Source organism: Ambystoma mexicanum, chromosome 1q (genome assembly GCF_040938575.1).
Source record: "Ambystoma mexicanum isolate Mex_15411 chromosome 1q, UKY_AmexF1_1, whole genome shotgun sequence".
In the NCBI taxonomy this organism is placed as follows: Eukaryota; Metazoa; Chordata; class Amphibia; order Caudata; family Ambystomatidae; genus Ambystoma; species Ambystoma mexicanum.
The window spans coordinates 1,372,127,816-1,373,281,248 of record NC_090922.1 but is presented as its reverse complement, the minus strand read 5'-3'; the positions used below and the strand labels follow the sequence as shown (position 1 = coordinate 1,373,281,248).

General features: G+C 45.3%; 1 protein-coding gene across 2 annotated transcripts; it reads left to right on the top strand.

The window, feature by feature from the left end:
• The first annotated feature begins 427,957 nt into the window (after positions 1-427,957).
• On the top strand, positions 427,958-1,129,959 carry SLC5A9 (solute carrier family 5 member 9). Of its 2 annotated transcripts, none has more exons than XM_069642236.1 (15): positions 427,958-428,045; positions 564,229-564,445; positions 714,790-714,861; positions 820,036-820,140; positions 846,953-847,117; positions 954,507-954,612; positions 979,559-979,639; positions 987,001-987,206; positions 1,009,029-1,009,164; positions 1,014,898-1,015,005; positions 1,057,411-1,057,561; positions 1,057,734-1,057,902; positions 1,065,068-1,065,283; positions 1,124,986-1,125,109; positions 1,127,780-1,129,959. In XM_069642236.1, exons 2-15 carry the CDS (start codon positions 564,317-564,319, stop codon positions 1,127,986-1,127,988), a joined length of 1,977 nt encoding a protein of 658 aa, XP_069498337.1. In that variant the 5' UTR covers positions 427,958-428,045; positions 564,229-564,316; the 3' UTR covers positions 1,127,989-1,129,959. The 2 variants fall into 2 exon arrangements, with proteins under 2 accessions (XP_069498337.1, XP_069498338.1); XM_069642237.1 differs by lacking the exon at positions 427,958-428,045 and adding an exon at positions 446,338-446,437.
• The last annotated feature ends 23,474 nt before the right edge of the window (positions 1,129,960-1,153,433 follow it).

Below are 1,153,433 nucleotides of genomic sequence, written 5' to 3'. Positions count from 1 at the left end.
ACATTGTGGAGCCAGATCCCAGTAAAAGGGTGGATTGTCTAAGCTTTCATGACCACCCCTTTGTCATGCATTGCTAGCCACACAGGTAATATGGAGGGAACTGGCAAAAGCATGCAATGCCAGTATACGGCATGGGATAACAGCTTTCTGATACACTCCCATATGATTCACTGCTTACCAATCTGGCAGACAAGGCATCCATTTTGTCTATGTATATATCTCCCAGCGATGCAATTAGCAAGAAATTGGAGGGAGAATTGTGAAGGCCTTAAAAGAATATAATTTGTTTTTTTTAAAGCTCAGCATGCATCACTCAATCAGTCCTGAGTGATTTCCTGATTGTGCACGCCACTACGGGCGAAGAACAGCACTAAACTGAAATTGTGCAGCCCATCTGGACAACCATGTAAGACTGTTGTCAGGTGTCTCAATGAGTTCAATGAGAGAGTAATAGATTTGCATGTTACTAAAACATCTGAGTCGGACAAGAAGCTGGCATGCAGAAAATGGTTAGAGAGATTAGTGCTAGACATGCTTTTTCTCATGGCATAAGCTCTTTCATTGAAAATGAGATGAGATTGTTAAGAAAGTAGTGGATGATACAAACTATAAATATCAAAGCACTGATCAACATGGATGTGTCCATGGAAAACCTAGCAGCTAATACTATCTGATCGTAAATATAAATATTCCAGGAACAAAGAATCGTATAATACACGTCACCCTATGTGATGCTTAAAAGGCGTTCAATATGTGGGGTTAAATGATAGTATCAAATGACATGAACTGAAAGGCCAAGTAGGACTCTGCTGCAAGAGGCATTTCATCTACTGGCAAAGCACCCTAAAGAAAATGACAGGCCTAGAAACAGTAATACAGTGAAAGGGCCTGGCGAATGCATACATGGGTCTTGCTGAAGATGACACAAGGGACACGGAATTAAGGAAAGCGTGTGTCTTTCTGCAGTTGCAACCAAGAGAATGCTGAAAGGTATAACACGAGTGCAGATGGGAAAGGCACATCAATTTGCTGACTGTGTTACAAAGGCAGAATTTTAACTGAAACTGCTACACATTGAAATTCGGTGCACGTTGGAAACTAGGGGAAACTAGTTTATATTTCCCCATTTGATATTTAAGAAAATGCAAGTCTCAGGATTCCAAAGAAAAACAGGACTGGAAGTCCTTTTCATGCATGGCCAGAGGAGGCCTGGGAGCTTTGCTAATGTAACACATGTTCATCCCAGTCCAGTGTGAAGTATTAACAACCTCGCATCTAACCAGAGTCAATTTTTACCAGTGGCAAACCCTTCTAGTCTCCCATTTGTGCAGCTTTCCTTCCCTTTCGTTTTCTCCATCTCCATGTTGCATTTTGGTGCTCGCTGATGCATGCCCTATAGATATTGCAGCAGAGTGTCAGATATTGAAAGAGAATCTGGAAACCAGGCCAGGAGGATTGAAGGCCATTAAATTCAGGTCTGGTAGAATTGCCAATCCCACAGGGTCGGGAAGGTGATACAAAAAAACAGCTGAACAGTATAGCACATGACCCTCAGGTGTACAGAGCATAGCTCTCAACCATTTGTGTTGCAAAGGCGTGTGAAGTCACCCGATTTTGTTTTTGGTGGATGAGACGCCCATTGGAATGAATGGGCGTGCAGGAGGCTTGGCAGGTGAATCAGCCCTTTACAAGGCGGGTGACACCCGCCAAAAGCATGTGAGTTGAGAGCTATGACAGAGTGCTTCTCACTTATCATTCGGGTTTACAGTGTGCAAATGAGTCACTCTCATGACACAATCAAAGCAGCCATTTCTGAAGGAAACTATACTGCTGATGCAAGCGACAGTATATTTGGGTGGGCACATTCTTACTACAGATTGCTCCCTTTTAGATTCAATAATTCCTACAAAAGATCAAAATATTTTCTAGTCTTAGGGGGCTCTCGCTGTAACATGGTTGTGCAAATCTGAAATGTCTCTCAAACATGTTTAATAATCGTTATTTAATAACAGGCGTTCTTTGTTCTTGACCAAAGCTTGTCTGCATGATGTGGTTGACACGGTTTAGGATTTTATTTGAGAAATAGGATTGGCAATCTTCAAGTTTCTGTAAGTATTTGAAGAGCTTGTGTTTTTTGTTAAAAAGAGCAAGCATGTATTGCAACAAGTTCAAACATTGACAATAATATTTCACGGCCGCATATCTTGGAAGTCAGTACAGAAATCCAGCAATCGGTATTGTATTTATTAGGCATATTAACAATTCCGATGAGCAGGCGAAGCAGGAGACTGTACAAAGCCTGTCCAGGCAGGATTTGAATTTGTATTTATTTAGATTTATATAGCGCTTTAATCCAAAGAGCTTTACATGAGAAACAAGCAATTGCAACAAGCAATAGATGACATTGAATCAAACCAGAAAACAGTGCAAGGAACAATTTAAATTATTGATGGGGTTAAGCGCATTTGGAGGGGGACCAAAGTGAGAGAGGGGAGTTAAGAGGTGAAGGAGGAGGAGGATTTAGAGGTGAGAGAGGAAGCCGAAAGATGCTAGGGGGTGGATGGAAGAGATAGGATTTTAGAGAAGTGCAAAATGAGGGGTACATCCAATCAAAACAGCAACACAAAAACTCTGCCAGGACTATCCGACAGGCAGAATTTAAGATGGGAATGAGGTATCCGAGGAGCAACCTGAGGGAAACAGAACAAAATCTCCAGATAAGTGTAGCTTATCAATGAAAAGCACCAGTTTGCATAGATGTGTCCTACAAGGTGGGTCCCTAGTATATCAACCTCCGTCAGTCACTCTGACATTCAGTGATCTCTTCTTCAGTCTGAACTTCTCATTTGTCTTCTGACTCCCACCACATCTCTATTCTTCACTAACACACCCACTTCACTAGCTTCATCCCACACTCTTTAGGCTCTCTCTGGTTACAGTCCCAGGTGTGTCCTCCTACTGCCTCAGTCTCCCTTTCTTTCTTGATTGCTGCTGTTTCTTACATCCCTGCTCTCTTTTCATGAGTTTTCATTTACCACTGCAGGGCATCGTTATCCCACCCCTGTGCCACCATCTTTCAGTGCCCATCTCCCACAGCACAGCCCCACACAGTTCTGATTGTTTGTCTACAGATTGTCAGGTTTACATTCAGTGTCCAAAGAGTGAATTAGTTCTCTGGGTATTTGCTTCCAAAAATTAGCACTCGTGGTTGAACTGAGTGAATAGAGTTGTTTCATATAGAATAATGAGCTTTCATGTATTGCATGCCAAAAAAGCCATGTGCTTTATAACTCACTCATGGCAACACCACTCGAATAGCATGGTTCTCGTTAAATCTCACTCTGTTTTCAGTTGTGTACATGCCTAGTCATATATAATCGATACTCTTCATCTGTGCTACGTGTACCTTCCTTGTTGCTCCCAGTCATGCTTGAGCATGACCGGCCCTCCCATCCCCCTGATTGGCTCTTTCCTCTGTGTTGCGTGGACCTAGCAGCTGGTCACCTGCTCACTATTCATTCCATCCAGGCTGAGCGTGTGACTGCATCGCTGGTAACCTGCTGGTGAGTACCTCCTTGGGCATTTTACATTTTTTAATTGCTGCATGTGTTCCTTGTTGGCCCATGTTCCCTGTTCCTTTTTCCCTGCTCCCCTTACACCTTCTTCCCCTCCTTTCCTCCTGCCTCCCGGCCCGCCCACCCCCCTGATTGGCTCTTTCCTCCGTATTGTGTGAAACTAGCAGCTGGTAACCCGCTTGCCATTCATTCCATCCAGGCTGAGCGGGTGACTGCATCGCCAGTAACCTGCTGGTGAGTGCCCTCTTGGGCATTTAACATTTTTAAATTGCTGCGTGGTTCCTTGATGGCCCGTGTTCCCTGTTCCCTTTTCCCCGCTCCCCTTCCAACTTCTTCCCCTCCATTCTCACCCGCCTCCCGGCCAGCCCACCCCCCTGATTGGCTTCCCCTTCTTTTTCACTGACCCTCCCTGGGCAGCCCCCTGCCCGGCAGCCCCTGTGGCTAAGCGCCCCTAGGCAAAGGCCGGCTCCGTTTAGGTGGCTCCTGGTTGTGTCTGCATGTGTCTGCGGGGGACGCCAGTTGCCAGTCATCATCCAGGTTAGTCCCACAGGCTTCCCTGCTTACCTCCTTGCAGACTCTCAAACTCAGGTGTGTTTCCCCCTGTTTTTATAATTTGAACTCTATCAGTATTTAAAAGGTGTGTTTTCTTCTCCTGTCTAAAAACGTGCATTTTGATAGTTTTTTTAATCCTGAGATTCGTCGTCTTGTCCCATTGCTCAACCGTCTTGCCTCTCACTGTCTCGTCTGCCTGCACCCTGGCCTGTGTCCTTCCCTAGTGTTCCCCTCTCCCCTCTCCCTTCGACCTCTCTCCACTCCCCTCCTACTCTATGGTGCTCTCTGTCTCTCCTATCTTTTCTAACTGCTTCTCTATTGACTATCCTGCCCTCCTCACTAAATATGGTAGGAAGAAGTTTAAAAAGGACATCCCGATCTCCAACACAGGCCTCCCTATCGCTGACACCTATACAAGTGCCTCCACCAAGGAAACTCTCACCAACATCCTCTTTGTCATTCCCTCGCCAGACCTATGGACCCTACATATGGTCTATGTGCTCTTTCCTTTCTCTTTTTCTCCCATTAATGGTGGCACCCAGTGAGATGCCCTCCTGGCCTCCTTCCATTCCTCTAAGGTCATCATTAATGTTTACTCGAATGGGACCATCCTGGTCCAAGGCCCTCAGGCCAACCTTCACCTCTTTGATAGACGCTTCCCGCGCCTCACCAATTTCCTTTCTTCTTCTGCTATCCCCTCTCCCCACTCTATGGCTTCCTTGCCTCCCCCTGCTGCCTCCTCCTCAGCTACCTTGCTCTCTCCTTCCCTCTCTGTGCCCCTTCAGGCTCCTTCTACACCTCCGCAGGGCGTACCTCTAATCTGTACCACTCCCCGGAAGTCCTTCAAGGACTGCAACCTTCTTCACATTGCCATTCTTAACTCTCGCTCAGCTGTCAAACACTCCTCCGACATCTGCTGCCTTCTTGAAGAACTTGACCTCGATGTCCTCCGTCTCACCGAGACATGGTTCATAGCCAGCTCTATCACAGCTTTGACATGCTCCTCCCTGATGTCTACAAAATCCTCTCCGTGCCCAGGTCCAACCACTCTGGAGGGGGTGTAGCCCTGATCTTCCCCGAGTGGATTTCTGCCTCTGTCATTCCTATGCAGGCCTACACCTCTTTTGAATGCCTCGTCTGCAGGCTCTCTCTCTCCCCTAGCCATTCCCTTACTGTGGCTACTATCTATCGGCCACCAGGTCAGATCTCCTCCTTCCTCTCTGAGTGGGTGGACTTCTCTTCACTCCTTGCCTCGACCACTCAACTCCTCTTTCTTGGAGACTTCAACATCCACCTGGATGCCTCCTGTCCTCCCTCTGGATTCTTTCGCAACCTCTGCAACTCTCTATCACTCACCTTTCTCTCCTCTGGCCCGACTCACTCTGCAGGGCACACTCTGGATGTTCTGATCTCATCAGATCTTCTGCTTTCTGTCACTCTCTCTCACCACTCCTCTCTCCTGGAGTGATCACTCTCTCCTTTCCTCCTATCTCACCCTCTCAACCCCCCAGGCCAAGCCACTTCCTTTTTTTTGGGGGGAAATTTTATTTTAGTTTAAACCATATATAAATTGACACATAATAAACAAACACATATTATATACATATTATAAAGTTAATACAATAAAATCAAATCCAGACCCCCCCAAAGTTCAAGGTTCACATTTGTATTCAATTGCTCAGTATAAAGTAAGACATTTTCCCCAAATCTTTTCAAACAAGCCAAGTTTCTTGTCTCTATGGAAAATAAATCTTTAAATCTCTGCCAAATTATGCATCTTAATGAGCCACACAGCAATTTCCACAGATTCTGCTGTCTTCCATCCTCTCAGGATAACTTTTTTCCCCACCATACGCTTCTGAATATCAATTTTTTTCTGACTAGTAGACAGATCCTCTAACATTATGTCACTTCCCAATATCTAAGTCTTGAAATTATATTTTAGTCTTTCACCTATAACGTTCTCACAGATATTATCATGCTCTAAACAAAAACCTCTCACTCTTGTGCAATCCCATAACTTATGCTCCAGGATTCCACACTCCGGTACGCAAGCCCAACAATCTGAATTATCACTCATGCCTCTCTTGTCCAATCGCTCTGGCGGCAAAAGACCCGGTTCAAGATCTGTTACACTCACCTGATATACCCAGGGGTGAATGGAAGGCTCTGAGATCTGGAACCCTGGATGCGTAGTTGCCCAGTGCTGAAAAATGAATCTTAGTTATTTCTAGGGTGAGCTATCCGTCCTGCAATTCTTGTGCAGGGGCGCTTGATGTTTGTTGGCGAGCTGCCCGATTTGCTTCACTGGTGCAGTACGCCTTCCTTGGGCCCAGGCCTGCTGTGACCCCGAATCTGCTGGAAGGCAGGTAGGTTTCTTAATTGTAAGTCTTTGTTCTGTTTATGGTGGGAATTCGTTAATGTCTTTATCTCCTTCTTTTCAGGTGCGAAGGTCTTGATGCTGGCGTGACGGATGGAGAGGCACGTTTCTAGGTAAGAGAAAGCACGGAGCGCAGAGCCTTTATTGTCTTTTGTAGCTAACCTGTGTTTTCTTCTTCTCCTCCTCGAGGCCACTGTGATGCTGCAAGTGGAAGAGAGTGTGATGAAAAACAGGCCCCTGGAATCCGTTAAGGTAAGTACAGTGCTTTGTGGTTATTTAATATTGAAAGCGAACCTGAATATGTCTCCTTTCCTTTGCAGATGTTGCTGTGTTGCTCCGGATGGAAGCGTGGCATAGCGTGATGGAATTCAGGTAAGACTGATGGAATTCGATGTTTTGGAAGCACGCATTCTAATATTGTTTTTCCCTTTCTCATTATTGCAGGTCGCAATGTTCGAACAGCAACTGTGGTAGCGATTCGCCAGAAGTCCTTAAGCTAGTTCTCACAGGTGAGTGATGTTTCATCCTCTCTCGGTTTCCACAGATTGCAGCCCAGTTGAGATGCTGAGTGCTGGATGGTGTTTTCTCAGGTAAGACAGAATAATCTTGTTCTTGTTCTTTTAGGATTACAGGAAGATGCTGAAGACCAGGAGCTGGACACAGTGAGCGTCACGCTGCTGGTTGCAGAATAACACAAAGCGTGATCTGCATTCAGGGTGTGGTTTATATAGCCCAGGTAAAGTAGTATGAGGGAAAGTAGTTCCAGGCCTGCCACACCCAAAACACTAGACCGCATGGCTTAGTTCTTAGAACTAGAGTGTGTGGGTGCTTCCATGTTGGATTTAAAGGCCCATGTACATAAATGGGACTTGCTTTGAACAGCCCTTCCTTCCTACATATGAGCCTGGTGCCAAAGGTGCCAGGACTGGCTACAGGAGCCCTTTTGCAGTGGTTTTAAGGCTACCAGGGTTCTGGTGGGACCCTTCTTGTGGCACAACTTGTGCCCCATCACAGTGGTCATGACAGTACTCCCCCCCAAAGCCCCTCTCATGGTATCCTTCCTTTCCGGTCCGGGTTTGGTGGGGTTATCCAGATGAAACCTCTTAATCAGACGTGGTGTGTGAATATCTTCATTTGGTTCCCAAGTTGTGTCTTGAGGCCTGTACCCTTTCCAGTTCACTAAATAGAATAGCTTAGATCTGGTGTGTTTCGAATCAAGAATGTTTTTAACTTCAAATTCAGGCTCTCCATCAACTAGCACAGGTTTTGGTAGTGTTAAGACGGGGGTTCCTGGTTGTACTGGTTTTACAAGTGACACATGGAACACTGGATGAATTTGCATGCTTGGTGGTAAGGCTAACTTGACGGCCACCAGGTTTATCACTGATTCAATGGTATAGGGTCCTAGATATCTTGGACGAAAGGTCCGGGTACCTTTTATGGGCACATGTTTTGATGCCAACCAGACTTCGTCTCCAACTTGGTAATCGGGAGCATTCTATCGATGCCGGTCCAAGAATTGTTTTGTCTGTCTTTGGCTTGCAGTAAATGTTAATTTGCCCTTTTGAAGGCTTGGGTTATGATTGTGTGCAGAGTCTTTACTGCTGGCCTTTCCAAGGTCGTGGGGGAGTCTAGTTCAGAGGTACGTGGATGTCTTCCGTATATTGTGTAGAACGGGCTTTGTCCCATTCTGGTGTGTATGGAGTTATTGTATGCATATTCCGCTATCCATAACAAGTCTTTCCAATTCTCTTCCACGTGATGCAGCATGCAACGTAGATAATGTTCTAATGTCTGGTTTGTTCTTTCTGTTTGTCCATCCGTTTGGTGGTGATGGCTAGTGGATAATCGAACATCGATTTGTGCCATGGTACAACATTTCCTCCAGAAGTTGGATACAAATTGGCTTCCACAATCTGAGATTAGGACTGAGGGGAAACCATGCAGTTTTATAATCTGTTCAAGAAATGCTTTTGCAAGATGAGTAGCGTTAGGAAGTCCTTTGAATGGAATGAAATGCACTTTGGAACACATTGTGTATAGGCGCTATACAAATAAACAATCAATCAATCAATCAATCATTTTAGAGAACAGGTCTAAAACCACCAGAATGGTATTAAAACCTTGACAGGGAGGTAAATCCATAATAAAATCAAGAGAAAGAGTATGCCAGGGAGCTGGAAGAATATCCAGTGGTTGTAGGAGGCCAGCTGGTTTCTGTTTTTGTGATTTATTCTGTGCACATATCTCACAGGATAGAACAAATCTAGCAATGTCCTTATGCCAGGTTGGCCACCAATAATTCTGTTTAACCTTGGCTAGAATCTTAGCAATTCTGGGATGGCCTTCGATCAGGGAATCGTGATAACCAGGCATGACCAATTCTTGCAGAGCATTACTTGGTAGATATAGTCGTTCCCTGAAGTAGGGTAATCCATCCAGAACCGTTTGATGTTCATTTTGGGAATTCCATTTGTGCAAGATCTTGGGGTTCATTAAGCTTCAAATCTTATCTTAAAGTTCACTCAGAGTCAATGTGGTGGTGAGTCCCAGTAGTTTATCACTTGGGATGATGGCAACAGGGTCCAGGGTACTGTTAGTTTTCTCTTCAACACCCATACGAGACAAGGCATCAGCCTTCCCATTCCGAACTCCCAGTCAGTATGTTATTATGTAATCGTATTCTGCGAAGAATAGAGCCCACCGCAACTGTAGTGACGATTGGGCTTTTGCTGACTTTAGGTATTGAAGGTTTCGGTGATTTGTGATTACTGTGATGGTATGTATGGCACCTAATAGATACTGGGCCTCATTACGACCCTGGCGGAAATCGAAAAACGATGGCGGAAATGCAATACCGCCATCGAATAGCGCTCGGTGCGACTATGACCCGTCACCGCAAAGTACGATGCCATTAGCGACACCGTAGTGAACGCCAACGCTAACTGCACCAAGTACGCGCGCGCGCGCCATGCCAAACCGTAATTACCACCATGGCGCAACGGTACGCGAATTCTGATCCTAGCGGACATGCACCTAACGCCATCAAGCACGGCGGAAAGTACCATTCCGCCATGGTGAGAAGTACGGCATCGCAAACCAACCGTAAACGGCCCCACTGAGTGCCTGTACACCGCTCCCTGGCCACATTGTACAACTCCCCGTAGGTGCAATGAAGTCACACAATGCAACCAGTGAAATGTACTAGTCATCCATGCCTGCCAACGAACAAATGAATCTCAAGAGGGGCCAATGAGAGCTGCAGGGCACAGATGGCACGAATACAGAAGCCATCCCAATGGACATGACCTCAGTCTCCCACCAAGAAACGCACGCAAACACAGGCACCTGTGACCAGCAATATTCCGAAAATCACATCATTCCACCAATCCACCTGGCTGACCGGCATCTGTTACACAAAAGCAAATCCCCCGCCCCTGAGCATGACATCATTAAAACAGTCATATTGGCAGCCCTCATCCCTGACCTCACTGGGCTTCGTAGGCAAACGCGCCCAGCACAGTACCACGCAACTATACTCCGAAGCTGGAACCCAATGCAGATCTCCTCACAATACATCGCTCCCCAAATAGGAATATGCCACATCACTTGCAAAGAAGAACGCTACACGGTCCATATCAGAATAGAAATTTAATGCACAACAAATTCACCAAGCCCATACAGCCATTAGGCCATGAACTCCAAAACACATTTCACCATTGTGGGCTGCATCCGCAATAAATGACCAGCTACTTCTTGTGTGACGCCCTGTTCCTTCATGGTACACAGGGGCTACATTCTCGTACGAAAAGGCAACATGGAAGCGCCTAGAACCGCAGGGCCGTCCCAATAGGGAGGCACTAGTCCAGCTGAAAGGCCGAAATGTTGCTCCTAGCCACTAGTATTGCGTAAGGGCATGTGGCCCATTGGCGATCGTCCCATAAGATCGTAATGCTGCTCCACTGATTAACACGAAGCAGCAGGTGTCGGGAGTAAAATCCATCTGCAGGAGTGGCATACAGATGGCAGTGGCAAAAGGGGAGGAGATACCTGTCAACCAAATGAAATGAAAAATAATAGTATGGCCATCAGAACTACATTTGAATTACTCACTTCAATGATCACACCAAATCCACAGCCAGCCATATGCATGCTAGCCCACTCCAAAGGATCATCACCACCCAAAAACCACTTGCGAATCATAACTATCTATATCGAGGTGAAAACACCATCACAAACGAGTGTACCTGTGCATGCGTCTGTTAAAACAGAATCCATCAGATGGGATTGGTAACGTGCATAGCCACAAGTGTCTGAAGGCGCGTCGAGACAGGGAGGGCTCAACAAGGCCAGATAGACGATGGTCCCACTATGGCAGCCCTGCATCACATAGCGCAGGGGAGGCGGACAGATTCCAAGAAGCCCTGTACATGGCAAACTCTGTATCAATTCATCTGTCCATGCATCCATTCATCATTCCCTCATCCCGTAATGAAAACGCCTGTTTCCATACTCACATAACATGTGAAATTTCCATTGAGTCTGTGCGTTATGCAGCCTGCAAAATCCACTGTGCCTCAGCCCGTAATTCCAGTGTTGTGAAGTAACATGTATTTGGGAACGTCCGGCCTCATCGTCCACTTCGCCATTGCGCATCCCAAACTATTCATATCAATCATTGCATCCTCGCCATGGCCCCTGTCCCAAGGACATTGAACAATAGAACGTTATATTTGCAGTCAGACCTGTGGGCATCTCCTCGCCGCTAGCTGAAAACCGAAAGCGCCGCCCTTCGAATTCCTCATTTGCAACATCACGTCGAAAAGGCATCTGTGGCCGCTTGAAATCACAAATTAATCCATCTAGTGCGGCTGTGTGTGAAAATGGCAACTGCCTTCACTCACAAATGGGACGCCCCGCCCGTCGTTGAACCTCGGTACAGTGATGCATGAGGGTCCACCGTTACTCGAGTACTACGTTCCACTGACCCTTCACAAGTCTGTTCGCGACTGCAAAGATAGTACGTGAAACAATGGGACCATAGCCGAATGAACATATCAACCAATGTTACACTGCCATCGGGTACAAATACATGATTGTAATAGCAAGATGCCATTCGTCGAATTGCAGCGTTGTGTGCGGGACGTGCTCGCCCAAAGGGGAGAGCAGCTTGCACAGGTGGAATGAATCACCACAGGTGGAGGCCATACAGCCTGAAAACACATAAATTGCACACCCAGTCTCCTCCCACAACCACTCCGAAATGCTACCGGCAGGACTAGCTATGTTGGCCCTGGGGGACCTGATAGCACTGCAGGTACTCCAACTTCAAGAAGAAGACGAACACCAACTACAACCGGCCGCACGGAGGAGACGCAGGAGGAGGAGGAGGGCAAGGCAGGGCCAGCAAGGGCCGCCAGCACAGCCACTACCACCACGCAGGCAGCCCGCAATCCCACGCCTCCGAGCACATCCGTTCAACCTCACTGATGAGCAGATCCACACCCTCTACCGTTTGGACCGGGACACCATAACCGCCATTGTGGACATGACACAGGCTGACCTTGTCAGCATGATAGATAGCCCAACCGCCATCCCACCCCTACTGAAGGTGGTGTCTGTACTCCACTTCCTGGCCACAGGCACCTACCAGCACACAGTCGGACAGTTGCATGGCATTTCACAGCCACTGTTCTCACGGACACTATTGCAAGTGCTCGATGCCCTCCTGAAGCACGCAGACGACTACATCTCTCTACCACGCTCGGAGCAGGAAATTACGAACACAAAAGTGGGATTCCATGCACTTGCCGGCATACCGGGTTGCATTGGTGCCATCGACTGCACCCATGTGGAATTGGTCGTCCCACATGCCATGGAGGCCCAGTACCGCAACCGGAAACAATTTCATTCTCTGAATGTACAAATGGTGTGTGACTCCAACAGGATCATTACACATTGTTGTGCCCGATTCCCTGGATCAACCCATGATTCTATGATCTTGAGGAACTCTACAATACCACGCTACATGGAGCGACACGCAGGGAACAGATCCTGGCTACTCGGTGAGTCTCATTTCATGCATGATGATGTGGGGTATGTGATGCGGCAATGACCTGGCAGGAAGGGGGGGGGTGCGTACGTAGCAATGGCATTCCACATGATTCGTTTATCGTCCACATACAGGTGATGCCGGATATCCACTGAAGAGATGGCTCCTCACACCAGTCCGGAACCCACGGAACCAGCATGAGGAGGACTACAACCATGCCCACTCACGTACCCGTGTAGTCATAGAACAGGCATTCGGCCTACTGAAGACTCGTTTCCGGTGCCTCAGCAGGTCTGGCGGGGCACTCCTGTACCGCCATGTGAAGGTTGCGAAGATGGTGAGGGCATGTGTCATGCTACACAACATGTGCGTACGTAGAAATGTGCCCATGCCCCCTGACGCAGAACTGCAAGCACCTGAAGATGGTCATGATGAGGGTGGGGATGTGGCAGCACCTCAAGGAGTCTGCGAGGCACAGGAGGGCCGTGACATTCGTCAGCATCTCATAGATGCATGCTTCTAGCACTCACGCCTGGTGGCTGATACATGGACACGGGACTCGTGGCACTGTGTGTGTATGGTACATGCACAATATGGACTGTACGCCTATAATGGCCTCGTACACAAAGATCAATGTCCACACATCTCATTGGTTGATCGTGCATTGTTTATGGCATATGTGATGATATGTTAAACACCCTATCGACCCGCCACCCAAGTGAGCCCAACACCCCCCCTCCACCCTCCTACCTCCCCCCCGAACACCAGTGTCCAGAGATGCTCATTGTCAGTGGGCAGTCGCTATTGCAAGCCCCCTCTGCGGGTATCAGGGGCACCCCTGCCTGTGGAGTGCAGGTTCCTCCCAGATCTACGTTGGGGGTTGCCCTGGACGGAACTTGCAACGGATGATGTCTCTGCCTGCTCACGTCCATGCATGTCCCTAAGGGTTTGTGAGAGCTCAGTGAGCACACGGCGCACTGCGGCAAGTTCGGCACATACGTCTTTGGACGTCGCATGCAGTTCCCCCCTCAGGCTCTCGGTGCTTCTCTCCATTTGGACTCTCAGGCTCTCGGTGCTACTCTCCATTTGGACTCTCAGGCACTCGGTGCTACTCTCCACTTGTGCCCTTAGTGTCTCTGTACTTCTCTCCATTTCTGCCTCAGTTGATGTTTCTATGTCTGCCTTAGTGCCCCCACATTCATCGGCATGGTCCTTGAGGAGCGTGGCCAGTTGCTGCTGTTGCACGATTAACTGGTCGAGGGACTGTTGCCTCTGCTGGGCCATGGCCATTTGCGGTGGTGTCACAGAGTGGCTGTTCGCGTCATGTTGCCCTGCCACAGGGCTTGTGGGGGATGGCCAGTCGTCGTCTTGTGGGTGCCCCTGCGTGGTATCCTCATGGTGTACGGGATGGAACAGACAGGGGGATTGGGACAGGTCATGGATGGATCTGACTTCGACATCCCCGTTTTCTGTGTCGGAGCATGCTGCCATTAATGCAGTGTCACCTATGGTGCTGCTGCCACCAGAAGCAGTGCCTACTGTGGCATCCATTGGGGGGACCTGTGGTGGTGGTGGTGTGGGCATGCTGGCTGCTGGGGTGCCTGTTGGAGTTCCCTCCTCTGTGCTGCCACTTGATTTGTGCTGCTGCCGTGTCTTGATGCGTGCAGCTGAGGTGGAGGGTCTTTGGCCGTTGGTCTTGGCCCTCTTTGCAGGTGTGCTGGTAGGGGTGTCCTGGAGCACGTCGTTTGGATCGGACCCTGTGGTGGAGTAAGGGAGGGCGTGCGTTATTAATGGGTCTGTGGGAATTGGAATGGCAATGTATCACATGCATTGGGGTGGTACCTGAGGGTGATTTGGGTCGGGGCCTTGGAGGTGGTTTCATTTGTGTGTGGAGTGAGGGTGCAGTTGTTTGGCAGCCTGCAGTTAGGGTGTGCCTGCTGCACGTGTAGAGGGTGTTTTTAGGATTTTTAATTATTTATGTATTTGATGTGAGTTTTGAAGTGTGCTATCAGGCCTATGTATGTGGACGTTCTCCTGGACATGTGTTACTGTTGCACTATGTGGGCACGTGGTACTTCACATGATTGGACATTGTGGTTTTGGCATTGTTTTATTTGGGCCACCTACCTGATTCTTCGGATGTCTGCACTCCTTTCTCCATCCCTCCGACTCCCTCTATGCTCTCCATTCCTATGGTGGAGGCACAGATTTCTTCCCAGGGGGTCAACTTGATGGGTGATTCCGATCCTCCCCCGGAGGCTGTGGCAATGTTGCGGTTGGCAGAAAGTATGCTACGGACGCGTATCCGCAGGTCGTTCCATCGCTTTCTGCATTGCTGTGGGTTGCGGGGTGCGGTCCCCACCGCACTTACCCGCTGTGCCACCAGGGCCCATATGGCCTTCTTGTTCGCAAGTGCCGTCCTGGTCATTTGCGTGGAGAAGACGGCGGCTGCATTCTCCTGGAGGGTCTCTGTGAGTACGGTGAGTTCCTCACGGGAGAAGTGGACCTGCCGCTTGCGGTCGCACGCTTTCTTCGCTACTTTTCCCATTTTTCTTGGTTTCACTAGGGTGGATGACGGGTTGGGATGTGTCTCAGGGTAGTATTTTTAATGGTTGTGTGGATTTAGTGGTTTTATAGGTGTACGGCGTGATGTTTCCCGTTCCGGGACCATGCTTTTACTTCCGTTTCCGTATATTTACGGTCACCGTACTTTCCGGTTGGCGCTCACTGCGGTGTCCGCTGAGATGGGTGGCGGTATTGCACCTAGGGCGCCGTACGGCAGCGGTGTGGGCCGTTTTGGGGTCATTTCCGCCATCGCGGACTTTGCACTTCCGCCATGGCGTGGTGCTCGTGCCCGATGGGTCGGAATGAGCCGCACTTTGCTCCATCGTGCAATGGCGGAAACGCTATTTACGCTGTGGCGGTCCGGTCAGTCACTTTCCGCCAGGGTCGTAATGAGGGCCACTGTTGCAAAGCTTTGAAGGCTGATTTTATTGCCAACAATTCTTTATCTGTAAGTGCATAGTTAAGTTCTGGTGGTGAGAATTTATGTGACCAAAAGGCCAGAGGGGATAATTGTCCTGTCTCTGGATCTCTTTGAGAGAGAACTGCTCCCATAGCTATGCTTGAAGCATCAGTTTCCACTACATAGGGGAGATCAGAGTGAGGATGTCGTAAAATTGGCGCAGAGGTGAATATTTTCTTGAGTTAGTGAAAGGCCTGTCCGCCTCTTCAGTCCATTGGAATTTGTTGTTGTTCTTTCTCAGTAACGATGTGATTGGGTGGACTATCCGTGAGAAATCTGGAATAAACCGGCGATAAAAATTTGCAAAGCGTGCATGCTTTGGGTTCCTTTAAGTGAAGAAGGTGACGGCCAATTAAGGATGGCATCGACTTTGTGTAAATCCATCTTGACTCCCTTTGACAAGAGAACACAACCGAGGAACTCAACTTCAGTGACATGGAAGGAGCATTTCTCGAGTTTAGCGTACAGTTTGCGCTGGCAAAGTTTTGCAAGGACTAAGCGAACATGTTCCATATGACCTCTTTCAGACGGGGAACACACCAGGATGTCGTCAATATAGACCAGGGCACAGACATCAATTAATTCCTGTAAAACATCATTCATGAAGTATTGGAATGCTGTGGGAGCGTTGCACAGCCCGAAAGGCATTACCAGATATTCGTACAGGCAGTACTTGGTGCGAAACACAGTTTTCCATTCATCCCTTTCTTAACACACACAAGGTGGTGTGCTCCTCTGAGGTCTAGTTTGGTTTAGATTCGGGCGTCCTTGACTTGGTCCATCAGTACCAGGATAAGGGGCAAAGGGTAGCATTTTTTTACTGTGATTTGATTAAGTGCATGGTAATCGATGCAAGTCCTCAAATCTCCTTCCTTCTTGGGTATGAAGAATAAGGGAGAGGCTGCCGGTGACTTTGACGGGAGGATAAACCCATTAGCCAGTTATTGATCCAGATAGGACTTCAAGTGGAGATTTTCAGTTTCCGTAAGTGCATAAATTCGACCACACGAAACCTGTGCGCCAGGTATCAGGTCGATCTAACAGTCGATAGGGCCTATGTGGCGGTAATGTGTTAGCCTGTTCCTTCTGAAAAACAACTTAATAATCCTGATATTCTTTTGGTAAGGTGTCCATTGGTTCTGTGATCCCCGATGCTATTCCCTGAACAGATTTCAGGTTTGGCTGAATTGATGAAGGTTACTGGTAGGGCGAAATCTGAGGTCTCTGACTCATCCTTCTCGCTCGACAAGCGGACCTCTACGCTTGCCGGGCCTGGTAGTTTTCCGATACCTTTCCAACATCTTCTTTCTCTGTAACGCCTACCTCCTTCCTTGGAGGTTTCACTGGGCATTCATTGAGGTAGTGACCCGATTTACCGCAGTATAGGCATAACTGTAGCTGTCTCCTCTTGTCTCTTTCAACCTTGGTTAAAGGGGGTCGTACTCCTCCAATCTGCCTGGGTTCTGTGGTATTTTCTGATGGACGTTGAACATTATCTTTTGAACGTATGTACATGGCATGATTTTCGAGTCTTTTTCGGTCTATTCTTCGATCCTGTAATCTGTGGTCCAACTTAACTACCCGGTTGATAAACTCTGCACAGTCTTTAGGTGGGTCTACCACTTGAGCAAGGAAATCCTTCAGGTCTCCTCGTGGGCCCTGATGAAACAATGTGGTTCTTTTATCTTCTGGCCACCCCGCTTCTACAACCAGTCTATTAAAGGTGGCAATATAAGTCAGCAAATCTTGATTCCCTTGGTGGAGGGACAGGAGTTTGTTATGAAGAGCTTGTCCATGCAAGTGTCGAGCAGATAACTTTTCCATCTCCTGTTGAAAACCCCTGAAGTTCTGCAGTAATGGGTCATCCCGGCTCACTAAAGGTACCGACCAGTCTGCAGCACTTCCACTCAAATATGATAACACGAAGGCCACCCTCGCCTGGTCGTTTGGGAAAGCCCCAGGCCTACAAAGAAAATGGAGGCGGCACTAGTTCATGAATGTTGCGTACCTTCTGGGGTCTCCATTAAACCGTTCTGGTGGTGCCAGGGGTACTGCTCTCGGCAACGTTATCTGTACTGGATTGACTGATGATGGTGTAGCGACAGATGGGGTATATCTGGGCAATGGAGCCTGCCCCACCTGTGTTTGTAGTAGCTGTTTGCTTAGTTCACCAGTACGGTCTTTTGTGACTATTAACTCTCATCTTAAGGCATTGGTTTCCTGCCGGGCTGCGTGTACCTCAGCACGTAATTGTCCCAAAATCTGGGCTAACTGATCAGTTTCAGATGCCTCTGTGACGCCCAGGTGGAAAAGGTTTAAAGGCTTTGTGTTGTGTTACGCTCACCTGATATTCCGGGGGGCGTCTGGAAAGCTCTGAGATCGGGAACCCTGGATGTGTAGTTGCCCAGTGCTGAATAATGAATCTTAGTTATTTGTAGGGTGAGCTATCCGTCCTGCGTTTCTTGTGCAGGGGAGTTTGACGTTTGTTGGTGAGCCTGAGTTGCTTCACTGGTGCAGTACGCCTTCCTTGGGCCCAGGCCTGCTGTGACCCCGAATCTGCTGGTAGGCAGCTAGGTTTGTTAATTGTAAGTCTTTGTTCTGTTTATGGTGGGAATTTGTTAATGTCTTTATCTCCTTCTTTTCAGGTGCGAAGGTCTTGAAGCTGGCGTGACGGATGGAACGGCACGTTTCTAGATAAGAGAAAGCGCGAAGTGCTGTGCCTTTATTGTCTTTTAAAGCTAACCTGTGTTTTCTTCTTCTTTTCACAGGCCGCTGTGGTGCTGCGAGTGGATGATAGCGTAATGAAAAACAGGCCCCAGGAATCCGTTAAGATAAGTACAGTGCTGTGCAGTTGTTTAATATTGAAAGCGAACCTGAATATGTCTCTTTTCCTTTGCAGATGTTTCTGTTGTGCTCCAGATGGAAGCATGGTGTAGCGCGATGGAATTCAGGTAAGACTGATGGAAATCGATGTTTTGGAAGCGCGCGTTCTACGATTGTTTATCCCTTTCTCGTTTCTGCAGGTCGCAATGTTCGAACAGTAGCTGTGGTAGCGTTTCGCCGGAAGTCCTTAAGCTAGTATTCACAGGTGAGTGATGTTTTTTCTTCTCTTGTTTTCCACAGATTGCAGCCAAGTTGAGATGCTGAGTGCTGGATGGTGCTTTCTCAGGTAAGACAGAATAATCTTGTTCTTGCAGGATTACAGGAAGATGTTGAAGACCAGGAGCTGGACACGGTGAGCGTCACACTGCTTGTTGCAGAATAACACGAAGCGTGTTCTGCAGTCAGGGTGTGGTTTATATAGCCCAGGTAAAGTAGTACCAGGGAAAGTAATTCCAGGCCTGCCACACCCAAAACACTAGACCGCATAGCTTGGTTCTTAGAGCTAGACTGTGTGGGTGCTTCCATGTTGGGTTTAAAGGCCAATGTACATAAATGGGACCTAGTTTTAACAGTCCTTCCTTCCTACATATGAGCCTGGTGCCAAAGGCACCAGGACTGGCTCCAGCAGCCCTTTTGCAGAGGTTCTAGGGCCCTTCGGGTTCTGGTGGGAGCCTGCTTGTGGCAAAACTTGTCACCCCTCACAGTGGTCATGACAAGATCTTGATCTGACGTGATCTCTCTGTTAATCCCAGAGAGCATAGTTTGACATTTACACACATAAGGGACCACTTTCATCAATCTCACTTCCGATTCTCCTGCTTCATTCCTTCTTCAATAAATCATTACCGTTGTATGCAGCCACAATCAATCCATATACACGGCTGGCTAACCCGTTCTCACCTGGTTTTGGAATCTTTCTGAATATGTCCAAATTCAACCCTTCTTTCATTTAATTCTCACCTATAGCTTTCCCTATTTTTAGATAGTCTGACCCAGTGAAATTTGGAATATTAAAGGTTGGTTGAATTTCTTTGTCAGTCATCCATCTTCCATTCTTGTAAAGGTCTCTGATCCATCCCATGCCACAAAGGAACCACTCATGCCAAAAAATGACTTTCCCCTCTATTTTGATTTTAGGATTCATCCAAATCGAGGCCCTTGGTTCTCTCAAGTCATCAATTCCAAGACAACCATTAAATTTCTCCCATGTGCTGCTTATATTCCTAGTTATGGGATCTTTTATACCACCTGTTCTAGATACAGTCGTCAACATTGCTTTAGGTGTGAGTGGTTTGTGAAACTGGTTTCTGCAAGCACCCACTCCTTTGGTTCAGGTTCTAAAAACTCAACTAAGAATTGCAAAACAAAAGTGCCTTTCGACAAGAGCAATTGCAATTTACTTAGCTTCAAACGTGGTGGTTTCTGGTCCTAAAGCAAGTTCTGAACGATCCTGTCCAACTCCTTCCAATATTTTTTCTCAATATCCAGTGGTATCATGCATAAAACATAGTTTATCCTTGGGCCCAAAACCATTTTCAAAGCATTCACCTTCCCCCAAAAGAGATAGGTGAAGTTGTCCCCACCTCTCTATATCTAGTTTAAATACCGAAGAAACCATATTCATATTCTCTTTAATGAAATCCTTAGTTCCAGGCGTTATTCACACTCCCAAGTATAATAGCTTCTCAGCACACCATTTAAACCCCAACTGTGTGATAAAATTCTTGTTGCAAAAGTGTACTAAGGGTAGGACCTCTGATTTGGTCCAGTTTATTTTGTAACCTGAACAACAGTTGAAAGTTGATAAGATTTTCATAAGTATTGGAAGAGATTGTTTTAGATTACTTGGCACACGGAGCAAATAATTGGCATATAGCCACATTTTTTGCTCTAGACCCCAGCAACACACACCCTTCTTACCTGTGTTTGACCGAGGCTCAATCACTATGACAAATAACAAAGGTGAAAATGGAAACTGTAAGAGTATTTAGCATTTTTCTTTCATGCAGCACCACTGCATGGGTTTGGTGCATTGCTATAATGTGGTACAGCAAGGCATGTGTTGCCAGTGTGACATGGACATGTAAATGAAAACAGGCTATTCAGTCAAAAACGATTTCTACATCTAAAATGCAAATAATTTTTTTCACAGTTAAACGCATATATTTTTTTTCTCACCTGAAATTCCTCTGTTGCAGGATACACATTTGAGGATTAATGAACTAACCTCATTAACAATACTAACGATTCTAACTCATTAATAATATAATGTGTTCTCCAGTACAAAATCAGATGGAAAATGACAGGCTCTGAAAGTCAACACGCATCCAGATTCTTTTTTCTTTGCTTCTATCTGTGCTCTGTCCACAGTATTTGCAGGAAGCAAAGACTCGAATAAGCAGGAAATCAGTTTGGTTACAGTTGCAACTGTATAAGCCAAGCCATTGTTCAAGAGAAGGAGGGTAGGACATGATTGAATTTCATTGGTTGAACTCATTTGGTAGGCTGTAACAGAGCTTTTCTAATGAACCTCGAGGAAGAAGAGAGAGAGAAGACATTTTACACAGCTGGGAGAAAGACCTGGCTGGTGGCTGGCGAGTTTCCTGATTGAAAAAGCAGACCCAATGCACTGCTGCAGAGACTGGGAATTCCAGTCAATAAGCCCGGTTTGAGTGACGGCAGATGCTCGTCCTTGCTGGGGTGATTTAAGAGGGACTTCCAGAAGGCGACCAGCCGAAGAATTTCACATGCTGGACAGGCTTGGTAATTATATTGCAGAGTGCGGGGGCAGTGTGTATGTGTGCGAAACCATTCAGTCAGAGTAGAAGAGGGAATTCCAGTGTTTTATCAACATGTTTAATGTTGCACATTGAATATGTTCTCGCCGCTCTCTTCTCATTTTGTTACAGATAATGTTGTTACTGTGCAATTTCCATTTATTTCTGTAAAAAGAGTAAGATCGTGTTGAAATGCAATTTTTATAATACACAAAAATATCTGAAAGCAGACGGATAGTGTGTTTTATTTTTTCTCTTTTATTTGTGCATCTACCATTACATTACTGATAATATGGGGAGAGGTTTAGACAGTGCAATTGTCATTTTTAAGGTAGCTAAAAATAAGACTTAGCGGTAGCTGTGTGCATGATTCCATTTAGTATATACGTGTGTGTTTTCTGAACGGAACATAATAATAACATAATGAAATAGACTGCTGCTGGAGGTACATGAGTCAGCAGAAAGAGAGGCCCTGGACATAGTTCACCGATGTAGATAAGTTGGTGATGAATACCACATGTTAGCTCGCTGCCGTAGATAAGTCAGTGAGGACAGCCCATGGTGGCACTCCAAATGAAAATGTGGTGTTCCTAAAATGTAAGCCTGAGGCCTCTCTAGTGATCACATGAACAAACTAAGCAAAAATAAGCGGTTCTGGATATTGGGGCCACATATAAAACAAAGGAATTATGCTCACCAGAAATACCACCAATAACGCCTACCAACATAAAGTATACCACTAAATGTATTGTGTGCTGAAACAATGTATGTATACTGTAGCACTAGATACCAAATCTAATCTGAGTGCAAAGAGCGATTATTACTGAATTATTTTCATTTTGGCGGTAAGAAAATACCGCTAGGCCCCCATATCTATACAAAATACCCAGCAAAACCCTTATCTTGTGCCCCGCTCTAAATTGAAAGGTTCTGAGCTTTGCCCATTTGTGTTGACATCAGCAGTCGGACAGGTGTAAAGCAACTTAACCTAGGACCCGAATTGGACACCGAAACCCATTTTCTCTAAGATCGTAAAAAGAAATTCCCAATTAACCCGGTTGCAGGCTTTTTCTCGGCGTCCAGTGAAAGGACCACCAACCTGACAATCTGTTGCTTTTGATATAGTGCACGGTAACTTCCCGATATTACTCAAAGTTTTCCTTTCCCTCACAAACCCTGATTGATCTTGGCTTTGGTAGTAATGTCTCCAATCTCATTGCTAAAACTTTAGCCAGAATTTTATTATCCACATTAATTCAACTTATTGGCCTATAGTTTGAGGCTAGATTCTCATCCTTACCTTTCTTTAGTAGTACTGAAATCATAGCATGCCTCATGGTTGTTGGCAACACACCTTTGGATAGTGAAGTGGATAGTGAAGTGGAAAAGATACTGAACAATGAGTTTAGGGCAGAATTGGGGAGCAATTTATAAAATTCCATTGGCAAACCATTGGGTCCCGGTGACCGTCCCATATTCAGCCTAGCAATTGCTGTCGTAACTTCGTCCAGCGTTATGTCTCTTTCAAGAACCTTTTCATTATCTACTGGAACCTTTGGAATCTTTAAAGCTTTCAGGAACTCCTCGCCTGCTCCATTAATATATGTCTAATTTTTGTATAAATCTGCATAGAATGATCGAAAGACCTCATTTATTTCTTTTGGTCTGAAAATGATCCTCCCATCCTTACCTTAGACTGAAGTAATTGCACACTCTGATTATCTGTTTCTTAATCTGAAGGCCAACCACCGATCACATTTCTCTCCCCTCTCACAGTAAGTACATTTTTGATTAAAGTCTCTCTTTTCCATACGTTCTGCTATTAGTGTCTTTAATACCCTTTTTAATCTCAGCAGCTCTGGAACCAGACCTGTACAGGCAGGATGAAACCTCAACCTTCTGAACATTTTTTAATTCCTGATTGTAGTTCTTGATGCTTCTTTTCAAATTTCTTTTTCTGCCCACTTGCCGGGCCAATAAGAATACCTCTCATTGTGCGCTTGAATGCCTCCCACACCACGTCAGCCGTAACCTCACCAGTGCAATTTTCATCCCCAAAAAATTCTATATCAGCTAAAAGTTTATCCAACAATTGCTTATTATCTAAGAATGAGATAAACAAACGCCAAGTAAACTGCTTTTGCGGGGAAAAGTCCAACCTCAAATTCATTATCACATGTGCATGATCTGTCAACACAATATTTCAAATTTTACTTGTCACATAACATTCTGACATTCTCCCTCCTGTGAACAGGAAACCTGTGTGCCAGGTATCAGGTCGATCTAACAGTCGATAGGGCCTATGTGGCGGTAATGTGTTAGCCTGTTCCTTCTGAAAAACAACTTAGTAATCCTGATATTCTTTTGGTAAGGTGTCCATTGGTTCTGTGATCCCCGATGCTATTCCCTGAACAGATTTCAGGTTTGGCTGAATTGATGAAGGTTACTGGTAGGGCGAAATCTGAGGTCTGTGACTCATCCTTCTCGCTCGACAAGCGGACCTCTACGCTTGCCGGGCCTGGTAGTTTTCCGATACCTTTCCATCATCTTCTTTCTCTGTAACGCCTACCTCCTTCCTTGGAGGTTTCACTGGGCATTCATTGAGGTAGTGACCCGATTTACCGCAGTATAGGCATAACTGTAGCTGTCTCCTCTTGTCTCTTTCAACCTTGGTTAAAGGGGGTCGTACTCCTCCAATCTGCCTGGGTTCTGTGGTATTTTCTGATGGACGTTGAACATTATCTTTTGAACGTATGTACATGGCATGATTTTCGAGTCTTTTTCGGTCTATTCTTCGATCCTGTAATCTGTGGTCCAACTTAACTACCCGGTTGATAAACTCTGCACAGTCTTTAGGTGGGTCTACCACTTGAGCAAGGAAATCCTTCAGGTCTCCTCGTGGGCCCCGATGAAACAATGTGGTTCTTTTATCTTCTGGCCACCCCGCTTCTACAACCAGTCTATTAAAGGTGGCAATATAAGTCAGCAAATCTTGATTCCCTTGGTGGAGGGACAGGAGTTTGTTATGAAGAGCTTGTCCATGCAAGTGTCGAACAGATAACTTTTCCATCTCCTGTTGAAAACCCCTGAAGTTCTGCAGTAATGGGTCATCCCGGCTCACTAAAGGTACCGACCAGTCTGCAGCACTTCCACTCAAATATGATAACACGAAGGCCACCCTCGCCTGGTCATTTGGGAAAGCCCCAGGCCTACAAAGAAAATGGAGGCGGCACTAGTTCATGAATGTTGCGTACTTTCTGGGGTCTCCATTAAACCGTTCTGGTGGTGCCAGGGGTACTGCTCTCGGCAAAGTTATCTGTACTGGATTGACTGATGATGGTGTAGCGACAGATGGGGTATATCTGGGCAATGGAGCCTGCCCCACCTGTGTTTGTAGTAGCTGTTTGCTTAGTTCATCAGTACGGTCTTTTGTGACTATTAACTCTCATTTTAAGGCATTGGTTTCCTGCCGGGCTGCGTGTACCTCAGCACGTAATTGTCCCAAAAGCTGGGCTAACTGATCAGTTTCATGCCTCTGTGATGCCCAGGTGGAAAAGGTTTAAAGGCTTTGTGTTGTGTTACGCTCACCTGATATCCCGGGGGGCGTCTGGAAAGCTCTGAGATCGGGAACCCTGGATGTGTAGTTGCCCAGTGCTGAATAATGAATCTTAGTTATTTGTAGGGTGAGCTATCCGTCCTGCGTTTCTTGTGCAGGGGAGTTTGAGGTTTGTTGGTGAGCCTGAGTTGCTTCACTGGTGCAGTACGCCTTCCTTGGGCCCAGGCCTGCTGTGACCCCGAATCTGCTGGTAGGCAGCTAGGTTTGTTAATTGTAAGTCTTTGTTCTGTTTATGGTGGGAATTTGTTAATGTCTTTATCTCCTTCTTTTCAGGTGCGAAGGTCTTGATGCTGGCGTGACGGATGGAAAGGCACGTTTCTAGATAAGAGAAAGCGCGAAGTGCTGTGCCTTTATTGTCTTTTAAAGCTAACCTGTGTTTTCTTCTTCTTTTCACAGGCCGCTGTGGTGCTGCGAGTGGATGATAGCGTAATGAAAAACAGGCCCCCGGAATCCGTTAAGATAAGTACAGTGCTGTGCAGTTGTTTAATATTGAAAGCGAACCTGAATATGTCTCTTTTCCTTTGCAGATGTTTCTGTTGTGCTCCAGATGGAAGCATGGTGTAGCGCGATGGAATTCAGGTAAGACTGATGGAATTCGATGTTTTGGAAGCGCGCGTTCTAAGATTGTTTATCCCTTTCTCGTTTCTGCAGGTCGCAATGTTCGAACAGTAGCTGTGGTAGCGATCGCCGGAAGTCCTTAAGCTAGTATTCACAGGTGAGTGATGTTTTTTCTTCTCTTGTTTTCCACAGATTGCAGCCCAGTTGAGATGCTGAGTGCTGGATGGTGTTTTCTCAGGTAAGACAGAATAATCTTGTTCTTGCAGGATTACAGGAAGATGTTGAAGACCAGGAGCTGGACACGGTGAGCGTCACACTGCTTGTTGCAGAATAACACGAAGCGTGTTCTGCAGTCAGGGTGTGGTTTATATAGCCCAGGTAAAGTAGTACCAGGGAAAGTAATTCCAGGCCTGCCACACCCAAAACACTAGACCGCATAGCTTGGTTCTTAGAACTAGACTGTGTGGGTGCTTCCATGTTGGGTTTAAAGGCCCATGTACATAAATGGGACCTAGTTTGAACAGTCCTTCCTTCCTACATATGAGCCTGGTGCCAAAGGCACCAGGACTGGCTCCAGGAGCCCTTTTGCAGTGGTTCTAGGGCCCTTCGGGTTCTGGTGGGAGCCTGCTTGTGGCAAAACTTGTCACCCCTCACAGTGGTCATGACAAGATCTTGATCTGACGTGATCTCTCTGTTAATCCCAGAGAGCATAGTTTGACATTTACACACGTAAGGGACCACTTTCATCAATCTCACTTCCGATTCTCCTGCTTCATTCCTTCTTCAATAAATCATTACCGTTGTATGCAGCCACAATCAATCCATATACACGGCTGGCTAACCCGCTCTCACCTGGTTTTGGAATCTTTCTGAATATGTCCAAATTCAACCCTTCTTTCATTTAATTCTCACCTATAGCTTTCCCTATTTTTAGATAGTCTGACCCAGTGAAATTTGGAATATTAAAGGTTGGTTGAATTTCTTTGCCAGTCATCCATCTTCCATTCTTGTAAAGGTCTCTGATCCATCCCATGCCACAAAGGAAGCACTCATGCCAAAAAATGACTTTCCCCTCTATTTTGATTTTAGGATTCATCCAAATCGAGGCCCTTGGTTCTCTCAAGTCATCAATTCCAAGACAACCATTAAATTTCTCCCATGTGCTGCTTATATTCCTAGTTATGGGATATTTTATACCACCTGTTCTAGACACAGTCGTCAACATTGCTTTAGGTGTGAGTGGTTTGTGAAAACTGGTCTCTGCAAGCACCCACTCCTTTGGTTCAGGTTCTAAAAACTCAACTAAGAATTGCAAAACAAAAGTGCCTTTCGACAAGAGCAATTGCAATTTACTTAGCTTCAAACGTGGTGGTTTCTGGTCCTAAAGCAAGTTCTGAACGATCCTGTCCAACTCCTTCCAATATTTTTTCTCAATATCCAGTGGTATCATGCATAACACATAGTTTATCCTTGGGCCCAAAACCATTTTCAAAGCATTCACCTTCCCCCAAAAGAGATAGGTGAAGTTGTCCCCACCTCTCTATATCTAGTTTAAATACCGAAGAAACCATATTCATATTCTCTTTAATGAAATCCTTAGTTCCAGGCGTTATTCACACTCCCAAGTATAATAGCTTCTCAGCACACCATTTAAACCCCAACTGTGTGATAAAATTCTTGTTGCAAAAGTGTACTAAGGGTAGGACCTCTGATTTGGTCCAGTTTATTTTGTAACCTGAACACCAGTTGAAAGTTGATGAGATTTTCATAAGTATTGGAAGAGATTGTTTTAGATTACTTAGCACAAGGAGCAAATAATTGGCATATAGCCACATTTTTTGGTCTAGACCCCAGCAACACACACCCTTTTTACCTGTGTTTGACCGAGGCTCAATCACTATGACGAATAACAAAGGTGAAAGTGGAAACTGTAAGAGTATTTAGCATTTTTCTTTCATGCAGCACCACTGCATGGGTTTGGTGCATTGCTATAATGTGGTACAGCAAGGCATGTGTTGCCAGTGTGACATGGACATGTAAATGAAAACAGGCTATTCAGTCAAAAACGATTTCTACATCTAAAATGCAAATAATTTTTTTCACAGTTAAAAGCATATATTTTTTTTCTCACCTGAAATTCCTCTGTTGCAGGATACACATTTGAGGATTAATGAACTAACCTCATTAACAATACTAACGATTCTAACTCATTAATAATATAATGTGTTCTCCAGTACAAAATGAGATGGAAAATGACAGGCTCTGAAAGTCAACACGCATCCAGATTCTTTTTTCTTTGCTTCTATCTGTGCTCTGTCCATAGTATTTGCAGGAAGCAAAGACTCAAATAAGCAGGAAATCAGTTTGGTTACAGTTGCAACTATATAAGCCAAGCCATTGTTCAAGAGAAGGAGGGTAGGACATGATTGAATTTCATTGGTTGAACTCATTTGGTAGGCTGTAACAGAGCTTTTCTAATGAACCTCGAGGAAGAAGAGAGAGAGAAGACATTTTACACAGCTGGGAGAAAGACCTGGCTGGTGGCTGGCGAGTTTCCTGATTGAAAAAGCAGACCCAATGCACTGCTGCAGAGACTGGGAATTCCAGTCAATAAGCCCGGTTTGAGTGACGGCAGATGCTCGTCCTTGCTGGGGTGATTTAAGAGGGACTTCCAGAAGGCGACCAGCCGAAGAATTTCACATGCTGGACAGGCTTGGTAATTATATTGCAGAGTGCGGGGACAGTGTGTATGTGTGCGAAACCATTCAGTCACAGTAGAAGAGGGAATTCCAGTGTTTTATCAACATGTTTAATGTTGCACATTGAATATGTTCTCGCCGCTCTCTTCTCATTTTGTTACAGATAATGTTGTTTCTGTGCAATTTCCATTTATTTCTGTAAAAAGAGTAAGATCGTGTTGAAATGCAATTTTTATAATACACAAAAATATCTGAAAGCAGACGGATAGTGTGTTTTATTTTTTCTCTTTTATTTGTGCATCTACCATTACAGTACTGATAATATGGGGAGAGGTTTAGACAGTGCAATTGTCATTTTTAAGGTAGCTAAAAATAAGACTTAGCGGTAGCTGTGTGCATGATTCCATTTAGTATATACATGTGTGTTTTCTGAACGGAACATAATAATAACATAATGAAATAGACTGCTGCTGGAGGTACATGAGTCAGCAGAAAGAGAGGCCCTGGACATAGTTCACCGATGTAGATAAGTTGGTGATGAATACCACATGTTAGCTCGCTGCCGTAGATAAGTCAGTGAGGACAGCCCATGGTGGCACTCCAAATGAAAATGTGGTGTTCCTGAAATGTAAGCCTGAGACCTCTCTAGTGATCACATGAAGAAACTAAGCAAAAATAAGGGGTTCTGGATATTGGGGCCACATATAAAACAAAGGAATTATGCTCACCAGAAATACCACCAATAACGCCTACCAACATAAAGTATACCACTAAATGTATCTGTGTGCTGAAACAATGTATGTATACTGTAGCACTAGATACCAAATCTAATCTGAGTGCAAAGAGCGATTATTACTGAATTATTTTCATTTTGGCGGTAAGAAAATACCGCTAGGCCCCATATCTATACAAAATACCCAGCAAAACCCTTGTCTTGTGCCCAGCTCTAAATTGAAAGGTTCTGATCTTTGCCCATTTGTGTTGACATCAGCAGTCGGACAGGTGTAAAGCAACTTAACCTAGGACCCGAATTGGACACCGAAACCCATTTTCTCTAAGATCGTAAAAAGAAATTCCCAATTGACCCGGTCGCAGACTTTTTCTCTGCGTCCAGTGAAAGGACCACCAACCTGACAATCTGTTGCTTTTGATATAGTGCACGGTAACTTCCCGATATTACTCAAAGTTTTCCTTTCCCTCACAAACCCTGATTGATCTTGGCTTTGGTAGTAATGTCTCCAATCTCATTGCTAAAACTTTAGAATTTTACTATCCACATTAATTCAACTTATTGGCCTATAGTTTGAGGCTAGATTCTCATCCTTACCATTCTTTAGTAGTACTGAAATCATAGCATGCCTCATGGTTGTTGGCAACAAACCTTTGGATAGTGAAGTGGATAGTGAAGTGGAAAACATACTGAACAATGAGTTTAGGGCAGAATTGGGGAGCAATTTATAAAATTCCATTGGCAAACCATTGGGTCCCGGTGACCGTCCCATATTCAGCCTAACAATTGCTGTCCTAACTTCGTCCAGCGTTATGTCTCTTTCAAGAACCTTTGCATTATCTACTGGAACCTTTGGAATCTTTATAGCTTTCAGGAACTCCTCGCCTGCTCCATTAATATATGTCTAATTTTTGTATAAATCTGCATAGAATGATCGAAAGACCTCATTTATTTCTTTTGGTCTGAAAGTGATCCTCCCATCCGTACCTTAGACTGAAGTAATTGCACACTCTGATTATCTGTTTCTTAATCTGAAGGCCAACCACCGATCACATTTCTCTCCCCTCTCACAGTAAGTACATTTTTGATTAAAGTCTCTCTTTTCCATACGTTCTGCTATTAGTGTCTTTAATACCCTTTTTAATCTCAGCAGCTCTGGAACCAGACCTGTACAGGCAGGATTTAACCTCAACCTTCTGAAATGTTTTTAATTCCTGATTGTAGTTCTTGATGCTTCTTTTCAAATTTCTTTTTCTGCCCACTTGCCGGGCCAATAAGAATACCTCTCATTGTGCGCTTGAATGCCTCCCACACCACGGCAGCCGTAACCTCCCCAGTGCAATTTTCATCCACAAAAAATTCTATATCAGCTAAAAGTTTATCCAACAATTGCTTATTATCTAAGAATGAGATAATCAACCGCCAAGTAAACTGCTTTTGCGGGGAAAAGTCCAACCTCAAATTCATTATCACATGTGCATGATCTGTCAACACAATATTTCCAATTTTACTTGTCACATAACATTCTGACATTCTCCCTCCTGTGAACAGCATGTCCAACCTCGAGTAGACTGCATATGCCCCAGAGTAAAAACTGCATTCCCTAACTAAGGGATTCTCTGACCTCCAAACATCTTTCAAGTTGTGTCCCTCTAAAAGATCCTTTAGCGGTATTGTTTTTACATCTAGCTGTTTGATCTGTCTTGAGGTACTTCTACCCAGACCCTGATCCAACACTGTGTTGAAATCTCCACCTAGTACAATATTCCAGCAGCCCAGATTCTGTATATTTTGAGCAACTTTCCTGAAGAAGTTGCCATTATCAACTGAAGGAGCATAAATATTTCAAACAATTACCTCAATCCCTTGAATGTTAACTAATAATGCAAATATTCTTCTCTCACTGTCACTTAATTCTTTCAAGACTTTTATTGGAGCATTCCTCCAAATCAATATTGCTTCACCTCGTGATCTCATATTAAATGATGAACCATACACTCTTCCAATCCAACCTTTTTTCAAACTTTCAAGTTCCCCCTGTATGAGGTGCTTCTCTTGAATGAAACAAACATCACTTTTTAGATCATTTAAATATGCCATGACGGTCTTTCATTTTTAAATGTTGTTCAAACCGTTCACATTCCATGTGACCACTCACAATACATCATCCATTTTCAATACCTTACTCAACCTGAAATCGTCAAATGATTCTATTCTGTTAAAATAATATTCAAATGTGAACCCTATCCCACAACTCTGAAACAGATGCAAGACACAAGGTGAACTAATATAACACATTTTAAACTGTCCAGCCCTGGACACCTCTCCTTAAATTTTTAGAACCCAAATCTAAACTAAAAGACTTCATCTATATGCCTTAATAATTAATATCCCATTATAAACGTACCCAACCCATTAAAACCAGACCCTAACTTCCATAATAATCATGTATATACATTGTAGATCAACTATTAAGACCCCGAGATTCCTTTGGTGTGCGAAAATGTACCCAATTTATAGCCGCTCTAATCCTGAGTATCTATTCAGCATACAGACCCTTGACTACATAATAAGATAGCCAATATCAATCGAAGCACCCTATATTCAACTTTAATGTTGTTCTAATTACCTCTTCACAATTTTTGGCAATGTATTTAAGTGCATCCCATAAGCCTTTCAAATGTGATTAGTTAACTAACAGATTTGGCATTGAAATTATCACCCAGGGATATTATAATCAGAATTCCCCCTACATCTTTTCCAAACCCTGCCACCCAGCCTTTCTGTGGTTTATTTCTAGTATTTTGTTTTGGTCTAGCGTATTCTACATATCTATCAATTGTCCATACATAGGTCATCTAATTTCCTCTGTTTAACTGCAATAATTTTCAAATTATTTCATTGACCTTAAGGACCAGCATTTCAACTCTATCAATAATATCCATTTTCTAATAGATGATCTATAGCTCATAACAATCTAAAGTATTTATCATATATTGAGCACTAGTAAAGTCACTTTACATTATGATGAACATCTCAAACCCACTTAATTTTTAAATAATCTGTAAACAACCCTGACATCTAATAGCACATGAAGTCAAATTTAATACATCCTAGAACTCCCCTTGCAGCTCTTTGTTGCCCACCTTTCATTTAATTATGTCCATTGTGTCTTTATTGGGGTGGACAAACCTGCACATATTGTGATATTCAACGTTACAGTTCTTAAAATTTGGTTTGCCCTACAACACTAAGTATGTCTTTTAATGGGCTCAAAATGTCATCTGCAAGCCCCATTATCATTGTTAAATGCAAGCTTTTATGTTGAAAAGGCTGCTCTTTCTCACGGCTGACCCAATTGGGGACAGATGCACATGAGTGATGTGCAGAACAATGCCAAGACACCGAGTACACCAGTACCTTATATATATAGTATATCATCCATGTTATTAACGTTATTTGCATGCAGATGTCTCTTTCTGTTTGTTATAATTGCCTCATTTTCATAGCTGTGAAGTTTGGATTTGTAGATCGATACATTTTCTCGGCAGCGGCAGGCAGGACTGTGAGCAAGCCAGGGGCAGATGCCCAAATGAACCATGCTGCGGGACGTAGGACTCAGTGCGGCGCCAAGGCAGCAGATGAGTGGACCCTTTCAAATCACCATTACTTCTTTAGCACTGACTCACGTTTGTTGCATCAGATACAACCATGCCCCTATCAGCCATGATATTAGCCATAGATCTACGACCCAAGAAATGATGTCATTTGTGACTGACCTGATCAGAGCTTCAAACATGCGAATTAACTCCACAAATTACCTTTGAATGCCGACCTAAAACATGTAGCATCTCTTAATCCAGCACCTGTATCCAGCAGTGAAACATCCGCTGGCATTCCGCATACACGGACATGTTCACAATACAATGGTCAGCTGATCCAGCGCATGCATGGTCAGGCAGCCAGGTCCTTTTCTCAAGTATCTTCTCTGAATAGATGTACGACAAAAAGCGGTGAGCATTCTTCAAAATTAATGTTGTTAAACAGTAAATCAAATGCGGTGCCATTTTCAATCCAACACTTATCTTCAATCAAAATGTAAAATGAATAAATGTTGAATAGTTGAATAAAAACAGGGGTAGGGGGCTAACTTGCTTCATACCTATTGATCCTTTGCTGAAGTACTGTTCTTAAATATACCCAGCCATTTCATGCCCTCCTTAGGAGTAGAAGTACTTTTTTCCCCATCAGGAAACATCAATGTCAACAAGTTGAATCTATTCAGGAAGGTCTTCACACCCAGGGACCTTGCCAAGTCCTTTGTTCCTTTGAAGGATTTCCTGACCATCAAAACATTGTTTGGGTAATCTGGGTACACAAAAACCTGATTTTCCCGGAAATAGGCAGCTTCCTTGGTCCTTGCCACTTTTAAAATATCCTGGTTCTTGTGTTCATAAGCGAGACCAAGATCTGCCTAGCTTTGGGCCCCACTTTCTTGCCCACTCTGTAGATGTTGTCTATATCAGCAGGGGCAATGTGTTCATAGTTGAATGAGGACTTTAGGATCTCAGTCACCACTTGAACCAAGTCTGCATCAGCCCTTTCTTCCACACCCACAATCCTCAAATTCTTGCTTCTGATTTTCAAATCTATTTCCATAGTGTTCTCTCTTCCTTTCTGAAAATCCTCTTTTCAATTCCTGTATGCCCTGCAACTTCCAGAAATCTCTGAGGACATTGAAGCTGAGCCAGTTTCCAAGACAGAGACCCTACTTTCTATTTGAGTAACTTTAAGGGACAGGTCTTCCATGGATGATTTGACATCTCATACATCCTGGGCCACTTTCCCCAGTTCCTGGGCCACTTTCAGAAGTAAGGAATAGATATCCTGTGGACTAGGTACTTCACCCATCTCTGTAGGCTTGGACTTTTAGGGATTGGATTATCAGCAATATCAATCTTCTTCTTAGAGTTCATTATTTCCAATCATCAATATAAGGAAAGGGCCAGAAGCTTCAGGTTTATGCTGCCGCTTCTGCTGCCTGCATTCCAAGCCACTTCCATCACTGCCACCCACCTTCTCGGTCATTCGACCAATGAAGCGCGTATCAATTGAGGCTTTCACCACCACTTTCTCACACCCCCTCCCCCTTTGGCTGACTCTCACCCTGACACAGCCCTCCACGCTCCACTTTGCTATATCTGATACTCTTGATATCCTTGCCCCTGTCATGAGAATCCACCTGAAGCCCAAAGCCAAGTGCTACTCCTGGTATGACTCAGACCTCGTCACCCTTAAACATAAGTTCAGGGTGGCCGAGAGGAAATGGTGTGCTTCATGTACATCCTCTGACAAACTGGCCTGCCGCCTGCTCCAAAGTCAATACCGACTCTCTGTCCTCACCAAGAAGAGAGCTCATATCCAAGCCTGTGTCTCTGCGACATTTAACAACTTGTCTGAACTCTTTAAAAACTGCAAGGAAGTGGCCAAACCTGCTGCAGTCTCTACCTCTCCTGTCCCTTCCCAGGCTCTCTGCATGGCACTGGCTTCTCACTTCATCTCTAAAGTTCAGGACATCATGTCCTTACTCTCCTCCTCTCCCTTCCCTCCCTCTACTCCCTGCTCTTCCACTGGCCCTTCTGCAGCCACCTCTCCTCCCTCCTTCTCTGCCTTTCCCCTGTTCTCAGCAGTCAAGGTTTCTAGACAAGTCCAATCTATGAAAGTCTTGTCAAAACAAGTTCACCCCTGTTCCTCCAAAACCATTGACTCTCTGGCTCCTACCCTGGCTGACTTCTGCAACCGCTCCTTTGCCACTGGAGTCTTACCACCCCCCCTCAAGCACTCCCTTGTTCACCCTCTTCTTAAGAACTCCTCTGCCGACCCCGCCTGCCCGGCTAACTATCTCCCAATCTCCATTACCTCCTTCCTGGGCAAGCTCCTAGAGAAACTGGCCATCTCCCAGCTTAATATCCACACTGAATCTGTTGGTTGTCTTCATGACCATCAGTCTGGCTTCAGAGCTGCCAGAAGCATGGAAAGTGCTCTCCTGAACATCTGTGAAGCCCTGCTCTCCAACCTTGACTCTACCACCCCCTGTGCCCTCATCTTGCTTGATCTCTCTTCTTCCTTTGACACTGTCAACCATGCCATCCTGCTCAATCGTCTCTGTGCTAACCTTGATATCACCGGTCAGGCCCTGGCGTGGCTGACTTCTTTCCTCTCTGACCGACCCTCCCATGTCCAACTTGGGTCTTTCCTCTCCACTATCTATTTATCTAACTGTGGGGTCCCTCAGGGGTCTAACCTCTCTCCCTGGCTGTTCAACCAATACCTGGCACTCCTTCCCCACTGCATTGCCGCTCTCTGCCCCAACTTTCAGTGCTATGCGGATGACAATTAGCTCATTCTCAGGCTACCTTCGGCCACCTCTTCTCCTTCCATCATCTGGGACTGTCTGTCTGCTATCCAGGAGTGGTGTGCCACCAATGACCTCTGCCTTAATGCCAGTAAGAATGAGATTCTCCTCATCGGCACACCCGCTCCATCCTTTCCTGTACCTCTCTTGCCGGCCTCTCTTGGCCTTCTTCCTGCTCCCACCTGCAAGTCTAAAAACCTCAGGGTCATCTTCAACCCCACACTCTCCTTCTCTCCTCACATCTCTGACATCAATTAGAAGTCACACTACCATCTGCACCTCCTCAGAGGTATTCTTCCTTTTCCCTCCTTCCCCCAGAAGCTCACTGTCTCCAGAGCTCTGGTTCTCTCTAGGCTGGATTACTGCAACAGCCTCTTTCTAAATCTGCCTGCCTCTTCTGTCCACCCCTTGAAACTCATCCAGAACAGGATTGCTAGTCTTGTCCTTGGCCTCAAGCCGAGGGATCGTATCTCCCCAGGACTGAAATTGCTACACTGGCTCCCAGTGGCTGCGAGGATTAAGTTCAAAACGGTATGCGTTGTCCAGAAGGCCTTCTGAGGGCACGGGGCCTCAATACCTTCAACTCTCTCTTCCTAAATATGTTCCTTCTCGAGGTCTTCGCTCAGGGTCAGTCACTTCTCCAAGCAACGAGTTGGTGGTTTATCTCTTTCTTCAGCTGGGGCCTCCATTTGGAACAGCCTCCCTGCCTCCCTTAAACTTGAGGAGAACCATATATGGTTCTGCAAGCACCTCAAAACCTTTCTCTTTGCTTCTGCTTTTTCTCCTCCTCTCCCCTGCTGACCCTGACCTCCTGGCTGGAACCGGAACTGCACTGGTTCCTGGACACCCTCTGATCTTGGGCACAGGTCCCTCCCCAGCACTCTCATACACCTGCACTCCCAGCCTGGCAACCCCTGCACTTGGGGACTATTTCTGTATCCCTACAGTCCCCCTCCCAGCACTTTGCACCTGATGTCTGCACTTACCCTTGCACTTGCCACTGCTGGCCGTTACTTTTACTTATTGTTATTATATATTCCCATGTACTGCACTGTCCCTTTCCCCATCCCTTGCACTTGGGCGATCTGAATGGCACCTGGCCCAGTTGGATTGCTGTATGTTCTCCCTTTTGTTCCCCCTCCCTTGCCTCATTGCGTCTTGAAACACTTGTGTACAGGCACATTACAAATGCCATATCATATCAATAACCCATTACATGAGGGGGTGTATCTCAATCATATGTGTATTCTCTGGTATGTGTACCTTTTTCATACAGCTGCTGATCTCTGTACTACATTTATACTACATTCCGCATACCTTTATCATGTCTTCTGTCAAATAAATGGGTCATTTACATATGCTAGAACAAATATATCCTTGCTGTGGATGGCTAATCTTGAACTAGCACATTTTCATTATTCTGTTACCAGCCGGGATGAAGGCCAATTTCCACTTTGCTTATTTTGATTGCTGCTAGGCAAGCATATCAAGCTATTATTTTAGTAAAATGTTATCAGTGCACAAAGTACATTACAGTAGAGTGTACCGGGTCCTTTTTTATTTATAAGGCCCTAGACACTCTCAAGGGATGTTTTGGTGAATATACAAATGTGCTCTGTACAGATCTCGTGGCAGCTGTTTCTTTTTATGTATTTTAGACCCGTTTCTATGGTCCAAACCGTGTTTACCGTGTTTGGCACATGATAGTGGCCAGTGCCTAAAATGGCCATGCCACAAGGTCCTTTGTTCTGTCCTTTGCCCATCTTGTCCCTTTGCCTTCCCCAGGTTGAGCCGACCTGGAAAATGACTTCTTTGGTCATGCAGACCCCTGCTCAAAACAAAGCTTGTGGGCGTGCCTCCAGGATGTGGGCTGGAGCTGTCTAGTTCCAATACACATCTTGGGTGCCAGGATGTCTGGTGTGCTGGAATGCTTAGGACCACCGTGGTCCATGATTGGTCCACGTCTGGGATGGCTGAATGTGAGCAGATATCTTATTGGTTTCTCTCAATTTTGGCGCAACAGAGATTTTAGATAAGAGAAGGCACCTTACATCCATTCAAGGTCAAACTTCTGAGCTCACACCAAACTTAGTAAATGAGCCAAGTATCCTGAAATAAAGAAGTAGATCCATTGTATCACTGGTGACCTGATGGTAGGTTTGGCACCCTGGCCCTGCTTTTGTCCCGTTGGAACCCCTGTTTCTGATCGAACCTAGATGGCCTGCAAGGGTGCTTTGAGCCATTGGAATAGTGGGACCAACAATTCTCCTGCTTAACCTGTAAGCAAGCCTTTTTGGAAGTGTTCTTGGCCTGCCCAGTGAACTTACCAGTTCGAACGGGACCTTTGCCCTGGAACCAACATCGTCTGGAGTTCTGACTTGAGCCTTTGGAGACTGTAAACTCTGGCTATAAGGCACTCTTCCGCTGAATTTCATGCACCTATCTTAGGTCTGGAATTAGGAGAGTACACCTGAACCCAAGCATACACGGTCAATGTGTCACCCAGCTGTGGTGACAATCTTTGTGGGTGCCTTCCTGCTGTGTCACCCCTGTGCCCTCAGACTCGCTGCAGTGGAACTGGCCTGATCCCTTCACCAGGAGCCGAGAAATTGCCACTGACCTGTCACAGAATAATTCCTGGAACGCAGACCTTGAAAGCCGCAGAGCTGTGCAACTGAAGGATTTGAACTTGCAAACGATCTGGACCGGACTGGCAAAGTTTGTTCCGGAGTCCGCTGTGTGTTGGTAAGTACTTGCATCCGTTACCAGTGGCCTCTGGTGCATCCATAGAGATTTATGCAGGAGTATCCCCTGAGGGCCACTCTTATTTACCGAGGAAGCCTGTGCTACCAAGCTATTCCAAATTCTTGGATCCTGCTCTGCCCTCTTGAGGAGACGCTCCTTGAATAGTGGGAACTTATTCTTCACTACCTCATCCACCTTTCTGAATCGTTACAGCCCCTTGAAGAGACCCTGTTTGGAACTTAACTGCACTATCGCTTGCAACAGCACGAAATGTACTTTTGAGCTCAAGCCTCCACTTTTCTTAGGGACTAGACTGCCTCTTAGCTAGGGTTTGAAGGACTGCTTAAAATATAATTGCACTTTGTGTCCCCTTTCTTTATATGTTGTGGATATCTACTGTGTAATATCCCTTTAGGCCACTAGTTACTGTATATATGTTTCATAGTTAATATAGAGGAGCAGCTGAATGCCTCTGCAGGAAGTCCCACCCCCCCTACTGCCTGTATGTTGGTAGCCTGAAACTGCACCATGCTCGATACTAGTGGTTGTGACCATACCGCCACAAGTTTTTGAGAAAAGGTATCCCTTAAGAAAGCCTTACCAGATGTATGTACAAAGATATGACATTCTCTTTGGGAAGAGGTCCCCGAAGGAATATGAAAACAAGAGAAAGAGAAGCTGCTGACATCACAAGAAGGGAGAGTGATGCACTAAGAAGATAAGAAGAAGAATATGTATGGTCCTTATAGAAACTGATGATGAAATAAGGAATGAGTGAACGTTCCTATGCAGAAAAGAAGATTGCATGTGTGTGTGTGTGATGCACTTCAGAAAATCCAAGCCATTCGATAAATGTACAGATGCAGCAATGCAAGTAGACAAAGTGATCATAGACGCTGGCTATATGTAGTGAATAGACTGCAGGCAAAACCCCCATTATATATGTTGAATCTGGACATCAGTGTCACAATTTTAGTAAACTCATACCCATGGAAAAGAAGGATTGAAAACTGTGTTGTAGCAAAGAATAGCTGGGAGCATGGAAGAAAAGAGAAGGGCTGTCTGGCCTGGTGTCAAGACTGCAGGTATCCAAGAACTGCTTATCTACCCTCAAAGAACAGTGAACATGAGAAGCTGAATCATCCCTCATCAGGATGCAAGGTAGGAACACCATGAGTGCCAAGTTTATTAATTCAAGAAGGTTAAATGCTATAAAATGGGCCGAATTGAGGTATCCTATAGGAGTTGTTCATGCAGACCAGAACCATGATAAGCGTTTACTCCCTTATATTCCCAGAGAAGAGCATCTACTGCAAGGCCAAGTTCAAAGACAGTCTGCATGGCAGAAGGCATGGGTGATGAGAGATATGGGGCTAATTGGGTGGGGAGGTGAAGTCAAGTTCACCCCCGAGCACCTGGGTATGAGCTTACGTGCTACTAGTAAGCTGAATGTTCCAGACATGGTACGAGCGTGCCAACCAAGGAATCGTATAAAAATGTCACCCTCTTTTGTGCACCCCCGCAGTTACTGCGACTATGGGGGTGCACAAAATGAGGGCCCCATTTACTGCACCCAAGGAGAGCAGGTGTTGCGGGGGTGTCCCCCGCTCTGCTTGGGCACCATAACGGGAGTCAGGGGTTGCGGGGGTGTCCCCCGCTTACCATTTTGGTAAGCAGGGGACATGGAAAAAATAAAAAAGAAAAGCACCCTGCGGCATCAGCTCTAACCCACGTTAGTGGGAGGAGCTGATGCCGCAGGGATAGCAGGGTGCAGGCGGCATACAAAGAAACAACACAAAAAAGGTAGCAGGCGCCCCTCTCTCGAAAGAACAAGGCATGATAACCTGTTCAGTGGTTATTAACCACATTGAGAGTTCGCAGCCATTGCTTTTTGCTCACTGTACCTTCACAGATGGGAAATATCCATTTGCATATCAGTCTTTGTCCCGCCCACAAGGGCAGTCCAGCACCGAAATGCTATGGCAATTCCTCTCTGAACAAGAGTACCATCAGCAACCCCATACACGTGTTTCAGCCTTGTTGGGCATCATCAGTGAGGTGAAGCTGAGCCTCTCTAAGCACAGTGAGCAGGGAGTCCACGTCTGGTTGCCCCCAGGTAACCTAGGGTGACCAACCCCAAGTGCCTTTCAAAAATACAAAAAAGGTAGCAGGCGCCCCTCTCTCGAAAGAACAAGGCATGATAACCTGTTCAGTGGTTATTAACCACATTGAGAGTTCGCAGCCATTGCTTTTTGCTCACTGTACCTTCACAGATGGGAAATATCCATTTGCATATCAGTCTTTGTCCCGCCCACAAGGGCAGTCCAGCACCGAAATGCTATGGCAATTCCTCTCTGAACAAGAGTACCATCAGCAACCCCATACACGTGTTTCAGCCTTGTTGGGCATCATCAGTGAGGTGAAGCTGAGCCTCTCTAAGCACAGTGAGCAGGGATACCCCTATGACGTAGGTCTGTAAAAAAGGATAGGGGAAGTCAAAATAAAGATGAAGCCAGGGGTGATTTTACCTCGAGCTAGACAGTACCCCATGAGACTGATTAACCAGATTGCAGAGGCAGAGTTTCTTTTAGTTCCTAACCAGGCAATGATACTATGCATTATCCTGGTGGAAGCTCAATATTTCACGGTGATTGAATTGACAAATGTATTTTTCTCAATCCCTTTGCATAAGGACTCACAAGATTTGACTTCATTTTCATTTCACCAGACTCATCTGAAACATACTAGGCTGCCCCAAGGGTACTCTGAGTCTCCATTCATATTTAACAGGGTCCTCCAGATGGAGCTTGGCAATGTCGATTTGAAAAGTATGGTGATACAGTACGTAGATGACATTTTAATTTGTAGCATTAGAGAAGATAAGTGAAGACAAGATTCAGTTTGGTTGATGACTATCCTAGCAGACAAGGGATACAAGGTAGACAAGGAAAAATTGCAGCATTACCAAGTGGAGGTGTTGTACATAGGACAGTTGATTTCACATGAGGGAAAGAAGGTGACACCTGAAAGGGCTAAGGGAATTATGAAAAGTATGCAACCGCACACAGTGAAATCGATGAAACCATTTTTGGGACTATGTAATTATGTCAGAGCATGGGCATTTGATTATAGTTCATACTTAAGACCCCTTTTGCAGGCTTTAAAAAAAGGCACAAGTGGACAAGGTTATAATAGAATGGACTGAGGAGATGGAAGAAGGGTTTCAGGAATTGAAAAAAACAATTTGTACAGCTCCTGTTTTGGGGATTCCCAATTATGCTGAGGAATTGTATTCATTCTTGGACACAAATGGGACAGTCATGACTGCAGTGATTACAGAGAGGTCGACATTGGGGTATAAACCTTTAGCATATTACAGTGTGATTTTAGAGCCAGTTTTGAAAGGATACTTTCCGTGGGAACAGTCATTGGCAGCCGCCGCATTAGCAATTGACAAGTCTTCAAGCATTGTGATGGGCTGCTCTATGACTCTCTTTGTGGAGCATGCCCTATTTGCCATTTTAGAGAAACCTAAGGGCACATTGACATCTCAGAGAGCCTCTGTTTCAACCCCAGCAATCAAAATTGTCAGGTGTAAAATAGTGAATCCTGCCACATCTATAGCCAAGCCAGTGACAGAGGGGGACCATGTGCATGACTGTGAAAATTATTTTGAATGTTATGATGATATACCTTGTGTAAAAGAGAATGCTTTGCCAGGTGGGAACATTCTCTTTAGTGATTGGTCTTCAAAAATTGATCAAACTAGTGGAGAAAGGCATTCTGGTGCAGCTGTAATAAGACATAGAGAAAAGGGCGAGGTTGAAGTGGTAGCAAGTGCAAGACTACCTTATCACATTTCGGCGCAAGCAGCAGAATTGGTAGCACTCATTGTCACGCTTGAGAAACACGAAGGGCAGGAAGTAACAGTGTACAGCGACTCTGCTATATGATGTCAAGCGTCCACATAGGTTTAGCACTTTGGAAGAGGAGGGGCTACCTCCCTGCGGATGGCACTCCAGTGCAGCATGCATCCTTATTGGACAGGCTTATTAAGGCACTAAGACTCCAAGTAGCCATAGCGATCACTAAGTGTGCAGCACACACTATGCAAACAGACTTTATTTCTTGCTGGCACAAAGCTGCAGCTGTAGAAGCCAAAAGGGTTGTATATTCCTCAGATATTTCAGGTTTTGATACACCAAATGTCACAGAGAAAACAGTCACAGTTATGGTGATGCAAGAAGGGTTTAATAAATTACTGATGACCCAATTAATGGAGATTCCACAGGAAGGGCAGGAATTATGGTTGTGAAGGGTGTGTTCTTTGTCCCCAACAGAGGAATTATGGCACAAGATAGCACTGGAAAGCTGGTGATGTCAGTAGCATTGCTAAAGGTCGCGCTTGAACAGCTGCATTACCCCACTCATGTAACTAGGGAAAATCTTGCTGCAACAAAACTTGTCAGAACACTTTGCATTTTATATAGTAAACTGCATCATATGTCAAACGTTTACTGCTGGGCATACACTGAGAACAATTAGACGCGTAATTCCTCGACCGAATGGTCCTTTTCAGCCTTTACATATTGACTATGTTGATATGCTGTAAGTGTGTAGTGGATACAGGTATCTGATAGTGGTGGTGTGTAACTTCTCTAGGAGGACCGAGGCAGGCCCATGTACACACCCTGACACCACTTGTGCAGTAAGGTTTCTAGTGCAGAAAGTCTTTCCAAGATGGGGCGTGTGTGAAGTTCTGAGATCTGATAATGGGCCACATTTTGTCAATGAAGTATTTGAATAGGTAGGGCTTTTATTGAGCATTAAGCATATGTTTTCTTCTGCTTATCTCCCGCAAGCAAACAGAATATGTGATAGACTCAATGGCCTCCTTAATGACTCAATGGCTCTCATACCCTATGCCTGAATGCTGCCCGAATTTTCATCTCCAAAAAAGTTCCAGAACATGATGCTGGATGTCTTGTTCACCTTGCTGCATGCATGACTCGAGGATAGTTCCAAGGATATTGTGCCACTCTGCGATGCAGATCAAAATGGTCAGTTCCATTCCATGATGATTATATCAAGACTAAACAGATGGAAAAGGAGTTTTCATGCTCACATATCCTAGGACAGGACAGGATGAAGTGGTGACAAAAGAAATGAAGTGAATGAACTGTCCTGATAAAGAAGAAATGGCTTGGATGCCTGGATGCTGTGAATGATCTCAGCTACTAGTTTATGGACGAGTGGAGTCCATGAAAAGATGGGAAGAAGGATTGATGTCATGTGCAGCTCATCTATTGTTATGTTATGTTATGTTATGTTGTTATGTTATGTTAGTGGTTCTTATAAAGTGCACAGTCGCCCGAATGCATCATGGTGCTAGGACAGATGGAGACAGCCCCATGACATTAAAAACAAATAGGTTTTAACCCGCCTTCTAAACTCCAGATAGTTAGGAGTTTTCTGTATGATAAGTGGGAGATTATTCCACAGAACTGCTGCAGCAATAGAGAAGGCCCGGCCGCCAACCCGGTCTCTGTTGTGCTTTTGAACAACCAGTTGTTCGGAGTTGGCTGATCTAAGGTGACGAGTGGGATGATAGTGCATGAACTTGGCTTGAAGGTATTCTGCACCCTGACCATGAATGGCACAGTGTACAATGCACAAGGTCTTAAATTCAACCCATTGAGCCACAAGGAGCCAGAGCAGGTTCCGTAACACAGGGGAGATGTGCGCTCCAAAAGGTGAACCTGTGGCTACCCTTGCAGCCAAATTTTACAGATACAAAGAGTTGCAATAGTCTATACGTGATAGAACCATAGCAGTCACCACGGGAGGGTGCAGTGGGGCCGGGATCAGAGGTAATACACTTCTCTGAGTTTTCAGCTGAAAATGACCAGCCTGACAGACCGCAGAGACTTGTTGGATGCAGATAAAATCACACCCAGGATCTTCAATTTCTTAACTGGAATCGGTAGAGGCCCCGGGGTGGAGGGCCAGAAGGAGGACACCCAGAGTGTAGGATCGGGGGATAGCCCACCACGATCACCTCAGTTTTTTCCCCATTCTGTTTGAGCCCATTGTGGTTCATCCAATCTCCAACCACAGTAAGGCACCCCTGTAGGCACAACAACACCTCAGACACAAGGGCCCATATGTAGATGTTAAACAGAATAGGCAACAGGGAAGAGCCTTGAGGCACTCCACAACTGAGGTGATAAGGAGCAGAGAGAAAAGGAGGCATCGAGAGGGTCTGAGTACGATCCGCAAGGAACAAACTGAACCAGGCAAGTACTTGTCCAGATATACCAAACTGGGAAAGGCGAGATAGCAGGATGGAGTGGTTGACAGTGTCAGAGGCCACTGATAGCTCTAACAAGATCAGAGCACCCACTCCATCTGCATCCACTAGTCTGGTCATATTGTCCAAAACGGCGACCAAGACACTATCCATGCCATGACCAGGATGAAACCCGGAATGAACAGGATCCAGAAAATTCAAAGATTCTAGAAAGGTAGATAGAAGAGGGGAAACCAGTGATTCTAAAAGTTTAGCTAGAAAAGGGAGAAGCGAGATAGGACGGAAGTTAGATGGGTTAGTAGGGTCCAAGGTAGGTTTTTTCAGAAGAGGGATCACCCTGGCAGACTTCAACTCCCAGGGGACAGATCCTGTTTGAAAGGAATCATGAATAGCTTTAGTAAATCTGATAGCAGATCAGGGGCAATGTCTTTCAAGACCCACAAGGGAATAGGATCTGAGGGAGAGCATGACTTGATTTTCCAATGGCCATTAGGATGGTTTCCTCGGTATAAATCGGAAAGAAGGACCAAGTATTAACAATGGTGGGATCGGAGACAGCAGGGAAAGAAATGGTGTTATCAATAGGACCGGCCCTTGTCACTGCCACAGCGATGGTTTGTCTAATAGCATCAATCTTCGAAATAAACAAATGAGATAGAGCATCACGGAGCTCTTGAGTGGGTGTGACAATAATTTCCAGTCTGCAAGAGATCAGGAAATGATCAGACTAGAAGATAGGTTCGATTGACTGACATGTGAGAAAGAGTTTATGCGTGAATACCAAATCCAATATGTTGGCCAATTTATGAGTAGGGTTATCAACATGTTAATGGAGTTGGATGGAGTTGGAGATCAGCCATGCTTTCAGCAAATAAATCAAGAACAGTGGGCTTGGGAGGACAGTATTTTAAATTGAAGTCCTCTAGAACCACCAAATGAGTGTGTTGAATTTGAAGATTCGCTACAAGATCAGGGAATTTCTCAAGAAAACTACCTTGAGAAAGGGCCGGAGGACGGTATATGAGCAAAAAATGACAAACATCAATAGACTGACTCACACACTGAAATAATATGACCTCCATCGGGATGATATGGGGCAATCTATTTGAGTAACAGTAACCTCTTCCCTGAATATAACAGCAATTCCTCCTCCCAGCTGAGGTAGCTTGCGATCGACATGCAGGATACAATATCCAGGGGGGATAGCTTGAAGAAGGTGGGGGCCTGAACTGGCCTGAAGCCATGTCTCAGTAAGACACAGCATAGTGGGACCTCGATCCTCTAGCAAGATAAGAAGTGCCTCTGCATGAGCTGGGAGAGCGGGTATTTAGCAGAAATACTGAAAAATGCTCAGGTATTTTTCTGGATGGGAGTATTGGGCCGACATTATCAGTGCTAAAAGAGTTCCCAACCCATCCTATGGGAAAAGCAGTATATTTTGGTGCTAGATTAGTCAGAGCAGCTCTGCTCCAAGTGAAACTCTGGCAGCCTTCCCCGGCCGTGACACGATAAGGCACAGACAGGCTTGCCTTAAGCGCGCCTCTGGCGTGCTGCAGGCTTACACGCTGCACCTGTCTGCTGCGTTTCGGGTGAGGGGGGCACATAAATGCTGGTGGCGAAGGGGAGGGGAAGCTAAGCCCACCTCTTGCATGAAATAGAAAGGGGACTGCAAAGGCAGGAACCTTAAACACACGAACGTAGGAGAATACTTAGAAGTAATAGTGTAACGTTGCTTGAATCATTACTATCATACACACACAGTAAAACAATGCTAACAGCAATACAGGAAGGAGACTTTAAAATGGCAAGCTCATAGGAGCCGTCTCACCTCTCCACCTGAGTGCTGGAATGAGCGGCACTAAATGCCGGTGGCAAAGGGGAGGAGAAGCTAAGCCCGCCCCTTGCGTGAAATAGAAAGGGGACTGCAAAGGCAGGAACCTCAAACACACGAGCGTAGGAGAACTAGTTCAAAATAATAGCGTAACGTTGCTTGAATCATTACTATCATGCACACGCAGTAAAACAATGCTAACAGCAATACAGCAAGGAGGCTTTAAAATGATATGCTCATAGGAGCCGTTTCACCTCTTCTATTGAAGCAAGAACATGTGAGACAAGTACAAAGAGTAAATGATGGGTGTTTGAAGTCATGGGCCGAACATGCTCTTGACATGGGTAGAAGATGAATCAGGTACAATTTCTGTGATTCCAGTGGCAAATGCGACATTGTGCTTTTGAATAGAAGGAAAGAAGCATGTGGGTGAAAACATACTTTGCAAAACTACAGCTGATGTTTCCAGGATGTTTCCAGGATGGAACGATATTGGGATTGTGGGTCCAGGGCCTACATGAAGCTGCCCAAAGATTGAGGATTGAGGAGGAACGTGTTCCTTCGTGTTTATCCATGTTCCAGCATTAGTGATTCCTCAGATTGTACTGAACAGTGAAGAATTTCCAAAAGCAGGCGCCCATTTGAGATGGAGAAGATCGCTTGAATTTCTCAATCGAACTGGTAGAGAGTATTACTTCTCAGCCAAGTCAATAGAAGCATATGATGCCATTCCTTACGAACACAGGTTGTTCAGTAAAACTGCTTCAACCTTCACAACTATCTTTATTCCTGGGATCCGGACGATGGAGAATGTGAAGACGTTACAAATCACTTGCTGGGTACTTCTGCAGACAATCAACACTACCATAAAAGGATTCAATGCTATCAACGAAGAATTAAGGGCCATACAACTAATGAACCCCCAGAACAAATATGTCCCAGATATTATAACAGGAATAGAAAGAAGAATTTGTGCCAAAATTGGGCCATCGTGTTGCACATTCCACCCTTCTCACGATGACGAGAATGCGACCTTGACAGAGGCCATAACGTTGCTGGTGAACCAGCAAAGCAAGATGGAAGACAAGACAGAGGATGTTTCAGATGACAGTTGGTATGCATCTATCTTCTCGTGGGTTCCACTGTGGATGGCAAGCATCTTCAAGTTTGTTGGAGCAATCTTGGTGATGGTGATGTTTGGATTCTGTGTGATCAGGATGTTAAGTAAACAGTGTAAGAAGACAACAAAGAAGGCAGTAGGAATGTAGATCATGATCAATGTCGAATCAGTATTTGAACCCAATCAATTGTCTGATGAAGAAATCAGAGGATACATAAAGGCTAGCATCGTAGCACCTGATTTAATGAAGTTATTGCATCCAAAGAATCACAAGAAGTACGTTCGATGATGGATCTATTATAACCCAAATGGATAGTGCAGTTATATGACTAAAGGTGTGGATGAACATGTCGAATAAGCTGGGTCCGATAAAGGGAGTGATAAAGATTTGGACTTTGAAGAAGCACTTCTTCAAGAGAAGGAGCCAAGATGTGGAGGTAAATGAAGTTGTGGTCGATGACTCGACCAGAGGGGAGAGTGTAGAGGAGCAGCTGAATGCCTCTGCAGGAAGTACCACACCCTTACTGCCTGTATGTTGGAAGCCTAAAACTGCACCATGCTAGATACCAGTAGTTGTGACCATACCGCAACAAGTGTTAGAGAAAAGGTATCCGTTAAGAAAGCCATACCAGATGCACTACAGAAAATACAAGCTATTCAATTAATGTACAGATGTAGCAACGCAAGTAGACCAAGTGATCATAGAAGCTGGCTATATGTAGTGAATAGACTGCAGGTGAAAGCTGCCATTATATTTGGCAAAACTGAACATCATTGTCACAATTTTAGTAAAAACATACCCGCTTAGAAAGAAGGATCATTGCAAGTAATAGCTGGGAGCATGGAAGAAGCGAGAAGGGCTGTCAGACCTGGTGTCAAGACTGAAGGCAGTCAAGAACTGGTTATCTATCCTCAAAGAACAGTGAACGTGAGAAGCTGAATCATCCCTCATCAAAGTGCAAGGAAGGAACACCATTAGTGCCAGGTTTATTAATTCAAAACAATTAAATGCTATAAAATGGACTGAATTGAGGACCCCTGTCAAGTGAGACAAGGATGAATATAGGAGTTGGGCATGCAGACCAGAACCGTGATAAGTGTGTACCTATACTCACTTATATTTCCAGAGAAGAGAATGTACTACAAGGCCAAGTTCAAAGACAGTCTGCATGGCAGAAGGCTTGGACAATTTATTTGTTTATTTATTTATTTGACTTTGCATAGCGCACATAGGCCCGAGGGCATTGTGGCGCTTTTACAGTATGCTCGTTTAGTGCAGGCATACATTACAGCATGTAGGTACGTTCATTGCGTTACATACAGTCAACATATATAAGACAAAGGTGAAAAGACAGGTTAGTTGAACAGAGTGGTTTTAGCAGTTTAAAGAATGCAGAGTAGGATTGTTCATTTCTTAGAGCAGTGGGTAGTGTGTTGCAGCTTTTAGGTGATAGGTGTTGAAAGCTGGACATGCCGGCTTTGCTTCTTTTGAAGGTGGGTACGTAGATCTGGTTGGTCAGATGGGATCTGGTGGGTGTGGTGGACGAGTAATGAGAGATTTAAATAAATAAATAAATAATTAAATAAATAAATAAATGAGGTGCTAATTGGGTGGGGAGGTGAATTCAAGTTCACCCCGCAGCAGCTGGGTATTAGCCTACGTGCTGCTAGTGAGCTGAATGTTCCAGACATGGTACGAGCGTGCCAACCAATTATGGAGGGTCATATAACGAAGGGCCATGTAGTTTAGGAACCAATAGTATTCGGTGTAATTAATAGTGTTGAGGATGACTTGCACTAGAGGAAGGCTTACATTGTCTGTCTGACTGTAGAGACCCTATCATTATCCCAGTCCCTATAGAAAGTATACTTAGATATCTCCCTTAACCAATCCCACCCCTTGGTAGGTTTTTCTTATTTGCCAAGTAGTATGATGTCACCTATGACACATTTTTTGTATAAGTATATGTTTTTTATTTGGTTTACAGTGAGAACATGATCAAACGTCCGTTGATCTCCGTTGTAACTCCTTGTTTTAGACAATTGATATTAAATCAGTCAAATTGGACTTTGACAACTTCCTGAGTCAGTCTGATTATTTGGTGTAAGAGTTACACTGCGTTCCATCCTTTGCATAACATGTTACTGATTAAGGACCTTACGTTCATTAGTGTTTTGTTGGTTTTGTTAATACTGCAGAAGATTTACTTTGTGTTTGATTTAGAAGGACTTTAATAATGTATTTGTATTTTTCATGCATGCATGCACCTGACTGGGATTCATTTGTGGTGTTGTTTACTGTGTGTACTCATTGTGGGCTTTCGATCACCCTCACCCTCCTGAAACCTAGTCTTGACCGCCGCCGATGCTACCTTGATTGGTCTGGCTTGTCCAGAAGTTTACCCTGTTGCAAGAAACTAGGATGGCCTTCAAAACCTCTGCCCACCAGGTCAGAGTTCAGAAATCCATATTAATAAACCCCATAATCACATCCCCAAAGACACCATCCCACACATACTGTGCAAGTCACATACAGTTCCCCCGCACACTGTCCCACGCATGATCTGCCCCTACACATACAGCCTCCACACACACACTGTCCCCCACACACAGACTGACCCACCACCTCCCCACACACACACATTGCCCACACACAGCACACACACACACAAATGCATACACTAATACTGCCTACATTCACACACACTTCTCTCTCTCTCTCTCTCTCTCTCTCTCACTCTCTCTCTCTCTCTCTCTCTCTCTCTCTCTCTCTCTCTCTCTCTCTTTCTCTCTCTCTCTCACATACACACACACTGACACACAATGATGTGAGTATCAGGGCATTTCAGGGAAATTCATGCCACACTGGTTTGCATACAAAGACATTTGAAGCCAATCCCTGGGATGCTGAAAGTGCTTGGGCAGGCGTCGCCAATAGATGCCAAAAGGAGTGAGTAGCTGAACATACGGCCATACTAACATATGCACTTATGCATTCAAGTAAGCCTTTTGTAACAGCGCCTTGAAGCCTCAGGGCTGTTTGGTGCTTTCTAAATGCAAATAAATAAATAAAATAATAATAAAATAATAATATGATGGTAATACCTGACAACTGGTTATACAGTGCATATTCAAAGCAAAAACATTTGGCTTTGGCAATGCTTGCTCATAAAATATATGCAGTTTAAATAAAGGGAAACATGCTGGGAATAATACAGTTCTATTAGATTCCTACACAGTCCCATTTGTGAGGAATACTGCAAGGAATAGCGCTTACGAAATGTGTGGAAGCATTGTATATGACTGTGCCTGAATGTAAATTGTTCAAGGAAGTCTAGTGAATTGGAATATGAGTTAACACAATGGGAGCAACACAAAACATGTGAAGCTAACTGAAAAAACTGGTGGAAGGCAAATTACCACCAGATTATTTTAGTCCTGCTGGTAGGGCCTCATTACGGGTTTGAGGTTGTGGTCCTTTGTTGGTAATTATATTGCTGACACTTTTTGGCTGTGCCAGAGCTACCACCAATTTTACTGCACTGCTAAAATGCAAATTTGAAGTGGAGTTGAGGGTTTACCTCCACTATATTGATGATGGTAATTCCTCAACCTTCCATCCATATATTGTAAGATTTACCACATCAGAGCTAGTGCTTTCAGTAAACCTTCCAAATTCCCCATGGTGCTCTCTGAACTCCAAAGAAGTACAAGAACTCGGGTTCCACCTTGCACTTAATTCCACAGTAAATGTTTGGGGCCGAGTGCTGGTAACAATGTGGCAGTATTCCACTAGAATTTGTAAGGAGACCCTTTGAGTTGCAAACCCACAGGAAGTAATATCTCCAGCACACGTATGAAGGGATTGCCCCCAAATTTAACGATTGCATCATAGAGCACTGCAAAGATGTGGTACCAAACTTGGTCACAGCCTTTCGTTGTCACACAGTCCTATTGCAATGAAGGCATGCCATGAGATGTTTGGGTTCTTTATCCAAAAGTATCCACACTTTGGACCTTTTTGCTGGACCAAGATGACATGTCGACCTTCGCTCATTCGGATGAAAAGGTGGCGGTGGCGGCGTTGGTAGTGTGACTGCCACCTGTAGATGTTTTGCACTTTCATACCTGAAATGCTGTTTTTAAAAGATGTTAATGTTAAAGGTATTTGTACCGCGCACCTTCACCAATGGAGTTGCTCCCCAGGCGCTCAGGCTGATCTGTAAACGAGAAGGCGGAGTGATTTAGTAGGGTGGAGAGGGAGTAGGATAGTGTGAAAAGTTATGTCCTGTTGGCAGCTTCAGTTCGGTTGACACCATGCGCTGAGCTTTGGTGCGAGTATCAGATCGATGCCAGTCCTCGTGTGCTGTTGGTGCGGCGTATGTGCTGTTTGTTTGTTGTTGCAGTAAGATATTGTATAAAGGTTTACGATTAGCCTTGCCCTTCCCACCTGTCTCTGCATTATGTTTTATTTGTATATGTTTTAGGAGAAAATAGCATGGCGCGTGCTTATTATAATAACAAATGCGTACAAAGAGAAGAAAGATATGTAAGTCATTTTCAATGTTGCTCACATTAAATTCGTACTTAAGCATTGCTTCTTCTCCATCTTGTTAGGGTGACTCCAGAAACCCAAAGCCGGCGATTTCCATCTATTGAGATGATGTTCGCCAAAAAAATCGCACCAATCAGCCATTCACCTCCACTAGATCTCGTTTCACCTCCCCGTCTAAGCATGCGATAGTGTAGTATAGTAGCATAGTAAACACTTATACACGACGAGCCAATCACCAGAAGAACACACGCGTGGAACGCAGAAGATACGCTTGTGTGTAAACAGAGCGAGAGATTTGAAAGCGAACACTAACGTCTGTCAGTTGGCAGAGCTCGATGTGCATGCTGACTCCTCCTTTCCCACTTATTCAAGTGTAACTTAAATACAATAAATATATTGCCATACCTCCTCGCTCGTCGTGCCATAATTAATACTTCAAGTGGCGATGAGGATTCGAGCTCCGCCGGCTCCCTCTGTGTAATCCACGCATCTGACAGTCAATGTTTCTCTCCTGGGGCTGCGGCCGCTCCGTTCACATGAACGTAGTAGCGGCTGCACCGATTGAATGTCCGTTCACTCTCTGTGAAGTATCCTTCATGCTGTTTGCCGCTCCGTTTACCAGAACATAGCAGCGGCCACATTGTAAGCTGTCCTGCAAGCCTTTCTGCTCCCATTACGCAGTAAGTTCCTGTAATTGAATCTATTTTCCGGATGTCAACCCCGCCCCTCTCCGTAACCGCCTATCGCAGATGGCAATGTGTACCGATGTACACAGTATAGAGGGGCATTGCGATTGAACACACGGTAGTTTGTGTGTTATAGTGACTAATTTTCTTATGGGCTACGACTCCCGTATCCTGTGTGCACGCATATGAATATTTCACACAGGATGATATACTGCCAGTAAAATAGAAGGGAGAGTGTAACGTGGTGCAACATACACAGAGACAATTGCAAATTGGACGCTGCATCTGAAGTTTTACATTACAATGTATGCAGCTGGTGAACAAGTTGATGCATTTACTCATGCTGCACAGATGAAAACAGGAGATCAGTACTGAATATTACGATATTATATATTTAAGGATTGACAAAGCCTGTAGTCAGTGAAGCAGACCCTATTGTTCCTCATCTGCAAGGTGTTCAAATGTATATTTACAGTAATAAGGTCAGCAGCAGCCTATCCATCATGTCTTTCAGTGGTGTTCCACCTCCTATGTTCTTCCTGTCAGATGTAGGGGAACCTGCCATTCCATGGAAGAGATGGATTAAAGCCTTTGAAAATTACTCAGGTGTGGTGTGTGGTCAAAATTGTAGTGTGGAGAAGAGGAAGTCACTTTTGTTGCATTGCCCGGGCCCATCTGGGCAAAAAAATGTGAAGACTTACCGGAGCTGTCTCCTGAAGAAAGTGCAGATTTAAATGAATATGAACGTTCAGTGAAAAAGATGAGCAAACATTATGAAAAGAAAATAAGCACTATCCTTGAACGTTACAAGTTTGGGAAAAGAGTTCAGGAAGAAGGCGAAAGTGTTGAGCAATACATAACCAACTTGACGAAATTAGTCAGAACTTGTACATTTAATGCACAGTTGGATGAAAGACTTTCTGACCAATTCATGCTAGAGTGCAGGAGCTGCAAGGTGAGAGAAAAGCTATGGGCTGAGTATGATCCGCCTCTTGACATGGTTTTGAGGATAGCCAAAAAAGTTGAACATACTGAAAAGTGTGTTCAAGAATTAGAGAACAGAATACAATCCTCTGATATCAAACATGATATTCCGAAGAGCAATGTTGCCATGAATGCGAATAAGAATAATGAGTCAATAGCCCAAGTGACAGATATGACAGGCAGCAAGAACTAATCAGAGAAAGCTTGCAGGTCAGTGTGGAATGAGGACAGGAGAGGCAAGACAGTATCCAAGATGTAGGCGAGGAAGAGGAATCCACGCAGACAAAGGAACAGTCCAAGAAGGAGGAATAATGGCAGATATTTTAGGTGTGACAGTACAGATCATTGGGCAGACAACCCTGAGTGCCCGGCTTTGAAGATTATATGTGGTAAATGCAAGGGCAAGGGCCACTATGCCAGATGTTGTAAAGCGCAAAATACCTCCATGAATTGGATTGGTGACGACAACCACAGTGATGGTGATGAAGATGAATGTGTATTTGTTATATCTGATGAGGAACACGAAGAGGAAATGGAAAGCCCAAAAGCTACTGTATGTGTAGATGGAGTGAATATGCGCATTATGATTGACTCAGGTGCCAAATACACCCTTATACCACAAGAAATGTGGGACAAAGAAAAACATGAATATTTACATGAACCAGACATTAGGCCCAGGGCCTACGGTGGAGTCAAAATAGATGTCAATGGCTGGTTTTGGGGTATGCTTAAATTCAAAGATAGAAAGGCAAATGGGAAAATCTACAATACAAGAGCTGGGAGAATTCCCCTGTTAAGTTGGACCCATCAAAGCAAGCTGAAGGTCAATAGGATACCGGTGCCAATGAATCGGTAATGAACATTGAGAATGAAAGGATAAGAAATTGCATGAGAATGAAGGGCACAAAGGATATTGAGGAGGTGATGAAAGGTGTCTTCAAGGATGAAATCAGATGTCTACAAGGTTTTTCACATAAAATCAAAATGAAGCCCGATGGACTGCAGTGGCACAAAAGTTGCGCAACATCCCTCTTTCCATGAGAGAAGAAGTAAAAAAGGAGATGAAGAACTTGGAGGAACAGGGTATCCTAGAGACTATTGATGCGAGTGAATGGGTTTCTGCCCTAGTAGTCCTAAGAAAAAAATCTGGGAAATTAAGGATATGTGTCGACATGCGGGAGTTAAATAAATGTGTGATTCCAGACAGGCACCCGCTCCCTAACATTCAGGAGATAGTTCCCACCATTGGTCCATTGAAACATTTCTCCACTCTTGATTCAACCTCGACATATCACTAGGTGAAATTCCATAAAGAATCTAGGTGTATGGCAGCGTTTATTATGCCGGATGGATTATACCAATATAAAAGGTTACCTTTTGGACTCATATCTGCTGCATCCGTCTTTCAAAAGATTATGCGTAAGTTATTTGAAGAAGACCATGGCATCATCTGTTTCCAAGATGACATTCTAGTACATGAGGTGGACCAGAGAACACATGATGAAAGGCTATAACATGTGTGCAGGAAACTATATGATGCTGGCATGACTTTAAGTAAAGGAAAATGCAGGATTAATTGTCATGAAATTGAATATTTGGGACATACCATATCTGCTGAAGGTGTGCGACCAAAGAAGCAACTACTAGATGTCATTGAGAATATGCCAAGACCCAAATCTAAAGAGGAAGTACATACTTTCATTGGCATGGCTGAGTACTACTCAAAATTCATGCGTGATTTTGCCATGCACACCATTCCCCTTTGAGACCTACTAAAAAGGAAGACATTTGCCTGGGACACGGAATGCGAAGAGGAATTTGTGTGGATAAAACGGGAATTGAATAAGGCAGCATCTTTAAGGAACTTCAAGAGTGGTGAGAAAACAATTATCACGACGGATGCCAGTAATGTGGGTCTGGGAGCGGTTGTCACACAGGAGGTTGATGGCAAGGAGAGGTTGATCGCATTTGCATCTAGATTACTTAAAGGAGCAGAAAAATCATATGCAGCTATTGAAATAGAAACGTTGGCCATCAAATGGGCTGCAGAGAAGTTTCAGAACTTTATCTGGGGTGTGGAAGTGGAGTTCCGCTCAGACCATAAACCACTGGTCCATGTCATAATGAGCAAAGGTTTGGATAATGTCTCAAATTGTATTAAAAGGTGGGTCATACTCCTGCAAGAACATAATTGTGTGGTGAAGTATGTGCCAGGCACAAGAAATCGTGCTGCCGACTGCCTTTCAAGGCTTACCAATGTCTCTGAAGTGGACGATGATGAGGAAATGAAGTCAGAAATTGTCCTTAACATTGAAGGTTTGTCCATATCGGAGAAGGAATGGGAAGAAGTGGAAGAGTCGGACATCATGTTCATGAACTTGAAGCAGATCATCCTAAGTGGAAACTCTTTAATGAAGGCCAAATATGAAGAGAATGGACTGTCAGAATATTGGAAAGTTGCGAATGAACTCAAAGTGGAGAATAACAGGATTATGAGGAGTGACAGAATTATCCCACCTATGAGTCTGCGCCAAAGAATTATTGCCCTGGGCCATGAAGGTCACCAGGGTATAGTGAAGACGAAGCAAAGAATATGTGACAAATTTTGGTGGCCAGGATATGATCTACAAATCGAGAGAGTTATAAGAGACTGTATCCTTTGCAAAGAGAGTGATAGGGGATGTTTGAATGAGAAATATCCTATGGTAGTCACACACATTTGGGATGATCTTGGTATGGACATTCTGGGTCCGATTTACAGTGAGGGCAAGCAACATTATTGTTTAGTAATCATTGATCTATTGACTAGGTGGGTTGAGGTCATGATTAAACCATGCATGACTGCAAAAATGGTGGTTGAATTTCTAACAGAAGTTTGTGGAAGGGAAGGTTTACCCAAAAGTATATTGACGGACAATGGTGTACAATTTCTTTCTAAGGAGATGCAAATGTTTTGTGTATAAAATTCTATTATACATAAAAGGCGTGCCATTTATCACCCACAGACAAACGGAGTGGTTGAGTGCTTCAACAGAGTAGTTATGGATGCTGTGCGGTGGGCTTGGGCCAATGGGGTGAGATGGGAAGAAGCAGTCAGACAGAAGATCAATGCTCACCGTTTCACAACACATTGCACGACAGGTCTGTCGCCATTTGAAATGAGTAAAGGTCGGAAGGCTAACACCAGGTTGACTCCATCTTGGATGAAAAGAATGACTGTAGTGAAGAAAGATTTTGGGGATGCGTGTGAGAATATTAGGGCAGTGCAATTGAAGAATAAGAGGGCTCACGACAGGTCCACAGGGAATAATGTAAAGGAGACACTGCTGATGGTTGGAGGATTAGTAAGGGTCAAACTTCCACCTGTTCTAAGGAACGGTCAGTGTAAGTGGTCAAAACCTGTTGTTGTAGTTGAGGTGTTCAAACACGCAGTGAGAGTGGAGGATGGAAGAGTCTGGAATTTGGAAAGAATATGTGTATTGAAAACACCCAATGTGAAAGTACCGGGAACTAGCGGCTGTGAAAATCTCAGAGAGGGGGTTAGACATAAGGGAGTGTATGATGTTGGGAAGCGTGGTAAGGTTATAGTGAATAAGAAGAATCTGTCAGAAATTTCCTTGCCAAAACCTACAACAGATTTTCCACGCACGTCAAGGAGAGGAGGGGTCATCTATGATCCTCGTATTATGAAAGACTATGGGCCTCATTACGACCCAGGCGCTAAGTGTTTAACGGCGCCGTAAAAGGCTGTGGCGCCGTTAAATACTTAGCGCCTAATTACGAGGTCCCTTTGCGGGACCCGACCTTAATGGCTGGTCTAGACCAGCCGTTAAAGTAGGGACCCGCAAAGGGACCTTGATGGCAATTACGGTACCGCAATTTGCGGTACCATAATTGCCGCCTTCCCAATTCCCATTGAGCCCTATGGGGCAAAAATGGGAATGGGGGAGGGCCACGGCGGCATGGGGAATTACCGCCCCGCCAATCTCGGAATTGGGTGGTAATTCCCCATTCCGCCATGGCAGACTCCGGCGCCGGAGGCCTAATGAGGCCCTATGTGTGGGAACATTGACCATATGTAATTACTGTAAAATGGGGGTTAAGTTTATTTAATACTGTACAATGGGGGTTAAGTTTATTTTGTCAAAATAAGCTAAGAAGGGGAGATGTGTAGTATAGTAAACACTTGTACACGACGAGCCAATCACCAGAAGAACACGAGTGTGGAACGCAGAAGATACGCTCGTGGGTAAACAGAAAGCGAAGGCTAATGTCTGTCAGTTGGCGGAGCTCGATGTGCATGTTGACTCCTCCTTTCCCACTTATTCAAGTGTAACTTAAATACAATAATTATATTGCCATACCTCCTCGCTCGTCGTGCCATCAATTCCTCATTTTGAACTCAAACGTTTCCAACATGTCATGTTGCTTCTCTTTACCCTCTAAGATATACGCGTCTTTTTCCTCAAAGATATACACCTGCCGATGTTTCTGCCTTGCATACTGCTGTACTTACTGGCAGTGGTGGCTTACATTTTTGAATAATCACTTATCACGTCACAGTATTGGCAATGAGTTGGTCGTTTGAAAGGCTTTTCTCTGTAAAAGGGCTCCCCTTCTATAAAGTGTAAAACAAAAACAAAAAATGCCCAGAATACTTTGGAGTCATTTAAAATAGTTACCTCGCCCCTGGGCTGGAAGTAAAAAAGGGCACATTTCAGGGTGAAAATGGGCTTTGATATATCTATTGTGGTTTTCCAGTGCAACACCTGCAGAGGTAATATCTTGAAACTATGAACTCGGCTAACAGGAATTCCAGTTGCAAATATCACCGTATTTATTCTCACGGCTAACATAGCACAGTTCTCTAAATGTAGAGAGCAAGCAAATGTCTGTATGTATTTAATTTCATTGTTTTTTTATAACATGCCTAATACGTACCTGAGTTCTGCTTCTCCTCGCAGAACCGGGATTCGCACATCTGTTGCTCTGCGTTGCCACCGTGCTATCCTCTGTTCACGTCTGTTGCATGTGTTGCTTGCCTCTCCTCAGCGCTGCAGCATCAGCAGTTGTCTTCGTGGAAAGGCGGGAGTTAAAACGGGACAGCTGGTGAAGTGTGTGGGTCAAATAGCTCATTCACACAGCTCTTAAGAGCTTCACGGCAGGTTCATTGGCTTTGACGGCATCCGTTTAGCTGAATTGGCATGTCCAAGATCACACGAAACATCAAGCGGGAGCCACAACAGGCCGTGCATCAGAGGCAGGCTGTGTATCAGAGGAAACCCCATGGGCCAGAGCGAGGAAGGAAGAAGGTTGCCATCTGACTTCACTTATGCTGCGATCAAACTGAGATATTTTCCAGACACAGGGACGTCCATTGAGAGTCCAGGTTCACAGGCACAACAGAATCATCCTGTCAGCATTATGAGGTGCTTATTTGAGAGGAAGCAGGGTGATCAAAGAGGAATTTGCAGATATATAACATTCCCAAGCAGGTACTGTACTTCCTGTAACATCATCAAAAGGGGAAACATCGAAGCTGTTACAGTGCGTTTATTTTTTCAGATCAATTCTCTGGTGTTTGCGTTTTGCAATCATTCAAACAAACTCGTGTGTTTTTTCCACTTGCAGTGGTATTCAGTTTTACATTTTGCCAGAAACTTCCGTTTCGCGATGAATTCATTTTTTTCTAGGTCTAAGTTAACCATTACCCAGCAAGACTTGACTTCGGCAATCATTAAAAGAAAAAAAGAAATGTACAGTGTCTGTTACCACTGAAAATGTGTGTCCCGGAAATCGCTTAACTCCTTTGACTTTGTTTGTTTGAACAAGAAACTATCAGCTGTTGAACCGTACTTGGTCGAACAGCAAACACTGTTCGGTGGTTGACTATGTTTTCTTGGACTGAATCCTGTGCACTAGATCCAGTGGTCCAAGTGTACGAAAAGAAACAGTGGAACTATGTTCCCGGCTGGCCTGCACCCACTCCCCACAAACCCCATCACCACGTCCCCTCCCACACACAATACACATCCCAAACACTTGCACCTGCTGTTTAAGGGAACGTTCAGTGCAGCGCACTGAAAGTGCAAGTTTCAACTTCTTCCTACACTTTTATTTTAAAACGGAACCATTCCGGAACTGTTTCTTTTTCAAAATAAAAGTATAGGTAAAATGTAATTTTTTTTTTAATTTTATTGACTTAGTTTTGTAAAGAAAAACAAACTTTTTTGTCAGTTTCAAATCACTTGCGGTCCCCAACCCACGTCCTGCCATTAATGTATTTTCCTTAAAGTTAGGCAGGCGTGGGCATAATGGATCATCTGCGTTAAATCCTTTTTCTTAGAAAGCTAGTATTTTATAGGGGATTATGCCAGTATCATGTCCATAAAGTTAATCACGTTGCAGGTTAACTGTACATTTCGTCCCGTTATCAAATATGACCACCATTCATCCATGTTGCCGTTTTTAGGTGCATAGCGTTCAAGGTGGAGGGTACGCTGTTCATTAATCTGTGTGCAGTCGATTATGAGATGTTTGATCGATTCAGGTTCTTGCTTACAGAAACGACAATTGGCATCAATAGTCATGGGATCTTTTATTCTTCTTTTGTGTAGCCTGGTGTTGGACAAGTTAAGGCGGAGCCTTAAGAATTGATTCCGATGATAATGAGAGGGAAACTTAGACAGATATTTCGGTAAAGTGCCTCTTTCCTGTTCGCATATTCCGTAGTCTAAGCTTGTGGATAGTGCTGCTCGCCTTTCTGCATTTTTAATCCACTTGGATTGCATGAATTTTATTTTTGCCAGTTTCGGCGACCGTAGCACCAAAGGCAATTTTATATTTGCTTCTTCCAGGATGTCCAATAGGTTTTCTTCCCAGTTTTTTAGCATGGATGCAGAGGTATCGTTTTTTTTATTGGCCAGAATTGTGTAAGCGGTTGCTACCGGCACCATTCTGATTTTCCTCAGTAGTAGTATGGATTTCCATAGTACAGTGGAGTGCAGGGAGTCGAGACCAAGTTCATGCCTCACAGCCACCATTGAAACGCATTGTGGTAGTTGGAGGACTTTACGCCAGAAGCAGCCTTCGACTTGTGCCCATAGGCTTGCCCTGATATTCCACCCTGTTTCACTCCCAAAGCATAATTCTGGGATCACTTTCTGTAAGTAGAAGGTCGTTACTGGTTGGAGTGAAAATTTCCCGTAGTTTAAGTGCAGTTTGCGACCTTGTAAAGCAAACATTTTCGTGCGCAAGATGATTTCGTTTGTCCAACTCCACTCTCTGATCGAGCCATTGAGTGAAACACCCAGATATCGGATGGCTTCTGTGCATGATAGTGTTTCTTTATTGATGTACCAGTTGAACTTCACTTTTCTTAAGTTGTTTTTTGGTCCAAGAACCATCACTTGCGTTTTGTTTACATTTATCATTAGATGGTTTGTTGTTAGGTAGGCTTGGAGAGCTGCTAATGATCGTTGTAGGCCTATTTCGGTGCTATCAAGCAACACTATGTCATCCGCATAGATTATATGTGATACAAACGTGCCGTTGATTTTTGGAGGAAAGCACCTCGTTATGGCAAAAGCTTCGGGTAAATCTGAAATGAAAAGTTTGAACAGTGTGGCTGCAAGTGGGCAACCTTGCTTCACACCCTGTGTAGTTTTTATTTCATCAGTTAAGTCTCCTTTTGCGTTTAGACGTACACGAATACTGGTTTTAGTATGTAGTGCCACCAGTGGGGCTAGTAATTCATTGGGACATCCCCACTTTTTTAGTTTATACCACAGCAAGTTCCGGTTTATGCAGTCAAAGGCTTGCTTTAGATCAATGAACGCTAGAAACAGCCTTTTTTCTGTTTTATTGCATTTAGTTTAACCAGGTTTAGCAATACCAAATTGAGTTCCACGCCGACTCAATTGGTGAATCCAGTTTGTCTCTCATCGTAGATCTTATTTAGTTTTGCCCATCTTTCAATTTTTTCTTGGAGGAATGGATCATCTTTGTTTCCTCTTTTGAATACTGGAACGATTATTGCTTTCGTCCATGAGTGGGGAATATTTGATGTTCGGGCAATCTGATCAAATAGCACCTAGATGAGATTTGCCCAACTTGCTTTGTTTGTTTTTAACATAATGTTGGATACTCCGTCAGGGCCTGCGGCTCTTGATGATTTTAACTTTTGGATTGCGTGTAAGATGTTCTCAAGTGATTCTCTTACATCCCAGGAACAATAATCTATTTTTAGGTTTGGGGTTTTATCATCGCCAGTGTTATTGAAAACTGTGTCGTAATGAATTGTCCAGGAGGATGCGTTTACACCATTTGCTAGGTAATTGGGTTGGGTCAGGCAACCATTGTTTATTATTTTCCATATGTTGGAGCTGTCTTTTTGAATTAGTAGACGCAGCATTAATTCTGCTTGTTCCTGTCTTCTACTGATTTTAAAGGATTTCAACCAGTTCCGATAATTTTGCCGTCTGGTGGCTAGTAGTAATGGTAGATTAGTCCCTCCGATAGATTTTAGTTTTTTTAGGTCAGTGGCAAGTAATTTTTTCGCTTCACTTAGTGCTGGACTGAATGGATGCATGTGGTCTCGAATCGTTATCTTGTTTGTATTTCTGTATGGATCCAGGAAAGCAGTATAATCTCTGTATAAATTTGTAGAACATACCTCCATAAAGGCCAAGGTTATGGTATCAATTTGCTTATTGGTTATTTTTAGCCGGTTTTGGGAAGAGTTGATATCCAATTGCATAGGGTAGCATTGCTGCGTTGTTATAGGGCCCATGTACCATGATAGAATAAGTGGGTTATGATCACTATTGGGCATTTTCTTTACTTGTAGGTCGGAAATCAAGGCATGTAGGTTATCGGATACCCATATATAATCTAGGGTTTTAGATATATCACCACGTTGCCACGTTGCGGCAGCGGGGATATCTCCTTTTGTGCTACCATTCAGCAGCACACAGTTGCGAGCTGATATTTCATATGTCCATTTCATACTACGATCCGACCCTTCATATGGAATCACTTGTATGGCGTCCGTATTGGACTGATTGGGTTTTGTGAACCATGAAAAGTTTAAATCGCCGCAGATTAGTATGAATGGTGCAGTAAATGCTGCATAGCAGCTGTCTATTTGGGTGGTTACTGACCGCAGGTAGTTATCGTCGGTAATCATTGCGGGATTCCAGTATGTGAAGGAAAACAGATGTTGTTTTCCTTCTAATCCATGTAGGGTATAGGACGACGCTTCAAGGGTAATTGCTTGAACAAATAAATTTGGATTCTGGATGCCGATTACTTTCCATCCTGACAAATTTTTTATCATGGTAAGAAGACCGGAAAAAGGCCGTCCCAGTGTGTTTTTGCCCGCTTCGTTTAGGTATATTGTATATCCGTCGCAGGAGGGCGTCTTTCTAAGCCATGTTTCCTGGAAGCAAATAAACAGGCTTCTGATGTCTAGCGCTCTTCCTTCCCAAAATAGATGGGCAAATCCTCTGGTATTCCAAGTTGTTAATAATTGGGTCACATGCCTGGACACTGCGTCATCCTATACGTTGTTTTTTTATCTATAAGCTTCAGGGACCTGTGACATTTGTTGTTTGAGTTGGTTTCTCAGGTCTTCTCTTTTTGTAGCAAATGTCTTTTGATATTGGTCTTTCCCATGTGTCGATTTAGTAGAGACTGGAGAGCCGATTGCTGTGGTTAAGTTGAAATCATAGAATAGTAGATCTTCTTTTGCATCAAGAATTGGGCGCGCTACTGTTTTGGATTGCATGTGCAAAATTACCCAATCTGATCTGGATTCTTTTTTATATTCGACGATATTGATATCATCAGATCGAATATTCCTCAAGGCAGGTATACTGTGCAACAGTCTCATCACATTTGTTCTGTTGAGATTTATTTCATGTTTTCGAGCTCCAGTTTATCCAGACAACCTGTAATATGGGTCTGTTGGTCAATTCTGCATTGTGTACCAGGTTGATTTAGAAATCTTGTTTGGGCCTTTGTATGTTTCGGGTTTAGTTTTAGTAGTGAGTTTTCAGGTGATCTTTGAGATCGGCTCTTTATTTCTGTCCTGTTCATGCCGAACGTTTCTCGCCGTTTTTCAGCTTCATTAGTCCTTCTCCCAACAGGGCCCAAAGGATAGCGATCTGAGTGTGCGTCTCTTACTTCTCTAATAGATGGTATTAAAGTGACTCGTTCTCCTTCTGATGAGTCGCGCCTCTTAGAGACGTCATCAGTTTCTTGTTCGTTGTCGACAGAGTAAGTCGATAGATCACAAAGTTCAATTTCCCCTTCTATGGATTGATCAACCGATGGACTGATGTCATCTCTTCTGCGTTTGGTGGGTGGTTCTTTATTATCTGTAAGGTAAACTGCTCCTGGCCTAGCAGATTCTTGTGTGTCAGCTTTTTTCGGCGCGATTGTGGTTTTTTGTGCCACGAGACGTGGTGGTGTATTTAAGTTTCTTATGAATTTTTTTGCCACGTTAGTTCGTGGACGTTTTGGAGCTGGACCTCTCTTTAAAGTTTTCAGAGTAGAGGATTGAATTGGCTTCAATTTATCTGATAGTTTTGCTGTTTGTATTGTTCTCGCTGTGCCTGAAAAAATGTCAAAAGAGATTTTCTTTTCTGTTGATGCTACTTGTTTCACCGATGTGATCAGTGATGTGGTGGGCTCTTCGTTTTGCCCGGCTCCGACTGCCATGTCTGCTGCCTCATTTCTTGCGGTCGATCGTCGTTGAGCGTTAGTTGAGGTTGCGGAGCCCACTGTATTGTTTACTTTGATGGTAGATTCAACAGTAGAGGGCATTGCTTTCTCGAGTCTGATGCTTTCCTCGTTCCTGTTTGCGGTTTGTTCACCGCTAATCTCAGTGTCTGTGAGATTTTTCTCTAGATCGATTGATTGCATCTGTGAGTGATCATTACTACCTTGATGCGTATACTTCCTCCCATGTTCGGCACGATTTTGACTGCCGGCTGCAGGCTCTCTCATTAAGTTGATGAATGGTTGTACAGTGACATTATGTCTGAGCCATTTTGTGCACTCTAATAGTGCTTCAGCGAGATCTAATTTTTCATGTGCCTCCCGACGTGTGATTTCATTTAGACGAGAGTGCCATTGATGGGTCGACACAGCTTCAAGGTCCAAACGATTGCTTAGATGTTCATTTCTCTTTTCTAAGGTCAACATTTTGTTGTTTATCACTGCCAGAATGGCGTTTTGGTCTTGTATGGATTCATTTAGGGTCTCGTATAATTTCATGAATGGCATTAATGCTATTGAAGTGGCCGCTAAGACATTATTGTGAATCTGAATTCCGGCCGCGATAGAAATGTTACCTTTGGTGTTCGTGTAGTTTTCAGGACCATTACTTTCATTTATTTCCAATGGCCCAATTTCTGTCGAGTTATTTGCAGTGTGAATACCATTGTATTCGGCGTGTTTTTTGTTCTCCGTTTTATTCTGTTTGTTACTTAGTTGATGGACCTCAGGTGCGTCTAAGTTCAAATGACATACTATGGAACCAGGGTGTGATGAAGATGGTGTTGTTTGAAAAATATGTTTTACTTCTTTGCACAGAGTGCTTGCCCTGCATCCAGGTGATTCCATATTAGCATTGTTAGATGGAAAGCTTTCGTTTAGGTGCTCACGCATTAGATTAAAATCTGATTTGAGTCGGGCTGTTAGCCGTGCTTCCCGCGCAGCAATGTCGAAAGACATGGATGTGCTCACATTAGGTATCAGCTGTGCTTTTAACTTGTGCATATTGTTTTCAGACCTTGCCCGGACAGCTGATGCGGCTTTGTTAACCGTGTCGTTAGGTGAACATCTAACTGCCTTGTTTGCAATGCATGTTGTTCCAATCGTGGCTATGTGCATTTGAGAAACATCTTTTTGAATAGAAAGCCTCGTGTCAGATGATTTGGTTGTTTTTTGAAGGTCTTGTATATTAGAATAACCTTGCAGCACTCCTGTATTTTTTGATATATCATCAGGCTGGATGGAACTATTCTGTTGTTCGGGAGTTTTTAAGTTTCCGACTGAAGGAGATCGCAGTGCCAATAAATCTGCATCAGTAATGTCAAATGAGAAGGTCTCGGAGGCGTCTAGATATACTGTTGGAGGATGTTCTGGGAGATCAATTTGCGCAAGTGTAGGTGGAACAGGCAAGCGCGTTGTGGGTTCAATCCTGTTATGTACTGGGTGCTCATTATGACTTTCTATAGTTTTTGAACTTTTTGGGTCGAACACCGGGAACAGTACAGGCTGCAAGTTGGAATTTCCGGTTAGGCGGTGGGCCACTTTAGAATTTGTGCCGATATAGGCGGCACGATTTTTATTGTTTGCCTCAAGGTGGACCGATGCGGGAGGGACGTCAGCTGCTTCGTCCCCTGCAGCTCTGACACCCACTCTTGCCTCTATCGCAACTACAGCCTCAACCTCATCCACGGCTAACCCGGTGTGCGTGGCTGCCGTTGAGGGTGGCCGTGTGACAGCTGATGGTAATACCTGTCTGACTCGAGATGCGATTTGTTGCAGAGGTAGAGTTCGTTTGTCTTACCTGGCTCCTTTTTAGAGTGTTGTTTCCGCAGCCGGTTTCGCGTGTGTGCTCCCACACCTGTGGGCAGTTCCATCTGCCCGAGCTGCTGACGCCACTCTCCAGACAGCCACAGACGCTCAGACGCGCTCTGAGGCGGACCGGGCAGACTGAACTCGCTGCCGGACTCCGCGACTTCACTTTCCGCTGCCGACCAGAGCCAAACAGCAGCAAAACAGCGTAGGCACAAAACAAATCACCGCTCTTGACTCGCACCGGGCTTCACGCCGCAAGGGCTCAGGACACTGCTTTTTACTTCCTGGCTCCAGGGGGCATGGCCTGCTGTTCGAGAAGCCTTAAAGGAGAAAGGCTCACCGAATTTAAAGTTCAAAGTTCGAAAATTAACACGCTATCAAAAAGCGCTGTAGCTCACACTCCAACTCCAACGGTCTGTAGTCCTAACCAGAGCCACAGCAGCAAAACAGCGTAGGCACAAAACGAAGCACCGCCCTTGGCTTGCACCGGGCTTTAAAAAAGTAGAGGAGCACCGCTCCCAACCGCTCCCGCTCACTTCAACCACTGACTAGATTCAGTGCTGTTGTTACGGAATTAGGCATTCATTCCGACTAATTTCTTCACCCGACTAACCCCACCCCACCTTCTTGTTTGCAGATCTGTCTGAGTGCCTGGGGACCAATTCCGTTGGTAAAGATGCGGTACAAAAACCTTCAACATTAACATTAACATTAGCGACCATGTTCCGATTTCATGGTCTCAATCTGTTTGCGCTACATGCACTTTTTGCCGAGTTGTGGCATTTCCACGCAGGGGCATCGTATAAATTGGTAGCCTGCTGTCTGTCGATCGTAGCAGCATTGTGCCCGGCCTTCTCAAGATCTTGTCGGAGAGACACGTGCAATGGCTGGAACTGGTAGAGAGGAAAATCCTGCACTCTATTTTCGGAATACCCAAAAGAGTCCCGGTAGAGGCAGCTGGAAGTGAGCTGGGAGTCGTATTGATTTGATGCCGCTGGCTTATGCAGCAGTGTAAGCTCTTAAGCCAACTTCCTGCCTCTCCCCCTGGAGATAGAACTTTAATGGGCCTCTTGGGCAGCTGTATTGGGGAGCCTTGTGTGAATGGATTTATTAAAGGATTAAGAGAATCTGCCATAACTCACTTTAAGAATTTTTCTCTTTCTAGCAATCAAATGTTGTCTCTCCCAAACGATTGGCTCATTTTGAAGAAAAAAATCATTACATTGAGATACGGTTGCATACCCGTCCAAACTCCACGGGAAAAATCGGCACAGCGAATACCGATTACAGAGCTTTAAGCCTGGAATTCCTTTTTCGTACCTTACTAAGATTTGTGATGGTTAGCAGAGAAGGTTTTTAACTGTCCTTCGGTTTAACATCTTACATACCAGGGGATATACAGGTAGTTGGCTAAAAATCGCCATAGAACAGAGAAACTCTAGACTCTCTAATAGCGCTGAGGAAACCGCCTGGCACATTCTAACAGCTTGTCCTGTACTACAAACAGTTTCTGTGAAAGGATATCGGGGCCATTTAACCAACACCCTTTTAATTACTTCTGGTCAATTTTGGAGTTCCATCTAGCCATCCACATCCCTGGTTAATACAACCGCAACTTTTTACAAATGGCGCACATTTTTGGTGTTACCTGCAGTGTATTAACGGTGTAATTATGAAATTAGAAATATGTGTTTTTTAGTTTAATAGATTTATATGACTATGTTTATTGAAGGTTTTACTGTATTTTTTTAAGTCAATGTATAATGAATTATGTTTTTGTAATTGCTTCTTTGTGTGCCTAGGGGTGAGGATGGCATGGATTTTTAATTGACGAAAACGTAGGGAAACACAGGTGAACGAAAGCATGTGTTGGCACACATGAGGAGTTAAGTGCAGTTACGCCTGAATCAGTAACCCCTCACTTGCATACAGTACACCATCCACACATTACGCCTCACTAGCACTACAAATATTGACTGATCTTGTCATTAGCCTTGTTTGGCATTGCCTTTGATATCTTTTAGGTTATTATTGCCTTTTTGAAATCACATACTACAACATTTACAAACCTACATCTAAATTGTTCCTGTGTACATTAAGTTAATCAAACAAGTGTGTGAAGACCAAGCCTGTAATTGTGTGAATGCTTGGTAAATACTGTGGATAGTTAAATTATGACTTTTTCCTGTAAGATCAGGTGCCTCCTTGATCTTGTATTGTGGAATGTATTAACCCACTTATGCTCTGCCCTGCGGCATCACTGTGTGCTGACGGTGCCAGAATCATCAAAATGGCCGCAAAATCTGTATGCGTGCCAAAACCTATGGAATTGCGCTGTAAAAAGCACAAAAATATGGCTGCATAATCTACCATGCATGGTGTCAGGGGCGGAATGAAGACCTCACTTCTGAAACAAGTCATTGGGATACCCAACCAGTAAAGATGGAGACTGCATGAAAAGCAGTGCTTCCTGAAGAAATCCAAAATATTGCATTTTAAATATTTTCTTGGTTGTTGAAAATACAGAATGCTGGTCCAAAACACCCACAAACATCCAATCTACTTTTTGGGTGTCACATTTTACTGAATTCAAGAAATCATGGTGAAATTGCAATATCCTGGAAAGCTGAATTGGTCACAAAAACATCTGCAGCCAGTTTGCTTGCCTGTCGGATCTGTCAAAATTTGGGCGCAGTACCAGCGGCTGCCTGAAGGAGTGTATCAAAAGCCTGCATTAAAACTGTAAACTTGTACCATTAAGATCTAATGTCTAAAATCTAATTGACCTGTTATCAAGAGTAACCTAGGTTGTAACTATTTAAACTTCATTGTTTAGAGTCTGGAATCAGTGTTCTATATGTTTGTTTTAAAATTGCAAGTTTAGTTTAAGCAAAGAAAAATGTAACAAAATGACATTTAAAGTAAGCCTGACTCACAAAACTACAAACAACTTCCCCCGCCGGGCCAGGCACCCCCTTCTGCTCTCTAGACCAGGAACTCACATTCATGTGTTGATTAAGAGGGGAGGAGCACTTGGGCTGCTCTGTGAAGGGCAAACTGGACTTCCTCTGAGGCAAAGAGATGCTAATCTGGATGGATCGTAAAGGGCCTCTGCCAGAAGGGAGGGGGCGAAGATTGCTTCTGAGCTGCACAAAGGAAAAGGAGGCGGGGACAGACAACTTTTATTGATTCACAATGGACAGAAAGTATATTTCTAAAAAGACTGATAATTTACTGTGGACAATTGTAAAAAATATGTAAACCCCGGACTTCTAAGCCTAAATTTTGCTGCACATTTTAAGAGGAGCCAGAACTCCATGCTATGCTCTGAGAAGTAACTGTAGAAGTTGTGGTTTTATACCAAATGTAATTATGTCCAAAGTATGAAACTTCACACACTTATGCCCATATGCAATGTGCACAGTTGTACACATTTGTGGACAAACTAGATATTGTGTTATGGCCCAAAAGGCCAGAATTCTTTCAAAAGCCAACACAAGATCCTACAATGACGGGGTGGGAAGAGCACTTGCTCCACAAAATATGTTATCTAGATATGTTATTATTATAAAGTCTGCAAAATTGTAAATATGTATTATACTAAAAGTAGATTTCATGTTCAAAAGCCAAGGGGAGGATTCCTTCACTCATAAACCCACATCATCATGATGACACCCTGTTTTCTCCTCTAATCGAGGGAGGGGGAAGACTAACCTGTATCCAACCTAGGGGGCGCGCTTAGGATATTCCAGCATACACACCCCTTTATCAAATGCATAAATAGAGAAAGTGGAGGACCTAGAGGGACACACAGACAGATTCACCCACCAATTGATTGCTGGCGGAGCACCTTGCGAGAGAGCTTGACATCTTCCCTGCTCCAGACTCCAGAAACTTGAAAAGCAGAAAGGCCAATTTCTATAGCTGAACCATTCTCGGCTAGGCCTTAAAATTCCAGAAACCAGAATTTATCCCAGACATCTAAGGGGTACAAAAGAACAGCCGGTCTGTGCTGTAACTGCTTTCCTGCTAATAATTATTGCCAGAATCCAAAGACCAAACCCAGTGGTGCCGTGCTGTGACCAGATAGCTGTGAACCAAAGCCATTGCTGACCCTGTCCAGTCCAGTGTGCCCAGCAGCCTGTCCCAGTCCAGTGTGCCCAGCAGAATTTCTGACCAGAATCACTGATTTTGACGGACCAGAATTCCTGACGGTTCTGTTCAAACCTATATAGTGAGTATCCTTAGTATAGGACTGTCACTAGCCTATGTACTGTCCGTAGCAATCCTTATCCAAACCCATCCTCTCTTATATAAAGAACTGCATTATTAGAAATATTTTGAACTACCTGAACTCTCTATCTCATCCCTTTTATCTTCTTCTGTAATAATATTGTTGAACCGATCTTTGCGTTGATATATTTCATCTGGAGAAGGCAAGCGTCTTGTCAGGCAAAAACCTGATCCAGAGGCGTCCTGGTCTGGTGGCTGTGCTGTCGTGTAGTATTTGCTTCTTCATAGTCCATCACTAATGTAAAGAAATCATGTTGTCTTTTAAAAGCGCATCCTTGTTTTCCAATTTGCCTCTATCTTAAAAAAACGACCTCCCCAAAAACGTCCATAACTTCTTCAAATTTCATGCTAGAAACAAAATTTTGTGTTAGGAAATTTTTATGACGTGTAAAACAGCTTTCAATTGCACCCGACCGTTTTCACATTGCTTTTTGCTATCAGATCATTGCTAGTGTTTGTCTGCAACCAGATAAAGCGGCTCCCATTAGAATTTCATCAATTTTTGTGATTTAAGCCATATTTAGTGTTTACCTATTCCATTCAAAGCCAACTTTAAAACCATGTTGACAGTTTTTCAATCAATTCTGTTTCTCTCTTGTGTTTGCTGGGGGAAATTGGGATTGATATATTTATTAGAATTCTGCATTCCTGAATCCTGTCCTCTCTCCTCCTATACCTCTGCATTGCATATTGGGCGGGTTGAGGGTTGTGCAGGGGGCAAGAGTAACCACATTGACATTTGATTTGAACACACACCCACACAAGTATTATTGATGTGCTGCATTGTTTTTGCTCATTATTACTCCTTGTGATTAAAGAGATTGCTTAGTGTGACATCACCCCATTGGTGATTATTGTATCCCCATTAAAAATAGTGTGATTATATTGTGTATATATAAATAAATATTTCAACTTTGCAAACCAGCCTGATTCCTGATTCAGTGTGACCGGGGGGGGGGGGGGGGTGAGGGGTTTGGGGGCATTCCAAGAGAGGGGCGTGATATAAGTGGTACATCGTTCAGAATAAAAGAACCTTTAGACAAAAATAAATAAATAAGGATTTCAGTGGTGCATTACACGCTGGGCATTGACTTAGGTGAAGTGCTGGATTGAAATCACTTACAGTATTTACATCTTTCTATTAGCATTTTTCAGCGAAATACAGATGTGCTTATTCCACTGCTCTCATATTATTCTCCGAGATACATTGGTAGTCATGACAATAACGATGAGGGAGAAACAAGAACAATCGCAAACAACAGCACAACAAGGCAGAATGAAACACAGTTGGTGAACTGCTTGTATGGGCATCTGTGGAGAACACGGGGAATGGGATCTTTTAGTAGCTTCGTGAATAAATGGAACATCCCCTTGAACTGCAGAACATACGTGCCAGGGCTGCCGAGTGGTATCCCCCTAAGTCAACTCTATTCGATGACGCAGGCAAGGACAGGGTCCTAGGAACAACACTCCAAAAGACCAAGCACCCTCACACTATTAGGGCAGGTGGAATCCTTATTTCAGGTCTTAGCCTGGGTCAGAACAGATTTCCCCCTTGCAAATGCGTTTGGGCAGCGTCCTGCATAAAGTGGGAGACCTTCGCAATTATCAGCAAAGCCCAAAGGTGTGACCATCAATAGTCCAGTGTGGGGGAATCTACTACTTTCCACTTTGCTGCCATGGAAGCTTTGCCCACTAGGAGCATGGTTTGCATGATCAATATGTTTGACCTACGTCGAGGTACATTTTGTTCCCCGATCACACCCACGAGGCAGACCTGATGTTCCCCAGGGATGGTGTCCTTGGTTTTGCCATTAATTTTGTGTAGCACCTGTGACCAATATCTCTGGAGCTTGGGAAAAAAGCCACCAGATGGGCATATAGGTGCCTGTTCCCGGATGTATACTAATTGACCTTTTCACAATTGACCTCGGGAGAATTGACCTAATTTAAAAGGTCAATCAGGACATATATGCAGGTGGGGAACCCTGCAATGCCCCATCCAATACAAAATCCCCAGCAACCCCCCACCCAATCCCCTTATATTATTTATAATCCAAAACCAACCCAATACATATATAAAATAACTAAAATATTATGAAGGTCAATTGTGCAGAAGGTCAATTAGGACCACTATAATTAGGTCAATTAGGACAAAAGGTTAATTGTAAAAGGTCAATTTGGGAAATACCTTGTTCCCTACCATCCCCGCCACCATAGTCCATTTCCACTGCCTATACCTATATGTTTCCATCTATCTGGGTTAATACATTCTCTCGCTAGGAACTTAAACCCCCTTTATCACCCTCTCAGCATAACTTACACTACAGTTGGAAAGACCTTCCGACAGCTCTCCCCCGGGCAGCTCCCTGTCCAGTTCTTTATGCCTGGCATGGATGTATGAGGCAATCTCCTCATTAAGTTTGTCTAGTAGACACTTGTACAAAAGAGATACAATACTCTGAGTTTCCCTCGGGGAGAATACAACTGTCTCAAATTCCATAAGCGCCCTATTGGCTGTCTTGTTATTTGTGGCTGTAATGACCAGTGCCTAAGCTGCCAACATTGAAATCACATCTTCTCATTCACCCCGAAGGTCTTTTTATCTGATTCGAGCTTTCTAATGCGATCATTGTAAAAGAGGTGGGCTAGGTACTCGCACCCCCTTCCATCCATTTTGCAAATGAAATTACAACATTGGCTGGACGGAAGTTTAATTTAAAATGAATAAGGGTGCCTGGAGACGGGAAGGTTGAGGCGCCCAGTCTGGTGACGGCACCGTCCCAAGCAAGCAGAGTAGTCCTGAAGTATGGAAACTCTTTCATACTCAGGGGCCTGCACTGTTTTGATAACCCCAGCATATACCTCAGGGGCCTACCTGACACATCTTCTTCCTGACAACGCCAAAGTTGAGTAGTGAGGGGAATGACCCATTCGTCCTGGATAGCTCTCAACTGCACCGCCGGGAAATATTGCAATATATGCACACCCAGTATAGCCCCTAAAAATGTATTCTGCATGGAGGTTGGGCCATAGACAGGCGCCAAGGTCACCTCACCCTCAACTATGCTGCCGAGTTAAAAAAGAAATCCCCCCTGTTTATCTGTCTTGGATGTGTTAAATAGGAAATGGACCATCCCCATATGAAATATCCCACTCCTCTCTTCTTCATGTGACATGATGAAAAGAACTGGTGGGGAAAAGGCTCGTCCTTAGCACTTAAGGGGTTAAGGGCATGTTTATTGCAGTGCACTTAACTGCAGGTATCAACTTCTTCCTAAACTTTTATTTAAAAAAAAAACGGTTTCTTTTTAAAATAAAAGTATAGGAACAGTAAAATCTTTTTAAAAAATGTAGAAGAGCACCATTCCCAACTGCTCCTGCTCACTCCAGCCACTGCTCTTATGGGAGGAGACTGGAAGTGACGATAAGCAATCGTGTAGTCTAAAGAAGGGTCACCATTTGACATAGAAAGTTTAGAAGATGTATTTCAAGGGGAGCATTTCATCACACAAGAGGAATTCATTGAAATGGATGGCTCATCACCTACGTAAAGATTGCTGTATTATGTATTGATGTATTAAAAGATTGGGCAGGGCGGGCTGGGCGACCACCCAGGGCACCGTGCCTCCCAGGGGGCCATTAGTCCCCTGCCACGCCAGCTCAGGGGAGTCTTTCAAGGGCTCCCCTGAGCTGGCGTAGTGGGAGAAGGCAGGGGGAGAAGGCACGACAGGCGCCCTTTTCCTACATTATTACCTCCTCGCTCTGACGCAGGAGCCAGGCGGTTTGCATTGGAATAGGGCACTCATGCAATAGCATGAACGTCCTTTTCCAGTGATAAGCACCCTGTGCGGAGCCGGAGAAGAGAGGTAGAAAAAAAATGTGGCACATCCTGCTCTCCCACCCAGACCAGGGGTGCGTGGGAAGGGGTTGCCATTTTGTACAGGGTGCTGCTGCTGCTAAGGCCGGCCCTCGAGTGAGGGACAAGTAAAGGGGTCCGTCCCTCTCTTACTTCACTGAGAACCCCAGCCGTCATGCATTTAATGAAAACGAAAATAGCATGGTATTTGTAGGCAAATGTTATTTTAAAGTAGGCCACTAAAGGGGGGTGAAGCACTGTTAGCGCTCGACTTCCGAGCTACAAAACAAGCAAAGGCCAAATTTGCGGGCTATAATGAAACTGCAAGCTATACTGTTTCTTATAGCCCGCAATTTGTCCAATAGGAAAGACGTATTCACCGGCCAGGGTTCTAATAATGTTTACTTGATGACTTGTTGAATTCTCAATACCAAGTAATGACCTGTATAGCACTCCATTGTCTCAGGATTATAGCTCAGGGGTAACGTGTTTGTCTTGGAAACAAGACGACACAGAGCAACACAGGTTCTATCCCTGGGTCCGAGCTTATAAACCTCTGGGTATTAAGCGCATCATATCATAGCTCGCTACACAAATATGTAATAATGCATAGCAATTACCAATGGCATCATACATGATATCACAGTTAACACAATAATATCCCTGTTTCTGCGCCTCGTACGTATCATGCAACAGTTTCCCCTGTTATAACACAAGCACCTTAAACTCACAGGTCATGAACATGTTAAGTGCACTATCTGCCATCCACAGGCCATGGCATAAAATGGAGGGCATGTATGTAGTGGCCCTAACAACAGTGTTACAGCACCGGGACATTGGCAGAGCCATACAAACACATTGGGCCTCATTACGACCCTGGCGCTAATCGCCCGTCATTACCGCCATGGCGTAATGAGCGTTTACGCCGTGAGTCGATGGCGTAAAGAGCGCCACATTACGACCCATCGCGCACGAGCATTACGCCATGGCGGTAATGCAATTAACGCCATGGCGTAAAAGGCCCCTACCGCCATCGTTGAGTGAGCAAGGTGCCCTTCCGCCAGCGTAAGTTGCGTCCACCGTAGTTTGCGGCCACCGTAATTAGCGGCGGCCGTAAATTACGTTGGCCGTAAAAGGCCAAACCGGAAATAGCGTCATCGCGCCGGAACGGGAAGCATCCCGTCGGCCATCTTTAAAAACACAATCCATTGCCATCCTACCAAACAACACCAGACCCAACCCTGACACCTGTCCCAACCAAACAACCACCCATCCAACTCCCTGAAAATGCCGAAATGCGTCAAAAAAGCATGTGACCGCCAGCGCCAGGAGCGATTCAGCCGGGAGGAACTCTGCATGCTTGCAGAGACCCTGCAGGACAACGCAGGTGTTGTGTTCTCCCCTGAAATGACCAGGACAGCAATCGGGAAGAAGAAGGCCATCTGGGCCCTGGTGGCTGAGCGCGTCAGCGCGGTGGGGACCGTACCCCGCACCCCACAGCAGTGCCGGAAGCGCTGGGATGACCTGCGCATACGGGTCAGAGCGGTCATCTCAGCAAACCGCAACCTTGCCCAGGGAACCGGTGGAGGGTCGGAATCCCCCCTGAAACTCCAACCGTGGGAGGAGATCTGTGCTACCACCATCGGCATGGAGTCCATCGAAGGTGTTGGAGGGATGGAAAGGGGAGCCCCGACATCAGGCGATGAAGGTAGGTGCCTCTGACAAGACATGCCACAGTCACAGCAGTCCAATCATGTGTAGCACAAGGTTGCCCTAGAGTGTAAATGCAACACATATCAATACTGGCCATAGCCACATGCGAGCACCACCCTGCATACACTGCTGGCACCCGCATACCTGCGTCCACACACCACACTAGAAGGAGACACCCTGCATGGCACTGCCTGTAATCTGCCTCATCCACTGGCCAAAATAATGTCAACCATTGTCATTCCAAAGTCCGTAGACCCATCAATAACGGCCTCCCACCTTTGCTCCACCACAGGCACTGAATCACACCCAGAGGACCAGGACACCCCTGCGCCGAAGAGGGCGAAGTCCAACATCAACGTCCCTGCACCCTCAACCTCAGCTGCAGTGAGGCAGACCCCACGACAAGCAGGTCCCACTGCAGGCATACTGGAGGTCCCACCGGCAAGCACCCCTGTCGGCAGCAGGCCAGCAGCAGCTGCTCCACCTCCATCGACATTGCCTGCCACAGAAGGCAGGGGGTCAGCGGCCAGCAGCAACATCGGGGAGACAGCTGCAACAGCTGCATGTTCTGACTCGGACATGGAGCAGGAGGTCAGAAGCCCCACTGACCAACTACATTCCCCCTGTTTCTCTGACGCCAGCCCCCATGAGGGTGACACACAGGGGCACACTGAGGCAGAGGAGTGGCCTTCCACCCCATGCCCTGTCCACACTCCACAGGAGGGGAGCAGCCCCTCCATCACTCCACCTGCACTGGCCATGGGCCAGCACGGCCAGCACTCCCTAGAGGAGATCACTCAACGGCAGCATCAGCTGTCGGCAAAGCTGGATGAGCATGCCGCAGAATGTGTGGGGGCTGGGCCCAGCATTGAACAGGCCACGGAGACCCTAAGGGCCGAAGTGGCGCAGAGCACTGCCACCCTGAGAGATGCCATGCAGGCCATGTCAAGGGACATCTGTGCCGAACTTGCGGGCTTGCGTCGTGCGGTCACTGACCTCAACCACACACTACAGGAGCAGCATGCACAGGGGCAGCCAGGGACATCCTCCACTGCCAGTTCTGTGCAGAGCAGCCCCGTGCGACGGTCCGGACGCAACCTGCGCTCCACAGCCAGGGGTGCCCCGGGGGCCGGGAGAGGGGCCTTGTGAGGGACTGTGGACACTGTCACAGGCATCTGTAGACACCTACATGGGGTGTGTTGGGGTGTGCAGGGGGGAGGGGGGAGGGGGTGTGTTGGGGTGTGCAGGGGGGAGGTGGGAGGGGGTGTGTTGGGGTGTGCAGGGGGGAGGTGGGAGGGGGTGTGTTGGGGTGTGCAGGGGGGAGGTGGGAGGGGGTGTGTTGGGGTGTGCAGGGGGGAGGTGGGAGGGGGTGTGTTGGGGTGTGCAGGGGGGAGGTGGGAGGGGTAGTGACACGACAGTTTGTTTTACCAATACACTTTTTTCTTTCCTAAAAAGTAATGTGTGGACATTTTCATTGCGTATGTGTGCTTTATTGGTGTACAGTCCACAGTGTCCATGTACCAGAGTGCCCCAAGTGCAGTCTCCATGCGATGAACACCAGCCGTGTGTGCTAGAAGCAGTGGTCGATGCTACTTCGGCGCATGGCAGGCCCCTCCTGTGCATCGCCTCCTCCATGTGGTGGCGCCCCATCTGCACCCTCCTCATCCTCATCGTCAGGTGGTTGCAGTTCTGCGTCAGGGGGCAGGGGCACATTCCGTCTGACGCACATGTTGTGCAGCATGACACATGCCATGACGATCTTTGCCACCTTCTCATGGCCATACAGGAGTGGCCCACCAGACCTGCTGAGGCTTCGGAACCGTGCCTTCAGGAGGCCGAATGTCTGCTCTATGGCCACACGAGTACGTGTATGTGCATGTTTGGAGTCCTCCTCGTGCTGGTTCTGCGGGTTCCGGACTGGTGTGAGGAGCCACCTCTTCAGGGGATAGGCTGCATCACCTGTATGTAGGCGAGAATGATTGTGTCAGTCATGTTGTCTGATCAGGAACATGGTGTTCAACCCTGGCTGGCATCGAACTGTTACCTTGGCTAACTTCTACATGCACTAATTGATTCACACAATGCAACCAGTATATGCTCATTGCTGCCATGGCCTGTTTTGCATGCCATCACCCTATGCATGCAGTGGGGTTGTGTGCATTGTGGGTGCCCTTCCTCTGTCTCCGTTCTCTGTGTTACTCACAGCCAGGTGGAGTATGCATCATCCCCCCCCCTTTCTGCCAGGTGGAGTATGCATTGGTACGTCATTCCCATGCCCACTTCCATGACATTGCACTCACCGAGTAGCCAGGATTTTGGGCCTGCATGTCGCTCCATGTAGCGTGGTATTGTGGAGTTCCTCAGGACCATAGAATCATGGGTTGATCCGGGGAATCTGGCACAACAATGTGTGATGATCATGTTGGAGTCACAGACCATTTGCACGTTGATTGAGTGGAACTGTTTCCGGTTGCGGTACGGTACCTCCATGGCACGTGGAACCACCAATTCCACATGGGTGCAGTCGATGGCACCAATGCATCCAGGTATGCCGGCTAGTGCATGGATACCCACTTTGGTGTTTGCTATCTCCTGGCCAGTCCGTTGTATTGAGATGTGGTCGTCTGTGTGCTTGAGGAGGGCATCGAGCGCTTGGATGAGTGTTCGTGAGAATAATGGTTGTGAAATGCCATGCAGGTGCCCCACTGTGTGCTGGTAGGTGCCTGTGGCCAGGAAGTGGAGTACAGCCACTACCTTCAGTAGGGGGGGGATGGCGGTTGGACTTGCTATCATGCTGACGATGTCGTCGTGCGTCATGTTTACGATGGCAGTGATGGTGTCCCGGTCCAAACGGTACAGGGTGTGGATCTGCTCAGCAGTGAGGTTGTTTGGATTGGCTCTGATGCGTGGGATTGGGGGCTGCCTGCGTGGTGGCACTGGCTGTGCTGGTGGGGCTTGCTGGCCCTGCCTTGCCCTCCTTCTCCTCCTGCGTCTCCTCTGTGCTGCCTGTTGTTGTTGTTGCTGTTGTAGTAGCACATGCATTGCTACCAGGTCCTCCAGCCCCAACATTGCTAGTCGTATTGGCATCATTGTGGAGTGTGACTGGGTGTGGTTAGGGGTGGGGTGTGCTCTTTTTGTACTCCCCTGAGTCTGTATTGCCTTCACCTGTGCTGTTTCTGTGCACCTGTGGCAGCTGCATACACTTGACATGGCCCTTTACGGTTGGTTCGCGATGGCGTTATTTGCACCATGGCGGTAAGGTACTTAGCGGCCTCGGTGATGGCGCTAGGTGCATGTCCGCTTGGGTCGGCATTCGCGTACCTTTCCGCCATGGCGCTAAGTACGGTGTGGGCGGTCGCGTGCGCGCACCCTTGGCGCAGTTAGCGGCAGCGTTAACTACGATGCCGCTATTGGCATCGTAGTTTACGGTCACGAGTCATGATCGGACCTGGCGGAAAACGATGGCGGTAACCAGTTACCGCCATCGTTTTTCACTTAGCGCCAGGGTCGTAATGAGGCCCATTGCCTCTAAATGCAGTTTCTATAGTTCATGGCCATGCAATATAGAAACTTCACCAGGGACAGGGTTTGCTGCCATGCCTGGATTTCTTGACCCTTTTCCCCTTTTCAGAGTGCTAGTGGGGCCCAAGCTGAAGTCACGCACATTTGCCACAAATGGCATAGGATAATGTCACGCCCTGCATACAGGACACGTGCCCACACTACCCCCACACTACCCCGATGGCGTAATGCCCCATATGGGATTCACATATCTGAAATGAGATTGGTGCACTGTAGGGCACCTTCCCCCCCAAACATTTCCATGTCCCCACATTCTGGGGCCTTGAACATCACATTTTACATTACTTATTGCACCAATATAGGTGTGTCCCTGTCAATATAGAGAGGCAATTGGAACTTGAATGCAACACAGATGAGATGGGTAGGACTTCCTCCTTCAGAAATTGGGCCACATTACGATTCCGGCAGTAGCCGAACCGGTAAAACCAACAGGCTGCCGCCAGACCCGGAATTAATTACCACTTCCATACTTGCCGGAATCACTGGGTCATTACAACCCCGGTGACCCGGTAATTCCGGACGCGTAATTCCGTTGATCCCCATTCCCATGGAGTCCTATAGCCGGTGTTTCCATTTCTGCCTGGAGGCGGGGGAGTTACTCCCGCCAGGGAAGACAGACAACGATCTTACTAGGCCAGGTGTCATTCAGATCGCGCAAGTGCATGGAAAGGGAAAGGAGGAGAAGTGCGGGGGGAAGGAACAGGGAGAGGACAGTGCAGTACATGGGATAAAACAATAAATAATAAGTAAAAGTACGGCCAGCAGGTGGCAAGTGAAAGGGTAAGCGCAGACAACAGGTGTCAAGTGCTGGTAGTGGGACCGTAGGGGTGCAGAAAACAGTCACCAAGTGCGGGGGTTGCCAGGAAGGCAGTGCAGGAGTGCGACTGGTGAGGGACGGGACCTGGGCCCGAGTTCAGAGGGTGGCCAGGTAGCCAGTGCAGTTTCAGTGTCAGCCAGGAAATCAGCAAGGGAGAGGAGGAGAAAGAGCTTACGCAAAGAGAACGGTTTTGAGGTGCTTCTGAAACCGAAGATGATTCTCCTCAAGTTTCAGGGAGACAGGGAGGCTGTTCCAGAGGGAGGCCCCAACCGAAGAAAGAGATCTGCCACCAACTCGTTACTTGGAGAAGCGACTGACCCTGAGGAGGCAGATGAGTGAAGAGCTCAAGAAGGAAGGTATTTAGGAAGAGAGAGTTGAAGGTATTGAGGCCCCAGAAGGCCTTGTGGATGATGCAGAGGGTTTTGAACTTAATCCTTCAGCCACTGGGAGCCAGTGCAGAGATTTCAGTCCTGGAGAGATTCGATCCCTGGGCTTGAGGCCAAGGACATGTCTCTCAGTCCTGTTATGGATAAGTTGCAGAGGGCGGAGAGTAGAAGCAGACAGATTTAGAAAGAGGCTGTTGCTATGGGCCAGCCTGGAAAGAACCAGAGCGCTGGAGACTTAATTTTGCTAACACCCTGTCTCAATTGTTCTGCCTAAGCATAGCTATTTCTCTTAATATTCCTTGTCTCATGTATTCCCTCATTCCTCCTCAGTACTCCTGCCATCCCTCAGTCCATTCTTCCACCCGTAATTTTTCTAATTTTTGCTACCCCCTCGCGCAATACTCCCCCCTACTGTTAATGGTGCCACATGGAATGCAGGCTCCTTCTGTAATAAGGCCAACGTTTTACTTGATTCCTTTTTTAGTCTCAATCTACACTTTCTTACATCACCCAGACTTGAATATCCGCTTTAAACGATGTCACATCTGCTGCCATTTCTACGTCCACTGGTGGTGAGGTTGGCATACTTTTTCACTCGTTCTTTAATATTGCTCCTGCCATTTCCAATCTCGATGTGTTTTCTTCATTTGAATATATTAAAATCTACCTTTTTGAGACCCCGATATTGAGCTTTTCTTGTTATCTGTCATCCTCCTGGCCCTGTTGACTTCTTTTGCAATGACCTTGATGCTCTTCTCTCGTCGCTTTTTCTGTCTCCTAATCCTTTAATTGTTTTGGATGACTTTAATCTTCATCTTTCCTCTATTAATTCGTCTTTACCCTTCCTTCCCATTCATGATTCCTATCACCACTCCTATATTTCTACCCCCACTTCTCATATCTCTGGCTCACATTTTTATCTTATCTTTTCTTCCGCCATCTCCACTTCATCCGGCTTGGCCTTTCCTGTGTACTCCTCTGATCACTATTTTCACTCCCTGTCTATCATCCCCCGTTCATTAATCCTCTTTTTTATCTCTCTCCCTCACTCACCCCAGACATACTATTGTTAAACGGGATATCATATTGTACCCCCTTTATTGTATATATTGGCCTAAGCCCAGTCGCTCTGCGAAGAAATCCGTGTTGCAAGGTTCCGACCTTAGATCGACCTAGCTGCCATTTTGGGTACACCCGCCATTTTGATTTCTGTTTCAAAGTCACTCTGTGTTCTAAAATGGTGGACAATGTTTTCCCGCTTGTAACCCAGCCGCAGGGTTAATATCCAAACTGCCCATAGGCCAAATGTAATGAGACCTTGTCCTACGTTTGACCTGTAGATCAAGGATTACCTACGGCAACAAGCCTGATCCGCGGACATACATCAAACACAATTTTGTTTAAATACTAAACGTGAACACTTGTTGAACTACATTGTATAGGATGTGTATTAAGGCTTATATGTTAAATTCAAAGATACACTGTTGCCATTGTGATTTGTTGTGGTACAAACTGGACATAATCCACATGCACATAGTTGGATAAATTAGAGGTGAACTCGGCACGAACCCTAGACTGAAATTAATAACCTGCAGAGGGGTTGGACATTACGATTGGAAATTGTATAAAAGATGCAAGTGTTTAGACGTCCAGTACCTCTCACTTCTCACACCGAAAGGGATGGTATTCACTGTGATGTACTGAGGGCCAGATAAGTATCTGATACTTTGTTTCTTTGTAAACTGTACAGTTGTTTGAATAAAGATCTGAGAATCTTTATAAGCCTGTGTTTGGTGTATTTCCTTTTGGGGTACTCAGCCTCGATATTTTCTTTAGCTTTCACACTATCGCTGTGACCTATGATCTTTTAATACTTCTTCTTTTAGTATGTCTTGCTCCTCCCTTGTTTCTTCTTACTCTACTTTGACTCCTCTACTCTTTCTGCCCTGCATTATTCATTCTTCACTGCTGAAGTAAGGAGGAGGACGTAAGTAATGAAATACAATGAGTTTATTATAAGTTTACAGGAGTAAAAGACCCCAGTCCAAAGGTCACTGAAGAAGAACACCAAATGACAGTTGGTGACAACAATTGCCTACGTCATAGCCTCGGTGCGCAAGATGATACAGTAGAGTTGTTCCATCTCGCTTACCAAGGACAGATGCTACATACGTTTCCCGTTGTGGGTAGCATGTAATAGAAAGGCAATATGAAAGAAAGGATAAACAAATACAGTACCCAGATCAATACTGCAAAATGCATGCTGGAGGACCACTCATTTGTATATGTTCAAAGTCATCAAGTTTTGCTGGTCTTTTTCCTCATTCAGCTTTTAGTACCATTCCCTTCTGCCTGCCTCTCCCCACTACTCCCAAACTTTTCCTATTCAATAGGTTGAAATGCGCCCCCCGGTGATCCATTCAAGGTAATTCCTAGTTCTCAGGCTCTAGTTAGCATCTACATTGAACTCAAAATCCTCCTGAGTTGACCCTTCCTTATACCAATCATCTTATACATTGTTTTAACTTGTACTTTCCTTACCTCGTTCCCTAACTTAAGAATGTCTTACCACAGCCACTAGGTTCATGTCAACTATTTACCATCGCTGGTTACTAGACGTTTTTCACCTACTTTTTTCACTAAAATTGGATCGTAGTATTGTGAGCACCCTTTAGATACTTGGAAAGGTTTTTTTTATACTGACTACATCACCCACATTCACACCTTGCTCCCTTCTCTAGCACTTGCGCTTCGCACCCACACACTGATCCATCAACCAATCTGGATACGGATCAGAGCACATAAATCTTCCCCTCATCATTTGAAATGGTGAAATGTCTGTCAACACATGTGCGGTGTTCTGATGTGCCATTGACATTTCACGCATTTTCCTTTTTTAGCCCATTCCATTCGCCTGAGACAACTGTATAGATTCCTTTATTGTACGGTTGGTGCGTTCAACCAACCCATTTGCTCTCGGGTTTTATAAGGTGTACGATGATTCTCAATGCCATGATGTTCTAAATACTGCCTCATTTCATTAGATACTAACTGAACGCAGTTGTCAGATATAATTATTTTGGGGTAACCTTCCCTTGAAAACAGTTTTTACAAATAATCAATCACGATACATATTGATACACAATCTACAAATTCCACCTCAAACCACCTTGATGCATAATCTACCACAACTATGGCTAACTTGTTCTCCCACCCAAGTATATACATAGGGCCCATAAAATCAATGGCAATCTTCTCCCAGGCTGTATAAGGAATCTCCACACTACCAGGGTACACCGTCTGAGTCTTAAGGGATTTGTTGCTTATAGAACACGGAATGCACTACCCCACTTCTTTGTCTACCATGGTGTCCATTCCTGGACATCAAAATCTAGACTTCAGTATCCTCTTTGTTAAACCTTTTCCAAAATGACCTTTGTGGGCACGCTTGGTCAATTTGCTTTGTAGTGAAAACAGAGGTACCATCCTCTCACCTCAGGCTATGACCCATTCAGAACTAGTCAATTCCTCTTTGAATGTATAGTAAGGAGATTTTGTGGATTCAACCGCCTTCCAAACTTGCTCCATATATACCATAGCCAACCTCATTGTGTGATCCTCCCTTACTGCGCCTACCCATACCTTATTCGAAAAAACATTTTCTATGGTACTCTTAATCTGTGCTATCCACTCACCAGATATATATTATGCTGGCTCCACACCCTCTAAAGGAGCCCTGGAAAGACAGTCAGCTACTCAGCTGCATGTACCTGGAACATATTCAACAGTGAAACTATAACTCTGGGAGGCCCATAACCACTTGGCAATCCAGCGAGTTGCCAACCCCAAACACTTTGTAGTGAACAAATGAGCCAAGGGCTTATGATCGCTTCTGACCTTGTAAGGTATGCCCCAAATATATGTCTTGAAATATAAAGAGATCCAATAACATGCAAGACTTTCCTGTTTAATTGTGGAATATCTAGATTCAGTATCTGATAATGTTCTGGATGCCAAAGCCACAGGTACTTCTTTGCCGTTCCTGGTCTGACTCAACACAGCACCTAAATTGGAAACACATGCATCCACTTATACAATTGTTTCAGCTATGGCCCAAACCTGTATAAAGTAGGAACATTCACAGTTTCTTCCTTAAGCCTCTTAAATGCCCCCTCCTCTACCTGGCCCCAAAATAACTCTTTCTTACCTTCACCAAAACACGTAAAGGTTGACTTTCACAGCCAAATTTGCTACAACCTTGGAATCAAATTCTATTAGACGTAAGAATGATTTTAACTCATCTTTGTTGGGTGGCGATTTCACTTTCACAATGGCATCCACCATTTCCGGTTGTGGTACCATTCCCTCTTTTGTTAACCTGTGTCCTAATAGGATACCTGGTGCACTTTCAACTGGCTCTTGGCTATCTTGACCATCAACACTGCCCTTTCCATAATACTTCATACACCCTGGCATCATGTTCGCACTCCTTTTTGTCACCAATCAGAATGTTGAAACATTTCACACCAGGCACATCGCCCAACAAATCTTCCATAACCTTTTGGAAAACAGCGGACTCTGATGCCAAAAGAAATGGCATTCTTTTGAATTGATAAGCACCCATAGGGATGATGAACGCTGTTAGAGTGCGTTATGAGTGACGTAAGTCTTCCTGGTAATATGCAGATGACAGATCCAAGGTACTATACCATTCAGCCTCTTCGATGGTCATGATCATCTCACTGATCTTTTTCAATTCAATTGCTTTGCTTACCTTTCTGAATTGTATTGTCACCCTTTGGGTGATTGATGCCCCATATATATCTATATATATTAAACCTATGTGTGATTGAATATTAAATAAATAAATACATCTTTACCTTTACAAACTAGCCTGATTCCTGGTTCAGTGTGACCTGGGGGGTATTTTGAGAAGGGTGTGATATGAGTGGTATATCATTCAGAATATTGAACTTATAGACAAAAATAAAATAAGGGTTTCATTTGAGCACTACATGCTAGGCTAGATTTGGGTGTGTGCCTAATTGAAATCCCTTACACTCAATCCTTTTATTCCTCATTTAAGCATGCCATCATTCTTCCGATCTTCAAAATTCCCTCTCTTTAACACTCTGTTACTGCTAATTTCCACCCTATGTAACTACTCCTCTATCTTTCAACACTCCTCGAATGCCTTGCTTTCACCCAACATTCTTCCTTTATCACTGCAAACTCTATACTTCTCCGCTTTTAATGTGGTTTCTGTCATTGTCATTACACCCAAAAGACTAAACTCCTCTCTGTCTGCAGTTCACACATCTCTGCATGTCACTCATCCCTTCTGAATCGTTTTCTCGACTTGTCCACCACCTTCAACAATATAGGTCATGCCCTTCTTCGTTCTTCTCTCTCCTCTCTTGGGTTTTCTGTCACTGTCCTGTGCTGCTTTCAGATGGGGTCCAAATGGTGCAGAAATATGAGAACACACTGTTTGTAGAAACAAGGTCAGCATGTAATGCCAAACTATCACGTAACTGAATGTTGGTTTCAGCAAAACGAAAACGAAATTTAAATGGGACCAGCTTATGAATGAGAAAGCCCAAAACTAGAGGCCTACTAAAGCAGAGATTCAAGGAGAAATGTGTGCATTCTGCAGTTTGCAAGCAATAAACATTTTAAATGGGAATCTCCTCTGACAGAAATACTTTGAGGGTCCACTTTAATGAAGATGGTGACTTTTTGACCTATGGAAAAATACTGACACAAGCAGCACAAGGAAAAAGGAAGAGAAATATCTTGTATTTGCTACGAGATGTAAAGCAGATTTACTGCATAAAAATGCAGAATGTAAAAACATATATTTTGCTGTTCCTAGGAATTGAGCTAAAAGCTGGACATAGCATATAAGACCTTTACTCATGAGATTCAAAGGCCAAGAAATGTTCCCCTTCTCCCTACACTTAACAAGCCATGCCTTCCCCCACTATATGAAAATCTCTTTGAAGCTTCTGCCAGCCAAGAAATGGACAGAGATTGCACCTGAACAAGGTTTATTGGTGTGGTGGAAAAACAGCAATGAATAAACATTGACCCAGCTAATAGATGTGAACTCTAAATAACTATCCAAAATTCAAATCAATTTGCAGTGAAACACGCTAGCTGACTGACAATTGAAATGCAACAGAGAGTGTTGCATGAGTAAGGGGGTGGAGTTGTCTCCTCTGCTCCAACAATATAAGAACACACATAGCAAAAAACCCTCAGAAAAATAATGATTAATTACTTTATTGCAGGACACACCAACAATAACGGGTATGGCCCAGGTCTTCATTGAAGGCTTGGGAAAAAGAAATGCACTGTTTTATTGTTTATTGAGCATATAATTAAAATACGCATAGGATTATCTGGGAATAATTTGTTCATGAACCTGAGAACAGTATCATCTATAAAAAATGGTTGAAAAACGTATGAAAAGCCCCAACTGATGATACAATTCCCCTGAAGATTCAACCTTGAGAACCAGAGTTATAAGCTCAAATGGGATCGTAGCTTCCCAGAAAAAGTTATTGGACAGAATCTGGAGTGGCTATCTAACCAAGTTCCTATGCTTCCCATGAGATGACCCAGGAGCCGTGATGATTTAAATTAGGTACTTATGGCAAACTATTGGTGGGTACCATTTGAATTGGTATCTTTTCCCATATAGATATTCATAGGAAGGGTGTCCAAGAGTGGATCTCTAGCAATTGTGATTTAGTGATAATCAAATTAATTCCCACATATCTAAATGACACAGGGTGATCTTGGAGATATTTGAATCCTCCAACCTCTCTCCCAGAGTAAATAATGATATTTCGAACCCCAAAGTCCCCTAAAGGGAACGGGTGCAATAAAAAGAAAAATCTGAATGGTTAAAGAATTCCTGAAACCTGTATCAAAGCAGTGGAGGTGCTAAATCAAAACTGAATATCTGGGTTTGTGCTGAGAAGGAAAGGGTCTTCCAGGTTAAACCAAGTGAAATAACTGATTTAAAAGCACACTCTCTACTGAGAGAGGGAAAGGGACTCCAGATTGAGAGATTATTCACTTGGTAGTTGTAAAGGAAAAGGGTTCATTATATATTGAGAAAAGAGGTTGATTGATGTTGTTGTGCCAGTATCTTGATAAAACTCAAAAAGTGTGCAGAAATAAATAACACTGTAAATGCCGGTTCTGTTGCCAAATAGAAAAACATTTAATTTCATTTACAATCAGACCATTTACAATCTATGCGGTAAAGCAAAACTGCCATGTTATGTTCTCAGGCGCTACCCAAATTAACTTGATGTTAGGAGGATTTTTTGAGTGACCCAAGTATATGAAGTATTCTACAGGCCTGTGTTTATATTTAACAAGGGGGACTAGAAAGTAAAGTGCACATGTTGTTATGTCGAAAATGTTCTGTGAATTTTACTCCCAAAAGAGAATTGTCTCCAACTTGTTTGTATTGAAGTTATTGGAAGGAAAGGTTGTTAGTAAGGTGGTGTGCGTTTTGATACTTATTGTGTAATAAGAATGTTGTCTACTAAATAATTCATATATATCCTTTCTGCTCACTGGCCGTACTCTTTGTTTGCCTATTGGAAAAGGGGTGAGGGATAATAGTGGTTTTATATGTGTTAAAGACAGTGCTAGTGAAGAACCCAAACATACTTAGATATTGGTGTGGCACTTTTGATTGGGGGGAAATGAACTCCCTGCATTAATTGTCACTCCTACACAGTCCTACCTCTCTGATCGTACTTATTCAGTCTCCTAGGCTGGCAAATGTTCTTCCACATTCCCTCTCCATCATGATGTTCCTTAGTGCTATGTCCTGGGACCACTCCTGTTCGCTCTCTACACCTTACCTCTCACCCCTATAATTCCATCCTTTGGTTTGTCTCACCATCTCTATGCAAATAACACCCATTTTTTTCGATCCTTTTCTACGCTCTCTTCCTCTTTTCATGCTACCCTGTCCTCCTGTCTTTTGGCTATCCAGTCCTGGATGTCTGACCATTACCTCGTTTTTAACTCCTCCAAGAGTGAGGTTCTCTTCATTCCTGCATCAATCGTCGCCAGGGATTTCATGTGGGGGGTCGCCAGTGGTTGCAACAATGACCCCTGGTGGTTCCCCCGCAACCCCATGAACAGTTTTTTGACCCGTGAGTTTCTTAAAAATAGTTTGGTTGAAACTATTTTGAAAAAAAGGAGCACTGCAAGGCAAGCTCCATGATGCCTGCCTGGGAGGCGGGCACGGCACCAGTAGGTCTGAAGCAGAAAGGCAACCATGGCACCATAGGTCTGGAGCAGAAAGTCAACCATGAGCTCCTATTGACGTCACCTGCTCATGACACTCACCAGACGCGTCTCACACTGCATTCCTGCGGGGAGTCACATGCAGTGTGTTGAAGGAGTGAAGGCAGCCAGGAGTTGGGAGCAGCAGGTTCTCTGCAAGACTCACTCTGCCCCAGGCAGCCGAGTTCGGAGAGCAAGGTGCAGGAACCCCTGCCATGGACCCGCAGAACTGAGCTCCTGGGTCGGCACATAGCCGCTTCCCATGGTCTCCACTGCTGCGGATGAGGCTCCTCCTTGACTGCAGACCGCACATTTTTCTAGGCTTCTCTTCTGGCTACAAGTGAGAACCAGTGTCCTCAACGTTATCCCAAAGCCTGGGAAATTGAGGTGGGCCAGTTGTGTCCACCGCACGAACACTCACATCACCCACTTACTGCATGGTCTGATGTTATAGAACTCAGATTCCTGAGAAGTCTGGGTTCAAGCCTGTAAGACGCATGTTCTGCACAGATCTCTGCACCTCATACCTAAGCTCACAGGTAAACCAACAGTATAGGGAGGTGATTGTGTTCCAGCGATGAATGTCATCAATTCATATAATTGCCTTTTCTTTATATATATATATATCGCTTCATCCTATATTTGTCATGATTGTAGCACTCTAATAATTGTTATTATTACCAAATAAAATGCTCACTTTAGCCAGGCTGGTCGGCCTTGCATGGGTCCAAACAGTTTGGGTGAAGGCTGACCACCACCCTCCCACCCCCACCCACACATAGACTCTTTCTCCAAGGAGAGCCTTCCTTATCCATCACATATATGAAAGCGAGGTTTCTAAGGTAAAGGGAACATTGCTATGGTATTCCTGTGATATGTTTCCCTCCAACGTGTAGTTTGGAGGAGCATGGTTAACTTGACAGCAAGCTCTAGCTACGTTTGACTTTGCCAGTCAGCTGTTGCCATGCAAACAGATATGACGTTCACTCGGTTTGGCAGTGTGTGAAGAGTGACATCTGGGCACATCTAGAAGACATTTGGTGCATAATGGGTGGCAGACCAAGTACACAGAATTTCTAGTTTGCATATCATTCGGGAGTTGGTGTGCCGCAAATCATGGACTGGATCATTGTTCCCCAGAGAAAGCCTCTCATTGTTGGGAGATGCCTTTCAAAAAATATCCTGCAGTCCAATGTGAGACCCCAAGGTGCTAAAAATGTGAAATGGGGCGATGCCGGCTTCTGAACTACCCACCAAGTATATGGATTTGGATAAAATTCTTCATGGAATATACTCTTCAGGAAGCAGCAAGAGGAAATGTACTTTTCATACATAGTGCTTAATTCTGCTTTGAGAGTCTTCCATTTCGGGCAATAATTGGAACACCAGGAAAATTGGATCGTAATGTACTCTATATCACTGATTTTTATTTGATGGTGAAGCCAGGGTTCATTTGGTGTCTGATTACTTTTTTATTGTTGCAACCTAATCGTAACCCTCATTGCATGTGTGGTAAGTTGCTCTGATGTCTATTTATGCTAATTAAGGCTCCTCATTTATGGTAGGGGGTTTTAGTACATTAAGGGATCCATAGATACACTCTACAGTATGATAGGATATGATATGATAGAATATTTATATAGCGCCTATACACAATGTGTTTCAAAGCGCTTCAAGACAAGGGAGGGAACAAGGGAAAATACAATGGCCCTCATTACGACCCTGGCGGAAAGGGGTTTACGCCGGCGTAAACCATGGCGCCCCTTTCCGCCTGAGTACGAGTTCCCGTAGCGCCATGGTGATTTTTAAGCCTGCTTTTTGCAGGCGGTAAAATCCATGGCGCTAAGGGACCTTGTTGTTAATTACACCACCGTAATTTACGGTGGCGTAATTAACGCCTTCCCCACTCCCATTATAGCCTATGGGGCAAAAATGGGAATGGGGAAGGGTAAATGGGGATTGGGGACTTACCGCCCCGCCAAGGTCGGAATGGGGCGGTAAGTCCGCCAACCACCATGGCGGAGTTGGCAGCTTAGCGCCATGGACCATGGTGCAAATAGCACCATGGATCTCCGCCAAGGTCGTAATGAGGGCCAATGACATTCTTACTGGCCACGATCAGTCAGGATGTGAAATTAACTATTGTAATCGGCCTGACAACATTTCAGATAGTGCAAGAGCTAAGACATAGATAAGGAAGGGAGGGGGAGAGTGGGAAGGTAATGGAAACAGACAGGCGACTACCATACTATGCCTAACGACATTTCTGTTAGAGCCGGAGAAAAACAAAGGAGAGGGAGAGGGGTGCAGAAAGGGCGGAGAGGAACAAAACAAGCGACTATCGTACTAGGCCTGACAACGTTTTAGATAGTGCTGGAGGGAAGGTGGGGCAGAAAGGGGATGGGGGAGCGACAGACGAGGTTGCTATCATACTAGGTCCAGGGACAATTCTTATAGAGTAAGCGCGTAGAAGAAAGAAGGGGAGGAGGAGGGGAGGAGATAGGAGTAGAAGGCCAGGGTAGCTCAGCAAATTGAGAGACTGTTGCTGAGATGTTATATATTAAACAGCTTGTTAATCAATGACTTTTTGCAATTCCTTATTAAAAAAAACATGTGCTATCAAATGTGTTTGGCCAGGGCATTGGTTGGCACCTTCACAATGGAGGTGGGAGTATTTCTGCCCCTGTAGTGAAAATCAAAGGTTGGCACTGATGAACCCACAGTTTAATTCCCTAATAACTGCTGTCAGCATAAACAGAAGCATTTAATTGGGATCAAGCAGTTTTACATGCATTTAACATCTTTATAAATATAGCCTGTGATAAATTCACAAACAAAGGGGCACAAACATTGCATGGTATTTGTGTGGTAGTCCGACAAAATAAGAAAAACATTTTAAAGAAAACTAGTGAATGCAAGGTTAAGCAGCATTTTTGAGTTTGGAGATTACTTTTATTTTTCTATGAAGGTGTAAGATGCACATTTGGAAACAATAGTTTGCCCAGCATGTAGAACGCCTGCTGTATATAGGTGGAAGCCCCTCAGTGTCCTGCTCCCCCTCAGAGGTGCTTATTAATGTACATAGGAGACAGGAACTCCGTTTCCTGCTCCCTTCAAAGATAATCCATACTGTGCATAGGAGGCAGCTCCAGTATCTCACCCCTTTCAGAGGTGTTCTATGCTGTTCATGGAACACATCCCCCTCTGTGCTGTGCTGCCTTCTAAGACACTCCATACTGTGCATAGGAGGCAGCCCCAGTATCCCCTCCCCTGAAAGGCATCCCATGCTGTTCATGGAACACATCCCCCTCTGTGCTGTGCTGCCTTCTAAGACACTCCATACTGTGCATAGAAGGCAGCCCCAGTATCCCCCTCCCCTGAAAGGCATCCCATGCTGTTCATGGAACACATCCCCCTCTGTGCTGTGCTGCCTTCTAAGACACTCCATACTGTGCATAGGAGGCAGCCCCAGTATCCCACTCCCCTGAAAGGCATCCCATGCTGTTCATGGAAAACATCCCCCTCAGTGCTGTGCTGCCTTCAAGGGCACTGCATACTGTGCATAGGAGGCAGCCCCAGTATCCCACTCCCCTGAAAGGCATCCCATGCTGTTCATGGAACACATCCCCCTCTGTGCTGTGCTGCCTTCTAAGACACTCCATACTGTGCATAGGAGGCAGCCCCAGTATCCCACTCCCCTGAAAGGCATCCCATGCTGTTCATGGAAAACATCCCCCTCGGTGCTGTGCTGCCTTCAAGGGCACTGCATACTGTGCATAGGAGGCAGCCCCAGTATCCCACTCCCCTGAAAGGCATCCCATGCTGTTCATGGAAAACATCCCCCTCAGTGCTGTTCTGCCTTCAAGGGCACTGCATACTGTGCATAGGAGGCAGCCCCAGTATCCCACTCCCCTGAAAGGCATCCCATGCTGTTCATGGAACACATCCCCCTCAGTGCTGTGCTGCCTTCAAGGGCACTGCATACTGTGCATAGGAGGCAGCCCCAGTATCCCCCTCCCCTGAAAGGCATCCCATGCTGCTCATGGAAAACATCCCCCTCAATGCTGTGCTGCCTTCAAGGGCACTGCATACTGTGCATAGGAGGCAGCCCCAGTATCCCCCTCCCCCTGAAAGGCATCCCATGCTGCTCATGGAAAACATCCCCCTCAGTGCTGTGCTGCCTTCAAGGGCACTGCATACTGTGCATAGGAGGCAGCCCCAGTATCCCCCTCCCCTGAAAGGCATCCCATGCTGCTCATGGAAAACATCCCCCTCAGTGCTGTGCTGCCTTCAAAGGCACTGCATACTGTGCATAGGAGGCAGCCCCAGTATCCCCCTCCCCTGAAAGGCATCCCATGCTGCTCATGGAAAACATCCCTCTCAGTGCTGTGCTGCCTTCAAAGGCACTGCATACTGTGCATAGGAGGCAGCCCCAGTATCCCCCTCCCCTGAAAGGCATCCCATGCTGCTCATGGAAAACGTCCCCCTCAGTGCTGTGCTGCCTTCAAGGGCACTGCATACTGTGCATAGGAGGCAGCCCCAGTATCCCACTCCCCTGAAAGGCATCCCATGCTGCTCATGGAACACGTCCCCCTCTGTGCTGTGCTACCTTCAAGGGCACTGCATACTGTGCATAGGAGGCAGCCCCAGTATCCCCCTCCCCTGAAAGGCATTCCATGCTGTTCATGGAAAACGTCCCCCTCAGTGCTGTGCTGCCTTCAAAGGCACTGCATACTGTGCATAGGAGGCAGCCCCAGTATCCCACTCCCCTGAAAGGCATTCCATGCTGCTCATGGAACACGTCCCCCTCTGTGCTGTGCTGCCTTCAAAGGCACTGCATACTGTGCATAGGAGGCAGCCCCAGGATCCCACTCCCCTGAAAGGCATCCCATGCTGCTCATGGAAAACATCCCCCTCAGTGCTGTGCTGCCTTCAAGGGCACTGCATACTGTGCATAGGAGGCAGCCCCAGTATCCCACTCCCCTGAAAGGCATCCCATGGTGTTCATGGAACACATCCCCCTCTGTGCTCTGCTGCCTTCAAGGGCACTGCATACTGTGCATAGGAGGCAGCCCCAGTATCCCCCTTCCCTGAAAGGCATTCCATGCTGTTCATGGAAAACATCCCCCTCAGTGCTGTGCTGCCTTCAAAGGCACTGCATACTGTGCATAGGAGGCAGCCCCAGTATCCCACTCCCCTGAAAGGCATTCCATGCTGTTCATGGAACACATCCCCCTCAGTGCTGTGCTGCCTTCAAGGGCACTGCATACTGTGCATAGGAGGCAGCCCCAGTATCCCCCTCCCCTGAAAGGCATCCCATGCTGTTCATGGAACACATCCCCCTCTGTGCTGTGCTGCCTTCTAAGACACTCCATACTGTGCATAGGAGGCAGCCCCAGTATCCCACTCCCCTGAAAGGCATCCCATGCTGCTCATGGAACACATCCCCCTCTGTGCTGTGCTGCCTTCTAAGACACTCCATACTGTGCATAGGAGGCAGCCCCAGTATCCCCCTCCCCTGAAAGGCATCGCATGCTGTTCATGGAACACATCCCCCTCAGTGCTGTGCTGCCTTCAAAGGCACTCTACTATGCATGGATGTATCAACTCGGCTCCCTACCCCCTTCGGAATGGCTCCATACTGTGGACAGGAGGCAGATACTGAGTGTTACCCTCTCTACAGTAGCACCCTCTATTGTTCATATAAGGCAGCACTTCAGTGCTTCTTTCCCTTCTAAGGCATTCTATACTGTGTGTGGATGCAGAAACTCCCACAACCTTCTGAGGTGTTCTATATTGTGCATAGGAGGCAGAACCTCCCTTTCATTTCATGCAACAGCGCAATATATTTTCTTTCCATTGCATGGCATCATTTGGCCTTGGACGTCTGCTTACATAAACAGTAATTTGGTAATATGGGCCTATACACACTGATATTAATCCTACATATGGTGATGTATTCTTGTATGTATATCATATTACAGTGATATCGTAACCACGCCACTTCTTGTTTTGTCAAGGGGTGAAAGGTTGTGTGACATCACTTCCCGTGATGTCACGTGGGGATGGGGTCAAATGACATCACTTTCTGTGATGTCATCAGAGGTCGAGGGTCATGTGATGTCATTTTCGCTACCCCTGACAATTTGGTGAAATGACGTCCCTGATCATCCCTCCTCCTTTGTCCCATGCTGCAATCTCCTTTCCTCCCTCTTTGCTTTAAATCTGTCCCTCTGTCTTGATTCCTCCCTCTCTTTCTCCACTCACATCTCATCTCTATCTCACTCTTGTAGGGTTAATCTCTTAAACATAAACAAAGCATTGCCTGTTCTCACTTTCCATTCCACTTTCCATGCCTCTAGTTGTTCATTGCCTCCCTTATTTTCTCTCGTCTTTTCTATTGCTCCTCTCACCTCTTTAGTCTTCCTATCTCTCATTTAAGCCCACTAAAATCTATCTATAACTCTTTGGTCTGCCTTCTTTTCTCACTTTCCTGTGAGATTGCATCGCTCCAGGTCTAATTTCACTTCAATGGCTACCTTTTCACTCTCAAGATTATTTCTTAAGTCTTGTCTTTAAGTCACCTCATAATCTTGTCCCCCATATCTTTCTTCCTTGCTCTCATTGTAATCCCCTGCTTGATCTCTCCATTCCGAATCCCAATTCCTTCTGTCTGCCCCCCTCCCTGTGCCCCATGTCCTTTTTGATCCTTCTCTCGCCACTGGAATGCACTCCCTATTTCCCTCCGCTCTCTCTCCTCTTACACTGTCTTCTGCTCTGGCCTTAAGACTCATCTGCTTTCCCTGTCATTTTTGATTTCTGAGTTACTGGATCATTTAAATTGTACAGTCTAGGATGAAGTGCTATATACTTTCAAATACAATACAAAAAATACAAGTAATGGAAATGCGCACTGCCATTGTATGTGCACAAATGTGATGCACACATTTAGATGCCCTTCGAGAATAGCTCACAACGTGTTTTGGCCCAAGTGATGCAATGTGCCTGCACAGCTCCTCACTTGCACCAAAAAAGACTTAGAGAATATGCCCCAATGACTTCTTCTTCTTGAAAGGGGGCTTTACTATGGTATTGGCTCCCCTGGCACAGATGCCCAAATTAAACAGGTCCCTGTGAATTATTAGGCCTTCAGCTGCCTCTCACTCTGCGAGTCCACTCAGCATTTTACACCTCTTCTGATTGGCAAGGGTACCGAGTGTGGTTCTCCATGTGATTCTCCATGTCAGGCCTTTGAGTTCTGCAGTGTCTTGCTGAGTGTCTATACAACCAAGATGCAGTTCACATCTGGCACATTAGTCACAGCTCGCAGATCAACAGCAGAGACCATTCCAATAACAAGCTCATTCCTCAGTTATTGCTGTGTCAGAATGAATGATGGCAATGGCCCCACTGACTGCAGATGCACACAGTGAAGCATGCATCTTCTATTGGTTTTCCAGAACCCTGGAACAGTATATGTAGTATTGTAACACATACACCATTAATTATCATTAAACTACTTCTTAAAATAAGACACCATAATGAAAATAAGATTAAACCAGCATACACAGCGTGACTCATTATTACAAGTGAAAGATCAATCAAGAGCACACATCCACTAGTTTTATTATATTAAATCAATGGAAACATAGTGCTATTAAACAATTCAATGTATCTGAATATGACATCAGAAGGTGGTAACATGTTGTCCACAGATTGTGATGCTTGAATGAATGGAAACCCACTTTGCTCCTTTCGTGCAACATTGAATAACAGATTGTGAAGTGTGAATATATAAAGTATTGTGAAGCAATCTTCACTTGATTGATTTTGTGTCAGCTTTCCAGCAATGCTATTTCCAAATACAGTTTTACAACTGGTCTTACAATTGTATTGGTAAGACAATCAGTGAATTGCAATGCCTTTTTGTATCCTGGTGTACAAGCTTATATAAGGCCATACGTTGCATGAACAAGAACATTCATATTAGAAAAGAGGGATATTGGTTTCCTGTGAGCGAGAAAATATACCCTTGAATATGTATTGGTATTAAGTATTACTTTCATATTTTCAATAATACTGTAAGCAAAATACTCCTGCTCCATACGCCAAGCCTGACAATTGGAAATCAAACAAACAACAATGCAATCGCAATATGTTAGCCCTACATGCAGAGCCTTAGACAAATTTACTCCTGTGAATGGAAGACTAGAAGGAGGGCAGGGTTGCAGTGGGATAGAGGGACAGGCATGTGCAAACTCAGTGGTGCTGATGCTTAGAAAAATGCACTCCTGTGAATGCAAGACTAGAAGGAGGGCAGGGCTGCAGTGGGATATAAGTGAAGGCACGCGCAAACCCAGTGGTGTTGATGCTTAGAAAAATACACTCATGGGAATGCAGGACTAGATGGAGGGCAGGGTTGCAGTGGGATAGAGGGAAAGGCATGTGCAAACCCAGTGGTGTTGATGCTTAGAAAAATGCACTCCTGTGAATGCAAGACTAGAAGGAGGGCAGGGCTGCAGTGGGATAGAGGTGAAGGCACGTGCAAACCCAGTGGTGTTGATGCTTAGAAAAATACACTCATGGGAATGCATGACTAGATGGAGGGCAGGGTTGCAGTGGGATAGAGGGAAAGGCATGTGCAAACCCAGTGGTGTTGATGCTTAGAATAATTCACTACTGTGAATGGAAGACTAGAAGGAGGGCAGGGTTGCAGTGGGATAGAGGCAAGGGCATGTGCAAACCCAGTGGTGTTGGTGCTTAGAATAATTCACTACTGTGAATGCAAGACTAGAAGGAGGGCAGGGTTGCAGTGGGATAGAGGCAAGGGCATGTGCAAACCCAGTGGTGCTGGTGCTTAGAATAATTCACTACTGTGAATGCAAGACTAGAAGGAGGGCAGGGTTGCAGTGGGATAGAGGCAAGGTCATGTGCAAACCCAGTGATGTTGGTATTTAGAAAAGTGCACACCTTTGAATGCAAGACTAGAAGGAAGGCAGGGTTGCAGTGAGATAGAGGGAAAAGCATGTGCAAACCCAATGGTGTTGATGCTTAGAAAAATGCACTCCTGTGAATGCAACACTAGAAGGAGGGCAAGATTGTAGTGGGATAGTGGTAAAGACATGCGCAAGCCCAGTGGTGTTTATGCTTAGTGAAATGCACTCCTGCGAATGCAAGAATAGAAGGAGGGCAGGATTGACGTGGGATAGTGGTAAAGACATGTGCAAGCCCAGTGGTGTTTATGCTTAGAGAAAGAAGACTAGAAGACTAGAAGGAGGGCAGGATTGCAGTGGGATAGAGGGACAGGCATGTGCAAACCCAGTGGTGTTGGTGCTTAGAATAATGCACTAGTGTGAATGCAAGACTAGAAGGGGGGCAGGGTTGCAGTGGGATAGAGGCAAGGGCTCTTGGTGCTGGTGCTTAGAATAATTCACTACTGTGAATGCAAGACTAGAAGGAGGGCAGGGTTGCAGTGGGATAGAGGCAAGGGCATTTGCAAACCCAGTGGTGTTGGTACTTAGAAAAGTGCACACCTTTGAATGCATGACTAGAAGGAAGGCAGGGTTGCAGTGAGATAGAGGGAAAAGCATGTGCAACCCCAATGGTGTTGATGCTTAGAAAAATGCACTGCTGTGAATGCAACACTAGAAGGAGGGCAAGATTGCAGTGGGATAGTGGTAAAGACATGTGCAAGCCCAGTGGTGTTTATACTTAGTGAAATGTACTCCTGCGAATGCAAGAGTAGAAGGAGGGCAGGATTGCAGTGGGATAGAGGGACAGGCATGTGCAAACCCAGTGGTGTTGGTGCTTAGAATAATGCACTAGTGTGAATGCAAGACTAGAAGGGGGGCAGGGTTGCAGTGGGATAGAGGGAAAGACATGTACACACCCAGTAGTGTTGATGCTTAGAGAAATTCACTCCTGCAAATTAAAGACTAGAAGGGGGCAGGGTCACAGTGGGATAGAGGGAAAGACAGGTGCAACCCCAGTGGTGTTGAGGCTTCCAGGTCGGAAGTTCCTGAATCGTGAATGTCAAGTTTGATTCTACATGGCTAGTGGCCAGAAAAAGGACCATGGGGGTCTGTTTAATAAAGTCGCTGCACTCCCTTCCTCCACAGGTTAACCAAAGATATTTCTCTAGCCCTACTACTCATAATTCCTTTTCTTTTACTCCCCTTCACAGTTTTTTTCACTTGCCACAATACACTACTCATGCAAAGTCTTCACAGACCTCCACCACAGACTTAGCTGATGCCACATGAGGGTATTTCTCTGTCACTAAGATCCCCTCTTTAATCCTATTTCTCTCCCCCCTCTTTTTTTACAGAATCAAGCAAATCAAGGCTAAAAACAAAAGGCAACAATATTCTACACGAGACCACTTTACTTATTTACAAGACACCTCATGACTATGGATCCTCTTCCTCCTCAGCATCAGACTCATTCCATCACTCCTTGAGTTCTGAAAAGAACTCAAGACACACCTCTTCAAGAATCACCCCTCCTCAACACCTAGGCCATCATGTCGTGACCTTGCACCACCTGACTAGGTAGATGCCGCCTGTCCCTCTCCTCCCTGCCACCCGGTACAGCTGTACCCCTCCTCTGTGTCCCGCTGTATCCTACCCCTGTTGTATGTCTGTTGTTGTTACCTCTGAAAAGCGCTGTGTTTTGCATCTGTTCTGTTGTATACCTCTGTAAAGCACTTAGTTATGTATCTGTACTGTTGTATACCTCTGTAAAGTGCTCCGTTATATATCTGTATTGTTGTATACATCTGTAAAGCACTCCGTTATGTATATGTATTGTAGTATACCACTATAAAGCTTGTGCTACTGGTGCTTCTCGAAGCTAGGGCCGTGCTCACTAAATACAATAATTTTAATAAATAATAATGCAAGGACGATATACAAAACATGTCAAGTATATTTTGGAGGAAAGACCATTAAAACCTTCTTTATTAAAGAGGCGTGTTTTGATAGTCCCTAAGGAGGCTATCACTGCCACCAGACATTCTGCGTAGTACTCCACTGAGAAATGTGCAGGACGTTGGCTATAGACAGATGCTTCTGGGAGAGCATCATTTGGAAACTTACTGTAGTCACAATTCCTTGCTGGAGAACACATGCAAATCATGGGAGGGTAGAGCAAAGCCCTGGAGGGCTGCATGTAGCCTACCCCTGGTAGATGGTGCATGTAGCACCACTACACGGAGCTCCATGTGGCACCACTTGTATGTGGTGTCAACTGTTTCTCCAAAAATATACAAAAACACATTAACAGTATCTGTGAATATAGTAGTCAGATTTTCATCCATATGAACAGAAATCTGATTGAAACATGGATATAGTTTAAAGGGTCTTTGTTTGCAGTAGTAGAACTTCCACCGGCTTTTGTTGACTTCCCGCATAAGGCTACTGCATGAGAACCTCCTGCATGGACCCCAGGCCAACCCTCCACAGAAGAAAAGTCCTAAACTCACAACTGACCAGAGAATGTGTTCAGCGGCTGCAGACCAGGTAGACAATTTGCAACCCACTTAAAAGTCATTCTGAGACCAAAAGATGCTAACAGGAACTAGCCCCACATCTCAAAACTGTCTGAGGCACAACCCTTTACCCACACTACATGGAACTGAAAGTGCAGCGTTGGATTGGAATTGCATTTCACACTGGATGCAATCCATCTCCACCCACGGACAGAGAACGGGTCACACACAGTGGTGGGGTGGTGCACTCCGACACTGCAGTGAACAAATACAAAAACATACTTAACCAGATATTGGCAATCTGCTTTCTCAGAATGTCTTGGTACTTCACATAGCACATGGCAATGAGAGTTCAAAGATTTATAAGCAGTCCCACATTTTCAGAATTGCTAAACGATGCATTTGGAGGTACATTTAAAGAAGGGGTGATGTAGAAATGCAGGTCTTCTTGTTCTTCAACCAATAATTTAATCATGACACCACATTTCCTGCTGCCTGTAGAATTATAAAAGGTAGCAGAACTTGTTTTTGCAGATTAATATTATATTGAGTCAGCAGCAATACAAGTGAGACTGTCCACAGGCCCATTCTATATTCGTACATGAAAATGAGTCATAGTGGCAGATTTCAACACAGAGTCAAACCTGCCTCAAGTGTGAGTGAAATGAGTGTACATGGTCTTTGATTTGATTCAACGGTCACTCCGGCCTTCAAATCTGCTGTACGCCTCACCATGCCCGGTTTAGCTGACATGCCTCAGTGTGACGCAAACAGACACACACAGGGAAAAGGATCTCCTGTTCACAGGGATTGATTATTTTTGTAGCTAATTGATTTACCCAAATGGCAACATTCCTAGACAATGAACACGTCTATGAGTGTAACTAGGGACACCGGGGTCAGATGAAGGCAGAGGGTTGAGGTAGGGAGAGAGGGGAGGATACTGGAAGCAGGAGGGAGTCATTACACTGTGATGCTATTAAAGTGCGCGTTTGATTTATTGCAAACAACAAAGACAAATTCCGAAGAGCTAATCAGGCATAACCCCTAGACTACATTATCTAAGGCCTTCATACCCATGATAAACAACTACCAGATGGGTGGAACTCAGAGCAAACATCTGTTTAGATCAACAAATGGTCCGAAGATCACAATCCATCAAGTATTGTGCATTTCTAAGAGCAATACACACAATTTAACATGTTGCAATGTTTAGCAAGGTTTTACTTAAAATATGCTACACATTCAACTGCATGAATGACTTTTATTGCAAACGCCACACATCAACTCGTTTTCCACCAGGTGGCAGCTAACATGCACTTCTTGTATTAAAATCAAAGGCATACTAACCTTTATTTATAATTGTATCCAAAAGCCTGCGTGTTGGGAAATGTACATGCACACTGGCACCTGGTCCATCCATCCTTTTCTCTAGAAACAAGGAGCAAGACCGCCATATGACATCAATGGACAGCTATTGCATCCTCACACCTAACAAGAGAGGCTGTCTGAATGCGTATGCTTGGTTCTGAAATACAGCATTTTAATTGTAGGCTGGGTGTTCTGAAAAATAAAACAAACGCACATAATGTGTATTATACATGTAGTGATTCAAGCATACAACTATTTCATCACAGACATATTTATCAAATATCTGTAGTCATCATTCTTATGTTTCTTATGTTCCCTAAATGCTATTGGATTAATGCAAAGCAGCCAGGAAGACTCATTGGTTCTTTGAGTCCTCTTCTCCATTCTCATGGGGGTATTTCAAAAGAGAACAATAGGAGTCTCCCACAATGTCTATCGGGGAATGCTAAACTTTAAGCAGAACATAACTGATCAAGTTATTGCAGGTTTTGGTAATATGCATTGCTCAGTAGGTTTTTATGACTCTGATATCTTTTGGAGGTGATCATTTGAAAAGACTATTTTAATACACTTGAATAATATTCTATTTCTAAAGCTTCCTTTAAAGAAAAATCAAACATAACTCTCCCCCATCCTCAAGTTACCTGTTTTATTCCTCTGGTCTAGGGAGATCTAGGAAGCGTGCACCTGACAGCATGACTCCCACTCACTGAGAGAGAGAGTGAGCGAGGCATAGAGTTTACCAGAGATGGAGAGAGTGAGACAGAGAGAGAGCTGATGGATGGAGATAGAGAATGCGAGAGCAGGAGGCACAGCTCTAGATTGGCGTACACTGTAATATATACAGCGAGCGCAAACATAATGTCCTTGTAAGGCTCTTGCTTCATAGCAATGCAACGAACGGGCACTACTACTGTTAATTTAAATGTTAAATGTACTCAACTCGTCAGCCTCAGAGGGATGACAATTTATAATCAATGCTGCCATAATTTGAACCCTTTGAACCGCAGAATAAACACAGATGACAGCAGGGTGCGCTTAATTCACTGGACTACATAATGGACTAATTGGCCTTAAGGGGCAAAACACGCGCCCTACAGTCCTAAAGCCACTTGACTCTAATTTGATTGATTTTAGATTCTTAACGCGCATATCCCAAAGGAACCAAGCGGCATGCCACGCCTCTGCACAGGTTTGATTTATAATACATTGAGCATAGTGATAGCTACTTAAAATGCAATTGTACTCAAACAGGAATGTTTTCAGCTGTTTCCTGAACACAGTCAGGGATTAGATTTTCTGTAAATGAAGGGTTAGACGATTCCTTCCCCGGGGACCGGCTACTGAAAACCTTCCCTCCCCTTCAATTTGACCTGTGAGGTAGTTTCTGAGCCAACCCCAGCAGTAATGGTAAAGAACCTGCAGTACTAGGTGATGAGATATTGTGCAAGTTCTACACCGAGGTGTGTGTCAATGAAATATGTATTATTTTCTTACAGAATTACATGTTGGCTTTCAACCCACCGTTTTCCTCTCTTCTACTGTCTACTGTCTCCCATCATTCCACATTCTCAAACCGCCAAGTATCAGGAGAATGCTACACCCCCCGGCCCCTTTCATCTCCTGATCTCCCACATCTCCCTTCTTTCGCACAGCCTATTGTCGTGTAACTATTTATATACATCATAAAAGGAAAGTAATATGGAGAAAAACATTCTGAACTTCTGGCTATAATTTATATACAATGAACTGCTATACAGATGAATCTATGATGTAACCGGTGGTAATGCCTGAGGTGGCTATACAGAATTCATACATTCCATTGCATACTCCCTTATCTAATCACTTTGCTCTGGGGTGGCTCTATAAAGGTTGGGAGGTTGTTGATGTTTTCTATTAAACATAATTACTCAAATAATTAGGTGTGCTCCTTAAACTCTCAGGTTTGTACATGTTCTTCTGTTCTCTTTCACCATCGTAAAGCACTAGAACTTCTTCTGTCATAGTCTCTATTTCCTTTATTAACTCTATTCATTTTGCCTAAATCCCTTAAGCTATTTGATTTACTTTCTGAGTCTACCTAAACAAAACAGCTGGCTGACTGCCATGCCATTTGCACAATCTTGAATTATTCTATACTCTGCTGTTCATTGTTCTGACAGTTATGAAAGTATTCCTTAATCCTGCATTCTTTAGACCACTTTACACCATTTCTTGTAACACATTAGAAAACATTATGCACATCCTATCTCCTACCTTAAATTCACACTTATATACTGCCTTTCACTTATCAAAGGCTGATTTTATCTCTCTTTGTTTACACTCAATTTTATTCTTCACAGTTTCCCATTTCAGATCTAGTTTCTTTGCTCTCCCCATCCATGAGGGAATAACTCTGGTATTAGGTGTTCTTCCTCTTTAAAAAAGGTGAAACACTGCAGCTCGATCCACGTCCACTATGTGCTACGCATCGACACCCAGTTCTGCTTCATAAAAACCTCTGTGCTGAACCCTCTGCGGCAAAGCCCGCGTAGGCCAAGGGTGCAGTGTTGAGCACTGCATGTGTGCAGAGTAAGCTGCTAGATCCACGTCCACTAAATGCGATGCATCAACGCCTGACTCCACTTCATTAAAACCTGCATGCCGAACCCTCTGTGTCAAAGCTGGGGTTCCCTCTGGAACAGCCTCCCTACCCCACCGAAACTTGAGGAGAACCATTTCCGGTTCTGGAAGCACCTCAAAACCTTTCTCTTTGCTTCTGCTTTTTCTCCTCTTCTCCCTTGCTGAATCCCTTGTTGAACCTGCATTGGTTACCTGGTCCCCCTCTGTTCTCAGGCACAGGTCCCCAGGTCCCCGCCACCACCAGTCGGACTCCTGCACTGCCTTCCTGGCAACCCCCTGCACTCGGGACTGTCTCCGTATCCCTACAGTCCCACTACCAGCACTTGACACCTGATGTCTGCACTTACCCTTGCACTTGCCACCAGCTGGCCGTACTTTACTTACTGTTATTATTCTGTATCACATGTACTGCACTTCCCCCCTCCCCCTCTCCCTCTCCATTGCACTTTCCCCTTTCCCATGCAATTGAATATGAATGACACCTGGCCTATTAGGATCGCTGTCTGTCTTCCCTCCGTTCCCCCTCCCTTGCCTCGTCGCGCCTTGAAATACTTGTGCATAGGTGCGTTATAAATGCCATATCATATCATATCAAAGCCCGTGCAGGCCACGACCACGGTGTTGAGCGCTGCAGGTCAGCAGAGCATGTTGCTTGATCCACGTCCACTACTTGCAAACACATCAATGCCTGAATCTGGTTCGTTAAAACCTGCATGCCGAACCTTCTGCGGCTAAGTCCGTTCAGGTCATTGGTGCAGTTTTGAGCACCACAGATCACAGAGCACGCTGCCCGATGCACATCCACTACATGCTATGCATTTACGCCCGACTCCACTTCGTTTAAGCTTGCATGCCAAACGCTTTGCAGCAAGGCATGCGCAGGCCAAGGGCATGGTGTTGAGAGCCGCAGGTCCGCAGAGCATGCTGCTCGATCCACAACCACTACATGCTACGCATCAATGCCAACTCCACTTCATTATAACCTGCATGCCAAACCATCTCTGGCAAAGCCCATGCAGGCCAAGGGTGCAGTGTTGAGCGCTGCAGATCCGCAGAGCACGCTGCTCAATCCACGTCAACTACGTGCTATGCATCGTTGCCTGACTCAGCTTCATTAAAAGCTGCCTGCTGAACCCTCTGTGGCAAAGCCTGCTCAGGCCAAGGGGGCAGTGTTGAGCGCTGCAGATCCCAGTACATTGTGATAATCATATAAGTTTAAGTACATCTGGGTTCAGGGCAACATACATCTGCCTCCTCCCAGGTAGGCTTACATCTCTCAACTCTCTTCAAGAGAACCCCAGTCACACATACACATTCTAACCCTTACCATTCCATTGTCAATCATGACACTGACTCAAGGTTCCATTAGAATGCAGGATAAGACCAGATCCCTACACCCTTCCTCTCCACCCCTAAGTGCCTAACAATTGCAAGAGCTATCACAGGAGCCAAGCTCGACTACTGTAATGCTCTGTTAACCAGCACTTCTGAACGCAACCTGAACAAACTCCAGACGATTCAGAACAATGCTCCTCGAATGGCTACCACTCTCTCCAAATCTGACCATATCTCTGAAGCCAGGAGAGCTGCACACTGGTTGTCCATCCGGCAAAGGATTACATTCAAAACATTGGACATCATTAAGGGTCCTGACATCCCGGTGCCACCAGGCTACTCCAAGTCCGGTGGCTGGGAAGTCAGACGCTGGTAATTTTGTTAGTCCCCATTACCATGGAATGCCATAGGACTCTCATCAGAACTCTGTGAGCGGGTGCTATCCCACCCGGCAGGTCTGACCCTGGCAGGCAGGACGGCACGCACCCACAGAGTTGTACTGTGCCGGTCCGGTAAGCTTATCAGCACCATTGTTTCCGGACCGGCACTGTTGTAATGAGGCCCATTGTTCCTGATCCACCAATGTCTCTCCAACACTGCCCTGTCCTACCTATCACGCTGCATTGAGAAATACGCCCCTGCCCAACCTCTTAGATCATCAAAACTCTCACTTCCCGAAAGACCCCCAACTTCAACTGCCTCTCAGTACCGGGCAAGCGCTTCCTGGTCATGGCTGCCAAACTCTGGAATACTCTATCACCAGTACTCAGAAAAGAACAGGCCTACTGGACCTTCTGCAGCAACTAGACTGTTCAACTAACGTTGTTCCTCCTAAGACTCTTCCATCCCAATACTTCATCTTCCCACCCCCATAACATCCACTATTTTTGTGTCACTGAATTTCGAATAGGAACTTCAATATCAATTCCATCTTTCTCCCAATACATGCTAGGAATTGTCATCTCTGTCATGAAAATGGTGCTAGCTATATAAGACCTTTTACCTATCTCGCAATTGGAACATTCCCTAAAACTCATTTCAACTTGTAGATCACACATAGACCACCAATAGTCTTGCCTTATTCTCTTTTTAGTTTTAGACATGACTTGATGGCCTTCATGTGCTTTATCCATTATGCTGGACCTCAAACCTTCCACTGGAATAATTTATCCATCTCTTAGAACAAATCATGTGTCTATGTGCAATCCATCACTCACCATCCAAAAATTCTCAAAATTAAATTTCTGTAACACCTGTTTGCTGACTTTATTTTCATCTAACATACTTTTAAGCTTGTTAGCCTGGCAACATTTTCATCTAACACACAATTAAGCCTTTAAGTGCCTCGTCTTATGCCATGTCCTTATCCCATTGGGCACTAAACCTTTTTCAATATCAAGTGCTTTGTCTTCTTTATCACCTTCTACCCTTAAAGACAAGCAGGCAGCCGACCTGAACTGTGGGTTACTAAACACCCATTCTTTAGTGGCACACGCCATGGAGTGCTATGATTTATTGGCAAGCCTTCAAACCGTCTTCGTATTCCTGACAGAGACTTGGTTGGGTGAGACGTCTGGCCCTTCCATTGTTCATGCCCTCCCCCTCAATTACGAATTGGCACACGTGGATCGGTAGCCAGCCCACCCGGGTGGCGGGGTAGCCATCATTTACAAAACCAATTACAAATGTATTTGCACCATCCCTATGGACTACTTTAAAATGGAATGCATCCTGGCCCGCATTTCCACCTCTCCCACCTCGACACTTATAGTCCTAGTGATTTACCGGCTCCTTGGGTTCGATAGCATGTTCTGTTTAGAATTTCCAGCACTGGTGCTTGAGCTCCATAGTAAATATCCTGACCGGCTGATCGTTGGGGACTTCAACCTTCCAGTTAATCCTGCCACTAGTGGGAAGGTGACCCATTTGTTTGGCTTTGATGTCGGATTTAGAACTGTCTCAGTTGGTGACTGAACCAACTCACCAGCGGAGCAATGTCCTGGATTTGGTTTTTGCCCCTAGGGTCCCTATCTCCATATCCTCTCCCAGTCCTGTAGTCTGGTCGGATCACTTCTTGGTGCCTTTTTCTATCTCTCAGGAGGTTCCCATTCCCCATTTGGTTAAACCAGCCATTTTTAAGCACTGCTGGCATAATGTATTCAACCCTGAGTTAATAGTACTGTTTGGTCAGGCCACTTCATGTTCCCTGGACACTTTGGATGCCTCCTTCACTACTGTGGCTAATTTGCTGCCCTCCCACCCCCTTAAACATTGTAAGGAAAAGAATTGGTGCATAAGCCTTGGTTCTCTGAAGAACTTAGCGCTAAAAAACTATGTTGTAGGCAAGCAGAGAGAAAGTGGTGGGCTAGCTATTCTTGCAAAGCCAAATCTGTTTTTCGCTGCCAGAAAGCAGTTGTTAACGCGAAGAAAGTCTTCTTAAATTGCAAAGTGGAAACTGTGCTTAATCAACCTAAAGACTTATTTGAACTAGTTCAATCTTATCAACCCCTACTAAAGCCTGTGCCCAGGTGCCGCCCTCGCGAAACCTTTGCGATTTGCGCTCTTATTTTTTTCTAACAAAAACTATGACCATTTGTGATAAAATGTTTGGGCGGAGCATGTCAACCATCTGTTGCTGCTCCTGCAAATTCTACCTGGTCCACTTTTCCCATTTTTTCAGACCATGAAATACTGGAGGCCATTAAGTGTCTGAAGGCAGCCTCGCCTGCAGATGCTAACCCTTTGGTTCGCCTTAAGGATGTCTCTGGTGATCTGAGCTCTCACATTACTCCAGCAGTATACACCTCATTCTCTGGTGGGTTTATTCTGCCTACTCTTAAGCACGCCCTGGTGATCCCTCTGCTAAAAAAGCCCTCTCTGGGCCCTGAGGTGCTTGCTAACTTTTGACCTATTTCTCTCTTGCCTTTTCTGATGAAGTGACTGGAAGCTCTGGTATCTCCTTTGCTACCTACTTTTCTGGAATCCTCCCAGTACTTTGATTCTGTCCAATCAGGGTTTCGGCTGGGGTGGGGCATGGAATCAGTATTGAACTCAGTTATGGATGACCTGGCCCGCTTGGTGGATCAGGGTGGTGTCAGCGCCGTGCTACTGTTGGATTTGTCGGGTGCGTTGGACACGGCCAACCATCCTACCCTGATCTCTCACCTTTCTGCAGCAGGTCTGGACTGGTTCACAGCCTTCCTGGCTGATTGGTCTCAGTCGGTCTGTCTTCCCCCCTTTCGCTCTAGTCCTGTTTTACTCTCTTGTGGTGTTCCCCAGGGATCAGATTTTTATCCAATCCTGTTTAATGTTTATATTAGGCCTCTTCTGCTTCTTATTCTGTGTCATGGATTTATATATTATTCCTATGCTGACCACACACAAATCTTGGTCCTCCTTGATCTGACCCTTTTGGACACGGCGACCCGACTTAGGAATTGTCTTGAGAAACTGGGCGCGTGGATGGCGACCAACTGGTTAAAGCTTAATGGCAATAAGACCGAAGTGCTGGTCGTGGGCACCACCTCTCCTCTTCTTTTTTGCACGGCCCATGTTTGGCCCATGCCTCATGGTCCCTTTCCTGTGACTGTCTCGTCTGTCAGGAATTTGGGGGTCAAAATCTCCTCCTGTCGTGCTATGGACGAACAGGTGGCTGCAGTCTGTAGGACTGGCCACTTTAAGCTCTGCATTCTCCAGAAAAGTTTTCCCTTTTGTTCCAGCAAAGTGTCAGGCCCCGGTTGTGGCTGCGCTTGTTTTGAGCGTACTTTACTACTGTAATTCACTATATTTAGCACAGCCTTGTTTTCTTATATACTGGCTCCAGCTATTGCAGAAAGCCGCAGCCAGGGCCATTCTTTGCTCTCCGTTAGGCGCTCATATGCCCCCATTGCTAAAACAGCTTCATTGGCTCCCTCTCAAGAATTGGATTCTCTTCAAGTCCTTGTGTATTGCACCCCAGGCCTTTTATGGCCTTCATGAAGAATACTTACAGGCCGCATTTTTTCACTATGCCCCTACTCAGTTCCTCCGTTCCCAGTCTGCTCTTCTTGTACCTGTCCCTCAGATCAAATTGTCCCAGATGGGGGGGCATGCCTTCTCAGTGGCTGCCACCAACGCCTGGAATGCCCTCACAAGACCCTACTGGAGTCTGTTGACCACCTTACTTTCCACCATTCATTGAAAACCTTCTTATTTTAAAACTGGTATAACAATAAAATTGTTTCCTTGCCTTTCAGCGCCATGATGCCCCTGGGCGAACGTGTGCTTAACAAATTCAACTAAGATAACATAACATAACATAACATACTTGTTCTTCTTGTTATTACTTAAGCCGGATAAACTGTTTGTGGACCTATTTCTAATTCCTGGGACATATTCCAAATCCCATGTATATTCCCGCAATCCTAATCCTAAAAGATACCCTATCTAAATCTTTGGTAGTCAATATCTCCTTGGACATAAGTTAAAATCTAATGGTTGGACATAAGTTAAAATCTTGTGCCCCTCGGAAAAGTCCTACATTTGTCTACCTCACAGTTTATTGCCAATAGCTCTTTTTCAATACTAGAATATTGTTGTTCCTTTTCCATTAACACTCTTGATGCAACACTATGCTATATTCAATGCTATGGTATACCCTTTTGTCCATTCTCTTTGTGACAATACTGCACCTAGTCCCACATTACTATCACCTGTGGTTATCTTCTACTTAGTGTCATACCCACTTTTCCTAATATGCTTAAGGCACCATGTAGTTTATGATGGTGTTCTTCAACATTTTTCCCATAAATCAATACATTGGGCCTCATTACGACCCAGGCGCTAATGGGTTAACGGTGCCGTAAAAGGCTGCAGCGCTGTTAACCTATTAGCACCTAATTACGAGGTAGTATTTTGCCATATTCTTTGAGTCTGTCCAGTTATTTGGCCCTTAGGTCCTTTATTTGGTAATCCCATTCAGCAATTGGAATGCTCCAGGTGCTATTGCACATTTTGGTAGCAGTGAGGATGGTTCAGATCCAGACTCTCAGATACTTGATGTCTTCTACCATTAGCGAGAAGATTGCAGAGTTTCCTTTGGAGAGCAGAGAGATCAAGTATGAAAGATGAGACGATTGGCAGGTGCCTCTTTGAAGAAAATCCTGTCCGGTCCCTACGGGCGCCCCATGGTGGTCTTTGAGTGCATCCTTCCTCCTACGCTCAACCTCAACCAAGTAAGCATGCGACAAAAGCTTAAGACTTGTATTTCTAGCACCAAGAACGTGCAATGGCCTGCTCATCCATCTTTTAGACAAGAAAACATGAAGACTTTATGTTCTCTCCTTCATACTTACATGTTCCTTCTTTAATTCCTTCTCCTGGCAGTCCGCTTGTCCCCAGGGGCTTGGAAGCAAACTTGTTTTTTTCCAAATAGCAGAGGTCTTACTAAAACACAGTGCTAAAAGTCTGATTAAAAAAATATATGACTCAAAATGTGCACACTAGGCCCATCAACCATTAAATGTAAAAGTCATGAAGATTTATTTTTTCTATAGCTTGATTTTAAGGATGTTAAACATATTCACCATTCATGTACCACTACAGGAAACTGAACCGTCTCTTTTATTGCTGAACAAACTAGGGTAAACTCAAACCAGACAGATATCGGGTGGTTCAAGATCCCACCTACCTCCAAAGATTTGTATAGAAAGGTTGAAGGGGTCATAAATGAGGTCCGTTAAATGGAGTGCAGGTTGCTGTTATCTCCCTCATGGCCGTATGGCACACGCTACGGCTGTACTGTGGTCTGACAGACCCCCCACAAGGTTGTGAGTCAAGCTAAACTGGTATTATGTACCCAGCATTCATGCACATGTTAAAGGAAATAGCGAGTTTACTTCTTTGGATGCAGTTTTGATGAAATGATGAGCAGTGAATGGCAAAATGGGCAGAGGGTTCCTTTGGAGAAAGTAACAGTTGTTTGTGTAACCTCCATCAAAAGTGACCCATCAATATGTGTTTGTCACCAAACTTTGAATCAGTCATCTGTAAATATACACAGGTCACTTTTCTTTTGGGAGGGATGGGGTTTTGGTGAGGCTTAGCATACTGTTTCTTTAATCCATGCTATAGAGAAGGGTCTGGAGAAGGGTCTGGAAATGGTTCTGAAATATGCAAATAATAGTCTCTACAATTCTGATTGTTCATTGATTGAAGAGTGAAGTGGACGATGTACTAGCGAACATCTTTGAAAAGCCATCACTTTGAATAAAAGGCTATCTAGAAAGAGATATGGTTTACGTGAGTAAATTAAATATGCAGAAGTGATTAGGCAATATTATTCACAGAAATGTTGCAGGTCTTTAGGTGGAAGCTTTCATTCGTTTTTAACTATGTAAGGAACTCATGGTGGCAACAGTAGAGTGATCTTAGTGCAAGGGTGTTTATTAAACTGTATAAATAGGTGAGAAAAACACCTAATATTAACCTAAGTCTAAGATGGGAGCAAGCTACAACCATAAAATAACAATAAGACAGTCCTAGTGATGTCTTGTCAAATAAAAAGGGCCTATACTAAAATAAAACTATTGCAAATCCTTACCGCTAAGTTATAAAGATGTGTGGGATATTGTTCATCAAAAAAGAAATAAGTGTTCATGAAATAATAAGTCAGGATGGTATAACTGGGGTCCCCCTTAACCACCTTTTTAGCTTCGGGACAAGGTGGGACTCTTGAGCAAAGCACACTCCTGGGCTTCTCCAATTCGGGCATAAAGTTTGTTTCCAAAATATCAGGGCCTTCTGTGGCCAAGTCTCTTTTACACCCAGTCTCTTGCCTCAGAGGGCCTGATGTACTATAAACAAAAAACAAAAATGTCCTTTCAGTAATCTTCCCGTCAGGTGATTTCTTTTCAACCGTGGATCACTCTCAAAAGGGCTCTGATCCTTTTTGTAAACTTGGCTTCCCTCAGTCGGGTTCACTTTAGCCAGCTTAACACAGTTCACTCATTTGAAAAACCTTGCAGGATTCCCTTAGCTTTTTCTAGACCCCAGTCAGGCTTTCTCTGAGGCCCTCAGTCAGGCTTTCAACATTTATCATTCATACATTGTTTTCTCTCATCCGGGCACATACGCCTGGTTCACAATGTCACAACTTTGGCAATGGGTTAAGGACTTTCGATTGTACAAGGGATTTTGGCTCGACCCTTGTATGACTACCTTAAGTCGTTAAGTCAGCCTTTTCTTCGGCCTCTTATTACTGTAATGTTCACAAGAAAAGGGGACCATCCAGAGTCTCATCCGGGCACATACGCCTGGTTCACAATGTCACAACTTTGGCAATGGGTTAAGGACTTTCGATTGTACAAGGGATTTTGGCTCGACCCTTGCATGACAATCTTAACTTGTTTAGTCAGCCTTTCCTTTGGCCTCTTATTACTGTAACGTTCACAAGAAAAGGGGAGCATCCAGAGTCTTACGAATGGACGCCCATAGGGAGCAGGACCACTCTGCAGATGGTCTTTCCATAAGCTTTGAAATTTCACTAGCACACAAGTTTATTGTTCATATTTTTTTCTTTTTTGAATTAGCTGATTTTAGTCAACTTTTCAATTTGTTAAACATAAGATCAAAATTTTGCTTAATAAAATCCTATTATTGCAAAATCCAAATCATGCAATTCTCTGCTTCATGAATATTTATACTCAGTACAAATTATTCATGAAGCTACAAGTCAATTAAAAATGCAGGTTGAGCAACTGCGTGGCAGTAAAACGAAACAATAGGAAAATCAATAATATGAGCCCACTGCACTATAGAAGATGACGAAAAAACACAACCATTTTTTTCCTTAGCATTAGATTAGACAGGAGAATTGCACAATTCGTAATACAGAGCAGAGCATCTTCCAGGCAAAGAGCTCATCAAGGCCGTGTCATTGTTATTTTTAATGCAATTTTGTTAGTACAGAAGATTGCTCGCAGTTAGAGAGAATTCTCAAAATGTGCTAATTCCCCTTACTTTTTGAGACCCCCAGCAACTTTGCTGGATTTATAGGATTAGATTTTTTACCTGGGAAGAGTGTGAGCCTTTTTTCCCACTCTTCATGTATTTTGATGTGTGTTTTACTTTTGTGTTCTTTGGTTTTGTGGTTTTTAAACAAACTCCATAGGCATCATCTTTTTCTTATGTGTCACGCAGCACCTTCAATGCAGTGGCACAGGGGTGTCTTTTTAAACTCCCCAAGGTGTAAATACCTTCTCTGGGACTGACTACCATCTCCCAGAGCCTGTAAAGTGAAATTGACTTTACTAGCCTCTTTAAATGTATAGAGCCATCACACACTATCTTACTATAGAGTGCTGGAGGGGTTGCCTAGCATCCCCTGAGTCTGAACATTCATGTAACAAGCAGCTGCTACCCTTTCCTACTTCAAATGGCTAGTGGCAGTGGTTTTAAACAAACTACCATGATTTCTCCCAACCACGAACACCGGTAGCTAAAAATTGTGTAAGCCATGTTTTCCAATATGGCGCACAAGATCTATCAGTAAAAACAGACTGTGTCATCTTTTTTCGCTGTTTCTTTTAGGAAAGCTCCTTCTAGTATCCAACTCTGCACGCCAAACCAGGTTTGGTCCCTTTGTTCATTGGCCTTTGGCAGGCGTCAGTGCTGAAACCCTCATCTGGCGCCAAGTGTCTTGGGTGGACAGGATGTGAGGGAGGTGCCTGAAACCCCCTGTGCTTAGTTTCCTAGGAGACCTGAAAGCACTCTGGCATGATTGGCCGGCTGGCTGTCCGGAAAGGACAGCCACTCTGCTGTATGAGTGACAGCCAGGCTGGAATGATTGGGGGAAAACTGTTTAAAAGCAGGCTTCTTGGACTTGGAAAACAGAGTTGACCACTGTAACGAAAGAACCGAAGATGAGCTGAAGGAAGACGACTGCTGCAACTCCTGGTCCACCGGAGAAGCCCTGCTGCAGGTCCGAATTGCCTGAAACTCCAACGACAGAGAAGCCGTTAAAGGTTAACTTCTTCCCTTGAGTTTGGTGGGAATAACCAACTCCTAAACCGCCTGGACACTGTCCCCATATTGGTCCCATTGTCAGCAGAGTGCTGTGGAAAACCGGATAGCCAGTGGGGAAGATACCACTTTGTGGTCTTTAAGGCACTCACACCTTAAACAGACATCTTGCCAAGCTTGAGGCATCTTCCCTGGGCAGTGCAGGAACCTCCCAACGTCCTCCTTCTTGCCCCCATGACTGAAACTCAGGAACAGCGAGATCTGCAGGAACTGCCAGGAACAACTGCCTCAGCTACAGCTCTTATTCACTTTAAAGGTACTGCGCAAATGCGGTCAGGAAATCTTTTCCGCCGCAGTGAAAGTTTGTGAAACTTTCCCAACTTTGAAGGCTTGTCCTGCCCTAAACAAACATCTAACTTTTCATCTGAGCAAATTCTTCTAAGATCCGTGGCAAAGACTTAACCGTTTACTACCAGAACTGTGCTATCCTATACAAGACTCTGAACCATTGACTTTAGCCCAGGCCTATTGAATTGAATTGCTGGTTGTAGTGAACTGAAACCCTTTGCCCTGCCTATGAAAGTATGTGTGCCTTGATTTCTCTTAACCTTGTCTCTTTACCCCTTTTAAAAGTAAGTGAAGTGCCATTTTGCTCCCACTTCAGGGGAGCTGAACTTGTTCAATAACTTATTGTTTATGTTTTTGTAGTATTTTAGTAGATGATATTGAGCTGCTCTTGCTAGTATAATGTTTTCCAAACGACTGTGTAAATAAATATATTCTTTTACCAAGAAACCTTGAGTAACTGCTACCACATTACTGTGTAGTACAGGCTTGTACCAAAGGTGAAATTGTACTCACATGTGTAGTCTTAATTGCATGTAGTGGTCCCAAAGTGTACTCCATGTGATTCTGCCTAACACTTGCCAGAGGCTTTCAGCATCAAACATTGTGAGGCCCTTAAAATGTCTTTCAAAGTGTGATTGCTGCTGTTTAATCAAATGATGACATTCAGGGATGAGATGTTTCAAGGTTTCAGATTGAGCTTCTTGTTGGCAGAATCGACACACATTAAGTTCTTTAGAGATCATTTTCCGACGAGACAAAACCTCATTGGTGAGCTACAGATTTAGTCTTAGCCGCATGCATGCACTTCTCAACATTGGAGATGGACATTTAGCTAAATAACATGCTACCGTGCAAAAAGCTTTGTCAGCAAAAGGGTTATGTTTAAAATCTTTGCAGGTCATACGTAGCTGGCGGGTTTTAATCCAGTCGTATTCCAGGTCATTTGCAGCCTACGCACAACACAGTCCGGTTTACTATCGGTTCTCCCTCTAACTCACCAGCTGCGCTGACCTCCTTGTTGTTTTTTTGTCTCTGGAGGCAAGGACGTTACCATGGTTGCAAGCGTGCCTCCCCTCCTCGGTTATCAGTGTGAGAGGGTCCTGTGTGCCGTTGGCACCTGTTACACCACACTTCAGCTGTAGTTCCCAGTCTTATGATTTCTTCCACAGTGACATTGCCGGCTTGGGTCGAAAATGGCAAAGGCACTTCCCTTCTTGTTGTCATTTCTGGTCTTGCCACCTTTCTTCTCCGCTTGAATTGCCATCCTTGAATCACGGCTTCCTCATGTAATTTGTCCTTGTTCAAAGTGTGCTATTGTGCTCCGCCTTTTTTGTCCCTATGGGGAAGGGAAAGGTCTGTCAGGGGTGTGTAGTTATTGTCAATTCCTTAATCTGCCTGACCCTTGTGTTGGGACAAGTCAGTAAATGGCTCTGGTGTTAGTCCATTGTCTTTCACGGTGTAAGAAAGTGTTCATTATGGAAAAGGGGGGTTGGAGTTCTAAGTATCCCACGGGGTAAGACAGGGAACAGGTACTGTAAAGAAGGGGATACCATGCCTCACCCATCAATGCCCCACCTCCACTCACCGAAGACCCACCATCCAGGTGATCCTCCCCAACTGTCCACCCCCTTCAATTGGATCCAATAGCGATGTCCATGTCCTGACCACCTGGATGACAGATCTGCGAGGACCAGCGGGTGAGACACCTTCAGGTTTCTCACAACTATTAGGGTTAGTGTTGCCTGAAGGCCATTCAAGCTCTCTAGGTGTCTGTTTTGTGTGCAATTGAATACTCAGTACCCTTTTAGGGACCTGGAATCCCTCCTGCACATCAACAATAATGGGGTACTGGCTGTGGGTTGCCTAATTCAGGCTCTCTGGACGCTATCGAGTGGCCTATGATGCTCAAATTGGTAACCCAAGTATTATTTAGCTGCTGGCATCAAAGCTAGGACATGGTTCTGGCATAGAAGGACCTCACTCTACAATTCTTCAAATTTCGCGTGTGGAGATCTTGTGCCCAGAGTCAAGATTTTGGAACAGAAGAGCTATGTCTGGATTGAAAAGCAACCCAACAAAATATACAGTACCCCACAGTTTCCGATTTAGATGTCAAGTACAAACGTTGGCAAATTTTGAGTCTTTACCTATTTTCCAGTGAACTGTCAAACACTCAGCACCATTAGGGACATGAATCTCCCGCTCTCCTTCTGTGCTTCCCTAAAGGTCATTGGCAGTGCTGCTGCAATGGTCATCTAAAGAGAGGACAAAAGATGGACCACTGAGGACTGATAGAACAGTCTTGGGTACTTTTGATAGGGTTGTCTTATGTGGTACTTTTAATAGAGGAGTATTTTGTTCTTGGCGGCCCTGCTCTGCTGACGAGGGTAATATACAAGGTGCTGGAAAACTTGAGTACTGAATAGCAGATGAGGAGGCAATTCCAGCGATGCATTCACCAAGGAGTGGCAATGGTTAAGTATTGGATTGTGCAACATGAGTAGAAATAGGATCCTAGTTAAGTATAGTGCAAGTCCCCAGGCTTTCCCTTCTAAGGATGTGTCATCCTTAACATCAGCTGGCTGAACTCAGATGTGATGATGATTGATGCTTCCTTACAAGTGGGTCCTGCCAAGGTTATATATCACAAGTTATTGGCCTTGCTCTAGGTGTTAACAATACATTTCAGAAGGTAAAGCACAGAACATTGCCTTCAGTAGGTCTTGCAGAGTCTTCCTGATCCTGTAGAAGGAGGTCTGCCTCCATCTTCAGATAGTCTTTTTGTATCAGTTGTAAAAAGTGTCCTGGGAATGATATAGTTCAGTGGTGCACATCTGGGATTGTGTCACTGAGGAGCTCAAGTATATGGACTTGTCAAAGGGTAACAGATAAAGGCATGGTGAAAAACGCAGAGATCTTCAATTAAATGCAGAGACGTTCAGTATTACAGCACTTGTTAATCAGTGGTATTACCTAAACTCTCTAGTACTAATTTTAGACATTTGCTATAGTACAGGTTCCCACCTAGAAAGACGGGTGTACAGGCGCGTTATAAATGGCTCATTAGTTCATATCATATCACTTGACTTAGAGGTGCTCAGAAAAGTGCTCAATATTGTCAGGAAAGGATATATTAAAAATTACTCTGCTTAAAAGTGCCCAGTGAAAACAAAACAATGTGGTGTGACTAGTGACAGGTATAAGAGGAGGTCCACACACATGACTAATTCATTGCATCACTTCACAGATGCTAACTAGGTGATATACACAGAATTGATAATTGATATATGAAAAAGATGGTTGTCCGCTGAGAGCATGGGGAGTCTGCTCCTAAACCTCTCCTTGGGCTGGTACAGATATACATTGGAACAATCCTAGCTGATTGCAGGTTTCCTGCAAGCTACCTTAAACTCTTCCCTAGGACCCCTTGTTATCATTGGAGAGAACATGGTTACTGCCATTGGCATGATCATTAAGCCATCTAGCTACTAAGATGCCAAGCTGTCAGTCTTTTAATGAGGAGACGTTTGGATGACCGGACAACATGATAATGGCATCATTTGTTTTCATTGTATGTTTCACACTTGCTGTGTGCAGCTAGATTATTTCCTGTGGTTATGATCTACAAATGAATGACTGTATGCAGAAGGCTGGGTTTGGGCTAGAAATGGAATGCATGCAGGTGAGAATTGTGCGTACTCATCTTCAACTTTGCATCACTTACCCTTTGCAACCTACCAGATCCTCCTTCAGCTCAGCCCGCCATCACCACATTGGATGGCTCTCCATGCAAAATCACTTTTATTATTTATGTGCTCGCTCCTCATCTTAAACCCCCCCCGCCCCCACCCCCACTAGCATTGCTCTACACTCTCCCTAGCAGGCGTTCACTCTTCTGCTCTCAACAACCTGTTGGACACCTGCCCCACTTGCACATCTTCCCTACTGACCATTCGCTCTACTTGCCCCACTCTAGTGGAAAGCTCTCCTTCGGGATATCAACGACATTTAATCAGTGGATCGATTCAAATCCAGGCTCAAACATAGCCTGACAGTGAATGATGGAGCCCGAAATCCCACCTTACTTTCCTTTTCAACTGACCGTCTAATCCATGTCTCCTGCTAACATCTTGCATGATTACACAAATATAAAATGTGATTATGCATAATCCTTTCCCAGGCCATGATTAACTGATAATGTGTGTCCTATGTACTAGTCTAGTGCCTCTCTATGGTTTATGATCCTCTATTACCCCTTCCTCACCAAGTCTAACCCATCTATTATAAACTACGGATGAAACCTTTAAAGGCGCCCACACCTGGGCATGCCTCAGCCGTCTCTTTGAAGTTCAAGTGAGTGTCAAAGGCAGTGCAAATGGTTCCTGCAGATTCAAAAGCAGCAAAAATGGTTTTAATGTGGTTTGATTAGCAAAAGACAATGACAACTGGGATCTGGTCTATTCCGCGACTGAGAATGCTGTGAGACTCACTGCAGGGGGCTCCAGAAAAAGGTGAATCAGTCTCAGTCCCTGCTCTCCCAGCTATGGAGGATTGATATCAGAGTGGTGGGCCCTGGACCTCAACGAGAGTGAACCCCAATGTGCCCTGGGAGTGGCACGAGATTGCTGACATCTTTGGAAAGATCTTCTGTCTCAAAGGAGATCCGCATGAGTTCTTTCTTAAGCCCTTGAAGGTCCAAATATGAATCAAAGAAGAGGTGGGAGAGACCACATCTTTTATATGCAAAATGGCCACACAGGAGTGAAGGAAAGCAAGCCTGGTTATAGGCGCCCAATCCATTTCCTTGAAACAAGTGCATCTTGTCTTCTGATGTAATGCCCAGAGTGCCTTTTTCCGTGGATCCACAGCAACATAAGAGAAGTAATCATTCCTAACCCAACTCTGTCCCTTTCCCACCCTCAACTTCAAAGGCTGTCTGGTGTGCAAACCTGTAGATTAAGGCTGACCTTTAGTATGGAATTGTGTCCCTGAAACCTGGCTCTATGGGCATCTCCAGCTGGGAGATTTGTGTCTTCCCTCCACAAGAGTTAATTGAGGCATGCACCCTGTCCTTTTGTCTCAATCACTGAAATGCAGACAAGCATAAGCCTGATATCCACAAAGCCTCCAATAGCTTCAGAGTACACGTTAACAACACTAATGGTGTGAATTACCAACCACCATATCCAAACAGCTATGACTTATATTTCAAATGCATCCTGCCACTAGGTGAGTAGTGTACAATGCTTATGATGGTTTTGGAACAGATGTGTAGATCTAACTGTAACCTCTGCACTGCAGTGACAACTGCTGTTAAGCACCTGTGACCTCTGAACCCTATGTGTGACGTAGGAGAGCAGGGGCTGCAAATTAGCATACTTATGTAGCAAGGCACAGGTGCACACATTTGCATTTGGCATTGAGTTTAGTGGGAGAAAGTGTCTCGTAAGAAAGACCACCCTTTCTGAGATGAATTAACTGCATCATTATATTTTTAATACAATTAAAAAAAGCTTAGGCTTTTACACCCTTTCCAGATGGCAACACTTCACAGCTAAAGCAGAACTCGAACTGCTGGGAAGCAGTAACAGTGCCAAAATGAATTAAAAATCCAGATTGGATGATGATGGGTGAGGGTGTACAGAGGAATGTATGATCATTGCCCACACCCAAATTCCACCGCGTGCATTTGAAAATAGAAAAATCTGCTGCTCAAACTTATGCGGCATCTTGTGCTAGCTCCAACACAAGCAAATGCATGCAACAGCAACTTATTATCCTTGGGGCAGAGAGGTCTGCATTATTTTATCATCAATCACATGTTTCCACATTCTCTCACCTCTAACAGTGGTGCCAGAAGCAAGTAACATACTGAGCGAGCAAAGCACATCCATTCCGATGAGCAGAGAAGATGTACACATCTCCACTTCTGAAATTGGTGTAGTGAGCACTGTAATCAGAGAGGAAATGCATATGAACTCACCAAATCCAGTATACTGCCTCCCAGCTTCTCATGCCCTTGTTTGATTCTTTGCCTGCACTGCCACATCTGTGGAGGAGTTATCAGTGCATTCGGGTAAAATCAGTTTTACTGCATAATTATACTTTTTTCATGAACTCCTTTCCGCCAGAGCGTTTCCAAGAGGGGGTGGTTGCAAGTGGAGGGGAGTTACAATCTGCTCAAATGACCCCTAATTATCATATAGGTGCCCACTCAGTCAGCCTTACACATCTGCAGAAAAATTAGGAGTTATTCTATATAATGAATATTACTCAATGTCGCTTATCTTTATGTTGTCAATGTAATTGGCTCTGGACACCCAAATAGTCAAACCCTTTAAATCAGAAAATTGCAATCTAAGGGATCACCTATTTCTCTTTTTACCTCTATGGGGTAGATTTGAGGAGGACTGCTCAAGAAAGCAAGATGGACATCACCAGAAGTGAAGAATAGAAACTCTCCCTCAACATTACTATGGTCTGTTTAAACAGTTGGAAGTGACATAACTTGCATTAACTTGCAGAAACTCCCCTGATGGACTTCCCACTACTAGATTATCTCCTCGCTATACATGAACAATCAATCCAGCAGGTCTGTATAACCATTGTTCCTGCCTCCCTCCGTTCGATATCTCCCTGCTCCTTATCAGCACGTTCATGGTCCTAAATACATTTGTTTGTTGTTCATGCTTCTTGTAGAGACCACAGCCTGGTGCGATACATCCATTTTAAGTTACTTGGCTACATTTTCCGCAAAGAAAACTGTGATCACTGAGTCTGGTATCATTGTTTGTAGACCAAATATTATTTCCATTTGTAGTGGTTGCCACACGTATTCAGTCTATCCTGGTCAGGTCTTAGCTCCCACCACCTAGCCAGTGTCGCCGGTGCCAAATCCTTAAATACCTGTATCCTGTTTATTGGCTTGATTAAACTTCCTGGTCACAGCCAGGAGAAGTCATTCGGTGCCAAAGTCATGTAGTGTCACATCTATGCATCTCTGTATCTCCTGTGGGGCCTAGCACAGTCTCTCAACTGTATAAGCTTGGTTGATGATAATATATGTTAACCTGACGTTCTTTCAGGATCAACTTGAACTGTTCTCTGTACGTATTTTGGTGCCATAAGCGCTTTATAAAGTTCTTATTATCGTTTCTAAAAACCCACTAGATTCTAGCAAGTTCATATTAGCTGCTTATAAGAATGTTATGGGTCCATTTGTTGGGGCTATGACCATTTATTTTAAAAACCAGCACCACTGTAGCACTATCTCTTATTAGTAATTGTTATGTAATTAATAATGGCAATCTCCCCCAGTTCCAAGTATTTTGTGCCTTTCCCAAATTCATTCTGCTTTAATTTTTCTAAAACATTCTTTATGCACAAACATTATCTTCCCGGGACATGGTGTCAAAAATTGGTGGGTGGGCTCTGACATGCTTTCAAAATTATTTTTGGTTTGCTGTGGAGGGGACAGCATAGATGTCGGCATAATGACAAAACTGGAACAATATGTTTTATGGATGAAGTGAATGGTGTATGGCATTGGGCAGTCAATTACATTTTAACAACCAGACAGTTTTTAAAAGTATTTGACTGAAAGTTAGTAGAAGCACGCATATTATCTGATTTGAAAATAATTATTTGGTTTTGGAAAATCAGGAACCTTATTGAATCAACCCATCAAGTAGACATGTTCAAGCAATTATTGCTGATTCTACAGTAAGGTAATAGTAATCTTTTGGATGAATACACCTTGGGCAATTTATGGATTATAATGTATTTAAAATGATAAGCAGTCTACAGCCCAAGTAAATAAGGTCTTCCGAGAACTCATTACAATTCCTTAAAATAATGGAATTTGCTACAATCACTTGAATATAAAACAGCCACAATTAAATGTTGGCATGTATATGTAGTGACACAACAACTACAATTACAAACTGTTATCAAACATTGTTTTTTTTTTTATAATTGTACTTGTGATACAGGCTAACAAGCGAATCAAGTGTCTATCATTCCACTGGAAAATGTCATGACTGAGGAAGTAAATAATTCAGTCACCTTCCAACACCACATTGAAATTGAAGATGCAAATATAATAGATGTTCACTGTGCATCTTATTGTGGCATTATGTATCTCTTATCTGTTATTGTTGTAAGATAGCTGTTCTATGCCATGGAATTATGAAAGATCTTTGGTTATTACAGAGACATACTATGGTACATGACTGACACCTGTAATATTTGTTAGTGATGATCAAATATGAATCATGGATGAAGGATTGTTATTGCTATATATTTAACTCGGCACAATGCCTACTGTAAAATAATGAAAGGACTATATTTTCCAATTGCATTAGTTTGATGAACGTATGCAGTTATCACACGTGGGAAACTCTGACTGTGAGTACCTATTCTTCTGTATTTCTTAATTTGGAAGATGCATTTGCATGTTTTACTTTTCATTGTGCATTTGCAATTTGTAATGTTTAAATTGTATGAATAGTGGTGTGCATTGAAAGGCCTCAAACAGAAGTCCCTTTCACGCGAACAGCAGGATTTTAAACATTGAACCGAAAATGGCTTGGCCTGGTGTTTTTTCAAGTAAAAAGGGGACTACCTGTCACTACCAATGGAAACACAGCATTTCAATTCACCAAAAGAAGGATGAATCAAATATGCCTTACACGTGGAAAACAGGATTTGTAAACAGTGGCACAAAAATGGCTTGTATATGTGTGTGCAAGTACCAGCAGTTTAAATGTGAATATGTATCACTGCTAACAGACAAAAGTCAGGGAAAAGACATGATGTGCAGGTTGACAAAAATCAATGTATATTATGTTTCACATACAAAATACAAGTGACATTTGAAAAGCCAATATGGTTTCATGGAAACATGTCAGTCTAAGCCACACCCTTTTGCTAGTTGTTGGCAAACTTCACAAGGAATTCTCCCGCTGCCAGTCTGGATGTTATATCTAACATCTAATTACCAACTGCAATAACGTGTCCTGCTAAAGGTGTCGAAAAACAGTGTTACACAGACTGGCTGGGTCGGAAGGCAGTTACTGTAGGAGAAGTTCCCCTTCGCTGGAGCATGACCAATATGTGTGAACGTTGGGGCAGCAACTTAAAAGAGCAAGCTTCCAACACACAGACTGATCACAAAAAACTCTGGGTACAGGCTAACCCAGTGAAAACAAATGGTCTGAAGACAGGAGAATGGCCATTAGTCACACATGAAGATTCACAAATGTTTTAAAAGGGCTATTGTCATTTAGACCTTTTTCTCAGCCACCATAAGTCATACTGATTTCATTTATGTACCTTTTTTTAGAAAATCTCAAGGCGATTGTAGTTATATGTATGTTATGGCAGTTGCTAGTACAATTATCAAGTTTTGATACATAACTATGTTTTGGCAAAAAGTTGAAAGGAGAACAAATGTTGATTACAAATGGTGATTGTCATATATTGCTCCACACCCCTAAACCAATCCTGACTGGGAGGATGGGTTTGGCAGGAGAGAGAAGGATATCTCTCCAATCCTAGTTGTGGGAATCATTGCAGGTCACCTCCCCAAGATTGTAAAACCGGCTGTGTCATTGCTGTTTTATAAGGGACACTGCATGAGGAGGAGAGGACAGACAGACTGAGCTGGTGAAATTTACCTTCAGGAGGGCAGCTGAAACTTACCATCTGACAGCTGTAAGGAAACATCTGAGGAGAGTGCATCTGGTGGAGCTTTCTATTTCTAGGAAGGCCTGAAAGCTGACTGGGTCCTCTGGTGGAGAGCGGGAGGCCATTGTTGAGAGTGGAGTGACTAGACCCTTTCCCTATCTTTCCCGAGTGTCCTAACAAGCAGCTGGCTTTTCAGAACTTTAAACAGAGGCTTTCTATGTAGGTAGTGGTAACAGGAGGGACAGCCCGGGAGATGGACAGGACTGAATGGGCTAGGTAACAGTGTATACAAGGGGTTTGTCCTGTCTTCGGAACATTGTTTAATGCACTAAATTCTTGCAATAATTATTTAAACCTTCAAAAACATCCAGAAAACCAACTTTTGAGTTTGTGTCACTGGGAAAAAGAACCATCCAACCACTGATATGATATGATATGATATGGTATTTGTAACGCGCCTATACACAAGTGTTTCAAGGCGCGACGAGGCAGGGAGGGAGGGAAACAAGGGGAAGACAGACAAACGATCCTACTAGGCCAGGTGTCATTCAGATCGCGCAAGTGCAGAGGTAAGGGGAAAAGGAGAAAGTGCAGGGGGAGGAGGTGGGGGGGAAAGTGCAGTACAAGGTAAGTAGCGTAATAAAATAATAAATAATAAATAAAAGGGCCAGCTGGTGGCAAGTGCGAGGTAAGTGCAGAGCAAGTGCTGGGAAGGGGGCTGTAGGGATACAGTGACAGTCCCACAGTGCAGGGGGAGCCAGGGAGGCAGTGCAAGTGGAGAGTGGCTGGGCCCTGGACCGAGGTCACTGAGAGTGGCCCAGATGCAGGTTTAGTGCAGAATTCAGTGGGGAGTTAAGCAGGTTTAGCAGGGGAGAGGGAGAGAGAAGGCAGAAGCGAAGAGGAAGGTTTTGAGGTGCTTCCGGAACCGGAGATGGTTCTCCTCGAGTTTCAGGGAGGCAGGAAGGCTGTTCCAGAGGGAGGACCCTGCTGCGGAGAGAGATCTACCCCCAGCTCGTTGCTTCGAGAAGCGGCTGACCATGAGGGAGTTGGAGACGGATGAGCGAAGGGCTCGTGAAGGAAGATATTTAGGAAGAGAGAGTTGAAGGTATTTAGGCCCCAGGCCCCAGAAGGCCTTGTGGACAATGCAGAGGGTTTTGAACTTAATCCTCGCAGCCACTGGGAGCCAGTGAAGAGATTTCAGTCCTGGAGAGATACGGTCCCTGGGCTTGAGGCCAAGGACAAGTCTCGCAGTTCTGTTCTGGATAAGTTGCAGAGGGCGGAGAGTGGAGGCAGGCAGATTAAGATAGAGGCTGTTACAGTAGTCCAGCCTTGAGAGAACCAGGGCTCGGGAGACAGTGAGCTTCTGGGGGAAGGAGAGGAAGGGAAGAATACCTCTGAGGAGGTGCAGCTGGTAGTGTGACTTCTTAGAGACGTCAGATATATGAGGAGAGAAGGAGAGTGTGGAGTCGAAGATGACCCCGAGGTTTTTAGCCTTGCAGGTAGAGATGAGATGTATCTACAGCTGCCTCGTTTATTTGGCTTATCATGTAGTTTTCTTATATTTTTAGTGCTAAAACAAATTTGGCTCATTACAAAATAGAGTGCTTTGATCGTGTGTACAAACCAATCTGTGAGTAATACATACAATCAATAGTAAGAAAAAATCGTGGGCGTAGACTTTTCTGTCTTCTCACGTACCCTCATAGGAAAGACGTGACTAAATATTACTTCATATCAGTCAGATACTATGCAATGATTGACAGTTCATTGGGTACTCTTTGCATCATATATCCATTGCAACTTAGTATTTTAAATGCAACATTTTATGGAAACTTAATATAACATTGTGTGTAGAAAGATGCATATAATACGAACAAATACACCTCAGACACCTGATGTTTTCTACGTGGGGGTATCACCACAGGCACTTAAACCATAAAAGAGTGAGTTTAAATTTGTAGGCCTATTGGCTGGGTGCCAGGTATCAGGAGTCTGGTGTATTGGTTCACTGTGTGTGGAGCTAAGACCTGAAAGTGAGGTCTACTGGAGCCTGGTGTTTGAGGGATGACCAAGAAACTGGTTGACGTCTAGATGTGAATAGAGAACAGCTCATGGCCACCCAGGTGGGGGCACGACGGTCACTGACATTTCGGGCTTGATTGAATATCAACCTTCTTCTGGGGCCAATTGTTAGCAGGTCTCCCTAAGGATAGAAAGATATGTTTGTTCTCAGTATAAAGTGTAAAAGACGGTGCAATCCTAAATAAGGATAGCAAACTAGGTTAAACAACCATTTAAATTAGGGTAGAGATTAAGTGAAGGACCTGTGGCCCTGTAGCACAAGGACTGACCTTAAAACAGAGCTGTGAATGGTGGAGCTGTAAATGTTTTTCTTCAAAGAGATGATGGACAAGTGTGGAGATCAACTGTCCGGTAGCTGCTTCTGTCTTCAGAAACAGCATTCTAAGTAGAACTGATCCATGGGAAACGAAATGGTGGCGGAGTCTGCTTGCCTTAATTCCTTTTCCTTTATAGTGGGTGGGGGGGGACTGTCTAGATCCTTAGTCTCATTAAATAAACATATTAATTTAATTAATTCCCCATTTGGCAGAAAACTATTGGGTACATTTTGTTAAAATTCGATATTAACCAAGCTCACTTCCCAGTGTGCACTGAAGACTATAGCCTATAATTTAATTGGGTAATCCTTTTTGTCCTGCTGACCCTGACTTCTTAAAGGAAGAGGGATGTATTTGTTCTTAAATCAGTCGACCCTTTTCATACCAGGCCTTTCAGTGTGTGTGTGTGGGAGGGGGTGTCTGAAATCCAAAATTCCCGAAATCATTCCAGTTTTTCAGTCTGTCTTCCCCAACACAGACCAAAGTAGGGGGTCTGAAAAATAAACCCTGAATCATCCTGTGTTTATTTTAAACCAAAACTGTTGGTGAAGTCATAATTTGCAATATCTATTTGTACCAATCTTGAAATCCTACTGCTACCCTTTTAAGCCTGCAAGAAAATCAAAATCTCACAACAAAACCCGATAATTGTTTTGGTCATTGAGCAATTTAATTATTCCTTGAAGTGAATTGTGTTGAAAGTGAAGAGAAGTGGATTGTGTTGTGCCACGGATAAAGTGGTTTTTGACATTTTCATGTCAATTTCTATTAATTTCACTTTAAAAAAAATCCCAATATATTTCCTGTACAGCGGCCTGGTTCTTGGCTCATTGTTAGCTCCAAAGGCATGATGCGTGTCTGATGTAGGGCTAAATTAAATAATCTGTTGAAAAGTTTGTTGCATCATTTCTTAAGTGGGGAAGGAAGGAAACTCCTGTGTTGATGGTGGCTTATCAATAAACTGTTACAAAATGGGAGAAGCATTTTTTTTTCGATTGAGAGGTCAGAATAATCAATTTGTTCTTTGTCAGGTTGTTAGGGTGAGCTTCAGGTAGGCACTCTACAGCCAGGCTTAGATGGGGGACAGACAGTTCTTATGTTGATGGATGTCATTCATGCAGTGGATCTTTATGTGTCATCTGCATATTGTTGTATCTTTTTGTCACTCTTGGCGAGGGGTTTCACAGAGACTCAATAAAGAGTTTGAAAATGACATCCAACAGGATGCAGCCTTGTGGAACTTCACAGATTGCCGGGAGGCCCTCTGATCTGTTGGAGCTGTCTGAATGAGTTGAATGATGTTGGAAAGGTAGAAGGTACATGACTGCAGGACTGTTCCATTGAAGCTTCTTTTGGACTGCAGGGTATTTGCATAATCCTTACATTGCACAATCCATGCTTCATTTCAACAGACACACAGGCAATATTACATTATTTAAGAAGACCTGATGGTCCTAAATCCCTCTCAGGTTGGTTTGTTTTTTGTGATCTAATGATTAGTGCAACATTTATATTGTTTGTCTGATATTAATATAGAAATCTTTAGAGGCAAAAATGACCAGCTTTCCACTTCTAACCAAGTCAGGTAGTAATGTTGCTTAACAGCACAGACTTCATCAAGGGAAAGAAAGAAATTGTTTATGTGACATCAGTTCCTTCATATTGTAGTTTTGAGATACAGTTTAGCTGCACATTTTCCAAACATTAGAGGACAGACTCAAAAGGAAATACAATATATAATCATCAATGTCAGATATTAAAATACATAAATCACATGTTGTTCGTATTATTATTATTTTAACACATACTCTGCTGTATATTACACGCAAGCACACATTTGTGAGCATACAACATTTAATGTATTACTGTGGTGCCCGTACACCTTTTTTCACACACATTCTCTTAAGACTGTGCATACTCTCTACCTCTTTAATTATTCTAATTGTTAATAGGAACAAATAAATAATCTTTGCATTACAGTCAGGGACATCATTTCACCAAAATTCCAGGGGTAGCAGATGTGATATGGCATGACCCTTGACCTCTGATATCACAGGAAGTGATGCCATTTGACCCCATCCCCAAGTGATATAACAGGAAGTGATGGCACACAACCTTTCACCCCTTGACAAAGCAGGAAGTGGCATAACATAGCATTGTTCCTCAGTATACTAAGAAACATATGGTTACAATATCACTCTAATATGATATACATTTCATTTGAGAATGGATCACCATGTGTAGCATTAATATCAGTGTTTATAGGCCCATATCACCAAATTATTGTGAATGAAAGCAGAAGTCCAACACAACAACCTGGACTAGTGATGTACATCACTTGGGCTAAACTGTACACAGATAGAGCATCTCAATGAGGCCTAACCTCCAAAGCGCAGGCATCCAGTGCCTGCCAACTGACTTACCAACACAAGTCCAGCCAGAAAAACAATGGTCTAGAGAGTTGCCCAGAGCTGTGCCAGTGGTTATGAATGATTTGAAACCTTCCAGCCATCCCCTTTCTGTTTTGCTAGTAACCCAAACGTTTTTTGTTAGATGGGAGATAGAGGGGAAAGATGGGCTGCAGGCCACAGTAATCGCAGTTTTTTATTTTAAAATGTAAACAGCAGCAACAGCAGCTGCATGACATCATCCCTAGAAATAATATCATTTTCTGTGGTCCTATATATCTTGCTTAATAACAACCTCCTCCAGCTTCTAAATACTGGAACAGGAACTAAACCCATGTAGCACAGCATCGTCTTTTTCCCAAAGGAAGTGTGTTGCCCCTGAGCTATACTTCCAAATATATATATATTGTTTTGCTTGAAGAATCAACAGATGTTTAATTTCAAAGGCAGAGGACAACTTCTTTTAAATATATTATCTCACCTTATTTCTATCTACAGTGTACCTGTGATGCAGGTCTGGCTATGTGTCCGGTCATACAGTGGCCATGCAGGATTGTTGGAAGAAGCCAATGGGGCACACCGCTCTCATCACATGCCCAGTGGATCACTGAATGTGCAAAGCAGACAATGAGAAACACTGGTCAGATGTGCGTTCATGCTGTTCTGTCACTGAGTACTGCAGGCTGCTCTTATCCATTCCCAGATAGCTAGGCCTAGCCCCCATACACTTCCTGTTGCTGCAGTACTGGGTATGAGCTACACAGACACCCCTACCCCTGAACCCAACCATTCAGGCATTCTTCACTAATGAACTGCCAACTTGTTAATGATGACGGCATCATGGTTTTTCCTACTCCCCTGCTATTTCTCCAGCTAACAAGATTGCGATTCCAGGAGAAAAAGGTTGTGGCACATTTTTCTGCATTTACAATCTCCTTTTTCAGGTGTAACATCTGCTCTTGACACTGCCTCTTTGTCCGGTGGCCCAGGGGTAGCAAGGATAGGTCTAGTGGTAGACCAGCAACCCCCAGATGACATCTCATATTACAGTCAATATATGTCCCATAAACAAATTAACTAGCTCCCATGCATTGATTCTTGTATTTAAAAACATAGCAGGAAATGTGTTGTCTTTCACTCAGATAGCTCACTCCAACATATAGGCATTGAGGGCAGAGTCGTGTTTGTAACCTTTGGCCTGATTCTCAAAGCGTTTTCCTATGGGATTGTGCCATTATAAAATACTTCTGTGAATCAAGCCCTTAATCTCTAAACTCCCATGGTTAGGATGTGCATACAGTTGAGCTGTGTAAAGCATCACATACAGACTTATTTAAAAAATATGCAGTTACAATCATGTTTCTTACAGCCAATTTGTTGAAACTGCATCAATTCTAAAAAATAAATATTTGGCAGCTCATTTTATCTAAAATAGCCCAATAGCCCACATCATCCATGTATTTATTTTATCATAATAATTTGTTAAAGCACCAACCTGGCCGATCACTAATCAGAGTACTGCATAATCGGAAGAATATGATAACATACCAATAAAATAATAAATAGCAAACCAGAATAAAGGCACACTTTATTATGGACAAACAAAAAGCCAGAAAATATTGAAAAAAGTTCTAAATTCAAGGGGGAAACAAATTGCAATAGATTATTTCTTCACTAGGACACTATCCAACCAAACCAATTGTGTTTGAGTCTCAAAAAGACTACCTCAAGTGAACAACTTCTCAAAAAGATACCTTGGTTGTTGCAACCAAATTGCAATAAAAACAATACCACAGAGTTTGAAGTGCATGAGTGATTTTGAAAGGGAATTAGTGTGGGGCTTTGGGAAATGGGCTATCATGTTATGTTATTGGGATTTGTACCACACAACACTGCCATGTGCATGGTCTCCAGCCACTCTGGTCTCCAGCCTCTACCGCCTCATTACGAGGTCTGCTTGCGGGTCCCGCTAAGGACGCCTGGTAAAACCAGACGTCCTTAGCGGGTCCCGCGAGCAGACCTGAATGCTAACAACGGGCCCGTCATTAACGGGCCCGTTGTTAGCATCCTCCCCATTCCCATTGAGCCCTATTGGGGCTCAAATGGGAATGGGGATGTACCGGGTCCCCTGAATGGGGTAATACCATGCCCTCCAAGGTTGGAATGGCCCCATATTTCCCCATTCAGGAAACCCGGAACATACCCTTATTAAGGCCATGGCTACCTCCAAACTCGTAATGAGGCCCAGTGTTTTTGGTTACCTATAAGTAGAAGGAAAGTATAGAGGTGCTTTTTGTTCAGATTGAAGATCAAAAGTACCCTGATCTGTGCGTCTCTGAAAGCATTCTAGGTGTGATCTTCTAAAAGCATCATGTGGTTTGTTTCCATGCAGAATAGTATTTTGTGTAGTGAAGGCATTCATTTGCCTGGGTCTGAATATATCATTTGACTTTAGAGATGTACATTTGTGTTGTTCGAAGTATAGCAAGAGCATCTTTATTTTAAATGCTTTGTAAGGGAAACTAGTTTAAGTTTGAGTGCTGTTATTAAGGTGCAGAGATGTGAGGGTTAGTGAAAAAGGTAGAGAATGTTCACGTTGATTTCTGAGTTGTTTGGAAATTCATTGGCAATATTGAAAGTTGCGCTGAGGTAAGAGGTGTTTGGATCTTTGAAGCTGAGGTAGGACGATGGCCGTGGTGCATTTCCTGATATTCCAGAAGACTGCTAAAGCATTGTCTTGAGGTTTTAGTGGTGCCTTGATGTGTTGTCTTCTAGTCATAACATTTCTCTAAATGCCATACACTGGGATACAGGTGATGGTTCTGGAGCCAGTATGTCATTCCTATAGGCTATGTCTGTGTGTAAGAGCTTGGGCTTCATTACGAGGTGGACGGTAATGGGTTAATGGCGCCGGTAAAGGCACCACAGCTGTTAACCCCATACCGCCCTATTACGAGGTCCCCTTGCGGGACCCGCTCTGGACGACTGGTTTTACCAGACGTCCTAGCGGGTCCCGCCAGGGGGCCAGCATGCTAACAACGGGCCCGTTGTTAGCATGCTCCCCATTCCCATTGAGCCCTATGGGGGCTCAAATGGGAATGGGGATGGTCTGGGTTCAGGTTCACTGAATGGGGAAATACCGGGCCCTCCAAGGTCAGAATGCCCCGGTATTTCCCCATTCAGGGATCCTGGACTCGAGTTTGGAGTCCGCCTTGCCCTTGCCAAACTCGTAATGAGGCCCTTGTCTATTGAGTGGTGTTGTGTTCACTTCTTGTTGGGTGTAGGTTATCTTTATGGCTATTATGCATTGAAGGGATAGGCTTTCAGATATGTTTTTGAATTTCAAGTCATTCTGTAGTATACATGTTTCCCCCGGTAGTGTGGTGCAGAGTGTGACCAAAGTCTAGGAAAAGACAGAACCTCTGTGTCTTTCTCCACAGATTCTTCTGATTTTTAATAGAACACCATTTCTAAATCTTTGGTCTCTGGTTGGTTGGTAGGTAATGTGAGATTATGGTTTGGGGAAATGTTGTTCCTTGACATGGAGGTGCATTGTGAGTGATGCAGAGGGCCTTGAAATTGGTTCTTTTTTGTGTTCGTAGCCACTGGAGTACTCTGAGAGCTGGTATTATGTGTTCACTCCATTTTCATCTGTGCAGTAAGCACGTTGCTGTGATTTGGTTCCATTGTTGTTCCACAGTTTGTTTTTTATGATGCAGTGCAGCATATCTAAATAGATGCTGTTTGTATAGTCTATACATTAAAAAGGAGTTCTGCTTGGGAAAGAGAAGTAGGTCATCATCCGTCTGATGACATGTACATGATAGAATCCTTTTTGACCATTCAATTGACTTGGCGCATGAGCGCATGAGTTAGTTGCCCATTAATATACATACATTCCTTATCACTTTAGAAAGTCTGGGACAGGTACCCATTTCCAGAGACAATGGGAGAGATGTTTATGATGAGGTGAGATGATGACTACTTCCATTTTGTCTGGGTTGAGTTTTAGTTTTAGTTAGCCATCAAACATTTGCTGATTCACTTGATACAGTTGGTGAGGGTGTTTTAGTAGTTTCTATTTTCAATAATTTTGTATATTTTGTGAATCGCCAACATAGTTGTAACACGTTAGCTCATATTATTTTATGGTCTTAATGAAAGGGTCCATATAGATGTTTAAAAGGCTTGGCAACATGTTCAACCCTTGAGGTTCTCCACAGTTAAGGGTTTTAGGTGTGAACTGATTAGGGGGAGCCAGCAGATTTCGATTCTATTCACTAAGAAGGATCTCATCCATTGTAAGGTTGCATTATGCAGACCATTTCTTCAAGACTTCTAATTATTGAACTATAGTTCACAGTGTCAACGGCCTCTGTGATGACAAGGAGTATAAGTGCCAAGGTAATGTTTTCATCTACTGAGATTGTGAGGTCATCCTTGTGATGGATTGGCTTCTGCCCTGCATTAATACAAGGATGAGTAAAGGCTAAAGTGCCTTCTAAGTCTTCACACTTCTGCACACCAAAAGTGAACCCAATCATAAATTTAAAGCAGGCAAAGATAGAAAATGTACCTCCTTCTCCTGTCACAACGCAGGCCAAAGGAAGGCTATACTCTCAAGAGTATGACAATGTGAAAAAGTAGAAACCCAAAAAGCGAAGTATAACAGTACAAAATAAAGCCAATAAAAACCACAGTGCTCAAATAGGATATCATCTTGCATTGGAAACATATGCAGTTCAAAATGTGTTTGTGGCTGTCGCAGTTGTCCAGGGGCATGCAGATGTCAGGGCAGATCAAACAGAAATGTAGGCTGCAGTTTGAATCAATGCTTGAGTGATGCGGATTGTGGATGTCATTAGGTTTAGTTCGACAGTCGATGTTCAACAGCAGATTGGCTTATGACAGGCTGCACAGGCAAGTCAGTTCAGTGCTGTATGGTTCGGAAAGAATACTAGGATCAGTTTGATCACTGTGTGGATTGGTGATGAAGAGGCAGGTGGTTGAAACAATCGGTTGAGCTGTTGCAGTGATGCACTTCCACCAGCGCCATGCGGTGGCAAATGGGTTTGAACAGGCGGAACTGAGGTTTGAAAGGTGGTGAGGGCCAAAGCCAGTGCAAGAGGGACCTGTTGGTTCAATACAGTGCAGAACAAGCTCAAATCATTGCTTGATGGATGATATCATTGCACAGTTTTTGGGTAGGTGTCAGTACATTGCTGCAAGAAATTGAGTTTCTTTCTCTCTATTATGTGCATTATTGAATCATTCTGAATAGTTATGCTTCCTTGCTTTTAGGATTTCCAGTTTGTCACGGCAGATCTGTCTATGATAGGTGGTCTTAGCTTGTTGATTGCAGTGTTTTATCTATGTTTATTCTATTACTATTTCTTTTTCATGTTTCCTAAATTGCGTTTGTACCATCTTGCAGGCTGTCAACAGCCATGGTTACCCATTTTTCTAGAGTAGTTTATTGGTGTTATTATTTTATTTTAATGTATTTGTATTTAGTTCAATAATGAACTTTTACAAAAATTAAACATTGTATTCACAGTAAACTTAATAACATTTATCATACATACATTTATCATACATACATAAAACAGCTTAATTCATAAAACAACTTAATCTATACTTACACTTATCTGTTAATATTCAGACCAGCTTTTAAAACATATAGGTTTTCAGTTCACGTGTTTTAAAGTTTCATACGCCCAAGGGGTAGCTAAATCACTATAAAGAATATGTAACGACTTATTTATTTATTGCGATTTATAAACAGCCTTCACCAAAGCACTGAATATGATGACCCTTTCCTTCAGGAGCCTGTCCTCTGCTTGAGGCCTCATCACCACTTGGGCAGTAACGCCGGCGGTATTACCGCCTGCGGTATTAGCCCTACCGCCGAACTCCCCGGGGCTAATAGCGCCAGATCACGAGTTCGGCGGTAAAATAAATCCCCATTCCCCATTGAGCCCATTCGGGATTGCCCCATTCCCCATTGGGCTCAATGGGGAAAATTTGCGCTCTTACCGCCGGCGGATTTCCCGCCGGCGGTAATAGCACACATTTTTGGCGTATTTCCTCCCAGCTCAGAGCTGGGGCGAAATTCGCCGAAGTCCTGATTTGGCGGACCCTTAAATCCGGCGGTAATAGCACTACCGCCGGATTTAAGAGTTACCGCCAAAGTCATGATGAGGCACTGCCTATACGTGTAGCAGAATTTTCACGATTGCTAACTTTCAGGATGATGGGGCATGATTTATAAACAATCGAAACTAAATCCAACCTAAGTGCGATGCTGTAGACGCCTTTAAGTCTCCTCCTACTTGTTATCCTGCGGTACTGTGTCAATAATATGAAATAAACCCCTTTCATTCCCCACCCAGACAGGATTTCCATGTTGCTATGTCTCAAAGTGCACTTTTGCTTCTTCTGTATTTTACCTATTTATGTGTTCTTCTTTTGAATTGCATTGGCCCGGTGTGGCTGCCCCTTAGGTGTCCCATATATGGATGGGGTCACACCTTCTTCCCTTGCCACCGCCTCCACTTTAGTGATTCGTGATACACGCTGCTATGTTCGCGTGTGCTTTATTTCGGTGAAAATACCCTAAAAGTCAATACAATCCAGTGCTAGTCACGATAGCATCATTACAAACACATTAAAAAAACAGTTCGACATTTAGCAGATTGAATCATTGACAAGGATTCTTAAAAAAGTGTGAATGTGCGAAGGTTTTTATTACTTTTGGGAGTGTAGGGCCTGATTCACAGAAGTGTTTTGTAATAGCGCATCCCATAGGAAACCGTTCTGTGAATAGGGCCTGATTCATGGAATTTTGTGCACAGTGCAAAGTGACTTTGCACTGCAAACTACACAAAATACACAATACATAAAATACACTTTGCACTATTCCATGAATCAGGGTGGAGCAGTGCCTGGTGTATTTTAGCAGTGCAAAGTGACTGCACTGCAAAAATACACTTTTCACTGCTCCATAAATCCGGCTATTTGTTGGAAGTGCAAAGTCCGTTTGCACCAGCGAAAAGTCACTTTGCACCGTGCAAACAATTCCATGAATCAGGCACTTAATCTTAGAAGCAACGCAGTTCCGGCATGGGAGACAGCACCCTCACTAAGAGGAAATTCGAAATAATCTGGTGAAGAGAGTGTGCTCTGATTCTCATGGGCTCCGCGCAAATGGTAATATCCTGGTTCTCCAAAGGTTCACCTTGTGAGGCCTTTTCATTGGACTGTACTTGTCGTTCATCGCTTCTAATCCCATTTTCTGTACACTAAGGGCTCTAAGTGTGTTAATGTGTGTGAACACACCCTTCTGTAGTCATTGTGACTGAATCTTTAGGTAACAACTTATATTATCATATAATTATGCAAAAAGACTCCAAGACAAGAGTCATCGAGGCGGAGTAACCTTGTCTAATCTATGGCAGGAAATCACTCCAGGGCACCCACCAACCATCCTGGGAAACACCATAAACTCATCATTTCCAGGTCTGCCACCATATCAGAAACCAAATATAAAGGAAAAAAATCACTCAATGACGTGTACACCTCTACATCTAAATCTCCTGCAACCTGAGACGAAGACCGCGCGACTGTGAAGCCCGCTGTGCACATATCACGGGTTCCTTTCTCCAATCTGATACAACTTTATTACATGTTTTCCTTTAAGAAATGATTGTTCACAGTTCACATTGCTTTTCTGGGTCGCCCTTTGGTGTTTTATGTATGAATTGAACTGCAAATTAAACCTTTCCCCTGGGTGTCTCGCCCATGTTAGGTGGAGGCAAATAAAGGCCTAGAAGACGGCCATTGGGCTCAGGTGAGTTTCTCAAAGCAGATATTGTGTTTTCTTTCTTCTGTAAGGCCGTGGGTGTCGACCATAAATCATTAGTGTGCCCAGATAAGCCCATCATATACCATATACCGCCGGTGCTTCGTTATCTGATCTACTCAATTGCAAAAAACTTGTGTGATGCCCTCGTCACCAGGAGAGTATCTGCACCACTCCTTACATAAACGCCATCACACAGTTCTATGCGAAGCGGAACCCACCACAAACTGCAACCTCCAACTCAGATAAGCCTGTTGACCCTCCCTCTAAACCCACATCTTCCAAGGCCGGCCTGCCCTTACCTCAAGCTGATCCTCACACCGTCTGATCTAATACTACACAGCTCCAGGCCTCCCCAATACAATGCACCCAGTCCCTATGAACGAAGAGTCTTCTGCCCCCCTCTCCCCGTCCACATGTTACACTCTTGCATATGATGCCTACACCCAGCAAGTCTCATATCCACGAGACATCCACCATATTAGCCTGCAACGCACTAGCAGCAGCACAGAGATGACCCTGTACAACGTACTTCCATGTATGGGTGCCAGCCTCCAAGTCCCCCTTCAATCACACAAGAATGATAAGGGCATGGCCGCAACCCTCCTGTACAATTCTACCCCACAAAGTGCCATCCTCACACCACCCCAAACACAGACCAACTTTCACAAATCGATCCTGGATTCTCATAGCAGCAACCAGTCCCCCAGATACCAGCTCACAAAAGTATTGTAAACTCCCTCGCACAGCCTCTCCTTATGCAAAGGAATCACAGAATCTGCACCAGAACCGCATCAGTCACCCCCTCACACCTCCCTGGCAGAAAACAAAATGAATAGATCAACTGGGTGAACGCATGAATGCAAACAATTCCCACAATCAAGATCACTCACAACAGCCCATAGTCAACACAACTGACTAACATCAGGCTTCCTCCCTCCCAAGTCCCAACTATCCTCAACTTCAATCAGTTTAACAAAAGTAGCATAACTACCAATCCATCCCCGGAAACCAACCTGACCACGGGGACCTCTCCCTGCATTACAGCTGACCCACCTCACGCACACATCAACCCTGATTCATCCAATACAGACCGCACTCTAATACATGCAGCCCTCATCAATGCTAGGTCCCAACCAACGCATGATATTGACATCAACAACGTAAAAACCAACCTGGAGCTTGACTTCCTTGCCATTATAGAAACCTGGCTCCATGAAGTCTCAGGTCCGGCACTAGTCCTTGCTCTACCAAAAGGCTACACAATCATTAGATGTGACAAAATAAATCCATGTGGAGGTGGAGTTGCTCTTATCCACAAAATAAGCCTCCTTATCAGACCTACTAACGTGGCATCAAAAGGAAACTATGAATGCCTCACAGCTCAACTGCCCACAGCACCATCAGTCACCATTACCCTACACGTCATCTATCGCCAACCTAAAACAGTGGCCAACTTTGAAGATGACTGCGGTCATCTTCTACGTGAGAATCTCACACGCACCTCAAGAGTCATACTGTCATAATGCATGCTCCACATCAGGAGCCGACCAGCCTATCCCAGTTACTGGTACCCATGAGGACTTATAAAGCCACAAAAGGTTGAACTTCCTGGACGCAGTCCTGGTGCCGTTGGCGCCAGGCTCATATAATTCCATCTTGTGGTAAACTGCATGGGACTACACACAGCCCAGCCTAATTGAGCTGAGCCATACAGCCTAACCTGGGTGTGGCTGGAGGGACTACTTTACCTGGGATTACTCGTGAAGGGTGAAGCTGGAGGAACTACTTTACCTGGAACTACTTGCAGGGCTATTTAAACCACACCCTACAGACAGAACAGGCTTTGCGTTATTCTGCACTCCTGCAGCGTAACGCTCACTGTGTCTGCTCAGCCCCTGTACCCGATCTCCAGCAGCCCTGGGACCGCGAGCCATCGGCACCTGTGAAGAAGGAAAGGAAAAGAACAGGAATTAGAACAGCGATTGCGGCCTTAGCCGAAGCAATCCATCCGAAGGGCCGTGCCATCAGCAGCTCTCCGAATCGTCGCATCTGCAGAAAGGAAGACATCTGCATCATGAGCCAATACTTACCCGGAGACTGCTTTCTTCTCGCATTCCGTTGAATTAGTTCACCCGATCACCGCTCCGGAGCTGTGACGCACTGACAATACAGAAAAGAAAGAACAGCAGGTTAGTTGTCCACTGGAAATAAACCATTTAAAGATATTCAGCGCCACACATTCGCGCTACACTCACCCGCAGGAATTCTGCTCAGCGTTGTAGGAGGAGGCAATTCTTTATCAGAAAACCACCCAAAACCGCACCTGAAAGAAATAAAGAACAATAGGGAGGACTTGGGCTACAAAGACATTCAAGCAAACTATACCAGGCATTCATTGGCATAGAGACTTACCTACTGAGTCAAGTTATACAAGACTCTGCTACAGCCCCGCAGGATTAGTGAAGCAACTTGGTCCTAAGAGGAGGCTGGAACATACTGCACCCCTGTGAGTAGTTGCAGGACGGAGAACCCGCCATAGAAACAACCAAGGTGAGGCATAAATGGAGAGGGGCACTAGGATGTTACGGGAGGTGGGACACAGACTTGCTCCTCACGGCTGGTTAACATCTCGTTTCGACATTCTAGACAAACGCTTCCTGGGAAGAGATAGTGAGAGAGAAGACTTGTGCAAGCATTCAGCACTCAACCTCGTACAACATGCGTGCAGAAATCATTCATGCAGTTCCGTGTGATGCCCCTGTGGAGACCAGGTTGGCATACTCCAAGGCGACCTAAATCAAGGCCTCCACAACGCTTCTGATAACAATTCCACTCATTTAGGCAAGACTCTCATCAGCCTAGGATTATATAGGGTCTCTGCACCCACCCACTCCAAAGGAAGAACCCTGGACAGGATAGCCAACCTCAACAACCAGATAACCATCACCTCCAACAAATCCGTCCCCTGGTCGGATCACCATCTCCTCACATTCAATCTCCCCATGACTTAACCTCATCCTTCGTCTACCCTCCCCATACCTGTGCCTGCAGCACCAAGAAGATTACTAGAGACTCGCTGCCCCCCTTCCAACTACCGCTGTCTAAGTAACACATTGCAACAGCCAACCCTAAACTCCAGTACCCTCACTAAAGCTATAGACACGATAGCGCCACTCATCCCTAGAAAGCACAAGGCCAAAGTCCACCACAACTATTGGTTGACTGAGTCCCTTTTCGCACTGCAATCCAAGAAGAGGCAAGCAGAAGCCCTGTGGAGAAAAAACCCCTCAGTTGCCTCAAAACTATATTTTATTAGCCTGTCAAAAGAATACAAGCAAGCAATCATCAAGGCTAAAGCCAAAACCTACAATTCCAGGATAACAAAATGTAAACTCACTGGAGCTTTTTAAAATACTAAGAGAACTTGAATCTCCCACAACACCACCTTCCACTATCCTTAAAGACGAATCATGGTGTACTAACATCCAAGAAACCATGAGAAACAAAATTGTCCTATAGATAAAAATTGCTTCAAAACTTAGTCAAACTTACCTATGTCACCCTCCAGCCCCAGCCAAATCATATACCACACCACCGTTCCATTTCAGAACAATCCTAGAAGTGGAAACTACCAACATCATTAAAAATCTCAAACCCTCCAGATGCTTAGGTGACATCTGCCCAGCCACCATCATCAAAGACTGTACCCCTGACCTGTCCCTTTCATCACCAAATATAGTAATGCCTAGTTCACCACCAACACTGTACCCACCAACCTCTAGGAAGCATGGGTCCTTCCCTTATTAAAAGCTGTCACTAGACCCCGCATTGCTCAACAAATACAGCCCAATCACAACCCTACCATTCTTCTGTATGATCAAGCAAATATCGAGGCTTGGTACCACCAAAAATTAGATCTGCCAGTCATGAAGTCAAAGATTTATTCTGTACAGATTCAAATAGCAAAGCAGACAGCTAACTGGCTTCCAGCACCTCACATTGTGCATCAGAAACACCGTGAGGGGAGTGAGTCCTGGTCATCACAAAACATGCAGTATTTATACAAAGTCCCGGTCATAGCTCAGCCCATCTCCAAACTAATAGGTAACAAATTTGGGTTTGTGCCCAGTTCACATGGCAAATACAACAATATTGTCTTTAGATACTTCAAAAAGTTGTCCAGTCTTCAAAATACAATGGTTACAACTTTGTTCTGTCTGGTCATGTTGATTATCCAGCTTAGGCTGATCCTAGTTTCAAGAAACAAATTCAATAGCTTATTGTTAAGGTACACAGCTCTACTTTGTCTAACATTCAGTTCTTATGTCTGAATATGGCTGAGGCTATTTATACAGAAAACACTTTAAATTGGAGTTCACTTTAGCTCCAAGGTTCCTTAAACATACTGACAAACTTTGTTGTCATCAGCTGTGTGGATCTTTAGCTTTCTAAAGTAAATTCTATTTCCAGATATGTACACAGAATTCCTTCAAAAACACGCAGCATTAGTTTACATTCATTGTATAACACTGTTTGTGGGAGGATGAGTTTTCTAGACATAGATAACACTTTGAATGAGAGTTCATTCTGACTACAAGGTCTTGTTTGCACAGGACAAATAGTCTGCTCTGCCAGCCCTAGTGTTGACTCAAAGGTCGATTCTGCTCTGGCAGCTGAAAACATAGCTAATCATTACTGAACAGTGAGTAGAAGTTAGAACCAAGATGGAGGACTTTTTCCAAGATGGCGCTTGGAGTCAATTCTAATTCCGAACTTTGCAATGCGGTTTTACATGTAAAGCGATTGGGCTTAGGCCAATCTAAATACTAAGGAGGCACTATATAATTACCGTTTAACAATTCCTACCCAAAATCCTATACAGAGCTGCCTACAATCAGATACAAGACTTCCTAGAATCAAATCTCATCCTTGGAATGAGCCAATCAGGTTTCAGACCTGGTCATGACACAGAATCAGCTCTACTAGACCTTAAAATACAAATGGACTCATTTAAAGATGAGGGAAAACCAGCCCTCTTACTATTATTAGATCTATCGGCAGAGTTTGACCTTGTAAACCATAAAACACTGTGCCCCCACCTCACGTCAGCCGCCAAATTCACAGTAGAAGCTACCATCTAGATTCCTTCCTTTCTTGATGGGAGAACAATAAAAGTCTTTTCTGAAACTGCCATTGCTGCTTCCACCCCAATCCCATGCAGGGTACCCCAGTGATCTTGCATGCCACCATCACTATAAAATGTTCATTAAACCATTATTTGGCCTGCTTGATGACCTAGGTATCTCATATACCAACTACACGGACGACACTCAAGTCCTCCTACCGCTGTCAGGATCCTATGACAATGACTCCCTCATGCTAACCAAAGTTTACTGAACCATCCAGGCTTGGACGGCTGCCAATCACTTATGTCTCAATGATGACAAGACTGAGATCCTGATAGTAGGTTCACGGTCAGTGCTAAAGAACCTTAGCCCACACTTATCAACCTTCACGATAGATGGAATCCTGACCCCAGTCTCCAAATTGATCAAAACCTTGGGCGTACATCCAGATCCCTCGCTCTCTCTTAACAAGCAAGTAAGCACCATTGCAACATCATGGGCATATACTGCCAAGCTAAACAATGTGGCAAGACAATTCCTCACCACGATTCCTCACCACAGAGAGCTGCACAACCACTGCCAGAGCCATAACAGGCACTAGACTAAACTATTGCAATGCTCGCTTTACAGGAACCTCTACATGTAACTTAAATAAGCTTCAAATATTAGTAAACAATGTCTTGAGAGCAGACCTCAACCTCCCCAAGAGAAAACATATCACAGTCGCAAGAAAACAATCCCACTGGCTTCCAATCAGACAAAGGAGTATATTAAAAACCCTTACAATTGATCATAGATGCTTGAGCAAAACAACCCCACAGTACTTGATACAATACATTGTGAAAGCTCAATCAAACAGGCCAACAAGATTCCTCCAGGCCGGTAAATAACTACTACAAGAGTGAAAAGAGCAAAAGGTGGAGAAGTTAGCTTTGCTTCAATTGCCGCACACCAATGGAACACCATGCCCACGGATCTCGGAACTCAGGAATCTTACTGGACATTACGGAAAGCCCTGAAAACCTTGGCTCTTTGCCTAACACCATAAGACACTGTCTATCCCCCGTGTGAACACTGACATTCGTGTGTATCTTGTTTTTGTCCCTAAGCTCTGTACAAATGTAACTGGTATGCAACAGTGCCCTGATGCCTGAGGGCTTAGGTGCTTTACAAATTGAAAACATAAATAAATACATTATATGTTATGCAGCAATAGGTACATCTGTATCCAAGCTTACTTTTCAGATATTATCCATGAAGATACGTCAGCAGTGTTGTATTGTTAGCAGATGGAGCAAATGCCTTCCTGCATACAACATACAAATGAGGATAGGATAGAGACTGGGCAGAGGGCATGGGCCAAAACATTTTATAGCAGAACATAGTAAACCTCAGGCCATGAGTTATAATGAAGGTCTGTGTGAAAGAATGTTAAAAAGAAAGAGATAAGAATCACCTCTGCCACGTGACCCTTGACTCCCCAAAAATATGTTAACTCTAGGTGCACTTTGCAGTGGACTTCACAAGCACTTCATGGCAGACGTTAGTTTTTCAACTACAATTGCACAAAGTCGTTCGCCGTGTAGTCTACAATTAAAGGACAGGCGTCACCATATCCTTCCCTTTTTAACCCTAAGCTGCTTTTGCTCCCAAGTGCCAAAAACCCAACAGGCATCAGGGTGCGACAGAGACACACAAGACAAAATATACAACTCAGGACAATCTAGGGGGGTCAGGCTTGTGTTTCACCACAGAAGTTAGTTTTTAAACTGCTACTGTACGGAAGCATTCTCTGCATATTCCTTAATTAAGGGGACAGTGGCACTCGATCCTCCGCTTTCAGGCTGGTTCGGCTCCCAAATGTAGGTGCAATTTGCATTGTGTTTACACTCAGTCGGGCAGCAGTACGAAAAGTTGATTTTAAAGGCCTGAGTGTGCATGTGGAATGCCCACAGGCAGAGCATCACCTCCATCAATATACGTTAATGCCAGTGCAGGGACAAGTGAATGAAAGGGATCACAAGGAACCATTTGTTTACTTTGGTTCAATATAATGTTGCAAGGTTTGCACTTTTTCCATCTCATTACAGGAACTGTTAAGATCTAGGGAGGCCATGAACCAGACAATATATATGTCACATTCTAAGAGGAAGGGAAGGGGTACATATTAATTCAGAAAGCAGTTGCCCCATGACCCAATGCACACCAAACAATGACTTGAACCATGAGGATTTCATCTTTACAATCTGAAAAAGGTTTAAGGTTCATACAAGTGACCTGAATAGATATTTATGCAAGATGTCATTTTTTTCTAAATGAGATACTACGCAGGAGGCATCTGTCACATATATTCTATGAGTCTTATGTCAAGCCCTGACTATGACTGTGTGCTGAATATGAAGAGCCTTACCTCGGAAATAAATGTGTGCACAAAAGCATATCTAATGTGAGGGCACACTTGAAAATGTATGAGGTGATTGCACTCAAATGTCCCAAAATGTGTCTGCTGGAATGCTGAACGTTCCTGTGCAAGGTCAACTCACAGTGTAGCATTCCTATGGGATTTCCTATGTTAAACTTGGCCTTGGGTCTGAAAGCATGATTTGAGTCCCACATTCCAATCAGGAGGCTCAAACCTCAATAAAGAAGTTCAACAATCAAATCCAAGGACTCCAGCCATGTAGAAAATTGTTGTGGGCCTATATCTGACGCAATGCTTACTGCTCTTCAGGCGTACAAGGGTGCATTGTGGCTAAAACGCCCACTCAGCCCTCACAGTACTACAAACCAAGTGGTCACAAGGTGAAACAGATGCAGTTAAGAGGTATGGCTCCTTTGTCTTTCGTGGTATCATGGGCCTGTGTCATGCCATAATCTTAAGAGAGGTGTTAATGTGATAACATTTGTAGCCCAAACAGCAATCGTACAACTGTCTAAAATAAAGGAATGTCCCATCAAGATTCTATAAAATGGCATCTTTAATTAAACACACCAATATGCAATTTAATTGACTATGAAACACAAACTAAAACTTACCCTTAATAAGAACACAGAACATGCAGAATATAGATGTAGCAAGCACTCTGGGAAATGCAATAAGAGTTAGAGGCAAAAAAGACAACAATGTCTCTGAAAAGGATATGTCTTGTTAGGAACCCATCCTCTAGTCATTTCTGCTCTGTCTGACTGTCCCAAGCCCCTCACCAATCCTGAAGCTACAAAGACTGTTTGGTATGCAGCAGCCTGTTGTTAGGGTGTGCCTCTTTGAATCATGCTTCCCAGGAGTCCTCCTGCAGAGGGTTTTCTGGCCTAGAGTGGTGTTACCCAATGTCCCAAGAGATCAAACGAGACACAGCCTTCCTGTCCATAGTCCTGCTGCCTAAGCAGATGTTGTGGTGCAAGTGCAACATCCAGTCAAGTGAAGAGATTTAGATTGCAAAACATATATAAGTAGGTGTCTTAGTGCTAGCAGTTCTCTTTGGGCATGACAGAATGTGTATGTACCAATTTGTAGTTAGCTTTGACAAATATTAGGAACTTATAGCCATACAGAAAGAGCATTCATTTTGCAGTTTGTAGAGGTTACAGATAAGGTGATGGATGTTGCATTTAGTGGTAGTGTATGGTGTTATTTTTTAAAGGATGTGTGAGTAGGTAGATGACATAGGTAGGTGTATGAGATGGAGTCAAAGAAGTGTTGCAGAAAAGGTGAATTCCAGGGGATAAGGTAGCAGGAGTTCTGCCATGTTGGATTTTAGGGCATGTAACAGGATGCCTTTTTGAAAGTATGAGAAACAGGCCATGTGGAACTGCTGCTCTGTCCGGTTAATCAGAAGGCAAGTCCCCCTTGCTCCTCCCCAGGAGGGAATTTATGATGTCAAGGTCACAGGCAGCCATGCTGTCTCGATAACAGTTAATTGAGTACAGCTCCAGAGCTCAGAGATGTGAGGAAGGAATGCTAGGTCCAGGGAGGAAGGGTAACAATGCACATTTTGAAGGTTAAATTCAAGTGATCAGGGGATGGGGTTCTGTGATGCCAAGAGGCCTCATGGAGATTTAGAACACTACTGTCCTCACCCAAACAGCGGTCATCCTATTTGAGCTGCAGGCGCTGCATTCTAGGAACAAATAAATAAGCACAATTCAGACATAAGAATGGTGCCCTATCATGTCATTCTTTGTCGGCGCGGTTCCCAGATAGATAAGGGGAAGACGTGCTAGGATGGTACCATGAAATGGGATGGTATGAGTTGATGCCAATAAATGTATCTACAAGGTTATGGAGCTGTGTTTGCATGCCACCGTGTTTGGAATAATGAGGAGGACCATTGTATTATCAAAACCGAGCTGACCTCGCTATTCACACTTTGATAAGGATGCAACGGAAGGGTGCACATCACGTGATGGTTGAGAATGTTTTACTCATTAATTAAATGTATTCTGGTAACAATGTACGTGGTAGTTAATCAACTACTAAGTTTCAGAGTGACGATGTATTAGGTGACACGTTTAGAGGAATGTCTATAGATAAAGTGGGACCAATAGGGGGGTGGACTATACGGGATAATTAGCAATGTATATAGGTGCTAGCCAATGGGGAGTGCAGGATCATGTTATAATATTTTGTATGCATAGATCTGTTAATTTGTGTTTTTCCGCTAAAAAATATCTAACTTCTTTGGGTGGCATGAGCCTTGTGTTAGTTTGGTTCTACAGGACTCTCTGATACTTTTGCATGTAATAAAACTTTGCTTACTTTGCAAACGGTGCATCGATTATTTGGCTTATTTTGAATGGTTTATATCAGCCAGGTTTTGGGTCAATCACCCTACACAGAGACAGGCAGTCTGGTTGGAATACACAAAATATTTTCCATAGCTGGGCTGTGCAAGCAGTTTGGGAATGAGTATGATACCAATCCGCTATAGCTTGAATAATTGTGTTAACTATCAGTCACCATAACAAAACCCAGGTAAGGCTAGATACCCTGCTAACAGATGGATAGTTCTGCCCAATTGATATCATTTGGATAAGAGGTCCATAATTAGATGTAACCGCTATCCGAAGTGACTTCGCTGTCACAGCTTCTGTCAAAAATGGCACCTGGGAATTTTGAACCTGATCTGTGCTACTGAAGAGTAGAAGCTGAAGATTAGGACACTTATGCAGCAGGACATAGGTGTGCACTATGTAGGTTTCAAGTGCAGAGTGATTATTTGGTTAGCAGTGCACCATTTCTGAGATGGATTTCCCACATTACTGTAGTATTAATAATGTATCACAAGCCATGGCTTCTTCACATTTGCGAGATGGCGATTCTTCACACTATGAAAGACCCTGCTCACGTTCTGCTTGCTTTGTGGTTTTGTCTGACTGTGGAGACTCAGGAACAGGGCAAGCCGGCTATTTGGTGTTGTTTTGCAGGAGTGTTTTTGACATGTTTAGTAGAATTTGGGAGGTGTTTGAAAGGTGTTGGTTAGTTGTTTGTGCTTTTTGGTGTTTTTATGTCCCTGTTTATCCCTTGTCTGCTTTCATGTATCTGTCTTGCCCAAACTCTTAACTTCCCTTTTTTACTCTTCCTCAAGAATACAAAATATTTGAAAAGCCCAAAATAGCTCTGCTTGTACTCTTCCTAGTTCATTTTGTTCCTTTATCACACATGGATTTGAGTGCACAAGAGATGTCTTTGTGTACTCAGTTACCTTCCTTAATAATACGTGTTGTGTTTGGTGACAACCCTTTCTCTTTGTGTGAAAGTTTTGCATATATTCATTTGTTTGTCTTATTCAGTGTGTTTTTGGTTGCATATTAAAACTTTAAACACCACAAATAAACATGTTGTTACTTGGTGAGAGAGAGCCAAGGGAGTGATTGTTTGAGAAATTGAAATAGACCACTTCCCAAACCCCATGCCAGTGGTGGTAGACAGTGACAGCCAGGAGGAGGGATGGCGTGGTAGAAGTGGTGGCTGATGTGGAGTTAACACTGACTGTGGTGGAAACAAGATTTGTAGCAGAAAAGTGTCAGCAACTGTGGGATACAGTATTTCCAAAGTCTGGCTTGGTATATGCATCAGTGTCCACAGAAATTCAGCTGGCCCACTGCACACCAGATGGCTGTAACTGGTTCCAGTGACCGCAAAGCCTGCTGTGCAACTGGAGCCTGTTTTAACCCTTCCTTCCAAGTGACCTGGGGGTCCGTAATATGACAATGACTACTAAGTGGCTGTTTAGACTAGACTAGAACCAAGAAGTCCTGCAAAACGAGCCATCCCACGACGTGCTGCAACCTTCCATGGCACCATGGTACCTCGTGACTGAGTGCCGTGCAATGTCTTCATAGTAGGATTACTGCTTAATCTTTGTTTGGACTCCCTCTGGACCTCAGGATACATTATTCGAATTTCTAAAGTCCCCTCACCAGAGTAGTGGGGTGATAGAGTGAAGAGAATGAGACCGGTGATATTCGTTCTTCATCAGGTTCATGTAAAAGGGCACCAAAACCAAAGAGCGGTGAAATGCCTTAAAGAATCCTTTGTCAGAAGACTTTTCTGTCAGCTGCTGCTGCAAGTGCCCATGCAGTGCGTTAGGGAGAATTCTCATAAATGTGCTAATTTCCCTTACCGTTTGAGACCACCAGCAACTTGCTGGATTTTGAGGACTTGATTTGTTACCTGGAAAGAGTGTGATCCTTTATTCCCACCCTTTCATGTTTTTTTTATGTGTGTTTTCACTGTTGTGTTCTTTGGATATGGAGTTTTAGACAACTTCATTGGCATCATCTTTTCTTGTGTGTCACACAGCACCCTCAGTGCAGTGACTTAGGGATGTCTTTCAGACTTCCCAAGGTTTAAATACCTTCTCTGAGACTGACTACTGTCTCCCAGTGAATGTAAAGTTAAATTGACTTTGCTATAGTCTTTTTAAATTGCTAGACCCAGCACACCCTGCCTTACAGCAGAGTGCTGGAGGGAATACCTAGTATTCCCTATACCTAGAAAACTCATGTAGCACTCAAATGATACCCTTTACTCTCAGAATGCCTGTTGACAGTGGTATTACCTTGATTTTCCCGGCTGCGACCCGTTTAAATGCTCCGGTAGCTAAAATCCTACAGAGCCATGTTTTTCAAGATGGCGTCTGAGCCCCCTCTATAAAAACAGGTTCCGATCGACTTTTTTCGCCATTTCTTTTTGGAAAGGTCCTTTTAGCGTTTGTCTCTGCGCGCCAAATTTGGTTTGGTCCCTTTGTTTGTTTGCATTTGGCGGACTTCAGTCCTGAATACCGCCTCTGGTGCCTGAGTGTCTGGGGGGGACAGGATGTGAGGGAGGTGTCCGAAACTCCCTGTGCTTAGTCTCCAAGGAGACCTGAATGCACTTTGGCATGATTGGCTGGCTGACTGTCCAGCAAGGACAGCCACCCTGCTGGGTTAGTGGTAGCTAGGCTGGAATGAATGGGAGAAAACTGTTTAAAAGGCAGGTCTCTGGGACTTGGAAGGAGTGCCGACCACTGGAACGAAAGAACCGAAGATGAGCTGAAGGAAGATGACTGCTGCAACTCCTGGAACGTTGGTTTGCCCAGTGAAGCCCTGCTACAATTCCAAATAGCCTGAAACTCCCTCGACAGAGAGGCCCTCTCAAGGACGACTTCTTCTCTTGAGCTGTTGGGAACAACCAACTCACAAGCCACCTGGAAACCATCTCCATACTGGTCGAATTTTCTTCAGAGTGCTGTTGAAATACCGGATAGCCAGAGAGAAGGATACCAATTTGTGAACTTTAAGGCACTCACACCTTAAACCAATGTTTTGGCAAGCTTGTGGATCTGTCCCCGTGCAGTGCAGGAATCGCCCGATGTCCTCCCTCTTGTCCCCACGACTGAGGCCCAGGAACAGTGAGATCTGCAGGAACTGCCAGGAACAATTGCCTCAGCTACAGCTTTTCTTCATTACCAAGGTACTGTGCAAACGCGGTTGAGAAATCCTCTCTGCCACGATGAAAGTTTGTGAAACTTTCCCAACTTTGGATTCTTTTTCGATCCTAATCCGACATATAACTCTTTTTTGTGCAAACTGCTTCTAAAAACATTGGCAAAGACTTAACTGTTTACTAACAGAACTGTGCTATCCTATCCAAGACACTGATCCATTGACTTTGGCCCAGGCCTATTGAATTGAACTGCCTCTTGTAGTGAACTGAAACTATTTGCCCTGCCTAAGAAAGTGTTTGTATCTAACTCTTAGAACCTGTGTCTTTTACTCCCTTTTTAAAGTTACTGAAGTGCCGTTTTGCTCTCACTTCTGGGGAGCCAAACTTGTTCAGAAATGTATTGGTTGGGTACTGGACTGTATTATAGTGTGATATTGAGCTGCACATTGTGGAATGTTTTCTAAGTGACTGTGTAAATAAATTAATATTGTTTTACCAAGAAATCTTGAGTAAGTGTAGGAACAACTGCAATTTCAAATTCTTTGTGTAACAACTTGTACTGCTCACATCCCTCTTGAGATAAGCCTGGCTGCTCAGCCCTGCTACCACAAAACTGTGTAGTACAGAATTATACCAGAGATGAGATTGTGCTTACACCTGTAGTGGTAATTGTGTGTATTGTTCCCAAAGGATGTAATTCTGCCTAACACAGTGTCTGTTTCTTTCATCACCAGGCCAATATTCCTGGGACCGTTTCTTGTGCTGCTGCATGGTGGAGACGTCCATCCAGAAGCTCTTCTTCTTTGCTGAGGTACTGTGTTGGAATGGGTAATACTTACTCTAAGTCTTATATTGATCCTATGTGGCTGGGTAAGTGATGTGTATGTTTAGGAGTATGCCCTTACCATTCGCCAAGGCCTAACGATGGAATACAGCTAGGGAACCTTCTACGAAGTTCCTGAACACTTTTTACTAACTTTGAAGTCTGTATGGCCTGCCTACTGCTGGCTCATAGATCACTAGAGTCCCTATTCTACCTCTGAGATAACTCATGCCATAAAATAGGGAAGGACTTAAAAAGTATAGGCCTCTGACTGGAAAATGTTAACAAGTGTTGAAAAGTACTTAATTGCTAAAGAAGTTAGTGTTGTAACTGTATCGTCTTGGGAGGATAGCTCAGCAGCAACGTGCTTGCTTTCGAAACAAAACAACACAGAGCAGCAGAGGTTCAATCCCCGGGGTCCGCGCTTAGAGACCTCTCGGTATTAAGCGTGTTATAAATATCATATCATATCTCTGAAATAGAATATATTACAATATTCCACTAAAGTTCTTACATATCTGTGAATTACTGAATGCCAATCCTAAAAGCAAAATAGGTTATTTACTTACCTTGAAACTGTGTTTTACTCTTCTAGAAAGTAATTGAGTTGGTATTGTTATGTTATTCTCAAACTGAATGAGCATAAAAGCTTACCAATCGGGTTTACTCACCTTGAACAGCATACTGCCATTCATAATGTGTTCCATTGGGTTTTGCATCCCCTGATCTGCTTAGTGCATTTCTAAAATGGTCTTGGAGTTCTTACGTATCCTAGAGTTGCATACTGCCCATATCAAAAGTATATAGGTTCTTACTTACCTTGAACTGCTGATTCCCTTTCATAAACATCTGCTAGAGTTCTTACTTACCTTGGAATTGTTCTCCACACTGCTGAAAAGTATCATCAGTAACCTGTCTATTCCTGTACTAGAAATAGAGTTAGAATGTACCTACCTATAGGGTTACTTACCTTGAATAGCTGCCTCTCTTCTATACTGTAACATTGGGTTATGCATGCGTTGAATTGCTTAGTAGAATTCTAAAACAATCTTACTGTGTTCATACTTATCCATGAGTAGCTGACTGCACCTCTGAAAAGTATATGAGTTATTTTACTAGCTTTTGACTGCGTTCTAAAAAGTAATCTGGAGTAACTGTATCCATTCCTTACAGTAGAAAGGTTATATGTTGCAAGGTGTATACTTGTAACAAGTTGGTCCAACTAGGTGATTCTTGAAACTGAATAACACTGTAGGTAATGACCAATAGGATCTGCAGCCCTTGAATTACTGTATTCTAAAAGTCTAATTTGGTTTAACTCCCCAAGAATAGCGTAATGCCCTTCTAAATGTGTTACATTAGGTTTGACTCACCTTGAAAAGCTATTCTTAAAATGGTTACACTTTAGTTTGCATAACATAAGTATTGTGTTGGTTTTAATAATTGTGCTTATGACTTATGAAATAGTACTTACATTTCCAAAGAGTTATCTTCGCCTACATGTACATACATTTTTTTCACAGTACATACGTGTATCAGTGTTTCTTTGGACCATATGAATGCTACAAGTTATTTGTACCTTTCTAGAGCCCTCTCTCCCTTCTAAGATAAGCCTGACTGATCTGTGTATGCTACGATGTATCTCAGGTGACACGGCTTATACTAAGAGTTTGAGTTTTGTACTGCCACTGGTAGAGTTTTATGAAGCCCTCAGTTGGACTTTAGAATACCTGTCCTAACCCTGTGTCCCTTTATTTTGATGTATTCTACTTCCAACAGATGCATGAGTGGCAGCACCTCACTGAGAAACATACCATGCACGATAACCTGCCGGTTGACCTCTTTGAAAGGCTCCATTAAAGAGACAATATTGTGCCACATTTGACACTTCATAAGCATTAGGCAGGTGCACCCCAGTTGCCGGCTGTGGCTCTACAGAAGTCAGACGCTGCAAAGCGCTGTTGTCGGAGATGCTCCAGAACATGGATGGTTGAATTCTATCAAGTGGTATTGCAGTTTTCAGCTATTTGCAAGGGAGTTGGTGGGGTGAATGCATCTATACACACACATTTGTGGCACTATAGGATATTTTAAAGTGTGCACAGATTTCCTGGGCCACACTAATCATCTCATTTAGTCACAGGTAATAGCGTATGAAATGGGTCACCACAATATCAAGGGCATTGAAGAAATAGGGTATGTGCATAGTGTTGTTTATCCTCAGGGCAGTTACAGCATGTTACCTATTGTCTGCTGCAACAGACCCTACTTTGGACTTCGCCAGTATGTCACAACCACCTTTACCTTTCTCCGGAGAGAAACTCCACTCTGTGACTTGTTGTCAAACAATTCTCCACAAAAGGTAACCTACTGGTGAAATGCATTTGGTGAACGCTTTTCAGGACTTTTATGCTAAGAGTTATAGGGGAAGGGTACAAGTGTCCGGAAATGGCTATTAAATCTGTGTCTTGAGCTCAGGTCAAAAAGTCAAATTTCAGGTGAACCTTCTTACCATCAGAGTGTTCCAGTCTTATTTCTACTGCTTCTAGAGCATGCTTGTAGAGGCATTGGACTGCATTCAGCATAAAGAAGTGCCAACTATGAAGTTTCCAGTGGATCTCTGCAAAGGCAGGGAGCCTTCTGAAGCCACTAAGGAGTAGTGCAACAGATGCTCTGCCAACATTACAGCAAAGTTGTCATTTAAAGGAACGGTGGGCTGGTATGTTGAGGGGGAAATAAGTTGTCTGCATGTTGATGGACCAACTGGAAATTATGGTGCTCCAAAAGGGCACCTGAAAAGCTGCAGATTTGCAGGATTCGCTGGTGTAATGCTGGGGTATGGTTTTGCTAAAGTGTAGATTGCTTGTAGTAGGTAGAGAGTTGGGGGCCTAGCATCTCACCTTTTTTATTTTGCCAAATATGTGGATGATGCCATCTTAACAGCAGGGGTGGAGCAAGGGGGGCAAGAGGGCAGTCAATACCCCTGGCTTCACCCTGGTGCCAGGCACACCCCCCTTGGCCACCGTTGGCCCACCGGCCACATTCATTTCACCAATTTGCTGTGCACCATTAATTTCAATGTACCGGCCACGGTGACCATGCACGTGCACACACACACACACACACACACACATTCAGGTCATCGCCCTGACACAGCACACAGGCAAAGCAGCAGCGTGGTGGGGTCTGGCGGCAGTGCTGCTGTCACAGGGGCTGCTCAGATTGGCGCTGGCGCCAGCGGAAGTGCGCTCCTCCGCTGATTGAAGTCCCAGACCCAGAGGTCAGAGTGATAATGTCAGTTACTGTAAGTTTAAGTCACAGTTCTTTGTTTTCTCCAATTATCCCACCACCCGAGCCCTCCTGTGTCTTTGTCAATCTGTCACTGCAAGCCAGAACCTGGGGGATGTTCATGATCCTGCGGGACCCAAACAGATGGGTCAGGGAAATTGCCTCATCCTTATGGTGGCTCTGGCTGGGAGGATGAAGGCTGGGGTGCAGCAGCCTGCAGGTGCTGTAGCATGCCTGCAGCCTGCCATAGTTGCCTTATGCTATTGTGTGCAAAAATGACAATAAAAATTATATTTAAAAAAAAATAAAATTGCTCCATATAAGACATTGGAACAAATGGAGCTGCAAAGTGTGCTCTGCACTGATGTAAAATGTCCCAGAACCAGTGGGCACAAGTACTAGCAAGCACCAGCAGCAAAACGAAACCACCATGGCCCCTACATAAACGGTAGAAGGGGCCATGAAGGTGCACCAACTCACAATCAGGCAGCCACACGTGCCGGCCCCACCTGTAAGCACCTGGGCGAGCCAACGAACCGCCTGCCCCAGTCAAGCAGCTGCCGCTTAATCAGCATTATGCAGAAAAATGGAGAACCAATCAAAACCCCCTGCACCATCCACGGAAGCATCAGACTCCTCTGGCTCCTCACGGGCATCGCTCAATCTACTTCCAGGCTGCCGCATACACCGAAGCGCCACTCCAGTGTCCGTCCTAAACTTACTGGATCCATACGGCCCTGTTCGGAAGGAGAACACAGAGGAGGGAGCTGTCCCAGAAAGCTCACTCTCCAGGCCACCGTTTGGACCAACAACCTGCACATAATAAGAAAACTAAAGGCCTTGCCCTCAGCCCCAAATCACCTATACCAGGGCACGGATCAATTCTCCATCCCGGGTGGATGCACAGTCCATCTTGGCCCTACTGCCCAGTAGAACCGCCAAAGTCATGCAGCTCTTCCAGGCCCCCTGCCTAGCAGACAAGCCTGGGAGACCATCTCAACCCCCATGCACACAGAGGCGCAGCAAGGTGTGCATGGGGAAGGACACACACAGATGCCCCTTCAAGCCAAGCAAGGAGAGGGGAAATGGAGCAGCAGGTGGCCCAGCCACCCACCCAGACTGTGACAGGTAGGCAAGGAAATTGAACTTGACACACCATTGTGTGGGTTGGGGAGTATTGGACTTTCAGGGGAGGGATGGGGCAGTTATAGGAACTAATACAAAGATGGAATGGATTCCTGAGATACAGGTCAGGAACTCACAATTGAGCACTGGAACGAAGAAGAGGGATGGATGTAATGCCGATATCGGTGCAATTTATCTGCACATGCCCAGTGGTATGTGCAGTGCCATATCTGCGATTTTAAAATCCAGGGAACCTGTATATAACACGGACATCAATGAGTTGGAAGGATATATGTATATTTTATTATTATTATTATTTTATTATTATTATTATTATTATTATTATTATTATTATTATTATTATCTCTCCGCGGATATTAACTGACTCACTTAAAAGGCCATCGTCACACTTCAAATCTGCGGGGCACCTGCTACAATAGCTGTGCAAAGATAGACTGCAATTTCGATGACTTATTTTAAACCAATATGCTGGTGTAAGAGCACACTGCACTGTCGAGCCAATACAAATACGTCCTTTTTCTATGTTCATGCGTAAAAGCCGACCGAGAAATAGGCCTTTGGATACACCTTAGAGATGTAATAAAGAAAGTCTATTTTAAACACGAAAAATATACAGAGCATAATGGCCTCTCTTGTATATCCCATTTCTAATTGTAAAAGTATCATGGATTTTAAGAGTGCAAGACGCAGTTTGAAAACGCCCATTAGCCAAGTTTCCAAACACGCAACCAGGAAACAAGATAGAAAGATAAGGCGTCCCGGGTTTGCTTTCAGGCAGAGTTCAGTCAAGGCTCTGGCTCTGGAACCCAAAGTGCTATACCACAGGGTTGTTTATAATTTCGCATACTCCAGCGGTTGGATATTTGTTTTTCTTGGTCTACCAGTGCGAGTTTTCCTCCCGCAGGCTCTAGCTTCCCAAAGGCATCCACATATCTCTCTGAGAAAAGGGAGCCAAATGAGCGAGCGCGTGCGTTCCTCCCATCTCCACACCGTGAGCGTGAGTTCGGGGCCTCTGGGCGTCACATAAACCAAGCGTCATTATTTTCATAATGATTAATTCGCTCCTTGGCGGTTTCACTATCGTCGCAGATTTCAGTGCAGAAAGGGAACATTAATCTGCTTTCTCTTCCCTTCTGGGCGTGAAATGGAAGCCCGCATCACAAGTGACATGATAACAAAAATTGCCAAAAAGGGCATTTAAGCACAGTGTTCTTCAGGCAAAGGCAAGAGAAACTAATGTGAACACATTGAAACCAGGTTTTTGACAAATAAGTGCCTCCTAACTTTTATGACTAACATATTTGTTATACAACATTTGTTTTCACTCTTGTCAGAGTGGGCAAGTGTTTTTCAAGACTTGAAATAGTGAAGAAAGGTCGGTTTTAATAGTGAACTCACTATCTGAACCCAGGTATAGGGTGACCAGATTTTCAAAACAAAAAACCCGGACGCCAACAACATAAAAGAGGGACTACCCCATCGCAGCCCACCAATTCTATGTCAAGACCGGAGGCTCGGATTATGCTTTCTCCACAACTTTACTGTTCAGCAGCAAAGAAAAAACAAATATCATGAATAACATACAAAACTAATAAAAAACTACAACAACCATGAAAGTTTTTGAGTTTTGTAGTCCATCTCCATTGGTCTCCAAACTGACCATGTGATATTCCAATAACCAATCAAAACCAAGTCCTCAATGAACAAAATCACTTGTCCTCTTTCTATTCCTCCTCTTTCTTTGATGCTCGGCAGCGAGTTAAGTACTTTTTTCTCTTTATTAGATATGGATGTTGTGTGTGTGTTTAAAGTATAATTGCTTTTGTTTGACACGCGCGCATGCCTTTTACTGGCGGAGCATATCCGCTACTGATTAGGTGGTTCTCGGGAGTTGCGGCCGCGACGGGGCTGGTGCTCCGGTGGCCGCAGCTCCACGGATCCGTCAGAGAGGGCACTGCGACACGGAAGTAGCGCGTCGGGACCGCGTAGTTCTTCTACAGTTCCGAATTCGGATTTTCACGTGTGTTACGCGATTGACGATGTATGCTTCAGTAAAGGATCTTTATTGCTTATTTTGATTCTGAAACAGCGCGCATCGTTCGAGAGAACATAGCGTCCTGTTCAGGAGTCCAACAGCACCCCTGCAGGCTATCTGAAGATACCGCACTTGATACCGGCACGTCCCAGGTAAATCCTGTGATTTGATATTATTATATATATTTATATATAATCAGAACCAGGGGAGATATATTTCAATATATTTTACAGATATTGGCTCTCTGTACTGAGAGAGTTTGAAGAGTCAGATCCCTGGTATATATATATACATACATACCATACAGATACTTGCATTCCCCAGGGCCTGAGAATCATGAGCTCCTCCAGTGATGAGGGGAAGGCTAGTGTTAGCCAAAAGAGGAGCCACTCGGATATGACTGATGTCCTCCACAAAGCCCTGGGGGCTTCGCTGGGACACGATCCTCAGCAAAGAGTGCTGATGGAGGACTGGCTCCGATTCTCACAGGACCTGGAGGAAATCAAGGGCCTTAAGGCACAAATGAAATCTAAAGGGGGCAGAAAAGCAGCCTGCAGGGCGGAGGAAGCCCATACCCCCCCAGGTACACCACCAAAAAAGAAGGGTGGTAAAAAGAATAGGAAAGGTAAAGCGGTGCCTAGCAGGGGACGGGACTCATCCTCTAACACCTGAGATGAGGGAGAGGATGATTGGGAGGATGAATATCCCAAAGAAGAGGAAGTACTATCTATATCCTCTGAGGAAGAAAGCCACGAGGCGTCAAAGAAAGGGAAGAGGGAGGAAGCTGAAGAAGATGGTGCAGAGGACAATGATTTTGATCCAGAGTCACTGATACATCCCAGATCTTCTGAATGGGAGCCGCCCAAAAGAATAGCAGCATATTTAAAGAAACGCCTGAGAGCTCCACTAGCCAAAGAAGCTAGGAGCAAGATGAGGGTGGAATGCCCCAGACCACACCTCCCTGAGGGTGCTGACGATACACCCGTCATAGACGAAAAAATGATAACTTTCATGAGCAAATTCACTAAAGATGTGAGGAAGGGTCTGGATAGATCATGGCGCTCAAGCCAGGATAAAATGCTAGATATGACGGGGCCCCTTACAAAAATTCTCCAGATGGGAGAAGAAGCTAAGGTCAAAGGAGAGCCGATAGACCCGGCTATTCTAATTGGATGGGCCAAAAGGGCGATATGCATGTTGGGGAATGCTAATCATGCCATAACCACAGAAAGGAGGAGATCTTTGTTAGTAAAGACCGACCCTAAATTGAGTGAATTGGCTTCCTCAGAATCAGCCTCATCGGCGAAAGGAAAATTATTTGGGGATTCCTTTATTAAGGAATTAACCAAATTTGTCAATTCATATGCAGCCTTGGACAAAGCTCATACCTCTCTGGAGAGAATTTCCGGGAGACACATTTCTGGACGGGCCAGCAGAGGCGCGGGTAGCTCGGCTGGCCGGTTCCAGTACAATCGATCCTTTCAGGACAGAGCTCAATGGCGTGAGCAGGAAGAGCGCAGACAAACGCCTTTCTTCCCATCGAGGAGAAGGGGAAGAGGCAGAATCTAGCGAGGGGAACGTCAACAGAATAACCCAGGTGAGAATAAGATACCCACATTCAAATAACCCAGAGGTAGGGGGGAGGTCTGCTCATTTTTTGCAAAATTGGTTGAATATATCAGGGGATCTCTGGGTAATTCAGACCGCTCAAGGTTTTTATACAGATTTTATAGAAACATCTTACCAGGGAAAACCGCCAAAGAGTTTAGAAATGAACAGGGAAGACAAAGTCTTACTGGAAAGAGAATTGCGGGGTTTAGAAAGCAAAAGAGCCATTCAACCCGCATCAAGTCAGGTAGGAGATTACATAAGCAATATGTTCCTAGTAAAAGGGAGACACAAGACGAGACCAATCATAAATCTGAGAAGCCTGAAAGATGCATACCTGACTATTCCCATAGCAGAGGAACACTGCAGATTTCTGAGATTCTTTTGGGAGAGAACGATATGGGAATTTCGATGTCTGCCTTTCGGCCTGGCATCGGCACCATGGTGTTTCACCAAGATGATGAAACCTGTGGTATCTCATCTCAGAGCTCAATGGATAAGGCTTATAATTTATCTAGACGACATATGTCTGATGTGTCAAGAGAAGGAAACGTTGATAGAGCAGGTATAAGTAACGGTAGATTTGCTAGAGAGTCTGGGGTTCCTAATAAATTGGGAGAAATCCAGCATAGTGCCTGTTCAATCTATAGAATTTATGGGTTTCATAGTGGATTCGATACAGGGAACTCTCAGTTTACCCATCCACAAGGTGAACGATATCAAGAAACAGCTGAGACATACTCTAGCGATGGGAGAACTGTCGTTGAGGGACATCGCGAGATTGGTGGGGTGCCTAGCGGCATCAATTCAAGCGATTTTCCCAGGACACCTTCATTACAGGGCACTCCAGAGGCTGAAGATCTCTCACCTCAGGAGGGGCGTTTCCTACGAATCAAAAGTGAATAATTCAAAGGAGGTGAGAGAGGAGTTAGAATGGTGGCTCATTCATATGGATGCATGGAACGGGAGATCCATATTTATTTCATCCCCAGACCTTATTATCGAATCCGACACCGGCAGATGGGGCTGGGGAGCCCAATGCGGGAACCTGTCGACAGGGGGCAGGTGGTCAGATCAGGAGACAAGCCTCCACATCAATTGTCTGGAGTTGTTAGCGGGGTCCTTTGCAGTGAGATGCTGGACCCAGGAGAAAGCGCAATGTTGCGGTCTGTTAAAGATGGACAATGTCTCCGCAGTCAGGTACATCAACAGACTGGGAGGGACGAGATCCAAGTTATTGGCAGATCTGGCAAAAAATTTCTGGGAACTCTGTCTGGAGAGAAGAGTCTCAGTGATGGCGGAATATCTGCCGGGCCAGATGAACGAAGTAGCCAATTGGAACTCGAGATACCTCAGAGACGCCAGCGAATGGAAGCTGGACGAGGTGGTGTTTTGGGAACTTATGACACGAAGGGGTCCTTGCCAGATTGATCTATTTGCATCGAGACTAAACAAACAGCTTCCCCGGTTCTTCAGTTGGAGACCGGACCCGGAAGTGGAGGCAGCCAATGCCTTCCTACAGTCATGGGGTCACCAGGCGAACTATGCGTTCCCTCTTTTCTCCATGATAGCGAGGACGCTAGCGCAGGTGAGACGCCAAAAAGCAACCATAATTATAATTACGCCGGACTGGAAGGGGCAGGCGTGGTTTCCCAGTCTACTGGAACTGTCGCATCACAACCCGGTAATTCTACCCAACACAGAATTTATTATTAGAGACCCCAGATATCGCAGTCACCCGCTAGTGAGGTCAGGAGGACTCAGGTTAATAGCATGGGCGATTTCAGGAGATCTTGGGCTAGGCCAGGATTATCGAATGAGGCTGAGAACATCATTAACAAATCCTGGGCCCCAGGGACTCACAAGGCTTATAGATCAGCATGGGATAGATGGAGTAACTGGTGTTTGGAAAGGAATATTCATCCCGATAGAGCGGATGTAGTTCATGTGGCAATTTATTTAGCTCAGATGGCAGCGCAGGGGAAGGCTTACAGAACTATCAACACAGCCAGGTCTGCGATATCTGCGGGGCACCCTAGAGTAGAGGGCTTACGATTGGTGAACATCCTTTGATCTGTAGATTACCAAGGGGAGTAAAGATGCTGAGACCCCCTAGTGTAAAATATAATCAAATGTGGGATGTAGATAAAGTTTTGAGATTATTTTTATCATGGCCGGACAATCAAGAATTGACATGGAAAGCGATGTCTGGCAAGTTATCCATGCTCTTATGTCTTTTAGCATTCAAAAGATCCTCCGATGTTAGAGCGTTGGAGGTTAACAGGAAGAGTATATCCCCGAACGGAGTGACTTTCCTTATAACTAAGAGGACCAAAACATGTTTGAGATCCATTTCCTATGAGTCATTCCCAATTCAACCAAAATTGTGTCCAGTCAGATGCATAGAGGCATATGAGGAGATGGCGAGGGAGGTTAGACCCCCGGGAGTGTCACAATTGTTAATAGCGATTTGTAGACCATATAAAGCGGTTACACCGGCCCCTTTAGCTAGATGTTATGTTATGTTATGTTATGTTATGTTACATGATTTATATTGCGCACCTGGTACCCGGAGGCTGATGGGTGCAGACTGACAAACACAAAACAGACCATAAAACCAGCAAAATAGTTATCTAAACCGAGTCTCCATTGGGGGGTTTAGGCAAAGAGCAGTGTGTTCAGTTTCTTTTTAAAGAGTTCTGTTGAAGCCAGCGTTCTTAATGCCGTGGGAAGGGCATTCCACGCAATGGGTGCTGCAACTTCAAATGACCCCTGCCTAGTTTTGTTATTCTTATGCCGGGGTACACTGAGTGTATTAGAATTATCAGATCTGAGAGACCTACCCTTATCCTTCACAACTATGGCCCCCTTCAGATATGATGGCATTTTACCTACAATGCATTTTTGGGTAATGAGCAGAAGCCTAAAATGAATTCTTTTTCCAACCGGCAGCCAGTGAAGACTCCTTCTGGCATCTGATACATGATCTCTTTTACTTAAACCCTTAACTATTCTCACGGCCCCATTTTGAATTAGCTGAAGATGATGAATCTCTGTCTGAAGGAGACCCACCAAAAGACTACATCCATAGTCTAATTTGGAACCAATGATGGCTCTTGCCAAGGTTTCTGCGTTTTTTCAGAAATAAATGGACAGAGATGATGGAAAAGTTTAAGAAAGTAGGAGGCTGATGAGACAAGACTGTTCACCTGAGCCTTCATATTAAGGTGTGTATCCAAACATACGCCCAGGGTCTTAACTTCAGACAAGGTTTTGATAATACAATTGTCCAGATTGATGTTCTTGTATTCTGCTCCTATCTTATCCACTTTACATGGCGAGCCTACCAAAAGAAGTTCAGTTTTAGCACTATTTAGGGCCATGCCATTGGATACCATCCAATCTTGTATTTTCAGATAAGTTGCATTAATGCAAGCTACATCCTTTTGGTAAATTCCTGAGATAGGTAGGATGCATTGCGTGTCATATTCGTAGTTGGCAAACACAATCCCTTCCTCCTCCAACATCTGAAAGAAGGGGATCATGAAGATGTTATAGAAACACAGAGACACGCATGCTCCCTGAGGGACTCCAAAAATAGTAGCATTGGATCTGTTTCTGCCAATTTGCTGGCAACTCTGATTTGCCTATCCTTTAGAAAGGATGATATCCAAAGGATAGCCTCTTCCGAAAAGGACGCGTTTTCTCTTAACCTGGTGGACAAGATCGAATGGTCCACCAGGTCAAAAGCCGCCGAAAGATCCAAGATCGTCAGTAAGGCAATCTAAGCGGTCAGAGGTTGGGCTTTTTTAGTAGAGGTGTAATCCAAGCATTTTTCAGATTAGCAGGCACTACGTTCGACTCAAATGAGGCATTGACAACTTTTGTAAGAGCTGGTATTAAAGTGGGTAGGCATTCCTTAATTATGATGGCAGAACAAGGATCGCCTTTACAACTGGTGCTCTTAAGTTGATTATTAGTTTTTGCCAGTTCCTCTTCGGATATGGGCAAAAATCTGAATACCGGTTGATCTTTATTTTTAACTGTGGTGTGTATAATCTTCTCCTGCTGATCTGATATGTTCAGAGAGCATGTTTTAGTCTCTATAGTTTCTCTGATCTTATCTAATTTATTTGACATGGCTGACTGAATTTCTGTACACCAGGCCTTATTCTTAATAATTGGGGCTGGTATGGGTCCTGGCACATGTGTTTGTTCTTTTAGTATTTGAAATAGTTCCTTACAGTCTGATTTAGCATTAATGATCCTCACATTTAGTATCTCCTTTTTGGCTGTTATAACCTCTTTTTTGAAGTTAACAGCACTACTTTTGTACATTTTCAAATTACTAACTGATTTATCTTTTCTCCAAGTATGATAAAGTTTATTTTTCTTAGTTTTTAATTCTGATAGCTCCTTGGAGAACCAGTTGGATGGCTTAGATGGGTGATGGTACAAGCGGGCATAGATGTTGAGAGATACGGTGCCCACTCCTCTCGAGGAGCGATGGCTACTAAAGCGTTTAATATAGGAGCCAGAGTAGAGGATATTATGAGGGCTACAGATTGGTCGAATGAATCAACTTTTAAGACTTTCTATTTTAAACCTATGGAAAGTGCGACATCGTTAGTGGTGAGTAAGCTTTGAACAAGCATAATCCGAGCCTCCGGTCTTGACATAGAATTCAGATTTTCAACACATTAGTTACTGAATGTCATAGTTCTATTAAAGGCACAGAGGCGAAGGATTATCCCACCCTATCAATCGTATGAATGTAAAGTTGATATTTTTATCATGTTTAATGTGATATACATGTTGTTTATGAGGAAATATTTTGTAATAGTCTTATTGAAAGTTATGGTTTATATGTAGTTAAGTATACGATTGTGCCACCCATTCTTCGGTCTATAATCACTTTTCTGAATTTTATTTTTTATAGGGATGGCGTCAGAAAGTAAGCAATCCGGGATCTGATTCAGGATACAGATGGAGTTTCAAACAAGTACTAGACGCAACCTCACAGGGTCAAAGAAAGAGGAGGAATAGAAAGAGGACAAGTGGTTTTGTTCATTGAGGACTTGGTTTTGATTTGTTATTGGAATATCACGTGGTCAGTTTGGAGACCAATGGAGATGGACTACAAAACTCAAAATCTTTCATGGTTATTGTAGTTTTTTATTAGTTTTGTATGTCATTCGTGATATTTGTCTTTTCTTTACTGCTGAACAGTAAAGGTGTGGAGAAAGCATAATCCTTCGCCTCCGTGACTTTCAGTAACGAATGTGTTGAAAATCTGAATTGCCGCCCCTCCCCCAACACGCCCCACAACCACACCCAACCATATTTCCAGCACTTCTCCTTTCTATAAACTTATATAATCTCATTTGGGCAGTTTTGTCTGTGAATCTTGGCATATTAATTCAAAATGAGCATGAGCTCTAATTGATATTACATGGCTTGCTGTACAATGATTTACAAGCCAGTCTTTGTGGCACAGTCAGCAAGTGTTGTGACTTGTACCTGAGAGGTTGGGGGTTCGAGCCAAACCTCCACCTCAAATTTCTGAAAGTATTGTGAAAAATAATTACGGTTTTAATTACTGTAGCCACCCAACCATGCAAACCCTGGGTGATTTCCCCAGACTGTCCCGGGAAAAACCCTGACGTCTGGTCACCCTGCCCAGGTACCATATGCATAGGGTGACCAGATTTTCAAAACAAAAAACCGGGACGGCCAACAACATAAAAGAGGGACTACCCCATCGCAGGCCATCAATCACCGCCACACCCCCAACCATATTTCCAGCACTTCTCCTTTCTATAAACTGTATATAATCTCATTTGTGCAGTTTTGTCTGTGAATCGTGTCATGTTAATTCAAAACGAGCGTTAGCTCTAATTGATATTACATGGCTTGATGTACAATAATTTCCAAGCCAGTCTCTGTGGCACAGTCAGTAAGTGTTCTGACTGGTACCTGAGAGGTTGGGGGTTCGAGCCAAACCTCCAAGTTAAAAATTCTGATAGTGTTGCATAAAATAATTACGGTTTTATTTAACCAGGTTGGGTGATAATGTATGCATATTTGTTCTATAAAAAAAAGAGCTTAAGCTTAAGTGCTATACAATAACATTGTCATTTGGCCTTGGACATCTGCTTGGATTCACAGTAATTTAGTGTACTTGGGAACAATCCTATTTGATGGCACTTCCTGTTTTGTCAAGTGGCGAAAGGTTGTGTTTTATCACTTCCCGGGATGTGACTTTGGGGTGCGGTCAAATGGCATCACTTCCGGTGATCTCATCAGAGGTCAAGGTTTGTGAGGCTAGTGGTGGGACACTTTTTTGAGGCGAAGGGTTGGGCCACGTTTTTTTGTGTGACCGGACCTATTTCTTGACTAAGTCCCAAAGAGTGACTCTTTCTCTTTGAAAACTTCCTCTCGTTGTCCTTCCCCCATCCCGGTCTCGCTCTCGGTATCTGTCTCTTCCTATGCAGCTGAGAGCCAGGTGTTGATAGGTGCGCATTTGATCAAGACGGATGTATAGTTCCCCTGCATTCACTTTGCCATACATTAATTCACCTGGTTACATCTACTACTCCATGCCGTACTTCTCCTATCATTCACTCTCCCTAGCATTCACTTTGTCATTACAGGGTAAGACATGCTTAACACCTCTTCTTCTTTGCCACATATTCTTCCATCCTTATATCATTTGTCCCAACTCTAACCTTTATAGATGCGTAACCACTGCGTGCATTGTGTTGGGATGTACATCCAGCGTTCCAGCAGGGCAAAGACCTATTAGCCTGAACCATCGGGGGGAACAGATTGAGATGCACAGATGAGAAGGAGCACATATTGCTTTAGTTAGGTTTGAAAAATATTAGATTCTCACATTTAGCACCAACGAAAGGGCAGCATGTTTACTACTGTTGTGGTTGCCAAGGTTATAGATAGGGCAGTATTATAGGCCCGGTGTTTAATTGATGTAGGTACCAGTAGTCGAGGGAAGCGGAAGATGGAGTCAGAAAGGTGCTGTGGTAACAGCTAGGTCAGTGTGTTAGCAGTACAGGAGTAATGCCATTTTGGTAGTGGAGGCCAAGAATGTTATTGACAGAATAGAACACAGGCCTTGATGTGGAGCCCTGGCTCTGTGTAGGTAGCTTGAAAATCAAATCTTCCTTGCTGTTCCCCAGGAGAGAAGCTGAGGCCAGAGGCACCTGAAATGCACAGATTGTATCCAGCTGCAGGGCCTGAACGTGGTGGGAATGGTATGTGAGCGGGTACGAATGAGCCCTGCAAAGGACAAATTCATTTAAACAGGGCACAGGTTTTTGTGATGCCAAGAAGCTAAGACAAGATTTAAGAGCACTTCTGCCCTCCCCAAGACTGGTTGCGCCATATGAATCACACCAAGATATACAACCAAAGCAAATGAATCCCTGATAATTAGATACAAAAGCAGTGTTGCAATCACGTCATTAATGGGCATCTGGTGTTTGAAAGAGATAAGAGGGGAGCCGTGTTCGGAAAGTCTTGTGATTTGGAACAAGGAGGAGCAGATGTGATTCTAATAATAGGTCGGGGGGGGGCAACTTGTGTTCACCTCTGCATCTCATATAATGAGAAGGCCTATTGTTCTATCAAAGCGGAGTTGGCCTCATCAGCTTACTTCGGATGCATCTAGAAAGGAGGGGTGCACATCACGTGGCAGTCTCGAATAAGCAATATATATATTTTCTTATTAAAATGTTTGCAATAACAGTGGTACTTTTGCATAATATCATATGTAAAACGCATTTTCATCTTAGGCGCCCTATGTCTCGTAGGTCTGCTATGATGCCACATCTTTTGACCTTTGATTTTAATAAGTCATCCAAGAATGGGCACTGCAGTTCCAGCTTTTCCATGAATTGCTCACACCTTTTCTTAAATGTAAGTAGGAAGCCATATGCTCCCTTACCCATGGTGGTGTTCAGGTAGTAGTCAATCTGTGGCTGTACTGTCCATCTTGAAGAACAGGGTGAGACTATGCTCCATCAGCTCTGCCCACCACGACAAAAGCCCCAGCTCCAGTCTTATGAGGCTCACCAGGACTGAAGTAGGGAGCCACAACACTCTCTTCAAAATCCTCCCTTCTAGGATATCAAAGAATGTCCTGCTCTTGCCGTGTGCCAACTCACATTCATATAGGACGATTGACGAATTATCAATATACCATTATAGTTGAGTAAACTGATCCGATACCTTGATCGACATGAATATGTAGACGGACCACATGTCAGGGGACCAGGTATATATAGTGTGTGGCCAGGAACTAATGGGGGCATTAGCATGTTCTCTCGATGGTAACCAATAAGGGTGGTGGGATAACATTGTACCCTATCTAACCACATTTGGCATTTTCCAACTATATAACCTCTAACTCTGTTGCATGTAATAAACCGTGTTTTCACTTGCAAAGAGGAGCAGTGCTTTTTTGGTCTTCCTGGATTATTTTTACGGGTGGGTTTGGGTTGCTTTCCTTTCAAGGGGAAGTTTTCTAGATGAAGCAGAGGGGGATACCGCTAATGATACCATGTTGTTGCTGACAGCTGCATGCCAGAGAAACATTTCTTAGTGTGTTTATTGGGTTTGTTCTTGCAAAAACAACTATGTATATTGGAAATTGTTTAATTCTATTCACACTGCAGAATGTCTCTTATTAAAATTTGCCATAGTTCCTTTCTAATTATTAGATGTTAAATGTTCCTAACTAATGTATTAATCATAATAAAGATGTACCACTTATCTATTGAAAGTTATTTATACAACCTGAGATTAACCATTACCAGAAGTTCTCATGGCTTCCTTCGACTCCTATAAAGTCATCATTAATGTCTACCTTAATGGCATTGTCATGGTCCAAGTCCCTCAGGCCAATCTCTTCCTCTTTGATAGGCGCTACCTCACCTCATCAATTTCCTCTCATCTCCTGCTGTCTCCTCCTTTCCCTCCTTAGACTCTCCTTGTGCCTCCTCGTTACTCTTCAGTGACCTCTGCGGCTCCCTCTCTGTGTCCATCCTCCCCTCTGGCCCGACCCACTCTGCAGGGCACACACTCAATGTCTTGATCTCCTCTGACCTCCCATTCTACATCCCTCAGACCACTCCTCCCTCCTGGAGCGATCATTCCCTCCTCTTGTCTCATCTCTCCCTCTCTTCCCCCCGAGCCAAGGCTACCCCAACATTGCCACCTATCTTCTCAGACATCTGGCCCATGAAGCGTGTGTCAGTTGAGGCTTTCACGTCTACCTCCTCTCCCCCCTCCACCTCTGGCTGACTCACATCCTGACACAGCCCTGTCTCTGCTCTACTCTTCTATTTCTGATACTCTTGATACTCTTGCCCCTATCATGAGGATCCTTTTGAAGTCCAAAGCTAAGTGCAATTCCTGGTATGACTGTGACCTAGTTACACATTAAACGTAAGTGTAGGGCGGCTATGATAAAATGAAGGGCTTCTTGTTCATCCTCTGACAAACTGGCCTGTCGCCTGCTCCAAATTCAATAGCGACTCTCTGTCCTCACCACGAAGAGAGTCCACATCCAAGCCCGTGTCTCTGCGGCATCTAACAACTCGGTCGAACTCTTTAAAATCTGCAAGGAGTTGGCCAACCCTGCTGCAGTCTCTACCCCTACTGTTGCTTCCGTGACTCTTTGCAATGCCCTCGCCTCTCACTTTTGCTCAAAGACCCAGGACATCCTGTCCACCCTCACATCCCCTAGCCCTCCTATCCCCTCTCTGTCTGTGAATGCTGACCCTCCTCTAGCCATCCCCACCCTCTTTATCATCCTTTCCTCTTTTCTCCCCTGATGAGGTCGCTAGACAAGTCCGATCAATGAGATCCTCGTCAAAACAGGTTAATCCCAAATGCCACATTTGGCCTTTCCCACTATATAACCTCTAACTCCGTGGGATGTAGCAAGCCCTGTGTCAGTTCAGTTCTACAGGAGCGTCTGAGACCTGTTGGATGTAATAAACCTTGTTTTCACGAGCAAAGAAGTGCAGTGCTTTTTTGGACTTCCTGGATTATTTTTATGGGTGGGTTTTGGGTTGCTTTCTTTCAATTGCCACCTTCACAATGTGAAGATGTTGTCTCAGCAAAGGTATTAAGCAGTTAGTGTTCGAGAAAGTAAATGTTTGGCGAAGTGAAGGTCGACGCAGTAAGTTCTATAGATGAAGTAAAGGGGGATACCGCTAATGATACCATGTCAGAGAAAACATTTCTTAGTGTGTGTATCAGGTTTATTCTTGTAAAAACAACTATTTATATTGGCAATTGTTTAATTCTACTCACACTGCAGAATGTCTCTTATTAACATTTGCCATTGCTCCTTTCTAATTATTAGATGTTAAATGTTCCTAACTGATTTATTAATCATAATGAACATGTAACACTTATCCTATTGAAAGTTCTTTATCAAACCTTAGATTAACCATAACCAGAAGTTCTCATGGTTTCCTTTGACTCCTCTGAAGTCATCATTAATGTTTACCTTAATGGCACTGTCATGGTCCAAGGCACTCAGGGCATTCTCCTCCTCTTTGATAGGCGCTTCCCTTGCCTCATCAATTTCCTCTCATCTCCTGCTGTCCCCTCTTCCCCCCCCCCTTGGCTACATTGCCCTCTCTCTCCTCCTCCTCTACCCCTCCTAGGGCTCCTTCTCCTCCGCAGGGTGTACCTCTGATCTGTACACCTCCCCAGAAGGTCATTAAAGCTGGCAACCTTCTTAATCTGGCCACTCTCACCTCTCGATCTGCTGTCAAACACTCTTCTGACATCTGCCACCTCCTTGAAGAACTAGACCTAGATGTCCTTTGTCTTATTGAGACATCGGGCACGGCCAGCTATGTCACAAGCTTTGACACTCTCCTTCCTGATGGCTACAAGATCCTCTTCATACCCAGATCCTCCCGGTCTGGTGAGGGGGTAGCCCTGATCTTTCTTGAGTGGATTCCTGCCTCTAGCATTCCCACTCAGGCCTACTCCTCTTTTGAATGCCTTGTCTGTAGGCTCTCTCTCTCTCTCTCTCTCTCTCTCTCTCTCTCTCTCTCTCTCTCTCTCTCTCTCTCTCTCTTTCTCTCTCTCTCTCTCTCTCTCTCCTACCCATTCTGTTACTGTGGCTACCATATCCCGGCCTCCTGTTCAAATCACCTCATTTCTCTCTGAGTGGGCGAACCTCTCCTCCTCCCTCCTGGACTCTACCAGTCAACTCCTCCTCCTCGGTGACCTCAATATCCATGTGTATTCTCCTTGTTCCTCCTTGTTACTCTTCAGTGACCTCTGCGACTCCCTCTCCCTTTCCTTCATCCCCTCTGGCTTGACTCACTCTGCAGGGCACACACTTGATGTCTTTATCTCCTCTGACCTCCCCCTCTAATCCCTCTAACCACTCCTCTCTCCTGGAGCGATCATTCCCTCCACTCCTCTCGTCTATCCCTCCCTTCCCCCCAAGCCAAGGCTACCTCAACTTTGCCACCTACCTTCTCGGACATCCAGCCCATGAAGCGTGTGTCAGTTGAGGCTTTCGCCGCCACCTTCTCTCCTCCCCTCAAATGCAGACTGACTCACATCCTGACACAGCCCTGTCTCTGATCTACTCTTTTATTTCTGATACTCTTGATGCTCTTGTCCCTGTCATGAGGATCCATTTGAAGTCTAAATCAAGTGCAATTCCTGGCCTAGTTACACTTAAACGTGAGTGTAGGGTGGCTGAGAGAAAAATTGAGGGATTCTTGTTTATCCTCTGACAAACTTGCCTCGTGCCTTCTCCAAAGTCAATACCGACTCTCTGTCCTCACCAAGAAGAGAGTCCACATTCAAGCCCGTGTCTCTGCTGCATCTAACAACTCTGCTGAAGTCTCTATCCCTCCTGTTTCCTCCCCGACTCTTTGCAATTCCCTTGCCTCTTACTTTACCTAAATAAAACATCATGTCCACCCTCTCCTTGCCATCCCCCTCATCTCCCCTCTCCATCTGTGCATGCTGACCCTCCTTCAGCTACCCCCACCCTCTTTCTTGTCCTTTCCTCTTTTATCCCCTGAGGAGGTCACTAGACATGTATGATCTATGAAAGCCTCATCAAAACAGTTTCATCCCTGTAGCTCTAAAACCATCAAGGACCACATTGATACCCTCGCTCCGGCCCTTGGCGATTTTTGCAACCTCTCCTTTACCTCAGGATTCTCCCCTCCTCTCTAAAGCGTTCCCCTTGTGCATCCTCTTCTCAAGAACCCCACAGCTGATCCTTCTTGTCCAGCTAACTATCGCCCAATGTCCATTACTCCCTTTCTGGGCCAACCACTCCAAAAGTTGCCCATCTCTTAGCTTAACCTTCATTCCAATTGTGTTCACTGTCTGCATGACCACCTGTCTGGCTTCAGAGGTGCCAAAAGCACGGAAACTGCTCTCCTGAGCATCCCTGATGATCTGCTCTCCAACCTTGACTCTAATAATATAACGTGGCTATCACCGATTAGGCTCTGGCCTGGCTCACCTCTTTCCTCTCTGATTGACGCCCCAGGGTACAACTTGTATCCTTTCTATCATCTGTCTCCCTTTCTACCTGTGATGTTCCGCAGGGATGTAACCTCTCCCCTGCATTGCCATTTTCTGCACAAATATACAGTTCTATGCTGATGAAACTCAACTCATTTTCAGGCTGCCCTCGGCCACCTCCTCTCCTCCTCTCATCTCTGATTGCCTAACTGCCATTCAAGATTGGTGTGTCGCCAACGATTTTTGTCTGAATGGCAGCAAGACGGAGATCCTCCTCATCATACATCTTCACCATCCTTTCCCCTCACTCTCTGTGCGGCCTCCCTGGGCCCTCCTCCTACCCCCACCTGCGAGGATAAGAACCTCAGGGTCATCTTTGACTCCACTCTTTCCTTCTCCACCCACATCTCTGATGTCTCTAAAAAGTCAAACTTCCTACTGCACATCCTCAGAGGTATTCTGCCTTTCCTCTCCTTCCCCCAGACGTTCACTATCTCCCAAGCTCTGGTTCTCTATAGGTTGGACAATTGTAACAGCCTCTTTCCAAGTCTACCTGCCTCTACTCTCCACCCTCTGCAACCAAACCAGAACAGGACTGCGAGACTCGTCCTTGGCCTGAAGCCCTGGGATTCTGTCTCTCCAGTTCTAAATCTCTCTATTGGCTCCCAATGGATGCAAGGATTAAATTCAAAACCCTCTGCATTTTCTACAAGGCTTTCTGGGGCCTGTGTCCAAAATATCTCCAGCTATCCCTCCGCAAATACCTCCTCCATCCAGCTCTTCGCTCCTCTACCTCTAACCCCCCCATGGTCAGTCGTTTTTCAAAGAAATGAGCTTGGGGTAGATCTTTGTCGTCGGCTGAGGACTCCCTTTGAAACAGCCTTCCTGCCACTCTGAAACTTGAGGAGAACCATCTCTGGTTCCCGAAGCACCTCAAGAGCTTCCTCTTTGCTTCCTCCTTCGCCACTCCAGTCCCATTCTGATCTGTTCTCCCTCTGCATCGTGCACCTGGCCACCCTTTGTCCTCCGGGCCCAGGTACCTGCTCACCCTGCCACCCTCCCACACTGCCTCCGGGCCACCCCTTGCACTGGGGTCTGTATCTGAACCCATACAGTCCCCCCTTTTTCTTTCTGCACTTATCAGACCTACCCTGTCTGCTGCCTTAAACCCATCACTTGCCACTTGCTGGGTGCACTGCCACTGTTTGTTGCCTTTATTATTTATTTATTTATTATTATTTATCTGTTTCTCCTTTGTTCCGCACTTCCACTTCTCCCCTCTTCCATGCACTTTTGCCCTCTCCCTCTCCCATGCACTTGCGCATTCTCAATGTCACTGGGCCTAGTAAGATTGCTGTTTTCTTCTCCCCTGTTCCTCTCCTTTCGCCTGGTCGTGCTCTGAAACACCTATGTATGAGCGCAATATAAATTAAATATCATATCATATCATACCTGCTTGTCAGTGCCCGGAGGCCATAGATGTTAAGCAAAATAGGCATCTCTGACAGACTCTCAAATATACCTGGTTGAGTATCATCAAATAGCGCTATGGTGGCCTGTAGGCTTAGATTCAACAACATTGATCATGTAGAGCATATATTAAAGCATTTCATTTAATTTGCTTACATAGAGTGCTTTGCTCTGCGGTTCTGAACTGGAGGGGACATTTCGAGGGATGGGTTATAGTCCCCCCTGTGAAATGTATGGATTGTTAACTGAAAAGTAATAATCTCGTCTGAAATTAATAACTATGCTACCAAGTGTATCTTAGCCTCAGCGATGCCCAAAGCTCCATATATGATGTTGAAGTGGAAGCATTTGACTTCCAATTATTAAAGTTGGACAAACAAAATATGTGGGAGTAAAACAGATATTCCCAGTGGAAATACTAGCTTTAGGTGAGTAAAAATACATTTTAGGTACCTTTTTGTAATTTATTGTTGCTTTAGCCCATGGTTCGTGGCAGTAGTTCCTGCAAATTAAAATATGCATTTTTACCTTAAAATTCCTTATCACATCAGAGATTGATAATATTAGATTTTTTTTTCTGTGGCACTGATATGTTAGAGATGATTATATGTGATTTTACTGACCACAATTACAAAGTGGTACATTTCATTGCAGGCAGAATACCGAAAAACATTGAAATAATTTTGCTTATTTTAATTAATTCAGAGAGTGCCCCATTAGTCCCCCTGATTTTCTACCCTTATAATGCCACCCCAACCCCATCCTGCCCCATTTACCGCTCTGTAATGGTTGCAATAAAATGACTGGGTACCGTTAGGAATCTGTTTCCTATTTTTGTTGGGAAAATGTTTCAGTTTTTAGTAGGTAAAAGTGTCTAGTACACTGTGTTTCTCTAGGGCTTGATAGGCCCATATAACTGATCACCAAAGTGACAGCATATTTGTTACCATTGAATGATACCGCCGAATACCAATAACAACAAGGCTCTCTTCACGGTAATCTGTTTTTATGATGATAAACAAAAACTATATGTTATTTTGTAAATGTGAAAAAAACAGAATTTTACTACATTCACAGGTCCACATTTTGCTAAGGTAATACACAGGATTCTTATAGATAAGTATATATCTGCATAATGAGGAATTATATATGTATGTTTATTGCATTTATTGAAAGAAATAAGAGGGTCATTTCAAACAGAAACAACTTACACAGTAACAATAAGAGCGAGAAGAGGCAGTCCTTGGCTGAGATGCTTTTACAAGGGAGAAACTTTGGTGGAAGGATTTAGTACCATTAAAGAAGGGGTAATAATTGTAACATAAACCAGGGACAGCGACCATATGACATAACACAAAGAGTATGAGACTGACAGCCTAATACCAGAATTTACATAAATTTAAATTAGCAAGGAGTATTGCTCAGTGATGATGTTAAGGATTCCAATAGGCGTCAAACACTGGACCAGGACACTTAGTCTTAGCTTGGGATGTGGTGCTCAATAGGAACGCTTTTTCTTTCATTTGAACAAAATTCAAATTGAGCCGGTACCTGACCCGTATCACACCCCATTTTACAAATACCCTGGGTCACAATGGACCATGAACCAGGCCAGTTGGTGAAAACATAATATTTATTTATTTTTAAAGTTCACAAAAATCACACAAATTTTAATATAGGGCAGCACTCACCAATTGGGTGATAATGACAAGGGAAATGGAAGCAATGCACTTGGCAAACCTTCTAATAGAACATATCCAAAGTACAAATGAAAAGGGGTGCTTTTTGAATTAGGATAGATAGCACGCGAGTTAAGGTTTCCAGCTGCAATATTCCATCAACCCACAAATAATCAACCCTCACAAAATAAGAGGCAAAAAAATACTTTCAAAGGCCTAAAATGACACTCAGATTTTGATAAATAATTGATTATATGTGTGTTTAAATAAGGATATACATATATTTCATCACAGTATTAGGGATGTTATCTCACTATCAACCATAAGGTAAGGTATCACAAAAACATACAGTTCACAAAACAGATTGAAATTGAAAACCCAGTGCAGCCCAATTAACAAATGGGAAAGTTTCATTTTTTTTAGTTTGCAGTTTTAAATGCCAAAACGGTTTTCTCAAAATAAACGGGTAAAAAACAGTGAATCTGGATGCGGTTTTTGGGCGGGGTGATAGATGCACTGCACAGGGACAATACAGAAGTGAAAGGAGGGCTGTAGCTGGTGAATTAAGAGAGATTTGGAAGTTAGAATAAGGTAAGTTTTTAGGAAAATAGAGCAGTGAAAAAGAAAATCGGTTTAAAAAATGAAAGGCAAATTTTACATAAACTAAATTATTTAGACTATATTGTTAAAGAAAGCAACGGTCCATTCAAAGATTGATTCGCAAAGTCAACCTTTTCCCGCCGGGTTCTGACCTATGTGGGAATTAATTTGAATTACTCAAAATATTACTAATGAGTTACAATACGAGGTGAATGAAAGAATTGCGCTAACGCTATGAAACAAGAACAGGGTGCACAGAAAATTAGAACAGTCGATAAAAGTTATCAAGGTATGGATAGGGTTGCTTAGAGAGTGGAACAAAGACAAAATTCAAGATGGGGTAGACTATGGGCCTCATTACACGGTAGGCGGTAAGGGTTTACCGGTACCGGTATTTTACCGGTACCGGTAAATCCTTACCGCCTTACTACGAGGTCCCTTTGCGGGTTGGGGAATTTAACGCCTGCTTTTTGCAGGCGTTAAAAACCAACCCGCAAAGGGACCAGTGGAGCTAATTACGGTACCGCAATTTGCGGTACGGTAATTAGCGCCTTCCCCATTCCCATAGATCCCTATGGGGCAAAAATGGGAATGGGGAAGGGCAATGGTGGAAGGGGGAATTACCGCCCGCCAACCTTGGAATGGGGCGGTAATTCCCCTTTCCTCCAAGGCGGTACCGGTAAATTACCAGCATGTACCATGGCGCTAATAGCGCCATGGTTTATCGCCTACCGTGTAATGAGGCCCTATGTGTTATGGGGTGGGGGATACTCACAGTCCGCTCTTAAATTTGGGATTAGGCACAGTCAACCGGGTTCTGGACTCCAGGGCTCGGGTAACCAGGTAACAGTGGACTCTCCTAGAAGAACAACAGCTGGGCATGTCTGGTCACCAGATAATCAGGACAGCTGGATGGCAGGGTTGCAGCGGGCATGCAGTTAGTGGGCAAAAATTCAGGCTGGTCTCAGGATGCTTCCCAAAAGAATACCACAGCTTCTCCCATTAGTTATTGGGATTTTTTTTAGTGGGATTTCTGGATGGCGGCCTTGCTGGTCAGCAATGCTTTGGCTTTGTTAGGATAGGATCAGCTATTCTTTGGCCTTGCAGTGGATCTGGAATCAGCTATGATGAATGTAGAAGATGAAGAACGCAGGCACAGGAATTTCAGGAAAGAGTCTGTCCCCAGAGTTCTGTCAGCCACCCTTTTTATAGAGCATGGTGGCATCATAGAACTATACGGTAGAGCAGGCTTAGCTAAGCATACCTCTAAACAACTGGATTGGTCAGGGGTGATAGTTACCACAATCCTCTCAGCTGGTTGTTTTCAAGGGCATGATGTCAGATTTATGATGTGAGTTTTACAATGTCCAGAACCTCCCGCAGTTACTTTAGATAAAATCAGGTTTAGCCATAAATGGCACCTTTTTAAAGTTTGGGCCTCTTAACAAATTACATTAGCAGGTTACATATTGTATGCAGAACATGTCAGTCCAGCTCTCCAGTTTGTGAGACATTGTTTGGCCCTTCTAATCATTTTTAGTCATTTTTAGTATGAAATATTCACCCTAACATTCTATACCTTTGCGTGTGTAAATGGATTCACAACAGCCATGTCAGTATTGAATTTTACATTGGAATCATGTACTCTTTCCTCAGAATACCAAATTCTCTCCCATTTCTGTTCCCAAAGTGGCAGTGAAGGGTACAGCATCTTATATTAAAACCCACAAAATTACATTAAAACTGTAAATTTTTTACATTCCTGAGAATTTCTGTTGCAAACATAACTGTCTTCAAAGTTTCTTAATAAAGTAGTCTTTTGAAACAGATGGGCATCCTTTGTCCTTCCCTGGAACCATTTTTCTCTCTTCAGCTACCATCAACTGTCAATTCCGCCCAGTGTGGGGAGGGGGTTTCCCAGTTTGATTGAATGTTTATGGCCGCCTCCACTTCACAGCTTGGTGTCCCAGAACTTCCATTGTAAGAGGCCTCAGCCCAGATAAAATTCTGCCAAGATCGCAATTATCACTTGTGTGTTCTAGCATCTACTGTGAGGGGCCTTCTGTTGCTGGCAACCACCAAGCAGAAACCTGTTTGGGGCTGATTTCCCCCATGTAGCAAATGCAATTTAATTCCTTATTTTATTATTGTTTGTTATAAATCAGAATAAAGCCTGTTGAATACAATCTCCCATATATGTTTCATAGCACAAAATCCCTTCACATTGATAGTTAAGGGCAGGGCCTTATCCAACATGCACCTTTAAACGAGTATGTTTCTTAGTTTACAAAAGTACATTTTAAACGTGTGGTGACTGCTGACATCTTCCTTGCAAATCCGTTTTTTCTCTTTCCTCTGACTTCCCACATTGTTTTGTAGCCAGGGTTAGTTTCTTGGAGACAGCAATGTGTTTAAACACAGATGCACTGAAATTGACATAGGCCCTGAGAGCCAGGGCTTTTTGACACATTGATCTATGAAATTCTGTAGCCAAAAAGTAAAGCGTTTCCCGTGTAGCTGAAGTAAAGCTTCTTCTGATTTCTTCAGATCTGTACAACAGCCTGTCATTCAGGAATACTGCTCTTGTCTGCTGGAGCACAATGTGAATGTAGATAAGCATGGCAAGGTCTCATTAATACAAGTATTGTGATGAGGAACAGAGGAAAAAGAGCATCAGAGCGGCATCATTTTGAAATGTAAATATTTCCCTTTTTCAATGTGAACTTTGACCTTGCAGCAAAGCAGCACTGCTTTTTCACTCCCCTTCTTTTGCACATGTGAGAACACACTGGTAGGCTTTCTCAGTGTGCCCCCTTGTTCCAGCCTGCCCAATATGTGCTTGGCAAGATGGTGCAGCCATTGTTTTGTAGCTGAAAAATGCAGTTTTGGTGTGAGGCAATGGTGTTCACAGGAGCCAGCGCAGCCATTTTGCTGCTTTTGCTGAAGTGCAGCTTGGTTACGGAAGGGAGTACAAGTGAGTGGGTAAATATATCCCAGAAATTCCCCCCCGACTCTTCTAAGATTCCTTGTTGAGGGAGAGTAGGGCAACGTGGGATTCATTGGTAAGACAAAACGGGGTTCATCTGGTGGGAAAAATGGGGTTCATCAGGTGGAGTCCTTCATCGTCAGGGAGTGGCACTCCACGATCCGCCCGCTTTCTCTCGTTGTAGTGCGGAGCGACTTCTGCAGTCTTTCTTTATGCTGTGGAGTGACACCCCAAGCTTTTCCTTGGCTCTTTCCTTTCCCGGTCCCCGGGGGGGTCCTCCTTGTTGATGAATGGGCAGAACCATTACAAATCTATTAAATAAATCAGAACCGGTTACTACATTTTCCCACTGACTGCCCTCCAGGGAGGTGGACAGCAGTGGGACACACATACCACAGAAGTCTTACGGTATGGAGACAAAAACAACACATCATCCTGCACAAGACAAAGATAATTATTGACGTTCACTATCATTTTTGGTAATGTAAAAGAAAATATTCTCCCTGGTAGATACATATACTTATGAATCTACCTGTTCCCTTCTGGTTCTTGTTTTTCTTGTTCTCATTCTCCAAATGTGTCCTCTATTTGATTTTCTGTTGGATCCTCAATTTGCTGCAAAGTGTGCCTAGGGGACAACTTTCTAAATGATTAATATGGACCCATTTCTCTTCTGTCAGTTCTCCTTTCGGGATGTGGATTCTGTAGGTGACATGTGAAATTTTATCGACAATTTCAATAGGTCCACGCCAGCTGGGGAGACATTTCAGCTCCTTGGTCTGGTTCCTTTGGAAATTGTACAAGTAGACCCGGTCTCCTACTTGGTTTTCTTTCTTGGTTGTTTTTAAGTCATATTGAGTCTTCATCCCCTCTGCCGATTTTTCCAGATTCCGCTGAGCGTAAGCAAAAGCATGTTGAAGGTGCTTACTTAGATTCTCAACATACTCATGAGTTGTAGATGCGTTTATCAGGGTCTGTCCTTGTGTTCTATAGAGCAGATGCTGAGGTAACACCATCCTTTGCCCAGTCATCAGCTCAAATGCAGACATCTTGGTCGCAGAAGAAGGTGTAGATCTGATGGCCATCAGGGCAAGCGATAATTGGATGTCCCAACTTGGCCCAGAATCTACCACAAACATTTTTAGAATGCTCACACTGGTTTTATTGTACCTCCCAACTCCCACACTAGAGGATAGCAGTATGCAATATGAAGTTTCCTTTTCACCCCAAGTATCTCCCACATCTTTGTCATCACTTCGCTGGTGAAGTGACTACCTCAATCTGACTCAATCCTTTGGGGTAGGCCAAAACGCGAGAAGATGTATTTGTTCATTAGGGCAGCTGCAGTTTCTGCCTTGCAATTTGGGGCCGGGAGACATTCCACCCATTTGGTAAACAAGCATGTTACTATTAACATGTACTTGTTCCCCCTAGAGGAGCGAATCACGGGCCCGATGAAATCTACTTGTAAATCTGACCAAGGCAGTGTCATCCCCTTCTTCTGTAGGGGAGCTCCGTGTGTGAGTGAAGTTGGCTGAAATTGTACGCATACAGGATACACTTTCAAGTATTGGTTGAGGTCCTGCCCCATGTGTGGCCAGTATGCAACCCCTTGCAAGATTTCTAAAGTAGTGTGAAACCCCCAATGACCAGCTGTGGCCACGCCATGGAGGGCGTGACTTAGCATCAGGCTTCAGAATGAGGTAGGGGCCACCCACTGGTCACAGCGAGATATGGATCTCCTTACCAACAAACTGTCTTATATTCAGAACATATTTGGACATTTCGTCAACACCCTGAGGTCCTCATTCCCAATGTAATCAGTATCTGTCAGAGGAAAGTTCTCAGGGTCCTCAATATGATGATAACATATCCCAATAATTGGATCTCCTTTTTGTGCCATGATTAAATCAGCATCTGGGGTCTCCTTACTCCACTAGCCGGTTGAGAGTTCATTGTGACAATTTGTCTGGGACCTAGTGATAGCAGTGACCTGGATTTCTCCCAACAGAGACTCAATCTCTAGGAGATCCCCCTGGATGGCTTTGGTTTTGGCCATCAGCTAGGTTGTTTCCAGTTTTGTCTGGCCCCTCTATTCTGGAATGACCCTTGAATTTTTTTCCAATAGATGGTCATCCCACTAGAGGTGACCATATCATCAATATTTTGTATTAGCTTGCCATGTTTGAGTGGTGTATTATTAGCACATAGCATGCCTCTGTTTTTTCAATTACCCAGGCTCCACTGTCCCGTTCCGGACATAATCTGAATTAGTGATTATGACCTGTTCGTAGAGTTGGTGTTGGACAGCAGTGAGGATGGCCTGATGAACTGCCATCTACTCTGCCACCTGACTACTACGGAGACCAATTTTGTACCCAGTAGGGTGTTCTGGGGCATCATTCACCAAGGCATTACCAATGCCGGCCACCAGTTCCTTTTCCCCGTTATTGTCAACATGGTAGGAGTACCCATCCACATAAACTGTGGGCATTCCCTGGCACTTGTCTTCTTCATAGACTTTGTGCTGGGAATTCAAGTATGCCTCCATGTTGTCCTGGGTCTTAAGACTTTCATCCTTGAGACAGTTTTCACTGGCACAGTCATGCAAGTTAGCCAGACCCTGCGCAAGGGGACTCTTCTTGTTTTGGCCATATCTGACCTCTACAGGAAAGCCTCACATTGACAGACTCCAGGAAGAAATTATGCAATTATTCACATTTCCGGCCCGGATTCTGTCCCTTTGGAGGTATTGCAAAGACGTGTGTGAAGTCTCCACTATGATGTGTTCCCCTTGGATAAACGGGCAGTAATTCTTCAATGCCCACACCGTTGCCAGGAGTGTCTTCTCACAATCGTTAAATTTTTCCTCCACAGAGGATAAAGTCTTGCTTGCATAACTGATGACTTTATTGACCTTGTCATGCTTTTGATATAATACTGCTGTCAAGCATGTATTCGAGAACACTGTCTCCAAGAAGAACTCCTTGTTTTCGACAGGGTAAGCTAGACAAGGCGCTTGTGAGATGCTTCTTTTGAGTTGCTTTACTGCCTCGGCTTGTTCTGGACCCCACTCCCACTTGACCCCCCCTTCAACAGATGGATCAGGGGTCTTGTGATCTCTGCGTAATCCTCAATGATTAGTTAGTCCATTGAGGCTTCTTAGCTCACGCAGAGTTGTGGGGTCTTTAAGTTTTAGGAATGCTTCCACTTTCTTCTCTTGGAACAGAGACCCTCAGGAGTTATTTCATGTCCGAAGAAGTTAACATGGGTTCTGCACCACTGCACCTATTGAAAGGACAGTTTTGCTCCGGAAACCCTCAACTTGGTCAGAACATAATGGATTTCCACAATTCGTTCTTCCACAGTTAAGCTTTTTATCAGGACATCATCCACATAGGCCACATTACCCCTTTCACCCAAGTCAGGCATGGCCTTATTCAGGAAGATGTTACATTTGTTGCTGGAGTTTATGTATCCGAAGGGAGTCCGGGTCCATGTTTACTGCTGCCCCCCGAAGGTAAAAGCCAGCTTGTACTGGTCCTCCCTACTGATGTGCTCTGTCCAGTAGCCATTTGTTAGGTCAATGGCAGTGTTTACCTTTGACCCCTGGATCTGGGCCAGCCCCAGATCAATGTAGGGGAGAGGCCTTCGGGACACGTGGACCCATTTATTAAGCTCCCTAAGGTCTGCGCAGAATCTCCATTGGCCATTTGATTTTAAAATCCCCAGCACAGGATTATTGAAGGTGCTGTGGATTGGACGAATTATGCCACAGGACGCAAGGATTTTGATGATTTCTGTCAGGGACTCTATGGATGCGAGAGGCAAGCAATATTGCTTCACAAACACTGGGGTCACTCCAGGGTTGGTGGGAATTGTTGTTGTATGGATTTCGGTGCGACCACAGTCGTACGAGTCTACAGCAAAAATATCTTTAAAATCTAAGAACACCTTTCCCCCCTTGCCTGGTGAAGATCCTGTATGGTGGTAAGTAATTGTCATTGTCAAAACAGTCATTGGAGATTGGTCCTATCAGTTAATTTCCTAGATCCATGGAAAAATATCGGTCATCAACCGCCATTCCAATAATGGCTAATAATAGGGTAATACTCAAAGGGTGGCTGTTATCCATTAATTTTGGAATGGTGTTGTGTTCTACATTGACTAATGGTGTTGGGTTTAACCCCAACCCCTGCTGTTAGAGATTGGTATTGAGGTGTACATATGCGTCAGGATTTTGCAGTTTCAAGTGGGAATAGTCAGGTCCATCCTGGGATGGTGAATTCCTCTCCAATTGCAATTGGGCTGACCAAAAAGTTTTTCTGAATCATCAACGTCCATGGGATTGCCCCATAGTTGGGACCAGCCTTTGTAATTTATCAGGTCCAAATTAATGGCAAACTGATTGAGAATGTTGCTGCCTAAATGTAATGCAGCAGGTACATCTTGCACTACCCAACAATTGTGTTCTATGCTTTTGTTACCTATGGAAACTTTGAGCATACACCTGCTAGGCAAGAGATGTTTAGAATTGGGAGTTTCCAGGCCCATTTCCCACTTATTGATCAATTTAAATGTGGGAATGGCTGGATCTTTTGGGAGCTGCCTGAATGTGGCTTCGCTGATGAGGCTCTTACCATTGTTCTTGCACACTCGGGCGAGAACAGACTCCTTCTTCTCATTTAACTGAATAGGGATGAACATCTGTTCTCTAATTTTCTGAATATCAGCTAAACTTTCAGCTGGTTTCTCATAACATTTGACCATAGGATTGGGGTTTTCAGATTGTGAATTAGTATAAAATTTCAAAGTATTTCCTTCCAGTGTGGAATGCCACTTAAAACTGGAAGGAAGGTGGATTTTCAGGACTGTAGAGGAGTTCCCATCACCAGTTTGTTGTCCCACAGCAATTACTGTAACGTCAGGTATTTGATTGTTCTGGAAATGAAACTCAATATGATCAGGTTTGTTCAACCATGTGGCATGTGCCATTTAAACTAACATGGTTGACACTCTGTTTCAATTGTATTGGCCGGTTAGTCTGAGCCCAGAGGACCTTGTTCACACAGTCTATTAGGTGGGACAACCTGCGCAGGATGTCATTCCCTAGTAGACATGGAGTGCCCTCTGGAGTCACGACTATGATCGGGTTTTTCACTTTGTGTCGCCCAATTTTTATTTCCTAATCCGCTCTCCCATCAACAGGAATTTCATTCCCATCGAAGTTGTGGTTTTGTCCAGGAAGAGGGTTGAGAGGGTTCTGGTATCTCTCTTCCTGAAGTTAGCTGATCAAAGGCCCGTTTTGACAGAAGAGTGACTTGGGATCCAGTATCCACCAGTGCTGAAATTGTACATTGCCCTTGCACTTGGACCGGGGCATAAAACTTACCCTCCTTCTCCTCAAATGGGCAAATGTAATGTGCATTTTGGGCAAGCTGGGTGGTCAATTTCCTTATTCTGGACTCTGACAGGGTGGCATTTTGGACAATTTTCTGTGTCAGAGTCTGGGGATCTGTAATAAAAATTTGACATCCTGAAATAGTGGAGATTCTGGAATCCCCTGTTTCCCTTAGCTCTGTGCTGACCCCACTTACCAGGTGGCAGTCACTACAACCAATTTGTGGGTAGTATCCCTCCACTACTATTTTCTTCTCAGGATGACAATCCTGGGGTTCAGGGATGTGTGACTCTGCCTCAGTCCCCCCACCCAACCAGTCTTCATTCAGATCTCGTGGGACCCATTTTTCTTTGGGAGGAATTCCCCCGTCCCTGAAGGAGAAAATTGTGTTCCCAGTAGCCGATAAGGATTCTTCCCCTTCAAATTGGAGGACACTAACTTCCTCCCCAAAATGGGCCTTTTTGAGGTCTTTATTTCCCCTACCCACCCTCTGTTCCCTGGGTTGCAGATTTTCAGGGGCAGGAGATTTTTGTTCCGGTTCCGGGGTGTCCAGGGTCTTTTCATGGGTGATGAAGGAAGCTTCCTCTAGGGCTTTACACCCCCTTCCCCTGTGCCTCCTCCTCTGGAACCGGTGAATTGTCGGGATTCTCTCCCCATCATTGTTCTGGTGTGCCAGACCCTTGGTTTGTGGGGTTCTGAGCAGCCATGTTCATCTGAGGGTTCTGTTGAGCCCTCAACATTCGACCCAGATCCTTGGTAAGATTCTGGACCTGGCGCTCCAGTTGGGACACCTGTGCCGGCTGGTACGTGGGTCTCTGCTCATACCTCGGTTGTTCATGGGAAGAGTAGCTATCCCTTCTCCCGTAGTACCCTGGAGATGGTGGATTTTGGTAGCCCTCCCCCCTTGGCCTCCCCTGATTGGGTTGTCTGGGCTCCTGAAAGCGGGGAAAGAAAGGAGGTTTGCCCTGCAGGTTTGGGTTTTGAGGGTAAAAGGGCAAAGAAACTTAACCTGTGAATTGAGGGGTTACTGCCCTCCTGAGGGAAGTTAGGAGGGAAGTTTCTTGGGGGAGTACTTAGCTGGCAGGACCCCCCCTTGGGCTGGAGGAGTCCATACATACCCCAAGATAGGCCAGTTGCCCTTGTACCTGGGACTTATATACTCAGGAGAATTAGGGGTCCCATATCGTGGAAATCCCTCACCAGCTGGGTTATAATATACTTTGCAATACATGAAATAACATAGTTTTAAAATCCCTGCTGTCCATGCGCACCATTTTAGTGGTTTGTGCAAAGGTGCATTTTAGCTCCTGCGCAAATTCTCGTGGGGCCTGATCTTCCACTCACTGCAAATTGTAGGCTGCTTTGTGAGCATCCTGGGGGTTTCTGTGGGCGAAATGTGTTTCAAGATGGCCGCCCTGTAGGTGGACCATCTTGAATGGTTCTGGTCCTCCAGTCCAGCAAAGAAGCTGGAGTACTCTGGAGAGAACTTCCACTTAGCATACTCTATGCAGTTCTGGTTGTCTTTAAGGTGAAAAGTGCCCATCATTTGCTCATAGAGTTCCAAATGTTCCCAGACAGAATATTTAGCGTTTTTGTGGTATGGATTTATGAAACTCCTAATGGCCTTAATCTGCCTAATGGGGTCTTTTGCCATAACTCTCTTTCTTTTATTTGCCTTCTTTGGCTTAGTCGCCCGAGTCAATTCGCCCTCAGACCCAGAGGTGCTATTTTTAGATGACCCCTCCTGATATTCTAGATGCTCCCTGATTCTTTGAGCTTGGGAAGGGCTTGCAGAATAGTGGGGCCTAGTTTCTACTCCCCTATGGGACACAGGAGAGGAGTCTTCTGATGCCTCCCTGCTTCCAAGGTTGGCGGAGGATCGGCCCATTGCCCTGTGAGTGGAGGTCTTCAAAATGCTCTTTTTGGGCCTAATTTCATTCGAATTTTCTACAAATTTTCTAGACATTGAACCAACTGGTCCTTTGAAAGGTGGGATTTCTGTGGATCTAATCCCCTGACTTTCCCCTCATAGGAGACTTCCTTGTCAGAGACATCAGCCTTCAATTTCTGGAGGGTACTGACCTGTCAGATCCATCATACTAAACCTATTTAATTCAGCCGGCCTCATGGTTTCTGGTCCATATGAACCAGTAGACAGGAAGTCAGCAGTGTTCAATGTATTAAATGGGTTTGAGTCCCTTAACACAGAGGACGTCATACTATGATCAGGGGTGGCCCTGTCCCTCTCCACCTGTTCAGGGTACCTCCAGTTGGTATTAGATCTAGAATGCTCTTTCTCCGGCCTTTCTTGTTCCTTCTCAGTCCCTATCTCTTGATAATAGGCAAAGATCTGAGCCTTTTTCTCAGCTATCAGGGTTTTACTGGCCTCTATGACACACTCTTGAGCTGCCACTTGTTTTTGGAGTCCATCATTCTCCTAACAGAGGGCCTCATTATCTCTTTGTGCTGCCTGTATAGTTTGGGGACCCTGAGCCAATTTTTTTTAGGAGGTGAGCTTCCCTTTTCTGCACATTTAGAGCCTTTATGGCATGTTCTCGCGTTCCATTTGTCTCCTATATCCCATTAATTTATCATATTCTTCTTTTAGTCCAGACAGTCCCTGAAGGTCTGACTCCCTTATCCCCAGATTGGTTTTTAAATTACACATTTCCTGGTGGAGGGACTCTTTCTCCTGATACAGAGCGCCCCTATGTTCCTTCCGGTCATCCCTTTGTTGTGTTATGGCACTTAGTTTATGGCACTCTTCATAAAATTCATCTTGGGAGTGGAGGTCTCTCATAATTATTTTATTATTTTCCTGTTCCAATTGTTTTTATCTGATCTTGTAGAGTAACTATCTGCTGTGCACAGGCTCTATTATAGTTTATTTGTTGATTTAACTTCTGTTGACTCTCCTTCAGAGAGTCAATCTTTTCCTTACACTCCTCTTTCAATGCATCTAATTGGGTCTCTTGGTCTACATTATTCTGCTGGTGGAGAACCAAGTCCTCTTTTAGCTTTTGAATATAATTTCCAGATTCTGCCTCAAAATCTTGGCTCTTATGCCATTTTTGTTCCGCTAATTTTAGTTCAGTTTGTATCTGAGCTAAAAGTTCAGATTGATTTTGCGCAATGGTTGTACTATCCTCATGCTTTTTCCTGCATCTCGCCCATATGCAGATACATATGGGCCGCAAATCTGACAATTTTAATCTGCTCTTCTTTAATTTTCGGAGTCATGTATAACTCGCTCACAGCTTGGTGTAATAGGCCACCGTCCTGCCATGTATCCATGTCTGACCTGTTGCGTCATTTCTTCTAGGCAGACTTTTTCATCTTATTCTGGCCATTCCCCCCTGACAAATAATGTGTGCAGAAGGTGCTCCCTAGCTATGATGATCTCTACTTTTGCCAATTTGGAATTTATTTATGGAAGGGGAATCTGTATTCTATTGCTTTTTGTCTATTTTTATGGTTGATTTAGCTTTCATTTTATACACAGGCCTGGTACTTAGGATTTTTGTTTTGGGGAGGCGTTTCTACAGCGTCACACAGTGTTCCAGCCACAAAAGTATTTGTACCTTGAAGGTTAGTCTGCTGTGTTAGGCTATCACGGGTGAATAAACAAACTCAATCCCCGACTTGAGCCCCCAATTTGTTAAGATTCCAATTAGGCATCACATACTGGACCAGGACACTTGGTCTTAGCCTGGGATGTGGTGCTCAATAGGAACACTTTTTCATTAATTTCTGCAAATTCAAATTGAGCCGGTACCCAACCCGTAACACACCCGCTTTTACAAATACCCCGGGTCACAATGGACCATGAACGAGGCCGGTTGGTGAAAATACAATATTTATTTATTTTTAAAGTTAACAAAATCACACACATTTTAATATTGGGCAGCAACCACCAATTAGGTGATAATGACAAGGGAAATGGAAGCAATGCACTTGGTAAAACTTCTAGTAGAACATATCCAAAGCACACATGAATAGGAGCGCTTTTTGAATTAGGATAGATAGCACCCAACTTAAGTGTTCGCCTGCACGGTTCCCTCAACCCACAAATAATATAGATAGAAAGGAGCAAACGGTAGTCAAGGATAAGAGGCAGCAAACAGAATCAAAATCCGACCTTCCGTCACAAAATAAGAGACAAAAAACCCTTTGCAAAGGCCTAAAATGACACTCAGATTTTGATCAATAATTGATTAAATGTGATTTTAAATAAGGATATACATATATTTTATCACAGTATTAGGGATGTTATCTCACTATCAACCAGAAGGTAAGGTATCAAAAAATCATAAAGTTCACAAAACAGATTGAAATTGAAAACCCAGTTCAGCCGAATTCACACATGGAAAAGTTGAATTGTTTGTTTGCAGTTTTAAATGCCAAAAAGGTTTTAAAAAAATGGGTAAAAACACTGAATCTGAATGCAGTTTTTGGGTTGGGTGATATATGCACTGCACAGGCACAATACAGAAGTGAAAGGAGGGTTATAGCTGGTGAATTGAGAGGGATTTGGAAGTTAGAATAAGGTTTGTGTTTAGGAAACTAGAGCCGTGAAAAAGAGAAAATCGGGTTAAAAAATGAAAGGCAAATTTTACTTAAACTAAATTATTTAGACTATATTGTTAAAGAAAGCCATGGTACGTTCAAAGATTGATTCTCGAAGTCAACCTTTTCCCGCCAGGTTTTGATCTGTGTGGGAATTAATTTGAATTACTCAAAATATTACTAATGTTTTACAATATGAGGTGAATGAAAGAATTGCGCTAATGCTATGAAACAAGAACAGGGTGCACAGAGAATTAGAACAGTCTATACAATTTATCAAGGTATGATAGGGTTGCTTAGAGAGTGGAACAAAGACAAAAGTCAAAATGGGGTAGACTATGTGTTATGGGGTGGGGGATACTCACAGTCCACGCTTAAATTTGGGATTAGGCACAGTCAACCGGGTTCAGGACTCCAGGGCTCGGGTCACCAGGTAGCGGCGGACTGTCCTAGCATTACAACAGCTGGGTCTGTCTTGTCACCAGATAATCAGGACAGCTGGATGGTAGGGTTGCAGCCGGCATGCAGTTAGCGGGAAAATCCAGGCTTGTCTCTGGATGCTTCCCAAAAGAATACCACAGGTTTGGTTATTGGAATTTTGTTCAGTGGGATTTCTGATGACGACCTTGCTGGGATGGTCAGCAATTCTTTGGCCTTGCTGGGATAGGATCAGCTATGCTTTGGCCTTGCAGTGCAATCTGGAATCAGCTATGATGAATGTAGAAGATCAGGAACGCAGGCGCAGGAAATTCAGGAAAGAGTCTGTCCCTAGAGTTCTGCAGCCATCCTTTTTATAGCATATGGTGACATCATAGAACTATACACTAGGGCAGGCTTAGCTAAGCACGCCTCTAAACAACTGGATTGGTCAGGGGTGATAGTTACAGCAATCCTCTCAGCTGGTTGGGTTTCAAGGGCATGATGTCAGATTTATGATGTGAGTTTTACAATGTCCAGAACCTCCCACAGTTACTTTAGCTAAAATCCAGCTTTGCCATAAATGGCACATTTGTGCAGTTGGTGCCTTTTAACAAATTACATAAGCAGGTTACATATTTTATGCAGAACATGCCAGTCCAACTCTCCATTGTGTGAGACATTGTTTTGGCCTTCTGTTAATTTTTAGTCATTTTTAGTATGAAATATTTGGCCTAAAATTCTATAACTTTACACTTGTGTATGGATTATCATCAGGCATGTCACTACTGGATTTTACATTGGCATCATGTACTTTTTCCTCAGAATACCCAATTCTCTGCCATTTCTGTTCCCAAGGTGGCATTGAAGGGTACAACGTCTTAAATAAAACCCCAAAAATTACATTAAAACTGTTAACTTTTTATGTTCCTGCAAATTTCTGTTGCAAAAATAACCATCTTCAAAGGTTCTTAATAAAATAGTCTTTTGTCCTTCCCTGGAACCACTTATTTCTCTTCAGCTACCATCCACTTTTTCCAGTTTGATTGAATGTTTATGGCTGCTTCCACTTCACAGGTTGGTGTCCCAGAACTTCCATTGTAAGAGGCCTCAGACCAGACAAAAGCCTGACAAGGTAGAAATGATCACTTGTTTGTTCTAGCATCTACTGTGAAGGGCCTTCCGTTGCTGGCAACCCGCAAGCAGAAACCTGTTTGGGGCGGATTCCCCCATGTAGCAAATGCAATCTAATTCCTTATTTTATTTATTTGTGTTATAAATCCGAATAAAGCCTGTTGAATAAGATCTCCCATATATGTTTATCAGCACAAAACCCCTTCACATTGCTAGATAAGGGCAGGGCCTTATCCAACGTACCACGAGTGGTGACTGGTGACATCTTCCTTGCAAATCCTGTTTTTCTCTTCCCTCTGACTTCCCACATTGTTTTGTAGCCAGAGTTAGGTTCTTGTAGACAGCAATTTATTTAAACACAGATCCACTGAAATTGAAATTGGCCCAGAGAGCCAGGGGCTTTTGACGCATTGATCATTGACATTCTGTAGCCAAAAAGTAAAGTGTTTCCCGTGTAGCTGAAGTGAAGCTTCTTTTGATTTCTTCAGATCTGAACAACAGCCTGTCATTCAGAAATACTGCTCTTTCCTGCTGGAGCACAATGTGAATTTGGATAAGCATGGCAAGGTCTCATTAATAAAGGTATTGTGATGAGGAACAGAAGAAAAAGAGCATTAGAGCATCATCATTTTAAAATGTAAATATTTCCCTTTTTCAATGGGAACTTTGGGCTTGCATAAAGCAGCGCTGCTTTTTCACTCTCCTTCTTTTGTACATGTAAGAACACACTGGCAGGCCTTCTCAGTGTGCCCCCTTGTTCCATCCTGCCCAATATGTGCTTCGCAAGATGGTGCAGCCATATTTTTGTAGCTGAAAAAACGCAGTTTTGGTGTGAGGCAATGGTGGTCACAGGAGCCAGCACGGCCATTTTGCAGCTTGGTTATGGAAGGGACTACAGTGGAGTGGGTTAATATATCCCACAATGAGAGCAGGCAAGATGGGTTGGGTAATCATGGAAAGGCAATTGGATGTGGGAGAGGTGGACCTTCTATCACAAGCATATGGAGATTGAGTTGTTATTTAAAAATGTCCACCAATTAAATGGCTTTGATAGCCATGGGAGAGCATTTCAGTGCATTAGGTCAAGAAAAGAGATTGACTGAAAATCAGTGGAGGTGCAGGGGACTGATTGGTTATGGAAATACGTGAAATGCAGATAGTACATTGAGATGCAAGAACACGATAATGTTGGGTGCGGCAGTCGATAGATTTAAAGACGATTTGTGGAAAATTAAGGTGTAAACAATACTGTTTGGAGAGCCATCCAGCCTGGTTACACTGTGCAGGGTTTTGGAAGCATCTGGGAAGATTGAAGAGGGTTTGTGTTGCCAAATTGAGTACTTTGCTGAGATGAGCAATGGAATAGTGGTGAAGATGAAGACATAAGATTGCATAGTAATCAAGCGCTTTCTGAGCACTATAGTAGTGGTTTTTCATCAAATGGTTCCACACGTGTTTGTGGTTTACCTAATGTTTAGGCGTTCAAGTCTTGGGATAGTGGTAGAGGCCACTTAATAAGTTTCAGGTCGTAGTCAAAGATGTTGTGAGACATGAGTGAGGATGTGAGGAGCATGAGGGATACGAGATTGTAGGTGGGAATTAGGGATCGGTTTTAGAGGTTGGGAAAAAGGTAATTTCCATTTTACAGGAGCTGACCATGATGCAGCGTAGGATCAACAAGTAGTGGGTGGCAAAGAGGCAATTTGTTAAGCATTTGTTAAGCATTCAGAGTATCATCAGTGAAGAGGTAATAGTTAATGGGAAAGAAAGACATGTTTTTTTTTTTCTGGGGAGGAGCTGTAAATAATTCATACAGGTCAGGCTAGGACATTGCCATGGGGGAGGGAGGAAGGGTTTTTTGCGAAGGACGTGATGGATGGAGATGGAGGAGGGGCAGTTAGAGAGTTATTATACCAGCATTATTTTAAGATATGTATACTTCTCTTTTTATTATTTTTAGGAAAACAAAATCATGTGCTTGTAGGTCAATACATAAAATCACAGAAATGTAGGGTTCACTAATGTAAAGGGTTGCTTACTGTGATGCTGGAAATGCATTGGAGGGACAAGGCCTCCATGTCGTGGGACTCCTGGCAGTGCAACTCTTCCTCTTTCTGGTCATGGTGAACAGAGACCCTTGGGATACGCTTATGGCAGCCATGGGTGGGTGTACATCCCTGTACCGTGAGTGTTTGTTTTGGGGTACCTGTGTGTTGCCCACAGAGCAGTGTATGGGCTGGTGGCAGCTCCATGCTGAATGTGACAGGTGCTTTGAGTATCCTCCATTTTGCAGATTCCCCTGTGGTCTCTTGGTTTCTACTGCAATTTACCTTGTTTTCCCAAAGTCCTGGGAAGCCCTGACTCTGTCCCTTCCCCTGACTGACTGTTGGGTGGAAGAACCTTATATGGTATTGTGGGGAATTTCAGGCCAGACTGGCTGGAGCTTTCTTAGTGACTGTATGTTGTGGGTCCACCCTTCGGTGCGCTTGGTCCTAGTTGAATAGAGTGTGTATCCAATATGCATTCTATGTTATGGGTGTCTGGTTTCTGTGTCTGTGACACAATGAATGAGACAGCCCTGCCTGAAACTGACATTAATGCAGTATGGTGTGCTGAAAGGCTGGGTGCTTGCCCCAATCCACATTCCTTGTTATGGGTGTGTGGGTCGAAATGAATAGCCAGAATGCTTGTGAGCCTTATTGGCTGCCTGCCTGCATGAATGCTCTTCTGTGTTATTGGCTGACTGAACCTGGCCCAGGCAGAATTAATGAGGGACAGATGTGTATATGTGGGAACCTCTCACCAATTTGTTCAGATGCTGAAGTTGAAACCTGAAGCCCATACCTGTAGCACAGCTGAAAGAAGAAGAATTGCTGCTACATTTCCTTCTACAAAATCTAAGAGCTGTCAAGTCTGTCGAGGACTGATGCGAGAGAGGACCTGGCTCAGAGACCTCTCCCCGAGCTACAAGGGAATCTTGAAGTAAAGTGCCAGGATATCGAAGCCATCGAAGTCCATTGCCGTTGACCGGGGCTCAGAGGATTTCCATAACCGCTGGAAGCCAGTCGAGTCGTGTCACCCAGAAGCAGGGAAAGCTTGACGCTGTGCTGCTCGAGCCACACCACTCCACCTTGCCTAACAACAATTGAATGAAGGGCTACGTTGACATCACCCTCGACCGCTTTGTCCCGCCGGAGAAAGTCGACATTGTTGGCTACCGGGGAAAATCCACTGGTGGGTTTACCGCCATCCAAAGCCAACAAAGACGCTAATGGGGTGAAGATCTGAGGTCCAGGCTGTGGTCAAGTCTCGATCGTTAAAGCTATCCCGATGGTACGTGCTGCGGCTGCAGCACCGACAGGCCAGAGGACCGCCAAAGCATCTCCCAACACTTGATGCCTGGGCCTACATTCATCACTAAGTCTTCTTTGCCGCACCTTACACTTTGCATCGAGGTGGACCACATGCCTCATCTTCCCAGGACTTACTCAAATGAGCGTCAAAGAGCACCGCGAAGATCGAACTGCTGTCTCGATGCCATAGTTCCACTTTTCTTCGAGGAATCTCAACACCGTATGTGGCTCCTGCTTTAAAGGGAGTCCACTTTCAAGGGAACGGTCGAAGAACCGTCCAAGAAACTCTTCCAAACCAGGTACATTGGGGTGGTTGACATTTTTTACCAGGAAATAAGACTGATTAAACATTTATGGACTGGGATTGTTACTACATGTATTGCTGGTTGCACAGGTGGGGGGATCCTCACTCAGAATTGCTTCTTCGTAGCAAAATAAGCATTCTGCCATTCTGTAACATAACCTGCCTTTCTTCCTTATGATCTATGCTGTTGCACATTGCTGTATGATTTGTATGTCATTATAACTGTCAGCAGTTTATGCATTTAAAGGAATCTAAAGCTAAGTGTGGTACCAGATAGACATTGTATATATTTGCCATATTAGAATCACCAGAGTACAAAGTGTGGTATTAATTGTGTATATATCTCTGAATCTTATTTTTATATAAAGAAACTGTGTTGGCACAAAACATAGTGTGTGGACATTCCTTTATGGGGGGGCTTGGGGATTCACTGTACTTTAGGAACCAGCCTGCATCACCTCCTGAGAGCTCAAGCCTTGGTTGCTCGTCCATAGCTGCCAAGAGAACCTTGGATGGGGTGCCTTGTGCCTCCACTCTGCCATATAGAGGGCAGAAGTACAGACCCCCTTCAATCTTTACACTTACCAATGAGGAAGGTTTGTGAATATTCCATGGTAATTATTAAACCAATTTCAAATAAATTAAAGATGTGAATTCTTCTATCTTTCAACCATCCTTTGGACCAGTAGTTTTCCCGGCAAACTCATTTGCTGATATTGTGGGACGATAATCAAAACAGTATATTGGTTCCAGCATCCTCTTTACTACTGACACCTAAATGCAGCAATAGGATTTGAGGCAGCATTCTCAGATGGGTGATTCCAAGCAACTGTGGAGCAAGAGAAGTTCCTGGATCCATAAGGGCTTGCACTCTGTAAGTATAATAGAAAAGTGGTCTTGGTTCTTTCAGAAATATGCCGACTAGCAATGACAAGGGGGCTGGCAAAACCCACAGGGACAGCAGGTTCCCCCACAGAATCCTTTACTTTGCAACTAGTATAAATAGACAGGACACTTGATAAACACATGCTCCTACAGGCAACAGAAACGGTATACCTTGGAGAACAAACTAATGTCCAAGCTCTGTCATCAGGGGGCATGATCCCTTTCCCAGTTCGGTACAATCTCATTTTCAAAAACCAAACACTACTAATTGTACCCCTCGACCACCGGATATTACTCTGATTGATCAGAATCCTTTCTGATTACCTTAAGAGGATGCATTATGAAAAACCCTTTGATTACTGTAGATCATGAGGGTGCATTTATCCAATTAAATGCAGATGTAATCTGTATAATTTGTAGTGGACACACTAGTGGTCAATGCTGTATTTTTTTTCCTGATGTACCCATGTCTAAGGAAATGGTGAAAGACGTTGTATATCTAACACCCTGTCATACATCCAGTGATCGAACCCCTCACCATTACCCTTGGGCCCATAACTGACCAGCATTCATTTCTATTACATCCAACAGCACTCATACAATTTTGGGCACAAACCTTTTTTGTTTTTTTTTCCTTCTCGCTCCACACTCTCCTTTTGTTCCCCCTTCCATGCACTTCTCCCCCTTCCCCCTCTACCCTGCACTTGCACATTCTCAATGTCACTGGGCCTAGTAAGATTGTTGTTTTTGTTCTCCCCTGTTCCCCTTCCCTTGCCTTGTTGCGTGCGCTCTGAAACACTTCAATTCAATATCAATAGGTCGTCAGAATAAGGAATTCAATATTGCAATGAGAACACACACACACCGGATGCTTTTGTTTTACGTTAATAATACCAGTTAGGCATATTATGTTTTGGTAAAATATGATATAAAAGAAGTTAGATTTTTTGAAGACAATAAACAAAAGTGGATCAGGATCTGCTTGCTTACATTCAGGAGCACTGAACTCTTGAAGTGCGTGAGCTGAGGGGGAAAACAGTGGCAGTATTTTATCAAATTTTATGTTAGGGATTGCATGGGCAGGTACAGAGCCAAATAAGAAGCAAGTGGGAGTGAAAGTGAAACCGTAACCTGATATACAGTTGATTATAGTACCTCACTGTCGGCTGTTACAGGAGAAGAATGAGAAGAAAACTTGAGGAAGCCAAGTTAGTTCAGAAAAACATTGTCAAAATGTGCCATGGAAGGGGCGGTATTGAGAAATCAGAGAAGGGCTAGGAGTACAGCAAGCAGTGGGTACATAATAGGTGTATAATCAGCACCAGATGGTCCGAATAGGGAATGGATTTGTTCCACAAGAGAGAGGATTGGGAAGTAGAGGAAGAGGTGGTTTTTGGAATAAATCAAAGTGTTTTTTAGAACATGCAGAATGGGAGTCAGACTATGCAGGGAGGATTTAATCAAGGCGGGAGGATGGCTTGATGTTTTCTGAATTTTCAGTGATATTAGACCACTAAGAGGAGCCAAGGATTAATGTGACGAAAGGAGGAGACACTCTTGCTTTATTAGCAGACACTGAGACTGCATATTCATATTCATGTACACGGAAGCAAAAGTATAAAATGGTGGGAATTGCCATGAATGATTACGGGTTCTTAGGAGCCACAAGTTGAGTTCCTTTTTAATTGATGAAATATCAGTCTCTATAGGAGAGCGTTATAGGACTGACCCTGGGGTCAATGGTGAGAATGCCTGATAAATGTATGTTCAAAATCATAAATACGTATGGACAAAGAGGGGGGACAGACCATCCCTGAAGAATTAGATGCAGCCAGTGTACGAGGGGAAATGGCAATGCTCAAAGGAATGAATGATGAGGATAGTGATAGCTCTTGAAGAAGGGTCTAGGTTGACTGACATTGCTGATGATGACATGTTTAGAGAAAACTAAATAGATAATAAAGTAGGTGTACTTTTAGGAGACCACATACTGGATAAAATAGAGATAAGTGGGATCCTACAGCGAATTATAAAAATAAGGCAGCACTCAGCATATTTTCAGGAAGACTTGGAGAGAGTGCCAAGTGTCCTATGAACCACAGGCCCTTATGACATGGGTCTATTAAAACAAATAGGGGAACAACACATACATACACACATGCAAGGGATTATAATATGAAAAATATGAGGGTTAGTGTTATATAGACTAATTAATGTAAGATCAAAATAAACAGTTGACCTTAGCAGCACAGGAGTAAGAAGCTTAAAACTAAAATATTGATGATAAATTCAGGGGGTGAAATGAATAAATAATTAAATAAATAAATAAAATGAATATATGAATGGATATTAAAGCAGCAAAAAGCACAATGGATGGTGCTGGTTATAATTGAGTAGTGTAGTGTACACAGAAGCACACACAGTGAAGGAGCTGTGTGTGCTTCCAGTATGTCTTTTTGAATCTGTAGTAAAGATGACTGTGAATGGTTACCCAGGCTTCCATTCCTGCTTGTTCCTGTCCCAGTAACAGAGTCCACAGATGCCAAGGCTGGTGAGTTACAGAGGGTCCACCTTTACATTATGGTTAGCGTTTATTCCACGGCTGGTGGGTGCCTTTATGGACTTATGATTTCTCCTTATGAAGCTCTACCAAACTGGATGAATGATGACGACTACCCAAATCCATATCTGCAGAGCCCCAGATCTCAGCAGTATCACCTTCACCCAAAGCCCTTACTAAAATGTAACCGTTAGCTGATAGACCTACACACACATTTGGAATCTCTAAATTGTACCAAGAGCCATCCCAGGTTGCTCTTTTTATATATTACTGCTATTCTGCTGTATTTACAAGGAGGAGTAATAATCTTAAAGACCCTTTATAGGTATACCCAAGTGTCAGGTATCTCGTGTTCACAAGGAGACAGACACAATGTGGTAATGAGAGTAGAACTGCTGATCCAGTAAACCTGCCCCTTGATATGCACATAGTCATTGTGCCAAGTGTTTTGTTGGGCATAGGTTCTAAGGGTAGTGTGCACTTACATTGTTACTTAAAGATTGTTTTAGATTTCCTCAACAACACTCAGATGACTAAAGTATGCTCAAATTCATGAGATGCTATGTGTATTTATACTAGAGACCAAGGCAATATCACTTGTATCATGGAACAACATCGAGTGTTGCTGTTGGTTAAAATTATGGAGTTGATGAGGGATACCCAGGTTTGTAGTCTGTCCCTCTGGTACAACACAGTTAGTAAAATAAATAGAATATAATATAAATACCTTGTTTTGAATGCAATATTAGCAACATTTGTTTAACATACTTCTAGCTGCCTTACAGGTCACTACAATACAAGGGTGCTTGTATTTGACTCCAATTGTAGAGTGAGGAATTACACTGAGGACGATAGAAAAGGAAAGTAGTGGATTGAATATGGGATTGGGCAAACACAGCACTTGCAGCTTGTGATTTTTACAAGGTGCAGACCTTAAAAGGCTGTTTAGGCCAGTTAGAAGGGGCAGAGCTCTCCAACAGCAATACAAATTTCGGTGAGCTGCACATCACAGAGTCACTGAGCCAATTGACCTGAGAGGTCCTGCAGAAACTGACAAAGAGTGTAATGATGGCAGGAATCGAGTTGCCATGGAGTTGTGCATGTAACAAAGTGCAACAATACCACACTCTTCGGTATCTGAGAAAATGTTCAATGTAACAACTTGCCAACAATTCTGGGAAACACTGTGGTGGTGTAACTGTGAACCAGGAGAGACATCTGGCAATATAGCAGCTGGTTGTGCAAATAGAAAGACTGCATCATTCACAGCCAAGGGGCCAATCAATGTCATCTGGACACCCATCAGCAAGATAGTGCCCAGTCCATGGGCAGACTGCAATCGGAATTGGGTAAAACTCAAAGACGTGTTGGAAGTTTGACCACCTGGCATTTCATCCTGATACCTTACCTCTGCCCCAGTAATAATCCCTGATGGGTGCTTTGTAATTGGCTCAAACTGGCATGTATGGCCACTACAACCATCCCAGTTGCAATGTCTCAATAAGTTAGACTTTGGTCATGTTGTATTGGTGGGAGATAGAATCTGTTGGGACGAGAAAGCATTTTTGTTTACTTTTAGTGGTAGATGGTTGGTTCATGGTAGCACAGGTGTATAGAGCGTGTCTCAGTACCTGAGACAGATGTTCATTTCATTTTCCACACTGAAGCTAGACAGTTTCATGTGTTTTGGCCAGTAGTAGAAATTAAGTCAATAATTATTTATCTGGGATTTCAATAAGAATGGCCTAAGTTAGTGCTCAGCAGATTCACTAATTTAGAGAGTTTAGTGTAGGAGATGAAGAAAACTATAGGCATCCAGAAGACTTTTTAGGTGATAGTGCTTGCCTTTAATGAACAAAAGAACTAATTTTAAGTTGTACATTGTACGGCCACTCTGTGTACACAAGGAGATGTTGTACGTGCAGGTATTAAAGACGTCTCTGATCAACCATACATCACCATCACTATGTGTACAATGGCCTTCTTTTAACTTTGGTAGTCATTGTCTCCTGTTGTGCAAATGCTGTAATAGAAAGAGATCTCTGATTATCAACATGACACCCCTAAGAATGGCTGCCCGAACTGTTTTCTTCCTTTGGCCTCTTGGAGGTGCACAGGGAAGCACTCTCATTGCAGTATGAGTTTAAACCATTAATGTAAATCAAAAAGAGAAAAATTGTGTTTTATAAAAACTACAAGGTGTGAAGACAGGCTGGAAGTTCAGGGCCCTTTAAGAGAAAAATGTATGCACACACCTTCTGTATGAAAATTACAAATAATTATAATTTATATGTTCAAGATCTTGTTAAGTTTGTTGTGCAAAAAGTGCAAAAGGGGGTTTTAAAATGCCCAAACCCCCAGCTTAGAAACTATATGGAGTTGGTATATTGACTTGGATTATAGATGACTTGGTGTGAGGAGTGGAAATGAAGATGCCGGGGAGTGAGTATGAGCTTGTTTCCATATTAGAAGTTCAACTATAACAGACATTGTTGAGGGTTTCCAAGGACTATTGGTGTATGGTCATGCTTGAGATCAACTTTGTGGATGGATCATGTGTCCCCTGCAAATATGCTGAGGTTGGACTTTCAACATGCCTGTGGGGACTGAATAAAGGCCATACACCCAACATTTATTGAATACACTGGTTTCAGCTGGCACACACAATGAGCCCCACACAAAGGACATGATGCACATCAGGGGGTGTAGGACCTATGCCCCTCACCTGAGGATGAAACTATACATTGTTAAGAACTGTCACCATGCCCTGGAAGTTGTTTGTCACAGGATGTGCAGACATGCTATTAAGAGAGGATGAAAGTCTATCACAATACAATGGTATCCTTTGTTTGGGAGCGATATGGCGTTGATCTTCTTAAACAGTATAAAGGGAGTTGAACTGGGTGACGGGGTGATTTGGTTGGCTCTGTGTGAATTGGGATTGGATACTGTTTGTTTTCTAGGAAGAATGCGATGCAGATAAGTGTTTGACTGTTTATTCCCTGAGGTCCTATCTGATTGATTTTCTGTTATTTTAATAACACATACCAATGGTTTGTCTGGAAAAGCATTTATTTTTTCACCCAACACTCTCTCTTATCTTAATCCAATAACCCTTTAATAGAAGGCAACTGGTTAAAATATTCACTGATAAACTTTGACCAATGGGAATAGGGCCTGCTACATGTTCCCTTGCTCATAGTTTATTCTTATTTCTTAAGACTCTTCTCCAAATACCTGTATGCATAAGACATAATGATGATAGTTAATTTTAACATTTTGCATTTTTAATTCTTTGACTACAGTAGGAAACATGGTAGTCGACATTTATTTAATTATTTTATTTAATGTGCATTTGTAAGGCGCTTATACTTCAAGAAACTGTGTGTCAACGTGCCCACAGGGCAATGGGAGGGAACAGGGGAAAAGGGCAAATACAATAACATTGATGAACAAGACAGAGGCGGTCCTACTAGGCCTTGTGAGCATTCAGAGTGTACAAGTGCAGAGAGAGAGAAGGGACAGGGATGGGGGGTGAGTGCTGGAGGTTCCACAGAGGGGGAAGTTCAAGAGAGTCAGTTGCAAGCAACAGGTAAGTGCCTTGGCAAAGATCACTTGGTGAGTGGTCACCTGTCAAGTGCAGGCCTGTGGGACAACACAGGGCAGTGGGTGCCCAAAGACAAGTGCTGGGTGAGGGCAGAGGCTGAGGAGATTGAACAGAGGTCCAGGACCCAGAAGGACAAATAATTTGAGGAGATACAGCTCAAGACGGGGAGGAAGGGGGAGGAAAGGGGGGAGGAAGGGGGAGGCTGTTCCAGAGGAGGAAGTCAGCCGAGGAAAGCAGCTTGTTGCTTAGCGAAGTTCTTAATGCGCAGAGAGTTGGAGCCAAAAGAATGTAAAGATCTGGAGGGAGAGTATTTGGTGAGAATAAGTTGTAGATAGTGTGGTCCCTGGACCCAAACAGCCTTATGGATGATGCAGAGGGATTGAAATTTGGTCCTTGCAGCAACCGGGAGCCAGTGGAGAGATTTTACTGCTGGAGAGATACGGTCCATGGGCTTGAGGCCAAGGATAAGTCTTGCAGCCCTATTCTGGATAAGCTGGAGGGGGCGGAGAGAGGAAGAGGGCAGATTAAAAAAGAGGATGCTGCAGTAGTCCAGCTTAGAGAGTACCAGAGCTCTAGAGACATTGAGCTTCTGGGGAAAAGTGAGTTAAGGAAGAACGCCTCTGAAGAGGTGGAGTTGAAAATGGGCCTTCTTGGCAAGGTGCAGGATGTGAGGAGGAAAGAGAGTGAGCAGCTGAAGATGACTCCAAGGTTTCTGGCTTCAGATGAAGGAGAAAGAGGAGAGCCCATAGAGGGTGGCCGGAGTGAAGGGAGGCAAGAGGGAGCAGGAGTGCCAATAGGAAGGATCTCAGTCTTGTCGGCATTGAGGCAGAGATCATTAGAGGCACACCAGGACTGGATAGCAGATAGGCAGTTAGGAATGGTAGAGGGAGTAGAGAGAGGATCAGTTTGAACACGAGTTGGGTGTCTGTCATCTACATAACACTGGAGATGAGTGGCGAAAGTGGAAATAAGGTGAACATGTGGGTCGGGATAAGCGTTAAAGAGCTGTGGAGAAGAATTGTAGAGCTGGGGAAGGCCACAGGTGGAGATAGAGGTTGGAGAGGACAAAGAGCCCAGGATAACCGGGGAGGGACGGTCAGTGAGGAAGGAGGTCAGCAGGTCCAGTGCCCGCTCCGAGTCACTAAGGGTATCATGGAACTGTTTTATGAGGAGGAGTGGTTAACCATGTCAAATGCAGAGGAGAGATCAAGTATAATGAGAACAGCAGGTGAGTTAGAGTCAAGAGGTGCAAGCAGTTCTTCACGGTTGTTCAGGAGAGCAGTTTCCAGGCACCTGGATCCTCAGAATCCAGATTGATAGTCGTGTAGCAACCAACGAGCTCAGTTTGCTGGGTCAGTTGGGTGAAGACCAGCTTCTCCAGACGTTTCCCAAGGATGGGAGTGATAGAGATGGGGCAAAGGGTTTGACTATCACACGAGGGAACTCTCACTGGGCCATTCCCTACTAATAGAGGACTAAAGCAAGGGTGCATTTCTGAACCCTGCTATATAATCTTCACATCGCGGAACCACAGGATCTTCACCTCCTGTCACGGACCCTGACTTAAGTCCATTTTTCGCCAACACTGAAAATAAAGCTCCCTTAATATCAAACGCCCCTCAGGCCTCTGGTTGGCGCGATCTTTACCGCCACCAGCACCCTCCAGCTGCTCTTGACCACAAGCACGCTATGGAAGCAGCCTGATGTTGCACTGAACAAGCATGGACTAGAAACACCCTGCTTTATATCTGTGGACCACCAATCTTAGGATCCACCCATCGCAACTACCCCCAAGGGAGACCTACTCCAGGCCCAAGATGAAGGCACCTTGCCGAAACGTCTGAGGACCAGCACCTTACTATGCTCCACTTGGTCCTCCAAACTTGTTCCAACAACCTGATTTACATCCAGACGTCGACCATGTGTTAGGTCACCCTCTAGCCTGGCTATATTCAACCAATTGTGACACCATTAATTGCTCTCTGATTGGTTGTACGCTGTATTTATGAACTATCACTTGTCACTATAGGTGGTGGTTACACACTAATTTCAAAGCACTAGTTTGGTTTAGCATTGTACAACCTAATTCTATTGCCAATTCAGTTATGTCAAAGGTTTTTTGAATGTTAAGAACAAACCACCCTGAATATACTGTTTTCCAAACCAAATCTTAAAAAAAGTAAAAAAAATCTAAATGTATGACTAAGAAATACATGAACAGCTAAATAAATAAAAGCTGTATTTATTTTCTATTTTTGTCTGTGCTCTCAATTGCTGGAGTATTACTACATACAGAAAGTTTTTTGCATGCATGTAGGTTACATGACAGAACAACTTTAGGTTTACTGTAATCTAAAAGTAGACCACAGAAACACAGCCGTCAGGACAACCCCCCTTGTATCATGTATTTATAGCCCATAGTCCTGACGTTCTTAGGGCCATCCCTCCTGTTACCAACATAATCTTTATGTCTCAAAGTTTGCAGAAATCCTGAAATCTATCAATAACTTCCTTCTTCGATTTGGTAGTGAAGAAATCCACTGCCTTTTTATATGTGGATTATACTGCGCTATTCAACCGCACTGCATTTGGATTGCAATGATCACTTGATGCTTTATACCCTGCAGCAAACGGACTCCGGGCCAACGTCGACAAGACTAAGATCATGACCATAGGGAAGAGGGCCTGTGATAGTCCAGCGTTCATTTGGCGACTGAGCTCTACCAGTATAGAGCAGATAAAGGAATATAAATATCTGGGAATGAAACAATTCCATCTAAGGCTTGGATGATATTGCTGTCCATTAAGAGGGCTATTGATAGCTTAGCAGGTGCTTCCATTGAGACTAAGATCAGGGCCTACAGCATGTCTGTAACACCTGGCATCCTGTACGCCCTTGAAGTCTTCCCTGCAATACCAGTCCATTGGTTAACGATACTGGACGCTAAGATTCTTCATTCACTCCTGGGATTACCAAGTGCTGTACCAGTGGAAGCGATAAGGCTGGAGCTAGGACTGCAGTCACTGCATTCCCTTTGGAAGGTAGCAGTCTGCAGGTTTTGGGCCAAGATTAGATTTGACAACCCAGAGAAGTCCTGACTCTTGAGGCTTAGTTCGGATCATGCCAAAAGGAAAAGCAGTAGTACCTGGTTTAAAGCCATGGAGATAGAGGCGCTGGTGATGGAGCTCCTTCAAGACCATGCGAGCTATAGACAACTCGGAACGGACCCCACTGAAGCTATCAGACAGCTGATAGTACCAATTCTCGAGGAAGCAAACGCTGAGGAACTCATCAGTAACAAAGAGTATGAATTCCTCAATCCAAAATACTCCAAAAAACCGGCCTTCTATGCCCTCCCCAAAGTGCACAAAGGAAGGAATCCACCACCCGGCAGACCCATAGTATCTGGGATTGGCTCAATACTTGAACCACTGTCACAATTTGTAGATTACTTTTTGAAACCTGAAGTTACAAAGATGCGTTCATATCTGAAGGATACCACAGCTGTGCTAGAACTCATTAAGGACCGACCGTTTGATCCCACATTGAACATTCTGGTGACACTAGATATTGAATCACTCTACACGAAGATTCCGCAAATGGCTACACTCAGAGTCATTGACAAAATACTACGGGAAAGAGACCCTCCGATGACAACCCCAGTCTCCCTGGTGATGCAATTGGCAGAGATTGCCCTAACTAAAAACTTTTTCATCTACGAGAACTCGTTCTATGAACAAATCTCCGGGACTGCAATGGGAGCTACCTTTGCCCCGAGTCTTGCAAACCTTTATGTAGCAAACTTTGAAGAAGCAATCATCTATAATCTTACCAATCCATGGCTACCCAATTTGGACCTCTGGGCTAGATACATCGACGATGTGTTACTAATCTTTAAAGGTAGCGAACCAGAACTTGCAATGTTCATGATATGGCTCAACGGGCAGAACTCTTTTCTCAAATTCTCAGAGACACATAGCACTGAATCTGTACATTTCCTGGATCTCACTCTGGAGATACGGAATGCAACCATCATCAGCACAGTATTCAATAAACCTACGGACAGAAACTCACTTCTTACATATGGAAGTTTCCACCCCACCAGTCTGAGAAGGAACCTACCTTTTGGACAATTCCTTAGATACCGGAGAAATTTCTCCACACTAGCAGACTACAACCGGCAATCAGCAAGCCTCGCAGCCAAACTCCGTGACAGGGGTTATCCTAAACGAATAATCAAACAGGCACGAAAACGTGCCAGCAACATCCCACGAGAAGTCACTATGGAACATCATGCCAAGCCCAATGAAGCCGAGAACACTATAACTGCAGTAATGAGCTTCTCCCCAATTGCCAACAAAATCAAGAAAGAGATTGTGAAATTATGGCCAATTTTGAACGTTGGCCAGCACAGTATTGGAACCCCGAGGTTCGCATTTAAAAGAAGGAAGAATCTACGTGACGCCCTGGTACATTCATATAGAGAAAAAGAACCGAGATTGAACACACTGTGGGGGCAGAACCCAGCGACGGGCCACACCCCCTGTGGCACATGTAATGCCTGTTCAAGTACCAAGAGAACCACCTTCATCAACATAGGGTGGCACTACCCGTGGATCCAGAAAACCCTGACGAATTGCAATAGTAGCAACGTGATTTACATGATCACATGCCCATGCGGCAAACGCTACATAGGCATGACAACACGTCCTATAAAAACACGCCTTGCAGAACATAGATCTTGCATCCGCACTAAGAAGATCACGGCACCCATGGTAGAACACTTCCTAGCTGCTAAACACACCCCGGCAGATTTCACATGGACAATAATTGAAAAATTGCCCATCCCGACAAGAGGTGGAAACCTACAGAACCTACTGTTCAAACGTGAACAACTTTGGATATTCCGGCTCAAAACAGACAAAGACGGATTGAACGAAGCAACCAGCTGGCAAACCTTGGCTACTTTATGAACCAAACTGCCAGTTGGTTAACATTCATTCTGACCGACTGTTGCGGGGAGGTTTTTGATTCTGATGCACTCTGACTTGGCGTTCCTGATTGTGTTCGTGATAAGTGCTGTATGTGTGAATGGCTGCCTAGGATGATACATATAGGCACTAGCATCAATAACAATGATGGGAAATTGGGGATTCATTCCACTCATAACACTTGATGTTGAGTTCCTGGGGACCCGCGGCTTGCGGGGCCTGACCTGACGATGGCCGCCGCCTCCTCTCTATGGGACGGCCATGCCAGAGTCAGGCACGCGTGATCACGTGACCACGCGCTACCCCATGGCAACATAAATAGCGTACTAACACGGCCCGCGCAGATGTAGCCCTCTCGCGCGCGGCTCGTAATACGGACTGAACTCTGCTCAGAGGTAAGCCCCCTGTAGCCCACCTGGTTTAGTCACTCCCCCTCCCCCTGTTGTCAGACACGCGGGCCCTAGTGATCACCCGGGATGTCCTGGATAAATGTTTGCTAAACGTGTAGCGACAACGCAGAGCGCGTGTCGCGTTAGACAGAAGATTTACTCAACTTGGTTAAAATAATTAGTAATGCTTTGTACTGTCACCTTTCCGATCTGAAATACTCAGGTATCAAGTAAGACATTAATTATTGTCCTTTGGCCCCCAGGTATCGGGCCGTCTCACCGTTCATGATTAAGCCACCAGATCACACGGAGCGGGTAAGCCTGTTTTTCCCCTCTTGACACACCAGTGCAGTGTCTTCTAATAGTTCGAAATGACAGCATGTGATATTTACAGCTGCTTTCCCTCTCTCTCTCCTCCCTCCCTCTTGTTACCCCGACAGGGAGAGGACGTCAAGATATGCAGACATTGCTGCTTTATGAGACTGACAAAAGGCACACACCCAGATGTCATGTACAAGCCCTGATGAATGTGGCCCACTTATTTGCACCACAGAACCCGGTCGGCTAGGAGAACGACTCTAATCTAGTGCAGAACACGTACCGCACAGTTTTTGTTCGTTCCATTTGAGGTTACCCTGTTAAAAGTATCCAGGGACCCTTTCTTTATCTGAAGTGACCTACCTCAAGAGAGACCTTCGCTGAAGAAAATTCTTCACAATTTTAACTAATTTGTATCTGCACCTGTCTACCCAGAGAAAACCTAATAAAATTAATGTTTATCTTCATTTGGGGGGCAGCTAACACATGCCAAAGCCAAGGTGATAGAGCATGTGTCTTTTAGCACACCATAAGTGCAAAAAGAGACTATTCGGAAAGCGCAATTAGGCATATTGGCCTTTCTTTGAAAAACTCTCTACAAATCGATATAACTGTGTTATTATTAGTGTGAAAACGAGATTGGGCAATACACAGTTGCATTACCCTAAAAATAGTCCTCCTTTTGATTTGGTCTGATAGAGGCGCTCAACCATTTTAAAGATATTGGAATGAGAGGATTACCTGAGACAGTTGCTGATTTCTATCAGACAGGGTTTGAAAATAAATCCAGAGATTCAGATTGCATACAATCTCTGTGTCATATAGATGAGCGATGTAAATATCTACATTACCCACAACAAGGCCACTTCAGAGAGATCCCTCGCAGTTACTTATTTAAAATTCGATCTCCTGAGTTGATACGCTTTATATTATACATAAGATTTGACATCTTACCTGTACTGGGAAACACTGGTGCATGGAGGGATATACCTAGGGAACAGCAATTATGTAGATACTGTGATAAAAAAGTTGTAACTGTGCGCCATGTTCTTACATAATGTGCCATCCTGCGCCCCTTGTATAACAAAAGATATGCCCAATTTTGCAACTTTGAATCATATCAATTTTGGAGTGCCGTCTTTGCTGCAGAATCATTGGTTATAATTGCTGTGGCTTTTCATATTTGGCAGATTGTGAAAGATAAATTGATTATTCCTGATCATATAAACACTGACATTTTCTTTATTTATTTATTGTAATGTGATACAGTTTAAAAAAATGTTTAAACAACTTTACACATTTAACAAATCTTGATACAAGATATTAATTACACTTTTTACTTAAGATTTACCACATCAATTAATTAGATGTCAAATAATCAGGTCATCAAACTTTCTAGTGCAATACATGAATACAGTAGTGAGTAAAAAAGAGAAAATAGATTAACCAGCAAATTGCCCTGTCTAGAAATACATAAAACAAGAGAAAATACCACAGCTTAGCCAGCCGGACCTAAAACCGGTCAGTCGGTTCAGAAAGAGACATTATACCTCCTACCAAACACTGCTGCTCATTTGTTTTCTTGCAATGTTCCAAATGTTAAAAAGTGCAATATGGAGCTTTGGGTTAAGAGTATTAATGCAATAGTACCAAAACTCATTAGATCTCATATTATCCATATTATGTACATAGATTCTGAGATGCTTAGAATAACAATGAGTCATTAATGGGTACTGAGTTAACACATGTCTAGCGGTTTCATGATTTGATACAATTCCACATATTCTACAGTTTCTTAAGGAGTCTCGAGACACATTATCCCAAGGTCGATTTACTAAAGTGAGCAAGCAATTAATACGCATCAACAGAATAAAACGTCTCAAGGCAGGGGAAGGACAGAGATTAAGATACAGTTGGCTCTTCTTAAAGGTGTAAAGGACGTAAGTCACAAAACTATAGCTACTTACTGTGGCCAAATGTCCATAATTCTCCTGCCAGTCCCACAGCGAGATAGACTTCTGGAGATGATGGAACATCGTTTGGTTATCTTGGTCCCAGTTAGGGGACCAGCGCTTACCTCACTAAGCATTAACATATCTTTCTCCAGTTTGGATTGCTTACCACTACTCATGGCCTCATTTACACATCTGACATTTTATTATCACATAGCAAGGATTTTAGCCTGATTAGGTATTGACACAGAGTATGTTATCTATTAATGGATTAATTAATGTATTGTTTCAGTTTAAATGGATACTGGAATTGTATTTTTATTTATTTCATGTGTGTAATAGTGTTTCTTTTATTTCCATGTATTGCCTTAACCTTTAAAATGTGTAGCGTGGAAGGTTGACTTCAATCGCATGCACTTAATAATAAAAATAATAATAATTCCCACTAACATAACATCTATTTGTTGAGAGTGAGATAAACCAAAGCTTTACTCCAAAGAGCCTGAGGGATGTGAACAGAGTGAAGGAAAGGGGTGGGGTGACAAACAGCCAGAGGCTGCAAAGCTGCCACAGTAGAGAGGAGTTGGGGCTAGAGCCATAAGTGGAATGATGAATTGCAGGTTGTGTGCGTGCAAGGCAGATTCTAAGTATACTTTTCCGAAACTTCAAAGTGTCCTCCGAGTGATCCTGCCTGTGACAAGCTCTGCCCAAAGTTGCAACATCCGACAACAGAGAATAATGTGTATAATGTGCAGTAACCTTGATATGATTGTGAAATGGTCAACCCCTGATAGAAAGTTACGCAATGTGTTTCAGGCCAAGCAGTTTCTGTCTGACCTGCTAGGCGTGTAAATGTGAAGCATCAGAGTGTTCAAAGAGACACTTCTCCTTGGGGGTTGTTCGAGAGTTAGAGGTTTTTTGCTACCAACCTCAGGCGCTGCAGACACAGAGCGACAAGTGTAAGATCCAGCATCTATTAAAACAAGCATTGGCAATGCCAATAGGTTGGGCTTTTGTGGGCGATCAGAGGGAGGAATGGGTGTGAATGGCCATAGGCATTAGCATGACCATACGCAGGCAATGGGTGGACACCTACAGACTCTATATCCCTCCTCAAACGTTATTCATAGCAGGGCATCTGTTCGTTCCCAGTCCACCCCTGTTCCTCCCTATCTGTACTCCAATGCAATAGTTGTTGTCTATAGGTGTCGCAAACAACATCTAATAGCGCAAGCAAAATATGGATACATTTATTGTGTGAATTGCACTGTGGCATGTTCCCACTGTGATTCTTGCAATCCCGTGTGATGATCTACCAGTGAGCAATCACCCTACACTGCAGGAGAGAGCTCCAGAAGATGACGAGGCAGGGAAGGGGACACCACAGAATGATGTCCACACTCTGGTGCAACTCAGGATGAGAGTAACTACGATGAGTCATGGCAAAGCTGCATCTTAACATCAGAGAGCTGTGTCCACAGTGACAAGGTACCAGAAAATAGAACTGTTCATAGGGGGCACCGTGGGGGAACAGAGAGATCACTGCAGAGTCAAGATGGCTGACATCTCTGCTGCATGTGTTCAGGGGCAGGACAACAGCGAAGTGGAGTCAGTAATTCACTGAAGGATGGTCTGAGCAGGACACTGCCTACCCTCCTGCATTACATGATCCAGAGAACAAGGGTAGAATTGACCGTCAGCATGGAGAAGCACTATTTCATATTTAGCAGGTTGTGGTACTCAGATCAGCTTTGAGAGACAGGGGCACTGCACACATGGAGCCTTGTCCGGCACAATCAGGACTGTTCAATTCCACACATCACACGACACTGATATCTGATGACTTAAGAGAGAACCACTTCTCAGCTCTAGCAGTGTAAGGAGGACCACTACTCTGCAATAAAATACAACACGAGCTAACAAGGCATGAGAGGGCAACAACACGTGCACTGCAATAATTGTGTCTTGGCAACAGTGGAGCACCATGCCTGCACCATTGGAGAGTCTGAGGGAGTCCTATCTGAGCACACAGTCACAAAACAAACAAACGGCACACAATCACAGAGTGAATGCTGAACCTTAGCACAGCATTGGAGGGGGACAAAGCAAACGAACTAACTAACTGACAGTGAGGACTAAAATATATCCGTTTGACGGAAGCAAGGCAACAGAGCAAGCAACACGCTGAGGGGTGATGGGCAATGGTCGGAGGTACACACAGATTGCCTGGAATAGTTGACACCTGTCACTTTAAATGTCTTACAATGATCCGTCCTGACCAAGATTGGCAGCACTGTCCAGTCGCAGCTTGGGGGCTGCAACACAGAAGAAGAAATGCAGTACTGTGAGTACTTAGCTGTGGCAAGTGAAGCGGAGTTCGGGAGGGGGTGTGGGACCTGGAAACTGAAACACAAATTGGATTTCGAGTCTGGTGAGATGGGAGCAGATGGGAGCCAGCCAAGTCATCGAGATCTCCACATGCAGTGCCAGGTGAACATTTGCCATCTTAGTAAACCGCAGCCTGCGCCATAAGTCAGCACGCTGTAAATACAACATGATTGCCACCAGTAAATACAACATGACTGCCACCAAAGGAGCTCAAAGAGTTCCGATTTGGATGACTTTTGGGTGGGGTAAGGCAGTAACGGGTGGGATTAGCCATAGGGATTAGCAAAGCTAAGGGCAGGGGCAGAGAAATCGAGGGCTCATAACAAAACAACATCAAATACACTTTGTGTCCCTCCTCAAATGTCATTCGTCTGCCCCCATCATATGCCAATCCTCACTATGTATACACAAATCAGTATTTCAATGCAATCATTTGGGTTAAATAGGCGTCACAAGCGACACCTAAGAGCCCAAACCAACAATAAGTACTGACACCATTTTGATTGCAGTATCTCGGGTTCTTATCCCATAACTTTGTGCTGACACATTTTTGCAAAACAACTCCAGACCAAAGCACCCTACTGACCAATCCCTCCATAACTAGAAATATTCCATCTCACATCAATGATGACGATAGTTACGTGCAATAGAACATGGATTGCATTATTATGAATCTGTGAATCTATGCTCATGTGTGTTGGACTTGTTTCTTTGGTAACAAAGAAAATGTATGTGTATTTCCATTTGCCCCTAATACTGTCATACACAGTGCCTTTAGGACAAGGACAGAATCTGGATGAAAAGTCACACCATACACACCATACAGGAAATCACGGACGCAATAACATGCTTGGTCCGAGGTCCAGAGTCTGAGCTGATACTGCACTGCACTGTACTGCACTGTTCCCACAAGCAGTCGCCCACCGTCTCCCTCACCTAAGGGATCAGCACTGCCTGTATGGTAAAGTGAGTTTGTAAAGTTCTTCAAATAGAGGGGTGTGTCATAAACTACTTCATTTGACCTTAGTAAACATGCTAGTCTAATTGTCTCGTTTCTTGGTTTATAGTGTTTATTGTGTCAAATGTTGCCATATTTGTGTGCTAAATAGCATAAATAAGTAAGGATGAGATAACTAAGAAAAGTATTCACGAGCTACCTGCAGCACCTCGGCGATATGGGGAACGCGAGCGCCCTGGGAGACTGCTGGCCAGGACCATACAGGGGGAATGTGGGGCGACAAGTATCGCATGTACAACACGAAATGACGAAACTGTGACCACGAATGGAAAAGAAATCGAGGGAGCATTTTACGACTCTACAAACATGTATACTCCCCACAGAGAAATTCTTCTGAGGCAGAAATAGATCAATACCTATACCAAATATCAATGACACTCCTGGCAGACGTCACTAGGGAGGCCCTTGAAACCCTAATCTCTGAAGCAGAGATATCTGAAGCCATAAAAGCCCTACCCAATGGGAAAGCACCAGGCACTGATGTACTTGGTGCTGAGCTCTACAAATAATTCACCCAGCTCCTTGTTCCCAAACTATAGGCGGTATGGACAGAAGCCTTAGAAAAAGGGGAATTACCCGAAACCACCTGAGAAATGGTCATTACTCTGCTGCTCCTGAAGACTGCAGCTCTTACAGATTGCTTTTGTTAATAGATACAGATGCCAAGATCTTCACGAAGATCCTGGCCACTCAGCTAACCCTGTTAATGCCCTATATGGTCCACGAGGATCAAGTGGGATTCATAATGGGCAGACCCACTGCAACAAATATCAGACGCTGCCACAAGATTCTAACGGTGATACCAGAGGAGAAACAAGGGGTGGCGGTCTCACTAGATATGCAAAAAGCATTCGACACAGTGTACTGGCCATTCCCATTCAGAGTCCTTCACAACTATGGGTTTGGCCTGAACTTCGTTAAATGGGTCAAAATTCTTTAGACACATCCCTATGCTAGGATAAGCATCAACAGCACATTATCTGAATTACTGGAGCTATTAGGGGGCACCCGTCAAGGTTGCCCTCTGTCCCCCCTCCTATTTGCACTAGTAATAGAACCCTTGGCGGACATACTTAGGGCCCGATATGCCTCACACGGATTGCGCCTGGAAGGCAAGGTGGAAATTATTACACTGTATGCCGACAACATTCTATTATATTTAAAGAACCCAGAACGCATGCTTGGGAAGGTCCTAGCAGTGGTCAAAACTTTCGCCAAGCACTCTGGCCTGAAACTCAATGCTAAAAAATCCAAATGTTTTCCACTTACGGAGGCTACAGTTAAACCTACCGACCTTCACAGCCTTATACGGAGCCCGGTACACATCAAATATCTGGGGGTGAATGTGGCTAGGACAGTGCCGTTGTCCGGCACGCTGAATTACAATGCCCTAGCTGATGCCCTGTGTGCCCAAATGGCACGCTGGGGCGCCCTACCAATATCGATAATGGGGAGAATCACCCTCATAAAAATGATAATTCTTCCTAAGCTTTTTTATTTATTTAGCACTGTTCCGGTATGGCCGGGCAGGGCACTATTTACAAAAATAGTAAGTGCATGCACCACATTCACATGGGGCGGACACTCCAGATTACGATGGAGGGTACTAACCAACCAATATTCACAGGGAGGCTTGGCAGCACCGGACTTTGAACTCTAGTACCTGGCAGCACAAGCACACTACACCGCTCAATGGGCGACAGATTTCCTTAGCCATAAGGGAACATTAAATGAACCTCCTATACCGAAATCTACCACACTACTCCATAACCTGACGACGTCACGCCCTAAATGTCATAATACCATTGATCCTACACTGGTCACAGCCACAGCTTGGGCTATAAATGCTGATTTATATGGTGCAGATACGCTAAATCACCCAAGCATGCCAATCTGGGGCGCTCACCATATAACCCCTACTCTGGATATGGAGGCAGCCACACAATGGGGCGCTAAAGGAATTGTCCAATGGGGGCAATTGTTTCCAGATAAATGCTTCATGACTTGGGAAATCCTTAAAGATATAGTAGGTGAGACGCCAAAAGATAAGATGCACTACATGGGTATAAGGTCCACCATCACTAAGCTATGGAGTGAATTTTCAGCAGAGCCAATGATAAATCTGGGACTGGGGTATATGTTTACAGCCGGGAAAGGGACAATATCAGCATCTACGCTATGCAAGACCATTACTCAGACTCGCCCCGCAGTGACACGTAGTGCCAAAACTAAGTGGGAGCAAGATCTGGGTCACCTGATCAGTGATACCCAATGGACACAAATATGCGCTCTGCCCAAAAACATATCATGCAACCCCAGATATAAACTAATCCACTACAAGGTCATTCACAGGACACATTACACTCCAGCCAAACTGAAACGCATATATCCCACAGCAGAAAGATGAGATGAGATATCGATGTGAGGAGGCGGATACTTTCCATATGTTTTGGTCATGCATATAACTGAAAGTCTACTGGGCAGAAATCTGCAAAGCACTTGATGAGGTAGCCGAACAGCCTATTGAATGGTCGCCGATGCTGTGTTTACTGGGGGCCACTGGGAAGATGAAACCAACATGGCGGAAATGATTGAATGTGAGTTTATTACTAGCCAAAAGGGCGATAATGTTGAAAATGGAAGAGCAACAGTCCCCCAACGAAGGGAGACTGGAACTGAGAAATGGTTTGGACAAATGACAATGAAGAAATATACTTACTAGACTCACTGTAAGTAGCTACTAGACCTAGTATATGGGCCAGATATAAACAATACCTAGCTGACAAAGCTGAAGACGAAGACGTGCACTGATATGCTTTTGTATTTAAAGCAAATCTTGTAAACGCTTACTTAATATTCTTAAAACCAAAATGTATTCACTAATCTGAGTATGAGCATCTACAAAATGTCCTCAATAACCTTTAAATCCACAAACTAATAGAATAAGGCAACAGCTATCTAACTGTGAAAATATACATCGAACAACAAGAGAAAACATGCTTGAAAACATACTCTGCTGAAGTGAAAAACGGTAAACATTTAGAATACGCCAACTGGTTCTTACTCAACCAGAATTCTGCAATATACGTTTTTCTGAGGAAACCCTGCAACACTGCATTACATATAAACATAGCCTCAACAACTTCAAAACTATCAAAAGTTAGAATATGCCAACAGGTATCTAACTGCCACAAAACTCTGCAACATTACTGAGCAATACCACAGTACTAACAAAAGTTCAACAGCCATACAGATAGATGAATACTGCTAAAATGCAACAAGAAATAAACAATTAGAATATGCCAAATGGTGTCTAACTGCAACAATAATACCACCACTTCCAAACCAAAAACCATACACCTTTTCAATTCCTCCTACTACAATCGACCACCGAAAAAGACTGTACCATGTTATAACAAATAAACAGAGAATGTTTTTTTTTTTTAATACTACATGGATTATTTTTTTTCTCCAAAGAACCAATGATTATATGAACAAACACAGGAACTGAACACATTACACAGTAAACGGGTTTGATGCATAGTACTTGTAAAGTACTATCTATGAGGGGCCACAAAGTACATAAATGTCTGCTATGCAATGCAATAACTCATTACAAACTACCTACCCTAACATGTTATCTTTTCATTTATCACAGAGAATGAAAAAACAATGTCTGCTACATTTTCCCATATCATAAAAATAACTGCATACAGCCTCAACAATAAAAACAGTAAGTATACAATGATTGGAGTCACAACATTCAGTGCATAAATGTGTTGTACTACGATAGTTGTAGCTAGCCATACAATATCATACACCCAACATTCTGAACACAATCTAACAAACCAACTACCACACACAATGTCCACGTTCCTACAAATACTATTACACTACTGGCAGCCAGTGGACAAACTCTTGAGAACATACCCCTTATGCAACCCACATACCACTGTCAAAATGTTTGCTTGCATGGGTGTGTTATGCTGCGGTGGTTGTGGCGAGTTTGGGCTGTAGACATGAGCAGAGATTTTCTCCTTTCAGTCTATGGAAAGAAACAAATTGGGACCCTCCCTATAACTTTGCCCCCGTGACGAAACCTCAGCAAACTTTGCAAAAAAAATTCAGAGCGGACCATATCCTTTTTTTTTGCAAAGATTGGTGAGGATTCATCCAGGGGGAGTGAAGTTATAAGCCACCCAAAAAGTGCCCTGCCTATGGGTTTAGCAACTTAACCATAACTACACAGCCGCTAACGCGGGCTGTGAAATATATATAGTAAGTACCTTATAATAGCACCACTCCCGTTTATTAAGCGCCTCCTCTCTTGCTGCACACCATGCCACTGTATTTGAGTGCACATTGGGATGGAGTATTATCAACACCCATCTTCCATTTTCAAGAAACAAACAGAGCTCTGTGCGTCCCCACTGTGGCATGGTAGGTAGAGTTGTGTTTGTTTTTCTCCACTTCATCAGGGCTGGACTGCCCCACCGGGACATCCCCCGGTAGGCCTCTGGCCTGCAGGGCCTCTTTGGCGCCTGAATCTTCCTGGGTGGTTTGTGTGAGTTGGCTGCCTGCAGTGCAGGCTGCCACCACTGACGCCACGCTGGCGCTGTCTGTGCATTTTTTTCTTCCCAGGGCTGGGCTGGGCAGCTAGGCTGCGCGCATGCGCATGAGGGCCTGGGTTGCCTCCTGGCACGGGGAACCGAAACCACACGTGCCCTGCCTGCCCCTGCACACACATTGCACAGCGCACAGGTCAAGTGCAGGGCAGGCTGGCAGTGCGGGCCGGGCAAAGAAGTGTTTGGTGTGCACTGGCAGGGCAGCGACGGCTGCGGTGAGGGGCCTTCTTCGCTATGGCGTGATCAAGGTAAGCAGATACAGAAGACAGAATGAACAACGAGAAGCACATATTAACAGATGGCACGTAATCAGCTATCGGCATCTGTTCCAGACCTGTCGTTGACGGAGCCCATGTGTCCTCTTCTGCCACATGGGCCGAGTATTTCTTTCCCCTTGTATCTCGCAAGGCTCCGGCAACGATCAGGTCGTTCATCATGAGAGACCTGTGAGCACCGCACCGGTTTCGCGCACCTCTCCATTTTACTAGACAGTTGACTATGTCAAGTGTCACGTTTTGTTGTATACCTTTACACCAGTCCAGCTTGGCTGCCATATCCCCCCCCACCACCTGCATTGGCTGGTTGTGAGTTCAGCAGGACCCCAGCAAGCCTTGGCAAGAAGCCTTCCACCCGCTCCAGAGACCCAAAAGCCTTCCCATCAAGGCCGACACTAAACATGTCCCGCTACTGTATAGGCCTGAAGGAGAGGAGTTTAACCTTTGCCGCAACTTTTGGCTAGTCAATAAAGCGGCCCTCTCCATCATCACACTGAGCTGCATTGCACACTGCCTCCCGCACAACATGGTAAAAAACACAATGAGCAGCACTTTTAAAATCACAGCAGCCATTGTTTTATTATTTTGTTTGATAATTTAAATAGGGATGGAACAGTGCAAATGAACCTTGCAAATCAATATTCTACAGTGCCAAGCCACAGTGCAAATCAGGACTCCAAAATAGTGCATACTGTAAATGGAGGACTAGTTAATACCTGCGGGTTGGACTCACATTTGAATCCTTACTTTTCAAACCTTGAAGGGTGTATATGTATATGAAGCGGTTATACAATTGTATATTGCCAGAAAACCTTAATTTTCGCCAGACATGAATGTTACAATGCGAGCCAAAATAGTCCCACAGTTCTTCACAAAGGAAAGTCAAATATCTGCGCTTACACTAGTGCCAATTACATGAACAATGACATCATCAAGGGCTCTGCAGATAAAATGATGTGCGCGGCCATAAGCAATGCACTTGGAGAGTACGAGTTGCTGAATTTCGGGTTGTTTTTACCGTTAAGATAGCTCAGCAGGTTGAGAGATTGCTGCTGTGATCTGAAATCCCTACAAGGCCAACTCAGCCATTCATCTTTCTAAGGTCCATAAATGAGTACCAACTTCGTTTTCTATGATGATTGTGTGTAAATATGTTAAATGTACAGCGTTTTGGTGAAAGTGCCATTTAAATAACAAATCATTACCCTTTTTTAGGATTTGCATTATAACCTCGACGTCCCTAGAACTGGGAATGTTATGTTGCATTAACATAAGCCAGTCCTTCTGCTTAGTAGAAAACCTCAGCATGACTAAGCAACAGTATTCTTTTTAGTGAATTGAGCTGGGTGTGTGATGTGGTCTCATGACAAAGCATATCCATATGACTCCAGGAAGCACGCATCACGGCCTTCACCTGGGCCTTTGTTCATGGCATGTCATTACATGATAGCACACGCAGCACATGGCCTGCGTCCTTGTAACGAGTGTCCCATTCACGTATGCTGCCTGTGTTAAATGGCACGCATATTCCTTCATTCGAACATGCAGACACATGTCAGTGTATGCACATGGTACACATTGCATGCTCTGCAGCAATGCACTGTTTGGGGAGCTCAGATGCATGCGTAGGTTTTGTTGAGCGCATATTCATGCTATGCGCTGTATAATGTAGTGGTGCGCACTGCATGCTCTGCAGCAATGCACTGTTTGGGGAGCTCAGATGCATGCGCAGGTTGTGTTGAGCGCATATTCATGCTATGCGCTGTATAATGTAGTGGTGCACACTGCATGCTCTTCAGCAATTCACTGTTTGTACCACGCAGATGTAACATACCACTCTCAGTTATAGAATGCAAGACTTGTTGTTAGGCAGAATTGCATGCCGTACCCTCTGGGACCACCACACACAATTAGGGCTACAGGTGTAAGCAAGACCAACGTTTGGTATAAGTCTGTACCACACAGTTTGTTGGTAGCGAGCTGAGCAGCCAGGCATATCTCAAGAGTGAATGTGAGCAGTACAAGTAGTTACACAGACGACTTTCAATCACAGTGGTTCAAGTAGTCACTTATACTCAAGGTTTCTTGGTAAAACACATATTCATTTATTGCACAATCATTTATAAAACATTTCACTAGAAGAAGACAACTTAATATTATATACCAATACATTTCAATACAAAACTCTAAGTTGATGAGACAGTTTGAACTTCCCTCAATAGGAGCCAAATGGCAGTTCAGTTACTTAGCAGTGAGCAAAAAGGACAAAAGTAAGTTGTATAGATAACATATACTTTCTAGGCAGTGCAAATAGTTTCAGTTCACCAGAATAGTTCTAATTCAAGTCAATAGGCCAGGCCAAAGTCAATGGGCTAGTGTTCTGGATAGGAAAGAGCAGTTCTGGTATCAAAAGGTGTGCACCGGTCAAGTGGCACAGAGAGTAGAGCGCTCGCTTTGACATCTCTGCAGAGCTTGCTGATACAGGTTCGCATCCCGGCAGGCCAAACTCATCCTTCCGAGGTCAATAAATGAGCAGCACACACCGTGGGTAATAGCGCTATATAAATGCAAAATTATTATTATTATTATTAAAGTCTTTGCAAAAGTTTTCAGAAGTAGTTTAGGCGAAAAAGAATCATTTGTGGGGTCACAAGCTGATTAGGCCTGCTAGTTGGGAAAGTTTCACAAACTTTCACCGCGAGAGTGGTGGTCTCTCAATCGGGTTGGCATAGTACCTTTGTATGAAGAAAACAAATGTTACTGAAGTCGTGGTTCCTGACAGTTCCTGCAGATCTCGCTATTCCTGAGCCTCAATCGTGGGGACAAGAGGGAAGATGTCTGGGGACTCCTGCACTGCACAGGATCATTGAAGAAAGCAAACAAAATGGAGTCACTTAAGTTCCAGTAGCTGTAGATTCAAGAACACAAACTGGCGTCCCTCTCCCTGGTTAAACCTAACCAACCTTGAGAATGGTATCAAGGTGTCGTATGAGTTGATTGGTCCCACCAACTCAAAGGAAGAAGCTGTCCTTCAAGGAGCTTCTCTGTCGAATGGAGTTTGGCAATTCGGACCTGCAGCAGGGCTTGGGCAAACCAACAGTCCAGTGGTTGCAGCAGCCGTCCTCTTCCAGCTCGTCTTCGGTTCTTTCGTTCCAGTGGTCGACTCTGCCTTCCAGTCCACGAGACTTGCCTTTTAAACAGTTTTCTCCCTTTCATTCCAGCCTAGCTGTCCCTCACCCAGCAGGGTGGCTGTCCTTGCCGGACAGTCAGCCAGCCAATGATGCCAGAGTGCATTGGGTCTCCTAAGAGACTAAGCACAGGGAGTTTTGGGTACCTGGCTCACTTCCTGCCCACCCCAGACACTCAGACGCCAAGGGCGGACTTCAGTCCTGAAGCTTGCCAAAGGCACACAAACAAAGGGACCAAACCTGGTTTGGCGCGCAGAGACAAACACTAGAAGGACCTTTCCAAAAAGAAATGGCGAAAAAAAAGCCTGGGACCTGTTTAAACAAAGGGGCTTAAGGAGCCATCTTGAAAAACATGGCTCCCGTGATTTTTAGCTACTGGTGTTCGCGGTCGGGAAAAATCATGGTAGTTACTTGTAAAACCACTGCCACCAGCCTTTTCAATTGGAAATGGTAGCATTTGAGTGCTACATGAGTGTTTAGACACAGGGGATACTAGGTAACCCCTCCAGCACTCCATTGTAAGATGGTGTGTGCTGGGTCTAGGAATTTGGAAAAGCCTAGTAAAGTCAATTTCACTTCACATTCTCTGGGAAACAGTAGTTTCAGTTTTATACTTTTTTTTAAATGTGATGTTTGTTTTATTAATGGTGACATTTAATATTGTGTGTTTCTTTTGAATAAATGATACATTTATATTTTCACAACCTATGACTTGGTTCCTATTTGGTCCATGGACCAAGGTTTGGTAGAAAGGATTGAGTTTATACAGGAGAATGACGGCTGGTCCCTTTTTTGTCTTTTATTGTCTAGAAGGCTTCAGTAGAGTTAGGTCCAGGCATCGTTAAACTACTCCTCTAGTGTCTCATTGTTAGTTGAAACAGTAGTTTATCCCAAAGAACCTTTGGGAAGTCTAAATGACATCCCTGTGTCACTGAGGGTGCTATGTAACACACATGAAAAGATGATGCCTATGGAGTTGTCTAAAACTCCATAATCAAAGAACACAAATGTAAAACACATCAAAACACACATAAAACACAAAACACATGAAAGAGTATGAAAAAAAGGCTCACACTCTCTCAAAATCCAGCAAAGTTGCTGGGCGTCTCTAAGGTGAAGAGATTTAGCACATTTATGAGAATTCTCCCTTACACTCGTCTGTATTCAGTGAACTCAAGTGGTCAAACAGTGTACCAATGAGACATGGGAGGGGTGTACAACTCAGACATCTGGGCTGTTTTCACTGCTTGCATTAAGCACAGAGGAGACTTCCCAACCATCGTTGGACACTCATCAAAACTGCCCGTATGACCCATAAGGCAACCATTGCCTACTTGCAAGCCGCGACTCAGGTGTAATGCTAGAGCATTGCAAGAATCAAGATTAAACCAGGAGACTGGCCTTCTCTTGCAACGCCCGGCCCCTGACCTTCTGCGATACCATACTGAGGCCTTCGTGCACCTGCATTCCAGGACGGGACTCAAGACCCTGGGTATATGCCAACCCCCTAGTGTGGGATTCACAAGCTAGTACAGCCTGTAACTTCCCTGTCACCGTGCTCCGTTGCTGCCTAGCTAGTTTCAAACTATATAAAACCAATAACAAAATACTAATGCAGAGTTCAAGCCGACCGGATATGCAGTCAGTATTCAATTCATATATTTTTTCCAAACTCATTTTTCAAATATTTGATGCTGTTTAGCCTGGCTGAAGAGGGTCAAGATTACAGCATGTCAAACGTGTCACAGTTAATTGACCTCTCTGAATTTTTTTTGTTTCTTTTATTTTTCATATGGTTAACTTTCTTTTAATTTGTAGAAGGTGCAGCCATGATCCTCTGCCTTTTCTTGTAACCCATTGAGTGTGGAATGAGTGTGGATCAAAGGGATTGTGGGTAATCAAATTAGCCCAAATGCAAACCTTTTCTGCAGGAAATTGTCTTTGTCTAAGAGAGCAGTGCTACTTCATACATAACTTAATCAACCCAAGACAGACATTTGCCAGATCATGAACTTATTTAAAACATTAATTTTTTAAATCCATATATGATTTAAACATGGTTTAAACGCACTAATTTGGACTAATTGTATCGAACATCTTCTTAGGGGAAACTCGCAATTCCCTCATAAAAGGGTTTGGCTGACGTGCTGTGCTCACTCCTTCGGCGAAATATGGGGCCACTTTGAAAATGTGTGTGTGTGTGTGCGTGCGTGCGTGCGTGCGTGCGTGCGTGCGTGACCGTAAAAAAGGTACGAGTAACTAGGCAAAAAATGGCCAATGGGAAATACAGAGACATCGATGTAGGCAAGTACAATGCTTCCTGCACCCACATCCCATACCACACCGCCCACCGTCTCGATTATATGTGATGTGACCACATTTTGAAGTTGAAATAACGCAGTCCCTCCTGTTCCAACAACTGCTGTCACCACTGTAAAGCGATATTATATTTAAAACTTGCTCAAAATGCTTTAAAAAAATGCAAATATCTTCTGCAGGTTTCCCACGAAGGGGTTTGAGAGAGTGCAGAGAAAATGAATTTTCATTTTTTGATGACAGCTGCACAAACAGACTTATGATGGTAAATCTCTCATTTGAAATCAGGCCGCAAAGGTTTGAGGTGAATGTAAACACAGACAGGACGCTATGGATTGGCCTTCAACAGGAATCACCGTGAAAATACGCAGCCTGCAGCCCACTTTCTTCCGAGGTTTCATGAAATATGATAAGTCTTCTGACAGTCAGTGTGCACTATTTATGCGGATCTGTGTTGCAAGGGAGAATTGAACGGATGCGGTGGTACTCCAGGACGGAAAGCTGGTCAGTTATTGCATCCTCTAACATTGCCCATCTACCTAAGGCCAGACAACTGGTGAAAGTGTAAATCCATTTTTCACCTTCGCATTCATTGCATGTGAACAGTTGCATTAGTGCAAGTGAATAAGACTGCACAGTATTTTCTCTATTAGAATTTGCACTTGTACACATGTTTGGTAATTTGCCCCCTAGGAGGCTAAAGCGTAGCCAATTTTTCGCCTACTTCGAAACATAAGTAGTATTACTTGTGTTTTATAGAATGCATGCTATTGCAATAGATAACGCCATATTCACGCAATGTTCCTTAAATAAATGCGCCAAAAAGTTGGTGATTAAGAAAACGAAAAATGCGGAACCAATACTATCTACACAGAAACATCTTCATGGAATGTCAAAAAGGGGATTGTGTCACGAGACCCTAAATGGCAGCCTGAGGATAGGATGGTAGTGCACATTGCACTTCCGAGGTTCTGAACCTGTTGCTTGGCAATTGTTTAGGCTCACGACCGTAGTATCACCTTTGACTCATTTCTTTCCTTTTCTTCTCACATCTACAAGACTGCTTGTTCCTGAACAGTGAGCAAGGGGTCCACGGCTGGATTACCCAGGGTTACGTAGGGTAAAGCACCAAGTTTTCTAAATAAAGCATGGATGTGGCAGCCACTCTACTGAGAATGAACATAGGTCAAATACACTCTTCTGTGGAATCTTTCTTCCACTCAGAAGTGTCTACAACCACCTAAATCACCAAGGGTAATCGAGACGTGGACCAATTGCTCACTGTGCTTAGAGAGGAACAGTTTCACTTTACTGATGAGGCCCGACTTGGCCGAAACACGTGTCTGGGGTTGTTGTCGGTACTATTGTTCCGAGGAGAATTGCCATAGCATTTCGGTGCTGGACTGCCCTGGTGGGTTTGATCAGACTGATATGCAAATGGATATTTCTCCTCTGTGAAAGGTACAGTGAGCTAAAACGTGATTGTAAACCCTACTGAGTGGGCACCTTCCCATAGAACAGGTTATTTGCCCATGTTTGTTCTCAGTAGAACTACTCCCAGATCTCTTTGCGTCTGTATAATAATAACACATGTAGAGATACAAAACTATGTACTCCCAAAACTCATACTAAAATAAAAATCAAGTTTAAAGCAATGCTATTTTTTTTAAATGTATTGAAATATAGGAGGAACAATGCTCTTTTGATCACAAAAGAACTTATACTAGAGAAGATATCAGATTTGACAAGAATCAGTGACCTTCTTACTATGGGGTGAGTTTGACGGACATTCTGACCAGAGGGGAGTAAATGGAAAATTCATCAGGTACCACGCATAAGTGGACATACATTGATTAATGACAGTGGGCCTCATCACGAGTTTGGCGGTAACCCTTAAATCCGGCGGTAGCACTATTACCACTGGATTTATGGGTCCGCCAAATCAGGGCTTTAGCGGATTTCTCCCCAGCTCTGGGGGAAAATCAGCTGAAAATTTGCGCTCATACCACCGCCGGGAAATCCGCCGGCGGTAAGAGCGCGAAAATTCCCCATTGAGCCCAATTGGGAATGGGGAATTCACGAATGGGCTCAGTGGGGAATGTGCAATACCCGTTCCGCCAAACCCGTCATCCCGTGCTTTTGCCGTCGGGGGGGTTTTGCGGTAGGGCATATTAATGCCGGTGCTAATAGTGCCGGCGTTACCGCCCAACTCGTGGTGAGGCCCAGTGTCACCACCTCCACCAACCCAGTTACCCACTCACACATAATTGCCCCAGCACTCTTCCATTGGGCTCACAGGACTCCACATTGCAACCCACTATGGGGAACCTGGAAACAACTCAGCTGGACCAGAGCAAGGCGTGCCTGGCACCAGCTGCATTGTCCAACAATGGGCTAACCACCCAACATGGAGGGAAGGCCCTGCTGCAGAAACTCATAGGCAGTGCTGTAATCTATGGGTGTAGCTGACTATTTAAGCCACACCCAGGCACAATCCCACGCTGCGCGTTGTTCTGCCCAAAGGCAGCGGAACACTCACTGTGACTCCGGAGAGCCATACCAGCCAGCAAAAGTGCTCTCGGCCACGCGCAGATATCTCCGTTCTCCAACGGCCCTCCAGCTTCATCCAAGTTCCCACTTACCTGTTTCTGGCTCCCGTGACGTCCTCAGGCGGCTCCCTGTCATCCCGCAGACCGGCAGCTTCAGTGTTCGGATCTGCAACGTTTCCGGCTCCGCCCCCCGGTACTCCGCGACTTCACCAGCTGACAGCCTCCAGTTCAGCACAAAAGCCCTTCTCCACGCCGGCATTCCGGACCCTATAAAGCAAGCAAAAATACACGTGGTAAGAACTAACAATAGACAATTAGCCTTAAAGGAACAGGCAGTGCATAAATACGCGTGCAATGGGCTTTTAGCATTACTGGAGCATGCAGTGCAACAGCCAATAAGAAACATAGCAAAACGTACTATAACAAGAGGCTGAAACCAAAACAGGAGGAGAAACACATATAACAGCCAACAGAAGTTTGAAAGAAGCATTGAGCAGCAAGCAAGAAAGATAAGCAAAGCATACCCAACAAATAGACCGAAGAAGGTCAGAAAAGGACAGCAAGGAGGGAAAGCAAGTGCTTTGGGGCTAATCACACACTCTAAAACAAAGCAAGCAGCTATCCAATGCCACAGCAGGCATGAACGTGGATTTCATCAGTGAAGTAACTGATGGTGCTGTACTTTTGCACCCCCTGCTGAGAAAAGAGAGCAGGACGGAGAGCCTACTACCTATTTACATAAGGTGAGCACACACACACACAAGTGGGTCCCACAGAGGGGGTTGGGAGAGTGTAGTTTCCCCAAGTTCCCAGGAACTCACAATTGCCTTGTGTTCTTGATCCGCAGTCGTCCCCAGGGGTAATCATAATCAAGAGGATAAAACAGGACGGAGGTTCCGTATACAGAACGCAGAGCCAGCTTTAAACCTCGACCTGAGTTTCATGGAGACCTCCGATACCGATCAGTTAGCCCAGTTGTTAGGAGAATTGCGGGCTGAGGTACATGCCACCCGGCAGGAAGAAACGCCTTGCGGAGAGAAATTGTTGTAAACAGGGATCGAACCGAAGAATTAGCATGGCAAATGCTACAACACCAGGCTGGACAGGCCCAGTTACCAGGCAGTCAACCTTCCGTCATACCTCCAACAGCCCCAGTGCAGGTAGTCCTTCCAGGGGCGGTACCACTGGCCCCACCTGAACGGTTTTTAGGAGACCCTAACAAATTTGTCATTTTAATGAACCAGTGCCGTCTGCATTTCCTGTGTAGACCGGGGGCTTTTCCCAATGAGCAGTCTTGAGTTGCCTTTGTTTTGTCTTTTCTGGGGGGAAGCACACCAGACTGGTCCATTCCTCTGGTGAATCGGGACGATCCACTGTTACGAAACTTTACGGGTTTTCAACGAGAGTTAGAGAAGCTGTTTGCCCGACACACCAGGGGTCAGACTCTAGACAACGAGCTCCTGTCCTTGCAACAAGGAAACCAGGATCTATCGACTTACATAGCCACATTTAATAGATTGGTAGCGGAAACTAACTGCCCCGAGGAAAAAAGAACCACCCTCTTCCACCGGGGTCTACGAGGAGAATTAAAAGACGTTCTTGCCCAAGTTGTGAATCCTCCTGATGATTGTGCAGAATTCATCGACCTTGTGGTACGACTTGATAATAGGCTGCAGGATCGGAAGACCGATCGAGCACGGTCTGAAGGAAGAACAATGTTTGTACGACCTAGAGACTAGGTCTTTTCCCAAACACATAGTGAACCCTATAAGCACCAACAAGGATGCACTTGTTTATGATATCACAAAGTGGCTGCCCCACAAAACATTTATAAGTATTTGAATGTGATATGTACAGCGGGCAACCACAGAAGCATGTACTGTTAAAAAATTGGTTTTCATTTATGGATGTATATTTAAACCTAAATGTTCCTTCACGAGTGATTTAAACACACCCGTGACATGTTTCTTTGCTCTTTCTTTTCTTTTTCCTTTTTTCTTTTTCTAATTTCTAATATTGCTAATATGTCTGCCAACTAGGAAGCAGGCCATGCCTTAAAATTACATAATACCATACGGAACCAAATCCGCTCATGATTAGGTTTGGCTAAATAAATAAGCTTAATCTTACTAAATGTGTTTCCTTCGTTCTATTTTCAATGACCCCAGAGAGCAAAATGATACAGCCCTACTGATACTAAGCATGTCAAATGTTGTAAACTTTGCAGAAAATGTGAAGACACAGTAATGCAATCCTGTGTGGCAGCGCGCCACCCTCCTGTTCCAATAGTTTATAGCTCACAAGTCCTCCCACAACCTTTGAGCAGTCCCTTTTGTTACCCACCTGTACGAACTAGAGAAGCACAGCCTCGCCAGTCAGAGAGTCAACCAGAACCCATGCAAATCGGCGGGGTACAGAGTCCATTGACTAAGGCCGAACAGGAGAAGAGACGACAGCAGCAGCTGTGTTTGTATTGCGGTAAGGCAGGCCATTTCCTGCGTGATTGCCCAGTGAAACCACCCAGAAAAGCTTTAGGAACACTGGATAGAGAAGAACCCAAGCCCGACTCAGAAAACTCCAACGCCCGGCAAACGTAGAGGTCCGTTTGTCGAGCAAGGAGAAGGACTCACAGACCTCTCATCTCATCAACCCAGTGATCCTGGTCAGCCAGCAGCAGCCCTCTTGGATGCATGCCCTCGAGGCATAAATAGACAGCGGGGCAATAAGCAACTATATTGACGAGGGCCTGGGGGGGCCAAATTGGTCTCCTCACACATCCGAAAGCAAGGCTGGAGAATGTTACGGTGGTAGACGGCTCCCAGTTATCCTCTGGACCAGTGACTCACTGCACCGAAACTGTAACACTCCTTTGCCAGGATGGTCACAGAGAAGACATCCTCTTTGTCTTAATAAGTGCTCCCCAGTTTCGGATGATCCTGGGCATTCCATGGTTAGAGGCCCATAATCCTCAAATAGACTGGAGTACAAGAGTGTTAACCCTCTCCGAGGAGTGGTGGACCTTAGGGCCTGCATCAACTATTGGTTGTTAAATCAGATAACAATAAAGAACCAGTACCCTTTGCCACTCATTCCGGAACTGTTAGACCAGGTAAAGGATGCACAGATCTATACCAAGTTAGACTTACGAGGAGCATACCACCTGGTATGGGTCAATAGAGGGGATGAGTGGAAAACAGCATTCCGGACGAAGTACAGTCTATATGAGTACCAGGTGAAGTCCTTCGGATTGTGAATTGCTCCGGCCGCCTTTCAGAACTTCATGAATGATGTGATAAGAGATTTACTGGACGTCTGTGCCATGGGTTACATCAACGATATTCTTGTGTATTCCACTACTGAACAGGAACCACGTGCGGGCTGTCCTTGACAGACTCAGACACCATCGGCTTTACACTAAACTTGAAAAATGTTACTTTCATGTGTTAGAAGTGGAGTTCTTAGGATTCATCCTTACCCCTCAGGGAATCAGAATGGACAACAGGAAGGTGGACACAATCTCAAACTGGCTGTCTCCCACCTCCATTAAAGGAATCCAGAGCTTCCTTGGCTTTGCAAATTTTTATCGTCGCTTCATACCAGGCTTCTCTCAAGTAGTCCATCCGATCACGTCCTTGTTATGAAAAAACAAACATTTGATTAGCCTGTAGAGGTGGAAACCACTTTCCAAGTCTTGAAATTAAACTTTACTTCAGCCCAGATCTTATGGCACCCGAAACCAGACCTAACCTACATAGTGGAGACCAATGCCTCCAGCACCGCCATGGGTGTGGTCCTCTCACAAAGTAACCCAGACACCGGTCAGCAACATCCGGTCGCGTTCTGGTCAAAAAAGTTTTCCCCAGCTAAAAAGGAGCTTCTCGCAATCAAAGCTGCCTTCAAAGAATGGAGACAATATCTCTTAGGGGCCCGACACACAGTCACTGTCATCACATACCATTGCAATCTTCAATACTTGAAGACAGCAAAAGCACAATCATCGCGCCAGCTTCGATGGGCATTATTTTTTGCGGAGTACGATTATGTCATTACGTATCGTCTGGGGGTGCGCAATGGCAAAGACGACGCATTGTCACGATTGGGTAATGAAGACACGGTCTATGAAAAAACCGAACCAATTGCCATAATACCTTAAAGTAAACTCCTAGGGGCCACAATAACTGCTCCATTAGATGATCTGAAGACCGAAATACTACATCACATGAGCAAAGAAGAACTCCAGACCTGGGTTGCCAAGAGCAGTCAGTATACTGTAACCAACGGCTTACCACATTTTCGGGAACGACTATACCTGCCGACTGAAGCTCAACAGGAAAAGATCATTGCCACCTATCACGACACATTATTAGAAGGACACCCTGGAATAGCAAAGACCTTGGCCAAAATCCGAAGAAATTATTGGTGGCCGACCTGGCGAAAGACGTCACTCAGTTTGTGCTCTCATGCAGCACCTGTGCACAGAACAAATCCCAGAAACAGAAATCAGCGGGTCTTCTACATCCCTTAGCCCTTCCACCCGCATCATTGCATACATTGTCTCTTGATTTTATTACTGATGCCCCCCTGTAACGGGTACAATACGATACTGGTCGTTGTGGATCTATTCTCGAAGATGGCCCATTTAATTCCTTTGAAAGGATTACCAACAGCATACACCCTAGCAAAGGTATTCTTGGAACAAATAGATTGCACGGTTTTCCATCGATCTTAGTGTCGTACCAGGGTAGCCAATTCATCTCCAAATTCTGGAAAAAAAAGTTGTGAACTGGCTCAGGTGGACATATTCCTATCTACCAGTCACCACCCTCAAACTGATGGCCAAAAGGATCAAACTAACCAGACGTCTTGAGCAATATCTCATATGTCTACTCCACCAATCAGAAAAAACCTGGAAAGACATTCTATGGATTGCAGAGTACGCTTACAACAAATCGCAGCACTCCACTACTGGACAAAGCCTGTTCTACGTTCTGTACGGACGACACCCATGAACCTCCACTTTTGATCCTCCAGAGGAACTAGAGATGCCAGGAGTGAAAACTCTGCATGGAACCATCAGGCAAGCATTTACAGAGGCCACAGAACAATTGGTAAAGGCCAAAGAAAGACATAAGAAATTTGCAGACCAACATGTTAAGCGGCTTCACTTCAACACTACAGCTAAGTCAATGTCTAGTCTGGGATGCTGACGGAAACCCTTATTGATATATTTTTAGGTCCAGTTCATGTACTCTGGATGACAACCCTTATATAACACCCCTCTCTTAGAATCCCCTTGACCCCACTGAGCCAAGAAGTAGGTCTGTTTTGCAAATTTAAAAGGTTTATTTGAGAAATATAACAATATATAACTATCACACTTTTATAATAAATTAATATTGGATATCACACTTAAAGTATGACAGTGATCAACAATGGATAATGTTCTACTGGTAAACTGATTTGGTTACTTAGAAGTAGTATAGAGGATGAGGTAGCTGAAATGCTTATGGTTTCAAGGAAATGCAAGGTGGAATAAATGCAGTACAGAAAATAAACTGATATGGTTTCACAAGAGATAATATGTTCACTTTTCCCCTGGTGGCAATTCACCCCCCCCCCCCTATATGCAATGCAAGGAGATGGAAGTAACACACACAGTCTTCAGGAATACAATCAAATACAATACGGAATTCAGTTCCCCCCCAGCAAGCTTAGAGGAAACAGGTAGAAGTTTGAAACACAGGCCCAAAATGCTTTTAAATGTGATGGCAATGGAGGGGAAAATGTGCTAACTGATTTTAATTCCCTCTAGAGATTCAGGGTGAGTGAGAGATGCTTGTTGGTATTAGTTCAGGCTCACTTTAGCAATGCTCTATGAGTTATTACCAGGTTGCAAAGGGATTTTAACAAAGGAAGGAATGGAGCTGCTATTTTGAGAAATTGAGCCAAATCGCAAATCGCGGTAAATTTTGCGAGTGCGTAAATCACGATTGCGGTAAAAGTATAAGGAGTAGGAAGTCCATGCTTGTTGGAAAGCTTAGATTCTAAGCTTTCAGAGGAAAGTTAAATCTCGTTCCTAGGACAAACGGTTCCAGTGATACAGACGATTTAATAAAGGTAAATTTTCGGATTTAAAGTAAAACTCAAAATGACAGGTGACAGCTTGCAGCTGCAGAATCGACAGGTGACAGTTGTGCAGCTTTAAAAATGACAGATGACACGATTTCTAGGAGGCTGTTCTAATTAGGTTAAAATTGTTTGGATTAGATTATTTTAACTAAGAGATTGGGTTCTGCACAGCTCTGGCGGATACTCACTCCTAATTTTGAAATGAATGGGCCTCGTCACGGATCTGGTCAAAACGTCCAGCGGCGGTTCTCTCTGCTCGGCGGGTCAATCAGGCACCGGTTCTGCTCACAGCGATCCGGATCTCTGGTTCTGCTCACATGGGTCTGGGTCTGGTCTGCGGTTCCGGCAAAAGTTCTTGGCAAAGAATTCAAACAGCTCGCCCGGCTGTTGAATAGTTTGCAAAAGATTTTGAGGCCTGCTGACAAATACTTTTACTTACAGTGGGCCTTCTTGGTTCAAAGTTCTGTAGTATCTGTTTAGCTTGGAAGTCTGGATGTGAAGTCGTCGGTCAGCATGCGCCACAGCACATGGAATTGAATGTCTCTACCTGTCCCAGGAGTCTCTTTTTATGTGTTTTAAAAAGTGGGTGGAGAGGCTAGCATCACTAAGCCTGCCCCTCTCTACTTGTCATTGGCCCAATTCTCCCCACTCCCATGATTGGGGGAAGGAAATGGATTGTCATCATGATGAGGTCTGTTTATGGGTCAGAGGATCCTCCCCATGTCAATTTGCCCACAAATCTATATTTGATTCAAATACATATTTCCCAGATACACAATTTGTTGAAATTACACGTACACATTATATATTCCTTATGGTCCATGCTTGTCCGCCTCGGATCTTCCTGGGGGCTTGCATTCAAAAATGACAACATTTTGCGCTTTTTGACTGGTTTACCAATATCGGACATTCACCAAAAATTACACACATGTGCGCAAGGAGTGTGGACATTAATTGATGAAGTGTCAGATTTTTAACGTGCAGACATTTGGAGTAAGACCCTATTTTCCCCTGGCAAACCCCCAGCATACACCACAGGGTCCTAACACCTCTTAAAACGTGCACAGAAAAATCACAAGAATAATGATATTACTTATATAATTCTGACAAGTCCGTACTATGAATTATCCATCTTTTTTAAAAATTATTCTCTGGTCCAGATGGGTGTGGTTTAGGTTCCAAAGCACATGGGGGAAGCTTCTGTCTGCCCCCGCCTCCAGCTCGGGTGGCTCCCAGAGGCAATTCTCCTCCCACTTCTCCCAAGAGGAAGCCACTTTACGGCCCCCCCAATATAACATTTGCCTGAGTCCAGGACAAGGCTTTGTTCAACCTCCTGCAGGTGCCCCTCCCCTAATCTAATCAGAGAGGTGTGAACTCATTTTGGTGGGGAAGCAGGATGCAGCTAGGCCTGGGAAGAGTGGCTGAGCAGGTTTCTCCTGTCGGGGGTTGTTGTCAGGCAGAATTCAGCAAAATGTCACTTTAGTTCCCAGTTTAAATCAAAACTTACAATTTTTACATATACATGACTCCTTCAAGTCATTTCAGAATATAATTTTACATTGTATCCACCTCTTAGCAAGTCTTTCCTTGGCCTGGTTTGGGTTCCTCTGTTCAGTTTTACACAAAAGTCTGGTGGTTTTAAAACGCCGGCTTTCTGATAGTGGTGAGTACCGGTATTGCATCCATTTTTGGGATCTGTTTTGAATTACTGCATTTCAATAGAGTGGTCTTTTGCTTGAGAGTATAGGACCCTTGCTTAACATTGTTTTGATGGCATCCTTACAGTAGAGTGGTGATGTGGAACCCCCCACAAGAAGGTTGTATCTTTGGAGTGGTCTTGAGCCAACTGCGCAGTTCTCCTGGATTCTGGCGTGAATGTGGGCGGCGACAGCTCATACCCACATCCAGCCAGTCTATTGATTTGGTTTGTTCTAATGGGCGGCGACAGCTCATCCCCACATCTACCCAGTCTAAGGATTCAACATGGGTCAAAACCCTTGACAAAACCCCCGCCCGACTGCGCTTTGATTCGAGTCGAGGGGAAGTCGGGTGCCAAGGATGATTTGAGCCCTGTGCAGGTATGTCCGCATTATCTTCTTCCAATTCTGTAGATGGCACAGTTCAGCATCTTTTCCACCACCCAGTTGGATCGATCGGTTCTCCTCGCCGGTCCTGATGGGAATATTGGGCGGTGCCCCGGGCCCCTCGGGTCTCTGCTCCCGGTCCCTGGTCGTCCTCCTTGGTCAGTCTCCATGGTTTCCTCTCTCCTAGGATGATAAAGCAAAAGTGGCAATACACATTCCTAGACATTTTTCCACCACTATTAATGGTGTGGCGAACATGTACATTTTATACATCCAAAAGCATTTTGCAGTCTGATTTTAAAAACAATATATAACAGGGAACATTTGCATTATGTTACTATATTTTTGATATGTGGAATATTTTAGAATTTGAACTGACTTACTCTGGACAGGCCCCCTCTGGTATTGCAGAGGACTCCTCCAGATGCTGCCGGGTGTGCCTGGGATGGCAACACTTTAACTGATTTATATGTACCCACTTGTCTTCCCCCATCTGCCGAACTGCCTTTGGGGATGCGGGTCTTATACGCTACAGGGGAGATCTTGTCTATAATTTCAAATGGTCCCTTCCATGTAGACAAAAATTTTCGCTGTTTGGCCTGGTTCCTTTGGAAATTGTATAGATAGACCCGGTCCCCCACCTCGTATACTTTCCTGGTGGTTTTCAGGTCGTAGTGGGTCTTCATGCTATCAGCTGATCTTTCTAGATTCCGCTGAGCATACGCAAAAGCATGTTGGAGTTGTTTCCTCAATTTCTCCACATACTCATGAGTTGTGGAGGCATTTATCAATGTCTGCTCTTGGGTCCTGTAGAGCAAATGTTGAGGAAGCACCATCTTGCGTCCAGTCATCAACTCAAATGGTGACATTTTGGTTGCAGATGAAGGGGTAGATCTGATGCCCATTAGGACCAAAGGTAATCGGATATCCCAACTTGCCCCAGAATCTGCCACAAACTTTTTTAATATGCTCACAATGGTTCAGTTGTATCTCTCTACTGCTCCAGAAGAAGCTGGCCTGTAAGCAATGTGTAGCTTCCTTTTAACCCCCAGTATCTCCCACATCTTTGTCATTACTTCACTGGTGAAGTGGCTACCTCTATCTGACTCAATCCTTTGAGGTAGACCAAAGCGGGAAAAGATGTGGTTAATCATCAGGGCAGCTGCTGTTTCTGCCTTGCAGTTTGGGGCTGGGAGACATCCACCCACTTGGTAAACAAGCATGTAACGGTCAACAAGTCGATTTGCAAATCTGACCATGGCAGTGTCATCCCCCTCTTTTGGAGAGGCGCATGGTGTGTGAGGGATGATGGCTGAAATTGTGCACACACAAGACACCCCTTCAAGTATTGGTCGAGGTCCTGCCCCATGTGTGGCCAGTATGCAATCTCTCTTAAGATCTCAAGTGTTGTGTGAAACCCCATATGACCGGCGGTGGCCGCACCATGGGCGTGAATTAACATCAGGCTTCGGAATGAGGTATGGACCACCCACTGATCATGGACAGCTTGGGATTTCCTTACCAACAAACCGTCTTGGATTCGGAACATCTTTGGACATTTCATCAACACTTTTAGGTCCTCTTTCCCAATGTAATCGGTATCTGTCAGGGGAAAGTTCTCAGGGTCATCAAGGTGTTGGTAAAACTTACCAATTATTGGATCCCCCTTCTGAGCTGTAATCAAATCAGCATCAGGGGTCTCCTTACTCCATTGTGCAGTTGAAAGATCATTGTGAGCATTGGTCTGGGACCTAGTGATGGCAGTGACCTGGATTTCCCCCAGCAGGGACTCTATTTCTATTAGATCCCCTTAGATGGCCCCGGTTTTGGCCAGCTGATCAGCTAAGTCATTTCCTGGTCCCTCTACTTTGGAATGACCCTTGATCTTCTTCCAGTAGATGGTCATCCCATTCGATGTGACCAGATCATCAATATTTTGGAAGAGATGAATCAGAGGTCTAGTGATCTCTGCGTAGCCTTCAATGAACTTTCTGCTGTAATTAGTCAGTCCAAGGAGGCTCCTTAGTTCCCGCAGAGTTGTGGGATCCTTCAGTTTCTGAAGTGCTTCCACTTTCTTTTCCTGGGGACAGAGACCCTGAGGAGTAATCTCATGCCCCAAGAAATTAACACAGGTTCTACACCACTGTGCTTTCTGAAAGGAAAGTTCTGCTTCGGCGGCCCTCAACTGCGTCAGAACATAACGGATCTCCGCTATGTGTTCCTCCACAGATGAACTTTTGATGAGGACAGCATCTACATAAGCCAGGTTACCCCTCGCACCCAGGTCGGACATGGCCTTATGTAAGAAAATGTTGAATTAATTGCCGGAGTTGAGGTATCCGAAGGGAGTCCGGGTCCAGGTGTACTGCTGGCCCCCAAAGGTAAAAGCCAGTTTGTATTGGTCCTCCCAACTGACAGGCATGGTCCAGTATCCATTGGTCAGGTCTATTGCAGTGAATACTTGTGACCCTTGAATCTGGGCCAGCCCTTGGTCAATGTAGGGCAGAGGCCATCGGGAAGTATGGACTCGTTTGTTGAGCTCCCTTAGGTCGGCACAGAGTCTCCACTGGCCGTTTGGCTTCAATATTCCCAGCACCGGATTATTGAAGGTGCTGTGTACTGGACGGATTATTCCCCGGGACTTAAGGTTCTTAATTATTTCAGTAAGGGACTCCATGAGGCAAGCGATATTGCTTCACAAACACTGGAGTCATGCCAGGGTCCGTGGGAATTGTTGTTGTGTGGATGTCGGTGCGGCCACAGTCATATGAGTCTCCCGCAAAGAGATCTTGGAAATCCAAGAAAACTTGTTTCAACTTTTGCTTCTGCTCCAGAGTCACACAGGCATCAGCTAGGTTGACTCTCTCTTCCACCATCTGCCTGAAGCCTGGAAAGACTTCTGGTTTGGCTATCTCAGCAGCCTCCTCTAGCTTGGTGGAGAAGTCCCTGGTCAGAGTGCTGATTTGGACTGGAGGCTTCAGGTGGGAAAGGCAGCCCTCATGGACCTGGAAAATCACCTCATCCCCTCTGAAGTTACAAGTCACATCTTCCTTATCATAAGGGCAGGAAGTGTACACTAGGAAGTTCCCCCCATGCCGGGTGAAAATCCTGTCTGGTTTTGTATTGTCCTCACTGTCACTGTCAAAACAGGCCTTGGAGATTTGCCCTAACAGTTCATTTCCTAAATCAATGGAGAAATGTCAGTCATCAACCGCCATTCCAATGATGGTGCCTGCGGCTAGAGTAATACTCTGTAAGTCGCTGTTATCCACCTCTATTGGAATGGTGTCATGTTCTATGTTGACTAATGGTGTTGGGTTTACCCCCAACCCTTGCTGTTGGAGAGAAGCATTTAGATGTTATAAGCATCAGGGTTTTTCAATTCTTGTCCTCTTTTAACTTTCACTTCCACGGAGAATTGTCCGGTCCTTTCTGGGATGGTGACTTCCTCTTTGATCTGAATTTCAACTGCATAAGGTAGCAATTGAGCTGGCCTAAATGCTTTTTCTGGATCATCAAAGCCCATGGGATTATCCACTTTGAAGTTTATTAGGTCCAAACTAATGGCAAAGCGATTGAGAATGTCACTGCTTAAGTAAAACGCGGCAGTGACGTCTCGCACAACCCAACAATTCTGGACTATGCTCTTGTTGCCAATGGAGATTTTGAGCATACACCTGCTTGGCAGGAGATGTTTTGAATTGGGGGCTTAAAGGTCCATTTCCCATTTGTCTATCAGTTTGAATGTGGGAATGGCTGGATCTTTTGGGAGTTGGCGAAACATGGCTTCGCTGATGAAGCTCTTACCGTTGTTCACACACACTCGGGCGAGAACAGAGTCCTTCCCATAATTTAACTGAACAGGGATGAACAACTGCTCTCCAATTTGCTGAATATCAGCAAGGCTCTGAGCTGATTTCACCTCTTTCTGGACTAAACGAGTGGGAGTGTCTGATTGTGGATTGGTAAAGAATTTCAGAGTGTTTCCTTCCAGTGTGGAATACCACCTTAAACTGGAAGGAATGTTGATTTTCAGAAATAGAGAGGACCCCCCATCACCACTCTGTTGTCCTACTGCTATTACTGTCACGTCTGGAATTTGGTGGTTCTGGAAGTGAAATTCTACTTGGTCAGATTTTTGTTCAACCATGTGGCAGGTGCCGTTTAAACTAACATGGTTGACACTCTGTTTTAATTTTATTGGTCGGCTAGTCTGGGTCCAGAGGACCTTGTTTACACAATCTATTAGGGGTGACAACCTTCTCAGGAGGTCATTCCCTAGTAAACAAGGGGTGGCCTCTGGAGTCACTACTATGACCGGGTGTTTCACCTTGTCTCGCCCAATTTTTATGTCCAAATCTGCAGTCCCCTCGACAGGAATTTCCTTCCCGTCAAAGTTCTGCAGTTGTCCAGGAAGAGAGGTGAGAGGAATATGGTAATTCTCCCCCCTTCCTGCATTCAGTTCATCAAAGGCCCTTTTGGACAGAAGGGTAGCTTGGGATCCAGTGTCCACCAGTGCCAAAATTGTACCCTGCCCCTGTACTTGTACCGGGGCATAGTATCTTCCCTCCTTCTCCTCAAGGGGGCACAGATAATGCACATTTTTGGACAACTGGTGGGCTAATTTTCTGGTTTTGGACATTGCTAGCGAAGAGATTTGGGCAGAATTCTGTGGAGAGCCTGGGGAATCTGAAAGAAAAAGTTGGCAACTGGAAATGTTTTCGGGTTCTGGGCCACCCCCCCTTTTTGGAGGCAGTCATCAGGATGGGTTTGACCAATGGGATTTTGGTATTTTCGGTTCTGGGATGAGATGATGGGTGGCGGTAGCTCAGTCTCCACATCTCCCCAGTCTGAATTGGCATCCGTTGGGGCCCATTTTTCCTTGGGAGGAGTTCCCCCATCTCTGAAGGAGAAGATCCTTTTCCCAGGATCTTCTGAGGATCCCTCTCCCTCAAATTGGAAGACCTGTACCTCCTCCACAAAGTGGGTCTGTTTGGGTCCTTTGCTTCTCCTACCCCCCCTCTGCTCCTTGGGAGGCAGGCTTTCAGGGGCAGGAAATTTGGTTTCCGGTTCCTGGTTTTCCAGGGGCTGTTTACAAGTTGGGAAGGAAGCTTCCTCCAAGGATTTACACCGCTCTTTCCCTTGTGCCTCCTCCCTGGGAACCGGTGGGTTATCGGGGTGTAGCCCCCGTCATTGTTCTGGAGCACCAGGTCCAGAGTTTGGGGCATTCTGCGGTGGCATGCTCATCTGAAGGTTCTGTTGAGCCCTCAGTATGTGACCCAGATCTCGTGCCATATTTTGGACCTGGCGCTCAAGTTGTGAAACCCGCTCAGGCTGATACGGGGCTCTATTTTCTCCCCTGGGCTGATCCCGGGAAGGGTAGCTATCCCTTATCTGGTAATACCCCGGATTGGGAAGATTTGGGTACCACTCCACCCTTGGCCTCCCCTCTCCCGGATTAGGTTGTCTGGGCTCAGGGAATTGGGGAAAGAAGGATGGATGATTTTGGGGCTGGAAATTGGGTGGATACCTGGGGAAAAAGTTCTGCCCAGGATTTGGTGAATTTCTGCCCTCCTGGGGGACGTTAGGAGCGAAGTTCCCTGGGTCAGGTGCTTGGCTGGATCCCCCACTTGGGCTGGAGGAGTCCACACATAACCCAGGATGGGTCGGTTTCCCTTGTAGCGGGGACTTACATAATCAGGGGAGCGGGGGACCCCATTTGTGGGACTACCTCCTTGACTCCCTGTCTGTGACTGGTCCGAGGGCCTTCTGGGCTTGGCATTATTAGGTGCAGGTAGGTTTTTAGGCCCCCCCATCTCCAAATCCAAAACGGGGATGACCTTTACCTCTGCCACCTTGGCAGCAGCAGGGGTGCTGTTGGTTTTGGGGTTTTTTTGTGCATTATTTTTATTTTCGATGGGCTTCTGCACCTCATAGATCCGGGTAGCCTGTTCAATGACCCAGTCTAAAGATCTTTTTTCATGAAAATCTCTCACGAGCTGCGTCATTATGTATTTGGGTAAGGCATGGAAAAACATATTGATAAATTCTCTGCTATCCGTGCGCACCCTTCTGGTGGTCTGCGCAAAAGAACGCTTTAATTCTTGCACAAACTCTTGTGGGGCCTGATCCTCCCCACATTGCAAATTGAAGGCTGCCTTGCGAGCCTCTTTGGGATTTCTGTGCACAGAAAAATGTTTCAAGATGGCTGCCCTATATGCGGACCATCTTGAATGGTTTTGGTCCTCCAGCCCTGCAAAGAAACTGGAGTATTCTGGTGAGAAGGTCCATTTGACATACTGGATGCAGCTACTGCTGTCCTTCAAATGGAAAGTCTCCATCATTTGTTCATAGAGCTCCAAGTGTTCCCAAACAGAATACTTGGCGTTCTTATGATAAGGCGTGATGACACTCCTTATTGCCTTTATTTGTTTCAATGGGTCCTTAAGCAAGGCCCTTTTTGCCTTGTTGGCCTTTTTGGTTCAGGTAATCCTGGTCCATTCATCCTTTGACTCAGAAGCACTGCTCCCAGAGGTGCCCGTCTGATCTTCCAGGTTTTCCCGGATTCTGCGAGCCTGGGAATGGCTGGCAGAATGTGGGGACCTGGTCTCCTGTGTCCTGTAATGCTCAGAGGAGTCTTCAGATCCCTCCTTGTTGCCAGGATTTGATGGGTACCCCCCTCCCCACTGACCTAACTGGGCAGAGGTTTTCAGGATGCCCTTAATGGGCCTACTCTCCTGGGGTTCCCCACTAAATTGCACTGTGCTTGGGTGCCCATACCCGGATGCCTGCCCCTCCATTCCTGGGTGTAACTGGCCTATGAGCCCCATACTTTTATCTGGATAGTAATCTGCCATCCCTGTGGCCCCGTGCTCATGTGCGCCAGGGAACATGGGGGTGGCAGAGTCCAGGGACTGGTAGAGGTGAAGGCCTCTGGCACTAGGGCTCCTGAGGTTATGCTCAGGCGTTTCCCTTTCCCAGCGAACTTCGTCTCTATCAGCCCCTGCTCCCTTTTGCAATGCAAGAGCCTGCGCTTTCAGTTCCTCAGTTAAGACCTTACTAGACTCTATCAGTATCTCCTGCATCGCTACCTGTTGCTGGAGCCTATCATTGTGCTGGCAGAGAGCCTCATTTTCTCTCTGTGCCTCCTGATTGGTCCTGGAGTACTGGGCCAGTCTCTGCTGCAGGAGGGTTACCTCCTGAGTCCCATCCCTACTGGCCTGCTCCTTTCTTGCCAGGGCCTCCTCCACCCTCCTGGTGTGCTCTAACAAGTTCTGGTGTTCTTTTTGGAGGTCACCCAGTCCCTGGAGGGCCAGGTGATTTTCTTCAATTTTCCTTTTTAAGTGGCAGACTTCCTGGCCTAAGGTATCCCTTTCCTGACTAAGAGCATGCATCTGTGCCGCCAGGTCGTCCCTTTGCCTTTGGAAGGCGCCAGCTTTATGGCGCTCCTGATCAAACTCTGCCTGGGTATCCAGGTCCTTCAGAATCAATTTATTGCTTTCCTCTTTTTCCCTATCTAGGTAGCTTTGCAGGGTGACTACCTGCTCAGCACATGCCCTATTGAAATCTAATTGTTGCTCCAGCTTTTTCTGGCTCTGCAGTAGGGAGTCCAAACCTTCTTGGTACTCCTTCTGCAAGTCCAGAAATCTGGTGTCCTGGTCAGCCTTTTCCTGTTGCAGCACATCCATATCCTCCTTTATTTTAGTGATGTACTGTCTGCTGTCCTTTTCTGACTCCTGAGCAGCCTCTGCTCAGAAGAGTCCAGATCAGATTGGGCCTTCTCTAACGCCATCTGTTGCCTATTTGCCAGATCTTGGCCTTCAGCACATTTGTCCTGCATGGCTCCCATATATAGGTACAAATATGCCGCTATCCTGGCAATCTTATTATGTTCATCTTTGGCTTTAGGGGCCATATATAGTTCACTCAGGGCCACATGTAGGGGACCCTGAGCTCTCCATATATCTGACCCTGTTTCAGTGACCTGTTGCGCGATTGCCTGCAACCAGACCGTTTGGTCCTGATGAGTCCACTCACCTCTCACAAATAGCTTATGTAAGAGGTGCTCTCTGGCTATTTTGATGTCTACCACTGTCGTCATTCTGGAACTTGAGTTCCTTCCTGACTTACAGAAGTTTGTATTTTATTTTTGCAAAACAGACTGTTTCCTTAGAGCGTTCCTTTGAGGAGTGCTTTACAGCGTAACACAGCATGGTGATCTGACCGGATGTATGTCTCCTGTCAGTTAGCACACTGTATTAATCTGCACAAGTGATAGATCTAACCCAGAATCCCGGACGAGCCCCCACTTTGTTAAGCGGCTTCACTTCAACACTACAGCTAAGTCAATGCCTAGTCTGGGATGCTGAGGGAAACCCTTATTGATATATTTTTAGGTCCAGTTCATGTACTCTGGATGACAACCCTTATATAACACCCCTCTCTTAGAATCCCCCTGACCCCACTGAGCCAAGAAGTAGGTCTGTTTTGCAAATTTAAAAGGTTTATTTGAGAAATATAACAATATATATTTATCACACTTTTATAATAAATTAATATTGGATATCACACTTAAAGTATGACAGTGATCAACAATGGATAATGTTCTACTGGTAAACTGATTTGGTTACTTAGAAGTAGTATAGAGGATGAGGTAGCTGAAATGCTTATGGTTTCAAGGAAATGCAAGCTGGAATAAATGCAGTACAGAAAATAAACTGATATGGTTTCACAAGAGATAATATGTTCACTTTTCCCCTGGTGGCAATTCACCCCCCCCCTATATGCAATGCAAGGAGATGGAAGTAACACACACAGGGCCTCATTACGACCCTGGCGGATGGACCATGGTGCTAATAGCACCATGGTCCATGCCGGTAACTCTCCGACTCCGCCATGGTGGAATGGGGAATTACCACCCCATTCCGAGGTTGGCAGAGTGGTAATTCCCCCTTCCGCCATGGCCCTTCCCCATCCCCATTTTTGCCCCATAGGGCATAATGGGAATGGGGAAGGCGCTAAGTACGGTGCCGCAAATTGCGGCACCGTACTTAGCACCAAGGTCCCTTTGCGGCATGGTTTTTAACGCCTGCAAAAAGCAGGCGTTAAAATCACCATCCCGCAAAGGGACCTTGTAATCAGGCGTTAAGGGTCGGCGCCGTTTACGGCGCCGTAAAACCCTTAACGCCTCACTCGTAATGAGGCCCACAGTCTTCAGGAATACAATCAAATACAATACAGAATTCAGTTCCCCCCCAGCAAGCTTAGAGGAAACAGGTAGAAGTTTGAAACACAGGCCCAAAATGCTTTTAAATATGATGGCAATGGAGGGGAAAATGTGCTAACTGATTTTAATTCCCTCTAGAGATTCACGGTGAGTGAGAGATGTTTGTTGGTATTAGTTCAGGCTCACTTTAGCAATGCTCTATGAGTTATTACCAGGTTGCAAACGGATTTTAACAAAGGAAGGAATGGAGCTGCTATTTTGACAAGTGGAGAAATTGAGCCAAATCGCAAATCGCGGTAAATTTCGCGAGTGCGTAAATCGCGATTGCATTAAAAGTATAAGGAGTAGGAAGTCTAGGCTTGTTGGAAAGCTTAGATTCTAAGCTTTCAGAGGAAAGTTAAATCTCGTTCCTAGGACAAACGGTTCCAGAGATACGGGCGATTTAATAAAGGTAGATTTTCGGATTTAAAGTACAACTCAAAATGACAGGTGACAGCTTGCAGCTGCAGAATCGACAGGTGACAGTTGTGCAGCTTTAAAAATGACAGATGACACGATTTCTAGGAGGCTGTTCTAATTAGGTTAAAATAGTTAGGATTAGATTATTTTAACTAAGAGATTGGGTTCTGCACAGTTCTGGCGGATACTCACTCCTAATTTTGAAATGAATGGGTCTCGTCACGGATCTGGTCACCATGTCCAGCGGCGGTTCTCTCTGCTCGGCAGGTCAATCAGGCACCGGTTCTGCTCACAGCGATTCGGATCTCTGGTTCTGCTCACAGCGGTCTGGGTCTGGTCTGCGGTTCCGGCAAAAGTTCTTGGCAAAGAATTCAAACAGCTCGCCCGGCTGTTGAATAGTTTGCAAAAGATTTTGAGGCCTGCTTACAAATACTTTTACTTGCAGTGGGCCTTCTTGATTCAAAGTTCTGTAGTATCTGTTTAGCTTGGAAGTCTAAGTGTTGGATCTCTGGATGTGAATTTGTCGGTCAGCATGCTCTGCAGCAAATGGAATTGAATGTCTCTACCTGTCCCAGCAGTCTCTTTTTATGTGTTTTAAAAAGTGGGTGGGGAGGCTAGCATCACTAAGCCTGCCTCTCTCTACTTGTCATTGGCCCAATTCTCCCCACTCCCATGATTCGGGGAAGGAAATGGATTGTCATCATGATGAGGTCTGTTTATGGGTCAGAGGATCCTCCCCTGGTCAATTTGCCCACAAATCTATATTTGATTCAAATACATATTTCCCAGATACACAATTTGTTGAAATTACATGTACACATTATATATTCCTTATGGTCCATGCTTGTCCGCCTCTGATCTTCCTGGGGGCTTGCATTCAAAAATGACAACATTTTGCGCTTTTTGACAAGTTTACCAATATCGGACATTTACCAAAAATTACACACATGTGCGCACGGAGTGTGGACATTAATTGATGAAGTGTCAGATTTTTAACGTGCAGACATTTGGAGTAAGACCCTATTTTCCGCTAGCAACCCCCCAGCAAACACCTCTTAAATCGTGCACAGAAAAATCACAAGAATAATGATATTACTTATATAATTCTGACAAGTCCGTACTATGAATTATCCATCTTTTTTTAAAATTATGCTCTGGCCCAGAAGGGTGTGGTTTAGGTTCCAAAGCACATGGGGGAAGTTTCTGTCTGCCCCCGCCTCCAGCTCGGGTGGCTCCCAGAGGCACTTCTCCTCCCACTTCTCTCAAGAGGAAGCCACTTTACGGCCCCCCCCAATATAACATTTGCCTGAGTCCAGGACAAGGATTTGTTCAGCCTCCTGCAGGTGCCCCTCCCCTTATTTAATCAGAGAGGTGTCAACTCATTTTGGTGGGGAAGCAGGATGCAGCTAGGCCTGGGAAGAGTGGCTGAGCAGGTTTCTCCTGTCGGGGGTTGTTGTCAGGCAGAATTCAGCTAAATGTCACTTTAGTTCCCAGTTTAAATCAAAACTTACAATTTTTACATATACATTAAATAATTACTTCTTTCAAGTCATTTCAGAATATAGTTTTACATTGTATCCACCTCTTAGCAAGTCTTTCCTTGGCCTGGTTTGGGTTCCTCTGTTCAGTTTTACACAAAAGTCTGGTGGTTTTTAAAACGCCGGCTTTCTGATAGTGGTGAGTACCGGTACTGCATCCATTTTTGGGATCTGTCTTGAATTACTGCATTTCAATAGAGTGGTCTTTTGCTTGAGAGTATAGGACTCTTGCTTAACATTGTTTTGATGGCATCCTTACAGTAGAGTGGTGATGTGGAACCCCCCACAAAAAGGTTGTATCTTTGGAGTGGTCTTGTGCCAACTGCGCAGTTCTCCTGGATGGGCAGCGACAGCTCATCCCCACATCCACCCAGTCTATTGATTTAGTTTGTTCTGGGATAGAATAATGGGCGGCGGCAGCTCATCCCCACATCTACCCAGTCTAAGGATTCAACATGGGTCAAAACCCTTGACAAACATCGGAAGGCAGCGCCAACCTATCAACTTGGAGACGCTGTATAGTTAGCCTCAAAACACGTCCCAATGAAGGGGCCTCGAACATTTCGTCCAAGGTACCTAGGTCCATACACCATTGAATCAATCATCAACCCGGTGGCAGTAAGGTTAACTTTACCAGCAAGCATGCATTTGCATTTGTATTTATTTTATTCATAAAACGTAGCCAGGCCCATGGGCATACGGGCGCATCAATTTAAGTCAGGTTGCAGAATGTTACAGTTACATACAGTAGATGAGGAGATACATTGGTGTTACAGATACATACATGTTGCAGTTACATACAGTAGACAATGGAAGAGTACAGTTAAATAATATAGTATAGTATTTACAATAGATACAGTGGGGCAGGCAACAATTCTAAGATCAGGGAAGGTAAACTGTCATTGTATCCAAACTGATAAATGCATGCATCCCGGGAGGTCAGCGCTCGTCGGCATGCGTATCCACCCGGTGTTCCATGTTTCACCCATGAAACCTGTCCACCCAGGCACCCCTTTGGAAGCGCCTCCGCCACCTACAATTGTGGAAGGAGAACTAGAATAGGAGGTCAAGAATATACTAGACTCAAAAACTGTTAAGTCCAAGTGATATTATCTAGTTGAATGGAAAGGGTGCGGTCCGCAAGACGCATCCTGGGAGCCAAGTGAACATGTCCATGCTCCTCGGCTAGTGGAAAGGTTCCATCACACACATCCAACCAAACCTGGGCTTGTGTTTTCCACCTTGGGGCGGGGTTCTTGAGGGGAAATACTGTCACGACCTCCACCAACCCAGTAACCCACTCACACATAATTGCCCCAGCACTCTTTCATTGGGCTCACAGGCCTTCACATCGCAACGCACTATGGGGAACCTGGAAACAATTTAGCTGGACCAGGGCATGGCATGCCTGGCACCAGCTGCATTGTCCAACATTTGGCTAACCACCCAACATGGAAGGAAGGCTGTCCTGCAGAAACTCATAGGCAGTGCTCTAGTCTCTGGGTGTGGCTGACTATTTAAGACACGCAGGCACAATCCCACGCTTCGCGTTGTTCTGCCCAAAGGCAGCGGAATGCTCACCGTGACTCCGGAGAGCTATACCAGCCAGCAAAAGTGCTCTGGGCCACGCGCAGCTATCTGCGTTTAGCAACGGCCCTCTAGCTTCCTCCAAGTTCCCCCTTACCTGTTTCTGGCTCCCGCAACGTCCTCAGGCGGCTCCCTGTCATCCGCGGACCAGCAGCTTCAGTGTTCGGATCCGCGACGTTCTCGGCTGCGCCCCCCGGTACTCCGCGACTTCACCAGCTGACAGCCTCCAGTTCAGCACACAAGCCCTTCTCCACGCCGGCATTTCGAACCCTGTAAAGCAAGAAAAAATACACGCGGTAAGAACTAACTATAGACAATTAGCCTTAAAGGAACAGGCAGTGCATAAATACGCGTGCAATGGACTTTTAGCATTACTAGAGCATGCAGTGCAACAGCCAATAAGAAACATAGCAAAACGTACTATAACAAGAGGCTGAAACCAAAATAGGAGGAGAAACACATATAACAGCCAACAGAAGTTTGAAAGAAGGATTGAGCAGCAAGCAAGAAAGATAAGCAAAGCATACCCGACAAATAGACCGAAGAATGTCAGAAAAGGACAGCAAGGAGGGAAAGTAAGTGCTTTGGGACTAATCACACGCTCTAAAAGACAGCAAGCAGCTATCCAACACCACAGCAGGCCTGGACGTGGATTTCATCAGTGAAGTAACTGATGGTGCTGGACTTTTGTGCCCCTGCTGAGAAAAGAGAGCAGGACAGAGAGCCTACTACCTATTTACATAAGGTGAGCACACACATACACAAGTGGGTCCCACAGAGGGGGTTGGGAGGGTGTAGTTTCCCGAAGTTCCCAGGATTTCACAATTGCCTTGTGTTCTTCATCCCCAATTCAGACTCAGTCGTCCCCAGGGGTAATCATAATCAAGAGGATAACACAGGACGAAGGTTCTGGATACTCCCGCAGAGCTAAGGTGAGTGTAACAGACCGCCAACAATGTACATTTTTCAGTGCAGTTTTATGGTACGGCCAGCTGTGCTTGGGATGTGACCATGCTGGATGAAGTGCAAGAGTGGAGGCATAGGAAGTTATAGACAGAGGGAGGTTAGAAGCGAGGGAAAAATGTTAGCTATCAGGCAGATGAGAGGCAGGTGAAGAGGGTAACTTGGAGTTGAGGAGGTAGGATTTTAGTTTAGTTTTGAACAAATCCATGTGGACTGTTTCTCGGTTGTCCGAGGAGGTAGAGTGGAGATTACGAGAAGGCTTGTAGAGTTGGATAGAGGGGGATACATACAGTGGTGCCTTACCATGGATATTTTTGTGAACCAGGAGAAGAAATTTAAATCTGACCCTGTTTTGCATCATCGGCTCTCCAGCTTGGCGACCGTACAAGGAAGTATGTGTGAAGTGAGGGAGTTCAAAGAGAGTCCTGGTAACGAAGTTAGTTATCTTGTTGAGAGGACTGAAATAATAGTTGGGAAGACTAAAGAGGATGCTGATACAGCAGTCCAGTTTAGAGAAGACAAAAGTCTTTAAGAGATGCTTGGCAGTGATGAAAGAAAGGAGGCGCCTGATCTCCTAATATGTAGGAGGTTGATGCTAGCTCCTTTTCCAGTTTTGGAGATGAAAGTAGAGAAGGTGTGAGAAGGGTCATAGACACCGCAAAGGTTTCTAGCTGAAGAAGAGTAGGGGAGAGGGTCAGATGGGAACTGGATCGGCAGAGGAAGAGATGAGAGTGTCGCTCTTGGCAGGGAAGAAGAGCACCTCTGATTTAGTAGAGTTTAACATCAGAGTTATCAAAGCCATCCAATATTTAATGGTAAAGAGTTGGTACGGGAACCCAAAGGTGGAGTTTAGTGACCCAAAAGCAGAGGTGTAGAGTATTAAAAGACAGCAATAAAAAAACATGATGCAGCATCAATGTATCAGATAAAAACAAACATATTTTGAAACACAATGATTCATATCCAAGATTTTACAACTTTCCAGGAGTTCAAATTTCTAAGGGAAGTGTTGGGAAAGAGATAAGCCTTTCCCACACACCTAGGCACTTTAGAGTGAGTCGAGTCCCATAGATAGATGCACGATATGCCAGGAGGGTGAGAACCATGCTAAGAAACCCAGAACAAACACAATATTGAATGAATTATAGATACATAGGGCCTCATTATGAAGTTGGAGGTAAGGGATTACCAGCACCGGTAAGGGTGCCTGTAATCCCTTACCTCGATATTCCGAGGTCCCTTAGCGGGTCCCGCTATGGACGTCTGGTTTTACCAGGCACCCTACCCGGAGCTGCTAAGGGACCAGGGAGCTATTAGCGGGCCCGTTATTAGCTCCATCCCCATTGAGCCCTATGGGGGCTCGAATGGGAATGGGGAATGGTTCTCGGAATGGGAACTTACCGGGTCCTCCAAGGTTGGAATGACCCAGTAAGTCCCTATTTTGAGAACCCGGAATGTGGTAAGGGGGTAGCCATGGTGCTAAATCGAATTCTGCATCCGCCGGCAGGCGGACGCCGGCGGCCACACGAAGGCCATACAAAGGCCTGTTCTGCGCCTGCGACCCCACTCCGACGCACACGCCAAGGGAAGAGGGCAGGAGCCCTCTCCCCCTCCCAGAAGCGGCATCCACATCCTGGATCCGTACCGCAGCACAGCCACAGCACACAGGGGCCTGCCTGACCCTGTCCCACTACCCTGCCTGACCCTGGGATGCCGGGCGCAACGCGGCATGAAAACGAGGCTCAGCCTCGATAACCAGCACTAAATCAAATTCTGCATCCGCCGGCAGGCGGACGCCGGCGGCCACACGAAGGCCATACAAAGGCCTGTTCTGCGCCTGTTACGCGCATGGGAGCGCGGAGTGGCCATCAACTCGGCTCAACTTGCACCCTATCCTTTACCAGAACCCTCTCGCATAAGGAGAACGCACTGTAAGTACCTGCAAGTACCGGGACATTACTGCATGCACGGACTCTTAGCCACCCCCACTCAGATGGGTCTATGGTCTCTACTACTAGTCACATACCCTTTGGTTGCATAGTGACCACACTACTGTGTTGTGCCTTATGGTCGTATCTAGACCACACTACTGTGTTGTGCCTTATGGTCGTATCTAGACCACACTACTGTGTTGTGCCTTATGGTCGTATCTAGACCACACTACTGTGTTGTGCCTTATGGTCGTATTTGACCACACTACTGTGTTGTGCCTTATGGTCGTATCTAGACCACACTACTGTGTTGTGCCTTATGGTCGTATTCAGACCACACTACTGTGTTGTGCCTTGTGGTCGTATTTAGACCACACTACTGTGTTGTGCCTTATGGTCGTATTTAGACCACACTACTGTGTTGTGCCTTATGGTCGTATTTAGACCACACTACTGTGTTGTGCCTCATGGTCGTATTTAGACCACACTACTGTGTTGTGCCCTATGGCCGTATTTAGACCACACTACTGTGTCGTGCCTTTTGGTCGCATAGTGACCACATTACTGTGCTGTGTCCTACGGTCGCATAGTGACCACACTACTGTGTTGTGCCCTATGGTCGCATAGTGACCACACTACTATGTTGTGTCCTATGGTCGCATAGTGACCATACTACTGTGCTGTGCCCTATGGTCGTACTTAAACCACACTACTGTGTTGTGCCCTATGGCCGCATAGTGATCACACTACTGTGTTGTGCCCTATGGTCGTACTTAGACCACACTATTGAAACAAGGCTAGTGCCTGTTTCATGCCTGTTACGTGCCAGTGTCTGCCGTCTGCCAGACCCCCTGCACGTGCCAGTGTCTGCCGTCTGCCAGACCCCCGGCATCACAGCCTTATCAACTACCCTTATCTAGGGGCTACATAGACCATCCCATCCACGTGCGGCCACCCCAATTCAGGTATTATTTAGCGCTCCATAACACTCTCGACCCCACCATTTAGCATGTATCTACTCACCTCCATATTGCTTGCCTACTTCATGATCAGCCTCAATAACACATTTCCGACCAAGATGGCTCCACACCTACCTAACATGCCAGCCCTACCCAGACACAACAACCAAGTACCTTACCTAGATTTAAACGACTCTCAGACACTGCTACCTTCCAGTCACCCTCGCACCACCACAGAAAGGAACTTAGGACTTAGAGCCAGACTAGCCAAAATCCATGAACCACTTGCCCGCTCACTGCCCACTACACAAAACTCTAGATCGCTGCCACCGCGACCAAACACCTCCACACAATCCAGTAACCCATTACAAACCCTTCAGAACTCCCGCAACCAGAGTACCCCTAAACTTACACAAGACAAGCGCCATACTACTACTACTTCAAAAAACATAGCCACTATCTCTAAAAACAAAGCTAGCCCCAATATCAAGGGAGCCTTGATCAATGCCAGGTCGCTAGTAGCTCATGCTACAGAAATTGCAGACTTAATACTCACTGAAGACCTTGACTTCCTCGCCATCACTGAGACCTGGCTACACCCAGCAGCAGGCCCTATGCTTATGTTGGCAGTCCCAGATAACTATTCCATCCTGAGACAAGACCGCCCTAATTCTAGAGGAGGCGGTGTCGCCTTTATCCATAAGTGCAGTCTCACCATGAGACTAGCCACCTCGACCGACGCCCTCTCTTGCGAATCACTAGCAGTCAAAATACCACTCACTAACTCCCAAACTCTTAACATCTACTTGATCTACCGTCCGCCAGGCCCCATTGGCACCTTCGATGAAGACCTTAACTCCATCCTATCCAGCAACCTCAAAAGCTCCACTCAAGCTCTCACCTTAGGAGACTTTAACTTGGGCTACAATGACCTAGAAGACCATTCCGCTAGTACCATAGCTAATACTCTTACTGAATTAGGCTTTGTGCAAAGATGTATGACACCCACGCATACGAAAGGTAGAACACTTGACTGGGTGGCCGACCACAACTGCCTAGTGAACATTACAAATATCTCACCCCAAGCCTGGACTGACCACCATCTGGTATCATTTATGCTCTCCACCGACAGACCCTCACCCCCGCCCACCATTAAGGCCCCACCCACTCTCACTAGAAACAAGAAGAACATGACAGTAGAAAGACTTATCCCTGACCTACTCCCCACTCTCAACTCACTTCCTGATAACCTGGACCCTGAGTCCTTAGTTGAAGAATATAACAAGATTATGGCCACCTCACTGGACCGCATCGCCCCCCTTAAACTGAGATCCAGTAAACCGAAAACGCACCTTAACAAATGGTACACACCATTCCTCAAAAAACTAAGACAGCAAAAAAGAAACTGCGAGGCCATCTGGAAAAAATCCCCTTCAGTCTCTAACAAACTAAAACTCTCCAAACTAGCTGCACTCTACAAAAAAGAAATCTACCTGGCCAAACGAGCCTCCTTTGACTCTCGTATATCCCAAGCTAAATCTAACATGAAAGAACTTTTCTCCATCCTTAAAGAAATAGAAACCCCCATTGCACCCCTTGACACGTGCAGCAAAGATAAAAACTGGTGCTCAGAAATTCAAAGAGCCCTAGCAAACAAGATTGTGACTCTTCAAAGTAAAATCACCAGCAAAAGAGCATCCCTGAATGACACCCTCAACTCAAAAATTCCGGACAAGCCCATGCCCACTGACCTAGCCCGCTTCCAATTCGCCAAAGTCAACATACTGGAAGTCGAAAAAATTATCCTGTCCCTGAAACCGTCTAATTGCCAGGGAGATCTATGCCCTGCACAGCTCATTAAAGATGCTGCCCGCGACCTCTCCCCTTTCATTACAAAATTGATCAATGCCTCCTTTGCCACTGGTTCCATCCCTACTAACCTAAAACAATCCTGGGTACTACCTCTACTGAAAAAACCCACACTTGAGCCAGCCATACCCACAAACTACCGTCCCATAACTACTGTTCCCTTTCTACTAAAAATTCTGGACAAGGTTGCCTATGTACAAATACAGAAGCACCTGGAAGAACACAACCTCTTAGGCTCTAGACAATCTGGATTCCGTCCCCAACACGGGACTGAAACCACCCTTATTGACTTGAAAGCGCAGATCGATTCGCTCAGAGACAACGGGCAAGCCGCCCTACTCCTCCTCCTCGACCTTTCTGCAGCCTTCGATCTGGTCGATCATTCTGTCCTTTGCTCACACCTCCACACTTCGGCTCACTTCTCTAGTGAGGCCATCACCTGGATCACATCCTTCCTCAACGGCAGGACTATGAGGGTCTTCTCTGTTTACATCTTTTATGGCTATAGGTTTTATGGACGGTGACTGTAGGTCACCCATTATCATGGACTGCCAGCGCAGCTGTTTCTCATAGAAACTTCTCTTTGTGCTTTAACTGTTGCAATTACATATAATCCCAGAGAGGAATGCATCCTGCAAGGCCATGAGACAGCACCAGGCTCTTCGCGGCACATTCCTCAAAACCAGGCTAACAGCAGACCGCCAACCCCCGCCCAGCCCGCCAAGAGTAATGGCACCCACCACTGACCCAGTCCAAGAACCCCTGCAGTCCATGATAATGGTTGACCTACAGTCACCGTCCATAAAACCGATAGCCATAAAAGATGTAAACAAACACAACCATTTCGCCATACCCCTTAAATAGACCCATTGTAGTATGAGGTACAGGGAGGAATACATTATAGCACAAAATGGGGGTGGAAGCCTTGGGTGCTTAGAGTGTGATATGAACAGAGCAGAGAATGTGTCGGTCGGCCTGCCCATGGCCCTTCCCCTGTGCAATTCCCTAAGTGTCCAGGTGCTTGCCATAATGATGCAGTAGTGTTATCGTAGTAAAGTAACTCGGATCAGCAACATGTGAAAAGCCTGACCCTCGGTCCCTGGAAAGATAAGCCCAGCTGACCCCACGTGAGAAGAGACAGCAGGTGAGGCCACAGCCAATCATGGCCTGGCATCCCTTATGGAGCAGGCCCATGCATAGGGCCTAATCAACCAGTATTGCGAGTTTCGACTATATGTAGTGATGTCATTTATGATGCTGTATTCCCTTATATTGTAATGTTCACAAAGACTCTGGCAGAACGTTCTCGATCTGCAGAGTCCTTGATGGCACCTTTACCTTGCTTGTGTACAAGTCCTTGATGGCACCTTTACCTTGTGTACGATTAAACCTTGTTATCCTTGCAAGCAATCTCTTGGCCTTTTGTCCCTAGTGGGTTGCATTTATTCTGGCATGAGCGTACAGGGGCCTGCCTTCAGTAGCGCATTGCAACATTTTACGGCAGCACCCGAAAAATATCAGTTCATTGTCACTGAATGTTTAAATCTAGGGACTCAGAGACGTAAAGAGTCCCATCTATGCAGGCCTCGGATGGCTCCAGGGATTTTCATTTTGTCAAAGAAGAGTCTGGAAATAGAGTGTTTTTTTCTTAATAGACAGTAGTTTAAAAGAAATTCTCCAATTATAAGGAAGGTGATGAAAACTTAAAAAAATTGCACAGACATATGGCCTCATTACATGGTAGGCGGTGGACCAAGGTGCTATTAGCACCTTGGTCCATGCCCGTACAATACCGGCACCGCCTTGGAGGAAAGGGGAATTACCACCCTATTCCAAGGTTGGCAGGGCGGTAATTCCCCCTTCCCCCATTGCCCTTCCCCATTCCCATTTTTGCCCCATAGGACATAATGGGAATGGGGAAGGTGCTAATTACGGTACCGCAAATTGCGGTACCATAATTAGCACCCTGGTCCCTTTGCGGGTTGGTTTTTAACGCCTGCTAAAAAGCAGGCGTTAAAGTACCAACCCCCAAAGGGACCTCGTAGTAAGGCGGTAAGGGTTAACGGTCACCGGTACCATTACCGGTGACCGTTAACCCTTACCGCCTTCCGTGTAATGAGGCCCATAGTCAAATATATAGGCCTCATATACTAGGTGAGCAGCAGCAGTAAAGACCACTTTTAAATGGACCAAACAGGATTTAGAGAGACCACTTAAAAGAAAATTCCCAAAATCAATGAGAGACTTAAAGATTGCAGATGAAAATGTGACTCAAACATGCAGGATTTTACTGCTCTGAAAGAAAACAAATGATAATTTGCTGATTTCACCAATATGGTAACGTGTGGCAATCTAAAATAAAAAATAGCGATTTTGTGAAGCTGGCAACATCTGAAGGTTCCACTAAAATATTTGTATAAAAAACCATGGGTTTGGTGCAGAGTGAGAAATGTTTGGAGTCCCAGAACAGTCACGGGGCTGTGTGAAAGATATGTTGGAGAAATTGCTAATGTTGTAAGTGTGGCATGTGTGATATGTAATTGTAATTGGTTATTTACAACAGGCTTAATTCACAGAAGTTTCTAAGCACGGACCCGGGGATCGAATCTCTGTAGCTCCACATCATCCTGTTTCCAAGGCGAGCACGTTGCCCCTGAGCTATCCTCCCAAGTTGCTTGTGCATACATTGGATTCCCTCTGTGAACATAAATTCCTTATATTAACCTCTGAGAATCCGTATGAACCCCAAAAATATGAAGGCCATTTTTAAATTATTAAAAATTGAGATGAGCCAGAGAAATACAATGCTTTCTTGGAATTTCACTTTTTTACAATGGATTTATATTTCCCAAAATTCATCACTCAATTGTCCTTTAAGTACACTTTCCCAGGGGCACCGATGCACATTTATCACAGACCATTCAGCCATTTATAATTGAGGGGCATGGTTCCAAATTGGCTGTAGGTGTCAATCGGTAGCTCTAGCGAAATGAATTGACTTCTGCTCTGCTTGAGAACAGGAATAAAGAATGGCTAATCCGTCTACTGAATCCCACAGGGATTGCTATCACTGCTGGTCTAGAAGTAGTCAATCAAAAATGTAAAACAGGTGCAGTCCAAAAGGTATACCTCCTCTACCTCTCTTGGTAATGTGGGCCGAGGGCAGGCCATATTGTCAGGATGGGTGTCAGCCGATAACAGTAGTATCACAGACAGCCATAATACAATGGTTCCAGAATGAAGGGATGCTCAATCAGAGTTCGATAATAATATAGAATTTTGATGAAGAAACTAAAAATACAATAAATTAGGACACAGTGGGCCTCATTCCGACCCTGGCATTAACCAAGGCGCTATTAGCCCCTTGGTTGACGCCGTTATCTTTCCGACTCCGCCATGGTGAATGGCATAATTACCACCCCATTCCAAGGTTGGCGGGGGCGGTAATTCCCCATTCACCATGGGCCCTTCCTGTTAAGACGGATTTCTGAACTCTGTCCTGGCGGCACAGAAGTTCAGAAGGCCAACCTAATTACTTGGAACAGGGTAACCTCTGGACAAGCCAGACCAATCAGGGTAGCGATCGCGGCGGTCAAGACTAGGTCTCAAGAGGGGTGAGGGTGACTGAAAGCCCGCAATAAGCACACAAAGCAAGGACACTTACAAACTACTCCAAACAGGTGTTATATTAAAAATATATACACATTTATTCCAAGGCCTTTAAAACAATGACCGTAGCGAGAAATCACAATACAACTCTAGTAAACCAACACATACCATACCAATACCATATATATACAAATACAAACAAGTCTCAAGTGTTAGATGCACGAAATGTGTAGTCCACCTAAAAGGGAAGGAAAACAGGCAGTGCGAAATAATGCTTAGACCCAGTCCGCCTTCAGAGGCACCTAACTAAAAGGAATTGCGAGCCCTACGAAGAGTGGAGCCTTGTGCTCAAATCTACCTGCACACGCTGGTGCCAACGGGCAAAAGGGGAGTCTCTTCGAGGGAGATCAGGCAGTTCAGTTTAGTGCACAAATGAAGAAGAACAGTGTTCCGCGACTCAAGCGCAGCCTCCACTGTGGGCAGAAGCAGAGCGCGAGTACGGAAAGGCGTGCTGTTTTGACACAGCGGGGAAAAGCTATGGGCTCCTGCAGGAGGGCGACCAGTTCCTAGCTATGCTACTCACCGGTCCCTGATGCAAGCAGACCCAGGCTTCTCCGCGTCAGTTTCAGTCGCTGGCAGGTTCAGAAGAGCAGGGGACGTCTCGTCCTCGTGTTGAGTCTGCAGCAGCAGAGTTGAGTAAAAGACGTCCCAAACGAAGGAACCCGCACAGTTTGTTACCACAGCAGGGCAACGGAGCGGCCGTGTGTATCGGAGCCAAATGTACACTACTCACTTCAGAGCTGGGAAAGCCAAGTGTACGAATCGTGTGAGAGTGACAAGGACTCGAAATACTACCCAACCTGGCGGCGGTTACAGAGCAAGACTCCTGTGTAGGCTGGTCAGTCTGCTGGATGGCCCAGAGACACTTCCGAAGGCTTACTAGCAGGAGATGGTGAAGATGCCGAGAATAGCTGTTCCCGCTATTCCAAGGGTCGAAGTACCAGTACAGGCCTTCTGGTTCGATCAAAGGTAAAAATGGTTTCACAAGGCGACAGCAGTGCAGAGGAGCAGTCCTTCAGCGGGTCACCAGCGATTCCTCGGTTCAGCCTCTTGGTTGCAGGATACTTGGCTCCTGTATTCCTTCGTTCGTGAGAACTCAGGAGATCGACATGGTAGCAGTGTTTCCAGCCCCCTCTTATCCACGGTTCCCTTCGCGCCAAAACAGAGGGGACCCAATGGGAGATCCGCTCATCAACACTCACACCATTCGTGGACCTATCACGGACCACGGTGGTCCCAGGCATTCACACCACCCTAGACTCTCTGGCACCCAGGATGTGTATTGGGACCAGACATCCCAGCCCACATCCTGGAGGCACACACCAGGCATGTAGAAGCCCGCGAAAGCATCCGTGTTTCGCGGGAAAGTACATGCCCAAATAAGGAAGGCCCCGGGTCGGCTCGACCTGGGGAAGGTGAAGGGAGCAAGACGGTCAGCGGACAGGACAAAGGAGCCTCGTGGTCTGTCCATTTTAGGAGCCAGCCCACCATTTTGGGTTAAGCGTGAGAAACGCGCCTAAAACGCCAAAAGGAGCTCAAAACACAAGAAACTATCGCTGCCACCATTCCCGTCCGTGAATCACTTGCACCGATCAGTTACAATCCTAAACGAGTATCTAGGCCTGTAGAAGGCTAGAGACCCAAGAGAGCAGTAACTTAGCTTACAGTGCCCTCTTTTGTCATGTTGCACCAAAGCCGCAACATGATAAAAGAAAGTACGGAAAACAGCGTTCCCCGGTACTGACTGTCTTAAGGGCATGTCAGTTTCCCCGTAAGAAAGGAGCGAAAGCCCAGAGGAGTGCAGCAGAAGGCTGCACTTCTCTGGCAAAGTCGTGAACAAGGTGAAAAACAACAGCAAAAAGTTTAGGGGTTGCCACATGGAAGGAAAATTACCTACAATTACGAAATCTTTCCTAACACTTCCCCATTTCCATTTTTGGCCCATAGGGCTCAATGGGAATGGGGAAGGCGCTAATTACGTCACCGTAAATTACGGTGTCGTAATTAGCATCAAGGTCCCTTTGCGGGTTGGTTTTTTAACGCCTGCAAAAAGCAGGCGTTAAGTACCAACCCACAAAGAGAACTCGGAATAGGGCGGTAAGGGTTTAACGGCACCGGTCTCGTTCCCGGTGACCGTTAACCCTTACCGACCTACTCGGAATGAGCCCCAGTAAGAAAAAAACATACCAGTAACGAAAACCCAGAAAAGGCAGTGGGTAGGTGGGCTGGGGGCACAATGTCAATGTGAAAGAGTGACTTGGAACAAAATGGAAGAGAAGGGAGCTTAAGAACCACTATAGCCCCAAAAGAAGATGGTGGACAAGGCCTCTTCACAGTACCTTATTTGTTTGTCTGGGTGCTCAAAAACATCGGGTCAGGTTTTATGCTTTTCGGCAGTTGAGCGGTCATTGAAATGGGGTGACTTACATTTACCCATGGTGAGTCAGAAACAACTTGCCATCAAGACGGAGCTTTGTGTGGAACAAGTCAGAAGTCGAAACATGCAAGTCGAAGGATCCCAACAGGATTAAGTCGGCAGTCGAGTTTGGTCGTCACAATACCTCCCAAGGTGGTGATCCTGCATGTGACACAATTGCTTGAGCTGGTTATTTAGGGTCGATATCATGTTCTGCTGGGTCGAGGCAACACTCAGGATGCAGAGTCATATGCTACCAAAGTTGTGAGCCAGAGATCAGGTTGTGGTGACAGTGATTTCCACTGTTGTTAGACAGCATTGAGATGTCTCAAAGAATCATATTGATGTCTGTGGAGTTCCAAAAGTACCACTATTGTTCTTTTGTCAGCTCAAAGAGTTTGATTGTGGTCAAAGTGGTTTAAATATCTCTCAAGGTTGTAAAGCACAATTCCAGCTTCTCCTAGACCTCTGGGTTGCCGAAAGCCCCTATCAGGGGCTACAGGGATAGGTGAGACTCTATATTGCCTCTCCATAATCCCTGACTGGTATCCTCAGTGGATACTTCAACTACAGTGAACAAGGTTGTGATTCCGGTGCAACCAACAGTAATACTTTGATCCAACATCAAGTTTCACAAGTGATCACTTAGGAAAATGCTTTAATGCTAATACCGAAGTATCACGTGGCGGCTAGAGAGTGTTTCCAAATTCCGTATGATCAGAGTTGAGTGTACGCGAAAAAACTATCGACACTTGATAGCATTAAAGCGTTTTGCTAAGTGATCACTTGTGAAACTTGGTGTTTCCAGACCTTGGAATTAGATGGGGTATTTTGAGAACCCTTATATCTAAGTAGACTTGATTGAAGAATTCTGAAGTTATTGACATCTACAGCTACACTACTTAAACTACATTTAGAGGTGACCTCATTTAGGATCATCTTGCTTTCTACCCGAGATTACATGGGTGGGGAAGAACTTATGTGAAAACACGTTTTTTTTTCCCCCTGAAGAAAGTTCAAGCATCGAGAAGCTTTAAAGAACTGAAACATGTCGGGATATGGTTGCTTGTGTATTGTCACTCTGTTCAAGTACAGAGTTTTTGCAATTGTTATGTGTTTGTTGAAATGTACATGTTGTCAATTGTGATGTAATTTTTCCCATTAGGGTGTCGCTATACCCACCATGTGGGTTTAAAACTTGGGTCACATTGTATGTGTTTTTAATAAGTCTTTTAGTAGTGTTTTATCCATTTTGGAGAATTAAAATAATCACATTAATAAGAATGTACTGTGTACTAAGTCCATTTTTTAAGGACCAATGGTCATAGATTATAATCAACTCCCTCCGTTAGACAGATGAGACACTTATTAGGTTAATTGTTATGCACCTTTTCTCCTTTGTGTATAAATAGTGATGGCAAACCCCAAACTGTGGAGTGAGGTTTTCCTTTCTTGGGGATGTTTTGATTTACCTTAAGCAGAATAAGCATACATTTAATGACACTTTGTAACTTCTTCTTTCACAGACATACAGTTACCAAACTAAGGTCGCTAGCAAGTAAGTGCTTTTACACATGTTATACTTTCAAGGCAGAGTTCTTTTCTTATCCCGTCCTTTCCTAGGTAATGGCATGAGTTCTCTCAGAGGCAGATGAGGTCTAAGTGCCAGCTGTAGGCAGGTTGAGATAGGGTTCAGTTGCAGGAAAGTCAAAGTTCCAAAAGAGATTGTCTTTAACAAGTAAGTATCACTTTCAGAGTTAGTTAAAGTGTTCAGAACCTTCACAGAGGGATCTCTATATGTGTTCCAGTATTAGGCCTTGGCAAGTGGTATGGGCAAACACCCAACCACACAAATCACCCACTTAGCCTTGCAGAATACACATCAGACTGAATGTAAGTATTACCCAAGACCACACAGTACCTTAGGAGAAAAGAATAGCTTCAGAGTGGTTGCCTTCAGGATGCAGCAGCACAGGACCCGTTCCCTGGATTCCTGGTCTGGCGATGAAAGAACTGCTCACTGGATGGGACTTTGCAGCAGCAGTTGTCAGTTGAGGCTTCCAGTAAATGACTCTTTATGGATTCTCACAGCTGTGGATTTGGTGCCTGTTTACATCAGCCAGATGAAGAACAAATATCACTGGTCAGATTCTTTTCACTCTCTCGCTCCTGCACTTTTTGAGGGAATTTATGGATTCATATCATGTCTCTGGAGATCCAGCAGCTGCCACCAAAGTTTTGGACAGATTCAGACTGGGAAAGACTATGCAACACACTCAGACTTGAGGTCCCAGGGTATTGGCGGTTTGCAGCACAGCAAGGTTGCAGCACTCCGTGGAATGGCTCAAAATGGAGGCCTTCTTGAGACTAGTGGATCTCACCAGCATCTGGGCAGGAGTCATCACAATTAGGCCAGATGTGAGGATTCCAGTAATCAATCAGGCTGTATTGATAGAACTCTTCTGGTGGCAACAAAGAATATCTTAAGAGTATAAAAAAACAGAAAAAAGGCCCTTAATTGATAACTGCATGACAGATTTGCAAACACTTTCCAAGTATGAAAAACACAGGATGAGGACACAAAATCGCTAGGGAATATATCTGGAGTCTTGGGGACCATTTAATGACTTATATGGCTGAGTGTGGGTTATATGCAATTATTGTGGGGGGAAGCTTGTCGTTGATATAGGTTATTGGTGTGATCGGCAGGTTTATGTTCATGGTATGTTTGTTCATGTTTGTGTAGTATCAGTTTGTACTGTGTCTGTGTCATCTGTTTGGTCATAGCAAATGAATAAGTGTATTGTATATGGGGATACTGGGTACATTACTGGGTTCATACTGGGATACTGGGATAATGGGGTCATTTATTTGGGATGCATATAATTCATTGTGTATGGCCCCAATGAGAGGGTATCTTGTTTATCTTTTAAGCTTTTCCATATAGAACCCAAATGGTACTAGTTATTGTATACAACTTAAAATCAAAATAAAGTGGAAAAAAAAGAATCATAACTCAATTCACATCCTTCGCCATTTGACGAAATTCAGATCCCTGTCTCATCTTAAGTGAAAACAATCACGGTCCGCCTGGAAGCCACTCTCTTGCTCTCACGGCAAGTGAACACTATCGCCTCATCATCCGCTTACACAACTAAACTGATAGATGCTGACAGACAATTTTTGACACCATCCAGCTCCATCACCATTGCTTGAGCAGTCATAGGTGTCAGGCTGGACTACTGTAATGCACTCTTCTCTGGTACACAACAAAACATTAACAAAATTCAGGTAATCCAAAACAATTCCCTATGCTATGCACTCAAAATCTACAAAAGAGAGCACATCTCTACTGCAAGAAGGGAGGCCCCATTCAAGAAAGGATAATTTTCAAAATGCTGTCCATCACTCACAGATGCCTATCTGACACTGCCCCAACGTGCCTAACACACTTCTGCTCCAATATTGATACTGAACCAGTTAAAGAGGTCCAATCTATGACTGAATCTCAATACTGTAAATAGGATGGGGACAGTGTTTTGCACTGTGATACCTTTAATCATCTGGTCCCAGTGCAGCTGTCCCTCAATTTGACTCCACAGCCGAGTGAGGAAAGGGTGGATAGCTCAGTGGCAATGTGCATGCCTTGAAAGCAAGACGACACAAAGCAACACAAGTTCGATCCCCTGGTCCGCACTTGAAACCTCTGGCTATTTAAGCGCGTTATAAATATGGAACTAAGACAACAACAACAAATTCTGTAACAGCGCCTCGATGACCCGGGCTGTGTGAGCGCTTTAAAAATGCAAATAAATAAATAAATAAATAAGCGGACGCTCTGTTGGCTACTACTGTAAAACCTGTGGTGGATTCTTTGGAGGGGTATATTGTGGACCATGAAAATATTGAACCAATGTGGCAGATAGTCAAAGATAGGACTATGGCTGACTTTCAGAAGTGTAAAAATGTTCATGTTTTTGGTATTTGGCTCAATCACCTAGACAAATCGGCCCAATGTGTGATACCCATCAAGATAGATAGCTCATGTCAAACCGAGATGTGTTCAGCTGTTGCAATGGAGGAAAAAAGTTGCCAATCCTTGCAGACAGAGTGTGGCTTGCTGATTTGGATACCTAATGCTGAACCCCAGATAGGGGACTCTGATAAGCAGTGGAAAGGGGTCAAGGATAAAAACTGTCTAACGGAGATGGATGCAACAGATGTGGATTGATTACTGAATTTGGCCAATGTACAAACTCAGTTTTGTGCGGCTGGGCCTCACATTGTTGCTGAGGTGTCGAGATAGACTTTGTTATTAGGGTCTCAGTGCAGGAAAAATAAAACCAAATGGTTTCCTAAAACAAGTCCACAAATAGCCAAATCTCAGATTCCTCTTATCCAGGATCAGTCTTTAAGAAAATGTGTTTCTTATTGGAGAAGTTTTATAATCTCAGAGGTTAAAGCACCAACAGGATTTGAATCCAGACAATCCCTGAGGAACAAGGTCATGACCTGGCTTAGACTAAGGACTAGACCAGGGATTATAAGAACTACTGACTTTAAGGTTCTTCATAGAATTAAATTGACCAATGGTGTTCATTTGAGCATAGAGTTGTAGTTGGCTGCGGTAGTAGCAACCTTCCAATGCTTCTATCACATTGTATTAACATGGTTAATTTCCCATCACATTTGAAGCTGATCATGAACTCTACTGCTTAAGGCCACAATATTTAACATGGACTGCCTAGCTCTGGTCTATCCTACGCTATTCTGTTAAATGCACGATTGTATTTTTTCTAATATAGTTAGATCCTGGTCAATTTTTTTCTGTTAATGTATGTACATGTTTACCTCAAGTTATGTTATTGTCTGTGCTTGTTCTGTGCCTGTTTCCCCCAGGGTCCTTGGTCCACAATATAAATACAGTAAAGGGTATGAAAACGAGGGAACTTGAGTAGTTGCAGCTATCTCTCTTTTTCCTTCTCACTCACCCTTGCTCACACTCACGTTCATGTGGTGTTGATTAATGGTCAAGGGATCACCATCGAAAGGTACTTTTTGTATAATAGTGTGCTTGGCATTTATTTTTCTGTTCATCCACTAACATCAGGAAAGGTGAGCCTGTGCAGAGGGCTGTTGCTTACTAACTTGGAGTGAGTGGTTGGGCCTGGGGAAAAAGCCGGTGTGTCGAGTGAGCATGAGTGCATGGGCATGAGGAGAAGGCCAGAGTGAGAGAAATGGGAAAGGAGTAATAGCATGGTCAATGTGAATATTGTAGAAATAGGTAAGTAAAGTAGAAGAGAGCCGACCGTAAGTGGGACATAGGGGAAAGGGAGTTGGAGCACAGGGGATAATAGCCTATTTAATCAGTCCCCTCAATCACATGTGTATAAAATATCCCTAGTATGGTGAAAAAATACAAAAGTATAATTTTCAGTGTGCCCAGATGACTGTGGTTTAGTGCTTTCATGAGTGGCCCGGGGAGGGAACGTTCGCCAGTAAAGTAATAGAAAACATGTTCTTATGTTTGTTAGCAAAATACAAGGGCTATAAGCTAAAAAGCAGACAGAATTTATTGGGGCTCTGGAAATTACACGAAGAAATAAAAGGGGTACAAGTGAAAAAAGACCCCAGACAAAGACATGAGTAGGGGACGAAAGCAAAGGCAATGACTGGATAGTGTCGAGAGTGGAAGGGGCTGGTCATCTTCCCTCTACAGTTGAAGAAAGAGGATAAAAGTATGTGTGGCCCATGCCGCCAACGGAGCAGGGGGAACAGGGACAAAAACTAGGCAAATGCGATTGTTACTAAAGGGAAAAGGGGATGCACATTCTGTTCCTTGGCAGACAATGGGCCGGGACAATCTAATATGTAGCCTGCCCTCCCTTGTGGGAAAGGCCACAAAATGGATACAGGCGAGAAAAAGTAAGTCGGAGTGACACTGGCAATAGGGGACATGGAGAGCTTATTGGCGACCATCATAGGGGAACAAGAAGACAAAATATGGGAGCAGGCAGGTAACAAGTGGGTAAAATTAAGCACAAATGCCCCCGATGGGGCTCCGTTCAACAACTGACAAGCACACATGTGGGAAGTGCTGAGGAGCATGTAGCCCAATAGCTATGATCTAGGGATAGTGATGGCACATGAAATGAAGCCTAACAATGACCTTGCAAATTACATAAAACCTCTGCAGGATCTCTGGAGACAGGAGACATGGAGATCCTGGGATGAGTGCATACACCTATTCTACCACATAATGGTTAAGGGGATGCCAGTGAAGGTTCAGCTGCCACTAGTTAAGATTGTGGGAATAGAAGGGATGGCCAGAAATACAGGCAACGTTATTACAAAAGAAAACAGGAGAACAAGAGACAGGCGGCATAAAATACTGTCACAGGTGAAAACAAACTGGTATAAAAGAAACTGGCAAAGTACACAATGGAAGGGCCAATGCTTATGCTTGACACTGCTGCAGTAGCACCCGCCAAACTGGGAGGGTTTCCTCTGGGGAACATGCCACAGCAAGGGAGTTACATGCAGCCGCAATATATGCCACAATGGGTAATCCACAACATGGGAATTATATCCATGGGGGATATTTCCCCTAGAGAGAGGGTACCAGAAATGAGGAAGAGGAAGATATAGAGGGCCAGGTTACAGGGTCCTTATCCCATTTTATTTATGCCAGAACATGGGGAATCTTGTAGGCACCTACCATTTTAAGCAGCAAGAGCAGGCACAAGTGATCCAAGTGGCACAACAACAAGGGTTCAGCCCATTACAGCCACAGTGGCAGCAGATGCAGCTCCTCCCAGCCCAGCCACAACAGGGACATATGTCTGCACAGCAAGGCGGGACACAAGCACAAGGAGGGCCAATGGATGGTGGCATAGTAACTCCAACCATGACACAACCGCCAGCAGTAGTGGCAGGAAGTGCAGTTTTTTTAGGGCAGAACGTGGCACTCCACTACACCGGGGTCAGCCTTGTTGTAAGAAATCCTTTCCCTTTCCCAATGGGTAACATGGAAGAGTACTGTGGAGTGTCCATACCTAGCAGTAACTGATGGGTCACAAAGAGGAACCAGAGGTAGCAGTGAAAATAGGTTCAAGATAATTCTCCTTTCTTATAGACACAGGAGTCACCAAATCCTGCATTAAGGAGGGGGGAACCCCATTATCAAACAAAGTGATGGATACTCAGGGCTTCTATGGACGGGGTCCAGTAACAAAAGATTTACCACTAACCATAGGGATGCAACACATTTTAGCATCACTATTGTATCCCAATGACACTGCTATCAATATACTAGGGATACATTTGCTCAGCAAGCTAAACGCAACAATCTAATTCACAGAGAAATGGATGGTGTGCACAACACCAGGCATTTACTGCACATGAGTGGCCGCACTCTTTCTGGTGCTAGCCCAACCCTTGTACAGAACATGTTCCTATGCGGGGTTGAGATCCTGTTGGGATGGGTCCCGGGAATACTAGGGAAGGTGTTCTGCTTGACATCAGAATTTCTGTTCAGACCACAGTGCCAGAAGGACGATATGAAGGGAAGCACACTCGTGCTACAGATAGAGGAGGTCATGGTGCGCAAGGACATGGGGATCCTATGTGGGATAGACAACAACAGCATGAAATGACGCACAGTGATATGCATCGATCCAACACTAACGATAACAGGAGTATCGGATGGAAAAACTGGTACCAATCCTAATGCAGTTAGTGAAAAAAGGGAACAAACACACAGAAGAACATCTCAAAAAAGTGCCAGAGAATGTATGGACCAAGGGGTACTGAAAGAGTTGGGGCGGTGAAGATTAAACTAAAGGAAGGGGCAATATTTACCCACGCAAAACAATACATTTTGTCCAGTGTAGCAGATGAGGGGATATACTTGACTCTACATGCATTATGGCAGAAGGGTATCATACAGACATCCACATCACCATGCAACATGGTTATATACCCAATAAAGATAATCAAAGGGTGGGTCATGGAGATTCATACAGGATTTATGACCTCTAAATGATGTGCTGAGGCAAAATTTTCCTTTTTACCGAACCCTGCTACAATAATGTGCAACATTCCGAAAAAGGCGATTTCCTCACAGTCATTGGGCCTCATTATGAGCATGGCAGTAGCTGTGCCTATATGGCAGGCACGGCTACCGCCATGCTCGCTACCGGCACCACCTCCCGCGATTGCCCAATAACCGGCCCATTACGAGATGAATAGGCCGGTAATTGCCCATTCGCGGGTGGCGGTATTGCAGGGTTTCCGATCCCCATTCTGCCCCATAGGGCAGAATGGAGGTGGGGAGCATGGATGCGCCAGCACTGGTGATAACGGTGCTGGCACAATTATGAGTTATGCTCGCGGGTGCCACAGAGCCAGCCAGGTAAGACCCGGCAGGCTGTCAGGAACCCGCAAGCAGAACTTGTAATGCTGCAGGACGGTATGAACGGTGCTGGTGCCTTACCGGCACCGTTCATACCGTCACCGCCAGGGTCGTAATGAGGCCCATTGACTTGAAGAATGCCTTCTTTTCCATTACTTTGCATCCATATTCAAGATACTTGACAGTGTTTACGTATTGAGCACACTAGGATGCCCCAAGGGTACTGTGAGTCACTTAGCATCAGGGTGATCCAAATGGACCTGCGTAATTCACAAGTGCCAAGTGCAGTGATCCAGTACATTTATAATGTGCTGATCTGCAGTCAGACGGAGGAAGAATGTAGGACAGATTCGGTACACATTCTATCACTGCTAGAAAACAATGGAAACAAGGTGGACAAAGCAAAATTGCAATACTGCCAGGAAGAGGTTGTATACCTGGAACAGGTAATATCCATTGAAGGGCACAGGATAACACCAGAAAGGGTACAGACAGTTCACTCCACAGCACGCCCATGCACAGTGAAGGAAATGCAAACATTCCTGGGACTATGCAACTACTGCAGGGCATGGGTGTTCGATATTGCACATTAACAAAACTTTTATTGCAGGCCCTTAAGGACACGCAAAAGGAAGAAAGGGAATTAAAATAGACATCTGGAATGAATGAGAGTTTCACAGAGCTAAAAGAAGCCATAGCCCACACAACAGTACTGGCCACCCCTAACTACAGAGAGACAGTCTACCTGTTCACACACTCAGATGGATCTGTGAAGACGGCGGTCCTCACACAAAAGAGGCCCCAGGGACACAAGCCATAGACATATTACAGTGTTATTCTGGACCCAGTGATGCAGAGGCACTTCCTCTGCAAACAATCGCTTGCAGCTGCAGCGTTTGCAATAGAGAAGGCAAAAACAATAACAATTAGATGTCCTATAGTACTGTATGTGGAGCATACACTATTCTGGAATAATCAAAAAACACAATAACAAAGCAGAGGGCATCAGGGTATGTGGTCATACTGACAAACCCATTGAGGCGGTGAAGTGCCATGTAGTAAACCCAGCGACCTACATAGCAGAACCTGCAGAGGAAGGGGATCACATGCACGATTGTGCAGCACACATGAATAGAATTTAAGGGAACATACAAGTAACAAAAGAAGACATAGAAGGCGTAGTCATAGTTTATATTGACGGGTCATCAAGCATAGACCCTGATACTGCGAGGAGACACACTAGAGCAGCAGTAGCATGTTACAGGTATAGCATCTCAACAGCGATTACCATCACATTACTCGGCACAGGCAGCAGAATTGGTAGCTATGATTTGTGCACTTAATATGATGGAAGGACATACAGATTGTCAGGATGCCCAGGTCCAAGGCGCAGGAGCGAAGCAGTACCAACCACCCCCTCAATGGTCTCAGTGTCTGCAAGTCAAGGCTTACACAGACCTCTGTAACCAGAGCGGGGAAGGAGGGTTAGGGGCTCGATGAGTGGATAGGTAGAGGGATTTTAGGGTAACCGGATTGAGGGGTAGGAAGAGGTTATGGATGGGACTGGGGATTTTAGGATAAACGATGACTGCACACTTTCCTGAACTGGTTGCTGCAAGTGTTTTTAACACCTTTACATGTAAAGGTGTTTTCCTTCACACTACATTGCCCTTCAACAAATCATGTACATTCTCCTCTGAACATGAAGTTAAAACAAACATGGATTGGTAAACAAGATATGAGTCCAGTTACATTTTTCATGAACCAAAGTCTCATGCACAAGCACACTTAGCTTATACTTCTGTCTTTAAGTCCTGTCCTGCAAAGGCTGTCGAGTCCTGTGCCACGTCCTTGCGGTCAGGTGATCAGATGCTCACTAAAAGGAAAAACAAAGGACAAGCATTAGCGTTTGCCTTCTGGTTCTGTCAGTCTCTCACTCTCCCAAACACACTCTACACGCATCCAGCATTCCGTGCATTCAAGGATTTCAGGTTCCTTTGGGGTGCGCTGCCGCACGTGGCCTTCAACCCCCAGGATCTATATTTTGCCAATATTCGGTCTTCCTTCAGACCGAGTGCCTTTTGCACTGTAATGCGCTCCCGCCTCGTGCGCCTTTCCGGCTTATGTTCCACGAGACGAAATCACGTGAAAAACATCCACAAATAATGTCGTCTTTCGCCTGCACACAATCACTGAGCAGAACTCTCTCCCCGAAGCCCGCCCACTTAGCTTCTATGTGACGGCGCAGGGGCTATGGAGGGGTTGGGAAATGCCCCCTGCGCTTCCCCCGTAAATCCCAGACACTCCGTGGGCTGAGCGGTACTTATCTCTTTGAAGCGAGGGGCCGGATGGTTCCTCCGGAGGCTCTGGGCCCCTTGCGTGTGAATTCCGAGGAGCTGCTGGGCACACGTCCACTCTCCTCGATGTCTCGAGCACAAGCCCCGTGCCTTGGGGCTTGCGCATGCGCACTCGCGCGCCACACCCAGCACGGCTTCCCATTTATTTATTTATTTAACATTTATAAAGCGCTCACACAGCCCGCAGGCATCGAGGCGCTGTTACAGGGATTGTTTGTTTTTTCTTAGTTGCGTAATTGTTTTTTTTTTTTCTCTTAGTTGCGTATTTATAACGCGCTTAAACACCCAGAGGTTATTAAGCGCGGACCCGGGGATCGAACCTGTTGTTGCTTCGTGTCGTCCTGCTTCCAAGACGCGCACGCTGCCGCTGAGCTATCCTCCCGGGACAATTGGCTCGCGAGTCCGCAGAGCATGCTGGGAAATGTAGTCCTGGTGTGCCAAATGCTGGGATTTGTAGTTTTGGGCGGCAATACGTCTACAGAAAGGGCATAACAGCCTTTTTAAGTACAGTAGCTTTCTGAGTCTAGGTTTCTTCATGGTCCCTGGCCCTACAGTTCCAACAGTATATGGTCTATGGCCAGTCCTGCCCCTGACAGCACTCCCCCCCCCACGGAAGGCAGGGCCCCCGGGTTTATCAGGGTAGTTTCTGTGAAAAGTGCGCAGTAATCGTGGTGCATGCACATGATGTGAGGGTTCCCAGGAGCGGTCTTCGGGCCCGTACCCCACCCAATCAATCAAATAATAGAGTTGTCCGTTCTTTAATATCTTGGAGTTCAAAATGGCTCGTACTTCGTACTCAGGTTCCCCCTGTACGAGTACGGGAGGTGGTTTTTGGGTACGTGTGCCATGGGGTGCTGGTTTTAACAGCGATGTATGGAAGGTAGGATGGATTTTCATCTGGGATGGTAGAGTCAATCGAACCGCTACTGGGTTAATTACCTTTTCTACGCTAAACGGGCCCAAATAGCGGGGTTGTAATTTTTTGGGCCCCTCTAGTCGTAAATTGCGGGTGGACAACCACACCAAGTCATTCTTGTGATACACTGGGTTGGCACGTCGATTTTTATCTCCATAGATTTTATAAGTCTTTTTAGCTCTTATGAGATTATCCTGCACCTCCTTCCAAACCTGCTCTATTCCGATCCGTTGTCCTGCCAATGTAGGCAGTACTGCTTCTGCTGTTGGTACGGATAAAGGTAAGATCCGTGGATGTCTTCCATACAAGCAGAAGAACGGGGACCGTTTTGTGGAGGAGTGAACAGCATTGTTATATGCTAATTCTGCTAGCCAAGTGTGTTGAACCCATGTTGTCTCTCGTCCTGCGGCCAAGCAGCGTAGGAACTGTTCAAGCCCCTGGTTCACGCGTTCGGTTTGGCCATCTGTCTCAGGATGATAACCCGAGGACAGTCGGACTTCCATACCGATAATGTTACAAAACTCGCGCCAGAACCTGGAAGTAAACTGCGGACCCCTATCTGTTATCACACGGCACGGGAGGCCATGAAGGCAGACCACGTTCTGTAGGAATAATTCGGCAATTTCCTTGGCTGTCGGGACCCCTTTACAAGGGATGAAGTGAGCCATTTTTGAAAAGGCATCCACCCCCACCAATATAGAGGTGTAGCCCTGCACTTGTGGGAATTCAACTATGAGATCCATGGTGACTGTGTGCCATGGTATAGTAGGAGTCGGCAAGGGACGAAGAAGACCTGCAGGTTTCTGGTGATCGGCCTTGTTTTGGGCGCAAACTGTGCATTGTCGTACGTATTGTTGAACATCAAGTCGCCACTTTGGCCACCAGAAATGTCTTGCTACCAATTCTAATGTTTTTGCCTTACCAGGGTGACCCGCTAGGGATGAATCATGGCACCAGGACATGGCCTTTTCTTGTAGATGGGTTGTGGGCAAGTACAAGGATTGTCCATGATACGGAAGCCCATCTTTAATGGTATGCTGGGAGTCTTGTTTGCACCATTGATGCAGATCATGCATGGAGAGTTCTTGTTGGATACTCTCGAAAAGGTTAGTGGTTAAGCCCACTATTCGCTCCAGAGAAACTATTGGCCGGGACACTATTTCTATTTCCTTAAGGGCTTTTTCCGGATAGCGAGACAAGATGTCAGCTTTCCGATTGTTAGTTCCGGGTCTGTAAGTGATAATAAAATCAAACTCAGCAAAATATTGGGCCCAGCGCAGCTGACGCGGACTCAAGGTCTTGGCAGTTCTAATAAATTGGAGATTGCGGTGGTCGGTAATAACCGTCACGGTGTGACGTGCCCCCATTAAATAATGCCGCCACTCGCTAAACGCTGCCTTTATGGCCAATAGCTCCCTATCTGCTATGATGTAGTTAACCTCTGCGGGAAGCAGTTTCCTCGAGTAATAGGCGACAGGATGTAATAGGCCCGTCTGAGGATCTCGTTGGGACAATACAGCCCCTAGTGCATAGCTGGAAGCGTCCGTTTCCACCACAAATGGCTGGGACAAGTCAGGATGTTTCAGTACCGGAGCATCAGTAAAGGCCTTCTTGAGTCGTTGAAATCCTTGTTCAGCCAAGGCGTCCCAAACAAATGGGCAGCCTTTACGTAGAAGTCTCGTGATTGGGGTAACCAGCTCAGAGAAATTCTTGACAAACCTTCTATAGAAGTTTGCAAATCCTAAGAAGGATTGCACGTCTTTTACATTGGCTGGTGGGGCCCAATCTAGAACGGCCTGTACCTTTTTGCGATCCATTTGCACGCCTGTCGGAGTAAGGTAATAACCCAAGAATTCCACTGTGGTTCGGTGGAATTCACATTTTTCTAATTTGGCATAGAGTTGGTGTTCCCTCAACTTTTGTAGGACAGCGCGTACATGCTGGATATGTTCTTGGAGACTATGGGAATAGATGCGGATGTCATCAATGTACACAACGGCACATACGTCCAGATATTATGTGTTGGAAAGCAGCGGGTGCGTTACATAGACCGAACGGCATAACCTGATATTCATATAATCCGAATTTTGTTCGAAAGGCGGTTTTCCATTCGTCACCTTTGCGCACCCACACTAGATGGTATGCGCCACGAAGATCCAGCTTAGTATAGATGACCGCGTCCCTAACCTGATCTAGAAGGACTGGGATGAGTGGAAGTGGGTAACGTTTTTTGATGGTTATCCGATTCACCCCGCGGTAATCTATGCAAGTCCGAAGTTCCCCGGACTTCTTCGGTACGAAGAACAAAGGGGAGGATACCGGTCAGTTAGAGTGTCTAATAAAGCCATTTTGCAAATTGGCTGTTATATACTCTCGAAGGTGCTCTTTTTCAGCCTCGGTCAAGGCATATATACGACTGCATGGTAACGTAGCCCCTGGTTCTAGGTCTATGCGGCAGTCGAATACCCGATGTGGGGGTAAGGTTTCAGCGGCCTTCTTGTTAAAGACGTCTATGTAATCGGAGTATTCTGCGGGCAGTTCCTCCGGGCGCACCTCGGGTTGACCACCCGTAATGCTTGCAACTTGAGGGGCCGTGGATATCGGCCGCTTACAATGCTCCTGACAATAGGAAGAACTAAATTCTACCAATCCGGCGGTCCATTGAATCTGAGGGTCATGTTTTCTCAGCCAAGGTAACCCTAAAATAAGGCCGAATTGCGGGGCAGCAATTAAGTCGAAGGCAATATGTTCCCAATGCCCATCTCCGCTACTTAGGGTCACTAAAATAGTGTTATGTGTAATAGGTCCGGAACATAGAGGCGTACCATCAACAGCGCGCACGGGTTCTGGCTTTGCCTTTCGCTGCGTAGGGATACCCAGCTTGGCTGCAAACTGGGTGTCTATGAAATTACCTGTTGCACCCGAGTCAATCAACATGGTGACCTCTTTTAATAGTCCCTGAAACCCAAGACACCCCCTTAACGAGACATGTGGGGCGAAATTGGGACAACCTGTAATTGGGGCCCTGCTATTGGTCAGGCTCGGCCGGGTAACCCCCACTACCGGCGAGCCGAAGCGTTTCTCTGAGTCTTGGGCTTGGTGGGGCATTCGCGAACGAAATGTCCCGACTTCCCACAGTACATACAAACACCATCCTTTCTCCTCCTTTCTTTTTCTTCTTTGGATAGGGGACCTCGAACTGACCCAATTTGCATTGGCTCATCTCCGTCAGACTTGTCCATTGTCCCTCGTGTCCCTTTAGACTGATCAAACCTTGTTACTGAACGTGACTCCCCTTTTTTCCTATCCCCCCGTCGTTCCGCCTGACGGTGATCCAACCGCATGGCCAAATCGATCATATCTGAGCATTCTCGGGGTTGGGGGTCAACTTGGGCGATAAGGTCTTTAATATCATCCCTTAGCCCCTGATAAAATAGGGACATACATTTGTCGCGCGGCCACTCGGCTTCGGCTACTAATCGATTAAACTGGGTTACATACGTCACCAGTTCCTTATTCCCCTGCCTCAAAGTCAGCAATTCCCGATCTTTACACAAGGTGGAAGCCCTTCGGTTGAATATTTTCTCAAAGTCACTAAGAAACTCATCCCAGTCATATAGGATTGTGTTATCTTTTTGTACTAAGGGATTTGCCCATGCTGCAGCATCTCCTGTAAGGTAGGAGATAACAAATGCAGTCCTAGATTGATTTGATCGGAATGCTGCCGGTTTCGTAAGGAAATGGAGGCGGCACTGCGTGATGAAAGTGGAAAATGTCTGCGGGTCTCCACCATATCGCTCAGGTGGTGCTAGGGGAACTACGGGTTCCGGGGTGACTTGCACCTGTACTGGTGCATGACCTGGTAGTGGTGCGGTTTGGGCTGTCAAACTACGCACCTGCGCGGACAAGGTGGCATAGTCCTGTCTGGACGCAGCCAACTCGCCCTGCAAGTCTTGCAAGACCTTGGCGATCTCCTCCATGACGGTAACGGGGGTTGGCTACACCACTCGGGCGCCTGAATATTACGTGGGCTTGTGCTTCTGTCAGGATGCCCAGGTCCAAGGCGCAGGAGCGAAGCAGTACCAACCACCCCCTCAATGGTCTCAGTGTCTGCAAGTCAAGGCTTACACAGACCTCTGTAACCAGAGCGGGGAAGGAGGGTTAGGGGCTCGATGAGTGGATAGGTAGAGGGATTTTAGGGTAACCGGATTGAGGGGTAGGAAGAGGTTATGGATGGGACTGGGGATTTTAGGATAAACGATGACTGCACACTTTTCCTGAACTGGTTGCTGCAAGTGTTTTTAACACCTTTACATGTAAAGGTGTTTTCCTTCACACTACATTGCCCTTCAACAAATCATGTACATTCTCCTCTGAACATGAAGTTAAAACAAACATGGATTGGTAAACAAGATATGAGTCCAGTTACATTTTTCATGAACCAAAGTCTCATGCACAAGCACACTTAGCTTATACTTCTGTCTTTAAGTCCTGTCCTGCAAAGGCTGTCGAGTACTGTGCCACGTCCTTGCGGTCAGGTGATCAGATGCTCACTAAAAGGAAAAACAAAGGACAAGCATTAGCGTGTGCCTTCTGGTTCTGTCAGTCTCTCACTCTCCCAAACACACTCTACACGCATCCAGCATTCCGTGCATTCAAGGATTTCAGGTTCCTTTGGGGTGTGCTGCCGCACGTGGCCTTCAACCCCCAGGATCTATATTTTGCCAATATTCGGTCTTCCTTCAGACCGAGTGCCTTTTGCACTGTAATGCGCTCCCGCCTCGTGCGCCTTTCCGGCTTATGTTCCACGAGACGAAATCACGTGAAAAACATCCACAAATAATGTCGTCTTTCGCCTGCACACAATCACTGAGCAGAACTCTCTCCCCGAAGCCCGCCCACTTAGCTTCTATGTGACGGCGCAGGGGCTCTGGAGGGGTTGGGAAATGCCCCCTGCGCTTCCCCCGTAAATCCCAGACACTCCGTGGGCTGAGCGGTACTTATCTCTTTGAAGTGAGGGGCCGGATGGTTCCTCCGGAGGCTCTGGGCCCCTCGCGTGTGAATTCCGAGGAGCTGCTGGGCACACGTCCACTCTCCTCGATGTCTCGAGCACAAGCCCCGTGCCTTGGGGCTTGCGCATGCGCACTCGCGCACCACACCCAGCACGGCTTCCCATTGGCTCGCGAGTCCGCAGAGCATGCTGGGAAATGTAGTCCTGGTGTGCCAAATGCTGGGATTTGTAGTTTTGGGCGGCAATACGTCTACAGAAAGGGCATAACAGCCTTTTTAAGTACAGTAGCTTTCTGAGTCTAGGTTTCTTCATGGTCCCTGGCCCTACAGTTCCAACAGTATATGGTCTATGGCCAGTCCTGCCCCTGACACAGATAATATATTTTCTGACTCAGCATAAGTAACTCGGCACATGTAACATCAACAATACATTCAGGATTGGCACGGTGGGAAAGAAGGTAGTTTAGGAGAAGTGACGTGTCCACAGTGAAACATGTGGAGCTGCAAGTGCAATTGATTGAGGAACTAAAAAGTGCCAATGGAGGTAGTCATGATACTGGAAAAAAGACTGAATATAAATAGGAAACAAAATGGCCGACAGAGCAGCAAAAAATGCTGCCTATTTAACAGAAGGAAGCAAAAGGCGGTGCCCAGGGGTAAAAGAAACATCCAATTTATGCGAGCAGAAAGGAGAATGGGTCAGGAGGAAGAAAGAAGGGAGAGTTTTAACACAATATCAATCATACCAGTAACAGAGCTGCAACGAGAGGCCCCAAAATCAGAGAAAGACTTATGGGTATAGTGCGGGTGCTCACTTTCACTAACTGATCAGATTTGGGGACAAAATAGCACAGGGAAGACTGTAATGCCCTAAGAATTGCTAAATGTTGCACTAGAACAGTTTCACTTCTCAGCCGATGTATCTAAAGAAAGTATAGCGGCTGAAATAAGTGAAGGTTGGTCCATGCAGAATTTGCATGAGAGGGTGGCAGAATTCATGGGGATTGTGTAACATGTCAATACTTTCTGTCTGGTCAGACTCTAAAAACTATCAAAGGACCAATACCACGGCCGGACTGGCCCTTCCGTTTTTCCAATTTTCACACTGGCTTGAGGCAAGGCCTAGTGCAGAAAACAACACAAAGTCAGCTGCCAAGTTCCTAGTGAGGCAGTTGTTTCCAAGATTGGGTGTTTTGATGAAATAAGGTTGATTAATGGGTAATATTTTGCCAATGACCTATTTGCAAAGGTAACACATGTCCTGGTGATAAAACATAAACTTTGCAGTGTACCAGTCACAAGCAATCAGTTTTGACGAGAAACTAAACGGCTTGCTTAAAGCACGCTAAGGGAAACTAACATTGAAATTGTGCCGAAATTGTCTTTATTGCCTCCAATTGGTGCCCTTTACTCTTCGCAACTCACCCAGTGCGGATCATCACTTGATTCTGTATGAAAACGTAACTGGTAGAAGGATGCATGTGCCTATTCTTCCTGCATGTTAAATTTCAGATGATAACCCTACAGCAGAGATTCTAGGAGAAATTAAAGATTACCTAACTGAACTGACCACTGTGACCAAATACATTTACTGCCAGGTCAAACGATCAACATGTCGGCTGACCAAATTTGGTGAACAGACAAATGCTAACAGGTAAGAAGAATTTCCACAAGCACAGCTTCTATAACCCGGCAACAAAGTACTGATCCGAAATGCTGTGCGGAAGTGGAAAGACTTTTGGTTTTCTGGCTCATTGAGATCATCTACGCAATGCCCACAGGGGTGAACATAAAGGGAAGGATGGCATGGACACAGATCAACAACGTTCCCATGGTCAACATCAGCACAACAGAAGAAGGGACGAATGCTGCTTAATGCAAAGTGTATTACAACTGTCACTGACATTCTTTTCAGCTATAGAAATGTATAAAAGGCCTGCAGGTGAAGAAGAAAGTGGTCAAGAAAATAGTGGGGGGTATGGGAAGAGAAATAAGATGAATGTGAAAATAATAGGGGTAGGATTGTTTTGTCTCTTTGTTTTCTGTCTTTTTTCTTTTCATTGGATTTGGGATGTAGAGAAAATAATGATACTTTAGCTAACGGTACTGAGGAGACACACATCAAGAGATGCATACCTGCATTTGAAATTTTACATGAGCATTGGCGAGGGAGAGGACACAGCATCTAAAATTAGTTGGTATATCGAGATGGAGAGGGTGGGTCGAGGGAGTACCAATCGCAGTTGCTATGTGTGCTCTCTAATCCCACACATCACGGGGATGCTGAAACAATTCATGGTACAAGAAGTATCAGCAGAGGAGGGGGGATGCCTTGTGCACTTATCTCTGTGAAAAACTAGAGGGCTGTTCCAAGGGCACATGGTGGAAGTGCAATGGTTAGAAGAGGAGGAAGATGTTTATACGGAAAACTGCATTCAGCTTGAAAACACATCTCAGGGAGAAACTACTAAGCATACAATATTGGAATACCATACTGAGGGGGCTCAGAGGCGAAAACAGTTGGCTAAAACCCACAAGATAATGCTGTACAAAGATTCAACTGGGCACAATATACCATGGTGCCACACCGGACCGATGATGCGAATAGGAGGTTCAGTGTATCACAACAGGAAAGGGGAAAGAGGGGTGCTGCAGTGCTGGGCAGAGGCGCTGGTGGGATATGAAGAAGGGGTGGGAATGGAAACAGTGAATGCAACAGGATATGGCATAGTAATGTGCATGTGCTGACATGTATAGATGAGAAACATCGCCCAGTATGCATAAAGCCACTCACACTGCATCCTTTGTGTTTCAGAGCAACAGGTACGATTGTGCTGTGGGTGATCACTGGCTGCGAGAGGACGATGAGCATCTCAGTGTTGCAGAAAGTGATGGCATTGGTAATGGATATTTTGGTGGGCCTGTGAGTCCCGAGATTATGCCATGTTGCCATCAGACCAGGGAGGTATCGGCACACTCATGACCCTCCACAGATCTGAATTGTTTGTGCATCAGGGTTAATTGCTGCCGTTTAACAAACTTTCAACTCTGAGAGAGCAGAATAAGGGAAGGAAGCAAATGGAGAATAAAGACCAGCCTAAGCAAATAATAAGTCGATAAAGATAAAGCAATTACATCTCAGAAGAATCAACACAAAGCTTGAACGCAATCCTTCAGCATTTATGGCTCTTCGGTAAAGCATCTTTATTCGAGGATTAAGTTCAAAACCCTCTGCATTGTCCACAAGGCCTTCTGGGGCCTGGGGCCTAAATACCTTCAACTCTCTCTTCCTAAATATCTTCCTTCCCGAGCCCTACGCTCATCCGTCTCCAACTCCCTCAGGGTCAGCCGCTTCTCGAAGCAACGAGCTGGGGGTAGATCTCTCTCCGCGGCAGGGGCCTCCCTCTGGAACAGCCTTCCTGCCTCCCTGAAACTCGAGGAGAACCATCTCCGGTTCCGGAAGCACCTCAAAACCTTCCTCTTCACTTCTGCTTTCTCTCTCCCTCTCCCCTGCTAAATTCTTCACCAAAACTGCACTGATTCTGCAACTGGGCCACTCTCAACGACCTCGGTCCTGGGCCCAGTCACTCTTCACTTGCACTGCCTCCCTGGCAACCCCTGCACTGTGGGACTGTCTCTGTATCACTACAGCCCCCCCCCAGCACTTGTCTGCACTTACCTTGCACTTGCCACCAGCTGGCCCTATTTATTTATTATTTTATTTCTATTCTACTTATTTGTACTGCACTCCCCCCCTCCCCCTTCCCCTTGCACTTTTTCCCTTCCCCCTACCCCTGCACTTGCGCGGTCTGAATGACACCTGGCCTAGTAGGATCGTTGTCTGTCTTCCCCTTGTTCCCCCCTCCCTGCCTCGTCGCGCCTTGAAACACTTGTGTATAGGCGCGTTACAAATGTCATATCATATCATATCATATCATATCATATCATTCTTCGCATTCCTCTTACTTCCTGATGTGCAAATGGCTGCCAATGCTAAATGGATTCAGATGATGCAGTATGAGGTGCTCCAGTTGGCTAACGTGACTGAAAAAGGACCGAATGCAGTGCGATAAGAGCTCTGCGCAATGTGCCTGATGGCCCCGCAAAATCGATTTATCTTACACCTCATGACTGTGATGGAAGGTGGTGATTGTCACAAGATAGAAAGTAGCTGTTTTACCACAATTCCTGCTAATGATGCCATCAAGGGAATGGTCACAGAATCTGTCAAGGAGATACACACGTTGCAAGAAAAATTGTGAGCAATAAGCACATGACACCACACTGAACAATTGGCTCGATTCCCGATTTGCCTGGGTGCCAGGATGGCTGGCTGCTGTTTTCAAAATAACTGTCCCAGAGCTCGTTGTGATGCTCATTGCAATCTGTGACAGTATATAATGTCTGCTAATAAAATTGTGAGTAAAGTAATAAACTAAAAGAGCAGGATGATTGAGGGGATGGATAGAGTACATGTGGTTTTCATTGCACCCCGCCAAATATAGAAGATTATGAAGCTTTTTGAGTAGCCTACTCCTCTGATGAGCAGGATTGTTTGATAACTGGAGAAACACTTGAAGGGTACGAAGGGGAAGGGGGAAGGAGGAGACATGAGCAGAGTAACTAGGTTATGGATGCCCAAGGAACAATGTTGGACAATTATGGGAAAGGGGGTATCTATCAAAAGATCAATCGAGGAGGGAATGTAAAGAAGGTTCTGATTCAGCACCAGGCATTGGGCACACCTTCCAATGGAGGGAATAAATGGGGCAGGTAGAGACACCTGAAATGAAGTACTATGACAGTTGTAGTTATCTCTCTCTCTCTCTTTCTCTCTCTCTCTCTTTCTTACTTACTGGCACTCACACTCACACTCACTCACACTCTCTCTCTCTCTCTCTCTTTCTCTCCCTCTCTCTTTCTCTATTTCTCTCTCTCTCACACACGCTCATACTCTCTCTCTCTCTCTCTCTCTCTCTATCTCTCTGTCTTTCTCTTTCTCTCTCTCTCTCTCTCTCTCTCTCTCTCTCTCTCTCTCTCTCTCTCTCTCTCCCTGCATGCAACTTTTAGAGGGATCCTTTGTTTATAACAATAATATGAGGGCACTCAAAGCAATTGGGAGGGGAATCGAGAGGTAAACACACACTACAGAGGCCTGCATCATACACATGCCCAGTGCACTGCAGCTTTCGGGCATGGGAACGGAAGGAGGACTGGACCTGCATGCCTCGAAGAATCAATCAGACGGCAAGATCTGACATCCCTGGGAAGTAACAAGCCCTCACAGAGTACATTACAATGTTTATGAAGGTTGCTATCTTGCAGTTGCTGTATGAATGTCTACCTTTGCACTAGTTCAAGGTGCCTTGTGTTCCATCCGCTGTGGTGCTGACCCATGGCATGCTAGTAAAGAACCGGAGGTCAGCACAAATGTTTTTGCTAATTGCAAAACTGTTTGCCGGAGGAGTGGGAAAGCAATGGGCTGCCAGATGGGGAGGAAATTAGCTAAGTGAGGGGAGATCTGTTTGCTCCAATCATATTTTCCCAACGTATGTTTAGCTGACATATCTTAACCAGTAGTGTTGATGGGAACTGCAAGAACACGAAACTTGAAGTGCAACAGTTTCTAACATTATTAACATTGCATTACCTGTATAAAAAAAATATTTGCTGTGTGCCAGTTTGTCAGCTCTCATCAATCAGTTCTAGTCCACTGTTCTGTTTGGTTTGTGCTCGCCCAGCTGTAATAAACAGTGTTACTTCGTGCCCAGTGCGCGCTTCATTTTGGACTACCTTTGTTAATTATGTATGGAGTTTTGGAGGATCCATGGTACACTCTGGCTCCATTTCTCTGTTCTTTAAGTTAAGTCCCATTAGAACTTTCCTCTGGTTGAGTTCCATGTGTACACCACATGTTTTATTAGAGTGTGAAGTTGGGACAGGAGAAGGAGAGAGGGCTGAGCTAACATAATTCTCCTCATCAGAACCTTTATATTCCCCCTTAGAGGAATCTTGACTGGTGCCTATTCCTCATCTTCACTCTCATCAGTATCATCAGGAGTTGACATAGGCGAGGGGCATATCACATTATTGCCCCACAACCTTTGTAATATTCCCAGTATACTTCCTTTATCATTGAGGTCAAATTCTTTACAGAATCCACACAAGGCATCTATTGACACGTGTGAGTAGTCCACAGGCCTAAAGTGGGCCATAGTGGTTGTTTTAAATTACAATAAGTACACTTTACTGTGGCTAAACAAAACCTACTGGATGGTTTCCTTTCAACACAAAGGGCCTCATTACACGGATGGCGGTAAGGATTTACCGTTACCGGTAAAATACCGGTACCGGTAAATCCTTACCGCCTTACTACGAGGTCCCTTTGCGGGTTGGGGGATTTAACGCCTGCTTTTTGCAGGCGTTAAAAACCAACCCGCAAAGGGATCCAGGGAGCTAATTACGGTACCGCAATTTGTGGTACCGCAATTAGCACCTTCCCCATTCCCATTATGCCCTATGGGGCAAAAATGGGAATGGGGAAGGGCAATGGTGGAAGGGGGAATTACCGCCCCGCCAACCTTGGAATGGGGCGGTAATTCCCCTTTCCGCCAAGGCGGTGCCGGTATTTTACCGGCATGAACCATGTGCTAATGGCGCCATGGTTCTCCGCCATCCGTGTAATGAGGCCCAAAGTATCTTAATAGTCAATGTATTCCAATCTACACAAATCCCAAATCATGCCAACAGTGTTAGAACAGTTTTTCAAAAGTCCAACTAAGGGCTTCATAAAATCATTTATCTGAGACAGCATATACGCTCCACTCTTAATATAAGGCTGTACCACCTGAGAATATGATCGCATGGACAGAGCAGCCAGACTTATCTTTGGAGGGAGAGATGGCTGTAGCTTGGTACAAAGAAATTGTAGCATACATATGCTCCAAAGGAACACTGAACCACTATGTGTTGAAAAATAAAAGGTTTATTTAAATACAACTTGGCCAAGATAATTCTACGTACTATAACATCATAGAAACACAATCGTAAAAAACGACTCAATGCCTATGGTATGCTATCCAAGGTTTAGAGGAGCAGGAAGCAAGTCAAAGTGAGTAAAACCTAAGGTTATACATTCAGGATACTAATATACTAATATTGGAGAATAAGACCAAGTTAGATATACTTTTAGAATACAATCAGTATTTCAAGGATAGTTGACCCGGTCAGTCATGCAGTGACACTCAGTTATGAAATCACATAGCAAACCAACCCTGTTACAAGTATACTCCTTGCAACATTATCTTTTCGAACTCAGTTCAGAGCTAGTAAAACAACTAACATACTTTCTGGAGGGGTCCCTAGCAACTCAATAATATGTATGAACACTCAATAACTATTTTGAATGCACTAAGCAATTCAAGGAAAGCCAAAACCCTATTCTCTTTAAGAAAGAAACAATGGGCCTCATTCTAAGTCTGGTAATAAGGGAGCCAGAAAGCTCACTGGCACCTTTGTTTCTGGACTGGCAAACTACGTGTTTGCCTGCATTGGTTCTGTGCCCGACAGGTCTGACCTCCCGGATGCAGTGGTTACGGTAGGCAAACCATTCACGAGAGCACAGGCACCGTTAGGAACGATGCCAGTGCTTCCGTGACACCAGTCCCATAGAGTCCAATAGGACTCTATGTGAACAGAGATTTGCAATTTACCAGCGTCTGACTTCCCAGGCCACCAGTCTCGTAATGAGCCGGTGGCACCGGGAAGTCAGGCTCCAGTGAATTATAACGGGTCCAGCAGCAACCCACCTGTAGATCGGCAGGGTTACCGCCGGACCCATAATGATGCCCAATGTATTTCAAGGTAACTGACCAATTGGTACACAACTATTTAATGACACTTTGTAACTTCTTATGTCAAAGATATCCAGTTACCACACTAACTTCTTAAGCAAGTAAGTACATTTACACTTGTTATACTTTCAAGGCAGAGTTATTTTCTTGTCCAGTCCTTCCCTAATCTATTGAATGAGTTCTCTCAGAGTCAGAAGAGGGACCCTGGTGGTCTAGGTGCCAGCTGTAGGTAGGTTGGGTTGAGATAGGGTTCAGTTGCAGGAAAGTCAAAGTTCCATAGGAGATCTTCTTAAACAAGTAAGTATTCACTTTCAGAGTTAATTAAAGAAGGCTCGCTATATGTGTTCCAGCATTAGGCCTGACAAGTGGTATGGGCAAACTCCCAACCACACAAATCACTCCCTCAGTCTCACAGGATGCACACCAGACTTAAGGTAAGACTTAAGGTAAGTATTACCCAAGCCCACACAGCACCTTAGGAAAAAGAAGAGCTTTGGAGAGGATGCCTTCAGGATACAACAGCAAAGGATCCAGTCCCTGGATGTCAAAACACACACTTACTTGGAGGAGAGAATCAACACTCTCCCCCGAACCACAGAAGCCAAATGAATTCGACCCTCCTACCGTGGTTGGCACAGGTGCCTGAAGTGTAACACAGGACACCACGTGGCAGCCAATGGGGGGAAGAGGAGTTAGGGAGAGGTTGTGGATGGGGAGGGGAAGTTAGGGAAACCGGGAAAAGGGTTAGGACAAAACCTAAGTTGGATAGGTAGGGGGAAGCACTGGGGGAAAACCCTTCCTTTCCTATACCTGTATACCCTAGTTCCTGACACACTGTAACATTGACTACATGAATACCCAGTAACATAGATCAGGACACACCTTAATACGTATGCCCCTGACTTCAGAACAAACATAGAGCACAAAACATGCACATATAGTAGCAAGCGGGATGAACACAGGACAATGGCACTTTTCCCATCAATGAAGAATGAAACACATGGCCCGTAGGGCAAGCTTGCTACTGCAATGCATAAACACATAAATGCATGTCCTTGCGGTTTAACCAGACAAACTAATACACATCATCACCCCTTGAGAGTGAATACTCTTGTCACCCTTAATGAGCTGAGAATATGCCCCCAAAAATGTTCCGTAATGTCCTTGTGTCTTATTACACAAAACCAATTGCTATATTCCCAAATTCAGCCCTTCCGTGATTGCCAAGTATCAGCTTCATGCGAGAGAAAACATATGCATCATAAGCTCCCACCCCGCAATGCCTTCTGCACTTATCTGAGCTCCGAGGGCCCCGCGGGACTCCTCAGAGGATTAGTAGCACGCTGAAAACGCTGCTGCAGTTCCGCATGCAACTCAATGCAAGAGAATGCTCGAAACCTCGTGTAGCTTTAGGGCAGAGCTTCGCCGTCCATGGTTTCCTTAGCGTTTCGCCGACATGCTCCTCACGCCAACCGATCCTGGATTCGTAATAAGCCACACCTGTTTCACGCGCCGTTGCTCTTTATGCTGTTTGTAATCACTGCAGCTGGCAACGCGCACATGACCTTCTTCCTGATTGTGCACAGAACTACCAACCTCCCGTGGCTTGCTGGGAATTGTAGTCTTTGCCTCCAAAACTAGCCCACAAAGGATTAAGAGACAAAACGTGTGACTCCTGTGCGCTTCCAGCCCTTATTCCTCACACTGGATTCTTGGTCTGAAGACGAAAGCAGTGGACACTGGATGAGACCTTGCAGCAGCATTCATCAGAGGAAGCTTTCGGCAAACAACTCTTCATGGATGCTCATGGCTTTGTGGATTTGGCAATTTTATACAGCAGTCAGATGTAGAACAAATATTGCTGGTTGGATTCTCTTCACCCTCTTGGTCCTGCACTCCGATGAGAGGATTTCAGGTATTCTAATCGTGTCTGTGGAGATCCAGCAGGATTCCACCAAAGTTTCGATTTGGATTTGAACTTCAGGACACCATGCGCCACAGCCACACTCAGGCTTAACATCCAAAGATATTCACGGTTTGTAGCCCATCAAGGTTGCAGCATGTCATGGAATGGTTCAAAATGCAGGTCTTCTTGAGACTAGTGGATCGCATCAGTCTCTGGGTAGAGATTGTCGCATTCGCGACCCCCAATTCAATTGGAAGGAAGGGTTGCTTCAGGGTCCAGTTATACAGCTGGCTGTCCGGTCACTGTAAATCACTACAGACATTTTTCTTTCATCTTCATCTTTGGATTCTGCTCCAGTGGCAGTATCCAGGTTCTGAGTATTTATCAGGAACTACAGCACAACTTCTGCAATCACTCCCTGCAGTTTATAAAAAGGGGTGGTCTGGCTGTTCAATCAGGACAGCCAGCCCCCAACTAGGACTTGGTCATTTTCAGGGCTGTAGAGTTGTTTATTCCTCCCTCGCCTTCCTCTGGATCCTGGGTGTGGAATACAGAGGATTCCGAAGACAAAACTTCCACTGAGGTTGTTCCCACCTAGAATTGCAGGGGGAAGACCTCAGAAACAACAAGCAAAAAAGAAATAGTAAAAAGAAGGAGCCCACAATTCTAGCAGAATGGTGGCATTTATGTGGATTACTGTGGCTGATTTAACAGCCTGCGATTAATAAGACTAAAAGTCACTAAAGTAAAACCACTGCCACCAGCCATCCAAGTATACTTGCAACTGTAACAAATATGTTACCAGGGATGTAAGAAAGGGGATACATTGTATCCCCCAGCACTCCACATAATGTGTGTGTGCTGGCTCAATATATAAAATGTAAAGGGGATGGAAATCCCACTGTATCCCTTGGGAACAGAAGTTCACCCAAATACATTTAAGAGAAATTACAAAGGGAAGCTCAAAGGGGCAACCTAGCCCAAGCCCAAAAGTTAAACGAAACTATAACTCCAATCATACACTATGGAGCGACGTAAAAAGGTTACCCATAAAAAGAGTAAAATAGCAGGTGAGATGGGAGAACGTTCCAACTCACCTAGGAACAATAATCCCCCAAATCCAAGCAAAAAGGAGAAATAATCCAACAATCCAAGCAAAATATTCTGGGGTTGACACAGGTTAGGAAGATGTATCACAATTATGAAAATCTTACCTAACAATCACAATAACACATTGTTTGAGTATATGGTAAACCGGACATTTACCCAGGCTAAAATATACCTTAATATTTGTTAACTCTAATGATTCACCGGTCCCTGGATACAAGGCTATTCTTTATTGCTTACTACCAGACAGACCGAATTTCTTACTGTTATATTATGTTATCTGGCATTTGCATGGCATGTTTTACCATTGTTATGATTCCCAGCCGCTGTGAGTTGAACGCTTTTGGGGACCACAATCCAGGTCAGTAGAGAGAGTATTGTAGCACAACGTGCTTTGGTGCTCTTGGTATGTGTGCAGCCAGTGTACAATAGGTGGTGTGTAGCTACATACTAGTGCTAGGTGTGATGCAGGGGTTGTGTACGAGCAGTAGAATGTGTGCAGCAAGACCATACATCTTTTTTATGCCTGTACGCTAACCTTACAACAACCAGACCGAGCAATGACACACCTGTAGGGAAATAGCCTAGGTGCACCCTTTTGTGAAAATAATAAGAGCTTTATTTGAAAACAAAAAGGATATGGCGACAGTCTGCGATAAATCTACTACTGCATAGCTCTCTCTCCTTCAAAGCAAACAGAGGTTATAATACAAGCCCACACAACACCTTAGGAGAAAAGAAGAGCTTTGGAGTGGAAAATTGTCATCTGTGATGTACACAATATACAGTGTGCATCACAGCAAACAACATTCCACTCTATATCCACCTAGTCGCCTTATTAGTTGACCCAATGAGGAGATAATGTTAAACCCGAGGGAGCACAAGGCAGACATCAGGCTTTCATTATACTTCAAAGCAGAACTAATACTCTGTTTTTTGTGATTATGCTGGCGGTCCATGCGCCACATAGAAGGTAGTGCCTCTTCTGTTACCTAGGCAGATTGAACGTCTACGAGTGACGCAAAGCGTTCAGGACAAAATAAAAACAAGCCTATGAAGTTCGCAAGAACCGCCAAGTTCACGCTTGGTATGACACGGTGAAGGTAACGTTTCGCAAAGTTCGGGATGACGACGGACGGGGAAGCAGATAACTAAGAGTCACAGACAGGTAGGAAAGAAGTGAAGTGCATAGAAATGGCACAACCACTTCACGTGCAGTTTGATAATGCAGCGGTGAACTGACGTTAGGTCTTGTTACCAATTGTAAACAACATGAGTATATTTCTGTTCACATAGTGACTGTTAGAAAAACAATGGATAGGAGGGCCAGTCATGGTAGGGAGATGAAATTTGAAGAACTTATGGAATAGTGAAGTGGGCACTAAGGTATATGAATTGTCCATGAGCGTTTTTTCTTTGCACGTTTTTTTTATAATTACAACTATGAAGCCAGCGAGGGAACACAATGACTTCCACCTGCTAAACATTAGAATTTGGGTTTACTAGATAACTAAAGGCTAAGTCTGAAAGACTAGTATTGTCCTTATACTTGATACAGGGTTTCTGGATGCTGCTTATTGTTTGGGTGGATATATGTGGACCGATTGTTTGCACGTTGGGCTACTGTAAGCTCCCCACGTTTACAGAAAGGAGTGGTTGAATCCTATTTTTTTGGCTTTGCTTTGCAGAAGATTTTGCTTGAAGTAATTCTGCAATATTGCAAACGGATTCAGAAATGTGGACCCGTATAGACGTTGAGTTGAACTTAAACGGGTACATTGTTCCTCTCTAAGTAAATAAATAGGAACTGAATGGAAAATATGAGAGGAGGAAGCGGGGCATCAGTGTGTGGATTTTAATCGTAGATATGTGTATTTTATTGTCTTTTTATAAATTTTCAAGTCACACCATGGGAAGAATACTCATGATGTGTTCAGTGTTAAAAGGATTTCGGTGGAGCAGGCCTCAGACCTCGAAGCAGAATAGACTTCTGTAAGGACACTTGATGAGCTAAGTGACAATTTGCTAACCCCCTTTAGAATGTGAACATCTTGGAATCCTTGTTTTGGGAGTTCCAATCACGGCAGAATGAACAGGCGAAGATCTGTTTCTCTGTTTTTCAGTTCTACAGCTTTTCGTCAGCACCATATTTATGATTCATTATATCACTTGATGAAGTGAGATTGTGCAATGATACACCATGTTACTGTTTAAGAAGTATTAAGAACCCTACACTGCCCAATGGTCGTTCTGTCACAAAAGATATACAAAACATCTGACATGTTTGCATAATGTTAAATTCTGCGCTGTTTTTCAACAATCTGAGATTGTTTTCCTCGTCCATTTAGGTGGGGTTGGCCTTTAACATCCAAACTTACTGGTGTGTTCTAATGTAACTCAACAGGGCTGGGTTTATTTCAACCATTAGCCTGCATCACATTAACTGGGTGGCCATGGGGGCCACAGCAGACAAGGATCTGCACTCCCCCTATGCCCACCACCATAAAGCCTTTACTGTGAGCTCAGCGGACGCTCGGGTGGTAGCAGTACTGATCTGTCTCCACCACGTGTCGCTTATTTTCTTAAGATTTGGGCCTCTGTGCTCCGTTTACATGCATCACATTCCCAGATGTTGGCACTTCAGTGCCACTAAGGGGAGGTACGCTCCGTATACCGTCACCCAACAGCCATCACCCACACCAAGATGGCGGACCTCAGCGCTTGTGCGCATGTGCGAAGTTGCCAGGGAAACTAACATAAACATCGGGAAAGCAGCTCTGCGCTCCGGCGTTGGACGGCTGTTCTCTGTTCCTCAGTGGGATGTAAGTGCTCTCCTTTTCACTCTTCTTTGAGTGAACTTTGAGTTTAAAATACACATTTCTTAAACATCGGGGTCTTGAAACAGTGGCATACCCTAACAGTTTATGACACGCTTGTCGTGCCAGCTACTCATCCCACGACAGGGCCGTTTGCCCGTGTTGGGAGCATTGCAGCTCTTGTAAATGATTGTCTCAGGTTATGCTCACCGTACCTGACACATATCTCATACTGGCATATATTGGGAGCCCGAAAGTATGTTTAAATGATTGTTTCATGTTATGCTTTCCATGCTTGCTTTCCATGCTTTCCATGCTTGACACGTGTCTAATACAGCTACAGATTGTGACACGATCATTGTTCGCGCCACTCACCTTCTTTGTAGTGGAACCCCCTGCAGGTTTATTCTCCTTGAGCGGGAATGCTAATCGCCTTATGATATATCCTGGCATTTACCAGTGTCTTGATGTCATTTAGCATGTACTCACGACTAGGCGTTTTGCAGCTTAGAAGCCTGGGATTTCCATGGCTACTTACCCTTATGGCAGATTAAGTAGGAGGCCTGATTGGCCATATCTTAATGAACAGCCTGGCTGTCTTTAAAACTTAAAATCTAAAACTTAATCTTCTCCTCCCTGCAGGGACCCCGGCATTCCTCTGGCTGACCTAAATCTGCACCCGGACTCATTGATTGACTGCAGTCCAGAGAGTTTGACCTGACAACTTGACAACTATTGTCGATGGACCACAAGGTTGGTGGTCTTTTTGATGTCTAAGTGATTTAGTTGAATTTAAACTCCAAGCCCCTACTGATTATATCCTTTGTTACTCTTTAGGAACCTACATTGTGGCAAATCCCAATGAGTTGGAACCAATACCAACCATAGCCCTGAAGATGGATTCTTTATTAATCCGAAATGCGTTGGCAACAGAATAGACCCAATGGTGCTGTTTGGGACTGTTTAAATTGACCAGGATGATCTATGTGATATGTTCTACTGTGAATGTTGTAAACACTAGTCATTGAATATAGTTATGATTATTATTTTTTTGAAACTTCACATCTAATGCTTCAAGCAATATTTGAAATGATGTACAGTGATCTTTGTGATAAGTGTAAAGGGTCAACTTGACTCACTGATCTATGTTTTATTTTACACTTTTCTGTATTAAAAACACTCAAGTTATACATCGGTACTTTTGTTTGACGATATACATTTAAGCCACTGATCAGTGCCAGTTTCCTTATGTTCTATTGAAAAATACCCACTCTCCTCTTGAGAGTCACGATGTGTATTTTCTTGACTTTATTTAAAACTGAGGTACAGTCTATACTCCCTTGTATATCCCACTTTTGGGATTACCATGATCATAGACTTTTAAAGTGTAATCCGGGACTCTGTCCCACTTGGAGTGCATATGGGGCTATTGTGTGGCAACACACGTTTTCGTTCTTCAAGAATACTCATTACCCTTTTGCAAGTCCTGAAAAAGACGGGTTTCAGTACCCAATAATGGGCACCTAGACAGCACACCGTTGAAACTATAGATAAGGGAAATTTGTAAATTGTTAATGGAGGAATATGTTATTGGATACGGCCCACCTACAAACACCTATAGTTGGCAATTATTTTAATGCATTTTCTCGAAAGTGGAATGAATTTTCTAGGGTGAAAAACAGCTTGGTCTTTTGAAATGACCAAAAGGTGAACATACGTATGGCTTGTTCACTTGTTGCAATTTTGCACATGCAAATCGTTGCACTAGCTAAGAGTTCATTATAAATCTATCAGATTATTTGATTGTCTTTTGATATATGTATTGTCTTTGATGAATTTTGAAACACTACAAGAGGTTGAACTCAGAAGCCCTAAAATGTTTAAAATTGGTTATGTACTTGTTTGTTGATTTTAAAGAAAATATGTATTAATCTAACAAAGAATTTGATAATGAAATAATGTTTATAAATGAACAGCCAACACTGATCCCTTGCTCCTTTACTCCAATATGACTTATCGTCCTTCTTTTGTTCAGAAATTAAGATAAAATAGCGTTGTTCTGTGGGGCATCATCGCTGGTTTTGTTCTAATAGGTCAGCCCCCAGATGCCCACGAAGAAGGGGGTTCCCACCTTTTGGTTTTCATTTTATGAGCAGCACCTTTGCTGAGTGGATATTGTGCATGCATCCTGCTGGCAAACGGCATGGATGGACGTAGGCACAGTTGTGGCAACACTGTGCACATTGTTGTGTCGGTCAGTATGGAAGCATCCAAGACAGTGGCCTCATCACGAGTTGGGCGGTAACCTTTATATCCGGCGGTAACGCTATTACTGCTGCATTTAAGGGTCCGTTGGATCACGAGTACAAATACTGCCAGCGCTATGCCAGCCGGCGCAAGTACTGCCGGCTGTAATAGCGCTGGCAGTAAAAGGGCTGGCAAACAATTGCGCATTTACAGAGCCATCACGAGTCCGGCGTAGGCTCTATTAGCACCATAAAACTGGTGGAAAATCTGCCAAAAATACTCCTAACCAAATGCTGGAAGTAAAATACCACACGAGACAGCAAAAATTGCCCAGGTGAAACCAATGCAAATCAGAGGCCTACAAAGGACCCATGCACGACACAGACTTCCAAACACCATGCTGCCATTTGAAGCCAGGAGCCTTAATGTGGGCATCTACCTGCTGCGCCTGGAGCTACAGAGGCCAGCCAACCAGGCCAGGGCCCTTGGAGCACAGGGGGTGGGGGGATGAGGAGAAGGAGGAGGAGAGTATCACCAGCAAGGCGGATAGCCATCCCCAGGGTCAGTCCAACACCCTGGGCCCTGACTGATGGGCAGTTGGTGACCGAGTATAGGCTGGACATGGCAATCATCACACAGTTGCTGGACACAATCCAGGCAGACATAGGCAGCCGTATGGCTATCAGCACTGCAGTTTCCCCACTCATGTAGCTTGTGTACATGCCACAATACCTTGAGACAGGCAGCTACCAACACATCGTTCCCATGATGCATGCCATGCCCACTCCACCCTCTGTAACATGCTGGGACAGGTGCTGGATGCACTGCTGCTCCATGTCAATGAGCTCATTGCATTGGCAGCCACAAATGCACAGGTGAACCAGCTGAAGGGCCAGTGCCATGCCATTGAACAAGACATGAACGTCATAGCAGCCGTGGACTGCATATATGGACCACTAGTAGCACCCATGTCACATGATGTGGTGTAAAGAAAACGTAGGAATTACCATTCCATGAATGTGCAGATGACATGTAGACCTGACCTAAACATCAGCCACTTCTGTGCCTGCTACCCAGGATACACCCACGACTCCATGAACCAGTGCATTAGTACCCTGCCACCGTACATGAAAAGGCACAGAGCCCTCAACACATGGATGCTTGGTGAGTACAAATGAAGTACGAAATGCATGTCAAATGACATCTGATGGGCCGTGGAGACACACAGTGAAATCCATGCATGCCAGCAGAAGACATAGGCAGCACTGGCACAGCAACTTTCACATGCATGTCCCTTGCACGAGAACTCTTGGACATGTGGAACAAATCAGAACACAGCCAGTCAAAGACACGTGGGAGCACAGTCAGATATGGAAGGCCATCTACCACAATGCATCCTGTGTGTGTGCAGTGTTGCTCCCCACCCTGACACACCATAGACATCCCACCCTGGCCACCCGACAGTAATGGCATTTGTGCCCGAATCTAGGTACATGCACAACAACACAACGCACAAGTTGTTTGATCCACGACAATGTACATCCCTGAGTCCTGATTGGCCAATCACATGCCAGGATAAGTGTACATAATAGTGTAAATCGGCAAATGCAACACCACCCAAAGGGAATGCAATGACACATGGCGGCCAAACAGCATGTTGCATGCACATGCTGATGCAAGGTTCCCCTCATCCAGCGACAAGGAACAGACCTAATACATCTAGACACGGGTGTGGTGCTAACAGTAAGTAGTCCATCGATCCAATGCTGCCCCGTGCACACCAAACACTACAATGGAAGTGCCCATTTGACAAGTGGTGCATATGTACCAGATGAGTGTGATACACATGAAGACTCACACATACATCGAAACAGAGCTGCATGTCAACCTCAGACCATGCATGTCCTGCAAGACGCAGTGTGCATGGCAACATAGCAATGAGATAGCAGGACCTCTTCAACACAAACTTGATTCTGCTGCCAATGTCACTGATTACTGAGCGTTGTACACCCACTTAACCAACCTTGTCCTCATACCTGCATTCCCTACCCTGCAGGTGATTCATGATGTCCCCAGTACACTCGGCTCATGGCCCATGTGCGTCATCCACACACTCAAGCTGAGCGGCCATACAACATTGCGCATGGATGTACACATATATATGCGTTGAGAGTGCATTTGGACTGCTGAAGGCACGCTATTGGTGCCTATACAGTACGAGAGGGGCATTGACATATGCACCTTGAAATATCTGCAAACTCGTGCTAACATGTGCCATGCTGCACAATATTTGCTGTTGCAGGAATGTGCCACTGCCCCTCGATTCCGATGTGCAGCCACCTGGGGATGGAAGTCAAGATGATGATGTGCCCGGAGTAGGTGCATGTGTACACAGGGATGGAGTAGGGAGGGGAGGTTGGCCAGACAGGGCTTGATTGAGAATTGACTCAGATACGGTTGATGGGTACATGTAACAAATATCACTTGTACATTAAAGAGCATATGATCACAATCATGAATGTCCATGCTTTGTATGATTTTGGAACGTGATTTATTCAATGTTTGACAATCCCTCTTGCCCCCAGTTAACTCCCCAGCACACAATCCCCCCTCCTCCCCAGTCAACTCCCCAGCACACAATCCCCCCTGTCCCCCAGTCAACTCCCCAGCACACAATCCCCTCTCCCCCCAGTGAACACCCCAGCACACAATCCCCCAGTGAACTCCCTAGCACACAATCCACCCTGCCCCCAGTGAACTCCCCAAAACAGTGCAGGAACGTGCATGTTCTCAGGGCCCACAAAAACGGTGCCATATCCATCTATGATGTATGGGACCCTCTGGTGAGCGGGTTCTCAGGTGGCGCATTGACCGATGCCTAAGTGAAGGTTCCAGGGATCCCTCCGTGGGCATGTTAGAGGTCGATGGGATGGCTCCGGTGACCTGCAGCTGCTGGCGGAGAAAGTTGTTGGATTCCCTTGTCTGCTCTGCATGTGCAGACAGTCCCTCGCACAGCTCCCGTACCTTTTGCCCAAAACCTGTCAGGGCCGCGGTACATCCCTCCACCACTTTCCGGGTCTGCCTGTTGTTTCGGGCAATGTACTTAGTGGCATCCCGTATGGCTCCGCTGATGGCCTTGATGTGGTAGCTGTGCACTTTGGCCATGGACTCTATTTTCGCCTGTTTTGCCTCAATTACCTCCAGTCGTGCCATCACGGCAGCTCCGGTGATCATAGGTACTTCTGGTCTGATGGGGTCTGGGCTGACAGCTGTACGCTGCCTAGAAGGGGGGCTGGATGGGGACATGTTGGCAGCTTGGATGGGGCTGCTGCAGTCCAAGTGCCTATCCTATGGGATGCCATATGATGGAGACATCAAGCTCTGGTGTGCGGACACGACGCACATGCACACGTGGGGTGTGTGCTTCCTGTGCTACTGGCTCTGGGCTCCCTTGAGGTGTGGCAATTCCTTCTGTGTCACTGCATCTGGGTGAGCTCAACAGTTCTGGCTGAGGTGCAGCTGCAGCTGTCTGTCCCTCATCGGGCTCCCTCTATATCCAGTGTCTGCATGAGGGGTTGGGGTGAAAGTGGCGCTGACCCCCTGCGGCCATGTGGGTGCTGCAGCCGTCTGGTTGGGCTGCGGTGTGGTGATGTCGGATGGGTCCAGTGTCAGGTTGTTTCCGGGCGGGCCCTTTGCGGGGTGGTGGTGCTGGTCGAGGAGCGTTGCCTCGGGCGCCATGATGTAGCGGCCTCCTCACCATCATCGTCACCCTGTGGTGATCGCTGTGTGCCTGTGGGGTGCATAGGGTGTGGTATGAGTTCAGGGCGGCCTAGATTAGTTTCATGCATATCATGCCTTCAAGTGGGATTGTAGACAGTAGCAATCATGCATTGCACTTTCATTATGTTCACTCCCCATGTTGTGATTGGTGAAATGTGTCACTGTGGAGGGACACTGCATGGATATGTTTGTGTGTCATCATCACATGCGTGCTGGGGATGCACGGTGCCCATGCTGCTGGGGTGGTTTTAATGCACACTCACACATCACATAGTTGTGCCATGGTCATGGATGTCTGTCCCCTGGCTCTTGTATTGATGCAGTGCACGTACACTGGAGTCTAGGTGGCGCTACGGTACGGTGGTACAAGGGATCAGTTATGGGTGTCTACAGTGCCTCACACACATTGCATGCATATTCATTCACTCAGGGTCTGCATGTGTGGCCCTTTCAGGTACATTCATTTTGGGGGGAGGAGCTCACCTGCAGCCTGCTGGATACAAGTGCCAGCATCTGCTCCTCTGACTGCCTCTATGGTACCCATGTCATCTTCTCTTCCCAGGGTGTGAGCTCGAGTGGTGGTGGTGGTGGTCCACCTCCAGTACTCATGCTTGCACTCCTGTGCTGGTATAGTATGCCACATACTCTGACATGCAAGTCATTTAGGTGCTTGCAACAGTCCTCCCCATCCCGGGGCACGCGCCCCACTGCAGACACCGTCTGGCTGATTTCCCGCAGATCTGCAGCCAACGCTACCCGCTTGTCTTGTGCTGCTGTGCACCATGTAGTTCTTCATGGTGGGTCACTGCCTCCTCCACAAGTACGGCCAGGTCCTGGTCACTAAATTTGGGTTTCCTGACCCTGTCCAGGGCTGACTTGCCCCTAGTGCGCTCCTGTGACATTTTTCACTCTTCACTGGGGTGGATGGCTTGCAGGGGCTGTGATATTCGCTGGATTGTGATTTCCGAAATGGCCGCTGTTTTCTTTCCCATTCCAGCGGTGATACGTTTCCCACGCGCTCTTATCGCTGCGGCACGGCGGTAGCACATGGTGTGCTGGATTTACGGGTTCCTGGCCAATTTCTACACCAAGCGATTTTTGCGTTAATGCCATGTCGATGTGCGCGTGCACTCGTACTCGTGATCTGGCGGCCTTTCCGCCGGGGGCATGGCGTTAGCGCAAATAACGCTCAACGGGAAATCCGCCGGATTACCGCCCGACTCGTGGTGAGGCCCAGTGTCATTTAGCGATGAACAATTGGCAGAGGCCATAAATGCTCTCTCGTTCTTTGACAAGTTGACAATGTCACAGGAGACTATCTAAACATCACAAGTTTTAGCATACTCAAATTAAAGAAAAAGAAATTCAGGATGGAGATGCATAGCCATCTCTTAACACAATAGATGAAAAAGAATATAATACCCATTGGCTTACTAGTCTGCAACGATCCCTGTCTGTATGTTGATGATGATAAATACAAAAGCTCCTTTTCAGGGGTTTCAACCAAATGTAATCGAGACTGGATGCTCTGACAATAAATACAGCATTGGGGAAAAGCAGTCAAATAGGAGAAGAAATACAAAAGGAAGAGTTAGCCTTTTCTGCTGACACCACTATCCTGAACATTAAGGATGAATTATAAATAACTGAGAAGCAGCTAAATGAATTTATCAAGAGTACAATAAATAAATAAAAATTGAAATATTGTTAAAAGATCTTAAAAGTTTTACTAAAGAAATTGCTTATCCCTACTTGAGTGTGGACTATCAAGGTCCGACCTATTGGAGAGGTCCGGACAATCAGACACAAGGACAGGCTACACACTGTAGGAGAATAGCATTCTCAGATACATGTTCAGACGATGGGGATATTTCCTATAACAGCCGAATTACAGATCAGGCAATAGGGGGTATTCCAGAGGCAGGAGGGGAACAACAAAATTTCCAACAACAAACTATTCTCATTTTAGTCACCCCTAAAGGTCTAATTTTGTGCCTCAAAGACACCAACAGGCTTACCCCCCTCAAGAACTCCCTTTTCCACCACAAGATCAAGGCCCTCCACCGTTACCAAACTTCTTCAAGACATGCAAACAAGCGTACGGATGTTTGAAAGGTCATCAGCAGTATATAACATTTCTGATAAGACATTAACAAAAGAAGAAGTATCCGTTTTTTAAAAAGGTTTTTCATTTATACCTATGAAGAACCCAAACCGCATGGAGTTAGAAGTAGAGTTATGAGCTTTTTTTCTGAAAATGTACCTTAAATATTTCATCGGCATAGATAAGATAAGACAGATAGGAGAATGCTAGTAACAACCCAAAGAAACCGCTATATTTGAAAAAACCTGTATTAAGAGATTTCCATCTAATATATGATGAGAAGAAATAATTAAATAAATATAACAGCTACAACTTCTCCAGTGCTGATTGGAAAGTTCCTAATTCATTAAAAAATGACCAGTACGTTGTGATTAAAAAAGCGGATAAGGGAGGAGGTATAGTGGTGTGGGATGCTAAAAAATATGTGCAAGAAGTCATGAAACAATTGAACAGCGTTGGATTTTTAATGAAACTAAGAGATGACCCTACTGAAAGTATAAAAAGAGATATCCAGAGATTTTGTTGCATCGCTTTGGAAGAAGATTTTTTGACAAAAATTCTGTGAACAAATCTGGTTAAGGGAGTATAACCGTTTACAGAAACATGCATTGGGCAGTCTTGAATACAAAAACATGTTAGGTTATACATAGTTACAGTTTACAGAACAGGGTGAAAGGTTCTGCGGGTAAAGTTGTATGTGTCAGTTGAAGAGTGTGGTTTTGAGGCTTTTGCAGAAGGTGGTGAGGGAGGTTTCAGCTGAAAGGATGTGCGGCAGTGTTAAGACGGATTTCTGAACTCTGTCCTGGCGGCGCAGAAGTTCAAAAGGCCAACCTAATTACTTGGAGCAGGGTAACCTCTGGACAAGCCAGACCAATCAGGGTAGCAATCGCAGCGGTCAAGACTAGGTCTCAAGAGGGGTGAGGGTGACTGAAAACCCGCAATGGGCACACAAAGCAAGGACGCTTACAAACTACTCCAAACAGGTGTTATATTAAAAATATATACACATTTATTCCAAGGCCTTTAAAACAATGACTGTAGCGAGAAATCACAATACAACTCTAGTAAGCCAACACATACCATACCAATACCATATATATACAAATACAAACAAGTCTCAAGCGTTAGATGCACGAAATGTGTAGTCCACCTAAAAGGGAAGGAAAACAGGCAGTGCGAAATAATGCTTAGACCCAGTCCACCTTCAGAGGCACCTAACTAAAAGGAAGTCTGAGCCCTACGAAGAGTGGAGCCTTGTGCTCAAAAGTACCTGCACACGCTGGTGCCAACGGGCAAAAGGGGAGTCTCTTCGAGAGAGATCAGGCAGTTCAGTTTAGTGCACAAATGAAGAAGAACAGTGTTCCGCAACTCAAGCGCAGCCTCCACTGTGGGCAGAAGCAGAGCGCGAGTACGGAAAGGCGTGCTGTTTTGACACAGCGAGAAAAGCTATGGGCTCCTGCAGGAGGGCGACCAGTTCCTAGCTATGCTACTCACCGGTCCCCGATGCAAGCACACCCAGGCTTCTCGGCGTCAGTTTCAGTCGCTGGCAGGTTCAGAAGAGCAGGGGATGTCTCGTCGTCATGTTGAGTCTGCAGCAGCAGAGTTGAGTAAAAGACGTCCCAAATGAAGGAACCCGCACAGTTTGTTACCACAGCAGGGCAACGGAGCGGCCGTGTGTATCTGAGCCAAATGTACACTACTCACTTCAGACCTGGGAACGCCAAGTGTACGAATCGTGTGAGAGTGACAAGGACTCGAAATACTACCCAACCTGGCGGCGGTTACAGAGCAAGACTCCTGTGTAGGCTGGTCAGTCTGCTGGATGGCCCAGAGACACTTCCGAAGGCTTACTAGCAGGAGATGGTGAAGATGCCGAGAATAGCTGTTCCCGCTATTCCAAGGGTCGAAGTACCAGTACAGGCCATCTGGTTCGATCAAAGGTAAAAAGGGTTTCACAAGGCGACAGCAGTGCAGAGGAGCAGTCCTTCAGCGGGTCACCAGCGATTCCTCGGTTCAGCCTCTTGGTTGCAGGATACTTGGCTCCTGTATTCCTTCGTTCGTGAGAACTAAGGAGATCGACATGGTAGTGGTGTTTCCAGCCCCCTCTTATCCACGGTTCCCTTCGCGCCAAAACGGAGGGGACCCAATGGGAGATCCGCTCATCAACACTCACACCATTCGTGGACCTATCACGGACCACGGTGGTCCCAGGCATTCACACCACCCTAGACTCTCTGGCACCCAGGATGTGTATTGGGACCAGACATCCCAGCCCACATCCTGGAGGCACACACCAGGCATGTAGAAGCCCGCAAAAGCATCCGTGTTTCGCGGGAAAGTACATGCCCAAATAAGGAAGGCCCCGGGTCGGCTCGACCTGGGGAAGGTGAAGGGAGCAAGACGGTCAGCGGACAGGACAAAGGAGCCTCGTGGTCTGGCCATTTTGGGAGCCTGGCCACCATTTTGGGTTAAGCGCTAGAAACGCGCCTAAACGCCAAAAGGAGCTCAAAACACAAGAAACGATCGCTGCCACCATTCCCGTCCGTGAATCACTTGCACCGATCAGTTACAATCCTAAAGAAGTATCTAGGGCCTGTAGAAGGCTAGAGACCCAAGAGAGCAGTAACTTAGCTTACAGTGCCCTCTTGTGTCATGTTGCACGAAAGCCGCAACATGATAAAAGAAACTACGGAAAACAGCGTTCCCCGGTACTGACTGTCTTAAGGGCATGTCAGTTTCCCCATAAGAAAGGAGCGGGAGCCCAGAGGAGTGCGGCAGAAGGCTGCACTTCTCTGGCAAAGTCGAGAACAAGGTGAAAAACAACAGCAAAAAGTTTAGGTGTTGCCACATGGAAGGAAAATTACCTACAATTACGAAATCTTTCCTAACAGGCAGGGCGTTCCAAAGTTTGGGAGCTAAGTATGAGAAGCCTCTACCTCCTGCTTTAACTCTTTTGGTTAGGTATGTGCCCTAACATACAAAATCCATCACACCAAAATAAAAACAGTAATATCTAAAGATTGGCATTTGCTGCAACTTAACATTCCTACTTTGCAAAATCCAATGAATACCCTTAAAAAGGAAGAAACCTAAAGGAATGGATTTCGAAAGCAGATAGAGCCTCTATAGGCAAAAACAACCGAAACGTACCCCCATTTGGGGGATGCCTCGGAATACGGGCCATTTCCTGTGCGCAGGATGCTGCAACTGCAGCTCTACGTCAGTTTGTACCACAATTAATATCAATAATAAGAGCTGGTACTTAAAGAATCACACTACATGCAATCGTAGTGATGTGATAAATGCAATACCTTGCCCCTGTAAAAAAATGCATATTGGTAAAACCTCTCGTGCAATTAAATTAAGAAAAAGTGAGCACAAATCAAAAATACGTAATAAAAATGTAAATGCACCATTGAAAGTGCATTTCACTGAACATATTCATAGTTGTGATGACTTTAAATGGTGGGCTATAGATCAAATCTGGGGGATTGATGGGTTAAACACTGCTGCAAGATTATCCCAGAGAGAACAGTGGTGGCTCTACCAGACGCAGAGTTATGTAAGTGGTTTAAATCTACAGGAAGAATTGAATCAATACATCATATGAATACATATACAATTTGCATAAGCTTTTAGAAATTATTAGACTTTCCACAAGAAATGTATCTAAAAATAACATTTAGATCTCCTCCTAAATGCCCAATTCAAGAACATGATAATGCCTTCCTGCCTCCCCTTTCTGCAGTACCCATATCCTTGGAGGGTACGCCAGGAAATGATAACTTCGACATTATGGCTCCTATTTCTGCTATTTCCCTAGCCTTGGAAGGGTCTGAGGAATATACAGGCATTAATATGGCTCCTTTTATGCCATCTAATGTTGCCTTACAAGAGGGAGTTACTCCTAATCCCTGTCACTAAGAACAATGAGTTCTTGCTCAATGGCCAGGCCTTATGGCCAGCATAGCCAAAGAGTTACTCCTATGTACCTCTCCTTTTGATCTGGGTCTATTGGTGGATTCCTTAAATGATTGGGTAGCGGAATTACATGCCCCGAAAGATAACATCACCCAACAAACTAATGAACCCCCTAGTCCGATTGGTGGGACTCTGTCAATCAAATGGGACAAGTCCTGTCAAGTTAATTTTCCAAGTGAGTCTATCGAGCAAGCATCCCAAACTGACTCCTCCAGTAGGGAGCTTATGGTGCCTAGCAATCCCATCTTAGCCGTCAAGAAAAGTACTGAAACCGCTAATAAGGATATAACCTGCTCTTCATCGGATCCACCTCCTTCATCCCGGGTATCCACCCAGAACTTGGATCCAAAAGTGCCTAAACGACCCACATCGGTGTATGCCTTCGACAAGCTGGGATCCTCACTGAATCTGAGTATTAGAAAGTGTAAAATGCCTAAAGTAGCTGACACTTGTACACATGACTTTATTATGGACCATAGAAACGTTGTCATCACCTACGTTCGTAAGGCGGAAGGTCCGGAATCCAGAGAAGCTTTGCGATATAAGGTCCTAGCTTGGTTAAGACAAAGGACAGGGCCGGGGGTGATCAGATTATCTGACTTAAAGATTCTTCGCAGAGTTGTTCTCAAAGACTGGTGCTCGCCATCTAATGATGACTGCGTCTTGGTGGGCTGTGGGTCTAGTACCTTACCCATATTCCTTAGTCTGTGTAAATATCTCCCCTGAGGGTTGTCTAGGTATAACTTAATTATTTGATGTACTTCTGTGCTCCGGAACTCTTCCTTTATGTAGCCTCCTAAACGTTTCCTTCTTATCAAGCCTTTGATGCTCACCATCTGCCAGGTGTCTTAGTCTGCATCCTGTGTGTAGGATGTTCCATAGCTCTTGTTGTTGATGTCCTGTTACATTGCACAACCTGTTTGTTTTGATGTTGTTTTGGCTTGTCTGTTCTGCGCCCATCAGCCTTTGGGTACCTTGGTGCGCATCATAAATTATTAAACATAAACATAAACATAAACATCATTAAGACACGAGGTGCAGTTAATAACAGCAACCATTACGTACGAGGTGCTTTATATAATAGCAGTCACTAGTGCCTTGTTCAGACATGATCATTAATTTTCCAAACAACATTCCACTCTATCACCACCTAGTCATCTTATTAGTTGACCCAATGAGGAGATAATGCTAAACTCGAGGGAGCACAACGCAGACATTAGGCTTTCATATACTTAAAAGCGTAACTTATAGTCTGTTTTTTGTGATTATGCTGGTGGTCCATGAGCCACAGAGAAGGTAGTCCCTCTTCTATTACCTAGACCTATTCAACGTCTATGAGTGACGCAAATTGTTCTGGACAAAATAAAAACAAGCCTAAGAGGTTCACACGAAAACCGCTGAGTTCACGCTTGGTATGACACAGTGAAGATAACGTTTCACAAAGTTTGCGATGACAACGGACACAGAAGCAAATAACTAAGAGTCACAGACAGGTAGGAAAGAAATGAAGTGTATAGAAAACGCACAACAGCTTCACGTGCAGTATGTGAATGCAGCATGAAGCATTTCTCCAATTGCAATACAGACCACGTAATTTATCTCATTAAATGTCCCTGTGGACTACTGTAGGTGGGCATAACAAACCGAAAAATAAAAAAAAACAATCTTAGAACACTGCAGTTGCCTGTTTAACAAAACACCAATGGTGAAAACACTTCCTATTGAAGAATCATGGTTATGAAGAGTTCACATGGACTGTATTACAAGTCATAAAAGGTGAAAACTCACGTCAAATGGAAGAAAGACTATGCAAGAGGGAACAAGAAATGATCTACACTATGAAATGTGACACTAAAGGACTGAATGAAGCCATTGATTGGCATAAAATAAAAAGCTAATCCCGTTAACTGCACTTACAAAACAGGAGGAACTATTCATATGCAGGACCCCAAATGGAAGTGCCAACATATAAATTAACGATGGGAATCATCCTAGGGGCAGTGCACAATGCCCCTAGATGAGCAGGCACCCCCACACAGAAAGGGCGTAGATATGAGCTCACTACGGCTTACAGTCAAGGAAGGTATTAAAAACACTACTTCAAAATAGAATAAAACAATTAATCACTCTGTTTACAGTCTCATGGCACACAGAGTAAAGGGATTGATCAAAAATAAGATTTTCTAACCCACTCTCCAGTGGAGCTAGTCAATCTTTCATGGCTCTACAAACGATATAATGCCATACCAACATGGCGCTCTGCTAAGCACAGAGCTCACCAACATCAACAACGGACTAATCCACTGAAAAGCATTCACATCTCCTAGGCAACCTCTCATGCATGATCTATTAGAACAAGAACAGTAGCGGAGCTGCTACCTCACTATATTCACAGGCTAATCGGATAACTAATTCTGCGGTCCCTGTATGCTCTCATCGGACAGCTGAACTTCACAGCTCACCATGACAGAGAAATCCGCATTAGATGAGGAACGAACCATTTCAAAGTAACTACCAGTATAATATGGCAGTGCCCCTCAGTGGCCATTATACACAAAGGACACACACTGCATACCTGCTAAGACACATCTATGTACATTTTGCACCATGGATTCGACACAGGCGAACCTGTAGGCGGACCACGGTTAAGATTTATGAGCGGGTGAATCCTGTGAGAACAAAATAACGCACTGCAACAATTAAAACAAGGTAAAATGTAACACTGTATGTTAAAATTGTTAATGAAGCAAAGGACAGTATACAAGGGATCACCATTTTCTAAAATACGCTATCCCACGTTTCTCAACAGGGATTACCCCAACTGAGTTACAAATTACCAGGACGGTGCCAGTTATGGGATCCAGGCTCCCAGATCTATAAAACAGAACAATTCCACACTATCCACAGGAACCACTACCCAGAGGTCCAATCCCAAAACCCAACCAACAGGTGATTAAGATCCAACAATAATCACAATTGTTTGGTAAATGTGTGTTACTATCCTGCCAAAGTATGGTGGAGACACGCAGCACTAAAAAAGTTGACAACAAAAGCATCTGTTCATGCTTTTTTGTGCAGCAAACAAGAAACAGGACCCCAGTGAAGTCCTTCCAACAACTAACACCAGTGTTGTGCGCCCCCACAGAACGAGTGCAGGTAATCTCCTGTTTACTGAGGTTCAGTGTTTAACCTATGAACCAAAATAGAATAGAAGCACTAATAGCTTACACTGTTTCACTTGCTTTTATATTGACAGGCCAAGAGTATTTACGAGATTCATGAAACAGAGTGATAATTACAATTACAATGATAGAGAGCAAATTGGGTGAAACCTCCTGAAGAAGGTTCGCTATTTACTAGAAACGAACTGAAACATCTCGATAACATTTGGACTATTGCACAGTCAGAAACTAATAGAGTACATAACATCAATATTACCACTGAGTTCTTAGCTTTTTGAATAGGACACTTATGATGTTTTGAAAAAACTGACAACTCTGTGGCCGGATGACATTTATTTCACCTGTGCAGGCTGTTGCATTACACTGTACTATCACCAGTGCTTTGTGATCTTAATATATGTATGTTTTACAGTTGAATTGCCTGTGTATTTTGTTACACAATAAAAACTATTTTATATATGCTGATGGATTAACAGATAATCTTTTAGTATCTTGAACTGTCACTACCTTGTCTCTATATCAATGTTTTTTGTTGTACAGATAATGAAAAACATATGGGACAGCAGGCAGTGGAAATACTAACCAGTATAAGTTATAACACATGTTTCCACTTCAGTTCAGATTGGTACAGTTGGTAATCATCAGGTTGGTGCTTGCTTTGCCAGATATGAGTGGAATTCTGCCCACTCATCTCTGGGCCTAGAGTTATGGGGTAAAGTGCCGATAAAGTCCTCTTCACAATTTTGAGCCCAGGTAAGTGCAACCAACCACGCCTGTGTAACGGGTGGGTTCTTGTCCTTCCACTTCTGCAAAATGCACCTTCTAGAAATCTTGCAGCCCATATTAAAAAATTACTGTACACTTTCATTCAGAAACTCAGTTCACACACTCCAAACAATTGATATTCATATTGATATTTTAATTCTATTGCGCTCGTACACAAGTGTTTCCGAGCGCGACAAGGCAAGGGTGGGGAACAGGGTAGAACAAAACAATAATCTTACTAGGCCAAGTGACATTGAGAATGCACAGGTGCATGGGAAAGGGGGAGAGGAAAAGTGCATGGAAGGGGGGAGAAGTGGAAAGTGCGAAGCAAAGGAGAAACAGATAAATGATAACAAATAAATAAATAAATAAATAATAAAGGCAAGTGGTAGTGCAGCCAGCAATTTGCAAGTGCTAGGTTTAAGGCAAGAGACAGGGTAGGTCTGATAAGTGCAGGAAGAAAAACGGGGGGGGTGGCTGTATGGGTACAGATACAGACCCCATTGCAAGGGGTGGCCCAGAGGAAGTGCGGGAGGGTGGCAGGGTGAGCAGGTACCCGGGCCCAGAGGACAGAGGGTGACCAGATGCATGGTGCCAAGAGAGAACAGATCAGTAGGGGAGAGGGGGAGTGAAGGCACAAGAAAAGAGGAAGGTCTTGAGGTGCGTCTGGTTCGGAGATGGTTCTCCTCAAGTTTCCTCAAAAACAATACAGGAGTGTTCGATTGGGAATCCACCACCTCTGACAGAGTATTAAGGACTGAGTCCCAAAAAACATCTAGATGATTACAGGTCCAGAACATATGAATGTCGTCAGCGTTATTTGTGCGGCATCTCAGGCAAAGGTATCCTTCCCCATGATACATCCTGCCATGTTTCCAGGGTGTATACTACAGTCTATTTAACAATTTAAATTGTATGAATTTAAATCGAAGAATTATAATTTGATCTAGAATTCAAGGATACATTCTTAGTGTGCATACATACATGCTTCCACTGGCCACAGATAACTCAGTACCCATGTTTTCTGACCACTTGAGTTCCGCTGTTGATGAAGAGGGCTTCAACTTATTCAATACCATTTTGTATAATGTGGAGAGGAGCCGCCTGCTTCCACTGGAATTGACTATATATACAAGTTCCGAACTCGGGGTAATCCGACCACCATGCCGCAGCTGCAGTGAGGATCCTATAATATTGTATTAGCTCCACAGCTGTGTTCGCATGTTCCCGACACCATGTCTGCGGAGTGATTGATCTCCCTTCTCGAAACAGATCTGCCAGTACCATGTAGCCCAAGCGCACCCACTGCAAAGCCAAGGATCCGTCCCATGTGGGCTCCAATTCAGGGAATTTCCAGAGAGGAAGTGATTTGTAGCATGGCCGTGCCTCTCCGATCTTGAAAAATAATGGAGTGCCAAGCTAATACTTTAGCAAACAACGGGTCAAACAGGCAATCATCTTTATACCTCTGATCTAGGATCAACATTCTAAGGTCTGAATTGCTGCCGCCAGCCTTTCCAACTTCGATATGGGATGGGGTTGTTCCGCTACAATACCAGTATGTGGCAAATTGGGCTTGCGCTGCTTATAGTTCAAGAAGGGGGCATCAAAGCCAAAATCAACCCACTTTTTCCAGATGGTACCTGTGTGCCATAGGTACTGCACAAATGACCCGTGCATTCTAGAGAAGAAGGATATACCGGGTCAGACAATGTTGTTAGCAAATGTATATAGGAACTTGGGTAGAAGGAGAATCTTTATCAGGGACAATTTCCCTGCTGCTGTAATTGGCAGCAGTTTCCACCTAATTAGCCTGCCCATATCGCTCCAATGCAAGATAGTTGTCTCGGGGAAGGGTTGAACCAACCCTAGATACCACTACTCCCAAGTATTTGATATTGTCTGGGGCCCACCAAAGAGGGTACTCACCTTGCGGTATTTTAGTGCTAGGTGTTAAAGGAAAAATCTCTGATTTAGTGTAATTTATTGTAAATTCAGAGGCTGCACCAACTTGCGTAATATGACGGAGAATAGGGTTTAGGTTCTTCTGTGGATCTCTAATATAAAGAAGTACATCATCCACGCATAGCGAGATTATCTTAGGGGGCCATTGAGATGGATGCCCCAGTGTTTATGGCGGTCGCGTATTAGGTCCGTCATTGGCTCGATGGCGAAAGCAAACAGGAGAGGAGACAGGGGGCAGCCGTGCTGCGTACCCCTCTCGATGGCAAATTGCTCAGATACACACGAGTTAACAAGCACCTTAGCCAACGGGCAGGTATGTCATAGTGTAATGTAATGGATCATTTCAGAGCCTAAACCCATCTTCTCCAGAACTGCAAATAGATATTCCCCTGAGACCATATTGAATGCCTTTTGGGCATCGATGGTCACTGCCACTGCCTCAGTCGTGGGATCCAACCTAGCCATAACGTTGAACATGCATCAGATATTGAGAGATGTGGACCTGCCCGTTATAAAACCAGCTTGGTCACTATGAATGATACGGGGCATTATTGGGAGATGGCGATTCGCTAACGCTTTCGAATATATTTTGGTATCCACATTCATGAGTGAGAGTGGACGGTAAGAGCCAAACTCATTGCCAGGTTTATTAGGTTTTAGCATAACGGTTATAGTGGCTTCCTGTAGTGATTCTGGTAGAAGGGAATTACGTATTGACTCCTCCCAGACTTTGAGAAGATGGGGGGCCAATAAGGCCCCACCTTCACGATTGAATTCTGCTGTTCAGCCATCAGGGCCAGGACCCTTACCCTTGGGGAGATCTCTAATTACTATTAGGAGTTCCTCTACTCTACTGAAAGGAGGGCATTCAGACAATCTCTGGCATCGGTGCGCAATCGTGAGAAGGGTACCCCTTCCAACAAGAAATGTATGGCTTGTTCCCTATGTGTAGGGTTTGCGGTGTATAATGATCTATACAAATCTCGGAACACGCCAAGTACATCTTGATCTGCCCACTTTGGCTTTTCCTGCGTGTCAAGGATCCAATCAATTTGAGTTTGCCCGCATTCAGTCTTCACTGGATTAGTCAATGTCCTCCCGGCCTCTGCCCCGCCCCATATTACCTCACCACCACCCGATATGTAAAGTATCAGACCTTCCTCAAGGCATGGGCTCTAAACTGTGCCAACTCACAGATGTGTTTGTGCAAGCACCTTGGGGTCTGGCGACTGGATGTATTCAATTTACAGCATCTTTGCAGATCACGTCTGTATAAGAGGAACCACATGCCTCTACCGGAGGTCCCGCACCCATTTTGCTGATATGTTTGGAACCAGAAATCGTGACAAGTATAACATCAGTAATGATGCCTATATCACAGAAAGCCTTTGAGACAAGGCATCCATTGAGAAAACATTATTTCATTTATCCTCAGAGAGCTGACAGTCTCCTAGGGAAGAGTCCTGAAGACGTGTAAAGATGAGTGAAAGAGAAGATTGGTGACGTCACACGAAGTAAGGATGATGCACTAGAAGCTGGATCGAAGGAAACAATATATAGACCTTATAGAAACTCATGACATCACACGGAATGAAAATTGCACATGTTTAGAAGACTGAAGAAAGTGCAAGCCGTTTTATAAATGTACAGATGCTGTAATGCAAGAAGACTAAGTAATCATGAAGGTTGGCTAGTGAATAGACTGCTGGCGTTGCAGCCATTATATAGAATTTGGATATTCAATGTCACAACTTTAAAAAGCCAGGACCCATGTTGAGAAAGGATAAAAGTGTGGCGCAGCAGAAGAAAAACAGCTGAGGATCATGGAAGAATCGAGAAGGCTGTCTCTCCCATTGTCAAGGGTTGGGGCAGCCGAGAACTGGTTGTCTATCTTAAAAAGATACAGAGACCATGAGGAGCGAGGCAAACCACTGTTAAGGTGCGAAGAAAAGACACCATGAGTGTCAAGTTTTATACCATGTCTGCCCAACCTGGATTAATAGTACCTGTGTACTCCATTGGCAATATATTTTCTTGTTTTTCAGCCCCATTCATCCAAACTGCACAACCTAAACTCAGGCATACCCAGAGATCTATTTTTAGCACAAAACCCGCCCCACAAAACCCGTCCACCATCAATGCCATCCCCCAACCTGCAATGTGATACATCACCTGCCTCCATCCCCCCTCCCAAAACCCGAACAACCCCAGCAACAAAAAGACTGTTAGTTAGTTCCAACACAAACCAAGCAATCGCAATGGGGCTAACTGTTGCCGCAACATCACCTTCTACTAAATGTACTTAAGACACATATAGTTGTGGCAGCAGTAAACTTTAAGGCTGATACTATGTTCTCATATAATAAATAGAGCCATCTGATACTCTGAGGAGGGAAAACAGTCAACCAGGGAGGCACTCTCCAGAAGGTTCTTCCTCAGGTTTGCCAATCGGGAACTTAGTTTCAATGACCTACACTGATTAATTCCAGACTGTAAAGAAGTGGAATTTGCCTAGAAATTGTAATCAGAGGCATGCCGGGAACAGCATTGCATATTGAATGTTACATTCATGCAGCATCTTCTTGACCCCTATTAACTGCCAGTGTTCCTGTTGGACCATTATTGAAATGTCTGGGAATATCCAGAAGATCTGAGAGCCTGGATGCATCTCATTTTCTTTGCCTGGCTAGGCGCAGCACATGAACTCTGTCGCAATAGCTTAAGATTTTTGCAATGATGGGGTAGGGGAAATCTCTGGGTTTTGGCTTGGGGGTGAGAGTGCAATGGGCACGCTCCAAGGCAAAGAAAGGTGACAGCTGCGGATCCCCAAAAGATCCTTAAGCAAATGCTCCCCGGCCAGTTCCATACCCTCAACAATGATTCCTCTGGGACCCCAACTATCCGGATATTGTTCCTTCGTGATCGTGATTCCAAATTGTCACATTTACCTTTAACAAGTTTCATGTCCTTCACAAGGGTAGCCACTGTGCCCTAGAGCACCTGCATGTTGTCGTCTGTCACCCCGATTCTCTCCTCTGCTTCATTTATTTGTACCACTTCTTTTGCCATTTGTGAGTCAATGGAGGTAACACTTGCCATTATATCACCTAGTTTCTCATACACTGCTGCAAAACCCCTAGACATAGCCTCCATCATGTGTGTTAAGTCAGTAGGTGGCACCATGTTAGCTGGATCGTGGGCAGGAGGAGATGGATGTGGCTCCTCGGTTTCACCCTGTGGCCGGCCATTGCGTATTTAACCATGGCGCGGGTCCTTTTTCCACCACCGGCTCCTTTTGTCATACAGTGCAGGTCCACAGTCCACACAGAGAGGAAGAGGAGAGCTGGACAAGTGGACAATTGGCAAGTTGCCAGTGGTACAGCCCGCTGATAGCTGCATGCTGTTTTTCTTTTTTGTTTTGCAGTGTAGGGAGTGCTCTTTAGATTGCGTGCATGCTATATAGGCTTAGCCCAGCCCAGAGGTTAGCCCTCATTGGATTTATTCTGTGTGCATGGTTTCACAGTCGGGAACCATAAGGAGTTCAGCGCTATGTAGTCAAGCAGCAGTGGCAAAGATAAGAGAGCGAAGCACGTCACTGATCGTCAATTTTAGAATGCGGTCCGCTTCAATGTTGGGCTGCTGCCTGAATAGTATGTCTTTGATGCAGTCAGAGTATTGCCGAAATGTCAATATGGTTGGAGGGAATCCCCACGCCCTTGGGGAAATCCAATGCTGCACAGGCAATCTACACCACAGGCAAGGAGTGGGCAAACAACCAGTCAGGGCGTGCCACATCCTGCATAGGTTAAGGATACCAAATCTCACCTCTGACACATACATGGGAAAGAGCACTCACCGTTTTCAGCAGCGTAGTGAGCGCATTATCAAGGCCACAGGCAGCCATGCAGGAAATAATATGACTGCAGCCCCAGAGGCCCACCACAGCAGTTTTGGTAGTCGCAGTCACGGTAGCTAGAGTTTCCCAGCAGCAGTGTCCTGTATGTCCTCAGTGTCCAATAGGCCCCCACATCCCAGAAGACTACCAGTCAGCGGGTGGGATGGCGATGCACGATCAAGTAGCCAGGCAACCCGCACCACCCGCAGAAGTGCCAGCTGTACTCGATCCTGGTGGCGGGCAGCCCGCAGCAGCAGCCACTCAAGCCCAACTCTCCCGTCACAAAGCAACCAGGCTCTGACTCACAGTTGGGGCACATATTCCAATATTTTCTGTGCCTCCAAGCACATAAGACCACCGCCTCCAGTAGGATCTTCACATCGAGATGTGGAGTGACGGTGCTAGGCTACCATCTTAGTCGGTTGTTCAGCAGTGCCCCTTGATGTAAGGATTTCAATGCCATATACTACCAAGGGTTTTTTCCAGATGTAAGTTCTTTGTTTTCATTACCACCCTAAATCACACGAACAAGTAATAGCATTGGTGTAAGAATTGGTCTAACATATGACATATAGGAAGAACACAAAGAGTTGATAGTTAAGCCACTATAGATTTTGTTGAATTAAAGAATCTCAGGTTTTAAGTAACACTCTCACATGCATTTTCAAGGATAGGTGTGTGTAAACTATTCTCCAAGATATTTATATGAGGGAGACTCTCTCCAAAACTATATTCCATGAATACCATGATGCACTGCAAAATTGCATTTTCCTCACTGCTGACCTCAATGTAATTGCTGTTACTCACGAAGTGATTCTGTAAGATTTCATAGCTCATATTTTAAGATCACAACTAAGTAGCTAACAGACTGGCAACAGAAACCCCAAAATGAAGAAGTCATTTGTAATTTGTGTTGTCATCAGTGTGCTCTGGGGGTGCATAATGGGGATTTACAGTTACTGTGGTGTAGCTCCCAACAACCAGATTTCAGGGATTTGAACCATAATGTCACTTCAACTAACGTTTTTTGTCACTGGATTTCAAGGGTTTTGCTGCACTGAACATATTAGTGCACGGATAACATGCAATACCAAACTTTCAACCATCAATAAAAATAGGCAACTTGGTACAGCCTACATATATGTTGTTCTCTGTTGCACCACATCGATGTATATGTCTGTGACCACAGTCCATTCAATCCTCAATACTCACATTCCTAATACAAGTGGAAAGAAATAAAGGGAAGTGTTACCTTCACCGAAACATTAGAAAAAGGCAGCAGACAAACACTAGCACGGTCATGGCAGTGGGTTTTAGTAAGAGGCCCATGGCACTGGCAGAAGAATAGGAGTGGGGTATCCTGGGTACAATTTAATAAACGATAGATATAACCTGTAATGTCACATAGAGAAGCCTTTTTTTAACCTCGTTCTCAAAGATAGTGCTGAACGAAGTATACTAGGCGCACTCCTGCACCTTTCACATTCATGGCCTTGCACTCCTTTCCATGCACCCTTGCCCCCTTACTCCCTCTATTCTTCGCCCCATGGTGAAAATGTGCCATTTGAGCAGTCACACACAGTACAACACCACCCAGTCCCATATATATATATATATATATATATGCATGGTAAGGCTTCTGCTCTCAGCGTTTTTGTGCTTGTATTATTTGTTTTAACTGTTTTTAGCCATTTCATTAATTTGATTTCCTGTTAGGTTTGGTTGTTGTCCTCATCGTGCTTGACTGGGCGCTGCACTCCTCCATGCACGCCATCTGCTGGTGTTAATCTTTTATTTATTTTACTTTTATTCTGTTCCGTTTAAATTGTTTCCTTGTACCACTGCACTGCCTTGACTACAGCGCAGTTAGAGGGTGACTGGCCTCATAGGACTCCGAGGCTCGCGCTCCGTTGCGGGTCCTGTTTTTATTTCCTACTTCCACGCATTCTCTGCCTAGTCCCTCCTCTATCTCCAGGAGCTCACAGGGGAACTGGTCTGGTAATACCATGTGAGTATCTGAGCTAATCCCTTGGTGACAGTGCATAGGTCGGACGCAGCGGGAAAGAGCTCACCGCACCGAAAGTCGCGCCTATGTTAAGCCCATCTGGGCCCATCCGGGCTTCAACCAGCCCTACCACTTCCTCTCTGGTAGGTTACACTCGCCAAGCTCTCTTGAAACTTGCCCCAAATAATACTGTGCTCCCTCCTACATTTCTCTCTCTACACTCAACCTTGAACAATGATTACAACTTCTGGAAATGTGCATACAGTGCCTGCTTGCTGAATACACGTTCTCTAATGGCACATGCTACTTCTGTATATGAATTCCTGGATACTCAGTCTCTGGATATCCTGTTCCTTAGGGAGACTTGTCTGACTGACAGCTCTGCCCCTACCTTCTCTGATGCCCTTCCAGAAGGCTATAAACCGTTACATTTAGACAGGATTGCCTCCCATCTTGGCGGGGGAATTGCATTTGTATTTAAGTCTAATTTGGCTATTACAATTATTCCCTTGCCAGATAATTTTAGGATTTACTTTAGCTACTGATGCCTCATAGTCTATTCATCCTGTGCTTGTCCTGGCCCACATACTGCTTTCCTGAGTCAATTTCTGGAATTAGTTATCTCACTCCAAGTTAGGTTTTCTAATCTGATTTTATTGGGCGATTATACTACAAAATCCCCCTAGTTCCTGCATTGCTACATTCCTTTGAGTCTTTTAATGATTTCGGTCTCCAAAAAACCGTGCTGGAAGCCACTCATAGACTTGGTGGCATACTAGATCTCATTTTTGCGGCAGAGACCACTATTACGGTGGTGCCAGTCTGGCCTGTTTTATGGTTTGCTAATTACCAGCCCATAAAGTTAGCCCATCTATTATTATGAAACATAATTGGCGGAAGCCCAACCTAGCCAACATGGTCTCATATCTTAATGTTGCCTGCCAGAATACCCCAACCCTAGACCTTGGCACACTATCTACAATCCTGTATGAGGCCACTGATCGAGTAGCCCCCTTAATGGGTAGCCAGATGAGGAAACTTCTGTCTGCCCCGTGGTTTTCGGAGGAACTGAAAATCGCCCATCTCAGGATCTGACAGGCTGAGCCTTAATGACGTGTGGCCTATTTCCCTGGGAGAAGGTGGTGTTCCTGCACCTCACCCGTCAATACCATTCAGCAATCCGGTCTGCCCAAAAGGCTTTTTTTACCTGTAAGGTTGAATCCGCACCAAAGATCTATTTTCAGTTGTCAAATCTTTTTCTTCATAAGTCGCTTCATACCTGGTGTTAAATCTACCCAAAGCCTCTGTCACTCTCTCAGAATGCTTTGAGAGTAAGATTGTCGGCATTACAACAAACGCCTCCAATGTGAGACCTATGGCAGTACATGAGCCACCAGCTAGTTCTGAGGTATGGTCACATTTCCCTGTTTTTTTTCCCTGAAGATATCTCCGAAGCAGTTAGCAAACTGAAGACAGCCTCTCCTTCTGATCCTATCCCCCTCACTGTTCTTAAGGATATTCTGCCTGACATCACTCCCTGGTTTACGACAGCCGTTAATCTTTCCTGTCAGCAGGGCGTTATTCCTTAAACTTAAACAGCCTCCTGTCATTCCACTTCTAAAAAGAAACTCACTTGGTGCCGCTTTTCTGGCTATCACCCTTTTTCACTTCTTACATTTCTAATGAAACTATTAGAATGTCTTGTCTCCCCACTTCTATCTTCGTTTCTTGAGTCTTCTAAATTATTTAACTGTTTTCAGTCTGGTTTCCGGCCAGGTCCGGGAACCGAGAGTGTCCTGGTGTCCGTGGTTGATAACCTTACCCTGCTGGTTGACCAGGGTGGAGTTCGGGCTCTGATATTGTTAGATCTCTCTACAGCTTTTGATACTGTAGACCACTCCACGCTGCTGTCCCGCATGAAGTCTGCCGGCCTCTATGGCCCTGTCCTGACCTGGTTCTCCTCTTGTCTTGCTGATAGGTTTCAATCTCTTTCAATTTCCCCATTTAGCTCCTGTTCCTATGCAATTTTTTGTGGTGTTCCTCAAGGATCCGTCTTGTCCCCGATGTTAACATCTATGTTCAGCCATTGATGGGACTCATCCACTCCCATGGTTCTGGTGCTATTCCAATGCTTACGACATCCAGATTTTGGTCCACTTAGTTCTGGACCACTCTGAGGTGTTGGATTGGCTGTTTGACTGCCTGGCGGCCGTGGGGGAAGGGAAGGGCAGAAACTGGCTGAAGCTCAACGGGACAAGACAGAGGATCTGGTGGCAGGGTCCCCGACTGACACTGATCTCTGGTCAGCCTCTTCATGGCCCACTGCCTTGGGTGCTGCTCCTACCCATGTGCCCTTGGTAATAAAATCTTGGAGTATATATGTCTGCCTCACTGTTTATGTTGGCTCAAGGCAGTGCTGTTGCAAAACTGGCCATTTTCTACTACAGGCACTACTCTGTATTTTACCTCTACTCCCTGTCCATCTGCGTCCGTTGGTGGTAGCTTCGGCTGTACTTAGTCAAATTGAATGTTGTAATGCCTTGTTTTTGGCCCAACCAATGGGACTAGTTTGTAGTTTCAGAATATTGTGACTAGGCTGGCCACATCTACCCCCATCGTGCCCATATTACTCCTGTACTCCGCTCTCTGCTTTGGCTCCCTGTCATTAAGAGGATTGACTTTAAAGTCTTCTGTCTGGTACACAGAACAGTCTATGGCCAGGGAGCTGACTATCTCTGTGAAAAATGTCTACCCTATGTTCCGGGTCACACCCTACACTGCAGTAATGCTCTTTTGGTGACAGTCCCGAAGTTCTACTTCTCTAGGACTGGCGGTCCGGCCTTTTCTGTCGTAGCTACCAAATTCTGGAATTAATTGCCTGTTCCCCTTAGACGCATCGAGAATCACCTTCAGTTTCGTCTTTTGAAAACTCGTCATTTTTAGAATGCTGCTTCTCACAAGTCCTGCCCCTTTGCTATTCTCGCGCCACGGTGCCTTTGGGTGACCGGGCGCGATATAAATGTTGATAACATAACATAAAATAACAGACGTTTCTTAAATCACACTTCTTGCCAGACTCCAGCATTTAAGCGCAGTAGCAGGGCTGGGTGCCAAATCCAGGCTGTTGAGTATATTTTTATTTACAAGAGCAGAGAGTTACCCCTGAGCTTTCCTTTCCGGTAGTATTATTGATCTATCATTTAATCAGTCTTCATTCCATATTGCTTAGTAAATGTATGCCTTGAAAACCAAAATGTGTTAGTATTTGTTGAACTACTGAAAAACAAAGCACTGCATGGCACATTACTGGTTTTTTTTTTTTTTTTTTTTCGATTGGATGTTTCCCAGCTCTTTCATAGGAACTCGTTTCCCGTTATGCATCAATTTCATTGTATTTGGGCCCTTCATGTATTTTGTCATTGTGCCTATGGCTTTATATAAGTATGTCTAAATGTACATTACTCCTGAAAAAATAATGAACTTACACCTGTTCAAATTACTCTTCATTTGAAGAAAGGACATCTGAGTAATTATGAATATCTTCTATCGGTGGGTGATTTGGGTAACATACTCTAAGACCAGCAAAAGCAGGCATTCCAAGCACCACATTATAGTTGTGTGTTCATCGAGCCGACATAACTGAATATGTTCATATTTTCACACCACTTAAAAGTTGTCTTATAAAGGTTTGTAAGATACACCTGAGCCTGCTGGGTTTATCTGTTGCATGTGAGGTGTGAACGAGAATAAAAGCACGTTAAAACGTGTGGAAATGTGAGCTTCATGTTGAGTACAAATATTCTCTGTTTATATATTTATTTTTCGTTCTTGCTAGATGCTGCATACCACTGGGGGCCTCAGACTGTGAGTGTAAGGCATTCTGTAGGGAGAGAAAAATAGTAATACAGCATGTGTGCACATTTTCCTTAGTCCGAAATGGAATGTGATATTCCAGAACAAGTTAGGCAACCATTTTCGGGTGTACATGGGGGTTATTGGCCAATCAGGTAAACATTACACCAAGGTTCTGAACATAATAAGTCACACCTCATCTCTTTAAGACTGTTTTCAGGGGTGAGTTGTGGCTATAATTTCATTTCATTTAGTGAGCATACTTGCAATGGAGCATTTGATGATCTGCTTAAGTACGTACAGATGTCCCCAAATGTGTCCCACCCATTTTCACAAGGCACAGAGCCGCGCATTTTCATAGGACACTTTTGAAGTTGCAAACCAACCAAGCCGTGTTGGGCAAATCTGTATTGATAGACTTATTATATGCTAAGGCCATTAGTTCAGTAACGAAATGTCAAATATGGAAGATTTGTTATACTACCTTTAATCAAGAATTGTAAAACCACGGCAGTGCTTACAATCACATGTGGTCTCATTTATACTCTCGACTTCAAAGAATTGAGTATAGTGGAGGGTAGAATTTGGTGGAATGTTCTGCATCTTCCTGTTTCCCTGCAGTTGTATTACAATTTGAACTGGGTGTTTTAACACTGAAATTTGGAGTTGAATGGCAACAACTGTTATTGTTCACGAAATTGTTCGGTCAGCCACAACTAGACTTACACCAGTGCAGGTAAATCTGATTACTTGAAGGTCTGTCAAAAGAAATGTTCTAATTTGCTCATCAGCAAGGATCTTGCATTTGATCACTTAATTAAGTGCCTCAACATAGTTAAACAACACTTACAGGACCCTACTTGTGAGCGGTTAGGAAGTATAAGCTATGTGGCATCATTCTCAGGAACACAACAAGTGGGGTCTTTTATATCTATATATATTGACATTTCCAAACACAAAATTGAGGGCACAGTTCATAAGATTTAAGGTACGTTGTATTGACTAATGTGTCCTCTATATGTTTAGAATTTTTATGGATAACATGTATGTGCGTTTCTTTTTTGTTCTAAATTTGTGAACTTTCTTTTTAAAACCAAACACAATACAAAAAATGCAAAATGAAAAGATAGAATATGTATTTGATTATAAAAGCGTCTTAATCAGAGCAGGCCAGGCCATTACTCTATTGGAATTAATGTAAGGATACTAGCTTTGACACTGAAAGCTCTATATCAAACAGCACATATTTGATAGTTTACATGCTCTTCTACCTCTAGTCATTGAGGTAGAGTAGCATTGGTGAGGAAGGATAGCTCAGGGGCAGGCGCAACCCCGGTTCGAATCCTGATCCGGCCCTTAGAAACCACTCACTGGTATTAAGCGTGTTACAAAAGGACAATTATAATTATATGTTTACATTTGGAAGTTCTGACTCTAGAAACTTTAAAAAATGTTGACTTTTTTAGTCCCAAAAAAGCATTTTCCTGCACTGACCATCAAAAATATTAGTTCCAATTTCTTTTTTTACTGAATTGTGATGCTAGAAAATCAGTATCAAGACAGAGGACCTCAGCCTCATGCGTTGTACTGCTTTGAAAAAGTGAGACTGCAGCTCTCTTTTCCTCTACCGAGCAATGCTGGCAGAGGTTCTTGCAGCCTAATATTTCACCGACTAATGGAAATGAACACCATGCCTGTCGGTCTCCCCCATTATGACTTTGCAGTAAAATCGCCAGGATACCAGGAAATGTTAAAAACCCTTACTGGCACTCTGTCTGGTCGTATTACCGCCAGATTACGAGTGGCAGCAACCGTTGTAAATCCCCATCCCATGGAGTCCCAGTGGACTCCTGATTTACCTCCAGCTCAGAGCTGATTTACCTCCAGCTCTAAGCTGGAGGTAAATCAGGTGCCCCACCAGCAAACCTGTAGTTGGCCGCAGGGGCGTTGCTAGGGGGGGCTAAGGGGGCTATAGCCCCTGATCTTTTGGTTGTAGCCCCGGATAGAATCTCAGGAGCTACAGCCAAAAGACTAGCTAGCCCCCAGTCCCAACAGTTCTGACATCAGCTTAGCCCCGGGTCTTTTCCAGACCTAGCAACTCCCCTGGTTGGCCGGTGTGGAAACATGCTGGTATAGGGTAATACCGCCAGGTTTATTCCACATCGGCCAATTTGTAATGAAGGCCACTAGTTCTAAACCATATGCAAAACTTGTATGTATGACTTTAACTCTTTTTTAGCATTCCAGAGGATTTTTAAATGTTGATAGACAAAGCACATCACTTCAATCTCATCTGTTCAGCTGTGAAAATACATTCAGACATGAATCAATCGTTCTTAGATGTTATCTTGATTGGGGCCCAGCTTGGCTGCAAACATTAGAATGTCTTACTTGCCACCAATTTGCCATGTAGCTGCATTGCACTTTGTGAGGAGGGAGAGCATAGATCACGTACATGCCGTGGCTGCAGAACAGCCGGAGAGAGATGACTGAGCATGTCATTTGGCCTCTAGCTGAACATGTACACAGGCAATGATGTCAAACACACTAAAGGGTATTTTGTACTTCATTCTAATTAGGGGTTGACTAAGTGTGCACTTAGATGAACTACACTCCCTAATGGTATTTTGATTGTGCTATGAAGTGTACATAAAGGAACTTCTGGGGGACTTTGGTTTACCTGTTTTATTTGGCATTTCAGTGTGCAAACAGGTGCACATGCAGCCCCAATGCACACATGATGGAAAGTAATTAACATGGAATCCTTTGGTGCTAAAAGATGATGGATTTCCACGGAATGTAATGCGTGTAAGCCTGCATGTAAATCGTATGATGGCATTAAAACATTTGTTTTTGGCAGGCTGAAGCAGATTGGGTGATGAGAAAATACAGTTTGTTCCTTACCCCTGCCTCCCAAAACTTGAAAATCCCCCAGAATGCTAAAACAGGTGTAAAACCAGGCACACGAATTTTGAAGGATTTTTTTAGAACTATAGGGGACAGGACATTGACAGACATAGTGTTTCTTTTCTTAGGTTAATCATAAATAAGGCTTGAGGACCCTCCACCAGCATTGCCCGTAATCCTAACCGAATGCCCACTTCAGTATTCTGAGTTTTCCTAGTCCATTCCTCTGTTTATTCTCTCTGTTTAAAAACTCTTTTGTATTTCTAATCCTAATTGCGGTGAGTTTGTCCTAGTAGGCCCTGCAGATCAGGTTATAATCGGTGTGTAAAATGCATGCGTAAAACGCATGCGTACACATTTTATGCCATGCCACATTTTCATGAATTGCTAGAGCGAAGTGGAGGCACGGAGGGGTATTTACACCCGCAGGGCAATGGGCCCCCACATCCATAGGAGGTCCGAACTCTACCTGCAGGGTGAATCCCAGGTAAAAAGGTGCAGGGGCTTGGCTTGCAGCAGGTGTTCGGAGCCTGCAGGCGCCTGCAGGAGGAGGGCAGGGCAACCCTTTAAAGGCTGTGGAGTGATGGTGGAATTCATGCACATGGAGCAAGAAAACATTCATAACGCCTTATGAGGTGAGAAGCTGTGACCGCAGGAGGTTCATATTATAGACCGTTCATTTCATCACTCCCGTCTTCTTGTCGTGTCTGCTTTAAATCTTTAAACCCCCAACCTCAACACCAAGCGAACTCAAGCGAACCTCCCCTTGTCACACACGCCACTACACCATGTCGGACCACGTGGTAGAGAACGGGAAAATATTGACCGTAAGTAGCAAATTGCTAGTAGAATGCTCCCCAACTGGCGCTGGCGTCGGCGGCCACAAGATACGGCCACATAGCCCCATAAGACTAACGGGTGAGGCATACCGCCGTATTAAGGAAATTAATCCGTTCTTGGCGCTACCAACGAAGATGTCTGGGGGGGGGGGGGGTGCAGGGTGAAATATCCACTGAGGCAAGGAACAATTCACACACTAGCAAAGGTAGCAGAGTGACCACTGATAGCTCTGAGCGCGTGGGTACAGTTAAAGTCGTAGATATCCCAGGAGGATCAACGAACAAGGGCCTGCCCAGTGCCACAGGTGTCCTTAAGCCCTGTAAAGGGGGCGCAGGGGGCCATGAGTCAGCTACCTCAACCGCCACATCTCCTAAGGCTCTGACCCCAAGCGAATCCCTGGTGACCAGCACTGCTGATTTTGATATTGGTCCAAATAGAACTGAGGCAGTCAGAAACAAACTAGTCCCTGAGCCGGCCAGCGCAGGCCAAACCACGTGACCGGCCTGCCAGAAAAGAGGTCACAAGGGAGTCCGGGGGTTGCCATCCATGAAAAGTCCTGCAAAAGTCTACAAGGTTTAATATCGTACAGAGACCAGAACATATAATACCATCATCTGCCAAGACCCCCAATTTATTTGTGTAATCAACGAAAATCAAGGCCAAAGAAGGTGATGATGACAATCTATGTGAAAACTATGGTTCTTTCCCCCAGGCAAAGGGTCAAACCCAACTAAGGAGGGGGGCGGCATGTGCCCCGAGAATGGATCCAAGCAGAGTGCCAGTCCCCCCGCTCCCCTTATTCCACCTGGGATGGCTAATTTATATATCTCCGTCCAAGCTTGCAAAGGAGCACATGTGGCAAATGGATGTAAATGTGAACTTGTCCTGGCTGAGATAGCAGACTTAAAGAAGCTGCTCTTGGTCCTTTTATAAGATCAAAGAAGAGGGGGAGTAATGGGAGAGCCACCACGTAGAATGGATGACATCCAGTAGCAGAGGAAGCTTTTGGTGCCGGCGTGTGACTACTAGGGTGCCAGCAGGAGGCTGGGAGGTGCACTGGGCACCAGGAGGGAGCAAGGTGGTGCGGTAACCCCCCTCCCTTCCCCTGGCTCCGTCACTAATGAAATCATGGGGGCTACCCAACCACCGGAGGAGAGAGACCGTTGCAACCTGGTGGCCCACCCAAATCCGAGCAGCACTGCTTGTACAAGTAGAAAGAACCCTGGCTCTAATAACATTCTGGATGACAAGGAGCCCTAGACCTCGCACTACTGAGGTACCCTTGTAAGAACTCCAAACCCACATAGCGACGCTGTTCAATCTCTGTATCAAATTGTTGCCTGGCAGAGTGTCTGGGCTCCCAGAACTAATCATAAGGTTGATAAGCGAGTTGGAAGGACTGGCCACATAGATCCAAATCCAGTCCCCATTTACCCCAGGGTCCGCAGACTATTACAGGGGCAGGGCATGGAAACTAGCAAAGTGAGAGGGAGCTGCAAGGGGGATATGTATTTTTGCACATGGGTAGCCAAACTGGCCCCCAATTACTTTGAATCTAGAGAAGCGTTGATAAATCAGTGCACCTACTGACTCTGTGAAGTATCTGGCTGCGTATCTGTGATCTGAGAGGACATTACAAACTGCACAAGACTGCAACACCACGGGGTGAGGGCCTTTGACTACACAACTTGAACCGAGGGAGCACAGAGTGGCTAATGGCATATTGGGTACTGTCATGACACATGGACCACGCACCCCTTCTAGAACAATGCCTGTTCGCTGGTCATCAGTCGTCAGCATCAGTCACTGGTCCCAATGTATTGCCGTTAGGGAAAAGGCCTTTGGGATTCATCAATGGAAGTGGGAAGACTGCATACCTAGCCAATCTGAACTGAGTCCTGTTGGGAAATGGGCCTGTTGACACTTAGGGCCTGATTCATAGAAGTGTTTTATGATGGTGCAATCCCATAGGAAAATGCTCTCTGAATCAGGCTCTTAGATGGGTCCCAAGGTTCTATCCATTGTTTCTTTATTCTACAATAGCTTGTATTGTTATTTGATTTGTTGGAACTGTGTATGTGTTATGATGAACTTTTATGGCCTCACGGCCGAAATAAAGTTATTGACTGACTGAATACACCAGCATTTACGCCAACATGAAATGTTCATGTTGCTTTAGATGTTGTTTACTTTTAAAGTATCCCCTGCTTTTTACACCAGCAAAACACAGGCAGATTCAGTGGAAATCCTGCCTTGCATGATTGGTAGGCGGTGGTTAATCAAATTGCACTGTTCAGGGCAACAGTGAGATGTTAAGGTGTTTTTGCTGTAATCCTACAGCTCTCTGTTGCCCTTTGAAGTTCAAATGATGAACATTATCTGAGGATGATCTGTTTGCATGTGAAAACATAAAAGGTTCCCCCTGGGCAATTTAAGCGGCCATGTGCTGCAGTAACACATTGTTTCCATTGTCTTGCCTTTAACTTCTAAAAACGGTTACCTTTTGTATTCTGGCTTGTTTGTGATTCCTAAAAGGACATTTTTGTGCGGACCAAAGAAACCTTCCTATTTAAGTCACTTTCATGTATGTGTCATTGCAACCCATGGGAATCCATGGGTTTCCCATAGTTAGATGCTTGTCTTTGTTGTTATTGTAGTGTGTTAAATCTTCCTATGTAGAGGGGAATTGAAATGTTGAAGCTGAGCAGGGATTTAGAGAAGGAAGTGGACATCAACATTTCATGGCATGAGGATATTCATTGCTATCTGCAGGCTCCAGCTCAGGTAGGAGATTGTGGAGGAGACGGGGGTGACAACAAATAAAGGGTTGTCAAAGCAATGGACTTAGGGAGTTCAGGATGTGGGGAAGGAGACAGAAGAGCAAGAACTTGGTGAGAGAGAAGCAGGCTCCCAGCAGGTATCACAAAGGGATTCCCCGGGAAACTCTGCCTACAGGAGAACACTTACCATGCCAGAATGAGCAGGGACCGCAGCAGCCTGGAAGTAGAAGGAGGGTGAGAAGCCATGTCTGCTTTGAGTAGGCAGGGCAGAGAATAGGGTCATAATTGCCAGGAAACAGCAGGTAATTGAAGAGGAGGCGGGGCGGTCAAAGCTCTCTATGGGGAGCTCAGGGAGTGAAACAACCTATGGAACCAAATCCTATTCTTTGGAGGCTGCTCTTTTTGAGTAGTTGATTCCATTATGCAGGATTTTGACATAGAATTAGAACCCACCTGTCAGTTGCACCCCTGTCATCTTTAAACATGTTTAGAAATGACTTAAGACATTGAAGTGAAACGAGTGAATCTAGACTAGGAGTTGCATTGATCGACCAATTGTTGACACACATGGCTGCGACCTGCAGATGATCAATCACGTGGACAGTGCCATCAAATGTTCAGAGGGCAGACATCTAATAATTCATGTTCCACATGGTGTTATGCCCTACATATGCCCTTCTTCCTTCATCCGCAGCATGCAAAATTCTGTCACTGGGCACATGGACTCTTGCATTATTAAATCTTGAGCCATTGATGGAAGAAAGAACCTTGTGTTTTTCACATGGTGTAGACATATGGAAAACGCATCAAGCCACCACTGACCTCAATGCCAATATTACCACTGTGGCATGAATAAGAAGCAATCAATGCAGAAGATGAGAAGTTATATTACAGAAAAGACAAGTCAGATGGGCTATTATTTGAACATAACACTTGGTTACTTCTGAAAATGTGTCATGCTGTTGTCATTGATGGACTGGGATGGTGGGGTGTTTTCTAAAGCAACTGTTTAGATATTTGTGATTTTGAAAAAGCAGAAGAAATCAGTTAATGTGGTATGTAGCACAGCACATTATTGCAGTGGAACTTGCTCCCATAACCAGCAGGGACTGAAGTAAGGAAAACGTGGCAATTTGTGCAGCTCTCGGTTCACACTTAGAACCAAAACTATTACCAGTATATTAATGTGTGCCCTGTTGAAAAGTGTTTGCATTTGTGTGGTTGTGTGGTTGTGAAGTGATAGAGACACACATCAAGAGCGTATTTGTAGTAGCACATACATTAATGTCATCGTTCTGGCAGGATAAAACCTGCCAGAACAAACACATTCTCCTGATCCCTCAACCACCACACCTACCGCTAAGAAGCAACTATTACATGAATACCGCATGAGCTGCACACATACCCGTTGCTCACATGCACCTTTGACTCTCTCTGCTCTCTCTACTGACCTGAACTTCGGTTCCCAAGGGCGTTCCACCTACCAGCACCTTCAGACCATACCAATGGTATATAAGGCACTACATAAGTGCAAAATAACATAACATAACATATAACTGGACTAACTTCCCCATTGCAGTCAGTCCCTATAGCTATTGCATAAGACAACAATATTTTCTGAGGTGACAGTGCAGGATAGTAATAGCATGGTGACTGGCTACTGATAGTGATAGGGTTGCAGTAGAGGTCTTCTTGGTTAATCTAAATACTACACATCGTGCTGCCTCATTCTTTGTCATGTCGTGGAAGCACTTCCACACTTTGCACTTGCTTTCAGGAACACATCTCCTCATATGCACTTTTGGCAGTGAATGCACAGGTGCTGGTGAACGACATGGTGCCGTGTTGCCACTGCTGACATTGTGCAACTTCAGATATAAAAGGTGTTGAAAGACGATACACAAAGCTGAAAGAGGGGCATTATCCTCACCCTTTTTCATCCTCGGCATTTACTGGTTTCCAAAATCATGTGCTGTGGGGTCATCAATGATGTGTCACCGACCTTCATCTTTGTCTTCACCTTCATCATCTTCCTCAGATGAATTACCATCTGCTGGTGTCGGTGGTGATGGAGGAGGCCAGGAACATCCAACACCCTAAACTTCTGCACTTGGTACTTCTGGTTCATCAGGTGATATATCCTGCTCTGCATGCACCCCTCACTCCAGGAATACAGCCATGAATATCATCTGAACCTGAAAATAATCTCCCCTTGTCTCTGCAGACCATTAAAACAAATACAATCAGTTATAGATGCAGCATGTACTCGCCTCCTTGCCAAGAATACAAGATTTGTATCTCTGAAATGTGTAATTGGCCAATAAAATGCAACGCTTTCAGTTACAGGTACTGCATAGGCTCTCCTCCTGCCTACCAAGTCACCTGCAACTATATAAAAAGTAATTAATGTTTTTGCAACTAGTATTTAGAATGAAAACCAAAAAGACAATGCAGTTACACACACTGAGTATACATTCTCGAATCGTACCAAGACATGTGTGACTAGTATTGTGTTTGAACATGAAAGAACAACACATCTGCATGCATCCAATTATTATAATTTCCTTCTTCTTACTAAGAAATATAACGCGTGTTCTCTGAAACTAGTATTTGTAATGGGCACAGAATGTAATCCCCACTTGCCTTCCATGAAGAATGAGGCTATCAGGGTGGTAGTCTGGCAATACATCTGCCAGAATGCCAGCAAACAGATTTACCAATACCACCACTCGGTTCTGTGGTATTTCCACTGGATTACAAGTGGTGGTAGTCAATATAAATCCCCATTTTATGGAGTCCCATTGGACTGCATGGGGGATTTGGCCGGTATTACAGGCGCCAGTACTACCAGCCCCTGTAATACCAATTTTCCTGCTGGTAAGGTAGTTGCTGACCTCCAGTTCTTAGCTGGAGGCGATTCTGCCACCTCACCGGCAAAATCGTAGTTGGACGGTGAGGGAATATGCCAGTTTACGGAAATACTGGCATGTTATTAACCCACAAGCCAATTTATACATTTGGTGGTATCCTGCTGGTAATCCACCAGGATACCACCAAACTGCATTAACTGTACAGCCATTCTGTCTGGCGGCATTTCTGCCGAATTACATGTGGCTGTGCTGGTAGTAGATCCCATTAATTTTGAATCCAGGCATTTTGCCAGAATTACCACACCGATAATTCTAACACCGTAATTCTTGTAAAATCAGCCGGAAAGTTGGCGATTCACCTCCAGCTTATAGCTGGAGGTGATTCCTCCAACTGACCAGCATACTCGTAGTTGGCCGGTGTGGTAACGTGCCTCTCTCGCCTTCATTGCTAATACACATCTACAGTTTAATATGCACATGCAAACATTTGGATTCACAAAGCAAAGGCGAATATTGCACCCCTTGCAGAACATACCGTTTGATAAGATATGAATGTTCGAAAAGAGATTAAAGAAGATATCGCTCACACCCAGGGCCTCTGATAACACCTTCGCCAATGCTCTTGTGTAGCCATTTTGATGACCATGCCTAAGGCCCTTGAAACAACAAATGAGGTTCATGTTCCTCCATCCTGCCAAGAGGTCCAGAATGTCCTTGTTGTTACCTCTTTCTCTGTGTGAAAGCAGTCAGATTCCTGCTGTGCGAGTTGAGTTTTGGTCACCATCCATTCTTGGGCTAGCCTTGTGCATTTTCTTGCAGATTCTACTTTTTAGTGGGTTGCTTTGTTATTGGCCCCTTCTGTTGTTCTAGACTGGTGTTAGACTGGTGCGAGGCATTCGACTTTCCTTTCTCCTTTTTGTTTGAGGGTTTAATCTCTGTGGGTAGTCCTGCAGTTGTTCCTTCATTTCCTTAGATTTGCACTGAGCTATCCTCTGGTTCCGACGTTGATGTTGCCATAACCTGGATCTTTGGATTACCCATAGGGCCCTTAGGTGGTTATGCATCATTATTGTCATGCCCTACTTGGAACCCCTGGCAGCAGTACTATCTCCTGCCAGCATATTTGTCAAGCATTTTACCAGGGTGCTGATGACTCCCAAACATGTATCCCACTTTTTGGCATCCCTTTTAGACCTGTCCAAGAGCTGTCTATATACATTTTTCAGCTCCAGGCATGCATCATAGAGTCTATTTAGGCACCACACAATGTATAGCATGTTCTCCATTTTTGTACTCATTTTCCTTTCTCCCGGCTGATCGCCTCAAAGTATGATGCTCGGATCGTGGACGCCCATGGCAATACTGTTCTGGGAGACAAGGTGATGAGACAAACCATTTGAGCTTGGAACTTCCTCTGCTATGTTCCTGTATGGACAGCCAGTTATGCCATCTACGTACTCCATGCCAGGTGAATGGCCGAACGGTTGCCCTAACAATGGGCACCCCAACAGTGTGTGTCTCGCTCTATCCACTGAGTGCGCACTTGTGGGGTGGTCACACAATGGGTCGCTGATTATCCTAGGGATAGGTGGAAGTTCTTTCGGATGTTTTCTTGTCCACCTACTTCTTCCCATCTTGTCTCCCTCCTCATCATCAGTCCGGCCAACCAAGGTATTAGCCAACTTCGACACTGGCTCCATGGATGAGCTAACCTCCAGACCGTCCATATCCATATCCGTATCCGTTTCATTCTCTGGAACACTCATGCCTGCCCTTTGGGTTTGCAACTGTCACACCTCAGGGAACCTGGCGGCTTTGGTCTAAATGGAAGCTGCGTCCTCCATTACTGGTTCCTTCACGTACGACGAAGCGCAGAGTACGGGTCTAGTCTTTTCTTCTACGCATTCCGATGGCAGTTCTTTAGCCACTCACTTCCGGTGCCGGATGCGTTGCAACAAACAGTATCTCTGATCGCCTGCACTGCCGTACTCCTTGTACTTCGCTCCTCAGAGTTTTTGTCTCCTTACCGTCTCCAGTCTCCCCGTCCTCCCTTTCTGATTTTCCAGCTTTTCCTCTCGCCTCCGTATCCTCGCCCTTCCTCCTTCTACTTTTCCGCTCCCATCTTCCGCTGGTCCCTTCCTCCCGTCTTGTGTTATTTTCCCTCAGGCTTGCCTTCTTTCATTCCTTTCTACTCCGCCCCTCTCCCCTTTTCCTTCAGTCTTGCCATTCTGTGTATCGACTTCCTTCTGTTCAATCGTCTGCCTAGCCTCTTCCCGATTGGCATTTTCTTGTACTTCTAGTGTACCGACTCCTGCCTGTCCTACGGATTGCCTGCCTCTTCCTGAATTGATTTGTTGCCATGGAACTCTCTACCCGTGTTTCTCAGGCACTCTACTGCTGTTTATACGTCAAAATTTACTACCCCTGGAATTTCCTGATCCACTCATCTCTTCAGCAGAGGAATCCCTTACTGGGGTTTTTTATGCCACTGGCTTTTTCCCCACTGTTCAACGGCTGAGGAGGGTAGCCACAGTTCACCCATTGGGTGTCACTGGTGCGTCCTTTCACAGTCGTCCTTATCTACAAAAAAAAAAGGGTGAAGACTCGAACTCAGGATAACCCGAAGCTTGCATTACACCGGAAGATCAGAGGTGAGGAGGAAGGGGAGGACAGGGAATCAGACTCTTCACAAGTGGAAGAGGATATAACAGACATATCCGACAGTTTGCAACGCCCACAAATCCTTATGGCCACTCCGCAACAGGTGCAGGAGTTAGTGGCAGCAGTCCAGAACTTGAACTTAGAAGTTCAAAATCTCAAAGGTGCAGATGCCACTTTACAGCAGAGAATTGCAGAACGGGACCCACCTACTACGGATCTACCTCCATTACCCCTAGTCTCAGGGAAGTTTGATGGGACGCCCAAGAGTTTAAAGGAGTTCTTGGATGCTTGTAACCTGCATTTCTCATTTCGTTCCCAAACATTCTCTTCGGGGCATGCTAAGGTCGGGTTTATGATTACTCACATGTCAGGCAATGCCCTGGCCTGGGCTACCCCGCTGGTCAACAGAGCAGATCCCGTGTTACAAGATTACGAAGCATTCAAGACATTGATGAAACAGACCTTCCTACGTACCGAGAGCACGTATTTGGCCTCCGAGGACCTGTTGGACATCAGACAAGTGAACTCAGACTTAATGTACTACATCACGTTGTTCAAACAAATAGCCGCAGAGGCGGGTTGGCAAGAACAGGCACAATATGCCATATTCCGGAGAGGTCTGCGAGAAGAATTAAAGGACGAACTAGCACGTATAGAAAGACCTCTCACCTTCACAGATCTTATCACAGCCACATTGCGGATAGATTTTTTGGTTAACCGAACGGCGAGCAGAGCGTCGAAAGACAAAGATTGGATCCCTATACCTCCTGCTTCCCTCCCTCTGACTTCACCTTCCTCGACACGCTCCACTCGAGAAGAGCCTATGCAGATAGGTACTACCCGCGCCCCTCTCACGGTTGAAGAACGCAGGAGAAGGCGAGAAGGAAGTCTGTGTATGTACTGTGGATCTTCGACTCATTTACTTCGAGACTGCCCAGATGTACCCCTGAGACGCTCGGGAAATGAGCACCCTCGGTAAGTTTGGGGACTCACTACCGAGGGAATAATCCTAGTCCCTTTGTTACCCTTTCAATCACTACCTTGGAAGGTAGTAACGATGACCGACTCATGGTGATGGCAGTTACCCTACTGATCGGCAAGACCTCTATTCAGACCGAGGCCCTCCTGGATTGTGGGGCCGCAGGCAATTTCATAGACCCTCAGTGGGCGGAAAGCCACAGACTTATTCGAGTAGCCAAGACCGAGGATCAGAAGGTAGAGGGTGTCGATGGCGAACCATTAAGCTCAGACCTGATCACTCATTCCACAGAGGTCCTCACCGTGTGCATCATGGAACATTCTGAACGTTTATCCTTTGACATTATCAGAGCAGCTCACTTCCCTCTGATTCTGGGCATAGGTTGGCTTCATCGACACAACCCTTCCATAGATTGGACCAGAAACCTTCTAAGCTTTCACTCAACCTTCTGTAAGACGAACTGTCTGCCCAAACCGACCTTTGCAGCAGTACAAACAGCCAGTGGAGTGGAATCCAAGACTATACATTGTTTACCCTCCTTTCTCAAAGAATACACCGATGTAGTGACAGAGAAAATTCCTCTTGAGCTTCCTCTCACAGACCTGAAGATTGCAGGATCGATCTACATCCTGGGGCCTTGGTCCCCTTTTGTCGGATGTTTCCTTTGACACTTCAAGAAAGAAGGTATCTGCGAGAATACCTAGATAAGAATCTGGCCAATGACTTGATTAGGCCTTCTAGATCTCCTGCAGGGGCCTCTTTATTCTTCATCCCCAAGAAAGACACACAGGAACTATGCCTGTGTATCGATTACAGGGGCTAAACAAGGTAACCACAAAGGACAGATATCCCATGTCACTTATATCCGAAATCATTCACGCCGTTCAGTGGCCACAATATTTAACAAACTGGATCTACGTAATGCTTACCATCAGCTTCATATCCAATCTGGGGATGAGTGGAAAACTGCGTTCAGGACCCCCTTTGGACTTTACGAGTATCAAGTAATGCCATTTGGCCTTGTCAATGCTCCATCCATTTTCCAACGCTTCATGGACAGACTCTTTTCTGATCTCTTGGGACACTCAATCATCATCTACCTAGATGATATCCTTATCTTCTCTCGCACCCAAGAAGAACATAATATCCATGTCCAGGAGGTGTTTCACAGATTACACGAAAATCATCTCTCTGTCAAACTTGAAAAGTGTGTCTTTTCGGCTAAGTTCATTTCCTACTTAGGTTGCATCCTTTCCTCTGAGGGCATTGCCATGGACCCACAAAAGGTCAATTCTATCCTAGACTGGCCGTCTCCTAAGACCGTTAAGGACATCCAGAGATTCCTTGGCCTTTCTAACTTCTACCGAAAATTCATCCCAAATTTCTCTCAACAGGTACTTCCAATGACCACTCTTCTCAAGAAGTCCTCCTCTCCGTTCCAATGGTCCCCCCAGGCGGAGAAGAGTTTTCAACAGCTCAAACGGACCTTTTGTTCGGCTCCTGTCTTAAGACAACCCGATCAGCACACACCTATCATTATGGAAACTGACGCCTCTTCAGCCTCAGTAGGAGCGGTTTTACTACAAGAACACCATGGTAAGGAACACCCGGTGTCCTATTTCTCCAAAACCCTAAACATCAGCCAACGTAACTACTCTGTTATAGAGCGAGAATTACTCGCCATGAAATTAGCCTGTGCTGAATGGTGCCACCTTCTCCAAGGTGGGGAACATCCTTTTACCCTTCGCCCGGATCACAAAAATCTGCAAGTATTACGCCAATTTGAATGCTATAATACCAGGCAGGCAAGGTGGGCACATTTATTTGCCCAGTTTGACTTCGATATTACCTATATCCCAGGCGAACAAAACCTGATAGCTGATGCCCTGTCCCGACGCAGTGACTATCTGTCTGAATCGGAATCCATGACTGAGTTGATGTTTTCAAGGTCCCAAAGTATTGGAGTTATTTCTACTTTTTTACAACAAGTCAAGGACGATTCAGGAGGAAGATTCGAGGACGAAATGCATGAAACCTGACTGAGTACGTCGTTAAAGACGGACTTTATCTGGTAAACGACAAATTGTACCTACCCACGCCAGCTTTAAGAAAGATCGCATTATCCTGATGTCATGACTCCAAGTTTGCTGGACATCGTGGCATTCGTTGCACTCAAGATTTTCTAGTACGACATTTCTTTTGGCCCAACATGAGGGAAGATACCAAACAATATGTCCAGTCTTGTACCGCCTGCCTTCGGAACAAATCCACCACGCAACGACATCTGGGATTGTTGGAACCCTGTGCCATTCCTACTGGACCTTGGACCACTGTATCTACCGATTTCATCGTGGATTTGCCAGAGTCGCAAGGTTGTACCTGTATAATGGTGGTGGTTGATTCCTTCACCAAGTTGGCACATTTCGTACCCTTACCCAGAGTTCCTTCTGCCTCCTGTATGGCAGAAATCTTCTTGAAAGACATATTCAAGTTACACGGTCTACCTACTAAGATAATTTCGGACCGAGGCAGCCAGTACACATCCCATTTCTGGTCCGCTCTCTGTAAAGGGTTGGGCATAGAGAGAGATCTCACCTCGGGATTCCATCCGCAATCTAACGGACAGACGGAGCGCCTCAACGGTAGCAGTATCTCCGGTGTTTTGTTAACCAACAACAAGACAATTGGGTCCAGTTACTCCCGATGGCAGAATTTACTTACAATCACGCTAAACACTCTGCCATCGGAATTAGCCCTTTTTTCTGTACTTATGGTTACCATCCCCGCACCCTACTTCCATTAGCTCACATAGAGAGCTTAGTACCTTCTGCCGAAGCCTCATTGACAACAATCCGAGAGGCACATAACAAAGCTAGGCTGGGATTGAAGGAGGCCCAAGAAAGAAACAAAACCCAAGCGGATAAACACCGTAGACCAGTTCCTGAATGGGGTGTTGGTTCTAAGGTACTCTTATCGACCAAATTCCTACCACGTTGGGTACGTCCCTCTAAACTGTCCCCTAGATATATTGGGCCAAACAAGATCACTCGAGTCATAAACCCTGTAGCCTTTCGCCTACAGCTACCGTCAAGCTTACGCCGAGTTCATCCGGTGTTTCACACTTCTCAACTAAAGACCTTTGTTGAAGATAGATGGACCCGTAACACAAGCAACACTTCAGTACCTAAGGATCCTTCTAAAGATGTCTATTTTTTTTTTTTGTAAAGTATTTTATTGGTTTTTTCAAGAAAGTGAGAAACATTACAAACTTACAAGTGTGGTAATAAAGAAACGATACAACAAGAAAAAGTAACGTGAGAACAACCAAAACAACAGCAGTCTACATGTAGCGTTAATTATGAGATGTTTGGTGGCAAGTAAAAATTATAGTTCCGATGTTACAGGAAGCGAGGGGAACAGATTCGGGTAATTCCATCTCTGTGTCAGTATGAAAAATCGGGTGTTGTAGTACGCTACAGTCCCTCAGGGAGGCTTATAGTCTGCCTTGAAGCGCATGTCACTCAGGAGGGCTTTCCAGGAGTCCAGGGTTCCACTTGTGGCTTCTCCGCTGGTTGTGATCCCGTCTTGCCAGGCCCTGGTTTCAGCAGTCGTCCATCTCGCCAGTTCGCTCAGCCACCGAGCATGGCTGGGGCCCGCTGGAGTCTTCCAGGCCATCGCTATTGTTCTCTTGACCAAAATGCATGAGACGTCCATTAGTTTCACCAAGTGTTTAAATTTGCCCGGTCTAGGATATATACCTAGTAGGCACTCTCGGGGCGTCCAGTCGTATCTTACCATGCCAGCTTCTGCGCAGGATTGTTTGGCTTTGAACCAGAGTGATTTCACTTTGATGCAGGACCAGAACATGTGGATCATGTTTGCCTTGTCATTTCCGCACCATGGGCACGTCGGGGGTATTTTCGGGTTGAATGAGGCAATCCTGTGGGGAGTCATATATGTCCGGTAAAGGACATTCAGCTGTATTTGTCCGAATCTGGAATTCCGGGACACTTTCTTGGGGTAGATCAGTGCTCTCTCCCATTCCTTGTCAGTAAGTGGTGATTCAAGATCTGCCTCCCATTTCGCCTTCAGTGCCGGACCTTTGGGGTTAGGCTTGTCTATGAGTCTGTTGTAAAGTCTGGAAACTGGTCTCCATCCATCTGAGAGGTCGTGCATTTCCTGTAGCAGTGGGTCTGGGGTGGGCTCTTCCGGCCAGCTGTTCCACTGCTTCTTAGCGATCTGTTTGATCCTGTGGTACCAGAGGAACTGGCCCTTGGATAATCCTTCAATGTTCTGTAACGACTCGAAGTCCCTGAATTCCCCATCCGTGAACATGTCTCCCCATGTATATATGCCTGCTTCCTCCCATCTCCTGGGAGTGGGAAGTTCTGCCTCCGACTTGCACACATCCACCATTATGGGGTTATCCGGTGAGTACGGATGTTTCACTTGCCTTATGTGACAGGCCCTGGCCCATATCTGCCTGCCCAGCTTGACAATCAGCGGAGTTTCGGGAGGTAGCCGAGGGGGAAACCATAGAGTTTCTTTGGGGATTAAGTTTGCGGAAGATTGCCTGAGTAGTTCCAGTTCGGCCGATGTGTCATCAGACAGCCACTTCGTAATGTGACTGAGCTGGGCCGCCAAGTAGTAAAGGTGAAGGTCTGGGAGTTTTATTCCGCCTTCCTTATGTGGGAGAGACAGCGTGGCCAGTGTGAGCTTGTTTCTGCGCGGACCCCACAAGAAGTCCTTGATGATGGCCTCTAGTGTCTTGAAGAAAGGCGGGCGAACGTAGTGGCAAATATTGGCAAAGAAGTACAGGAATCGAGGAAGGATTATCATTTTGGCAATCGCCGCTCTACCCACCATTGACAGTGGTAGTTTGGACCAAAATTTGATTGAACGCCGAAGGCCGGTGACTGCTGCTATAGTGTTATGTTCGTGTGTGAGTAGCGGGGTGTGACCCACATTGATACCCAGGTACCGGAACTTGTCAGGTTGCCACTGTATTCCGATAGGCGGGAGGTCGTCTACTGCAATGCCCCTCAGGCTAGCTAGGGGGAATGCAGTTGATTTGTGTCTGCTGAATCGTATCCCTGAGTACTTTGCATAATTGTCGAGAACTTCTAGCGTTGTGGGTGCGTTGAGCTCAGGGTTCCTCAAGTAGAGAAGTACATCATCCGCGTATAATGAAATTATGTTGTAAACGTTGCCCACCTTAATGCCCGCATCAAAAAACTGTTGGCGAAAGTATATGGCTATTGGTTCTAGGCCCAATATATACAGCATGGGCGAGAGTGGGCAGCCCTGTCTCGTGCCCCTTTGTATTGCCCAGGATCCCGAGACAATTCTGCCTGTTTTAACCCTTGCCATTGGCGAATTATAAAGTACCTGGATCCATCTGATGAAGCCCGCACCAAAGCCGAAGCCCCTCAAAACCTCCACAAGCCACTCCCAATAGATAGAGTCGAAGGCCTTGATGGCATCAAGTGACAGTATCGCCAGGTCCTCCTCTCGGTCGTGGGTTTCGGCCATGATGTGTTGTAGTCTCCTGAGGTTGGCCGTGGTGTTGCGTCCTGGGACGAATCCATTTTGATCTTCGTGAATTATGGATCCTACCACTCTGGCGAATCTGTTGGCTAATATAGAAGTGAGGATCTTGCTGTCGTAATTCAGCATGGCCAAAGGTCGATAAGAATCACAATCGGTGGGTGACTTGTGCGGCTTGAGCATTGGAATAATTATGGTCTCTTTCATGGTGTTGGGCAGGATGCCATTTGTGTAGGCTTCTTGATAAACTTCATGCAGGATGGGGGTGAGAATGGGTTCGTAGGTCTTGTAGAATTCGGGCGGGAGACCATCACTGCCGGGGGCTTTGCCATTAGCGAGCGATCTGATGGCCGCTGTCACATCTTCGGAAGTGATTTCCGAGACCAGTTCCTCCCTCTGCTCGCTGGAGATTTGAGGGAGGCCTATCTCCTCCAATGTTTCGATTAATTCTGCGGCGGGCACCTGGGACTCGTGGGCATACAATTTGGAGTAGAACTTAGCAAAAGTCTCGTTGATCTCCATCTGCGTCTTGTGTGTTACTCCTTTTTCGTCCTTTATCTCCGTTGGCAGGTGTTTAGGGTGTTCCCGCTTGCAGAGCCAGGCAAGCAATCTGCCGGGTTTGTCAGACTCGCTGTGGGATCTGGCGGTATGTGTTGCAAAGTCAAATTTCTCCAGTCTGACCCATGATTCTTGACATTTTATACGGGCTGTTTTAAGGATCTTCTCGGACTCTGGGGAAATGTCAGGGGCGGACTCTAGTCTTGCGATCTCTAATTCCTGGGCCTCAAGAGAGGACTGTAGTTGTCTGCGGGTTTCGCCCGCTCTTGAAATGATTTCTCCCCTGGTAACCACCTTCATGGCCTCCCACAGTGTGGACCAGGTAGCCACCGATCCCTTATTGATTTCGACATATTCCTCTAGCTTCTCAGCAAGGTCCTCTCTGAACTCTGGATCATCCAACGCTGCTGTAGGCATCCTCCACATGGGAATTGGAGGTTTGGGTCCACGCAGCTGCCAATGCATGGCGAGCGGGGAGTGGTCGGAGATCGATCTCCCCAAATATTCAGTGGATGTGGCCAGTGGAGATTGTTCCTTATCAACAAACAAGTAGTCGATCCTTGTGTGGACGCCATGTGGAGCTGAGTAGTGTGAGTAAATTCTGGCCTCTGGATGTTGCACTCTCCAGATGTCTACCAGGTTGAGCTGGTCGAGTGTTTCCGTCAAGGAGGTGGATGCGGGATTGCTTGGCTGAGGAGGAGGGCGCGATCTGTCCTTGCTCAAGTCCATGACGCAGTTGAAGTCTCCCCCCCACACGAAGGTCCTGCCTCGGTGTTGTGCCAGTCTAGCACTCAACGTGCTTAAGTATGACGGGATTCCATGCTGCGGAAAGTATGTGTTAATGAAGCACACTGGGGTTTGTTCTATGGTGCCCCACATTGATGTATATCTCCCTTCCTTGTCAGAATCCCAGCCTTCTAGCTGGAAAGGCACATTCGGGTTCACCCATATCAGTACGCCTCTCGCATATTTGGAGTAAGGAGACCCCCTCGTGGTCCCATCCCATCAATCTGTTAACTTAGACATGGAGTCCGCTGTAAGGTGGGTCTCTTGTAATAGCGCAATCGAGACCTTCTTCCTCCTGAGGTAGGACTGTACGCGGTTCCTTCTGAGGTATGAAGCCATTCCCCTCACATTCCATGTCATCACAACAAGTTGCAACGCCATCGGATCGGTGTTCTGAATTCGTCTTGGAGTTCTGGCCCGCTGGCCCGGTGGAACAACGAACCACAGGTGGCGTTCTGCGGGCGGGGGGCCCCTGGTTCATGAAGTCTTGTGTCGTAACTTGCCACCATCTTGTACTTTACCAACATTGATGATTCGTAGACTGCAAAACCAACTAAACTAATAACATAACACAAACTGGTGCGCCCAGCGACTACAACACTGTCGCAGTGCTCAGGCGCTCTCGAGCCGTCTGAACCCATCCGGGAATCGGGCGTGAGCTGGGTCGGGCGGTGAACTGGCCCAATTGGATTTTCTGCTGGGGGTAGGGTTGGTGCGAGGCGGCAGGGCCGTGCGAGGGCCGCTTCTGTAAGTTAAACTGTTGTTTGGGTTACCTGCTGGGGTCCGGTTACTGGTGGTGCGAGGAGACTCGGGACTTAATCATCATTCCGAGGAGGATCCTTGCCATCGGCTAGGTTATTATCTTCTAGCCACATATTGGCCGCCTCCGGGTTTTCGAGAAATATCGCTCGCCCATTATAAACAACTCTCAGGCGCGCGGGGTACAGCAGCCTGTATTTAATGTCCAATTGGCGAAGCTTCGCCTTGATCGGGACGAATGAGTTCCTTTCCCTCTGCACTTTCTGGGTGTAGTCGGGGTAAATAGTAATTTTTGAGTCCCCCCTTTCAATGGGACCTGCTTCCCTGGAGTGCCGTAGGATGGTTTCTCTATCTTGAAAATTCAATATTTTGGCTATTATTGGCCGTGGATGCGAGCCGGGGGGAGGTCGTCTCTGAAGGGATCTATGTGCCCTTTCGACCGCAAAGCCTTGGGTTAGTTTTCCGGCCCCTATCTCTTGTAGCAGAAGGGTTTCGACATAGGATGTGGTGTTTAGGCCCTCTGTTCCCTCCGGGATACCCAGGATCCTGATGTTCCCCCGTCTGGCCCGTCCTTCGGCTTCCTCCGCCCTTTCCTCCAGGAAGGCGACCCTCCTCTTTAGATCGGCGACTTCGGACTTCAGAGTTGTGGTGGCCCCGGACAGCTCCGTCGTGGAATTCTCGACGGGCGTTACCCTCTCCGTCAAGTTGCGGGCATCTTGGCGGATGAGTTGTATGTCTATTTTGAACTCATCAATCTTGGAGTCAATGTGGGTTCTCAGTGAGGCAATGGCATCCAGTATCTGAGAGCGATTGTCGTTGACCTCCCCTTCGTTCGGATGAGTATTTTCGGAGAGGCTAGGTCTGGACTGGGTGGAGGTCTTCGCCTTGGTCGAGACAAAGGAGTCCATGGTGGCGGCCCTGCTCTTGTTCTTGGTGGCCATCTCGAAGCCGCTGGACGTAGATCGCCGAACATGCAGGGGCAAGTGCGTGCCCCGGGGCAGCCGAGTCGGGGAGCCAAGTGCAGACGGCCCAAGGGTGCGGTGGTGGTCAGGGGCCCACCAAAGGGTATTATGTAGGCTCACGCACCTTGAGTTTCAGGGCCCCCGAGTGCTTCGGCTGGAATCAGGTCGTTCGGGTGATGGCCGTGGGGCGGGGTGCTGCTTCTCAGAGGTGGCGAGTTTCTCTTTATGTGATGCCATCCACGTGGTTCTAGTTGTAGTCCGCGTTGCATAAATTGGGCCAGCCCAGGGGTAACGGAGTCAGGGGCCTGGGGGCCTGTGTCGATTCCGAACCAGTGTCAGACAGGGGTCGCCCTCCCTGGCCTTGTTGCCGATCCCCAAAGCGCTCCGTCAGGGGACGCTGGTTCAGGGGCTGCGTGAAGCTGTGCCAGGCGCCATCTTGGATCAAAGCGCGGCGGAGGGGAGGGTGGGATCCGGAGCCCGCTCTTCCTCACGGGGGCTCCGAAAATTCCAACACTCGAGTAATTCCTAATGGGGAGCACTTCCCCCACCGATGCGTGCTTTTCCGCTGGCTGCAACCACTCTTGTACCGGAGAAAAAGGATCAGGAAGCGGCATCAGATCAGCTTCTGCCCTCCATCGGCTCCAAGCCACGCCCCTCTAAAGATGTCTATGAGGTGGCCCAGATATGTGACTCCCGGTATCATAGAGGACGCTTAGAGTATCTTATCCACTGGAAGGGATACCCTACTTCAGAAAACACCTGGGAACCTAGATCCCATTTGAATACTCCCCTACTGTTATACAAATTCCACCTTAGCATCCGATCAAGCGAGGAGGAGTGCACCTTAGGAGGGGGCATACTGTCACACCTCAGGGAACCTGGCGGCTTTGGTCTAAATGGAAGCTGCGTCCTCCATTGCTGGTTCCTTCACGTACGACGAAGCGGAGAGTTCGGGTCTAGTCTTTTCTTCTACGCATTCCGACGCTGGTTCTTTAGCCACTCACTTCCGGTGCCGGATGCGTTGCAACGAACAGTATCTCTGATCGCCTGTGCTGCCGTACTCCTTGTACTTCGCTCCTCAGAGTTTTTGTCTCCTTACCGTCTCCAGTCTCCCTGTCCTCCCTTTCTGAATTTCCAGCTTTTCCTCTCGCCTACGTATCCTCGCCCTTCCTCCTTCTACTTGTCCGATCCCATCTTCCGCCGGTCCCTTCCTCCCGTCTTGTGTTATTTTCCCTCAGGCTTGCCTTCTTTCATTCCTTTCTACTCCGCCCCCTCCCCTTTTCCTTCAGCCTTGCCATTCTGTGTATCGACTTCCTTCTGTTCAACGGACTGCCTAGCCTCTTCCCGATTGGCATTTTCTTGTACTTCTAGTGTACCGACTCCTGCCTGTCCTACGGATTGCCTGCCTCTTCCTGAATTGATTTGTTGCTACCGGAACTCTCTACCCGTGTTTCTCAGGCATTCTACTGCTGTTTATACGTCAAAGTTTACTACCCCTGGAATTTCCTGATCCACTCATCTCTTCAGCAGAGGAATACCTTACTGGGGTTTTTTATGCCACTGGCTTTTTCCCCACTGTTCAACGGCTGAGGAGGGTAGCCACAGTTCACCCATTGGGTGTCCCTGTGGCGTCCTTTCACAGTCGTCCTTATCTACAAAAAAAAGGGTGAAGACTCGAACTCAGGATAACCCGAAGCTTGCATTACACCGGAAGATCAGAGGTTAGGAAGAAGGGGAGGACAGGGAATCAGACTCTTCACAAGTGGAAGAGGATATAACAGACATATCCGACAGCAACGCCACCTTCTCCAATGTTTCCAAAGCACCCCTGTTCAAACAGTTTGCTGCATAATAGCGGTCAATTGAGCACTCCTGTGCTCCCAAAGCTCATCTGTCCGATTAGCCTGCTACGGCAACCACAGCTGCAGGATTCTGTGCCCAGATGGGGTCCACGTTGTCTTGCTGGACCATTTGCTGGGCTATTTGCTGAACTATTTTGACTGGGCTGCATTCAGACCCTTGATGTTGTATCAGGTCAGCTGCCACATGTTGTGTGTTGGAAGCTGAAGTTACTGAAGTTACTACTGACAAATCCGTTCCTGGAAGTGGGCTGTGTATCTTATTGTTTGCATTGTTGACATCCATCACCATCTCAAACCCTTATTCAGAGGCTAAGATGCCACCTTCATATGGCTTTGCATGGACTTGCGCTTGTGTTTGTGCCTCAGAGTTGAGCATTATTTCACTAGCATCTGCAGCATCAACTGAGGTATCGACTCCAGTAGGGATATTACGCCCCCTCACAACCAGGTCCCCCCCATCGTGCTGGCAGGATGCACGATTTGCAACCTTTTTGCTTCTTGCCGCCCATCAATTGTTGCTTGCCTAGCTGTTTCCCCGGTCGTCAGATTGATGCTCTTCCCTTTTTCATGATGGTCTTTTGCACTCTGAGTTGTGGCACCATACTGCGTCTCTGTTTGATGGCAGCCCTCTACCAACTGCCAGCTGCGAACTTTCAACTTTCTGCTACAAAAAAAGCACAATCTGCCCCTCCAAAAAGGTTGGGCTGCAGAGATGCAGGCATGCCTGCTGCAGGGATGCAGGGGTGGTGCAGGGATAGGAAGGTGATTGTTGATTTGGTGATTTGGTTTTTGGATTCAAGAATAAGGAATGGGAGAAGGGAAAAAAGACAACAGAGGGGTTTTGTGAGATTGCCACTAACTGTTGCTTTTACTTCCCGTATGGGGGGGTTAGCCCTTCTTTCCTGCCTTCCTGCTTTCCTCAGGGTGCGGTTTGCACTTACTGAGAGCCACCAGGACCTAGCAGAATGCTCCATTACCCCTTCCAATCCCCCTCCAGCGTATATTCTTATCAGTGATAATGATAGAAGGGGTGAATAGCTGGAAGGAAACCAGAGTCCGCCAAAGCCCAGCAGGTCCTAGACCGGTCCTAGACAACTAACTCTTCTGGGCTGGTCAGGCTGCAGACTCATCACAGTGCCCTCACGGCCAGACACAAGACACCAGACGCCAAGCACTCTGCACACTCCAGAGGGCAAAGATCATTGGGGCTCACTATGAAAGTCCCAAGGAATATCATTCTTGTGTGTTGGGCTCACCGGCTGACTCTTAAGAACAACAAACACTATGGCTGTTCTCTACTAGCCGCAAGTGGCACTGTGGCACACCACCAATTATACACTGGCAGGGCTCTCTCTTGTAACTCTCTCAACACCCCTGGTCGACCTCGGCCCTCCAGGACTCCAGGTCGTGCCTTGGCTCTCCTTTCTGGGTCCCCAGCACCTCTCCCCCTGGTGTACGACAAAGACTTAGCATCGGCTGTGGGACCCATTGTTGTGTTTACTTCTAACCTAAGTTTCTACTGGTGAGTTGCTGCTGAGAGCCTGGGGTGCTCTTGAGGCATTGCTACCCACTTCTCTAGACTCTGCTATTTACAATAAAGCAAACCAGCAGTTTGATCTTAAGCTGACGCTGTCAATTTTCATTATAAGAACCCCGAACAAATGCCTGATGTAGCCACCAAAAGGAAGCTGAGGTGACGTGGACTCCTCATTTGGACTTAGAGAAGGGGGGTGCTTACTCCTTTGATGTTAAGTATACTAACAGACAGAGAAAACCCTCTGTTCGAAGCCTGCAGACTAGTCCTCCAGTTGGCATGCAAAATACTGATCCCACAAACTCATAGCTGGTGTTTAGGTTTTAGGCATATCCTGGGATATAAATAGACTCCTCCTTCAGGCAGAAATAGCAGAACACAGGACAGGTTCCCAAGGAAATTTAATGTAGAATTTACCTAGGAAAATAAGCCAATTACACCATCGAAGGACCAAATATCAAGATCAATACCTTCCTCTTCCTCTTAGGTTCCAGGACGAGTGCACACCAAGCAAAACCTACAACATCATTATCAGATTTATCAAATCTACTCTCCTAGAAGAGATAGTTACCCTTCTAGGGAAGAACAGAGAGATGACTTCAGCATACCACAACACTCCAAGCAGAGTCTAGAAAATTATTCATAACTTGAGCGATAAGTTAAACAATTGAGAGCATTGGATAAATCATGAGTTCCTAACAAGAAAATCCTAATTTTAATGCTCACAGAAACCATGGATAAAATGAAATGACAGGCCATAGTGTACAATGACAAGAAGACATTCTTCCAATAAAAAATATGCAAGAGAAGAGAAAAGGAGCATGCAACAGAAGGATATGGCATGATTTAGAGGGAGTGTCTTCTGTCTCCTGGGAAAACCCCATGAGTTTGCTGAAAATCTGGCAGAGGCCAATGGTCATCCCTGTTTATTCTGTGAGATAAAATCATACACACATTTAAATAAGTATGTTTAGTGAGGAGAAGAATTACATTTGAAAAAGAGACAATCTTTGTGGAAATAGAACCCTGTATTTCCTTGTCCCAGAGGTAAGTGACTCCTTCTAAAATGCTGAGAATCTGAGTTAAAAGAAATGTGAAAAAGAACCTGAAATAAATTAAAGAGATTAGCCAAGAAACCCTTAGACACAAGAACCAAGAAAAATCAAACACAACAACACCTGATGTGGAAGTCATCTTCTGAGACCTGGTTGACCACCTCCAACGACATCCTAGATGTCCTCATCCGTAATGGCTATAGAATTGTATAAGATCATCCAAACAACAATCAGAAGAGGCTTCAGAATAATTCAAAAGGCATCATGGCCATGCACCCAACTGGACATCACCACCATTGGCTCTTTTGAAAGCTTTTCCTGCCACTTCCTGCTTTCCGCCAATCGACACAATCACTTTTCACCTCATCTACATACGACCCAAGCCCAACACCTCCTTCATCAAAAACCTCACAGTGTTGGTCACCAGCATGTCTCTCACACATACTAACATCATCTTCCTCAGCAACTTTGACAACTCAGGCAACCCAGCAACCAAGTCAAAGAAAAATATCTCCACTGCACACTCAACCGCATGCATCAGATGGATGATCCACTTCACAGGAAAGGTAATATCCTCAACCTCAGCATCACCACCCAGTCAAGCTTGACTGTACATACCATATGGCAATCCCTTATGACATTAGTCACATCACAGCAGTCAAGCAAAACCATCAAGAACCCTGAAAATAAGCCTTCAGATCATTCAGGAAGTTCCCAGTGGAGGCTTTCACAGAAGACCTCACCAAACTCCACTTCATATGTGTCGATTTACCTCTGACAAACCAGGAATGTCACTCACTCCTCCAAGAACTCAACCCTACCCTCACAACCAACATCACCCGCCATGCCCCAGTTCAAAAAAATACACCCTCATGCTTAAACCTGCTACACTCTGGTACACTCAATAACTCAACTTCAACAAATGAGCCATCAGAAAACAAGAAAAGACTTGGCAAAAAATAATCTTATAGCACATCCAACCTCACCCTATTCAAGGAATTCTATGCTATGCTGTCATGATGTCTACCCCCGGGGACCCAGACCAAGTCCAGCAGCCCCAGAAGCAGGCATCAAGTTATTCCAAGCAAGCCCAACAACCCCTGCTAGGGGCTATTTGGGTGCAGTCCTAGCGTCTATGGTGCCAGGCTCATATGGAGAGTCAGTCCTGGCACCATAGGCGCCAGGCTCATAGATTTAAACTTACCTCATGCAGACCATGCTGCAAGAGCTCCAAGCCAAAAGAGGCTTGGAAGGGACTACTTTACCTAGGGACTATTTTTTACTCTAGGTGGGGCTGGGGAGGAATACTTACCTGGGACTACTTTGAAGGCTATTTAAACCATGCCCGAAGAGCAGCACACGCTTTGCGTTATTCTGCATCCAGCAGCGTAACGCTCACCGTCCTTGCAAGTCTGCATCCAGTCTTCTGCCACGCCCGCCTCGAGTCTGGAGCTCCTAGAAAAAGGGAGAAAGAAGGAGAAAAGGTTAGAACAAGAGCAATACCTTTGATCCTTACCTGAATTCCCGATCCACCGCGCCTTCGAGCTGGAAGAAAGAAGTTATTTTATGTGTGCCGCCTTGCCTGCTTCAGCGCCGCGCTGAACTCACCGGCCTTCGCAGCATCTTCACATTCCACCGCATCCTTCTGCATGTTCCCGCCGCACTCCGGCACCTAAGGGGAAGACAAGAACGGCAAGGTGAGCCAAGGGAATAAACAGAGGCAATATTAGTTACCCCCCGTAGACTACCCTGATTTTACCACCGGGGATACTATTCCTCTTCACGGGTTGGTGCAGCTTCCGCTGCATCCTCGCCAAACCCCGGACCCTAAGGTCAAACAAAAGGACAAACAAGGGGAAACCTCCTCTTCACAATAGACTTACCTGATTTTACCGCCGGAGGCATTATTCCCCGAGACTTCATACTTTCTCTCAACGCCTGAATAAGGGAGAAAACAACAGGTTACATACTGACATTATTTTATCGAACTGTGTTGGATAATACAAATCCTTACCTGAATATTACCGGTTGCCACGAGGAACTCTTTGCTAAGGTCAAGCTGCAACCTGCAAGGAATCGGACAAGAGTCAGACATTTGAACTCTTACGAACTACATACTTACGGCGTCTTGCCGGAAATCTCAGAGTCAATATTGTTCTGGAGCTCACCAATTCCTTCGAGCCAGTGAAGCAACTGGTTATCTACACGCCCCTGCGCTCAACGCAGGATGGAGAGCTCAACTTTCCAATCCATCAGGTGAAACTATAAGAGGGGACATCAAAGGTGATCAGTGGGCAGAACAGTGGGAGTGGGGGGGGGGTTAACGCTCAACTCCATGGGTGGTTAATGCCCTTTCTCCATTTGCAGAAGAATATTCCTACGGGCCAAGCAAATGAAGCTAGGTGGGCCAGTCCAGTCCGTCATCTCCGCACTACGCGTCACATTGGTGGATACTGCAGCAGTCCAGTTCAGATCGACGTCCCTGTGGGAGCCAGGTGAGCGTAACAGAACGCGAAGCCTACCCACAAATTCCCACCCGGGTGTTATGGATACCTCAGAAACTGACCAATTGGCCCAATTACTAGGGGAACTGAGGGCTGAAGTGCATTCCGCCTGTCAAGAAACCAATGCTCTCAGGAGAGAACTGATTTTGTCAAAGGAGCGAACTGATGACCTTGCTAGGTAACTACTGCAAAGCCAGGCGGGACAAGCACCCCTACCAGGTCCCGGGGGAAATCCAGCTCCTGTGTCATTGAGTAACCCTGTGCAAATAAACCTACCAGGAAATATTCCATTAGCTCCGCCTGAACGCTTTGCCGGAGATCCCAAAAGGTTTGCCGTGTTTATGAACCAATGCCGCTTTCACTTTTTATACAGACCTGGAGCCTTCCCAAATGATCAAGCCAAGGTAGCCATTGTATTGTCATATCTCAGTGGCAGTGCAGCTGATTGGTCAATTCCACTAGTTACTCAGGATGACCCAATTCTTCGGGATTTTCAGGGCTTTCAAATGAGCATGTAAAGACTGTTTGCCCGGCACTCCCAAGGACAGGCCCTGGATAACGAACTTTTGTCCCTACGACAGGGTAATCAGGACCTTCTATCCTACATCGCAAACTTTAATAGGTTGATAGTGGAAACTGGATGGCCTGAGGTAAAACGAATCACGTTATTTCATCGAGGGCTTCGAGGAGAACTCAAGGATGTCTTGGCTCAGGTTGTGAACCCACCTCAAGACTGCGCTGAATATATATACTTAGTGGTCCAGTTAGATCACAGACTTCACAACAGAAATGCTGATCGAGCCAAGTTTGAGAATCGGGTGTTGGTCAAAACCCACGCTAACCCCAAAGAAGCAGATGCTTCAGAACCCATGCAAATCGGAGGGGTTAAAGAACCCTTAACCCAGAAGGAAAGAGAAAGGAAACAGCAAATGCAATTGTGTCTATGTTGTGGAACTTCTGGGCATTTTCTACGGGATTGCCCTGTAAAACCACCCAAGAAGGTGTTAGGAGCTGCTGTTAAAAGCCATATGGAGTCAGATTCGGGAAACGACCACGCCCGACAAGCGTAGAGGTCCGCTTGCCGAGCTTGAAGAAGGATACTCAGGCCTTGCATTTCATCATACCAATGGTCCTTGTAGATCCAAGGCATCCATCGCGTATGCACGCAGTAAGGGCATACATTGATAGCGGGGCCATAGGAAACTATGTGGACTACAAATTGGCTTCCAGGATGAATCTACCTCTCTGCTGAAAAACCAACTCAGATGTCATTACCACAGTCGATGGAACTGAAATTGCCTCTGAGCCTGTAACTCATTCCACCGCAGAGATGACACTATTGGTTCAGGATGGGCACCGAGAGACTATTGTGTTTGATCTAATCAAAGCCCCACAGTTCTAAATAATACTGGGTATACCTTGGTTGGAAACACATAATCCTTGTATTGATTGGCGAGAGAAGAGAATAACCTTCCCGGATTGTGCACAAACCTGTTACCCAAAGAAAAATCTGAACGCAGGCCTGGCCACAGTAACCACAGCAGTCGCGCAACAACCTCCAGAATACCTAGAATTCCAGGATGTCTTCCAAAAAGAACAGACAAAAACCTTACAACCTCACAGATCGTACGATTGTCAAATCGATCTCATTCCCGGTGTACAACCCCCTTGGAGCAGGATCTACGCTCTTAAGGAACCTGAGAACCTTCACCTACGACAATACTTAGACCAGTACCTTGCTAATGGCTTCATTCGCCCATCCAAGTCCCCTGCATCTTCAGCTTTGTTCTTCGTGCCCAAAAAGGAAGGTGACCTTAGAACGTATATAGACTACCGCGCATTGAACCAGATAACTGTTAAAACCGATACCCATTGCCTCTGATCCCTGAACTACTAGACCAAGTGAAGGACGCTTGCATATACACTAAGTTAGATCTCCGGGGGGCATACCATCTGGTAGGTGTAAAAGAGGGCGACGAATGGAAGACTGCTTTTCGCACTAAGTATGGGTTATTCGAATACCAGGTGATGCCTTTCGGGTTGTGCAATGCACCAGCAGCCTTCCAATATTTTATGAACGATGTCCTTCGTGAACTCATTGACGTTTGTGTTGTCGTATATATCGATGATATTCTAGTATACTCCTCTTCAGAATCTGACCATGTGAAGCACGTCTGAGCAGTCCTTGAGAAATTGCACCAGCACAAACTATATGCAAAACTGGAAAAATGCGTTTTTCATGCCACAGAAGTTGAATTTCTTGGGTTTATCCTAACCCCAAGAGGAGTCCGAATGGACTCACGAAAGGTGGACGCAATCCGTAAGTGGCCATCACCAAGTTCAGTTAAAGTACAAAGCATGCTCGGCTTTGCCAATTTCTACCGCAGATTTATCCCGGATTTTTCAAATGTTGTACATCCCATCACAGCACTCTTGCAAAATAATAAACGCTTTATGTGGACTGAAGAAGCAGAAAATTCCTTCCAAGAGCTAAAAGTGAAATTCACGTCTGCACCTGTATTAAAGCACCCGCACCCTGAACTTCCATACATAGTTGAACTGATGCGTCCATTCTAGCCAATGGAGCTGTCCTGTCTCAAAAGGACCCTGAAACTGGCCTGCTTCACCCAGTAGCATTTTGGTCCAGAAAGTTCTCGGCACCAGAGTTAAACTATGCGGTTACCGACAAGGAGTTAATAGCCATTAAATCAGCCTTCAAGGCTTGGCGGCACTATCTTCTCGGTGCCAGGCATACCATTACTGTGATCACCGATCACCGGAACTTACAGTATTTAAAGACAGCCAAGGCCCAATCGGCACGCCAACTCCGATGGGCATTGTTCTTTGCCGAGTTCGATTTCGTGATAACCTTTCGACCAGGTTGTAAGAATGGTAAAGCAGACGCCTTATCCCGAATAGGGATGGGAGAGGCATAAGTGAACCCAGAACCAGTACCTATAATTTCCGAACAAAGGATTCTTGGCATGACAACTCTTCAGACACTAGAGGACATTCAGGTAAAGATCCAGCAACTCTTTGATCCTACAGCCCTGCAGGACTGGGTAAAGAAAGGCCCGGACTACTCTGTCACCAATGACCTGCCTTATTACCAAGGGTGGCTATTTCTGCCACACAAGGAACTACAAGAGCTAGTCATTTCCCGTTATCATGATACCCTAATGGAGGGGCACCCAGGTATTGCAAAAACTGAAGCCAAAATTAAGAGACAATTCTGGTGGCCCACCTGGCGAAAGGATATTAAATTATTTGTGATGTCTTGTGGCATTTGCGCCCAAAACAAAAGTCAGAAGAAAAAACCAGCTGAACTCTTACAACCTTTAGACATTCCGCCTACACCATGGCACACCTTATCGTTAGACTTTATTACTGATCTACCCCCATGCAATGGATTTAACACCATCCTAGTTATTGTGGATCTTTTTTCCAAGATGGCCCACTTTATTCCGTTAAAGGGATTACCTTCAGCTTCAATCCTGGCCAAGGAGTTCCTCGAAAACATTGTTCGCATACACTGATTTCCGTCCGTATTGGTCTCTGACCGGAGCAGTCAATTTATTTCACATTTTTGGAAAAAATGTTGTCAATTGGCGCAAATTGATGTGAGATTATCGACCAGTCACCACCCCCACACCGATGTTCAAACGGAAACCAACCAGACTCTCGAACAATACCTGCGTTGTTTGTTACATCAGACTGAGAGTAATTGGAAAGACATTCTTTGGATCGCCGAATATGCATACAATAATTCAGTACATTCTGGAACTGGACAAAGCCCCTTTTATACCTTATATGGGCACCATCCTCGAACCTCAGACCTTGACTCACCCCAACACTTAGAAATGCCCGGAGTGTACCATCTGCACGCTACGATTACACAAGCCTTTAAGGAAGCAACTGCACATTTAAAACAGGCGAAAGAAAAATACAAGAAAGATGCTTATCGGCATAGAAGTGATACTCCACAATACCAGATAGGGGACCAAGTATGGTTAGCCACAAAACACATACCTCTAAAGGGAACACAGACCTTTAACCTCAGATATTTGGAACCTTACTCTATTAAGGCCATTATCAACCCAGTGGCTGTCAAGTTGGACTTACCTGCTAATATGCGAATTCACCCCGTCTTTCATGTGTCACTTTTGAAGCCAGTGCAACCAGGGACAAGACTAACCAAGCCACCAGACCCCATCCTTGTAGACGAGGAACCCAAATTTGAAGTTAAGGACAGCCTGGACTCCAAGTTGATAAAGTCAAAACTTTTATTATTTAATCGACTGGAAAGCTTAAGGACCACAGGAAAGGTCATGGGAACCTAGTGACCACGTTTATGCACCGTGATTGGTAAATAAATTCCACTGAAATTTCCCAGACAAACCGAAAGGAAGAACGACTTTAGGAGGGGCCTTGGGGGGGAGTGCTGTCATGATGCCTACCCCCGGGGACCCAGACCAAGTCCAGCAGCCCCGGAAGCAGGCATCAAGTTATTCCAAGCAAGCCCAACAACCCCTGCTATGGGCTATTTGGGTGCAGTCCTGGCGTCTATGGTGCCAGGCTCATATGGAGAGTCAGTCCTGGCGCTATAGGCACCAGGCTCATAGATTTAAACTTACCTAATGCAGACCATGCTGCAAGAGCTCCAAGCCAAAAGAGGCTTGGAAAGGACTACTTTACCTAGGGACTATTTTTTACTCGGGTGGGGATGGGGAGGAATACTTACCTGAGACTACTTTGGAGGCTATTTAAACTATGCCCGAAGAGCAGCACACGCTTTGCGTTATTCTGCATCCAGCAGCGTAACGCTCACCGTGCTTGCAAGTCTGCATCCAGTCTTCTGCCACGCCCGCCTAGAGTCTGGCGCTCCTAAAAAAAGGGAGAAAGAAGGAGAAAAGGTTAGAACAAGAGCAATACCTTTGATCCTTACCTGAATTCCCGATCCGCCGCGGCTTCGAGCTGGAAGAAAGAAGTTATTTTATGCGCGCCGCCTCGCCTGCTGCAGCGCCGCGCTGAACACACCGGCCTTCGCAGCATCTTCACATTCCACCGCATCCTTCTGCATGTTCCCGCCGCACTCCGGCACCTAAGGGGAAGACAAGAACAGCAAGGTGATCCAAGGGAATAAACAGAGGCAATATTAGTTACCCCCCATAGACTAAACGGATTTTACCACCGGGGGTACTATTCCTCTTCACGGGTCGGCGCAGCTTCCGCTGCATCCTCGCCGAACCCCGGCCCCTAAGGGGAATCAAAAGGACAGCAAGGTCAAACAAAAGGACAAACAAGGGGAAACACTTAACTGATTTTACCACCGGAGGCATTATTCCCCAAAACTTCATACTTTCTCTCAGTGCCTGAATAAGGGAGAAAACAACAGGTTACATACTGACATTATTTTATCGAACTGTGTTGGATAATACAAATCCTTACCTGAATATTACCGGCTCAACGCAGGATGGAGAGCTCATTTTTCCAAACCATCAGGTGAGACTATAAGGGGGGACATCAAAGGTGATCAGTGGGGAGAACAGTGGGAGTGGTGGGGTTAACGCTCAACTCCACCGGTGGTTAATTCCCTTTCTCCATTTGCAGAAGAATATTCCTACGGGCCAAGCAAACAAAGCTAGGTAGTCCAATCCAGTCCGTCATCTCGGCACTACGCGTCACATTGATGGAGACCGCAGCTGTCCAGTTCAGATTGACGCCCCTGTGGGAGCTAGGTGAGCGTAACATACAAACAGACAACTGATTACCACAGCTAAGGCCAACTACTACCATAACACCATAGCCCAGGCCAATAATTAAAAGCAGGGCCTTCTTCAAAGCCGTCAAGCTCTGAATCAACCACTTGCCGGATCCACCCATACAGCATTTCATCAAGAAATCCACTGCCATCAACTTTTTCTTCATCAATATGATTAGCAGAATCCACCAACACATAGATGTTAATGCTAAAACTGTCAGCACACTATACATCCCATTTAGAAAAACCACAACTACCTGGACAACTTTCTTAGACACTCACTATGAAAGAGCTCACTGCCATTCTAACATCTGTCAATGGCACATCATACGTGGATGACTTCGGCCCCACCTCTGTACTCAAGACACTTCCGACCGAAATTCTCCTTCCTTGCCTGACAATAGTCAACAGCTCTCTAACTCAAGGCACCTTCCCTTCGAGTCTCAAGACCAGACAAATCCTCCTGTTTCTCAAAAAACCAACACTGAACCCTGACGACCTCAGCAAATACTGCCCCATCACCTATCTTCCGATCCTAGGTAAAATCCTTGAGAAAGCAGTAGCCATGCAACTCCTCCAACACATCAAAACATACAGCCTCCTTCAGTCCTACCAACCTGGCTACAACCTCAGGAGCAGCACTTAAACTGCAACCATCAAGGTAATCAATGACACCCTTAAAATCCTTAATGATGTCTATTGTTGCCTCCTGGTTCTTCTTGACCTCTCAGAAGCATTTGACAAAATAGACCACGAGACACTCACCGACAAGCTACACCACTGCATGTACATCAGCAAGATGTCCTCAGCTGGTTCACATAGTGCCTTTCTAATCGACACTGGTTTGTACAAATAGATTCTCGAAATCACCATCTCAACCAACCTTGTGTGAGTTCTGCAAGGATTCATCCTCTCTCCCATGATTATCAATCTTTACATTGAACCGCTTGTAACCCTCCTCGCTCCACAGAACATCCACATCCAACAATATACTGATGCCATACAGCTCTACCTCATTGAAAACCATTGAAAACATCCACTGGTTAGAAGACTACCTCTCATTGATCCAGCCATGAATGTCCAGGGATTACCTGAAGCCCAACTCTTCTGAGACTGAATTCCTACTGCTAACCAACAAGACCGAACACCCAGACATCCTGACATGTATCTCTGCTAGGCACCTCGAGGGCTTCACTCCCCATCTGGCCACCTGTACCAATTCCCTTGGGTTTGACATTGATAGATGCCTCTCCTCCAAAAAGCGCATAGCAATTAAGATACAAACAGTTTGGTACCAATTTTCTCTCCTGCAGAAAATTAAGTCTGTTATCCCAGAAAACATCCTCAGATCTGCTGTCCAAGACTTGGTCCTCTCCCGCTTGGATGGTGGAAATGCGCTTTTGAAAAGCCTTCCCTGGAAAAGGCAACTACCCTGGATCCCCTGAGATGTGTCTTGCTAAGTACCCCGAAAATTCGACCACATCATCCCAACCCTCAACAAACTGCACTGTCTATGAGGCAAGCCATTATCATCTTTAAATCCTGCAGTATCATCTACAAGGTTGTCAATTTGAAGTCCCCAAGCTACCTCACCGAGAAACTCAACATCTCTGGAGGGTTACGATTCACCAGAGGTAAGGACAGGTGCAGATTTGAACTCCACCTGTGCAGGAAGGAAATAACAGAAGACAAGCCTTCTCTGTCTATACCCCAAGGCTCTGGAACCTCCTCCACATATAAATCCGACTTGCTGCCTCACATGATCCTTATGCCCTGTTATGAGGCAGTTATTTCTTCAAGCTAGTAGTTGTTACACTAGATGGTTAGGTAATAACTGCCTCATAATAGGGTATAAGGATCATTGCAAGTGGAAGATCTTTTTTCTGCATAGATCATTATATCCATTCAAAGCTACTAGATATTTGATATCATAATATACAAATCAATATGTCATGACTAAACAGTCTTTCTCTCTTTTTAGACATTGTGTGAATGTTTTATTGTACCAAATGAATGGGGTTATCCCATCATTTCTTAACTCAAAATGTATTTTTTCTATAAATTATAGAATTAAAATATGACTTTAAATATACCACTTACAGTTGCAATTTAATGAATACAACTGTAAACTGTTGATATGTGTTAACTACCTTCTTATGTTTTGAAATATTTCCCCTGCATGCACAAATCACCATGACGTCTTGCTGCATCATCTATAAGGCAATCGCCCTCAAGTCACCCAACTACCTTGGGGAGAAACTCAGCATCTCTCAGTTACTTACTTAGAGTCTCAAAGGGGAGCTGCTCCATGTGTTGCAGCTTCCTTGTAGCAGTATTAGTGTAGTTGTGTGGGCCGGCTCGCCCCCATTCAGCTGGTCCCTTCTCCGGATTTTGGTTGCACTGGCTTCTCAGCGTTCTCTCTGCTGCTTCCAAGCAAAAATTGGGATTTGTGGGCATTGCTTCCTCCTGCCGGCTCCACCTCTACCCAGGTTCACGTTAGCAGGGTACTTCCCTTGCTTGGAGATGCCTTGTTCTTTTGCTTTTCATCTCCTTTTCTGCCGCATACTTCATGAGTGTTTTTATTTCAATCCCCTCATCTCAGTGGACTGGTATTTTTAGATCCATTGCTAACAATTGCCCTCCCTACTCTTTGGTTACATCCCCACATTATTTCTCTGCTCCCTATCTTAGTTCTTCTCCCTCTGATTGCAAAGCACTCTGTTGCTTCCCGGAGCTAGGTCTGTGCTCAATAAATATCCTATTAACAATAATAATAATAGTAATAATAATAATAATAATAATAATAACAATAACCATTATAATAATAATGATACTAATAATAACAACATTTCAACAGAGATACTGGAACCAAAGGATTTTCCTTCCTCTCCAGATTTTTCTAGGTATCACAATCTAAACAGTGGTTTTAACCTGAAACTGGTAGAAGCTAGGAAAGTCCCAGCCAATGATGATTTCTAAATGCAATTTCATTCCTACGGAGTTCTTGACCAACCCACATGAACTAGAGAATGCCCCAGAGGGGGCTGCTTAAGAACAAACCCATGAGATGTAAGAAATCAACAAAATGCAATCAGAATTATCCACTGACCCACACATTTTCTATAAGAGGTTTTACTGGGAAAGAATTTACTTTAAAGGCTTTCACCTTTGATTGATTGCATGAAGCAGGTCCTTATAACCCAAACTCACTACCCGTTCAAATTAAAAGATTTGAATGGCACCTACCATTTGATCCTGCATTGACCTTGCTGTTGCTCTAAAATCAAATAAAGCTGTGTTCACATATATTTCACATTCTGCTTTCTGCTGCCTGATAAATATTGTATTTAGGTGTGTCCACATCATTCATTGGTCAAAATATAGTGATTGGTTACCTCGGCTGCCCTCTGCTTTGGTCTGTTTTCTGCTCCGTCCCACTCTCAGTTCCCATTGTCTCTATATTATTATTCCCTTCTGTGCTACCCCTGCCATCCCCTTTCTTCTCGTGTTCACTGTTTTCTGTGCTCATTACCTCTCCCCAGCTCCCATTGTTTCCTCACAGTCTTGTGCCCTGCCCCCCCCCACGCCTACTGCTTTCCCTTTGCCTCTGTGGCCTCAGCCTGGTTAAGTGTGCCTCACTCTCTGCAGTTTGCTATGGCACTCTCTATCTCTCCTATCTTCTCAAACTGCTTCTCTATCTCATATCCTTCACCCCTTACTAGGTCCGGCAAGAAGAAACTCACGTAGGACATTCTGGGCTCTAAACCAGGCCTTCCTATTGCAAACACCAACGTCACTGCCTCCGCCAGAAAGACTCTCACCGACATCCTTTTTGTCATTCCCTCACCTGGCCTATGGAGTCTCCATATGATCGCTCTTCTCTCTCCTTTCTCTTCCTCACTCATTAATGGTGGCACCCGCTGGAAGGTCCATCTTGCCCTCTTCTCCACCTCTAGGGTCATCATCAATATCTATCGCAATGGTACGATCATGGTACAGGGCCCTTAACCCATCCTTCTATTCTTTGAGAGGCTTGTCTCTCTCCTTACCAACCTTCCTTCTCCTTCTGCACCGGCTCCCCTGCCACCAGCTCCTATGGCATCCCTGGTTACTTTGCCAGTTCTGCCCACCTTGGCTTCCTTGCTGCCTCCTAACCACCCTTCTACCCTCACCACGGCCTCCTTCCTGACACCCCCCACATTGACAACCTTGTCAGCTTCCTCCTCTTTGAAGACCCTGCCACCCACTAAAGCGTATCTAGGGCTCCCTTTCCCACTGAAGACCTGCGCACTGGCTCTCTGCTCATCACTGGGGTCCCGGCTCCCTTGCCGGCCTTGGCTCCTCTGCCTCTTTCTACCTTTGTTCAGCAGGACCTCTGCCACTTATGGAGGGGACCACTGTCGCCTGCACCCCCAGTAAGTCTTTCAAAGATGACAACCTGCTCCACATAACCATGCTTAACACTCGCTCAGCTGTCAAACACTCCACTGACATCTGCAACCTCCTTGAATTCCTGGATCTTGCCCTCACTGAAACAGTTCCATGTGTGAAACTCGTGGCAAAAATTGCTGTGGACACAAAATATCACGGCAAAAAGGCTGTGGTTTTGCTGCCGCAATCCATGTAAAGGATGCAGGGGACACCCCTGCAACCCCCCAACCCATTATACCATTTAAGAGGAGCGGCGGACACCCCGCAACCCCTGCTCCCCTTAAATGGTATAATGGGGTACACCTTTACCGGGTCAAACCACAGCATTTATGCCGCAATTTTTTTGCACCGGCAATATTTTTGCCACAATTTTATCACTGCATACCACTGAAACTTGGTTCAAGGATAGCTCTGTCATGAGTTTTAACACACATCGTCTGGAAAGCTACAAGATAATCTCTCTGCCTAGACCAAAAATACCAGGTGGGGGAGTGGCAATGAACTTCCCTGAGTGGATTCCTGTTTATGTCATTCCCATTCAGGCCTACTCAACCTACTCACTCCTCTCTCCTAGCTCTTCACTGATGCTGGACACCTTCTATGGGACCAGACCTCCCTCTTCCTTTTGGAATAAGCTAACCTGACCTCCTCTCTCAACTTCTCCTCTTCTCAATTCCTCCTAGTGGGTGATCTCAACATTCATCTAGACTCACCTGACTCCTCAGGGCCTTTCCACAATCTTTGCGACTCTCTCTCACTTTCCATCTTACCCTCTGGCCCAACGCATACCGCTGGCCACACCTTGGATGTTCTCATCTCAAACGACATCCCTCTATCTATCCCTATCACCACTTCTCTCTCCTGAACTGATCGCTATATTGTCTCTTCTCACTTGAAGCTCTCTTCTCCTCTTGCATCAGTAAGCCCGGCATTGCCTCTCCCTCAATTACAAGGTCATCCGACACATGAAAAGAGTGTTAGTGGCTGCCTTTGACTCTACCTACTCTACTTCTACCGCTGCGGTTCACTCCCACCATGACACAGCTCTCTCTAACTTTGACCTCACTGTTGCCAACACGCTTGATATTCTTTCCCCTGTCATGAGGGTACGATTGAAGCCTACCAAAAAAACTCTTGGTACGACTTTGAACTGGCTGCCCTTAAATGGGAGGATAGCTCAGCAGCAATGTGCTTGCCTTGGAAGCAAGACGACACGTAGCAACACAGGCCCGATCCCCAGACCAAACCTATGGGTATTAACCACGTTATCAATAACATATCAGATCATATCATATCATAACGCAAGTGCAGGTCAGCAGAATGGAAATGGGATTCCTCGGGTGCACCCTCTGACAAACTGGCCTGCCGCCTCCTTCAAAGGCAGTATGGACTCTGCATCCGCTCCAATAAAAGAATCTTCATTCAAGCCTGCATTTCCGTGGCATCCAATAACACGGGCAAACTTTTCAAAGACTGGAAGGAATTAGCAAATCCTGTCGCAGCATCATCCACCATTGCACCTACCGAAGCCCTTTGCTCGGCCATGGCTGCACACCTCAAAAACATATGACATCCTGTCCTCTTTCTCTCCCTCATCACCTCATGCACCAACATCTGGTCTACCTCCCTTGGCCAACCCCACCCCTCCCTTTCTTCTCTCTTCTCTCTCCCTTGTCACACCTGAAGAGGTCACTAGACAAGTCCCGTCTATGAAAGTCTATTCCAAAACGGTGGACTCCTGGACCTCCAAAACCATCAAAGACAACATTGACTCTCTCGCCCCAGCCTCTGCAACCTCTCCTTCACCACTGGAGTTTTCCCCACTGCTCTTAAGCATTTCCTTGTGCACCCCCTCCTCAAAAAACCTTCTGGTGAAACATCCATTCCGGCAAACTATTGCCCGATCTCTATCACTCCTTTCCTGGGCTAACTCCTGGAGAAGTTGGCTATTTCTCAGCTTACCCTCCACAATGAATCTGTAGTTTGCTTCCATGACCACCAGTCTGACTTTAGAGCATCCAGAGGCCCAGAAACTGCTCTTCTGAACGCCATGAGGATCTGCTCTCAGTTCATGATTCTAACTCTCAGTCTGTCCTCATTATATTTGACCTTCGATACGGAAACCACAACACCCTGATTACATGTCTCTGTGATACTGTGGGCATCACTGATCAGGCCCTGCCGTGGCTAACCTTCTTTCTGAAGGGGCCCATGAGGGACCCTCGTTTGTGGAAACAAGGCACAATCACCACACACAAACTGATACGCCAGACACGATGTTGTATTCCCAAAATCTAGGGTTTATTGCAAAGCAAACAGTCTCAGTTGGCCAACTGGTCCCACGACGTGTATCTACCAGACCTCGGGGGATGCAAGAGAGAGAAATTTGTACAACAGTTACATATATACAAAACAAGCATCTAGTAATCAGTAGTGTCACAATGTATACCGCCCCTATTGCATTTCCTTTGAACTAGGCACGATGATTGACAATGGTGACGAGTATGACACCTTCAAACATTCATTTAGTCTCAGGTTTGACAGGTTGATCAAGTACAGTGTCTATACAACTAGCCCCACTAGCCCACTCCTCACCTGATGAATCTGTTGGGGACGCAGTAGATTCGTCTGTAGAACTTTCCTTCTTCTTTTCTCTCCAGGTGGCTCTTGTGGACTTGGTTTTGATCATGCTCTTGGATTTGAAGAGAGAAGGACGGGCTCGCCAAGAGTCACTTTGCCAAAGAGGCTATGTGCCCGGCAGCGGGGACTCCAGGGAGCCCACCCCAAACCAGGGAAAAACTGGATGAAAAAACCCTGGCAGCTCTTGATATGCATGGTAGCTGATGCAGTCCGTAGAGAAATCCAGTAAGAGTGAAGGCGAGAGTAGTATTGCCTACAAGTACCAGAATGCACTGGTTGTTGTCGTAGTAGGCGGTTGCTTGTTGTCCGGGTAGAGGTCCAGCAAGCGTGCAGTTAACACGCGGATATAATGGAACACAAGGAAAGGACCGTGTGTCAGGAACACGATGGTAGACACCGCTCACAGAAAACAATGAAAGCTGGGGAACCGCCCACGCGGGAGAGAGTACAGCAGTAGCAGGAAGGGCTGAGAGAGAGGCAGACAGGTTACGGTAACAGATGCCATGCAAGCAGAGAGCTAAGTAGTCCAGAATGGAAGGAGGCAAGGAGCCGTTCAAGTGGGAAGCAAAACCCACAAGCAAACGAAAAACAAGGTAAGCAGAAACCCGGGAGGGAACACAAGAGGGAGCGTAAGCAAACTTACTTGCGGGTACAAAGTAAGGAAGTTGCAACGCACAGGTGCTTCTCTTCTGCTGGTCTTTAAGGCAGTTAATACTGGAAGACTAGAACGCGCTGTGCGTTGCATGGAATAAATCAGTCCTTCTTCCATATCGACCATCTCCTCCATACTTTCCATGGGCGATATGTGACTTTTAGTAACAGGTTGCAATTTTGTAAGCCCACAGACATAAGTCTTTGTTTTAAAGGACACAATGCTTCTGTTTCTGCAAGCAAGCTGTGCGTAGGGAGAGACACATTCCAGGCCTTGCTATCTCCTAGTTTCTATTCATGTGCTGGGGGTCAACTTGCTCTCCAGGGCTCCACCGGGCTCAGGAGAGGGGGGCCGCAAAGAGGAGCATAATTCAAGTCATTTAATGTTTGCTCCTAGCATTTCTACTGTGCTACCGAGACTAGCTGGCACCTGCTGTACTGATTACAATGCCTTGCTTCTCACTCTCCAAGGATATGCGAGGGAGGAGACCGGTCATTTCTGTCTGGTTTACAGCATTATGTTTGAACATGCCACTCGCAGCCTTTGCATTGTGCACCAGTGAAGCAGAATAATATTTCAGCAAAGCAGTTTTACATGAAGCAAAAAGGCAACGTTAGAGAAAACAGGAAGAAGATAAAATGGTGATTTCAGTCACCTTAAAATGGGCGAACCATGGTTAAGCATTTGCTACACCTTTCTATTACTAAACACATGAAGCGGTTGGTCTTCGGCCAACAAAATATAGCGCCTTCCCTTTGAGGTGGTGTCTACTCTTTCTGGACTGACAAACCCCACCCCTCCCTTTCTTCTCTCTTCTCTCTCCCTTGTCACACCTGAAGAGGTCACTAGACAAGTCCCGTCTATGAAAGCCTATTCCAAAACGGTGGACTCCTGGACCTCCAAAACCATCAAAGACAACATTGACTCTCTCGCCCTAGCCTCTGCAACCTCTCCTTCACCACTGGAGTTTTCCCCACTGCTCTTAAGCACTTCCTTGTGCACCCCCTCCTCAAAAAAACTTCTGGTGAAACATCCATTCTGGCAAACTATTGCCCGATCTCGATCACTCCTTTCCTGGGCTAACTCCTGGAGAAGTTGGCTATTTCTCAGCTTACCCTCCACAATAAATCTGTTGGTTGCTTCCATGACCACCAGTCTGACTTTAGAGCATCCAGAGTCACGGAAACTGCTCTTCTGAACGCCATGAAGATCTGCTCTCAGTTCTTGATTCTAACTCTCACTCTGTACTCATTACACTCGATACGGAAACCACAACACATCTCTCTGATAATGTGGGCATCACTGATAATGCCCTGCCGTGGCTAACCTTTCTCTCGAACCGCCCATCCCAGGTGGAATTGTGGTCCTTTCTCGTACTTGGACGTGTTAGTAAACAGAGGTTGGTGTTAGCTGTTAGCTTTCATGTTCTTTAAAGCCAGCTCTTTCTTCTTCGGGGTGATACAAATGAATTCCCGTAAATGTTAAATGCATTGAATAGCGGCAAACACCAAAGCTGTTGGCTTTGCAAATGCGTGTTTATTATGTACATTTGACCACATAGTAAGGGAATCTATGTTCTTTTCATCGTAATGGGTTTGTCAAACTGACTTAAAGACATAACTCGATCATACCTTTGTTGAGATGAACTTCAAGACCTCCTGGGTGTCTTCCTCTTACTGGTCAGCTGCCGCCCATCTTAATTCCAAACTCCCCTTTAAGCGTCACTGTTGCTACAGTCGCTCAAACATCTTAAAGAAATGCTGAAATGTGTACAGCTCGTTTCCTGTCGAAAACACAGGTGTCTTATTTTGAATAAATATAATGCGCGTTTGCTTAACTGACCTCAATGGAGATTCAAAAAATCAAGATGAACAATTTCGATTCCTTTGTTGATCAACACATTTACACCTTACACCTGCCATGTAGGAAAGGTGCTGAGCGAGCCTTGTTGAAATTGTTTCAGAATGATGAAGAACTGTACTTTTAGAAAGCCCCTTCGGAGGTATATCACAGCATGCATTACGACCCTCCTCCTTACTGTGCAGTAACAATAACGCGTGACCGACTCTTGAAGAAACCGATCCACCTGAAGACTACTTACCGTGTACAATTTCTGATTAAAATGAAATGTTACTTCATGGTTGATGAAAATAGACATACGTTAACATCTATTGCCCTCTGCTGGACAGAAAGCAGATTTCCTTGTGGAAAGTTCTACTTTATTCACAAAAACAAGAACAGGCTTTCTCATTTAAGTTTATCAGGAAAAAGGCGTACTTATATTGAGCTTAATTGAAGAGATCAAGGTTATTCAAACACTATCAACTGGGATGGAAGGGGGTGTGGGATCTTCCCGGTCAATGATGAGTCATGATCTCGCCACCTTGGAATGCATATTGTAAATCTGTGACAGCCTTCTAGTTGTACAGCTGTGAAGTGTTGTGCCACCACCTGCGCTGTTACAGCTTGACCGTGCCCTCCCCGCCTCTCATTTTCATTCCTCCATCTGCAATCTTAGCTCTCTGCAAGAGGCATACATTCTAACACGGTCCCTTTATTCCAGACACACTTGTCTAGTCATAGCTTTTAGTTTGCATTGACACTTGTAGTGCTGAATTTCTCAATTATAAATCCCGAATAAAAAATAAATAAACATGTTTGGAATGCAATGTCGCTGGAATGCAGCCGTTTGGGATGAATGTCAGCAATGTGTATCCTTTGCCTAACACTTTTGATTGCCACACTCAGAATCGCAGTGAATGATTCGCTCATGTGAGAGTTGGTGTCAGTGGCTGCTCGGTCGTGCACCCTTTCACGGTCCATGACTTCCTTTGTGACCCATAGTTAATGGCGGCAATTAGAAATAGGACGAATTATTAATAGCTGAAGAATGCAGTGTTAGGGGCAAAGTACAGTTGCAAAGAGGTCGCAGCCTTTGTCATGTGGTCTTGTCAAGTGTTGAAGCAAGAGTTGGGACGGGAAAGAAATGAGTTTCTTGTGTTAGAGAAGATGAGGGACACTAACATATAGGATCAAAGCCCCTATAGTTTTCTTATAATGTGTATGCTTCTTATTCTAAACAACTAAAACAGAACAATCTATTTCTCAAATACCGCTTTGTCTTTTGGAACTCTGTTCTTCATTTGTTTGCTCAATAGTTTTTCACGTCTATTGCAACGTACATCATATTCGAGGCCCATTTTATGAATTTACAAACAATTCATGAGATTAAAGTTGACTTTTCTTTTACGAATGAAGTGTTCTGCGCAAGGAAAAAGGCAGTGCACGAGAATGGGCTATGTCGGTTCTGTAAAGGTACGAAAGAGTCTCTTAAACAATTGATGGCTGAATGTGATGCTCTAGCGCCTATTTTTGAAACATATTTTATCATAGTGTTTGAAATTACAATATAACCTTAAAACACTCACGTTTAGACATATTAGAGCCACTTCCTCTCTGATGATCTTTAAGAAATCGGCGAAGACACTCCTTTTCAACCTGGCTTAATCCCTTCTAACTATCTCTTCCCCTTCTTTCCTCGTTATGCGCTCTGAGGCCAATGGGCGTGTAGCGCCTTACAAAAAATAAATAAATACATTGGCCCTCATTAGGACCCTGGCGGAAAGGGGTTTACGCCGGCGTAAAGCATGGCGTACCTTTCCGCCAGACTACGAGTTCCCGTAGCGCCATGGTGATTTTTACGCCTGCTTTTTGCAGGCGGAAAAATCCATGGCGCTACGGGACTTGTCGTTAATTACGCCACCGTAATTTACGGTGGCGTAATTAACGCCTTCCCCACTCCCATTATACCCTATGGGGCAAAAATGGGAATGGGGAAGGGTAAATGGGGATTGGGGACTTACCGCCCCGCCAAGGTCGGAATGGGGCGGTAAGTCCGCCAACCCCCATGGCGGAGTTGGCAGCTTTGCGCCATGGACCATGGTGCAAATTGCACCATGGTCCTCCGCCAGGGTCGTAATGAGGCCCATTATGTTTTAATACTATAATCATATTTATATCATATCACATAAAACTTGTATCTTAATACAATGATAAAATGCATAACCATACATCATATCACATACTATCTCAATCTCAGTATACAATTCTTTAATAAGAAGTAAGCTCATTAATTCTCTTGTTTAAATATCTCCACAAACAAAAAGTACTAAAAATTACAACCTAGTTCTCCCCTAAATATATGAATGCCCACGCCTGGTCACTTTGCACATTATCTGGGCGTTTATACTCTTTATATGCCTACTGTATAGTTCTTTAATCTTATAGCAACTTGTCAATAAGTGGCTTGCTGCCTCCATTTTCAGTTTACAAAACCTATATAGATGCTCCTGTCGGGGAATATGGTCCCAAGCACCTACACGCTCTAGGGTGGGTAAGCGCTTTAGCCGCAGTTGGAGTATATGCCTCCTAACTTTAGAGTTAATAACCTATGCTATACAGCTGAAGGGGGCTCACGGCAGGAAACTCTGCTTTATACAGTTTATGAAAGAGGACTTCCTTCTGTGTTCAGCCATGTTGTAGTTTCTATCTCAGGTTAGCACTTTCTCCTTGATTTCCCTCGCAATTTTAATTACATTTATTTATGTGCATCAGCTCGGGGGCATTGAGGGCTGTTACAGAGTTTGTTGTTGTTGTCTAAATTGCATATTTATAACGCGCTTAAATACCCAGAGGTTTCTAAGTGTGGACCCTGGGATCGAACCTGTGTTGCTTCATGCCCTCTTGCTTCCAAGGCAAGCACGTTGCCACTGAGCTTTCCTCCCGGCAATGACAGCTAAGTTAAAAGGGAGCTGTATTTTGAAATCTATCTCATCCAAGAACAAGTAGACATCCCACAGCCAGTTTTTTAAAGCTTTTTCGAACCAACTGCTTTCTAATTAATACCTCTGAGAAGTTTGAGAACATCGCTGAATCGAGTCCCTTTTCATTAAGCTTTTCCAACAGGTGGATTGCTGTAGGTATTTCTCAGTCGGTAATGACATGAGAACTAGTTCACTTCTTATGGTCCCGATCGGTGTAGAGTTCGATAGACCTAAGGTAGGTCACCACAGTCGACCCGCAAATTCGAGAGCCATTGGGTCTCTTTGTTCCTGTATATTTCTAATCCATACAATGCACATTGAACAACACTAGTACTGTATACTTGCAAAAGCCCTTCAATCAAATAGACACACTGCTGGAGACAACGTTTTTTGATTGTGTTACATTTTCTTTGAACTTTGCCCATGACATCATCGGCTAACACTATCAGACTAGGCGAGTCGGCAATAGGAATACCCAAGTATAGGTATTGTTTTTAATTACCTCTACTGATTCATTATTTATCGATTCATTATTTATTTATCCTCCAGCTGAAATTACATTTATTTTTACTTTGTTTCTACCCACATTAATGATCATTATCTGATTTGTTTTTCTTTCTATTTATCATCACGCTAATTCTATCTGCATGGTCACACACAGCTGTAATGCTTTTCTTCCACCCTCTCGCCTTCAGATCCAAAAGAACTGTATCATCGGCATACGATTGCCAGACAATTGGTATTCGACCCACCCGCAGGGTGAAATCGTTACATTTAATCATTGCCACTTCTAGGTCTAAGGTATAAAGGTTAAATAGTACTGGTGCACTATTTTAGGCCATGATTCGTTTTTACAATCGAACCAAGTAGATCTTCTTGGATAAGCCTAACCTGCACACTGGTGTTTGGATAGAGTTGTTTAATAAAGCACAGGACCCCAGGGTCAAGCCACCAAATTTCAAGTTTTGCGTGCAGCCCCGGATGATTACCTGTGTCAAAGGCCTTGCTATAGTTCATGAAAGAAATAAACAGGGGGGTCTCCTTATTCACTAAAGAGGAGCAGATTAGGTACATCAAGGATGACCAGTTGGCTAAAGTTCCCACTCCCCTTCTGAAGCCTGTTTGTTGCTTTTTTAGGATATTATTTTCCCTTATCCAACTGTTTACTCTTTCAAGCAAAAAAGAGGAGAAGATTTTTCCATGGAATCCACCATGGCTATGATTCTGTAGTTCTCTGTCTGCTCCCGGACACCTGGAATGAGGTGATTAGTATTTCCACATTGGGAAAACAAATCAGTTTTATTTCCACTATTGTATATTATGAAGACGCCTGTTGAAAGAATTTAAAGAATTTAAATCTACATTAAGTTATCCCTTTTTTTTTAATAACTATAGAATTTTGAATTACTGAAGAGTTTGTAACTCGAAACAAATTGGGTCACACCAATAAATACATATATTTTTGAATTGTTATTGCTACCGAGTATATATTGTTTAAGCTTTATTTTGTAAGCGTCATGCTACATGAGCTTGTTATTTGAAATAGCAACGTTCTCCAGCACATTCTTGACCAGACATTGATTATTTGGCTCTTTGGCCATTGGAAAGTGTGCAGGGGACTGCAGTTCCCTATTTGGGCACTTTTATTTCTTTGATCATTATTTTCAGTCCATGGGCTGACTTTTCTCCCCTGTATCTTAAGTTAGAATACTACATTTTATAAGCTCATTTTCAGAAAATGTGTCAGTTTCAATAAAAAGGTGTATTGTGTATGGTATCTCTTGACATTGTTGTTTACCCACATGCTGCGTTGACACAATGATTAGATCTGCACCCTGACAATAGACAATGTAATTTTCCAAAATTAGCTAATTGACAATGAAATCTGCCATTACATTTGTAACGCTCACCTTGCATCCATAGGGACACCACCCGACGGGTCTGGGATGCTTCTGGGACTGCTGTACTTTCTCCGGGGACTCACGCTGCCGAGGGCTCGTTCTGGAAGACAGGAGTTCGGTTTTAGCTAGAACACCTTCTCTCAGAGCCCACCTTCCCCATGCTCCCCTTGCGACCCCCCCCCCTTGGGGTCTTTCTCACCTTTTGTTTTGATAATGTGCGCTCTCCTTCCTGCCGTGCTGAGCAGGGGCGCATCATAGCTGGGCACATTTCCGCCGAGTTACTTCACTGGCGTGGCCCGGGAGTCCAGACCGGCTGCAACTCCACTCCTGAGGTAAGTCTCTAGTCTGGTTAAGATTGAATGTCCGTAATTGTAGTTGCCCCAGCTGACCTTCACCTTCTTTCTTGTTGATGCAGAAGGGGTGATAGAGATGTTGAGCTGATATAGAGGGCTGAGCTCGAGGAGGTAAGAGAAAGCGCAGGACGTGGCGCTTTGAGCGTCCTTTGAATAAGGCTAACCTGTGCTGTCTTTCCATGCAGGTCGGCGAAAGATTCCTGGAAGAATGTGGCCAGATGGAAACAGGGCATCGGATGGAAGAGGCCCGTATGGCGGTAGACTTCCAGGAGAGCTTGGTAAGTAAGCGGAGCCTGGAGGCGATGGAGCAGATGGATGATCGCTTACTAATTGTCCTCTTCTCGTCTCTCCTCTCTAGGATGTTGCAGGAGGAGGATTACAAATTCCAGGGAAGATTCTGCATTGACAGAGGAGCAGGATGCAGAGCAGGTAAGGATGAATAACGTGGTTCTTCTTCTTCTCTCGCCCTTGCAGGCCAAAGAGGCTGAGCAGGACCCGGTGAACGTTACGCTGCAAGAGCAGAATAACGCGAAGCGATTGCCTCAACTCGGGCGTGGTTTAGTCAGCTGGTATCCCAGGTGCCTTCGGGGCGGGCCACGCTCTGGATGCTAAACTGCATGTTGCAGTTCCATGTTGATCCTTGTTGGGGCAGCCATGTTGGTCCATTGCCCAATGGAAACTTCACCTGCCACATAAGCCTGGCACCAAGGGCGCCAGGACTGGCTCCAGGGTACCCGAGAGGGGCACGATTGGACCCTTGGAGCCTTGTAGAAATACTGTGGCGAGGGCCAGAGGCCCCAAATTCCCTGGCCAGGGTTTAAGGTCGTGACACATTAGCCTTCAATGAGGAAGAGGCAAGACGAATATTAGGGTTGAACACAGAGATTGATTGGGAGATAACACCCAATGAAAACCCAGAGAGATTGATTAATTAATTGGAAAGTTTAATCAGAAAGGAGATCTCACATAAATGCCTTCTCACAACACTAACACAATATCATAAGGCACAGAGAATACCTAGGGGACTAAGGGTTTATATCCACCTGACCCTTTGCAAAGAGAACCAAGAATTTGTAAAGCAATGGGAGCAAATCCTCAACAAATGCTCTCTTGATTTAATTTTACTAACGATAGAAGAACTTTCAAAATCCTTATCAAACGTCAATCAAGAGATAGCTGAGAATAAGGACCAATTAGTACCAGTAAAATCCAGGGCAGACCTGAACAAGATTTTAGAAGACACTAACCATAAACTAGAGGCTTAGCATAAAGATGTAGAACAACGCAAGATCAGAACATTTAGAAGGGACACCCTAGATTACGCCAAGGACATTGTCTACTCTTGGCAGGACTTCTATAACAATACTAATCTGGTACCAAATGGACAACCCAGACAACCTCCCCCTTCAGGGAATACAGACAGCAGTGAAATTACAAGTGTAGAAGGAGACAACTCTCCCAATACTGCCCCAGGCAATACTTTGGTAGTGGTGCCACCACAGATACAACCAAGTGCAAGTAAATCATTAACAACAATATCACCCCCTTTTTTAGACGGGGGAAGACCCAAAGAGGGCAAAAGAAAACAAAGGACAAGAAACAAATGACAGACTCCATAGTGTTGAATATCTCTTCCAGACGTTCACTAAGATCCAATTGGATACACTAAATTTGGGCCTATCATTTATCGATACAAATAATGTATCCAATTTTGAAGAGGAAGTATATTTATTTAAACTAATGAGAAAAATGGAATTAAAGATATTCTTTCAATCACTACCAGAAATACAGGAAATATCAATATCTTTTGACAAGCTGGAAATGAAGGCTAAACGCTTACTCCATCCACAAATCAGTCATCCCACCCATTGACATGTTTAAATTAAAAACAACAACAGATCTTAAGAAATCAATTATGGCCCACATGGGACAGAAAAATTAGGAAACACCAATTAAAAATCAAAAAAAGAACGAGCAGAAGATACCACAATAATAATGAAACCAGCAGACGAGGAGCCGTGTAATTATGGATACTTTTCTATATCATCAGGGTTGCCTGAGGATGTTGCATGACAGCAGAACGTACCTTATATTAGAGAATGATCAGTTAATTAGCATTAAGGCATTGATAGAGGAGACCATAAATGAAGCAAAAGATTCTGAATGGATAACGACTCGCACAGTGGACTTTCTGATCAACAAATGTCCTGTTACACCAGTATTTGGTGCGCTTCCAAAGATATACAAACACACCACCAATCCACCATTCTATCCAATAGTGTAGTACACAGAGAGCATCTTTGATCATTTAGCTGTCTACCTTGATACAGCTCTGTAACCATTGCTACAACACACCTCTACTTTTCTTAAAGATACTGCACACGTTCTGCATCTTCTGAGTGAAATTCAATTAATAGATGCTGATTTGATTTTGTTTTTCTTGGATTTCAACATCCTTTATACATCGATCCCCCAGGGAGAAGGGATTGAGGAAATGGAATGGTTCCTATTTCAACATGACAACCTACAGATACATAAGATCGTCACAATAGAATTGATTAATCTCATTCTATACAATCATTATTTCAGGTATGAAAGTCAATTCTAATTACAGATATTGGGGACATCTATGGGTTCCTTGGTGGCTCCGATATATGCCAACATCATTATGTTTCACTAAAGAGGAACATATATCTTGGAAAAACAGCTATTTTTGGAGACAATGTATAAATGACATGTTTGTTATATGAAAAGGTACAAAAACAGAGCTTACACAATTACTTGAATATCTGTATAACTGTCACGATCACATCAAATTCACTCTAGAGGTAGGGGGACTGAGGATCCACTTCTTGCATGTTAAGGTTAACCAAACTGGGGGAACATTATTAACCAGCATATAAAGGAAACATACTGATGTTAGTAACACATTACACTTCAATAGTTTCCATCCAAAGCATTTGAAGGAGAGTTTACCATACAGTCAATGTTTGAGACTGAAGAGGATAGTTTCAGATACTGAGACATTACAGAAAGAGTATGGGCTTCATTACAGAGACGGCGGTGGACCAAGGTGCTATTAGCACCTTGGTCCATGCCGGTAAAATACCGGCACCGCTTTGGAGGAAAGGGGAATTACCGCCCTATTCCAAGGTTGGTGGGGCGGTAATTCCCCCTTCCCCCATTGCCCTTCCCCATTCCCATTTTTGCCCCATAGGGCATAATGGGAATGGGCAAGGAGCTAATTATGGCACCGCAAATTGCGGTACTGTAATTAGCTCCCTGGTCCCTTTGCGGGTTGGTTTTTAACGCCTGCAAATAGCAGGCGTTAAAGTCTCCAACCCGCAAAGGGACCTCGTAGTAAGGCGGTAAGGGTTAACAGTCACCGGTACCATTAACGGTGACCGTTAACCCTTACCGCCGTCCGTGTAATGAGGCCCTATGACTCTATGGCTAACAGATTCAAAGAACGTGGCTATCTGACAGAGATTCTGGAGAAAGCGGTAACTAGAACAGAACAGCATAAGAGAGAAGTTCTTCTCAAATTAGGCCCCAAAATGACAATACTAGGTTGATACATACCTTTAGGTTCTCCACACAGAGCTCTCAAGTGAGCAGGATATTTAAGAAACATTTGGACCTTACAACAACTCTTTCCAAAAAAAAAAAAAAACAATGATGGCTTACAAAAGGGGAAGAAACCTGATGGACAAGCAAGTTAATGCTGACATGGAAAGGAAACCATCTCAGAGAACATTACGCAAACCAAAGTCAGGTACGTTTGCCTGCCTGAGTTGCCAGCACTGCTCTAGCATTATAAAAGGAGAACATGTAAGACACCCAAACACAGGTAAAAAAAATCAAACTACATAACTACGCTACACGTGACAGTAAGAACATTGTCTATGGGCCTCATTACACGGTAGGCGGAGGACCTAGGTGCTATTTGCACCTTAGTCCATGCCGGTAAAATACCGGCACCGCCTTGATGGAAAGGGAAATTACCGCCCTATTCCAAGGTTGGCGGGGCGGTAATTCCCCATGCCGCCATGGCCCTTCCCAATTCCCATTTTTGCCCACTAGGGCTCTATGGGAATGGGGAAGGCGCTAATTACGGTGCCGCAAATTGCGGTACCGTAATTAGCACCCTGGTCCCTTTGCGGGTTGCTTTTTAACGCCTGCTAAACAGCAAAAGGGACCTCGTAGTAAGGCAGTAAGGGTTAACTGTCACCGGTACCATTAACGGTACCGGTGACCGTTAACCCTTACCGCATTCCGTGTAATGAGGCCCTATGTGTTAAGAGGCCCTTGCAGAAAGTATTGCGTGGGTCAGACCAGATGCAAAGCCACAGATAGGTGGACAGAGCCAAGTCTAATCTAAGAACAGCCAATATTAGATCACCAGTGTATAGACACTTTTGGGACAACAGATATACAACAGCCGAAATGGGTGTGTTGTTCTGGAAGTACTACACCCACTACCCAGAGGGGAAGACTTGGCTAAGAAACTGCAACAGAGAGAATTACACCGGATATATATTTTCGATATAATCACTCCTTTATGAATGAATGAGGAGTTCTATTTGGGACCATTTCCCTGAACTTTAGCCTTCTTTCTGCAAACTCAACTTAATGTACTAGGAAGGCCACAAGAGTGTGCACTCATCTGGGGCAGACATTATTTTTACTTTACTAATTATGCTTGAATTGCTGTACAAAGTGCATATCTACCACCTATCGAAAGATGACTTGTAACCAATATGAACAGGATATGATCTTAGAATGTGCACTCTTATGAGTCAGTGAATATGACAAAAATCTTCCAAGAAAAGTTTAATATATGTAACCTTACATGCTATAGATTGTAAATCCTGTGAAGGGTGCAAAAGTGACTTGCTAGGTTGATATCATTCTACCTGAGTGGTATCCAATACCTAGTGCATACATAACCTCGAGTTTCATAGCCCTGGCTATATTAATACGTGGGAGTAGAAGAACATTACTTTGAGTACTGGATTTAGGTTTAGTTATCTCCTAGTATCACAGTGTCGAATGGGGCCCTGAAATCGTAATTGGCTCAAAATAACCACCCATTTACTGTGTCACTTTCCCTGCAGGAGAGTGTTCACTATATGATCAGTTTACTAAAATTGGCTGTATTGCCTTCTTTGTAGGAACTTTCCAAGTTTCAACATTTCCTATAGTATAATGGTAACCAAATTGGAGCGCATCCCTTTGATCTGATTCCGAATGACATTTTAGGCAATCCTTAGACAATTACCTTAATTGGAATAATGTGACATAGCTTACAACCCATTGTAGGGGTTGTTTACATGAAACATGTAATCACGGTACCCACGTGATGATGGCATAATTAATGTTAGGAAGCACGCTTCGTCTTATAGCGGCCATTTTGCTCCCTGTGGTACCTTGCGGCAACCCAGATAGCGGATCAATGCCAGGTTTTCCCTTAATACTTTACTATAAGGTATTTACCAGACCAGATTGGTCACTTCTTGGATTCCCATTTAAGATTAAGAATATATGGATCTGTTTTAACATCAGCACTTACATGCTTGATTAGATATACTGAAATTATTCCTTAACATGGACCCAAATAAATTTCTTTGTGGATCACGACATACAACACCTTAGAGGGAATCCACATTTAGAGATCTGTTCTGCACCCATCTTGTTTAGCATATGATTCTTTTGGGGGGATATTTATGATGCACCACTGTAAAGGAGGTCCTTAACTGGGACTTCTAACACTATATACTCAATGAGGTTAAGCCAAGAAAACGTTTAATGTATTTCTCTCATAGATAACGGGTTGGTCTATTACCAAATCACCATCGACTAGGCTATTATTGAGTTAGACTTACCTTTGAACCAAGGTGAGTAAGGCTGGAGGGTTAGGCTTCCCTTATCTTGCCCCTAAGCTATGGAATGCACCCCCTACCACACTAACAGCTGAAACCTCTCTACATGCCTTCCGAAAAAAAATCTCAAAACCACTCTCTTCAACTAACTTCTACACCCACCATCCTTTCTTCTCTCATTCCTCATGCCTCCTATCTTCTCTCTACTACTGTACATATCATGAATGTCTGCTGTTTTTTCTGATGTAACTAAGCTATGATCACCTACTGTAACAATCGCCACAATGCCTCTGGGTTGTTGTGCGCTCTACAAATGTGAATAAATAATAATAATAAAGACATGCCTTGCTGATATTTGCGCCTCTTTGTGGCACACATAGACTTAGGGCCTCATTACACGGTAGGTGCTAAACCATGGTGCTATTAGCACCATGGTTCATGCCGGTAATTTACCGATTCCGCCATGGCGGAATGGGGAATTACCACCCCATTCCAAGGTTGGCGGGGCGGTAATTCCCCATGCCGCCATGGCCCTTCCCAATTCCCATTTTTGCCCCATAGGGCATAATGGGAATGGGGAAGGCGCTAATTACAGTACCGCAAATTGCGGTACCGTAATTAGCACCAAGGTCCCTTTGCGGGTCCCTACTTTAACCGCTGGTCTACACCAGCCATTAAGGTTGGGTTCCGCAAAGGGACCTCGTAGCAAGGCGGTAAGGGTTAACGGTCACGTGTAGCATTACCGGTGACCGTTAACCCTTACCGCCTCCGTGTAATGAGGCCCTTAGTGTGTAAAAAGAATTAGTATGAGTATTTCTTCTTTTGATAGGACACAACTTTTATATGTTTGATAGGGAAGACCGCCCAACATTTGTAGCAGAAATGTATCAGTACGTTCAAGTTTAATTGTGTGGGATGGTGGTGGCATGCTGCTTCTCTTATGGTAATATGAAAGATGCACATTAGGAACCTTATAGTTGAGGTACCTAAGCTGGTTGCTCTGAATTCATTTGTGTTGGGGGTTAACAACACACATACTAGTCTGATATGCTGGTAATTGTGTTGGTCATTTTCTAGGTGCCACATAATGGTGTGACGCACTTGTTGAGCTGTCACAGGAAGGCTGTTTCTCGAAGGTGGATAGCAATCTCATATTACTAACACAGTCTTTGTGTTTGTGTTTTCATCATCATTTTCTTCAGTATCACTGCATTACAGCAGCATTCCTGTCTGGACTGTATTAAAACAAATATTTGTCTTGCTCATCATCCTTGTTGTCTACATCATCATGTGTGGTTCTTCTGTGGTTTTCAGTAGATAAGAACGTTTCTCTTTCCATTTCTACTCCTCGGATAGTGGATGGTCCCTCATATGTTGGTCTGGTTGTATGTTCATCATCATGACACAATCCCCACAAATGTACTAGTACTGATGTATGTACTCCTTGATCTAATGGAGATGAAGATGTGGAACATGAGGTGAATGATGCCTACAATTGAACACATGCAATATTGGCATCCACAGTAGACATAGCATGTTCCCCTGCAGATGTAAAGAGACCATTATGGGACATCTCTCCATGCCTCTCAATAATTTGATGTTCACCTGTTGCCCCAATGAGTTGTTCATTCACTAAATGATACCTCCTTCTTTACCATATCTACTTTCTTCCATACAAATCATTTGAGCATGAGTCTCGCACAAGCTGCCCTCTGGGATTCTCTGTTTCTCCTGCTCCTCCAATAACTTCTCACAATAATAATGGCGTATGACTCATCCACTCAATTCAACATCTGCGTACTGGTATTTCCTCCCTTCCTTAATCACTGCTATTTTGTTCCACAAAAAGCACAAGCATCTAAATTTCGCAGTAGCTGCCCTCATCGATTCCCAACTCTGTCACCTCATGTCATGTGTCTTGCCCATTCACTTTTTAGCATAGGCAGACACGGATTTGTATCTTATGCCTCCCTACATTCTTCCCCAGAAAATCATGTTCGCGTGAGTCTCATGCAAGCTGCCCTCAGGAATTCTGTGATCATCCTGCTCCTCCACTCAAGTGTCACCTGAAAGTACATGTCCTGCCCACGAACATCAAAAGAAGGACAATGTCTTGTATCACCCAACTCCCTGAATTTGTGCTATTTTCTGCCACAAAGATAACATGATCTTGCGTATTGTACATGCTGCCCTCTGCTCATCCTCCTACATATCACCCGATGGTATGTTTCTTGTACACTTGTTTAAGAGATGGACACTAACTGGTATCTCCCGCCACTTGAATCGCTAATTATTTCTCACACACAACTCATTTCCTGACAGATGCTCCGGCCCTCCTGATCTTCACACGTGTCTCGTGATTGCACATGTTTCATCCACTCACTTCAAGGGATGGACACTGTCTGGTATCTCCCACGTGCTTGGCTACTTCCGCCTACAAACATCACAAGATTATGGGTCTTGCACTGGCTGTCCTCATGAATTCTTTGCTCCCCCAGTTCCTCCTCAAAAGTGTCACCTGATGGCACGTGTCTCATCCATTCACTTCAAATGACAGACACAAACTGGTATTTACTGCCTCTCTGAATGTCTGATACCTTCTCCTACAATAGTTTCGGAAATATGGGCATCACACTAACAGCCCTCAGAGGTGCTCTGATTCTTCTCCTAAGTGTCATCGGATGATGTGTGACTCAGACACTCACTTCAGGAGAATGCAACTAACTGGTTTATGCTACATCCATGAATCTCTGCTATGTTTTCCCACAAACATCCTGCAAACATAAGTCTCACACCATCTGCACTTAGCAAATCTTGTTTCTTCCTGCTGCTTTTCCAAGATGTTACCTCATGGCACATGTCAGGTCCACCCACTTCAATGACTCGTATCTCCCACATGCCTGAATCTCTGCTATGTTCTGATAATAAAACAATGCAAGCATGAGTCTTACACTAGCTACCATCTAGGATTCGCTGATCAGCCTTTCCAAATGTCAGCAAATGGCATGTGTCTCATCCACTCACTTCAAAGACATCAACTGGTATCTACATGCTTCATAAAATCTCTAATATTGTCTCTCCCAAAAAGCCAATCAATCATGAGTCTCACTCAAGCGGCCCCCAAGGATAGTTGCTTCTTGTATTCCTTCTCCCAGGTGTCACTTGACGGCATACGTCTCATCCACTCACTTCAAAAGGTGGACACTCACTTTCTTGCCAAACAGAAATATCACATGCTTTCATTGTGCTGGCCAGCATAGTTCAAAGAGCTGTTCAGTGTGAATTAGGGATTTTGTAATAAGATCTCAAATTAAAAGCATTCATTTCATAATGCAGAGTTTAATATTTGTCTTGGGGAGATAGCTCAGGGCAACACACTTGCCTTACAAGCAAAAATACCTGGAGCAACACAGGTACAATCCCTGGGCCAGCGCATAGAAACCTCTGGGTATTAAGCGTGTTATATATATCCAATTAAAATAAGAAGTAAATAAAAAAATTATTTGGACCTCAAGTCTCTCTATGTTTTTCATTATTTCTCCCGCAAAAATTACCTGACCATTGGCTAACGCATGTTGCCCTAAGAGAATTTCTGCTCTTCCTTACTTTTGTAACTAAGCTTAAGTATCTATGGGCCTCATTACGACTCAGGCGGTAAGGGGTTAACGGCAGCGTAAACAGCGCCGACCCTTACCGCCTGAGTACGAGGTCCCTTAGCGCCATGGAGGTTTTAAACCTGCTTTTAGCAGGTGTTAAAATCCATGGCGCTAAGGGACCATGGAGTTAATTACGCCACCGACATTTTTGCCCCACTCCCATAATGGGAGTGGGGAAGGCGTTAATTACGCCACCGTAATTTACGGTGGCGTAATTAACGCCTTCCCCACTCCCATTATGCCCTATGGGGCAAAAATGGGAATGGGGAAGGGTAAATGGGGATTGGGGACTTACCGCCCCCACCAACCTCGGAATGGGGCGGTAAGTCCGCCAACCACCATGGCGTAAATGTAGTTTACGCCATGGTGGTAAAGTCACGGCCCAGGCGGTAACTTACCGCCTGGGTCGTAATGAGGCCCTATGTATTCTGTTCTCTGTTGCACCCAGCTACCTTCGAGTTTGGTGCGCCATACAACTTAAACAAATAAACAAACAAACAAACAAACACGTGTCAGTGACAGTGTTGTTTTGTTTAGGTTTTTTTTAGACGTACGGTTTTTACTGTCACTTGAATACAGAATACCTGGTTTCTCCTTCTGCCTCCAACAATCACTGCAGACATCACACAAAAAAAGTCACACGAGTGTGCATCCCATGATCACCAAAGCTGCTCTCCTTCTGAGGTATTCCCTCTCCCTAATTGTACCTATTAGTACGTGTGTAGTTCACACACATCAAATCACAGAATGTGTCAAGTAATGTAAGCAAAGCCTAAGCTAAATCTAACTCTCTGACTGATTACATTAGCAGCTAATATAAGTGCATTCAATGTCTTTCCCCCCATTTTTATTACCCTGCCTACAGCAGCAACACCCCACCTCTCTGAAAGCACATTTGGACTTTAATGAACTACAACCATGCCCTTTATCGACCATGAGTCACACGTGTTCGATTATCTTAAAAGGTTTGACTGAACTTCAACCTAGTTGGACCTAATGAAAATCGGGTGATTTCAGGTTCTAGGGGTACAGTTCATCCATGCTTACTGGCAGGAATGATAAAGAGTTGCAGCAGGCCCTGACTGCACGGCTCGAAGGCCCTGCAATGGTTTGTTGTGTGCCTTTCCAGCAGCAATGCATATCATGCACATACAACCCAAGGGGACGCTGCTGTTCTTCAGGGCTTTAGAGTGGGGGGATGTGCAGGTTAGCGGTTTTCATAGCTGCCCTGAGCTACCAGTGGCTGAAGCAGAGATGCTGGCGGTTCATGAGTGGTGTTGCTTAGTTGTCATGAATATTATAAAATGTAAATCAGGACTGTATAAATGGCACACAAGGTATGTCAATGTGGCACAACATACATGTGTTTACATACACATACACACTAGTGGCTTGCCTTGAAAAATATGCTCTTTATTGTAATTGTATTGAGCCTACAGATGCATTCTTGTTAAACAGAAGTATCATGCTTTGTTCATAATACCTGCCAGCACAGTTAAAAAAGTATGAATGAGTTATCTTTTTCATTGTCATCCCAAATTAAAAGTATTATTTTCATAATGCACAGTTTAATCTAATTTGGTGAAAGCACATGTTGTATACATAGGATTACCGAAAAATATTCAAACCGAAATAATCGAGGGAGAAAAAAATTAAACTTATTTTTTTTGAAAATTACTTTTGTTGTTTTCTGCCACTGACATTTCGGACCACCCGCTCCCTGCCACCCCCTTTCTTACCATCTGGCGACACACAGTTAAGTGTGCCTCTGCCTCTGCAATCCTCCTGTGACTCTGGTTCCATTTCCGCACATGGAAGGGAACTGGCGCTGCAGAGTCCTTATCTTTTTCTTTTTAGTTCGATTGTCCCCTGCTTTCCTTTTTATGTAAGCGGGGTACTCTCCCAGAATGTCAATCAAGAGGAGCGGGGGACACCCCTGTAACCCCCGCTCTCCTTGATCGGCATTTTCAGAATTTGGGGGTTTTTTTCAATGCCGTTTCGGCATTTTCTCCCTTTTGTGTTTTTTTTTTCCCATTCTTTTCTTCGGATTCTGTATGCATACACAAATTGAATGTGCTATATTTTATCTTGGTGACAAACTGAGGCTTTGTGGCCTAGTCATTTTCCCTAGCCCATTATATCATTGTCTGTTTATTTTAGCAAAAGCACATGACTTGAATATTGTAAACACATCATGCATTTGCTTTGATGATTAACATAACACCATGATAGGAATACATGTGAGTGTAATTTTGCCTTTTGCTGTTACACATGCTTTCTTTTTTTATTAATACTATAAGATATATAAAACATCGATAAACCTCAGGAGAAACAAGAAGTCAAACACAATGGACACAACTCAGAAAAAGAAGAAAAAATTAAGAGAAAAGAAAAAAAAAATTAAATAATTGTACTTGTGGAGAAAAAACATTACACCGTTAAATGTTCAAATTAAACAATTATTATTTTTAAGTTCATGCTCAAAAGATTAACAATTATAGTTGTATTATATATCCTACACAAAATATTAACAAGGTTTGTTTTCCTTAGAAAACTATACCAAGTTGGCTAGTTAATGGGGAAGTTACGTTATTCTTCCATGTTAAACTATATGAGAAAAAAGACATCTGCTCAATTGTGAAAGATACACTATGAGAGTGCATACCAGACTCGGCTATAAGAGGATATGTGACATTGATACTGTTTCATCTGTATCTTTATCCATGCATTTCCCTTAGTAGCCATGGACCATTGATTCAGTGTTTAGCGCTTCCGTTTAGTTGGTTCACAATTGCTGAATTGACATCACATGACTAATGGGGGATAGGGAGGTGTTATAATGGGAGAGTGCATCAAATTTGTTTTCGACAATTGTGTTTGATTAATGTTTGCCCAACATATATATGTGGGGGTGTTTAGGGTAATAACTAATGTGGGATGGTTATAGAGATAACACTGGGGTCTACCCCGCATATATTTATGGAAAAATCTACCAAAAGAAAAGAAAATAGATGAAAACGGATTAGATGGATTGTTTTCAACCAAATTACATCGGACCGACTAATGGCTCACCAATACTGACAGCCCCACTGTGAGTATAGACTTAGTTTTACACTGCCATAGTTTAGATGGATATGGACATAGTTCATTCGATGTAGGCTTTATATTGCTAGAAGTAAATTATTGAATAGTATGCTAGGATGATAGAACAATATCCAAGTACATAATTGTTAATAATGGTGAATTCATATTTCTTAACTATATTATTTTGAGTGTCCACGTGTTATCTGGAAAAATGGAAGAAATATGTATAAATTCCTCACAGACATGTGAGAGTCTTATTTATGAGTAGAAAGAGGCACTATGTTGCCAGTGTAAATACTTGTTGTTTTAGAGATTACAACTAGGTTTTAGTGATATAACTATAGATTGAGGTTTGATGGCATCCAATGTTAATAGTTTACACAAGGGTAATAAGAGCTGGCGTCTAGTAAACATGTCAGTTGCAAAAGTGTCATCCATTTTAAGAACCTAAATCAGAGAGATAATGCTTCAAAATATGCCAATACCCCAGGAGGGCATTCTGACTGCATCAGAGGTGAAGGTTGGGCTATTTCAAGGAGGGTGTGATGAGGAGCATGCCCTAGCAGTGACCTTTTAGTATTACTCCACCCTTTTTAGCGATGAGTGATGATAGCGGTGATGAGGAGATGAGCAGTGAGGTGTGATTGCGGATTGCTGACAGTGTCTTGCAGGTGGAAACAGTAGGGGAATTCACACACATACATCTGTCAGCACACTTTGTGTTCTACATGCTTTCTCACCTAACATCTGTGTTTCTCAACCTGATATAATCTGGTGCTCTGCTCCCACTGTTATATTTTCTGTCGCTTTGTTTCAAAGGTAGGAAGGAAGATGTGTTAAGTAAGAGAGCAAGCTTAACAGTGTTTTCCTTCACATGGTGAAATATGGTGAATATATTTACATATTGACCTATCAGAGTACTTGGAATTAATTATGTATCTAATCTTTTAAATGGCTTAATACCGGGACCGGGATTCGAACACGTGTTGCTCTGCAGACTAATGCGTTGCCCCATAACTATCCTTCCGGCAGTGCTGTGAGCGTCCCTATTTATTAACCAGATCTTGAGCATTCTGATTGCTGCCAGTCAATAAGCAGCACTATGTTCTCATTGTGATTACAAACCCTGCCTTCACAGCCCAATAAACACAGTACTCAAATGTACTCAAATGCATGTGATTCACAACACATACTTCTTATATAATAAAATGTAGTACAAGCTGCTTCCTCTGCGGTCAACTGAATCTCCTAACATGGCAGAATGCATGTTCAAATGCTGTGCTTTTCAATCCATGGCATTGGGCCTTCACATCTCCAAAAGGCAGAATAGATGGTTGCCCACCTCCATCTGAAAGACGTCACCCAGCTGACTATGACCTAAATGTAGACATTATAAAACGGTTCCATAAGAGAAATCCATTCTCAGTATTGTGACCTCTTCTACCTTTGTGATTGCTGCCATGTACCATCAGATTGACATCAAAACATATATAAGTTATTCAAATGGTGTACACACATGTTGAGGTTATCACTCCTTATAAATACTTTCACGGTATGCTGTAAATCTTGGGAAAATTATAAGTTACAGTACTTGTTATTGCCAGTAGGAATTGTTGTGCAAATCCACTGCACTATTTCATAATCTTGTCTCTTATTAATGACAGAGTCCCTGTGATTTGAGATGCTGAGCTCCCAAGCTCTCGTAAGGATGTCATCCATTTTGCACATGCTAATCAGATTGCTCAGCGGGTTGAGCGATTGCTGCTGTGAGGTCGCAATTTCGAATCCTAATATGACCACCTCAACTTTACATCCTTCCAAGGTTGGTAAATGAGTATCGACTTCGTTGGATGACAGTTGTATGTAAATATATTCTCTATGCAGAGCTTTGGTGAAAATGAACCATACTCAAACTATATCCTTTTCTATGGTACATATAGAGCAAATGTATACTTAGCCCAAGCTGACCATCTTAGATGTGGCTTGAGCCATGTCAGAGGCATAAACATAACCAGACATAATGCAGTACAATCTAGTCATGAAACACAACATATCATGTGTGATATATGTTGTTATGTGGCTACACTGGATTGCATTGCTGCAGCCAGTCTGGGGACCCTCCATGCCTCAGGTTGGCTTTTTTATTTTTTTTTACCAGGCATCATGGTTAAAGCAAACATGAAAACGTGAAAAAGTCCCTCATCTGGCACCTGCAAATCAGAGGCCTGCTCACCAGCACACTGGGGGTGATTACGACCTTGGAGGTAGCCATGCCGCTCTTAGCGGCATGGCTACCCCCATACCGGGTACCGGGTCCGCGTTCCTTGAATGAAAAATTACCAGGCCATTCCGACCTTGGAGGGCCTGGTAATTCCTCATTCAAGGAACCCATCCCCATTTGATCCCCCATAGGGCTCAATGGGAATGGGGAGGGTGCTAACAACAGGACTGTTAATAACGACACCCCCAACACCCTCAAATTAGGGCCCACTCACAGTGCTGGTGAGTAGGCCTCTGATTCGGGTCTTTCTCTTTACAATTCTTCACCCCTACCTTTCTTCCAAATCTCATTATTCCTCCTACTTATAAACCGCCCTGCAATTATTCTAGTTTCTGTTCTTTTTCTCACCTGGCTCCAAAACAATGGAGCCTGTTACCTCTTTTTTATTCGCTCCTCCTCCTCTTTTCTTAAACTTTTCACTCACATCATAAAGTTCACCACCTTTCAATGTATTCTTCTTATTTTATCTTGTTTTTAGTCTATTTTATTATTATTAAACCTTGTACTGATTCATTTCTGTTCAGCACTTTGGCAACAGTGCTATGCAAGCTTTATACGACACAAATTCAAACCCAGACTGATTTCTCCGAAGTGCTTTTGTTTTTTTTTGGAATGTCCAAAGCTATGTCGAGCTTCATAGAGTGGCTGCATTCATTCTCTTCCTGATTTCGTTTTCAGTAGCATAGGCTCCGCTGCTATTTGAGTATTCTTCGGTTTCTAACACTGTGGACTTTCATATCCGTTAGGATGTAAACACATGTCCTAATTTTCATAGGAAAACATTGAAGGGTGTGTGTGTGGGGCGCGAGGGGGGTAATACTGAATTGATTAACAAGTATGTTCAATGTTGATCATCCACACATACATATATATTTTTTCTAATTGCATTCACAGAACCAACATTGAAAAAAACATGTTAGAAATGCTTCTTTCCCACTCCTAGAGATGGGACCTGCTGCAGGCTGCATGCGGGTTTTCATATTTTAAAGGCTCTCCCTGGTGCTGACGATTATAGTATTTTTCTATGTTTAATGACCCCGCAGATGTGCTATAAATGAATGAAACATGCCTGTAGCACATGGAGATCCTACAATTGAGCTGATGAGTATCCAACATTTGCAGTCAACTAGAATACAGTTTAGACACGTGGGTTCACTTTTATTTTAAATATAACTCATAGGCATTGAAAAGTTCATTTTTCTATTTCAAGGCATATTACCAAAATTGAAAAGAAAAAAAATAGGTTAGTTGCCACTCAAGGTTATTTTGATGCTCCCTCGAGAGGTGGGCCCACTTTTTACATGGTGCTTCCTTCTGCAGCAGGAGCCCGGTGTTTGAGTCTGTACTTGCGACAGGATTGCAGCACTTACCAGTCTGTGCCTTACATATGTTGCCAATACCATATATACACGTAACATATGCATGCAGCTCGTGCACGTTTAGCACAATACCTTAGCATATTGAATTTGCCATTGATGGCTTAAATCTTTAACTAATGTGATGGTTGAAAACCAAGAATAAATTCACACTAGAAGACTATGGGGGTCATTACGAGCTCTTAGCGGCATGGCTACCCCCTTACCGGGTACCGGGTCCGGGTTCCTTGATGAGGAATTACCGGGCCATTCCAACCTTGGAGGACCCGGTAATTCCTCATTCAAGGAACCCATCCCCATTCCCATTCGAGCCCCCATAGGGCTCAATGGAAATGGGGAGCATGCTAACAATGGGCCCGTTAATAAGGGGCCCGTTGTTAGCATGCTGGTCTGCTTGCGGGACTCGCTAAGGACGACTAGTTTTACCAGGCGGCCTTAGCGGGCCCCACAAGCAGAACTCGTAATGTGGCGGTAAGGGTTTGACGGCTCCGGCACCTTTACCGGCGCTGTTAACCCCTTACCGCCACACTCGTATTGACTCCCTATGTCATGTGATCATCTTAGTAGCAACGGAAAAAAGTAACAAAGAAATGCAATTTGCTAGTGGTGTTTTGTTTGCAAGACCCTGCAATACATGTCACCAGTCAACTTGTATATTGCAGCAATACAGGCTGTGTGGGAGAGCTGTGGGTCTTATAGTCCCACACAAATCGTTAGGCCCATGGTTTAATCTACAAACAAAAAAGTGATGTGTGGATGGTTTTGAATAAATCTGAACCACTGGCATTGCTCTGGGCAACCTTCCACACCAGTGTTTTTTAGCCCATATGCGCCATTGAAAAGGGGTCCATTCAGATGCAAATCAGTCAGGTACTGCCACCAGGGGTAGCAGCCCAGCTGGTACTGCTAGGCCAGGTCCCCTCTGAACGGAAACACAAGCAACCCCAGACATGTTCCGGCCTTGTTGGGCTTCCTCAGTGAGGTACAGCTTTGTTCCCTATGCCGCAGCGAGCAAGGGACCCAAGTCTGGGGATACCCTCTCTCACATAGGGAGACAAACTACAACCAAAAAAGTGATGGGTGAAAGGTTTTGAATACATCTGAACCACTGGTATTGCTCTGGGCAACCTTCCACGTCCGAACAGCTAGGCCAGGTCCCCTCTGCACGGAAACACAAGCAACGCCAGACATGTTTTGACCTTGTTGGGCTTCCTCAGTGAGGTACAGCTTGGTTTCATATAGTGCAGCGAGCAAGGGGCCCACGTCTGGGTATACCCTCTCTCACATAGGGAGACAAACTACAACCAAAAAAGTGATGGGTGGAGGGTTTTGAATAAATGTAAACCACTGGCATTGCTCTGGTATGCTTGGGTATGGGTGAATAATATTTGATATAGCACCCATTCCAGGACCTTAATGCCATAATACTATGGAAAGTCAGAAAACTGTGTCAAAAAATAAATAAAAAAATCAGAGTGGGCACCATGGAACACATGCTCTGGGAGTGTGTGAATGTGAGTGATTTCTGGAGAAGACTTTGCATCATTTTTAACAATGTGTTAGGACAGACCTTGGTGATGACGAATTACTGAGTAATCTAAGCACAATTCAACGTAAATGGCTATTTAGAGGTGCCTCACTGGCAAAAAAATGTATATTAAGAGGTTGGAAGTTGAGACTGTCTACAGAAGTGAATGTTTGGATGGACGAAATGTTGAAGATTGATTTATCGTTGGAAGAAGTCAATGGTCTTTTCTGAGAAGATATGGGGTACATTCCTGAACATGTACTAACTCTGTTTGTACTTTTTCTTTATAGGGGTGGGAGTGGGCTTATTAAGACATGTGGACTGTATATTGTATCCGTAGAGTGTTGTAAAATCCAAAAATGGCTAAATAAATAAATAAATTAATGACTACAACCAGTTAGAAAAGGCGGTTGGAATGTTGCAGGCAGCATTGCTCAGGAGGAACGTTGGCTGGCGGAAATCATGAACATTGATCCTGAATGTTGAGAGAGATACAGTGTGCCTTCTAGCAGTGATTAACGCCTTTAATGGTGGCCCATTATTCCCAATGAGCTGCTAACGTTCCAACTTCATATGTGGCTTTACATCGCACAGGATTTAGGGGTGCAACAGCTGTTATCAGCCCACAACTGTGTGATAAGACCACGACGAAGCCGGGGGAGCCTAACAAGGGGTAAGAGATGATTGTACCTACTGTTGCCCTTGCAAAAGGGCTGTAATGCCATTATAATATGGCAAAATGCAGTTGATTGGATTTCTTTCATTGGAGGTCACTGAACATTGATTCCGATTGTTGGTAAAGAAACAGCAGGACTTCTAACCTTTATTAAGGCCTTTCACTGACCCACTGTTCACAACAGACCGCCAGAATTTCGTTTACAACAAAGCAATTATATCCAGTTCTAAGGGACATACAGGATGGTAATGGCCCGTCAGGTAAATTAATACATCTGACGGCAGCAAGGACCTTTAAAGAGGTCCACAGCCGTTGACAAGAACCACGGCTCTTAGAAACATCTATCATTGCTAAGGACAAGTAAACATAAAAGCAACACTGTTTGGGCTGAGTTTGCCACTCCTTGATGCAGCTTTAGGAACGAGGACCTGTGTTCTTGACACCCTGTTTGATCGGCTGGAATCCCATGGGTGCTAAGGTTCGTTTTGCAGATAACCAGCAACAAACTCAAAAATACTCCAATTCCTCGACCCTCTCCTGATTTCTATTGTTTATATACTTAGGCATATACATCTGAAAAGAGCGTTGGGGGGGCGGGAGGGGTATATGAAAGTAACTAACATTGCGTTGCTGCAGGTGTGAGCGGTTCATATTACCTACATTCGTTTCAGAACAAAATGAAAGTAAGAAAAGAGAAGGCATTTTTTCTTCTAGACAATGCTACCATCCAGTGGAAATTAGGTATAAGTGCAGCCTTAAATTATACATTTCACGTTTGAATCATACAGTGCGGGCCAATGTGAGGATGTCTGAAACACTGTCCTAAACTGTTATGACATGGAACAATATCAAACTTCAGATTTTAAAAAACCAAATGGTACGGTATAGAATAGCGATTCTGATTGCAAAAGCTGCTATTTAATGTCCCATTGTAAAAAACACATCCTATAGTGTCACAATATTAAGCTTAACACATGTTTGTCTGACCTGCACCCATGACAACTCCCTGCACCCATCACAACTCACTCTACTGCTATTCGACTAACAACCCCCCTCACCAATTAATAGTATGCCCTGCATTATGCCTATGCTGCAACATTATCCTACCTGCTGGTGGTGTGTACTGCATGATGTTCCTTTTGCAGCTGTCAAGTGTGCTCACTGTGGGATGTTTTAACCCACTCGTCCATGCCCTGCAACATCATTGGGCGCTGTTTGTACCATTGTAAAAAACACATCCTATAGTGTCACAATATTAAGCTTAACACGTGTTTGTCCGTCTGCAGGTCTCTTTCAGGCTGTTTAAGTCTGCTTTCTGGCACCATCCCTTTCAAATGTCACTCATGACTTTCCTCTGGTGATTTCTAAGTACCATTCTCTTGTATGACTTCTGATCTGAGTCATAGCAAGACACCTGCCTTTTCCCAGGTGTTATTATTCATCTCTTGCCCAAAGCTTTCCTAGAAGCTCGGGGAGGCCTCATTACACGGTATGCGGTAACAATGGCGCTATTAGGTTAAGACAGGCAGTAGGTATATAGGCATTCTGATGAAGTGGAGCGGGGATCTGGCTGCAGTGCACTGTACTGTATCTTTCCATGCATAGTCCTTCACCAGTTTCACTCAACAGAAAGTCTTGGCTGTCATGGCTGAGGGTGACATGAGTGTCTGAGGAACTGAATGTTTTTAGGAAGGTCCAGTGGCGTTCCTTTTGTTTAGTTTTTAGCTGTCCGGCCTAAGGCACTAGTGTTTATAAGCAGATGGAGAACATGCAGAGAGGTTTAATGTGTGTTTTATATACATACATTGACTCAAAATGAAAGCATGAATATATATAAGTATGCTAATAAATAAATGAGCCCACATGAATCATGGGGTGTTCACTTAGGGGTGCACTTTTGCAAAACATCTGTAATATTGGGGAGCGGCACTGGCGGTTCAAGACCCTGTCTGTTGGCTGGAGATGCATGAGACAGAGCTTCATCTGATGGAGAGGAGAATGGTACTGATACAGACAATGGTAATGGTGCAATGGTAGCCATTCATGTCATTGATACATTATCAAATAGTCGTTGATGCTCTTTTTCTAGTTCCTGCTGTGTTCCCCTATAAACCTTGAGTGGACAAAGGGCAAAAGTGTGAACCTCAAATTAAGAGAATGGGATGTATTGTTGTCCAACCAATTGAAGTTAATGTTTTTAAACCCATGATGAAACTATTCGAAACTGATCAGACCAAATGGTCTAGCAGAATGTGAACCAGCACAACCCGGAAGTGTTTAAGATGCTACAAATGACCTGCTTGTTTGCCACAGTCATTGCTCTTAATGGGTGATCAGGCAATAGGCTTCAGTGTTCTAAGCCCTTGAAACCAACTGGTAGAGGTAGGGGACCTGTGCTAACATAGGGGAGGGGGGATGGGACTGGGGCAGGGAATGCATTGGGGATTCAGCGGTACTTGTTTGGAAATGTCGAGAACCCATGGCAATGGTGGAGTAGGGAATGAAGACAGAAAAATGTTGACATGAGGGGAGGTGTTATAGGGGTTCATCCATCATATTGAGTGTGAAGGTTGACAGGGGGTATACAGGCGTCACAGGGATAATAGGTAAAGGCGGTGAGTAGGAAACTGTCCATGCAACAATGACAGCGACATTTGTTAGTGCTGGATGCTTCCTTGACAACACAGCATGTATGAAGAGATGACACCTACCAGCACCCGTAGTGTTTCTCCCTGCTTCTTAATATGTGTGGCTGGGTCCCCATGCCCATTTTGCACACTATCTCTGAACAGGCACAAATGTTTATCAGTAGTTGATAAGTCCTCTCTAAGCTGTTTAGTTCATAGAAAATCTTCTGCATCTAGGGTTGTTGGAGGGTGAGGGGGCGCATTGCGGGTGCTGTACATGTTTGAGATGCCAGTATCTCGAATCGGCATACCACAGATTGTTTGATTGTATGTGCAGGCGATTTGGCATTAAACTAGGAAACAGTCTATGAAGGAAATACTTGTGTATATTGCCGGCTATAAATAAAATATCATATCATATCATTGGTATTCAGTTAATATGTCTAAATCTTTTTTTCAAATGCCATTTCGTAGAAACAAAATTGGCAAACAAAAGTAGAATGTATTTTTTTTATGTTATATGTTTTTTTTTCGTTTTGCTAGTAAAAAAAGTGTGAATTAAAAAAAAAGTGGGGTTGGGGGGACCCCCCCCATTAATAAAATAAAAAAAAAACATTTGACATTTTTTTTTCCGGCATTTTGGCTTCCACAAAATGGCATTCGAAAAAATGACATTCGAAATACTCACTATAAACCCATATCATTATCTATCCACGAAACTGCTTGAACCTGCAGAGGATTTACCTTGGAATAACCGTGAGCCAAACATGATGCATCCTCGGGTAATCAACAAGGCCCTCATATTTCTCACCTGGCTCAAAGAATGGGTGTTGCACCCATTTAGTGGACGTACCCCAGATGATCGTCCAGGTGCTTATACCTTCAGAAGTCAACAAGGGTCTTCAACTATTATAGCATGTCCTTATATCCATGCACCGCTGGCATAGAATAGAATAGTTTCTGGTACTACCTGATTTATTTAGCAACTTTCATAATTTAAAGGTGGTACTTAGGATAGCATGGGACGACAGTAGGAGTATGGTTCCCCCTTTGCTGGATGCGGAAATAATTGGACAATCTACCAAAAGGCTCAAATGGGCCTTTGGAAATAAATCTACAATACAACAAAAAGTACTAGGTTCTAATCTCCCATTATTTATGGCTCTGCTGGATGAAGACGCGGATCAGCTTCCATTGAGGGCAATTCCAAATAATTCTGGGAGATCATAGCAAAGGGCTCTGTGTACCAAAGAGTTAACACAGGTCTAGAAGTAATGATCCAAGATCAAATTTTGCAGGGTCATTGTATGTTATATAATCCACCTCCTTTTGACCAAGAGTGTGTATGGACCCCTCTAAAGAGATCCTCAAATCCAGAAACACCAGAACTCCTTGCTCCGTAAATATACTCCCTGTAGGGTAGCTCAGTGGCAATGGGCTCGCCTTGGAAGCAAGACGACACGAAGCAACACAGGTTCGATCCCCTGGTGTGCGCTTAGAAACCTCTGGGTATTTACGTGTGTTATAAATATGCAGCTAAGACAAAAAGAAAAATAATGACACAACTACAAATGAACAATTCCTGTAACAGCGCCTCAATGCCCACAGGCTGTGCGAGCACTTTAAGAATGCAAAATGAAAAAACAAAAATATACTTGAGTTTTTCATTTAAGGAGGTGATTAAAGTGATTCAGCTGCCTGCACAGAATCGGTCACCAGGACTGTTCAGAATTCCGGCAGATCTTGATCAAGATATAAAAGAGGTCTGGGCACCGATACTAACCCTTTTATTTAACGTAATTTTACACTTTAAAAATTCCTGTTTCATAGAGAGGGCTACCATTACACTCATCTACAGAAAATGAAATAGAAGTGTTCCGACGGCTTATAGACCTAGCGCCTTGTTGAACAGAACTTTGAACATTTTTGGAAGATGCTTGCATAACAACTTGGAACAATTGGTACAATTAGTAGTTGAAACCCACATTCTCTCCATAACCCATTTAGGTTTTCAGCCAATTTTGGGGACACTTGATCAAGTGTTGGAATTCTGGACAGTGCCCAGGTCCTTGATTGGTCCCCAAGCTATAATAGACATTCCTGTGGCCCTTTATTAAAATAACCCCATGGATCCCAATCCTGTTATATAAAGTGCCTTACAAAGGACCAATAAAATAAAGTCAATAAATAAATAAAATCTACTGTGAGGCAAGGGTGTGTGCTGGCCCCCATGCTATTTTCAATTTACATCAATGGCTTCAATCATGAACTATTAGACTGCAATTTAGACATCCCAAAGCTTGGTGACATGGTCATACCACAGTCTATATGTGGATGAAATTGTTTTAATCTCACTTAGCCCTAGAGCTCTTCAGCAATTAATCAATAGGTACGCATTAGAAAAAAAGAAAGTGAATACGGCCAAATCTGTGATATTAGTGTTTTCAATAGGAAGGATGATTTTAAAAGTTACAACTATGACTAGGAATGGCAATCCTGGTCTAAGGGTATCTACTTTTGGCTGCTTGGGAATTCGGTTTTCCACCTGTTTATCTCCAAAGCTTCACTGGGAAAAACAAATAGTTAGGATGAGACAAGCAACAGAGGGGTCTTCAAGCTTTTTAAAAAAAAAGTCATATCCAGCCATGGACATAGTGGACTATGATATTTATCTATATCTATCTATATCTATATAAATAAAAATGCGAATATTTGTTTGTTCAAAACCTTAAATCTCAGAAAGTTCTTCACCGATTGCTTTGAAATTTTGACACAACGTAGCATTCCAATAGGCATGTGTTTATATATACCTACTATACATAGATGTCACACCTGTGACAGGTAAAAACATGCTTTTACTAAAAAGAACAGTGCCATCTGTTGGACGTAAAAGCAACACACGCTATACTAAACATTTTACTGCAAACCAGCGCCATCTGTTGGACGTAAAAGCAACACACGCTGGCTCAAATACGTGCCGAGGAAGCAGCAGAGCGAAGTGCAGCCAGAGTTTAGGATGCACTGTTGCGAGCACAGCAATCGCGTCTGCAGCTTCAGATCTACTTCGAACGCGACAGGCTGCGAGTGGCTGAGGAGATCAGCGTCAAACACGACTCCGTGCTCAGCAATCACGCTATTACAATCGCCTTGCATTCCGGTGCAACCCAGCCGATGATTATAGTTTGAGCCGGCATGTTCTCATCTGCACCATGACTGAAGTGTGTCCTTTTTGGAAGGCTCTGAAATTTGATGGAGAAACTAAAGGAATGTGGTGCGCCGCTGGGAAAATTAAACTGCCTCAACTTGGAGAACCGCCAGAGCCATTAAAAACTACCCACGAGCATTGTGCATCAAACATGACTCCGTGCTCAGCAATCACGCGATTACTATCGCCTTGCATTCCGATACAACCCAGCTGGTGATTATAGTTTGAGCCGGCATGTTCTCATCAGCACCATGACTGAAGTGTGTCCTTATTGGAAGGCTCTGAAATTTGATGGAGGAACAAAAGGAATATGTTGCGCCTCTGGGAAAATTAAACTGCCTCAACTTGGGGAACCGCCAGAGCCATTAAAAACTACCCACAATCATTCTGAAATTAAACATATTACCAACGTGCGCTTTCTCTTGTCTTTCTTTTGCATTTAACCAGACTGAGCCACAGCAACGCGTGGCAGGAGACAGCTAGTATACAATAATATGCAATCTTACTTCTTGCTGAGTAAGCGTTTAGTGGAAAAGGCACTAATTCTGTGGGTATACTTTAATTATTTAGAGTTGGGATCAGTGCTGGCCAAAGGATTCGGCAATATACAACTCCAGAAATGCAAGAAAATAAGATATTGCACATTTCATGTTTCTATGCCCAGTGCTTTCAGAAATTAGATCTAGGACCTTAATACATGTTTTAAGAGGTAGAGGATTTGCGCAAGTTCATCCTGCACTTTATTTTCTCCTCAGAGCCAAAACACCATTAATATAATGGGCACTATTAACCTATGTAAAACAGGCTGGGCGTATTCAGGGCATTGTTTTCTCTTCATAATAATATACCTAGAACTGTAAAAATTATAAATAATGTTAGTATTGCATTCCATTCATTTCAATATCACAATATTATTTACACTTTTGTATCACAACTGCAAACAAGCATAAATGGTCATATCAATTGTTGTACGTTTTAAAAGTATATTGTATATCATCTGTAGTGGAGTGAGCTGTGCTCATGATGCGTCTCCCATCTTGCAGTGGTGCTGGGTCCCTTGTGTTGTGTCAGCCGTGGGGTGGGATTCAAATCGGGTGGTGACTGGCATGGGCAGGAGGAGGAGTAGCAATTGCGGGATGCTCTGGAGATGGTCGGCATGGCTCGGCTCCTTTACAAAATCTGCTGGCAACATGGAGAGTCTGTGCACTGCCCTAGCAAATGTGGGTTCCTCACACAGCACTGCTGCCCAGCCCACTCTGTCATCTAGCATGCAGTGATGCCGCCAGCCAACAGAGGGCACTGTAACTCTCATTTTGCCCAGCACGTCTCATTAGGCAGGTTCGTTCCATTCCAATTGTCGACAATTGTGTGGTGTGTTAGAGGAATGTGGGGTGCATTCAAAGGCTCCAAACAAAAGTCCCTCTCACATGAAAAGCAGGATTTTAAACACTGGAACAAAAACGGATTTGCCTGTGTACTTTTTCAAGTAAAATGCAAGAGACATGTGCAAAAGGGGTCTGCCTGTCATTACCAAAGGAAAAGCAGCATTTTAATTCACACAGAAGAAGAGGTCAAAGATCCTTTTCACATGGAAAACAGGATCTTTAAACAGTGACACAAAAACCTCTTGGATAGGTGTGTGCAAGTAAAAGCAGTTTAAATGTGAAAATATATCAATGCTCACAGAAAAAAGTCAGGGAAAAGAAATGATGTGCGAGTTCACAAAAAGCAATGTATATTATGTTTCACATACAGAACTCCAGTGACATTTGAAAATTCACGTTGTTTTCATGGAAAAATGTCAGCCCAAGACAAACCCTTTTGCTGGATGTGGGCAAACTGCACAAGGAAATATCCCACTGCCAGTCTAGATGTTACATCTTCCATCTAATTACCAACTGCAACAAAGTGTCCTGCTAAAGGTCTTGACATTCAGTGTTCTCCAGACCTGCTGGCTCGGAAGGCATTGACTGCAGTAGAAGTTCCCCTTGGCTGGAGCATGATATGATATGATATGATATGGAATTTATAATGTTCCTTTACACAAGTGTTTCTAGGTGCGACAAGACAAGGAGGGGCAAACAAGGGTGGAAAAACCAATGATCTTGCTAGGCCTTGTCATTCAGATCGCGCAAGTTCAGGGAGGGGTTGAGGGGAGAAGTGCAAGAGGGGATTAGTGGGAGTGGAGAAGTGCAAAGGGAGGGGAGAGGGAGAAGAACAGGTAACAAAGTGCAGCCAACGGGTGGCTAAGTGCTGGTAATCAGAGGGTGCAGCCAGCGGTAACTAATAAGTGCACAGAGTGGGTGGACATTAGGATTAAAGATACAGACCACAAGTGCTATGATGGCCAAGAGGTAGTGCGAGGTGCAACTGGACAGGCATGGACTTGCTTCCAAGTTCAGAAGGTGGCCAGGTAAGCCAAGTGCGCGGAACAGATGGTTCATTAGCATGGGAGAGGAAGAGAGAAGGCAGAAGAGAAGAAGAAAGTCTTCAGTTGCTTCCTGAACCGAAGATGGTTCTGGTCAAGCTTCAGAGAGGCAGGGAGGCTTTTTCAGAGGGAGGATCCGGCCGAAGAAAGAGATCTGCCCCCAACTCTGTACTTGGAAAAGCGTCTGACCTTCAAAATGTTGGAGGTGGATGAGCAGGGAGTTCGAGAAGGGAGATACTTTGGAAGAGAGAGTTGGAGGTAGTGCGGGCCCAGGCCCCAGAAATCCTTGTGGGCAATCCAGAGGGTCTTGAACTTGATCCTTGCGGCCACTGGGAGCCAAAGAAGAGATTTCAGAGTTGGAGAGATACGTGGCCAATGTATGACCAATATGTGTGAAAATGGGGGAATCAACTTCAGAGGGCAAGCTTCCAACTGATAACAAAAAAACTATGTGTAAAGGCTGACCCAGTGACAACAAATGGCTCGAAGGTAAGAGAATGGCCATTTGTCCCACATGAAGATTTGAAATTGATTTAAAAGGACTGTTATCATTTAGGCCTTTTTCTGAGCAACCACAAGGCAGATTTCCTTCATTTACGTACCATTTTTAAGTAATTTCCAGGTGATTGTAGTGATATCAAATTCATCCACCAGTGACTCAGGGAACTGTTATGGCTATCTAAGATGTGTTTCTGGCTGATCTAAACATGTTCCAAATGTGAGAGTTGGTGAGCGGGTTGAGAATAAAATTAAGGATATGGTTAATAATTTACATATTGATAACTTTATCCTTTTTATGGAAACGGCAGAAAGGTGCCACGTGGCCGTACTACATGGTACGGACATGGTGGTCGGCTTATCTAATTCCCCATTATAAGCTGCATCCGAAAATATGTATATATGGGCAGTTGCTATTAAAATTATGAAGTTGTGATACATAACTTGTTTTTGACAAAAATTTGAAAGAATGGGAATTGCCATATGTTGCTCCATACCCCTAAACATATTCTTACTTGGAGGCTGGGTTTGGGAAGAGATAGAATGGTAACTGTCCAATCCTAGTTAGTGGAATTATTGAAGGGTACTTCCCCAAGATTGAAAAATTGGTCGTCTCATCACTGCTATATAAGGAGGACTGCACTAGGAGGAAGGACACACACACAGGAGCAGAGCGACAGAGAGGGCTGCTGAAACTTCCCATCCGACAGCTGGAAGGAAACACCAGAGGAGATTGCTGATAGTGCATCTGGGTTGAGCTGTCTATTTCTAGGAAGGCTTCCAAGCTGATGGTGGAGAGCAGGAGGCCATCTTTAAGAGTTGGGTGATCTGACCCCTGCCCTATATTTCCAGAGTGTCCTGAGATGCAGCTGTCGTTCCTGAATTTTAAACAGAGGCTTTCAAAGTAAGTAGAACTGAGCCATGGGAAACCAAAAGGTGGGGAGTCTGCTTGCCTTAAATCTGTTTGTGTTATAGTGGTTGGGGGTCGGAGGAGGGGTAAAACTGTGTAGATCCTTAGCCTATTTAAATGAAAATATTAATGTAATGAATTCCCCACTTGGCAGAACACTACAGGGTCAGTTCCCAGTGTGCGCTGAAAACTATAGCCTATCATTTAATTTGGTCATCCTTTTTGTCCTGCTGACCCTGACTTCTTTAAGGAAGAGGGGTATCTTTGTTCTTAAATCAGTCCCAGCTTTTATCCTGCTTCCCCAAAACAGGCCGTTCAGTAGGGGTGGATCCTGAAAATCCAAAATTCCCCAAATCAATAAAAAATGTTCTGTCTGACTTCCGCACAGACCAGACCAGAGTAGGGGGGTCTGAAAAACAAACCACTAAATCACCCTGTGTTTATTTTATTCCAAAAGGGGGCCAAATCATAATTGCCATATGTATTTGTATCAATCTTGAAATCCTACTGCTAGACTTTAAGACCGCAGGAAAATCAAAATCGCACAACGCTACATGATAATTGTTTTCGCTATTGATCAGTATAATTATTTCTTGATGTGAAATTTGCAGAAAAAAGAAGACTTGTGATTGTGTTCACTTTTCTGATTTATTTATGCTGAGGGAGGTTGATTTTTGATTGTGTTATGCCACGGATAAAGTGGTGTCTGACATTTTCATGCTAAGTTCTATTACTTTTATTTAAATAAATACCAATATATTTCCCATAGAGCAGCCTAGTCCTTGACTCATTGTTAGCTCAGGGCAGAGTTATCCAAGGGGCACAATCTACGTCTGAAGTAGGGCTGAATAAAATAATCTGTTAAACAATTTGTTGCGTCACACCTTAAATGGGGAAGGAGGGAAATCCCTCCGTTGAGGGTGGCTTCTCAATAAACCATTACAGGGCCAGAAGAAAGACACAGTGAGACGTGGCAGTGCGGCACACCATTTTTTGTTAAGTGCGTTTCCCCCGGCAGAGCCGCACTGCATCTTACCTTCTCCAGAGCATCCCGTTGCGGAGAACCCCAGCCTACATGACTTTGTGTTGAATTTGTTGTCTAAGGAAGAAGATGTGTAGTGGAGTGGCGCTGCGCTCACAATGTGTTTCGCTACAGGATTCAAACCAGGAGGTTTCTAGCATCAGGTGTGGCTGGGGAAAGGTATGTTCTGGAGACGAACGGCTGCAGCATTACCCGGCTTCGCATCGACAAATGTACTTACCAATTAATGGTGTGCGCACTGCCACATCTCGCTCGTATCTTTCTTCTGGTCCTCACCCTACAACATCATCCGCTTAATTATTTTTTTATATGCATGTATATTCATCGTAAGGACTCTTCTGGTCAAATATCTCATCCTCCTGTGCTTCCTTCATGTCAGCTCCATCACAGAGATCATAGGCATGGTGTCAACCAATAGCAATGTCCCCTCCAAGACTTCCAAGATGAGATCCAGTAGTGGAAAGGAGAGCTGAGATATTGGCATTAAAGAAACAAAGCATAGGGAATTGTTATGTCATGGGTACATTAACACTCTGGAGGTGGAAGAAGTTTTGATGAGATAACACAGATGATACCTTCTTAAACAGGAATATAACAATTCACAGAATAGTACCCCCATTTCAAATGCTTCCAAGACCAATAGAAAATGCCATAGCCAATAGAAAAGGCACTGGCTTACAATAGGGTAATAGTTTGGAAAGAGACAATCTCTACAGCACAGTCACTTACTATCAATGATGAAGAAAACGTTATTTTACCTCAGAGAAAAACTGCAGCTTTTGTGGCCTATGGTGAACATTCTCAATCTACATATGAGCTCTTTTTTTCTTTTTACCATATGCAACTCACCTGCCAACACTGGTCTATTGACCAAGGCAAGCCGATTCCTTAGGGTTTCATGATTTAAACCAATCAGGAATTAGAAAATATTGTGTTCAGACTTGAAGCGACAGTAATGTAGGTACTTGGACTATCTCTCTAAGTTTTAATTGCTAGAACGGCTGTTTCCATTGAACAACAAAACAATAAGTTAATGTATTTACTTATTTCTTATTGAATGTGTCAATTCACAATTGGCAGGGAAGGTATTGATGACTTCGTCATATACAAAATGCAGCAAATAACCCTTCAGCATCTGCACACCTTCACTCTGAGTTGCCCCACTAATGTGGGGAGAGGCGATCTTAAAGTGAGCAGCGATTTCACCGAAGCTACTGCTGATGCCCATAGAACGCCACATGTTGGTTGGGGTTAACCTTGAACGGCAGCATCCCAGGACAGCCATTCCTATATAGGGCCAAGTAAAAATAAAAGACATCGCCCATAGTAAAATAATAATAATAATAATAATAATAATATATTGTTTTTGTTATTATTATTATTATTATTATTATTATTATTAGGGGCAGAAATGGCAGATCTTTACAAATCTAAAGCAAAGTGCATGGGTTATTTTCCTACTGCCTGGCTTTGACAGCTAACCTTTATAAGGATTGGTTATTTAGGAAACACTGAACTGGGTAGTAGGCATCTTAAATGTCCAGGTTGGGTGTCAGCAAGTTCTCCTAAACCACAACGCCCTGCTAGACTCTGCTGATCAGATTTTAAATATATAAGTACAGCATTGACTGTACTGAATACCTTATTTTATGCCTTGTTATGTTATATGATATAAGTCATTTATAACACGCATGTACACAAGTGTTTCTAGGCGCGACAAGATAAGGGAGGGAAGACAGAGGGAGGACACGATGAACGATGTTACTAGACCTTGTGTCATTCGACTCTTAAAAAATAAAAAATAAACAAGAGACCAGACTTCTGTCTCTAGACCGAGAAAATCGGGGCTCTATGAGATAAATCTTCTCTGTATTTAACACTGTTTAACTTTTTACTTAAAAAAACAGCCTCTAGCAAACTGACAGAGCAAACTGCTGTTATTGACTGAGCAAAAGGGACTCTAAAATGAGCATGCACATGTGACCAAGTAACAAGGTCACAAGACACAGTCGCAACGTCATGGAAAGTGACTGAGAATGGGTAAATATGCAGAGCACAATCAGAAACGAACAAAGCCTCAAGCAGACGGCGGTCAACGGAGGGTCCAGGACGAGTCCGACTAGGTAAGAAGAAATCGCTCAACCTGGGCTACATGTGCGTGCTATCAACAATTACACTATATATAGGGTACAGCCTAGCAATACCTTACAACAAAGAAGTAACTATTAATGACTATTGTATTGATGTATTGATAGAATACGACTGAACAATGGGATCAGAATAATGTCAAACGTAACCATACATGCCAGCCCTCCCGATTTAGGCGGGAGACTTCTGATTTTTTAGTGAAAAATACTGCAATTTTTCACATTCTGCCGCCTGAAATAATTATTTCCTCAAGCATTCCTATTGGGAAATTGTTGTCTCCCGATTTTTCTGTAGAAATCTCCCTCCCAGGCGTGTCAGAATGTTGGCATATATGCTTAACTACTATAACGTAATGCACAAACTAATCTAAAAGGCCAACACGGTGACTGTCTAAAGTATAACTCACGCGCTTCTGCGCAAATCATAAACACGAATCTTAAACCTGGGATCGCATTTACGGATGAAAACCACAATGACAAACATGGAATAAAATATCATTGGTCATGGGACACATGCAATGGATTCTTATAACGGGTAATGTCACAAAGCTTCTCACACGTACGGCACTAGTTATATGAAACAAAATGGGCACAGGCCACATGCAATGGATTCTAATGATGAATATTGTCTCAAAATGCCCTACACGTACGGCACTAGCTATATAAAATCACACACACTTGTGAAACCCTCATAGATTCGGATCCCAATAATACAAGGACACAGGCAGGCAACATACTAAAACGGTGCTTTGCACCTACCATGAACTATACTTTCACTAACAACTAGAAAACAGGCTCCAATCACAGTAACGTGTCACAGCCTGACCCCACAGATCACTTACACCTGAGAATGCACAGGGGAGCATGTAACTGGCACCCTGACACCCATAGCCAACCGGTACTTGGATAACGGCAACGGAAACTAACAAAATACATAGTCAGGCTTGTACGAATACTAGTGAGTACAGAACAAATCTAACTAAGGCTACACAAAAGTATTGTAATCTCTTAAACCTTAGGGAATGCTATAATCAGCCACAGACAGCAACGCCTAAACAAGAGTGACACTAGAAGGTGGATTGCATGCAGCTGCAGCCATCTCATTCTTAAACAGGACCCCAGGAAAGTTAAAGCATTACTTGATATCAAGGTGAACTTCCTTTTTCTATTTCAAAAACTGAGAAATCAGCACTCTCTTAACTGTTTGGTGCCTCCTTCCTGTGCACCAACAGATACAACTAACCAAAACCTTCTCCACCCCTTAATTCCTCAGAACAACAGAAGTCTGTTCATTCAGCAACTTCCAAAAACAAAAGAATTGAGAACTATACCCTGAAACGAATTAATGGAACTTACCTGTATTATACCAAACAAAGACTATAGACAATGGCCCTCATTACGACCCTGGCGGAAAGTGACTGACCGGACCGCCACAGCGTAAATAGCGTTTCCGCCATTGCACGATGGAGCAAAGTGCGGCCCATTCCGACCCATCGGGCACGAGCACCATGCCATGGCGGAAGTGCAAAGTCCGCGATGGCGGAAATGACCCCAAAATGGCCCACACCGCCGCCGTACGGCGCCCTAGGTGCAATACCGCCACCCATCATAGCGGACACCGCAGTGAGCGCCAACCGTAAAGTACGGTGACCGTAAATATACGGAAACGGAAGTAAAAACATGGGCCCGGAACGGGAAACAACACCCCGTACACCTATAAAACCACAAAATACACACAACCACTAAAAACACCACTCTGAGACACATCCCAACCCGTCATCCACCCTAGTGAAACCAAGAAAAATGGGAAAAGTAGCGAAGAAAGCGTGCGACCGCAAGAGGCAGGTCCACTTCTCCCGTGAGGAACTCACCGTGCTAACAGAGACCCTCCAGGAGAATGCCGCCGCCGTCTTCTCCACGCAAATGACCAGGACGGCACTTGCGAACAAGAAGGCCATATGGGCCCTGGTGGCACAGCGGGTAAGTGCGGTGGGGACCGCACCCCGCAACCCACAGCAATGCAGGAAGCGGTGGGACGACCTGCGGATACGCGTCCGTAGCATACTTTCTGCCAACCGCAACATTGCCACAGCCACCGGGGGAGGATCGGAATCACCCATCAAGTTGACCCCCTGGGAAGAAATCTGTGCCTCCACCATTGGAATGGAGAGCATAGAGGGAGTCGGAGGGATGGAGAAAGGAGTGCAGACATCCGGAGAATCAGGTAGGTGGCCCAAATAAAACCATGCCAAATCCACAATGTCCAATCATGTGACTCACATGTGTCCACATAGCGCAACAGCAACACATGGCCAGGAGAACGTCCACACACATTGGCCTGATAGCGCACTTTAAAACTCACAATAAATACATAAATAAGTAAAAACCCCAAAAACACCCACTACACGTGCAGCAGGCACACCCTAACTGCAGGCTGCCAAACAACTGCACCCTCACTCCACACACAAATGAAAGCACCTCCAAGGCCCCGACCCAAATCACCCTCAGGTACCACCCCAATGCATGTGATACATTGCCATTCCAATTCCCACAGACCCATTAATAACGCTCGCCCTCCTTTACTCCACCACAGGGTCCGATCCAAACGACGAGCTCCAGGACACCCCTACCAGCACACCTGCAAAGAGGGCCAAGACCGACGGCCAAAGACCCTCCACCTCAGCTGCACACATCAAGACACGGCAGCAGCACATATCAAGTGGCAGCACACAGGAGGGAACATCAACAGGCACCCCAGCAGCCAGCATGCCCACAACAGCACCACCACAGGTCCCCCCAATGGATGCCACAGAAGGTACTGCCTCTGGTGGCAGCAGCACCATAGGTGACACCCCATTAATGGCAGCATGCTCCGACACAGAAGACGGGGATGTCGAAGTCAGATCCATCCATGACCTGTCCCAATCCCCCTGTCTGTTCCATCCCGTACACCATGAGGATACCACGCAGGGGCACCCACAAGACGACGACTGGCCATCCCCCACAAGCCCTGTGGCAGGGCAACATGAGGCGAACAGCCCCTCTGTGACACCACCGCAAATGGCCATGGCCCAGCAGAGGCAACAGTCCCTCGACCAGTTAATCGTGCAACAGCAGCAACTGGCCACGCTCCTCAAGGACCATGCCGATGGATGTGGGGGCACTAAGGCAGACATAGAAACATCAACTGAGACACTTAGGGCACAAATGGAGAGTAGCACCGAGAGCCTGAGAGTCCAAATGGAGAGTAGCACCGAGAGCCTGAGAGTCCAAATGGAGAGTAGCACCGAGAGCCTGAGAGTCCAAATGGAGAGTAGCACCGAGAGCCTGAGAGTCCAAATGGAGAGAAGCACCGAGAGCCTCAGGGGGGAACTGCATGCGACGTCCAAAGACGTATGTGCCGAACTTGCCGCAGTGCGCCGTGTGCTCACTGAGCTCTCACAAACCCTTAGGGACATGCATGGACGTGAGCAGGCAGAGACATCATCCGTTGCAAGTTCCGTCCAGGGCAGCCCCCAACGTAGATCTGGGAGGAACCTGCGCTCCACAGGCAGGGGTGCCCCTTATACCCGGAGAGGGGGCTTGCAATAGCGACTGCCCACTGACAATGAGCATCTTTGGACACTGGTGTTCGGGGGGGAGGTAGGAGGGTGGAGGGGGTGTGTTGGGCTCACTTGGGTGGCGGGTCGATAGGGTGTTCAACATGATATCACATATGCCATAAACAATGCACGATCAAACAATGAGATGTGTGGACAATGATCTTTGTGTACTAGGCCATCATAGGCGTACAGTCCATATTGTGCATGTACCAGACACACACAGTGCCACGAGTCCCGTGTCCATGTATCAGCCACCAGGCGTGAGTGCTAGAAGCATGCATCTATGAGATGCTGACGAATTTCACGGCCCTCCTGTGCCTCGCAGACTCCTTGAGGTGCTGCCACATCCCCACCCTCATCATGACCATCTTCAGGTGCTTGCAGTTCTGCGTCAGGGGGCATGGGCACATTTCTACGTACGCACATGTTGTGGAGCATGACACATGCCATCACCATCTTTGCAACCTACTCATGGCGGTACAGGAGTGCCCCGCCAGACCTGCTGAGGCACCGGAAACGGGTCTTCAGTAGGCCGAATGCCTGTTCAATGACTACACGGGTACGTGAGTGGGCATGGTTGTAGTCCTCCTCATGCTGGTCCCGTGGGTTCCGGACTGGTGTGAGGAGCCATCTCTTCAGTGGATATCCGGCATCACCTGTATGTGGACGATAAACGAATTATGTGGAATGCCATTGCTACGTACGCACCCCCCCCCCTTCCTGCCAGGTCATTGCCGCATCACATACCCCACATCATCATGCATGAAATGAGACTCACCGAGTAGCCAGGATCTGTTCCCTGCGTGTCGCTCCATGTAGCGTGGTTTTGTAGAGTTCCTCAAGACCATAGAATCATGGGTCGATCCAGGGAATCGGGCACAACAATGTGTAATGATCCTGTTGGAGTCACACACCATTTGTACATTCAGTGAATGAAATTGTTTTCGGTTGCGGTACTGGGCCTCCATGGCATGTGGGACGACCAATTCCACATGGGTGCAGTCGATGGCACCAATGCAACCCGGTATGCCGCCAAGTGCATGGAATCCCACTTTTGTGTTGGTTATTTCCTGCTCCGAGCGTGGTAGAGAGATGTAGTCGTCTGCGTGCTGCAGGAGGGCATCGAGCACTTGCAATAGTGTCCGTGAGAACAGTGGCTGAGAAATGCCATGCAACTGTCCGACTGTGTGCTGGTAGGTGCCTGTGGCCAGGAAGTGGAGTACAGACACCACCTTCAGTAGGGGTGGGATGGCGGTTGGGCTATCTATCATGCTGACAAGGTCAGCCTGTGTCATGTCCACAATGGCGGCTATGGTGTCCCGGTCCAAACGGTAGAGGGTGTGGATCTGCTCATCAGTGAGGTTGAACGGATGTGCTCGGAGGCGTGGGATTGCGGGCTGCCTGCGTGGTGGTAGTGGCTGTGCTGGCAGCCCTTGCTGGCCCTGCCTTGCCCTCCTCCTCCTCATGCGTCTCCTCCGTGCGGCCGGTTGTAGTTGGTGTTCGTCTTCTTCTTGGAGTTGGAGTACTTGCAGTGCTATCAGGTCCCCCAGGGCCAACATCGCGAGTCCTGCCGGTAGCCTTTCGGAGTGGGTGTGGTTGTGGGAGGAGACTGGGTGTGCAATTTATGTGTTTTCAGGCTGCATGGCCTCCACCTGTGGTGATTCATTCCACCTGTGCAAGCTGCTCTCCCCTTTGGGCGAGCACGTCCCGCACACAATGCTGCAATTCGAGGAATGGCATCTTGCTATTGCAATCATGTATTAGTACCCGATGGCCGTGTAACATTGGTTGATATGTACATTCGGCTATGGTCCCATTGTTACACATGCATTCTGTGCAGTCGGGAACAGACTTGTGAAGGGTCAGTGGAACGTAGTACTCGAGTAACGGTGGACCCTCATGCATCACTGTACCGAGGTTCACCGACGGGCGGGGCGTGCCATTTGTGAGTGAAGGCAGTTGCCATTTTCACACACAGCCGCACTAGATGGATTAATTTGTGATTTCAAGCGGCCACAGATGCCTTTTCGACGTGATGTTGCAAATGAGGAATTCGAAGGGCGGCGCTTTCGGTCTTCGGCTAGCGGCGAGGAGATGCCCACAGGTCTGACTGCAAATATAACGTTCTATTGTTCAGTGTCCTTGGGACAGGGGCCATGGCGAGGATGCAATGATTGATATGAATAGTTTGGGATGCGCAATAGCGAAGTGGATGATGAGGCCGGACGTTCCCAAATACATGTTACTTCACAACACTGGAATTACGGGCTGGGGCACAGTGGATTTTGCAGGCTGCATAACGCACAGACTCAATGGAATTCTCACATGTTATGTGAGTATGGAAACAGGCGTTATCATTAAGGGATGAGGGAATGATGAATGGATGCATGGACAGATGATTAGATACGGTGTTTGCCATGTACAGGGCTTCTTGGAATCTGTCCGCCTCCCCTGCGCTATGTGATGCAGGGCTGCCATAGTGGGACCATCGTCTATCTGGCCTTGTTGAGCCCTCCCTGTCTCGACGCGCCTTCAGACACTTGTGTCCATGCACGTTACCAATCCCATCTGATGGATTCTGTTTTCACAGACGCATGCACAGGTACACTCGTTTGTGATGGTGTTTTCACCTCGATATGGATAGTTATGAGTCGCAAGTGGTTTTGGGGTGGTGATAATCCTTTGGAGTGGGCTAGCATGCATATGGCTGTGGATCTAGTGTGATCATTGAAGTGAGTTGTTCGAATGTAGTTCTGATGGCCATTCTATTCTTTTTCTTTTCTTTTGGTTGACAGGTATCTCCTCCCCTTTTGCCACTGCCATCTGTATACCACTCCTGCAGATGGGTTTTACTCCCGACACCTGCTGCTTCGTGTTAATCAGTGGAGCAGCATTACGATCTTATGGGACGATCGCCAATGGGCCACATGCCCTTACGCAGTACTAGTGGCTCGGAGCAACATTTCGGCCTTTCAGCTGGACTAGTGCCTCCCTATTGGGACGGCCCTGCGGTTCTAGGCGCTTCCATGTTGCCTTTTCGTACGAGAATGTAGCCCCTGTGTACCATGAAGGAACAGGGCGTCACACAAGAAGTAGCTGGTCATTTATTGCGGATGCAGCCCACAATGGTGAAATGTGTTTTGGAGTTCATGGCCTAATGGCTGTATGGGCTTGGTGAATTTGTTGTGCATTACATTTCTATTCTGATATGGGCCGTGTAGCGTTCTTCTTTGCAAGTGATGTGGCATATTCCTATTTGGGGAGCGATGTATTGTGAGGAGATCTGCATTGGGTTCCAGCTTCGGAGTATAGTTGCGTGGTACTGTGCTGGGCGCGTTTGCCTACGAAGCCCAGTGAGGTCAGGGGTGAGGGCTGCCAATATGACTGTTTGAATGATGTCATGCTCAGGGGCGGGGGATTAGGTTTTGTGTAACAGATGCCGGTCAGCCAGGTGGATTGGTGGAATGATGTGATTATCGGAATATTGCTGGTCACAGGTGCCTGTGTTTGCGTGCGTTTCTTGGTGGGAGACTGAGGTCATGTCCATTGGTATAGCTTCTGTATTCGTGCCATCTGTGCCCTGCAGCTCCCATTGGCCCCTCTTGTGGTTCTTTTGTTCGTTGGCATGCATGGGTGACTTGTACATTTCACTGGTTGCATTGTGACTTCGTTGCACCTACGGGGAGTTGTACTATGTGGCCAGGGAGCGGTGTACAGGCACTCAGTGGGGCCGTTTACGGTTGATTCGCGATGCCGTACTTCTCACCATGGCGGAATGGTACTTTCCGCCGTGCTTGATGGCGTTAAGTACATGTCCGCTAGGGTCGGAATTCGCGTACCCTTGCGCCATGGTGCTAATTACGGTTTGGCATGGCGCGCGCGCGCGTACTTGGTGCAGTTAGCGTTGGCGTTCACTACGGTGTCGCTAATGGCATCGTACTTTACGGTGACGGGTCATAATCGCACCGAGCGCTATTCGATGGCGGTATTGCATTTCCGCCATCGTTTTTCGATTTCCGCAAGGGTCGTAATGAGGGCCAATGTATTTTATGAATTATATATGACACACCAAACAATGTATTAAGTCCCTTGACAAAGCATAAGAAAGAGAGAAACAATAGCATGTGCCGCTTAGCTGAGAAATGTTGGCACAAGTTTACTTATAAATGGAACAATTTTACAAAAAATTTCACTATGGGCACAAGTTCACTAAAAGAATGATACTATGTGAAGATTTTATCTTTTATGATTAATGTGAAACAACTGAATTAAAACATACAAATTTGTAATCACCAATAAGTGTATACCTAACAATCATTACAGAATTGAAACGTGTAAGGATTGTTTATTTGAATGTGCATAGGCTTATATAGAAAACCTATTTCTTCTAATTTACCTACCAGACCGATAGGTGAATATCGGTCTCTATGGAGCTATGCAGCCACTGACCTCCAACGAATTGGGATCAGTCAGTAATTAAATGTAAAGCATTATAAACAGAATAATAGTGGGTAGTGCGCACAGACTGATAATATTCACCAAACCCAGAAACGCATATTAGTCACAAAGTAAACTCGCAATCCTGCATGAAGCTACGCAGACACACACACACACACACACTCTAGAGGAGGTCCCAAGTACAGCCCGCACTCCAACCATCCATTTTGAAGTACCAGGAATGTTCACGCCGAAATATGTGACGTATGATGAGCAAATAAACCAGCAAAGAGCCGCAGTGGGGCTCTGTCCAGTACCCATCAGAAGGACAGCGCCTATTGTACCGATATCAAGGAAAACATGGACAGTAAGGTACCCATTGAGAAAACCATATCAACAAATGAAACGAAATGAAGATTGTCTAAGTACAGTCCCTGAAGAAGCCAAAAAGGTCATAATGGAAGACGAATGGCGACATCACAAGAACCCGGACTGACTCACATATAGAAGGTATGACGACCAGAGAATGACATAAAGAGACGAAACGCCATGGACAAGGGGCATCGTGAACCTAAAGTGAAAGGACGATGCCAAATGTAAGAAGCTTATGCCATGAGCATGATGAACATATTCAACCAGTTTAAAAATGTACATATGCTTGGAACTGTAAGAAAGCTAAGAAAATCGTGCGGCTTGCTCTGCTTAGTAGAAGATAGATTGCAGCAAGCGCTGCCTATACATATCTACCTCAAAATAAGCATGTCATATAAGTATACTTCCACTTTGCACAAGGAGCAGAATCAACCAAAGGTTACGAGAGGCCACACGAGGAGAGCTTCATATTCAGCAAATCAAGAATAAGCTGCAGAAACGAAACTCAGCAGAGGCAAATCATGCCAGAAAAGCCAAGGTCGTATCAGTTAAAATAGATGAACAGTAGCTACAATTAATTGAAGCAAAGAACAGAATATCCTGCTTCAGAAAAGTCAAGATAAGAAACTGAAGGCAGGTGGTGGGTGAAACGAAAATCAAATACACAAATTACATAAAGAACAGGCAAATTCACAGTATCTGAATCACGTGACCAGCCGAGCGAGAAGAAGTGAGAATTTCACACCTACGCATGGCAGTGGGCCAGGCGAAAATATCAGAACTTTTCCAGGCAGGAGAAGCAGTCTTGAAGCCAACCACAGTGAAATAATTGACACATGGCCACTAAAGTGATGACTGATTGTCAGAATAATTTGAGGAAGGTCGGGGGAGCTAGGGGGCACACTGCACCTGGCCGACCATTCTGTGTGCTGCTAAGCAAAATGGAAAAGTATGAGTGGGGTTGGTGCCAACCCAATCATAATCGACCAAGTAAATACAGGGTCCTATAATTAGTAGAACAAATGGGACGTTGTGCTTTTAGTGATGTCTACAGTAGCCATTTTGAAGGAAGGGCTTAGGTGCCCCACCTGAAAGTGTTTATCCAATCCCCTTGCTCCGTTACCAATACAGATATAGTACCTATATTAAAGTTACCTTTCTAGAACCAATATAATTGCATGCCGACTTTTAAGCATTACACATCTGTGATGACAAGTTTTTAGTATAAATGATGTGTTTTCTGTGAAGTTTGTTGGAGTTGTGAAGCGAGAGAGAAGATCACGCATCCGCTGATATTCATGAGACTCCCCGTTTTTTGTACTTATCATTAAACGGACTCCCTTTGCCAAACCGTTGAGTTGTCATTATTGTATTGGTGTTGGAGTATTAATCTGCACCCCCATCCATCTCACGGGTGCTGATATCTTGTCTTAAAGTGCTATTGGGAAAACACCAGCTCTATGGGCCAGTTGGGGGTCCCAGTATACACTTGGAAGCAGAGATCGGATGGTTTATCGATTATCGATTAGATAGGACACCCATTGACCGTCGACATAAAGTAAGGTTACTTGGCAAGTCCATTGCCATCTGGCTGAGTAGACCGTGAATCTCCCCATAGACAGTGGTTAGAGTAAAAAGCAGAACCTGCAGACAGGGGTCTGAAGGGACCTGTGTTTCCCCACATAACCCCTTCCCACTCCTATGGGCAGCTGAGTGGGTGAACGACTGGAGAAGTCGTGACGAAGGCGGTGATCCCGAGCATCCAGAGAGGAAATATGCAAACGTGGAGTGAAAAAGACTAAATGCTTTGGCAAAAAGTGCATGCCTTAGAACAAGTAAGGGAAAGGTAACGTAGGGAGGAGGGAAAACAAAAATATAATTAGAAGTAGAGTAGAATGTAAATATATGGGGAAAGGAAATAGTCATTCAAAGAGTGACTAAGTAGCAAAAGAGGATAACGGGGAGGACACTCGAGAAGAGAGCGGATACCGGGGAGGACACCCGAGAAAAGAGAAGATACCGTGGGGGACACCTAAGAAGAGAGAGGATACGCCTAATTCCTATGCTTTTAATATAAGCGGCTAGAAGAAACTTGCATCCACAGTTCTGAATAAAATAGGAACAAATAGGTCACCACAGTGGTTAAAGACGCTTATGAAAGGGATGAGTTTACACTCCATGTCGGGGTAATATTAGGGGCAGAATTGATTTAAATAGAAGATATTACATTTTGTGGAAAAAACAGGATTAGAGCTTGCAACGATTGGTGCTCGCTCATACTGTTGAAATTGTTTAAGTAACGAAAGACTTAACAAGTGTTATATAAAGAGAAAGTGAACAGATTTAAGCATGGAAGACATGACTCCATTAGTACACCTGTGCAAACAGTTGCCAAAACATGCACCTAAGCTGAAAAAGTATGGAGCAGAATGGGTTAAAGGAACCACGAACAAGATGTTTATGCCATGGCCCCAGGGTAGATCGTTATCTAAGACGGTCCTACAGAACATGACGACATACTTGCACGCTACATACACTGGAAAAATGTTATACAAATGCCTAGCTAGTTTAGAGCTTCGGAAGATGCATCAACAGGATAAGGAGGAGGAGCTGCCATTAGACTGGATACTTAACATATGCACAGAGGGGGTGAGACGCATTCCACGCCACCAACCCCATCTGAAATGAAAACTGAAGACAGTAAGGATGCAGGGTTATACTCATTAAGAGAATTTAAAGCAGCTACAGGCTATAGCAACCTGGCATATGAGTCACCTACGCAAAGTAGTGACGAAAACCCTGATGAAGACAGAGATAGAGATATCACCTCTAAGGTCCCGAGGGACAAGGAGAGACGCGAGAACGAGAGAAAAGACCAGGCACAAGCAAGTACATCTCTCGACATGGAGAGCGGAGACAAAAGATGGTAAGGAAGTGAGGAGAGAACTGATGAGATAGCATTCACATAGATAGAACGGATGGGAGGGCAGATTTGATTGAAACTCAATGGTAAAGGCATAGATGACATGAAACAACAAGGGAAGCTAGATGATTTACAGAGAAAGGAGAAGGAAAAAGAAATAGGATTAAGAGACGAAAGAATAAGGAAAAAGATAGGCAGAGATGAGAACAGTTATATCGGGAAGAGCAAGAAAGTCAACGCGATCGCAAACAGAGAGCAGCAAATGATCGGGACAGACAGAAGCAGCGCAGAATAGAAGAAGAGCAAAGAATACAGGAAAAAAGAATAAAGAGACGAAGGGATGAGGAAATCTGAAGGACAAATGAACGTAGAGATGCAAAGAAAGAGGAAAAAGATAGAGTCAGAGAGGAAACAAGGAAACGTAGAGATTTCGATGACGATGTAGAACATAAGTGAAGCCAGAGAGCAAGCTATCATGAATATCTGGAAAGGGAGGTTAAAAAACCTGAGCCAGTAGTAGATTGGGAAGATACAGAAGAATTCTTTCCTGAGTACGATTCAGCACCAGGCATGTCTAGGGCGAATATCGAGGATGACTTCAACACCAGAAGCATCGGAGAGACGATCGATAGAATATATGATGAAATGGGGCTAGAACAAGTACCCCAAGGGAAGGGGGAAGACGAGCGCCTGGAGAGCACTCAGCTGTACGATGCTGAGGACGTCTCCTGAAGTAGTAGAAATAGAGAACTGTCCCTAGATAGGTTGTAAATCAGTAGGAACAAAGAGGACGCGAGAAGTTGCACAGATTGGGCACAGACAATGTCAGACACCAAAAGAGAGGAGCATGAGGAAAAGGAGGAAGAGAGGAGATGCAAAAAATAGTTCTCAGGAGGGAAAGGGATAAAATGGTCAGATTGTAGTGGGTCTGCACCGAGGGCATCAGAATCAGCCACACAGTCAGACCGACATGAAGAAGTATCTCACGGTCATAGGGGGGGTGTCTCCACCATCCTATGTGAGCCTGCTAAGGACATTGCCAGGTAGGCAGCAATGCGGGAACATTACTCCTGCAATAGACAGGTGAACAATGAGAAAAGAGAGAGAGGGCTATGCATCCCAATTTCCATTGCTCGAGAAAGCTGGAACAAGACCACAGTATATTCCATGGCCACACATGGATCGGGAAAACCTGGGAAAAAGCTTCCAATGTTGACATCGGGAGCTGGAAAATGGATACACGAGCTAGAAAAAATGACGGGAGTGAACACGTTAGCTATAGGGGATATCAAAGGTCTCTTATTCGCCATACTCCGTGACAGAGCAGACGATGTGTGGACAGAGCAGGTTACCCTGGTGTGACCACAGTTAATACTGCGCATGACGGAGAACTGTTCAACACATGTAGGCTGCGGTAGAGAAAGCATTACGATTGCTATATTCAGATACTTCCAACATGGGAGCCATAATGACTCGGAAAATTAAGGGGTGGGAAGACTCTTTGCTTTACATCTAGAATTTCCAAGATGCGTGTGTACTCGAGGCTCAAGAATCTTGTGGGAAATCTATACCGGTGTTTACCAGATATTATGCTAAGGGCTGCCAGAGTAGGTACAGAAACAGCTCAAGAAATTGGTAGGAATCGAGGCCAAATGTGGTCTGAAATACAGTTGACCATAGCACACTATTGCAGGCTGCTATATGAAAAGAATCGCAAACAAGAGGCTGCACAAAAGGGTGAAGAGGCAAAATGAGTGAAGAAAAAATGGTCAAAATAAGCCTTTGAAGCGGCAATGATAACTAGCACAGACGGGTCAAGCATGCAGCAAGTCAATAACCTACAACAGAATAATCAGGGCGATACTGGGTTTTACCCCAGGGGAAGAGGATTCAGAGGAAGAGGATGGCAGATAATCAGGGAGGTTTTCAGAGTAATCAGTGAGGCTTCCAAAACATGCAAAATGGCAATCAAGATATGTCAAATGGGCAAATAATCGGACCACCGCCAATATGTTGGTTGCATGGGATGACAGGACATCTAGCATGCACATGCAGAAGTCAAGGCATTATGCAAAACGACCAAGGAACAAGAGCAAGTATGGGCAATCCACCTGTGTTTTCACAACAGGGAGGAAATGAAGTTGCACAGAATCAGACGGTGCAACAACAAATACCAGGAGCATAGCAAAGCTTACAACCTCAGAATTCGATGAGCTTTCCACAAGGACAGTCTCAACAGCCGCCGATGCAACTGTCAAAGACAGTAAGTACAGGTCAGGTTGTGAACTGTGGAATGAGGAACAAAACTGGTGATGGGGGAAGTACAGTCACACAAGGTGGGACAAAATCATATATGGACTAGGACAACTCACTGGGAACCCTGATGTGTTATATCCTATCAGTGACACCGGACCCTCACCAGGAACCAAGGGTGGATGTCGTTTTAGAGGATACAAAATATTCCTTCTTCGTTGACACGGGTGCAACACGTTTGTGTATACGTGAAGACAATTTTCCTTGTCTGGCGATTCTATAAATACTTTCACAGGAGCTACAAGTCATGTTCCTTTTACAGACGCACTTACAATCTCCATGGGAGAATGTGATATGAATGTAGCACTATTATATTCGTGATAAACCCCAGCAAACATCTTGGTTGAGATCTAATGACGAAGTTAAACATAACAATCTTGTTCACAGAGGAGGGAATAGTATGTCCAACTCCAGGAATGCACTATGTGAAAGTATGCAAAATGATTAGAGTGTACGCAGGACACACAGCTATGAGGGCTGTACCATTAGAGCCAGAAATATTTGCGTATGGAGTATGCGTTGCTAATGGCAGGGCTGCCAGGCCTTGCTGAGAAAACCATGAGGACCCCAGACAAATTTCTATTTAGGCCAAGAATACCTATGCACGAGGGAAATGGACAAGTATTTGCCTTGATTATACACACAGCCGCGATACGAGGGAAAATGGCTTTAATTAATGGTTGTGATGATGAAGTCCGAAAATGGTGAACAGTAATCGCCATTGAAGAAGGGTACAGATTGACTGACACCACTGATGACAATCTGTTTGAGAAGCAAGCAGATAGGGGAGAAAAAGCAGTGGAGGTAAACCTCACTTTTTGGGTGAAAATGATCAAAAGAGAAGTGCCACAGAGAATTATATTGGCACAGAACTATCCTGAATATTTCGAGAACGACATGGCCCAGGTGCCTGTCTCAGTGTGGACCACAGGCCCCTTTGACGTAGGCTTATTGCAAGGAGTTGGAGAAGTGAAAATTAAAATGAAGCCAGGGGCAATTCTACCAAAAACATGACAATATCCCTTGTCCAGGTAGGCAGATGAAGGAATTTTAAAGATAATTCCGGCTATGATGGAGCAGGGCATCTTAGTGACATCAGAATCGTCATGCAACACTGCGGTTTACCCGATTAAAAAAATCAAAGGGAGTGCCATGGCGTTTAATTCAGGATTTACGCCCAATAAATATATTGTTGAGGCCGAGTTCCCTTTAGTCCCTAACCCGGCTACAATCCTATGTAATATACCTGTTGAGGCAAAATATTTCACAGTGATTGACTTGAAAAATGCATTTTTCTCAATCCCATTGCACGGAGACTCACAAAAGCTGATGCCATTTACGTTCAGACAAATGCGTCTAAAAAGCACGAGGCTACGCCAGGGGTACTGTGAGTTTCCTTCTATTTTTAACAGAGTCCTGCAGATGGACCTAAGCAAAATTACATTAGAAAGTATTGTCTTACAATATGTGGATGACATCTTAATTTGCAGCATGAAAGAGGAGAGATGCAGACCCGATTCTGTTCAGCTATTGACTATATTGGCTGAAAAAGGATATAAGGTTGACAAAGAAAAGTTACAATATTGTCAGCAAGAAGTGCTATACATAGGTCAGCTAATTTCACATAAGGGGAAAAGGGTTACCCCAGAAAGAGCTGAAGCCATACTGAACACAGCCAAGCCACACACGATAAAGCAGATGCAGAGCTTTTTAGGTCTTTGCAGTTATGTCAGGGCATGGGTCTTTGACTACAGCTCTTATACCAAGCACTTGTTACAGGCCCTAAAGAAGGCACAGGTGATGGAAAAAAAAGATTGAATGGTCTGTGACCATGGAGGAAGGGTTTGCTGAACTCAAGAGAGCCATTTGCACTGCACCAGTTTTAGGGGTTCCCAATTATGCAGAGGAATTCTACCCACGAATGGCAGCGTTATGATGGCAGTGCTCACACAGAGGACCACATTGGGGTACAAACCCCTGGGATATTATAGTGGAAATTTAGACCCAGTGATGAGAGGTCATTTCCCTTGTGAACAAAGTTTAGCTGCAGCAGCATTCGCCATTGAGAAGGCTACAACCATTGTGATGGGATGCTCAATGACGTTGCACGTCGAACACTCGCTATTTGCTATTCTAGAGAAACCGAAGGGCATATTGACATCTCAGAGAGCTTTGGCTTATGAAGTGATCATATCGAATCCATCAATTAAAATGAATGGACTATTAAAATAGTCTGATGCAAAATAATAAACCCAGCTATGTGAATAGCAGAGCCAGTTACTGAAGGAGAGCCGATCCATGACTGCACCAATTATGAAGAATTCTATGATGAAATTCTCAGAGTGAAAGAAATTGCATTGGCAGAAGGAGAAATTGGGCCTCATTACAAATCAGGCGGTCCGGAAATAACGGTGGCGGTAGACCCGCCGCCACTGTTGTTTCGGGACCGCCTGATCCCGACTCCTGCAGGCGGGAGGTGATGTTCCCGCCAGGTTTGGCCTGGCGGGTTTAACACTGCCCGCCTGCAGGAGGACAAGGAAATCACGAGATGCTGCCAGTGTTTCCATGATCCCCATTCCCATAGGACTCAATGGGAATGGGGATTAACACCATTCCGCCTCCATGATTCCGGGAATCACGGAGGCGGAATGGTAATACGAGTCCGGCGGTAACCAGACTCATAATGAGGCCCATTGTGTTCGATGACGGTTCCTCGAGAATTTATCAAAACGATGGCCAAAGATATACAGGTGCTGCTGTGATGAAGCACACAGCAAATGGAGAGTTTCGAGTGCTTCTTAGTGCATGATTACCATCTCAAAAGTCAGCACAAACTGCAAAATTATTTGCTATGATACTCTCGATTGAGAATAACGCAGATCAGGAAGTAATGGTGTACAGTGACTCCACCTATGTGACATCAACAGTGCATGCATGCTTAGCGCGCTGGAAAAGGAAGGGCTACCTCTGAGCGGATGGAACGCCTGTGCAGCAGGCAGACTTATTGGATAGGCAGATTAAGGCACTACAGCTCCCAGTGGGCATAGCAGTCGTGAAATGTGCTGCCCACATGAAGGGGACAGATTTTATCTCACGTGGAAATCAAGCAGCAGACACCGAAGCCAAGCATATGGCAATCAAGAGCGAGATGATCATGGATGTGGAAGTCACTAATGTAAATGAAAAAATGATTGTCTCACAGAGTGAACCTGAAACATACAATAACATGGGACAAACGCAGTTAATAGAACTCCAAGGGGAGGCACCACAGGAGGAGAAAAATCTTTGGAAACAGCAAGGGCGTTCTTTAAACCCCTCCGAAAGCTTGTGGCGACAGGACAGCACTGGTAAAGTAAACCAGTAATGCCTATAGAACTGTTGAAAATAGCATTGGAACAGTAACACTATCCAGCACACATGACAAAAGAGAATCTCGCAGCAACACTCGCTGAAGACTGGTTCATACAGAATTTAGCAGAGCACATTGCATTTTTTATGTTGAACTGTATAATTTGCCAACAGTTCACGGCTGGGCACACACTAAAAGTAATTAGAGGAGTCATCTAAAGGCCCAATGGACCTTTTCAGAACTTGCAAGTCAATTATGTCGATGTGATGCAAGTATGTAACGGGTACAGGTACCTAATTGTTGTGCTGTGTCCATTCTCTAGATGGATAGAAGCAGGTCCATGTACACACCCAGACTCTACCTGTGCGGCCAAATTTCTAGTGAGAGATGTATTCCCCAGGTGGGGAGTATGTGAAGTAATGAGATCAGATAATGGGACTCACTTTGTCAATGAGGTTTTTGAACAGATTTGCTTGTTGCATGGTATAAAGCACAAGTTCTCGCCGCTGTAATACCCTCAAGGTAACAGGATATGTGAGAAGCTCAACGGCGTGTTAAAGGAAAGGATAGCCAAGTTGAAGCTTATTCTAAAAAAGAGATGGTTACACTTCCTTCCTTTGGCACTGTATGCGCTCAGAAACCAGCCTGGTTCTGACCATCATCTTACGCCACATGAAATAGCAACAGGGAGAAGGATGTGCACTCCCCTGACACCCCAAGACAGAGCTAGATGTGATGCCCAGCCGACAAGAGACATCTTAGGGTCTGAAATGCAAAATTACTTGAATTGCATGAGATCTTGTCCTACTGTAATTTCAGACCAGCTGCAGCGACGACGAAAAGTGTGCAGAGCAGCACTGAACACAGAAGGAGATACAACTGCAGGCACAGCTCAGAGCCTATGTATTCCATCAATCTTCCCTGGAGACACCGTCCTGGTGAAGAACCATACAAGAAAAAAGTGGGATGAGCCATGGTTTAACAGTCCCTTTACAGTGGGAAAACTGCACTCCATCTACAGTGAAGCTACACAGAAGAAGAGCCTGGATCTTTTTGGGTGACATCAAGCCATACATCGGAGAAGGCCCCCTGCCTGCACCCCACAACAAAGAGACTACGGATGATGGGGAAAACCCACAGCACGTGCAGCCGAGATCCATAATGAGGAAGAAGGACGCAAGACCAGCAGTAAAGCACAGACAAAGAACTTTTTGTGCAAAGTAGTGCCTTATTTTGAACATTCCTCTGAGCAAAAAAAGTATAAGGATATAAAAACGGACACTCTGTGCATCCTAGTTGCAGGTTGAAGAAGAAAATTGCACGTGTAAGCCACAACATAGTCTGTTGACTTTGAACTTTGGACTGAGGAACACTGAAGCCTTGACAAGAAAAGAGTATGCCAAATATTGATTGAGGACACATAAATTGGAAGAAAATACAGCATCCAGATTCTTTCAACACAAAGGGCCTCATTACAACCCTGGTGTTGGACCATGGTGCTATTAGCACCATGGTCCATGCCGGATTCCGCCATGGTGGATGGCGGATTTACCGCCCCATTCCAAGGTTGGCGGGGCGGTAAATCCCCATTCACCATGGCCCCTTCCCCATTCCCATTTTTGGCCCATAGGGCTCAATGGGAATGGGGAAGGTGCTAATTACGGCACCGTAAATTACGGTGCCGTAATTAGCACCAAGGTCCCTTAGCGGGTTGCACTTTAACGCCTGTAAAAAGCAGGCGTTAAAGTGTGAATCGGGCGTTAAGGGTTTAACGGCGCCGCAGCCTTTTACGGCGCCGTTAACCCCTTAACGCCAGGGTTGTAATGAGGCCCAAAGACTTTGTTCTGTATCGTGTCCCACAGTACCGACATCACCGAGGAAGTGTTAACATATTTGAATCTAGTGCTGAGATCGTACCCGTCACTGGTGGGGAGGCTCACCAGTATCAATGACTTTCTTCAAGATCCTGAAAACAAAAAGACTATAAGGATGCTGCTTACTGTAATTGCAGAGCAGTTCCTCCTTCTTCTGGAATACAGCGAGGAAAAACAAAATGTCCCAAGCGGAGGAAGAAGCGAATAGGCTGATCAATGTACTGTTCTTTCGTTTAATTGAAGACTGTCCAGATATTGTCGGAAGAACTACAGACGTTTTGGCATTTCTTCGAGACCCAGCAAATACAGAACATTTAAGCATAATCCTGAATGGAATAGTTGTCCAAGTTGCTCTTCACGCGAACCGAAATTGCAGAAACTGTTCACAGTGAGTGAGGGCCAGGCAGTCCAAACTTCAGCAAAAGCAGGACAAATTTCCCTGTTGCCAGAAGATAGCAGATTGGCAAGTAACGTCTTTTTTAACCTAATCAAGGATTTTCCAGAACTTGTGGGGAGACCTGGTGGTGTTGATGTCCTCACGTTCATCAGAGACCCAGCTAATTCTACACAGATGAGCATGTTCTTGCGTGGTATCATGATGCAAGTGGAACTTTCTAACCACCAGCAAAACTATCTGAGAAGATTTTAAACTTTAACGCCGAGGGACAGATCGAAAGGTTATTACCAGAGACTTCACTTGACCATACTGAAAAAATTACATCTCTTAAGGAACAGAATGAAGAGAGAAAATTACTTTTCTGCCAAATAAGAAGAAGCTTGTAATGCAATCCTATATGAACACAGGCTGTTCAGCCTCACTTCATCAGTGTTCACGACAATCTCCATGCCAAAATTTCAAGTTGGAGCAAATACTAAATGGTTGCAGATAAACAGATGGGAGTTACAGCAAACCATCAACATGACCATAAAAGGATTCAACGCAATTAAAGAAGAGTTAAGGGCAATCCGACTGATGACTCTCCAGAACAGACATGTACTTGACATGATCACAGCTATGTATTGAGGTGTTTGTGCAAAAATTGGAGAATCATGTTGCACATTTATACCATCTCATGATGAAGAAAATGGAACAGAAGCCATAGGTATGCTGACAAAGCTACAGAATCAAATTATTGATGAAACTGACAAAGTGGACGAAGACACTTGTTTTGGATCACTATTTCCACAATGGATGGCAGATGCATTCAAGTTCCTAGGAGCCCTGCTAGTGATGATATTGCTTGGATTTTGTGTCATCTCCGTGTCAGAAAACTGCAAAAAAGCTATAGGGATGAAAATCATGATCAATGTTGAGCCAGGATGGAAGCCCAAAGACCTGACTGACGAAGAAATAAGAGACATTGGGCCTCATTACGACCCAGGCGTTAAGGGTTAACGCCGTCGTTAACCCTTAACGCCTGATTCTGATTTTAACGGCTGCTTTCAGCAGCCGTTAAAATCCATGGCGCTAACCTGCCATGATGCTAATTACGCCACCGTAATTTACGGTGGCGTAATTAGCGCCTTCCCCACTCCCATTATGCCCTATGGGGCAAAAATGGGAATGGGGAAGGGAAAATGGGAAATGGGGATTTACCGCCCCTCTCACCTTGGAATGGGGCGGTAAATCCGCCATCCACCATGGTGTAAACATAGTTTACACCATGGTGGTAATGTTGGCGCAATTAGCGCCTGGGTCGCAATGACCCCCATTGTGATGGCCAGCATTCATGCACCAGAAGGAACAAAGTTTCTATATTGCATGAAGTGTAGAAATTATGTGGGGAAGATGGATTTAGTGCAGCCCAAATGGACAATGTCAACTGATGACATGGAAGAAGGACGAACACATGAGAACAGCAGGAAGTTTAAAAGGAGTCATAAAGATATGGAACCCAAAGAGACATTTCTTCAGACCATCATGTATAGACCCAGAAGATGAAGAAAGAATGGACCCAGGCGATGAAGGTGAATACAGAGGAAGAAAAGAAGATGGATCCAAAGAAAGGGGTGAAAGTGCTTGATGAATAGCCCAAAAGGGGAAGTGTAGATGAGGTCGCAAGTACAGCACGCACTACAACCATCCATTTTGAAGTACCAGGAATGTTCATGCTGAAATATGTTTCGTACGATGAGCAAATGAACCAGCAAAGAGCCACACTGGGGCTGTGTCCAGTACCCATTAGAAGGACAATGCCTATTGAAGTACCGATACCAAGGAAAACATGGACAGGAAGGTACCCATTGAGAACACCATATCAACAAATGAAACAAAATGCAGATCGTCTAAATACAGTCCATGAAGAAGCCAAAAAGGTCTTAACGGAAGACGAATGGTGACATCACAAGAAACCAGAGTGACTCACATATAGACGGTATGACTGTTACGCTCACCTGGTATCCACTGCGATGCCACCCTGCTGGGTTACTCGCTGGTCTGTTTCTCAGCTTTGCCCTGATGTGGTCTGTGGGGAAGGTTCTACCTTGTGGTAGAATTAGGCGTGCTCTCCGTCCTGCCATCTTTGCAGGGGCGCGTTGTCTTTCATGGGCAAGTGCGGTCCAGTTACTTCACTGATGCCGGCCCGTTTGATATTGTTCAGGTAGGTCTTATTGCTGTTCTTTAGTTTTGTTGCTATCCTGCATGCCTTTCATTGTTTAGAATGTCTCTTTTTTCTCCCTTAGGTATGCAGAGCTTCAGTGCAGCAAACTGGCTTGGTTGAGCCCCGCTGGTAAATGATGGCGCATTAAGAGCGCTATGAGGCAGTAAGTAAGAGCTATGCGCTGCAAAGTCTTGCATTTGCTAACCAGTGTTTTCCTTCCTTGTAGGTTGCGGTGTTCTTCAGCGTGAGTGGAATGTACGGAGTGGTGCCAGCCGAGAGGCGACCAGCCAGGTAAGCCTTTTGAGCAGTTCGTAATTTGTAAATGTCTCTACAGCTTTCTTTAATGTTGCCTACATCTTCCTCTTTCAGGTCGTTCTGTCCGGGAGGCGTGCAGATTTGAGGAAGCTGTTCTCAGTAGCTGCGAGTGTTTAAAGATGAAGACTGCAGGTAAGATGCTGCTGCTAATGATGTTCCTTTTGTCTCCTTGCAGGTTCTGCTTCTCAGAGGTTTGAGGGAATAGCTGGACACGGTGAGCATCACGTTGCAAGCTGCAAAGTAACATGAAGCATGTTCTGCAGTCAGGGTGTGTTTTATATAACCCAGGTAAAGTAGTACCAGGAAAAGCAGTTCCAGGCCTGCCACACCCAAAACACTAGACCGCATAGCTTGGTTTTTAGGAACCAAGCTATGTGGATGCCTCCATGTTGGCTGACAATACAATAAAGTAGTTCCCAAGTACATTGTTGTTCACGGTGTATGAGCCTGGCACCATAGGCGCCAGGACTGGCCCCATGAGGGCTTTTGAAGAGGATGCCAGGCTCTAGAGGCCCTAGTCCTGACTCCACCTGGCCAATGGGTTTGCCAGAGGGGGTTTTGGGCGAGGGTCGTGACAGCACTCCCCCCTAAGGCCCCTCCCATGGTGTTCCTTCTGTCTGGCCCAGGTTTGGTTGGGAAGTTCTGATGGAATTTCCTGATTAGACGTGGTGCGTGGATATTCTCACTGGACTCCCAGGATCTATCTTGTGGTCCAAATCCTTTCCAATCGACGAGATAATATAGCTTGGTCCTAGAGTATTTAGGGTCCAAGATATCTTTGACTTCGAATTCTGGTTCTCCGTCAACAAGTATGGGCTTAGGTGGTGTCCCAATCCGTGTGCCAGGTTGCATTGGTTTCAGGACGGACACATGGAATACCGGGTGGATTTGTAGATTAGGTGGTAAATCCAGTTTCACGGCTGCTGGGTTGATAATTGCCTTAATGGTATAGGGTCCTAAGAATCTGGGATGAAAGGTCCGGGTTCCCTTGATGGGTACGAATTTAGCGGCTAACCAAACTTTGTCTCCTACTTGATAATCAGGGGCCTTTCTCCGGTGTTGGTCGGTGAATCTCTTTTGTTTTTCTTTTTTTGTGAGTCTTTACCGCTGGCATTTCCAAGCTGGCTGGAAGGTCTAGTTCAGAGGTACATGGATGTCTGCCATGAAGGGTATAGAAGGGCGTTTGTCCCGTGCTTGAATGCAAAGAATTGTTATATGCATATTCGGCTATCCATAGTAGGTCTTTCCAATTACTTTGTTCATGGTGCAGCATGCACCGTAAATATTGCTCGAGTGTCTGATTGGTTCTCTCGGTTTGGCCGTCCGTTTGGGGATGGTGACTGGTAGTTAGCCGAACGTCGATCTGCGCCATTGCACAACATTTTTTCCAGAAGTTTGAAACAAACTGGCTGCCTCGATCAGATACCAGAACCGAAGGGAAGCCATGTAGCTTAACAACGCCCTCCAGGGGCTAAAGTGGCTGCATCTGGGAGGCCTTTGAGAGGAATAAAATGGGCCATCTCCGAGAATAAGTCCACAACTACAAGGATGGTGTTGAACACTTGGCTTGGAGGTAGATCAGTGATGAAGTCAAGGGAAAGAGTGTGCCATGGAACTGGAGGAATGTCCAGTGGTTGTAGGAGACCAGATGGTTTTTGTTTCTGTGATTTATTTTGTGCGCAGACACCGCAGGACTGAATATACTGAATGATGTCCTTACGCCAGGTAGGCCACCAAAAGTTCTCTTTCACCTTAGCTAGGGTTTTGGCGATCCCAGGATGCCCTTCGATCAGTGAATCATGATAGTTTGAAATAACACGCTGTTGTAATTCCTTCTTGGGTACATATAGGCAACCTAAAAAAGGGTAGGTGGTCCTTGATGGTGTATTGTTCTCCTTGAGTTTACCATGTTAGTTAGGCATCAGGATTCATTGTCAGTTGGATTTCTTCTCGTAGTTCTGCGTATGTTAAGGCTGTTGTGATACCCAACAGTTTGTCTTCAGGTATAATAGGTACTGGGTCTGGAGTTTCAGTTCCTGAAAGGCTTCTTCTGCTTCTTCAGTCCAAGCAAACTTTTTATTGTTTTTTCGTAATAGTACTGTAATTGGGTGTACAACCTCAGAGAAGTATGGGTTGAACTAGCGGTAGAAGTTCGCAAAGCCCTGCATGCTTTGTACCCCTTTCAGAGACGTCGGTGAAGGCCATTTCAGAATGGCATCTACTTTGTGCACGTCCATTCTGATGCCCCCTGGAGTAAGGATAAAACCAAGAAATTCTACTTCGGTGACGTGAAAAAAGCATTTTTCAAGCTTTGCAAACAAGCGATGTTGACGGAGCTTGGTGAGGACTGAACGAACATGCCTGACATGATCTTGTTCCGAGGTTGAGTGTACTAAGATGTCCTCTATGTACACTAAGGCGCACACATCAATTAACTCCCTTAAGACGTCATTCATGAAATATTGCAAACAAGCCGTACTTAGTACGGAAGGCGGTTTTCCATTCATCTCCTTTTCTGACTCGGACCAGGTGTTACGCTCCTCGAAGGTCCAATTTGGTGTAAATCTGGGCATCTTTAACTTGGTCTAGCATCTCAGGGATAAGTGGCAAGGGGTAGCAGTTCTTCACGGTGATCTGGTTCAATGTGCGGTAGTCAATACAAGTTATCAAGTCTCCTTCCTTTTTCGGTACAAAGAACAAAGGACTGGCTGCGGGGGACTTCGAAGGACAGATAAATCCATTTGAAAGGTACTGGTCTAAATAGGATTTCAAATGAAGGTTTTCTGGTTCTGTGAGAGCGTAGATCCTGCCGCAAGGGATTTGTGCACCAGGAACAAGGTCGATCTCACAGTCATAGGGACTGTGCGGCGGCAATGTATTGGCTTGGTCCTTTCAGAAAACATCCTGGAAATAATGGTATTCACTTGGCAAGGTATTAGTTGCTCCCAGGGTTGATACTGTCGCTCTGGGAGTCATGGGGATACAGACGTCAGGTTTCTCATCTTGGTAATAGCAGGCAGGGGAGCAGTCACCATGGAAGGTTAATTTTCATGCCCGCCAGTCTATCAAAGGGTTGTGAGCAACCAACCATGGCATCTCTAGTATTAGCCTAAACTGAGGTGCCTTGATGAGATTGAATGAAATAGACTCCCGATGTCCTTCCTGACACAGCAAGGTTACCCTGGCTGTGCACTGGGTTATTGGTCCAGAAGCGATTTCTGTCCCATCCACAGTGGTTACCTTGTCCATAATTGGCTTAGAACACAAAGGAAGCCCTATCTCTGCTGCCAGTTCTTGATCCATATAATTTCCAACTGCTCCGCTATCGATGTGTGCTTCAACGGCATGCATTCTTGATGACTGTTGGTGGTTAATTAAGATCACTGGTATTGCAAAGTGCGAGGTCAGCAACTCTTTCTTCTTACTCGACAAACTGACCTCTACGTTTGTCGAGCTTGGTAGTTTCCTGATTCCTTAACTTCAACCTTCTCTGTGGCCCCGACTGTTCTTCTTGGGGGTTTTACTGGACAGTCCTTCAGGAAATGTCCTGGTTTCCCACAATACAAACAAAGCTGTTGTTGCCTTCTTTTGTCCCGCTCTTGTTTTGTTAATGGAGGCCGTATCCCTCCAATCGGCATGGGTTCTACAGCATTTTCAGGTACACTGGGTTTGTTTTCCCTTGGTCGAACATACACGGTCCGAGGGTCTGTCTTAGACTGGTCTGCCTTTCGGTCCTGCAACCGGTGGTCTAGCTGCACAACCAGATTTATGAATTCTGCACAATCTCTGGGTGAATCACCACCTGGGCTAAAACGTCCTTTAATTCGCCTCATAAGCCTCGATGGAATAATGTGTTTTTTTTGTTTTCTGGCCACCTAGCTTCGGCAACCAGTCTGTTGAAGGTAGCAATGTACGTTAACAAGTCCTAATTCCCCTGTCAGAGGGACAAGAGTTCATTGTCTACTGGTTTTTCCTGGGTATGGCGAGCAAAAAGTTTTTCCATTTCTCTCTGGAACCCCCCAAAGTCATGTAACTGTTCCAAAACAACATACTTTTAACTTATAGAATTGAGAAGGAGGTGATGTTAGTGCTACTAGAGTGAGTTCAGCGTAGTCGGGAAGGATGTTGTTCTCTGTACCCCGCCTTCCTTGCTGCCTCTTACACTTCCATCTCTAACACATAGCACTAATGGGATGATGCAATCAGAAAAAGACCACTTGTCACAAGAACAGGGATTGCAGCTCTTTAAGCAAGCTTGCTTTCCCCCAATCCCATATGGTCTTTTGCCTATAAAAGTGGGATACCTCACCCTTTCTCCGATGTACTTTTGGTTGTTTCAGGACTTAAGGGAGAATGCATTTGGACCTCTTTAGGGAAAGGTGATCTTTCCGAAGCTCCCAGCCACTGAGGTGAAGAAAGAGTGTTCCAATGCAAAGCTCTTCACCCTACTACATCTCAGGACACATTGGACATGACTCTTGTTGAGGACCAAAGACTGTCACTTTTCTTGCAAACCTACCTAGGCTGGGAGAGCGGAACATGAAATAACTCACCTTGTTCTATAGCCTCCTAAAGTGGGTATCAAAGCATCCTGGGGGCCAGAACCTCCAGGATCCCTCTTTTAACTTCATCAAACCAATTGAACTGCTTTCTAGCAATGTTCACTACTTTTGAACCAGAAGGTTCTGTCTGTGCTGTCGTTGGCACTCACCTGTACTCCAGACCATTGCTGAAACACCTTGAAACTGTCTCACCACCATATTATACCAGGTAATTCACATCAACTGTTTCACTCAAGCAACCGACTTGCTGTTGGAGATGACTTCAAACCGCCACCGTTCGAACATTGCATTAAACAATTAGAGTCATCAGATCGACCGCTGGAGCACAGCATCAGCCAGAGACCTGGTGACCAATGCCTCATATGAACTCAACCTTCTAACCAATCCAGGCGAGCCATCAAAACGCCATATGTTGACTGCTGCCTTTGATCCACACCGAGCAACTGCTTCAAACTGACAGAATGCCAGCTCACCTCTTGGACCAGTATAACTCACGACACATGAACCTGGTTCAAACCGCATTCGCAACACCTCTTAAAGCGTTGTACTTTGAAGTGACCATGTCCGCCTAGTCAACCTTTAGGGGCCTATAAATGGGTTAGGTCCCCTTGTACCTTTTTGATTGGGATCTCTGTTAGTTTGTAGAAGTGTGGAGGCTGAATAGGCAGTTTAGTGACAACTCACTTATGAACTACTGGAGAGACAATTATGTCTTCACTGTAACCCTTTTACACCAGGTAGTATAATCTATTTTTGTGCACCTGGGGTATTAAACATGATCTCCTAAGATATGAATGTGATACATCTGTCAACTAATGTGGTCTCCAGTAAAAATTCCTGAAACAATGGGGCATGCTCATTCAGGCCTTGACATGTTTTACAACATTTATTAACATTTAATGGCAACGTGTTTTCTTCTAGCGAACATGAAGAGAGGAATTCATGTTTATGTGAATCCTACGTCACAAAGACAGGACATTGACATTTTGACTTCCATGCAAAAGGTCCACTACATTCAGCTGTGGAAGTTTCCAACATATAGTGGTAATGCATAACAGATGTGAAATGTCCTTTACAACTTCCATTTCCTACACCGTTTAGGCAAATTGTAAATGTCTCCCACTATTGACAGTGGGAGACATTACAATTGTGGTTAATTACATTTGACATCTAAACTTCACAGAGGGGGCCACTTCCATTTGCACAAATGCCCCTCCATCCAATATTGAACTTTTCCACCACATAAGCGAAAAATAAAAATGAAAAACCCAGGCAAAATCACCTTTATACTTTACTATTTCATTGCAATTGTAGAAAAATGTACATGCCTCTTGCAAATAACTATTGTTGTAGGCATTTACAATGCATCCCAATGAAATCTGCCTACTTTTACTAAGTGGTAAGTTCAGGCAGATTCCAAAGGAATCCATTGCATAACTAAGAGCATGAAAATAAAATGTGGAGGTTATACAGCCACAATTGCCAGGCGGAATGGGTAAAGCAGGCAGACATGTGAAGTCCATCATGCTCCCAACCACCACATGAAAATAAGTTGAAAATCAAGCAAATACGTAAATATGGAAGAAAATTACCTCCACTGAAATCCGCCTTCTTTTATCAGCTGTAAAATCAAGCCAGGCTTGGATAACAATCCATTGTTTTCCCATTAGCACAAAAGTAAATGCTGGTGGCCAACCAAGCTGATTTGGCAACAGGATAATGGATGTTTTAACTGCGGTTGCCAAAAATAGAAAGTCTTGTGTGGTGTAAAAAGTGGTCATAACTATAGCATTATGCCTTGATCACTAGTTTTTACACTCCTCAGGACTCATAAATAGACCCCCTAAAATGTGTGTAAGATACACTAAGGCCCTAATTCTGAGGAGCATCAAACATAGGAAAGTGTTATTCCATGAAGGAAGAACACGTTCCTTAAAAGCACCACAACCTGTTAAAGTCATAATGCGGCAGCACGACATCAAAGCCCTCACTTTTTCATGGGCTTGATTTACTGCTTGATAACAGCATTAGCAACCATGAGGAATTCAGGGAAGGCAATGCGAGGAGATTCTCCTTTTCAAAAGAACTAGTTTTGCACATAAAAAAGGAGATAAAGTCCCCCATTCTGAGCTTGTGTTAAATATAACGCAACAATAGCACATTCCTCACTCCAAATCCTCCCAACTGGATTCTAAGGGTGATGGGAGGAGAGATGGTGTGGCAGTAGGAAAGGACATTTTTGTAAAATGTGTCTATAAGAGGCGCTGCAGCATTAAGGTGCACAGCGCTCCTCTAGCCCAAAAATGCAAATTTCAAAGACATCTTTCTACATTACCAAAAGTGTTACCCACTGCCACACTTTTGAAAAAGTATTGATGTGGTACAAACATGATAAGGACACATATGGTTTCTTACGACAGGGTGCTACCATTTATCTTTGTTACAGTAACACTCAATACACTAATGTTTCACTAGACATTCCCCTATATTAAACTATGCCATGTAGCGGGCTATTTAATCAGATGTAATTGTATTAGCATTTGTATGGAGCTTGAAATGACATCTGCTTCTAAGCGGCTCATGTTGCCATCTACTGGGCAATTTCTAAAGGTATTTTGAAGCCATACAAAGAGAAAAGTTTGTTTCTTAACAGATTATCTACAAGTTGGGATGAAACCTGCTTGTTTTTTACACTAGCGGCCCCTTCCTAGCACCGATCTTTTCATAGCAGTGCTAAAAGGGAGTGAATGCAGGATAATACCCTCGCAGCCACGGCCATGCATTCATGGTGGTTGGCAAGGGAGTTGCAGAGCACTAAAGCACAGCACCCACACGTTGGTTGAAGGTGGCGGATTAAAATATAATCTGTGATGTTCTGATTTGAAATGAATGGGGTGCAATTTAGAAAAGTGACATTCCTCAAGGGTAAAGCACTTTTCTAACTTTACATGCATCTCAGTATAACGCCCAAAATATGACACTTCTGAATTCTGTGAGAAACCTGATGGTATTCTCCCACATACTCCCGTGGGATTCCATTCAGGTAGCCAGGGAAGGGCCATCGCTTTTGCATCCTGATCCTGGGTGTGGACAAGCGAGGGCGGATCACCTGCGTGGAGGGTTGCGTGGGATTGGTAGGAGAATGCACAAGATCAAGACATGGTATTCCCCCTTTTCTTATTACCCACCAACCCACTCCCCATCAGCCTTCATGGTGTATTTCCACTTTCACCCACTCTCCCCCTACCCATTTCCAGTAAGTACTGGAACGAGGAAGAGGTGATTGGAAGCAATGACGATTACCCATAAAAACAGCATAGGGATACAAAGTGAGGCCTACCATCTAACACCAAAGTCAGGTACATGCCCAACTGTGCACACCTGACTCCAATTGACTCTCACCTGCAGTATAAAAAGAGTGTTCTGCCAGAGTCAGAGAGTGAGCTGGGGATGCTGACTGGCCCAGAGGAGCCAAGAATCAGAAGGCTTCAGGAAGTGGAGCCCAAAGGACCAGTGAAGTGGGGGCGCCGAGAATCTGGCCCATTGTTTGTGCAGGGCTGCAGCGTGGCGAGGGAGCTGTGTCTCAGGAAAGCCTGGGGGCCACGGAAGGCACTATATTAGTCTTGTTCAGACTAGTGCTAAATGTCCTGGGACATGTGCCAGGTCAGGGGTGTTGGAGGGGTAGGTGGTGAGACCCTGACCTCGATCAAAGAACCCTTTGACCTGCTCGCCAGCATAGCGCTACTATTGCTGAGTTTTGTGAGCCAGAAAGAAACTCAGTAGCGTGCGGGTGGCTGGCGTGGGAACAGGTGCGTTGAGAAAAAAGAACAGCCTGTTCAGCGAAAGCAGAAAAAAGCAAAGCAAAGCTAGAGAAAAGAAAAAGGCAAAGCAAAACAAGCAAAAGCAAAGCAAACCAAGCTAAATCTGAAAAGCGGGAAGAAAGCAAAGCGGAGTAACAGAAAAGGGCACTAGAGGGGCAGAAGTAAAGAGAGACACAGCAAGTGCGCTGGGGGCGTGGAAACAGCCAAGAGTGGGTGCGAGCAACCCAAAATTAAGAGCATGGTGAAAAGCAAAGAGACCCAGAGACATTGTGACCTCTATCGACTTGCTGCGAGAGCCATACATGGAAGGTTCCAAGGGCAGCCCGGTTGAGTTGAACTACTTTCAACTGGCAGAACTACACCGATGGGTAAGACTACCTGAAACCAGCTGTGATTTACATTTCCTTTTGAATCACCATTTTCCCTCTAATAAGATCCCTATCGCATTTGATGGCAAGCATAGGTATGGCACAGACCAACTTTGGTTTTGGACTTACGGACATCGACGTCCCTTAGGACCATCAGTTGAGGGATCAATCGGCTGAGAGTTAGGGTCAGGCAGACATTACACCAACCCCAGAAAGTTTGATAATACATTTGATAATAACTCTCTTGATACCATGCCTGTCTCACAGATGTCATTATGCTCAACTGGACTCTTTTCCTTATCTAGCAATAGCATTTCGCAGACTGCTGGACCACTTTTTGAAATTGCTGAAAGCTTAAGGATACTTTTGCAAATTAGAAACGTGGCAGTCTATGAACAAATGCTGGTGTTGGCACTGGAGCACATGTTTCTCCCCTCCAATATTTCCACTCACCTCAGAATGCTGGTGCTGGAAACTGGAAGTGAAAACAGCAGCTTTCCACACTACTTGTAGCACAAGCTCAGACTATGGCCCTTAGAAGGAAAGCTGGCTTCTTTTTGGGACCTGTTTCTAAACAGGCGTTACAGGCAGCAGCTCAGTGCCACTAAGCTACTACTCCACTTTGTTCCCGGGGTACCTGGAGTTGCTCTTTGTTTTCGTTACAGGCCGCAACAACAGAACAAAGGCAGCTCTGCAAATGGAATGAGGACTGGGTTGAGAAAGCAATTGTGCGACTCGCATTTTACTGCCAGTCAGGTGTTTGTTAAAAGTCATCTGCGCTGCCATGTAAAGAAAGCATAACCTGCTGAGTAAATAGCTACGAGGCTTGCATAAATAAGTGGCGTTCTTTTTTTGTCCGTCTCAAAAAGTGCTTTAAACATAATGAAAATCTCCACTCTGCTTCACAACCCTGACAGAAAGCCTGTGTGTACAACAGCAAGGGATGAATAGGACGAACCAACTGTGACGATTGGTGCAAGGTAAGTGCGACTGCGTGTGCATTTGTTCATATCTTTACATGAATAATGGTGCCAATAAAGACACATTGAGACTGATTCAGAAACACGTTTTACAATGAAACAAACCCTATGGAAAACCCATTGTAAATCAGGCCCATTGACCGTGAAATGCATGTTTGTATGTCCAATGCATTGGTATATTCCCAGTTCCCTTAACTTTCACTCGTGAGTAATTTCTTTAATGCTACTCAATAAATCAGCTTTAAATCATGCACTTCGCAACCCTTTTTTGTGTATTGTTATTTTACATGGAGATGAATCAATAAAAGTGTTTACTAAAATAAGCACAGATGTTATGTCAAGATGTCAGGTTCTCTATGTTGATTGTAAAATATTCTTCATGTCCTTTTTTTTCATCTTTTTGGAGGTCCTTAAAATGGAAATACGTACAACAATACAGTTGTGCTCTGTGCCACAGAGACAGCTCACAAGACAAATGGGTCTGATGGACGTATCTAGGTGAATGTCACAGACTGCGCATTCACTCAGTTTATATATGCTGCTAGGTTGAGAATCGAGTACCAACCAGTCAGTCAATGCAGTGGTGACACCAAAGCATGGATAGACTACCATGGTAATATTATTACTGTATTTGAGAGCTGGATTTGTATATCGCAATTCTTATAACATTAAATGGCCATTTCATCAAGGCATCTTGCCCCAAATCATTTGGTCCCAATTCATGGCCAAAGCACAACCCATGCAGTTGGTGATACCCGCTCTATAATTTCGCCACCAGGTGTCTCCTGGTAAGTCAACAGGGGTCAAGGCTTGTGCATCTTGAGAGACTACCCTTAACCTGGAGACTCCCCCAATTAAGAAGCCCCACAACAATACACTTAAGTCTTTTAGCATTGGCCCTATCGACGGCTTATATAATGCCACATACATCTCCCCCCCCTGTGCTAACAGTGAGCCAAGAACCAGGCCGGTGTATAGATAGAATATATATGTATGAAAATTATAAACTCAATGAATTACACAGCCATGGTAATGGCTGTGTAATTATGGTTACATTGCTAATCCCATAGGAAGAGCACTTTTTGGGCGGCTTATAAATTTGCTCCCCCTGGACGAATCCTCACCAAACTTTGCAAAAAAAGTATATGGCCCACTCTGAATTTTAGTGAGGTTTGGTTCAGGGGGGTCAAAGTTTAATGGGGGAGTTTCCATAGACATAATGGGAAAAAACTTTGCGCACAGCTGGAGCTCAAATCGCTGGACGGATTTCCACCAAATTTGCGGCATGAGAGGCGGCTTAGTCATGAAAGCGTGCTTTTGTTAATTTGGTGTAAATCCGTCCAATAGTTTTTTTTTTTTAAATGGCCAAAACGTAAGGCAAAAAAATTAGTGATATCTATGTCCGCTCCGCGGACACACTTCCCTGTTTGTACCATGGACAGGACACCGATTGGGTGATCGGGTTGCATCATATCCACAGACATGCAACATTTTTGCCGATTCGCTGGAGAGAGGCGTGAGCTGTGGCACATTGTTTTGATGCACCTGCCATTTTGGATCAGCCGACAGCGCAGCAGCGAACAGAGGGAAATTGCAATTTTACGTCATGTGTTGGTGTGCAGGAGTGCTTGGGGAGGGTTTGGGAGTAAGAGATGGGTGAAATACTGTATCTGTTTAGGTGGCAGGTGCCCCTGATGTGTTCGCCATGTCCGCGGTCAATATCCCCTATAAGCAGCCCACATACCACAGTCAAAATGTTTGGTATTATAGGTGTGTTATTCTGCAGTGGTTGTGGCCAGGGCGTAGAGTCTAGGGTGCATGGGCGAAGGCTGTAGGCTGTAGGCCATGCACCCAAGGCTCTACACCCTGGACATGATCTGTCGACAGCGTTGCGGCGAACAGAGGTAAAATGCACTTTCGGGAAGTGTGTTGGTGTGCAGAAGTGCTTGTGGAGGGCTTGGGAGTAAGAGATGGGTGAAATACTGTATCTGTTTAGGTGGCAGGTGCCCCTGATGTGTTCGCTATGTGCACGGTCAATGTCCCCTATAAGCAGCCCACATACCACAGTCAAAATGTTTGGTATTATAGGTGTGTTATGCTGCAGTGTTTGTGGCAAGGACGTGAGTCTTGGGGGCATGGGCGACGGCCATAGGCCATGCACCCAAGACACTACGCCCTGGACACATCCACTGCAGCATAACAGACCCATAGAATCAGACAACCATCAAATATCCAGAAAGCAAACGTTTGTGTGCTGTTTCATTTGTAGTGTTTATATGTGAAGTTTTGGCTAGGCTATGCAGTTAAGATTGTAGAGTTTGTAATAGGACTGTGGTATAAGATACCTTTTGAATTAAATATTTTGGATTGTGGTGTATGATTCTGTACATTTTCTTTGAGATCTAATCATAAACAAACTACTTCGCCACAAATGCTTTTCCCTAATTTAGAGGGAGGTCATTTTGCTGTTTTTGTTGAAGGTGTACTGCACAGCGGCGAAAAGAGGTAAAATGCAATTTTGCAGAGTGTGTTGGTGTGCAAAAGTGCTTGGGGAGGGTTGAGGAGTAAGAGATGGGTCAAATACTGTATTTGTTTAGGTGGCAGGTGCCCCTGATGTGTGTGCCATGTGAAGCGCTATCTGCTCTCCTTCTGAGTGAAGGTCAGTGCTGTTGAATTTTTGTTTCCTAGCTGAGCACACCCACAGATGGTACACAGTATAAGGTTCAATAGTTTTTTGACCTGAAACAAAGGGAGGATTGTGAACGGAATGCATGAATGGGGGGATGTAAGACTTTAAAATATGATAATGTTCACCATTCAAAAATTGGATAAAGGAACATGTAATTTAATTTTGTGAAAATTCATTGAAGTGGACGAAGTGCTTCTTTTACACCAATACAATGGAAATGCTGAATGTTATGTACGTTTTACTTTGGAAGATTTTGTACACAAACTAGTAAAATTATAATTTGGTGACAATATTGGTGGGCTAAATTGTATTGTGTGTTGAGTGTGGTATATTGCAATGAGTCACAATTAGAACTTGTGTGTGTAGATTTTTTTGTTGTTGTGGGGATATGGGCAGTGCAGCATCGAGATGGGTGTCGTGCAGTTGTGTGTTCCCCCAGGTTCGCTAAGGCGTAATTGAATGCTAATATTTAATTAAAATTCTGTGTATCTGTTCTTTTTGGTTTTATTTAGCTGTCTGATTGCATCAGCGTTAGATATCATTTCGAGTTCAGCATACTCCGTAGCAGTAACATGTACAGCAAACTGAAGAGTAATTTACACGTTCTTTTGTTTGAGTTATCATTGCTTGACGTCCGTGTTCATTTATAGTTGTAACAGGGGCCCAAATTGATTGTTATAATGATAAACTGTAATAAGATTGGTTGCTGAGACACATTTCTGTTATCTTTTTTTTTAAAATAGTTACATCTTGACTTTCTACGATTGTCATGGATTCCAGATACCAAATGACATTTTTTTTAACCGTCACCTACAGATATATGCGTCAGTGGTTGGATTCCATTGACACAGTTTTGGGATGATCAACACGGGCCCATATGCCCGTACGCCATACCAGCAATAAGGAGCAATTTCATATCTTTTGTGGTGGCTTAGCAGAAGTTCGTGGAAAAGTCTTCACAGGAATATCGTGTGACTCACGATAAACATTTGTGGATCGAGAACGACGAAACCTATTTCCTATTTGCTTGCATATGTAATTCCCTGGATGTTCTCTGAGCGTTTATTGTGAAATAAGGGTATTCTACAAATTGTACAATTTGGTATTTCCTTTAAAAGCATGGTTTCATATTCAAAATTGGGATGTGCTGTGTTGTGAGATGATGTGTGTTGATATTCCGGGTTCTGCGTCAAGTAACGTTATCATGTAGGTGATGACTGGGTATGTTTTACTACGTTGTATAGTAATGTTCTGGAGATAGGTGGAGCATATCACTAGGTGTGGTGATGTTAGACTCGGGGGCGGGGCATATGCATTAGTGCCGCCAGGAGAGTCCACCTTGGGCGATGAGGGAACGGATAAGATTATCACAATATGGCCACGCCCTGCTGCTTGATTTTGCATGTGTAAAAAAGAGTAAAAGTATGGTAAGGTGCATAAGAAATGTTTGTACGATCGATCAATGTATGCTTAGAAGTACATGCCCGAACACTTGGGAAAATAATATTTCTGAGTGCACTATTATTTTAATAGATTATTTATTTACTGCATTCGCTGCACCTGATTTTCTAGGGTCTGATTCTGTATTATATTTAATGTCTGTATGGTGTGGTTAAACAATTTTTTGGGGAAAGTACAGAAAGTAATGGTTAATAATTTGTTTATGTAGAGAACTCTAGCGACAACAAAACTAATGCTCTCTTGGCTCCTAAAATGGACTCTGCCCTTCTTGCTCACAACACCAACACTGCCTCAAAACTCAAAGGCGCGCTCATCAACGCACGTTCCGTCCCCGCGCATGCCCTAGATATTGTGGATTTCATCGTCATGGAAAACCTTGACTTTCTTGCAGTCACGGAAACTTGGCTGCATGCGGCCTCTGGCCCTGCTTGACCTTGGCCATCCCGACAATTACTCCGTTATCAGGTGTGACAGGGACACCAATCAAACTAAGGGGGAGAATTAGCCTTCATATTTAAGAGCTTGCTTAATCTCAGAGCTGTCAACAGCCTGTGGCTTCCATCAGCGGAACTACTCTCTATCAAACTGCCAATCTCACCTAATCACACTGTCACAGTGCTTCTCATCTACAGGACCCCTGGCCCTACCTCTTCATTCATGGTGGACATCTCATCTATCCTAGCTAATAGTTCGCTGCACCTGATTTTCTAAGGTCTGATTCTGTATTATATGTAATGTCTGTATGGTCAGGTTAAACAATTTTTTGGGGAAAGTACAGAAAGTAATGGTTAATAATTTGTTTATATAGAGAACTCTAGCGACAACAAAACTAATGCTCTCTTGGCTCCTAAAATGGACTCTGCCCTTCTTGCTCACAACACCAACACTGCCTCAAAACTCAAAGGCGCGCTCATCAACGCACGTTCCGTCCCCGCGCATGCCCTAGATATTGTGGATTTCATCGTCATGGAAAACCTTGACTTTCTTGCAGTCACGGAAACTTGGCTGCATGTGGCCTCTGGCCCTGCTTGACTTTGGCCATCCCGACAATTACTCTATTATCAGGTGTGACAGGGACACCAATCAAACTAAGGGGGAGAATTAGCCTTCATATTTAAGAGCTTGCTCAATCTCAGAGCTGTCAACAGCCTGCGGCTTCCATCAGCGGAAATACTCTCTATCAAACTGCCAATCTCACCTAATCACACTGTCACAGTGCTTCTCATCTACAGGACCCCTGTCCCTACCTGTTCATTCATGGTGGACATCTCATCTATCTTAGCTAATAGTACCAAGCCCAATTCTCAAATCTTTATACTGGGCGACCTCAATTTAGGTTATCAGGACACGAATTATGCCAAAGCCATTGACTCAGCAAGTGTTCTGGCCGACTTTGGCCTTACACAACATATTAGTGAGCCTACCCATATCAAGGTTCACCCTCTTGACTGGGTCGCAGACTTCACTGTGCACTTAACGTAACCTCTGTGTCTCCATGCGCTTGGTCTGATCATCACAAAATATTATTCGCCATTAACTCTAGTCCACCTACAGATAAACCCAACCTTGCCCCTCCCACTTACGCATGCAACAAGAAGGATATTACGGCTGAGAAATTCAGATTTTCAACACATTCGTTACAGAAAGTCATAATTCTATTAATGTAGGAGTAAGAAAAGGGAGCTTGATTAACGTCAATGGCCCTCCAGGCTATTCTGTATTATAATAAAGAGATTGGGCCAACTAGACCACAGACGACAATTAGCTATTATTCATATCATAACAGCTTTCTGTTTATTGTACAAATGCATATGTCGTATGAAAAGTATATTTACAATGTTTATATTCATTGATCAGCTCCACAAACCAACTGTAATACATCCCTTCACAAACCAATCATTCACAACTCATTCATACAGTCATCATATTAACAAAAATTAGAAACAAGTGATGTTCTGTTTAAATCACAGTAATAGGTCAGACAGTTCTTACATTAAGTATTACACTGCAGCACTTAATAAAGTATTTGCTGAATGATAGTTCTTCCAAAGATTTTTTTCCAACATTACAATGACAATCCTGTGTGGAGGCTATGCATGAAAACTAAATGTACATGTGATGTCATCAGTGATGTCATCAATGACACGTGTGATGTCATCGTTGATGTCCTGGGTGTTAGTCTTAGCAGTGCACGGTGGTGGCGTGAGTTATGGTTGCTTAGCTTACCATAACTGGTGAATTTCTGGGGGTTTTCGGTTTTACTTGGAACCATAATGTCCCATTAACAAAGTTTTTTTCACTGAATTATAATTATACTTAATTACACGCACCACCTTCACTATGAAAGACAACAAAGCATCAATTACAAAACAGGTAAATAGTACTTGATGACATTTTCGTACGCCGGACCACCATCAGATATCCACAGAAATGTTGCTTTGTGGTTTTGGGGATTTGGGTCTCAAGTTACACAATTCGGGACACAGAGCATGAACCAGGCTATACCCAACGAGTACCCATGGTCCTACTATCAACGTACCTATTGTTTTTCACTGTCTCCCTTCTTCTGGTGCTTTCATTTTGCTGTTCAACATTGACAGCAACAACGGGCAGTGTATCATGAGTCTGTGGATTGGCTCCCGCAAACACACCCACCACCAGTGAACCCTACCAAGATTTGATTGGCCACCAGCAGCACACCTATCTATGCAGCCGATGCCTCTCCCTGCCTCCCTACGCATCCTAGCAATGCTGGTGCTCAGTACGGAATTCTATGGCAACCTGAACGCTCACTCCATTTGCAGCAACTGCGTTTGCCCTTGGAGTTCACAGCACCGCATTCTCGAAGCACGGTCCTCACATCATGGACCTGATTTTGCCGACTGGAATATATTGTGCAGTACGATTGTTATCTTTACCATTCGACCAGCAGGTAATATTTACATAAGCCTGGGTTCGACAATGACTTTCTCGTCCCTTACTAACGTGGCAAAGTAGACATTTCAACTTGTATGTCTCTCATCCTGGCTTCAGTTTGTTCCCCCTCTTTCCATCTTTCATTTTCTATACACGCTGCTTACCGGCCTTGATTACAGGTTGGACATACGAAACTGCCCCAAGGACCCTCCTACATCCTGGGACATGCTGTCCTTCACCCTAAGAAGGCTCTCCACGTTTACTACGGTGTCAAAACGTGTGCATTTTTTGGGTAAGAGACACACGCCCTGTTCTTCAAATCGGTCTTCATTAATTTTTTTGAATCCCTGTCTCTATGTAACCATAGCTATTTAGATGTTAGTTGTTCGTGTGTGTCTCTCTCCCCGCATGTCACCCGATCCGGTATCTGCAGCCTGACGAATACATACGTATGGCAAATTTGCACCACAAATCTGTATCACCAGTCGGCTCTTCGCGACGATGATTTGACTGACTTCGCCATCCCAGCTTCCGACGCTCAAATGGGGACCGACATGTAATCCAAGGGTCTTTTTTCTCCCCTCACAGTAAGAATTATTAACAGCCTAAGGGGGGAGGGGTCCTTTGACTGCTTGTAACCACAGTTTTGAGCATCATTCCCTTCCCATTTGACTTATCTCCCTTCCTTTGGGCCACCACTTCTACACAGCCCATTAATTTCCTTTTAATTGTGCTACCCCCGCCATTCTCAACAGGTTCCTCAAATTATGCCCTGAAGAAGGTGGCCTTACCTGTCCAATATGCCACCCGAAACGCAACACTGCAAGGGGATACGGGTGGTCCTTCCAACACAACCACCCTTACTTATTATGAACTTGTGCTCCATCCATTTCAACCTTTTCTGTCTCCCCTGTCCGCATTGGCAGACCCAATGGGGGTTCACTTCCAAGTAGTTGTTGCATTGAGATCGGAAGGCTACATAAATGGAAGTGGAATGGCATCCAACCGAATATAAGGAAATTAATTGTCTTTCAAGCTGTCTCCATATTAAGAGTCGGGCAATTGGATGAAGACATTTTTATTTAAAATGTCCAAAGTCCAACTTAGCCTTACATCTGCTGAATATTTAGATTTAATTGCAAATAGCTGCTTTATTTTTCATCACTGTTGCATTCTGTCTTTTCTTCCTATACTTTATCTGACCATCCCTCAGGTCACTCCCACCATCTCAGCACTGGGTCTTGTCCATTCACTGATCAATACTGTTTTTGTTTCTTCATTTAAGTGTGGTTTGTTCACACTTATGATATAGATTAACATGTCCAGAGTATGACAAATGGATTTATAGTTTGTTCTACTCTGCATTGATCAAGATTTACTTTCATTGCATGAATCACTTTATATTATGTATTTTTTGTCCACATTTACCTTTTGTGTTTGGAACAATAAAAATTATCATTTTTTTTATATAACTACTGGCTGTGTTGTAGTGTTCATTGGCATACAACACATGTTTGTATTGGGATATGTTGATGCTCAAACCCATTAGTTGATATCTTGTAACTTTGCAACATAACAACATTCTAGGTTTCAGCACGTAGCAGTATTTTTCTCCTTTGATATAAAGTTTAGAGTGAACACACAGCACAGTTTAACATTAGAACACATTACACATGGTACATGCGGTCCTTTGTTTAATTTCCTGCACACTTTAAAATGGATTCCACTCCACACTCTCTTGTGCACCCCCTTCTAAAGAAGCCCTCAGCCGATCCTTCCTCTCTGGCTAACTATCACTCGATCTCCATGACTCCTTTCCTGAGCAAACTCTTGGAAAAACTGCCCATCTCCCTGCTTTATCTACATTTTGAATCGTTTGGTTGCCTCCATGACCACCAGTCTGGCCTCAGAGCTGCCAGAAGCACAGAAACTGCTCTCCTGAACAGCCGTGAAGACTTGCTCTCCAGTCTTGACTCTAATCTACCCTCTGTCCTCATTTTCCTTGATCTATCCTCTGCTTTTGACCCAGTCAACCATGCCATCCTGCTAAATCGTCTACGCGACAACCTTGGTATTACTGATCAGGCCCTAGCCTTGATGACCTCCTTTCTCACCAAACAACCCTCTCAGGTCCAACTGGGGTCTTGTCATGATTCCTGCCCCTCATGTCCCCAGCCCTCCAAGATGTCAGGCTGGAGCCAGGCCACAATCACCTACATGGCCCTCAAGGGCCTCTCCATCCCTCCAAAGACCCACTTGGAGTCAGACTTGGTGCTTGTGGCACCAGACTCACTCACTCGCATGGGATAACATTGGGGATTGGTGGGGACAAGATGGATGCCCCCACATATTTCGGTTCCCAGAACTGCATGTGCGGTCTAGTCTTTTGGGTGTGGTTTGGCTGCAACAACAAGAACACCGTTAGGAACAGCCTTACCTTGCGGCGCTTCTGCCCATCAGTCATCGCTACTTCTGTTCTGCAGGCATCTTCGGCTGTGTCATTCCCATCCTGGCACGCCGCTTCCTAAGGAAAAGGGAAAAGAACAGAAAAAAGGCATTAGTAAGCATTCTGCAAATCTTTGCTTATTTTTTAAATACTGTACAAGCTTCAAACGCTTTCCTGAATCCAAGCCACTCTGGGGGAACTCTGTTTCCGGAACTTCTCATCCATCTGAAAGAGGGAAAAGACACTCCAGGTTAGCGTGGAAACATATAGTGGCGCCGCATACCGCACTTACCCACCACATTTGTTCTTCATAACTGGCATCCACGCTGAAAATGTCACGGCACCTAAAAGACACAGAAAAAGAACTAAGTTCAATGCAAATACGAAAGAGGTGCATCGCGCATCGCGCTCTCACTCACCTTCAGCGCTACTCATCTCAGCAGCACGCCGCCATCCCCCGGACGCCGGCCATCATCTAAGGAAGGAAAGGAACAAAGTTACAGAACTGTTCAAAAGACTCATTATACTTACCTGTCGGACTCTTGCCAGTGAAGTAAATAGGCAGCAACAAGCCCGCATCAATCAATGCGCCCCTGCGCTGAATGCAGGACAGAGAGCACACTATCTAAGAAAACAAGGTGAGCTGTGGATCAAAGGGAAGGGTTGGAACCGGGGGAAGAAGGGGTTCAAGCGCACAGAGACAATAGGGAGTTCAACTCTACAAATCCTGTGTTTCAGGCCGAGTCTCCAGTTGAATATCCTCCAGGGAAGGGTTCGAGGTCGTAAGAGGTCAGAACAGGCTGAGTGACATCCCCGTGGATACCAGGTGAGTGTTACAGGTCTTTCCTCTCTTTTATCTCTCTCTCTCTACCTGTAGTGTTCCTCAGGGGTCTAACCTCTCTCCTTGGCTTTTCATCCACAACCTGGCACCTCCTGTCCACCGCATTGCTACTTTCTGCTCCAATTTTCCATGTTATGCAGATGACACTCAGCTCTCTTTTAGGCTCCCCCAGCTACTTCTACATCTTCTCTCATACCAGACTGTCTTGTCGCAATTCAGGAATGGTGTGCCGCCAATGATCACTACCATAATACCAGTAAGACTGAGATCCTCCTCATTGGGACACTTGCTCCCTCTTTTTCCTCTCTCTCTGGCTGCCCACTTTGGGCCCTCTTCCTGCTCCTTCCTGTGAGGCTAAGAACCTTGGTGTCATCTTCGACTCCACCTTCTCCTTCTCTCCTCACATCACTGATGTCTCTAAAAAGTCAAACTATCAGCTGCACCACCTTAGAGGTGTTCTTCCTTTTTTCAATTTCCCCCAGATGCTCACTGCCTCCAGAGCTCTGGTCCTCTCTAGGGTGGACTATTACAACAACCTCTTACTAAATCTTCCTGTCTCTCGTCCTTTACAACTTATCAAGAACAGGACTGCAAGGTTTGACCTTGGCCTCAAGCACAAGGATTGTATCTCTGCAGCTCTGAAATCTCTTCACTGGCTCCCTGTGGCTGCAAGGATCAACTTCAAGACCCTCTGCATCATCCACAAGGTTTTCTGGGGCCTGGGACTGCTCTACATCCAACTTTCTCAGTTAGATGCTTCTGCAGAGAGAGAGAGTTGGGGGCAGATCTATCTCCTCGGCTGGGGCCTCCCTTTGGAACAGCCTGCCTGCCTTTCCCAAACTTGAACAGAACCACCTCTGGTTCCGGATGTAACTCAAGACCTTGCTTTTCGCTTCTGCTTTCTCGCTTCCTCTCCCATGCTGATGCACCTAACTGCTCTGAGCACTGGTCACTGGGTCAAACTCTGAACTCGGCCCAGAATCCTGCATGTCCAGTTGCCCTTGCACTGACTATGTGCTCCCCAGCACTCAAGAGACTGTATCTGTAACCCTACAGCCCTTCTCTTTGCACTTATGAGCCACCAGCTGGCTGCACTTGTGAGTTAACTGCACTTCCCCTCCCCTGGCACTTCTCCCCTACCCTCTTCCCCACACTTGCATGATCTCAATGACACAAGGCCTAGTAAGATTGTTATTTTATCCTCCCTTTGTTTCCCCCTCCTTGTCTTGTCACGCCTAGAAACACCTGGTGCATTATAAATGCCACATCATATCAAAACATATCATAATTCTAGAAACTCAGATTTAGACAAATGTGTGTGGCAAGTAGCACCATGTTTCATTTTAATTAATAGTATTGCAAAATCCTTCTGCTATCAGGGTCACTTAATCACAAGAGAAATGTATAATGGTCACTGGGAATTTCACTAGTTTCGCTTTGCAAAACACTTCTCTCCCTGCACCAAAACATGTGCAGCATTGATAAGCAACACCCCTCTGTTTAAAGGATAGGTCTAGGAACTCTGGCTGCCAAACATTATACCTAAAATACTGTCCCACAGACAATAATTGTTTTAATATTTTACTCATTTACAGACCACCCTCACTCGAATCCGAGTTCAATGATGAGCTCATACACCTTGCTAACATACTAATAGGCCAAAATAAATCCATGATCATCCTTGGAGACTTAAAACAATGGCGTGGAGACCTAAAAGACAAAAAAGCAACCCTCCTTGAAAAAATGCAGTTTAATGTAATGAACCATGATCCCACTATGGCAAACGGTCATCAACTGGACTGGGTCATCACTAACAGCATAGAGACAAACAACTATGTAACCACCCCTTGTATATGGACGGACCATTATAAAGTAGTCTTTAACCTACACTTACCACAACCAGCTAAAAAATCCACAAATGAGGCAAGGAAAGTCTTAATGAAAAGGATTCCTGTGACACCATTATCAAAACATATGATCAGCAGATGCTCATATTAATAAATCAGAAAGCCCCAAACAGAGAGAAAACAGTTAGGCCCAATCTTAACCATCAAAAATGGTTCACACCGCCACTAAGTATCCTTAAGACGGAAAAATAAATGCAGAGAAGCAGAATGGCTTAAGAGCCCAACTGACATCAATAAGACCAGCTGGAAATTACTAGAAAAATCCTACAAAAACGGCATCAATAAGGCCAAAAATACTTCAATAGTCAAATTGAAGCATCCTCCAACAAACTCTTTGACATTCTTAAATCTATAGATAAGCCCCAGGCTCTGCCCCCTGCCTTTATTCCATCCCAATCAGAATGTGAAAACACTCAGGTAGCCTTCGGCAACAAAATCACAAAAGCATTGCATCCGCCCAAGCGAATAATCTACAACCTAGTTGCCTTGTAGAATTGATGACCACTGAGGGAAAGGAGAAGTTTCAATTTCAACCAATCTCTATTGATGTTATGATGAAAACTCTGGCATCCATGAAGCATCCTCTTGAGCCGAAAATAAACCCCCCCCCAAGATCATTCTCGAACACTCGGACATCTTTGCTCCTCTATTTACTAAAATTGTAAACAAATCTTTCTGTGACCAAACAGTACCGAATAACATAAAAAAAGTGACTATTACAGCTCTAGTAAAAAAAAACTACTTAGACCCACCTGACCCCCACAACCTAAGACCTATCACGAATTGTAACTTCATACTTAAAGTCTTGGATAAGATAGCAACAGCACAATTTCAGGAATACGTAGAAAGTCACGAGATTCTACACCCACAACAATCTGGCTTTAGAGCCGTACATACCACCAAGACTGCAATGCTGGACCTACAAACCAAATGCTGGAAATTATGGACAAGGGAAAAGCTAGCCTACTAGTCATTTTGGATCTCACTGCTGCATTTGACCTATTAGACCACCAGCTACTACAACAAGCGCATGATAAAGTCGCAAACTGCTCCAAGGAATCAATAAATTGACTATCTTCCTTCCTTGATAACAGAATATCCTGAGTACATTGGGGAGACAAATTCTCTTCTGAATTCAACATCTTCTAGGGAGCTAGTCTGTCCCCACTGCTCTTCAACGTGTATATCAGTTTCCTATGTGAGCTACTACAACATCTCCAGGTGTTTTTTTACCAACTATGCTGACGACGCTCAGCTGGTCCTGGAACTGAGTGCAGACTTTGCGAAGGACAGTACGACATTAAACACAATTTAAATGAATATTGAAGAGTGGATGGACAACAACTGGATGTGCCTAAACAGCAATAAGACTGAGCTAATGGTCTTCGGATCCATCCAGGCATGAGCCAAACTCGCCCTTGACTATCAGGCATTTCAAATCAAAGAATCCCTTATCGTAGTAGTGGACAAGGTCAAAACACTCAGCATGATCCTGGAAGCTTCCCTTAATGCAGATGCTCAAGCCATTTGGTGTGCAAAAATTGTAATTATTACATCAGACTTCTTAAAGCAATCAGACCCCTACTTAGTGAAAAAAACTGTGCTACAATAGCCAGAGCTACCATCCAGAGATACCATCCTGTCGGGTCTGGACTATGGAATCGCACTTCTTGCAGGAGCAAGTAAGCAAAGCATGCACGAATTTCAAATGATCCAAAACTAAGCGATCAGAATGATTAAACAAAAGGCAAGAGGTGAACACATTGGTGAAGCCAGACGGGACCTCCATTGGCTGAAAATGGAGGACCGCGTGCAATTTAAGTCATTATGCCTAACACACAAGTGTCTTTACGGCAAAGCACCAGCCTATCTGAATTCTAAACACACTTTCCACAACCGCTACAGGGCTCTAAGATCAGAAGCCAGGGGCTTTATAACAACCCTGAAACATGAAAAAGTACTCAGTATGGGGAGAGCTTTCCCCAACCGAGCAGCAGTTAACCGGAACAAACTGCCGAACTGTCTTAGGTTTGAGACCAATCACTCCACCTTTCGTAAAAAGCTTAAAACTGTGCTTTTCAATTAAACCACAAGGTAAGATCCTGGGCCTTAAAAATGTCCAAACTCCTCCTGTACTGTTAATTGTCCTGTTTCACGCTGTGCGGCTATTCGTCTGTCCTTGTCTCCATGTATGCGCCCCGATGCCTGCAGGCAGTCGGCACAATACAAATAAACAAATAAATAAATAAAATAGGAAGTGGGGGCAGTTTAGGAATTTCGTTTGGGGCCAAGGCCCCCCGTTTTGTTTAATACAATGTTTAAGGTAATACAATGTTTCAGGAGTAGTGAGGATTGGGATTTTTGTTTTATTATAAGTATACCTTTTATATAAAAGCAAGTTTTGGGAAGGGGTTTTAGTTGGGAAGTTTGTTTTAGGCAAAAGTATCTTTATGTTTGAATGGCAGGTTTTGGAAATGGAACCAACACCTTTTTCTTTTAAAGGCAAGGTTTGGGAAGGGTATCAGTTCTCAATTCTGTTTTTGGGACAAGTATTTCTTTTGTTGAAAAATAAGTTTTTGGAAGGGGTATACGTTGGGCATTTCATTTTAGGGAAGTACACCTCTTTTCATTAGAGAAGTCAGAGGCGAACAGGAAAAATGACGGCACCCCAATTATTTTTAATTACGATCTTGTATCTCGCCACTATGAAAAAGGTTTGAGGTTTATTCTTCCAAACTCCCCCAGCGTCTATCTATTTGGGAATAAATTAAATTCATCCTCAGTGAAATGTGCAAAGGGTCTACACAATTTGCCTCCAAAACCCACTTTTAAGGGAAGAATGATAAGGCGGGCAGAATTCCCACACTCAATTTCGTTTTGGGCAACTTAGTTACATGGAATTTCTCTGGTCTGGTTTAAGTGCACAAGCAATCAGCAAGGTTCGAGAACCCTCTGTGGTTGTAACACCTGGATCTGGTCCTGATGCTTCAGTCATAGGTCGGCATCAGCTTCCCCTCTCTTTGGCTCCCCTCAGCTTTAGGCTCCCCAATGGCTGTCCTAACGGGCAAGGTTAAATCTCTGTTCAGCTTTTCCCCCAGATAATTTTAGGCAATTGTGGCGAGAAGGTTTGAGCTCCTGTCTATTGATGTTTTTTCAGGCAGCCTTTCTCCTTGTCTGATCCCCTTCTGCATAGAGCAAGTATGTTTAATATATAAACCACACCTCTGATTATTACAATGAGGAGGTGCCCATTTATAGGTGCTAACTTTTAATTGGATGATCCTCACTTACCCCTCCCCAGAGCCAACTCCTGTCTGCCTATAGACTAGGAAGTTCCCCGAGTGAAGTGAAGTAGAGATGTACATACCTTCTATCATTTACACATTGTTTTCCATGGCAATGTTTCCTCAAAAATCCCCTACATGGCAACATTTTGCAATTTACCAATAAATGCCATGATGTATAAATATTAATATTCGTCTCCTCATGACCGATCAGGAGAAGTCACTTTCATTTTGGCAAGTGATTGCACGGGTGTACAACAATATTCACCCTTCTAAAAAAAACTCATTTAGTTACGAATGTGAAAATTCATAAACGGATCTCTATGTTATTAGCTGCCCAAATTTCCGATTTCTACAATTTTCGGGCCAGCTAGAAACACCTTTTAACTCATAAATTGAGTTCCAAAAATCCCCTGTGGATGAACTTTGTGGCAACATTATCACTTTGAAATTACCTTTACAATGATACCAAGTCTGTGAATTGAGTCGTGCTAGTTCTGAAAGTGGTGCGTTGTTTTCGCGCATGAGTGTCAATGTGCATAATTATGTGTAGAGTAGGGTGGATATGAGTGTAGACCTAATTGTAGGTTGTGAGTGGAGTTTTCAGTAGAGACATGAGTGGCGATGTAAGGGGAACTGTGGGAGTAGATCTGAGTGGCGATATCAGTGGCAATGTGAGTGGAGTTTAGGGTGTAAGCATGGGTGGAGATGAAAGTTATGAAGAGAGCAGGTGTGTATGGTGCTGGGATTGTGTTTGTGGGTGTTGCTGCAAGCGTGGAGATTTGAGTGGTGATAGATGACAGAGGTGGCCTTGGAATATAATTGGAAACATTTCAGGGCGATTGGAGCTATACCTGGAGCTAAGAGATGCAGGTGGGACTGAGCGCTCCAGCTTTAATGAAAGCTAAAACTGAGTCGGGATGTAAATATGCCCCTGAAAGCTTCAACGGGCCTTATGATTGAATCTGAGTGCTGAGAAGTAGCCGGATGTTGATTGTAACCCAAAAAGTGTCGGGTGGAAGGTTTTGAATACATCTGAACCACTGACATTGCTCTGGGAAACCTTCCACAGCCCTGTTTTTTAGTCTGTCTGTGCCAGTGGTATATGGAAACCAGATTATTATTCTTACACACAATGTACAAAGCCTTGTTATTCGGTACTTAGAATTTCAGATCACACCAGTAATATGAGCTGTACCTGGGTGCATGCTAGCTGTACAATTGTCGCTAATGATGGCAGTACTGGGCATTTGTGGCACTTTTGCCCAACACTGTTTTGTGTTAACGATAAAATCACTTGATACCCATCTAAAACATCCTGACCTATCGTCTTTGTGAAAGCTTATTTATACAGCAATTTTGTGTTGCGACTTGCATCATTTTAGCAGTGAGCACATGAAGTTATATAGGTTAATATAGGTTATAGTTAAAGCCTATAGTTATAAAGGTTATAGAGGTCCAAAATACCTTCAACTATCTCTCCGTAAATACCTCCCCTCTTGAGCCCTTTTCTCCTCTACCTCTAACTCCCTCAGGGTCAGTCGTTTTTCCAATAAACAAGCTGAGGGTAGATCTCTGTCCTCGGCAGGGGCCTCCATTTGGAACAGCTTCCCGACAACTCTGAAACTTGAGGAGAGCCATCTCCGGTTCCGGAAACATCCCAAGACCTTCCTCTTCACTTCTGCCTTTGCCCCTCCTCTCCCCTGCTGATCTGTTCCTCGCTCAGCACTGTGCACCTGGCCACCCTCTGTTCACTCGGCCCAGGTACCTGCTCCTCCTTCCACCCTCCTGCACTGCCTCCGAGCCACACTTTGCAGTGGGGTCTGTATCTGTACCCATACAGTCCCCCTTCTTCTGCACTTATCAGTAACACCCTATCTGAAAAATCTAGCACTTGCCACTTGCTGGTCCCACTTCCACTGTCCATCGCCTTTTTTATTTATTTGTTTTACTTATTATTTATTCTTTTATCCCCTCTGTTCCGCACTTTCCACTTTATCCCCCCCTTCCATGCACTCTCCCCCTTTTCCATCTTCCATGCACTTGCGTGTTCTTAAATGTCAATGGGCCTAGTAAGATCGATTTTTTTTGTTCTCCCTTGTTCCCCTCCCTTTGCCTGGTCGCGCTCTGAAGCACTTGTGTACGAGCGGGATATAAATAAAATATCCTATCATATCATACTTATATGACTGTATGCAACAATGTAACTACTACAACAATGTAACTCTGTAACCACCTTTTGTGCCTAAGGACCTCATGTAACCATTTCCCCAAAGCGCCCTGATGCCTGAGAGCTTGTGCGCGCTATACAAATGAAAACACAAATTAATAAATGCATAAATATGTTTCCTGCCACCAAGACTAATGGTCCACATAGTAGTAGTCTTTGGAAGGGGAAAAAGCCTGTCAGCCCCAGTGGCTTTCATGCTTGTTGCATGCAAGATATGCAGCCATATCTGCAAGTGGTGTGTGAAGACACTAACATATATGAGCAGCATAGAGGCTGTGAATTCGCAGCATATTTGCAGTTGAGGGCAATATAGGGGGAGTAGCTTTCCCATGCATTTGCATCACTAAATTATTCAACACGCAGCTATTTTCTACCGAAGTGAAACAAATCAAGACCTCTTCCAGGAAATTGCATAAACAAATATGCACAGGGTGAACAAACAAAGTGACGGTTAACAGAATTGGGGGAGTGGATTCGGTTTCACAAAATGAACAACAGAATGATCCCTTGGGCACACCTCGGCGTACTTCAACTGGGAAAAACACTTGGCAGCCATGTGTATTTTCGAAGCAGCAGTTTTTGAGTGCAGACTGCCATAAGTAGTTCATGAAGACTTGGGTAAGTGTACATCTACAGACAGGCTATACAATGATGTTAACATTTTACTGAACATTGCTTCAAATGCTTTGTGCAAGGTCCACTATGTGGACGATAGATGCATTCAGTCTTAGATTACTCATTGGCATGCTTTAAATTAAAGTTCCTGGCCTGGCTATATGTTGATTCAAGGGGTCACGTGTTGGCATGGTAAACTCTGTGTTCCCATGACGCGCATAATTAAACGATAATTTCCCGATTGCAGAACATTTTTAATTCCGACTTGCTTTGTGATTAAAAAGACCATGAATATTAGAAGACTCTATCAGGATTGAGGCATGTCAGGAGAAAACAAGTGTATTGATTACAACCTTCTTGGAGCATGTGACACTTGCCCAAAACAACTATAAATCCAGAGCCGTTCAGCTAATCGACCCAGATACCTTTAACATTTTGATTTTATACATGTGCATGACCCACAGGTGTGCTTAATATCGGTGTACGGCTGGCAGCATGATCTACATGTATGGTCTCCATCGGTGTACGGATGGCAGCATAACCCACAGGTGTGGTCAACATCGGTGTACGGATGGAAGCATGACCCACAAGTGTGGTCACCATCGTTAAACAGATGTCAGCATGACCCACAGGGGTGGTCAACATCAGTGTACGACTGGCAGCATGACCCACCGGGGTGGTCTCCATCGGTGTACGGCGGGTAGCATGACCCACAGTTGTGGTCTCCATTGGTGTACGGCTGGTAGCATGACCAATAGGTGTTGTCTCCATAGGTGTACGGCAGGTAGCATGACCCACAGTTGTGGTCTCCATTGGTGTACGGCTGGTAGCTTCACCAACAGGTGTGGTCACCATCGGTGTACGGCTGGTAGCATGACCAACAGGTGTGGTCACCATCGGTGTACAACTGGTAGCATGACCCACAGTTGTGGTCACGCTCGGTGTACGGCTGGTAGCATGACCCACAGGTGTGGTCACCGTCAGTGTACAGCTGGTAGCATGACCCACAGGTGTTGTCACCATTGGTATACAGCTGGTAACATACCAGAATAGTAATTCAAGAGCCAGATCTGGACGGGTTATTACTTAAAGGAGATGCTCCTAAAAATCCTGTTAGGATTAGTGACTTGAGCCTGGAGAAAGCAGGCCTTCTGATGGCCAAGTCTCTGCAGAATTGTTGCAAGAATTTTGCATATTTGCAATGGGCTTAGGTGCCACCCTATCAATAGCTGTTTCTAACCAGCAAGCTCATTCATCATATAGTGCTCCACATGGCAACCAGAGGGTAATCATTTTGGCTGTGAAACACAGTCCAAAACCTGGAGAATAAACAGGGTCTTACATAACATTCTTAAAGCCAAAAATCTAAAACTGCAATCGAACCATTGCTCGGCTTATCCTAAACTATGAAGCTCTTTTCCTTATGAAGGTCTTAACTTTCCCAGGACTCTAAAAACACACCTTTTCAAAGCATACCTTTTCAGGACATTATTGTGCTGACCTACTCTACAACCTGATATCAGATTATCTAACATTTGCAGATGTACTAAACATTGAAATTAGCAAATACACTTAGAGATAGTTTTGCTTCTAGTGTAATGAGGATAGGAGCAGGCAGGTTTGGCCCCGATCTGTGTTACATAAACATTTATGCTATGGAGCAAAGAAAATTTTGACCATGTTTTTCTCCCAGCATGGTAGGGCTTGCTCCACAATTAGGTAGGGTTTGTTTATTTGTTTGTTTGCTTATTTGCATTGCGCACCAGACCCTGGGTCATCAGGGTGCAGCAGTTACAGTAAGGTACAAAGCTTAGGTTACCTAGTTACATATTACATAAAGGGAAAAACATCTTAGTTACAAATTTACAAAAATTTACACAAGGAGAGTACATGTAGATAAATGTCAGTGAGGCAACATATATATTTACAGACCTTACAGTAGATTGCAGCTCCTTCAATTCGGAGGGAGCGGGTCTGAATTGCTGAGAGGTGGCCATATAGAAGATGGATGCACTGAGTAGTATAGGTGGGATGGCTGCAATCAGTGCTGGTCAGAAGATTTAAGCCAGGAAATAGTGTTGGACCTAAAGTTCAGGTAGCGTTGGTCTTGTCGTAGTGAGTGTGGCAGGGCGTTCCAAAGCTGGGCCGCTTTGACAGGAAATCAGCAGCCTCCAACTTTAGATATCTTAAATCTGGGAATAGAGAGGCAGTTTGAGTTGGCTAGTCTAGGTAGTCTGGTTGAGGTCCGCCTGTGTAATCTCTCAGAGAGGTAGCTGGGAGCTGCATTGTTCAATGCTTTGTGGATCAGCGACACCGATTTTAGCTGGATTTTGTGGTTGGTGGAGAGCCGATTGTTTTCTCGTCTAATCTCGGAGATATGCTCTCTCCTAGGTATTCTGAGTGCCGCTCTGAGTGCGTTGTTTTGGAGAATTTGAATTCTCCTAATGATGGATATGCTGGAGCCTATGTAGTGTGTCTTACAGTAATCTAGCCTAGACAGAATGAGGGCTCTAGCCAGGATGATGCAGCTGTTCTTAGACAGGAAGTGTTTGCCAGTTCTGATAAGTTTACAGGTGTACGCAGTCATGGAAGCCAGAGTGTTGACATGTTTGGTGAAGGACAAACTGGAATCAAGATAGAATCAGAAGGTTTTTACATCCTTAGCCTCTTTTATGAGGTTGCCATCGATTGTGAAGGTGGAGTATTCAGGGTCAAGTTTTCTGAGGTTGGACACGGGGTGCCCAGGATGATGAGTTCTGTTTTATCATCATTCAGGCATAGACCATGTGTAGCCACCCATGCCTGAATGATGAGGTACACTCTGTTCACCAAGGCCAAATCCTTGTTGTAATCCCCTGAAAGTGGGGGGAGTATCTGGGTATCATCTGCATAGTTTGTGTAGGTTATACCAAGAAGATCCAGATCATCAAAGAGGGGCTTGGTGAATATGTTGTACAGAGTGGGTGAGACACATGACCCTTGTGGCACTCCACATGTGATAAGGATAGGGTCAGCAGCAGCTGAGAGAGAGAAGACCCTCATATCTGTTACTGAGGAATTACTCTATCCAGGTTATGGTTTCTTTGGAGAAGTGTGCTGCAGAGTCGAGGTGACTGCATAGGACCTAGTGGTTCACAGGGTCAAATGCAGCAGAGAGGTCAAGGAGCAAAAGTAGGGCTGATTTCCCTTTGTCCCTTAACTCATCAACCTCTGCCTTCAAGTCAATAAGGGCAGTTTCTGTTCCATGTTGAGGGCGAAAGCCTGATTGGCGAGCTCTGAAGAGGTGATGTGATTCTAAGTATTTCTGAATTTGAAAGTAGCCCACTGTGTCTAGTATATTTTAGGAGGAAGGGGACCGTCATGATTGGCCTATAGTTAGTGGGGATCTGGGGGTCTCAGGTAGGTTTATTCGGCAGTGGGAGCACCCATGATCCTTTGACGTTAGTGGGGATGGTCCCTGTTGCAAATTAACAATTAATAAGCTTTGAGATGAAGGGAGCTAGATCTCTAGCTGCACCCTTGAGGAGCTGGGCTGGGCACAGGTCTCCTTGACAGCTGGGTGGTTTTAGTGACAGTATCATTTTTTCTACCTCAAAGATGGAGGTTTTGGAGAGGGTGAATCGATCAGATTGGTTGTTGGGGCTTTGGGGGGGATTGTTAAGGGTAGGTAAGATTTTTAGGGAAGCTTTTTTTGTGCTGTTTTGTTTTGGACGGTGGTTACTTTGTTAGTGAGTGCAAGTTGGATGTCAGAGCACCATTTTCTGTCTCTGAAGACTGTGTCAGGCACCTGGATGGGGGTCTCAAGTTCTTTGAGTATTGTGAATAATTCCTTCATGTTGGAATTAGATTGGGAGATGTGGTTGTCATAGGATTCGCGTTTAGCTAGGCAAATTTCTTTTTTGTAAAGGAATGATATCTTGGTGAGTTTAGACCTACTAGCTTTGGAGGGGTTGAGTCTCCAAGTAGCCTCACAGTTTCTCTTCTTTTGTCATAGGTTTTTTAGGTGCGGAGTGTACCACATATTCAAGTGGGTTTTAGGTTTGCTAGGTCTCAGTTTGAGGGGGGCGATGGAGTCTAGAGATGATGACATAATTTTATTAAACTCTTCAACCAATCTTTCAGGAGTAGTGTTGTCCGGGAGTGAGTGGGGAGGATGGCGGGGATGAGTCTTTCCACCGTGATATGCTTGGTAGAGAGCGTGAATGAGAACAATTAATGGTCCGTCCAGATTAGAGGGGAGATAGAGGAGATGTTTGCCTCACAATTATAGTCTGCTACCCAGTCTAATATTCTCCCTTTATTATGCATAGGCATATTATTTCTTTGGGTTAGGCCAAGTTCTTGTAAGATGTTGACGGTCATTGTGGCATGTTTGTCTGATGGGTCATTGAAGCCCAAATTAAGATCGCCTAATAATAGAACTTGTGAGGTATTCTTGAGGTTGTTGGATAAAATGGTGTAGATATCTTCCTCAAACATTCCAATGGGAACAGGGGGTCTATAGATCAGGTGGATGGTGAGTGACAGGGAATTGCATAGAGGTAGTTTGACTGAAATAGGTTTGCAGGATTGGATATGTTTGGGTGGGGCCAGAAAGGCTGGATTTGAAGATTATAGCGATGCCTCCGCCTCTTGTCTCCTTTCTATCCTGTCTTGAGATTGTGTAGCCATCTGGTACAGCTAACATGAGTTTGGGACCTGCTGCAACATGCAGCCAGGTCTCGGTAATGGCGAGAAAGTCTAAATCTTCACTCACGATTATGTCGGCAATCTCTGTGGCATGTGCCACCAGGGACCTGGCATTAATTAGGGCCCCTTTGAGGGGGTGCTAGAGTGGTCTGAAGACAAGTATGGTGGGTTACAGGTTATTTCCCTTTATCTTTGTGTGCAGTGAGGTGTTTGGTAGTGGCGTATGTGGTGGGTGTTTATTTGGCAGAGTGGAGCTAGTGGGGATTTGGCCGGGCAGCGTAGGTGGGGTGGTCTTTGGGTAAGGGGTCGGCAAGGATCGGGTAGGAGGTTTGAAGATTTTAGCAAACCTGGCACAGAGTCGTGTGTTCCTTATAACTGTAGTGCAGGGATTACTTGTCATAGGGTCTTGTGAAGTCATGGTAAGATCGGTTAGGCTCAGGTAGTCACATGTGTCCGATGTGCTATTGCATTCCATTTGAAGCAAACACACAAACATATGTTTAATTATTTTGAATGTATGCAAAATGGAAGAAAAAAACAATGTTGTTCCACTTTTCGCAAGCGGAAAAGGGACATGGAGACAGAAACTGTTTGTTTTTATGCCATGCAGCAAGCAAAGTACAAAACATTGGTGCGTATTACAGAAAACCTTCATTGGTGCAACAGCACTTTTTGCCGTAATAGAGCAAAACATTTCCTAGTGAAAAAAAATACTTTCTATAGGGAAATCAATACCAAATAAAAGTATGCAAAGAAAGAAAAGTGCAAGCTTAAATACAAGCAAGTGAGCTGCAGCATGCACAAAACATCTTAAAAAGGACAGGCGCAAGAGAATGTACAATGATTGCAGCCCATCTAAGGTAAGTGCACTTCTCCAAAGTAACTGATAAAGTCTGGAAAATAAGAGGGTAATTCATAGAATTTCGCAGAAAAGTGTCGCAAGCGGCTGGCGCAGAGTGTCCGCGTGCGATTGTCTGCGCCAGGCACGTGCGCTAAAACCGATTTCCGCGCACAGTGTATTCATGGATTTTAGGCTCCCAAACCAGCCGTGGCGCAGAGTATCGCAGCGACCCTGCAGCAGCGCCAGTAACGCCCCCAAGAACGCCCTCGCGCAAGGAAAAGCCATCAAAATCGCTAAATCATCGCAAAGGGCTGCGCTAACCCTGGACCAGTTTACAGGGCTGCCAAACAAGGAACGCAAAGCGGGTAACGTTCATATCAGGGGTACGCGGGAAGTTTTACACGCGATTAGCCAGGGTACGTGTATTACAGGGGTACGCGGGAAGTTTAACACGCGATTGGCCAGGGTACGTGTATTAGAGGGGTACGCGTGAAGTTTTACACGCGATTAGCCAGGGCACGTGTATTACAGGGGTACGCGGGAATTATCACACGCGATTTGGCCAGGTACGTGTATTACAGGGGTGCGCGGGAATTATCACACGCGATTTGGCTGGGTACGTGTATTACAGGGGTGCGCGGGAATTATCACACGCGATTTGGCTGGGTACGTGTATTACAGGGGTGCGTGGGAAGTTACACACGCGATTAGGCTGGGTGGGTCCTCACAGGTGTTCCCTGTACACCCTCCACGACCCCTGCAGGCAGCCCACAAAACAGGGGACTACCCTGCACACCTGCTCATGTCCCCCTGCACCCCCACCCCCCAGCCACCAGGGGCAGCCTCCACCAGGCCCCCACTCATGTCTCCCACAACCCCCACCCCCCAGCCACCAGGGTCACCCTCCACCAGGCCCCCACTCATGTCTCCCACCACCCCCACACCCCAGCAGTGCAGGGTCACCCTCCACCAGGCCCCCACTCATGTCACCCACCACCCCCACACCCCAGCAGTGCAGGGTCACCCTCCACCAGGCCCCCACTCATATCTCCCACCACCCCCACACCCCAGCAGTGCAGGGTCACCCTCCACCAGGCCCCCACTCATGTCACCCACCACCCCCACACCCCAGCAGTGCAGGGTCACCCTCCACCAGGCCCCCACCCATGTCTCCCACCACCCCCACCCCGCAGCAGTGCAGGGGCAGCCCCCACCAGGCCCCCACTCATGTCCCCTATCACCCCCACCCCCCCAGTCACCAGGGGCAGCCCCCACCAGGCCCCCACTCATGTCTCCCACCACCCCCAAACCCCAGCAGTGCAGGGTCACCCTCCACCAGGCCCCCACTCATGTCACCCACCACCCCCATCCCCCAGCCACCAGGGGCACCCTCCACCAGGCCCCCACTCATGTCTCCCACCACCCCCACCCCCCAGCCACCAGGGTCACCCTCCACCAGGCCCCCACTCATGTCTCCCACCACCCCCACACCCCAGTAGTGCAGGGTCACCCTCCACCAGGCCCCCACTCATGTCACCAACCACCCCCACCCCCCAGCCACCAGGGGCACCCTCCACCAGGCCCCCACTCATGTCTCCCACCACCCCCAAACCCCAGCAGTGCAGGGGCAGCCCCCACCAGGCCCCCACTCATGTCACCCACAACCCCCACCCCCCAGCCACCAGGGGCAGCCTCCACCAGGCCCCCACTTATGTCTCCCACCACCCCCACCCCCCAGCAGTGCAGGGGCAGCCTCCACCAGGCCCCCACCCATGTCTCCCACCACCCCCACCCCGCAGCAGTGCAGGGGCAGTCCCCACCAGGCCCCCACTCATGTCCCCTATCACCCCCACCCCCCCAGTCACCAGGGGCAGCCCCCACCAGGCCCCCACTCATGTCTCCCACCACCCCCAAACCCCAGCAGTGCAGGGTCACCCTCCACCAGGCCCCCACTCATGTCACCCACCACCCCCACCCCCCAGCCACCAGGGGCACCCTCCACCAGGCCCCCACTCATGTCTCCCACCACCCCCGCCCCCCAGCCACCAGGGTCACCCTCCACCAGGCCCCCACCCATGTCTCCCACCACCCCCACCCCCCAGCAGTGCAGGGGCAGCCCCCACCAGGCCCCCACCCATGTCTCCCACCACCCCCACCCCCCAGCAGTGCAGGGTCACCCTCCACCAGGCCCCCACTCATGTCACCCACCACCCCCACCCTCCAGCCACCAGGGGCAGCCTCCACCAGGCCCCCACTCATGTCTCCCACCACCCCCACCCCCCAGCCACCAGGGGCAGCCTCCACCAGGCCCCCACTCATGTCTCCCACCACCCCCACCCCCCAGCAGTGCAGGGTCACCCTCCACCAGGCCCCCACCCATGTCTCCCACCACCCCCACCCCCCAGCCACCAGGGGCAGCCTCCACCAGGCCCCCACTCATGTCTCCCACCACCCCCACCCCCCAGCCACCAGGGGCAGCCTCCACCAGGCCCCCACTCATGTCTCCCACCACCCCCACCCCCCAGCAGTGCAGGGGCAGCCTCCACCAGGCCCCCACCCATGTCTCCCACCACCCCCACCCCGCAGCAGTGCAGGGGCAGCCCCCACCAGGCCCCCACTCATGTCCCCTATCACCCCCACCCCCCCAGTCACCAGGGGCAGCCCCCACCAGGCCCCCACTCATGTCTCCCACCACCCCCAAACCCCAGCAGTGCAGGGTCTCCCTCCACCAGGCCCCCACTCATGTCACCCACCACCCCCAACCCCCGCCACCAGGGGCACCCTCCACCAGGCCCCCACTCATGTCTCCCACCACCCCCACCCCCCAGCCACCAGGGTCACCCTCCACCAGGCCCCCACCCATGTCTCCCACCACCCCCACCCTCCAGCAGTGCAGGGGCAGCCCCCACCAGGCCCCCACTCATGTCCCCTATCACCCCCACCCCCCCATTCACCAGGGGCAGCCTCCACCAGGCCCCCACTCATGTCCCCTATCACCCCCACCCCCCCAGTCACCAGGGGCAGCCCCCACCAGGCCCCCACTCATGTCTCCCACCACCCCCAAACCCCAGCAGTGCAGGGGCAGCCCCCACCAGGCCCCCACTCATGTCACCCACCACCCCCACCCCCCAGCCACCAGGGGCACCCTCCACCAGGCCCCCACTCATGTCTCCCACCACCCCCACCCCCCAGCCACCAGGGGCAGCCTCCACCAGGCCCCCACTCATGTCTCCCACCACCCCCACCCCGCAGCAGTGCAGGGTCAGCCCCCACCAGGCCCCCACTCATGTCCCCTATCACCCCCACCCCCCCCAGTCACCAGGGGCAGCCCCCACCAGGCCCCACTCATTTCTCCCACCACCCCCAAACCCCAGCAGTGCAGGGGCAGCCCCCACCAGGCCCCCACTCATGTCACCCACCACCCCCACCCCCCAGCCACCAGGGGCAGCCTCCACCAGGCCCCCACTCATGTCTCCCACCACCCCCACCCCGCAGCAGTGCAGGGGCAGCCCCCACCAGGCCCCCACTCATGTCCCCTATCACCCCCACCCCCCAGCAGTGCAGGGGAAGCCCCCACCAGGCCCCCACTCATGTCCCCTATCACCCCCACCCCCCAGCCACCAGGGGCAGCCTCCACCAGGCCCCCACCCATGTCTCCCACCACCCCCAAACCCCAGCAGTGCAGGGTCACCCTCCACCAGGCCCCCACTCATGTCACCCACCACCCCCACCCCCCAGCCACCAGGGGCACCCTCCACCAGGCCCCCACTCATGTCTCCCACCACCCCCACCCCCCAGCCACCAGGGTCACCCTCCACCAGGCCCCCACTCATGTCTCCCACCACCCCCACCCCCCAGCCACCAGGGTCACCCTCCACCAGGCCCCCACCCATGTCTCCCACCACCCCCACCCCCCAGCAGTGCAGGGGCAGCAGGCAGTCAGGCAGCAGCAGGTTGGAGCGTGCTCAGGCTCTGGGGGGCAGTAGTTCAGCCTTCCGGGCAGGAGCGTGGTATTCCGTGTGCGTACGCGTGGCCAGCTTGGTAGGGAGTGATTTTGCACGTGAAAATCCTGCACGTCAGCGTGAAAACTGAGGAAAGGCCCTCAGCACGTAAGCGCGTCTGTGACGTGACCCGCACAGGTCTTTCCCACACAGCACGTGATGACAGAGCACACGTGGAAAGACTGCACGTCAGAGTGTAATTGCGTGTGATTGGTGGAAATGGCTCTACACGCAGAAGTGACAAAGCGTGTGATTGGTGGAAATGGCCCTACACGCAGAAGTGACAAAGCGTGTGATTGGTGGAAATGGCCCTACACGCAGAAGTGACAAAGCGTGTAATTGGTGGAAATGGCCCTACATGCAGAAGTGACAAAGCATGGAATAGGTGGAAATGGCCCTAGCGCGTACACGCCGCGTAAGTGACGCTGGACGTGTGGGCCTGTATAAAAGGTACGTGTAGAACACGTTTTCCTTGTACGTGCTTTTCGTGGAGAGCGAGTGGGTGAATTCTGTACTTCTTGTCGTTTCACACGCGATTTACTTCACGGCGTTTCAAGTTCGTATTCCCTGTTACCTCTGACAGCTTTTTCTCTTTTTCCTCTTTTACTGGTTTACCTGGGCCTGTTCCCTCAAACAGTGTTCCCTTCTACTGTTGTCCTGTCTCCTCAGACAGTGGACAAATCTTCTTTTGGCGGGGGTGTTGCCAACCAAACGTGCTCCTTTTACACGCTCGTTTACCAGGCAGACGGTGAGTCACGCACGTATCTAACATCTGTGCTTGCCCCGTGTGTAGCCTACCCCTTCCGAGGGCATTCTAGGCTGCGTGTGACACGCATACGTTCATTCTTGTGTTACTGGGTGCCACAGCGTAGTGCAGGTTTTTCTTTCTGCACACGTGGTCTAGGAGGGGTTGCGTGCACGTCATCTCCCTTTTTTGGGCCTCCTGTGCGTTGCGTGACCCGTCATCTTTCCCCAGGGGTTACATTCAGCCTTGCTAGAGCACTAGGGTACAATTACCATCTGGTACCCAACCCCTTTGACCCCCAATTGCCCAGGACAATAGTCTACATCCACTCCCATACGCACATTAACATCAGTGCCATGGCTGGGAGGCGAGGATTCCGTAAGGGTGGCAAAGGTGGAAGAGCCACAAGTGGTGGCCGTGGTGGATCCGGTAGGGGACGTGGTCATAACTTGCAGGGTGAGCCTGTCCCCCCACTGGCACCCACAATCCCCCCCCCCCTTCCCCCCCTCCCATTGAGGCTGATGTGGCTGACACCATCCATGCTCAGCCCTTGTTGGACCAGCCCATTGTGGCACCAGACCTGGCTGACTCCATGGCTGACTTCCAGGTCAGCAGGCCTACGACACGTGCGCTGGTGCACGTTGATGCCATCATGCCACGTGGATCTGGGGCAGCAAGGTCATCTGCTGCACCAAGGAGGCAGGGCGGAGAGGCTGCAGGGGCAGCTGCGGCTCCATCCACCCCAGCCCTCACACACCCAGCCAGGACAGTGTCGGTCCTAGTCCATGCTGCTGACATTCCCCCTGACACCATCACACTAGAGCCAATGCCTGCACCAACTCCCATGCTGAGTGTGCAATCCCACACTCCTGATACAGAGTCCACCAGGGCTCGTGCCCCTAGTGTCCAGAGCGGCGCAGGACACTCAGGATCACCACCACCTTCCAAGCGGAAGAGGAAGAGTGCTCGTCCGGCACAGGCTGATGCCCCAGACACGGCTACACAGTCCGGCCCGTCCAGGAAGCCCAGCTTCACGGATGACGAACTGAATGCACTTGTCGAGTATGTGTCCGGACATGACAACGAGATGGTCATTGTTGCAGGATCCAAGACCACACCTGCACAACGCCAGGCATACTGGCAGACCGTTGCGGACATCGTAAGTGCCCTTGGAATCGTGAGGCGCACAGCCAATGATTGCTATAAGCGCTGGAATGACCTAAAGCGCAGGGCAAAGAGTAAGCTGGCCTCAAGTCATGCCGCAACTCTAGTGACTGGAGGTGGGTCTCCAGTAGTAGACATGGAACTCACTCCACATGAGTCAGTCACTGGGACCTACGTCACGGAGGAACAGATCCAAGGCGTGGGAGATCTGGCTGATTACGAGGCATTATCCGGTGAGTGCACATGCATGTGTGTGTCATCCATGTGCATGGTGTGTGTGTGAGGGCTTCTGTTCGGGTGCCAGGTGAGAGTATGTGCGCCTGAGTCGTATGGGTCAGCCATGTGCTTCATGCAATCCTTCCTGCGCAGCTGCATTTGGCGATAGCAGTATCCCTTCTGCCAACAGTAGACATCTAGCACAACTGCACGCCAGTTGCCCTTGAAGTGTCACCTTGACACAACATATTTGCTTCTTTTTCACTGTTCATTCAGTCAGTTTGTTTGCATTCCACCACTTTCACTAGGCATGTCGCTGTCCACTAGTCACATGTCTGACATGGGTATGGTAAAGTGGAGTGACTTTGTTACCTGGATATCATTTGTACACACATGTCCCTGTGCAATTTGACCATTTCAGACTGGCAGCTCCAGGTGAAAAATCTGACCTGTTAGAATTACAAAAGCAATTACATGCGGGAACTGGACTGAATGAATAGGTGCTGCCCTCCTCTCCATCTTCACTCAATAGCAATGGTACATGCCATCTGTGTGATGGCATGTGTGTTTCACCTGCCAATCACAGGCCAATGTGTGATGCCACTGCCAGGCAGCATGCAGAAAATGTGTTCATCTTCCATCTTGGTGTCATCAGTGTGTGCCATTTGCCTGCACTTCATACGCAGTGAGGGTGCATGCATGGGAGGGTTTTAGTCATGTGGGACATGTGTCAATCAAGTACTGGTTCTCTTGCTTCTCAGCCCTCAATGTGTGCCATGGTGCTAATGCCTGTTTCCATTTCTTTGTTTTCATGTCTTTGCAGGGGAAGACGCACCTGATACTGCTGGGGTTGTGGAGATGGTGCAGACCCAGGAGGTGTCCCAGGGCCGACCAACCACCAGTGAGGGATGTGGTGTGGTGGTGGGGGAGAACCCACAAGTGCTGCAGGTCGTGCTCTCAAGGGGTGTCTCTGGCTGCACCTCCCCCGAGCTGTACTCAGGTGTTGATTCGGATGAGACCTACGTGCCGTCGCAGGTGAGTGTTCCAGGGAGGGATTCTGTTCTGTCTCACCCACCTGCACCAGGGTCAGTACCCTCCATGGGGATGTCAGTGTTGGCAGCTACGCCTTCGGTGGTTACGGATGCAGGGTCACACTCCGCGACATCTGATCCTGTTCCTGGGCCAGCAGATCAGAGGGGGAATGCAGTCCTGCAGCCTCAGGCAGTGCCGGCACAGCAAGGCGCAGTTCGCCTTGCCCCAGACAGGTGTGGTGCCCCCCGACCTGGTGGCCGTACGCCACCCGGCAATACCGCATGGGAGCAATCCATTTACGGTATGGCTACCCAACAGGCTGCATCATCCGAGATGATGGCTCAGGCCATGGATAGGGTGGCCACTTCCATTGTCCCCCCAGAAAGGCTGATGGAGCGACTAGAGCAGGCAACCGACTCCATCTGCCAGTCACACAGGGAGGACATGTTGGGGTCCAACAGGGACAGGCGGGCGGCACTGGCGACTCTGCAGGAGGCCATCTCCATTGAGTCCCAGGGCCACAGGGAAGCACTGAGGCAGGAGCTCCTTCACCTCAGGACGACTCTTGTTGAGCTTGAGGCTTCAACACACCAAAGGACAGAACAGCAGCTGGAGCGTCTCACCCGTACGCTCTCAGCTGAGATGCAGGCAACGAGGGTGGAGGTCCGGGCATCCCGTGAGTTGTTGCATGGGGACCTCCGCACGCTCATCCTCCAGAACCAGACCTACCACACCCGCATGCTTGCAGCCATGGAGGAGCAGACTAGGGCCTTGCGTGGGCTGCCTCCCATAGTGCAAACACCCCCGGATGCAGCTGCACAGGGTGATAATAGCGACAGCAGTGATACTCCCACAATAGGGTAGCCGTGTGGGCCATGAGCCCATGGAGGTGTTTTATCTTCCCAGGATCCACGCAGGTGGGTTCTGGTGTGCATCCTGTCCTCGGACCTCCTGGGTGGCCTCCCCAACCCCCCCGGGCCCATCAATGGCCATTTTTGATTGTTTCTTATTTTTATTTTTATTTTGATTTCTTTTATTCCCAATTTTTTTGGGACGATCTGTTGGCTTCCGTGGTTCCTGTGGGCATACGCTGCATTGTGGCTGGGCACATGCAGGCTTGTAATGTATTTGGTTCAGATGCTTGGGTTTGAGTCACATACACCCCTCCTGCTTCCCGTTTCCATGGGCTTGCAAAGGGTGTGCCCAAGTGACAGTGAATTACACAGTGACGTTGGACTCCCATGAGCTGTGTGGGCAGTCTGTAGTCAATACTGTGTATACATTCCTAGTGCATATTGCTGTTGTGTTGTACACTGCATGTTGCATTGATGTGTAACTCTTCTTCTGTTTCTACCTCCCAATTTGCAGGTCCCTTCCTCATGTCCACACAAGGACCTCTAGTCTGGAGATGGGGTCCATGTTGGCAGCAGTGCACCTACAACTCTACATGGTGCCAACACTGCACAGTTGGTAGTGGTGGGAGTGCAGGCATTTCCAGGTGGTGAGACTACTAATATGTAACATGTGTGATGTCATGTTAATGGTACTACGTGCTCAAGTATGTTGTTGGTCCGGCATTGCTGTGAGCATATCAGGTGTTGCAGGTTTCTAATAGTGCCACTGTACATAGTGAGACTGATGTCATGTTGTGGGGATTACTTTGTTTACCTGCAATTAGCATGACATGGCACGGTGTGTCGTGTGGCAGTGCTGGGGTTGGGTTGGCTGACATGGCACTGTCCTCTTGTTGCATTTTGCAAGTGGGTATTCATTTTAGCTGCTTCAATGTGTAACTTCACAAAACTGCATTGGTGGTGTCTGTGTGGGTAGGGATGCACACATTGTGACACTTCCAGGTGAACAATCTCAGGCTGACATGGTATTCCCGGTTCATTCTCCAGACATTCCGGATCAGTGTCAGGTTGAGTCATCATTGATTGTCAGATGGAATGTGCCAGGGCAGTGTGCACTCCACAGGGGTGTGATTTCTATGTGAAGTAATTAGCCACTAGCTGTGTACGGGCTGCCTCCCCCCGTGCCCTTTCCCCTCCCATGCGCAGCGGCTGTGCATGTGGTTGGGGATGTGGGGCCACCACCATGTCCACGGCCAGGCCCCGGCGTGTTGCAACGTTGTGCAGGACACATGCTGCCACTATGATCCTGCACACTACTGGGGGAGCGTATAACAGCTGCCCGCCAGAACGGTCAAGGGAGCGAAAGCGTGACTTTAGCACTCCGAATGTGCGCTCCACTATGCCCCTGGTTGTAATGTGGGCTGTGTTATATCTTACCTGGGGTGGCGTGGTGGGGTTCCGAATTGGCGTCATCATGTGGGGGCTGAGAGGGTAGGCACTGTCCCCTGTGGAGGTGGTGATTGGTATCATTGGTGGGGTTGTGACCTTGCTCAGTATCCAACATGCATGCATGTGCAGTGGCATACATACTCACCAAGCAGCCATGTATCGCCATGCCGCCCAGCTTCTAGGTCCCGGCTTAGGGTGGACATTCGGTAAATGAAGCTGTCGTGGGTGGAGCCGGGATAGTTGGCATATACTGAGGTGATGATTCCCTTGGCATTACATGCTACCTGCACGTTGATGGAATGCCAGTGCTTGCGGTTCCTATAGATGTGCTCAGATGCCCTGGGGGGACGTAGAGCCACATGGGTGCAGTCGATGGCACCTAGCACTTTGGGGAATCGTGCCACAGCGTAAAAATCCAGGGCGGCAGCATGCCTTTCTGCAGGTGTTCTGGGCAGGTATATGTGCCTGCGGACTGATGGGCGTGCAGTGATGATGTTCAAGACCTGGTGTAGGCAGCGTGACTGGGTGGCCTGTGACACCCCACCCACTATGGCACTTGTCCGCTGAAATGATCCAGTGGCTAAGAAGTGCAGTACATTGAGGACCTTCTCCAGGGGGCTGAGTGCTTGGGAGCACAGGGTGGGTGATGTGAGGTCATCCTCCCACTCACTCACCAGGTCCAGTATGATGTGTGGTGGAAACCTGTACCTCCCATACACCTGGTCATCAGGCATCCCGAAAAGGCTGGTTCTGGGTGTGAATATTCTGGCCCTGACTATCCTCCTCCTCCTCCTTTGGTAGCCCACTGCCACTGCTGCTAGGAACGGTATGTTCATCCTGGCGTATGAGCTTGTTATTGTTAAAGTCCGCAAATTTATGCTTTGCGCCTGTTCTAGGCGATCGTGTGACCCGCGCACCCCTGGAATCCAGTTCCCAGTCCAATAGCGTGTGGAAATTCACACGCACCACGGGATACAGGTTCGCTGACGTACTTGCGTGTGTAAGTGCCCGCGCACCCATTAAATACACGTACATAGGCCAATCGCGTGTACGCGCACTTTTGTCCAATTACACGCGATGACACTCTGACGTGCAGTATCTCCACGTGTGCCCCGTCATCGCATGCTGAGTGGGGAACACCCGTGCGTGTCACGTCACAGACGCGCTTACGCGCTGAGGGACTCTGGTCCAATAGAATCGCGTATGCGTGCTGACGCGCTTACGCGCTAAGGGCCTTTCCTCGGATTTCACGCTGACGTGCAGGTTTTTCACGTGCCAAATCACTCCGTATCAAGCTGGCCACGCGAAAACACACGGAAGACCACGCTCCTGCCCAGAAGGCCGAGTTACTGCCCCCCAGTGCCCCGAGCAGCCTCCCACGTGCCATCTGCTGCTGCCTGCCTGCCTGCCTGCTGCCACCGTGCCCTGCCATTTGGTGCCTGCACATCAGCCATCTGCAGGGGTCCAGTTGCTGTGTCCACCCCTGCTGGAACTGAAGACTCCCGACTGGGATTACATCGCTCCACAGCCCAGCCCCAGGACCCAGTTGCCCACCCACACCTGCCTCTGGGGTTGCCATGTCGGGCACTTCCACATCTGGCACCAGTGGCAACCCCAGGCCAGAGGGGCAGAGGGGCACCAGCTTCACTGTCACCGAAGTTGGTGTCCTGGTGGAGCATGTCCTCGGGCAGTATGATGCCCTCTTTGGATCGTCCCGCGCCAGCAAGGAAGGACGGCAGAGGATCTGGGCCGACTGTGTGGTTGCCATCAACGCGGAGGGGGTGGCAACCCACGACGTCCTGAAGATCAAGAAGCGCTGGGAGGACTTGAGGTCCAGGACCCTTGTGAAGGCCCGGCGCCTCGTGGAGGGGGGCCGGGGCCGCATGAGTTCCATCCAGATGAGGGTCCTGGAACGCGTACGCCCAGCGCTCCACGCCCAGATCCTTGAGAGGGAGGCCCGTCTGGAGTTGAGCGGTAAGTGTCCATGCATTACTGTGTGAGACAGGGCATGTTGCGGTGTGCTGGTTCTATGATACTTGCCTGTATGTGTGCCATAGGCCATGTATGCATGTATGTGTGCAGGGACATCATGGTAATGCATGTGCGACCAGTGATGTGTTGAAATGCCGCATGGGGAGCCCTATGCAGATTTTGAACATGAGAGCATGCCAGTCTCTGTACCTGGACATGGGTGGGGGTGAGGGATGGGTGCTGATGCCAGGTACATATATGGTAGCCATGTCTGTGTGCCTGACCTGCGTGTCTGTGACTTGTGCATGCCATGGATGCATGACACGTGTGTGACAATGCACAGATTCAGTAAAGCAGCCAAATTACCCTTGTATCCGCTGTGTTTGGTGTGTTTGGGGCCAGATGGATGTGACTGAGGTGAAGTGTGTGCATGTGATAGGCATGAGCCATGATGCATGTGAGTTACATATCATTGAATGTTTCAAGAGTCCATTGGACATGCATGGAAATGTCCATGGCATGCACCATGCCTGTTACTGTGTGTGTTTTGCCTGGACTGACCCATGTGTTGTGGAGGGACATGATGGAAGTGTACTTTGACAGTGGTGCTCATCTGCTATTGCTTCCTGTCTAGGGGACCATTGTACAGTGCCCTGATGCTTGTGTTCTTTGTCTCCCTCTACGAAGCGGCTAGTGAAGAAGAGGGCGGAGACGGCGCTGTGGAGCAAGGCGGCGGGGATGCCCCCACGGCTGCAGCGGAAGGGGTGGGTGAGCCCCCACAGGGGCCTGCTACGGTGGGAGACGGTGAGGAGCCATCCAGGTTGGTGGTTTGCACAGAGGAGGAGGAGGCCGCCACTGGGGCACACATGGGGCCTGGTGGGGGCATACCTGCTGGTGCAAGTGGTGCAGTCCAGGGCCAGGGGCAGGAGGCAGCACAGGTCACCGTGGAGGGGCCTGTGCATGTCGCTGTCCCTGACCCTGTGAGTGCACCACCATGCACCAGCAGGGATGCCCCGTCCCAGGCCTGTCTGCAGGTAGAGGGGATGTCCATGTCACCTGACTCCCCTCCACCTGCGGACGTGGGAACCCCTGGCCGTGCGGAGAAGGTCCTGATTGGGGTCGCGATGCGCACGGCTGTGATTCGTGATGCCGTGCGTGCACCGTGCCGACATGGCCCAATTGGGATCGGCCATGTTCGGGGGTTTCCTGCATGTGTTGGCCAATGTGGCGGCCCTCTCCTCCTCTGTGCAGGCTATCCACCAGTCGTTCTCCTTGCCGTCTTCCAGCCCAGATGCCACCAGGGCCCCCTGTGGACCTGCCCCGACCAATGCAGCCAGCTCGGTGGGGATCCCATCCCTGCCACAGTCGGGAGTCAGAGATCCAGCAGGGGTGGACACCAGAGCAACTGGACCCCAGCAGATGGAGGATGTGACGGCATCATCGGACAGGGCACGTGCACAACGGCGTCGGTGGTTTCCATCAGCCTGGATGCCGTCGTGCTGGCACAGGCAGTTGCGTCGGAGGCAGCAGCAGGCTCAACGTGGGAGGCATCATGGCTCGGGGCCATCAACATCAGGGGTGCAGGCATCGGCCGGAGGGCAGGAGAACCCTGGAATGGGAGTGGCTTCCGTGTGGGAGCGGTTGTGCCAGCGGATAGGTGCGGAGCGGCAGCGGGCAGAGGAGGAACGGCTCACGATGGTCAGGGCGGAGGACTCCATGCGGAGGGCGCTGAGGCGGGCTGAGTGCCTCGAGGGTCTTCGCAGGGAGTTTGAGCTTGACACTGCGTTATCCCTGCGGGACCTCGGGGCCAGGGAACATGCCCGCCTCCAAGCCATTGACCAGGAGTTCGATGATGCCCTGGCCCATGACAACAACCAGTGAGCCGTCTGAATAGCCCGCTGCCTTTGTATATAGTTGTATAGTTAGGGTTAGGTTTCCTTTGTTTTTTTTGGTTGCGATTGGACAATGCACCACTTTTTTGTATATAGTTCAGTTTTTAGTTAGTAGTCATAGTTAGGTTTAATTTGGTTGGGCTCATGGACCCAGGATGATCTTCTTCATGGTTCTTCATTGGCTTATTTTATTTTTTCAGATTATTTTCTTGGACATTCATCTTGTTTTGTTTGATTTGCTTTGTGTTTTTTCTTATTTCTTTTCCATTCTACTTGCTCTTCAATACATATTATTTTTTTAATCTTCAATGTGTCGTATCATCTCATTGCTTTCAGGCATGTCATGTTGGGTGTTTTGTCATTCACTTGCAGCCATTGTGTGTGACAGACATGTGTTCAATTGCATTATTTAAATTGGGGGTGTAACATGTAATTGCCTTTGATATGTGGGTGGGTGTGATAGTTGGTTGGGCCTTTTGGCAGGGGAGGATGGGCATTACGGACATGATTGGGGAATGTTGGGACCCAGGTGCAGGGGGGCATGGATTGGACATGGGTGGGGGCCTGCTGGCAGGTGCCCCACAGTGCTGGGGGTGTGGGGGTGGTGGGTGACATGAGTGGGGGCCTGGTGGAGGGTGACCCTGCACTGCTGGGGTGTGGGGGTGGTGGGTGACATGAGTGGGGGCCTGGTGGAGGGTGACCCTGCACTGCTGGGGTGTGGGGGTGGTGGGTGACATGAGTGGGGGCCTGGTGGAGGGTGCCCCTGGTGGCTGGGGGGTGGGGGTGGTGGGAGACATGAGTGGGGGCCTGGTGGAGGGTGACCCTGCACTGCTGGGGTGTGGGGGTGGTGGGTGACATGAGTGGGGGCCTGGTGGAGGGTGCCCCTGGTGGCTGGGGGGTGGGGGTGGTGGGAGACATGAGTGGGGGCCTGGTGGAGGGTGACCCTGCACTGCTGGGGTGTGGGGGTGGTGGGTGACATGAGTGGGGGCCTGGTGGAGGGTGCCCCTGGTGGCTGGGGGGTGGGGGTGGTGGGAGACATGAGTGGGGGCCTGGTGGAGGGTGACCCTGCACTGCTGGGGTTTGGGGGTGGTGGGAGACATGAGTGGGGGCCTGGTGGAGGGTGCCCCTGGTGGCTGGGGGGTGGGGGTGGTGGGAGACATGAGTGGGGGCCTGGTGGAGGGTGACCCTGCACTGCTGGGGGGTGGGGGTGGTGGGAGACATGAGTGGGGGCCTGGTGGAGGCTGCCGCTGCACTGCTGGGGTGTGGGGGTGGTGGGAGACATGAGTGGGGGCCTGGTGGAGGGTGACCCTGCACGGCTGGGGGGTGGGGGTGGTGGTAGACATGAGTGGGGGCCTGGTGGAGGGTGCCCCTGGTGGCTGGGGGGTGGGGGTGGTGGGTGACATGAGTGGGGGCCTGGTGGAGGGTGACCCTGCACTGCTGGGGTTTGGGGGTGGTGGGAGACATGAGTGGGGGCCTGGTGGAGGGTGACCCTGCACTGCTGGGGTGTGGGGGTGGTGGGTGACATGAGTGGGGACCTGGTGGAGGGTGACCCTGCACTGCTGGGGTGTGGGGGTGGTGGGAGACATGAGTGGGGGCCTGGTGGAGGGTGCCCCTGGTGGCTGGGGGGTGGGGGTGGTGGGAGACATGAGTGGGGGCCTGGTGGAGGGTGACCCTGCACTGCTGGGGTTTGGGGGTGGTGGGAGACATGAGTGGGGGCCTGGTGGAGGGTGCCCCTGGTGGCTGGGGGGTGGGGGTGGTGGGAGACATGAGTGGGGGCCTGGTGGAGGGTGACCCTGCACTGCTGGGGTGTGGGGGTGGTGGGTGACATGAGTGGGGGTCTGGTGGAGGGTGACCCTGCACTGCTGGGGTGTGGGGGTGGTGGGAGACATGAGTGGGGGCCTGGTGGAGGGTGCCCCTGGTGGCTGGGGGGTGGGGGTGGTGGGAGACATGAGTGGGGGCCTGGTGGAGGGTGACCCTGCACTGCTGGGGTGTGGGGGTGGTGGGTGACATGAGTGGGGGCCTGGTGGAGGGTGCCCCTGGTGGCTGGGGGGTGGGGGTGGTGGGTGACATGAGTGGGGGCCTGGTGGAGGGTGACCCTGCACTGCTGGGGTGTGGGGGTGGTGGGTGACATGAGTGGGGGCCTGGTGGATGGTGCCCCTGGTGGCTGGGGGGTGGGGGTGGTGGGTGACATGAGTGGGGGCCTGGTGGAGGGTGACCCTGCACTGCTGGGGTGTGGGGGTGGTGGGTGACATGAGTGGGGGCCTGGTGGAGGGTGACCCTGCACTGCTGGGGTGTGGGGGTGGTGGGAGACATGAGTGGGGGCCTGGTGGAGGGTGCCCCTGGTGGCTGGGGGGTGGGGGTGGTGGGTGACATGAGTGGGGGCCTGGTGGAGGGTGACCCTGCACTGCTGGGGTGTGGGGGTGGTGGGAGACATGAGTGGGGGCCTGGTGGAGGGTGCCCCTGGTGGCTGGGGGGTGGGGGTGGTGGGTGACATGAGTGGGGGCCTGGTGGAGGGTGACCCTGCACTGCTGGGGTGTGGGGGTGGTGGGTGACATGAGTGGGGGCCTGGCGGAGGGTGACCCTGCACTGCTGGGGTGTGGGGGTGGTGGGTGACATGAGTGGGGGCCTGGTGGATGGTGACCCTGGTGGCTGGGGGGTGGGGGTGGTGGGAGACATGAGTGGGGGCATGGTGGAGGGTGACCCTGCACTGCTGGGGGGTGGGGGTGGTGGGGGACATGAGTTGGACATGGGTGGGGGCCTGCTGGCAGGTGCCCCACAGTGCTGGGGGGTGGGGGTGCAAGGGGACATGAGTTGGTGTTCATTAGTTCAAGGAGACATGTGCCTTTGCTGGGGGGCATGCCCATGGTGGGTGGGCTGCCTGCGGGACATGACCAGGGATGCAGGGTAGTCCTCTGTGGTGTGGGCTGCCTGCAGGTGCCGTGGAGGGTGTACAGGGTACACCTGGGAGGACCCACACTGTCAAATCACATGTGGAACTTCCCGCGCACCCCTGATATACACGCGCCCAGGCTATTCGCGTGTGGAACTTCCCGCGCACCCCTGAAATACACGCGCCCAGGCTATTCGCGTGTGGAACTTCCCGCGCACCCCTGAAATACACGCGCCCAGGCTATTCGCGTGTGGAACTTCCCGCGCACCCCTGAAATGTATTTGTGGAGATGTAAAAGGAAGGTGAAAAGAAAGTGTTATTTCAATGGCTGCAATTGTGAATGAAACCAACCTTAAAGAAATTATTCCTGAACTGATAAATTGTCTTTCATCCCCTAACAAGGTACAAGACATTGATGTCCTGCTTTCCCAAGACAAAAAACTGAACATTGACCTTAAAATCTCACTAGTTCTTAGTAGTTCCAAGTTAAACGAAAAGCACATCAAGCAAAAAATCCACTCGTGGCAACTCTTTTGCCCTTGGGTGAAAAGATACCTTTCGAGCTTCCAGCAATGAAATAGCAAATCTGGTTATGATAAATTGTCTCTCATTCCAAACCCAGTTACAACAGTTCAAAAAAAGGTGTGATATTTCCGCAAAGTACACAGTACACAATTCTTTAAGACTTCTTCAGTTCAGCTATAGTTACAACTGTGCATTGGTATATTTGTCAGGATACTTTCTCTGTGCTGCTACTTTCCTTTCAACAACCACCTGTGAAAGCAAAAAGAAGATATCGAGGCTGAGTACCCCAAAGGAAAAACACCAAACGCAGGTTCAAAAGATACACAGATCTTTATTCTACAACTGAACAGTTACAAAGAACAAAGCAACAGATAACTATCAGGCCCTCAGTACCACACAGCGAATACTAGCCCTGTTCGGTGTGTGCAGTGAGTGGGGCCTGTACAGTAGAATGTTCATGCCTTTTATACAGTGTATAATCTGATGTTAAGCCCATTTCCTTGGGCTAGGGGTTCATGCCGAGTTTGTTCCTAATTTATGCATCTATACATTTATGGATCATCCTTAATACATTCCCCGACAGGTTGCAATAGCAACAGTGTGTCTGTGGATTTCGCATTGAGCCTTCGCACATATCTTTATACAATATAGTCAAACAAGTGTTCACATTAGATGCCCGAACAGTATTGTGCGTAATATATATTCATGGATTAGTATCGTTGGCAAAGGTAATCCTTTATCCACAGGTCAACGAAGGACAAGGTCTCATTACATGACCATAACATTTGGCCTGCGGGAAGTTTATACATTAAGTCACATGCAGAGGTCAAGACGACCATGTTAAAAGCAGAACAACACTGTCCACCATCTTAGAACACAGGGTGACTTTAGAGTGAGAATCGAAAATGGCAGATGTTACTGATCTAAGGTCAGGACCTTGTAACGCAGATTTCTTCATAGAGCGACTGGGCCTAGGCCAATATTTACCATATAGGAGGCATATTATGATTTCCCGTTCAAAAAACCCTCATTTTGGCCTACGCCAAGCGCTAAACTACTTCTAGTCACTTTATGAATAGCTCCACGTCTCAACGTCCATACACCCTGAATCACTATCGGAGATATCTATTGTCATTAGATCGGTTACCAGAATTTCTTTCAGCACATATTCTTGGAGTTCTTGTCTGGGGTGTATACCTTGTGTCCTAATGTACCCATCGCCTGTGCGCAACATCCTCCTAACATGGAACATATACCAGGAAGACACTGTATACAGCAGAAAAGAAACAGCAGGATTCCTAAGATAATCAGCAAGACCAAAAGGAGCTTCCATCCCCAAGATCGCAAGAAGTTCCAGAACCAGGTGCTAAAATCCCAGTTCCCCTCAGGAACATGCACTTCTAAATTTAAGACATGCAAATTCTGTATTGCTTTGAAAATAGTTGGGGAGGAATCTGGACCGAAAACACAGTAAGCGGACCCCACTAATTTACATACCCCTCCACGTTCAGCCAGAATGACATCTAATGCCATCTGGTTCTGAAGTGCTACCAACCTTATTGCTTTCTGTTCTAAAGTCATATTATAGAGTATGTCAGTGGTCCGGTTGATGGTTCTCTCCAGTACTCTCGCTAGTCTCCTTGTATACTCAGAGTTCAATATTTGTCCCCAAAATGGCACAAAGGATTTAGCTATGTTGCCCAGAATCTGTGCTGAAGTCTCACCATCCTCGACCCGTCGTGGACGAGCCTTTGAGACTTCTACGGTACTGGCTATGAATACCCCGGGTAACAAAATCCCTAAATAACAAGTTCCCTGCCAATACCTGGGTAACCATGGGAATGCTACATTACCGCTGACAAAGTACAAAGGTTTGCCTACATACAAAGGTCTGTCCTCCCCAGTCAAATTCGCAACATTGGCGCAACCCTTAAAATCACCCATTGACTGAGTACCATTCCTCTGTATGCAGAAAGAAACTGAATCGGGGCTATGGTTAACAGTGTAGGAAGGAGGCGGGGCATCCTTATTGCCTATAGGAGCCATTTTAAAAGAAATCAAAGATTGAAAAAGATGAGACAGTCTATCAGAAGGCCTAATAGAAGCAACATTAGGCTTACTCCTATTTGCAAAGAGCGAGCATCCCAAGGGAGTCAGAACACGTTTTTCAAACTGATTCAAATTAGTCCCATCAAAGTTCCCTGAGATGCTATCATTCCAGCGACCAAAGAATAGTGTTCCAAGAGAAGCATAGCATGCAGTTGTCAAAGGTAGAGGATGAATATACCAACCTAGCCCTTATCCCCGTGTTGAGGTAAATGCGAACAGACCCAACAGTTGGACTTGTTAAAGATGGCATTTGTAGCATTCATGCTGAGTAATAGTGTGTTACTATGATATCTCTGTCTGTGCTAAGAGTCCCTAGGAGATAGAGTGTGCAGATGCACTAAAGGAGTGGAAACAGTGGGTACATTTTCAGTCAGCAACACATTCTCAAGCAGATGTACTTCTTCTAGATACCAAAAGCTTAAAACAATGACTATTATAAAACCAATTAACATTATCATAAAACAGAAGTACGTTTTCGTGGCCCAAACAGTTAAATTTTCATTTCCGTAGCTGGTCACACAGTCTTTTCCCTTTTCCATACGAGCGGAAGCGGTTGCAGGCATTGTAGTCTTCAAACGAAAAACACCAATGTTTTTAGCTGGCAACCTGCAGGCCGAGCTTCTTCTTAGTCCTTCCCCAAACCCTAGCCAACAGAATCCCCTTTTTAAACAATTAATCGGCCCAAAAAGCAAGCCCTTGATGACTTTCTTCTTCTCCAAGCGCACAGCCGAACCGTGCCGTCAGTCTATTTCCTTGGACGCAGATTGTACCTTGCGATCCCTGGTACTGATTGATCCGTGAACAACGTGTCGTCACTTCCCACTGGAAGCGGAAAATGAACGCAAGCAAGGTTAGAGGCACAATTGGGGATCGCCTCTGGAAACAAAATGGTTGGAGAGTGTGGGGCTGGAATGGCTGTTTCCCCAGACCTCACAGGATCAGGGAGAATCCCCGACACACTTTCGGTGCTAGTTACTGCTTCGGGATCGTTGGTTGTAGTACTGACGAGGGGTTCTGCTTCTTCTGTATCGTATGGCACTGGGTGTGGAATTTTCTTGGTGTGTGTCGCATGGATCCAATTTGTCCGGCCTGACACTCGCACTACCGTCTGTGTGACCAGTAGGACTTGGAAGGGGCCCCGCCAATGAAGTGGAAGGCAAGACGATCGTTCGAAGGACTTTACGAGAACCCAATCCCCAGGTCGTATGCTGTGACCAGGGCCCTCGTATCGTACAGGTAAAGCCTCTCTCGCACCTGGTGATAAATTTATTACAAGTTTTTAGTCAAGTGGCTACAGTAATCTGAAAGAAGTACATTTTCAAAATTTCGCAAGGAATGACATTTTGGAAAGTTCCAGATATTAGCAGGCCTCCCCATAACCACCGAGAGGGAGAGAGCCCTGTCTTAGATTGAGGGGTTGTACGCATCGATAACAAAACGATCGGTAAGGCGTCCGGCCATTTTAGTTTGGTGCCAGCACACGTCTTAGCAAGCTTGTTTTTGATGATGCCATTGTGTCTTTCCACTAGTCTGGCACTCTGAGCATGTCTGGCCTAATGGAACCGTTTATCGATCTGTAATCCCGCACATATCTGAAGAATTACAGCAGTGATAAAATGTGGACCATTGTCCGACCAGATGACTCTTGGAAGCCCGAATCTTGGGAAGTAGTCTTTTAACATAGTATTTGCAGTAGTCATGGCTGTAGCTTCTTTAACAGGAAAAGCCTCAACCCATTTGATGAAAGCACAGATGACAACTAACACGTACTTCAGATTATTACATTGTTCCATCTCAATAAAATCAAATGGCCTCATTACGACCCTGGCGCTAATGGGTTAATGGCGCCGTAAAAGGCTGCGGCGCCATTAACCCATTAGCGTCTAATTACTAGGTCCCTTTGCGGGACCCGACCTTAACGGCTGTTGTAGACCAGCCGTTAAAGTAGGGACCCGCAAAGGGACCTTCGCAGTAAGTATGGTACCGCAGTTTGCGGTACCGTACTTAGCGCCTTCGCCATTCCCATTATTCCCTATGGGGCAGAAATGGGAATGGGGAAGGGCCATGGGGAAATGGGGAAATACCGTCCCGCCAACCTTGGAATGGGGCGGTATTTCCCCATTTCACCATGGCGGACAAATTACGATACCGGCACCAACCATGGTGCTAATAGCGCCATGGTTTAGCACCGGTATCGTAATGAGGGCCAAAGTGTATAACCTCGAAGGGGACAGAAAGTGATCCAAAACTTCCCCTAGGAGTGACGTTCCCTTTCCAACATTATGCTGTAAACAGATCATGCATTCCTGAACAAAGCGTTCAGCTACCTTAGAGATTTTGTCATTCACCCATACTTTCATACTTTTTCCAACATTTTAGTGACTTTACGAGCACATATATGTGTGGGACCATGAGCCATAACAACCATCATCATAATGTACGCGTCGGGAAGTAGCTACTTCCCTTCAACTCTGTCCAACCGACACCCATCGTCATCAAGTTTCCTCAAGCCCTCAGCCCATTTCTTTGACTCTTCTAATGAGGCATCGGCTTGGATTCAGGCATTTGTGGCCTCCCTTGAAGTGTATATGTCTGAAGAGAGATCAGTGGCAGTCTGTTTAGCTATCTGATCGGCAAAAGCGTTCCCTTTCCCTACATCATCTACAATCTTTTGATGCGCTGCGCATTTTACGATAGCCAGCTGAGTAGGGAGTGCAAGCGCTGAGAGTAGCCGTACTATCAGGGAGCCATACTGGATCTTTGTACCATGTGAAGTTAAGAACCCTCTTTCTGACCAAAGTCTCCCAAATTTGTGAACCACCCCAAAGGCATACTGACTGTCAGTGTAGATATTCACGGTAAGCCCTTCGGAAAGTTTGCAAGCTCGGGTCAATGCTATAATCTATGCGGCCTGCGCAGATTTATGCGTGATTCTCTTGGTTTCCACAATCATGCTCAATGTAATGATTGCATAAGCAGCTGTGGATGTACCATCCGGAAGTTTGAAGCAGGAGCCGTCACAAAACAGCTCCCCTTGTGGGTTGTTCAAAGGAGTATCTTTCAAATCAATTCTACCCTTTGTCTCTTGTTCGGTAGTGTAAAGACAATTGTGTGACTCCTCATCACTGCAAGCAATACTTGCAGGAAAGGTAAGAGTTCAGCCGGATTAAGAACACAACACCTCTTAATTTGTATGTGTGGTGCAAACAAGATCAATTCATATCTCGTCATCCGTGCGGAAGTGAGGTGTTGCGTTTGAGTTCTATTCAGTTGAACATCCACAGAGTGAGGTACCATCAGGGTTAAAGCATGGACTAGGACCATTCCCTCACTCTGTTTTACAGACGCAGTAGCAGCAGCAGTGACAGCTCACAAATATCTTGGCAAAGCGCATGCTACAGGATCAAGAGCGGAAGAAAAGTAACCGCATGGCCTATTCTTCCCTCCATGTTCCTGCGTTAATACAGCCAGAGCACATCCATCACATTCATGCACAAACAACACAAAGGCCTTTTCATAATTTGGTGTGCCCAAAACCGGTGCCGGGCGCAATGCAGTCTTGAGCAAATCAAATGCACGCTGGTGCTCCATGTTCCACGGCAATGGCGAAGAAATGCCCTTCTTCGTCAGAGCCAACATCGGCTTAATCACTAGTGAAAAGTTGGGGCTCCACTGCCTACAGTAAGAAGCCATTCCTGTCAAGGCTCTAACTTCTTTCTGTGTATTTAGGACAGACATGCTAGAAATGAGTTTTATCCGTTCAGGCGTCAATCTTCTTCCCTCCTTTGACATGAGATAGCCCAAATAGGCGACCTCCTGACAACAATATTGACATTTTTTAAGCAAAGCTTTATGTCCATGTTTAGACAAGTGAATAAGCAACAACACAGTGCCCTCCTTACAAGCGCTCTCTGAGTCAGCAGCTAAAAGCAAGTCATCAACATATTGAAGCAGTGTACAAGTAGAGGGCAGGTCAAGGGTATCGAGCTGTTCTTTCAGAGCCCTACTATAGATGCTGGGACTTTCCGTGTAACCTTGCGGTGCACGGCTAAAGGTAATAGAACTTCCCCCTAAGGTGAACGCAAACAGGTATTTACTGTCCTTGTGTACAGGGATACTAAAGAAAGCATTCTTTAGATCCACAACACTAAAGTAAGTAGCTGAAGCCGGGATCATAGTCAATATCGTCGTCACATCAGGCACAATTGGAAATTGTGGAGAGACGATCTTATTGATGGCAAGTAAATCAATTATAAAACAAAAAGGAATTGCATTATCGCCTTTTTTGTACACGGGCAAAATCGGACTATTGCACAAACTACCTGCAATTTCCTCAATCACCCCTCGATGCACAAAATCGGAGACTATGCATTTCAAAGCTTGCTCACCATCGACTGAAATCTTATACTGTGGAATACGTGGCAGCTTTACTCCATGTTTCAAGACAATTTTAACAGGCTCAATTTGCAAAACACTGACATAATTGTTGTCAATTGCCCACAAACACTCCGGAACATCCCTAAATTCCAGCGGCAAAGGTCTAGTCAAGAAATGAGAGACAGAAAGTTGCTGTGGTGAAATCGTCAAATGCACTCCATCAGAAGAACAATGAATTACCGCATTTAATTCCTTCAACAGTTTCAACCCCAGCAAATTCTCTCCACAATTCGAAGTCAAAAGGAATGGACAATGGTCTGTAGGGGACCCAAAGAAATAGGTACCAGTGAAGAAACCGGACAGACAACTGGTGTGCCAGAAAACTCTACATAAACATTGTTTTGCCCTGACAGTGGAATGTTTGGAACCTGAGAATGATCAATGGAACACTTCTGTGCCCCTGTATCTATCAAGAATGGATGTTTCCTATTTCCCACTATCATTTAAACGTAGGGACCTTTCTGATTAACGGGAATATGCATTGGTTCCAAACACTGCTTCGGGCAATCCTAACGAAACAGAATGTCATTGAAAGGAAGTTCTTCAGAGAGGTAAGCGGCAGAAGGATGGTTACAAATGTTTCTAGTATCCACACTTGGTGCCTGATTGTCCCATGAAAAAGTTTGCTGTGAATCTTGTGTAAACTGACCTCTACCAGGGCCCCATACACCGGGACGACCTCTGGGTCGTCTACCCATATTCCCATTTGTGTTGTTTGACATCTGTCGGAGGATCGGGCATTGTGCACGCCAATGACCCTCTTGCCTACAATATGCACACTGGTTAATGTTAACGGTTCAAGGGCACATTTCCTTGTGGAACATACTGACCTCTAATTTGTGAATTACCCCCTCTAGGGCCTCTAACAATTTGCTGTAATAATACGTTTGTCTTCAAATCACCTTTTCTCTTCTCGACTCTTTCCTTTTCATTATTGACACGATTCTCATAGTACTGAGCCATGTGTAGTACTTCTGATTGAGACTTGGCTTGCCAAGCGTTCTCAGAAGACATAATTTGCGACTGGATGTCAGGCAGCAATCCACACACAAATTTGTCTTCGAATAATCTTTTCCCAGACTCTGTGCCTAAGTCTTGTCCACTGAAATCTGAGAATACCTGTTTGAACCAATTAAAGAACTTGGTAACACCCTCAGACTTCCCTTGGACACAGGCAGTAAGCTTGTCCCAAATAATTCTCTTTTCGGGAATTATAGTTTTCAATTTCGCAACAATTCTGTCTGGTAAAATCAATATCACCTGAGGCGGTCTCTCTCCAGCTGGCCTTTCTCCATCGAGTCTAATTATGTTAGCCCATGTATCTCCTAACCCTGCTACATCATCTGTAGTTCTAACCTGTTTCCACAAATCTACGGGCAGGAGTACGGGAAATAACAGATCAATATCACTTAAAGTGAATACCGAGGATTGCAAAACAGACTCTATTTCTTCATAGAACCCTGTCAGATTGTAACTAATGTCGGGAATAGATTGTCTAATGGTGTTCACTTCCTGTCTCGAAAATGGGAAGTGAACAAACTGAGACACATATTGTGCAGGGATTTCATAGGCCTGCGCACCCGTTCCGATATCCGCTGGAACCTCGACTTTTGGGACAAGTGCCGGAGGAACCTCTCTCATAGGCAACTGAGAAGTAGGCAACTCCAAACGTTTACTAAGCAACAGAGCCAAATCGAGCGCTAAAGCAGCCGAAGAAGTGTCAAATGAAAAAGCTCTCTTGTAAATACTCAATAAATCTGTGGGCCAACAAATCTTTCTTTTAACACACTCATCTGTAGGTATTCTACCATAACCTGTATCACTTTCCTCTGCATTTCTGGCATATACTGACTTTACGTGTCATATACTTCAACAGGAGTTTCGATGTGTCTGAATCCATCTAATGGCGTGTTTCGGCAAATTCGCTTTTCATCAGTTATCGATTTACGACCAGGAAGGAACCGTTTCTGCACATACATAATGTCCAAACTATCTCCATCTTCATCCTCATTCTGTAACCTTTCCAACTCCTTTCTATACTCAAATACCCTCTCAACATGCTCTTGCACTTTCTCCGCAGTGTCTCTAGAGAACGCTAAAGTGTTCAGATCCCTCAACCCCTGTGGGGAATCTGTATCGTTTAGCTTGCCCCACATTACACACAAATTAATCCCTAATCCCTCAATAAAAACATTTTTCTCAGGAAAATTGTCCATATTAGAAAGTGTGGCTGTTAGGCAGAAACCTGTGCAGTTCCCTAAGGGACCACTGCAAAAAGCTTAAGATTACAGGGGTTAGCAGTAAACCCAATTGGTAGCAGGCTGTACCACCCAGATTTACCTGGTAGCTGTGGCTGAGCAGTCAGACTTCTCTCAAGAAGAGTTAGGCAGTATATAGAGTATACACATTAGGTACAAAAATACAGTAGCACAAGCAAACACTGACCAGAGCTTTGGTATAAAAGTATATAATTATTTATTTAAAAACACACGTGTAAAAATACACTGGTACTAATATGTCAAGCAAGTTCAAACACAGTCACTAGAAATATATACACCTCCCTGATTAATTATTTGACAAGTCTTAGGAAAAGAACACCATTTATTATCAACACAGAAATGAGCCCTTCACCAAGATGGCACTCCAATAATTATTTAAAAAGGGAGGGAAAAGGCAGAATCAGGAAAACACACAATACCAACACTTTAAAAGAACCACAGCAAATCAAGAAAGGCAGGGTCTACTGTAGAGCAAAAAGTTCATAGGCCAGGCCCACTCTTGGAGAGAGCACGGCGGAATGTGCCCAAGATCACACAGTTGAAGTACACTTTAAAAGTCTTTGCAGATAGTTCAAAAAGGAGTTAGATCAGTTCAGAAAAGTTAGTTAACAGGTTCCAGGTCACCCCAGGATAGAGAGTCAATGATTTACGGGACACCTTGAACAGTCTGTTGCAAGGGAGACCAGGCGGGGCACAGTACCTGAACTGGTGAGAAAGCTCCAGCAGGGGCAGTTGTTCCAGGCAGCGGGTGCAAGTTGGTGCTTCATCCAGGGGAAGAGAAGATCTCGACGTGGAGGAAAGCTGGAGGTGGTTGACTGCCAGGGAAGAAACCAGCCGCGGAGTTTCCCAGTTAAAAGGTACTACCCTTTTATTCGCGGAAGTGGTGAAGCGTGGCTATCTGGCTGCCGGGGTGCTTGGCACGGGCGATTCGACAAGGAGGCGATCCAGGAAGGCAAAAAGAGGGCGAACTGGTTAACCCCACCAGCTCAAAGGAAGGAGACTCTTATGGAAAAAGATCTTCTCTGTCGTTGGGAAGTGGTGAGTCGGTTTAGCAGGGCTCCACCGGTGGTGTCGTTGTTGCAGGTCGGCTCAGCTTCTCCCTCTTCGGATTCTTTAGGTCTTGTGGCGACTTCTGAAGTTCCAGTCCACAAAGCCCTGCTTTTATGCAGAAAACCCCCATTCACCAGTCCTAGCTGTCACGCAAACATGCTAAGTGATAAGCCGCGCGGCTCACCTCTGGGCCAATCACACAAGAGTGCGACTTGAGTTGCTGAGGCAACTCAGTCCAGGGTGCCTATTCCCCCTCCCACACATCCTGTAGACCCAGATAGAGTGGCACCACTTTTGGATGCTTCTGTGTAGAATCCCGCCAAAAGTGGAACAAAGGGCTTGACTTGGGTTGGAGTTACAGAGGCAAACACAAACGCCATTTTAAGACCGAGTCCTGGCAAAAATACCCAAACGGGGAATAAATATTAAATACATAACCCAGCGGTATCTTTAACATTGCACCAAAAAAGTGGTGCGTTTAAATTGAATGGGAAAATCCCATAGGAAATATTCCGGTGGAATATTTTGCGTGGTAACCACTGCCACCAGCCAGAAACTCGACAAGGGGGGACTGGACAGTTCCCCCTTGAAAAACAGCCCCAGGGGCAATTGAATTACCCCTACCAGTACTTCCACAATATGATAGTTTGTACTGGTTCTGTTCACAATTTAAGACTAGTAAAGTCAATGGTGACTTTACATGCCCTGGGAGACAGTAGTCAGTCCCAGGGTATGGAGTCTATGTTTGGGGGTCACTATGACACCCCTGTGTTACTGCACTGAGGGTGCTGTGTAACACACTTACCAAAAACACATGAGGCCCTATGGAGTAAAATCTGATGTTAAGCCCATTTTATTGAGCTAGGGGTTCATGCCGAGTTTGTTCCTAATTTATGCATCTATACATTTATGGATCATCCTTAATACATTCCCCGACAGGTTACAATAGCAACAGTGTGTCTGTGGATTTCACATTGAGCCTTCGCACATATCTTTATACAATATAGTCAAACAAGTGTTCACATTAGATGCCCGAACAGTATTGTGCGTAATATATGTTTATGGATTAGTATCGTTGGCACAGGTAATCCTTTATCCACAGGTCAACGAACAACAAGGTCTCATTACATGACCCTAACATTTGGCCTGCGGGCAGTTTATACATTAACTCACTTGCAGAGGTCAAGATGACCATGTTGCAAGCAGAACAACACTGTCCACCATCTTAGAACACAGGGTGACTTTAGAGTGAGAATCTAAAATGGCGGATGATACTGACGCTGCACTGAAGCTCCGCATTCCTAAGGGAGAAAAAAGAGACACTTTTAAACAAAGAAAGGCATGCAGGATAGCAACAAAACTAAAGAAAAGCAATAAGACCTACCTGAACAATATCAAACGGGCCGGCGTCAGTGAAGAAACTGGACCGCAGACGCCCATGAAAGACAACGTGCCCCTGCAAAGAAGGCAGTACGGAGAGCACGCCTAACTCTACCACAATGTGAGGAGAGGGTCCCAGAGGGGCTGAAATCATACGGGGTGGAGGGAGGATACTTACCCCCGGTCGGTCATACTTGAACACAGTCCTCCTGTATTTTCAGGCAGAACCTTCCCCGCAGACCACATATGGGCAAAGCTGAGAAGCATACCAGTGAGTAACCCGGCTGGGTGGCGTCCCTGTAGATACCAGGTGAGCGTAACAGGTACCACCATTTGCAGTTTCACGCTGTGCGCCTCAAACGTTCCTTTTATTCTACATAAGGCAGGATGAACTAGGCATTGTGCCACTATAATTGGGACTGCATGTTGTACTAACAACTTGGGAGCCCTGACATGTGCAGAATGAGTGAGAACACATAACCGCTTCTATTCACAGCGTTTCTTCCCACACCACTCACGTCAGAATACCATGAGTTAAACTCTGGATGACAAAATATTCTCAATCACATCCAAACCCAGCCCTTCTCTTTTCATTATTCCATATGATATGATATGATATAATATGATAGTTTATTTATACAGCGCCTATACACAATGGGCCTCATTACGAGTATGGCGGTAAGGGATACCGGGCACCATTAAGGAGACCAGCGCCGGTAATCCCTTACCGCCCTACTGCGAGTTCTCTTAGCGGGTCCCTCCTTTAACGTTATGGACAGGACCTGCTAAGGGATACCCTATGGGGGCTCAAATGGGAATGGGGAATTTTTTTTTCAATGGGGACTTACCGGTCCCGCAAAGGTCGGATTACACCGGTAAGCCCCCATTGAACGAGACTGGTGCTGGTACCGTTATTGGAGGCAGTCATGGCGCAAATAGTGCCATGACTACCTCCAATCTCTGAATGAGGTCCAATGTGTTTCAAAGTACTTCAGGCAAGGGAGGGAACAAGGGAAAATACCATGAACAGTAAGGATGTGAAATGAACTATCGTGCTCGGCCCGATGACATTTCAAATAGTGCAAGAGCTAAGACATAGATAAGGAAGGGCGAGGGAGAGTGGAAAGGACATGGAAACAGAAGGCGATTACTGTACTAGGCCTGACTATATTTCTGGTAGAGCCAGAGAAAAAGGTGAGGGAAAGGGGTGCAGAAAGGGAGGAGAGGAACAAAACAAGCGACTACCGTACTAGGCCTGACGACATTTCAGATAGTGCTGGAGGAGGGAGGGGGGAGGAAAAAAAACAAGTAAGGGGAGGGGGAAGGGAGGAGGATACAGACGAGATTGATATCATACTAGGTCCAGGCACAATTCTGATAGAGTAAGTGTATAGGAGAAAGTGAGGGGAGGAGGGGAAGAGATAGGAAAAGGGAGAAAGGGAGGGGAGGTGAGACAAGAGAGTAAGCTGTCAAAAAGAGTGGAGAAGCAAGAGTGGAGAGTGAATACAATTGCAGAAGTCAGTAGTAACACATAATGTTGTAAGCCAGAATACAACTTGCTGATTCAGTGCCACAATGAGTGCAAGATGCAAGGAAGTCCAGCATGAGAGTTGGGAAAGGGTGACACACCGTCATTCAAATCCAGCATTGGCCACAAGACGGTGAAGGTGAAAACAGAATGTATCAGGACAGACTCCTGCAAAAGTATGATGGAGGGGGGCAGGGTAGAAGAATCAAGTAAAACAGGCAACACCTGTGTGCGAGAAGGGTAAGGTGCACAAGAGAACATCACAACGGGACCAGAGGGGGGGAGGGGTGGCCTGTGGGGACAGAGGGAGTAATCACATGTTGGTGCATGCTTACCGGCTGTCTAAGCTGGGGGGTTGGGCCCTGGGTCCTCTAGGTCCGAACAGGCGCAAACAGGAATTGCACTTTTCTTTCTCTGACATTCGCTTCGGACACGTGGGTTAGAGACACCCTTGATCTAAGAATTAAGAGCTAGAAGGAAGAGGCAGGGCTGAGAAGGTGGGTGGTGCTTAGGCCAGGTGACCTAAATCCACTTGCACCTGGTCCCCATCTGCCCATCTGTGCTCTCAGGGGTGCCAGCTTTAACAGTGCTATTGAAAATAACATCATATTGTTTCAAATTGTTAGACAATATTCTGCTTGCTGAAAACAACCTTTTTGCTGTTTCCCCCACGGCCAATTGTGCACATACTTTCACTGCACTGTTGTCCCTGTTATAATCCTTACTAATACTTGGATCAGCACTATTGCTACTCTTATATTCATTTTCATTATTATTTTTAACATTCACACTGTTAGTAATATAAATAACACTGCTAATATTATTAACATGTATATGTACTGTCCCAAATGGATAATATACAATCCCATCCCCCCCCCCTTTTTTGGACCTCCCCCTATAACAGCCTCCCCCCAATGCAGTCCCAAAAGTACCATCAATGTCAAACAGAGACCTACAATAATGGTCAAACCACAATAGTAAACATAGGTCCATATTTTCTCATTTGTGCATCTACACCTCGGATCCCTACTTAACACATTATTTGCATTAGTCATGTCCATCTTCTTCTCTTCTGAAATGAAAGCACAGACCCCCAAAACAACGAAAAGCAGAGACATATGAAATGTACGTTTTACACAGAGAAAGAGAGAGTGAGAAGGAAAAAGAGAGAGAGGGAAGGGAAGAGAGAAAAAAAAGAAAGAAGGAAAGAAAGAAGGAAAGAAAGAAAGAAAGAAAGAAAGAAAGAAAGAAAGAAAGAAAGAAAGAAAGAAAGAAAGAAAGAAAGAAAGAAAGAAAGAAAGAAAGAAAGGAAGAAGTATACAAAGCTAGCAGCTGTTTTTCGAATGGAGTGTGACACAGCACATGTATCACATCTGGACAGGCCAGTGAGGTAGATGGGGTACAGGTATTGCTGACCCTCCTTTCACGATAACTGATGTGCCAACGTGTTATCTGGAAGTGCCCTGCGGACATCGGAGAGGTGGACCCAATATCGCGAGCCCTTTACTTTCTCTGCGAGGGGAGTGCAAAACACAAACTCGTAGGGCCTCGTAATTGCAAATGTACACAAAATCACCAGGCAACAGCTGTTGTGTGGTCATGCGCTCGGGATCTGTTGCTTTCATGGTAGCTGCATCCGGTGTCTTACTTGTGAGACAGCTACTTTTATTTCTGTATTCCTCCTTTAAATAATATATGAGGGGCTCCCTGCCTTACATTTGCCTTCCCTTTGCCTTACTTTTGCCTTACCTATAATGACAGACCGAAATAATCTCTTTACAATGCAAACACCAATAAAAAAAATAACGCAAACCACATCCACGTCACATGAACGACCTCGCTCTCCACTTCATAAGCAAACCTACATTTCCTTGTTTTAAAAAAATAATAAAAAAATGCTCCCTTGACACACAAAATAAAAGATTTCTCTCTTTAGGTTGAACACATAATGAAAACAAAACAAAATACTTTAAGATCATATGACAAGGTTGAGGTCTAGATATGTAACACCGTTTTAATTTTAAAATGTTGTCCGTGAACAAAACTACCTGGCCTAGATATGTCAGTGGACAAAATCAAGTTGCCTAGATATGTGATGTCATCAGTGATGTCATCAATGCTATTTGTGATGTAATCTTTGATGTCCTTGGTGTTAGTCTTAACAGTGCAAGGTGGTGGCATGATTTATGGTTGCTTAGCTTACCATGACTGGCATATTTCTGAGATTTTCCGGTTTTACTTGTAACCATAACAACATTTTTTCATTGAATTTGATAGGTTTTTATTAGTGCAACTTAACCATAGCGTCCCTTTAACAACGCTTTTTCATTGAATTTCAAACTGAGGCCAATATAGCAACATGTTTGTCCAATTAACAAAGTTTCACCTTAAAACTCAGCATCATTTCTAACACTTCTATACACTTTTTACAAATTCTTCCACTGTTTTTTTGTTCCATCGATGTTCGCGAACATATGACATCATTGCGAACTTCCTGGACAGTGTCACGTGACCATGTGCACATTCCAAGCATGATGATGTGTCCAAGAACACGTATGAAATTTGCGATCAGGTCCGAGCTTCGCAGAAGGTTTGGAACTGCATTTTCTACAGACCTGAGTATTTTCAAGCTCAAAATGTTCCCCTTGCACAGCTCCTACACCTATTCTAACTTATTATCCATTAACAATCTAGTACAGAGCACATACTTGGAAGCATATTAGCAAAACAGCTATTTATCTTAAAAATGGCATCAGGTATTGCTGCCCCTTCTACCCAAGAACCACCACTACCACCACCACCAGCTGGAGGACATACACAACAAAAAAAGTGCAGTACTTCCAAAGATAATAAATGGACCAGGAAGATGAGGTAGAGGAAGTGCCTACATCTTGCACCAAGAAAGAATCATGGATGTGGCAGTTCTCTACAACAGTTGGGAATGTATAAAAGGCTACAGCTATCAAAGTGAAATGCAACATTGTTCTCAGTCGCAGACTACGTGGACAGTCCTCCTACGGGACCACCTTCATGCACCGCCACACCAAATCCACCCACTGCAATGCTCCCAGAAAGGCTGTTCCTTTCTTAGCAAGTAGTAGGCTATCTTCCTCCACCTCATCTTCCTCAACCAGTACTGTAACCACTCAGCCTACTTCTGTTGGTCACAAAATCCCACCAGCTACTTGGAAGCAATAAAAGAGGCTGTTGATCTATAACTTTTGAAGACAACAGTACTCTGTACATACTGCAACACACCACTCTGCAGGGGTGAGCAATTTCAAAGTGCTTTTGAAGCTGTAATCAAGGAGCATGAGAAACACTGCCCCCTACCTCAGATGTAACACACATGCAACATCTTCCCCTGTCCACCTGCCCCACCATATTAGTGCTTGTTGCCTCTTCTCTCATTTCCCTCCCCACCTTACATTCTAACCACTCATGCCAAAAAATAAAAAAATAAAAAACAACTAAAAAAGGTTCCTTTAGGAACCACCTTCCCAGTTAAGTAAATGAACTCAATAAGATGTTCAAACATATCCATTAGCATTTGTTGTTATGCTAATGGAAATAACGTCCCGCCAGCCCAAGTTATCGGCCTGAGCGAAGCAAGGGCAGAAAACGAGGGCTCTGGACCATTAACCCCTGTTCCAGTCCATGCAATGGGGGATGAAGGCGGAGAGAGAACCCTATGACCATATTACCACAAGCACATTTTCTCCCTTTCAAACCTATTCCAATTTCGAAAACCTTTACCACATTCCAGGTCCCTGGTCGACATGGCCACTTTATCCCCACTGCTCGTCCATAGTGGTCATGGCCTTATGCCATGACCCAGACAATCTGGCCACTGCCCATGGTCACAGGCTATGCCTCAGTCACCAAAAGGTATACCACTATTTTTTGAACCTACATTATGACACTTGTCAAAAAATAAAACACAAACACATTTGCAAAACCATAATTTCAGGTCCTAAGCTCCTTACACCGATTTGCTGGAAATACGGCCATGTTTTATTTTTTCAAAAGTGTCAAAATATATGTACATACAACAGTCATATAATGTAGACCCCAACTGACAAAATCCATTCAGACTTTGCACACACATTCAAGGTTGGGTCTCTAATCTTTTAGAAAATATGGGTCCACATTTGATAAATGGCAACAAACTTATAAGCCATCTTAAAATGTTGAGAACCCTTTCTAATTTAGCCCCCTCTTGACAAAATCCCACCACACTTTGCAAAAGCATGTATATCTAGATCGTTACAAAAGCATGTATATCTAAACTTTTGTGCTGATACGTCAAATGGCACCACATGTATAAGGCTTTACAATATTTTAGGACCTCCTATATAATTTTGTTCCCTCTTGACAAAACAGCACCACACTTTCCAAACCCATTCGGAATCAGGTCTAGAATGAAATCCCAAAATGTCATGCAGTTTCACTGAGTGGCGCCAAAGTTATAAGCTATCCAAAAACAGCTTTTCACCAACCCTGTAATGCACAAACAAGCAAAGGCGCCCCGAGCATAGATGTTCGGGAACAATAAAGGGCTGTTCCCAAACTGTTTGTGGACATCGGAGAAGACAAATGCCCTTTTTTTGTCATTTTAAGGCCATAGCCCCTCCCATCCTCATCACTCCTCACATCCCCAGAGATTGTTTCATGAGTTTACCAAGTGCAATGTTGTGTTTTAACATGATTTTACTGCGATGTTCATGGACATGAATCCACTATGGCGGGTGTTTCCAAAAATCTGATGCTCCTTGCGTTTTTCACCATCCAATCAGCGGGTGTATCTGATGTCCACAGACCTCATGTCGGCCCCTGGTCCAATTGAAGGCTCGTCCGTGGGCCAAACAGGGAAGTGAATACGCGGACCGTACCCAGATATCACTATTTTGTTTTGTATCAACTTTTTGGTCGTTTTAAAAGAAACTACTGGATGGATTTACAACACATTTACAAAAGCACGCTTTCAGGACCAAGCTGCCGCTCCTTGCGCATATTTGGTGAAAATCCATCCAGCCACGCCACTCAGAATATGTATACTGGGTAAAATCACCACAGTAGTAATATGTGTATTGTATTTGCTGCGGCTACTTAGTGTTGTAGCGTCATGCAGCTGCCTTCTGAGGTTTCTTTTCTGTGGAAAAAAATGTACAATTGGTTAAGCATGATAGTTCAAAAGCTGTAGAGATATACAGTTTTTAATATACATTTTCTTTTTTAGACCCTCATAAACATTACATTTTAAGTATTATGTTTGCTACCACATTAGTGCTTGCCACACCGCTGTTGTTTTCACTTTACATAATCATTGGGTGATTGGAAAAATAAAAGATCTATACTAGATCAATTAAAACGATTACAGTTACATGAGTGTAAGGGTGATAGTATGTTTGTGTGAAGTATGTTGTAATTGAGGGAAGGCATGCAATAGCTACATACCTGTTGGCGCATTGTAACTACATTAGAGGTTAGAAGATGTTTTGTCATATAACAATTCAGATAGTGTATTTGAAGAGCTTTGCAATAAAGGGCGTTTTTGAAATAGTTAGATACCTGTTGGCGTATTTAAACTAGATTGACTTTTCATAGTGCTCTTGCAGTATTATTAATGTAGTTAGATACCTGCTTGCATATTCTAACTGTTCATTGTGCTATAGTTTAGTGACTAATTTTGGGTTTGTGCTCGTACCCTATGTTTTGGGATAACTGGGGTATTGTTACATTCAAACCAACTACTTTTTTTCACATATGCAGTGTAGTGCTATACTATACCAACTGCTGTGAAGGTTTTCTTTACAAAAGATACATGGCGATGTGTGAAGCCTATAAGCTTAAAGTAATTTTTGGTACCATCTGCATTGTACCTTAGAAGAATAGTATGACATATTGGCTATGTGAGTTTATTTCTATGGTGGAACGATTGTCTGAATTGCAAAACGGGCATAAATGTCATGATTTGCATACTGAAGAAGCTGGTGAAATGGAATGGATTCACAATTTGTTATGGATACATATAGAAATCCTTTATTAGGGATGTGGTCTTGTGAACCATAGTTGCAGAGAGTGGATGTATGTTTCCATGTGTATGAACTATGGAAGATTTGATTTATAGGTATGTTTTTGGTTTCGAGTACTTGTAAGAAGTACATAACGAATTTGTGTGGATCTTCTTGTGTGTTTATGGTAAAATTTACTATTCCTGCACAGTAGTCCAATTCTTGCCTTATACCTGAGACACTGTAAGTATTGTCAGGATTATTTGTGGCATTTCTCTGAAGGACGAGCATTTGCAAACACAACTGGTCTGAGCTGTTTTAGTAAATGAAGTGACAAATGGTGGCAATTCAAAGAGAAGATTCGTTGTCACATTAGCATAACAATTTACTCCAGTTGTGTTTGTGAATTGAAATGGACCAGAGAGTTCTGTTTGTGGATCGTTAGATGACCATGCAGATATTTGTAGAGAAGAGACATTTGTGTATTTCTTTTCTGATGGCTGTGAACTTGACTTTGTACTAGATAGTTTTATGGTTGTGTTGTTTGATGCTGGAGATGGTTATTGTTTTTTTAGTGGTATTGTTGGGAAATCTGCTATAGTTTCTGTTTCTATTATTTGTCATGTGATGCCCAACAAGGCTGAAACACGTGTATGGGGTTGCTGTTGGTACTCTTGTTCAGAGTAGAATTGCCTAACATTTCGGTGCTGGGCAGCCCCTCGGCAGGACAAAGACTGATATGCAGGCATATTTCTTCTCTGTGAAAGGGCCAGTGAGCTAAATACTTGGTTGAGACTCTCCCAGGGGCCATTCACCCAAGAACAGGTAATTGGGCCATGTTTGTGCTGGTAGAGAGACTCCCAGACCCCCCTTTGTTATGCATAAAGCCATACATGCTTACTTCATCTATCAGGAGCACTTTCATTTGTTTTAGAATTCTGCATATCTCAGTTGCAACCTCTGCTGACAAATTGTAGTATTCTAATTTGTTTTGGTGTTCTACGGGGAGGAGTAGTAGTCAGTGTAAAAAGACACCACCTATGTTGTAGGCAGATAAACCTGTGGGGGCTGTTACTACAGCCGGAAAGGTTGTTGTTTGTTAAATTTTGTAGAAATGTGCTGATTATTTTAATTAGGAATGTTTTGCCACAGCCAGCTTCACCACTTACATACAGGAGCAGAGGTGTATAGTTTCTGCATGTACAGGTTTTACTTTCATGTTTAAAGCCATGCTCAATTTCTTGAGTGACTTCCAGATAAATGGTGAGTTGTTGATCATTTAGCTGAGATCCCAGAACTGACAAGTTTTCCTCAGATTGTTTATATTGATACATGGTATTTTCTACCTCACCTTCCTGTAAGGGAAGGTTGACTGCCCTCATGGGTGTCTTCGGGCAGTTGAGCTTCAATTTCTTCCTCTTGTTGGCGTTCATTGTCCAACATGTCTTCATATTGTTTGAAATTGTAATTTGTTATACTGCTTTCATTTGTTTTAAATGCAGCTTCAAATGAGTCATAGCCACGTAATGCAGTTCTCTATGTTTTGGAATTTTAAATGATAACTTTACATAATTAATTAGACTGTGTTTAGTTAGCTTCACTAGGCTTCCTTCACCAGTTGAAAGTGCATATTTGCAAATCTCTTGGCAAATATGTGTGGTACAGTTGTCTCATTTGGTGTGACATTGTTTTTGTAGTTGTAGTTTTGGGCAATGTCATAGAGACACATGTTTTCTAAAGTAGTACTTCTGTTTGGGTAGTATGTGTCAATTCTTTTTTTCAGGATGAGGCTGGTCCAAGGTTCAACCAAAAAAATGTGCTCACATTTGCCATATAAGGCTGTACCTGTTAAACAGTCTGCAGCTTTGTATGACTCACATTCTCTATGGGAGATCATTTTTATATTGAAGCTGTACAATTTCTGTTATAGTGTTTTCTCAGATAATATGTCATCCCAGAGGTCCTTTAGATCTGGTTTCTGAGCTTTGGTGGGATAGGCTGTGACATATCTTGCAACTGCAGTGAAATTCTCTGCAATGTATTGTATGTCTATGTTTGAATTCCACAAGAGGGTAATGCTTGCATTGCAATAATTGATGTACTTTGATGGTTCATCCCTTCTAATGTTGTATGTTTTTTTAGGGGTTTTGCCATTCATGCTATGGCTAACAGAAGACAAGACGCTATTTAATTGTCCTTTTTTGCACTCTGGTATAGGGAAGCCAATGTGACATTTTGTATAGTATTCCCCTTTGTTTTTAAATGTAGGTCGGCAGTATTTATCACATTTATGTTTTTGGAAGCCTAACACTTGTGTATGTAGGTCACTTTGTGTGGTTTCTGAAAGAATGTCACAGGTAATTTATTTTTCAATAAATTCTAAAACAGTGGTGTTACAATCATGGCCAGATTTTGGAGCATCTTTTATCCACAAAAGCATGTGGATATGAGGTGCACCTCTGGATTGATATTCCTTTCTCCAAAAGAAGTGTTGCACTTCTCTGAGCGGAGTGGTAGTTTTATTGCAGATAAAATGCAGAATGGCTATGCAGCAATGCTGAAAGTATCTTGACATATCCTGTGTTTTTAATGTGTATTCCATCTTTATTTTGGTTTGCAGTGCGTAAGCAGTCATGAAGTCATCCCATGCGTACTCTGCACAACATAAAGTAACACACTATGTGGGTGGGCCTAGGTTCCTTAGCATACAACGTACATCAGCATGACAGAGGTACCCATATTCTTTTGTACCACACATATTTGCCAAGAGATTTGTGATACTTGACTGCAAAACTTCATCTTTGTCTCTTATATTTTGAAGTAGTTGGGTAGTGGATATGTTTAAAAAGTTAGAGCCTGTTTTTAATGTGTGTGCAACTCCGTTCGAAGAGGAAGTGAAAAATGTATTCAACATTTTGCCTAAATCTGGGGTCTTCAGAATACATTTTTAAAGAGCGATATTCTGATGCACTAATTTGTGTGGACCTTTCATCATATCTTCCGCCTTTACCTGCAGGGAAGAGTAGAGGGATCTACACATTCAAATTGGCCAGTTTCCGGTCACTCTTGAATAATGTGGGTGGTTTCTTTTAAGTTTTCCTCTATGTGTATATCTCTTTAGTATTCATTGTTTTCTTTTAGATATTGTAGGTCTTGTCTAACTTTGTTTAAGTCGACTAGTTGTTTCTATTTCTTTTAGTCTTTTTTTGGCACACTATTAACTAGTATAATCAAAGATTGATCTATTGGCTGTTGTAGTCCTAGAGTTTGAACATTTTCTGTTAGGTCCAATAGTAAATATACTGCTTTGGCACGGATGCCCTTTAGTTTCTCGGATGGAGGTAATGTGGCTGTTTTTGGTTGAAGGTGTATTATAGCTTGAAAAGTGTGCACTGTATGTATTATAATGCTCTTGTACAAGTTAAGATGTTGCAGAGCTTTTGGAAGTGGGAATATTTCTAATTTATTAGCGATAGCACGTCATGGCATTTGGTTATTGTCAAGCTTTGTGCTGCAGTACGTGCACACTCTTGAGGGATTAATTATTTTGTATTTACCTTCTGCTGTTACATATAAAGCTAATTGAACCATTGGGATTCTTCATTGTCTTCTATTTTATAAACTCGCTCTACTATTGTTGTGCTCTTTTATAAAACGTTCTGCGGCAACATACACATATTTGGTCTGGTATTTCAGCAGATGTGTTTTGGAACTTAGCTGTATGTTTTTTGTATGTGTTTATTAGGATGTAGATGTTTATCAGGTTTCGGTAATGTTTTCTGAAGGTATATAAATCTCTAAGTCACCTTCAGTTCCAAAGGATTAACGTTGTATTGTATTATATCGTATTGTATTGCATTTTTTTTAAATAGCATGCATAGCCCTAAGGCATATGGGCACATTTCTTAGAGATATATATTTACAGTTACAGGAACAGTTTACAGTCATGGTCACAATTTGAACAATTTATAGGCATGGTTTTTACAAAATGTACAGGAAGATGTTCACAAGGGAGTTTAAGTACACAGAGACAATCAGGGTATGAGTGATTGGCATTACAGTGCTGGAATGGACTTGGAGAATACTATGCATGCAGGCAGAATAACTTGATCATCATTATAGGCAATTAGAAGTGTGAACTGTGTACGGCGGGAGGCTGCATCATAGAGGGTTAGTTTTCATTCAGAATGAGCCATGCTTTAGATTCCTTAAAGAATGTATGGTAGGATGGTTCTAGTCTGATGTTTGGGGGTAGGGAATTCCAAGTTTTGGTGCCAGACCTGGAAAGCTTTTACCCTCTGCCTTTTGCAATTTGAACCTGGGTGTGATGAGGCAGTTGGACTGGGAGGATCTAGTCTTTCTGTCAGCTGTTAAATTTGAATTTGTCGCAGAGGTATTTAGGTGCTTGATTATTAATGCATTTTAATATGAGAGAGATAATTTTGAATTGAATTCTTTGGTTGATTGAGAGCCATCGAATACTAAGTCTCATCTCAGAGATGTGTAGTTTTCTGGGAAAGTTGGTTGCTGCTCTGAGTGTGTTGTTTTGATAGATCTGAAGTTTGCGTAAGTTATGCTGACTGGTGCCTAGGTACAACGCATTACAGTAGTCTAGCTTTGTCAGTACAAGAGCCAAGAGTGATACAATTGTCAGGTATCAGGAAAGGCCTACATGCGTTAATGAGCTTAAATATGTAAGCAGGTGTAGATGCTGTGGCATTGATTTGTCTCCCTAGCGAGAGGGTAGAGTCGAGGTACTTGCCTAGCATTTTGACGTCTTTTGAGACTTTAATATTGTTACCGTCAATGTCGAAAGTGTTACATTTGTTATCTAGTTTATTGAGTCGGGCGTGGGTTCCTACTAGGATGTCTTGTCATCATTGAGGCAAAGTCCATGTTGTGCCATTCATGTTTGGATGATGAGATAAATGCCATTCAGTCGTTGGGAGTCTTTGTTGTAGTTGCCTGTGAAGTGTATGAGAATTTGTGTGTCATCAGCATAGTTAGGATAAGAGATACCCATACAGTCCAATTTGTCAAAAAAGGCTTAGTGAAAATATTGTAGCGTGTGGTGAGACACAGGAGCTTTGTGGGATGGCTCATGTGACAGTCGGTGGAAATGCGGAAACCGTAGGTGCGAACACCCTAGTTGTTCTGTTGTTAAGAAATTATTGGATCCAAGTATTGCGTCATTGGAAAAGTGGGCTGCTGGGGAGAGATGGTTACATAGGATTTTATGGTTAACAACGTCAAACGCCACTGATAGGTCTAGTAAGAGAAGGAGAGCAAGGTTGCCTGTGTCTTTGATATTCTCAATTTGGGTTATAAGATCTATCAGGGCTCTTTTGGTGCCGTGCCTGGGCCAGAATCCGGATTGGCATAGCCCTAGCATGTTTTGCTTTCCAGATGGTGTTGGATCTGCAAGTACGCTGCTCTGTCGATACTTTTCAGAAGGGAGGATACAGTGGTGATTGGTCTGTAATTGGATGGGTTATTGGCATCGAGGGAAGGTTTCTTGAGGAGTGGCATAACCCAGGCATCCTTAAGGTTAACGGGTACTGTGTTGGATTTGAAGGAGGCGTGGATTAGTAAGGTGATGAAAGAAGCAATCTCCATTGCTGTTTCTTTTATGATCGGAACAGGGCAAATGTCGCCCATGCATCTGGGAGGTTTTAGGCTTAGTATTATTTTTTCTACTTCTTTGATGCTGAGTGCAGAAAATTTGAATAAGTCAGATTGGTCAGGTGGAGGTGTGGAGATTGGTGGTGATGGTCGGTTGTTAGTTAGGCTTGATTTTTTGTCTCAATTTTTCTTTGTAGGAGCTTGATTTTGTCTGACAATGCTTTTCGGATGTTCTGAGACCAGGTGGAGTACTTGGCACAGGTGGTGATTCTAGCTCTCTGAGTATGTTAAACAGTTCCTTGGTATTAGATTTGGTGTTATTAATCCGGTAGTTATAGGAGTCAGATTTAGCTAGGAAGATGGCAGATTTGTAAGTAGCTGAGGTTGATAAGAAATGTTCTTTGTTGAGAGCTGATGGGATGTTTTCCCAGCTGGTTTCTGCTGCTCTTTTGTTTTTACGCAATGTTCTCAGTTGTGAGGGGAACCAGGTATTTAAGTGGGCAAGGGGTTTAGCTTTGCACAGTTTTTGCAGTGCTATTGAATCAATAGCATTTAGAAGAGTATAATTATAGAGGTTAACCAGATGGGTAGAGTCCTCATTGAACTCGAGGGCCATGTCCGCTTGTAGGAGCATTTGCTGGAGTGGGAGTAACTTGTGTGTTGTTATGTTTCGTGTTTTCTTGCTAGTCTTTGAAGGACCAAAGTTTTCTCTGGGTTCGAGTTGTTTCTAGATGGGGTGAAAAGGATGGCATGATGATCGGTCCAGGCGAGTGGATGGTTGGATGTGATAGTAGTGTTGCAATTGCAGTCAGCGATCCAATCTAGTTTGCTCCCTTTCGAGTGAGTAGATTGTGAGAGTCGATGAGTGAGGCCCAGTTTGACGATGCTATTGCTGATCACTAGTGCATTTTTATCTTTGGTGTCATGAAGCCCAAGGTTAAAGTCTCAGAGGAGGAGGGTTTGTGAGTTTAGTTTAGAATTGTTGGTCAACAGTAGTGCAATAGTGATATGTCTTCCTCGAAGGAGGAGAGTGGGCCAGGAAGTCTGTAGATCAGGTGGGTGGATGTGCTCTATTTCTTGAAGAAGTTCTTTGGCTGTTCCATGTAGGAGAAAGTTATTTAAATGTTGTAGTTCTAGAGCAGGACTTTTTGCATAGTATAGTCAATGCACTAACATTTTGATCTGGTGGAAAGTGCTTTTGCACACAGTTCCTACATTGCAGGCTAATGAATGTCCTTGCAAACCCATGTGCTGCGCACTGGACAGGAGTAATTTTACATAGTGATTGAGGAACTGCCATAAAGATTTAAACGATTGTTGGCGTACATTACACATTGAGATGCATGTCCATTTGTACACTGGACGGTTTGTTTGGGTCAAAGGAGCATTTGGTTTAAAGTTTGTTGGGGATTTTTTCTATAAGGGTTTCTTTGGCCATAATGGTTTGATGCACCATTTCATACCCTCAACCACTATTGTCTATGGCAAATATTGTTTTTGTTCTTATTGTTAAGCTTCTTCATTGAAGTATGGTTCTGTGCTGCTTGTGTGCATCCATTCACCATAACAAAAGTTTGAAAAGTTCTCTATATTGACACTGCACATGTTTAGAAGTGCTTGTTGTAATGTATTGATTAATTTAGTTAGTGGTTTTATTCTGTTTAAAATCAATATAAACCATTTTCTTTTTAGAAGAAAAGCACTATCGATTAGAGCTTGCAGGATTACTCTCCTGCTGTATTTTTTGTGGGTTTTTCAGAAGTTTTTTTTAAGATTCTGATGACCTCTATGTTGGAACATTTTTTTGGAACATCATTTTTTTGGATTGCTTCACCGTGACTATGTTAAAACTGGTAGATAGAGGATTGGGTTTGTTGGTAGGTGTGTTTTTCTTTGTAAATCATGTTTTACTTTTTGTTATTACAAGAGGGGCTTTGCCTTCTTTAGTCATGGTTGGTTTAGTTTTGTTGAGTGAGGTTACTGGCTCTTTTGTTGTAAGGTTTTCTATAAATTGTTTAAGAGGTGGATGACTATGTGGTGTACTTGTATTCTTATCTGCTCTATTTTTTCTTTCTTTTCTGCAGAGTTGCTGTTTAGTAGGCATTTTGTTGTGTCTGTTGGGAAAAGATAAAAGGTTGTATTGGGAAGTTGTGCAATGTGTATGCATGCATGGTGCATTGGTGTGTGGGTGTGAATGTAGAGATGAATAGAGTACTGTTTGATTGTGAGGTGGTATATTAGGTGTGGTTGGAAAGGTTGTGAGAATACGAGTGTACAGAGGTGTGATGGTGTTGAGTTAGTGAGGAAGGCAGTGGTAGTGCGATGGAATCTCTATGGTGAGTGTGCTCTTTTGAGGAACAGAGTGTGTGTTGCTATGGTGTTGTGTAGATGGGAATAGTAGGAGTGTGCATGGTGGAGTACAATGGACTAGAGTGAAAGAAATGTTGGTTTGAAAAAGCAGTCTGGGGTAATATATATAGTGGCACTGGGCCTCATTACGAATCAGGCGTTAAGGGGTTAACAGCGCCGTTAATGGCGCCGACCCTTAACGCCTGATTCCGAGGTCCCTTTGCGCCATGGTGAGTTTAACGCCTGCTTTTTGCAGGCGTTAAAATCCATGGCGCTAAGGGACCATGGAGCTAATTACGCCACCGTAATTTACGGTGGCGTAATTAGCGCCTTCCCCACTCCCATTATGCCCTATGGGGCAAAAATGGCAATGGGGAAGGGTAAAATGGGAAATGGGGATTTACCGCCCCACTCACCTTGGAATGGGGCGGTAAATCCGCCATCCACCATGGTGTAAACATAGTTTACACCATGGTGGTAAGAGTACGACCCAGGCGGTAACTTACCGCCTGGGTCGTAATGAGGCCCACTGTGTTGCTATAATAACATACATATACCTGGTCAATTAATGTTAATAAAATTGGTGGACGGTTAAAAATGGTGGGTTTTAGGAGCATTTACTTTAAATTTAAGAAATGTGAATGTACATTTGCAGAAGTCTGTTATCACCATGCCTGTTCCCCTCTTGGGGCCCTCCAGGTTGTTGAGGTGTTAGTGTGGTGCTTGGGAAGCAAAGATGGCCATAGCGGATACCATTGGAGCAGGTTTTCAGAGATTTGCAAAGCAGGTGTTCTCCAGATGCTCTCTCCTGGACAGCCAGATTGAAAATTAATAAAAGTAATGGTTTGTCCCCTTTAGAGGAACTGTCCATGGATAGTCGTGCTGTTCTGGGACTTTCGAGTCGAAAATAGGCATTGTAAAGTTGAACAAAGCTGCCAGATCAAATTAGAATGAGCCTGCGAGCCGTGCAATGGCACCGTTTCTGCTTGAAACTCCCTAGATTGGCCAGGAAAAGCACTTCTAAACTGTCTGCGGCCTTGCACACCATCCACGGATGCCACTGTCAAGCCGCATGGATGTGGTCACATGATGACGTCCCTGGACACCCGCAGCCCCGACGTGCATCCCCCAACACCCTGCAGCCGGGAAATGTCAGTGCGCATGTGTCCGTAGAAGAGGCATGGTGTCCGTGGACTAATTAAAAGTGGACTAATTAAAAGTGCATCACACCAAAACGGACATGTCCGGACATCATGGCTGTCTGGGGGCACCTCCATTTTGAGTGCGGACACCCAGACAGGCGCATAGTCCACAGACTTATAATGGGAGTTTTCAAAAAACCAGGGAAAACCACACAACTATAAACAAAACATTTGTAGTACAAAAAATATATGTATTTAAGAAAGGGATGGGGTATCGGAATGTGAAACATAAATGGGAGAATTAGGCATTTGTGTAGAATACTCATGAGGGAGGAAGGGACTGAGGTTTCATCAAATCATCTTTCAGTAAAATGTTCAGAGCTGAATTGGGATGTTGCTGGAGACGAGGGGTATAGATGCAAGTAGGACAGGGAAAAGGAACATTTTTAATGACATGGTTTTTGACGTATTGTACAAGTTCATTGACATCATTACTTAGTTTATCCAATTTTGTTGACATGGTCTTGATTTCATTATTTACATTCGGGGATATGATTCTGGGGACAGTAAATGATAGAACTGGGGCATGCTTTAGCCATGTAACATATGTGCTGTAAAACAAATAGATTCATTATTTTAGTCTAGTGTGTACAAAGTACATTTTTTGTTGACAGTAAATTATGTATTGCATACCATTGGAGATTGTATCCTCTCTCATTTCATCTCTTGTGAAGTTATCTTTGTAGTGTGCTTGCCATTTCTGTGAGAAAAAAGGGCTTTTGCGTTTGTAGCACATGTTTATGTAATGAAAGCTAATTAAAGAAAAATAAATACAATGCACTTACTATTTAGTGAGAATGGGCCACATTATGACAGCGGTGGCCACGGCATGAATGGCACCTGTAAGGCACCAGTACCGTTCATACCGGGCTGCTAGATTACGAGTACTGCTTGCGGGTGCCGCACTGCACGCCTGGTCATACCAGGCGTGCAGAACGGCACTCGCGAGCAATACAGGATGGTAGCAACGGTGCCGTTATGTACGCTACCACTGCTACCATCCTCCCCATTCCCATTGAGCCCTATGGAGACTCAAATGTGATGGGGTCATACTGGCTCCGGGTCCCACGAGAGGTAATTACCAGACCCTCCAAGGTCAGAATGGCTTCGTAAGTCCCCTTTTGTGGGAACCGGACCCGGACCCAAAGTCGTAATGACTCCCAGTGACTTGTCCAGTAAGCACCTGTTGTTTCTTAATATGAATATTGTATAGTACTGTGGAGATTATATGAAGTGCACAGTTATGGTCTGTGATTGGTGCATTCCATTGCATTGTGTTTTACCTAAACAAAAAAAGTATTTTTAAAGGTGAGTATTTGTACACAAAGGTATAGTTACTTGTTGTAAACATTACTTGTGATTTTAGGTACATCTGTTTATTGGTTGATGGTTACATCTTATTTGGGTCTCCGCTATGATTTTAAAGCTTGCGATGCCGTCCGCCATCTGCGGATACCGCACTGTTCGAGAACTGCATAGCTTTCACATTGTGGGGGAGTACAATGTAAGGGACTTGCAGCAGAGGAAAGGTGCATTAGCAAAAACCTATGAAATTCACTGAAAAAACTTTGTCAAAGGGACACTATGGTTAGGTTGCACTAACAAAAACCCACAAAATTGAGTGAAAATATGGTGTTAAAGGGACGTTATGGTTAAGTTGCACTAACAAAAACCCATGAAATTCAGTGAAAAAACTGTGTTAAAGGGAAATTATGGTTAAGTTGCACTAACCAAAGCCCATGAAATTCAGTGAAAAATCTTTGTTAAAGGGACGTTATGGTTAAGAGATAGGTTTCATGCAGTAGGTGCTATGCATTGTTGCTGCATGTTTTAGCCCATGTGGTTTTACTTGATTTTTTCTTTTTAGCAATTTGTTTGTGTATTTTCCTTAGGTGTGTCACATCACTTCTATGCAGATGACACTCAGCTTTCTCTCTTTCTCGTCCTTCACACTAGACATTCACGCCACTCTTTCCTCCTGTCTTACTGTCATTAAGTCATGGATGACTTCTCACTTTCTCACCTTAAATTCCGGAAAGACAGCAGTTATTTTCTTTCCTGCTACTACTCTTCCACCTCCTACTCATCCTCCTTTTATCCTGTTTTCCCCCTCTACTCTGTTGATGTCCCCTACTGCCAATAATCTCATTCTCTATCTTGACACTAACCTCTCCTTTAGCCATTTTATCTCACTTACCTCTCGCGCTTGGCACTATCACCTCTTTAATATCTGCAAAATTCGTCCCTTTCTCACTTTTCATGCCACTAAGCTCCTAGTTTCTTCCCTAATTTTTTCTTGACTTTTTTACTGGTCTGTTCTACTCTTTGGTCTCCCTCGCTCTCGCTGCTCCACTCAAATCATAGTATCATTCCACTATCCCCTCGCTTTGCTCGTTATCCTATCGTGACTCCATCTCCTCTTCTCTTGAATCTCTTTGATAGGTCTCCTTTCATTCTCAGCTGAAATTCTATTTCCTCTTTATAGTATTCAAATCTTTATATGGCCTTGCCACTGATTAACTCGCTTCTCTTCTTTCATTTTATTCTCCTTCTCGTCCTCTCCGCTCTGCTGGACTCTTTTTACTCACTTTTCCACATGCCCCTTGTGCAAAATCTCGCTTTCGATCTTTTCAACTGCTGGCCCCTCTCCACTAGAACCTTCTTCCACTATCTCTACGATCCATAATATCTTACTCTCTTTTTTCCCCTCCCTAAAATGTCACTTACTTCAGTCTCCTGTTTGATAGCTATTGGCTGATCACGAACACAATTGTTTACGCTGATTTTAAAGTACTGTTCACGGTTTCTCTATGAGGCGCTTTGGTAAAAAGCGCTATATAAAATTCAATAAAATACAAAAATTAAAATATTTTGTTGCACCGGACTTAGTGCAATTATATTTGACCTCACAATAGTATTACTTGACATCTGATTGTTGTTCCACAGTATCTGGTTTACGTGTGATTTGAATCTGAGACTTTGCTTGGCATACACGTGAGGGAGTGAGTGAAAGAACTACATTTCCAAGAAGGACTGTAGTTCTTTCTACACTCTTAATCTGTTCCCTGGGACAAATGCCCCGGTGCAAACTGAACTAGCGAGTCTGTGCTGATATTTAAGCCTGACAACGCGCTCTGATTACAGAGATTGGTTTCATGCAGTAGGTGCTATACATTGTTGCTGCATGTTTTAGCCCATGTGGTTTTACTTGATTTTATCTTTTTAGCATTTTTTTTGTGTATTTTGTTGCACCAAACTTAGCGCAATTATATTTGACCTGACAATAGTATTACTTGACATCTGTTCGTTGTTCCACAGTATCTGGTTTACATGTGATTTTAATAAGGCACACACATGAAGGAGGGAGTGAAATAATTACATTTCCCAGAAGGACTTTAGTTCTTTCAACACTGTTAATCCGTTCCCTGGCGTTAACGCCCCTGTGCAAACAGAACTACCGAGTTTGTGCAACTCTGTGTGCGGATGTTTCAGACGTGGTGTAGTGCCGCATCTCCCTTCCTTGATGCCCATCGCTGATGTTCTAGATGCACTAGCCAAGGCCAGAAAGGAGTCTGTTGAGCACTCTATACATATGGGAAAAGCACTTAAGACGACTCAAGCCAGTACACATCCTACTGCTACTCTTGAAACTCCCAGCATCATTACAGAGAATCATACTGTATCCATAGCAACCGTAATTGAGCCTACTAGCACGGATAAGGTGAGAATATCTTACCCAGTAGATATCTGTGCTCAAATGTAAGACAACCATGTGTCCAATGTTATATTGGGAAAGGGATCCTTTCCTGCAAAACTGTCGGTAGTTTTACTAAATACCCGGTCTCTGGTGAGGCACATGATAGATGTACACGAATACAACCTTGAACATAGTGTGGATATCATGTGAGAGACCTGGCTCACTGAGGCGCATGGCCCCAGCATCGAACAAGTAACTCCCTCTGGTTATGTGTGTTTTGGGAAACACCGAGAGGGGGGATTGAGAGGGGGTGTGGCCTTTATATGTAAAAAGCAACTTGGCCTCTACAAAGCCAAGATTGAGTGCAAAGGTTGTGACATTGTGCACAATAAACTGATTCCTAACATTAATCAGAGCATACATTTGGTGCTGCTTTATCGGCCGCCAGTGGAATCCCCCAAGTTTAATGAGGACCTTGTTTACACTGTTGTACCCATGTTAACAGTCAACTATGCATTAGTCATACCGGGAGACTTCAATCTCTGGAAAGGAGACATCAAGGATAAAAAAGCACTGGAACTTGAAAAAGTTCTAAAAAGTCATCAAATCACAATCCATCGGAACCGACGCATTTCAAGGGTTGTACCCTTGATTGGTTGGTAGTGGAGACATCTCGATTTAGAACATTACCACAATTAAGCTTCCAGTCCCTCTGCAAAGAGTACAGGAACCTGCATGTAAAATACTAAATAGGAATTTTAAAGCCGTCACTACCCCCATTCTGGCAGAATGCATCAAGGGTTTGATGATTAATACCAATGATTCAGATGGTTATGAGACCTTGATTAACATCTATAATGAAGACATTAATGATATGTAAGCGTCCAGACTACCCCATTAAAAGCCAGAATGGTTAGAGATCTGCCAAACCACCAGAAATGGTTCTCCCCTGTCTTAGCAGAACTTAAAGCTAAAAAAAGGCAGGCGGGGCATCCCTGGGTGAGAGACAATTCCTTGGAAAGCTTAACAGCTTGTAAACCCAAAGATAAAGAATATAAGGCCAAGATTTTAGAGGCTAAAAGTAGCTTCAATTATGTCCAAATTAACCACGCTGGGGATCAAACAAAGGAGCTCTTCCGACTATTTAGGTCTTGGGAAAAACCTACTGCTACAAGTCCCTCCATTAAACCTACTAATGAAGACTGTAACAGAGTGCATAATGTCTTTGCTGACAAATCGCAAAAGGCTCCAAAAAATATTATGGGCGAATCAATTATGAAGGTCTCCCCTTCTGGAACCGTTACAGACTGTAATAAGATCATGAAGTATGAGGACTCTGTTAATACCCAAACGAGACCCCCACTCTTGGAACAAGAAACTGAAACTCAGCCGGAACCACACACTAGGTTTAGGTTTAAAGACCTAACCACGGCAGAGATACAGAATGTCCTTAAATCCATGCATCCCACCAATTGTCCTGGAGAACTAGTTCCATCAAAAAATATTTTAGAGCATAAGGACCTCTTCGCTCCATTCCTCTGTAGGTTTGTAAACTCATCGTTTCGGACCGGCCTTATTCCACAGTCCATAAAAAGTGTGGCGGTTACCCCTCTATTAAAAAAGGTGGGCTTAGAACCTAATGACGTGGCCAATCTCAGGCCCATCACAAACACCCTCTTTTTCCTCAAATTAATTGACGAGTTTGCCACCCTTCAGCTTCAGTCCTATGTCCTGGGAGCCGGCATCTTGCATAAAAAACAATGTGGCTTGGAGAGCTTTCATGGCACCGAAAGTACACTGCTTGACTTGCAGACCCACATGGTCTCCAAGTTGGAGCCTAGCAAGTCGGGGCTGCTGATGCTGTTGGATTTATCGTCAGCCTTTGACTTGCTAGATAATGGAATCCTCCTGGACCGGATGGCCATTGTGGGGGCCTCTCCACAGAGGCAGTAAGATGGCTTAAGTCATTTCTTGAGGGCCGACGTTTGCAAGTCCATTGGGGTGACAGCGCATCAGAAGTAGATATCATTACATGTGGTGTGCCTCGGGGGACTTGTCTTTCCCCCTTGCTGTTTAACATTTATATTCTCTCACTATGCAACAACCTGGAGTCCGTAGACATATTCTTCTGCAATTATGCTGATGATTTTCAGCTCACTCTGGAGATCAGGGGGACCACAAAAAGGACCAACTAACGCTGGACTCAGTGTATCAGACCATTAAGTGCTTGATGTCAACTAACTGGCTCTGCCTGAATGCGGCAAAGACCGAACATATGCTGTTCGGCCCTCGGCAAGCCAGAGATAGACTGGGTCAGGTGTATGCCAGCTTTGAAAATGAAGGCAGTCAGATTATGGTAGTACATAAGACCTTAGGCACCTATCTGGAAGACAGCTTGGACAGCGACGCCCATGTGGCAGCCATTACCAAAAGCACCAACTACCACCTCAAGGTGCTACGGCGAATCGCCACACTAGTGTCCATAGAAAATCGTGTAAAACTAGTTAGAGCGGTGATCCTCTCTTGTGTAGATTATTGTAATGCCCTGTTGGGAGGCCAAGGACAGACATTCAAGGACTGCAAAAGATACATAATGCTGCCGTCTGTGTTATATCTGTTGAAGCATTCAGAACCTACCTCGGTGGCACGGAAGAAACTGCACTGGTTGCTAGTATCAGCATGGAATCAGTTCATGATGCTATCCATTTGGCATAAATGTGTTTTTGAAAATGCGCCATTTTATCTGAAAGACAGATTGAATATCTACAAACCTAGTAGAAATCCGCGCTCATCTGAAGCCTGGCTGCTGGAAGTAAATTGCGTAAAGCGAGCACGTGGATACGGCCGCACGTTTCATGTACAGGCAGCACGGGCATGGAATGCCTTCCCCACAAAGCTATGCAAAACCACAAATCATCTGGACTTCAAAAATCAGATGAAAACTGCCTTATTCCTGAATAATGAATAAAATTACCATCTTATCTTAGGCTCTTTTCATCCCCATCTTATGGCGCCTGGATGCCGTGGGGCTTCGGCGCGTTATAAATATACTAACATAACATAAAATAACATAACATAAGTTGCACTAATAAAAAGCTATGAAATTCAGCGAAAAGAGTTGATAAGACGTTAGTCTTAGCAGTGCACGGTGGTGGCGTGAATCATGGTTGATTAGCTTACAATAATGGGCATATTGCTGAGTTTTTTTGGTTTTACTTATAACCATAACATCCATTAAACAGGAGTGGCAGGTTGGTCCCGAAAGCGTGCTTTTGTAAATTTGGTGTAAATCTGTGTGGTAGTTTTTTTCTTAAATGACCAAAAAGTAGGCAAAAAGAAATTAGTGATATCTGGGTTGGGTCTGCTAACTGACTTCCCTCTTCGGCCAGTGGATGGGCCACCCATTGGCAAAGTGGGCAGCGTGATGTACACGGACATAGGACACAATTGCTGATTCGATGGTGAAGAGCATGAGGTACGTCAGATTTTTGTGAAACGCCCGCCATGTTGGATCAGTCGGACATTGTAAGCAGACCGCAGACAGCTTGGTGGGGAAAATGTCCAGCAAACACATTTTGGGTCATTTGGTGGTGGAAAGACTGGCTGGGAAGGGTGGGGGAGTGGAAAAAAAGATGATATTGGGTTATTTTGTAGGTTGAAAAAGGCTGGGCAGGTGCCGTAGCTGCCCGCAGGTTCTGAACGGACAGCTTGGGAAAGACATTTGGGATACTTGATGGCCTAAAGAGGCCGCAGAAATGGTAGGGAAGTGGAATGAAGGTAATGTAGAGTTGTTTTTATAGGTGAAAAGGGGTTTGGAAATGCACCAGGTCCACGGTCATTTGTGGTGTCCGCTGACATAATTTTAATTGCAGGGGTGGGGATGAGTTTTATTAGTTGACCGTGTATGATATGTACTTGTTACACAGTTAATTGTGTTGTGGTCAGTGGCTAGATTCTGGGGGGCATTGGCGTAGGCCATGCCACCCAGAATATGTGCACTGGGCACAATGACTACAGTAGTAGTATGTGTATTGTAATTATAGGTATTGCAGTAGGAGTATGGCCAGAATGATCATGGTGGCTGTATGTGTAAAGTAATTGTCCCTAATGTAGTGGGAGAATAAATTGTTTGTAATATGGAGATATTATGAAATTGAGTCATTGGGAGAAAAAAAATGTACTGGATACGAAAAAAAATGAAACACAAATAGTTAAAATCATTGCAGGTAAACAGTTGTGAGACACTTCTGTAAATGCACTACACGTTCAAACATATAAGCGTATTGTTACATACTGGTGTGCAATAACACATTCATTGGCCTATGGCACTCACTTTACCCTTGCACACACCCCTACTAGTATCAATGGCAGTTGGCACCTGTGATGGTGTGCTCACAAGGGGGAAGGGTGGATGGAGACGCTGAAGGTGTGGTACGTCATGTGCACCAGAATGACATTTTATGCACTGTGACTATTCTGCAAATTGGCACCCAGCGCTGGTGTCTGCAGACTCCCCTTTGAAGACCCCGTTCCTGCAATGAACATATGAATGAGTCCATTGAATGTTGTTGCAGGCCTATTGCGCTTACCCCATTCTTATCATCAACCTCTTACTTTTATCTAGAAGCTGAACATGTGTAGATCAATGGTACTTTGTAGGCTGTACTATTGCAAACGCCTCTTCTTTAGTGTACTCACTTTCTTTCTCGGCCAACTCCAGTCAAATTAAGGCTGCAAGACTTATCATTGGCCTGAAGACCAGGCACCATATAGTTGATCTTTTGAACCTTTACTTGGCACCTGTAGTGCACCTAATGTCTACATTGCTATTTAATTTTCAGTGTTATAAGGGTGACAAGCTTCAAGCTGTGTGCTACATCCTCTCTTCTCTCTCGCTTACTGCTGATTGTGTATATGCAAATTAGGAATAGTGGGCATACAACAATGTGTACCTTAATGCAGGTAAGGCTGAGATAATTTTTTAATAGACCCGGCTACTGTTTTCCCTATTTCAAGCTGACTGTCCTCTTTGGGTCCTGTACCTATGCCATCTGGTGAGAAAAAAAAAACATGGCATTATCTATCACTCCACCCTCTCCATATGTCATCTCATTACAGACATGTTGAAGAGGTTCCAATACCAGCCGCAGCAACTAAGAGGTATTGGTGCTTTTTCACTTTCCCCCAGAACCTCACTGTCACAAGAGCTGTTGTTTTGTCTAGGCTGGACTATTAAAACAGACTCTTTATAAATCCTACTGCCTCTACTCTTCAACTTCTGCAACTTATCCAGACACCGCTGCAAGACTTGTCCTTGGTCTTAACTGAAGGGATGATATATCTGCAGTCCTGACATGTTTACACTGGCTGCAAATGATAGCTGCAAGGGTCAATTTCAAGACAGTCTGTATTGTTTACAAGACTTTCAGGGTTAGGGAGCACACTTCTTTCAAGTTGATCTTGTTATGCATTTTTGTTCTTCAGCTCTTTACTCCTGCACCTCCAACTCGTTGAGGGTTAGGCGCGTCTGTAGGTAGAGAGTGGGGGGGTAGATTTCTGTACTTGGGTGGTGAATTCCTCGTCAACAGATTTGCTGTCTCTCTGAAACTTGAGCAGAAACACCTCAGGGTCTGCAAGTAATTGAAGACTTTCCTTTATGCTTCTGTTTTCTCTGTGTATCTTCCCTGCTGAAGTTCTCATTCTGCTGCACTAACTGGTTACCTGGCCACCCGGTAAACCTTATGTTGACTAGGTTGCTTTATCACCAGTAGCTCCATAGACTATGTTGGGACCCACCATGCGTGATCTACTGTATCTGCAAGCACATGGTGCCATGCCTATTTGCACTTACTTATAACTGAGCAGCCCGGCCTCACTTACTGGAGGTTTGTTATTGCACTCTCCCCTTCCATCCCCTGCCACTTCTGCTCTTGTTTTCTTTTGCAGTTGTGTGATATGAATGACACAAGGCCTAGTAAGATCATTTATTCTGTTTCCTTTTGTTGTTCCCTTGCTTGTCAAGTTTTGCCTCGAAACACCTGTGTACAGGTGCGTTACAAATGGCTTATTCTATGAAATCATTGTTGTTTTGTTTCCTGGCACCACCACTCTTTTTTGGTCTTGTGCCGACCGGTGCATTTTTTTATGTTGTTTTAGGGGCTTCACAAATAACCAAGAAATAAATGAAAAAGTCAATGAAGTTTGGACAGGCTGGAAAAATTATACTATGCTAAGTGGCTACAGATTGAAATAGACACGTTTACGTGCCACAGTGCTAGCCAACATGATAGTAACAGGCGAAGGAATTTGTATTGCCAATGTGCCTTATGAACATGCGACTGTGGTCTTTGTACATTCACATCTTACTGCACAAGGCAGTGAGGGTCGAGTGCATGAATGCAGAAATGGGTATGTTTGCAGGAATAGATGTACACAGAAGCTAGTAAGATTGTACTACACTGTTTGTGTTTTTACACTTTTACGTGAGGACTGTATTTGTATTTTTGTCACTTTTATCCCTTGAAGTTCCAGCAATTATGTTGGTTAATGTGTGCAGTCTCGGTGGTTGCTTTAAGGATGATATTGAAGATCTTTGTATTATCGACAAGGCTGTCCGAGCTGGGGAACACACTACCTGCAGCTCTTTCTTGCCACTCCAACTCTGTGCTAGGGAAATGCTTTTCATAGCTCAGAGCAGGGGGCGCATTACTATTGACGTATAGGGAAATGATTGCCTGTGTGTACCACATATAAGGTTATTTTTGAAGGAAAATGTAAATGTATTGTAAACAGACACGATCATACCAGTAAAATGGAAGTAAATATTTTGATATGTGGTTTACTTGAAATATTTGGTTGTTTTTGTAATACACTGTTTGCCAGTAATAGTGTTAATTGTTGTGGCATGTGTTTCTAAAAATGAAACAGACTCAGGCATGCTGTGAACGCTACATGAAGGGTGGCATTGTTATGTGTCCTTCAAAACACTGAACTAAGAATTTGTGGGAGTAAATATGTTGACAATTCATAAAGAAATGATAAGATTCACTGTGTTAAAAGCAGACATCGGAAAGTAAAGTTTCTGTTTCAGAAAACTGTGTTGTGAAGCTGTTGGTCCTATGCAACATTGGAAAAATGGATTGGCAAAATGCCATGCAAGCAACATTTTAAGTAAAAGATATTGAAGTGTCGAAAGTTTACTGTCTGCCATATGATTAATGCCATATGATGAATGCTGTGACGGATGAATGTTCAATTTACCGCAAAGAGTAGACGTCGTACATGTCACTTGAAACTTTAATTTATAGCCAAATTAAGAATGTATTTGTATATTTAATTGTAAAGTGCTTACTGAAATATGTTTTTTCTGTTATTGATTTTACATAGTTATGTACTCCCACTCTGTGCATGTCATGGGTTCAGTTTATAGGCCGACGGCTTCTTCAACAGTATTTGTACAATAATCATCAACAACGGATATATTATAACACTTTTTTGGACCAATCGCCAGACAACAATTTGTCCTTGCAGTAACAAGGAGCAACATGGTTGCATATAGTTTCAAGAAAAGCGCAGATTTTAAAGCAGTCATTTGTTCTGCATAAAGGAGCACCATGTGCACAGATTATTCATCAGTTATGGAACATAATTTTTGATGCAGAATGCAAACACTTGCATTGATGGATCGAGGATCGGATTTGGCAGTAGAAAATTAAACTTGACAGTTTCAGTAAAAATATGAACACTGTGAAGTTTGGTAACTATGAACTGTGTTTGAAAAGGTTAACATAGTTTTTGTGGACTTAAGTGAATGTTTTCATCATTGTGTCAAAATGAAAAGTATGTGTTACGGTCACCACATTTGCTGTTTTCTTCAAAATAAAATGTTTCGATCATTTCTCTAAAAGAAGACCAACGTTTTGCATTTGTTGTGGATGTTTGTGTGTAAGTTCTTTGTTCTGTGTGACATAACTTTATGATGTTGGTGATGACTGTGTATGTTTGGCTACACTGCCCACTAACATCATTGAAATAGGTGAAGCTCATTCTGAGTGTATAGTGATGTTACCGTTAGGGGAGGGCAAATGTAATCAGTGCAGCGCAGCCCTTTGAAGTTTGGCCAATAAAATCATATTGAGTTTATCTACTTTACTGGAAATGTAAAGTAGATGGATTCCATAAAATTAAGTTCTATTTTTTTTGATGCAGGAATGTTCACAATGTAAGGTGGGTGGGAAATGAGGGATTAGACACCAAGTAATAATATAGCGGGGCAGGTGGACAGGGGAAGATATTGCACGCTTGTTACATCTGAGGTATAGGGCAGTGTTTTTATGCTCTTTGATTACAGCTTCAAAAGCACTTCAAAATTGATCCCCCCTGCAGAGTGATGTGTTTCATTATATACAGAGGACTGTTGTCTTCGAAAGATATGGATCAACAGCTTCTATTATTGCTAGTATGGTAGGTGGTGGGATTTTTGAGTCCCACAAAAGAAGGCTCTGTGGTTACAGTACTGGCGGCACAATATGAGTTGGAGGAAGATAGCCTAGTATTTGTTAGGAAAGGAACAGCCTTTCTGAGAACATTGCAGTGGTTGGATTGGGTGAGGTGGCGCATGGATGTGGTCCCGTAGGAGTACTGTCCAGGTAATCCACGACTGTAACGTTGCACTCAGTGCATTTCACTTTCATAGCTTAGCCTTTGGTTCATTCCCAACAGTGGTAAACAACTGCCACAACCATGATTCTCTCTTGGTGAAAGAGGTAGAGGTAGGCACTTCCTCTACCTCCTTTTTATTGGTCCTCGTCATTGTCTTTTTATGCACTGCACTTATTATGTTGTGTTCGTCCTGCAGCTGGTAGTGGTGGAGGTGGCTCTTCGGTAGGAGGGCTGGCATTAGATGATGTCATTTTTAAGATAAATAGCAGTGTTGCTAATATTCTTGCAAGTATGTGCTATGTGGTAGATTTTGATGGATAATGAGTATGAATAGGTGCAGGAGGTGTGCAAGGGTACATTTTGAGCTTGAAAGTTGCTATATCAGTAGAAAGTGCAGTTCTGAACTGTCCCTGAAGCATGGATCCGATTGCAAAGTGTGGACGTGTCCGTGAACACGTCATGATGCCACGCATGCATGGTCACGTGACACTGTCCGGAGGTTCAGCGATGACGTCAGACATTTGGGAATGTTGATGGATGCAAAACCAGTGGAAAAGCTTGCAAAAATTGTATACAAGTGTTAGAAATTATGCTAGAAGATGGGAAATTGCAGAGTTTTAAGGTGAACCTTTCTAAATTGGACAGAAATGTTGCCATATTGCGGTAAGTATGATATTAGTAAGTTGTATGAAATTAGCATGCACTGGTAAAAATCCATGACATTCCTTGAAAAAAACATTAGGGATGTAATGGTTAAGTCGCACTAATAAAAACCTCAGAAATTCAGTGAAAAAACTTTGTTAAAGGGATGTTACAAGAAAACCGAAAGACCACAGAAATTCACCAGTTATGGTAAGCTAAGCAACCATAACTAGCTCAGTGTACTGCTAAGACTAACACCCAGGACATCAAAGTTGACATCACAAATGTCACTGATGACATTCATATCTGGGCTACTTGTTTTTGTTCACTGACACATCTAGGCCAAGTGGTTTTGTTCACTTACAGTCAGAGTAATTAACAATGCCTCTGACATCTACAATGTTGGACAGGAGGGCGGGACAAATGCCTTTGAATTACATTTTCATCTGTCCATTACCAGAGAGGGGGAGGACCTAATCCTCTTCAGCACATTGACCACACACAGAGCCTCTGGTTATGAAGTAATTATATCCAACCCATCGATTAAAATGGTTAGGTGCTGAGTGGTAAATCCAGACAGATTTATAGCAGTACCAGTAAATGAAGGAGATAACATGCAGGATTGAACTAAGTATACTGAATACTATGATGAAATACCCCATGCCAAAGAAAATGCCCTAGGAAGGGGGATAATTCTCTTCATTGATGGGTCATTGTCAATAGATGAGAGCACAGTGGCACAGCAGTAGTGAAGGCAAAAGAGAATGACAGCTTTGAGACAGTGATAAGTGTGAGATTGCCCCTGCATTTCTCAACACAAGCAGCAGAATTGGTAGCACTGATTTTGGCACTTGAAGCACATGAAGAAGAGGCAATAATAGTGTATTCTGATTCCGTCACAGTACACACAGGATTGTCATTTTGGAAGAGGAGTGGTTCTTGCATACAGACAACACACCAGTGCAGCTTGTGCAGCTATTGGAAAGGCCATAGACGAAATCCAGTCAGACATCACCATGGTGAAGTGTGCCGCGCACAACAGAGGTGAGGATTTCATTTCTCACAGCAATAAGGTTGACGAGCTTGAATCAAAAAGAGAAGTATATGTTTGTGAAATATCTGATATTGCAACTGAACCAATCAAATACACCTGTACACACAACATGGTGATGAAGGAGGTTTTTAATTTGCTATTCATAGCACAAATTACTGAACTACAGTGAAGGGCCCTACCAGAAGCACAGTTATGGAAATGAAAGGGATGCTCATTGTCCCCCACAAGTCTAATTTGGTGGTAGAACAGGACCGGGAAACCTGACATGCCCTTAGGGCTGCTTGCAGTAGCACTAGACCAATTGCATTACCCAACACATACATCAAGAGAATTGGCCTCATTACGACTCCGGCGCTGGACCATTGTGCTATTAGCACCATGGTCCATGCCGGAGTCCGACATGGTGGATGGCAGAATTACCGCCCCATTCCAAGGTGAGTGGGGCGGTAATTCCCCATTCACCATTTGCCCTTCCCCATTCCCATTTTTGCCCCATAGGGCATAATGGGGATGGGGAAGGAGTTAATTACGGCACCGTAAATTACGGTGTCGTAATTAGCACCAAGGTCGCTTAGCGCCTTGGACTTTAACGCCTGCAAAAAGTTAAAGTGTGAATCAGGCGTTAAGGGTTAACGGCGCCGACGGCACCGTTAAACCCTTAATGCCTGACTTGTAATGAGGGCCAGTGTCTTGCTGTACTGATTTTGGAGGATTGATTTGTCCTGAATTTGGCAGAATATGTCACTAGCTTTGTTTTAAATTGTTCAATGTGCCAGAAGCTTACTGCTGGACATACTCTACGAACAGTGAGAGAAAGAACACTATGAAACTTACCTGGAACAGTATCCTGTCTTCAATCCATAGCTGACTTCAGTTCCACTCACCTGAAGGTATGAACTCCATCATCCAGTACGCCATGCTTCCTGGAATACCATAACCTGGAAAGAGGAGAAAAAAAGACAGCATTAGTAAGCGTTTACTCATGTTTCCTCCCGAATGAAGAAAGCCACACAATTCTTACCTGTGTAGTCATCTCGTGGTCAATATCATTGCTGGAACATTATGGCGCTCCGCGAGGAACATCGCAACCTGCAAGGAGAAAAAGGACACATGTTAGCAATATAAAAGGCGAAAAAGCGCCACGCATCGCTCATTACTCACCGGACAGCATTGCGCACACCGCGCTTTTGCCTACCGGCCCATGCTCATCTTCAAACTGCATGACAACACCAACATACTTTTCCATACCTAAAAGGAAAGAAGCAAGACATTATTATTCGAACTAAGAGGAACATAAGATCTGCATATAAAGAAATGTAAAGCAGCAAACCTACGGAGTCACAGCAGGCCTGGATTCACACAGGGGGGCTTGCACCATTGAAGTAACTTGGTCGCTGCTCACCCCCCACATCTACACGCCCCTGCCACCAGGAGCAGGATGGAAAATTCACCTTTTACAATATTAAGGTGAGGAGAAAGCCCAAGGGGGAGGAGGGAGTTGAGGCCAATGGAGGTGGGAAAACATAAAGACAATCTGGTATTGAATCCAACTCTCCTATATTACAGACACATCTTTAACCAGAGGCCTTACCAAGGGACCGGGAGAGGGTTCGAGAGTGCAAATCATCCAACCAGGGCTGTGTGGCGTCCCCGTGGATACCAGGTGAGCGTAACAATTTCCAAGATGGGGAGTGTGTGAAGTGCTCCGGTCTGACAATGGACCACATTTGTCAGCTTACCACCCATAAGCAAACAGCTTTTGTGAGTATCTCAGCAGCCTCCTAAGAGAGTTAATTGCCAAACTAAAAGAAAAACTGAAAAAAGGTTGTCACCATTGCTTTCTTTTAGCCCTATTTGCTTTACAATACGATCAGCTATGACCATCACCTGACTCCACATGAGCTGGTGATGGGACACTAGATGCATATGCCCCTACTCCTCCCACTCAAACTCACATTGATGCAGAAAGTGCTGTCACTGTGTTAGGGAAAGAAATGCATAATTATTTGACAGTTATGATGGAATCTCTTGAATGTATATCTCATCAGGTACGAAAGCGGCAGGCGTGTTCGAAGAAGACTGATGAAGCAAATGAACAAGTTGATCCAGATGTACTACCAAAACCACTAGTATTGTTTCCAAGGGATAAGGTCATGTGCATGAATTTCACACAACAGTGGCACATGCCCCGTTTCAAAAGACTGCTTTTTCTGCAGATTATTACAAAGACTGCAGTAGAAGTTGGTGACGTAAAACTTTACAAAGGAGAGACACCCTTGTCCGCCAACATTGAGCATGAAGATGAGGAGGATGTGAGAAGAGTCCAAACAAGGTCAATGACGACGACCATTCAGCATCAAGAATAAATCAAAACATTTGTGGTTTCTATAGATACAGAGACGAGTCAGTTCAACATTCATTTAACAAATTTAACAATGCTTACAGATGTTCACTATTGCAGTTATACTTTTCTTCGTTTTATCATTTTTTATGAACACTTTATGAACACTTTATGAACACTCCTTTTTGGAGCCTGGAACATCTGTTTGGCTGCAGTATTATTTAACTTAAAAGTGTATATTGTTTTAGAAATGTGGAAGACCTAAGGGTCTTTCCCAACCTATATCTTCTACACAGGTGTCCATTGGCGGGCAATTGCTTTTGGATCACAACCCTGCAGTTGGACAAGTCACGGGAGGATCACCTGAATAGAGGGTCCTCAGGGATAGGGCAGAGATTACCTGAGGGTGAGACATTATATACCCCATTCCTTGATAGTGACCTTTCCCACCCCTTCAGCCTTTATAAGGTATGCTCAAGCACACTCTCCTTCTTACCCAAATATGATCCAAATACTGAGACAAAGAAGAGGAAGTTAAGAGCGGTGCAGACTTCCTATGAGGAACACCACTATGGTACTGGGACGAGGAAGATGCAGATCAAGGCACATCATCTTTGCCAATGGATATGTCCCAGTAACAAGGCCAGGCAGGGTAAGGAAATTGATTTCAACTATGCCCACCTGCAGCCTGTTAAGTACTCAGGTGAATATAAAAGGAACACATATGCTTGGTAATTAGAATGAGCTGGATGTTGAGCAGGAGAGGTAGCAGAGCCAGAGCTGCTCAAACCAAGGCAAAAGAGACCGAAATGCCGGGATGCTGTAAGACTGCTGGGTGTAGCAGAAAACAGACAGTGAGAAGGTTGTGTCTCCAGAGAGCTGGAGGAATTGCCAGGCGTCAGCTGTGGGGTGTGCCATTCTTTACTCCATGAGCCAGACATGTGCTTGTTCCCCTGGGTAAAGCAGAAAGCCCAGGAGGGTCTGAAAGGTAGGTGGAGAGACCCTGACCTCAGGCGTGAAAGCCGCTGAAGGAAGGAGTGGTGAAGTCCATGACCGGTGAGTTTCTGAATGAGAAAGAAACCTGGCGCAAATGGATAAAAGAATGTTTACGTTTGCAACAGTGTGACCGCGAGTCAAAGAGCACGCATTCCCGAAAGCTGGCAGGACACCGCTGAGTTGTGTATGAAAGGATATAAAGTTGCAGAGATTTCTATATACTAATATATGCATTTGAAAGTCTCTGTGGAGGAAAAAAAACATTGCAACAGCAGGGGAGCTGTGCACGATTGAAGTGTGAGTGAACTAGAAATCCTTTTGAAAGGCTCCACAGAAGTAAGATAGCTACACAAAAACTGAAGTGAGAGCAAACCTGGAAAAATTGATAATTAGAACCTGTGAGTGAAATAAGAGTGTTGAGAAGCATTGGAATGGCCCTCAGGCATGAGGCTGTTCTAGGAAGGCTGAAGAGGCCCCACCCTCAGAACCAAACATGAGACTTAAGTAAAGCTAGGCACCTTATTGTGCAGCCTATGATGGGTGGACCATGTTCACTACCAAAGTCGTCTCTTACCACGAGTCTTAGAATAATAATTGATTGACTGCCTGCCAATCTCTGCTGTTTCTTGTTCGATGTATGATTTTTTTTTTTATGATTCTTGTTTTGGTTGTAATGTATCTCTGTCTTTATTTGTCCCCGTAAGCCTCTGGGCCTTTTGGTTGTATGTTATAAATAAATAAAGTAAAGTAAAGTAAAGTCCCACAAGCAACACGAAAAAAGTGATATTTTCTGATGGAACCTTTGTGAGTTATACTTTTGTGTTTGGAAAAGAGGTAACTTTGAACATTGGTACATTGAAGGATAATCAGGAGGTTAGACACTCGAGGCAAGGGAAGCCTGAGAGACCCTGTGAGAAAGTGAATCCAGGTAAGGAAAAGGTACTTATATTTTTCCCAAATTAATCCGGAGAACTTTTGTAACTTTCTTATGCTGAGAGTCTTGAATTTAGGAATGGGAGCTGTGGAAGAGCTCCATTTTCACACTGACTTAACTTTGAACTCTATTAAGTTGGCCAAATCCCACACAGCTCATTACTTTGTAGAAGTGAGGGTAAGCATTGGTTTTGACACAGAAAGTAGTTTACTTTTAACTGACGGACTTAGACTTTCCTTAGTTTTCCATTCATTAGAGGACATTCCCACCTTAGAGTTAGGGCAAGATAGGTATTTTACCATCCTGACTACCAAAAATAAAGGTTTTCAAATATATCTGTTTGTCTGTGTCATCTCTTGTTACCATGCCTGTCTCACAGAAAGGAATGTTCTCTCAATCTTCACAAGGTTTCTCTTGTGAATCCTTTTTTCCTAACCAACCAAAGAAATATCCGTGACTTCAATGAGATGTGATATTGTCTTTTAGTGCCTGGGAGTGCTTATATCTGTACAGTAATGCCAGATGAACCAACCCTTGAGTCATATTCTAAAAATAGCACTGAAGGGAGGAGAGTAAAAAGAAGCATGTTTGAAGATTAATGCTTTATGGGACAACATTTTGCTATTTGCTAATATCACCCATGTCTCCACCAACATGAGCCGGGTGGGGAGAGAAAGGTCTGATGAAAGCTGTATTGTGTGTCCCCTCATATCCACGACATGAGTACCTGCAGTATTTTATACCCTACGATGTCCGTTATGATCAACATTGAATAAATAAACAGTTGTTATTGATAAGCATGTTGAGAGTGCCAAGTCTTTTTATGCTTGTATGCTGTACGTGGTTTATTTTGACGATAATAAAGGTGGGTTTTGCCTCACATTTAGTCTATTTCCGTTATTCAGTCTGGTTTGAAATGGCTCCAGAACCTATGTGTAATTTGTGACTTTTCAGACAGACACTGACTATTGTGCCATATGACACACAAAGTCTTTGGAGATGGGACTTGTATTTTTCCACCCACACAGTTCAGTTAAAGTGTCAGTGTTGTGTAAGAAAATCAAATTGAAATCTTAGTCTCTGAATTGGTTTCAGTATCGCTCACTACCTCTCCCTACCCTTCTTCCTACAGCTATGACACATCCCTATATGTACGCAAATATTATAAGCCTGCCCCCAGCAATGAACTCTAACAAATAACCTGCAATTGAATGGGAGTTTCTGCCACGTGTCCTCTTTTAAACCATGTTCCCCCTTTAAACCATGTTGCTGAGCCTTTACAACATTTTCCAAACGCTTGTCTAAGAATCAACCTTGATAAATCACCCAAAATGTCGGCGATTCAGGTTTGTTGATGGAAAGATCATCCAGGCCTAGTCAGAATCAGACGAACCCAAAAAGTCACTGGTGCGGGAGCCCACCTGAAATATTTCCCGTAGGTACCATGGGCTTCACTGTTTCTTCATTAACATTTAATTCCAGGTTCAGAAGGAGCACATTGTACAGAATGGGCAAAACCTCTAATAAGATATGTAAGCACACCATGTAGCAACATTTCGAGTGTCTGGTTCATAGACAACCATGTGAATGAGCTGAATATGATTGAATATGGGGCAGGCCTGCTGCAAAGCAGACAGGAGAGGCAGTGAGAGGCAGTGCCTGTGCCAGGACATGAAGGATGAATCAGATGCAGAATCTTGACAGGGTTCAGAATTTAAATAAGTCACCATTTAAAATAACGGTGTCACAATGAATATAATTTTCAAACCAGCATGTATGCGAACATAGTATTGTGCAAATATAAATGAACATCTAAACCCCCTTACTAAACTTAAAGCAAACCCAAGACATCCTATGGCATTTTCACCTATAAGGGGTTAAGAATAAGACTAGGACAGAGTGGCATGGTGAGTTTTGTTTATAGACTTTTATTGTCAAAATGATAAGAATGGTTGGGAAAGTCCTATCTATCCCTAACTCGAAAGAATATCAGTGTTGGGATGTTAAACAAATAAAGTGTCCTCAGTCCAGTGTCCAAAATCCTAATATGACCCGTACATGCTAAACTAAATCCAATGTGAAAATGGGGATTTCTCTGAGCTATAAACATATAGCTTATTCTTAAAGTTTCGAAAAATATAGTTCCAAGGTGCACAAACGAAAGAAAAGAATGTTCCTCCAGAAAATGTGCTCTCCCACACCCTAGATGTCTCCTAGTGGTTTTCCATCTGACTTTATCCCATTCCAGTTTATCCAAGAGGGAAAACTCTTCTCTTGAATCTTTCCCACAATACACAGTTGCTTTAAATTACACTTTTCTGGTTCACAATTCTAAAAAGGAGTTCTGAGCCCTGAGTTTTCATCAGTTTCTCTTCTCTCCCTGATATACTCTCCTGCCACAGTATTATAGTTTATCCTTACAAAAGGGCATGGGTCTTCCCTTTTTGCTTATTGCTCCGTACATTCCAAGAGAGGTTCTCAACCCCTCTATTTCACGTCACTTCTTCTTTTACCCCTGGGTTACTTTCCAGCCAGGGTGTCACTCTGTATGTACTTACTTGTCAGTTCCAGACTCACTAGTTGCCTGGTTCACTATCGTGCCATGGCGTCTTTGATTTCTTTTTGCTCTCTCTTGTATCCAAGAAATAACACTTCTCCAGTATTGGATCACTGATCCCTTTGTCATCAGCTTATTATCAACTGAACTGTCTTTACTTAGGTTTTCCACAAGGCTTGGTTCTGTATTAATTATGTTGCCTTCGCTTAGGTTTGTCCCACTGTTTGCATCTATTCCGTTGCCTTCACTAAGGTTCTGTGTACTGTTTGCATCATTATAAATAGTGTTGCCTTTACTCAGATTGTTTGCACTGTTTGCTTCAATTCTATTGCCTTCACGTAGGTGTTTCTCAATGTTCCTGTCTGTATCAATTAGGTTGCCTTCTCTTAAGCTTTTCTCAATGTTCATGTCTGTTTTAGTTATGTTGCTTTCTTTTAAGCTTTTTCTCGATGTTCGCCTCTGCATTAATTTTCTAGCCTTCTCTTATTGTGCTCTATCACGTCTAAGATGGCATGCAGTATTTGCCTAGAAGTGCCCCTGTAACTAATGGCTAAGCCAGGTCCACCTGGTGCCTTCCTGGTTTCCGCTCTTTTTCACCACTTAGCAAGCCCCGCCCACCTGGTGCCTTCCTTCTTGCTGCTCTTTTCCCTACTTAAGGGACCCTCCAGCCTCTTTTCCTTTGCAGCTGGGTAGCAGGTGCAAGTGAATCTAGGTCACCTGGCCTAAGCCCCGGCCACCTGGTGCCTTCCTGATTGCTGCTCTTTTTCACCACTTAACTAGCCCGCCCACCTGGTGCCTTCCTGCTTGCCGCTCTTTTCACTACTGACCCCCTTCAACCTACTTTTGCAGGAGTCTGTCCTGATACATTCTGGTTTCACCATCACCGTCTTGTGGCCAATGCTGGATTTGACTTTTATGGACTTCATTGATTCACGGTGCATCGCCCTTTCTCAACTCTCATGCTGGACTTCCTTTGCATCTTGTACTCATGGTGGCCCTGAATCATAATGTTCCTGTCTTCATCTTGTATCCTGGCTTGCAACATGATGTGTTACTACTGACTTCTGCAATTGTATTCACTCTCCCCTTTTGCTTCTCCACTCTTTTTGACTACTTACTCTCTGTTCTCCTCTCCCTTCTCCTATCTCCTGCCCTCCTCCCCTTACTTTCTTCTATGCACTTACTCTATCAGAATTGTACCTGGACCTAGTATGATAGCAACCTCGCCTGTCTCCTCCCACCTCCCCTTACTGTCACCCACCCCCCATCCAGCACTATCTGAAATGTTGTCAGGCATAGTACGATAGTCGCTTGTTTTGTTCCTCCCCTCCCTTTCTGCACCCCTCTCCCTCACCTTTTGTTTTTCTCCGGCTTTACCAGAATATGTTGTCAGGCCTAGTACGGTAGTCGCCTCTCTGTTTCCATTTCCTTACCACTCCCCCCCCCGTCCTTATCTATGGATTAGCTCATGCAGTATCTGAAATGTCATCAAGTCGAGTACAAGCATTAATTTCACATCCTTACTGTCCATGGCCTGTAAGAATGTGATTGTTTTTTTCCCGTGTTCCCTTCCCTTGCCTTGAAGCGCTTTGAAACACTTTGTGTATAGGCGCTATATACATAAACTATCATATCATATCATATCATGTGCTTTCCCTGGACTTACTACTGGTTCTCTGCATCTCAGGCATTCATAGTGCTTCTCTGTCCTTTCCATATCTTGCCCGATGACCGGCAATTCTTTCAGTGAGCCGCTTCATTCCTCCTGGGTCCCCAATTTATAGACAGATCCGACTGTCTGTGACAGCGACATGGCAAACTTCACCTGGCTTCTCCTCACGGCATGCCTTAACTGTCAGCTTCCAAAATGCGTTCCGCAAACTGCACGCCTTCAGTGTCCTGGGCTCTGGGTATCATTACAAGTTTGCTGATCCGGTAACAATGGTACGGGTAAGCTTGCCGGTAGCGTTGTAACCAGAGCGGCAAACTACGAGTTCTGCTCGCGGGTGCCTTCCCGAACGCCAGGTGTGACCTAGCGGCCGTACCGGCACACGCAAGCAGAGCATGTTGCATGCACCGGCTGCATCTGCCCTCTCCGTTCCCTTTGGTGCTGGAATAATTCACAAGTTTGGTGGCAGCCTGCCGGATTTACCAGCAAGGCTACGGCCAAAGTTTGCCTCTCTCTCAATACTCGCTCAGCTGTGTGCATTTTAAATGTCCCGGTCTCCCTTAGTAGTTTCCAATTACTAGAACATGACGTTGGTTTGCCGAGTTTAGTCATCCCCATTACTCCATCCTTCTTCCTTGTTTTAGTAATAGAAAGGGGGAGAGGTGGTCCAGAAAGCCATCTACTTCACAATATGCCATGCAGGAGTGTGGTATAAGTCCTTGGGTGTTATTAAGATTTACCACTGAAGGGCTATTCACATCTAATACTCTATTGCATACCTGGAGTTTGCCCTTTGCTAGGTGGTCTTCCTGCAGATAGCCACCACCAGGGTCAGTGTCAGCTAGCTTCTGCCTTTGCTTGGCCATGTAGGAGAAGTTTCCCTCCATGGAAACAGTGATGATATTGCTATATTCCTCACAGAACCCGCTCAGCTATTCTTGCCAGTTTAATGTAAGGCCCTGAAGCATTTTTGGTTTGGTAACCTGGATATACTAAGCTCACTGGGCTGCCAAAATCAAACCTTTAGGTATTTAGTGATTTCTCCTTGATAACCCATTCCCTGTAGATGTCTGCATTATTGCAGACATGTGTAACCTTGAGGCCATGACCAGTAGCTACACATGTCCAATGAAAGTGTTACTTCGACGAGAACATATACAATTGGAAATATCCAGTGCAGCGTGACAGGACAATGTCATACAACAACTATAAGCAATACAATTATTTCTTTGGCAAGGAACCTTGACTGCATTTTCCCTGTCTGGGGCAATCTGTTGCAATGTGCATGTTCCAAAAGAGATACACATATCACTGTTAGCTTTGATGCTACTTTTCCTGCCAACTGTGCATATATGCTGCTTATATAGCTGCATTCTGGGGCTTATTGTCTTTCTTCAAATATAATCTTTTTGCAATACACATCCCATATTAGAATGGTACTTAGTATGTTATAGGGTTCGTGTATACAAGTGAGGTCTCCTTTAAGCAGTAGTGGACAGGACTTTTAGAAGGCTATCAACAAGGCATACTGTCCAAGTCACATTTTCCAATTATCGCTTCTCTTGTGAGTTGCTGCAATGCTTGTGATTTTTCAACATCACTACCTGCTGGAGAAGTGATGCAATACAACATGTGCTGGTCTCCCTGCAAGCCATGCTGAGGACCTCCCCCACCCCGAAGCTCCTCAACAAAGAACGGGATGTGCCACACACGGGCCGGCCTGATCATGGTACGGCAGGGTCACATGTGCGCTATGCTAGGTGGAGGTTGTATTAATCTTTCATTTAGTGTAGAAACAAGAGGGCAGTGCCTAGTCTCTGGCACACAAATGTACTAGACATCAGTAGGGACTGGTGATTTTATTTATTGGAAGGGCGTAAATAGTTGCCACAAGTAGGCAAGAGCGACCAAATGTAATGAGGGAGTCCGAACCAATGAAAAAGGGTTTTGAGGTGTTCTCCCCCTGAGAAAATGTTTTAAACAATAGGTTAAAATGGTGCATTATACAGAACACTTTTTGGTCAGAAACTGGGTAAAAAGACAGACAGTATGCAATTGTTTTCATTGGGTAATCTAATAGATGTAAGTCATTAATAGTGCACAGGAACATTTCCCAACGCATTTTCATGCCTTTCCCCACAATATAAGCTAGTATAAAAAAATATTTTCACACTCACTGTGCTCAGACATTTTCAGGCTGGCTGCACCAATATATGCCAGGATTCCTATAGAAGAACAAATTCATGTTTGTGTTATGCATAATGGCAGCAATGTTAAGAAAAATGCCATGCCACAATAAGAAAACATGTCCCAACTGGGTCCAATTTAGGCCAGTGAAGACATGTAGGTGCACTTACTTTTGCTTTATTATAAATGCTCAGTAAACAAATGTAATGTCAGGGTACGAACTGGCCAGGCTAGCTGCACCAGACACTCTTGCCCTGTAATAATGCATACCATGCTTGCTTTATCATAGATGCCAGAACAAAATACCATCCACAGTATGCAAAATGTAGACTGGCGAAACCAAAATGCTAGTCTAGCCACATAATAATACACATCAAGTTGGCTTTGCCCACAAATGCCAGTAAAACATGGCATGTAATTTATGGAAATATGAACATTGCTCGCCTGTTCCCCCAGCAACCCGCATGCACTCATAATCACATTCATACCCATTAACCCACCAGTCCATCCCATACACTTTCTCTCACATGCACTCACATGCACAGAGAACATTCATACTGCATTCTCCAAACATGCACCCACAATCACTCATGCCCATTCACTCTCCAGTCACTTACACATACACCTTCTCTCATATTCACTCATGATGCATTCTCCACACATGCACCCACCCAGAACATTCATTCATACCCATTCACTCATTGGTCACTGACCAATGCACCTTCTCTCATAGTGAATCACACTGCATTCTACACACATGGCACCCACCCACCCAAAACATTCACATGCACATTCATACCCATTCACTCACCTATCAGTCATCCATGCACCTTTCACATTCACTCACACTGGGCCTCATTACGACCTGGGTGGTATGTGTTTAATGGCGCCGGTAAAGGTGCCGGCGCCGTTAAACACATACCGCCCTATTACGAGGTCCCCTTGCGCGACCCACTCTGGACGTCTGGTTTTACCAGACATCTTTAGTGGGTCCCAGGAGGGGACCAGGGAGCTAACAACGGGCCCGTTATTGACGGGCCCGTTGTTAGCTCCCTCCCCATTCCCATTGGGCCCTATGGGGGCTCGAATGGGAATGGGGATGGTCCGGTCCGGGTTCCATGAATGGGGAAATACCGGGCCATTCAAAGACAGAATGGCCCGGTATTTCCCCATTCAGGGACCACGGAACCAGACCCGAGTTTGGAGGCAGCCATGACCTTATTAAGGACATGGCTGCCTCCAAACTCGTAATGAGGCCCACTATATTCTACACAAAGGCACCCATGCAGAACATTCACAAACACACACATATAATCACATACCGTCTCTCACACCCACACACACTGCATTCTCCACAAAGCACCCATGACACAAAACATGCACCATACTATTTATAACCATTCACTCACCAGTCAATTATCCATATGCCTTTCACATTAACTCACACTGTATTCTACACACAGGTACCCGCCCAGAAAATTCACACACACACACTCACACATAATCATATTCATACTCATGCTCGTTGATTCACCCAAACACTCTCTCTCAAATCCACTCACATTGCATTCTCTACACATGCACCCATCAACCTAGAACATCCACAGTCACATTCATACCCATTCATTCACCTGCCACTCATCCATACACCTTTCACATTCACTCACACTGCATTTTACACAGACACCCACCCAGAACAGTCACACACTCAATCACATTCATGCCAATTCACTCGCCCATAAATTGTCTCTCAAATCCACTCACACTGAATTCTCCACACATGCACCCACCCACAAAATTAATTGATTTTCAAATTTGTTTATTGGCATTTGTGAACAAAACTGGTACAGGACATCATTGTGCATTAGTTACACGTATACATTGTGCTTGATCGGAGCAATCTGCCAGAACAATAAACAAACGGAACAAGTCAAACAACATAACAACAGTTCTCTACGCATGTTAACTAAGTCCTAGTATTACCAGTTTTGTGGTCAGGCCTGGAGTAAGAAGACCAGCAACATTCCAATCGTACACAGTTGGGCCATGATAATCAAACTCCTATTTGGTTTGGGAACATTAGAGCTAGCAAGAGGGGCAAAAAGAGTAGGGAGTCCAACTATCTATGCATCACTGTAAGCTATGACAGGGTACTCACAGAGGCTTATCATCTGAGGGGTGAAACATATCCCAAACCAAACGCTTGAATGACTCATAAACTCCACCGAGGTCGCATCTAGTTTTTGCGTCGACCTGGCCCACACTATGGTCTCTGGCTCAGCCCAAGTCTCAAATTCCCTGTGCCAGCGTGAATATTGGGGACCCCCAGCTGACTTCCAGGACATGGCAAGGCAACGTTTAACAAGGATGCATGCCATACATAAACGTAATGACGTGTTTGTGCTTACTATGCCTCGGGTATGAACCTAGTAGGCACTCTGCTGGATTTCAGGAATATCTCATGACCCTGGCATTCCTACATGCTTGTGAAACACGGGACCAGAGACCCTTCACCTTTATACAATGCAAAAACGTGTGTATCAGATCAGCCCCATCACTGCAACACCAGGGACAGGTTGACTGCTGACCTCTATTAAATCTGACTACTTTGCTAGGTGTCATATAGGTGCGGTGAAGCATATTTATTTGGATAAGTTTGAAGCAGGCATTCCTAGACACATCCTTGGGAAACCTGAGAATACGTTCCCACTGCTGTTCCCCAATCTCCACTCCAAGATCAGATTCCCAACACGCTTTCAATTTGGAACTCCAGGGATTAGGACTATCAAATAAGGTACCATACAGTCTAGACACCGGTCACAAACCATCCTCCAGTGAGTACATTATAACCAGCAGTGCAGTTGCCACTGGCTCCTCAGGTCACCCAGACCATTTCCGTTTAGCCACCCCCACTATTCTCATATATCTCAAAAACTGCCCACCAGGGAGTCCAGTTTGCTTGACTATAGTGTCCAAGTTTTTAAATTTACCATTTTCAAACATGTCACCCCATGTAGCGACTCCCCAGCCATCCCAGAGTCAGGCCACCGCAAGATCATCTCTGTTTCTACATATATCCGCCGCTATTGGTACATCAGGCGAGTAAGAGCAGTCTATCTTCAGTAATTTTAGTGTTCTGTGCAACACCTTCCTGCCCAGGCTAACTAGTAATTGTGTAGTGTCCAGGCAGTTCAGTGGTAGCCAAAACACATCTCTGAGGTGGGCAGGGGCCACCAGCTGCTTTAACAGTTGCAACTCAGATGTAACATCATTATAAAGTTGTGCCGCCAGGTAATAACATTCCCGATTCAGGAGCTGCTCACCGCCCTACTACTTGGGCAGACACAGCAATGCAAGGGCGTTCCTATGACAAGATGAGACCAACAGAAATCCCCGAACCAAAGAGTCCAATAAGCGGAAAAAGCAGACATTGATGTAGTGGTGAATATTGGTGAAGACGTACAAAAATCTAGGCAGGACAATCATTTTTATAATCATTACTCTACACAACAATGAAAGTGGGGGCCTAGACGAAAGGACATTGACCTTCTCAACCGTTGCACTATACCAGCTGTGTTACGTGTGCACGTCTTCAGGCATGTGCATGATGTGTATACCTATGTATCTAAAGGAAACCACTTCCCACGGGAGCCCCATTCTCAGTAAAGCCTAAACTTGATCCCCTTCGAGTCCCACAAATGGAAAAATGGATGACTACTCTCTATTGAAAGATATCCCCAACAGTTAAGCAAAGTGGTCAAATAAGTCCATGACCATTGGCAGGTTGCTTTGCTGCTCCCCTATGTACATCAGGACGTCATCGGCGTAAAACGATATTAAGTGTCTAGTGCCACCTACCCAGATGCCCTCCTCTAAGAATTCTTGGCATAAGTAGACCGCTAAGGGCTCTAGCGCCATTACATACAACATGGGTGATAGCGGGCATCCCTGGCGCGTTCCCCTTCAAATGTCCCATGCCACAGACACCTGGCTCAGAGTTTTGACTCTGGCAGTCAACAATGTATACAGGATCCTTACCCATCTTATAAACTGTTCACCATACCCAAATCCATGCAGTACTGCAAATAGCCATTTCCAATAAAGTGAATCAAAAGCTTTGATTGCGTCTAGAGATACCAGCACGCACTGTTCAGGGTAGTCATTGGTCTGTGCAATAATATGTTGCAGTCGGCACAGTTAGGGCAGTGCTTCAGTCTGGGATAAAACCTGTGTGGTCGCTATGTATCAAATACGCAATCACTCTGCGGAGCCACCCTGCCAGTATTGTTGTCAATATTTTCACGTCATAATTGAGCATGGCCAGGGGCCAGTATGATTCGCATCTATCCGTGGGTTTCTCTGGCTTAGGTACCGGGACCACCAGGGTTTCCCGCATACTTCCTGCATACTTGCCAGGAGTGCACCATTAGTGTAGGCCTTGAGCAACACTAAGGACAGTGCTGAGTTATACATTTATAAGATTCAGGCGGAAGTCCATCACGTCCCGGTGTTTTACTTGTAGGACGTGACGCAATCGCATCACATACTTCTTCTACAGTGATGGGCTGGTCTAATGTGGTCTGTTCTGCAGTCCCTATCTTAGGGAGCGTCACTAGTAGCGGGCTTCCGTCAAATCTTTTGGGGGAACCTGCTCTTCATGACTATATAATTGGGAGTAAAAGCAAAAATATTGATTCCAAATTGGGTCCTGCATATGCTCCCATCTTCCTCTAGTAATGCGGTGGTCAGGTATCTAGGGTGTTCCCACCTACAATCTTGGGGGGATAGCTCAAGGGCAACGTGCTCACCTTGGAAGCAAGACGACATGGAGCAACACAGTTTCAATCATCTGGTGCACGCTTAGAAACCTCTGGCTAATAAGTGTGTTATAAATGACCTATCATATCATATCATATCATACCATACCCACGTCAAAAGCCTTCCTGGCCTATCCCCCTGTTCATGCCCTCTGGTGGTTCTTGCGACATAATCAAATATGGATAACCTTTCCCACGCCTCAAGGCAGTGGTACCGGATTGTAGCTAACCCCTCTCTTTGCTCGGTTGAACATTCTGGGCCTCCAAATCTTGGATTTCATCCTCTAAAGTTTCCAGTTCTGCCCTTAGCATTCTTCTGATGCCCCCAGCTCTAGCTATTACATCTCCCCTGACCACCACCTTCAGGGCTTCCCACACAGTACCCCACTCCTTTACACTACCCACATTGGGCCTCATTACAAGTATGGCAGTAAGTCAACAGCGGCGCCATTATCGCTACTGGCACCATTGCTACCGTACCGCCATACTAGGAGATCTGCTCATGGGTGCTCTTGCAGCCACCAGATCTGACCTGGTGGCCATAGCGGCACCCATGAGCATGACATGATGGTAGCACCAGTACCGTTATTAACGGTACCAGTGCTACCACCCTCCTCATTCCTCATTCAATGGGGATGTACCGGGCCCGGCACCTGCCAAAGGGCAATTACCGGGCCTAGTTGGGCCGGAATAGCCCGGTAATTGCCCATTTGTAGGTGCCGGACCCGAATGCAAGTTTTGAAGTAGCACTGCCAGTAAAACCGGCAAGGCTACCTCCAACCTCGTAAATGAGGCCCATTGTGTTCTAAAAACTCAGCCAGTGTTGCCTGCAACCTGTCCCTCAGTCAAGGCATCTGCTGGCATACGCCACATCGGGATGGGGGGCCTCGGGCCCCTTAGATTCCAATCAACCACCAGAGGGGAGTGGTCTGATATTGTTCAACCCAGATACTCTGCCCCACATGTGTCAGTCATCTGATGTCGCTGAACAAAGATGTAGTCAATCCTGGTGTACAAGGCATATGGTGAAGAATAGTAAGCACTACCCACAGGGTTCACTTATCTCCATGCATCGCTAAATCTAGGTTGGTCAGCGCCACATTGAGCCTGGCAGATGCTGACGATGTACCACCCTGGGGAAGAGAGGAACTGTCAAGCACAGGATCCCTAGCACAATTAAAATTGCCTCCCTATAGGAACAAAAACTCCCGGTGATGTGCCACCCGGGCACAAAGCGTGCAGACGTGGGATAAAATGCTGTGGTTCAGGAAATAAGAATTAACTATGCACACTTCAATATGGTCAATGTAACCCTGCAGGATGCGGTACCTCCCCTCCTTATCCACCTCCATCTCCAGCAGCTGGAACGGCAAAGTGTCAATTATCTATGTAAACACCCCTCTAGCGTATTTGGAGAGTGCTGCCCTTTACCCCTTCCCGCCCCTGCGCTCTCAGACCCTTTCTAGTTCCTCGGCTCTCAGGTGGGATTCTTGAAGCAGGGCAATGGATATCTTCTTTCGTGTCAGGAAATATTTCACCCTATTCCTGCGTAGGTACATGCCCATCCCTTGAACGTTCCAGGTCAGTACTTTAATGGGGGTCATAGTGTAGGTAACTGCAAACCAGCCTGTGGACAAGTTCATCAACACCCCCCACCCTTTAATGAGGACCCAAGATCATGCATCAGCCTACGATGCCCCCTAACCCAGCTCCCACCGGACCAGTTAAACCTTATGAGCAGCATGTGAACCAAAATGCATGGAAGACAGAGAACCATTAACACACCAAACCAAACAATATTAACTCGCCCAGCTACTGCATGGTATGTACAGTGCTCAGACGTACCCATACCACTAGGGCCTATCCAGACCGTCATGTGTTGAGTAATGGGAGTCAGTAACTGGCCAGCCACCAGCCTATGTGCGGAGCGATCCAACAAGGCCAGTGGTGGGTGATCAAAACGTTGCCCCGTCGTAAGCAAAAACTGTTAGTTCAAGCAGACATAAACTTTGCTTTTCTCACACAACACAGCAAGAGTCCCATACTCAAATATATCAGGTGCGCCATTTTAGGGAGTGACCATCAGGACGTAGCCGTGAACCCAACATCCCACAGTTCCCTACATACTTTTCTACATCGGCTAATGTTACATGGGGAGACAGGGTGTCGCAACCTCCCAACTCTCCGGGTCAAGTGTTAGGTTCGTCCCCACTAGTCAAGTTGTTGTGTTTCAGCCACATGTTAACAGCTGCAGGGGTATCAAGGAAGTGTGTGCGGCCCTTATAGATGATTTTGAGCATGGCAGGCAATATGAGCATGTATTTGATGTTCAGGTGCCTGAGCTTTGCCTTGACCGGCACAAAGGAGTTCCTGGCCCCCTGGACCGCCGGCGTGTAGTCCGGGTAGAGGGCAATTTTAGAGTTGTCTCTCTGGATCTCACCACCTTCCCTGGAGTGTTTCAGTATCATCTCAGAAGTTCAAAATCTTTGCAATGACAGGCCTGGGATGGGATCCCGGTGGGGGTTGCTTCTGCAGTGAGTGGGAAGCGCGCTGAACCGCAAAACCCTCAGATAAGTTCCTGGGCCCGATGTCCTGCGGTACTAAGTTCTCAACATACTGAGTGGGGTCTGCGCCCTCCAGGCCTTCCGGGAGCCAAAGCAGCCTTACATTATTTCGCCGCTCCCTCCCTTCCGCATCCTCAGCCCGCTGCTCCAAGGTGGAGTTCCTTCTCTCCAGGTCTCGCACCTGAGATTCCAGGTCCTTTGTAGTATCCCTCATTTCCTTCAGCTCCATCTCAGCTGTCGTAACTCTTTCAGCTAGTTGCCGAACAACCTGTTGTAGCAACTGAACGTCTACCTTGACCTGATCTATTTTTGTCTCCAAGGAGGATCTCAGCGCAGCTATTGTGACCAGCACCAGGTCTTCCTGGGAGCCGGTACCTGGAACACACACCTCTGTTTGTGTTGCAGGCACACTCTGTGCAGGTTCGCTGGGCTTGGCAAACGAGTCCGTTATTGGGGTTTTACCCTTACCCTTAGTTGGTAACATTATTCCAGATGTAGGCCAAAGCAAACGTGGACTCGGGTACCAGTGGGGATCCAAGCACCTACCAAGCAGCAAAAAGTGGATCAGTTCCCCCAGACAGATTAATAGGATCTTGTTTGCTTGCGCTTCTATATACCTGGTCCACTAATGGCAAAAGACTCCAAGGGGTTACGGAAACCCACCTGGAGGGGGCACCTAGTACAGTCTCTGACCCCTGTGAGGATTGTTATGCGCACTCCCGTTGCCCCAACAATGGGAGCATGGCAGCCAAAGGGTGACTGGCCACACAGGAGTATTGTGTATTGGCCAGCGCAGTTAGTTGCCTACCCTCTGACAATGTTAGACCCGGAGTTGGTGGCATCTTATTTAGTAGTGCATCCGTTGAGTGCCTGCCTCTCCCTAATACAGCATTCCTATCCACCTTTTATACGATGCAGTGCAGGTAGACATCAGCAGGGCAGAGTTCGGAAAATCTCCAGCCTGCTGTTTAGTACAGATGACGTTGGGTCCGCGACTCTCGATGTCAGACAAGCTATTTACGTTAATTGCCCAAACCCTCACATCTAAAGGTTCCAGAGACTACCAGATGCATAACAGTGCAGCCTATCCACCAGATCTACCTCTAGTTCCACGTATCCTCTATCCCAGGTAGTTGCAGAGATGTCTGCAGCAATCCCGCTGCGTGAGCACCTCAGACCTCCACCACTGACCCTGTCATCAGCACCAGCAACTGCCTCCACCAGCAGTCAGACTACAGCCACTGATGCATACACCCCATGTTCCTTAGGCCTGTAGAGTCAATGCCATTCTCCTCCAGGCGCTCAGCAAACGCACCTCTGAGGGTCTAGCCATCCTACCATAGAGGAAGCAAGTGTTTGAAGTGTTCCAAGTCTCTCGCCTACCTCTTGTGTCACCGGCATAGTGCAGATGCATAGGGTCAACAACACCTGTCTACAGCGCAGTGTATGTCCTGCTGCCACCTGGGTCCCTTCATGCGTCTGCTGAAATCCCTACACCAGGCAGGTGAAATGTTTGTTGCACTACCAGGTGCCAGATGTCCCCAGCCAGAGCACTGCAGAGTTGGGGTGCATGTTAGGTCACCTGGTGGACTACTGGCAGGCTGTTGCCACCTCCAAGCACAGCAGGGCAGCTCAGATCAAACAGGGGTAAGCTCACACAGAGTGAGGACCCAATTTGGCAGCTGCACAGGTCTGCAGCACGGCTGTGAGCCCCAGCCAGGTCCTCTCTCTCAGCACGCCCCTCAGACCGCTTCTCCAGATCTCAGCCTCCAGCAGGCGGGCCACCGCTCTGATCCAGGCACCCTCTTCGGGTCACCTCAGTCGGCAAGGTCACGCACTGCCGCTGTCCAAAACAGTCACCAGCAGATTTCGGACTGCTGACTCCAACTGTCCCCACAGCACGCCAGTGCAGGTTCAGCCCTTGGCGCAGTCCAGCTCACCAGCGGGCACCAAAGGCTGCTTCCGCAGTCTACGTAGCACAACGATGCAGTTCCAGCACACAAAGTAGTCCAGCAATCGGGCCCCTGCAGATATCCAGCCGGCGACCCGAGCAGCTCCCAGCAGGGCTTGCTCAGTCAAGTTGAACCCAGTACATGCAGCAACGGGAGCGCTATCGCAGCAAGGCTGTGTCTCCACCCCTCCTCCTCCTCTTCACTGCATCGTGGCTGCGTCTGCCATCTTTTCCCTGATGAGGCTGAGTTTCTGCAAGCCCAAACTCCGACAACGCAGCCCGATTTACACCAAAACAACGAACCCCAGCAGTGTGATGGTGTCCCCTTTCGATGAAGGTTCTTTTATTTGTATTTGTATTTGTATTTTGTTTATTTATATAGCGCAGCCAGGCCCGAGGGCAACCGGGTGCATATCTTGACAACGGGTGTATAGTACAGTACAGGTTACATTTAAAGTGCAGTTTAGCACAGCGTATACAACAAGGTTATACATAGTAAATAGTGTAATGTGCATGAATATCTACAGTTACTGAATAGATGTACATATTCTACAGTGTGCATAGCACAATATCTACAAGTAGCAAGAGAAACATACAGGCAGAGGCAGTTGAGGAGCTAGGGGAGGGTCCTGAGATACGTTTGGTCATTTAGTCATTGGTGGCTATCCATAATTTGGTGATTTGTTTGGAAATGGTAGGAAATGTTCAGATCTAATAGGTAAGGGAATCGAATTCCAAAGTTTGGAAGTAAGGACAGGGAAGCTGATTCCCCCAGCTTTCTGCAGTTTGTGTCTGTGGATGGTCAGACAGTGTGCTTGAGCAGATCTGAGTAGACGGGAAGGTGTGTAGTGCGAGAAGCGAGAGGAGAGATAGGTGGGGGCCTGATTGTTCAGACATTTATGTGTGAGCGTAAGAGATTTCAGCGAAATTCTTTGTGTCACTGATAGCCAGTGTAAGCTTCTCCTAGTCTCAGAGATGTGAGAGGATCTGGAGATGTTGAGGGCAGCTCTAATTGCATCATTTTGTAGCTTGTTCAGGTTATGTTGGCTAGTCCCAAGATATAGGGCATTACAATAGTCTAGTTTGGACATAACCAATGTCCTGGCAAGGATGGTACAGTTCTGTGTGGTGAGGAAGGGGCGACATGCTGTAATAAGCTTACATGTGTAGGCGGATGCTGAGACAACTGGATTGGTTTGTCTATTGAGTGATAGGGTGGAGTCGAGGTAAATTCCTAATGTTTTGGTGTCGGAAGAGACTTTAATAGTGTTACCATCGATGATGAAAGTCTTGAAGGCAGGGTCAAGTCTGTTTAGTCGTTGTTGGGAGCCCAGGATGAGGAGCTCTGTCTTATTGTTGTTAAGGCAGAGCTCATGCTGGGCCATCCAAGCTTGTATGACTTGATAAATGTCATTCAAGGCTTTTGTATCCACTAGGTAGTTTCCTGTGATTGGGATGAGTATCTGGGTGTCATCAGCGTAATCGGTATCAGTGACACACAGATAATCAAGAACATCAAACAGTGGTTTAGTGAAGACATTATATAACATTGGTGAGGTGCATGAGCCCTGAGGTACCCCGCATGGCACCGGGATGGGTTCTGCAGCAGCGGTGGGTGAGAATACCCTCATCTGCCTGTTGTCCAGGAAGGAGCTGATCCATTTGGTAGCTTCAGCGGAGAAGTGGACAGCAGATTTCAAGTGTCGACAGAGGATTTCATGGTTGACAAGATCAAAAGCTGCCGATAGATCTAGTAGTAATAGTAGGGCTAATTTGCAGTTATCTTTTAGGTCCTCAATTTGGGTTTTCAAATCTAGAAGTGCTGTTTCCGTCCCATGTTTGGGGCGGAAACACATTGTCTTGAGCCAAGCAAGTTGTTGTTGTCTAGGTATTTTTGAATCTGTAAATACGCTCCTCTGTCCAGAATTTTCAATAAAACCGGGACCGTGGTGATCGGCCTATAATTGGTGGGGATACTAGGGTCCAGCGTTGTTTTTTTCTGCAGTGGGAGGACCCAGGCGTCCTTAAGGTTATCGGGAACAATGCCCAAAAGGAATGAGGAGTTGATGAACTCAGTGATGAAGGGAGCAAGTTCATGTGCAGATTCCTTGATGATAGGTGCGGGACAGGGGTCACCTTGACAATTAGAAGATTTCATTTTACTAATGTTACTTTCCACCTCATTAATGGTAAGAGGGGTAAAGCTGAACGGAGTGTGAGTGAATGGAGGGTTTCTGGGTTTAGTGGTCAGCGAATTGCTATGGGAAGGTGTTTGTAGGCAGTTTTGCTTAATATTAATTTTAGCCTGTAATGTGGATATTTTATTAAGGAGAGCTTTTTGAATGTGTTTACACCAAGTGCTGTCCTTATTGCAGTTATTGGAGGATGGGTTTTCTAATTCTTTAAGAATTTTGAATAACTCCTTTGTGTTAGATTCAGCCTGTGTGATACGTTGGTTTTACGTCTCTTTTTTAGCTTGTAGGATTGCTTCCTTGTAATTAAGGTTGCTAGAATGAGGTTGTCTTTGTTATTCTCGCAGGGTAGACTTTTCCAAAGTGCTTCGCTGCTCCACTTTACTTTGCAAAGTGTTCTAAGGTAAGGCGTGAACCAAGAATTGAGATGTGCACGCTGTTTAGGTTTCCTGGTTTTAGGGGGTGCTATGGTGTGAATAGCTTTGAGCAAGGTTTGATTGAAGATGTCCACCATGACCATTGGGTTGTCAGGTGAGAGAGCAAGATTATTAAGAATGGGCAAGATCAAGGGGAGAAGTTTGTCCTTGGTGATATCCTTTTTGTTTCTGGTAGGGATGGATGGTGCAATGATGGGTTTGATGTGAGAATCTATGGCCGGTATTTCAAAAATGATTATGTGGTGGTCTGACCAAGCGCAAGGGTCGTTAGATAGCATATGCGTGTTACAGTTTAAGTCGGCAATCCAATCGAGTGTCCTCCCTTTAGAATGGGTAGGTTCAAGAATGCGATGAGAGAATCCTAGATTTGAGATATTACTGGTGATCTCGCTAGCATGTGAGTCATTAGGATCTAATAATCCGAGATTAAGGCCACCCAGGAGTAGAACTTGGGAGTAAGGTTTGGTATTGTCTGCCAGGGTGGTAGAGATGTCTTTAGAGAAGGTAGCACGTGGACCCTGAGGTCTATAAATGAGGTGCATAGTAGCTGTACTGTTGTGGGAAAGAGAGATTTTGACTGAAATGGACTCAGCAGAGCTGAGTTGTGTGTTGGGGATCAGTCTTATGTTGATGTCATCTTTGTGGATGAATGCGACTCCACCTCATCTGGAGAGGTTGGAATTGCGGTCATTTCTTATAATGGAATATCCATTAGGAATGGTAAGTGCCAATAACGGGCCTGAGGCTGCATGAAGCCATGTTTCCGTGATGGCGATAAAGTCGAGGTTTTGTGTGGTAATGAGATCAGCGATATTAAGGGCATGGGTGGTGAGGGATCTAGCATTGATAAGAGCACCCCTCACCTCATTTGTGGGCGGTGTCTTAAGGCTGTCTGGTTGTATCTGAGCACGATGGGTTTGGCAGGTGTTAGTGTGGTTAGTGTGGGTGATAGGTTGACGTTTGGGTACGTGAAGGAATCTGGATCTTAATCTGATATTTCTCAAATATAGCGGGCATGGTTGATTAGGTGTAGGTTTAGTAGCAAAGTGTTGTAGCCATAAGGCAGGAGAGTTGAGGTAGGGATTAGTGTCGTGCAGTAGGTTGGAGTTTTGGGTAGAACAACGTCTCAGTGTAAGAGGTGCGGTAGGTGCGGTGGAATGATAGACTAATGGCTCAGTGTCAAAGGTCAAATATAGCGACATGGTGGAGGTATAATCCACGTTAGTCGTGTATATTGAATAAGGCAGTAATAAAGCACTTAGCACTGGACCAGCCAGGGGAGTAACTGGGGCCCATATTGTAGTGAGGTAGCAGATGGTATATAGGTGCAGCAACATATCTAATGAAGGTGTAGTGATAGTGGCAGAGTGTTGTATGTGAGATAAAGCAGTGTAGCAGCATATGTCTATGTGCCGAGCAGGGTAGGTAACCTAAGGCTGTGGCAGTAATTATTGAGATCCGTGTAGGCTAGGTACAGTAGATCGCCTTATGGTCATCTATGGCTAGGTGTATGAAGACGCAGGTAAATCAGCAAATAGGAAGTTAGCGTAGGCTAAATGCAATAGTCTATCAAGGGGTCACCTAGGGCTAGGTGCAGCAAAACATAGATACATCAGCAATTAGGAAGTTAGCGTAGGCTAAATGCAATAGACTAGCGAGGTGTCACCTAGGGCTAGGTGCAACAAAACATAGATACATCAGCAATTAGGAAGTTAGCGTAGGCTAAATGCAATAGTCTAGCAAGGAGTCACCTAGGGCTAGGTGCAACAAAACATAGATACATCAGCAATTAGGAAGTTAGCATAGGCTAAATGCAATAGTCTAGCAAGGGGTCACCTAGGGATGGGTGCAGCAAAACATAGATACATCAGCAATTAGGAAGTTAGCGTAGGCTAAATGCAAAAGTCCAGCGAGTGGTCACCTAAGGCTAGGTGCAGCAAAACATAGATACATCAGCAATTAGGAAGTTAGCGTAGGCTAAATGCAAAAGTCCAGCGAGGGGTCAACTAGGGCTGGGTGCTACAGACACAGATACATCAGCAGTTGGGAAGTTAGCGTAGGCTAAATGCAATAGTCTAGCGAGGGGTCACCTTGGGCTAGGTGCAACAAAACATAGATACATAAGCAATTAGATTTGATAATCCAAGTATTCGCCACCTAGGGCTAGAGATACATCATAGCAGCATATCGGCATCAGTACAAGCATGTAGCATATTTGTGGGAGACTGCAATCAATTACAAGGAATGGCTATTTGAATTACAGATCTGTCATGAGACAATCAAGTTTCACAAAGTCAGCTAATTCAAAATACATTCAATTGTAGGTGTGGGCTAGTATATCTTTCAAAGGAGCATGGTGGACTAGTAGAGATAGGCAGCAAGAGCAGTTCTATTGCGGTCTGTCGGATGTTTTCGCTTCGTGTGTTCAGGTATGAGGCAGCATGTGGCAGGTAAGATTACTTGCTCTTCGCTGACATGCAATAGCTCGGGACGGACGAGAAGACGTCTAGAGCAATGCTATATATATGGTGGCAAAACATAGCCAGGCAGCTTGTGTTGATGCTCTACTGACTAGTGAGGCACTGTTAGTTAGCATGAATCATCAAAGTAGGGCGTTGGGTGGGGTTTCTTACCAATGGATTTGTGGCTGTAGTATCGGGCATTCTCTCCGGCGAAGGCAGGCTAAGGCAGAGGATGGCCTTATGTGGGCGGCCTTAGTTGGGAAGGCTGACTATCGCCTTCCGGTTTTGCGTTGCTGGGAAAAATGAAAGCTCAGCCAATCAGGGCTGACTTAGTAACCAGGCAACGTGTAAACAACGTTGCGGCCACCATTTTAGAAGCTCTCCTCGTGGAGCGGGCGAAAAAATGGGCAATGCAGAGGGGGATGCAATGCCAAATTGGGCAATTGGGCAATGCAGAGGCACAACAATAGTGCTGGGGATCCTTGAATGCTGCTTATTAGCCCGATGGGCTGCAGTGATGCAGGGGTGACGCGGGTGCCGTCGTCCAAATCGGTGATGGCCGTTACTCCAGACCACGGCACGGCAGTGAGGGCTCCTGCCCTACCAGTGAGGCTGCTGCCGGATAGATGGACATCTGTGTGGTGTTAAGGATTTCAAAGGCGCGGTACACTCCACACCAGGACTCTTGCTACTGGCCGGGGATGCAGCGCACAATCAAAATACTTTTATTTTATTTATTATGAATTCAATTTTAGAAGGCACCCAACCCATCTCACACCAACCTTTACAAACACCCCGGGTCACAATGGACCATGGACCAGGTTGGTGTGTGTAAATACAATATTTATTTATTTTTTAATTTCAATGAAAAGCACACACATTTAATATAGGGCAGCAATCACCAGTGTGGTGATAATTACACTGTAAAATGAAAGAACACACTTAGTTTGACCTTTTAACACCAGATATGTAATGCACAAGTGAATACAGGCAAGATTATTTTTTTGGGAGGTGGTTTCTGATAGCACCACAGTTAGTATTTCCCCCTGCAATGCTCCCTCAAACCCCTATTAACCAAATTCCGTAAGGGTAGAAAGGAGTAGCAAGGAGTCAGCTATACTAGGCGACAAACAAAATGCAAGTCCGACCTTCCCCCTTTGAATGGGAGGCATAATCGTATTGAAAACCTTTAACATTTAACAAAATAACACTCAGAATTACTAAATGCTTGTTTTACACGTGCGGTTGAATGAATGAGGTAAAAATGAGTATAGCTGTATCAAAGATGTAAGAACATTACCAAACTACAAGGCAATGTACTAACAACGGTCATACAGTTTGGATGATCGACTTGAAAGGAAAAACACAGTGCAGCCAAATCACACGTGAAGAGATTGCATTTGCTTATTTTCACGGGTTTAAAATGACAAAACAGCTTGAAAAATGGGTGGAACAGACAAAATCGGAATGTGATTTTGATGCTAATGGACAAAAGCACATCACATGTATAATATGGAAATGAAAGGATAAATCTGGAGGGATGACAGTAGGAGATTCTTAACAGGAAATTAAACTCTTTTTTAAACGGGAATCAGTTGCACAGGGAAAATCTGTTTTGGAAAGGAAATGACAAGTTTTACTGAAACTATATTTTAGTGGCTGGAAAAGAGGAACGCCACCCATGAAAAAGGTTAAGCTGCAGTCGTAACTCACCAACACACCGTGTGTCCCTTTATGGGGGAATTAATTAGTTTATTCCAACTGTGACTAAGGACTTATGCAATGGACTAAAAGGATGGGAAAGAATGTGCTAACACATGGAGATCAAAAACAGAATGCACAGAGGATTCTGACCTTTTAACAAGTTACTAGGATACTTATGGGATTATTTATAGGGTGGAACAAACGGCAAGGTATCAAAATGGGAAATGCTACCTTTTGCTATGGGGAAGGGGTTATAAGTTCAATAATCACTTGCATTGGGCATTTTGGACAGCCAACTGTGTTTCTGGACACCGGGACAAGGATCTGGTCACAGTACACAGCGGCGGGCTATCCTAGAAGGGGAAAGCTGGCAACCGGGGTCTCGTCTCAGTAGATAGCAAGGTGCATCGGCTGGATAAATCAGGTAGCGGGGCAGAGCAGGTAGCGCTGGAGAATCTGAATGGGGATTCAGCCCCTTTTCCCCCTTTGTCCCTGGATTATGGGGATATTTGTAGGGCTTGAGTTCTGCAGGGTGGTTCTGCCTGGAGAGGAGGGTCTGGATCAGCTACCCCTGTCCTGGCAGGGTGAATCTGGAATGTCTGGTTCTCTGGATGTGCAGGAGCTGGAAAGGTCAGAAGAGTCCAGAGCTCTCCATGCCTCCCCTTTATATAAGGAGCATGACATCACAGGAATTTACTATGTGGCGAACCAAGCTAGATCTACCTCTAAGAATTGGATAGGTCAGCCTGTAATGTCACCTCCTCCCTGGAAGCAGATTGGACTGAATGAGGGGACTCAGTTTTATGGGATGTGTTTTTATGAGGTACAGCCAAAATCAGTTATGGCACAAAAATGCACCTTGTTACAATTGTTACAGTTGTTTTTAAAATCATATAGGCAGATTCCATACTTGACACAGAACAAGGCATTTCAACTCACAAGTTTGTATGATGTTGTTTAGTCCTTCTAATAAATCTTTGCAATTTTTGGTGGTAATCATTTTACCTAAAATTCTACAAATGTATATAGGTATACGGATTATCACAAGGCATGTTTTCATTAATTTTTAAAGCTGCCCCATGTATACTTTTCCCCTGAATTACATTTGTCTGGCATTTGCATCTCCAACCTGCTAGGAAAAGCTACAACGTCATATTTTAATGGCGCGAAAATAACATTCAAACTGTTAAAATTTTGCATTACTGTGTTTCCAGGTTGCAGAGTTAAGTCTTAACGTTTAATAAATAAGAAAAGTCATTTGACCCATGTGGCCTGGTTTGTCTTCGAAATATGGGCATTCCTTCCAACCCAGAGCCAAATGTCAGGCTCTAGTCAGCCTTAGTCCAGTGTTGCCATGGATTTGCCTTTGAAGCCCAGCCCTTCAGTTTGAGTTAAGGGGATGTGTCACCAGGACTTCTCACCTATGTGTCCTGGAAATCTATTGTCTTTTGGCTGCAGAATGCTGCTTCATCTGACGAGGGTGTTACATTCTCCCCCTTGCCCATTCATAGTTTCCAGGGGGATGTTCCACTTGGGGAAAGATGATTATGTTCCCAGGAAAAGCATGGCCCTGTGAACCCAGGACCTGTCAAACCTGTAGCTGGCCTCACAGTAATTGTATTTATTTCTTTATTTTTCTTTCCTGAACCAGAAAGCAAATCATTTAGAAATAAATATCATGTATATGTTTAAAGCAAGACCCCATCACATTCCCATGCAAGCACAGGGCCTTAGTTTAACATTTCGCTTTTTAAAAGGCATTTTCTTGTTTATCAAAATTTTACATGTGGGTTAATATTCCTTGAATGGTCCTTTACAAAATGTGGTTTTCTCTCGCATCTGTGTTCTGAGCATTTCCATAGCCCTAATCAATTTTTACCACACAAGTGTCAGTCCAAGGCAAGGGTCCAATGAAACTGACATAAGCAAAGATAGGGAGGGCTTCGTGTGAAAGGTTTGTCTGTGTTATTTTGTTGCAAAAAGTAAAGCATTTTGTGTATGGCTGGAGTGAAGTTCTCTGCTATTTTACAGATTTTGCCTGACACTACATGGCATTCAGTGAGGAATGTCCTCATTTGCTTGTGTACACCCTGAATATGGGTGTACACGAATGTGTCTTACTGGAACCAAAATGGGTAATGTTGAAAAGATGAAAAAGACATCAGTGTGCAGTCATTATAAATGCAGAACATTTTCTTTTCAGTGGGAAATTTTGAGCTGGCAACCTAGCAGCGCTGCTTTTGGATTCTTTTCTTTGGTGCACATAAGAAAAACATTGTCAGCCATTCTCGGGGTGTTCCATGTTCCATCTCGCCCCATAAGTGCTTGGTAAAAGCAGCAGAGCCATTATTTTTGTCACTGCAAAATGCAGTTTTGATGCAAGGGAATAGCGCTCAGCAGGGCCAGCGCAGCCATTCTGCTTGTAACTGCTGGAATAGAGTTTGGTGATGTAGGTGAGTTCTGCCGATCTGGTAATGTACCCCACAGTGGCCATAGTCTTCTAAAGGAGGAGGCATAGCTTTCATTTGTAAATCCAGCCTTGATATGAGAGAAATGGAATCTACCCCCTCTCACTCTGCCAAACTGCTATCAGTCAAACTACAACTATCGGCCTACCACACTGTCTCCATGCATCTGGTATACCGTCCCCCAGGGCCACTAGGGACTTTCGAAGAAGCCATAACAACTCTCCTCAATACCAACACCAAACCCAGCTCCCAAACTATCTTACTCAGATACTTTAACCTAGGTCTGAATGACCAGAATGACACAAATGCCACCATCCTATCCAATGCCATCACAGAAGCAGACCTCACCCTCCGGAATAACAGACTTACCCATACTAAAGGCTGCACCCTGGATTGGATTGCAGACATCAACTGCTCATCATCCATAACAAATTCAGAATCTTGCTTGTGGCCATATCACAACCTGATCTCATTCACCATCCAAGACAGTCCTCAAATTAACTCAACTAGACCTATGGCGCCTCCGGCCCTAACTAGAAAACAGAAAAAACATCACAGTCCCCTGCCCCTGCTACAACCCATCACCATCCTTTTGAAATTACCTTCCAATCCGACAGATCTAGGTGACCTATACAATGACACCATTAACGCAGCTATTGATACCATGGCACCACTTAAACTCAGCAAAGAGAAACCCATAGCTCACCTAAACACGTGGTTTACTCCCAGCCTAAAAGCTGTACGCATCCAGAAAAGACTTGCTGAGAATAAATGGAAAAATAACCCAACAGCTCAGAATAAACTCCTGCTCACATCCTTGGCAGTTAAGTACAAAAAGGAAATAATTTAAACAAAAAAGACACCTTCAATCAAAAAGCTAGCTCAAACAACAGAGAAATCTTCACTATCCTAAGGATATTGGAAACCCAGGTCACGCCTAGGGACACCTGCTTCAAAAATAAATCCTGGTGAACAGAGATCCAAATAGCCCTCTGCAATAAAATAACCCTGCGGCGAGGAAAAATCAATGACAAAAAGCCACCCTGCATACGATTGCTTTGGAAACACAAGAAGCTATTCTGCAAGAAACCTCCTCCAAGCAAACCAGGCCCAGTCACCAATTTAAATTCAACTCCATCTCAATCGCTGAGGCTGAGAAAATAATTTCTCTCCTAAAACCTTCTAAATGCCTGTGGGACACATGCCCAGCACCTATTATTAAAAATATTTTTAAAAAAGAAACCTGGCTCCGTTCATCTCCACTTTTATCAACACTTCCTTCTAATCTTGCTCAGTACCCACCAATCTCAAAGATGCCTGGGTACTACCCTTACTAAAAAAGCCTAATCTTGACCCCAATATTCCCACCATCTATAGGCCAAACACAACCGTACCCTTTCTTCTCAAAATCCTTGACAAAGCTGCCTACATCCAGATTCAAGCTTATCTGGGGATCGGCAACCGGCTGGGAACACGTCAATTAGGTTTCAGGCCCAGACATGGCCCAGACAGAGACAGCCCTCACAGACCTGAAGAATCAATTGAACGACCGGAAAGACAAAGGCGAAGCCTCCATCATTCTCCTCTTGGACTTGTCCGCAGCATTTGTCCTCGTAGACCATAAAGTCCTATGCAATCACCTTAAAACAGCCGCCCACTTTTCTAAGGAAGAGACCATCTGGATAAGCTGATTCCTGGACAACAGTTCCATTTGAGTCTTCTCACCCTCATCTGCAGCAGACCCAGTACCCATCACATGCAGATTACCACAAGGCTCCTGCGTCTCCCCAATCCTCTATAATATTTTTTACAAAGCCCCTGTTTGACATCCTTGATAATGAGGGTGTCTCATATACGAACTATGCAGATGACACACAGATCCTCATCCCTATCCTAGGTGACCTCGACAATGAAAGAATCGTGAACAATAAAATGTATCTAATTATACGAACATGGATGGCCACCTACGGCCTATGCCTCAACAATGAAAAAACAGAGCTCTTAATCGTTGGGTCCCCTAATAAACTGACTAAATTATCCACCCTTTTTAATTCCGTCCTCATTGATGCAATTAAGATCAAAGTTTCTAAGGAGGTCAAGACCCTAGGCTCTATCTAGACTCGGGTCTTAACCTTAATAAACAAATCAATGCCACAGCATCTGCCACCAACTATACATGCAAACTAATTTATGCTTGCAAACCATTCCTGCCCATGATAAACTGTATTACAATTGCAAGGGCCTTAATCCTTTCCAAAGTGGACTACTGCAATGCCTTATATTTGGCACCAGCAAACACAACACCACCAAACTACAGACAATCCAAAACAATGCCCTTAGAGCGGCTCTAGGGATACCCAAATCGCAACACATTTCTCACGTGAGACGTGATATCAATTGGTTCTCCATTAATGACAGAATCAAGCTCAAATCACTCAACCTCACTCATCTCATAAATGCCTGTCCAACAAAGCTCCCCTATACCTCACAGACAGATTTTCTAAACACACCTCAACACATCCTATCAGAAAAGCACAATCCAACAGTCTCAGAATACCCAAGTTCAAGCTTAAGAAAAAAGGAGCTGCTAGCTTTCCAGTCCTGGCCGCACAACTATGGAACTCTATCCCTGACTCATTAAGAGCCATATCTCCCTTCCACTGCTTTAAAACTAAGGAAGTGGCTGCACTCTCTAGACTGCTGACCCCCTAGTCTGTTTCCCGGTACTTCTCTCTGTTGACTTCTCCTAAATAAGAAACCGTTACAAAGGAATCCATCTAGTGTATATATAAACTTTCAATGACACATTCTCCTGCTTATAGCTGTATATAGCTGCATATATATTCTGTATTGTGTATATTTTAAACTGCCATATGTAACTATGTAACCTGCTCTGCACCCAGATGCCTACGGGCGCGGCGTGCACTATAAATGAATAAACAATTACAATTACCTGTTCTGCATCAGCAATGCTCCTTGGTCTCTGCAGGCCTCCGGCTCATGTGAGGCACAAAGACAGGAATAAGAAACCCTGCTTCCTATCTGATGTGCCATCGATCAAGCTGTAGTCAGTGGAGAATCACGCCAGCTGCAGACGGTCATCCCCTGGACTTGGGGTAGCATCGTCATACACCATTGTGACTGCAGAGCCCCCATTATGCCAGTGAGCTGGAGGTGAAGCAGCTTCAACCTCCTGGCTCCTAATGACCTCCAAAGTCCTTGTTTGCGGCTTAAGGTCATTCCATCTTTTTGCATTTGTCTCTGCTGTGTGGGTGGTTGGAGACAAATTCCTTGATGTTCTGCCACAGCTCTGCTTTTTTTTAGCCAAGGTATTTTTCTTACCGGATACCCCAAAGGGCTGCGTGCTTCCTTGATGACTCCCCTCCACTAGCACAGTTCTTTCTGCTCAGTGAATTATGTCTTGTACGCTGCACCTCCCTGCCAGAATGAAAACCTTCTGATATGTTTCCTGGATTGAAATATTATTATTTTATTTTTCATTATTTATTTTTTACATTTGTAGACCACACTACAGCCCGTGGGCATCGAGGCGCTGTAAACGGAGTGTAAGAAGGCGTATTTAAGGTTTACACGAAGCCGCCCAACAAGTGGTCTTGGAAATACAGGTTACATATAAGTCGGTACATCAGTTAGCGAGGAGTACATACAGGTTACTTAGGATGCACACAGAGAGCCTGCAGGTTTACACGAAAAGCTTGGTTTTGATGGCCTTCCGAAAGGCACCATGGGATTCAATTTGCCTAAGGTTTGGTGGGAGGGCGTTCCAGTGGGTGGCAGCCATGGTGGGGAAGCTGGTACCTCCATCACGTGCTTTGTTCATTTTGGGAACAGTAATCATGTTAGCATATGCTGTTCTGGCTGGCCTGACGGTATAGGTTTAGCAATCCTTTGGACAAAGTAGGGAGGGGCCATGTCATGAAGGCACTTTGACGTCAAGGCAAGAGTATTGAAGATGCTTCTTTCCTTGACTGGGAGCCAGTGGACTTGTCTTCTGAGACCAGAGATATGGTCCCTGCGTGAAATGACGGTGGCGGCCCTAGGGGCATTATTTTGAACCAGTTGCAGTTTAGCAAGGTATTTTTCCTGAGGTTCCTATCAGTGGGGCATTGCAATAATCAAGTCTTGAGCCAAGTATTGCCCTGGCGATGGTGAGGCAGTTCTGTTGGGAGAGGTAGGGCCTCACAGCATTGAGCAGTTTTGAGTGATAGGCTGAGGAGGATGCTATGGTATTGACCTGCCTATCCATATTCAGGTTGGGATCCAAGTAGACACTGAGGGTTTTGACTGTTTGAGATTGTGGGATGTATTTACCCATGTATCCGAGCCCTACCTCAAAACTGTGCAGTACTGACATGGAAAACATCATGATGAACCTAGAACCGCATTCCTACCCCCTATAGTTTTGCCGCAATCGTGAAAAACGCACTCGCGAATTTTGCCGCGATTTGCAAATTTCTTCACGTGTAAAAATCTGCTGCTGCTTGCCTTTCAGTTGCCAAAAATTCGTTTAACCTGCTAGTTACACCATAGATCCTTGCTAAAGTAAGCCTGCAACTAATTTAAACCAACTAATCCTCAACCTGAACCTCTAGAGGGAATTAAAAGCATTTTAGCATATTTATTTCTTCATTTCCAGCACATTTAAAAGCATTTGGGCCTGTGTTTTCAACTTCTGTAGTCTAAGTTGCTGGGGTGAACTGAATTACATTTGATTGCATTTCTGAGAACTGTGTGCTTTCCTTCCATTTCCTTGCATTGCATAAAGGGGGGAGGGGATTGCCAGAGAAAAGTGATTACATTGTTTTGTTGAAATCATATTGAGTATTTTCTGTACTGCATTTCATTTAACATTGCATCCATTTGAACTCTATAAAGCATTCTCTATCACATTATTCTTCTGTCCCTATTTACCAGTGTGCTACCTTATCCATTTCATGTCAACTCCTTAGTGATTATAAAGAAGTGTGCTAGTGCCAGATTCTCTGTTGTTAATCTTTATCATATCAGATTAAGTGTGATATTCAATTATTAATTTATTATAAAGTGTGATATATATATCTATATTGTTTAAAGTCTCAAATAAACCTTTTAACTTGCAAAACAGAACTACTTCTTGGCTCAGTGGGGTCAGGGGGATTCCAACAGAGGGGTGTTATATAGGGGTAGTCATCCAGAACGCATGAACTGGACATAAAGATATATCAATAAGGGTTTTCATTCAGTATTCTAGACTAGGCGTTGACTTGGCTGTAGTGCTGAATTGAATCCTCTTACAAATTGGGGGCTCGTCCGGGATTCTGGGTTAGAATACCACTTGTGCAGCTTAATACAGTGTGCTAACTGACGGGATACATACATCCAGTCGGATCACCACGCTGCATTACGCTGTGAAGCATTCCTCAAAAGGGACACTCCAAGAAAAGTTCTGTTCTGCAAAAATAAAATACTAACTTCTGTAAGTCAGGACAGAGACCAGTCTCTAGAATGACGACCTTGGTAGATATGAAAATAGCCAGAGAGCACTTCTTACATAAACTATTTGTGAGAGGTGAATGGGCTGAGCAGGGCCAGGATGCCTGGTTGCAGGCCATCACGCGACAGGCCACTGAAACAGGGTCAGACTTATGGAGAGATCAGGGTCCATTACATGTGGCCCTGAGTGAACTATATATGGCTCCTAAGGCCAAAGATGAACACGACAAGATTGTTAGGATAGCGGCATATTTATATTTATATATGGGAGCCATACAGAATAAATGTGCTGAAGGCCATGATCTGGCAAAAAGGCAACAGATGGCGTTAGAGAAGGCCCAATCTGATCTGGGCTCTTCTGAGCAAAGGCTGCACAGAAGCCAGGAGTCAGAAAATGAGACCAGACAGTACATCACTAAAATAAAGGAGGATATGGATGTGCTGAAAAAGGAAAAGTCAGAACAGGATACCAGATTTCTGGCCTTGCAGAAGGAACACCAAGAAGGTTTGGACTCCCTACTGCAAAGCCAGAAAAAGCTGGAGCAACAACTGGACTTCAACAGGGTATGTGCTGAGCAGGTAGTCACCCTGCAAGGCCACCTAGATAGGGAAAAGGCAGAAAGCAATAAACTGATTCTGAAAGACCTGGATACCCAGGCAGAGTTTGATGAAGAGCGCCGGAAAGCTGGTGCCCTTCAAAGGCAGAGGGATGACCTGGCGGCACAGATGCAGGCTCTTAGTCAGGAAAGGGACACCTTAGGCCAGGAAGTCTGCCAGTTAAAAAGAAAAACGGAAGAAAATCACTTGGCCCTCCAGGGGCTGGGTGATCTCCAAAAAGAGCATGCAAACTTGTTAGAGCACACCAGAAGGGTGGAAGATGCTCTGGCAAGAAAGGAGCAGGCCAGTAGGGATGGGAATCAGGAGGTAACCCTCCTGCAGCAAAGACTGGCCCAGTGCTCCAGGACCACTCAGGAAGCACAGAGGGAAAATGAGGCCCTCTGTCAACACAATGAGAGGCTCCAACAACAGGTAGAGATGCAGGAGAGACTGATAGAGTCTAGTAAGGCCTTGACTGAGGAACTGAAAGCACAAATGCAGGCTCTTGCATTGCAACAGGGAGCAGGGGAGGATAGAGATGAGGTCCGCTGGGAAAGAGAGACTCCTGACCATAACCTCAGGAGCCCTAACACCAGGGGCCTTCATCTCTCCCAGTCCCTGGACTCTACCACCCCCATGTCCCCTGGCGCACATGAGCACAGGGCCACAGGGATGGCAGATTACTATCCAGCTAAAAGTATGGGGCTCATAGGCCAGTACCACTCAGGAATGGAGGGGTGGGCATCCGGGTATGGGCACCCAAGTACAGTACAGTTCAGTGGGGAACCCCAGGAGAGTAGGCCCCTTAAGGGCATCCTGAAAACTTCTGCCCAGTTAGGTCAGTGGGGGGGGGGTACCCAGCAAATCCTGGCAGCAAGGAGGGATCTGAGGACTCCTCTTAGCACCACAGGAAACAGGAGACCAGGTCCCCACATTCTGCCAGCCATTCCCAGGCTCGCAGAATCCGTGAAAACCTGGAAGAACAGACAGGAACCTCTGGGAGCAGTGCCTCTGAGTCAGAAGATGAATGGACCAGGGTTACCCGAACCAAAAAGGCCAATAAGGCAAAAAGGGCCTTGCTTAAGGACCCCTTAAAGCAGATTAAGGCGATCAGGAGTGTCATCACGCCTTATCATAAGAACGCCAAGTATTCTGTTTGGGAACACTTGGAGCTCTATGAGCAAATGATGGAGACTTTTCATTTGAAGGACAGCCAAAGCTGTATTCAATATGTAAAGTGGACCTTCTCCCCGGAATACTCCAGTTTCTTTGCGGGGCTGGAGGACCAAAATCATTTAAGATGGTCCACCTATAAGGCGGCCATCTTGAAACATTTTTCGATTCATAGAAATCCTCAAGAGGCTCGCAAGGCAGCCTACAATTTGCAGTGTGGGGAGGATCAGGCCCCACAAGAGTTTGTGCAAGAACTGAAACGTGCCTTTGCGCAGACCACCAGAAGGGTGCGCACGGATAGCAGAGAATTTATTAATATGTTTTTCCATGCCTTGCCCAAATACATAATGACCCAGCTCGTGAGGGATTTTCACGAGAAAAGATCTTTAGACTGGGTCATTGAACAGGCGACCCGGATCTATGAGGTGCAGAAACCGGTAGATAGCAAAAGTAATGCCCAGAAAAACCCCAAAGCCAACAGCCCCCCTGCTGCTGCTGCTGCCAAGGTGGCAGAGGTAAAGGTCACCCCCGTTTTAGATTTGGAGATGGGGGGGCCTAAAAACCTACCTGCACCTAATAATGCTAGGCCCAGAAGGTCCTCGGGCCAGTCACAGACAGGGAGCCAGGGAAGCAGCCCCACAAATGGGGTCCCTCGCTCTCCTGATTATGTAAGTCCCCGTTACAAGGGAAATCGACCCATCCTGGGTTATGTGTGGACTCCTCCAGCCCAAGGGGGGGATCCAGCCAAGCACCTAACCCAGGGAACTTCCCTCCCAACTTCTCACAGGAGGGCAGAAATTCTCCAAATCCTGGGCAGAACTTTTTCCCCAGGTATCCACCCAATTTCCAACCCCAAAATCATCCATCCTTCTTTCCCCAATTCCCTGAGCCCAGACAACCTAATCCGGGAGAGGGGAGGCCAAGGGTGGAGGGGTACCCAAATCTTCCCAACCAGGGGTACTACCAAAGAAGGGATAGCTACCCTTCCCGGGATCAGCCCAGGGGAGAAAACAGAGCCCCGTATCAGCCTGAGCGGGTTTCCCAGTTAGAGCGCCAGGTTCAAAACATGGCGCGGGATCTGGGTCACATACTGAGGGCTCAGCAGAACCCTCAGATCGGCATGCCGGCGCAGAACGCACCCAACTCGGGACCTGGTGCTCCAGAACAATGACGGGGCAGCACCCCGATAACTCACCGGTTCCCAGGGAGGAGGCACAAAGGGAAGGGGGGTGTAAAGCCTTGGAGGAAGCTTCCTTCCTCACTTGTAAACAGCCCCTGGAAACCCAGGAACCGGAAACAAAATCTCCTGCCCCTGAATGTCTGCCTCCTATGGAGCTGAGGGGTGGTAGGAGAAACAAAAGACCAAACAGACTCAGTTTGAGGAGGAGGTACAGATCTTCCAATTTGAGGGAGAGGGATCCTCAGAGGATCCTGGGAAAAGGATCTTCTCCTTCAGAGAGGGGGGAACTCCTCCCAAAGAAAAATGGGTCCCTAGGAATGCAAATCCAGACTGGGGAGATGTGGAGACTGAGCTACCGCCGCCCACCATCTCATCCCAGAACCAACAGCAAGAAAATCCCCTGGTTCAAACCCATCCTGGTGACTGCCTCCAAAAAGGGGGGGGCGGCCCGGAACCGGAGCCAGGGGAACCCACAATGGCTCTAATCTCCAGTTGCCAAATTTTTCTTTCAGATTCCCAAGGCTCTCCACAGAATTCTGCCCAAATTTCTTCTCTTGCAATGTCCAAAACCAGAAAGTTAGCCCACCAGTTGTCCAAAAATGTGCATTATCTGTGCCCCCTTGAGGAGAAGGAGGGAAGATATTATGCCCCGGTACAAGTACAAGGGTAGGGTACAATTTTGGCACTGGTGGACACTGGATCTCAACTACCCTTCTGTCCAGAAGGGCCTTTGACCAACTGAATGCAGGAAGGGGAGAGAATTACCAAATTCCTCTCACCTCTCTTCCTGGACAACTGCAGAACTTTGACGGGAAGGAATTTCCCGTTGAGGGGACTGCAGACTTGGACATTAAGATCGGGCGACACAAGGTGAAACACCCGGTCATAGTTGTGACTCCAGAGGGCACCCCTTGTTTACTAGGGAATGACCTCCTGAGAAGGTTGTCACCCCTAATAGATTGCGTAAACAAGGTCCTCTGGACCCAGACTAGCCGACCAATAAAATTAAAACAGAGTGTCAACCATGTTAGTTTAAACGGCACCTGCCACATGGTTGAACAAAAACCTGACCAAGTAGAATTTCACTTCCAGAATAGCCAAATTCCAGACGTGACAGTAATAGCAGTAGGACAACAGACTGGTGATGGGGGGTCCTCTCTATTTCTGAAAATCAACCTTCCTTCCAGTCTAAAGTGGTACTCCACGCTGGAAGGAAACACTCTGAGATTCTATACTAATCCACAATCAGAAACTCCCACTCCTATAGTCCAGAAAGATGTGAAATCAGCTCAGAGCCTGGCTGATATTCAGCAAATTGGAGAGCAGTTGTTCATCCCTATTCAGTTAAATGATGGGAAGGACTCTGTTCTCGCTCGAGTGTGTGTGAACAACGGTAAGAGCTTCATCAGCGAAGCCATGTTCCGCCAACTCCCAAAAGATCCAGCCATTCCCACATTCAAACTGATAGACAAATGGGAAATGGACCTGGAAGCACCTAATTCCAAACGTCTCCTGCCAAGCAGGTGTATGCTCAAAATCTCCATTGGCAACAAGAGCATAGTCCACAATTGTTGGGTCGTGCGAGACGTCCCTGCCGCCTTTTACTTAGCCAGTGACATTCTCAATCGCTTTGCCATTAGTTTGGACCTAATAAACTTCAAAGCTTGGTCCCGAGTAGCGAATAATCCCATGGGCTTTGATGATCCAGAAAAAGCATTTAGGTCAGCTCAATTGCTACCTTATGCAGTTGAAATTCAGATCAAAGAGGAAGTCACCATCCCAGAAAGGACCCGACAATTCTCCCTGGAAGTGAAAGCTAAAAGAGGACAACATTTGAAAAACCCTGATGCTTACATACATCTAAACGCTTCTCTCCAACAGCAAGGGTTGGGGGTAAACCCAACTCCATTAGTCAACATAGAACATGACACCATTCCAATAGAGGTGGATAACAGCGACTTAAAGAGTATTACTCTAGCCGCAGGCACCATTATTGGAATGGCGGTTGATGTCCGACATTTTTCTATAGATTTAGGTAATGGACTGTTAGGGCCAATCCCCAAGGACTGCTTTGACAGTGACAGTGACGACAATACAACACCAGACAGGATTTTTACCCGGCATGGGGGGAACTTCCTGGTGTACATTTCTTGCCCTTATGGTAAGGAAGATGTGACTTGTGACTTCAGGAGGGATGAGGTGATTTTCCAAGTCCATGAGGGCTGCCTTTCCCACCTGAAGCCCCCAGTCCAAATCAGCACTCTGACCAGGGACTTCTCCACCCAGCTGGAGGAGGCTGCTGAAATAGCCAAACCAGAAGTCTTTCCAGGCTTCAGGCAGATGGTGGAAGAGAGAGTCAACCTAGCTGATGCCTGTGTGACTCTGGAACAAAAGCAAAAGTTGAAACAAGTTTTCTTGGATTTCCAAGATCTCTTTGCGGTAGACTCATATGACTGTGGTCGCACTGACATCCACACAACAACAATCCCTACAGACCCTGGCATGACTCCTGTGTTTGTGAAGCAATATCGCTTGCCTCTCGCATCAATGGAGTCCCTTACTGAAATAATTAAGAACCTTGAGTCCCGGGGAATAATCGGTCCAGTCCACAGCACCTTCAATAATCCGGTGCTGGGAATATTGAAGCCAAACGGCCAGTGTAGACTCTGCGCCGACCTCAGGGAGCTCAACAAACGGGTCCATACTTCCCGATGGCCTCTGCCCTACATTTACCAAGGGCTGGCCCAGATCCAGGGGTCACAGGTATTCACTGCAATAGACCTGACCAATGGATACTGGACTGTGCCTTTCAGTAGGGAGGACCAATACAAGCTGGCTTTTACCTTTGGGGGCCAGCAGTACACATGGACCCGGACTACCTTCGGATACCTTAACTCCGGTAATGAGTTCAATATTTTCCTACATAAGGCCATGCCCGACCTGGGTGCGAGGGGTAACCTGGCTTATGTAGATGATGTCCTCATCAAAGGTTCATCTGTGGAGGAACACATAGCGGAGATCCGTTATGTTCTGACGCAGTTGAGGGCCGCCGGAGCAAAATTTTCCTTTCAGAAAGCACAGTGGTGTAGAACCCGTGTTAATTTCTTGGGGCATGAGATTACTCCTCAGGGTCTCTGTCCCCAGGAAAAGAAAGTGGAAGCCCTCCAAAAACTGAAAGACCCCACAACTCTGCGGGAACTAAGGAGCCTCCTTGGACTGACTAATTACAGCAGAAAGTTCATTGAGGGCTACGCAGAGATCACCAGACCCCTGATTCATCTCCTGAAGGGGGGGGTCAAGTGGGAATGGGGTCCAGAACAAGCCGAGGCAGTAAAACAACTCAATAGAAGCCTCTCACAAGCGCCTTGCCTAGCTTACCCCGTCAGAAACAAAGAGTTCTTCCTGGAGACGGGGTTCTCTAATACATGCTTGACGGCAGTATTATACCAAAAGCATGACAAGGTCAATAAAGTAATCTCCTATGCGAGCAAAACTTTATCCTCTGTGGAGGAAAAATTCAACGATTGTGAGAAGGCACTCCTGGCAACGGTGTGGGCATTGAAGAATTACCACCCGTTTATCCAGGGGGAACACATCATAGTGGAGACTCCACACCAGCCTCTGCAGTATCTCCAAAGTGACAGAATCCGGGCCGGAAATGTGAGGAATTCCCGAATTACTTCCTGGATTCTGTCAATGCAAGGCTTTCCTGTGGAGGTCAGATATGGCCAAAACAAGAAGAGTCCCCTCGCGCAAGGTCTGGCTGACTTGCATGATTGTGCCAGAGAAAACTGTCTCGAGGACGAAAGTCTAAAAATCAAGGACAACATGGAGGCATACCTTAATTCCCCACACAAAGTCTTTGAAGAGGACAAGTGTGAGGGAATGCCCACTGTCTATGTGGATGGATGCTCTTACCATGTTGACAACAACGGGGAGAAAGAACTGGTGGCTGGCGTAGGGAATGCATGGGTGAAGGAGTTCCCAGAACCCTCCGCTGGATACAAAATTGGTCCCCGAAGTAGTCAGGTGGCAGAATTGATGGCTGTGCATCAGGCCATCCTCACTGCTGTCCAGCATCAACTCCACGAACTGGTCATAATCACAGATTCGGATTATGTACGGAACGGGTTCGTGGAGCACCTGGTTAATTGGAAAGCCAGAGGCATGTTATGTGCTAACAACAAACCCTTGAAACATGGGAAGTTGATCCAAAACATTGATGATCTGGTCACCTCGAATGAGATGACCATCTATTGGAAAAAGATCAAGGGTCATTCCAAAGTAGAGGGACCAGACAAAACTGGAAATGACTTAGCTGATCAGCTGGCCAAAACCGGGGCCATCCAAGGGGATCTAATTGAGATTGAGTCCCTGTTGGGGGAAATCCAGGTCACTGCTATCACTAGGTCCCAGACAAATGCTCACAACGACCTTTCAATTGCACAATGGAGTAAGGAGACCCCTGATGCTGATTTGATTACCGCTCAGAAGGGGGATCCAATAATTGGTAAATTTTACCAGCACCTTGAGGACCCTGAGAACTTTCCCCTGACGGATACCGATTACATTGGGAAAGAGGACCTAAGAGTGTTGATGAAGTGTCCAAAAATGTTCTGGATCCAAGACGGTTTGTTGGTAAGGAAATCCAAAGCTGGCCACGATCAGTGGGTGGTTCCTACCTCATTCCGAAGCCTGATGTTAAGTCACGCCCATGATGCGGCCACCGCCGGTCATAGGGGGTTTCACACAACACTGGAAATCTTAAGAGAGGTTGCATACTGGCCACACATGGGGCAGGACCTCGACCAATACTTGAAGGGGTGTCTTGTGTGTGCACAATTTCAGCCATCATCCCTCACGCACCGTGCGCCTCTCCAAAAGAGGGGGATGACCCTGCCATGGTCAGATTTACAAATCGACTTTGTAGGCCCCGTGATTCGCTCTGCTAGGGGGAATAAGTACATGTTGACTGTGACATGCTTGTTTACCAAGTGGGTGGAATGTCTCCCAGCCCCAAATTGCAAGGCAGAAACTGCAGCTGCCCTGATGATTAACCACATCTTTTCCCGTTTTGGTCTACCTCAAAGGATTGAGTCAGACAGGGGTAGCCACTTCACCAGTGAAGTAATGACAAAGATGTGGGAGATACTGGGGGTCAAGAGAAAGCTACACATTGCTTACAGGCCAGCTTCTTCTGGGGCAGTAGAGAGTTATAACCAAACCATTGTGAGCATATTAAAGAAGTTTGTGGCAGATTCTGGGCCAAGTTGGGATATCTGATTACCTCTGGTCCTAATGGCCATCAGATCTACCCCTTCATCTGCAACCAAAATGTCACCATTTGAGTTGATGACTGGGCGCAAGATGGTGCTTCCGCAGCATTTGCTCTACAGGACCCAAGAGCAGACACTGATAAATGCCTCCACAACTCATGAGTATGTGGAGAATTTAAGGAAACACCTTAAACATGCTTTTGCTTATGCTCAGCGGAATCTAGAAAGATCATCTGATAGCATGAAGACCCACTATGACCTGAAGACTTCAAGGAAGGAATATCAGGTGGGAGACCGGGTCTATCTATACAACTTCCAAAGGAACCAGGCCAAACAGCGAAAATTTCTGCCGACATGGAAGGGACCCTTTGAGATCATCGACAAGATCTCCCCTGTGGCCTACAAAATCCACATCCCCAAAGGTCCTTTGGCAGCGGGGGAAGACAAGTGGGTCCACATAAACCAGTTGAAATGTTGCCATCCCAGGCACACTCTGCAACAACTGGAGGAATCCTCTGGAATCCCAGCGGGTACTGTCTCAGACTAATTCAGTTCCAACCATAAAACAGACCACATCTAGTCTCTAAAATATTGTGATTTGCATGAAACTGTCTCTTAGTTATACTGTTTTTTTTTTTAAAAATAAGAATGTAATGTTTCGTTATGATGAAATGCATATGCTGCCCCACTATCTCAACAGTGGTGGAAGAAATGTCCATGAATAGGTATTGCCGCTCTTCCTTTGTCGTCCTAGGAGAAAGAAAACCTGGAGACCGGCCAAGGAGGATGATCCGGAGACTGGGAGCAGAGACGCCAGGGGCCCAGTGTACCGCCCAATATTCCCATCAGGACCGGCGAGGAGAACCGATCGATCCACCGGATGAAGGAAGAGATGCTGAACTGGCCATCTACCGGAAGAAGATGAGAACTACATCCCAGATCTTGCGGGTCCCACCAGTGAAGGATCAGATGGCCACCGCAAGAAGGGGGGCTTGTGGGATGTATTTACCCATGCATCCGAGCCCTACCTCAAAACTGTGCAGTACTGACATGGAAAACATCATGATGGCCAAAGTTTCCCAGAAAATGCACAGGGAAATGCATGAAGAATGGGCTGCCACTCATTTTTGCCGATGTTATGGGCACAGAAGGACACTGCCTAAAACCACCATTGGACTACCCACACAGTAGTCTGAAACCATTGGAAGTGGCAATGCTGATTGCCAAAAGCAAACCCATAACTGTTGGGAATTCATTTTCTTAAATCCCAAAAAGGGGTGCAGTACCAGTACTCACCACTATCCAAAAGCCGGCGTTTTAAAACAGCACCAGATTTTACTTTTTGTAAAACTGAATAAATGAACCCAAAACAGGCCAAAGAAAGACTTACTGAGAGGTGGATCCAATGTAAAGTTATATTCTGAAGTGACTTGAAGGTTTATAACAAGACTGGCTGAGCTGTGGATTTCAGCAGTTTAAGTAAATTTGGACTGAAAGACACTAAAAATCTAAATGTTTAAAAGAAATGAGTGACCTATTTCTGAGTGTCACATAGGTTGCAATTGTTTAAATGTCATAGTTTTGAACTTAGAATCAGCATTCTAGCTGCATATGTAAAAAATTGTCTTGACTTAAACTGGGGAACAAAAAGTGACATTTTAATATCTGAAACCTGGCTTGAGAAACTGAATTCTGCCTGGCAACTACCCCCATCAGGAGTGAAACTTGAGTCACAGCTGTATTCCCAGGCCTATCTGCCTTTTGCTGGCCATACTAAGGATATGCCATCTCTCTGATAATTGAATTAAGGGGAGCCCCCACAGAATACAGGAGCTCTGAACAAAGCCCTGTCCTGACCCAGGCAGATGGTTTATTGCAGATGTCGTAAAAGTAGCTTCCTCCTGAAGCAAAGGGGAGGGGCACTGCCTGTGAGAGCAAGCTGGCTTGGCAGAACTGGAAAAACCAGAAATTCAACCTTGTGCTGGAGGAAAACCACACCCCTTTGGGGCCAGAACATAATTCTAAAAAGATGGATAACTCATAGTACGGACTTGTGAAAATTATTTAAATGACACCATAATTCTTGTGATTTTTCTGCCCACATTTTAAGACGTGTTAGGACCCGGTGGTATGTTCAGGGGGGGTTTGGCGGAAAAGAGGATATTACTCAAAATGTGTGCATGTGAAAAATCTGACACTTCATCAACTAATGTCCATACTCCTTGCGCACATGTGTGTAAATTTGGGGTAATGTCCGAAATTGCGAAATCAGTTAAAAAGTGAAATATGTTCCATTTCTGAATGCAAGCCCCCAGGAAGAGCAGAGTTTGAACAGGGGATACCTCCTGTGATATGTGAGGGGTGCGTGTAATTTTAAAACAATATGTACCTCTGCAAATATGTATTTGGTTCAAATCTAGATTTGTGTGCAAGTTGACAGGAGGAGTGGACTTTCTGCAGGCTGTAAAATGACATCACTCTGACACAACTTAGCTCCCCCAATCAGGGGAGAAATGAAAGCTTGGCCAATGATAAGTGGAGAGGGGTAGGGTCTAGTGATGCTGCACACACACCCATTTTAAAAACACATAAAAGCAGACAGACAGGACAGATAGGGACCTTCAAATCCATTTGCTGCGGGACGCTCTGCTGGAAAATCCATACTTTACCTCCATCAATCTCTAGAGAAAGCTGTGCAGAAAGATCCAGACTTTAAATCCATCAATCTTCAGAATCCAGAGAGAGAGCAGACCCAGATCACTGTTAGCAGAACCAGAGACCCAGACCAGACCAGCAGAGAGAGCTGACCCAGATCACTGTGAAGTGCAGAGACCAGAGTCCAGTCTAAAACCTGACCAGATCCGTGGCGAGGCCCATTTAACTCAAGAATATAGTGTGAGTACCTAGAAAACTGTGCAGACCAATCTCTTAGTTAAAATAATATAATCCAACCTATTTTAATCTAAGTAGAACTGCCTCCTAACTGTCACCTGTCATTTGTAAAGCTGTCACCTGTCATTTTCTAGTTGCAAGCTGCACTTGTCTTTTTTGAACTTTAAAATTTCAAATCTGAAAAACGACCTTTATTTAATCGCTCATATCTCCGTGACCGTTTGTGCTAGAGACGTGCAGTAACTTTCCTCTGAAAGCTGAGAATCTACGAACCTAGAACCGCATTCCTACCCCCTATAGTTTTGCCGCAATCGTGAAAAACGCACTCGCGAATTTTGCCGCGATTTGCAAATTTCTTCATGTGTAAAAATCTGCTGCTGCTTGCCTTTCAGTTGCCAAAAATTTGTTTAACCTGCTAGTTACACCCTGGATCCTTGTTAAAGTAAGCCTGCAACTAATTTAAACCAACTAATCCTCAACCTGAACCTCTAGAGGGAATTAAAAGCATTTTAGCATATTCTTTTCTTCATTTCCAGCACATTTAAAAGCATTTGGGCCTGTGTTTTCAACTTCTGTAGTCTAAGTTGCTGGGGTGAACTGAATTACATTTGATTGCGTTTCTGAGAACTGTGTGCTTTCCTTCCATTTCCTTGCATTGCATAAAGGGGGAGGGGATTGCCAGAGAAAAGTGATTACATTGTTTTGTTGAAATCATATTGAGTATTTTCTGTACTGCATTTCATTTAACATTGCATCCATTTGAACTCTATAAAGCATTCTCTATCACATTATTCTTCTGTCCCTATTTACCAGTGTGCTACCTTATCCATTTCATGTCAACTCCTTAGTGATTATAAAGAAGTGTGCTAGTGCCAGATTCTCTGTTGTTAATCTTTATCATATCAGATTAAGTGTGATATTCAATTATTAATTTATTATAAAGTGTGATATATATATCTATATTGTTTAAAGTCTCAAATAAACCTTTTAACTTGCAAAACAGAACTACTTCTTGGCTCAGTGGGGTCAGGGGGATTCCAACAGAGGGGTGTTATATAGGGGTAGTCATCCAGAACGCATGAACTGGACATAAAGATATATCAATAAGGGTTTTCATTCAGTATTCTAGACTAGGCGTTGACTTGGCTGTAGTGCTGAATTGAATCCTCTTACAAGATACTGAGATGGGGATGTTGTCAACAGTGAAGGATCTGTATTGCTTGTCCAGCCTGCCCAAGGTGGCCGGGAATCCAATCAACAGAAGTTTGGTTTTCTCATTGTTGAGGCATAGCCAGTTTTCTGCCATCTAGGATTGGATTGTGGTGTATCTGGGTTGAGGGTTGTTAAGGTCGGACATATAATCACCCGAGTGGTGGATGAGAACCTGGGTGTCATCAGCATAGATGGTGTATGAGATACACAGGGCATCCAGGATTTTGAAAAGGAGTCTCGCGAAGAGATTGTAGAGGGTGGGGGCAATGCAGGAACACTGTGGGACGCCACGCTGGATGAAGCTAGGATTAGCAGAGGCTGAGTCGGAAAAAACCTTCATTGCTTTTTCCTGTAGGAATGAGGTAATCCATTTACAGGCACTGCAGGAGAGGTTGGCTGTGGTGGAGAGATGGTGGCAAAGGGTCTTATGGTCCACCAAATCAAAGGCAGCCGATAGGTCCAGAAGGAGAAGTAGTGCAGGTTTGCCTGCATCTCTGAGGTCGTCCATCTGGTTTTTGAGGTCAAGGAGGGGCGTTTTGGTACCATGTCGAGGCCAGAAGCCTGATTGCCAAAGACCAAGGAGGTGGTTGTCCTCCAGGAACCTTTGCACTTCCAGGTAAGCTGCTTTGTCCAAAACTTTTAGTAAGAAGGGGACAGTGGTGATGGGTCTGTAATTCACAGAGACTGAAGGGTATAGGGCGAATTTTTTAAGGAGCGGACGAACCCACACTTCCTTAAGTCCAGCTGGGACATGGCCAGACTGGAAAGAGGCGTTAATGAAGGCAGTGATAAAGGGTGCAAGGGGGGTTCCACAGTCCTTGATGACCTGTACTGGGCAGGCATCCCCTTTACAGTTAGACAGCTTGATTGACCTAAGGAGGGCAATGACTTCAGATTTAGTCATGTCCTTAAATTCAAATAGCGGGGGTTGGTTGGTGTCAGTAGCCGGTGAGGGTGAGCTGTGGCTCATGGCTATGATATTGGCAAGAGCCTTTTGGTGGGCCAGGATCTTGGTGTGCAAAGTGTCCAATTTCTCGAGCATGGCCAATTGAATTTTGTTGCACCAAGATCGTCTTTAACAAGAGTGGAAGGAGGGGAGGTGGGGGTCACAACCTCTCCGAAAATGGTGAAAATGTCTTTGGTAGCGCATTTGGCGTTAGCTGTCCTTGTGTTGAAGGAAAGGGCTTTGGCCTTGATGATGGCGGTATTATATTCAGTGGACAGGACCTTGAAAGCAGCTTTTGTGGTGTCTTTATGGCTGTTCTTCCAGGTAGAATTTGCAGCTCTTTTTTTCGAACGCAGCTGTAGGAGTTCCTGGGTAAACCAGGAGTTGGCATGTTTGACTTTCTTTGCTTTTTTGAGGGTGAGTGGAGCTACAATGTCTATGGCTTGTGTAATGCTCTTTTTAAAGTCATTAGCAAGTACTGTGGGGTCAATGGAGAAGGGGGAGAGCAGTGCAGGCACCAGAAGGGTTTGAGTGATGTTCTCCTTGGTAAGCATTTTTGAACTTCTAGAGAGTGCAGCAGGAAGAAGAGCACCCGACATGGGGGGTCCTTTGGAGGTGTTGATGTCAAATTTAATGCTGTGGTTGTCAGACCAAGTAATTGGAGCGATTTCTTTGACATTTAGTGAGCAATTGTGGTGGGAGACCCAATCTAATGTGCGGCCTTTAGAGTGGGTGGGGGTAGTGATAGCTTGGGAGAATCCAAGTGTGGAGAGAGCCTTGTGTAAGGCAATGGCGTTAGGGTCACTGAGGTTGTTAAAGCCAAGGTTGAGATCTCCCAGGAAAATGACTTTAAATGTCTTCTTTAGGTTGTCTGAGAGTGAGTGGTTTAAGGCTTCTGGAAAGTCTGAGTTAGGCCCAGGAGGGCGGTAGACAGCATGGAAGGCAATAGTGTAGTTAGGTGAGAGATTGAGTTTGAGCAGAAGGTAATCAGAGCTCGGACCCAGGTCCCCTTGGACTCTCCTGACTGAGAGTGTCTCTCTTGCGATAGCAACAACTCTGCTACCTCTGTGGGAGGCACATTCCTGTCTATAGATGGTGAATCCCTCAAGAATGGCAAGGGATAGGGCAGGGCCTGGGGCTTCGTTAAGCCAGGTTTCACTAAGGAAGAGAGTGTCCAGTTTGTTTTTGACGATGAGGTCGTGCATATCCAGGGTGTGTTCTGGTAAGGAGCGGGAGTTAACTAAGGCACATTGCAGTGGGGAGTCAGTAACATGCCGAGTACCAGCAACAGTGGTGATGCTAGGCAATGTAGCCACTGGGGCAGTGCAGGGTGCACTCACATTTAAGGCAGCAGTGGCAGTACAGGGTGCACTCACATTAAAAGCAGCAGTGGCAGTACAGGGTGCAATCAGATATATGGCAGCAGTGGCAGTACAGGGTGCAATCACATCTATGGCAGCAGTGGCAACACAGGGGGCAATCACATCTGTGGCAGCAGTGGCAACACAGGGTGCAATCACATCTGTGGCTGCAGTGGCAGTACAGGGTGCAATCACATCTAGGGCAGCAGTGGCAGTACAGGGTGAAATCACATCTATGGCAGTATTACTTACAGCCGGCAAGATAGCTCAGCGGGTTGAGCGCTCTCTGATGCGATCTGAGCGTGATCTGCAGGTCGCAGGTTCGAATCCCGGCAAGGCCAACTCAGCCTTTCAACCTTCCGAGGTCGATAAATGAGTACCAATTTCGGTTGGGTGATATTGTATGTAAATATGTGCTCTGTGAAGCGCTTAGGATTAAAGTGCTATATAAATAACACATTACAGACTATGGCTGGCAGGACAGTGCATGGGTTGCTACCGTGGGTGGTAGTGCAAGGAGGATGCAAAGTAGGAGTGGCATGTATAAATCCAGGTACAATACTCCTAGTGACTTCCACAGAAGTTTGGGAGGATGGTTCGGTTATTCTGGAGAGGTGTCTCCAGGCTCGGGTCCAGCCACGTGTGTCATTTGGTGGTAGGCCATGTATGATCGGAGCCTTAGCAGCCGCTGTGTATGGCATAGAATGCACTCGCGAGATTGGCGGACTCCTGACTCACAACAGGCTGTGGGCGGAGTGAGGCTTACATGGGATGGGTGCATGGGTGCTCACAGCTTCACTAGTTGTGTTAGCAAGATGTGCCAGGGAGGTGGTGAGAGTGGGTAGAGGTTGTGAAGTTAGACGGATACAGAGGGAGGAAGGGAGGGAGATCTTTGCCCCAAGGCGGGCTGATCTTGCACAGAGAGTTGGGCAAGACATTGACGAGAGGTGGGTGGGTATGCAAGAGTATAACCGCAAATTTCTCAACTCAATGGCGCTCACGATAGGCAGTCTAGGGCTGCAGGTAGAGCCTTGACTCTTACCTTGAGGGTTTTTTCCAGAGGCAGCGGTCAGCGCTGTCTAGCAGCGGAAAGCTGCAGAGAGCGTGCTCGGCCTTGGCTCCTGGCCTTCGCGCTCCTGCGTCTTCGCCTGTCGGTAAGCCTCCCGTTGGATAAAGTTGGAAGGGGAAGGATGAGGAATGCCGGTGCGCCAATCAGCGGTGGCGTTTTCAGGTTGTTTGGGGGTTGCCATGGGAGAGGATGCGGAGGCCAACTTATGATTCCATTTCTCAAGATTCCATTTTGGAAATGGGTTGTATTTCCAAAATGGATGCCATCCTACTGCCCAATTTACCCATACAGCCACTAATTGTAAACGTTGCATCCAGAATGCTGACCACATGCAGTGTTCCATCTCCACATGTGAAGTTCCTCATTGTTCTTACGTGCTATTTACAATGACCTTCGGGGCAGCACATTCCTCATAAATTGATGGAAATCATCAGATCTTTGCTTGCAGTGGTGGTAATATATGCTTGAGGATTTCTTTAGAGAAAATCAATCAGACTCACAATGAGGAGCTAACTGTGTCAGTAGTGAAAGTGTATTGGCCATCGAAAGCAGACAACAGCATTCAGATTTGTTTGAGTATCAAAATAAGCACATGCTTACTTGCTTGATCTACAAGAAAGGAGAATGATCACCAATACAATACAATACAATACAATACACCAATGAAAAAGAATGACTTAACGCCCTCCTAAACCCAACAGGTTCCTATATATACCCCAGGACACCAATACACAATTTGAATGTGCCCCTCTCTCAACAACAGAAGCCTTGAAAATCATCACAAGCCTCAAGCCTTCCACGAGTCAAGGTGACATCTGACTGGCCTTGCTCATCAAAGACTGTACTGCAAACTTATCCCTTTCATCAGAACCCTATTCAATGCCTCCTTTGAAATGAGCACTATCCCAACTAACCTCAAAGATGCGTGGGTCCTCCCTTTACCGAAGAACCCTACCTTAGACCCTAACATCCCTACAAACTACTGCCCTATAACAACAGTACCTTTTCTCCTCAAAATATTGGACAGGGCAGTTTACCTGCAAATCCCAAACCAGTTGCAACCACCTAGGCCTTCTATCCAGTGCATGGTACTGAATCAGCCTTCCCGGATCTAAAAATACAAATGGACGAGATCAAAGATAATGGGAATTTAGCACACCTTCTCCTGCTAGACCTTTCAGCAGCCTTTGACCAAGGCCATACATTGGATACAGTCCTTCCTAACCATCAGACCTATGAGAGCCTTCTCACCCAGCACAGCAGCATTGCCAGCCCCAGTCACCTGTGGAGTTCCTCAAGGCTCTTGTCCTTCCCCAACACTCTATCATATTTTCACCAAACCTCCTTTCGACCTTCTCAATGACATGGGTGTCACCTAAACTAACTATGCAGACGACACCCAAATCCTCAAACCCATCACAGGCATATATCATTCAGACTCAAAATTACTAAATTAAATTTACCAAACCATCCAGGCCTGGATGGCCCAACATGGCATTTGTTTAAAAAATGAAAACACAGTAATACTCCTCATAGGCTGACAGCACCGTCTAAACAAACCATCCGACATGTTCTAATCCTTTGCTATTGATGGCATCACCATCAATGACTCCAAGAAAGTAAAAACATTAGGCATTTACCTTGATTCAGCTCTCACTTTAACCAGACAAAGCAGCACCACAGCATCTGTGGCAGGTTACATTTCAAAGCTTATCAATGCCTGTAGACCTTTCTTGTCATCATACAGCTCTATCACTCTGGCTAGAGCTCTTATCTTATCCAGATTAGACCACTGCAACAGTCTCTATGCAAGTACTAACAACTGTAATATCAAAAAACTTCAGGTGATTGAAAATAATGCTCTAAGAGCAGCCCTTAACATCCCAAAAAATAAACACATTACCATAATGAGAACGAATGCCCACTGGTTGCTGGTCCATGACCAAATCCTATTTAAAACCCTCTCCTTGACACACAAATGTCTTTCCAACTCAGCCCCCATGTACGTATCCAACAAAGTATCCAAAAACCAATCCAGCAGACCATTGCACTCAACCACTTCTCATTTAATCACCATATCAGATTCAAACTACAGAAAGCAGGGGGTAGCAGCTTCCCAGAGGTAGCTGCCAAACACTGAACGCTCTACCATCTTCATTAAGATCTGAATCTTCCCTTTGGTCCTTCGGTAAAAAAAGCTTGAAAACCTGGCTTTTTACACAAGTGCGGCTAAAGTAATTCTCTCTCACAAGACCGCTTAAACATCTACTCTCCCCAGCACCGTTTAGAACAGAATTGTTAACCTATACCTTACTACGCATCTATGTATGTACTGTTTAACCATATGCTTGACTCTGAACAGAATTGCTAACCTATACTTTACTATGCATTTATGTGTGTAATTCTTTGCTTTAGCTGAAAACAAAACAGCATCTAAATGCCTCAGGGTTTAGTGCACTTTACAAGAGTCAAATTAAATACATAAATACTTTGTGAAGCCTTAGAAGGCGCATGTTTTTAATTTCAAAATTAAGTGTCATCCAAAAATAGATTGCTTTGTTGCTGAGCCATTCAGAAAAATGCTGCACACTCTTATGGGCAGCGCAGCAGCTCTTGATTTGCAAAGCCTTACCCAGTCCACTTCCAAGTATCTGCACACCTTTGTACTTGAGCCCTCATTGTTTGAGATATGCACACCTGCCACAACATGAGTGCATTCCTTATCTGGAAGATATTCATAGCTGCCACCGCATGAATGTATTTCATATCTGTAAATTGTGTGCTGCTTGGAGTATGCCAAAGGGCTACTCACAATCCACTTCTCATGCATCTTAAAAACTGGACAATATCTTTGACTGTTCTTAATTGTACCCCCTTGCATTTCTCCCTTTTCACTGTCCCAACTATAAACGTTTGTTTGCAAAAATACACAGCATGCACGCCTTCAGTGCCCTGTGACCTAAAGCAATTAGTCAAATTAGCATTGATTGTGTAGTTACTTGATCACTGTTTTCCCTGGGCAGGAACTGGTTAATAATTAGAAGAGAGGTATGAAGAAGTGCATCAAAGTCCACCCTGGAGGACGCTGCTGCCCACACTGCACGCGTAGCCATGAGTAATGTGACGGGAGCCCCCGGCGTCCTGCCCGGCAGCAGCGGCATGGAGAAGAAGACCTTCGGGACTCCAGACATCATTGTCGTTGTCGTTTACTTTGTCTTTGTTCTTGTCGTTGGAATATGGGTAAGTCCAAATGTCCTGTACATTGGCAGACGGTCCCTCCATGATATACTTGCCACAACAGGATATCTTCTTTCGCTTTTGCTTCAGTTCAATTGGTTCCATGTGTTACAATCGTGGCAAAAATTGCTGTTTACATAAAAAATCACGGCAAAAATGCCGTGGTTTTGCCGCTGCAATCTGTGTAAAGGATGCGGGGGGGACACCCCGGCAAACCCCAGACCCATTATACCATTTAAAGGGAGCGGGGGACACCCCTGCAACCCCTGTCCCCCTTAAATGGTATAATGGGTACACCTTTACCAGGTCAATCCACAGCATTTTTGCCGCAATTATTTGTAAAGGCGACATTTTTGCCACGATTTTATTACTGCATACCGTTCAATTCATGTGCATTTAACTACATAGATATTCTTACCATGTGGCATTCCATCAGTCCTAACCGTATACATAGGAATTGCACACGGTAAGGCTAACACTCACTGTGGTACATGGATAAGTATCTAACACACCCACCCCTGTCTTAGATCTATTTTCACGGCCGCGTTCAATTCGTTTGAGAAATGGGTTCCAACTATGCATGGCCACCTGCTTCTTTCCTCTAATGCCGGGGTCTGCAACCTGTGGCTCTCTAGACTTTTTGGACTGCAATTCCCACGATATCTGGCTATTCACTATGCTGGTTAGAAATGATGGGAGTTGTAGTCCTAAACATCTGGAGTGCAAAAGTGTTCAGCTCCCTGCTCTAAAGTGAGAAGCGATCAGGAGGCTTCCATGTGCACAGCTTGATGGAATCCACAATTTTCAAGGGGAAAATGCATGTTATGGTATCACTCCATCCCCCAGCTTTGACTGAAGATCCCCCATTGCCAAATTGGGGATTCCATATCTCAGTGGTGCAATTCAATTTCTTTTATATAATCATCACCCTGAAGCTTGCATTAGCATTCGTGAAAGCCACTCGTATGTGCCACCTACGCCTGATCCATGTTACCTCCATGACACCACCATTCCGAGGGTCTCTCTGTTCCAAAGGACCACCGTGAAGGGCGCACATAGGTGCCCAGGCGCAATCACCTTCACTCTTCACTTTCCCAATACTTTGAGAAATTGTGGGAGGTGTTTGCAATGCATCCCTAAGGACGCCGCCTGCTTTTGGCAGGGGATTATGTCAGACGGATTCCACACAAATCCACAGGTTGTCTGCCAGCATGAAAATGCATGCTGGTGGAAAACCTGACTGATGTGAGCTGCGAAAGCAGGCAGACATGTACATTCTATTTAACTCCCAAACTCCACCTAATAAATTGCTAAAAGAAAATCCTGCAGGTCGGTAAACCTGGTGGTAAATGTGTGAGGCCCCTTTTAATGCCATTATAATTGCCATATCATATCATTTTTGTTACTAGTCGGCAGGACTTGGAAAATGCCCCCCACAGGCAAGTATATGAACTATAGGGACAGACGTTGCATTCGAGCTTGCGGCCAGTCACCTCTTTGGAATGATCAGGGACCCTATCCTTTTAGGCCCTTGCCACACTTAGGCAAGCACATTGTAAATTGTAAATTGCTTGTCTTGTGATTGGCTGTTGCACTTACTCAGCACTGTCCTCACTCTTTTCCCTTGCAGGTGTCGCTCTTACTTCTTCCTCTCACTCACCAGATCTGAACACGCCCACTCGGCGAAGCTCAGTTTCCCATTCTCCCTTGTATTTGGGGACTGCAAAGTGATCTTGTTTGCAGCTGGAACGTAAATCAACTTTAAATTCTAAATAAATACTTACATCTCCTTTCTTAAGCATCCTGAATGATATTACTTTAAGATGGCCAAAAATTCATTCCATAGTATCAAGAAAAAATTATCAAAAAATGGCACTGGACTGATATTAGGTAGGGTGCAGAATGTTATTATACCGTGTTCTTTCTAAATTGTAGGTTGTATTGATGACTGACCGTGCAACAATACATGCACAATTATAAATAACCAAGCAATACACACACCCAGAGGAACCAGAAACACATCAAACTATGCAAAGCCTTATTCTAAGACCATAGCATTGCAAACAATTACATGAAACCTGCATGACAGCATGATGCACCCAGCCAAACGCATTTATTTCTTTATTTATTACGTGCCCAATACCGTACCTGAGTTTGGTTTCTATGAGCGGTCCGGGATACGAACTTCGGTTGCTCTGCATGGCCTTGCATCCAAGACCAGCGCGTTGTCCCTGTAATATCCTCCGCTCATCACGTTTCCGTTTACACCACTTCTTTAGTGGGTTGGATCCACAGCAATCTGGGTTGGTGGACCCATCTCTCTTTTGCGAATTCTAAACTGAGGGCAGTGCTGGTCATTGGGCGGGCTCTCGGCGAATCCGAGATCCGGCACCAGATATGGAGCCAGAACTCGGGATCCGGCCAGAGTCAGCCGTCCAAGCCCATGAACCGGGCTGGAATACTTCAAAAACAAAAAAAGAAAATAAAAGCGCCCACGACGGCAGCATTGCCTTTTACCACGGCTTTGGAACTGGTGTGTAATGCACAATGCTCGCTAATAGTTGTACATGTAGCGAGCATTGTGCATTACACACCAGTGCCAAAGCTGGTGGTAAAAGGCAATGCTGTCGTCCCAGGCCTTTTTTTTATTTGTTGGTATTATATGTTTTAAGTATTCCAGCACTGCTGGATGTCCACTACGAGCTCCGCCCCCTCTAGACCACGCCCCCCTCCCCCAACCCCTCCCCCCCATTCTCCCAAACTCCTCTGCCACCCCGGCCTTTTTGTTGTGGGATCCCCACCACATTTTTTCCATTTCCACCACTGAATGCGGGTCTCTTCTATGTGGCCAACACCCAGAGGTGGACTAGAGAAAATGAACTAACACACTCCTCCATTCACAAATCATATTTTCAATCAAAGAATGGAATTCCATAGTAACATAAGTGAAATGCAGCACATCGTTTCAAGACAAAACCACTGTCATAATCACAAAACATCAAGCTGAATAAATAACCAATACCAGCCAATGGAGTTAATTATTTCACATCACAGCAGTAGCTGTATTTGCCAACGGGAAGTGGCTGATGCCTGTCTTCACAGGGGATTTCCGAAATGTCATTAGTAGCAAGATGATTACAAGCATTTCTTCTTCTAAAACCACAAAGAAAACTTCCTTTCAAAGTGTGGGTTGTGGGATTTGTTTCACTGAGTTAGTGGTAACATGTTCTCTAAGTTTTTTGATGTTCTTATATTTCAGTTTCTTAAACTAGAATCATTGGGCCTCATTACGAGTATGGTGGTAAATGAGCGGTAAATCCACCGATTTACCGCCTAAATTGATTACAGTTCCTGCTTCTCAGCTCTGTGGCTTTCTGAGTAGTGGCTCAGTGTGTTACTCCCCATTCTTACACTTTATGGGGTTCCATGGGGCTTGTTGGAGGGTTGTCTGTGACTGTGACAGTGAGCAGTCCATTCTTTTGTCTTAAAGCGGACACTTCAACTGAGCAATCTTCTTCATTTCAATTCAATCTCAGAATTTGGCAGTGCAGTGAAAGTGGCCGTAGTTCTGCTACCACCTAATAGGTGGCGCTATCAGAATTACTGCCCATGTTTCCTGCACAGTTGAGTCTGTATGTGGGCAGCATGAATACGTTCGGCGACATACAAAACAGAGAAATGTGGTTTGCATCTGCCAATGCGTCTGCCTTTTGACTGGGTCCTACCCATGAAGGAGTTTGCAGTCCCTGGTTGCAACCACCCTTGTGTTGGCTCCTAGACCGTGAGGGTAAATTGTCTAACTCACTCATTCTATAATGGCTAAAGGAAGCAGGCCAAGCAGCTAAAATCCATGATTTTATGAAGGTGCATTGCTCATGTAAGACGTGCATTTAAGAGCTGCAGCAACAGAAACATGATAGAAGGAATCTTGCAGCCACTTGTTATACCAAATTGGAACAGAGTGCTAGAGAGTGCCAGAGCAGGCATTCCACTTATTTATATGCCAGCTGCCCATTGTGCTATTAAGTGTTAAACCTTCAGCTGGCTGTTGCTACGCGACATGAATCAGCTCTGACCATCTCCCCTAGCCTATACAAGCAAAGGCTTGCCTGGCGATTCCCCAATATTTGTTTTGGCAGGGATCACCCTAGAGACTGGTGTCGATCTTGACATAGGAGAATCCAGCTCAGGTTTTTTATCTCAGTTCGGGTGCCTTTTAGATACTTATAGGTCTCGGGAAGATAGCTTAGGGGCAACCTGCTCGCCTTATATGCAAGACGACATGAAGCACCAAAGGTTCGATCCTCTGGTCCATAATAAGCGCCATGTAAATAACCTATCATATCATAAAACGTTCCCTGGGTTGCAGATGTGGGCCGGAATACCACATCATATCGAAAAAAAATGTTCTTTTTGGGGATTAGTGCTATCACTCTGCTAAAGCATTGCTTTCATCGATTCCAAATCCTTTACAATGGCCTTTGTGGCAGTTTAAAGTACAGTGCCTGGGTCATAGTACAATAAGGAATTGAAACTCCATTCTGCTGAGCCATTAGCCCTGGTATTGTTAAGGGGATATTAAAAGAGTGAAAACATACACAGAGTCATTTTTATAAATAGTGTGTCGTAATGTATATTACGTGTTGCGAATGAGGTGCGCGTGAAGGTGTTGCTGTGCTGGTGGAATCAGAACGTGCAATGTACGAATGTGGCGTTACGTTCTGTTTTTGTCAGTTGGGGTTAACTGTTTTAGCCGGGTGGGATGTTGCCGGTGTCGCTCTTACCATCTTGGGTACTACTGCACTGTAAATAATAATAAAGTTACTACTCTTAACTTAACAGTCTGGCGGACTTTGTTTGTCACGCAAGCTCACGTCACTGGCGACGAGGATGGTGCTGCTGCGGAGGGGGCAGCTGAAGGACTGTGACATCGCCCTCCAGTGCTAACATCCCACCCGGCGGGGCGCTGACCGGCGATGAGGACTGCCTGCAGGGGCTGGCAGTCCGGAGCGGCGCTCTCCAGTACGTGGGTTGTTTCCACGCTGGTCCCAGTTCTGCGGCGTCTGGTATACTGGCGGTGAAGCCAGAGAGTGTGATCGGCCAGAAGTCTCCGGTGACCGCGCGGGGTCTCCTGCGCCCCTGGTCCATAGAGAGTGAGAGCTGGGATGGCTTTGTGTTCAGTGCCCTTGGTCCTGGTAGGCTGTCTTGTGCTGCGGCAGCCGGGGTGCGCAGGACTGGAGCGCGGATTTGGGAGTCCCTCTCTGCTTTGGCTGGAGGTGTCGGGGGTGGTTTGGCTGGTGTTTCGCCAGGCCAGTAACCTTGCCGGGCCGTTGGTGGAGGCGACGACTGACGGTGTTCTGTTCCTCCAAGGTTCCTTGCCCCGGCGTCCGGTAGGTGGAGCTGTTGTGCACGATCGTTGGGGGGAAGAAAGAGAAGGCGTCATATACTGTGGAGTGCATTGGGGTCCCCTCATGGCGAGCAGAACAGTTGTCCTGGGGAACGCGGGCTCATCGTCGACAGGGGTTGGTGGCAGCAATGTTCTGTCTTCCTCCAGTGGGTCCACGGATTGTGAGGCACTTGCCTCTCCAGTCTTCTTGGAGAGTTTACACGGCGGGAATCAACGTAAGACTCCTGTGAGGAGAGTGGTAATGGAGAGGCACGAGGGTTGCTGTCACTCTTTTTGGCTTACTGCACAAAAACCCAGACTCATTTAAAAGTGGAAAAGGTCGCTTTAATGTGACAGGCCAAAGCTTACAATTAAACGCTTACCTGGCTCCATGGCCTTACAGACTAACGAAATATTTAAACAACTAATTAACTAATTACACATTTTCCATTTTCCCCCAACAATTAAATAATTAAATAAAGCCATTTCCACCCTAACTGTCCCTTGGACCCTACCGTCTCCTTACCCCTTTTCCAGGCGTCCCGCTTTCTCCCTGGGGCCATGCCCCTCCAGGCTCAATACCTGTTCCCCCGGGGTGGCCCGCTTGTGCAAATAGCACCACCCCATCCTTTCCCGTGCCATTCCCCATTGTGCTTCCCTCCCCCCACATCAAAAGGGGCCATGCCCCCGGAGCCAAGACCCACTTCAATACCCCTCAGACTCCCCTCTACACCAATCTTCCACTTCCTATGACCTGCAGCCAGTCTGACCTGCCACATCAGCAACAGACATTTTTACATCACAACTTCACTAATGCCCTGACCTGTCACACAAAACTACCAGCCAATCGCTCCTTAGCAGACACCACCAAACCCCTTAAAAACTTGAAATGGTACATACAAAACCCCCGCATAACCAACATACAGTGGTCCCCCCTTTTAATAACCATACCCCGGACCTAAACCAAAATGAAGGGGTGGGAGGGCGGGACAATCGCCAAGTCTAACCGTCACCTGCCTCCCGAACCTTCCCTGGCCCCTTAAATACCCCGGGGAGGCGCTCTGCCCCCCACGGACACTCGCTGGCCGTGTGCAGCGCCAAAAACCTCCCAGGGGGAAACACTTCGCGTTCCCCCCGGGGTCCCCCTTTTGGCTTACTGCACAAAAACCCAGACTCATTTAAAAGTGGAAAAGGTCGCTTTAATGTGACAGGCCAAAGCTTACAATTAAACGCTTACCTGGCTCCATGGCCTTACAGACTAACGAAATATTTAAACAACCAATTAACTAATTACACATTTTCCCCCAACAATTAAATAATTAAATAAAGCCATTTCCACCCTAACTGTCCCTTGGACCCTATCGTCTCCTTACCCCTTTTCCAGGCGTCCCGCTTTCTCCCTGGGGCCATGGCCCTCCAGGCTCAATACCTGTTCCCCCGGGGTGGCCCACTTGTGCAAATAGCACCACCCCATCCTTTCCCGTACCATTCCCCATTGTGCTTCCCTCCCCCCACATCAAAAGGGGCCATGCCCCTGGCACCAGAAATACCCTCCCCCGAGGTGTTCTTTCTGCCCCACGCCCCTCCCACCACTTTACTTTACTTCCAACTCTTTAACCAATCTCCCAGCCAAGAGCCCAGGTCCGCCAGATAATGATTGTTCCCATAAATCGACAAGTGTACACCATCCTCCCTAAAGATCATGAAACCTTCATACACTATTTCCTTATGTTCCATCACCTGCACCGCCACAGAGGCACAAAACTTACCATCCCTCTGTTGATCCCTTTCCTAGCCCGCTCTATCGCTCCCTCACTTCTCGCTCCCCTCCACACTCTCCGCGGCAACAACTTAGTCCACAACACCTCTGCTTGAGGCCACATTTCCCGCACCCAGACTAAATCCCTTTTCATTTTCCTTAGCAGAGCCACCCCCGTATCCCTTACCAGGTCATTCTCTCCAGCATGAATAATCAACACCTCTGGAGCCCTGTAGCGTTCCCGCAGCCCTGCCAACATAGGAAGCAACTGGTCCCAGCGCAGACCCCCTAACCCGTGCCATCTTACCACCACATCCTTATAGCTACACCCCAGTTGCCCTCACTCCTCCAACCCGGGGGGGCCATTCCGCTCCCCACTCTAACCTTCTCACTTGATGGGGACCTCTCCCTCCTTCTCCCACCTGCACTCTTCTGCAGGTATTTACCCCCTCTTCCCTTCTGCCCCGACACCCCCTTTCGCGCCCCATCAGTGGCCCCGCTGTGGTTCCCTTGAGCCACCTCCTTTTGCACACTCCCAGCTTCCCCAGGGCTATCATTCACTCCCTCCCTCAATGGCTGCCCGCCCGAAATCATTTCTCCCCCGGATGACCTCCTGTCTATCTCCCTCCTCATCTTCCTACCCCTGAATTCCCAAACCTCCCCTCTCCCCGCCGCGGGGGTGCAAGCCACCACTGCCGTGAGAGCCCCATCAGCCGTGGCTCTATGCTGAAGCCTACCCCCACTTATCTCCCCATCACCCGTGACCTCCCCCACCGCCCCCTCCAGCTGGGCCTTAGATGCCCTGCTGATGATTTCCAGGCCCTCCCTCAGAGCCCTAGCATCAACCAGACCCTTCTTGCTTGCTCCTCGGCCAACCATCGTGCACCACTAAACTGATAGCGCACTAAAATATGCCCTTTGCCGCTCACTAGCTAACTACGCCCCCGAGCCGGTACCTACCCGTGGAACAAAATACCCCTAGCAGAGGGAGAACCCAAAGAAATTGCGCTATAACAACTAATAACCCAGAGGAGTTAAATAACTCCAAATTAACAGCTATCCTTTTTATTTTTATTCTATTTATTTTTTTATTTATTTATTTTTGTTTATTTACCCCCCCACCTCAAGATACCCCTCTCCTGAAGAAACCCCCCTCTCCTAACTCCACTTCTGCCCAAGAGAATAGCACACCACCCAGGAGCCCCCACTACTGATGCTGAGAATCACCAATATCTCCCCTTTTTTAAAACCCTGTAAAACCAGATGAACAAAATCACTTAGCACAAACCGACCTGCCCCCTGGTGGCACACGAGATGCACCGCACTACCAGCAGTCACCAGAAAAATAGAGCGGCCCCTTTAAGGTGACTGCTCTGCCCCATCTGACAGAAGGCTGCTACCGCACACAGAGACACTTCAAAAAGACAGGGCCACCTGGGCTCTGATAACCACCCCCAGCCGACACCACGAAAACCAGGAGGACCCGGGCAGAGAGGAACCGGTGCCGTGTGAAGAGGGAAAAGAAGTGTCCCCAGCTACCTGCACGGAAAGGCTTACTTATAACAGCTTAAACCCAGGCCTGCGCTCCCCAACTCCTGAGTGCAGGAGGAAGAAAAAAGAGATGGGCCCGGCGAAGAATACCCGCTCCCACATGGCAACCCGGATCCCAAGAAGACCGAAGTCTGGGAAGGTCAAAAACCATCCAAAAACCACACCACCATACAGGACACAGATAACGCCGGCGGCGGCTCAGGTAAGGAGGGGGGGTAACTTATTTATGATACCCCCGACTAGACGAAAATCGTTTAAAAAAATATATATATATATTTTTTTACACTAGAAATATTTATTAAATACCTACCAATATACCAACCGCCACCAGTTACTAACTCCCAAAATACCCTACCTCACCTGCTCTAACCTCACACACTAGGCCCAGCTGACTCAGGGAAGGCTCGGGAGCAGGCAACAGGACTTGACAATCGCCAAGTCCAACCGTCACCTGCCTCCCGAACCGTCCCTGGCCCCTTAAATACCCCGGGGAGGCGCTCTGCCCCCCACGGCCACTCGCTGGACGTGTGCAGCGCCAAAAACCTCCCCGGGGGGAAACGCTTCGCGTTCCCCCCCCCGGCCCCCCTTGCGGAAGAGGGGTTTGGCGTCGGACACTGGAATGAGGTACTGTGTACATCCAAAGAGGACATGTGAGCGGGGATGTCTCTTGTGTGGAGCTGAAAGATGTAGCAAGGAGGATTTTTGTGACGGATGTTGTTCCTTGCTGGCTGGCCAGTCTCAAGGGTTTTGATCCGGATTTATATAACTTTTACATGGATGTAAAAGGTCTCACTTTGAGTGAGGATTGAGTCATTACGTGTTGTCGAGGCCAGTGTGGGTGCGTGTGAGTGGGTAGCGTTTGTAGCCTCTGTTGTTTCTTTGTGTGGGCCGTGTGGTGCGTATGGTGTGGATGAATATCTGTGGTATGGTATGTGTAGTGGCCCTGTCATGTGTGAATTTTGTTTTCTGCAATGTAAGAATTAACATGATGATTTTCCCTTGCAGGGTGGGATTCCTCTAATGTGTTTTTGCAGCGGAGGGTTGTTCTGGTACTTTGATGTCATGGGTTGTAGTTCATGTTTGTGATGCATGGGTCAGGATTGTTGGGAATGTTAATAGTTGTACAGGATGGACTCTATTGCGAAATGTCTTAACATTTTCCTTTACAGCATGGACGTTTGCTGAATGTTTTGGGGACTTGTTTTACTTAAAATTTCGTTTTACAGGTTGGACTATGGGGGGTGGGTTCAACTCTTTGAGGGGCATTATATGAATAATGACATATCACGTTTTACTTTTGGGCATGACAAAGGTGTTGTGTTCAGTGGGAGCTTTTCCTTGCCATGTGCTGAGTTTTCCCAATCATTTGGGAGTTTTCCAAGGTTGGGGGTGTTTAGGTAGCGGGTAGATGCTCTAGGTTGAGCGGGAATGTTCTCGGATGTGGCAGGTCCATTGTCCTGAGGGGCAGCTCGGGACGGAAGGTGTTAGTGCTTGAGGGGTTACAATGTTAGTGTGTTCACTTTGGGTATGTTATGGGTGTCGCAGACCCATGTCCCAAGGGGCAGCTTGGGAATGGTGGATGCTCTCTTTTGTTATTTTTAGCTCTCGTGGTGGGCTTCCCGGGCATGTAAGATGTTGGTTATGGGTATTCAGGGTGAGGAGTTATTTTTGGGTTGCTTGGGCTTGAATCTTACAGGTGAGGTTTTACCTAATGTATAACATTCTTTTTAGTGGGTAGCATGTATTCTGGGGCCTGCATATTTCAGTGATGTGAGGGGATCACCTGGTTGGGGATAAGGTGTTTTGGTGTTTTGTGGAATTGGGTACATTCCGTGCTGGCCACACGTTATGTAAGGTTGTTGCATTATAAGGAAGGTTTTTTCTTGTGATAATGAATGGGGGAGGATGTGTCGTAATGTATATTACGTGTTGCGAATGAGGTGCACGTGAAGGTGTTGCTGTGCTGGTGGAATCAGAACGTGCAATGTACGAGTGCGGCGCTACGTTCTGTCAGTTGGGGTTAACTGTTTTGGCCGGGTGGGATGTTGCCGGTGTCACTCTTACCATCTTGGGTACTACTGCACTGTAACTAATAATAAAGTTACTACTCTTAACTTAACAGTCTGGCGGACTTTGTTTGGCACGCAAGCTCACGTCATAGTGCTAATTATATGCAGGGAACCGCCAACAATTGCACATCCTCTCATTACAGAAAAACAAAACCGAAACATTTAGAGGTCAGAGTGGCTAAAACCTTTAACTCCAACTTTTTGGTGGAGATATAAATCTATGGCTTTTTTGAGATACAAGACGTCTTGAAACAGTAATTAGCAAATGAGGTAGACAAAGCTAGCCCCATACTTGATCAGGAAGTAAACACAGGTATTTTATGTAAATATCATCTGGTTGTATAATCACCTCCAACACTATAGGTAGGCCCACAGGGTCTGCTTGCAGAGCCAATGGATTGCAACTGTTCCCCAGTAATTAAGGTAGAATGCAAAGTGAACTCATTGTTTTCAACTCTCAAACAAGAATCCTTCAAACAACACCTACTGCCGAGTGTGTAGTTATATGCTCTATTGATTTTTTAACAGTTATGGAACTTCCTTCAATTCATAACATTGTACTATCACTCTTTAAAGCAATGTGAGAAGGATGAGGGGCTGCATCATGCCTTAGCCAGCCAGGCCTTTGCAGAATTAACTGCCCCATTATTATTATTTTTTATTGTTTTAAATGATCAGCTTTTTACAAAAGTAAAACGTATACAATTAAAACAAGAGACCATTACATGCCTGTTAAAATACAGCTCGCACTATTCCATATTTAACAGAAAAAAAGAAGACAGAAAAGGGAAAAGAACAAGAGCTCCCATGATACAACAGAAGTCCATCAACCACGAGCATCTGCTAGTGGAGTGAAGCACATTTTATCAGGTTTAATACTCCCATAGTTTATGTATTATTGTGACCAGAGGAGGCCTGTTCCCAAAAAGCAGAAGTTGGAAACCGTTCTTCGCCACAGACAAAATGAGAGAGGAGTCTAACTCGCACTTCTCTGAATGCTGAACAATCAGTTACAGTGACCAGTCTCGGGAGGATAGCTCATGGGCAACGTGCTCGCCTTGGAAGCAAGATGACATGGAGCAACAAAGCGGTTTAAATAACCTATCATATCAATGTGCCTGAGAGTTTGAACCGCCTCTCTTTAGACACAGAGCATCCTCTGGGCCTGAATTAATTCTGGAAGCCTTCACCTCACCAGTTTGAATGGCGTTAAGGTGGAACTTCAAAAGGTTAGATCTATCCCTTGGATCTGGGAATTTGATCATATAGCCCAGAAGTGAAGCACTGGATTTGTCAAGGAACGAGAATGGTTTAGCCAACTTCAAGTCTCGGATCTTATCAATTGTTTTAATCCAGTCTCGATCAACGAATGCTCTTTTGACATTCTCTGGGTTTCCCACCAAATCCTCTGGCCTTTATGGCACACATACAAGCACAATAAGACAGACGACTGAATGAATGAATCAATGCAGCTATGGTGCCCAGTTCCGAGACAATAGTATCTCATCCTTGAAGTCTCATTGTAAAATAACAAACTCAATGGTACTCATTGAACTATCTTAGATGGATTAAGGGTTGAAAGGTGCCCTCTCAACCTCTGACTAGCTGCACCCCGGAGCCATAGACTGGTGACAGCTACCACCTCACTGATGAGGCCATGCAAGGCCGAAACATGTTTTGGGATGCTTGTGTTCTCGTGCAGAAGGGTTATGACCAAGCAGGCATGCTATAAATGCACCATAATGCAATATTACCACACCTCACTTGTTCTCCCTTTGCCATCCTTTGCCATTCTGCCAAGGCTGAGCAGCAGACACATGTAAGATTGCATTAGTGGACGACCCTTCCAGAGGTCTATAGAGGTGCAGCTCTGGTACGTATTCTCACAGTCACGCACTTACAACATATGTCATTTGCCTGTCAGAAATACCGAAGTATGCGCCGTTCCTGTGCATATTTGAACATGTGCCCTGCAGGTTGTTCACAGGTGAATTACACTAATCAGATGTCTTACTTCATAGAATAATTAACAACCTCATTTGATAGCTTTCCCAGATGCAGAACTGTCTATTCCCTCTTGTCAACTCACACCGAGCCTAAATTCCACGAATCCCTTTCCTTGACAATTTCAGCCAGTTGTTGGTCTTTTCTTACCATTTCTTACCATCTTACCATAAGTTAGCTGTGCAATGTTTTAGAAGCAATAAACTTTATTTCGGTTTTCACCATTAACAGACAAATCGAATAAAACACATTTGAAAAATATTAAAAACAGCCATATTAAAAATCACACAATTAAAAGGATTAACATCTTCTTGTGACACCTTTTAAAGATGCAGCAATAAACTAAGCTGCAGCAATAAACTCACACAGGGCCTTTAACAAACCAATGACCTTATTTGACCTGGTTCAGTCACTGTCCACTCAACTATATGAGATAACATAAAGGAGGAGGCGCTGGTGTCCAATGCTGATATGGTTTCTGTGGAAGCCCCCACTGCTGAGGGGTCGTGATCCACGTTTCCCCTTTTTTTCAAATTCAGATGTGCTGTCAGCCACCCAGCGACTGAAATCTGCCTCTCCTGGGGATGCCATACCTTTGTCTCTTCTACAGAAGGCATCTGGTGAGTTGATTGCCCATATCACCTCGGCAGTCATCGCCTCATTTTCTACTGGAGTAATCATGTGCTCACTTAAGCACACTTTGGTGATCCCTCTGCTTAAAAAACCTTCCTTGGATCCCCAAGTGCTGGCCAATTATCGTCCCATCTCACTTCTGCCATTTCTGATGAAGGATTTGGAAGTATTGGTATCCCCCCTCCTGTCAAATTCTTTGGAGTCCTCCCAGTATTTCAACCTGTTTCAATCTGGTTTTCGGCCTGGTAGAGGCACCAAATCTGTCTTGAACTCAGTTATGGATGACTTGCAGAGTCTGGTGGATCAAGGGGGTGCTCTGGGCAACCCTGCAGTCCATTGTTCTTCACCGGCCAAGTCATTACAAAAGGGGACAGACCATATGCAAATCAGACTTAGTCCCACCCCAAAAGGGTCTTCTGCAGAAGGGATGTGAACAAACAATTCGGGTTGGACTGCCCCTTTTGGGGTGGGACTAAGTCTGATTTGCATATTGTGTTTCCCCTTTTGGCAGGCGAAGAACGATGGCCTTGAGGGTTGCTCAGAGCAATGCCAGAGGTTAAGATTAATTCTAAGCCTTCCAGCCATCACCTCTTTTGTGTTGCTTCTTGCACTGCAAACTATAATATAGTCTGTAGGAATCCAATTGTGAACAGAAATGCACATCTGCACAGCATACTGTACTACAAGACAAGAAGCACAGCGGGATAGCACTTTACAGAAGTAAAATAAAATAGTATTCAACAAAAGTGTTATTTAAAGGGTCACTCTTTTAATCGTTGATGCATTGTCATCAAGGGGGATGGGCAGAACACCCAGAGACTAGACATGTAATGAAATAACGAAATGGAAAGGATCCCTGGACAAAGGGGCAACACAATACAAGGTTCACTGTATCACATAATCTACTTGCCAAAAGGTCTTTCTGCTGATAACCTACAAGCTCACACACCCATAACATCAGGATTACAAGGATTTGAGATTAGGGCCCTTTAGGAACGTGCATATGTAATGGATGGGATCACACAGATACATTCTGAGTCCAAATAACTGAACCAACTCGGGAAGATGGTGAAGTATTATTTCATTAATAATTATCTAAAACGGGGAGTTACAACAAGCATCAACGGACAGACGCTCAATTTCTCTCAGCGATCTTCACACAAACCGTAGTTCACAACGACCAGGGGGTCCAGAAGCTCGGCTGCCTGATCCATCGTCTCCTCACTTCAGGCTGTTTCAAACCTTACAAATCTATATATACTAACATTTTACTAGCCCTTCTTCACACTTCCTGCCTCTCTAACTCCGTTGCACCTAAGACTCACGTTTTATCCTGAATCGTACTCTCCTTCTTCCCAAATTCAGCACCAGAACCTCCTGTGCATCGTCAATTGCAGGCCTCTTCCCGCTCTTACTACTACCGGGAGCGCCGGAACTCCATCGACTGCTCCCTGTCCTCCCCCATTGGCACTCAACTGCATGCAGACTATCCTTTGCCATCCTCGCTCTCAACCTACGAGCGGGCGGGTAGGAACCTCAACTACAACTCCCGGACTGCCCCGCTGACTCTCTCCACTGCCTGTGGACTACCCGCCACTACCTGGCCGCCTCTCCGGCGTGGGCCTCCTGCATCCACCGATGTCACTGGACCCCCTTTTGTCTTCAGCCTTTTCGGCTGCACCGACCTCCAGCTCCTCTGAACTCCTCTTAATCGGTTGGCGTGCCTTTGGTCTGCCTTCAATCCTTGGACTGTTAGAGCCCCCGTTCAGCACTAGCAGCGGGCCTCCTGCTCCAGTCAGGACACTCTATTGGCTGGCGCTGCTCTTCCTACCCAGTGCCCGTTCAGCACTAGCAGCGAGCCTCCTGCTCCAGTCTGGACATTCTACTGGCTAGCGCCGCTCTTCCTATCCAGTGCCTCTGCCTTCACTGGCCCTGCGACCCTGCTGGAGGCTCTGGGGTCATCGGCGGTCTTGCTTCATCCATTCGTGGCGGCCTCCTGCTCCACTTACACCAGCCACCAGCTCCTCTGGACACTTCTTCATCGGTCGGTGTGCCTTTTGTCTGCCTTCAATCCTCTGACTGTTGGAGCCCCCGTTCAGTACTTGCAGCAGGCCTCCTGCTCCAGTCTGGACACTCTACTGGATGGCGCTGCTCTTCCTATCCAGTGCCTCTGCCTTCACTGGCCCTGCGACCCTGCTGGAGGCTCTGGGGTCATCGGTGGTCTTGCCTCATCCATTTGTGGTGGCCTCCTGCTCCTCTGGACACTTCTTCATCGGTCGGTGTGCCTTTTGTCTGCCTTCAATCCTCTGACTGTTGGAGCCCCCGTTCAGTACTTGCAGCGGGTCTCCTGCTCCAGTCCGGACACTCCACTGTCTGGCTGCCTTCACTGGCTCTGCGACCCTGCTGGATGTGCTGCGGCCATCAGCGGTCTTGCCTCATCGTTCGTGGCGGCCTCCTGCTCCACTAACACTGACTTTCGCCTCCTCCTACAGCCCGGGTACTCTACTGTGCGCGCCCCCGCTGCTGTAGGCTTGAAGAGCTTCTTCGCCCACGTCCTTCTGTCTCCTGCCCACAACGGACCTCCTGCTACAGCCCTCTGCCACCACTGTCCCTCATACCCTGGGCCTATTCCATTGCTGGCCCTCCTGTCCACCTGAAGGGGTGGAGGATACAGGCGGCAATCGGATTACCTGGATGACACTGGATTCTCTGCTCCACCATTACCACAGATAACGCCTGATTGAAGTTTCCGCGCCCGTGTCTGCACAGGCCCCTGCTGATCTCGGCCAACTGCCTTTCACAGAAGGCCTCTTAAGATAGCCTGTTCTCTCCATTGGCTGGCTCCGTTCTTCCTCTCCAGGACCTCTCACTAGAGCCCCACTGTTCCGGCGGCTGCACTGCTGACCCACAGTCTTGGCGGATCTACTGGCTGGTATCGATCCTCCTTTCCAGGACCTCCTTCACTGCTGACCTGCTGTCTCCTTTGGCAGCACTGCGGCTGTGCATGCTCCAGCACCTGCATCACATAATTGTCTGTCTACCTTGACACAGACCTTTTCCACCAACAGGCACTCTGCACTCGTTTTTGACCATCCAGTCCTCTACCTCCGGGTCACTGCCTGGCTTCCTCATTACCTGAGCCTTCCTTGCTTTTGACGTCTGCCTGTCCACCACTGCCTGACTTCGCTTCTCCCTCTCCACCTGGATAACCCTCATCCACTAGCAACAGATCGCTATCCTGCTGAGACTGCCTGCCCTCCCCTGCCTCATCCACCATCAACAGGATGCTATCCTGCTGAGACTGCCTGCCCTATCCTGCTCTTAGACTGCTTATCTTCTCCTGAACCCCTCCCTCCTGTCTATGGGCTTCATCCCCACCTGGGTCCTCTCCTGGTTTACCCTCTTCTGACTCACCACTACTGGGCCATTCATTAAATTAACCTGCCTTCACCTGTCCTACCCTCCGGTTTGCTGCCTCCTGGATGTCTGCTACAGCTTCTTCCTCACTGCAGAAGCCCTATTCCACCAGCATCTGGACGCTCTGCTGCTGAGGCTGCCTTCACCTCATCTCTTACCTGACCTTCCAGCCTCCCCTCCTAACGTATGTTACGGAGACCACCAGCTTCTTCCTCACAACAGGAACCCTCCTCCACTAGCCACTGACCTTTCTGCTGCTGTGGCTGCTGAAAGGCAGAATTATATGCAGTACCCTTTGGGAACACCACACACAATTAAGACTACAAGTGACAGTACAAATTCACGTTTTGGTACAAGCCTGTACTACACAGTAAAGTGGTAGTGATGGCTGAGCAGCCAGACTTATCTCAAGAGCAAGTGAGCAGTATCAATAGTTACACAAATGACAGCAATTACTATGATTCAAACAAACACTGACTCATGGTTTCTGAGTAAAAGAATATACATGTATTTACATCAGTTGTAAAACGTTTCACTAAAGTAAAGCAGTTGAAAAATCACAATCTTAATACACCACACCACTCCCAATAGATTCTGGACAAGTTAGACACAAAAATGAAGTATGAGAAAAATGGCACTCCAGTAATTTAAAAAGGGAGGGAAAGACAAGGTTAGGTAAAAATTGAGCAGCGCCAACAGGTAAGTAAGCAGGACAATCTAGAAAGAGGAACTACAGTGATGGAATCAAATCAAAAATGCTTAGGGCCAAAATCAATAGGACAAAAGTCTTTTGCTCAAGATCACACAGTTCAGGGTAGTTCGTGGTTAAGTCTTTGCCAAGAGTTCCGGACGAAATTGGTTGGCAGAAAAGTTAGTTTAAAGAGTGGAGAAGGATAAGCCCTCGGATTGGCGAAAGGTTTCACACACCTTCACTGCGGCTGGACGAAACGAACAACCAGATTTGCACAGTACCTTTAAATGGAGAAGAAGCTGTAGCTGAGGCAGACGTTCCTGGCAGTTCCTGCAGGCTCACGGTTCCTGAAGCGACAGTCAGACTGGCATGAAGTAGGAAGACTGGAGGGTCATGCACTGCCCAGGGAAGAAACCAGAAGCAGAGCAAAGCAACTAATAAAAGGTGCGCTCCTTAAAACCCAAGTAGGGTCCGACCTTCCTGGCCATCCGTTTGACTGTAGCTCTGTACAGCAAATTCGACCAGAGGAGGGAGTCCTGGCTTGCAGTTTGGGCAAACTGGTTGGTCCCACCTGCTCAGGGGAAGAAGATTCCTGATAGATCTTCTCTGTCGTTGGAGTCTGAAGATTCGGACCTGCAGCAGGGCTTCACCAGGTGGCTCAGTCGTTGTAGGGGTCCTTTTCTGTCAGATCCTCATTGGTCCTTTTGTTCCAATGGCGACTCTGCCTTTCCATACGCAGAGACCTGATTTTTATGCAGTTTTCCCCATTCACACAGCCTGGCTGTCAATCACACAGCAGGTTGGCTGTCCTGGTGGGACAGTCACCTAGCCCATCAAACAGGAGTGTGACTTGGGTTACCAAGGGAACCCATGGCAGGGGTCCTAAAACCCCTCACTCACATCATGCCTACCCAGACATTCAGCAGCCTAAGGAGGGCTTCTGTGTAAAAGCCTGTGAAAAGACGGTGAACAAAGAAACCAAACCTGGTTTGGTGCGCGGAGTAAAACACGAGAAAGACATTTTCAAAAAGAAATGGGGAATAAACCCAGCCGGAACCATATAAAACCATCTCGGTAGTTACCACTGCCACCAGCCAAGTCTTGATGAAGAGGGAGCGAAATAATGCTCCAAGAGAAACAGACAAAATGGGATAAATATTAACCCTTTCCAGGACTCTATGTAAGATAGTTTGTACTGGGTCTGTGGATTTAAAAGACTAATAATGTCAATGGCAACTTTACATGTTCTGGGAGACGTTAGTCAGTCCCAGAAAATGGTGTCTGATTTGGGAAGTCTGAAAGACAACCCTGTGTCACTGCACTGAAGGTGCTGTGTAAAACACAGTAAAAAGATGATGCCTATGGAGTAGGTAAGGCTCCACAGTCTATGAACATAAAAATGTTAAACACACACAGCAAAACACATGTAAGTGTGGGAAAAAAAGCTTACACTCTTACCAGGTGATAAAATACATCATAGAAATCCAGCAAAGCTGCTGAGGGACTCAGTAGGTAAGGGAAACTAGCCACTCTGGAGATTTCTCCCTAACAGCTGCCTGTCCTGTCTCGCCCTTGGACTGTTTAATTTCACTAGTCCTTCTCCTAATCTCCCAGACCTATATAGCCCGTCCTCAGTGAAGTACCTCCTGACCCTGTCTCCTCTCTCTTCCTCAGTGAAGTAGCTCCTGACCCTGTCTCCTCTCCCTCCCCTTGTCCTTGCCACATGGAACTTTCACACCCTCACTAACTTCTAAAAAATCACCACTCTCTCCTCACACTCTGTTATGAGTGCTGCTTGACTCTCCTCTCCTCCAGCTCCTTCCTCACCCCTCCCCCTTCTCCTTTCTCTTCCTCTCATCCTCATGTCTACCCCCATGACCTACCCCTTTCCCTGTTCACCCTTTTCCCCTCCAACTGTCCCCCTTCATCTAACCTCATCTACCCCCCCCTTCTTTTGAACCCTCCAGTCTCATTATCGTTGCCCTCTCGAACGCCAGATCCCGCTGTAATAAGACTGCTGCAGCTCTGGATATGTTCGTCTGACTTAACCTCCACTTCTTTTGCATAACTGAAACCTGGATTCCCTTTACCAATTCTACTGTCCCAGCTTCTTTCACTACCCCCTCCTCCTCCTTCTCTCATGTTTCATGCCCATCTGGCCACAGAGGCACCATTGGTCTCATCTACTACCCCAAATGCCTCTCCTATACCCCTTCTGAATCTCTCCCTACAATCCCATCCTTTGAATACCTTTTCAAATCCTTCACTTTCCCTCATGCTATCTCCTTCCTAATTATCTACAGACCTCCTGGTCCCCTTTCTTCCTTCTATGATGACCTGGATCACCTCCTCTCTCTCATCTCTCCTTCCCTTACTCCCCTTACTCCCCTCTCAGTTCTCAGTGATTTCAACCTTCACCTCTTCAATTCCTCGCATCCTTCCCCTCTCCTCTCCATACTTGACTCCTACATTCTCTCCCCCCTCCCCACCCCTCCTACTCACTCCTCTGGCTCTACTCTTGATCTCATCTTTATTTCAACCTTCTCCTCACCTGTTTCTTCTCTTCCCAACTACCTCTCTGATCATGCTTTACTCTCCTCTTCCCTTACTCCCCCTCTGTGCTCCTTGCCCACCCCCTTCTCCTTCCCCCTCTCTCGACGGGATCTCTGCAACTTTAGCCCCTCCCTCTTTCTCGACACTTGCTCCTCTTCCCTCCCCCCTCTTTCTGTCTTCTCTTCTCTCTCGGCCAATGACGCCTTCTTCTCCCTGTCCTCCTCTATCTCTTCCAGTCTTGACCATCTCTGCCCCTTACCACTTTCCACCCTTCTTGTAAACCATCCCAGCCTTGGCTTTCCCCTCACCTTCTCTGCTCACGCTCGTAATCTAGGTCTCCACTTTGCCTCGTCCCTCTCCTTTTCCCACCATATTTCTCTCACCTCTCACGCCTGTCACTACCAACTGTCACTACCAACTCTTCAATATTCGCAAGATCCGCTCCTCCCTCACCTTCCATGCCTCTAAACTCTTAATCTCCTCCCTCATCTTCTCTCATATGTTTTACTGCTCTTCCCTTCTTTTTAGTCTATCTGTCTCTCCTCTTGCCCCCTCAAATCCATCTACCACTCCTCTATCCATATTCTTGCTACCCGCGACTGTTAAGGGGAAACCTGTGCAGTTCCCTCTGGGACCACTGCAAAAGATTTAGGCCTACAGGTGTTTGGCAGTAAACCCACTTGGTAGCAGTCTGTACCACACAGGTTCACCTGGTAGCTGTGGCTGAGCAGTCAGACTTCCCTCAAGAAGAGTTAGGCAGTATGCGGAGTATACAAGATAGGGCAATTTACACAGTAGAACAAGCAGACACGGAACAGAGCTTGGGTGTAAAGATATATAATTATTTATTTTTTAAGAACACATCTATGAAAACACTCTGGCACTAATACGGCAAACAACTTCAATTACAATTACTATAAGTATATCAATCCCCTAACAATATTTCGACTAGTCTAGGTTCAACGGCACCACTTATATGCAGACAGAGGTGAATGCTTTAACCTAGATGGCACTCTAATATTCGTTAGAACGGGAGAGAAAAGGCAGGGTATGAAACCAACTTGGTACCAACTCTTTTACGAAGAAAATGCAAGGCAAGTAAGGCAGGGTCTACTGTGGATCACAAAGTTCAGAGGCCAGGCCCACTCGGAGAGAGGAAAGGCGATATGTCCTAAAAAGTATCACAGTTGAAATGCACTTCAAGTCTTTGTAGCAAATTGTCACAGAAAGGTTGGACCAGTTTAGAACAAAGAGTTAAGAAGGTCTGGAGGCGACCCGATGTAGAGGCAAGGATTAAGACACCTCACGCTAACCGTCACAAGGGAAGCCAGGCGGACACGGTACCTTGTATGTGGCGAGACAGCTCCGGCGGGGGCAGTTGTTCCTGGTGGTGGATGCAAGTCGGGGCTTTGCCAAGAGATGAGAGGATCTCGTCGTCGAAGGAAAGTTGAAGATCGTTGCACCCCCAGGGAAGAGACCAGCCGCGGAGCGCTCCGTCACAAGGCACCACCTTTTGGTTGCGGTACGGGCTAGTGGCTATCCGGTTGCCGGGGTGCTCAGCACGGGCAACTCGACCACTACGCCCTGGAAGCGAAGAAAAAGCAAAGGGACTGGTTGTTCCCACCAGTCAAGGGAAGAAGACTCTCCAGCCGCGAGATCTCCTCTGTCGTTGGGAATTGGTGAGACGGTTCAGCAGGGCTCCACCGGAGGTGTCGTCATTGCAGGTCGGCTCAGCTTTACCCTCGTCGAATTCTTAGGTCCTGTGACGACTTCTGAAGATCCAGTCCCAAAAGCCCTGCTTTTATGCAGCAAACCCCCATTCATTCAGCCTAGCTGTCAATCAAAACACGCTAAGTGGTGAGCGGGGTGGCTCACCACTTGGGCCAATCACACCAGAGTGCGACTTGAGTTGGCAAGGCAACTCAGTCCAGGGTGCCTAAACCCCCTCCCATACCCCCTGTGGTACCCAGACAGAATGGCACCACTTTGGAGGGCTTCTGTGTAGAAGCCCGCCAAAAGTGGAACAAAGGGCTCAACCTTTGGTTCGGAGTTACAGAGGCGAACACAGACGCCATTTTAAAAACCGAGTTCTGGCAGAAAATACCGACCGGTAGATTTATTTAAGACAAATAAACCGGCGGTATGTTAGAGACTAACAGGAAAAAGTATTAGCCTCCAACAATGGGAAGAATCCCATAGAATTATATTCGGGGTCAAATATAACAAGTAGTTTCCACTGCCACCAGCCAAAACTCGACGAGGGGGGATGGGACAGTGCCCCCTCGAATAACAGACCCAGGGGTAATCGAATTACCCCTACTAGTACGTCCACAATAGGATGGTTTGTACTAGTTCTCTTAGTAAATGTAGGTCTAGTAAAGCCAATGGTGACTTTACATGCCCTGGGAGACAGTAGTCAGTCCCAGGGTATGGAGTCTATGGTGGGGATCCGCTAGGACGCCCCAGTGTTACGGCACGGAGGGTGCGGTGTAACACCCATAGTAAAACATATGAGACCCTATGTAGTAAAAGACCACATAGCCCATAGAACACATTGACATTCAAAGGAATTAACCACATTCACGCCCAAGAGTGGGAGAAAAAGAGTCTCACTCTTGGCAGGATGGACAAAAAGAAACTCCAGAAATCCAGCAAAGCTGCTGGGGGACTCACTAGGTTAGGAAATTCAGCCTAAACAGAGAATTCTCCCTAACATTGACTCCATTTCCTCTTCGCTCTCTTACCTTGGCTGGCTTCCATTTCACTCGCAACTGAAATTCCAATTCCTCTGTCTTGTATTCAAATCTCTCTATGGCCTTGCCCCCCCCCTATCTCTCTTCCCTCCTCTCATTCTATACTCCCTCCCGGCCTCTCCGCTCTGCTGAACCCTTCTTACTTACTGTTCCCCCATCCCCATGTGCCTCGTCACGTTTCCGTTTCTTTCAGCTCTTGGCCCCCCTACATTGGAACTCTCTACCTTTTCTCGGTCTGCTCCATTCCCACATACTCCTCCTTCCGCACCTCCCTGAAATCTCTTTGTCTCCATTCCCCCTACCTCCCAACTCTCCTACTTCCCTAATCTCCCTCCAACCCATTTCCCTTCCCTCCCTTTCCCTTGTCCCTCCTCCTCATCCTCCCCTTATCTCTTCCCTCACATTTCCCTACCTGGGTAAATTGTTCTATATATTGGCTTGCTGGTTTGTTTCATGATTGTTATTATGCTTCATTCATTATTCTTGTATCCTGTTGTTATATTGTAAAGCGCTTTGGTTTAAGGCGCTATATAAAACTAATAAAAATGCAAATACAAAATACAAATATATAAAAAATACATCAGAGATTACCTCATAATACGAGGCAATAATGAAAAACCTAATAAGGGTCAGGATTGGCATGAGGGGAACATCTAAATATACTTTCTATAGGAACTAGAATAGTGATTGGCTGTCTACTATCAGGGGAACAGCATATGCCTACCTCTAAACATGTAATCTTCGGAAACATTAGATATATAGTTTCTCATTGGTTTTCAAACTATAAGGTCCTTCTTTATATGGACCACAATAATTTGTTGGCACGCTTGTGCCAGGTCTGCAACATTCAGTTCACTTAGCAGCACGTGAGCCGAGACCCAGGTGCAAGGTGCAAGGAGATGGGGCATGACACTATCTCCCCACCCAATTAGCCCAGCACCTCTCATCGCCTCTCATCGCCCATGCCTTCTGCCAGGAAAATTGCCTTTGAACCCCGGCTTGCAAAGTACCCTTGTCTTTTAGAATACATGGGAGTGAGAGCACTCACTATCGTGTTCGCAGACTCCAAGAGCAAATTCTATTTTCATCCTTTTCTCACGTGACTGCAGACCACAATTTGGTCCATTTTGTAGCTTTTAAATGGTTTAAATGAATTAAACTTAGCACTCTTGGTGTTATTTCTGTGCACCTTATCAAGGGATGATTCATGCTTTACATGTTCGCCCATTTCCAAAATAGATAGCTGACCTTGGCTGCTTCAGTCTTGACTTCATGGCAGACAACCTCATCTTGCAGCTCCACGATTCCACTCATTATTGGTGCGACACAGCTTTCCCTTCCCGCTACATGGCTCCTGGCTCACTAAATTCATGATATCGATGTCCAATTTCTATACAATAGCAGCTTTGCCTGCGTTCTAATCACTACATATTCCAGCTTCTATAATGACTTGGTCTACTTTGCGTTTCAGCGTCTATACATTTATTGAACAGTTGATTTTCTGCAGCACTTTGTGCACATATAATCTTCTTTCTTCATATTTGAGAGTTCACTCGATTCTTTACTTCATCATTTGTTTCTTTTAGGATCCATACATTCTCTTCAGTCAGTATCCCGAGGCGTTGTGCTTACTTTTTTTGACATCACTGGATTCTTTTCTCTGCTCCTTCTTATATTCCTTCAGAGAGTTCCTCCCTCAAGTTCGGTAGGGTTGTGGCAATGGGTATCTACTTTAAACCACACGCTGCGGTATTGGTACAACTGCTGGTGTCAAGCACGGCACAATATCAGGTCTCCAATATATGGGAGCTAGGGGGTAGGATTTCCTGCAGAGGCTTCTCCTCTACATTCCCACCTCTGGTCGAGTCCTCGACCACCTCCTCAATCGTTTCCACATCCTGGTACTTTCTCTTGAAGGTGAGTTTCTTTGGTGTCCATATCGTCATCATCACCCCCAGGGTACCTGCTGATTTGACATGTTAATCTACACTCCAGGTCATGTAGTTACATTGTACATTTAGGGTACAATAGACCCATCGTCCCACGTACTTCTTATGATACTTCGGATACAGAAACTTGGTTCCTTCAAGTGCTACAATACTAGCATCTATGTATTTTCTAACAGCATCATCAGTCAGCTCCTTACATTTAGTTCAGGTTTGACATCGATCATGATCTTCATCCCTACCAACTTATTTGCTGTTCTCTTGCATTGAGCAATCACCGACCAGACTACACAGAATCCAAATATTACTAGCACCTGTATCACTCCAAGAACCTTGAATATAATCACCAGACACAGTAGAATCCGTGAAAACAAAGAGGCAAACCAACTGTCATCTTCAATGTCATCTGTCTCGTCTTCCATCTTGGCATGTATGTCTGTCAACAACGTTATGGCCTCTGTCAAGGTTCCATTCTGGTCATCGTGAGAAGGTATAAATGTGCAACATGATGGACCAATGTTGGTGCAAAACTCCTCCTTCCATCGCTGTGATCATATCAAGGACATATCTATTATGGAGGGTGGTCAGTCGTATACGCCCCAGCTCTTCTTTAATGCCACTGAATCCCTTTATATTAGCATTGATTGTCTGTAAAAGCTCCCATGTCGTAATTTGCAACCCCTTAGCATTGGCCACTGTTTGGATTCCAGGCATGAATATAGCTGTCATTATCATAGCTGTCTTGCTGAACTACTTGCGCTCTTCAGGAATGGTATCATATGCTGTTATCGACTTGGCTGAGAAATAATTTTCTCATCCAAGTCGATCTTCTTTTTCTCAAATGGTCATCCACTTTTAGAAATTCACAAATGTTTAGATCACTCTGATGAATCATTAATGCTGGAGCATGGATGAGCACCAGGGAACACACTCCGCCCCAATCTTTGGACAACTTCATATAGGCTTTGGATCCACAAGTCCAATATCAATCCATAACAATGGCTGTCCCTTCTCTCATCCTAGGAATGTCAATTGTGGCTTTGCAGTCTTTGTTATATCCCACATGGTTCTTTACATGATTTCAGAAACATAGTGTTGCATTAACCAATGGGACTACAATGACTAGGCCTGATACGTCTTCTATCCATGTCAACATAGTGTTTGGCCAATGACTTTAAGAATCCATCATTCACTTTCTGCACTCCTTGTACGTAGTCCGTCTTCAGCATATTATAGGCACAGGACATCATTCCTTCTTCCCATACCTTCTTAGTATGCGCTCGTCCATAGATCAACATTTGAGTTTGTTCCCAACATCCAGGTGTCCCGGCTATTTCTGTCACATCAGAACAGTTAATTCTCTTCATTTCTTCAATTATCACCTCATCCTGTCCTGCAGCAGGATATACAAGCATTTTGCTTTTCCATCCAGGCTTCTTCTCCATTTGTATGGTTTTGATATAGTCATCCTGGTATGGAAGCAATCATTTTGATCTCCATCGAAAAGGTTGCCCAACTTCCTTGCAACTGTCCTCGAGTAGTACATGCTGCCAGATCGCTGAGGCACTTTGCGTTGTGTGCTGATGAGTCCTTCGAAATGAAAGTTCTTACTGTATTCATGGCAGGGGATGAGAGAGCAGACATAGCAACTCTCATCAGATGCTCTTTCCCCTACCTTTTTCATGTGATACCACGTTATTCCCCAGGTGAGCTGAAACATCTAGATAAGAATGTAGCCCTTCATTATCCTCCTCTACATCTCTTTTATGTCTCCCGATATACTTATAAAGATCAAGGAACTTGTCATTATTCATTTTCACAGTGGGGAGAATCATAGGAGCGCTTTCTTCAGCAGAAACATTAAGATGATAGAGACTGTGAAAGATAAGAGACAAAAAGGCAATGAGAACAATCATGCAAATTTATATTATTCATAGAAATCTAGGCAACCATATCTCGTGCCATCCTACTGCTTGCTGAACTCCTGTTCTCTCTATAATCGTGTTGTTTTCTTCATTAATCATTTCTAATACAATCATTGAGCTTCTTTATATCTGTTACTGTACAATTTGTTCAACTATAGCAATGAGGAGTCTTCTTATCACTGGACCATTTTAGGAACCTGTAATAAAGTATGAATATTAATGTCTCTTCTGACAAGAGCAGGGTAAGACTGAAGTAGGAAGACAAAGACAGCAACCACAAGCAAATGGACATCACTGTCGGGAGGTATCATGTGTTTATATCACCCAAAACAAATATTCTCCACAAATTTAATCTGGATATTGATCTATTTTCCATTTTCTAATCAAAAACTGACGTTTAGGCATAATACTGATGCATTTTCCACTGTTTCAATTTAGTTCTAAAAGTTAATTTTGAAACTCCTGGAATTCTCTGCAATTCCTTGCACTCTGTGCTAAAATATATATATAAGGAGTGTTCATTGAATTCCAGTCCAAATAAAGTACGCATTAATCACTCGCTGTTTTATCGTCCTTCTTCTTAGTCATCGATCGTGTCTGCACACGCGGACATTCTTCTATTTGTCTTGCTTCTGGATCACCAACGGTGGGAGGGGGGGGTTGTTGTGTCTTGTGTTCCCTGCTTTGGTCCAGCATGAATGCTTGCCTGAGGGCATGCCACATGGAATGTTATGCCTGTGGAATGTTGTGGCGTGAGTGCCCCTGTAAGCTCCATGAAGGTCAGTTGGAGTGAAGCAGCCTGTGAGAGAGCAGGCCGGTGGATGTCTCTTGTATACCTTCCTACTTACTAACCCTTGGACTTACCTGGTGTATATACCTTGTCACTGGAACTTAGTAAAGAAGTTCACTTCCATTACTTGAGTATCAGATTTTTCATTTCACCCCTCAACACTAGTGACGAACTGGCTCAGGGGAAGGGCCAGGAACCTACAGCTGTCCAAAGGAAGCAGTGCCTGAAGGAAGAAAGGAAGCAGTGAGGCCAGGGCAGGGGACATCCACTGGCCCCCCACAACCCAAAGATGATCTGAACCCTGTCCCATAGCCCAACAGCAGTTGCATGGCAGGAAAAAGGCAGCTGTGAGCAGAGTTAACTGTAATAGCAGTTGGAGTACCAGTGGGGCCACCTTACAGTCTCTGGCCACTGGAGCAGTATTTCCCAGTGGGCCACCTGACAGTTAATTGGCTACTGGAGCAGCATTTCCTAGCTGGGCCACCTTACAGATTCTGGCCACTTTAAGTATCCTGGCCACTGAAATAGTAGTGAGGATCAGTTGGGTCATCTTTAAGTAATTTGGCCACTGGAAAAGGAGTTATAAAGATTTGTAGCAGTTACCAGCGGGGCCACCTTAAATAATTGTTCACTGGTTCACAGCAGGGCCACTGTACAGATTTTGGCCACTGGAACAGATTTTCTAGTGGGGCCACCTTACCGTTATTTAGCCACTGGGGCAGCATTTCCCAACGGGGCCACCTTGCAATTTCTGGCCTCTGGAGTTAACATATGGTAGCAGCTGTTGTACCAGCATTTCCCAGTGGGGCCACCTTGAAATCATTTTTGGCTACTGGAGCAACACACCTGATCATTGGTACAGATCAGCCTGGGAGAGATTAAGTAGTTAGAATATCAGGCACCAGAGGGGCCACCTTAAAGCACTTGGCCATTGGCACAGAAAATAGTCTGGGAGAGATACTGCGACTGTTATAGCCTCTGTAGTGTTGAGTAAGTTATGGTCCAATATACAGGGGAAATACAGCAGCAATACAATCACAAAGGACCTAGTGGCAAGCAGGTCACTTACTTGAGCAGTAGCATGACCCTGAAATGTGTTGGAGTGATGGATGCCAGAGCGAGCGCTCGCAGTCATTAAAGAAAAAGGTACTGTTGCGAGTATCTCGTTCCGTGCCCTGCATGCTGTCCGGCATCAGAGGAGGCACCTGCTCATTGGAGGAAGTCTTGGCGATTTTGCAGATGTTGTGGTTCTACCCTTGAGGATCCTGAGAGCACATATCTCATGGTTTTGGAAGAACTTGATCCTGATCTTTTGCTGTTTTTTCTGAGAGCTTTCAGTATATAACAGACAATACTCACTTGGTTATTGTGTGTGATGTGAGGCCTGTGAAATGTCTTGAGTCCTGCCTGGTTATGTTTGGCTCAGTTCTCTTTTGGCTTGGTTGTGGTTGAAGTGTTTGTGGTGTGGTTGACGTGGCCTCTGTTTAGTAGAGTTGAAAGTTTTCTGATCATTGATGGTTGTGACAGCAGTGCACCAATTAACAAGATGTACCTTGTACTAACATTTTCTTCCACAGGATGTTTACATTATGGACTTTAAAGCTAGGGTGTTATTTTCACAAAATGTTCAATGTTTGGATTGCAATGTATCACCTTTTGCGTGCTTGAGGGTGATGTGTATTGGGAGAATGGTGGACATTTGCTTGGTAAAAATCTTAGGGGGTTTGGAACCGGGCACAAGTTTCATAGGGGTGGTCTGCCTCCTGTGCCATACATTTTGGGGTTTGGAACCCAGCACTATTTGTATAGGGGTGTTCTGACACCTGTGGCACAGATTTTGGGGTTTGGAACACAGCAGTAGGTTTTTAGGGGTGGTCGGCCACCTGGGCCCCAGGTTTTGGGGTTTGGAACCCAACACTCGGTTTATAGGGGCGTTCTGCAACCCGTGCCACAGATTTTGGGGTTTGGAAACTGGAGCTAGTTTTATTGGGCTGTTCTGCAACCCGTGCCACAGATTTTTGGGTTTGAAACCCGGCACTAGTTTAATAGGGGTGTTCGCCACTTGTGCCCCAAGTTTTGGGGTTTGGAACCCGGCACTAGGTTTATAGGGGTGTTCGGACACCCGTGCCACAGATTTTGGGGTTTGGAACCCAGTACTGGTTTTATAGGGGTGTTTTGCCACCACTGCAGCAAATATTGGGGTGTTGGACACTGCACTTGAGCTTGTTTTCTGACCGTGCCTTGGGGAGTTGCATGCCGGTACCTTAGAGGGTAGTACTGTCCGCCTGCTGTGCAAGGATTTGGTGCCTGTGCTCTGTGCATTTTGAGCTTTGATTATTTGTTCTAGTAGTATACTAGAGGATGAAGGGTGTGCTGTGTTTCAGTACACCTTAATTGCTGGCAGCAGGATGAATGTGGGTGTTGTTTTGGGATTGCGTGACAATGCTGGTGTGTTAAGAGTTAAGGCTGGTACCTTGGTCTGAGTGTCTGTGGTAGGCCAGCTACAGACTCTAATTGTATTGGATAATGAAGTGGCTGCTTTTCAGGTCGTTGAAGGGACTAGGGTGGTGGGAGGATTGAAGTATGGAGTGGAGGTGACCAGAGTGTTGTTGGTTCATACTTTGGTTGCATTACCCCATGTATTTACCTTTGCACGTCTTCCTGAAACTTTATCTTGGTTTCTGTTCAGGAGGGAGATGTGTTGTGTCTTTTGTTCCCTGCTTTGGTCCTTCATGAATGCTTGCCTGAGAGAATGCCTGTTGGAATGTTATGCCTATGGAATGTTGTGGTGTGAGTGCCGTGTAAGCTTCATGAAGATAAGTTGGAGTGAAGCAGCCTGTGAAAGAGGAGGTTGGTGGATGTTTCCTGTATACCTTCCTACTTACTTACTCTTGGACTTACCTGATGTATATACCTTGTCACTGGAACTTAGTAAAGAAGTTCACTTCCATTACCTGAGTATCAGTTCTTTCATTTCACCCTGCAACAAGGGTCTCACCTTTATAAACCTTTGCGTCATTCAGATGCAACCAAGCTCTTCTTCCTTGAACCTTAACAGCTGAAGGGGACACTTCTTCAACACAGAATGGGCCATTAAAGTGAGGTCCATGCCACTTGTGGGTAAAGTTATTGATCAGGGTCAGGTCCACAACATAAATCTTAGGTGGTGGTAATAGTTCACTTGGATTGGTTGCCGAATTATCTTCTTCCATGTTCATAGACCATTCCCACTGATACTTGACTTGATCTGAAATTAAAGAAATACTGGAAGTCATACATGTTAAACAATAGTGCGTCTCATCACATAGAGATTTGGCTACACTCTGGGCATCCCTCCTAATTCAGGATGGAGGTCTAAGGGGCATTCTCATTCAACTCCCTGTTACTAGCTCATGTGGGATGAGGTGGTGTTTTGACCCTGGCTGATTCTGAAGTGCATATAAGGCCTGGGGTAGGCAATACATCCATCCCTTTTTCAAAGTCAATAAAATCTTGGTGATCCTTTCTTTGAGAAGGCAGTTGATGCTCTCACTTATCATGTTCACTTTCAGGTGATACGCAGAAGAGAATGTGTGCTTTATACTTAACAAAAGCCCTATTTCTTCAAATAGTTCATTGACAAAATGTGACCCATTATCGGATCTCAGCACTTCACACACACCCCATCTCAGGAACTCTTTGCGTACTAAAAACGTTGCTGTGCAAGTGGAATCAGGGTGTGCACACGGACCAGCTTTGATCCACCTGGAAAAGGGGAAACACCACCACTACTAGGAACCTATATCCATTACATGTCAGCAGCATATCGACATAGTCAATATGTAAATGCTGTAATGGACCATTCAGTGGAGGTATTACTCCTCTCATAATTCTCAGTGTATACCCAGCAGTAAACCTCTGACACACGATGCAATTCACCATGAACAATGCAATGTGTTCCAACAAATTAGGAATGAACCAGTCTTCAGCAATATTAGCATCAAGACTTTCTATAGTTACATGCACAGAGTAATGCAGCTGTTCATGCGCGACTTTCAATAAATTCACAAGCATCACTTGCTTTCCAGTGCTGTCCTGTCACTATACAGCATCCGTGGGGAAAAAAGAACACCCCCTTCATTTCCATAGTTCTTGCTTTTCCTGTGCTGCACTTCCCTGAATCTCTATTAATTGGGTTATTGACAGCATATTATACCCCTCCTACACTAACATAGTTGTAGGTAACTTTTCTTTATTATCCTCAGTGTCAAAACTCAACATTTCTGGAGGGTATGCAACCCTTTTCGCTTCTATGTCTGCAGTTTTGTTCCTGCAAAATATTAGCAGGCCGATTCATGGAATTAATGTGCGCTGACATTTTCGGCGCAAGCGTGCGAAAGCGTGCGAATCGCAGCGCAAGTGCGAAAAACGCAGCGAAACACGCTCACAGCGATTCATGGAAGTCCGTGCACGTGTAAATCCCTGGATGAGCACTAAAAATCTGTGTGGCACACGCTGGCGCACACGTCACCAAACAGCGTGCGCTACGCGCACAGCGAAAGCGCACATAGCGCGGCACACACAACAAAAGTAGGCGGAACAGGGGGCGTAACACTCGGAATGGGGAACAACGTGTGAAAATGTGGGCGGTACGGGGGAAGTACAGGAGGCAAATGCGCAGAACGCCCACACGCACGTTCAAAACACGTATTCATGGAATCGAACAGGGCTAACGCGTGCGCCAAAAAAGATGCGCTAATCTGGAAACACATACGCCAGCAGGAAGCAGGCGTACGTGGACCCGCGCAGCATAAAAGTGGGCGCAAACAACAAACAAGCTTAGACGCCAGGATGAATATACCGTTCCTAGCAGCAGTGGTCGTGGGATACCGCAGGAGGAGGAGGAGGATAGTCTGGCCCAGAATTTTTACACCCAGAACCAGCCTTTTGGGATGCCTGATGACCAGGTGTATGGGTGGTACAGGTTTCCACCTCACATAATACTCGACCTGGTGAGTGAGTGGGAGGATGACCTCACATCACCCACCCTGTGCTCCCAAGCACTCAGCCCCCTGGAGAAGGTCCTCAATGTACTGCACATCTTGGCCACTGGGTCATTTCAGCAGACAAGTGCTATAGTGGGGGGTTGTCACAGGCCACGCAGTCACGGTGCCTACACCAGGTCTTGGCCATCATGACTGCACGCCCATCAGTCCGCAGGCACATATACCTGCCCAGAACACCTGCAGAAAGGTAGGCTGCTGTCCAGGATTTCTACAGGGTGGCACAATTCCCCAAAGTGCTAGGTGCCATTGATTGCACCCATGTGGCTCTACGTCCCCCTAGGGCATCTGAGCACATCTATAGAAACCGCAAGCACTGGCATTCCATCAACGTGCAGGTAGTATGTGATGCCAATGGAATCATCACCTCAGTATATGCCAACTATCCAGGGTCCACCCACAACAGTTTCATTTACAGAATGTCAACCCTAAACCGGGACCTAGAAGCTGGGCGGCATGGCGATACATGGCTGCTTGGTGTGTATAAATGCCACTGCACATGCATGAATGTCAGATACTGACTAATGTCACAACCCCACTAATGATACCCATCAACACCTCCCCAGGGGACAGTGCCTACCCTCTGAGCACCCACATGATAACGCCAGTTCGGAACCCCACCATGCCACCCGAGGTAAAATACAACACAGCCCATATTGCAACAAGGGGCATAGTGGAGCGCACATTCGGAGTGCTCAAGTCACGCTTTCGCTCCCTTGACCGTTCTGGTGGGCAGCTGTTATACGCTCCCCAGTAGTGTGCAGGATCATAGTGGCAGCATGTGTCCTGCACAACGTTGCAACACGTCGGGGCCTGCCGGTGGACATGGTGGTGCCCCCACATACCCAACAACATGCATGCCCGCTGCGCATGGGAGGTGAAAGGGCACGTGGTGAGGCAGCCCGTACGCAGCTGGTGGCTAATTACTTCACATAAAATCACACCCCTGTGGAGTGCACACAGCCCTGGTACATACCAGCTGACAATCAATGATGATGACATAAGAGACAATCAACTGTCACAACCATACCAGCCTGAGTTTGGTCACCTGGAAGTGTTACATTGTGTGCATCCCTACCTACACAAACACCACCAATGCTGTGTCATCAAAAGACATATATCTATGCTGGTAAATTCATTACCCCCTTGCAAAATACAACATGAAAACAGCGCCATGTCACCCAACCCCTCCCCAGCTCCGCCACCCAACACACCATGGCATGTCATGCAATGTGAAAGCAAACAAAGCAATGCACAAAACCTGACACAAGTGTCACAAGGTACACTGTCCCTAATGGAAAATGCCCACACACAATATGCTCCCAGTAATGTATACCTACCAACACACATGACCAAATACTTACCAACAATACAATGCAGCAACACAACATCAAAAATAGCAGAAACATGACAGTACTAAGTTAAAGTAGTTGTAGTCTTACTACCTGTATATGCCACCACATTGACCCCTTCCAACTGTACAGTGTTGCTGCCACGCAAATGTCTCAGTGTACTGCATACAACATGAGCTGCATCTGCAAAGTAGACGGCCTTGTGAAGACATGAGGAAGGAACCTGCAGATTAGGAGGAAGACATGGATGCACAAGCACATATCAATACACCATGCAGTGTACAATACAACAACAATATCCACTAGGGATGTCTACACAGTATTGACTACAGACTGCTCACACAGCTCATGGGAGCCCAACATCACTGTGTAATTCAATGTCACTTGGTCACACCCTTTGCAAGCCCATGGAAATGGGAAGCAGGAGGGGTGTGTGTCTCACGAACCCAAGCATCTAACCCAAATTCAGGACAAGCCTGCATGTGCCCAACCGGAATACAGTGGATGCCCACGGGAGCCACACAAGGCAACACACTGTAAAAATAATCAAAAATCAAAAATGGCCATGTGGGGGCCAGGTAGGTTGGGGGAGGCCACCCAGGAGGTTCGAGGACAGGGTGCACACCAACACCCACCTGCGTGGATGTTGCGAAAATAAAAATACCTCCTTGGGCTCATGGCCTGCACGGCTATGCCATTGTGGGAGAACTGCTGTCGCTCTGCTCATCCTCTGCTGCTGCATCAGGAGGCGGTGGCACTATGGGAGGCAGCCCACGCAAAGCCCTGATATGGTCCTCCATGGCAGCAAGCATGCAGGTCTGGAAGGTCTGATTCTGGAGGATTAAAGTGCGGAGATCCCCATGCAGCACATCACGGGTTGCCTTCATTTCTGCATGCATGGCCTCACGTGATGCCTGGATCTTCTCACGTGTTGCATGCAGCTCAGCTGAGAGCGAACGTGTGAGCTGCTCCAGCTGCTGTTCTGCTCTTAGATTACTGGAAGCCTCAAGTGCAACCAGAGTCTGCCTGAGGTTATGTAGTTCTACCCTCAGGGCTTCCCTGTGGCCCTGGGACTCAATTGATATGGATTCGTGCAGAGTCTCTAGTGCCGCCCATCTGTCCCTGTTGGACGCCAACATGTCTTCCCTGTGTGATTGGCAAATGGAGTCTGTTGCCTGCTGTTGTTGCTCCATCTGCCTTTCAGGGGGGAAAATGGAAGTGGCCACCCTCTCCATTGCCTGAGCCATCATTTCTACTGATGCTGCCTGTTGGGTTGCCATACTGTACATGGAGTTTTCCCATACAGTATTGCCTGGTGGGGCACGGCCACCGCGTCGACGGGCACCACACCTGTTTGGGGCAAGGCGGTCTGCACCTTGCTGTGCTGGCACTGCCTGAGGTTGCAGGACTGCATTCCCCCTCTGATCTGCTGGCCCAGGAACTGGATCAGATGCTGTGGAGTGTGACCCTACATCCGTAACCGCCAAAGGCGGACCTACCAACACTGACATCCCCACAGAGGGTTCTACCCCTGGTCCAGGTGGGTTGGACGGAATAGAATCCCTGCCAGAAACACTTACCTGCGACTGCACATAAGTCTCATTATCCGACTCAGCACCTGAATAGAGGTCTGGGGTCTGGGGAGGTGCACCCAGAGGCACCCCTGGACAGTATGGTCTGCAGTAACCATGGGTTTTCACCCACCACCACACCACGTCCCCCACTGGTGCCCAGTCGTGCCTGAGATTCCTCCTGGGTCTGCACCATCTCCTCAACCTCAACAGCACCAAGTGAGTCATCATCTGCAAAAACATGAAAGACAACAAATGGAAACAGGCATGAGCACCATAGCACACACATAGGCAGTGACAAGCCAGAGATCCAGTACATGATTTACACATGACCCACATGACTATAATCCTGCCATGCATGCACTGTCAAAGAGTTGGAAGTGGAGTCAAAAAGGCAGACACTGGGAAGAGCAATATGGATATGCAACACATTTGCAGCAGGTTGGGTAGCACTGGCATCACACATCAGGCTGTGAGTGGCATGTCCAATACACATACATGACACATGCCACCACACAGATGTCATGTAGCATAGCCATGGTAAATTACAAAACTGCAGCAATATGTCAGTGAATGAGTACTGTCACACATCCATGTCACATCGACATGATGCGAAGATTGATGCTGAATAGTGTTGCAAAATATGCATGTGCCACACACTGAAACACATCCAGTGTCCAATAACAGTAATTTTGGGCTGATCAATGGTTGGTCACTTTAACATAACAGGAAACACCTGTCATCTTCCACATGCAAACAGGTAAATAATCCATCGGCCTGTATGGTGTAATCATTAACAATACCAGGTTAAAGTAGTAGCCCAGTGTGGGCTGTAAACAATGGCCGAAGCATATCACATATGTTGCAATAGGGCAGAATAATGCGTAGCAAAAATTGGAGAGTGGAAACAATCAGCCTGAATGAACACTTACAAAATCTGAACAATGTAGTTGCGAGATGACAGTTCAAGGTAAAGTGCACTAATGTGGGCCTAATTGGCAACTGTGGCCAGAAGGGATACAGTCATACCCAAATCCAAGGCATGTGAATGTATGGGAGGAAGCAAATGGCTGACCCATAACACTCAGGAGTACACACCCTCACCTGGCACTCAATCAGAACCCGTCACCCAAACAACATACACATGGATTACACACACACGCATGGGCACTCACCGGACAATGTGTCATAATCAGGTAGTTCTCCCACAACTTGGATCTGTTCCTCTGTGATGAAGGTCCCAGCAACAGACTCATGTTCAGTGAGTTTGTTGTCCTCTTGTGGAGACCCACCGCCAGTCACCAGAGTAGCGGCATGATCTGAGGCCAGCTTGTTCTTTGCTCTGCATTTCAGGTCATTCCACCGCTTGTAGCAATCATCAGCTGTGTGCCTAAAAAATCCAACGGCGCTTATGCGGTCCACAATGGTCTGCCATTGTGCCCTATGTTGACCAGGTGTGGTCTTGCACCCTGCAGTCACCACCATTTTGCGGCTATGTGCCGACACATAGGTCACAAGTGCATCAAGTTCGGCGTCATTAAAGCTAGACTTCCTTGACGTGCCGGAGTGTGTAGCCGTGTCTGGAGTCTAAGCCTGTAGTGCCAGAGCACCCTTCTTCCTCTTCTTCAAAGGTGGAGCTGAGCCTGAGTGGCTTGCGCCGCTCTTGTCAGTAGGGGCAGAAGCACAGGTGGACTGGGTACTGGGAGTGTGCGAAGGCACAATGACCATAGGTCTTGGTGCAGGCATTGGCTGAAGTGTGATGTGGGCAGGGGCAACGTCAGTTTGATGAACCAGGACCGACACTGTCCCGGCTGGGAGACTCAGAGCTGGGGTGGATAGAGCTGCAGCTGCCCCTGCAGCCTCCCCACCCTGCCTACTTGGGGCAGCAGATGACATCGCTGCCCCAGATCCACGTGGCCTGGTGACACCAACTTGCACCGACACACGTGGCTTAGACTTGCTGACCTGGAAGTCAGCCTGGGAGTCATCCTGTGCCGGGTCAGGTGTCACAATGGGCTGGTCCAACAAGGGCTGAGCTGGGATGGTGTCAGCCATGTTTCCCTCAACCGGTGGGGGGGCATGGGTGTCTGTGATTGGTCCTCCACACATAGGGTTCTAGGGGCACCCTGCAAATCCTGGCCACGTCACCTACCGCGCCCACCACGCCCACCTTTTGGAGGTCGGCCACCTTTGCCTCCCTTACCGCTAGGTCGCCTCCCAACCATGGCACTGATGTTGTTGTGCATATGGGAGTTGCAGTAAACAATTGTCCTGGGCAATTGGGGGTGAAAGGGGTAGGGTACTAGATGGAATTCGTACCCTAGTGCTCTAACAAGGCTGTCTGTGACCCATGGGGGAATATGACGGGTCACGCAACGCACAGGCACCCCAAAAACAAAAAGTAACGTGCACGCAACCCCTCGTAGACCACGTGTGTGGAAAAATGAACCCGCACTACGCTGGGGCACCCAGAAACACAAAAACAAGCGTACGCGTGTTACACGCAGCCTACAATGATCTCTGAAGGGGTACGCGACACACGGGGCAAGCACAGTTGGTAAATGCATGTGCGACTCACCGCCTGCCTGGAAAAATAACGTGAAAAGCAACACCCCTGCCAAAAGAAGAACTGTATGCTGTCTGAGGAGACAGGACAAAAGAAGAAGTGAACGCTGTTTGATGAAACAGGCCCAAAAAAAATAAAGAACGCTGTCAGAGGTAACAGGGAGTACGAACTTGAAACGCTGTGAAGTAATCACGTGTGAACTGACAAGAAGTACAGAATTCACCCACTCGCTCTCCACGAAAAGCATGTACAAGGGAATGGGGTCCTACACGTACCTTTTAAAGTGGCCCACACGTACAGCGTCACTTACGCGTGTACGCGCTAAGGCCCTTTCCTCCAATTACACAGTCTGACAATCGGACGTGCAGTTTTTGGACATGTACGATGAACATGCACCTGTGTTGATGGAAAACGTGCGCATCACGCCACTTACGCACGTAGGCCCTTTCCTCGGATTACACCCATCCACACGTGGACGTGCAGTTTTTCACCGCACGCTGCCACGTCACGAGGGAAATGCCTGCGTGAGTCACGTCACAGATGCGCTTACGCGCTAAGGGCCTTTGGTCCAATGAAACCACGTACGTGTACTGACGCGCTTACGCGTGAAGGGCCTTTCTCGAATTACACGCTGACGTGCAAGATTTTCACGTGCCAAATCACTCCGTATCAAGCTGGCCACGCAACAACACATGGAAGACCACGCTCCTGCCCAGAAGGCCGAATTACTGCCCCCCAGAGCCCCGAGCATTCTCCCACATGCCATCTGCTGCTGCCTGACTGCCTGCTGCCCACGTGCCCTGCTAGTTGCTGCCTGCACGTCAGCCAGGGGTGCAGTTGCTGTGACAACCCCTTCTGGAACCGAAGACTCCCGACTGGGATACCATCGCTCCACAGCCCAGCCCCAGGACCCAGTTGCCCACCCACTCCTGCCTCTGAGGTTGCAATGTCGGGCACAACACCATCTGGCACCACTGGCAACCCCCAGCCAGAGAGGCAGAGGGCAATCAGCTTCAGTGCCAGGGAAGTTGGTGTCCTGGTGGAGCAAGTCCTGGGGCAGTATGATGCCCTCTTTGGAAGTTTGCGCGCCAACAATGAAGGACGGACCAGGATCTGGATGGACATTGTGACTGCCATCAACGCGGAGGGTGTGGCAGTCCGAGACTTACACCATGTCAAGAAGCGCTGGGAGGACTTCAGGTCCAGGACCCTCAACAAGGCCCGGCGCCTCTTGAAGGCAGCGGATGCCAAGGGGCGCCAGGGCCACCTGTCTGACCACCAGATGAGGGTCCTGGAACACATATGCCCAGCGCTCCATGTCCAGGTCCTTGAGAGGCAGACCTGTCTGGAGTCGAGCGGTAAGTGTGCATGCATACTGATTGGACGCTGTGCATGTGGTGGTGTGCCAGTAGTGTGCAGGTTGCACATGTGTTTTTTTAGGGCCATGTAGGGATGTGTATGAACAGAGGCGTGAGGTTGCCACATGTGAGTCCTCTTAGGTGTGAGACACATCGATGGTGTATGTGTTGGTAAGCATGCTCTACAAATGCAGGTGTGGTAGCACACATGTTTGAATTTCTGTGTATGTACGTTGGCATGGTTGTGGTGTCACACATGGATGGTGGTTCCTGGTGCATGTATTGGCACTTTGTACATGTGCATGTGTGTGTATTTGATAAGTGTGCAACTGTGATGCAACATGGATGCACGTGACACTGATATGTAGAAGGCTGAATGCCAGATCGCATCACTGCGACAGTTGGAGGAGATGTAGACATGCATGTAAGTGTGGTGGCATGTATGCGTGTCTAGTGCACTCCCTGTGTTTCATGTGATGTCAGGCTCACCTTCGGCTGTTCATCCTGTTGTATGTGTATGGATGTTGCTGCCTGGTGCAATATTGCTGTGGAAATGCTCATGTGTGTGAGTTGAAATGACATATGTGTCGTTGAGTGTGATGCCATGTCTGAAGTTTGACACTGCCACTCATGTGCAACTGTCATGTGTGTATCAGTCCATTGTACAGTGCCCTGATGTCTGTGTTTTATCTCTCCCTGTCTGCAGCGTCAACTGATGAAGAGGGCGGAGAGGGTGCTGTGGAGCAGAGTGGCAGGGATCGCACCAGCAGCCGAAGACCCAAGGCCCGGCTCCCCTCCCAGATTGTCATCTCGTTGGGGAGTGGGGAGTCTGGTGCCGTGTCCCAGGCCGCAGCTGCCAAGGGTAGGTCCAAGCGGCAGAGGTCTGAGGTGGACTCCACGGCAGCAGAAGGGGCAGCTGAGACCCCACAGGGTCCAACGGAGGAAGATGGCACGGAGTCATCCAGGTTGGTGGGGGTATGGTGGAGGAGGAGGCCACGGAAGGGACACACACGGGGTCTGGAGGTGGGGATTCCACTGGTGCTAGTGGGGCAGTGCAGGGGCAGAGACAGGAGGCAGCACAGGCCACCGTGGAGGTGCCTGTCTGTAATCCTGTCCCTGATCCTGTCACTGCATCATCGGGCAACAGCAGCGATGCCTACGTCCAGACCCATTTTCGGGGAGGGGATGAGCGCACGACAACTGGCCTTCCTCTCCCTGCGGACGTGGCTATCCGGGACCATGTTGAGCCTGTCCTGAGTAGGATAGCAATGCGTCAACGGGGAATGCGAGGTGACCTGCAGTCTTTTCGTGGAGAGACTGCACGTCGTCTCGCATGCCTCTTTGACCACGTTGACCTATTGGGACGGGTCACTGGTGCTGGATTCCTCCGTGTGCTGGACCTTCTTGTGACCCCCTCCTCACCTGAACCCCCTACGCACCAGTCATCCTCCATGCCATCTTCCCACCCATGTGTCACCTGGGTACCCTGAGGAGCTGCCCCTGACCCAGCGGCCAGGCTGGTGGAGGACACATCCCTGCCACAGTCAGGAGTCAGATGTCCAGCAGGTGTGGCCACCACGAGAACTCCACCCCAGCCATAGGAGGACGTGCAGGCAGCATGAGCCAGGGCGCAGGCACAGGCACAGCAGCAGCAACATGGTGGGAGCAATGATGGCTAGGGGGCTTCAACATCGGAGGGGCAGGCATTGGCCAGAGGGCAGGAGGACCCCGGATTTCTAGTGTCTTCCGTGTGGCAGCGGTTGGGCCAGGCCATAGGTGCGGAGCGGCAGCGGGCGGAAGAGGCATGGCTCACAATGGTCAGGGCGGAGAACTCCATGCGGAGGGCCCTGAGGCGGGCCGAGTGCCATGAGGCAATTCGCAGGGAGTTGGAGGTGAACATGTCGTCGTCCCTGCGAACCCTCAGTGCCATGGAAAAGGACCGCCTCCAGGACATTGAGCGGGAGTTCGGTGATGCCCTGGCTTGGGACATCCAAAAGTGAGCCGTTGGACTAGCCTGCTGCCATTTTAAATAGTTAGTTAGTTAGTTAGTTAGTGTTAGGTTTCATTTTTGTTTTCAATCTTTTTTTGGTTTGTTGGAGGGAGACTTTGGAGACATTTTTCATTTCATTGATGTATTGATTTTGGATTATTATTTCATTTTGTTATCATTATGTGACATTAAGCATTGTTTTCCTCATGTACATGTTTTTTTTTTTTTTTATTTGTTTCTCCACAGTTTTTTGTTCAATACAGTTTCTCTCGTACTTCTATGTCTGGTATTCTCTCATTGTTCTCATGCATCTCACGATGTGGGTTTTCACATTCACTGGCACCCATTGTGTGTGTGTGACGGACATGTGTTGATGTACATACATGCCATTTGGGTTGTTTCATGTAATGGCCATTTCAATGTGGGGTGAATGTTATGCTTGGTTGGTTGTTTGGCCAGGGGTGGCGTGCGGTTGTATTTGGGTGCCCATGAAGGCCATGATTGTGTGTCATGTTGACGTGTTGGGGGGGTGACATGAGTGGGACATGAGTGGGGGCCTGCTGGCAGGTGCCCCTCAGTGCTGGGGGTTGGGCGTGCACGGGGGACATATGTGGGACATGAATGGGGGCCTGCTGGCAGGTGCCCCTGACTGATGGGGGCTGGGGGTGCTGGGGGACATGAGTTTGGGCCTGCTGGCAGGTGCCCCTCAGTGATGGGGGGTGGGGGTGCTGGGGGAAATGTATGGGACATGAGTGGGGGCCTGCTGGCAGGTGCCACTGACTACTGGGGGGTGGGGGTGCTGGGGGACATGAGTGGGACATGAGTGGGGGCCTGCTGGCAGGTGCCCCTCAGTGCTGGGGGGTGGGGACTCTGGGGGACATGAGTGGGGGCCTGCTGGCAGGTGCCCCTGAATGCTGGGGGGTGGGGGTGCTGGGGGATATGTGTGCGGGCCTGCTGGCAGGTGCCCCTGACTGCTGGGGGTGGGGGTGCTCAGGGACATGAGTGGGACATGAGTGGGGGCCTGCTGGCAGGTGCCCCTCAGTGCTGGGGGGTGGGGGTGCTGGGGGACATGTGTGGGGGCCTGCTGGCAGGTGCCCCTGACTGCTGGGGATGGGGGTGCTGGGGGACATGAGTGGGGGCCTGCTGTCAGGTGCCCCTGACTGTTGGGGGTTGGGGGTGCTGGGGGACATGAGTGGGACATGAGTGGGGGCCTGCTGGTAGGTGCCCCTGACTGCTGAGGGGTGGGGGTGCTGGGGACATGAGTGGGACATGAGTGGGGGCCTGCTGGCAGGTGCCCCTCAGTGCTGGGGGTTGGGGTGCAGGGGGACATGAGTGTGGGCCTGCTGGTAGGTGCCCCTGAATGCTGGGGGGTGGGGGCGCAAGGGGACATGAGTTGGTGATCAGTAGTGCAAGGTAACATGTGGCTTGGCTGGGGGGCATGCCCATGGTGGATGGGCTGCCTGCGGGATATGACCAGGGGTGCAGGGTAGTCCCCTGTGGTGTGGGCTGCCTGCAGGGGCTGTGGAGGGTGTTGAGGGAACACCTGGGAGGACCCACTCTGCCAATTCACGTGTAGGACTCCCCGCGCACCCCTGAAATTCACGTACCCCGCTCTGACAGCAAAATCGCGTGTGAAACTTCCTGCGCACTCCAGGAATACACGTAACCCACTCGCACAGGGCCAATCGCGTGTGAAACTTCCCACGCATCCCAGGAATACAGGTACCCCACTGCACAGGGCCTATCACATGTAAAACTTCCCGCGCACCCCTGAAATACACGTACCGGGATCCAATCGCGTGTAAGACTTCCCACGAACCCCAGTTATACAAGTACCCCACTCGCACAGGGCCAATTGCATGTGAAACTTCCCGCGAACCCCAGGAATACACGTACCCCACTCGCACAGGGCCTATCGCGTGTGAAACTTCCCGCGCAACCCTGAAATACACGTACCCGGATCCAATCACGTGTGAGACTTCCCGCGAACCCCAGTTATACACGTACCCCACTCGCACAGGGCCAATCGCGTGTGAAACTTCCCGCAAACCCCAGTTATACACGTACCCCACTTGCACAGGGCCTATCGCGTGTGCAACTTCCTGCGCACCCCCGAAATACACGTGCCCAGATCCAATTGTGTGTGAGACTTCTCGCGCACCCTCGAAATACACATAGCCGGATCCAATCGCGTGTGAGACTTCCCGCGAATCCCAGTTATACACGTACCCCACTCGCACAGGGCCAATCGCGTGTGAAACTTCCTGCGAACCCCAGGAATACACGTACCCCACTCGTACAGGGCCATTCACATGTGAAACTTCCCGCGAACCCCAGGAATACACGTACCCCACTCGCACAGGGCCTATCGCGTGTGAAACTTCCCGGGCACCCCTGAAATACACGTACCCGGATCCAATCGTGTGTGAGACTTCCCGCACACCCCAGGAATACACGTACCCGACTCGCACAGGGCCAATCACATGTGAAACTTCCCGCGCAACCCAGGAATACACGTTCCCCGCTTGCTGTGTGGCGGCCCTGTATACTGGTCCAGGGTTATCACAGCCCTTTGCGCTGGATTGGGAATTTTGATGGCTTTTCCTTGCGCGAGGGGCGTTCTTGGGGGCATAACTGGCGCTGCTGCAGGGTCGCTGTGCCACTCTGCGCCACAGCTGGTTTTGGTAGCTGAAATCCATGAATACGCTGTGTGCAGAAATGGATTTTAGCACACGCGGCTGGTGCAGAAAATCGCACTCACACACAGTGTTCCAGCCGTGTGCGCCACTTGTGCGCTAAATTCTATGAATTACCCCCAAAGTCTGTTCATTTAGTATGCTCTGTGCATTTATGACCACTATGGCCACTGGGAGTTGGAGTGCCTCAGTAAGCCTATCCAATAAGGACGCAGGCTGCACTGGAGATCTGTCTGCGCTGAGATAGCTCTCCTTTTCCAATGTTCCAACACTGCATATACAGTTGATGACACATAGGTGGAGTCACTGTACATCGTCACTTCCTGTCCTTCATGTTTCTAAGCGCAACAATAAGCACTACTAATTCTGCTGCATGCGCTGATAAGTGAGATGGTAGTCTTACACTCGCCACCACTTCAAATTCTCCATATTATCTGCGGCTCACAACTGCAGCGCCTGAATGTCTTTCCTCACTAGTCAAATCAATTTTTTCGAAGAACCAACAATAAAGAGAATCTTCCCTCCCGCCAAAGCATTCTCTTTCACAAGGTGTATATCATCATAAAATTCAACATAATTGGCACAATCATGCACATGATCACCTTCATCTACGGGTTCAGCTATGAATGTGGCTGGGTTCACTATTTTACATCTTACAATTTTAATTGTTTGGTAAGAAATCGCAAGCTGAAGCTCTTTGGGATGTCAATGTGCCCTTCAGTTTCACTAGAATAGCATATAGAGCATGCTCTACGTATAGGGTCATAGAGCAGCCCATGAGAATACTTTTGGACTTCTCAACTGAAAACACAGCAGCTGCCAAAGATTGTTTGCAAGAGAAGTGTCCTCTCATAACTGGGTCTAAAATCCCATTGTAATATGCAAAAGGTTTATATTCTAATGAGGTTATTTGTGTAAGCACTGCTGTCATTACTGACCCGTTTGTGTGTGAAAACAAATAGAATTCCTTGCCATAATTGGGAATACCTAAAACTGGGGTTGTACAAATTACTTTTTTCAATTCCTCAAATCCTTCCTCCATTTCTTAGGTACATTCTAGTTTTGTTTTACTAACTTGTCCTATCTTTAATGCTCGCAGAAGTGGCCTTGTGTACGTGCTATAATCAAACACCCAGGCTCGAACGTAATTGCACAAAGCCTGAAACTATTGCATCTGTCTCACTGTGTTCAGTTTTGATGTTTTCATTATTGCCTCAGCTCTCTCAGCTGTCTCTATCTTTCATTCATGCAAAATTAACTGACTTATGTAGAACACCTGTTTTTGACAGTACTGTAACTTTTCCTTGTCCACCTTATAGCCTTTGCCTGCTAATATAGTCATTAGTTGATAGAGTCCTGTCTGGACTCATCCTCTGTTTTACTGCAAATAAATTAGTTATCTACGTACTGTATCACTGCTCTTTTGAGCTCAATATTGCCTAGATACATCTGTAGGACTCTGGGAGAGATCAATGGGGATTCACTGTACCCCTGAGGCAGCCGAGTGTCTTTTAGTCTTTTTTGGTGAAATGTAAATTAAGTCAAGTCAACAGGATCGAGAAAAACGCATGTTTGAAATTGATCACCGTGAAAAACTGACCTTCTACTGGGATACTACACAATATTGCCACAGGATTAGGAACTAAAGGAAACTCAGCATCTACAATCTGTTTAAGAGGTCTCAAATCCTGAATAAATATCCACAAACCCTCCTTTAGATGTTTTAATCCGATACACTGTGGTATTACAGATTGATTTGATGACAATAAAAACGCCTGATTAATCAGTGCTGAACTAGTCTGAAATATACCGTCATCATCTTCTCGAGAACTAGGGTACTGTTTTGCTTGGGGTAAAATTTCTCCTGGTTTAAGCTTTATTTTAACCTCTCCTATCTCCTTTACTGAACCTACATCATAGGGGCCTGTGGTCCATAAGGCGCTCAGCACCTTTTGAAGATTTTATTGAAAAAATGTTGGTTGTCGCTGCATTATCACCATTCTTTGTGGGACTTCCCTTTTCTCTATCCTTATCCAGTGTGTAATGCTCAAGAATAACACTATTTCGTCATCACGTCGGTCTTACCTGAACATATCATCATCAGTTATGTCAGTCTGTATCCCTTCTCAAGAGCTATAACTGTTCTCCATGGTCCACCCTCATCATTTATCCCTTCGAGCATTGCCATCTCTCTTCGTACTATAGCTGCTTCCAACTCTATAGGAATAGTCTGTCCACCTTCCTCATCCATAGGTATTTGTGGTCTAAACTAAATTCATCAGGTATCCTTACAATCCTCCCAACCAAACCAGTTAGCCATGTCAACAAAATGCTTACTCCATAAAGAAACATTTCTGCATCTACTGTAATGCCTTGCAGAGCCATTGCCCTGTGAACGCAAGAATGAACTCTGCCACGTTTAAATAGTATATTCCTGGAGTGGGGCACACTATTCCTTGATCGGTAAATTAAATCATCATATTAAGTTTTGTCATTAGATCTCTTCCTAAAATATTAACTGGTGTCTGTCTTGAATATAATATAGAAACAGACATGTCACATTCTCCTATGGAGACTGGTAATTTATCAGTAAAGGAACTCGACTCATTGCTCCAGAGAACCCTTGAGCATTCATCGCAATACCTGACATTAGATATTTTTCCTCTCGTATACATAAACAAGTTGCTCCAGTGTCTACAAGAAAACAAAAGGATTTGGCTCCTATCGTCACATCGACCCTTGGTTTCTCTAGGGGGTCTGGTGTCACAGATAGAACTGAACATATCAAGTCACCCTGTGAGCTGTCCTATTGTGGGTACAAACTCATCCCCATCCCTGTAAAAGAATTTCCTCCCACCACTGTGACACCTCCTATTCTAAGTGTCAATACCTATCTCTATTCGCATACTGCTGTGGCGGCATAGTGGCTTGTTGCGACTGCCCCTGTGGTAGATTCATTTGTGCTTGTCCCTACCGTGGCACCTGCTTTACTTGCAGTATTTGTGCCTGATAAGTTGTGTGATCTTTGGCAAAGCCCTCTATGGTATGTGAGCTATATGGCAGGGGATATTGTGCCCCCCTCTGAAAACTGGCCATTTTGTACATTCCCTCGGCTCTCACATATGCACGCAATATGTCCTGTCATTCCACAATTCCAACATACTGGGGCACCCTTCCCACAATCCCTCCTTGGTTATATCATCCCTGAGAACTCTGGTTCTCGTTCTGTGTGTTTTGAAACCCACCTTGGTTATTCTGAAATCTGCCTCCTCTACCCCTATAACCATACCTGTTCCTCGTGGTGTAAACCTGTGCCAACCTTGGTCCATTGAGTGCAGATTGTATGCCTGTGATGTACACATTGCTTCCTGCATTCCCATTCCCTCTCTGCCTGCAAATACCGCCCCTTCTACGGCAAATTTTGACAACTTTTTCTGAACCAACTTGGCTTCCTCAATTTTTCTATTTTCATCTTTCTTTTTGTTCTTCTCTTGTAATAATCTGCAATGGTGTACTATTGGCAACTGTATCTCCGCCCATGGCTTTGCTTCCATCCCCACTTGTTTTTTCATGTGCTTCTGTACTGGCTCAGGCAACTGTTGGCTGACAATATGGTAAAACAATGTGACGGTCTTTTCCCACAGCTTGTGAGTTTCAAGCTGCCATTTCTCCTGAATATCTTGAATATACGCAATAGAGTCTTCATCTTCTTTAATTTTACATGTCATAATTGCACCCATTTCTGATGTGTCAGGATACAGTACCCTGAGAGCCTTCCAAACATCTGCCCTACAGTTATTGAATGGTGCTCCATCATGCGCTGTGTTTTGTGCAGTCACACTTGAATATCCAACTCTCCTCCATATGTTGTCAGCCCTCTCCTCAAGAATGGTGGACAGGAGACATTTTATGTCACGTATGGCCAGCGTATTTGCTACTAGTCATTTTCTCTAATCCGTATATCCATTTTCCAGCTCCCGAAGTCATACTAGGAAGCTTACATTTTAAGTTATCCTTATCCATCTGTGGCCATGGAAAATATTGTGGTCTTGCCCCTCCCTTCTCTAACAAGGTGAACTGTGTGGACCCCAACCCACTATCGGATCTCGATATTAGTCTATCCATGGCAGGGATAATCGTCCCTGTCTGTCTCCCACGGACATGAGAACACTGCATCCGCCCACTGTCCTGAAGCAGGCCATTATTACTAGAAACTTCAAGAAATAGCTTTATTTGGCTGAAACATTATAGTGTAGACCTCTTTGTTGTAATGGTATGTATTAAATATCACATTTTGTGTTTTTTGGTCCTCCGGATCTGCATCATGCTCTTCATAGCACATGTGTATATGTAAATACTGTGTCTTGAATGATAGAAAATGTGCATTGTTTTGAGTCATATCCTTTTGGAACAAAATGGATGGAACACAATGGTACTACCACATTGCTAGATAGAAGAACATTTCCGTCTTTGTGTTGTCTTGTTGACTATGAGAAAAGTGAATTGTTTAATAAACAACTGATGGTCATAAATTGGGTTGACCCAACAGCAAAAGATTTCTGCGACATATTTTGTGAACGTGTAATATTACATCAGAGGACATAATGTGTGATCTCTCACCCGGATTATCTATGAAATATTATTGTATACACACATGGGCTTTTCAGGGCCTAGCCAGGTACCTTTTTTTTTCATTTGTCTCCTTGTCCGTAATGATCTTAACCTACTTACATATGGTGGAGACGCTCCCTTCTTACTACACAATCGTTCTCCGGGACACTCAGGCTATGCTGTGGGATCTAGTGCTCTATCTATAGGCTGTGCAAAAACAAAGAGGTGATGGCTGGAAGGTTCAAATTAATCTTAACCTTTGGCATTGCTATGGACAACCCTCGAGACCATTGTTCTTCGCATGCCAAGCCATTTAGAAGGGGAAAGCCCATATGCAAATCAGATTTGGCCCCACCCCAAAAGGGGAAGTCCAGCCCAAACTGATAGGTCACATCCCTTCGGCACAAAACCATAGGCAACCCAATGATTTTTCAGCCTTGTTGGGCCTCATCAGTGAGGAGTAACTTGGGTCTCTAGGCCCAGCATGCCCGGGACCCACTTATGGGCATACCAGTCCCACTCGAGGTGACAAAGCAAAAACAAAGTGTTGATGACTGGAAGGTTCAAATTAATCTTAACCTTTGGCATTGCTCTGGGCAACCATCCAGACCATTGTTCTTCACCTGCCAAGCCATTACAGAAGGGGAAAGACCATATGCAAATCAGGCTTCGCCCCACACCAAAAGGGGCAGACCAGCCCGAACTGCTAGGTCACATCCCTTCTGAATGAGACCAAAGGCATCCCAAAAGATCTTTAGACTATTCCAGATCTGCCCATCTCACTTCCTTATCCATTTGTGGGCTTCCTACAGGGGTGCACACGCTCTCTCCATCTGCCCCAAGACTGGAATCTCTTTCCTCTTCAGACATGTCTAGACCCCAACTAGTATGACTAGCATCCTCCTCCCCTCTGTCTGTCTAAATTCAATCTGCTTAAAAACAATGCTCAACATTCATGATATGATATGGCATTTATAACATGCCTATACACAAGTGTTTCAAGGTGTGACACAGCAAGGCAGGGGTAGCAGAGGGAAGACAGAGACAGCCATCCTACTAGGCCGAGTTTCATTCAGATTGCGCAAGTGCAGGGGAAGGGGGAAGAGGAAAAGTACGGAATGGGAGATGGGAAGGGGACAGTGCAGTACAAGGGTGTTATGTTGTGTAGTAAATTAAGCAGAGTCTTGATAAAGTCGCTCAGATTATTTATTGAACCAAGTCATCTTATAAAATGACCCCCAGCAGAAGGCCATGCAACTGCCCTCTTTGACTTCCTCCTTCATTCTCCCTAGGAACCCAGAACCCCCACAGGATGCAGAGTATATGTTCCAAAGTCAAAGAGTGATGGAATACAAGCATGGCTTCTGCAATGTTAAAGCACACAACATTCTAAATGTAATAAGCACAATATTAAAGTGATACTTATCATGACAAATACCTACCCTAACACCTCTTCCCCTTAATCATGAAACAAAAACAGATGTAAATAGAGAACTGACTAGATTTTGCATTGTGGAATACATAACATCTTATAAGCCTTTAAAGCACACAACATTCTGAATGTAATAACCACAATTTTAAAGTGATGCTCATCATGACAAATACCTTATCTAGAAAGCAAGCCTAATGTATTTTTTTTTAAATGCCAGGTAACAAAGGTGAAAACTATACATTTGATGTGAATGTGTCTACATTACTATCCACAGCATTATGTACGCCAATCTCCTTACAATCATCCACACCTCTCCTTGATTGGCTTAAAGAGAGCCGCTCTCTCCTTGTTCCAAATACCACCTCCCTTGACTAATATCGAAGAAACCAAATCCTTTACCACTTGTTTGGGCTCAGAAAATAACGAGGCTCCTTTGCGAACCTTGGTGGGTAGTTTAATCTTAATCCAGTCATCCTCTTCAATCTTAAAATCTTTATAGCAGTTCTTTTGATCATATCGCTCTTTGGATCTAACGCCTGATTCAAGCATTTTCATTTTCACTCTTTCCAGATCCACACCAACCATTTTAGATTTACCCATCCACCCAGGACATAAGTGTGAGTTGAACTTTATGCCTCTCAAAATCTCAAATGGAGTTATCCCTGTGACACTGTGGGGAGTTAGCCTATACTGGAACGTACGTTCCATCACTGTCCTCACCCAATCCCCACCAGTAGCTACCGCAATCCTAATGGCCTCCATAAGAGTCCTGTTGAAGTGTTCTATGCACCCGTTACTCTGGGGGTGGTATAGAGAGGTGTTGACCTGTTCTATCCCATGCCTATCCAAGAACTCTCTAAACCCCTTAGACACCAATTGGGAACCATTGTCAGACAAATACTTCCTGGGAAATACTTCTCTGCAGAATAGCTGTTCCAAGAATTTCATAATGCTACTGCTGGAGATATCCTTGAGTACACAAATTTCAGGCCGTTCATAACCACCAAAAGATAGCTATCTCTTGCACCTCTAATGTTAAATGGACCTAGGAGATCTAAAGCAATTTCATCCCATGGGACTCAGGGGCATTCTCTGACAATCATGGGCACTTTGTGCACTCCTAGACCTTTGTTTCCTTCAACACACTCCACACAACCTATGACCTGTGTCTCTGTATCCTTGTCAATACCAGGCCACCAAAACTCGGATCTCAATAATCCCTTCGTTCTGGCCAAGTCTAGGTGTCCAACATGAGCCAAATCTAATACCTGTTTCCTCATTCCAGATGGAACAACCATCTGATGACCTCTATGCAAATAGTTATTGTGAGCCCATAATTCTCCCTTGACTCTGGCAAATCCACCCATGTCACCATCGTAATCCTTCATCTTACCTTCCTTCACAATTGTAAGCATTTTTTTGTAAAGAGCATCTTCCCTACAAGCAACGTCCTAATCATCTTTTCTCAAAGTCTCATGTACTTGAAATATCTCTGCACCCTCCTCTGAACATGAATAGTCATCACTAGTGGAAACTTGTTTCCGAACCGATCTAGACAAGGCATCCGCAACAACATTGACCTCACCACTGACATGAATCATGGTGAATTGTAAACCTTGCAATGCCGTGACCCATTTCATGATGCGCCTTGATACGCCTTCCAACCCACCTTTGGTGAAAATCCCAACTAACGGTTTGTGGTCGGTGCAAATCGTAAACTCCCTGCCCCACAGAAACCTTTTCAATTTTTCAACACCCCAGATACAAGCCAATGCTTCTTTTTCTACCACAGAATATCTATTTTCAGGTCCCTTCAAAGACCTGGAAGTAAATGCCACGCGATGCAGACCAACTCGATCTTCTTGCATGAGAACAGCCCCAACACCGAAGTCACTAGCATCTACAAACAGCAATTTGCGTTTCCCCTCTTCAAATATTCTCAAAATGCGGGCATTGACAATAGAGTTCTTTATCCTCTCAAACTCTTTCTTACAATGATCGTTCCATTTAAAAACCACTCCCTTGCGAGTAAGCAGTCTCATGTGTCTCGACATATCGATAAGTCCTTGATAAATTTGCCATAAAACTCAACCAAGCCCAGAAATGATAATACATCTCCCTTTGAGTTTGGTTCTTCCATCCTCCTTATGGCTTCAATGGCTTCCTCTTTGGGCTTGACACCCTCACCCGTAATCTCATGGCCTAAGTAGACTACTTTGTTGACCTTAAATATGCATTTTTCTAAAGCGACAGTAAGCCCAGCTTCATTCAATATGTCCAAGACTCTCTTCAATTGTCGATCATGCTCCATCTCGTCACACCCACATACTAGTACGTCATCTTGATAACACATAACTCCTTTTTCTCCACCAAGTAATCTGTGCATTATGCTCTGAAAAACACTTGCCGCAGAAACCAATCCAAACGGCTTGCACACGCATCTAAAGAGACCAATGGGTGTGATGAAAGCTGTGAGGTCTCTAGTATCGGGATGTAACTCAACCTGCTGGTAGGCTGACTTTAGGTCTAATATGGAGAATACCTTGGAGCCAGATACTCCCACCAGTAAATCAGCTATTCTGGGTAAGGGAAACCTGTCTGCCACCACCATACTATTCAAATGCCTTAGGTCAATACATAGCCTCAACGACCCATTAGATTTCCTGACCACCACAATGGGGCTAACCCACTCTGAGGCATCTATTTCCTCGATAATCCCTTCATTTTCCATTCTCCTCAACTCTTTATCTACATCTTTTCTTAGAGCAAGAGGAATAGTACGCAATTTTGCAATTTTCAGTACTGCCCCTCTCTTCAAACGGATTTTATGCACAAACCTTTTCAAACATCCCAACTTGCCAGAAGCACTATTTGCTTGTACCATTGTGGTGTCTTCAACCTTCACAACAAAACTTGCTCCGGGTGGCTTGCTTTGAGCCTGATTTTCAACTCGGCTTGGTCACTCCAAGAGAGCAACTCTCCCCCTCTATTGGTAAAATATATGGTACTTGTGGATTTCCTGTCTTTGAACTGCAGTTCAGCATTGAAACACCCTATGATCTCTATAGGCACATCGCCATATGCATTTGCTCTGACACGGTTCTCCCACAGGGTGCAGCAATCGAACTTCTCCTTTCATACTTGCACACATATCAGCGTATAATCAGCTCCACTGTCCATGAGCATAGATATAGGTATTCCTCAAACTAGCACAATGGCATAGGGCTTCTTCTTTTTCACCCTGCCATCAATAGCATTCACAGTAAACACCACTTCCTTACCCATCTCACTATAGGATTCATCCTCATTGTTCGCACTGATATCATGCACTTGACCTGAACTAGAATTAACATGTCTACAACATCAGGAAATATGGCCTCTCATGCCACAATCATTGCATATAATATGTATTGCAAAACATTCCTTATCAGAAGCTAAGTGTGTCAAACTTCCACATCTATAACATCTCCTTGCTAGAGAACCCTTCTAGAGTCCAGTTTCTCTGAAACCTCTAAAGGAATTTGTTAGAGAATTCGTTTCCCTAGACACCACTCTTCTGTCTTTCAAAGGAATCCATTGTCGATTCCAGCCTCTGCCAGCTGCTGGCTTGCTCTTTTGACGATCCTCAAACCTCCTTCCAGACTACATAAAGCATCTTGAAACTCCTGTGCCTTGTCTCTGGGCAACTTTCGATACTTTCTGGATTGCCCCTTCACACTCCTCTATCTTGGGTTTCTCGGCGGTTTGAGTGTCTGCTTTAAGCACCTTTATACTGTAAGAGGATTCAAATCAACACTACAGCTAAGTCAATGCCTAGTCTGGGATACTGAATGGAAACCCTTATTGATATATCTTTATGTCCAGTTGATGCGTTCTGGATGACTACCCCTATATAACACCCCTCCCTTGGAATCCCCCTGACCCCACTGAGCCAAGAAGTAGTTCTGTTTTGCAAGTTAAAAGGTATATTTGAGAATTTAAACAATATAGATATATATCACACTTTATAATAAATTAATAATTGGATATCACACTTAATCTGATATGATAAAGATTAACAACGGAGAATCTGGCACTAGCACACTTGTGAATAGGAACAGAAGAAGAAGGTGGTAGAGAATGCTTTATATAAGTTCAGATGGATGTAATGTTGAATGAAAATGCAATACAGAAAATACTCAATATGATTTCAACAAAACAATGTAATCACTTTTCTCTGGCAATCCCCTTCCCCCTTTATGCAATGCAGGGAAATGGAAGGAAAGCACACAGTTCTCAGAAATGCAATCAAATGTAATTCAGTTCACCCCAGCAAGCTTAGGTTACAGATCGGAGTTTTAAACACAAGCCCAAAATGCTTTTATATGTGCTGGCAATGAAGTGAAAAATATACTAAAATGCTTTGAATTCCCTCTAGGAGGTTCAGGGAGGTTCAGGGTGAGTGAAATCAAGCTAATATTAGTCCAGGCTCACTTTAGCAAGGATCTAGGAGTAATTGGTAGGTTAAACACATTTTTGGCAAATGAGAGCAAGAAAACTGCTGTTTTCACACGTTGAGAAATTTGCAAATCGCTGCAAAATTCGCGAGTGCGTCTTTCACGATTACGGCAAAAACTATAGGAATGCGGTTCTAGGTTTTTAGGAAAGCCACGATTCTAAGCTTTCTGAGGAAAGTTACTGCAAGTCTCTAGCACAAACGGTCACGGAGATATGAGCGATTAAATAAAGGTTGTTTTTCAGATTTGAAATTTTAAAGTTCAAAAAGACAAGTGCAGCTTGCAACTAGAAAATGACAAGTGACAGCTTTACAAATGACAGGTGACAGTTAGGAGACAGTTCTACTTAGATTAAAATAGGATTGAATTATATTATTTTAACTAAGAGATTGGTTCTGCACAGTCTGCTAGGTACTCACAATATATTTTTTAAACTATGCCTCGCCACGGATCTGGTCAGGTTCTGGACTGGACTCCGGTCTGGTCTGGGTCTCTTCACAGTGATCTGGGTCAGCTCTGCTCTGCTGGTCTGGTCTGGGTTTCTGGTTCTGGATATTGATAGATTTGAAGTCCGGATCTTTCTGCACAGCTTTCTCTAGAGATTGATGGAGGTAAAGTATGGATTTTCCAGCAGAGCGTCCCGCAGCAAATGGATTTAAAGGTCCCTATCTGTCCTGTCTGTCTGTTTTTTTGTGTTTTGAAAATGGGTGTGTGTGCAGCATCACTAGGCTCTACCCCTCTCCACTTATCATTGGCCAAGCTTTCATTTCTCCCCTGATTGGGGGAGCTAAATTGTGTCAGAGTGATGTCATTTTACAGCCTGCAGAAAGTCCACTCCTCCTGTCAACTTGCACACAAATCTAGATTTGAACCAAATACATATTTGCAGAGGTACATATTGTTTTAAAATTACACGCACCCATCACATATCACAGGAGGCATACCCTGTCCAAATCTGCTCTTCCTGAGAGCTTGCATTCAGAAATGGCAATATTTTGCACTTTTTAACTGGTTTGCAATACCGGACATTACCCCAAATTTACACACATGTGCGCAAGGAGTATCGACATTAGTTGATGAAGTGTCAGATTTTTCACATGCACACATTTTGAGTAATATCCTCTTTTCCGCTAAAACCCCCCTGAACATACCACCGGGTCCTAACACGTCTTAAAATGTGGGCAGAAAAATCACAAGAATTATGGTGTCATTTAAATAATTTTCACAAGTCCGTACTATGAGTTATTCATCTTTTTAGAGTTATGTTCTGGCCCCAAAGGGGTGTGGTTTCCCCCCAGCACAAGGTTGAATTTCTGGTTTTTCCAGTTCTGCCAAGCCAGCTTGCTCTCACAGGCAGTGCCCCTCCCCTGTCCTTCCAGGAGGAAGCTCCATTTACGACTCCCGTCAATAAAACATTTGCCTGAGTCAGGACAGGGCTTTGTTCAGAGCTCCTGTATTCTGTGGGGGCTCCCCTTAATTCAATTATCAGAAAGATGGCATATCCCTAGTGTGGCCAGCAAAAGGCAGATAGGCCTGGGAACACAGCTGTGACTCAAGTTTCACTCCTGATGGGGGTAGTTGCCAGGCAAAATTGGAATCTCTTTAAGCCAGTTTTTAGCTACATGTCATTTCTGTTCCCCAGTTTTCTGCATTCAAGTAAAACTAAACATTTTTACATATGCAGCTAGAATGCTGATTCTAAGTTTAAAACTATGACATTTAAACAATTGCAGCCTATGTGACACTCAAAAGTAGGTCACTCATTTCTTTTAAACATTTAGATTTTTAGTGTCTTTCAGTCCAAATTTACTTAAACTGCTGAAATCCACAGCTCAGCCAGTCTTGTTACAAACCTTCAAGTCACTTCAGAATATAACTTTACATTGGATCCACCTCTCAGGAGGTCTTTCTTTGGCCTGCTTTGGGTTCATTTATTCAGTTTTATACAAAAAGTAAAATCTGGTGTTGTTTTAAAACGCCGGCTTTTGGATAGTGGTGAGTACTGGTACTGCACCCCTTTTTGGGATTTAAGAAAATGAATTCCCAACAGTTATGGGTTTGCTTTTGGCAATCAGCATTGCCACGCCCAATGGTTTCAGACTACTGTGTGGGTAGTCCAATGGTGGTTTTAGGCAGTGTCCTTCTGTGCCCATAACATCGGCAAAAATGAGTGGCAGCCTATTCTTCATGCATTTCCCTGTGCATTTTCTGGGAAGCTCTGGCCATCATGATGTTTTCCATGTCAGTACTGCACAGTTTTGAGGTAGGGCTTGGATGCGTGGATAAAAACATCCCACAATACATTTGTCTGTGTGTTCCAGCCTCTTTGCAATTTCAATTGCCCTATCCAATGTGGGATTCCTTTCTTTCCATAATTCCCTTCTGATGTTGTCATTGTTGCATTTGATCATCAATTGATCTTGTAAGTGCTCATCCTGGCGGTGGTTAAACCTACATTTAACTGCCTTCCCCCTCAAAGCTGTAACAAACTCTTCAATGCTCTCACCATTCCTTTGACACCTTGTGGCAAATCTGTACCTCTCAAGTATAATGTTTTCCTCAACATTATAATGTTTGTCTAAAGTGTCTTCTCATAAGGACCTCCATCTGGCATGTCTGGAGGTTCTGGTAATTTCCTTAAAACTTCTTGGCCAGAAGTCCCCAAAGAATGGAACAGTAATGCTTCTTTACGTTCATTGGAAAAGTTGGCACCAAAAACTGCCAAAGTATACTTGAGAAAACCCTCCTTCCAGTCCACCCAGCGCACTCTGGGTTCGCCTGGGACAGGTAAGAAGAATACGGGGGCAGGGACATTTGCCATGCTTCAAAACAATTAAACTTGTGTCAAGGTTGCTCCCACAGTTAAGCAAATCTTATGTCCAAATTCACACCCTCCTTGGGGAGCGGCTGTACTAGAGCACGTGAGACAGAACACTGTAACACTCACCATCCGGTTCTTCTTGTATGGAAACAACTTCCCAAAACATTCGATGCACGAAACAGTTGCTCCGTTTTAACTCACGTGAACGTGAAGTATTCAATGCAGGATGCAAAGTATTTGTATTTGCGGATGCGCCGAAACATACGAGGCAAACAAAAATTAAAGATGGCCGCCATGCCGTAGTGTCCCCTTTTCTAAGGCGTGGGGACGTCCAAAGGTAAACACAGCAACAATATGACGACTGCGTCGTCGGGTCCCTTTCTCTAAGGCTGCAATGACGCGCGGCTGCCACCAGCAGAGGAGCAGCTTCAGCTATGACGTCGCCTCTCCCTACCAGGTGGGGGCGAGCTGACGGTGCATCTTTCAAATAACAACAATCCGTATCGTTGCACACGCGGGCCAGGGGGCCTCTTTGGTCAGGATCCAAAATAAAATGGATAAAGCAGAGCAGACAAAAGTATATCATCTGCGGGCAATCTCACTTGCAGTTAGATGCGTCCCTCAGTTTTTCTTTCCATCGGCAGACTGAGCCTCTGCTTGCGGTCCTCCACACTTCACCGCTGCACCCAAACTTACTTGTGGTGGTGTAATATAGCGTCTATCTGTGAGCCAGTCGCTCACCGCCATGGCCTTCCTCACTGTCTTGGAGGTATCTCTCTCGTGGGTGTTCCGGGGGTCGTCTGGCAGGTCCAGTCCTCTCAGTCCTCGTCGCCAATTGTTATGTTGCGTTGTAAATTAAGCAGAGTCTTGATAATGTCGTTGAAATTATTTATTGAACCAAGTCATCGCATAAAATGACCCCCAGCAGAAGGCCATGCAACTACCCTCTTTGACGTCCTCCTTCACTCTCCCTTGGAACCCAGAACCCTCACAGGATGCAGAGTCTATGTTCCAAAGTCAAAGAGTGATGGAATACAAGTATGGCTTCTGCAATGTTAAAGCACACAACATTCTAAATGTAATAAGCACAATATTAAAGTCATACTTACTATGACAAATACATACCTTAACAAAGTGGTAATATAATAAATAACAATAAGAGAAGTAAGGCCTGCTGGTGGTAAGTGCAAGGGTATGTGCAGACATCAGGAGGTGTCAAGTGCTGGTGGGGGGCTGTAGGGATACAGAAAACAGTCCCCAAGTGCGGGAGTTGCCAGGGAGGGAGTGCACATGTGTAACTGGAGGAGGAGGGAAACTTGGCCTGAGATCAGAGGGTGGCCAGGTAACCAGTACATTTTCAGCCAGATATTCAGCAGGGGAGAGGAGGAGAGAAAGCAGAAGCAAAGAGGAAGGTTTTGAGGTGCTTCCGGAACCGGAGATGGTTCTCCTCAAGTTTCAGGAAGGCAGGGAGGCTGTTCCAGAGGGAGGCCCTTGCTGAGGAAAGAGATCAAAAACCAACTCGTTGCTTGGAGAAGCGACTGACCCTGAGGGAGTTGGAGGTATATGAGGGAAGAGCTCTAGAATGAAGATATTCAGGAAGAGAGAGTTGAACGTATTGAGGCCCCAGGCCCCAGAAGACCTTGTGGACAATGCAGAGGGTTTTGAACTTAATCCTCGCAGCCACTGGGAGCCAGTGCAGAGATTTCAGTCCTGGAGAGATACTATCCCTGGGCTTGAGGCCAAGGACAAGCCTCTCAGTCCTGTTCTGGATGAGTTACAGAGGGTGGAGAGTAGAAGCAGGGCGATTTAGAAGGAGGCTGTTGCAGTAGTACAGCCTAGAGAGAACCAGAGCTCTGGGGACAGTGAGCTTCTGGGGGAAGGAGAGGAAAGGAAGAATACCTCTAAGGAGGCACAGCTGGTAGTGTGACTTCCTAGAGATGTCAGAGATGTGACGAGAGAAAGAGTGTGTGGAGTCGAAGATGACCCCAAGGTTTTTAGCCTCGCAAGTGGGAGTAGGAAGAGGGCCAAGAGAGGCCAGCTAGGGAGAGACCGGAAAGGAGGGAGAGGGTGTACCGATGAGAATTTCAGTCTTACTGGCATTAAGGCAGAAATTATTGGTGGCACACCAATCCTGCATAGCAGACAGACAGTCAGAGATGAGAGACTAAGAAGAGGTGGCCGAAGGTAGCCTGAAAATGAGCTGAGTGTCATCCGCATAGCACTGGAAGTTGGGGCAGAGAGCGGCAATGTGGTGGCCAAGAAGTGCCAGGTATTGGTTGAAAAACCAGTGAGAGAGGTTAGACCCCTGGGAGACACCACAGGTAGAGATAAGGATAGAGGAGAGGAAGGACCCAAGTTGGACCTGAGAGGGTCGATCGGAGAGGAAAGAAGTCAGCCACGCCAGGGCCTGACTGTTGATACCCAGGTTATCATAGAGACGGTTGAGCAGGATGGCATGGTTGACCGTGTCAAAGGCAGAAGAGAGATCAAGCAAGATGAGGACACAGGGGGTGCTGGAATCAAGGTTTGATAGCAGGTCTTCACGGACATTCAGGAGAGCATTTTCCATGCTTCTGGCAGCTCTGAAGCCAGACTGATGGTCATGAAGACAACCAACAAATCCAGTGTGAAGATAAAGCTGGGAGATGGCCAGTTTTTCCAGGAGTTTGCCCAAGAAGGGAGTAATGGAGATTGGGTGAAAGTTAGCTGGACAGATCGGGTCGGCAGAGGGTTTCTTAAGAAGAAGATGCACAAGGGAGTGCATCAGGGGGGTGGAAAGACTCCAATGGTGAGAGAGTGGTTGCAGAAGTCGGCCAGAGCAAGAGCCAGGGAATCAATGTGGTCCTTGATGGTTTTGGAGGAACAGGGATGAATCTGTTTTGATGAGACATTCATAGATCGGACTTGTCTAGAAACCTCATCTGGGGAGAACAGGAGAAAGGCTGAGAGGGAGGGAGTGGAGGTGGCCGAAGAGGGGCCAGAGGAAGAGCAGGGGGTAGATGGGAGAGGGGGAGAGGAAGAGATAGAGGACAGCATGTCCTGCGTTTCTGAGATGAAATGAGAAGCCAGAGCCATGTAGAGGGGATGGGAGGGGACAGGAGAGGTAGAGACTGCAGCATGATTGGCCAGTTACTTGCAGATTTTAAAGAGTTCGGCTGAGTTGTTAGATACCGCAGAGATGCAGGGTTGGATGTGAGCTCTCTTCTTGGTGTGTACAGAGAGCCGGTGCTGCCTTTGGAGCAGGCGGCAGGCCAGTTTGTCAGAGGATGCACCAGAAGCATGCATTTCCGCTCAGCAACCCTGTACTTGCGTTTGAGGGCAACGCTAAACTAAAAAGGGTTCCTTCCTCACTTCGTGATTGAGATACTGGGGATCGATCATCGTTCCTACAAGCTCATTCTCACAATCTCATTTTAATTGCTGATAGACCTTATCTATCCTTTCTCCAATGCTTTCTGCATCATCTCTTTTTATCTTCTAGCACTACTCTAGATAATGCTGGTGTTACTTCCTTTATCTGAAGAATCTCTTCCACTTTGTCCCATCGTATTTCTGGGCTCGGCCTCATTTGTTCTTTATGAATGAGACTGGCATCAAAACCTTGCTGTCTCCTTTTTCGTTCTATTTCTTCATCTAGTTCTATTTCTTCATCTACTTCCCTTCGCGTTCTTGCATCTCTTCTAACTCTTTTTTCCTCCTCCCTTTGTTCTTCCCTTCTTACTCATTCTCTTTGTTCCTCTTCTTCCCTTCGTCATTGTAATCTGCTGTCCCTCAATCTTTGTGCTACTTTCCCTTCTCTCTTTCTTTCCTTCCTGCCCCTCTCTACTATCGCTCTTTCTCTATTGTCATACATTCTTTGTTCCGCTGCCCCTTTTTGTCTTTCTCCTGTTCCTTCTGATATATTTGCTCTCACCGCTCCTTGCTTTTCCTTCTTTGCTTATCTTCCTTTAATCTCTTCTCTCCTTCCGTGTCCTTCCTCCCTTGTTCATCCTTATCTTCTCCTTGCCTAACTTCCTTAATGCTTTCCCCATATATCTTAAATAATATCTATTCTCTTATCCATTTGTTTTGTGCGAGCGCTACCTCATCAGCCTTATCTTTCTCGACTTTCCACCTCTTGATTTCTCTGTCCATATCTGTCGACAATTTTGATCTTTTGCTTCTTTCTTCCTTGTATTGTATGAATTTGAAAATATCTTCCTTTCACTTATTCTCTTCCGGTCTATCATCACTACTATAAGCGGGGGTTCATATATCAGATTACTATATCCCGTCGCTGCTTTCAATTCCTTTAAAGGATATACTCTCATCTCTTCCTTAACAACACGCTTTACCTTAGGCATAGTAAGGGGAGCTGAGGGCTCAGCGCGTTCCCCATTATGCTGATTGAGCATCCACTCCACAGGTGGTGGGACTTCTCTTTCCTCTTGATACATCTTCCAAAGTTCTAAAATTGCTAATCTCTTCTCTAATTTCTTCCCTGTGTATGTGGCGTGCAAGTATGTGGTCATGTGTTGCAATACTGCTCTTGACAATGATCCCCCTTGTGGCCATGGCATGAGCATTCTATCTGCTGTGCCCTTTATCCATTCTGCACTGTATTCTTTGAGCTTGGGCATGTGTTTTGGTAGTGTCTTGCATAGGTGCATGAGAGGATTATCCCCCATAATGACAAGTCACAATTGAATGTCAATACTTACCAGATTGTTAAATAAACTTTTAATTTTATTTTAAATCATCACTTTTAACATTTAAAAACAACAAATATGAGCAAGCACCATCAATTGCTGCTCAATCCTCTTATATCAATAACCTATCTTTTCATTTGATTGGCGCCAATCGTTTCGCTACACTTATCGTTAATCACTGTTACTTCTTCACAATTCTATTGCTCCTCGATACTCTATTCAACAAACAAAATTTAGACTAGACAGTCATTTACACATTATAAACACTGTGATCACCTTCCCACTTATCTATGTATCATTTGTAATTATGGAGTACTTCTTCTCTCGTCTTTACTTTTACCCTGTACAGGGTGTGAGACATCACCTTACACGGTCCTGACCTGTGTGTTTTTTCTCAATTTCTACGCCCGTTGGAGTTTGAATGTCTCCTTCTAATTCCCTTGAATTAGGATTCCTATGCAGGATTCCTATGCAGTATCTCTTTATCTTCCATGTTACTCAAAATGATCACAATCGTCCGAAATTCTGGAGCTGAACTAGTTTGGATCTTTAAACCCTCCGCACCACTACCACGTGAGTTTAGGGCCCTTTAGGAATGTGCATATATAATGGATGGGATCACACAGATACATTCTGAGTCCACATAATCGAACCAACTCAGGAAGATGGCAAAGTACTGTTTTAGTAACTATTATTTAAACAGGGACTTACAATGAACATCAACGGACGTACGCTCAATTTGTCTCTGTGATCTCCACACAAATCATAGTGTGTATACTATGGCCCACAGTTCTCCCTATTAATACTCACAGGATAAGTTATTAAATTGGACCGTCAGCTCTGGTCATTGGATTGGGTCTTGTCTAGGAAAGACAGCACATCAGGCACGGTACTGGATCAGCTAGGCCGGTCGCCAGATTTGCACAGGATCTGCCCTCCTAGTTTGTGGGTATTTTATTCAGCTGGATAGTGAGTTCCTCAGGCAAGCCTAGTGGTGGCAAGAGAATTTCAGGATACTGGTTCAAAAGGCCTTCTCACACCACACAATGCTTCACTGGGTGGAGAGAATAATTTGGAGGATTTGGGCCTTGCTGGAAATCAATAGTTCTCTATTGCTGGCAAGAGTCTTGGCATCTGAATCTGGAAGAATATTAAAGCTGGATGTAGAATGCTGGATCAGAGTGCTTCGCCGAAATCAGGAAAGTCAGTGGATCAGTGAGTCCCAATGTGTTGTCAGATGTCTCTATTTGTGCTTTAAAATGACATAACAAAATGGGTGTATGGGCCGGCTTAACTAAGCCTGCCCCAGTGAGCTGGGATTGGACCAAAACTTAATCTCTGCCCTGCAATTTGAGTGATTGGATCAAGGCTGGATAATGGCACATTTTATAGTTTGCTTTACAGTCCTCAGAGACCTCCCTTTACTCACTGGTCTCAAAATCGGATTTTATACTAAATGTACATTTGTACATTGGGCACCTTTATACAAATCACACACAAAGATGCCATATTTTATGTAGCATCTGTTGCTCAAAATCCTGTAACTGTGGGATCTTGTTTCAATTGTCTACAGAATTGTGTCCTTTTTGCTATGAACACAATTTCCAAACTTTATGCAACTTTCCACAAATGTGTGTGCTTAACATAGAGATGTGCGTGTATATTTTCACAATTCTAACATTAATACATTTTGCTTAAAACCACATATATTGACATTACTGTCCAGAATATTTCACACAGTCCTACCGTCTCTTCACACGTGCAGCCAGAAATTAGATTAACACATTTGTCCTTTTTATATTTTTCCCCTCTTTGAATCACCAGTTATGAGTCTTTTAAAAAATGTTCATTGTTCATTCTTAACAGCAGATGGTCGCTTGTCTCCACCCCTTTGTCTCTCCTGAGAGTCCAGTGGATCCCCCTCCTTGGGGAAGTGACTTCCAGGACCGATTTATGACCACCTTCACACCTCTGTTTCCTGGGCTGGAAGGCTTGCTATTGTTCATTCTCTTTCTGTAGACAAGAGTCTGTTCTAACCCACAATTATAATCTCCCCGTGAGTTTCTGCTGAGAGGAAGGCCTTCTTCCTAGGAGGAAAACCTCCTTTTCCAGTTCTTGCAGCTCAGCCAGGCTAATTAACTTCTTAAATCCAGCCAAAAACCAAATTTGTTGCATCAAACATAAATACATTACTTTCTTAGCCTTAAAATCTGTGGAATCAAAACACAACTAAAATCTGTATTCCTTGCTAATCCAGCAGACTTCTTAGTTTTAGGTCCCTTTAAAGTTTCATCAGAAACTCATCTGACAGCTGTCATTCAGGTAGCCGAGGGTACTGCATCCAGATTTTGACAGAGGCTGTCAGTTTACAGACAATCCAGTTTGTCTGAAGAATGTTTAGCTCTTCACATTAGGACTTTGTATGTTCACAATGCTTCATTAGATACATGAATTTTAGCGCCAAGCAAGATTTTGGATGTTGAGAAGTGTTGTGTTATAGGGATTTTGGAGTTTTTAGCAACAAAGCAAATGTCATTTGTAGGCACATTTTTGGATTTCACTTGCAAAGTGCTGCTTCTCTCTCTGCACTCTGTTTGCTGGTCCTGGAGCCCACTGGCACATTTTCTGCCGGGTGTGCTCTATTCCACCGCACATGCACCAAGAGTGCCAGGTTGTGCATCCCTCTTTTTGTGTGCTGAAGCACTATGGTTTTTGTAGGTTTTTGGCGTGCAAAAGGGTTTTGCCCACATTGTTGCCGTTTCTTTCAAAATAACTGGCAGGGTGATGCCGCATAGCATAGTGGAGTGGGTCAATACATTCCACAGTGGACAAAATATGCCTACCTATAAAACATGTCATCTTCAGAAACATTAGATACACAGTTTATTATTGGTTTTCAAACTATGAGGTCCTTCATTATGTGGACTACTATAATTGGTTGGCATGCTTGTGCCAGGTCAGTAACATTCGGTTCACTTAGCTGCATATAAGCCCAGACCCACGTTCAAGGAAATGGGGCATGACACTACCTCCCCAGCAAATTAGTCCAGCATCTCTCATCGCCCATGCCTTCAGCCATGAAGATTGTCTTTGAACTTGGCCTTACATAGTATCCTGGTCTTTTGGAATACATGGGAGTGAGAGCACTCACTATCATGTTCTGGGACTCCAAATTCGAACTCTATTTTCATCTTTGGCTCATTAACAAAAACCATCATGCTAATACTACGAACACTGCTGACTTAGGTACCACTACTGGCACTAACATTTTGCCCACTAGTCATACTTCCACGCACAATGTGATAACGAAAGACACCATGATCAAGGCAGCCCTTATTAATGCTAGATCCCTCCCAGCCTATGCACTGGACATTGCAGACTTTATAACTACTGAAAACCTTGACATACTCACTGTCACAGAAACTTGGTTACATGCAGCATCAGGCCCATCCTTGTCTCTGGTCTTTCCAGACAATTACGCTATCATCAGATGTGATAGAAACACGACCAAGTGAAAGGTGGAGAGATTGCCTTCATCTTTAAGAACTCCTTTGATACTAGAGCTATTCCCAACCTTCAGATCCCATCCGCTGAATAACTATCCATTAAACTGCCTCTATCACCTAATCAGACGGCAACAGTACATCTTATTTACCGGCCACCAGGTCCCATTTCTACTTTGTCCGAAGACATTGTGTCACTCCTCACCAACAATGCCAAACCTAATTCGCAAAGCATAATACATGGAGATTTTAATCTCAGCATCAATGAACTCTTGAACACCAACGCCATTGACTTAGTTTGTACACTCTCAGATCTTGGCTACACCCACCACATTCACGAGCCTACACATATTAAACAAAGAACCTTAGACTTGCTTGCGGACCTCAATTGCAGTACTACTTTGATAACTATCACACCATGCATTTGGTCAGATCATCACAAAATAACTTTTTCTATTAAAGCCTCCCCATACAGTCCTAACTTGAACATTGCCCCGGCTACTCTTACCCATAATAAGAAGAACATCACAACAGACAAACTGCTTCCTCTAATTCTTCCCCTTCTCAACAACACATCATCCTCTTCGTACCCTACAGTCCTAGTGGATATATATAATCACACCATCTTGAAAGCATTAAACTCCATAGCCCCTCTAAAAATGTGCAAACCTAAACCACGATTGCACCTCAACTCTTGGTTTACACCGCATCTGTGAGAATTGCGTAAAACCAAGAGAAATGCAGAAGCACGCTGGAAAACTGCCAGTCACATAACAACTAAAGTACTTTGACTATAGCCTCCTCCAACTATAAAGAAGCCATCAATCTAGCCAAAAAAGACAATTATAATAAACGTATCATACGAGCCGAATCTAATACAAAAGAACTGTTCAGGATTCTTAAAGCATTGGAATTGCCCATTGCCCCCATTGACAAATTTATCACTGACGCTGTATAGTGTACCAACATCCAGAAGGCTCTCCTAGATAAAATAACCATGCTACAAACCAAAATGAACACTAAAAAACACCACCTTCTGACAGACCGAGAATCCAAACCAGCTACACCTAACATTACCCGTCCTGAGCCCTCATTCAAACCATTTAGCTACTCACCTTTATCCATCTGGGAAGTGGAAAACATCATCAGGAAGCTTAAACCATCTAACTGTCAAGGGGACGTTTGCCCTGCACCTGTCATTAAAGTGGCCGCTCATGGCCTTGCGCCCTTCATCACCAACTTCATCAATGCCTCCTTTAAAACTGGCAGTGTGCCTGATAACTTAAAAGACGCTTGGGTCATCCCACTAATCAAAAAACCTACCCTTGACCCTAGTAACCCCTCCAACTATAGACCCATTACCACAGTGCCCTTCTTAATAAAAATACTGGATCGGGCAGCCTACTTGCAAATTCAAGCGTATTTGGAAACTAACAATCTCCTGGGCCTCAGGCAATCAGGTTTCCGCCCAAAGCATGGTACGGAAACTGCCCTGATCGACCTCATAACACAAATCCAAGATATAAAAGATAAGGGTAAATTAGTCCTCCTACTATTGCTCGACCTATCAGCGGCTTTCAATTTGGTCAACCACCAAACTCTGTGTCACCACCTGAAAATAGCTGTTCACTTCTCCGATTCTGCCATGTCTTGAATCAGATCTTTCCTTGCAAACAGAACTATGAGGGTCTTCTCATCATCCGCCTCTGCTGAACCTTCTCCAGTACTTTGTGGGGTCCCGCAAGGGTTGTGTGTCTCCCCCACGCTCTATAATGTCTTTATAAAGCCTCTCTTTGACATTCTCGATTACCTGGGTGTCACGTATACCAATTATGCCGACGACACCCAGATACTTATTCCTATCACAGGAGACCACACAACAGACACTAAAGCCCTTAATGTAATCTACTCAGTAATCCAAGCCTGGATGGCGCACCATGGACTCTGCCTAAACGAGGAGAAAACTGAGCTACTAATACTCGGCTCTCACACTAGTCTTAACAAGTTAGACCCTGCCTTCATATCTTTCATCATTGATGGCAACACTATCATGGTTTCAAATAACACGAAAACCCTCAGTATCTACCTTGATGCTACACTATCCTTCACTAGACAAACTAATGCCATGATAGCAGCGTCAGCATGTACTTGCAAGCTAATCACTGCGTGTAGGCCATTCCTTACGACACGCAACTGTATCACCCTGGCCAGAACTCGATTGATTATTGCAATTCTCTCTACTTAGGGACCAGCCACAGAAATATCACCAAACTACAAGTAACATAAAACAACTCCATCAGGGATGCCCTCAACATCCCGAAGAAGTTCCACATATCTGACACAAGAAGTAACCTCAATTAGCTGCTGTCAAGCACAGGATCTCCCTTAAAACACTTGCCATAACACACAAAGCTAGGGCCAATCTTGCCCCAGCATACCTCACCAACAGACTTTCGCCACAGACCTCAACAAGGCCATTAAGATCTGCCCAAGTCCATACCATGTCCATCCCAATATTCAAACTCCAAAAATCCAGAGGATCCAGCTTTTCTGTTCTGGAGGCCAAGCTTTGGAACACGCTTCCATCCTCCCTCAGATCCGAACCCTCGTTCCAACTATTCAAGAGGAATTCCAAACGTTGGCTGCATGAGCTTGATCTTGATAGTCAGCACTCATAAGCTTGCCACCCCCTCAGGGATTACTCGAGAGCTAGCTAGCCTCTTAGTCTACCTTTCTGACTTTGCCAGTTCTCTTGTACAATGGTGGATATGCGATTTGCTGCTGCCAGTTCGCTTTTACCACGGCGGATACGCCATTTGCTGCTGCTTGCTCTTTTTGTACTTGCCTTCATTCAATACTGTGTATTGCCTGACTTTGCTGTAACCTATGCAAAATGTAACATAACTGTATAATCTTGTGAAACACTATTTGCTGTAAGACATGCGCCCAGTTGCCCCAGGGCCAGGAGCACTTTACAAATAAAATAAATACAAATACAAATATAAATGTAACTGGAGACCACAATTTGGTCCATTTTGCAGCTTTTAAATGTTTTACATGAATTCAACTTGGCACTCTTGGTGTTCTTTCTTTGCACCTTATAAGAGATGATTCATCCTTCACACATTCATTCCTTTCAAGAATAGATAACCAACCTTGAGTGCTTTGGTTTTGATACCAAGCCAGACAGCCTCGCTGTGCATCTACACAAACTCAGCTTATTCTTGCTGCAACACAATTTTCACCTTTTCTCTCCATTGGTCCTTGGTTACTAAATTCATGACACTTATGTCCAGCTCCTATACAATGGCGGCTGTGTCTGCAGTCTATTCACTACATAGAGCCAGCTTCTATAATGACTTAATCTACCTTGCTTTTCAGCATCTGTACATTTATTGAACCGTTGATTTTCTACAGCACTTTGTGCATGTGTAATCTTCTTCCTTTATAGTTGAGAGTTCACACAATTTGTCATTAGTTTCTTAAGGATCCATACATTTTCTTCAGTCAGTATCCGAGATGTTGTGCATAGTTTTTGTGTTGTCACTGGATTCTTTTTCTCTGCTCCTTCTCATGTTCCTTCAGGGAGTTCCTCCCTCAAGTTGTCATCCCTAAGAAGATACATTTGATAGGGTTGTCTAAATGAGGAATTTCTTTCGAACACACAGTGCAGTATTGGCATACCTTCTGGTGTCAATCATGGCCCAATCTCAGGTCTCCAAAATATTGGAGCTAGCGGGGCAGTGTTTCCTGTAGAGAAATATAGCTGCTCCTCTACAGGACTGTTCAGAAACCCTAGCCTCTTTCATCACTAGGTTCATCAATGCCTCTTTCTCCTCCCCTTCTGCCTCAAAGAAGTTTGGGTACTCCCTTTACTTAAAAACCCCCCTCTGGACTCTGACATGCCCAACAACTATCACCCAATAACAACAGTCCCATTCTGACTAAAAATCTAAGAGAGGGCAGCCTATATCCAGTTTCAACACTTCTTGGAAACCAACCTTATCCTAGGAATGCATCAATTTGGCTTCCGGCCTGGACACAGCACTGAATCGGCTCTCCTTGTTCTTAAAAATCAGCTTTATGATATCAGGGATGAGGAGAAGCCAGCTCTCCATCTCCTAGATCTCTCAGCTGCCTTTGACCTGGACGATCACCAGATTATATGTCACCACCTCACTGCAGCAGCCAACTTCTCCTTAGAAGCCACAACTTGGGTTGCTTCATTCCTTGAAGGTAGATCCAAGAGACTGTTCTCAGAAACTTCCAGTGCCCCCAAGATCCAATCACATGTGTTGTTCCACAAGGATCCTGGATATCCCCCACCTTATACAATGTATTCACCAAACCCCTTTTTGACCTCCTGGACTCCATCAGCATTTCATACACTAACTATGTTGATGACACCCAAATCCTCCTTCACCTCTCGGGTAACTGCATTGATGACACCGGCCCTCATTACGACCCAGGCGTTGGACCATGGTGCTAATAGCGCCATGGTCCATGCCGGTAACTTACCGACTCCGCCATGGCAGAATGGGGAATTACCGCCCCATTCGAGGTTGGCGGGGCGGTAATTCCCCATGCCGCCATGGCCCTTCCCCATTCCCATTTTTGACCCATAGGGCTCAATGGGACTGGGGAAGGCGCTAATTACGGCACCGTAAATTACGGTACTGTAATTAGCCCGTAATTAGCTCCTAGGTCCCTTTGCGGGTTGGTTTTTTGACGCCTGCTAAAAGCAGGTGTTAAAGTGCCACCCACAAAGGGACCTCGTAATCAGACGTTAAGGGTTTAACGGCGCCGCCACCTTTTACGGCGCTGTTAACCCCTTAATGCCTGGGTTTTAATGAGGGCCACCATCTCCCTCAAGAAGATCTACCTGACCATACAGGCATTGATGGCCACGAACCGTCTGTCTAAACGACAATACGACTGAGCTCTTGTTGGTTTGCACCCCAGCAGAGCTGAACAACCTCGCTGTCCACTACGGCTCCATCAACATAGACGGCATGCAGGTCCCCCTGTCTCTGCATCAGTGAAAACTTTAGGTGTCCATTTGGAGGCCACCCTCTCTCTCACATGACAAATTAACTCTATTGCATCCTCAGCCACCTACACGACCAAGCTGATCAATTCTACCAGACAGTTCTTCACCGCATCCAGCTGCCTCACCATCGTCCGAGCGATCATTGGCACAAGACTTGATTACTGCAATGACCGCTTTGCTGATACATCTAAGTACATCAGAAAGATGCATGTGATCCAGAACAATTCTCCACGCTCAGCCCTAAATATCTCTATAAGGGAGTACATTTCTGCCGCTAGAAAGGACGTCCATTGGCTCCCTATTCAGGAAATGGTGATCTTCAAGGCGCTCTCCATTACAAAACACATGCCTCTCTTATTCGGCACCCATGTACTTATCATTAAAGATCATTAGAGCCGATCCATCTAGACAAGCCAGGTAAGCATACGGACACCGCCTTGTCTTACTTAAAGTTAAGCATGCCAGGGGAGGTGGTGCCAGCTTCCCGACGATAACCGCGAACCAGTGGAACTCTCGCCCACCTGCCTTGAGAGTGCAGGAATCTTATTGGGCATTCCATAAAGCCCGGAAAACCTGGCTATTTACCAAAAAAACACTAACTATTTGACATCATTCACTTGAAAACGTATCCTAAGTTTCCTTACTGCGTGTGACTGGTCTTGTAACAGAGCCTTGATGCCCAACGGCTTCGGCGCTTCATAAATTTAAAAATAAATAAATAAATGCATAAATAAAATCTATATTCTTAGAAGAGATCACCCTTAATATCGGTAGCGAGGCTAACAGATTTAAAACGCAAGTTCTGTTTAATGGTAAACTACCTCCAGTTGGAAAACGTTCTGTGACCAAAAAAACATGTGCATGACCGCCACCCACCATTCAGCGGCTCTGAAACTTTTTTAATATTAGTGATAATGGTCGTTGTCTTCTCTTCTCCTACAGGGTCACCAATTGACTTGTCATATTGCCCCCTGTATACATCAACAAGTACTGATTCCTCATTGTGAGGACTTTTAAGCCGACTCAAATCGTCCTCATTTACTTTGTTTCCTTGTTGCCTCTTTTCTTAAATCAAATAAGTTATCTTCAGTTTAATGCAAAGTGTAACGGTTCGATTCCGGTATACATGGGAGGCCTGCAGGCCTTTAAGTGAGCCGGGGCAGAGTTCTGGCAGCTTCTGAAAAATATCTCAAAAACAGTCCCAGCCGATGAGCCCGCTAGAGGCCCAGGCTTTTTTGTCTAAGGTTTGAAGTTCTCACTTGTGCGTGTGAGCTTCGACTTTAGGGAAAAATTACTTTTCATTCATAATTGTGGCGGGCCTGCGACATATTTGTGGAAGAAAGTGCAAGACTGCTAAAAGACAAAGCATTTTTTTTTTTTAAAGCCTGGTGCTCTCTCTCATTTGTGCGAGGTTCAGGATTTAGGAACGGCCTTGGCTTTTTACAGGATTGCCTTTTAGTCCATAATTGCACCCTTTTAACTAGGAGATGCAGTGATCGGCATTGTCTCCCCTGGGGTGTGAGGTTCTTGATCGCTGCATCTCTTAGTTACAGGGATACCTGGTGGGGGTCAGCACCACAATTAAGGGTGAAAATGCGTGATGCAGAACACTGCGAGGCATCCCTTTGGCTAAGAGATGCAGGTATTACCAGCCTCGCACCCCAGTTGAGAGGGTGATGATCGATGCAAAGGGTGCCTGAAGGGGGTCGCATGCCGGCCATGAGGTCACACCCCCATTGTAGGCCACGCACCTTTAATGAGCCTGGCTCAATTTCCCAAGCCACTGAATCCCCTGGTGGCCTCACCCGTTTGCCCTGCTAATAGCAGCCTTCTTATTCGAGCTTTGAGATTGTTGGCTCTGGCGCTTGGATTCGTTTCAGTAGTGCTTTATTGTCGATTTACTCCACCCGAATAGTGTTACAACTTGTTAACACCGAGTTCAAGAACTGTGTATTTTTGTGTTTAATCTCACGTCCTGTGTGCATTGGGATGAACGTTCAACTACTGCTGATATTGTTGTTGCTAGTGTCGTATAGTTCCAGCAGGAACTTCTTATCTATAGGTGTTTCTTCACAGGAATTGTTTTCGTGGGTTTCTTTATTTTTTTATGACTGCGTTTGGTTCTACAGATTTTGATACAGCACCATTTTCCTGCTTGTTAAAATAATCCATTATTTTACCCCGCTTATCTTGGGGACTTCGGGATATCCAGAGAACTTCCATCAAAGGGTCGGTGTCGGGGGCATCTGTTTTTTGATGCCAATCACGAAGCCTTCTTCAGAGATTATCAGGCATGTTTGGAAAAAAAAAAGGGCTGGAGTAAATGAACTGCTAACCTTGCAAATGATCGCCTAGAACAAGAAACAGAGTTGTGTATGTCTCTGCCAGCTGACACATCACTTCCAGCACACTTCCCGCTCTCTGCCCGTCGCTTGCACAGTTTTTCTTGCTCCAAAGAGGCATGTTCAGATGGCGTCCAGTTGCCAGGGTGCAAGTGTATCAGCAGTGTAGCTGCGGACTCCAGCTCAGCTCTTAGAGTTCCTTCCCTTCACCGCACTGTAAGCGTATCTTCCCCTTCTAACAGAACTGGGCATTTGGGAGCAAGAGAACCAGAGAACCAACAATACCCAGAGAACCATACCCAAGGAAAACAGAACAAAGCTACAGGACTGTGCATATACAGAAACATGACAAACATGCATGGGGGACTGGGAAAGTGTAAACAACTTGTGTTTTGTTTCCTTTGAGTGTTTTGGGGGAAAGAACAGGGGCAGGGATTATTTTGTTTTTTAAAGTTTTGTCAGTGAAAACAAACGTGAAAAGGGAGACAAGAAAATGACAGTTTTGAAGCCCTTGATAACAGGGGTAAACTAACAAAACACTAAGCAGACAAATGGAAACAAAACAGAAAACAAATTTACAAACAACAAAACGCACAAAAATAAACATTAAAGTCCAAAAACTGTTCAGAAAACACCTCAATATGCTTTAATCACCTTTCTTCCCAGTCTTGCAAAACCGCAAATGATCCAGTGGTGGGCCTTTTATAGAGCCTCACATTTCCTTTAGAAGATTCAGGGCTCTGATTGGCTGAACAAACTTGATAAATCAGCCCAAGAGTACTCTGATTGGCAGAAAAAACATGATGAAGAAGCCTAAGATTTAACCGGAGAAACAATGCTCCTGATTGGAGTATGAATCAATGCGAGAGACAGGGGATTCAACAGTACCAAAAACCTGCCATCCACGTGTTAAATAGGACGAATCATGCCACATGATTTCAGCGACCGCTTGTCACATCTTCTGAAGTTTTCTAGGCTTATTGTTAGTCTATAGCTGGTCAGAGCACAGCGAGCTAAGCACTTGCCCCTGATACCTGTATGCAGCCTGCGGTGGCAGGTTCGAATCCCAGCAGGGTCAACTCAGCCTTTCATCCTTCCGAGGTCGATAAAATGAGTACCACTCTGGGGGATAATCATGTCTTCCCTTATTTGAGCACTCTGAGACCTATGGGTGTGTAGCACTAGGTCATCATTATTATTCAAGCTTAATACCTAGTAAGCCTCGTACAATCCCACGCCCCACTCGCTCTTCCAGCAGCAACTCCTCTATTCAAAGATATCTTTTGAGAGTGATTTAAATTATACATTTCTGCCTTAAAATACTAACCTCACAGAATCTCCACAAACCTCCTCTGGAAACGGCTGTTTTAGAAGAGACTGCAATCACTCAGGATTGTTTTAGAGATATGTGAGAATCTGCACGCGGTTCAATCACACCTATAAGGAAAACTCAACTATTCACTAGAAACCTTGAAATCTATTCACCTGGGGAATGTAACATGATCGTGTTTTGGGCATGAAAGCAGGGCATGGCAGATGCTATATATTTCCTTTTTATTGGTTGCTCACTTATAGTGGTATAAGAATGTTATATGTTATCTGTTCCATTTGGAATTGTTTATTTGTAAGTAAGAGAAGGCTGAGAGGAAATGGAATGGAAGGAGGTTGGTCAGTTACGAGTGGTGGGACATTGAGATTAGATCTGTTTCGCTGTTACCTGTCATACTTAATAACGAAGCTAAAAGAAGGACTTGGTCAGTGCATACTTTATAATATTGGCAGGAGTGCCTAACATGGACAGCTGCAGTGGAGCAGAGACAGGTGGATTACCCGTGCGTGCCTGAGCTAGGCATTATGGAGCAAAGCCATTCGCTGTGGCGTATTCTCTGTTGGGAGACACGCAGCAAGGAGGATTGGCGGCAATTCAAGAGAGCAGTGGTTTCAAGTGACCTTTGGTGTTTGAGTGTCGCGCGGGGGCTAATTTCACAACCCTGTGTTGGAAGAGCGCTGTTGGGTTGCCATAGCAACCAGGATGCCCTGGTGCTAGTGACACAGAGCACTGTTGGCAGCTTGCAGTAGCAAGCAGGATGTGCAGTGACGTGTGACACGGACAATGCTGACAGCTTGCTGTAGCAACAAGGATGCTCTGTAGAGAGAGAGAGAGAGGTGGGCGCTGTAGAGCGTAGTAGACGCCTGCTCGCAGCATCGTTGTATCAACGCAGATGTGAGCTGAGCCAGGTCTGATTGGAGTGGCACAGACTTGACATGTATTCGCACGGTCTCAGTGAGTCACAGAAGTATTGTCTCGGGTGAACTTGTGGAACAGTGATGCTGTTTACCTGGTGCAAGTGCGGTGAGGTGCAGACACTGCAAAAAGCTGTGGAGAACACGTTGGCAGAGGCAATTAGCAAGTGAAGTTGTGAGGTGGCCCTGCAATCCCTGGGATATTGAGGATTTAGTGGGGAGCTGTAATAAGGTGTATCGGATGTGTTAAGCTGAGACTCGAGACACAGACCTGCTGGGGAGTCATTGAGGCTGATCCAGGCAGCTTTATTTACATAATTACAAATGTACACCATCCAGTTTCTCTTAAGGGTATTTACAGTAGACAGGAGACAAGACATGACTGTAAAGCAGAGAAAACCCACCCACCATCCTTCACACTCCAGCTCAGGCCCCCAACTGACACTCACATAACATTCACTCACAGATACACCCAACATTCTCCTGAGCTGCATTCATGCATCAACATTCTAACATCAAGCACTCCAGGCCAGTGACATAAGACAAGACTACATTATAACATCTCCCTTTCACACCCTGACACACCATCACAACATCTCCCTTTCATACCAGACTCAACTGCAACATCTCCCTTTCTCACAACACAAACCTTCCGACACTACAACATCCTTCCGTCCAGACCCGCCACATCCGGACACAGAGTCTGCCACACTCTGGCGCAAACCAATCCAATGGGGAGCATTCCAAACACACAGGTGGGGAACAGGAGGGGGGAACCGCGGGTTGACACACTACGGACCCGGATGCAACATAAACAGTGAGCAGAGCCAACAGAGATTTATCCTAAAGTGTATTGGATGTAGTAAAGCTGAGACTCGAGACACAGGCCTGCTGGGGAGTCATTGAGGCTGATCCAGGTAGCTTTATTTACATAATTACAAACGTGCACCACCCAGTTTCTCTTAAGGGTATTTACAGTAGACAGGAGACAAGACAAAGCTGTAAAGCAGAGAAAACCCACCGGCCATCCTTCACACTCCAGCTCATGCCCCCAACTGACACTCACAGAACATTCACTCACAGATACACTCAACATTCTTCTGAGCTGCATTCATGTATCAACATTCTAACATCAAACACTCCAGGCCAGTGACATAAGACAAGACTACATTATAACAGGAGCCAGTTGTGGGGGTTGACATTTTAGTGTGTGGTTGACACTCCTGCTGTGCCTTTTAACACTGGTTTCGCCACGGCCATTGCCTGTAATTTGTCTGAACGCTGAGGATTTCTTTTACCATGGCAAAAAGACCTGGACCAGTGCCATTCTTACCTAGGTTGTGGTACCGAAAGTGAAAGAAATGGCTTTTTGAACTGTGTTTTCGCTGTTTATGGGTCCAATTATGCCACAGATGGGAATTATGCTTTGCTGTATAATTTTCTGGGGAATGCTGAGCAAGAGATATACATGACATTACCTGATCCGCCATCAATGGATGGGGTGTTTTGACGAGATTTTAAACCAGTATTGCAAAGTTTGACAAATATTTTAAGGTCAAGGAAAACAACATTCTTGCAAGGTACCACTTTTCTACCAGAGAACAAATAAAGGGAAGACAATTGATGAGTTTGTGACTGCATTAAGGGGGATCGCGATTAAGGGTCCGATTCATGGAACTGATGTGCGCTGAAAATCGTGGAGCAAGGTGGCGCAAGCATGAAAAAACCAAGCGCACGCGCACGTGTGTGATTCATGGAAGACCCTGCGCGTGTTTACCCTGGGATGTGCAACAAATCCATGTGTGGCGCACACAGGCGCACACGGGTGCACACGTCATTGCAACAACATGAACGCCGTGTGCAACGTGCACAGCGAAAGCGCACAACGTTAGTGCACACACCAAAAGGGGGGCAGAACAGGGGGTGGAACATGCAGAATGGGAAACAATGCGTGAAAAAGAAGGCGTAACTGGGGAAGTACTGCAGGGAAATACACAGAATGCCCACACGCACGTGAACAACACGTATTCATGAAATTGAATACGGCAAACCCGCGCACGGCAAAAGACGCGAACAGACGTCAACACATCCGCCACACGAAGGTAGGAGGAAGCGTCCCCGTGCACAGTTTAAAAGTGCGCGCAAACAACAAACACGTATATACAGCTACGATGAATGCCCCATTTGTAGCAGCACTGATCGTGGGACACCGCAGGAGGAGGAGAATAGCCAGGCCTTGCATTTTTTTTCCCCCGGACCAGCCTTTTTGGGATGCCTGACGACCAGGTCTATGGCAGTTATAGGATTCCACCTCGTATCATCCTAGAACTGGTCAGGGAGTGGGAAGATGACCTTACATCACCCACCCTTTACTCCCAAGCATTGAGCCCCTTGAGAAGGTGCTCAATGTCCTGCATTTTTTGGCCACTGAGTCATTTCGCAGACAACTGCCATAGTTTAGCGTGTCTCACAGGCCACGCAGTCACGCTGCCTACACCAGGTGGTGGCAATCATGACTGTGTGCCCCTCAGTCCGCAGGCATATATACATGCCCAGAACACCAGCAGAAAGCAGGCCGTGGTCCAGGATTTTTACAGGGTGGCACACTTCCCCAAAGTGCTCAGTGCCATAGATTTTACCCATGTGGCCCTACGTCCACCTAGGGCCACTGAGCACATATATCGAAACCGCAAGCACTGGCATTCCATCAACGTGCAGGTTGTATGCAATGCCAAGGGAATCATCAACTCTGTCTATACAAACTACCCTGGCTCTACCCAGGACAGGTTCATATACAGAATGTCTGCCCTGAGCCGGGCCCTGGAAGCTGGGAAGCATGGCGACACATGGCTTCTAGGTGAGTACAAATGCCTGTGCACATGCATGCATGTCACACACATACAAATACAAAACCCAACTAATCACAACCATTATCACCTCCCCAGGGGACAGCACCTACCCTCTGAGCAACCACATGATGACGCCAATCCGGAAACCCACCACACCACCCCAGATAAGATGCAGCGCTGCCCATATTGCAACCAGGGGCATAGTGGAGCGCACATTCGGAGTGCTCAAGTCACACTTCCGCTCCCTTGACCGCTCTGGTGGACAGCTACTATATGCACCCCCAGTAGTCTGCAGGTTCATTGTGGCAGCATGTGTCCTGCACAATGTTGCAACACGGCGGGACGTACCGGTGGACATGGTGGTGCCCCCACATCCCCAACCACATGCACAGGTGCTGCACATGGGAGGGGAAAGGGCACGTGGCGAGGCAGCCCGGACCCAGCTTGCGGCCACATTTTTCACCTAAACTCCTACCCCTGCGGAGTGCACACAGGCCTGGCACATACCAGGTGACAATCGATGATGACAAAGAGACAGTCAACCGTCACACCCTTACCACCCCGAGAATGTTGCCACAGAAGTTCTACATTGTGTGCATCCCTACCTACTTAAACATAACCAATCCTGTGTGACCAAAAGGAACACATGCAAGATGTGTATCACACAACCCCTTGCAAAACAGGCCATGACAATCACTGTTATGTCACCCAAACCCTCCCAACCCACATCACCCTTGTCTGCCACACCATGACATGGCATGCAACAGCAAAAGCCCAACACATGTCCAATTACATACAAAGTGACATGTAATAAATGGAAAGAGGCCCGAGACAATCACGCCTGACATGGAATCAGATGAAATGACTGACCAATAACCTCCCACACATTCCAAGTCATACACAAATGCTTGCCACCAGTGGTAGCATCAACAAAAGACTGAATGCCTGTTCTCCTGCACATTGGCCAAGCCAAATCCGCTAATCCCTAACCCGTGTGCTGTGTGTGTCTCCTGCAACACACTGCTCAGCACACAGCGCAGTGAGCATGACGCATGTACATGATCCCCAAATGGTGATTGATCATGCGCTGCAGGGACACAGCGTGCCAGAGAAGGCAATCTGTGTGCACGTGTGGGCATGGAAGGGTGGTTGTATGTGTGGTGGAGCACTGTGTGTGTGTGTCAGTAGGGAAATGCACTCAATATATGCATGTGAAATCAAGTGACCCTCAGTGTCCTGTACACATCACATGTGAACATTGCCCATGTGTACTCCCCAGCATGTCAAACCACAACAATCCCCTGACACCTGAAAAGTAAACACAACACAGGAACAGCCATTGACCAGCAGAACACATCATGTACATAGTACCCCACAATGACAATGTCAGAGAGTGGCCAAACACTGTAGCCCAACCTTACTGTCCAACAACAAAAGACCCTCCCTCATTTACACATCACCATGACCTTCTGAAGAACTGTGTCTGGGGTCTGTAGCCTTCTTCCTTCTAGTCTACCTGGCTTCAGGATCCCCTTACCCCTTGGTTTCCATGTTCTCCCTTGCATGTAAATAGGATCCAGCCCCCTCAGAGGCCCCTTGGCTGGTAAAAATACTAAATCGCAGAGAACTCCAAGGCGCCAAACCCCCAAACCAGGAAAAAAGCCTGTAGCCACCAAAAAACCCTGGAAGAGTCTCCAGTAGATGACTTGAAGTCGCTGAAAATGTCCAAGCACATGTCCAAGCAGAATTATAGAACAACCGAGGTAGCACAGTTCAACAATGGCTCAACAGGATGGGTAGCATTTTCAGCACACAATATACAATGAGGATGCAACAACTGATGGGTAGTGTCACAGCTCCGGTCTCCATGCGCAGGAGTGGCACGAACCAACCACCCCCTCCGCGGTCTGGGCGCCTGCAAGGTAAAACTTACACAGGCCTCCGAGACCCCGGCGGGGAAAGAGGGTCAGGGATCCATTGTTTGGATAGGCATTGGTATTCACGATAACCAGAAAGATGATCAGGAGCAGCGGATTAGGATGGGCAAGTGAAAGCAGACAAAATACAAAATACAACTATTGACAATAACACATACTCAATCAGAGAAACCATGTTCTTCATGCACATTGTACAAAATGGGTCAAATGCAAGGCAAAGAGAGACTTATCTCTGGGGTGAGTGCTGGCCTCCTGCCTGCGCACTCTCAGGTCCAGTGACAGGAGCAGTTCAATGCTTCAAAGAGAGCATGAGTTACTAATCTGTGTGTGTTTCCAGCACACACAAAACACCATTCATGCCTCAAACTAAGTGACTTCTCCACAAACGAACACTCTTGTATGCTGCTTTGTTTGTATAAATTTGCTTGGCCCTGTGATGGTTCAAACACTGTCAATGCAGTAAGGCAGTCGCACGTGGCGCTGCGGTAAATGGAAGACCAATGTCTTCAGAATAACACATGATAGAATGGTCCTTGGGTGATCTGCTAGATGCATTTGGCGAGGTGCGACTTCAGTACAAGTTGTGTTCTGCCAGCCACGGATTTCAATAGGTAGTGCATGTCGCAATTTGCATATGCAAATGATATGCACATCACTCCAGTCTGTGCGTCGCTGGGTGCCCCAGTGTGCTGTACAAGTGTCTGGCTAGGAATGCTACTGCACTAACAGCTCAGCTTCTATGGAGCAGGGGGGACTCAAGGATATGGGTGACGCCCCCTGCATGTGCCCCAGACAACTTGTAAAGCTACTTGGCATATGGACCTCAACACGTCTTAGCTTTACTGTGCGCTTCGTCCCCAATGCCTGGCCAAGCTCCCAACACTGGTGCTACTTAGCATGCATGTGCAAGGGGCCTGGAGGAAGTTCGGCTGGGGTGTGGCCCCTCGTGCTGTTCACCTTGTCTGGAGCTCCTGGAAACACGTCTGCTTCTGTTGGACGTCTGAGCACAAGCCCTGTGCTTCTGCTTGCGCACGCATGGGCACGTGTGCACCACCCAACGTGGCCAGGTTTCTGTAGTTCTTGGCCCCGTGTCTGCTGGGAAAGGTAGTCTGGGGGCTCATTTTCCTGCAGAAAGGGCATAAAAGCAACTAACAAGGCTGGAAAGCTCCCTGTGTGTGTGTCTTTAGGCTGGTTGTCACTGGGCCATGTTTGAGACGTACATCCGACCTCCTCCCACCATCAGTGTGACTTTGACAGCAAAAGGGTGCAGGCTACTGTCTACAGCATGAAGTGCATCAAACCCATATACCGGCAAGAAAAGAACACACAACACAATCAACATCAATAAATGGACATATCAAATATGTACTCACCAAAATTGATTGTAGACATGCTGTGGAGAAAAACTACATTATCCCCACTAGGGGTGTCAACACAAGTAGTACAGCAGCAGGCAGGCCACAGATATGACGAAAGTCCAATGCTCTTGTGTAAATGGTTGTAACACCGACCATCCTTGCAAGCCCATGGATAGGGGAAGCAGGAGTGGCATATGTGAGTCAGGACCCCAAGCTGTAGACACATACACAAGACATGCTTGAAGGGCCCAGCTGGAACAGCCAGTGGATGCTTTCAAAAGCCACAAAGCACCACACCATCACATGAATGCACAATAGACAAGCAATTTTAAACTATATTAACTAATTAAACTATCTATAAAAAACGATTTTAACTAATTAAACTTACTATAAAAAAACATATTAACTGATTAAACTAACTATAAAAATCGAAAATGGCCACATACAACCAGGGGTGGCACCCAGGAGGGGGGAGATACAGGGTGCACCTCAACACCCACATGCGATGATGCTGAGATAAAAAAAAACCTCCATGGGCTCAACGCCTGCACAGCCCGACCTGTGTGGGAGATAAGTCGGCTTCCTCCTCACCTTCTGGCTGAAAAGGTTGACGGGACAGAGTACCCTGACCACGCCTATGCGCAGCTTGCCCCTCATCGGCAGCAAGTCTGCGGGACAGGTGAGCCTGGTTCTGTGCGGCGATGAAATGTAGGTCAGCATGCAGAACCTTGCGTGATACGCATGCTGCTTCCTCTTGCAAGGTAACACGTGTAACACAAAGTTCACCCTGCATGGCCTGGCTGGACAACTGGTACACCTCCCGGCAAGCAAGTAGCTCAGCCGAGATGGTATTCTCAAGCTGCTAACCTCTCCTCTGACCGCTGCCTCTGGGACATCAAGAGCACACCCAGAGTAGTTCTGAGGCATTCGTAGTCAACCCTCATGGCCTCCATGTGTGCCTCTGTGTGAGCAGCAATTGCTTGACGCAAAGACACATTTCAGCCTGGCGTGCCCTGTCTGAGGCCGCCATGCCCAGCCTGAGTGAGCGGGCCATGGACTGTGCTGCTCGCTGCTGGAGATCCACCTGCCTAGCAGGGGGGAGCACGGATTGGGCCACACGCTCCATGCTCTGAGCGATATTATCAATTGCTGCCCCTGTTGTTCGGAATTGGCAACCATGGATTGCTCCCACTCAGTATACGCTGGTGACGCGCAGCCACTGCGTTGCTGGGCTTGAAACCTGCGGGGCCCAAGGAGCCACCGTCCTTGTTGGATTGACACCACCCGTGGTTTGTTGACATGATCCCCCAGGCACATCAGCAACTGGTGTGAAGTGTGACCCTGCGGCAGAGGTCCCACCCCCTTCTGGCCCCTCAGTGCAGGTGTCGTGGACAGAGGAGCATCCACATCAGAATCACTCACCGTTGACGAATGGACCCGACGCACATCCAACTCGACATTGTCGTTAGAGTGATCATCCGGGCTAGACACATTGCCAGCCCTAGACACGATGGTCTGGAACACAAGTGGGTTCTTGTGGTCTACAACCCCATGACCCCCACTTGTGCTGGGTTGCTGGTGTGATAGCAACCCTGTGTCTGGCATGACAACACCATCCTCTGGCTCCATTGTGTAATGATCTGAAAAGGGGAAAAAAACAAACATGAGTACACATGTCAGAAGCACATAATCCGCACACACATAGACATCACATTGACAGCCAACACATGAAGCAGACATGTCACACACAAATGAGAACCTGGTATGCATCCAGTGGCCTTAATATGCAAAGACATCACAGAAAGACATCACAAAAACAATGGATGCGTATGAATAGCAAAGCCAACACAAGTACAAAAAGTAGTATATGAAACCCATCAGACACCACCTCGGTTAGGCACATGTCACAGGCAGAAAAGACTGATGGCAACAAAGAGATGGCACATACCAAAAGCATGTCTGAACTGTGTTGAGTGACTTCAATTCAGCACTCCAACTAAGTCAATGCCTGGTCTGGGATGTCCAAGGGAAGCCCTTATTTATATATTTTTATGACAAGTTATAATCTGGATGATCAACCCTTATATAACACCCCTCTCTTTGAATCCCCCTGACCTCACTGAGCCAAGAAGTAGGTTTGTTTCGCAAATTAAAAGATTTATTGAAAAATTAAACAAGATATATATATCACACTTTTATAAATAAATTAATATTTGATAGCACACTTATGAATATGACATTGATCAACAATGGATAATATTACACTAGCACACTTTTTCAATTACTTAGGAGTTGGTATAGAGAGGATAAGGTAGCTGAGAATGCTTTTATGATTTCAAGGAAATGCAATGATGGAAAAGAATGCAGCACAGAAATAACTGAGATGGTTTCCACAAGAGATAATATGATCACTTTTTTTTTTGACAATTCACTCCCCCCCCTATGCAAACTAAGGAGATGGAAGGAGAGCACACAATGTACAGGAATACAATCAAATGCAATACCAATTCAGTTACCCCCTAGCAAGCTTAGAGCAACCGGTATGCTTTAAAACATGCAGAAATACTTTTAAATGTAATTTGTAATGAAGTGAAAAATATGCTAAAAATGATTTTAATTCCCTATAGGAGATTCAGGGTAGGTGACAGCTACTTTGAATTAGTTCAGGTCAACACTAGCAATGATTCCTGAGGGATTATCAGGTTGAAAACTAATTTCAGCAATGCAAGCAAGAGACAGCTATTTTTTAACGTTTGGTGAGATTGAGCTAGTTTTAAATTCGCGGAACTTTTTCCGTTCCTAACACTCATGGTTCAAAAGATATGGACGATTTTGTGGAGGTAGATTTCAGAAATTAAATAATGATTCAGAATGGCAAATGACACTTTCACAGGTTTGAAATCACAGAATGGACACACGATTTCTATGCAGTTCTAAATAGCTGGAATGGTTTGAATTAGATTATTTTAAACTAAGAGATTGGTTTGCACAGCTCTGGCTGGATACTCACTGCTAATTTTGGAAGGAATGTGCCTCGTCACAGATCTGGTCAACAGGTTTAACTGCGGTTGTCTCTGCTCTGCTGGTCTGGATCTCTTGTTCTGGCAAAAGTTCTGGCACTGCACAGCGGTCTGGTCTGGGTCTGGTCTTCTATCGGCACTGCAAGGCAGTCTGGATACAGCTCTGCTTTCTGGGTTCTGGCACAGGGTTCTAGCCAGAATCAAACAACTCGACGGCTGTTGAATATCAGGTTGCAAAAGATTTTGAGGCCTGCTGAAAAGGATTCAGCTTGTGGATTGGCCCCTCTGCTTTAAGTTCTGGAGTCTAAATTCTGGATCTCAGGATCTGTCTGGATTTGAAGTCTGGAGTCTGGTTTTCTAAGTTCTGGTCTCTGAATATTGTCTGGATTTGAAGTCGTCCGGCAAAGTGCTTTGCAAGAAAGTGGAAAGAGTAGTCCCTACCTGGGTCTCAGTGGCTCTTTTTATGTCTTTTGAAAGTGGTTGGGAAGGCTGACTTTCTATGCCCAACCCTCTGAGGATCCTGATAGGCTATAGGATTCTCTGTCGCCTGACTGGGGAACTGAATTGTGAGTCATCCGGCATCCTTTTTATGGCATACAGAAAGAACACTCCCCTTGTCACTTTGCACACAAATCTATTTTTAACTTAAATGCATATTTATCTATGTACAATTTTTCTAATAGTATATGTCCAGTTAACATATTTTCTGTAGCGCCAAACCATCTGATCCCTGTCTTTGTAAGATGTTGTGTTCACTTCTGACAGAATTCTGCCCTTTCATCCAGAACACAATCTCTAAACTTTTCCAGAATGTACACAAATGTGCGCAAGGAATATGGGCATCAGATGATGAAGTGTCAGATTTTTAACATACATACATTTGGAGTAATACCCCATTTTTATGCTACTACCCCCCAGAACAGACCACAGAGTCCTAACACCTCTTAAAATGTGCACAGAAAAATCACAGGAATCATGCTATTATTGATATACTTTTGACAATTATGTACTATGAATTATCCATCTTTTTAAAATTATGCTCTGGCCCAGAGGGGTGTGGTTTCCCAAAGCACATGGGGTAATTTCTGGTTTGTCCACTTCCTCCAAGCTCAGCTGGCTCACAGAGGCAGTGCCCCTCCCATACCCTTCCAAGAGGAAGCCATTTACGACCCACTGATTTAGCATTTGCCTGAGCCAAGGAAAGTTCATTGTTCTGTTTCCTGCAGTCCCCTCGTATTCCTCCCCTGATTCAATCAGGGAGGTGTGATCTCCTTTTGGTGGGAGCAGCAGAATGCAGCCAGGCCTGTGAATGCAGTTGCTGGGCAAGTTTCAACTCCTGTTGGGGGTAGTTGCCGGGCAGAATTCAATCCCTTTAAGCCAGGCTTCAGCCAAATGTCACTTTTGTTCCCATTTTTCTTCATTCAAATCAAACTTACAATTTTGACACATGCAGCCAGAACGCTGATTCTAAGTTCAAAACTATGACATTTAAACAGCTGCAACCTATGTGACACTCCAAAGTAGGTCACTCATTTATTTTAAACATTTCAATTTTAGTGGCTTTAAATCCCATTTCACTTAAGCTGCTGACATCCACAGCCCAGCCAGTTTTGTTATGAACATTATTTTAGGCTCTTCATCTTTCCAAATGTTGTATGCACGCAAGACTTCGTTCTACCAGACGTCTGCTGGTGTTCAGTAAGATTTTTGAATATCTTGCATTGTTTGAAGTAGGCATTTTGAGCTTGCATTCAGAGAAACAAAGGTGATTTCAAAGCGCTTTTTGAGCTAACAGGCACTGCTGTTTTACCTTTGGCACCACATTTCACTCATGGCGCTTCTGGCCCATCACGCTCGCGCTGGTGGGTGGCGGGTCAGGCGACCATTTTGGTGTGTGCAAAAACTGCGCGGTTTTCCTGGATTCTGGCGCAATTGTGGGCTTCTCCGCCATCTTGGATTTTCTAAGCCCACAGCACCAAATGTTGCAGCATAATAACTTGAACGTGGGTCGATACACCTGACAACTGTAAATTGACCACTGCTGCAAGTGAATCCAAACACACGATGACACACGTAATATGCATGTATACATGCATCACTAAACCATCATCACCAAAATAGCTCCACCCATCTGCAGCTCGGCCCATACCGGGTGGCATGGGCCATGTAGAGATGGTGAATGTCCCAAGCAAAGCAAGTGCCTGAAACCAGGCATGAGGGACCATAATGTCCAGTACGGTCCGAGCTGCAGGACATGAAGCCTCCACAACAACCCTCAGGGCCTGATTGAGAACATTGTGTATGAATGTGCCCTATGACATCATTCCTTGTGTAAAATCTCCACAGCCAGGCACCACCATATTAGCTAAGTGGGCCTGGGCGTACACATACTGCACAACAGTGCACCTTCAGGATTATGCCAGTTGAATATAACGTACGCAATGCAGAAATCTCACCTATTGGAATGGCAGTTGATGACCGACATTATTCCAGCTTGCATTCAGAGAAACAAAGGTGATTTCAAAGCGCTTTTTTGAGCTAACAGGCACTGCTGTTTTTCCTTTGGCACCACGTTTTACTCATGGCGCTTCTGGCCCAGCACGCTTGCGCCGGTGGGTGGCAGTTCAGGCGACCATTTTGGTGTGCGCAAAAAAATCTGCGGTTTTCCTGGATTCTGGTGCAATTGTGGGCTTTTCGCCATCTTGGATTTTCTAAGCCCACAGCACCAAATGTTGCAGCATAATAACTTGAACGTGGGTCGATACACCTGACAAGCCCCCCCGCCCGACTGCACTTTGGTTTCGAGTCGAGGGGGAGTCGGGTGCAAAGGATGTTTTGATCCACGCGCTGAGATGTCCGCATCATCTTCTTCCAATTCCGCAAATGGCACAGTTCAGCACCTTTTCCTCCATCAGGGTGGATCGGTCGGTTCTCCTCACTAGTCCTGATGGGTGTATTGGGCGCTACCCCGGGCCCCTTGGATCTTGGCTCCCGGTCCCTCGGTCGTCCTTCTTGGGCAGTCTCCATGGTTTATCTCTCTCTCTTCTCACCTAGGATGACAAAGCAAAACGGCAGAAACAAATTCGTAGACATTTCCCCACTACTATTAATGGTGGGGTGAACATATACATTTTATACATCAGGAGACATTTGCATTCAAGAATCAAAAAATATTATAGGCTATATGTGAAATATTTTAGGGTTGGACTTGTATTAATCTGGAGCGGCCCCCTCTGGGATTGCAGAGGACTCCTCCAGTTGCTGCAGAGTGTGCTTGGGATGGCAACACTTTAGCTGATTTATATAGACCCACTTGTCTTCCCCTTCCGCCAAACTACCCTTGGGGATGCAGATCTTGTAGGCGACTGGGAAGATCTTGTCTACAATTTCAAAAGGTCCCTTCCATGTAGGCAGAAAATTCCGCTGTTTGGCCTGGTTCCTTTGGAAATTGTATAGATAAACCAGGTCCCCTACATTGTATTCTTTCATAGTAGTCTTCAAATCATAGTGAGTCTTCATGCTATCGGCTGATCTTTCTAGGTTTCGCTGAGCATAGGCAAAAGCATGTTGGAGGTGTTTCCTTAAATTTTCAACGTAAACATGCATTGTGGAGGCATTGATCAAGGTTTGCTCTTGGGTCCTGTAGAGCAAATGCTGGGAAGCACCATCCTGCGTCCAGTCATCAGCTCAAACGGTGACATTTTAGTTGCAGATGAAGGGGTAGATCTGATGACCATTAGGACAAGAGGTAATCGAATATCCCAACTTGGCCCAGAATCTGCCACAACTTTTTTAATATGCTCACAATGGTTTGGTTGTAACGTTCTACTGCACCAGAAGAGGCTGGCCGGTAAGCAATATGTAGCTTCCTTTTAACCCAAAGTATCTCCCACATCTTAGTCATTACTTTGCTGGTAAAATGGCTACCTCTGTCTGACTCAATCCTTTGGGGTAGACCAAAACGGGAAAAGATGTGGTTGATCATCAGGGCAGCTGCTGTTTCTGCCTTGCAGTTTGGGGCCGGGAGACATTCCATCCATTTAGTAAATAAGCATGTCACCGTCAACATGTACTTATTTCCCCTAGAGGAGCGAATCACGGGGCCTATGAAGTTGACTTGCAAATCTTACCATGGCAGTGTCATCCCCCTCTTTTGGAGCGGCGCACAGCGTGTGAGGGATGTTGGCTGAAATTGTGCACACACAAGACACCCCTTCAGGTATTGGTCGAGGTCCTGCCCCATGTGTGGCCAGTATGCAACCTCTCTTAAGATCTCAAATTTTGTGTGAAACCCCCTATGACCGGCGGTGGCCGCATCGTGGGCGTGACTTAACATCAGGCTTCGGAATGAGGTAGGGATCACCCACTGATCATGGCCAGCTTGGGATTTCCTTACCAACAAACCGTCTTGGATCCAGAACATTTTTGGACATTTCATCAACACTCTAAGGTCCTCTTTCCCAATGTAATCGGTATCTGTCAGGGGAATGTTCTTAGGGTCCTCAATGTGTTGATAAAACTTACCAATTATTGGATCCCCCTTCTGAGCCGTTATCAAATCAGCATCTGGGTCTCCTTACTCCATTGTGCAGTTGAAAGATCATTGTGAGCATTGGTGTGGGACCTAGTGATAGCAGTGACCTGGATTTCCCCAAACAGGGACTCAATCTCTATTAGATCCCCTTGGTTGGCCCTGGTTTTGGCCAGCTGATCAGCTAAGTCATTTCCAGTTTTTGTCTGGTCCCTCTACTTTGGAATGACCCTTGATCTTCTTCCAGTAGCTGGTCATCCCATTCACGGTGACCAGATCATCAATGTTTTGAATTAACTTTCCATGTTTCAAGGGTTTGTTATTAGCACATAACATGCCTCTGGTTCTCCAATTAACCAGGTGCTCCAAGAACCCGTTCCGTACATAGTCTGAATCTGTGATTATGACCAGTTCGTGGAGTTGATGTTGGACAGCAGTGAGGATGGCCTGATGCACAGCCATCAACTCTGACACCTGACTACTTCGGGCACCAACTTTGTACCCAGCGGAGGGTTCTGGGGACTCCTTCACCCATGCATTCCCTATGCCGGCCACCAGTTCTTTCTCCCCATTGTAGTCAACATTAGAAGAGCATCCATCCACAGAGACAGTGGGCATTCCCTCACACAAGACTTTGTGTGGGGAATTAAGGTGTGCCTCCATGTTGTCCTTGATTTTTGGACTTTCGTCCTCGAGACAGTTTTCACTGGCACATTCATGCAAGTCAGCCAGACCTTGCGCGAGGGGACTCTTCTTGTTTTGGCCATATCCGACCTCCACAGGAAAGCCTTGCATTGACAGAATCCAGGAAGTAATTCGGGAATTACTCACATTTCCGGCCCGGATTCTGTCACTTTGGAGATAATGCAGAGGCTGGTGTGGAGTCTCCACTATGATGTGTACCCCCTGGATAAACGGGCGGTAATTCTTCAATGCCCACAACGTTGCTAGGAGTGCCTTCTCACAATCGTTGAATTTTTCCTCCACAGAGGATAAAGTTTTGCTCGCATAGGAGATTACTTTATTGACCTTGTCATGCTTTTGATATAATACTGCAGTAAAGCATGTATTAGAGAACCCTGTCTCCAAGAAAAACTCCTTGTTTCTGACAGGGTAAGCTAGGCAAGGCGCTTGTGAGAGGCTTCTTTTGAGCTGTCTTACTGCCTCGGATTGTTCTGGACTCCATTCCCACTTGATCCCCCCTTCAAGAGATGAATCAGGGGTCTGGTGAGCTCTGCGTAGCCCTCAATGAACTTTCTGCTGTAATTTGTCAGTCCAAGGAGGCTCCTTAGTTCCCGCAGAGTTGTGGGGTCTTTCAGTTTCTGGAGTGCTTCCACTTTCTTTTCCTGGGGACAGAGACCCTGAGGAGTAATCTCATGCCCCAAGAAATAAACACCGGTTATACACCACTGTGCTTTCTGAAAGGAAAGTTTTGCTCCGGAGGCCCTCAACTGTGTTAGAACATAACGGATCTCTGCTATGTGTTTCTCCACAGATGAACTTTTGATGAGGAAATCATCTACATAAGCCAGGTTACCCCTCGCACCCAGGTCGAGCATGACCTTATGCAGGAAAATGTTGAATTCATTGCCGGAGTTGAGGTATCCGAAGGGAGTCCGGGTCCATGTGTACTGCTGGCCCCCAAAGGTAAAAGCCAGCTTGTATTGGTCCTCCCTACTGACAGGCACGGTCCAGTATCCATTGGTCAGGTCTATTGCAGTGAATACCTGTGTCCCCTGGATCTGGGCTAGCCCTTGGTCAATGTAGGGAAGAGGCCATCGGGAAGTATGGACTTGTTTGTTGAGCTCCCTTAGGTCGGCACAGAGTCTCCACTGGCCGTTTGGCTTCAATATTCCCAACACCGGATTATTGAAGGTGCTGTGGACTGGACGGATTATTCCCCGGGACTCAAGGTTCTTAATTATTTCAGTAAGGGACTCCATGGATGCGAGAGACAAGTGATATTGCTTCACAAACACTGGACTCATTCCAGGGTCAGTGGGTATTGTTGTTGTGTGGATGTCGGTGCGACCACAAACATATGAGTCCACCGCGAAGAGATCTTAGAAATCCAAGAAAACTTGTTTCAACTTTTGCTTCTGTTCCAGAGTCACATAGATATCAGCTAGGTTGACTCTCTCTTCAACCATCAGCCTGAAGCCTGGAAAGACTTCTGGTTTTGCTATCTCAGCGGCCTCCTCCAGCTGGGTGGAGAAGTCCTTGGTCAGAGTGCTATTTGGACTGGAGGCTTCAGGTGGGAAATGCAGCCCTCATGGACCAGAAGGCTGCTTGCTTTGATGTATGTGGAAGTGTACACATGCACACATGAAGGCAGCTCCAAAGTCATTACAACCCAATTGGCAGGCTACATTCAATCTGCGCCCTATGCCAATTGGTATAGGCCGCAGATTGACCAATCAACTTTTCTAAACAACCACTAGGGAGTTCCATTACTGAGTACATGTGTCACAGGATGCACCTGTGCCCGTGGCATTCTTGACAGAGAAGGGATGAAAATCTGACCGTACATGCCAGGTCACTTTGACATTGCATCAGTGAGTAGGCATGTAGAACGGTGTAACACGGCTCAGAAGTGGGTTGATGCAGCACAGAACATGTGTACGTTACCCACTATCTACTTGAACTAGTACATTATGAGGTCTATCAATAAAAGTGAAGGCAGTGTAAGGGCAAGTTCAGGCACCACGTGCAATGTGCGTGCAGTGGATTGCATGGCTACAAGCACACCCCCCTCCCCCAAGTGAAAATGCAGGGAGGCATTGCATGGCAGCAAAAGGGTGACCAGAGATCTGTGTATTGGCAGACAGTGTTGACTAGCATCAATTGCATAATCTGAGTCAACTGACAACACAGCAGGTGATAATGGGACAGTAAGCAAGACACATGATGAACCCTCAGTAGTACACCCATGTGGGCAGAAGCCACTACACCAGTTGAACAGAGTCAGGGGGCCTGATACAGGGGGAGGCCTGTGCCCCACACAGACTGTGACACCCTAAACATGTGCGTGATGCAGGATTGAGCCAGAGTGGGCATGGAATGGATGATCAAATGCCATCAAATGTAGGTCATCCTGGACACATACTACAATGATCATCCAGTCAAGGACACATAGGGGCATGCATGGAATGCACATGGAGCATGAATGGGCACTAATGTCCCTGCAGAGCATCTGCCATCTGCACAGTCCAAGTGAGATACCCTGCATCAAGGACAAAGGATGTACCCCACTGTATGTGTCTGGCAGGTTGGCTGGGGGAAGTGTCCATGTACCCAGGAGCCTTGAACAGGCCATTGCAGTACTCCAACATGATACACACCAGTGCCATGGTGAAATTGGGGTGCAGGGGGGTGGAGGGGCAAGGGAGAATGCCTGCATGGAGTACCCGCATGCAGGCAGAACACACATGCACGTCAGTCATGCGATGACATAGTCCCAGTGCTGAGAGGAAAGACACCCCAGGCTACATGCAGAAGGGCCAGTGAGCTGGGACATGGACCGGAGGAGCAGCCGGGTGAGTAGCATATGAGAAGGGTGCAAGTCTGGTGATGAGGACAGTCTCCGTCTGCTCTACATGCCCAGCATGCTTCACAGCAGGCACACATCAGTGAAGCATTGCATGAGAACCATGTACACATGACATGTAGTGGCAGTCAAGCACGACACATCACACAAGCAAAACACAGACGGTCTGGACAAACACGCGACAATACTCACTGGACGGGGCATCTAAGTCCTGCATCTCTCCCACTCCTTCGACCAATCCTGCCGGTATGAACCCTGCAACGACTGACTCGTGTGAAGGGAGGTCTTCTACCTGAGCTGGCGACCCACCACCAATCAACCCAGTCACGGCATAATTGGAGGCACGCTTCGCCTTAGCACTGCATCGGAGGTCATCCCAATGCTTTTGGCACTGTTGAGCTGTGCGCACCTCATGTCCGAATGCACTCACACAATCCGCAACTTGCTTCCAGTGAGACATACGATGGGCAGCCTTAGTGTGACAATTCGTCCCCACTAGCATATCACGGTTGTGGTCCCGCACGTAGTCCACAAGGAAGTCCAGTTCCTGCGTGCAGAAAGGCTTCTCCCTCGAAGTGCCGGAGGCCGGAGCTGTGTCTGGCGTTCCATCCTCTACTGCAGGTGCACCCTTCCTCCTCTTGGATGGTGGCCTAGACCCTGACTGGCAAATGCCGCCCTAATCAGTATGGGCAGTGGTGCTGGTGGATTGAACGAAGGGAGTGGCAGGCGAAACAATGATGGAAGCCCTGACTTCCATCGGTGGCTGCTGAGTGCCCCTGACTTGACCCTGCGCAGCAACATCTGCTGTGCTAAGGTCACTGACTGGGACTGTCCTGGATGGTAGACTCACAGCCGGGGTGGTGTCGGCTGCATCTGCCCATGCACTTGCTGACATCCCGCTGCTTGAGGCAGCAGATGACAATACTGCCCCAGAGACATGTGCCTCGGTCAGGGCAGCCCTGTGAGCACTTACCCTGTGCCTTATGAAATCCTGTAAATCATCCAGGGACTCTTCCAGTGCCAACGCAGCATGCGCTGGCCCACCCTGAGCCTGGGTGGTGGTGTCCACAGCTGCACCTGCAGCTACCACTACCCTTTGGCCCGTGGCAGTCAATGAAACGTACTTCCGGGTAACATGGGCGCCAGTGCCAGATGCAAGAGCTGCATCTCCCATAACCACAGGGGGTGGTGGCATGACTGCACCGACATGTGGCACAGCATTGTGCCAAACTGGCACACCTTTGCCTCTTCCCACTCTGTGGCCACGATGGACACCCTGGAGTCCCCCTACTCCCTGGTCATCCCAGCACGTCCCTGACCACGGCTGCCATGTGGAGTAAGCCCAGCTGAGGCACCCCTCACCTTTCGTGGCCTCTCAACCATGGCACAGATGGAGTAGTGCCGGCACAGATGGAGTAGTGCCAATGGGAGGTGTACACGACAACTGTTCTGGGCAATTGGGGTGAAGGGGGTGGGATACAAGGTGTTAACAGCACCCCTGTGCACCTGCAAGGCTGTATATGACCCTGGTGATAAAGTGACGGGTCACGCAACGCTCAGGCACCCCAAAACTGCCGTAAAACCATGCACGCAACCCACGGTAGCCCACGTTTGTGGAATTAACCTCCCGCAGTACATAGTGGCACCCAGGGACATGAAAAACACGTACACGTGGGACACGCAGGCTACCCACAGTGGGAAAAATAGTGTGCGCGACTCACCGTCAGACTAGTGTGATAATGAAAACCACGCGTAGCCAATACCCCCGCCAAAAGAAGAGATACATCCTTGATCTGCTGTGAAGTTGTGATGGCGTGAGAAACAACACGAAGTAGCAACACACCCATCAGTCTCCACGAAAGGCACATACAGCGAACTGCTGGCCCTGCTCACATTTAACCTATGCTGAGGGAAACGCCTGCGTGCGTCACTTCTCTTAGGCGCTTAGGCCCATTTCTCAGATCACACGCATTAACAGGCGGACGTGCTGTTTTTTCACGTGCTGAGTCACTATGCACTCGTCACGAGGGAAACGCCCGCGCGTGTTACGTCACAGACGCACTTACGCGCTAAGGGCCTTTCCTCGAATTACACACTGACGTGCTGTTTTTTTACATGCCAAATCACTCTGTATCAAGCTGGCCACGTGACAACACATGGAAGACCATGCTCCTGCCCAGAAGGCCAATATCCTGCCCCCCCAGAGCCCTGAGCCCGCTCCCACCTGCCATCTACTGCTGCCTGCCTGCTATTTGGTGCCTGCACATCAGCCATCTGCAGGGGTCCAGTTGCTGTGACCACCCCTGCTGGAACAGAAGATTCCCGACTGTCGTTCCATCGCTCCACAGCCCTGCAGCAGAACCCAGTTGCCCACCCACACCTGCCTCGGTGGTAGCCATGTCGAGGAAACACCATTGGATACCACTGGAAAACCCCAGCCAGAGAGGCAGAGGGCTACCAGCTTCAGTGCCGCAGAAGTTCGTATCCTGGTGGAGCAAGTCCTGGTGCATTATGATGCCCTCTTCGGAAGACGACGCGCCAACAATGAAGGACGGAAGAGGATCTGGAAGGACATCGTGGCGGCCATCAACGTGGAGGGGGTGGCAGCCCGCGACATGGCACATGTCCGGAAGCGCTGGAAGGACTTCAGGTCCAGGACCCTCTGCAAGTCCCGGCGCCCCTTGGAGGCAGCGCATGCTGAGGGGTGCCGGGTCCCCCTTACCAATATCCAGATGAGGGTCCTGGAACGTATACGCCCAGTGCTCCACCTCCAGGTCCTTGTGAGTCAGCCCCGTCTGGAGTCGAGCGGTAAGTGTCCATACGTACTGATTGGACGCAGTGCATGTTGAGGTGTGCCAGGAGTGTGCAGGTTGGACATATGTCTTGAAAGGGCCATGTATGGATGTGTATGTACAGGGACATGAGCATGACGCCTGTGATTGCAGTCATGTGTGAGGCACATCAATATTGTATGTGTTTAAATGCATGATGCACAAATGCATTTGGGGATGCACACATGTTAGCATTTTTGTGTATGTACTGTGGCATGGTTGGGGTGTGACACATGGATGCTGGTTCCACCTTCATGCACGTGCATGACATACATGTGCATGTGTGTGTTTGACATGTGTGGGAATGTGATACGCCATGGATACATGTGACACCGACATGTAGGAGGCTGATTGGCAGATGTGACATAGTTGTCGATGATTTCACTGTGACAGGTGGTGGAGATGTACAGATGCATGTATGTCTGGTAGCGTGTGTGCATGTGTTCCGCACTCCCCATGTTGCATGTGACGTCAGGCTAACCTTCGGATGCTCATGCTGTTGTATGTGTATGGATGGTGCTGCCTGCTACAACATTCCTGTTAATTTGCGCATGTGTGTGGGTTCAAATGATATGTGTGTTGGGGAGTTTGACACTGCCACTCAAGTGCAACTGTCATGTGTGTATCAGACCACTGGACAGTGCCCTGATGCCTGTGTTCTGTCTCTCCCTGTCTACAGCGTCAACTGATGAAGAGGGCGGGGACGGTGCAGTGGAGCACAGCGGCAGGGATCGCACTGCCAGCCGGAGACGCAAGGCTCAGCTCCCCTCCCAGGTTTTCATCTCTTTGGGGAGTGAGGAGTCTGGTGCCGCGTCCGTGGCCGCAGCTGCCGAGGGTAGATCCAAGTGGCGGAGGTCGGAGGTGGACTCCTCGGCAGCAGAAGGGCCAGCTGAGACCCCACGGGGGCCTATGGAGGAAGATGGCACATAGTCATCCAGGTTGGTGGTTGGTTCGGTTGAGGAGGAGGCCGTGGAAGGCCCACGCATGGGGCCTGTAGGGGGGCATTCCACTGGTACTAGTGGTGCAGTCCAGGGGCAGGGACAGGAGGCAGCACAGGCCGCCGCGGTGGTGCCTGTGTGCAATCCTGTCCCCGATCCTGTGACTGCATCATCCCGCACCAGCAGGGATGCCTTCGTCCAGACCCGTTTTCAGGGAGGGGATGCGCAAACAACTGGCCTTCCTCTCCCTGCGAACGTGGCTACCCCGGGCCGGGTTGAGCCTGTCCTGGCTGTGGTGGCGTTGCGTCAACGTGGTATTCGGGATGACGTGCAGGGTTCTCGTGTGGACAATGCACGTCATTCCGAATACCTCATTGACTGCGTCAGCCTACTAGGACAGGTCACCCAGGCTGGGTTCCTCCATGTGCGGGATCTTCTAGAGACCCTCTCCTCAACTGAACCCCCTATGCGCAAGTCGTCCTCCATGCCATCTTCCTGCCCAAGTATCACCTGGGCACCCTGTGGAGCTGACCCTGAACCAGCGGCCAGGCTGGTGGAGGAAACATCCCTGCCACAGTCGGGAGTCAGAGGTCCAGCAGGGGTGGCCACCCCCACAACTGGACCCCAGCAAGATGAGGACGTGCAAGCATCGACCAGCAGGGCACATGCACGGCAGCAGCAGGCTCAGGGTGGGAGGCATCATGGCTCGGGGACATCTACATCAGAGGGGCAGGCATCGGCCGGAGGGCAGGAGGACCCTGGATTGGGAGTGTCTTACGTGTGGCAGTTGGGCCTGCAAATAGATGTCGAGCGGCAGCGGGCAGAGGAGGCACGGCTTACTATGGTCAGGGCAGAGAACTCCATGCGCTGGGCGTTGAGGCGGGCTGAGTGTCTCGAGGCCACTTGCGGGGAGTTGGAGGCCGCCATGACTGCATCCTTGCGAGACCTCGAGGGGACATCGACATCGGGTGGGGGTGCAGGGGGACATGAGTCAGGGCCTGCTGGCAGGTGCCCGTCACTGCTGGGTGGGTGGGGGTGCAGGGGGACATGAGTTGGGGCCTGTTGGCAGGTGCCCGTCACTGCTGGGTGGGTGAGGGACATGTGTTGTGCCTCACAAGTGCATGGTGCCATGTGGGCTGCCTGCGGGCATGGTCAGGGGTGTAGGGTAGTCCCCTGTGGTATGGGCTGCTTGTAGGGCATGGGGAGGGGGGTAAGGACACACTTGAGGGCCCACACTGCCAATGCGCATGTAAAAGTCCATGCGCACCCCTCGGAATACACGTACCCCGCTTGCATCAGGTAAAATGTGTGTAGAAATCCACGCGCACCCCTCGGAATACATGCAGGCAGCCCATCCTCCCTCCCCATGCCCCATAGGCAGCCCATTTACCCTCCCCATGCCCCACAGGCAGCCCAAACAACAGGGGGGACTTTTTCCATGCTTTATACCTAATGTGAGCTGGGTACGCGTATTCCCAGGGGTGCGTGGGGAGTTTTACACACGTTTTTGCTACCACGGGTGGGGTACGGGTATTCCAAGGGGTGTGTGGGGAGTTTTACATGCATTTTTGCTAGCGCGGGTGGGGTACGCGTATCCCGAGAGGTGCGCAGGGAGTTTTACACGCGATTTGGCAGTGTGGGCCCTCGGGTGTGCACGCAATTTGCCAGTGTGGGCCCTCGGGTGTGCACCTTCCTCCCTCCCTATGCCCTGCAGACAGCGCATCCACCCTGACCATGCCCTGCCGGCAGCCCACACCACAGGGGACAACCCTACACCCCTGGGCATGCCCCGTGGCCAGCCCACATGGAACCATGCACTCGGGAGCACAGACTCATGTCCCCCAAACACCCACCCACCCAGCAGTGATGGGCATCTGCCAGCAGGCCCCCAGTCATGTCCCCCAAAAGCCCACCCACCCAGCAGTGATGGGCACCTGCCAGCAGGCCCGACTCATGTCCCCCTGTACCCCCACCCACCCAGCAGTGACAGGCACCTGCCAGCAAGCCCCAACTCATGTCACCCTACATCCCCACCCACCCAGCAGTGACGGGCACCTGCCAGCAGGCCCCGACTCATGTCCCCCAGCCACCCAACCACCCACCCACCCACTCAGCAGTGACGGGCACCTGCCAGCAGGCCCCAACTCATGTGCCCCAGCCACCCAACTACCCACCCACCCAGCAGTGATGGGCACCTGCCAGCAGACCCCAACTCATGTCCCCCTGCACCTCTACCCACCGAGCAGTGACGGACACCTGCCAGCCAGCAGGCCCCGACTCATGTCCCCCAGCCACCCAACCACCCACCTCTACCCACCCAGCAGTGACGGGCACCTGCCAGCCAGCAGGCCACGACTCATGTCCCCCAGCCACCCAACCACCCACCCAGCAGTGACGGGCACCTGCCAGCAGGCCCCCGACACATGGCCCACCAAACAACATGTCCTGATGAAACAGACCCATGTCCCTAATGCCAACCCTATTCCCCCTTGCCCCCCCGTACAAGCTTCAACCATCCACAGAACCCACTCCCAAATTACCCATGCTCAGGCTCAGGGTGGGAGGCATCATGGCTCGGGGACATCTACATCAGAGGGGCAGGCATCGGCCGGAGGGCAGGAGGACCCTGGATTGGGAGTGTCTTACGTGTGGCAGTTGGGCCTGCAAATAGATGTGGAGCGGCAGCGGGCAGAGGAGGCACGGCTTACTATGGTCAGGGCAGAGAACTCCATGCGCTGGGCATTGAGGCGGGCTGAGTGCCTCGAGGCCACTTGCGGGGAGTTGGAGGCCGCCATGACTGCATCCTTGCGAGACCTCGAGGGGACATCGACATCGGGTGGGGGTGCAGGGGGACATGAGTCAGGGCCTGCTGGCAGGTGCCCGTCACGGGTGGGTGGGGGTGCAGGGGGACATGAGTTGGGGCCTGTTGGCAGGTGCCCGTCACTGCTGGGTGGGTGAGGGACATGTGTTGTGCCTCACAAGTGCATGGTGCCATGTGGGCTGCCTGCGGGCATGGTCAGGGGTGTAGGGTAGTCCCCTGTGGTATGGGCTGCTTGCAGGGCATGGGGAGGGGGGTAAGGACACACTTGAGGGCCCACACTGCCAATGCGCATGTAAAAGTCCATGCGCACCCCTCGGAATACACGTACCCCACTTGCATCAGGTAAAATGTGTGTAGAAATCCACACGCACCCCTCGGAATACATGCAGGCAGCCCATCCTCCCTCCCCATGCCCCATAGGCAGCCCATTTACCCTCCCCATGCCCCACAGGCAGCCCAAACAACAGGGGGGACTTTTCCATGCTTTATACCTAATGTGAGCGGGGTACGCGTATTCCCAGGGGTGCGTGGGGAGTTTTACACACGTTTTTGCTACCACGGGTGGGGTACGGGTATTCCAAGGGGTGTGTGGGGAGTTTTATATGCATTTTTGCTAGCGCGGGTGGGGTACGCGTATCCCGAGGGGTGCGCAGGGAGTTTTACACGCGATTTGGCAGTGTGGGCCCTCGGGTGTGCACGCAATTTGTCAGTGTGGGCCCTCGGGTGTGCACTTTCCTCCCTCCCCATGCCCTGCAGACAGCGCATCCACCCTGACCATGCCCTGCCGGCAGCCCACACCACAGGGGACAACCCTACGCCCCTGGGCATGCCCCGTGGCCAGCCCACATGGAACCATGCACTCGGGAGCACAGACTCATGTCCCCCAAACACCCACCCACCCAGCAGTGATGGGCATCTGCCAGCAGGCCCCCAGTCATGTCCCCCAAAAGCCCACCCACCCAGCAGTGATGGGCACCTGCCAGCAGGCCCGACTCATGTCCCCCTGTACCCCCACCCACCCAGCAGTGACAGGCACCTGCCAGCAAGCCCCAACTCATGTCCCCCTACATCCCCACCCACCCAGCAGTGACGGGCACCTGCCAGCAGGCCCCGACTCATGTCCCCCAGCCACCCAACCACCCACCCACTCAGCAGTGACGGGCACCTGCCAGCAGGCCCCAACTCATGTGCCCCAGCCACCCAACTACCCACCCACCCAGCAGTGACGGGCACCTGCCAGCAGACCCCAACTCATGTCCCCCTGCACCTCTACCCACCCAGCAGTGACGGGCACCTGCCAGCCAGCAGGCCCCGACTCATGTCCCCCAGCCACCCAACCACCCACCTCTACCCACCCAGCAGTGACGGGCACCTGCCAGCCAGCAGGCCACGACTCATGTCCCCCAGCCACCCAACCACCCACCCAGCAGTGACGGGCACCTGCCAGCAGGCCCCCGACACATGGCCCACCAAACAACATGTCCTGATGAAACAGACCCATGTCCCTAATGCCAACCCTATTCCCCCTTGCCCCCCCGTACAAGCTTCAACCATCCACAGAACCCACTCCCAAATTACCCATGCCATGACAGTCTTAAATGGACCACCATGGCCATGCAGGAATGCACAACGGAGCCACACAGTGGCAACACATGACTGAGGCAATGTTCATTGAGACAGGCACAAAACCAATGATAGAACACAACACCAGTCTTGAAGTTAGCACAAATGTATTACAACATAATGGACTGACATTGAAGAAATGAAACTTGAAAATCAATGTCCAATGAGAGAAATTTAAAAAAAATTGTTGATCCAATGAAGAAACAATAAAATACGTCATGTTGGATGAAAAAGTGGTCCATTGCCATTGTCTATTAGAAAAACATAATCCAAATTAAAGAAAACCATTGATCCACGGGAACATTTAAAAAGAAAGTATGTACAAGTCTGCAACTATATACAATGGAAGTCCAAATGGTCCATGATCCACAAACAAAAGGAAACCTACAAAAAAGTCCTATGAAGAATAAACTATGTGCACGAGGTGGAGCAATGTCCATGAACTCCAAAAAAAAAAAAGTAAAAACAAAGGAAACCTAACATTAATGAACTATGTACAATGGTGGCAGGCAAGTCCAACTCGTTGATGTTTGGGGCCAGGGCATCATCGAACTCCACGTCGATGTCCCAGAGGCGGGCCTCTTCCCTAGCCTCAAGGTCTCAAAGGGATGCAGTCATGGCCTGTTCCAACTCCCTGCGAGTTGCCTCAAGGCACTCAGCCCGCCTCAATGCCCTGCGCATGCAGTTCTCTGCCCTGACCATAGTGAGCCGTGCCTCCTCTGCCCGCCGCCGCTCCACATCTATCCGCTGGCCCAACCGCTGCCACACGGAAGACACTCCCAATCCAGGGTCCTCCTGCCCTCCGGCCGATGCCTGCCCCTCTGATGTTGATGGCCCCGAGCCATGATGCCTCCCACGCTGAGCCTGCCATTGCCTCCGATGCAACTGCCTCAGCCAGCACGACAGCATCCGGATGATGGAAGCCTCCGGTGCCGTTGTGCATGTGCCCTGCCTGATGATGCTGGCACACCCTCCACCCGCTGGGGTCCAGTTGGTGGGGTGTCCACCCCTGCTGGACCTCCAACTCCCGACTGTGGTAGGGATGGGATCTCCACCAGGCTGGCTGCGTTGGTTGGGGCAGATCCACAGGGGGCCCTGGTGGCATCTGGGCCGGAAGACGGCACAGAGAATGACTGGCGTATGGTGTGCACAGAGGAGGAGAGGGCTGCAAGTGTGGCCGACATATGGAGGAAACCCCCGACCATGGACCCTGCCAACTGGGCCACGTTGGCACACAGCTCTTCGTGATGACGTGCTTAGTCCCCCGGGAACCACGCACGTCATCACGAATGTCACGTGTGCGCAACATGACACAAATCAGGATGGACTCCATCCGGTCACGGGTCCCCTAGTCTGCAGGTTGAGGAGTGCCATATGACATGGACCTCCCCCTACCTGCGGACGGGCATGGGGCGGGGCATCCCTGCTGGTGCATGGTGATGCAGTCACAGTGTCAGGGACAGAGACATGCACAGACACCTCCGCGGTGACCTGTGTTGTCTCCTGCCCCTTGACTGCACCACTTGCACCAGTGGTACCACCCCGACCAGGCCCCATGTGCGGCTCTGTTCCAGCCTCCTCCTCCTCTATGCCCACCACCAACCTGGATGGCTCTGCAGCATCTTCCGCCGTTGCAGACCCCTGTGGTGGCTCATCCGCCCCTTCCGCTGCAGCCGTAGTGGCAGACGCGACACCAGTCCCCTCACGCCCGGATGATGGTATTTCCTGGGAGGGTGACTGGGCCTTGCGTCGCCGGCCGGTGGAGGCATCCCTGACGCTTTCCTCCACAGCACCGTCTCCGCCCTCTTCTTCACTCGCCGCTGTGAGAAGGGAGACATTGAACACAAGCATCAGGGTACTGATCTATAGTCCCCTAGAAACAAAGCAATGGCACATGAGTGGCACTGTCAAACGTCACTTCCATCATGTCCCTCCACAACACATGGGTCAGTGCAGGCAACACACATGCAGGAACAGGCATGGCACATGCAACATACATTGGCATCCATGTCCAAGGCACCGTAGTTGCATCCAATGGTGGGTTGATTCTCACATGCACCATGGGACATGCGGGTCACATGCACACACGTCACCGGAGGGTCATGCATTTGGGCCACGTTGCCCCGGACACAGTGGATACAGGGATGACTAGGCTGTATCAGTGAATCAACACATCGTCACCAACATGTGTCATGCATCCATGGCGCACACACTACTCAAACAAACGGACATGTACATCATGCATGTCCATGACAACAGCACACATCTCTCACAACCCAAACATGTCAAATTACAGACACAGGCATGCATACATGTGTGCGTTCCGCATGCTGCTCCGCATGATTCATTGTTACACATGCACCATCCATGTGGGTCACGCCTGACTGGACTCACATGTGGCACCATCATGTCCCTGCACACATAGATCCAAACATGATCCATTTCACACATGCAGCCAAGTAGCTAACTACCAGCACACTGCAACATGCCCTTTTTTAAACATGAGAATGGCCACTTACCGCTCGACTTCAGACGGGCCTGCATCCTGAGGGTCTGGTGGTGAAGCATTGGGCAAATGCGCTCCAGGACACTCATCTGCTGGGTGGTAAACTGGCCCCGGCGCCCCACTGCATCCTCTGCTTCCAAGAGGCGCCGGGCCTTCCTGAGAGTCCTGGACTTGTAGTCCTCCCAGTGCTTCTGGAAGTGTTTGATGTCATGGGGTGCCACCCCCTCCGTGTTGATGGCACCCACTATGTCCTTCCAGATCCTCTTACGTCCTTCTGTGTCGGTGCAGAATGGTGTGAAGAGGGCATCATAATGCCCCAGAACTTTCTCCATCAGAATACCAACTTTATTTTCACTGAAGCTGGTAGCCCTCTGCCTCTCTGGCTGGGGGTTGCCACTGGTGCCGGAAGGTGTTGTGTCGGACATGGCAGGTGTGGGTGGGCAACTGGGTCCTGGGGCTGGGCTGTGGAGTGATGGTACTTCAGTCAGGAGTCTTCTGTTCCAGCAGGAGTGGTCACTAAAACTGGACCCCTTCAGATGGCAGATGTGCAGGCACCAAATGGCAGGGCACGGTGGCAGCAGGCAGGCAGGCAGCATCAGATGGCTTGTGAAGGCTGCTCGGGGCTCTCGGGGGCAGTAATTCGGCCTTCTGGGCAGGAGCGTGGTCTTCCGTGTGTTGTTGCATGGCCAGCTTGATACGGAGTGATTTGGCACGTGAAAAAATGGCACGTCAGTGTGTCATTCGAGGAAAGGCCTTTAGCGCGTAAGCGCATCTGTGACATAACACGCGTAGGCGTTTCCCTCGCCACGGGTTGAAGGTCCCACGTGGGTTTCCATCGCTCTGTACGTGCTCTTCGTGGGATGCGGTACGTGAATTCCGAGGGTGCGCGTGGACTTTTCCACGCATTTTGGCTGGCGCGAGCAAGGTATGTGTATTCCGAGGGGTGTGTGGGGAGTTTTCCATGCATTTTTGATAGCGCAAGAGGGTACGTGTATTCCGAGGGGTGCACGTGGACTTTTACACGTGTTTTAGATAGCGCGAGCAGGGTACGTGTATGCTGGTCCCCTGGCCTTTTCACCATGTAGGAGATTTGTGCAATGTTTTTGCAGTATGGGGCGGGATTGGGGGCGTTACCGGTGCTGCTGCAGGGTCGCTGTGCCACTCTGCGCCACGGCTGGTATGGATGTTAAAATCCATGAATACACTGTGCGCTGAAATGGGTTTTGGCAGACGCGGCTGGCGCAGACTGCCGCATGCGCACACTGTGCGCCAGCCACGTGCGCCACTTGTGCACCAAATTCTTGAATTATCCCCTAAGTGTCAGTTTGGACACTGCCAGGAGGAGCACCTTAGGGATCAGCTCATGATTAAGTTAGCCAACGATCAAGTGCGTGAGGAGTTATTGAAAGAGAAGGGTCCAATTTTGGATCGGGCCATTGAGATTGGCAAGCAAGTTGAATACACAGCGCTGTGTATAAGGGAACTTAACCTTACCAAAGAGGATGATAAGATATCAGAAGAGGACAAGGTAGTGAATAAGGGTAAGAGTACTGGTGGGTAAGGAGCATTCAAGAAGGATGTTCAAGAGAACAAGGGATAACGAGGACAAGAGTCGAGGGGTTGGTCTTAGGAGAGAGGGAGGTGTCGATCGAAGTGGGCAGAGGCCATTGGAGCGACAACCCAGAAAATGCTTTCAGTGTGGGAGTATAGGACATCTTACCATGGCTAAGGAATGCACTGCAGTGTTTGAGTGCAGATTGTCTGGAAAAAGAGGGCACATAGCCAGGTGTTGTAGGTTTGCGGGAAGAGGTGAAAACCTCAATGAGAATGATTATGGAGAAGAGGAATTAGAGTTGGAAATGCAAGAGGGAATGAAAATTATGCAAGTAGTTAATGCGGTCATGTGGCTCAGAATTAAGAAGCCCAGGTCAATAATTAAGGTCAAGATGGAAGTAGTACTCATGTTGATTGACAGTGGGGCAGATTACACACGTATAGGACTAGACACATGGGAGAGTAAGTTGAGGTGCTGTATGATGAAGGAAGCCAATGCAAAATCTAATGCGTATGGGGAGAATCCCATTGAGATAATAGGTGGGCATGTCAAGGGAAGACGGTGCTTACTTTCTTGGAGTTGTCAGGCTGCTTTGGAAATAAAACAGGGTCCCAATGCAGAGGAGCAGGTGTACTCTGGTTGTGTGAAAGAGGATGAATCAGTAGGAAGACAAGACTCACTGAATACCAAGTTAGATCTCATGAAACATGAGTCCACATAAGTAGGAATGTGAGACTGGCTACCTAGGGTGTTTCAAGAGAAAAGTGGGTGCTTGAAAGTGTTTATTTATTTGTTTATTTGTTAATAAATAAACTCATAGCCAAAATGGCTTTGTCTACACTTGGACATCACATACAATTACATAAAATTACATAAAATGACATACACTTACATAGAATTACATTGAGTTATATCAAATTATATAACATTATCCACGTTACACAACAACTTAATATCATAGACCATCCAATTCACAGTTCATGGGAGGCAAATTCTCCTTCACACACAAAGTCAGTAGGTAGACAGTTAAAATCGGATTCAGTTCAAATCACTCAAAAATTCCCTGTGTAAAATCGGATTAAATTCAGTTCACTCAGAAATCCCCTGTGATAATTCACTTAAAATTACGTTACATTTTATATAACATTTTACCATGAAATATAAAAAATGTCTGTCGTTGCCGTCTATAAACATTTTCCAAATAAATGAATTGCCAGCACAGTCTAATGCATGGTGTCATGATTTAACATAATTGTTCCTCATCTTATTGAAATGTACAAAATAGAGCTGAAACTGTTCTAGAGGCTCAATCACCTTGTCTCCACTTAAGCGACACATACAATTTGATCTGGCAAGTCCTATTTTCGCACCTTTAATCTCTAAAACTCGGCTAACATGGAATTTTAACAATAAATATTGTATTACAACACAACTCTTAGGATAGGCTAAAACATATTTAGGTATAGATACACGCATCATTCTGTATTGAACATAGGTTCCATTATTGACGTTAGTTGACAGTTGCACTAGGATGTTCTCAAAGTTATAGACACTTTCGTTTTAGCCAGCACTTACGTACCCTCATTTACTGCCATCAGTCCTTCTCACAAACCCTTCAAACCGTGTGCTATGTAGCACCAGCATCGTGCCCAATGTTCCCATTCAGTCAGATCTGTGAAATCTAATGTAAGCTTGGAGATAACTAACCATAATTGTTGCTTTATCAAGGGGTAGCAATTTTTCATAACACATAGACACATTGCAAATACAATTTGCCATAGTTCCTTTGAGATCAAACTCTAATGAAACGAATTCGACAGATAACATTTTCAGCATTCTAAATAGTATACACAATATTTTGCCCTCAACTTGTCTCAATTCACTTGTTGGATTATGACCCCACACTTCTACATCATACATCAACACTAGGTCCATTTATGCTATGTATCGAAGCAGTATTGTCTATAGGGAACAGCCGCCATTTCTCCCACTGAAGGAGCTGATTGTGTGTACTATGCTCATACATTTGCTTTTGATTTCATCCCCGTGTAGGTTCCATTTTAGATTATTATCTATGATGACCCCCAAATATTTATAACACCTAAAATTGTCCAACGGGTACATCGCCAAACTGCCACATAAATTTAGAACTGGTTGACTTAGTTTTACTTGAAAAGCCATTATCTTGTTTTTATTTCGTTAACACAAAAACCATTACATTTCACATACACCCCAAGGGCATTGAGCATACTTTGCAAACTCTTTGGTGTATGATCCAAAAACAACAGGGTTTATGCAAAAGATACAGCTGAGGGAAGGAACAATTCCTGGAATGGCTAAAGTAGAAACTGTTCCTCTGGCTCTCAGAAAAGAAGTAGAAGCAGAGTTAAACAAGATGGTGAGTTAAGCAGTGATTGAACAGACAGATGACTCTAAGTGCGTTAGTCCCATTGTTGTTGGGAGAAAGGCCAATGGGGCTGTAGGCATTTGATAGATTGGAGAGAGGTCAACATGAATGTAGTGGCTGAAAGGTTTCCACTTCCCAAGATCGAGTTGGTCACAGACATATCTGGAGCAAAGATGTTTTCTCTGCTTGATCTTAGGTGTGCGTACCATCAAATCCCAGACTGCATTGTGAGTCATCAGATGTGATGACATTTATAATGCAGATTGGCATATTTAAGTGTATAACGATGCTGTTTGGTGTTATAGCAGTTGTAAGTGTGTTCCAGAAAGTCCTGCATGGCATTCTTGAGAACATCACAGGTTTCAAGTTTTATCAGAATGACATATTGATTTGGGGGAGCGACAAGGCAGAGCATGATCATTATCTTAAGGAGGGTTTGGGGAAATTGGGAGTGTTGGGACTCACTTTGTCACTGGAGAAGTGTATGTTTCACAAGTCTCAGATGGGTTATTTGGGATGCAGTCTGTTGGAAGGAGGAGTCAAGACAAACAGGAGTATGGTTAAGGATATTACTGATATGAATGTTCCTTAGGATAAAATTGAAGTGTTGTCTTTTCTGGGCTTAATCAAATACTATGCCAAGCTTGTGAAGGGTTTGTCAAGCAACACTAACAATTTGAGGAACCTCACTAAGAAAGTGAGTGGTCAGTGGTTAGTGGACCAATGTGAATGGTCACAATAATGTGACGAGTTTCATGGGGCCAAGGAGGATATCAGGAGAGCGCCCATTAAAGAAGTTTTAGGGATGGTTTGAAAACCATTGTGAACAGAGATGCTGGTGGTTTGGGAGGGGTTCTGATGCAAGAGGGTGAAAGAGAGCACAATATTGAGTTTGCATCAAGGATGCTTAAGGGTGTGGAGTCACAATATTCAGTAACTGAGCAAGAAGCATTGGCTAATGTGTGTGCAATCATGAAATGTAAAGCCTTTCTTCATGGTAGGGCATGTGTGGTGAGGTCTGATTACAAAACATTGGTTTGTGATTTTCAATAAGAGGGGCTTGGGTGGTATATCCAGGTAGATTTTTAAATGGGTCACAAAGTTGCAGGGTATGGACTTTGAAGTGGAACTAGTACCAGGGAAAACATATGCTGTAGCTTATATAGAAATCTTGTTACTTATGCTGAGGTCGGCAGTGAAGAGGTTTTAGGAGAGGCTATTAAGGATATATATGTGGTTGATGGTTGTCTCAAAGAGAGGGAGAGTGCTAAAGCGTGTGAATAAGATGAAGTCTATCAAGAAGTAAAAAAACAGGTGAAAGGGTGATGGAAAGAGAGTTGTGGTGAAGGGGTAGAAGGAAGTTGTAATGTAAACAAATGTAGAAGATTGAAAGATGAATTGAGTGTTCAAGGAGAGTATGTCTATAGGAGACAGAGGCTACTGGTAACATATGGAATGAGGGAGGCTGTACTGAATTTGTGCCATGAGGATCAGATGGAGATTTCCAGGGCATAATCTGTGATTAGAACATATTTCTGGTGGTCAGAAATAGAAAAATTCATAGTGACAAATGTAAGAGAGTGTGTGGAGTGCACTACCTCTCTCTCTTGGACTGACCAGTCTCTTCTCTCAACACACCTGAAGTTTTCCTCTCATCATGCAGCAATACATCTGGCACAGCCACTTGGCTTCAAAGTCACCAGACCCAAGAAAAAGTGACATTGGCTGCATTTGCCACCTGCTACGCTCCACTACCCACCCCTTTGGCGTCTCCCACGCTTACACAGCCCTCTTTAACCTCAATCTCTATATCTCCAACACTCTTGACATTCTTGCCCTTTTCATGATGGTCCGAATGAAGCCTTCCAGAAAGTGCAACTCTTGGTATGACTCCGACCAGGCTGACCTTAAACGCAAGTGAAGGGCAGTGAGTGGAAATGGAATGCATCCGGCGAACCATCTGACAAACTATCCCGCCGCCTCCTTCAAAAGCATTATCGACTATGCATACGCACCAAGGAAAGAGTCTTTATTCAAGTCTGCATCTCCGTGGCATCAAACAACACGGCAAAACTTTTCAAAGTCTCCAAGGAACTGACCTATCCTGCAGCAGCCTCTTCTTATGTCACACCCACCAGGGAGCTTTGCTCGGCCCTGGCTGCACATTTCACCACAAAAACCCAAGACATCCTTTCCACCCTCTCTTCCACACCACAGCATTCACCAACACCGGAGCCTCCCTTGGTCACTCCTCCTCTTACCCACTTTTATTTTTTGCTCCGTCACACAGTGTGATGTCGCCAGACAAGTCCGATCTATGAAGGCTTCATCCAAACAAGTGGACACCTGTCCCTGCAAAACCATTAAATACAATATTGTCTCCCTCGCCTCAGCCTTGACCGATCTCTGCAATCTCGCCTTTTCCACTGGAGCTTTCCCAACATCCCTGAAGCACTCCCTTGTGCACCCTCTGCTAAAAAAAACTCTGCCGACCCCTCCCCTTTGGCAAACTACCGCCCTATCTTCATCACTCATTTCTTGGGCAAACACCTGGAGAAAGTGGCTATCTCTCAGCTAACCCTCCAAACTGAATCTGTTGGTTGCTTACAAACCAATCAATCTGGCTCTAGAGAATCCAGAGGCACAGAAACTGCCCTTATGAACACCCATGAAGACCTGCTCTCAAATCTTGACACTAACACCCCCTCTACCCTCATTCTCCTTAACCTCTCCTCTACCTTCGACACAGTCAACCACCACATCCCGATAGCATGTCTCCGTGACACCCTGGGATTCACAGGTCAGGCTCTGGTCGTGGTTAACCTCCTTCCTCTCTGACCGACCATCCCAGGTGGAACTCGGAGCCTTTCACTCGATTATCACTCTCTCAACCTGTGGCGTTCCCAAGGGATCTAATCTATCCCCCTGGTTCTTCATTGTCTATATGGCTGCCCTGGCACGTGTGATTGCCATTTTCACCTCTAACTTCCAGTGCTACGCGGATGACACACAACTATCTTTCAGGCTACCCTCAGCCACATCCTCCTCTTCCCTAATATTTGACTGCTTGTCCGCTATTCAGTTGTGGTGTGCTGCAAACGACCTCTGCCTCAATGCCACGAAGACTGAGATTGTTCTCATTGGGACGCCTGCTCTGTTATCCCACTCTCGCTCCGGCCGGCCTCCCTTGCCCCTGTGCCTGCACCTACCTGTGAAGCAAGAAACCTGGGGTCACCTTTGACTCCACACACCCTTCTCCTCTCACATTTCAGACATCTCTAAAAAAAAATCTAACTATCAGCTTCACCTCCTCAGGGATAGACTACCTTTTCTCACTTTCCCCCAGAGGCTCACTGTCTCGGTTCTCTGCAGGCTGGACTATTGCAACCGCCGCTTCCTCAACCTCCCTTCTTTCGGCCCAGCGACCTTTGGAACTCATCCAGAACAGAACCGCAAGACTTATCCTTGGCCTCAAGCCCAGGAACGACATATATTTGGCTTTGAAATCCCTCCACTGGCCCTCTGTGGCCACAAGGATCAAATGCAAGACCCTTTGCATTGTTCACAAGGCTTTCTGGGGCCTGGGACCTAAATGCAATGCTGCCTACCTAAATACTGTCCCTCATAAGCCCTCAGCTCATCTACCTGAGCAGAGATTTGGAGGAAGATCCTTATCCTCTGCATATACCTCCCTCTGGAATAGCTTCCCTGCCGCCCTCCATCTTGAGCCGGATCTCCTTAAATTCCGGAACCTCCTCAAGACTTTCCTCTTCTCCTCTTCCTTCTCCCTCCCTCTACTCTGCTAACCCAGTTCTCTGTTTTCCCTCTCTCCCTCCTCTTCCTTACAGCACGCTGACTGGCTGTCAGGTGTACCTCAGAGTCTCACTGGTCCCTGGCACCCCAGCCAGTCCTCTTTCGCACTTGCCTCCGGGCCTTACACCGCCCCCACACTCAATGCACTTGAGAAATGTACCCTAAATGTACCCTAGAGAGTGGCTCTCTCTGCACTTACCCCAGTCTCAACCGACCGGGAGCACTTGATCCTCACTCGCCCCCCTGTCAACCTCTGTGCACTTGCACGTTCAGTACCCACCACGCCTGAATATTGTTTGTCTGTTCTCTCTTGTCTCCATCCATTTATTGCACTGTTAAAACTGCAGCCAGGCCTATGTGCTATCTCCCAAACTGTTAAATGTATTTTTTACTCACTTACCCTGCCTGTGCAGACCAAAACCCCCCCAGAATTTCAAGGGCTCTGAGCAACTGTTTTCTTTTTCCCCTTGTTCCCACCCTCCTTGAGCGCTTTGAAACACTTTCTCTGTATAGGCGCTATATAAATAAACAACACCATACCAAAGGGTTTGAAAAAGGGGTTGTGGGTTAGCTGACTGAGCATGAAGGATATCAGAGAAATACGAGTGTTTAGCAGCAAGACAATCATCACATACGAAGTGATAAGATGAGTATGATTTGATTTCGACCTCATGGAGGAAGCTTCTCATTGGTGCCAATGTGGAGATGAACAGATTAGTGAATAGGGCGTTTCTTGACACAAAGAAATGGTTAGGGCCTGCTCTGTGGATCGTATGATATTGTGTGGAAGGATGGGCTTTATTTTCCACAAAAGAGAAAGTTGGTATCGAGTTATCTGCTATGTGTGTTTTGAAGGAGATGACTGTTAAATTAGAAATCCAGGATAGCGTTTGGTCCCTCTCATTATTTCATGCAGTGGGATGAGCAGGGCAGTGTTTGTAATGTAATTGGTGTCAATATTTTGGTGGATCTTGCTGATCTTGTCAATGAAGAACGTGCTGATGGCAGTTGATTTCATAATGGAATGCAGGATAAGTCGGTTATGGAGATGGTTGTTCCACAAGATGTTTCACTGCCTTTAAGAGAGATTTGGTTGTATTGCTGACGTTGGCTATGGTCATCTGATAGTGGCTCTTGCTGTGGTTATCAATTGTCTACAGTCAGTCCAAAGTTCTTCAAGTAAGATTGGGTAGGATGTGTTTTTGGACTTGTTCCAGTTTTTCTCTTTTTTCTTTTCTGAAATTAACTTCCTGCTTACCTGAACTGCCTGGTGTTGGGGTCATGGTCCACTCAGAGGACAACAAAAGAAAAAGCAGGAAGTGAGAGTGTGGAGCTGTACAGAAAGCTGCAGGTGTGGGATGGGATGAACAGAGAAAATACAAAAAAAGTAAATAGGAGGCGATGCACAGAAGGCAAAAAGTGGGTGAAGGATGGAAATAGAGAGAAAGACACCAGGTAAAGTTGAAAGGGAGAAGGTAATAACTGCACAGAAGACTGGAGGAGGATGGGAGAAGTAAGCTGAGAGTATAACACAAGATCAACAGTCCTGAAAGCCAAGGAAGCATACTATACCATGAGACTAAAACCGGCAACAAATCCACACAAATAAATGTTTAGAATCATTGAGGAGATAAAACAAAATCTTCATGCAGCAACAGCACGGACCATCACAAGCCCAATGCGGCAGCATTACAGCCCACCTAAGATCAAAAATAGAAGTAATACAGCAGGCCTTCGACATATTCCGCAAGACTACAAACACCTTCCCAGAAACCAGCACCCCAACAAAGTTTTTATCCGGATCCAGTTCTTCCTAGTCAGGCTACTCCCAGCCTTCTAGGTCTTCATCCACCCCCAGTTATACCTTGCATGGACTCAATTGGCCCCTTGACCTCTTGCCCTACCTCAGAATCCTCTCCATATTCACCAATTGCTAAGCTTCTCTCTCCAACTCCAGGATCGTCTCGCAACTCTGACCTCTCTTTCAACACATACACAGTCACTCTGAGTTTGTGGGCCTTTATAGCCCTGTACTCTCTCTCCTGGGCTGTTCTGTTTGTGATGGATTGCCCAAACGTTATATAATTGGAGAGGGGTTTGATCTAATACCTTATCTAGGCTCACCTAAGCTTACTCTGCACTTTTTAGCATGGCCACGCGTTTATCTGCCCTTTCTGTCATTTTGTATCAATTGGAGAGAACTGCTTGGGAAGGACACAGCTTACCTCCTTCCGCAATATGTGAAACGTATGTTGGTTAAACCTTTAATAGTCTATTTAATCCTTACAAGTGTGAAGGGAAGGCTTGCACTCATAAATGAACATTCTGTCAGTAGTCAATTGATTTAAAAGTTTATGTCATTTTCATGTGGAAATGCTGCTGGTAATCAGTGAACTTGCAACACTGCATCACGCACAGGACCTTGAGACTCAGAGGAAATTTCATTGGACCTTTGAAGTGATGAAGTCTCTGACACAGATTCTATGCCAATTGTAAAAGTGTGGGGTTAAAAAGTATCTTGAATGGATGTTTGATTTTCTATCAGGAAGTTTGGACCTGGCTACTGGGATCTTCAGTTTCTTTAACCTGGGGAGATGTCTGCACATGTTCCTTCTGTGACTGTCCTCAACTATTCAGGGGGATTTAATTAAGGGCGACCAGGGGACCCAGTGCTGACTCAGCTGCTTAGTTTTCTAACAATGAGGAGGCACCAAATCTCTTTTTCTCCCCTTTAGATGGCCCGAGAATGAAGCGGGAAGCTTTGTCACTTATCCCCCATGTCTAGTGAACTCACACATGGGATGACTAACTTGGTTTTTTTTGAGAGGAAGGTCTTTGGGGAGGGTCAGTGTGGGACTTAGCATCCCCAACTGCATGTTCTGTCCATAGGTTCAATGGGTTCAAGAAATCTGAGAAACGTTTTAGGGTCCACTTACAGGTACCGTTGGTGCTTGTCCTGTTCATGACCCAGAAAGTTCCCAAAGTGGTACCACCAATGTTATCGAATCTCATTAAAGTGCATCAACTGTACGGTTAAAATGTCACACAGATCAATAACGTGGAAACCAGCAATAGAGATAGGAAGGAAAGCAAGATGGTTGAAACGGTAGGCAGAATACTGGCCCCTACCACTAGGTACAGTTCTGTGTGGGGATCCCCCCCACCTGGGCAACCTGTAAAATAAAGATATATAGCACAAGCCCAGTCCATATATTGTTCAATAGCCTTATTTCCTCCTATTAAGGTTTTACCCCCCCCCCCCAATGTACCTGGTGGAGTAGAGTTCTTCGAAGACGCGTCGAAGGATCCTTCTTGAGTGACTCCTTTTAAAGCAGGAGCCACGCATCGTCGAGAGGCGTCGAAGATGGTGAACTTGTCGTCGACGGCGGCGATGAGAAGTTCAAGGGTGCCGAGACCCCGATGTCGATCCAGGCGGTGCTCATCAACGAAATCCTGCGAGGATGAGGTGTGAGGGGCACCTCAGCGATGGATTGTTCAGGACCGCAAAGAGTTTCAGAAGAACTGTGGCCCAACAAGGGCGTTGGGTCGTCAAAGTCTTTGTGGCCTTCAGGTGGCGGGAAACCCACCGGCGGATTCTAATCGGCGCGTTGGTCGTCATCGACTTTCTCCGGCAGGACAAAGCGGTCAACGTTACGGACAAGGGAATCCTTGGATTCAAATGTTCTTAGGCAAAGGAGCGGGCGGCTCCGGTCGGCGGCGGCACAGCATCAAGTGGTCCCCACGGCTGGACAACACAACTTTGACGGGCCTCCAGCGGTTACACAAACCTGCGAACCCTGGTCGACAGCAATAGACTCCGACAGCGGCGAAGTCCGGGTGCTTTGCTTCGTTCTCCTCAGCGGTCCCGTCTCGGGTCGGCAGCCTTTCGAGGGTCTGACTTCCAGGGAGCTTCTGCGAAGGTTAGCGGTGCTCGATGGTCCCTCGGAGCACGGGAAGAGGGCGCCTTACCAGGTCCTCTCTCGGATCAGTCCTTGACGAGTTTGGCAGCTTTCAGATCAGGTCGAAGCAAATGCAACAGCAGGTCTTCTTCTTCCAGCTGGGCGCCGTGGATCAGCAGTTCCAGTACCTCTTCAACTGTAGACACAGCTTCTGAACAATTTCCAGTGGTGAGAAGTCCCCAGATATACTATCTTATCTCTCATCCACACTGCTGGGTCACTCTCAGCAGCCAATCATACAGAAGGGCATTCATGCAGTCAGTCAGCCAATCAGGCACACAGTGCATTCAGGCCATCCTCCTCCCTCTCAGACACTCACAACAAGGAATGTGGATTGGGACAAGTACCCAGCCATTCAACACTACACACTGCATTCAGGCCAGATTCGGGCAGGGCTGTCTCAGTCTTTGTCTCTCATCCCAGAAACCAGACAGCCACAACAAGAAGTGCATATTGGTCACACACTCCATTCACCCAGGTCCCACCCACAGGGCGTACCCACAACATACAGTCACTGGGAAGGCTCCAGTCAGTCTGGACTGGACGTCACAACAACACCATATATGGAACTTCCACCCAACAGCCAGTCAGGGGGAAGGGACAGAGTCAGGGCTTCCCAGGACTTTGGGAAAACAAGGTTATAGGTAATAGAAAGCAAGAGGCCACAGGGGCAATCTTGTTTTCCATCAGGAATCAACTGACTCCAATGGCAGGGCCGGGGAATCCCAAGATGGAGGATACTCAGCGCACCTGACAAATTCAGCATGGAGCTGCCACCAGCCCATACCCTGCTCTGCGGGCCACCCACAGGTGCCCAAAAACATACACTAGGGGCACAGGGTTGCACCCCCCACCCATGGGTGCCGTAAGGGTATCCCATGGGTCTGTTCACCAAACCAAAAGAGAGAGAGCTGCACCGCCAGGAGTCCCACATGAACTCCGGCGCAGAAAATATGAAAGAACACACGATAAAAAGGCAGTAAAGGACAAGGATACGGAGGCCCTGTCCCTCCGATGCATTTCCAGCCTCACAGTCACCCCCCCCAGACTGAGGTGGAGGGTGCCTAATCTCCCATGGGATAGACACCCTCATCCAGACGGTCAACATACCTTCTGGAAAGGCCATCTGCATTATCGTGACTCTTCCCTGGTCTGTGCTCTATGGTGAAGTCTAGCCCTTGCAGGCTAACGGACCACCTAAGCAGTTTCGGATTTTCACCCTTCATCTGCATAAGCCACTTCAGGGGCTTATGATCTGTTTGGACCTTGAAGGTAGACCCCGTAAGGTAGGGCCTAAAACGCCTAAGGCTCCAATCTATACTGAAACACTCCTTCTCAACAGTAGCCCACCTAAGTTCTCTACCCTTGAGTTGTCTACTGATGAAGTGATAGGATGTTCCCTCCCTTTGTCATCTAACTGGGACAAAACAGCTCCAATTCCGGTGTCGCAGGCATCCGCCTGGACGATAAAGGGTCAGCTGTAGTCAGGCGCACACAACACAGGTGCCCTAGACAGACTTTCTTTCAAGCCATCAAAGGCCCTCTGACAGCCTTCCGTCCAATTAACCTTCCTAGGTTGTTTGGGGGAAGTCAGAGCTGTCAGTGGTGCAGCTATGGTTCCATAGTCCGCCATGAAATTGCGATAATACCCAGTGAGGCCCAAAAAGGCTCTCACCTGGGTTTGAGTAGTGGGAGTCTCCCAATCCTGTACATCCTGTACCTTACTGGGGAGAGGTTGGATTTGACCCCCTCCTACCTCATGACCAAGATATGTGACTTTCCCCTGAGCTATCTGGCACTTGGTGGCCTTGATAGTGAGTTTAGCCCTTTTCAAGGCCTGCAACACCTTACCCATATGTGTCAAATGCTCTTCCCAAGTGGAACTGTAGACGGCAATGTCGTCTAAATAAGCCACACAAAAGGCTTACAGCCCACTGAGAGCATGATTGACCAATCTCTGGAAGGTGGCAGGGGCATTCTTCAACCCAAAAGGCATGACCCTAAACTGGTAGAGTCCCTCTGGTGTTGAGAACGCCGTCTTTTCCTTGGCATGGTCCGTCAGAGCTATTTGCCAATAGCCTGAGGTGAGGTCAAAGGTGCTCACAAATTTGGCAGCACCTATGGTGTCCACGAGCTCATCAGCCCTGGGCAATGGGTGCGCGTCAGTTTTGGTGACGGCATTGACTCCTCGGTAGTCCACACAGAACCTCCAATCCTTGGTACCTGCCTGGGAATTTGCCTTGGGGACAAGGACCACGGGACTGGACCAGGGACTGGTTGAGAGTTCAATAACACCCAGATCCAACATCTTGGTGACCTCAGCCTGGATGTGTTTCTTAACAGTGTCTGACATACGGTGGCTCCTGCTCTTGACAGGCACGCTGTCACCAGTGTCAATCTTGTGCTTACACCACGGTGTAAGGCCTGGCGTCAGCGAAAAAAGAGAGGCATACTGCTGGAGCAAAGTCCTACAGGCCCTCTGCTGCTCTGTTGTCAAATCTGGAGAGAGATGCACTCCCTCCACTGAGCCATCCTGAGGGTTGCTATACAGTAAATCAGGAAGGGGCTCACTCTCATCCTCTTCTTGCTCTGAAGCCAGCAAGAGACATGAGTCTTCGGCTCGCCTGTGGAAAGGCTTGAGCCTATTAACATGAAATACCTGAGGGGCTACCCCTGGGATTCCCATGTCAACCAGATAATTGACCTCGCCCATCTTGGAGATTATCCTGAAGGGTCCAGTCCACTTATCTGCCAATGCCCGAGGCTTGGTAGGCTCCATCACGAGGACCTCCTGTCCCGGAGTCCAATCCACTAGCGATGCTTTAAGGTCATGCCAGTATCTGTTCAATTCCTGGCTGGCCTTGAGATTCGCTGTTGCCTGACCCATGATCTGTGTCATCCTCCGTCTGAGGCCTAACACATAGTCCCCACTTGCTTGGCGGGACCTGGAGGGGTGGCTTCCAAACCTTCTCTGATCAAGGCAAGGGGCCCCCTCACGGGATGTCCAAAGAGTAACTCAAAGGGGCTGAAACCAACACCCTCTTGAGGTACCTCTCTGTAAGCAAACAGCAGGCATGGCAAGAGGACATCCCATTTCCTCCTTAGGGGCTCTTCCAAAGCACCTATCATGCCCTTGAGAGTTTTATTAAATCTCTCAACCAGACCATTGGTCTGGGGATGGTAAGAGGTGGAGAACCTATAGGTTACTCCGCACTCTTTCCACATGGTCTTCATGTAACTAGACATGAAGTTGGATCCTCTGTCAGAGACAACCTCCTTGGGGAATCCAACACAGGTGAAAATGCCCAGGAGAGCCCTGGCAATCACTTTGGCAGTTACAGTCCGAAGGGGTATTGCCTCAGAGTACCTGGTGGCATGATCTACCAAAACCAGGATGAACCGATGTCCACCTGAAGTGGGAGGGTCCAGGGGACCGACAATGTCGATGCCCACCCTCTCAAATTGTGTGCCAAACACTGGCAATGGCTGCAGTGGGGCAATAACACTGCCTCCAGTCTTGCCGGACAACTGACAAGTTGGGCAGGTCCTGCAGTGGGACTCCACTTCTACTCCCATCCGGGGCCAGTAGAAATGGGCAGAGAGCCTCTGCTTAGTCTTCTTGGTACCAAGATGACCAGCCAAGGGCACCACATGCGCCAACTGCAGTAGGAAGGGCCTGTAAACCTGGGGTACCACCAACCTCTGGAGGGCACCAGGTTCAGGCTTAGTGGGCTCACTAACAAGGAGCTCACCCTCCCAATAAATGTGGAATGTCCTAGGCACTTCTCCTTGTGCCTTGGACAGGGCCTGTTTCCTCAGACCCTCGAGAGAGTGGCACTCTCTCTGTCCTTTACAGAAGTCTGCCCGGGAGGGTCCCCCTTCAGCTAACAAGCATTGAAGATCGGGATGATCATCCGGGTTGAGAACCTCTCCCACAGGAGAGTCTTCTGGCTGTTCTCCCACAGGAGTTGAGACAGGGTTTACCACTGGACACAGCCCGTCCGGAGCATGGATCCCAATGGGTGCTGTAGGAACAGCAGGAAGAGAAGGAGCTCCCTCCAAAGAGGTGGCCTTCTTGTTCTTCCTTCGTCTTGCCTTAGGCCGCGCCTTTGGCTCGGGTACCGGACTCACAGCCAGACCCGGGGTCACCTGTGACCTTGTGACCAAAGCAGCAGTCATGGGAAGACCATCCGAGATCAATCCCAACTCGACTAGATCATTACCTAACAGAATGTGAGCAGGGACATTGTCCTGAACCAGGACAGGAAGCTTTGCTGTCTTGTCTCCAATTACGAGTGTGACTAAGGCTACAGGAGATAATTTTGGAGGCCCACCAGCTAACCTGGTGGTTCTCAGAGGAGCACCTACATAGTCCTCTGGCTTGAGCAGGGTCCTGTCCACCACTGCCATGCTTGCCCCAGTGTCTCTCAAACCAGTAGAAGGCTGGCCATTCAGGAGGACACTTCTCAAAAAACTATGGGTGTTCTTTGAGGTAGTCGCCAGTACTTCCGCGTACTGGTCCCAGGCCCCAAGGGACACTAAGGAAATCTCTACAGGAGCACCAAATGTGATCCCTGTAGAGGAGGGGAGGACAGTGTCCTCCACCTCAGACATGGGGTAAGGGTAGGTCAGGCTGACAGCCTGTACTCCAAGTGCCTTACCTTTACACTTGGAGTCACCCCTCTTGTGATCCAGAGCCCCACAATCCCAACAAGTGCCAGGAGTGCGGGGTATGGTACTGGAACCACTGGGAGCCTGCTTTGCAGCAGGTGGACCACTACTCTTATTCACACCCACAGATGACTTATCCCCACTAGATTTTTGGGTCTTAGGAGAGGAGGGTTTAGGTTTACCCGACTGTGACTGCTTTTGGGACTCCTCACCTTTCTGAGAGGCCCCCTTTTCTTTGGCCTTGTCCTTCCCACTGGAGTCCTTAGGCGACACCTGGTGGGAGACCCACTTGTCAGCCAGCCTAGCCAGCTTAAAGGGATCCAAAATGTTCTGGTCAGCAACATACTGATGCAGCTCTGGTGAACAGGCTTCAGAAAAATGCTCAAAAAACAACAGGTGGGACAATTCAACAAAAGTTTTCACTTTGTAGCCATCAATCCACCCCATCATGTTCATGTGTGCAGCACTCACCCAGTCAACCCGAGACACATTCTCTCTTTTCTTAAAATCTCTGAACCTTTTAAGGTATTGGGTAGGTGTCTTGCCAAACTTGGCAATGAGAGCAGACTTCATACACTCATACTGACCCCTGTCTTCCACACTCAGCTTCAGAATACAGTCAAACCCAGTCTGAGGCACTCTGCTTAACAAACACTTAGCCCAATCTCTTTTGTCAACATCATGAATTGCACAAGCCATTTCAAACGCTTCAATCCATTGGAGGATATCAGAACCCTCCACAAACACACCAACCAAATATTTCATAAATTTGGTGGCTGGGACCTGCCACTCTCAACTGGTTTAGCTGAAGTCTCCACTCTAGCTTTCTCTAGCTGGATCCTTTGGTGCTCAGTGTCCCTATCTTTGAGTATCACTTGCTGTGCCAACTCCTCTTTCTTAAATTCAGCTTTGGTTGCCAACTTTTTGTATTGAAAGGCTAACTGTTCCCGTTGTAGCTCCAATTTTAAAAGTTCAGTCTTCAGGGCTTCCCCCTGAAGAGCAGTGCTGGGGTTCGGAACAGAGGCAGCAGGAATGGTGGCATTCCCAGAAACAGATTCAGTAGAACCCCCAGGGGCAGAGTCCTCATTGGTTGCATTCCCCCCCTCATCAAGAGTTTCACCATCGGTCTGGTAGACCACCAGGGCAGCTATCAGCTCAGCCCTAGACTTATCCACAAAGTCTAACTCCCTGGCTTCACAAGCACTCTGGAGAGCCTCTAAGCTCATCGTAGTCAATTTACCATTTGCAATAGACTCCATTGTTTGTAATGCAGTTATTTTGTACACAACCAAACCTTAATTTAATAAAGTGCAGGTATTTTGTAAGTGGCATGGTTATACACTGATTCTTAAAACCATGAGCGTCCCACCGCTGCCACCAGTGTAAAGACTGGAGGGGGTGTCTGTACTTCCGCTCTCTATATGGTAGAGGAGAGGCACAGAGGACCCCAGCCAAGATTCTCTATTATTGGTAACGTAGTCGAGCAATCAAGGCCTAGCTTCTCAGGAGGTGATGCAGGCTGGTTCTTAAGTACAGTGTAGTCCCCGAACCCCCACAAAGGAATGTCCACACACTGTATTACTGAAAACACAGTCTTTATATAATGAATATTCAAAGGTATGTACACGATCACAATAACGCACTTTGTACTCCAAAATCAACAATGATAAATATATACAATTCTAAAGTGGTACCACCAACGTTATCGAATCTCATTAAAGTGCATCAACTGTACGGTTAAAATGTCACACAGATCAATAACGCGGAAACCAGCAATAGAGATATGATATGATATGATATGATATGGCATTTGTAACGCGCCTATACACAAGTGTTTCAAGGCGCGACGAGGCAGGGAGGAGGGAACAAGGGGAAGACAGACAACGATCCTACTAGGCCAGGTGTCATTCAGACCGCGCAAGTGCAGGGGTAGGGGGAAGGGAAAAAGTGCAAGGGGAAGGGGGAGAGGGGGAGTGCAGTACAAATAAGTAGAATAGAAATAAAATAATACATAAATAGGGCCAGTTGGTGGCAAGTGCAAGGTAAGTGCAGACAAGTGCTGGGGGGGGGGGGCTGTAGGGATACAGAGACAGTCCCGCAGTGCAGGGGTTGCCAGGGAGGTAGTGCAAGTGAAGAGTGACTGGGCCCAGGACCGAGGTCGGTGAGAGTGGCCCAGTTGCAGAATCAGTGCAGTTTAGGTGAAGAATTTAGCAGGGGAGAGGGAGAGAGAAAGCAGAAGTGAAGAGGAAGGTTTTGAGGTGCTTCCGGAACCGGAGATGGTTCTCCTCAAGTTTCAGGGAGGCAGGAAGGCTGTTCCAGAGGGAGGCCCCTGCCGCGGAGAGAGATCTACCCCCAGCTTGTTGCTTCGAGAAGCGGCTGACCCTGAGGGAGTTGGAGACGGATGAGCGTAGGGCTCGGGAAGGAAGATATTTAGGAAGAGAGAGTTGAAGGTATTTAGGCCCCAGGCCCCAGAAGGCCTTGTGGACAATGCAGAGGGTTTTAAGCTTAATCCTCGCAGCCACTGGGAGCCAGTGTAGAGATTTCAGTCCTGGAGAGATACGGTCCCTGGGCTTGAGGCCAAGGACAAGTCTCGCAGTTCTGTTCTGGATGAGTGGCAGAGGGCGGAGAGTGGAGGCAGGCAGATTAAGATAGAGGCTGTTACAGTAGTCCAGCTTCGAGAGAACCAGGGCTCGGGAGACAGTGAGCTTCTGGGGGAAGGAGAGGAAGGGAAGAATACCTCTGAGGAGGTGCAGCTGGTAATGTGACTTCTTAGAGACGTCAGATATATGAGGAGAGAAGGAGAGTGTGGAGTCGAAGATGACCCTGAGGTTTTTTGCCTTGCAGGTAGGAGCAGGAAGAGGGCCAAGAGAGGCCGGCCAGAGAGCTGCAGGGAAGGAGGGAGTGGGTGTGCCGATGAGTAGGATCTCAGTCTTACTAGCATTAAGGCAGAGGTCATTGGCAGCACACCATTCCTGGATAGCAGACAGACAGTCAAAGATGAGGGAGGGAGAGGAGGAGGCCGAGGGTAGCCTGAAAATGAGCTGGGTATCGTCTGCATAGCACTGAAAGTTGGGGCAGAGGGCAGCGATGCGGTGGGCAAGGAGTGCCAGATACTGGTTGAACAGCCAGGGAGAGAGATTAGATCCCTGGGGAACGCCACAGGTGGAGAAAAAGATGTCAGAGAGGAAGGACCCAAGTTGGACCTGGGAGGGTCGATTGGAAAGGAAAGAGGTCAGCCACGCCAGAGCCTGACCAGTGATACCCAGGTTATCATGGAGACGGTTGAGCAGGATGGCATGGTTGACAGTGTCAAAGGCAGAAGAGAGATCGAGCAGAATGAGAACACACGGAGTGTTGAAGTCGAGGTTCAAGAGCAGGTCCTCACGGATGTTCAGGAGAGCAGTTTCCATGCTTCTGGCCGCTCTGAAGCCAGATTGATGGTCATGGAGACTATCAACAGCTTCAGCATGGAGGTTAAGCTGGGAGATGGCCAGTTTCTCCAGGAGCTTGCCCAGGAAGGGAGTGATGGAGATTGGGCGATAGTTAGCCGGACAGGAGGGGTCGGCAGAGGGTTTCTTAAGGAGAGGGTGCACAAGGGAGTGCTTGAGGGGGGATGGGAAGACTCCAGAGGCGAAGGAGTGGTTGCAAAAGTCAGCCAGGGCAGGAGCCAGGGACTCGATGTGGTCCTTGATAGTTTTGGGGTGGGGCCAAGCCTGATTTGCATATGGTCTTTCCCTTCTGTAATGGCTTGGCAGGTGAAGAACGGTGGTCTGGAGGGTTGCCCAGAGCATTGCCAGTGGTTAAGATTAAGTCTAAACCTTCCAGCCATCACCTCTTTGTTTTTGCTATGTCACCCCGAGTGGGACGGGTATGCCCAGACGTGGGTCCCGTGCCTGCTGGGCCTAGAGACCCAAGCTACTCCTCACTGATGAGCCCCAACAAGGGCGAAACATGTTTGGGGATGCTTGTGGTCTCGTGCAGAAGGGATGTGGCCTAGCAGTTCGGGCTGGACTGCCCCTTTTGGGGTGGGGCCAAGCCTGATTTGCATATGGTCTTTCCCTTCTGTAATGGCTTGGCAGGTGAGGAACGGTGGTCTGGAGGGTTGCCCAGAGCATTGCCAGTGGTTAAGATTAAGTCTAAACCTTCCAGCCATCACCTCTTTGTTTTTGCTATGTCACCCCGAGTGGGACGGGTATGCCCAGACGTGGGTCCCGTGCCTGCTGGGCCTAGAGACCCAAGCTACTCCTCACTGATGAGCCCCAACAAGGGCGAAACATGTTTGGGGATACTTGTGGTCTCGTGCAGAAGGGATGTGGCCTAGCAGTTCGGGCTGGACTGCCCCTTTTGGGGTGGGGCCAAGCCTGATTTGCATATGGTCTTTCCCTTCTGTAATGGCTTGGCAGGTGAAGAACGGTGGTCTGGAGGGTTGCCCAGAGCATTGCCAGTGGTTAAGATTAAGTCTAAACCTTCCAGCCATCACCTCTTTGTTTTTGCATCTTTGCTAAGTATGCCAAGAGCAAGTGTTGTGTCCATCTTAGACCGGAGTAGAAACCTTTCCTAACCTATAGAGCATTTTGCCGTGAGGGCAGCCATTCTTGACTAACAGGGTCAAAATTAAGATCCTAGTGCAAGAATATTCAGAAGTTGCTAGTCAACTAATCAGGGAATACCAGTGCAGGCCATCAGTGAGACCAGTCCTGTGGGTTTTGAGACAGTGAATCCAGGTTTGATCTAATCTATATAATCTGTAAGACACCAGAAAACCCAACCGGTCTGATTTAAGTTAATCAATGACAAACCATTTAATGTCATTGGTGGCATGATACTTTTCCGAGAAACGTGATTCCAGTGGGGCACTCAATGTCCCATTACTAATCCTACTGCAGTGTTCAATAAATTGCACCAAGATCTTTCTAGTGATCCTGCCCACAGAGTAGTTCACATGGACAGGAAATAATGTATACAACATTCATTGAATTGCATGAGGTAAATTTGTGTAGATTCCATCTAACATTACCATACGCAAATTCTGTCATGTTCATGGTATAGGCAGAGGCCTGACAATTTCCACAGGGGTGATGTCCTGTTATCTCAGCTTGTAGTAGCTGTCCACCTACTGTTAAGGAGGTTTGAAGTGGTCCTTCCCTATGTCAGAGTCTCTTGTGCACACGTTTATCCTTTACATTGGTGCAAAAAGGTGCATTTGGGTAGTGGATCCAGTCACAATCACTAGATGCCAGTATGTAATAACTAAGTTGCACAAATTCTGTTGATATGAGGTGGAAAGGTGGTACCACCCTATCGGTCAATGTGTGAGATTCACTCAGAGCCAAGAGAGCTTTGAAGCTCTACTTACTTAGTATAGCAAGCCCTTTTGGGTGCATATTTAACAATTTTATGTGGGATGTTGTCCAAGCCCTTCAACTACATTATTAGCCTGATCTTCAAAATTGGACATGAGGTATCTTTTTTCCTCAACCTGAGAAACTGCCTGTAGTACAAGCTATCTTGAATGGGGCCTAGGGTGTTGACTATCATATAATAGTAGTGTGTTGCGATCTGTTGTTTTGCGGAAGAGGTCAGTGTAAATCACTCCATCCCTATGTCCAATCCTGAGATCGAGGAAAGACAAAGAATGCCAATTAGAGTTTCTCATAAAGGTTAAAGCCTGGTGGCACTGAGTCAATCAAAAAACAAAGCCAGAAAGTGATTCCTCATGTCCTGTACATATGAAAATGACGTCAATATAACAAGGCCAGTTGGTTTTAAAGGCTACATATGGATTATTGTTAAATATTAAAATGTCTTCAAATTCTGAAATGAAGATGTTCACCAAACTGGGGGCAAAGGCAACCCCTGTGGTGGTACCTTTACTCTGCAAAACATGTCAGCTCCAAAGGCGAAGAAATTGCTTCAAATCTGAATATGTAACAAGCCATTATGAATGCTGCTGGTACTGTATGTGGCAAAGGTCTGGTATCCAACCTAATTCATAAAACAGTAAGTACCTTACCCTGAGGTACATTGGTAAGTAGGATGGCAATATCCAAGGTCACCAAGATGTTATTATGTGGGTCAAAAGGTATTCCTTCCAAAATGTGTATGGCTACTGTAGTATCCTTCAAATAGGACATGGTTTCTGAGGCTAATGGTTTTAGCCACACCTCAAAGTACTGACCGATAAGTTCCATAATGGAACCACATATTGAGACATTGGGCCTGACAGATGGATTTTCAACAGATGTATGCATTTTTGGAAGTGCATATATGGCTGGCCCCCTCCACTCAGTCGGAGTCAAAAATGCAACCTCTTTCCAAAAAAGGAACCCGGCTTGCAGCCATTTAGAACACAATTCCTGTAGTTCAGCCAAAAGTCTATCTGTAGAGTCCACCCTAATTTTAGTGTAATATTCTTCAGTGGGATATTTGCATTAGTAAAAATTAAAACTTATTAAGAGACACTGTGATAGAAGTTGATATGGCCTTAAGGGAGTTAAGCACCAATAAGGTATTCAGATCTGATTGTGCCCCCATTGATATTTTCAATGCCAATTTGAAAGTGTGGACACCACTACTGTGCAAGGCTTTGAATGCAATTATTACTTTGTGAAATAATTTACATTGACAAGTTAAACAATACCAGAGAAAATCATGAAGTACAGAAATAGACTAATCAGGCACCAGCGCGCATATAAAACCATAAAGGCCTTAAGTCATATCTGTGTTTACTCCCATATGTAAAATATAGATTATTAATCAGACATTTCAGATGTAAATGTTTAGAATTAAATACAGTCATGTGCAGACAACCTAACAATCTGAAAATACAGCCTTTAAGTTGTTTAGTGTGAGGGTGAACCAGAATGAAAGAAACATATTGAAAATATTGGTATTCTAACATGATTAAATTGATTAAGTAATGATTATATAACAGAACGTTTTTGACCGAGACGTTTGAGGTCGACCTGTATGAAACAAAGTAGGATTTTTATAATGATTAGTCATGTACAATTCTGGTGTACATGAGAGGTACTTTATAAAAACATGAGCAATTATACACATTATGTACGAGGTATTTTCAGCTAAATACATAAAAAACAGCTGTTTCAGATCATAAACAACTTGTATTTTTGGATAAAGAATACCAATGAGTCTTATTTTTAGGATGACTGTTATGTTAAGAATTGATAATATACAGTTGGTTAGAAATTATGAAGGATAAGAATATTAAGAATGTGTATTCTGGATTGGTGTGCTTAATTCTAATTCATTATTGTTCTTTTATAATGCGCTAAATAACCTATGTTGCTATCCATTGTCTTGCTTCCAACACAAGCATGTTGCTCCTGAGCTATCCTCACATTCCAAGTCTCAAATGTATTTTATCTTGAAGAAAGGAATTAACTAAGATGCTCTAAATGCACCTTTGAATATTGATGCATGTATATTGTATATTGTCAAAGGATATTTCTCCACTGAGTATGGTACTGTGGCTAAAATAAATGTGGTTGTAGGCCCGTCTGCATGACAACCTGCAAAAAGAACAAGCTATGTGGTCATGTTTGTTCTTATTGGAGTAGCTAAGACATTTTTGCAAATTGTTTTCTTTTAAATTCCTTAATCGAGAAGGTCACTTGAAAGCACACCAAAGTAAAAAATATCAACATTTGGAAAAAAGGGATGGCGGAAGAAAAAAGGCTAGCATACAAATAATATGAATTCAGAAGGTTAAGTTAGATCCACTCACAGAGAGCCGGGATTGATATTGATTTCATGGGAGAGCTTTAATTCAGACTTTTCATCTCCAACCTTGGGAGATTTTAGGTTGTAGGCACCCATCTTCCATTGGTGTATCTGGCTTGGAAGTCTTTCTTGAACAATGTGGCTCCTTATAAAAATGTAAATAATAATAATAAAAACTATGCTTTAAAAAAAAATCAGAACTTTTCATGGTTTATTTCAGTTCTTTCTTCTTTCGGCGGATTAGTCCAGATGTGGTTGCTATAACTGGAAAAGTCCCTCAATTGTACCATCTTTTGCATTTTGCAGATATGTGTTTATTCTCCTCAACTGATCGACAACTTCTTCTTGGTTGGTGTACCTTCATATGAGGGTGTAGATCTGTACCGATGATTGAAAATAAATTACAGTGAGTGATGCATAGTATTGTAAATTCAAGCCTCCACTCGACAGGAAATCAATGCACACCTTTTAATCCAGGCAAGATGGAATCCTGTCCTTTGAGGCCAATTATTATTATGGCATGAATGAGTTAGATTTGGTCTTTTCATGACTCTCTTAGGCCCAAAAACTCTCTATTGCAGTAATTGAGGCTGGATGAAACTACTCGGGATGACATGATTTCACTTTGAAATCGGAGTTGAAAGTGGGATTTCCATGACATTTTAATGTATGTGTGCTTGTGCCAGCATTGTGGCATGTATTGTTGTTGGCAACCTCTAGCCTTTAACTCCTGTATGCAGTTAGCAGTAGTTAGTGATCAGCATTTGGATTTCAAGCAATATGGGAATCCTCTGTGAAAAACTTTGATTTCAGGGACGGATATTTGGGTATAGGGACACTAAAGTGATGGGGAAAGAGCAGGTTATTGAGGAACACATCTGAGTGAGAATTGAGGATATTATAATTCAACTAATCTGATTTTGATTGAGGACCCATTAGGCAATGTCATTATGCCACAGGTCTTCGCTTGATCTCCACATTGAGTTGTAGCCTGTTGATGAGTTGTGCCTCATCTACAGAGGTACGGCTGGTATAGTTCAATAGGATAAGAGCTGTAGATGAGTTAGAGACCAGAGCTGTTAGTAACAGTACTCCCATAAGCAACCAAACTCTCCTGATAATCCAGAGGGATATTTTTTTTATTTATTTTATAGTTTTTTATAATTCGCTTAATACTTGAGTTTTGTTTCTAAGCGCAGGTCTGGGATTCAAGACTCTGTTGTTCTGTGTGGTCTTGCTCCCAACACCAGCACCAGCACGCTGTCCCTGTTTTATCCTCCATTCATGATGCCCCTGTGCAATCCAATCTATCCTCCGTATGAAGCCTGAGAGGTTATCATGCAGCAAGTTGAAGTTCTTCCTGTAGTCCATAAATTGAGCAATGATACCATCATAGATGCAAGGGAGGTAATAGACTATTTGAAGTGGATTGCTGAAAATGGGGAACCTTCTTGGACCTCACTATTCTTGCAACATTTGTTTGGTAATAACTGTTTAAAGCTGATGATGTGAGTCTATTTCCTATTCTTAATAGGGAGATAAAGCTGGTCTGCTCTTGGGATCATGAGTAGCTTAGTGTGAATTGCTAAGGTTATGTTGGCTCCAAGACATGGGCGGGTCATAAGATTGGCATATGTCTGACTGTCTGAGCTCAGTTCCTTACACATCTTAAAAACCTCTGCTGTTTTATTTTGTTCCATTATGCAATTTTGGAAGAAGCCTTTGTTTTCACATTCAGCCAAGTGGCTATAGTCCCTTGAATGGATTTTAATGTTCAGTGTATCTCGAGGAGACTGTGAATAACAAAATATACACTCCAGTTCCCCCACTTTATGTTTTAGGGTGTATAATGCATCATCAAACAAATATTTAATCTTTTTTCAGTGTTTTTGTATTTCATAGCTGTATAGTATGCAAGAACACCTAATGACTTCCTAATTATAGTTTAATAGGAAATTATTAAGATTTTATATTGAGTGATTACCAAGCACCTTGTGATCAAAGGCATGTTTGAATTCTTATGATTTACCTTCTACATGGGTCATTGGCATAGTTCATTTTTTCTAACTATGGCAAGCTTACCGTGGTTACTGGACTGGCAAACTTATAATGAGGCCCACTATCCTGTTAGTATTTAGACGTTGACTTTTATGGGGAAAAGCAACACAATAAATTGAAGTTACATATATCAATTCTTTATTATGTAAATGAAAAGTCAGATGACTCATTTCTCTTAGTTTAATTTTGGTGAATAATATTTGGTTTATGTACACACGTCCACCTGACACATATAATATTAAGTGGGTATGTGAGCAAACCTCAGCATATACATTTGAGAATATCTCGACTAAACCTTATTAAACTGCAGCCATTTTGGTGGAATATACAGACTCCATTTTGCGTTACCCTAAACACCATCTTTTGCTAAGCCGCACAATGATCTCTAAAACCATCTCTCCCTCTGTGCAGCTCCATGCACAGCAAGTCCAGCCACCCCCTCTCCTTCTTGGCGGCTCTGCACAAACCCATTTCTCACAGAAACTCAGCCATGTATTGTTGCAAATATCTAAGTATCCTTCTTCTTCCTATGAGCTCACTGCCATGCATATGACCGGAGCAAACTATGGCCTGTGTCGCCATCAGTCTCCAGAAACCTGCTTGTGCTCCCTGGATCCCCCACCTTTAGAGATTACAGCTTACAGAGCCCCTGCCTGCATTCCCCACCGCCTTGATGCAGATAAACGTCTAACCCCTTTGTAGTGACCAGACTACGCAGCGGCCACAGTCCTAATCCCTTCACACCATATATTCACTGTAAAAACAGCACATGTCAATTTATGTCATGAGGCATCAGGCAGATCAAGAAAACCTCAAGATGGGCACCTGGTTCAGGGTACTGTGGTTTATGGGTCCATCGGGGTAAAGGGTAGATTAACCATATATTTGTCAAAATTAATTTTGCAGCACCCAGGTAAATGCCAACTTTTATGGTAATCATTTGACTCGTGTGTTCAGTTCCTGTTGTGCTAAGATAGATTAGCTAGAAAAGTTGTATCTTGTATGCCTGACCTTCATCCTGTGGAGACGAGCCCAGCTGAGCCACGGGCTGCCCGCCGAACCTCAGAGCTACCAGCCAATCCTGTGGGACCAGCCTTTAAGCTCCTATTATGTAGCCATGTATTTTCCCAATCCTGTTGTACTATCATGCATCTATAGGGAAACGTCAATAGTGAAGTTTCCAGAACTTATAATGTACTGTACATGTAATGTTTTGCAGAGCACTCTCAGGGCTGTAGAGTTCTTTGCATGCACAACTTTTTCTTATATAAAACTTTGTTCAACTTGCAATCCATCTCCTGGTCTCATTCCCTAGTGGGTTGTGTCCTTTATTTCGCTTATTTGGTATTGTGTTGGGGCCAGGTCGCTTTCACAGGTTTGACAAGTTGACACAAGCTCTTTGCCATCTGTCCTGGCTGCCTGCTCTACCTCAACCATGTTCTGATAGTGGAGACTTGTCACCTGGCATTATGTGGTCAAATATTGTCACAGATTCATGACAAATCCTTTCGTGCTTCCACTGGTTAGTTTACAGAGCCACAGTTGTTATTTAGGCACATATAATAGGTCTGAATCTCCAAAATACCTGAAGCTCTTCTTGTAAAAAATGTAGATTCAATGGAGATTTTGATGATTCCAGTCCAAACTTTTTCCAGCCTTATTCTAGACCAATCATGTGGATGGGGTTGCAAATGGTCTTTAATATTCAACTATAATTTTTTGTTGAGTTTTTGGTTTAACTTGGGAAAGAGAGCCATGGTCTAAGGAAATCAAAGAGGGGGGAAGACTGTGTAGATGGGACAAGAAGTACATGGATAATGAAAGATTATTTTCAAGGATTATGTGGCTAGCCAAAATGGAGATGAAACCCCTGGCCTGAATGGGGCTCAGTCAGGTATGAGGTTCCCTATAGGTACATCTGACATGAACAAAAATGCACCAGCATAAAAATCACGATGGGAACAAGCAACTTTATGACTATTTCTAACCATGACATTAAATTGAAGCATTTACTCATGCTTCGATTACCATGGCAATCCTCACATTTTAAAGGGACCCTATAGCATGGGTCAAATACCCATTTGAGGGTTATACATGCCGGAAGACAGAGCACTTTTCTTGCATATGCCCCCCTCCATAGCCGAGTGCAAATCCAGAACATATCTATTCTGGAGGGTCATCAGCCTGATTGTATGTAATTCAGTCTTTATTGAATTAAGACACTGCTCTGTCTGGTTCTGCATTTGAACACTATTCCACGTGGTGATCTGCAGCTACTTGGCGTTTGCTTCAGTCTTGATACATGGGCACCAGGATAGGGGTCAAAAGGTCTGAGTTTTAGTAAATCAATTATACAGGTCCATATCCAAATAAAATAAGCACACTCAACATGACACCAACTCCAAATAGAAAACAAAGTATACAACCTAGCATATATATTACGGTTTATAGTGATAATGTCGAAAAAAAAATGTCGAAAAAAAATGTCGAAAACAATAATGTCGAAAACCTATACATATAATGAAAAGAGTCAATTTTTAGAAAAAAAAATGTCGAAAAAAAAATGTCATTTAGCACTATCACTAAATACATAAACAAGAAGAGTCCCCTCCAACCCCCCTCACCCAACAACCCCCTGCCACCACCCCCCACCACCACCCTCTCACCCCTCATACTCAACACATTTTAATTATATATATATATATATATATGTATTTATTTATTTATTTATTCAATAAATAAATAAACAAGAAGAGTATCATTTACTAGGGGGGTCTCCCCCAACCTCCCTCACCCAAGACCCCCCTGCCATCCCCCATCCCCCCACCACCCTCTCAACCCTTATACTCAACGCATTTTAATTATATATTTATTTATTTAGTTATTCAATAAATAAATAAACAAGAAGAATATCATTTAGTGGGGGGGTCCCCCCAACATCCCTCACCAAAACACCCCCCTGCCACCCCCCCACCCCCCACCACCCTCTCACCCCTCATACTCAACACATTTTAATTATATATATTTATTTATGTTTTTCTAAAAATTCGAAAAAATTTAGAAAATATTCGACATTATTGGTTTTCGACATTATTTCTTTCGACATTTTTTTGTCGACATTTTGACTGTCGACATTATTGCATTCGACATTATAACTGACCACCATATATTACATGACGCATGTAGTGTTGAACCTGCACAGGGATAGATAAAACAGGAAAACATGCAATCCATAAGGTTGATCAAGTGTAGCAACATATGGAAATGTGCTGTGAAATATATTTTCACTGTAAACCTATCAGTATGACATATACAAGTTAAAGGAAAACCCCCATCTCATGGTCAGAGTTCAACCCATACAGCACTGTTTCAGAATCTCAACATTAAACTAATTAGTAGGAGGTTCGCCAATTTGTAGTCATTGATAAACTGGATTGGTGATTTAAAATCTATGCACTATAGCTTAATAATAATTCTGTAGATATTTTGGTAACAGTTGGTGGTGGACAAATGAGTGCACATTACCTGGCCAGTGTTTATTTGCACTCAAGAAATTGTTTATCTAACCACATTGTTGGGAGCATAATATATCGGGATGGAGAGAATCTTGATGAAATATGTTCACATACATGAATGTATGTTGCATATGTTTTTTTTTTCTTTTTCTTTTATGTTCCCTCTTGCTGTGTAACACATTGCTGAGCCACTATCCGGTCTGTGTCATTTAGTATTTACAATTTTGTTAAAATAACACTTTTACTTTTTCTTTGAATTATTTATTAATTTGGATTGATGTTGATATGCATCAGCCGTGAAGGGGATCTAGGTTTGTTAAGGTCGAAACATGTGTTGGCAAGACCTAGAACAAAATGAAAATACCAATATACTTTATTAAATACTGAAATTGATTAACCAATGAGTTGTATTCATTGTTTGTGTTTGTGTTAGAGATTAGCTAGTACAGACTCACTGGAGAGACCTTGAATTTAATAAGTTACATGTGTCAGGCTCATGGGGATTTAGAGTCTGTTGTTGTTGGTCCTTGCTGCTATACCACACGAACCTAACAAGTGTTAGTATTGTTGTGTACTCAATGGGGGTCATTCCGAGGTTGGAGGTAAGGGAAAAACGATGCCGGTAAAGGATTACCGGCATCGCTTACCGCAATGGGCTATTCTGCCCACCAGACCGCTATTTACGGCACTGTAAAGTACAATGCCGTAAATAGCGGTCTAGGGTCGCGCGACACGCCATGCCGATATCAGCGGCATGCCATAAACCGGAGCTGATCCCAAGTAATGCAGACATGCAAATAACGGTCTCCTGAAGCCCGAAAAGTACCTTACCGGCATAGAGTAAATACCGGCATCTCTGAGAAGGTGTTAAGAACCCTGAGCAGTGTTTCCAAGAGCCACAGGTGCACACAATCAGCACAGGTGGAGGCAATGGAGTCTGACACAGCAGAAAAGGAGCACACCCACACACCACACCCCCTCCCACACCAAGGTGATACCAATAGTAGTAGCATTACTGGAGATGGAGGCCCTGTTTGCAAGGCAGCAACAACAACAACAACAGCAACAACAACAACCACAGCCCCCACCACAGAGGATACACAGGAGGAGAAGGAGAGTGAGACAGGCCCAGCATGCCCCTCCAGTGCAGCCACCGTTACCACGCCGGCAGCCCACAATCCCTCGCATCAGAGTCACCCCTTCAACCTAACACCAGAGCAGATCCACACCCTGTGCCGGCTTGACCGTGACACCATCACCACCATAGTGGACCTGATACATGACGACATAGTGAGCCTCATTGAAATACACACCGCCACCCCCCTCTACTGAAGGTAGTGTCTGTGCTCCACTTCCTTGCCACAGGCACCTACCAGCACACAGTGGGGCACATGCATGGCATAGCACAACCCTTATTTTCCCGGATACTGAACCAAGTGCTGGATGCCCTCCTCAAGCACACAAGGGACTATGTATCCCTACCACGGACTCCCCAGGAGATATTCGATACAAAAGTTGCCTTCCATGCACTGGCAGGCATGCCAAATTGTATAGGTGCCCTTGACTGGATCCACGTGGAGTTGGTGGACCCGCATGCCATGGAGGTGGCGTATTGCAATCGCAAGCAATACCACTCCATCAATGTGCAGATGGTATGCAACGCCAACAAGATCATCACACATTGCTGTGCCCGATATCCAGGATCAACTATGACTCTTTGGTCCTGCGGAACTCCACGCTACCCACGCTATATGGAGCGACATACTGGACGACGTGCCTGGCTGCTTGGTGAGTTGCCTGACTGGGCCATGGCAGTGCATCGGGGTTGTGAGGTGGGTGCCTGCTTACTCCACCTGGGTGGGAAGTGGGGGGGGGGATGCATACTGCACCTGGGTGGGAAGTGGGGGGAGATGCATACTGCATACTCCACCTGGGTGGGAAGTGGGCGGGGAGATGCATATTCCACCTGGGTGGAAATGTTGATGCCAGTGCACGATGTGCACCTCACCGAACACTGTGCCCCAGAGCCAGTGAAACGGCACATGACTTCCAAATCCCACAGAACACAACACATCAATGATTTCACTCCACCACTGATGCATGCATATACGATGCACGTGCAACAAGATGTGAGTGCACACCATAACCCATCCTGAGGATGCTACCCCCTCCATTATCCCATTGCACAGGACACATAGCGGGCTCAGAAATGGGGGCAATGCATCCAGGGACATGTGTGTATGGGCAGAAATTACCTGCTGCCATGTAGGACTAGTACAGTTGTCCACCATGAATGTACGAACACTTACCTTCATTCCCCTCTCATGCAGGTGATGGTGGCTATCCCTTGAAGCCGTGGCTCATGACCCCTGTCGAAACCCACAGAACAGGCACGAGGAGGACTAAAATCGTTCCCATACCCGTACACGTGTGGTGATTGAGCAGCCCTTTGGCCTGTTGAGGGCACGATAACGTTGCCTCAGCTGGTCGGGTGGGGCACTTATCTACAGCCATGAGGAGGTGGCCAAGATCACCATGGCATGTGTAATGCTGCACAATGTGTGCATCCGTCGGAACGTACCCCTGCCCCCTGACATGGAACTGCTACCACCTGATGGTGATGAAGGGGAGGAGGGGGAAGAAGTGGCAGGACAGCATCACGGTGCCAATGCACAGGAGGGACGTGCCGTGCAGCAATCATTGATTGGACAATATTTCTGAAACACAAGTCAGCAGAGGGTGTGAGGATGTCAGGACATCTGGCACTTGGTGTGGGGATACATGTACACTATGCACTGTGAAACATTGAATGACACATGCTCAATGATGAATGTCCACTCTGCTGTTTTTTTGATGAACAACCGGTGTATTGAATTAAAAGGTTCAAAAATGAAAAACAAACCCTCCACCACCATCCCTCCTCCCCCTCCCCCACAACTCCCAAACACACTCTCACCCCCTCACCCTCCCCCCACAACTCCCAAACACACCCTCCTCCCCTCTCCCTCCCCCCACAACTCCAAAACACACCCTCACCCCCTCCCCCTCCCCCCACAACTCCCAAACACAGTCGCACCCCCGTCCCCCTCCCACCACAACAACCCCACACTAGTCCCATAAGGACTACATAGGCCACATGTGTATGTCAGCATTGTCAATGTGCGCTCCCAGAGCCAGGGGGATCCATATCCTAGCGGCGCAATGTACGTTGGGAGCGACGGAGCGGGCTGGTCTGGCTGGAGGAGCATTAAGAAGGTGTGTGCTCCTGCTGGGGCTGTCGTGCAGGAGGTGCAGCCTCCAGGGCATCTGCTATCCGGCAAAGGACGTTGCAGAGCCGGTTTGTGCTCGTTGTGATGACCTCGCCCAGTGCCCGCAGTTCATTCCGCCACTCCTCCCTGGCCTGCTGATTGTCTTGCAGGAAGTCATTTATGAGGCCTGTGAGCTGCTGAGCCCACTCTGCATCAATGGCTGATGTGGTTGATGTGGTTGGCCCGCTGGGAATCGGGCTCACATGTCTTTCTGGTGCTTCACTGAGGGAACTGGTCACAGGACTGGCATGTTCCAGTGTTGCTCCTTGCCCTGTAAACGCAGGTGTTTCACTGTCACCAGAGTCACTATAAGAGACCTGGGGGTTTGTTTGGCCATCAGGTGTGTCGACAATCTCACAAGTGTCCTCCTCAGTTGCTCCGCATATGGATGAGGAGCTGTCGGGAACACCGAGGGGGCACGTGGCTGCAATCTCCCCAGCCACACTGGACTCCTCAGAGTGCGGCGTAGGGCAGGTGTCTGCTGCCAGTGCTGGGTGTGGTAGGGGTGAGAGTGGGGGTTGTGCACCCTCCACAGGCCTTGCTGGAACCGGTGGTGTGGCTTGAGGTGTTTTCCTGCTCGCAGGTAGACGACAGGCCCTGACTTGGCCCAAGGAGGTGCTGGGCTGGTTGCTTGCCTGGTCTACTGTCATGTTCGCTGCCTGTGGGGGTGGAAGAGAGGGACGGCATGAGTGATGATTTGAGAGTCAGCATTTGGACATGCCTTCGATATCACAATCAGATTCTAGTGGGTTGTCAGCATTTGGGTGCTGAATGGCACATTGATCTATGCTTGGATGGTAAATGCATGCATATGTCTGTGTCACTCATGTTGGCCGGGTACTGTGCTGGCTCACATGCACACTGTTTACATCAACTGCCCTGTGTGCCTCACGGAATTGGCCTCTTCGTGTGGTATGTGCCATATAGGTTACAGCCTTGCACCTGGCACTAGCCTGGGTCTCACTTGTTTCGGCATGATTTAAAGGGTGTGGGGGTTTTGGCCAACCATGACGTGACACCTTGCCCAACCCTTAGCAGTGACTTTCATAACAAATGCATTGGCAGTATTGACTTTGGACACTCACCTCCATCGACGGATGACGTTGCCCCGCACTCCATGTCTCCAACCCCTTAAATGGCTTCTGGGCCTATCATGGCCGCACACGTCTCCTCCCACGGCATCAATTTCATGGGGGAAGCTGGCCCTCCTCCTGTCTCCATGGCCTGGCTTCTGTTGGCCGAGAGGATGCTCCGCACCCTCAGCCGCAGGTCATCCCACTGTTTTTGGCAGTCCTTGGTGGTGCCGGGGGTGTTGCCCATGGCACTCACCTTCTGTGCTACCATGGCCAGATCTCTTTTTTTTTAAATTACTGTCACCCTCCGCATGTCACCGCTGAAAATGGTGTCTGAATGCTCGTGGAGAGTATCCACCATCATCTGGAGCTCATCCAGGCTGATGAACTCCTTCCTGAGGTGGGCAGCTCCCTTTTTTGGCATTCCTCCTTGATGATGGGATGTATCCATAGTGTTCAAAGTTGCCAGAGGTCCTGTCTGGTGAGGATGGCAATGGATTGTGTTTTTAAAGATGGCCGCCGTGCTCCTTCCAGTTCCTGTGCGATGACGCTATTTCCGGTTCCGCTATTTAACAGTGAACGTAAATAGCGGTGACTGTATTTAACGGTCACCGCTATTTACGGTCACCGCTAATGCCACTTTACTCAATGGTGGTAGTGTTATGTACGGTGCGCTTCATGCCGGTAAGGTCTTTTTTGGGCCCTTTTGCGGCATGGCGCTAGGTACCTTACCGGCATGGCGCAAAGCTTGTGCCCGCAAAGTCGTAATTGGCCGCTTTTAGCAGTCTATTGCCAGCTCGGACACGCTATTTGCACCATGCCGGTAATGACCGGTACTTACCTCCAAACTCGGAATGGGGCTCAATGTATTGGTAAGTGGCTTGTTCAGAGGAGGTGTCAGTCCCACATTCTTGCTTGTTTTTATATTTCCTTAAGTACACTGCTTCTTTGACTGCCTAATCTGCTGCATCATCGCCAAGAGAAATGGGGTCTGTATTTTGGGTATGAGCGGTGCTACTAATGTTAAGCAGTACAAAGCATAAATCAATCTCTCTAACAAGGATGCACCGGCATATCATCTGACCTCCAAAATCCCATCCTTTTCCATCTGGACGACATTGAATGTACAGTGGCGGTCACATATATGGAAGTCAGAATCTATGGTCACGTGGGATGCCTCTAATGCTTCAATTAATGCAATCACTTCTGCTGCCTGGGATAAATAGTGTGTTGGGAACATCTTTTGAACTACAACCTCATAGACCCCATATACAAGGTGCACTGCTGCTGCACCTGTGTATCGTTGGCAAATCTCCTGATTAATGGTCGATGACCCATCAACAAAGAGCACCTCCCCTTCCTCAAGTGTTTTGTCTTCCCTTGCTAACATCAATCAACTTCAAGGACTTTATATGTAATATAATCAGGCACTTTCTCACATTCATTGACAGGTGTTGCAATAAATGTGGCAGGGTTCCCTTAGCAGCACCTCACAATGTGAATATATGAGCTTGACAGATTTCTTCATAAGTAAAGGCACTTTGTGTGGTTAAAGTGGATTTAGATCACTCAAGAATTACAAACACTGCCTTCTCTACATAAAATGTCACTGAGCACCCCATAGTGATTGTTGCGATTTTTCAATAGCAAAGGCCGCAGCGACCAGTGACTGTTCACAAGGAAATTAACTCTGCATCACTGAATCTAAAATACCACTGTAGTTGCCAAGGGTTTGTGGTGTCCCAGAGATGTTTGCTGAACCAACACTGCAGTCATGAACTGTCCATTAGAATGTGAGAACAAATGCAATTATTTGATGTAATCAGGGGTTTCCAATACTGGTGCATAATCTATGGATTCTGTGAGCTCCTGGAAATATGTTAACATTTCTCCTGTCCATGTGAGTGTCCCTTTGCTTTTCTGTGTCTCTTTGAGTCCCAGAAGTAGAGTGTTTGTGTCACTAGAATAGTCAAAAATCCATGCACTACAATACTTACACAAACTCAAAATCTGTTTGATTTACTTCACTATGGTTGGCTCTAGTGTGATCTGTACTGCAGCTTCTCTTCCTGGTGTTACCCTCTTCCCTGAATATGATATTATTTTTCCCAAATAAACAAACTCTTCCTGATAATATTGCATTTTTATTTATCTACTCTGTATCATTTGCCCACAAGTAGTGTTTACAATGTAATTGAATCTGCTCTACATAGGTCTTCTGTTGTGCTGCACACTAGGAGGTCATCTACATACTGAATGATCATACTTAGTACATTAATATTGCCGAAATCCATATAGAGTACTATATAGAAAATTCTGGGGGACTCGAAGTATACCCAAGGAAGACTGGTGTGTTGGAACGTTTACCCATGATACATACAGGCAGTGAGATATTGGGAATCAGAGTGCAATGGAATGGAACATTTTCCAAATCAATGATAGTGAAATCTGTGGCCTCAGTTGGCATATTGCAAAGAATTGTGGCGAAGTATGGTGCTACTGGGAACTTTGCTTCAACGGTATTGTTTGAAGGGTGTAAATCCTATGCCATCCTCCAACTTGACCCTTCACGTTTTTGACAGGATATGTTGCTGTGTTGCCTTGGAATTCTGAGCGTAATATAATGCCCTGCTGCCATAAATCCACAATTGTCTCATGTATTCCCTCATCTGCTTCTCTTGAATAATGGATACTGGGTAACATTGCTCCCTGCTTCGACATGATATGTACTGCTCCTATGCTAATCAAGAGCCCTACATCTTGGGTAGTCATCTGTCCATGAAGTACTGGGAACCCTTACAAAATGCTCCTGTAAATATGCAGGCATGGACTTGGCAATGAGTATGTGACACAGTACATTCCTATGCAGAATCATTATTTGACACGGGATATAAACCCCCAGTATCATTTCACCATTGTTATCAGCATCCTCCGACAGTTGCCCATCTGACACCCCACTCAGTGGTTGAGCAAGTTCAATACACAAAACTGTATGCCACTCATCTCCATCCTCTCCAGTCTCTATGAACACTTTTGTGTGGTCAGTAATCCGCAACCCCTCCAAATCTGGTGTAATTATGGTACCTAGCGCATGGTCCTGGGGTACGGGTTGCCTAAACAAATAATTCTGATGAAACCCTCCATGCTTTGTTTCTTATAGCTGGAACTCAACTCAACAACACAGTTGTTCCACACATAAACAAATCTGAGTCCACAGTTATCCCCTTTTCAATGTGCAATGCTTGTGTGATTGCCACATATCTAGCATAACAAATGCCTGGTGTGGAACACACTACCCCACTTATATTAATGACATTGTCATATTTAGATTGCTTAGCAGATCCCTGCCTAACAAGTTCACCAGTGTTGCAGTTGCAAACAGTAGCAGAGCTAACACCACTTGATTACCTACCATTATGGGTAAGTCTTCTGTATATGGAACGAAATGTATTGCCCCAGAGAACACATGCATGTCCATTACCTTTCCTGATAAGGGGAAGCACCCTTCCTTTATACATAATTTTGTTGCACCTGTGTCAAACATGAAAACAAATGATACCTACCAAGGGTTCCTCTTCCCGGTTGGCAGTGACTGATAGGACTAAGCATGTCAGGGCTCTCTGTGGGCTGTCCTAATCTGGACATGTGTTCATGCATGGGAATATGAAGGGGTATCCACCTACCACACTCACCTCTACCACTGTGCCATGCGGCAGGCCATTTTTGTCCCATAATTGTGGTGATGTGTCTATTGCTGTGCATACACTAGCAGATATTGGGTGCTGGAGGTTGCATCTGTTGTGGTGCTGGCCCCTGATATTGATAATAGGGCTGCTGTCCCTGCTGGGTCACCTGTTATGGTACCATACGATACAGGGCACTTGGAGGCATAATCCATACAACTTTATGTGTATCATGGGCCACTGGTCTGCTGGGATATGCGCAGGAATCATACACATACGCTTGCCTACTCTGACATTTTTGTGCAAAATGGCCCAGTCTCCACATGACCAACATGGTCTTGGTCCACCAGATCTCAGCCCCATCCATCCAAATCCTTCTCCTCTATCTCCTTGCTCGTGTTGAAATCCCCCTCTCACTTGGTAACCTTCTGTTTACTCCAGTGCCACGGTCAGTTCTACAGGTGGACCCTTAATCACTGCTCCTTCTTTGCTCAACTCTGCTAATTTCTTCTGTACTAACTTCGCTTCAGCCTTCTGCGTATTGTCCACCACTTCCTTTTCTTTCTTCTGCTGGCACCTGCCATGATGTACTATAATTGCCCAAATCTCTACCCATCCCTTAGCCTCTAGCCCTACTTTCTGTACCTCTTTTGGAAGGCCTTTCTTTAACATATGGTATACTACTGCTATAGTCTTATCCCATGGTTTCCCTGTCTCAGCCCTCCACATCTCCTGAATCTGTAGTATATTTTGGTCCAGATCTTGATCTTCTTTCATATTGATTGCATGTATGTCCGGTGTGTTGGTACATGCTGCCTTCAAGGCAGCCCGCATTTTAGGCTGACAATTGTTAAAATATGCTCCATTTGTTCCCCTGTGTAACCCACCATTTTCCAAATATCATTTGCTTGGTCTCCTAGCAATGCAGCTAAGAAGCTGTTCATGTCTCCAACCTCTGGTTCAATACTTGTGGGTGGTTTTTCAAGTGCATACTTCCATTTGCCAGCTCCTGCTGTGAGTGATTGCAGTCCCTTCATTAAATTGTTTGCAGTCATCTGTGACCAGGGCACATACTGTTCTCTGACAGGAGCTTTATGTAACAATGGAAACTGTGTTCACACCTGCTTAGCCAGTGACTTTCTTCCCTCATGCTTCTCCTTCACAACCATCATGCGGCCGGGTCGAACTCTCAGTCTTGGTCCTCCACAACCTCTCTACTCTATGTCACCCTGGACGGCATTTCTTCTCCCTGTTCCTCTTCTGTTCCCATTCCTCCTCCTCTGCTACTCCTGCATCGGCATCTGACCTGATTGACTTGTAGTTTAAACTGCCTGCCCATGGTAGTCCCTCTTGATACTTCTCATTGTTTCATCCATCATCCTTTGTTCCAACATGTATATCCCTAAATGCGGTATTATCAATTCTAAAGAAAATATAACCAGCTCTCCGGTCATCAGTGATCATTGGTGCTCTTCACCCTTGTTCCCATTCTAGATTTACTTGCACAAGCTCTGCCTCTGTCCTTTGCAACGCTATTTCTAAGTCTATCTGTGCCCTATTCTCTATCTCCATAACTAATGGATTGTGTTGCATTTGCTGCTGGGGGCTGTGTGACAATTTCATAAGGTGCGGAAGCTCTCTGTCGCATGGGCTGCATGGGGCACATACCCGGGATTAGTATAACCTGCTGCTGTTTGTATGGGATAACACCCCTGTGGGGATGGCAGGCTGTTGGGATTGTAGGTGTGTCACAGAACATGGGGGTTAACAAGGTGGGGGTGGTACACAGGGCACTTGTATTATAATTTCTCCCTTTTTAGGGTCCACGGGATATCTTCCAAATCCTCCACCAAAGTTCGAGAATGCCTTTCCAGGTATTCTCCTTCCTTTAAATTGCATAGCTAAATAAGTATACAGTTGGCCCAGAGCATCGATATAATGTGCTCCTTCTTTGGGCCAAGGCTTGTACATCTCTCATCTTGTATCAGCAACCCACTCCCTATGGTACTTCATAATTTTCTCCCAATATAACGCGAGTGCTGTACACATGTATTCAAGTGGGTTGAAGGAACTCATAGTTACCTCTAATACTAGACTTGTAATAATCTTATGCTTCCTGCACATCAATCTACCCCTCCCTTCCAACTCTGCCCACACTCCCTGTTCCTCCTGCCCATTCCCTTGGCACCTTGCAGCACACACGTATTACACTCCACCTCTCTTCACACAACTCAACAACCACCACTTCACACTACAACAATTCAAAAAACACCTTAAACCACAAATAAATAAAACACAATTAAATACACAATGGTGTAGACCCTTCCTCAGTCTCATCTTCAAGATGAGGGAATGTACCTCCTTACGCCCACTTATGCTGGGCAAAGGGTTCCCAGGCCCATCATACAATGGGCCAACACAACAAAATCACACGTATTCATACAACGGTTTAGACCATACTTCAATCCCCTTGCCCACACATATATTTAACTTGAAGCACTTCCTTTCTTCCGCAATTAATGAGATCCCGTTTCCCCTCTCTTTTCTTTATCTTACTCTATATTATCATTACGTCACCTTTCCTCTTCACTAAGGAGGTCCTTCACCAGATATAAGCAAGGACTTAGGTTTCATTTGACCCAACAGTAGGCGAGCAAAAGTGGATGCTTGGAGCAGAGGCACTGTAAGAGATTGTGCACTGGGCCAGAAGATGTGCTTGACCGGAGCGGCAGTGCATTGCAGTGAAGTAGGAACACGCAGGAGGTACTGCATGGTGGTTCAGAACTTGACTTGGGAAAGAAAGCCAGGTCTAGGGAAATCAAAGAGGGGGGAAGACTGTGTAGATGTGACAAGAAGTAAATGGAAAATGCAGATTAAAAGATGAGTTCAAGGGTAAAGGGGAATTGCCAAAATGGAGATGAAACCCTTGGTCTGAATGGGGCTTGTTTAGGTATGAGGTTACCTATGGGCACAGGTAAAACTGTGTTATCAGTATAAGGTAAGTAGGGAGCTTAGTGATAGAAATGAATACAGAGATACAGTGGAGTGAATGTTTCTTTATTATAGTATATGTGTTTTTACTATACCATAGGATTCTCACTGTGCAGGAACTATTGAATATTAACAAACTGGAGAGAATTCGCATGTCTCCCTGGCCAGAGGCTGTGTACTTAAATTCCACAATGATTCCACTGCAGGGACATGAGGAGGCTGATGAAGAACTATAGGGGAGAATAGTTGGAGAAAGGAGTGAGGAAAGAGGGAAGGGCCTATATGCTCTTATTCCATGTAATTTCACCGACACCCATTTTTAAGACGGGTGTTTTGCTGCTGGGGTTTTTATAAAAAACGTCATCAAAGGTGTGTTTTATTATTTTTGGAGGGTTCCCCCACAAAGCCCCCCTTCATTTTGCTATTTTTTTACTTCCCTTTCCCCAACCCTTTATTTGCCCTTTCCCACCCCCATCCCCACCCCCAAAAAATGTGGATGGAGATTTTCGTAAAAACACTCATAAAAACGGGTGTCGGCGAAAGGATGCCATACCTATGCTCCCTGGTGGCTGTGGAACTTGAAGAGTTGGGCTGCATGTTCTACGAGCAACCTAGCGTGATGTGTGAGCCACTGCCTGTGTGCTTGGTACAGCCCAGGCACCCACTGGGCCTGAGGACATGTCGGCCCACCTGGGTGCCAGGCCAGGTGGCTCCACAAGATCTCGACTCCGGCTGCTTGTGTGGTGCAGCACAGGAACAGAAGAGCAGCATGCAGTGCAGCACAGCCCACCATGTGGCCAGGCTGGGTGGGCTGGAAGATACTGACAATACAGGCTGTGTAGGGATGGTGTTCCGAAAAAGATCAGGGCTGGCCAGCCTAGTGGCACTGCTGGCAAGCTGAGCAGAGTGGTTCTGTACAGGTGGTATGGCCTTGGTACATGGCACACTGCTCCAATGCAGGCCCAGTAGACATCCTCTAAACCTGGACCATGTGCATGGAGCAGCCCGGGTTGAAGATGACAATAACTGGTGAGGAGCAGTCAGCTCCTCCTGTGGACAGACTAGGTGGGCGTAAAGATCTACAAAACCCTGCCTGCCCAGGCTGTATGCTCACAGCTACCCACACTGGCGAGGGAGCTTGTGAGGTACACCTCAGAGCCAATAGGGTGGGCAGTGAAGCTAGGACATAACTGGAGACTGGAGGTATGTGGTGTTCCAGGTCACTATGTCCGTTGTGGCCGGGGGTGGGGAGGGTGAAGGAGTGTGTCAGGATCATCAGCCCGGAATGACGCAGCCCTAGCTAACAAATAATCCCTACAATTTCACCTGCACCACCACAAGCCCCATAAGTTAATAGCTGCACCACCACAGAGAAAGACTGTGCCTCTTTCCATAGGGGTTTGAAGAACTATAGCCTGGTGCAGAAACCTATGGCAGAGCTTGCAGGGCAGACCATCATGGCAAGAATCCATGGACATTTCAATGGGACAAAGGTACTGTGTTTGTACAAGGGCAGTGATTCAAGTGGGGCCCCTAAGGGCACTGGGCAATTTCAGCAACTAGTTAAACGAAAAGGTGCCAGCATTAGTTTAGAGAGAAGGGTGTTTGAACTCTTAACAAAAGTGCTAAACTGTGAATTGTTGCAGGCCAATGGTAAATGTGTGTTGGTGGGTCTTCTCAAGGGCCACCATAACCCCACTAAATAAATGGATGTTCCAGAGTGAGGATGGTATAGAACAGTATATTTTGGCTTGTGTTGTTTGTGATATAATAAGCTGGTAGGGCTAAACACCCATTCTTCCCTATCTACTGTGCCTTATTCTTATTATATAATCCAGGATAGCCCGTTTTCTGCTGAATTGTCTTGCAAGTTGCTAAGCACCCCTTTCTGTACAGCTCGTCCGGAGTGTGGCACCATTGTAGTTACTCCCTGGGAAAGAATGCACACATGCCGCCAGGGCAAGAAAAAACAGGGCTACACTGGAGGCATTATTGAGATTCAATCACAAGATCTCATGTTTACCAGCAAGCCTAGCGTTTTGTATTCAACACAAATTGAATGAGAGCAGCAGAGCCAACCCGTGAGGTGTGAACTGGCCTCGTATTTGAAGATATACATGGCCATCACAAGATGGGGAAGATAAGGATACATGGATAGGGTATGGGCAGGGTGCTGGGGTACAGACAGAGCTTGTAAGGGATCAGAGGTCCAGGTTTCAGGGTTCACAATTGTGTTTGTAATTTCTAGTATTTGTTAATTATTTGTGCTTGTGCATGCTGTAACAAATGTGTGTATTTAGCAGCATTATCAACCAATCAGTGCCAAGCTTACCAAATTTAACATTGGCTTGGTGCTCAGATAAATAAACATTTTCTTTTATTTGAGTGTTATCCAAAGTACATTTTGAGAGCAAATGGTCAGTATTCTGGCCAATCACATCTACAAAATGTGCATTATTATATTGTGCTATATTGTAAACTGGTTCCTTCTAAAGGTGTACATTGTTCATTCCTAATAATCACTTCCAGCATATATTTGAGAAAGGTGTACTTGTCTTTTTGAGTAAAGTATATTATCAAAGCCTATGATGTGATACGATATTTTATTTGTTTCGAGTTCGTACACAAGTGATCAGAGCGCGACGAGGCAAGGGAGGGGAACAAGGGAAGACCAAACAACGATCTTACTAGGCCCAGTGACATTGAGAACGTGCAAGTGCAGGGTAGAAGGAAGGGGGAAAGTTTAAGGGAGAGGGGAGAAATGGAAAGTGCTGAGCAAGGGCTACAACAATACAAAAAAGGTAGTGCACCCAGCAATGTAGCAAGTGCAGTTTTTGAGCACAGACTGGGGGTGTCTGGTAAGTGCAGGTAAGAGGACTGTAGGGTAACAGATACAACCCCAAGTGTAAGGGTTGCCAGGGGCAGTGCGCGTGAGTGGCTGGTGGGCATGGACCAGTGCCCGAATTAGAGGGTAATCCAGGTGCACTATGCCGAAGCAGACAGATCAGCAATTACAGACACTCGGGCCAGTATAACTGCGGTAGAAAGAAAGTTTCATTCAACCTGAGGAAGTTATTAAGACTCCCAAAAGGCTTACCAAGTTAGCAGGAGGTCCTATCTACATGTGCCCAGTACAATGAGATCACTGTAAATATACCTGTAAGTGTGAATTCATAAGTTCCAGGAAGGGTACTGTTGGGCAATGATTTGAAGGCTATAGGTGTAGTCACCAGCATACCTAACCTACCTTCTAGGAAGAGAAGGGAGTTGACAGGGAAAGCCAGTGAGGCAACATGAAGAGGTCTTTCATCTGAGACCAAGGGGAAACCTAGAGTCTCTAAAGTAGAGAAGGGCCCCAAGCCCAAAACCTCCACTAGGAAAAAGGTTCCTGTTGAAAACCTAGAGGTCCCCCATGTGTCCTAACCACCAGCTGAGGCTGAGCTATGCCAAAGGAATCCCCTGAAAAACCCTCTTCTGATGAGTCAGAGTAGGAGGAGATGCAACCCTGTCTAGAAGATATGGATCCAAGAGACCATCCAGAGCTGCAGACTTTGCTTGCAGAAGGTGGACCCTCAAGGACAGACTTCAGTAGGGGAGATTGTCTAGAGCAATTGTTTACATTATTTTCTGATAGAAGGTTCCCATTCCAAAACGAAGAGTTTGGTACGCCCCATTTGTACTCTCTCAAAAATACCCCCGTGAGAAAAGGAAAGGTTAAAATAGCACACATGAGTATTAGTAACTGTTGTGTCGGGAGGATAGCTCAAAGGCAACATGCTCACCTTGGAAGCAAGAAGACAGGGAGCAACACAGGTTCGATCCCCGGGTTTGTGCTTACAAAATTCTGGGCATTAAGTGCATTTTAAATAATCAATTATAAATAAATAACTAATTTGTATGACATCACAGAGCATTTTGTGAAACTAAGAAAAGGCAGATATATATATATTTAACAGATGTATCTGTGATAAAGCTTAACTCATTAAGTGCATAGTGGTTACTGGGATTGGTGCTCATTTCATTTTCCACATCAAAAAAGGATCCTGTCTAACTAATTGGATGTAATACTCAACCATTGGTAATCCAACTAGATTATTTAGTCTAAAATATCTGTTTTATTTTATTGAAAATTCATAAAATTTATAATTTAACATGTGTAAAAAGCAGAGTAGATAACAGGTAGTCCAAGAACCTTTTACATAGTTCCTTCTCACTGCCTCATCATTCTCCAACACACCACATAACCTACCTACAACCCCCCAGATCCATCCATATCTCAACACACTATTCAGTGTAAAACAAGCAATCTGTACAAAGCTTGCAATGTATGTGATCTATACACATGACAGGTGCCTAATCTTGGCTGGCACTGTAATATCTAGTGTTCATTTGACACTGATCAAAATATGCCATAGGTTATTTACTGACAACATATAAGGCTGACAACTTGTACTAAGGTCAGGAACATATTTGACTGGTTTCCACAGTTGGTGATCTTGCCAACTGGAGTTTTGGCTTGTAGGGTGAATGATATTGAAAGAACCAGCCTTCTTCAGGGCAACTGCTTACTTGGTAGATGAGTGGCAATAAATGTTAACATATCTAACAGTGTGTAATTCCTTGGGAAACAATGTATTATATTGTAGCACATTCACCATCAGCGTCTCTGCAGGAACAACTGTGAAGCAACATGGCCACCAATCTTCATATTTAATTCCACATGACAAGACAAGAAATTGGGCCTCACTACGAGTTTGGAGGCAGCCATGCCCTTAATAAAGGCTGCCTCGAAACTGGGGTCCAGGTCTGTGGTCCCTGAATGGGGAAATACCGGGCCATTCCAACATTGGAGGGCACAGTATTTTCCTATTCAGGAAACCTGGACCAGGACCATCCCCATTCCCTGGGAAAGGGGAGCATGCTAACAATGGGCCCGTTAATGACTGGCCCGTTGTTAGCATGCTGGTCCCCTCATGGGACCCGCAAAGGACGTCTGGTCTGACCAGACGTCCAGAGCGGGACCTGCGAGGGGACCTCGTAATAAGGCGGTACGGGGTTAAAGGCGCAGGCACGTTTACTGGCTCCGTTAACCCCTTACCGCCTCACTTGTAATGAGGCCCATTGTCTTACACAGACAGTTGAAGGTATTGCAATTCACGAACACCAAGTGTTAGAAGACACACAAACTAATTAATCTCTTAGTGACACACCGTTATCGAGCATTGTAGCCATAAACTGATCACAGTGGATGGCAATGTTGTATGACACGCACCTGTTCCGTCAGAATTTCATGGTCATTGTTCCCATGTATAGCGTGATAGTGTGGGCGTAAAATGAAAGCTTATACATTCATGAAGCTTACATACTGACTCTAAAAGCCAGCCTCAGGATAAAACGGCTGTGCACCCCTGGATTTGGAAACATTGCAGAATATTAGAAAAGGAGGGTTGAGTCTCAGGCTAAGGGTCCCTATGTATTGGGCTGTGATTATGCCCAGTCCCAAAAGCAATGACATCAGTAGAACATTATTTATAGTAGGTCATGGTGCTTATGTACATTGTTATTATTAATCCTGTATATGTTTAACTCTTTAATAGATTTTTTGAATTGTTTGTGTAGATCATATTCTGCTGCTGACAGGTACTTGTGAAGACTGTATACCTATGAAATGGATAAACTGTTGGATAGTCAAAGATCTAATGTGCAGTTCTATATCTATAATTCAATTGCCAGTTGAGTCTACCTATTGTGCTGATCTCTGCAAAATAGGCTTTCTATTTGTCTAGGCATCCTCATTTTGAACAAGTATATGTTATCCTTCTCCAACCTCGACCCTTTTTTATTTTAATTGTGCTCATGTATTTTAATAGGAGGCTCTCTCCAAGCCCCTCTTCACTCACAAATCACATGCTCTCCTACTTCCCTTGTGTATGCCTCCAAAACCCCATTTTTGTTAGCAATTCTTCTAACCCCAACATTATTCATATGACTTATATTGTTTTCTTTTTCCTCACAGTCTTATTATACAATCTTGTCCTTTGCGCTGGTTGACAGATAGCAGTCTTATAGGTTTGGAACTATTTGACCTAAAACATTTGACCTAATCACATTTGATCTAAATTATTTGACCTTTTACTTGGTCTAAAATTAAGGGGGAGACTCCCCCTGCTCCCCTCAACTTCCCCTCAACCTAATACATACCCTAACACACCCCCATATATATATGTTTTATGTCAATTTTGCTAATACCATCTTTTAGGTTATGCTAAAAATACAGTGGTCTAGTATGATAAGATAGTGACAGAATTCAACAATGTCACTGCAACAGTGCAATAAGTAAATAATGATAGAGGGCACTTTTTGTCTTTCAGTCTTCTGTACGTGCAAGTCGAGGAACCGTTGGAGGGTATTTCCTTGCCGGAAGGTCAATGACATGGTTTCCTGTAAGTCTTAAGATATGCATGCGTATTATAAGTGTTCACATTTCAGTGTGGTGACCCACATCACCGCAGGGAATGAGTACCTTCTGTGCGTCTTCCTTGCATTCTGGCAATCAAATGTTGCAAGTGAAAACTACTGAGAAAAAAAAAGCTTTAGTTGCCATTAACTGGCTCTTATGTTTTTTTTCAAGTTAATGGTCCTCAGAAGTGGGAACCTCTCTAAAAGTTCTCCCTGTATTGCTGGTCTGTAGATCGCTGACAGTATTTCCCTTTCTGATGGTTTTAGCCTCCTATACAACAAAACAGAGATAGAAATGAAAAGGTTGCTTAATCATTTTCTGTTAAATAAACAATAGAGTTGTTGTATTGCAATGAGCGTTACATTTTGCGTTATGTGTTTCAGAACACGTATGTACAATCATATTGCAATGAGCGTTATATTTTGCTTTATGTGTTTCATAATAAGTGTGCACATGTAATAAAAGTTATTTTTTTCATTAAATGTTTTTTATTTATTTATTGTGATTTTACAAAACACTGTAGAAAAAAGGGTAATTTAATTCAGACTCATCTGATCCGATAAATACATCTTTTGTAGTGCATAAAAATGAATGGTGCTGACAGGACTATACTACAAAACCTTAAACCCAAACACATGTGTTTAATACTGAAATGTACAGAACTCAGGGTATGAGGAAGACAATGATGCTTGCCCAGTGGAGCCTTCTTTCAAATCGACACCCCTTTCTCTACTGCACAGTAACCCAATCTTGTCTATGAATGCAAAACTCTATGCAATGGTACTCATGTTACCATTGGTGAAATTGTGTTCTGCAGGTCATGGGAGCTAAAATAATACATCAACCCACCTGAGTTGTTTGTCCAGCAGTAAGTAGCTCATCACGGCATAAACAGCAATGAGGGACTTTCATCCCTGAAATGTAAATAAGAAAGTGTTTTGAGAAACCCGAAATTGCTAATAACTCCCCTGCCCCTCACCACACAATGTATATTTAAAGGTTCATGGAGGACATGTGACACATGAGGTATAGTATGTTGATTCATACAAAAGGTCTGCTTCACTTAAATTAACGTTTCAGGTAGCATCGGATTAGATCCCCCCGCTCTTTACCCCACCGGACCACAATCAGACCATACGGGGTCACTGTCTGCCTCTAATCTCAGGCAATGTTACATATCGCAGGCGATGCTGCATAACTCTAGGGCCATGTTGTTCAATATTTGAAGAGTCCAATGGCCCGTAAGTGGGTTGGGCACAATAAGTCTTTATTATGCAGTTTTATTGAGCAGAGAACATGGCTCAATCCTAAAAGAAAATGTGGGCACATCACCCTGGATTGAATATGCCCAAGACCTCAGAATGGCTGTACACGACCAGGTATTATTTCACATTGATGAGTGAGGGAAACGCCATACTAGCAGGTTTCCACTCAATGCATCTTAAGGTGGCACATCATGCGCCGGTGCGTCTCATCAACGGGCAATGCAAATGTTACCACATCTCGCCAGTGATCGAAATGGGAAAATAAAGTAGTGTAACTTTGTTGCAGGAGACATCCGTGGGTGTGGCTCTATTATGGAACACATTTCTTTCTGGTTTTATATTCTTTTGGTAGGCCTTGAACTTGAAAACAGCTAATTAAAGGGTATGTGTATAATTGCCTTAAAGCAGTTTATGGCTGGATTTTTGCTGTCACTAGAATACACCTTCTCCCAAACAGATATTCTGGCATGCAGGGAAAACAGAGGCACAGACAGTCATGTGCTTACATTGCAGTATTAAAAAGGAGAGGAAAAGGAGCACAGACCACCATGCTCCCCCTTTTCATTGGCTTTGTAGGGGGATGGGCAGGACAGGGAGAGAGAAGGGATGCCATTTCACATTTCTCTCCCTTCCGAAAAAAGAAGCCAAGCAGCATCATCCCTGATATATCGCTGCCATTCCCTGAACCTGGTAAATGGTATTATGAGGACATTTAATGGGCGCACCCGGCAAATGATATTAGTATCAGGGCAAGTGAAGGTAATGTCTTTAAAATGGTGTGATTACCGAGGCATGTGATGCCAATAGGTAAAATATGCTGGACCTGGGAATACGAGAGCAATATCTTCAAATGGTTTCATGTTCATGGTCAATATCTGTATTAAAGAGAAAAACTGAGCAAGGTCATGGGATACTTGGCTGATGAACGAAGGGTGAACACACACCTATGGGGGTTACACCTTGGTAAGTGTGTGCACGTTACTGTAAATGAATTCTGACAAAAATGTATCAGGACAATTCTGAGTAATGCAGTCAGATTTTTAATAAAACTTCAGTTTACGTGTTTGTAGATACACTTAACTAGAAGTTACACAAGATATGACAGTATTTACACATTTTTCAGGTATAGTAACCAGTTTGTAAGTGACAAATTTCAAATATATGTAGCGCCTTTCCAATGTTTACACATCCACTGAGGGGTCATTGGGAAGGAGACCAGTGGATTTAGTGAGGTGATAGCATGTAATAATCAGCACATATACATCAAAACAATGTAGGGTTGAACAAGGACAACACAGAAAATATAACAGTCAACACAACAGTGTTTCGGCTAGAAGGTGAGCTGGGATGAGCTCTGATGGTGTGGCCTTCATCAGGACGAGATATTCCAAAGCGGGAAGTATCTTGTGAGGTCTGTTGAGATAAACAGACGAGATGTTATAGGAGTGGGCACATTCGTTGGTATCTAGCACAGGTAGAGGTTTAAATACATGAAGGACCAGTGCTTACCGGAACTTGGGAGTGCAGTGGCTCAGGGAGTAGCAGTGTCAGGAGTACACTGGAGGATTTTTGAGGTCCTAGAAGTGGCCGTTCCTGTGGAAGTAGGAAGGACATGGAGGCTGTGTTAAGCCATAAAGAGTGGGGGAGCAACTAAGGGTTAAAAAAGGGGTAAGAGCAAAGCTTACCTTAAGGAGGCCTGTTACTGCGCAAATAATGGGTGGAACAGGCTGGCGTGATGAATACGCAAAGTCAACCGCAAGCGTGAGGGGCTGCAGAAAAAAGGACACACGGGGCTCAGATTGCGGGCCTCGGAGTATAATAAGTGTCATGGCGCACGTGAGGGCTGGTGAGGCGTGCAGGTCACAGATGGCCACGGATGAGGTGTGGTGGATAAAATCACGAGTGGGTAAAATAACATGTGTGTCCCACGAGGAAGTAGGTCTGAGCATGACTTAAAAATGGTGCGAATCGTTGTGTTTGTGGTGTCAAAAACGTCTGTGATGCTAAAAAGTGAGTAATTACAACCTTAAAAACCCAGGCGGTGGATTAGCCAGTGCCGGATGTCATGCTGGGGTGAAGAAGGTGGAGGTCTAAAATGGAGGCTAGGCTCCCGTTCTTAAGTGAGACATGCAGCTGAGAAATAGGTGCAAGGGATCACACAGCTGCAGTGGTTGCATGCGCGTGTACTCACCTAGGGTTAAAGGAAGGATGAGCGTTGCAGAGCAAGCTGTCAGCGGTCGCGGTCCCTGGCTGTGCACGGAGTGAGCTGGGGAGCTGACTGTGATTAAATGGGGTGAGCGGCCATGATGAGGTGCACAAGGCCGGGGTACCCGTGAGGGTGCCTGACCGGAAATGGCGCTTGGTTCCAAAGTCAAAGTAAAAAACACACTCAGCCATGGGGGAGCATAGTGGTGTGTACGCATACGCATGAAAAGATGTGTGACTCAGGTAGGTTGTCCATGTACAGGCAGGCGGGCGAAGGACGCCTCACTGCCAGGCTAGGATGCTGATTGGTCGGCGTCAAGCGTGTGGTGGTAATGGTGCCCAGAGCTGCTACAGAGGGGTAAAGAAATGGAATGGATGGTGTGTGCATAACAACATGTTTTGGTGACACATATCATGTACATATTTACAGGAAATGCCCCATTTTTGATGGTGGTTATTTTTAGCAGTGACACAGGAAAAGGCACATATTAACCAGATAGGGTGGCGTTTACAAAGTCCAGCAGTGCCCCATGAGGTCAATTTGGAGTGCATGCATTGTCTCAATTACAGGAAGTGTTTCCACTCTACGCAGATGTTTAAACCTGACAGAATTTAATTTGTGCACCCATTTCTGTTCTAAACGGGTTAAGATTCTGTCGACGTCTCCCCCTCTGATGGTGGCAGTAACTTTCTGTATCACCACCCATTTGAGGTCCATATTGGTGTGATTTTTCTTGACAAAATGATCTACAAGGGGTTTATCGGGTACTTTGTTTTTTATGCACGTGCGGTGCTCGCAGATCCTGGTCTTGACTGGTCTCATGGTTTTTCCCACGTAAATGAGTCCACAAGGGCAAGTTATAACATATATGACCTGTTTCGTATTGCAATTGGTGTGGTCCTGCAGAGTCCAATTAATGTCATTATGTTGGAATATTTTGGTAGTCTCAGTGAATTGGCAGACAGTACATTTGCCACACCGGTAGTGGCCTTTTACGGGTGGAAGATTCCATAGAGTGCTGGTAGACTTGGTGGGTTCGATGAAGGTGTGTACCAAGGACTCTCTGATGTTCCTGTTTTTCTTGATGGCAAACAGTGGGAATTTTTGTAGTGATCCCACATTTCTGATGATGGGCCAGTGTAGTTTGATGGTATTTTAATGAGGTCACTGATTGGGCTAAACGTGGTGACACATACCAGTGTGTCAAGTTCCTTTTTGGTTGTTTTGGTGAGACATATAGTGTGGTGGGTGTTGGCGGCCCGCTTCTTGGCATTTTTGATGGCTTTTCTAGGGTACCCCCTGTCGACGAGCCTGGTTTGGAGGTCATTGGCATGTTTGTCAAAAGAGGTGCATTCGGTGCGGTTTCTTCTGATGCGAAGGAATTGTCCGTATGGTAAATTGTACTTCACGCTTTCCGGGTGGTAGCTGTTGAAATGAAGCAAGACTTTCCTATCAGTGGCTTTGCAAAACAGTTCTGTGTTGAGATGGTCGCCAGATCTATAGATGTGTAGATCTAGAAAATCGATCCCATGGAAATCCCAGTGTATGGTGAATCTGATGTGCTGGTTGCGCTGGTTGAGCCATCCATGGAAAGCCATCAGATCTTCAGAGTTACCTTTCCAGATGAGGAGAACGTTGTCAATATATCTCTTCCATAAGATGATGTTCTGTTGGTAGGGATTGTGCGCTGACAAGATGTGTTCTGCTTCATAATGGGCCATGTATAGGTTTGCTATGTCAGGAGCGAACGAGGCGCCCATGCTGACCCCTTTAATCTGTATATACAATTGGTCTCGGAACAGGAAACAGGAAAAAGTTTTTGGTCATGGCCAATCTGACACATTCCAAGATGAACTCAGTAGGGATTGCCGTGATGTTGTTTCTGGTGTCGAGGAAACGTTTCAGTACTTCCAAGCTTTCTAGCTGGGGTATCGATGTATATAAAGCTTCCACATCCAAGGTGGCCAGGATGTATTCAGGTTTCATGTCAATCTCATTCAACATAAGAATGGTATCTGTGCTGTCCTTGAGATAGGAGTCCATTCTATTGATGAAGGGTTTGAGAAAAAAGTCGGTATAGACCGAAAGGGGGTTGAGTATAGAATCAAGCGGAGACAAAAGGTGTACCGGGTGGATTGGTGAGGTTTTTGTGAATCCTTGGATAGTATATAAAATGCTGGGATGCGCGGGTGGTTTTTGTTCAAAAATCGATGTTCCTCGTTGCATATCCAGGATTCTTGTAAAGCGTGGTTGGTCAGGCTCAAAATTTCTTCCTGCAGTTCTATGGTGGGATCTCTGTGTAGAGGTGAGTATGCATTGACGTCGCTCAATAGACGTAAGCATTCTGTGTCATAGTCTGTGGTGTTGGAGATGACAATACCCCCGCCAGGTTTGATTGTGATGGCGTGATTGGCTTTAAATGAGGAGAGGGCCTTTCTTTCTTCTGTGGAGAGGTTATCCGGATAGAAATCCTTTTAGAGAGTCTTTTCCGGATCACGTTGGTTACCATTTTCTCGTAGGTATCAAATTCACAGGGGATAGTGTGCGGTGGTGGCATGAATGTGGATTTAATTTGTAATCCTGTGGTGTTTTCTTTATCCTTTTATGGGGGGTTGGATCCGGATGGTGAATGTTAAGGGTAAATATACCTCAAAGAAATATTTGAGACGAATGTTGCGGAAAAAGTGTTTGAGTTCGACGTCTGTGTCGAATGCTTGGACCTTGGCCACCGGAACAAATTAAAGTCCCTTTTCCAGGAGGTTTATTTCTGCGGTCGTCATTGTGTGGTTGGATAAGCTGAAGATTGGAATCCTCTCTGCTGTTGTCCTTGGTTGTTGTACCACTGTCGGGTGTGCATTTGTTGTCCCTGTTGGGCCAGTCTCCTCTTCGGGCGTCCTCGTTGCATGCCTCTGGGAAAAAAAGGTTGCTGTGGGTGCTGTTGATTACCTTGGCATCCACTGGCACTTGCGCTGCTGTTGGACTGCCTAGCCTGGCAGTGAGGCGACCTTCGCCCGCCTGCGTGTACATGGACAACCTTTCTGAGCCACGCATCTTTTCATGCATATGCGTACACACTACTATGCTCCCCCACGGCTGAGTGTGTTTTTTACGTTGACTTTGGAACCAAGCGCCATTTTCGGTCAGGCACCCTCATGGCCGTTCATCCCATTTAATCACAGTCAGCTCCCCAGCTCACTCCGTGTGCAGCCAGGGACCGCGACCGCTGACAGCTTGCTCTGCAGCGCTCCTCCTTCCTTTAACCCTAGGTGAGTACACGCGCATGCAACCACTGCAGCTTTGTGATCCCTTGCACCTATTTCTCGGCTGCATGTCTCACTTAAGAACGGGAGCCTAGCGTCATTTTAGGCCTCCACCTTCTTCACCCCAGCATGATATCCTTCACTGGCAATCCCGCTAATCCACCGCCTGGGTTTTTAAGGTTATAATTACTCCCTTTTTAGCATCACGGACGTTTTTGACACCGCAAACATAACGATTCGCACTTCTGTCCATTTTTAAGTCATGCTCAGACCTACTTCCTCGTGGGACACACATGTTATGTTACCCACTCATGATTTTTTCCGCCACACCTCATCCATGGCCATCTGTGACCTGCACACCTCACCAGCCCTCACATGCACCATGACACTTACTATACTCTGAGGCCTGCAATCTGAGCCCCGTGTGTCCTTTTTTCTGCAGCCCCTCACGCTTGCGGTTGACTTTGCGTATTCATCACGCCAGCCTGTTCCACCAATAATTTGCGCGGTAACAGGCCTCCTTAAGGTAAGATTTGCTCTTACCCCTTTTTTAACCCTTAGTTGCTCTCCCACTCTTTATGGCTTAACACAGCCTCCATGTCCTTCCTACTTCCACAGGAACGGCCACTTCTAGGACCTCGAAAATCCTCCAGTGTAGTCCTGACACTGCTACTCCCTGAGCCAGTGCGCTCCCAAGTTCCAGTAAGCACCGGTCCTTCATGTATTTAAACCTCTACCTGTGCTAGATACCCACGAATGTGCCCACTCCTATAACATCTTGTCTGTTTATCTCAACAGACCTCACAAGATACTTCCCGCGTTGGAATGTCTCGTCCTGATGAAGGCCACACCATCAGAGCTCATCCCAGCTCACCTTCTGGCTGAAAAACTGTTGTGTTGACTGTTATATTTTCTGTGTTGTCCTTGTTGAACCCTACATTGTTTTGATGTATATGTGCTGATTATTACATGCTATCACCTCACTAAATCCACTGGTCTCCTTCCCAAGGACCACTCAGCGGATGTATAAGCATTGGAAAGACGCTACAAATATTTGAAATTTGTCACTTACAAACTGGTTACTATGCCTGAAAAATGTGTAAATACTGTCGTATCTTGTGTACCTCCTAGTTAAGTGTATCTACAAACACGTAAACTGCAGTTTTATTAAAAATCTGACTGCAGTACTCAGAATTGTCCTCATAATTTTTTGTCAGAATTCATTTACAGTAACGTGTACACACTTACCAAGGTGTAACCGCCATAGGTTTGTGTTCACCCTTCGTTCATCAGCCAGGTATCCCATGACCTTGCTCATTTTTGCTCTTTCATACGTGACTACCCACCTGGGTAGAGCAAGGCATCAACCAGGTGCCCTTTTTGATAAACATGGTCAATATCTGGAAAATTATAATATCTGGTTTATGATGGAAGTACTTAGACTAGAAATAGCAATATCTAACATGGTTTAATTAGCTGGACATATGATACAAACGATGCAAAAGCCTAGCATGAGGTGTGCATACATGTGAATAGCATGTGAAAACCTGGCAACTGGTATGATGTAGCTTGGCATGCACATATAATAGCACATACAATGGGCCTCATTACGAGTTTGCCGGTACAGTAACAATGGTACCGTTAAGCTTGCCGGTACCGTTGTTACCGTACCAGCAAACTAACAGTTCTACTCGCAGGTGCCTTTGCGGCCGACAGGTCTGACCTGGCGGCCATACCTGCACCCGCGAGCAGAGCATGTCACATGCACCGGCACCATTAACAAATGGCGCCGGTGCATCCGGCTTCTCCATTCCCATTGAGCCCTATGGGGCTGAAATGGGAATGGGGAAGAATATTTTCCAGCGGTTAGCAATGGTCAATTCCCGGGTCCGCCAGGGTTGTGATACCCGGGGAATTGCCCATTCCTGGGTTCCAGAAAAATGTTCAAGTTTGGCGGCAGCCTGTCAGCTTTACTGGCAAGGCTACCGCCAAACCTGTAATGCGGCCCAATGTGTGAGTACCCAAGCACATGATGCAACTTTCTGCCAAATGTTGTGGGTAAGTGGGCATTTAATGCTAACATGTGGCAATGCCTTGGATATGTTGTGAGTATATTGGCAGATTTACTAAATACTTGGCAAATGGTGGGAGCTGCTGTTGGCCCGATCGAACTTTGTGTGCATACCAAGTGCAATGTTATGCCAAAACCCTGTAATAAAATGAGTTCCTTTCCCAATAATGGCAATGACCTGTAATATGAAGAGAGTGTTCCACCATATTGTAGCAATACGTGGCAAATGCTGGTAGTCCCATTGCCTTAAGAATGCAATGGATGTCAACTGATGACGTATACAACACAAATAACACTATCACTCTAAAAATGTTATTGGCATGCAAAACTTTGCTTTTACATTTACCGTTTGCAAACTGTCTGTTTATCACAACATGAATTGGAGTGTTGTTTCCCATTAATTTAACATTGTTGATTGGCAAAACCAATTTTGTGAGTAGAAATTTCATTTGCTCTTATTTCAAATTAATAATTTTTTAAACATTTATTAGAACACAGTTTTTGCAAAGTTTTTTTTTTTTGCCCACGGAGGGGATAAAATGATTTTGTACATGAAAAAGCTCTATTTCATTATTGGACCAAAAATTGTGACAGACCTTAAAGGTCCCGAGTTTTGCTGGAAAGTATTGTAGGGATTCACTCTGGACAATATGCCTGTCAATAATAGTACCCACGTCAGCTATGATGCCAGCTGAGCGAAAGCAAATGTATTGGGTTATGTACCCATATGACAAGTACCGCACATCATACCGGTAGACCTGGAACCGCCTGGGCAACACAAAGCAGGATGATATGGTAAAAAATGTTTTTTTTTAGACTGCGGCTAAATGTCTGAATTGGATCCTGTAGTATGTTGTACAGAGAAGCAGTGAAATTGCTCACAAAAACAGGGTGGGCACAATACGTTATACTGGGTGGAGAGTGAGTGACCTATTGGGGTCATTAAATGTTCCCAGTCCAAGAAAATTGCTAGTAAAATTGCTGGTAATTCTGTGACCAGCAATTTTCCCAGACCGGCAAAACATTTGTGACCAGCAATCTTTTCCATGGAGTCCTATGGGAATGGGAATTTACCACCTTTTCTACCACCTGTAATATCCTGGAAATTCCAGGATATCAGGCGGCAGAAATGATAGGTCAGTTTGCCGGTACAGCAAACTTGAAATAAGGGGCCAAAATGTCAAATCAATAGGTAGCTGGTTCCTAGATTTTACAAAGTTCCCTTTGACACAGACATTTTAATAAGGCATATGATAGCATTTTTTACGAGCTCTCACAATAACTCCTACACACAAGTCCTTTCAGCTATCATGACACCGGGTGAGCCTTAATGTGTGTATTGGATGTATGGCAAACAAAAACAAATTTTGCCATGTTTCTGAAATACGAATCCCATAGTACATAAATCAAATGGCTTGAAAAGCTTGCCAAATTCATGAATGTAAACATGTCAAACAACTTGAGTAACAGAACCTTTTCACAGTTTTGCTATGCTATAGAAAACTAAATGAGGTCATTCATAACAACAGCTGAGCAGCATGGACAACAAAGCCTGGTCTCTGATAATATTCGCAGTTTGCAATCCTCGCATTTGTCTTCATTGTATATTAAATGAGGTCCATTCACATGAGCAAATCAGGTTGCAAAAGAAAAAGTTTGACACACTGGGAAAAGTTAGCCCGTTATTTGTGGGGAAGTTGCCTTTCGCAATCCAGTTATACGCAGATGACACTGCTCTTATAGACCAGACACCAATGGGGCGGCAGCGTAGCCTTGAGTATGCCGCCAATTTCTTCAAGACCAATAATTTAAAACTGAATATGAAAAAAAATTAAATTGTAGTTTTTGGAAAAGGCAGGACTAAAGTTAACTACGCTTGGTCTCTAAACAGAGAAAGCATTCAGGTGGTTGACTGTTATTTGTGTTTAGTTTACGAAAACAGCGGGAAGTGGGAGAAATATCTGGAGACAGTTAATGCTAAAGCAAGGATGAGGCTGGGGGGCTTAATAAGATTCTATCATAAGTTTGGCGCGCATATGCTGGATACATGTCTAGAGGTGTAAAAGAGCAAGGTGTGGAGTGTGATGTTGTATGGTAGCAAATGAGGTGGACATTCTAAGTGTGATACGCTGGAGGTGATTAAAAACAGAACCCTGAAAAGGCTGATGGCCTTCCACAGGGAGCAACCAATTGCGGTCTTGGTTTAGAACTGTGGATGCCTACAATTAAAACGCAGGCTACAATTAGGTTTGGCTCCTTTTCTCTGAAAATATACCAGGCTGGACCCAAGAATCCAGAAAAACTGGTCAAATCCAAGCCATGCACAAAGTTTAGTTGGTTTGACAAAGGTTTCAATCTATTAAGGTTCCTTCTCTGCCTCGTATGACTGCTCCTCGCTGCCAGGGCCTTGGCGGCTCTCTTCTTGCCTGCAACTGGATCCGGAGAGCTCACACTTTGTCAGGGTAAGCCCTGTTATCTGCTGTGTGCCTCGTGCCACAGTGCGAATTTGGCCCTTTTAAAAAAAAGAAAGAAGAAATCTGTGAATCGTTTGCTGATAGGCGGCAGATTGCCAGAAGAAGCAATCTTATATTCATTTTTGTACCCAGTTTATGGGTTTTGCCATTTTCAGCTATTTCACCACACTGATTGCTGGCCCTTCCAAAATGACTGCATCTTTCTTTCTCTCCTACTGAGGCTCCTTGCCTGGCTTGACTCCCACCCCTGTTAGTTGCCTGGGCCTTGATAGCCCATTCAAAGCAACCGGGAGGCGGGAGCCAGCACCGGTACGCTTATCCACCCCCTGGTCGCCTGTGATGCTGTGTGTAACCCCACCCCCCCTGGTCACCTGCGATGCTGTGTGTATCCCCACCCCCGATCACCTGTAATGCTGTGTGTACCCCCATCCCCTCTGATTGCCTGTGATTGTGTGTGTAGCCCCACCCATCCCCCATGTCCCCTGTGATGCTGTGTGTACCCCCACACCCCCCCTGGTCCCCTGTGATTCTGTGAGTACCCTACCCCCGGTCACCTGTGATGCTTTGTGTACCCCCACCCCTCCCTGGTTGCCTGTGATGCTGTGTTGTAAGTGATTTCAATCCAGCACTCCAACTAAGTCAATGCCTAGTATGGGATGCCCAATGGAAACCCTTATTTATATATATTTATGTCAAAAGTTCTTTTAATTCTGGATGATGTACCCTTATATAACACCTCTCTCTTTGAATTCCCCCGGTCTCACTGAACCAAGAAATAGGTTTGTTTTGCAAAAAGAAAGATTTATTTGAAGAATTTGAAGAATTGAACAATATATATATCACACTTTTACAAATATGGATAATATCTGAATATCACACTTATGAATATGAACAATGATCAGCAATAGGTAATATGACAATATCAACAATCTCTTTAATCAATTAGGAGTAGGAATAGGAAGAATAATGTAGCAGGGAATGACTTTGTGTGGATCAAGGAAATGCAATGATAGGAAAGAATGCAACACAGAAAGAAACTTGATATGAATTCAGCCAAAGACAATATAATCACTCTTTCCCCCTGTTTTTACTCACTCCCCCCAATATGCAATATGAAGAGATGAATGAGGGCACACAGGTATCAGGAATAACAATCAACAATTGCAGTTTCAATCCCGATTCCCCCCAGCAAGCTTAGAGAGAACAGTAATGATTTTAAAACAGGTCAATTGCTTTTAGATGTGGTTTGAATGGAATGGGAAAAATGCTAAAATGATTTTAATTTGCTAAATTGAATTCAGAACTAGTGAGAGTGGCTTTGGATTGGTTCAGGTAGACACTAACGATGATTGTAGAATGATTAACAGATGGAAAATGAAATTCAGAAGTGGAAAACAAGAAATAGCTATTTTTGCAGGGAGTGAAATTGAGCCAAATGTAAATTTGCGGCAACTTTTCCGCATGCGAGAAATGCGATTACAGAAAAATTATAATTGTGGTGTGTTTGAAAGCTGAGGATGTTAGCTTCAAAATGACATTTAAATTTAATTTTGTTCCTAGCACATACGGTTCAAAAGTTACAGAGGTTTTAGTAGAGGTCATTTTTTCTCAAAAGGAGTCAAGATTTCTAATGAAATTGCACTTTGAATTACAAACAGGTTGGCTTACACTAACAATTATCACAGGATTAGATGGATGAGAAAGGATTCAGAATGGACAAAAGAGATTCTACAATGCAGTCTGGATATGTTGGAATTGTTTGGATGGATTACTTTAAACTAAGAGATGACTATGGACAGTTCTACGCTAAATACTCACAACTCTGGTTTAAAATGGACCCGTCAAAGATCTGGTCATGGGTTTGGCCGGGACTTTGCTCGCCACCAGACAGGTCTCAGGCGCTTGGTTCTGCTCTCAGCACTCTGGTCTCTGCGCAGCCTCTTGGAGTGGATCTGATGGGTTCTGGGTTACAGCTCTGCTGGACTGATCTGGATCTTGGGTTCTAGCAAAGGTTGTTAGCCAGAAGCAGCAAGCAAACAGCTCAGCCACGCTGTTGAATGGGTTAGGCCCTGTGGAAGTTTAGGGGTTAAATCAAGTTGCTAGATTTTAAAGGTCTGCTGAAAAGGGTTCAGCTTTTTGGATTGGCCTTTCTGCTTCAGAGTTCTGGAGTCTGGATCTAGGTTCTAGAGTCTGGATCTAGGTTCTGGAGTCTGGATCTTCCTCTAGGGTGCTTCGCCAGTGGATCAGTTGATGAGTGAAAGTGTGTGTCTCTGGGTCCTCAACAGTCCCTATTTATCCATTTTCCAAAGTGGGTGGGGAAGCTGATTGTCTATGCCCAACCCTCCAAGGATCTGATAGGTCAGAGAATTCCCCCTCTCCTGATTTGAGAAAGTAACAGTGTGTCATGATGTGTCATGATGTGTCAGAGTGATGCTGCCATTTACAATCTAGGGAAGAACCTCCCCTTTGCTTTTACCCAGAAAATCTATTTTTCCCAAAAAACAAATTTTTAATATGCACAACGTGTTAAAAATACATTATACACATCACAGATTGCCTAAGGTACGTTTCTGTCAAAATCTTATCTTCCTACGAGTTGTAGTTCATAAATGACAATTTTTCGCGCTTTTGGTTGGTTACACATTTTCGGATCTGTACAATTCTTTATACATACATGCACGTACCCTCTGGGCATATTCCTGTAATTTTTCATGTTCCTAGCAAAATCACCATAGCTACAATATAAAAAATGTCATGGTTCTGTCTCTGAATGTCGCACAGATTCCAGATTAGTTTTAAACTGTGAGTGAATTTTTCATTTTAATAATCTCTAAGTTTCATATTTTTGTCGCATCGGCACAATATTTTTATAAGTCTTTTCCCAAAACATACAGTTACTTTAGTTTCTAATCCACATTTCCAGTCTGGCCCGCTTCCAAGCTTGGCTGAGTCAGAGAGTCACATGGTCTTCTTCCTGCCAGGGCAGCTGATGTCAGTCACACCCGAATTAGCATTTTTATTCAGCTCCAGGGAGTCCTTTGTCTACACTTAGAGCAACATGCCAGAGTGCCCATCCCAGTTCCTTTCACACCAGCCTTCCAGTTTCTGAGCAGAGAGCAGGGGGAGATTCCTTTGTTTGGGAGAAGGTGTGGAATGTTTTTGAAGCTCAGTGTGGGAAACCTTAACTTTTAAACACAATGGGCCTCATTACACGGTAGGCGGAGGACCAAGGTGCTATTAGCACCTTGGTCCATGCCGGTAAAATACCGCCATCGCCTTGGAGGAAAGGGGAATTACTGCCCTATTCCAAGGTTGGCGGGGCGGTAATTCCCCCTTCCCCCATTGCCCTTCCCCATTCCCATTTTTGCCCCATAGCGCTCTATGGGAATGGGGAAGGTGCTAATTACGGTGCCACAAATGGTGGTACCGTAATTAGCACCCTGGTCCCTTTGCCGGTTGGTTTTTAACGCCTGCTAAAGGGACCTCGTAGTGAGGCGGTAAGGGTTTACCAGTACCAGTGCCCTTACCGGTACCAGTAAACCCTTACCGCTGTCCGTGTAATGAGGCCCAATGTCTGAAATTGTCTTGTCCTAAAATATAACTTACATTTTTAACAAATACATCAAACAATTTCTTAATTTAAGCCCTTTTAAAATATAGTTTTGAATTTTCTCCACCTCTAAGGCCTATGATAGCACGTCTTTCTTTGGCATACTTTGAGTTCAATGTCCAACTTTACACATGACAGGTTTTAAAAATCGCCAGCTTCTGACAGAGGTGAGTAACGGTATTGCACCAATTTTTGACATAGTTCTTTCCAGCAAGCAATCTTCAATGTGGATTTTCTTCTGATAAGTGTACTTCTGTGGACATTGTATTTATGTGGATTCTTGAAGAGGAATGATGTTTAACACCCAACAAGGAGGTTGGGTCTTTTGGGTGGTTTGTTAGCCATGATTTTTGCAAATTTGATAACCTAGAAAAACGAATTTTCACACAGCTCTGTGTTTCTTTTGCAATCAGTCTTACTTTGTGGGCAGCAAAGTGATGGGTTTTGGCAGTGGTCTCCTGTGTTACCACTGAGATAGGTAAAAGTGGATGGCGGCCTATTTTTCAGATTTTTACTGCACATTTCTGGGTAATTTTAGTGAGCAGAATGCTTTCCAGTGGCCATTCTGATGTTCCTGTTGCAAGCAATACTCAGTAATGTTGCAGGGCCTGGACTAGTGGGTTGAAACATCCCACAAGCGTGTACCCCCACGTCCCCTGGTCAACTGTGTTGCTGTGTGTACACCTACTCCACCTGGCCATCTATGATGCTGTGTGTACCCCCACACGCCCTGGTCACCTGTGATGCTGTGTGTACCCCCCAAACCCGCGAACACCTATGATTCTGTGTGTACCCCACCCCTCCCCCATGTCCCCTGTGATGCTGTGTGTACCCCCACACCCCTTTGGTCCCCTGTGATGCTGTGTGTACCCCACCCCTCCCTGGTCACTTGTGATGCTGTGTGTAACCCCACCCCCGGTCACCTGTTATGCTGTGTGTACCCCCACCCCTGATTACCTGTAATGTTCTGTGTACACCCACCCCCCCGATTGCCTGTGATTCTCTGTGTACCCCCACCGCTCCCCCATGTCCCCTGTGATGCTGTGTGTACCCTACCCCCGGTCACCTGTGATGCTGTGTGTACCCCCACCCCTCCCTGGTTACTTGTGATGCTGTATGTACCCCTACACCCCCTGGTTGCCTGTGTTGCTGTGTGTACACCTACCCCCCCTGGTCACCTGTGATGCTGTGTGTACCCCCACACCCCCTGGTCACCTGTGAAGCTGTGTGTACCTCCAGCCCCCCTTGTCACCTGTGATGCTTTGTGTACCCCCACACCCATGGTCACCTGTGATGCTGTGTGTACCCTACCCCCCTCTTGCTACCTGTGATGCTGTGTGTACCCCCACCCCACCGGTCGACTGTGATGCAGTGTGTTCCCCCACTTTGCAAATTGATTGACTTTCACATCTGTGTGCTGTTGCCGCCCTGCAACATAGGGTAGGCACAATGAGGATCAAACAGAGGATCAGAGAGGAGCCCATTCCCTGGGTTCTTTGGGCTTGTTGTCCTCCACAAGATGTAGTATCACGGTGTGCAGAATCCTGTCGCCAAACTGTTGGTGCATGATTCAGATGATTCTCCTAAATATGCTGCCCCTGAAGACTCGTACGATTTGGGTAAAGGACAAGCCATTGAAGTTTTGCTGCTGTGGGTTTGCAGCAGAAGAATATTCATGCCATCTGCAAATGTTATTTGAACTCTGTTAAGTCCCTTTTTATTATAAAAAACAATGTTCAGGATTGTGAGCGGTCTTTGGACTTGATCCTAAACTGCACAAATATGGATTTTACCTATACATGAGTCTGGCTAGCCTCTGTCCAAGCGGAGAGAAATCTGCTAATTGAGTCATTTCATTTCTGGGCTTGGAGGCTGGTTGGGCTCCGTTCTGGGGGTGGTGGACTGTTAGTTTTTGTTTTGTTGCTGTTCTTGTCTTTTAATTAGATGGGATTATGTTTTTTTTTATCTGTTCTTATGCTTGATATTCCGATTTTACATCTTGTATCTGTTAATGGAGAAATCTCATTAAATATTATTCATTCAGGGGAAAACGGTATCACCCGAATTGTTCGAGTACAATTGCTGGAATGACACAATTGACCGTTTTGCAGTGGCCCAAATTGACCTTCTGCACAATTGACCGTATGGTAATTTATATATATATATATGTTGGGTTGGGGTAATAAAAATATAAGGGGATTGGGTGGGGGTGTTGGATTGGGTAGGAGGTTGCAGAGGGGGTTCCCCCCCGCATTTATATCCCAATTGACCATTTATATTCGGTCAATTGTGCAGAAGGTCAATTGTCATTCGGACAATTGTAATACGAACAAAACCGGGAAAACAACTAAATCAGAATTTGCAGCAGAAATTGCTCTTACTCCCATATAAGTGCCACATGTCAAAGGTGTGCACACACACCTCTTTCACACTAGCCACAGGAAGGAACAACTATGAAAAACATTTGTGTGTTTAAGTGCCCCTTAGCACTAAAAGACATCACTCTGTGTTTAAGATCCTGCTGCTTGATTTAATCATGGAAGTGATATAGTTCAACACCATTGCTAGACATCAGCATCTCGGGACTCGACAGGCATTTAACGGGCATTGCTTGAAAGGGTTAAACACAGCAATGTAAGTCAGTTCGAGCAACACCTGCCACCTTGCTGTGCCCTGCTACACAGGGCTCGACTGGCACCAATGTGAAGGCAGGCAGATCACAGAAATCTGTGCGAAAAAGGAGGGAGACAAACATCAAAAACGTGAAATGAAGCCAAAGCACTTGCTGAGGCCCGATGTTTTAATCTGGCTGCTGCAAAGCCCGTTCAGCCCCTTAACATTCCATAAAGCACAGGCAAGTCTCGTTGCTAAAGCAGGCTAAAACACTCCCCTATCCCCCCCCACCCTAAACCCTGCTTGCGCATGATGACCGCTGTGAATTGGCGGTAGAACTTGGCAGCTGTGACAATGAGACCGCCATCTGTTTCTCTGCTTGCTCGCAGATCGGAATCTCATGAAAGGTGCGGCAGTAGGAATTGAGACTAGATTGGCCCGCAAGGAGAAAGCTCGGCCCACATCTTTGCACTCTGGGTGCACGTATGGCCAACATCCCCTGAAAAATGCATAATCGCAGACCCTTATGAGACGCTGTGCACGGATTAAGATTTGACATCTCCCTACACTTTAATTTGAAAAAGAAACCATTCTTGAACTGGTTCTTTTTCAAATAAAAGTATAGGAATGGTAAAAAATATTTATAAAGTAGAGGAGCACCGCTCCCAACCGCTCCCTCCCTGGTCAACCACCGCATCTTGCCTTCCCTACACAAGCTGCACTGTTTGTGCTTGCTAGCTAGGATATTGATAACAAATACATGCTTTTATCACCTACAAGTCTACCTCGGACGGTAAACAACCCTACCTGGCAGCTAAATGAAACACTCTGGTGTTGTATCTTGACATACTTGCAATAGGAATTGAGACTAGATTGGCCCACAAGGAGAAAACTAGGATACATTAATTCTCTTCCCATGCCCTGGTCCTTTGGAATTCCATCCCAGTTGCAATCTGGACCACTGCCTCCATCCTCATGTTCTGGAAAAGAGCTGAAAACATGTCTATTTCAGTCACACCTTGACCTTACCTAGTCTCTCTCTCTCTCTCTCTCTCTCTCTTTCTCTCTCTCTCTCTCTCTCTCTTTCTCTCTCTCTCTCTCTCTCTCTCTTTCTCTCTCGTGCTCTGCTTCTTCTAAGCTAGGCTTGTGCTACATACGTATAGCATTAATATTTCTCACATTTTAATGCACGGTTCAGGAGCAGCTAATAGAGTCCAGTAATAAGCAATTGTGCCACAAGCAATGCCTCAGATATGAAGTTAATAGGTTTACTGGCCAATGGAACATTTCTCCTAACTAAAATACCTAGGGCCTCATTACGGTACGGGACCGGCCCCCTTCATTCCGAGAGCGCGTATTACAAGGTTCCCTTCGCGGGACCCGGATCAGACGTCTCGTAAAACCAGACATCTTTTCCGGGTCCCGCAAGGGGAAGAGGGAGGTAACAACGGGACACGTATAATGTGCCTGTTGTTACCTCCATCCCCATTCCCATTGAGCCCTATGGGGGCTCTAATGGGAATGGGGAATGGTTCCTGCAAGGAGGATTTACCGGGTCCTCCTATGTTGGAATGACCCAGTAAATCCCCATTGCTAATAGCTCCATGGCTGCCTCCAAACTCGTAAGGAGGCCCTTAGTACCTTAGTGTCCTCAGCAACGATATGACCATTGATGACCACTGATTGCACTAACCTAGGATACAACCTTTCCCTGGACCTGTGCAATGTGGGCCAATGCCACCATATGTTTAGGAATGTATCTCACCTATGCATCCCCTCCGGCATATCCCTGACTCTCCTCATGCTTTAACACAGTTGGGTCTCAGGACGACCTGTTTAACATTTTCAAGAACTATTCCTTATATTGTGTGCATATAGAGGAGGTGCTTGCCCTTTACTATGTTCCATACCAGTCTCTGTGTCCATTTCTGAGCCTAGGTCAGTTTATCATACATCAATAAACGGTAGGTTAAAGGAATAATGCCTGTAGTTGTGGGATGATAGTCTTGTAGTATGGGGAGGAGAACATCAATTTCTCAAAACTCATGCAGGGTCTAGTTACCAATCCTTTCATACCATGATGCACAAACTAATGTCATATTTGAACATATTGATGTCTCTCATTTCCACATAACCCACAGATCGCCTTACTTTGTAAATTATTTTGTTTCCTTATTTGATAGCACATTGGTTGCAAATTCAGAGCATTTTCTCACTATCCCTCCCCTTCTATGTCTGCGTCAGTGGGGGGTAGCCAAGTATTGAGCAAGGAAGTGAGAGGCGAGGCATACTATTTGGTAAAGAGCCTATTCATCTGAGCTGCGATGACCATTCAGGGGCAACATGCTAACCTTGGCAGCTAGACATTCCTGTGCAACACACTTTTGATCCTGGTCTGGCACGTTGAAGCAGCAGGAGTCCAGTACTAAGTGTGATAAAAATAACCAACACAAAATTAAGTAAATAAAAATCTCTGGACACAACTAGCAATCACATCCTTCACACATTTCCAAACTTTGTGCAAACCTTTCTATAACCTCTTGCCCATGATTTGTAGTTATGTTGTCTGACAATGTTTTGCAAGATCTTGATTTCAGAGGCTGAAATCAGTGTGTAGGGTGTTACCGTGAACAGTGTGGAGAAGGGCTCCAATCAGGCAGGGGGAGCCCTTCTAACAGTGGGAGCCCTTTGAGGAAGTGTACAGCATTATGCAGGACTGTGATTGGTAGGGTCTGAAAATCATAGTACTCTTGTGAGGATATGAATATCAATAGATGTGATCCTAACGAGCCAGGAACATATCATCCCTGATCTTAAGGAAGAGAGGCACGTGATATCTGGAAGGAAGCATTGATACCTTATTAGTCACATTAACTCCAAATTATTTTAAGGTATTATAAATGTAATCTAAATGTTTTGAGTTGAGAAGGAGACATAGTGTATTTTCCCAAAATGAATTTTGAATCCCTAGCAGTGTCCAGACTCTTTTGACTGGGGTGTCTCAAGTGGGGGACTGACCTATAAAGGGGTGACATGAGTATGAGCACACACACATAATGATCATAGTTGGGGTGTACAATCAGATTCCAGGGGTAGCACGTGCCACTCACTGGACGGAACACTGATCCCTAACCCTTGTGAACTCTTCCAATGGATCCATCAATATCAGGACAGATGAATCGGGCCTATGCCTGAAGGTCAGTGTGGAAAAGAGCAACATTACAGAGGGCTACCATCTAAAGTCTACTACCCCACATTGTCTTTCTCCCTATTTTTCCACCTTGCTCTATCCTCTTTTGGGAAGTCTGCTTCCCACCTCTTTTTTTCTGCTCTGCGTTCCATGCCCCGGGCCACACCATTCCCCACACACTGTCTTCCCCTGCTTTCCACAGTTACCTGCCCTCCAAGAAGGAGAAGCACAATGAGCATCCGTTTATGCACAATGCTCTTTTTTACATTGTGCTTCTCCCTGTCAGCTTTGAGACTGTGATAGGAGGATTCAGGGAATCATAATAGGTAGAAAACATCACCAGTAAAATGTGCCTTATACATTCTCCCAGCATAGCCTAAGCTAGTACCATCACATAAATGATACCAGTGAGAGCAGACACCCGTGAAGGGTGCCTTGAGTCAAGAAAAATGTCCCTGAGACAAAACCAGTATCCCTTAATCAGGTAGTGGGGTTCCTGTTAATGAATAGAAAGCTCTTGCAAGAGCCAACCCCATCCAGCACCCAATGAGAAAGCTCTGCTTGACTTGGTTGAGCTCCCACTAAGCATTGAGCAAGGTGTGCGCCATTGGAATCCATTGGCTATATCAATCAAGTCAGCTATTCTCTTACCATATTATGATGGCTGTCTCCCTGGGAGAAAGCCCTTTTGATCCTTCCTAATCAATGATTGGCCTGTAAATGGTTGTGTCTCAGCTTTTTGAATCGGAAATCTGCTCTCATATGTGCTGCATAGAAAGTCTAATGATAGCACAAGACAATTGCTTGCAATAGTGTATGCTGGTATAGTTTGTATCGTGCACCTTCATTCTCATTTTACTTGCTTAGCTTGCAAAAGCATACATTTCAATAATACATATTAGCACGTGGAATCGGGGAGCAACCCATAACGTTGCTGGGATCACGGGCTGAATCCCACGATCCAAGCCCTCGTTCCGAGCAACCTGGTGGCTGCATCCACCACCCTGCCATCCCACCCCCACCCTCGCTTCCCTTTCCCTTCATTTACCGTCCCTCCCACCCCACCTTACCTGATTCCTTCAGCAGCGGCTATGCTCGGCCTATTAACTCGAGCCCCGGATAAGTATTACCCATTCCATGCCATGAAATGGGCACTTATGGCCTAATTGTGAACCTTAATTCCAAATGTACTTGCTTACCTCATGTCTACACATGCATCCAGATGCCCAGAAAAGACAACTGTGACTTGCAGTATCTCTTCCTAGAATTCTCCTGCACAGAGACAAAGCACAATCTCAGCTCCCATTGGTGCAGTGGCAGAGGCCGCTTTTGGTGCCACAGGGAGGGGGTGAGAGGAGCTCCGGAGGGGGCACTAAATGATTCTAAATGAGGAATGAGTAAGCTCTCAAAGCTGAGGAATGTTTCGATTGAAGGGGGTCCAATATTTCCCCAAATGATTGCGAGTAACAGAGCGAAGCAAGGGAACCCAAGAAAATGATGGAGGGCTCAGGTGGGGGCATGCTCTTAAAAACATTTTTAAAGTCATCTGTTAAAATGGTGCATTTTGTAATAAACATAGTTGTGAAAATGGTATGAAAGCCATGCAGACAGCTTTCAATTGGTTATCTATATTTCCAGTTGAGGAGCCTAAATACTTCATTAAATTAGTGCAAGGGACTGAGCATAGGGAAGGAACCCAAAATAAAGAGGGATTTTTTGTTTAACCAATAACGTTTTTAAAATGATATGTTCAAATGGGTGCATTTGAAAAGGACACATTTTTTTAGAAAATTCTATAAAAAGTAATCCAATTTAAAATTGATTCTGTAAGGTAAGACATGAAACAATACATGCCATGAAAAGTTCACAGTTGCACTCCCATGAGGCTGCGACCACAATCTATTGAGGCCACTTTTTGTCACTATAAATCACTTGAATGAAGCTCACACCACAATCTAACTGTGCCAGTTATGGTCAGGGTAAACCGCGTGCATGAGGTTGTGACCATAATCTATCAATGCCAGTAATGGTCACTGCAAAACTCTTGCATGAGGTTGAGACCAAAACCAATCCATGCGACCATTAATGGTCACTGTAAATCACACGCATGAAAGCTGCAATCACTACCTATCCATGCCAGTAATGGTCCGTGAAAATCACATGCATGAAAGCTGAGGTCACAAACTCTCTTTGCAAGTTGTGGTGGGCACTGTTAATTACATCCTCAAAGCAGAGAATGAGTACACAGTACAGATCAGCATAGTTCTGTCCCCTTTAACATTTCATGTTGTGGGCAGAAACATGTTTATTTTTATTTTTATTTTGTTCAACCAACCATACTCATGCACTCGTTTCATTCACACTCATGCCCAGGCATCCACACACTCAGTCAGACACACTCCCACAACCACACTACCACGTTGACGCTAAACAACACATCTATCCACAGACACACAGTTACCGACCACTACACTTAAATGCCCACACACTGCATGTGTAACATTTAAACATGCACAAAAGCAAAAACGCGTTCTTACCTCTTGTCTTCACCTCTTCACATGTTCAGGCAGATGCTGGCATCAGGTGGAACCGATTGCAGGGAGCACCAGCACCCCCTGTCTCTGCCACAAGATGAGTGGATAGTTTGAAGTACTTCAGTTTATGTAAAAACAGGTGGAGCCCTTGCAAGAGGATGCAGATTAAAGCCGGGTTACTATAATGCCCATTTTAAATGACAGTGCACACAAACCCGAGATAATAAAAAAAAAAAAAACACCATTTCAGGAATATTGTTGGTTTTCTTCCTTAAGTGACCCACCATCCAGCACGTTCCATAAATATTCTAGGACTGGTGTTAGATTAGTAAATAATGCCAGTCCTGGAGTATTGAGAGAGGTCTATTTAGAGGGGTCAATAAAACATACACAATATTCCTGAAACAATTGGTGTTATTAACCAGAATCCAGCGTCCGTGTTCACATTCAAGTGTACTATTCTGGAGCATGCAAGCTTTCCTTTCTGAGTTTGAACATAATCACCCACATCACGGCCAGTTGGTATACCTTCAAAAAGCCTGGCATACCTTTCCGTAATGGTACATTGTGCCATCGCAAAGCCCCTTCTCCTTTACCATGTTTCCTCTGCCTCCATAAATACAAAGTGCTATCACTGTTAAAATCAAGTACATCTATCCTGCATGTATGTCATCACCCCTTTGTGAAATGTGTCACCTAATCTTTAGTGCACACCTCAGGAACTCCTACAATAGTCTCACATTGTTGCTTGGGATTTTTGGGAAAGGCCCAAAGCATTTCAAAAGAAACCAACTTGCCTCATTACAGACGCCCTACTCTACGACGATTCACCATGGATCCTTTGTGTTTTCAGGTGGCTTACGTCAGGTTTTACCACTAGAATTCGCATGAAATAATACATATACAGTTAATGACAACTACACTAAAAGTACATACAATCTGTGTTCTTCTTTTCATTACTCTGGACATGTTTTAAATCTTTTTTTATGTTTCTTTACATGTAAAATGAACTGATGATAGCACATGTGCAAATGTATTTCTTAAAAAGTTGTCTACCTGTATTTCGTTCTTGAATTTAAAGAAATGACCTTTGTTCTGTCAGATAACGCAGTCTGATAAAGCCAACACTCAAATTGAGATGTTACGATCAGGGACGTCATTTCACCAAAATGCCAGGGGTAGTGGAAGTGACATCAAACGACCCTTGACCCCCATGACATCACAGGAAGTGATGTCATCTGACCCCACCCCAAAGCGAAATTGCGGGAAGCGATGGAACACGACATTTCACCTGTTGACAAAAAAGTAAGTGGCATCACATAGCATTGTACACTACGAAAAATATCGTTACGATATCACTATAATGTGATGTACATTTCATACAAGAATGGATCCTCATATGAATCGTTAAAATCAGTGTGTATAGGCCCATATGACCAAATTACTGTGAATGCAAGCAGACGTCCATGATCAACTGATAATGATGTGTTACTATATAGCACTTAAGCTTAAGCGCTTTAAATAGAACAAATATACACCCAATATTACCAAACCTGTGTTGGTACTCATTTATTGACCTCAGAAGGATGAAAGGCTGAGTTGAGGGGTTTAAGAACAGACTAAATCAGTGACTCACCCCCTGAAGTGTGCCTGAAATAAACCTTTAATGAGTGTAGCAATTATTGTATAGAATTCCAGAAGGACACATTATTTGGTATTCCTATTCTTTCATATTTAGGGTCAGTGCTGAAAGTGTTAGACTTGTGGCACTCTAGTTCTTATTTTTCTTCTTTTTTCTAAGGGGCCTGAACGAGAAAGTCAGCCACTCCAGAAGTAAAGAGCTACACGGTGCTGGCCACAGCCAGAGGAGCTTGCATTGCTAAAACAAACGTTTTTTTTCTTATTTTTTATAGGTCGCAAGGGGGCAAGGGGGGACCACAGAGGTCACAAGGGAGACCTCAGAGGTCGCAGTTGCGACCTCTGGCGACCCCTAACTGACGTCCCTGGTTTATGATTACAGGAGTCCGAACCTTTCATATCCGTTTCTTTTAGATCTCACATCTATATGCGAATTCCAAATTCTACCAAACTCTCAAATCAAACATAAATCACAGATGTTGAATTCTGCAAAGTTCTGCTAGACAGGCGGTTCTTCTTAGATAATCCATTGTCACATCACATTTGCTTTGGTGCATCCTTCTCCATCATTTGGTGTCCACTGTTTCCCATCAGATCCTGGGACCGTGCCCCACTTGGCATTCCCCTGTCTAGGATAGATAGGAAAGATGAACAGGTTAAGACTCAATCACTTTTTCTAGCCTTTGGTCACCCTTGCTACAAAGCCTGAACCAAAGAATTGAATTCTCAGTAAGGAATTCACGCCTGCTTCCCTGCTTAATCATTCCTTCTCACGTGTTAAAGTGAACACCTTCATTGCTGTAACCCACCACGTGTGGCAATGCATCGACAAACTTCTTTTTTTAATTTCAGATTTTGCGTGACAGGGTTTCAGTTGATGCACAGATACAAAGTGCTGTTTTTCTTGATCACCTTCTTTCTCTAAGATCTAATACTCTACTGGGGATATTTTGACTGTGCACAGCACTCACCAACATGTGAGAAATTTGGAGTGTGTTACCTTATTTCTTGCAAAATTAAATGTGTACACTTTACCAACCACTGTACACTCTTTTACACCAGCCTTTGTATCATAAAGGTCTTGCATTGTCTGTCGCTTTCTCCATGTCCCTTTCAGCAAATGCAAACACTAGCTGCAATGTTTCCTGAGATTACTGTGATGAAAGGAGTTCTGCCCTGCATGAGTATAGGGGTGACCAGCAGCTAAACCACTTGCTGAGCCCTCTCACCTCTACAAAATAACAGATCCCCATCATGAATGTATAACCGACACAGTTAAGAGGTATACCTCGTTCGCCATTTGTGGTAATGTGAGCCATGGGACTCTCAAAGTGGCTGTGAATGTGATTCAAACACCAAAGTGTAATAGTTCAAAATAAATCGAATGTACAATTAAGGTTCTTTAAATATATATATAATATATATATATATATATATATATATACTTTATTGAAACTGCAGGGTATTTTGTGTAGATTTGAGATGTGGGGCCTAGTGGTATTTTCTTAGCACCAAGAATAAAAGTAATTTAGCAACAATCACTCCTTGCATTCAGATTGGGTTTGGAATTCTAGTGGTATCGTGGCTATGCATTATTTCAGTACACAGATACATTTAGTTGGTATGCATTTCGTTGTGGTATAGTGATGAGCATAATTTCTTTGTTGTATTTGTGGCCCCAACATACAAAACCCCTTTCTTTTGTTTAGACTGTTCTTGTGATCTCTAGAGGCCTCAGGCTTCTACATTATTCAAGAACACCACATTTTCATATGGAGTGCCACATATGGCTGTTATCAGTGATTTATCTACACCAGTGAGCTATGCTTCCATAAAGTATTCACAATAACATGTGGTATAATCACTAATTTATTTACATTAGTGAAACTATTTCCAGAGGCCTCTTTCTCTGCTGACTCATGTACATCCAACAGACTATCAGATTGTGTTCCACTCAGAAGTCACACACACATACACTGAGTGGAACCACGCACACAGCTATTTATAATTACTCATAACATAACTTTTTCCACATGGGATGCTTGACATATATTACCTAATAACCTCCCCTTTTATCAGGTGATATGGGCTAACTGTACCAGAGAAAAACAGAAGCAAATAGAAGCCAGTACACGGATTGTGATTTACATCAGTTTCATTTAAAAAATCATCCATTACCAGTTTTGCGAGGCAGTTTTTTCTAGAATAAACATAAGAGAAGCAATTGCAAAATGCATGGCATTTCATTAGATTCTTTGCAACAATGAAAAGAACAGTGCATCAGTTGACTTGCATTTCTGGATAGCAACATTAGAACGCAGCTATCGCTACGCTGCCTGATTGAAATAGCTTTCATTCACACACCGCATTCTCGCTTTGTGTAAGATAATTACCAGCAAAATTGTAGCAGATCAACACGCAAACTCTCTGGACAGGTCGCTTTCTTTAAATGGCTCGGGGCTTCCCTTTGGAACAGCCTGTGAAGGACAGCAGTACACTGGAACCACGCCCCTCCATCAGGCAGCCCCACAGCAACTCCCCTCAGGCTTCTCACCCAAGCTGTGTAAAAATGTACACTGCCTTTCTCTCTCCCCGAGATTCTTCAGGAAACCTCCGTTACAGCCCCTAAGGTGACGTGTCACCAATCAAAATACAGAATAATCTATCCTCCTCTTTCAACAATGGCTTGGCTTATACGGTTTAGAAACTGTATCTACTCATTTCCTGGCATGCAGATTTCGCATCCAGCTAACACAGTGAACAGAGAAAAAAATGAATCCAAGTGCATGTTTAAAATGACTTTCTGAGCCTGTCTTTTCTTTGCACTGGAGAACACATTATGATGTTATTTGATTAGAATCATGTTAGTACTGTTAATTATATTAGTTCATTAATCCTCTAATGTGTCTCCTGCAACAGAGGCATTTCAGGTGAGAAAGAAGAAAGAAATAAAATTGGTGCGTTTCTAACAGTGAAAAAAATGATGTGTTTTTTGACTGAGTAGCCTGTCTTCATTTACATATCCATATGTTATACCGGCAACACATGGCTTGCTGTACCACATTATAGCAATACATTGATCTCATGCAGTGGTGCTGCACTCCAAAAACACGCTATATACATTGATCCCATGTAGTGGCACTGCGCTCCAAAACCAAAGTCTAATAGTTCAAAATAAATCGAATGTACAATTTAGGTTCTTTAAATGTATATAAATATATATAACATATGTATATATATACTTTATTGAAACACACCATCTGCAAAAAACGAAATAGAAAAACACTGCACGAACCCCACCCCTGTAGAAAGAACAACGAAACAACGAATATCCAAATATATAAATGCAGCACTCTGAATGCAAGAATTAACAGGGAACCCATAATTGTGAAAGCCGAAGACATTGTTGAAGTAAGCCAAGAAGGAGTAATTTAGGTGCATTTTTAATTCAATCGAGAAAGAGTGTCAAGTTGATCTGGAGTTGAAAGACTAAGTATAAGTTGGCAAGTTGACGTCTTAGGGACGGGAACCCTGGGTCTTGATGAACTTTAATGCGTCTTGTAACTGTATCACCTTGAACTTGGGGGAGGGACCCCAAACAGTTTGTGGAACTGTTTTGAACTTTAAAAGGGTAATCTCAAGACTTTTGTGGAACTTTCTTGAACTTGGGGAGGGGGAGATGATAAGGAAGACGGCAGCTGGTAGCAGCTCAAAACTTTGCTTTGATCAGCATTTCTTTTATTGTTGATAGACCTGCACATTGTTTAGCTTTAGTTGTGAGGGCAAGGATAGGTTTTGGACAAAGGTAGACTTTTCAGTTGAATTTTCTGACTCAGACCTCCCTTAGTTTAATTCAGGTAGGGAAATCCCACCTTAGAATAGGGAAAGTTTCAGCTAATAAACCATTTTATATTGACTTTGAATGTGTTGTCTTGCTTCATGATGCCTTCACACTTTCCTATATCAAACATATAATATTCAAAAACAATAGTATCCTAAATGGTCAACCACAACTCAATATGTGTAACCACAATGCTATATGTGTGACGTCTTGTTCACACTGTCGTTTATATTCAAGTTTGTCACAATGCCACATATCAGACATTGTGGCTACTCCTTTCCACATTGCCTTGCTACACAATTACCTACACATGTTTTGCTCTGTATGATCTCTTCCTTTGCAAATATGTCCAGTAAGTTTCTTCAGGGCAGTTATACATTGATACATGACAATACTTATCTACCTTTATATTTTGTAATGTATATTTCAAAAAACCCATTAGCAGAAAACCATTAATTTATACAAGATAAAAAGAGGCAGGGAGGGGAAAAACACAAAAAAGAAAAATGTTTTTACAAATTCCTCTGTAGCTTCATTTTATATCACTACCATAAAATTCATTATTTTCGAGAAAATAGTTCCATATAATTACCTATTTGGATCCCATTTTAGGTTCCTTTCAATCAATTAAATCACCATTGTTTGTAGTTCTGTTTTTTGGGGCATTCGATAAATGTGAAAATCCTCAACTGCAAAAATACAAAGTACACTTGCTTGTGCTTAACTCGTTAATTCACAAGTTCCTAATCAATTTGCAGTGCATTGCTAAACTTCTTGATTTTACTTAATGCATCGTTTTACTCCAAATGTTCATATATATGGTATTTTAAAGATCTGAATGTACTTCCTATGTATATTTTATGACAAATAAATGTAATTGCATAGATTACAAAATTACTCGTACAATTAATAAAGTGGTAGAGTAGCGTACAGAGGCTGGCTATGCTGGGAAAATCTTCTGTGAGCAGTCTGTTCTTGCTGGCAATTGCTTTGGAGGTGGAGTTTTGCATCATAGACCCCTGCTACCCGTGGAGCGGCACGGATTAGCATAGAGTGGCTGTTGCTGCTGTCCATGTTGACTGTGTGCACAGAGTGGCACTCTATCTCCTGTGTCCGAGTGGTGTGAACTGTGAGCTCGCACAGGAGTTAAGGACGTTGTTGGGTTATGGAGTTTACTGACATAGCAGTGCAGTGGATTAGGCTACAAACGCACCTCCAATTCAAAGCAATTACCACCTCAGCATGGTCAAGAAGTCAAGTGAGTCAAGTAGCTCGGCTTTCTCCAAAGACAGCGCTTGAAATGGCTACCCACCTCCTGAGTACTGTGGCTTTGCTGGAGTCAGCAACTCCGGTGTCACCTCTAATGCCCTGCACCAACACTAGCATTAATAACGCCACTGACACTGCTCATGTATGGGTCCAAGTACCTGATGTGACGGCTGCCACTTTGAAGACCGTTTTTCTGGAAACATGGGTGATAAAGAAGTGTTGGCTACTAACGGGCCCGTGAGATAAAGGGGCCAACCCATGTTGTTCACTTTGTTTTATCATTTATGGTCAAGCTGTCAGTGGAAAGTTGTCTGGTGTGTGTAAAGATCTAGCCAATGGATTGAAGGGAAACAGATTCAGTGGGGAAAAGAACATGGGGAATTCCATTGAAGTGTATAAACAAAACACCTTGTCTATGCTAAACATGTCTAATACTTTGGTAAACAGTATAGTAAGGACACGCCTTTCCGAAAATTCAATTTCTTAAATGATAGCCTCCTTAATTACCCACATTAAATAGCAGTGTAATAGGGCCAGCATGTGCTTCTCCACCAAATTGCATTACACTGGCTTGCTACTTAGTGTTAACAAAAAGTGGTATTCCCTTAATTCAAAGCTCTGTATGGAGCCCGATAGAAAGAGAGGCAGCAGAGGAAAAGGGAAAAGCAACAGCCTACGAGTGAAGGGCCAAATAGTGTATTCCATTATAAGATGTGATTTGTGATGGGCTAGAAATGCAGTTAACTGTAGAAGATAAGTTTTCATTGAAAGTTAAGGTGCTTACAATACCACAACTCCGAAGTCTTCTAAAATGATAACCATCGGGTGCTGGTTGTGCACTCCAAATGGGTTCACAAACACAAATTAACAGTGCATATGACTGGACTAACTTCTTACTTGATAAGTGATTCTGACAAATAATGCACAACTACAGGCACTGCATAATTAAAAATCTCAATGACCGCATCTTCCTCTACATCGACAGAACTATCTGTGCACCAGAGGTCAACTGTCCATGATCCATTTAGCTTCCATGGTCATTTCATGTCTTTGTGTAAGGATTGTGGGTGCCTTTCCCCGGCTTACTACGTGTGAGAGAAAATAAAATAGTAGACACAACCCCTTGTCGGGGAAAGAGGCACTGAGACCCGGCTGCAAGAGTTCAAAGGATGGTTTATTTCTCCAGCTAGGAAATAACCCAAAAAACTCTCCCAAATCTCATTACATCACACTTATATTTATATTAGTTAAAGTAACTCTAACAAAAAAAGCTAAATGGACCCGATTGGACAGGCGGTGTGGTGTTGTAGGTGTGGGTGGCATCTCTTCCTCCTGGTTGGCTGAGTGGCTGACGGACGTCAAACATCTTGTGCTCCATGCAGGTCAGGGTCCGGTCACTGTGGTCACTACTTAAGCTAATATGTTACACACTAAATAACAAATTATTTAAAACATTTTATGCTACTTGTCACATTTCTGCATAAGTCACACACAATGATTATTGTCAGTACAATTGGGTCATTTGTGGCTTTAATTGGAGGCCTTGACCTTATTGTGCATGTAGAAGAATCAGGCTGTATTTCGCATCTTTTCCTAGGTTTCAAACTTATTAGTGCAAGTAAAAGCATATATAGTAGTAAAAATGCTGAAGTTTAGTAAGGAGTGTATTGGGTGGATTTCGCAGCACAGGCAAGGGTCTGGCACTTGAAAGCAATACCTTACAGGGGGTGCAGGGTCAGGATGGCAATAAATTGTTCTAATGGGGGTGGGTGGCTTGCACGTTAATGAGGACGAATCGAGCAGAAAGTGCTTAGCTCATCCTGGTTCACATGCCGGTTCTCAGACGAACAGTGATCTCAGAGGAAGAAAACTGTAGCATATTGATTGTTGCAACTTTCTCCAGCTTCAGCGTGAGACTGGAAGCGCAGAGCTTTCCTTCGCAGGGGGAGTGCAAGGCTGGGGGCCAGCCAGCTGCCTGTGCGCCTTGTGTGTGTGTCTCTGTCCTTGGCTGCTGTGGTGGAAGGGGAGCTGAGCATTGCTGTACTATCGCAGTGAGGCCTATTTACCCAAGATGGAGTCGAAAGGGGGCACAACAGATGGATGCCCCGTGTCCTGCTCAGTAGTCCCATCTATGTAGCAGTTAACCATGGTTAACTTTACATAAGGGCAAGGGACAATCCCACTACCGGAGGCACGTTGTCCAAGCCTTGTACTGAGGAGCGTACGACGCGAGGGGGCCTGAGGACCCATCGCTCCCATACATTCCCCTCTTTCGTTACATCTAAAGTAACAAACTACTTTATCTCGTTCTTTCTGTTCACCCTTCGGTAGCGCTCAGCTTCAGCCACAGCCTCATCCCAAGCAGGTGTACCCTTTATTGGCATCCATGCTTTGCACACACTTCTTAAACTGTTACCTCTTCTTGCATATTCTTCTGGGGTGGCCATTAAGTATATCCCACCATCCCCATCTAAATCTATTCAAACCTCGTTATACCACAGCAAGTTTTTTGGTTCTCTAATGGTAGTGTAATGTAGATTATCGACCACGTCCCCATACTGTCTATAGATGGCAGTCATCCTATACTGTGGTGTGGTGTATTCTCCGGTTTGTACTTGGGCAACTATCATGGTAGCCACCGTTGTCTGTCGGTCCACTGTTACCATCATCATTGCTGATTTACGCATATTATTTTCACAGCATCTTAGTCCCAGTTGGCACACACAGAATATTAGGAGAAGAAAGACTATAATGGGAATGAGTATCTTCGCTGCAATGTTCACCCAGGATGGTATCCAGCTGAACAGATCGTCGAACCACGTGTTGTTGTCTACTATACCTTCTGCTCTCATTCTTTCTCCTAAATTATGCACTGCTGTTATCACATGTGACAGTGTCTCGTTATCAGCATCGGAAGTTGGTACGAACATGCAACACGCCCCCCCATTTTTTTTGCAAACACCACTGTCCATCGCCGTGATAAGATCTAAGACATATCTGTTTTGCATCGTCATCAGGCGCAGTGCACGGAGCTCTATTTTTATGATGTTGAATCCTTCTTCAGTGTCGTTAGCCAGCTGGATGAGCTCCCAGCGTGTTATCTGCAGCCATTTCACGTTTGCCCTTGTTGAACGCCTGGTGCTAGAAACGATGCAAAGAATGTTTCTGCAGATAAAAAAAGCTTATACTGTTGTGGGATTTCAGCAAGGAGTTCTGACAATTTGGACGAAATATAATTGGATCTTTTGCTGCATGACAACTTGGTTTTCAAGGTTTCTTCTGACAATAGTTCATATGCTGGGGGCTCCGTGATTGTCTCATCGGGCGCTGTCGATGGTTCAGCTGATTGCCCTGCTGCCGATGTGTCAGTCGATTGGCCTGCTGTTTTTGTGTCAGCCGAAGGCCTTGCTGTAAACTGGACGTGGCTCTCTAGTATCACCATTAGTGCTGAGTGAAGTGTGGCTAGGGTATTAGTGCCCCTCCAGGATGCTGGGAGATGCAGGTAATCTCGTTTGCCACAGATCCAGTATATGTCCATTAATGCAGCAGTGCCTTTTTTCATAACTGGAATTATTAAAGTCTTATTGCACTGCTGCACGGTTCCCATGTTCACCTTCCCTTCTCCATGGAAGCAAAGTTCGTGCGGTATTTCCTTTTGAATCTTTATGGGTCTCTCCAGGGGTGTGACCCATGTCAGCTTGGTAATATGCTGTGACCAGATGGGGATGCACGTTTCTTTTGCCCATTCATATGTTTCATCTGGCAGCCCTCGAAGCCCCTCAGCTTTGTATTCAATCGTTTCATCATGCCACTTGTCATCTGCATATCTTGTCCCTTTTATAATGAAAAATGGCTCTTGGAGGCAGATTACTCCTTGTCATCTGCTGGTGCAAGTGTGTTCATTCTCCAATTTTTCCATAGTGACTGTGTGTGCTTGGAATGTCTTTTTGATTCTACACAGCATCAGGTGAATCAAACATTGGGCCTCAGACAAGGGTACTTCCGGTGGGATTAACATTTTTGGGGTTCGAGTTGTGTGAGGAATAAGTGAGCACACGTAACCACTTTCATTACTTGCTTGCTTTGCTGCAGCGCTCATGTCTGAATACCATTTGTTTGATTGGTCAGGGTGTCGGGGGTCCTCTATTTCATCTAGCCCCAGGTAATCATAAATATCGTATCTGTTTTTTCCCACCCCCCTTTTCCTCCTCCTTGTGTTTTTTAATTGGGTACCAACTTGTGGATATTGCAGCGGAAATATCTTAGACCATGCATCATCTATGTTGTTCATGATGACATGTGCGTATTCAGTAGTGGTTTCTGGTGCAGTGTGTGTGTATGCTTGTAATTCTGGAATTAGTCAACCAATAGTTATCATCATTTACATTCCATCCAAGCTCTATTTCCTTGGCCACAGTATTATTCAACAATGGAATAGCGGTTTTGTTTACATGCAATTGTTCGAAGGGTAATGTTATATTTTTACTATTAGATTCAATGTTATAAGTGTCCTTCAAAATAGTCGTTGCTTCAGTCCATATTAGTTTAGACCCTGGTTTTGTCATATCAGTTCCGCTCCCCCCTTTATTCATTTCATTTGCCACATATAAAACAACGTTATACCAAATAAAATAAAACATCATTATTGCAAATAGTATGGCAGTATATTTTATAAAACATTCCAAATTATTTAATCTACTGGCCCTAGTGGCATCCCTATTTCTATCTAACATTTCAGCCTGCTCAGCCATTTCGTCGCATTGGCTCATGTTGAACCTATGTGGGCGAGACAAATTCATTAAGTCATCATGAAAAGAAACATGTTTGCAATTGTTAATTCGTTTTCATTTCTTTACTCAGTTAGGCATTTAACAATTCCTTTTCATTTTATCATGGAAATAATGAGGAAAAATAGAAAAAACAACACGATTTATATGAGAAGAAAAGAAAGAGAGAGAGCGAGAGAGAGAGAGAGACAAAATATGTAAAAACCTTTGCTTTTCCCCTATACTTTCCCTGTGTAAGTTGCAATTTTCATCATGTCAACCTGTGCCAGTGATGGCATCCACACAGTCGGTTTCATTTTGGGGAGGTGCAACACTGTGTGCCCTTCTCACATCTGAGAGGTGCATCCAGTATTTTAACCCCTTAACTTTAACTGCAGTTGGGGTGCTGTACACCAATGTGTATGGACCATGAAATCTTGGTGAATTCCACCTTCTTACAAAGTTTCTGACGTAAATAGGTTCTCCTGGCATTAAAGGCCCCTCCGGGCTTTCTGCTGTCGGCATGGAGGTGTCTGTTGCTACATCTTCAGTAAATGGTGAAACAATTTGTTTCGCTATGCAGCGTACAGCGCGCGTTAGCTGTGCTAGGTATTCCTTAAACTCTTCTACCAGCACTGTGGCAGCCCTGTGCACATCAGACGCCCTCCTAACAGGGGAGAGCGGCGTGTGCATTCTCCTTCCCATCACAATTTCGTGCCAGCTTAAATGATGATCCTTACATGGTTAATTTCTGAGTTGGAACAGTGCTAGGGGCAGACAGTATACCCAATTTTTTTTCAACGTGCTGCATAATTTCGATGAATTGCTTTTGAGCAGCCCATTGATCCTTTCCACAACTCCATTGGCCATTGGATGATAAATCGAACATAGTTTGTGTTTCACCCCCAGAAGGGAGGTTACTTCCTTGAAGAGGTCATTCACAAAGTGCGTGCCGTTGTCTGAACGGATCACGTCACAGATTCCCCACCGCGAGAATACTTCTCGCACAAGGAACTTGGCAGTACATTTTGCATCAGGATGGGGACAGGGGCCCGCTTCTACCCACCGTGAAAAAGGGCATACTACCACAATCAAGTATCTTGCTCCATTACATCTTTCTCCCATATCGGCGTAATCGATATGTAGTTCTCTAAATGGACCTGTAGGGTGTGGCAAAGTGCCACGCAGAGTTCGTAATGTCATTCCTGAATTGTAAGTTTAGCATGTAGTACATTCAATCACAAATTTAGACAAGTATTTGTGTAGGTTAGGAACAAACCAATCCTCTTGAATATCTGAGGCAATGTGTTGTTTTGCAACGTGAGCTGGGAAATGCAGTTGTTGGAATGCTACTTCTAATAATTCTACAGGCATCACTACCTTGCCTGTTGTTTCATGTCTCCAAATGAGATCTGTGGCTGATTGCTTATACCCTCGTTTGCCCCACAACTCCTGCTCTTCCGGTGGGGCCCTTCTCTGGAGTTCTATCAATTGTGCTATGGGTGTGTTACTGTATGCTTCGGCTAGTTGCTCTGCTGTGGTTGTTTTTACAATGTACTCTGATGTTGGTGTCTTATTGAAGTACGAGGCCTCCTTCGCTGCTGCGTCGGCTGCCGCGTTCCCCCATGAGACGGCGTCTGTGTTAATGGTATGGGCTTGGCATTTAACCACCGCTACTGCCGATGGTTCTGCTAAAGCTTCTATTAGTTCATTTAGCAATGTGGCATGTTGTACAGGGGACCCGTCTGCTCTTCTGAACCCTCTCCTTCGCCAACGTGAAAGCCCTGATTGAACTGTGGTGGTGACATAAGCTGAGTCTGAATATATTGTCACGGCACAATCTTTGGCTGTGTGTAACGCACTGATTAGTGCGGTCAGTTCGGCTGCTTGTGCAGAGTAGTGTGAGGGGAGGCGTTTTTGAACAATCACTTCGTATGTGTCTTCTTCCATGCGCACTACTGCCATCCCCACATGTTTCTCTCCTGTCTCTGAGTTTATGGATGCTGACCCGTCTATGAAATAAATTTCTCCTTCTGTAAGGGCGTTTTCTCTTGCTTTGGGAATGTCATCGCCCTCTCCCTCATATGTGCTACAATCGTGTTCCTGTAAATCCTCAGTTGTGCATGGCTCTGTAATGAATGTGGCTGGGTTCACTGTCTTGCATCTGACCACATGTACATTTGGACTTAATATTATTATTTCATAAGCAGAGGCTCTCTGTGTCGTGAGAGTAGATGTTGATCTTTCCAAGATAGCAAATAACGAGTGTTCCGCATATGGCGTCACTGAACATCCCATTACGATTGTGGCACTTTTCTCAATGGCGAAGGCTGCTGCAGCAAGGGCCTGTTCGCAAGCGAAGTGTCCCTGCATTACTGGGTCTAATATTCCACTGTAGTACGCTAATGGTTTGTGGCCTAGCGATGTCTTTTGTGTCAATACTGCTGTCATTAATGTTCCATTGCTGTGTGAAAACAGGAAAAATTCCCTTTCATAATCTGGATTTGCAAGGACTGGGGCATCTGAAATAAGGTCTTTTAATCGAGAGAATTTGTCTCCTGTGTCCATTTTATTGGGGCTCTGTTCTTTTGTGCTTTTTTCAGTGCTTGTAGCATTGGCCGTGTGTATGCTGCGTAATCGAAGATCCACGCTCGGCAATAGTTACATATGCCAAGAAATTTCTGCATGTCCTTCACTGTTTTTGGTAAAATAATGTGTCAAATGGCCGCTGCTCTGTCTGGTAGTATTCTTTTTCCATCTTTAGATATTTGCTGACCAAGATACACAACGTCTGTATGGCAGTATTGTGTGTTTCGTTTGTCCACCTTGTATCCCTTGGCAGCCAATACGTTAAGCAGTGTTATTGAGTCTTCTCTACACTCTTCTTCTGTTTTGCTGCAGACGAGTAAATCGTCTACGTACTGTATAATGGTGCTCCCTACATCTATGTTGCCAATGTCTTCTCGTTGTACTCTGTTAAAAATGCTTGGGCTCTCGCAATACCCCTGTGGGATGTAAAAGCTGTAAGGTACTGCGACTCTGGTGCGAGTGGCACAGAGAAAAAGGCATTTTTCAGATCAATGACAGTGAAGCAAGTTGCCTCTTTTGGTAAACTGCACAATATTGATGCCGGGTTAGGCACTAAAGGGAACTCTTTTTGGATGATGTCATTGAGTGGGCGGAGGTCCTGGACCATTCTCCACGCCCCTCCTTTCGCTTTCTTAATCGGAAAAATCGCTGTGTTGCATGGGGAAGTTGATGGCACTAAAATACCTTGGCTTAGGAGTGCATTCACTGTTTCTCTAATACCTTCCTCTGCTTCTTTAGATATTGGGTATTGTTTCACTCTGGGTGGGAGTGCACCTGGTTTCAGTTTTATTTTTATGGGAGTTACCTCGTGCAACAATCCCACATCGAGTGGTCCTGTAGTCCAAATTTCAGGTGCTACCCTGGCCATGTCTTCTTCAAATATTGTCGGTGGGGCCTTTATGTTAGCCATGAGTGGGTTGTGTATTTCTCTGTATTGGATCATAATGTCACATGGTATACTTATTTCCATTATTATTTCTCCATCCCCTTCGTAATCAGTAAACAATTCTTCATCAGTTACATCTCTTAGCTTTATGTTTGGCTCTATACATAGCACACTTCTCCACTCGCGTCCCTGCGTGTCCATGCCTATGACCACAATGCGTTTGTTGGAAACTTGAACTGTCTCAATGTCTACAGACATAATTGTGCCTGGAACTACATCTGTTGGTGTGATTGGGCGGAATATGAAGTCGGAGGGTATTCTCCACTCTTTTTGTGTTATTTCAGGCACTACTCGGGCTAATACCTGTATTCCATAGACGAACATATCCATGTCAATGGGAATCCCTCTTACTGCAACTTCCTTTGTAATCGTGCTTATTATCAAGAGTGCCCGTACGGGGCATACCCCTGGCATCGAGCACACTATTCCTCTTTCAGTAAAGGCTATGGTCATGTTTAACTTACTGAGCAAGTCTCGTCCCATCAAATTGATTGGCGCGTCTTCTTAATACAATAAGGGTGCAAGCACTGTTTTTCCCCCCACTGTTACATCAAGATCTTTTGTATAAGGAACTTTTAAAATAGCCCCAGAGAACCCCTGCGTCTCCATATTTCTTCCCGAGAGCTGAAACCGACCTTCTGTGAGGCATGATTTTTCTGCTCCAGAGTCTACCATAAAGATAAACTGCTTGTTTCCTATCTCTGCCGCCACTAGTGGTTCCTCATTTGCACTTTGTGTGGTGGATAGGACTGGACACGCAAGTGCTCCCTGTGGGCTGTCCTAGTCTTGGTATGTTTGCTGAACTGGCATTGAAAAAACGTTGTCACCCATGACCGTTACGCCGCAGAATGGTGCAGGGGCACCGTTTGCGGCCGCTGCAAAAGGGTTATTGTTTATGTTCCCTACTGGGTTTTGTCTTGCCATGGGCTGTAGTGCGTTTTGCTGTTGTGGCTGTTGCTGCTGTTGCTGCTGTTGTGGGGCTGGCTGTCTCTGTTGCATTTGGGGTCATAGCAGTATTGATCCTGTTGTCCCCCCCTCTCCATTGGAGCTCCACAAGGGCTACCTGGGTGTGGGCAGACCCACCCCTGTTCATTGTTCATGGGCTGTTGTTGCTGCCCTTGAAAATACCCTGATGGTCTCATTCTACAATCTCGTGAATAAAGTCCCCATCTTCCACAATTCCAACACGACCCTGTTGTCCTCCCCTTGGTCCTTGCCCACCATACCCTCTGTTTCCCATTCCTCCGTATCCTCCCCTTTGCCCGCGGTACCCACCTATTCCTTGGGCCGGCTTGTTCTACCACTGCGATCCTTGGCATGGTTGTTCCTCTCCGTACCACTGTCCTTGGTCCTCTCCAACCCACTGCGCTGCTATCCCAATAGGCGTTCCTCCCGCGTTTTCCTCTCCTTCGTTTCCTCTGTCTGCTGTTGCGCTGGCAGTAATGGCGGTGACCTTCACTAATTTCGTCTGTACTAATTTTGCTTCGTCAGCCAGCCTCTTTTGCGTGACCTCCTTTTCCTTCTCTTTGATCCTCCTCCAGTGGTGTACAATTATGCTCTGAATTTCAGGCCACCCTTTGGCTTTGATCCCAGCTATTTTGTCCAAGGCCTTCTGCACCTCTTTCGGCAACCCCTTTTTAATGATAAAATACAATAAAGCTGTTGATTGATTCCATGCCGTACCAGTTTCGCTTCTCCATAAGTCTTGCACTCGCAAAATGAATTGCACAGGATCAACGTTCTCCTCCATCGTGCACTGCATCACTGCATGTAAATCTGGAACGTCTGGAAATGCATGCCGCAATGCATCCCACACTTGTGCTCGAACATTGTTGAATGGTGATCCATCGTGTCCGTTCCAGCTCATCGTTACTCCCGGGAACCCTGCTCTTTCCCAGATTGTGTCTGCTTGGTCCCCGATTGCTGAAACTAATAGACTTTTTACATCACCTATAGCTAACGGCACACCTGCCGTGTTCTTCTCAAATACATGTATCCACTTACCTGCCCCTCCCGTCAGCGGGGGGAGGAGTTTTAACAAGTTGGTTTTGTCCATTTGGGCCCACGAAATATAGTTTGGCCTACCTGCTCCTTTATCTATCAGTGGCATTTGTAGTTTCTGTTTCTTTCCCATTCTGCTCGTCTTCCCTTTTTTCGTTTTTACTTACCAGTATGTTTCCTATCCTCCCTGTTCGTTGTTTTAATCTACCTTGCCATAATGGTGGTGATAATGTGTCTGGGTAACGGCGGTTTGGCAGTGGGGAACCCTCTGCGGCAGCTGCCTCTTCGTATTCATCTAAATCATCCCATATTTCTTCTATTTCTGACTCTAACTCGTTATTATCCTCCCAGTTTTCCTTGGGTTCACTTCCTTGTCTTTCACCCTGATCTCCACTTTGTTGACTCTCCGGCGTATCTGGGCGTATAATTCTCACTTGTTTGTTATTCAATTGGAACAGGAACTGTCCTGATTGCCACTCTTGTTCTTGCCTCTGCTGCGATGACGTCCCTTGTGATACTATAGACTGCCCTGATACCGAGGCTGCTGGGGTTGCATTGCTTGCAGCCTCGATCGGAGGTGTGAGATCTGCCAGTGACAGCGGGGGTACCTCCCCTCCCCCTGGCAGCATTTGCCCTTTGTCACATAAAGCTCTTAACCGTGTTATTTCCATTTGTGCGTGTGCTAGCTGACGGTTCAAATCACCTCTTAAACGTGCTATGTCCACAGGAGGCGCGCTCGTGGGGCCATACAGGCCTCCTTTGTCATATGGTGGAGGTTCGGGGGCTGTTGCCCCGCCCTGGATAGTGGCAGTGGGTGGTATATACAGGGGTTCACTAAACCCTACCGCTGGCCTAGTCATTAAGGGATAGATTTTTGTTACTTCGTTTTCGGTTGTAGTTGTTGAGCATTCCCCTTTTGGTGTCCCACCTACTTCTTCAGGGTTTTTCTGCTTTTCTGTCATTCGGCTTGTACCTACCTCTTCCGTGGGGGCAACTTCCTCAAACATTCGCCATAAATCTAACAATTCTCTCCGGTTCTGTAACTGTTTCCTTTTGTATCGCGCTAGCAAATGTGTTGATACTAGGTCCAACACTCTTTTGTCAAATGATCCTCCTTCTGGCCAAATTAGTGTGATCCCGTCTCCCTTTATCTCAGTGATCCACTGATCGTGATGCTTCTGTATCCTGTCGCTATAAAGTGGAAGGTGCTGGCAAATATGTGCTAGTGGTGTTACTCCCCCCATGGCAATGTTTCTTTTCCTTTCTTGTGTATTCTGGTACCTTTGAATCTCTTCTCACCTCTCACTTGGTATGTCAGTTACAATATGTGGAAATAATACGTTCTTTATCAATGCTCACAATTACCATATATCGCATTAGCTTTCTGAGAGGTGTTACCTAGTCACTTCTCACAATGTATTTCTTTGCTTTACCTTATATCAATCACAAATTACTTGTACTAAAATACTTTAGCGTGTTCAACAAGACATATACATAAAAGCAGACCAACAAACATATAATCATGCAACATACACATGCACTGCCTGCGCGCGTTTGTTCTTTCCCTATTCCCGTTACTGTCCCTGTTTTTCTTCTTCCCTATTCTACCTACTATTTCGCATTCACTCCCCACCTCTCTAACCTTTATTATATCTCAAGATGTCTTACCTTCACGGAAAAAGAATATTCTAAAAACTACTCCGAGCCTTCACGAGACCCCTACTATTTTTCTCTTTATCTCTATTCTGGACAAATGCTATGCGGCGCCGCCTTCTACCCCCTACGGGCTAGGATACCACTTCTCTTCTTCTTTTCACTTCTTACAACACCTAATGACCATATAAAGGATAGATCAGAAAAGCCTCACCGTCACTCACGCAGACCCTATTCTTAGCTACCTTGCCTTTTTTGCTAATTCCCTTCTTCCCGTATTTCCCCTTACCTTCCTTGGGGGTCTTTGCAACCGGGACTCCACGTGTTCAGTCAGGTACTCCAAGTTCAAAGGATGGTTTATTTCTCCCGCTAGGAAATAACCCAAAAAACTCTCCCAAATCTCATTACATCACACTTATATTTATATTAGTTAAAGTGACTCTAACAAAAAATGCTAAATGGACCCGATTGGCCAGGCGGTGTGGTGCTGTAGGTGTGGGTGGCATCTCTTCCTCCTGGTTGGCTGAGTGGCTGACAGACGTCAAACATCTTGTGCTCCATGCAGGTCAGGGTCCGGTCACTGTGGTCACTACCTAAGCTAATATGTTCAACACTAAATAACAAATTATTTAAAACATTTTATGCTACTTGTCACATTTCTACATAAGTCACACACAATGATTATTGTCAGTACAATTGGGTCATTTGTGGCTTTAATTGGAGGCCTTGACATTATTGTGCATGTAGAAGAATCAGGCTGTGTTTCGCATCTTTTCCTAGGTTTCAAACTCATTAGTGCAAGTAAAAGCATATATAGTAGTAAAAATGCTTAAGTTTAGTAAGGAGTGTATTGGGTGGTTTCACAGCACAGGCGAGGGTCTGGCACTTGAAAGAAATACCTTACAGGGGGTGCAGGGTCAGGATGGCTATAAATTGTTCTAATGGGGGTGGGTGGCTTGCACGTTTATGAGGACGAATCGAGCAGAAAGTGCTTAGGTCATCCTGGTTCACATGGCGGTTCTCAGACGAACAGTGATCTCAGAGGAAGCAAAACTGTAGCATATTGATTGTTGCAACTTTCTCCAGCTTCAACGTGAGAATGGAAACGCAGAGCTTTTCTTCGCAGGGGGAGTGCAAGGGTGGGGGCCAGCTAGCTGCCTGTGCGCCTTGTGTGTGTGTCTCTGTCCTTGGCTGCTGCGGTGGAAGGGGAGCTGAGCATTGCTGTACTATCGCATTGAGGCCTATTTACCCAAGATGGAGTCGAAAGGGGGCACAAAAGATGGATGCCCTGTGTCCTGCTCAGTAGTCCCATCTATGTAGCAGTCAACCGTGGTTAACTTTACATAAGGGCAAGGGGCAATCCCACTACCGGAGGCACGTGGTCCAAGCCTTGTACTGAGGAGCGTACGACCCGAGGGGGCCTGAGGACCCCTCGCTCCCATACAGGATATAAGATGGTGGCATTAGCTGTTCATAACCAGAAATGTTAATCAGCTGCAGTCAGTGGACGTACAGAACAGGCAACATGTTTTTGACAACCTGATTGGGAGGGATGCGATGCAACAGCGTCATAGACCTACTGTACTGTCCTAGACGTCTTTAGTTGCCACACTCCAATCTTTGTCTGTGGCCTGAGACTTGCAGAAAGGCAAATGCAAGGTGTGCCTCAGCAACTTCATAGCCCTGAGTGAAAATGCAGTAACATATATGGGCACTTCTGAAATTGTACTATGAACCAACCCTCATGTGCATGGAGAAAATGCAATTGGGCGTGAGTAACTGTCCGATAATGCAGTCCCTGGAGGTCCCTTCATGAAACCTCTTTCGAAATCCATTTGACCTAATCAGTCTGAAATAAGGATGACTTTAACTTGCGTTTCCTAGCTGCATATGGGTCTTTGCAAATGGAATCAATAAGAATTCCAATAACAAATCTTCTAACAAAGTGCAATGCTCATCATTGGTGTCAAATGTCAGGGATGTCACTTCCTGTGATGCCAATATGGTCAACTTGTGTTCAACTTCAGGCATACCTATGATTTTAGTAAAAGAACATCACTGCCTTCTATTCTGTCATATTCGTATAAGCATGTTAGGTTATTTTGCTGGAATGTATACATTTCAGCCATTTGCATGGTCTCCAGACACTTTTGCAGATCTGAAAGAGTGGGGAGCTGGGTTCGGTTTGTGGGGGAAAAGGAGATAGGAAAGATAGCATCGCTGTTATGTTGATGCACACAGGCCTGAAGTACCCTGAGCTCTGCGTGTCTCTCTGTTTCTATGGTCTGATGGTTGATGTCTGTAGGGAAGAGGGTTCAATTGACATTTGTAGGTGCCTTCACTTGTATGTGTAGCGTGTGTTCGAATGTAGAATTTGAGAGAATTTGTGTGGGGAGCAAACAATTGAGACTGTAAAGGGCAGGTTAGTGAAGTGTTGAAGGCAATCTTTAACCACATGTAGCAGATCATATCATTCCATAGCAAGGCATGCTAATAAATGGAATGTTTAAAAATGCATTGGATAGCTTACCAAAGCAGGAAGTAGGCCTCACAAGGCAAAACAACAATGCTGGCTCCCTGCGGTCCTAGCACTGCCCTCTTTAGACAGCTGCTATTTTAGTTTCTAAGTTCAACACTGTTGAACACTATATTTTTCTTATTTTTTCTCTCTCAACTAGAAACGTTTCACCACGTCTGAATAGATGAGTGGAGAGGTCAGTCGGGAGACTCTACTCAGTACCATAAGCAAAGTTCTAATAGTCATGTGAAGGTTAGCCTTTTGGTTCAGAGAAAAATCCAAAACCCCCACGCTTACTTGCCCATGTGAACAACATTTCTGTCCACTGAATTCTGATCTCTATTGATGACTTTGTTTCCTGTTGATTGCAAGTCTTAGCATTTCATGCCTCCGGCTCTTGTCCGGCGCTTTAGAAATACATTAAATAATCAAATTCGGTCCCCCGGTCACAGTTTGGCCCTCTCGTTGGAGGCCACTGTTGGAAGGTCTTGTCTCCCTTTGGAGACTTCCTTTAAAAACGTTCAGCCATTGGAAACCTTAATCCTGCATGTCCCTCACGGCTATGGCTGACTCGGCTCGCACCACTCCCCCCCCCCGCAACAAGCGGACTCGGGGCTTCACCCCCTGCACCTAACTTTGAAGCTCACCACTCTAAACGTCAGAGGCTTGAACTCTCCCCCAAAGCAGAAATCCACCCTACACATGCTGCATAATGAGGGAACCTCTATCGCATTCCTGCAAGAAACGCATCTGCTCCCGACGGACTTCTCTCGCTTACGAAGCAAGCTCTACCCCCTGCAATTCCTGGCCTCCGGAGTCACCAAGAAAGGAGGCACTGCGATTTTATTTGCAAGGACCCTGAAACCTCAGATCCTAGACTCGTTGAGTTGCCCCGAGGGCCGCTTCATAGCGGTCAAATGCTCAGTACTTGGTCAACTCTACACCCTGGTCTCAGCTTACGGCCCGACTGAGCACCAGGAGGGCTTCTACCAGGACCTGGAGGATTCCCTCCTTCCATTCGTTGAGGGACAGGTGATCATTGGAGGTGACTTCAACAGGGTCCCGGACCCACTCAGAGATAGGTCTCACCCCTCGCCAGCTAGAGACCTGAAGCTGGCCACGACCCTACTCCACTTATTCCGTGCGCTGAACGTTGTTGACTCCTGGAGAGTGCTATCTCCTGAAGAGAGAGACTTTACCTTCTATTCATACGTTCATCGTACCTTCTCCAGGATCGACTTGATGCTGGTTCCCCCCAGATTCTGTCCTTCACAAATAATGTTAAGATTGGCTCCCCGATCCTCTCAGACCATGCCCCGGTTTCGCTCGCCTTGCGGGCTCATGACCCGAAACCACCTCCCCGCCGCCAGTGGAGCCTGTATGACCCCATCCTGGGAGACATGGCTATAAGAGATACGATTGCTACAATGATTAAAAACTTTTTCGCTGAAAACCCAGACGAAGACACCTCCCCGGCCAATACCTGGGATGCTATGAAGGCAGTACTTAGAGGGGAGTTGATTGTCCAAGACGCCGCTTACCACAAACAAAAGCAGGCAGCACGGACTATCCTAGAAACTGAGGTTCGCGAGGCAGAGGCCGTTCACAAACGCAAAGGCTGGTCCCCGAAATCCTACAGGGCCCTGCGAATGGCGCGGCAGAAACTCGAAGCGCATTCCGCTGACGCTACAGCGAATCTGTTGACCAGAACCAAGCAATGGTACTATGTCCACAGCAACAAAGCAAACAAATTACTGGTCAGTAAACTGGCCAAGGAGAAGAGCAGGAATTTCATCTCAGGCCTGCGTGATGCGCAAGGAAGGACCCATCACTCGGAAGACGAGAAATTACGGTTGGCGACAGCCCACCAGTTGGAGATAATGGCCACGACCCCGCGAGACCCAGATCTTCAGCGCGCCTACATTCAGGAAGCCTCGCTTTCGCCCCTCAATCCGGAGGCAAGAGTGGAACTGGAGTCCCCAATTACTATTGAGGAAGTGGAGGAAGCTATCAAAGGACTAAAGCCGAGGGCTCCTGGCCCTGACGGGTTCTCCACACGCTTCTATAAACTCTTCCGCCCTCAACTGGTGGCCCCCATGACCCGCCTCTTCAACTCGTTCACGGTCTCCGGCACCGTCACCCCATCGATGCAGGAATCTATCACTGTTTTAATTCTTAAACCTGGAAAAGACCCCCTTGAAAATAGCTCTTATAGACCAATCTCCTTTTTGCTGTCCTGGCCAACCGCCTTGCCCCAATCCTCCCGAGCATTATAGATCTGGACCAGACAGGGTTCATCCTCCACAGATCAACGAAGGATAACATCCGCAGGGCTCTAGATCTAATAGAAGTCACTGCCCAGGGTTCCCAGCAATTAGTCCTGATCGCCCTGGATGCAACTAAAGCCTTCGATAAAATAGACTGGCCTTACCTCTCTTTCGCCTTAACGGCCTTTGGCTTTGGGCCAACGTTCATGCGCATGGCCCTGGCTAACTACCAGACCCCGAGGACCCGGCTGAGAGTCAACGGCCGCATGTCGGATCCGATCTCCCTCACATGCGGCACGCGACAGGGATGTCCGCTATCTCCCCTGCTCTTCGCGTTGGCCATGGAGCCGTTGGCCCAGCGAGTTCGCCAGAACCCCCTCATCTCTGGCCCGAAGATCAGCGCTACCCAACACAAGATTGCCCTCTACTCAGACGATGTGCTGCTGACCATCACAAACATCAAAGATTATATGACGGCAGCCCTAGCAGAGATCCAGACTTTTGGGGACGTTTCGGGTTTCGCTATCAACTTCCACAAGTCAGTTGCCCTCAGCGTGGAACTGTCCCCAGGCGAGAGAGAAGCGTGCAGAATCTTAGCCCGCTCCAATGGAATACTCAGGCGATCCCTTATCTGGGTGTCCAGATCCCCGCTGACCCTGCGAAGATCTACCAGGCCAACTTTCCCCCACTCTTTGCGGAACTAGAGAAGCACCTAGCCCGTTGGCAGACACAGGAAATCTCGCTTCTGGGGCGCATCACGGCAAGCAAAATGAACCTTCTCCCCCGATTCCTCTACTTATGCGCTGCCCTTCCAACCACAATCCCCTTTCCCCCTCTGCAGCGGCTCCAGAGGAAAATCGTTGGCTTTATATGGAAAGGCAAGAAAGGCCGGATTCCCTGGAGAAAAATGATGTCCAGTACGAAACTGGGAGGGCTGGGAGTCCCGGACCTCCGGAAATATCACATTGCAGCACAATTGGCCCAATTTCAAGCTTGGGACCTTGCCTCCAATCGCCCGAAATGGGTGGAAATTGCACAATCTCGCCTTCCTCTTCCCCTCCGCTTCCTCCCGTTCATTCCCACTATTCTTAGACGCAACTGGCCAGGGATACTGACTGCCACTAAGCAGACCTTGAAAGCATGGGAATGGGCCCGCAGGCGTGGAGGCATCCCTGGATCCCATGGCACAGCCTCCTCGATTTTTCTTAACCCCGCCTTCACCCCGGGAGCTCGCCCGCAAAACTTCAGGAACTGGGTGGCGGGAGGCCCCGAAACTTTGGGACAGCTCTTTGAGAACGATGCTCCTCTCACCTTTGAACGATGCAAATCGATTTTCCAGCTTGCAGAGACGGACAGATTCTCTTATGCCCAACTAAGGCATTGGTGCACTCACCCCCAGACTCGAGCCGCTGCAATCAGATCCCTGGCTCCCTTAGAACTTATGATTAAGGGCCTGCCGGCCCGGGGTAAAATCTCGGCCCTGTACAAACTCTTGCAGGATGACCCCCTACTCTTCAGGCCCTCCTATATGGCCCAATGGGAATCGGACCTGGGTCGAGCGATCGAAGACCACACATGGATAGACGTTTGGACGAGAACACGTACAACATCCCGATGCATTACCAATAGGGAATGTGCTCATAAACTCTTGTTGCGCTGGTATTACCCCCCTTACGCCTCCATCATTTCCAGCGAACCCTGGACCCCCAATGCTGGCGCCAGTGTGGCTCTATAGGTTCCTACTTCCACATGTGGTGGACTTGCCCCAGAGTGAAAGAATTCTAGACTCAATGCCTGGCCATTATCCGAGAGATAACCCAGATGGAGACGCCTGAACAGGTCCTCTTGGGGATCCCACTTCCGGACTCGTATCTGAGAACAGGGAGAAGAGCGGCACTGGTCTCCCAGCTGTTACTGGCTGCCAAAATCACAGTGGCTCGCACTTCGAAGTCTGCAGAAGGCCCCCTGATAATTCTCTGGTGGCTTAAACTATGGGATATCTTAATAGCCCAAAAAGACACGGCAGCCAAAGCGGGTCTGCTTCAACGATTCACTGACATGTGGGCCCCAGTTTTGGACTATGACCGGAATTACCCGGCCTTGACTTTTAAACCCCGCCTGATCGCCCGGGCCCTCTCCCCGTCAGAGGGGGGCTCCCAACTCGCTCAGGCCGAATGAGACTTCCTCTGCCACTGACGTGGGATCCTGTGGGGGTGGGGAGGGAAGGGAATTTGAATCTATTTTGTTTGATTTGCCTGTGGGACTTACATGCCATTATTGTCTTGTTTCCTCTGTGCTGTGTTATAAATAAACACATTTAAAAAAAAAGAAATAGATTAAATAAATAAATAAATAAATAAATAAATAATATAGGAAGTACAAAACTACTTTTCTGTAAAGTCAAATAATGTACCGTTAGCAAATGTCCCTGACATCTGAAGTAATTCATTTACAGCTAATCACATTTTTCCTTTTTCTCATTGCATACTGCAATGTGGACCTTGATTTAATGTAGTTAAGTATAAATAGAGCCTCACAATTGCACTTGAAAGAATCTACCCCAAGTAAGATATTATCCAGTGTAAACCTGTGCTCATGCTTTTACATGCAGGTGTAGACATGCTTCATCCCACGTGCCTTCTTCGCTTAAGTCATCAAGCACTATAATGGTTGAACTGGATGAGTGAACAAACGTTAACTTTTAGAGAACTTCAAGGTCAAAGTTCCTGTTTTGTTATTCGTAATTATCTCAGCGTAAATTCAGCTCCACACATGACTAGTCTCCAGGTCGCATGTCTGGAGGTTCAAATCAAACCTGTGTTGCCACTAGGGAGCAAGAGTAACGTTTTACAAAATGTGACTGGTGGTGTCAGCCTGCTCGAGGAGGTGTTTGCTCGGGCTCTGCACGGAAATACTGCATGAACGGACACATTATTAAAAAAACTCCTTTCCGGATATACCGCCTTATTGTTTTAGTGTTTCCAGTGGTGTCAATTCACAAAACCTTTTTTTTCACATGCAACTAACAGGCACAACAAGTACGATTTACAAAATGATTCCAAACCTTTCGATGTAGATTTGACTGTGCTCCTTGAATGGCTCCTTCTGACGCAATTTGCATCAGGAAACAGCGCACATTGTACACACACATAACTGATACATTAATTCCAAACACGTGTCTTTTATGCATGAGTCAGTGGTTATGTGGTTGCTTTAGGGAAGTACACACCCATAAATATGTACATTCGGAAAGAGCTATGACATGTTGCTCCATCAGCAAAAAAAAACCCACTCACACCCAAATGTTGTCGTTGTAAACGTTCTGTAAGAAGAGTAAAATGTTGCCTTTGAAATACGGGAGAGTAGAAAAGAAAGCGGAAATCAGAGAGAGAAAACTATTTTTCAGTGAGAACAAAATCTGTATTATTTGGTGAATAATATTTTTTCACCTAAGGTGATCTAGGGCATTTTGCAATGTGTCAAATTGCAAAATCTGCACCACCACTAAAACATGTGCAAGTTGCTACTTTTTTGTGAATTAGCTGTAATTTACACCTTTTTTGACATGGTCTCTTTTTTTTTTCTTCTTCAAAATTCGTTTGCAACTTTAGAGAATCCTGCTCTCAAGCAAAGTTTAAGAACATAAATTGGCGTTTACTTTGCTAGGAACAACTAATTTACTAGGGCCAGATTATGAAAGGTTGCACTGGTGCAAAAAAGTGGAGCAGATAAATTTAGCACAAGTTTTACTGCTCTAATAATGGAGAATAGAACAAACAGGTTTAGCGTCAATTGGTATTATTTAAAAGTGGTTTCCCTGGGGAATATTGAAGCAGGCTGGTTTATTTGCTATCTTTGCTGTGTGATATGAAAAGAAAGGTAGTAGGCCGCTTTTGTCATATGTTATGCAGCAGATATAGTGCAAAAACAGCCCAATTAATTGTGTGCACTTGTGCAAACGTTTTTAGATGATATAGATTGTGACAAAATCTGTCTGCTCCAATTTGCATTATCAAAGCATAAACTCACAGTGCAAATCTGGCCCCTGAAGTGAATCGATTTTAGCCATTTGTGGCCACACCGCTCCCACAGGTAACTTTAAAAAAATCACCTAAAGTCCCCAAATCCTTTGATCTCTGGATTAAGCAGGGCAAGGAATTTGATCAGTAGCATTGACACTGGCCCACTCTCCTCCTCCCCCTGTTTCCAAAAATAAATAAATATATATTACAGGGCCTGGAGTAGTGGCCCTGTAGTTATGGTTAAGCCGCTCAACTCATAGAAAGAACACTTTTTGGGTGGCTTATGACTTCGCTCTCCCTGATTGAATCCTTAACAAACTTTGCAAACCATTTTATGACCCCCTCGGAATGATTCTGCAAATTTTGGTGCAGTTTTATCAAGGGGGCAAAATTATGGGGGTGGTCCCAAAATGTGTGGTTTTCCTCATAGACACAATGGAAAAAAGAATTCTCATGCCTACAGCCCAAACCGCTGGACGGATTTATACAAAATTTGCGCTAGGAGCAACGGCTTGGTCCTGAAAGGGTGCTTTTTCTAAATTTCGTGTAAATCCATCCAGTCATTTTCTAAAAATTTGGCAAAAAGTATGTACAAATACATTAGTGATGTCTGTGTTCGGTGCGTGGACTTACTTCGCTATTCACTACGCGGACAGTCCCTGGACCAATCGGGTCCGGCGTGATGTCCAGAGACATCGGACACATCCACTCATTCGATGGTGAAAAATGTGAGCTGCGTCAGATATTTTGAAACGGTCTCCATGATGGATTTGCGGACAGACGACATTGTCCGTGGATATCACGATAAAAACACATTAAAAAAACAACATTGCACTTGTCAAACTAAAGAAACAATATCTGGGGAGATGAGGGGTGATGTGGATGGGATGGGATATAGCCATAAAAAGCCAAAAACGGGTCTTTCATTTTCTTCGTGAACAGTCGGGATGTTCACAAACATTTCAGATGTTCAGGGACATCCATGCATATTTCTGCATTACAAGGTTGGTGAAAAGCATTTTTGGATGGCTTACAACTTCGGTTGTACTCAATGAAACTGCATGAAATATAATTCTAGACCTGACATTGAATGCTTCTGCAAAGTTTGGTGCTTTTTTGCCAAGAGGGAGAACAATTAGTGGGGGATCCCAAAATATTTGAAAGGCTTATAAATGAAGATTTTAGACCTAGATTTGAATGTTTTTGCAAAGTTTGTTGGAATATTGTCAAGAGAGGGCAAAATTAGTGGGTGGTCTCAACATTTTTAAATGGCTTATAGCTTTGTTGCCGTTTGACTGTTGGGAAGAAAGGTTTTCAGAAAGATTATTGACCCAACTTTGAATGTTTGTGCAATATCTGAATGGATTTTGTCAAGTGGGGTCTAAGGTATATGACTATTTGATGTACGTACATTTTAACACTTTTCAAAAAATAAAACATGGACGGATTTGCAGCAAACTTGTGCTAGGAGCATTGGCAATGACCTGAAAGCATGGTATTGCAAATGTGGCTGTGTTTCTTTTTTGTGAAAAAGTGTCTTAATGTAGGTAGAGAAAATAGTGATATTCCTTTGGTGACTGAGGTATTGCCTCTGGCCATGGGCAGTGGCCAGATTGTCCGGGTCATGGACAATCTGGCTACTGGCCATGACCACGAGGGACCAGCAATGGGATTAAAGTGGGTTTGGCCAACATGGACCGGCTATGTGGTAATGTTTTTTCAAAATCCGGATACGTTAAAACTTGAAAAAAAAAATCTGCAAGTGGCTACTGCCAAAGTGCTGGACAGGATTGCAGCAAACATTCGTGACGAGCATCAGCAAGGACCTGAAATCATGGTTTTGTAAATCTGTGCTGTGTTTTATTTCTTCTAAAGTGTCAGAATATAAGTACATAAAATTGTGTTTTAACTTTGGTGCCGGGGCAATGGGCCTGGCCCTGAGCAAGGACAAATGCGTACTCTGATTTGCTTATTGGGGCATGCAACATGGCCGAAGTGCTAGGTTTAAATGGGGAAAAATATTCTGCTTATAGCTACAGCATTAAGTGCTGCTCTGTATTACAACACAACTGTGGGAGGAGCATCAGCAAGGACCTGAAAGTATGCTTTTTCAAATTTGTCTTGTGTTTATCTTTCCAAAGTGTCCACATGTAAGTACAAAAAAATATTGTGATTGAACTTTGGTGCATGTACAGTGGGTCTGGCCCTCAGCAAGGATGAATGCCTACTCTGATTTACTTATTGGAGCATGCAGCATTCCAAAAGCCCTAGATTTAAATGGGAACAAAAATTCTGCTTGGGCTGCAGCCCGAAGTGCTGGATGGAATTGCAGCAAACTTCCACAAGAAGCATCAGCAAGGACCTAAAATCATGCTTTTGCAAATTTGTCCTGTGTTTTACTTTTTTGAAAGTGTCAAAACGTAAGTAAAATAAATTTTGATATAACGTTGCTGCCTGAGCAGTGGGCCTGGCCCTCGGCAAGGACAAATGTCTACTCTGATTTGCCTATTGGGGAATGCAGCATGGCCGAAGCCCATGCTCCATGGATTGTAGAAACTGCCCATGGCTGCAAGCCATGAGCACTGGCCATTGGTCACATTATGAGGGTATAGTGGACACTGAACTAGGATGCAGGGTACGTGCAGTGGATAACGGGGTGGTTTAATGGGGCTAGTGTTTTGATCGAGCCTCATGCCCTAGGCAATTCAACCATGACTTGCATCCCCACCATGCGCTGCTGATAACGACACACATCAGTGTGCATTGCAAAAAATATGTTTGTTAAAGGAGGTTTACAGTTCTTTCATATATGTTAAAGAGGAATTATTAATAATTTATATACAGTGATGCAACATCATGAAACATTTGTACTCATAAAAACCTATTAAATTCATATAAAAATGTTGTTAAAGGGACGTTAAGGGTAAGTTGCACAAATAGAAAGCTATTTAATTCAGTGAAAAAACATTGTTAAAGGAGGGACGTTACGATTACAAGTAAAACCGCATAACCCCAGAAATTCACCAGTTATGGTAAACTATGCAACCATAACTCCTGCCACCAACATGCACTGCTAAGGCTAACACCCAGGAGATCAAAGATGGCATCACAAATGTCATTGATGACATCACTGATGACATCACACATCTTGATGGCACGAGTTATGGTTGATTAGATTACCATAATAGGTGAATTGCTAGAGTTTTTTGGTTTTACATGCAACCATAATGTCCATTTAAAAAAGTTTGTTCACTGAATATATATACATTACACAGCCTGCGGTAGCAGGCGTTTTGTTATGGTTAAGTTGCTAAATCCTCACCAAACTTTGCAAAAAAGGTGTATGGCCCGCTCGGAATTCTTTTGTAAAGTTTGGTGAGGTTTCGTGAAGGGGAGTCAAAGTTATAGGGGGTCCCAAATATTCTTTTTCTCCATAGACTGAATGGAGAAAGATGTTGCTCACGCCTACTGCCCAAACCGCTGGACGGATTTTCACCAAATTTGCGGCAGGAGCAGCGGTTTGGTGGAAATCTGTCCAGTTGTTTTTTTTTAAATGACCAAAAAGTAGATCCAAAAAAATGAGTGATATCTGAGATCGGTCCGCGGACCCATTTCCCTGTTCGGGACATCAGACGCACCTACTGATTGGTTGGTGAAAAGCGTGAAGTGCATCAGATTTTTGGGAATGCCCGCCATCTTGGATTCGCGGACAGTGGCCTGTGTCCGTGGACATCCCGGTAAAAACATTAACAAACACAAAATTGCACTTGTCAAACATCCAAATGATCCCTCGGGAAGTGAGGGGTGATGAGGATGGAATGCGATATGGCTGAAAGAAGCAAAAAAACAGGTGTTTTTCATTGCAAAGTACTGCAACCAGTCCGGATGTTCGCGAACAGTCCTGTGAAGTTTGCGGACACCTCTGCATTACAGGGTTGGTGAAAAGCAGTTCTTGGATGGCTTATAACTTTGGCACCACTTAATGAAACTACATGAAATTATGCAGTTATATTCTTGACCTGATTACAAATAGGTTTCAAAAGATTGGTGGGATTCTGTTAAGAGGGAGAAAAATTAGAGGGGGGGTCCCAAAATAATGTAAAGGCTTATAATCTTATTGAGTCTATGTACTTTACTGAGAAATGTAAAGTAGAAGGAGTACATTTTTTTTAGTTCTATTGTTTAACTGTGAAAGGTGGTTCCTAAAGGAATATTTCTTTTGTTGTTTTTTGATGTATTTATTTTTTTGGCAGGAGAGTTTAGAACGAAAGGTGGGGAGGAAAAAGAGGGCAGAGCCACCAAGCACTAATATGGCGGGGTAGGTGGACAGGGGAAATGTTGCACATGTGTTACTTCTAAGGTAGGGGGCAGTGTTTCTCATGCTCCTTGATTACCACTTCAAAAACAATATGAAATTGCTTCCTTCTGGAGATTGATGTGTTGTAGTATATACAGAGGACTGTTGTCTTAAAACAAATATAGATCAGCAGCATCTTTTATTGCTGGCAAGGTAGCTGGTGGGATTTTGTGTCCCACAGAAGTGGGCTGTGTGGTTACAGTATTGGTTGAGGAAGATGATGTGGAGGAAGATAGCCTCCTACTTGCTAAGAAAGGAACAACCTTTCTGAGAGCAATGCAGTTATTGTATTTGGCATGGCAGCACATGGAGGTGGTCCTGTAAGGGGAGTCTGCAACTGAGCACTCAGTGCATTTCACTTTGGCTCATTTATCCTTTGGTACATCCCCAACAGTGGTAAAGAACTGCCACATCCATGATTCTCTCTGGGTGCTAGGGGTAGGCACTTCCTCTACCTCATCTTCTTGGTCCACTTCATTGTCTTTGGAAGTACTGTGCTATTTTTGTTGTGAAGGTCCTCCAGCTGGTGGTGGTGGTGGCTCTTGGGGAGGAGGGATGGCAAAAGGAGATGCCATTTTTAAGATAAATAGCAGTTGTGCTCAAATTCTTCCAAGTATGTACTGTGTTCTAGATTGTTAATGGATAATGAGTAAGAATAGGTGTAAGGGAAAATTTTGAAATTGAAAGTTCCTAGATCAGTATAAAATGCAGTTCTGAACTGTCCGCAAAGCACGGATCTCATCGCGAAGTGCAGACGTGTTCTCAGACATGTCATCATGCTGCGCGCCAGTGTATGGTCACGTCGTGGCACTGGCCGGTATGTTCACAATTAAGTCAGATGTTCGTGGACGTCTATGGATGCAAAATCTGTTGAAAAAGTTGCAAAAAGTGTACAGAAGTGTTAGAAATTATGCTAGAAGGTGAGAAATGGCAGAGTTTTAATGTGAAACTTTGTAAATTGCACACAAATGTTGCTATATTGGGTAAGTATGATATTAGTAAATTGTAGGAAAATAGCATACACTGGTAAAAACCCATGAAATTCACTGAAAAAACGTTGTTAAAGGGACGTTATGGTTTAGTTGCACTAATAAAAACATTTGAAATTCAATGAAAAATCTTTGTTAAAGGGACGTTATAGTTAAGTTGCACTAATAAAAACCTATGAAATTCAATGAAAAAACTTTGTTAAAGGGACGTTATGGTTAAGTTGCACCAATAAAAACATATGAAATTAATTTAAAAAACTTTAGTTGCAGGGACGTTAAGGTGAGAACCTAACACAACAAAACCCCAGAAATTCAGGTAAAGCCACCTTAACTGCTTGCCCCCTGTTGCGCAGTCAATGACCACAATAATGAAATCACAGAGCAGATCACTGATTACATCACTAATTGCATGTTGTTTGAGAACACTGATGACATTTCAAATCACATCACTGATGCCATCACTGGTGGCAACACGAATTACATTGTATATAACTGATTACATCAATAATGGAATACACATTAAATCATTCATAAGTTAGCTCATTAAAACTTTGATTACCTTAATAATAATTTAGGCCATGGACTTGTCCATGACAAAGGCTGCGGTCAATGGCCAGCAACAACATAGCTAGTCATCTGTTAGTATTAAAAAGACACCAATGTGCATGATTAAAAGCCATGCCTAGTAGCCCATTGCTGTTTTAAAATATACAGTGGCGACGTTGAAAGCTGTAGTCAGTTAGAAATTACAGTCTGCACAGCCAAATGCCATGGCCACTGGCTAGTATTGTGTTGAAGACCATGGCTAGTGGCTGATTAGTGTATATAATATACAGTGGACACGGACGAAGGCCATAGCTTTAGGCTGATTAGTGTTGTATAATAGACAGTAGGCACGGCCGGTGACCATTGCTTATTGCACTGTATTACTTTAAAATATACAGTGACATTGCCAACAGATGTAAAACTGCTCAAGGTCAATGGCCATGGCTATTAGCCCATTTATATCTTAGAATATATAGTGGGCGCAGCCAAATATTATGGTCAATGGCCAGTATTTTGCTAAAGTCAATGGCTAGTGCTTGATCAGTGTATATAATATGCAGGAGACAGCTTTGAAAGCTGTATCCCACTGGTAAAGGTCAAAATGTATGGTTGATAGCCTGTTAGTGTTTTAAAATATTCAGTGCACATGGGTGAAGGTTGCGACCACTGTCCAAAAACTGAAGGCCATGACTAGTACATGTGTTAAAATATATTTGGCCATGCACACTGAGCATGGCTGAAAGCCATGCTTATTGCCAGTTTCTGTTGTAATGTAATTAGTGATATCCTCACTGATGTGATCTGTGATGTCATCGTTGTGGCCATAGGCTGTGCAACAGGGGCATGAAGTTAAGGTGTCTTTACCTGAATTTCAGGGGTATTGTTATGTTAAGTTCTCACCTGAATGTCCCTGCCACTAAAGGTTTTTCCTTGAATTAGGAAAAAAGAGGTATGAACTGGAAAGGGTAAAACACTAGGATTCATACATATAACAAATAAAAGGGTTAAAAAAAGTGGACACTTAAAACTATACCTACTTTTTACTGTTTTAAATAGCCGCCATCGAAAGGGTGAACACACTTCAAATCCCATACCATGTTGGACATCTTGTTATTTTCAGTTGCGAAATACCAGAGTGTCTTGCAACCGAACAAAGACACTATTAGTATCCCGGGATGAAGTGGATGAAGACTTCGAGCAAATGCATTGCATCAGAAAGAAAAAATCTTGGGAAGGTCTCTTGCTCATCCAAGTGGTGCTGCTGGATATAGGAACAGCACATCTGTACACACTTCATAAAAATCCTCCTCTATGTACATCTCTAGCATTTATGATGGCTCTTCAAATGGAGTGACCCAGTGTTGCAGTTGTTTCAAGACTCTATGCCTCATTACGGAGTTGCCAGTAAAATCCACCAGTAGGCGGCGAGTTACCAGCAACCCCGTAACACTGTTTCCACTGCCTGAATTCTCAGAGCCACCAGGATATTATGGCAGGCGGCGAAAGCGGTAAATCCCCTTTCCTGTGGAGTCCAATAGGAACACAGGGATGGAGTCACTGAATCACTGGCACTGTTGTTAATGGTGCCGGTGCTTCAGTGAAAACACTGCTAGTAGGGGCCTGAACTCCCAGCAGATCAGGCCTGCCGGGAGTTCCATGCCCCTACCAGCAAACTCTTAGTTTGATGGTCCGAAATGGGTACCGGTATGTTGCTACCCGCAACCCATATTTTTGGACAACCAAAATGGTAATGAGGACCTCTGGCTGTTGCTGGCAGCACCTTTAAAGGGTGGAGTTTAGTACATTTGACATAGTTACAGGCCCGACCGAAGTGCATTACCTGGCGCTGTAATGCCCCCTCAGCTCAGGGCTTTTTGTTAAATAAAAATGTTCTGCAACACAGATGTGTAATTTATTACACACCTATACTGAAAAGACCCTAATTCCTCAAAAGTATGCATACATTGATTTCTTTACATGTTTTCTTTTTTATTGAAAAGTAATATGCAAATAAAAAAAGAGTTAACAATATTTCTTAAATCTGGAAATAGAAATTGTAAGATGGTAAACAACCGTTTATCATAAAACAAGCCCTAAATAACACAACAAATTAATGACGGGCCTGTTGTTAGCATGCTGGACAGCTCGCGGGACCCGCTAAGGACATCTGGTAAAACCAGGCGTCCTTATCGGGTCCCGCGAGCGGACCTCGTAATTAGGTGGTAGGGGGTTAATGGCGCCGGCAGCTCTACCAGCGCAGTTAAAACCCTACCGCCAGGGTTGTAATGACCCCCAATGCCACAAAAAATGAAGCCGCCTCATTGAACCTCTCTAGCATTTCTAATAACTCTTCAAATAGAGTGCTCCAATGCTACAGGTGTTGGAGCACCTTTAATGGATGGATGTTGATTCTGCACAACCAATGCTCACAGCTACAGTGAAGATATAAAACCACATATAAGCCAGACCATCTCGTGCAATTTCGAATACACATCATCCACATCATCCCAGAAGACTTGCACCAGATGATTTATCATGATTGATGTTTCCAAGCATTCTAATGGAACATTGGAAGGGCCACGTCGTAGTGTTTTCTTGCACAATGTCCAACTGGTGAGGAAAACATACAATAAGAAAAATGACAACTCTAAAAAGACTATGCCACATAAAATGAAACCTCCTCTCGGATATATGATATGGCATTTATAACACACATCTACATAAGTGTTTCTGAACCTCTCTAGCATTTCTAGTGACTCTTCAAATGGAGTGTTCTGCTGTGGCAGGTGTTTGAAGACTCTGGCTGTTGCTAGCAGCACCTTTAATGGGTGGAGGTTGATTCTGCACAACCACCACTCACAGATACAGTAAAGATATAACACCACATATAAGCCAAAAAAAGGATGTGTCACCCAGTAGAGGGCAGACCATCTTGTGCAATTTCCAATACGCATCATCCACATCATCCCATGTTCACCAGATGATTTATCATAATTGATGTTACCAAGCTTTCTGACGGAACATTGGAAGGGCCACGTTTTAGTGTTTTCTTGCACAATGTTAGACAATGTTAGACATATTAAAATTCAAATGTCCAACTTGAAGCGAAAATATAAGATAACAAAAATGCCAACTATAAAAAGACAATGCTGCAAAAAAGGAAGTCACCTCTATGAACCTCTCTAGCATGTATAACAACTATTATAATAGAGTGTTAACAGCACTGCAGGGGCTTTGAAGTTTATTGCTGGCAGCAACTTTAATGGATGGAGGTTGATTCTGCACAACAACTACTCACAACAGTGAAGATATAAGACCACATTGTCAGGGTTGCACACCGGTACCTGGCGCAGGAGTGGATGTACCAACTACCCCCACACTGGTCTTGATACCTGCAAGACGAAGCTTACGCAGGCCTTCGCGACCAGGGCAGGGAAAGAGGGTTAGGGTCTCGTTGATTGGATAGGTTGGGGGGTTGTGGGAAAACCGGGAAAAGGAGTAGGGCGAGGTAATGGGTAGGTAGAGGGAAATTGGGTGAGGTTCAACGGCTGCACACCTTCATCGTCACAACACACCACATGATAATTCCTGCAGAGCCTGCAGGCTGGACCACACAGTACGCTTTCTGAAGTGTGAATCACATAAGCAACATTCGACCCCTTTGAGCAGTTCAATTGGCAGTGGGTAACCACTGTCACAGGTAAACTAGCATGCAACACTTAGCTTGGGTTCATTGTCCGGTCCGAGTGCTCGGTCCTTGAGAAGCTGTCAGTCTGTGCTGCGTCTCCGAAAACGGTGTGGACTGGTCACGTCTTCCGCTACAAAGAAAGAGTATGTGTTATTCCAGGTCACACATACACACGGTCATTCACTCCATGCCGCATTCATACTTTCTTCCCCAGGCGCTAAACAAGTCGCTAGTAACGTGTCAGCGCGAGCTTCGCCGCGCGTGGCTTGGGGCGCGGGTATTCTCCCTTTTTATGGTGCCAATGTTGCGCTCCTCATTTCTGCATGACTCGCGCTGCTAAACACTTTTGTCCCAGGGCCTGTACTTATCTCGTATGCCGGCGCAGGGGCGAGCGCTATGGACTGGGAGACTGTGCCCCCTGCGCTTCCCAAAACTCTCTCTACGGGCTTTCTCAGGATCGAGTATTGCGTGGCTTCGATTCCCCGGGTATGCGTCCCAAACTTATCTGAGTATCGGCGAGGGGCCAGACTCTCAATCAGGCGGGGCGGGGCCCCTCGCACGGGTTTTCCTACGGAGCTCGGTGTCTCACGTCCTCCTCCACAGCGATCTCGAGCACAAGCCCCGTGTCGGTGTTCTCGCGCATGCGCGTTGGGGCGTGCCACGCCCGATCTGATTCCTGATTGGCTGTCTGTGCGCGAGGCATGCTGGGAAGTGTAGTCTCGATGCACTTGCAGCGCCTGCAGCCTACAGGGAGGACAAAGCAGTCTCCTGTATGGCAGCACCCTTCCCCATCCCACCTGAACTCCACACACATTCACAACACGTGGCCCATAGTGCAGGACACCCACCAGTTTCTTCACTACAGGTGCCGCCGCATACTTTGCTGCATGCTTTTTGCGTGCCCCCCCAGATCTGCCCCTGACATCACTCCCCCCCCCACGGAAGGCCGGTGGAGGCCGGGGTTTATCTGGGAAGTTGCGATGGAAGGTGCGCAGCAGTCTTGGGGCATGTACATGAGCAGAGGGCTCCCAAGAGCGGTCTTCAGGCCCATACCCGACCCAATCTACCAGATACAGAACCCGTCCTGCCCTATCCCTTTTAGAATTTAGGATTGCTTGGACCTCATATTCAGGTTCTCCTAGTACTAGGACAGGTGGTGGTTTTTGGGTCGTGGTGGTCTTGGGGGCTGGCTTCAATAATGCGGTATGGAACGTTGGATGTATTCTCATTTGAGGGGGCAGTTTTAAACGCACGGCTACGGGATTGATGATTCGTTCTATGGGGAAAGGGCCCAGATATCGTGGTTGTAATTTACGTGGTCCATGTAAAGTTATATTACGAGTGGAGAGCCAAACCATGTCTCCCACTCGATATTGAGGGCAGGCTCGACGATGTTTGTCAGCATATTTTTTGTAGATGGTCTTGGATTGTACAAGATTGTCCTGCGCCTCTTTCCACACCTGCTCCATGCATTTCCTCCGTCCTATTATGGTTGGAAGGGTCGGCTTGGATTCTGCCAATGCAACAGGGAGTACCTTGGGGTGGTAGCCATAAAGGCAGTAAAAGGGTGATTGCTTTGTGGAAGTATGGTTGGCGTTGTTGTATGCTAACTCTGCCAACCATACATGTTGCAACCAAGTTGCTTCCCGACTGGCAATGAAACAGCGTAGGTACTGTTCTAGCCCCTGATTGACTCTCTCCGTTTGGCCGTCCTGTTCCGGATGATAGCCCGATGTCAGGCTCACATCCATTCCTATGATTTTGCAGAATTCACGCCAGAAGCGGGAGGTGAATTGTGGTCCCCTATCCGTTGTTATGTGGGAGGGCAGTCCATGTAGGCGTACTATATGTTGAAGAAATAGCTCTGCGACTTGACCTGCGGTTGGTACTCCCATACAAGGGACAAAGTGTGCCATTTTAGAAAACGTATCAACTACCACCATGATGGAGGTAAACCCCTGTACTGCCGGTAAATCTACTATGAGATCCATAGTGATGGAGCGCCAGGGTGCAGAGGGTGTTGGCAATGGGCACAACAACCCTGCTGGTTTTCCGTGGTCGGATTTATTGCGTGCACACGTATCGCAGTCACTCACATACTGTTGTACGTCTCGCCGCCACTGAGGCCACCAGAAATACCGTGATACCAGTTCTTGGGTCTTGGTCCTACCTGGATGGCCCGCAAGAGGGGAATCGTGGCACCAAGACATGGCCTTTTTTTGGAGTTTGGTAGCGGGTAAGAAGAGTTGCTGGCCGTGATACGGGAGTCCAGCAATTACCTGATGTTGCGGGTCTTCTGCACACCACTTGTGCAAATCCTGCATGGATAATTCTTGCTGAATCATCTCAAAAAGTCCAGTCGTAGCACCCACAATACGTGCTAGTGGAACTATGGTCTGTGGAACACTTTCTGTTTTATTGACAGGTTCAGGGTACCGTGACAGAATGTCGGCCTTTCGGTTGTTAGTCCCTGGCCTATATGTAATTATAAAATCAAATTCCGCGAAGAACAGGGCCCAACGCAATTGCCGTGGGCTCAAGTTTTTAGCGGTCCGGATAAATTGTAAGTTCCGGTGATCGGTTATTACAGTCACTGTGTGCCGAGCCCCCATCAGATAATGTCGCCACTCATCAAAGGCGGCTTTGATGGCAAGTAATTCACGGTCTGCAATGGTGTAATTTGCCTCAGCTGGTAACAGTTTTCGCGAATAGTAGGCCACTGGATGGAGTAGGCCTGATTCTGGATTCCGTTGAGACAATATGGCCCCTAGTGCATAGCTGGAGGCATCAGTCTCCACTATAAATGGTTGAGCAAGGTCAGGGTGTCTCAGAACAGGTGCGTTAGTAAAAGCGCTCTTAAGTAGCCGAAAACCTCGTTCAGCGGTTTGATCCCACACAAAGGTGCATCCCTTACGTAGCAGTTTGGTGATTGGTGTTACCAATTCCGAAAAATCTTTTACGAAGCGTCGATAGAAGTTGGCAAATCCCAGGAAGGATTGTACCTCTTTCACGTTAGTAGGGGATGGCCAACCTAGTATCGCTTGCACCTTTTTCTGGTCCATTTGTACCCCGGTGGGTGTCAGGAAATACCCCAAAAATTCAACGGTGGTACGATGGAACTCGCACTTCTCTAACTTAGCGTAGAGTTGATGTTCCCGCAATTTAGATAATATGGCGCGAACGTGCTGGACGTGTTCCTGAGGGCTACGAGAGTAAATTAGAATGTCATCTATATAGACAACTGCACAAATGTCTAGAAACTCTCGGAGGACTTCGTCCAAGAAGTGTTGGAAGGCTGCGGGTGCATTACAGAGGCCGAATGGCATAACCTGATATTCGTACAATCCGAATTTTGTACGGAAGGCGGTTTTCCATTCGTCCCCCTCACGCACCCGCACTAGATGGTAAGCGCCTCTAAGATCCAACTTAGTGTAGATGACCGCATCTCGTACCTGGTCTAACAGAACTGGTATGAGAGGAAGGGGGTAACGGTTTTTGATGGTAATCCGGTTTACCCCGCGGTAATCGATACAAGTCCGGAGCTCCCCGGACTTCTTGGGAACGAAGAATAAGGGGGAAGAGACTGGCGAGTTGGAATGACGAATAAAACCGCTCTGCAGGTTTGTAGCAATATACTCGCGAAGATGCTCATTTTCTGCCTCTGTCAGTGCATAGATACGACTGCACGGGAGAACAGCTCCCGGTTCAAGATCTATTCTGCAGTCAAATGATCTGTGCGGAGGCAGAGTCTCTGCAGCCTTTTTATTGAACACATCCGCAAAGTCGGAGTATTCTTCGGGTAGGTCTGTGAAACATGTCTTGACCGGCTGGTCCTTTTCAGTACCAATGATGCACGAAGCTATGAGGGGTTTTGGTTTACAATGTGTTTGGCAATAAGTGGAGTTCAATGCGACCCGACCAGTAAGCCAACGAATATCTGGATCATGTTTACGTAACCAAGGCAGTCCAAGAATAATCCCGAACTGTGGGGCGGCAATCACGTCAAAGATGATCTCTTCCCAATGTGATTCCCCACATTGTAGGGTCAATTTTTGGGTACAATGAGTAATAGGACCTGAACTAAGAGGGGAGCCATCAACCGCCTGAACGGGCTCTGGTGTTTCTTTCGGGTAAACGGAGATCCCTAATGCTCCCACACACTTGGTATCAATGAAATTTCCTGTTGCTCCCGAGTCCACCAGCATGGATACCATCCTCTGGTGCCCTGAATAGCCCAATTGACCCGATATCTTAATATGGGGAGCATAATTGGGATTGTCCGTGACTGGGGCCCTAACCTCCGGAAAGCTCGGTCGGGTGACCCCCACTACCGCCGAGCGGATACGTTTCCCTGACTCTTAGGCTTTGTGGGGCACTCTCGCACGAAATGCCCGGCTAAACCACAATAAAGGCAAACACCTTCTTTCCTCCGTCGCTCCTTCTCTTCCGTGGATAAGGGTCCTCGGACAGAACCTATTTGCATGGGTTCATCCCCACCAGACCTTTCTACCTGCCCACGAGGTCCACGAGACTGTTCTAACCGGACCATCGGACGAGGTTCACCTTTTCTTTTATCGCCCCGTCTCTCAGCCTGACGATGATCCAACCGTAAGGCAAGATCGATCATGTCGGAGCATTCCACCGGCTGTGGATCAACCTGGGCAATTAGATCTTTCAGATCGTCCCGCAGGCCTTGATAGAATAGAGACATTCGCTTGTCGGCAGGCCACTCTGCTTCCGCTACTAAGCGGTTGAAGTTTGTAACGTAAGTTACCAACTCCTTGTTGCCCTGCCTGAGCGTCAAAAGCTCTCTATCCTTATACAGGGTGGCTGCCCGTCGATTGAATATCTTCTCAAACTCGCCCAGAAACCCATCCCAGTCATAGAGTAGAGGGTCGTCCTTATGCACCAAAGGATTGGCCCATGCAGCAGCATCCCCCGTGAGGTACGAAATGACGAAGGCCGTCCTAGACTGGGTGGACCGGAAGGCCATGGGTTTAGTAAGAAACTGGAGGCGGCACTGAGTGATGAAGGTAGTAAACTTCTGAGGGTCCCCAGCATAACGCTCTGGGGGTACAAGAGGAACGGTGGGCTCTGGTGAGACGTGCACTTGGACGGGGATCGGGGCTGAACCAGGTAAGGGCGAGGTCTGTGCTGCCAGACTTCGGACTTGAACCGATAAGGCAGCGTATTCCTGTCGAGATGCTGCCAATTCGTTCTGCAGATCCTGCAGAACCTTAGCAATCTCCTCCATGTTGCAAGAAACGGGGTAGGGTATCAAACCCACTCAGGCGCCATGATTATTCGTGGGCTTGTGCTTCTGTCAGGGTTGCACACCGGTACCTGGCGCAGGAGTGGATGTACCAACTACCCCCACACTGGTCTTGATACCTGCAAGACGAAGCTTACGCAGGCCTTCGCGACCAGGGCAGGGAAAGAGGGTTAGGGTCTCGTTGATTGGATAGGTTGGGGGGTTGTGGGAAAACCGGGAAAAGGAGTAGGGCGAGGTAATGGGTAGGTAGAGGGAAATTGGGTGAGGTTCAACGGCTGCACACCTTCATCGTCACAACACACCACATGATAATTCCTGCAGAGCCTGCAGGCTGGACCACACAGTACGCTTTCTGAAGTGTGAATCACATAAGCAACATTCGACCCCTTTGAGCAGTTCAATTGGCAGTGGGTAACCACTGTCACAGGTAAACTAGCATGCAACACTTAGCTTGGGTTCATTGTCCGGTCCGAGTGCTCGGTCCTTGAGAAGCTGTCAGTCTGTGCTGCGTCTCCGAAAACGGTGTGGACTGGTCACGTCTTCCGCTACAAAGAAAGAGTATGTGTTATTCCAGGTCACACATACACACGGTCATTCACTCCATGCCGCATTCATACTTTCTTCCCCAGGCGCTAAACAAGTCGCTAGTAACGTGTCAGCGCGAGCTTCGCCGCGCGTGGCTTGGGGCGCGGGTATTCTCCCTTTTTATGGTGCCAATGTTGCGCTCCTCATTTCTGCATGACTCGCGCTGCTAAACACTTTTGTCCCAGGGCCTGTACTTATCTCGTATGCCGGCGCAGGGGCGAGCGCTATGGACTGGGAGACTGTGCCCCCTGCGCTTCCCAAAACTCTCTCTACGGGCTTTCTCAGGATCGAGTATTGCGTGGCTTCGATTCCCCGGGTATGCGTCCCAAACTTATCTGAGTATCGGCGAGGGGCCAGACTCTCAATCAGGCGGGGCGGGGCCCCTCGCACGGGTTTTCCTACGGAGCTCGGTGTCTCACGTCCTCCTCCACAGCGATCTCGAGCACAAGCCCCGTGTCGGTGTTCTCGCGCATGCGCGTTGGGGCGTGCCACGCCCGATCTGATTCCTGATTGGCTGTCTGTGCGCGAGGCATGCTGGGAAGTGTAGTCTCGATGCACTTGCAGCGCCTGCAGCCTACAGGGAGGACAAAGCAGTCTCCTGTATGGCAGCACCCTTCCCCATCCCACCTGAACTCCACACACATTCACAACACGTGGCCCATAGTGCAGGACACCCACCAGTTTCTTCACTACAGGTGCCGCCGCATACTTTGCTGCATGCTTTTTGCGTGCCCCCCCAGATCTGCCCCTGACACACATATAAGCCACAAAAAGGCTGCATCCACAGTAAAATCATTATTAAGGTATTAACGTCCCAATCCTTAGTTACATCATCTCCCACAGCTACCCATTGCTGGCATCGATCACGGATAACTCTCATAACTTAAAACTGGAGCATATGGAATTGACACTGCTGCCAAAGTCGAGGGTTCATTAACTGTTAGTGGCATCGCACTGGTGGAAACACCCACTGGACGTGGTGCCAATTTCCATGCATGTAACACAATGCACCAAGCATTTTCATTTTGGGGTGCACATACAATTTCCAAAACGCATCATCTATATCATCCCAGGAGACTTGCACCACATGATTTATCATGATTCATGTTCCCAATATGTGTGATGGAACATTAGAAGGACCACGTCTTACTGTGCACTGAAAATCCTGCACCTCCCTTATAAAGCATGGCCTATAATCGGCGCACAGGAATCTAATGTAAAAATGCATCACTTCTGCTGCTGTTCACCAACCAAATAAATACACTATTGCTACTGCAGTCTAATAAGCCACAGTCCTAACAGCAATATTCCCAGAGCCAAGGGGGCATTCCTGCATCAGATAATGCCCTACGTTCTTTTTTAAAGCCCACACGTTGGTCGGATCTGTAAGTATGGGCATGATAAATATTCACCTTAACGCCATGGAAGAACAGCTGCCACTATTTCTGTATCAAGTAGCAGAAGAGTAACAATATATTTTTTAAATCAGTGCGTTTTCTAATTTAAACTGTTATACATGGAAACTTCCAATAACCCATCCCAACATTTAATAGCCCCTAATTTGTGTACTAAAATTGGATTGCTGAGCTCATATTGCACCTGCATTTATTGGGGCAAATTGCACAACATACATTCCATTTATTTTTTATATAATAGCAGTTTGCACAACTAATATCATTCCTGTATTCTATATGAATGTATATTTAAAAATAAAACCAAACATATTTGTCATGAAATTAAACATTAGGTTTCAAAAAACAATAAACAAAGGAAGACAATGCATTTTCTCGTATAGATAACCACACAGTAACACACTTCAGCGAACCAAATCTTTTTCAAAGCACAAACATTTTCAGGTCACCCCAAAAAGCACTTTAACACACACCATAAATAAGTATAAAAGCATTGTAGATAAATTCACATTTCTGCTGCTCTGTGATAATTCTCTTATTTTGAGTGCATGAAGTATACTTAATGATTATATAGCATGCACCTCACTGAAATTAATTTTCTTTCCTAATAAACAACTTCCAACAATTGTCCATTTCTACATATAGAGCAGGAAAAAAGGAAAGAAAAACACAGAGCCCAATTATCAACATATTATAAAATAAAATGTCAACAAAACAATGACAAACAACTGATTAATGCCAATCAGTTCTGCAGTCAAAATGAGAAAAATAGACAAAAGTAGACAGTAAACAACATGGGGAGGTTCATACTTTCCAAATTCAAAACCAGAAAAAGAGGACTCTAATCTAATCTGTGGAAACTAATAAAATGTCTGACAAATATTCACTGCAACCTATCACAAAGAAGTACACATTTACAACATTGACACCAGCCAAGTAGAAACACAGAAACACATACAAAACGCTGCCCCGCGTCAATAGTAGCTGCAGATATTCAATGCAGCTACAAAGCTTACTTCTAGCCACGGCTAAACATAAATTTCCTACAAACTAAAAACCAAAATAAGCCAACCATCAATACTTCAAATAATACAGCACCTAAACACACAAAATATAACAGACAGCTAACATTCTAAATAACAATATGATTATTGAACAGAAAATGTATGTTCATAGACAAGGATATAAATATAACCACGCCAATGGACATAACCAATAAAATGAACAAAAGTGCTAACGTGCCTACGCATGTGCTTTTTATACACGCAGTTATACAAAGGTTTTTCATGGATGTTTGCTCTGAGACGTGGCTATTCGCAAAAACTATGAATTAAAGAATGTATTTCCACTCCCTCAAACTCCAAACAAGTGTCCCTAACACACATTCCTGCCCCCTTCACTCCCTATGCTTCTCCTCCACACCCCTGGTCTCTCCCAATCCGCCAAAAAAGCTCAATGCATCTATTATGCTACCGCATCCAAAATGTTGAATAGCCACAGTTACCACAGGTTCACTAACACAAAACATGCCACTGCTGGTTAGCCACAGAAAATTAGAACAGCACCATCAACCAATTACAAACTCCAAAACACACACATCATACATACCCTGTTCATACAAACTACTAGAAATTCAAACTAGGAATCATTTTCCTAGAAGCAGAGAAAGACTGCAGATATCATGGTAGGTTTGAGAACTGTGGCTGATCGCAGACAGTCGGCTGTTTGTTTAATGTCTTTTTCTGAAAGTAAATATTAACATGAATAGAGAGAGAGTTTGAGAGATTTTATCATTAAATGATTTGTGTTGGTGCTATTTTTTCCAAAATTGGTCAGTCTGAGAAGTACAGGGCAGCCAGACCTCATACTAATTCATGGTGGAGGCAATGATTTGGGGGAATGTACGAGATGTATTGCTTTCTTTAATGATGAAACAAAACATGGGAAAACTAATGGAACTATTTCCTCACAACATCTTTATCTTTTCAATTTGACTACGAGGCCCTCATTACGACCCTGGCGTTAGACCATGGTGCTAATAGCACCATGGTCCATGCCGGTAACTTACCGCCCCATTCTGAGGTTGGCGGGGCGGTAATTCCCCATGCCGCCATGGCCCTTCCCCATTCCCATTTTTGCCCCATAGGGCTCAATGGGAATGGGAAAGGCGCTAAGTATGGTGCCGCAAATTGCGGTACCGTACTTAGCACAATGGTTTTTAAAAAGCAGGCGTTAAAGTCTCCAACCCGCAGAGGGACCTCGTAATCAGGCGTTAAGGGTTTAATGGCGCTGCCACCTTTTAACGGCCCCGTTACCCCTTAACTCCTGGGTTGTAATGAGGGCCAGAGTCAACAAAAAGATATGGACCATCAGATTTAATGGTAAAATTGTGAAATCCCAGAGAAATGTTAATAAAGCAGTTTCAACATTCATGAGAGACCACAACCAATTATGGATTTCGAACAACAACATTCACTTCTGCATGGCCAATTTCTATAGACATGTTGGAGTACACCTAACCGATGAAGATAATGTGGTGTTCCTTCATAACATCAAAACAGTACTCTAGATGTGCTAAAATACTACACTCACTGTACCCCAAAACAGTACTTTTAAGTTATACTTATCATATATAAATACACACATACAGTAAAATAAGCAGAAATACTTGTTATCATACCCGTGACTACAGTTCATTGGCTTTTACCATAACTGCGGTTACAACACGTTGGTTAAAGAGGCGGGGGGCTCACTTCAGGTTTTATACTACAATAGAACTAAAGATCAATACAGTACAACACTACTCATGTACTTATGTAAAGGAGCTGAAGATAAAGAAAGCAGAGAATAATACATAACAGTAACTAGGGTAGGCAAACATTTCACAAGCACAAAATATAATACCATAAGTGAGAATACAAACGCTAGAATACATTTTCTAAAACTATTTTCTTATGTTTTTTTCCAAAGTCTCAAATGTACAAAAGTATGAAAACACACAGCCAATAAAAAAAAGACTCACAAATACCTATCGCATCACTGACCATGGCCAAAGACTTTTCACCTCCAACATCACTATACATATACAAATAACTTTAAAAAAGATAAAACACTGACACCCCAAAATGTATAGCCCCAGGCACAGAACTACTCATAGCCATGATTATCTGTAGTCTTATCGTATCCTCGGATATAGCCACAAATAACGGAAGAGTGGCCATAAAAAAAATCTTTCCTTGCTCCCCAAGTCCTCACCAAGAGGCTCCCTCATCTGGGCCAACTCCCCGCACTCCCTAGATGGCCTCCTCACCTCCTTTCTCCCTTGCCCCACACAACACACGCTGTTACTGTGACACAGTTTGCTTTCAGATGACGGCTATTTGCAGCTATAAACGAGGCTACAGAGAACTTTGTCTAGCAAACTCGGTCCCTGGACCTCCTATAACTTACAAATTTCACTTGGTGTCCTCAACCAACCTTCCCAACACTAGTCTAAAGCAATGTGCAATTATTTCAACCTGCAAATAGCTTCTCAACTACTTTTCTTTTCCGTTATCGTCCGCTATAGCCGTGGTTACCACTCACATCAAAAGGAAAGCAAGATGCCGGCTCTTTCATTTCTAAAAACACCCAGTTTTGGGTAAATCCCAGAACTCTATCTATTTTTGAGAAGGGGACACCCACTTTTCCCCTCTAATATATAAATTACGACAGCACAGAATAACCCCAAACCACACATCGATCACGAGTGAACGCTTCGTGCCCAAGTTTTTTTGGACCTGGTCCAAATCCATCCAGCGGTTTGGGCTGTGCACTTTGGCAAAAATGTACCTTGCTTGTCTGTGGGAAAATGAATGGGAAGAAGGCTGCACTTGGGGGAAAACAAAAAGTTGCTTAATCATTTTTTATTTTTTAACAAATCTTTACAAAACAGTCTGGGGTGCCTGTGGGTTTTTAATCACTTGCAAAATGTTGGCTAAAACCGTTACTCAATCAAAAGTTATTAACAATAGAATTTTGAGGGGTTGCTATGTGTGTCCGACTCCCCTGAACTATTGGGCTGCTTACGCCGCTCTATAATATATATATCACAGGGCCTGCGGTTATGGTTAAGCTGCTCAACCCATAGGAAGAGCACATTTTGGGCAGTTTATAAATGTGCCCCCCCTGGATGAATCCTCACCAAACTTCACAAAAAAGGTATATGGCCCCCTCAGAATGATTCTGCAAAGTTTGGTGCGGTTTCATCAAGTCGGGAAAAGGCGGGGTCCCAAAATGTGTGGAAATCCTCATAGACGCAATGGGAAAAAAATCTTGCTCACACCTACAGCCCAAACTGCTGGATGGAATTTCAGCAAATTTGAGCCAGGAGCAGCGGCTTGGTCCCAAAAACGTGCTTTTGTAAATTTGGTGTGAATCCGTCCAGTAGTAGGTAAACAAAAATGTGTGATATCTGGGTCCGGTCCGTGGACTCACTTCTGTATTCGGTCCGCAGACACCCACCTGGGCAAATCAGAGGGTGACATGATGTCTGCAGACATCGGATGTGTCCGCTGATTGGATGGTGAAAAGCATGAGCTGTGTCGGATATTGTGAAAAGGAAGCCATGTTGGATTTGTTTAGTCCTCGGACATTGCAGTGAAAATATCATTACAAACACAACATTGCACTTGTCAAACGAACAAAACTATGACTGGGGATGTGAGGGGTGATGAGGATGGGATGGGATATGGCCATAAAAAAACAAAAAATCGGGCGCATTTTCTTCTCCGATGTCTCGGACATCTCAGATTTTCGGGGCCCTACATGCATATTTAACTTATAGCATTGGCAATACTCAATGAAACTGCATGAAATTATGCAAAATCATGTTAGGACGATCATGAATGGGTCTATAAAGTTTGGGACTGTTTCGCCGAGAGGGGTAAAAATTAGAGGGAGGAGGTCCAAACATATTTGAAAGGCTTATACATTTGGTGGTGTTTTTGCAAAGTTTAGTGGGATTTTCTCAAGAGGGGTAAAAATTGGGGAGGTCTCAAAATGTTTATATGGCTTATAAGTGTGTTGCTGTTTGACAAATCTGCAGAAAAGTTAGCAGAAAGATTATATACCCAACCTTGAATGTTCAAGCAAAGTTTGAATGGATTTTGTCAAGATATGGCTATGTTATATGACTATATATTGTCTGTACATGTTGGCACTTTCCAAAAAATGAAACCTGGATGGATGTGCAGTAAACTTGTGCAAGGAGCATTGGCAACGAACCGAAAAGCATGGTTTCACAAATGTATACGTGTTTTATTTTTTGAAAAGTGTTATAACATAAGTACAATGGATTTTGGCAAAATATGATAAGTTAAATGACTATTTTCTGTACATACACTTTGACACTTTTGCAAAAAAATGAAACGTGGATAGATTTGGAGTAAACCTGTGCAAGGAACTTTGGCAAGGACCTGTAAGTATGGTTCCGCAAATGTATCCATGTTTTATTTTTTTAAATTGTTATAACGTAGGTACAATGAATTTTGTCAAAGTATGGTAAGCTATATGACAATTTCTTATATGTACATTTTGACAGCCTTCCAAAACTAAAACCTGGAGAGATTTACAGCAAACCTATGCAAGGAGCATTGACAAGGGCTCAAAAGCATGGTTTCGCAAATGTCTCTGGACCTCATTACGACCCAGGCGGTAAGTTACCGCCTGGGCCGTGACTTTACCACCATGGCGTAAACTACGTTTACGCCATGGTGGTTGGCGGACTTACCGCCCCATTCCGACCTTGGCGGGGCGGTAAGTCCCCAATCCCCATTTACCCTTCCCCATTCCCATTTTTGCCCCATAGGGCATAATGGGAGTGGGGAAGGCGTTAATTACGCCACCGTAAATTACGGTGGCGTAATTAACTCCATGGTCCCTTAGCGCCATGGATTTTAACACCTGCTAAAAGCAGGTGTTAAATCCGCCATGGCGCTAAGGGACCTCGTACTCAGGCGGTAAGGGTCGGCGCTGTTTACGCTGCCGTAAACCCCTTACCACCTGGGTCGTAATGAGGCCCTCTGTGTTTTATTTTTTGAAAAGTGTTATAATGTAGGTACAAGAAATAGTCATACAAAAATGGTGACTGAGGTATAGCCTGTGGCCATGGACAGTGGCCAGATTGTCTGGGTCATGGTTAAAGGCTATGACCCAGACAACTGGCTACCGACCATGACCACAAGGGACTCGCTATGGGGTTAAAGTGGACATGGCCACCAGAGACCGGCTATGTGGTAAAGTGTTTTGAAATCTGGATAGGTTTGAATAGGAAATACAATTCTGCTCATGGCTACAGGCTGAAGTGCTGGATGGGATTGCAGCAAATATTCCAGAGGAGCATGAGCAAGAACTTTTAAAGCATGGTTTTGAAAATCTGTCTTGTGTTTTATTTTTTGGAAAATGTTAAAATGTAAGTACACAACAAAGTGATATAACTTTGGTGCCTGGGCAACGGGCCTGGCCCTCAGCAAGGAGAAATATGTACTGTAATTTGCTTATTGGGGAATGCGGCATGGCAGAAGCCCATGCCCCATGCATTTTCGAGACTGGCAATGGCTGCAAGCCATGTGCACTGGCCATTGGTCACATTATTAGAGTTTATTGGACACTGAGCTAGGTTGCAGGGTAGGTTTAGTGAATAATAGGGGTGGTTTAGTGAAGTTGGGGTCATGGTTGAGCATCATGACATAGGGAATTCAACTAAGATTTGCATCCCCAGGAAGCGCTGCTGATAAAAAGTGTTGTAAAAATAGGTTTGTAATAGGAGTTTTAAGTTGTTTTATATATGTTAAAAGAAGTATTATTAATAACTCATATACAGTGATGTAACATCATGAAACATTTTCACTTATACAAACCTATTAAATTGACAGAAAAGGGGACGTTATGGTTAAGTTGCACTAATAAAAACCTATGAAATTCAGTGAAAAAACGTTGTTAAAGGGACGTTATGGTTACAAATAAACCTGAAAAAAAACAGAAATTCACCAGTTATTGTAAGCTAAACAACCATAACCCACGCCACCACCGTGAACTGTGAAGAATAACACCCAGGACATCAAAGATGACATCACAAATTTAATTGATGACATCACATTTGAAATTCATTTTCATGAAAATTCCTTAGAAGAGGTTGTTTTTATAATTTTGGTAACAAGATGTCAGGGGAGACTGGGAGATCAGTCATGAACTACTTAATGTATTAACAAATGTACTTTTATTAACAAAGGGTATATTGGAGTGTTGTTGTTAATACAGGAACATAATCATACATGCATATAGGCAATGGCTCCACCATATACCATAGAAGTACAACATTTTTAATCTGGTAATATTGGCCAGTAAAATAATAACTTCTATCCTATCATAATGTTGACTAATATTAATTATGGAATAAATAGCTAACAATTGATGACTTACTACACATTTGTGTTAGTACAAAAAATACATATGAAGACCCGTAATGTACACAAATGTGAGGCACATACAGGCAAACTCTAGTAAGCAGGAAAGAATCAACATCACCAGATTAACGTTAATGTTAATCTTCATGTATACAAATGAATTATGTGTTTGAACCCATGAAGTTTACAATATGCAAGCATTACCAGTGATCTATATGTAGCAAAAAATTGGGATCAGAGTAGGACTCTCAAAATAGGCACCACCTAGAATCCTTTTCTTGAAAAGGACATAAGATATCCCATGAAATTCCCCCAAATAGTTAGATCAAGGTAGAGTTAAACTTCCTGGGTGTTGAATATGATTAAGGTCTAAAACCTGTACAATATTTGGTCCGGTTATTGGCAAATCCCAGCATGGAGCATTAAAAGGAAGCACTTTCTAATGGTGGTAAATGACTATTCTCGTTTAGACATGTACAGGATGTACTACCAGCTCTCATTCTTTGGGACTGGGGATTCCCATTCTTTGGGAATTTGGGGATTTCCCATGCGTCATTGACCTGAGATCAGCATTTGTATTAAAACAATCTTTCTCAAATTCAGTGATTGAATATTGCTTACGTAAGTTGAATGCTAGCCCACTGGTGCAGCTCTATATGATAAGTACATTTGTCAGGTATTGAATGTGATAAATCCATTGTGTATGTTTACTTTATTTATGCCCTTGGCCCCAGTAAGGAATGTTTGGCACCCACTGGTAAGTGACCACTGGGGTAAATGACACATTATACAATCTTCTATGTCTCTGCCCTTTGTTTAATGACAGTGGATGTGTTCATCTTAAAAAAATGTCTAAAAAGCTATGGTATTAGAATGCTAGATTCTGGTGAGACATTTTGTAAGTAAACAGAACATCAATATGTAGACTCTGTTATTGCACTTTTTTGTATAGAGCATGTTTACAAAGGGAAATCTACCTACAACATGCAAATTAAGAGTAGGGTTCTAAGCAACACATAGTATATTGATTATGTCTGTACAATTATAGTTTAATGTCTATGTTCCTGTGTTTTATATTTGTTGAGTGTAATTGGTAATTAACTGATGTATTTTGCTTTCATTACATGCATCATAAAAGCTTAATCAGTATACCAACCATATATGATTCAATAAGTACAAAACGTTTCACACCAAACTCAACTGTACGGATCTTAACAAGCTCAGCAGACACAAAAAGCAAAGACAGCCCTTATGAGATTCCAACCTGTGACCTGCAGGTTACACTCCAATCCCAGGTTAACTCACAGAACAAATAACCACGTGAAAACCCAAGTGTTTAGAGAGGGGCCATGTTGAAAGAAAGGTGAACGGGGTGAGGCAGAGGGCAGAGGGATGAAATAATAGGAGTGGAAAGGAAGATGTGAGAATGTTTGTGGTAGAAAGGGCCTAAATTGTAATTGAAAGGCACCATCCCAACTCCCATCAGTAAACTAATGACTGGACAGTTTGGAATTTACTAAGGGAGTTTAGTTATATAAGGCATTCGGCCTTTAGATCCCCACCATTAGAGGAAGACAGAATTAGACAGCAGAGTTCAATATTCTGTAACTAATAACCTGAGGTCAGGGATGACTGAGCTACAGAGGAGCTATTAATGGTCTGTGAACTCCAGATTTCCAAACAACAAATACCAGGTTTAGTAAACACATCAAAGGGTTACCTACATAGCACCATAGCATGCCTTCAGATCTGAATTTATTGTGTACGCCGTCTGCCACAAACTGGCCAGCACTTTGTATATAATCAGTGAAGACAAGATGTTGCTTCACAACTCATACACGTTCTTGCTTGATACTTGCTAATTTCTTATGGACACTGATCTTCTTGCCTCAATACTTCCCAGTCTCCATAGATTAGAGGCTTTGAAGGCTAATTCTGGAGATCAACTGTGAATTGCAGTGGGTCAGCAGAGTGGGATCTGGACATCTTTGTCCCTTTCTCCACAGATCCATCAAATGGATAACTCTAGAGTATATGAAACCTGATATTGTCTTTCTCCAAATACCCAAATTTAGTATTTGACATCAAACTCTAGTTCAGTATATGTAATAAGATGATCTAAAACCTTCAGAGGTTTTATACAGTCGAGACAGACTGTGCCTACCGCATTGCCATCCACCATAAAAGTTTGTACAGTTTATTTATTTATTTTATTTATTGTGCATTTGTAAGGCGCTTATACAGCAAGTGTTTCAAAGTACCCACAGGGCAGCATGGAGGGAGCATGACATTGAAAAACAATTAAAACAATTGAAAGATAAAGACAGACCTACTAGGCCTTGTGAGCATTCAGAACGTGCAAGTGCAGAGACAGAGGAGAGGGGGATAGGGAGTAAGTGCTAGGAGTGCCAGTGCTCATGAGTGAGCAGCAGATGTAAGTGCACAGTGAAGGAAGTGCTAGAGAGAGGTAAGCTGACAGTAAATAGTTAAGTGCAGGCCTACATTGGCATAGGCCAGTGGGTGCCAAGGCAAGTGCTGCGGGTGGGAGGAGGCTGAAGGTGATTGGGTGTGAGAGGCCAGGGGCCAGCAGAACACATAAGGGCTGTGGTCACCAATCTCAGCAGCTGTGGGATTAGCAGAGGAAGGAGGAGGGGAAGGACGAAGAGAAAATAAAAGTCTTGAGGAGATTCCAGAATTTGAGGAGATCTGGCTCAAGACAAAGAGGAAGGGGGAGGGTGTTCTATAAGAGTGAGCCAGCTGAGGAATGAGACTGGCCATCAGCCCTCTGTTTAGTGAAGCACTTGACACACAGGCAGTTGGTACCGGAGGAGCATAAATATCTAGAGAGAGAGTATTTAGTAAGAGCAAGTTGTAGATATCATGGTCCCCGGCCCTAGACATCCTTATGGATGATGCAGAGGGATTTGAATTTGATCCTTGCAGCAACCGAGAGCCATTGGAAAGTATGTATGGCTGGAGAAATGCAGTCCCTGGGCTAGAGGCCAAGGATACGTTTTGCTAGCCCTATTCTGGATTAGCTGGAGAGTTCATAGAGAGGAAGAGGGTAGATTCAGGAAAAGGCTATTGCAATAGTATATCCTAGAAAGAATGAATGCTCTGCATACATTGAGCTTCTGAGGGAAAGTGAGAAAAGTGAGAATTGCTTTGAGAACGAAGAGTTCAAAGTGGGACTTCTTTGGCAATGTCCTGAATGTGAGGGAGGAAGGAAAGAGAGGAGTCAAAAATGACTCCAAGGTTTCAGGCCTTGGATGAAGGAGGGGGGGAGAGGCCATAGAGGATGGCCAGAGTGAAGGGAAGAAAGAGGGAGCAGGAGTCTGAATAGGAAGGCTCTCAGTATTGCTGGCATTGAGACAGAGATTGTGGGAAGTGCACCAAAACTGGATGGCAGATAGGCAGTCCTGAATGATGGAAAAAGTAAGGGGTGTGTCAGAGGGAAGTTTGAAGAAGAGTTGTGTGTCATATGCATAACACTGGAAGTTAGGGGAGAAGGTGGACATGAGGTGTGCCAGTGGAGCAAACTAAGTGTTAAAGAGCCAGGGAGAGAAGTTGGAGCCCTGGGGGACACCACAGGTGAAGCAAGAGGTAGGGGAGGAGAACGTGCCCAGAATAACCTGGGATGAACAGTCCCTGAGGAAGGAGGTTAGCCAGTCCAGTATCTGCTCCGAGATACCCAGGGTTTCATAGAGCCGTTTCATGAGGTTGGAGTTATTGACCGTGTCAAAGCAGAGGAGAGATCAAGTAGAATGAGGACAGCTTGAGAGTTGGAGTCCAAATATGCCAGCAGTTCCTCATGGGTGTTTATAAGAGAAGTTGCTGTGGCTCTGAATGATCGGAATCCAGATTGATGGTTGTGGAGGCAACCAACAAGTTCAGTGTGTGAAGTAAGTTGAAGGAAATAAGAGTGGCTGCACAGCACAGTCCTAGCCCAAACTCACCAAGCGGCCTAAGGACACAAATTGCAATGCCAAAATGGGTGAAAAGATGTTAAAAACACACACCTAGATTTGAATTTCAGAAAAAGGGGCATAAAATGCAATGCAAAATGGGGTGCAAAGATGTTAAGTTCACACACCTAGGTTTGAATTTGAGAAAAAAGGACTCAAAATGCAATGCAAAATGGGGTGCAAAGATGTTAAAAACACATTCCTAGATTGGAATTTCAGCAAAAATGACACAAGATGCAGAGAAAGTAGAGGTAGATTAGGTGGGGCAAGCAAGGCAGAGTGAGACTGGCACAGTTTTAGTTCAAACTTGTTAGCGGAGGAGGCAGTGGAAAATTTCAGCCATCATTTACTCGTAGTTCTGCAGAGAGCATAGAGGTGCAGGGGCCCCAGTTCGCGAGGTAGAAGGCTGTACATCAGGAGGCCGCCTTATAGTTTGATGGAGGGAAAGGTGGGGCCCTCTGAGCTCTCCTCGGCCCAGACAGGCACAGACAGGAGATTTAGCTATAGGGTCTTGGTGAAAAGGGTCAGCTTCCTCCTGCCAGTGATGAGGATTGGTGCGTGAAGAACTGCGCAGCCAATCAGAGGGGAGCAGCTGCTTTGGCTATGGGTGGCTCCTTAGGACGATGGACGATGATGTGGCTGCCATTTTGTAGCAAACAATCTCCATTATCATTTCAATTGCCAGGTGGCTTCTGCTGAAATTGTACCCCATTAAAAACACCCTCTACTCAAGTGGGCATAATGGAAGTGTAATGAAGAATAACTCCAGCAATAAAAGGTGCACATGAAGAATGTGCTGAAAAGGTTTTATCTTTTTTCCCTCTAAATATTATGGGTCAGCATAACATGGCCAAGCAGGGCTTACCTAATATTGTGTCTATGTGCTCAGTACATGCTGCTCCTGCAGATTCCACGGGCGAAATGGGGAAGTGAGTCTTCTGCACTGCCTGCCTCCAGTTGATGTAATGTTATCTTAACAGACAGACAGGTATTTCTGCTTTCATGGAACTCGACATATGTGTTATGCAGTATTTGAAATCAAGAGTCCTGAGCTAACTATGTCAAGAGAGGGCATTCCCTCATGGAAGTAATGTTAAGAATGGTGAACTGCTGAAAAGGCAAGTGTTTGAGGAAGCCAGAGGGTGGAGGAGTCCCAGAAGGCATCCAGTGATCTGGTGCTCCCAGCTCAGATAGCCCTTTAACTGGGGAGGCATAGACGTGGCAAAAGACAGTGAGGAAGTTCTCACCACAGCACCAGGAGAGCAGGGCGTGTAGTCTCTTACAGGGCCCAGGGATATGTCAAGTCCAGTGGTTCAGCCAGATCCCAGGGTGGTCTCTCGAGGGCAGAAATGGTAAGAAGAAATTCCTCTTGGATGAGAGGAAGGTGGCCTTTGAAAAAACGAAACAGGGATGAGAGACAAAAACAGCAGGATTTTGTAGCATGTGCAAACTTGAGTTGGAAGAGCAGCAGGAGGCTTGTAAAAATACCTCCATTGCAGAAGGAAGTTTGTCCATTGGTGGCACCCATGGAAACCCTAGGCGTCACATCTCCAAGGAACTAGTCCAACCATATGACGTCGGGAAGGATATTTTAGACTCTTTTGAAACAATGGAGTAGGCTTTTTGCCTCAACGAAGTAGAAGAGGATTTGTAGGGTGCAGTCCTTATGAGCCACCTACCGACGGCTGGAACTGAAGTAATTATTCAGGTGGCTCTTTAGAAGAGGCTTATTTATACCAAAATGAAGGCCACAGTCCTTAGGAAGTTCTGCAAAACCCCAGAAAAAAAGCTCTCCAAAACGGGGAGTCAAACATTTGAGGCATTTACAATTCAATCTTTGAAATATCTGAGTGGATGGGTCAGAGGTAACAAAGTTTACACTTTTGTATTTGTATTTTATTTATTTATAACGCGCAAACCAACAGGCCCGGAGGCATCAGGGCGCAATTTGTACAAGGTTACAGATATGCAGGTATAACAGAGAAACATTAAACATTTACATCCTATCTGTGTTGTCTGAGAAAGGCATGGTTCTAAGAGGTAGACACAAACATAAGTTTAACAGTTCAAAAACCTTTATTAAAGATATTTGTCAAGAAAGGGGGCTATAACTCCCATATTGCCTTAAGCTATATGAGAGTAAACTCAAATATAAAATTAAATCAAATATAAATTCTACGTCCATCCATCAAATTCAAAAGATGTCCGTGTCTTAACCTAAGCTTGTTCTCATGTCAAGACAGATACTTTGTAAGGGATTTGGCTGACATTAAAAAGAGTGTATCAAACAATTCAAACAAGTTCCTTTCAGGCTTTTATGGGACTTCCTTCTTCCCAGGCTCTGCAGCCTCTTTTACTTTTCTATTCAAACTTTACGATGCATTTTGTTCTTGGAGAAGACTTTAACTCAGTTCGTTTTCACTTGCTTTCAACATGGATTTTCTTTCCCAATGCTTTCATCGCTTTTACTATTCATCAATCTTTGTGTCAGAGACTTTCGAATGTGCATGAACTACGTTGTTCTATGCAGGACCAGTCCAACACCTGGACTTTGATCTCGATCGTGCCCCCGGGACACGGTTTCCCATTCTCTCAATTCTTCGCATTGGAGACTTTCGAATGTGCACTTCCTTTGTGTCTCGTGCGTGACCACTCCATTACCTTATGTTCCTATTAGTGTGCCCCAGGCACTCTCTCATTTCTTGCTTTGATTTAGCTCCACTTCGGGCTTCACAAAGCTCCCCTGTGCTCTCTCACAAAACCCTTTCTCCTTCCGCTTTCTTGGACGTGTAAATGTACATATTAATCATGCATCATATTGTCTCTGTTTACAATGGCTAATTGAAGTTCTCCCTTCAATGTGGCTTTCATTCCTTCACACGTCCTACGATGAATACTTTGTATCTTTCTTGTTTCACATCTTTCATCAACCGGATTCCCCTTTTGATTTGAACTCACCGGTTTTTATTTGCGTAACCTTCTTTGCCAAGAACAGAGACTCCTTGCTGGCCCCTCCGACGCTCTAACACTCCTGGGTGGCTGCTCTGCCCAGGTAAGCGAAAACCTTTAAGGACTCGGTTTTCAGAGAGCAGCTTTCCATGCCTTCCCCTTCTGGCTCCTTGGAGACCTGATTCCTCGCCACACTCTCTCTGGCCCTTTTCTACCACGGCCTCTCAGTGCTTCGGCGCTCCGTCCTCTGCCAGACTCTCTCTGGCTGTTCGGGTCTCCTCCACGGCCTCTTAGCTGAGCCTCCAGCTTGGGTTCCTTCTTCGGCTCTGACTCCCTCCCCGACTCTCATGGGGCTGCTTATTTTATTCACCTGATGAGCATTAACAGGCTGCAGGTGGTTACTGTGTCCATTCAGTGCCGACATCACCTGACCTTGTTAATGGGACATTCATAGAGAGAGTAACAGTTGTTTGAATGTAGTTATTTAGTTGGGATGACATTATGATGGGAAAAGCATTGAGATTTCTGGGGAATCTTGGGGTCTGTTGACAGTAAGTTGAGGGGATGTCAGGCAGTGGGTTGTTTGGAAAGGGGGATACCATGTCTCGCCCTTGGGTAAACCCACCCCAATCCCAAGCAACCCTCCACCCAGGTGATCATCCATCGCTAGACCGCTCCCAGATTCGGGGTCCAAAAGCGATGGCCCACCCTTGGTCCCCTGTTTGGAAGGTCCCCCGGTAGTGAGAAGGGAAAACCCCTTAGGTTTTTCATATAACCTACCCCTATGCGATTTGGATGGGACTGCTTCACAGGGGAACCTCGAAAAGGAAGTCCACGTTACCTTGTTCCTTGCCCTTTAGGTGTACCACTGAGAAGCAGTAGGGTTTTATGTCCAGGAACCATTGCATAATTCCTGCGTTAGACTCCTTGCGTTGGCTGATCCAGACAAGGGGAGAATAGTCAGTAATCAATCGAAATTGCTGCCCTAGTAAATCATACTTTAAATGGAGGAAAGCCCATTTACTGGACAAGACCTCAAGTTCTATTACAGAGTAATTATTCTCACTAGGGAATTATTTATGACTAGCGTATAGAAAGGGATGTTCCAAGCCATCATAGTTTTGGAATAGGACGTCACCTAACCCTGTCAGGGAGGCATCTGTCTGTAAAATAAATTCCTTAGAGAAATCGGTCACTCTTAGAATAGGGCTTTAACATAAAGTCTGCTTGAGTACATTATAACAAACCTCATCTGCATCGTCCCCATTTATTTTTTTGTGGTTCAGCATTCTTTAATTTTTCTGTTAGCCTTGCAGTTTTATCAGAGAAGTTGGGAATGAAATGACAATAGCATCCTATCAGACCTAAAAAGGCATGATCTTTTTTTGTTTTGGGCGTAGGGTTGTCAAGGACCACACACACTTTTTAATCCAACCATGCCAAAGGCCATACTGTTACGCTCACCTGGTATCCACGGGGACGCCACCCAGCCAGTTGGTCGTTGGTGCCCTTCCCAATGATTCCCTGGTGTGGTCTCGGTGTCGTTGGGATTCCGCCTGGAAATGAAGACTATATTAGGACTGGGCGACCAAGGTAAGTTTTCCCCCACCTCCCTTGTTTTTCCAGCCCCTCCAGGTTCTGTTCTCACCTGGGTGCCGGAATCGGTGGACTCTCCGTCCTGCTCTATGGCCAGGGGTGCGTTGTCTTTTGTGGGCGCGGGCGGTCCAGTTACTTCACTGACTGCTGCCCTTGTAGTGTCTTTCAGGTAGGTCTTATTGCGATTGATGGCGTCGTAATTCTTGCATGCCTTTTCTCTGTTCTAAATGTCTCTTTTTTTATCTCACTAGGAGCGTGGAGTGTTCCGCTTGGAGAACTGGATATGCTGGTTCTCGCCGGGAGATGGTGGTGCGCTATAGCGCTATGATGCGGTAAGGAGGCGCTTTGCGTAGCGCCTCCTTACCGCACTCCTTGTCCTCACTGACCTGTGCTTTTCTCTTTTCCTAGGTCGTGGTGAGTTCCCAGGGAAGATGGAGTTCCGGAGCTATGCCGGCCGAAAAGCAACCAACCTGGTAAGTCTTTATGTGCTTTGTGGTTGTAATGTGTCCACTACCTCCTTTAATGATGTCTTTCTCCTTTTCTCAGGTCCTTCGATCCGGGCGGTGAACTCCACCAACAGAGCTGCCCAGGAGCTGCGAGCAGTGAAGGATGATGAATGCAGGAAAGATTCTGATGCTAACGATGTTCTTGGTTTTTCTGCAGGTCTAGAATTCACCAGGCTCGTGAAAAAGCTGGACACGGTGAGCGTCACGTTGCTAGAAGCAAAGTAACGCGAAGCGTGTTGTCTTGTTCGGGTGTGGTTTAAATAGCCACTGTAAAGTAGTCCAGGTAAAGTAGTCCCTCAAGCAGATGTCTTTCCTTACTGAGAAGCCTGGCGCCAAAGGCGCCAGGACTGGCCCCAAGAGGGCCTGGGAAGTGGATGCCAGGCCTTATTAGTGATCCGAGCCCTGATTCCACCTGGCCAATGGGATTGCCAGTGGGAATCAAGGCTGAGGGTCGTGACACATACCGGTCATTATGGTCCCCGAGGAATGAGTAAAAAGCCTGAGCATCGGAAATTATTTTAATGTGATTTGTGGTCCTGTAACGCCCTATAAAGTCTGAGGATGGTACCTAGAAAGTGTTATAACATGTGTTGGCTTCAACTCCCAGGAGCCTTATCTGCCATAGTCAATGGTAAAAGGTAATGGGAGTTATAATCCAAAGCATCTTGAAGGCCATATAATGAGTAACCATTGGACCCATGCCATTGATCAGCCATACACAGCCTGATGAAATAAATAAATCATATAGACTCCTCACTGACTCCATGCTTAAAGTTCCTCCCAGGTGGCCAGGAAAAGGCAGACACTTTTTGATCCTGACCTTGGAGGTGGTGTTCTGGGGAAGGATCACCTAGTAGGAGATAAGGCTCAGGGCAATGAGAGGAATCAGTGGGATGATACACAGTATTTGTCTTCCTCTAGGGAGGATGGCTCCTCAATTCCAAAGTATGTAACGGCGTGTTGTAATAACCAACTTTTTGTTCCACAAGATACAAATATAAATAGGGGTGAAAACAATCACAAACTCCAAGGCCTTGAAATAAATAAAAACCCTTTCAAAATCCTGGAGACTTGTAAAGCTAAAGGCCACCCTAAAACTCAAAGGTAGAGTGAGAGGAAACCTGTGAATAATAACAGTTTAAAAGGACTGCCTTCCCCTTTTCAATCAAGTCTGTTGACTAATCCTTATGATATTGCTTTAAAGAATGTTATAAGTAACAGACTTGGTTTTTAAAGTAAAAATCCAACAGGAAAACCTAACTTTGAAATTAGGGAGTTCAAGTCCCATAATGCCCTAAGTACTGGGACGAAGAAGAGGGCTAAAAGGGTGCAGTAGTGGTCAGATTATTAATTCAGATGTCCCACACCTGAGAGAGACAGAGAGGCTAAAAAGGCCCCCTCGGGTGCAGGCCATAGAGAAGAGCAGAGAGAGCAAGAAGCAGAAGCCCTGTGGTTCATGCAGACAGCCCAGGCTGAAGCTGGAGGAGAGAGAAGACACCGGGACCACTGTTCGGCAGATATCAGCTGCTGGTCCTGAGAGGTGTTGTGCCTCCCAAAACATGAAGCATAGAGGTTGTACAGTGGGAAGCATGCAAGAGAGAAGCTTGCCCTATGGAGACCCGCTCTGCAGAGGCTGCACAGCGGGTAGCGAAAGCGAGGGAACCTTTCCTTTCCAGGAGTCTGTCTCTGGTGGCTGGCATTCACTAGAGGGCCTAAGGAGTAAAAGAGCTCCTGTTGAAGGCGGCACAGGATAAGGCAGACTGGTGGGTCGCGAGGAGCCACAGAAGCAGAAGTCCGGCGAGCGGCGATGGGGTCAGAAGATCATCACTTATCCAGTTAGTTCACAAGCTGGTAGTGATCCCGGAGTGCTCCACACCCGCTCCTATGTTCAAGTAAGCAGCACTCACGTATGAGTGAAAGTAGTTCTGAAATTAATTTTGAATACAAAACTATTGAAAAGCAGCTAAAGCAGCACTCGTCTATGAGTAAAGGTGGTTCTCAACGTAATTTTGAATATCGAACTATTGAAAAGTTGTAAATGCCTTATGCAACAAAACCAACTGGCTGTAATTTTAAACATGTGAGTAGGTGGAAACTCCAGCAACCCGATGGGGCAATATTGTTAAGAATTAATACCTACAAGCATTGCCCATGCCAAGAGAGACTAAAATCAAGGCAAATACAAAACAGCACATATTGCCAATGGCAGAAAAGGGCTAAAGAAAGGTCCATACATTTTGAAACGTATTTCCCATACTTTGTATATCATATGGTAAAAGCTGGTTTAAAGCCAACGGATAAGCAGAATAAGACCCAATCCTTGTCAGTATTTGGTTACTTGTGAAGTGGATAAACAAGAGTGGCAAAAAGGCTGCCCTTCTGGAAAAGGATATTCAGAAGAATAGGAGCATTAAAGAGCACCAATGTGAATCTTGTTTTCTCTGAAGAGTTGTTAAAAGTGTTGAAACTGCTGCAAACTGTTGAATATTGTGAAGCTGTTGTGAAAATCTTGTCTGTTGATCTTAACCACAAAAGCACTTGTTGTGAAACGCTGTTCGGGCAGGGGTGTATACCCGGATGGCAAACCTTTGGAGGAGTAGGCCTGGCATGGGAGTAAACCAGGTGTGAACTGAGGTAGTAGTCCTGGCATGGAAGTAAACCAGGTGGAATTTGAAGAAGTGCTACAATGTGGTCCTGACAAAGACAATTTATGTTGTTTGTGGTGCTTAAGAAAGAACAGCCTAAAGCTGTTACAAAGATGATTTATTTATTTAAGAACTTATCAGTTGTGGCAAATCATCCTGACCAAGACATTGATTGTTGCTATTGATGAACTGAGAAACTATCCTTTATCTAAGGAGGATAGACTGTATACTTGTTCAAGGAAGATGAAGAGCCTTCTATTTATTTGTTGAATCACTGAAGTGTTGGATCTTTCTCTTGACAAGTTGAAGTTGCAAAGAACTGTGTTGGAACTTTTGTTGCAAACCAGGATTTCCTTATTTTCTTTTCTTTATCTGTGAAGCAGAATCCCGCTAACATCTGGGGAAGGTGAATTCAACCATGTTATAAGAAGAGAATGTTGTTACAATACAAATTCAATCATTATTGTTTTCAACTCCTATGCGTTTCTTCATTTATTTATTCTATGCAGTGGATAAACTAGAGTGGCAAAAAGGCTGCCCTTCTGGAAAAGGATATTCAGAAGCAGAGGAGCATTATTTAGAGAAGAGCAATATTGTTTTCAACTGCTATTCATTTCTTCATTTATGTATTCTATGTATAAGTGTGAGGGACAGATATGCTTTGTTAGAGTGTTTCTTTTAGTTTATTTTAAGCAGGGAAATCCCCGTCAGAGTAGGGCTACTGAGGCGTTTATAGAACCTTCTAATTTAATAAAATGACATTTGTTGAGAACCCTTCACAAAGTTGTCTGCCTCACATTTCTGAACCCTCGCCCTGATCAATTGCTATTAGGATCATGGGAGTTGTAGTTAATAACATCTGGAGAGCCGCAGATGTAATTAGTAAATGTGTTTGAATATATTTGGCTGAATGGTACATTTCACTGAATTTGGCCTGTACCATTCGACCGAATATATTCAAACAAATTGGCTAATACACACCGATCATGGGGAGCGGGAGTTGTGGGGCTGTCCCCCGCTCCCCATGATCAGTGTGTATTGGCCTTGGAGGGTTGCAGGGGTATCCCCCGCTTCCTCGATATTGGAGGCGGGGGACAGGAAAAAAAAGAAAAAGGGACCCTGCGGCGTCAGAGCCGACGCGTGTTCGAGGGACGGATCCGATGCCGCAGGGCTGAAGTGGACCAGGCAACAGGAATCAGGTAAGTGGGGAAGGGGGTTGGTTTGAATGCATTTCAGCCTCTGACAGCTGATCACATGCGGGCTGTTTTTTTCCCTCAGTTTGCCGCAATCAGTTCTCAGACAGGCAAACGCACCCAAACCCCATCATGTATAGTGTACATAATTATGTATATAGTGATATACACTCTATATATTATATATACATTTTGTAATTAAATATATCTGAGCAGCCATTAGGAATTGCTTGTGGGTACTCCCAAGCTCCTGATAGACTTATAATGCAGCAGGCTGTACAACCCAATCTGTGGCCTATACTTGTTTGTATAACCCATAAAATGTTCAATGCAAATACTCTGAGTATTGTTGGGCTCAATATTCAGCTTTATACATCACAACCGAGGGCATATTTAGAGGGTCTATAAAGATGTTATAACCTACATGCTTATTCAAGTAAAAGAAAGAGTCAAAAGGAAAAAGTGTGGATGCAAATATACGGCTTAGCATTCTCTAATTCCTGGGGGTAAAAGTCACTCCACTTAAGGTAATAACATCTTTGCGATGACCTTACCATTATCAGTTTAACTTTATTCCTGACAATAAAGTCATGCCAGATTGAACTTGAAACCCCAGGGGCAAACTTGATGTGCCGGACACTGACTTACCAGCACTTTTCCCGCACTGCCAAACTTTTGAGGACCAAGAATGTATGCGCTGTCTTTTTTATTTTCTTGCAAATGAGGGTCACCACTACCAAGGCATGATCAGACAAGTCTGCAGCTGCATGCATTCAATCCTATATGTGTATCTGCCTGTATCTATCAGAACTAGTTTGCTGAAGACTTAATTGAGGGTTTTGTTTGCCATTTGTGTAGCCTGCCTGGTCCCATTGTCACTTCTCTCAATGTGGGACTGTAATACTGTGTTACAATACCACCAAACCAACTTGCTGTGTGGTTGCTAAATTGTTTACCTTGCTAGATTCGGGTTAATAAAACTGTGATTAGCATTGGTTACTAGGGGAATGGCATCCCCTTGGAGGTTATTGTAGACCTTTAATAATCTTTCTCTTGGGTCAAGGGAAGTATCATTCACTGAAAACCTAAGTTGATTGTCTGTGTATACCTAACTCTCTTAAATGGCTACCTTTCCCCAAGGTTGTAATGACCTGTCCCACACATGGCCCCTGAAGACTTTCCTGACCTTTAATGGTGAGTGAGACTATTGGAGCATCCAAATGCCTCCTTAGAGTTTTTCTGAAGTTCAGCAAGGATGTTCCAGTCCTTGACCTTTTTATTCCTACCATTAGCACTAAGCATGGTTATCTCTGTTCTACCCCTCTCCTGTGTCCTCCCAGAACAGTGTAAATGTGTTTCGGGATTGATCCTAGGGTTGTCACCCCAATGGTTGGTGTCCTTCAATCACTCGTCTAAATGATGCATTGTCAACTCTACCAGTGGTTCAAGGGTGATACTGTTTAATAAATAATGCAAATAACACTAGCATAACCATGCAGATGTTACTTCAATGTTCAACAAGTGCAAGCAGTATACACCATTCCATGATGTCACAGGATGGCTCATCATATTTGACCTCATCAGCGATAGGGCTGAGATGGAACCATGGGGTTGGAAAACAGTAGGTATGGGGGCACAGGGCAAAGATGGTAAAAGGGATTATTATCAGGATGTGGACCCCATAGAACAGTTGCAACAAAATTGGGTGAAACATCAAGTGCAATGAAATGGGGTAGATGCGTAAACACGTATCTCTGTGTCAGCGGGCTGCCTAGATTTTCCCATTGTGCAGATAATGGAGCAGCAGTCCCCTGCTTGTTATTAATGAGTCAATTCGTGATAATGGGGGGTATAGGTTGCGTGTACCTGGGATCCAGACGTCTGGTGTCAAAGGGTAGAGGACGGGTTAATGTGGGTGTGCTTTTCACATACAAATTAAGTAGGGTGACTAAGAAAATCAGCACACCTTTCATTCAGGGCTAAAGAGTCTTATTTTCCTTTTCATGCTCAAGACTGTCACTTCAAGGAGCTCTGTTAACCCTTTTTGGCCACCTCTTCACTCCAAATTAACCCTACCTGTAAGGTTGTAATTTGGTATAAAATTGTAGATTAAATTGAAAGGCTGCTGTGCCTAAACCTAGTCTATTGTTACATTTCCAACTGAACCAGTGATAGCCCAAAGACAAAGAAACCGCTGCCCCTACTGATGGCACCATGTTGGAGACTCCTGAGAAGTTACCATATAACCCACAGGTAGCTAGGACAAAGATCAATAGTGGTCTGAACCCCTGCAAGGAGGACCCCTTACCCCCCTAAACTGTGGAAAGGATTTTCACCCTGGAGAAGAGTGCCTGTCTACCAGAAGTCTCTCTATGGGACTCACTGCAGATAACACAGTCTGCAAGAGGCACTTGTTTCCCTCGAGGCATCTGTCCCATAACAAAGACCAGACAGGAAGCCTCCAGTGAGCGATACATGATCGCAGTGGTCCAACGTTCATCCATTGCCCTTTTCTTTTCACAGCACTTTTTGCTGAAAATGTTTTGCCAAAAGAAATCATTGAAAAATATGATGTGGGATAGGGCATATAAGGGGTAGGGAAGGGTGGGGTATTGTCAAAACCTTGACAGTTCTATATATATATATATCACACAATTCACTCTTAGTCTGGAGCTAATTGCAACACGACTTTCCCCACAAGAGTGCAGTCTGCAGGAATATGGTACACCTGACAGACCAGAGGCTTGAGTGAAAAGGCAGGAGCAACAGCAACAGAGCTAGAGGAAAGAAGAACAACAACAGTTCAGTACAGTAGTCAAGGATACCAACCTTGGCAACCACCACCCTGTGCTCCCCACTCTTACCTGCTCCGTGAAGGAAAAGACCCGAAACCTACTTGGCACCACAAAAATCAGCAAGGTGAGAAGAAGTAGCAAAATCCACAGAGTAAGTTCAAAATCCCAATTAGTCAATGTTGAAGCACCTAACCCGGACGGCACGAGGGCGCAAACTACAAAGGTTTCCAAGGCAGTCCTCAATATTCTGCATAGCGTCCCAGAGGTAAGTGAAGGATGGGTGACCAGAGATGAAATCAGGAGAGCGTCCATAGTGATTCCCAGGATGTCCAGGAAAAAGGTCCTTGAAAGTTCAGCAAAGCATCCCAAAGGTATGAGAAATGTGTAAAAAGAAAAAATGGGATTTCACAAGGGATAAAAAGAGAAAGCAAACTTATAAAGTGAGTGGAAGTGAAAAACCGATGAAGGAGGAACACAAGTAAGTGGAAAGGAACAGATCTTAGCTGTGACGGGAATCGGAAACTGCTTGACAAGACTTAGCAGTTTAAACACCAAGAAACTGGAATTTGAGTATCAACGTAACCAAACGCGAAGCAACAGGACAATCCAGGTAAGCGATGCAGCGTCGGGAAACCAGGGAATCAATCTGAAGGAGCCAGACGCCAAAAACCAAAGGGTAATCCAAGAGAATAGTCCATGATAACAGGCCAGGGAAGTCGGAAACAGGAATCAGGACGTAAGTAACGGAATTCAAACACTACAAAACTGGAACCAGTTGCACAGTTAAGGAGCACCTGAGCCGCATTTGAGTTAACTATTAATAGTCTACTAGCGTGCGGATGCGGAAACACGTTACCTACTCCTCACGTGACCATAGTGCCTAATTCCATTACTGGCACGGAATGCTGGAAGTTGTAGTCCGAACAGGACTGCCGAACTTGCGGCATTGGCCAAGATGCCAGGGCACTTTCCAGGTGACATAAGGGGTGCCCAAACACTGTCGCTGCCGCATATGGGGTCGGGGAATGACAGTACCCCCCCTGCAAAGGGTACCGCCACCCAGGACCTTGCAGGCGCTCACGCCAGAAGGTGCGTAACAGCCGTGAAGCGTGTAGATTGGAGGCCGGTTCCCAGGTTCTGTCCTCAGAGCCGTATCCCTTTCAATCGATCAAATAGGAGCATATCCCATGATGTACTCGGGTGTCCAGGATAGCGTGCACCTCATATTCCTCCTCCCCCTGCACCGAGAGTGGAGCTGGGGTAGTTGGGAGCTGGGTACCAGGCACAAAAGGATGGAGCAATGAAACATGAAAGACCGGGTGAACACACCAATGAGGAGGGATACACAAGCGAACAACAGAAGGATTGAGGCATTGCAAGACTTCATAAGGACCCACATAGCAGGGCGAAAGCTTCTTTCTACCCCGAATGGCGAGGTGTTTAGTTGACAACCACACTCGATCCCCCTGAGTGTACACAGGGGCCAGCAAGCGATGTTTGTCCGCCTGTTCCTTCGTTCGTCGCTGAGCAGCTTGAAGATGACAAAGAACAGAGGTACAAATGGCAATTAGAGAATCACTCACATTCTTAGCAGCAGGAACTTGGTCTAAAGAAGGGAGAATAGATGGAAGGATTCTTGGGTGTTGTTAGTAAAAATCCTGTGCAGTTCCCTCAGGGACCACTACCCAGGATTAGGACTATAGGTGAGAGCAATAAATCCCCTTTGGTATCAGTCTGTACCACAAAGATTTAGTTGATAGCTGTGGCTAAGCAGTCAGACTTATCTCAAGAGGGAGATGAGCAGTATTCAGGGTTTACACAATAGGTATCACAGCACTATGGCACAAGGAAACACTGACCAAAGCTTTGTATCAAAAAGAGAATATATATTTATTTTATACACATCTATTTCAACACATGAATCACAGTTGATAAAGTAAGTTAACATTCAGTCAAGGAAAAGTATATACAACTCCCTATTCAATTGGAGACAAGTTTTCTGTAGAGTGAAAACTGAGCAAAACGGCACAGTGAAAACCAACTACAAATGGCACTCTAACAATTAAACGGAAGGGAGGGAAAGCACAAGTTAAACCAAAATATCTCCAAACAGCTCCTAGCAACACTTCCTTGAAGTTTTGTGAACAAGTAATGCACAGTAACACTTTAGCAGAAAGATAAGTGAATGAAAACTGAGCAAAATGGCACTCCACAAGTTAAAACAGTAGGAAGGAAGAGGGGTTTAGATTCAGGTGCATCAACACATTTCTCATTGAAAATCAATCTAGTGAGAGCAGATCTAACAAATCAGCCAGAATCAATAGGCCTGAGCCAGAGTTAGTGGTACAGGACCAAGAGTTTAGGAGCAAATATGTTCTTTTAGCTGCAGTCAAGTCCTGGGTAGACGAATATTGAAAAGGTAGATGCGAGACAAAAGACAATGTTAAGAGAGAGGGCGGCCAACCCAACAAGTAGATAAAGGATTTAAAACACCTTTAGGGCTACCACGGGGAAAGGGAGGCCTGGCAGAACAATGTACCTTAAACGGGAAGAAGTGGCTCCTGCGGTGGTGGTTGTTCCTGGAAGTTCCTGCAGATTGAAGGGTCCAGCAGAGGAAGAGAGGCTCTCGTCATGGAGGAAGGTTCGAGTCACTGCACTACCCAGGGATGTAACCAGCCGCGGTGCTGCCAACGAAGTTTAAAATGTACGCTCCTTTTAATCGCGTTCCAGGTCGATAGCTGCCTGGCTATCGGTCTCCAAGTGTGGGGCACTGTCGATTCGACCAAGGCAGGTCCGAGAAAGCGATGGGTGAACTGGTTGGTCCCACCAGCTCAAGGGAAGAAGGCTCTTTCGATGAAGATCTCCTCTCGTCGTGTAGAAGAAAAGTGGTGAGCCGATCCGGCAGGGCTTCACCGGTGGTGTAGATGCTGAAGATGTCTGTGGCTTCTCTCCCCTTCGGTTCCGTAGTTCCAGTGGCAACGTCTTGCCCTTCCAGTCCTCAGGACCCTGCTTTTATGCAGAAAGAGACCCATTCATACAGCCTAGCTGTCACTCACACAGTGGAGTGGTCTTCTTGGAGGGAGACCCTCCAGCCTCTCAGGTTAGAGTGAGACCTGAGTTGCTGCAGCAACTCTGTCCAGGGGTTCTACTCCCCCTCCCAAACAACAGACACACCCCAGACTCAGAGGCGCCGAAAGGAGGGCTTCTTGGCAGAAGCCCGCCAAAAGAGCGAACAAAGGATCCCCGACCTGGGTTAGGAGTTTAGAGTAAGATATGAGAAAGAATTTGTATTAAAGTTCTTCCAAATAAAACCTACCGGAGTAAAGTTAATAATAAAATAAACCGGCGGTATGTTAGAGGCTGTCAGTAAAAGTGTTAGCCTCGAACAATGGGAAAATCCCAAAGGGAAAATATTTGCGGTTGAATATTTATGGTAGTAACCACTGCCACCAACCAGAAACTTTAGAGAGCGGGACTTTAAAGTACCCCGTCGAAAATGAACCCAAGGGAAAAGCTATTAACCCTTTCCAGTACCTCCATAGTAAGATGGGTTGTACTGGTTAAGTTCATAAGATTTGACTAGTAAAGTTAATGGGGACTTTACATGCCCTGGGAGACAGTAGTCTGTCCCAGGGTATGGAGTCTATGTTTGAGGGTCGCTACAACACCCCTGTGTGCTGTGTAACACATATGAATAAAGATGGTTCCTATGGGTGAGAGAAAATCCCATAGGCATTAAACACAAAAATAGCTTAGAACACGCATAGCAAAAGTGCCTAAGAGTGGGAAAAAGAGTCTCAATTTTAGCAGGTAAAAAGCAACAAACCCCACAAATCCAGCAAAGCTGCTGGGGGATTCTATAGGTAAGTGAAATTAGCCATAGAATGAGAATTCTCCCTAACATGTGTAGGCCATAGAGAGCATAAAACGGGGAACAACCCACTGACGAATATCGAGAATTTTTATATGCGAACTCATCAGCCTCCAAACAGATAACCAATTCGACTGATGTTGTAGGCATAAACAGCGGAGGTACTGTTCCATAGTGGCATTAGTACGCTCGGTTTGTCCATCCGTTAGCGGGTGATAAGCAGAGGAAAGACGATCATCGATGCCTAGTGTGTTGGTCAGAGCACGCCAAAAGCGTGATGTAAACTGTGACCCCTGGTCGGATATCATCACTGTGGGAAGCCTAAAAAACCAAACTATGTTGTCAAAGAACAGGGAGGCCAAAAGGGAAGCGGTCGGAACATCCGGACATGGTATAAATCGGGCCATTTTGGTAATCAAGAGTAACCATGTACTACGGGTGCAGAGGTAAGGGCATAGTCATTAAGAGTCCTACAGGTTTCCCTGGTTGGCGCTTGCACTGGGTACAGATGGCACACATGGAGACGTACAGATCAGTCTCCTTCTTCATTCCGGGCCACCAACACAACTGATGTAATAGTTCATAGGTTGTAGTCCGACCTGGGTGTGCCACCAACCTAGAATCATGCAACCATTCGAGAGCCATTCTTCTGGTTCTATTGTCCGGAAGAAACAACAGACCATGAACATAAGGAAGACCTGAAACAAGTGTAGCACCCAACCCCTCAAGATAGGAAACATGACCCTTGGTCCTCTGCCGCACCAGGTCCAAAAGGGACGAAGAAGCCAAACATACACAGACCACTGAACCAGATGATAAAATCCATGTTATCGGTTTCTTAGTGTCGCAATCGATACCAATCCGAGACAGAGTGCCTGCTTTTCCATGTAGAGGGCCAGGGCGATAGGTTACCGTGAAGTCAAACATCGTGAAGAAGAGGTGCCAACGTATTTGCCGGGCATTGGTGCATTTTGCATGGGACAGGGCTTGTAAATTTCTATGATCAGTATACACCGTAACGGGGTGTCTTGCCCCCAAAAGGTGATGCCTCCATTCTTCAAACGCAGCCCGTGTGGCCAAAAATTCTCTGTCCATTATTGTATAATTGCGTTCAGCAGATGACAACTTTCGAGAGTAGAATGCAACTGGGTGCATCTGCTGTGTAGAGGGACAGATTTGTGAAAGGATAGCCCCTACTACAATGACGGAGGCATCGGCCTCCACGATAAAGGGGAGAGACGGGTTGGGGTGCTGCAAAACAGGAGCCATAGTAAAAGAGTCCTTCAAGGCCTGGAAAAACAATTGTGCATCAGAATCCCAAAAAATGGGAATATTAGTGCTGGTAAGGCACGTAAGGGGGCCACAATCTCGGAAAACGAGACTATAAACCTGCAATAAAAGTTTGCAAAGCCCAGTTAGGATTGCATAGTTTTCACAGAAGTTGGAACAGGCCAATCAGAGAACTGTACTTTGGAAGCACACATATGCACCCCTTTCGCAGATATTTGAAACCCAAGAATTCGACTGATGATGCATGAAAAACACATTTCTCCAGCTTTGCATATAAGGAATGTTCCCGGAGATGTTGTAAGACAGAGCAGATATGCTGGATGTGTTGGTGCAAAGTGTTGGAAAAAATCAAAATATCAAGATATATCACAACATAACAATCCAACATGTCTCTGAATATATCATTGACGAAATATTGGAAAGTGGCCAGGGCGTTACAAAGCCCAAAGGGCATTACGCAGTATTCATATAGACCAAACTTGGTCTTAAAGGCGGTCTTCCACTCGTCCCCACTTCTCATCCTCACCAGATTGTACGCCCCTCTTAAATATAGCTTGGTAAAAATGGTGGATGAGGTCAACTTGTCAAGCAGTTCAGATATCAGAGGCAGTGGATACTGGTTTTTAACAGTAATTATATTTAGGGCCCAGTAGTCCACGGAAGGGCGTAGATCCCCGTCTTTCTTGGGTACAAAAAAAATTGGGGAAGCTGCAGGGGATCGAGATATGCCCCAGTCGTAGAGCTTTGTCTACATTCTCTTGCAGATGATCCTCCTCTTTTTGCATTAAGGAGTAAACCCGACCATGTGGAATGACTGGCTCAGGGACCAAATCAATGGGGCAGTCATAACTCCGATGTGGAGGAAGACTTTCAGAAATGTTTTTGTCAAAAACATCGATATACTCTTTGTATACCAAAGGTAGTTCTGAGGTGAGGTTTTGCAGTATGGCACTAACCAAAGAAACGTTAGCAACCATTGGTAAACAAGGTGACAGCTCTGAGACATCCGGAGAACCAAGACATTGCCAACAGGAAAACACAGAGGAGACGCGCACAGTTTGTTGGATCCAATCAATAACAGGATTATGGGTCTGTAACCAAGATAGGTCAAGTATAACTCCGAACTGAGGAGCCGAAATGAGATCAAACGTAATGTACTTGGAATGACCTTCTGGAGTTGACATCTGAAGAGGTCCAGTCTGTTCTGTTACTTGACCTGAAATCAGATGGGAACCATCGACGACAGGTACTTCCTCAGGTATCTCTTTGGTGGAAGTAGGCAACCCATGATGACTAGCCAATTGTACATCCATATAATTTCCGCTAGCACCAGAATCAATCATGACAGGGCTGGAAAAGGACACAGAACCTGGGGCAGAAAAACACATAGAAAGGAACATATGTTTTCTCCTGAGCCCTCTATCAGTTGACTCATCCTGCAGGCTCGGGTTAAGGATGAGTCTTGGCGTTTCCCGCCATTTTAGCCGGTCTTTTGGGGCAAACGCAAATGTAATGACCTGCCTGACCACAATAGAAAAGAGGTTGTTGATCATGTGTCTTTCCCATTCTGCCTTGGATAACGGTACCCTGGTAGCCCCTATATGCATGGGTTCCACTTCCCCTGACGAACTAGAAGTACCTGCGTCCGACTTGGCTGAGATGTGGAGATCCAGAACCCGGAGTTCTCCTCGTTTCTGCCAGTGCCTGGCATCAACCTTTAAGACTAGGTCCACCAATTCCGAAAAAAACGGATGGTACTGCTGGTACCACTGACAAAGCATCCTTAAGTTCATCTGAGAGACCTTTGTAGTAGACAGCAGCTTTCTTCTGTTCTGGCAACGAGGTCTCGACCGCTAACTGGTTAAAGCGGGTGAGATAGGTTAAGAGGTCTGCTCTCCCCTGAGTGATGGCAAGAAACTCAAGATCAGAAGCCTGCGCCTTATGTCTCATGTCAAACACAGCATTCATGGCTTGAATCAGGGCCTCAAAATCATACATAACCGGGTCATCTGCCTCCAACAGAGGGTTGGCCCAGGTGGCAGCCCTCCTGCCCAAATGGGACAGAATAAAAGCAGCCTTAGTAGTGGCATCTGGAAATGCCAATGGTCGACAAAGGAAATGCAGACGGCATTGGTTCGCAAAAGTTTGATAAGCCTTAGGGACAAAGGAAAAGGCCGAGGCAACACAACGGGAATCGGAGCAGGAGGTATAGCTTGGGCTACTGGAGGGTTTGCGACTGCTGCAGCCTCACCGAACTCCTCATCAGGAGGTAGAGGGTGTATAAATCTCTGTAACATGTCCATACGCTGATGTAAGGTCATATGGGCGGACGCCAAATCAGTGCGCAAGGCTGATAAAGCTTGCATGAGTGCCTGCACTGGATCCGGTCCCAGATCCATGTCCACAGGCATGTAATAAGGCTCCTTAATCTGTCAGAACCTAGACAGTTATATATATATCACACAATTCACTCTTAGTCTGGAGCTAATTGCAACCAGACTTTCCCCACAAGAGCGCAGTCTGCAGGAATATGGTACACCTGACAGACCAGGGGCTTGAGTGAAAAGGCAGGAGCAGCAGCAACAGAGCTAGAGGAAAGAACAACAACAACAGTTCAGTACAGTAGTCAAGGATACCAACCTTGGCAACCACCACCCTCTGCTTCCCACTCTTACCAGCTCCGTGAAGGAAAAGACCCGAAACCTACTTGGCACCACAGAAACACGTTATGTACTCCTCACATGACCATAGTGACTAATTCCATTACCTGCACGGAATGCTGGAAGTTGTAGTCCAAACAGGACCGCTGAACTTGCGGCATTGGCCAAGACGCCAGAGCACTTTCCAGGTGACATAAGGGGTTCCCAAATCTATCGCCACCGCATATGGGGTCGGGGCATGACAGGTATAGGGAATAAATAACAGGAGAGGGGTGGCTTGGGGTACCACCCACAAATAACCACCCACAAATAAAAAAAAAAATGTGAGCCATTTTTTCAGCAACATTTTTTGGCAACAAAACAAAAAGCAGTGAGGAAAATAAACTGGGGATGAATGAACATAGAACCATTGCAGCAGTATCAGCCACCTGCCTCAGGTCGATCAGAAGGTGGTTCCCAGGAGATTGGACAAAGAAAGGAAGGCAACCCCACAGACCCAGAGCTGTCATTTATTTTTCTGGCCTTATGATGCCGTTTTTGGTGTAATACTCTGATAATGCCTGTAACCCTGAGTAATTAGAGAGGGTACAATACGAGCATTAAGAATGTGAGGCCTTTCAGAAAACCTCAATATCAGTGAACGGCCAGCACCTTTTAGCAGGGTTTGAAGGGCCACAACCTTATAATGGTTGACTCTCTCCAAAACAATTAACCAGAAACTCCGAGACAACCATTTTTGAGGAACCATATTGTGGCAACGCCTCTGAAGTACTAACGCCGGAGGTAAGACTTGTACCGAGCAGATTCGTTCGAACATCCTCAAATTAACCACTGTACCACAGGGGGGGAGGCTGAGCCCTAATTCCTTAGTGAACCCCAAGGAAGCCATGTGGACCCCAGTGCCTCAAGGGACCTTGTGGTCTAAACCCTAAACTCGGGTTAATTCCCTTATATGAAGGAATTAGAGAAAAGGTATCAACCATTTATCAACTTCCATTATTCATGTGTTTTTCAAGAGTTTGGGCATAGCTGGGTTTCCCTGGCATACATTATTACAATGAGGCCAGGCATAAGATTAGCACTGCCAGCCCATCAGAGAAGGAGAGCACTGTGAGCGGCAGGTGCTTGTAATGTCCTGATTACATATGGTATATAATTTTCAGCCAAAATAACCCCTCCAAAAATATAGGGGGGAGGGGAGGACGTACGGGGACCAAAGGGGTAGGGGTTTATGGGGAATAGGGTCTAGATAAAAGGGAAGTGGGCTAAGGGGGGACCCCCAAATTAGAAATTCCATGAACAAAAAATGGCGATCTAAGAACATAGAATCCTGGCAAGGGTACAAAGCCCTTTCTTTTTTGATTTTGTATTACTAAATAGAATGACAGGGTTAATTCTGTTTCAGAAAAGATTAATCTTCCAAACACAGTCCCCTTTTACAGTCGATTCGATGCCAAAAGCATAGCACATGCGTGCCCTGCAGCATCAGTCCCTGATCCGCAGCACCTGCTCTATTCGTGGTACAGAGCAGGTTTGAAAGTCACGAGATGCCCATTTGACAGCCACAAAGACAGTCAAGTCCCTGCAGGACAGGGGTGGCATTCAAGATATCCCTGTCTGTACCCAAAACCATAATGATCATAAGTGACCCATGCCGGTGGCAGGGTAAACTCTAAATAAAAGCTATGCCTACATTTAGGCATAGTGCATGGTGCTACTTATGAACATGACAGCCACATTTCAATTGATATCGCACATGTGTCCTCTCCTGGGAGTCCGCTGCGCTGTAGAAAGTGATGTGGCTTCTGGTCAGTCAGGTGTAGCCTGCTTAATGGCAGGACAAGAATCTGGAGGTCCGGGCCACCTCTTTGATCTCTTTGTGAGGGTGAGTAACATTGTCTTCCCGAGAGAGCCACACAGCAGGCAGCTGTCCTGGGCCGGGACATCAAGGGAACATACCGATTCAAAAGGAGTAGAGTCACACCAGGGTCCTCCCTCCCTAAAGGCATTTCCTCTCACTGAGAAGGGAAGGGGGCAGGATTTGGAGGGGTAGGAGAGCTCTGGACAAGGGAAGGAGGCTTCCACCACCTTGATTCACACTGTCTCTCTCTCCCTTTCCGTCCCCTCCACTTCCTCTGGAGCAAAGCGCTTTGGGTGTGACATCAGCAGTCCAAAGTTCACTCTGTTGCAAAGCAGGGATTGTACCACTAAGGCAGACTTGCTTTAGTACAATCACCTGGGGACATGTTCCCTTAACAGAAGGGGTCTTCCGCCACGTCTTCAGATTTGCTCAGTTCCTCTGTGATTCTTTAAGGCCGCAGATTCATTCTGAAGATCTCAGTGGACTTACTTTAGGAGAGTTGTACTATACAAAGCACTTAGCCTTAGGTGAAGGAGGAATGATCCAAGACATAAGAAAGAGCTGCCCCCTACAATTCCCAGGGCACATTGGGAGTAACCTCTGCTGTGAATCAGGAACTACCACTCTGCACAGGAATCTCCTGAGCTTGGAGAGCAGACAATGAACAGAACAATCCTATTCTCAAGTACCCCTAAGTGGGAGTCACAACAACTGGATGACCAACCAGCTGAAGCATCCTGTTCTATCGCCCTGAACTTGTCCCTCCGTGTTCAACACACACGGAACAAGAGGGGCGTCGCCGGAGCTGTTTGCTGCACGCCGCCTCCACATTGAGCATTGCTTGCACCTTCACCCAGCTCAACACTGTGCTGTATCCCAACCAAAGCTTGTCATCTGGTAGGCACAAAGTGACTGCTCAATGCCGAGACCCGGCCTGATTCATTGGAGAATCACACGCCGACAAACGGGGGTTCTAACCACGGCTCGGCCCATCTAACCATTTAACTGCTGCCTCATTGAACGCAGATCACTACTTCGCCGACCGTCGCCAGCTGACTCAAACAGATGGATCATCACTCATCGACCCCTGATCTGCATCTTTGAGAGCCACACTTCTACCGCACATAACACCCACATTCGCCCGACTCGATGCCCGCTTGCTTCTGGGGCCTCCAAGATCCTGTGTGCCTGAAAAGAACATGATCATCTCACATCTACGTTAGGTAATGATCGCTCCTGTTTTCAACAAGATATCCTTTCTGTGGTTTATACTTTAACTACCACCCCTGGAACTACACTCAGAATGCTACTTTCTCCAGTCTGTAGCATCTTCTCTGTTCTTCCTTGGGGGTGTTTTTTATAGTAATTTCTATTTGTTCCACATGTGGATGGTGTGTTTGATTAAAGTGTTCATTTTTTCAAAGAACTATTATTGGACATTCCGTTTATTTTGGACTTTGATACTGTGTTATTTGTGTCACTACTGCTTCCTCAACAAACCCCTCATGAGAGTACAACCTTTTCTCAGCCTACGTTTGTTTGTTTTGTTTTATTCGTATTTATATAGCGCACAACAGCCCGAGGACATCGTGGCACTTGTTACAGTACAAAGCTTAGTTACTTAGTTACATGGTCATTAGCAATATATATACAGGGTGCAATATAGTTATATTACATTTGTGTTATATTACAATATGCATAGCAGAAGTGGAGGAGGCAGTCCTCCACTTGCTAGTTGAGGAGAGTGGCCTTGAGGTTGTTGCAGGAGACAGAGATGGAAGTTTCAGCTCTAAAGGTGGCAGGGAGTGAGTTCCAGAGTTTTGGCGCAATATAGGAGAAGCCTAGACCTCCCGCTGTGGCTCTCATTATGCATGGTATGTGTAGCTGGTTGGTGTACTGAGCTCTGGTGGGGCGAGTGGATGTGGTCCTTGATATTGCTTCAGATAGGTTTGCTGGAGGGATTTTATTGTTGCACCTGTGAGTGATGGTGAGCATTTCCAGAGTAATACGGTCTTTGACCTGGAGCCACCGGGCTTCACGTCTGGCGTGGGATATATGGTCTCTTCTAGGGATGCTCATGGTGGCTCTGAGGGCATTGTTCTGTGTGGTTTGCAGTCTGTGAATGTTTTTGGCGGAGGTGCCAGCTAGAAGGGCGTTGCAATAATCGAGTTTGGCTCCTATAGTTGCTCTAGCTATGGCCAAGCGGTTGGGGGTGGATAAGTAGGGTTTAATGGCATTGATGAGTTTGGTTAGCACAAAAGGCAAAGGAGGTATATCTCATAACTATCCCGGTTTCACCTTTATGATTGCATTGTGTTTTGATTTGGAGAAGTGTGAGGGTGGAGTGGGCCATTTTCCCCCTACTGATCATTGCACTCCTGTGGAGCGGAAACCATTTCATCACATATTGCAATCTGTATTACCCCATGAGGGGCTAGACCATTACTTAAATCCTATTCATATCCATTTGTGTAGAGGCCGCACGTGACAGGAGGACTGTTCCACTAATTTTTGTTTTATCCCTGACCACACTACTTGACAAGTTTTCCACTGCTAGGTTCATTGGGGAGATCCCTACAGCAGACAGGCCAACCCTGAAATGGATGACAAATTCTTGAAAACACCCCCTCCTCTAGGATATTGCATGCTGCATCTATTTTAGAGCGGAAGAGTGAGAGAAGGCAGCAGGAGACACCTGATAGTTCAGATGTATGCATCTATAGAGACTACACAATAGTTCATTTGTAGTGTGTCATGAGGCTTGGCCTCGGCTCTCGTCTAAAAACCACAGTTTCCATGAATGAATACTACTCACACCATCAGGCACAAATTCAATCTCACCTGCACCACTGTAGTAGCTTTGTGTAAATGTAGCCACAACCATTATGAACTAGAGCTGATAGTTCTGGGGACCACCGGAGAAGGTGGACCGGCCTGCTCCTCAGTGGGGTTTTCACAGGAATGCTTGGCCCTGCAGTGTTCATGGAGGCCCTGCCATGGAGCACGCAACCCTGTACACAGGAATGCATGATGTCAGCCTTGCCACTAATCTAAGGAGACGGTCACCCCCATTGTCCTGCCGTTTGGGTACAGTGTCCCTTACCAAGAGGATGGTGACCAGGGAGCTGTGCACCCAGTTTTTAGGTACCTGATCCCTGTACCTGTTCGGCCAGATGGGGACCATTCCTGTCTGCAGTTATTTTTTTTTGCAGTGGGATTGAGATGGAGAGGCTGGAACCTGCAGTGTTTATGGCGGCCCTCCAGCAGAACACGCAACATGCACTTGTCTTGCCATACAGGAACGCACCATGGTGGCCTTGCCACAAATAGGAGACTGGCACACCCACGGCCCTGACGTTCCGGTGCAATGTCCCTCACTGGAAAAGATGAGGCCTTGCCACGGGAAAACAAGGGCTATGGTCAAGCCTAGCCAAACAGATGCCTTGAAGTATGGGACGGCCTCTTAAGGTCACAGTGATAAAGAGGCAGGACTTTGGATGGCTGTGTTTTGATCCAAAGTGAATCAACCCCTGTGGGCAGCACTGGAACAAATGACCTGTCGTATTTGTGAGAGACTAGGTCTCATGGAAACATCTAGACATGTCCTTACCCTATGTCCGAAACTTGGTTCAGTCTACATGTGCCTGCTTGGCAAGCTGGTACATAGATATGAGTCTATTAAGGGGGAATCGTTTTGGGATTACTGTCTCAACTCCGACACTATCATGTTTGGACACTCCTACCTGCCAAGAGTCTAATACTTGACTGTACTAATCCCCTGCATGTGTTCCCGTTCTCTACTTTATTTTGACGATGGTTATATGTATTTGAGTCTAGATAGAGCCTATAACTATGAGCCTTTTTATACGGTTTATTTGATTTGTTTTATATGTTTATATTTGCTTATATGTTCATGTGGTGATATGTTAATATCATGGAATATTGTATTTTATTGTTCTCATTTATATGTGTGTGTTAAGACCGAATTTCGGTCTAGATCACAATAAAATGATTATTATTAAAATGAGATTATCCAGGAAGTACAGGAACAATGTGTGTCTGAGTGACCCAACATCGTTTATGATATCATATGATATGATAGGTATTTATAACGCGCTTAATACCCAGAGGTTTCTAAGCCCAGACTTGGGGATCGAACCTGTGGTGCTCGTGTAATCTTGCTTCCAAGGCGAGCACATTGCCCCCTGAGCTATTCTCCCGAGATGAAGTACTGTATGTGACGAAAAATAGAGACGAGTGGATAATGACACATTTATGAAAGGAGTCTATGGGCCTCATTATAAATTTGCCGGTCCGGTAGTAACGACGCCGGTAAGCTACTACCAGACCTGAAAACTATGAGTTGCTACCTTGCGGGAAGAGCAACACCCACGAGCACAACTCGTTGGATGCACCGGCACCATTTATGAATGGTGCCGGTGCATCCGGCTTCCCCATTCCCATTGAGTCCAATGGGGCTCAAATGGGAATGTAGAAGAATATTTTCCAGTGCCCGCGAATGGACAAATCCCGGGTCCGGCAGGCCCGTAATAACCCGGTAATAGGCCATTTCTGGACGCTGGAAAAAAATGATACCGGCTGCAGCCGTGCCGGTTTTACAAGCACGGCTACCACCAGTATCATAATGAGGCCCAGTGATTAGTATTCATGACACTGCATCATTCTGCTCTTGCAATATTTCAGTTGTGCACAAGTCGCACGAATGTACATACATGTAAACTCTCTTCCTTTTACAGAAATGCTCATTTCATGCTGTGTCTCTTCCATGTTTCATGCAGATCGGGGCTTCGCTGATGTCGAGCAATGTGGGCAGCGGCTTGTTCGTTGGAATGGCGGGCACCGGTGCAGCTGGGGGGCTGGCTGTTGGAGGCTTCGAATGGAATGTAAGGAGGTTTGCCAAGTATGAGTTATTGTTGCAAGTGGGACACAATACATTGTCGGATTACTCAGTAATGCAAGTAAAAGTGGCAAATAACCCGTATTAACCTGTAGGTCAGCTGCATATTTATCTCATAGTCAGCCAGTCTTTCTATCTTCCTTTGAAACACGTTCACTAGTCCTTTTATGACATTGCATTTCTTGAATGTAGAGTCTGTCATCAATAACATGAATTCCAACTTGTTATCAGTTACAGTGCTGAAGGGCATACCCAAAATGTAATGCTGGCTAAGTCACTATTGCTGCATTCAAGATATAAACGATTCGATATAAATTAACTTACGGCGGACTTCGGTCCTTTTATCCTGCAGGCAATACCGACCCTTCAGAGTAAATATGTGGCTTTGGAGTGACACAATAAGAATCCTGCAAATCCTCTTAATAGTAACGCACTACTGAGCGTTTTCCCTCAATTCTAGACCATGCTCGCCCCCTAGTGTCCAAACTCAATTATTTCTGTCTGTATTTCTGAGTTCAATCCATGTGATATTTCCGGTTTTTCATCTACCTACTTGGCACATGCTATGTAATAATGATGTACACTTTCTGAAGTTCCATTCCAATGATATTTTTCGACTGTAAATTTAAATTTTACAAATAATTTCACGTTCATACCTCAATTGTTTGTCCTCAATCTCTACATTTGTGTATCATTTACAATCGTTATTCATTTTTAGTTTTGGATCTTAGTGTTATATCCTGTTCCCCTGCCGCTGCGCAGCTCCAGCGGGAGCAGTAAAGACACAGACACATGTGTGTTGCTGTCCTGCCCCGGAATTGCCCACGCGGAGCAGGGGTGAGGCTTTTATTCTTGATGCCTTACGTCACCGCGTAGCGGGACGTAAGGCTGATATAACATTCCTCCTTTATTTTAACCAAACATTAACAAACAAATATTATTTTAGACAACTGTTTCAGACAGTGAGTTTGGTAGTTTCTCGGGCTGGTCTTCTACCACTCATAGTCTCTGAGTCTGGCTGGGGGCCGGGGCGCAGTTCTTAGATTGTACCGTCCACCCCTGGGTGCTATCCCCTGACTCCCATGGGGTTGCTCACCTTCATCGTTCCGCTCACCCAGCTCTGGTTCACTCGGTGGCTCTTCCCCCTCTGCCGCCCATGGTCATTTTGCATTCCTGGTGGTCATGTTCCTCTCCCCTTGGCTGGTCCTCTTCTTCTTCAGGTTGCGGCTCTCCATCCGTCCACAGATCTTTTGTTACTGTCTTGAACCAAGACGCATTTCTTGTGACTTGACTTTGTCCTCTCCTGGCTGTTATCATAGTCCTGTGCCTTTGAGTTATGGTCCATGGGACGGAGTCGTATTGGGTGTCTAGTTTCGACTTGGATGGGTTTCTCATCATTACCACCTGGCCACCGACTCGGTGGTGGGACCTCTTGGCGTTCCTCCTGTTGCTCATGTGTTCATTTGCCACGGTCCTTCTCAGTTCAGTGCGTGCCTGTTGTACGTGTCTGTCCTCCTGCTCGGGTGGTGTTGGATGGATGAGTTGATGATGGTTCCATACATTAAATCCGCCAGCGGTATCCCCGTTGTGCTGAGGGGTGTTACTCTGTAATTCCTCAGGAATCTGTATAAGTCCACCCTCCATGGGCCTGTGTTGATGCACAACAGGCGCAAGACTTTGTTTATTGTTTGCATGAATCGTTCAACGTCGCCGTTGGCCTGCATTATGTGATGGTAGTGGATGTTGAGTTCGGTGAGGTACTTCTTGAATTCCTCTCCTTGGAATGGTGGACCATTGTCACTCCGAATCCACCTTGGGAGGCCGTCAGTGGCGAACATTTTCTCCATCGCGGGTATGACCGCCTCTGCGGCCGTGGAGGTAATGATTTCGACCTTGGGGTACCTGGAGTGGTTGTCAATCGACACCAATAGGTACGTGCCCTCCTGTATCTTGCAGAAGTCTATGCTGATGGCGTCCCATCTAGAAGACCCTCTCTCAGCTGATAGTATGGGCTCGGGATTGGGCGGCGCCCCCGTTGTTTGGCATGCGAGACATGTGGTAATGAGCTGCTCCACTTTTTCATTGATATGTGGGAACCAGACACAGTGTCTGATCCGGGCCTTGGTTCTTACCGTTCCCTGGTGACATTCGTGCGCCAACGCCACGACTCTGTCCTGCATGCTTGCGGGGATGACGATTCTGGTCCCTCTTAGGATGAGCTCTTCCTCTGTGATCGATAGGTCTTGTCTTACTGTGAAGAGGCCAGTGAGGATTATTTTGCTTCAGCTGTTCGATTGTGGGTGTTTCGTAGGAAAGATTTCCATTCCCCAGAGATGATCGTGTCTTTTACTAGATCACAGCATGGGTCAGCTTGCGTGGCCTCTACAATGTCTTCAATGCCGATGGCTCTTGGTTTCATTGTGTGGATAACCTGACAAATGTGTTCCTCTGTTTCCTCCGCCACGTGTATTTCCCCTGGTGTGGCCGCTCTTGGGTGTCTAGACAGGAAATCTGCTGGGTTTCCACTGCCTGGCTGATATGCTAACTGAAAATCATATTGTTGTAAGTGTAGTAGCCACTTTCCGATCCTAGTTTGCTGAAACACTTCTGCCGCAGAGGAGATTCCAAAGCTGAGCCGCTTGTATCTGCGTAGGCCTATGTGAGTGGAGAATGTAGTGATATACCTGGAATCACGGTGAAGTTTCAGTTGGTGATATCTGGCATTGAGGTCGACCTTAGAGAAGATTTTGGATCCTGTAAGGTCTGCTATTATTTCATCGAGGGTCGGGGTGATGTGGCGCTCCTGTTTTATCGCCGCGTTGGGGAGGCGCATGTCAATGCATATTCTCACTTTCCCGGGTTGTTTGGGTTTCTTGGTGACGACCATGGGTGACACCCACAGTGTTGGTCCGGTCACTTCCTCAATGATGCCCGCTTTCTCCAGTGCCCGGAGCTCTTTCTCTACCTGGTTTGTTTCATATGTGGAAAGGTGTTCTTCAGTGTCGCACTGCTCGCGGTTGTATGGACTCATCGATATGCAGCTTGATGGACTTTCCTTTGAGGCATCAAATCCCCTTGAGGAGGTTTGGGTACTTCCCGAGAATGCTGACGATATCTTGTGACTCGGTCACTTCGCATATGAAATTTATGAGTCCCAGGTCCTCTACCGCGTCTCCACTCAGTAGACACTCAATTCCTGCATTCAAAGCATAGATTTTTGACTGCAGTGATTTATCACCCTTGCTGAGTGTGGTTCGGAATCTGCCTACTATAGGCAGTGGAGTTTTGCACCCATACTCAAACAATAGCGTGTACGTTGTTTTCAGGACTGGTTGGGGTGATAGTTTCCGGAATGCGGTCAGTGGCATGACATTAACGGACACCCCAGTGTCTATGGTCATTTGCGTGTCTTGCCCTTGGTCTGCTACTTGGCATTTCCGTCTTCTCAGTTTCCTTTTGGGTGTTGTGTCTCCGTAGTTTAGTGCTGAAACCAGGTACACTTTCTTTCCTTTTTTCCATTGGTCGTTTGCAGCTTCCTGCTGGATGTGTGTCACATCGTCCCCTTCCTCCTCGGTCGACGAATTGGTGGTCTCGACTCGGTGAGCGTTAGCTTGTTTCTTTTTCTTTCCCGAGGTTTAATCCTGGGCTGTTTTGGGTTGTTGTGGCAGCCCCGACGACCTGCATACCTTTGCATAGTGGTCTTTTCTGCCACATGCACCACATGTAGTACCTTGGGCCGGGCAGTTGCGTCTTCCGTGGCGCGGTCCTGGGATCCTCTGTTGCCATCTGGGGTGCGGACTGTTTCCGCTGGCCTCATCCTTCGTGTATTGGCGGTTCGTGATTTGAGCCACGGTCGCCATTGTAAGTGCGGCTGGAGTTTCTGCAGGGTCGTGCCCATGTGTGCCGCTCTGGCATGTGCCAACTCTCTCTGGTGGCAAAGTTCCAGGATTCTGGTCAGGGATATGCCTTTTTCGCTTAGCACCATCCTCCTTAGCTTCTCTGAGTGTATCCCATTGATAAATTGGCGTCGGATCTCCTTTTAATGTCGGTGAATTCACATGAGATTGTGAGTTTCTGGAGCCTGGTGTGATAGGCATCCATGGTCTCGTACTCTAGCTGAATGGTGGTGCTGAAGATGAATGTTTCATAGTCTGGATTAAGCTGGGGCATGAAATGGGCCGTCAAGGCGTCCTTCGTTTCTTGGTAGACGTCGAGGCCGTCTGTGATCGCCAGCGAGTTGAATATGCATAGAACCTCATCCCCGACATTCAGTAGGAAATGCGACCTCATTTTCCTTGACGTGGTAATTAATGTCTTTGCAATCCATGGCCATCTCAAATGTTTGTATCCACAGCTGCCATCGTGGGCCAACCGATGATGGGTCTGTGTATGGATCGAAAGGGCTGAGTGCGATGGTTGTCCCTCCTTGCAGGCGTGCTTGCGGCATGGACGGTGACAGGTTGGCGGGCAATCTAGAGGGCATGCTGGGAGTAGACATGCCTGTCGCCATATTGCGTGGATCTTGCGTCTGTCAGTGCGCACTTGTGGCAATGCCCCTCACCTCGGTATGCTGTGGGCAACTTCACTTGGCTTCCCCATCGTGTGGCCAAATGTTGGGCACAAGGCTTCTGCTTCTCCCTTTTTTCCAGCTGTTGGGCCCCAAAATGTCTGCCCGTTGGTGTTGGGCCTCCCAGTGCTGAAATTGTAGCAGTTGTGGGAATGTCTGTTGACCTCCGATGTGTACTTTCTTTGGATTGATTTGGAAGAGGTGAGAATAAGAAAACAAAAAATATAAAACATTCTCTCAGGTGGGGGTTGGGTTCCCCCAGCGTGATTCCAAAAATGTCGCCCTTTCCGAGGGCTTTATATGCTGGGCGGCAGCGTTGCGTGTGGTGTTCTGATTGCTTACCTCGTCGCCAGCGTTGTATCCTGTTCCCCTGCCGATCCGTTGGCGGGAAACGGGATGAGTGCCTTGGGCTGCAAGGCCACTCTGCGCAGCTCCAGCGGGAGCAGTAAAGACACGGACACACGTGTGTTGCTGTCCTGCCCCGGAACTGCCCACGTGGAGCAGGGGCGGGTCTTTTATTCATGACGCCTTACGTCACCGTGTAGCAGGACGTAAGGCGGATATAACACTTAGATGCCACAAGTGCCACCTATAAGCCAAGATTGTTGTATTGGAGTTCAGCTAGGAGGGAGATGAGGTGTGACGAGCGACAAGCAACGTGAGAGTTTTGTTTGTTATGCCCACCCATCGATGGCCATGCTAATCCCTATGGCCAATCCCTTTCACTTTCACTTTGCGCCCCTTCCCAAAACACATCCTCCTGGACTCTCTTTGAGGAATGATTATCAAACAGTAACATCAAACGTTGTGCTGTAAGTGTCTGCCAGTATCCTTTTAAAGCATCCTTCTGACAGTTTGTGACTTAACTGCAGCTATAAATGCGTAACTGGTGTTATAAAAATGTCCTAACCATTAGCGCATTCTGCCACTTGATTTATATGCACTGTGTTAGGTATTGGATAGGCATTTTCCAGATACTGCTATTATATGCCAGGTTACAGCTGTTAGCTTCTTATAGCCTGGTAGTAACATTATAACAGCACCTGTCAAATACCTATACAATGCCTACAGAAAAGCCAAAACTGTTGGCTTTGCCACTGTTTGTTGCTTTATCTTGCAATACTGATTGCCCTTTGGAATACTGCTTATACATGATACTTTCTGCAGCGTTGGCAAAAATGAAAGGTTTCTTGGCAGTGCTTAGCCGTGCAAAGAGCTAACATGTCTAAAGTTGCAGATGCTATTCAGCAGATTGGCATGCAGTCATATTTTATTATATATATTTTTTTTAATCAATACATTTTCTTCGCTTTGAATGCTTCCTCCTCTTGTTAACGTTTAATTTCAAAGCAATAAAACACCAAACTGTCATAAAGATATACGTGAACTTGCCAGTTCTTGTTTTTCCAGAAAACCTCCATTGCAAAATAAAGAGATACAAAGAAGGGCCCCTTACTTCCCCATACTTGTTGGGATTACAAACACCATAGGATGGACACACAGTCATCAGTTCACAATACATTGCAAAATGGGTAAAATGCATAAAGAGTCTTACAGTTAAAATACAACGGCTAAAAAAACTTGGATAAAAATCTAAAATGTGGCACTTAAAAGGGTTGTAACATCAGCACTTGGACTAAGTTATCACAAACAAGTAGGCATAACCATACCCAAAAGCAGTTGGGGCACAAGGAGAGAAATACTTGCAACCTGTAGCCCAGTTAAAGTGCTGCCTTCCTTCTCCGCAAGTAGCGGGCCATAGCGCATGCCGTTGGGGGTGCTGGTGCTTTGGACCAAAAATTCTAAGGCTTGCCCCCTTGTATTAATACCTGCCTCCAGAAGTATGGATCTCAGATATAACCGCCTTGGCCGCTGGTAGGGCTTGCAAAATAAAAGGAAGTGTGCAATTGTCTCCTCGTTGGTCCAGCACGATGGGCAACTGGTTGGGGCTCATCCATTTGGAAGTAACAGTAATTGGCAGTGTCCCGAGCCTGAGCCTCATGTATAGTGATTGAGCATAGGCAGGCCTGATGTGAACCAGATAGTTTTTGAAGCCCTCTATCAGAAAGTCCGGGCCCAGCTCTAGCTTTGAAGCTTTGAGGCGGAACATGTCCTTTGCTCCATTTCTTATAAGAGGCTAAAGTCGGCTCCTGCTCGAAGCACAAAGGCTTCCAATACTCACCCAAGTGCAGACAGAGTAATACATTTTTTTTTTTATATGGGAGAGGCATTTCAGGCTGCTGGCTCCTTCAAGGGACATGCTATGTGAAAGTGCATCCTGCATGGTTCCAGAGCTGGTTTTGACTAGAATCGGACCCATAGTGAAGCACCATATCAGTGCTCAGGGGGAGGGTGCTGTATTGCAAATGAACTAATCCAGTTAGAGCACTTGGTGGTAATAATAACAATTGGCATGGACTGAGTCCATGGAGTGAGGAGGTGCCTAGGGAGAGCTCCCGTCGTGATCCTTACTACGATCCTGAATATGGATGGAATGTTATGAGTTAAGAGATACCAATTGCCTCCGCAAGTGTGTGAAGCATTTCCCCAGCTTCCACAGAAAATCCGACTTAAATCGGAACTGTACAGCCGGAGAACTGAGCCTGAGAGTGAGCCCCCCAAGACGGACAAGATGGCGGACGCTGTGGTAACCCTGCAGCGGTGAAGAGGAGGGGCAGTAATCAAGGCATACTCCCAATGAGCCTAAGATTGAGAGGACCTCTCTAGCCCGAAGTGTAGCTCGAGCTGATCGGAGCGCTGTGCACACAAGTGGTAAAGGGCACTGCAGTGCCGAAAAGAGCAAAGCACCCCCTGCCTGGTTAAGACTTGGGCGAGCAAGCTATGCGGGACTCCTGAAGTCCGATGGAGAACAGCTGCAAGAAGCAGGAGCTGTGAACGGAGACCGGAGGACGCAGTGTCTAAAGGGTCTGGAGGCACCGGCCTGGGGAGCTGCGGGGCACTGTCCCGGGGAAGAGAAGTGGATGGAGCAGAAGTGCGATCATGCCACGACACTGGTGACCTGCGAGGAAGATCTGTGACGGGCCTGAAGCTGTGACAGTGCATCACCCATGCCGCACTGACTGTGAGTGATGCTGCTGTGACCGAGATAGGACCCATCGAGGCGCCAAACAGACGAGTCGCCAGGAGGACGATGGGGCACTGCATGGGACAACACCGGGGCTTGATCACTGCACCCATAGAATCATAGCAGCGAGGCGGCAGCCTGGGCAAGTAACGTCACACCAAAAGGGCACACTCATTGAACCTACAAGAATCCTACTTCGAATGTTGTGACAGCCCCTAACTTGACTGTGGAGCAATGATATGAACGCATAGGAATGGTACACGAATAGGAGCCTGAATACCCAGTGCCCCCGGGGACGACTATGATACGGCTGGGTGAGGCCGTATGAATAGGCCACAACGCTGCAACAAAGGCAAAGGTCACTGCCTCCAGTCACTCCATAACTTGGCAGACACAGCGAGCAGACAAGCGGAGAGGAGGTGAGGCTAATCATGGCGGAGTGTCACTGCAGAGCTCCTACAAGCAAAGGCCAACACACCCTAAGCAAGTACACTAAAGCAAAGCACAGGGGGCACACTGCTCTGAGGAAACTGGTTGGAGGGCAGAGTCAGTAAGGGGCACACGAGGCACCGTAGCAGGGGTACGCTGAAAGGTTTCATGTGAATGAGGCAGACTGATAGGCCCAACGGTGGACCAGCGACCACAGTGGGTGGGTTGAAACCCCAAGGGTAAAGTAAAGAAACGTGTGGTCCCGCCCAACTGGAAAGCACACAAGCATGAACAAGCAGGAAAAGACAAACTCGCAAAGGGTCTGGACTCTTGTGTTACATAACAAGAACAAGGCGGCCAGGTCCCAAAGCACATGGGGTACCGCATAGTAGTCCAATCACCTTGTGGTAGCTCCCCGAAACCAAAAAGCAGGCTGGACTTCCCCAATTATAGGCTAGCTGGCCCCAAAGTAAGACTTGATAGAGCACTGCCATCCGAATAGTTGAGACTGCACCCAGGCGCACGGCACCCCTGACATTGACAAGGGTGAACACCACAGAAAACCAACACGGCTGAGAAACCTCTACTTTACGTCATAAGTGTGACGACGCAGCACCAAGTAGAATTAAGCATCAGGCCACAAGCCCTCCTGTACTGCCGCAAAGGGAATGTCCCCACCCAAGGGGAAAAAGAGATCAGCAATCATGGACTCCTTTGCTGCAGCCAAACCACGACGACCAGAGCAGTGTAGCTCTGGAGCACAGAGTGAGCACATGGCCCCAGAAGTAAAGCAATAGGGAAGGCCAAGTCCTGAAAGCTATTGAGGCACTGAGGTCATTCATCGACACTAAAATTGATGAGGTAAAGTTGGATACGCAACTGATGCGGCAAGATATGCGCAATCTAATGGAAAGGGTAACCACCACAGAGACTGGGCTGCAGGAAACAATGGAGACAACAGAAGACCTGGAGCTGAGGGTGAAGGAACTGGAGAGGAAAACAGCGACACTAGCGGCAAGGTCAGAGGATGCCAAAAGGGCGGGCTCAGCACAACAATGTGCGCCTACTTGGAATACCCAAAGGGATGAAAGGCCCAGACCCCACATAATTTGTTGAGACTCTACTAAAACAAGGGGTACGGCCGACTATCTCAGGGCTTTGCAGTGGAGACGGCCCACAGACCCTTACAAAAGAAACCGCTGCCAGGATCATACCCTTGCCCGATGATAGCAAAGATCCTGAACTTTCGAGACAGGGAAGTTGTGCTGAAACACTTGCGGGAAGGAGGAGAGATAAGCCGGGATAATTCCAAAATAGCGATATACCTGGACAAAACGCTCGCAATGCAAAAGGCGAGAAACTCCTTTATCCCGATCAAAGCCAGGCTTAGGCAATTAAACCTCAAATACATGTTAATGTATCCGTCCAGACTCAAGGTAATATATAATGGAAAGGCTGTCTTCCTAGAGACACCGGCCGCAGCCAACATGTGGATGGAACACAACAACTTGGCAGGAGGGGAGAGACCTGTCAGAGTGACGGCTGACCCAAGGAGGGCGGAGGGAACTGGGGTTAAAAGTAGCCCACCAGAATGGCCATTTTGGGTCAATTGGGAAATGATCAAAATACACAGCTGCCACGACTACAGATTAACATTGACGGGAGAACTGCTGGACCACCTATCCAGGACCCATAGGTTTAACCACGAGCAGACTAGTGTCGACCTGTTGTTGAAATGCCACACCACGCACATGGAGAGCCAGTTGGGCCAAAATGATGTGGGGGCACCTGGGCGCTGGGGGGGGAGATGCAGCTGCTGGGCGTAGTTGTTTAGTTTTGTTTGTTGTTTGGGAAGTTGTGTGTTCTTTACTTGCATTAATTACAATGGGAAACTGGTTGCTTGCGAGAAGCGGATGAAGAGGAGAGCTAAGCCTGCTAAAGGGGGAAGCAGCGATGGCTGTGGAAATGTTATGGGGGAAAAGAGAGGTAAAGGGGGAGTGATTGGACGATAACACTGCACTACTACGGCAACTAATATCAAGGTGTTAACATAGAACATATGAGGGATGGGCTCTTATTTGCGAACAAATCATGTTAAATCCTTTCTGAATAGGATGAAACTGTCGATTGCTCTGCTGCAGGAAACCCATCTCACGCAAGAGTCTATGGCCAAGGTTAAGGAACACTGGGGGGACAGGGGATTGGAGTGGCGTATTCTAAATATGCGCAAGGTGTTTTCACATGGATAAATCCTGCTGTACCCTTTCGTCTCCTGGGAATGGAGGCAGATGTAGATAGCATGTACCTAATACTGCAAGGCTGTATTGAACAAACTGAAATATGCATAGTTAACTACTTTCCAAATCACTGGATCCTAGCACACCTCGCCACAATAGGAGCCAAGATAGCCCCATTCTGAGAATGCTTTTTCATCGGGGGTGGGGGGGAGATTTCAATTGTGTGAGTGATTTAGACCTAGATAGGTCTGACTCCCCCAAACATCGGACAGGGACTGACCTTAAGGCACTGAAAGTAATGACAGCAGATCTAGATTTTGTGGACGTTGCATAGGAAATTGTACCCTATGGACTGAGGCTGCTCCTATTACTCCGAGCTGCATGGTTTACACACTACAATTGATTATTTATTAATAGGCAGAAACCACGTTCCACAAATAGAACTGGCACAATACCTGGGTAGATCGATTTCAGACCACTCGCCCCTACTCCTAGAATCGAGGATTCAGGGTCCCAGACCCCCCAAACCCTTGTGGTGCATGCCTGTGGACGCATTCATGGACCAGGCTTTCAGAGAAGATCTCAAGCACAAACTAGGGGACTACATTGAGACAAATGTGGGCAGTGTGGACAATTGGAGCATGGTGTCGGAAGCATTGAAAGTAGTGGTGAGGGGAGATGTTATTGCTAGAGCCTGGGGCATTAGAAAAACACTGAAAAGTGACCTGGAGATGTGGGAGGGGGAGATCCAACAGATGGAGGCTGCCGCCCACGGAACTAGAGATGAGGAAGTGAAGCTAGCAGAAATTAGGCGCAGTTGCCGAGAAGTCTTGGGGAGGCTATCGAAGTTTGATTACATTACGAAAACCACCAGGGCCCACGCGGAAGAGAACAAGTCGAGCAGGCTGCTAGCGTGGCTATGCAAAAGGTGGGTGGTCTAATACACACTGACCAAAATGGTTTCATACCGGGCTGCAACACAGCAATTAACCTCCGCAGGCTGCAGCATGTCATGGCACAGACGGCAGACTCGCAAGAGCAGTATGCAATATAATCGATGGACACCATAAAAGCATTCGATTCAATATACTGTGAGTGGTTGCTGGCGGTGGTGAGGGAATTTGGTTTTGGTGAGCAATTCATTAGGTGGATAAGCATTCTCTACACCAAAACAGTGGCAAGACTGAAGTCGGGGAGGGTAGTGTCATCGACCTGGGAAATCCAGAGGGGCACCAGACAGGGATGTCTGCTATCACCCATCCTCTAGGTACTGGGACTTGAGCCGATAGCAGTCTACGTAAGAAATCAGTTTTTTGATGCAGAAATCTGGGTGGGAGGAATAGACCACGTGATATCCCTATACGCAGACAATGTGCTTTTGTACCTAAGAGACCACCATCTCAATGTGGCAGTAATACTACAAATATTAGACAACTTTGCAAGGGTATCAGGGATCAGTTTCAGTAGAGACAAATCTTGTATATTTCCACTGGCGGGCCTGAAGGGGAAGAGCGAGGAAGACCTTCCAGAAGTGGGGCTTTATTGGCAGTTGCAATCCTTTAAGTACTTATGAGTGACCATTATACACACACCAGAGCTGATGCATGAGAGCAATACCACAATCGTGGTAAAAGGCCTACGGAAATCCATGATGTTCTGGTCCAGACTGCCGTCATAGGAACTCCCACAAAAATGTTTCTAGTAGGCAAAAGAACTACACCTTAATGTAACAGTGCACGTTCTGGAAGTCATATAAAAATCTCGGCAGGATGATCATATTAGTGGTGGCCACAGTAATATGATCATCCTGCCGAGATTTTTATATGACTTCCAGAACGTGCACTGTTACATTAAGGTGTAGTTCTTTTGCCTACTAGAAACATTTTTGTGGGAGTTCCTATGGGGTACCACTCGTCACAAACTGACCCTTGTTACGCCGAGCCTTCCCTACAGAGAGGGAGGGATACAACTGCCAGATCTGGAGAAGTATTATTTGGCAGCGCAACTTAGCTACGTAGCCAGGTGGCTCTCGGATGAGATTACATCAGAAACCGAACTATTACGACACTGGTAGCACCAGCACGTCTACAAGAAATCTTATGGGTACCACTGCGCTGCCTGGGGTGTGCCCCCATGATTTTGTTACTGGGAAGATGGGTGTGGAATCGTGCCATGGTGCTACAAGGTTGCAAGCACCCTTACTCACCTGAGACCCTGATCGCTGCTGATGTTTGCAAAAACAAAGCAGACCTCACAGTGGTACGGTACTGGGAAAGGTGGGGTATTTAGAATAGGGGAGATATACATAAAGAAGGCATTTTCAGAGAGTTTGAATCACTGTGGGAGAAGGATGGGTTGCTGGGAGGACAGTTTCTCTGTTATCAAAAAGTTCAACAAGTGGCGAGAGGGTGATGGGAGAAATGGCCTGAGGAGCCGACACCAGACCCTTTACTGACGCTAATGCACAGTCTGGGTGATGGCTGGAGACCGGTATCCAGATTATATAGCCAACTTATAGACAGGCCCAACCCCAAAATCACAATGCTAAAATTGAAATGAGAAGCGGATTTGGGAGAAGGTATAGCAGAGAAGGAGTGGTAGAGGATACTTGCGTCTCCCCGGGAGGTGTTTAGAAATGCCCAATTCCGGCTGATCCAGCTAAACGTCTTATATCTTACCTACATGAAACCTTGGAGCCAAATTCAGTGGTTAAACACAACTACAGTGCCCCTGGTGTAACATGGAGAAGACAGGGCCAATACACATGTTTTGGAGTTGTGCTTGTGTGCAGCAGTTCTGGGCGCAAATAGAGCAGGCCTGCAGGACAGCTGCGATAGTACGGTACAACTGGACCCCAAATGGGTATTTACTGTGCGCATACCCCAAACTGAGCAAATTTAAACATGTGGTCAAATTTTTGGATATGTTGTGCATATTAGCCAGGAGGTCAATTGCAATGGCATGGAAATCAGCAGGAGGGCTGCAGTATGCAAGATGGCACAGAGACTTTGAACACTGGGCGGAAGCTGAGACCAGGGTGTGGGGTATGGGGATGTCCAGATCTGGAGACGATTGTGAGCCTGGAAATTGTTGGTTTGGGATATGTTTCATCCATCATATGATAAACCCCCTTCAACAAATGTACGACCTGCCAATGACAATCACCTTAATGCCATTAAAGTTGAAAGGATTGTGTCCACCTGAACAATCATCCTCATACTAGAAGTAGCGCAAACTGCAGCAACTGTAAGCAACTGAAACAGTATGAAGCATAGGAAATGACCTACAGATCAGCAGCGAAATGAAGAAAGTTCATTGTTCTTCAATGTTTCATTTTGTTGTAGGATAAAAAATGGCAAATGTGAGATAACATGGATGTATGCAACTATTTGACAAATGCCAATAAAAATGTTTTAAAATAAAATAATAACAATTTCTTCCGGAAGTTGTTTTCCCATCTTAGAATCGGCTCAACATCCTCCAACCCGCATAGCTCTGAAACATAAAGGGCGGCTGAAAACGCCTGCCTTTGATAAAGTTCTAATGCGGGTGCACCACTCCCATCATAGGTGAAAAAAGGTTAAAATAGCCCCACTACATGTATTCAGCGTGACAGCAGTCCCATTTATCTGATGGGCCCAACCTGGATTTCCCTGAAATCAAACGCCTAAAGAGTCAAAGCTATCAACTTGTTCAACTAAAATATCTTTCATATTTAATTGGAGCAAGACATTCTTTCCATATTTCAGCTTTATGACCATCAAATTGTTTTTGCAGCATTCATTCTGATACCTAGCTCACTAGATTTGCTTAGAAAGATTGATAGGGATTCCCTCAAGCCCTGCGGTGTTGTTGCTATTAGGACAGTGTCATCCGCATAGAATAATGTTGGGTATTTGGTTGTAGACAGCTTCGGGTAGTTCTGCCCCCCCTCCTTAATAGCTTGTCAATGATCTCCTGTATGTAGAGGTTACATAGGCGGGGAGCCAGGGTGCAGCCCTGACTGACACCCAGAGACACATGAAAGTATGTATTTTGATCATGCCACATATCATAGCGTACACAGGACATAGTATTTGAATAGAGTGATGATATGATACTAATCAAATACTCTGGTACTTTACGCTTCACCCGCACCTGCCATCCTTTTTCTCAGAGAACAGAATCCAATGCTGTTCTTAGGTCCACACACAATACATACAGATGTCTTTTCTGTATGACTGAGTATTTTTTTTAAAATAAGAGATAGCACAAGACACTGATCAACTGTCCCACAACTCTTTTGGAACCATGCCGGATGGACACTCATCACCGTATTTCTTTTCACCCATAATTGGAGGTGACTCAGAATTGTTTTTCCAAACAATTTCCCAGCCCCATCTAGCAGGGAGATTGGTCTAAAGTTGGAGGGATTGTCCCTGCCACCCTTCTTCTATAACGGGATTATAACCGCCCTACGTCATGAGTCTGGGATCCTGCTCAAATGCAATACTGCATTAAAAACCTGGCTCAAAATAGGGGCCCAGATGAGAGCCGACGGAATTGAGCCTGGGACTGCCTCCTTGTCACTTTTTGAAGAAGCTATAGCTTCCTCTACATCCTGAAGGGTGATGCACGGGTTATTAGAGCTTTTTCTACCATATATACTTGAGGGACAGGTCAAAGAAGAGTCTTCAGAATACAGCCCACACAAAAACAATGTGCCCTCCATCTGACCCCACCAATACTGCAGTACACTTGGGGGTTTCCCTTCTAATCACTTCCAGAAATAATTTTCCAAAACAATACATTATGGTACAAAGGCCCTCCCAATTCCCCTTTAGGTGTTTCAGTCTTTTTTGCACAGATAAGGCTTTTACCTTGAGATCTCAAAAGACAGAGCTTTGGTCTTTCAATCCCCATTGGGTCTGGTGCACCTTTCAATAGCTCTTATTGATGCTCTACAAAAACCGTCAAACCACACCACCTTCTTGGCTGGTTTGTTTTTTAATGTGGCCCCCGGCACCGAGACATACGGCTGAACGTTAACTTTACATTTTTTTAACTCGTCCAAAACCGAGGCAGGCCCATTGTCTGGGTTACAGATTGCTTCGATATTGGCTACGATCGAGGCATACATTCTCTGCTTCCTAACGGGCATTGAAATCTTGGCCCATTTCAGCCTTCTTCAAACAGGGCCCGTAGTCCCTTCGGAGCGTGCACCCTGCATTGGGGCCTTCCATCCAATCCCTGGGATAGACCAGATAATATGGATGGCTAGAAGGTGATGGTTACATTTTGTTGACTCTAAACTTGCTTACCCATACCCAAGCCGATGCAGAGATTAGTACATAATCAATTGCAGTACAACCCTTTAGCCCAATAATAGTTTTTTTTGGTGGGTTGATCAGAGACAAACCTGCCATTGCAAGCTATTAGTTTGAGGTGGTACAGGATGGTAGGAGTTTGGGCTGCTAACGGATACACTGATATTGGTCGATGCGTCACCTAGTCAGGGATATCCCAGGTTTGATCTTGGTCACCCCATAGACCTTCAAGACAATCGTTCATCTCCAATTGAAGGTTAAAGTCACCCACCATACTCTAAAAGAGTGTTGAAACCCTGCTGCTTCATTTGCAGCTAGCGTCTTTTGGATACTTTCCATACACGCCTTTCCATTCGAACTTGAGTGTTAATTGTAAATATTAATTAAGCATAACATCTCTTAAGGATTGAGTTTGATGTAAAGCATAAGAACATCGGGAGACTGAGTATCAACAATCTTCACCTCCCAGCCACGTGGATGACTCAATCCAGAACAGTAGGCCCCCCCGTGGGCTACCATTCCTGCTCTTAGTGGCCAGAACACAAAATGACTGATAACCATATAACATAAAAGGCTCCAAGGCCCAAGTCTCCTGCAAGGCAATTATTTTGTAACCACCAATAAAACCAATCCACATGGAATCTTCTTGGTGCCTGTTCACCCCGGCAATGTTCCAGGAGAGCAGCCTGAACCCCTGCTTGCTCCCTTCAATACATGGTCCTTTGTCAAGTCAGGTGGATACTTCCGATTGAGGCTGAGTCAATTTCTGGATCTGTTGGTGTCTTGATGTTACTCGCTGGTTGCTTTCCTTTGCTCTTCCCCCACACGTCGGTAACGGCACACTTTGAGAACCAAAAAGCCTAGCATGGGGTCCCTCAGGGAGAATCTTCTGGTTACTAATACAAACATGCCGTTGTAAAGAGGGGTGGGCCTTGGTGGGCCGCATGTGACACACTGGGCCTCATTAGGGGTCCGGCGGTAACCGTGCTGGTGAAACCAGCCAGTTGCCGTCAGGGATGTAAACATTTACCAATGCCTGACTTGCTGCTAACACTGGGGATTACAAACCCAGCGGAAGGGAAGTCAGAGCCGGAAAAATGTTGTTCCCCATTCCTATAGAATCCCATGAGACTATGGGAGTGGAACCACGGAAACGCCAGTGCTGGTAATAACATTGGTAGTGCTTCCGTAAAACTCTGCAGGCGTTTTCCGGTCCACCCGGCAGAGTTGTATTGTGCCGGTTTGGAAAAAATGGTGCTGGCAAGCTTTATCTGGCGAAAAGGCCTGCGATAGGAGGGATGGGGCAACCTTGTCCCAGGCATGACTTTGAGGGGTGCCACCTCTGTCTGCTGGTTATTCGTACAAGGGTTTCTCGTTTTGGTGGCTAGACGTTGTTTCTGTCGCTTTGGTTTCCTGATGGTAAGGTCGGCTCTCATTGACTGCTCGGCACGTAAAGCCTCGGTCGCATCTTCCTCTTTTACAGCCACAACTTGCAGAGAGACCCTCGGGTCACTGAAGTTTGGTGGGCTGTTACTCTCCTGGGTCGAGACTACAGACTTAGAGTTCCAGTTATTCTCCCAGTACCAGCAGGTACATCACCCAATGGCCCAGGAATGCTGTTTTGGCTATTGGCAATATAACAGCAACCACCCTGGCAAGAGTAAACGTTAGTGATCGCTGGTCTGCTGCCATGTTTGAGCAGAGCAGAAGTAAGGCCTCAATTTTAAACAAAATAAAGTTAAGTAGACCAGACATTGAAGCAGACTGTGGTGCATCTTTTTGAAATGAAGGAAGCCTCGAAGAGAATGTCGCCATATCGACAGAGATATCATCAGAATGGAGAGTTAATGTTGTTGCCACCAGATTGGGGCATGACGCTTTATTATTGGTTATAGGCACAGAATTTGCCAGTTTGGAGTCCTGAGCCCATAGCATTCCGTCTTAGGTTCTCTCACATAATAAGGAGGGAACCATTGTTGTCAATTGATGGAGAACTATGGTCTAAGATGTTGGCAGTCGAAATATCATGAGCAGTAATGGTCCTCAGATTGTTAATAGAAGGTTGATAGTCAACAGTATTTAGAGAGGTAAAAATAGGTGCCAGGGTCTGCGGAGTCTGCAGAGTTATTGGTGCATCTTCAAAATATTGAGCGATCTTCCTTTGCGCCACTATGGGCTCATCTGTTTTGGCTCTCTTAGAATGGAGAGCTATCTTCTGTCTGATTCTGTGTTTAATAGGAGACCTGGGATGCTTCCCAGCCTGGGAGCCTTCACTTCATAAACCATACCTATTTAATGGTTTCATAATTACAGGGTAACTTAAGCTTGTAGGTTAGTCATGCTGGTGTGGGTGTTGCTAAAAATTAGAAAATTGTTGTTTTTTCTTTGCTTATACCTTGTTGCTTATTGGTGGAGTTTGACAGGATTGAGGTCAGGAGTAGGGTATTGCCAACGTGGTGCCACTAGTGGATAAGGAGGTGAGTGGGAAAGGGGTGGCAGGCAGACAAGCAGACAGGCAGGCAGACAGGTCGTGCCTTATCTGGTAGCACCAGCGATAGTAATAGCAGCTGACTGAAGCTAGCCTTTATCCCCCCTATCCCTTTATCCCCTTCACCCTTTCACCCTCCAGTCACTGGCACTGAGTCTAAACACGTGGGGTGCACTGCACTCACCATGACACAGTGTGCGTGACAGAGGGCCAACAGAAAGGGTTAGGGTAGGAGTATGGGGGGAGTGTTAAATATTAGAAGTTGGGGGATATGGCTGCTCGGACTGTATCATGTGCGGTGCCACTGCAGCTACAGAGAGCTACACAGAGCGTCTGTGTCCGCTTACCGCCACACCAGAGCATTTAATCCTGGCTCCCAGCTCCTCGCTCTGTCGGGAGATGTCAGCTCATCTCAGCTCTGCTCCGTTGGGCTCAGCTGGGCAAAGGAGGCTTAAGGCTTCGGGCTCCCTGCTTAGGAGGTACAGAGTTACAGCTCTCGTCTCGTCTCTGTGGTCTCCGCGGTTCTCCCCCTCCTCCTGGATTAGAGGGAAACACCTACTACCAAGCCGCACTGTGTTTCCTCACATGCTCACACACTCACAGCCGCCTCCGAAATGACCAGAATACCAGCTAAAGTACTATGTTTGTATCTGTGAAGTCTTAGAAGCAGGTCCTGCAATTATATAACAGAAATAACCACAATGATTGTGAACTCCAAATTCGCACCTCCGGTGGGAAACGTGTGCACACCCAACATGTGCATGGGTCTATGAAGGTGAGAAGAGAACGGGGTGAACATAAACATGAACAGGCTCCAGTTAAATCAATTGGGAAAGAGTATGGAGTGCACATTGGGAACATACACAAGGAGGAAGCAAGGCACACAGAAAGTTGGCAGATCAACGTGGCCTGATATTTGGAGAGATACATTGTAAACATGTGTCTTGCAGCACTCCCTCCCTCTTATTGTCGAAATACAGAGGTCAGGAAGATGTGAGGCTCTGCAAATCTGCTAGCGAGAACACCAGGCTGCAAGGTCAACAACTGTGTTAGGGAATTGCTGTTTTTTTTTAATTAGTAGTGTTTGTGCATGCAGGTTCATCAGCACTCCCCACCACTCAGTGGCCAACTTGCACATTTATACATTGTGCCTCATTATAAGTTTGCCGGACTGGAAACAACGGTACCGGTAAGCTTGACGGGAATGATACAAGAATGATATACATAGCATTAATTCATTCATTCATCAAAACGTATTTGATACCCTTAAAAGCACACATGAATTGCAAATCCATTCATCAGTACAATTTAAAGATGTTATACAGGTTCACAAAACCCAGTTCATCCCAAAATGTCTAAAGAATAGTTAAAACTGATTGTACAATCAGACAGAAAATATGGGGATCTGATTTTACTCCGACAGCCAAAAATGTTTGTCAAATCAACAAGAGCTTTATTCAGGAATACTCATTATTGCATATAATGCATACATACAATAGGCAGGTTTACAGATCAGCAGCACATTACCAATATTCCTTACAGTGAATTCCCTTAATGTTGGTCTGTAGGAATCAAGGCTCTGCATTTCATCATCCACATTTTAGTGAATGTTTGAATTTTAACTAGGGCCAAGGGAATGAGACTCATAGATGTGACTGAAGGGTATGAGACTTAAGCTGAATCTAAATAGAGCCCAATGCACAGAACACATGCTTTAAAATAATCACTTTGCTCCACAATGCTATTTTAATTGCACTAAAAAAATTAAATAACATGAAACTAACATACTAATTTACTCAAACCCATTTAACATATAACTCCCATAATCACATGTAGTGCAAATCAGTCAATGATATAAGTTGGATGCAGATTGCTGAAAATGCATGATGCTCTGGGAACGGAAAAGTAAAATGATTTAAACGTGCAGGCTTGAAGATGCGCTGGATTATGAAGTGCAGATCCGTTCTGCTAAAGAAATTGCATTGTCTCTGGGCTGGAAGCACCGCAGGGATGTAGCAATTTCTCTTCAGCAATGCAGCTTGTATCTCGGGTAAAAGGCACAGAGGAAATCATGTGCTATTTTAATGCAACAATTTGTCATGGGGAGGTGCTTTTGAGTGACACAGGGGTTTGTGAAAATGGTTTGAGGCATAGAGGGTTGGGTCATTCAATCACTCGCTGGCAAAGGAAGCAGAAAGACTGGGAAAGAGTTAGCATCCTGGGCAGGCTGAGTCTCCCGTGTTCTTGCAAGCTGACTGTCTTGTCGGCTGCCTGTCTCCTGGGTTGGCATTCCCTAGAAGAGCTGCAGTCTCAAGCAACCATATCTGTGATTGACCCTGAGCGCGGCAAGCAGAAAAGTCTGGGGAAAAGATTTTGTGGGTTACTGTCAAGCTGAGTCTGGGAATATCACCAGCTTAACCTAGGTAATTATGGTGTTATGTGAGGGGCGTGTTAAAGTGGATGTTTCTAACTATGTCGCATAGGTTAAGTAATTCAGTTCATTTTTAGGTGCTCCATTAATAATAAGAATTTTAACGTGCATGTAAACTGTGTTTATATTTCTCCAGGTTTTGCTGCAATTCAGAGTGACTCCGGCTCTGCCAGCTTTGTTGCAAAGTCAAGGCTGACCACAAGCAGAGCTCTGCACTTTATTGCAGATAAAACCTTGTTTATTTTTGAATTTACAGCGTGGCTGCACATGTCATTCTGTGTAACTTGCGTATGTGTAGATTATGTTAAAGAATAATAATTTGAAAAGGTAATTTAGTCTCAGTGATTTTAGTCTGCACTCAGACTCATTGAGGAGTTGGCATGCATGGCGATGTAAAAGTGCAGTAAGAAAAATGCCTAAGGAAAGTAAGTCACAGTAAATTATTTTACTCTGAGAGGCTGAATGAATTTGTTGTATTTCATTTGCATGTTTAATGCAATTCAAAACACAGCTAAAAGGGCATAATGGTGATGCTGTAAATAAAATGTCACAGGAGAGCATGAGCTAATTATTCAGTGTGTACTATGTTCAGTATTTGTTTACCGAAAGTGATCCTGGTGAAATACTTATTAGGTAGCGTTCTGAAATTAGTCTCACCACTATAAAAATAACCCAATATGTTTACCACAATATATTGCCAAGAAATACTACAAAATACCACCATACCAAATACCACAAAATACCATGAAATACTAAACATAACCCAAAAGATATCTAACAGGTCTCAGCCACAACCTGCTATGCTTATGATATGAAGGACATAGAAATAGAAAATGACAAATGTTTTCACTGCATAAACCCCAAATAATAGAAATCCTCTGTTTCTAACGAGCTGTAAAAGTAAACCAAGTCACATTCCTAAATGTAATATTTTAAAGAGGGATTTGGATTAAATTATATGAGGCAAATAAAGGTATTTAAAAGCCTAGGGTATATATCCTTTGAAAGCAAGTCGTTGAATGCACTTGTTAAAACATGTTTTATAATCAGAGACATACGCGCATGGATTTGTCCAGAAGGCATATAGTCACAGGAGCAACAACATACATTTTACATAGTTAAGCCATGGAAATGTCTCTGCTTCTGATAGTTTCAGTACACCGTGTAAGGCTTCACCAAACAGGATCAATATGGGGTGTTCCACAGCTTAAGCAAGAACAAAAGGGTTTAGGCTTAGTGGTATATAAAATGTTAAAAATACCAAATTCTAAATTAACCAGAGTTGTTTGGTTATTTTTGGAACTACCCACATAATTTTATTATTCAATAAAAATCAAAGAAAGCCAGGGATTTTCACCCTTGCCGGATGGCAGATTCTCACAAATGACTTATATCCACAAAACCCTCAAATAACCCTTGCAGCCTACCCCTGTCAATAATGCCACCCACAAATGTATATATGTATATTGCACCAATGTAGATTATGGAATTAAGCCCTCAATGTATATCTTATTATTGTCTGTTTTCTAGTCACAGTACCTGATTTAAATCCCATTATACATCCTCCTTCACCACTTCATATATTCTCATCTCAACAATCATCATGCATTGCAAAGGGACCCGACCAAGGGAATGCCTGTACTCTCTATAATCTGTGATCTGTGCACTCTAGATGCAATTTCTGTTGCAAATGACAACCTCACTAATTAATCAAATAAAAAACAGATACTAGGTTACAGAGCTCAGAGGCTGATATGCATTCTTAAGAAACAACGAGAGACAGCCAATAGGCTTCAGTCAGTTCAAATACACCACAATTTCAGAATTATGTCAACTCTTTTTTAAGATTCTCTCTGGCCCCGAAGACAACTCCTCTAGTGTTTTGTACCTTGGGACTCACACCATGTTTGAGTATACCTTTGAGTGAGAACTCTGACCAATGTTATTCGATATAGACCTCTTTGCATAATTTAGTTTTGTCTCCTTCAATATATATATCCTCACTGATGCATAGAATGTGTACTTGCCCACATTATTTCCACTCTTATCTTTAATACTCCTAACATCCCATCCCATAGCACAAGATCTTTTTTTCTACTATATTGAGGTTACAGGTACTTCAATGGTTCTTATACTGTTATATAGTCCACAATAGCACAATGGGGCATTTTTTCATAGTCATAGGACTTATGTCAGAGTGGCACATCTCACTCACAATTGTACCTAGTATGCCACTATTGATGCATATATCGGTACTGTCTCACCTCATCTGAGCTCTGTCTCTACTACTTCCTGACCCTCCCAGCCCAAAACATAAGATCTCATCTCCACCAGAGAGTGCAGATAATGCAATAGTTCTCATACAGTAATTTGGTGTACAGTATCACAATAGTATTTTTATCAAAGCCGTGGTCCTATTGTTAGGTCGGGACATCTTGCTCACACTATTACCCAGCGTGCCCTCATAAGCCAAAGAGAAAGCAAACACACATTATTTGTCTGTCTATTATTCTTGTTTTCCATCATGCTATGTCACAGATGGCCTCAATAACACACCAACTCCCGAAGATAGTTCAAGGGATTTTATTATTTCATAGGGTCACTAAGTACCACTAGTACTATCATCTCCACACTATTACTCACACCTCCCCGCCATCTCCACAGCCACACTCCGTTCACTCCCTCAGTTACCCTGGCACTCATGTCCTACTCTCACTCCAACAGTTACACACACACATCTAGCACACACACATATATCCAAGTACCACATTCTCTCACCAACCAATACCTCACCTTGCACACTTCTTGGATAATCTACCTTTTTGCTCCTCTGCACTGTTCATCCTCTACCTGGTCTGTTGGTCCACCTCCAACTCATATCTTCCAACGTACTGTGTTCCTCTGTATCCCCCCTACTTCTTTCATTGGTTAGGCCCCTCACCTGGTTCCCCAGGTAAACAACTGTTTTCCTGGTCCCCATGGGCAGTAGTAGAGGAGAGTTAGCACATGAACGTGGTGTTAAGCCGTGTACCTTTCACATTTGTGTTTCTGTCAGCTATAGGTAATGTCAGGCAACCATTAGTAGAGACTGTCCTAGTTCATGGTTTGATGTTGAATTATATCCATTGGTAAGGAGGACTGTTCTGTTGACGTTTCACAGGTAGAGAGATTGTTCCTCTGCAAGTGGCACAGTGCATAGAGATTACTGGCCTGGTGAGGGGCCCATGTACGGTCTTCGCTGGGCTGGTGGTTTGACCCTTTATAGGAATCATTTACATAGAGGGATTGAACTGTGCTGCATACATCTTTGATGTTTGCAACACCACACTGTGTCTCCATTGGGTAGACTATTGGCACTTTCTTTCACTGCTGAGCATGCTGGCAGATATAGTTTCCTATGGGAAACTGAGAAACAATTTCCAGCATTAAGAGTGACACAGGCATTGGGCAAGATGTGGTACTTGATTCATTCAGACAGGCACAAAAAGAAAGACCAGGGACTGAGGCCTTTCCAACTTCCACCTCGCCCTGTGGGGCGGCACTGGCCCTGACTTCTGACCCGGGAAACCTTCCACCCCAGGATGAGAGGGTTCCCCATCTCCTGACATGGTTAGGTTACTAACCCTGTCCCACACCTCCTCCTTTTTCTGGAAGTCCCCTTCTTCCCCATGACATCTGGCTACTCGAGGAGACTGTAAAAGGTTTGCTAATGCCTTTCTCCTAGTTGTTCACTGAGCCAGTAATCAAATAAGGGGAAATATGTGCATAATAGAATTTCCTCTCGGAGTGATATGACTATGATTGTCATGGTTAACTTCATTTAAGCAACTAGTTGGTTCTGGTGGTGTAAGGATACAGATCGGAACAAGGAAAAACTTCTGAGATTATTTTAATAGGACATTTCATAAAATAGAAAAATCTAACATAATTGACCCAATAATTGATCAATGAACCAAGTTATGGTCGGGATAACAGTGCAATCTTCTGTAAGACTTCTTATCAACAAGCACGTTTCTGACCTTAATGTTAGATCAGGACACCCAAATGGTGCATCAGCTATTTATTAAAGGTATGTTTGTACAACAATTAAAGTCCTACATGATCTGAGTTCAAACTGGAGCAATCCAGGTCCATTTCTAACTTTTTCTAGTGCAAAAGTGCTGAATTGGAGCATAATATAAAGGGTTGCTTGAGTGGATGAGTTTGGTAATATCAAAAGATCTAAAATCGTACTGACAAGGTCAGCCCAGATGACTGCCCGCTTAGTGTCTAAGTCCAGTAGTGCTCTTGTGGAGATACTCTGGACCTTTTCCTGCAGCTGGATTTTCAGGTCAGTCTCTCCTGTCCCATTAACCAACGAGGGGGTTTACTCCAGTTCAAGATCTGTAACTTATTAGGGATCTATTGGTTGTTCTCCCAGTCCAGTAGGATCTTGTCCCATGGTGTTGATACTTCCAAGAACATGATAACCATGATCTTCTCTGTTTTTCCCAAGATATAATTTGGTAATGTGTCCTGGATTTCTGCAAGCATAGCACCTTATTTTTCTGAACAGGAACAGGACCATGCTTTCCTCAAGTCCATCAGAAGGATAGATCTAGTTTCTGTTTTGGTCATTGGTGGGGCAGAACTGGGTTTCATCAGGCTTGAGATCTCTTTTCTTCTATGAGATCTGATTGCTTATCTTCCTAGACCCCAGGACTGGTTCCTGTGAATACATGGCCATCTGGTGAGCATTCATGGTTTGGACTACCTCTTCCAAGGAGGGCACATGTAGTTGCTATGCTAGTTATTATAGATACAGGGGAAACCAATCCACAAATTGCTCCAGGACCATCATCTCTTTGATTCAGTCAAAAGTCTGGCTAACCATTTCTTCAGGACCTTCACCCGGTTTGACAACTGTCACAGTGTTTGCCCTTTTCATAAACAAAGACATCTCAGCTGTAGTCAGATGTGTTCCCGGTCTTGACCCAGTGTCTCAAGGATACCTTGCTTCAATTCTTCAAAGGGTTTTCTTCTATCCAGGTTCAGGGCTTCTAATGCAAAGTGTGCCTCTCCAGTTAGCAGCTAGGCCATGAACCTGGGCTTTTGGATGTCCCTGAGCATGTCACCTCCATGATGAGGGATGTTAAATATTATTTGTACATTTATTCCTACCATGGTCAATTATTGCCCTGGCATTTGGTCATTTCAATCTGTGTTGGGAAATGAAAAAAGTGGCCATGTTCTGCACCCCATAGAGTTTATGCAATAAGGCTGCCAATGTCTTTGGTCTCTTCAAAAATGCTTTTGGCTGGCTGTTTAAGATGATGTGGTCTTGAGGCTTAGTTGTTGACTTTGGAACCTATTGTCTTAGTTTACAATCCAGGTTTGATCATTTGTTTCTGTAAACCTGCTCAACCAGACCACACATGCCACACAGCTATTTGTTCAGCTATTAGTCAGGCTTTTCAAGTTGAGATGTCTACTAACGACCAGGTCAAACAACTTATTCGTTTGGGCTATTAGGTGTTGCTTGCCACACCTATAACTGAAACTATTGCATTAGAGTACAGATAGGGAGAAATGGCATATGAGCAGGGGCACACAACTTGTCGATATTTTTCTATTTGCCAGCTATTGACTGCCCATAGCTATGCTAATCGATATCGGCCAATCCCACCCAGTTTCCTCTCCTCCCCACCCACAACACCTTCTTATGGGAACTCTTTGACCTCACTTTAATAAAGCCTTATCATCAAACTTTGCACTCAAAGTGCCTGCCAGTGTTTTTTCAAAGCAGTCTTCTGAGAGTTATTACCTTAATTGGAGCTGTAAACCTGCTACTGGTGTGATAAAAGTTTCTTAACCTGGTCTGACTTCAGCCACTCTATGTCATTCACTGAAGTCCTGTTATGACAAGCATTTGCAATAGCATACAGCTTACTCTTGTGCAAACGTATTAGCCATTTGCCAAGGCACTGCTGTAAAATGCCCAGGTACACACACCATTTTGGAGATGTGACCATCAGTGTCCAGTTAATACCACTAATGCTGTGCCTGGCAAGTGCCTTTCCCATGCCTACACAAAAGCCCAAACTGTTGGCATTTCCAATACTTGTTTTTGGTATTCTCCTGGCAGAATATTTAGTGCAAAGTGGCCTTATGCTCCTTGAAGCTAGGCTTGCACTGTTTCTTAAACCTAAACTAAAATATATCCTTGTAGATGTTCATCCAAATATAAGAATGACAGCCTCCCTTGCTTTCTGATAGGCATCCTGGGTACTCGTGGCTCTCGGATGGATCTTCGTTCCAGTTTACATTGCATCAGGAGCAGTCACCTTACCGGAGTACCTGAGAAAACGCTTCGGAGGGCAGCGGATCCGGATCTACATGTCCGTCATGTCTCTCATTCTCTATATATTCACCAAAATTTCTGTAAGTATTCTCTGGTGATATTGACATAGCAAGGTGTGGGTTTATTTATGTATGCATATAATTACTTATACTGCACCAAATGCCCGTGGGTTAAATCATACTTTGAAAGCAGTGGTCCTATATTTTCGTGTGAAAGATGAAAAACATGTTTACATCACTTTCTTCACCAGGTATCATGTGACCTGCCGCTCTGAATCCAACACTTATCATAATAAAGAGGATAGGTGAACATCACCTAACAGTGCTGGCAATAATGCATATGTATGGTTTTAAAAATATATATATAATATACAGAATGTTATTTTAACAGTTAAAGATATCAATTTTAATATAATCTGCAAGTAAAATTGGCCAAAATGGCTTTCACTGAAAAAAACAGCCTTCCGCAGGGCCTAGGTGTTCTCAATTTTCTCACCATAAATCAGCATCATTCATCATAGTGTATTAACAAAACAGAATTGTCCTATTAGATGGTTTTGATAATATCAGATATAAATTGGGGATTCAATAAGAGAATAATTTCTGGCTTGGTTTGTAATGAATTAGGGAGGCCCCTACGCAGATTATGGATTACCAAATCATAGATTCAAATTAGTGTTTGTAATTTTCTTTGTTTCTCTAGTCCTTAAGGTTGCTGTCATTGTTCTTTCATTCATATCAAATTGGTGAAAACAAATATATCTCCTGGCCCCTCTCTAACTGTGGCCACCGTCTACAGGCTACCTGGCCACATCACAATCTTCCTCTCAGAATGGTCGGACCTCACCTCTTCTCTTCTTGCCTCTTCCTCTCAACTTCTCCTCCTTGGAGATATCAACATCCACCTGGAGGCCTCTGACCTCTTCTGCAACCTTTGCGACTCTCTCTCCCTTTCCATTCTACCTTCTGCTCCGACACACTCTGCCGGACACACCTTAGATGTTCTCATATCCTCAGATATCCCCCTCTCTAAACCTCTCAGTAGTCCTCTCTCTTGGACGGACCACTTTCTGCTCTCCTCCCACGTGAAGCTTCCTGTCCCCCAAGCAAAGCCCACCCCAGCACTGCCACCTGCTTTCTCAGTCTTTCGGCCCATGAAGCGAGTGTCAGTGGCTGCCTTTGCCACCAGTTTCTCTGCTTCTCCTAGTCCTGCGGTTGACTCCCACTCTGACACAGCCCACACCAACCTGCATCTTTCTTTCTCCAACACTCTGGACATCCTTGCCCCTGTCATGAGGGTCCGACTGAAGCCTACCTCCAAATGCAACTCCTGATATCACTCCGACTTGTTCGCCCTGAAACGTAAGTGCAGGGTAGCTGAGCAGAAGTGGAGGGCATCGGGTGCCTCCTCTTACAAACTGGCCTGCCTCCTGCTCCAAAGACAATACAGACTCAGTTTTCCCTCAAAAAAAGGTTCCATATTCAAGTCCATGTCTCTGTGGCCTCTAACAACAGAGACAAACTATTTAAAATCTGCAAGGAGCTGGCTAATCCTACTGCAGTCTCCACCTTCTGTTCCCTTCTAGCCCTCTGCTCAGCTGCGGGTGCTCATTTCACCACTAAAACTCTGGACATACTGTCCTCACTTTCCTCTTCCTCTCTCTCCCCCTCTCTCAGGCCCACCATGGCCACCTCTCCCCTCATATCCTTTTTTCCTCCCTCTCTCATATAATACCTGACGATATTTCAAGACAAGTCCCATCTATGAAGGTGTCTTCCAAACAGGTGCTCTCCTGCTCTCCCAGTACTATCAACAACCACAGTGCTTCTCTCGCTCCAGTCTTGGCCAATTTCTGTAATCACTCTTTCACCACTGGATCTTTGCCCTCACGCACTCCCTTGTGCACCCCCTTCTAAAAAAGCCTTCTGCCGACCCTTCCTGTCCAGCAAACTATCACCCGATCTCCTTCACTCCTTTCCTTGGCAAGCTCCTGAAAAAGCTGACCATCTCCCAACTAACCCTCCACACATGAGCATCAGTCTGGCTTCAGAGCAGCCAGAAGCAATGAAACTTCTCGTCTGGACACCTGTGAAGATCTGTTCTCTAACCTTGACTCCAGCACTCCTGCTGCCCTCGTCATCCTTGAACTCTCCTCTACTTTTGATACGGTCATTCTGGCCATCCTGATTAAGCATCTCCACGAGAACCTGGGCATCACTGATCAGGCTCTGTTGTGGCCAAACTCCTTCCTCCTGGACTGACCCTTCCAGGTCCAACTTGTGTACTTTCTCTTTGAAAACTAACATAATTCACTACCTCGCTGTTTTGTCTCAGTAGTCCTAGTCTTGGAGGACATGGAGTAGATGTATTTCTGTTTCCTTTGACATCCCAAGTTCTTTATGTCTATACTCCCTTTTCTCCAATTCCGAGATTGTGTTTGCAGAATTGAGGGGTGAGCACAAAGGGGTACAGTTGTGTTCTGATTGTGGCTAGAGACTATGTGGTACCTCCTTCTCTGATTCTCTGACAATTATCTGTGGGTAAAGAATGGGTTCTCCCAGGATAGGCCAGTTCTCTTTCAACCACGGGAAGAGGGCTTTGGTCATGCTTCAATCATTTTGCCATGCCATGGATAGTTCTCAATGCAACTACACTAAGTCTTCTTTACATTCTTCCTCCTTGCATTTGCATTCCTCCAAAGGCTTTCTCAGTTACAGGGATAGCTCTGTCTCCCACAGCTCCCCACCTTGCACCCTGCTATCTCAAGCAAAGCTTAGTTTTCCATCTCCTATTCCACCTGCGCTGCCTCCCTTGCAGCTCCCCACAATCTGAACTCTCAAACCTACGATGTTAACATCACAGCCACTGTACAGGCATTTAAGACTGCTCGCAAAAACCACCCACTAACCTGTGTGGGGGAACATGAGACCTACTGTTGTATCACTCCTGCCCCCACTCCTGAGCTGGATGTTCCCACTTCCTCCTCCACCACATGGATCTGCTCATGAATCACAGTAGACCTTGAAAGCTCCCTGTAAAGTGATTGTTTTACTTGTTGTAATTTTGTTTATGTGCAATGTTTCTGATAGTAGCATATGTCTTTGTCGTTGAAAAGAGACATACATGAACAAGGTAATCATGCTCGGAGGCTTCCTATAGTCAGGAAGGAGTAGGGTCTTATTCTCCCTGTAAAAGATGAGCTTGCAGCCACAAAAGGGAAACTTCAGCTTCCCACAATTAAATGAACACCACCAAGCCCTAATTTGATCAGAATTAAGTTATGAGTGCAAGTAGGACACTCATGATGAATCATGGTGCTTATCATTTGACAGGGGATCACGGGGGAAAGTTCTCTTTGGTGGGAATCTCACACAATCCAAAAAGGTCAGCTGGATCATGATGTGCACAGGATCAATGTTTCACCAGATATGCATGAAGCTAAACACATTTACATGTGTCCCACACACTGATATATACACATCCACTGCTCATTTTACCAGGCCCTCCACATGTAATAGGGGACTGGTTGAAAGACGAACCCCAAGCTCTGGTCCAACTGGTGAAAAAAGACGAGATAATTCATTTCCAGATACTACATGCTAGATGTGGAATACCTGAAATTGAGGGAACTCAGTAAAAATGTGTTTATAGATCACTAGCTGGGGTACCCGGCGTTGCCCATGCCCTAATCTAGTGATGTCTCATGTGCCCTGGAGGATTGCTGCTCTAGTCCACTTGTCGGCAAGTCTTGCTTCAGTTTGCTCTGGTGTCTCTTGTGCCCTGGAGGATGTTGCTCTTATCCTCGTGGCAGCAAGTCTTGCTTCAGTTTGCTCTGGCATCTCATTTGCCCTGGAGAAAGTTGCACTTGTCCTCTGGTCGACAAGTCGTGCTGCTGTTTGTTGTTGTGTTTCAGAAGCTCGATTTTTATTTTCGCTTTGCATCAGATGGAGCATTTCCAAGTAAAGTTCGTTTTTTGTGCTGTATGTTTCAGTCACTCGATGGCTTCAGCACATTTGAGAAAATGTCCAAGAAAGATTTATTGATTGTGCTCTCTTCTCGTGAATGAACTTAAGTAAACCGTAACCTTGCCATTTCCCATATTTGGAGTGGGGTGATAAAAAACTTTTTTTTGTATTACCATTAAAAATGCTTTACTAGACACTGTATACAGTAGTGATACATTTCAAAGGAATAACCAACACTTTAAACATTTTGCTTCAGACACTTTTCCAAATTGTATCTCCTTCCAGTACCTACTGTAGTGAATTCGGGTGAGCATGAGTAAATGAGGGTGTTTACAGAGAACATTTTTTGCATCCAAACATAGACTACAATCTTGCCCATACAAATGAGGAAGTCATGCAAAATATGATAGACATAGGTTCAATGGTGTGGATTTGTATAGCCAGACAAACACACACATACATACATTCATCTTTGTATATTAGATTGCAACACTGTGCTAAAGCTGGATTGGCAGGCTGAAATACAATGTTGTCAAAGATTTCCCAGAGCAATGCTCGTGGTTATGATTAATTCAGAGGCTTTCGGCCATCAACCTTCAGATTACATTTAGTCACGTTGGATGGGGCAGATAGGGACAGACATGTATCCCGTGCCCGATGTGTCTAAACACCCAAGCTATACCTTACTGATGATGCCCAATGAAGCTGAAACATTTCTGCGTTGCTAATGGTCTCGTGCAGAAGGGATTTTGCCTAGCAGTTTGGGCTGGACTGCCCACTTTGTGTTGGGACCAAGCTTGATTTGCATATGGTCGTACCCCCTTCTGAAGAGGCTTGGTAAGCTGAACAACAATGGTCTGGAGTTTTGTCCAGAGTATTGCCAGTAGTTATTATTAATTCATAATCTTTCAGTCTTGAACATTTTGTTTTGCTACAATCCATACATTCAGGAACACAATCTGACTGGATGCCTGAAAGAAGATAGACCATAAGCCAGTGCTCTATCCCAGTTCAAATCATATTTCACAGTAATATGTTCAGACGTGCTTAGAGGGGTAATTGATATATGAGCAAATATAAATAGATAATAAATAAACTAGCAACATCCACCACATCCTTTTTTCATTGCACGGTTTCCTTAGTTCTAACAATGAAACAAGATCATATACATTCCGATACAGAATAGAGGTCAGATGACACATCAAATCTGCATATTTCTCTGAACATTCCTTCTCCATCCTGAACGTCAAGTATTCTCAGCTATACATAAAAGGTTGTCTACAGCAATACTAAAAAACATAAGCCCCACACAAGGACAACACTGCCATAATGATGAACAAGGGGGACGTGGGACTATAGTAACCAAGAATAGCAATACAGGAGATGTAAAGACAACTAGATGCTAAACTTGACAGATGCCCCAATCGCCACTGCTTTGTCTACACTGTTACAAAGAAAAATAAGTTTCCCTCCCTTGTCATTGTACTTATACCCCATTCCAACTCCGCAAAGGTTGAATTATTCGATCCCTTATGTTTTGGTCATTATTGATTTATTAGAAGTGTGGTTCTCTGTAGAGGGTAAGACAATTATGGCCTCATCAGGTTATTGGCGGAGAAGTAAAAATGAGACAATAATAGCATTACGGCCGCATTATCGCTGTGTCCAATCCAGGGCTGGACTGGGAACTAAAAGAGGCCCTGGAAATAATTACTGGGGACCAAAAGAGGCCCTGGAAATGAAGTTCAAAGTGGCCCCAAATGACACATTTTCAGACAAGCCCAATGCTTTTCCTATGAGAAAATTTGGAAATACCATAGAAAAGAGGCCCAGGGTGCAGAGGCCCACCGGGAAATCTCCGGAGTTCCGTATAGGCCAGTCCACCCCTGGTCCAATCCCAAATTTACGCAGAAAGTAGCAGATTTATCTCCAGCTTTGAGCTGGGGGTAAATCTTGCCACTTATCGCCCATTTGCGGTGCTATTACCACGGTACTATTAGTTCTGGTGGTAATAGCGTCCAACATGACCCATAGTGTCCTATGGACTCCCAACAAAATGGGGAGTAACAGCCTTACCACAACTCGGGATCTGGCGCTAACAGCACCAGACCGAGTCACGGCAACGATATTTGCATTGGCGGCATGCCGGCAGATTTACTGCCCGAATACTGGCAAACTTCAAATGAGGCCCTTAGTTGGTACATAAGGAAAACGTATTCCTGTACAGAAGTTGGCATGCATGTCCCATGAGATGTGGACTAAACTCAAAGAAGTAGGAACAGGGAAGAGGAATAGATAATCGTAGCAATGACGATTACTCCAGAGTAATCAGGGCAGTAATGAGACTGGAAATGTTGAAGAAAAAGTATGGCATTACGTGGAGAGCGACAGGTATGAGACTAGAAGGATTTGATCTGCAACTCTCGGATTCAGCTAAATCCTTAGGCCTCATCATTGACAGCAGTCTGTCCTTCCACAAACAAATAGCCAAGAAGGCCCAAACCACCTCGCTCCAAATCTCCACCCTTTGCAAAGTAAAATCCGTCATCACTATGCAGGGCTTCCCAACCATAGTGCAGGCTCATGTGGACTCGCACATCAGTGACGGAAACTCCCTACTGACAGGTACGCAGATGCTCACGTAGCTCCCCTAAAAACCGTCCACTACACTGTAGCACCCCGTATTACGGGTGTGTGGAAATGTGATCATGTGTTGGTCATTTGTTCACCCCCTTCCTACAAGAACTATGTTAGCTTCCTCTCCAGAGCAAGACACTGCTCAAGACTGCATGTATCATCTACAAAGCATTCATGAGTAGCACATCAGCATTTCTGTCGGCTAAGCTCCAACTCTCTGGTGGCACATGCTCCTCAACAAATGGTCCAACCAGCTCAAATCACAAATCGTCTGCACAGAGAGGACACGCAAACAACCCTTCTCTTGTCATGCACCCACCCTCTGGAACTCTACTGCGGTTTCAGTTCGGACTGCCTCCTCAATTCTCCAATTTTGCAAATCTCTCAAAATGTGGTCTTTTCAACAATACCTGACCATGGACTAATACTGATGAACGGACAGACCTAAACACAGGCCGCAACTCACAGTAATGCACTAATGTCAAAAGAGGCCCACTAAAACACTGTCTGTCCACGCCCTGTTCAGTGCTCCGCCGCACTCGAGCTAGATGAGCACATTAAACAATGCAACAAAAAATACATTTTAAAACGGGTACAGAGAAAGTGAGAGGGAGAGAGACTTCGATTGAACAGGTGGTAAAAGAAAGGCAAGCTCTTTGATGTTTTATACAAAATAAAGTCTCACTCTGAACAGTCCATAATACCTTTGTGATATATTACAGCCTATTTTACATGTCTGACATGCATCACATTATAAATGGTTTCATAAGTGCGATTGGTCATGCTCATAGCTGTATCGGGATCCCTAAAATTCAGCATTCGCCCCATGACTTTTAAATCAAATGCACAAAATATGCAGCAGTGCCCTTTAAATCAAGTGACGATCTGTGACATTTGAGACATATTTCATTTAGGAGGAAGCCCAGCCGAGGCCATCAATAAGAACCTGTTTACACTCTGCACAACATCACGAAGGTCTTTAATATGATTCATTTAGTGCCTGCTGCCAGAACTGGTGATCTGATACGAACTGATGAGTATAGGTTTTCAATCAGACTGGCGACCATTCTATCCCATTAGTGCAGATGAGATTGCCCGAGACAAAAGCAAAAGTCGATACAACAATAAGGCCGTCGCCTTGCATTAGATGATTTAGGAACATGTTTTCGTTTTGGATGGAAACCATAGAGCTGCTTGCATCGAAGCACAGACAGGCATTGCTCATCCCTGCATTACTCTAATGTCACCAGGCAATAGTTTCCCATCAGTCTTTTTTGTTCCCTATGAATCCTTCGGTTGCATAACTTCTAGCTAGAAACTTTTGAATTATTAAAAAAGTTGTGATGTATTATTTTTTTTAACTCTAATGTGTTATTGCCGTGTGTGTGTGTGTGTGTATGTGTGTATGTGTGCACATGAGAGCTTATTTTAATGGTAAACATCCCTCTCTCCCACTAGATGCTTTGTAATTTGCCATTAACATATGATGACATAAAATTGATTTATGTGCAGAACATTAAGAAATTATAACATTGTTGAGCTTAAGAGAAGCCCACCACTTAAAAAAAAAACGTATGCCCACTTTCTGCTCAAACATATCAGAGACATTGATCGATTCTACCCCCAATGCTATCTCAATCACATTGGGCCTCATTACGAGTCAGGCGTTAAGGGGTTAACGGCGCCGTAAACGGCGCCGACCCTTAACGCCTGATTACAAGGTCCCCTAACGCCATGGTGATTTTTACGCCTGCTTTTTGCAGGCGTTAAAATCCATGGCGCTAAGGGACCATGGTGCTAATTACGCCACCGTAATTTACGGTGGCGTAATTAGCGCCTTCCCCACTCCCATTATGCCCTCTGGGGCAAAAATGGGAATGGGGAAGGGTAAAATGGGAAATGGGGATTTACCGCCCCACTCACCTTGGAATGGGGCGGTAAATCCACCATCCACCATGGTGAAAACGTAGTTTACACCATGGTGGTAAGGGTACGACCCAGGTGGTAACTTACCGCCTGGGTCGTAATGAGGCACATTGTCTCTGCTCCTTCTTACCCCTTAAAGTTTAACTGTATGCATGCCTCAAGCATATATCTATAGGTGGTGGCGGTAATGATTTGCAAACATGCTACCTAAAATGCTTTCACTTTCTATGGTTATCGAGTGAATAACTCTGTTACACAACAAATCATGTTCCACATTGAAAGAGCTTATGTTCACTGGATGGTTGCTTGCAAAACATGTCCCGCTCGTTCACTTTCAAGCATAGATTTGTATGCAGAAAAAAATACATTTTGTAGATTGTGAAACTTGGATTAGACCAAGAAACGAATTACAAACATAAATGGTTCATGTAGTGTGTGTGTGTTTGCTCTCCCATAGTCAGTTGTTTCATCCCCAAAAATAAGAAAGTTGTACATTTCATCCTGGTAAGTTTTCTGTCAGCTAAATGAGATGCATAGAGGGGGGTTGGGGAGGGTGAGCATATGCATGGGTGCAAAACATGGGGGATCGGGTGGGAAAGGAGTGTAGTTTGGGGCTCACCCCCATTAAAAAACAAAAAAGATCAAACTGTCAAAATAAAACTTACTGGGATGAAATGTACTACTTTCATTTTTGGGGGGATGAAACCATGCAGAACTCTCCCATCGTTAGAGGTGCGCATATTTACACATCTGAATAAGCGACCCACAATAGGCTCAAAAGCAAATGACCACCTGCCGATTTCTTGTTTTGGCAAATAAAAGTTACCACACTGTGTAATGTAATGTTCAATTCTTTCTAGTACAGAATGCTAGATGAAAACAACATCTAAGCATGAATGGAGTAGAGGACGGGGAAGCAGATGCATGTCCAGAATGGAGTGTGTGTATGTCCACAGTATGGGTGCAAACACCTATAGAGTGATGATGACTGGAGTGCCAGTCATGCCCTTAGGTAAACTGATTCGCTTCTGCTGGAGGCAAGAACTCAAGCCATGCACTAGAAATGACATGTAGCCCACTATGCTTTTCTGAATATGCTGCCCAAATTCAGCTGTTACTTGCCTTAGGCACAGCTGCCAGTAGTCTGGGCTCTTGTGCATCCATGCAATGAATCCACCCACCAATAACTCCTTACCTCTTTCTTATGTTGGGTGCTAGGTACGTGTTTTTCTAAAGTCCAACTGGGGTTAGACTTTATAAGACTTATCTCTTGGTATTAGGGGGACCCAACTGTTAATATAGGCTGGTACTACACAAGTTGGTAGAGTGACTGAGCATTAAGGCTTATTTTAGGAGGGAGTAATCCGAATTGTTGAGCAGTACAGAGAAACCAGTTCATCAAAGGATTCAAGAAAGCACTTACTCACTTAATGTTACATTAAAATATATGTATTTATATATACACAAGGCAGAAAAGCAAATCTAAAATTAAGCAACTATCAATAACATTGCATTGAACAATGGAATAAGATTATAGAAGGAATAGTAATGCAGGTGAGTAACCTTTCGTTTCCTATTCTTAAACAACACACAGAGTGACTTCACTTAAGGTCAGAAACAGTATTTATATGTGTCAACTTTTCAAAACTCAGTTTAGGAAGCAAGTAAATGTTAGACAGAACACAGCTAGCAACCAGTAAGTAACAGTTTCAACCCTCACAGAGGGATTCAGGTAGTCTGTTTTCTAACTAAAAATGTGTTCACAATTCAAGTTTATAGATTAACCAGAACTACCAAAGCCAGTAGGATCAAGAAGATAGAACTTTGGGAAACCAGAGACCTCACAGTAAAGTGGAACAGCACCAGTTCAGACCTAGTCAGTGGTTCTTGAAGAAATCACAGGGACTCAAGAGGAGCCTTCCTGCTAGCACACAGGCTGCAAGGCCTGTACAGCGGAGTTGTACAGTGGAGTTGTGGTCCACTCCAAACTAAAGAAAACAGCACTCCCCAGGCAAAGGAGCACCGAATATGACCCAAGGTAAGTACAACCAGTTATGAAGAGGCTGGCGCAGTCAGGTAAGCAATGTAACAGTATTTATTTAGGTTACATATAAAGGAAGAAGACCCCCAACACTCAGAGGCTCCTCTCCTTCAGCACTTTCCTCCAACTGACCAACTTAGAACATTATACGCAAGATGCAACCAGAACATTTCATGACATTATACAGGGCTGTGACAACATCATATGGGAAAGCATTGAAGGCTCCCTGCTTCCCATAAGACATCACAACACAATCCAAGCCAAACAGTACATTAAGTGTTGTCAAGGGTGTTGACCCATGTTGAATCAATAGACTGGGTAGATGTGGGGATGAGCTGTCGCCGCCCATGATTCTATCCCAGAACAAACTAAATCAATAGACTGGGTGGATGTGGGGATGAGCTATCGCCGCCCACATTCACGCCAGAATAGGAGAACTGCGCAGTTGGCATGAGACCACTCTAAAGATACAACCTTCTTGTGGGGGGTTCCACATCACCACTCTACTGTAAGGATATCATCAAAACAATGTTAAGCAAGGGCCCTATACTATCAAGCAAAAGACCACTCTATTCAAATGCAGTAATTCAAGACAACTCAAAAATGGATGCAGTACCGACAAATTCCCGAAGGTGGCGCTAGCGGTCTAAACTCTGACCGGGAAACTGTATTTAGGAGTTGCAAGAGGGGCAGGGACTTCAAAGCTTGTGAGTTAATTGAAAATCTAGCCACCTGCTGTTCCCAGAGGCCAAGTGGCTGGGAAACCTTAACACCTCAGAGATTCCCACGCTAGGAGGCAGGATATCACATGACCCTGTTGATTGATTGAGGAGAGACTTCCAGGAAGCCTGCTGGAGCCCACACAAAAGGCTCTTTCTGTTGAATGGGGTATGTTAATTTTGAGTGTTTTCTGTCAACAGCCCTCTGCCAGCAAGGAGAGACATGTGATCACTGACCCACCCAGACTTCTGGAGGCGGACCCAAACACTTGGGGGGTTGAATTGCAACAAATATATATTTTATAGAAACAGTGATAATTTATTGTAACCAAATGACAGGAATGTACAACTTTGAGAGTCTTAGTTTGAAAAATGCCCTCACGATTTGAGTCCAAGCTCCAATTTGTACCATGTTCTGGGGCCAAACCCGCTAATTATGATTATTGTAGACAATGTGTTTAAGCTAGAGACATGGAAAGTTACTGGGATATATGTGGAAGGGAAATGTACCTTTGTATAATTTTTGATGAAAAACCCATGTTGCAAAACCCACTAAAATCAAAAATAAGTTGCCATTTTTGAATGCAAGCTCCTAGAAACAGGACTCAACAGGGACTATCTTTAGTAATATATGATGTGTTTATGTGATGTCAACCACTTGTGTACCTGGGAAATATATATTTGAATCAAATATAGATTTGTGGGCAAATTGACCAGGGGAGGATCCTCTGACCCATAAACAGACCTCATCATGATGACAATCCATTTCCTTCCCCCAATCATGGGGGAGAATTGGGCCAATGACAAGTAGAGAGGGGCAGGCTCAGTTATGCCACGCACACACCCACTTCTAAAACACATAAAAAGAGACTGCTGGGACAGGTAGGGACATTCAAGTCCATTTTCTGCGGGACGCTCTGCCGGGAGACTCCAGACTTCACATCCATCAATCTCCAAAGACCAGAACTTTACTTCAGAACTTAAAGCAAGGGCCTAAACCCACAAACTGAGAACTCTTCTCAGCAGGCCTCAGCATCCTTAAAATCATTTGCAAACTATTCCACAGCCGGGCGAGCTGTCTGAATTCTTTTGCCAAGAACAATTGCCAGAGACCAGACCAGAGAACCAGAGACCCAGACCGCTGTGAGCAGAACCGGTGCCTGATTGACCCGCCGTATCCAGAGAGGTTAGACCAGCAGAGCAGAGCTGACCCAGACGCTGTGAGCAGAACAGCCCAGTCCAGTCCAGTTGACCAGATCCGTGACGAGGCCCATTCATTTCAAAATTAGGAGTGAGTATCCGCCAGAACTGTGCAGAACCCAATCTCTTAGTTAAAATAATCTAATTCAAGCTATTTTAACCTAATTAGAACAGCCTCCTAGAAATTGTGTCATCTGTCATTTTAAAAGCTGCACAACTGTCACCTGTCAATTCTGCAGCTGCAAGCTGTCACCTGTCATTTTGAGTTTTACTTTAAATCCGAAAATCTACCTTTATTAAATCATCCGTATCTCCGGAACCGTTTGTGCTAGGAACGAGATTTCATCTGAAAGCTTAGAATCTAGGCTTTCCAACGAACCTAGAACCGACATCCTACTCCCTATACTTTTTCCGCAATCGCGAGACACGCACTCGCGAAATTTACTGTGATTTTCCGATTTGGCCCGATTTCTTCATCTGTAGAAATCAGCAGCTTTTTGCTTCTCTTTGCTAAAATTCGTCTGCAATCTGCTAATCATTCATAGAGTATTGTTAAAGTGAGCCTGAACTAATATAAAGTAGCCATCACCTACCCTGAACCTCTAGAGGGAATTAAAAGCAATTTTAGCACCTTTTCACTTCCTCGCAAACCACATTAAAGCAATTCGCCTGTGTTTAAAACTCATCCCTGTTTTGCCTAAGCTTGCTGGGAGAACTGGAACTGTGTATTGCATTATAAAGTGTGATTTGTTGGGATTCTTGAAGACTGTGTGCTCTCCTTCCATTTCTTGTATTGCATAGGGGGGGAGTGAATTGTCAAAAGAAAAAGTGATCATATTACCTTTTGCTAAAATCATAACAAGTTATTTCTGTACTGCATTTTATTCCACCTTGCGTTTCCTTGAACCATATAAAGCATTCTTTCCCACCTTATTCTTCTGTTCCTATTCATCAGTTACCTCTTGCTGACTACTGCTCATATTCACAAGTATAATATCCATTATCAATTTATTTATAGAAGTGTGATATATATATATTGTTTAAATTTTCAAATAAACCTTTTAATTTGCAAAACAAACCTACTTCTTGGCTCAGTGGGGTCAGGGGGATTCTAAGAGGGGGGTGTTATACAAGGGTTGTCATCCAGAGTACTGAATTGGATATAAAAATACATCAATAAGGGTTTAACTCAGCATCCCACACTAGGCATTGATTTAGCTGTAGTGTTGATTGAATATCGCTTACAAAAGTGGGGGCTCGGAGCCGGGATATTCTGGGTTAGATTTACCACTTGTGCAGATTAATACAGTGTACCAACTGACCAGATACACATATCCGGTTAGATCACCACGCTGTTTTACACTGTGAAAGCATCCCTCAAAGGAACGCTATAAGGAAACGGTCTGTTTTGCAAAATAAAATACAAACTTCTGTAAGTCAGGAAGGAACTCAAATTCCAGAATGACGACCTTGGTAGATATGAAAATAGCCAGAGAGCACTTCTTACATAAGCTATTTGTGAGAGGTGAGTGGACTCATCAGGACCAAACGGTCTGGTTGCAGGCAATTGCGCAACAGGTCACTGAAACAGAGTCAGATACATGGGGAGATCAGGGTCCCCTACATGTGGTCCTGAGTGAACTACATATGGCCCCTAAAGCCAAAGATGAACATAATAAGATTGCCAGGATAGCAGCATATTTGTATCTATATATGGGAGCCATGCAGGACAAATGTGCTGAAGGCCAAGATCTGGCAAATAGGCAACAGATGGCGTTAGAAAAGGCCCAATCTGACCTGGTCTCTTCTGAGCAGAGGCTGCAGAGGAGCCAAGAGTCAGAAAATGATAGTAGGCAGTATATCATTAAAATAAAAGAGGACATGGATATACTGCAACAGGAAAAGACAGACCAGGATACCAGAATTCTGGCTTTGCAGAAGGAGCACCAAGACAGTTTGGACGCCTTACTGCAGAGCCAGAAAAAGCTGGAGCAACAGATCAATTTCAACAGGGCATGCACAGAGCAGGTAGCCACCCTGCAAATCCAACTAGACAGAGAGAAAGAGGAAAGCAATAAATTGATTTTGAAAGACCTGGATACCCAGGCAGAGTTTGATGAAGAACGCCAGAAAGCTGGTGCCTTCCAAAGGCAAAGGGACGACCTGGCGGCACAGATGCAGGCTCTTAGTCAGGAAAGGGATACCTTAGGCCAGGAAGTCTGCCACTTAAAAAGGAAAATGGAAGAAAATAACCTGGCCCTCCAGGGACTGGGTGACCTCCAAAAAGAACAGCAGAATTTGTTAGAGCACACCAGGAGGGTGGAGGATGCTCTGGCAAGAAAGGAGCAGGCCAATAGGGACACAGCTCAGGAGATAACCCTCCTGCAGCAAAGACTGGCCCAGTACTCCAGGACCAATCAGGAGGCACAGAGAGAGAATGAGGCTCTCTGCCAGCGCAATGATAGGCTCCAGCAACATGTAGCCATGCAGGAGAGACTGATAGAGTCTAGTAAGGCCTTAACTGAGGAACTGAAAGCGCAGACTCTTGTATTGCAACAGGAAGCAGGGGCGGATAGACATGAGGTTCGCTGGGAAAGAGAAACTCCTGAGCATAACCTCAGGAGGCCTAGTACCAGAGGCCTTCATCTCTCCCAGTCCCTGGGCTCTGCCACCCCCATGTCCCCTCGCGCACATGAGCCCAGGGCCACGGGGATGGCAGATCATTATCCAGCTAGAAGTATGGGGCTCATAGGCCAGTACCTCCCAGGAATGGATGGGTGGGCATCCGGGTATGGGCACCCAAGCACAGTGCAATTTAGTGGCGAACCCAAGGAGAGTAGGCCCACTAAGGGCATCCTGAAAACCTCTGCCCAGTTAGATCAGTGGGGGGGATGCCCAGCAAATCCTGGTAGCAAGGAGGGATCTGAAGACTCCTCTGAGCGTCACAGGACACAGGAGACCAGGTCCCCACATTCTGCCAGCCATTCCCAGGCTCGCAGAATCCGGGAAAACCTGGAAGATCAGACGGGCACCTCTGGAAGCAGCGCTTCTGAGTCAGAGGATGAATGGACCAGGGTTACCCGAACCAAAAAGGCCAATAAGGCAAAAAGGGCCTTGCTTAAGGACCCATTGAAACAAATAAAGGCAATAAGGAGTGTCATCACGCCTTATCATAAGAACGCCAAGTATTCTGTTTGGGAACACTTGGAGCTCTATGAGCAAATGATGGAGACTTTCCAGTTGAAGGACAGCCAAAGCTGTATTCAATATGTAAAGTAGACCTTCTCACCAGAATACTCCAGTTTCTTTGCGGGGCTGGAGGATCAAAACCATTCAAGGTGGTCCACATACAGGGCGGCCATCTTGAAACATTTTTCTGTGCACAGAAATCCTCAAGAGGCTTGCAACGCAGCCTACAATTTGCAATGTGGGGAGGATCAGGCCCCACAAGAGTTTGTGCAAGAATTAAAGCGTGCTTTTTCGAAGACCACCAGAAGCATGCACACGGATAGCAGAGAATTTATCAATACGTTTTTCCATGCCTTACCCAAATACATAATGACCCAGCTCGTGAGAGATTTTCATGAGAAAAGATCTTTAGACTGGGTCATTGAACAGGCTACCCGGATCTATGAGGTGCAGAAGCCCATCGAAAATAAAAATAACGCGCAGAAAAACCCCAAAACCAACGGCACCCCTGCTGCTGCCAAGATGGCAGAGGTAAAGGTCACCCCCGTTTTGGATTTGGAGATGGGGGGACCTAAAAACCTACCTGCACCAAATAATTCACAGCCCAGAAGGCCCTCAGGCCAGTCACAGACAGGGAGTCGAGGAGGTAGTCCCACAAATATCCCCCGCTCCCCTGACTATGTAAGTCCCCGCTACAAGGGAAACCGACCCATCCTGGGTTATTTGTGGACTCCTCCAGCCCAAGTGGGGGGATCCAGCCAAACACCTGACCCGGGGAACTTCCCTCCTAACTTCCTCCAGGAGGGCAGAAATTCACCAAATCCTGGGCAGAACTTTTTCCCCATGCATCCACCCAATTTCCAGCCCCAAAATCATCCATCTTTCTTTCCCCAATTCCCTGAGCCCAGACAACCTAATCCGGGAGAGGGGAGGCCAAGGGTGGAGGGGTACCAAAATCTTCCCAACCAGGGGTTCAACCGGAGAAGGGATAGCTACCCTTCCCGGGATCAGCCCAGAGGAGAAAATAGAGATCCGTATCAGCCTGAGCGGGTTTCACAACTTGAGCGCCAGGTCCAAAATATGGCACGGGATCTGGGTCACATACTGAGGGCTCAACAGAACCCTCAGATGAGCATGCCACCGCAGAATACCCCAAACTCTGGACCTGGTGCTCCAGAACAATGACGGGGGCAGCACCCCGATAACCCACCAGTTCCCAGGGAGGAGGCACAAGGGGAAGGGGGGTGTAAAGCCTTGGAGGAAGCTTCCTTCCCAACTTGTAAACAGCCCCTGGACAACCAGGAACCGGAAACAAAATCTCCTGCCCCTGAAAGATTGCCTCCCAAGGAGCAGAGGGGGAGTAGGAGAAACAAAGGACCCAAACAGACCCACTTTGTGGAGGAGGTACAGGTCTTCCAATTTGAGGGAGAGGGATCGTCAGAAGATCCTGGGAAAAGGATCTTCTCGATCAGAGATGGGGGAACTCCTCCCAAGGAAAAATGGGTCCCAAGGGATGTCAATTCAGACTGGGGAGATGTGGAGACTGAGCTACCGCCGCCCATCATCTCATCCCAGAACCGACAATACCAAAAACCCCTGGTTCAAACCCATCCTGGTGACTGCCTCCAAAAAGAGGGGGCGGCCCAGAACCGGAACCAGGGGAACCCACAATGGCTCTGATCTCCAGTTGCCAACTTTTTCTTTCAGATTCCCAAGGCTCTCCACAGAATTCTGCCCAAATCTCTTCGCTAGCAATGTCCAAAACCAGAAAGTTAGCCCACCAGTTGTCCAAAAATGTGCATTATCTGTGCCCCCTTGAGGAGAAGGAGGGAAGATACTATGCCCCGGTACAAGTACAGGGGCAGGGTAAAATTTTGGCACTGGTGGACACTGGATCCCAAGCTACCCTTCTGTCCAAAAGGGCCTTTGAGGAACTAAATGCAGGAAGGGGGGAGAATTACCGTATTCTTCTCACCTCTCTTCCTGGACAACTTCAGAACTTTGACGGGAAGGAAATTCCTGTCGAGGGGACTGCAGATTTGGACATCAAAATTGGGCGACACAAGGTGAAACACCCGGTCATAGTAGTGACACCAGAGGGCACCCGTTGTTTACTAGGGAACGACCTCCTGAGAAGGTTGTCACCCCTAATAGATTGTATAAACAAGGTCCTCTGGACCCAGATTAGCCGACCAATAAAATTAAAACAGAGTGTCAACCATGTTAGTTTAAACGTCACCTGCCACATGGTTGAACAAAAATCTGACCAAGTAGAATTTCACTTCCAGAACAACCAAATTCCAGACGTGACAGTAATAGCAGTAGGGCAACAGACTGGTGATGGGGGGTCCTCCCTATTTCTGAAAATCAACCTTCCTTCCAGTTTAAGGTGGTATTCCACACTGGTGGGAAACACTCTGAAATTCTTTACCAATCCACAATCAGACACTCCCACTTCTATAGTCCAGAAAGATGTGAAATCAGCTCAGAGCCTGGCTGATATTCAGCAAATTGGAGAGCAGTTGTTAATCCCTGTTCAGTTAAATAATGGGAAGGACACTGTTCTCGCTCAAGTGTGTGTGAACAACGGTAAGAGCTTCATCAGCGAAGCCATGTTCCGCCAACTCCCAAAAGATCCAGCCATTCCCACATTCAAAATGCTAGACAAATGGGAAATGGACCTGGAAGCACCTAATTCCAAACATCTCCTGCCAAGCAGGTGTATGCTCAAAATCTCCATTGGCAACAAGAGCATAGTCCATAATTGTTGGGTCGTACGAGACGTCACTGCCGCCTTTTACTTAGGCAGTGACATTCTCAATCGCTTTGCCATTAGTTTGGACCTAATAAACTTCAAAGCTTGGTCCCGATTAGCGGATAATCCCATGGGCTTTGATGATCCAGAAAAAGCTTTTAGGTCAGCTCAATTGCTACATTATGCAGTTGAAATTCAGATCAAAGAGGAAGTCACCATCCCAGAAAGGACCCGACAATTCTCCCTGGAAGTGAAAGTTAAAAGAGGACAAAAATTGAAAAACCCTGATGCTTATATTCATCTAAATGCTTCTCTCAAGCAGCAAGGGTTAGGGGTAATCCCAACACCCTTAGTCAACATAGAACATGACACCATTCCAATAGAGGTGGATAACAGCGACTTAAAGAGTATTACTCTAGCCGCAGGCACCATTATTGGAATGGCGGTTGATGACCGACATTTTTCTATTGATCTAGGAAATGAACTGTTAGGACCAATCCACAAGGACTGTTTTGACAATGACAGTGATGACAACACAACACCAGACAGGATTTTCACCCGGCATGGGGGGAACTTCCTGGTGTACACTTCTTGCCCTTATGGTAAGGAAGATGTGACTTGTGACTTCAGGAGGGATGAGGTGATTTTCCAGGTCCATGAGGGCTGCCTTTCCCACCTGAAGCACCCAGTCCAAATCAGCACTCTGACCAGGGACTTCTCCACCCAGCTGGAGGAGGCTGCTGAGATAGCCAAACCAGAAGTCTTTCCAGGCTTCAGGCAGATGGTGGAAGAGAGAGTCAACCTAGCTGATGCCTGTGTGACTCTGGAACAGAAGCAAAAGTTGAAATAAGTTTTCTTGGATTTCCAAGATCTCTTTGCGGTAGACTCATATGACTGTGGTCGCACCAACATCCATACGACAACAATTCCCACGGACGCTGGCATGACTCCAGTGTTTGTGAAGCAATATCGCTTGCCTCTCGCATCCATGGAGTCCCTTACTGAAATAATTAAGAACCTTGAGTTCCGGGGAATAATCCGTCCAGTCCACAGCACCTTCAATAATCCGGTGCTGGGAATATTGAAGCCAAACGGCCAGTGGAGATTCTGCGCCGACCTTAGGGAGCTCAACAAACGGGTCCATACTTCCTGATGGCCTCTGCCCTACATTGACCAAGGGCTGGCCCAGATCCAGGGGTCACAGGTATTCACAGCAATAGACCTGACTAATGGATACTGGACCGTGCCTGTCAGTAGGGAGGACCAATACAAACTGGCTTTTACCTTTGGGGGCCAGCAATACACATGGACCCGGACTCCCTTCGGATACCTCAACTCCGGCAATGAATTCAACATTTTCCTACATAAGGCCATGCCCGACCTGGGTGCGAGGGGTAACCGGGCTTATGTAGACGATGTCCTCATCAAAAGTTCATCTGTGGAAGAACACATAGCAGAGATCCGTTATGTTCTGACGCAGTTGAGGGCCGCCGGAGCAAAACTTTCCTTCCACAAAGCACAGTGGTGTAGAACCTGTGTTAATTTCTTGGGGCATGAGATTACTCCTCATGGTCTCTGTCCCCAGGAAAAGAAAGTGGAAGAACTTCAAAAACTGAAAGACCCCACAACTCTGCGGGAACTAAGGAGCCTCCTTGGAGTGACTAATTACAGCAGAAAGTTCATTGAAGGCTACGCAGAGATCACTAGACTCCTGATTCATCTCTTGAAGGGGGGGTCAAGTGGGAATGGGGTCCAGAACAATCTGAGGCAGTAAGACAACTCAAAAGAAGCCTCTCACAAGCGCCTTGCCTAGCTTACCCTGTCAGAAACAAGGAGTTCTTCCTGGAGACAGGGTTCTCTAATACGTGCTTGACGGCAGTATTATACCAAAAGCATGACAAGGTCAATAAAGTAATCTCCTGTGGAGGAAAAATTCAACGATTGTGAGAAGGCAATCCTGGCAACAGTGTGGGCATTGAAGAATTACTGCCCATTTATCCAGGGGGAACACATCATAGTGGAGACCCCACACCAGCCTCTGCAATATCTCCAAAGTGACAGAATCCGGGCCGGAAATGTGAGTAATTCCCGAATTACTTCCTGGATTCTGTCAATGCAAGGCTTTCCTGTGGAGGTCAGATATGGCCAAAACAAGAAGAGTCTCCTCGCGCAAGGTCTGGCTGACTTGCATGATTGTGCCAGAGAAAACTGTCTCGAGGACGAAAGTCTAAAAATCAAGGACGACATGGAGGCATACCTTAATTCCCCACACAAAGTCTTTGAAGAAGACAAGTGTGAGGGAATGCCCACTGTCTATGTGGATGGATGCTCTTACCATGTTGACAACAACGGGGAGAAAGAACTGGTGGCCGGCGTAGGGAATGCATGGGTGAATGAGTCACCAGATCCCTCCGCTGGATACATAATTGGTCCCCGAAGTAGTCAGGTGGCAAAATTGATGGCTGTGCATCAGGCCATCCTCACTGCTGTCCAACATCAACTCCACGAACTGGTCATAATCACAGATTCGGATTATGTACGGAACGGATTCGTGGAGCACCTGGTTAACTGGAAAACCAGAGGCATGTTATGTGCTAATAACAAACCCCTGAAACATGGGAAGTTAATCCAAAATATTGATGATCTGGTCACATCGAATGGGATGACCATCTACTGGAAAAATATCAAGGGTCATTCCAAAGAAGAGGGACCAGACAAAACTGGAAATGACTTAGCTGATCAGCTGGCCAAAACCGGGGCCATCCAAGGGGATCTAATAGAAATGGAGTCCCTATTGTGGGAAATCCAGGTCACTGCTATCACTAGGTCCCAGACAAATGCTCACAATGATTTTTCAACTGCACAATGGAGTAAGGAGACCCCTGATGCTGATTTAATTACAGCTCAGAAGGGGGATCAAATAATTGGTAAGTTTTACCAACACATTGGGGACCCTGAGAACTTTCCCCTGACGGATACCGATTACATTGGGAAAGAGGACCTAAGAGTGTTGATGAAATGTCCAAAAATGTTCCGAATCCAAGACGGTTTGTTAGTAAGGAAATCCCAAGCTGGCCATGATCAGTGGGTGGTCCCTACCTCATTCCGAAGCCTGATGTTATGTCACGCCCATGATGCGGCCACCGCCGGTCATAGGGGGTTTCACACAACACTGGAAATCTTAAGAGAGGTTGCATACTGGCCACACATGGGGCAGGACCTCGACCAATACTTGAAGGGGTGTCTTGTGTGTGCACAATTTCAGCCATCATCCCTCACACACCGTGCGCCTCTCCAAAAGAGGGGGATGACGCTGCCATGGTCAGATTTACAAATCGACTTTGTAGGCCCTGTAATCCGCTCGTCTAGAGGAAACAAGTACATGTTGACCGTTACATGCTTGTTTACCAAGTGGGTGGAATGTCTCCCAGCCCCAAACTGCAAGGCAGAAACAGCAGCTGCCCTGATAATTAACCACATCTGTTCCTTTTTTGGTCTACCTCAAAGGATTGAGTCAGACAGGGGTAGCCACTTCACCAGTGAAGTAATGACAAAGATGTGGGAGATACTGGGGGTTAAAAGGAAGCTACACATTGCTTACAGGCCAGCTTCTTCTGGAGCAGTGGAGAGATACAACCAAACCATTGTGAGCATATTAAAAAAGTTTGTGGCAGATTCTGGGCCAAGTTGGGATATCCAATTACCTCTGGTCCTAATGGCCATCAGATCTACCCCTTCATCTGCAACTAAAATGTCACCATTATTGTTGATGACCGGATGCAAGCTGGTGCTTCCCCAGCATTTGCTCTACAAAACCCAAGAGCAAACGTTGATACATGCCTCTACAACTCATGAGTATGTGGAGAATTTAAGGAAACACCTTCAGCAAGGTTTTTGCCTATGCTCAGCGGAATCTAGAAAGATCAGCCGAGAGCATGAAGACCCACTATGATTTAAAAACTACCCGAAAGGAATATAAGGTGGGTGATCGGGTCTATCTATACAATTTCCAAAGGAACCAGGCCAAACAGCGAAAATTCTTGCCTATATGGAAGGGACCGTTTGAAATTAGAGACAAGATCTCCCCTGTTGCCTATAAGATCTGCATCCCCAAAGGCAGTTTGGCAGAGGGGGAAGATAAGTGGGTCCATATAAATCAGCTAAAGTGTTGCCATCCCAGGCACAATCCGCAACAACTGGAGGAGTCCTCTGCAATACCAGAGGGGACCGCTCCAGAGTAATTCAATTCCAACCCTTAAATATCCCACATATAGTCTCTAAAATATTATGATTTGGAAAAAAAAATGTCTTATAATTGTATCTTGTTTTTGTTAAAATAAGAACGCAAATGTTTTGACTATAAAATGTATATGCCACCCCACTATATCAATGGTGGGGAAAAAATGTCTACAAATAGGTATTGCCGCTTTCCTTTGGCATCCTAGGAGAAAGAAAACCTGGAGACTGGCCAAGGAGGACGATCCGGGGACCGGGAGCAGAGACCCGAGGGGCCCGGGGTACCGCCCAATCCTCCCATCAGGACCAGCAAGGAGAACTGATTTATCGACTGGAGGGAGGAAAAGATGCTGAACTGTGCTATCTACAGAATTGGAAGAAGATAATGCGGACATACCAGCGCAAGGGCTCAAAACCTCCTTTGCACCCGACTTCCCCTCGACTTGAATCAAAGCGCAGTCGGGCGGGGGGATTTGTCAAGGGTTTTGACACATGTTGAATCAATGGACTGGGTAGATGTGGGGATGAGCTGTCGCCGCCCATTATTCTATCCCAGAACAAACTAAATCAATAGACTGGGTGGATGTGGGGATGAGCTATCGCCGCCCACATTCACGCCAGAATAGGAGAACTGCACAGTTGGCACAAGACCACTCTAAAGATACAACCTTCTTGTGGGGGGTTCCACATCACCACTCTACTGTAAGGATGCCATCAAAACAATGTTAAGCAAGTGCCCTATACTATCAGGCAAAAGACCACTCTATTGAAAAGCAGTAATTCAAGACAACTCAAAAATGGATGCAGTACCGACAAATTCCCCAAGGTGGCGCTAGCGGTCTAAACTCTGACAGGGAAACTGTATTTAGGAGTTGCAAGAGGGGCAGGGACTTCAAAGCTTGTGGGTTAATTGAAAATCTAGCCACCTGCTGTTCCCAGAGGCCAAGAGGCTGGCAAACCTTAACACCTCAGAAATTCCCACACTAGGAGGCAGGATATCACATGACCCTGTTGATTGATTGAGGAGAGACTTCCAGGCAGCCTGCTGGAGCCCACACAAAAGGCTCTTTCTGTTGAATGGGGTATGTTAATTTTGAGTGTTTCCTGTCAACAGCCCTCTGCCAGCAAGGAGAGACATGTGATCACTGACCCACCCACACTTCTGGAGGCGGACCCAAACACTTGGGGGGTTGAATTGCAACAAATATATATTTTATAGAAACAGTGATAATTTATTGTAACCAAATGACAGGAATGTACAACTTTGAGAGTCTTAGTTTGAAAAATGCCCTCACGATTTGAGTCCAAGCTCCAATTTGTACCATGTTCTGGGGCCAAACCCCGCTAATTATGATTATTGTAGACAATGTGTTTAAACTAGAGACATGGAAAGTTACTGGGATATATGTGGAAGGGAAATGTACCTTTGTATAATTTTTGATGAAAAACCCATGTTGCAAAACCCACTAAAATCGAAAATAAGTTGCCATTTTTGAATGCAAGCTCCTAGAAATGCCAGAGTTGGGACAGGGACTATCTTTAGTAATATATGATGTGTGTATGTGATGTCAACCACTTGTGTACCTGGGAAATATATATTTGAATCAAATATAGATTTGTGGGCAAATTGACCAGGGGAGGATCCTCTGACCCATAAACAGACCTCATCATGATGACAATCCATTTCCTTCCCCCAATCATGGGAGAGGGGAGAATTGGGCCAATGACAAGTAGAGAGGGGCAGGCTCAGTTATGCCATGCACACACCCACTTCTAAAACACATAAAAAGAGACTGCTGGGACAGGTAGGGACATTCAAGTCCATTTTCTGCGGGGCGCTCTGCCGGGAGACTCCAGACTTCACATCCATCAATCTCCAAAGACCAGAACTTTACTTCAGAACTTAAAGCAAGGGCCTAAACCCACAAACTGAGAACTCTTCTCAGCAGGCCTCAGCATCCTTAAAATCATTTGCAAACTATTCCACAGCCGGGCAAGCTGTCTGAATTCTTTTGCCAAGAACAATTGCCAGAGACCAGACCAGAGAACCAGAGACCCAGACCGCTGTGAGCAGAACCGGTGGCTGATTGACCCGCCGTATCCAGAGAGGCTAGACCAGCAGAGCAGAGCTGACCCAGACACTGTGAGCAGAACCGCCCAGTCCAGTCCAGTTGACCAGATCCGTGACGAGGCCCATTCATTTCAAAACTAGGAGTGAGTATCCACCAGAACTGTGCAGAACCCAATCTCTTAGTTAAAATAATCTAATTCAAGCTATTTTAACCTAATTAGAATAGCCTCCTAGAAATCTTGTCATCTGTCATTTTCAAAGCTGCTCAACTGTCACCTGTCAATTCTGCAGCTGTATCTCCGGAACCGTTTGTGCTAGGAACGAGATTTCATCTGAAAGCTTACAATCTAGGCTTTCCAACGAACCTAGAACCGGCTTCCTACTCCCTATACTTTTTCCGCAATCGCGAGACACGCACTCGTGAAATTTACTGCGATTTTCCGATTTGGCCCGATTTCTTCATCTGTAGAAATCAGCAGCTTTTTGCTTCTCTTTTCTAAAATTTGTCTGCAATCTGCTAATCATTCATAGAGTATTGTTAAAGTGAGCCTGAACTAATATAAAGTAGCCATCACCTACCCTGAACCTCTAGAGGGAATTAAAAGCAATTTTAGCACATTTTCACTTCCTCGCAAACCACATTAAAGTAATTCGCCTGTGTTTAAAACTCATCCCTGTTTTGCCTAAGCTTGCTGGGAGAACTGGAACTGTGTATTGCATTATAAAGTGTGATTTGTTGGGATTCTTGAAGACTGTGTGCTCTCCTTCCATTTCTTGTATTGCATAGGGGGGAGTGAATTGTCAAAAGAAAAAGTGATCATATTACCTTTTGCTAAAATCATAACAAGTTATTTCTGTACTGCATTTTATTCCACCTTGCGTTTCCTTGAACCATATAAAGCATTCTTTCCCACCTTATTCTTCTGTTCCTATTCATCAGTTACCTCTTGCTGACTACTGCTCATATTCACAAGTGTAATATCCATTATCAATTTATTTATAGAAGTGTGATATATATATATATATATATATATATATATATATATATATATATATATATATATAGTTTAAATTTTCAACCTTTTAATTTGCAAAACAAACCTACTTCTTGGCTCAGTGGGGTCAGGGGGATTCTAAGAGGGGGGTGTTATGCAAGGGTTGTCATCCAGAGTACTGAACTGGATATAAAAATACATCAATAAGGGTTTTCCTCAGCATCCCAGACTAGGCATTGATTTAGCTGTAGTGTTGATTGAATATCGCTTACAGTGTAAAGATGAAAATGTAGCTAACCGTCTTATAGGTGGAATGATGCAGACCCTGATTCCTGCTCCTTGATTGTGATGATGAAAGGGGGGACATGTGACAGGCTTCTGTAGCAGCACTCAGGAGAAGAAGCCAGCAGCAAAAGATTCAGCTCACTCCAGTGGCTCTTTTTGGTTTTGGTGCCTTTTCCTTAGAGCCAAGAATAAATGAATATCACAGGTTGGATTGTCTTCGATTACTTAGTCCTGAACTCTGGTGAGGGGACCTTTGGCAAAGAAGTCCTGCCTCTAGAGGTCCACACAGATGCCTGCACAGTTTCAGCTAGATTAAATCTCGGAAGATGATGCCCTTGATAGTGGTCCAGGTACCATGGTTGTTGTTGTTCTGCAGCCCTTGAAATTCTCAGGATGTCGGAGGATAGCCCACAATGAAATAGGTCTTGAGGCTAGTTGGACTCATTAGCCTAAAGGAGGAAGTCAGCCTTGGTGGGTCTTCCCTGTTGAGAAGAAAATTGGGTCAGCACAGGGCTTCACCGGAATCTCCCCGGCTGTTGAAGGTGCTGTTGGCATCTCTGCTCATCTTCTGCTTCGTATTCCTTGTTCCAGTGGTTGACTCTGCTTACAGTTCAAAAATCCTTGCCTTATATGCTGGAACACATTCATTCACTCCTATGGTGCTGTCACCCCTGGTAATACAGCCAGCCGTCCAGTTAGAAATGGTTTCAGCCAGTCACACCTACAAAGGACAGTGAAGTTTCAAGACCCTCCCTCACTTCCTGCCTTCCCAGACACACTGGAGCCCGCCAAAGGCAAAACTCACAAGGGACTCAAATCTACATGGATTGATAGAAGAGCCCAGGAGTGGAAAAACAAAAAATGGGAAGAAAAGAAGACAGGGGTCATTGTGAGAAAATTGTCACCCATGGGTGCTGTGCTGCAGCTGAGAACTGAGCCTGCTAGTAAATTGCACAAGTAGTACAAATTAACCACTGCCACCAGCCATTTAAGTTTAGTCTTAGTAACAAAATATTACATGAGGAGTGGTATAGGGAGTTACAAGGTAACCCCTAGGCACACCACATAAGGTGGCGTGTGCTGGTCCCACAAAAGAAAAGGTAAGTAAGATGAAAGTAGTCTTACTACTGTTGGGAACTTTAGTTCTCACACGAAAATGCATTAAAACGTAAAGAGAAGTCCAATGGACTCCTCTGTGACACTGCACAGAGGGTACTGGGTGTCACAAAGCAACAAAGCAAAAAGCAGATGCCTTTATTAAACATATGAAGTTTACCAGAATACATAAAACAGTAGAAATACAAAATCCCAGTCAGAGAAAAAGAACGAGTGAGTAGGAAAATGTTCCACTCACTAAGGAGATTAAAATAAAAAAAATTCCAGAGTCCAGCAAAAGTGCTGCAGGTCTCTCAGGTTAAAGGGAATTAGCACAGGACTTGGCCCTCTTCCTGCTCCCACCTGTGAGGCTAAGAAACTTGGGTCATCTTTGACTCCACACTCTCCTGTTCTCCCCACATCTCTGACACCTCTAAGAAGTCAAACTAGCAACTGCACCTCCTCAGAGGTATTCTTCCTTTCCTCTCCTTTCCCCAGAAGCTCACTGTCTCCAGAGCTCTGGTTCCCTCTAGGCTGGACTACGGAAACAGCCTCTTTCTAAATCTGTATGCTTCTACTCTCCGCCCTCTGCAACTCATCCAGAACAGGACTGCAAGACTTGTCCTTGGCCTCAAGCCCAGGGATCGTATCTCTCCAGCACTGAAATCTCTGCATTGGCTCCCAGTGGCTGCAAGGATTAAGTTCAAAACCCTTTGCATTCTCAACAAGGCCTTCTGGGGCCTGGGGCCTAAACACCTCCAACTCTCTCTTCGTAAACACCTTCCTACTCGAGCTCTTCGCTCACCACCTTCAACTCCCTCAAAGTCAGTCGCTTCTCCAAGCAACGAGTTGGTGGTAGATCTCTTTCTTAAGCTGGGACCTCCCTCTGGAACAGCCTCCCTGCCTCTCTGAAACTTGGTGAGAACCATCTCCGGTTCCGGAAGCACCTCAAGACCTTCCTCTTTGCTTCTGCCTTCTCTCCTCCTCTCCCCTGCTGATTTCCTGTCTGACACTGCATTGGTCACCTGGCTACCCTCTGATCTCAGGCCCAGGTCCCTGCCCGCCCAGTTGCACACCTGCACTGCCTCCCGGGAACCCTTGCACCCTTGCACTTGGGTCATTATCTGTAACCCTACAGTCACACTACCTGCACTTTGGACAACAGCTGTCTGCACTCACCCTTGCACCTGCCACCCGTTGGATGCGGAATCGTACAAAAATGTCACCCTCATTTGTGCGTCCCCGCAGTTACTGCGACTTTGGGGGTGCACAAAACGAGGGTGACATTTACTGCGCCCCAGCAGAGCAGGGGTTGCAGGGGTGTCCCCGTTCTGCTTGAGCACTGTAATGGGAGTCGGCGGTTGCGTGGGTGTCCCCCGCTTACTATTTTGGTAAGCGGGGGACGTGAAAAAAACAAAAAACAAAATCACCCTGAAGTGTCAGCTCTAACTAACATTCGTGGGAGGAGCTGATGCCGCAGGGATATTGGGGTGCAGGCGGCACACACAGAAGTGTGCCGCCTTGAAAGGTAAGCTGGGGGTGGAGGGTAGGAAGGGAAAAGCAGGCCGGGGAAGCGGGCACAGTGATCTATATGATCACTGCGCCATGCCGTAACTGGTGTCGGCATTTCGGCCGTCGCAGGTATGGGTGGCGCAGTGATCAGATAGATCAGTTGGCCGCACTTCTTGTTATTATTTGATCCCATGTACAGCACTTCCCCCCTCCCTTTCCCCCTCACACTTTTCCCCTCCCCTCTCCTCTGCACTTGCACAATCTCAATGTTACTTGGCCTAGAAAGATCATTGTCTCTGACCTCCCTTTGTCCCCCTCCCTTGCCTCGTCGCGCCTTGAAACACTTGTGTATAGGTGCGTTAAAAATGCCATGTCATATCATATCATATCACAGATACTGAAAATTCGCCCTAACATTGGGGCAGTCAGAGATTGTGCAATTCTGCCCTGACAGTACTAGCCCGCTAAAAACATTTGCTTGATAAGATCAATGGGTAGGTAAATGCTGCTAACCATACATAGTGCAGTTCATTTTTTAAGAAGTGGTAATTACCACTTAAAGCGCAATATAAAAAAGCTAAAGATTGTATTATGCAAGCATGAAAAATATATCCCATGGGGCAGAGTGTTGCATATATGTGTTTCCCAAGCCTCTGGGTAATAAAAGAAAATAAGGAGATCCGTATCTTTCTCCATAGAAGAGGTGGCAATGTAGAAGTCAGCCACGGGGAGGTGTTGGTTACATTTTAGGCTGTTTCTTGAATTAGGTATTTTTTTTAGTTTTGGCAAGCGCCTCTGGAAAGGAGATAGTACAGCTGTTTGGAAATATCTCAAAAGGGGTAGTGACCATAAATGAATAGAGTGAAGGTACTGAGATGCAGCACCTGGAGGACATATTGAAGTTGATGGAAGGCAATAAAGGAGAACGGGCAAGGGTGGACAAAGGACAGTGTAAAGGGGATAGTTCAATGCGCAGAGGGAAGAGTGTAATGTGCACTAACCTGAGAATGGTTTAGATTCTTAAAGGGTTTTTCCAGAGTATTTCACATTTGCATATTGAATTTGTTCTGCATTCGAATTGTAAATCGTAATTCTCTGGTTTAGAGCTATACATTAACCCTTCTCACTCTAAACTTTAGAGTGAGAAGGGTTAATGTACACCTAAACTTTAGAGTGAGAAGGGTTAATGTACACCTCTAAACCAGAGAATTACGTTTTACAGTTCGAATGCAGAACAAATTCAATATGCAAATGTGAAATACTCTGGAAAAACCCTTTAACACAATAGGTAACAAGCGTTTCAGCAAGAGCCCATGTGCAAAGAATATATCCAAGGGGGCAGATAGTTAGCACTTACTGCTCATTAACTCACTCTGGAGATGTGGAACACGGTGGAGGTAACAACCTGTGTATGCATGTGGGTCAGGTGGTGACATGGGCATGGTGTCCCATCCAGTAGGTAAACAACTGTGGTGGGGGACCATTGGAGGCGCCTGATAGGATGGATCCCGGAGGGAGCAATGGCGTTGAACAAGGTGGCCAAGTGATGTGTGCTGGAAGGAGGCGCCGGGCAAGGTTGGAAGGGAGTGTGTGCCATGTATGGTGTCTTCCCTCCAAGGCAGCGGGCCATAGGTCCGCGGTGCGTGGGGGTGTGCTGATCCCCCGTGGAGGTTGGTGGACATGTTTGCCATGGTTGACCCGAGTGGAATCAGTCCCAGTGATCAGGGATAAGGCAGCTGCCCGTGGGATTTCAGGGCGTTGTGTATTGATGAAGTAAACCCTCGTTGGGGTGGGAACGTGTGCCATGGGTTGCCCAAGTAGAAGGGGTCCCAGTGAGCTGGGATGAAGCAGTTGCCTGAGGGATAGCTGGGTGCTGTGTGTTAATGAAGTATAAACCCCGGTTAGGTCGGCTAGGTTGGAGCAGGGTTGGCAGGTGGGCCAGTCGGGAGGTCTGCTGGCGCTCGCAGAGGGGCGGCAAGAGCGAGTAACAATGGGGCATTTATGCTGAGCGTATGAGCCAAATGAGGCATTTATAGGTAGGCGCCAGTCCACTCGAGCAGTTGAATGTTGCTAGGTTGTGGCAGCTCAAAAGCAATGTGTGCTATGCGTCTTAGCGAAATTAGTCGTTTATGGGTAGGTGCCACATCATTTGAGAAGTGAAGTTTTACTATGTGGCGGTGGCCCGAGGTAGCAAGAGAGCTAGCGAGTGGCTAAGCCACCATGGTGGTGCTGATAAGCGATGTGGGTGGTTGCAGATTAGTATAGGGCATGGTGGTGTGCTGGTGTTTACATGTGTGGACTGTCCCTCAATTGGCGTAGTCAGAATACTAAAGAAAGGTGGGGGGCCCTGGGTGATGCATATGGGTGTAGCATGGGCTGTGTCATGGCGTATTAGTTAGTGAAAACAAGGGGGGGGCATGGTGAATAGTAAAAATTAGTGAGGGGATCATTGTGGATTGGAGAGCACTCATGGCGGTTCAGGAGGGACGCTTTGGATGGGTGAGGTGGGTTGTAGCAATGCAGCGTGCTGCATGCAGCCAAAGTGGGGCTGAGAACTGCATTGAGTACTCGAGCAGGAGAGGGCAGGGAGCAGGAGACTTACCTTTTTGGCCAGGATGGCCACCGAATACAAGATGAGCGGTCACAGTGATCTTTTGTTCCCATCCGCCATCTTAATCCTTGTAATATACAAAAGCCAGCTACCGGTTGGCTAGGTAGTCACATGTAAGAGTAGCTCTGATTGGCTGTTCTGTTTGCAATGACGGGAGGAGCCAATGCTCTGATTGGGAGATCATTTCCCACTGCAGGCAGTAAAGGTGGGATGAGTAGCTAGTGTGGAGGATAGGACCCCAGGTTCTAATGGAGCTTTGTATGCCCACGTGGGTATGTGAGGCAAGGGGCACATGGGGGAGATTGTGAGGGTGAGTTGTGGTGCATGTAATGGGGCAGTATTGAGAGTTACTGCCAGAGTAGGTGGGGGGGTGAGCAATGTATTCCAAGATGGCCGTGGCTTGCAAAGAAGGGTATTGCCGATGGCCGAGGGGTGTGAATGGATGGTGGGGCACCTGGGACAGGAGAGGCATGTGGAGGTGAGGGGGACAATGTCATGGGATGGGCGCAGAAGAAGGGTTGAGAGGCAAGTTGGCGGAGTGGGGTCTAGGTCAAAAAATATACTGGGAAGGATGGAGACGGAATGGGGTTAGGGTTAAGAATACTGAGACTAGTAGTGGTCAATGCCCACCAACCCCCAAGGGGTGGTCAATGTGTCGTGTGATGGTGTGGGGAGCTGGGGGGCCCAAGCAATGGCATGTGCCCATTTGGAGGATATGACCGGGGGCTGGGGCTGTCGAATGGCGGCTACTGCCCAGGTAAAGTTTAACAACATTAACTAACAGTTGCAATTGTTTCAAAGGAACACATTGAGTTTGTGATCAGAATTAAGGCCTTACTCACACTTCTGTATTTGCAGATTAGCTTGGCCTCTCATTGTCGTAATTTGAGTCCTCTATCACCGCCCCTTGAGTCACATTTATTGAGTCCCATGAATTTGATGTCCTCGTTCTTGTCCAGCTGGTGTTTCTCTTGCCAATGTAGGACCAATGGATACCTTGCATCATGAGAGTTCAGCAGTCCAAGGTGTTCCCTAATCCATGTTCTCAGTTCCCAGATAGTGCTGCAATTATATTTGAGGTTACAGGAACAAATAATGACATAGATGACAATTTTTGATTTGCAATTAATGAATTTGGTGACTTTGTGGTTGTTCCAGTGAAGTTTATTGTCTTGGCATTCCTCGCATGTGGGCACATGGTGCAAGTGCCACATTTGTGGAAGCCTGCTGCCTTGTTTGATGTGAGCCAGGACTGGTTTTTGGCTGTTGAGGGTGCCATGTATGATGGGCTGATCATGGTACGTAGGGTGGGTGGTTTGGTGTATGACAGTTGCAGCCTGGTCGGTATTCATTGTTGGATGTCCATATCAATAATTATAAGTTGCTAGTATTTGCAGAATATTTTCTGCACCTGGTGACTATCCCGGTTAAACCTGGTCACGTATCTGATGGTATCTTCGTGAGGTTTTGTTCTGGCTTAAGGGGTCAGTAGGGTCTTGCGAACCCTGTTGGTTGCCATGTCAACTGCACTTCCAATTGCTTTATCCATTTATCCTCTTTCTGATAATCTATTGTGCAACAGTTTTCATTCAGCATCGAAGGATTCTTTCGTACTGCAATTTTGTTTTGCTCTAATGAATTCTCCTTTGGCGATATTGTCTATTACTGTTATGTGGTGGCAGCTGGTAACAAAAAGTATAGAATTTACCTCCGTGGGTTTTCTGCAGGAGGTACTTTTCAGTTCCTCATTATTGACAGTGATATTGATGTCCAGCAAGTTGATGGAGGGGTCACTATGTGTTCCTTTTAGTTCAAGCCCAAACTGATTGTTGCTTAGGTATTCTTTGTAGCAGTTCAGTTGGTCTGCTGTGCCTGACCATATCCTCAAAACATTGCCAATATGTCGATACCATTTATGTATCAGGTGGTTAAAGTCTGGATTAGAAAGCACATGGATTTGTTCATAATGGTTCATAAAAATATTGGCGATTGCTGGCGTCTATGTGGCTCCCATTGCGATTCCCTTAGTCTGTTTGTAGTAAACTTGGCTGAAAAGGAACACAGTACTAGTTAGTGAGAATTCCAAGAATTATTTTGTCAGTACCAAGTGGGAGTAGAAGGATGCCGTGGCTTTGGCATAAGTGAAGTCAATGGCTCTGAGTGCCAGGTTATGGTCAATTGCAAATACAGGGCCTTGACATCGAAGGTGACCAGGAGGTAATGAGGTTGCCAGATCACCTCTTGAAGGATGAGTGTCAGGCTGCTGGTCCTGAGGATAACCCGGTAGAAGAACTGGAAGCGTTGCTGTAGAATTCTTCCTACCAATGTACCCTTTGTATTTCTAATCAAACTACAAAGGGATCAATTAGCCGAAAGATGGAGATCACTGCATCCGTAGTTGGCAAGTTCAGACACTGTTGTCAACCTCGGGTTGGAGACTCCGATACCGACGACTGCCTAAATGGAAAGACCTGAGTTCAAAACAAGGTAGTCTCCAAAAAACAATTGACATGAACATAAATACCAGAACCAAGTGAGAACATGAAATAGCCAGGGTGCAGGAAGAGACAAGGAGATTAAGTGTAACACACTTACCACTGTGGTCTATGGTGAAAACACTACTGAGGAACTCGTACACCATCCAACCTAACCCTAACACCTCGTCGGCAAGAGGACGCCTATGCGGAAGTAGTCTCTAGTACAGAGTACTATCCCGACGAAACGAGGATGCCTAACGGCTTACGCGCCAATGATCACAGTCTCTAGTCCAGGCGCGTTAGAAATGGGATGGTGTAGGTTTGCTCTAGGCAGTAGTAGAGGCAAAGGAAGCACAGCCACCCAACTAGCTGTAGCGGATTGGAAGCCGTTCCCCAGTCGATGGCGTGTGACGGATGCAGATGATGTCCGAGAAGAGAAGGAAGGCCGTTGGACAGTCCGGGGTCAGCAGCGTGCGAACAATGTAGGTAATATCCGGAAAGAGGAAGCAGTTTGATGGGCGGTCCGGAGTCAGCAACCTTTCGGGCAAAAGAAGGTAAGACAAATCCGCAATGTAACACAGGTCTGAGGAACAGTCCGGAGTCGAGTGGCAGGGGGAGAGCAATTAGACAAGGAGGGATTGTGGAGGGGACGCCACAATTGCCATGGCAACAATGCTGTATGCGATCTAAAGCGGTTGTGGATGTAGCGGGAATCTGAACGTGATGTGTGTTTGGAAGGGATTCTGCCAGGGATATTGCCGGGTGACAAAAAGGGTAATGAGTGTTTGTGGCCAATCCTGACAATGAGCAAGGCATGCATTGTGTCTCTCAGGTGTGTGGGTATTTTAGGGACCTCGGGTGCAAGTATATTGTTGATGTACTTGGCAAAAGGTTTGATTACCCAGCTAATAGTGATAAGTATTGGTCTTCCTTCGGGTATTTTAACAAATGTCTTGTGCACTTTCGGCAGAAAATATATAGTCGGCATTCTCAAATGTTTCGGTTGGAGACACTTATGCTCCTCATCTGTTAGTAGCCCACGTTGGTGCCATTTGGTAAGGAGTTCATTGGCTTGTTTTATAATAGTATTGCTGGGATTAGTTGGTAGTTGTTCATAACATCCGGGTGTTGACAGGTGTATAGTGGCCATTGTAATATAGTCTGTTCTGTCGAGTATTACCCTTGTCTGCTTTTTTGATTATTATTGAGGTGTTCTGTTTTAAAGCTTTCAGAGATCATAGTTCCTCTGTAGTGAGTTTCCCGTGTCTCATGTCATGTCTGTGACTCATTTTATCCTCTAGAGTGTGGAGGTCGCACATCACTGCTTGTTAAAAAACATCAATTGTGTAGTCCCCTTGTATACTAGGTGTACATTTGGATTTTTTCTTTAGTTCCGGCATGTTAAGGTTGTGTTCCTCTATATTAAGTTCTTTTAAAATCTCTCTTTTGGAGTGGGTCACGCCCACTTCGTCATTCTCCAAATTGACAAGCAGGTGTGTGAATTCCAGGTTTTTCATATTGATGTCACTGATTATTGGTTTGTTCTTCTTCTCTGATTGACATGATACCTTTTTGACAAATAGTTTCTTAAGTTTAAGTTTCCAAGTGTACTTAAACAAGTCAATATGTGCTTCAAAAAGGTCAGCTGTTGCAGTAGGAAAGACCCTTGTTAAGCATATTGGTTTCTGTGGAGGTAGGTGGATACCAGGATCAGTTGAGCACCATATTCAGTGTCTTGGTTCCCTTTGCTGTAATTGTGTTTGTGATCTTGGGCGTCTTATACCACTTTCGTACAATGATGTTGTGTTTATTATTTCCGTCTCTCTTGCGTCTCTTCTCGTTGGTGTGTTTTGTACTAAAGGGTCCTGGAAGCATACACGTTTGGGATTTGGTGTTCTTGTTTCCCGTTTGTATCTTTTTATCAGATCTAAAAAATTGTATCCTTTACTTCTGCTGGTATTTGTACTGGTTGTTGCCTCGTCAGATGTCATCTGAGTTGCTGTAGTTGTTGGTTCTGTTTCTGTAAGATCTGTATCACTTTCCACATCTGAGCTTGCGAATGAGCTGTTGCATGTGCTTTCTCTTGATGCGTTCTTATAATGGTCGTCAAATTTGGGCTGAAATATGAAAACTCGATCATCTCTATAATCGCTTTCATCCGTGGAGACTTTTCTACATTTTATGAGTTTGACTTCATCCTGATGATTTTTAAGAATGTCATATACATTGTTTTGTAGTTTTTGTCCTTGGTGGCAGCAGGCACATAGCTTGCTTCGATGCCTTGCTTGAGATGAACTATTTCCAGTACTAGTCTCTTGTGTTCTCTGTCGGCATGTTCTATAAGGATCGCTCTCGCATTACTTTCAAGCCCATTATCAGATTTTCGTCCCATTATGCCGCAAGATCAGCATCTTCCAGATTGTTAAAATCAGGAAAGATGATAATTCTCAGTCCTCGAGGTATCTTTTCTTGTTTGAGGTAAGTTTGAAGAGTGAATCTCTCCTAGAATGTATGTATCTCCTTGGTGCAAAGGCGTTCCAATTTGGTACACTTTTGGCAAATGTTCTCCGGTGCGTTTGGTCTAGGAGGAAATACATGCAATGTCGAGCCTCTGGGTGCAAAGAGGCTTTTGATGTCATACTTTCTGTATAGTAAGTAGTCTTCTATGTTGGGCTGTGTAGATCTGAAGCTGCAGGAATCCTGTTCCTGGTAATGTGTAGAGGTTGAGGGTGTGAGCTCTAGGAAAACCAGATCCCTTTGCTGATCTAGTTTCAAAATCCATGGTTCCTCCTGCTGTCAGATACAGGGCTTCTACGGGATAAGCTCACAGGTTCCCATGTGTGGCGGTATGAAGAAGGGATGGAAACCCTGTCTGTGTTGGTGCTGGCTAACGCTGTCAGTGCTTCAGTGAGAGACATGCTGGTAGGGGCCCGAAAACCCGGTAGGTCAGGCCTTCTGGGGGATCCGTGCTCCTTCCGGCATTCTCGTAGTATGGCGGTCCAGAAAGTGTGCTGGTACGTTTACCGGCACCCTTATTTGCAGACTGCCCAGGTGCCCCCCATGCATTGCCTATTGCTGCTGTGTTAGCTGTGATTAGGCCCAGGTGCCCTCCATGCATTGCCTTCTGCTGCTGTTCTCTCATTGCTAGCCCAACATACACCCCAATATGCTGGTCCAGACTATTACCTCGGACTATATTTACCTCACAGTATGCCTCACCTTTAAACTGTCAGCATCATTGGGACTGCTACCAAACCTTTCACTACACCCCTACTGCTACCCTACACGCTGACCCCTTCTTCTCCTGTCCCTCACTACATATACCTAACATGGCCCCCACCTCACACGAGCTATACCTCTATGGCACCTCAGACTGCACACAGCAGCAACACCCTACGTCAGCCACTATGGTCGACACTCCTGCTAACCCTTACCTTAACTCACCATCCCTCTGGCTCGAACACTTTGCCATGAAGCCCTCTCCTAACCAACCTTGCTCTGTGCCCGCCAGAAATCTCAGATTGGGAGCTAGACTCTCCCATTTTTCCTACCGCCCACCAACACCTACCTGTCAACCAAACCATCTTGCACCAGGCCCATAGCCTCTGCCCACCTCCACGCACCCCCACCCATACTGGACATTACACCTGACACGAGTACCCCAATGCACAGCCCCACTACTGATCTTAAGGCTGCTCTGATCAGCAGTAGGTCACTCATGGCTCATGCACTCGACATGGCTGACCTTATAACCACCCACGACCTGGACTTCATCGCTGTTACTGAAACCTGGCTCCACGCAGCCTCAGGACCTCTGCTATCATTAGCAATTCCCGAAGGCTACACTATCATTAGATGTGACCGCAACACGGTTCAAACTAAAGGAGGCGGTGTCGCCATCATCCACAAAACTTCAAACAACCTCTGCATCACCACCCCTTGCCTAATTACCTCAGCAGAGCTACTCACAGCCAAGCTAGCCATTACCCCCAACCGGACCATCACACTCCACATCATATATAGACCGCCCGGCCCACTATCATTGTTTGCTGAGGACCTCTCCCACATCCTCACTGACAACACTAAGTCTAAGTCCCAAATCATAGTACTAGGTGACTTCAATCTAGGCTACCTAGACCCCAATGACGCCCCCGCTCAGGACATCAACAACCTGCTACTTAACCTAGGCTTCCCACAACAGATCACCCTGCCTACCCATACCAAGGGCAGGGCCCTCTACTGGATAGCCAACTTAAACTCTGACACAAATATCGAATCCATTCAACTATGTGCATGGTCCGACCACCATCTTATCACCTTCAGCATCCCTGCTAAAATCATCAAACTATGCTCAAAGCGCTTGATCTTATCGCGCCCTCCAAACTAAGAAAACCCAAACCCCGGGCCCACCTCAATTCCTGGTTCACGCCACAGCTGAGAACCTTACCCAAGGAAAAAAGGACCCTTGAAGCACGCTGGAAAAGCAATGTTAGGGAGAATTCTCTGTTTAGGCTGAATTTCCTAACTTAGTGAGTCCCCCAGCAGCTTTGCTGGATTTCTGGAGTTTGTTTTTTTCCATCCTGCCAAGAGTGGGACTCTTTTCTCCCGCTCTTGGACATGTATGTGTGTAATTCCTCTGAATGTCAATGTGTTCTATGGGCTATGGGGTCTTTTACTCCATAGGGTCTCATATGTTTTTCTATGTGTGTTACACCGCACCCTACGTGCCGTAGCACTGGGGCGTCCTAGCGGACCCCCACCATAGACTCCATACCCGGGGACTGACTACTGTCTCCCCGGGCATGTAAAGTCACCATTGGCTTTACTAGACCTAAATTTACTAACAGAACTAGTACAAACCATCTTATTGTGGACGTACTAGTAGGGGTAATTTGATTACTCCTGGATCTGTTATTCGAGGGGGCACTGTCCCGTCCCCCCTCGTCGAGTTTTGGCTGGTGGCAGTGGAAACTACTTGTTATGTTCGACCCCGAACATAACCCTGTGGGATTCGTCCCATTGTTGCAGATTGATACTTTTTCTCATTAATCTCTAACTACCGGTCTACTTATCTTAAATAAGTTTATCGGATGGTATTTTCTGCCAGAACTCGGTTTGTAAAATGGCGTCTGTGTTCTTCTCTGTGACTCCTAAACCAAAGGTTGAGCCCTTTGTTCCACTTTTGGCAGGCTCTGTACAGAGACCCTCCAAAGTGGTGCCATTCTGTCTGGGTTACCACAGGGGTGTGGGAGGGGGTTTAGGCACCCTGGACCGAGTTGCCTTGCCAACTCCGGTCGCACTCTGGAGTGATTGGCCCAAGTGGTGAGCCTCCCCGCTCACCACTTAGCATGTGTTGATTGACAGCTAGGCTGAATGAATGGGGGTTTTCTGCATAAAAGCAGGGCTTTTGGGACTGGATCTTCAGAAGTCGCTACAGGACCTAAGAATCCGACGAGGGTAACGCTGAGCCAACCTGCACGACGACACCTCCGGTGGAGCCCTGCGGAACTGACTCACCACTTCCCGACGACAGAGGAGATCTCCCTGCCGGAGAGTCTCTTCCCCTGACTGGTGGGAACAACCAGTCCCCTTTGCTTTTTATTCGCCTCAGGACGCAGTGGTCGAATTGCCCGTGCAGAGCACCTCGGCAACCGGATAGCCACTACCCCTGTACCACGACCGAAAGGTGGTGCCTTGTGACGGAGCACTCCACGGCTGGTCTCTTCCCTGGTGGTGCACCGGACTTCACTTTTCTTCGACGACGAGAACATCTCTACTCTTGGCAAAGACCCGACGTGCATCCACCACCAGGAACAACTGCCCCCGCCGGAGCTGCCCTCCACAGCAAGGTACTGTGTCCGCCTGGCTTCCCTTTCGATCGGTTCGAGTGAGGTGTCTTAATCCTCTCTTTTCCGTTGGGTCGCCTCCAAGCTTTCTCACGTATTGTTCTGAACTGGTTCAATCTGCCGATAACAATTTGCTACAAAGGGGGGCGTGGCCGACCGCCATGTGAGAAAGCCGCGCTTCGTAGCAGCTCCGTTGATGCGCTCATCATTTTGCCCACAACCTGCATCCACCTTAAATGAAACTACACCTGCGACCCGAAGATCGCTTCGGTACAGTCGGCTGACCTTTTGACGGTGTTTTGGGGCCGGTGCGTGGCCTCACCGAGGAGAAACGCCGTGGTGTAGGAGGAAAGCGTACGACTCAAAATGGCGACCGCTTGCTGACCGCGGAAGAGACGAGCGCCGGATCGCGCCCAACACAGAGCGGAAAAGGAGGCTCGCCTCGGACTCCGGCTACCAGGGGGAATTGGCCCAGTCGACCGACGGCCGGAGACTGCATCTGCCCCGTGCGCCTCCCCTGCGGTAGAGGCGCACAACGAAGGGCTCAGACCCGGTAACAGCGCTACGAGGTACGGAGTGGGAACAGGGCTGGGGGGACATTCGGCTCGTCGACCAAACCTGCTGCATCATCCCTGAGAGAGGTTGCACTCTACCACCGGCCCTATTGGAGGCCGGGGCGCTCCGGAAGCAAGGGTTTGCCGAGATCATAATCCTCGCCCCCCAGCACCCCAACCCGCCGGCGCCCCCCATTCCAAGCCCGCCCGCACAAGAGATGTCCGCAAAAGGCCCCAGGAACAAGCACAAGCAGACAACCATGGAGGCGTTCGCAGCCACTGGCGCCCTCAAACCAGATGCCGCCTCGATGACCTCGGAGGTAGGACCCTCTGAACCCACGAACTCGCAACTACTGGAAGCCATTACGGCGCTCCAAAAAACCATGGAGGGCAAGATAGATGCCATGGCCATCGACTTAAACCTACTCAGACAAGATGTGCGCTCCATTGCGGGCAGAACGGAGGCATTGGAGTCCCAGGTTAAAGAAAATACTGACGCCAAAACTCGCCTCTTAAGAGAGGTAGATGCCCTAGCCCAGAAAGTCAAGAACCTCGAAGACAGGGCGGACGAGGCGGAAGGACGGGCACGCCGCAATAACATAAGAATTATCGGATTGCCGGAGGGGACGGAAGGGAACGACCCCACAAACTTTGTCGAAAATCTGCTGCTGCAAGAGGTCGGTGCCGGCAAATTGTCTCAGGGGTTCACCATCGAGAGGGCGCACAGATCCCTCACTAAGCGCCCACCACCGGGGAACCCGCCAAGGCCGATAATAGCTAAAGTCCTCAATTACAAAGACAGAGAGACTATCCTGGCTCACTCACGGAATGGGGGCCACATTGAGTCTGGCTCCGCCAAAATCGCAATCTACCCGGACTATACCCTCCAAGTCCAAAGGAGCAGAGCCCAATTCGCCCACATCAAGGCCAGATTGAAAAATGCGGGCTTGCGATACATGCTACTATACCCGGCCAGACTTAAGATCATCCATAACAATCGAACGCACCTCTTCGAATCACCGACAGATATAAATGAATGGATGGACAGGGAGCAGATCCCTGACATAGAAGGAAGGCAACGGAAAACAAGAGAAAACGGCACCCCCAAGGAAGCCTAATGAAACCACTTTATCGGGACGTATGCGAAGTAATCTCACCTTGCAGATTGTGGCACCATCGAGTGCCTTGGAGCTGACCGAATGGCACCGCTTGGTATCGGACACTACCAAGGGGATTGGCCCGCACCCCCGAATCTCTTTGGGTATCTAACCCGCCCGTAGGGCACCAGAGGACCGTAGGTCTAATGGAGCAGAAACGGGGATGTCAGGATGGGGGGAACCCCGTTAGACTAGTTCTGTTATTGGCTAACGCCAAGTTCACTGTTTGCAGGGTCGGGAAATTGCCCGTTAGCATCCCGTCCCAGTTAGTTAATGGGAAAGTCCGGAACCACCTTGACCACCACACATCACCACTTCAAACTAGTATTGTTAAGTGCCACCGCCAGAGCAGGCCACTGAACCATACACTGATAGGCCGGGGGGCGACACCACAGGGCAGCCCACCCACGTCCTCACACTCACGCTACACCCATGACTAACGTTGTTAAAGTCATGTCATGGAACGTTAGGGGCCTGAACAGCTACATCAAACAACACAGGGTCCACACCTTCCTCAAACGCCACAAGATAGGAATTGCCCTATTGCAGGAAACCCACCTGAATGCACAGAAACTTGCGGCACTGGCTAAGAGATGGAGAGGAACCCTGATAGGCACCACGTACTCTAACTATGCACGGGGAGTCCTGATATGGATTGCCCCCACCATTCCCGTCAACCTCACATGCACCCACATCGATAACGAAGGTAGGATGGCCTTGCTCAGAGGCACCATAGACGGCAGAGAATTCTGCCTAGTAAACACCTATGCCCCCAACCATGATGCGACGGTCTTCTTCCGCTCCTTATACACCCGGCTTAGCCCGGACAGAGACGGCACGCTCATATGGGGTGGCGATCATAACTGCACCCTTGACCCGCGTATGGACAGATCGGATAACAAACATACCCGCCCCTCCCCTCCCGCTAAAATACTGAAAGCCCTCTTACATCAATACGCCCTGCTAGACCTCTGGAGGACTCAGCACCCGGAAGAAAGAGGCTACTCCTTTTACTCACCCCCTCACGCGGTCTACACTAGAATCGACAGCCTACTGGTGAGCGAGGAACACTTAGACACATTTGTAGACACGCAATACCTCGCTAGAGTGCTGTCTGATCACTCCCCCATAGTAACCTCCTGGACATTAACGGCACCGCGACCCCCCATACCCACATGGAGACTCAGAGGCGAAGCACTGTTAGACAAGGCTTTCCAAGAACAGATTAGGCAATGCACGGCGAACTATTGGCTGACAAATAAGGACAGCGTCCAACATGTCAGCACGGCATGGGAAGCTTACAAAGTAGTGATTAGGGGGGAGGCGATAGCCACTATAGGGGGGGCCCAAAAGTCTATCACAGCTAAATTGGCTATTGCTGAAAACGAGCTGCAGCAACTAGAATCTTTGGCCTCCTCAGACCCAGCCCACGTACATAGCATAATCGAACTAAAGAAGGCCTGTCTACAACATTGGGAGGCCCTCGGGAAACTCAGCTACACGAAATACATCGAAAGAAACCACGCCCTCGGTGACAAACCGGGCAAGCTACTAGCGTGGCTCTGCAAGCGGGAAACCCCTAGAATACCTATCTGCCACATGCGCGATGATGAAGGCGTAGACACGTACTCACAAGCAACCATAAACCATATATTCACGAAGTACTATCAGGCCCTCTACACCGACCCCTCACAGCCAACAGACACTGAAATAGGGGATGTATTGGACATCATTGATTTACCACACCTCGAGGAACACGCGGCTGAATCCCTGGAAGGGCCAATAACCCCCGACGAGGTCGCAGTGATCATTAGAACGCTCCCCGCAGGGAAAACCCCAGGTCCGGATGGGCTCCCGGGCGAGTTCTATAAGGCCTATGAAGCCGAACTAGCCCCACTACTTGCCCAAGTCTTCAACGAGGCATACGACACAGGCCGACTACCCAGCACCATGAGGGAGGCAACCATCATACCCCTCTTGAAACCTGATAAAGATGGCGCAGAGTGCGGCTCGTACAGGCCGCTATCCCTACTGAACACAGATAGCAAGATTCTCGCAGCAATCCTGGCCATGAGGTTACGCAGAGTCATCCCGTCCCTGATCCACCAAGACCAGACAGCATATGTGCCCGGTAGAACCATTACGGAAAACCTACGCAGACTGCACCATGTTATCCACAGCACTGAAGGCAGACGGACACAATGTGCAGTAGCATCCCTTGACGCCTCTAAAGCATTTGACTCAGTGCGCTGGAGATGGCTCCTGGCCACCATGTCTAAGATGGGAATAGGGCTCAGCTACATAAAATGGGTCACACTCCTTTACACCAATCCAGAGGCCAGAGTACGCACCAACAGCACCTTCTCACACAAATGGGAGCTTTCTCGAGGAACTAGGCAGGGATGCCCCCTATCACCCATGCTGTATATTATAGCTATAGAACCCGTGGCAGCATATGTGAGACAGGAATACGGGGATGGAGGCATACTAGTGGATGGGGTGAACCATGTGATTTCCATGTACGCCGACGATATGCTCCTCTATCTAACAAACCCCACACACATACTGCCCTACATACTGGAAACCTTAGATAGATTTCACAGATACACTGGGATCCAGATCAACCGGGACAAATCATGCCTATTCCCCCTCGCCGCCTTGAGCGGGAAAATGGCCGGTCAGCTCCCCGATCTTGCCCTAAACTGGGAACCCTCCTCCTTCAAATACCTGGGCATCAGAGTGCACAGAGACCCCAAGACTGAGCACGTACTGAACACAGTGAGGGCAAAGGAAGGCCTGGCAAGGTCAATGGAGTTCTGGAGCAGGCTGCCGCTATCGGTAGCGGGCAGGGTGGGCCTGCTGAAAATGGTGGCGCTTCCCAGACTGCTGTATTTCTTCACCAACGTACCACACAACATACCACGACAATTTTTCAACGAACTACACAGACTGTGCAGAACATTCTTGTGGCAGGATGGCAGGCGTAGGGTCGCCCTCGAAACGATGCAGAGACCGTATGACAAGGGGGGCCTTAGAGTGCCCAACTTCGAACTGTATTACCTGGCCGGACAATTGAAGCACGTGATACAATGGATGGCCGACGAGGCCACTACGGACACTCGCTTGCTACAGCCGCAAGTCCCGCAATTGCTCCTCAGGGACCTGCTATGGTCTGAACCCAAGTCTAAACAACCTCACTCATACCTGATTCTCTTGGGCGTCCAAATCTGGCGGAGGGCCTGTAAGGCTGCACTGATCCCTGACCCCTACTCTCCTCAGATCCCTATAGCCGCCATCATGGCCAACAGACCGGGAAGCCAGAGGATAATAAGAGACACTTGGGAACCTTGCGGCGTAGCTACCCTGGGCGACCTGGCGGATGATCAGGGAATCTTAACCTTCGCGGAGTTACAGAAAGTCTCTGGTATCCACACGGGACAGTTCTTACTCCACAATGCAGTGATTAGGAAACTGGTGACCCGCTGGCCACCAACGGATCCGTTAAACACTGGTCACGAACACATTGAGGACCTGCTCGGGGCGGCCGAGGGTGGCCATGAGACCTCAAGAATATATGACACACTGCTAGACAGCGTCACCCAACGAAACCTCCAGTGTAAGGCAGCGTGGGAACAGGAACTAGGATCACAATTCGAAGACAATGAATGGGGGGCCATAATGGGATACCACAGGAAAGTATCCAGGAACGCCAGGTTCCAACTCATCCAATTCTACATTACGAATAGAGCGTATCTCACACCAGACGTCATCTCCAGATTTAGTGGAGCTGTGACCACTGGGTGCCCCAAATGCAACGAAGCCCACGCGGCGATGATACATATGTTTTGGGGATGCCCCGCCATTCAGTCTTTCTGGGCCCAGGTCAAAGCCAAGGTGGCCGAGGCGAACATCACCCTAGAAGTTCATACGCCAAAAGCATGCATCCTCGGCATATACCCCAGAAGCAAGAAGAACAGACCACTCAATAAACTAAAAGACCTAATGTATATACTGGCGAAGAGACGCATTGCAATGAATTGGAAGCGCCCGCGGGCCCCCTGCTTGTTGACTTGGTGGCAAGACCTCCGCAAATGGACGAACGCAGAGACAGCGGTCTGGGAGATGGCGCAGTGCCAACAAAGGCAGGACACCTCAGACGACCTACTACAATGGGTGGAGCTAACGGTTACGCTGTTCAGCCCCAACATGGGAAGCTCCTCTGGCGATGACACAGATGACCCACAACAATCACGTGGATGAACTGGTGGTGTAACACGTTTGGGCCCGGACAAGTTGGGATAGGGAGGGGGGAGGGTGGGATGGGTGTGATTGCACTTTGTTTTTTGTGTATGTTCACGTTGATGACACAATGAAAATAATAAAACAGATTTAAAAAAAAAAAAACAATTTGCTACAAAGACTCGAACGCATTTCCCCTAGAGACTTTTGGGACATATCGCCTTGCCTCTCTCCGAGTGGGCCTGGCCTCTGAACTTTATGATCTATTGTGGTTCTTGCCTTCTTGCCTTGCATTTTTCCCGTGAAGTATTGAACTTTGTTGATTTCATAACCTGCCTATTTTTCTCTCCCGTCCTAACTAATATTAGAGTGCCTTCTAGGTTGAGGCATACACCTCTGTCTGTAAATAAGTGGTGCCGGTAAAACCTAGACTTGTCGAAATATTGCTAGGGGGATTGATCGTTTCTTCTTCGTAGAGTAATTGTGTTTGATTTGTTTGCCGTGATAGTGCCATAGTGTTTTTGATAGATGTTTCGTTATAAATAAATACCTTAATATCTTTACACTGAGCCTTGTTGCGTGTTTGCTTGTCTTACTGTGAAGAATTGCCCTATCTTGTATACTCCACATACTGCTTAACTCTTCTTGAGAGAAGTCTGACTGCTCAGCCACAGCTACCAACAGTGAATCTGTGTGGTACAGACTGCTACCAAATGGGTTTACTGCCAAACACCTGTAGTCCTAAATCTTTTGCAGTGGTCCCAGAGGGAACTGCACAGGTTTCCGCCTAACAAGCAATCCAACGGAAGCCAACAAAGCTAGTGTCGCCTTAGCTACTCTTGAATACAAAGAAGCCATACACACAGCAAAAAAAGAGACATACAACAAACGCATTGAACTTGCCCAATCTAACACCAAGGAGCTATTTAGAATCCTGAAAGAGCTAGAATCCCCTGCCACTCCTCTGGACACTTGTTCCAAGGACAGCACCTGGTGTGCTAACATCCAAAAAGTCCTCCTTTGAAAAATCGTCACCCTCCAAACCAAAATCAACGATAAAAAAATGAGTTTGCAGCCCAGCCTACAACACAAACCACCCTAGGCCATCATCAACCCTAACACTTTACCCTTGAAACCCTTTGCATCACACCTCTCTCCATCATTGAAGTAGAACACATTATCAATAATCTTAAACCTACCAACTGTCAGGGGGACCCCTGCCCCGCTACCATCATCAAGGAAGCCGCTCATCACCACACTCATCAACTCCTCCTTCAGCACTGGGATTGTCCCTGACATCCTCGATGATGCCTGGGTCATCCCTCACCTGAAAAAACCCACCCTGGACGCCAACATACCCACTAACTACCGACCGATCACTACGGTCCCTTTCCTCTTAAAAATTATTGATCGTGCTGCATACCTGCAGATCCAAGACTACCTAGAAACCAGTGGTCGAAGTGAGCGGGAGCAGTCGGGAGCGGTGCTCCTATACTTTTTTAAATTACCTTGTATAGCTCCTATACTTTTATTTTAAAAAGAAACTGTTCCGGAAAGGTTTTGTTTTAAAATAAAAGGGTAGGAAGAAGTTGAAACCTTCCCTTTCGGTGCACTGCACTGAACGTTCCCTTAAACAGCAGGTGCAAGTGTTTGGGGGGATGTATGGTGTGTGTGGTAGGGGTTGTGGCAATGGGGTTTGTGGGGAGCAGGGGCAGGCCAGCAAGGAACATAGTTCCACTACTTCTTTTCGTACACTTCGACCACTGCTAGAAACCAATAATCTTCTGGGTCTGGGGCAGTCTGGTTTCGGCCCGCGATACAGCACTGAAACAGCTCTACTTGACCTTAAATCCTTGATCGAAGACCGCAAAGATAAGGGTAAATTGGCTGTCTTACTCATCTTAGATCTCTCTGCGGCCTTCGATTTGGTTAAATCCTATGCCGTCACCTAAAAACTGCCGCCCACTTCTCGGAGAAAGCGACAGCCTGGATCACCTCATTCCTGGATAATAGATCAATGCGAGTCTTCTCCCTTACCGCCACCACAGAACTTTCCCCAGTCAATTGTGGAGTGCCTCAAGTAGCTGTGTATCCCTGACACTCTACAATGTATTTACAAAACCTCTATTTGACATTTTGGATCTTCTCAGTGTCACGTATACCAACTACGCTGATGACACCCAGATACTTATCCCTATCACATGTGACCACAAAACCGACTCACTCGCCATCAACGCCATTTATCAAGTTATCCAGGCCTGGATGGCTCAGCACGAACTGTGCTTAAATGACGACAAGATGGAGCTCATCATCCTTGGCTCCCACCAAAGACTTAACAAACTTGACCCCTCGTTTAAAGCACTTCACCATTGATGGCAACACCATCAAAGTGGCCAAGGACACAAAATGCTTGGTGTCTACATCGACTCCACTCTCTCCCTATCCAGACAAACCAACGCAGTATCATCTTCGACTTCATACACTTGCAAGCTCATCACAGCTTGCCGCCCCTTCCTCACACCAGCCAACTGTACCACATTAACCAGGAGCTTGGTCCTATCCAAAATTGATTATTGCAATGCTCTCTATCTAGGGACTAACCACTGCAATATGAATAAACTTCAAATCATCCAAAATAACACCATCAGAGCGGCGCTCAATATTCCCAGGAACCTCCAATTTCTGATTCCAGATGAAGCCTTCGCTGGCTCTCAGTCTCCCAAAGACTCTCCCTCAAAGCACTCGCTCCCACACTCAAAAGCCTCGCCAATCAAGCCCCCAGCTACTTAGCCACCTCTCAGAAATGCCCAAACCAACTGTCTTTCTGTCCCACGCTTCAACTTGCAAATATCTGGTGGACGCAGCTTCCCAGTCCTAGCAGCCAAGCTGTGGAATTCGCTACCTAATCCACTAAGAGCAGAAACTTTGTTCCCGGCCTTCAAGCGCAAGGCTTCAGCCTGGTTGTCTGCACAGGACTTGCTATGACTCCTAGCTCACAATGTCTAGGGTCTCTACAACCGTGTCAATGACTCACTGCCATTACCTGCTCTTTCCCATTATATATTTCTTGTATAAATGGCCTATTTATGTATATCTCATTCAAATGCCTTATTTTACCATGCCTGTAATTACATGTTGTATAATTCGTGTATATGTATAATCTATTCTAATGCTTTATTTTTACCATGCCTGCAACCAAACTGTAAAGTGTAACTAAATAATGCGCCCGGTTGCCCTTGGGCCTGGTGCGCTATATAAATAAATAAAATACAAATACTTGTAATGAGGCCCGATGTGTGAAAAGCTGGTTTTCCATTCTTCAAGCAAGGATAAGCTTCTTTTTTAAGAGGTGAGGAAAATGTGACTTTCTACAAAAATATAAACTCTTTTTAGGTTGTCATGTTTTGTGTGTGACATATTTTAATTGCCTTTAATGGAGGCATTGATTTTGGTAGCTAACTGGTGCTTTGTGTGTGCTATCAGAATAAAAAATCTCCTATTTCAGGTCTTATAACCCAAACCATTAAAACGTATGGACTTGTTGAGAACAAATAGCTATCCAGCTAAATATCTGCGCCTTAACAAAAAGTCTTCAGTAGGAAAGTATATGGAGTGTGTCCTTGCCTAGGATTGGCCCTAAATGCTGCCCGGAGCCTCACTCCTCTTCCTGCTGCAGCCAGCACAAAGGTTGCCACCGCTCTGCATGCTGTCTCTTTGCTTCCCACACACAGGGGCCTCAGGCGGAAAATGCGCGGGTGAGCACCAGCTACTCCATTTGCACTTGAGGCTTCTATTATTCAACAAAAAATGCATTCATTCACATTCGCTTGAGTTTGCTTTGAAACACATTGCCTCATTCCAAGTATGGCGGTAAGGCAACAACGGAGCCGGTATCGCTACCGGCACAGTTGCTACCGTACCGCCATACTAGGAGTTCTGCTCGCGGGTGCCCTTGCAGCCAGCAGGTCTGACCTGGTGGCCGCACTGGCACCCGCGAGCAGAACAGGATGGTAGCACCAGTACCGTTAACGGTACCGGTGCTACAACCTTCCTCATTCCCATTCAACCGTATGGGGCCAAATGGGGATGGGGAGTCCCTTAATACCGGCACCCGCGAATGATAAATTACCGGGTCCACCAAACTCGGCATGACCTGGTAATTGCCCATTTCCGGGTGCCAGAAAAAAATGGATACCAGTGGCAGCCGTGCCTGTAATACAGGCATGGCTACCGCCAGCCTCGTAATGAGGCCCATTGTGTATAAACGCTATATAAATAAACTATCATATCATATGTCTAATCCCTTCTCACTGTGCCATTCTATACGTCTCACTACTTGAAGATGCACTGTTCCCGAGGAAGCGTGCCGCCATGTCTCATGCCTAGATATTTCGAAAATTGACATGACACCTACACCATTTACATTATTGAAGTGTGATGTTCAGCTGCTGTGGGTATGTTTGCAACAAGGTATTCATCCAGAACTAGTCATCAATAGGGTCTCTAATAAGGATCAGTTAGGTGCGAGTATCAATATTTAAAGAATGTGTTCCATGCCTGCATTTGCATTGGGTTGCCTTTGTACATTCCCTTCAGGTGACTGTGTGCAGGCCACTTTCCATAAAGCAGCACTGATTGGCCTATTACACTGCATCTCCGCGCCCAGATGCTCTCTCTGGAATGTGTTAGATAAAGAAGCACAGCATGTATGAACGTATTTACATGTTTAAAAGTAAAATTCCTAGTCACAAATTGGGTCAAATTCACCAAATTGGGATGGAAGAGCTTACAGGATTGTACTGGCATTCTCTAAAATGGACAGTAGATGGCAGCAAAGGGGAGCCTCTATTTTGTGTTTATGTTTGATAGACACGATGCGGTTCAGCGTTAAATTCCGAAGGAGATCTGAAATCCTATTCTCTAATGGCCTGGCCCCCATTCATGGAATGTTTGCCCTGTTCAAAGTGAATTTGCACTGCTGAAAAGTGACTTTGCACTGCCGACACAAACCCTGATTCATGGGACCGTGCAAAGTGTATTTCTGCAATGCAAAGTCCGGGCAAAGTCGGCGCATAGTCATTTATGCAGTACAAAATTACTTTGCCCAGATTCTGCCAAAAATACACGTTGCAGAGTTAAATGAATCAGGGTTTGTGTTGCAGTGCAAAGACACTTTTCAGCAGTGCAATTTGACTTTGAACCATGCAAATATTCCATGTACCTGGCCCTTAGTTTCTGTTTGCATACTCTAACCCAGCTATACAGCACCATTGCCCGTTAACATTATACCTAGTTAGCAACTCCTTGCAGCATTCGGTTGAGCACACCAATAGCAGTTTGTATTATGCCCCGTTCCATAGTGCATTCAGCCCACTTCGAGATGATGGCCATGTTTCAGTATCCATTGTGCTTTGTTGCCTCGTCGTGTTCGATCTCAGTATGCCCAACTAGTCCATCATTAATCATGTGCGCTATACACATTGTGTACATAATTAGTTTCCGTTATGCCCCATTAGCACACCACGGCCAGTTTCCATTATGACTGACTTTCTGCTGCCGGTGCCAGAAAGAATGGCGACAAATGATACCCACGGTGGTCTAGAGCATAGGTCTGCAGCCTGAAGGGGACATTGAACAATTTGAATCCCAGACAGAATTTGCTATTGGATAGAAGGCATGGATGGGAAGGGCCACACTGCTAGGACCAAAACAGAACAGCCATTGCTTAAGCCATAAGTGGCCGGATCAACACTTGCCTCTGGTCATTTCTTTTTGGAACACCTACTGTGCTTGCAGTAGTGCAGCTGCACTGACTGAATTGGTGCTGGGCCATTTGCCAGATTTTCGCTGCTAACAGTGCTGGTGAAAACAGTGCATTTGGCTGCATGTTGTGCTGGGGCAATTATAGCCGCACTTGAAAAGAGCACCGGGCGGCAACAAAGTGGTGTTTGACACATTTAAACAGTGTGCAAGTAATTGACAAAATTAGGTCAGTGCTGCCACTGAAATGTGTTTTTTTTTAAATTAAGTTGAAGCCACTGACAAAGTGTTAAATCAGTCAATTTTAGAGATCAGCAGTTTTCCCTGAAGACTGCCGCACTTAGGGACAAGCAAGCTCAGACTCTGCCGCACTAAGGGACAAGCAAGCTCAGACTCTGCTGCACTAAGGGGCAAGCTAGCTCAGACTCTGCCACACTAAGGGGCAAGCAAGCTCAGACTCTGCCGCCCTAAGGGGCAAGCAAGCTCAGAGTGTGCCGCACTAAGGGGCAAGCAAGCTCAGACTCTGCTGCACTAAGGGGTAAGCAAGCTCAGACTCTGCCGCCATAAGGGGCAAGCAAGCTCAGACTCTGCTACCCTAAGGGGCAAACAAGCTCAGACTATGCTGCCCTAATGGGCAAGCAAACTCAGACTCAGCGGCAACAAAGTGGTGTTTGACACATTTAAACAGTGTGCAAGTAATTGACAAAATTAAGGTCAGTGCTGTCACTGAAATGTGTTTTTTTTTTTTAATTAAGTTGAAGCCACTGACAAAGTGTTAAATCAGTCCATTTTAGAGATCAGCAGTTTGCCCTGAAGACTCTGCCGCACTTAGGGACAAACAAGCTCAGACTCTGCCACACTAAGGGGCAAGCAAGCTCAGACTCTGCCACCCTAAGGGGCCAGCAAGCTCAGAGTCTGCCGCACTAAGGGGCGAGCAAGCTCAGGCTTTTTTGCACTAAGGGGCAAACAAGCTCAGACTCTGCCACACTAAGGGGCAAGCAAGCTCAGACTCTGCCACACTAAGGGGCAAGCAAGGTCATACTCTGCTCACTAAGGGGCAAGCAAGCTCAGACTCTGCTGCAACATGGATGTACCAGTTTCCATAGACGATGTGTTAGAATGGGCAACTGTATAAATGGACTGAATGAGATGGATAAAAGGAGTTCAGAGAGAAGATGAGACAGTGGAAAGAGGGTAAGAGCGTTAGGGGTTCTCTTTGTGCAGCCTGTGGGAAAGCTGCGGGCAGCTGATCAATGTAGAATTCACGTGGGAATCTCTTCTCTAATCTCCTAAAATGCATCTAGTATTGCCGCTCCCCAAAATGTGCTTATGTTACATGTGCTGTTGCTGAGAAGTCCATCTGAGCGTTAGGGATAATGTAATCTTCCCGTGTTCACTTTCTGTGCCATCCCTTCCCTTTTAAGCAAGAGGTGTCACTGAGTATCAGACCCCGCCACAGAAAGCTACCTGAACACACCATTCAACAACTATAAAATAGATAAGTTGATCACTGCTTTATAGATATGAATTAAAATTAAATACAACAAATAAAGAAAGGTTCTGCGTGGCTAAGAGTAGGGTTTCTCCCATTCATTCCAGTCTGGCAGTCAATCACCCAGCAGGGTGGCTGTACTTGCCAGACAGCCAGCCCGCCAATCAACTAGGAGTGCATTCCTGCCTCTTAGTAGAGAAGCACAGGGAGTTCCGGGCACCTTCCTCACTTCCTGCCCCCAACAGACACACTGGAGCCAGAGGCGGGCTTCATTCGTGAATCCCGCCAAAGACAAAATGAACAAAGGGACCAAAACTGGTTAGGCGCACAAAGTAAATCTCTGCCTTTCCATATAGAAATGGCAAAAAAAGAAGACCAGGCCATTTTGACAAAAATGGCACCCAAGGGTGCTTTACTGCAGCTGCCAATGCAGCCCGCGGTAAAGACACACCACGGTAGTAAAAAGTAAATCACTGCCACCAGCCATTAATCAAGGAAAGGGTAACATAAAATGTTACATGAGAAGCTACATAAAGAGGATACTATGTAACCCCTCCAACACCCTTTGGTAAAATAGTGTGTCCTGGGTCTAGAAATGTATAAGTGTAAGTAAAGTCAATTTCACTTTACTGCTCTTGGAAACAGTAGTTATCCAAGAGAAAGGTAGTTAAATCTTTGGGGAAATCTGAAAGACTTGCCTGTAGCACTACACTGAAGGTGCTCTCTGCTACAATGTAAAGAGATGCCTATGGAGTTTGTCAGATTACAAAACCCAAAAAAGTTCAAATCACATTAAAATACATGAGAGTGGTAAAAAGGGTCTCACTCTCTCCAGGTAAACATGAAAACGTCCTAGAGTCCAGCAAAAGACCTTGGGGTCTCTAAGGTAGAGAGGAATTAGCACATTTCGAAGAATTCTCCCTTACATTTATCCATGCTAGTTTCTCGCAGCGACTCAAGAAAATGTGCATGGTTTTTCCAATCTGTGCTATATTTGCACAACGGCACAAGAAATTTTGCTCATTTTATTTTTTTATTCGTACTAGGTTCATGCAGTGGCACGAGAAACTTTGCACCACTCTTCTACTCTTGCTCAGGTTGCGCATCGGCACACAAAACTTTGGACATTCTTTTCAATTTGTGCTAGGTTCACCAGCAGCACGAAAGACTTTGGGCAACTCCTCTATTCGTGTTGGGTTCGCGCATCGGCATGAGAAACTTTGCATAGCTCTTTTCGACTCGAGCTCGGTTTGTGCGGCAGCACGAGAAAATTTGCGCTGCTTATTTCAAACGGTGGGGTGGCAGAACGGTAGATTGGGGTAAGGCAAATCCAAATCAGAAAGATTTCACTTCCACAACAGAATCTAACAATTTTGAACAGCCCGAGCAAAGACATGACTTTTATCTTCTATATAAACCACTCATGTTCACAGTCTGTGTGGAGTTTGGTGAGAAATCTTTAATGAGCACACACTGAATGTGAAATAAAATATTACATTCCAATTTTCAAATTACTATCCTGGAAACAAAGCAAATTAGTGGAGGCAACGTATACATTATTGAAGTACTCAGCCAGGTGTGGCTAAGTTGGGAATGAGGTGGGGAACATAATACTCAGGTGGCATTTGGGATTTCATACTCCTGCTAACATATAAGTGAGCCATACCCCACAAAAGCAAATCACTTCATCAATGTCAAGCTTTACAATGGTAGAAGAACCAATCTAAAAAACCCATATGCTAACATTGACGCTAAAATCGGCATACATCTAGACAGTGTTCCAACCATAACAGCCACATAATTCTTGCCCAGTGCTAATTGCAACCATCAGTGCTGGTAAAATGAGCCACTTTTTATTGTTTTAGGCTTAAGACAATGCAAAAAGGGTAATGTTATCGCTATTGATAGTTGAAGACCCAGCACAATGAGGTGATCTTAACGCGGATACGATAACAATAACCACGGTGTTGGCACTGGAACAAACACCACACAAATGTGTTCAATCCACCACCCTTATGTTACTTGTGGATCCTTTGATTGCTAAGTTCCCAATGGGCAAACCCAGGTTGCTCTCACATCTTAACACCAATGTACTCCAGCTTGACAACAGCAGTATATTCCATGTTCCCAATCCATTATACTAACATAATGACCATCCTGCTATAATCCCAACATTGCAAAAATCCAAACTGACTCGAGTTGAACATTGCCACTGTCCACAATATTAGTGTTTTTCAAGGTAGGCAACCACAGTGTATTACCAGTTTTTCCAACCCAACTATATTCCAATTTTGACATTCACAATATTGTCCCAGTTTGATAATGCCATTCCACTCCCAGTTCGACAAGGCTAGTCTCTGAGTTTGCTGACCTTCAATACATATTATTCGTTTATATAATCCCATTGTTTTCCTAATGTTACCGTCTCTTTGTACTCCCAATTTGGCAATCACAGTTTGCTAAAAAGCCAACCATCTAAGACCATTCCCATGTGTACAGCCCCAGCAAACTCTGAGCTTGAGAACCCATCATAGTGCCTATTTGCACGATTCCTGTACATTGTACAATAGTTTACGGCTTGCCAAAAGAGTTTTCAACACGCTTTTCTCACTTGTTTTGTCAGTACTCTTTTTCTACAAATCTTACTCTTTTAAAGGGGTAACAATGTTATGTTATGTTATATCCATTTATACAGCGCACGTATGCCCGAGGGCATCATGACGCTAAAAAGAGCGGAGGGGTGGCAGCCATAAAAAAAGCCTAAGACAAATATGTTTTCAAGAAGCGGCGAAAGACAAGGTGATCAACCATGGTTCGCATGGCCAGTGGGAGGCCAATCCTTATATGTTTTCCACGTGGAGGAGCATTTTCAATTCGGAGGAACATTGCATATCAGCACTGAGTCAACCCCTCTTTTTTTCCATTGTGCAGAGTACTCCCCTATACAATAATGTAGTATACTTGCAGTACACACAATGGTGGTTTATTCCCTGTTTTCACCGTCCCAATTTAATGGTAGGCTACAGCTCTAGCACAAGGCACTCGCTACGGGAACAAGACAAGGCCATGTGGCATCGGTTATGCAATCTTGTTTGGTGCCCCTCAGCCCTTAATACACCAGAGGTCAATATATTATGTAGCATGAGTGTGGTACAAATGGCAAAAATCGATGAATGCAACAATTAGAAAACGGTAGAATCCAATATGAACATTAAATTATTATCATTATTGTTTCCTTATCCAACTATAAAATAAACATTTTGGCATTCTCATTATATTACCAGCTATCAATATTATTCCACCACAATATAGACATTTTGGCAATCTCATTATATTACCAGTTATCATTATTGATCCACGACAATATAGACATTTTGGCAATCTCATTATATTACCAGTTTTCATTATTATTCCACCACAATATAGACATTTTGGCAATATCGTTATATTACAAGTTATCATTATTATTCCCTTACTAATCAACCACAATATAGACATTTTGGCAATCTCATTATATTACCAGTTATCATTATTATTCTACCACAATATAGACATTTTGGCAATCTCATTATATTACCATTTATCATTAGTATTCGACCACAATATAGACATTTTGGCAATCTCATTATATTAACAGTTATCATTATTATTCCACCACAATATAGACATTTTGGCAATCTCATTATATTACCAGTTATCATTATTATTCTACCACAATATAGACATTTTGGCAATCTCATTATATTACCATTTATCATTAGTATTCGACCACAATATAGACATTTTGGCAATCTCATTATATTAACAGTTATCATTATTATTCCACCACAATATAGACATTTTGGCAATCTCATTATATTACCATTTATCATTAGTATTCGACCACAATATAGACATTTTGGCAATCTCATTATATTAACAGTTATCATTATTATTCCACCACAATATGGACATTTTGGAAATCTCATTATATTACACGTTATCATTATTATTCCCTCATTATTCCACCACAATATAGATATTTTGGCAATATCATTATATTACAAGTTATCATTATTATTCCCTTACTATTCAACCATAATATAGACATTTTGGCATTCTCATTATATTACCAGTTATCATTATTATTCCACCACAATATAAACATTTTAGCAATCTCATTATATTACAAGTTATCATTATTATTCCCTTACTAATCAACCACAATATAGACATTTTGGCAATCTCATTATATTACAAGTTATCATTGTTATCCCCTTACTATTTAACCACAATACAGACATGATGGCAATCTCATTATATTACGAGGGAAAACACAATTGAGCACACAGATTTAAGACTAATTGTGGATTTAAATAAGCAATTACATGTCGTGCTATGTAACCCTGGAAAGACTACACACTCGAGCCAACGGATTAAAAGAGATTGTTGACTAATTTACTATAAATAGAAAATGTGTTTGGCAAATCAAACTCTACCTGTGCTGAACAAAAGAATCGTTGGCGACATTCTAGGGGCCAGAATACAGAAAATTTGCAATGGTGTTAGTGCAATTTTCAATGCATTCTGCCACCAGAGCAATGTTTGCCCTGCTGCTAACACCATTCTGTATTAGCGACTTGGAAAACATTGCCCGGTTCTAAAAATTCAGTGATTTAATAGGTTTTTCACTGGGGTAATTTCACCTGTGTGCTAATACCATGCAAAAGTGCACTTGTACCCGAAAAAGGTTTCTGTAGTATGGCCCCTGATCTGCCTAAATTATATATTGATCATCAATGGTCAGCCGTCATTGATTAGAGTGAGGCATGTGAATATTATGGTTTGCGTTTATTTGGCCTAAAACATTTACCTAATCACATTTGATTGAATTTATTTGACCTTTATTGTGGTCTAAAATGTGGGGGGTGAGCCCCCCCTCAAACCCCTTCCCACATCCCCACATCCTAATCTATACTCTGACCCACCCCCATATATATATATTTACTTAAACCTGAAAGAAAAAAGGTCAAAAGAATTAGATCAAATGTTTTAGGTCAAATGTTTTTAGGTCCATTATGCTAATACTGAACATTACTTCTGATTGACAAACAACCAAATAGTAGCAGCTAGTAATGTTTAACTTCACTTTATTCACTGCCTGCTCAAATAACTAGCGTCACAAGGTGCTAGAGGCTCAGCCTCTCATTTTCGGTGACGGGTAGTCTTTGTTGACTATCCTTGCCACCCAAATGAAATTTCAAACAAGTTTAGTTCATCTACTTCAACCAGAGCTGAATATATTTAAATCAGTGAACTTTCAACTTGAAAATAGCCCTTAGTTTCAAAATAGAGAGACAATAATGAAGATTTAGGGAAAATAGAGGCCAAAAACTGAAAGCAATTAGTTGAGGGAGATGTATAAAATTCAAATAGGGTTTAGTTGAGGAAAAGCTAGAAAATTAAGTGTGAGTGGGTCTAATGCTTGTCCAAAAACTGCTAGAATGCATTTTTGCTTGTTTTTGCATCCTATTTTACCATCAAAATGTAGATGCTGGGTTGGGGTCAGGCAATATTGGCGGATGAAGTGTGGGAGTGCAGAGGGATAATGGCGTTATAGAGGGGATCTCCACCTGCATTCTGTGTTAGACAATGTGAGCAAAAACAACAGGATCACACATTTGAGCAGTTTCTTTCGAGCTGTACTTACAACGATTAAAACAGGATTTAGTAGAGGGGCAGGTAGAACATTTATAGAGGATAAATCCTTTTCGGTGACTACTTATCCTGCATGGCCTAATGGCACGTGTTATTTCTTGATGGATTGAGGAGACTAGAACAGCATAATTGTGTAGCGACAGCAGCAAACAGGAAACTAAATTCAGGGGCTGTAAAGAAGTGTGACGTCTTTTTGTGGCTAGTTCACATACTCGCTACTTGTTTAGAAAAAAATCTTTGGGAATCTTTGTGTCAATGAACAGCCTTTGAAATCATGGGTGTAATGGAGTATGTCCTATTTGTGTGGCCTGTCCAGAACCCAGATGCTTGTGTAGAAATGTCTTAGAATTCTTGGCAATTAGGAGTGGATTATATTCAATAGGTGTTACTGAGGGCACCATCTTAGTAACAGATCACCACCTTGCATGACAAGCACACACACAATTGTCCGAGAGAAATGTGTGGAACCAGGACCAGGCAGGCAATTTCCTTTGTTCTCTATGACTGTTAAGACAATCCAAGTACTTGCTGCTTGCATAGAACAGTTTTGAAAGTATTTGCAAATGAAAAATCTTTCCAATCTATTCACCAAATAAATGTCATAAAACACTGTTTTGGCAAGAGGGAGCATTCATTGTCATTGAGTTGAGTTTGACATCTTTGTGTGGCGTGTCCATATGCCTGGTGCTCATGCAGATAAATCTTAAAATACTTTGGAGGATGGGGGAAATTAGATCTGGTGTTTGAAATTGAGTGTCCCTCCTTTCTGTGATTGGTTCATATACCTTTTGCTTGCTTAGGAAAGTTTGGATTTCTTGGGAGACAAAGGAGTTTATATTCAGTGGCTAAAACTGATTCGCCCCATCAGTACCAGGAACGAGAAAACTGCAGTGACAGCCCCTCTCTGACTCCGATACTTTTTTCTTTTTATATTGTGCCCATACTAGTATATCACCCTTTGATCCACTTCCTTCCCTTCTGATACCTACACGTTTTCCTTGCTTACTTCCTGTTTTGACTTCTCTCTTTTTTATTATTATTTATTTTATTTGTTATTTGTATAGAGGCAAACTAGCCCATAGGCATCAGGACACAGACAACAATAGCAATGAACAAAGCAACATAAAAACAATAAAACACAAATACAATACACTGATAACAAAAAACAGACCAATAATAAAAATATTAAGCGCTAAAGCCAAGCAATAAAACTAAATAAGAAAATACACAGGCGAAATTCAAGAGCATCAAACAATTAGAACCAAGATCTCTAAATAAAAATAATGAAATAACACTTAAAAAAATAATTTAAATGGTGTTACTAATTCATCAATAACAAGCCAAATAGCATCAGTTGTCTGCCAGATGAGGAACAATGTTCAGTTTAGATGGCCTTTGTGTAACTTTAAAAAGTGAGGCAAATTACTTTATCTTCAGCATACCACAACACAGCCTGTTTCTTAGGGTGCACCATTATTCTATTTGTATCCTCTGTAGAACTCGTGCTCTAACACATCCACGCCCTACTCTGTTGAAGCCAGGCCTAAAACTTTGTTCCATAGCACCTCCTTTGGCTCATTCAGCCTGACTTCTCCACGTTGGTTATAATTATATTCCTCTTAGCCATAGTGATATGATATATGATATGATAAGTCATTTATAACACGCCTGTGCATAAGTGTTTCTAGGCATGACAAGACAAGGAGGGGGGACAGAAGGAGGATAAAACAACAATCTTACTAGGCCTTGTGTCATTCAGATCAAGAATTACAGGGACGATCGAGGGAAGAAGTGCTGGGGGGTGCAGCTAACTCAATAAATGCTGCCTGTGGGATATACTGACCCACTCAAAAGCATTTCCTCACATCACCAAGCTGCATTTGCGTAAGAAACAGCAATATGGCTGCGCTGGCTCCTGTGCGCACCAGGACCTCAAAATTGCGTTTTTGCAGCAACAAAAAGATGGCTGCACCGTCCTGCCAAGCACACTTCAGGCAGGATGGAACAAGCGGACACACTGAAGGAGGGTGCCAGTGTGTCCTGAAACATATAAATGGAATAAAGTGAAAAGGCAGCAATGCTTTGCTGAAAACCCAAAATTCCCCTTCAAAATGAAACTTTTTCACCCTTTAAAAATGCTGCTTTGATGCTAATTCCATCTGATCATTCTGAAACGACTGTGATTAAGAAGGCCCTGCCATGTCCAGGATATTTCATTGTGCCTCAGCAAAATCAGGCATAATTCCTGAATGACAGGCCCTGCCAAACCAACTCTGAGAGAAATCAACAAGGAACTTTACTTTAATTTGCACAGGAACACACATTTATTTCTTTCCAAAAGCATCCAAAGCTCAGCAGTTCAAAGAGACTCTATCTCTCTGAGCCAAGTCAGTTTCAATGTATCTGTGCTTCAGACAAAACTCCTGCTTTCCAGAAAATGACTTTGGCTGCAAAGACAGTGTGGGAATCTGCTTTTCACCACACATGTAAAAATGGGCCTTTGCAAACTGAACAAAAACAATGGCCTGTGTAAAAAGGAAATTGCTGAATGAAAGCTTGCTTATTTAGCAATGTAAAGGGGTTTGTTGTTGGTGATAACACATACATAGGCTATTTTCTTACACAGGTTTGTTTTAATTCAGGACCCAAAATAAGGAAATAAAGGCTTTCAAACATATGGGCTGAATTTGCAAGCTCTCAAAAAACAGTTATTCCAGATGGCAGAGATTAAAGCTTCCCCGTAAGCAAGGGAGCCACACCATAAACTCTCAGCAGAGACTAACACCTAAATGATAATTACAGGGTAGGAAAGAATCTAGTCTAGGGTGACCCCACTGACAATGCAGCTCCCAGGGAAAGGAAGTTCGAAGTGTGAAGGGGCAATACAACCTTCAATCAAGCTGAGAAACCCCACCTTGCTTTAAAAGAAATGACAGTTTGTAGCAGTTGAAGGAAGGAAAACAAATGATCCATTGACAAAGAACGGCCATTTGTTTCCAAAGACTATTTCGTAAATAAACTTTAAAGATGTTTTTCTCTGCAGTATGACTTTGTAAAAATGTAGAATTTTTGCAGTGTAAAAGTGAATTTTTCGGCTTTCTTTTAAGACTAGTAGAATTCATTGACACCTTGGGGACAGAAATGGCAAAATATGGCGGATTACAAGAAAAGCATCAGTATTACAAATACACATTTTTGTACATACTTCCCTTATGATAATCCACACACATCTATAAATTTATAGAATTTTGAGTAATATAAATACCATTGAAAAGTACAAAACACTGGTAGAAGGGCGAAACAAGTTTTCACGGACTGGAGGATTGGACTGCAATGTGCTGCACAAAATATGTAACCGGTGTATATAATTTGCAAAGAGATTGCAATTATATAAATGTATGTTTGTAAAACCCACATCATAAATCTGACGTCATTTTCCTAAAATCCAACCAGCTGAGAGCGAGGCAGAGACTATCAACCTTGTCCAATCCCATTGTTAGAGGCGTGTTTAGTTAAGCCGGCCCCAGTCATAGACTTTGATGATGTCACTATGCATTATAAATAAGAGTCCCTGACAAGACTCTACACACACTCTTTCTGACGTTCCTGCGTTCCTGTTCCATCCATCCAGATTCCAGATCCCAACTACAAGGCCAAAGCATTGCTGACCCTACTCCAAGGCGCACTGCAAATCCCATGCATTGCTGATCCTGCTCCAGCAAGGCCTCAATTCTGAAATCCCACTAAAATTCCCAAATAACCAAAGGGGAAAGCTGTGGTGTTTTTGGGAAGCATCCTGATACCACTAACTGCATACATCCCGCCATCCTGACATCAGCTGACCTTTCGTATCCAGTGAACAGAACTGCCATTCCAGTCCAGTGCCATCTGGTGACCAGAACTGCCCAGCTGTTTGCCAGGCACCCTGCCATGTAGTGACCAGAACTGGTGACTGTCCAAAATCCCAAAATAAAAGTGGACTGTGAGTATTTCTCCAACCCATCTAAACCCATAGCATATCTTGTCTGTGTCCTTATCCCACTCTCTAAGTCATCCTATTCTTATCCTGATAACGTGTTCAAACTGTCAGAATCATTCTTGCAACCCTGCCCTTGATTTCTAGTGCTAGCGCCATCTCTTTAGTAATTTTGCCTTGTGTAATCCTAAACCATGAGCCCTATTTCGAGTGATTGGGCTGGTTTCTGCCAGGGTTGGGTGCTGGGGTGAGAGGGTTGAACTCGCAAATTTACCGTGCAGCTTACTGTGCCCCTCTTTGGTGGCCTAGCCTGAATACTCTAGTGTAAAGTAAAACTGTTCTTGTCACAACTGATTTCCTTTCCTATTTCACAGCTCCATTTTACTCAAAGCACACCTTTTTATATTTTGCATAACTTATCCAATTTACCAGATAGATACTTAATTTCACTTCCATATTGTTCCTGAGATATACCTCTATCCCCCAAACCGCACTCCAAATCTGTGTATTTCACCCGTTTCTATTAAAAACCGTTTGTGTCATTTCAGGCAAAATTGCAACGTTTCCAACACGTCATGTTGCTGCAACATCTTTTAAACTTTCCACTCATTTTCAAACTGTATGCTTTTGGTAAACCATTCTTTGTGATTGTTAGTGTCTTTGCATTGTTGCTTTAGTGAGGAATTATATTTGCTTCAAAGTTTTTCACACACATTCATTATTTATTTGTCCATTTCCGAGTCTCATTCCATACCATTGCAAGGGGATTAAAAACAGTTTTTCTCTCTTATTAGGGAAGGGAAGGTCAGATTTAGATTCTGTTTCCTATTTCTCAATCCTGATTACCTGCTGCTTCTTTTTATCCACTCAGAATTGATTATTTTTGAGTTGAGGGAACCTTGCAGGGGGAAATTCTAAATTGGGTGTTATCTTTCCTAAATCAAAAAGTGTTCCTATTCCGCTCTGCTGTGTATGTGTTTCACTAGAAGGTTAAACCCACTGCATTGCTCACATTCTCATTGTAATTATCACCCCATTGGTGATTGCTGCCCCATATTAAAAGTGTATGATGTCTTTTGAATTTTAAAATAACTAAATAAATAAATAAATATTGTATTTTACCAACCAGCCTGGTTCATCGTCTATTGTGGCCTCCGGTATTTGAAAAGGGGGTGTGATATGAGGTGTGCACCATCTCAATATTTGATCAATCTAAAAAGATAAGCATTTCAGTTGTGCGCCGCATACTATGCCGAGACCAAGGTGTGTCGCCTGATTGAAATCCCTAACATGCCATAAGTGCAGAGAAATAATGGACTCTAGGGTTGCAGATACAGACCCTGTGGGTTGTTTCAACCCACTAGTCCAGGCCCTGCAACATTACTGTGCATCACTGGCAGCAGAAACATCAGAAATGGCCACTGGAAAGTATGCTGCTCGCTAAAAATCACTCAACATTGCACAGTAAAAATCAGAAAAATAGGCCCCCATCCACTTTTGCCTATCTCAGTGAACACAGGAGACCACTGCCAAAAACCATCATTGGGCTACCCACACAGTAGCCTGAAACCACTTGAAAAAGCAATGCTGATTGCCAAAAGAAACACAGAGCTGTTTGGAAATCCGTTTTCTTGGTTATCAAATTTGTAAAAATCATAGCTCACAAACCACCTAAAAGATACAACCTCCTTGTTGGGTGTTCCACATTATTCTACTGCAAGAATCTGCATAAATACAATGTCAGCAACAATCATATGTCATCAGAACAAACAAAATCCACTTTTAAAGTTACTTCATGGAAAGAAATCTATCAAAAATGGGTGCAGTACCGTTACTCTAAATCTGACAGGAGAACTTGTGTCTTCAGAAGCTAAATATGCCAAAGAAGGGATTTTCATCGAAATGCCATATAGAGTGCCACACATTAATTTCATGTGTTAAAAGACTGGAATTAAAGATATGTTTGCTTATTTTAAATTGATAAATGTAATGTTTTCACAAGGAACTATGTCACAATTTACCATAAGGTAACCTGATTTATCTAAAACTCCCAAGAGGCTTTCTTTCCCTGAGAATCTCCCACCTTGTTCATTCCCAATTAAAGGAGAGGATTTTGCATTGGCATGTTAATCAGAAGGGGAGGAGATGTCCTCTGCTGCCCTGAGTAAGAAACAATGGGTTCCTTGAACTGAATAGAAAATGCTAATTCGGGTGTGACTGACAACAAGTGCTCTGGCAGGAAGACAAGCCATGTGACCCTCTGTTTCAGCCCAGCTTTGGAGGCGGGCCAGACTGGAAATGTGGATTGAAGTTGAAGTAAATGTATGTTTTAGAAAAATGCTTATAACAAATTGTACTGAACTGACAAAAATATGAAACGTATAGGTTGTTAAAATGAAAAATTCACCCACAGTTTAAAACTAACTTGGAATCTGTGCGATGTTCTGAGACTGAACCCCCGTAAATTATTCATATTGCAGCCATTGTGTTTATGTTAGGAACATGAAAAATTACAGGAATATGCCCAGATGGGATGTGTATGCATGTATAAAAATGAGTGCAGAACTAACATTGAGAAACCCAGCAAAAGGGCGAAAAAGTTGTCATTTATGAACTAAAGCTCGCAGGAAGATGAGAGTTGGACAGCAATGTACCTTAACCTATCTGTCATGTAATTATCTATTATTAACAAGTTGTGCATCTTGGAAATATGTTTTTGGGGAAAATAGATTTCCTAAGTAAAAGCAAAGGGGAGGGATTTCCTTTGGACCATAAACACAGTGTCACTCTGACACATATGACACACTACTAGGGGAAATTCTCTGACCTATCAGATCCTTAGAGGGTTGGGCATAGATAATCAGCATCCCCACCCACTTTGGAAATTGATAAATAGATGAATAGGGACTGTTGAGGACCCAGACACACACTTTCCACTCATCAACTGATTCCTTGGTGAAGCACCCTGCAGGAAGATCCAGACTCCAGACTCTAGAACCAGACCTAGAATCCAGACTCTAGAACTTTGAAGCAGAAAGGCCCAATCCAAAAAGCTGAACCCTTTTCAGCAGGCCTTTAAAATCTAGCAACCTGATTTTAGCCCCTAAACTTCCAAGGGGCACCACAAAATCCAACAGCCTGGCTGAGCTGTTTTTCATCTGGCCAAGATCCCGTAATAGAACCCAAGATCCAGATCCATCCAGCAGAGCTGTAACCCAGAACCCGTCAGGCCCAGTCCAAGAGGCCGTGCAGACCAGAGTGCCTTGCTGAGAGCAGAGTCCAGGTGCTCTGATCCTGTCCGGTGGCGAGTGAAGTCCAAACCCGTGACCAGCTCTTTGACGGGCCCATTCCATTCCAAAGCCATAGGAGTGAGTATTTAGTATAGAACTGTCCATAGTCATCTGTTAGTTTAAAGTAATCCTATTCAATCCATTTCAACCTATCCAGAACTGCGTTTTAGAATCTTGTGTCCATCCTGAATTCTTCTCATTATATAGTCTGTGCGCTGATATTTTCTGAAGAAAGTCAAGTGTCCTGGCGCACAACAATCAGAGTGGAAGGCGCCCTGTTCTGGTCGTTGTCCCGTTGGGTATCTTGTACTTCCATAGCTCCTTAGTATAAGTCCATCTTGGTTCCTAATGTTTAAAGCGCATCTTTCATTTTGAAATCTTAACTCTTTGAGAAAAATCTACCTTTATTAAAACCTCTGTATCTAACGACATTCCAATTCCTTAAAGTTTTTTCCGGAATCGCATTTCCCGCACGCGGAAAAGTTGCAGCGATTTTGCATTTGGCTCAATTTCACTCTATATAAAATAGCTATTTCTTGCTTTCAACTTCTGAATTTCGTTTCCATCTGCTAATCATTCTACAATCATTACTAGTGTTGACCTGAACCTATCCCAAGCAACTCTCACTAGTTCTGAATCTCATTTAGTGAATTAAAATCAATTTTAGTATTTTTCCCATTCAATTCAAACCACATTTAAAAGCAATTGACCTGTTTGCAATCATACCTGTTCTCTCTAAGCTTGCTGGGGGAGTTGGGATTGAACTGCATTGTTAATTGTTATTTCTGATACCTCTGTGCCCTCATTCCAAATCTTCATATTGCATGTTGGGGGGAGTGAGTAGTAACAGGGGAAAGAGTGATCATATTGTCTTTTGATTTAAGTCATATCAAGTTGTATTTCTGTGTTGCATTTCTTCCTATCAGTGCAATCTCTTGAACCCATACAAAATATTCTCTGCTAGATTCTTCTTCCTATTCCTACTCCTAATTGATTAAAGAGATTGTTGATATTGTAATATTACCCATTGCTGATCATTGTTCATATTCATAACTGTGATATTCAGATATTATTCATATTCATAAAAGTGTAATCTATATATTGTTCAATTCTTCAGATAAATCTGTTAACTTTGCAAAACAACCTATTTATTGGCTCAGTGAGGCCGAGGGGATTCAAAGAGAGGGGAGTTATATAAGGGTACATCATCCAGAATTAAAAGAACTTTGACATAAAAATATATAAATAAGGGTTTCCATTGGGCATCCCATACTAGACTTTGACTTAGTTGGAGTGCTGGATTGAAATCTCTTACAACCCGTAAGTGCTGGAGGAGCCCAAAGGTGGTGCAAGGGCAACTGGACATGCAGGAGCCTGGGCCCGAGTTTCAGTGGGTGGCCAGGTGGCCATTGTTCGGAGCAGTCAGGGACATCAGCAAGGGAGAGGAAGAGAGAAAGCAGAAGCGAAAAGGAAGGTCTTGAGTTGCTTCCGGAACCAGAGATGGTTCTGCTCAAGTTTGTGAGAGGCAGGGAAGCTGTTCCAGAGGGAGGTCCCATCCGAGGAAAGAGATTTACCCCCACTCTCTGCTTGGAGAAGTGTCTGACCCTCAGAGAGTTGGAGGTGGATGAGTGGAGGGCTCGAGAAGGAAGATGTTTAGGAAGAGAAAGTTGGAGGTAGTGTGGTCCAAGGCCCGAGAAAGCCTTGTGGACAATGCAAAGGGTCTTGAACTTGATCCTTGCAGCCAAAGGGAGCCAGTGGAGAGATGTCAGAGCTGGAGACATACAATCCCTGGGCTTGAGGCCAAGGACAAGTCTCACAGTCCTGTTCTGGATAAGTTATAAAGGGAGAAGAGTAGAGACAGGCAGATTTAGAAAGAGGCTGTTGCAATAGTCCAGCCTAGAGAGACCAGGGCTACGGAGACAGTGAGCTTCTGGGGTAAAGTGAGAAAAGGCAAAATGCCTCTGGGGAGGTGCAACTGATAGTGTGACTTCTTAGAGATGTCAGAGATGTGAGGAGATAAGGCGAGGGTGGAGTTGAAGATGACACCAAGATTCTAGCCTCACAGGAAAGAGCAGGAAGAGATCCCACGGTGGGCGGCCAGAGAGAGAGAGGAAAGGATGGAGCAGGTGTCCCTATGATGAGGATCTCAGTCTTACTGTGATTAGGGCAGAGATCATTGGCGGCACACCATTCCTAAATTGTGGCCAGACAGTCTGGTTTGAGAGAAGGGGCAGAGGTGGCTGAGGGGAGCCTGAAGTAGAGGTGGGTGTAATCTGCATTACACTAAAAGTTAGAGCAGAATGAAGCAATGCAGTGGTGACAGGTAAGGAGAAAGGTTATACCCATGGGGAACACCACAAGAAGAGAGAGAGACAGAAGAGAGGAAAGACTTACCTGGGAGGGTCGGTCAGTGAGAAAGGAGGTCAAACAGGCCAGGGCCTGACCATTGATACCCAGGGTATTGCAGAGGCCGTTGTGCGGGGTGGTGTGGTCTACTGTGTCGAAAGCAGAGGATAGATTGGGGAGAATGAGGACAGAAGGAAGGTTATAGTCAGGATTTGAGAGCAAGTCTTCACATGTGTTCAGGAGAGCAGTGTCCATGCTTCTGGCAGTGCTGAAGCCAAACTGGTGGTCATGGAGACAACCATCAGATTCGGTATGCAGATTAAGCTCACAGAAGGCCAGCTTTAAAGGAGTTTGCCCAGGAAAGGAGTGATGGAGAACAGGCGATAGTTAGCGGGAGAGGAAGTATCGGCAGGGGGCTTCTTTAGAAGGGGGTGCACAAGGGAGTGCTTAAGGGGGAGGGGAAGGTTCCAGTGGCAAAATAATAATTACAGAAATCTGCCAAGGCTGGTGCAAGGTTGTCAATATGTTCCTGGATGGTTGTGGGTGAGCAGGGGAAAACCTGCTATGATGAGACTTTCATAAATTGGACTTGTCTAGAAACATTGTCACGGGTAAACAGGGGAAAGGAGGAGAAAGGGGGAGGAGAAATGGCCAAAGAGGGGCCAGGGGTGGTAGAGGAGGAGGAAGAGGAGATAGCGAAAGAGAGAGAGGACATGATGTCCTGAGTTTTAGTGGTACAATGAGAAGCCAGGGTCTTGCAGAGGGCCTGGAAGGGAACAGGAGAGGTAGAGACTGCAACACGATTGGCCAGCTGCTTGAAGATTTTGAAAAGTTATGCCGAATTGTTAGATGTCGCAGAGACGCAGGCTTGGATGTAGACCCTCTCTTCTTAAAGAGGATGGAGAGTGTTTACTGCCTTTGGAGCAGACGTCAGGCCAGTTTGTCAAGGGGTGCGCCTGATTCCCTCCAGTTCCTCTCAACTGCACCTACACTTACGTTTAAGGGTCGCGAGGTCGGAATCATATCAAGAGTTTCGCTTGGATGTGGGCTTCAAACGGATCCTCCAGACATGGACAAGGACGTCAAGAGTGTTCGAGATAAAGATATGAAGGTTAGAGAGAGCCATGTCTTGGTGTGAGTCAGCCAAAGCTGTAGAAGGAAGAGAGAAGGTAGCGGCAAAAGCCTCAACCGACACACGCTTCGTGGGCCAGGTAGGTGGCAGTGCTGGGGTCGGCTTGACCTGAAGGGTAGTGGGAGAGAGCAGTGGGCGGAAAGACGAAAGTAGCTGCTTCAAGAGAGACGGCTGGTGAGAGGGTTAGAGCGGGGGAGGTCTGAAGAGATCAGAACATCCAGGGAGTGCCGTGCAGAGTGAGTCGGCCAGAGGGAAAAGAAAGAGAGAGTCGCAGAGGTTGCAAAAGAGCCCCAAAGAGGGGCTATTAGCATCCAGGTGGATGTTCAGGTTTCCGAGGAGGAGATGTTGAGAGGTAGAGGCAAGGAGGGAGGAGGAGAGGTCAGCACACTCCGAGAAGAAGATGGTGACCTGGCCAGTCAGCCTGTAGATAGGGGCCACCTTGAGAGAGAGGCCAGGAGAGATAGAGAACCTGCTGACCAGGCATTCAAATGAGGAGTAGTCCTGCATTGGAATGACAGAAGCATGGAAAATTAGGGCTACACCCCTGTTCGGACAGTTGTTTCTGGGTTTTGGAGAGGATCTTGTAGCCATCAAGAAGGAGAGTGTCAAAACTCATCAGAGAGCTGACTGTGAACCAATTCTTGGTGAGGATGAGTACACCCAAATCAAGCACTTCCAGGAGATGGAAGATGCCAGAGGAATGTTTTACAGCGGAGCGAGAGTTAAGAGAAGCAATGCGTAACAGGTTGCCACCTTTGAAGGACTTCTGTGGAGGGGTACAGGCCAGAGGTACACAATGCAGAGGTGTTGGAGGTGCCAGAGAATGGGCAGTGGAGGAAGGAAGAGTTGTCAGGGTAGTCAGAGAGGAAGAAGAGAGTGCCAGAGAGGTGGTGGGGGAAGAGGCAACAGGGTGGCCAAAGAAGCAGCAGATGAAGGAGGCATCGGAGGAGCCAAAAGTGAAGTCTCTTAAATCCTTGTCAACAATAGCAAGCTTTTGACACTTTCCTAGGCGGATGTCCCTTGAGCTATGAATTGTAATTGTGTTGTAAGCTCTATCTGCCACTCCATCAGTATCTCGCTAAGGCAATGAAGTTCCACAAGGGATTTCTGCTTTCGCTGATGGCAACTTTGGTACGGCAGATAAGCCTGGCAGCTCGGCTTGAATTATATTGATATAATCCATGGTCACCACAACCTCAGTAGCATCCTCCTGAACAATTTGACAGCATTCATCAGCTATGTTTTGATAGACCCTGAACAGGCCCTTATCCATGGATTCTATCTGTTCAGCTCTCCTAACTGGTCTCCCTACCTATCAACTTGCTCTTTTAAGGTCCATTTATAATACTGCTATCCACATTCTTTTCCGTCTCTCTCCTTGTGCCTCTCTTCATTCCTCTCTTTGATAGATCTTTTGGCTTTCTTTTGACTCTCGATTAATTTTACATTTCCTCTCTAGTTGTTCATATGTACTCATGGCCTGGACCCTCAGTATGCTGTGTCTTTGGTCTCCTATCTTCTATCCATACTCTTCACTCTCAAAACCAATTCCACCTTACTGTTTCCAAACCTCCATGTGCTGCCTCTTGCTTCTGTACCTTTTCCATTCTTGCCCTTGACCAGTGGGATTCTCTCCCACTTGACATGATGCTCTCTTGATATTTTTTGCTGCTGGCTCGAGTGGAAGCCCAGGCCTCTGGGCATTGGCCGGGTGAGTGGGTGCCTCCACAGAGGGATCCCCAGGGCTAAGCTGCTTGGCAGGGGCAGCTCAGAGGCTCATGGGGCTTAGGAGGCTGTCAGCCCGCTCAGAAGACAGACCGGACAGGCTCAATACTATTTAAGGGCCCAAACAGCATGTGTGCGGCTGCCCAGGCCAAAGAACAGCCCAGTCCTGGTCATGTGAAGGGAGTAGCCCAGATCAGGCTGCCATGCCCCAGTTGGCCTACCTCATGGATAGTGATGTGGGCCCTTTCTAAAAGACCTCCCGACTGCATATGTCAGATGCGACTAGGGAGGTGAAGAGTGGTAAGTCCACTCCACCCAGGAGGGCGGCGCAGTGAAATAAAGTCTTGGGCTGGCTGACCAGCCAGCCCAGTGAAGAGGCAGATCGGGAAGTCCAGGGCTGCTCCACTGGGCAGCCCAGGTAAAGGAAATCCTGGGCTAACTCACAGAGCAGCATGTTTGAAGCCCAATGGCCCACCCCCTGCATCGTCAGGGAGAGCCTTGCAAGGACTCTGTAATTGTGAATTTTGCAGCTGTTCAGTAACACAGCAATTGTGAGTGACTATGGGCACTCAATACAGCTGCCACCCTGCACCAAAGTCAGATTAGTGACCTGGTCAGTCTAAATGTCTCCTTAAAAGAGCCTGGGGTGAGACTGTTCCACTTTTACAACTGAATGTTGGGCACAGAATATGAGAGTTCTACATAATTGTAGCCACTTAGTAGCAGAGTTACCTTGCTAGCTCATTATGAACACAGTCCATAAGAAGGTGGTATTAACAACCTAAGCCACCGAAACCAGTTGACACATATGTGGAGATGGCAGAAAGGTTTCTGCCGCAAACCACATTCGTACCAGAGGGAGACTAAAACATTCTAGTATATACCCCCTGGTATAGTCTTCACAACAAGATAGTTTTAGTCTTGAAACCAGAGACAATTTTTTTAAAAGTGTTCCATTCACCTTCAGCAATGGCCAATAAAGTGATAATGTTGCCCTAATACTGCTTGGTAATTGTTGTTATCCATATTTTAATTTCTTAAGCAGCAAGGGTGTCTGATCTGTGCTCCCCACCCGATTCACACCACGAATAGCTCCGACACAACAACGTCTGGGCCACTAGTCAATCAAGCACCAACGAACAAAAGAAAAAATGAGTTAAAATATGAATAAATTGATATCTTCTTATTATATCCACTATTAGACAGGCGGCACGCCAGCACTGACTAGGGATAGGACCAAATATGGAAAGGGACAGATAGAACCTTCTCTGTCCTTTTTTACCTACTATAGCGTTGTCGAGGTCCAGGCATTTACGCTGATTTCTGTAGAATGCATAGCAAATAAGTAGCAATTTCTACAGTGTGATAGGAGAGCTCTGTTCTCATGTTCTCCCACCCAAGACATAACGAATCACTCACAAACATTATACATGCTCATTGAGTACAATTGGTTGTAGGGTTTGTCTGCCCCGCCTCCTTTTCGTGTTATCACATAGCGCTTGGGAATAACCCGCTAAACCCTGGTAAGAAAACCATACCCCTTGTGTATTTTCTACCCCAACCCCCCGGCATCACCTGGCACATTGCAGGGGAACAGCTCAAGACGAGTGGTGGGTGTAAGACAGTGATAGTGGTGGCATCGGTATCAGGTAATCATATCACCATATATTGGGTCGCCGTAAATAATATCGCCGGGAAAATGTTGTGGCGATAAAACGGCCATTATTCAGCGATATTTTTGCATGGCGAGATTTTTGTGGCGACATTATTACATGGAACCGCGGCATCCCCATTGCCAATGCTCAGCAGATGCCACCTGACACTTATATGTCAGCCGCTGTCCGTGGTGGTAATGTCGCTGGTCCCCACATGGATGGGGCCCTGCAAAGGTTTAAAAACAAGTAATGGTTCTGGCGATGAGTGCGGGTGTGGCCGTCAGCCTATGCTGCATGCCTGGCAGTGATCACAAGTGGCCCCACACTAACAGTAGCAGTGGTGGTTCCCATGGGGACTGTCCCTGGTCTGAGGTGAGGGTAGTGGGTACCTTTGCCTGGACATGGGTAGAGAACACAGGCTTTAATGCCTGTACCTGTTCATAGGCCACAGCCTCTGTATTTATCCTCTGGAGATGCAGTGCTCTGCTCCTCTTCATCTTCTTTGCTACAGCCTCTGTCTGTTGAAGGGCAGTAGTTTCTGTAATTAATCCTTGGTCAATTTTTCCCCATTCATCGACTTCTCCCCTTGGGGTTAGCTGACCAATTTACCCTCTTTTCTCCTTTGGTAATCTCCCCTTCCCTTTTACCCCACTCTTTCTTTCCTACTTCCTCCACTCTCACTCTGCCTTGTGTCACTCTCCAGGTTTTACTTTCTTTCACTCTCTGGTTTTTATTGTTCTCTCCAATTTACTACATTGGGCCTCATAACAAGTATGTCAGTGCAGAATTAACGCACCAGTAATTCTGTTTACCGCACCGGCATATGACAATTTTGCCGGTGGGGTGGACTGATTTACCCCCAGCCAAGAGGCAAGTCAGGCACCCCACAGGCAAGAACAGCCAGTATTACTGGCACATATGGAACTCCATGGAATGGAGATTTACCGCCCTTACCGGCAACTTGTAATCTGCCGGTAAATCCGGCAGACAAGGTGCCAGTAACAGTGTCATTGTTTGGTGGCATCCCCCCGGATTTTCCAGAGGGATACCACCAAACCTGTAATGAGGCCCATCTTGGTTTTACTTTCATCCACTTTTGATTTCGTCTTCCCTCCAAACACGTTCCAGGTTCAACCTTATTCCATTATCCATTTTTTCTCTTTAAGTCCACCTTCCTTCACATCCACAGTTTTCTCTTTCACTCTACCTTCCTCCACCTTTCAGGTCATAAAGGCTGCTTCCTCCACACTCACCTGATGGTCCACCCATCCGCTCCACAGCCCCTATCTTCTTATCCAGTAATTCTCCATCTCTCTAGTACACAGCTCATCAGCTCTACACTCCAAAACTAATTTTCACTCGGAGCTGGCCCTTACAATGGGCTCGTACTGACATTATTCTGCCAGAGTGGTTGGAAAGTTCAGGTGCACTGTCTGAGCAATGCTTGGCAATTCTGATTTGTGATGCAAGTAATGAAATAGTTCGTACGCTTTACTAGGATTCCTTTCCTGTGTTTTGCTGGGAGATGTTTAGCTAGTTCTGCTGGTTTACCTCTGATCACCTGGCTGAAAAAGTTTCCCTTCATGGTGGCTGCTTGTGTTGTCTTGTGTACTCAGCTAATTAGTTTGTCTAATGCAAAGTCTTTTGTGGGAGTAAGAGTTTGAAAAATGGTCATATTGTTTATGTTTTGTGGGAGTTTTCCCCATTGATTTTGAAGGACGTGTTGTCTGAAGGATACTTGCTTTCTGCAAGGGTTGTAGCTGTAGTGAAAGTAGACATGTCCCTTTCACAAGATGAGCTGAAATGTGAGCCTGTGAAGAAGTGGAGTGTTCTTTGTGTCTCATTGCTGAACAGTGAGATGCACTTCTCTGAGTAACTCTGGGTGTTAAATGGAATGGGAACTGCAACACGTACGAGCGAGCGATCCCTCAGCCTAATCAGGCACCAAACCCAGCCCAGACAGACACCGGGAGAACCATCTCTACTACAGCCTATACAGGAACCGCCACCCAGGAACCATTTGGGCCACCATCACCTACATAATAGCCTTTATAAGGACCCTAGAGGTTGAAACACATGTTGGCTGACCACAATAGACTATGGGCCTCATTACGAGGTGGGCGGTAAGGGATCAACTGCACCGGTAAGGGCACCGGTGCCAGTAAACCCTTACCACCCTACTACGAGTTCTCTTTGTGGGTCCTACCTTAAAGCATGGTTTTTCCAGGCGTTAAGGACAGGACCCGCAAAGGGACTTTGGAGCTAATAACGGTACCTCAATTTGCGGTACCGTTATTAGTGCCTTCCCCATTCCCATTGAGCCCTATGGGGGCTCAAATGGCAATGGGGAAGGGCCCTGGTGAATGGGGAATTACCGCCCCTGCCAACCTTGTAATGGGGCGGTAATAGCTCCATTCACCAAGGCGGAGTCGGTAAGGGTTTGGAGGCAGCCATGGCGCCATGGTTACCTCCAAACTCCTAATGAGGCCCTATATGTCTTGTCCTAAATAATAATCGCTGTATTCACTCAAACAACTGTGCAGATATGCATCCTTTTCCAAAAAACAAGTATGAGGTATCCGGGTAAGGGTATCCTGCCTTTTACTCTTTACAAATGGGAGTGAGGATATCACCTCCTACAGCGCCTGACCTTGCAGCTGTTCAACCAACTCACCCTATTTCAGAGCGAAGCGCTGGAAGTGTCCCAAACTAGGGCCCACCCTTTTTTTCGTAGATTACAGTCTGTGCCTGAGTACAAAATGTTCTTTGTGACCTGCCCACATACTTCCGTAGACATGTCTTGGAAGGCAGGAGAAGATTATATAAAATCCAGTTTCTGAACTCGGTATGTTATCCTTTTGTGTCCAGTGCACAGGCATGTTGCTTGTGTAGAAAGGTTTTATGATCATCTTGAATGCCTTAATTGTCTGGGGTATGTGAACAAGCAAATGAGAATGGGAGGCAGGCAGCTGGAGCATACTATACACCTTTCACTGTAGCTGCTGTCTTAACCAGCAGGACCGAATTATGAGTGGTAAATTAAAAAAGCGTTAATGTGGCATTCATCAGCACTAGGCATAGCAGTACATGTTCGGGTATTGCGGTCAGCGTAGGAGGAGGAGGTTCAGTCCACTGTCTTTGAGGCAGAAGAGGGAGAAGAATCAGATTTCTTCCACTGATGACCTGGTATAATCAATACACAATGTATATGGAGCATGACGAGCTGGGACAAATAAAATATTGGTTATAGGAACTGGAGAGTCAAGAGACTCTGCACACAGTGTAGAGGGGCATGGTGAGCTAAGATAAACAACACAGTCTAGATTAGGTTGATGAGCCAGGAGCAAAATATAGAATGTTCCTTGTCTTCACCCATCCCCAATGCGCCCGGACAGTGGGATTAAGGAATTTGATCATGGAAAAAAATATCATAGGATACATGAGTGTTTTGGCTCACCACTAACCAAGTAGTAATATCAGCTATGTACTTCTTGACATATCCCTTTGTTAATAGTTCATGGGCCTCATTACAAATCGCCCGGTATGGAAAAAACGGTGGCGGTAAACCCGCCGCCACCGTTGTTTCCATGCCGGGTGATCACCAACTCCTGCAGGCAGGCGGTGATGTTACCGCCAAGTCTGACCTGGCGGGTTTAACACCGCCCGCCTGCAGGCGGACGAGGAAACACCGGCAGCATTACGAGATGCTGCCAGTGTTTCCATGATCCCCATTCCCATTGAGTCCTATAGGACTCAATGGGAATGCGGATTAACACCATTTCGCCTCCGTGATTCCCGGGAAACCAGGGTTTTAATGCCCCGGTAATTCCGGGAATCACGGAGGCGGAATGGTAATACGGGTCTGGCGGTAACCAGGCGGTTTTACCGCTGCGGTTACCGCCGGACTCGTAATGAGGCCCCATGAGTGTATTCCATCACATCTTGGAATTCTCCAGTCAATGTTACACTCAATGGGAGGCTGTTCATATTTGTACGATGAGGTATTTTATGCACTGGGGAAGGCACTAGAGCAATGGCTAGAATGCCCACTACAACATGGACATGTGAACAAGTAGACAAAGCATTGACTTCATTGCTTTCACTGTGCACTGAGTGACATGTTGTCCCCTGCCTTCTATGAGGGATCTGGATCTGTAACCAGTGGTTGAAGTGAACGAAAAGAAGTCTGCACCGCTCCCCACAAACCTCATCGCCACGCCCCCTCCCATGCACAATACAAACCCCAAAACACATGCGCCTGCTGTTTAAGGGAACGTCCAGTGCAGTGCACTGAAAGTGCAAGTTTCAACTTCTTCCTACACTTTTATTTTAAAAACGAAACCGTTCCGGAACGGTTTCTTTTTAAAATAAAAGTATAGGAACAGTAAAACGTAATTAAAAGAAATAGAGGAGCACCGCTCCCAAGCATTTGCGCCCACTTCGACCACTGTCTGTAACTAATCCTAGAGGCCCCAGGTGCACGCATTCAAAAACCAATCCACTATGTACATGCAAGGGCCTGAAAGCCTGGGCTTTGGCACAATGTGTAATACCACAATACCTTCATCTGGGCTTTGTTTCAGCTGACAGCAGGTTCAACATCCTTACTGCCCAATAAATTACCAAGGTCATGAATGGTCCTCGTTTCTGGAATTCCCTTCACCCTGTGGTAACACAATTCATTAGAACAACAGACCCATAACAGACATCTTTACCATAGCTAAAAAGGTTATCTCACACTTTAGCCAGGTCTACAATGCAAGAGATGTGTTACACCAGTTTTAGGTATGCCATATGCTGCCATCTGTTCCCACAGCAACACTTGAAGGCCACCACTGCCATTCCTTTCGAATTCTATTTTTTATGTTGAGAGCTTCTATGCAATCAATGATTATTCCAGAAATCACAGTTCAGTTTAACATAGCAAGTCAGTGGCAACTGCTGTGTGATGTTTCTTGCATGCTACCACCATTAGAGGAACCTGATACCCTGCCTCACTCACCTTATCCAATATGATAAAGGCCCATGATTTGGCTGGTAAGATGGATATAATGCAGCTGCTTTGGGATGTGCTCTCAGCCTTTGCAGGTGGATCCACACTAAGCCTCAATAAAAGACAATACTGAATAGTTCCTGCCCTCATTTCGTGGCCTATGTTTCTAAAAATAAAATTGGCTCCTTCGGGCACACGTGAACTCTGAGAAGCAAGCAGAAACAGACACAGTTCAGGTCTGAAAACTACACTGATGCAGTCGTTGAAATTGTTTGATGGACAGGGTCAGTAACTAAATGGGAGCTATTGCTGAACAAACCACCAATAGAGATGTCTAAAACACCTAATTTCTTTTGTTGCCTACACCAACTGGCCAATTATCTCTGTACATCACTAACTCTAGTGATGAGCCAGAGACGCAGAGGCTGTGGGTTACACTTCCTACTCCCCAGTAAGGAATCGTCAATAGGAATGGGTAACATAAGAAAGAAAATACAGCTGACATGAATGAATGAATGAATGAATGAATGAGTGAATGAATGAATGAATGACTGAATGAATGAATGAATGAATGAATGAATGAATGGTCATTTATAATGCGCCTATACACGAGTGTTAGAAGGCATAACCATGCAGGGAGGGGAGACTAGGGAAGACAAAGACAAAACGATTTTACTAGGCATAGTGCACTCAGATCGTGCAAGTGCACGACCATGCAGGGAGGGGAGGCAAGGCAGGACAAAGAGAGAACGATCTTACTAGGCATGGTACATTCGGATCGTGCAAGTGCGTAGACAAGTGCAGGGGAGGGGTTGGGTGTGGACCAAGTGCACCCAGTCAGTCAGAGCTGGGGTAAGTGCTGAGGGGTGCCACTCTCATGGGTCATTGACCAGGTGCAGTAACGATAAGGCAAGTGCAAGGCCTGAAGGCAAGTGTGTGATGACTGGCACAGGTGCCTGGGACTTGTGAGATGCTGAGGTACCCCAGGCGGCCAGTCAGGAAGCTGTGTGGAAAAGGAGAGAGGGAAGGGATAGAGTGGAGAGAGAGGTTAGCAGGGTAGAGGGAGAGAGAAGGGAGCGCAGAAGAAGAATGTCTTAAGGCGTTTCCGGAACTTAAGGAGATCCGGCTCAAGACAGAGAGCGGCAGGAAGGCTGTTCCAGAGGGAGTCCCCTGCAGAGGATTAAGATCTCCCTCCAAATCTCTGCTTGGAGAACCATCAAATGTTTTACAATTGGCAAAATGCTTCAATGTCCATGTTATGAGCCATATTGGAGTGAGCTCTGAACGGTTGAGGTCATGCTTGCAGGTGTTTTGGGTTAGAGGTTTTTCAGCCTGCACCGCCACACAGGTAGGTGTATTGTAGATGAGCAGCTGCATGCCTGTGCAGGAAGTCCCGTACCTCTACCGCTTGCTTGTTGGAAGCCTGAGATTGTGCCATACTTGACACCAGCAGTTGGGACCATTCCAGGGCGAATATCCGAGAAAAGGTACCCACTGATAAAACCCTATCAAATGCATTCCTGAAGAGATGACAATCTGAGGAAGGATCTCCCTGAAGGAATATGAAAAAGAGTGAAAGAGAAGCTGGTGACGTCACGAAAGACGTGACACCCTGAGAATACTGGCGAAGAAAATGTATGGACCTCATAGAAACTGATAAGTTAAGAATCGAGTAAACATTTATATGCAAGGGAAAGATTGCACATGCTAGAAGCACCACAGAAAATACAAGCAGTTCATTAACTGTAAAGATGCTGTAATGCAAATAGATCAAGTAATCTTAGAAGCTGGCTATATGTAGTGAATAGACTGCAGGTGAAGCACCCATTGTATAGAAGCTGGTCAGTGGTGTCATGAATTTAGTAAGCCCGGACCCATGGAGAGGAAAGGCCGAGAGCTATGATGCAGCATTAATTAGCTGAGATTGTGGAAGAGCCTGGAAGGGCAGTCTGGCCTGGTGTCAAGGCTGAAGCAGCCAAGACTGGTTATCTATTCTTGAAGGTGGTGAACGTGAGATGCTGAATCATTCCTTGTTAAGGTGCAAAGAAAGAACACCATGAGTGTCAAGTTATATTCATTTAAGACATTTAAATGCTGCAAAAACTGACCAAATCGTGAACTCCTGTCAGGTGAGCCAAGGATGGAAATAGAGTTGAGATTGGAGTTCTAGAATAACGATAGTGTGTGCTCACACTCACTTATAATCCCAGAGACAAGAATACTCCACAAGGTCAAGTTCAAAGAAAATCTTGATGGCAGAAGGCATGGGTGATGAGGAACGTTGGGCTAATTGGGTGGGGAGGTACACTTAAGTCCACCTCCTGGTATCTGGGTTTGAGCTTACATGCTACTAAGTGAGCCTAATGTTCCAGACATGGCACAAGCTTGCCAACCAATTGTAGAGGGCCATATAACAAATGGCCTTATAGTTTGTGAGCCAATGATATACCGTGTATTTAATAGTGTTGAGGATGACTTTTTTTAGAGGTGGGCATAAGATGTCCACCTGACAGTAGATACCCAATCACAATCCAACCCCTTATAGAAAGTATACTTAGATTTTCCCCTTGAGCCTATCACAACCCCTTGCAGGTTTTTCATATTTGCCACTTAGTATGACGTTGTTTATGACACATTTTTGTATATAAATGTGATATTTTTGTAAGGTGCTCCGAGAGCTCGAGCGAACATCCGTTGATGTCCGTTGTAACCTCCATGTTTTAGACAATTGATAATAAAACAGCAACCTTTGCCATCTTCCTGAGTTGGTTCAATTAGTTGGTTTCAGATTTATTCTGCATCCCAATCCATTGCATGCACGTTACCCTAAGGGCTCTAAACTCAGTATTGTTGAACATTTTGTGATGTTTTTCCAGCAAGATGAGTGAGTCAGAGATTTGATTTGTTTGTCAGATGATGTCTAATTTTCTGTTCTGCATATTGTAGTCATTGTGTAAGAATTCCGGCAAGATGGATTCATTCGTCCTTTTTTGGGACTAGGCCTTTGCATTTACTAGTTGTAGTACAAATCTCAGGTATAGGTTCTGTGTGTTTGTGACCTTAGGTACTGGAAGGACGTGCTATATCTCTTCTGTGTATGTTGAATTGACTTGATTAAGTTAGTATAATGGGTGAAGGAAATAAGTACCTTCCGTATCTGTTTTTGCATTTCAGAAATGGGGTTGAGGTGTGAGCAGAAACAGTGGCTGTAATTAATTTGCCTGATATTTTACAGGCAATCTGTGCATTGAAATTGACTATGTTCCTTGTACACAGTTATTCAGGGTATTTGTGTAATGCCTTGGTATGTATTTATGTCTTGTAGTGGTTAATTGAGGCCCTGAGGAAGATGAGTGCACTGACTTTGTCCATCGAAACTAGTGTGCTTACCACTGGAGCAATGACATTACATTCTAAGATAGGCCCTTTGGTTCAGCTCAACATATCAGCATTTCAGCAGATTTTCATACTTGTTACTGTTGGACACTAAATGGCCTATGGTTTTGGTTGTGTGGTTGACTGGGTGTGAGTGAGTGATCTTATTGATTGCGCTTCCATGCCAGCCATATTTTAAATGAGTACACGCACTTGAGTGACGTCAGCATTTTTGGTATCGGCGCATGCACTTTAAATTATAGCATGCTGAGCACATTTGCACTTTAGCTCTTTTTACAATCAAATAGTTTTATGCTTGATGCAGGTTGCTCCTTTTGTAACTATGCAATGCATTTATTTATGTTTTTATCTTCATGAATCGTTGCTTTAGATTGTATGCATTTATAAATACTTCTGTTATTTTGTTTGTTCTTAATAATGTACAGTATTTAAAGACGAGGGACGTGTCCCCATGAAAGCTTAATTGTTATATTTACAGTAATTTGGTATGTGTGTACCTATGAAGATAAGTTACTTGCAAAGGTTTTTCCTGATCTTCCTAGGTATTCAGGGCCACTGGTGTAGTATCATGCCATGGATTCCCTAAATTGCCACCCACCAATGTGAAGTCTGAGCAAGCCTTGAGTGCTGCCAAAGCTATTGGATCTGCCTGAAGGAGATGCTTGGCAGTAGCCAATCAAACAATTAACATTCATTGAAATGAATCAGCCCTACACCTCAGAAGGCAATATCAAGACAAGCAGTCATAGCCGGTACAGCATCTCTGATGATGAAGACCTCTTGTAAAAGCACAGTAATGGAGCAGAGCGGTGCCTTTAAACAAAGCCAATAGCCCCCAGTGTGAACATTTTCTGGGATCTACTTGCTACCTGATGCCTTCTTTGAGATCCCTGCTGCTATATGAGATGAGAGGTACCCTGATATAACAATTATTCTCAGCACCTCTTTGGTGGTCTTAGATGTGACTGCTTGGTCCTTAACTGACCCTTTGCTCATGAAGATAAAGCCTTACCCAGCCACCACAAGGATCACAAGGATTAGATGAGGAAGGTATATTATTTTATCTAAACCTTTAAAATTTGGATTGACTACCTGGGTTTTATTGCGTAAAAGAAAATTCCAATGGCATTTTAATATGGAGGGGTTTTTTTTGCGTTCCGCCAAGGCATAATTTTTGTTGTTGGGACTGATATTATATTTTCTCTGACTGTGCTGAAAAGGGCAGAGGTGGAATTGTCAAGTATTCTATATGGACATTTCTCTGCTACTTGTACCTTTCTTTCTGAAAGATGGAAAGCTAAGCATTAGACTGAGCAGAGCGGAAAATCTACAACATGGATGGAGATGATCCAATGATGCCACCTATGGCCTGGAGGCCACACAGAGTGAAACCACTAACACCACTTGTTAGGCACACAGAGAGGGCATCATGCAAGTGAGGTTGTTTGGCATTTCTAACTTTCACGCAGAAACTGTTGAGCTAAAGTTTTTAAAATATTTAAAAAACTGGGAGTTTCAAATTATCAGAAGTAAATCTATCACAACACAATTCCAGTATATTCTAAGTTTACAATTATGCAATGTTAGTATACTTCAACTTTATCAGTACACAATTCCTGTATACTCCTATTGCACTCGTATGCAATTACAATGCTGTCCCAGTTTGCATAATGCATGCACATGCATGTAGATTTCCAGTCTGTGAAATCCCAGTCTATACCCAGTTTGACAATCCCAGTCTATTCTACTCTGCACCATTCCAGTATACTTCCAGCTTGACAATTCTACTGAGCAGTGCTGAAAATTCCAAATCAGCCCCAACTCTCACGTAAAACAAGCTGTGTAGATCAAACTGAAAACACATTATGCATGTGCCTTTGTCTCCCGAAAATGGCACATTGAGGTATAGCTTTCCACCTTCATGTGAAACAAGGTTTGGTAAAACCCAGTATTTTTTGGCTGTCAATGGTCGAATGCACCTGCAATTGTCACAAAATACCATCAAATTCATAACATGTGGTAATGCGCTGTTAATGACTTCAATCAAGCACTCAAACTAAGTCAATTCCTGGTCTGGGATGCGAAAGGGAAGCCCTTATTATATATTTCTTATGACAAGTTATAATCTGGATGATAAACCCTTATATAACGCCCCTCTCTTTGAATCCCCCTGACTTCAATGAGCCAAGAAGTAGTTTTGTTTTGCAAATTAACAGATTTATTGAAAAATTAAACAAGATATATATATATATCACACTTTTATAATAATTTAATATTTGATATCACACTTAAGAATATGACAGTGATCACCAATGGATAATATTACAATTGTACGCTGATTTAATTACTTAGGAGTTGGTATAGAAGGGATAAGGTAGCAGAGAATACTTTTATGGTTTCAAGGAAATGCAGTGATGGAAAAGAATGCAACACAGGAATAACCTTGATATGATTTCAACAAAAGACAATGTAATCACTTTTCCCCTTTTAGCAATTCACCACCCCCCCTTTTGCAATATAAAAAGATGGAAAGGAGAGCACACAGTTCTCAGGAATACAATCAAATGTAGTTCAGTTGCCCCCCTAGCAAGCTTAGATCACAGGGACGATTTTAAAACACAGGCAAAATACTTTAGATGTAATTTGCAAATAATGGAAAAATATGCACAAATGATTTTAATTCCCAATAGGAGATTCAGGGTAGGTGACAGCTACTTTGAATTAGGTCAGGTTAACCTAACAATGATTAATGAGAGATTATCAGGTTGAAAACGAATTTCAGCAATGCAAGCAAAAGCAGCTATTTTGACAGAAAACGAAATTGAGCGAAATGACAATTCGCTGCAATTTAGTCGCGTGCGTCGAGCGTGATTACGGAAAAACGATAAGGAATAGAAAGTTTTAGGCTTGTTGGAAAGCTCAGATTCATAGCTTTAAAATCAAAGTTAAATCCCGCTCCTAGCACGTACGGTTCAAAAGATGAGGACGATTTTGTGGAGGTAGATTTTCAGAAGTATAATTAAAGTTTCAGAATGACATGTGGCGTTTTTACAGATTTGAAGTCACAGGATGGACACAAAATTCTAAATGCAGTTCTAGATAAGTTGAATGGATGGGATAAGATTACTTTAAACTAAGAGATGACTATGCACAGTTCTGGCTGGATACTCACTCCTAGTTTTGGACAGGAATGCGACTTCATCACGGATTGGGTCAGAATTGGGCTGCGGTTCTCTCTCCGGACAGTCTCTGGCACAGGTTCCGTTCACACCATGGCCTCGGGTCTGGTCTGTGGTTCAGGATCTCTGGTTCTGGATATGGCTCTGGATACAGCTCTGCTTTCGGGGTCTGGATATGGTTCTGGCCCAGGTTCTAGCCAGAATCAAACAGCTTGCCCGGCTGTTGAATAGTTTGGTTAGGTTGCTGGGTTCTGCAGGCCTGCTGAGAAGAGTTCAGCTGTTTGGGTTAGGCCTCTATGCTACAAGGTTCTGGCTTGGTTCTGGATCTATCTGGAGTTGAGTTCTAGATCTCTGGAGATTGTCCGGATTTTGAAGTCGTCCGGCAAAATGCTTCGCAAGAAAGTGGAAAGAAAATCCCCTCCCTGGGTTTCAGTGTTCCTTTTTATGTATTTTGAAAATGGGTGTGTGCATGGGCATAACTAAGCCTGCCACACACAACTTATCATTGGCCAAGTCCTCCTCTCTGCCTTGATTGGGGAACTGAGTTGTGTGTCATTTTTATGTCATATAGAAAGCACCTCCCCTTTGGTTTCACTTAGAAAATCAATTTTTCATAACTACACACACATCCTTCCCAGATACACAAGTTGTTGAAATTACATGTAAACATCATATATTACTTAAGGTAGGTCTCTGTTCCAACTCTGATGTTTCTAAGAGCTTGGGTTAAGAAATGACAACATATTTTCATTTTTGGCAGCTGTTGCAACATTGGTTTTTCATCAAATCTTTACACAGACCTGTACCCTCTCCCTGAGCATATTAATATAAGTTATCATGTCTCTAGCATCAATACAGTGTCTGCAGCATTAATAAATTGTGGGGTTCGGTCCCAGAACACCGTACAAAGTGAAGTTTAGACTCAAATTGTAGGTACATTTCTCATATTAAGGATCTCCAAATTGTACATTCTTGTCAGCTTGAGAGAATATTCTATGAGCGATTTAATCAAACATACATTTGATGCAATATGAAATCCACAATTCAGTCTGGATCCGCCCCCAGGAACTTGGAGAGTCATAAATCACATGTCTCTCCTTCCCCCAGAGCAGTGTTGACAGTAAACAACCATAATCAGCATATTCTATTCAGCAGAAAGAGTATATTGTGTTGACTGAGGTCAGCAGACCAGGGGGCCACTCTGCATTTGGTTAACAGAAACCTGTGATTTCCTGACTTCTTGTGTGGAGTTCTGAGGTGTGAAGGCTTCCCAGGCTCTTGGACTGTTCATTGAATCAGACTGTCTTCTGGGAACAGCAGGTGTTAAGAATGTTCATTAACCAGCAAGGCTTTGAAGTCCTGGCTGGCTCAGCCTCCTTTGTCAGCTACTGAAATACAGTTCTCCTGTCAGAGTTTAGACCGCTAGCGTCGGTTAGTGTCCAATGCCGGTACTGCACCTATTTTTGGGAGCTGTCTTGAATTAATACATTTCAAAAAGAAAGGATTTTACTTGATAGTATATGATCCTTGCTTGACATGGCATTGATGTGGATCTGCAGTAGAGTAAAATAGAACACTCAACCAGAGTTGGATTTTTGTTTGGTGGTTTCGTGCCCATGATCTTAGCAATTTTTGACATTAATAAAAACAGATTTTGAACAGAACCATCTTTCTTTGCACTGGTGGGTTGCAGGTCAGGCGACCATTTTGGTGTGTGCAAAACTGCACGGTTTTCCTGGATTCTGGCGCAAATGTGGGCTTTATGGCCATCTTGGATTTTCTAAGCCCACAGCACCAAATGTTGCAGCATAATAACTTGAACGTGGGTCAAGACACCCGACAAGCCACCCCGCCTGACTGCACTTTGATTTTGAGTCGAGGGGGGTCGGTTGCAAAGAATGTTTTTATCCATCCTCTGGTATGTCCGCGTCATCTTCTTCCAATTCCGCAGATGGCATAGTTCAGCATATTTTCCTCCATCACGGTGGATCGATCGGTTCTCCTCGCCAGTCCTGATGGGAGCGTTGGGCGGTACCCCATGCCCCTCGGATCTTTGCTCTTTGTCCCCGGGTGGTCCTCCTTGTTCTTTCTCCATGGTTTCAACTCTCCTAGGATGACAAAGCAAAGTGGCAGAAACATATTCATAGACATTTCTCCCCCACTATCGATATAGTGGGGCGGCATATACATTTTATAAATCAAGAGCCATTCACGTTCTTATTTTAAAAAACAAGATATAATCAGGAGACATTTGCATTCTGTTACTATATTTTTGATATGTGGAATATTTTAGGGTTGGAGTTTTTATTGATCTGGGGCGGCCCCCTCTGGGATTCCAGAGGGTTCCTCCAGTTGTTGCAGAGTGTGCCTGGGATGGCAGCACTTAAGCTGATTAATGTGGACCCACTTACCTTCCCCCTCTGCCGAACTACCTTTGGGGATGTGGATCTTGTAGGCGACTGGGGAGATCTTGTCTACAATTTCAAAAAGTCCCTTCCATGTAGGCAAAAATGTTCGCTGTTTGGCCTGGTTCCTCTGGAAATTGTATAGATAGACCCGGTCTCCCACATTGTATTCTTTCATGGTAGTCTTCAGGTCATAATGCGTCTTCATGCTATCAGCTGATCTTTCTAGATTCCGCTGAGCATAGGCAAAAGCATGTTGGAGGTGTTTCCTTAAATTCTCAACAAATTTGTGAGTTGTGGAGGCATTTATTAATGTCTGCTCTTGGCTCCTGTAAAGCAAATGCTGGGGAAGCACCATCTTGCGTCCAGTCAGCAGCTCAAACGGTGACATTTTAGTTGCAGTTGAAGTGGTAGATCTGATGTCCATTAGGACCAGAGGTAATCGGATATCCCAATTTAGCCCAGAATCTGCCACAAACTTTTTTTAAGATGCTCACAATGGTTCTGTTGTATCTCTCCACTGCACCAGATGAGGCTGGGCGGTGAGCAATATGTAGCTTCCTTTTAACCCCCAGTATCTGCCACATCTAGAGTCATTACTTCGCTGGTGAAGTGGCTACCTCTGTCTGACTCAATCCTTTGGGGTAGACCAACACGCGAAAAGATGTGGTTGATCATCAGGGCAGCTGCTGTTTCTGCCTTGCAGTTTGGGGCCGGGAGACATTTCACCCATTTGGTAAATATGTACTTATTGCCCCTAGAAGAGCGAATCACGGGGCCTATGAAGTCGACTTGCAAATCTGACCATGGCAGTGTCATCCCCCTCTTTTGGAGAGGCGCACGCTGTGTGAGGGATGTTGGTTGAAATTGTGCACATACAAGACACCTCTTCAAATATTGGTCAAGGTCCTGCCCCATGTGTGGCCAGTATGCAACCTCTCTTAAGATTTCAAGTGTTGTATGAAACCCCTTATGACCGGTGGTGGCCGCATCATGGACGTGACTTAACATCAGGCTTCGGAATAAGGTAGGAACTCCCCACTGATCATGGCCAGCTTGGGATTTCCTTACCAACAACCTGTCTTGGATTCGGAACATTTTTGGACATTTCATCAACACTCTAAGGTCCTCTTTCCCAATGTAATCGGTATCCGTCAGGGGAAAGTTTGCAGGGTCCTCAGTGTGTTGGTAAAACTTACCAATTATTGGATCCCCCTTCTGACCCGTGATCAAATCAGCATCTGGGGTCTCCTTACTCCATTGTGCAGTTGAAAGATCATTGTGAGCATTTGTCTGGGACCTAGTGATAGCAGTGACCTGGATTTCCCCCAACAGGGACTCAATCTCTATTAGATTCCCTTGGATGGCCCCGGTTTTGGCCAGCTGATCAGTTATTTCCAGTTTTGTCTGGCCCCTCTACTTTGGAATGACCCTTGATCTTTTTCCAGTAGATCATCATCCCATTCACTGTGACCAGACCATCAATGTTGTGAATTAACTTCCCATGTTTCAAGGGTTTGTTATTAGCATAACATGCCTCTGGTTTTCCAATTAACTAGGTGCTCCACGAACCCGTTCGGTACATAATCTGAATCTGTGATTATGACCAGTTCGTGGAGTTGATGTTGGACAGCAGTGAGGATGGCTTGAAGCACAGCCATCAATTCTGCCACCTGACTACTTCGGGGACCAATCTTGTACCCAGCGGAGGGTTCTGGGGACTCATTCATGCATACCCTATGCCGGCCACAGGTTTTCCCCGTTGTTGTCAATATGGTAAGAGCATCCATCCACATAGACAGTCGGCATTCCAAAACACTTGTCCTCTTCAAAGACTTTGTGTGTGGAATTAAGGTATGCCTCCATGTTGTCCTTGATTTTTAGACTTTCGTCCTCGAGACAGTTTTCTCTGACACAATCATGCAATCAGCCAGACCTTGCGCGAGGGGACTCTTCGTTCTTTGGCCTTATCTGACCTCCACAGGAAAGCCTTGCATTAACATAATCCAGGAAGTAATTCGGGAATTACTCAAATTTCCGGCCCGGATTCTGTCACTTTGGAGATATTGCAGAGGCTGGTGTGGAGTCTCCACTATGATGTGTTCCCCTGGATGAATGGGTGGTAATTATTTAATGCCCACACCGTTGCCAGGAGTGCCTTCTCACAATCGTTGAATTTTTCCTCCACAGAGGATAAACTTTTGCTCTCATAGGAGATTACTTTATTGACCTTGTCATGCTTTTGATATAATACTGGAGTCAAGCATGTATTAGAGAACCCTGTCTCCAAGAAAAACTCCTTGTTTCTGACAGGGTAAGCTAGGCAGGGTGCTTGTGAGAGGCTACTTTTGAGCTGTCTTTCTGCCTCAGAATATTCTGGACCCCATTCCCACTTGACCCCCCCCTTCGAGAGATGAATCAGGGGTCTAGTGATCTCTGCGTAGCCCGCAATTAACTTTCTGCTGTAATTAGTCAGTCCAAGGAGGCTCCTTAGTTCCCGCAGAGTTGTGGGGTCTTTCAGTTTCTGAAGTGCTTCCACTTTCTTTTCCTGGGGAGAGAGACCCTGAGGAGTAATCTCATGCCCCAAGAAATTAACACGGGTTCTACACCACTGTGTAAAAGGAAAGTTTTGCTCCGACGGCCCTCAACTGTGTCAGAACATAACGGATCTCCGCTATATGTTCCTCCACAGTTGAACTTTTGATGAGGACATCATCTACATAAGCCAGGTTACCCCTCGCACCCAGGTCGGGCATGGCCTTGTGTAGGAAAATGTTGAACTAATTGCCGGAGTTAAGGTATCTGAAGGGAGTCTGGGTCCATGTGTACTGCTGGCCCCCAAAGGTAAAAGCCAGTTTGTATTGGTCCTCCCTACTGACAGGCACGGTCCAGTATCCATTGGTCAGGTCTATTGCAGTGAATACCTGTGACCCCTGAATCTGGGCCAGCCCTTGGTCAATAAGCGCAGAGGCCATCGGGAAGTATGGACCTGTTTGTTGACCTCCCTAAGGTCGGCGCAGAGTATCCACTGGCCTATTTGTTTCAATATTCCCAGCACCGTATTATTGAAGGTGCTGTGTACTGGACGGATTATCCCCCGGGACTCAAGGTTCTTAATTATTTCAGTAAGGGACTCCATGGATGCGAGAGGCAAATGATATTGCTTCACAAACACTGGAGTCATGCCATGGTCCGTGGGAATTGTTGTTGTGTGGATGTCGGTGCGACCACAGTCATATGAGTCTACAGCAAAGAGATCTTGGAAATCCAAGAAAACTTGTTTCAACTTTTGCTTCTGTTCCAGAGTCACGCAGGCATCAGCTAGGTTGACTCTCTCTTCCACCATCTGCCTGAAGCCTGGAAATACTTCTGGTTTTGCTATCTCAGCGGCCTCCTCCAGCTGGGTGGAGAAGTCCCTGGTCAGAGTGCTGATTTGGACTGGAGGCTTCAGGTGGGAAAGGCAGCCCTCATGGCTACTTTTGAGCTGTTTTACTGCCTCGGATTGTTCTGGACTCCATTCCCACTTGACCCCCCCCCTTCAAGAGATGAATCAGGGGTCTGGTGATCTCTGCGTAGCCCGCAATTAACTTTCTGCTGTAATTAGTCAGTCCAAGGAGGCTCCTTAGTTCCCGCAGAGTTGTGGGGTCTTTCAGTTTCTGAAGTGCTTCCACTTTCTTTTCCTGGGGACAGAGACCCTGAGGAGTAATCTCATGCCCCGAGAAATTAACATAGGTTCTACACCACTGTGCTTTCTGAAAGGAAAGTTTTGCTCCGACGGCCCTCAACTGTGTCAGAACATAACGGATCTCCGCTATATGTTCCTCCACAGTTGAACTTTTGATGAGGACATCATCTACATAAGCCAGGTTACCCCTTGCACCCAGGTCGGGCATGGCCTTGTGTAGGAAAATGTTGAACTAATTGCCGGAGTTGAGGTATCCGAAGGGAGTCTGGGTCCATTTGTACTGCTGGCCCCGAAAGGTAAAAGCCAGTTTGTATTGGTCCTCCCTACTGACAGGCACGGTCCAGTATCCATTGGTCAGGTCTATTGCAGTGAATACCTGTGACCCCTGAATCTGGGCCAGCCCTTGGTCAATGTAGGGCAGAGGCCATCGGGAAGTATGGACCCGTTTGTTGACCTCCCTAAGGTCGGCGCAGAGTCTCCACTGGCCGTTTGGCTCCAATATTCCCAGCACCCGATTATTGAAGGTGCTGTGTACTGGACGGATTATCCCCCGGGACTCAAGGTTCTTAATTATTTCAGTAAGGGACTCCATGGATGCGAGAGGCAAACGATATTGCTTCACAAACACTGGAGTCATGCCAGGGTCGTTGGAATTGTTGTTGTGTGGATGTCGGCGCGACCACAGACATATGAGTCTAACGCAAAGAGATCTTGGAAATCCAAGAAAACTTGTTTCAACTTTTGCTTCTGTTCAAGAGTCACGCAGGCATCAGCTAGGTTGACTCTCTCTTCCACCATCTGCCTGAAGCCTGGAAATACTTCTGGTTTTGCTATCTCAGCAGACTCCTCCAGCTGGGTGGGGAAGTCCCTGGTCAGAGTGCTGATTTGGACTGGAGGCTTCAGGTGGGAAAGGCAGCCCTCATGGCTACTTTTGAGCTGTCTTACTGCCTCGGATTGTTCTGGACTCCATTGCCACTTGACCCCCCCTTCAAGAGATGAATCAGGGGTCTGGTGATCTCTGCATAGCCCGCAATTAACTTTCTGCTGTAATTAGTCAGTCCAAGGAGGCTCCTTAGTTCCCGCAGAGTTGTGGGATCTTTCAGTTTCTGAAGTGCTTCCACTTTCTTTTCCTGGGGACAGAGACCCTGAGGAGTAATCTCATGCCCCAAGAAATTAACATAGGTTCTACACCACTGTGCTTTCTGAAAGGAAAGTTTTGCTCCGACGGCCCTCAACTGTGTCAGAACATAACGGATCTCCGCTATATGTTCCTCCACAGTCGAACTTTTGATGAGGACATCATCTACATAAGCCAGGTTACCCCTTGCACCCAGGTCGGGCATGGCCTTGTGTAGGAAAATGTTGAACTAATTGCCGGAGTTGAGGTATCCGAAGGGAGTCTGGGTCCATTTGTACTGCTGGCCCCAAAGGTAAAAGCCAGTTTGTATTGGTCCTCCCTACTGACAGGCACGGTCCAGTATCCATTGGTCAGGTCTATTGCAGTGAATACCTGTGACCCCTGAATCTGGGCCAGCCCTTGGTCAATGTAGGGCCGAGGCCATCGGGAAGTATGGACCCGTTTGTTGACCTCCCTAAGGTCGGCGCAGAGTCTCCACTGGTCGTTTGGCTTCAATATTCCCAGCACCGGATTATTGACGGTGCTGTGTACTGGACGGATTATCCCCCGGGACTCAAGGTTCTTAATTATTTCAGTAAGGGACTCCATGGATGCGAGAGGCAAACGATATTGCTTCACAAACACTGGAGTCATGCCAGGGTCCGTGGGAATTGTTGTTGTGTGGATGTCGGTGCGACCACAGTCATATGAGTCTACCGCAAAGAGATCTTGGAAATCAAAGAAAACTTGTTTCAACTTTTGCTTCTGTTCCAGAGTCACGCAGGCATCAGCTAGGTTGACTCTCTCTTCCACCATCTGCCTGAAGCCTGGAAATACTTCTGGTTTTGCTATCTCAGCGGCCTCCTCCAGCTGGGTGGAGAAGTCCCTGGTCAGAGTGCTGATTTGGACTGGAGGCTTCAGGTGGGAAAGGCAGCCCTCCTGGACCTGGAAAATCACCTCATCCCTCCTGAAGTCACAAGTCACATCTTCCTTACCATAAGGGCAGGAAGTGTACACCAGGAAGTTCCCCCCATGCCGGGTAAAGATCCTGTCTGGTGTTGTACTGTCATCACTGTCACTGTCAAAACAGTCCTTGGGGATTGGTCCTAACAGTTCATTTCCTAAATCAATGGAAAAATGTCGGTCATCAACCGCCATGCCAATAATGGTGCCTGCGGCTAGAGTAATACTCTTTAAGTCGCTGTTATCCACCTCTATTGGAATGGTGTCATGTTCTATGTTGACTAATGGTGTTGGGTTTACCCCCAACCCTTGCTGTTGGAGAGAAGCATTTAGATGAATATAAGCATCAGGGTTTTTCAATTTTTGTCCTCTTTTAACTTTCACTTCCGGGGCGAATTGTCGGGTCCTTTCTCTTTAACCTGAATTTCAACTGCATAAGGTAGCAATTGAGCTGACCTAAATGCTTTTTCTGGATCATCAAAGCCCATGGGATTATCCGCTAATCGGGACCAAGCTTTGAAGTTTATTAGGTCCAATGTAGTGACAAAGCGATTGAGAATATCACTGCCTAAGTAAAAGGCGGCAGTGACGTCTCGCACGACCCAACAATTATGGACTATGCTCTTGTTGCCAATGGATATTTTGAGCATACACCTGCTTGGCAGGAGATGTTTGGAATTGGGTGCTTCCAGGTCCATTTCCCATTTGTCTATCAGTTTGAATGTGGGAATGGCTGGATCTTTTGAATTTGGCGGAACATGGCTTGGCTGATGAAGCTCTTACCGTTGTTCACACACACTCGGGCGAGAAGAGAGTCCTTCTCATCATTTAACTGAACAGGGATGAACAACTGCTCTCCAATTTGCTGAACATCAGCCAGGCTCTGAGCTGATTTCACATCTTTCTGGACTATCGGAGTGGGAATGTCTGATTGTGGATTAGTAAAGAATTTCAGAGTGTTTCCTTCCAGTGTGGAATACCACCTTAAACTGGAAGGAAGGTTAATTTTCAGAAATAAAGAGGACCCCCCCATCACCAGTCTGTTGCCCTACTGCTATTACCGTTACGTCTGGAATTTTGTTGTTCTGGAAGTGACATTCTACTTGGTCAGATTTTTGTCCAACCATGTGGCAGGTGCCGTTTAAACTAACATGGTTGGCGCTCTGTTTTAATTTTATTGTGCGGCTAGTCTGAGTCCAGAGGACCTTGTTTACGCAATCTATTAGGGGTGACAACCTTCTCAGGAGGTCATTCCCTAGTAAACAAGGGGTGCCCTCTGGAGTCACTACTATGACCGGGTGTTTCACCTTGTGTCGCCCAATTTTAATGTCCAAATCTGCAGTCCCCTCGACGGGAATTTCCTTCCTGTCAAAGTTCTGAAGTTGTCCAGGAAGAGAGGTGAGAGGAATACGGTAATTCTCCCCCCTTCCTGCATTTAGTTCATCAAAGGCCCTTTTGGACAGAAGGGTAGCTTGGGATCCAGTGTCCACCAGTGCCAAAATTGTACCCTGCCCCTGTACTTGTACCGGGGCAAAGTATCTTCCCTCCTTCTCCTCAAGGGGGCTCAGATAATGCACATTTTTGGACAACTGGTGGGCTAATTTTCTGGTTTTGGACATTGAGAGAGAAGATATTTGGGCAGGGTTCGGCAGGGAGTTTTGGGAAATTGAAATAAAAAGTTGGCAATTAGATATTGATGCGCTTTTGGGTTCCCCTGGTTCTGGTTCTGGGCCGCCCCCCCTTTTGGAGGCAGTCACCAGGATGGGTTTGAACCAAGGGTTTTCGGTATTGTTGGTTCTGGGATCGAATGATGGGCGGCGACAGCTCAATCCCCACATCTACTCAGTCTGGATTGGAATCCCTTGGACCCATTTTTCCTTGGGAGGAGTTCCCCCATCTCCGAAGGAGAAGATCCTTTTCCCAGGATCCTCTGAGGATCCCTCTCCCTCAAATTGGAAGACCTGTACCTCCTCCACAAAATGGGTCTGTTTGGGTCCTTTGTTTCTCCTACCTCCTCTCTGCTCCTTGGCTGGCAGACTTTCAGAGGTAGGAGATTTTGTTTCCTGTTCCTGGGTTTCCAGGTGCTGTTTACAAGTGGGGAAGGAAGCTTCTTCCAAGGCTTTACACCCCCCTTCCCCTTGTGCTTACTCCCTGGGAACCGGTGTGTTATCGGGGTGCTGCCCCTGTCATTGTTCTGGAGCACCAGGCCCAGAGTTTGCTGCATTCTGTGCCGGCATGCCCATCTGAGGGTTCTGCTGAGCACTTAGCACGGGACCCAGCTCCTGTGCCATGTTTTGGACCTGGCGCTTAAGTTGGGAAACCCGCTCAGGCTGATACGGGGTTCTGTTTCTCCCCTGGGCTGATCCCGGGAAGGGTAGCTATCCCTTCTCTGGTAGTACCCCGGGTTGGGAAGATTTGGGTACCCCTCCACCCTTGGCCTCCCCTCTCCCGGATTAGGTTGTCTGGGCTCAGGGAATTGGGGAAAGAAGGATGGATGATTTTGGGGTTGGAAATTGGGTGGATACCTGGGAAAAAAGTTCTGCCCAGGGTTTGGTGAATTTCTGCCCTCCTGTGGGAAGTTAGGAGGGAAGTTCCCTGGGTTGGGTGCCTGGTTGGATCCCCCCCCTTGGGCTGGAGGAGTCCACACATAACCCAGGATGGGTCGGTTTCCCTTGTAACAGGGACTTACATAATCAGGGGAGTGAGGGACCCCATTTGTGGGACTACCTCCTTGACTCCCTGTCTGTGACTGGCCCGAGGGCCTTCTGGGCTTAGAATTATTTGGTGCAGGCAGGTTTTTAGGCCCCCCCATCTCCAATTCTAAAATGGGGGAAACCTTTACCTCTGCCACCTTGGCAGCAGCAGGGGTGCTGATCGGTTTGGGACTTTTCTGCGCGTTGTTTTTATTTTCTATGGGATTCTGCACCTCATAGATCCGGGTGGCCTGTTCAATGACCTTTTCTCATGAAAATCTCTCACTAGCTGGGTCATTGTGTATTTGGGTAAGGCACGGAAAAACGTATTTACAAACTCTTTGCTGTCCGTGCGCACCCTTCTGGTAGTCTGCGCAAAGGCACGCTTCAATTCCTGCACAAATTCTTGTGGGGCCTGATCCTCACCACATTGCAAATTGTAGGCTGCCTTGCGAGCCTCTTGGGGATTTCTGTGAACAGAAATTTTTTTCAAGATGGCTGCCCTATATGTGGACCATCTTGAATGGTTTTGGTCCTCCAGCCCCGCAAAGAAACTGGAGTATTCTGGGGAGAATGTCCATTTGACATACTGAATGCAGCTACTGCTGTCCTTCAAATGGAAAGTCTCCATCATTTGCTTGTAAAGCTCCAAGTGTTCCCAAACAGAATACTTGGCGTTCTTGTGCTAAGGGGTGATGACACTCCTTATTGCCTTAATCTGTTTTAAGGGGTCCTTAAGCAAGGCCCTTTTTGCCTTATTGGCCTTTTTGGTTCGGGTAACCCTGGTCCATTCATCCTCTGACTCAGAAACACTGCTCCCAGAGGTGCCCGTCTGATCTTCCAGGTTTTCCCGGATTCTGCGAGCCTGGGAATGGCTGGCAGAATGTGGGGACCTGGTCTCCTTTGTCCTGTGACATTCAGAGGAGTCTTCAGATTCCTCCTTGCTACCAGGATTTGATGAGTACCCCCCCCCCACTGACCTAACTGGGCAGAGGTTTTCAGAATGCCCTTAGAGGGTCTACTCTCCCGGGGTTCCCCACTAAATTGCACTGTACTTAGGTGCCCATACCCGGATGCCCGCCCATCCATTCCTGGGTGGTACTGGCCTTTGAGCCCCAAACTTTTGGCTGGATGGTAATCTGCCATCCCTGTGGCCCTGTGCTCATGTGCGCCAGGGGACATGGGGGTGGCAGAGTCCAGGGACTGGGAGAGGTGAAGGCCTCTGGTACTAGGGCTACTGAGGTTATGCTCGGGTGTTTCCCTTTCCCAGCGAACCTCATCTCTATCAGACCCTGCTCCCTGTTGCCATGCAAGAGCCTGTACTTTCAGTTCCTCAGTTAAGGCCTTACTAGACTCTATCTGTCTCTCCTGCATGGCTACATGTTGCTGGAGCCTATCATTGTGCTGACAGAGAGCCTCATTCTCCCTCTGTGCTTCCTGGTTGGTCCTGGAATACTGGGCCAGTCTTTGCTGCAGGAGGATTACCTCCTGAGTCCCATCCCTACTGGCCTGTTCCTTTCTTGCCAGAGCATCTTCCACCATCCTGGTGTGCTCTAACAAGTTCTGATGCTCTTTTTGGCGGTCACCCAGTCCCTGAAGGGCTGAGTGATTTTCGTCAATTTTTTCTTTTAATTGGCAGACCTCCTGGCCTAAGGTGTCCCTTTCCTGACTAAGAGCCTGCATCTGTGCCGCCAGGTTGTCCCTTTGCCTTTGGAAGGCACCAGCTTTCTGTCACTCTTCCTCAAATTCTGTCTGGGTATCCAGGTCTTTCAGAATCAGTTTATTGCTCTCCTCATTTTCTCTATCCAATTGGCTTTTCAGGGTGGCTACCTGCTTTGTGCATGCCCTGTTGAAATCTATCTGTTGCTCCAGCCTTTTCTGGTCTTGCAGTAGGGAGTCCAAACCTTCTTGGTACTCCTTCTGCAAGGCCAGAAAACTGGTATCCTAGTCAGACTTTTCCTGTTGCAGGATACCCATATCCTCTTTTATTTTAATGAAATACTGCCTACTATCATTATCTGACTCCTGGCTCCTCTGCAGCCTCTGCTCGGAAGAGACAAGGTCAGATTGGGCATTCTCTAATGCCATCTGTTGCCTATTTGCCAGATCTTGGCCTTCAGCACATTTGTCCTGTATGGCTCCCATATACAAATATAAATATGCCACTACCCTGGCAATCTTGTTGTGCTCATCCTTGGCCTTAAGGGCCATATATAGTTCACTCAGGGCCACATGTAAGTGACCCTGACCTCTTCGTGTATCTGACCCAGTTACAGTGACCTGTTGCGCGATTGCCTGCAACCACACATTTTGGTCCTGTTCAGTCCACTCACCTCTCACAAATAGTTTATGTAAGAGGTGCTCTCAAGAATCTTGATGTCTACCAGTTGCATCATTCTGGAAATTGATTTCCTTCCTGACTTACAGAAGTTCGTATTTTATTTTGCAAAACAGACCATTTCCTTAGAGCGTTCCTTTGAGGGGTGTTTAACACAGTGTGGTGATCCAACAGGATTTATGTATCCTATCAGTTAGCACACTGTATCAAGCTGCACAAGTGATAGTCTAATCCAGAATCCCGAACGAGCTCCCAATCTGTTAATGACTTCAATCAAGCACTCCAACTAAGTCAATGCCTGGTCTGGGATGCGCAAGGGAAGCCCTTATTTACATATTTTTATGACAAGTTATAATCTGGATCATAAACCCTTATATAACGCCCCTCTCTTTGAATCCCCCTGACCTCACTGAGCCAAGAAGTAGGTTTGTTTCGCAAATTAACAGATTTATTGAAAAATTAAACTAGATATATATATCAAACTTTTATAATAAATTAATATTTGATATCACACTTAAGAATATGACAGTGATCAACAATGGATAACATTACGCTTATTTAATTACTTAGGAGTTGGTATAGAAGGGATAAGGTAGCAGAGAATACTTTTATGGTTTCAAGGAAATGCAGTGATGGAAAAGAATGCAACACAGGAATAACCTTGATATGATTTCAACAAAAGACAATGTAATCACTTTTCCCCTTTTGGCAATTCACCCGCCCCCCTTTTGCAATATAAAAAGATGAAAAGGAGAGCACACAGTCCTCAGGAATACTATCAAATGTAGTTCAGTTCCCCCCTAGCAGCCTTAGATCACAGGGATGATTTTAAAACACAGGCAAAATACTTTGAATGTGATTTGCAAAGAATGGAAAAATATGCACAAATGATTTTAATTCCCGATAGGAGATTCAGGGTAGGTGACAGCTACTTTGAATTATTTCAGGTCAACCTAACAATGATTAATATGGAATTATCAGGTTGAAAACCAATTTCAGCAATGCAAGCAAAAGCAGCTATTTTGACAGAAAACAAAATTGAGTGAAATGACAATTCGCTGCAATTTAGTCGCGTGCGTCGAGCGCGATTACGGAAAAACGATGAACAGAAAGTTGGTCGTAGGCTTGTTGGGAAGCTCAGATTCTTAGCTCTAAAATGAAAGTTAAATCTCGTTCATAGCACGTACAGTTCACAAGATGCGGACGATTTTGTGGAGGTAGATTTTCAGAAGTAAAATTAAAGTTTCAGAATGACATGTGGCGTTTTTACAGATTTGAAGTCACAGGATGGACACAACATTCTAAATGTAGTTCTGGATAAGTTGAAATGATGGGATAAGATTACTTTAAACCAAGAGATGACTATTCACAGTTCTGGCTGGATACTCACTCCTAATTTTGGACAGGAATGCGACTTCGTCACGGATCGGGTCAGGATTGGGCTGCGGTTCTCTCTCTGGACAGTCTCTGGCACCGGTTCTGTTCACAGCGGGTCCTCAGGTCTGGTCTGCGATTCAGGATCTCTGGTTCTGCTTACTGGGTCTGGATATGGCTCTGGATACAGCTCTGCTTTCTGGGCCTCGATATGGTTCTGGCCCAAGGTTCTAGCCAGAATCAAACAGCTTGCTCGGCTGTTAAATGGTTTGGTTAGGTTGCTGGGTTCTGAAGGCCTGCTGAGAAGAGTTCAGCTGTTTGGGTTAGGCCTCTCTGCTACAAAGTTCTGGCTTGGTTCTGGATCTATCTGGAGTTGAGTTCTGCATCTCTGGAGATTGTCTGGATTTTGAAGTCGTCCAGCAAAATGCTTCGCAAGAAAGTGGAAAGTGAATCCCCTCCCTGGGTTTCAGTGTTCCTTTTTATGTCTTTTGAAAATGGGTGTGTGCGTGGGCATAACTAAGCCTGCCCCTCACAACTTATCATTGGCCAAGTCCTCCTCTCTGCCTTGATTGGGGAACTGAGTTGTGTGTCATTTTTATGGCATATAGAAAGCACCTCCCCTTTGGTTTCACTTGGAAAATCAATTTTTCATAACCACACACACATGCTTCCCAGATACACAAGTTGTTGAAATTACATGTAAACATCATATATTACTTAAGGTAGGTCTCTGTTCCAACTCTGATGTTTCTAAGAGCTTGGGTTAAGAAATTACAACATATTTTCATTTTTGGCAGCTGTTGCAACATTGGTTTTTCATCAAATCTTTACACAGACCTGTACCCTCTCCCTGAGCATATTAATATAAGTTATCATGTCTCTAGCATCAATACAGTGTCTGCAGCATTAATAAATTGTGGGGTTCGGTCCCAGAACACCGTACAAAGTGGAGTTTAGACTCAAATTGTAGGTACATTTCTCATATTAAGGATCTCCAAATTGTACATTCTTGTCAGCTTGAGAGAATATTCTATGAGCGATTTAATCAAACATACATTTGGTGCAATATGAAATCCACAATTCAGTCTGGGTCCGCCCCCAGGAACTTGGTGAGTCAGAGATCACATGTCTCTCCTTCCCCCAGTGCAGTGTTGACAGTAAACACCCAAAATCAGCATATTCTATTCAGCAGAAAGAGTCTATTGTGTTGACTGAGGTCAGCAGACCAGGGGGCCACTCTCCATTTGGTTAACAGAAACCTCTGATTTCCTGCCTTCTTGTGTGGAGTTCTGAGGTGTGAAGGCTTCCCAGCCTCTTGGACTGTTAATTGAATCAGATTGTCTTCTGGGAACAGCAGGTGTTAAGAATTTTCATTAACCAGCAAGGCTTTGAAGTCCAGGCTGGCTCAGGCTCCTTTGTCAGCTACTGAAATACAGTTCTCCTGTCAGAGTTTAGACCGCTAGCGCCAGTTAGTGTCCAATGCCGGTACTGCACCTATTTTTGGGAGCTGTCTTGAATTAATACATTTCAAAAAGAAAGGATTTTACTTGATAGTATATGATCCTTGCTTGACATTGCATTGATGTGGATCTGCAGTAGAGTAAAGTAGAACACTCAACCAGAGTTGGATTTTTCTTTGGTGGTTTTGTGCCCATGATCTTAGCAATTTTTGACATTAATAAAAACAGATTTTGAACAGAACCATCTTTCTTTGCACTGGTGGGTGGCAGGTCAGGCGACCATTTTGGTGTGCGCAAAACTGCGCGTTTTTTCTGGATTCTGGCGCAAATGTGGGCTTTTCGGCCATCTTGGATTTTCTAAGCCCACAGCACCAAATTTTGCAGCATAATAACTTGAACATGGGTCAAGACACCCGACAGCGCCCACATGTGCATCTCCAAGAGTTATATGTTACCCGCTGCAAGCCGGAAGAAAAAGCAAACTGACCTGCCAAGTAACTTGCACCGGCACGTGTGTTTTAAGATCGTGCTTTTACAGTTTTCAATGCATGCTTGGTTGCAATGTCAAAGCTAAAACCTTTGATGAGCTGAGGGATCCAGGTGGCAGTCAATCGATCAATTTCTTGAGACAGATCCGAGAGCGCAAATTTCACTTGCGAAACTGATGAGCAATTTCCGAAGCAATATCCAAGGAGAATATTACAAGGGTGCCGCCGAACAGCAACCAATGTAAGGGTGCAAACAAGTAAAAGCGTTTATTTCTTGAGACAGCAGTAAAGGAGCAAGTGATGGCAGAGAAAAACAGGGCAGAAATCTAACTCATTTTTAAAAGGGCTCTATATTCATTCATCGACAGTGTTTTTTCGATGTGTTTTGGCTGATGTTATGGGGGAAATTTATCGAAATGTGTATTTTTAATTTTTGTGGGGTTACCCCAAGCCCCCACATCCCCTATTAATTTTACACTATTTCCGACCACCCCTCCTTATCCAAAAACACTATATTTATTTGTTATAGCATATCGATACTAATCACAATACAAAACAGTTATATTCAACAGAGATCAATAACTCTGAATGCCAACCTTCTCTAACCCAACATCCAACCCAATTACCAAGGCATACATTCACAATCTCACCACACAATTTGGACACCAATCACTCTCTCCTCATACACGTAAAAAACATATTATGTTGGAACATCCAAAGGTAAGAAAGGAGTGATACAACTGGTTATCACCATGCACCAATATTTCTGAGTGTGTGTGCCACTACTCTCTATCACGAGCAGACACCAATGTGACATCTATGTAATTCCTGTTACAATGCAAGAACATTTGTTTCAGAGGTCATCTTCCTCAAATACACATTTATAGTACATATAACCACTGCCAACTATAGTTTCGGTTCTGTGGGTCAATATTGCTTTTTCATGAACAAGCCTTCCTCAGGGCACATCACCTTCCCAAGGGTTGGAGATTGCATTTTCTTCATGCCCAAGGGGATCAGTCACCACCCAATCGAGGCTCAGTTGTTACACTTCCTACCCAGATGGAGCCACTCGATCTCTTACTGGACTACACCATTGCTCATCCGCGTGGCTCTCAGCATGCAGATCCAATCGCCAAAGAGTTGCATTAGCAGCTGGGAAACATAGTCATATGTTTGTTCTTCATTACAATCCAAAAACCTTTCCTCATCCTGGTTCCTATCGTTACTCCCTGGCGTCGCCAGAGGAACAATATGACAGCGGCACCCGCCTTCCAGACGCTCAACGTAGCAGGTACCCTGTGATTTATCCTGCTAACAGGGATCTTGCGCGAAAATAAGAACCAGATAACGTAAAGGTGCAATCGGAGAAGAATCAAGAGGTTGTGATCAAGAGTTTGCTGGTCTGAATTTGGATATTATTTCAGGAGACATCAGCAATACTCCATGAGGCTGATGGTGTATCGGAATCCCAAGGGATTCTCCCATCCATCAATAGACAACCATGCAGGTGCAGCACAGGCCACACATACCTTTTCTCACCGACCCATTTGCAGTTGGACTTCATACGTATCACTCTCTTCTCATGCTGTTATGCCAGGCAGTATTAATTGGCATCTGCCAATGGATCGAAAATCGAAATGCTGATGCTGTAGAACACCAATAAGCCCTCCGCCTTGAAAATTATCTAATCTCATCAGCGCTCCTACAATTTGCTTTGCATTCACCATTGACCCTTCAGAGGAAACAAGACAAATACGTGAAACTTTTCAATACACACAAGTCAGCAGCCAACATAGTGGACATAAGCATCAGAATCAATGCCCCGGAGTGATGACACTTCGGCGAGCATTCATCTGTTTAGGGCGGGGCGTAGGGGGTACATAATGACCCCACATGAGCCAAGTAAGAGTTTAGACTGTCTCTCATCCAGAAATAAAGGGTTATCCGCTAAATCCACTGTGCAATCTACTCCTGTATATGGATAAGGTATGTTCTAATGTTAAAATTCCTAATGTGTATTCATTACCATCACCCTTGTTTCATATGGATTCCACCTGAATGTATAATGTGTCCAAAGTGTTTAATGCCTATGCGCTCACACCTCTGTATGTTCCAATGCCTAGAGTGTTTATTGTATGTGTCCTCATATCTTTGTACCAGTCTTGTTTTATATGGAATGTATCGGTATGTACTTATGATCTACTATTATACATGTCCTCATGGGTTTGTTTCCCCTTTGTACAATGTAGAACACCCAGCTGCTTCCTAAGGAACAGTGAACACCAAATACAAATCTATATAAAATAAATAAATAATACACTGTAAGCCAATTAAACATGAGACTCCTATACACGGCTCTCCATTCATATTCTACCAATTTGTCTCCCCTCCAAAGTCGTATATTCACTGCTGGCCCGATCCATTTAAAAACTATGGGCTTCATTACGAGTCCGGCGGTAACTGAGGCGGTAAAACCGCCTGGTTATTGCCGGACTCGTATTACCATTCCGCCTCCGAGATTCCCAGAATTACCGGGGCATTACAACCCCGGTTTCCCGGGAATAACGGAGGCGGAATGGTGTTAATCCCCATTCCCATTGAGTCCTTTGGGACTCAATGGGAATGGGGATCATGGAAACACCGGCAGCATCTCGTAATGCTGCCGGTGTTTCCTCGTCCGCCTGCAGGCGGGCAGTGTTAAACTTGCCAGGTCAAACCTGGCGGGAACATCACCTCCCGCCTGCAGGAGTCGGGATCAGGCGGTCCGGAAACAACGGTGGCGGCGGGTTTACCGCCACCGTTATTTCCGGACCGCCTGATTTGTAATGAGGCCCTATGTTGCTTATTTAGAATCAGACCCACTTTCAGGATAAAGGCAGAAATATGGGTAAACACCTGAATCCATAATCAGTCAATGGCCCTCATTCCAACCCAGGCGTTAAGGGTTTAACGGCGCCGTCGGCACCGTTAACCCTTAACCCTTAACGCCTGATTTCCACCTTAACGCCTGCTTTTAGCAGGCGTTAAGTACCAAGGCGCTAAGCGTCCTTGGCGCTAATTACGGCACCGTATTTAGCGCCTTCCCTACTCCCATTATACCTTATGGGGCAAAAATGGGAATGGGGAAGGGTAAATGAGGATTGGGGATTTACCGCCCCACTCACCTTGCAATGGGGCGGTAAATCCACCATGGTGTAAACATAGTTTACACCATGGTGGTAAAGTAGGGAAATTACCACCTGGGTTGGAATGAGGGCCAATGAAATCGGCAAACAGGAAAGAGCAAGAGTAACCGTAGGGGTTGCTTAAAACAGACATTTCTTTTCTAGCCAGTTGCATCTTGAGGAAGGTTTGATCATTCCTGGTGCAACAAAGAAACAATATCCAATCACATGTTATTTCAAAGATGCCCCCTAATAGCTGTCTCAACATTAACTCTACGGCAGGGGTCTGCACCTTTGACTAGCCAGATGTTTTGGACTACATCTCCCATTTGCCTTAGCCACCACAGTCAATGGTAAAGACTCATGGGAGTCATAGTCCAAAACATCTGGAGAGCTGCAGGTTGCAGAACCCTGCCCTGGATCATTGTCTCGTATGGGCTTAATAATTTCCACAAACCGGTCCAAGATAAAAGCAATAATGTGTTCCCTTCATCCTTATGGGGGGTTCCCAGTCAATTGGTCGAAAAAATTTGGTCGACAGGACAATTGGTCGACACCATTTGGTCGAATGCCAAATGGTCGAAATTTTTTTTTTTTTTTTTTTACACTTTTTTTTTTTTTTTTTTTGGGGGGGTCCCCCCCCCCAACCCCCTTTTTTTTCTATTTTTTTTTTTTCGACACACGAAAACCCACAAAACACATATATATATATAAAAAAAAAAATTCGACCATTTGGCATTCGACCAAATGGTGTCGACCAAATGTCCTGTCGACCAGTTTGCTGTCGACCAATTGACTGGACACCCTTATGGGGCTTACTTGCGTCTGAAGGTAATATACATTTGGTCCAACCCCCTGTGCAAATGATACTCAGTGCTGTTTGCAGTGAAATGGATACTCTTTAGTATTACTGTCAAAAAGAGCCAGCCATTTAGAACGGGAAATTACTGCATTTCTCTGGTGATAATCACCATTTAAACTAAGCTATTTCCGTGCATGTTCCTTATTACAGAGCATGGGCTGAGCCACCACCAGTCATGGCTCGTGGAGAAATCGATCATACTTGAGGAGTTAGAGTGGGCAGTGACTGTAACTGTAACCCTACAATGTTCCCTATTCAATGCTTTAGACATGGGTTGCATTGAACTACTCTCCTTCCCCAGCAGACGCCAGACCCCCCCGAAAAGAGACCTACACTCCTTTCAATGTTGAGCCATATCGATCTATGTTATTATTGCGAAAATAAAAATACTGATTTTCTTTTTGTTTTACCCCCTTTTGACCCATATATACACAGGGCGAGACCCCCGCAACACCCTGAATACCCCTCCACCTTTTTTTATTAACTTAATCCCCCACATATATATAAGGTAAAATGGGGCTTTCGAATTTCAATGTTTTGGGATTCAAAATTATTTTGGTATGTTCCCGGGCCATAGTTTCCAGGTGTACAGCCAAGCTGTGCTGAGTAGATGGCACCTCGGAATTCTGATTCCACCAATCGCGTGAAACTTGGGAAAGGCACAGGTGCGGGGGCAGGTGGGTCTGCACTTGCGCACATGTCGCAGCAGATGATCCACTCCGTATCTTGCAACACAGGGCTACCTTGTGATACTACCCACTGAGAGGGTCTCAAGGGCTTTCCAAGGCTCAGAAGGGTTCATCTAGGCGCATCAAGGCCGTGCTGAAGCCCTGGTCTGTTCCTGGTGGGCTCAGAAGCCTGCGAGTCTGGGGGTGTGGCAGAGCATGTACTGCATCCGAAGACAAGGTACTGATCACTTATGATCCGGATAGCTGTATACAAGTGGCACAACGCAACAGCAGTCTTCAACACAGCTGTCTATGCTCTTGCCCTGACCTGTCTCTGAGGAAAGGAAGGTCTCCAAGGGACAACCCAATCCACGGTCTTAACGAAGGCAGCAGCATATAACATCCTGCCGAAACGCCATAGAAGAAGGTCAGGAAACACGACCATCTGCCCCGTCCCCACCCAAAGCTACCTCCCAGCGACGTCGACCCAGGATTGGTCAAATGACCATTACAGAAAATAAATAAAACAATGCACTAGATATCTCGTGGGTATAGAAGCACAAAATATATCACACAAACAGACACAGCTAAAGTTGGCTAAAATAAATTAAGTGAAACTACAAGAACACAATGCTTGAACTTTGTTATCTTGTAGTATAAATGTCCGAAGTATACATTATATGTGTTTGTGACAAGCCTGTGTAGTGGGGCACTTGTGATGCTCACAGTAAAAGAAGGTGTATACTATCAGAGGATAGTAAGTTGAACACAATGTTTGTCTATGTATGTTTGTAAGATTGTGTAACTAAACCACCAAAAATAAGGATCGTGCATTCGGAAATGGCCATCCTAGTTCCCTGAACACAAACTGAACAGAATGTTGTTTATCTATCACGTATATGTTTGTCTTATAAATGAATCACGGAACAATCAGGAATTACTTTTTTGGAACATCTATATGTGTCACTAGGAAATGAGAAAAATGTATAAAATGCAGGACATTGGGCCTCATTACGAGGTAGGAGGTAGCTATGGTGCTCTTAGCACCATGGCTACCCCCTTACCGCATTCCGGGTCCCGGTTCTCGGAATGGGTACTTACCGGGTCATACCAACCTTGGAGGACCTGGTAAATCCCCATTCTGAGAACCATTCCCCATTCCCATTTGAGCCCCGATAGGGCTCAATGGGAATGGGAAAGTAGCTAATAACGGTACCGCAATTTGTGATACCGTTATTAGCTCTGAAGTCCCTTAGCGGGTCCCGTCCTTAACGCCTGGTCAGACCAGGCGTTAAGGAAGGGACCCGCTAAGGGACCTCGGAATATGGAGGTAAGGGATTACCGGCACCGTACCCTTACCGGTGCCGGTAATCCCTTACCTCCTAACTCGTAATGAGGCCCATTGTCTTTCAAATATCACGAATGTTGGAGTAAGATTGTTCTGAAATTAAAAGGGGTATTCAGCACCTCAAACTAACTCATGGTATAGAATGCAAAGCTAATGCCTGCTTGAAATGTAAGTGTTGGGACACCTTTTGTTATAACAGTACAGTCTGCTCAGAGTCCTCACTATCGAGACTACCCTTCTCTTAAATATACACTAGATCATCCAAGCTTCATATCAATGAGGCTAGGGTTTCCCTCCAACATCCTGAATACCTAATAACATGTCATTTCCTCCTGCCAATTGGAATGTGGTTGTAGGATCTGTATGTTGAAGGACCCCAACTGTGGCATGTGTTCTCCAACAACATGTACACTGAGACCAATCACCCAGCTTTAGTGAAAGCTCCAATAGTCACTAGTAATGCCCCCTTCAGGTCGCTAGTTCTCATTATCCAAGTTCAAGTTCTTCATTCCACGTGTTCATTCATTGATGTATCCAATACCACATTCTGTACAGGAGGGTCCCACCCATGCCCATGTTTCCTGTAAATCCTCCTACAGTCGCCTGGCTTTCCTTATTTGCTCTTCACGGTTTGCGTTCGCTCTGAGAGGAGCATCTGCAATAAGTACCGCGATCAAGGAACGCCTCGGGCAGCCATTTTGTGTCGTGCCCCGCATCATCAAATGTGAATGTGGTTTGTCTCTCTTGCAGACGGATATCTTCTCAGGTGCGCTCTTCATCCAGATATCTCTCGGCTGGGACCTCTACCTGTCAACGGTTCTGTTACTGGTGGTGACGGCGATCTACACCATAGCGGGTAATTATGTCTGCTTCCAACGCATAATCGCTGTCGTAGAGCGCCATGGTTAGCTCGCAGGCCTCATTACAGTCACTTCGGATGGCAGTCTTGCACGTTGTCTTGGGACAATTAAGTCTCCATTGCAATGCGAGAGCTTCTGAATAATTCTGTTTCGCCGTCAGCCATTTAATTAACATGTATTTGGTATCATACAGGATAGTGTTTTTGCGACCCTGATGTGCAGAGCAAGACGCTTTCTGCGTGGCACCCCAAGGCCCGTATTTTGGCTCATTGTTCTCGTCTACACAACATTCACCGTAGAGACCTATGATATGTCTTTCTCTGCTGCCAATCAAAATATGCATGGATCTGTGTAATATGCCGGCGTGATCCCAAAGTCATAAGCAATTAGGGCTGCAGCATGACAGGAAAGCACATGTACAGCAGAGCAAGGGGCCCCCACGGCACCCTTGTGAATATTGGATGTACGCAGCCTTGAGGCCCAAGCACTGCTCCGTCACAAAAGGTTTACAATGCAAGTGCAAATTAATAGGATGGTGTGTTTTTTTGTTGTTGATGTTTTTTTTTAACGGGCTCATTTCATTAAATATGGCTTCTGAATAAAATTTAATTAAATGGGTTCTGAATTACATGTATCTCATGTTCGAAATAATAGCGGTTCCTGGCAGATTTCTCCCGCTTCTAGGTGCTGTCGTATTATTACCTGCTATTATTACCCAATGTAGTGCTTTCCAATTTATGGACTTCAGTATTAAGGGTTGCATCGACCCTGCTGTGGATTTGAACTTGTCAAGTGCAGGTATCCCTGATGTTAGTATAAAACTTATACTAACATCAGGGATGTAAGGTATGTAGCCCGTCAGCTAATAAGGGGGCGTTGTGGACGAAACAATGCTTCGAAACATGTTAATCGGCCGCATACAAGGCAACGCCCATCACCTGTGCAGCAGTGAGAATTAGATAACAGTCACCCTGTGTATCCTCTACAGCACTAACACGTCTACAGATGCAGTTATTTGAAAAGGAAACTTACTATGTTTACACACGTGACCGAGAAATGCCATCGAAAGAGAGTTCACCAAGTAAGCGCTGTCGTCCAATTTGGTATCAGCCCGCCTCTTTGCATGTTCAAATCACGCAGCATGATCGACTCAGCCCTTCATTTTTTCGATAAATTGAGTAATATTAAATGGCGGTAAGGATAACCTATGTCCTGACAACTGGAGGGATATTGAAAAAAGGGCTTCACAAGAACAGAAAAGTATTATAATCAAGAGCAAAATTCGAAGATCCACAGAATCAGTTAAATGTTTACTGATCCAAAAAAGCCAGTGCAACTTCAATAATTCAACTAGTCACATTTGGAAAAGAAGAGGGGGGGTGGGAAGAATAGAAGAAGAGGAAAATGCTATTGATGATGGTCACAAGATATCTAACCTTGGGAACGAGGCGAGGTGTGCAGAGGTGAAGAAGAAACTAGTCTGATATAAGAGAAAGGAAAAGCGCCAGAGTGGAGGAACCGCATCAGAGAAAGTGCTTATTTATGTATGTATGTATGTATGTATGTATGTATGTATGTATTTATTTATTTATTTATTTATGCATTTGTATAGCGCACCTAACCCAAAAGTATTTTTGATAGACACTTAGGAAATGCAATGCAATGTCAAATGTATTTATATGTAAATGGAATTAATTTGAAATATTTAAATGCAGTTATTTATTTCTGTAATTATTCTGTGCGAAAAGACATGGGTAGCCAGTGGGGACTCTTCGAGAAAAGGTGTGGGCGACGCTTGGCAAATTAGATGGATTGGCCAGCAGGCGTTTAGTGAACTTACTGAGTAAAGAGGAATAGTAACAAGAAAGGAGACACTGTGGTTGATACGGGGTAAGATAAGAAATGTATGCTATATTCATGGGGATTTATGCTATGCCCCACTTATATTTGCAAAGTCTCCAGGCACTCACTGATCTCAAGGAAAAGGGGTTGGTTGGGTCAGCAAGAAGAGAGGAAAAAGTGCAAGATAGCTTTGCTGCTGTGTTAACACATGCAGACAGGAATGTGTGGGTCTTTTCTTGGTGTTCTGTGTCAGAAGCATGGAAGCCTTTGTGTTCAGGGGAGAGTTTTCTTTGACTGTGGTGCAAGGATGCATTGGCAGCCTCTCTGCTATGTAGGTTTGTTGGAGAAATGTAGTGTTGATTTGTTTGATATTTGTGAGGAGGGGCGTTGAATTGCAGCAAAGTGGTGCCTTAGTCGTGATGGGGGTCGTGTGTTAGAATGTACGATTTGAGCGTGATGGTCCTGGCATCAGACAGCGGATACCTCGAAGATCAGGTTGGCGAGGGGGGCAGTCAGCCACATATAGCAAATCATGATATGGCACAGCAAGGCATGAAAAGGACATTAGCAAGCATGGAAGGTATAACAAAGCGTTAGAAGTCATAGAAAGGCGTGAAAACGTGAAAACGACCAAACGATCTGTTCTGCTTCCCTCAAGCAGCCAATGCCACGGAGGCGCGTGCAATGAAAGATGGAAAGTGTCTATTCAGATTCCATAATGTGGAAGAAAGGATGCACAGAGAAAAATGCATGGCAGAAAAGGTAGACCCTCTGTGTTGAAAGGGTTCATGGACAAAAACTGGGAGCGCATTGAAGAGTTAATAACAATAGATTGAATCCAATGATATAAGAGACAAGTACGTGGGTGGTGTCAGCCCATAGCCTAAAACAGGACTCTATGCCAGCACTAGGGGGCGCCACAGCGAGAGACAAAGCAATCTGGAAACCATGAAATCAGAAAATCATTCAGGGTCCTAATCTCTGACACATGCTCTCTGGCCCCCATTAGGATAGCAATAGCCGCGAGGCATGAAATGCCAGCCGGTTGACCCAGATTAGCTCCGTGAGTCTTTTTTTCCCCCACAGAGCTAGGCTCTGCACGCAGTTAATGCTTATGGCAATGCGGCTTTCACGCCACACTCTGAAACAGAATCACAGCCATGTTAATGCTGCCCCTGCATTTTGTCTACTTGTGTTGTTTACAGCCTGCTTGAAACTCTACCCTCCGTTTCTCATTGCGGCTAATTCTCACCAACTCTCCGCTCAGTAAAATGAAGCCCAATGTGCACCTATGAATGTTCACCAGCCTGAACCTGCCCCCCACCTTACACTTCAATGTGCGCAGCCCAGTAACCTGTTAGAGAGGCTTAGCCACGACCCAAAACAGCTGCTAGGGCTCGTCCGCTAAATCTATATCAGCCTCCTCATCATTACCTGCACATTCCCTCAGGAATCCATCCTCCCACCACCCCTGTTCAACATATTTCCATGGCACTGCTCTTGAGCACACCGCCTCACATGCTGCCAGTATGCCAACGACACATACATTTTCCTGAAACTCCACACAATACAAACGCAGCTCAGCTCTACCTCACCAGATGTCTCACCGAGCTGACTCTGATAACTGAGATCAGAGTGAAACTCGGCAGAACCAAAATGAAAGTCCTCATTCACCACACCAACGCAAGAAATCCTGGAACAGTCCAATGACCAGACGCGATAGATGCTCTATATATTGTTCCCGTCTTTGACAAAATTGCTACTCCTTGTAAAGACTGGAGGGGGTATCTGTACTCCTCTCTATATGGCACAGTCGAAGCACCGAGCACCCCAGCCAAGATTCTCTATGCGATAGCGGAGGACGAGCTATCAAGGCTTAAGCTCTTAGGAGGTGATGCGGGCTGGTTCTTCAGTCTCCACGCACCCACAAAGGAATGTCCACACACAATGTTAGTGAAAACACAGTCTTTATATAAAGGTTCAAGTATTATACACAATCACGATAACACACTTTGTTTGCTGGCAATACTATAATGGCAAATATATACAGGTCTACGTGGTACCACTCTTTAATATTGATTCCTTTGAAATGCTCCCACTGCTAACAGCCCCAAATAGCATACAAATGACATTATAAGATGAATCGACGATAGACCACAGAAAGAAAGCAAGTTAAATCACGCTATGGCAGGACAGTCTATCCCACTACCATGAGACAGTTCTATGCGAGGATCCCCCATCTGGGCAACCTGTAAATAAAGCATATTTGACAAGCCCAGTCCAATTATGCTCATTATAGTCTCAATTCCTTATAAAAGGTGCCATGACCCCAAAGTACCTGTTTCGTAGAGTTCTTCGAATAGTCATCAATGGGCCCTTCTTGAGTGCATTCCCTTTAGGGCAGGAGCCACGGGTTGTCGAGATTCTGTGAAGAAAAAGTTGAAAACTGTCATTGAGGCAGCAGCTTCGTTTCTTGCGATGCTCGTTGACGATCGGTCAAAAACGTCCTGCAAGCTGAGGCATGCAGTGACCCTCGACAATGATAGTTTGTTGCCGCAAGGAGTTAATGAAGAACTTTGGCCTAGCAAGGGCGTCGGGTTGTTAGCGTCTTTGTGGTCTTCGGTGGCAGGAAACCCACCGGCGGATTCTCCTCGGTCATCGACGACCTTGACTTTCTCCAGCTGGACAAAGTGGTCGATGATGATAAGCAAGGAGTCCTTGAATCAAATGTCTTAGGCAATGGACCGTTGCGGCTCAGGTCATTGAGCAGCACAACGTCAAGTTGTCCCCGTGTCTGGGCAACACACTTCGACTGGCTTCCAGCGGTTATAGCAAACCTATGAACCCTGGTCAACGACGATGGATTGGGGTGTCCGGGTGCTTCATTGCGGATTCCGCAGCAGTACCGTTCTCCGGTAGGCAAACTTTCAAGGGTCTGACTTCCAGGATACTTTGGCAAAGATCAGCTGGTGCACAATGGTCTCTCGTAGCTTGGGAAGAGGTCTCCTAGCCAGGTCCTCTCTTGGATTAGTTTTTGAAGGCACAGCAACTTTCATATTGCGTCGAAGGGAACAGCGGTTCACCTTCTTCTTCTGACTTCAGCTTCTGAACGATTTCCATCAGTGATAGGTCCCCAGATATACTGTTTGGTCTCTCATTCACTCTGCTGGGTCACGCTCAGCCAACCAATCATCCAGAAGGGCATTCATGCAGGCAGGCAGACAATCAGGCTCACAGTGCATTCAGGCCATTCTTCTCCATCCAGACACTCACAACACAGAATGTTGATTCGGACAAGCACCCAGCCATTCAGCACTCCACATTGCATTCATACCAGTTTCGGGCAGGGCTGTCTCAGTCATTGTGTCAAACACCAGATACTAGACACCCCTAACATGAAAAGTGTATTCGTCACACACTCCATTCACCCAGGTCCCACCTCACGGGAGTAGCCACAACATACAGTCATTGGGAAGGCTCCAGCCAGTCTGGGCTGGACTTCTTTACAATACTATATATGGAACTTCTACCCAACAGCCAGTCAGGGGGAAGGGACAGAGTCAGGGCTTCCCAGGACTTTGGGAAAACAAGGTAAAAGGCAATGGAAAGCAAGAGGCCACAGGGGCCATCTTGTCTCCTATCAGGAATCAACTGATTCCAATGGCAGGGCCTGGGTATTCCAAAATGGAGGATACTCAGAGCACCTGTCAAATTCAGCATGGAGCTGCCACCAGCCCATACCCTGCTCTGTGGGCCACCCACAGGTGCCCAAAAACATACACTATGGGTACAGGGTTGTACCCCTACCCATGGGTGCCATAAGGGTATCCCAAGGGTCTGTACACCAAACCAAAAATAGGAAGAGCCGCACTGCCAGGAGACCCACATGAACTCCGGCATGGTACAACGAGACAGAACAAACATGATAAAGGAATAAAGGACAAGGATATGGAGGCCCTGTCCCTCCAATGCATTTCAAGCATCACACTCCTTACCCTGGTAACATGTAAATGCTAATTGTCCTGCTAATCTGTCCTGCTAATTCCGAACTTAGCTGTGCCCAGTGGCTCCATTGTGTTTCCATATGTCCTGTTGTTGCTTGTCTTGTTCTGTCTCTTTGACTTGCACCCCCAGTGTTCTCCCCCAGTGTCTGCACCACCACCTCCTCCGCCCCGCTCTCATTCACCTCCCACCCCACTCTCTCTCTTCTTCCCCCTCCTCCAGTTCACCTATGGTGCTCTCTATCCAACCTATCTTCTCCAACTGTTCCTCAATCGACTATCCTATACTTCTCCCTAAGTCTAGTAGGAAGAATTTCAAAAGGATATCATGGTCTCCAACGCAGGCCTCCCTATCGCTGATAGCTACACCAGCGCTTCCTCCAGACAGACCCTCACTGATATCCTCTTTGTTGTTCTTTCGCCAGACTTATGGACCCTTCATATGGACTCTGTGCTCTCTCCTTACTCTTCCTCTCCCATTAATGGTGGCACCCATTGGGAGGCACTTCTGGCTTCCTTCTACTCCTCTAAGATCATCATTAATGTTTATCCTAAATGGCACTGTCTTGGTCCAAGACCCTCAGGCCAACCTCCCCCTCCTACCCATATCTGTGCATACCCATCCCACATGGGGTGCCTTATCAATTTCCTTACCTCTCCTGCTGTTCCCTCTCTCTGTTCTTTGGCTTCCTTGCTTCTACCCTCTGCCACTTCTCTGGCCACCTCTCTCTCCTCCTCGGCTACCTTGCCCTTTCCTCTCTACCTCTCTGCCCTCCCTCAGGTCCTTCTAACACCTCCCCAGGCAGTACCTCTGGTTTGTAGTCCTCCTGGAAGTGTTTCAAGGATGGCAACCTTCTCCACCTAGCCCCTTTTAACTCTTGCTCAGCAGTCAAGCACTCCTCTGACATCTGCCGTCTCCCGGAAGAACTCAGCCTTGATGTCCTTGGTCTCACCAAGACATCGTTCACGACCAGCTCTGTCACGAGCTTTGACACTCTCCTTCCTGATGGCTAAAATATCCTCTGCACACCCAGACTCAACCGTTCCAGTGGGTGGGGTGTAGCCTTGATCTTGCCGGAGTGGATTCCTGCCTCTATCATTCCTATGCAGGCCTAACCCGCCTTTAAATGCCCAGCCTGTTGGCTATCTCTCTCTCCTGGCCACTCTCTCATAGTGGCTACTATGTACCGGCCACCTGGTCAGATCACCCCCTTCCTCTCCGAGTGGGCGGACCTCTCTTCCTCCCTCTATGCCTCTACCACTCAACTCCTTGGAGAGTTCAACACAGGACTCTTTTGCGACCTTTGTCATTCTCTCTCTCTTTCCATTCTTCCCTTTGACCCGACTCCCTTTGCAGGACACACTCTTGATGCTCTGATCTCCTCAGACCTCCCTCTCTCTTACCCTCTCACCACTCCTCTCTCCTGGAATGATCACTTTCACCTCTCCACTCATCTCTTTTCCTCTACCCCACAGGCCAAATCTACCCCCACACTGTCACCCACCTTCTCAGTCATTCGACCCATTAAGCGTGTGCCAGTTGAGGCTTTTGCCACATCATTCTCCTCCCCTTCCGTACCTCTGGCTGACTCACACCCTGACACAGACCTTTCCCTGCTCCACTCTGCTATCTCTGATACTCTTGGTGTACTTGACCCTGTCATGAGGATCCGCATGAAGCCCAAAATCAAATACAACTCCTGGTATGACTCAGACCTCATCACCCTTACACACAAGTGTAGGGTGGCTGAGAGGAAATGGTTGAGCAATACCGACTCTATGTCCTCACTAAGACGAGAGCACACTTCAAGCCCGCATTTCTGCGACATCTAACAACCTGGATGAACTCTTTAAAATCTGCAAGGAGATGGCCAATCCTACCCCAGTGTCTACCTCTCCTGTGCCTTCCAATGCCCTCTGTTCGGCCCTGGCTTCTCACGTCATCTCTAAAACACAGGACATCCTGTCCACTCTCACAGCTTCTCCTGCTTCTCCCTCTAGCCACTAGCCTTCCTCTGGCCCCCTCCCTTCTCTGCCTTCACTCTCTTCTCCCCTGTCAAGCTTTCTAGAGAAGTCCGATCTATGAAAACCTCATCAATACAGGTTATTCACTGTTCTTCCAAAACCATCAAGAACCACATTGACACCCTTGCTCCAGCCCTTGCTGACTTCTGCAAGCTATCCTTCACCTCCAGGACCTTCCCCTCCCCCTGAAGCATTCTCTTGTGCACCCTCTTCTCAAGAAACCCTCAGCTGACCCCTCCCTTCCGGCTATCGCCTGATCTCTATCACTCCTTTCCTGGGAAAACTCCTGGAAAAGCTGGCCATCTCCCAGCTTAATTTTCACACTGAATCTGTTTATTGTTCCAAGACCCTTCGTCTGGCTTCAGAGCAGCCAGAAGCACGGAAACTGCTCTCCTGAACATCTGTGAAGACCTTCTCTCTCCTTGATTGTAATCTCTCCTCTGTCCTTATCCTACTTGATCGCTCTTCTGCCTTTGATAAGAAAACCATGCCATCCTGCTCAACCTGCTCTGTGATAACCTGGGTATCACTGATCAGGCTCTGGCCTGGCAGACTTCTTTCCTCTCCGACTGCCCATCCCAGGTCCATCTTGGGTACTTCCCCTCCTCTATCTCTCTCTCCACCTGTGGTTTCCCCAGGGGTCTAACCTGTCTCTCTGGCTTTTCAACCAATACCTGGCACCTCTCACCCACCGCATTGCTGCTCTCTGCTCCAACGTCCAGTGCTATTTGGATGACACCAAGCTGGCTTTCAGGCTCCCCTGTGCTGCCTCTTCTCCTTCTCTCATACCGGATTGTCTGTCTGCAATCCAGGAGTGGTGTGCACCAATGATCTCTGCCTGAATGCCAGCAAATAAGAGATCCTCCTCATTGGCATGCCTGCAACCCATTGTCCCGCCACTCCCTGGCTGGCCTCCCTTGGCCCTCCTCTCGCACCCATCTGTGAGGCTAAGAACCTCTGGGTTATCTTTTACTCCTCCCTCTCCTTCTGTCCTCATATTACCGACATCTCTAAGAAGTCAAACTACCAATTGCACCTCCTCAAAGGTATTCTCCTCTACTACCCAAACTTACTGTTTCTAGAGCTCTGGTTCTCTCTAGGCTTGACTACTGTAACAGCCTCTTTTAAAATCTGCCTGCCTCTACTCTCCGTCCTCTGCAACTCATCCAGAACAGGACTGCAAGACTTGGCCTTTGCCTCAAGCCCAGGGATCGTATCTCTCCAGCACTGACATCTCTCCATTGGGTCCCAGTGGCTGCAAGGACCAGGTTCAAGACCCTTTGCATTGTCCACAAAGCCTTCTGGGGCCTGGGACCAAAATATCTCCAGCTTTCTCTTCTTAAGGATCTTCCTACTCAAACTCTTTGCTCCTACAACTCCAGCTCGATAGGGGTCAGTGGCTTTTCCAAGCAGCTCCTTGGGGGCAGATGTCTCTCTTCGGCTGGTGCCTCCCTCTGGAACAGCCTCCCTTTCTCTCTGAAACTTGAGCAGAACCATCTCCAGTTCCAGAAGCAGCTCAAGACTTTCCTCTTTGCTTCTGCCTTCTCTCTTCCGCTACCCTGCTGATCTCCTGTCTGATACTGCACTGGTTACCTGGCTACCCTCTGAGCCACAGGCCTAGGTCCCTGCCCTCCCAGTCGCACACCTGCACTGCCTCCTGGCAAACCTGTGCTTGGGGTTGTATCTGCAGCCCTACAACCCCCCTACTAGCTCTCTACTAGCACTTATCTAATCACTTGTTTTCTGCATTTAACACTGCATTGCCACCGGCTCGCCGCACTTCTTGTTTTCAATGTTTGATCCTATGTCTTGCACATGCTCCTCCTCCCCTTCCCCTGGCACTTCTCCCCTTCCCTCCCTCCTGCACTTGCGTGATCTCAATGTCACTGGGCCTAGTAAGATTGCTGTCTTGTCCCCCTTGTTCCCCTCCCCTGCATCGTTGCGCCTCGAAACACTTGTGTATAGGCGTGCTATAAATAAAATATCACATCATATCATGTTCTCTCATATCCCATTAGTTTTCCACCTCCTTTCTCCATCTGTTCTCAATATCCTCTAAACTTGCCTCCATCTACACCTACCTCCACTTCCCATCTATATTTGTTCTCCGTGTTTTATCAGTATTACCCATTTTGTTTGAATGTATTTGCTCGCATACGTTATCTGATTGATTTAGCCCTGTATCTTTTGACCGTTTACCCATTTGTTTGCACATAACCGAACATGAGCTGCGGGGCTGTGGGGGTGGCCCCCGTTCACCTTGTTCGGTATATTGGGGTTTCGGGGGTCCAGGGGTGTCCCCTGGTTCCATAGCATTGACGGCGTGGGACCAAAAAAAAAGGGAACGAAAAAACAGGACCTGAGCAAATAGGATGCAGGCAGTTCGGCCGCAAACAAATGTGGCACGAACAATCTAAAGTAGATTCAGTTTATATACTAGCCTAATGGGTGCATGTCAGGTTAGTGCTGTGAATTTACAAGAGAGAACAGATCACACCAATATTGTAAGCTCTCGTCTGGCTGCCAATCTGGTGCAGCAATCAGTTCAAGGTACTCTACATTGTCCACTTGGACTTACACGGCTGGTGCCGGAATTTATTGAAAACAATATTGTACAGTACACACCTAACATGATCCTAAGATATAGCAACAATAGTGTATTGATGGTGCCACACTGCAAAAAGAAGCATCATAGGGGCAAGGTGTTAATTGTCTTGAACACCTAAAAGTAGTCTGCACATCACAGCAGCACTTCACATCTTGGAACTGCCTCTTTACAAGAGCCCAATAAAGCATGAGATGATGCGCCTTGAAACACTTGTGCATCATTGCATAATAAATAATACATGGCAAATCAATCATTGATGCTAACTAGTGATATTGGCAAAAACCAGCCCTGGAAACCATCCCAATTGAACAGTTTCATACCAGGGCGGTCATTCCTAGCACACAGGTAATGCATAATCTTTTTAAAGGTGTCTTACACTCACCTCACCCATCATGTAACCAGACCACAAAAAGGCCCCATGCAAACATGATACTAATTTCTTTCACCACTAAATCAACCAAAGAGCCAACACCTGACCATCCAACAGGTAGAACCAAAGTCTGGACCACAGGGGTGCATGCCAGCCCTAGGAAGCCACAAACTAACTAGACCACCATTCACTGTGACCATCCCTAGCAGGCCAAGGTGTTCATGGCTGCAGCCACCAGCAGTGCATTGACAGATTTTGAATGCCGCTTGTGCGGACCTTGCATGACATGACAATTCCCCCAACACTAACTCCTCAAGCACATACCCAAACCTCATACCCTCATACCATCATACCCCCACTCACACCCAGGTTCCTCAAGATCAGAAACACTTCTCCCATAGCTCCCATCATCTGCCTCACAATATTCTTCCCTGGATTTAGATCAAGTGTCCCTCACACAAAACATGTTCGCATACCCCTTGGCCTCCACGCCACACACTAATAAGCATACTAACTGCCTCACCCCTGATTACTATTACAGAGGTTTGTATGATGTCTCTAGGTGCCAATGGCATCAATCAACCTGACCACCCAACAGCACTAACATCACCACAAGTTTAATGCATACAGTCATACACATGTGCATGGCATGGTTTCTCAGATGTGCTTTTCACACCTATCCTAGCAACAGGAACATGGCTCTTCCCCTGCTACCCCACTGACCACCCCACTATGCTCTCTAAGAGGGCTAAAAGTGACAGAAGGCCATGCAAATGTCAGAGGTCATGCTAAAGTAAATAAGGCTGAATAACATAACAGAGAATAGCATGAGCGAGAAATGTGGTGATCAGTGACAGAGATAGGCTCCACTTCATACAAGTGTTTCTTATGTATTCTATTCTGGCTTAGTATGCCAGAATAGAATACATAAGAAACACTTGTATGAAGTGGAGAGATCAATTAGAAAAGGATGTTGGTGTTCTATCCTTCTATCCATAGAATGGTATCCTTTCTGTATCATTGTGTTGTTCAGTGCTTCACTGATTCCCAGCTAGGCTTTTGGTACACAAAACACGGCACACAGAACACCTACACATAAATGCAATACAGTTGGTGTTGGAATATAGATTTGGACAAGAATGATAAGTAAAATAAAGAATTTGCTTGAGAGAATATAGAAGTGTTTACTAATAAGGACCACAGCCAAACAAAAGAGGTGATGGCTGGAAGGTTTAAAATTGATATTAACCTCTGGCAGTGCACTGGGCAACCCTCCACACCATCGTTTCTTACCTGCCAAGCCATTACAAAAGGTGAAAGACCATATACAAATCAAGCTTGGTACCACCCCAAAAGGGGCAATCCAGCCCAAACTGCTAGTTCACTCCCCTTCTGTACGAGACCACAAGAGCCTAGAAACACTTGCGTACAGTCGTGTTATAAATGACTTATCATATCATTCCAAACATTTTTGGCATCATTGAGCTTCATCAGTGAGGAGTAGCTGGGGTCTGTAGGCCCATCAGACACAGGACCCATATCTGGGCATACACATCCCACAAAGTGTGACTACGGCAAAACAAAAGAGGTGATTACTGGAAGGTTTAGAATTAATCTTAATCTCTGGCATTGGTCTGTGCAACCCTCCAGACCATTGCTCTTGCCTGCCAAGCCATTACAAAAGGGGAAAGTTGTAAGAAGATTCAATTCAACACTACAGCTAAGTCAATGCCTAGTCTGGGATACTGAATGGAAACCCTTATTGATATATTTTTATGTCCAGTTCATGAGTTCTGGATGACTACCCCTATATAACACCCCTCTCTTAGAATCCCCCTGACCCCAATGAGCCAAGAAGTAGTTCTGTTTTGCAAGTATAAAAGGTTTATTTGAGAAATAAGACAAAATATAGATACCACGCTTTTAGAATAAATTAATAATCGATATCGCCCTTATAAATATAATGTTAATCAACAATGGGTAATCTGACACTAGCACACTTTTTTATAATCAATGAGGAGTTAGTATAGGATGGATCAAGTAGCAAAAATACTTTTATGATTTCAAGGGAAAAGCAATGAGGAATAAAATGCAGTACAGAAATACTTGAGATGATTTTAGCAAAAGATAATATAATCACTTTTTCTCTGGCAATTCACCCCCCTCCCCTATGCAATGTAAGACATGGAAGTAGATGGAAAGAAGAGCACACAGTTCTCAGGAATGCAATCAAATACAATACGAAATTCAGTTCCCCCCAGCAAGCTTAGAGAAAACCGGTATGAGTTTTAAAACACAGGCCCAAGTGCTTTGAATGTGGTGGCAATGAAGTGAGAAATATGCTGAAAATGCTTTTAATTCCCTTTAGGAGGTTCAGGGTGAGTGAGAGATGCTGGGGATGAGTTCAGGCTTACTTTAGCAATGATTCAGAGATGGTGATTAAGAGGCAAACGAATTTTTAGCAAGGAAAGAAATGACTGCTGATGGTTACACGTGGCTGGATTTTTAACCAAATGGCAAATTGCGGTAAAATTCGCGAGTGCGTGAATCGTGATTACGGCAAAAGTATAAGGAGTAGCAAGTCGGTTCTAGAGATACGGATGATTAAATAAAGGTAGTTTTTCGGATTTAAAGTAAACTCAAAATGACAGGTGACAGCTTGCAGCTTCAGAATTGACAGGTGACAGTGTGCAGCTTTACAAATGACAGATGACACGATTTCTAGGAGGCTGTTCTGCTTAGGTTAAAATAGTTTGGATTAGATTATTTTAACTAAGAGATTGGTTCTGCACAGTTCTGCTAGGTACTCACAATATAAATTTGAAATAGGCCTCGCCACGGATCTGGTCAGGTTTTGGACTGGACTCCGGTTCTGGTCTCGGCACTTCACAGTGATCTGGGTCAGCTCTCTGGTTCTGCTCACAGCGGTCTGGGTCACTCTGGATCTCTGGTCTGGTCTGTCCGGACACAGCGGTCTCTGCACGGCTCCTGGATCTCTGCACTGGTCCTGGCAAAAGTTCTTGGCAAGGGATTCAAGCAGCTCGCCCGGCTGTGAGTAGCTTGCAATGATTTGAGGCCTGCTGCAGAGAACTCAGCTTGTGGTTTTAGGCCTCTGATTTAGGTTCTAAAGTATAAGTTCTAGGTTCTGGAGTATGTAGCTGGAGTCAGTCTGGAACTGGTATCTTCTGGATGTTGTGTGGTCCGGCAAAACGCTCCGCAGCAACTGGATTTGAATGTCTCTACCTGTCCCAGCAGTCTCTTTTTATGTGTTTTGAAAATGGGTGTGTACATCCTTCCCAGATATACAATTTGTTGAAATTACATGTGCACATTATATATTCCTTTTGGTCCATGCTTGTCCGCCTCTGATCTTCCTGGGGGCTTGCATTCAAAAATGACAACATTTTGCGCTTTTTAACTTGTTTTGCAATATCGGACATTTACCCAAATTTACACACATGTGCGCAAGGAGTATGGACATTAATTGATGAAGTGTCAGATTTTTAACATGCAGACATTTGGAGTGAGACCATATTTTCCACTAGGAACCCCCCAGAATACACCACAGGGTCCTAACGCATCTCAAAATGTTCACAGAAAAATCACCAAAATAATGATATTACTTATTTAATTCTGACAAATCCGCACTTTGAGTTATCTCTAAACGGCCTCGGTCCTGGGCCCAGCCACTCTCCACTTGCACTGATGCCCTTGAACCCCTCTGCACTGCGGGACTGTCTCTGTATCCCTACAGCCCCCCCCTTCCCCAGCACTTGTTCTGCACTTATCTTGCACTTGCCACCAGCTGGCCCTATTTATTTATTACTTTTCGCCACTTACCTTGTACTGCACTTCCCCCCCTCCCCTTCCCCTTGCACTTTTCCTCCTCCCCCACCCCTGCACTTGCGCGATCTGAATGACACCTGGCCTAGTAGGATCGTTGTCTGTCTCCCCTTGTTCCTCCCCTCCCTGCCTCGTCGCGCCTTGAAACACCTGTGTATAGGCGCGTTACAAATACCATATCATATCATATCATATCATTATCTATCTTTTTAAAATTATGCCCTGGTCAAAAAGGGGTGTGGCTTCCCACATCACAGGGTGAAATAACTGGTTTATCCACTTCCCCCAAGCTCAGCTGCTAGCAGAGGCACCGCCCCTCCCAGTTTCCCCTAAGAGGAAGCCACTTTACGGCCCCCCAATATAACATTTGCCTGAGTCCAGGGCAGGCCTTTGTTCAACTCCCTGTAGTCCCCAGCTGCTCCACCCCTAATCTAATCAACAGGGCCATGTGACCTCAGGATGCTGCCAGGCCTGGCAGCCAGGCCTGGGAACACAGCTGTTGATCCAGTATCAACTCCTGTCGGGGGTAGTTGTCAGGCAGAATTCAGTTTCATTAAGCCAGGTTTCAGCTAAATGTCACTTTTTGTTCCCAGTTTTCTACATTCAAATCAAACTGACAATTGTTACATATACATTAAATAATTACTTCCTTCAAGTCATTTCAGAATATACGTTTACATTGTATCCACCTCTTAGCAAGTCTTTCCTTGGTCTGGTTTTGTTTCATTTGTTCAGTTTTACACAAAAGTCTGGTGGTTTTAAAACGCCCGCTTTCTATTAGTGGTGAGTACTGGTAATGCAACCATTTTTGGGATTAAGAAAATGAATTCCCCACAAGAAGGTTGTATCTTTGGAGTGGTCTCGTGCCAACCGCGCAGTTCTCCTATTCTGGCGTGAATGTGGGCGGCGATAGCTCATCCCCACATCCACCCAGTCTATTGATTTAGTTTGTTCTGGGATAGAATAATGGGCGGTGACAGCTCATCCCCACATCCACCCAGTCTATTGATTCAACATGGGTCAAAAACCATGACAAATCCCCCCGCCCGACTGCGCTTTGATTCAAGGCGAGGGGAAGTCGGGTGCAAAGGAGGTGTTGAGCCCTTGCGCTGGTATGTCCCCATTATCTTCTTCCAATCCTGTAGGTGGCACAGTTCAGCATCTTTTCCTCCCTCCAGTCGATCAATCAGTTCGCCTTGCTGGTCCTGATGGGAGGATTGGGCGGTACCCTGGGCCCCTCGGGTCTCGGCTCCCGGTCCCCGGTCATCCTCCTTGGTCAGTCTCCAGGTTTTCTTTCTCCTATGACGACAAAGGAAAAGCGGCAATACCTATTCGTAGACATTTTTCCACCACTATTAATGGTGTGGCAGACATATACATTTTATACTTTAACATACCTAACATTTTACTTTTGAGATACAAGTTATCATTCAAAGACAGTGGCTTACAAGAGTATAATACTTTAGAGACTATATGTGGGATATTTTAGGGTTGGAACTGAATTAATCTGGAGCGGTCCCCTCTGGTATTGCAGGGAAGGGTCCCTTCCATGTAGGCAAAAATGTGCGCTGTCCTGCCTGGTTTCTTTGGAAGTTGTATAAATAGACCCGGTCCCGACCTGATATTCCTTCCTGGAAGTTTTCAGGTCATAGTGGGTCTTCATACTCTCGGCTGATCTTTCTAGATTCCGCTGAGCATAGGCAAAAGCATGTTGAAGGTGTTTCCTTAAATTCTCCACATACTCATGAGTTGTGTAGGCATTTATCAGTGTCTGCTCTTGGGTCCTGTAGAGCAAATGCTGGGGAAGCACCATCTTGCGCCCGGTCATCAACTCAAATGGTGACATTTTGGTTGCAGATGAAGGGGTAGATCTGATGGCCATTAGGACCAGAGGTAATCGGATATCCCAACTTGGCCCAGAATCTGCCACAAACTTCTTTAATATGCTCACAATGGTTTGGTTGTATCTCTCCACTGCTCCAGAAGAAGCTGGCCTGTAAGCAATGTGTAGCTTCCTTTTATCCCCCAGTATCTCCCACATCTTTGTCATTACTTCACTGGTGAAGTGGCTACCTCTGTCTGACTCAATCCTTTGAGGTAGACCAAAACGGGAAAAGATGTGGTTAATCATCAGGGCAGCTGCAGTTTCTGCCTTGCAATTTGGGGCTGGGAGACATTCCACCCACTTGGTAAACAAGCATGTCACCGTCAACATGTACTTATTCCCCCTAGCAGAGAGAATCACGGGGCCTACAAAGTCAATTTGCAAATTGACCTTGGGAGTGTCATTCCCCTCTTTTGGAGAGGTGCCCGGTGTGTGAGGGATGTTGGCTGAATTTGTGCACACACAAGACAACCCTTCAAATATTGGTTGAGGTCCTGGCCCATGTGTGGCCAGTATGCAACCTCTCTTAAGATTTCCAGTGTTGTGTGAAACCACCTATGACTGGTGGTGGCCGCATCATGGGCATGACTTAACATCAGGCTTCGGAATGAGGTAGGAACCACCCACTGATCATGGCCAGCTTGGGATTTCCTTACCAACAAACCATCTTGGATTCGGAACATTTTTGGATATTTCATCAACACTCTTAGGTCCTCTTTCCCAATGTAATCGGTATCCGTCAGGAGAAGGTTCTCAGGGTCCTCAAGGTGTTGGTAAAACTTACCAATAATTGGTTCCCCCTTCTGAGCTGTAATCAAATCAGCATCAGGGGTCTCCTTGCTCCATTGGGCAGTTGAAAGATCATTGTGAGCATTTGTCTGGGACCTAGTGATAGCAGTGACCTGGATTTCCCCCAACAGGGACTCTATTTCGATTAGATCCCCTTGGATGGCCCCGGTTTTGGCCAGCTGATCAGCTAAGTCATTTCCAGTTTTGTCTGGTCCCTCTACTTTGGAATGACCCTTGATCTTTTTCCAGTAGATGGTCACCCCATTCGATGTGACCAGATCATCAATGTTTTGGATTAACTTCCCGTGTTTCAAGGGTTTGTTATTAGCACATAACATGCCTCTGGTTTTCCAATTAACCAGGTGCTCCACGAACCCGTTCCGTACATAATCCGAATCGGTGATTATGACCAGTTTGTGGAGTTGATGTTGGACAGCAGTGAGGATGGCCTGATGCACAGCCATCAACTCTGCCACCTGACTACTTCGGGGACCAATTTTGTATCCAGCGGAGGGTTCTGAAAACTCCTTCACTCAGGCATTCCCTACGCCGGCCACCAGTTCTTTCTCCCCGTTGTTGTCAACATGGTACGAGCATCCATCCACATAGACAGTGGGCATTCCCTCACACTTGTCTTCTTCAAATACTTTGTGTGGGGAATTAAGGTATGCCTCCGTGTTGTCCTTGATTTTTAGACTTTCGTCCTCGAGACAGTTTTCTCTGGCACAATCATGCAAGTCAGCCAGACCTTGTGCGAGGGGACTCTTCTTGTTTTGGCCATATCTGACCTCCACAAGAAAGCCTTGCATTGGCAGAATCCAGGAAGTAATTCGGGAATTACTCACATTTCCGGCCCGGATTCTGTCACTTTGGAGATATTGCAGAGGCTGGTGTCGAGTCTCCACTATGATGTGTTCCCCATGGATAAACGGGCGGTAATTCTTCAATGCCCACACCGTTTCCAGGAGTGCCTTCTCACAATCGTTGAATTTTTCCTCCACAGAGGATAAAGTTTTGCTCGCATAGGAGATTACTTTATTGACCTTGTCATGCTTTTGGTATAATACTGCCGTCAAGCACGTATTAGAGAACCCTGTCTCCAGGAAGAACTCCTTGTTTCTGACAGGGTAAGCTAGGCAGGGCGCTTGTGAGAGGCTTCTTTTGAGTTGTCTTAGTGCCTCGGCTTGTTCTGGACCCCATTCCCACTTGACCCCCCCTTTCAGGAGATGAATCAGGGGTCTGGTGATCTCTGCGTAGCCCTCAATGAACTTTCTGCTGTAATTAATCAGTCCAAGGAGGCTCCTTAGTTCCCGCAGAGTTGTGGGGTCTTTCAGTTTCTTAAGTGCTTCCACTTTCTCTTCCTGGGGACAGAGACCCTGAGGAGTAATCTCATGCCCCAAGAAATTAACACGGGTTCTACACCACTGTGCTTTCTGAAAGGAAAGTTTTGCTCCGGCGGCCTTCAACTGGGTCAGAACATAACGGATCTCCGCTATGTGTTCCTCCACAGATGAACTTTTGATGAGCACATCATCTACATAAGCCAGGTTACCCTTTGCACCCAGGTCGGGCATGGCCTTGTGTAGGAAAATGTTGAATTAATTGCCGGAGTTGAGGTATCCGAAGGGAGTCCGGGTCCATGTGTACTGCTGGCCCCCATAGGTAAAAGCCAGCTTGTATTGGTCCTCACTACTGACAGGCACAGTCCAGTATCCATTGGTCAGGTCTATTGCAGTGAATACCTGTGACCCCTGGATCTGGGCCAGCCTTTGGTCAATGTAGGGCAGAGGCCATCGGGAAGTATGGACGCGTTTGTTGAGCTCCCTGAGGTCGGCGCAGAGTCTCCACTGGCCGTTTGGCTTCAATATTCCCAGCAACGGGTTATTGAAGGTGCTGTGAACTGGACGGATTATTCCCCGGGACTCCAGGTTCTTAATTATTTCAGTAAGGGACTCCATTGATGCGAGAGGCAAGCGATATTGCTTCACAAACACTGGAGTCATTCCAGGGTCCGTGGGAATTGTTGTGGTGTGGATGTCGGTGGGACCACAGTCATATGAGTCTACCGCAAAGAGATCTTGGAAATCCAAGAAAACTTGTTTCAACTTTTGCTTCTGTTCCAGAGTCACACAGGCATCAGCTAGGTTGACTCTCTCTTCCACCATCTGCCTGAAGCCTGGAAAGACTTCTGGTTTGGCTATCTCAGCGGCCTCCTCCAGCTGGGTGGAGAAGTCCCTGGTCAGAGTGCTGATTCGGACTGGAGGCTTCCAGTGGGAAAGGCAGCCCTCATGGACCTGGAAAATCACCTCATCCCTCCTGAAGTAACAAGTCACATCTTCCTTACCGTAAGTGCAAGAAGTGTACACCAGGAAGTTCCCCCCATGCCGGGTGAAGATCCTGTCTGGTGTTGTTTTGTCCTCACTGTCACTGTCAAAACAGTCCTTGGGGATTGGTACTAACAGTTAATTTCCTAAATCAATGGAGAAATGTCGGTCATCAATCGCCATTCCAATAATGGTGCCTGCGGCTAGAGTAATACTCTTTAAGTCGCTGTTATCCACCTCTATTGGAATGGTGTCATGTTCTATGTTGACTAATGGAGATTTTGAGCATACACCTGCTTGGCAGGAGATGTTTGAATTAGGTGCTTCCAGGTCCATTTCCCATTTGTCTATCAGTTTGAATGTGGGAATGGCTGGATCTTTTGGGAGTTGGCGGAACATGGCTTCGCTGATGAAGCTCTTACCGTTGTTCACACACACTCGAGCGAGAACAAAGTCCTTCCCATCATTTAACTGAACAGGGATGAACAACTGCTCTCCAATTTGCTGTATATTAGCCAGGCTCTGAGCTGATTTCACATCTTTCTGGACTATAGGAGTAGGAGTTTCTGATTGTGGATTAGTAAAGAATTTCAGGGTGTTTCCTTCCAGTGTGGAAAACCACCTTAAACTGGAAGGAAGGTTGATTTTCAGAAATAGAGAGGACCCCCCATCACCAGTCTGTTGTCCTACTGCTATTACTGTCACGTCTGGAGTTTGGTTGTTCTGGAAGTGAAATTCTACTTGGTCAGATTTTTGTTCAACCATGTGGCAGGTGCCGTTTAAACTAACATGGTTGACACTCTGTTTTAATTTTATTGGTCGGCTAGTCTGGGTCCACAGGACCTTGTTTACGCAATCTATTAGGGGTGACAACCTTCTCAGGAGGTTATTCCCTAGTAAACAAGGGGTGCCCTCTGGAGTCACTACTATGACCGGGTGTTTCACCTTGTGTCGCCCAATTTTGATGTCCAAATCTACAGTCCCCTCGACAGGAATCTCCTTCCCGTCAAAGTTCTGCAGTTGTCCAGGAAGAAAGGTGAGAGGAATACAGTAATTCTCCCCCCTTCCTGCATTTAGTTCCTCAAAGGCCCTTTTGGACAGAAGTGTAGCTTGGGATCCAGTGTCCACCAGTGCCAAAATTGTACCCTGCCCCTGTACTTGTACCGGGGCATAGTATCTTCCCTCCTTCTCCTCAAGGGGGCACAGATAATGCACATTTTTGGACAACTGGTTGGCTAATTGTCTGGTTTTGGACATGGCGAGAGAAGAGATTTGGGCAGAATTCTGTGGAGAGTCTTGGGAATCTGAAAGACAAAGTTGGCAACTGGAGATCAGAGCCATTGTGGGTTCCCCTGGTTCCGGTTCTGGGCCACCCGCCCCCCCCCCTTTTTGGAGGCAGTCACCAGGATGGGTTTGAACCAGGGGATTTTGGTATTGTCGGTTCTGGGATGAGATGATGGGCGGTGGTAGCTCAGTCTCCACATCTCCCCAGTCTGGATTGGAATCCCTTGGGGCCCATTTTTCCTTGGGAGGAGTTCCCCCATCTCTGAAGGAGAAGATCCTTTCCCCAGGATCTTCTGAGGATCCCCTCCCTCAAATTGGAAGACCTGTACCTCCTCCACAAAGTGGGTCTGTTTGGGTCCTTTGTTTCTCCTACCTCCTCTCTGCTCCTTGGGTGGCAGACTTTCAGGGGTAGGAGATTTTGTTTCCGGTTCCTGGTTTTCCAGGGGCTGTTTACAAGTTGGGAAGGAAGCTTCCTCCAAGGCTTTACACCCCCCTTCCCTTGTGCCTCCTCCCTGGGAACCGGTGGGTTATCAGGGTGCTGCCCCCGTCATTGTTCTGGAGCACCAGGTCCAGAGTTTGGGGCATTCTGCGGTGGCATGCTCATCTGAGGGTTCTGTTGAGCCCTCAGTATGTGACCCAGATCTCGTGCCATATTTTGGACCTGGCGCTCAAGTTGTGAAACCCGCTCAGGCTGATACGGGGCTCTATTTTCTCCCCTGGGCTGATCCCGGGAAGGGTAGCTATCCCTTCTCTGGTAGTACCCCTGGTTGGGAAGATTTTGGTACCCCTCCACCCTTGGCCTCCCCTCTCCCGGACTAGGTTGTCTGGGCTCAGGGAATTGGGGAAAGAAGGATGGATGGCTTTGGGGTTGGAAATTGGCCGGATACCTGGGGAAAAAGTTCTGCCCAGGATTTGGAGAATTTCTGCCCTCCTGGGGGAAGTTAGGAGGGAAGTTCCCCGGGTCAGGTGCTTGGCTGGATCCCCCCCCTTGGGCTGGAGGAGTCCACACATAACCCGTGTGGTTGGTTTCCCTTGTAGCGGGGACTTACATAGTCAGGGGAGCGGGGGACCGTGATTACGGCAAAAGTATAAGGAGTAGCAAGTCGGTCTAGGTTCGTTGGAAAGCTGAGATTCTAAGCTTTCAGAGGAAAGTTAAATTTCGTTCCTATCCCAAACGGTTCCAGAGATACGACGATTAAATAAAGGTAGTTTTTCGGATTTAAAGTAAACTCAAAATGACAGGTGACAGCTTGCAGCTTCAGAATTGACAGGTGACAGTTGTACAGCTTTACAAATGACAGATGACATGATTTCTAGGCGGCTGTTCTACTTAGGTTAAAATAGTTTGGATTAGATTATTTTAACTAAGAGATTGGTTCTGCACAGTTCTGCTAGGTACTCACAATATAAATTTGAAATAGGCCTCGCCACGGATCTGGTCAGGTTTTGGACTGGACTCCGGTTCTGGTCTCGGCACTTCACAGTGATCTGAGTCAGCTCTCTGGTTCTGCTCTCAGCGGTCTGGGTCACTCTGGATCTCTGGTCTGGTCTGTCCGGATACAGCGGTCTCTGCACGGCTCCTGGATCTCTGCACTGGTCCTGGCAAAAGTTCTTGGCAAGGGATTCAAGCAGCTCGCCCGGCTGTGAGTAGCTTGCAATGATTTGAGGCCTGCTGCAGAGAACTCAGCTTGTGGTTTTAGGCCTCTGATTTAGGTTCTAAAGTATAAGTTCTAGGTTCTGGAGTATGTAGCTGGAGTCAGTCTGGAACTGGTATCTTCTGGATGTTGTGTGGTCCGGCAAAACGCTACGCAGCTAAGCCTGCCCCTCTCTTCTTTTCATTGGCCCAATTCTCCCCTCTCCCATGATTGGGGGAAGGAAATGTGAGTCAGAGTGATGCTGTAGGTTTTATGGGTCAGAGGATCCTCCCCTGGTCAGTTTGCCCACAAATCTATATTTGATTCAAATACATCCTTCCCAGATATACAATTTGTTGAAATGACATGTGCACATTATATATTCCTTATGGTCCATGCTTGTCTGCCTCTGATCTTCCTGGGGACTTGCATTCAAAAATTACAACATTTTGCGCTTTTTAACTGATTTTGCAATATCAGACATTTACCCAAATTTACACACATGTGCGCAAGGAGTATGGACATTAATTGATGAAGTGTCAGATTTTTAACATGCAGACATTTGGAGTGAGACCCTATTTTCCGCTAGCAACCCCCCAGAATACACCACAGGGTCCTAACGCATCTCAAAATGTTCACAGAAAAATCACAAAAATAATGATATTACTTATATAATTCTGACAAGTCCGCACTTTGAGTTATCTATCTTTTTAAAATTATGCCCTGGTCAAAAAGTGGTGTGGCTTCCCACATCACAGGGTGAAATAACTGGTTTATCTACTTCCCCCAAGCTCAGCTGCTAGCAGAGGCACTGCCCCTCCCAGTTTCCCCTAAGAGGAAGCCACTTTACGGCCCCCCAATATAACATTTGCCTGAGTCCAGGACAGGCCTTTGTTCAACTCCCTGTAGTCCCCAGCTGCTCCACCCCTAATCTAATCAACAGGGCCATGTGACCTCAGGATGCAGCCAGGCCTGGCAGCCAGGCCTGGGAACACAGCTGTTGATCCAGTATCAACTCCTGTCGGGGGTAGTTGTCAGGCAGAATTCAGTTTCATTAAGCCAGGTTTCAGCTAAATGTCACTTTTTGTTCCCAGTTTTCTACATTCAAATCAAACTGACAATTTCTACATATACATTACATAATTACTTCCTTCAAGTCATTTCAGAATATAGTTTTACATTGTATCCACCTCTTAGCAACTCTTTCCTTGGTCTGGTTTTGTTTCATTTGTTCAGTTTTACACAAAAGTCTGGTGGTTTTAAAATGCCGGCTTTGTGATAGTGGTGAGTACTGGTAATGCAACCATTTTTGGGATTAAGAAAATGAATTCCCCACAAGAAGGTTGTATCTTTGGAGTGGTCTCGTGCCAACTGCGCAGTTCTCCTATTCTGGCGTGAATATGGGCTGCGATGATTTAGTTTGTTCTGGGATAGAATAATGGGCGGCGACAGCTCATCCCCACATCTAAACAGTCTATTGATTCAACATGGGTCAAAACCCATGACAAAGTCCATTTGCAAATCTGGGTTGGTCCCACCACAAAAGGGCCAGACAGACCAGAGGTTTTAAAAAAGTGGAAGAGAAATATAGCTGAGGTTAGAGGACCGAACAGAACGTGGAAAACACTTCTGGAATTATTGTAGGACTGTGGCTACTACAAAGATACGGGAAAGACGAATAATGGAAATCAGAGGCGGTGGCTGCTGAGCGCCTCCATGCAAGGATGAGCTGAAAAGGGACAGCCAGAGAATGAGTGCGAGGAGAGGACAAGGGTGCTGAAGGTTTTACCAAGCGATGGGGGGCTCTCCAGAGAAGCACACTGCGCATTGCAGCAGGAAGACCAGCCCAGCATGCACCACCAATGGAAATGGCCCTGTGTGTTAAACGTTGTGGTACGGTGTAGCAAAGGATGTGGAATGATGATGTACAGGATTGTGTAGGAGGCACTAGAGGTTATACGGATGCAGATGCGGGGAGTAAGTGTGGAATAACAATTTCTGTGCGTTGTATCCAAATTCGCACATACCAGAATGAGGGTAACAGTGATTTGCATGACCTATGACTCAATTAGTGTGAAACAAGAAACATTTAAAAGCTAGCTGCTGTTTCACAAAGACGTTACTAGTAGTAACTCTGCGTTACCACAGGGCAGCAGGACTATTCATTTCACCAAATGATTACCTGCGCTAACCTTGATGTACTCCTGACTTACTCTTCTGTTTCCAGGAGAAAGTTCTTTCTGGTAGGACCTATTCATGGAACTAGATTTGTGAATAGTATCTCTCCACGGGTAAGTCAAGTCAAGTGGTTCTAATGTGATCATTTTCTCATCCCAGGTGGCTTGACTGCAGTGATTTACACGGACACTCTGCAGACGGTGATAATGGTGGTGGGAGCCTCCATCCTGATGTTCATTGGTAAGCAAACATCAAAGGGTCAGAGAAAAGGGTGGCCTTTTGTTTTGTGATCAGAGGAAACGAGTGGTTGTTACTTGATGTGCTTTGAATGATCGAAAAACAGGTGTTTTGGTTCTACGCCCATTGTTCCTCATTAGCTTTATTTATTTATTTACTTATTTATCTATAGAAGGAACAATGCTCTATTGACCACAAAATAATGTACAATAGGTAAGAAATCTGATTTTACAGGGAGCGGTGAGCTTCTTGCAGTGGGGTGAGTTCGAGGGACATTCTGAACAGGTTGTGGGGAGGTGATTGTGGTATCTTCTAGGATAGCACTAGGCAGTCATTGTTCACATCATCGTGTTCCACACACCTATGTATTCCCGCCCACCACATACACTACCACAACCACCGAAAAATCTAGGAAACCCTCGCAATTGTACAGACAATACCTATGCAGGCACTCGATTATTCACAGGTGAGCATCCATGCAAAACAACCCTTCACCCCTGTAAACTCGCCCACGCATACTCAACCACTCATATACACTGGCTTACAGATGCAAGCAAAATCACTTACATGTGCACACATCCGAAGATGCTGCTACTACATATACTAGGTGACTGTGAAGGAAATAGATGGGAGGAGAAACTGATAAATGTCGAATAATGATGTTTGTGGGAATTGTGATCACAAATGTGTAACAAATAACAATTTGATGATTGCTGTTGATTTAAGGAGAAAACTCGTTAACAACTGGGACATGTTTATGTAAATATGCACAAAAACAAACACACCCCTGTAAGTGCTGATGGCTGGAGTATGGAGGCTGAAGTGCTAGCCATGCAGCATGAAGATTACAGTAGTAACAGGAAGAGGGTGGGATCAAGGGGCAGGTGCAGTTGGGAACAGGTGTGAATTGCATCCTAATCAAGGGAAACATTAAATTGCAGAGGAGGCACAGGAAGATGTAACGCGCTCTGGAACACTTGTGTATGAGCGTGATACAAATACAATATATCATATCAAGGTGGCTTGCTGTGGTTATCACACTTGTGCCCCACCTAACTCAATACCCTGGGGAATAGAGCAGCCAAGGTGTACCTTAATCCAGAAGGTAAGGCTTAGCCCAGCATAATGGATGGGGCACGCTACCTTCCACTGTGAAGGTCCAGCTATAGGAGCTAGCGCTTCAGACTCTAAACAGTAAGCATTGTCATAGCTGCCTATATCCAAGAAGCGCAAGAACTGATTCCTTCCTCCACTAACAGTGGGCACAACCCATCCCAGATTAGTTAGGACGAGCACATGGTATAGGTACCCTTTTAGGTGACACACTCCCTCTCTGTATGGTGGGGGTAAAGGGCATACTTGGTGCAGCCACAGGGGGGTAGCACAGGTGTACTTGTAGAGGATAAATGGACCCACCCACTGTACTCCTGAACTCTTGCCAGGGTCCTCAGAATCTGACGAACAAGAGTAATATTCTCTGATGAAGCTGGCCCCCATCCTACACTCCCCCCTCCTACAGACAGCCCGGGATTGCTATACACTGCTACCACTGCACATTACTGCATACGGAAGACTACATACAGAACACTACAGTGAATGTAGTATTTAGTCCTATTGTTCTCTGAACATACATGAAGTACCAAAACAAGCTGATTGCTGTTGACCTGCACCGCCCAGAAGCCATAACTAAATATAATTTGTAACAAGGCACTGCTCTGAAGGGAAATTAGTTTACTGTCTTGGCTTGGACCTGTGAGAGATGCATTGGCAATCGAAATCAGAACGCCAATGAATGAATAAACATTAATTTCAGACTTTAATCTAGAGGATATGTGCAGATTAAAACAGCAGGGAAACGCATTCAGCCATGCAGTGATCATAGTAAACAAAAGAATTAAGAGCATCATAAATCAATAGGTTTAGTATTAGAGGCCTGAAAATCCCTTCAAATATCAGTATATTGCTCTTTTGTATTTCTAAAACTAAGAGACGTGGATATATTGAATCATTATTATGTGTATTAATCCATATCAACACCTCAAATACTTCTAAACTAAGACAGGCAGGATGTTCCGATTTATCTCATACTATAACATATGAAATAAAGCAAGTGTTTATAAGAAAGGTGACTTGGAAGCTGGGCTGAGATCAGCAGTTTCAGCCCGCATTCCTGGCCTCCTGATTGGCTGGCTCCCCACCGCAGGGTGCTAATACTAATAACATATGTTGTTCATTAATTTAAATTGAATTAGAGAATTGGCTGAAAGCTAGAACTATATTACCTCTTTTCCAAACAGGTTTTCGACCCGGAAAGCACACTGTCATCAAAGGTTTACTCTTCAGTATACAACTCTAATGAAGAAGGGTCACCCATGTTATGTAGCAGCTTAAGATTTTAAGGCTGTGTTCGACCAGGTGGATCGTATTAAGGCAGGGCATGCACTTGCCCTTTGGTGTAGTCCCAATGGTCTTTTACACATTTTTAATTTTATTATGCACTACACTCCTGCCCTTCCTATCAATTCTGCTACTGCTGTCCGCGTCTGTCTGGAGTGCCCTTTCGTTCAAGCTCCTTGTTACTTTATTCCCTGACATCAACATACAAATGAAAACAAATCAAAACATAAAGCTCCCAGATACCTCCGGGTTTGGTGCACTATACAAGCAAATAATCTAAACTAAGCTAAAACACACATTGTTTGTTTTCACCCTCTGCAATTTTAGGGGGATAAAAGCATACATGTGAGGAATGAGGTCCCCGCTTCTCCCTTTGTAGGTAGTGAAGCACACCAGTGTACGAATTGCATGGCTTACACAAGAGCAAGAGGCAGTGCTGAAATGTGTCTAGCCTAGACTAAGTTTCATCCTGTATTAGGATTGTTTTCTTCTCCCTTTTATCCTTTCGTGACAAATGAACACCATTACCTGATTGTAGGGTCACTGTAGGGCCAATCCCACTACATTTTAGCACCTTAGCAGCCGTGACATGATCACTGACAAGGAAATGAATGGGCTCCAGTACAATGCCACTTGATCTTGTTGGAAGTCATGCATGCCACTATAGAATGTGCACGAAAACACAGTGACACTATAACCATGTGTATATTATTGGGGAGGTTGAGAAACATGCTTGCAACTTTGGTAGTTGGGGGAGGGTTTGTTTATGATGGATAAATGTCTAGGGCTTGGAAGGTACCAGGCAAAAGAAAAATATCATCTGTTAGCACCCAGGAGGAGACATAAGATGGCTTCCCACTCAATTAGCAAGCTCAGAAGGTGGGCTTTACCTCTTGGTATAGCCCTTACTCTCAGCCTGCAGATGTGCTGCAGGACACTTTCTCGTCTCCAGGCTCTGGCCCCCGTTTCAGCTATTTGCTTGAGTAGTTTCTTTACATTTTAAGCTGCTGCAACATTTCACAACTTTAAAAAAAGCCCTTGGCACCTAATAGTTATATCCCCGAAAGTGGGCAGGAGCATAACCGCGTGAGGCCTGCGATGACCTAGACTTCAGTCTATTACCAAATGGTAATCCCCCCTTCCCTGACGTTAATGCTTAATTATATATTTAATTAATGCCATGTATTTCTTGGTTCAGTATTTAAGAGGACCCAAACATTCACTTGTTAAAAATATATTTTTATGGTGGGGGGTACGTGTTAGAAAATGCATTTTATTTGCATTCATAAGATCAAAATCAGAACCTAATCTTCTTACTTTCGTGCGAACATTAGTCACAGTTGTGTACCTATTTGCAATACACCATTGTCGATGATAGCATTAGTGAAGCAATCACTACTTATAACTACACTGCCTACCATGAGTAGAAACTTAAATACCCTGACCCTCCCACTCACGATTGGTCTACTCACAATTATGGCCTCTGTTACCTATAGCACCTTCCCTCCCACAGACAGAAACATGAGACTTAGGGCAAGACTACCTTGCATTTATGAACCCAAAAGAAATAATGTAAACAATACCACTGGACTCCCATCTACCCATGACCACCTGGCTAAACAAACACAGGCAACTAAAACAGACACCCCAAACTCTGTGCCCTCCCACGCTTACACAAAGAAGCACCCAAGCCAAATAAATACACAATTAAACCCTCACATAATCCTAATGCGAAGAGTACCTTGACGTTAACTGGGTCGCTCTTCAACAACAGATCCATGGTAGCCCACGCCACTGAGATTGCAGACATCCTAAGCAACGGTAGTCTGGACCTACTTGCCATAACAGAGACCTGGCTCCACAAGGCAGCAGGACCTACCATGATGTTAGCTGTACCTGACAGTTACCAGATCCTCAGAGCAGATAGACCCAAGGCCAAAGGCGGTGGCCTAGCCATCATCTCCAAAACGACCTTGCCCATTAGGCTTACCACCTCACCTCCCTGCGCATCCTGTGAAATACTCACAGCCAAACTGCTGTTATCCAATAACCGCACGCTGACCATCCACTTGATTTACAGGCCGCCAGGACCATTAGGAAGTTTCGAAAATGACCTTACTAGTCTCATAGGGAATAATTCTCAAAACCACTCTCAAACCCTGTTGATGGGCTATTTCAATATTGGCATCAATGACCCAGTCAACAAACATGCCCACTCTATTACTCCCCTACTTAATGACCACAGGCTTACCCAAAAGTCCTCTTCCCTACACACATCAAAGGTGGAACCCTCGACTGGGTATCAAAACTCAATTGCAACATTGCCATTACCGACATCGCCCCACAACCTTGGAAGGACCACTATCTAATAAAGTTCACAGCCACACTTGATCTCCGCAGCCCCAAATCTATTAGCATGACACCCCCTCTCCCCACTAGAATTAAAAAAGATATTACTGCCGAAAAACTCATCCCTCTCTTCCTTCCCGCTATTAATGGCCTGGAGAACAACAACGACCCAGATATACTAGTGGACACCTTCAACAAAGCCATGACCACTGCACTAGACACCATTGCACCAACCAAACCGTGCAACGGTAAGCAAGAAGTGCACTTGAATGACTGGTTCACACCCCAACTCAAGGATTTAAGAAAGCAGAAAAGAAAGCTCCAAGCTATCTGGCGCAACTCACCCACCGACAACAATAAAGTTAAATTGGCACATCTATCCAAACTCTATAAGAAAGAAATTATCAACACAAAAATAAATCTCTTTGACAACAGAATTACAAAAGCCAAATCAAATACTAGGGAACTTTTTTCCATCCTCTGGGAAATGGAATCCCCCCTTCAACCAGTAGATACTGTCCCCAAGGACAAGACATGGTGTACTAACATAAAAAACACCCTATCGAATAAAATCTCTACCCTCCAACTTAAAATAACTAAAAAAAGGACTCCCTGCCCCTCTCTGAGCAACAAACACCATTGCCCACTGAGCCCAACACTACTCCGCCCTTCAGCTTCAAAACCATCTCAATCATTGAAACTGAAAAGGTAATTCTCTCCCTGAAACCCTCCAACTGCAAGGGCGACAGTTGCCCAGCGCAAATAATAAAGGATGCAGCTAGGGACTTAGTCCCTTTTATCTCGAAGCTCATAAGCTCTTCCTTTAAATCAAACACAGTACTGACTAACCTGAGAGAAACTTGGGTCCTCCCCTTACTCAAAAAACAAACCCTTCATAAATCTATCCCAACTTACTACAGACCCATCACCACTGTGCCTTTCTCAAAATCATTGACAGAGTAGCCTACTTACAAATTCAAGACTACCTGGAAGCCAACCATTTGCTAGGCTTTCGGCAATCGGGTTTCCGGCCCCTCCATGGCACCGAAACAGCCTTGCTAGACCTTTAGACTAAAATCGAGGAGTTAAAGGATAGCAGAAAAACAGCTTTGCTACTTTTACTTGACTTGTCAGCAGCCTTTGACTTGGTGGATCACGCAGTCTTATGCAACCACCTTAGGCTCGCCACCAATTTCACTGTGGAAGCAATAGCATAGGTCCAATCCTTTCTAGCAAACCGGACTATGAGAGTTTTCTGTACCTCCACCTGCGCTGATCCTATCCAAATAACATGCGGACTCCCACAGGGATCCTGTGTCTCACCCACCATGTATAACATTTTCACCAAGCCACTGTATGACAAGTTGGATAGACTGGGCGTCACCTACACTAATTATGCAGATGACACCCAGATCCTCATACCCCTTTCGGGCAACTATGAAGCAGATCTGGCCTTGGTGAATAAGATATACATCCTCATTCAGGCATGGATTACGACCCATGGCCTCTGCCTGAATGACGATAAAACTGAGATCCTGCTCCTCAGATCTGACTCAAACCTAAAAAAATGAACCCCAAACTACGCATCCTTTAACATTGACAACAACATCATTAAGGTTATGCCTGAGGTAAAAACTCTATGATTCTATCTGGACTCCTCTCTCACCCTTAAGAAGCAAGTCAATTCCCTCTCCAGCACAACATCCTATACTTGCAAATTAATCCGAGATGCCAGACCATTCCTCTCCAGCGCCAGCTGTGTCACCCTGGCCAATGCTCTTATCATGTCCAGACTAGACTACTGCAACACCCTGTACTCAGGAGACAACAAGTATTCACTGACAGACTTCCAAGATTGCAAAATAATGCCTTAAGAGCAGCGCTAAACATCCCACTTAGAGAGCATATCTCTAAATTCCGGAGCGAGGCCCATTGGCTAAAAATAAAGGACAGAATCCTCCTCAAAACCATCTCTATCACTTCCAAATGCCTAAATAATCTAGAACCTCCTTACTTATCGGAAAAAATCTCCAGGAGATCCACAACCCGACCCACGAGATCTGCTAATACATTTATCCATGAAATCCCTAGATTTAAACTGATCACGGCTGGAGCAACTAGCCTCCCAGTAAAAGCTGTGCAATCTTGGAACATACTCCCAATTGACCTCAGACGCCCACTACCCTACGCCAAATTTAGAAGCAACACCCTCAAATGGCTTCACACTAATGACCCATAACCTTCCTCGCCCCCCCACTACCACTCTACCCTCTTGACACTACCCCGATCACCACTGCACTTAACATCACTACTTCAACTCATATACTAAACCTGCTTGTCCATAGCTGTAGGCATTCCCTAAATATATGCAATGTTAAGCCTTATCCCTGTCATGTATTGGATCAGCTATACCGTCCATGCCTCTCGATTGACAATTTTCTGTACTGTATTATACACTGTATTGTACACTGTATTCACATGTATGTACCAGCCTGCGACAGGCACTGTAACCAAGCTTCAAGACTTCTTGTACTGCTGAGCCCAGCTGCCCAAGTGCTTGGTGCGCATTATCAAATAAACAAATAAACAAACAAACAAACTCCATGCCTCTTTTTCAGCTTTTAATGAAGTTGGGTGGTATCCTGGACTCGAAGAAAAGTACATGAAAGCAATACCCAACGTGACCGTACCTAACACAACCTGCCACTTACCGCGCGCAGATTCTTTTCACATGTTCAGGGATCCCGTGACGGGTGATCTACCTTGGCCAGGACTAATATTTGGCCTCACTGTGATTGCTACGTGGGTTTGGTGCGCAGATCAGGTAACGCCCATTTCTTTTTCCGCTTGTGTACGTACATGTACTGCTTTTGACATAACCGTTCACTAATTGATCTCAGAGAATGTAGAGTTAATGTGTGCATTTGAACACCTGAATGTATGCTATGCACTGAGAATGAGATTGATGTGCGCCTCGAAGACCTCCACTAACAACTACATTTTGAGGCATTGAGAGGAATGTATTGTCGTTATGTGGAGACAGCTGACTCCCTGGATTCTAAGGACCGTGCAGCATGTCTGATTGCTATTGGTAGAATGGTACAATGCTATGCGGTTGACATTTCTAGTTTGTGTTTTGTCAGTATCTGTGCATTAAACCACAGAACAAATAACTTGGAAAGTCCAACACAGCCGGGGCAAATTGCAGAATTGAGATTATCCTGCTTCTAAAATCCCAAGTGGATGTTTACACTGAGTATTTTAGCACATTTTGGCTTTCATTGACATAAATTAAAAAAATATTCCTCTCCTTCCAGGTTTCCTGTATAATGTTATGTTATGTTTCTTGGCATTTATATAGCGCCTTATATATCATTGGTATGACCTCAAAGCACTGGTAGGTTGAACGCCGTCGGGAACCGTAGTTCAAGTTAGTGGAGAGAGATAGTGTCGTAGCTGCTTCCTAGCGATAGGTGTGGTGGTGAAGGTATCAGTTGGATGTGTGCAGTCAGGTGGGTGGACACACATACTGGGTTCTTAGCTGCGCTAGGCCTGAGGAACGCCTATGTGAGCAGCTAGGCCAAATTATCAGGGTTATAGCTGTGTTCTAGTTGAATGATGGTGTATAGTGGACAGTAAGCATAGTGGTGCGAAAGGTGGTTATCTTTAGAAGCACCTCAGACTTTGGATCAGGCACGTGAACGGGACGGTAGGGACTTACATAGCTATATACAGATATATAACAACGGGGGCGATATAGGTTTATATGGGAACACAGGTATGTATGGGGATACAGTTAAATAGCGACACAGGCCGATACAGGTATATATGGAGAAAAAGATAAATGGGGGATACACATACATGGCAACAACATAGGAACAGGTGTACATTGATACAATGCGTGGTACATACACTCTGTCCAACTCCATCTACTCTGTCCAAATCCATCCACTCTGTCTGGTTCTATCCACTCTGTCAGGTTCCATCCACTTGGTTCGGTTCCTTCCACTCTGTCAGGTTCCATGTCCATTCACCCATTCCACGTCCACTCTACCTGTCACATCCTCTCTATCTATCCCGTCCACTTTTCCCGTTCCATCCACTCTGCCTTGTCGGTCGGGTCTAACCATTCCTTCCACTCTACTCGTTCCGTCCATTCTACCCATTTCGTCTTCACTACCCGTTCCATCCACTCCACCCGTTCCATTCACTCCACCCATTCCATCCACTTCGCCTATTCAATCAACTCCGCCGGTTCCATCTACTGCACCCATTCTATTCATTCCACCCATTCCATCAACTGCACTCCACCCATTCCATCGACTCCACTCTATCCGTTTCATCCATTCCATCCGTTTCATCCACTCCATCCGTGTCATCCACTCCATCCGTGTCATCCATTCCATCCGTCTCATCCACTCCATCTGTACCATCCACTCTGTCGGATGGTACAGATGTCCGTTTCATCCACTCCATCCGTTCCATCCACTCCATCAGTTCTATCCATTCCATCCATTCCATCTGCTCCATCCGTTCTATCCGCTCCATCCATTCCATCCACTGCATCTGTTCCATCTGCTCTACCCTTTCTATATACTCCATCCATTCCATCTACTCCATCTACTCCATAAGTTCTATCTACTCCATCCATCCTATCTGTTTCATCATTTCATCCGTTTCATCCACTCCATCAGTTTTATCCAGTCCGTCCGTTTCATCGAGTCCGTCCATTTCATCCACTCCCTCTGCTTCATCCACTCCCTCTGTTTCATCGACTCCGTCCGTTTCAACCACTCCATCTGTTTCAACCACTCCATCCTTTCAACTACTCCATCTGTTTCATCCACTCCGTCAGTTTCATCCAATCCATCCGTTTCAACCACTCTGTTCATTTCAACCATTCTGTTAGTTTCAACTACTCCGCCCATTTCAACCACTCAGTTTGTTTCATTCATTCCATCAGTTTCATTCAGTCTATCAGTTCCATGTTCATTCTACCTGTTCCACGTCCATTCTTCCTGTTCCATCCACTATATCCACTGTGTCATTCCGTCCACTCTATCCATCACATCCGCCCCGTCACTCCATTTCGTCCCCCTCATCCTACTCAATTCATCCCATCCATCCCATTCCTCCACCCATCCATCCTATTCATCCATCCCATTCATCCATCCCATCCATTCGATCCATCCATTCCATCCATCTATCTATGTTTCAATAAATCGATTCCATCCATCCAACCCATCCATCCCATTGTCATGGCCACTAACCAAGGGCCCTTATTTTCTCCTTCCAAAGGGTCCAATTGGACCCTGTCCTGGTGCCTTTGGCGCCAGGCTCATAAGAAAGTATGCTCTGCACACTTTGGATCCAAGGCACGTGTATCTAGGCCGGGCGTGGCCATTAGAAAGCATTGGAAGGCATGTGCAATCATCTATGGGAGTGGTGAGGTGGGGCCATAAGGCGGAGCTAAAGGGGAGTGGCTAGGGCCAGACTATTTAAGCCGGCCCCAGCCACATGTTGAGGCTTTGCGTTAATCTGCTGTATGCAGCATAACGCGTACTGCTGTCTGAAGCTCTTACCTGTCTCCACCTCTGCATCTTCTGATTCCAGCTTCACATCTTCGGCGCGCACCTACCTGTTTCCAGCTACACATCTTCGGCGCGCACCTACCTGATTCCATCTGTACATCTTCAACGTGCACCTTACCTGGATCCAGCTATACCATCGCCCAGAGCGCATTCAACCTCTATCTGGCATCCGCAGCGCGCACTTTACCTGAAGCCAGCCATACCACCTCTTGAAGTACTACGAGCTTCACGCCAGTATCTCCAGCGCGCATCTTACCTGTCTTCGAATCCACCTTCTGTTGGGTGCCTCTTCCTCACCTGTCAGAGTCTTCATCCACGCCAAAGTCTTCTTGTCGTCAGACATCCTCACGGTTCTTCCATCTTGCAGCTGCGGACAGCTTACCGGATATCCGTTCATCACTTTCTGACGCCAGGCCATCCCTGCAAAAAATAAAGACAGCCCAAGGTTAGAAACCGCATAAACCAGACCAAATCGCTGCAGCTGGGGGTAAAGCAAGATCCAGGGAAGCCAAATCCAGAGAGGGTTCGAACCGTGCTCCAACATCCCCGCAGAGACCAGGTGAGTGTAACACCCATCCACTCCATCTATCCATTCATCCATCTATCACATCAATCCCATACATCCCGTCCACACCATCCCATCGCATCCACTCCATACATGCCATCCACTTCTTATGCTCCATCTATTACATCCACTCCATCCGTTCCATGGATCCATCCGTTCCATGGACTCTGTACGTTCCATCCACTCTGTACGTTTCACCCACTACCTCCGTTTCATCCATTCCGTCCATTCCATTCACGCTGTCCATTCCATCCACTCCGTCCATTCCATCCACTCCGTACATGTCCATTCCACCTGTTCCACGTCCACTCTACCTTACTGTGTCATTACGTCCACTCCATCCATCTCATCCACTTCATCCATCCATCACATCCACTCCATCCACTCCATCCACCCCGTCCATCCCATCCACTACACCTCATCCACTACATCCGCTCTATCGGCACCATCCCTCCATCCACACCCTCCACTCCATTTCCTCCACTCCACTCCATCCATTCAATCCACTCCATCCACTCTATCCACTTCATTGGCTCCATCCACTCCATCCGAAACATCCACTCCATCCACACCTTCCGCTCCATCCTCTCCAACCGCTCCGTCTGCTCTGTCCACTCCATCCACTGCATCCACTCCATCCTCTCCATTGGCTCCATCCATTCCATCCACTCCATCAGTTCCATCCCTTCCAACCGTTATGTCCGTTGCATCCATTCCACCCTTTCCATCCACTCTATCCATTCCTTCTACTCCATCTGTTCCATCTACTCTATCCGTTCCATTTGTTTTATCCACTCCATCCATTTTATCCGCTGTGTCCATTTCATCCACTCCGTCCGTTTCATCCACTCCATCTGTTTCTTCCACTCTATCCGTTTTATCTACTCTATTGGTTCCATGTCCATTCTACCCATTCCACGTCCGCTTATCCCGCTCCATCCACTCAACCCATTCCATCCACTCTATTCACTGTGTCATTTCATCCACTCCATCCATCTCATCCATCCCACCCACCCCGTCCACCCACTCCATCTGTCCCATCCAACCCATTCACGTCCTCCATCCGCACCATCCGCTGCATCCACTCCATCCACTCCATCGATTCCATCATATCTTATTCTGTGGGTAGGATCAGAGGTTTTGAGCACCAGGAAGAATAGTCTCATTGTGTGCTGGGGGATTCAGGCACATCTTTAGGGTGGTCATTGGTGTTATGGGAAGAGACATGTTTTTAGTAATTTGCGGAATGACAGATTGTCTTTGGTGTGTCGGATGTGAGGTGGAAGTGAGTTCCATAGAGTGGGGGCCAAGGCTGAGAAGGACGATCCTCTGATCCTGACCAAGTTGGTGGTTGGGACCACTAACAGGAGAGCAAAGCTTGATCTTAGAGTGCGGGTGGGAGGTAAGGTTTTAGGTTGTCTTGCAGGTATAGAGGGCCGGTATTTTTCACTGCATGGTGAGTGTTTCACAGGGTCTTGAAAGTGGCTCTATGTCCAACTGGGAGACAGTGAAGCATTCTGAGAGCTGGAGAGGTGTGGTCTCTTGGGCCCAGTGCTAATAGCATTTTGGCGGCAACGTTTTGCACTCTTTGCAGTTTAATAAGGTGGTAGGCCTGCACTCCAAGGTAGAGGGAGTTAGCATAGTCTAGTCTTGACATTACAATAAACCTGACAGGGACAAGTCTATTAGGAAAGGAGAGGTAGGGAAAAATGCATCTGAGAATTTTGAGATGGTAATGACAAGACTTGGATATGTTGTTGATTTGACCAGAGAGGGTTAGGTCCAGAGTGCATCCAAGTTTTTTTGACTGTGAGAGAGGCGGTGGGTGGTTGGTCCATTGATGGGGGCCAAGGTAGAGGGAGGGGGAGAAGCTCAGTGTTGCCGCATACCATGATGTCGGTTTTAGTGGGGATGAGCGACACGGAAAAGTGTTGGTCCTGCACATGTAAAACTGAAAGTTGATGTCAGAAGGTTTTGCTCTGGGAAACCCTCCAGACCATCATTCTTTTGGCCTGCCAAGACATTGCAAAAGGGGACAGAAAATATACAAATCAGGCTTGGTCTCATCTAAAAAGAATTGGTAGTCACATCCCCTCTTCATGAAAACAGAGGCCTGTCGTGGGCCACAAGCCTGCTGTGCACAGAGTCCAAAGCAACACCTCACTGCCGATGGCCAATGAGCCTGAAACATGTTTGGGGTTGCATATGGTCTTTCCCCTTCTTCATTGGCAGGGCAGGCTGAAAAGCAATGGTTTGGGGGATTTGCACAGAGCAAGTGCCAGTGGTTAAGATGTATAAATAACCTTCCAATCATTATCCTTATTGAGTTTTGTCATGATCCTACTAATGCCTTCAGAGAACAAGGCTCTTCCCAGTTTTGCCGAAATCTTGGAAAAGCTTAGATTCAGTAGCACGCAGGAAGCCTCAATTGTATTTTTCAACTCCGAAGGTTGGTTAGAGGATTAGCACAATTTTTCAAAATGTGAAGCAAGTAGGACCTTATCAGAATTTACGCTATCTGTCAATGTGTGGATGTAGTGAGTGATGGCTCATAGAACTTACCTACTTGATTTTCATAAGAAATGAGTATACCCAAATGAGTGCATATCCTGAGATGTTCTACTTCTCATACCATCTACTAAATAACAGCATGTGTTCGAAGAGTTATACTTACTATGGCATTCAACATTTAAAGGATAACTTTTTATTTTGCAAATGAAGGCAAAGATACTTTGGCAGGATTCTATGCCTGTTGCAAATTATTAGAAAGTGTATAACTATAAGAGCTGCAATGAGAAAGAAGGCTGGTGAGGTGATACCCCCGGTAATGGAGATCGAGACACCAGGGAAGAACAAGAAAAAAACGAGGAAACCAATCACAGATGGGGGCAAACGCAAGAAGAAGCAAGTTGGCTATCTAACAAGCTGGGTACTGTCAGATGATGAAGGGGACCACGATATAGAAGGTGGAACTACCCCCGTACCTGTTAATATAGCTGATACAGAACAGCCAGAGGAGTTTTATGTAATAGATGGTGAAGGTAACATACCAGCTGACAGCGATCAAAGCAATACGGAACCTGTGGTCAACCCTAAGAATAAGGAGGTTATTCCTAAAGAGAACAGGATATGCCTCATTAAAAATTTGTACCAACAAAGTGAAAACTGCTGGCTTGCTAGAACTGAGCTAATGACTAGATTCCACGCTGTCCCACAACTACAAGTACTAAGATCAGACGACTTTGAATTTGTTGAGCCGCTGCAAGTGTCCAATGCCAATGTCTCCGTCATCCATTGTAAATTTATTTCTTCTGCCCAATTGATACGTAATTACAAAGAAAGTCTTCGAGAAGTCGACATCGAAGTAGATGCCGATCCTGACCAGGAGGATCCAAATTGGCCACGTAAAATCCCTTTAGTGGTAAAAGAACCTACCGAAAGTCTGCCTAAACTGAAAAGCGATCAGGTAGCGATAGCTGATGTCCAAAATGTGTTAACTTGGCTAATATCAGCATTACCGAAGGTGGTGAACTCAAATTGAACTCCCTCACTTGTATCATGGAATTGCAGAGGTTTTAAGCATCTATTTGCCTCGACAGGTTCTCTCCAGCTCTTAACTGAAAACACTTGTATATGTCTGCAAGAGACTTGGTTGAGGACATCTATTATCCTTAACGGTTATTCAATTTACCAATCTCTTGCGATGAAGGGAAGGAGAGGGAGACCTTATGGAGGACTGATCATAGGTATTAGAAACACTGTTAAATCTAGACAGCTGGAGACATTATCCAGCGATAAAGTGATTGCAGTGGAAATGGAGAGCATAAGTGATGGAGGCAAAGAAAACATACTCATCATTAATCTATATAGCCCACCTTATGGAAATGGAACCGAACCTCTTCAAGAAGCAATTCATGAATTACTAGCAGCATGGGTGATTGATCCGACTAATAAATCGGTAATTATTGCTGGGGACTTTAATTGTCATATGTCAGGCGTAGCTGGTTCTACGAATAATCCTCTGCTGAATCCAACAAATAATATGAAGCATAAAATTAAAGATCCAATTGGTACCTCTTGGCAGACATTTTTTAATGAATGGGAAATGGAGATGATAAACGGTAGAACCCCAAGCGACAATCCTGGAAACTATACCTGGCATAGTAGGAAAGCAAAAAAGTGCCTTGGACTATATATTTGTGAGCCCTCAGATGGCCCTGAATGTAAGAGATTTAAAGATCACCACAAATGATTGGAGCGACCACTCTACTCTCGTGTTAATGTGTAATATAGGCGTGACAGCTACATATACTAAACCCCTGGGGGACATGTCATCTAATCACTCGGGCACTCGAATATGCTGGTCGGATAAAAACATTAACGCGGCTGGAAATTCGGTACAAACTATGGACGATAACATACTGTCACAGCTCCAAAACATGTCCTTAAATGAGGTGGAACAATGGGCCACCACTTTTTCCTCTTTACATGCGACATCTGCAGTAAACCAAATAGCGACAGATGATAAAATGTCAGTAACATACGACAAAAGTATAAGAGATGCCAAACGCAAGTTGAGAGCTGAAATTCGACAGGCTAAATGTACTAGCAAATCCTTTGGAGACTACCATGGAGTATGCAGAACCCTAAAAAACAAATACAGAGGGTGGATTAAAGCCAAAAGAATTGAGCAAAAACTTAAGCAATGGCAGTCAATGGTTCAAATCATATGCTCCAAAAACTCGAGAAGCATATGGTCTTTACTTGGCCAAGCAAGGGGCAATGGTTGTAGGGATCTGATCAACCCGATAAGTGCAAATGAATGGTCAGACTTCCTTATGTGCCGAAATATCCCCAATGAAGAGGTGGGTAAGCCGGTAGAAAAGATGACACCAAGGTCCGTCCCATTCAACTTAACAAATGAACATTTAATTTGTAAAATTAAAAAGCTTAAGTCATCTAGGGCTCCTGGGCCCAATGGTCTTTCAAATGCTGTACTGAGGAGCCAGCCGGAATTTTGGGCTAAATTTGTAAGCATATTATTTGGCAAAGTACTAGCAGTCGGGAGGATTCCTAAATCATGGCAACATGCCTATTTAATTCCAATCTTTAAGAAAGGAGTCAAGAAAGATCCCTGTAATTACAGACTACTTTCAATGTTAGACTGCACAGGGAAACTCTTTGCAGCACTTCTATTGGAGAAATTAGAAGAATGGGCGTCCAAAACTGAAATATTCAATACATTTCAAAGTGGCTTCCGGAGAGGATATTCAACAACCCATAATATTATTATCTTGGACACCCTGCGCACAAAAGCAATGAGGAAAGGAAATCCACCTTTATATGCTTTGTTTGTAGACTTTAAAGCAGCCTTTGACTCGGTTTGTCGTGAAAAACTGTGGGCAAAACTTGAATTATTAGGTTGCCCCGAGATCCTCCTGTACTATCTAAAATTACTGCATGAGGACAACACAGTGGCCTGCAGACTTAGTAATCAGGGGGACTTCACAGCGAAGATCCCACAAAACCGAGGCGTCAAGCAGGGTTGTGTGACGGTCCCATTCTTGTACAATTTGTTCACATATGATCTACCAGGTGTCATTTTAAGTGAACATAATTGTCCACCTGTTGTCGGTACCATCCACTGTGCGGTACTAGCGTATGCCGATGATCTGATTATTATGGATCACACATTTAGTGGCTTGCGGAGGTCCGCACTGAAGCTGTGGGAATATGCTACAAACAACGACCTAATCATCAACCAGGAGAAAACTCAGTTGATGGCTTTTTCAAATAAGAAGATAGCACGACCCAGATTAATTTTGCATGAAATAGAAATTAAATATACCCAATAATATAAATATCTAGGGGTCGAAATAGAGGCCAAGTTGGGTTATAACATCTGCATTCAAACAAGAAAACATCCGGCAGCACAAGTAACGTCATTGATCAGCCAATTGCAAGGCAGAACTGTGGAATGTCACTATATGGAATCCGTCAAATCTACACCCAGGTACTAACCCCAATGGTGGTCTATGGACTGGAAGCGCTACTACAGATGGATTTAAGCTGGCTGCAAGTGATAGAGGGGAAGTTCTGGAGAAGAATCCTAGGTCTCCCTCAATCTATCCCAATGGCATTGCTAAGATTGGAAGTTGGGGTTTCCTCACTGAGGTCTATTGTCCTGAAAAGGAGAGCAGAACTGTATTTAAAGATGTCTAATCAACCAGAGTCTCGACTATTAAACGAATTTAGCATGGAAAGTACAAAGGAATCCACCAAGTGCCATCTGAAAAAGGAGATCGAAGCCCTTCTGAGGACAATATGTTGGACTATGAGTGGAGAGAAACTTACTGATCCTCAAAAAAAAGCACTATCTAAAAAAATCGACCTTTGGGACTGGCTAGAAAATTATGCACACCTTGACAAGCTTCCAAAATACAAATTTATTCATCACATGCTTTATACATTTAAACAAATGCAGCCATACTTATCCCTCAGTCCCTCTAGTAGACTTAGACGATTTCTACTCTTACTGAGGGTTGATAACCTACCGCTGCTGACTTACAAAAGCAAACATAACTGTTTGACCTCTACAGAGAGATATTGTAGACTTTGTAAGAATAAAGGATGCAAAGAAACAGCTTATCATGTACTCTCCAGATGTGTAAATATGATGGATACTTACTCAGTAAATTTTGGCAACTTTGTCCATGATACGGAGTTCATAAGGGAACCTGCCTTCTGGCAACGCCTCATGAACACTCAGAGTATGCAGTTGCAGATCGCCACCTTTAGAGTATGGTCGGAAATTGAAAGAACTTTGAAGATCTCTATATGAATTAGTTAAACAGCAGGTTATTGAATACGGTAGTGGTTCATGATCTCTGTCATATGTGTTTTAGTATTCTCAGTATGTGCAATCGTTATTAAGTTTGAATGATCTGAAGAACTGTAAGTGTAATAAGTCCAAACTATGCTGTGTTTAATGGTATTTTAAACATTTTTCTTTTTATTTTTATCTCTTATAATTGATTAGTTGACTAGCTGATTAGAATCAATATGTAATATGTAATAAGTAATATGATGAACTTATATAATTCATCAGTATGTGTAAAGTTTAAATATAAACTGTAACACATTATTAATAAATAAATAAGTATAACATTAATTTGTACAACAGAAATATACATGGTGTGAAGTATATTGAAGATTAAAATAATACAATAATTGTTGACATCAAATATGAATGGCAGAGATGAGCTGGAATTCAGCATAGCAACAAGAAAGTGCATAAATGAAATGGGGGCGACATTACAAATATACATCTGGGTGATGAGACAGATGATGAATATTCAAGTGTATAGGCATTTATCAGCCCTTAAACTAGAGTTAGGAAACTGTAGTGGGGCTTGGAGTGTGCATTAACTGAACTGTGTGAAATAGAAGTGATTTAGATTTATACTAGGAATAGCCTGAGAGAAATGGATGCTTCCAGGCACTTTACCAGCCCCTGCTACTCAGTTGCTCCACCCACACCGGTTATCATGACTCTAGGGCAGCTTCAAGCAGGCAGCATTGAGGAGGCTGCTGGTCACATTTTCTTGCTTTCCAGGAAGCCTCTTTTTTCATTTGCAATTGGTGAACATGTGTAAGTGGATCTTGCCACGTGACATAATCCCTCCCACCTGCTTATCCCTGCCCCAACCTTTCCTTTCTTAACTATTAAATCGAGTGCAACTCTCGCCCGGGTGTCCGAAGTAAAGGGCAGATGAAGAGAAGGGCAATTCCTTTTTCTATTTGTTTGGACCGGGAGGACCCAGGGCCAGAACCCCTGCTCCTCTAACATCAGATAAGATCCTTCGAATATGTATTTCCCACCTCTCTTTCAACAGCTCATCCCTACTGTTAAGAAGGATTTCTGAACTCTGACCTGGAGGGGCAGAGGTTCAGAAAGCCAACCTAGTTTCTTGGAACAGGGTAACCTCTGGACAAGCCAGACCAATCAGGGTAGCTATGGCAGGTGGTCAAGACTAAGGGCCTCATTACACGGTATGCGGTAAGGGTTTACAGGTACCGGTATTATACTGGTACTGGTAAACCCTTACCGCCTTACTACGAGGGCCCTTTGCGGGTTAGAGAATTTAACGCCTGCTTTTTGCAGGCGTTAAAAACCAACCCGCAAAGGGACCAGGGAGCTAATTATGGTACCGCAATTTGCGGTGCCATAATTAGCACCTTCCCCATTCCCATTATGCCCTATGGGTCAAAAATGGGAATGGGGAAGGGCAATGGGGGAAGGGGGAATTACTGCCCCACCAACCTTGGAATAGGGCGGTAATTCCCCTTTCCACCAAGGCGGTGCCGGTATTTTACCGGCATGGACCAAGGTGCTAAAAGCACCTTGGTCCACCGCCGTCCGTGTAATGAGGCCCAAAGTCTCAAGAGGGGTGAGGGTGACTGAAAGACATCAATGAGCACACAAAGAAAGGACACTTACAGATTACTCCAGACAGGTGTTATATAAAAAATATAGACACATTTATTACAAAGCCTTTGTAATATAGACCATTGTGAAGAATCACAGTAACACTAGAGTAAACCAATACATCACAATCAATACAATATATCTACAAGACCAGAGGGGTCTAATGGATTAAAAAGCACAAAATATGTAGACCACCTAGATGGGGAGGAAAACAGGCAGTGCAAGTAATCTTTAGACCCAGTTCCACATCAAGAATACACCTAACTAAGAGGAAGTCCAAGCCCTACGAAGAGAGGAGCCTTATGATCAACAGTACATGCACGCCCTTATGCCAATGGACAAAATAGGGTCTCTTCAAGGGTCACTAGCAGCTCAGGAAGGTGGATAAGGTGACGAAGAACAAGTTCCCACTATACAAGTAGGACCTCCAATTGGGGTTAGAGGCAGGTTGAGAGTGCGGGATGGAGTCGCCATTTTGCAACAGCTGTGGAAAGGAAAAGGGGTCCTTGGGGGCCACTTTGTGTGTAAAAATGGGCTCCTGCACTAGGGGCCACCGGTTGGGGTATGGACTACTCACCGGTCCCCGATGCAAGCAGACTCAAGCTTTGCCAGTACAGTCCACTTCGCTGGCACGTTCGAATGCGACAATCAGGACGTCTCGACACCATGTAGTTTCCGAGATACAGCTGGGATTCCCAACCGGGACAGTGGCAATTTCTCTGCTCCGGGTGGAGGAATCAGCCCAATTCCACTGCAGCAGGCTTCAGGGTTAAGGGGGTCACAAATGCAGCAAATTTGAACAGGTCGTTGCCACAGCAGGGCAACACGGTAACCGCGCTTACTCCGGTCCGGGCTCAGTCGTCTCACTTCGGATCTGGGAATGCCAAGTGTATGAAATTTGGCGTGAGGGTGCTGTGGACACAGAGCAAGCAGTATACCAAGTTTCGAGGACCTCCTTGAAACCGTGGTGGTAACAGAGCAAACGTCCCGTGAAAGCTGGTCAGCCCACTGGTTGGCCCAGGGACACTTCCGAAGAGGCTTACTTGCAGGGTTTGTTGAAGGTGCCGAGAATAGTTGGTCCCACTATCCCAATGGGTTGAAGATCCTTTGCAGACCTTCTTGGACGATCAGATGCAGAGGGGTCCCACAGGACGACAGCGGGCTGAGGCTGCCAAACCTTCCAGCTGGTCACCAGCGGTTCCTCGACTCGGCTTCTTGTTGCAGGATGCTTGGCTCCTTATCCTTTGTTCATGTGAACTCAGGAGATCGACATGGTAGTGGTGTTTTCAGCCTCCTCTTATCCAAAGTTTCCTTTGCGCCAAAAAGGAGACGACCTAATGGGAGATCTGCTCACAAACACTCACTCCATACGTGGACCAATCACAGACCACAGTGGTCCCAGGCATTCAGGACACTCCAGACTCTCTGGCACCCAGGATGTGTGTTGGGAACCGACATCCCAGCCCACATCCTGGAGGCACACACACAAGACATGCAGAAGCCCGTGAAAGCATTGGGTTTTGCGGGAAAGTGCATGCCCAAATACGGACTGACCCCGGTCGACTCGACCTGGGGAAGGTAAAGGGGCAAGATGGCCAAAGGACAGGACAAAGAACCTTGTGGCATGGCCATTTTGGAGCCAGGCCACCTATTCGTGCCAAACGCGGTAAACACGGTTAACATGGCAAGAAAGGGTTAAGAATATAAGAAAACGATAGCTGCCACCAGTCCTGTCCATGACACATCTGCACAGTTCATAAAAAGTCCAGCGAGAGTTTCTAGGGCCTTTGGAATGACTAGAGACCCAAGTGTGCTGTAAGGTAAGTTACTTTGCACACTTGTCACATGTTGCACAAAAGCTGCAACATGAGGAAAGGGCTAAGGGAAACAAAGTCTTCCAGCACTGACTGTCTTAACGGCATGTCAGTTTCCCCATTAAAAGTGAACGAAAGCCCAGAGGAGTGCATCTTAGGACTGTGCTTCTCTGGCAAAGTTTAGTTCAGGGGGTTTAAACAGCAGCTAAAAGTTTGGGGTTTGACACATGGAGGGAAAATTACACACAATTATGAAATCTTTCCTAACACCTACCATCACCACTCATCACTAACCATGCCGGTCACCAGCAACAACATGGACACCACACTGCAGCAATCTCACCCATGTCACAACAGACTGCCTCAGCACTCCATCTTCACTACTACATGAACACTGATGCTTGCCAGTGTCTGATTGGTAACCAGCCATGCAGCAAGCATTGCCGTCTTCATCAACACACATGAATTGAATGTCATCATCATCACTGAGACCTGAAAGACATCCACCTCCTCCCAAATCCTAGATGTCCTAATCCCCCACAGCTACATAATTCTAATAAGAGACCATCCAAAGAACATTGGCAGATGCCTTGCCATCATTCACAAGACATCATGGCAATGCACTCAGCTGGACATCACCACCATTGGCTATTACAAAAACCTTCTCTGCCACTTCCCAGTCACTGCTACGGACACAGTCCCATTTTACGTCATCTTCAGACCACCCAAACCCAACCCCTCCTTCATTGAAGACTTCATGGATTTGGTCACCATCATGTCTCTCACACATGCCAACAACATCTTCCTCTGTGACTTCAACATCCCTGACAACCCAGCAACCAAGTAAATGGAGGAAGTTCTCCACTCCATACTTGGCAATCTGAACTTCACAGAGCACATGAAAGACCCAACTTACAGGAAAGGTAATGTTTTCAACCTCATCATCACCGCCATGCCCACCCTCTATCACAAATTCTCTGAAGACGCTTGACTGGTCAGAACATCTGGCAATCCCCTTTGGCATTAGTCACACCAAACCAGTGAAGCAAACCCATCTCTGATCCAGCAAACAAGCCTTCAGATCATCAAGAACTTCCCAGTAGAGGCTCTAACAGAAGACTCTAACAGAAGACCTCCCTAAACCCCACTTCACATGGGCTGATCTACTTTTGATGAACCAGGAAAGTGACTCACTTCTCCAAGAACTCTGCACCACCCTCACAACCAACATCAACCACCATTCCCAAGTGAAACAACGCACCATCAAGCCCAAACCTTCCGCACCCTGAAACACTCAAGAATTCAATCTCAACAAAAGGTCCATCAGAAAACAAGAAAAGACTAGGCTGAAATCCTGCAGTTCATCGGACCTCTCCCTGGTCAAGAACTTCATGCTACATGCAGATGATTGATCACCACAGTCAAGGCCAACTACTGCCAAGACACTTTAGCCAAGGCCAACAGTCAAAACAGATCACTCTTCAAAGCTATCAAGCACTGCATCAACCCAGTGTCAGACCCACCCATATTGCGCTCCATCACAAAATCCACTGTATCAACTCTCTTCTTAAAAATGATCAGCATGATAGCCAACACACAGACATCAATGCTATAACTTCAGTACACTACACATCCCATCTGATAAAACCAAAACTACCTGGACAACTTTCAAGACACACACTATGGAAGTCCTCACTGCCACCCTAACATCCCGCAAAAACTCCTCCCTTACCTGACAACCATCACAAGCTCCTACCTAACTCAAGGCACATTCTCCCCGAGACTGGAGACCAGACAAATCCACCCGCTTCTCAAGAAACCAATACTGAACCCTGACGACCTCAGTAATGACTGCCCGTCACCCAGTTCCCTACCTAGGTCAGATCCTTGAGAAAGCAGTACCCATGCAACTCCTCCAATACAACAAAGCCAACAACCTCTTTTAGTCCTACCAATTCGGCTTCAGATCCAGATGTAGCACAAGAACGGCTACCATCAAGGTAATCGATGATATCCTTAAAATCCTCGATGATGGCATCCTTGCCTGCTGGTTCTCTTTGAACTCTCATCAGCATTCGACACAGAAGACCACCAGACACTCGCTGGCAATCTAGATCACTGCATGCGGTTGAGCGAGATCATCCTCAGCTGGTACAATTCCTACCATGCTGACAGACAGCAATGTGTACAAATGGATTGCTCCAGATCATCATTTCTACCCATCACCTGTGGAGTCCCGCAAGGATTCATCCTCTCACCTCTGATCTTCAATTTTTACATGGAACTGCTTGGAACAGTCCTCACTCCGCATAACATCCACATCCACCAATATGCAGATGGCATGCATCTCTACCTATATCATCCATTAAAGGCATCAACGGGCTCAAGACCTGCCTCTCTTTGATCCAGTTGTGGATGTATATTGGCCACCAGAAGCTCAACCCCTCCAAGACTATATTCCTATTACTGACCAACCACACCAAACACACTGACATCCAGATCTGTCTCTTTGTTGTGCAGCTCCGAGGGCTCCACACCCCAGCTGGCCACCTGCACTGAGTTACATGATTTTACATCAACAGACACCTCTCCTTCAAACTGCACATAGCAAGGAAGACACAAATGGCTTGTTACCAACTTTCTCTCCTGTGGGAAATTAGGCCCTTCATTCCAGAAAACAACTTCAGATCTGCTGTCCCAGGCTTGGCCCTCTCTCACCCAGTTGCTGGCAATGCTCTTTAGGAAGTACCCTAGCTCCTATGAGATGTGTCCTGCATGCTGCAGCAGGACCTTCCAAAAGGCTCCACAAATTCAACCACATTACCCAGACCATCATCGAACTGCAATGGCCCCTGCTGCAAACCCTTAATATCTTCAAATACTGCAGCATCATCTAGACGGCTGTCACCCCTGAAGTCCGCAAGCTACCTCACTGAAAAGCTCAGACTCTCTGGAGATCTATTATCCACCAGAAGTAAGGACATGTGCAGACTTGAACTCCACTGGTTGAGGAAGGAAAGAACCAAAAACAAGCCTTCTTTGTCTACGCCCTGAGATGCTGGAACCTATGCCCACCTACATCAAACTTGCCCTCTCACTTCTACAGTTCAGGAAAGAGCTCAAGACCCACCTCTTCAAGGAATGGCTCGTCCATGGCACCTAGGACCACAAACCCTTCACTCCGCTGCCCACCCTACCTGAGACTGGTTTACCTGATACCCACCGTTTCCTCCCCTCGTTGTTTCTACAATCCTTGCTGACAAATTACCTGCTCTCCCTCTACCCTCTAGTTCGCTCCTCACTCTCTTGTGTCTCTGCTTCGCTCACCATGTTCTTTCCCCTATGAATGTAAAGTTCCCCATTGCTTCCTGAAGCTAGGTCCATGCCTCAATAAATACCCTCATATTAATAATATTAATAATAATAATAATAATGATAATAATAATGAGGTATGTGGTATGGACAGAGGCACTGATGAAGGGGGTAGGCTATAGACAGATATGAATACTAGCAAGAAGGATGTATATCATGCCGTTTTGATATGTTTTGAGAGAGCATGCTCAGCGCTCAAATATAACTTGAAGATGACTTAGGAATGGTTAAATAGAGTGTACGTGTAAAGTTAAAGATTGGAAAAGAACTGGAATTAATTTTCTAAACACAAAGAGGTAGTTTATTTCAAACTTCAACATCTCACCTTGAAGGCATCTTGGTGCCAAGTTCTTACTTTTATATCTACCCCAACCAAGACTCTTCAAGTTGTAGTTCATTTAAATTCAGGGGTGATCAGTGATTAGATGTAATCATAGTGGAAGAGAGTTCCACAGATTAGGAACAAACCCCACAATCTATCAACCACCCCATAACTGATATCTAAATGCAGGGTCACTAGTAACTTTGTTGATGCCAATCTTAGCTGTCTGCCTGTAAATAGAGTAGAACAAAAGATGGCTTAGGTGATGTGGGGCATATATGTGGACGCAAATTAGGTTAAGGAGGGTGGTAGTGGCTTTCCTGGTGAGGATAAAATGCATTCACATCTCATTGTAGAGCAGAGGGAAACATAGAATGTCGTCTGGTGATTAACATGAATTAGTACACGGCGAGGGTCAATGAGCTTGTAAAACGCTAGCTCATTGGCCCTCGCCCGGGCCTTACCTGCCTGATAAGGCTCTGAGCCTCCGCTTCATCCTGAGTCTTTTCTGCGTCTAGCCACCATTGAAAGGGAGAAGGGACTATCTGTACTCTCTTCGCCCTATCCATGGTGGCCATTTTTTCTGTTTACTTTTTTTTTGGCATTGGTTTAAATGGCCGCCATGGAAAGGGAGAAGGGACTATGTGTAGTCCCTTCTCCCAGATCCCTGACAGCCATTTCTTTGCTTTCTTTTTTTCTTGAATCAAGAAATGGTTGTTGCGCCATATCTCGATTTGAGAAAATTGCAATTAGTTCTCCAGTATGACGTGCCAGGGTTTTAATGCCAATCTGACCCTCGGAGGGGGGGCATTACTGGTTGCTCGGGATTTGAACTATGGCCCCAGGGGCATTACCCAACCAGTAATGCCATCCTCCTCGGGTCATATTGCTAAATAAAAAATAATTTGGGGAGAAGTTGATGATGGGAATTTAGAAATGTATGTTGTGGCTGGGATGACAGGTAGTCCAAACTGAAAAAAAAAAAAACATTCTATGACATGGACTAGTGTGAGGGGGGGCAAGAAAGCAAAGAAGATATGGGTGCTATCAGCAAAAAGGTTAAACATGTCAAGAGAATGATAACCCACTGACAGGAGGAAAGGGTGTAGGATGGAATCTTAGGGGGGATATGCAGTGGGAAAAGGAGGGTTGTGAAATTAGTGCATACCTAGTAGAATCAGACAGGGAGTCACTAGGTGAGCCGGGTGAACAATGTACCGGCCAAGGTAATATCAGGATTATGATGTTGTTGGTCAACCATGTCTAAGTGAGTTAAGAGATCACAAATTATGAGAATGAAAAATATTTGGTTATTATAAGCGTTGTCAATTACATTGGAGACCTGGGCAAACAGAGTGTCTGTGGAATGTGTCATGTGCATCATATATGTAGTGGATTTGAGAGACTGGTATTGGTGATAGTGAGGGAGGGGGAACTAGTAATGACAATACTTTTCAAGATCTTGATGAAGAATAGGAGCAGTAAATAGGATGGAAGAGTCCCCAGAGAGAGTTTGTTGAAGGGTATAATATTAGTTGTTTTGAAAGTTTAGACGATACCAATTGTGGTCAATAGAGATATCATTATTGCTTAGATCCTTGTAGTAAAAATGTTTTCCAGGTCAGAAGCCCTGTATTTGAATGGGGGCTTGGTTTGCTTGGTGGGCACATGAAACAATGTACAATTTGTGACAGCTTATTCCAGTGGGATTCACAAAAAGGAGATCAGTGTTGGAACATAACAGGATATCGTGATCTTATAGGTCAGGGATCCAAATTTGACAGTGAAATTTACAGAGGGCGAAGAGAAGGAGTTGGTTAGAGTTGCTTAATGTTGATTTGAAGATGTAGAAAAAGGAAAGCAAATATATCTGAAATGGCATGCTCATTGGGTTCCTTTTAATTTTATGTTGCATGTACGACACATGTTTTATGCTATTACTGATATCTAAAATCCACTTTTAGAGATATACAGGAGGACCAAAAAGGATAACGTTCATGCTTATATTGGTTTTACAACCATAGGGTAAAGTGATCATTATTATAATGTCCAGCTAGCCAAGTCAACCTTTTGTTGCAGATTTCCTTTCCCAGTCCTCTCAATTTCAAATAAAGTTAGAGACTTTGAAAAACAGCAATATACTTCACCCAGAGAGTGCACATGAGTATAAAGTCTCATATCTAAATATTTAATATATTTTAAAATACAAAACCATCTGTGCGATAACTCAAAAAGAATGAGGTGTGATTGCAAACAAAGATGGAAGCAAAAAACAACTAAAAACATGCAGGGAATTACGTGGCATCCATATTGTTACAAGGCCATGAAGATATCTGCAATCCAGTACGGTACCATGTGATGTGAACAATATGTCGAAATATCTCAGCAGCTATGCAATAACAGAGACTACAGAACTCAACAATTGTTCGTAATTAGGATGATTTTGATCCTTGGAAACTTGAAAAAGTAAAGTAACATTTGCATCTCCAGGAGTTCGTTTTTTATTTTTTTTTTTACATTTAACACATAAAAAGTAAAACACCAACCAAACTCGATGGGTTGAATTCAAATATGTATTTAGCTATCAGGTTGACAACTTTTCCTATTGAAGTAGTCACTTGGTATACAGTAGTCTCAGGGATAAATTGATGAACCGGATGAGTGGATGGACCGGATGAGTGGATGGACCGGATGAGTTGATAAGTGTACAGAGAGAATGAGTGTACAGAACGGATGAAGATATAGAACAGATGAGTGTAGAGATGAATATATAGAACACAATATTGCTGTTGAATGCGTGAAAAGCACGAGTGCTTAAATCAGATGAGCGCGGGGAGCAGTACAGTGCGTAGAGGTGATGAGTACGTAGAGGAGATGAGTGCGCAGAGGGGATGAGTGCGTAGAGGGGATGAGTGCGTAGAGGGGATGAGTGCGTAGGGGGGATGAGTGCGTAGAGGGGATGAGTGCGCAGAGGGGATGAGTGCGCAGAAGGGATGAGTGCGCAGAGGGGATGAGTGCACAGAGGGGATAAGTGTGCAGGGGGATGAGTGCGTATACGGGGTGAGTGCGTAGAGGGGGTGAGTGCGTAAAACAGGTGAATGCTTAGTACATGTGATGGCATAAAGCGGATGAATACCTAGAACGAACAAGCACAGATTGCATCCAATACTGATGAGCGCGTAGAATGGATGAATACGTAGAGCTGCCGAATGCGTAGAGCCTGGGGCAGACACAACCGCATGCATGATGCTGACAGGAGTGCATGCGTGAGGCAGACAGGTGTGCATGCATGGGAGCACATAGAAGTTGCCTGACGTATATACTATGGTTTGGAATGCAGACAACGTCTGAAAGGGAATATAACCCATGATTTCTCACCACCACGCTTACTCTCTCCTTACATCACCACTCATCTAGAACACAGAGATACTGTGACACTATTCGGTAGACCTGTTCTCATACCAACATCCGCCGCTCACTCCACATCACTCTAAGTAATCACTGCTGGTTACACCCCCCCCAGCCAGGCGTTCTCCTCAGGCCTAACGCAGCCACATCCGGTCTGGATAAATCCTGCCAGAACTAACACATACTCCTGATCTCCCAACCCTTCACACCTACCGCTAGAAAGCAGCTATTAAACGGATACCGCACGAGCTGCACACATACCTGGTGCTCACACGCACCTTTTGACTCTCCCTACTCTCTCTACTGATCTGAACTTCTGTTCCCAAGGGCGTTCAACCTACCAGCGCCTTCAGACCATACCAATGGTATATAAGGTCCTATATAAATGCAAAATAACAATAACAAGCACACAATCGTTATACTTTATGATTAAAATGCAAAGTATGAATTGTGGCTTGTAGTCATCGCTAGGCATGACTAGCGAGAGCATTTTCTCTTTACCAGAGTTCTTGTGGATACATATAAGAGATGGGGCATAGTGCCAGTCAGCCACACCCTGATGCTTAACCAGTGCATCCTGCTGAAAGCACCGTTACAGCAAAGGCCACTTGGAGGAGCAAGTGGAGTTTTTTAAGTGATAGAGAGATTTGTGAACGATGCTTTAAAATCATGTTTGTGTCCGTGTTGTTTAGTGCATTTCCATGTGTTTCACTGTTGTGCTGTATTATAGTATGCATTATTGTTTTGTTATTCTTATCACTGCTTATGGCTACCACTGTTCATGTGGTTAAAGTATACATGATGGGCATGATGAATTGGGAACGTTTTGTTATAAACATTTTCCCAGCGCCCAATTGATCGTGGTCGGCATGATATCAAGCATTGACACAACCAATACATTTGGCTTTTCAAATCTTGGGGCTATGACTTTTGTTTTAACCCATTGGGGGATTAATAAAAAAAGAATCTTCTGCCTTGCAAATACACAACTATATGCTATGGCAATGATTGTTCAATTCGGGCTCTAAATGCTTGTGTGTCTGGGACTAGTAACTCTTGTTCTCTCCTCTGTTATGTCTATTTTAGGTCCTAGTCCAGCGGTCACTTGCAGCCAAGAACTTATCTCATGCCAAAGGAGCCTCTGTGTTCGGAGGATATTTGAAAATACTTCCCACCTTCTTTGTAGTCTTGCCTGGAATGATCAGCAGAGCTCTTTATCCAAGTAAGTGTATTTTCATTATCTCATGACCTCCAGTATGAACGTTATGATATGATAGGTTATTTATAATGCGCTTAATTCCCAGAGATTTCTAAGCGGGGACCCGGGGAACCTATGGTGCTCTGTTTCAACTTGCTTCCAAGGCGAAGCATGTTGCCCTTGAGCTATCCTACCGAGGCGTTACTTCCCTCTATATGTTCCAGGGTAAACTTCACAATTGCAGATGCCGAATTGCTGGGCAGTTCTCACTTTGCTGTACCTTCATTTGGATTTCATAAAGGCTTCTGCATCAATGCCTTTTATTAGTACACTGCCATCATAAATAACTGTGAATCAACGGAGGATAGCACAGGGGCAAAGCACTGGTCTTGGAAGCAAGACCATGCAGAGCAAGAAAGATTTGAATCTTGGATCAATGCTTAGAAACCGAACTCAGGTACGGTATTAGGCGCTATGTAAAAAAACAATTAAATAAATTCATCATATTTGAGCAAGTATCAAACCACAGAAAACAAGGACATGGTGTGATTTGACAAAGAAAACCAAATTACTCATGTGCTTTTCGCCGGCCTCCAGAAACTAATCCTTGCTATTTTCAAATGTCCAGAGCTGTGTCAAAGGAGCTCTAGAAACATGAAGGCACAGTTAAAGATTATAGTACAACTCATAATTCCATTCTGAGGGTTTATCAAACTATAGTGTAAAAGGTGGGCACTTGTATTTCCAGTCCAACTAACATTTGTGTAATGCTGCTTTATCAGGGCTTTCCTCCTCTGCAATTAATTCCTCAGGAAAGAACATCTCATCAGAATGGAATCAATAAGCATTGCAGCAAAGGGTGAGTCCTTACTTGTGCCCCAGTATCAACCTAACCAACACCATTGAATTCTGAATTAAGTCATAAGGGCTTACACTGACTTAGCCTTTAAAACGGAAGAGGCAAATGATTTCCAAGCATGGCTTTCAGTTAGCCATGTTTTAACGCTTTGAAATAGATTCAGAGTGAATGAAGCAATACTCATGGGAATGTTCTATCTGCCCCAAAGGTGCTCCTTTTCAAGGTTGTTTTATTTAACACATTAAGGCACCAACCAAACACCCAACCAATCAAGGTTAGGTATGTTCCTCTATAATGCAACCTGTGGGCACCTCTTCTTTAATACTCTTTGTGGGTGAGAGCACCATGATTTTGGAAGAATGTTCTTTTGTCCAGTGAATGAAGGGGAGCTTCCAGGATAAGTCTTCCTGTTAACTAATAAATCACCACATCTAGTGTGTTCAGTCTGATTCATTGTTAAAGTATTTAGATTCTCTGGGCTGCCATGTCTGCTGGCGGCCATGTGCCTATTACTCTGTGAAGCTATGGCTAGTATCTATGGTAATTGATAATGCAAAACATGTCTTTTAGTCTATGTCATTTAGGGGTAACAGGAAAGGTTTTTGTTTGTCCTGACTTCTGAGTTGTTGTTCTTTTTTTTATAATAAAATAAACTAGAAAATAAATGCATCAACTGCCCCAATGAAAACAAATTAAAACTATAGGCAGGTTCACCTTCTGTCACCTTTGGCATTATCACATGCGCTGCAAATCCTATATCATTGCGAGAGGATGAAAAGGTGGACATCTCTTTCGAACCCCATATGTACCCATATAACTTGACTCTAACCTCCCTCTGTCTCCCGGTTCCTTTGCCTCCATTCTAGCATTTCACCCATCACAGTCACTTCCTGATCACAGCTTGCCATACCATCTACCTGCACTTAAACATTTCCAATGTTGGTTGTCCTTAATCTATGTATGTCCACTTATGTATTGTCCCCAGTGACTGTTCCATTTACTCCCCTCCACAACCTGGTCAGAATGTCCTTAAAACTCACCCCATTGTAAGAACCAGAATGCTTCCCGTCAAATCTGATTTCTAATCTATTGTACGTTCTTTTGTGATCAAAAGAGCATTTTTCTTCCTGTACATAAATAAATAAATAAATAAATAAATATGCAAAGGGGGCCATACTTTACTTATCTATTTCTGTCATCATCAAAGCTGGAAAGGGATATTTTAAAAAAGAGGTTTCCACTAGCAGAGGTGGTATTTCTGGAATTCCCAGAGCAAACTCAGAAATACCACATCTGCCAGTGGTAAACGTCAAAAGAGGCAGACTTGTATACATGCCACAGACAGAGATGGTGTTTTTCAGAAGATGTCTTTCTGCAATAAAATGTCTGGCCAGCTAATATTGGCCCACTAAATTCCATTTTGATGTTTCTGCCATACAGAGACACTGAAGCCAAGGTGTACCTATGTAGAAAGAGTAACACTGAGAAGTAGTGGACAGATATGAATGTGACTTGCAGCTACCATACCCTAAAGCGATATCGGAGTTCACTCAAGAGAGGTGCACCTTTCCAAGTGTGAAGAATACGGCTTTTAGGCTGGAGAAGACAAGGCAACGTATACACTCTGCATGGACTTGGCTTTCTTTCTTGTGGCTCTGCCATATAGAACAGGTGGCAGAGAATGGACCAATGATTGAGCATAGGTAGAGGAGTCAGAATAGCAGCATATTATTTCACCAGGTCCTCAGTGTTCCCAAAGGACATCTCTGACACTCCATGAATTCACAGGGACCAGGTAACTTCTCAATGAAGTCTTTGTAATTTCGCCTATTTAGTACGCCCTCTACAATGTTCATTTTTATGAGCATGGAGAATCTGTTGGCTCGAACCCCAATCACATCCACTTCAGTGGACATCAAATATACCTAGCAATTCCCGTCATTACCTGCATGGGTCAATGGAGCTTTGCTGGTGCCCGGGTTTACGCTTCCAAATCATTTCCATACATTAGTCCCCCTGGACTACTACCATATTTGATACTAGCAGCCGCCATTGCTATGTGTGTCTACGACCTTGCCTTTCCTTTTCATGTGCAAAACACATTCAGAATACACAGTGATACATTAGCGTGACCAGACGTCCCGGTTTTACCAGGAATGTCCCAATAGTCCTTATGTTTGAAAAACCCTGACCCGGTTTTGGGCAAGGGGAGAGTGACAGTCCCGTTTTCTTTTTTTATCACAAACAATTATCACCTATATAAACAGTATTAGATGTTGTCATTTTAAGATGGATTCAAACCCGAACGTTCTAGGTACAAGCCTTATGCATTAACTGCTTACACCACAGAGACAGTGTGAGAGGAACGTACATAGCAAGATATGTAATGTCAAACAGAGCAAAGCACCTTTGTTATTAATATTTACATTTTATTTTATTTTATTTTATTTTAGTGTCTTATAGATCAGATGATCAACATTTTGACACTAAATACCAGTAACAGTCAAGTTCATTATACAAATATAATATTGAAATACATAATTCAATCAGTGTCATGCTTGGTATTTACGTGCTTTTATCAACGCTCGAAGGCGCATAATTTCTATGCATATATTGTAGCACAATTTCTATGCATATACTGTGGGAATGGGGGTGGCGGGGAGGTCCAGTTGGGGGGGAGAGTCCTTCTTTTATGTTGTTGGTTGTCCCAGTTATTTGTCTTGAAAATCTGGTCACCCTAGAGCAGAGGTCTTCAAACTGTGGGGCGCAGCCGCATCCCAGGGGGGGCGCGAGAGCCCAGCAGCATGAAATGTAATATATATATATATATATATATATATATATATATATATATATATATATATATATATATATATATACATACATATATTTTTTTATTTTTTTTTAGGTTGGAGGAAATGGCCAGGGGTGGCTCACACTCACATGGTCGGACTGGACCATAAAACTGACTCAGACACCAATGAAAAAGTGGGCCTCAATTGCAAATGGATATTCTTTCCTTTTGTCACAGACCATTTGAATAGTACCCAAGGGGGTGTTTTGTGTCAAAATGTAAGCAAATGGTGATATTTAAAGAATATTTATTCAGCAACAATGGTCAAAACTACTAGCTGCATAGTGAAATAACTCATCAAACTGGACCACATTGGTCAAAAAAGTGGGCCATTTTGATTGGCCTACACTAGCATTTTGCATTTATAGTACAGGCATTGTCCTATTGCCCTATAGGCCAGTCTGAGCCTAGCAGCTCATCCATAATGGCAGAGGGGGTATCCACCCAGTGGCCCCCTCACCCATTATGGAGGATCTGAGGAGCCAGCCCAGTGAAACACTGAGCACTCCCCCAGCTGCTTTTTCCAGCTGAGGGAGTGCTCCTGGGCTGGCTAAACTGTGTGGGCCTCATTACAACTCAGGCGTTAAGGGTTAACGCGCTAAACCGCCTTGGTGCTAATTACGGCACCGTAATTTACGGTGCCGTAATTAACGCCTTCCCCACTCCCATTATGCCCTATGGGGCAAAAATAGGAATGGGGAAGGGTAAATGGGAAATGGGGATTTACCGCCCCACTCACCTTGGAATGGGGCGGTAAATCCGCTATCCACCATGGTCTAAACGTAGTTTAGACCATGGTGGTAAAGTTGGTGTACTTACCGCCTGGGTCGTAATGACCCTATGTGTGTTTGTTTTTGTCCGAAGAGCTTATTTTGGGGATTGGGGGTAGAGTGGGGAAGGAGGGTTGCACAATCCCCCTACCCACCTGCCAAAATCAGCTCTCCTTCTGAGGCGCTGTGGAGCCCAGGGGACAGGGATGGTATTTATTTTACTGGATATCTATCATAGATGTCCAGTCAAAAATACCATGCTTTTCCCCTTAGCCCCCCAGCGCCAAATGCAAACTGTTTGGCTTTTTACCCATTTCTTTTAAACTATGCTCTAAAATGCAACATTTTAACCCATTATTTATAAATAATTCACAGGGGGAAACCCCCCAAACCTCCCTTGATTGGTTCGGACTCCCTCGCTGCGCTCGGTCGCTATGGCATTTGTATCGGAAATATTTATGGCCCTCCACTTAAAAAAGAAAACCAGATCCCACTGGCCCTCGGACTGTGTTGGGAATGTGGGGGGGAGCTCAGGGACTGCTGTGGGAGCAGGATGGGCAGGAGCACTGGGATAGTGGTGGTAGCAGGATGGGAAGGAGTGGGATGAGGGAGCCCAGCGACCGTGATGGGAGCATTTGGGGGAGCCCAGGGACTATACTGGGAGTAGGGTGCTGTGACGGCACGCAATATTTCATAGCGATTTGTACATACTGTCCATTTGACATTTTTGGGGGGGGGTTTGGCCTGCCCATCTTTGCACAGGGGGGGCCCAGGCCAAAAAAGTTTGAAGACCACTGCCCTAGAGACATGCCACACATGCCCAGATCAAATGTGTGATGCGTTGGAGAGACAGGCAGCTTCCAAGCACATAGTGGAGAAACACAGCAAGCAGATTTCCCACTTCATACAGGGAACCCCAAACCAAATGGCTTGGAAGCAGAAAGACATGCAAAGAGTTTGTCTCCGCCTGCTCTCCTGCCTCTATGCCATTTTCCATGATATCAAAATAAGCTCCTCAGTACAACAAAATAAATAATGGCGAATCATTCAATAGACATTCCCTTCATGAAATATCCCCATATGAAAACTTCTCTCTTACAAATCCGTGACCTTGCAGACCATACTCACAACTACTTACAATTAAGCACGTTGACAAACATTGATTTCAGTTTCCCTCAAGCTCAAAATGGCGCTGTTCACTTGTCTCACAGTGAAGTCGAGAATTCAGTCCTTCCATTCTCAGATATCTTACATAGTTTATGGTTTTCTTGCAGATGAAGTTGCCTGTGTGGACCCCGATATCTGTGAGAGGGTGTGCGGAACAAAAGTGGGCTGTACCAACATTGCGTACCCTAAACTGGTGATGGAACTGCTTCCTGTAGGTAAGATGCATCCCCACCCTGCAGCTTGTGGGCAATATTTTTGTGTATGCTCAGTCCAGAGGTTCAGATCATTGAGCACAATCCCAGAGAAAAGGTCAGACTTTTGAAATAACACATAAATGCACCTTAGAAAATGTTAACACATGTCTTCACATTGTGACAAACCTTTAAATGTTATAGAACTTGGCTTAAAGCTTTCTTCTTTAAACTCACAGTGAACCCGGCAGTGTGAATCACGACAAATGTCACCTTAAAATATACCTGACGAAAATGGTGAAAACAAAGCAAAGTCAAAATTGTTCTTGAAAAACATGCATTGCAGGAATAAAAAATGTCAAAGCATTTACCAAAAAATACACTCGGGTAAAACTATTTGACATATTACAACAAATCTATTAATTACACGAAGCAATCAATAAGACCACAAGAGACCAAAAGCATTATTCTTTTTGCTGCTTTCTATCCATAGACATCAATAGGACACCCAACCGTTTACTATTGTTTTTAACTGTTCCTGACTTTTGAAGGTAAGTTAAGCCTTTTTGCTCCACTTACCTTGCTACATGTATCATTTTGGGGGGCACTGATCAGCCGCTATGGTGATCACTGCAGGAGAACTCTGTTCTCCATAGTGAAGTTTTTTGTTTATTTTTCCTGCACACCTCACCTTATGTGAAGTGTGGTAGTGACACTTGTTTTTGGTAACATTATGGTTACGAGCATGACGTGTCCAAGAAGGGCTGTTGTTAGTGGATACTTTTGTAACTGTTTTAATTTTTATAGTGTCATGCACTTTTGCATTTTACTACTTAATGCCAATTGGAGTACCATTTACTCAAAAAAGGCTGTGCCACGAGATATTTGCCTGTCCTTTCGCCATGTTGTATTTTAACCTTCCTCCTGCCCTGGAGTGGATAGATTTTCCATATATGCTCCAGAGGCAAGTTCCAGATTTTGTGGGCAAATTTGTGACCTGTTTGTGTGGCCGGTTTTTGGGGGCTATGGCCACATCCAAGTCGGGTGCCTCTGTTTCTGGTCAGGTGCAGTGGCCAGAAGCTGTCCAGGATTGCACAGCCCCACCAGTTTCAATATTGCAGATCCGTGCCATTTGTGGACTGGGGAAATTTCTTGCATCCATTCCTCAAATCATCTTTTGAGCCAAGGCTCCTGCAAAGGAGAACAGCCCTCTGAAGACCCAAGAACTTGCTGTTGAAAGGTCGCCAGAAGCCCCTTTTAAACTTGCCTTGTGAAGCTCTGCCTCTCTGCAGATCTCCTGAAGACCATCAACGTTAACAGCTTCGACCCCTACACCAGTTGGAACAACCAATTCTGACCACTGATCAAAGAGCCAATGTGCAGAACAGTCCCAGAACCAAGTTCTCCTGGGCTACTTCACCGCAACGGTTGCAATCCTGAGTTTAGGCTTGGGACTAAGCACATCCTCAGCTTATGGAACAATAAGTATTTCCCTGAAGTTGCATTTCTTCATCATGAAGAGGGGCCTTGCAGGACAAGTTTATTGTTGTCGCCACAAGTGTTGCCTTTCATCATTTTCTTCAAGTGACCATCACCATTCGCCACATGCATCATGTCCTGCGAGTCCTCTGAGGTTGTACCCAGAATAGTTGTCCTGAAGTCAGGGTGTTCTGTGTGTCCAGCTGTTTATAAATCTGGTCCATCCGAGAATGGAACCATGAACTAGCCAGCCCTAATATCCTGACGTCTGAAGTGTCCTCTGCACCCGCGACCCCTGGTCTTCCTCCAACTGAACCAAGATGTCGGGGGGAAATTCTGCCGGGGTCGGCCGGGCCGTCCGTAGACCTCCGAGCAGGGAGGCCCCAACTCCTCCCGTATATCCCAAAAGAGATAGAGTATGAGACACACGCAAGAAGCAAGGTGACTCTGCTGTTTATTAGACAAAACGGCAGGGATGGGTCAAGGATCGTACGCGTCCGTCCTGACACACACACAATCGTGGGGCTCGCAGGCCCTTTTTACCTTAGTATGACGCGCTACTTGCGTCTCCTTAGAAAGTTTAGCAAAAAACCTATTTCCACTCTGGATTGGTTACTCGAGTGGTAGGGTTAGTATAGCATACATATAGAGAACGGTGTTAGTGGTTGAGGGTTAGTCAGGTGGTATACTTGGGCTGTCCCTTCAATTTGATACATGAAAATTGTTACATGAAGACCTCTGAGGATTGGTCAATGTTAATGGCGTCAGTGATAAGAGCCCCATGTTCTGATTGGTCCGCTCGCGAGCCTCCCAGTCTGAGACTATCGCTGTTCCCAGCTCGCGGTGCACCTGTCATTTGCAACAATGTTTTACTATAGGTAGGTGTAAACAATGTGAGGATTTATTCATATGTTGGGAGGTCGACTACTCCCACTGCTGCAGATGTCCAATGAGTCTTTTAATTGTATCTGCCTGTGTCTTGAAATGTGGGATTCAGGCGTCTCCTTCCTCCTGGGCTTGGCATCCTGTCAGGTTTGGCTTTATCACGTGAGGTGGGACCGTGTTTGAGGCAAAATTCAGCACAATTAATATTGTTTATCCCACTGTGTGCCTGGTTTATCTTGCAGGTGCGACCTTGGCGTCGGCTTGCGGCGTGCGAGATTGCAACATCGTGCCCTTGGCGGTGTGCTTTCGCCGGGCTCATTCTGCAGGGTCAGCAACCGAGCTCTTGCTCATTCAATGTTCATGGAAGCTTTTGCTTGCGGCCTACTTGGGCCTGGTGCATAGGTGGAACCGTTTGATGCAGAGCGCTTTAGGTTACGGTATCATATTGCTCTATCCTCAGTATCGTGTCTCCGTTATATTCTTCATTATGGTACATGGTTCTTAGAAGAAGCGTGAGCAAGCCTTTTTAGATAAGTTCATTATGCGTCTTGCGTTTCTGCATTTTGAGAGCCTATGTGGAAAATAATAAAGATGCACGTCCGTGGGTATGTCTGTCGCCTACGTCATAGCACTGAGTATGTTCTTCGTGTGGATTGGTGTGGGAGTGTCCGGTGTGCATGTTTGCACAGGTGTGCTGACCGTTGGCTAGGTCGTCATGGCATCTCTAACGACGTGTAGGTTTAGTCGAGTTGATCCATGTCGCAGGTGTCGGCATGGACAGGGCGGGCTGCTGGGCAGGTAGGTGGGCACATCCGTATGTTCCTGTACCAGGGTATTTGGTCGTCTGGTAGATAGGCAAACTCCTCTCGTGGCGGGTTTCTAGGCAGTGATCCTCTAGGCCAAGCGCGAGAGGGGAAGGGCGGGAGCCTGTTCTTCCATTCTCCCACTTCAAAGACACAAACCCAGATGGCCCAGAAATGTTAAGAACTCTGACAGTGGTCCCTCAGTTAATTGAAGTACAGGGGTTGAGTAAACATACCTGTTTTGACCCCCCACATCACCATAGTGTTCTATGGACGTAAAGTAATAGCCCTATCTCTCTCTTGCATAGCTTTGAATGGTGGTATTCTGGCCTGATATCATCCCCTGTGCTTTCTCTAGGGTGGTTGGATTGGGAGAGGGTCTTTCTAAGACTTTGTTTTTGTTTTCCCTAAACTTTGGACCACGTACAACTGCTTGTTGGCTGTAGCCAACAGATGTGCAATCTTCCTAAAGAGACTCCTAGTCTCCTGAAAATACTTTTATTGGGATCTGTAACTCTAAGGGCAGTAGGCTCCATCATTGTTTCTTACTAGGTATGGAATACATAAGGTTAGAACCTAAATTCCAAGGGATTGTATGATGTTTGCTAACTTCTTTATTCTAAACCTACTAGTTCTCCTAGTATTGATTACTCCCCTGGTTCTGTTTCTTTATTCCCTTTGTAAAGAGGGACTACTTACATAAGTAATCTGAAAAAAGGTCAAAACAGTACTCCACAGAATAATGACACCTTGCAGGAAAATACACACATGCAGAAAAGCATTTTAGGCAGTCCTGTAAACTGAACTGGTTGATAAGCTCGCAAACTCTGCCCACTACAGTGAAAAGTGTTATGAGGAAAAACCACAAAATCTCAATAACACACATGAATATGCTTCAGCTGGATTGTATTTTTCCTAAGAAAATCCTTCCCTTACTAACTCTGCTTCACCTGACCGTACTGTTGCGTCCTGTTACCATTGGGTTTGGTTCACATTAGAAATAAATAAAAAAACAAACAACAAACTACTCAGTTTGCAAATTGTACAACACAGCCTTTAAATCTGCGTTGGCTAGTGGACTGCTTTTCCCAATTGTTGCCTACAAAACATGGCTGAGCTGTGGACTCCTAGTTTACTGCTACCACTACCTATCTCTATAGAATAATATAAATGTGCTCACCATCATGTGTTTTAAAAAACAATATAAAACCTAAAAGAACCAATTATGTTCCCCCTATACTTATAAAATTAAACACTAATGAAACAAACCCTATGTACAACAAACCTGCACAGAGGTGCTCTAAAAAATAAAAACAAAATACAAACACATATACTATTCCTTCTACACATGTGATTATTCTTCACAATCACTGTGCTCTCACCTCCCTATTTATCTCTGCCTCGGGACCACATCTACATTGTGTGTTGTCGTTTGGGTATTCTCCTGCACAGCACCCTGTTCCCTGCTGTGTGATGCAGTAGGTATATTGTACATGCATCATGACATCATCCTACACACCACTCTTATGTCACTGCGTCATTTTCATAGCTGGTATGTGCGCCCCCCTCTTATGGACGCTACATTTACCAATCTTCAACTTGCTCTTTAGACTATACTGAAATTGCATTTTGAGAGCCTATGTGGAAAATAATAAAGATGCACGTCTGTGGGTATGTCTGTCGCCTACGTCATAGCACTGAGTATGTTCTTCATGTGGATTGGTGTGGCAGTGTCCGGTGTGCATGTTTGCACAGGTGTGCTGACCGTTGGCTAGGTCGTCATGGCATCTCTAACGACGTGTAGGTTTAGTCGAGTTGATCCATGTCGCAGGTGTCGGCATGGACAGGGCGGGCTGCTGGGCAGGTAGGTGGGCACATCCGTATGTTCCTGTACCAGGGTATTTGGTCGTCTGGTAGATAGGCAAACTCCTCTCGTGGCGGGTGTCTAGGCCGTGATCCTCTAGGCCAAGCGCGAGAGGGGAAGGGCGGGAGCCTGTTCTTCCATTCTCCCACTTCAGTCCACCCTCTGTTCGACTTGTCGACCACAAACATATCCTTTTCTTTATCTCCTCTTACTCTCCATATTTTAGTTATTCCTCCCAAATGTCCATAGTGGTTAACATGGTCTTCAAATGACCAATACATATATGCACAGGTTCCTCCAGGAGTGCAGTATACCCATTTCCCTATGTAGCTCCTTGGGTTTCTTGGGTTTTCGAGCTTCACAGATGGTGGGTCCAGGTGGTTGGTGATGATCTGGTTGCGCAACTTCTCTCTCTCTTTTATGATTGTGCCTGTGTGTTTGCCGTCATCTGTTGGCATCAAGAGGTGCATACCAACCATTTCGATCATCTCGTCTGTGGTGCGTGCCTTCCGGGTCTTCCAAAATCTTATTATGATCAGTGTAGCTCCAGCCAAAATAGTACATCCAACTATAATCTTCAGTCCATCTGACAGCCAAGATGGCATCCATGACCATAATATTGAAAACCAGCTCTCATCCTTTTTCACACCTTTACTTTCATCCATCATTTTTGACTGCATCTGGGCCAATTGTAAAACTGCTTCTGTCAGTGTACCATTGTCAGCATCGTTGGCGGGGATGAATGTGCAGCATGATTGTCCTATCTTAGCGCAAACTCCTCCTTCCATTGCTGTGAGGAGGTCCAGTACATATCTGTTCTGAAGTGCTACCATCCTCACAGCTCGTAGTTCCTCTTTTATTGCATTGAATCCATTTACCGTAGAATTAATAGTCATCGTTAGTTCCCATCGAGTTATCTGGAGCCATTTTGCGTTTGCGTAAGCCTGTAGTCCTGGATGTATTATCGAGGAGAAGAACATTGCTGCTCTGCTGAATAGTCTGTGTTCTGGTGGAATTGAAGTGAGTGCTGTTTCCGACCTTCCCCATAGGTAATTTCCTGTCAGAGGTTCTCCTTGTCTTTTCTTTCTATTCAGGACAGTATTATTGCTGTCGGTTTTGCTCTCTGGCTCCTTCTGAGGTTGTACAGATCTCTTCTTCCTTCTGTTCCCTTCATCCATTTTGGGGAAGTTCGCCATATTGACATGTTTCTGGGGTACCACTAATGATGGTACATTAACGTGCACCATTGTGCATATACCATTCCACAGAGGGGGCAGTGTGTGGTATGCCTTTTTTCCACAGGCCCAGTAATGGTCCATTACTACTGCTGTTCCTGCTCCCCCCTCAGGTAACTCCATCACGCTTTCACAGTTGGTGTTGTATCCTACGTCCACCTCCCCTTTATGTTGGTAGCATACCTTAGGCGCAGTTAGCGGCAGTATTGTTATTGGGTCTTCATCCTTCTCCATCCACGTGAGCATGGGTACGTACTTGACCCAAGTCATCCAACATCTATGGTTGTGTCCATCAATAGTTGAAATATTTTCTCTTATTACCATGTTGCTGCCAACCACTCCTATGTCCCATTTGTTGTTCATGTACACCTTCCCTGTTATTATCACCAGTGGTCTTTCCCAACATCCGTTTTTACCAGGGACTTCAGTGGCGTACCAATCACATGGTAGGTACTGTAGTGTTACTTTCTTTGTTTCTCCTTTTTCAGGACCACTTGTTATGTATCTGAATCCTTCAGCATGTAAAATGCTCTTGTGGTAACTCAAATAAGTCTTGAGGAAGTTGTTTTCATATGGATATGTATCTCGTGTTTTCCACACCAGTTGCACCACTGTCCCTTGAAATCTTCCTTTCGTCTGGAACAGTGGCAGGTATATTATACATCGTGCTATTTTTTCATCTATCTCCGTGGCAACAAATGTTCGAGAAGCGCTCATGGCGTATGGGATTAATGAGCAAACGTAGCAGCTGTCTTCTGTTGTCTGTTTACCTATGTGGGTCATGTGTTGGTACCATATGTTGTTTGAGATGTGTGCTGAATCTTGTATGTAGTTGTCAATACCTTTATTATCTGAGTATGTGCTGCATTTAACTCTATTTTCCTTGTGTGGTATTTTACTAGTATCACCTGACGTAACACCTGTTGCAGTTGGGGGTGGGGGTGTATTAGGTTTGGGTACAGCAATAATATCGATAGCATAGCTGTACTGCCATACAGAGGCAGCCAAGAACCCGGTGATCATTAAAATCCCTATCAATTTTATTACAGATGCTAATTTCACCGGCATTTTGCTCCTACCTTGCTGCAGTCCGGCAGCTTATTCTTGCGACGTTACAGTTGCCCGCCTGAAAATTCTTAATATGCTTGTTATTAGTGTTAGTTGTCGTTTTTAAGCTTTCCCTATCAAGTAGTCATTCAGTGCCCAGGCGAAGAGCTGTTCCCACGCCAATCTAAGCGATCTATCTCTTAGGGCAGGCAAGTATGGTTGGAGGTGGGGCATTGAATGTTCTATGGCCAAGAGGAATGCTGTGTAGTAGACACGTACCCTCCTTCTTTCCAGGTACGTTGGCCTTTTTATTTCATATACAAATTGGTGTGACAATTCTTCCAGGTAATTATCGTCTGAGGGTACCATCTACATTATTATTATTATTATTATTATTATTATTATTATTATTATTATTATTATTACTCCTGGGCAGTGAATTGGTTAGTTATCTACTTTCTTAGTAGTACAATAATACACTGTACCTGCATGTGCGAGTGAAAAGAAAGAGAACATTCAGGTGTTTACATGTGTATATGTGCAAGACAATGTCCTTCAGTTCAGTTATTACTACAGTGGGTAGGGGGTCAATGGGCAGAGGGTTTGGTGCTCAACTGGTGGAAGTCTCTTTACTCTTTAATCGTGTAACCATGGGGTGGGCGGTATGGGGATCACCCTTTTCTTTTCTAGTAGTTGTCTCTGGGGAATCTGAGGGGTGGCAGGGTATGGGGACACTTAGGCCGTTAGTTGTGGTAGAAGTCTCTTCCTCCGTTGGTGACGCTGTTGTTGTTCTTCCAGTGGCCCTGTCGGTGGCGCTGGGGCGGGTCTGGAGTTTGTAGATCTTTACGTCGTGTAGGTGGTTCCAGGCACGTTTGTCATGTAGCTTTACTGCTCTCGTTGATACCTCCTCTACCAGATGGGGGCCAGTGAAGCGTGGGCTGTTCCACTTTCTGTTGAAATTGCGAAGTAGTACGTGGTCACCTTTAGCAACTTTGCACAGTCTTTCCTTTTCCAATTCTTTATCCGCGTCTTCTTGTTGATCGCTGTTAGACCCGCCCCGCGTGCGCTCGAGCTGTTGAGACACAAACACTACACTAGTAATCAAAGAAGACACATATTGGTACATTTCATCACCAAGGACATTTGCAGTACTCTCGTGGTCGGTAAATGCTCTTGATGTTGGCATTAGGGGAAGGCGCATTTGACGTCCGGTAACCACCTCGTGAGGGGTGAGGTGGTGGTCGGAACCTGGTCTATTCCTTAGCTCAAATAGGGCTAGTGGAAGGCAATACAACCAACTCTTCTTTGTTGTTTGCTGTATTTTTGCAATTGCCTCCTTTAATAGGCCATTCAGGCGTTCACATATACCGTTGGCCTGTGGGTGGTATGCATATGCAAATTTATGCTTGATGTTCAGTAAGGATGTGATGTGCTGGAACATTTCGTTTGCGAAATGTGGGCCATTATCTGACCGCAGTACCTCGCACACTCCCCACCTGGGGAAGACCTCCCTCACTAGGAATTTAGCTGCTCTGAATGCATCTGGGTGTGAACAGGGCCCTGCTTCAATCCTACTCGAGAATGGGCATACTACTACAATCGTATACCTATTTCCTTGACATACGTTGATCATATCAACATAGTCAATCTGGAGATGTCGGAAGGGTCCCTCTGGCGGGGGTATAGTACCTCTTATCACCTTCAGAGTGTGACCGGCCGTAAACTGCTGACATGTGAGACAATTGCTGATAAAATTTGACACATGAGAATTTAACTCGGGGCAGAACCAGTCTTCCCTAATTCGTGCTGCAATTACTTCCTTGCCTGTGTGGGCTGGGTGGTGTAGTTGGCTCAGGGCGGTGTTCAATAGTGCCAGTGGTATTACAATCTTTCCAGTGTCACCCTGGCGCCATAATGTGTCAGTTGGTGACATTGTGCATCCTCTTTTTACCCATATTTCTTTTTCTGCCATTGGTGCAGCCGCTTGTAGCTCCATTATCTGTGTGGCTGGGAGATGGGTGTACCCTTCTCTTATCAACATCTCCTTAGCCATTCCCCTCCCTCTCCCTCTCTTTGACTCTGGGGGGTTCCATATCTCACCAAAATATGCAGCATACTTCGCATGTGCGTCTGCTGCTGCATTCCCTTTTGAAATGTGGTCTTCACCATTGTTGTGTGCGGTGCATTTGACCAAAGCTAATTCTTGGGGGTCATTTATTGCTTCAATTAGTTCAGCCAATAGGAGGGCATGTTGCACTGGAGTGCCATCAGCTCTCCTAAACCCTCTTCTTCTCCATTTCGACAGCCCTGAGTGGACAGTGGACGTAACATATGCGCTGTCGGAATATATGGTCACTCGTTTGTCAAAGCTTTCCTTCAACGCCAAGATTAGTGCAATTAATTCTGCTGCTTGAGCGGAATAATGCTGTGGTAGTTGTACACATTTCATTGCCACACACACCGGTACCTCCATCATTTTTACCACTGCTGCCCCAGTCCTCCTTATACCATCCCTTTGGTCGATAGTTGATGACCCATCAATGAACAGGAGCTCACGTCCCTCTAGTGCGTTTTCTTCAATCTTTCTAGTACATGAGTTCATTTCAGATATTTACGTACAATCGTGGGCATAATCTCCTTCCTCAATTACTTCTGCTAGGAACCTTGCAGGGTTGACCGTGCTACATGTAACAATTGATAGTTCAGCTCTGGATAAGATGATCTCATAACCTGATGCCCTTTGCGTGGTTAGGGTGGACTTAGGTTTATTCAATATTGCAAATAGTGCATGTTCCACAAACAGTGTAGTTGGGCACCCCATGGTGATTGCTGATGCTTTCTCTACCGCAAAAGCAGCTGCGGCGAGACCTTGTTCGCAAGGGAAATGACCTAACATCACAGGATCTAAGTGGCCGCTGTAAAATGCTACTGGTTTGTAGCCCATGCTTGTTTTTTGAGCCAACACTGCTTTCATTACTGCTGAGTCGCAATGTGAAAATATAAAGAATTGTCGCTCATAGTCTGGGGTTGCCAGTACCGGAGCAGTTGATATCGCATCTTTCAGTTCATCAAAAGCCTCTTTCATTTCCATTGTCCACCCCAACTTTTTCTCCCCTTTATTAGCTTCCTTTAACGCCTCAAGCAGGGGTCCTATGTATGAGCTGTAATCAAATACCCATGCTCTACAGTAGTTGCACAGACCCAGGAACTGCTGCAGTTCCCTCACTGTTTGTGGCACTGGCGTTTTTGAAATGGCCTGTGCTCTTTGTGATGCAATCTTTCTTCCATGTTGGGATATGAGCTGACCAATGTAAAGTACCTGTTCTTGACAGTACTGTAACTTTTCCATGTCTACCTTGTAACCTTTTTCAGCCAATATTGTCAGCATCTTTAATGAGTCCTCTCTGCATGTTCTTTCGTTTGTACTGCAAATTATTATGTCGTCGACATACTCCAAGACTGTGCTTTCCACTTCAATGTTACCCAAATCCATCTGTATTACTCTGTTGAAGATTGAGGGTGATTCGCAGTACCCTTGTGGCAATCTGGTGTGTTTCCACTTTGTGTTTCTGTAAGTGAAGCTTGTCAGATCTTGTGAGTCTGGGTGCAATGGTATTGAGAAAAAAGCATTTTTAAGGTCGATCACTGTAAATCGTGATGCTTCTGCTGGAATGCCACACAATATTGTGGCCGGGTTTGCGGCTATGGGGTATTCTGCTTCTACTATGTTGTTCAAGGGCCTGAGATCCTGTATGAAGCGCCAAGACCCCCCTCTAGCCTTGCGCACTGGGTATACAGCCGTGTTACATGGTGATTCTGAGGGGACCAGTATGCCATTATCTATAAGGGCCGTTATGGTTTCATATATGCCCTCATCTGCCTCTTTTGATAGTGGGTACTGTTTCACTCTGGGGAGTATTGCACCTTTTTTCAATGTTATCCTTACTCCCCCTATACTTTTTATGCACCCCACGTCATAGGGGCTAGTAGTCCATAATGATGTGGGTACTTTTGTCATATCCTCCTCAAAGAAGGGAACTGGGGTGGATGTGGGTGCCTCAAGTGCCATTGCAATTTTCTGTGCCACTTGTTTGTACGCCACTATTAGCCATATTTCCACACTCATCATAAACACCATTTCACCTTCCTCCTTTTCTTCTGAGAACAGCTCCTCATCTGACACCTGGGTGAGTCTACATCCTTCTGCTAGTGCTATCACTGCCCTCCATGCTCTTCCTTCTCTGTCTTGGGCATGTACAGCAATGTAATCAGCTGTTGCTATAATGCTCTCAATGTCCACTGGAACCACCTTTCCTTCTGGTTCATTGACTGGTGTTTCTGGTCTGAACAAATAAGTGGGACTGACATGTCATAATCTCCTATAGATAAGGGAATGTTATCAGTAAAAGGAACCAACCCTCTAGCCCCAGAGAATCCTTGGGTGTTCATGGCTTCGCCCGACATCTTAAATTTACCTTCCCTTATGCAAGACCGGGTCGCCCCGGTGTCAACAAGGAATGATAATTTTTTGTCACCTATCGTTACCTCTATGCATGGTTCCTCCGCACTATTAGGTGTTACCGACAGGATGGGACACACCAAGGCCGTCTGTGGGCTGTCCTATTGAGGGTACAACGATTGACCATTTCCTGTGTAAGGGTTGTGTCCCAGGACCGTCACCCTACCCAGTTGTGTTTGTTGTGCTTGGGGTTGTTGTGTTATCGCTACCTGTTGTTGTGGCAGTGAATATGTCTGTGGCTGTTGTTGTGTTATTAGTTGTTGCTGTTCATTTCCCTGTTGCAACGTCTGCTGTTGCTGTATGCCCTGCTGTTCCTGTGTGGGCCTTGGTTGTCCCTGTTCGCCCATGATGGTGTTCCTGGTCTTACTCTACACGTGCGTGACATGTGCCCTACTAATCCACAACTCCAACACACCGGTGGTTCCCTACTCTGCCATGGAAAGCTTCCTGTGTTGTCCTGGTATACTGGTTGCCCGGTGGGGTAGGAATTTCTAAGTCCTCCCACCTGCTGTTGTGTGTTATATCCGTATCCTCTCCCTCTCATAATTCCTCCTCTTCCCCTGTTGTAATTATAATACCCAGCTCCTGGCATTGAGTATCCTCCTCCCATGTTGGTCGTGTATGGTTGGAGTGGGGGCACCTGTTGTGTTATAGTCTGTGAGGGTGGTATTTGGGAGGGATCTTGTGCAGCCACTACTTGTGTGGGGCTTTGGGTCATTGTTGTAGGTGTAGTTATTAGTGCCCCTTCCATTGTGTATTTAGTAAGTTTTTTCTGTACTAGTTTAGCCTCTTCCGTTTTCCTGTCCTCTTCCTTTTGTTTCATTTTTCCTTGCCATGTCCTGCAATGATGCACTATTGTCAGTTGTATTTCTGGCCATGCTTTTGCTTCCATTCCCACTACTTTCTTCAGTTGTTTCTGAACTCCTTCTGGGAGCCCTTGTACTAGTATATGATAAAATATTGCTGGTGTTTTGTCCCATTGTTCTCTAGTTTCCATGCGCCACTTCTCTTGGATTTCCTGGATATAATCAACAGGATCTTTGTTCTCACGCATCTTGCGTGAGGTAATTGCTCCTATGTCTGATGTGTCTGGGTACTGTACCCTCAGTGCCTGCCATAGTGCATGTCTGCAGTTTGCGTATGGTGCCCCATCGTGCGATGTGTTTGCTATTGTTACCCCAGGGAATCCCGCTTTCTTCCAAATGTCATCCGCTGCATCCCCTAATATCGATATTAGAAGGCCCTTTACATCTCCCACTGCCAGTTTCTGTCCTGCGGTGTGTTTTTCCATTTCATATATCCATTTACCCGCACCTCCACTTAATGATGGGAGCCTGCACTTTATATTCTCTTTGTCTGTATGCTTCCAAGGGACGTACTGTGGTCTAACCCCTCCACTCTCCAGAAGTGGCATTAAGTTGTGTCTCGTTTTACCCCTTGGGTTCCATAAAATCGAGTCCTCACACCCCTCCTCTTCTTCCCTCTCTCCTACATCGTCAATTTCGTCCGTATTTCCCCTGCTCGTAACTCTTTCTTCTCCATCTTTTCCCCTTCTTCCATCATTTCCTGTATTTAATGTGGGCGTGTGTATTCATCCTTCCTGCCTGCGTCTAGGGAGGTCTCTAAGCCGACCTGCATAGGGTGTCAGTTCGTTTGTGAAGGGCGCAAGTTTGATTGTACGTAATGAGCGTGAGGTGGTTGAGCATGTAGGATTGGATGGGAGAGGGTGTGATGGTGATGGTGTGGCTTCATGTGTCTGTCTTTCCGCTATTCCTTGTTCTTCCTCCTCACTTCTCTCCAGTTCATCCTTTCTCCTACAGATCCATGGTGAGTCTGTATTGGTCCGGGTGGTGTATAGTTTATCTAGGCTTTCCCTTTCACTGTTTCTTCCTTCCTTCTCCATTCCTTCTTCTTCCTCACTACAAAAGTCATTCATAAACGGCAGCCCCCACTCTGTCTTTTTCCCCTTGATTGTTACTGTTTTTAAGTCTATTAGGTCCAGTTCTCCCTTTTCTCCTTTACCAACCGCTCCCCTTTGCGCTGATGTTGTTGCTACTTCTGTGTCTCTATATACATACCCCCTTACTTCACTCTCCCTTCTCCTATCTTCTCTTTCCCCTTCATTTTTCTCCTCCATCTCTCTACCAATTTCCTCCCTTTTCCTTTTTAATTCCTCCATTACTTCACTACTCACCTTTTCCAATATCCTTTCATCCTCTTTCTTCCTTTCCCATCTCACCCTCTCCCTTTCTATATACTCTCTATCACCCTCCCTTCTTCGTATTTCTTAGTCGTTTCTGATAGTAATCTCTTCTTCCACATTGCCATTTCTTTTTCTTTCTCTTCTTCTTCCCTTTTCCTATCTCGTAACACTGCTCTTGATACCCTTTCTGCTGCTGCTTTTACCCTTTCAGCTTCTCTCCTTTGCTCCTCAGTTCGTTCCTTTATTTTTTCCAATTCGTTCTTACCTTCTTTCCTTTCCCTCTCTCTCTCTCTTTCCTCCCTCTCGAGCTGTTTGATCAGTTCATTCTGCTCATCCCTTAACTCTGCTAGTCGTTCCTCCAAAATCTCTTCCTTTTGTCGTAACAGCTCTTCCCCTCTCATTCCACTCTCCCTGGTATTATCCCCGTCTATTTTCCTTACTACCTCCTTCTCTTCTCCTGTTAATGAACCTCGTAATTTTAATAGTATCTGCGCAGCTACCCACTCATCATGTCCTATTTCCACAGTTTGTTCTTCTCCAGTCCTCCCCTCCCCTGCTGGCATCTTCCTATGAGCCACATATGGTGGTGGGCTGTATGCCGGGTTCGAGTACCCCTCAGCCGCCCTTAACTGTCCTCTTTCTATTTATCCTAATTCTCTTAAAGGGTACAACCCCCCTCCCTCTGTTTTCACTACCTTTGCTAGGGGTATATCGTTGCTCTGTTCCTTTTTTATTTCATTTTCTTTTGAGTTATTATTCTTTTCTCCTCCCTCTTGTCCGTTCCCCGTGTTCTTTGGGTCTTCACTCCCCTTTTTCCCATTCTCTCCTTCCTCCTTAATCTCTTTTTCTTCCGGTATTTCCCCCACAGTGAACATTCCATTTGGTCCTGGTCGGGACCCCTGGAACATCCTCCATAAGTTAAACACCTCCACGTGGTGTGTCAACTTCTTCCCTTTGTATGTATTATGCAGATGGTTTAATAGTGAATGTTGGGTATATGGATCGAAGCTACCATTAGGCGGCCATGGTGTTATCATTTTGTTGTCCGTCCCCTGTGTCCATTCTATGCTATACTTGATCAGTTTCTCCCTATGGGGTGACAGTGTTGTACATATGTGTTGTAGTGGGGTAGTGAGGGTGTTCCCCCACCCTCCCGATCCTGTCCCGTATGACATAGTAGCGCTTCACTTCCTTTACACAACACCCTTACGGCCCCCTGCGGCCGAGGCGCACATAGCCCCCTGCGGCTGCGTACCCCTTGTGACGTTCTTATACAGTCGTCCTATTTTCATTTGCTCCTCCTCCTTCTTCTACACTTGCCGTGGCCGGCGTTCTCCGTGCGCAGCCACGTCCCCCGTTTCGCCTTTCCCCGATCAACTCATTACCGTTTATCTCCGTTTCCACTCCCTTACCACAGTTCTCTTCCCCACCACTCTCAGAAAGAAAGATGCCTTGTGCTCGGGATATCCTATGAAAGCCCTACTGGTGACGTCACCGATCTCTTCGAACTACTGGTAAGTTCTTCATATATTCTTTAAGTCCAAAATACACTTGCAATCTACCCCCGTTAATCCTCACAGATGTCTTCCTGTCACTCCTGGAACAAGGTAATCAATAATATAATCGGACTGCGCACACTGCGTCGCCTCGCTTGTGATACGCCCCTCGACAGGAGGGCTTAACCAGCCAATTATCTTCCGTATTGGGCAACTAACTAGCTACCGCCTACAGGGAAACGTCATCTACCTATCGAGTTTCTTGCTCGAACAATAGGGATCCTCATCTACTCATTGATCAATAAATGCCAAATCGTAGGAAACCACATACACACACCCTTACACGTAGTCGCGACCTAGGCCAATCAGTGTCTACGAGCGGCCGCACGTGATGTTTTCGTGCTCCACCTCCCTCTCTCGCGTAACGTAGCCGACTGCTCTCGCACTCGTTCGGCTACCATTCATTTCATTGCCTACACTAAATTGTCAAACCTTCGCCGCGCACCTGTACAACACCTCCCACCTCCCGTATTTAATTCCTCCCCCCTCCCTCACAATTTCGCATTGCTTGTTGTGCGTGGCATACTCACCAAGTTCTCTTGATGCGGGGCCGCTCGACTGCGTGCACCCCTCCAAGCGGCTCGCCACCTCCCCTCATCTGGACCACGTCTGGACACTCGCCAACCGCGGGCGGGATACTTCTCAACCGGCTCCCGAAGGCCAATATCCGGATTGCGCTGTCCGGTCTTCTCGCAGTTCCGCAATGGTCCTGTAGTCCTCAGAAGGGGGCAACGGCAGAGGGGGCCGCGCCGCCGGGCCTCCTCGCAACGGGAGTACCTGGAAAAAATAAAAATAAAAAAGCAGATCTTAAACAGATCTCAGCAGTGCCTCCAACTTGTCGGGGGGAAATTCTGCCGGGCACGGCCAGGCCGTCCGTAGACCTCCGGGCAGGGAGGCCCCAACTCCTCCCGTATATCCCAAAAGAGATAGAGTATGAGACACACGCAAGAAGCAAGGTGACTCTGCTTTTTATTAGACAAAACGGCAGGGATGGGTCAAGGATCGTACGCGTCCGTCCTGACACACACACAATCGTGGGGCTCGCAGGCCCTTTTTACCTTAGTATGACGCGCTACTTGCGTCACCTTAGAAAGTTTAGCAAAAAACCTATTTCCACTCTGGATTGGTTACTCGAGTGGTAGGGTTAGTATAGCATACATATAGAGAACGGTGTTAGTGGTTGAGGGTTAGTCAGGTGGTATACTTGGGCTGTCCCTTCAATTTGATACATGAAAATTGTTACATGAAGACCTCTGAGGATTGGTCAATGTTAATGGCGTCAGTGATAAGAGCCCCATGTTCTGATTGGTCCGCTCGCGAGCCTCCCAGTCTGAGACTATCGCTGTTCCCAGCTCGCGGTGCACCTGTCATTTGCAACAATGTTTTACTATGGGTAGGTGTAAACAATGTGAGGATTTATTCATATGTTGGGAGGTCGACTACTCCCACTGCTGCAGATGTCCAATGAGTCTTTTAATTGTATCTTCCTGTGTCTTGAAACGTGGGATTCAGGCATCTCCTTCCTCCTGGGCTTGGCATCCTGTCAGGTTTGGCTTTATCACGTGAGGTGGGACCGTGTTTGAGGCAAAATTCAGCACAATTCATATTGTTTTTCCCACTGTGTGCCTGGTTTATCTTGCAGGTGCGACCTTGGCGTCGGCTTGCGGCGTGCGAGATTGCAACATCGTGCCCATGGCGGTGTGCTTTCGCCGGGCTCATTCTGCAGGGTCAGCAACCGAGCTCTTGCTCATTCAATGTTCATGGAAGCTTTTGCTTGCGGCCTACTTGGGCCTGGTGCATAGGTGGAACCGTTTGATGCAGAGCGCTTTAGGTTACGGTATCATATTGCTCTATCCTCAGTATCGTGTCTCCGTTATATTCTTCATTATGGTACATGGTTCTTAGAAGAAGCGTGAGCAAGCCTTTTTAGATAAGTTCATTATGCGTCTTGCGTTTCTGCATTTTGAGAGCCTATGTGGAAAATAATAAAGATGCACGTCCGTGGGTATGTCTGTCGCCTACGTCATAGCACTGAGTATGTTCTTCGTGTGGATTGGTGTGGGAGTGTCCGGTGTGCATGTTTGCACAGGTGTGCTGACCGTTGGCTAGGTCGTCATGGCATCTCTAACGACGTGTAGGTTTAGTCGAGTTGATCCATGTCGCAGGTGTCGGCATGGACAGGGCGGGCTGCTGGGCAGGTAGGTGGGCACATCCGTATGTTCCTGTACCAGGGTATTTGGTCGTCTGGTAGATAGGCAAACTCCTCTCGTGGCGGGTTTCTAGGCAGTGATCCTCTAGGCCAAGCGCGAGAGGGGAAGGGCGGGAGCCTGTTCTTCCATTCTCCCACTTCAAAGACACAAACCCAGATGGCCCAGAAATGTTAAGAACTCTGACAGTGGTCCCTCAGTTAGTTGAAGTACAGGGGTTGAGTAAACATACCTGTTTTGACCCCCCACATCACCATAGTGTTCTATGGACGTAAAGTAATAGCCCTATCTCTCTCTTGCATAGCTTTGAATGGTGGTATTCTGGCCTGATATCATCCCCTGTGCTTTCTCTAGGGTGGTTGGATTGGGAGAGGGTCTTTCTAAGACTTTGTTTTTGTTTTCCCTAAACTTTGGACCACATACAACTGCTTGTTGGCTGTAGCCAACAGATGTGCAATCTTCCTAAAGAGACTCCTAGTCTCCTGAAAATACTTTTATTGGGATCTGTAACTCTAAGGGCAGTAGGCTCCATCATTGTTTCTTACTAGGTATGGAATACATAAGGTTAGAACCTAAATTCCAAGGGATTGTATGATGTTTGCTAACTTCTTTATTCTAAACCTACTAGTTCTCCTAGTATTGATTACTCCCCTGGTTCTGTTTCTTTATTCCCTTTGTAAAGAGGGACTACTTACATAAGTAATCTGAAAAAAGGTCAAAACAGTACTCCACAGAATAATGACACCTTGCAGGAAAAAACACACATGCAGAAAAGCATTTTAGGCAGTCCTGTAAACTGAACTGGTTGATAAGCTCGCAAACTCCGCCCACTACAGTGAAAAGTGTTATGAGGAAAAACCACAAAATCTCAATAACACACATGAATATGCTTCAGCTGGATTGTATTTTTCCTAAGAAAATCCTTCCCTTACTAACTCTGCTTCACCTGACCGTACTGTTGCGTCCTGTTACCATTGGGTTTGGTTCACATTAGAAATAAATAAAAAAACAAACAACAAACTACTCAGTTTGCAAATTGTACAACACAGCCTTTAAATCTGCGTTGGCTAGTGGACTGCTTTTCCCAATTGTTGCCTACAAAACATGGCTGAGCTGTGGACTCCTAGTTTACTGCTACCACTACCTATCTCGATAGAATAATATAAATGTGCTCACCATCATGTGTTTTAAAAAACAATATAAAACCTCAAAGAACCAATTATGTTCCCCCTATACTTATAAAATTAAACACTAATGAAACAAACCCTATGTACATATGTGCCAACAAACCTGCACAGAGGTGCTCTAAAAAATAAAAACAAAATACAAACACATATACTATTCCTTCTACACATGTGATTATTCTTCACAATCACTGTGCTCTCACCTCCCTATTTATCTCTACCTCGGGACCACATCTACATTGTGTGTTGTCGTTTGGGTATTCTCCTGCACAGCACCCTGTTCCCTGCTGTGTGATGCAGTAGGTATATTGTACATGCATCATGACATCATCCTACACACCACTCTTATGTCACTGCGTCATTTTCATAGCTGGTATGTGCGCCCCCCTCTTGTGGACGCTACATTTACCAATCTTCAACTTGCTCTTTAGACTATACTGAAAAGTGATTCAAACTATATTTAAAAGTGAAGTGTTAGTGCTATTAGCGGAGCACTCCCAGGTGGATTTGTATGCATTAGTAGTACATGTTTTAGTGAGATACTTAGCTGTGGTTATTCATTGATAAGAGTTGTCTAAGGCCTAAATAAATGACTGTATTTTTATAAATTCTGTATGATCAAGAGTGCACTGTGTGTGCTCAGCTGAACCCTTTGCCACTCTCACACCCTCCTAATTCTAAGCCTTGCAGTTCAGTTGTGCTACCCAGATAGAGTTTGGCTAGACCTCAGTGTCTCTCCCTGTTCATCAGAATACACTGGCATCTCCCAATCTGTCCACAGGTCTGATTCTGAAAAGCCATCTGAACAGAGAGGTTTTTCCATAGCTGTTCGGGCTGGTCTGCTCTCAAGGGTTGCAGTCACGTGAATGATTTGCATATGACAGCACCTTCCCTGTAATCCTACAGATAGGTTAGAAAACAAAGGTAAAATATGTTGCCCACAGCAAAGCCAGGAGTAGTGAGACATTCACAAAACGTCCATCCATCACGTGTTGGTTTTAGTTTTTCTCTATTGAAGCAGCATTTGATTATCTCACTGCTTAGGTACAAAGTGGCTCTAGGCACCAGGGTTTCATACCCACTATAAAAAGCACTATGCAGCGTTGGTAGACAAATTCCCTGAGCACCTAAAGCTCTCCCCATTTCGCATGTGCAGCATTCATCAAAATCGATACAGATCATACCCACAATCTTTATACAACTTCTGTAAACTTCGATCTGATCCATGTGAACCCAATGCATGGGGACACTAATAGGTTGCCTGAAGGCTTTAACGATCAGGGGCCACATTACAGAAACTTTGCACCAATGCAAGGGCAAAGTTGCACGGTATTAGCACTAGGGCAAAGTTTGCCCTATTTTTAAAAACAGTGGCACACACTAGAAAACTACACCACCATGACAAGGGCAGTTTGGCATATTAAAAGCATCAGGACAAATACGAAACGGTATTAGCACTAGGGCAAACTTTGCCCTGATGCAAAGATGCATCAAAAAAAATTCTTTTTTGCACTTGGGTAATTTTTGCTGTGCGAAGTCTGGCCATTGATGTGTTTTGGCGTGGGCTGGTGGCAACTGTAATTTAGTTTTAGATTTAACAGTAGCTAAATTAGGCAGAGATGGAAATACAAGCGTGACAGCCACAGTTTAAACCGCTGCTGTTATACATAAAATAATGATGTCAAGGTCACGGTGTGCACCTCCTCCTGAACCATTCCCAACAGGCAAAGGGGGATGATCTTCATTTAAGGGCATCGAAAAGCACGTCCCATTTGTGTATTCGGGATATGCCCCCTGATATGCGCAAAAATACAAAGGGGTAAAAAAGGGCATTTTAGTGTGCACTTCTAAAATGCACCAAGCCAGATGCCCTTTGATAATGGACCTGCTGGCCCATCTCAACACTTGCGGCAAAACAAGTTTTCAGAATATGGCCCAGTGTGTCCAAAAATAGTCATGTGGTGCCTCATTCAACAAAATACAATGCTGACCTAGGCTAGGCCGACACATGATCGATCAGTTCCATAAAGGTTACTTTAGCTGGCAGGCCACAGCGGTTTCACCCAACTAGAAGGGGATTTTGTGCAAGCCTTGATCGTCAGCTTCTATAGTAGAGCCTCGGTACTGCCCAACTCTTAGCAGCAGCCAAGACATCAAGGACTACCTTTTAGGAGCGAAGTTGAGTCAGACAAGATTCAGGACAACATGGTTATCATCCTGAATAAAATGCTTTGCAGGCAAATCCATACTTTGAATATTTTATAATTCAATATATACAAGGTAAGCAGTTTTGGTCCTAGAAAACACAAATCGCCTAATTACGAGTTTGATTGTAGTGTTAATATATCCAGTAACAATCACTTCTGGGTCTTTTACCACACCGTCAAACTATGAGTTTCATTACCAACACTCTTTTTAATGCCTGCTTTTGTGTGGATGCAACTACTTATACACAAAGTCTTACCACATGCGGTAATTACCACGTGCAGTAAATACCACCCCTAATGGAGTCACATGGGAGTCTGAATTGGGGAGTAACAGAATGATCGGCATGGCTTGGAATCAATATCCTCATTATTTTCCACAAATTAAAAAGAAAATGCAGGTTATCCCTTTATGAAGCCCAGTAGAGATCTCTGGAACCACCAACGTTGCTCCAGGTACATCTAAGGTACAGAAAGCCGGGAAAGCCCCAAGCAAGCAGACACCAGGCACATAAGACAGGAGAAGGGCTGGCAATTGATATATCCCTTAAAAAGCATCAAACACAACCTTATGAGCTCTCAATGGAGGACTTTCCTTTTGAAAGCATGACAGCCGCAGTTTAAACCGCGGCTGTTACACATGAAATAATCATGGCAGGGTCATGATTTGACCCTCCCCCTTTGCCGCTTCCAAAAGGCACAGGTGGGTGACCTTCAGCTTAGATTTCAGAATCTGTCCCGGTGTGTCGAAAATTAGTCATGTGGTCATGTGGTACCTCATTCAACAAAATACAATGGTGACCTAGGCTAGGCTGACGCACATGATCGATCATTCCATAAATGTTATTTTAGCTGGCAGGCCACATCGGTTTTACCCAACTAGAAGCAGATTTTGTGCAAGGCTTTCTGGCCAGCTTCTACAGTAGAGCCTGGGTACTGCTGAGAACTGCTCACCTGTTATCAGCAGCGAAGACGTGTCAGGCCTGTAATTATGACCTGAGGTGGTAAGGACTCCCCCAACCCGGTTCGGGGCTCATTGCTTAATTAAGGTATGGTGTTGATGCCTCAATGATCCATTATTTTAGATTGTGGCAATAGGGATATTCGGCCTCATTATAAGTATGGTGGTATCCCGCCGATAAATTCAGAAAAGTTCACCATATAAGTGTTTTGCAAGAATGAAAAAAAACAACGATAATGAAATTTTAAGCAACTTAGTTGCTACCAGAAGAACAGTACCAAAGTCAGAAAATGTATTCAACAAACATCACACAATACCCTATTGACCCAATGTTGAACTGGGATCACACTAACTCATTTCCCAACGATCATGCCATACACTCTTTTGTAAGGGCGGGGTGAGACAGATAGTACCAAACTCCTGTCGATGTTTACAAGAAGATTCTGAGACATCTACTAATTTTCAACAGAAATCAAAGATAAGATAACTAAAGATGACGCCACATGAGAGGGTTAAAATTAAGTTTGAGGGAAGTTTTCTGAGCTTCGTCAGCGTAGAGCTGGTACTTGAGAAAGGATGACTTGATTAAGGTAGCTATGGGTTTGGCATAATCATTGAAGAGCCATGGGGAGAGTATAGATCCTTCAGGTGGACCTCTTCATATTGGAAAGTTAGTGGGTCTACCTGTTACACCTGTGCAGAATACTCCAAAAGAAAAGATGATATCCAGTTTAAGGCTGTGCCATGTATGTCCATTAGGGCTTCAGGTATTTTTAGGAGAAGCACAAGATCAACCGTGTATTATGCTGCAGAGATATCTAATAGGATGGAACTTTTTGGGTGTTAAATTGTAATCTCTTCAATGTCTGTTCTCATATGAAGAGTGTCATGCTTTCTGTACTTTTTTGGGGTGTGAACCCTGCCTGAAGTGTGAGAAGTGTGTGTTTCTCAGTGTTTCTAATTTTACTCCACTGCTCAATAAGTTAATCAATACCCAACCTCCATCAGGTCCAAATCCTGATGAGCTCTCACTACATTATCACTCTTGCTTACAGTCAGCTATTGATTATATAGGCCCTCTCAGATCTAAATGACCTAAACAGAAGCGTAGCAAAATATGGTTCAACGATGAACTCATTGGACTCAGAAAGAAAAAAAAGAGCAATAGAACACCTCTTAAGAAAAAACCCCACCAATGACTCCAAAAAAGAACTCCAACTAGTAGCCAAAGCATATAAGGAGGAAATATACACACAAAAAGCAAATTCATTGAATCTGTGTATCACTAATGCCACCTCCAGTAGCAAAGAGCTAGTCGCCATCATCAAAGAACTGGAAACACCCATCATCCCACCTAGTACAGACATTATAAGCAAAGCTTGGTGTACCACTATCCAAGATGCACTTGCCGCTAAAATAAATACCTTACAAAATAAAATTGACTCACAAATGAAAATACTAGGTATCACCTCAGAGCCAGAACCGGCCCCGCCACCACTCATGGATCCGACAACTAACATAGCGGAATTCCATTTCACCCCTGTATCCATAGGCCAAGTACTACAAAAGATAGCCACTCTTAACCCATCCAACTGTAAAGGAGACAGCTTCCCCGCAAAACTAGTTAATGACTGTGCCCCCACCCTAGCACCAACCATTACTAACTTTGTCAATGCCTCCTTGGCCTCTAATTCTATCCCACCTAATAGCAAAGAAGAGTGGGTTACCCCTCTCCTCAAGAACCCATCTTTAGATCCCAACATCTCCATAAACTATAGACCAATCACTACGGTACCTTTCCTTCTCAAAATCATAGATTTAATTGCCTACACCCAAGTTCAATCTCATCCTGCTGTTACTTGACCTCTCTGCAGCATTCGATTTAGTTGATCACAGCAAACGCTGCCTAACTATAGCAAATAACTTCACTTCTCCAAGGAAGTTACCACTTGGATTAATTTGTTCCTCTCTGACCACACCTCCAGAGTAGCCATAGGAGACATTTCAGCAGACCCCATCCTGGTCCCGCTGGGAGTTCCTCAAGGTTCATGCCTATCCCCAATCCTTTACAATGCATATACGAAACTACTTTTTGCAGCTCTAGATGCAATGGGAGTAATATACACCAACTTCGCTGACGATATACAAATACTAATCCCTATCTCAGGCAACTGCGAACAGGATACTATCCTTGTGAACAAAATGTATTCCATCACCCACAACTGGATGGCGGCAAACAGCCACTGTTTAAATGGTGAAAAAACAGAGATTCTGATAGTAGGTGCCCCAACAAGACTAGCCAAACTTTACCCACAATACACAGCCACAGCCATTGATGGCACCCCCATCTCCATCTCCAGTCAAGTAAAAACCTTAGGGGTCTACCTGGATTCTAGTCTAACTATGAGTAAACATATCAGTACCCTCTCATCACATACACCATACACTGCCAAACTCATTGCGTTGAGTCGACCCTTCCTTACACAACACAATTGCATCACTCTCGCCAGAGCCCTCATACTTGCCAAGATTGATCATTCTTCAGAACAAAGCATTAAGAGCAGCACTAGGTATAAAAAAGGGGACACATATCTCAACACAGAAGGGAGGCACATTGGCTGCCTATTCAAGCTAGGATTCTCCACAAACCCTCACTCTCACACATAAATGTGTCACAGGCAACGCACCCAACTGCCTCAATAAAAGCACTAACTGTAAAATCGCTACCAGAACTCTTAGATCCAGTACCAACACACTCCTACACATCCCGAGATTCAAGAACTCTAGAACAGGCAACTCCAGCTTCCCCGTAGCAGCCACCAGAATCTGGAACTCACTCCCAAACCATATTAGCAATGAGCCCTCAAAACCTGGCTAGTTAACAAATACTAATGACTCATCAGACATATAGCAATACATCAGCTATCCACTGCCTAGCTTAGACTACTCCTGTTGTCAACTACAGTGACTGTTACACACGGTGGAAATATTAATTCTACATGTGACTATAAGAACAATCAACCCTGTAACTAAGATTCATATCCAAGTAACAAGCCTGCATCTAGACCTCTCACCTTGCAACACATTTTTTCTCTTTCATGTTCCATTGTTGTATCTCACACATGTTACTATTTCCATTGTACTGTACCTGTAACTACTAAGATTAAATCCAGGTATAAATGTATAATGGTTATTATGGTATATTGGTTAATCTTTCTTAGACAGTCTGGGAGATATGTGAAGGCTACTTTTGGAGGAAAACTTTGAGACTGCCAAACTCACAACCAGCAGCTTTAATCAGACACGAGCTGAGACTGCAGTCATTACCATCGGTAGTCTTGTGAAAAACCATCTCCCCCTATAGGAAATGTGTGCTAGACTCTCCACCTGGTCCCTTCGAGATATGAATGGGCTTGGTAATAAAAAAGGATAAGAACCTTCAGAGGTGGAAGGATCAATGCAAAGAAATCTTAGATAATTCTAACATTGACCTTCACACTCTTAAAGGAAATCCTGATCATGTTAAGAAAAAGCTCTAGGAAAAAGACTAGATTGAAACCACTGAACTAAAGAGGTGAAGCAAATTATGCTATAACATTATATGGGAACATAAGAAAGTAAATTCATTACCTCTATACTTGGTAAAATTCCCTTCGGCCCATTACAGAGACTTGCTGCTACGATGTAGGCTTCACATCCTGGCATCGAGAGAAGTGTTGCTACGAAGGAAGCAAATTCCACTGGACAAAGCTATCTGCTGACACAGCAAGGAGGCGAATTCAGTTGAAACAATCAGACACTTGATGCTGAATTGTCCCTCCTTAAAGGAGTTAAGGGAAAAGGCAATGGAGATGCAGGCTCAAGACAGTGGTTTTAATGAGGAAGAGCAATTATGGGAATCTATTCTAACGGCAAAGAGATTGGTTCGGACAATTGATGCCCTAAGATTTGTTAAGACTTTGCTGAGAAATCCTGACCCTGGGAGTTCACCCCTAAGCATGTGACCCCTCTGAGAAAAGGGGAAAGTATGAACTGAATCGGGGAGATATAAGTAAAGTGCGTCATTCGAAGAAAGAATGTGATGGATCTATACTTAGGTTTATGTTAAAGGGCGAAAGTTAATTAACCAATAAACATTATAAAAAATAAAATAAATAACTGTATAATTACGCCGTGATATCCCAGGGTTTGGGCGTACAACAAATGCAATACAATAAAATAAATAAAATTGAGTTTATGCAAAAGTCAAGTTTTGCTATGCCTCAAATTACAAAGTACATATTGTGATGTGGCAGTACAATGCTTTAGCTTTCACAGTTCCTTAGACTTCTTCATCAGGTGGTGGTCACAGAGTGAAATGAGTAATACAATACCCAGTCTGGACAATTCTTTCCCAAATAAAAAGAAGACTTTTCCATTTAAATTTCATAGGAAAAGTATGAATGTAATGCAGGTCTGCATAAGTGGAAGAAAATTGATTTTAAAAATACTAATATCCCCATGTTGTTTTCATGACCTACACATATGCTACTAACGTGACAGCATTTGGTTCAGTTTTCGCAACTTTTGTTAGAGCTACACCACTTAGGTGTAATTTAGTTGTGTAAAAGTATTTGGAAAACGTTTGGAAATGTTTGTGAATACCAATAATTGGTGGGTGGCTACCAGCATTTGAATTGCCTCACCTTGTTTTTCAGTTTGATTTTACAATGTTGCATTAATCATAACCAATGTGCAGTCTTCCATGACACATTTCTTTTAGCATGTTTGTTGCATTACAGAATTGGACCAACCATATGTTGTTCTGCCATCAATGGGTCCTGTGCAATTTAGGCCACTTCCCCTCTGCCCCAGACATATGCAACCTGAGGCATGTTTCAACAGCTCGAGGCTCATCAGTAAGGTGCAGCTTTCTTCCCTGTTGCACACTGAGCAATGGAACCACATCAAGGTCTATGGTCTATCACTTAGGGAGGTAACCAAAACACGATGGATGGAAGGCTTTGCCTTAATTGTAATCAGTGGAATTGCTGTGGGCAACATCAATATCATTGTTGTTTAGTTGTTTACAGCATTACAGAAGCAGTCAGTCATATGAACATCAGTGTTCTTCCTGCCACCGAGAGGATTATGCCCATTCCAACTGTTCGATCTCATCCCCTTTTTCTTGAGAATGCATGTAAGCTCAACCATGTTTATTCCTCTTCTGCCATCATCAGAGTTTGAGTAGGTTACCTAATGTTCAACAAGAAAGGGACCCATATGTCACTTTGGTAGTCAAATTGAAAGCTAATTTAAATGTTTTGAAAATGTGTGACATGTTTTGAAAATAAAGTAGAAACACTTTGGTAAATATGGCGAATACTTGTGTAAGTTATTACCTTTTCCAGGAATGCGGCACGTTCATGCCAGCAAAAACTTTGTGATGCACTCCTTAATACTCTGGATTTTATTCTGGCTCTAGAATGTGTATGGTAGGCCCAAAAACCAATAGGAAAAAAACAATATAAAGAAACAGTAATAGAGTGCATGTTTTTCAAGAAAAACAGGTGTATTACATGTAAATAAGGCCTGAGGGTCAGTTCGCTCTGTAGAACTGAAAAAACTGGAAACGCTCTTGACACATCCATATTAGTTTACGGTTTTTATAGGGAAAAACCACAAAACAACATTTTTTAGTACACATATCAAGTTCATGTTAATCCCCCACTCCCCATTGGCTGGTCGCTATGCAACAATTTAAACACAATCTACAACCCAATACCATTGTTCAGTAACCTACCCATGATCATTTAAATGCAAACCCTATAGGTGACCTAATTGTGCAGTCAGCAAAAAATACTCAATTTTGATTGGACAACATTATCGGTACTTCTGTTGCTACAAAGACCTTTTCCCATGAGCCATTACAGCTTCATGATGTGCATCTTCCTTCTCAAGCTCTCTGATCTTCTACCTCCAAATCTCTGAGGGTCAGAAACTTCTCCAAGCAGAGAGTCAGGGGCAGATCTCTCTCCTCGGCTGGGGCCTCCCTCTAGAACAGCCTCACTGCCTCTCTCAAACTTGAGCAGAACCACCACTGGTTCTGGAAGCAGCTCAAGACCTTCCTTTTCACTTCCACTTTTCCTCTTCCTCTCCCCTGCTGATGTCCATGACTGCCCTCGCACTGGTCACCTGGCTACGCTCTGATCTCGGGCCCAGACTCCTGCATGTCCAGTTGACCTTGCACTGCCTCCGGGCTCCCCCTGCACTTAAGGGTCTGTACCTGCAACCCTACAGTCCCCTCCCCTGTGCTTATGAGCCAGACGGTGGCTGCACTGATTGAGTTACCTGCACTTCTCCCTTCCCATCCCCCCCTGGCACTTTTCACCTCCCTCTTTGCGCACTTGCATGAACTGAATGACACAAGGCCTAGTAATATCATTGTTTTGTCCTCTCTTTGTTTCCCCCTCCTTGCCTTGTCACAGCTAGAAACACTTATGTACAGGCATGTTATAAATGCCATATTATATCATATCATGCCCCAGAGATGACCTAATCCTGAAGCAAGTTTGTACAGTGAAGTCAGTACTGTGAGGGATCAGAAATGAGAGTAAGACATAAAGTTGCAATATTTTCAACAACAGACATCTTTATTAAAGTAAAGGGGTTGTATAAAGGCATTTCCGTCCCTATCCTAAAGCGAGTTTCCATTTTGAGGAAACTAAAACTAAAAATCAGTCTGTGTCTCGTCATCAAAATGATGCAAACTGTCCTTGTGTCCAAAACGTATCTGACCCTCGCACTAAAACAAACAATCAAAGGTGTAAGGTAAAATGTCTATGTATTGATTTAGCAAAAAGTCCATGAATGAATCCAGAAAGTGGTTTCCTTCCCCTAGATTGTTTCAGGTAGAATACCAAAAGTGTCCTTTTCAAACACTGATTCCTTAAGAGCAGCAGAAATGTCTCATTCGCCTTACTTCAGGATGGCAAAAATGTCTTTTGAAGAATAAATGTCTCTCTTCATACAATGCTATCTTAAAAATAACAAAAAGTGTCTTTTGTAGAATCACAAAAGTGTTTCATTTTCACAACAACTCTTAAAGGATGGCAAAAAAGCAGTACATGTCTTTTCAAACAATGAGTTATCAAGAGTTAGCAGAAATATCTGTTTCATTGAACACTTCTTGAGGAAGTTTTCCTGGTATACTCACCTGCCAGGTATTTTTCTCCCAAATGTTCACTGCCTGATGTGCTTCTTTCACCAGCACTTCTTACAAAGTTCTCTTCAACATATTAAAAAATGGATCAACTAGTATACTCCTTTGCTAGTAATTCCAATGTGGGTGTTGCAGGACCCCTGGTACACACATCTGTCATGTATGTTTCTCCAATAGGCTCACTGCCTGATGTGCTTATTTCACCAGGACCTCTTACAATGTATTCCTTCACTTTTTATACTCATATTTGAAGAGTTGTACAAGTTATGTCTGTTTGTGTTCCAATTTCCCCCAAATTGACATCCCATGCATAGAGACTTGTACATATATTGCCTTTCAACTTCTTCATTACTGTTCATTTGCAGCTGACAATATTTACTCCAATGTTGCCCATATTGACTTCTCTTATATGAGGACTAAATCTTGTCTTTCCAATTTTTTTGGTCAGTATTCAAACACAGTTTTTTAATTGACCAATTGTCCATATGCCTGTCGGCAGTCTTCGGGGTCTCCAACACCTATGGGTAGACTCACCAGTGTTTGCTGGCATTTCTGATTTGTGTTGCGACATCTTCACTGCAGACCTCACCCAGTTCCGTTGGTTCCATGTAATAATGTCGCCACAACAATCTTGCCATGCAAAAATATTGCCGAAAAATGGGCATTTTTTGTGGCGACATTATTGCATGGAACATGCGGGGGACACCCCCGCAACCCCCAAACGTATTATTTTTTTTTTTTGCCCCTGTCCCCATATATATGGTCACCCAAATAATATCACCACAACATTTTCCCGGCAATATTATTACGGCGACCATATATATGGGGATATTATTACCTGATACCGTTCCGTTGCCACCTATGCGTTCTCCCGCCTGAAGAACTGCTGCTGTTCCAGCAGATCGCGTCCCAAGCAGAGTCGCTGCTATTACCGTTGGTACAGTGGTCCGGACAGCACCCGTTGTGTTTTTCCAAGTCAGGCATACAAACGGTTGCTTGGAAGCGCCTGCCTCTCTTAGCATGGTCCATTACTGTGCATCTGCGCCTATCATCAATTCTGTTTCCCGCTCTGCCTGCTCTGCATCTCTCGTCTCCACCTTTCAACGGAAGGTATTCCCCAAGTTTATATGTCCTGCGCAGCTGATTTTCATTATAACTAGTCTGCATGTTTGGCTTGGGGTTTCCTTCAATCCACATTAACTCCTTCCTCATCTTCCTTGTTTCAGTACTTGAGGCTTTGTGGGAGTTGGAGTCCACATGACCTTTAGATCTTTTAAAGTTGTATTGTTTTGGATCCTAATTGGAATCAAAAACATCATAGACAGGAGATGTTAAGTGAGTATTATGTGTACATGGCGTAACAATGGTATTCTGCTCAGATTGTTTTGCAGGAAGAAGTTTTTCAGTCTTACAATGAGAGGAATTTTTGAAGTGACAGCAAGCCATTGGATTGAAACTTTGCACAAACCGTCGTCCATTTCCTATCATGGCAGTTATATTTTCCTCTATAGCAAGTTTCTATCTGTCCCAGCAAGCTTGCCTTGCTGCGTATTTACACTTATTAATCAGCAAGTTACTTCATTCGTCTTTGTGTATATGTTTACTTTTTATCATTTCGTACATGTTTCTCTTGTTGCTTCAGTTACATTGTCATTCTCCAATATTTTCAGGTCGTTTTGGTGTGTCCCCGTATATATCATCTTTATGACATCACCTTGTCTATGTCAGATTTCACTCAGCACTACCTGATGTCCAGTGGTGCGTGCTGACATCTTTCCGCACAACATCCTTCCACTCTCTCAGTGCAAAGTTACATTTGATATGGTTGTCTGAGCGCACATCATCTTTCGTACACTTAATGCGGTAGAGGCATAACACATGGAGTTTCGTATAGGTCTCTTCTCCTACTGTATCATGTCAGTGAGGGGGAGAGAGTTAGGGATAATGCGTCCATCTGCTCCTCTACATTCCCCCTCTGGTCAAGTCCTCGATCACATTATTCTCTTAATTCTCCTTTATCATCTTTTCTTATTGTTGTTTCTTTTGGACCCTTGTCTTTGTCACCCACCTCATGTGACATGCATTCTTTATATGTTCATCCACACTCCCGGTCATGTGGCAACATACTCCTGATGGTGGACATAATATCAAACCTCCTACATATTTGTATTATACTTGGGATAGTAGAACCTCATTCCTGGAGGTTCAAGCGTGCATTTCTTTATATTCTCACAGGTACTTTCCTCATTTTGTATCTTCTCACTGGCTCCAGCATCTATATCAATCAGTATCTTCTTCCCAATAGCTTTCTTGGCTGCCTTCTGGCACTTTCCCAAGATGATCCTTATAAGAATCTTAGTAATACCAACATGAGTATTGCTCCAAGTATTTTGAAAGCAGTGGCCAGCCAGGTTGGCATCCATGACAATAGGATTGAGAACCAGTCATCTCCTGCTGTATCATCAGCTTCATTTTCCATCTTTTTATGCGGATGGACAGCAAGAAGGACCGATCTTGGCACACACGCCTCCTTCCATTGCTGTAATTAAGTCCAGGATATACCTGTTCTGGAGAGTCATTAGCCTGATGGCTTCTTTATGACATCACTCTACCCACGTCAGACTTCACTCAGCACTACAGGTTGTCAAGTGGTGCATGCTGACAATCTTCCACATGACATCCTTACACTCTCTCAGTGAAAGGATACATTCGCTATGGTTGTCTGAGTGCATATCATCTTTCGTACACTCAATGCGGTATAAGCATAACACATGAAGTCCTGTATAGGGCTCTTCTCCTACTGTTCCAGTATGATGGCGATGAGGGGGCGGGATATAGGGATAATGTGTTCACCTGCTCCTCTACATCCCAGATGACCATCATGCTAATAAATAAACAATGGGCCTCATTATTACCCTGCCGGCCAGGAAACAACGGTGGCGGTAAACCACCCGCCACTGTTGTTTCCGGACCGGCACACTACAATTCCTGCTGGCGTGTGGCCTTACTCCCACCAGGTCTGACCTGGTGAGAGTAATGCCACCCACCTGCAGACAGAAATGGAAACACTGGCACCGTTAATTACGGTGCCAGAGTTTCCATGGTCCACATCCCCATGGAGTCCTATGGGACTCCATGTTAATGGGGAGTAACGTTATTCCGCCTCCGGAATTACCGGACAACCGGGGCTGTAATGCCCCAGTAAGTCCGGCAAGTCTGGAGGCAGTAATTCATTCCGGGTCCGCCGGCAGCCTACTGCTTTTCCGGCACAGCTACCGCCGGACTCAGAATGAGGCCCAATGTCTTTCCTAATTAATGCTTGCACTACTTGGCACTTCAGCCGTACACTTGCAAATTAGCAAAATCATTCCCAACAACAACAAAAAACACATTATATCCCAGTTAACTTCAAACAGACCACAAATTAACTCAATGATGCTCCCTGAGAAACCCTTAAAGTGACATAGGCCTAACTCTACATATAAATGGCAGATCCTTTTGCTGCTGATAATGCTCTGTAAAATGTGCCAAAACTAAGTGCTCTGTAAAAATGTGTCAAAACTATGTGTGATTCACACATGGACAGAAATGCTAAACAAATGTCACAAATCCTGACACTAAAAGGACCAGCTCTCCCTACTAATAGAATGTACGCATTCTGTAACTCTTTTCATGTTTTGGGTATTGCACCTGCATACGAACAGACATCAGCAAGGAAGGTTTGCAATAAAGTATAATTTGGCAGGACACTGTTTACAGTCAATTTCTCTGATAGGGCCCTAAAAATTGTCATCCGATTTTCCCTAAAAACGGAAAGTTATTGGAAGTTAAAATCTGATGCTTCCATTGTCTTCGGACTAGTGATCAACCCCAATCAATTTGGCCTGGCCAGTACCCTGAATTTAAGTGAGTGTCTGTATGGTCAAAGGAATTCACATGTTTCTTATTACATATAATCTGCATGGTCCCCTTTCAGCCACGTGGGATTAGGAATAGATTGTACTCCACGTCGCACCTGGGACTATTTATCATAAAACCTCTGGAATGGCAGTGGAGGTCTCTCTCATTGCCCCACATAGTTTTTTACTCGATATAATCTGCACCAAGTGGTAAACATCCCATGCAATCCCAAATCATAATTATATGCTGTTTTAAAAGCAAGCAGTAGTTAAAATATTACATATTTTTATTGTTACCATTTTATACATAATGAGGGCCAAATTATTCAGTGCAAGCAAAAGTGCACTAAGAGACCAGAACCAATGCAGATAATCCATGACATAAGCAAATCACAAATGTCCATGGTAAAAGAAAGATGGACAGAGAACATTCCTGGAATTCAAAAATACTCATATTGAGAAGACTTGAAAGAAATTGCAGATGATTACACAAGGGACCAAATTCAAATCACCATCAGCAAGGATACACATAAAGATCATGGGTCTTTGACAACAGAATATGGTCAGAGGAATGACCACATGCTAACTGAAGGTCCAGGAGAAGGTGAATGTAATACTCACTTGTGCATGAAAAGCCTACTGTGAGACATTGAAAAAGAAAGCTGTATCCCGAGATTTTACAAGAACTATAATTTCCAACTTTTACATACAATTGTGAAATCAAGTAAAATGTTGCTGTGACGAATCCCATGATGTCATCATGTCAGGCATGGAGTTTACCAATGGTTTGGCTGACGGCTTACCAGGTGGACTAGCTTGGTATTTCTGCTGCAAATGGGAGTCCGGCAGAACGGGGTGCTCCTCTCAGGATGCCACACCATCCAGCAAGATTGCTACAGACGGGATTATGCCCAGAGCGGACCCACAAAAAGGGAAAAACCCCAAACAGGGAAAGAAAACCTGTTTGTAAAGATGAACAATCCAAGGTTTTTGATGGTAGTGCTGAGCCAGTTCATGTGTTTTCATCAGGTATCCAAAACTAGTCAGCCAAAAAGTGCAAGAAAATAGCATGAGCAGAATGTGTCAGAAAGGAGGAAAGGCAGGGGAGGAACAGAAACCCAAAAGTCAGAGTTCACATAAGGTAGGAACGAGAGCGAATGTAAAAACAAGGTAGTACACTGAGCTAGGGTGAACAAACCTTAGTGTTGAGACGCAAAGCTCTGCATCTCTGAAATTCATTTGTGAGGCTTTGTTGTACTGCAGACTGGTGCGCAACGATGTTACAGTGTTCCTTGGCACGTAGAAACAAACAAGAGACTACCCAAGCAAAGGGTGTCAGGGGCCATGTTAGAAGTATGAAAAAAAACTATGTCAGCAGAATGGTGTGCCAGGACGGCACCTCCACTGCGGGAGGTGACCCGCCATTACACACCCACCAAAAGACTGTTGTTGCCAACAGCTAATCTTAGTGCACTCTAACAGCCTGATTCCAGACGTGTTTTCCCATGGGATTGCGCCATTATAAAACGGTTCTGCGAATCGGGCCCTTAATTGGGAATATGTTCCGTTCTCAATGGTGCTGACTAATGGCAGTGTTTTAAAGTTCTGACAGTCAGCACAAATGTTATTTAGTAATAACAAGTTGTTCCGGGGTGGGGGTGTGAATAAATGTGGTACCACATGGGGAGATTTTGTAATGGGAAATGGTTGAACTGGTTGCATCAATGACACTTCACTAATAAACGCAAACTTTGCATCAGTGATGTCCACGAACCAATGAAATCCTTGGGAAACATAGAAAAAGTGAATTCTCCAACTCGTTAGTGTTTCAGTGAATTTCCGACCATTGTATTTCCTGTTATAAAACTACTGTTCATAATCCATTCAGATGTCAGCCTCTCAATCAGAGCATATCCGCAGTTTCCGTTGGAATTGTATTCACCCAGCTGTTATAAACAGCATTTTTCCTGCCCGGTGTATGCTACACTGTTTGAGTATGTGGTTCTTTTATTATGCTCTAATTGGTGTACCCCTGATCACACCCAGATGCCACGAACAGGAAGAGAGAGTCTGAGGCTGGTCCAGGACATGAGGACTGCACGGGCCACATGCAGATTAAGACTCTGAGTGCCGTAGAGACCCGGGAAGCATAAGATTGCGAGACAACGCTGTCCCGGAAGGAAAGGGAAGAAGCTCCAGGAAGGTACCAGAACCCAGTGAACAAGCCCCGCTGCCTCAAGGGACCCGGCATCTGGGCAAACCATCCCAGAAGGTACGCAGGTTGCTGGGAAGGTGCTGAAAGGTCAAGGATGTGGTGGCACAAGTCAGAAGGTTTGAAAAGGAGGGTCTGGGACCCTAATCCAGTGGGAGAAAAGTAAAGAGGTACATGGAATTGTACTAAGGCTTGGCGGGAGAGTGAACCAAGCCCACAGAAATAGAAACCACTCTTCTTCATCACAGTACCCAGCTAGGGTCAGCAACACTCTACAGATTGAGTAGTGGCTTCAGGCTGTTCTTCTTTAATGCAGTATATGGTGAGAGGAAGCAAAAGCTGCCAACCAAGGTCTGGGACCCCAAGGAACTGTATTGTAACCCTGAAGAAGGCTAGGGGGTGGGAAACCACCCACCCTCCAAACAGCGGGGAGTGGCTGAATCCACTTTATGAACGTCTTATTAAGACAAGAACCTTTGATTTAGTTAGCTTAGCACGTAAGGGACAGAGTAAGGATCTTTACACTGGACATTGCAACATTTGCTTTGGACATTCTGACACTAGTTATTTCAGTTGAGGGATGGAAACCCCTCTTAGAGTTAGGGCGAGATAGGGTTTTATTTTTCTTTTTACCTTTGAATAACATTTTATAGCATGACCCCTTTGTGTCAGAGTCTTACTTCTGCACCCTTACACTGCATACTTGAGTACAGGGCCTGATATTGGTTGAAGTATGAACAAGCAAACTAATTTCCTTGAAGTGATGTTAGGACAATTTTGGAAGAAGACTATTGTATTCACCCAGTGGACATGAAATGCTTTACTGGGAAGCAATTAAAAACTATGAAACCCTAGAAAGAAAAGCAAAGAGAACAAAGATGGGTTATGGATTAGAGAGAAGTAATGTATTCTCTTGTGAGACACTGATCGCACCATGAAAGGTAATAGAGTTGCTTAGTGATAGAGTGGACACACATATGGTCACTACCTGGGATGAACCTTTTAATACTACTAAATTAATAACAAACAAAGAGCATCAAAGGCCCCCTTTAAAGCTGCCACTCTTCATTGCTCAGATTTGTCCAATTTTAGGAAAAGGCCATTATTGCTTGAAAGTATGAGACAGCCAAGATTACAGTGGAAGGGAATACAAGATAGTGCTCGACGGAGCAGTGAAGAGATGTTGTTCCCATGACACAAGAGTAAGATATGTAGCAATTATTTCTGGCCAGAAAATTATAATTGAATAAACACAGTGAAGTCTTGATCTCCAGGTGTATGGTGCTCCAAGAAGAAAAATTGCCAAAGACCTTAAACTAAGTAGTATACTCATTGCCCCCTATGGCCAATTAGTGCCACTACACTGTATTAAATACAGTAAATTAGAAGAAATCATCCCCGGCAGACAGAGCCTTATAATGACTGCTATTCATTGCATGATCCACATAAATGATTATGCACCTGCATAAGCAGCGCGTGTCGAGACAACAGTTGCTAACTAGAATATTCAAAATTGAGGGAGCTGTCTGGAACAAATGGGGCCATGGCATGGGAGATGAGATGGGAGTATCTTCTTGTTCTTGGAAGTAGGGGTTTTGATCTCTCTATTCACTGCCACAGTAAATCAAATATTAATTGGACTGTCTAGGATGGTTGCAACATTCGAGGCCACCCTTAGTGGTGCCATCCAATGAAGGGAGGTATTCTTATCACTGTCAGTATTAAGAGTGCCAACCAACCAGATTTTGTAGTAATGATATTATTGTGATAATGACTACGTTTGAGGGTTGGACCTCGGTGGGGTTGTTTGGTAGACTACAATGAACAGGGGTCTATAGGGATTTTGATTAGTGTAGCCAGTTATTATGTTAGAAAATATCACATGTATTATTTTTTGTAACTATGCAAATCTTGTGGTTTTGCACCTTTTGATCCTTAGCCCGATGTGGGCTGGTTGGGTTTTTTGTATTTTTGATTGACTCCCGGCCGACATGTTACCTTTAATAAAGTGAATAAAGCAGTTTTTATATTGCACTTGGTGCTTTCTTTTATTTCTTGTTAATGGACTGGTTTTTGGAGCATTAATCAACAAGATATATTTTTTCTGATTAAATTTACTTTCATTGTTTGATAACTTATTTTCACCTCTTCCTTTTTATCTTTAGTTTTTCAATCCACAATAGTATATGGGATTGTATTACTGAGAACATTTCAAAATAACAGACCGTACATGAACAGGAGAGTGGAACACACCTAGTAGCCTTTCAAAGTAACAGGACTGGCACTTAACAGGCACTGCCTCAACTCTTCAGGCATTTATTATGTTACAAAAACAGCCATCTTCAAAGCTTTCAGAGGTGTGCCTGTCTTGTGACACGCTGCACCATCAATAAATAAATGTGCGGTTAGCGCAGCCTGTGCTTGACCATGCCCTGTACCTGATGTCATTACTGAGGGGTACATGACAGTCTCTATCCCTGATACTTTAAAGGTAGCAATGCACACCAACCCTTAGTTACCAGGAATGCTATCTCTGTTCCCAGTATTCTCATACTGCAATGGGTCACAGGGGTCACCAGCAGACTCAACAGTTGTCAAGAGCACTCGGTTCCCGGTGGCCTCCTTGTCTGTCAGTTTGGGATCCACAGATCCACCTATTAGCAATTGATGGTTGCATGCATGGGTTCTTGTTTTTTGATTGTTGAGTGGTGATTCGCAACAATGAGCATGTCTTGCCAAGCACTGGGCAACTCTTGCCTCCTGACTCATTTGTATTGCTGCCACAGTTGTTTATGGTGTTTATGGTGCTATGTCTATTCTCCTTCCCACTATGTGCCATGGGCTGATTTTTCCCCTGAGGTATGGAATTAAATTGGGCACTTCTCACGGATGCATTGTTTTCTATTGTTTGATGGCATTGACCCAAGCGATAGACTGTTCTACTGCCTTGGCCAAAGAGAGAACTTGATCTAATGATGGGTCTGATGTACACCCCTCACATATGGTCCACTGTATATTTATGTGGACCATAGGTTGGTCTGTAATTACTTCATCAAGGTTTACTCTGAAATTGCAAACTTATGTTATCATATGTTGGGCAACCGCATACATCTTCACCTGATTTGCCGGTCTCTTCTATGTCCTATTGTAGAACTGGTTTCTTCAAGGGCTACACAGATATTAGGCATATATCGTATATCCATTAGAGTGGCCAAATGCTCGAAATTTAGACAGTGATTCCTGAATATTCCCTTTCCCTTTGGAGGCAAGGCAGTGCATGAAGGTTGCTTTCTCCTGGTACAAAAAAAGAACATCAAGATTGATTACCCCTCTCTTTATCACAAAGTTGAGGACAGGACAGTGCACGTTACCCGCTCTTCTTTCATACAGCGGAAGACAGAATATCCACAAAAACTAAACTCTCAAAATGTTCATCATTTTATTAATACATCAGAAAATCGTCTAAAAACAATTAATAGAAAAGAACAATAGAAAAACAATTAGCAGAAAAGCACAATAAAAGATAAGACTGTTAATACAAAAAATAGGTTTAGTAAGTGACTTAAAGCCATAGATCCAAACAATATGGCAGTTTTTTCACAGGATCATATTGGACACTCGTACAGACAAAATGAAAAAACCAATTGTTATTGACTGTTTTTCTAATCTATCTTGCACCTATAAGTCTATAAGTCACACATTATTTTTTGGGAGACCCAACATAAGGTTTTCCAACAAGGATATATGAAGCATGAGCTTCATAAATAGTTGACCTATGTTTCGGCCTTCAAAGTCCATGCTGCACTATCTCTAGTGCTGTTGGCATTATGTTTATTGAGGCCTTCTTCATGACGTGACATTGCTTGTATTGTGAAATTCAATTATAACCCTTACGATTTTGTGGTAATATACACACTGAGCAACAACCTCTCTGTTCTGGGAGTTGAGCTTGGTATGGGCGACCCTTTCATTAGTGTCTGGTCTTCTAAGGGGCCTTGTGGCTACCTGCAGTTTTTCACAAACGCGTTTGATGCTGTATTTTCTTTTATCTTTCTTTTCCTTGGGTCAGTCAAAGAAAGCCATTCTTATTTTTTTTTCCTTTTATTACCTCCTTTTTCAGAAATACCTTGTTATTTGAAGAAGATTTCTTAGTCTGAAGCACACAGACCCAATCGTCTTTACAAAGGAAAGCTCCTTGTTCCTCTGCGTCCTCTCGCGTCTCTCTGATATTCTCAACTTCTCCTGGGCCATCTGCAATCTCAGTCTGCAATTACAATCTTCCACAACCCCACAGCAAGTAGGTGAAGGTCAACCCTGGAGAATAGATGAGCAAACAGTCTTAAAAAACAATCTGTCTTGCATACACCACTTCCTTACTGTCTCTGCCTGTTATTTTCTTCATTGTTATTTAAGATATATAGTTTGTACAAAAACCTTTATCTATTCCCACATCATTCTTCTTCATTAGACATATTTCCAATTACCATTAAAAAAAACGGAATAAAGGCGAGCCACTAGGAGAAGGAAGCAATAAAGGATCAAGTCAAAAGGAAGGATAGGGGAAAACAGCAAAGAAAATCAAAGTTTCCATTCCCTACTCATCTCTGAATTGGCAATGTCATTCTGGTTAAAGTTCTGCCTTCCACTCAAGGCATACTGTATTCGTTTGCCTTGTATGTTGTTTACTCTACCCCTTTATTTGAGGGAAGAAATGTACTACCGAACATATCTGTCTAGAGTCTTCACCACGCAGATAGTTCTCCACCAATCTTCTAGCCAGTATGACGTTTTTGACCGTATGATCCTTCCCAGATAGTTAGTCCTTTTGTCCGTAAGACCATTGGAGCTAAAGTCTACATGTTTCAAGGTTTCACTTTGGTCCCTTTCTTTGCAAGAAGCTGAATTGCTATCAAATATTTTCAAGGACTCCTGTGCGGCGAGACAGTTCAGTCGAAATTTCAGGTAAGTGTTTCGAACTTGATCACTGGGGAATTTGATCAAGTATTTTGGCGGATCGTTGAGTGGTCTTTGTTCAGTCCACCCATCTCGGTTCAGCTTATGGCGGCCTCTGGTATCAGTGGTATGGATCCAGTCAGCCTCTCAGAGCCTTCGCTTTGCTTTATCCTGGTTGGTGATCAGCATTTCCTCTGTGATTCCGGTTGTCTCCAGAATATCATTGCATCTCTTTTTCCAATCCTTCACTGGAAATTCCCCAGGATCCTTGTGGTTTTTTAATATTGAAAATGGTACATTTCCTCTAAAGTGCCAAGGATTTCTACACAGCAATTCCATGAATTGAAATTAGCCCCATTTCGTGCCTTATTGATGCTGCTGAGAGCCTTCAAAATGTGCATACGAGCTCTCTCCATAATGTCCATGGTAGTGCTAGCTGAGTCTCTGTACCATTAGTCAATATAGCACCACTTTCGTCTTGTAGAAGTCCAGCACCGACTTCATTTTGAAATTCTCATATTTTTTATCGATTGCCATGGCTTGCACTGCCACGGCTCTCACAAGTGCCCACAGTTCGCTTTGCCAAGGCGTATCTTCAATACTTGAGCTTACTCCTCCTGTTATGCTGGGAAGGGAATATGAGTCTAAAAACACTGGCCAATACAGACATTAGGCCTCCTTACGGGTCCAGCGTAGACCGTGCTTGCCTTCCCAGTAACACCGGGGTATTACAACCCTGGTGGTTGTGAAGTCAGGCACCGGTAAAATGTTGTTCCCCATATAACCAATAATGGTGCCGGTGCTTCTGTGAAACTCTGCGGGCGGGTGCCGTTCCGCCCAGCAAGTCAGGCCTGCCAGGCGGGAGGGCACCCGCCCAGCAAACATGTACTTTGACGGTTCGGAAACAACGGTGCTGGTAAGTTTAGCAGCACCGGTGTTTCTGGACCGGCATGCTTGTAATGAGGCCCATTATGTGTTTCAGAACATGTATATGTATCAGTGCATTGTCACATTTTCAAAATGATGAAAGCACAAACCCTCATTGTCCAACCTGACTACTGTTGTGGATGCGGAGAACAGAAGCATCACAGTTTCCAGCCAATGGCAGACAAAGTATACTGTGAGCTTATAGGGCAGAAGTATCCTAATTGCCAGGTTACAGCAAATATGGTCGTGAATGGCCCATGGGTGAGTAACGCTAGCCAAATGGCACACACTGGTCTCAATATGCAAAGGAATAGTGTGTGCTGAAGAACACTTGATGGTACAGCTGGAGGACACAATGGACTGAAAAAGTATGACATGTTGCAGTCACACTCTGTGCCTAACAGGGTTTGGGGGGAGGGGTGTGGAGCCAAAGCAGTGAGCAATGAGACAGATAAAAGGAAACAGGGTGCCTCACCGCACAGGATTTCAGGTGGTCCGCCAGGTCAGTGCAGCCAGTTGCAATACTCTCATGGATCACAGTCTATAGACTCGCATATGGGCATGGATACCTGGTTGTTAGTGTTGACAAGAGACAGGAACAGCTCATCATAATTTCAGAAAAGAAAGCACAAACACAGGAGATACTTAAGAAGCTTAATGCACCAATCACCCAGCCTCCCACTTTGCTGCCCAGAGTAACTACCCAACTCACATATTAATATTATACCCTTAAGCATTCTATCAGGTTACAATAATACAGGACAGGAGAGATTGAGTCAACCTATGCATATATCAACTACTGAGGATGGGCATCAACACCCCATGTGCAAACTACTTCTGCTGTATTCCTCCGTCGTCCACGCACTGTAATAATAGGTCTTTATACCTACTTCACTGGTACTTGATTTATCAACCTCAGATGGATGAAGGGATGAGTTGGCCCTTCTGGTATTCAGCCTTTGTGAAGTGAAAGCTGACTCCATGTCTGAGGCGAGCACTCAAGCTGAGCTTTAACCGGAGCTTAATATTTAGCTGTGCGTGTCGAGTGCGGAATTACTGATTTATACCATGGGTCTTTTTTTACCTACAGGTCTGAGAGGCCTAATGATTGCTGTCTTACTGGCTGCCCTTATGAGCTCCCTCACATCCATCTTCAACAGCAGTAGCACTCTCTTTACCCTGGACATTTGGCAACGGATCCGCAGGAATGCTTCGGAGCAGGAGCTCATGATAGTTGGCAGGTTGTACACTTTTCTAAAACATGTTATCTGTAGGACATGCCATAATATTTAATTAAAAAAATAAAATCAGTCTACTGGAATTCATCCCATTTATCATAGCATTAATGGTGCAGTTTGTGTAATTTTCCAGGTTAATTGAAAGTTTAACGTTTCATCTCTGATTTCACCCTAGGATCTTTATTCTTATCCTTGTTGCTGTAAGTATTCTATGGATACCCATCATTCAGGCAGCAAACAGTGGAAAATTGTTTGACTACATGCAATCCATGACCAGTTACCTGGCCCCACCAGTCACCGCAATCTTCCTACTTGCTATTTTCTGGAAGCGGATCAATGAACCTGTAAGTCATGGAAATCAATAAATGGGATCCTTTCTGGGATTGCATGGTTTCAGATGGGAAAATCTTAAATCTTCTCTGCAAAAGATGACTCTGGGAATACATTATTTGATCCTGATATCAAACAGTTACTGACTATATTAACATTTGAAAATTGTAACAATAAAGGTGACCTACTGATTTCTATTTCTAAGTACCGTAAACACATTTAACAAACATTGCCCCTGTGATGTCCTTAGGGTTAATATTGGACTGGCCACGTGGGCCCGAGGCCAACACTCAATGTGTGATGTAGAGATCAAGTTGGGAGTCAGGGGGATCCCCTGGAATACCCAATTACTCCCAGCCCTTTTGGAAGAGGACAGTCACACTAGCACCATGTTTGCCCATGACCCTTTAATGGGCTTCCAATTAGTGTACCTGATAGTCAACATTCAGCCACTGCTGCACCGGAACAGAACTGAAATTTAAAACAGAAGTGATAACTGGGCTGTGATGGTCTCTGCCTGCCAGATTTCTGATGCAGTGACCATGGTTGAAGGCACAGCATTGGAGAAACCAGGGAGCTTAATGAATGAATGCATAAGTGGGCTGTTGGCGCTAATGAAGACAAGGATAGAAAGTGCAAGGTTGCAGCCAAGCTAATGTAGGCTCAGTCTTCCATGGCTCCCTAAACAGAGCTCAGATACTACAGATTGCTGATGTTGGCAGTCCTGACTCTATGAACACATTTCTAGGGGAATCCAACAATTACTCAAGCAAGGTCCTAGTCCAGAGGGCAGGGGGGAGATAGAACACAGGGACGAGCCTAAAATATATTAAAATGCTAGTCCATTAATAAGTGTGGGAGCTTTGAGTTGGGGACTAGCTGGAAGTGCTTGTTGTGATGGAGGCAAGAGGTTAGTAAAAGGGAGCGGAGTGAGTAGGAGGAGGAGGAAGGAATGGGAAGAGAGGTGGCTAGAGGTGGATGAAGTGAAGGAGTAGATGCTGTGGGGGTGGTTGAGAGTATTAGGAAAGTGGTTGATGAGAACATCAGAAGGCAGACGGAGCTGAGTATTAAGGAGGAGGTTGGATTGAAATCCATTGGCAGGTAGAGTTTGGGGAGAAAGCATGAGGAAGAAGGAGAAAACAAGGAACATTGGAGGGGGAGGTATTTAATTAAGGACATGAAGCTAAGGAGAGGAGGCAGGTAAGTCCAGAGCCTGTAGAAGAGTGGTTAAGGCAGGGAGGATGTGGCCTTGAAGAGGCACAGAGAGATGAAGGAAAAGAGAGTGGAGTGTAGAAAGCTGTAGGGTAAGGAGAGGCACCCTTAGGCAGGAGACACGGCCTGATTGTGGGGGACTGGAGCTAAGACCCTAAGATAGGAACATGGCAAATGCATCCTAGCAAAATCTAGAACAGGATAAGATACCTTGGATCCTGGTGGACACATTAGTGGTTTGTTGGCTGCCATCTAATGCAGAATCTACTTTCACCTAGGCCTATATGTGGTGCAAGGATTCTCCAAAGGGAGATATTCCCAGAGAGAAGGACCAGCACTAGGGGACCAGAGACTACACCACCAGAAGACAAAAAGGAAGTTGATGGGTGCTTTAAGACCAAGATACTATGAGAGGCTGGGACATTACAAGATGCTCAGAGTGTCAGCCAAAATGGCTGAGAACCTAGGAGGGCCCATCCTGTTGCTGTTTCATAATTTTGTGCTGATATCCCAAAATTGGCCTTAAGATGCAAACACACTTTAAACATATTGTTATAAAATGTAATATTTGACTCTCTTTGAACCTACTCCGTTTGTGACAAAAGGTGGAGGGAGAGGGATCATGAGGGTCTGACCAAGAGGCCCTCCTACACCGGGTATAAATGTTCTCAAAGTTCTTGGACAGGCACATTCACAATTAGGGCATCCCCAGGGTTGGTGGGCATTGGCCGGATTGTATCAATGTTGTTGACATTTCATGAGGAGGAAAGACCCTAATATGTGGAGGCTTGAAAGTACAGCTACCAATGGGACTCATGGATGGATAGCAGCATAATCATGGTGAGCAGTAAAATGTGGAATAGCAGTTGGGGCCAGAGTAATTCAAGAGGACTCTCAAGAATGTGAAACTGTTGCTGTTCAATCAGGGCAAATAGATATTGGTGGTTTAGGAAGGAGATTCAATAGTGAAAATGGTATGTGAACTGCTGTTTAAACAACCCTTTGAGGAAGTCACAGACGTATTAGGTAGTGTCTAAGGGATGAACAGCTTTGGGTCTACTCATCCCCAGCTGAATCAATGCCCAGAAAAAGGATCTACAGACAAGTCTTCTCCTTAGACATGAATTTGCCCTCGTCCAACAAAATGACATGTTTTCTGGTCTAGTTTTGACCAGACTGCATTCATGTTGTAAGGGAGAACAGTTGGTTTGGGCTAAGAATAATTCAATTGCACCCTTTCCAAGCAGGGAATATATTCATCCTATTAGCCAAGGACAGCACCACCCATTACACTGGGGCATTTCCCCAGCTGATGAATAAAATTACAGAGTTACAGTGAGACTCTCATCACCTCCATATATGTACCTCAAATGGATGGCTCAGTCGAGACTCTTTATCAAATCCTGAAAAACCTGTTGCCGACATTAGTTGATGACAAAGATAACAACTAGAATGACTTAGCTCACATGAGCATTGTTGGCTGTAAGGTAGACCCTGTAAGTTTCATCCAGATCCCCCCCTTTAAACTGGAGCCCAGAGATGACTATGCCATTATCAAAGGGGGATTGGAAAAACAGGACACAATTGACAAAAACACTTTCCAAGTTGTCCTGGCTACCAGGAAACGTATTGCTTGGTTTGAGATATAATTTATTACCACCTACAAGAGGACCAAGACAAAAATCAGAAATGTGTGTACATCCGAAAAACACATTTATAGAAGTGTATCTATCGTGGGAGACGAAGTCCTATTGCTTGTACCCACATACAAAAACAAGATCTAGGAACATTGTCATCTAACCCTTACGCTAATGTAAGTTTTAAGTCATCTTGCCCATTGCATTCAATAAAGTGGCCATCAGAAGAACTCACAAGTGTATTTTGTTAATTAGCCAAAGGCCTGTGAACTCTGAATACAAAGTAGGGAAGTCCAGTTCTGAGGACGATGCCCAAGCAGGCCTAACTACTAAACTGAGGAAAATTATCCTGGGGAATCTAAAGAGTAAAAAAGCCAATGATCTGCAAGATTGTTTGATCATTTTCAAAATGATTTGAAAGATAAGCCGGGAAATGTTGTATGGCTTAGTGAACCATATTGAGGTGCATCTTGGAAAATCAATCCATATTCAATCTTTACGACTGCCTGAGGCCCGATATCAAGTGATACAGGAAGAGGTCCAGAGAACGCTTGTACTTCACATAATCAAACCTTCTCAGAGACACTGGTCCTTGCTGATTCTCTATTTAATTATGTAAATGCCAGCATCTGTTAAAAAGGTGTACTATTTCCAAAAGTTTTGTCGGCAAGCTATTGGATCTGTGTTGTAAGTTTGCAAGTGTTAGATAAGATAAACACAAATTACATGGACGCTAGCCTTGGGAAAACTCTCTAAATGCATGTCTCCCCTCACTTTGACCTGTTACATTCTAATGAGGAACGTCTCTGCGACTTGGAAATCTAATGCATTTTCCATTGTTCCCCGTCTAGTCCAAAAAAGATATCAAAACTGAACAAACATTACGGGTAAAAATGTCCCATACATTAAATTACATACATTTAAAAAATAAATTAACAGAAACATTTATATAGACAGAATTAAATAAAAATCCCCTTATATAATCAAGCAACCCAACAGGAGAATAAAACAAGATAGGATTGAATATAATAAACTCAATAAAATTACCTGGTTAAACAAAATTGCATTAGAATATAACATTATAATTTTGCACTCCGACAAATGTAACAAATAATACACACAGGTAACTTTGGACACCTACTAGGTGTAGTTGGCCCAGTAGCAAGAATTCAGTTTTTGGTTTAGCCCACTTAAATAGTTCTTTCTTATTCTCATTGTACCTTGGAGGAATGGTTTAAGAGACCAGGCTGTGGGTTATCTATTAGACTCTTAGGTCTTTTGCACCAAAGGCCTTAGCTGTGGACAGCAGTTTTAGTTCACAAATATAGAAGTCTAAAATGGAGGTATTAAGTCACTGATATATGATAAGCAAAATCAAATGGGCTTCTTGCACCCCTAATATAAATAAGTACCACCTACGACACTTATTCTCGGATCCCTTTCTGAAGGATCAGCAAGCATTGGGCGACTCGAAAGGGATCATGAAAAGGTGCCCATACCAAGGCACCATCCTGTCTATATGCTTTGGGCCTTATCACGAGTTGGGTGGCAGCCCTTAAAGGTGGCCGATGGTAATGCTATTACTGCTGCATTTAAGGGTCTGCCCAATCACAAGTCTAGCAGAATTTACCCCCAGCTCTAAGATGGAGTTAAATGAACCAACTTAACGCCCATTTTCAGGCACAATTAGTGTTGTGCTATTGCATATTGCGCTATTGCACTAAAAATGACACATTGGGTCCAATGGACCTAATGGGGATTGGGAACTACCCAATACCGCCCTACCCTTGATCTGGCACTAATAGCACCGGACCGGGTGGTGGTAACCCTGTTGGCCTAGAAACCGGCCTAGAAACCGCCCAACTCGCGATGAGGCCCTTTTCACGCAGGTATGCAACATATCTTGTTTAAAATGAACCAAATGTCATGTTTATCATGGCGCTGCATAAAACGGATGTGTAAAATGTATGTGTAAAATATGTATGCAGGTTTTTTTGCCACACCATATTTTTATTAATTTCTATGGTAGAGAGCGAGCATGGAACGGAATTACAAATTCGGCTACCCTCACCCTCTCCCTTATGCAAATGCACAAGCAGTTAATACAACATGACATTTTCAAAAGCAGACATTAGCAGTGTAAAAGAGTGGAGCAGGAAAGAGTAAAAACAGGCAAAATTGCATTTCCTGTTTTATTTTGTCCTCTGCTTTCTAAAATGTATTTTAGTGCTCTCTACTAATTATTCTTTTCAGGCAGCATTTACAAAGGACTCCCATAGAACCTGTCTGCTTTTAGAAGGTGCTAAATGCTGGCAGATTTTACAGGAATCCATTATTTAATGCCAGCATGACAATGCATGTTTTTTAAAGTTGTAAAAGGTGCTCCTTCTCCACCTCCCAATTGCTGCAAAATGCTGTTTACACTCTAGGACGTTTTTGTGTTATTGACCAGGCCCGCTTCCGGGAAGGCCCCTGTAATCTGTTATTGTATTATTGGGAAACATTTTTGATTGAAATTGGCATCCCTTTCTTTCAGATAAATACAACCAATTATACAAATATTTAAACTATTTTCAAAGGGAGAAGCTAAAGCTAGAGGGAGGCACATCCATGTGTAAAATGTAAGATTGTATGCATGGATTTTCATCTACTCCACCTTTGCCTTCATTTGTATGGTAGAGAGGGAATGGAATATCTGTTTCCAACTCCCCCATCTTCTCCACCATACAAATAGTATCGTCTTTATGCCAGCATGACATGTTCATGCTGGCTTAAATGCTGTGGATCCCTATGAAATCTGTAGGCTTTTTTACACCAGAAAAAAAACAGGTTGATTCCGTAGCATTCAACTGTAGATACTGCCCGCAATGCATCCAGTGCAAAAGGAAAGCGTATAGTTGCATGGAGGGTATATCTTTGCATGCAAGTGCAAATGTAGGCAGTCTCCTCCATGCAATTTACAGGGACTTTGAAAATGAATAACAGAGTATATGTAAAGAGTGAAGGTGATTTTGCCTGTTACTCTTTACTTTAGCAATCCATTTTGTAACTGCAAATAATTGCAGGCATGGGGCTCAATAGCATGTGAGTAGTAACATTGGTGGTATGCTGCATGAAATTAGTACTTTTTAGAAAAAGGTTCCAAAATATTGATATCCTGATCATTTTTCTTGAAAATACATTTCAAATATTACCCTACGCAAATCACCCACATATTGTTTTATACAAATGGTCAGTAGATCCCACATTAATGGGAGACCATATGAACACCATTCAACTTCACCTGTTCCAACACCTCAACTTCTCGCCATCACTCCGCACAATCGCATCATTTTCAAATTACAGCTAATAAATTCCAGATCTGCATTATCTCCAGATGTAGTGGGTGTTTCGCTGCCATGCTCATTTGCTATGATGATCTTCTCTATGCATAATCTGAAGAAATACTGCAATGATGATTTAGAAAGTTCAGACTGAATGCTGACTAGACAGGATTACTTAAAAATCAGAATGGGGCAAATGAAGAAGGTAAGCACATTGGAGGCATAAGGAAGACGGATTGGAAAGTAAAGGAAAGCAAGGAAGAAAGAAAGACGAAGATGGGGCAATGGTTTACGGTAAGTCTAGATGAAAATAGAAGTGAGACGAAATAGCACAAGGAGAATAAAAGAGGCATTATAAGGGTTCACCGACACCAAACCAGAAAGATGAATCATGTATTTGAAAAAAAAAAGTTAAAATAATGAAAGAAAAGTCATAGGGCCTCATTACACGGTAGGCGGTAACCATGGCGCTATTAGCGCCATGGTTGCCACCGGTATCTTACCGTGTCCGCCTTGGTGGATGGCGGAATTACCGCCCTACTCCAAGGTGAGCGGGGACTGTAATTCTCCAATCACCAAGGCTCTTCCCCATTCCCATTTTTGCCCCCATAGGGCATAATGGGAATGGGGAAGGTGCTAATTATGGTACCGCAAATTGCGGTACCGTAATTAGCTCCAAGGTCCCTTTGCGGCACCCAACTTTAACGGCTGGTAAAACCAGCCGTTAAAGTCGGGTCCTGCAAAGGAAACTCGTAGTAAGGCGGTAGGGGTTTACCGGTACCGGTGCCCTTACCGGTACCGGTAAACCCCTACCGCCTACCGTGTAATGAGGCCCAAAGACTCCTAAAAACCATAAATACAATTGCCTACAAAATTTCAAAAAAGTAATTATTCTTTACCTACCTGTCATACTTCAGGCGTACACCTTTTAAAAATGTTTAATTTGATGTAGTCATAGATCAAACTAGACATGTTGGAATGTATGATACATTTCCCTTTCTTCACAGGGTGCGTTTTGGGGCTTAATCATTGGTTTGGCTGTTGGCCTCATCCGCATGATCATGGATTTTGTCTATCAAGCTCCCTATTGTGGTGAGGTGGACACACGACCTGCAATTCTGAAAGATGTCCACTACCTCCATTTCGCATTAATCCTCTTTGCGCTGACGGGTATCGTCTCTACTGTCGTGAGCCTCTGTACTACAGCTATCCCAGATGAGAGTGTAAGTAAATCAACCAACTTTAAACTGTATTTATTTAATTAAAAAAACCAATTGCAGTTGATAACTACGATACTCCACATATATGCTTCAAATTACTTCAGGAAGATATAAGATCATAACTATGTTGACTTAATGCTTTGAGGTACGAGAAAGGAGTGGATGATGTTTAGGTGAAGCCCCACTGATTGAAGACCACTGCATTACTGGGATTTCACCTCCAGGTCAAAGTCGAATAGGTGATTATTGGGTGTGTGCTAATTAGCTCAAAAGTCAAGTGTTTGCTCCAGAAACATGTCTCTTGTCGATAGGACACATTTTTTTTCACACTAGGATTTTTTAACCCAAACCAGACAGCTCCCAAGGATTCAAACATCATGTACAGGTCAACATTAAGACGCATAGTAACAGAATCATTGGAGCCCAGGACCATATGCTCTGCAAAACTATTAACCCAATTCTGTGAGCTCAACATTTCAACTTAATGTCATGAATGACATCAAGACAGTGGGCCCCATTACAAGGTTGGAGGTCGCCTTGCCTAGCCTTTGGAGGCTACCTGCAAACTGGCATCCGGGTCCGGCACCCGCGAAGGGGCAATTAACGGGCTATTCTGGCCCAGCCGGACCCAGTAATTGCCCTTTTCGTGGGTGCCTGGCCCGGTACATCCCCATTTCCATTTTATCCCCATAGGGCTGGAATGGGGAGGGTGGTAGCACCGGTACCGTTAATACCAGCACCAGTGCTACCATCATGTTCTGCTCGAGGGTGCCAGTACGGCCAGCAGGTCAGACATGGTGGCTGCAAAGGCACCCGCAAGCAAAACTCCTATTATGTTGGTACGGTAGCAACTGTGCCGGTAGCGGTACCGGCGCCGTTGTTGCCTTACCGCTATACTTGTAATGAGGCCCAGTGTGTCTATACTTTGTTTTCAGTCAGAAGGGGTATGGATAAAGGCATGTAGGGGACTAACATTTTATCGACAATTAAACATTAATTTAAAAGCAAACGCTTACCTTGGAATGACCTAAAGAAAATGTGTCAGGATGGGGTAACTTGATGTATATCAAGTCCCTTCTATCTAAATGAGATACCAGTATCCTTCTGGACAGCAGCTCAAAATGCTGTCTCGTGGATATAACTCCTACAGTTTTTCTTTTTACAGAGCTAACAGACTCGGTAATATAGGGCCACAATCACAGACTCAGCAACAATAGGGGATCATTACAAGTTACCCGCTATCCCACCGATAATTCTGGCAGGATACTGGGAAACTGCTCCTGCCATCTCTGAAACCTGATAGCACGGGTATTCCCGGCATATTACGGGCAGCAGAGACACCGGTATTTTGCCATTCCATGGAGTCACATTGGACTCCATGGGATGGGGGTACCAAAATTACCGGAACTATTGACACTAGAGACTGTTTTTTTTCAATTGAAACGCTTTTTGCAGCGTAAAAAAATATCCTTTTCAACATTGCAGTCTTTTCATTGACTTTCTCCCCTCCACTCATCACCCAGAGTTCGGCATCTATTCTATATGTGCATATTCTTTGTTTCTTCTATAGGGATGGTGTTTCTGATTAAATTATAATTTTGTATAAAACCTTTATTCAGCATTCCTTTATTTTGGCTGCTATACTTCACTGTGTGGGTTGCTACTGAAGCACAGACTTCCCTCGGCCCACAATACCACAAATGGCAAAAGAGGTATATCTCTTGACTGTGCCTGTTTTATTTTTATGATTGTGTTGGCTCTTGGTGTGTAGAAGTGTGAGGACTGAGTGGGTATTTTAGGGTAGAAGTAATTTGTCACAGGGACATATCACACAGCTGTTTATTTGCACTGTATCCAGGGTAACACTGCTTGGCTAACCTTTTGCTGCTATGAACATGGTACCTACCCCATCCCCATGCAATATAATTCTTAACTCACTCAGGGAAATACTGTCCTGTTTGGTTAGAAATATATTGCCCAGCTCACACAGGGATATAGTGCCTAGTTTGCTAAGGAATGTAGTGCTCAGCTCACAGGTATATAGTTCCCAGCTAACCGACCTTCTTGTATATTGCTAAGCACACTCAGGAATATAGTTTAAAGGTTGCCATGGAACCAAGGCTTCCTAGACGTTCCAGCCTTTCAGATCCCAGCAGTCCTGCTGGGTGTCTCTGTGCCCCAGGCAGCATAATCTCTGTTTAGTTTCTCAGACCCTCACACATCTTCATATCTCTTGTGCTTCTCAGCCCCTCACACAAATTGAGCTCTATGTGGGATAAGAGCATACTCAGGCCTTGAATCTTCTTAAAGGGGCTCTACCCTCAATCAGCCAGTGACATTTCATCAGCACGGCATGTTCTCTCCACAAATGAGGGTTGGGTCGATATTTGGGCCTTGTTTCCAACTCCCCAGTTACTAGTTGCCTGTTCCATTTTTCCATGCGGTTTTACAGGTCATTTCCTCTCCTAGGCTTTTCTATTGGTCTCCCTGCCATTTCATTGCTCTCTCCAAGACCATCGACAGGCTAGTTCAGTATAGGTATGATGTGCACCAGCTAATATGGATATGGCTACATACAAAAGCTTACATTTTGTTTGGCCAGATTACATCACCACGGAACTCCTGTCTCTGCTGTAAGGCTTTGTGCTATACATCTAAGACTCCTCCAAATCTATGCTGCCTAGTAGAGCAGCGACTTCATACATGTTTGGTCTTATTCTGCCAGCCTGGTGAGTGAATAGTCACAAAGACACCTTCTGGCATGTCGGACCCCCAAAAGCCTCATATTTGGCTGCATGAGGTGATAGCATCATTCTGGATGTTTTAGTTTCCCTCAGGAGCCGCTTCTGTATGTCTTGGAGGTAGCTGCATGGGTTTATAGTAGAATTATAATGCTTCAGTCTACTCGAGTTTCTAGGTTTTTCTTTAAGAATATAGAACACGCAGATTCTTTGTATGTCCCACAGCTCCCCTACACAAACCCCCTCCACTTGAAGGAGAACCACGTGACGTTCAGGAAAAAACGCAAGGCTTGGCTTTTCAACCAACCACTTTGAAAGACATTAAAAATAAAAGCAACCGACTATAAACTGTGCTAGACACTTGGGCCAATTTACAACAGGCATTTTTTAAAACTCTTGGCACTACCATCTGTGGGGAAACCGAGATGACTCATGGAATCATTCCTGAATGGAACTGTTCCGCACCTATAATATCAATGAAGTCTTCCACCAAGAGCCAGGAAGTGACAACACCCTCAACCCCACATTACATTCACCTCAACTCTCAACTCCTCACTACTGAATTCTCGCATCCTTACACCTTGCGCATTCCTGCAAACAACCTCCTAGGTCTAGTGAACTTAACAATTTCAGAACATATCTTCCATCAACAACCATGCTGTTCCTTTTTGCACTCCACAATCCATGGCTGCACAGATGGTTAACCTACCCAGTCAGTACCAAGCACAAACAATATAGAGATTTTCATATCGACACACTAGTAACGGGTACTTTTGACCTGCAGTCATCAACAACGAAGTGTTCTGCGTCTGCCTTTCCGCTATCCAACTAACACACCCTACACACCTTTTTTAATAGAGCTTGATTGGCTACATTTTCAAACTCAGAAAGATGACATGGGCTGGGATGGGAACATTACGTGACTGCGATAAAGTTCTGCAGAGCACAAGTTAACTGGTGAAGACTGCTTCTGAACATTAAGTCTCTGAAAAAAATGTGCTTGAGAATTAATGTAACTGGAAAAAGCTTATTGTGCCTGTCAAGTCATTGGCCGAAAATCCTCCTAGACTTTTGATTACTGGAGAAAACTATCTGGCCATACCATTAGGTCAATTCAAAAGCTGTTTGTGTACCCTTTATGACTGGTACAAACTCCCTTGAGACTTCTAGTCAATGAGGAAAACAATTGTGCATAAGGTAATGGTAGAACATGGCTTCTGAATATGTAGGTCCCTAAGAGAGGTCACATTGGAATACTCTGTCCCTTGGAAAATGCCTTCTGGACTTTTTAGTATACTATACAGACTCACTAAAGCGTTAATAAGTTGTCCCAGCATTACAGAAAAATACATGTAACTTTTGGTAGCTGAAAGAGCTTGTGGAAAACTGTGCTAGAGCTAAAACCATTTTCTGATAGGTTTTCATCACACCAGTAGGTTCTTGAAATCCTCATTTGACTCAGACCAATGACTTTCCTTTTAGTGTAATGTCAGTATTGCAACACAGACAGAGCAACATTCCTAGTGTTGCACATTATGGGATGATATAACACAGTGGGAACAAGGACCTAGGCTGTGAAGGTATCCCATTGTTATTTCAGGTGGCCAGTGCGGAGGCATCACCAGTGGGTTTGCACCCCAAGCAAATTATTTATATTCCTATAATACAATATCATTTTGTGTTTGTAAGTGGAGCTGCGCCCACTCGCTCTTGACGTGACATGATCTAACATGGTCACACTTTTGTTTCTGATAACCCAGGAAACATCTTGAGTCTTAAACGTTTTTTTTCACTGGCCCTCCAACATATAAGAAGACATTTTTATAGCACACTGTTCAAGGTGATTTAGGATACTTTAATTTGGATGCATCCATTTAAAAATGCTAAGACATTTTCTAGCACAGTAGCTACAATGAATACATACTTAGCCTTATTCTACACTCTCCTAAGCTATGAAGTGATGATCTATCTACAACCAACTGACAGTAAAACACTTACCAACAAGGTATATTGACACGTTGTAGGTCTTTCCAAATCCATACAGGTTTTTCATCCACACTTGCTAATAAGGTATGTTCCGTTATCCCATTGTATATAGACTATCTTCTGACAAGTAGAGATCAACAGTTTGGGCTGTGCTAGGGATCAGGAATGTGAGACTGACACAAAGGTATACATTTCTCAATGTTTGCCATTTACCCAAAGTAAAAGGAGTGAGATAAACGCCTATCTTTCCCTATTCTAACGAGGACATAAAATTAATTAAAGAAAGAAGACCTAGTGTCCAAAAAAGTATCTGACCCTCACACTAATAAATACAATAACATATACAAGGAATAAACAAGGAATAGTTGACTGTCTTCAGTTCCATAAAACTAAAACGAAAATGAAAGTTCAAACTTATATGTTTTAACAAATATTCCTTGTGACCAGGTTTAGTCTCCCTTCTCTGTATCAAATCTTGAATATCTGTGATAAATTCTGATTAAACAAAGTATGGCTCAGTTCAAACACAAATTATATTTTCTCTTCCCTGTGTCCTTCCACTGTCTCTTTCACAAACCCTTATGCAGAAATCAAAACACTTGTTGTCCTCCTCAGTATCCTTTATGGTAAGGCAAACGTCTCTCTAACAAAAACACAAGTTCATAAACGACAACAATGGATTTCCTTAGAATGTAAAGCAATGGTTAGCATATCACACTTGTTCTTCCAATGAGATACTTTTGTCAGGAAAGTACAGAAATTACTTTTGGTGAGGCAACAGTTTATCAAAATTGGTAATAAAGTTAACAAGTTCTTTCCATCGCCCCTTTTTGCCACAACAACACTTCTTGAAAACATATTCTTCTTTCCTGGTATACTTGCCTGCCAGGACTAACTACTAATGATCCCATTCCTGGTATACTTGCCTGCCAGGAAGAAAACTCCAACATCTACAATAGGCTTTCATGGCATACTTGTTCCAAGACTCTCCACACCAGTATCCCTTGTGAGCAAGGCTGCAAAATGGCTTCCTCTCTTCATAGTCTCTTGATTATTGACAATGTGGGTTTGACAGAGGACCAGTGCCATGCTGCAGGTTTCCGCAAACTGGCCCCAAGGAAGAAGAATTGTGCCCGAGCTGCCTCTTCACTGCTTCTTGATAGCCCATCGGCTGTTATAGATGTGATTGCCAAGTTTCCCCAGGTTGGTATCTCATAGAAGGGGAATTATGCTCTTGTTGCCTTTGTACTGCTTCTTTTCAGCTTCTTGGCTGTGGGTAATGCGGGTTACAGCTTTCCCCAAACTGGTATGCCATTAATGGGGAATCGTGCCTGTGTTGCTTCTTTATTTTAAATGTTTGGTATTCAAAGTAGTTATTTTCTACCAAATGTCCAGCTCAGAGTGCCCCGGTGTCACCTTTAGCTTCAGGCCAAATCACTGGTCTTCTTCAGTGTTTCTGCTTCTATATCTGCGGCAGACCTTCTGCTTTCTGCCTCCTTTGCTGACAGCTCCCGCATAACTTCAGCGGTCTGCATGTCAGTTCTTCTCTGGAGCTTTGCCAGCTCGGTTGGGCCTCTGCATCACACGTCGGGCTGGGAGCACGTCTCCCAAGTGTTTGGTCTTCTCTTCCCGTCACCTTCACCTTCACCCTTCACCTTCCATGATGCTGCTTCCTGCTGCCCTCACTCTGCACTGTATAATCATTGTGATGTGTTGCCAGTACCTGGTGTCGAGAAGTGGCTTAACAAAGGCTGATTTTAAAGCTGGTGGGACACAGAAAGTAGTGATCAATGCATTGAGGAAGGATATGTTCAGGGGGCAAGAGTTGAATAAATCAATATTAGACAGCAGTATCTTCTATCGGGCAGGGGTGCTGGTGCCGCGAGTGTTGGTACCTTGGTTGGGCAGAGTGGTACTCCTTTGTTTGTATTAACTTTATTCTGAAATGCCAGCAATTTGGTACCAGAGTACTTGAGTCAGTGTTGGGGATTGTGCTATAGGCTGCTGGATCTTTGAATTTTTGGATGATCTTACAAGTTTCTGGTTGGCTATTTTTTTGTGCTGCTTCTATGCATATGGAGCACTTTTCTTTCGTCGCGTCAATGATTTCTGCCCTTCAGAAACGTAACAAGTGGTGGTAGGCAAGTCTGTCTACTTGTAGTTTCTTTTCCCTCCAGATAGTATTTTCAATTTTCTTTTTTCGCATGCGGATTGAATTAGGAGTGAATCCCTTCGCAAGTTCCTTCAACTGTCAGCCTTTAAAAGGCTTTTTTGGTGCTATTTTCATCGGCATATCCTTATTCTTTATTTCATAAATGTGTTCATAAATTTGAGACGGATCAAAATTATTGGACCAACAGGGAACCCGTTGTATTGTTAAACTAGTGGGATTGCCGGATAAGTAACACCGCACCCAAGGTCAAAATAACTCCTAAATAAGTGCTTCAGTGTATTTGTGTCTGAACAGTTTAACCAAATGACTGGAAAAAGCCTGTTCGCACATTGTAATCAAAAGTGAGAAAACCAGCCGTCCCTAGATGTGACATTATCCGGTGGGAATGGAACGCATTGCGGCTTTGTAATTCAATTACATGGCAAAAACTGCAAAAGATAGCAGTTTTTGTCCTCCCCGCCTTGTGTTTTGGACCACTTCCCAGCCTTATTGTGATCATGCTGCGTCGGAAAGCAAACATCTCAAAGACTGTGTTGGGTACACACCAGCGTGCCCTCTCCCGCTTCCAGTTGGCAGACCATATTGTGGCACAGTCCTTGGAAATATTCAGAAAAGCAGCTCAGTACTAAATCCGAAGCAACAAAACTGAAACAACTGTCAGGCGGCAGATGGTGCTTCAGAGCAGAAGGATTTATTCCAATGTATCAAGGCTGCCATGATAAATGTGCAGAGTTTATATTTCAGCGTAACACATTTCAGACGTCCAAAACTAATTCTGGTTCTGTACCAGCTGCAATGCAGACCAGGCAGTCAACAACAAAGCAAACTGAATTCTCAGGAACAGCAAAATGCTATGGGTAGCAGGTAAGGGCTGGCTGGTTTAATCATTTCAAAGTCATCATGTTGGTAGGTTTAACTCTTTAGCGACAGCACAGATGAGGGAACAGGATTGTCCATCTGCTTTCTAGTTCTTAAAGTTTAAACACATTAAAATCATTGTACACCCTGTAACAGAACCTGCACCAATCGCCGTCATCAGCCGACTAGAACCCTTTGTCAGCAGCAGCTGAACCAACTGCCACATACAATCCTCTTTCCTGAGCTGCTGGATTAACTGGGCGTGCAGTTTATCTGGGCACGAACATTTTAGATTGAACATTCATTCTGTTGTGTTTTATATATCTCTGAACATGTCTGCATATGGATAATAATGATTACTTTTTCATTAGTATATTTTGTTGGTGACCGAGAGCTGTCAACAGCGTTAGAAAGAGAGCGGACTGGAGAAACCATATAAATGTAGCCAGATGGCCTCAGTTAGAATTTGGTGTCATTTACTTCGGAAATACCATGCATACAATAATAGGAAATTATTTAGAGACATGCAGACTTTTCTGTTATTCCCAATTTTGGAGCCCTTGGCGATTGCAATTGACCACAAATGGTAATTAGCGCATGTGATAATGGTTGTGTGTGGAGCACATTTTCTCCACACAATACCAGGTGTTTTTCTCCCAAGCATCACTAGTAAACTCTGAATTTACCGCTGAGTTAAAAGTGCTGGCAATCCCATTACTGCATGTACCTTATCATCGAAAGCTAAATGAGACCCAGAGAGTCATAGAAGGAGGCAGATATGGCAAGGGGCAAGGCAGCGATCGTTTACGTATGCTCAGGAAAGGGGGGAGACAAGTGCTTTCATGTTTATTTATAACTTGGATCATTTCAGGCTTGCATGGCACAGTTCAGTCCTGATCAGGGGCAGCTCTTCCATAATGGGCAACACAGAGACATCCTGCCACCCATTATGGATGGGCCAAAGCTAGCCAAGAGGACAACTGAAAACTCCCTCAGCTGCAGCCCACCTGAGCCGGCTTTAACTGGCAAAGGGAAACGTTGTGTTCTAGCCCAGTGTACATGTCCAACGGGTCATGTAAGGCCAGGGGCATTTTCCTCCCTGGCCTTGCATGGCCCATTGGGGATGCAGACTGGAGTATCTATAATGGCTTCACGATATGAGAATTCATTGGCTGAGATCAGTGCCCAATATATAAAATTCCAATTGTAAGCGAGAAGCAATTCCACATCTCCAAATTGTATGACCAAGTTTTACAATATTCGAAAACAGGAATTACAATTGCACACACATAGAACGTCTAGCAGCATCATGGAGCATGAACAGCATAGAAAATGCATATATTTGATACAATTTATAGCCAGTTAGATGAAAATGTATAATTTTAAAAGTATCAATCCTTGTAACACACCAGTAGGTTCAAAACCAAGATCATGCTGTTTTCAATGCTTTTGCTCTTGTGCGCAAAGCCTAGTAAATTTAGCTTGCAACGTGGAATACTACTTTTCTGTCATTGCAACACCCAAACAATTAGGTAGCTTCACTGGTGCTGTGTGTGCCATAAGCATCACATATGGACTTCAAATATCTGTTCCTAGCCACATGATATCCCTGGCAAAAAAACAAGAAATGGGCCATGGTTTCCCTTGCCAGGCCACAAACCAGACATTGATAATTCCCACATGTGTCTTTCAGTGTTGGACAATAAGTCAAATTCAATTGGCCTAATCTGAATTTCATATAGAGTGTGCATGCCAAATCAGGGTTTACCAAATCTAGGTACTTCTCATACCCCAATGTTGGCTTGCTAGCCAGATATGTAGCACTCATTGACAACCTACTACACGCAATAAACTTTTCTACAACTTCCCATGAGATTCTCTTGGATTTATCCGTATCACCCTTGGTGATACTCATGGGATTATACCCTAAATCTTCCATAGTCTATTCTAACAAGGATTTTTTAACATGTTTAAACCAAGGTAAAGATCTGTGTCCTTCAAGTTCCAGCATATGTGCTAATGCATTACGATACATTCTCAATTCAGGGGTTGACCACAATCTGGACCAATAGATAACTGGCCTGAAAATTGCATCATTGTTGATTGGCTTGAGGCCTAATTCTAATAGGATGTGGTTACCCGGGGATGCTGCTGGTAACCCACGCAACTTTTTGAGAAAGGGTATTTCAGCCATTTCCAATTCTGGGTGGATGAATGCCCCAAACCTCAGCCCCATGCAGGGCTGCTGATTTTGCCTGTGCAATATACATGTTGATGGCTGTAGAAATTGCAACCTGTCCATGGGTGTTAAAAACTCCATACTGCCCCCCATATTGTTCAAGTGTGGTTGTGGATTTAAATATTTGGGACGTCCAGTTTCCTTGGTCGTTAAATCTTAACCCCACATAATCTTAAAAACGTACTTGTTCAAGAGGAGTCCCATTAATGTTCAATGCTAGTTTTGTGAATTCTTGAACTTTGGAAGAAACACTAATGTTTTGGCTTTCTCTATGTTGATTTCAAAATGTAGATCCATGCATTTCTCCACAAAGGCCTCAAGTGTAATTGCAAGACCCCTAGCAGATGTGGATAAAAGCACTTCATCATCTGCGAATAGGAGCATTGGAATTGATTCTTGTACAAACTTTGGCTCATGTAGGCATTTCTTCCTGACATGCTGTATTACTTCATCAATTTATACCAAGAAAAGCAGAGGGGATATGATGCAACCCTGTCTTGCCCCTTTGGTCACTGTGAATGAATCTGTTAACTCCCCCCCAGTCGCCACCATACTGAGGTGCTATGAGGCATTCTTTTCCTGTCCAGGTAGCGAAGGCTTGGAATGAGCTCCCTGAATCACAGAGGAAGGAAGAAAATCATCTCACCTTTAGGAAACTCCTTAAGACCAGGCTGATTGCTTAAGACGGACCCCAGTCTGTGTGTTTTGTGGTTCTGTCTTGTCTTATGTTTTTCTGTTTTAGTGTCTAGATGCCCGAGGGCTTTGGCACTTTATAAGCAGATAGATAGATAGATAGATAGATAGATAGATAGATAGATAGATAGATTAGAGCTGTATAATAATTTGCAATAGATTAGCTGGTATCCCCCTCTTTGCCAGAACGGACCACAGCAATCCCTGCGACACACATTCGAAATCTGACCTGAGATCGATGAACGCAGAAAATACATTCAACATGAAAACTGTTCCTACATAGCTAGACTTGCCTATGTTGATGCAGCAATCTGGTGTAATTTTCTTACAGTGGCATGGCATTTTACTCCTTCCATCAAGAGTAAAGCAAACCTGTCACAAATTACTTCTTTCTGAGGGTCCCTAGTGTTTTTCAGCTCATTGGCTATCAGCAAAAATGGTTGTGGTATGTTATGTTAAAAGTTATATGCATAGTACATGTATGCCAAACGGCATTATGGCACTAAAACACAGATATTATAGTTTAAAACAAAACAAAGTAAACTTCAACTCTCAGAGTACATATCTCCTGTTAATGAAAGACATTTGCATCAAAGTTTACTGTGCAAGATTTCTATTTCCAGATTCAACAAGATCTGCATCTAACAAAACATAGTACAGGTATTCTTACATTTGAAAAGCAAATGTCTTCAACTCTTTCCCAGATATATATATATATATATATATATATATATATATATATATATATATATATATATATATATATATATATATATATATATATATATATATATATATATATATATATATACATACATATATATAGATATAGATATATATATAGAAAGTTGATGCTTACCCTGTAATACCCTGTAATAAGCTTCTCAATAAGCATATTCTCTTTTTTAACAACTATAACAACTATACCAAATGCCATACATTGCAGCATTTATCACCTGCTAACATGAAGCAGCAAACAAAGACAATGCTCTGCACTTTAAAATGTTTCTATTTACAATCCTTCTAATGAAAGTTAAAAAAATGCATATGTGCATGCATAGCAGCACTGTGTCACTATTTCATAAAATAAAGGAAAAGCATATAAAATAGATTGTTAGACCATTTTTAAGTGGCATTCAGTGTCTGGCAGTTTAATATGTTGCCAGCACATGCGTACATCCCAATATCACCCATTCCAATATATACGTCCTTATTAAGTCTTTGTTTTTCCTTTGCATTCTGTCACTTCCAACTAACTTTGCCAATTATAAAACTCAAACTACAACTCCCAGAATGTAAAAAACACAACTTAACTTCATGATTCAAAACTGTCCCATGTATATCAAATAAACATATAAAATGCTGTGCTTTTCAAAATAGAATTTTTTTCTAAGCCTTTTGAAGTTCGAAAATGCATATTTGCTTTTACAGCACTGTTTCACTTTTTCATAGAATAAAGTAAAAGCAGATAAAAATAGATTTGTACACCATTTGTAATTGTCACTCAGTGTGTACCAGTTTAAAATATTGACAGTAGATATATACTTCCTAACATAACCCATTCCAATCTTCAGCTGCTTATTCAGTTGTACTTTTTACTCTACATTCTGTGACTTGTACTCCAACTTTCACAACGGAAAAAGTGGAACTACAATTCCCAGAACACAAACAATAAAGCAAGGACTACATGAAAACCTACATATTAGAATGCATCTTGTTTGCAAATATGCATATACTCCTAACCTATTAAACTTCCACACACCAACTGCCATTTAAAAGTGTACTACAAATATTTTCCAACAACTTTTCTTCTCTTTTGCAAAACGTTACAGAGCTTCTACAAATACACATACGCATTTCATAACTTTCAAGAAAATGTTCCGAAAAGCAACCATTTTTAACCATCCACCAATTTCATTAACTGTTTTTCCCACCACTACTCCTTCCTTCATAAATATGAACCTTGCTTACTAAAATTACTTTGCCATTACCACATACCTCCACTAACATTCTTTTACAATTACAGTAAAAAAAGCACATTACCGAACAAAACACCTGAAAAAAGAATACCATTTGCATCCAACAAAGTAAGTACATTAATATACCATGTATATTTATGTAATTACAGCAGCACAATTCAACCCACTATATATTACTCCAGACTACTCTTTTCAAACCAATATTTCTTTCACTCTACCCAATTATATTCCTCCATTCACACTCTTCCTATTCCCATCTACAAACCACCATTGCAACACCAACTCTGTTGTTCAAAACAGCACAATCACCCTACAGATTCCATCACACCACCACTCCCTTACTCACTAACCCAACACCATCACATCTGTGCAGACTCTTACTTTCACAACATTCCCAACAACATCTAATATACCACCTCACAATCAAACAGCACTCTATTCATCTCCACCATCACACCCACACACCATTGATGCTTCTGCAATGCACAACTTTCCAATGCAAACATTCTCTTTTCCCAACAGACACAACAAATGACCTACTAAACAGCAACTCTGTAGAAAAGAAAGAAAACCTACAGCAGATAAGAATAAAACTACAGCATGTAGTCCTCCACCTCTAAAATAATGTATAGAAAACATTTAAACAAAAGAGCTAGTAAACTCACTCAACAAAACTAAACCAGCCACGACTAAAAAAATATAAGACCCCTCTTGCAAAAACATAAAGTAAAACATTATGTATAAAGGAAAGCATACCTACTAACGAACCTAACCTTCTATCTATCAGTGTTAAGTTGTCACAGTAAAGTAATCCAAAAAAATGATGTTGCAGAAAATGTTCCACCGTAGAGTTCTTCACAATCTTATAAAAACATCTGAAAAGTCACAATCTACCCTTAAACTACTGCAGTAGACTAATCCTGCAGGCTCTAATTGACAGCACTTTCTACTGAAGAGAAATTGTTTACATTCATTTTAAACAGAATGAAACCACTATCTAAATGATTTAATAAATTACAAGTACTTGAAAACATGCACAGTGTCAAATGTAGAGACCTTTTCAAACTTTTGTGATGGTGAATGGATTCAGACAAGCAGCACATAACCATACTTCAATGAAGAAGCTTATAAACAAGAACAACAATAAACAATAGCCATAGACAATAATGGTAGAGGGTATGAAATGGTGGAACACACCATTATGGCAAAAGAAACGTGTAGAAAGAAATTCCCCAACAAACTTTGAACCAAATGCTCTTTTCACCCAAACAAACTGTCCAGTGTACAAATGGACATGCACCTCAAAGTGTAATGTACACCAACAATCCTTTAAATCTTCATGACAATTCCTCAATCACTATGTGAAACTAAAAGACAAAAGTAAAATGAAAACTTTACAAACCATAGACTCCTGTGCAGTGCGCAGCCACACTGGTCTGTGAGGACATTCATTAGCCTGCATTTTAGGAACTGCTTGCAAAAGCACTTTCCACCACATCAAAATTTTAGCGACAAAGCATTCTACTATACGGAATCTTGTGCATCAACTATACTATGCAAAAAATCCTGCTCTAGAACTGCAAACTGTAAATAAGATTCCCCTACATGGAACAGCCAAAGAACGGCTTCAAGAAATAGAGCACATCAAATGTAAATACTTTGGAACTGAAGGTGACTTAGAAAAGTCTATACCTTTAGAAAACATTACCGAAAACCTCATGAACACCAACGCCTTAATGAAGACATACAAAAAAGAAATAGCTATGTTTCCAAACACATCTGCTGAAATACCAGACCAAATATGTTTCTTTTGTCGCAATACATTTTATAAAAAGAGCACACAAATAGTTGATCTAGATTACAAAATAAAAGACAATGAAAAATCCCAATGGTTCACATTAGCTTTATATGTAACAGCAGAAACTAAATACAAATAAGTAACCCCTCACCAGTTTGCACGTGCTGCAGCACAAAGCTTCATAATATCCAAATGCCATCACATGCTATCACTAATAACTAAGAAATATTCCCACTTCCAAAAGCTCTCCAACAGTTTAACTTGTACGAGAGCATTATAATACAAAGAGTGCACCCATTTCAAGCTATAATATGCCTTCAACTGAAATCAGCCAAATTACCTCCATCTGAGTTACTAAAGGGCTTCCATTGCAAAGTAGTATATTTACCATTAGATCTAAAGGAAAATGGACAAACTCTAGAAGTACAACGGCCAATAGATCAATATTTGATTGTACAAGTTAATGGTTTGCCAACAAAAGACACAAAATAAATATTTGGCAACAACTAGTCGACTTAACCAACGTTAGGCATGCCCTACAATATCTTAAAGATAACAATGAATACCACAAAGATATAAACATAGAGGAAAACTCAAGAGAAACCGCTCAAATTATACAAGACTCACTAGCAACTGGGCAATTTGAACATATAGATCCTGTTCCTGCAACCATCATTTTAGGCCAGTATACAATTCACCCACTACACTCCAGAGACACATTTTTTTTTTTTTATTATTTTTTATACTTTGTTTAACCCAAGGGTTTTTAAAATTTTTTGCGTTTGCGTTTCATTCCTTTCCATTTGAAAATTGTTTACCTACGGTCATTTTTCTATAGTTGACAGAATTGTATCTAACATTTTTGCTGTGGCAGTGACCCAAGTAGTTCGTCCGCCTCCAAATAGCCTCGCCCACCAAGTCTCTACATCGAAAGTGTGGGCTGCAGATAATATCTCCTTCAAGTAAGGACCTCTTATAGACTCTACTTCTGATCATCTTAACAATAGGTGTTTGGTCGTTTCCACCATAGCCGGGTCATTGCAAAATCTGCAAACGTTTCTGCTCGCCAGACCTCGTATCATCAAGATTTTGGCGGGCTCTTATAAAAGTATTCCTCAGCTTGCGGTTTGGATATCTTTTCACGTACGCTTGTAATTCGTGTAGTTTGTGGAACGTCTGTGGCAGGTGCAAAGTTAACTTGTACGCAGCAGCCTGGTCCAAGGTTAGTATCCAATCAAGCTCATTTAGTTTATTTTGGATTTTCATCGGATTGTCCATCAACTCCTTTTTGGAACATTGAATAGAGTCTAATTTTTCTTCTTGGTCTCTGTACCATCTGTTCAGGACAGCCAGGCGCCCTCCTTCTGCCTCTGTATTTCTAGCTTCCAAATGCTCAGGACGATTTTCCAGCAATAATTTCCTAAACAACATCAAGCTGTTTCTTTCCACTATCGAGGCAAGCGAGAGTTGGCTCATTTCACGTCTGATCAAAACCAATGGAGTTGAGTTTGGTAGATTTAGGACCTCTCTCCAGTATTGGCTTTCAAGTTTCGTCCAGATGGTGTGTGGTAACCCCAGCATTCCTTCAGCACCGTAGATTAGTGTGGGAACTACCTTGGCCTTGTAGAAGTCCACAATTGGTATGAGGGAGAAGCTACCGTATTTTCTATCTATCGCTTTAGCCTGCGATATTAAGTTCTTTATTTTTGACAGCAGATGTTTTTGCATTGCAATCTCCCTTGGCGATTTATCCACCACAATGCCCAGATATTAAAATTCTGTGACTGTGTCGATGTGTTCACCTTCCAAAGACCATGCGTATGAGTCGCTTTTGCTTCTGCCTTTCCCAATGAGCATGATTTTGGTCTTGGGCTTGTTTATTTCGAGACCGTTTGCCTTGATATAGTCAGCGAAGTTGTTAAGTTGTCTCTGCAGGCCTATTGCTGTTTGATCTGTGATAATGATATCATCCGCATACATAATTCTCGAGATTTTCATTTGGCCAATATGCGGAGGGAATGATCTGACCTTTGCTTCTGATTCTTTGTAGTCGCCAATAAAGCTCAGAAATAATGCCGGGGCCAACGGGCAGCCCTGCTTAACTCCCTGATTGGTTGGGATCTCCTCTGAAAGTGCGCCTTGGTAGTCAAGCCTCACTTGGATCCTTGTGTCCGTGTGTAGTGCTATAATTGGATGTAGAATAGACACCGGGCAGTTCCAAGACCTTAACTTTGCCCAGAGCCTCGCTCTCTTAACTTGGTCAAAGGCTTGTCTTAGGTCGATGAAAGCCATGTAGGTACGGGTGCCGCCTGCCATGCTTTTGTATTTTAAGATGTTGACCGTTAGAATGTTGATTGTTGTTCCCACATTCTTTTTGACGCCGAATTGGAGGGGGTCTTCGCAGGGTGCGTCTTTAGCCCACCTTTGGAAATGTTGTAGAAGTAAAGAACCGTACACCTTGCCAATTACATTCAACAGGGCAATAGGCCGAACATTTTTCGGATCGTCTCTCGCCCCTCTCTTGTAAATAGGTACCACAACTGCGGTGGTCCAAGATTCCGGTAGAGCCCTTGCAGCTGTCAATCTTCGGAAGACCGCACATATGAAGTTGGCCCATGCCTCAGGATGTTCTTTCAGGTGCCTATTTGTCAGACCGTCGGGCCCAGGGGCCCTGGAATTTTTCAATTTTTTCAAAATGTACGTTATGTCTTCAAGGTCGTGAAGCTCCACCCAGGGTTCTGTGCTTTGGACCTGTGCAGTTTCGGTGCTAACCTTAGGATCGAAAAAAAGGTTTGCGAAGAACCCTGTCCATTTAGCCTCTGCTATGCCATTGATTAAGGTGTCTGAGTTGATCCGTTCCGTTGCGTTTATCAGGGCCCAGAATACGCTCATGTTTTTGGTTGACACACTTTGCAACATGTCTTCCGAATCTTTTTGATACATGGTGAGACGATGGTCTCGCAGCCATGACTTATAAGCTTTTAGCTCGTTGATCCAAAGTTGTTTGTTAGAGTCAGATCTGGTTTTCACAAACCTTCTCTTAGCCTTCCTGAGTTGACGTCTTTTCTCGACCAAGATTTGGTCGTAAGTGTGGATTGATTTATTCGTAGATGTTTTATTCTTCAAACTCGGTTTCTTAAAGACGTTCAGAAGATCACTGTAGTCTGGAAGGATAGAGACGTGCTCTTGAAACTCTAACTTGGAGTAATTATTTGTCAGAGAGATTACACTGTTTAGGCTCAATGCAAGTCGAGTTCCATTTGCATTTGTTACAAGCTTTGGGGCCGAGGCTATTTTTTCAGTTGAAATGGTTGGCCAGGACAAGCATAGTAGATTATGGTCACTCGCCTTGGTTTTAACCACATCGAAAGATGAAATGATAGACAGTAGGGCCGATGAGGCGTAGATGTAATCTATTGTTGCCTCAGAACCACGACCTTCCCATGTTGGATACTGAGCTGAATTCCCAAAAGTGGCGGCCACATTGAACAGGTCTTTAGATTTCATCAGTACTGACCAAGATGCACCCCGTCGCTTCAGCTTTGGTTCTCGTCGGTTTCTTTTCACATACAGCGTTCAGGTCGCCGCAAACATATAGATGGACTTTGGAGTGTGCAATGTATGCTTTATCGATTTCTTGTTCGACCATATCTAGAAAGTCCTTGTTTGAGATGGCTTCTGGGTTCCAGTACAAGTTTATGATTATTGCTGTTGTTGAGACAGATCTGTTGTATAGTACGTCCCAGTACTTCCATTTTACTTGTACTGAAATCATCAGGAGGGAAAGTGTCAAGATTCTAATCATTTTCATTCCATTGCCCATTCTAACTGCAGTTATCAAGCCCGAGGAGGGTCGGCCTTTCGGTCCCTTTTTAGCTGTTGCAAAGGCTATTTCGAAACCATCTAAAATGGGTTTTGTAGTAAGCCATGTCTCTTGAAAACACATGGGCCCTCATTACGACCCTGGCGGATTTTTTCCGCCATCGGCGGACTTTTCAGCCATGGCGCAAAGTCCCTTTACGCCATGGCGGATGGTGGACTTACCGCCCCATTCCGAGGTCGGCGGGGCGGTAAGTCCCCATTGACCCATTTACCCTTCCCCATTCCCATTTCGGCCCCATAGGGTATAATGGGAGTGGGGAAGGAGTTAATTACGCCACCGTAAATTACGGTGGCGTAATTAACACCAAGGTCCCAGAGCGCCATGGATTTTTCCGCCCGCAAAAAGCGGGCGGAAAAATGACCATGGCGCTCCGGGAACTCGTAGTTGGCGGTAAGGAGTCGGCGCAGCTAACGCTGGCGCAGACCCCTTAGCGCCAGGGTCGTAATGAGGGCCATGATATCAAAAGAGGCAAAGTTCACGTCACCCCGTACTGTAAGGTGCATAAACCCCAGAGTATTCCATGAGCAGAGTTTAGCTAGATTTGAAGTTGGGCCTGTTTTCGAGTCGTCGTCGCCAAAGTTCTTGTTGGCAATGGATTGCTATTTTTCTTGAGGCCCAAGAGCTTTCGGGAACCATGCCCACATCTTTTGTAAAGGATTTGATTTTTCCTTATCTTCGTTGACTTTTTGTTCCAATTGCACCTTCTGTGTACTCGTTCTTTTGGTCGGCAATGGTGGCCCAGCTGGTTTTCTGTCATATTTTGTCACTTCCACCTCGTCACTTTCTTTATGATTCATTGAAGGTTTACCCCGTGGGTCTAGTTTTCTAGTATTTTCTTTATGAAGTCTTTGCTTTGGCGAGTTTCTTGTCGATTCGTTCGCCCATGCTTCTTGATTTTCCGTATTACGGTTCGCTTGGAGGTGTTTTTGTCTCCTAACCTCAGGGGATCTATCGTTTGAGGAGTTATAGCCTTTCCTCATTGAACGGTTATTTGGACTGAGGTAAATTGGGTCTTCCCATTTAGTTCTTCTCTCATCACCCAATTCACTTATGTCATAGCCCATTTTTAGGAAGTCTTTCAAGGAGTCGCGCAGCCTCTGTTTGACAGATTTTGAGGAGATAAATAGATAGGCAGTTGCTCGGTGGCCTTCATGAATCTCTCGATTCCACTGGTCTTAGTTTCGGTATGCTGTGTAGCAACTCCATCACAGTTCTTCTATTCAGGATTACGTAGTTGTGACAGAGGCCGATTTGTTCAATTTTGAAAGCAGGCGGATCTCTAGATCGCATTTTGAGTGGTACCCATCAGCCTTTTCCTTCTCTTTCGTGTCTTTTTCCATTTCTATTTGCTGTCCGATCATCTCGCCATAGATGATTCTTATGGCTGTCTTGGTGCTGGGCCTCATTTCCAGATGTGGATGGTAGATATTTCTCGCCCCGCCGATTTTCTAGATCGCTAGCTTTTGTAGAGTGTAGTTTTTGCGGACCTTGGCTCGGGGTCTTACACCCCTTCTCGTCCTGTTTGACAGGACTCCGGTTAACACAGCGAGTAATCTTCTTACAATGATCCTTCGATGGTAGAGATGGATATTTACATCCTACTTCTTTAGATCCTTACTCCGATCGAGATTCGGCTTTGTGGTCTCCTTTTGACCCTTTTTCCCTTGATGTCTCGATAAGTTCTAAGGAAGGAGGTTCGCAGGAGTGATTCAAGTTTTCGAGAACTTCTTCCATCAGAAGATCTTCTGTAGATTTTGAAGTGTTAGAGACTTTGGAAGTCTCCATTTTTTTTGTGCCAGTTGGAGTTAAAGCAGCCTCTGGGATTGTTGGAGTTGAGCAGTTTGAGTTTACATTTGGGCACGCTCCATCACCATAGTTCTTCCTCCTATCTTTGAAACTCTTTTCCTGAACTAGTAGGCAGAATACCAGTTGCTTTCCCTTAGTTTCAACTGGTGTCATTGGCAATTTGCGTTCAGCAAAAATAGAGAAGTCTTTGTTGGTAACTGCTTCCATATTCTTCGTTTGGGAATTCTTTGAATTATTCACTAGTTTGGGTACTTTTTTTTCAGATGCAATGTTTTGGGCCTTCTTTGGTCTGTGTCCACTGACGGCATCATCTTTCTTTTGTGGATTGTGTCGCAGGTGTGTACTTGTAGGCTTTGACCTTTTAGTTTGCAGTTGGACTGGCGAAGTTTGCTCGATTATGAGTAAGTCCGCCTCATATGTCGACTTTGGGGGGGATTGAATTTTTTTTGGGACGTTAAGCACGGTTTGAGACCCCTTTTCGATGCTTGCCGATGTAGAGGTCTTTTTCATTCCTTCTGGCACTATCGGCCAGGGACGCCGTGTATCAGCCTTATTTTTTTCATGGTCCACCGCAGTAATATACCCTTCCAAATATGCAAGCTTTGCATGCATTGTTGTCAGTAGAGAGCAATTGTCTTTTAATGAATCGTTTATGGCTTCATAAAGCTTGGTAAAGGGGGCCATTGCGACCGCCACCACTGCCATCAGCGTCACCATATCCGGTCTTTTTTCTGGTGATTTCTCGGGCGAATGGTTTCGTCCAAGGGTTTTTCCTTTGTCCCTGCTTGGCGTTGTTATTGCGGATAAATTTAGGTCATTTGCCATTTGGTTTGCATCTTCGACTGAAGGGAACCAGTCCTTGGTTCCCCACTCTCCATAAAATATTTAGGTCTTGCTTCATCATTATGGTCAATGTTTTGTATTTTGTCAGCGACAGGTTTTGCGGTTTCCAGGCTGGCCATACCCGACTTGATCTCCACTGCGATTGATGGCGTCTCCACCCCCACCCGTTCGTCTGTAGGCGAAGCACTAGGTTCAACTTCCTCTTTCTCTTCCACACTGTGGGGTGGATTTTTATGATTTCCTGTACTAAGATCACCCAGGTCTGGTGTTGAGGCTGGAGTAGCAGATTGAGAGTCTACTGAGCTGTGCAACACTTCCAGCTTCTCACTGTCAGGATTTGCAGTTTCCAGACTAGCCATACCAGTCTCAGACTCCACTGTAATTGATGGAGTTTCCGCCCTCTGGCGTTCGTCTGTGGGAGAAACATTGGGTTCAACTTCTTCTTTCTCATCCATAGCGCTAGGAGGTAGATTTGTGTGATTTTCTATACTGGGTCCTCCAAGGTCTGGCACCGGAGCTGGAATCCCAGATTGTAAATCTTCTGAGCTGTGCACCACTTCCAGCATCTCGCTGTCACTTATTTCACATATTTTATCGAACTTTCTTTTTCTGTGATTCACAAAGAAGTCTGCCACACTTTGAGGCGAAAAGATGTTAGTTGCTTGTTGGCTTTTTGTTTTTGTACAGTCTATAGTTCGCCTTATTGACCTTTTTGGTCTCTGTTTTCCCTCATTGTTGGAATCAAGTCCTTTAGACTTGCCTGGGAATGTTGGTGCACTTGTCGATGGTGTATTTGTCAAAGTTTGTTTTTTTGTTTTCAGCATGGTTTTCGGTTTTTTATAGCACGGTCCTTCATCAGGTTGTATGTCCGGTGATTTTGATGAATGGCCGCCGTTTGGGTGGCTCGTGTTGCCCATGGTCTCATTGGCTTTTGATGTAGCTGTGTCTAAAGAACCTGCTGTAGTGGGCATACTAGGTGGGAGCGAGTGGATTTCCACCGCCACCTTTGCCGGGTTGCCTGTCGGTTGGTCATGTAAGCAGGGAGCTTTCTGCAAAAGTTCACTGTGTGCATTTTCCGTCATTGTCTCGCACCGATCATCCACCAGGACGGCCACTCCAGGACGGCCACTACTGGCAAGACTACACTGTGAACCGTGACCTTCTCCATGGGTTCCTGTTCCGGGAGCCCCACCCTCGGGAGCTCCACTAGGTCTGCCGTCGCTTTAGCCCGCGGCTTTTCCCAATCAGCGGCTTACTCCCCTGTACTGGCTCCCCCCATCACCGCCGAGCTCGACTCTGTCTGTCTTCCGACAGGCGGCGGGGTGTTAGCGGCTAACAGGACAGGGCCTAGGCCGTGGGAGTCGCCGCCCGGGATCCCCAGCAGAGCCGTGGGTCGCCCAGGTGAGTTTGAGGTTGTTTGGACCAAATTTTGGCGTACGGGGAAGATGTCCACTCCCCGCAACTCTTCGTCGTTGCTGCACAGATCAGTGTGCTGGGTTCCCAGAACTGGGAGTGTATTTTTTGCTGTCGCCTCCTCTTTTGACCAAGTTGTTTTCGGACAGAAGCTTCTGCTACTCCCAGGCGTCGATATTGTTGATACTTGGCTCAAAGCAGGACTCTGTGTCGTTGCTGTAGCAGTTGGTTTAATCAGCTTTGAGTATTGCGGACTTTCCTCTGCGCTTGAAGGCAGTTTTCGGCCCACTTCAGCTCGTGTGCGGGGCCGTGAACTCCTTTGCTGAGAGTCTTTATCACATAAAGTCGTAGTTAGCGAAGAATTCAGAGTAGCGTCCCCGGCGTCCATGGCTGCCATAGACTGCCAGAGACTATGCCGCTACTCCGCGGCCGCTCCGCAGTGTCAGGGAGCTTTTGAATTGTGGTCAGGTGGTCAGGAACAAACACAGTAAACAGACTGAAGAAAAGAGTAGCCTGCAGTCACTGCCTGAGACTGCTACTCTGCCGCTACTTCACCACAATTGATAATGCATTAGAAACATATCAAATGCATCAAGCATATGGAAAAAAGAGTGGAAAGCACATTATTTTTCTTTGCTCTTTCCTACAGGAAAAGGAGGAAGATTTGATGGAAGGTCCGTGCAAATTAGTGCATCAGAATACCACTCTTTAAGAATGTATTCTGTAGAACCCAGATTCAGACAAAATGTCGAATACATTTTCCACCTCCTCTCGAAAGTGAACTAGTACCTCTTTGTTTTGGAGTTGCACACACATTAAAAACAGGCTCTAATTTTTTTAACATATCCGCTACCCAGCTGATAAAAAAACTAAAAGACAAAGATTGAGGTTTGCAGCCATGTATCACTAATCTCTTGGCAAACATGTGTGATACAAAAGAATACTGGTTCGAATGTCACGCTGATGTATGTTGTATGCTAAGGAACCAAGGCCCACCCACATGGTTTGTGAGTACGCGCGGGATGACTTGCACAACTTCATATGCACTGTAAACCAAAATAAAGATGGAATAGATATAAAAAACATCAGGAGATATCTGTTCTCTTGACCCTGTCAATGTGTCAAGGTACTTTTACCATCTCTTCATTGCCATGCTGCATTTTATCTGTAATAAAGCTACCCCTCTGCTCGGAGAACATTTCTTTTAGAGAAAATAATATCAATCCAGAGAAACACCACACATCCACATGCTTTTGTGGATAAAAGATGCTCCAAAATATAGCCATGATAGTGATGCCACTGTTTTACAGTTTATTGAAAAATACGTTACCTGCGTTATCCCTTCAGAAACCACAGTGGCCTACATACACAAGTGTTACGCTTCAAAGAACATAAATGTGGCAAATATTGCCAATGTAGATATAAAAACAAAAGCAAATACTATACCAAATGTTGTTTTGGCTTCCCTAGACCAGTTTGCAAAAAAGGACAAATAAATAGCTTGAAGTCTTCTGTTAGACACATCGTAAAAGGCAAATCCCCTACATACAACATTAAAAGAGACGAAGGATCGAAGTGCATCAATGATTACAATGCAACCATTGCCCTCTTGTGGAAACATAGATGTACACTATATTGCAGACAATTCCACTGCAGTTGCAAGATATGTCACAACTTATCTCACCAAAGCTCCGAAACCTCAGGGATGACTTATCATCTGACAAAACACTATCACGAAAATGGTACAGCTGTTTAACAGGTACAGCCTTCATGGCACATGTGAACACATTGTCTGGCTGCGACTTGGACCAGCTTGATCCTGAAAAAGAGTACTAAAATCCTACCAAGAGATAGAAAACATAGCCGCAAATGATCACAACAGCCAGGACATTTAAAAAAATGATTTAATTGATACATACTTCCCAAACAGAAGTACTGCTTTGGAAAACATGTCTTTATATGACATCGCCCAAAACGGATGTATATGTTTTGGCCGTGACACAATTGTTTGCGGCCAAATTGACCGGGGTAAATTCGACCACAAAATAATACAAACAAATGTTGAACAATGAACACCAACAAGAGGAAGAAATTGAAGCACAACTAGACAAAGATACTCCTGAGGGCAGTCAATCTTCCCTCACAGGAAGACAAGAACTACTGGGAGAACCACTCATTCTAAATGAAGCATAAATATCCGGACTGTGGTAGAAAATACCATGTAACAATATGCACAATCTGAGTAAGACTTATCAGTGCTGGAAATGCAGCTGAATGATGAACAGCTCACCATTTATCTAGAAGTCACTCAAGAAATTGAACATGGTTTTAAACATGAAACTAAAACCTGTAGCTATAAACAATATAGACCTCTGCTCCTGTATGAATGTGGTAAAGCTGTTTCTGGTAAAACTTTCTTCATTAAAATAATCAGCGCATTTCTACAAAACCTAGCAAACAGCAACTGTGTGACTGTAGTAATAGCCCCCACAGGTTTAGCTGCATGCAACATAGGAGGTGTAACTTCACACCAACTACTAATCCTCCCCGTAGAACACCAAACCAAATTAGAATACTACAAATTATCAACAGAATCCGCTTCTTCAGTACACGAAATTCTAAAACAAATGAAAGTGCTCCTGATAGATGAAGTAAGCATGGTTTCCAACCTCGTGTTGGCTTTAATTAATCTCAGAATGCAAGAAGTCCTTAAAACCAACTACGAAGAACTGTTTCGAGGAAACCATGTTATTGTTTTCAGGGAGACCTCCCACAGTGAACACCAGTGAAAGGTCAACCTATTTTCAAAACATTAGGACACAAAGAATGCCACAATACCCTCGGCAGTATTGGAAATATAAATATCTGGCAATATTTTTACTATGGAGAACTAACTCAAAACATGCATCAGTTTGCAGACCTCACATATGTTAATATTTTAAAAAGCATTAGAACTGGTCTGCTTACTAAAGATGCAAAATCCATCTTAAATAGTAGACTAATCCATTTGCTATATGGACAAAACACATCTGCTCCTGATGTCCTGGCACAATGAACTCAACACAATCTAAAAAGTATGCCTTTAATGCCAACCCTTGCAAGCTGTAGTCAATTCAACGAGACAATGTTGAAAATGAAATACAACCCACACCGCATATCAGATTCACAGACAAACTAGAAGTGCATGGCAAGACACTTCCTATGTGCAACAAGCAACAGTACTAATTTCTTTTCCCAATAACCCAATGATTTTTTAATGGCAAAACAACAGCAGTGTGTCATACACTAATGTTGTAATGTTTATGAGGGTCTAACAAAATATATAAATACAATTGTATACAACTACAGCTTTTAAACTATCTTGCTGTTTTTGTGCAGTGCTGTGTTTTTCCCACAGAAAATAAGCCAGAGATTCCAGCTTCATAATGATAAAAAACTAAGTAACCACAGCAATTATAATCAAATACATATTCTATAAACACTAACCTCAATTGTACTACAATTATAAGTGCCATATACAGTCCAAGTGCTTTGTTTGTCTATTTTAAGACTGTGATTTAACATGTGGCTTATGCGTGATGTCCTAGCTCAGCGTAGGAAAATCAGCGATGCAGAGAACTTATGTAGATTTTGTAAAAACTCTGTAATAAAAGAAACACTGGAACATATTATAACAGAATGTGTAGCACTTGTCTGTTTGAGAAATATGTTTTTTGAGAAACATATGTTTTAATTGCAAATGTGATGCCTAAACATAGATGGGCCTTCATCATTAGCTCACCTAATATGAGTTCAAGAATAGCCACAGTGAATTTTCTTAAATCTCTACATTTGAATGAAAATGATAATGAATTACGGTAAAGCTGAAAACATCTGCTGTATGAATTAATTCAATTAGAAATCCATCATTTTGTAACATAAGATGGGTATAAGATTGTACAATTGTATTGTTTTAAATAGTTTTGTCTATATTGATTTTATACTGACAATCAAATCTGTGATCTCTTAACTATGTAAATAATTTAATTTAATTTCTTCTTCTTTTGTAAAATGTAAAATGTAGAATGAAATAAGTATTGTTTGTGAGGTGAATTGTAAAAAGTTGATTAAATTGAGCTAAAATTCAATAAAAAATTAAATTGCATTATTCTACATATTACAAACATTTTGTACTCCCACTACATTAACTATAATTACTATTCATTACTATAATTACTATACACATATTGCTACTATGGTGATTCTGGCCATAATCCTACTAAATTACCTATAATTACTATAGACATATTTCTACTGTGGTGGTTGTGCAGCCATGCCCCTCAGAATCTGGCCACTGGCCTCCACCATCACAGTACAAATAACTATATAACAAATATGTACGATACACAGTCAACTAATAAAACTCGCCCTGACACCCCGCAATCCAAATGATGGCATCGGAACCGAAATTGAACACAGACTCGGCAAACCCTTTTTCACCTATAAAAACAGCTGCACATTACCTTCATTCCACTTCCCTACCATTTCCATGCCCTCTTCCAGCCATCAAATAAACCCAAATGTATTTTTCAAGCTGACGCCCATGGTGCTGTCTGCGCAATACCGAGGTGTCCGTGGACAGCTACCACACCTGCCAAGCCTATTTCCACCTACACAAATAGCCCCATAACTTCTTTATTTCACTACCCCACCCTTCCCAGCCGCTCTTTCTACCACCAAATAGCCTCAAATGTGTTTTCCAGACTTTTTACCCAGCACACTGTCCGCGGTCATCAGCGACTGTCTGCGGATGCAACATGGCAGGCATTTCCAAAAATATGACGGACCTCACGCTCTTCACCACCTAGTCAGCGAGTGTGTCCAATGTCCGCTGACCACACGTTGGTCCCTGGACCAATCGGAGGACCTGATCGCGGATCTAACAGGGAAGTGAGTCTACGGACCAAACCCAGATATCACTATTTAACATTTTGGTCATTTTGAATAAAACTATTGGACGTATTTACATCAAATTTACAAAAGCACGCTTTCTATACAAAACCGCTGCTCCGGCCGCAAATTTAGTGAAACATTTGTGATGTCATCTTTGATGTCCTGGGTCTTAGTCTTAGCAGTGCACGGTGGTGGTGCGAGATATGGTTGCTTAGCCTACCATTACTGGCGAATTTCAGGGGTTTTTCGGTTTTACTTGGAACCAAACGTCCCTTTAACAACGTTTTTTTCACTGAATTTCATAGGTTTTTATTAGTGCAACTTAACCATAACATCCCCTTAACAATGTTTTTTCATTGAATGTCATAGGTTTTTATTAGTGCAACTTAACCATAACGTCCCTTTAACAAAGTTTTTTCATTGAATTTCATAGGGTTTTATTAGTCCAACTTAACCATAATGTCCCTTTAACAAAGTTTTTTCATTGAATTTCATAGGGTTTTATTAGTCCAACTTAACCATAACGTCCCTCTAACAAAGTTTTTTCAGTGAATTACATGGGTTTTTACCAGTGCATGCTATTTTCCTACAACTTACTAATATCATACTTAGCCAATAAGTAATATTTTGGTCCAATTTAGAAAGTTTCACCTTAAAACTGTGCCCTTTCCCACCATGTAGCATTATTTTTAACATGTCTACACACTTTTTGCAACTTTTTGAAATAATTTTGCATCCGTAGACATCCAGGAAGGTCTGATTTCATCACAGATCGTATCCGCACTTAGAAGACAGTTCGGAACTCCATTTTCTACTGATCTAGGAACTTTCAGCTTCAAAATTTCCTTTGCACACCACCTACACCTTTTCGTACTCATTATCCATTACCAATCTAGTACACAGTACATACTTGGAAGAATTTTATCGAAACTGCTATTTATCTTAAAAATGGCATCAGTTATTGCCATCCCTCCTCCCGAAGAGCCACCACCGCCACCAGCTGGAGGACCTTCACAACAAAAAAAGCACAGTACTTTCAAAGACAATGAAGAGGACCAAGAAGATGAGGTAGAGGAAGTGCCTACTTCTAGCACCAAGATCGAATCATGCGTGTACAAGTTCTTTGCTACTTTTTGGAGTGTACCAAAGGCTAAAGCTACCAAAGTGAAATGCACTGAGTGCAATTTTGTACTCAGTCGCAGAATACCTCTACAGTACTCCCACGAGACCACCTCCATGCGCTGCCACACCAAATCCAATGACTGCAATGCTCTCAGAAAGGTTGTTCCTTTTTCAGCAAGTAGTAAGCTGTCTTCCTCCACCTCATCTTCCTCAACAAATACTCTAACCACACAGACTGATATCTGCGGGCATTGGTGCATTATAAATACATAAATAATAAGGAGGGCTACGGACCATTATGGTCCATTGCAGCCCCTGAAATGGGGATAAAGGCCATTAGCACCCTTGGTTCCCAAAGCTCCTATAGCGGGATGCTTTCGGTGTCGCTCTGTAAGAAGGAAGGAAAATCCTTTTCCAAGACAGCCAACATGGAAAGAGAATGCAGGGCTCCGTACACAGCCCCTCTTCCATTGCCATGGCATCCTGCAAAACCCTATGAACATATTACCACAAGCACTTTTGTTCCCTTTCAAACCTATCCTACCTTCGAATATCTTTACCTCATAGCCGGTCCCAGGTAGACATAGCCACTTTAACACCATTTTTCATCACTAGCGGTCATGGCCAGTAGCCAGATTGTCGGTGCCATAACCTTATGCCATGACCCAGACAATCTGGCTACTGCCCACAGCCACAGGCTATACCTCAGTGACCAAAGGTATATGATTATTTTTTGTATCTACATTATTACACTTGTCAAAAAATAAAACACGTGCACATTTGCAAAACCATGCTTTAATGTCCTTGCCAATGCTCCTCATGAGTTTGCTCAAAATCCGCCCATGTTTTATTTTCTAAAAAGTGACAAAATGTATGTACATACAATAGTCATATAATTTAGCTGCCATCAGTCTTTACACAAACATTGAAGGTTGGGTCTGTAATCTTTCTCAAAACTTCTGTCCACATTTGTCAAATAGCAACAAAGTTATAAGCAACCTAAAAATGTTGAGACCCCCCTCTAATTTTGCCCCCTCTTGAGAAAGTCTCACCAAACTTTAGAAAATTATTTATATCTACATCCAAAATAATTTTCCCAAATGTTGTGTAGATTCGTCAAATGACACCACATTTATATGCCTTTACAATATTTTGTGACCCCCCCCCACTAATTTTGCTCCCTCATGACAGAATCCCAGAAAAATTGGCAAAACCATTCAGGATTGGTTCTAGAATAAAATTGCAAAATTACAGGCAGTTTCATTGAGTGGAGCAAAAGTTATAAGCCATCCAGAAACTGCTTTTCCCCAATCCTGTAATGCAGAAATAGGTACAGATGTCCTAGGACATCCGAAGTGTCCGCGAACACCACAGAACTGCCCCAGGACATTCGGATTGTTTGCGGACTTTCAGGGGGGGTGATACAACCCGTTTTTTTGTGGCTTCTTATGGCCATATCCAATCCAATCCTCATCTACCCCACATCCCCAGAGAATGTTGAGTTTGACAAGTGCAATGCTGCTTTTTTTTTAATGTTTTCGCCGCACTGTCCGCAGACTCCAAAAAAGTCCACAAATCAAGAAGGCGGGCGCTTCAGGAAAACCAACGCATTTCACGTTTTCTCACCACCCAATCAGCGGCCGTGTCCCGATATCGGCAGACCACGCAAAAGTCAGTGAATTTTTCTGGCCAGTCTGCGGATAGCACAGCCAGTCAGAGGCCAGTCTGCAGACCAAACAGAGAAGTGAGTCCCCGGACCGGACATAGATATCACTAATTTTTTTGCCTTACATTTTGGTCATTTAAAATAAAACTACTGGACGGATTTACCCCAAATTAAAAAAAGCACGCTTTTGGGACCAAGCCACCACTCCTGCCGCAAATTTTGTGAACATCCGTCTAGCGGTTTGGGCTGTAGGAGTGAGCAAAGTTTTTCCCATTGTGTCTCTGGGAAAAAAAGAAATGTTGGGACCCCCCTATAACTTTGCCCTCCCTTGACCAAACCTCACCAAACTGCAATAAAAATCAGAGTGGGTCATATACTTTGTTTTACAAAGTTTGGTGAGGATTCGTCCAGGAGGAGAAAAGTTATAAACCGCCCAAAAAGTACTCTTCCTACGAGATGAACAACTTAACCATAACTACATGCCCGCTACCGCAGGCCATGTAATTATAGGACGGCCATAGCCAATCTATAGTTAAGGTGAGTCGGAGAAACATAGGAACCTGTCAAAATGCTATTGTTAATAACTTTTGATTCCAGAAGTCATTAAAAGTCTGCAGGCCCCGCCAGACTGCAAAGTTTTGTAAAGATTTGTTAATAAATAAGAAAGGTATTAGGCATGAAATAAATAGATTTTTTTCCAAAAGTGCGGTACTTCCCACTCCTTTTCCCATAGACAGATGAGGTCAATTTTTGCCAAAGTGCACAGCCCAAACCGCTGGACAGATTTGGGCCAGGTCCAAAACAACATGGGCACGAAGCATTCAAAGAGAGTGCTTTGCTTGGTTTGGCGTTATTCTCTGCAGTAGCTATTTAAATATTTGACGGATAAAGGGTTGCGCCCTTCCCCCCAAAAAATTGTGCTATCTCCCATGGTACATTGCAGTATCATGGTTTTTAGAAAGGAAATGACCGCCATCTTGTTTTTCTCTTGATGTGAGAGATATTTGCTGCTATAGCCAAAGATATGGGAAAATGAAAAACAGTAAAAAGCTATTTGCCGGTCAAAAAACATGAAAATGCCATCAGGCTAGAGGTAGGGGGAGGCTAGAGGGCACCAAATGACATTTTGTATTTGAAAGGGGTCTAGGGACTGAGTTTGCAGTACAAAGCTTTCCCTAGCCTTGGCTGTAGACTTGAATAGCCGACATCTGAAAGTAAACTGCGTCACAGAAACAGCGTGTGTCGTGGGGTAAAGGGAGAGGGCAGGGGAGTTGAGGAGGCCATCTGAGGAGTGGGTAGAGCTGGCACAGATGAGGGGGACACTTGGTGAGGTCTGGGGGGAGGAAAGCATTTGTTTGTGGCAGTTTTGCTGATATTCGCAGCTACAGAGGACTACAGATAACCAGGGTTACGTGTAGTTCAGTACCTGCGGTTAATTTTTTTTTTAAAAGTAGATATTTTAACAGCTATAGTGACGTCGGGGTTGAAAAATCACTGCCCATGGCCACATACCACAGTCAATAATTTGATCCACACATCCAGGTCTCCCATCGATGTGGTAACCAGGACAGATACTGCTTTGCTTCATAGTGAGGAAAGGGCCAGCCTCCTCAGGCCATGTTGCCAGATAAATGAGCCAAACTTACAAAACCGCTTAGAGGAATGGACCAGCCCTTTCCTTGCTTTGAAGCTAAGCAAAGTCAGCCCCGCTTTGAAGCTAAGCAGCGTTAGTACATGTTACTGCATGGATGGGCAACAAAATGGGCATCAGAATTCTTTTTTTTTAAACCCAGCTACTGCTAGTCCTTGAAAGTTTTGCATCAGAGACCATGGTTTGCCTTTTGCTGAATTGCATTCTGGTATTTGTAGTCTCCCAGTCAAAAATGATAAAAAGAAAATAGATATGTTTACAGCAGCAGTGGGGTTCCAATCCCTGCAGTAACTGGGACAAACCCTGCTTAGCTTCAAAGTGAGGAAGGGATTATCCACTTAGAGAAAGATGGCCTAAGGGTGCTGGATCCTTCCTTGCTAAGCAGGGTCGGCCCTGGTTACTGCATGGATTCCAGACAGTTCACAGTCCTGAATGCTGTGTGTTTTCTTAGTTTTAAATATCTCATAACACATGGCATCCACATTTCTTTTTTTAAAGCTTGGTACTGTAGGTCCGTGAAGGTTTTGCCCTAGGAGACAATATTCTTGCCTTTTGCTGAATTGCGTTCTGGTATGTGTTGTCGCACAGTGAAGATGGGGGGGGAATAATGCCACAATTGTACACTTTTGTCTTACATAGATCTATAAGGATTTATGTATTGAGTGACACTATGGTATGTATACTCTTCACGTTAGCTTTATATAGCAGAGTATTGTTGAAAGCCAGTCATGGAGGTGAGGAGGGGAAATGATGAGAGGACAAGTAAGTCATGAGTAACTTTTTATCAGAGGGCGAATGCAACCCCTTGGGTGTTTTTGAGGTTGGTAAGCATGCTCAAGTATTTGGATACCAGGATTTTACTCAGGTTGTCATGTTCCCAGTGCAGACACCTACCCACAAGAGCACAAACACTTGCTTCATATCGGGATTTTGTTTTCCATGTAATATTTCACTACAGATTACTGGGCTTAAAAAGTGAGCACCTTTTATAATTTGCCAGCATATTTCTTGGAAGATTTTCTCTCTCAGGTTATTTTTTCTGGTGTTCATTACTTTTTTTAAAGTCTAATGCTATTTTGTCGGGCACGCTTTCTTCTAAAGAAAAGGTCAATTGAACTACATTTGTATATATTTCACTTTAAAATATATGGTCACTTATTGTGCGTATATTCATGGGTGCCAGTTTTTTGATTTTCGGTATGGGGGTGTTACAAATATAAAATAAAAAATTGGTAGAGGGGCTGCCCTGTGCAGTGGTGTGCACATGCCATCCGAGTGTTATTATCCATGGCGTGGAAAGGGGACTGTGGATAGTTGTGGATGTGTGGATAGTTGTAAAGGTCCATAGATTAGGTCCTTATTGTATGCTAGAGAAAAGTATTTGCGACAGGTTATTGTTTCTGTCATTTTATATTTTATTCTAATATACAATTGTTCATTAGAACTTTGGGCAGAGGAGCCAGCCAATGGGGAGGCTAGAAATGCAGGCTGGAACCGCCGCTAGAAGCCTGCATTCCAAGCTGCCTGATGGCCGGTTCTCCCCGCCTCCATCTTCCTCTCCACTCTCCATCCCATGTTTTGTTCTCCCCCCTGCTTCCATCTCTTCACCACATGCATGTCGCCATGGAAAGGGAAGAGGTGCTTCGTGCAGAGCCCTGCCGTCCCTTTCCATGGTGGCCATCTTGGAAAAGGATTTTCCTTCCTACAGCAGGAAGGAAACTAAATTTTGTGCAGCGCCCTGGGTGCTAATGGCCTTCATCCCTCATTGCAGGGGCTGGAACCAGGCATAAAGGTCTGGAATCCTCGTTATCTACCCTCGCTTCGCTTGGGCTGATAACTTGTGCTGGCATGCCGTTACCCCCATTCCAGCCCCTGGAATGGGAGATAAACACCACATTATTCCGATCAGTATAACACAAAATACTAATGGAAATATTGGAAAAGATTATTGAGTCTATCTACTTTACTAAGAAATGTAACATAGATGGAGGCTGTAAGATTATTTTTTAGTTCTATTTTGTTACTGTGAAAAGTGGTTCCTAAAGGAACCTTTTTTTTGGTTGTTTTTTTTTTATTTTGCAGGAGAGGTCAGAAAGTAAGGTGGGGAGGTAAATGAGGGAAGAGGCTGTTATGCAAAGTTTGAATGCAGTACCTTTGGTATAAGCTTGTATTACACAGTTTTGGTAGTGGGTTGAGCAGCCTGGCTTATCTCAAGAGGGGAAATGTGAGCTGTAGTGCAGTTACACAAAGATTCACAGTTACAGGTATTCAAATAAACTCTTACACTCAAGGTTCCTTGCATAAACAATTATTAATTTATTTATCAGTCAGTTATGAAGCCTTCTTTAGAAGGGAGCAATATACTATTAATATACAAATACACTTCAGTACTCTATGCTCCTAGTTTCTGAATCAGACAAGACCCTTTTGGGATGGCCCACAGACACAACCTACACCCACAGGTGACTTCAATGACAAGGGTACTGGGATCATTAATATCTTACTGTTGCCATTCAGAACACTCTTAAAAAGTTGGTAAAAGGCAAAGGTTATTAGAACACAAGAAATTACAAATATTCATAAGCAGGTCAAATACTTTCAGATATCAGTTAGAAGAGTCATTCAATTCAATAGGGTAAGCCAAAGTCAATGGGCAAAAGTCTTTGTATAGGATGCAGCACTTCAGGTAAGTAAATGGAAAAGTCTTTGCACAAGTTCTTAGGAGTCTTTGATGAAAAGAGGAATCAAATGTAGGGCCACAAGCTGATTAGGCTTGTGAGTTGTGGAAGCACTTCTACAGTAAGAGGTAGGTTCTCTTAGACTTACTTTACAGTACCTAGGTAAAGAAGAAAAGGATGTAGCGGATGATATCTGTTCCTGTGCAGCTCTGCGGATCTCACTGACCCTGGGCCTCAGTCGTGGGGTCAAGAGGGAGGACGTCGGGGGACTTCTGCACTGCACTGGGACTGGCAACTGGCAAACTTCACTTTCAGTGGCTGTTTCGCGTTTCAGCTCCTTGCGGTACAGCAAATAGCAATAAGCGTGGTTCCTGGCTGTCAAAGTGAACTGTCCTTCTGCGGTCCCACACTCGGCTGAGGGGGCTCAGGCTTGGTCAGTCCTGCTTCGTGGAAGTCCGGAGGATCTTCCAAAAGCTTTAGGCCAGCTTAAAAGTAACACACACAATCTGGTGTCCCTCTCCCTGGCTATACGGTTTCCTGCAGCAACTCTGAGTAAAGTAAACCAGCTGCGATCTGAGTGTCCAGGTGTCTTACTTTGGAGTTGATTGCTCCCACCATCTGAAAGGGAGAAGTAGTCCTGGCAGGGGCTTCTCTGTCGATGCGTACTTGGCAAGTAGTCACTGCAGCAGGGCTTCACTGGGCATACCAACGGTCCATGAGTTGCAGCAGGTGTCCTCTTCAAGCTCTTCTTTGGTTCCTTTGTCCAGTGGTGGACTCTGCCTTTCATGCCAAAAGACTTGCCTTTTATTCAGTTCTCTCCCATTAATTCCAGCCTAGATGTCACTCACCCAGCAGGGTGGCTGTCCTCACCGGACCATCAGCCAGCCAATCACCACACAGTGCATTTGGGTCTTCTAGGAGACTAAGCACAGCGAGTTTCAGGCACCTCCCTTACTTCCTGCCTACCCCAAACACTCGGGCGCCAGAGGTGGGTGTTTCTCTGAAACCCCACCAAAGGTGAAATGAACAAAGAGACCAAACCTGGTTTGGCGCGCAGAGAAACTCTCTAGAAGGACCTTCCCACAAAGACCTGGCGAAAAAAGAAGATAGGGTACCATTTTAGCAAAGATGGCTATATGCCATTTTGGAAAAGATGGCTCCCGCGGTTACTTTACTGGAGCCGTGAACGGTCGCGGTAAATGCAAACCAAGGTAGTTCAAAATGAATCCACTGCCACCAGCCAGTCAATTGAGAAAGGGTAACATAAAAAATGTTACATTAGCATTTAAACTCCAGCACTCTATTGTAAGATAGGGTCTGCTGGGTCTAGCAAGTACAATGCTAAGTAAAGTCAAATTCACTTTACTGCACTGGGAAACAGTAGTTGATCCCAGCAAAGATATTTAAACCTTGTGAAGTCTGAAAGACTTCTCTGTGCCACTGCACTGAAGGTGCTTTGGGACACAATTGGAAAAGATGATCCCTATGGAGTTGGTTAGACTCCATAATCAAAATAAACACTGTGTATACAATCACATTAAAATACATGAGAGAGTGGGGAAAAGGGTCTCACTCTCTCCAGGTTACAAAATCAAGTCCTCATAATCCAGCAAAGTTGTTGGGGGTCTCTAAGGTGGAGGGAATTAACACATTTTTGAGAATTCTCTCTAATAGAAACACCAAGCACTAATATGGAGGGGCAAGTGGACAGGGCAAGATGCTGCGCATTTGTTACATCTAAGGTAGGGGGAAGTGTTTCTCGGGCTACTTGATTAAAGCTTCAAAAACACTTCAAAACTGCTCCCCCCTGCAGAGTGTTGTGTTGCAGTAAGTACAGAGTACTGTCATCCTCAAAAGATATGGATCAACAATCTTTTGTCGCTTGCAAGGTAGCTGGTGGGATTATGTGTCCCACAGAAGTAGGCTGTGTGGTTACAGTATTGGTTGAGGAAGATGAGGTGGAGGAAGACAGGCTACTACTTGCTAAGAAAGGAACAACCTTTCTGAGAGCATTGCAGTGGTTCGATTTGATGTGGCGGGGCATGGAGGTGGTCCTGTAGGAGTACTGACCAGGTAGTCTGCAGCTGAGTACAACGTTGCACTCAGTGCATTTCATTTTGGTAGCTTTAGCCTTAGGTACATACCAATAGTGGTAAAGAACACACACACCCATGATACTCTCTCGGTGCTAGAGGTAGGCACTTCATCTACCTCATCTTCTTGGACCTCTTCATTGTCTTTGGAAGTACTGTGCTTCTTTTGTTGTGTAGGTCCTCCTGCTGATGGTGCTGGTGGCTCTTGGTGAGGAGGGATGCCAATAACTGATGCCATTTTTAAGTAAATACCAGTTTTGCTAATACTCTGCCAAGTATGTGGTGTGTGCTAGATATTGTGCTAGATTGATAATGGATAATGAGTAAGAATATGTGTAGGAGCGGTGCAAGCGTACATTTTGAGTTTGAAAGTTCCTAGGTCAGCAGAAAATGCAGTTCCCAACTGTCCCGAAGCATGGACCTGTTCGCAAAATATGCACGCGTTCGCAGACACATCAACATGCCGCGCATGCGCAAGGTCATGTGACGCTGTCTGAAAAGTCAGCGATGACGTAAGATGTTTGCGGACCTCGACGGACGTAAAAATGATGGAATAAATTGCAAAAAGTTTTGCAAAATTATGGTAGAAGGTGGGAAATGGCAGTTTGGAGGTGAAACTTTGCAAATTGGACAAAAACGTTGCTATATTGCGGTAAGTGTGATATTACTAAGTTGTAGGAAATTGGCATGTATTGGTAAAAAACCATAAAATTCACAGAAAAATCTTTGTTAAAGGGACATTATAGTTAAGTTGCACTAATAAAAATCCATGAAATTCACTGGAAAAACTTTATCAAAGGGACATTATCGTTAAGTTGCACTAATAAAAACCTATGAAATTCATCAGTCATGGTAAGCTAAGCAACCATAACTCACGCCACCACCGTACACTGCTAAGACTAATATCCATGACATCAAAAATGACATCACAAATGTAATTGATGGCATCAGGTGAGTCGGAGTCGGAGTCCCATAGGAACCTCTTAAAATTCTATTGTAAATAGCTTTTGATTTAGTAACAGTTTCGGCCAAAATTTCTAAAGTAATTAGAGACTTTTGGGCACCCCAGGCTACAAGGTTTTGTAAAGATTCATTTAGAAATAAAAGAGTTATTAAGAAGACAAAAGAAACGTTTTTCAAAAGTTACAGCCTACTTCCTATTCATTTTCCCTTAGACAAACAAGGTCAATTGTTGCCAATGTGCACAGCCCAAACCACTGGACTGATATGGAACAAGTCAGAAACAACTTGGGAACTGAGCATTCAAAAGAGTGCTTTCTATGGTTTGGAGTTATTCCGTCGAGTCATTTTTTAAATATTTGACGGTTAAGGGGGTGCCTGTCCTTCCTTCATTTCAGCGGATACGAACCCTGGACAGGCAACCATCAGGGAACATCAGTCGATGTGTTTACTTCAAATTTGATATAATTCAATTTTAAATTCCCATTCACACATATTGCTTTTTTATATTATATCACGTTTTATTTGTCAGATTATGCGACTGCCTCTTTTGACCACCCTCAAATTCTCACATCTCCTTGCCCTGAAGGATGCCTCTGTGACTCCACCTTGAATTGTCTCTCCCATGGCCGAAACACGAGTTGGCACAAGTTGTTGATTTTAGAATGAGTAATTTTCAGTAACTGCCTTAGGCCTCGTCCCACAAAATGATTGTGAGGTATGTGTGAAGCTCTCTGAACTGCCACATCTTACTGAGTAATGGTGCAGTGTTCATTATTGACAGCATCTGCTGTTTTTTGTATAACAGACGGGGGAGCTGACTGGAATGTTCAGTCCCCGATGGAGCAATGCAATCTCTTGTCTTTAGCCTTTGCAATGGTTTTGCCTTCTTTTTATATCTGTGTTGTTTGTGGTAGCATGTGACAGTTTGATTGTGAATGAGAGCCTGATGGTATGAATGTTGAATGATTAAAAGTACCACTCAATGGATAATTATTTTACGAGTGATACGAACGTTGGACAGGCAACTAGCAGGGAACATTGGTCGATGTGTTTCCTTCAATTTTGATATAACTCAATGTTAAATTCCCATTCACACATTTATTTTTTACATTACATCACGTTTTAATTGGCAGACTTTGCCACTGTGTGTTTTGACCACTCTGCATGCTCCCATCTCCTTGCCCTGAAGGAGGCCTCAGTGACTCCAACCCGAATTGTCACAGCGACTGCCGAAACTCGAGTTGTTGATTTTAATATGATTAATTTTCAGTAACTGCCTTAGGCCTCATCCCACAAAATGATTTTTACGTAGGTGTGAAACTCTCTGACCTGCCACGTTTTACTGTTCAATCAATGCAAGATAAAGAGACCATGCCTACCAAAAGCCTTCAAATAGCGCCATGACTACCACCAACCTCGGAATGAGGCCCATTATGTGTATTTTATCCCCTTAAATGTGTATCCTTCAAAATAAATCCCATCACGATGTGGGACAGACAGATCCTACATATCATTATTTTCCTGGGGTTCCTCATACTCACCCACACCAGCCCACCAGTGTAAACATGTGAACATATTGTTTGTCTAATGATGCCCCCTGAATAACAAGGTAAATGTAAGTTTTCTGCAAGCTGCTAACGTGTGCAGAGCTAATGCACAATTCATGTATCCCTTTTACCTCATTTGTTCATGCAGATAAAGTATATAATTGGAAGGGTAGGGCTCCCTTCTGTGTTTGGATTCATTAAACTATAATTCTCGGTAAAAAGACAGAAAACTACTGCAACCAGAGTCCTTTTGGTTCATCAAGCTGTGACCTTTTGCTTCATTAAGCTGTCATTTGAACAACCACGACGGCTAGATGAGTTATTGGAACTCATAGTCTCATCTGATTACTTATTTCTCAAGATAAAGTCCAACATTAGTTTAAGGAGCATGTCAATCTGTAGCCAACTTTATTTTCATGTCCAACCACACAGACTTCTACCTCATTTCCTTTTTTTTAAAACTGATCAGTTTGTACATTATTACATTTTTCAGATATTCTGATCATGGCTGCATAACATGGAGGGTAATTCATAGAATTTCGCACAAAAGTGGCGCACGCGGCTGGCGCACAGTGTATCGCACAGCGTATTCATGGATTTGAGCCTCCAAAACCAGCCGTGGCGCAGAGTGGCGCAGCGACCCTGCAGCAGCGCCAGTTACGCCCCCAAGAACTCCCTCACGCAAGGAAAAGCCATCAAAATCCCCAATTCATCGTAAATGTCTGCGCTAACCCTGGGCCAGTTCACAGGGCTGCCAAACAGCAAACGCCAAGCGGGGAACGTGTATTTCAGGGGTTTGCGGGAAGTTTCACACGCGATTGTCCTGGGTACGTGTATTTCAGGGGTGTGCGGGAAGTTCCACATGCGAATTCAGCAGGGTACGTGTATTTCAGGGGTGCGCAGGAAGTTCTACATGCAAATTCAGCAGGGTATTTGTATTTCAGGGGTACGCGGGAAGTTCCACACGCGATTGTCCTGGTTACGTGTATTCCAGGGGTGCACGGGAAGTATCACACGCAAATTCAGCAGGGTTCGTGTATTTCAGGGGTGCGCGTGAAGTTTCACATGCGAATTCAGCAGGGTACGTGTATTTCAGGGGTGCGCGGGAAGTTTCACACGCAATTCCATCAGGGCACGTGTATTTCAGGGGTGCGCGGGAAGTTCAACACGCGATTGTCCTGGGTACGTGTGTTCCAGGAGTGCGCGGGAAGTCTCACACGCAAATTCAGCTGGGTACGTGTATTTCAGGTGTGCGCAGGGAGTACTACACGTGATTTGGCCGTGTGGGTCCTCCCAGGTGTTCCCTCTACACCCTCTATGGCCCCTGCAGGCAGCACACACCACAGGGGACTACCCTGCACCCCTGCTCATGTCCCGCAGGCAGCCCATCCACCATGGGCATGCCCCCCAGCCAAGCCACATGTCACCTTGCACTACTGATCAACAACGCATGTCTCCCAGCACTCCCACCCCCCAGCACTGTGGGGCACCTGCCAGCAGGCCCCACTCATGTCCAACTCATGTCCCCCTGCACCCCCACCCCCCAGCATTCAGGGGAACCCTCAACCAGGCCCCCACACATGTCTCCCTGCACCCCGACCCCCCAGCATCCAGGGGCACCCTCCACCAGGCCCCCACTCATGTCCAACTCATGCCCCCCTGTAACCCCGCTCCTCACCACTGTGGGGCACCCTCCACCAGGCCCCCACTCATGTCCAACTCATGTCCCCCTGCACCCCCACCCCCCAGCATTCAGGGGCAACCTCAACCAGGCCCCCACACATGTCTCCCTGCACCCCCACCCCCCAGCAGTGCAGGGCACCCTCCACCATGCCCCACACATGTCTCCCAGCACCTCCACCCCTCAGCATCCAGGGACACCCTCCACCAGGCCCCCACTCATGTCCAACTCATGTCCCCCTGCACCCCCACCCTCCAGCATTCAGGGGCACTCTCAACCAGGCCCCCACTCATATCCCCCTGCACCCCCACCCCCCAGCAGTCAGGGGCACCCTCCACCAGGCCCCCACTCATGTCCAACTCATGTCCCCCTGCACCCCCACCCCCCACCATCCAGGGGCACCCTCCACCAGGCCCCCACTCATGTCCAACTCATGTCCCCCTGCACCCCCACCCCCCAGCATCCAGGGGCACCCTCCACCAGGCCCCCACTCATGTCCCCCTGCACCCCCACCCCCCAGCAGTCAGGGGCACCCTCCACCAGGCCCCCACTCATGTCCAACTCATGTCCCCCTGCACCCCCACCCCCCCAGCATCCAGGGGCACCCTCCACCAGGCCCCCACTCATGTCCAACACATGTCCCCCTGCACCCCCACACCCCAGCAGTCAGGGGCACCGTCCACCAGGCCCCCACTCATGTCTCCCAGCACCCCCACCTCCCAGCAGTCAGGGGCACCCTCCACCAGGCCCCCACTCATGTCCAACTCATGTCCCCCTGCACCCCCACCCCCCAGCATCCAGGGGCACCCTCCACCAGGCCCCCACTCATGTCCAACTCATGTCCCCCTGCTCCCCCACACCCCAGCAGTCAGGGGCACCGTCCACCAGGCCCCCACTCATGTCTCCCAGCACCCCCACCCCCCAGCAGTGCAGGGCACCCTCCACCATGCCCCCACACATGTCTCCCAGCATTCAGGGGCACCCTCCACCAGGCCCCCACTCATGTCCAACTCATGTCCCCCTGCACCCCCACCCCCCAGCATTCAGGGGCACCCTCAACCAGGCCCCCACTCATGTCCCCCTGCACCCCCACCCCCAGCAGTCAGGGGCACCCTCCACCAGGCCCCCACTCATGTCCAACTCATGTCCCCCTGCACCCCCACCCCCCAGCATCCAGGGGCACTCTCCACCAGGCCCCCACTCATGTCCAACTCATGTCCCCCTGCACCCCCACCCCCCAGCAGTGCAGGGAACCTGCCAGCAGGCCCCCATACATGTCCCCCCAACACCTTATGACGATCCATAATCATGGCCCCCATGCCCACTCAATACACTGCCTACGCCACCCCAGTCCGAACACGCCACCAGGTATGACATCCACCCGACAAATCACCAGCACATGATGCATCCCAAATGGCTAGTCTGCACATCAACACATATCCGTCAAACCCACACAATGACAGCATGTGAATGATAGAACACACATTGTGACATGCATGAAACCAAAGAGAGAATACCACAAATTGAAGTACCAAATTCTAATGTATTAAACAGAAAAGCAAGGCAATGAAATGGACCAGAAGAAAATGGAAATAATAAATGAAATCCAGCATGTCCAATAAATGAAAAAGATGCATGAAATCCAAATGAAAGGCAATCCAAAAGCAAGTCTCCAAAGTGTCAGTCTGAGAAAATAAATCCAAGGTTCCAAAATAAGACAAAACCATTTATCCATGTGAAAAAACATTTAAAATCCAAATCCATTGTCAAACTATGTACAAGGTGAACATCCAGGGTCCATGTGCCAAATCCTTTAAATGAAACCTATAAAATAAAATACTACCTAATGAAGAACTATATACAAGAAGTTGAGGCATTGTCCAAGCACCCCAAAACAAAACAAAGCCGAAAGGAAACTTAACAATAAATAATTATTTACAAGGGCAGCGGGCTAGTCCGACGGCTCACTTCTGGATGTTCCAGGCCAGGGCATCATCGAACTCCTGCTCAATGTCCCGGAGGCGGTCCTCCTCCATGGCCCCGAGGGTCCTCAGGGCCGACGACATGTTCTCCTCCAACACCCTGCGGATTGCCTCGAGGCACTCGGCCCACCTCAGGGCCCTCCGCATGGAGTTCTCCGCCCTGACCATCGTGAGCCTTGCCTCTTCCGCCCGCTGCCGCTCCGCATCTATGGCGTGGCCCAACCGCTGCAACATGGAAGACACTTCCCGTCCTGGGTCCTCCCACCTCGTTGCTGCTGCTGCTGTGCCTGTGCACGTGCCCTGGCTCCTGCTGCCTGCACATCCTCCACCGGCCGGGGTGCAGTCGTTGATGTGGCCACCCCTGCTGGACATCCGACTCCCGACTGTGGCAGGGATGTGTCCTCCACCAGCCTGGCCGCACCGTCAGAGGCAGCTCCACAGGGCACCCAGGTGACAAATGGGTGGAAAGATGGCACGGAGGACGACTGGCGCATAGGGTGTTCAGGGGGTCGGAACAAGCTCCAGCAAACGGAGGAATCCGGCCTGGGTGACCTGTCCCAGTAGGCCGACGCGGTCAACGAGCCATTCGAGACGACGTGCAGTCTCCTTATGAAAAGACTGCAGGTCAGCTCGCATGGCCCGTTGACGCAACGCTGCGCCAGTCAGGACAGGCTCAACCCGTACCTGGATAGCCACGTCCGCAGGCAGAGGAAGGCCAGTTGTTGTAAGCTCATCCCCTGCCTGAAAATGGTTCTGGACGTAGGCATCCCTGCTGGTGCAAGATGATGCAGTGTCAGGATCAGGGACAGGATTGCACACAGGGACCTCCGCGGTGCCCTGTGCTGCCTCCTGTCCCTGGTCCTGCACTGCACTACTAGCACCAGTGGAATCCCCACCTCCAGAAACCGTCTCTGTCGCTTGCATGGCCTCCTCCTCCACCAAACCCCCTACCAACCTGGATGACTCAGGGCCATCTTACCCCGGTTGGGCCCTGTGGGGTCCCAGCTGCCCCTTCTGCTGCCGAGGAGTCCAACTCCGACCTCCGCCTCTTGGACCTCCCCCCGGCAGCTGCGGCCTGGGACGCGGCACCGGACTCCTCACTCCCCGACGAGATGACAACCTGGGAGGGGAGCCGGGCTCTGGAGGGCAGTAATTTGGCCTTCTGGGCAGGAGCGTGGTCTTCCATGTGCTTACGCTTGGCCAGCACAAGTACACGAATTAATTGGCCCAAATGCCCCCAGCATGTAGGCGCGTCTATGACGTTACGCGCACGTGCGTTTTCAATGGCGCGTAGAAAAAATAAGCACGTCAGAGTGTCATAGCGTGCAATTGGTGGAAAGGGCCTCAGCGCGTATGCGCGTCTGTGACGTGCGTGCGCAGGCATTTCCCTGTACACGGGTGCAAGTTACACTTCCAACGACTGCACGTCAGAGTGTCAGCTCGTGTAATTGGAGGATAGGGCCTTAGTGCGTATACGCGGAAGTGACGCTGGATGTGTGGGCATGTTTAAAAGGTACATGTAGAACACCATTTCCTTGTACGTGCTTTTCGTGTAGAGCGAGTGGGTGAAATCTGTACTTCTTGTCGGTTCAGACAGTATTTACTTCACGGCGTTCCAAGTTCGTACTCCCTGTTACCTCTGACAGCTTTTTCTCTTTTTGTCTTTTTCCTGGGCCTGTTTCCTCAAAAAGTGTTCACTTCTCCTGTTGTCCTGTCTCCTCAGACAGCGTACAATTCTTCTTTTGGTGGGGGTGTTGCCAACGCGCACACGCGTGTATTTTTCACGCGATTTTTCCTGGCAGATGGTGAGGCACCTATTTAACATCTGTGCTTGCCCCGTGTGTTGCGTACCCCTTCAGAGGTCAGTCTAGGCTGCGTGTGACACGCATACGTTCATTTTTGTGTTTCTGGGTGCCACAGCCTAGTGCAGGTTTATTTTTCCACGCAGGTGGTCTAGGAGGGTTTGCGTGCACATTATCTCCCTTTTTTGGGGTGCCTGTGCGTTGCGTGACCCGTCATCTTCCCTTAGGGGTCACATACAGCCTTGCTAGAGCACCAGGGTATGAATTCCATCTAGTACCCTACCCCTTTTGACCCCCAATTGCCCAGGACAAAAGTTTACTGCAACTCCCATACGCACAACAACATAAGTGCCATGGTTGGGAGGCGAGCATGCGGTAAGGGTGGCAAAGGTGGCCGTGGTGGATACGGTAGGGGACGTGGCCGGGACTTGCAGGGTGCCCCTAGCCCCCCCCATGTGTGGGTGACCAGTCAGGGACACCCATGCTGCCCCCTGGTTGAGGGTAACATGGCTGACACCATCCCTGCACAGCCCTTGTTGGACCAGCCCATTGTGGCACCAGACCTGGCACAGGGTGGCTCCATGGCTGACTTCCAGGTCAGCAGGTCTAGGCCACGTGTGGCGGTGCACGTTGGTGTCACCAGACCACGTGGATCAGGGGCAGCTATGTCATCTGCTGCCCCGAGTAGGCAGGGTGGGGAGACTGCAGGGGCAGCTGCGGCTCCATCCACCCCAGCCCTGAGTCTCCCAGCCAGGACAGTGTCGACCCAGTCCATCCTGCTGATGTTCCCCCTGACTACATCACACTTCAGCTAATGCCTGCACCAAGTCCCATGGTGAGTGTTCATTCCCACACTCCTAGTCCACAGTCCACCGGGGCTCCTGCCCCTAGTGTCCAGAGCGGCGAAGGACACTCAGGATCCCCACCACCTTCCAAGCAGAAGAGGAAGAGTGCTCATCCAGTACAGGCTGATGCCCCAGACACGGCTACACAGTCCGGCCCACCAAGGAAGCCCAGCTTCAATCATGCCGAACTTGATGCACTTGTGGAGTATGTGTCCGCACATGACAGCGAAATGGTGATTACTGCAGGATGCAAGACAACACCTCCACAACGTCAGGCACACTGGCAGACCATCGCGGAAATCATAAGTGCCCTTGGATTCATGAGTTGCACAGCTAATGATTGCTACAAGCGCTGGAATGACCTGAAGCGCAGGGCAAAGAAAAAGCTGGCCTCAAGTCATGCCGCAACTCTAGTGACTGGAGGTGGGTCTCCAGCAGAGGACATTGAACTCACTCAAATGAGTATGTTGCTGGGACCTACGTCACGGAGGAACAGATCCAAGGCATGGGAGACCTGCCAGATTACGAGGCATTGTCCGGTGAGTGCACATGCATGTGTGTGTCATCCATGTGCATGGTGTGTGTGTGAGGGCTTCTGATTGAGTGCCAGGTGAGGGTGTCTGTGCCTGAGTGGTTTGGGTCACCCATGTGCTTCATCCAATACATTCTGCGCACCAGGATTTGGGCATTGCAGTATCCCTTCTGGTAACAGTAGACATTCAGCCCAACCTCACACCAGTTGCCCTTGAAGTGTCATCTTGCCATAACATAGTTGCATATTATTCTGTGTTCATTCAGGCTGATTGTTTGCATTCCACCACTTTCACTAGGCATTTCTCAGTCCTATTGTCACATGTGTGACATGGCTATGGTATATGCCATCTGTGTGATGGCATGTGTCATGTATGTGTATTGGACATGCCAATCACACGCCAATGTGTGATGGCACTGCTAGCCAGCATGCAGCGAATGTGTTGGTTTTCCATCTTGGTGTCATCAATGTGTGCCATTTGCCTCCCCTTCATACGCAGTGACGGTGCATGAATGGGAGGGTTATAGTCATGTGGGACATGTGTCAATGAAGTACTGTTTCTGTTGCTTCTCAGCCGTAATTGTGTGCCATAGTGCTAATGCCTGTTCCCATTTCTTTTCGTTCATGTCTTTGCAGGGGATGACGCACTTGATACTGCTGGGGTTGTGGAGATGGTGCAGAGCCAGGAGGAGTCTCAGGCCCGACCGGGCACCAGTGAGGGACGTGGTGTGGTGTGCACCAGGGGTAGAACCCTCAATGGGGATGTCAGTGTTGGTAGGTCCGCCTTTGGTGGTTACGGATGCAGGGTCACAGTCCACAACATCTGATCCTGTTCCTGGGCCAGCAGATCAGAGGGGGAATGCAGTCCTGCAGCCTCAGGCAGTGCCGGCACAGCAAGGCGCAGTTTGCCTTGCCCCGAACAGGTGTGGTGCCCGCCGACGCGGTGGCCATACACCACCTGGCAATACCGCATGGGAGCAATCCATATACGGTATGGCAAACCAACAGGCAGCATCATCTGAGATGATGGCTCAGGCCATGGATAGGGTGGCCACTTCCATTGTCCCCCGGCACTAGAGACTCTGCGGGAAGCCATTTCTATTGAGTCCCAGGGCCACAGGGAAGCCCTGAGGGTGGAACTCTGTCAGCTCAGGGTGACTCTTGTTGAGCTTGAGGCTTCAACTGACACGAGGACAGAACAGCAGCTGGAGCGGCTCACACGTACGCTCTCAGCTGAGATGCAGCCAACTAGGGAGGAGGTCCGGGCATCCCGTGAGATGTTGCATGGGGACCTCCGCACGATTATCCTTCAGAACCAGACCTTACACACCCGCATGCTTGCTGCCATGGAGGACCAGACTAGGGCTTTGCGTGGGCTGCCTCCCATAGTGCCACCACCTCCTGATGCAGCTGCAGAGGGTGAGGAGAGCGACAGCAGCGAATCTCTCACAATAGGGTAGCCGTGCAGGCCATGAGCCCATGGAGGTGTTTTTTTTTACGCAAGATCCACACAGGTGGGTTTTGGTGTGCACCCTGTCCTCGGACCTCCTGGGCGGCCTCCCCCACCCCCCTTGGCCCATTCATGGCCATTTTTGATTTTTGATTTTTTTGACAGTGTGTTGCCTTGTGTGGCTCCCGTGGGCATACGCTGTATTGTGGCTGGGCACATGCAGGCTTGTCCTGAATTTCGGTTAGATGCTTGGGTTTGTGTGACACACACCCCTCCTGCTTCCCGTTTCCTTGGGCTTGCAAAGGGTTTGCCCAAGTGACGTTGACTTACACAGTGACGTTGGACTCCCATTTGATGTGTGGGCAGTCTGTAGTCAATACTGTGTTTACATTCCTAGTGCATATTGTTGTTGTATTGTACACTGCATGGTGTATTGATATGTGCCTCTGCATCCATCTCATCCTCCTAATTTGCAGGTCCATTTCTCATGTCTTCACAAGGCGGTCTACTTTGAAACTGGAGTCCATGTTGTAAGCAGTGTACCTACACTTTTGCGTGGCGCTAACACTGTACAGTTGGAAGTGTTCGAAGTGCTGGCATTATCAGATAGTGTGACTACCAATTTTTAAATTCTGTACTGTCATGTTTATGGTAGGTTGGAGGTTGTGTAGGTGATTAGTATTATTGGTAATTATTTGGTAATGTGTGTTGTTGGTCCTGCATTACTGTGAGCATTTCATGTGTGGCCAGTTTCCATTAGGGACACTGTAGTTTGTGACACTTGAGTCATGTTGTGGGGATACATTTGTTTGCTCTCACATAGCATGACATGCCATGGTGTGTTGTGTGGTGGTGCCGGGGAGGGGTTGGGTGACATGGCACTGTTCTCATGTTGTATTTTGCAAGTGGGTATTCATTGTTGCTGCATAGAAGTGTGTCTTTTGATGACACTGCATTGGTGGTGTTTGTGAAGGTAGGGATGCACACATTGTGACACTTCCAGGTGGAAAATCTCAGGCTGCTATGGTTCTGACAGTTGACTGTCCCTTAATTCATCAGAATTGTCAGATTGAGTCATCATTGATTGTCAGATGGTATGTGCCAGGGCTGTGTGCACTCCACAGGGGTGTGATTTCTATGTGAAGTAATTAGCCACTAGCTGCGTACGGGCTGCCTCACCCCATGCCCTTTCCCCTCCCATGCGCAGCGGGCGTGCATGTGGTTGGGGATGTGGGGGCACCGCCATGTCCACAGCCAGGCCCCGGCTTGTTGCAACATTGTGCAGGACACATTCTGCCACTATGATCCTGCACACTACTGGGGGAGCGTATAACAGCTGCCCGCCAGAACGGTCAAGGGAGCGAAAGTGTGACTTGAGCACTCCGAATGTGCGCTCCACTATGCCCCGGGTTGCAATATGGGCTGTGTTGTATCTTACCTCGGGAGGCGTGATGGGGTTCCGAATTGGCGTCATCATGTGGGTGCTCAGAGGGTAGGCACTGTCCCCTGGGGAGGTGGTGATGGGGATCATTAGTGGGGTAGTGACATTACTCTGTATCTGTCATGCATGCGTGTGCTGTGGCATTTATACTCACCAAGCAGCCATGCATCGCCATGCCGGCCAGCTTCCATGTCCCGGTTTAGGGTTGACATCCGGTAAATGAAGCTGTCGTGGGTGGACCCTGGATAGTTGGCATATACTGAGGTGATGATTCCCTTGGCATCACATACTACTTGGACGTTGATGGAATGCCAGTGCTTGCGGTTTCTATAGATGTGCTCAGATGCCCTGGGGGGACGTAGAGCCACATGGGTGCAATCAATGGCACCTAGCACTTTGGGGAATTGTGCCACCGTGTAGAAATCCTGGCTGATAGCCTGCCTTTCTGCAGGTGTTCTGGGCAGGTATATGTGCCTGCGGACTAATGGGCGTGCAGTGATGATGGCCAACACCTGGTGTAGGCACCGTGACTGCGTGGCCTGTGACACCCCCCCCACTATGGCACTTGTCCGCTGAAATGATCCGGTAGCAAAGAAGTGCAGTACATTGAGGACCTTCTCCAGGGGGCTCAGTGCTTGGGAGCACAGGGTGGGTGATGTGAGGTCATCCTCCCACTCACTGACCAGGTCGAGTATTATGTGAGGTGTAAACCTGTACCTCCCATACACCTGGTCATCAGGTATACCAAAAAGGCTGGTTCTGGGTGCTGGTTCTGGGTGTGAAGATTCTGGCCCTGACTATCCTCCTCCTGCGGTATCCCCCGGCCACTGTTGCTAGTAACGGTATATTGATCCTGGCGTCAGAGCTTGTTTGTTGTTTGCGCACACTTTGTCTGCGCGGGACGTGCGCCAGCTTCATGCTGGTGTACGTGTTTCCGGATTGGACCTTTTTTTTGGGCGCGTTGTAGGCGACGGTGTAAATCTTCCCGCCCACCACAGGAATACACGTAACACGCTCTCCCAGGCCCAGTCACGAGTGAATATTTCCGCCCACCCCAGGAATATACGTAACACGCTCTCCCAGGGCCAGTCACGTGTGGAAGTTCACGCGAACCCGTAATACACGTACCCTGCTGATATCGCGTGTGGAAGTTCACGCGGACCCCGTAATACACGTACCCTGCTAATATCGTGTGTGGAAGTTCACGCGAACCCCATAATACACGTACACTGCTGATATCGTGTGTGGAAGTTCACGCGGACCCATAATACACGTACCCTGATGAAATTGCGTGTAAGATTACCCGCGCACCCCTGAAATACACATACCCAGGCAAATCGCACTGCTGAGGGGAGGGGGGGTGGGAGACATGAGTGGGGGCCTGGTGGAGGGTGCCCCTGGATGCTGGGGGGTGTGGGTGCAGGGGGGCATGAGTGGGGGCCTGGTGGAGGGTGCCCCTGGATGCTGGGGGGTGGGGGGGGTGGGAGACATGAGTGGGGCCTGGTGGAGGGTGCCCCTGACTGCTGGGGGGTGGGGGGTGGGGGGAGACATGAGTGGGGGCATGGTGGAGGGTGCCCCTGACTGCAGGGGGTTGGGGGAGAGACATGAGTGGGGCCTGGTGGAGGGTGCCCCTGGATGCTGGGGGGTGGGGGTGCAGGGGGACATGAGTGGGGGCCTGGTGGAGGGTGCCCCTGGATGCTGGAGGGTGTGGCGGTGGGAGACATGAGTGGGGGCCTGGTGGAGGGTGCCCCTGGATGCTGGGGGGTGGGGTGCAGGGGGACATGAGTGGGGGCCTGGTGGAGGGTGCCCCTGGATGCTGGGGGGTGGGGGTGCTGGGAGAGATGAGTGGGGGCCTGGTGGAGGGTGCACCTGGATGCTGGGGGGTGGGGGTGCTGGGAGACATGAGTGGGGGCCTGGTGGAGTGTGCCCCTGGATGCTGGGGGGTGGGGGTGCAGGGGGACATGAGTGGGGGCCTGGTGGAGGGTGCCCCTGACTGCTGGGGGGTGGGAGTGCAGGGGGACATGAGTTGGACATGAGTGGGGCCAGGTGGAGGGTGCCCCTGGATGCTGGGGGGTGGGGGTGCAGGGAGACGTGAGTGGGGGCCTATTGGAGGGTGCCCCTGGATGCTGGGGGGCGGGGGTGCTGGGAGACATGAGTGAGGGCCTGGTGGAGGGTGCCACTGGATGCTGGGGGGTGGGGGTGCAGGGGGACATGAGTGGGGGCCTGGTGGAGGGTGCCCCTGGATGCTGGGGGGGGTGGAGCAAGGGGACATGAAGTGGGGGCCTGGTGGAGGGTGCCCCTGAGTGCTAGGGGGTGGGGGTGGTGGGAGATATGAGTGGGGCCTGGTGGAGGGTGCCCCTGGCTGCTGGGGGGTGGGGGGTGGGAGACATGACTGGGGACCTGGTGGAGGGTGCCCCTGACTGCTGGGGGGTGGGGGGAGACATGAGTGGGGGCCTGGTGGAGGGTGCCCCTAACTGCTGGGGGCATGGGTGCAGGGGGACATGAGTTGGACATGAGTGGGGCCTGGTGGAGGGTGACCCTGGATGCTGGGGGGTGGGGTTGCAGGGGGACATGAGTTGGACATGAGTGGGGCCTGGTGGAGGGTGACCCTGGATGCTGGGGGGTGGGGGTGCATGGAGACATGAGGGGGGGCCTGGTGGAGGGTGCCCCTAGATGCTGGGGGGGTGGGGGTGCTGGGAGACATGAGTGGGGGCCTGGTGGAGGGTGCCCCTGGATGCTGGGGGGTGGGGGTGCAGGGGGACATGAGTGGGGGCCTGGTGGAGGGTGCCCCTGGATGCTGGGGGGTGGGGGTGCTGGGAGATATGAGTGGGGGCCTGGTGGAGGGTGCCCCTGGATGCTGGAGGGTGGGGGTGCTGGGAGACATGCGTTGGTGGGCAGTAGTGCAAGGTGACATGTGGGTTGGCTCGGGGGCATGGCCAGGGTGGATGGGCTGCCTGCAGGACATGTGCAGGGGTGCAGGGTAGTCCCCTGTGGTGTGGGCCGCCTGCAGGGGCCGTGGAGGGTGTAGAGGGAACAGCTGGGAGGACCCACACGGCCAATTCACGTGTAGGACTCCCCGGCACCCCCGAAATACACGTAGGCTGCTGGATTCGCGTGTGGAATTTCCCGCGCACCCGGAGTACACGTACCCTGCAAATTTGCATGTGAAACTTCCTGCGCACCTTGGAATACACGTACCCTGCTGAAATCGCATGTGAAAATTCACGCGCAACCACGAAATACACATACCACGGACAATCGCGTGTGGAACTTCCCGCGCACCCCGAAATACACGTACCCAGGCCAATCGCGTGTGGAACTTCCCGCGCACCCCGAAATACACGCACACGCTATTTTTCACACAGCGGGTGTCTGTGTTTGTCGGTACCCCTTTGCACCTCATTTGTCCTAGTGGTCCACAGTATGGATCATTCATCATAGCTGTATATAGGTGCTTTTTGTAAGCGCGCATTTTGGCGCACATTTATTTCAGGCTCAGGGACGCTACTGCCTGCTTTCTTGTGGCGGACTTGTTTGGCCCTGTGCGCGTCTTTGACCGTGCGCTGGTTTGCCCTATTCGATTCCATGAATACGAGTTGTAGGCGAGTGTGTCTGCGTTCTGCGCACTTGCCTCCTGTACTTCCCCTGTGACGCCCATATTTTCACGCGTTGTTCCCCATTCCGAGTGTTACGCACCGTGTTCCGCCTACTTTTGTCATGTGCGCCGCGCTATGTGCGATTTCGCTGTGGCCGTGGCACACGCCGTTGGATGACCTGTGCGCCAGCGTGCGCCACGCACTTTTTCAGCGCACATCGAATATTTTTCTCGTGCATGGACTTCCATGAATCGATGTGCGCTGGTTTCCCTGCGATTTTCGCACTTGCACTGCGATTCGCACGTTTTGGCACCTCTGCGCCGGAATTTTCGGTGCACATTAATTCCATGAATCGGCCTGAAAGTTTGTAGACTTGGACAACATGTCTAAAAACCACCTCTCCGAAATTGGGGTGGCCAAACCACCTGAGGTCCTCATTGAGTTTTATTTGTCTTGCCATGTTAAAAAGACTATGGAATGGTACCGAATCCAGTCATTAAAAAATCTCTCAGGAAAATAAGTATAATAGATATGCCCGACAAGGTGGTTTTTTAGACAAACCCCACAGCTACCTAATTTAGTGCTGCTCTCCCCCTCTAATACAATTCATTATATATCTGAGACTTGAGCTATTACATTATATTTCAACATTGGATCCTGGACTGGTATCCTAAGGGAGGATTGTCTATGTAGTCTGTGCAAAAGGGACATAGAAACCGCCAGACATGTGCTCACTAATTGTAGTCTTCTGCTTCCTCTCTACAACATAGGCTACGCAGAATTCTAGGACTATTGTTTGGCTCAAATTTGGAGCTTCATATACAGCTTTGAATCTCTGCTTATTACGGCAGCAGCATTCCCCATATGCAACTTGATTAAGGATAGATTGAACTGAATCAATAGACTGACTATATACCCTTTTTTAAATATCCCTATGTTCCTGATTATCCGATATTGATATCCGATAGTGATCCATTTTTTGGATCTTTATATAACCAGTGATTTCATCAGCAGGGCTTTTAACACTTTATTTCAAACTTGATAACTTCCTTTTAACCTTCGAATATGATGATGTTTTACAAATTATTATTAATTGAAATTGCAGGAAATGTGTTTCGTCTTTTAATGAAATCTGTGTTGTTGCGTCATGATGTAATATGTTTATGAGTAAAGGTTGCACAACCAAAATGCACAATGAAGGGGAAAAAACAAAAAAAGCATTCCAGTATTTAATGTGGTCTACAAACTCCGTCTCCTTTCCCTTGAAGAGTCCTCTGCCCACAACCATCCTCTTGACACTCACACAAAATACCTGCTCTTTTACTCATTCCGAGTTTGGCTGTAAATCAGTGGTAATTCTACCAAGTGGTGGTAGGGCAGTGTTAGTCCATTTTTGGAGTCCACAGGACTCCATGGCTTTTCGGCGGAATTACCAGGAGCAGTAATTCTGCTGCAGTAATTCTGCCGATTTTTGCAGACAAAGTGGAGAATTTACCTCCAGCTCTTTGCTGGAGGTAAATCCTCCACTTTTCCTCTAAACTCGGAATTCGGTGGTGTGGCAAAATTGTGGTAATTCCATTACCGCCCAAAAAGGTGGTGGTAATGGCATTACCTCCACTTATTCTGCACTGCTGAAATTGTAATGAGGCCCTATATATAGTCATCAATACTATACATCAATGCTGATATATTAAGTTTAGTCATTGATCTAACTTTTCTTTCCATGTTGTGATGTTGAGTAGTGCATTATTGTGAGAAAGGCAATTCACACTCACCTGATAGGTCTATTAGTACACCCTGAAGCTTCAAGAGTCTTATGCCAAAGAGCCCCACCCAATAGCGAAACTCCGAATGGTACGAAGAAACCATTCAAAGGTTCATCACAAAAGAAAAGGAAGCAGATGTATGCCAAGACATCAACGTTGAACATATTCACAAATGTAATCCCAAAGTAGTCCCAGAACATCCTCAAAGCACACACTAAAACAAAGCACAAAAGGGAAATATGCAGTAGTCACTGTTGGATAATCACTGATTTTATCAATTAAATTGTCTAAATGATGTGAATGGATAAGGTGGACCTAGAAGATTTAGAAAACCTACTAATGGATCCTAGTATTTCCTCAGTATGGAGGTCTTTTCAATTAATAACAAAAATAACACAGTATGCATGATCAGCTACCGACACCTATCTTCTCTGCTCCAGGATGCATACAAATGTCAAGCATTTTATTTTAAATGATTCCAGAATTACAGATATGTTGGGAGTATTGTTTTTCTATTCTTGAAATCTTTGGAAATATATGTGCTAGTACCATCAAGATTAGTGGCTTCAGGAATTTACTTCACAGAAAATGTACAACCACAAGCAGAGGATAGTAGCATGTGGGAGTAACAACAACCTCATTTACTCAAAAGCATGCCGGTTGGACATGACACAACATACTAGAAGTCCACTGGGCATCTGCAGCCAAGGGCCAACAGCAGCAAAGGGCAGCTTCCTGTTTGGGCATGTTGGGGCTAGAAAAGGCCTAGGCCCAGAACCCCTATTCAAGCCAGAACTTTGCTGATGCCCCACTTTACCTAACTTCTGCTTCCATGTTTAAGGATGCTTTCACCCATTGGCTATCCATTCACCACAGAGATTTTGTTACCTCACAGGACCAAGGAACATTGCTGTTTTGGGCATGTTAATTGTCTTGTGTTTACCTATTACTCCATTCTACCCTAATTCAGAATGTACACTTGCTTCTTCTCAGAAAACCATCCATCTCTTCCCTTTCAGCCCACCCATCTATCCTCTCCCTCTCTCTTGGGCTGCATCCTTTCTTCATTGTAATCACTTGCTTGTTTCTTCTCACCTCATTATGCATATTTACCTGGCTCCAAACCTCCTTCTACTCAATCTCCTCCTTCCCTTCTCTCAAAGCCTTCAGCCTCAACTTCGTGTAACTTCTGCATCGCTCTCTGGTCTCTCCATCTTCCTCCTTCCCCCATGCATCCGTGCCCCTCAAATACGATGCTCTGCCTTGCCTGCCGCATATCTGCTCCTTTCTCCAAACTCTTGTCACTTTTACATGTGGCCTCTTGAATGTACAATCCCTCTGGAACATAGTCTTCCTACAACACTGACCACTTTGACTATTATCACCCTCTACTTTCACTTCTTGCTATCACAGAAACTGAGATCTCCCCTAATGACTCTGCTACCTTCTATCACTGCCGCCAACCTATTCAGAAAGGCGGTGGTGTGGTGTCCCTTAACAATAAGATCCTCAATACTGCCTCTCTATCCCAGTCAGACATCAGCCCTATCTCTTTTGAATATGGTACTATTAAACTCAGCACTCCTACTTCTTTCACTGTTATGGCTCCCTGTTGACCCCAGCTCCTCTCAACTCCTTCTACCCTGATCTGATCCGTCTCCTTGAGGCACTTCCTATGACATCCCCATTGTTTTTCTGGGGGCCTTTAACCTTAGAAAGCCCTCAGCAGCCAACTGCCTAGAACTTGACCTTGTCTTTCTTTCTAATTCATTCTACTCCTCTGACCTCTCCTTTGACTCCTCTCCCTCTGATCACTCTATTGTTCATGTTAACATCTTAGTACTTCTATATTCTATTCCTCATCTCCCCTCTTCAATAACTAAGACAAACTTGAGGCAGATGCTCTTGCCCCTTACCTTGATGATGTGAGGACCTCTCTCCTGTCTCTTTCCCCTAGTCATGTCCCTGCCATTGACTTTCACTATGCAGTTGTTACTCCATTTGACCAACACTATCCTGCTCACTAATTCACACTTCCCGGTCCCTGTCCTCAGTCATAGATCACGTTGAAATGTAGACCTTTGAAACAATTACCTGCTCTAACCTTGGCACTGGACTATGCAAATCCTCCTACTTCACAAACCTAATCTCCTTCCTTTGCAATCACTGCAACAAACTTTCACCTACCCTCCAATCTTTCCTCAAATCTTCCAAGTCAATATCCATTGCCTCCTCCCTTTGTGCAAATTACTTTGCTCACTACTTTTCTTATAAAATCTGTAACATTTGTGACCCTATCAGAGCCCTCCTTTTTCTGTGCCTACCCAAAACCCTTCTTTCCACCTACCTCTTCTAATCTTGGCTATTTCTGTGCTACCTCTACCATTGAATTTGCAACCATCCTTTGCAGTGCCAACCCTTCTTGTGCTCCTATCAGCCCTTTCGCTGCTAAAATGGTCAAAGACTTAGTCTCAATCACTTGCCCTTATCTCTCTGATCTCTTTAACCTCTCTCTTTCTGCTGCACTTTTCCCTACCTCCCTCAAATCTGCAACTGTTTTACCCCTATTGTTCAAAATGCAATGCTCTGATGGTCTTCAAGCAGATTGTGAAGTACTTTGAGGATAATGTCATTGGAGATCTACTTCATCTGGCTTCTGTGGTTAACACTCCACCAGGACTGGGCTCATGTATGTCGCAATTTTCTCTCTAATTGTCATAACTACAAACTCTCCTTTATTTTCATCCTTTGTAGCTTTATGCAGCTTTAGACACTGGGGACCACTCCTTTCTCCTCCTAACTCTCCAAGACCTTCAATTTCACAAATATTCTCTTGACTGGATTAAGTTCTGCCTAAAGGTTGATCCTTTAAAATCTCTTGGAACTTGCAAGCCTCAGAACCCACCCCTCTCCCTGTTGGCATCCGCTAATGATCATTCCCTGGACCTCTGCTCTTCACGTTCCATACCTCTGCATTAGAATTATCTCATTTGTTGACTATCAATATCACCTTTTTTCAGATGGCTCTCAAATATCGTTCAAAATATCGTTCAAATATTGTTCTCCTTTCCCTCCTTCATAATAGCCATCTTGGAAAAGATTACGAACTGTCTACCTGCAATTCATCACTGGATGGCTCTCCATTGCCTCATGCTGAACTCTGCAAAAATGGATGTCATGTTTCTCCCAGCTTCCAGTGCCATCCCTCTCATCTCCTCTCCTACCTGATTTTTGCCTGATCTTCTTGCTTCCTCATCCGAGACTCACAAACATGGGCTCCTCTTTGATAGCAACCTACTGCATTAATTAAACACTAACACTGCCTCTGCTGCTTGTATTCACTTCCTCAACATTTGAAAAATGCATCCTTTTCTTGCTAACCACTCTAAAAAAAAACAATAATCTCCACTTGCATGCTCAGCAAACTTGACTACTGGTCAAGCCTACTCCCAAACCTTTCTCTCTACACCTTCTTCCCTCTAGACAATGTTATCAACTTTGCTACCAATACAGCCTACCCAGATCATCCCACACTTCTACCTACCAACAACATGCTGGCTGGCTTCCATGCGTAACTTCTCTCTTTTAAAGTCCCTTCTCATAGTTTACAAAGCTATCAATGGTTGTGTTCCTTAGTTTCTGGCTGATTGTATCACATCTCACTCGCCTTTGATCATCCTCTGCACTTACCCTCAACCATCCCATAGCCTCCCTGTGGCACCTCTTGCTTCCCCTCTTTCTCCCTACTCACCATGCTAGACTGAAATCCATGTCCCATACCAATCAAAGCCAGTGGATCTCTTCCAAGCTTGGCTTAAACTTACTCTTTTTGATAAAGAGGAGCTTTCCATGGCCACTGCCCCATACTCCCTACCGGATACCACCACTACGTCCAGTAAAACTTAATAATGTGATCTTGTATAATTAAATGTATTTATTTATTTATTTATTTATTTATTTATTTATCATTACGGTGCTTAGCCCAATCATAAGCCTTTCACCCTACAAAACACTTTATAGCACACAGGTTAATAATTCAATGGTTAAAAATTGACAATTATGTCCCCTAAACAAAGACAATAACATTTCCCAATAATCACTATAAAGGTTTAATTGAAACCTTGCAATGTCTTTGGGATGAGACATGAAACATCAAATATGACATGACATGACATGGGTTGATAATCGTCAATTATATACATCATCATAAGAAATGGCACTCCAACTTGGTGTTCATCACTCAACAGCACAGTCTTATTACTAGTGAAGGTATAAAAATAGGCCTAGGCCGATGCCTTAAACACGTCATTAACACGTCATTAAAATATTGAATCAAGGATATAACCATATCCAAGTTTTCTCCCATAAAAAATCATTGTCTACCAATGAACAAGTTTTGTGTTTTTTATTGTGTGTTCCAGAGTAGATACACTGTGCCACAACAAAACCTTTTTTGTTGCGTTTTAAAGTGTAGATATATATTTTTTTAATAAAATGATCGTATGTTTTTGAGATACTAGAGACTCATTGTGTTATTGGTGTAATTGTTGAAGATAATATAACTACCTCTTATATTACTTTAGTTCTACTTTCCCAAAGCAAGGTAGAGTTTCCACCTATGGTGGTCTTTTGGGGTTCCCCCCTTTGTACACAGAGATCAACATACCTATGTAGGCGAATGATTGATCATTGGTGATTTGGACCCCTCCAATAGTCCATGATTTTGCTTTAGTTACCACCTCCCGCCATGTAATCAAGATTCTAGTCTTGGGCACCTTAATATTCAGTCGATTGTGATCCACGTACAATTGCAGAGCTTTCAGTTGACACTGAAGACATATTAGTGTCTGGTCTACAAGGACTAGTTTGTCTGCAAAATATAAATTGCCCACAGGTCTCCCATTGAGTCTTGGAAGGAAGGATCGAGACTCCATCAGGGCCTTTGCTATGTCTGATATGAACAAATTAAACAGCGCCAGCGCTAAGGACACTCTTGTTTTAGACCTATTTTCATAGATATAGGTTTCGACAGTCACCCTCTTTAAGTTGAACCACTCGCCCTCTTCCACTAATGCTACCTCTTGAAAGTCAACTGTTTTCTTGTAACATATGCGTTGTCTGTTTCTTTTGTTTTGTGTCTGGTATTTTAACACCCTCATAAACTGGCTCACAACTTGTTCCCATCTTTGTGCTATTGTACAGGCACACTTCATGGGAATACCTCCGCCATCTGACTGTAAGTCATTTCTGAGTGAACATTGACATCCTGGTTCTTCAAATAAGTAAAAATACTAATACAAATCTTGCTAGATGAATAGACACATAGTAATGATGGGAGAGCTGATGGATAGATTTAAAGCAGGACAAATGTTGAGATATCATATGTGTGCTGTTCTTAGTAAACAGCGCTCTCCAGCAGCTACCAGTCGAATTTGGCACTATACGAACCCTCAAAAGTTAATGTTATAATAAATATTAAAAAGTCTCTAATTGCTTTGTATTGATTTGCCTTTTACTCACATATTTAAATGTCTTTTTCCCCCCAGCTTGTTCGCTTAATGTGGTGGTCCAGACACAGTGAAGCTAAAAGAGTGGAACTGCATAATCCCTGGCAGACGGATGAACACATTGACAGGATGCCAGACAACGCTGTCTCGAGTCAGTCTGCAGGTACTTTTGCATAATCACTCATGCAAAGGAAAGTTGGTGCATGGCAAACTGAATCCTGAAACCGAAGCGGCACCTCATTCCTGATAAAATTATCAATCGAAGGGATTGCACATTCTATTCGTGATCTGAGTGTGACAAGTTGGGTTGAAACAGCTATTGATTGGTTAAATATATGTGTGTGTGTGTGGGGCTGAGGAAAGTCAAGGTTCATGCTTCACCCATTGATGTTATCTATAACAACTTTAAGTAAATTATAATGAAACTGTGTACACAGCAGGAATAGGCCCAGTATATGACGGTGTGGGCATGTCTGTAGGTCATGCTTGTGCCATTGTGGATGAGGGTAACAATACTGCAAACAGTAAGTTATATATCAGACCCCCGCCTGAACATCTTGTCCTTTCCTACTCCTCCATACATACTTTCCCGACTGTAACCCTCCACATCCAGGGGCCCACCTGTAGAAAGATATCACATGCGTATCCTCCTGCTTTGCTTCTCAAATAGTGTGGCCGTAAAACTGCATTCTTAACACAATGATGGTTGTATATCAGCACGGAGGCCAAAAACAAGGAGCCACGATTACACAAAATGGAACAGAAAGAATACCTTGGTGGTGCAGTACTAAAACCATGTAGACATGAAAAATGATTTAAACATATTGCATATTCCCTATACTTTAAAATAAATATTAATATTGTTTAGGCCATGATTTTGTTAGGCACACACAAACATGAAGAAACATGTTTCTTCATGTTTGTGTGTGCCTAACGAAATCATTTGAGCCCCATTAGTTGTTGCATTTAATCCAGAGCACTTAACACCCATATGATATGCAAGCAATCATACACTACACATCTGTGTCTTGCATTTCAACGATTAGCATCAGACATATCAGCTTTTTATTGATATCCTTAAACTCATTGGTGAAACCCTGGTATTGGATTGTGTTTAGTGAACTGTAAGAATGCGGTTTGATGCAGTCTCATCAATATAGTTATCCATAACATTGTTGGGGTCCACCATAAGGCAAGGGTTATATGCAACTGGGGCCAGAGATACTGAGACTGGAGAAGGGTGCAGAAGAAGGTCATGTGTGTTGAGGTAGATGATATAAATGTATTGAGGGCACCACGGATATCAGACAAAGGAAAGGAACTCTAGTTGTGTCAACGAGTTTGTTGTAGGGAGGAAAAAGGTGGAAGGAGGACGACATTGGAAATAGAGAGTACGTGGAAATGGACAAGTGAAACTTTAGAGTATTTACAAGAAGAGATGTGGTGCTGTAGTTGAGGCAGAATGGTAAAAAAAAATAACGCTGATCGGGACAGTGGAGGAAAAAGGACATTGGGTTTGGGAAGAGACAAAGGCACAAATTAAGTGTGGAAGGTGTAGCAAAGAGGAAAGAGTAAACAATATTAATGATAATGATACTACTAATAAAAATATTTAACAGATGTGCATGTGGCTCTTTATGCCAGAATTTCCCATCTTCTAATGAGTGAAATAAAAGCTTCTATTATTCCCTGATATGGTGGTATTCCATCCACCCTGAAATAGTGAAGGTCGGATTCGGCTGTCGGAATTCATATTTGTGAATGGCATCCTTACCCATGTCAGAGGAGAGTGCTTCACTCATAAGCTATCCACCAGCAAAAAAGACCATAAGGGAGTAACACATAACTATATGGCAAAGGACAGGCCTGTATTACTGAGATTTATGAGGGCAATGCAAGAAAGAGACAGGGATACGGAGAAGGAACATGCTAGATATGGGAATGAGTCAGAATTACATTGTCATGACTTATAGGGGTTGAAGGGAGCACAGTTTTACAGAGGTGACATTGAAATTGAATCTTTGTTGTAATGGGGAGGGTGGCACAGAGACAAGCAGAGCGCAGTTATGTTTTTTTTTTAGTAAGTTAGAGTTGATAAACCTAAAGGTAGAGTACATGCTTGAATCCGAAGGACCAAGTTCAAAAGGGAAAGAACTCCCACAAAATCGACACACTAGCAGAGAGAGTATGAAAGAAATATCACTAAAGCCACATGCATGTATGATGTAATGCATGCACCCATTCCATGCATACTCTATTTATTTTAGTGCAGGTATTCTTATAGAGGTCTAACAGACCATCGAGCTTCTAATCGCTGAAATATATGATAACAACATACATTATTTTGGTGGTAACTCGACAAAATGATGGAATATTCTCTCACATTATGAACTGCTAAGGAATTAAAGATATATACATGAAAGGAATAGAAAGAGCATAGAACTGTGTGTATCGCTCTCTTAGAAAAGCTTCTCATCGCTGGCACTAAATAGAAAGTAGAAATAATTCTAGGGGGATCCAGCAGTCTCAATTTCAGACAAGAACATTATAATCCGGTAGAAGAAAGACCAGCTGTTATGACAAGATATTTTTAGTGAAATACCTGTTAGACCAATCCTTTCAGCAGAACCCATCATGGTCATGCGATGTGTTTTGTACATCAAAACATCAAATGTATGAAAAAAATGGCTATACTATCTTTTTAGGAAATACCTGCTTGGTAACAAAACTCATTTGGTACTAAATATTAATATGACTAGTATTTAAACTTGATTGAACAGCAGTCCATGGTTTCGTTTGCATTTTAAATCTTGGACTTCCATGTTTTTCCCAGGTGCGTTGTATCCTTGGTGGAAGAAAGCCTACTTCTGGATGTGTGGCCTGTCCACGAGCCCCACTGTCAAACTCACTAAAGAAGAGAAGGTGGCACTTGAGAAGAAGCTCACCAGCATCAAGGAAAATCCATTCTGGAGGACTTTCTGCAACATCAATGCCATAGTTCTACTCACAGTTAATGTTTTTCTATGGGGGTATTTTGGATGATAACAGGCAATGTATCCTTGCAACTACCTGCACCTAGACTATGTAGAAATAGTATTGTTCACAATTTACCCAAAATCCTTATTGGACTAACGTCTCTCAAAACAGGCCTTATTTTCCATCATCGTGTCGTTGTTCCATTTCTCTGATCCACGGTGGTGTATCTACTGGTGTAACATGGTGTAACATAAATACCTGGCAAAAATGTTTCTGCATGCACCTTTAATTAGTGAGCTTGTCTTTTTTGTTACACTTCTGTAAAGAAAAGTAAAGCTTCGCCTGATCTATTAAGGGCCTAAAAGTGCATGGAAACGTTTTCCGAACAAAATATCACCACCTGCCTCTTTTTAACAAAGTGGAGGCAGCGTCACAGGCTCATTGGCCTTCCCCTGACATGAGTTTTCCCCGATGACATTGCAAGGAATTGGATTAACATGACCTTTGATCCAGATGCCATCACAATAAGTTACACCACACAGCCTTTGACCTTGATGAAATCAAAGCAAGTGGGTATAAATGCTACATAATTCTAAAAGGAACAATGAACCTTAACATTTCATAGAGTCAGAATGAAGGCTGATGTGAAGGGGTTAAGGGGGGGATAACTGATTCCCGGATGCAAACCCTGGGGACCACTAGATGATGCTCCTGACATCAATTCCTCCTTCACAGAATGTCTGAAAGTCTTGTGGGCATAGGGGCTGATTGGAAAACCATAGAGGTTGCAACTGTGGCTCTTTACAAGTCCTAAATCACATGCAAGAATATCAAAGATCGAAGAAGGATATCCCTTTTTGATGATGAACAATCCTTTATTCGACTATAAAATCATCAAGAAAACACAATAATTACCAAACATTATTTTAAAATAAATCAAAATTCTACAATTTAAATTCAACAAATTAAATTCCTCTACTCATTGCTACAAGATTTGACATTAGACTAAAAAGCTAAAAACATATAAGATCAACAGTTCATAATCCTCTTAAATAATAGAAAACTGTGATCTGCTGCTTTATTTTTATTTTCGAAATTGTACCTAGCTAGCATAAAATGTCCTCATATCATTATACAGGCAAATTGGACAATAAGATAAATGTACCAATTTTAGAATAAACCTCTAAAATTTCTAACAGCAAACCCTAACCATCCGGGTTCAATTAATTCTAAAGTGTTGTCAGTGCATTTCCTTAGTCAGGCACGATTGATATGTTTGGCGACAAAGTAAACTGTTCCCAAATTATCCGATTTTCTTACCTATTGATTGGCAACACTTGAAGTGCGTACATTGTGCAAAACAAGCAATGGTTTGAGGTATTTTATCCTTAGGTCCTTCAAACCTTTACATAAAAACAGAATAATATTTTCTGTACATACATCACATAGTAGGCAGTTGCTGCCTGTAAACCCTTTCCATTTACTTGTAATCAAGTCTAAATTCAATATACAAGGCCCTAGCCTAATTTGGAGCAATTATATCCAAATAGGATTCCTACCCCGTGCTCTGTTTAAAAGCTGGATATTCAGAACCCCTATACATAGACATGCATCCTCTTTTCACTTTGTGTGACCCCAACTTAACCAGGCTTCAGTCAACTCTAATTTTGTGGAAGTAGTAATCAAAGATGGGTTCAGCCAATAGCATGTAAGCTCTATGGCCCTCAGAGAATTCTTAATATGGGTAAACCACGGGAGGCACCTTGCCCTATCTAACTCCATCCCCTGGGAGAAGGCCTCACAGAATGTACTCAATGCTGGGTTCCCCCAGATTATAAGCCAATGGAAAACTGGGCTCATAGGGAACTCCTCTTCCAAGAGGAACAGGTTACACTCTATGAGGACCAAAGCTGGTGGGGCTACTTGAGGAAATAGCAACATACTTTTTACAAACTTGTTTTCAATTTGTTTATAGTTTTCACCCAAAGTTTCGGCACAATAAAGTGAACCAGTTTTGCCTTGCGCTTTGTAAACTTCCAGGACTGGTCTTATTGCACCACCCCCGTGAGTGAACGGGAGAATATATATCAGGTGTCCAGGGGAGAAAATGTCTGCAGGAAGTGGCAGTTGTACGCATACAGTCCCTGTTATGATTAATTATTTGCAAATAATAATTACTGTTCACTATAAGGATGATGGCATGTTGACTTGAGGACTGAGGTTCTGTTTACAAAGGATATTGATGCAATAAATCAGGTCAAGGAACAAAATGTTATTTAGAATTTGTCATTGTAAAACGTCAAAAACTATTAAATGGTTTATGATCATGTATTGACACACGTTAGAATTAATAGTGAAACATATAGATGACCCAAGCAGTGTGCAAACATGTTGATTCTATAAATATATGCAGTTCTTTAAGGATGGCTGTGCATTGGGAACCAGGCTTGAAAAAACCGCCCTTACCCTGAAACCCATACCCACTCCTCATATGAAAAGGGAAATTATACCTCTGGAATGACGATGCAGGATAGCCCTCCAAACCCAATAAAATGGCACATAGCACAGACATGTTTTATCTTCACATCCAAATTCTGAGGATGAGAGAATGAGTATTGATGTTTATGAGTTACAAACACGTTAATGTTAGCGTGAGTCTTGTGAATAATGAAATGAGCAACAAGCCCAATGCACATTATGTACTTGGTGGTTCAAACACATAACCCTTTGAACGCAGACAGATGTGTGTCAAATATATAGAGCTGCTGTCATGCTTATGTTCCCAAAATGCCCTTCGATTTTATGCAAAGCAGCCATCTCAGAAGGTTGACATGCTTTGCAGATAGAGCATGATTGTTGCAGGCTGTGGGAGTAGTTTGCTTGTTGCTGTTGATTCAGTTGTTCTGCAAAACAACTGGGTCCACGTCTCTGTGTGAAAGCTAAGGAACTGCTACCTTCTTGAATGAGAAGAACCAGATATCATTCACATCTCGGATTGTTGGTTAAAAGATCCCTGATATGTTGAGACCATTCATGATTTGGAGGGTTGAGCAATGGCCCCTAAACTGCACCAGAAAATCATCAGACCTGATGACGTACTGAGTAGTACACTTCCGTGCCTCGGGCTTCATTTTGAGTTGTTTTTCACGGATTTCTCTTCTTTGCAACCCATGGAAGTAAGTCATTGGCCCTCATTACAAGTCAGGTGGTGGACCATGGTGCTATTAGCACCATGGTCCATGCCGGATTCCGCCATGGTGGATGGCGGAATTACCGCCCCATTCCAAGGTGAGTGGGGCGGTAATTCCCCATTCACCATTTGCCCTTCCCCATTCCCATTTTTGCCCCATAGGGCATAATGGGGATGGGGAAGGCGCTAATTACGGCACCGTAAATTACGGTGCCGTAATTAGCACCAAGGTCGCTTAGCGCCTTGAACTTTAACGGCTGCAAAAAGCAGGCGTTAAAGTGTGAATCAGGCGTTAAGGGTTAACGGCGCCGACGGCGCCGTTAAACCCTTAACGCCTGACTTGTAATGAGGGCCATTACATTTTAAGGAGGATCAATCTCCATTAGTCAACTTAAATGAAAGTTATTTCCCTGCAAATAGGACTATTTGCTGTTCCTGCCTTTCAAGAAATGCAATGGCAATGTCCCCCTCTTCCACAAGCAATTACTTTCTGTTTTTCTTCTACATTAAAATATGGGTTCTAAGCGGCTTTCCGCTTTCTAAAGAGAAGAATGGATGCTAGGGTCAGCTTATTTCTTATTTTTTCTCTTTATTTATTTCAGGTTTTTTTCTTTGTCTTTTTTTTGGGAACACGCTGGTGTTTTTACCTTCTTGCCGTATTTCCTGAAGGGAAGCTAGAAAATATTTAACCACCACCTTTCACCACTATGAGGATAATTCTGAAGTTAGCTGTAAACTGGTAATATACACAAAAACCTAGTATACGCCTGCTTTGCCAGCAGCTGGCCATTCCCATACACACGTAATAAGCACAACGAGAATCCGCATACACACATTTGGTCATACATGCTGTCAGAAAAAACACATGGCTTATCATTGTGGAAAATCTGTGAGCATCACAAGCTGACTTGTCGGATAGTATGCATGTACAATCTCCATGTGAATGTCATGATGCGGGTGGAAATCACCACCTCACGCCCTGAGGCCCACGGGCATGTGGCATGGTATAAGTAATTAAATAAATAAATACATGGACTCAAAAGCCCACCTGCATTCAGAACCTCCTCTAACAAGGAACACATTGGGGTGGGAGGCATTATAGCCCTACAAAAACTATCACAACAACTGAAAACACCTCCTGAAATTAGCACCATCTAATACTTGCTACAATTCAGGGTGTGCCTACCACACAATAAACAAAAATGATACATACACTAAAACAGCCCAATTAAGGGAACAGCAGGCTTTTGAATTGCACTAAGGCACATCCAAATGCTGATTGCAGTTGTCCTGTTGGATGATCAGAGGAGAGCTCAGCAAAACACCCTGGCAGCTTCTCCATCATCCTGCTTAGTAGCCACCCCAGTAGGTGGCAGAGCAGCAGCGCCAGTAAGAGGAAAAGAACTTGAAGAGTTCACAGGACCCGGTTGTCCCTCCAAAACATGAGTGGCCAGAATATACCCACCACCTACTGGCTGGACACAGCACAATCCACTTGAAGAATTTGTGTGACTTCCAGAATGTTTAATAACCCCAGAGAGTGACTGAAACAACAATAGCCTTCCCTTCTGAAGCTGCTAAATGAGTGACATTTCTGTACATGTGGCTCATGCCAGGACAGTGTCACACTTGCACATGGCATTATGAAGCCCTGACTCTCCAGATTTCTAACAAAGGCCCCCGCTGCCTTAACGTGAAGCGTAATCTGCGTAGCGAATCATACATTTTTTCCTAAGGGATTCAGCCAGCTCTACAGATAAGGGGTGTAGCTAACTCTTTTGTTCTTTAAAAAAATAGGCAAATACTCCGAAAAAATGAAAAAAATGGGGAGTAAAAATGTAGAGGAGGAGCCGACTGCCTCCACCAGGAGTTCCGTCCCTATTCTACCTATATGTTGGAAGCCAGAAATTGTGACATGCACAACGCCGATAATGATACCAATACCGCAAAAGATCTTCGAAACAAGGTAACCATTGAGAAAGCCCTATAAAATGTACCCGCAGAGAGATGATGGTCTCCTGAGAGAGAACCCTGAAGAAGTGTGGATCAGTGAGCACAAGAGGTTGGTAATGTCACAAGAAATGAGAGTGACACACTGAGAAGGATGATCAGAGAAGAGAATGCATAGACCTTATGGAAACTGATGACGAAATAAAGAATGGAGTGACCTTTCATGTGCAAAATGAAGATTTTACATGCGATGAACACTGAAGAAAATATAAGTCGCTTTATAACTGTACAGATGCTGCAACGCAAGTAGTCTAAGTAATCATGAAGGGTGGCTATATGTAGTGAATAGACTGCAGGCGGTGCCGCCAATATATATATATGTCTCACCTGGTTTCTTGTTTTAATTCCTGGCTCACTTCCAACTTCCGTCTGGTCTCCCGCTGGGCGTCTCATTTTCGTCATCGTGCAGCTCCTCAAGTCAGAAAAAAAATGGCATAGACGCTTCCAGTTCCGGGGGATATCTTACTCACCAGGCACCACCTGGCAACACCGGCAACACCACTTCCACTCAGCTGATGCAGAAGTAGGTGCTTAAGAGTGCTGACACAGGCTGGAGACAGCAGGCAGCTCCTCATCCAGCAGTCCTTAAAGGGCCAAGAGCCTACTGGCCAAATCCTCAACTCATACGATTTTTAGCAGAGTGGGGCAATACTTCCAGCGAGCCTCAAAAGTCCAAATGGCAACGCAGCGTTCTCCCCCGTCAACACCACTTGCGCACCACTTCCGCTCTGCTGACGTGGTAGTAGGTGCTTAAGAGTGCTGACACTGGCTGGAGGCAGCATGCAGCTCCTCCTCCAGCAATCCTTAAAGGGCGAAGAGCCTACTGGCCAAATCCACGCTCATACAATTTTTAGCAGAGTGGGGCAATACTTCCAGCAAGCCCCAAGAGTCCAAATGGCAGTGCAGCCTTCTCCACCGTCAATACCACTTGCGCACCACTTCCGCTCCGCTGATGCAGAAGTAGGTGCTTAAGAGTGCTGACACGGGCTAGAGGCAGCAGGCAGGTTCTCCTCCAGCAATCCTTAAAGGGCTAAGAGCCTACTGGCCAAATCCACAATTGTACGACTTTTAGCAGAGCAAGGCAATACTTCCAGAGAGCCCCAAGAGTCCAAATGGCAGCAGAGCATTCTCCACCATCAACACCACTTGCGCACCACTTCCGCTCTACTGACGCAGAAGTAGGTGCTTAAGAATGCTGACACTGGCTGGAGGCAGCAGGCCGCTCCACCTCCATAAGTCTTTAAAGGGCCAAGAGCCTACTGGCCAAATCCACAACCCTTACGATTTTTAGCAGAGTGGGACAATACTTCCAGCGAACCCCAAGAGTCCAAATGGCAGCACAGCGTTCTCCACCATCAACACCACTTGTGCACCACTTCTGCTCTGCTGACGCGGAAGTAGGTGCTTAAAAGTGCTGACACGGGCTGGAGGCAGCAGGCAGCTTCTCCTCCAGCAGTCCTTAAAGGGCCAAGAGCCTACTGGCCAAATCCATAGCTTGTACTATTTTTAGCAGAATGGGGGAATACTTCCAAGGAGCCCCAAGAGTCCAAATGGCAGTGCAGTGTTTTCCACCATCAACACCACTTGCGCACCACTTCCGGAAGTCTTACTTCCCAATTTCCAGAATATAGTTCATCAAAAGAGTTCACTCCGGTCCCCCTCTGTCTGATTCCCGCAACAAGAAATTCTTATGATGTTCAAAGATCTCCTAGATTCAGGAATCGAGCTGCAGGAGGTACCATCCACTTTCATATCCTCTTTGGCCGAGATAGCCCTCACAAATAACTATGTCATGTTCAATGATCAGTTCTATCAACAGGATTCTGGCAACGCTATGGGTGCTACCTTCTCACCCAGACTTGCCAATCTGTATGTGAACTCCTTTGAGCTCCAGCACATATATCCACCAACCAACCCATTTTGTGACAAATTGCTCATCTGGCGTCGCTACATAGATGACATCTTTGTCATCTTCAGAGGCACCAACAAAGAACTCTTGGCATTCCATGAATGGATCAATGCACGAAACATCCACCTGCATTTTACCATGGAAAAAGACAGAAGACAAACCCATTTCCTCGACCTAGCAATCATGGCATCAGAAGGCAGGCTAATATCCAACCTTTACCGCAAAGACACCGACAAGAATTAATTACTGACATACACAAGTTACCATCCACAATCCCTCAAAGATAACCTACCGTTTGGACAATGTTTGCGCTATCGACGCCTCTGCAGCAGGACAGACGACTATACTGCCCAGGCAAAAATCCTCAAAAACCTATTTGTCCAGCGTGGCTACCCACAGAGGATTGTCCACAATACCTACAGAAGGGCCAGACACATCCCACGCCCGTGCACCCTCGAGCAACATCAAAAGAAAACAGAGGACAAAACCATCACGGCAGTACTAAGTTACTCTCCACTACTCAACAAAATAAAGAAGGAGATTAAGTCCTTATGGCCCAATCTTAACACTGGTACATCTGCCATACCTCCACCACGATTTGCACTCAAAAGAAGACGTAACCTGAGGGACCCACTGGTCAACACAGTGCACCCAGATGCAGACACCACATCAGAAATACAGATCACTTTATGGAACCAGACCTACCCCGTGGGCCACAGTCCCTGTGGGCTTTGCTCCATGTGCAGACAGACAGCTCACAGCACCACTGTGGACATTGGATGGACGACTCCATGGGTTCAGAAACTCTTCACAAATTGCAATACCAAAGGAGTGGTGTATATGATCACTTGTCTGTGCAACCTGCGCTATATTGGGATGACTGCCCGAGAAGTGAAGAAACAAATGATCGAACACAGATCATGTTCATTATTAATTATTATTATTATGTATTCGAACCAAAAAACTGTCAGCACCCATGGTCCCCCATGGCAGAAGGTCATACAGCTGAGTCTTTCCAATGGACCATCCTGGAAAAGATCAAGTGCCCGAAACGAGGAGGAAACTACCATGCAATCTTCTTCACCCAAGAACAAAAGTGGATTTTTCGCCTAGACATGTGCAAGAAAGGCTTGAACGAAGCAATGAAGTGGCAGGAGCTTGCTGTTTTACAACATGTAAACTCAACATTTTTCTAAACTGCCACCTGCCCTATGGACCTGTCCAATACACTCAGCAGTAGAAGATGTGCCATTTGTTTGTTTTGCTTCTTTTTTCTATTGTGTAATCTGCACACAATTGTTCTCTGTATTCTATGTTTTTCTTTTCTTTTTGTTTTCCCCCTCTTTTTTTCTTCATTTTTCTCTTTTCTTTTTCCCTTTTCCCTTTTTTTCCTTTTTCTTTTTACCTCCTTCCCTCTCACACCAACTCCAGGGTCTGTGTTTCCCCTTAGCACACTTCTAGCTTCCTGCATCTGCTTGCATTTCACTCTTTTTCCCTTCTCTTTCTTTATGGGCTGTCATTATCCAGATCCACCTTAGCCCTTTTTTGCAGCCAGATTCCAGCATACAGCGTGGCAGAAACCCTCCTGCATGCCACCTGGCTGGCCGTTTTCCAAGCAGCACCTCTGCCTCATGCTTTCCACAACCGGAGGGGTCTATTCCACCGTCACCCTTTTCCAATCCCTGTTGGCCTTATGCATGGCCTTAGCACTCCACACACTTTTGCGCACTCACCTGCACAAACACCCCCCCCGCTCCTGCCTCCCTCTCCCAGCTCCAGTTCTCGTGCAGGCCCTGAGGCACACATACATCCACGTCTGAGCCCGCACCGATTGGTGCAGCACCGGCCCCACAACCTCGAGGTGGCTTCACCTGATTGGCCCGCGCGCCAATGACAGGGCTTAGCCATGCCCCCTCCAGCGCATCACACACGGATCTACAACAACCGCTGCGGCTGCTCACAACACTACCAGCATTCAGATCGAGCAGGCTGCAGCGGTTGCGTCTGCCCCAGTCACTGAGGTTTGTGCTTTTTCATACACCACTTTTTTTATCCTAGTAGGCACAGCCAGCTATACAACATGCTGCCCCTCTTTCCTAACAGACACGAACCTGTAGAGCGTGCCTTTTCACCGCCTGCTTGCGGCTCTCCTGGATTTTCTGCATTTCGACCTAGGTTGGCACTGCCCACAGCGTTTTTCTTTGCTCTTTGAGCACATCCATTTATCACGCCCTCTCACACGGCCTAGCCTCTAAATCTTTTGCCAAAAACCTGCTCATCTAAAGGTTCTGCCATTTAAGGTCTGCTCCTCTTTTCTCTTTTCACCCCCCCCTTCCTCCACTTTTTGCTTGTTTGTTTGCCCTCTTCTTCCCCCTCCCCTCCCCTCTGTCTTTCTCTTCCCCCCACTGTGTGGGGGTTATTTGTCTATGTATTAGCCACCATTTAAGTGGCAATGCTGTAACCCATTAAGTGAACACATGCCTCTCCAGATAGCACTCAATAGCTATGTAACAGGATTCTGAGCTAGTTCCTAGATGCACCACTCTGCAACATTGCAATTAGAGGTTTACTCATGCCCCCTTTGCAATGTTCTTTGTGTCTCCTACTCCAGGATCCCATGCAGCCTTCCATCGCTGCCCTACTACGAGGACAGACATTATTGATTATCACATGAAGATTGAGTGTGTCCTGAAGAAGATGGTCCATAATCACTGAAAAACCATCGAAACCGGTCGACCAGACCTGTTGTGGCTCCACCACAACACCACACGATATGCCCAAGACCAACAGGGGGTACCGCACAAAATCGAACTCAAAACCCAGAAAGCATAGGCTTCCAAGCACACCCCATAGCCAGTGGGACTGTGCGTTATTTTTTAGAAGAAAAAACTTCATATATCTGATCCTACATTTCGGGCAACCACCCATATGCAAAGAGTTTTTAGCCACCAGGGTGAATAAATCATAAGGAAAAAATCCCAATGTCTCCAATCTGCACATGTTAACCAAAGTTGCTTGGTGTATGACTATGAGATCTAATCCCCCTCACGTACTCATCGACTATACTGTCATTTATTAGGCGGTTGGTGACAACACCACATGCGGTACAAAGATACCGCATGCATAGAGCTGATATTAGTTCCTTCCTTTCTCCCTCCCAGACAGGCACTATACCTACTGCTGTCTGTGGTCAGACAACCCATTACAACCCCTCTCTTTTCCACTCCTGGTACAGTTTGGGGTCTCACCATAGGGCCAGAACATCTCCCTATCTTGTGTCCAATGGTTAGGACTACCATTTAAATTATCACAACAATCCCTCTCGTTGTGCCTTGACTTGCAAGCAGACACATTTTTTCCCCCAGTGAACCGTTTTTTGTGTACCAGTATGCCCTTATGGTTAGGGAAGGCAGTTACTACCCCGGCTTAATAAGCCCCAATTGACCCTGTTGTTATTTTCAGATCTCATAAAGCCAAAGTTCTCCAAAAAGCTCACGTTTATCTCCCTCAGTCAGGCTCTGACCTCTTACAACAAAGCAAAACACTTGCAGGGGTTCCCTTCTCCAAGCTAAATTCACCTCCTTTAGGCTCTGCCTTCCCCTAACTTATTACACCTTCGGTCTCCCTCAGTTGGGCTCGGACTGTTGTCGAAGACTTTCGAATGTGGGTTGTTTTTTTATACATACCTCCACAGGACCACTTAGAATTTCTGGGTAGTTCACTGTATTATGCAACAAAGTTAAACTGTCACCTTTTAATCTCCCCTTTTCTCTGTGTCAATTTCAATCATCTCGTTTTTACATTTCATTCAGTTTATCGCTATAAACTTTTTCCCTTTCACTGAGACATTCAAGTTGGCTACTTCCTTTCACCGAACCACTCTGTTACTCAGTACTGCTGAATTTACAGCTATCATTACTTCAAGGTTCATTCACAGGTCTGCCTTTCTTTGCATCTCATCCACATACGTGTAGCCTTCACTTGTGTGACATAATGTTGCAACTTCAATCTTTCTTTAGCACACGCCGGTCTCTCACGTCGCTTGCCAACTCACAGGCTGTGTGCGTTTCTTTCTTTCCTTTACTGTCTTTCAGTTTCCGAGTCAGGGTTAGTACCACTGGCTTGGCCTCGCCTCCCCAACTTTGTTGTTTACCCAGGAGGTTTGAAGGCATCCTTGGAAGACAATGCGGCCTTCTTGTTTGGGATTCGGCCTTCTCCACGTGTCTTTCGCTGCTTTTTGGAGGCAACAACCTCCTGAAGGGAACTCCTGGGTTTCTCTATCCATGGCTCTCGTCCCTCGATCCATTGCTCTGCTCCAGTAGGTACGCCTTACCCCCAGAAGTTCTGCTCTCACTCATGTTCCACCTTGCTCAGAGTGTGTCTCTATGTTCTGCCTTTTATCAATGTGAGGAGAGCTAATTGGTATCAGATGTTTGCACTTAGTATCAAGTGCCTGACTTTGCCTGACGCAATTAGCGGGACATGTCCGTTGCAATGCATAAGATTTGGCTTTATTACTCCCAGTCACCCCTTCCTAGGCCCAGGGTTTGTGTGGAACGGGGGCAGGGGTTGGGACATCAGAGAATCCTAAAAAATAGGAGGGATCATGGGTACGGAAAAGAGAGGAATACCGCGTCCCACCATCAGCTGCCTCACCTCCACTCCCTGAAGACCCCTCGCCCAGGTGATCCCCCGCACTGGTCCACCACAGAAACTGGATACAAAAGCGATGGCCGTGTCCTGGCCACCTGGATGACATGTCCCAGCGGACTAGCGGGTGAGACACCCTTTGCTTTCTCACAATACATACTTTCAAGTTATGTCAAGAAATCCATTTTGAAGTGCTCACCACTTCCTGCTTTCAGCCAGGCTCTTTCTAAGTGACTCAGTCGGTTCAACACATGAAGTGGTGTGCCTGAATCCTCACAGACGCACAGAACAAGGCCTTGTAGGTGAATATTTCCCCCCATCCCTGGTGAGGAAGGGAACACAAAAGCACACATACAGACTTGCATAATTAGACAGGAATGTGAGCGGCCCTCCATCAGTAAGGGCTGTGGCTGATTGTGAAGGACAAACCCATGGGAACGAGGGCAGAGGTCTTGAGTTGCCAAAACACCTGCAGAGACTTAGGACAATAGTGGCACCCCCGAGAATGGCCATCCCATTTGAACTACAAGATGCCCATGAGCAAAACTCTAAATCCTTCACTTTTTGTACTGATTAGTGGGACCTGCAGGAAACCCAGACATACCCCTTGGGAGGGGTAGCTTATATGGGGGGGGAGCAGAAGACAACAAAGTCTGTGATTTGTACCGGGGAGAGCAGAGAATAATGCCAACGTTTAGAAGATTACGGTGGGGAGGTATGTTGGGGGTGCCTGTGTGTCTGGGATGAGAAAAGGGATGATTTATTTGCAAGGACCAGACTGACATCAAAGTTCTCCGCTGAGCTCATGTTTTAGGCGAGGTGCACATCACGTGATTAGGACCCAGGGCAATGTTTTCAGAACCTTAGCCAATCACTTTACAGTGACTCAAATCTAAGAGATCGTCACCCACATGTGAAGGCGTTGGAATCAGAGAAAATGTAACTATAAACCAGGGATCTATTTGTGAATAATATCATGTAAAGAGATGGTAGCCAATGAGCATGGGGGAATACTGTATATGTACATGTCATGAATGATGATTTTTGCAGTTATAATGTGCTGGTTGCTTTGAAGAAGAGAGAGAGCTCTACGGCAGGGGACTTATAATACCCTGTCAGTTCTTTTCCTTTTGTATACAAAATAAGGCTCTTGTTCTTCTCACAGAAGGTGCACCAAGCCTTTTCCCCTAGAGGATTGTTTTCTTTCAGTCTGGTTGTCAAGAGGTTACTCTACAAATTGGTGACCCTAACATGATCCCAGACTCCCCAGCGAGGTTGGAGGATTCCTGGTGGCACTTCCAGAGGGTTCACGTCAGTCCCTTGCATGCACCTTGGAGAGGTTTACAGGAGCCATTTTATCAGAATTCCTGTCTGTTCTTTGGAGCAGGATGCTGTCCCAGGATTGTGCAGGCCGTTGATGGGATTGTGATGGAGAATTTCGGGAGAGCAGGTAGATATAAGTGCAACTTTTGCAAAGAAAGGCAGGTCGGGTAGGAAGGGTAGTGCGAGTGTTTGACAGGGTCAGGGAGGGTGTGAGCATAGTGACTGTGGAGCGAGTGGAAGGTGTGGAATACCACATGGCATTGTATATAGGCTGGTTTGATCATAATTTAGTGGATTGTGGTGTAATGGGACCCTTTCCTATTTTACATGGGAAGAAGACAGCACTGTATAACGAGGAAAAAAGGATGCAGATTGAGGACCTGTATATTTAGTGGGCCTGTGATCCCTCCACCCAGTGTAAGGGGTGAGCGAGTATGAGAAGTAGTTGTGGTAGAGGCCCTTTGTGGACCTGCAATCTCCTCACACGATATACAGGGGGGGTTGGAACGAAAAAGTAGTTTTTTATTGTTATTGTTGTTAAAATTTGTGTGTGGTGTGAAGACATGTGTAAGAGAGGTTCAGGAGGGTGTGAATGAGGGGGAGGGTGGGGCATTGGTAGCAGGGAATTGTAAGAAGGGAAAGGGGGCAATGGATGAGCACAGCTCCAACAAACTTTCTGGACAATTCAAATCCTTCATCATTGACCATATCACCATTAAAGTAGCAAAAGAGGTCAAAACGCTAGGGATCTACCTTGACTCGACACTCTCCCTAACCAAAGAAGTCAATGCCAAAGGCTCCTCAGTGGCATGAACAGCTAAACTTATTACTGCTTGCAGGCGTTTCCTGTCCTCTGACAACTGTATCATCCTGGTCAAAGCACTTATTCTATCAAAAGGAATGGCTAACCGAGACAAAAGGAGGTTGTACAAACTGTCATGGGTATCAGGCAGGTAGTTGGGGCAAGCTGGGTGGAGGCTTGGCAGGCCTGGCATAGGCACACAAAGAACCCATAGCAAATCCCTCCTTTCATTCCTTCCTAGTGTTTGTAGTAACTTCCTGGTTACCACTTCCTGTTGCCAAACAGGAAGTGCATGATAACTCATGAGCTCTCTAGTGTTTGGGTGTGGCTGGCTATATAAGCCACACCCAATATTCTTCCAGTGCTTCGTGTTGCTTACTGTGAGCTGTATCAGCAACACACTTGCCGTGCTCTGGATCATCCTGTTTCTGCTTACCTGCTCCAGATCATCTTGCTTCTGCTTACCCGCTCCGGATCATCCTGCTTCTGCTTACCTGCTCCGGATCATCCTACTTCTGCTTAACCGCTCCGGATCATTCATCTTCAGCTTACCTGGTTCTTACTCCACGCCGCTGCTATCTCCAGTCAAGAGGGGATTTCTACACCGGAACCTGTAAGAATAAAGAGAATAGCATTAAAACACGCACATCAGTAACGCTGCGCATACTCACCGAATCTTCCTGCAACGCTGGAATCCAGGTTAGTTGCACGAGCGCAAAAACCCCTGTAAGAAAGAAGAGACATTATTCGTTGCGCTCGCTCCAATAATGTGGACACTTATTTCACTGCGCTCTCTCTCTCTCTACGTGGTGCATACTTACCAAAAGCCTCCGTGCAAACTTACCTAACCACCAAGTCTCCAGTAGCGCTGAACCCGGACTCGAGGCGCTAATACCACATAATTTCTCATGCAAGGGAAAGGGAGAGACATTACCAGGTGCGCTCGAATTGAAGGCGCTGCGCAAACCTACCAGCAGATAGCTTCTACACGCAGCGCTACTCACCCACAAAAATACTGGCAAACAAAGACAATACTGACAATTTTGGACATGCAACATTCTCTGCGCAACATTCACTTGTGGGAAGGACTTTGTAGCCAGTGAAGAAACTGGCGCCTTGAACTCTTGGCCTCACTGTGAAGGCAAAAAAGCGTTTGGCATTTGAACTCAGCCTACAGACATTGGCACCAATCACATGAGTGAATCACGCCCCTGCAAATGCAGGATGGAGTGCACACCCTACTAAAGATCATGGTAAACCCATACGGGGACATCACAGTACACAGTAAAGAGAAGGGAAGGGCCCAGGGGAATCGGGTGAATTCAGGTCTGAGTGTACACCTTGTATTTGACAGGTGTTCCTCTGGGTGGAACACAGGAAGAGAAGACTCAGGGTCAAGGGAGGCTCGTCCATCGCTCCTGCAGAGACACAGGTGAGTGTGACAGATAATGAAGCAGCCTCATACCTCTGCCCGAGCGATGGAAACCTCTGAGGTAGACCAGCTTTCCCTATTGTTAGGTGAAATACTGGCCGAGGTGCATGCAGCCTGCTCAGAGATAAATGCCTTAAGGTGCGAACTGGTAGTCAACAGGGACAAAACAGACGATTGGGCAAGACAACTATTACAGACCCAAGCTGGTCTAGCACCCTACCAGGTGGAGTTCCACAGGGCAGCCTACCGTGGCACCTGTAGCCACACCCGATCAGGTATTGCTTCCAGGCAACATCCCTTTAGTACCCCCGGAATGCTTCTATGGGGATCACAACAAATTTGGAGTGTTCATGAATCAATGCCGACTACATTTCATATGCAAACCAGACACCTTTCTGAACGACCAAGCTAAAGTAGCTTTTATCATCTTCTATTTAGGAGGGCACACAGCGGACTGGTCTGTCCCGTTAGTGCTTAGGGACAACCCTTTACTGAGAAATTACCTAGGTTTTCAGCGTGAACTGGAAAAAATATTTGCCCATCGGACTCGAGGTCAGGCCCTGGATGATGAGCTACTCTCTCTGCGACAGGGTAGTCAGGATCTTATCTCATATGTCGCCACATTCAATCGCTTAATATCCGAATCAGGTTGGGCAGAGAAGAAACGAATAACGTTATTTTATCGAGGACTGAGAGGAGAATTAAAAGATGTCTTGGCCCAAGTAGTTAATCCTCCCGAAGATTGCAGTGAATACATCAACTTAACTATGCAACTAGACCACCGGTTACAGGATCGCAAGGCCGATCGAACCAGATCAGGACATAGACCTGTGTATGTCCGACCAAAGGAAGTGTCTCATCGACAGGCCTGAGAAATACACTCAGAGCCCATGCAATTGGGTGTTCTCAGGGGACCACTCACCAGGGCGGAGAGGGAACAGAGGCGTCAGGAAAAACTTTGCTTATATTGCAGCCAATCTGGTCACTTCCTCCGGAACTGCACGATTAAACCCCCACGGAAGACAGTGGGGTACTAGATAACACAGGGGAAGACACAGGTGCGGTAGCGGACAACTCCAACGCCCGGCAGATGTAGAGGTCGGTCTGTCGAGCCAGGAACGGAGCACTCAGATCTCACATTTCAGTATTCCTGTGGTTTTGGTAGACCCTTCACAGCCCACCTGAATGCATGCCCTCAAGGCTTTCATAGACAGTGGAGCTATTGGGAACTACCTGGACATAAACACTGCAAAGACCTTGGGATTAGCATTCCACTGTAAGGACACCACAGAAAGCGTGACAGCTGTGGATGGCACACAATCCTTTCAGGACCAGTAACACAGTATACTTCCACATCACCTTAATCTGCCAAAATGGCCACAGAGAAAGTATTAGATTTGACCTTATCGCTGCACCCCAATTCCAGCTGATTCTTGGGATACCGTGGCTAGAGACACACAACCCAAAGATAAATTGGCAAGCTCGAACCTTACTCTCTTCCACAGAATGTGCCTCTTGTTACGACATCAGAGGGATCAAAGGAAGCCTATTGTTAGCTTCACAGGAAACGATAGCAGGTTTAGGCTTGGTGGCACTTTACCAGAGGAATACCAGGAGTTCCAGGATGTGTTTGCATAGGAGCAAGCTAATACATTACCACCACATCGAGTTTACAATTGCCAGATCGACCTGCAACTAGGGGCACAAATACCGTGCAGCCGCATTTATGCATTAACCGAGGAAGAAAACACTCATCTACGGACCTACTTGGATCAATACCTGGCCAATGGCTTCATTAGACCATCTAAGTCACCAGCCGTCTCCCCACTCTTCTCCGTACCGAAGAAAGAGGGGGACTTAAGAATGTGTATTGATTACCGGGCCCTAAATCAAGTCACCATGAAAAATAAGTACCCGTTACCTCTGATACCAGTACTCATAGACCAGGTGAGACAAACGAAGATTTTCACCAAGCTAGACATACATGGTGCATATCACCTGGTACGCATGAAGAAAGGGGACGAGTGGAAGACTGCGTTCCGTACCCGCTATGGCTTGTACGAATACCAGGTCATGCCCTTTGGGCTTTGCAATGCCCCGGCTGCGTTCCAGCATTTTATGAATGATGTGTTACGGGAACTCCTCGATGTCTGCGCAGTCGTCTACATCGATGACATTCTGATCTACTCCACCTCTTACCAAGAGCACGTAACCCACGTGCGAGCTGTACTCCGCAAACTGCGTGAAAACCAACTGTACGCAAAGCTAGAAAAATGCTCCTTCCACGTCACCGAGGTGGAGTTTCTGGGATATGTACTGACACCGCAGGGGATCAAGATGGACAATAGAAAAGTGGAGGCAATCCTCACTTGGTCCTCACCCACGTCTGTAAAGGGAGTAGAGTTTCCTAGGGTTTGCAAACTTTTATCGACGCTTCATACCAGGATTCTCACATATTGTACATCCAATAATGTCCTTGCTGCGCAAACACCGAAAGTTCGAAAGGACACCAGCAGCGGAAGAAGCTTTCTGAGCTCTCAAGGAAAAATTCACCTCAGCCCCAATTCTGCAACACCCACAGCCCAATTTACCGTACATCATGGAAACGGACGCTTCAAGCATTGCCATGGGGGCTGTATTGTCTCAACAAAATCCTGAAACTGGATGCCTTCACCCCATTGCCTTTTGGTCAAGGAAATTTTACCCAGCAGAATTAAACTATGCAATTTCTGAGAAAGAACTCCTGGCAATCAAAAGCGCACTGTGTGAATGGCGACATTACTTACTAGGAGAAAAACACACCATCACAGTAATAACAGATCATCGGAACTTGCAATACTTACACTCAGCAAAAGATCAGTCTTCTAGGCAGCTCCGCTGGGCCCTAACCTTAATGGAATGCAACTTTGTAATCACCTACCGCCCCGGAGTTAAGAACGGGAAAGCGGATGCGTTATCCCACATTGGCACAGGAGAGGAAGTCTACAATGCCCCTAACCCGGTGGAGATCATACCCAGCCATAGAATTCTCGGCCTCTGCATTGGCCCATTTCCATTAAATACACTCAGGAAACAATAAAAGAAAATATGTCTGAAGAAGACCTACTAGCTTGGGACACGAAGGGAGATCAGTTCACCATCCAAGACAAACCACCATACTACCAAAAACGCCTCTACGTTCCATCTAAGGATCTGCACCAAGCAATCATATCAGACTACCACGACTCGCTTTTAGAAGCCCATCCGGGTATAGCCAAAACTATGAAGAAAGTAAGCAAATCTTATTGGTGGCCAACTTGGTGAGAAGATATTGCCACCTACATTGGCACCTGCAAGGTGTGTGCACAATACAAAACATCCAGGCAAAAGCCAGCCGGCCTCCTTCAGCCAATCACCATTCCGCCAGCGCGCTGGCACACAGTATCAATGGACTTCATCACTGATCTACCTTCTAACTCAGGTTATAATACCATCCTCGTAGTAGTGGACATCTTCTCCAAAATGGCTCATTTCATAGCTCTAAAAGGTATCCCTCAGCTCAGACCCTGGTGCAGGTTTTTCTAGACCGAATCGTCAAGTTACATGGATTCCCTACCATAATCGTTTCTGACAGAGCCAGCCAATTTGTATCTCATTTTTGGAAAAAATGTTGTGCCCTGGCAAGAGTAGAAGTTAGTCTGCCTTCTAGTCACCACCCTCAAACGGAAGAAAAAACTGAGCGCACGAACCAGACCACGGAACACTATATGCACTGTCTATTACACCAAACAAGCCAAAGCTGGACAGAAATTCTATGAATGGCAGAATATGCCTATAACAACTCAACACATTCATCAACCCAAGCAACACCCTTCTTTACTATATATGGTCGAATACCCAAAATGACAGTCTACAATCCGCCAGAAAAGACTGAAATGCCTGCAGTAAAGAATCTACATGCCAGCATCATAAAAGCAGCCAGATAAGCCAGCAGGAACCTACAGCAAGCCAAAGAAACACAGAAAAGAAACGCTGATCGTCATCGACGAAAACCCCCGGATTATCAAGTGGGAGACTCGGTCTGGCTGGCAACTAGACACATTGCTTTAAAGGGTCCCAAAAAATTTCAGCCTAGATACATCGGCCCGTATACAATAGAAAAAGTAATTAATCCAGCAGCCATGAGACTGGCGTTACCTCAACATATGCGTGTACATCCAGTATTTCACGTGTCACTGTTAAAACCAGCACACCAAGGAACCCGAACTTCCACATCTCCCGCACCCATACAAGTGGGTGAAGAAGCACCAGAATATGAAGTAAAGAACATATTAGATTCTAAACAAGTACGAAAGACCCTGTATTATTTGATTAACTGAAAGGGTACGGACCCCAGGTAAGATCATAGGAACCCAGCAGGCACGTGCATGCCCCCCGATTGGTGCAGAAATTCCATTGGGACCATCCTGAGAAACCAAAGCCCTCATATACACCATTGGTAGGGGTCTTCAGTGGGATGACTGTCATGGGTATCAGGCAGGTAGTTGGGGCAAGCTGGGTGGAGGCTTGGCAGGCCTGGCATAGGCACACAAAGAACCCATAACAAATCCCTCCTTTCATTCCTTCCTAGTGTTTGTAGTAACTTCCTGGTTACCACTTCCTGTTGCCAAACAGGAAGTGCATGATAACTCATGAGCTCTCTAGTGTTTGGGTGTGGCTGGCTATGTAAGCCACACCCAAGATTCTTCCAGTGCTTCGTGTTGCTTAGTCTGAGCTGTATCAGCAACACACTTGCCATGCTCTGGATCATGCTGTTACTGCTTACCTGCTCCGGGTCATCCTGCTTCTGCTTACCTGCTCCAGATCATCCTGCTTCTGCTTACCTGCTCTGGATCATCCTACTCTGCTTACCCGCTGTGGATCACTCAGCTTCAGTTTACCTGGTTCGTACTCCACGCCGCAGCTATCTCCAGTCAAGAGGGGACTTCTACACCAGCACCTGTAAGAACAAAGAAGAACAGCGTTACCACGCGCACATCAGTAACGCTGCACATACTCACTGAATCTTCCCGCGACACTAGAATCCAGGTTAGTTGCATGAGCGCACAAACCCCTGTAAGAAAGAAGAGACATTATTCATTGCGCTCGCTCCAATAACACAGACACGTATTTCACTGCACTCTCCCTCTCTCTACGCGGTGCATACTTACCAAAAGCCTCCGTGCAAAATTACCTAACGACCAAGTCTTCAGTAGCGCTGAACCTAGGCTCGAGGTGCTAATACCACATAATTTCTCCTGCAAGGGAAAGGGAGAGACATTACCAGGCGCGCTCGAATTGAAGGCGCTGCGCAAACCTACCAGCAGCTAGCTTCTAAACGCAGCGTTACTCACCCACAAAAATGCCAGCAAACAAAGACAATACAGACAATTTTGGACACTCAACATTCTCCGCGCAATGTTCACTTGCGGGAAGGACTTTCTAGCCAGTGAAGAAACTGGCACCTTGAACTCTCGGCCCGATGTGAAGGCATAAAACAGCGTTTGGCATCTGAACTCAGCCTACAGACATTGGCACCAATCACATGAGTGAATCGCGCCCCTGCAAATGCAGGATGGAGTGCACACCCTACTAAAGATCAAGGTAAGCCCATAGGGGGACATCACAGCACACAGTAAAGAGAAGGGAAGGGCCCAGGGGAAATGGGTGAATTCAGGTCTGAGTGTACACCTTGTATTTGACAGGTATTGCTCTGGGTGAAACACGGGAAGTGAAGACTCGGGTCAAGGGAGGCTCGTCCATCGCTCCTGCAGAGACACAGGTGAGTGTGACACAAACCATGGCCGAACAGGGCACACATAAAAAGGATATTTTGAGTCACATGTCTACTTTTTTGGCAGCTAGGTACAGTGGGGGACAGTTGAAAAACAGAAGTATTTATTGGAATTGTGGCGAATGGTGGAAGATTTGGAAGATCCCTTTCTGACCTACTAAAGTGGTTAATGAGCTGCCCACCACTTGTGTCCCATTCACAACCACTCCTACCACCCGAATACTTCAGTACCCTTGACTGACCAGTTTTCTTTCCCACTGGGGTGTTACCCCACCTGTGTTGCATCAGGATACACAGATTCAACTTATGTTTCTCAGACCCGCTTCTGTGCCTCGACTGCCCACACTGGCCCTGTATCATAACCTCCCCAACCCTATAGCGACAGTGGCTGTGAGAGCTAGAGTGCAGTAGGAAGTAGATAGGAAGCCACAGAAGGAGCTGGAAGAAGCATTGAGAAAATTAGAGGACGAATTAGCCAGGTTAAGGTTAGATAGAAGAGATGGGCAATGAGCACCTGTAGGGACCGATGAATGGCTGGCGGGAGACGTTTTGTTTCGAATAGACAGTTCTGCTATCAAGGATGTGCATATAGAAAAGGGGAAGGAGGACAGAAGGAGGACAGAAGGAGAAGGCAGGTGGATAGCTAGTATTATGGGATGGCTCAATCTGACGATGAGTAGGATCTCACACGAGTAGGGGAGGATGTGTGCGGTACCATGGATGAGTTATAAGAGGAGGAGCAGCTGTAATTTCCCCGCGGGTTGAGGGTTTGTGGGGACCTAGGTTAAGGAATAGGTTTGGGCGCATGGCAGTGGCAAAAAGGTCACTGGTGGGGAATAGAAAACTGATGAAGATGGTGGGGGCACAGTTTCCACTATTGCATAAGGGGCAGGGGACGGCCCAGTATATACCATGGGATCATATGGACAAAATAAATGTAATAAAGACACTCCTGTCTCTCACCACTGGAGTGGGTGAGTGGACATATGCCTTTGAGAAGCAAACAGCTGATACGACCCTTGCTGGAGGGGATTTGAAAAGTGCGTTTGTTTCACTACTGGGGGACCAGGATGATATTGACATTGATATTTTATTTGTATTGCCCTCGTACACAAGTGTTTCAGAGCGTGACGAGGCATGGGAGGGGAACAAGGGAGAAACAATCCTACTAGGCCCAGTGACATTGGGAATGCACAAGTGCATGCGAGAGGGAAAGGGGAAAGTGCATGGGAGAGAGGAGAGTTGAAAAGTGTTGAGAAAAGAAATACAAATAAATAATGAATACAAATAAAAATAAAAAGCAACAAACAGTGCAGCCAGCAAGTGGCAAGAGCAATGATGACATTTGGGTTCAAGCTGGGTCCCCAGGAGTAAAGCTAGGGAATGACAGCAATGATGGGGCTCATTTTAATGACATTGGGCCCCAAGAGTTGGCAGTGCTGCAGTGCACATATCCAGATATGTCTAGCCTTCAATTAATAATGCAGCGGGCAATGCACGATGATGAAGATCCTGCACAGTACATTCTGCAGATACAGGAAATGTAGAGGGCAGAGACTGGAGATTCTTGGGATTGGGCGTTTTTCATTCCATGGTGAAAAGAGGACTTCTGAAAGAAGTGTAGAAAACTCTTGATAAGACAGTGGGGTTGAAGCTAAATGGTGGGCAGAAATACAGTCTTTTCTTGTACACCAATGTAAACGGTTGAAAGATAGAGGAAGCAAAACTTGTGCAGAAGAAGTTAGTGAAAGTTGCGCTGGAAGGGGCAGTGACAGCGGTACAGACAGAAGGACAGGTAGAGTGCATAACAGTCCATACAGATGTACAAGCGGTGCCTTGTTGGTGAGGTGATTATGTTTGGAACAGTGGGTACCAAACTCAGTACCAAAGGGGGTTCCAATGGGGATTTTAGTAAGTAAGAGGGGGATTTTGGGGGCACAGGCAGGACGAGGAGGCTTTGCAGAAATGGGGCCACAAGGAGGATGAGCAGGACAGAACATACAAATGATGAGTTAATGGACAAAGGGAACATAGCTCTCCTGCTTTTGTTAGATCTTTCTGTGGCCTTTGATTTGGTCAATCATAATGTCCTCTGCAGACATTTGACCTCAGCTGCTCACTTCTCTGATAAAGCTACATCCTGGATAAAATCTTTTTTCTCCAATAGGACAATGAGAGTTTTCTCAACAGCAGCAACAGCTGACCCAGCTCCAGTTCTATGCGGAGTTCCCCAAGGTGTGTTTGTCTCGCACACTTTATATGATATCTTTACAAAGCCACTATTTGACTACCTTGACAGTTTGGATGTCACCTACACCCAAATCATCATCGACAATAACACCATTAAAGTAGCAAAAGAGGTCAAAACGCTAGGTATCTACCTTGACTCGACACTCTCCCTAACCAAACAAGTCAATGCCACAGCCTCCTCAGTGGCATATACAGCTAAACCTATTACCGCTTGCAGGCCTTTCCTGTCCTCTGCCAACTGTATCATCCTGGTCAGAGCACTTATTCTATCAAAACTGGACTACTGTAATGCCTTAGAATAATGCATTAAGAGGGGCCCTTAACATTCCTAAAGTCCTAAAGCTAATCACATTACTGCTACCAGACAAAAGGCCCATTGACTTTCAGTCAAAAACAGATTCACCTACAAAACACTATCACTTACCCTTAAGTGTCTAGTGAACAAAACCCCGAAATACCTAAACTGCAAATTCACCATGAACCAATCAGTAGACCCACGAGAACCACTCAGGTCAACCAACTCATAATACCCAGATATAAACTTGAAAAAATGGGAGTAATACTTTTCCTGAATAGTTTCTAAACTCTGGAATGCCTTGCCTTCAGACCTCGGAACTGAGCCAGCTTATTGGTCCTTCAGTAAAAAACAAAAAATATGGCTATTCTCTCAAGACTACAATAACTTAAGCAACAGACTGCTAACAGTTGGAGGGCATACAATGTACCTTGGCACTGTAAATGTAAGTGTACCAATGTACTTCTGCCTATAAGGTAATTGTACTATATTACCTTTGACTTCTAATGTTATTATATTGCCCTATCTTTTGTACATATCTGCTTATTCAAATTAACAAGGGGGGTCCTGGGAGTCCCTCTGTCAGACATTAGTCCTGGTTACAAGAGACTTACCCAGATCTTTAGCTCACTATCTTTCACAGAGAAGAAATATCCCAAACATATCAGTCTTTGTCCTGCCCTAGGGCAATCCAGCACCGAAATGCTAGGCAATTCTCCTCTGAACAAGAGTACCAACAGAAACCCCAGGCACGTGTTTCAGTCTGGTTGGACCTCATCAGTAGGGTGGATCTGTGCCTCTCTAAGAATAGTGAGCAAGGGGTCCACGTCTGGATTCCCCTAGTAACTTAGGGTGAGACCCAAAGTTACTTGAATATGCAAATTAACAAGGGGGGTCCTGGGAGTCCCTTTGCCAGACATTAGTCCTGGTTACGAGAGACTTACCCAGAGTCTTTAGCTCACTATCTTTCACAGAGAAGAAATATCCCAAACATATCAGTCTTTGTCCTGCCCTGGGGCAGTCCAGCACCGAAATGCTAGGCAATTCTCCTCTGAACAAGAGTACCAACAGAAACCCCAGACACGTGTTTCGGTCTGGTTGGACCATGATGTTTTTACTATAGAACCTTTTCAATAATACTATGGCTCTTTGGCTAGCACCAATAATGTACTCTTTACAGTCAGCTTTTGCAATCAGCAAATATCATATATTTTATTTTTCTTTGCTGGAATATCATACTCTTATATTTTATCCGATGTTTTGAAAGTACGATTGATTTCCTTTATAGAGATTGTGAATAGTCGGCTTTTTTGTGACACATTGCCTTCAGATAAACATATAAGAAGTTTCATTCGGAATGAAATGTAGGTTTCGTTACATCGGTCTATTGGATCCTAAAAGCCACTCGGCACGGTGATCAAGAGAGAGTCATTGGCCAGAGCACAACGTGAACCCGATGACGCGGATACACAAAATCAATACAATGAGAAACATTCTCAACAAAGGATAAATTGTCAGGTAGGAGTTGTACATGAGAATTTTAAACTAAATTCGAAAGGAGACCTTACTAGGCAGATCTGAAATTGAAAATCATACAATAACTTTCCAAACTGAGAAATTAATGACTCACATACGAATGGGACGGGATTTAAAAATATGGAGGACTTCAGCACTGATGAGGATCTTTAGGATTCTGGAATACAAGTATTTCTTGACAAATTCTGCCAGATTTTTGGGAGCATGGCCATCGGTAACTTTGTACAATATATAACTTGTTGAATGGGGTCGCCACACATATCAGTAACTAATAGAATCATAACAGATTTGCAAGAATGATT

What these genes read in the sequence shown, in the direction of transcription:
- SLC5A9 (XM_069642236.1), top strand. Translation starts at nt 564,317, where the DNA reads ATGAGTAATGTGACGGGAGCCCCCGGCGTCCTGCCCGGCAGCAGCGGC. An exon ending in CTCCATCCTGATGTTCATTG is followed by an intron (nt 979,640 to 987,000) that starts GTAAGCAAACAT and finishes CCTCTTTTTCAG; the next exon opens with CTTTTAATGAAGTTGGGTGG. An exon ending in GGGTTTGGTGCGCAGATCAG is followed by an intron (nt 987,207 to 1,009,028) that starts GTAACGCCCATT and finishes TGTCTATTTTAG; the next exon opens with GTCCTAGTCCAGCGGTCACT.